At 35.4% G+C, this 1153433-nt stretch overlaps 1 protein-coding gene and 1 non-coding gene across 2 annotated transcripts; one reads left to right on the top strand and one right to left on the bottom strand.

The window, feature by feature from the left end:
• Positions 1-5300: 5300 nt before the first annotated feature.
• Positions 5301-5434, bottom strand: LOC122901425. Its single transcript, XR_006383482.1, has one exon. It is a non-coding gene; the product is annotated as a U4 spliceosomal RNA (small nuclear RNA).
• Positions 5435-200792: 195358 nt separating this feature from the next.
• On the top strand, positions 200793-1056333 carry NEGR1 (neuronal growth regulator 1). Its single transcript, XM_044238470.1, has 7 exons — positions 200793-201123; positions 554892-555124; positions 701378-701503; positions 770446-770577; positions 862724-862844; positions 878906-879057; positions 1054192-1056333. The coding sequence occupies exons 1-7, from the start codon at positions 200948-200950 to the stop codon at positions 1054314-1054316; spliced, it is 1065 nt and encodes a 354-aa protein (XP_044094405.1). The 5' UTR covers positions 200793-200947; the 3' UTR covers positions 1054317-1056333.
• The last annotated feature ends 97100 nt before the right edge of the window (positions 1056334-1153433 follow it).

Here is a 1153433-nt window from a genome sequence, read left to right as displayed (position 1 = left end):
CAAACCACACTGATCACAACTTTGTGTGGAGAAAATCCTCTGTAAAATTACTTTTTTGCATATGTTTAAATATTATTCACAATGGAAAATCTTTTCTATAGAAAAGCTTTAAAATAATATGGCTGACTGTCACCATGTGAATTTTTTTTTTCTTAACTTAGCCCTTTATAATCACATATACTCTTTATCCTTTTCCATTTCAGTTCTGTCTTGGTAAAAATGAACAAAATACAAAATTCAGTATAATTTTACCATTCGCATTAGCAAGAGAACAATGGCAAGTGGTTTTGAATTGCTCTTCCATCTGGCATTTCAGTTACTGTTTAGATTAATAGGTACAATAGGAGTTGAAATTTCTGGGCCAGAGTTTAATGGTGCTCAGCATTGCTCCTTTCTGAAAGGACCCATCCACCTGTGGACAAAGCCTTCTGTCTGTTACCATGGCCCTGAATAAAGTGACTGATGAGCATGTGAGTCTGTTTCAAGTTGCAAAAAGGAAGAACTTACATTCCAGTTAACTACACAGTCTCTTCCTGATACGAATTATGCCAGCTAAGATAATCAATAACTTATCAGGCTGCTGAGAGCCCATTAGCATGTGGTTAATATGCTAGTGTTCACGGCAGTATTCTTCAGTGTGGGAAGTGGCCCTTTGGTATAACACACTTCAATAGTTTAAGCTCAATAATAATAACTCTTGTTTAACAAGATATTAGATTGACTCTTATAAATTAGAAGATTGTTTTCATGATCTATGTAATCTACTCTATTAATAAAAATAGAACTGAAGGCTCTTGGCACAATTCATTTCTCACTTCCACTTACAAGTCGGCTCTAAATATAAGGAATCAGGCTTGCCCAATTAATCACAGCACCGAACAACTTGTCTACCTGAAAAGAATGTAAAACCACTGCTATTAGAAAGTTTAATTTAAACCCTAGGACTAAATTAAAGAGCTTTTCAAATACAGAGATTATTGTCCAGGAACAGCAAAACACAATTATGGGCTTTTTCTTTTCATTTCATTTTAGGAAATTATTTCTAGGAAAAAAAACATAAAAAATTGCTAAATCATTTTGAGGGGGTCGAATCTCATTGCTGTTAACATTTTAGCATGAACAAGAAAATGGCATGAAGAAATGAAATCAGTCCAATAGGAAGTATTTAAGATTCAAAGATTTTCATTTGCATCCTCCAAGTGACAAAGACGGGGTTTTGCATATGGTGTCTGTGTACTAACTGAATTTTCCAGCATCTACTTCATAAATGCAATTCTGATTGTGCAGCCTTAACAAAGAACAGCTAAGTGAATGAGCAGGATGTGGTATTTCATGTACTGTTCCCACTTTGGGATTGTCATATTGCATCTGTGGGATTAAATCTTTTAAGGAGTTGTCAAATTTAATTGGTGAATTTGCACAGTTCTGGTTTACTGGATACATCACACCACCAAGATCTTTTTCTTTTATCACTTTATGTTAACTCCATGATTTAAATATTGCCATCTGTGAACAAAGCCTACAGAATTAAGAAAACAGCTTTAGTAAATTAAAAATCTTAACTGATGCATAATTTGAAGACTTTTAACATTGTTTATTTCATACTTCGCGTATTTATTTTTTTTTTCATGGCAGGTATCTATTTTGTACACGTTCAGCATAGCGGGATGCCTCATAAACATTCCAGTGGGTTTAAAGACTATAAAAAAGAAGAGCAAAATCTATAACATCAGCAACAGACACAATCCTTTTAAGAATAAGGACAAATATTTCAAATGAAATCCAACTTTTTCCCTACATGTAAGCTCTGCATTGTCTGGGATCTAACACTCCATCTCTCATCCCACCTACTAAATATGTTTTCACTACCTTATACAACCAGGTTCTTCTGTTTTTCATATTTGTTAGCTTCTCTTTGGGTCTTGACTTAAATGCAACTTCCACAAAAGGTGCAGGGAATCTTCCCAAACATCCTAAGTTGGCCTCCTCCAGTCATTCTCAATTTTTCCACCTAAAAGTGTTTGTCTTTCAATTATCAAAAATTATAAACCTGCCCTTAATTTTTTTCTTTGTTTACTGACAGAATGTGCATTTCATAAGGACAAAGACAATTATTTTGTTTTATTCTATTTTTTTGTTTGTTTCTGTAAGTGTAATCTCAGCCTCTAGTAGAGTGCTGGCAAGTAGTAGTAGAGACAGCAGTGATAGGAGGAGAAGGAGGAACGTGGGGGCTAATAAAATTATTTAATAATAAAAATAAAACTTTTAATACCTAATGTGGTTGAGCCCCGTATGCCTGGCACTGTGTAAGGAGATTTGCATTTCCTCACTTCATTTTTAAAACAATCTTTAGAGATAGATGCTTCTATTATCTAAACTTAGCAGATGGAGACATGAAGCCCAGAGAAGGTAAATATCTTATTTAGTGTCATGAAATTAATTAATATGGTACCAGCATTCAAACCCTAGCCTTACCACTCCAGAGCCCACATAAAGGAACTTGTTAAATAACTGTGTGGGGACACCTATGTGGCCCAGTTGTTTAAACATCTGCCTTTGGCTCAGGTCATGATCCCAAGGTCCTGGGATTGTGTCCTACATTGGGCTCCTTGCTCAGCAGAGAGCCTGCTTCTCCCTCTGCCTGCAGCTCCCCTTGCTTGTATTCTCTCATGGAGTGCTTTTGGGAATCAGGATTGATAAACATAGAGCAACAATAGCTATTTCCCCAAGCCATGTAACAGGTGGAACATTTCAGAGCAGACACAAAGAATGCAAGGTGACAATAGCTAATATAGAATAAGTGGTTCTATGTGTCAGTTTTGAACTAAGCACCTCACTCTGCATGTTTCTCCCTTCACACTTGTACAGTCCTAGGGGGAAAACACAGAATCACAAGGCCAGCAAGCCTGGAACCTCGAATTCAGATGCGGGCATTCTGATTCCAGAACTATACCTTAAGATATCACTCTCCAGAGTTCCTGGATCATCTCCTGGAGGCCATGGGAATAGGGGGAATTGTGAGAAACTGCAATTTATAAGTCATCATTAACTTGTTATCTCAATGGAACGTTTCAAAAACTTGAAATTTGAGAAGTGGGAAAATAAAATCCAGAGAAGTTGAGTAACTTACTGAAGTTTCTCTAGCCAATAAATGTTGAAACTAGGATTTGATTCTAGACCTGAGTGTTTACAAAACCCAGGGTCATTTTTTAAAAAGCCACAATATTTTGTGGAGTTTATTGTCTACTGTGCTCTCAAGAGAAAGGAGAAGCAGCTGTAACTCACCATAGTGTTCCAATTTCCCAGTAGAATCATATGAATGCTAATTCTGGTATAACTCTGAATAGCTGAACCAGCTTGATTTACTCCTTTGAGAATGATTATTTTCTTTAGATATATGGTATAGCCAAATGTAGAAAATGATACAAAATGATGATGTTATGGTAGTATCATCCTCAAGAATGAGCTTTCCTCCAGGATTTGTAAATTGTATCTTAATGTTAAAAAAAAAAAAAAAATATATATATATATATATACATATATATATATATATATGTATATATATATATATATATATATATTCTCACTTTGAATATGGTGATTCCAAGAAATATATAGACTAGGTCATCATTTTAACAATGAAATATTTATATACTGATAATAAATGAAGAACCATTTGAAACATGACTTTGGAAAGACAGGAATATATAAATACTGATCTGTTAAAATGGAAAATCAACTAAAATATGTCCTATAACTGAAGTCTATAATATTATGAAATGGATATATGGTATCTCAAATAAATAAGGAGTAATAGTTTATTTATTGATTACGTTTATTGATTACTCATATGCTGTTGTGACATGAGCTGATTAAATAGATCTTCAGCTATTTATGTTTGAGAACATTTAATAATTCAAAAAAGGAAGGCCATGTGCTGAACATATGAAAACTGTCTAAGAATGGTTTTTGAAGACTTTTCTTATCATATTATACATCAGCATAACACCAGTAATACAATCTAATGGAGGAAACACTCAAGTAGAATGCCTGTGAACCTCTGGAGTTATCAAGGTACTCAGCAGCTGGCTCAGCTTCCTGGGATATAGAGAAGATGCACAATACTGAATTTTCTCCTTCAGGAGAGAGAGAGAGAAAGAGAGAGAGAGAGATGGGGCTTACATCCAACATTCCAGTGACCTGTCCAAGGAAAAAGGGGCAGATGGCTCTTAGCCTTAAGCATGGCTCTGTGTGATTTGAAGAAAATGCATAATCCTGAGAATTATCTCTCAGAAGGGAGGAATAGATGTAGAACATGCTTATTCTTTAAAAAAAATTTTTTTTGAGAGTCTTCTAGAATCTCTAGTTAGGCTAATTGGTAGAAGTCTTTCCCTGCCAAAGCCAGACACTAGAGAGGAGGTTCCTTCTTCAGATGCACAGACACCAACACATAGCTACAAGAAACATGAAGAATCAGTGAATTATAACCCTTCCAAGGGCGGGGGGGGAGGGAATCAAGGGTTATCAACCCTAAAGAAATGGAGACCTATAAACTACCTGACAAAGAATTCAAAATAATTATATTAATGAAGCTTAATGAACTACAAGAAAGCACAGTCAGAAGACAAGACAAAAATCAGGAAAATCATACATGCACAAAATGAGAAAAGAACGAAATGAGTTAGAAATTATTAAAAAAGTACCAAACAGAATTAAAGAGCTAAAGAGTATAACAACTAAACTGAAGCATCAATAGAGAGCTTTATTAGCAGACTTGATCAAGCAGAAGAAAGAATATGTGAATGTAAAGACAGGTCTTTTTATGTTATCTAGTCAGAGGATCAGAAAGAAAAAAGAGCAAAAGAGAATGCCTAAATTAGAGAAATAGAGGGCAGAAATATTACACAACCAGAGCTGGCATATTGAAAACTCTATTACTAAAGAACAATTCTTTTCATGAAATATTGGGAAGTAAAGACATGTGACCAAGTAGGAAATAAGATCCATATGTCAGAAGAAAATATTTCAAGGAAATCAGACTCAAAAATACAATATGGGAAATGTTCCAGATTCAGAACTTTTTCTAAACCCATAACACATCTCAATTATTATAAGTTTCTTAGGCATGAGGTGGATGCATCTATTATAATTCATTTTATAAACCTATATGTAGAAATTATACAGTATTTATTATCCCATTGCTTTATCTATCTCAAAAAATTTTTAAGTGAACTAGCAATTTCTAAATTAAAAAATAGCTTAAAATTTTGTTACAATTAGATCCTGATAGGTTAGATTGTATCTAAATAGTAGAGCCTACAAAAAAAATAACTAAAAATATTTTTGGTTTGATGTAGGGAAGGGAAACTTTAATTAGCAATAATCGCGCCTCAGATAAACCTCATTGGCTACGATACTGCCACTGCGCAAAGCTTAGGGAAGGGAAACTTTAAATGACAAATATTTTAAAATATTATCTAACAGACATGTAGTTACAGGTAGTTATAAACTACCTTGGACTTACCTGTGAAATAAATAGTGCAAATTAAACTAGTATTAACTTTTTTTTTTCCCCCAATTTATTTATTTTCAGAAAAACAGTATTCATTATTTTTTCACCACACCCAGTGCTCCATGCAAGCCGTGCCCTCTATAATACCCACCACCTGGTACCCCAACCTCCCACCCCCCCGCCACTTCAAACCCCTCAGACTGTTTTTCAGAGTCCATAGTCTCTCATGGTTCATCTCCCCTTCCAATTTACCCAAATTCCCTACTCCTCTCTAACGCCCCTTGTCCTCCATGCTATTGGTTATGCTCCACAAATGAGTGAAACCATATGATAATTGACTTTCTCTGCTTGACTTATTTCACTCAGCTTAATCTCTTCCAGTCCTGTCCACGTTGCTACAAAAGTTGGCTATTCATCCTTTCTGATGGAGGCATAATACTCCATAGTGTATATGGACCATATATCTTCCTTATCCATTTGTCCATTGAAGGGCATCTTGGTTCTTTCCACAGTTTGGCAACCATCGCCATTGCTGCTATAAACACTGGGGTACAGATGGCCCTTCTTTTCACGACATCTGTATCTTTGGGGTAAATACCCAGGAGTGCAATTGCAGGGTCATAGGGAAGCTCTATTTTTAATTTCTTGAGGAATCTCCACACTGTTCTCCAAAGGCTGCACCAACTTGAAATATAGAGACAGTCTACAGAAAGAAAGACTTCAAAGGTAACTCGATGTCAATAAAAACGTATCTATCAATAATCACTCTCAATGTGAATGGCCTAAATGCACCCATAAAACGGCACAGGGTTGCAGATTGGATAAAACGACAAGACCCATCCATATGCTGTCTACAAGAGACCCATTTTGAACCTAAAGATACACGCAGACTGAAAGTGAAGGGGTGGAGAAGCATCTTTCATGCCAATGGGACTCAAAAGAAGGCTGGGGTAGCGATTCTCATATCAGATAAATTAGACTTCAAACTAAAGACTGTAGTCAGAGATACAGAAGGACACTACATAATACTTAAAGGGACTATCCACCAAGATGATCTAACAATTGTAAATATCTATGCTCCCAATATGGGAGCAGCCAATTACTTAAGAAAACTGTTAATCAAGATAAAGAGTCATATTGATATGAATACACTAATCGTAGGTGATCTTAACACGCCTCTTTCAGAATTAGACAGATCATCGAAGCAGAAAATCAATAAAGAAACAAGAGCATTGAATGACACATTGGACCAGATGGACCTCATAGATATATACAGAACATTCCACCCTAAAACAGCAGAATACTCATTCTTCTCAAGTGCACACGGAACCTTCTCCAGAATAGACCACATACTGGGTCACAAATCAGGACTCAGCCGATACCAAAAGACTGAGATTATTCCCTGCATATTCTCAGATCACAATGCTTTGAAACTGGAGCTCAATCACAAGGAAAAGTTCCGAAGGAACTCAAACACCTGGAAGCTAAAGACCACCTTGCTTAAGAATGCTTGGATCAACCAGGAGATCAAAGAAGAACTGAAACAATTCATGGAAACCAATGAGAATGAAGACACTTCGGTCCAAAACCTATGGGATACAGCAAAGGCGGTCCTAAGGGGAAAATATATAGCCATCCAAGCCTTGCTCAAAAAAATTGAAAAATCCAGAACACACCAGCTGTCTCTACACCTTAAAGAACTGGAGGATCAACAACAAATCAAACCAACTCCACACATAAGAAGGGAAATCATCAAGATTAGAGCTGAGATCAATGAGGGAGAAACCAGAGATACAGTAGAACGTATCAATGAAACTAGAAGCTGGTTTTTTGAAAGAATCAATAAGATCGATAAGCCACTGGCTACACTAATCCAAAAGAAAAGAGAGAAATCCCAAATTCATAAAATTATGAATGAAAAGGGAGAGATCACAACTAACACCAAGGAAGTAGAAACAATCATCAGAAGTTATTACGAACAGTTATATGCCAATAAGCTTAGCAACCTAGATGAAATGGATGCATTCCTGGAAAAATATAAACTACCAAAATTGAACCAGGAAGAAATCGACAACCTGAATAGACCGATATCTAATAACGAGATTGAAGCAGTGATCAAAAATCTCCCAAAAAACAAGAGCCCAGGACCTGATGGATTCCCTGGGGAATTCTACCAAACCTTCCAAGAAGAAATAACACCTATTCTCCTGAAGCTGTTTCAAAAAATTGAAGCAGAAGGAAAACTTCCAGACTCTTTCTATGAAGCCAGCATTACCCTGATCCCCAAACCAGGCAAGGACCATACCAAAAAGGAGAATTTCAGACCAATATCACTGATGAATATGGATGCTAAGATTCTCAACAAGATCCTAGCCAACAGGATCCAACAACACATTAAAAAGATTATCCACCATGATCAGGTGGGATTCATCCCTGGGCTACAAGGATGGTTCAACATTCGTAAATCAATCAATGTGATACAACAAATTAATATGAGAAGAGAGAAGAACCACATGGTCCTCTCAATTGATGCAGAAAAAGCATTTGACAAAATCCAACATCCGTTCCTGATTAAAACGCTTCAAAGTATAGGGATAGAGGGAACATTCCTGAACCTCATCAAATCTATCTATGAAAGACCCACAGCAAATATCATCCTCAATGGGGAAAAAGCTTGCAGCCTTCCCATTGAGATCAGGAACAAGACAAGGATGCCCACTTTCACCACTCTTATTCAACATAGTATTAGAAGTCCTAGCAACAGCAATCAGACAACAGAGAGAAATAAAAGGTATCCAAATTGGTAATGAAGAAGTCAAACTCTCTCTCTTCGCAGATGACATGATTCTTTATATGGAAAACCCAAAAGACTCCACCCCCAAACTACTAGAACTCATAGAGCAATTCAGCAGCGTGGCAGGATACAAAGTCAATGTGCAGAAATCAGTGGCTTTCTTATACACTAACAATGAAAATACAGAAAGGGAAATTAGAGAATCGATTCCATTTACTATAGCACCAAGAACCATAAGATACCTGGGAATAAACCTAACTAAAGAGGTAAAGGATCTATACTTGAGGAACTATAGAACACTCATGAAAGAAATTGAAGAAGACACAAAAAGATGGAAGACCATTCCATGCTCTTGGATCGGAAGAATAAACATTGTTAAAATGTCTATACTGCCTAGAGCAATCTATACTTTTAATGCCATTCCGATCAAAATTCCACCGGCATTCTTCAAAGAGCTGGAGCAAATAGTATTAACTTTTTAAATGAATCCATCCTTTAGAAAGTCATAGATTTCTTCTACATGGCATTTTAGAATTAGTAATAACAAAAGTTACTCATAATCTGATTTTTAAAAAAGATTTTATTTATTTGACAGGCAGAGATCACAAGTAGGCAGAGAGGCAGGCAGAGAGAGAGAGAGGTGGAAGCAGGCTCCCTTTTGAGCAGAAAGCCCGATGAGGGGCTCAATCTCAGGACCCTGAGATCATGACCTGAACCGAAGGCAGAGGCTTTAACCCACTGAGCCACCCACGTGCCCCCATAATCTGATTTATAATATTAATTTTTTACCTTATTTGACCCTAAATCTGCTTGGTTGTTCAGGCTGGGGTTTTTTGTTTGTTTGTTTTGTTGTTGTTGTTGTTTTTTAAGAATCTTTCTTTTATTTGGATGAAATAATCTGAAAATTATGAAAGAACACTTAGCTGAAATTTGGAAGGTTTAATTTAGAAAAAAAAATTCTTTTCAAACACTAGGTTATTCACAAAGTTTTTTCAAATTCTTTTGAGCCAGAAGCAGTATAATTTTTTAAATGATCGATTTTGTTTTAATTTCTAGTCTTTATTTAAATTCTAGTCAGTTCATAAAAATGGTAAAATTTGTTTGAGGTATAGAATTTAATGACTCATCACTTACATATAAAACCCAGTGCTCATCAGAACAGGTGACCACCTTAATACCTTTCCCCCATCTAGCCCATTCCCCACTCACCTCTCTCTATCAATCCTCAATTTGTTCTCTGTAGTTAAGAGTATCTTATGGTTTGCTTTCCTCTTTCTCTTTTTTCCCCTTCCCCTATGTTCATCTGTTTTGTTTCTTAAATTACACATAGGAGTGGAATCAAATGGTATTTGTCTTTCTCTGACTTATTTCATTTAGCATGATATACTCCAGCTCCATCCATTGTCACAAATGGCAAGATTTCATTCTTTTTGATAGCTGAGTAAGATTTCATTGTGTGTGTACCACATCTTTATCCATTCATCAGTCAATGGACATTTGGGCTCTTTCCATATCAGTTGGTAATGCCAGAAGCAGTATAATTTGCCGTTAATCCTTAGTTCTGAAGTCAAACATTGCTTCAGATTAAGCAAAATCAAGAGGGAGGAGAAGTTAAAAAAAAAAAATCATCTTTTAGGTGTAACCCTAAACTATCCATACAGGAAAGATATTTAAATTGTGCTCTGATCTGATGTTAGATCCTACCTAAGCCCATTTCAATATGAAACAAAGAATAAAAATTCTAGTTCTAACTATTTACCAGTTACATAATTTTAGGCAATTTATATCTTGTCACTGCACTTCAGTTTCATCATCCATTGAATGAGACTATATTATTTCCCAGATATAACTGACACAGTCAACCCTCAATCAATGGCAGTGATTTTTAAAAGTATTAGTTTATATTTTCTTCCTTTGAATGCCCATAATATGTATGTTCCCCACAAGTGTAGGTACAATCTGTCAACATATAGCACTACTAAAATACCATTGACTGTATTCCCTATGTTGTGCCTTTTATTCCTATGACTTACTCATTCCATTACAGGTGGCTCGTATCTCCCACTTCCTTTTACGCTTTTGCTTAATACTGCTCCTCACATATGCACCTCCTTCCCTCCATAAGCCATCAGTTTGTTCTTGGTATTGATAGGTCTGATTCTGCTATGTGTTTGTTTATTCATGATTAGGGTTGGTAGAGAGAAAGTATTCTCAAACATTAACATCCATCCAGGTCACCAGGAAAGCTTGTTAAAAAAACAGATTCCTGAGTTGCACCCTTATATTTTCTGATCAGTAGGTCTGTGGTGAGGTCTGAAAATGTGTGTTTCTTATAATACCCTAAATGATATTGGTAGTGCTAGTCTGAGGACTGTAGTTTGAGTATACTAGTTATATTATAAGAAATTGAATTGATGTTGGAGTCAAATAGACTAGTATTAAAATCCTTGCTAGAGTACATGGTAGTATCTTTAAATTTCCCAAGTTAATCCAATTCCTTTAGACTGCCATTCCTCTCCTACAGGTAAAGAAAGTGGCCATTCAGCATTAAATCTACTTTCTTTTTTTCCCCCAGAAACTCTGTAAATTAGAGTCTTCTCCGGTCCTAAGATTGGATGGCACAGGATACCCCCACACTGTTCCCACCAGCTGTACCTTTCCAAGGCCCTGTTGTTCCACTCGTGTCCTCCTGATTCCTGATAGCTAAGGAGAGGTTTTGCTTATAATCCCAGTCAGCCCAAATCCCTGTTCTGCTCAAACCACCCTCCAGTTCTAGGATGGGATTTTCTCTTATTCTTTTTTCTTTTCAACTTCGGTTCCCCACTCAAAGGCTCTATTACCCCTGGAACTGTGCTAGGGACTGTGCTTTGGTGAATAAAACGCCTTTTTGTACAGTATACAATCCAGTGAATTCAAGAGAAAGGTTAAAGCTTAAGTAGAAAAGAGTCAGTATTATCTATAAAATGATATTTGACATAAGAACAGCCTTTGACATACCAAAATGCAGTCAAGGACAGACACTTAGAAGGAAACCACATTTCTTTAGAAAGTAGGAGGAAGAAGCTTGCGGGCCTAACGACACTGTGCTACTAGCTGCTGTATTTGTAAGTCACTCAGACAGACTTAAAAATCACTTGGAATGGCCCGGAAAAATTAACTTTTATCATGGCCCAAATTACCTGTAACTCTTTTGAGACAGTCTAAAATGGACTTAAGGCTGTTTAGAGTATAGGCATCACAATTCTGCTTCTTTTCCAGCATGAGGATGGGGTTCAGCTCAGTCAGAGGCCCTGGAATCCACCATTCCACCCTGTACGTACAACGGTAGAACAAAAATGTGTCCTCATATTGTAGGTATTTTTATCTTTATGTTTTGCAAAAGTTCTCAACCAACGTATGAGAAGATGAATGGCTAAGTTTATTTTGGTTTATATTTTAAAGTCCTCTATACTGGAACACATTTACATATGAATAATAATATAATAAATGTTACTGTTTCTGGTTTTCCTTACTACCATCCCCTGTAAGAGAGACCAGCATAATTACAGCTGTTCCCTCAAAAGGTTTGGAGGTGGTAATACGCAGTGACGTGAGGCACACATATCAACAAAGGGAAAGGCCCCCATCTTCAAAGACCTGGCAGGAGACATATTAATGAATTATTTGTTTCTAGGTCCCAGTGCCTTAAGGCATGTTCAGGATCCAGACCTAAAAGCAATGTGCTTTTGAAAAACTAAGAGTGACAGGACAAAATCTAGACGACTTATCACTGCCGAAAACAAGTACACACCATCTCTTTCATTGCACCGACACACATTCTGCACTATTCATCAACCTTATTCTTTTCTTCTCTAGCCTAACCTTTTGGTGACAGTAAACATGACTTGACAGAGGGTCCAACATAGAAATTTATGATCTTTAACCTTTTTCTGATTTGTGACAGGTTTGGGACACATCTGGACTAATCCATCAGGGAGAAAAAAATATCTTTGGAATTATAATATGACAGTGAGCTTCGGGAGCAAACAGTCATGTGTTTATGTATAGTCCTTTCCAGCTGAAATCTAAATGAATAGAAAAAATAATAATTCTCTACCTAAATAAGCTTATTTATTTAGAGTGAAAGGAATCTTTCCCATCAAATGACGGGCAGTAATAGTTCAGCATGCATATTTAAAATGCTTATGTAGCAACAACATATCCTGGAAAGTAGATTATATATTAATTCTCATGGCTTTAATATTAAATACAGATGTGTGTGAGTAAAGGAAACAAAGACTTTGTAGACATCTGTGAAATTTAGGCATTTACAGAGTTGGAACTAGTGATATAAATATATGTTGATATAAATATATCTGTATGTGAAAATGTCCTTGTAAATGTAGAGCATTTTAACTATTTATTCTTATAAAAAATGTGAAAAATGTGCCCGATAAAAACACACCACTAAATACTGATGGCACTCTTTAACTGTGAAATCAAAAGGAAGAAATATAGTTAATTGCAAACATTTAAAGTTCTCCTATGCTCTGGGGCAAAAAACAGGTGTTTTGTAATCATTTTTCTTTTTTATCAGGCAAATTTGTATAACAACAATAATATTCTGAGCTAGAAAAAAAATCATGGAAATTTAGTCCCACAATCTCTCAGTGAAAATAGGGAAAATAAGGCATTTCATCTCTATTAAACACTATGCTTGTTTCAATGCGTTTACTCATGTTGCATATAACTTTACACACGAACTACCAGACCACAATTTCTCACATAATTAGGCTAAAGCTTTTATCCTTCATCCTCTCCATTTTGCCTCGCTTTCTCAAATGGCTAAAGAAATAGCACTTTTTGGTATCTTTCATCCCAGGATAATTAAAATCCCTCCATTTCCTTTATTAGTATGAACTTCCTACACACATGATCACAATAATAGTTTTGGTAATACTTGGGTTGGTGAATGGAGATCATACTCAAGCCACTTAGCAATTTGTCACTCAGAATATACCAAGTAGGTATATTCCTAATGTGTAGAATCCTTGAAAGAGAAGTCCTGCCTGTCTAAAGCAAATTTTAGCCACAATAGTTTCCTATGGCCAAAATGTATAAATATTCTTTGTATTGGCTATAGTAGAACTGATGGGGTTACTTTTTTTTTTTTAAGATTTTATTTATTTATTTGACAGACAGAGATCACAAGTAGGCAGAGAAGCAGGCAGAGAGATAGGAGGAAGCAGGCTCCCTGCTGAGCAGAGAGCCTGATGAGGGGCTCAATCCCAGAACCCTGGGATCATGACCTGAGCCGAAGGCAGAGGCTTTAACCCATTGAGCCACCCAGGCCCCCAGATGGGGTTACTTTTTAATGATACTGATGAAATGACCAAATTATTTTTCCAAAGATAGAAATAAAGATGACAGTTATCCAAGTTCCTGTTATGCTCATGGGATGCTACCCATCCACCTACAGGTTTAGTTCACTATGTTCATCAGCTGGTTTCCTTAGATGAGTTTAAAATTTTTTGTGTGTTTTTCTATATACTTTTTTAAGGATTTTATTTATTTGAGAGAGAGAGAAAGCATGAGCGGTGGGAAGGAGCAGAGGAAGAGGGAGAAGCAGATTCCCCACTGAAAAGGGAGACCAATGCAGGGCTTGATCCCAGGACCCTGAGATCATGACCTGAGTCAAAGGCAGAAGCTTATCTGACTGAGCCACCTAGATGCCCCATAAAGATATTTTTAATAATAAATATTTTGGACTTCAGGTTGCACTTTACAGTTTCAATTAAGGCTTTGTTTTGATTCTGGCATTCACTTAACATTAAATACTTGTAAAATAGTGTTTGAGTACATGCAGAGATTTCTAAGTTAAAGCAGGATTGATAAAAACCTCTTTTAATCCATTTTTATTCAGAATTGATATAATATGCATTTGTAAAATAATGTACTTGCTACATTTTTTAAGTCAGTCAGATGAGCATCCAACTCCTAATTTCCATTCAGGTCATGATCTCAGGGCTCTGAGATCGAACCCTGGGTAGGGCCCCATGCTCAGCACAGAGTCTGCTTGAGATTCTCTGTCTTCCTCTGCCCCTCTTCCTGCTTATGAGAACACTCTTTCTCTCTAAAATAAATAAATAAAATATTTTTAAAAATTTTTATAAAGTCAAAGTGACTTCCAAATTAACTACTTTCTCCTAGCTGTTGACTTCTAAGATCCAGTGAGGAATATTTTTATTTAGATAAAGGTTCAAAATAAGTTTCCGAGCACAGAAAGAATTTATTTGTAAAAATATATTCATGAAATAGTCTTAAATGTGTGTAGGCTCTGTGAATTAGAAAGACCCAACTGGGGTGATATTGGGCACATTTCCAGGATCAGCAAGAGATGGACAAATGATAGCACCTTGCCTATAATTTATCAACTGTTTACAGGAAATGTAGCTGATGCTTAGCTGATATTCTCATGATGGTTCATGGTTTATAAAGTAAAGCCAAGAGGTTGGCTGGGGTTGTGTGTGGTAAAACCACAATTTGGTGATAATACCAGCTTCAGGTTAGGGAAATTCTACAATCTCCAGATGTGTCAACCCACCTGTAGACTTGAAAATATCTTCGTAAACTACATGTGGGACTGGACCGTTCCTGTTGGATCCATTTTTCTAAACCTACTTTAGAATTGCACATAGTGTTGACACCTATCAGTCAAATGAAGATAAGATTTTGTACCTCCACAATGTCCTCTACAATTGCATTAGTTACCTTCAGCCACTCCAAATGAACATACTTCCCAAGCAAAGTTAGTATCTTTATCAAACAAATGTATATTCAAGATCATTCTTTAAACCTGAGTTTCCACAACAATCCACTTCTCAGTATATAGCTGAAGGAAATGAAATAAGTATCCCTGAGAGGTATCTGCACCCCCACGTTCATTTCTGCATTCTTTCCAATAACCATGCTGTGGAAATGACCTAATTGCTTATTGACAGATTAATGTATAAAGAAAATACATACACACATAAAATGAAATACTATTCATTAATTTAAAAAAAGGAAGGAAAGGAAATATTCTGCTATTTGCAACAAAATGATGGACCTTGAGGGCATACATACTAAGTGAAATAACTCAGACATTAGAAAGACATAAACTGTATGGTACATATAAGACATATGGTTATGTCTTATAACTCTTATATGTCTTATAAACTGTATGGTTTATGTCTTATAACTCAGACAGAGAAAGACATAAACTGTATGGTTCCACTTCTATGTGGACTCTAAGCAAATAAACTTAAAGAAACAGATCAAATTGGTTGTTGAGGCGGATGGTGGTGAGGGGTGGGGAAATTGGGTGAAGATGGTCTAGAGGTACAAACTTCTAATTATAAGATAAATAAGTTCCAGATGATTTGGAATACTCTGAAAATGTAAACAAATTTAACAGTAAGTATTTGGTTAGAATTAGTGGTGGATTTAGGTGTAGTTTTCTAGGAATTTCATGGTATTACACAGTGATGCAGGAATTATCATATCCTGCATTTCTAAAGAAGTTGTATGGAAGAAACAAGGCCCAAATGGGGGGAAATACAGCATTATTATTATTAGTGTTTGCAAAGCACTCCCAAACCTGGGGTATAGTATTCTTTAGTCTCAGGTAATTATTCTATGTAATATTTGTTGAATGCTTACTAGGCTTCAAGCACGATAGTAGTGCACAAAACACCGAGGTTCTCTTCATGGAAATCATGTTGTAATAGTAGGTACAACCAACAATAAATTAATAAAGGAATAAAGGAATATAATAATAAAGGAGTATAATAAATTTAAAAAGATAAATAAATATAAATAATAAATAAATATAAATAAAATATAAACAAAATAATATAAATAAAAATAAAAATATATAAATAAAATAATAAATAAATAAATAAAAATAATAAATTTTTTAAAAGGAGTATAATAAATAATAAAGGAATGCAAGTTGGGTTGCATTCTATGAAGGAGCAGAAGCCGTTATAGGACAAAACAATGTAGCAGAGGTTACCTGTTTCAGAAAGGGAAATCAAGGAAGAATGCTTAAAGAAGAAGCATTTCAGCTGATACCTAAAGATGAGAAGGTGATATAGCCACAGAAAGGATCTTTTCAGGCAAGTAAATGGCATAAATATGGATGTCCAAGGGGAGAAATTTGCTGGGCATAATTAGAGAATTAGAAATTATCAGTGTAGCTAGAGTAAAGTGATCAAGAGAAAGAACTGAATGAGAAATAAATTAGATGGAGGGAATTAGATATGAAGGAACCCTTAGGATTCTCATCACAATTATATTTTGTATATAAGTGTAAAAGAAAGCTATGGAAGAATTTCAAGCAGGTGTATAACATAGTATGATTTATGGTCTGTTTTTCACAGAAAGGCCTTGCATAGATTTTATAACATTTATTTCAAGGTACCTAATATTTGACAACTAGTCTAAGTTACTTTTTAAAAATATTAATTTTGATTAATTACATAAAGAATTGTGTCTAATTTGTTTCCAGGATTTTGCTCTCTTACTTACTGTGATAGTTGGTATAGTAATTAGAATTTTCTATATTTAGAGTCATTTTATTTGCAAGTGTGGTTTTTTGTTTCTCTCTTTCTAATCCTTAAAACATCCAATTGCTTTCTTTTAATGGGATAAGTAATAAAAGTAGTAGCATGATTTTAAACTTTATGTATTATATAGTTCCTCAATAAGTGTGATGTTATTTGAGGCTAAAAATTACATTAAATGTAATTAATATAGTATCCAGCAAGTCTTTATTGTAATCAAGCCCAAATATTTTCTACTCCCATTATAGTTATTTCATTGCCATATGGGTTTTGTTTTTTTTTTGGAGATTTTATTTATTTATTTGAGAGAGAGAATGAGAGAGAGAAGCAGACTCCCTGCTGAGCAGAGAGCTGTTCCAGGGACATATCCAGGGAGCCTGGGATCATGACCTGAAGCAAAAGCAGATGCTTAACCAACTAAGACACTCTGGTGCCTGCTCCATGGGTTATTTAGGACATATTTCAAATTAAAAATTCCCAAACATAAAATAATTTTCTAGGTATATTTTCTATTCATATGTAAAAACAGCAACATGTCAGAAAACACTCTATAATTTAAATCTTTTGGGATTTTTTGAGATTATATTTCAATATATTTTTTTTCTATTTGTGACTTCAGTTCAGTAGTCTAGAGAAGGAGAGTGATGCAACAGATACAGCAAACTGGAAAACTGGACGTCTGTGATTTTCTAGCAAGACAGGTAAGACTACAGATTGGAATCTTTTCATAATGTCCAACAAATGCCTCACAGCTTCAGGGAAATGTCAGAATGTTCGTACATACTGATTGTTACTTACCGTGTATAGAAGATTTGGGGGAAAAGAGAATAACTGGGGGGGAAATATTGGCCAGTTTGCAAGCAGAAATAAAAGGGAACCTATGCAGTACTGATGTTTTCATCTACCTCCTCGTCTCTCTTCTTTCCACTCTCACCAGTTGTGTGTCTTTGTTTCATCTGCTAATGAACCTCACTCCCATGCTGCAGAAGAATGAGTTGGAGTGGGGGCTAGAGTGGAAGTTCAGAAACCAATTGAAAGAGGATTACAATTATAAAGATTGGAGAAAATGACCACCTAGAATAAGTGGAAAGAAAGGAGGAAAGGAATTAATTGATTTGATACATATTAAGGGACGATATTCTGTAGTGTAAGGTCCATCATTGTATTAAATATGAGTAAAGAAGATGGAAGCCAGAAATCAAAAGTAGTACTGTCAAATTCACATGAACAACTGGATTACTGGCTGGGCCATGTCCTGAGGGGGGAAAGGAGAACATAAGAAGAGGCATGGAATTGAGAAAGAAAAGTGAGAGTTCAATTTTGGTTTACATATGTTCTAAATTCCCTTAAAATCCAAACCCAGGTTGGATTTTATCATGTTAACACAAAGGAAGAGAAACCAGAGGCTGTCATTTCTGATCATTCTCAGGGACTGTGTCCATTAGTGAATAGGTTTCAATCGATATCTTAGACTCTCTTCTGTCAGTTATAAATCCTCCTACTCAGTGGGGAGTGAGAAATGATAGAATTATCTTAAGTGGGTAAGCAGAGAGGTAGGCAGAACTATCTCCTCTGCTACGAAATCAAGGTGGTTTAAGTTAGATTGGATTTCAGGGATAGGAGAGGAATAGGGGAAGATGAAGAGTCAAGTTTAACTCTGAATCCCGTATTTGGATTAGATATGCTGAACTACAGAGCAGACACAAACAGCACAGTGATGGGGAAAAAGTACAAAACTGGTTTTAAAACAGATCCCAAGAGCTACCATATGAAACTGTCAATGGGCTGAAACTCTGATCTATTCCCTAGATGTAACTTTCAGTTCAGCATATAAATAACAACCAGGATCTAGTATATTTTATGGGGTGGGCAGAGGGAAAGCACCTGCAAAAAATTAAAATTAGGTAGAAAAGGTGGGTAACAGGAGTGTGTGTATCATAATATTAGGAGTGGGACAGTTAGGTAGACAGGGCCAGTGTCCCCAACAAGAAAATATGAAGTCAGAACAGCTAAGACAAAACATCACTAACATCCTGTTTTGCAGCTTAGACAGGACCAAAATAGCATTCTGTTTTTCAGGCTTTGCAGAAATGAGTTCTGCAAAATGTCCTTAAAGTAAGACAATTAACGACAAAGCATTTGTCACTATCCTGAGCAAGGGGCAGTTAAGACATGCAGGCCCCCAGGTTTCAGGCAAAAGAGACCACCAGCATATAAACATTAACCTAAGACATATGCATGATCAAAGCCCTGATTGGCATGACTCAGCACATCCTGGTTGCTTATGATAGTTCTGCAAAATGGCTCATAAAACCCCAAACTTAGAAACTCCAAGGCAACCCTCTTGGGTCTCCTCCCTCTCCAGGAGCTTTGTACTATCACTCAATAAACTTTGCTGCCCACCACTCTTCTTCTGGTCTTCATTCATTCTTCCAAGTTACCTGACCAAGAACCGTGTGCACTAAAGGAATAGAAACCGTATAACAATAATGACAGGGAAACAGAGGATTTAAAGGAGAGATGAACAATATTTAAACATAAACAACATAACAAGAAGAAATCAACAATTACATTCTTTTGATATTCTGGGTAGATGAACACTATGAGGTATTCTTGCTTTTATAGAACAGAAGTGATTTTAGTAAAAAGAGCTTTCGTGGAGCGCCAACAGTTAACAGTCAGATTTTAATGGCCTAATGATTTTTTTGATTTGAAAAATAATGTAAAGATGAATGGATTTAGTACATGCTAGTTCTCTTTCCTTTGTCCTTTCTCTCCTAGGAAGAAATGATGTTCAGAGTTGATGGGAAGTGAACTTCCCATTCTCTTTCACTCCAGACCCTCTAGGAACCCAGTAACTCAAGTTATGGATATGAAAACAAAAGATTGAAAGGTAAGGAATACCTGGCTAAATTTTTCTCAAAACTTGAGTGAGTTTTAATAAAATGATCATTTAAAAATCTCAAAACAGTTTGAATTTTATTTAAAGTACTATATTTTAATCACAAAATCTTATTCCTTCCCTTGAAATCATTTTTAAAAAAAATATTTTGATTCACATTGGAAATTGCATGAGTTACATTTATTTATATATCTGTTTATTGCTTTCCCACACAAACACAAAAATAGCCCAGCTGTGATTACATATTACTAACTGTTTATAAGTTGCAAATCTGCTCCCTAAAAATTCTTGACACTACTCCAGGGAGGCATGTATGCACTCTGAATTTTTTAATAAAAGATACTTTGTATCATGCATATGTAATCTGTACTAGGGTTAGTTGAGGACATAAAATTTAAAGTCAGCACAATTGTTCAGTAAGTCTCTAAGGGTTTTATAGAAGATAATAGCTCAAACCACCTTGTGACATTCCATTAACAATTTTCTTTGGGATAAATTTTTTAAGCCATCATGCTTTCTTATAGGCACTTAACATCTATCTGAAAATCATACATATCCCTTTTTGCTTCATCTGACCATGTATAATTTAATTTTAAGATGCAGCTTTTATCATAAAAGTTTTTCAGGAAGTAATTATAAGTTTGAACTACCTCAAATCAGCACTTTTTGTCAATTTACTGGCATTTTTAAATGTTTTCATGATATCATGTTTTCCTAAACTACCTAAGTAGATTTAACCCAACATATAGACTGTCCTTTTCTTTTTATATCTGAGTAGCAATCATCCTATGCCAATGAATTCCTTTCTTAATAAGAAAGGAATCCACTTTTTCATCTTTTAACTTTACCAACACTCAGGGCACTTTATAACCTTCATTGTTGACAGAGCCTTTTAGCTACCAGAGGAGAAAAGTGGAGATATACACTCTCTCCAGGGTAATGAGCCTGGAATACAGAATATATTTTTGATATATAGGAAGACTTTTTTATTTTTTTATTTTTTAAAATACTTTATTTATTTGACAGAGAGAAACACATTGAGAGAAGGAACACAAGCAGGGGGAGTGGAAGATGGAGAAGCAGGCCCCCTGCTGAGCAGGGAGCCCAATGTGGGGCTTGATTCTAGGACCCTGGGATCATGACCCAAGCCAAAGGAAGGCAGACAATTAATGACTGAGCCATCCAGGCACCCCTTTGATTTATTTTAGAATATAAGATGTTATATTTACATGATGACCCCAAACATTTTATGCTTTGTTCCTTCACTTACTTATCTTTTTTTTTGCTATATACATTTTATGACCATTTGCTGAAAATTTTGAACCCCTTAGACATATTGATTACTTACTCTTTCTTAGCAACTTTTAATCCTTCATATGCCAACAGAAACTCCTAAACTTCTGGTATTTTTACTGAAGGTTTTGTTAATTCCAACAAAGTAAACAGATGATATGACCCTTTTTTGTAAGTTTTCTTGACTTTTCTTATAAGATATGGGTTTATCTTAAGCCATTAACAATCAAATGTCCTTTTAACATTTCCTTATCATTTTGACCACCTTGAAAACTAGATACATTGACAAATCTTATTTGAAACTTTGGTCTTGATTTATCACTTGCTACTTTCTCCTGCTTTGTCTTCTAACCTTCTGGCCACTCTGTTTCAGTTTTCTGTTCTGTTTCCTCAACAGTTTTTTTTTTTTTTTTAAGATTTTATTTATTTATTTGACAGAGAGATCACAAGTAGGCAGAGAGGCAGGCAGAGAGAGAGAGAGAGGGGGAAGCAGGCTTCCCGCTGAGCAGAGAGCCCGACACGGGATTCGATCCCAGGACCCTGAGATCATGACCCGAGCCGAAGGCAGCGGTCCAACCCACTGAGCCACCCAGGCGCCCTCCTCAACAGTTTTTAAATAGAGACACTGCTTAATATATATATATATTTTCATCTAGTCTTCATTTCTCTTTACATTCTATGGATAATTGCATCTACATCAATGATTTGATTGGTAATTATTTCTTAATTATACCTCTAGCCTCTCCTTATCCTTTTTATTCCACATTCTCATTAAAGTACAGGTACATTTGTTTTAATCTTACCTGCATACACCTGTTAATATTTCCGTTTTCCCTGTCTCTGTACTTTATAACACTGTAGCAAAAATATTAAAAGTATATTCAGGAGCTTTGGGGACATGAAAAGACTTTCTTTTATAAGAAAAAAAAATGTAACTTTAATAGTCTTCCCCCTTCAAATCTCAGTTGTTGGTCTTGCTTCTGATTTTACTAAGAAAATACAAGCAGGTTTTAAAAATTACCATCTCTCACCATTAAGTTTATCAAAACCATCTGTATTCACATGTCCCTACCATCTTACATGCTCAGTGCACAAATTGTCCATGTTTCTATTTAAGATCAACCCTCCCACTGCTCTTTGGATCACATCTACTATCGCCAACTCAGAAACCCTATTTCTGTTGTTTATTGTCTCATTTCTATCAGTCTGCAGACATGCGTACATGGTAAAAGGATAAAAGCAACTCCCTGGGTAGTATACTACTTTATAGCTACATTCCAACCTCTGTACTTCCCTTTGGAACAGTAACCCCCAGGAGCCTCTACACTCTATCCTGACCAGCTGAATACCTGGCCCCTACCTCCTCCCTTTGATCGCTCCACTGCAGCTTTCAGGCCCAGCGCTGCCCTCGCCAGTTCGGCGGGAATCACATTGTCCAAGATGCCAGTGAATCTATCCTGTTGAACCAACACTTTGTACAATTCTCTTTCCTTATTTTACTCAAACCCTCAGCAATTTTCAATGACCAACTGTTACAGGATTTCTACTCCTTTAGTTCCCATGGCTCTTGGTCATGCCACTTTGAAGAATGAAGCCGTAGACCAGGCAAAGTGGTGGGCAGCAAGGCAAAGTTTATTGAGCCACAGTACAAAGTTCCTGGAGAGGGAGGGGACCTGAGAGGGGTGCTTTTTTGGCATTCAAATCTAGAAGGTTTTATGAGCTCTTTTATGAAACTATCTTAAGCAACCAGGTTGTAGGGCTGAGTCATGCCAGTTAGGGCTTTAATCGTGCGTGTGTCTACCTATAGGGTGATGTTTCTGTGCTGATGGTCTTTTTTGGCTGACATCTGGGGGTTTATGTCTTAACTGCCCCTAGCTCACAAGAGTGACAAATGCTTGGTCGTTAATTGTTTTACTTTAGGACATCTTGCAGAAGTCATTTCTGCAAAGGCTACAAATCAGAATGCTATTGGGGTCTTGTCTAAGCTGCAAAACAAGATGTTAGTGCTGTTTGTCTTAGCTGTTCCGACTTCATATTTTCTGTTGGGGATCCTGGCCTTGACTAACTCTTAAAACAATCCTTCCTTCTGTATTCCTTTCCCTCTTTGTCAAGACAACATACAATGAGCAATCTTTGTTTTTTTTTTAAACTTTATTGCCTTATTCATCATTTCCTGACTTTTAAATAAAAGAGATTTCCTGAGTTCTTTGTTCTTTCTTTCTATGCTTCCTTTCTAGATGGTCTCATCTTATCTCATGGCTTTAATATTCATTTTCAATAATAATAATAATGTGCATTGTTATACCTCATATAAATCATTGACAAATTTAATCCTCAGATCAAGACTAATTTCACTTTGAAGGTGATGAAACGGAGCACAAACTGAAAAGTACAGTAACTTGGTCAAATGTATAAAGCTAGCAACTACACAGTAGTTGAAGGATTCAAATTCTGGCAGCTTGGCTTCAAGCTCATAACTTTAGCGATTAGACTGTACGGACAGTATGTTTCCAGGCCTGACTTCTTTGCTGAGTTCCAGAGAGTTATTTCCCAATTTCTTACCCAACATCTGCATTTGAAAGCCTCACACACACATCTAAAAAGCGAACATATCTGACACTGATCTTTGAGCTTTCTCCTAAGCCCACTTAATTTATCCTTCCCATCTGCATGGTTAGAGCCTCTGTTGCCCTGAACTCCTCTGCCCTTCTGTTTCCAGGAACATTAGCCTGGACCACAATTGCATCCTATTCCCAAAACAGGTTCTTCTCACTGGCTCTTCCTCTTTCAGAAATGTTCTTTCCTGAGACTATACATGACTTGCAATCTCCCTTTACTTAGGTTTGTGCTCAAATGCTACCTCCTCCAAGATAACACTCCCTTTGAGTAAAATGGCCTCCTCACTTCCTCACTCCTTATTTTGCCTCAGTCTCACCATCTGTAATTACATATTTGATTTTGGTTTCTAGATACATTTAATCTCTCCACTAAAATGAAAGCCCCATCAGGAAAGACCTCATCAAGCCATTCCCTTGCTCTTCCAAAGCATTTATTGGCCTTTTTCTAAACTCATTTTATACTCTTGAGCCCATTTTTTTCTGCTTTCAGTCTCTTTCATTATCAGATTTACCTAACAAAAATGATGGAATGGTATTTTTGCTATGAAGATGTCCGTGATTCCTCCAGTCAAAAGTTTATCCTTGTACTTTTATACAAATCCTCTTCTTGAACTTCTGTCATGCATTTCATATCATATTCTGCCTAGTGGTATGGTAAATATGCCACTATTTTTCTTCCTCGTGGAATTATGTTTAATTTCCATTCCAGTCAATAAAGAGTTATCGATACACTCACAGTTCCTTTGTCTGGCAACAATATCTTACCATTTTTCTATTTTCTGAAGGCCTGACATAGTAACTTACATGTATAGTAACTTACAGCTTCCCAATAAATGTTTGTGAAATTGGTGAATCCTTTCATTCCTGAAAAATGCATTCATTTTTTAAAACTGAATCATGTAACATAGTTACTATAAAATTTCATTATTTGAAAAAAAAAGCTCTCATTAATATGGTAAAGCAAATAATAATGCTCTCTCCTCTACTTATGTATTTTGGGATGTTTTGCTTGTTTTGTATTGTTTTTCATGTACTGGGTTCTCCTACAGAAGGAAATGGCTGTAGTTCTCACTGACTTTCCACCATCTATATTCCTGGTATATTGCCTATGGTAAATTGAAATCCAAATGATATGTACTCCCCTCTGAGGTTGTATTTGTTAAGTGACCCACACTGAGTAGGTCAGATTCACAATCACTATTAAAAACCCAGTGAAGCTCGGGAAGCAGCATTTCCTCTGCCTTCTGTAGCTGCTTTCCTAATCTTCCTTCCCTTAGCAATGACAGGCAGGCTACTGGGAGGCCTCCCACATCCCTTGGACTTGAACTTCTTATACTGACACTAGCCTCACAGATTAGTTTGGCATAAATAACAGCTGCTTTAGCCTCTTGTGGATATAATTTTTGACAAACTATCTGATGTCTTATCTAAGAAACAGGACTAGAAACAACATCGGAGAGAGATTTCATTTTATTTGTTGAACTAGTAGAATCCAAGGTTTGTGTGTAATCCAAAAATATCTGTCTCTAAATGTCAGGTGTTTGTTTACTCACAGAAACTAATAATTTATCTTTCTAGATTAATTATATATTCTGAAATCTCAAAAAAGGGAATTACTGTAGTTTTTATTTACTATAGTTTATTTACTATACTTTTATAGTATAGTTTTTTACTATTACTATAGTTTATTACTATAGTTTATACTATAGTTTACTATAATTACTATAGTTCATTAAATCTAGATATGTAACTGCTATTGTGTGTTTGACACCATAAAACAGCTACAAATTCAAAAAAACACAATTATTGATTATATGTTTTTCATCTAGTAATGCAAATCATATCCCTGTCACTGTTGAGTTTGTTGAAAAAAGAAATGAAAAAAATTGTAAAATGTCCCAAGTTCTTTGGTTATTAAAAAAACAAGGGTCTTTAGGGTTTTTCTGGTTCTCTAAAATCTTTTATCTCATTAAAAAGAAGTTCCCTATATTCCGTAAGCTCAGCCTTGGAATGAATTATTCTTTTTGGTGGTTGTGTCACACTGTTGGCCATAGTGAAAGTATGAGTAATAAATCCTGTGTGTGTGTTTGTGCATGTGAATGTGTCTGTCCTTTTTTAAGACATAAAGTACAGTCTAGAAAGGTTTCCATAAATTAAGCTAATGTGATTGACTTCTTCTAACCTAAATTCAATACTCTATCCTTAATTTTGGTCCATCATTCTAGGCAACCAAAATTATGTTGAAATTTAGTCATGTCACCTAATGAAATGGACACCCCCTTTTGTTTTGTGTTATCTAAAAACTTAATACAGAACAAGGATAACTTCCACCCAGGACTTTCACAAAATGCTAAATGTAAGGTTTTACAGGCAAGATAAACACAACACCAGGCGAGGCAGGCACAAGGCAAGATTTATTAAAGGCACTCTCCAAAGTTGCAGGGCTCAGGAGAAGGGGAGCCAGGAAAGTCGCGCCGGGAGGAGGTGGGCACCCTCCGGTGAGGTTCCAGGACTCTGGAAAGGAGAGTTAGGGAAGTCACGCTTGGAGGGGGTGGGAGTGGGTCTTTTATCTGGGTTAAGAGAGGGAATAGGTTCACAGCCATATAAGGTACAGTATTCGGGGATTGGAGGGTTGGGGGAGTCCTGATGTTCTGGTTTCTTGCATAGGTATCAGGTTACTTGTGGAGACGTGACCTGGGCATACATCCTTATGGCGGGACAGTCAAGGGTTAGGAAAGGGTTGGGGAGCTGGGAGATGGCGGCCCGGTGGTCATTTCTATTGTTTCTCCTGCATTCCTGGAGCCACTGACCCAATACTAAAGTGGCAGGATACAAGACACAAAGCTTTGAGGAACCACTCTGCACAAATATCAATATATACTTGCTAGATAACTATAAAGGAAACCTCCAGATTTCCTCCCCTTGTCCGTGATCCCTTGCCACCTATTCTTAATCATGAATTATAGGAACACAGTTAAAGCAGAAGTTAGATCATGGCAGTCCTTGTTCAAAGTCTTTTTCTCATGCCTACTAAAATGTTTATGCTTTATCACTTGGTTATCTAATTGGAAGAAATCATGGTTTGGTTGGTACTGCTTGCTACTGACCCACTTAGACTCCCAGTGAATTCTTTTTGTTTCTCTACTTTTAACTAAGGAGTGTAACAAATTTTCCATTTGTTCATTTAGAAAAAATTGGAAAAAAAAATCTAAAAGGTATGAAGAAGTAAAATGTACTTCTAATCTAATAAAATCAAGCTAGATATATATCTTCCAGTGCTTTCATATAATATATAATATAAGAAGTACAAAAGGGATAAGGCTAGAGCAATAATACCTTGTGTAGCTGATTGAATAACTTTCCCCAAAATTCATGTTCACCTGAAACTCCGAATGTGACCTTATTTAGAAATAGGATCTTTGCAGATGTAATTAGAGATCTAGAGATAAAATCATTCTGACTATAGAGTGGGCCCCTAAATCCAATGACTGGTGTCCTTATAAGGAATGGACACAGCGAAACAGAGACGTCTGTATTAATACCAGACAACAATTTGAGTTATGTTGGCACAAACCAACGGATGCCTGGGACCACTAAAAGCTGAAAGAGGCCAGAAAAGATCCTTTTCCACAGTCTTCAAAGGAAGAATGTCCTGTTGAAACCTTGATTTCAGACTTCCGACCTACAAACTGTAAGAAGATAAATTTCTGTTGTTTTAAGGAGCCATAGCATCTCTAGGTAATATGTAATATGTCATAGCATACCTAGGAAACTAATATGCTGTATAAATATTTTCTTAAAAAAAATTTTTAAAGATTTAATTAATTCAAAAAGACCAGTGTCTTTTGTCTGTTCTTATAATTTCCACTTAAGTTTCACTGATTTGAAAAATAAAAGGTAGGGAAGGGATGAAGTCTGGAAAAATCAAATGCAAAGAAAACACCAATTTAGATTAGCTTGGTCACACTGAACTACATAAATTGCCCCAGTGAAGAGGATGGGGGCGAATTAAATATGTAACATAGATGAGTTACCTGTGAGATGTTCCATGAAAACATTTTACATGTTGAGATATTGTTGAGGAAAGTCTACTGTCTCTCCCCTTTTGAAGGCCCATGGTATATTAGTAAGTGCTGGGGTAAGTAAACCTGTTTAAATTTGTGTATTGCAACAAGAACCAATATCTAAAAACCTTTCTTTTTCTTCCCACAGAAAACTATCCATGTCCTCGAGAGATAATATTCTGAGAAATTCACTTTAGAAAACACAGCTTTGTCTATTTGAAATCATCTGACTAAATTTAAAATGTGCGCTGATCCATTTTACACTAAAATCAATGAAAATGCATGTGTCATTCATTCTTTCGGATTCTAGTTCTTCCTTGGGTTTATATGTAATTCATAGGGACACTGTTTGATAATACATGAGCATGTAAAACCTCTCACACATGTATTTTCATATTTCACCTTTATGGAGCCAGGAGTGACCCCTGTAAAGGGAATATAGAAAATGTGAACCTAAAAAGGGAAACTTTCAACTAGTTGCCAGTGTGTGGCTGACAAAATCTAGGCTTTAGCATTTGAACCTGTAGAGGTGGATTTTCCTCCTACAGTCCACATACAGTGTCCCCAGCCTTCTCAATATTAAGACACCTGAAAGGTTTAGCAATACTTTTCAGACATCTGAGCCTCTGCCCAAATAACTATGCAGATCTTAAAAGAAGCTCTCCTTCAAAACAAAATTAATCAGAAGATTATATAACTAATGTGTTCTCATGGACAACCGTGCAGAAACTACAAAAGGAAGGAAAAACTGGGCTTCTAGGCCTACCTGTATTTATACATAAGAAGGTAACATAATGTGGTAGCAATAGCAATGAATTTTGTCAGGAAATCTGGGTTTGGATTTTAGTCCTGACAAATACAAGCTGAAAAAACTTGGACAACTTAACCTTGCAGTTCCTAAATTTCCTAATAAACAGGAGTGGTTTGGCAAACAAATCCGTGAGACCAAGATCATGTTCAGGATCAATTTAAGAATGGCATTTAAAAAGAAGCTATTAACTGTAAAACACCATATAAATTGGGCTGTTTACTATGTATTTCTTTTGTAAATTGAAGTGGAAAATATTAAGGTTAATTTTAAGAGATGACATATCTAACACCAAGAAAATAGGCCTTCTCATCCTTTTTTCTTTCTTTCTTTCTTTCTTTCTTTCTTTCTTTCTTTCTTTCTTTCTTTCTTTTTTTTAAACCATATCACTAACTGGATTCTGGTAAGTAAAATCACATGAACTCAGTCAAAAATAAAATGCGTGGGAGTCTTTTGCTTCTTACCAAATGAATGATCATTTTAAAAAGCTGTTCATGACTCCTGTTTGTAAATTGGAGTGAGAGAAAGACAGAGAGGGAAAAAGAGAGGCCATTCAAAACCATTGAAGTATAAAAGATATATGTTTCTACTAAGCCTGCCAACACCCAAATGTGGTATAATAATCAAAATGAGGAATGTAGGTAAAATAATAGTGCAGAAAGTTTTTAAATGATGTGAGGATAATTGCCTAGTACGTAAATATTATTTTCAGTCAACAGGGGGTTTATTAAACATATTTCTGCTGTAACTATATTATGGCTATTAAACAGGTTTTCCTAGTGGGAAAGGAATTTATATCTAAAAGCAAAGTGGGCGTCTAAAAATACAGAAAGACTGGAAATAGGGAAAGCATCTGATCTAATTAAAACACAGTTAAAATTGTATATTTCTGGAGCTCTTCAAGAATGTTAATTTCTTTTTGTTTAGTGTTTTCTATTTATTGAAGCCATGTAAAATAATTCCATGACCCATCTTTAAGTCTTCATTAAATAAAGAAGGCACCTTGGTTTGTTTCTTGCCTTCAATGAATTTATAATCTAGATACATGTGAAAAGGAATTTCAATAAAAAGTAAACTCATTTGAATTGTCTGGCACAGAGTTAAACATTAGAAGTGAGAAAATAAAAGAGAAAAAGAGTTCTGGTAACAATCTTAGAGATGTTTCTAGAATACTTTTGCTTCCAAACATTCTTACTTACCTTATGCTTCTAAAAATGCACTAGTCACCAGATATGAGGTTCAGAAAATAGGTTCATTCAAGGCAAAAATAAATAAATAAATAAATAAAGGGCCTAACTGTGCTGTTAACTTGTATGACATCCCACAAGTCTCTAGACTTTCAATATCACCACCTTTAGGATGACAAATGTGTTTCATCTTGAATTCTAGCTCTGATTCCTTGTAGGAACATACCTAAAACACTGTGTTGAAGAATCCAAGACCTTCCCTAGAATAAATGCAAAAGCACGCTGCTCTTATAAATGCCTACCATGAACGAATAGAGAAGAGAGAAGAGATACAACACAAATCTCACATTAAAAAAAAAAGCCATCTAAGGTGCATGTGGCCTAGAAATTCTATGGATCCATAATGAATATTAAGGAACTTCAAAAGTAGTCAGAAATCACTAGGACAGGTATACCACAGGAAGGTTTCTTATAGATAATGGGAATCAAGCTGAAAGTGAGAATGAGTCAAGTTCAAAAAGGCAAAAAGGGCTAAGAACATCAAGAAAGCTTAAGGAGTCCTGAATGGAAATTTACATTCAAGGTTCATTGTAGATTGTTAAGTTTCCAGGCTCTGGCAACAGACTGCCTCATTTCAAACACTAGTTCTACTAGTTCTGTGGTCTCGAATTTGCCCATGCCTCAGTTTACTCCTCAGGAAGAAAAGTGAGAAAATAGTTGTACCTATCCTAGAATAAATGGATTAAAGAAGAGGATTAAATGAGATAATAATCACATCATTGAAGTTATCTACCATTTTTCAGGTTGCAGTTAAGTTTTATGTAGAAAATCAGTAAAAATGGGTAGATAAAGCTAGGTACACAGTCAGATTATGAGCCATTTTTAATATCTGGCTAAAGAATTGGTATTTTACCTCTGTTTTTTCAGTGTTTGATATATTCTGTATTGCTGAACAGTGGATATTGTAGCTTTCCTGCAGAAACTTCTTGTTATAAAGATTTTTGTAATGGTGACATTCCAGATCAATACATTTTCTTCACTTACACAGATATAGTTATTTCAAGAAAAAATCATGAAGGGAAGATAATACCATTGAACAAATTTAATTAAAATAGCCATGTTCAAAACTAAATCCCCCTCATTCCACTATATGGATCAATTAGACCTTTATTTGTAAGAGAGTTGAACATGTGAGTTCACAGTACAGGTAGTAGAGCCAGATACAGAGTGGGATCCAACCCCCGTTAAATTATGCTTTTCAACTGTTCGCAGTTACCCAAGTTCTCAAATCTCAATTTCAAACTTCTCTTTCTATGACCATAATCTATCATTCAAGATACCTTATCCAATCATTCCACACATTTGTTTGTTTTTGCATTCTTCTCCCCTGCCATTCATTCATTCCTTTAACTTTACCTGACATACTAGCCTGGTTCTTTTTCCCTTTACAGAGTACACGTCATGTACTTTTTATTTTTTATTTTTTTGGTTTTTTGTTTTGTTTTGTTTTGTCTTTTAAGATTTTATTTATTTATCAGAGAGAGAGAGGGGAGAGAGCGAGCACAGGCAGACAGAATGGCAGGCAGAGGCAGAGGGAGAAGCAGGCTCCCTGTCGAGCAAGGAGCCGGATGCGGAACTTGATCCCAGGACGCTGAGATCATGACCTGAGCCGAAGGCAGCTGCTTAACCAACTGAGCCACCCAGGTGTCCCACGTCATGTACTTTTTATTCTTTTATCCTTCTATTATAACTTTCTGTCCAAGTCTTAGGCTAAAACCAATCCAACTGAACACATTTTCTTTTCCAACATTAGTGCCAAGGATCACTTTATGCTTCAGATTTCAGCTGGGTCCTTTACATGGCCTATCTCCTTTATCAGTCCTCAAATTGTACTTTCCAAATTCTTTTCAAATTCCTACATCATCAGTTCATTCTGCCTTACTTTTTTTTTTCCCCAATTTATTTATTTTCAGAAAAACAGCATTCATTATTTTTTCACCACACCCAGTGCTCCATGCAAGCTGTGCCCTCTATAATACCCACCACCTGGTACCCCAACCTCCCACCCCCCCACCACTTCAAACCCCTCAGACTGTTTTTCAGAGTCCATAGTCTCTCATGGTTCACCTCCCCTTCCAATTTACCCAAATTCCCTACTCCTCTCTAACGCCCCTTGTCCTCCATGCTATTGGTTATGCTCCACAAATAAGTGAAACCATATGATAATTGACTCTCTCTGCTTGACTGATTTCACTCTTTTAGCAATTTGTCACACATTTCACTCACCAAATAAAAAGAGGAGACATGACATGGAAAATGACAGCACTTCCATTCATAGAATTTTCCTACCTTTGTCTCCCCTTGACATTTCCATGTATATTCTAAGGCCGCTACCTTTACCTATTATAGCTACTCTTCCTTCAGAACTAATGTTAGATACCACCTCCTTGGGGTGTACTAAGCTTGAAATTATTGTCCCAATTTTGGACTTCCATAAAATCCTGTTAAAGAACTTGTTAATCTTTTGTGTGTTTACTTATGACCCACTCCCTTTCACTACTCTATATTGAATGTTAGGGGAAGGAATTGTATTTGTTTTAAATCTTTCCTTCCTTAGGCTTAGCATAATACCTGCCACATACTAGATACTCAAGACACATTCATTGAATGAGTAAATGAATAAATTTTGTTTTGCAAGGATTCTTTATTCTCCCATATCTGAGGCAAGCTAACTGCTGTGATGACTATTATTTATAAGTAATGTTCTGTTTCTTCTCTTCCTTCAGAGTATTCTCTACTCTAAATCCTTGATATTAAGAGTGTGGTCTTCATATTCATGTTGACGTTATCTGGGAGCTTGTTATAATGCCAGAAAGCCAGCTTTGACGCTATACTTACCAACAGTGCATTGTAATACGGATGATTCATACACACATTAAGTATTGAAAAATATTGCTCTAAAGTAGATTTGATGATTAAAGTCACTTGGGAACACCCATCAAACAGGAAGCTTATGAGAGAATTAAGGAAAAAACCAAAGCAGTTGCTGAGAGGCCATTATTCTCTAATATCAGGTACTATTCCTTAATTCGCTTTGTCAACAAATATTTCTCAAAACCAATCATGTCCTAAAAACATTTCTAGGGACTGTGATAAGAACTAGAAATCAGAGAATGGAATTAAACAGTCTGGGAACTCATAATACAGTAGGCTGTTCCCTTTTTGTTGAAAACCTCTCTGGCTATTTAGGACTATTGAAAAGGAGTCACCGTTTAATTAACTAGATAAAGGGATCCTTTTTTAACTTGAATATTAATGGTTGAAAGTGGTAGGGGTGGGGAGGAGAGAAAAGGAATTTCTTCATAATAGCAGGTGTGATGATTAATTTTATTTATCAATTTGACTGGGCCACAGGAATCTTTTTTTTTTTTTAAGATTTTATTTATTTATTTGAGACAGGAGATAGAGAGCATGAGAGAGAGCATGAGTGGGAAGAAGGACAGAAGGGGAGGGAGAAGCAGCTCCCCACTGAGTTGGGAGCCCAGATGCAGGGCTCAATCCCAGAACCCCAAGATCATGACCTGAGCTGAAGGCAGATGCTTAAGTGATTGAGCCACACAGGTGCCCCCACAGGGTTCTTAATATTTGCTTAAAAAGTATTCTGGGTATATCTGTGAGGCTGTTTCAGAATGAGATTAACATTTGCATCAGTAAAATGAATAAAATGGATTATTCTCCCAAATGTGGGTGGGCTTTATCCAATATACTAAAAGCCTGAGTAGAACAATAACAACAACAAAAATAGGCTGAGTAAGGGGTATTTTGCTCTTTGCTCAACAGCCTTTGAGGCAGGACACTGGTTTTCGCTTGCCTCTGGACTCAGACTAGGATGAGAGCTCTATAGCATCTGCTCTCCTGAATCATCAGTTTGCCAACCACAGAGAGTGGCACACCTCAGCCTTTATAACTACCACATGAGCCAAGTCCATATGTATTATATATATGTATATACATATATATATATACATATATATCATCAATTCTGTTTTTTCTGGGGAACCCAGACCGATACACCAGGTAAACATGATAGGTTGTTTTCACAGAGAATATTGGATGTAAGATAGTCAAAATAGATCTGTTAAATCTTGTGATAACTATTTGGATGAAATTAAAATATGAAGACTGTTGCTTTTGACTTCTTTCATGTCCCATACATCAACACAATACAGCAATTTATTTTGAGCTGGACAAAGAAGACTACAATCAGAGAAACAGTCTTGATCACATTTGTATAGACAGTTTCAATCTGTATTGTAGTAACTAACTTTATGTGACTATTCAGATTTATATTTAAATGAGAAAAAATTAATCAATTTAAAAATGCAATTCCTCAAACACACTAGCCACATTTTAAAGGTTCAAAAGCCATATGTGGCTAGTAGCTGTCATATCAAACAGCAGTGGTATAGAACATTTCCTACACTGTGGGAAATTCTGTTTCATAGTATTGGCTTAAGTCATCAGTGGGAGCATAGGCACCAATAGCTTTCTTTGAAAATGCAGTTTTGTTTAAAACCTGAATAATAAATAATGAATAAGTCCCCCTAAATTTGTCTTGGTATGTCTATGTCAGGAAAGTGAAATATGTAAATACTTTAAATCAAACTGGGTTTTTTTGTTTCTCAGTTGCTTCTTACTCACATATTGACATCCTTTTTTCCCAACAACGTATTAAATTGATGGAAGGGGTAAATAATAGAATTATATATATGATATTCAATTATATTATTTAAAGTACATGATACATTCCAATTATCAATAATTTTTGATAGTTTCTCAAAAAATGTTTAAATAGGATGAGTTTTTGCTCTTTAATAATGATAGTTCTTGTATTTTAATGAATGAAAACTTAGTGTCAGTTCTGTCTCACTGCCTTTCTTGCTCCAGCAATGCAAATATTAGAAAGTATCGCTTTCAAGCTTTAAGGCTTATAAAGTTAATTATCAAGTTCAATGGAAAAACAAAGGACAAGTGGTATACTAAATTTTAATTTGGGGAGGGAGGTTTCAATGTCCTTTCTTAACTATAGCATAAATTCTGCCTTAAATTTTGGAAGACATGAACAAAAGTCCCATTTGGACTTTTTTTTTTTTTTTTTGCCTACGGCAATATTTTTTTTTAAAGATTTTTTGTTTATTTGACAAACAGAGATCACAGTAAGCAGAGAGCCAGGCAGAGAGAGAGAGAGAGAGAGAGAGCAGCAGGCTCCCTGCTGAGCAGAGAGCCCGATGCGGGGCTCCATCCCAGGACCCTGAGATCATGACCTGAGCTGAAGGCAGAGGCTTTAACCCACTGAGCCACCCAGGTGCCCCTGCCTACAGCAATATTTTAAACAAATTCTGATACTTCATTTAGAATACTACCTATTGCCAAGGAGGAAACTTTCATTTATTTTTATTTATTGTTTTAGGAAAGTGTTTACTAATTGAACCATTGTTTGTTTATTTGTGGACAAAATGATTATTAATCATTGGAACTTTATTTTTAAAAATGCAAAGTCATTTGAATAGAACTCCGTTTCTTCTCTTTTGAATAATAATAAATATCAACAATTTCTAATTCCTTATATTTCTGATGTAGAATGACATATAATTGTTAATAATTTCTTAGCAGTTTCTATCCCAAATGCTATTTTTCCATTGCAACTGATCGAATTTCTCCTTATAAATTTTAGACCACAAGTCTTCCACTTATCTATTATGCAAAGCACAGTTGTAATTCTTAAAGCCATTCATTATAGATTTATTATTACTGGCCTCTATTTGTCTAGACACTTAAATACCCATGCCTTCTCTGCTGCTTTTCTCAAGAACTCATTAAATTTCTTTTATTTGTTTGGCACATTGATCTCAATTCTGGTCCTTACTTCCAGGTTCTGCCCTTTTATTACCCAATCTAGCTGGAACAGAAGGAAGACTGACAACTTTCATTTAACTGTCAGGTCCTTCTGGGGTCCACTAGCTGCAGTAAAATGACTCTACATTGTATTTAACGAACCATGAAGATAGTAAGACCCATAAAAAAAAGTTTTCATGCCCTTAGAGCAAGAGGCTAGTCTCATCTTCTATTAAAGCTGTTTAACAGCCCACAACAACTGCCAGACATGGGGGAAAAGGTGAAATGGCGATGTAACTGAGCTACTCACCTCCCATAATGAAGCATCTGTTCAAAAAAATATAGAGTGCTCTCTCCTTCTTAGAAACTCACAAGGCAAAGGTGAACCAAGTAGTAAAATAAAGACTCAATTAAACAATACACATTATAATTGGAATGAGAGAAGAAAGGGAGGTTAGAAAGAAATAGGGAAATGACGGGAGGTGTTTCAGCAATTTAAATATTGTTCATTAGTGAGAATGAAAAGAAGTACACAGCCTACCTACTGTTACAGCAATTAGGTTCCACACAATTTGGCAAGAATAATATTAAGCAGTAGATAAATTTTTTGTTTGTTTTGCATACACAATAAAATTCTGTATTATTTCCACATAATGTTGGAGTTTGACCTCTCTCCCAGGAATTCTATTCTCCTCCCTATGTCTGGACATGTTGGTGATCAGTTTAAAGGAAAGAAAACAATAATTAGTAAGAAAGCAGTTAAGATGGTTTTGCTTTATAAACACAGATACATTCATTTTCCCAGGAAGACTTCTAACATCTCAGTTTGCCTCAAATTTTTTATGGCTTTGTTCACTTTGTCTTAAAGTTTAAGTAGAGTTCATTGATTTTTCTTAAAAAAGAAAAAGAAAAGAAAAACATACATTCGGTTTATATCTACATGTTTTAATTGATAAAACGTTAACTGATAACCAGCAACCCTACTGTATCCACAGATTACAAACATTGCCACAACGACCTCCCTCAGTATTGAAATGTCACTACTTGTAGCTTTAATTCTTTAGATTATGAAAGTAGGTTTCAAGAAGTCACCTGTGAAATCCTGTGACATTCAGGAGATCTAACTCATTAGGTTAAGCTATATCATACAAGGGCATTTTGCGAAATAAATTCCAGAAAATTACGGAAATATTAAGTAGGAAAGAGAGGCAGGCTGCAGAGCGATGAAAACAGGGCCACCACTGGTTTAGGCAACTGAAAACGTGGACGGGTATCTGCTCATGATTGATCTCTGATTGAGACAGAGGATGAGACATAGCACAGTCGGCACAACCTAGAACTGTATGTGGTGACCTCAGGAGAAGGCATTGGTTTAGCACCTGAAGTGCTTCATGACAGGCTAACCCTGAGGTTAGGGGCTGTGAGCTTCAGATCTTACCAACAATAGGGAACTGCTGAAGTAAGAATTGTCTTCCTTCAAGGAGTAGTAGGACAAAAAATGGGAGAACAAATTTGGTAAATGAGAAGGTAGCAAAGGTTGATTTGTTTGTTTGTTTTAGTCTATGTCTCAATTTTGCCTGGGCTTGCTCTGTGGATATGAGTTCATTTCCTGTGGAGTTTTCACTGGGAAGATTTATATTCAGGATAGTTTTAAAGCACATTGACATCCTTCAGAAGGACTGTATGCAGAGTAGGCAGACCTTATAAATACTAACGTAACTTGTTATTAGGTTGGGTAAATGCATTTTAATCAAACCAATCAAAGTTCTTATTTTTTCTCTATAAAAGCATCTATAAAGTGCCTGCCTTTAGCTTGCCAAAACAAATGAAAAACATCTCTTTTATTTTGCTTAGAAGGAAACATCAGTGCTTATGGCTGCATACATCTCTCTATATGTATTATAACTCTGCACTAAAAGAACTTTCTATGGAGGGTGAGAATTGACTATCATTTAAAAAGAAAACTGAAAGACATTTTGCAGGTTTGTATGGCATACGCCTGACCTTTTAAATATGTATCCAGAAGTTTTGTGTGATATGGGGTTTAGGACAGAAGTTCATCCTGCCAGAAAAGTTAAACTTTACTGGTACCTTAATGAAAGCAGATTTGACCCAAAATTCATATGTCCATCTAAAAATGCAGTGCACTTAAAATATCCCTTTGCTCTGGCTTTTTTTTTTTTTTTTTTGCTCTGGCTTTGAGTAATAGAAAATGTTTGTTTTATTGGTTTCTAGCTATATAAATACCGTCAATGTTATTTGCCCTTTAAAATTCTTAACAAAAAAACCATTCATCTCATTTATATTGAAACACTGTACAATTGGCTTAGTATGTAATCATCTGCTAGTACCACAATAAATAGTTGCTATATATTCATTAGAAGTTATTATTAATCACCAGTTTCTTATAATGACTATCCTTATGTCTTTCTAACAGCTTCACTCCGTCAATTAAGTTATTGTGGACTGAGTTAAGAATTTCATTAAGTGCCTGTATTTCAGAAGGAACACTTTTGTGAAGAAAATGCAGACATATGCATGTAGGCAATATATAATTGCCTTATTATTTCATTGCCATAATTCTATTTTAGAGTTGGCTTTAGATATCCATCTTTAAAATTAACCACATTAGAGAAAACTTGAGATTTATTCCCTTTTAAAGTGCATCAAAATATCATATAAAGTAGAAAAGGTTTATAAGAACACTAATTCAGCTTTAATTTGAGTCTCAGTCTTTATTCCTGCTGTTGTATGCAAACAGCCAATTAACAGGGAAGGTTGTAAATGCCAATCAATGCATTTTTACCCAGTGAATTAATAGAGCCAATGGAGATGAGATTTTAAAAGAAAAAAACAAAGCCTTGTGTATATTAATGGGGTAAATTTAAACAAGAACAGATAATTTCATTCCACTGATTTAGGCCATACCTTTTGGTTAATATGGACATGCCACTTCCCAAATCATTTTATACATGTACTAAGAACCAACTCTATGTTAAACACCCTGATAGGTATTTTATGAAAGGATAGAAAAAGATAGATCTAGACTGCTCCTCAATACACATGCATCCTTGCCACGGATACAAACCTTATTTAAAAAATCATATCCAAATAACATTCAAGAGAGTTGCAATTTATGAATTTAGAAATAGGGGTGCCTGCCTGGCTCAGCTGGAAGAGCATGGATTCTTGATCTCAGAGTTGTGAGTTTGAGCCCCACATTGGGCACAGAGATTAAGCTAAATAAATAAGAGATTAAACAGAGATTAAAGTTAAATAAATAAAACTTTAAAAAAGAAGGAAGAAAAGGAAAGGAAAGGAAAAAGGAAAAGAAATCTAAGATTATAAGAATTGAATAAAGTAAAGATCAGTAGGGGGGAGTCTCTAGGAATTATCATTGTGTGGGGTAGACGGCCATTGATTAATTAAAAGCATGTGGATGAATGGAAAGAAAAGGCCTGGCCAAAACCAAAGATTCAGAAGTGGGAATCCTTCTGACACACAGTGCTATGAGGAACAGTAAGGTGACTGGTCAAATCTATAAGCAGTTAAGAAGTTGTAGGCTTGTACTAGGCAGTTGTAAAAAGCATGACACAAATGAGATGAAGAAACCTCATCGTACAGAGAGAGTGGATGAGACAAAGAGAGAGAGAGTTGAGGCCAAGTTCTCTATTTCTTAACAGTCTAATTTTAAAAATATATTAAAATTTTAAAAATTAGAATGAGACATACTAGTAAGAAAATACCTAAGTTCTCTTTTAATTCTAACAATATATTATTTGAGATATTTTCCTACCTTTGCAATAAGTTCCAAATATCACTGTTTGTGTTTTTTCCCCCAACAACCTGTATAGTTTTCTTTTTAACTTGATTCTTGATGCTCTTTTTGTATATATTCACATTTTCTTCATCATATAATCTAATCATTCTCATTCCTTAAAATTCTTATTCTATTCTTCTTTACAAATCTCGTTTTTTTTTTTTTTTAATGATTCTCTAATTCTGCATCTTCATGCACTCTCCACTCTAAATGTCTATTCAGTGAGTGTTCCAATCAGATAAAATGCTTCCATTTGGATAGGCTATCATTGTCTGGTATTCATCAGACACAAAATGAAAATTATTATATTACTCTAACCCAATCAACAGCCTTATATCTATATTTTGGTCAAATGCTTTGACATTTTATTTCTTTTGGATTTTATTTTATTTTATTGAATAGTATGTTTTTAATCATTGTACCCCCAATGAATTTATTATGTCCATCCTGGTCTAGGACTGCTCAACACTAGTTCTATACACATAATCATGCATACTCCCAACATCATACACAAAAATGGAGACATGACACTTTACTAAAATGCACTTAACAAGTTTTGTACCAAAAAAGAATATGAAAACAAAATGAAAAAGAATTACTTTTTAAAGATAATTTTCTATGTCAAAGAAAAATATTTTTTATTTCAAATTGCAGTGAACAACTTTGAAGAAGTCAGAACACATAATTGAAAATGCCATATTTGTATAGACTGCCTATTAGAAATAATCATAAACCTTCAACAAAATTGAGCAAAACTAATTTTCTACACTTTGGAAAGTATTTTGATACCCTTTCAAATTATGGTATCAACACATCTGACATACTTGCAGTTTGCTAAATAATAGATCAATCATAATCAATATTACAGAATATTTCAAAATATTGAAACACAACATCATGATCGAAGACTAAACACTTACTGTGCTTCCAGAAAATCAGTTTTCCGGTTTTTACTGCCCTGTTCTGAGGATATTCCTCCATACTTAAGCAATGTGCTGTCAAAGAAAGTGAGGTGTGATAATCACCCAGTTTGGCTTAAGTCCCTTCATTACCTCCTGCTGATAGCACTGGCAAATAACAACTTAAAAATGTTAATCATTGGATTTTAGTCTTATCTTACATAAAAGTCACTGATTCTCATTTTGTGTTCACAATTCCCAATGTTTTCAAATAAAAATTAAGGCCTCCCCCTAAAGAAAATTATAATTTATTAATAACTTTTGTAAAAGCGAGAGGTTTTTTGTTTTTTTTTTTTTGTTTTTTTTTGTCAGAGAGAGTGAGCACAGGCAGACAGAGTGGCAGGCAGAGGCACAGGGAGAGGGAGAAGCAGGCTTCCTGCTGAGCAAGGAGCCGATGTGGGACTTGATCCTAGGATGCTGGGATCATAACCTGAGCAGAAGGCAGCCTCTTAACCAACTGAGCCACCCAGGTGTCCCTTTTTTTTTAATTAATCTTACTTTTTTTTTTTTTAATCTTACATTTTAAAGGAAAACAAAGCAAAACACATTTTTATAACTTTTCTCCCCCGTTTTGTGTGTGTGTTCATGTGTGTGCTTTGTCAATATGGGTAACTAAATGGCACATTTATAGAAAAGATTTTATTGTTTGTGACTATAAACACTTTAGAGATTATTAAGAATGTTCAATCTACTCTGAAAGTGAAGGTGAACATTTATCTTGAATTTGTTGTAAATCAAGCACTATAGGAACTCAATATGGTAAAAATACTTGAAAGTTCTCAAACTCAAGACAAGTGTGACATATTATCCATTTTTCTTACAGGATAAAAAGTGTAGTATAAAGATTCCTTTGTTTTTTCCAAGAGAAAAAGTAGAAGGTGAACACTGAGAGGTAATACTAATATGAAAGATTAGCTCAAGAGCCCAGAAAAGATTGACTAATAAGGAATTGAACTGAGGTATCACCACCAAACAGTTATTCAAAGTTACATGGTCCCATTTTCATGGTCATTCAGACTTCCCTCACATTTTCATACATATGGAAAACATGTACCTAACGTGAGTTCCCATTTTCATTTTCTATTACCTTGGATATGTTTTCTCTTAGGAAAGTTAATTATACCTAATTTACAAAATAATATATGTTACTTAGCCTTTAAAGCTTAATCTGTTTGGGCAAGTATATACTAATTTACATTGTAAAACACTCTATGAGCTAAATGATTTCTTATTATATAAACCAACAAAGCAATAATGAGTGAGTTTTAGCCCTAAAGAAATCTGCAGACCTCTTTGCCAGATGTGCACAGTGAACAAATCATATTATATTTCATCAAAGGACTGGGAAATCCTTAGCAATGAATAGAACCTCAGCAGTTTATATCACTCATTAGGAAACAATGGCCAATGCCCCCAGCTGGAAGAGTAGCCAGTTGAACAATATGACAGTACAATGGAAGAATAAAGCATCTTCCAAACAAAACAAACCATGCATGTCATTTTAGTTAGAAGCATAGCTCCCCAGTCAATAAAACAGGGCTCTGAGCATTAAACTGGGATTTGGAATTAAACTAGGTTTTTCATTATAAAATAATTAAAAATTAGAATTAAAAATATGAAGTAGAACCTCAGGGATATAAGGAAGCAATTACAAAATGTAGAATTTCTATTAATAAAATTTTATTTCAACATTTCACACATTTATAAACAGGTAGGGTATTGTGAAATTATTTAGATCTCCTAAAGGAGACCCTAAAAGAGTCCTCATTATTTATTTTCAAATATAATGACAGAGTAATGCTCTACCAATGAATAAAGTTAGATTAATATTTAGATAGTTTTTTTACATATACTCACTCCAATATTGCCCTTGGTGAACATGCTTCTTTCACACATAATTAACTGCTACAAAGTACAAGATGAGCAAAATGCAAAGAAATCCTTTGTCAAAATACATTGATTTATTAATCTGTAGACATCTCCTATGCTTAGCCCTGTACAAGCATTACTCTGAACAGCATCAGACACTACTTTGTGTTCTACTTTTTTTTTCATTTTTCAATTATAGACTTCTTGCACTGTGTCCTTGTAGATATTTCACATTTTTGAAATTATACATCATCCCAAAAATATACCAATAGTTACTAATAGTCCAGGGAGTTATCTTTAAATCTTTCTTGCTCTCAGTCTTGAGATATGAATCTATAACTTAAGTTTTTCTATTTTATGTCCTTTGTAGCTCTTTCAGGTGCACCTTGTCCTGTTCATCCCCAAAGCCCACTGTTCCTCATTCAGGCTTACCATCATGTGTCAGAGAGGTCCTTATCTGCCCTTTCTTTGTCTCAGTTTCAGTTTCAGTTTCAGTCAACTACTCAAATCCATCCCTTGCTTGGCTGCTAGAGGGGCTGCCTCTTCCATAACATCTAAAATTTCATAGTTTACAAATCACAATTTTATTATTATTATTTTAAAATTTTATTTATTTATTTGAGGTAGAGAGAGAGAGTGCACCTGAACTAGAGGTAGAGGACATGAGAATCTAAAGCAGACTTCTCACTGAGCACAGAGCACGATGTGGGGCTCAGTCACGGCCCAAGCAGAAGCAGAACTGGCCGCTTAACTGAGCCAGGAGGCGCCCCTAATCAAAATTTTACTGTTAAGATCCCAAGAAAGTGGAAAACATGGTGCTGATTAAGTGACTATACAATATATTCTAATCACCTGGAATATTGTTTTATATTTACTGAGATACTTTAACTTATTTAGACATGTATTTTCATCATCGTTCTCTCCTTACATATATGCAAAAGCAATTGGTTACAGAATTCCTAAATCATCTTCACATTTACAGTCCAGCTCTTCTGAGTCACATTTCAGCTTACTGTTTCTGAACTGATGTTTTTCCATTCAGTATTCTTGCCTGCACTATCAAGAAACTTGGCAGAGCAGCATTTAAATCTTAAAAATCTTAATTGAATTTTTTATGTATTAAAAAATCATTAATCTGTATCTGTTCTAAAATGTGTGAGGAGGTACACAGTTTTTCAAAATTCTTTTAGGGCCTAACTAAGCAAATGTAAAAAAAAAAAAAAAAAAACCAAACAAAACAAAACAAACAAAAAAAAAACCAAAACCACCAACCAAACCAAAAAAAAAAAAAAAAAAAGTCTTCTTGCTACCCTAAACTCAGATAGTGACCGAGGAAATGAAATTTTCTTAGTGAGATAGTTCTTGCCAATTCCTTTCCTGGACTACATTTTCCATTTCACTCTCACTTGTCCAAGCCAGTGTAGGACTCCTGTTCTAGGTGAACATAAATCTCCCATTTCTATAAGATAGTTTGAAACACATAGTTGCTTTTCATCAAAACAAGACTAGTTCCAAGAGCTAATATACAATCATTTATAATTTAACCCTTATGTAAGTTTGAGACTAGTTTTGTGTAACACAAACCTACAAAAATAGGATCACCTTGTTTTATAAAATTTCACATCTCTATTTTGAGAAGAGAAATACCATGTGCCAATCAACTCTTAATAGAAATTATGCTATAAATTAATATGTAAGTTACTTTGGTTAAAATGATGTATTTTAAATATTTTTATATTTCCTGTATTCTAAAAGTTAAGAATAGTAGCCTATCCAAGCAAATATTAAAGTCCTAAATGCATGACATTCAATTTTCTTCCTTTTCTCCCCCCTCCTTTGTTAATTTCATTGGAAAATTAAAGCAGTTACTAGCAAATCTATTAATCTGTATCTGTTCACATTAATCGTATTTTATGTGTGAAATAAACAGTGAGAATGTCTGGTAAATTAATGAATTATTAAATTTAATTTCCAAGTTGAACAAAAACAGTATTCACACCTATAATGATGAAATTAACATACAACACTATGTTGCCAAATTTTTACAAAGACTATTCATTTTTACTATGTTGATTTTGATATGTAATAGCATAAGTCTAATTACTTTAAAAGCAAAGTTCTTCTTAACAGCTGAGGCAGTAAAGTTAGTAAAAATGTTTACAAATAACATCAGTTGTGAATTCTTAAGGCAGGAAAGATTTTTTTTTTAAAGGACAGAGAATTTAAGAATAGTATCATAATCAATCATTAAGTTTAAGCCTCACAAAGATGCTGAAATTCATTACTGAATAAAATTTGAAATTGTTTTTCATTACAAATGCCTTGCTAATTATTTTGTCTTATCTCTGGAAGGGAATTAGAATCATGTAAGCAATTTGAGCAGCATTTAAATTTATCTGACATACAACATAAGTTAAATGGAAGAGAATCTGAAATCATAAAGGAGAATATAAATGGTCATGATAAAGTTAGTATTGGAAATAATGATCTACTGGGTCACCTGGGTGGCTCAGTGGGTTAAGCCTCTGCCTTCAGTTTGGATCATGGTCTCAGGGTCCTGGGATCTAGCCCTGCATAAGGCTCTCTGCTCAGCGGAGAACCTGCTTCCCCCTCTGCCTCGGCCTGCCTCTCTGCCTACTTATGATCTCTCTCTGTCAAATAAATAAAAATAAAAATTAAAAAATTTGAAAAATCTTTCTAAAAAAGGAAATAATAATCTACAAACTACAATCTAGCAAGAAAAATCCTACATTGAGTATAAAATTATAATAATATTATATTTAATATATAATAATATATAAATTTTAGCAAATAAAGATAGAAATATAAATTCAAGTAAAGATATTTGAATATAAGGTAAATTTGGAAGGTTAATGTTTGAATTTAGTTGTTGGTATAAGTTGTAAAAATAGTTTTTTGCAACTTTTTTTTTTTTTTTTTAAGATTTTATTTTATTTATTTGAGAGAGAGAGACAGTGAGAGAGAGCATGAGCAAGGAGAAGGTCAGAGGGAGAAGCAGACTCCCCATGGAGCTGGGAGCCTGATGTGGGACTCGATCCCGGGACTCCAGGATCACGCCCTGAGCCGGAGGCAGTCGTTTAACCAACTGCGCCACCCAGGCGTCCCGCAACTTTTTTGTTTTTTTTTTTAACTCTGTTTAGGAGTCTGTTTTTACTCTGTTCAGGAAAATTATTACTTCAGTTTCCCATGTATTCAACTTTTATTATTCAGTGGTGTAATATTAATGATTTTAATTCACAAATCATTATATAATAAGGGATAGAAATTCAAAAAATGATGACTCCCGAGTATAAGTTCCTAACATACAAGACAATTGTTTTAAAAATATAGATTAGAGGGGCGCCTGGGTGGCTCAGTGGATTAAGCCTCTGCCTTAGGCTCGGGTCATGATCTCAGGGTCCTGGGATCGAGTCCCGCCTCGGGGTCTCTGCTCGGCGGGGAGCCTGCTTCCTCCTCTCTCTCTGCCTGCCTCTCTGCCTACTTGTGATCTCTGTCTGTCAAATAAATAAATAAAATCTTTAAAAAAAAAAATATATATATATATAAATTAGAAGGTAGGGGATATGAGGATAGAACAAAAAGCTAGGCTAGTCAAATCAATAACAAACAAAGATAAGAGGAAAGTTAAAATGCTGAATGCAGAAGAAAAATAGTAAAAATAGAAATAAAGTCCACTACTTTTGAAAAAGCATAGGCTCTACAATGTAATAGAGGTGTAACCACTCTGAGCTTGAATCAATAAAATGAGGATAATAAAGAAGTTGTTTTGAGATTCAAACTAGATATTCCACAAAAGTATTAAGCATAGAGCATAGTATCCAGCAAATAGACTCTTGGAAATGATGATGTTATTTTTACAGAGTTTAACTGCAGGAAAGTAGTAAGAAGTCAAGTCAGATTTTATTACCTATTCCATTATTTTAAAATTCTTAAAATATTCAAATAAAAATTGTTCTTATTACTGATGACACTGCCAACAACTCAGATGTTTTATAGGAAACTTGTACAGGCATAACAGTCTTTGGTGTTCTGTCATAAGACTGGTTTAATACACAGAGAAGAATGGATTGGTTTAATACACAGAATTAAACAGTTAGTAACTCATAATATTAAACCAGATAGCTGCTATGGCTTTACCATCTCAGTAATCATAAAAACCTGGAGAAATAGAAATAGAAATCAGAAAATCAAAAGTTTGTCTTGAAATATTTCTGTAGGATGCTATTAGTGTTCCAATTTTGGCTCTGTGGCCAATCTGGCTTTTTTCTGATTTCCATTCTGACTTTAAGGGTATTAATGGTCAAACTATGAGAAATAAATATTCACACATATTCCTTATAATTTAGAGTTTATATAAAATATAGTAGTTTGCAGTTCCTGCTCCACAACTTCACCTACAATAACTCAAAAGCCTAGATATGCTCATTATTTTTGCCACCATCAGGACACAATTCATTAGAAAATTCTATTTTCTCTCCCACATCTTCTCTATCAAATTTTACTTTTAAAAGACATAAAAAGGAGCCCAGATGAATTATATTAATGACTTAAACTGTTATGTTGTATTAAGACCTGAGAGTTGAACTGAAGTTTCTCCATTTCCTGTTACTTGAAGGAAAATAAACAAACAACCCCCCCCACATATCAATCATTCCTTATTGCTTCCATTTAAAAAGAAAAAAAAAAAAGAGAAAGAAAAAAGGAAGTAATCACCCTATATTTAAAATAGTCTAAATTATAAGTTATTTGACAGATGACAACAGGTTAAAACTTAAGGATGATATGTCAGCCTTCTTCAACATTGTGCTTTGCCATTTGTAAGAGATAGGCATGAAATGACTATGCCCTTTCTTAACAGAAAAGATGAACTTCATCCTGAAAAACCAGAACTGGAATTTTGACACAGTTTTATGTAAATTCCATATTTTAATATGTGTTTCTCTTGGTCATTTGCCATATTCTACCTTGTATTATAACTTTCCTAGTTATCTATCTCCTGTTATTATATAATTAAATAATTTAAATTCTTTTCATCTTTGTTTACTCCTAGAATATACCAAAGTATCTTCTTCACAGCCAATGCTTGGAAAATTTGTTAAATGAAACAAATTGTATGTTTATACTCGTGCAGACTAACAATTTATACACAAAGTTGCATGTTCCTTGAAGGCAAGGAAGGCAAGGAAGGCAAGGCATATTTTATTTTATTTTTTAAAGTTTTTATTTAAATTCCCGTTACTTAACATACAGTGTAATATTAGGCTTAGGTGTACAATATAATGATTCAACACTTCCATACAACACCCTATGCTCATCAAAGCATAATCCTTAATCCCCTTCACCTATTAAACCATCCACCACCCCTCTGGTAACCATTAGGTTTTTCCCTATAGTTAAGAATCTATTTTTTGGGTTGTCACTCTCTCTCTTTTTTCCCCTGTTTGTTTTGTTTGTTAAATTTCACATATGAGTGAAATCATATAGCATTTGTCTTTCCCTGGCTGATTTATTTTACTTAGCATAATACTATCAAAGTGGTGGTCTGAGTGATTCGGTCCAAATGAATCCAAGTCAATAAGCATCCAACTCAGTTTTGGCTCAGGTCATGATCTCAGGGTTGTGAGATCAAGCCCCAGGTTGGGCTCCATGCTGGAGCCTACTTAACATTCTCTCTCCCACCTCAATCTCTAAAAAAAGTTAAAAAAGAATACTGTCATGAGGCTCCTGGATGGGAGTCAGTTAAACATCTGACTCTTGATTTTGGATTAGGTCATGATCTCAGGGTCATGGCACTGAGTCCCTTATTGGGCTCCTTGCCCAGCTGGGAGTCTGTTGGAGATTCTCTCTCCCCCTGTCCCTCTGCCGCTCATTCCCACATCTTTCTCTCTCAAAAATAAATAAATCTTTTTACAAAGTGCTGTTTTGCTCCATCCATATCATTGCAAATGGTAAAATTTCATTTTTTATGACTAATTAGTATTCCATTGCATATATATACACACCACTTCCTCATCCATTCATTGGTTGATGGACACTTGTGGGCTGTTTTCATAATTTGGCAGTTGTAGTAATACTTCTATTAACATCAGGGTGCATGTATCCTTTTGAATTAGTATTTTTGTATTCTTTGGGTAAATACCTAGTTGCAATTGCTGGAAGATAGGGTAGTCCTATTCTTAACCTTTTGAAGAACCTCTATACTGTTTTCCAGAGTGGCTGCACCAGTTTGCATTCCTGCCAATGGTGCAAGAGTGTTCCCCTCTCTCCACATCCTCACTGACACCTGTTGCTTCTTGTGTTGATGATTTTAGCCATTCTGACAGTATGAAGTGATATCTCATTGTGGTTTTAATTTGTATTTCCCTGTTGAGCAGTGGTAGTGAGCATCTTTTCACATGGCTATTGGCCATCTGTATTTCTCCTTTGGAAAAAAATGTCTCTTCATGTCTTTGGCCCATTTTTTAATGCATTATTTGTCTTGGAGTGTTAATTTTTTTAAGTACTTTATTTATTTTGATACTTAACCCTTTATCAGATATGTCATTTGCAAATATCTTCTTCCATTCTGTAGGTTGCCTGTTAGTTTTGATGATCATTTCCTTTGGTGTGTAGAAGCATTTTATTTTGATGAAGTCCCAATAGTTTGTTTTTGCTTTTCTTTCACTTGCCTCAGGAGGCATATCTAGAAAGAAGTTTCACTCTTTTCAATGTAGCTGTCCATTTGTTGAAGAGACACTTTTTCCCATTGAATATTCTTTCTTATTTTGTCAAAGATTAGGAGACCATATAGCTGTGGGTTCACTTCTGGGTTTTCTATTCTGTTTCATATATCGGTGTGTCTATCTTTGTGTCACTATCATACTATTTTGATCACTACAGATTTGTAATATAACATGAAGTCTGGATTTGTGATGCCTCCAGCATTGCTTTTGCTATTCAGTCTTTTGTGGTACTACACAAATTTTAGGATTGTTTGTTCAACTCTGTGAAAAGTGCTGTTGGTATATTGATAGGGATTGCTAGAACAGGAACAACAAAGGAAGCATAAAGGTAGAACAAAGGTAATAATAAAGATTAGACCAAAAGTAAATAATATAGAAACAAAACAACAACAACAAAAAAACCAAAATAACAAGCAAACAGGAAACAAATGCAATAGAACAGATCCATGAAACCAGGAGCTGGTTCTTTGAAAAATAATCATAAAAAGAACTCGCTAGCCAGACTTATCAAAAAGAAAAGAGAAAGAACCCAAATAAATAAAATAATAAATTAGAGAGGAGAAATCATAATCAATACCACAGAAATATAATTATAAAAGAATATTATGAAAAACTATATGCCAACAAATTGGACAACTTGAAACAAATGGATAGATTCATAGAAATGTGAACTACCAAAACTGAAACAGAAAGAAATAGGACACTTGAATAGATCAAAAGCCAGCAAAGAAATTGAATCATTAATCAAAAATCTCCAAATTCCAGGCCCAGACAGGTTCACAGGCAAATTCTATCAAATATTTTAAAAAAGAGTTAATACCTGTTCTTTTCAAAACTATTCCAACAATAAAAATGGAAGGAAAACTTCCAAATTCATTCTATGAAGCCAGCATTACCCTGATACAAAAACCTGATACAGATAAAGAGATAAAGATATTCTACAGATAAAGAGAACTACAGACCAATATTCCTATTGAATGTGAATGTAAAAATTCTCAATAAAATACTAGCAAACCAAATCCAACAATACATTAAAAAAATCATTCACCATGATCAAGTGAGGTTTATTACTGGGTTGCAAGTGTGGTTCAATATTTGTAAATCAATCAGTGTGATATACCATATGAACAAAAGAAAGAATAAGAAGCATATTATCATTTCAATAGATGCAGAGAAAGCATTTGACAAAGTACAACACTCATTCATGGTAAAAATCCTCAACAAAGTACAGTTAGAGGGACCACACCTCAAGGTAATAGAGGCCATTTATAAAAAATCCACAGTTAATATCCTCAGTTGGAAAAACTGAGAGCTTTTTCTTCACAGTCAGGAACAGGAAAAGGATGTCCATTCTTAACAATGTTATCTAACATGGCACTGGAAATCCTAGCCACAGCAGTCAGACAACAAGAAGAAATAAAAAGCATCCAAATTGGCAAGGAGGACGTAAAATTTTCACTATTTGCAGAAGACACAAATTTATAGAAGAAGACATTAATTTATAAGGAAGCAGCAGAAAGAGAAATTAAGGAATCAATCCCATTTACAATTGTACCAAAAGTCATAAATACCTAGGAATAAACCAAACCAAACAGGTGAAAGACCTGTACTCTGAAAACTACAAAACAGTAATGAAAGAAATTAAAGATGACACAAAGAAATGGAAAGACATTCCATGCTCATGGATTGGAAAAACAAAAATTATTAAAATGTATATACTACCTAAAACAATCTACACATTTAAGGATCTACATATTTTATATCTGTATCCTGGTTTTTCACAGAATATTTGTGACACAGACATGGACAATTAATATTTTTTCTATTGTATTTTTAAAAAATTTTTATTTTTTTTTAATTTCTTTTCAGTGTTCCAGAATTCAACAATGAATATTTTCTTACACAATAAATATTTTGACGGGGATACAAAACTATTTTTTTCAAGTAGTCATGAAAGTTAAAGCTTAATAAGTAAATCAGATAAAATTTGAAGAAAGTTTTAAATGTCAGTTAAAGACTATAGGTTTAGGGGCGCCTAGGTGGCTCAATGAGTTAAAGCCTCTGTCTTCGGCTCAGGTCGTGATCCCAGTGTCCTGGGATTAAGCCCTGCATCAGGCTCTCTGCTCGGCAGGGAGCCTGCTTCCCTCTCCTTCTTGGCCTGCCTCTCTGCCTACCTGTGATCTCTGTCTGTCAAATAAATAAATAATTTTTTTTTAAAAATGTTAAAGTTTGAAGTGGCGGGGGGGTGGGAGGTTGGGGTACCAGGTGGTGGGTATTATAGAGGGCACGGCTTGCATGGAGCACTGGGTGTGGTGAAAAAATAATGAATAATGTTTTTCTGAAAATAAATAAATTGGAAAAAAAATTTTAAAAAAGACTATAGGTTTAAAACTATAGTTACTGATTAATATTCTAGTTAAGCCACTTAACAGATATACCAGGATAACAAGCACTTTGCCTCTGTGAGCCTTATTTTCCTTTCCTTATTTTCTTTCCTCATAAAATGAGGAAGAAATAACATATCTGTGCACCTGCTTAAGTTATATAGTACCAGAAGTTATTTCTCATAAAATACTATGCCCAAGTCTTCGGCAGATTCATTCTATCAAGCCAACTATTTTGGGGTCACTGGGCATGGGTAACACTACTGAATACTCTTGGCATTACTATCTTTACTGATTTTCTTCCAAAGTCTAAATCAGTCATGATATATATGAGCTAAAATAGTAACACATAGCACACAAGGTATTATCCAAATCCATGAAGGTTGGTATTGCTAGAAGTGCTTCAGGTGTTCTTATTAAGTACTAAGTGCCACTCAACCATGAGGAAAGGGATTGCAAATAGCCAATCTTTTCCAAGTAGATGTCTGAATTCCTATAGGATAATCTGATATTGAGGAATCATTAGCCTCTGCCTTTGGCTAATTAGATACTCAGGTCAACTTTCTTGAAAAGAAATCTATATTGTCAATCACATACATGGTCTCTACCATGGCCATTTGCTTGATAAACTCATTAGGCAAGAAATAGGACTTTGGAAAAAGCGCCTTTTTTTTTTTAATTGAATTATAATTTACATACAGCACTATATTAGTTTCAGGTGTAACTATGATTCAACAATTCTATATGTTACTCAGTGCTTATTACATTAAGTGTACTTATATTCCCCATGTCTCCCAGCCACCTTCCTGTCAGCAACCACAGTTTGTTCTCTGTATTTAAGAGGCAGGTTTTGTTTGTTTGCTTCTTTTTTTTCCCTTTATTTGTTTGTTTTCTTTCTCAAATTCCACATATAAGTGAAATCATAGGGTATTTGTCTTTTCCTATCTAACTTCACTTAGTATTATATCCTCTAGATCCTTCCATGTTGTTCCAAATGGCAAGATCTCATTGTTTTTTATACCTGAGTATTATCCAGTGGGTTAGTAATATATAGATCTCTCTCTCTCTCTCTCTCTCTCTCTATATATATATATATATATATTAAATCTCCATATCATATATTCTTAATTCATTTATTTATCAATAGACACTTGGGTTGCTTCCATACCTTGGCTGTTGTAAATAATGCTACAATAACATAGAAATATACATATATTTTCTAATTAGAGTTTTCATTTTTTTGAGTCAATACCCAGTAATGAAATTAACTGAATCATATGGTAATTATATTTTTAATTTTTAATTTTATCAGAACTTCCCTACTGTTTTCAACAGTGGCTGGCTGTACCAATTCGTATTCCCAGCAACAGTGCATGGGGATTCCATTTTCTCCACATCCTTGCCAACACTTGTAATTTTTCTTGTCTTTTTCTATTTGATGATGAATGATGCTGAGCATCCTTCCATGTGTCTATTGACCATCATATGGCTTCTTTAGAAAAATGTCTATTCAGGTCCTCTGCCCACTCTTAATTGGATTATTTTTCTGGTGTTGAGTTGTATAAGTTCTTCATATATTTTGGATATTAACCTCATATCAGATATATCAAATATCTTCTCTTATTTAGTAGGTTGCCTTGTCATTTTGTTGATGGTTTCCTTCACTGTGCAAAAGCTTTTCATTTTGGTGTGGTCCCAAAAGTTTAATTTTGCTTCGTTTTCCTTGCCTGAGGAGACATACCTAGAAAAATATTTCTATGGCCATGTCAAAGAAACTTCTGCCCACATTTTCTTTTAGGAGTTTTATGGTTTCAGGTCTTACAGTTATATCTTTAATCCACATTGAGTTTATTTTGTGTATAATGTGAAAAAGTCATCCAGTTTCATTCTTTCACATGAAGCTGTCCAGCTTTCCCAGCACCATTTGTTGAAGAGATTGTCTTTTCCATATATATATATATATATATATATATATATATATATATATATCTTTGCCTCCTTTGACATAGATTAAATGACCATATAAGTGTGTTTTTCCCCCCCTGGGATCTCTACTTTGTTTCATTGATCTATGGGAAAACACAGTCATCCACAGGATGGATCATCTTGTCTTCCAGATTATTGATAGCTTACACTAAACAAGATTATTTTTTCTAGTGCAAAGTTAGATGGACATACATGCCTCCACACTATGCCCATTCTAAATTGTCCATCTGTATTCCTATTCTCCAGGTCTCCTTGGAGAACTTTCCCATCTTATTTTTTTTTTCCATGTCTGTCAGGGACTTAGTCAATTTATTAACCACTTCTTGTAAACTGTTGTAGATGCATATTTTGGGTCCTCTGCCCTTCTGTAGGAAGTTAAACATCAGAAACATTTCCTTTTACCATTGTTTTCAAGAGCTGTCACTGAATGCAGTTATAAGCAGTGGCCATCTACTTCTAGCCAGTACCAGTATATATTGGAGATCTAATAGGAAATCAGACTCAAACTTTTTCTTAGCCCTTTAACTAATCCTGGGAAACTCCCCATGAGGTCATATCTGTAGTTCAGGGAAAGGCAGTGAAGCAGTAGGAGCAGATACCATGGGAGTCTGAACCATCTGTTTATACAGTTTATTTGTGCCTTCCTGGATCTATGTGTCCAAGTCTAATATATAGCATTTTCATTTTATAATAAAATTCTACTATGCACATCCAATTTTATGGTTCAGTAGATCAGATCACAGAATTCATGATTTGCAATACAAGTTGCATAGTTGTGGTATCCCATGAACAGGTGTTCGCTCTACAAACTCTCAGTAACAAGACAGAACTACATACTAAAATAAAGAACAGTTATTGCTAAATAAATGATGGTTTTATTCTGAAACTTTAGAGGTCTATGCTGTTGTCTTTACATGACAACTTTCTACAAGATCCACAATATGTTGCATCTATAATACTTCCAATACTATTGAGTCTACTAGTTCATAAAGCCATGTGGATGAGAAGTTTGAAACATAGTCTAGAATTCAACCAGGGTTTTTACTTGCTCAGAGACCAAGTCAGTCCTGAGTGTTGTGGATAAACAAGTAAATGAATAACAGCAGCATTCCAAAATGTGGTATATGTTATCTTCAAAATTATCTTCAAAATATCTTTCTTTGTGTCTGGGGTGCAAGGTGCAGCAACATATTTCTCACTTGAAAATAGACGGTCCTACTTATCCCCACATAACTAGACATGTTGAAAGCTTGCCTATGGGGCTGGCTCCTCATGCATGTAGAGTTCTTGCTACTTTCTTTTCACTAGGTCCTATTCATATGTTATCAATGCAATGGATTGACATGATATTCTGAGATATTACGGAACTCAACGTCTCTTTAGTCTACATTATAAAGAGAGAAGGGTCTCCGCTAGGGCAAGACTATTTTCTCTATTTTTTATTTATGACTATCTACTACAATAGTGATGAGACATAAAAGCATTTACTTTTCTGGGCCAGTAACTGGGTAATGTACTCTATGAGCCATGTTTATTTGCTCCTAAAGTTTCTACATGTGGAACTGCTGCTATCATTGCCATCACAATTTGATTGCATTTGAAAGCATCTATGGTTGATCTCTATGACATATTGGGCTTATTCATGAACCAGACAGGGAGAGAAATGAGAATGAGATAAGGATCACTACATCTACATTTTAATTCTTTAATTTTGGTACTTATCTGATTTTCACCAGGGATATAGTATTGCAATTTTAGAAGGTGGTAAGGGTGGCAGAGTTATTTCAGAAACTTTTTCTAGACCCTTTATCACACTAGGTAGGTCATTCATCTGCTCTTCTGCCAGTTACTAACAATCTACATGCTTGGACTGGATATACAACTGAAGAACTGGTCTGTAGTTCCACTAAGCACACCATTAAACTTAATTCCATCTGTCTCCAGACACTATGAGTCCTCAAGCTATACCGTGGAACACACAGTGGTTTTCTAATTCTCTAGAGATTAACATCAATTTTGAGTCACTATTTTATATCCTGGAAATTCTGTGTACTACCCTTTGCCCAGTGGGAAATTACACTCTTATGTGACCATAAGTCCCTTTCAGGAAGAACGGAGAGAAGAATCACAGGATTTACTTGAGGCCAAGACAGACAGGAATGTGTTCTGATGTAACTGAATTATATATATAAAGACATGTGTATCTTTTTATTCACATATATTTGATATATGTCATTTAATTACTTTCAGATGTACAACATAATGATGTGATCTTTGTGTATGTTGTGGAATGATTACCACAATAAGACCAGTTATCATCTATCACCATACAAAGTCATAATTTTTTTCATAAGAACTTTCAAACTCAGCAAATTTTCAAATATGCATTACCATATTATTGACTATAGTCACCATGCTGTACATGACATTCCCATGACTTATTTCTTGTGTAACTGGAAGATTGTACCTCTTGATCCCTTTCACCTATGTTGCCTACCTCCCACCCTCTCTCTCTCTGTCAATCACCAATCTCTTCTCTGTATATCTTCTCTGAGTTTTGTTTTGTTTGTTTATTAGCTTGTTTTACTACGATTCATATATAAGTGAAGCCAAATAGTATTTGTCTTTTTTTCCCCTTAGTGTCTGACTTTATTTTAGTTCTTATATTTTTTATTGTGTTATGTTAGTAACCATACAGGACATCATTACTTTTTGATGTAGTGTTCATGATTCATTATTTCCAAATAACACCCAGTACTCCTCTTTATCTGACTTATCTCACCTAGCATAATATCCTCAAGGTCCATCAATATTGTTTCAGGTGGTAAGATTTCATCCTTTATTAATGGCTGACTTGTATTTCATTGTATATATATATATACCACATCATTATTCACACACCCAGTGATGAACACTTAAGTTGTTTTCATATCTTGGCTATTATAATTAATGCTTCAGTGAACATAAAAGTACATATATCTCTTTGAATTAGTATTTGTATTTTTTTCAAATAAGTATTCATACGTGGAATACTAGATCAAACGATAGCTCCTTTAAAATTTTTTTTTTAAACTTCATAGTGTTTTTCATAGTGAGTACACCAATTCAAATCCCCAACAAGAGTGAATGAGAGTTTCCTTTTTCTCTGGCTCCTTACCAACATTTTCTATCTGTTGCCTTTTTGATAATGTCCTCTTGATAGGTATGAGATGATATCTTCTTGTGGTTTTGAATTTAATTTCCCTGATGATTAGTAATAATGCACATCTTTTAATGTGCCTTTTGACAATGAGTATATCTTCTTAGAAAAAAAAATCTCATTTTTTTTCATTTTTTTCAATTTATTTATTTTCAGAAAAACATTATTCATTATTTTTTCACCACACCCAGTGCTCCATGCAAGCCGTGCCCTCTATAATACCCACCACCTGGTACCCCAACCTCCCACGCCCCCGCCACTTCAAACCCCTCAGATTGTTTTTCAGAGTCCATAGTCTCTCATGGTTCACCTCCCCTTCCAATTTACCCAAATTCCCTACTCCTCTCTAACGCCCCTTGTCCTCCATGCTATTTGTTATGCTCCACAAATAAGTGAAACCATATGATAATTGACTCTCTCTGCTTGACTTATTTCACTCAGCATAATCTGCTCATTTTTTAATTGAATTATTTGGTCTTTGGTTATTAAGTTGTATGAATTCCTTATGTATTTCAGGTATTATCCCCTCACTGGATATATGATTTGCAAGTATCTTCCCCTAATCAGTAGGTAGCCTTTTCTTTTTGTTGATGGTTTCCTTCATTTTGCAAAGCTCTTTAGTTTGATGCAATCCCATTTGTTTACTCTTGCTTTTGTTGCCCTTGAACTTGGAGTCTGGTCTAAAAAACTATCACTCAGACTAACATCAAGGATTTTACCCCCAATGTTTTCTTCTAGAAGTTGGATGATTTCATGTCTTACATTCAAGTCTTCAATCCATGTTGTTAATTTTGTGTATGTTGTAAGGTGGTGGTCTAATTTCATCTTTTGCATGCATCCAATTTCCCTGGCACTATTTATTGAAGAGATTTTCCTTTCCCTATTGTATATTCTTTGCTCTTAATTTACCATATAGAATGGGTTTATTTCTCCTATATTGTTCCTTTGATCTGTTATTTGTTTTTAGCCAATACCATACTGTTTTCATTACTATTGTTTTGTTAAACAGTTTGAAATCAGAAAATGTGATATTTCCAGCTTTGTTCTTTCTCAAGAATGTTTTGGCCATTCAGGATCTTTGGGATTGTTTGTTCTATTTCTGTAAAAGTGCTATTTGAATTTTGATAGGGATTACACTGACTCTGTAGATTGTTTTGAGTAGCTTGGGCATTTTAATAATATTAATTCTTCCTACTGAGTACAGAATATTTTCCCATTTATTTGTGTCTTTTTCAATTACTTTCATCCATGTCTTCTAGTTTTCAGTGTAGAGATCTTTCACCTCTGGTTAAATTTATTCCTATGTATGTTATTCTTTTTGATATAATTGTAAATAGTATTGATTTCTTAATTTCTTTTTTTTTTAACATTTTATTTATTTATTTGACAGGCAGAGATTACAAGTAGGCTGAGAGGCAGGCAGAGAGAGAGAAGGAGGAAGCAGGCTCCCCTCTGAGCAGAGAGCCCAATGTGGGGCTCGATCCCAGTACCCTGGGATCATGACCTGAGCTGAAGGCAGAGGCTTTAACCCACTGAGCCACCCAGGTGCCCCGATTTCTTAATTTCTTATTTTGATAGTTTGTTGCTGATATATAAAAACATAATAGATCTTGGTATATTTATCTGGGATTCTAAAACTTTACTGAATTTCTTTATTAATTCTAACGGGTGTTTTGTTTTTGTTTCTTTTGTTGTTGTTTTTGGTGGGATCTTCAGAATTTTCTGTATATAAAATCGTGTTGTTGAGGTGCCTGGGTGGCTCAGTGAATTAAAGCCTGGGCCTTCGGCTCAGGTCATGATCCCAGGGTCCTGGGATCCAGCCCCACGTCAGGGTCTCTGCTCAGAGAGGAGCCTGCTTCCTCATTTCTCTCTCTGCCTGCCTCTCTGCCTGCTTGTGATCTCTGTCTGTCAAATAAATAAATAAAAATATTTTTTAAAAGTCGTTCTGTTGGCAAATAATGAGAATTTTATTTTTTCTTTAAAATAAGGATGTCTTTTATTTCTTTTTTCCTGCTTATTTGCTCTGTCTAGGACTTCCAATAGTATATTGAACAAAAGTGACAAGAATGGGCATCCTTATCTTGTTCCTGGTCTTAAAAGAAAAGTTTTCAGCTTTTCACCTTTGAGAATGTTAATTGTGAGCTTGTCATATATAGCCTTTATTATGTTGAGGTACATCCAGCCCTACCCACTTTTTGAGTTTTTATTATAAATAGAGTTATGAAACACTATTTTAGCATCTATTATGATGATGATTTTTATGTTTCCTCTTGTTAATATACTGTATTATGTGATTGATTTGCCAATATTGAATCATACTTGCATCCTTGGATTAAGTTCCCCTTGAACATAGTGTACTCTTCTTTTAGCATAATGTTGAATTCGGTTTGCTAATATTTTGTTGAGGATTTCTGCATCTATGTTCATCATAGATACTGGCCTGAATTTTTTCTTTTAATATATGTGTGTTAGTTATCAGGGGAATGCTAGACTAAGAAGAGTTTGGAAGCATTTACTCCCCTTCAATTTTTGGAACTCTTAGAGAAGGACTGGTATTAAATTTTCTTTGAATGTTTGGTAGAATTCACAAGAGAAGCTCTGGCCCTGAAAGCTACAGGAAGTTTTGGAGTTTTTTAAATTATTGATTCAGTCTCCTTACTAGTAATTCTATTCAAATTTTCTATTTGAAAATTTCTATTTAAAAATTTCTATTTGATGCAATCTTGGAAAACTGTATGTTACTAGGAATTTATCCATTTCTTCTAGATTGTTCACTTTATGAGCATTCAATTATACACAGTAGTCACTTAGCATTCATTCCATTTCTTTGATATTAGTTATAACTTCTCTTCCATTTCTGGATTTATTTATTTATCTCTTTTTTTCTTAGTCTGTCTAAAAATTTGTCAATTTTATTTATCTGTTCAAAGAACCAGCTCTAATCTCCTTGATCTTTTCTGTTGTATATGCAATCTCTATATAATTTATTTCCACTTTAATCTTTGTTTTCTTCTTTCTATGTAATTTGGCTTCCTTTCTTATTTTTCTAATTCTTTAGGTGTAAAATTAGATTTTTTTTTTGAGATTTTCTTGTTTCTTGATGTAAGCCTGAACCACTATAAACTTTACAACAACTTCTGCTGTGTCCCAAAGATTTTGGAACATTGTGTTTCAATTTTCACTTGTCTCAGGTATTTTTTTATTTCCTTCCAAAATCCTATACCTCTTATTTCTCATTTTATTTTTGAATTATTGCATTAGCTAGTACTTCCACTTCCCTGCTGTAGAGCTGTGGTGGGAGGAGAGATCCTTGCCTTATTCTGGTTCTAAGTAGGAAGCTTCAACTTTCTCACCATGAAGTTGGAGTTAGCTATTAGTTTTTGCAGATAATCTTTATCAGGGTTAGGAAAAACCCTCTATTCCTAGTTTATTGAAAGCTTTTATCCTGAGAGGGTGTGGGTTTTATCAATTTTTTTTCTACATTGACTAGTATGATCATGTGATTCTTTTTCTTTAGTCTGTTCATGTGCTTGCATGCATTAATTGATTTTTGAATGCGTTCAACATTCAGACTCACTTGGGATAAACTCACTTGGCCTTGGTGTGTGATTTTTTTTTATACATCGTTGATTAGACTTGCTAATAACTTGTTTTGAATTTTTATAACTATGTTCATAAGAATTATTGGTCTATAGTTTTATTTTCTTTTAATGTCTTTGTTTTGAATATTAGGGTAATTTTTGACTTTGCAGATGAGTTAAGGAATATTCCTTCTACTTATATCTTCTGCAAGAGCTTCTAGAGAATTGCTGTTATTTCTTCTTTAAATGCTTGATAGAATTCACCAGTGAAACCTTGTGCTAACTATTTGAGAAAGTTATTACTTACTGATTCAATTTCATTAATAGATATAGGCCTATTTAGATTGTCTACTTCTTGTGTAAGTTCTGGTAGATTATATCTTTCAAGGAATTAGTCCATTTCATCTAGCTTATCAAATTAGGGACATAGAGTTGTTCATAGTATTTCTTTATTATCCTTTTAGTGTAAATGGTATCTGAAGTGATCTAGTTTCTGACATTAGTCATTTGTGTCCTTTCTCTTTTTCCCTAAGTTAGTCTGGTTAGAGGTTTATTGCTTTTACTGATCTTTTAGAGGTTTATTGATTTTACTGATCTTTTCAGAGACTCAGCTTTTGGTTTTATTGATTTTCTCTATTGATTTTCTATTTTCAACTTCATTAATTTTTGTTCTATTCTTTAATATTTCTTTTTGGCTCCTTACTTTAGACTTAGTTTGCTCTTATTTTTCTAGTTTCCTAAGTAGAAACTTTGATGACTGATTTTAGATCTTAGTTTTCTTATATTTTAATTCAATGATACAAATTTCTTTCTAATCATTGCTTTCACAATGTGAATTCCACAAATTTTAGAAGTTGTGTTTTCATTTTAGTTTAGTTCAAAATTTTTTAAATTTCCCTTAATACTTCTCCTTTGACCCATGTGTCATTCAGAAGTGTGTTGTTTAATCTCCAAGTATTTTTTTTTTGGAACTTTCCAGTTATCTTTCTGTTATTGATATCTCATTTAATACCAATGTGGGCTGAGAGCAGACATTATGTAAGTTCTAGACCTTTAATTTTTTAAGATGTGTTTTACAGACCAGTACATGATCTATCTTGGTGAATGTTTCACATTAGCTTGGGAAGAATATGTATTCTACTGGTTTTGTATAAAGTAGTCTATGGATATCTATTATAGCCAGTTGAATGATAGTGACATTGAAATCAACTGTGTCCTTACTGATTTCCTGCCAGTTACTTGCCTAATTCTGATAGAAGTGTGTTACAGTATCCAAATATAATACAAGGTTTATCTATTTCTTCTTGCAATTTTATCAGCTTACGTGTCATGTACTTTGATCCTCTCTTTTTAGGGTCATATACATTAAGGATCATGTCTTCTTGGTGTACTGACACCTTATTCATTATGTAATACCCCTCATTATCCTGATAACTTTCCTTCTCGTGAAGTTTTCTCTGTTTAAAATTAATATAGCTGCCTCTGTTTTCTTTTGGTTAGTGTTAGCAAGGGATATTCCCTTCCATCCATTTACCTTTTTTTTTAATCTTTATTATAAGCAACCTATAGTTTTATCTTGTTTTTTGGTCCAATCTGACAATCTCTATCATTTACTTTGTGTATTTAGACCACTAACAAACTGATTCTTGATATCATTGCATTACATCTATCATATTTATTAGTTTTATGTATTGCCCTTATTCTTAGTTCTTACTATGCATTCCACTCCTTTTCTGCCTTTTATGATTTTATATGGGAATTTTATATTATTCCATTTCTCTCTATACATGTGAGCTATGTTTCTTTTCTAGTTTTTTTTTATTGGTTGTACAAGAGTTTGCAATATACATTTCCTTCTGTAAATATATGTCTACAGCTAATCCAAGTCCACTTTGATATAATGCTATACTAGTTCATAGGTAGTGTGAGTGCCTTACAATAACAAAATAGTTCTAATTCCCTTTTCCTGTCTCTGTATCATTTTTTTTAATTTTATTCCAATTTATTTATTTTCAGAAAAACAGTATTCATTATTTTTTCACCACACCCAGTGCTCCATGCAAGCCATGCCCTCTATAATACCCACCACCTGCTACCCCAATCTCCCACCCCCCCGCCACTTCAAACCCCTCAGATTGTTTTTCAGAGTCCATAGTCTCTAATGGTTCACCTCCCCTTCCAATTTACCCAAAAGCACATACCCTCCCCAATGTCCATAACCCTACCACCCTTCTCCCAACCCCCCTCCCCCCAGCAACCCACAGTTTGTTTCGTGAGATTAAGAGTCACTTATGGTTTGTCTCCCTCCCTATCCCGTCTTGTTTCATGGATTCAAATCAAAACCACAATGAGATATCACCTCACACCAGTCAGAATGGCTAAAATCAACAAGTCAGGAAATGACAGATGCTGGCGAGGATGCAGAGAAAGGGGAACCCTCCTACACTGTTGGTGGGAATGCAAGCTGATGCAACCACTCTGGAAAACAGCATGGAGGTTCCTCAAAATGTTGAAAATAGAACTGCCCTATGACCCAGCAATTGCACTACTGGGTATTTACCCTAAAGATACAAACGTAGTGATCCAAAGGGGCACGTGCACCCGAATGTTTATAGCAGCAATGTCCACAATAGCCAAACTATGGAAAGATCCTGTCTCTGTATCATTATTGTCATTAATTTCACTTATATATAAGCATACATAATGTTAATATATTGTTACTATTATTTTGAATAAATGGTTGCCTGTCAGATCAATTAAAAATATGAAAAATAAAAGCTTTTTATTCTACCTTCAGTTAAAATGATGCATTTCCATTCTTATGTAGATCCAAATTTCTGAACTTTCTTTCTTTTAGAGGAACGTCTCTTAACATTTCTGGCAAGGGCATTTTACTGGCAACAAATTCCTTCAGTTTTTGTTTGTGTGAAAAAAGTTATTTTTATTTCATTTTAAAGAGAACAGAATTCTAGGTTGGTGAGAACTTTTTTTCTCTTAACATTAAATACTTCACTCCACTCTCTTCTTGCTTGCATTGTATATAATCAAGGTTTTCTAGAGAAACATAACCAATAGGATATATATCTATACATATTACATAAGAGTCTTTTATATACTTATACAAAGAACTTATATGGAATTGGCTCACACAATAATGGTGACTGAAAGTCCCATGATCTGCCAACTGCAAGCTGAAAATCCAGGAAAGCTGGTGGTATATTTCACTTCAAGTCCAGATGCCTGAGAACGAGGGGAAATGATTTAGATTCTAGTCTGCTTTGAAGGCCTGAGAACCAGGAGTGCTGAGGGCAAGACAAGATCAATGTTCCAATGGTAGGGCTATTCCCTATCACCACTGCTATTCAACTTAGTACTAGAAATCCTAGCCTCAGTCATCAGACAGCAAAAAGAAATAAAAGGAGTCCAAATCATCAAAGAAGAAGTCAAACTCTCACTCTTTGCAGATGATATGATACTTTATGTGGAAAACCCAAAATGTTCCACTCCAAAACTGCTAGAATTCATACAGAAATTCAGAGAATGTCAGGATATAAAATAAATGCACAGAAATCAGTTACACTTCTATATACTAACAATGAGACAGAAGAAAGATAAATTAAGGAATTGATCCCATTTATAATTGCATCCAAAACCATAAGATGTTAGGAATAAACCTAATCAAAGAGGCAAAGAATCTGTACTCAGAAAACTATAAAATACTCATAAAAGAAATTGAGGAAGACACAAAGAATCCTTGCTCATGGATTGGAAGAACAAATATTGTGAAAATGTCTATGCCACCTAGAGCAATCTACCCATTTTATTCAAACCCTATGAAAATATCATCAACTTTTTTCAAAGAAATAATCCTAAATTTATATGGAACCAGAAAATACCCAAAATAACTAGAGGAATGTTTAAAAAGAAAACCAAAGTTGGTGGCATCACAACTCCAGACCTCAAGCTCTTTTACAAAGCTGTAATCATCAAGACTGTATGGTACTGGCACAAAAACAGACACATAGATCATTGGAACAAAATAAAGAGCCCAGAAATTGACCCTCAACCCTATGGTCAACTAATCTTTGACAACAGAAAAGAATATCCAATGGAAAAAAGACAGTCTCTTCAATAAATGGTGCTGGAAAAATTGGACAGGCACAAGCAGAAGAATGAAACTGGACCACTTCCTTATACCACATACAAAAACAGACTCAGAATAGATGAAAGACCTCAATATGAGACAGGAATCCATCAAAACTTTTGAGGAGAACACAGGCAGCAACCTTTTTCACCTCAGGCATAGCAACTTCTTCCTAGAAACATCGCCAAAGACAAGGAAAGGAAGGGCAAAAATGAACTTTTTGGACTTCATCAAGATCAAAAGCTTTTTCACATCAAAGGGACAGAGGACATGAACAGACATTTCTGCAAAGAAGACATCCAGATGGCCAAACAGCCCCATAAAAAAGTGCTCCACATCACTCAACATCAGGGAAATACAAATCAAAACCTCAATGAGATACCACCTCACACCAGTCAGAATGGCTAAAATTAACAAATCAGGAAACAATAGGTGTTGGCAAGGATGTGGAGAAAGGGGAACCCTCTTATACTGTTGGTGGAAATGCAAGCTGGTGCAGTCACTCTGGAAAACAGCATGGAGGTTCCTCAAAAAGTTGAAAATAGAGCTACCCTATGACCTAGCAGTTGCACTACTGGGTATTTACCCTAAAGATACAAATGTAGAGATCTGAAGGGGCATGTGCACCCAAATGTTTATAGAGGCAATGTCCTCAATAGTCAAACTATGGAAAGAGCCAAGATGTCCATCAACAGAAGAATGTATAAAGAAGATGTGATACACACACACACACACACACCTCACACACACACAGGAATACTATGCAGCCATCAAAAAGAATTCTTCCATTTGCAATGACGTGGATGGAACTAGAGGGTATCATGATAAGCAAAATAAGTCAATCAGAGAAAGACAATTATCATATTATCTCTCATGTAAGGAATTTGAGAGGCAGTGGGGGGGGTCATGTCTTTTATGTTTATTTGTCTTTTATTATGTCATGGGGAGAAAGGAGAGAAAAACGAAACAAGATGGAACTGGGGAGGGATACAAACCATAAGAGATTCTTAATCTCAGGAAACAAACTGAGGGTTGCTGGGCAGGGTGGGGAGAGAGGGATACAGTGACTGGGTAATGGATATTGGGGAGAGTATGTGCTATGGTGAATGCAGTGAACTGTGTAAGACTGATTCACAAATCCTGTACCCTGAAACAAATAATACATAATATGTTAATAAAACAACAAAATTAAAAAAAAATGTTCCAGTATAAGCAAGCTAGTGTGAAGGACCAAATTCTCAAATTCTTCCTCCAATTTGTTTTTGCTGTTGTTCTTGTTATTAAGGCCTTCAATTGGTTGGATGATGCCAGTCCACACTGAAGAGAGCAAACAGAATCTACCCTAAAATCCATGGCATCACATGACCAAGTCAAATTGACATATAACATTAATCATGAGTAATGGATTCTGTGAAGATAGAAATAATTCTTATCCTTGCTCCTTTATATGTAAGTCTTATCTTTCTTCTGACTTTTTTCAGGGTTTTTTCATCTTTGAATTTTTTGCAGTTTGAAAATCATTATGTCTAATTATAACTTTTTTGCCTTTCTGTTTGGTGTTCTTTGAGCATTCTGTGTCTTTAGTATGGTGTGAGACATTAATTTGGAAGAATTCTCATTTATCATTGTCTCAGGTGTTTCTTTTTTTAAAAAATATTTTATTTACTTTTTTGACAGAGACACAGCAAGAGAGGGAACAGAAGCATGGGGAGTTGGAGAGGGAGAAGTCAGCTTCCCACTGATCAGGGAGCCCAATGTTGGGCTCAATCCCTGGACCCTGGAATAACAACCTGAGTCGAAGGCAGACACTTAATGACTGAGCCACCCAGGCACCCTCAAATGTTTCTTCTGTTCCTTACTCTCTCTCTCCTCCTTTTGAAACCCGTTATATGTATGTGACACCTTTTGTTGTTGTCCCATGGTTCTTGAATATTCTCTCTCTCTCTCCTTGATTTTCACTATAGGGGATATATATCTGTGGAGATATCCTCAAGTTCAGACTTCTTCTGTAGCTATGTCCATTATACCAAGAATCTTATTAGAAGTATTCCTCATTTTTATGACAGTTTTCTTTAATATCCATGTTTTCTTTTCTTTTTTTTTCTTTTTTCCCCACTTATTCTTTTATTCTCCTTTTCTCTGTTAACAATGTCTGTCTGTTCTTGCATGCTGTCTAATTTATTTATTAGTGTGCTTAGTATCTTAATCCCAGTTGTTGTATATTTCTGCTCTGATAATTCTATAATCCCTTCCATATCTGAGTCTGGCTCTGATGCTTGCTCTGTCTCTTCAAACTGTGCTTTTGTCTTTTATTATGTCTTATATTATTTTCATGACAGGTGGACATGATGTTATGGTAAACAAAACTGCTGTAATTAGATCTTTAGTAATATAGTGGTGAGGTATTGGGGAAGCAAAAACATTCTATAGTCCTATGGGTAGGCCTATCTTTTAGTGGTCCTGTGCCTCTGGACTGTGAACGTCATATTTACTTCACAGTAACCACATCCTTAGATGGAAAAGGATGAATAGAATGGTCTAAAATTGGGTAATCCTCTTCACCTTGTTCTATTAGGCTCTGATAAAATTCCAGGAGGTTTGGCTTTTATTAAATAGTTTATCTTGTGGGTAAAGACTGTAAAAAACAAACACAATGTTCTGGCATATTTCAAATAGTTCCATTTCCCTTCCCTCTGCTGGAAGCACGAGGGGACTTTTCTTTGATATTCTTGTGAGAAACTGGTTGAGTTCTTCCATGTAAAAGCCACAAAAGTGGGGGCCGTAATAACTGAGCCCCCATAGAATTTTTTTTAAAGATTTTATTTATTTATTTGAGAGAGAGACAGTGAGAGAGAGCATGAGCGAGGAGAAGGTCAGAGAGTGAAGCAGACTCCCCATGGAGCTGGGAGCCTGATGCGGGACTCGATCCCGAGACTCCGGGATAATGACCTGAGCCGAAGGTAGTCGTCCAACCAACTGAGCCACCCAGGCGTCCCCCGCATAGAATTTTTATCTCTTGAACTTTTTGCACTAAGCATCTAGAAATTCAGCAATCACAGTTAAAATTTTCTTATCTCAGATCTTGACTCTTAATCTCACGAAACAAACTGTGGGTTGCTGGGGGGAGGGGGGTTGGGAGAAGGGTTATGGACATTGGGGAGGGTATGTGCTTTTGGGTAAATTGGAAGGGGAGGTGAACCATGAGAGACTATGGACTCTGAAAAACAATCTGAGGGGTTTGAAGTGGCGGGGGGGTGGGAGATTGGGGTACCAGGTGGTGGGTATTATAGAGGGCACAGCTTGCATGGAACACTGGGTGTGGTGAAAAAATAATGAATACTGTTTTTCTGAAAATAAATAAATTAGGAAAAAAAAATAAAAAAATAAAAATTAAAAAAAAAAAAAAGATCTGAAAACCCTATTGAGATTTATGCTTGTGGATTTATGCTCCAATGAGGTTTTTTTTTTTTTTTTTTGGTCTTTTATGTTCAGTTAGCCAAAATAGAGTACATCATTATTTTTTAATATAGGCTTCAATGATTCCCTAGTTATGTATAGCACCCTATGCCCATTACAACACATGCCCTCCTTAAGATCCATCACCCAGTTATCCCATCTCTCCATCCCACTCCCTATTGTAATCTTCAGTTTGGTTCCTGGAGTTCAGTCTTTCATGGTTTTTCTCCCTCTCTGATATCTTTTCATTCATATTTCCTTACCTTCCCCTGTGGTCCTCTTTGCTTTTCCTTATGTTCCACACATGAATAAAACTATACAATAATTGTCTTTCTCTGCTTGACTTATTTCACTTAGCATATATCCCCTCCAGTTCCATGTTGATGCAAATGGAAGGTATTCATCCTTTCTGATAGCTGAATAATATTCCACTGTAAATATGAACCACATGTTCTTTAACTATTTACCTGCTGAAGAACATCTTGTCTCCTTCCACAGTTTGGCTATTGTGAACATTACTGCTATGAACATTGGGGTGCATGTACCCCTTCTTTTCACTACATCTGTATCTTTGGGATAAATACCTAGTAGTCCAATTGCTGAGTCATAGGGTAGCTCTATTTTTAATGTCTTGAGGACCCTCCATACTATTTTCCAGAGTGACTGTACCAGCTAGCATTCCCACCAACAGTGTAAGAGGGTTCCCTTTTCTTCACATCCTTGCCAACATTTGTTGTTTCCTTCTTGTTAATTTTTGCCATTCTAACTGGTGTAAGGTAGTATCTCATTATGGTTTTGATTTCTATTTTCCTGATAGCTAGTGATATTGAGTATTTATTTTTTCATGTTTCTGTTAGTCTTTTTTTTAGAGAAGCATCTGTTTATGTCTTCTGCCCATTTATTGACTGGATTTTTTGTTTTGGGGGTGTTGAGTTTGATAAGTTCTTTATAGATCTTGAATACAAGCCCTTTATCTGAAATGTCATTTACAGCTATCTTCTCCCATTCCATGGGTTGCCTCTTTGTTTTGTTGACTGTTTCCTTTTCTGTGCAGAAGTTTTTCATCTTGATGAAGTCCCAAAAGTTCATTTTTGCTTTTGTTTCCCTTGTCTTTAGAGACATGTCTTGAAAGAAGTTGCTATGGCCAATGTCAAAGAGGTTACTGCCTATCTTCTCCTCAAGGATTTTGATGGATTCCTGTCTCACATCGAGGTCTTTCATCCATTTTGAGTTTATCCTTTGTGTATGGTGTAAGAGAATGGTCCAGTTTCATTCTTCTGCATTAGCTGTCCAGTTTTCCCAGCACCACTTATTGAAGAGACAGTCTTTTTTTTATTGGATGTTCTTTCCTGCTTTGTCAAAGATTAGTTGGCCATAGAGTTGAGGGTATATTTCTGGGGTCTCTGTTCTGTTCCGTTGGTCTGTGTTCCTGTTTTTGTGCCAGTACTATGCTGTCCTGATGATCCAGTGAGTTTTGATTTTCTGTATTTGTCTATTGCTCTCTCCAATTTTGAGGGCATTGGTTTGCACTGGGACCTCACTTGTCTGAAGGTTCTATGAAGAGCCCTTGATTTCTTAGTTTGTTCATCTTTCTACTTATTAGGATGGAGTGGTGATACCCAGACTTTACATGCCAAACCAGAGCCATCCAGTTTTCTCTTACTTATTATACCAGTAAAAGCATATTCTGAAACTGGCAGCTGGTGGAGCAGCTCCTAATTTAGTAGTGTCTGCATTGTGGCAGAAGTTGTATATTTCTGTAACTAGTAGCTGTGACAGTTCTAGGTAGTCTCTTGAGCTACAGCTTCTTAATTGTGGTAATGGTAGCAGCCTTTGGATGGCTAGCACACTTATTAAAAATATTCCCAGGAAGCTCAGTCTGGAGTTTGATTTTTAGCCCTCCCAAAATTGAGTGGGCGATAGATAGACTTATCTATATATGCCTAAATAATAATCTTAAATTTGAGTAGATTCTGCTGAGTATAGGTAAGAACACTAAATAATAAAACAAATGTTTCTCCATCACTCCATATTTATTTGTTTAAGGGTAAAATGTGACACAATGATTGTGCTGGCCACATGTACTGAAACTATGTTAGATTGCATTAATATTTGCAAGCCCTATTTGAAGTGGTAATCAGATCTTTGTGATACTTTAGGAGAACATTAATAAATGGAAGCACATCCATATAATAAATATCAGGTTGAATTTAAGACATGATGTTTTAGGAAAAGTTGAAAAACTGCAAATACTTAGTATAAGAATTTGAGCATTGTAATAAAATATTTGAAGAGATAATATATAGAAAAATATACCTTAAATTTAGAGCTGACAGACAAAAAAGAATGAAGAATTCAGTAGGTTTTTGAGTCAGTCAAGGATAGGTGCAATTTTTTATTCTTTATTTTCTCTAATCATAGTGCTCCACATAGTACTTCAATATAATAGAACTGCAATATCCTAACTGAATTAATGAGATGGTATATTTGTGATTTAATATACAAATTAGATCTTTCAATAATTTTAGCAGCAGTTTGAGACAAATCATTATTTTCAGAGAAGTTGTTCCTGTCACTGTATATTTTCTTTTTCTTTTTCTTAAAAGATGTTATTTATTTGTTTGTCTGTTTGTTTGTTTTATCTATTTATTTAGAGAGCACAGAAGTGGGGAGAGGGGGAGAGGAAGACTGAATCCCAAGCAGACTCTGCAGTGAGAACAAAGATGGATGCAAGGTTAGATCTTCAGAACCTGAGATCATTACCTGAGCTGAAGTCAAGAACCAGAGGCTTAACTGACTGAGCCACCCAGCCACCCCACGTATTTCAAGCAGAAAAGTAATAATCACTTATTGGATATATTTTAGAGTAGATGTCTACATTTGATAAGATACATATCAAATGATGTACAAGAACCTAGAGACTAGACAACCAACTGTGACTCTGTACCTAACTACTACGGGGGATTTGAGGAATGACTTTTGGGGAAATCTTGTAGGCAAACTCTACATACCTCATAGCTTTGTTACCTGTTCACAACTCAGGCTATGAGCATCTATGATTATCCATCATCATCAGTTTAAACTTTCTACTGAAGCTAATGACCTATCCTCTCACACAACATCATATCAACCCTCAAAATTTGTCATTAAATTCTCTCCATTCCCTTGACTAATACAGAACAGGGCTTTTCTATGAAATCAACAGTGTTTTTAATGCATACCACCACTTGCTCAGTTTCCCAAATGAGAATTTTGGGAGTTCCTTGAGTCTTTCATGTCCATTACTTACACTTATTCACTAGTACTATATATTTCTCCCTTCTAAAAATTTCTGGATACCATTCACATCTCTCTAAACCTCTAAAAACATCATTAGTTCAATGCACCATCATTTCCCACCTGAATTTAATGCAATGGGATTTGAAATGATCTCTCTATAACTAGTCTTGCCTTCAAAAAAGAAAAAAAATTATATGAAGTGTCATTCTGATCATGTCACTCCTCTCCTTCAGAAATGACTCATTATATATGTAAAACTGCCAATTTTACAAGATCATATTTTATTTCATTGCTTCTTCATGTGAGAAAGTTTTAAATGCAAATACTTCTTTTAAATGCAAATACTTTTTATACAACTGCATTAAGATATAGCTAATATGCAATAAACTATACATATTTAATGTGTACAATTTGAAAAGTATGACATATGTATACATCTGCAATAAATACTTGAATAGATTCATCACCCTCGAAATTTTTATGCTTCTTTAAAATCTTACTCTCCAGTAAGTACATTTCTAGCCCTCACCCTCTTCCCATCAAGGCATAGTAACTACTGATCTCTTTTATGTCATTCTCAATTAGTTTGAATTTCCTCAAATTTTACATAAATAGCATCATACAGTTGTACTCCTTTGGTTGTGCTAATTTTTTTAAGATTTTATTTATTTATTTGACAGAAAGAGAGAGATCACAAGTAGGCAGAAAGGCAGGCAGAGGGGGAAGGAGAATCAGGCCCTCTACTGAGCAGAGAGCCCAATGCGGGGCTTGATTCCAGGACCCTGGGATCTTGACCTGAGCTGAAGGCAGAGGTTTAACCCACTGAGACATCCAGGCACCCTAGTTGTGCTAATTTTATACAAAAATATTTTGAGATACATTCATGCTGTTATGTATATCCATAGTTCATTTTTTATTGCTGAGTGACAGTCCATTGCATGAATTTACCATTTTTTGTCCATTTCCTATTCCTGAACATCTGAAATATTATCAGTTTTAGCCACTAGAAATAAAGTTGCTGTGAATATTAATATACAAGTCTGGTATGGGCATATGTTTTCATTTCTCTTGGGTAGATTATTAGGATTGAAATGACTGAATCATATGGTAGTAATATATTTAAATTTAAAGAATCTGCTCTATTTTTTTCTAAAGTGGTAGTATCATTTTCATTGTCACCAGCAATTCATGAGAGTTATAATTCCTCTATATTCTCACCAACGTTTAATGTCATTCATTTAAAATGTCTTGAAATCATGCACTTTTAGTTCTCCCAATTTACTGTTATTTTATAAAGCTGTTTTGCCTAACCAAATTTCTTTAACTTTCCCTATAAATTCTAGAATTTATTTCAACATTTTGTATTTTTCCAAGTGTAAGTTTTCAATTCTTTAATTAAATTTATTCCTAAGTATTTTACTAGTTTTGGTACTATAATAAATGAACTTGATTTCTTAATTTCATCTTTGCATTATTCATTTCTTTTATACAATGCAACTGATTGTTGTTAATCAACCTTATATAATCATGTATATAGACTTTCCTCCTTCTGTACATAAATTGGTATACTTAATGGTATACCATGTTCCAGTGGGCTCTGTGCATTTTTTCATTCTGTAGTTTCTCTGCTCCTTAGGTTGCATAATCTCTAGCTACAAGTTGACTAATTTTATCATCCAACTTAAATCTATAGCTGAGCCCCTCTAGTGAGATTTTTATTTACTGTTCATGTATTTTACAACTCCAGAATTTCCATTTGAATGTTTCAGATTATTTCTCTTTATTGATATTCTCTATTTGATTAAACAATGTCATCATACCTTTAACCATGGTTTTTAAAGGTATAACCATTATACCTTTAACCATGGTTTTCTTTAGTTCTTTGAATATATTTATAATGGCTCCGTTTTAAAAAGATTTATCTATTTGAGAGAGGGAGCTCATGTGTGCATGCATGAATGGGGGGAGGGAGAGATAGAGGGAGAGAATCTTCAAGCAGACTCCCCACTGAGCACAGAGCCCAAAAATGGGCTCAATCTCACAACCCATAAGATCATGACCTGAGTCAAAACCAAGAGTCAGATAGTTAACCAAATGAACCACCAGGTGCCCCTATAATGGCTCTTTTAGAATATGTTCTGTTAAGTCTAATAACTGGCCCTTTTCACAGGCAGTTTGTTTAATTTTATTTTGTTTTGTTTTGTTGTCTTGTGTATGGATCACACATCCTTGTATCTAAAAAGTCATTGCCAAATCTAAGATTTTCTCCTCTGTTGTCTTCTAGGAGTTGTATGGATTTTTTTTTTTTTAAGATTTTATTTATTTACCTGACAGAGAGAGAGATCACAAGAAGCAGAGAGGCAGGCAGAAAGAGATGGGGAAGCAGGCTCCCCGCTGAGCAGAGAGCCCAATGCGGGGCTTGATCCCAGGACCCTGAGATCATGAATGGAGCCGAAGCAGAGCTCTAACCCACTGAGCCACCCAGGCGCCCCTAGGTTTGCTTTTTTACACTTAAGTCTATAATTCATTTTGTATTAATTTCTTGTGAAGGATTGAAGGTCTTTGTTTAGATTTCTTTTTTCCTTTTTTCCTTTTGGCATGTGGATGTCTAGTTGTCCAGCACTACTTGTTGGAAACTCTATCCTTTCTGCATTGAATTATTGATGCTCCTTTGTCAAAATTTAGTGACCTTTATTTGTGTGGGTCTATTTCTAGGCTCTCTATCTTGTTCCATTGATCCATTTTTCTATTCCTTTGTCACTATCATACTGTCTTGATTACTGTAACTTTATAAGTCTTGAAGTTTGGTCATGTCAACACCTCAACCTTGTTCATCTCTGTTATTGTATTAAGTACTCTGGATCTTTTGCCTCTCATATAAACTTTAGAATCAGTTTGACTATATCCACAAAATAACTTGCTGAAGTTTTTATTTGGGTTGCATTAAATCTATAGACCAAGATGGGAAGAATTGAGATCTTAACAATATTGAATCTTTCTATCCATGAACAAGGAATATCTCTTCATTTATTTAGTCCTTCTTAGGACTTTTATTAGAATTTCACATTTTTCCTCATATAAATCTTATGAATATTATGTTAGATATATACCTAAGTATTTTATTTTTTAAACTAATAGAAGTGGTTTTAAATCATTGTTTATTATGATTTTCATCAATTGTGATTATTCTGCTGGTGATAAGGTCCATGAAGCTCTTCATGCCACCATTACAAAGTGTAATATCATTTGACTTTTGAGGGCTGAATTAACTTTGTATTCCTGGAATAAATGTATTTCTGACCATGATGTCATATACTTTTTTCCCATAATTTGGGTTTATTTCACAAAACATATCTTTAGAATTTTTATATTCTATGTTCATGTGCAATATTGATCTGTGGTTTTATTTTCTTGTAATGTCTTTGTAAGATTATTTATTAGGGTCATGCTGACTACTTTAACTAAGCATCCCCTTTTTTCAAATTCCTGCCAGAATCAGTATAAAATTGATATTATTTCTTCCCTAAATTAACAATTAAAGTAATTTAGGACTGAATTTTTCTTTGCAGAACTGTTTTTAACTCTAGTTTCAGTCTCTCTGATAGATATACAAATATTTAGGTTATCTATTTCTTTTTGAGTAAACTTCGGTGGTTGTGTCTTTCACTAAGTTTGTTCATTTTATCTAGGCTGACAAATTTATATGAATAAAGTTCTTCATAATATTACCTTGTATCCATTTTATATCTATAGTGTATATAACCATCTTACTGCTTCTATTCAAGATATTGGTTTCTTTTTTCCACTCCCTTTCATTTTCTCTTTTCAGTTTGCCAAGAGGTTTATCAACTTCATTGATATTTTCAACAAACTAGTTTTTGGATTCATATTTATTTGCTTTTTCCATTATGTTTAATTTAATTCAATCTGAATTACTTTATTACTCTTTGCTTTTACTTACCTTATATTTTCTTTACATTTCTTGGTTTTCTTGTTTTTTTAGGTGATGTTGACAAATTAATTTTTTCCCCCAAAACAGTTATTTCCTCTGTGTACTGCTTAGGTGTATCAAACATTTATATGTATTTTTTTTCATTTTCATTATGTTTAAAATATTTTCTGATTTCCCTTTTTTTTTTCCTGTGACTATAGGTTATTTATCATTGTATTATTTAGTTTCTAAACATTTGGAGAATTTGCAGAGATATTTCCATTATTGATTTCTAATGTTTTTCTCTAAAACACTGATTTGGGGTTCTTTTACACATTTCACAAATCTACTTAAGATTCTGAGTATATAAAATGTACTTATAATAACTGCTTTGGGGTGCCGGGGTGGCTCAGTAGGTTAAAGCCTCTGCCTCCAACTCAGGTCATGATCCCAGCGTTCTGGGATCAAGCCCCGCATCAGGCTCCCTGCTGAGCAGAGAGCCTGCTTCCTCCTCTCTCTGTCTCTGCCTGCCTCTCTGCCTACTTGTGATCTCTGTCTGTCAAATAAATAAATAAAATCTTATTAAAAAAAGATAACTGTTTTAATGCCCTTGTACTAATTGTGACATTTGTATTAGTTCTGAGTAATTTAAATTGATTGACTTCCTCTATATTATGGTTAATATTTTCCTGCTTCTTTGAATGTTTGGTAATTTTTTTACTGGATAGCATACATACATTTCAAATTGGATTGAATATTTTTATAAGTATTTTTGAAATTTGTTTGGAAACATGGTTTTAAGACTTTTTAAGCAGTTTCATTTTTCTGGGGCTTGCTTTTAGGACTTAGGAATGGGAGTGGTGTTTAATCTAGACCTAATTATTCTTTACCACTAAGGCAGGACCCATTTATATGCTCTACCCCGTACCTTATCAGTCATGAAATTTTCTTTCTGTCTGGCAGTATTCCCAACTCTGTGTTAGGACCAGGTAATACTACCAATTAATCCTGTTATATGCTTCTTTTCCAGGACTCACATGTCATCAGTACTCAGTGGACTAACAGAGAGGCATCTTCTTCCTATCTCCCAAGTTCTCTTTCTTTGTAGCTGTTTTCTTTTCTGCTACTCTTCAAACTCTAGCTACCTTTATCTCCACAGACTCTCAGCTTCATCTTTTTGACTCAAGTTTGGACTCTGCATGTGTTCTTTTCTATTCCATACTCTGGAAACTATCTCATAGCAATAATCACTGTTTATGTAATTTGTTTCTCATCACCCAGTGGTCACTGTCACTCATTGCCTTATGTCCAGTTTCTTAAAAAACATTGTCTCATATGCTTTTTGTATTTTTGTTTCAAGCAGCAAGATAGATCTAGTCCCATTTTGTCTGGAAGCAGAAAATGCAAACAGTTTAATTGAAACTTTATAGAGGGTGATTAATTTTATACTGACTATTTTAGTAGTGAACTCATTGAGCCAGTTTAACTGCTGATCAATTTCTTATTAAGTACTATCAAGAAATTTCTATTTTTTATTATACCAAAATATATTTAATTGGGATTTATTTTTCTCTATGTAATCATAATTAGGATTTGATGTATCAACTCTTGTCATCGCTATCCAAAATTAGTTGTAACATCATCTGTCACTGTGAGTTTTAGTTTATGGCCATTATTTATATCAAGTCAAATTTTTGTATGTTAAATCATACAAATGTTGGAAATATTTAATACCTTAATCTCTTTATTCATTAACATGTTTGGTTAGGTTCACTAATAACCATCGAGAGATTTACATTTGTCATTTGTGATTTCATTAACATGCATCATGATCTAGGTCAATGATTAATCATATATGTCTACTGTTTTAAAACTTACCCATTAGGAAAGTGTCAAAATTCTGTATGTGAGAGAAAAAAGATAAAAAGAGACTGAAAGACAGAAAGGAAAATGAAGAGGGAAAGGGATGAGAGAAAGGAAGAGAGTGATAGTGAAAGAAAAATTGTATTTGCAACTGAGTATTGACTGCTAAACTCTAAATTGTAGATAGGAGTCATAACTTTGGCCTCAAAGAGGCTGCTACAACACATCTAGCTTTGGATTAAAATCCTATCATGCTCTCCATTGATCTCAACATGATCTAAAAAGCTCTGATATAGCTTTAAAAGATCTGCATTTTATGGTTCTCCCCCCCCCCTTCAGATTCTACTCTGATTCTGCCTTCCACACCAGAGAATTCATTTGAGTTTCCCAGAATATGATTTTCCACATATTGGGGTCTTTCTTATTATATTTCTTTACTTAGAACATCTATCCTAGCTCCCTTTTTGTTGCTATTTTCGGTTTATTTCACAGATCTCAACTTAAAGCAATTTTTTCTGGGAAATCATTTCTTACTGTTGTCTACTCACAAGTCTGCTTCAAGTGTCTCCATTACATGTCATCATAGTACCTTTCATTTCTTTGTAATATTAGGCATCACATTATGTTGTGCATTGCCTGGTTATTTGTTGGCTTCCCTCTCTTGATTCTGGAATTTAAAAGGGTATGGACCCCTCATCTTCATCACTGAAAATCACTACCTAACCCAACAACTGGCCTCAAACAGATCTTTAAAATATTTAAATAACATTGTTCCTCATTCTCATATTCTAAGACATCATGATTCCAAGAATAAACTAAAATCTCAATAGTTGCATTGTTACTATCACATTTCCTTATCACTCGATTTCTCTCCTAATTAAATTAAGTAAAATAATGTAAAGGTTTGCCCTCAGCAAATCTATTTTTCAAAAAAGACACCTAGCATGTTAAAGGGAAGAACTGGTTCTTGTTTTAATTAGTATGTCTTCTCCAGATAGCAAAGTGATCTATTAGAATACAAAGTATAGATTTTAATGAAATAGTCATTTTCAAATGATCTACCACTTTGGCACATATTTATTGGGTAAATCAGTGTTTCACAAAACTGCATGTATCTTATACTGTGCCATTTCTCCCCCCAGCCCCTTCAACCATAAAGGTTTTTAACACTAATGAGTATCAATGACATCAATATATGGGTCACAAAAAAGATGGTATTTTAAGCTCTAAATCTAGAGAAGGAAAAACCAGTGTGATTAGAAGGAAAGAAAACTAACTTCCCAACATCTCTTAAGCCTTGAGATCCTGCTGTTTCTGAATAGACCTTACTTTCATACAATCATAATTCTGTTGCCATTATTAATGAAATAATTAACAAGCAAAAGAAATTTTATGTGCAAGCTTTGAGAATCAAAAAGTATGGTTTGTGTTCGGGTGAACACACTTGAGTTTGTGTACAAGTGAACACACACTTGCCTGAACTGAATTACAGTATTCCGATATATATTTAACCCACTTCACCAGCACTTCAAAGACCTCATAGTCTCTCTGTCACTCACTGTTGAAAATATACCTTGAAAGAATCTGTGACTCAAAATTTTTAGAGCTAAAATATTGAGGGTGTATTTGTTTTAAACTTGTAGGTATGTTTTTTCCCCACTTTTTAAATTATATTTATGAACAAAGCCTTAATAAGTGAAAAGTTTTAATAAGAAAGTCCAGGCACCATCCAACATATAAATATTCTTCTTTTGGTGGGGGAGGTGTGCCCTTTTCCTGGTACCTCTGAAACCACTTCTCAGAAATAACTATGTTTTTCCAGTATACATAAAACTGGCTTTTCTGAAATGAGCACCATGAACAGTGACTTCTAAATATCGAACTTTATGCGTATTACCTGTTTTAGCCAAAATGGCTGAGTTTTGACATCTGGAAAATAAAGGCAGTATCGCTTGATCTTGGATACTTACAAACTATTTTTGTTATGATATTTCTGGCAACCCACACTGAATGCATATTCATGGTTTTAAAAATGTTTCTTATTTATATAGATTCCTTCCTCATTTGCAGGTGTGATTATAGATTCATGAATGCAGCTAATCACTTCTAATATGTACAGCAATCCAGCCACTGCATTAAAATTTTCCTTGAATTTTTGATGAAGCTATGGACTTGAAGGAAGCTCACTGAATTGGATAATCTAGAATAGTCTTCAGGAATAGTGAAAGTGGTACATAAGAGTTGGTTCATTGGAGTTTACTACTGATTACCATTGAGGACTCAAGAACTCTCCCTTATACTCCCAACTGCACACACACACGTGTGTGTACACGCACACACACGCACACACTAAGCTCTCAGGTATCCTTCATCTTCCTTCTAAAAAAAAAAAAAAAAGACATATAGTCCTGGTTCCTCAGTCAAACTGATATCCCCTTCATCTGAGGAAAAATAGAACTTTTTATCTCCCTTGGGTTAACTAAGGTTCTAATTCTGTTTGCATAAAGTGCAATCAAAGCTATTGCAGGATATATGGAATACCATGACCTAAATTTATGTTTCAGCAATTTATTTCTTAATTTTATCAAGAAAAAAACGGAAATTTACTTTTCTTCTCTATGATGATCAATGTGCAATTAAACTTGATTTGGTAAAAGTCTATATCTCAAAAAAAAAAAAAAAAAGGCAGAGCAAAGAGGTAATTTTTCCTCTCTATCCAGAGTGCATTTTAGAATTTTTGAAACATTTGGAACTTTTAAAATAAAATGTAACCCAACAAGATAGGAATTTGTGCTCTGGTGTGAAAAGAAAATGAGAGAATTTTCTATGACTGTGCGACTTTCTGACACTACAATGGACCAAGGGTTTTAGAGATGTTGCTTCTCTTGTTAGGTGCTGGGCAGAACCTGCATGGCACTGCTGCCAAAAGAGTCACAGACACCCCAGATTCCAAGCTCATTAAAAGTAGCCCAAGGCAAGAGATGTCAATCTTCATAATTAAAAGGCTCTAATGATTGCTTCCCCAAGTGCAATTTTCAGTCATCTCACCTGCTTTCCTAGGTAACTCAACTTGTGTTCCTGGCTCCGTTTCTGACAAGTTCCTTAATCAAACTGCACTTGTCCAAGGTTTTTCCCTACATCTATGTCTCTTGGATTCCAGCATTATCTCAGTTCTTCTCTGTACTCCTGTCTGATTTCAGTCTTACCACATCCTGTATTGTGTCAGACATGACACTCCAATACAAAATTCCAGACAGATTTTGATGCATGACTCTGTATAATTTTTATTTCTGTAGAGTCACATGGATATTGTTGATTTTTGTCATTTAGATTATTGATTTTCTCATTTTTCCCTCATACTCCTGATGCATAGGAAAGACTAAATATTCTTATTATTGTTGATGTTGTTATTGTTATTGTTATTATTTAGAGATGAGGAAACTAGGGCCAAAAACATTACTAATTGCCTTAGAGACACACATCTAGAAGTGATGAAGCCAAGAATTGACTCAAGAAATCAAATATTAAGTCACTTTAGACTCAATATATTTTTGTTGAACTGATTTCAACTGAGCTATTCAGAGAATGTCAATAAGAAATGGAGAAATGAATGGTACTCAGAAAGGACAATAAGCAGGAAGTCAGCATCCTCAAACTTTGTTAGCAAGCAATAGCCAAGCTATAATTACACATCAGAATCATTATTTCTGGGTTGGAGTTCTGGGAATATTGAAGCTAGTTCCTGTTAGCTGTTAAAATCATTTTGTACAATGGCATAGAGATTCTCAACATTTAATACCAGACCAATTAACAGGACTCCTTTGATGCAGCAGCAGTCTCTAATTCACCTTTATATCACTCAGAGTACTTAGCTCTAAACCTTGTCCATGAGTAATCTGGAATGACCGCAAACTCGAGTAAGTGACCAAAAGCTGGTGGTGTTAGGCTACTTAGTACATCTCTGAAGTATACCACAAGCTGCTTTTTTTTTTTTTTTCTCTTTTATTTTACAATATAGTAATTTCAGACTTTGGAAATTGAGAGCATCTTGTAACGCTTATTACTTTGATGCCCAAATGACAGAATGGAGGTGAAGGTACTTGGCCCCACATGTGACCTCTAAAGGCAGATTCATATAACAGGTAAGAGTATGGACTTGAAAGACGGATGGCCCAGGTTCAAATAACAACTTCACATTTACTGGCCATTAATGACGTTGGGAAAATGGTTTGACCTTTGTGTCTCCCAGATTCCACAATTGTAAAGTGTGAGTACCAAAAGTATCTATCTCATGAGGTAGTTCTGAGGATGAAATGTGTATATATTGTGAAGCAATAAATGTCTGGAACAAAGGAAGAGCTCAGCAAATGTTATATGTTATCACAAATAGGCACAAAATAAATGTGAATTTGCTTACTTCCTTTTGTCTTAGTATGCAAAGACAAGATGTAGAAAACCTCTATAAATAGACATAAAAATAGAAAAATTCCCCAAGGAGAAAGTAGCTTGTTTCTCTTATGATCATTCACAATTCTTATTGCTTGTACTATGGACTGAGCCTGATATAAGCCCATAGAAAAGCAAAAATCTCATCTCTTGAGAGAATCAATGAAGGCTTATTTACTTTTCTTAGTAATATGAGCAATGAAGCCAACATTGGTTTAAATGTCTTTCTTTGGTTCATTGTTGCTAACCTCTGCAGGAACCCCCACAAAAAAAATGGTACTATGCACAATAAAACATTTCACAACATTTTATGGCTTTCAGTGTAGGAAAAAAATAACTACTTAATAAGAAGCCATATCTTTATGAGAAAAAGAAAGTGAAGATCATTATATTAAGTGATACCCTTAAAAATAAGTTATTAAGAAAAAAAGATATTCAGGACATCCACACCAGTGACCATGGTAGTCACTTTGGTGTGTGGGTCTGCCTCATCATCTATAAAACACTCCTGAAATTGGCAAAAGTAGAAACCCCCTGAGCTCACCTCCCTTTTAAATACATGAAGGCTACAGCTACACACAGAGCAAAATTAAGAATGACCTGAAGAATAGCAGAACAGCTCTTCTACAACTAAAGACATAAAGAAAAAGCCACATTAAGAAGCCTAGAAAGGGAAGAGATATAGTCGGATTGGAAGTCAAACCCCTGGCATAGCACGCCACAAATAAGAGGGACATCACACAGCAAAGGTCTTCCCTGAGGAGCAAGGGGATCAAATCACCCACTGGGGACCTGCACAGGGAAGAAAAACCTCCATGAGATCTGGCTTTGCAAATTGACAGGTATTGGGTGCCTGTGCGGCACCCAATAGGTGCCGAGGATCTGACTCCTTATTTTGGTTCAGGTCATGATCTCTTAATCATGGGATTGGCACATGTTAGGCTCCTCACTTGGAAGGGAGTCTGCCTCTTCCTATGCCCCTCTCCCTGAACACAAGTACTCTCTCTCTCTCTCTCTCTCTCTCTCTCTCTGATAAATAAATAAATCTTAAAAAAAAAAGAGGAAATTAAAAAAATTGATGGGTCTTAACTCTAGGATAGCCAGAATGCTACAGGAAAGTGAAACTCTGCTCTTAAAGGGTTCACACATAATCTCACTCACTCCAAGACACAGCACAGAGGTAACAGTGTGAAAAGTGCATAGGCCATACATGAAATAGATTTATTGATTAATTTTAGAACATGTGCCAGAGGGGCAGGAATCTGTATGAACATTCTCTAGGAATGGAAATGCAGGTGGGTGCCATTGTTCTTATTGTTTTTAGCCTACTTGGCCCCACACTGGCAGAAGCCTGTTCTGACATTCTTCATCTACTTTGCTTACACTGCTCACCCTGTTCAGCATTCCTAGTGGACCTATCCAAGCCATAACAGCCACCTCAGCAGTCATCCTTGCAAAGAAAGAGGCTTCTTCTCTTCTATGCCTTATAAGAATCCTTGGCTGGCACCAGCACCTCTCCAAAGTGACTTCTGCTGTTGAGGAGGGGAGGGAGGCCTGTCCCTCCCACCTGCATGCCTACAACAGTTGTAGCCACGCTGTACAGTCAGTCTCATCAAGGCCTAGCCCACCCACCAGCACAACACACTGTTCAGGAGGGCACACTGAACCCATACAGGGGATATTCCTGAAGTACCTAGGTGTGGTGACCAGGTGTGGTGTGTTTCTAGACCCCACAGGATGCCTTCGACCAGAAGATTTAGCTGATCTATCTGATACAGAAAAACAAACACAGAATCAGGCAGAATGAAGAAACAGAAGAATATGTTCCAAATAAAAGAACAGAACAAATCCTCAGAAAAAGAACTAAAACAAAATGGAGACAAGCAATCTATCTAGTATAAAGCTCAAAGAAATTGTTATAAAAATGTTCACTGAACTTGGGAGAAAAGTAAATGAATTCAGTGAAGACTTGGGCAACAAAGAGATAGAAAAAGAACCAAACAGAGCTGAGGAATACAATAATGGAAATAAAAAAACAGACACTAGAGAGAATCACCACCAGATTAAAGGATGCAGAAGAATTAATCAGTGATCAGGAAGACAGGGTATTCGGAATCATCCAAACTGAAAAACAAAGAAAAAAAATTTTTTAATGAGGATAGATTAAGGAGCCTCCATGACAACATTAATTATACTACCGGCATTTTAGGGGTCAAGAAGAAGAGATGAAGATGCTGAAAATTATGCACACTCTCTCTCTCAAAATAAATAAAATCTTTTTTCTTTAAAGGCAAGAACATAAAAGCAGCTAAGGATAAACAAGGAAACACTCATAAGCATATTAGCTGATTTTTCAGCAGAAACTTTGCAGATCAGAAGGCCATAACTTTGATGTATTTGAAGTGTTGAGAAGTAAAAAAAATAAAGAAAGAAAACAAACAAAAAATTATCAAGAATACCCTACCTAGTAACATTATCATTCATAGTTGAAAATGGAAGTAAAGATAAGGAATTTACCAAACAAACAGAAGTTAAAGGAGTTCACCACCAGTAAAGGGATGTTACAAGAAATGTTAAAGGGATTTCCTGAAGGGAAAAAAAAAAAAAGGCTATAATAGGAAGTAAGAAAATTATGAAAGAAAAAATTTCACTGGTAAAAATGAACATATAATAAAGATAGTAGATCAATCGTTTATAATGCTAGTAAGAAGGTTCAAAGAAAAAGTAAGAACAACTATACCTACAATAATTAGTTAAGGGATGCACAAAACAAAAAGATGTGCACAGTGAAACCAAATTCATAAGGCATGGGGAGAGGGATAAAATGTGGTGTTTTTAGAATGCGTTTGAACTTGTCAATCATCAACCAAAAATAGACTGCAATATACATAAGGTATTATATGTGAACCTCATGGCAACCACAAACCAAAATCCTATAACAGATACATGAAAAATAAAGAAAAAAGAATGCAAGCATAACACAGAAGAAAGTCATCAAATCACAAGGAAAGAGAGCAAGAAACGGAACAAAAAAGGAACAAAAACAACCATAAAACAAGAAACAAAATGGCGATAAGTATATATTTAGAAATAATTACTTTAAATGTAAATAAACTAGATGTTCTAATCAAAACACATAGGGGTGAATAAATGGGACAAGAAAAAAGACCTATCTCTATGCTTTCTACCAAAGACTCACTTCAGACCTAAGAACATATACAGACTGAAAATCAAAGAATGGAAAAGATATTCCAAGCAAATAGAAATTTTTAAACATTGGGGTAGAAATATAGGATAAAATCGACTGTTTAAATTTTTTTAAATTTTTTTTTTTTTTTTTAGATTTTATGTATTTATTTGAGAGAGAGAGAAAGTGAGAAAACATGAGAGTGGGGAGGGTCAGACGGAGAAGCAGCCTCCTTGCTGAACAAGGAGCCCAATGCAGAACCAGATTCTGGGACTCCAGGATCATGACCTCAGCTGAAGACAGTGGCTTAACCAACTGAGCCACCCAGCTATCCCAAAACAAACTTTAAAACAAAAACTGTAACAAGAACAAAGGTGCATTATTTAATGATAAATGGACCAATCCAACAAAAGCACTTAACAATTTAAATATCTATATACTCAATATAAGAGTACATAAATATATAAAGAAAAGACTAATAGTCATAAAAAGAAAAACTGACAACAATGCACAGTAGGTAACTATCACCCCATGTGCATCAATAGATAGATCATCCAGAGAGAAAATCAATAAAAAAACAGTGTTTTTGAAGAACACATTTAGACCAGATGGACTTAACAGATATTTACAGAATGTTCCATCTTTAAACAGCAGAATGCACATTCCTTTCAAGTGTACACATAACATTCTCCAAGATAGACTGCCTGTTAGGCTAAAGAAAAAAAAAAAAGAGAGAGAGAAAAAAAAATAAATTTAGGAAGATTAAAATTATATCAAGCATCTTTTCCAAACAGAATTATATGAAACTAGAAATCATTTACAAGAAAAGAACTAGGAGAAAAGTTATGTGGAAGCTAAACAGCATGCTACTAACCAACCAATTAGTCAACAAAGAAATCAAAAAGGAAATTAAAAAATACCTTAAGAAAAATGAAAATGGAAACACAACATTCCAAAATCTTTGGGATGCATGAAAAGCAATATGTTATTATATAAGAGAGACTTTATAGGGATACAGGCCCACCTCAAGAAACAAAAATCTCACTAGAGCGTATCATGCTTAGCGAAATAAGTCAAGCGGAGAAAGACAACTATCATATGATCTCCCTGATATGAGGAAGTGGTGATGCAACATGGGGGCTTAAGTGGGTAGGAGAAGAATCCATGAAACAAGATGGGATAGGGAGGGAGACAAACCATAAGTGACTCTTAATGTCACGAAACAAACTGTGGGTTGCTGGGGGGAGGGGGGTTGGGAGAAGGGGGGTAGGGTTATGGACATTGGGGAGGGTATGTGCTTTTGGGTAAATTGGAAGGGGACGTGAACCATAAGAGACTATGGACTCTGAAAAACAATCTGAGGGGTTTGAAGTGGCGGGGGGGGGGTGGGAGGTTGGGGGTACCAGGTGGTGGGTATTATAGAGGGCACAGCTTGCATGGAGCACTGGGTGTGGTGAAAAAATAATGAATACTGTTATTCTGAAAATAAATAAATTGGAAAAAAAAAAGAAACAAAAATCTCAAATAAATATTCTAGCTTTACACATAAAGGACTAGAAAAGAAAAACAAATCCCAAATTTAGTAAAAGGATGGAAATAATAAAGATCAGAATGGAATTGCACAAAATAGAGACAAAGAGATAGAAAAGATCAATGAATCCAAGAGTGAGTTCTTTGTTCTGCGTTTTTTTTAAAAGGCTTATTTATTAATTTATTTATTTTAGAGAGAGAGTGTGTGTGAGTGGGAGAAGGGTAGAGGCAGAGAGAGTCCTCAAGCAGAGTCCCCGCTGAGCAGAGAGCCTGATGCAGGCTTTGATCCCAGGACCCTGAAATCTTGACCTCTGCCAATTTCAAGAGTTAAACACTTAACGAACTAAGCCACCCAGTTGTGCCTAAGAGTTACTTCTTTAAGAACATAAAGTTGATAAATCTTTAGCTAGACTCATCAAGACAAAGAGAGAGAACTCAAATAAGTAAAATCAGAAATTAAAGAGGAAACGTTACAAGTGACACCATAGAAACAAAAAAAAATTGTAAGAGACTACTACAAAAAATTATGCACTAACAAGTTGAACAACCTAAAAGAAATACATAAATTCCTAGGAATATATAATTTTCTAAGACTGAGTCATAAAAATAGAACCTGAATAGACAAATCACTAGTAATGAAATTGAATCAGTAATCAAAAATTTCCAGCAGACAAAAGTTCAGGAACCTGAAGGGTCCTGAAGGTTTCACAGATGAATATATGTGTGTGTGTGTGTGTGTGTGTGTGTGTGTATACTTAAAGAAGAGTAAATATCTATCCTCCTCAAACTCTTCCAAAAAATTGAAGAGAAAGAATACTTCCAAATTCATTTTATGAGGCCAGCATTATACTAATACCAAAACCAGACAAAGACACTATGACAAATTAAAATTACATGCCATAGATGAAAAGGTCCTCAACAAAATACTAGCAAATCAAATTTTAAAATACCATAAAGTAATCATTTGCCCCAATCACACCCCAGAAATGCAAGGATAGATGGTTCAATATCCATAAATCAATTGATGTGATGTGCCACATTAACATAATAATAGATTTAAATCATGTAAATTATCTCATTAGATGCAAAAACAACATTTGACAAAATTCATCAGCCATTCACGATAAAAACTAAACAAAGTGGCTATAGACAAAGCATACCTCAACATGATAAAGATCAAGTATGACAAGTCCAGAGCTAATATCATACTCAATAGTAAAAAGCTGAAAGTTTTTCCTCTAACATCATCAAGAAGAAAAGAAGGCCCATTCTCTCCACTTTTATTCAAGAGAGTACTGGAAATTCTAGCAACAGAAATCAGACTGACAAAAAATAAAAGGTATTCAAATTAGTAATAAAAAAGTAAAATTGCCATTATTTGTAGAAGACAAGGTACTGTATATAGAAAACCCTAAATCCACCAAAAAAAAATTAGATCTAATAAATAAATTCAGTAAAATTTCAAGACATTAAATTAATATACAGAATCCATTGCATTTCTGTTCACTAGTAACTGAGAAATCAAGAAAACAACGATTTAGTTATAATAAAACTACAAGACATTGATGAAAGAAATTCAAGACCAGGAGCACCTGGGTGGCTCAGTGGGTTAAAGCCTCTGCCTTTGGCTCGGGTCATGAGCTCAGGGTCCTGGGATAGAGCCTGCTTCTCCTCTCTCTGCCTGCATCTTTGCCTACTTGTGATCTCTGTCAAATAAATACAATCTTTAAAAAAGAAAAAAAGAAAGAAATTCAAGACCACACAAGTGAATGAGTTAGAAGATTTAACATTGCTAAAATGTCCATGCTACCTAAAGTAATCTACAGATTTGATGCAATCTCTACCAAAATGTCAATAACATTTTTCATAGAAATAGAACAAAACAAAACAAAACCCTAAAATGTGTTGGGAACCACAAAAGACCACGATGGGCCAAAACAGTCTTGAGAAAGAGGAGCAAAGCTGGAGGTGTCACATTCCCATATTTCAAACTATACTACAAAGATACAATAATCAAAACAGTAGGGTACTGGCACAAAAATAGACACATAGAAAAGTAGTACAAAATAGAAAGCCAAAAATAAACCGGCACTTATAGGGTCAATTAATCTATGACAAAGGAGGCAAGAATATACAGTAGAGAAAAATTAGGCTTGGCAATAAATGGTGCTGAGAAAACTGAATAGCTCTATGCAGAGGAATGAAACTAAACTACTTTCTTATATACAAAAAACAACTCAAAATGGATAGAAGATTGCAGTGTAATACCTGAAACCATAAACTCCAAAAAGAAAACATAGGCTGTAAACTATTAGACAATGGTCACAGCAATATATTTGTTTTTTTAACTAGCAAAGGCAACAGAAGCAAATATAAACAATTGAGACTACACCAAACTAAAAATCTTTTGCATAGCAAAAAAACAAAACAAAACAAAAAACCAGCAACGAAATGAAAAGGTGACCTACTCAATGGGAAAAGATATTCACAATCATATTTTGATAAGTAGTTTATATCCAAAATATATAAAGAATTCATACAACTCAACACCAAAATCAAGCAATCCAATTAAAAATGTGCAAAGGATGTGAAAAGACACTTTTCCAAAGACATGCAGATGGCCAAGACATACATGAAAAATGCTGAAAATCCTTAACCATCAGGAAATGCAAATCAAAACAATGAGAGATCTCACACGTATCAGATAGCTATTATCAAAAAGACAAGAAATGCTGTGCTCATGAAGATGTGGTAACAACCGTATAGACCTAGAGAGTATTATGCAAAGTAAAATGTCAGACAATGCAAGAAAGGTACTGTATGATTTCACTTACATGTGGAATCTGAAAAACAAATGAACAAACAAAACCAAACATAAAGAGGGGCACCTGGGTGGCTCAGCGAGTTAAAGCCTCTGCCCTCGGCTCGGGTCATGATCTCAGGGTCCTGGGATTGAGCCCCGCATCGGGCTTTCTGCTCGGTGGGGAGCCTGCTTCCTCCTCTCTCTGCCTGCCTCTCTGCCTGCTTGTGATCTCTCTCTCTGTGTCAAATAAATAAATAAAATCTTTGAAAAAGAAAAAAAAAAAAACATAAAGAGCCCATAAATACAGAGAACAAACTAGTATTTGCCACAAGGATTAGAGGATGGGTGTAACAGGTAAAGGGAATTCAGATGTACAAAATTCCAGTTATAAAATAAGTAACTCATGGGGATGTAAAGTACAGCATAAGGAATATTATTGTGTAACTCTGTAAGGTATCAGATGGTAACTACACTTATCTTGGTGAGCATTTTGTAATGTATATAAATGTTGAACCATTATGTTTTATGCTTGAAATTAATATATGTATATATGTGTGTGTGTGATATGTGGTATATATCAACAATAATTCAATTTAAAAATAATAAAGGTAATAAATACTAAAAAATATATATGTAGACTACATAAAATTCCCATTTCTTGCCCCAGTTTACAAAAGCTAATTGTTTAAATAAAGTAATGTTAAGCTTTAAAATGTTTATGGAGAATTTTCTGTTCTACTCTTAAAATGTTGTGAGTCTGTCAAAACAGAAGGTGTTTCTTCCAGCAAACTGATAAATGTCAGATTCTAGAGAATATCAACAAAATTTAAAAACCAACAAATACATAAAAATAAAAATGTAAACAAACAATAAAGTGCGTGAGGACATACCAGAAATTCAAACCTTCCTTTGCAAATGCACTTTATAATATAGGAATTATAAATATATGCCTGAATTTGAAGACCTTTGATTTGATTCTTTTAAAAAAATGTGGGAGTAGGGAATTTGGGTAAATTGGAAGGGGAGGTGAACCATGAGAGACTATGGACTCTGAAAAACAGTCTGAGGGGTTTGAAGTGGCGGGGGGGTGGGAGGTGGGGGTACCAGGTGGTGGGTATTATAGAGGGCACGGCTTGCATGGAGCACTGGGTGTGGTGAAAAAATAATGAATAATGTTTTTCTGAAAATAAATAAATTGGAAAAAAAATGTGGAAACTTTTCTAAGTCCCTCCCTTCCTATGTTACGCAAAATGATGGCCCTTCAAACACAAACACATCCTAAATACTGGCATCTGTGAATATGTTCCATTACATGACAACAGGGACTTTGCAGATGTGATTCATTTAAGGATTTTGAGATGAGGAGGTTTCCCTGGATAATCTGGGTGAGCCCAATATAATCACAAGAGCACTTACAAGAGGGAAGCAGGAAAATCAGGTTTAGACAAGGTGCTATGACAGTGAAAGCAGAGGTCAGAGTGTGTGGTTGCTGAAAGGAAGCCATGAACAAGGTAATGTGGGCCAGCTTCTAGAAGCTGAAAAGGCAAAGAAATGGACCACCCCCTAGAATCTCCAGAATGAACACAGCTTCACGGAAAATGTGATTGCAGCCCAGAGAGACTTTTCCTCCAGAACTGTAAGTGAATAAACGTGCATTTTTAAGCCACCCACTTCGTGGTAGTTTGTTACAGGATTTGTAGGAAACTACTATATTCTCCAGTGGCATGATTCCTATTCATCATGGTATAAAGGGACAAGATATGCAGATCTGGAATTCTAAAAAGCAATACAAAGCAGAAAGTGATAGAGGTAAACTAAATATTTGGGGTTTTATTTCAAATTTCAGGGAAGAAACAGAATATGTTTATGGTCATCAACAAAAAAGCACACCTGTATAGGATTAACAAAAAAGTTTAAAGGTGAATATCAATGTAATATGGGCATAAAAGCTGAATCTTTGCTGAACAAGGAGTCTGTAGAGAACTTAGCTTTATCATTATAAAATCAGTTCCAAAATTTAAGAAAAGCCTCAACTTATGAGGCTAAAGAATAGTTAATAATTATGATGCTAACATTTTCACAAAGAAGCAATCCTGATACTTGAATATATCCTTCTTATACTGACAGCTATATAAAATAGTTGGATGTCATTTCATGTCTGTTTTACTTCTACTCCTTATTATAATTAAGCATGTTAATAACACTCTTCATTACAGTACTACTTTTCTAAATTTTCAGCATAAACAGCAACTGGAAACTGCCTATATTTCAAATATAAAAATTTCCAAAATCTATAACAATTTTTCAGGAAGAGTACCTTGAAGTCAACTAGGATGGTTTGTTGAACAACATCTCTCTTTGAAAAAAAAAAAGGAGTTTTTAACTTGTAGTGTAACTGAAACACACACATGCTTTTGGCAACAAACTGATCCAGAGTCAGATGAGATCAATGAGGGTGCTTGGCAAATTAAACTAGATCATCAATATGAGTCATTGCATAATATTTTAACTGATAGATCTGCCCAGTTCATGGTTTGTTGACTTGCAGAATGTATGCTAGATGAAGCCTCTTATAAAACTGATGGTGTGGGCAATGAAGTCACACGTGATGGATATAAATAGAAAAAAAAGATGTCGCCCCCTGCACCAGAGGAAAGTGTAAATAAGTAAATCAATCAGCACTGCCTATTTAAGGCTGATCAGATGCTGGTTATAACTTGAGGTTTGATATCTGATCTAAAAGTCTTTGGATTAATACCTATTACATTTTCTACTATTATTAGAGGCAGCTGGATTAAGGTGGAAAGAATATGTTACTACCATTGTCATCATCCCCTTTCCAGAGATCTCAGCTAAGAACTCAATGCTTTGACTAGTCTTTTTGCTGAACTTTAATCTGAGACACATTTTTCAGGCTTCATGTACTGTAAGAGTCTAACGGTGAGAGACAATAACCTATTCATTTCCTCTATCTTGGATGAAAACAAAATATTTTTTTCTAACTCCCTGAAGACTCTTTTGATAGTATCTGTGATACAGATGCATGTCAAACAGGATTGATTCCAGGCTCCCAATTCCTGGAAATAAGTTTAGTTTTTATGCAGTCTCCTGACAGGAAGTCTCCTTAAACTATTGCTTAGAATTCATTTTTGAATTTTCAACCATTACTTATAGCAGTAGTTGCTACCTATGGTAAAAAACTTAGCATTGTTAACACCTTCACCCATTCACATATTGTTGCATAAACAAAATGCCTAATAAAACTATATAACCCTACTGGACATTGAAAACCTTAAGTCATGTACCCAAGACACAGAAAATACCAAATGAGTTTTGTAACTCTAAAACTTCTTCCTTTCTAGCTTTGCCATTTTCACTAATGAACTGTGTTCATCCTATTAGAGTTGTGCCTACCTACATTGACAAAGCAGTAAATTAGTAAATGTAACTATTTAGTACTTCAGGCATCATTGTGGATCAGAAATCTAGACTGTTAAATGTGAAACATGGAATTTTTTTATGAATTGACCTGAGCATTCTAACTTTCTTTGCCCCAAATTTTTATACAGTTTATATAGTTTATCCATAACACAATTAGATTTTTTGATGATTATTTATATACAATAGATTTTAAATCTCAAAGTGGTATAAATATCTAACATGCATTTAGAAAGCCCAAAGCAAATAGCTTCTGTGATTTAGCTGCAGTGGTCTTGATATTCAATAACCTGAAGTGTCACGAGTAGGACTATGAATATAGTCAGTAACTTACTTGCATGGCATTTACCATGTATTTACTTCTTTCACTATACTCATACAAAAAATTCGTAGTAAAATACATCCTTTTTCACAGATATATAAATTATGTAATTTTACACATAAGCACAAGAGACAAAAATATAAGGATTCAAGTTCAAGATTCTCTGAATTCATTACATTGTTGAGGTAAACACGTTGATGTAGCTCATTAAAAGGAATGTAGAGTGGATCATTAAAATCTTTCCAAAATTTATCCATTTATAGACAGATCCATCTGTACTGACAGTCATTCAGCTACATGTTTTCCATCAACATGTGTAAATGTAGCAAGATTTAAATTGTTTCTCTACAATGAAAACGCAATTTTGTTCTAGTTTCCTGATTGTATATTATATTCTTTCTGAAAATTTGTGTTTGGTCCTTTGAGTAGTAATTGGCATTCATCTTTCATATGTTGTTTTATCATGTGCTTTTTTCTTGGTGCTAAATTTGACTATAAAAAATATAAGATTTTTAAAGAAATATTTTTCTGAAGTTCAGCAATACTATCGCTGTATCTTTGGTTTCTTTTTGTCAAATTTAAGTAAAATTAAATATAACATCTCTGTTTTTGCCTTTGTAATATCTGTATTAATAACTTAAACAACTTTAGTCTTATGGAAAAAACATAAGATTTTTAGCATTTGGGGGATAGAAAATGTGGAGACATATTAATTTGTGTTTAATATGTATGTCTTATAACTTGACCTATCAGTTACTTTTGTTACTTAAAGTTAGCAGAAGAGACTTTCTGAAATTACTTGGAAGTAAAATGAGGCTGTCACAGTTAATATTGCCATCTAAAGAAGAATATAGTGACATAAACATAGAAGGTGCCATCACAAGCTACAAAATGAAATGGAATAGCATCTTCATCTTTAATGGTTGTTATGATTTGCCCACGAGATCATTTTCTCCTTGCACAGATGGCATACCTCAGCAGTATGAACCCTCCAGCTTTTGCAAATAGATTAAGATCAGTGAACTGAAAAAAAAAATGTATATTTGCCTGAATATAGGAAACTATAAGCCCCAATAGTAACCCATTATTTAAAAAGCAGAATTTAATTATCAAAAAATACATATTAGAGATAATATATTTTTAAAAGAAAATATTTTTTTTTCCATATTTTAATGCTTATATGTACTGAGAAATGAAGAGATAGAAGACATTTTGAAGTAGTTAGATAAAGCATAAACAAAATGGGAGTAAGAATACAAATTATGATGGGAAACTACAAAATTGATAAAGATTATCAGTCAATCTTGGGAAAACTTATGTAGCAAAATTTGAGTTAGAGCTTAACCTGCTTTTTAGAAAGGGTATTGACTAATCAAAGCAATCATGTCCTTCTCTTCCATAAACTATATTATAGTTACATAGTTGTATCAGGCTATATAGTAGTTCCCCTAACAGACCATAAGCAAATCCGTGAGTGTAATTCCTTTTTCCATTATTTCAGCATTCAGACTATTGCTTTTCAGAGCAAGAAACATCAGAAATGTTTATTTGTTGAATGGATATATGAATGAGTAATGATAGGTAGGAATATACTCAGCCACTATTGATTCTCTAAATCATGATATCTCATAAATCTCTGGTTTAAAACTATCTTCTGATTTTATTGTCAAAATATACACAATGGTACCTGCATGACTAAAAACACTAATTCTCTTTAACCAGCTATATTACATAATGACTAGGTTCTAGAATCAAGGAAAATCTGAATTTGAATTCACTAACAGAATGTTGTAGAAATCAAGTAAGATATTTAGGGCCTCTGATTTTAATTTTTTGTGTTGATAGAATAAAAAATGAATATAATAAAAATAACTTAAAAGGACATTGTAAGATTTAAATGAGAATTATTCATCCAAATGTATATTTCAGTGCCTAACATATCTTAGACATACAATGAATAGTAGTAGTCATTGTTTTCATTTGATTTATTGTCTTGTTTCAGTAATTTTCCAAACTATTTCAAAAACAAAAATTTTAAATCTCTAAAATATGTGAAGACATTTTAGAAAACAATATGATGCAATTCCTATGTTAGACAAATTATTCAAACTAAATATATATTGACTTCATACCATGTAACAAGGACAATGGAGAATGTCAGTAAGAACACAACTAAAATTTCAGAAGTGATTGTTCCAAAATATCCATAGTTCTACACTTCCCCTATGAAAGTCTTCAAAGAATGCAAAATAAAAGAGCCTAAACAAAATAACACTTTATCTTTACTGAGACTAGAAAATAGTCCCTGAATATTTACTAAATACAATACAACCAGAATCAAATAGCCTTAGAAAAGTTCATATGATAGCTAGAAAGAATACAAGTAAATCTCACACACATGACTTGGGTAAAATTGTAGTCTTTTATTGAATGCTCTTAATTAAAAAATGTTAAAATTCACTACAAACATATGAATTTATAGGCAAAGAAATATTGATAGTGAAAAGTTACTCAATATGCAAGATGTTTATACTAATCAATTTAATATGCCTTCCTATGAATTTGACAGATTCAGAGACTAGCTAAAATAAGTGACATTATAAAAGATTTGGACAACAATTCATTTTCCATTGAACACTATCTAGAACTGATCAAGTGCTGAAAATCTGGGTAATTTACAACAGCACTAAGTTTGTGCTCTATTCTTTGACCATACTGGATGAGATGTAGAAACTTACAACAAAAAAATAGAGAAAAACAATCTGACCCTAAGTAATCATTTTAAAAATTATTTAGACTTGAAGGGTAAATTGGAGTGGAAGATGGCAACAGAGTAGTGGGGCCTTAGGCTTGCCTCATCCCACAAATACAGCTAGATAACTATCAAATCATCCCAAATATCCCAAAAATTGATCTGAAGACTGGCAGAACAAACTCCACAACTAAAGGCAGAGAAGAGGCCACATCAAAGAAGGTAAAGTGTGGAGACATGGCTTGGGAGAGAAATGGGTCATCACTGCTGCAGTGGGGAGGGAGCCATGGTAATGGAGAAAGGTGAAAGACAAACTGATACACAGAGGAGTGCACAGGGGAAATGAATCCACATAGCAGTTGGCTTGGAAAGCAAGAGGGCTTGAATTGGGTGAGTTCTTGCAAACAGAGGGGCTTCGAGCCCAGAGTTTTAAAGGTCAGCATGCTTGGCTCTAGGAGACATTTTAGGACATTGGTGCTATTCTCAGAGAAAAAGTAAGACCAAAGGCTTATGTACATATAGCATGGAAACAGTGATCTGATCTAAAGAGCATCTGGAGCACACAATGGGGAGGTTAACTGCTCATCTCAGACCTGTCCCAGAGACACTCCTCTGAGAATACATGAATGGACAGGCACTGTTTCCCGTGTCTACCCCTCAGCATAAACACTGAGCTACTGGTGGGAACCAACACAGTGCCAACACTCCATGCTAACTTACTTACACAAAGCCCTGCACCCTACACCCTGGAAGAACTGTCTTACCCAGTCCAGTTTGCCTTAGTTCCAATGTGCCCCTTCCCAGAAGACCAGCCCAAACACCTGCCAACACCATGTCTCTGACCTGGGATTTTTTTTTTTTTCAAGATTTTATTTATTTAATTGCCAGAGAGAGAGAGAGAGAGAGAACAAGCAGGGGGAGCAGCAGGAGAGCAGGCAGAGTTGGAAGCAGGCTCCCCGCTGAGCAAGGAGCCCAATGCAAGACTTGATCCCATAACCCTAAGATCACAACCTGAGCCAAAGGCAGATGCTTAACCAACTGAGTCACCCAGGCGTTCCCTGACCTGAGAATTTTGTGAGGTCTTTGTTCCAGTGGTGGCAGCAACAGGTCTCATTTCACAAGTAGATTAGAGCATACTTAATTAAAATATACCATATTCAAGCCAAGGTTCACATATTGCCCACAACAGGAAAAGAGCACCTGTGTCATCAACTGGCCTAAAGGAGAAAGCAGACATGACACAACAGCAGAAAGCATACAGTACATATTGGAGCTACTCCCAAAAGCATGAGGCCCTGCGGAATAAGGGACACTACACTTTAGCTCACCATAGGACCTCTTCTTTATAAAACCATTTCCCTCAAGAACACACTTTCTTAACACACACTTTCTTAACACACACACGCGTGCACACGCACACACACACACACACACACACGGTACAGAGACTTGGGCAAAATGAGAAGACAAAGGAATTTGTCCAAAATGAAAGCATAGGAGAATGCTGTGGCCAGAGATCTAAATGAAACAGATATAAGTATATATCTGATGGAGAAATTAAAGCAATGATTATAAGGACACTACTGGACTTGAGAAAAGAGTGGAAAACATCAATGAGACCGTAAACACAGAGATAAGGAACAACAACAGAGATAAAGGACTCAGTAAACAAAATGAGAAACATGTCTGATGGAATGAACAGAAGGCTGGAAGATGCAGAAGAATGAATAAATGACCTAGAAGACAGAGTGATATAATCAACCTGAAGAAAAGAGAGAAAAAACAATTATGAAAAACAAGAATAGACTTGGGGAAATCAGTAAGGCCATAAAATACAATAATATTTATATTATACAATATATAATATTTAAATTATAGATATGTATAATATATATTATAAAATAATATTATATAATATTTATATTATAGAAGTCACAGACGAAGAGATCAAAAAGGCGTGGCAGAGAATTTATTTGAAGAAATAATAGCTAAAAACTTTTCTAATGTGGAAAACAAACAAATATCCAGATCTAGGAGACAGAGAGAACCAACAACAACAAAAAAAACAATAACAGATCCACACCAAGATATATTATAATTAAAGTGGCTAAGTATATTGATATTGATATTTCTTCTCCCTCTCCTTCTGCCCCTCTCCTCACTCATGCTCTCTTTCTCTCTCTCTGCTCTCTCAAATAAATAAATAAAATATTAAAAAAGAACAAGACCCATCAATATGTTGCCTATAAGATACTCATTTTAGTCCTAAAGAGATTTGCAGACTGAAATTGAGGGAATGGAGAAACATTTATCAGGCAAATGCATATCAAGAGAAAACAGAAGTAGCATTACTCATATTTGACAAAATGGACTTTGAAACAAGGACTGCTCCAAGAGACAAAGTAGGGCACTATATAAAAATAAAAAGGAAAATCCAATAAAAAGATATAATCATTGTAAATATGTATGCACCCAACATGGGAGACACCAAATACATAAAACAGTTAATAACAAACATAAAAGAACTAATCCATAGTGATACAATAATAGAAGGAGAATTTAACACCCCACATATATCATGGACAGATCACCCAAATAGAAAATCAACAAGGAAACAATAGTTCTGAATGACTCGCTGGACCAGATGGATTTAAAAGGTATATTAAGAACATACCATCATAAAATATCATAATACACATTTTCTCAAGGATACATAAAACATTTGCCAGAAATGATCACATAGTTGTTCACAAAACAAGCCTCAACAAATTAAAAATGATTCAAGTCATACCATGCATCTTTTCTGACCACAACGCTATGAAACTAGAAGTCAACCACAAGAAAAACTCTGGAAAGTCCATATATATACATATGAAGGTTCAATAACATGCCATAAACAATGAATGGGGCAACCAGGAAATAAGAGAGGAGATTAAAAAAAAGTACATGGAAACAACGGAAAATGAAAGCACAATGATTCAAAACCTTTGGGATGCAGCAACAGTGGTTCCAAGAGGGAAGTTTACAGCAATATAGGCCTATCTAATGAAGCAAGTAAAATCTCAGATAAACAACTTAACCTTGCACCTGACAGAGCTAGAAAAAGAACCAACAAAACTTAAAAACAAAGAAAGGAAGGAAATAACAGAGTAGAAATAAATGATATAGATACCAAAACAAACCAAAAACCCCTCAAAGTAATAGAAGAGAACAATGAAACTAGGAGTGGGATTTTGAAGAAAAAAAAATCAATAAAATTGATAAACCTCTAACCAGACTCATCAAGAAAAAAAGAGAAAGGACCCAAATAAATAAAATCACAAATGAGAGAGGAGAAATAACAACAAAACCAGAAATATAAACAATTATAAGAGAATATTATGAAAAACTATATGCCAACAATTGGACAACATGGAAGAAATGGATAAATTCTTACAAATATGTAACCTACCAAAACTGAAATAGGAAGAAACAGAAAATTTGAAGGGACTAATAACCAGCAAAGAAATGGAGTCAGTAATTAAAAAAACTCCCAACAAAAAATAGTCCAGGACCAGCTGGCTCCACAAGTGAATTTTACCAAACATTTGAAGAAGAGTTCATACCTATTCTTCTCAAACTCTTCCAAGAACAAGGAAGAAGAATTTCCAAATTCATTTTACAAGGTCAGGATTACCCTGATACCAATACCAGATAAAGACACCACATACACACACACACACACACACACACACAATTATGAGGGAATATCCTTGATGAATATAGATGCAAAAATTCTCAACAAAACACTAGCAAACTGAATCAACAGTACATTAAAAAACATCATTCACCATGATCAAATGGGATCTATTCCTGGATTGCAAGGCCGGGGGCTGGGGGTGTTCAGTATTTGCAAATCAATCAACATGATGCATCACATCCATAAGAGAAAGGATAAGAGCCATGTGATCATCAATAGATGCAGAAAAAGCATGTGACAAAGTACAACATGTACCCATGATAGAAAACCTCAACATAGTATATTTAGAAGGAATATACCACAACATGATGAAGACCATTTATGAAAACCCCACAGTTAACATCATATTCAAAGGTGAAAAACTGAGACCCTTTCCCCTAAGGTAAGGAACAAGACAAGGATGTCCTCTCTCACCATTTTTATTCAACAATGTACTGGAAGTCCTAGCCACAGCAATAAGACAACAAAAACAAAAGGCATCCAAACCAGCAAGGGAGAAGTAAAACTTTCACTATTTGCAGATGACATGATGCTCTATAAAGGAAACCAGAAAGATTCAACCAAAAAGCCTGCTAGAACTGATAAACAAATTCAGTAAAGTTGCAGGATACAAAATCAATCTACATAAATCTGTCACAATTCTGTATATCAATAATGAAGTTCAGAAAGAGAAATTAAGAAAACAGTCCTGCATGTAGCACTGGGTGTGGTGCATAAACAATGAATTTTGGAACACTGAAAAAAAATAAAATTTAAAAAAAAAGAAAACAATCTTATTTACAATCACACCAAAAATAGTAAGATACTTGGGAATAAACCTGTTCAAAGAGGTAAAAGACATGTACTCTGAAAACTATGAAACACTGATGAAAGAAAGTGAAAATGACACAAATAAATGGAAAGACATTCCATGCTTATGGATTGGAAAAATAAAAATGGTTAAAATGTCTATACTACCCAGTGCAGCCAACATATTTATTGCAATCTCTATCAAAATACCACCAGCATTTTTCACAGAGCTAGAACAAACAATCTTAAAATTTGTATGGAACCACAAAAGACGCTGAATAGCCAAAACAATCTTGAAAAAGCAAAGCAAAGCTGGAGACATCACAGTTCTGGACTTTTATATTACAAAGCTGCAGTGATCAAAACAGTATAGTATTGGCACAAAAATAGACACATAGATAAATAGAACTGAATAGAAAACCCAGAAATGAACCCACAACTGTATGATCAACTAATCTTCAGCAAAGCAGGAAAGAATATCCAGTGAGAAAAGTCTCTTCAACAAATGGGGCTGGAAAAACTGGACAGCAACATGCCAAATAATGAAGCTCAACGACTTTCTTACAGCATGCACAAATATAAATTTAAAATGGATGAAAGACCTAAATATGACACAGGAAATCATCAAAATCCTGGAGGAGAACAGAGACAGCAATGTTTCTGACATCAGCAATAGCAACTTCTTACTAGATATATTTCCTGAGACAAGAGAAACAAAAGCAAAAATAAACTATTGGGACTACATCAAAATAAAAAGCTTCTGAACAGTGAAAAAAAAAAAAAAGATCAAAAAAACTAAAAGGCAACCTATGGAATTTGCAAATGACATATCTCTAAAATGTTAGTTCCCAAATTCTGTAAAGAACTTGTAAAACTCAACACCAAAAAACCCTCCAAATAATCCAATTAAAAATTGGCAGAGGACGTGAACAGACATTTCCCCAAAGAAGAAATACAGATGAAACATACACATGAAAAGATGCTCATCATCACTTATCATCAAGGAAATGCAAATCAAAAGCACAATGAGCTATCATCTCACACCTGTCACAATGGCTAAAATCAAAAGCACAAGAAACAAAGAGGTGTTGGCGAGGATGGGGGAAAAAGGAACTCTTTTGCACTGTTGGTAGGAATGCAAACTGGTGCAGCCACTCTGGAAAACAGTATGGAGGTTCCTCGAAAAATTAAAAAAAAAACAACTAACCTATGATATAGCTGTTACACAGTTAGGTATTTGCCCAAAGAATATAAAAACACTAATTCAGGGACATCTGGTTGGCTCTGTCGTTCAGTGTCTGGCCTTCGGCTCAGGTCATGATCCCAGGGTGTTGGGATCAAGCCCCGCATCTGGTTCCCTGCTCAGCCAGAAGCCTGCTTCTCCCTCTCCCAGTCCCCCTGCTTGTGTTCCCTCTCTCACTGTTTCTCTCTGTCAAATAAATAAATAAAATCTTTTAAAAATATTCTTTAAAAAAAAAAAGCCCACTAATTCAAAGGTATACATGCACCATGATGTTTATAACAGCATTATTTACAATAGATAAAATATAGAAGCAGCCCAACTGTCCATCAATTGACGAACGAATAAAGAAGAAGTGTACAGACAATGGAATATTCGTCATCCATAAAAAATAATGAAGTTCTGCCATTTGCAGTGACATGGATGGAGCTAGAGTATAATGTTAAGTGAATTAAGTCAGTTAGAGAAAGACAAATACCATATATTTTCACTCATATGTGGAATTTAAGAAACAAAACAAGCAAGCATAGGGGAAAAAGAGAGACCAATCAAGAACCAGACTCTAACCTATAGAGAACAAACTGATTGTTATCAAAGGGTAGAAAGGTGGAGAGATGGGTTAAATAAGTGATGGGGATTAAGAAGCATGTTTGTACTGAGCACCAGGTAATTAAAATAAAAGCTTTTAAAAATTAGAGATGGGGAGGAGAAGGGAGTTGAGGGAAATTGGAAGGGGAGGTGAACCACGGGAGACTATGGACTCTGAAACAAACAATCTGAGGGTTTTGAAGGGGCAGGGGTGGGAGGTTGAGGGAACCAGGTGGTGGGTATTATAGAGGGCACGAATTGCATGGAGCACTGGGTGTGCTGCAAAAATAATGAATACTGTTATGCTGAAAAAAAATTTAAAAATTTAAAAAATATATTAAAAATAATTTAAATAATTTTTGGAAAATTTATAAAAATAAAATTGAAGATTACTTTTTAATGTGTGGCAATGAGAATGTTTAACATTAAACTGATGAAATCCAAATAATTTTATTTTGTAAAAATAAAAACATTATATTTGTACTTAGATTGTTTTCAAAATAAAAATAAGGACCTTCAGAAAAGTAACCTAGAAAAAGATAACCAATCATAACCACATAAAATTGAAATGCACTAATAATTATAAATCATAAATTGATTAAATAAAAAGTAAAACAAAAATTGCATAAATAGGACTGAGTGCAGGCTCTTTGGCAAGAGCAATAATACAAACAAAATTTCAGTGAAGATTTTTAGAGAAAAATTTAAAATATGCAATGTGCATAATGTGCACCATTGGGAATGGGAAATAACCACAGATGTACAAGAAATAAAAAGATAGACAATAATTAAAAAGACAAGCAATAAAAAGTGTTTGGTAAGAATGGAAAGAAACGAGGAGTCCCTGGGTGGCAAAGGTTAAGCACTGAACTCTTCATTTCAGTTCAGGTCTGATCTCAGGGTTGTGAGATCCAACCCAGTGTCGGGTTCTGCACTGGGGGTGAAGCCTGTTTAAGATTTTCTCTTTCCTTCTCCCTCCACACTGTGCATACACTCTCTCTTTGTCGAAAGAAAGGAAAGGAAAGGAAAGGAAAGGAAAGGAAAGGAAAGGAAAGGAAAGGAAAGGAAAGGAAGGAAGGAAGGAAGGGAGAAAGAAAGAGGAAGAAAAAAGAAAGAAAGAAAACAAACAAAACGAAACTAGAACCCTAATACATTATTGGTAAGTATACATGCTGCAGACACTTGGCAACAAGTTGGGAATTTTTTTTATACTATATAATTATGCATAAATTGGCTACACGATCCAGTGTATTTGTTTTCCTATTACTGGTATAACAAATTACTAAATTAGTAGCTTAAAACAACATGAATTTACTAACCTCCAGTTCTAGCGGCTCTAAGTCCCAAACAGTATCCCATGGTGTCACCATCCCTTCATTCCTTCCGGAGGTTCTACAAAGAATCCATTTTCCTGCCTTTTCCAACCTTAAAAACCAGCATTCTTTGGCTCATGATCCTTTCTTCCCCCTTCAAAACTATCAGTGTAGCATTTTGAAAATTTCTCTCTTTCTTCCTCTGACCTCTGCTTCAATCACCACATTTCCTTTCAGACTCTAACAATGCTGCATCCTACATGCCTCTGATAAGGACCCCTGTGTTTACATTGAGTCCACCTGAAAAAGCCAGGATAATCTCCCTTATTAGAGTGGTTAATCACATCTATTTAATATGTTTTATTTTGAAAGGTAACATAATAACAATTGCCATTGATTGAACATGGACATCTTTGGGGGGCCAATTTCTCTGTCTACCATATCCAGAAATTTTACCCCTAGTATCTACTCAAGACAAATGAAAGCCTTTGTCCATAAAATTCTGTATATGAGTGTTCATAGAGCACTGTTCATTCATAATAGCCAAATACTGGAAACCATCCAATGTCTATCAACTGGTAAATGGATAAAAGGAGCAAGATATTGACAGGTATTAAAACACAGATAAACTTCAAAAACCTCATGATAAGAGAAAAAGCTGGACTCAATAGACCACATACTGTTTTTCATTTATATAAAGTTCCAGAAAAGTCAAAACTAAAGGCAGAAAGTAAATTAGTGGTTGCTTGGAGCTGGGGTAGGAACAGGGAATCACTGCACATATCCTACAATTGGCCTGTAGTGATGCTTGCATAATTCCATAGATTTACTAAAAATTCTACATTGTATACCAAAAACAAGTGGATTTTATATCATGTGAATTATGCCTCAATAAAGCTGATTTAATTTTTAATCCATTCTATTGAAAAGACTAGTAAATTGATGGAGCAATAGGACAGTATGTAATAATTTATTATACTCCTAGCATTTTTACAAACCTAGCAAAGTACAAAAAAATTTTCAATTATTTCAAAATATTTTTGAAAATAATACTGAAGGAAAACATATCTCTTTTTTTTTTTTTTTTGAAAACATATCTCTTGAAATGTGTGATTACTTTCTGGAAAAGGCACAAAAGATTTTTCAGTAGGAAAATCTTGTTGATTTAATATTTAAATTTCCTGAGTGGCTAATGACATTAAAAATAAAATTAAGCAAATTACAATCACAGGGTTCATTACAACCTGTTTCTCATATTTTGCTGTACACAGGCCTTTATAAGTATCTAGTTGCTCTGTGCAACCAGGGTGAGATTTGGGTTTTACTATGCAAGTTGACTTAGATAAGAAATGAATTCAGCTCGCAGTTACAAGTAGAGTGTGGAAGGGCCTGGGGTCCCAGAGAGGGCATGGTTCTGAACTAAGTGATGAAGTGGCTGCTTTCTAATCTAGCAAACCAAATTACCCAAGAATAGCAGAACCATTTGGTGATATGCATCTGGGAGGCATTCACAGAGCTGAAGCTTTGTGATGTTCCTTAGCTCTGGCAGTGGTTCTGTAAGGGGCAGAAACCCCTTTGTCACTTATCCAGTTACAGATGACTCTTTTCTGCCACTGAGTTTTGAGTTATTTTTTGGAGAAAAATAATATTTAATTTACATGACAGAGAGTTGCTATTTTTAATGTATAAAGAACTTTTAGAAATCAATAAGCAGAAGACAAATGTCCTAGTTAAAAAGAGCGATTTACTTAAGAACATAGATTTATAATAATTAGATGTATGAGAAGATGCTCAATCACACACAAATAAAAAAATCAAATTAAAACAATAATGTGCTATTTTTCATGTTTTAAATTGGCAATCTTGAAAAGAGAAACACTAACCACTAAAAGCAAAACTGAATGTAGTAAGCAGTATGTTATACTGTGAGTAAATAGTAAGTAAATACTAACTTCTAAAGAATATTGGTAATATTTTATAAAATTTTAAGTAATATTCATTTGATCCAGAAATTTCTTTTTAGGAATTTACATATTAGGAAATACTTCACTCTCTGATTCCTGGAGCCTTGAACACTGCATATCACTTGGTAGATATTCAATAAATACTTGTTCACACTATTTGTGGAAAGATATTTTAAAAAGTCTTGTTAAAATAGTATTGAAAAATGTAAAATGTTGGAAATAACAAAATTTAAATCAACATGGGATCAGTTAAATTATAAAATAGTGAAATGCTCTGCAATCATCAAAGCCCATCAGGTAGGTCTATGTGTGTATGAACACTTGTTAAGAACCAGTTGGTATAATAAAATCAAATTGCTGTCAAATTCAAAAGTCACAAAGTAAATTATTGGTACTTTTTAAAATTATTTTTTAAAATATTTATTTATTTATTTGAGAGAGGCACATGAGTGCAAGTGAGGGGCAGAAGGAGAGGGAGAAAAAGTCCCAAGCTGACTCTGCGCCGAACTCAGAGCCCAACATGTGGCTCGATCTCATGACCCATGAAATCACAAACCGTGAGATCATAACCCGTGAGATCACAACCTGAGCCAAGACTGAGTTGGATGCTTAAGTGAGTACACCACCCAGGTGTCCCAGGTATATTTTAAATTTATAATTCACATATGGCAGTAAATACCTACACACATTCAAATGTGCTCATATGCACACCAAACCCTCTTCCCAAAAGAAAAAATAAACACATATGAATAAAATGTAACTAATTGTGATAAATGTATTTGCAAAATACATGACAGATAAAGGATTTTATGTCTAATAAAGTGCTATCTAGAAGCAATAAAATGTGCAATTCCTACCAAGATGACAATGTATATAGATGTATCTGAATTGTTCTTCCTCCTAGCTGCCTTTTCTCCTTCTTTCCAGAGTGAGACCCTCACCTGAATAGGCACACTGGCAGAAACCTGAGAGGGTAATTAATTAAACAGGTCCACTATTACCGAGGAAGATAAAGACATCAATAGCTATGCTCTTCTTTTTTAATCCTGGTGGGATCAAAGTTCCTGAATCAGAGAGGTGGGCTTATCTAGCTTTGGGACCAGGGACAAAATTTTAAACAGGGACCACTATTATTCCATGAAGGATTTTCCTGCAAAGAGAAAACAGTCAACTATATTCCTCTCTTTTGAGTACATGGTTTAGCCTGAGAATCATTAGAGAGTTTTCAGCCCCTACTCATCCTTTCATTGGTCATTCTTGTGCAGTGTGATTCTTGTATAATCATAAATGATGTCCCTGGACATAAATTTACTGAAATGCTCAGGAGAAAACAAAGTACTGTCAATAATAGTGAGAAGGCCTTCCCTGGCTTGTTTTCTTGTCAGGCTCACATCTGATTCTAGAAAGGCCTGTCTCTGATGATATACTTGTGAACACCTAGAGAGGGATCAATGATGATCCCTGATTCATCACCTGTCACAAAAATAGAAATTACTGTGCTACCACCAATTACTAACAGCCTAGCTTGCTAGGTGAGGCCACAAAAATTCATGAACAAATAACAAGAAATAACAACATAGGACATCAAAGAACCAAAGAAAGAAAAGACAAGATACATACCTAGAACAAGTGAATAAAACTGGGACTCTTAAGTAAAAAACAGTAAGAGATCTCTACATTTTAAAATCAAGAATAAAATGTGTATAATGCCTTTTAAAATAACTTTATAATTTAAAACTCAGTCAAAAAACTAAAAAAAAGTAGGTGATCAATTTGAGAGTTATTGGACTAGAATGTCAAGAGTAATGCCAAAACATGTGGCGAAATAAAGAACAAAAATAGAGCTAGTAAAAGCAAAGATAAAAAACTTGAATAGCTTCAGAACATATCCAAATGTAGACATTTCAGAATGAGTAAAAGTATAGAAGTGACAAATAAGCAAGTAATAAAAGATTATTTGTGTTTATGATAAGAAAAAAAGACTGATTCTTTAGACAGAAAGGGCTCATTGAAATTCAAGCAAGATTAATTTGTTAAAAAGATGTAGACTCATGCTTTTGAAAATGTTGAATAACAAATATAAGGAGAGAATCTTAGAAGTTTCCCTACAGAAAGAACAAACTTCTTATCAGGGAATGATGATCAGACTTTTCATATCTGGTACAGAAAACAAGATGATGATCAAATAACATCTACAGTCTACTGAGAGAAAATGATCTGCCTTTCAAGAATTCCATAGCTAGACAAGATACCATTCCCCCATCAAAAAGAAAGAAAGATAGCACTATGCAAATTGCACAGAGACTGTCAGAGCATAGTTGATACATTCTTTTAACTCAGTAAAATTGAGTAAGAACATGGATCTCAAAAATGGGAAAGATAAAAATAAACACAAATATCTATACCCGTATACACATGTGCATCAGACTATATGGGTGCGTGTGTGTGTGTGTGCATGCACGCACATGTGTGCCTGTGTATGTGAATGAATGTGACATATATTTAACAATTTTTGACTCTCCCTTTTAAGTATCTTATCACCTTGGGATGGGCACAGTCACCTTGGTGACAGTAAGGAGCAAAGAAAGAATTTAAGTAGCAAGCAGCCATGTGATTAATAAAGCAAGCCAAATTACAAAGTCTCCTACTCCAATTTCCAGAATCTCCTCTAAAAAGTCCACCAGCAGTTGTTCATTTAGACTGACTTGAATCATATTATGTGAAATGCTATAGTTCTACAATTACCGAGAAACTCTTGAGCTCTCAGGATTAAAATAATTTCTCTTGTTTATAACCCAAAAGCACTTTCTTATAACTTCATTGTCTGAAGCACTCCTACATTTCTTACAGGAATTTTCCTTACATGGAGCTAGTTAGACCAATTTACCACACTTAGAGCCTGTTGTACCTTTTTGTGTGCAACTTTTCTTAACAAGACATCATTATCATGAGGAAAAACTTGCAACCAAATCCACTGGTAGTGGGACCTGTACTTGGAGTTCCTGTTCCATTTGGCTGAATGCTGTGTTCTTGACCCACCTACTTTTATAGGTGAAAGATTAAAAAAAATCAATGTGACATCCTCCCCACTTACTGCTTTTCCTAATGTTTCCTTATTTCCAATAAATACATCTAATACTTTTTCCTCCTTAAAAAAATAAGGAATCCTTCTGATGCCTATTTGCTTATAAAAATGTTATAAAACTATTCAGGAATGAAATATGTAGACAACACTACCTGGCTGAAACTAAAAGTTTTAAATTATCTCAGGAGATGAAAAATTTGTAAAGGATAGAAAAGTCAACAGAGACAATACGGTTTACATAATTTCCTTTCAGCACAAATGAAGACAATATTTTTCAGCCTTCCTTGCAGTAAGGTGGGACCATGTGACTAATTCAGGATGATAAAATGTGAGAGTAAGTGAGGCATATAAACACATTCTTTGAAGCTTCAGCTTTATCTTCCTGTACCACAACCATTAAGGGGGAGCATGTATTGAGATGGTCAGGTCGAAAGATGGAAACAGCTTAAGGAGCTTCCCTTCAGAGCTGCTAAAGCTCCTACAAACTTTGCATAAATAAGAAATAAACTTTAATGTGCAAAGCAACTGAGATTTGGAGATTTTCCCCCACCCCTACATATCATAACTTAGCCCATTCTAAATAATACAGGAAGCAAAAAACAGAGGTGGGGAAGTAAAGCTTTTATCTGGAAATTGTCATTTGCTTTGATTAATAGAATAAGGAAAAGAAGATATATTAAATTATGTTGGTTAGGAATAGAAAGATAAGCATCACCATATTGAAAAGCATACTAGAACATAATTAGCAAGGCAAAAAAGGGAAATAACACAAGTATAATAAAGCCAGCAAAATAATAAAAAGAATAAGAAAACAAAAGCAAAGTAAAATAAATAGCCAACATAAAATGCAAGTAATAAAAACAATTATATCATTTATAACACTAAATGTGTACATGCTGAATTTCTTATTAGAAAGGATAATTGTTAGAATGGGTAAAACAAAATCTACACATATGTTGTTTACCAAAAAATAAATTTTAAATAAAGTGATAAAAACAAGTTAGAAATAAGAGATAGGCAAAAGATTCCTAGACAACTGTGAACAACAGAAATTAATCTTGAGAAAGCAGGGGAAAGACTAAAAAGAGGACAAAACAAACCAGGAGGAGCTAAATGATGAATTTTAAAACTGAAATTTATAAATGAGGAAAGAAAACACAATAGAAAAATTTAACAAAACTAAATGGGTTTTTTTCCCCCCTACTTTGGCAAGAGTAATAAAATAGATAAAACTTCAGAAGCTCAATACACACAAATTTTATCAGGGGATATCTTTTTATTAATTAACTATTCCTGGGCACTAGATGTAGATGTTAACTACATAGATGGGCAATTGTGGCATTTCTGTGCATCTCTCAGGACCTTCATAATTAAAACTATTGGCAACAATCTAAATATTCATCAGTAGAGGGCTGGGTAAAGCAGTGATAAAATAGCCAACAAAGGAACACTTGACATAAAACAATATATGATAATATACATAAACAGTTATAGCCATGGAAAGGCACACAATTTTAAAAATAAATTGATAGGCTACAAATATCATGGACAATATGATCATGTAATAATTTCTATGTACATAAAGGAAAATAACTGAAAGGATTTAGATGATAGGATTCTTAGTGCTTTCTTTGTTACCTTCTTGTTAATTCTTTTTTAGGATTTGAATTACTATTCTGTATTAATATTGCTTTTATAATAAGGAAATGCACTTTTCACTTTGAAAAATAAAAGAAAAATCATGAGTTCTGGGCATTTTTAACAAATGAGTTTAGACAGAGGTCACAAATATTTCAAAATTATATACTGATTGCTTTTGTATATAATTCAGTCTTAGGGACCATTGTAAAAGAAAGGGCTAAGTTTAGATTTAAAATCAGTGGATGAGACAATAAGCATTATTTTTTGCTTCATATAAGTTTAGCTCATTAATTGTAAAAAATGCAAAAGGAAGGCAGATACTTGGTTCTTTGTAGAATAACAATTAATAGCTTCCTAACAATTGAGCTTGACCTACCAAAAAATTATTTAACTTTGGACTCATTCAAAACTTTCTAAACGTCTCCCATATTTCTTACCATATTTCTGTGATAAGGTTTAGCATTTTTCATATTTCATATTAATATGTATGTGTATTTTGCTAAAATAGAATTCATATTAATGCATACATTAAACCAATTTGCAATTTCAAGAAGACACATTTAAACACAAGGAGGTTGTCAAGATAATCTGATGAGTTTAAATATATTGAAACAGTTGGCTGATAGACAAAGCTAATTAGAATTTACTTATCTCCTGTATGTGGAAACTACATTTCTAAAGTCATTGCTGAGTAAGAGGACAGTTTTTGCTTTTCTGATGTTAAGATAGCTCTGATTCAGAGTACTCTCTACTTTCTATTTGAACAAGTATTCTTAAATGTTTCATATCTCCCAATTAATCTTTAATTTAAACTATTTTGACCTATTCTTAGTAAGTTTGGCAACAAAAAAATTTTCTCTAGAGAAGACAGTAAAAATCACGAGGTAAAAATCTATCATTTGGATCTTAATCTAATCAATCTAAATATATTGAGGGCCTAAAAACACGTGACTTTATTGCAACTACTAAAAATACAAAAGGGAATAGAATAGAGTAACTTTCCTTCAATACAGTAACTTTCCTTCAAGCATCCTGATAGAAACCTGAAGAGAATAATGTGAGATTCACAATTATAAGAAAAAAATATAATAATTTTTGTAGAAATATTTTTCTAATATAAAACTCCAAAGAAGAGAAGTTATTTATTAAGTATATATTTAAGTGCTTACTATGACTTAAATACTAAGATACATGTATCTACCAAACAAAGTATATAATGCCTCTGGTATTAAAGGAAACAAGTTAATTCAACAAAGTGTGGCTTCAGATTCAATAACTGGGTTCTATTAGACATGGTGTCCTGTCATTCTTAGTGGTGATATATAGCTCTTCTAAGTACAGAACATATCAGTGGAGGATTTGTATCTCATAAATGATTTATTTTATTTTATAAACCAAGAAATAGTATCTGCATTAATACATTTTATATAATTCATCAACAAATGTTTTAAAATAAAGTATGAAAATTCCACATTTTTTTGGTTTACAAAAGGCCTTATTTCAATTCTGTATCACATGAGTATTTGTGGAGAAGCATATGGAAAATAAGTATAATGTAGTGTTCACCTGTAGAAGGCAGAAATGCTCTCTGCCCAGCCCCTCAAAGATGTCTAGACCTGTAAATGCATTGCATTTTATGGCAAAGGGGAATTAAGCTGATCTTAAAACAGAGATATTGTCCTTGGTTATTTGATTGAACCAATTTGAGATTGCTATTTAGAAATGGAAAGGGGAAGCACAAAGGATGTATGAGAAAAATGGGTGATGATGGGAAGAAAAGAAAGAAGGAAGGAAACTAGAAAGAAAGGAGGAAGGAATGAAGGGAGGAAGAGTGGAAGGGAGGTGGTTCACCTTCCACTCCTGATTTATTGGGAATTCATTTTCAGTTCAAGCACAGCAACTAAGGTATGGCCATAGTAATTATATATTTAGGAATTATATATTTTCCCCTCCACAGACCCATTTGCAAGAATAATGGCCACAGCAACAGGAAGGCCAAAAGTGTATATAGTAAGAGATCTTAAATGTAGAATGAAAAGAAAATGCGAATTTAAAAATCATTATACAAAATATGAGTATTCCCTTCTTTATTTGAATTAGGCCAGTGACTGGGACTTAGAAATTTGTTTTTAATCAAAATTTTGTCCCAGTGTTATTTATAGCAGTATACTTTAAGCTGTGTAAGATAAAATATTTACATGGTAGATCATTTTCTGTTTCTCATTATTTGCCTAACCTCAGATTATTCTGCATTCCAAAACTTATTTTTTTATTCTTTTTCTAAGTCCATATTTGGAGCTATATTCTCACTCATTGAATTTATACCATTTATAGTATGTGCTTATTTGTCTCAGTTAACAATCCATTTTATGAATATCGGAAGTACAAGAGTAAGTTGAAAAAAATCAGGATGCTGACTCTGTTGGCTTACATTTTACAAAATTTGAATTTTCCCATTGAGCAAAATTTTCTGAACTTTAAGCCCACTGATGTTTAGTGTATCTAACACATTGCAGCAGCTAAGTGAATTTATTTGCAAAACATTTCTAAGGTCATTAAAAAAAAAAAAGCTGTCTCGTCATAAAAAATATTTTTTAGACTTACAAAATATAAATTTATAAGAAAAGAAAGCTTTGCAAAACAATACTACCACTAATACAAAAATATTTTGTACAGTGTATTGTATTCAAATATATTGCTAGGTATCATGCTTATGTATGTATATAAACAATTTCTCATTCAAACACATGAAATATGGAATTAGGGAATGATGACTTTGAAATTTTGATTATGTGGAAGCTTCTAAGCAAGTCTTTATTACATTTAATATAAACTTATTTGATCATTTCATATAGTGACCAAAAATAACTGAATTCACAGTGATTTATTCTCCAAAATAATTTAGAATAAGATTATAATAATTAAGTGACATTTAATTCAAACATCTTCTAAGCAGATTTTTGCTGCTTCACATTAACTGGTTCATTTGGATTATCTCACATTGTTTCCACCCATGATACCATGGTATCATGCATAGTGGGAGTAGTCTTGGGTTATGAATTTTAATAAGTTCTTATAGCTGTTCACTGAAAACCAAGTAGCCGATGAACAAAACATTAGAGTGGCTTATGAATCAAATATTAAGCTGGATTTTTGAATTATTATTTTCTAAATTTTTGTCAACTTCTAGTATTAAAGTTAGTCATTTCTATTCAAAACTAGTTCAGCCTAAATATATTTTAAATTAAAAGTCTTTTTGAAGACCTTGATAATTAATCTTTCATTCCATGACCTTTCTTCTGTTAAATCTCTTTCCATATAATGCAAAATCTAAATGCTCAGTGCATTGCTATTCCAATTAGATAGATGTTTCACAATTTTCCTCTTTTCACAATATCATCTATCTCTCAAATTTAAAAAACACTTTATAGATACATTTTTTAAAAGATTTTATTTATTTATTTGACAGAGAAAGATCGCAAGTAGGCAGAGAGGCAGGCAGAGAGAGAGAGAGGAGGAGGAAGCAGGCTCCCTGCTGAGCAGAGAGCCCGATGCGGGACTCGATCCCAGGACCCTGAGATCATGACCTGAGCCAAAGGCAGCGGCTTAACCCACTGAGCCACCCAGGTGCCCTATAGATACATTTTTGATGGGAATGCTACTGATTGCTCTATCATTGTGTATACACATACAAGCAATATGGTAATAATAAAATACACATATAAGTATGAAGGTAAATAACAATATATATAACAATATATATAATCAATATAATGTTCTATTATATAGATTAATATAATTAATATATTATATATTTATTATATATATTAATATATAATTATATATTATATATGTATAATTAGTCTATTATATAGATTAATATAATCTATATGATGTTCTATTATATAGATTAAGGACAAAATATATCCAAATCTTCATCCCAATCAACCGTCACTTTCTATATAATTGCTTGTCTTGAATATTTTGTCATGAATAAATATATATCAAAACACTTATCTTTGCCTGGAGATTCTCCCCAAATGGAGAACTCCCTCCCACAAGCTTGTCTGGATTCTCTTGATGTTTCTTTTTATCTGTGTTTCATAGAGCCAAAACAATCAGTCTATACCCCAATCCCATACCTTACCAGAGATGGAAGACAAAGCAAGTCCAGAGAAGACTCACTGGTGAGAAAGAAAAATAATTGAAAGAAGCAGAAAAACAACCAACATATACTTTTCTCAATATGTAAAGTAGAGCAAAGTTCATCTGTTAACAAAATGCCATTTTTGGCATACAGTTGAGAGAAAAAGAAGATGAAGAAAAAGAATAATGGTTAAGGTTTATCCATGGGAAAAGTAAGGCAAAAGAGAGAAAGAACAGTCTGAAATTACTCTGGAGAGCCAAAACCATGCCATGTAAGAACTTTGGCAGCCTTGTGGGACCATTTAAAAGTGAGGCTATACCCAAGAAGAGCTAACCAGGAACAGTGGCTCCCCCCAATGATGAGCCACTTACTATTGCAAAATAGGATTAAAGATAAGCATACTGACTTCTTTTTAGAGAAAGTAGAAGTGGGAAGTCTAATAGACAATTTATATCAACTTAGAATCAATCATGTTCTGCATCTGATTTTTCCTTCCAGAATTAAATACATTTTTATTCACCTTTAAAACCAAAGTTGAAACAAAGAAAGCTCTTTGCTTATTTATATATTAGTTTTATGAGAAAACAATAAGTAGAAGCAAATATTAATTTTCATTAATAATTTCTCACAAAATATAAGCAATAAATGATAAATTTTAAAATAATTTTGCTTTTCCTCCAGAGTTGAACAAATGTATTTAAAGAGTTAAATATCAGAGTTTGTGGAGAAGATGGTGGAGTAGGAGAATCCAGGGCTCGCTTCATCCCACAGATACACCTAGATAACATCCACATCAGTCTAAATAACCCAGAAAATGACCCAAACTCTGGCAGAACAAACTCTCCACAAGTAAATGTAGAAAAGAGACCACATCAAAGAGATTCAGCAATGTGGATGGGAGCCAACTGACCTGCAGGACTATTAGCAGGAGGGAGGGACGCTGCAGGAATGGAGGGAGAAGAGGAACAGACCCACACCAGTCACCCCAGGCATGCGGGACCCAAAAGGGGAAGATGAATCACACAACATGTGGCTTTGAAAACCAGAAAGGGTTAACTTTGCAAATTTCTACAATCAAAATACCTAGAAAATTAAAAATGTGTGGATTTGACTCTAAGAGAGCAGAGGGTAATAGGAAACTGAGTCCTTCCCCTTGAGAGACAGCATAACAAACAGCCTCATTGATATAGCACAGAAGCAGCAGTTTTATTTTTTTTAAGATTTTATTTATTCATTTGAAAAACAGAGTGAAAGAGCACAAGCAATGGGAGCAGCAGAGGGAGATGGAGAAGCAGGCTCTCCACTGAGCAGGGAACCCAACACAGGGCTCAATCCGAGGACCCTGGGATCAAGACCCCAGTTGAAGGCAGACACTTAGCCATTTTAGCCACCAGGTGCCCCAGAAGCAGCAGTTTGGAAAACGTCTGGGGTTTTTCAGGGATACGCCTTCCAATACACCCTCAGCAGGTGCTCAAACAAAGCAGTCCCACAAACTTACAGTGTGCAAGCAGCTCCAGCAGGGGGCAGACCTTTCCAAAGTGACTCTTCCTCAGGGACAGGGGAAGAAATCTCCAGTCTTACTGGCCCTAACAATAGGCAGATCTTAGATCTGATTTCAGGTCTCACCTACCAATGACAACACAGTTCAGTGCTACTGCATTTCTGGCAAATGCCTGGTCTGAATTAATTCAAGCCAAAGGCAGCCTCAGATTCTTCAATAAAAGCACCAGGACCAAATCCTACCCACAACAGGCAAAGAGAGCCATTGCAGATGACTAAAGCAAAAGTGGATGAGCCACAACAGTAGGGCACACACAACAAACATAAGATATACCCCTGAAGCACCAGATTCTGGTGAATAGGGGATATTACACTGCAAGGCATGGCATGACCTCTTCTTCATAAGGCTACTACTTTTAAGAGCAGGAGATGTAGTTTACTTTCCTAACACATAGAAATAGACATAGAGCTAGACAAAACGAGAAGACAAAGGAGTATATCCCAAATGAAGGAACAGAACAAAATCAAGGCAAGAGAGCTAAATGAAGCAGAAATGATATGCTTGATTTAAAGTAATCTCATAAAGGTACTCACTGAACTTGAGAAAAGGCTGGATCCTCAACATAGGATCACTGAGATCCTCAACAAAGAGTTAGAAAACATAAAAAAGAACCAATCAGAGATGAAGAACTCATTAACTGAAAATAAAAACACACCAAATGGAATAAATAATAAACAAGAGGAAATAAAAGAATGGATCAGTGACCTAGGGGACATAGTAATGGAGAGCAAGTTAATTGCCCTAATGAACAGGAGAGAAAAATAATAACAAAAGATGGAAATAGAGTTTGGGAATTCAGTGATACAATCAAGTTTATTAATATTTACTCTACAGGATTCACAGAAGGAAAAGAGAGAAAGGGGCAGAAAATTTATTTGAAGAAATAAATAGCTGAAAATTTCCTGAATCTGGGGAAGGAAACAGAAATCCAGAAAGAGGAAATCAAAATATGCACAGAGGGGTGCCTGGTTGGCTCAGTGGGTTAAAGCCTTTGCCTTCGGCTCAGGTCCTGATCTCAGGGTCCTGGGATCAAGCCCCACATCATACTCTCTGTTTGGCAGGGAGCCTGCTTCCTCCTCTCTCTCTGCCTTTCTCTCTACCTACTTGTGATCTCTGTTTGTCAAATAAATAAATAAAATCTTTGAAAAAAATACTGTGCACAGAGGCAAATGAAACTGAAAAACAATAGTCCAAAGTCTTTGGAATGCAACAAAAGCTATCCTAAAAGGGAAGTTTTTAGTAACACAGGCCTACCTCAAGAAACAAGAAAAATTTCAAATAAACAACATAAATTTATACCTAAAGGAGCTAGGAAAAAAAAAAGTAGAGAGAGAAAGAATGAAGATTAGAGAAGAAACAAAATAGAGACAAAAAACAAAACAGAACAGATCAGTGAAACTAGGAGGTGGTTCTTTTTTTTTTTTTAATATTTATTTATTTATTTGACAAAGATCACAGTAGGCAGAGAGAGATGAGGAAGCAGGCTCCCCACAGGGCAGAGAGCCCGATGCAAGGATCGATCCCAGGACCCTGGGATCATGACCTGAGCTAAAGGCAGAGGCTTAAACCCACTGAGCCACCCAGGCACCTCTAGGAGATGGTTCTTTAGAGATCAACAAAAGCAATACACCTCTAACTAAAATCAAAGAAAGAGAGAGGACTCAAGTAAACAAAATCAGAAATGAAAGAAGAGAAATTATCACCACCACCACAGAAACATTTAGGATTATAAGAGATTATTATGAAAAGAAAATGACAACAGTCAGACAACCTAGAAGAAATGGACAAATTCTTAGAAACATAGAACCTCCCGAAAAGAATTAGAAAGAAACAGAAAAATTGAACAGACTTACTAACAGCAATGAAATGGAATCTGTCATAAAAAAAACTCTCAACAAACAAAGGTACAGTACAAAATGGCTTCACAGGTAAATTCTAACAAAGACTTAAAGAGTTGGTACCTATTCTCAAATTATTCCAAAAGACAGAAGAGGAATGACAGCTTCCAAACTCATTCTGAGAGGCCAGCATTACCCTGATATCAAAACCACATAAAGACACTAAAAAGGGAGAGAGAGAGAGAGAGAGAGAGAGAGACAACTCCAGGCCAATATCTCTGATAAACATAGATGCAAAAATCCTCAAGAAAACACTAGCAAACTCAATCAACAGTATATTAAAAAAGTAATTCACCATGATCGAGTAGAATTTATTACCAAATCAATCAACATGATACCTCAACAAAAGTAAAGATAAAAACCATATGATCATTTTAACAGATGCAGAAAAAAACTTTTGACAAAGTACAACATACATTCATGATAAAAACCCTAAACAAATTGGAACATACATCAGCATCATAAAGGACATATATGAAAAACCCACCACTAACACCATACTCAAAGGTGAAAAACTGAGCCTTTCCCCTAAGGTTAAAATGAGATCAAGGATGTCCTCTATCATTGCATTTATTTGTCACAGTCCTGGAAGTCCTGGCCAGAGCAATCAGACAACAAAAAGAAATAAAAGGCATCCAAATTGGTGAGGAAGAATTAAAATTTTCACTATTTGCAGATGACACAATACTGCATACGGAAAACCCAAAAGATCACTAAAAAACTACTAGAACTGAAATATGAGTTCAGTAAGATTGCAAGATACAAAATCAAGATACAGAATACATTGCATTTTTATACACTAATAATGAAGTTGCAAAAAATGAAATTTTAAAAAATCCATTTACAATTACACAAAAATGATAAAATACCAAGGAATAAACTTAATTAAGGAGGTAAAAGGTCTGTATTATGAAAACTACAAAACACTAAGGAAAGAAATTGAAGATGACACAAAGAAATGGAAAGAAATTCCATGCTTCTGTATTGGAAGACATGTTTGTTTAAATGTCCACACTACTCAAAGCAGGTATCTTTAAATCTAAAATGAGTCTCTTATAGGCAGCTTATAAATGGGTCTTGTGTTTGTTTTGTTTTGTTTATCCATTCTGATAACCTATGTTGTTTGACTGAAGCATTTAGTTCATTTACATTTGGAGTAATTATTGATACATATGAATTTAGTGTCATTTAATTACTTGCTAATAGTTACTTCCAGGGTTTTCTTAGTCTTTGTCGTTTTTGGTCTTTCATTCCCACTCAAAGAGTCCCCTTTAATATTTCTTGCAGGGTTCACTTAGTGGTCATGAATTCCTTTAGCTTTTGTTTATCTGGAAAGGTTTTTATTTTGCCTTCTATTCTGAATGACAGCCTAGCTGGATAGAGTATTCTTGGCTGCAGATTTTTCCCATTCAGCACGTTGAATATGACAATCCCTTGGCCTGCAAGTCTCTGTGGAGAGATCTGCTGCTAAGATATTTTTTGTCTTCCTTGTAAGATGGGTATATCCTCTGTCTTGATGCTGTTAGGACTTTTTCTTTAGTTCTATATTTTGCAAATTTAAGTATGATGTGTTTTGGTGTTGTTCTGCTTTTCTTGATTTTAATGGAAGTTCTCTGTGCCTCCTAGATTTGAATGTCTGTTTCCTTTCCCAGATTAGGGAAGTTTTCAGCTATAATTTACTCAAATAAAACTTCTACTCCTTTTCCCTCTCTTCTTCTTCTGGGACTCCTATGCTACAAATATTATTACAATGTATGGAGTAGCTCAGCTCCCTTAGTCTACATTTATGATCCAATATCATTCTTTTCCTCTTCTTTTCAGCTTCATTATCTTCCATAATTTTGTCTTCTGTAACACTTATACATTCCTTTGCTTCTACCATCCTTGCAGTCATTATATCAGTCAGTTTTGCATCTGGTTATAGCTTTTTTTTTTTTTTTTTTTCTGACTAGTTTTTTGGTCTTTCCTCCCTGCAGTAAGGGACTTCCTGGTGGCTTCTATGTTTTTCTTAGGCACAGCTAGTTTCCTTATGCTTGTGGTTTTAAATTCTGGATCAAGCATATTATGTATATCTATTTCTATTAGATCTCTAGCCACCCTTGTTCTCTCTTTTGGTATGAATTCCTTCATCGTGGCATTTTTTCTAGGCCTCTGTCATCTTCTGTGCGTTAGAAAAGCCTGTTATTTTTCTTTCTTCTGAGGTCAAATACTGTCCAGGGCCTAATGCTTCAAGAAGTGTCTCTATGGGAGTCTGGGGGGCTCAGTCTTTAAGTGTCTGTCTTCAGTTCAGGTCATGATCCCAGGGTCCTGGGATTAAGCTCTGCATCAAGCTCCCTGCTCCATGGAAAGCTGGCTTCTCCCTCTCCCATTCCTTCAGCTTGTGTTCCCCTCTCTCGCTGTGTTTCTGTCAAATAAATAAAATCTTTTTTTTTTTTTTTTTAAGTGTCTCTGGTATATTCTGTGTGCACTCTGATGCTGTGTTTTGGTTGCTCTTCCCTCATGTCAGTCCTCTGCAGTTTCTTCTTGCCTGTAGTGGGGAGTGTTTGAATCTTGGCCAGAGTGTGGTGAGTTTTAACTAGGTGTGCTCTGGTTTGCTCATTAAAAGAGACTTGGTGTTATTTCCACTACAGCTGAAGTTTTGTAGAATTCTATGGCTAGTCGATATACAGGTAAGCGGCTTGTGCTGGTCTTCTGGGGTAGAGGCCTATTGCTCTGGTTCTCAGGTATACTTGCCTGAGAAAAGCAGCACCTGCAGAGTGCAGGGAGAGCAGGACCAGGGCTTGGTGTAAGCAGTTTAGACCACCATTGTTGGCACTGTGCTGCTTACTGAAATTAGTTTATGCTGACGGGTGCAGGACAAAAATAACGTCACCCTCTCCTTTGTCCCAGAGAGGGAGTTTGAGCCTGCCACTGTCCAGGAAACCCTCCCAGAAGAGTGAACAACCAGCATGTGCCCCACATATCCCTCAGATCCCTGAATTTACCCTGTGTCCAGAACATCTGTCCTCCTGGCAGCACAGCACAACTGTGTTCTACCCAGGCAAGCTGGGCGAGTTTTAAAACTCCAAACTTTAGGGATCCGGCATGGCACAGAACCACACTATTTCCTCTGGGAGAGGGTATTGGCGTGCCATAATGGATGCAAATTTGTCTCAGAAGTGCAGGGGAATGGATTTTGGAGTAAAGTACAGCAAAGAGCTGGTGTTCAGGTGGCTAACCTGAGCAGGTGTCTCTGCACTCAGGTTGAGTGGGGGAGGATAATGGTGCTTGCCAGGTATTTTGTCCCCAGAAAGGCAATGCTACTTCTCTCATATGCTCTTCAAGAAGGGGGAAGCATCTCCCCCAGTTTGCTCCAGGGGATTCTCAGATTACACCATCTGCTCTCAGCCTATCTACCCTCCTTCTCTACAGGAGCACTTGTCACCCTCAGGGCTCCACACTGACTAGGCCATGAACCTCCAAAATGCCTATCTTTGAGCTGATTTATAAAAACTCACAAAAATTAGCCCCTCTTGTTTTCACAGTCAATGTCTTTGGGGAAGTGTTTTCCTTATGTGATCCCTTATATGCTTCTCTCTTTCTCTCTCTCTCTCACTGTTACTGCTTCTGGGACCAGAGCTTCCTTCCCGCTGTAACACCCATGATATTTTCTCCTGGAACTTTCACTATTTGAAGATGACATGATATTCTGTGTAGAAAATCTAAAAGACTCCACCAAAAAAAATTGCTAGAAATGATACACAAATTCAGTAGTCATAGGATACATGATCCCACTTACAATTGCATCAAAAACCATAAGATGTCTAGGAATAAACCTAATCAAAGAGGTAAAAGGTCATGGATTAGAAAAACAAGTATTGTTAAAATGTCAACACTATCCAAAGCAGTCAACACATTTAATGAAATCTCTACCAAAATACCACCATCATTTTTCACAAAGCTAGAATGAACAATTCTAAAATTTGTATGGAATAACAAAAGACCTCAAACAGCCAAAGCAATTTTGAAAAAGAAAAGCAAAGCTGGAGGCATCACAATTCTAGGCTTCACATTATATTACAAAGCTGTAGTGATAAAGACAGTATGGTACTGGCACAAAAACAGGCAAAAAGATCAATGGAACAGAACAGAGAACCCAGAAATGGACCCACAACTATATGATCAAATGATCTTCAACAAAGCAGGAAAGGTTAGCCAATGGAAACAAGACAGTGTCTTCAATAAATGGTAATGGGAAAACTGGACAAAAACATGCAACAGAATGAAACTGGACTACTTTCTTACACCGTACACAAAAGTAAACTCAAAACGAATGAAAGACCTAAATGTGAAACAGGAAACCATCAAAATCCTTGAAGAGAACACAGGCAACAACCTCTTTGATATCAGCTATATCAACCTCTTACTAGATACATCTCCTGAAGCAAGGGAAACAAAAACAAAAATGAACTATTGGGACTTCATCAAGACAAAAATCTTCTGCACAGTGAAGGAAACACCACCAACAAAACTAAAAGATAACCCATAGAATGGAAGACGATATTTGCAAATGACACATCTGACAAAGGATTAGTCTCTAAAATCTATGAAGAGCTTATCAAAGTCAATACCCAAATTAAAAAAAACAATAATAATAATCCAGTTAAGAAATGGTCAGGGCATTTTTCCAAAGGCATACAGATGGTTAACAGACCATAGAAAGATGCTCAACATCACTGATCATCAGGGAAATATAAATCAAAACTATAATGAGATATCACCTCACACCTGTCAGAATGGCTACAATGAGCAACACAGAAAACAACAGGTATTGACAAGGATGTGGAGTAAAGGGAACTCTCTTATACTATTTGTGGGAATGCAAACTGATGCAGCCACTCTGGAAAACAGTATGGGGGTTCCTCAAAAAGTTAAAAATAGAAATATTTTTATTTCTATAGAAATAATTGCCTTTTGCAATGATGTAGATGGAGCTGTAGATGTAGAAATATTTTTATTTCTATAGAAATAATTGCCTTTTGCAATGATGTAGATGGAGCTACAATGTATTATGTTGAGTGAAATGGGTCAGAGAAAGACAAGTACCATGTATATTTACTCATAGGTATAATTCAAAAAAACAAATGAGCAAAGGGAATATGTATATAATATATATATTATACATATAATCTATCTATCTATCTAGATACATAGATACAAACCAAGAAACAGACTCTTACCTATAGAGAACTCTCTGATGGTTACCAAAGGCGATGGAGTGGAGAGTCGGTTTAAATAGGTGATGGGATTCCTTAATCCCCAATGCACATATGATGAGTTCCAGGTGATATATGGAATTACTGAATCACTATATTTATTGCATACCTAAAACTAATCTAACACTATAAAAAATAAAGGTATTCTTATACCAAAAAAAAAATCACCCCACACAATAAAGGATTATTTTTCTCAAAAAATTATTCCATCTCCTGAAAATAAAAGGACAGTTTCCAGCCTGTCAGAGCTCTGGAAGAGCAGACAATAAAGCTTTCAGTGGGTCCAGGGCATGTGCACACTGATTGGATCACAGAAGTATGGAAGTTATTTTCCTATCCATTCTAAGCACATCCTTGGAAAGGAGAAAGACATACATTTTCCCTTTTCCTCACCCATAGTGGAATGGATGTCAAAAGGTCACATTCTCCAGCATGTTTAGCATCCAATTATACCATCCAATAACTGTCATTATTTCTTCTTATAATTTGGATGTAATAATACCTTGCTTTACTAACTACCATTTATCGACTGAGAAAAGAGGCAGAACTGAAATAAAACAGAAGCATTCATTTGGGGTCTTAGAATTGCAATTTGAAAGCACAAATGCAGGTAGCAACCCAAACTGTATCCCACTAGGTAACAAAAGTTAAAGGCTTTTAAAGACAAAAAGAACTGCTTATATACACTGTTTACAAATAATTGTGATTGGTGTTGGTGACAGAAAACTAATCTTCATTAAACACATTCGGCTGCTAAGGCCATCACTGAGCAAAAGTGCAATACTATAGCAAGTTGCAGGTGTTCCTGCAGAGCTCCTGGAATATTCACTGTTTGGTCCTGCTCGAAAGTTCATGGTCCACCCAGTGAGAATGTGTAAGAATTCTTAGTGACCTCCCAGCTCCATTTTAAAATCCTTTGACATAAGTAACCCAATTTCATTTCACCCTTTACACATTTCAAAAGATTAGAAGTATTATTTGCCATATGTTTATATATTTTTTAAAGATTTTATTTATTTATTTGACAGAGACACAGCAAGAGAGGGAACACAAGCAGAGGGAGTGGGAGAGGGATAAGCAGGCTTCCCACTGAGCAGGGAGCCCAGTGTGGGACTCGATCCCAGGACCCTGGGATGATGACATGAGTCGAAGGCAGCTGTTTAACAACTGAGCCACCCAGGCACCCATGTTTATATTTTTAATATAAAAAAAGTCTTAGAACATTTTGGTCATTAAAATTATATCATAGCATCAAGTCATAGGCAATACAGTTTCTTCCTAATGGTCCCTTCATGGTGAATTTTATTAACATTAATATATTAACATTGGGCAGCCCCAAAATGGGCATTGTACTCACTCATTTCATGCCACTTCAGGTTCTTGAACTTGCCTTGCTTCTGAAATCTGTCTGCATAAGTTCTAGCGACAATTCCTTGTTCTCTTGAGATGATATGTTCAAAGAAACAATAGTTTATGCAACCTCTGGGAAGGCTCCCCACAACTGAGTGATCAGCTTTATTGCAAAGTTGTGGGCAGCTTAGAAACACAGTCTTCTTTATTCATTCTCCCCCATTTCGCTGTCTCCTTCTTCTTCTCCCCTAATTCTTTGTTTCTGGGAGTGTTTTTGCAAATAGGCTGTCACCAAACTAGGGACTCCAAGTTAGAAGAGGTTCCCAGAAGAGGTTCCTCCCAGAAGAGGTTCCTAGATCCTCAGAGCAAAATCAGAAGAGAGAGATCCCAAGCTAAAAGGTGTTGAGGGGGTCCAGAGATTAAAAAAAAAAAAAAAAAAAAATGCCAAAGAATAGGTAAGAATAGGTACTTGAAGGTGAAGTTAGGCAAGGAAAGGACTATCACATACAGAAGCATGGGCCTTGTTGTGAAAAGGGCAGTTGCAGTCTTTGGAAAAACAAAAGTAATAATTACCTTTGAAACTTTGGAAACCCATCAAAATAATTACGTGAAAAAAAATTTGCATTTTTAGTAATGCTCCATTTTGGTTTTATTCCTACTCATTCTGTCATTAGAATGGCTATTAGAACTACAACAGATTTCTGGCCAAATTTATATAAGTTTGTTTGTTTACAAATTGGTTCTCTTACCCGGAGGCCCAGGAGAGACCAAAAAGGCAGACCACTCCAGTTGGATAGGCAGCCGGTTTTACAAGTAGGAAACTCATAGCTGAGGCTTGTTTTGGGAGACTGCAAAAGCAGTAGATCTCTGCCCCTGCATGCCACAGTCTTAAGTTTTGTAGACAGGCTTTAACTGGGTCAAATCGCATATGTATTCAGTCCAGATAGTGTCAACATCGTCTCTCAAGCCTACATCTTCGAAAACAGCTCCCACTGTGGAAACATTGGCAGAACATACATTCCAAGGGCAAGGTATAGGGAGGAGCCTCCAGCTATCTAGATCCAGCTGGCAGGTCAACCAGAGGTCATGGCTTCTCAATGACCTCCAACATCCTACCCCTTGTTAAGGGCTCTTAGAATCTCATATGCCTTCTTTTCCACAATGTGCCCTGAACTGTCAGCAAGGGATTTCATTAGCAAGAAGGTGGCTCATCTGTTGGCTATCTGGCTGAATCAGAGGTAGATACCATGGCAACAATGTAGGCACATGCAAGAGAAAACATAGATTAAGATAATGATTACCAAAATAAGTAACAAATTTTCTGTTAAGAATCTCATGATCTGAACCACTGATTTATTAAGTCCCCTTGGCTGGGTGAGTTCACTCTGGTGTTCATCTGTTCTCATGTGATTTAATAAAGATAATACATTAGCAGCCTGATTAAGTAGAAACACATAACATTCTGTTTGGATACTGATACAGGTGCCTCCTTACAACACTGTAATACCCAAGGCCATCTTCTTTTGGAGGACAACTTTTCTCCCAGAAATATTTTCATGTTTGGTAAAGACAGGCTTGGTTGGCTATCATTTAAGCCTTCTTGGATGAATGTAATAAGGCTTTCTATGTGTACTACAACATCCTCCAGGTCAATGGCAGGAGCAAAGAAGGTGGCCAAATGATCATACCAGGGGAAACTGGACATTACCAACTGGGCTTGAGGAGAGGAAGGTTAACAGCTTTACGAACTTGACTTCATGTATATACCATACATGTTAGGTACTGGAAGGCATGAGGAGATTGGCTGGGGTCATGGTATGCTGGAACAAGGACTGTGGTGACCAGGCAGGTGACAGGGTCCTTCTAGTCTTAAAGCCAGGTCAGAGACTAGCCCCCCCTACCCCCGACAGTTCAGCTCTAAAGGGCTGCCATAACCCCAACTTGCTGAGGCACATAAACCACATAGCAGGAAGTAGGCATAGAAAAATAGATTTGCCCTTAAGGTAGTTGATCTGACACAATGTAGTGTAACAATGCAAAATGAGGAAACTGTTACTCACCGGTAGATTGTCCTGATGATTGTTCCATTGAATACCTATGCAATGATCGAGGTGACTCCCACGTGATTGTAGTGTGCTTGAATCATATAAAACTGCAGTAAACAAAGGCGATTCAGCATTAGCTGCAACCTTCCCGATCCCACTCTTTATGTCTCTTTCGTTCTTATTCCCACCCACCAAACTGAGGTTTCTCCATTCAGTCAAGGCTGGACCTTTGATAAGTGCTGCCCAAATAGGGGCTTGGAGTCTTTACATCTGAACTGTGGTGAATACGGCTGGTCTCTGACCTAGCCCTAAGACTGCAAGGACCCTGTCACCTTGCTGTCTGGTCATCACACAGGGCCCCTATTTTCTCCCCTTTTTTACTAGTGTGTTTCATTTTATTTTATTATGTTCAATTAGCCAACATATAGTACATCATCAGTTTCTGATGTAGGTGTTCAACAATTCATTAGTTGTATGTAATACCCAGTGCTCACCAACACATGTGCCCTCCTTAACACCCATCAACTGGTTGCCCCAACCCCTACTGCAGCCCCCCTTCTGTAACCCTTTGGTTCCAGAGTCCAGAGTCTATCATGATTTGTCTTTCTCTCTGATTTCTACACATTTAGTTTTCCCACCCTTCCCCAGTGGTCTTCTGTGCTATTGTTCATGTTCCACATATGAGTGAAACCATATGATAATTGTCTCTCTCGTCTAGACTTTGAAAATGACGTAGTAGACTCTAGTTCCCTCTCCGGGTTTGCTTACTCTAAAGGCAAAATTTAACCATAGAGTTTTGCAGAGTTTGACCTTAAGCAATATCAACGCCCAATATATTCTCTGGAATTGAAGATATAAAAAATATCTTAGGTTCTTATGAGTGAGAACATCCAGCTTGCAATGTCAAAGGGAACTTTCTGACTCATAACTGTTTCCCCTCTACAAGCATCCATGGCACTGTCCCATCTATGGGACATAAAACTTCTAAGGGTTAGCATGTGTTAGAGTATATTTGGCTCCAATGTCAACCTGATCTTTCACCTTATGTTTATCTCTGGGTGACCAGTAATTAATGAGCTCAACACTGGCCTCTGACCACCTCCACTGGCCCTCACCTGGAGGAGTTTTTGGTCTGGATCCCATACCCAGGGTATGGGAGTCACCTGTCCTATATAAGACCATCCCTGAGGCCTCTGCTGAAATACGTGGGGTTATCAGGGATGGTAAGGGCAGGTGGAGCGCTTCTTAACTGTTGTTTTGGTGTTAAGGTTTCAACAGGCCAACCTACTGTGTTGGGTTGTCAATCTATCTGTTCAGGTGTGGTCTTGGCAGCAATGAGATCAAACCACATTTGCTTCCTGGTTACTTTGACCAGACTCCTTGCATTCAATTGTGATAGCCTTTTGAGCACCCTCTCCATCTTGAGTCTTTCAAACACCCCATAACTAAACCTAGGATTTGTCCTTTTCCCCCAGATCATTAATAGATTGCCCAATATCATAAATATCTTGTTCCATGAGCGGACACAACATGAATGCTAATGTCCCATTCGATGCTGGTGGTAGACTGGAGTATTTTGACTTTCATTTCTGCAGTAAAGGTAGCATGATCAGAGTCTTCAAAGACAGGAGTATAGATGATCTGTTTCATTACCAACTTCCTACGGATTTGTTGTACTTCCTCTATAGACTTCCAGAGTCACACATGGGAGAATTCTCCCTCACTGGGCCAACACTACCTTCAGGCTAAAATAATCTGATCTATAAGGGAGTATTTTGAACCCTCAGAAGGCCATGCAAGTGTGGCTAGAGGGCAAAGTATTGCTCATTTTCTCTGCCTCCTGCCCCATCAGAGAAATGCCATTCTCCTTCCTAGCCTCACTAACTATACCTGGATATTTTCCCCGGTCTTTTCTGGGATTGGCAGCTTTATCAGCAAGATCACTGGGATTATATTCTCCCATCAAAACATTTCCAGAATTGGGGACTGCCTAGCTGCCTGGAGTTGTCACTTGCGTTTTATTTCCTTTGTATTAGGAGTCAGATGGCACAGGGCATTTTGTCTGCTGCACTATCAATCACCACAATATCCTCCATTCACTTTCCTCACTTTCCCAGGGATGCCACCTCTGAAGTTCCAATTAGTCTTTGTCACAGCACTTGAACATTGGTCCACAGCAGCCTGCATCTTCCTAGTTGTGCAAAATGGCACACTATTACTTATTTTCCTGTTCTCTGACCTTGTCTGCCAGCTCCAAAGCTAGAAGAGTATGAACAACCACTCATCCTTTTCTAACCTCATCCCTTCTGCCAACTTTCTAACTTGAGCTTCAGCCTCCAGTTGGGCATTAGTAGCCAGTTATACTGCCCGCAATAGAGGCCAGCCTATACCTGCAGCCACCTATTTCTCTTCTCTGCCACTGAACTATCTGCAGTTCCTCCAACAAGTACATCACACTAGCTGGCATTTGGAGGTGTCCCCATATTCACACTACTGTCCACAAGCACCTAACTTATAGGTCACCCTCCCCACAGAGGGGTTGATGGCCAACTCAGGATTTCCCCCCTTGGATGGATGCCTCTTTCCCAAGACCCATTTCTTCAGTATTCTGGAAAGCTCACCAACTGTTGGTTTACAAATTGGCTTCCTTACACAGAGCGTAAGGAGAGACCAAAAAGAGAGACAGACCACTCCCGATTGGTAGGTGGCAGCTTAAATACATGAGGCTTGTCTTAGGCAGTCAGGATGACTAGATCTCTGCACCTGCCTGCCAGAATATATAGGTTTATATAAATGTCTTAATTGGGTTCAGTGGCATATTCAGCCCAGATAATCTGAACACCTTACTCACTCAAGACTGTGTCCTTGAAAAGGCTCCTACTGTGGGAACTGTGGAAAACTATATATTCCAAGGATGGGGAGAAGGTGAGGAGTCTCCAATTGTCCAGGTCCAGCACATGGATAAACGTCTGGTCACATCCTCTCAATGACCTCCCCCAGCATAATTTAATGCTTATTATAAGAAGTGTGGTCTATGAGTAGCCACATTGGCTTTATCTGGGATCTTGTTAGAAATGCATCATCTCAGGCTCTTCTTCAAACCTGCTGAGTTGGCTTTGCACCTTATTAAGATTCACAGGTGATTCACATGCACTGAAGTTTGAAAAGCATTGCTTTAGACAAAGGTTAACTTTGAGCACTTGCAAAAAGGAAAATCAATTTGTTAAATGGTACCATGGTAAATAAAGCCTGGTTCTTGTTTCCAAGGAACAAAATGCTGGTTGAGTGAGGAGAGAAAAGAAGAAACTAACAAAAACTGAGCACTAACACTAAGTCAGACACTTTACCTGAAGATTCACTAATGTTATCACTTTAATATTACCACATTTAATGTTATCACATTTAATAGTACCACAGAAACCCAGTGGAGCAGTATTATAACCCAACTTCCCTGATGAGTTTACCGAAGTTAGATAACTTATCAGAGATCACATACTCAATAAATCTTGGTCTAAATATTTCTGCATCCAAAAGTTATGTACTCTCATCTATACCCAAAGTTCAATGCACATGAAAGAATTATAAATAATTCATGAGAAAGCTGAGGATACTAAATAAATACATTTGGCACAGATTTTAAATTATAAAACTAATAGGAAGTATTATCATTGTGGGCTGGTTTACTAAATACAGTGATTCATGGAAGGTTGAATTAGAAATGTTGTAAGATTTGAATAATGGACAAATAAAAGTATAAACTTTTACCCTTTATGAATATCGGCTACATATTTAGCGCTGTGCTAAGTAAGCTTTTACATTCATTATCTGATTCTTAAGCCGGCCTCATTAGGTGCAAAATATTTGCCAATTTAGAGATTTAAAAAAAAAACACAGAGACCCAATGAGTTTAAGAAATTAACGGAGTTTACAGAGCAAATAAGAGACAGAATTGTGAATTCAGAACATCTAAAGCTATGATATTCCCAAATACCACTGGGAGTTGAAATAATTATTTGTTATCAGGTGGCAGAAGTCTCTGTTTGTAGATTTATTTCAGACTATAACTGTTTTAACAATCAAAACCGATATTAACGATCTTATTGATATTACATTAAGGTATTTGCTTAATAAGTCCATTTTCTGACAAATTTCAATTTCTTCCCTACTCATTCTTTCATTAAATTCTAACTAATGCTTATATTTTCTTGACTTCAAACAATCCAGTTCCTCCTGAAACAGAAAAAAAGAAGTAAAAACATTTGAAGTTAAAAAGTAAAACCTTCAAAAATCATATGTAACTTATCCTCCAAGTATAAAACTATAGTATCACGTATTTAATAACACAGGAAAAATAAAAATATCTAAAGTCTCCTTAGAGGTAGATCAACATTACTCTAAAGTTACATTATTTTCCATTGTGTTAGAGGGTATCACACTTGTCTTCAGTAGAGAATCATTTTCTTGCTGTTTAATAATACCAAGCAGCTAGTAATCCAATAAAAAACAAATCAGCAGGGCTATTTGATGTCATGTATAACTCCAAGAGAGATCATTTCAATGAGTCTACAACCTACATCTCTAAGTAATAAGAATGTTTCATTGTATTATTCAGTACCTTGCAGAGGCCCATTAAATGGTTACTGAAAGGAATTTAATTGGGAGTAAAGCCAAAAAGTCTATTGGTAAATGTGAATAAGAAATGTTGTATTAATTTCTATATACTTTATCTTTGCACTTTCTATTCTCCTTGGTTTTCATAGCAACAAATGTGAAATTATTGATGCATGATACCTGTGAGAAGCAATGCAAATAATTCCAAAAGGATAAATGAAAGGAGTGGTAATAATACTATATATAATCATTTTATTAAACCTTAACATATAGCTCTTATACTCTTATATTCATAGATATGGAATATTAAGTTCTTATGTTCATTCACATAATACACTTAATATATTATCTAGTCCAACTTCCCATTTGTACATTCATTTATCTATATTTTTATTTTCTAATTGATCTATATATTAACTCATATATGCATTCACTTAAACTCCTTAATGTTTACTTGCTTTAATGGAAATTAGGAAAAATAATACTTGCTTCATGGGCTTTTCATAAATATTCAATGAAATAATCAATGCTAAATGTGAAACATCTTACCTGATAAATGGTATATACTAATATTACTATTATTAAATTAAATGTATTTTTATTGAGAATCTGATATGAACAAGGATATATGATGAAAAAAAAGAATAAACATTCTCTCCAGTTACATATTGGTAAAGAAATTAAGAAATATACCCATATAATATTAATAAAGGAATGTGAAGATAGGTTCCAGAAGAAAAAGTTTTATGAGAGGCCAGAGATTTCCAAAGACCAAAGTCTTTCCTTCTATAAAGGGAAGCACTTTAAATTTTTGTTTTTTAAGATTTTATTTATTTACCCGACAGACAGAGATTACAAGTAGGCAGAGAGGTAGGCAGAGAGAGGAGGAAGCAGGCTCCCTGCTGAGCAGAGAGCCCAATGTGGGGCTCGATCCCAGGACTCAGATCATGACCTGAGCCAAAGGCAGAGGCGTTAACCCACTGAGCCACCCAGGTGCCCCAAAGAAGCACTTTAAAAATTTCTTTTGTCAGTTTTTTCACTGATTCGTTAGGCAACCCATTCCATTTTAGAAGAAAATTTAATTATTAGAAATCGTATTCCATTATTCCATATGGAAGCTGACTTTAGTATCTTTCAAAATATTTTCCATTTTATTTCCAACCCTTATCAGGTAAATTTCAAGCAAATGCAAATCAAATGTGAAAACTGCTAAATAATTTTCCTCAGTTTTTTTTTTCTTTTTACATAGAAGCTAGTAAATGGTAAGTGAATTATTCTATATATAATACTGTTAGTTTTATTTATGCTGACTTCTAAATAAAATGGCTTAGCCAAAAGGATAAATAACTGACTGACCTAGCCACATGTTCCCAATATATTATTAAACTACACTGTATTTCCTTTGGGAAAAAATTACACTGCTATTTCCTTTACATTTCTTATATCAATAGATGTCTGAATTTCACTTGAGCTACCAAAGAGGGTTGAAAGAATAAAATTTGACAAAGCTGGATTCAACTAATGAGAGGTAAGGGAGTTCAGAGAAGCTTGAGTTTTGCCATGAACTCTAGTTTTCATTATAGTGTTTTGGGAAACAGGATATATAAAGGAGAGGGATTAAATGGCAAGGGAAAGGGTGAACATAATTAGATTTTATGTTTGAAGAGGTATACTGGAAAATATGCTGTCAAAATCTGACACATACCTTCAGTTTTTCTGTTACAAACAATATTGTTTCTCCAAATAAGACTATTTTTTCAAGTATTTATTCACTTGGTGTTTTCCAATTTAAGCTAAATTATTGAGCTTCTTGTTGACATTATTTGTTACTGGAAATGAGAGAAATGAATGTGATATTTGCCTTAGAATGCTCATTCTCATATTCTGCTCTTGTGATGTCACATCTTACCTGTCTACATTCGGTGTTGCTTATTACTGTAGGCAACAAGAGATGTGCACATGTCAAACTGCCTCTAGCTAGCAAATATATTTCAGGGAGACATAATGTTTTAAATAGGAAACACAGGAACATATCTACAAGCCAATCTGTTGACAAGTAATAAAGTATTCATACTATACCTCCAGCACAAGTAGTTGAAAGGAAGCTCTTACTGGTAACATTCCTCTGCATGTATTAAAAAACTAATAATCGGGGGGGAAAAAACAGTATTTACTCCCACAAAAACAAGCTTTACAAAGATTTAGGTTAAATGAAAATGAATTGTTGAAACTATTAAATAAGAATTTCTATCTCCTTTTTTTTTAGGTCATTTAATGAATGCTTTAATACAAATATAACATAGAGTTAATGTTATTTCTATTATAGGATTATACTGGTATTGGGGAAAAATGATTCACAATCTTAGAGAATTTATTTCCTGTATTTCCTTAATCATGGGTTATGCCTCTGAAACTTCAACCCAAAAGGAAAATTCGAAATAAAAGGAAAATAACAACTATCAAAGAAACTTTTCACAATGACAGCTGTTTTTAAATTTTATTTAAAGATTTTATTTATTTATTTGAGAGAGAGAGAGAGAGCACATAAGCTGGGGAAGCAAAGGGAAAGAGAGAAGCAGACTCCTCACTGAGCAGGGAGCCTGTTGTGGGGCTCAATTCCAGGACCTCAGGATCACAACCTGAGCCCAAGGTAAACACTTAACTGACTGAGCCACTCAGGTACCCCAACAATGACATCTGACTTAAACAAATAATAATAACTTGATTACATGCAAAATTTAACTTCATTTAAAAAATTTAATAACAAATTATATTACAGAAATATATGCATTTAAGTTTAAAAATGTTAATGTAATATTTAACATTTAATATTTTCTGAGTAAAAAAGCATTTAAAATGTTATGCCATAGATTTCTATTTCTGGTCAACATGGAATGACAATGACCAGATTTACTCTACTCACTGAAACAAACCACTATCAGATAAAATACAGGAAATATTTATTAAGACCCCAAATACCAGAAAATGAAGGCTAGTGATCCTTAAGAGATGGTACAGGAATATTGTGAGCACTGTATGATTCCATAGTACTGGAGAGAAAACGTCACAATGCATGGGGCATTCAGTAGAGTATACAAGAGAGTCTGGGGAGTAATTAGCCTTAGACTGAGAGCTACTCTGGACCTTTGTAATAAATCTTAGAAGCAAAATTTAAAGGAGAGACTATGGACTCTGAAAAACAATCTGAGGGGTTTGAAGTGGCGGGGGGGTGGGAGGTTGGGGTACCAGGTGGTGGGTATTATAGAGGGCACGGATTGCATGGAGCACTGGGTGTGGTGAAAAAATAATGAATACTGTTTTTCTGAAAATAAATAAATTGGAAAAAAAAAACAATTTTCAAGTTATTTAACTAAGTCCTAGAAAAAAACTCAAAAGTATTTATAGAAATACAAAAATATCCAACTCTCAGGAGGAACATTCATAATTACCAAGCATACAAAAAGTAGGAAAAAGCCAACCCAGAACTAACACATGTGCTAGAGTTAGCAAACATTATAAGAATTATAACAGTTATATTCCATTTGTTTAAAACCTAAAAGAGAATCATAGATGCTTTTAAAAGATATACTAAAGTATACAGAATTAAGATCACAACAGAAATAATGAAATAGATGAATAGGAAAAATAAAACAAGAAAATCAATGAAATCTTAAACTGTGTCCTTGAGAATACAATTAAATTAGTACACCATGAGCCAAACTGACCATGATAAAAGGAAGACTTCACTTGACATTCTACAGATATTAAAATGATAAGAATGTATTATGAAAAACTGTATGTTAATAAGCCTGACAATTTAGATGAAATGACAAAAGACAAGAGCTTATTCAGTGGAAATATCCTGAATATTTCTACATCTATAAAAGAAATGCAATTTGTAGTCAAAAACCTCCTAACAACAAAAACAAGTCAAACCAAAATGGGTTCTTTGGTGAATTTTGCCAAACATTTAAGGAAAAAAAAAAAAAATTCCACATAAACTCTTGCCAAAAATGGAAAGGAAATAATACTTTCCAACTATTTTTATGAAGCTGGTATTATCCTGATACCAAAAGCAGTCATACATTACACAAAAACTATACAGAAACTTCAACTTGATAAAAAAGATCTATGAAAACCACAAAGGTAACATCTTACTTAATGACAAATGAATAAATGTGTTCCATCTAAAGTCAGTAACAAGACAATAATGTTCATTCTTACCACTTCTATTCAATGTTATACTGGAACTCCAACCCAATGCAATAAGGAAAGAAAAAAAAAAGAGTCCATGCAACCATCTAAGAATGAAAGAATTGAAATTCTTTATTTGCAGACAATATGATCATCTCTATAGAATATCTGTGAACTACTACAACCAAGTGAGTTTAACAGGATCCCAAGGTAGAAGACCAATACCAAAAATTACTGATATTTTATACTAACATCATTAAGAAAATAAACCAGAAAATAAAATTTAAAAACAAAACCATTTAAAATAACACGAGAAATTTGAAATACCTACAGAGAAACCTGACAAAAAATGTGATAGATCTCTACAGAAAAACTACAAGGTATTGCTAAGAAAACTTAAATATGACTTAATGAATGGAGAGATATACCTTGGTTGTAGGTTACAAGACTCAAATATCACTAAGATGAAATTTATTTCCAACTTAATCTATGAAATTAATACAATCCCAAACTAAAGTCTAGTAGGCTTTCTTTTTTAGAAATTAAAGACTATTTCTGAAATCATATGAAAATACAAAGAACAAATTTAGAAAAGCAAACAAAAACTACTTATTTCAAGGTTCTTTATAAAGAGTCTTCAATCAGGCAACATGATGCCCCCAGCTTTGCTTTTCTTTTTCAACATTTCCTTGGTGATTCGGGGTCTTTTCTGGTTCCATACAAATTTTGGGATTTTTTGTTCCAGCACTTTGAAAAATGCTGATGGTATTTTGATCCGGATGGTGTTGAAAGTATAGATTGCTCTGGACAGCATAGACATTTTAACAATGTTTATTCTTCTGATCCACGAGCATGGAATGTTTTTCCATCTTTTTTGTGTCTTCTTCAATTTCTTTCATGAGTGTTCTGAAGTTCCTCAAGTGTAGATCCTTTATCTCTTTGGTTAGGTTTATTCCAAGGTAGCTTATGGTTTTGGGTGCTATTGTAAATGGAATCAAATCTCTAATTCCCTTTCTACAGTTTCATTGTTAGTGTATAAAAAAGCAAACTGATTTCTGTGCATTGATTTTGTGTCCTGCCATATTAGTGAATTGCTGTATGAGTTCTAGTATTTTTGGGGTGGAGTCTTTTGGGTTTTCCATATAAAGTATCATGCCATCTGTGAAGAGAGAGAGTTTGACTTCTTCTTTGCCAATTTAAATACATTTTATTTCTTTTTGTTGTCTGATTGCTGTTGTTAACACACCTAGTACTTTGTTGAACAATAATGGCAAGAGTGGGCATCTTTATTGTATTCCTAATCTCAGTGGGAAGACTCTTAGCTTTTCCCCATTAAGAAAACCCTCACTGTGGGTTTTTCATAGATGGATTTTATGAAAGTGAGGAATTTTCCTTCTATCCCTGTACTCTGAAGAGTTTTCATCAGGAAATGATGCTGTATTTTGTCATCATTAGCCATTAGGGAAATTCAAATCAAAACCATGAGAGACTATGGACTCTAAAAAACAGTCTGAGGGGTTTGAAGTGGCGGGGGGTGGGAGGTTGGGGTACCAGGTGGTGGATATTATAGAGGGCACGGCTTGCATGGAGCACTGGGTGTGGTGAAAAAATAATGAATACTGTTTTTCTGAAAATAAATAAATTGAAAAAAAAACAACCATATGGAGATACCACCAGTTAGAATGGCAAAAATTAACAAGGCAAGAAACAATAAATGTTGGAGAGGTTGTAGAGAAAGGAGAACCCTCTTACACTGTTGGTGGGAATGCAAGTTGGTGCAGCCACTTGGGAAAACAGTGTGGAGATTCCTCAAAAAATTAAAAATAGAACTACCCTATGACCTGACAATTGCACTATTGGGTATTTACCCCAAAGATAAAGATGTAATGAAAAGAAAGGCCATATGTACCCCAATGTTCATAGCAGCAATGTCCACAATTGCCAAACTGTGAAAAGAGCTGAGATGCCCTTCAAGAGATGAATGGATAAAGAAGACATGGTCCATATATACAATGGAATATTACTCAGCCATCAGAAAGGATGAATACCCAACTTTAGCATCAATGTGGATGGGACTGGAGGAAATTATGCTGAATGAAATAAGTCAAGCAGAGAAAGTCAATTATCATATGATTTCACTTACTTGTGGAACACAAGGAATAACATGGAAGACATTAGGAGAAGGAAAGGAAAAGTGAAAGGGGGGAAATTGGAGGGAGAGATGAACCATGAGAGACTATGGACTCTAAGAAACAAACTGAGGGTTTTAGAGGGGAAGGGAGTGGGGGATGGGTGAGCCTGGTTGTGGGTATTAAGGAGGGCACATATTGCATGGTGCACTGGATGTTATATGTAAACAATGAATATTGGAACACTACATCAAAAACCAATGATGTACTGTATGGTGACTAACATAACACAATAAAAAAAGATTCTGTAATCAAATTGTGTGATGTTGTCATTAATAATATCAAAATTATATCAAGATAATTGTATAGTTCAGGCATAGGTCTAACATATAGAAAGCTGATTTTTGACAAAGGTACTTAGGCAAGTCAATGAAGATAGTCTTTTCAACAAATGGAATTGGACAACTGAATGTGCAAAATAAACTTAAGTTACATACATTATACCATACACATGATTGTGGCCATTACTGCTATGAACATTGGGGTACATATGGCCCTTCTTTTCACTACATCTCTATCTTTGGGGTAAATACCCAACAGTGCAATTGTCAGGTCATAAATGAATCATAGCACTTATTTAAGATGGAAAACTAAGAAGATTATGAAGTAAATATTTGAGAAATTGGTGACATTGAGTTAGCTAAGAATTTTAGAATATGGCAAAAAGTGTAATTTGTAAAAGGAAAATATATTTGGATTCATTTAATTAAAAACTTCTGCTCTTCTAAAGGAAGTATTAGGAGAATGAGGAGAGAAGACACAGACTGGGCAAAAATATTTTCAAATAAAATATTGATAAATGACTTTAATATAGAATATATATAGAATCCTTGAAACTCAGTGATCCAGAAAGAAACAATCCAATTTTTTAAATAGGAAAAAAGTTGAACAGACACTTCTAAAGAAACCTACAGATAAATTACATAAATGAGAGATAGATAGATAAGTGAAATATAGATAGCAAACAGACTCAAAGATGAGCAACATAACCAGTTATTTGTTAAGTGAAAATTATAACCATAATGAGACAACACTACATACTTACAAGAATTGCTAAAATATAAACAAACAAATAAGTTTGAGCTTACACATGTTGACAAGGGCATAGAACTAAAATTCTCTGGGAGATGACATCTGCAAGTGACATAACTGATAAAGGGCTAGTACCCCAAATATTTAAAGACCTTATGAAACCCAATACTCCCCCCAAAATAATGCAATTTAAAAATAGAAGACATGAACAGACATTTCTCCCAAAAAGACCTACAGATGATCAATAGACATGAAAATATGCTCACCATCACTTACCATCATGGAAATCCAAATCAAAACTACAATGAGATGTCATCTTACATCTGTCAAAATGGCAAAAAACAGGTGTTGGTGAGGATGTGGAGAAAAAGGAGTGCCTCTGCACTCTTTGAGAATGTAAACTGCGGCAGCCATTCTCAAGTGCAGTATAGAGTTTCCTCATAAAGTTAAACATAGAACTACCTTATGATCCAGCAATTGCAGTACGAGGTATTTACCAAAAGAATACAAAAACATGAATTCAAAGGGATGCATGCATCTTTATGCTTATAGCAGTGTTATCTACAATAGCCAAGATAAGGAAGAAGCCCAAGTGTCCATTGATTGATGCACGGATAAAAAAGATGTCACAGGGGCACCTGGGTGGCTCAGTGGGTAAAAGCCTCTGCTTTCGGCTCAGGTCATGATCCCAGGGTCCTGGGATCGAGCCCGGCATTGGGCTCTCTGCTCAGCAGGGAGCCTGCTTTCCTTCCTCTCTCTCTGCCTGCCTCTCTGCCTACCTGTGATCTCTGTCTGTTCAAATAAATTTAAAAAAATAAAATAAAAAAATAAAAATGATCACACACACACACACACACGAATATTATTCAGCCATAAAAGGAATGAGTTGGGGGAAATTGGAGGGGGAGACGAACCATGAGAGACTGTGGACTCTGAAAAACAATCTGAGGGTTTTGAAGGGGCGGGGGGTGGGAGGTTGGGTGAGCCTGGTGGTGGGTATTGTGGAGGGCACATGTTGCATGGAACACTGGGTGTGGTGCATAAACAATGAATTCTGGTACACTGAAAATAAATTTTAAAAATTAAAAATTAATAAAGGAATGAAATCTTGCCATTTCCAATGACATGGATGGAGCTAGAGAATATAATGTGAAGCAAAATAAGTCTGAAAAATACGAATGCCATAAGATTTCACTTATGTGGAATTTAAGAAACAGAACAAGCAAAGGGAGAAAATGAGAGAGAGAGAGAGAGAGAAAGTAAGAAATAGATTCTTGGGGCATCTGTCTGTCTCAGTGGGTTAAAGCCTCTGCCCTCAGCTCAGGTCATGATCTCAGGGTTGTGGGATTGAGCCCCACATTGGGCTCTCCGCTCAGCGGTGAGCCTGCTTCTCCCTCTCTCTCTCTGCCTGCCTCTCTGCCTACTTGTGATCCCTGTCTGTCAAATAAATAAATAAAATCTTAAAAAAAAATAGATTCTTAACTATACGGAACAAACTGATGGTTACAAACAGGGAAGGAATGAGCGATTATTTAAATACGTGACGGGGCTTAAGGAATACCCTCGTGATGAGCACTGGGTGTTGTATGGAGTGTTGAATCACTATAGTGTGCCCCTGAAATCCTGAAACTAATATAATACTGTATACTAACTAACTAGAATGAAAACAAAAACTTAAAGTAAAAAAAAATTAAAAATAAAACATATAGAAGAAAGGAAGAGAAAAGAAGAAATGAAATTCTTATACACTGATGTTGAGAATATAAAATCCACTTTGGAAAATGGTTGCAAGTTCTTAATGTATCCAAAAAATATATAACTAACATATCATCTAGCCATTCTTTTCTTAGTGATTACCCTAGATAAATAAGAGCATCTGTTTGTACAAAAGACTTGTGCATGACTGATCAGAACAGTTTATTTAATATTAGCCAAAAGTCTGGTAGCAACCCTGCCAATAAGTGAATGGATAAACAAATTGTGATATACTCGTATAATGTAGTGTTACTCAGCAATAAAAAGTAATAAAAACTATCAGTACATGCTACAACATGGATTGATCCCAATATGTTTATGTGAAGTAAAAGAAGACTGACATAAAGAGTATAATTTTACTCATAAGAAGTTCTGGAAAACTGTAAGTAATCTGGATTGTCTGAAAGCAGATGAATGTTTCCCTGTAAAGGGGAGGAGTAGGGGAGAGATGACTCTTTAATAGAAAGAAATCTGGTAATGATAGATATGTTCATTTTCTTACTTGTGGGTATGGTTTCACTGTTATATAACTACATCAAAACTTATCAAATTGAATAATTTTAAATAAGTGAAGCTTATTATATGACACTTTTCAATAAAGTTGATAAAATATATAACTACAAATTACTTTCACTAAATAACTTACTGTGTACTTCAACATGATGTTGACATCATCATTATAAACTATTGTATCCTATTCCAGATTCATAAGTTCTTTGTACATATATATTTGTGTAGGACAAAGAAGCATGTCATTTTATGCTTCCTCATCAACAAGTTCTAGGACTTTGGAAGTATATATCTTTTTAAAGTTACTGACTCAATTAAAGTGGGCATAGCTGTCAGTTACTCTGCTAGGATATCCCTTCTATAGATGACGACCTAAATTAGACATTACATGTTCTAGTTTAACTTGAGGAAAGTACAGAAAAGTGAGTGTTAAGTTGTATATTTGCATGTATTTATACTTTAATGGAACTAGTGTTGAAAGGTGCTTACTTGTATGTGAGAGAGATTTATAAGTTGCCAACTACATCTCCTTATTTTACACTTCCTGAAAAAAATGTACTTTTAACTCTTAAAATAAGGAAATGATATTAATTTTGTATATGGGAGCTTTGCCTAAGCTTCAACTATAAAATGACATTGAAATGTAATAAAGTATCATTAGTTGGATTCCCTTGAAGCAGTCCCTGAGACAAATATTTAAGGCAATCCTAGAAAGTAACAGTAGGGTAATGCAGAAAGACAAGATAAGAAAATCAATATAGGGTCTTAGCAAGATATCATTTTCAGCAAGTAGGACTCAGTCCCACTGGGAATGTCTGGGACACTATGGCTATAGATACAGCTATAGATGATAGGAATAGATAGAGATAGATAGAGATATAAATGGCCAGGAAGATGGTGTGTCTATTTGTCAGTTCTCCTTCATCACTTTTTAAGAGTTGCTCCTGGGTATGTTCTGCCTCCTATACTTCCACATATTCCATGTGAGGGACTCAGTATATTCCTCAGGTCAGAGAAGGCCCTCAGAAAGTGTAGTACACATGGGGTGACTCAGTTGGTTAAGCCACCAACTCTTGATTTCAACTCAGGTCATGAGCTAAGGTTTCTGGCATTGAGCCTGCATGGCAGGGTTCTGTATTGAATGAGAGTCTGCTTGAGGATTCTGTCTCCCTCTCCCTCTGCCCCTCCCCCTTCCCCTCCCTCTCTTTCTAAAATAAATAAATAAATAAATAGTTTTTAAAAGTACAGTACCCACTTAAGCTGAGTGCTAAAATGATATGGGTGACAGTTTCTCCTTCTGAAGGAAGTAAAAATCACATTCTATATTCCTCAAGAATTCGTTAAGTATTACTCATACAAATGGAGATTCAGAAACAAGAATAAAGATAGGAGCAGTATTTAATAGAAGCAATGTTTCTATAAGTGTGTACTAGGTTAATTAACAATAAGTTAAAACAAACAAACACAAGTCTCAGTCCAAAGTACCAGGACTTTGGAACTATAAATTAAACATAAAATGAGGGGCGCCTGGGTGGCTCAGTGGGTTAAGCCTCTGCCTTCGGCTCAGGTCATGATCCCGGGGTCCTGGGATCAAGCCCCGCATCGGGCTCTCTGCTCAGCAGGGAGACTGCTTTCCTTCCTCTCTCTCTGCCTGCCTCTCTGCCTACTTGTGATCGCTCTCTGTCAAATAAATTAAAAAAAAAATCTTAAAAAAAAAGATAAAATGAGTAGAGGCAACCACAGTTATCCAGCTAGACTCTTGTGAGCTCTGGTATAAAATTCTATGCATTCGTAGAGATAGTACTATCAAACTTATGGAATGGAGGAAGAAGTAATTGAAAGAATCTTATTAGCTGAAATTTTACAAAGTACAATGGAGTAGTGATGCAGAAGTCACCTCATAAAAGGGATTTTATTTTAAAGCTACATGGGAAGAATGGCACCCAAGAAAGTGTCATAACAGGAAAATTTGAATCAGTAAACTTTGCCCTTCTGGATACAGCAGTAGTTCTGGAGCACTGATCAATTATCAGTTTTAGTGACCTACTCAGATTGTTTTTCTTTGAGCAGAGAACATTTAATAGCCCTACTTAGGGACTTGGCAACAGTAAATCCCTTTTCCTCCTTTCCTCTTTTCTGCTTTTGTGGCTACTCTTTCCTTCCATCATCTCTTTCTCTCTCTGCTCCATATTTAAATTCCCCAAGTGATATGATCTAATTGTATCAGTTGGTCACTCTCTAGAGACAACACTATTAAGCAACCTTCTTCTTCCAAGCCAGTTTAGGAATGGTTATCTTTGCGAGGGTGCAGGCTCCCAGTCTAGTAATTGTATCCCAGTAACCCTGTCAGGTGTCAAAAAACCTGACCACCTGTGAAAAGGACTCGGTTCCTGGTTGCTTTCTTTTAGAAGGGAAATTGAGTGTGCTGCTTCGATGTTCTTAAAATCTGCCAGAAAAGGGAGAACAAACGGTTACATTTCCACTAACCTTCTTTCCATGAGTAAATATGTTTCCTGGAATGGAGTAATGGATTTATGTAGTGAAACCATCAGCTAACATTTATTATATTCGTTTCTTAAGAAAGACAGCAGTATGAAACAGACATGGTAGCTTTGATAGTGACATGGCGAATCAGTTGAGAAAGTGACATTTGAACCGGAGACCATCCCAAGCAGAGAAACTTTTAGTAGAAGTATTGGAGAACCAATGCATATATTCTCATAATGGCAGCTGGTGCCTTTTGACCTTTCTAGTATGTTCACAATTGTGCTTAAGGCAAGCCCTAACAGCCAGCAATATAAATTCCTATTTATTTATTCAAAATTCAGGACATCATTTTTGTTCTTTAAAAATTAAAATAATAAGGCAATGCTACCAAAAAATACCCCCTCATGTATTTTAATAATAACGTTTTTTAAGTAAGCAGTTTCTAAAGCAGTTTCAGATTTAGTTGTGATTTATATATGACAAACAAAAAAGTTTTATTGACATCATCATTATCAGTAGTGTAGCTAAATTAATATATTGAAAAATGACCATGTGTCAACTCATCACAATAAATACATTTTAAACATCTTGAATTGGCATAGCACTTACAATTAAGTTACACAATACAGCTTCAAATAGAAACCATGGCAAAAACTTTTTTTTTAAGTTGTGGCTTCAGCTACAAGGTGACTCTAATTTAAGGGAATCTTTAATTATTAATATTTCTGAGAAATGTATTAACTCCCTTCCCTTTGTCCTCAATAACAACAGCTCCTACAGGCAATGTATTTTCTAATACTCTTATTACTTCATCTGTTAACAGTTTGTTAAAAAAAAAAAAAAAAAAACTGACAATGCCAAAGCTAGTAATGGAGTTGGCTGGTGATTCATAATGCTGTTCATCTTATTGACATAGAGCATAGATGTCTTAATAATTGGCTGTAGATGAGTGCAAAAGAGTGAAGAGATTTTACAGAAGATAATTCTTGCATATCATGGCTAAAAGCTGAAGGGAAATACAAATATTTCAAATAAAATATATACATTGAATATCTTAACTCCTGGCCTTGTGCCAGGGTCTGTAGGTAACACAGGGAAGAATAAAACACAGCTCCTGATCGCTATGAGTAATTACTATGACATGCTAAGTAAATTCCAATGACAGTTCAAGATAACAAAAGAAAATTTGACATATTGGCCCATGACTAATATAACCTATGTAGATGATAAATGCATTGAGTGCTCTGTTACATGATGATTGCATGTTAGGAAAGTTACATGGAGAACCACATGCTTAAGTTTAGTTTAAATTGAGCTACAGATTACATTTTAATGTTTTAGTTTTAAAAAGACATTGAATTAGAGGTAATTTTATACTTCTCAGAACACAAGTGAAAATATTTATATCTCAGAGTGCTACTCTCTATGCTCTCATTATGATCAAGCAAATCAGTTCATAAGAATTAAGCTCCCAGGGGCACCTGGGTGGCTCAGTGGGTTAAAGCCTCTGCCTTCAGCTCAGGTCATGATCCCAGGGTCCTGGGATCGAGCCCCACATCAGGCTGTCTGCTCAGCAGGGAGCCTGCTTCTCCCTCTCTATCTGCCTGCCTCTCTGCCTACTTGTGATCTCTCCCTCTGTGTCAAATGAATAAACAAATAATTAAAAAAAAAAAAAGAAAAGAAAAGAATTAAGCTCCCAAACCCTCGAAGAAATAGTCTGTGACCAACCACCTGACTGTTATGTACAAAAGCAACGTGATGGAAGGAGACATGCAAAGAGGACTAGGATAAGCCTGAAGTCTTGACAAAGAGTGGGGACCTTGCTGCGTACTTGTTCACTTGGATGGTGCTCCATGGCTATATGCCCTTTCTATAACATTAACTTGTAGGAAACAAACTACTGGAAAAAAAAGGATGCTACAACCATCAAGCCACAGTCCACACATGGCCATTAACAGGCTCTCTGTCCAGCTGCATCTGTCATGAGGAAGATCCATCACATCAGGGTTTTTTTTTTTTTTTTTATCATTTGCTTCCCTTTGTTTTTTCTCAAGGATGCCTAATAGACCTCTTTCTGCATTTTTTTAAGTGCCACCTGTGCAGTGTTCAAATGTGTCTGTTGTGAATGGAGAAGGAGAAGAATGGATAGGTAAGTGGTAGAAATGGTTTTCCCCTAATTCCTTTGGTTGTTCTCCATCAGGGTCATTTGCAAATGTGGGGGCAGTTTTAGTTAGCTCTGGCTTGCAGTGACCTGGGGACATACATGCTAAATGTCCTACAATATATGTCAGAGCTGTGCAGAATGAAGAGTTTTCCCATCAAATGTGCTAATAGGGACCCCACTGAAAACCACTGTATACTTAGAAGGGTTTTGGAGAAGGAAACCATTACCTCAAATTTAGTAGATATTTTGGGAAATAGATTTGTTTAATATTTATCATATATATGACCTTAAGCTAGGCTATTATTTATGCCTTAGATGTCCTTATAAACATAATGTATTTTTTTTTTAAAAATTAGAGTAAATTCTATTGGAAATTACTGCATCTTCTCATTGCTATCCCAGCCCCATTAAATTATCATAGCGGAAATTATTCAGCAAAAATATTTGCAAAGATTTTTATTGCATCTAATCAAGAAATAAAACTCCAAGGAAATGGCTATATAAGTATTATTTACAATCATTAAATCATGATCAAAGATACTCATTTATATAATTTTAAAGCGTGCAAACTGTATGTGTTTATATGTTTCTTGCTAAGGAGAGAGATTGATAGACATATAATCATGGAAATTTATCTAATGTGACATGCAAATCACTCTGAACACTTCAAAAAGAGAGAACAAATTTTTGTGACAACAGCGAAATGATCCTATATCTGCTTTGTATACAGAATGTTTATATTTGTTTTTTTGCATTATCCAGCTGAGGCAGTTTTAATATGAGGTTAAAAATGTAGTTCAGGAAACAGAGTGCCTGGGTTTAAATTACAGCTCTGCTACTTACTAGTGCAGTGACCTCAAGCAACTTATTTAGCCCCTCTGTACCTTTGTTTCCTCCATCTTTAAATTATTCTAATTTAAAGTCCCCTATAAATGTTAGAGATTGCAATATTTAGCACTAGGTTTAAAAGATGTATTTTTTAAAAATATTTTATTTATTTATTTGACAGACAGAGATCACAAGTAGGCAGAGAAAGAGAGAGAGAGGGAAGCAGGCTCCCTGCCAAGCAGAGAGCCTGATGCAGGACTCGATCCCAGGACACTGAGATCATGACTTGAGCAGAATGCAGAGGCTTAATCTACTGAGCCACCCAGGAGCCCCCAAAAATGTACTTTTACTTGTGATTGTTTTTAATTTTTTTTAAAAAAGTGACTATGACCATGTGGTTTAAACCAGTTTTTGGGGGGCACCTGGGTGGCTCAGTGGGTTAAAGCCTCTGCCTTCGGCTCAGGTCATGATCCCAGGGTCCTGGGATCTAGCCCCACATTGGGCTCTCTGCTCAGCGGGGAGCCTGCTTCCTCCTCTCTCTCTCTGCCTGCTTGTAATCTCTGTCTGTCAAATAAATAAATAAAATCTTTAAAAAATAAAAATAAATAAAAAAATAAACCAGTTTTTCCATCTTAATCTTACTGCAGCTCAAAACAAAAAAACCCCATAGAGGAAAACCCATTAAATACACCATATTATTAATAAAATAATGCACACTGGAAGGGATATTTGATAGCATTTTGCAGATTTTTCATAGCCCACCTCAGAGAATCACTTTTTAGTTTTATTTTCGCTATCATGGAAATCACAAAACACTTATGATAGTCTGTCTCGGGATTTATTCCCAGTGATGTTGCCCTGGCAATGGTGATGTATTGTGTTCTTTAGGTGTTAGATCAGTATTTCTTCTTTGTTGACCAGGAAGTCAGAAAACACATAGCAATTAAAAAGATGTACAGTCTAATATATTCTAATTAGAGATGATTACCCATACCTACCAATGGGTATTCACAAATTGCCTACTAACCCTTTCAGAAATAGGACTGATTTTGTATTGTTGCCATTGATTTTGAGAGCTGTACAAAAAGAAAATGAAGATTATGCTAGATACAGAAGTGATTTCTTTTGTTTTTGCTCTGCTTTTTTTGTTTTTCTTTTTCTGAACAATCACTTGGCTGTTTTCCTTTTAAAATTTTAATACTCTTTATTTTAAGATTTTATTTTATTTATTTGAGAGAGAGAGAACACGTAAGATAAAGAGCACAAGGGGTGCCTGGGTGGCTCAGTGGGTGGAAGCCTCTGCCTTTGGCTCAGGTCATGATCTCAGGGTCCTGGGATTGAGCCCCGCATCAGATTCTCTGCTCAGCGGGGAACCTGCTTCCCTTCCTCTCTCTCTCTCTCTGCCTGCCTCTCTGCCTACTTGTGATCTGTCAAATAAATAATATCTTAAAAAAAAAAAAAAAGATAAAGAGCACAAGCATAGGGAGGGATGGAGGGAGAGAGAGAGAAGCAGACTCCAACCAAACAGGAAGCTCAATGAAGGACTCCATCCCAGGACCTTGGGACCATGACCTGAGCCAAAGTCAGACGCTTAAATGACTGAGCGATCCAGGCACTCCATAAAATTTTAACACTCTTTAAAATGGGGATCTGAAACAGTTTTCTCTTCTTTGGACAATAATTTTAGCTCGTGGAAGATAGAAGAAGCAATGGAGGAAAGATTTATTAACTAAATCATGACTATCAGGATAGAATTGGCAAATAATGGAAAAAATAAATAAAATCACACTTTTGGGAAAAGCAACCTTCTATTTCTTTTCAAAAATAGGAAAATCATAGGAATGGGTCTTCTCAGGATTGTTATTAACCAGATTTATTGTACTTTCTCAACTAGGAAGTTAGAACACAGCAGAAAGATAATGAGGGTAATTGCAATAGGAGGTAGGCAGGAGTTGGGGTATAGCAATTAAGATGTTTTCTTTAATTTTTTAATGTTTTTTAAAGATTTTATTTAGAGAGAAAATATTCAAGTAGGGGGAAGGGCAGAAGGAGAGGGAAAGAGAGAATCTCAAGCAGACTCATGGGGTTGGATCTCCACATGGGGTTGGATCTCACCATCTATGAGATCATGACCTGAGACAAAAATTCAGAGTCAGATGCTCCACCGTTTGAGTCACCCAGGTTTCCCAAGATATTTTCTTAATAATTTTAACTTGATGTGACCAAATGGGAACTCTCATCCATCCTTTAGACTATATTCCTATATTTTGACTATATTCCTCTCCCAAATGTTATGAGTTCCCATCATGTTTCTCAAGTGAGAAACTGAAGCTTGAGAATTCTTCCTTTTTCCTACTCCTCACATCTAGTCATCTGAAAATATTTATTTTATAATATGTAATATACATATATGTATATACATATATGTACACATATATGTATATATGTATATATATACAATATACATATATACAATATTAGGGAAACCCAAAATAATCACTCATAGAAAGAGAAATGCCTCTGACAAGGAAAGGTAGCCTTTGCTTTATTTCCATTGGGGTGCTGTGAGTATAGAACAGTATGAAAGTTCTTGGGAAAAACTGGCATGTGTCCTCAGGAATTTGTAGCATTCATGATCACAGAAAATGATACCTGCTTCTCACCCAGAGAAATCAGAAGGCAGGATATTTCAAGCTGTAATAACCATTTGGCAGAAAAAGAACAGTTTGTTTTCACATGAATCTAGAAAGGCAGCTTGACTTGGGTCATTTAAAAACACATTATCTTTCCTTTCAAGCCTCCTACCCACCTTTATCCCCTGCCTAATACCTAGAGAAGCCAGAAGCAACTTACTCACAGGAAGAGGAGGATAGAAAGACCCAGGTGAAACAAGACCATGCTTCCTGTTTTCTAGTGCCCTATAACAAATTATCACAAACTTAATAGCTTAAGGGAAAATATAGTGTTGTGGGTCAAAAGTCTGATATGGAATAGCTTTATTATCTGGTTAAGGTATCACAAGGGGCAATAAGGATATCGGCAGAATTGAGTTTTCTGGGGGTTCTGGGGGAAAATAGTCAACTCATTTTTGATACAAGAGTTCATTCCTTTGTGGTTGTAAGTCTGAGGCCCCAGTTTCCTTGCTAGCTATTAACTGGGGGTTGCTTCTAACTCCTAGAGGCTACTCTGAAGTCTTTTTCATATGCTCTCTTTTATCTTCAAGCACTGATGGCACCTTGAGTGCCGACCCACCCCATGCCTCAAACCTCTGATTTCTCTTCTGTAACCCGCCAAAGAAAACTCTCTGTTTTGAAAAGGTTACTGATTAAGTCAGACCCACACAGATAATCTCCCTATATTAAAGTCTCCTGAGTTGGGACTTAAATTAGATCTGAAAAATCCCTTCATAGCAGGATCTAGATTAATGTTTTAGTGAACATTCAGGAACTGGGTACCTTGAGGGGTCCTCTTGGAATTCTGCTTATCTCACTGCTTTTGACTATAGGCCCGCAGATTACCTCAAACAGCCTAACTTCTCCAGGAAAAGAGGACTCAACTGAGTATAAGAATGAAGTTTTTAAATATCTCATGTTGTCAATACCTGAAAATCAGGCAGTGTTATTACTTGAAACCCAAGCTATTAATAGTAGGCAAGGAAGGCTCTCCCACAGAGCACAGGGCAGTGGTTATACATTCAATGGCTTTCCACCTTGAAAAATGTAGCTCCTGACACTCCACCTTATTCTCCTTCCAAGTCTCCTTCTCATTCTCATTTAAAAATAAACTGGGCGCCTGGGTGGCTCGGTGGGTTAAGCCGCTGCCTTCAGCTCAGGTCATGATCTCAGGGTCCGAGGATCGAGTCCCGCATCAGGCTCTCTGCTCAGCGGGGAGCTTGCTTCCTCCTCTCTCTCTCTGCCTGCCTCTCTGCCTACTTGTGATCTCTCTCTGCCAAATAAATAAATAAAATCTTTAGAAAATAAATAAATAAATAAATAAACTCAGACTTCCACACAGTTTTGAGAAGACCCAAGCTTTTTCACTCCGCACATGATTCCTCCACATGAATGTCTGTGACTAGAACATCATTAATCCTCATCCTCACCCCCAAAGTGTCATTCATGTGTAATCACTTACTTTATTGCTAGGTCTCAAGCTCCAAAAGTGCAGGGACCGTATTGGTCTTGACTTGTCTGATGTTTGGCGTCTTGTATAGAACTTAATACATAGTAGGTATCCATAACTATGTATTGAATAATCAGTGTTAATTAGAATTAGAAAACATAGATGTCAATCAAAATAGTGGGGAGAGAATGTAATGTTTAAAGAAAATATAAAATCACAACTCTTGAGCTCTGGGCCAAATGTCAACAGGCTTACTCTGTCTGAACAAAGAATGTCTTTTATAAATCTGAATGTGATTGTTTGAAACTGAATTTGAATGATCTCTCTAAGCTGTATCACTTCATATTAATTTTATACTGCCTCTTCACACATTTATGTGCACTTCCTCACAATGCAAAACTTTTGAAAGTATAATACTACTCATACAGTGAGAAGAAAAGGAGGCCCAGGTAAGAATTAAGAAGAATGACTACATTTTAAGGTCAGGCAGAGAGGAAAGTTTTGTTTGTTTGTTTGTTTGTTTGTTTTAAAATGCACATGCCTGGGTTTTACCCATAACCTCCTGAATTCTAGTGTACACTTTCTTAAGAATCACAGAACTAAACTTACAGCACTTTAATATCTTATGCACTTAAGATGCAATGCCTTTTTCCTGTAATGACTTGAGTACACATATTATTTCTCCTTCTACGCTACTAAAATTTTTGACAGCACGGATTAAGACAATTTTTAAAATCTTTTGCATTTCCTTATATATAGTTGATGTTCAGTGAGAGTCTCCTGAATAAAATACAAAAATGAGTGTTTGTACTCATGAAGGTATAACTATAAAAACTTCAAGGTGCAGACAGCTTCATTCTAAAGATTAGCAAACAGATTTAGAACTATGAGTACAAGACCTTATTTATATGCTCATTTTGAGAGTACATTGCTTCCTTGATTACTGTTCAAAGATACTTATACTTCTCATAGATTTATGAAGACACTTACATCTTTATACCATGCACAGATTTCTCTCATCATTATTTTTTATATACCTACCAGTTGAGTTTTTGTCATAAAAATGTTGTCCCAGGAAGTGTCATACAGTAACTATGGGATACTTTTCTTTCTAACACATCAATAAATCAATGCCAGATACTCTGAAAGGGAAAGATCATAGTGTTGTTGTTGTTTTTTTTTTCCCTTTCCAATTCTGTTTGTGATTAACCAACTGAAATGCAATTTATGAAGACTAAAAAGGTCTTTGTCTTGGTGGCTGAATTCTTAACAATTTGGGGAAAAAATTAAAACCCACAGGAAGAAACCAATTGGAAAATACTGGATTCATGGTCCTTGTCCTTTCACGTTCCCCTGCAGTGTCAGTGTATTTTTATACCACATAGAACATAAGCTCAGAATTTATTATCTCTTCTTGTTGCCATTGATTCTGAAAGAAATCACGTGCAGCACCCAGACATGCTCAGCCTCTGTTTCCCAATATTGAAAAGTTGTATACAGAATTCAATTCGGCCTAATCTCCATCATATCACCCTTATCATATGATCTCCAGGTCATTTCCCTCTCTTTGAAGGGGAAAAGCAGTTGTGAGAAGTAACAAGACATCACAATTTCCAGTGGCTCTCACAAAAGTCTCCATTTTTTCCTTTCAGTTCTGCTTAAACTTCTCTTCTCCATCAAGATCATTCAAGATTTGGGTTATTTTGCTCTCAAGAAATGGCCAATCTTCAGCCCTCCATAAATTGCCTTCCACTTGCCTTTAATCCTATTTTTCTAAGCAGCCAAATGCAATACAAAGATTCAATAATTTATACTGACATTTTTAAGGTGCCGATGAATAAATATTCATTTTATAGAGAAGTCTTTACAATATTTTAGTGATGTCTGCATATCTCCCATCTTGCCTCTTTCAAGATAATAGATTGCAACACACTAAGCAAGATTGTATTATTTTCCTCATACAGAAAAATAAACATTTGCCTTGCCTTCCTTTAACAATAACTTACCCAAAAATAAACAAATAAAAACTGACCTTTGAAAAAAAAATTTTAATCCTCTATCTTTATATCAGGTATTCTTAAGAGGATCTTCAATATAGCTTCTTTCTGTGGTTGTTTTTTGTGGGGGTGACAGAAAATAATGATGTGTAAGCTAATTACTAATCTTACATGGAGCAAATACTTTATCTAACAGCTCTAAACCGAATAAGGTTAAGCCAGTGGAAGTTATTCCATAAATCTGAGTAGTCCAACAAGTATCATGTCAAATTTTAGACAGGTACATGTGACTTTCATTTGCTTGGTTCACTCCTGTGTACTAGAAGACAGCTCAAGGACATAACCAAGATTAACTATAAATTTTCCTTCAAGGATCAATTTTATATTTGAACCAGGAGGGAAGTCATAAACCTATTCAGGTAAGTGCACAAGTCCAGCCCAAATTCAGTAAAATGGTTTGCTTGAAACATGTGAGCTCTTGTGGCTAATAAAGATTACTTGTTACACATATAAAATAAAGAGAACAGTAACCTTAATTTCAGTGACAACAGAAATAGAGGACACTCTCATTATGTTTTGTTTTCCAAAATTTTCTTTATTTTGATATTTACATTTGCTGGCTTGCAGTGGAATATTCTTTCTAAATTAGGAACTGACAACTTAATTATTTGTGATTGATATGCTTTCTTTGCAGGAGTCACTGCTGAAATATAAACACCTATCTTTATTCTTATTTATCATATTTATTCTTATTTATCATATTTATTCTTATTTATCATATTCAATATAACACAAATACAGAATGGAGATATTTTAGTTTCACTGAATTTAGGAATGCTTTTTGTAAAAAATCCTAGCAAGGACAAATTCTATTTAGCAAGTATTAAATTACCCTGTTCTGCATTGTGATGTTAGTCCCCATATGGTATATAGTTCACCTAAAATTTTTATGCAGATGTAGATATGCCAAATATTATTTTAATGAGAAACCATTTAAAGCATATTCACAGCCAGGCCTCTATTGAATACTCAGTGTAAACAGCAGAGGAAAACTGCCCTGTTCTACATCTGGGCTAAATCTCAGTATTATCTGTGAAATATCTGTGCAGTTTTAAATACTTCTCATAAAATGTCATCATTTCTAAGCAATTATGACTTTCCCCCATTAGTAATAGAGCCTAATAGAGCTTAAAACATTCCTGATTTTGGAATCAGACTGACCTGGTTTAAATCTTGACCTTGTGATTTACTAAGTATGCAGAGTTGCCAATATTGTTTAATCTCTGTGAATTTCAAATTCTTCCTCTAGAATCCCAGTATTTACTCAATTAATACAAACCTTGCAGAGTTTATCAGGATCCTTGAAGGAAAGTACTGGTGAGTGTGAAATGTCTAAAGCCATGCCCTGTGCAATGTACATAGTCAATAAAGTTGTCATGACTATATAAAGTTTTATACCAAACTCTTCTTGATTATTTAGCTATCCAGTGTCTATACTTTCTCTCTGAAGTCATATCTATTTCCAAAAAAAGAAGGAAAAAAATCAAGGGTAGGTAGTTAATGTTAGGGTCCTACATGACTGCAGAACAAATTAGATGCACAAGACTAGAGAAAAGAAAACATAAAGGGGTTTCTTCATAATTCCATCTCAGGAGCAGATAGCTGGTAAAGTTACATCAGTTAGAATTCTTAGTTGCAAATAACAAAACCTTAATTCAGTCCACTTAAAGCTAAAAAGAAAGAATTTGTAAGCTCCTTAAATTGCAGGTCAGAAGGATAGAGTCCGTTAAAGGAACCTTTGAGCTATGTTCTCAGGATTTGTCTATGTGTCACTCTGCCCTGTGTTCTCTATGTTAAGTACTTTCTCAAAAGATCTTCCTCTGGGGACAAACACATATTTGAGAGTTAAAGGTTTACTAGTTTTTACAACCATAAGAAAAGGTCTCTAAAATCTGGTTTTATTTTTTTTCCAATTTATTTATTTTCAGATAAACAGTATTCATTATTTTTTCACCACACCCAGTGCTCCATGCAAGCCGTGCCTTCTATAATACCCACCACCTGGTACCCCAACCTCCCACCCCTCCACCACTTCACTCCCCTCAGATTGTTTTTCAGAGTCCATAGTCTCTCATGGTTCACCACCCCTTCCAATTTACCCAAAAGCACATACCCTCCCCAATGTCCATATCCCTACCCCCCTTCTCCCAACCCCCCTCCCCCCAGCAACCCACAGTTTGTTTCGTGAGATTAAGAGTCACTTATGGTTTGTTTCCCTCCCTATCCCATCTTGTTTCATGGATTCTTCTCCTACCCACTTAAGCCCCCATGTTGCATCACTACTTCCTCATATCAGGGAGATCATATGATAGTTGTCTTTCTCCGCTTGACTTATTTCACTAAGCATGATACGCTCTAGTTCCATCCATGTTGTCGCAAATGGCAAGATTTCATTTCTTTTGATGGCTGCATAGTATTCCATTGTGTATATATACCACATCTTCTTGATCCATTCATCTGTTGATGGACATCTAGGTTCTTTCCATAGTTTGGCTATTGTGGACATTGCTGCTATAAACATTCGGGTGCACGTGCCCCTTTGGATCACTACATTTGTATCTTTAGGGTAAATACCCAGTAGTGCAATTGCTGGGTCATAGGGCAGTTCTATTTTCAACATTTTGAGGAACATCCATGCTGTTTTCCAGAGTGGCTGCACCAGCTTGCATTCCCACCAACAGTGTAGGAGGGTTCCCCTTTCTCCGCATCCTCGCCAGCATCTGTCATTTCCTGACTTGTTGATTTTAGCCATTCTGACTGGTGTGAGGTGATATCTCATTGTGGTTTTGATTTGTATTTCCCTGATGCCGAGTGATATGGAGCACTTTTTCATGTGTCTGTTGGCCATCTGGATGTCTTCTTTGCAGAAATGTCTGTTCATGTCCTCTGCCCATTTCTTGATTGGATTATTTGTTCTTTGGGTGTTGAGTTTGTTAAGTTCTTTATAGATTTTGGACACTAGTCCTTTATCTGATATGTCGTTTGCAAATATCTTCTCCCATTCTGTCAGTTGTTTTTTGATTTTGTTAACTGTTTCCTTTGCTGTGCAAAAGCTTTTGATCTTGATGAAATCCCAACAGTTCATTTTTGCCTTTGCTTCCCTTGCTTTTGGCGATGTTCCTAGGAAGATGTTGCTGCGGCTGAGGTCGAAGAGGTTGCTGCCTGTGTTCTCCTCAAGGATTTTGATGGATTCCTTTCTCACATTGAGGTCCTTAATCCATTTTGAAATTTATATGGAACCAGAAAAGACCTCGAATAGTCAAAGGGATATTGAAAAACAAAGCCAAAGTCGGTGGCATCACAATTCCGGACTTCAAGCTTTATTACAAAGCTGTCATCATCAAGACAGCATGGTACTGGTACAAAAACAGACACATAGACCAATGGAACAGAATAGAGAGCCCAGAAATAGACCCTCAACTCTATGGTCAACTAATCTTTGACAAAGCAGGAAAGAATGTCCAATGGAATAAAGACAGCCTCTTCAATAAATGGTGTTGGAAAAATTGGACAGCTACGTGCAGAAAAATGAAACTGGACCATTTCCTTACACCACACACAAAAATAAACTTAAAATCTGGTTTTAGTTTGATAAATTCCCAGTTGTGTATTTTTACTTTTGTTGTCTTTGCTTTCCTGTCAATTCCAAAAAATCATTGCTAAGACTGATGTCAAGGAGCATACCCCCCCCCCGTGTTTTCTTCTAGGAGCTTTATGGTTTCAGGTCTTATGTTCAAGTCTTCAGTCCATTTTGAGTTGATTTTTGTGTGTGGTTTAAGATAGGTGTCCAGTATTGTTCTTTGGCATGTGTCTCTCCAGTTTTGCCAATATCATTTACTGATGAGACTATCCTTTCTCCCATTATATAATCCTAGTTCCTTTGTCATAATTTAATTGACCATATATGTATGGGTTTATTTTTGGGCTGTCTATTATGCTCCACTGATGCATATGTAAGTTCTTATGCCAATAACATACTGTTTTGATTACCACAGTTTTGTAATGTAGTTGGACATCAACAAATGTAATGCCTATAGCTTTGTTCTTTCTCAGGATTGCTTTGGCAATTTCTGGTTCCATAAAAATTTTAGAATTGTTCTATTTCTGTAACAAATACCATTACAATTTGAATAGGGATTGCATTGAATCTGTAGATAACTTTTGGTAGTATGGCCATTTTAACAATATTAATTCTTCCAACCCATGAGCACTGAATATCCCTCCATTTATTTGTATCTTTTAAAATTTCTTTCATAAAAATCTTAACAGTTTTCAGAGAATAGATCTTTTATCTGCTTGGTTAAATTTATTCCTAGGTATTTTATTGGATAATTTTCTTAATTCCTTTGATAGCTTGTTATTAATTTTAGAAATGAAAATAATTTTGTATATTGATTTCATATCCTGTAATTGCTGAATTTATTTATTAGTCATAGTTTTTTTGGTGGCAACTTTAGGGTTTTCTATATATAATATCATGTCATCTATGAGTAGAGACAGTTTTATGCCTTCTTTTATGATTTGGATGTCTTTTGTTTTCCCTGCCTAATTATACTAGCTAGATCCTCTAGTACTGTGTTGAATGACAGCTGCAAGAGTGAGCACATCCTCTCATTCCTGTAGTTAGAGGAAAAGTTTTAAAATGATGATATTATCTCTGGGCTTGCCATATATGGCCTTTACTGTGTTGAGATTTGTTCCCTACGTGACGAGATTGCTGAGAACATTTACCTTTTAAGTTTTAATTGATTCTATTATTGATCCTTTTAATTGCTGAATTTGATTTGTTGATATTTTGTTGAGGATTTTTGCCTCTATGTTCATTAGGAATATTGGCCTATAATTTTCTTTTCTTGTAATATCCTTGTCTGGTTTTCATATTGGAGGTAATGTTGGCCTCATAAAATGAGGTCCTTCCTGTTTCTCAAACTTAGAAGAGTTTGACAGGATTGATATGAATTATTCTTTAAGTGTTTGGAAGAATTAACCGGTGAAGCCATCTGGTCCTGGAATTTTGTTGGAAGATTTTGATCATATTTTCTATTTCCTCATAATTCTGTCTTGGTAGGTTGTATGTTTCTAGGAATTTCTCTGTTTTTTTCAGGCTATCTAGTTTGTTGGTATATAATTATTCATAGCAGTCTTTTACAATACATTGTATTTCTGTGATGTCAGTTATAATGTCTCCTTTTTCATTTCCGATTTTGATCCCATTTTTTTCCTTTGTGAGTATTACTAAATGTTAATTTTGTTTATATTTTCAAAAAGCAATTCTTAATTGATATTTTTTTGTCCTTTTCTATCACCTTTTTAGTCTCTATTTCATTTATTTCCACTCTGATCTTTGTTATTTCCTTCCTTCTACTAAAATTGACTTAGTTTGCTCTTCTTTTTCTAGTTCTTTCAGGTTCAAGTTAGATTATTTGAGAACTCTTTGCTTTTCTTTTAAAGATTTTACTTATTTGACAGACAGAGATCACAAGTTGGCAAGAGAGGCAGGCAGAGAGAGGAGGAAGCAGGCTCCCCACTGAGCAGAGAGCCCAATGACTTGGGGCTGGATCCCAGGACCCTGGGATCATGACCTGAGCCAAAGGCAGATGCTTTAACCCACTGAGCCACCCAGGTGCCCCAAGAACTTTTTTTTTTTTTTTTCCTTAATGTAGGCTTTTATTGCTATGAACTTCCCTCTAAGTACTGCTTTTTTCCCATCTTATAAGATTTGATATGTTGCATTTCTATTTTCATTTTTCTCAAGATTTTTAAAAAATTTCTCTTTTGATTTCTTCTTTGGTCCAGTAATTGATCAGTTGTATGTTGTGTCATCTCCACTTACTTGTGAATTTTCCAATTTTCTTCTTGTAATTGATGTCTAATTTCACACCATTGTGATAGAAAAAAGATGCTTTATAAGATTTTAATATTCTTACATTTGTTAAGACTTTTTTTGTGCCTAACATATGTTTTATACTTCAGAGTGTTCCATAGGCTCTTAAGAAGAATGTATATTGTTGCTCTTGGATGGATAATCTGTAAACACCTGTTATGTCCATTGGGTCAAAATGCAATTAATCCAGTATTTCCTTACTCATTTTCTTTCTGGATGATATATCCATTGTTAAAAGTGGGGTATTGAATTTCTTAACAATTATTTACTACTATCTACTTCTCCATTCAGGTCTGTTAATATTTGCCCTAAGCTATTTTAACTTTTTTTTTTTTTTTTTCCTTTTTGCTCCTCTGATTGGATGAATGCCACTGCCCTGTCTCTGATTTCCCTGATCCTTCTTCTACTTCATGTAGGGTGCCTGAAGCCCTCTATTGAATTTCAATTCAGTTATTGTATTCTTCAGCTCTGTGATTTCTGTTTGCTATTTTCTTATATTTTCTATCTGTTTGTTGAAATTCTCAAATTGTTTTCCTAACCTTGGTGAGCATTTTTAAAACAATTATTTTGAACTCATCAGGTAAATCAGTTATCTCCATTTTACTTAGGTCTTAGTTATTTCCAGTTCATGTTCTTACTTACGTGTCCAACAGGAAAAAACAAAGATCAGTTCATCTTTATCCTTCTTCTAAGGAATGGCATTCTCTGTTCTCTTTACTTTCTTCTTTCAACATTTTATAAGACATAATTTTTTAGGTGATTCTTAAATCTCTTCCAGGTATAAAAACCAATTTTAAAGTAGTATTTTCTTATGTTTAAGTTGAAATATTAAGATTTTTATTTTCTGAAATCTCTAGGTTTATATAAGACCAAATTTACTTCTATTATTCTCACTCTTTCTAAGTTAATTTCATTAGAATTCTTTAGGACTTCTCAGTGTACTGTGTTCGAAAGGTGATGTTTTTGTTCGCTTATTTTTTCAAACCATAAGCATTTTTATTAACAAAAGATAAATGTTCTTATTTCAGATTCTAGTCATATTCATTGCATAATTTGGAGCAGGGAGTTGGACAATGAGATGTATTTAGAAATGAATGTATTTACTACAATAGTATCAATTACTCTATTTCTAAAATTCATCATCACTTTCTTTTTAGTTCATTACTGGTAATGAACTAATTAACTACTCATTAGTTAATACTCTAATTTTACATTATTACTGTCACCATTACTAATGCTATTAACAATAAGAAGTATATAATATACTTAATTTGTGTCAGTTATGTACTAAATAAGTTCTGCCAAAACTATTTGTCATTCTTCAGTTAAAACGATGCTAAGAAATTTAAATAACTTATAGTGCAAAGTAGAGCTAAGTGAAGGCATAAACCATAACCATTATATTTTTCTGAATTTTTACTGTAAATTATATAAATCCTCACTTCAATCTTTTCCTGAATATATTTAGGTACATATATTTCTTTAGAACTAAAAAAAAAATAAGAAATAAAATCTTTGTTTAGCAAAGTTATAAACTATATTTCTTATTAATATGAATCTATAGGTTGTTGGGGTCTGTTATCAAAGGAAAGAGACTGAGACAAAGTGAAAGTTTTGCAAAGCTTTATTCTATGCCAAGAATTAGAAGTCAGACTGAATGGCCAGGGACGCCTCTGAAAAGAGCGACCCCCTCTCAATCTCACAGGCTGGTTTTATAGGGCATAAGTGCCTACCCAAGGTACGTGGCTTCTATTGTTAAGGCGTTTACTCCCGGAATTGATTCCCGGAATCAATACCCGGAACCGATTTATTTAATCCCGGAATGAAGTCCGTGGATGTAAACAACAATATGGCTACCTAGGCAATATGGAGTCACTCTGGCTAAGCAGGCCCTAATAGTTAAACAGGTTTTAACATTAAATTGGCCCTAAAATGGGTCAGAAAAATTAATCACTTGAATAAATTAAGAGCATTCTCCCCCACAAAATTAGTTTTGCTCCAACAATAGGTGTACCATTAAAAAGCATGACTTGTTGCTTTTTAAACTGAAAAATACTTGATTTTTGGTAACTTAGTATCTAGATTTTAAGGCTTACAAAATCATTACATAAGAAAACAAAAGCCTATCAGCTTAAAAAATATCTAGCTTTTGTTAGGGCTTTATTTTTCAAAAACAAAATTTTAGTGTTCTTTAACAGTAATATTTGTATCCATAAACAAGCACTCTAATGGGAATGGATGAATCAGAAATGAACAGATCAAGTCAAACCAGGGTCAGCAAACTTTGCAAGTCATTATCATAAATGCCTGTCAGCAAGCATACATAAAAGCGTAGATGTCATTGCTTAGTTCTTAATAGAGAGACATCTACACCACAGTCTCCTTTTCACTATAGCTGACACCTTTGACTTTACATTGCAAAGGCAGATATGTGCTAACCACAGCAGAGGGAAAGGCAAGATGGAACCAAAGTAGAATTACACAAGGTGCAAATATTATTAAAGCACTATTGTTTATTGAGCCCCCATCTGCCAGGAAAGCTCAAGTGATTATACACAATATATCTTCCTGGACATTTTACCTCTCTTTTCCCTTGTCTAGCCCAAATTCTCATTACTTCAGTAAACTGACTCTATGTTTACATACAGAAAATGATCCAGCTGCTGTTTAAGGTAACATACTCCACTTTTACAAAATGAGGCAAAATGATTTCCATACCATTAACATGCACACACATACACACACACCCACTAGGAGAAAAATGGCTAGGGCTACAAGCGTATTTTGTTATCTACAATAGGTTTTGGTATTTTTTATAATTTCTTTAAAATCTAAGTTTATACATGGGTGGTGAGTTGTCTGAATTTATATGTAAGATATCTGATATGCATACATACTGTATAGAAGTTAGATAGCTGTTTCCCATTGAAAGGGTCATCTCTCCTACCACGAGAGCTTCCCCCCCCCAAATGAGACTTAAATTGTGTTATGACTGACTTCTTGATCTAGAGTAGACTGCTCAGATTTTCTTTCCCAGTAATTTGGAATTAGAATTCAGAGAAATTAAGTGAGTGCCTAGACATTGTGTTCCAAAATGTAAGATATGCTTAGGTACTTTATATAGCCATATTTCACAAAGTGAACACAGAAACAGAGAAGGCTATTCCACAATATCACAGAAGCAGAGATTTTTTTTTTTTTAAGTGGATTTCTGATTTCTGAGTACTTTTCACATACTAACTGAATCCTTCTGGTTGAGGTCTGGTTTCATTCCTGTGCTTGAGTTCTGAGATATCCCAATATGTAATTAGCAAATTCATTACGTCTTTAAGCTGCCTCAGAGTTTTTCATTTATGCACAGTCATAACATGTGCATGATTCGATTTTAAAAGGGTAGGTGTAAGAGGCCATAGTTTTGAGTCCACAAGTCATCTTAAAAACACTACAAGGATAATTCTCTGGCTTTGGGATGTTATTGCATTATTCCCAGTCCACTAAGCAATGCCTGGCAGACATCCTCCTTAGCCTTGAAGAATGTCACAGATATCTGATACTCCTCTGTAGAGGTCATAAATTAAGGCTTTGCTATGAAAATAAATACAAGCTCTTAAAATAAGATATTAAAAATAAACAAATTTACTTGGGTAAAAAACAAATACTTTGGGAATTTGAATCACATCTGCATTTTACAATATGTATTTTGCTACTATCTGGGCATCAAACAATCAGTTCCACTTGATTTCTCATCCCTGAGACAGATGTTTCAGAATTAGAGTAAAATCCACTGAATCCAAGGCATAGAAGTCAGCATGTCAAAGAGAATGTTTCTGAGATAGATGTCTAGTTTCAAATCCCAAAACCTTCATTAACTATATGCATAATCTTGGGCTAGTTGATTTATCACTCTGAGTCATATTTTTCATCTCTGAAAAACAGGGTAAATGAGTCAATATGAGAAATAAGTCATGATAGCACTTATCATGTACCTTGAATGGGGTCTGATACATAGGAAGGGCATAAAGCATGTTAACTCCTTTCCCCTGCACTTAAATTTGATAACCCTTAGATTTAACTTAGGATTTGATGTTAATGCACAATCAAGTTATTAAGACAAGGGAGTGGTAACATTGGTTCCTAAATGTTAATGTCCCCCAGTCTACTGTTCTTAGGCCCTAGAGTTCTTGCAGAGATTTTAACACCAATGAAGAAACATTTTATTCATTCTACAATAAATTTTTGATATGTATCTGTCTAGAACGTTCTCTATAACAACAATAAATGCTAATTATTGCTAACTAGAGTAGTAACCAGTTAAGCATTATATGATTTGTCACATTTAGTATTCGCAACAAGACTCTGAGTTCGCTTATTGCGAGGGTTATTTTAAAACTATGAAATATTAAGTTTACAGAAGTTAAATTTCTTGTCCAAGGTCACCAGTCAGAGTGTCAGAGTTGAGACTCAAAACCAAATTTGCGTGCAAAGTCAATATTATAACCAGTCTCCTTTATATCTAGCCCATTGAAGTAATGGTACCCAGCTTGTCAGAATTTGATAGGAACCCAGGAGAGTAATAGATAAAAGTAGGTAATATTATCAACCAGCATTTGGGAAAAAAAAATAAGGTTTATATGCCCACATTTTAAAAAATGATTTTATTTATTTATTTGACAGAGATCACAAGTAGGCAGAAAGGCAGGCAGAGAGAGAGGAGGAAGCAGGCTCCCCTCTGAACAGAGACCTTGATGTGGGGCTTGATCCCAGGACTCTGGGATCATGACCTTAGCCGAAGGCAGAAGCTTTAACTCACTGAGCTAGCTACCCAGGTGCCCCATATATACCCACTTTTTTAAACCATTTAATCATAATGCACTGTGACATACTTTCCAATTTCAAAACTGTACCAGTAGTCATTTCATTTTATTTTGCTTATTTCATTTTTTAAAGCTTGTGAATTTGTTACTGAGCAACTCCTTTTATGTTGTGTTTTTCCCTCCTTCTGTCCCTCCTGCCTCTCTCTTTCTCTCTCTCTCTTCTTCCTTCCTCCCTTCTTCCCCTCCTCTCTTTTTCCCTCCCCTCCCCTCCCCTTTCCTTTCCTTTCCTTTCTTCCATAATTCCAATCTATTTGAGCAAAGAAAATAGTAAAGGAGGACTAGCATTAACTTTCACAGCTTTGCAACTCTTTTTTTTTGTATCATCACAAAAAATAGAGAAACAATTTGAATATTATGATTAAAAATTATTCAGATATTTGAATATGGAATGTTTATGGAATTAAATCATTTATCTAGCAAATATTTATTGAATGTCTACTTTATAGACATCAAAGCAGATACAGACATCAAAACATATAGTTCTGAGATCTGGAAATACAGTAATAAACAAGATAAAGTTCTTGCCCTGATGATGAAATAGACAATAAACAAACAAATCTATAGTCATGTTAGGGAATGACTAGTGTTACTGAAAAATAAATCATGCCACTTCTCTATAGCGACTGGGTCCAAGGGAGGATCAGACCAGCTCCATACCTGTTTAGTCCTCTTAAATTCTAAGTACTTTTAATCCACATGGCTTACTCCGTCAAAATTACCACAATGTCCCTTGAGGGACCCCTGATGTCTTCCTCTGTCTTCTCAGCTATTTTGGGAACCTAACTGAAAGTGAATTCAATCCCTCCCAAAGGCTGCTAGGTTATATACATATCAAGAGATACATGTCAGGAGACCATTTTTAGTATTCTGGATCATTTAATAAGAGCTAACAAATTTCATGAAGATTACATGGAAGTTGGGAAGCAGGAATTCCCAGAGCATACAGACTACATTATAGATAAAGAGATACTCATTTCTGACCATGCACAAAAGGAAGAAAGCTCTAAGGATTGCCTTTATGTGCAGTGATATGGCAACTCAGAGGATGCATAAGTGGGATTTATGGCTTGGAACAAAAAAAAACCCTGTTAACAAAAGACAAATCATAAATGTCAAGGCACCTGGAAAAATTTCTAATTAAAATCACAATCTCCTATATTGAGTACAATAGTCTATATTGTCACTGTTTCTAAGGAAAAAAAAAAAAATCCAACACAATCTTATAGAAGTGATTGTGTCTCCCACGAAAATAGGTATTTCTCCCTGACATTACCTAAGCCAATTCATTAGATGAGTATGTTAGAAAGACATTTTATCCATATTATTGCCCAGAGCACTTTCTCATAAGGGCTTTGCATGAATACCCCATTTAAAGTTATTTTAAAGTTATTCATGGTCTTTTCCCTTATCTTAGTGTATTTTTAAAGGCTTTAATTATTTGAAAATATAGTCCATATCTGGTGATCTGTTTATTGTCTGTCTTAAAATGTAAGCTCAATAAAAATGAAGACTTTATTTTATTCCCCACTATACCCCAGCATCTAGAACACTGGCTAGCACCATTAAGAATTAAATGATTCTTTGTTAAATGATTAAAATATAGCAAAGGCTGAGAATTTTGAAGCCGTTCTACAAAACATAGAGTCCAACTGATTAAACATTTAATTTGAATGTAAATGTAGACCAAAATATAACAAATACACTGCCACAGTACATTGTATTTTTATAGTAACTCCTACAATTTCCTTAGTAGGAACTGGTAAACAATGACAACTTAATTGGTCTCCATCTGTTTTCTCCTTTTCCTTTTTCTTCTTCCTCTTCTTCTTCTTCTGGTTTTCCTTATTCTTCTTCCTAGTTATATATTATGCATTGAAATGTCTCTTTCCTTATGTTTCAATCAAATTCCTTTTTTTTTTTTTTTGATTTTCAATCTTGCATTTTATACCTGGTCCATTTTTTTAGGGCATATGAATATCCCCTAATGGCTTTTTCCTACTCATGTATCTGTCACACCAAAAATATGGAAAAGGTGATTTTCTCCTGATGTGTGTTTTCTTAGTACTTTATGCTATGTATAGGCCATATATGTATGTATGCATATATATATATACACACATATGTGTGTATATGTGTGTGTATACACATATATAGATACATATATATATATATGTGTGTGTATGAATTTACCCAAAGCTCCTTTCAACAACATTTCCATAGCAAGATGGTTTAGGGATTAAAAGTTTAGCTTTTAAGTCAGATTGCTGCATACTAGCTGATAATTCTTTACCTCTCTATTTCTCATTTTCCTCCTCACTAAAATGAGAATGAGATTCCTCACCTCATAGAGTTGTTCTGAGAGTAAAATCAGTTAATAGAAACAAAAAGTCTTATAACACTGCTAGACAAGTAGTGAAGTATTACTACTCGGAGACAATTCTCCAGAGATCTCAGGTTTCTACATGTCTTGTGAGCAAAGGCACTGGCAGTTGTCTTCCAGTCTATTTTTCAAGGATGTTCACAGAGTGATGAGAAAGGAAGTGGGGGCATCTGGGTGATTCAGTTGGTTAAGCATCTGACTTCCGCTCAGGTCATGATCTCAGACCCTGAGATAAATCCCAGCTTCTTGCTCCATGCTCAGCAGGAAGTCAGCTTCTCTCTCTCTCTCTCTCTCTCTCCCCTCCTCTGCCCCTACCCCCTACTCATGCTCTCTTTCTCTCTCAAATAATAAAAATTTTAAAAGAAGAAACATAGTGTCTCTCTCATGGTAATGAGAAAGATATATTTACTGTCCATAAAATAAAGATAACATCTTTTTCTGGAGCAAAGTTTTAGCAGGTGTGCTGGAAGCTCAGTATAAAGATTGGGTTGCCTTTAGTTTGGGACCCCTCAGCTCTGATGTAAACATTCCGTGTCTACACTCATAACCTGGCCCTCTTGTTTTCTTAAACGAATTGGAGCTTGCAAAATAGGTTCAGGAAAACATTGGTACTCTGGCTACTACTAACAATGTGAGCAGGAAGTCTTTTTGTCTCTAACCCAAGAGTCTCATGTCTTCTCCTAACATTCATGAAATCATGGCAATAGATCTTGTAAACTACCAAGTAAAATTAAATGTCAGACACTTCAGAGTTTTTATAGTCAGCAATATTATTATGTGGTCTTGTTCTGTTCCCCCCCCCCAGGTTGTATATAAGTTTCCAACTTTAAGCAAGAAATGTGGTTCTGAGATAATTGCAACCTGGATAGTCCCTCCCCACCCCACCCCCCATTAATTATAAACCTTCCACTTTCATTTTTTTTTTAAATCTTTTCACCTTTCTTACCACTTACTGTAAAATATAGCCCTGGTTAGAGAACCTGGCATTATAAACTATTCCTGGAAACAAATTGTTACATGCTAATTATCTGTTGTTTCACCATTTCCTATAAGCTACGTATCAATTACCACACTTACAGTCAATTTTCTAATACAGTAAGTTGAAACACTTTCAATTTATTAAGATTGTGCAGCCTTGAGATTTTTTTTTTCTTTGCTGGGTTTCCTCACTTCACTATAAACTCTGTTGCTTATTTTCTACTTTACAATCTCTCTTGCTCATACCACATGGTTCTTAATTCAAAATGCTTTGCCTTCAGGTGTTTTAAATTTTTAGAAAAGTAAAATATAGCCAAGGGCTGCAGGTTTCTATTTACCATCTGAGCAATGGTGCGTGAACAAAGTCAGTAATATTTTTATTCCAAGATGTCTTGATGTAACTTTTGTTTTCTTCATTTGCTTTTATTCAGTCCTTGATTTCCAGTGAAAAAGTTTCAAAACATTCTAAAAATGGTTTAAATCTAAGTCATTTAGTCATTTGTTTATCAGTATTTTATGCTTCACATAGGCATTTATTTATAAGTCTATCTCCTCTGGTGTTTCCTGTGCAATAAACCATAATAGAGATTACCATATCCTATGGTTTCAGCAGCATTTTATTAAGGTGTGTAATAAAGATAACTCAGCATGTTTAAAGTTTGTGAGCTGTTACTAAAACAAGTGTTTTATAATCACCAGTTAATTTTTGAGTTATTTATTAATATTATGTTAATGATACAATTAATATAAATTATTATAGTTGTTATTACTGTATTTATTATTTTGTTGGATTTGAATTTCAAAAACAAATTAAGAATCTGAATCACTTCATTTGCAAAGATAGGGTTGCACCAATATTATTTAGGATCAATCTGAAAATAAAAGTCAGACTTCAAAAATTTATTTATCCACTAACATCACCACTTCCCATGACTTACACAAACAGAAAGAGCACACACCTACACATACACACAGACTTGGTCCATAGTGACCATAATTCACAAGGGAATAACTAAAAAGAAAGATGGGGGGGAGATGAAAGATGACTCAGGATGTATAAAATATATGATATTTAATTCTGTTTCTTGGAGAAAATTATAGTACCCTGCATATTATTACATAAGCTTGAGTAATCTGGTGGGCCTCATAAGTATTCAACCAACTGAATGAGTTCTTGGGGGTAACTTAGAGGTGCTTATTGACCTCTAAACTGTTCCATTTGGAAATATATTGATCAAGGTGTTGAACTGTCCTTTGAGTGTATTTGGATAAATAATAAAACGGCCTGGATTCTAGATTCTCCATCCCAGGCTTACAAACCTACAACCATGGTAAGGATCCTGTTTGCCCCTCATTCAATTTTGGAGTCTTTTTACCATTCCTCTTTATTTTCTGAATCCATTGTTTTCACAGAAGACGAGTACCATACTCTTCTTCTTGGAACATGTTTTCAGCCACATAAACTTAACATATTGAGCTAACATTTCTCTCTATAACGATCTCAGAGTTTACATAGTGATTACAAACACACGCATGCACCCCCATTAAATATATGTAAATGCGGTTGTGTGTGTGTATATGTGTATGTGTGATCTTGTGATTTATAAGAAGAAATACATATTTGATCTTTGTTCCTGTTTCTCCTCAAACTGTTGGAAATTTCCTAAGTGATAAGAGGTGTATAAGTGTGTCTTGATATTTATAAGGCCCTTTCAACCACACCTGAGTGAGTGAGGTAACTTTTGGAATGTACCTAAGGATGGGGCTGGTTGCCAGAGGAAACAACAACCTGTTTAGAGGACTGCAATTTCATTGCCACCCTCCTGACCTTCAGGGAGGGGAGAGGCTCAGGCTGAATCAATCACCACTAATGGCCAATGAGTAAATCAATCTTGCTTATGTAATGAAGCCTTCATAAACTCCCAACGGGAATTAGTTCAGGGAGTTTCTGGGTTAGTGAATTCATGGAGATTTAGGGAGAGTGGTGCACTCAGAGAGCCTGGAAGCTTGACACACCTTTCCACATACCTTCCCTATGCATCTCTTCCACCTCTGTCCCTGAGTTATATCCTTTTATAATAAACCATTAATCTAGTAAGTAAAATGTTCCTCTGAGTTCTGTGAGCTGCTCTAGTAAATTAATCCAAGCCAAGGAGGGGGTGGTAGGAACCTCCAATCTATGGCAAGTCTTCCAGAAGCACAAGTGATAACTTATACTTGAGATTGGCATTTAAAGTTGGGTGGGAGTTTTGAAGAACTGAGCCCTTTATCTGTAGGACAAGTTGATAGTGTTCCACATGGACAGTGTCAGAATTGAGTTGAATTATAGGACACCCAACCATTATCGGATTACTTGGTAGTGTGGGGGAAAAAAACCCACACATATAGGAGTACAGTACTAACAGATAACTTTCACTTATGATTTTCACATAAAACAATCCAACGTCACAAACATTGATTTTGCATAGTTTTGAATAAGAGATGAATTTATTTGAGTTTTGGTTGTAGAAATTCAATTCTAACACAGTGAGAATTTTCCCCTTTACTTTCTCTTTATCCTGTCAGTTCTCTACCAGATGGAGAAAATAGTATCACTGGTTTTTCATGAAACTAAGCATTTTTAATTTAAATTGTCTACTTTATTATTCATAACAATCCTACAAATTTTATTATGAAAACTTTACCAATGAGGGAATTGAGTGTCAGTGAGTTACTGTAATTGACCAAAATTTTTGAGGCAGAAATAGAATTCTATGCTGTGCCTGTCTAACTTTAGAAATCATGATATGTCAATAATGAAAAATTGGGAGATATGATTATTACAATATATTTTTATGCAATGTTTCCCTAGGAGAATTTCAGTTTTCATTCTGTCTCCTTAAACTAACAAACAAAAGAAAAAGTGAGGTCATGCCCCAGAGGTTGAGAATAGCTAAGGGACAGAAGGGTATGATTCCAAAGAGTCTGGATATTTTTCTTTTAAATTATCTTTTTAATGTTGGTATTCCTGGCTATTATCATATTTCATTTCATATTTGGATAAGTTCTGGCTCTAGATACAGACAGCTTGGGTTCCTGCCATGGTTCCTCACATATTAGCTGTGTGACCTGGGACTAGTAACTTTAAAACTCTCTAACCTCAATTGTCCCATGTTTGTAAAATGATACTAGGAGTTGTCTGTTTTCACGGACTTTTGCTGAGAAATAAATGAGATGATGTATGTGAATAGCTGGCATATTGTTTTTCTCAAAGTAAATCCCAATAAATATTACCTGTTGATATTTTGCTACATATTAAAATTATTATTTTATCAGTCATTCATTATTAATATTAAGGCATGTGCAAGGACATTAATGACTGCCTTGAACATTCTGTGGTGGGCATACACTTAGCTTTAAATAGGACTCCTGGTAAACCCCTCTAACAAGTTTAGTCCTTTCAAAAGAGGAGGGGGGTTGATTTCTGATTCAGACTTCTAGAATTCTCTCTTGTGGTTCTTGAATCTAGCCTTATGCTTCTACTGTGAAAAATTGTGTATGATTCTTAGTATCATAATTTCTCATAAATTGGTAATTGTTTCAATATTAAACAACATATTTTACAGGTGGTCCATGCAATTTCATAGTACATGTGTTAGAGATACATTTTTTAGATTATTTTTGTTTTGTTTTTGTTAATTTAAGGAAGTATTTCTATCCCACTTGTATACTAATTATTCTAAGTGCAAAATTAAATGTAAAGGCAGGAGGCAAAAGAAGCAGTCTGTATTCATACCACTCAGAGGTAACTATTAATATTCAGTTTATTTTCTTCTAGGCTTATTGCTTTACATTTTATACAATTAAGTATTATAATAAGTATAAATTATGTCCATGCTGCTTTCTTTTTAAAATTATCTACCATTTACTATATGCAATGTTCTAAATGCTTACATATACATAAAACCCACACTGAGTTCTTAAACAATCATTTTAACAATTTTTATTATGAGAACATAGAGAAAAGTGCATAAAGCACATATGCACAATTTAAACGAAAATTATAAATTCAATATCCATTTAGGTACTACCTAGGAGAAGCAGCAGAACATTGCCCATCCATCAGAAACTCCTCTCTAACTTTCCATCATCAAGTCTTTCTTACTTTCCTCTCCCAGAGATACCCATCATCTTGAGGTTTTGTGCCACTTTGTTGATGTTTCCTTATTTTTATTTCCTGAAGGATATTAATAAGGATAGTGCCACAAATGCAGAATGATCTGAAGTATTTCCTTGTAAGCTGACAAGTTAGCATGCCATATCTCTGAGGGGAGCCTGCTTCCCCCTCTCTCCCTCTGCCTGCCTCTCTGCCTACCTGTGATCTCTGTTAAATAAATGAATAAAATATTTTTTAAAAATACTGTTGTAATTCAGTTATAGTACTTTCAATTTTATTCCTTTTCTTCCCTCACTGGAGTTGAAACTTGAGTAAATTGTTAAATAGAATTTATAATAAATAATATTCTTAAATGTTTGAATTCAGTGGAAATGATGTCAATATTTGGCAATTAAGTGAGATATTTACCATAGAATTTTTGTAATCATTGTTAGGTTATGTAAACTATCTTCTATTTGCTAGCTTGATAAGCCTTTTAAAATCATTAATGGATTCTGGATTTTATAATGCATTTTCTACCTCTATAGAAATAATTACAAATTAATATGTGGTTTCATATTTTTAATTAGTTAATACAGTGAATTACTTGAGTGATTATGTAATGTTTAAAGACGACTGCATTTCTATTATAAACAAAATGTGATCATGAAAAAAAAATATGATCATGAGATATTCTTTTCTACTGGAGGCTTCAGTTTCCAATAATTTAAATAACATTTTTGTATGTATATTCATGAGTGTGATTGGCCTTTTTGTTCTTTAAGCACTTTGGATTTTGTATAAAAATTATACTGGGTTAATTATATGAATTGGACAGTATTATATCTTTGCAATTATCTGGAAAAACTTGTATAAAATTAGAAATATCTACTCCTTTAATTATTTGTAGAAAAACCAAAGAAGAAATTGACTTTAAAATTTTGTGTTTTAGTATTGCTTTAATTTTAAAAATATCAGTACAGTTAAAGTGTGTGTTACATTAGTTTCAAGTATACAATATAGTAATCCAACAATTCTATAAATTACTCAGTGCTCATCTTAATAAGTGTAATCTTAATGCCTTTTACCTGTTTCACCTCCCCTACCACCTCCCATCTAGTAACCATCAGTTTTCTATAGTAAAAGTCTGTTTATTGGTTTGCTTACTTTTTCTTTACTTATTTGTTTCTTTTATTTTTTTAAAGATTTTATTTATTTATTTGACAGACACAGATCACAAGTAGGCAGAGAGAGAGAGGGAAGCAGGCTCCCCAGTGAGCAGAGAGCCCGATGCGGGGCTCGATCCCAGGACCCTGAGACCATGACCTGAGCCGAAGGCAGAGGCTTAACCCAACTGAACCACCCAGGCACCCTTCTTTTCTTAAGTTCCACATTTGAGTGAAATCATATGGTATTTATCTTTTTATCTTTCTTTGATTTCAGTTAGCATTATACCTTCTAGATCCACCCATGCTGTTGGAAATGGCAAGATTTCATTCTTTTTTTGTGGCTGAATAATAGTCTATATATATGTATATATATGCCAAAACTTTCTTTATCCATTTATCATTTGATGGACACTTGGGCTACTTCCAAATTAAGCTGTAGGAAATAATGCTACAATAACACAGGGGTGTATACATCTTTTTGAATTAGCGTTTTCATATTCTTTGGGTAAATACCTAGTAGTGCAATTGCTGGGTCATCAGGTAGTTCCATTTTTAATTTTTTGAGGAACTTCCATACTGTTTTTCACAGTGGCTGCACCAATTTGCTTTCCCATCAACAGGGCAAGAGGGCTCCCCTCTCTCCATACCCTTGCCAGCACTCGTTTCTTGTGTTCTTGATTCTAGTCATTCTAACATGTGTCAGGTGATATTTTATTGTAGCTTTGGTTTGCATTTCCCTGATGACGAGTGATGTTGGGCATCCTTCTGTGTGTCTGTTGGGCATTTGTAAGGGTTCTTTAGAGAAATGTCTGTTTAAAAGATATGCTGGGTTGCTGGGGGGAGGGGGGTTGGGAGAAGGGGGGTAGGGTTATGGACATTGGGGAGGGTATGTGCTTTTGGGTAAATTGGAAGGGGAGATGAACCATGAGAGACTATGGACTCTGAAAAACAATCTGAGGGGTTTGAAGTGGCGGGGGGGTGGGAGGTTGGGGGTACCAGGTGGTGGGTATTGTGGAGGGCACGGCTTGCATGGAGCACTGGGTGTGGTGAAAAAATAATGAATACTGTTTTTCTGAAAATAAATAAATTGGAAAAAAAAAAGATATGCTTTTCCCATTTTTAATTGGATTATTTGTGGGTTTTTACGTGTTGAGTTGTATAAATTTGGAAAGTAGCCCTTTATCAGATATGCCATTTACAAATATCTTTTCCGATTTTATAACTTATCTTTTAGTTTTGTTGATTATTTCCTTTGCTGTGCAGAGCTTTTTATTTTTATACAGTCCCCAAAGCTATTTTTGCTTTTGTTTCCTTTGCCTTAGAAGACATAGAAAAATTTTGCTATGGCCCATGTCAAGGAAATAACTGTCTATGCTCTCTAACAGATTTTTATGGTTCCAAGTCTTACATTTAGGTCTTTATTATATTTTGATTTTATTTTGTGTATGGTGTAAAAGAGTGTTCCAGTTTCATTCTTTTTAACATATATCCAGTTTTTGCAACACCATTTGTTGAAGAGACTATCATTTCATATTCTTGTCCCTTTTGCTATAGACTAATTGACCATGTAATCATGGGTTTATTTCTTGGCTGTCTATTCTGTTCCATTGATCTATGAGTCTGTTTTTGTGCCAATACCAAACTGTTTTGATTACTACAGCTTTGTAGTATACCTGGAAATCTGGGATTTTGATACATCCTGTTTTGTTCTTCACTTTCAAGATTGCTGTGGCTATTGGTGGTGTTTTGTGGTTCCATACTAATTTTAGGGTTATTTATTTTAGTTCTGTGAAAAACACAGTTGGCAATTTTATAGGGATTACAATAAATCTGTAGATTACTTTGGATAGTATAGACATTTTAACAATATTTGTTCTTACAATCCATGAGCATGGGATGTCTTTCCATTTGTTTTGTGTCATCTTCAATTTCTTTCATCAATGTTTTATAGTTTTAGAGTATAAGTCTTTCATCTTCTTGGTTAAGTTTATTGCTTGATATTTTATTATTTTTGGCACAATTTTAATGGACTGTTTTCTTAATTTCTCTTTCTGATACTTCATTATCAGTGTGTAGAAAAGCAATGGATTTCTTTATATTGATTTTGTATTTGGCAATCTTAATAAACTCATTTACCAGGTCTGGTAGGTTTTTTTGTTTGTTTGTTTGTCATTTTTTTGGGTGTGTGTGTGTAGTCTTTCAGGTTTTCTATACATAGTATTACATCCTCTGCAAATAGTGAAAGCTTTATTCCTCTCTTACCAATTTGGATGCCTTTAATTTCTTTCTGTTTTCTGATATCCGTGGTCAGGACTTCCAGTACTCCAGTACTATGATAAACAAAAGTAGTGAGAGATAACAGCCTTGTCTTCTCCTAACCTTATGGGAAAGGCTCTCAATTTTTCACCATTGAGTAAGTTAGCTGTGGGTTTTTCATATGTGGCCTTTATGATGCTGATTTATGTTCCATCTAGACCTACTTTGTTGAGGTTTTTTATCATGAATGGATGTTGTACTTTGTTGAAATCTCTTTTTGCATCTATTGAAGTGATCTTGTGATTTTTATCCTTATTCTTGCTGTTGTGTTGTGTCACATATTAAACCACCTTTTCAACACAGGAGTAGAATCTGCTTGATCATGATGAATGATTCTTTAATGTACTCTTGCATTTGGTTGGCTAATATTTATTGAGAAGTTTTGCATCTTTGTTTATCAGGGATATTGACCTGTAGTCCTCTCTCTCTCTCTTTAATGTATTTATCTAGTTTTGGTACCAGAGTAATTAATGATGGCCTCATAGAATGAACTTGGAAGATTTCCTTCCTTGTTTTTTTTTTTTTGAATAGTTTGAGAAGAATACATATTAACTTTTTGTTAAAGGCTTGGTAGAATTACTTCTGAAGTGATTGGGTCCTGGACTTTTGTTTGTTGGGAGTTTTTTGACTACTGATTCAATTTCATTGCTGGTATTTGGTCTGTTCAAATTTTCTATTTCTTCCTGCTTCTGTTTTGGGGAGGTTATCTGTTTCTAAGAATTTAATTATTTCTTCCAGGTTGTCCAATTTGTTGGCATATACTTTTCATAACACTCTCTTCGAATACTATGTATTTCTGTGGTGTCAACTGTTATTTCTCCTCTTTAATTTCTGATTTTTTCAGAAAATCCTATCTAACTCTCTCTCCCATTCTCTCTCTCTCTCTCTCTTTTAATGAGTCTGGCTAGAGGTCTATCAATTTTGTTGATCTTTTCAAAGAACCAACTCCCAGTTTTATTGATCTGTTCTGGGATTTTTTATTGTGTTTGGTTTTGGTTTTAGTTTTGTTTTTATTTCATTTCTTTCTGCTCAAATATTTATTATTTCCTTCTTTCTACTACTTTTGGGTGTATTTATTCTTCTTCTTCTATTTTCTTTAAGTGTAAGCTTAGGTTGTTTATTTGAGATTTATCCTTCTTCTTGAGGTAAGCCTGTACTTCTATAAACTTCTCGCTTAGAATACTTTTCATTGTATCCCAAAGATTTTGGGTCATTTTTTAAAACTTTTTTTTCAATTTTATTTTATTTTTCCGGTGTTCCAAGATTCATTGTTTATGCACCACACCCAGTGCTCCATGGAATATGTGCCCTCCTTAATACCCACTACCAGGCTTACCCAACCCCCCAACCCCCGTCCCCTCAAAAACCCCTCAGTTTCTTTCTCAGGTCGTTGTTTTTAATTTTATTTGTCTGTATATCTTTTTTTTATTTCCTCCTCAGTATTTTGTGTGACCCATTCATTGTTTAGTGGCATGTAATTTAACCTCCAAGTATTTGTTTTTTTTCTTTTTTTCCTTTTCCAGATTTTCTCTTGTGGTTCATTTCTAGTTTTGTGGCATTTTGTTTGCAAAAGATGCATGGTATGGCTGAAAAAATTTTTTTAAGATTTTATTTATTTATTTGACAGACAGAGATCACAAGTAGGCAGAGAGGCAGGCAGAGAGAGAGGGGGAAGCAGACAACCTGCCGAGCAGAGAGCCTGATGCGGGGCTCAATCCCAAGACCCTGAGATCATGACCTGAGTCGAAGACAGAGGCCTAACCCACTGAGACACCCAGGCGCCCCTGGCTGCAAATTTTTGAATTTATTGTGACTTGTTTTGTGGCGAGCTATTCTGGACATCTGGATAGGTGATCTGTTCTGGAGAATCTTCCATATTCATTTGAAAATAATGTATATTCTGCTGTTTTATGATGGAATGTTCTGAATATATCTGTTAGATCCATCTGATTCCATGTGTTATTCTAAGTCACTGCTTCCCTGTTGATTTTGTTTGGATGAGCTATCCATTGCTGTAAGTTAGGTGTTAAAGTCCCCTACTATTATTGTGTTAGTACTGATTACTGCCTATAAGTTTATTATTAGCTGCTTTATGTGTTTGGGTTTTGCCATATTGTGTGCATAAATATTTACAATTATTGTATCTTCTGGTTGGATTGTTCATTTATGTTTATAGAGTGTCCTTCTTTATCTTTTTTTTTTTTTTTTCTATTTTCAACATTTTGAGGAACCTCCATGCTGTTTTCCAGAGTGGTTGCACCAGCTTGCATTCCCACCAACAGTGTAGGAGCGTTCCCCTTTCTCCGCATCCTCGCCAGCATCTGTCATTTCCTGACTTGTTGATTTTAGCCATTCTTTTTTTTTTTTATCATTTTTTTCTTTTTAATTATTTTTTTTCCAATTTATTTATTTTCAGAAAAACAGTATTCATTATTTTTTCACCACACCCAGTGCTCCATGCAAGCCGTGCCCTCTATAATACCCACCACCTGGTACCCCAACCTCCCACTCCCCCGCCACTTCAAACCCCTCAGACTGTTTTTCAGAGTCCATAGTCTCTCATGGTTCACCTCCCCTTCCAATTCACCCAAATTCCCTACTCCTCTCTAACGCCCCTTATCCTCCATGCTATTTGTTATGCTCCACAAATAAGTGAAACCATATGATAATTGACTTTCTCTGCTTGACTTATTTCACTCAGCATAATCTCTTCCAGTCCCGTCCATGTTGCTACAAAAGTTGGGTATTCATCCTTTCTGATGGAGGCATAATACTCCATAGTGTATATGGACCACATCTTCCTTATCCATTCATCTGTTGAAGGGCATCTTGGTTCTTTCCATAGTTTGGCGACTGTGGCCATTGCTGCTATAAACATTGGGGTACAGATGGCCCTTCTTTTCACGACATCTGTATCTTTTGTCCTTCTTTATCTTGTTACACTCTTCACTTTAAGACTATTTTGTTTATATAAATATTGCTGACCTAGCTTTTCACCTACATTTGCATAATAAACGCTTTCCCACACACACACTTTTAATCTGCATGTATTTTTAGGTCTGAAATGAGTCTCTTCTAGGTAAGATATAGATGGGTCTTGGTTTTTATCCATTCTGTTTGGTTGAGGCATTTAGTCCATTTACATTCAAAGAATTAATGATGATTACATAGTTATTACCATGCTGTTGCTTATTTTATGGTTGTTTTTGTAGTTCTCCTGTGTTCCTTTCTTCTCTTTCTCTCTTCACTCACAGTGATATACCTTGATTCTTTTCTCTTTATGTTTTGCATATCTATTACTTGTTTTTGATTTTTGGCTACCATTAGGTTTATATAACATCTTATGCATATCATAGCCTTTATTAAGTTGATGGTTTCTTAATTTGAACCTAGACTAAAGCACTAAATTTTTACTCTTCCACCCCTATGTTTTATGTATATGGTGTCATACTTCACACCCTTTTATTTTATGAATTCTTGGCTGATTTTTACAGATATATTAATTTTATTATATATTATAAAATACATTTTATATGTTTTTGTGCTTCCTATCTTTCTTACTCCTACTCATGGTCTCTCCTTTCCACTTATAGGACTGGCTTAGTGGTCATGTATTCCTTTATCTTTTCTTTGTCTGGGAAACCATCTCTCCTTCTACTCTGAGTGACAGTTTTGCTGGATAGAGTATTCTTAGTTGTAAAATTATTTTTCTTTCAGCACTTTGAATATATCATGTCACTCTTTTCAGTCCTGCAAAGTTTCTGCTAAAAAAACAAGATGATAGACTTATGGTGTTTCCCTAGTATATAACTTTTTTCTCTTTCTGCTTTTAAACTTCTCTCTTTACTATTACTTTACCATTTTAATTACTATGTGTCTTGGTGTGGACCTCCTTGGATTGATTTTATTGGTGACTCTTTGTACCTCCTGGATCTGGATTTGTTTCCTTCTCCAGAGTTTCCTCAGGAAATTTTCAGCTATTTATTTCTTCAAGCAAATTTTCTGCCCCCTCTTCTCTCTCTTCTTTTGGCATACCTATAATGCAAATGTTATTATACTTGATGATGTTGCTGAGTTCCCATACTCTATTTTCATTTTTATTATTTTTTTCTGTCCTCTTCATCTTGTTGGTTTTCCAATACTCTGTCCTCCTGATTGCTGATCCATTTTCTGCTTCCTCTATTCTATTTATTCCAACTAATGTATTTTATTTTGTGGGGGGGTTTTTTGGTTTGTTTCCAGTTTTCATTTAAATTCCAGTTAGTTAACATACAATGTAATATTAACTTCAGGTACAGAATTTAGTGATTTATCACTTACATACAACACCCAGTGCTTGTTACAACCAGTGCCCTTCTTAATACCCACCATCTATTTAATTCATTCCCTGCCTTTCTCCCTTCCAGCAACCCTCAGTTTGTTCTCTATAGTTAAGAGTCTGTTTTATGGTTTGCCCTCTTTTTCCCCCCTATGTTCATTTGTTTTGTTTCTTAAATTCTACACAGGAGTGAAATCATATGGTATTTGTATTTTTCTGACTTATTTCACTTAGTGTAACTTCATCCACATTGTTGCCAATGGCAAGTTTTCATTATTTTTATGACTAATATTTCATTGTTTTTTTTTTTAATTTCAGAAATTGAGTTCATCTCTGATTCTTTTTTGTTTTCTATCTCTTTGTTGAGGGTCTCACTGAGGTATTCCACTTGTTTCTCAAGCCAACTAATATCTTATGATTGTAATTTAAATTCTCTATCAGGCATGTTACTTATAACTCATATGTGTTTCATTTATCTCTCTTGCTATGATTTTGTTCTGTTCCTTCATTTGGGACATATTCCTCTGTCTCCTCATTTTGACTCTATGTCTGTCTCTATTTGTCAGTAAAGTCAGCTAGGTCTCCTACTCTTGAAGGTAGTGGCCATATGAAGAAGAGGACCTATAGTGCCCTGAAATGCCTTTGTTCATCAGAACCTGATGCTTCATGGATGTCTCCTATATGTGTTTCATGAGCCTTACTGTTGTAGCTGAGCCAATTTGCCTTAAGTCCAGTCATCTGCAATGGTTCTCTCTGCCTATTGTGGCAAGGTTTAGGCCCTGTGGGGTTAGTCTGTCTGCCTTGGGCTTAAATCAGAGGTGGAGTTTGCCAGGAATACAGTAATATCAAACTGCAGGGTGCTTTCCCTGTGTTTTCTTCTGAAAATCTTGGGTTGGTGGATGGGGCCTGAACACAGACTGAATCTCTGCCTCCAGGCCATCACTGGGGCTACAGTTGGACTAGGGTGTGGGTTTTTTCCCCTTTCACCAGGATAAGAGTCACTTTGGAGTGGTACTAGCTTCTGTCAAGGCTACTTGCACACTTCTAGGCATTTGCCACTGTTTTGGATTGTCTCCAATGAAGGGTGTATTGAAAGGGGCAGGTCTGCAAAATGCAGGGGTGGGGCACTTGATACCAGCAACTTCTGTGAGGATCTGCTGTGGGAGGGGACCTACAGCCACCTAGGAAACCTCCAGTTGAACCTGGCTGGGTTCTAGGAGTTGGATCTGTACAAACCAACAGGGGTGGGGTGTGCTTTTATCAAACAGGGTGGAGAGTGTTAGCGTGGCACTGGTAGCCATAGGTGTGTTTATTTCTAGGCTGGAGGATGCAGGAGGGAAGTTGTGCCCACCAGCCCTTTTGTTCTTGAAGTCTCCCAAAGATGCTTGCCCCTCCAGCTCATGGTCTGACGTTAGTAAGAAAATCTTCCCATAAGCCACAGGCATTTTTCAAACTGTAGCTTCTATGATGCATCTCTGCAGGGTTTTCACTGTTCTGTCTCTTTAAGGGCAGGACTTAGCTGCCTGTGACCCTCTCCCAGAGTCAAGCCTACTGATTTTTAAATTTCCAGGAGTTAAGCCCACTGATGATAAGAATTATGAATCCAGACCTCTCTGGCTTTCAAAGCCAAATGTTATAGGGATTTGTTTTCCCCATGCAAGTCCCTTGTGCCTGGGGTACCTGGTGTTGGGTCTGCTCCTCTCCTCTCTCTCCACCCACAACATCCCTCCCTTCCTCCCTCAGACAGTTCTGTGGTTCCCCTTAACTCCTGACCTTTTTTCTGCCCTTTGTACCCTCTTTGATATGGCCTCATCTTTATATTTAGCTGTGGAGAGTCTGTTCAGCCAGTCTTCAGGTCGTTTTCTGGGTTGTTTACATTGATTTGGGTATTATCTACCTGTAACCATGAGATGAGGTGAGCTCAGAATCCTCCTACTCCACCATCTTCCCTGAAACATTCTTCATTTTTAAATTATTTTTAGGATAACTCAGGTTGTCTGTTTATTTTTTTGTCCATTTGCTATTTTTTATTTTATTTTATTTTATTTTAAATATATTTGACAGACAGAGATCACAAGCGGCAGAGAGAGAGAGAGGAGGAAGCAGGTTCCCCGCAGAGCAGAGAGCCTGATGTGGGGCTCGATCCCAGGACCCCGGGATCATGACCTGAGCCGAAGGCAGAGGCTTTAACCCACTGAGCCACCCAGGGGCCCCCATTTGCTATTTTTAAAATTTTCTTATTTGTTTTGTTCTCTGTGGGATAATTTAGTGGTGAAGAAGGCAGTGTATAATTCTACATTTCCTCATTTGATTTCTTGCTCTGACATTTATTACCTATGTCATAGGTCAGTTATTTAATTTTCTATGACTCAATTGCTCAATATCTAAAATATACTCCCTTACATTGCTGATAGGAATGTACACTAGTATAAACACTTTTGAACACTCTCCTATAGCTCTTCTAACATTAATGTGTGTGTATATGTATATATACATATACACATAAACACAATACACGTATGAGAAGGACATGTAGAAACGTAGAAGAATATAACAAGATTTATTTATGATAGCCTGAAAGCATTCCAAATGTCTCTATCCCTAGAATGGGTAAGAAAACATGGAATATTCATAAATACAATTCTACACAGCAATGGAAAAAACCACACTACTAATACACATGGAATAGGTACATCTTAACCACAGTGAAAGAGAGAAATTAGATAAAAAATAATATAAATCATAGCTTTATTTATATTACTTCAAAACAAGCCAAACTAATTTATGATGATAGATGTCAGAATAATGATTACTCTTCAAAGGGGATACTAACTGGGAAGGGCACAAGGAAATGTTCTAAAGTGATGAAAGTATTCTAAATCTTGATCTGGGTGGCAGTTAAATAGGTTTTGACATATGTAAACATTTATTTAGTTGTACACATTAGATTTGTGTACTTGATAAATGTAAAATATACCTAAAAATTAGGTAGGTAACTAGAGAAAGCCTGGGTAAATGAGAATTTTGAAAATGAAATATTTTAATCAAAAAGATTACAATAGGGGCGCCTGGGTGGCTCAGTGGGTTAAGCCTCTGCCTTCGGCTCAGGTCATGATCCCAGGGTCCTGGGATCGAGCCCCGCATCGGGCTCTCTGCTCAGCAGGGAGCCTGCTTCCTCCTCTCTCTCTGCCCGCCTCTCTGCCTACTTGTGATCTCTGTCAAATAAATAAATAAAATATTTAAAAAAAAAAAAAAGATTACAATAGAGGTACCTGGGTGGCTCAGTTGGTAGGCATCCAATTTCAGTTCAGGTCATGATCTCAAAGTCAGCCACATGTCAAACCTGCTTAAGATTCTCTCTCAGGTGCCTGGGTGGTTCAGTTGGTTAAGTGACTGCCTTTGGCTCAGATCATGATCCCAGAACCCTGGAATCAAGTCCCACATTGGGCTCCCAGCTCTGTGGGGAGTCTACTTCTCCCTTTGACCTCTCCAGCTCTGTGGGGAGTCTACTTCTCCCTTTGACCTCTCCCTCTCATGCTCTTTCTCTCTCCCTCTCTCTCTCTCAAATGAATAAATAAAATCTTCTAAGAAATTAAAAAAATAATAAATAAAAAAGATTCTCTCCCTCTCCCTCCCTCTTCATCTGCCCTTCCCCTCTTGCACTGGCTCTCTTAAAAAACAAACAAACAAACAAACAAAAAACTCTTTTCTCTGCTGTTTAATATGTAACTACTAAGTAAAATTATATAAAATTAAAAATTTAGTTCATCAGTTGCTGTAGCCACATTTTAAGTGTTCAGTAACCATATGTGGCTAATGGATAGCAATTCTGGCAACAAAGATTTTAAAACATTTTTATCATTGAAGAGAGTCATTTATAGCCAACATTTTCCTTCAGACTTTGCAGTCCTAGATATGATGGAAAGGACAAAATAAATACATGAATATTTATGTATTTATGTACATATAAAAGAAAGAAACCAGACACAAACCTTATGTCTGTCACAAAAATGAACTAAAAATGGATCACAGACTAAATATAAACTGGAGAACTAAAAAAATCCAGAATATAACAAAGAAAATCTAGGAGAGTATGGGTTTGGTGAAAGGTTTTCAGAAACAACCACAAGCATAACTCATGAAAGAAAAAAATTAAAGTTAAATTCTACTAAATTAACATTTCTGTTCTGCAAAATATGCCATAAAATGAATGAAAATGCATGCTACAAACAGGGTGAAACTGTTAACAAACCACACATATGATAAAAGAGTTGTATTCAAATATAAAAAAAAAATACTTAACATTCAACAGTAAAAAAAGCAAACAACCCAGTTCATATGGATAAAATGATCTGAACAAATACTCTACGAAAAAAAAGGATAAATAGTTAACAAATAAGCATATGAAAACATGCTTAACATCATTTGTAATCAGGGAATTGGAAATTTAAACAACAGTGAGATACCACTTCACACCTATTAGAATGGCTGGAATCCAAAGAACTTAACAATACCATATGCTGGCAAGGATGTACAGCCACAGGAACTTAATTCATTACTGATGGAAATGCAAAATGGTACACCAGCTTAGGAGATGTTTGGCAGTTCAGCAGTTGTGCTTCTGGGTATTTATCTAAAAGAACTGAAAAACTGAGTCCACATAAAAAACTGCACATAAGGGCGCCTGGGTGGCTCAGTGGGTTAAAGCCTCTGTCTTCGGCTCAGGTCATGATCCCAGGGTCCAGGGATCGAGCCCCACATCGGGCTCTCTGCTTGGCAGGGAGCCTGCTTTCCCCTCTTTCTCTGCCTGCCTCTCTGCACTTGTGATCTTTGTCTGTCAAATAAATAAATAAAATCTTAAAAAAAAAAAAAAACAACTGCACATAAAAGTTTATAACACTTTATTTAAAATCACTTAGAAGCAACAATGATGTCCTTCACAGGTGAATGAATAAACTGTGATATGTCCATATAATGACATATTATTCGGTGATAAAAATAAATTAGTTATTAAGCCATAATAAGACATGTATGATCCTTCAAATCATATTGCTATGTGAAAGAAGCAATCTGAAAAGGCTACATACTATATGTTTCCAATTAAATATTATTCTGAAAATAGGAACACTATAGACAGTAGACAGATCAGTGGTTGTTAAGCATTTGGAAGTTGATAGAATACATGAACAAAGGGGAGTTTTTAGGGCAGTAAAACTTTTTAAATGATGCTATAATAGGTGGGTACACAATACCATGCATTGGTCAAAATCTGTAACACTTTTTAGCACAGAAAATCAAAGTTATGGATGAAAAATTTTAAAACATCTCCTTTAAGATATAGATAGCTTCCAGGATGGAAAGCAGATGGTGGCAAAAGAATTTGCTATTTGAAATGTATGAAACAATATCACTGAAGGGGGTGGGAAGAAAAGGTGCTGACTTTTTAAGTAACTTTGAAAATTAGTGGAATTACAAGACTGAAGTCAAGAGAACTACATATAAGCTCTGTGTTCTAGTTAATAAAGTAGTTTCCCATGGAGGAATAGGCTAACAATTCTGATACTACAATACATGAAAATGGAAATTGAACAATTAAGTAACTAGATGGCAGGAAGTGAGAGTGAAGTTTCTCACTCTTTGGAGTGGGAATTTCCAGAAAACTAAGAGGAAAAGTTAGAATGACTCATATTCTAATGAAGTAGACTTGAAGATATAATACAAAGTTATGTTTTGCTTAATATAGATAGATACAAATACATATAGAAATAATTTATGCATGTGTGGATATACACAGGTTAACATAAACATGTTTGTCTTTGCTATACTGGGTGACATGGGCTAGAAGCAATGAACTACCCTGGTGGAAGTGAGCATACCTGGTAACATACTGGTTTCTCATATCATTCTCCAATTACACACACACACACACACACACACACACACGGAGTTTTCATAGAGAATCCCTGCCTCCAGAACAGATGCAAGAAATACACAAGATGAACCTGTTTGTCTAAAGCATCTAGTAGTGCTAAGACAATAAAGACTTTCTCAGAAAATACAAAAACAAGAACCTCCATTGATATGGGTATGTCAAAGGATCTGATGAAAGAGCTCCAATTACCAAGCTCCAACAATTTGAGCAATAAAATAAAGTAATATTTGAGACAAAGCAAATCTCTGATGCAGAATTATAAATATTTTATATAGATACCATGGGAATATAAGTCCTCATTTTTTACATATGGGCTGTACAAAGTAAAAGAGAGAGAGAAAGAGAGAGAGACTATAGTGGAGAAACTATAGTGGAGAATCCTGACAAATACCTTTTTCCAGGTGATCAAGGTCACAATCAACAGTGCTAAATCATTTTAATAGTATGTGCCCTTGACAAGGTTTGATTGAAATGGCACTTTGCCTCTGAAGTCCTTTAAAAAAAAAAAACTTATAACCTTAGTCTATTCATAAAAAAGGCATTGGACAAATTCAAATAGAGGAGCATTGTACAAGATACCTGGATCAGTACTTCTTAAGACTGGGCAGGTCTTCAAAAACAAAGGAAATCTGAGAGACTTTCACAGCCATGTGAAGAACCTTAGGATATGTGACAACTAAAAGGGAGGTAAGATAATATCTTAGATGGGATCCTGAAACAAAAAAGAACATTAGGTAAAATCTAAGGAAATCTGAACAAAGTATGGACTTTAACAATAATGGATCAATAATTGTTCATTAATTATCATTAATTGTAACAAATATACTAATGTAAGGTGTTAATATAATGGAAATTGTATTATCTTCTCAATTTTCTGTATATCTAGAACTGTTCTAACAATAAAGCCTATATGGAAGTGATACATACACTCTAAGAATGTATGTAATACACTCTAAGAATTCATTTTTAAAAAGCGAAACGTTAATTTTATAAATCTATGTATGTGCATATCTATCTATCTATCTATATATGTATATGTGTGCAATCTCCAAAATATGAATCACCAATGAATTTATAAATAAATTTCAGAAAAATCAGTAATCAGAGAAATATTAAGTAAAATACAAGACAATTTATTATCAAATCAGAAAAAAATAGACAACACAATTCTTTGCTAATAAAAAATTAAACTGAGATAACTTCTTTGGAGAACAATTTTCCAATATATTCAAAACTTATCCTTTTGGCTTGTGTCACTGGATCTAGATAGTTTAAATTTAGTCATGCATTTTAAGGATCCATATTAATTTATTTCTTTTTAAAAGACTTGATTTATTTATTTGACAGAGAGAGAGCACAAGCAGGGGAGCAGCAGAGGGAGAAGGAAGAGCAGACTCCCTGCCGAGTAAGAACCGAATGTGGGACTCCATCCCATGATCCTGGAATCATGACCTGAGCTGAAGGCAGATGCTTAACTGACTGAGCCAGCTGAGTGCTGCATGTTAATTTATTTCTATGTAAAGATTTAGCATTGACTTTGCTCATTGGTTTTTTAAAACGGCCAAAAATAAAATGACCTAAACGTTCCAATAATAGATATATTAAATAAATTATAGTTACAGAGTTACACATAGCTAAACAATGGAATATCATTCTGAAATTAAGCCAAAATTTAGAAATATATGAATGACTTGAAAAGCTGGATAAATTAAAATATTTTTAAATATTAAGAAAATATAAAACATTCAGTTTTATAAAGTCAAGTAAACATATTTGGCTGCTAGCCTCTAAGATGGGTCTCAGAGTGATCTTGTTTCTTGGTATTTAAGAAGGAGCCTCCCATGTTGAATCACAGATAAGATTGCAGAATTATGATGCATAACTTCCAAAGCTGGATCATAAAGGCTTTTTGTGCTGTCTCTTGGATTGCTTGCTCAGAAAAAACCTCAGGGAAAAGTACATAATACTGATATCCAGATGATGATGATAGATGAAAATATATATAATTTCTCTTTCTAAAAATAATGGATCCATATATACAAAGGTTCCTTTAATTTCTGAATGAGTTAATGGTATACATATTGTGTTCTGAGATAGAACTTTGCTCCACATTGGAAAGGATGTGACCATTGCACTAACCTCCCATAAAGAGATCTACTAGACTCTCTAGATCAGCCTAGGTCAAAACTGGGACAGCTACCAAAGGTACACTGAAGAGAAACTGGAGTGGGAAACCGGTTCATCAGGAGTCATTCTCACGGGCAGTGATTATTTATAGCCAACTTTTCTTTAAATGTCTGGGGCTCCAATTCTGGAAGTGAAAATATGTCCATCTTTTTTTTATTTTTTAAAGTTTTTATTTATTTATTAAGAGAGAAGTTTTGTAAGAGAGTGAGCACACACGCAAAGAGGGAGGGAGTGGGAGAAGCCGACTCCCTTGCTGAGCAGGGAACCCAATGTGGGACTCATTCCCAGGACCCTGGAATCATGACCTGAGCGGAAGGCAGATGCTTAACCAACTGAGCCACTCAGGTGCCCCCCCAAATATGTCTATCTCACAAGTGGAAAAATCTGAGCCAAATGGAAGGATATGTTCTTTTTCCATGGCTGAATAATGCTCCATTATGTATATGTACCACATCATTTTTATCCATTCGTTCATTGATGGGCATTTGGATTGTTTCCATATCTTGCCTATTATGAATAATGTTGTGATAAACATGGGAATGTATCTTGTCAAAATTCTGTTTTTATTTCCTTTGGGTATATACACAGCAATGGAATTGCTAGATTGTATGGTAGGTTATTTTTAATTTTTTAGGAACTTCCATATTGTTTTCCATAGTGGCTCCAATTACATCACTACCAACAATATATAAGAGATCCCTTTTACACCACATCTTCCCCAGCACCTGTTGTTGCTTGGCTTGATGATAGATAGTCTAACATGAATGAGGTGATATATTATTATGGTTTTGATTTGTATTTCCCTGATAATTAGTGACATTGAGTATTTTTCATGTGTCTGTTGGCCATTTTGATGTTTTCTTTGGAGAGATGTCTTCTGTCCCTGTTTTAATTCAGTTGTTTGGGGTTTTTATTGTTGGTATTGTTGTTAATTGAGTTGACTGAGATCTTTGTGTATTTTGAATATTAACCCCTTATCCAAACATTGGAGAAAATTTGAGTTTTCTCCAATTCTGTACACTGTCTGTGACAGAATAATTAAAAAAAAATCTTATCTGAATGATTGGTTAATGGCAAGCAAAAAGGAATGTTGGAAATTAGTTATTTAGGTAATAGAGAGTCATCATTTTATGGTGAACAGAGATGAAGCATTTTCAATTACTTTTTACTGATACCTAGCAAATAATAAACACAATTTTGTTTAGTATTTATTCTTTAAAAAAATAAAGCTTAATATAGGCTCACTAAAATAATTTTTAATAATATTTAGCTTTAGAATATTAAATTTGAGATATGGTAAAGTTCTTTGATGAAAAACTCAATAATGACAAATTTGTGATACTTAAAGTATGAAAAAGGGAAACAGGTTTCAGAATTATGTTGAAACAAAAAATTTTGTTGAATAAATAGCTTTATAACTTAATGTTTTATCTTATAGCTATGATTAACAAATATTTTTAAACAAATATAAGTTACTTGTGTTTTTATTACGCAGTTTGTTTGCCAAAGTAGAAAATAGATAACATACAAGTATATCAAATAATAATCTATAAAAATAGTTAGCTAAAAAAAACTTACAACATTTGGCATGTAAGTTCTCAATGAATGTCTGTAGGGGGTTTTGTACTGTTTTTTCATACATTATATCTATTTTGTCTTAAATCCTCTTGTCTTGGCACCTGCTTTTCTTGTTAAACTTGATAGTGACAATGGTGTTCAGGTCACAAGATAATTTGGAGAAATCACTAGTCATCTAGAACAAAAATGTTTTTGAAACAAATACATTTTTGAGGTGGAGTTATGATAAATATAAATAGCAATTATCTGAGAAATAATTATAGTAAATACTAATTCATCATCACTTCCAAGCTGCTGCCTCCATTCTGCAGTGAAAATCGTGTGGAACATTAGGAAATCAGTCATAATGAAATAAAGTTGGTTTCAGTCTCCAAAAGCCATGTGATCCTGCACCACAAAATAACACACTCATTATATACAAATAATCCAGATAAATGAGTCATTTGGGAATGCCAAAATTGGATTCTGTATGGTGATATGGGCAACAGAAAAAGCATTTGGAAAAATGAGCTAATCAGACTACGAGAAATCTTGTTGTCTGGCCACAATCCTTCTCTTATTTCTCAGAGAATCACGACTAAATATTATTAAGAATTCCTAATAGCCTCTGGATCTGCTTTTTGGAATATGGATAATTGGATTATCCATGAATTATCACAAATAAATCTTACCTTATAAATTCAATTAAAACTGACAGATAAGTATAAGTGTAGCCCCTAGATTATAATTATAGAAATAGAGCATAATTTTATTTGTCCTAAGACCTGATCATTTATATGCCTCATTAAGAGATTGTGAAGTTTGGGAAGATATCCTTTAAGTTTCAGACGTTTCTCAATTAAAAAACTATTTTCATGAGTTTTGTAAAATATTCTTTAAACCAATACCAGTCTCTTAAATATCTTGCATTATTAATAAAGTGTGTTTATGTACTTGTGTTTGCATGCACAGGCCAGGAAAGGATGTGTACCATGATAAAAGTAAAGCATTTATCCTCCTGCCAAAATTATAGTCTAGAGATATTTTAATTCTTTTAATCCTATAAATCCAACTTTGATTCTTTGTTCATTATTATTAACATACCCATGTTTATTGTTATATGGATGTATAACATATCCATGTTTATATCTCCATTTCATAGTCCAAATAAATGTTACCCTTAAACTCCAAGGAAAAAGTGAGGTTGAATGTTTCTTATATTGGAGGATGTATTTTTAAACTATGATATTTAAATAATAATAATAATAATAATAAAACAGAAATCAATTATGTGGACAGCTCACATCCAGTCAGCATATCAAAAAGAATTGAGGGATGGAGAGTAAATACTGAGTGCCTGAGGAGAAGGACTGAGATGACCTGTGATCAGGTAGCATTAATCCACACTATTTAATCACTAAACATACATAGCCTGTCCAATTATTCTGAAAATAACCTTAAAGATTACATATTATTCCAACTCTGCTGGTTGGCAAGAGTTGGAATAGAGTCCAACAAAAAAGATTTGTCTCTTATCCTTTACCACTAGGTAGCTAAAACTTGGTAAGAACTGAAGTTTCCTATCCTCTATTTCAGTTCATTCCAGTTATAATACATCATTTAACTTAAAAATACTGATTAAAATTAGCTACACTCATAAAAATTTTGACTTTTTCTTCATTTATAGCCACAAAGTCTTTCCACTGTATATAGCCATCTTTGTATTTATTTATATTGCAATCAAGATTTTCTAATTGACTTAGACAATCAATAATAGTGACAGAATTGCAAAAGTAAAGATTGATAGAGACATAGTCATTTCAGTGGTATCACATAAACACAGCCTGGGTGTTCTGAAATATTTACTGGGTCAGAGAAGTTCTGTAATTAAGAAAGTTCATTAAACACTACATTTTTCTTCCTTATAGTTTTATGCTTCCCTTGTAAACATTACTGACATTATATCCTACAGTGGTAATGAACAAGTCAATTCAAGCAACATTATGAGACAGAAGACATGAAAACCTAGGTTGAGCTAACCAGAAAAAATAAATTTATAATGAAAAAAATAATGCAGTTATGTGTTAGGAAAGATGGATTATATGTATTTTATCCCATTCTTTTAAGTACATTAAAAACGTGAAATAGGCAAAACAAGCACAAGATGACTGCAAAAGGTAGGGAAAAGAAGACCAACTGGCTAGTAACCTAAGGATCTGAAGAACAACATGGCTCTGCATTCCCCAGGTTTTCCTTTTCCCTCATGAATTATGCCAGACAGAGAAGATGGCAACTCAGAAATACCAATAGGCATAGACAAAAAGCAAAACAAAACAAAACAAAAAAAACGAAACAACACCCTGCCAGAAAAAGCCTGCTTTCTCTAGCCAAAGTACCAGAAAAGGGCCAGCCTAGCAAGAAGAAAGCTTTTAGATGATAATTGCTCTAGTCTTGCCAAATATCACTGAAAACACTGCATCCCCACACCACCTTTGCCAGCAAAGGTCCATGAAGAGCATAGCCTAGCCTCCCACGCTGCAACAAAACTTACTTATCAAATTTCCTTTCTTATAAGGGTAGGTAGAGATAAAGGTGTTGGGAGTTGAGAGAGGGGGTGATACTAAAAAAGTTTAGTGGACTGATGGCAACTACACTTGTGGTGAACACAGCATAAGGTATAGAGCTGTGGAATCTGCATACATAAATAAAAGGATTTTGATAAAAATAAAGTGGAAAGAACCACTCTTATAAGCTATAATGAAGACTTTTACAGCTATAATGATCAAGAATGGTTAAGGGATAAACACACAGATGAATGGAAGAGAATAAAGAATCCAGAAAATAGCCCCACACAACTGACTTTTAAGAAACGTGCAAAAAGAATTCAGTGCTTTTCAAAAATTATTGGTGTGATTTAATTGGAATAATTCAATTGGAATAACTGAATATTCATAAGCAAAATTTAAAAAAAAGTCTTGGTCTAAACATTATACCTTGTATAAAATTGGACTCTAAGTGAATCAAAAATTTAGATGGAAAACTATGAAACTTCTAGAAGAAAACATAGAAGGAAACCTTCAGGACCTAGTGCTTGGTGAATGTTCTTAGATATAATATCAAAAACAGGATCCGCCTGGGTGGCTCAGTGGGTTGGGCTGCTGCCTTCAGCTCAGGTCATGATCTCAGGGTCCTGGGATCGAGTCCCGCATCGGGCTCTCTGCTCAGCAGGGGGCCTGCTTCCTCCTCTCTCTCTCTGCCTGCCTCTCTGCCTACTTGTAATCTCTCTCTGTCAAATAAATAAATAAAATCTTAAAAAAAAAAAACCAGGATCCATAAAATAATTTTTTAAAAAATGGACAAATGAAAATGAAACTTCATTAAAACTAAAAATTTTGCTTTGTGCAAAACTATAAGAGGATGAAATGAAAAGCAAAGTCTAAATGAAAATATTTTCAAAACACATATCTGTAAAAGGACTCATACCTAGAATATATTTAAGAAAAACATTCAGACCTATTAAGAAAAATAAATGATTTGTTAGAAAATGGGCAATGAGGGGCGACTGGGTGGCTCAGTCAGTTAAGCATCTGACTTCAGCTCAGGTCATGACCTCTGGATTTGGGGATTGAGCTGGTCAGTCTCCCCAGTCAGCAGAGGTTGTGCTTCCCCACATCCCCCCATCCCTTCCATTAACTCTCCCCCTACTGGTGCATTCTCTCTCTGAAATAAAGAAATAAATCTTAAAAAAAAAAAAAAAAGAAAAGAAAAGAAAGAAAAGAAAATGGGCAAATGACATGAAGAGGTATTTCACTGGAGATTCAAGGGTGAATTAGGACATGACAATATATCCAGCATTATTTGTTATTAGGGAAATGTAAATTAAAACCACAATGAATGAAATACAAAATGAAAACCACAGTGAATGAGATATTTGTATTTGATATCACTACAAATTAGGAAAGCTAAAATTAAAACTAATGACAGTAAGAAAATGCTGTGAGGAAGTGAAGAAACCAGATCTGTCATACAGTGACGGCTACTGGAATATAAAATGGTATCACCACTCTGCGTTAGGTTGCTAACTAGTTTCTTTGCAAAAAACTAAGCAGACATTTACATGACCCCACAATCATATTTCTGGGTCTTTATTCCAGAGAAATGAAAATAAGTGTGCCTAAAAATCTGGACATGATTTTTAATAGTAGCTTTACTTGTAATAGCCCCAATCTGGGAACAACTAAAATATCTTCAGATAAGTGAATGATTACACAAAGTGTGGTACATCCATTATGCAGATGACTCTGCAATAAAAGGAAGAAACTACTGATACAAGAAACAACTTGGATGGATCTCAGAGGCATTTTGCTGTCTGAATAAAAGTCAGCTTCAAAAGGATACATTCCCTATGATTCTTGTATATAACAATCTCAAAATGATAAAATAATAGCAACGGAGAATGAATTAGTGGTGATTCAAATCCTAGAGGTGACTGAGAGACTGGTGTTGATAAGGTAACAGGCCACCTGAAAAATGTGATCTTAGTAAACCTACTGGGCCAGAGAGTCCTATATATGTAAACACAGTCTTTCTGGACAATGATTGACATTCTGCTTCATTCATAGGATTCCACTGGCACTAACAGAAGTGGGTCTATTAAGTTCAAGGTAGGGATGCTTCAACATTCTCATCTGCTCCAATTAAAATTTTTTTTTCTGCTATTATAGTTTTGGTATGCAGTGAAGTTTTTAAAGGTCTATGATTAAAACAAACATAGACAATATCATCAACCATAAAATAAAAACTATCTCCTATATCATTCATTTAATATGATTTAAGAGAAAAACAAGCCTTTTTAATGCTATGTTTTTGATTTAAGCAACAAGAGAATTTTTAACACTGACTAGAAATTTTGTCAGAATAGGATATGGGTCAATCAAAATTTGGTATATTAATAACTCTCTTACTTTAAACTGAGATGAGGAAGGCGTACGCATCAGCATTGCAATGAATTGGAAGTAAACTGTTGTGGTTAATTTTATGTGTAAACTTGACAAGACTACAGTATCCAAATATTTGGTCAATTACTAGTCTTGATGTTGCTGTGAAGGAATTCTTTAGATGAGATTAAGATTAAAATCAATGGATTTGGAATAAAGCAGATTACCTTCCATAATGTGGGTGGGCCTCATCCAATCAACTGAAGGCCTTAAGATAAAACTGACTTAGGTCTCTGGGGGAAGAGTTCTTTCTGCCTCTAGATTATCTTTTCTTTTTATTTTTTATTTTAAGATTTTATTTATTTATTTGTCAGAGAGAGGGAGAGAGAACACACAAGCAGGGAGAGTGGCAGGCAGAGGGAGAAGCAGACTCCTCACTGAGCAAGGAGCCCCATGGAGGACTTCATGTCAAAACCCGGGATTATGACCTCAGTCAAAGGGAGGTGCTCAACCGACTGAGCCACCCACGCATCCCTAGACTCTCTTTAGATACAAGCAGCAACATCAGATCTTCTCTAGGTCTAGAGCCTGCCTCCTTAACTCCAGACCTTGGATTTGCCAGTTTCATGATTGTATGAGCTAATTCCTTAAAATAAATCTGTGTGTGTGTGTGTGTGTGTGTGTGTGTAGGTGTGTGCTTCCCACAAACTTGCAGGCCAGCTTTATTCAAGCTGGGGGAAGTTTTCAGCACTAATGTGCAAGAATGTTCATATCATCATCGCCTTTATGAGATAGAAATGTAAAATATAAATGTCTGTCAACAATATAATGGATTATAATGGATAAATATATAATATAAATGTATATTTAAACTATGGAATGCTGCATAGATTCAAAAAAACTGAAGTGACAATAGCTGTACAATGGCATAGCAAAATTTTAAAATATATTCAGCAAAAGAATCCAGACACAAAAAAATCTATACTGTTTAAAAATTACATATTGTATAATTGATACGACTTTGTAAGAGTACATAGAAAAGCAAGCCATTGTTCAGAAGAGATGTAAAACTTAGTGGTAAAACATTTAAAAAAAAGAACATGATAACCATGAAATAATTTTATTGGTTGCTTTTATTGTTTTTATGTCTTTTATACAAAACTAAGTAGTGAAAATATTTTAAAAAACGAGGAAATGAAAACCATAAAAATTATAGTGTCAATTTTATGGGAGAAAATAGGGGTTAGGATTAAAAGTTGCTTCCAGGATGCTGCTAGGGGTGCTAGCAATTTTCCATATTTTAATCTGGGTGGAATTAAATGGAGGTTAACTTTAAATAATACTGCACTAAGATTCACCTTTATACTTAGGTACTTTTCTGAAAATGTGTTGTTAACCATGTGCAGTTTATTAGAAAAAAAAAAAAGATACCAGGTACATGGGTAGCTTTAATAAATTTGCAAAGGTATTTCATACAGTCCTTTAAAGTTATTCCACTTCAAACCTGGCTGTTTTTTTCTAATGTAAGGAAAAACAATCACTTCGCTTCACTATGAATATCATAGTTTACTAAAGAGCAATAAAAATCCCGATAGTTGCTAGAAGTGGTCATGGAATACAATGGCACGAGCTCTTTTCTTTCTGCTTAGGACCATGTTTTAAAGCCATGATTTTATACCTATGTAATGAAAACTACATTAGTAGTAAAAATTCATCCTAATTAAAAAATGACTAATTCTAGTCAAGATGGTTTATAAATCTTTAAAATGAGGACCCTCCCCTTCTATATATATATATATATATATATATATATATATATACAAAATATCTACCAATTAAGAAAAAAGTGATATAGGGATAAAATGAGTCATTTAAGATATGAAAGTATATAAGATAACAGACCTTGCACCCTTTACAGCAATTAACTCAAAAAGGATCATAGACTTAAATGTAGAACACAAAGCTTGAAAATTCCTAGAGGACAATTTAGAAGAAAATCTAGATGACTTTGGGTGTGGTGATGCCTTTTTTGATACAACACAAAACACAATCATTGAGAGAAATAATTGACAAGCTAGACTTCATTAAAATTAAAAACTTCTGCTCAGTGAAAGACAATATCAAGAGAACTGGAAAACAAGCCACAGAATGAGAGAAAATATTTGCAAAGGACATATCTGATAGAAGACTGTTATCCAAAATATGAAAAGAACTCTTAAAACTCAATGATAAGCAAACAGTCAACTTGATTAAAAAATGAGCCAAAGATCTTAATATACACCTCATTTAAAGATGTACAAATGGCAAATAAGCACATGAAAAGGTGCCTCACATCACAGGTAACCAGGGAATGTAATGAAAATGACATACCACTCCACACTTCTTAGAACACTGGAAATAATAAATGCTAGTAAGACTGTGGAACAAGAGGAACCCCCATACATTGGTGATGGGAATGTAAAAATGGTATAGTTCCTTTGGAAAACAGTTTGGTGATTTCTTTAAAAAGGTAAACAATACTCATTATATGATCCAACAATTCCATTCCTTGGTATTTACCTGAATGAGCTGAAAATTTATGTCCACAAAAAACCCTGCATATGGGTTTATAATAGTTTTATTTATAACTGCCAAAACTTGTAATCAATGTATCCTTAATTAGGTGAATGGCTAAATAAACATTTAGACAATGGGGTATTAGCACTAAAAATAAATGAGCTATTAATTTATAGAAAGATAAAGAGGAAATGAAAATGTTTTATCACTAAGTGTGAAAGAGCCAGTTTGGAAAGATAATATACTGTATGGTTGCAACTATATGACATTCTGGAAAAAGCAAAACTATGGAGACAAAAAGATTAGGAATGGCCAAAAGAGAGATGAAGAGGCGAGAGCACAGATTTTTGGAGTAGGGACAATACTCCGTATGATATCATAGTGATGGCTACATGTTGTTATACATCTGTCCAAACCCATAGAATGTACAACATCAAGAGTGAATCCTTACGCTCTGTCAATGTAGGTTCAACCTTGGTTAAAAAAAAGTAAAAGTGCCTTTGTGGCGAATGATGCTGATAATGGAGTGTACGTGTGTGGGGCAGAATGTATAAGGCAAATCTCTGTGTCTCTCTCAGTTTTGTTGTAAAACTAAAACTGCCCTTGCCAAATAAAATCTTTATCATAAATATATATATATATATATATATATATATATTTTATTTGCAGAGACGGAACGTAATAGGAAATAAAAAAATAGCATAATAAAATAGTAGTTTGAATGTGTATGATTTTACATTCCTGATAGTCCAAAATATTAAAATTGACATTTAGATAGATGCACTTGAGGTCCCTAAAGTTCTTTTGGAAGTGGATGAGGAAAAATCTTAAATAAATAATGATAGAAGTATTTCTTAGTTTTTTTTCCAAAACCCATACAAATATATGATGATAAATAGCAAAGCTGTACTCATTACCTTACAAGTGCATAACAATCTCAATACTTTGAAAATAATTTCCACCTACATTTATCATAAGACTTCACTTTCTGGTTTAAGTCCTTAGGTGAACTTTCTAGGGTCATTCCATAGGAATGGTTTGAAGAGCTTTGAAGTAGCATAGGTATTCTTGCACCCCTACTCAACCCCGCTTTTTTTTTTTTTTTATCTCATCCCCATTTAATAGATAAAGTGATAAAAATGAGTAAGTGAATAAATTAATATATATTTTTTACATGGAGTCGACAATGAAATGACTTTGCTTTTCCTTTCCTTTATTCAATAGCCATTTCCTGACTGCATACTCTGTAGCTGTCACTATTTAAAGAATACAAAGATTTAAGTTAGTTCTTAGTACAATTGATATTTGATAAGTAGAGGCCTGGGGTGGTGCTAAACATTTTCCAGTGCACAGGGCAATCCCCATAACAAATTACCTGTCCCAAAGTGTCAAAAGTGTCTAGCTTGAGAAACTTTTCAGTAAAGGGATATTTCCCTGCCCCCAACAAAATTCTTAGCTTTGTAATTCTCACAGTGCCCTGCAAATCATTACTCTAGATAGGTGAGTGTAAGTTGGCAAGGTGTTCCAAACTTAAACCAGCTTAATTTAAATACAGAATCAATTATGGCCCATGCTAGAGAGCTATTATTCATATGTCCTGTTTATAAGGGCTACCTGACCAACTCTCAGGAATTACAAAGTGCTCTCATTAGCAGTTTCCATTAGGTCCTGGGACCTATCTTGCCTAAAATTTTTTATGCCTAGACAGTAATATGAAAGATGTATCTGGGTCTACTCACTCATCATCGGAAAACAAATGTGAGGGCACCTGGGTAGCTCAGTGGGTTAAGCCTCTGCCTTTGGCTCAGGTCATGATCTCAGGGTCCTGGGATGAAGTCCCACATCCGGCTATCTGCCTGACAGGGAGCCTGCTTCCTCCTCTCTCTCTGCCTGCCTCTTTGCCTACTTGTGATCTCTCTCCATCAAATAAGTAAATAAAAAATCTTAAAAAAAAAGAAAAGAAAACAAATGTGAATTCATATTCTAATTTTTTCCTAATATGGATCTCATTTACACTGTAAAAACAAAGCTTATTAAACTATGAAAGCTTAAGAAACTTCCTTATAACTTTACCTTTCCAACACCTCTGAGGTCTCAGGGTATGAAAAACAGGGATGTAAACCAATCTAGATAATGACATAATCAGTTATCACACACATCACTCTCCATCTTTCTCCTCCCAAAGGAATTCAAATTAGTTGCATATTTCTTAGAATATTAGAAGTTGAGCTTTGAAAATAAAATAAATGTACATGATTCAAAAGGAAGTAGTAACTCATTCCAATGTCAGGTCTTATATACTCTGACCAAGAGAGTATCCTACATCCTACTATAACCACTCCAACCCTCCCCATCTAAGAAGTTCAGACAATGCTGTTACCTATTCTTGATACTTTAAAAATATTCTTCTAAGGAACCACATGCTATCTGAGCTGGGAGATTTCTTTCTTGCATTTAGTTATTTGTTTTTGTTCTGGTTTCCCTTAGAAGAAGCCAAGACCGCCAGAATTTAGGTCTCTGCTTGGAAGAAATGTAGGACCACAAAAGCAAATATTGGAAACCTTGTAAAAGCCTCTCAGAAAAATGCCTTTAGAAAGAATGAAAAGAAAGTCATGGCGCTTTTAAAATCAAATTCTTCCCTAGTCAGAAGGACAGCAAAAGTACACATAGTAATAGGGGCTGCCTGATGTACATGAAAATAATCTTTGCAATAGCCTATGCAACTATAAACTAAGTTCAGTTATTGCTTCCTTTGGATTGGTTTTGTGACACTTAAGTGGTTTGTGATCAGTGAATGTAAGTTGAGATAAAAACTAGAAATGAAGAAAATAAACTCTTTGCCTTTAAACATAAGTGGTTCCAGTTTCCTTTTACAAGCCTGAAGGGTTGTTGTACATATTAAAACTGCTGCACAGCTCCATCCCTGGTCACAGAAATTCTCCCTCCCCCGCCCCCCCCCCAAGATGTCAGATCTCTGGGAAACAGCAGTTACAAAAGGATGCTTTTCATAGCTTGTACTAGAAAACGCTGGCATCCCATCTCCGCATAAAATAGCACTAAACTGAGTCACAATGCCGGAAGCTGTGCCTTCTGCTTCTCTTCAATGGGATCTAGATCATTTCTAGAGAAACTATTAAATAATACTGTATAGTTTTGCCCATGCATGTGACATGCTGATTCTTCTAATCTCCCGTTTGCCCTACATAATTTTAAGCTTTATCCATCAGCGTACCTCGCGCGAGAGAAAAACCGCAGTTAACAAGATGACAGTGTTATCTAGGTATTTGGCATCAATATTAGCAAGAGTCTGTCATTTGACAATTATTTCCCTAGCATACCAGACGGTAAAGAAAATGTTTTCATTCATCCGTAAATGACTAACATTTTATTGATGTCTCAAAATGCGGTTGAATACTATTGCACTCTCAATCTCTGAGCCGGGTTTGAGAGTTAAGCTTGCATACTAATAAATCAGTAACTTCTGCCGCAAGCGCCTCGGTTAATTGCCTAGCACGGGAGTGTCAGTTCAGCGGGGAGGTGATGCTAGTTAGGGGCTCTTGGAGCAGTCAGTCTGGGTGGTCACAGGTGATGGGAACACTTCCCTTTCCCCATTTTCCCCATATATCCTCATGCACTGCGATAAAAATCACCCTGAGCACCGATACCGCGAAGCAAAACGACTCCCTGCCTGCCTCGTAAAGAGCTCAGTCTGGGGAGGCAGCCGGATGCTGACCCCTGCAGAGATTATTGCTTCTGTGCGCTTTGCCAAAGGATCCTGCTAGCATTATGGAAAACGAGTTAGAGATGTGCGGTTTTGCTTTATTTATTTCCTCCAAGGGAAGGAGGACTGGAGTCAAGGCGAAGAAAATCGTCAAAGACTGCTTAAGGGGGGTGAGGGGGTGGTGGTGGTAGTGAGCATATTTTTTAATTACTTGTTTCTCTCCACTTCCTCGCTCTGCTTCCCAAACTCCTCACTGAACAAGATTGATTGGCGTAACTGCTATAGACTCCAGCCTCGGTTCTCGCATTGATCTGCAAATGGCCCGGAATAGCTAAAGGGTCTTCAATCTGGAAACGAGTTTAAGAAGGGAAGGAGTAGGAAAGGGTAGGGGGGGCGGCCCCTCGCCCAGTCAGCACCCGGCTCAGCCTGAGGCCAGGACAGCGGCTCCCAGCGGCGGGGCGAGCGCGGAAGAGGCTGCGGCTTGGGAAGCAGGGGGAGCCTCTCTGCGCCGCCGAGGAGGAAATCTGTCCAGCCTGGTTTGGAGGCTGCTGAAACAATATAACCCTAGGACTCGTGAAACCCGAAAACTCAGTCCTGCCCAGGTTCGGGTGCGCGGATCATTATGCCTGATACGCTCAAACGGGTTAACCTGCCTCTTGCATAACAGGACTGCCTGGCTCTACACAATTAAAACACTTGATTGCAGTCTCTTTCCGACTGCGTCCAGCCACGACCCGCCCCGTCCCTCCCACCGCGCCTGCGTGCGGCGCGCGCACCAGCCCGGGCACGCGCATACTACACACTCACACACACACAGACACACACGTCCACACACACCCTCTTCTCGACCATCCCTCACACACATACGCACTATTTAGTGTCAGCACGCACAGGGTTGGGGGGCGGGTAGTGGGCGCCCTCCCGTCGGTACTGACTGAACCAATAAATCCACCAGCTTCTTCCCCGCAAGGCCTCGCATGCACCGTGCCCTCAAAAAGCAGCACCCCCGCCACCGTCCCTACCTATTTCCGAAAAGAGGTAAAGAGTGAACTAGTTGGCCGATTGTAGCCAACTTGTCGGCTGTAGCGCGGCCGCCCCGGAGAAATTGGAAAAAATTAAATAAGCAACAAAATCTCACAGTCCCTGGCGTCATGATGGCGCCGACTACAACTTGGAGGACTTTAAAGTTACGGTGTCTCAAGAGGTAAAACGCTCCGGAGAGGGAAAGCAAAGCGCCCCTCGGCTCTCCACCTCAGCACCGACACAGAGACTTTTCTAGCGAAACATCCCTCTCGTGCATACGACAAGAAGGGAAGCATTTTGTCTAAGACGCATCTCTTTTTCCCTCACTTTGCATAATTGTGATATACCTCCTCCTCTGGATTTTTCCCCCCGTTTTCTTTCTTTTCTTTCTTTCTTTCTTTTTTTTTCCCCCCTCCATTTCCCGCCCCCCCTCCCTGCTGCATCCCCAATCCCTGGGCGGGGTTGCTAAGGAAACGGCCGCTTGGCAACGCGCGCGAGCCCGGGGGCCAGCGGCCGCCGCTGCGCCCCGCGCTGCTTCTGCTGCTGCTGCTGCGATTGCAGCCGCCCGCCGCCGCCGCTCGCCCTGCCTCCGCCGCCGCCGCCGCGCCTCCTCCCTCACTCGCCGGCGCGCTCGCCTCCTCGCTAGATGGTGTGCGAGCCGCCCGAGAATTAGACTCACTCCGGACTCGGCCAAACGCAACCGAGAGGAGGTGTAGCGTGGTGCCAGGGGGTGGGAGGGGAGGGAGGGAGGGAAAGCGAAGAGAAGGAGGAGGGGAGGCAAAAGAAAAAAAAAAAAAAAAGAGAAAGAGAGAGAGAGAGAGAAACAACAGCCAACAACTAGAAGGGAAAGAAAAAAAGAAAGAAAGAAAAGAAACCCACCCACCCACCCCCCAAAAAAACACACACAAAAAAGAAAAAAGAAAAAAGGGGAAAAAAAGGAAAAAAAAAAAAAAAGGAAAAAAAAAATCCTGTGGCGCGCCGCCTGGTTCCCGGGAAGACTCGCCAGCACCAGGGGGTGGGGGAGTGCGAGCTGAAAGCTGCTGGAGAGTGAGCAGCCCTAGCAGGGATGGACATGATGCTGTTGGTGCAGGGTGCTTGTTGCTCGAACCAGTGGCTGGCGGCGGTGCTCCTCAGCCTGTGCTGCCTGCTACCCTCCTGCCTCCCGGCTGGACAGAGTGTGGACTTCCCCTGGGCGGCCGTGGACAACATGATGGTCAGAAAAGGGGACACGGCGGTGCTTAGGTAGGAGGAACGGCGTGCTTTTCGTACTTGTCTCAGTCTTTCTTTCTGTCTCTCTTTCCGCCCTTCTTGCTTTTTTTTTTTTTTTTTTTTAACACTGAGTAATAATGCTGATGGTGATCACCATAAACACACACACACACACACACACACACACACACACACACACACACCTCTCAAGAAATCCAGGTGCTGGATCTGCCTGGAGCCTGGCCCCTTTACACTGGGGCAGGTAGCAGGCTGGACGCGTGATGCTAAAGCACTTTGCCGGATCGCCAAGTAGTCCGGGGATGAGTGAGGAGTGAGGTTTAGGAGGGGCAGGTGCCACTTTGAAACTCAATTCACAAGGTCTGTGTTTTACTGTCATGGGGTACTCTTGGAGAGTCTGACAAGTTTATCAGGTCTATTTTACTCTAGCCTAAGCGACTTTTGCAAACTGCTGGCTCCCTGCTCCCATTTATTTTCCCTTTCACTTGGACACTTAGGCTCAAATTCTCTGTCTTCAGCTTTCTTTCCTTCCACTGATTGTTTCCTCGCTTCTTTTTTTCCCCCTCATCATTTTCTTTTCCTGTTTTCCCAGTTCCTTCTTACTCTCCTTTTCCTCTGTTGCCTGTTTTCATCCTTTTTCTGTTTTCTATGTAATCTTTCCTGCCTTTTTTATTATTTTCTCCTCCTGTTTATCTTCACCACTCTGATTTCTGATCCTGTTTAGCCCCCCCTTTCCTCCACGCATCACCTCTCCCCATTCCTTCTTTCTCTTACTCGTTCATGTCCCTATTCTGTGATCTTGTCTTCCCTTTTTTGAGTCACATTTCCCATCCCTCTCCCCATTCCTTTCCCATCACCGTCACACACACATGCATGTTCCCTCTGAACCTTTCCAGTTACCATTTTCTCACACTCACAAATCTCTTTCCCTTCAACACACTCACTCCCATACTCTCTTTCACATCCTCACACACACACTGGCACTTCCATGCTCTAACAACCACTTTCATATTCACGTTCTCTTTCACTGTCTAAAAGGCACACACTCCTTCACTGTTCCACACACTGTCACTCACACATGTGTACACATGCCCCCCCATCTCTCTGTGTCTCTTGATCCCTTCTTCCTCCTCTCCTTCCTCCCTCCTTCATGTTCACTTTTACTTCTTTTTCTTACTCTCCCTTCCTCTCTTCTTTTCCCTAAGCTTGAGCACTGAAATGTTTTGTCATTAGTGAACATCCACAGCCTGATTTTACCCCGAGCAACACTGTAGAGTGAGCTTCTTTTTTTTTCTCTTGTGAAAATATGAATTGATGATCAGCAGTGCTTCGATCTAAACAAGGCTAAACACTCTTATTCCTTCATTTCCCATCTCCCTACCTTCTCCCCCTGACACCCCCAGCTGACGTATACTTCAAATCTCCCTGAAAGATCTCCTTTCTCTCCACTGGGTGGTAGTTGGCTTGTAAGTGTGGATGCACAAAATCAGTATACACGGCATGTCTAAGGTGACAGAGTGTGGGATAGGTTTCTGTTTGAATTGTGCAACATATCTTAAATTTAATGATCTGGGATCTGGGTGTGGTATATGTTTTACACCTTCTGAAACACGCTTAGGACTCCGAATTCACTTGGCATACTATTATAATTTTTGATATACACTAATGACTAATATGCTTTCATAATATGTTATCTATGATGCTGTAAATACAGAATGCCACTGAATGTATACAAAAGTAACATATAATCTGTTTTAACTTAGTAAATGTCTTTTCATTGCTGGTGAAAGCTATGAACTCTATGTCACATAAAGGATATAAATAAAACCCCCATTTATGTTCTTTATATTAAGTTTGTTTTGGAAGTTTGAACAACAGTGGTGAGCATGAAGCACTACCTTGAGAGGCTGCAAACACAGATCATGGGAGCTGCAATCTATGTGTGTGTGGCAGCATATTACTTATTTGTAATGAGTGTGAACATTTTCAACCTAAAGGGTTTGTTACACTACTTGTCTTGGATGATATATCTTGGCATTTTGTTTCTAATGAATCTAATACCTGCTATAGCTAATTAAAATATCTGAAACTGCATTCTGCTTCTAGGAGACCTAGGTTTAGTTCTCTCATTGGTTAGACTGCTGAAGCTTCTCTAGCTAGTTGGGGCAGTATCCTTCCAGTGTTGTTGCTTTGGTGCAGCCCTTGTTTACTTGTGTGCACTGTAACACATTCTTTGAGATGCTCTATCCTGACTTTTGTAATATCTTAATGAGGGAGATTTTGACTCTTAAACTTTTTAAAAAGAATAAAATCTCTATCTCTTTTAAGTGATGTTTCTACCAATTACAGTGTTTATTTTTTAAATAACCACAATAGTTTCTTGTCATATGAAACAGAAGTCTGATCTACATTACTTTTTACCCAAAGTAATTCGCTTATAGTAATTCTGTAATTCTGTAGGGAGTATCCCACTTTTTACCTTTTTACATTGTCCGTAGGTTTTTTAAACTATTTTAATATATGTGTTTATAAGAAATTCTCTGTTAAAAATTGTTCAATTCTATCATTTATTTTTCTTGACTCTTCCTGCTGCATCTGGTATTTGCTCTGTTCGCACCAATGCAGACAGAGCTTCAGGACTGTCAATTGAGTATGTAAGTCAGGTGTCACATTTTTCATCAAAAGTAACATCACAGTTATATTTTATGTTTTTACATTGGAGATTTAGAATCATATTTGATGTTGCTCTCTAATTCATTAGGAAACAAAACAAAACAAAATTTGCCTTCAAACATACACCCCCTCCCATCAAAGTACAAAAATCTAGTGCTCAAGAGAACACTTTACTGAAATTACATGATATCATTTATTAAACTTTACCCAATATGCTCTGTTTTTAATGTAACACATTCCTCAAAGTGTCTCTAAGAAAGAACAAATAGTGGCATAACAGTTATCAAATAACTTTAAGAGCTAAAGGTCTGAAAGTGCAAACATGTCAGTCAGTGACTCTTGCTTGTGGTTGCATTAATGAAATAGAAGTGTAAAGGTCAAATGATACATTTCTATCTCCTAAATGCCAGAATGTCTGTTTTAGAGGAAAAAAAAATCAGGGAAAACAAAACTTTCCTTAAGTGGCATTATAATACAACAGGGAAATCATTCTGTGATCTACTAACTATAACTATCATTTTACAAATCATCTTCTCTGTTTAGCTTAAATAGTGGACTTACAAGGAAACTTCTTTTAATAACTACAGCATTCTTATCATTTTAATTTTGCTTTTAAAGTTAGTGAAGCAATATATTAGGTGTCAAAATTTCCCTTACTCCTAATAATGTTATTCACTGATAAATCTCTGAAGGATTCACTTGAGCTATTTGGACCTTCCTGATAGAGTTTCAATGATGCATCTGTTCAATACAGAACCTTTGGTACTGCCTTTACTTAAACTTTGGATTTCAGTACATGCATGTATGTCTTCGAATACATTGTAATTTGCTACAGACACAAATTAATGTTTTCATTAACTTATTAAATATTGACTTCAATTGCTCTATGTTTAATTCATATTAGTAGTTTATATGTAACAAAATTTGTTAATCTGTCTATGGAGAAATTAACTTTTTCTCCAATCTTCAAATTGCATGTTGTAGTACATGGAAGATAATGTTTTTCGTGATGTGACATAGCAAAGACCAGAAGATGCTAGAACCACATTGGTCACATTTTAGGACCCTCTGTTTCTAGACCTGGAGAATCAGGGGAAACATAACAGGGCTCTGGATCAATATGTAAATTTTAGATGATTTTTAAAATATAGTTTTGCAGTCACTTTAATGTGAGACAGTTTTTTATTCTTATCATATGAACAAACACAGTTATGTTAACATGTCCAAAATGTTTAATATTCTTTGGAAACAATACAAGGAACATCCTCATTTATATCCTCTTAGTGAATGAACATTTTTTAAACACATGTCATTTTTAAGCCAATTCTTTCAGTCTATTTCTACCTCAGCTCTTACGTATGATTTTTGTACATTTTAAGCCGCCTTCCTGATATGAATTCAAAAAATCCTTTTCTCTACTTGTCATGCTTTAATCAAAGAAAGGAAGAGATTCTTTTCTTAAATGTGATATCTTCTTTTACCTTAGCAAAGTTAAACACAACTCTGTCATTTTAACATAGTAGGTTTGAATGGAAGTTATATATGAAATCCCAATATAATATTGTAATAAAAGGGATGATTTTTGCTTACAACAGAGAATGTAGAGCACATTTCCATAGAAGATATTTTTATTGGAAGCCACAAAACTTTCTCAAGTAGATTTATAAGTGGATATGATGAGTATTTATCACTTTTCAGAACTATTTGTCCAAAACATTGGCATTTTGATTAGACTACCTTAATTAGTTTTGTTTTGAAATGCTTTCTATTGGTTATAAGAAAGTAAAGGATTTATTTATGAGACTGCAGAATTACCTATAGCAGTAGAAATCAATTGTGCTGTTCTTTTAGGTATCATCATATTGTCTCACATTGTTGAGTCATTCTTGCACATTGATGCAATACATATTTCAAATACATTATTTAACTATATAAGCATTTTCAATTTAGAACATTAAGGCATTATTTAAAGACCTAAATGTTTATTCAGTAGTGTTGGACAAATATATTTAAAATTCTGAATTTTTTTCCCTTCTTCAAAAAAGAAAGGGCAATAGATTATCCTAGTGTGTCATTTTGGAAAAAATGTGTTCTAGAATACTGAATAAAATGCTACACCATTACCTGTAGTGATTTGCAATGCTGTTCAATTAGCATGACATATTTCTTGGTATATCTGTTATGTTAAAGGACAGTGTAGTTATTTTAAAGTTTTCTAGATAGATTTATTTTGCCCAGCCTTTTTTGTTTAGAAGAGTTGATAAACCTATGTGATTGTGTAAATCTTTGAACACATTCTTGTTAATGAAGTACTTATTTTCAGTAGATTGGCTTTGCAATTGAACAGCTCCATGGAATAAGTTAATTCTGTAATACCTGACTTCTGAAGAACTTAGGGAAAGGTTCACACCTTGTTTGTGACAGTTCTGGACCTGATTGAACAGTCCAACTTTCATTCTGTACCCTGTGCTAGTGGAGATAGAGGGCAGAGCTAATCCCTGAGCCTGCATTTCCCAGGCAGCCATCGTCATCTGTCTTCTTGTTGTGCAGTTGCCCAATGGAGGGTAATTTTGGAAGAAGGGAAGATATATGAAGAGTCTGACTCCACAGTGTTTCTCCCCTTCTTCATGGCTTTGGGCAGTGTCCAGCAGTGTCTTCCATCTCCCATTTGGACCTTCATTCTCCATCATCTACCAGATAACTGGCTCTTGGGCTTCTGTTTACGCTCTCATCTCTTTGTTCTTCTCTCCTAGGAATAGTAGTGGCTTCCTGCTGTTTGAACTCGTGGGTTGTCTTACCATTATCTATACAGCTTCTCGGTTCTACACACTTTGCAATCAATTTCTTTCATTACATTCCCTGTTTTAAATGTCCAGAATGTTTTAAGTTTTGCTGGTGGAAACTTGATTGATATATAGTGAAAGGTAATAATTTCAGTGATTTTAATTATATTTGATTAAATGGCTGCTTTGCCCATGGCACCATAAATGTTGCTTACCGGCACTGGGTATAATAGCTGTTGAGGGAGACATCATAGAAGTTAAACCATAATGACATTGGGGCATATTACAAAGAAAAAAGATGGATTTATTTTCCCACACCCAGATTATAATGAGAATAATAAACCAAATGTGTAAATATTTAATTAAATATATGCTGATTAATATTTGAGGAAATAATGCTGTTGAGGGTGGGAAAATAAAGACATTGATTAATAAATATTGGCAAGACTCAGTAATTCCATATCTTTTTTTTTTAACTGAGTGAAAGTAAAGGAGGGCTAAACTGTTTGTGGATATGGGATCAAAATGCTGAGATAATTTCTACCGAGTTGCCTATTGAAATCAATAGGAATTAAAGGCCTTTCTTTTATGTATCTTAATACCTGAGGAACTAATAAAAATTTTCAGTTTCTTATGAAGTATATGGTCATAACAATGCCCATGATTCTGGTGTTTGACCACCGTAGGAATTAGTCTTTCAAGCCATTTGAATCTTCTGATTAGAAATCAAATCACTTGTATATCATATTCAACATGACATAAATTAAGACATTGTAGACATCATGAAATGTACAAAGAAGAGCTGAGGGAAGATTCATTAATAAGGTTTTTGTTTTGTTTTGTTTTGTTTTTTGTTTTTTTTTTCTCCTTGTTAACTGAGTATTAGATCATTTGGCATCCTTCCTTTAACTTCTTCAAAATACTTTCTAAAGGCACTATGTAGGTATAGTCTACTTTTGGTGTATTTCTCCCTGCTTTTGAAAGAAAGATGGTAATTTAAAAACCATCATTAATGAAGTGAGCCTCTCTCAAGGATGTTCAAGAGAGGATTTCTGAATTGGGAGGGAAGTTGGACTTAATGATCTCTGCCATGCCATCCTTTTCAAAGGTTTGCTGATTCATTATAGATTGTCATAGATGCTTTCCATGTATAAGAGAAAATAAAATTTATTGCTCTTTCTTTCCTAGATGCATCGTATTAGCTGCCTTTTTGCTTTTGTAAAGGGATTTTAAAATTGGGTCACATGCTCTTTTGTCAGGTATTTTATGTGTTTCAGATGTACCAGTGGAAACAAGAACTTCCCATCTCCTAGAGAGTAAAATTTAGGATTTTCGTACATGGTCATACTCATTATCAAATTGGATTTTAATTAGTCCCCTTATCTAAAAATGTAATATCATTTGAAAGATAGTGAAGAAATTTAATAATACAAAAAAGTTCTTTGGTGTTTTGTTAAAGTGTACTTTCTGTTTTCTGCTATGTTCATTTTAATTGACAAACCAGCTGGGTGTGTAAGCACTATAACTCTTTCTAGGGCCTTAACACCAAACCTTACATATATCAGGCTAGCATCTACTATTTTTTAAATTAATGACTCTGTAGAAGGATAAGTGAGGGGATAAATTTGTTTGTGCTTTAGTTTATTAATTATTTCACATTTTAATAATTGTAGTATATTTAATACTTTGTTGGATCTGCATATTTATAGTGACTAAGTATATTATATAAGTATAATCACTATATAAGTATAAGTATATAAGTATATAGTAATTAAATATATTGAATCCCTATATATCACAAGTCTCTGTCTTAAGTGATTGCTGCAGAAATCCCAGGGGGTTAAGACAGATACATTGGAATCATTCAGTGTAAGACACAGCCTACTGGTGGGTCTTGAAGAAATGTACTGGATACTAAAGGTATTTTTTTTTTTAATTAAATGTACTAAGTAGAGTAGAAGGTGAGTACTGTTTGAGAAAACTTCTATGTGTGTGTGCACGTGTGCACGCATACACATGCTGTGCCAAGATTTTAGAGGTTTTGCTTACTGAGGGTTTCAGCAGGGTAAGTTTGAAATGCGGTGGTATGGTTGTAAGATTTTAAGTTGTAGTTATAATTTTAAGAAGATCAAAGATTTTAAGTTATATAGTAAGGCTTTTGCCATTTGCAGTTCTAATCAAATAAGAGGAACAGTTCAAAATAGTAATAGGTCTATTGTGACCTCTAACATTTTTTGTTTCTACCTGAACTCATGAGCCTCTTCTTCCTTTTTCCTAAAATTTCAATTAAATCAAATCAATAAAGATACAGAGGTAGAGAGAAATGGCTATTTGCTATGGACAAATAATTCTCATTTGAAGAGTAACTATATGCCCCAAACCTTAGCAGAACTTTTGTAACATTCCAACCATCTCCCAGAGGCAGGTCAACAGTACTTTATAAACCACAGGGTATTGATACTAGCGCATAGAATTTTAATGTGGTCATATGGCTTTGATTTATAATGTTGAAGAGGTTATCTATTAGCATAGTGGTTTCTAAGCCATATCAAGTTCTGAATCCTGACAGAGGACCTTTGATGCTCTTAAGCAACCAGTTGGCATGGGAATCAGTCTTTTAATCACTTTCTCTAGGAAAAGGGGAATATAGGAAAGGAGGAATTTAGCGGTGTTGCCAGCATTAAGTGTTGTTCTTTTGAACAGTAGCCAGTGCATTATACTTTCCAGATAGCTGGTAATTTGTTCAATTTAAGGAAGATGTTTATAACCCTTTTTGGTCCAGAACTAAATTGTTCTTTAGTGAATTTCATAAGTTGTTTGGACACAGGTCCAGTGCCCAAACTGATACAAGATAGGGTTTCTTTAAAGCTATAGCTATTGCCATAAAGTAGTGAAACGTTTTGGGTGATTTAAAAGGGCCATGGGGGGAGGGGGGACGGGAGAGGGTGGTGGGGATATAGACATTGGGGAGGGTATAATGAGTGCTATAATGAGTGCTGTGAAATGTGTAAACCTGGCGATTCACAGACCTGTACCCCTGGGGATAAAAATACATTATATGTTTATTAAAAAAAATAAATAAGTTTATTTAAAAAAAAAGAAACTAAACATGCAAAAAAAAAGTAAAAATAAAAGGGCCATGGAAAAATGTGTTCAGTTGTCTTCAGAAACCCCTTTCCCCTCATGCAACTGAATTAAATTTAGAGATATTAAAAGGATTTAAGAGACATTGCGAACAGAATTGCTGTAATCAGAAAGCAAGTGTATTGTTTGTATATTCTCTGCAATAACATTATATACTATTGTATCGAGATATTAAATGAATAAATCAAAGTAATCATAATGTTTTCTTAATCTTACAGATAACATATTTCTTATAGGAGAACCTCTTTAGATATGTTTGGTTTATAAGCAACCTGTTTTTGATTAATATCTTGTAATTGGTCAGTGGGATTGATGGCATCTCTACTGCCTAACATTGCTTGACACAATTTTTAGTGCTCAAAATCTGAATGTTGTATGAAGGAATTGAAGGTGAGAAAGAAGAAGAGGCAAGGGGAGGAAAAGAGGAATGAAGGGGGAAAAGTGTGTTATGTGAGTGACTTCTGATCAAACTATCTAAAATTTCACATGACTGGGATGACAAAACTAAGCCCATAATTTGTACAATAAAACTGAATAATACAATAAAACAATGAAAATGAATTAATAATAAAATAATATTTGTATTTAAAAGAATATAATAAACTAATTCCCATGAAAATGAATAAATTTCATTTCATGTATTTCATTAAATAATTGGAATAATCCCAAACCTACACCTTTCCCATGATGAAGTAATATATATTATACAAACTGAAGCTCTAAAATTATATTTTGCATTCAAATATATGTCTTCCTTCCAAGTTACTAGTTCATTTATGTTTACTTTAAAAGATAGCTAGTAACTTTGGACTTTGGCCTACAGTGGGATCAGGGGCTAATTTTTTGGAGTATTTTCACAATAGGAAATTATATATAAATCTTTGAATAATTGCTCCCCTGTCTTATTGAGCATATGTCACTGATCGATTTTTTTTCTCATACATCATTAATGTGAAATAATAGATATAAAAAGTTATTTTTGCTTATGTACAACGTTTATCTTCTTTTGTAATTGTTTAGTTGCATTGAAACCTGTCATGCTTTGACATGTTGAGAATGGGAGTGATGAGAATTTGAATTCCTGCTTCTCTAATTACTAACTAGCTACATGACCTTGAACAAATACCTTATTCTTGATTAGTATGTTCCTAACAGAACTACATGGATTACATGAGATAGTACATGTAAAATGTTACCACAGTATACTTACCACATACTAAGTACTACATTTATATTAGCAAATCATTTTATGTTGTTTTTCTTTTCTTAATCTTAATCTGAAATTTATGGCAGTGTTTACTTACTGATATGATTTTTAAATCACCGCTTCAATTATTTGTGAAGCAATCGTGCAGTATCTGTTGAATGTATATTTTTGCTGTGAATTTGTTAAAATAACATTTGTTAAATCGAACACCAGGATATCAGGTAGTGATCTGTGGTTGAACAAGAAAAACAAAACAAAAAAACAAGGAGAAACGGAAATAGAGGAGTTTGTTACTCACAGGTCCTGGAGGAGACACATGGCACACTCCAAGGGCAACATGGGAAGTCCAGGCAAAGAGATCAGCCACACCTGGAGTACATGCCTTAATGAGGTCAATGGGTAGAGTGTTTGGGGGTTCCTTGGTTCAGAGTCTTTTGGTCAATTCTAACCAAAAAGAGCAGAGTTTTATCTTAGGCTCCCAGAAGGAGAAGATACACAAGGGGAGACAGGAAGAGAATGTTGCTCACAAGGACTGCTGGGTCAGTCATATCAGGAACTTGGATTTGCTTATGACTCTTCTGGAGATGCGCGAGTGAAGGAGCTATAGTGTCAGTCAGTTCAAGATTCCTGAGTGCCACTCAGCCTCTTGGAATGGATGTGTAGGCAGGGATAGCCTGGAGTGGTTTAGCTAAACTCTTGACATTTTGTATTTTAGAGATTCTATTTAATGGACATACTTGTATTTTTGTTGTTGAGCCTCATAAGCAAATGCAACTCAAATCTGAAACATACCAATAGAGGCTTTCCAATTATCTGGGTGCAGACCCAGAGCACTCGATAGCAGGAAACCACAAATTTTATACTCAACAGGCTGATGGTGATTTGACTCACTTAACGGAAGGAAGAAATCACTGTAATTGGGTGGTCAGATGTGACGTTGAGAACAGAGGAAGAAATGAAAAGAGACAGAAAGAAGAAATGAAAGGTTAGAAAGTACATGTGATGAGAATGGAATAGTTAGAGGGTGAAGATTAACATTTGTGAAAGTTTAGGAGAAAAGAAGTGATAACTGGTGACAACATTGGAAGTCAATAGGAGAGCGAGAATTTAAAAAAAAAAAGTCAACTGTGTATTCTGGTTGGGGTAGCAAATAATTATTCAGGATTAGATATGCTCTTATTATTTTTTAGGCCATCTGTATGTATCTGAAGGCATCACAGTTCAGAAGCAATCTGTATGGGCAAGAACTTTCCATATATATCACCATTTTATCCATACACAATAAACTCAGGAGAAGCTCAGAAAATATGAATGCTTACTTTAATTTTGCATATTTGCCAAATGCACAGCAGAATGATTTAGGTTTGTAATCATGACGAAGCCATCATCATCATGATTCAGATTCAACTAACAGTTACTGAGTGTCTATATGACGTACTTTCTCAACAACATGCAGTAAGTTACTGCTTTCCCAGTTTCATCGCCAAGTAAATTCAGGCTTAGAAAAATGAGTTAACCTGCCACAGGTAAAATGGGTAGCAGCTGAGCCAGAATTGAAATCTAGGTCCTTTTATCCCAAGCCCCATGGCATTTCTTCTGTCTTATGTCTCTCTCTAAGAAAAAGATCAAAATGGTTGGTAAATTTATTGCTTATTCAGTTACTAAAAATTTGTTGAGCACCAGCCACATTTTACCTACTGTTAAGTCAGTAATGATTTAAAAAAAATCAAAGTGTGTTATATGTTTGAGGAAAAATGTGAGTTTATTTTAAATGAGATTAAATACATAGCATATATTACATAGTCAAGCATTTATTAGATTGGAAAAGAGTGAATTCTTAGAACTATAAATATTATGAAATAAAATCTCTCATCCAATAATGATTTCATCCCTAATTATTAGAAGCTACTGATAATACAAGAGAAAAAAATGAACAGCTTTTGACTATCATTTAAAGCTAGGCATTATCCATTGCCTATTGTATTGAATCCTCATAACAGCCTATAATTTTTCTACTTTGTAAGTGAAGAAACAAATTCACAGGTGAATAACTTTATTTTGTATTTGTTTAATTTTTTTGTATTTATTTAGTTTTTAACTTTAATACAGGTAGTAAATTGCATAACCAGGACTTGATCCTGGCGTGTGTGTCTCCAAGACCCATGTTCATCATTTTTTAGAAGTTGTAATATTTCTTGGAGCATTTTGACAAAAAGAAGCAGCAGTAGTTCCTTGCTGTATTATTCCAACTTTCCAATTAAATCATTGCAATACTCATTCTGGCATAACTCCAAACATCTGTACCAGGTTGATTTCAAACCCTCCCTTGAAAAGGATTAGGCAGCCTGAGATTTGTTGAGCACCATTATTTCCCAAAGTAGATGGGAAGATCAAAGAGATTTGAGGACCTCTAAAAGATGTTTTTATTCTAATTTCATGGAACACGTCAATCATGTTACTGAATCATATGGTTAATTGTAGTCAGTGGATAAAACGAAACATATTGGAACTACATAGTTTGCCTTTTTTTGCTAACCAATAGAAGGAGTATATGTAGTTTATAGTCTAATTGAATGAAAACTTGTTTTTAATCTGATGGTGTGTAATTGAAGCATCTTCTTTACTGTGCTTTAGTGTCCACCTTCTGCAGATTTTAAAATGTGTACCCAAGAGGAGAGTTTCACATTGACTTGTTTTTTGTCTATCCAAAGATTTCCCAAAATAAAGTTCTGTTTTTGTATTATATAATTCAAGAACATTTTCAACCTCTCTAGACCCGTTCTAACTCTTCCTTCTCTGAATTCTGAATTTCTGCACATTTCCATTTTATAGTGTTTATTCCATCAGCTTTACATTATGGTAGACTGTTAAATGTTTGAGTCTGCAAAGAAATATAACAGCTACTGTCTTATTTAACATCATTTACTTATATTATTGCAAATCCTTCACAGAACTTTGCATATTGCTATTTGCATGGAATATATTTAATAAATATACTTTCATTGACTCTTCATCTTTCTTTCTTCTATCAGGAATTTGTTTTGTATTTTTTCCTACTAATCATATAGTTTTTTCCATAGGGAACATGTTCTTTCAGATAGTCATTCACATGTTTTAGAGCATGTATTTTTGGGATCCCCATCAGACACTAGACACTTCCCATGAGTTTGAGCTACCGTCATAAGAGATAAGATCCCCTCCATTGAATTTACATTATAGTTCTACCTATATCCTTTAACAGTGTTGTGTAGTATAAAGAACTTGGGTTTAATTTTGACTTCACCAGCTATTAAGTCTGAGACTAATAGTTTCTGAGACTCAGTTCTCTCATCTGTAAAATGGAAATATTGATCGCTTCCCCTGTACTTACTGTAAATCCTAGTAAGAAGCCAATGAATGTGTGCAAAGCAGAATTCTGTACATAGTTGGTGCAATGTCTTTTCTTTCTCTCTTCCTCATGCTTCCTTTAATATAGCTGTAACTTATGGCCAAGACTATCTAGTTGAAGGAATTGTTATGTGTTATGTTGTGTCTCCCTATTCTATTTGTTCCCCAATAATTCTGAAGCTCACTTAATTTAAAATTCATGGCATCTTTCTGGTACTTTGAAAAGTAGGTTTAACTGGAACATACGATAGCTATCTCATTCATCTTGTTTCTATTTCTTGGACTCATTTTTTTCTTCTGGGATATTTTCCCTCCTTTGTACTGTGCTCTCTTTTGAATAGTTTTGTATGTGGATTTCTTCCTAAATTTGTGGTCAGTTTTTGACATATTTTGAATGTCCACAAAGGTTATATTTTCTTCTTTACAAGTTATTCTGTTAGCATAAAAGCCTACTTGTCATTATGTGTTGCTTTTTTTTCCCCTAAAATCCGACACTTTTCTCGATTAACTTTCATTATGGCTTTTGTTGTTTGGAATGGTAATATATAAAGACTACTTCATAATTATCACCTGGTCCTCTGATTAACAATTTGGAATTCCTCAGCAGATGATTCTTCATTTAAATAACATTTCTGGGGATGCCTGGGTGGCTCGGCGGTTTAAAGCCTCTGCCTTCGGCTCAGGTCATGATCCCAGGGTCCTGGGATCGAGCCCCACATCAGGCTCTCCGCTCTGTAGGGAGCCTGCTTTCTCCTCTCTTTGCCTGCCTTTCTGCCTACTTGTGATCTCTTATCTCTCAAATAAATAAATAAAATCTTTAAAAAAATAAAAAAATAAATAACATTTCTGTACTTTTGTCACTTCATTTCCTGAATTATTCTGAGTCTCCTATCCCTAATGAAAGGGATGACACTTTTCTCTGTATCTCAACAACGGATAAGCTGATTCTCTGACTTTTCCTGGAGTATTCTAAAAATTTCCTTTATATGTGATATACATAATTGGTTTCTGGCAGGTAATGTACAGACTTTTCTTTATCACTTACTTTCAAGTAGCATACAATTGATTAATGTTTATATAGGGAAGTCACTAAAAGGCAAATTCTTGTTAATTTCCTTCAATTACATTAAAAACTCTATTTACCTTTTTCCCCCCCAGTATGGGGATATTGTGCTTTTTCACATTCATCCTAAACTTTTCAATATCCTCATCGTTTTCCTACTTCTACTTACTCTTCAAGTGTATTTAGGTTAGGCCCTTTAAAAAAGTGTCATATTTCTTTGAATCATTAAATAAAATTGAATTAGGAAACTGCTTAAGATTAGGTCTGTATAAAATGGGTTAATGATAGCATTCAACCTATATGTTGTAAGAATTAAAGTTTGAAAATTCCATAGCACCATGTGTGGTACAAAATAAACAGTAAATAAATGCTATTAGGATTTTTATAATTATCATTACAATAGACCTTTATTAATAATTTTGGGGTTTAGCTGACAGCAGACAAAATTAAGATTCTCTGGTAATGTGCTTACTTCTATATGATCCAGCATGCTATAGGAACTTAGGACATGAATTATCCTTTATTTCAGATAGGGCTTTTTGCTATTGTCTCCTCTTTTGTGGGACTTTCTTTTCCTTATCAATTGATTTTACAGAATGGCTTTTCAGTAATTTCCAAGTTCGAATCATTTTCTAAAATTAGCTTTATGCTAATTTTTTCATGGAACCTTTATTAATGGCTCAGAATTGAAATATTAAAAGAAAAATTTTAAACACATGGGTATATTTATATACATCCCCAGATTTGTGTATCCAAATTTATACATATATATGTATCTGCACATTTATTTCCTTTTTGACTTTGTAAGCCTAGTTACCTTGCATTAATGTTGGATTCAACAAAATAAGTTTAGTGAAAATAAGCAGTTCTTTCCTTGAATTTTAGTTATTTATGTACATGTTTTATGAAATACCTCAACTCCACTATATTCTGTGGGGTTTTTTTTTAATGTAATACTACCTAAAAATAAGATTTCGTGTTTTTTTTTTTCTTTTTTGGATTTGATTAAGTAAAATCACTTGAATTCTAGAATGAAGGGCGCTATCGTGCTTTTCCTTCCTTTTTTTTTTTTTTTTTTCTTTTTTTCTTTTTTGAGTAGAGGCTCATAAAATGGGAAATCACAAGTGGGGAGGAAGAATTGTGTTCCAGGCTAATGGAACCAAATACACATAAGCGTGGGAGAATTGTAAAGCATAGTTGTCATGGTAATGATGATAATGCCTATGATTTCTATAGCCTGGTTTGAAAATAATCTAAAATTCATAAAACTAGGAAGGAAACTCATTGGAGGTTTTCCAAATATCTTAGAAGTTCCCAATGGGTATAGTTAATATTACGTGCCTTGGAGATTTAAGAAACAGATCCTTAGTTTGGTTTTAAAGGTAAAGAACTTTTGTTTTCTGATGCTGCAGTATATGTCACCAGACATTCAGTGGGACATTCAATAAATAGTTTATTTGATTGTTTTACATTTCTTTGAACTACTCTTAACCACTGACTTGTTATTCCTGGTAAATTAGAGACATACTCTAGGATAAAAATTAATTTATAAAAGTTAAATTAGATTGTGACATTTGTATCTTAGTTATATTCTTTAGAAAAATTTGATAGAGGAGGTTTGATATATTTTCAGATTAAATGGGAATATTGATTCTGATCACCTTTAGTACCAAAAAAAGAATTAAAATTAAAGGCTAACAAAATTTATCTTCTCATTGGAAGAGTCAACTTATTATATATTTGAAATTATTTTATTTTGGTATAAACAAATAGGTTGGTAGTCAAACAGGGAAATAGCTATTGTCAGTCAAATTAATTAAAACAAAAAGATTGTCGAAGAGTTTAGATTTAATTTTGCTTGCAGAAAAAATTTGACATATAAATTTACATAAATTATAATGGTGTAGTTATATAAATTTTGATTAAGAAAAAATGTTATATTGTATACAGCTGTTGAACTATTTTATGATGAAATGACAATTTATGTGGTATGATATTTTATATAATGAATTATAAATTTATTGCATTAATGTAAATACATTTAAAACAAATATATAAAATAAGTTCTTGCTAATGGGCCTCCATTTATAGAAAAATTAGACTTTGGTACATTATTTCAAATTTTTCCTTATGTACAATAAGAGTTTTCTAAGAAGAAATAAAATATCAGCATTTTAAATGGTGATTCCTTCACTTGCAAAGAAGTCGATACATTAGTAAACATTTTACTGGTTCAGACACTATATTTACTGTCATTAAGAATAATTGCTCTATTTAAGTATTATAAAAATATTACAATTTATTTTTTTTTAATTTTTTAATTTAAAAATTTTAAATATTGCCCTAAATCTATTCTCCATATATTATTTTTACTTTGAATGCTAAACAATAAAAGATACTGTGGGATGATGGATATCAGAAAATGAAAATGATATAATTGCCAAAACTATATTTAATTATTTAGTATTAATTTTTCTATACTTAAAATCCTTTAATGTAGACTCTCTGGCTATTTATATATAGACTGTAATTCCAATAAAGTAGAAATCAAATATGATTATAAATATATCTTATTAATTTTGAATTAAAATTTAAACATATTTATTTCATACTTGAAAATAATCGTTGTATTGTTTATGTTACCTTACTTAAATAGCACAACATCCTTATGGGGGAAACAGGAACAGTGTTAAAGTTCCAGTTTTAAATAGGAATAAACGCAGGTCTAAGTATTTAAAGACTTCTTGGTTTATGAATAGTTATGACGTCTTTTCAAATTGATGCTCAGTCCGAGTTCTTGCTCAATACATTTTTCTTCATATTACTGATTACATGAATTACTCAATGTTATAGATTTTATCTTTTTTCTCAGGGGCTTTGGGCTTCCATATTGAGTATACCTATCATAACTAGGGATACCTCTAACTTCCACTATTTTGTGCTCTATTTCCATCACACGTTACCCTCTCCTACAAAATAAGTATGTGTCAAGTAAATAATGGAAGCATCGAAGAGGAAATAAAATAACATGAAAAAAAAAAGAAAATAAAGAGTATGGAGTCAAAATTAATGTTTTCCCATTGTTACATTATACATTACATCTCTTTTATCATTGCCATGTTTTTTCTTTTTGCTTTAATACCTTCTTCCCTTCACTCTGTACCCCAAGAAAAAAAAGTACCCGGAAGTGTTGACTATCTCTTAATGCCAGTTCTTTAGCTAATTACTCAATGGAGAAAATATGTTACCTTCTCACTTAATTTGGGGTATAGAGCTCAGAAGGAGAAAATTCTTTGCAGAAAGAAGTACTTACATAGCAGTGGTTCGTTCAAAAGAGAGAGAGGACAGATTTTTCAAGTAAAGAGAATTTTAAACGCTATAGGGTCTGTTTTTTGTCTGTCTTGTTTTTACTAGGTATATTCATCCCAAATTTTTTAAAAAATGTATTATTTAAGGTTGTTTTTATTAAGCATATATTTAACTTTAAAAACAGTTGTTTTTATTAAGCATGTATTTAACTTTAAAAACATTTTCTTTCCCTTTTAATTAAAAAACAAAACCAAACTACTTAAATGTAGAAGACATGGAACATTCCTTTTGGAGAAATAAAGCATCCAATTGGCATAGATAATTTCCAGTTGTAAGATAATAGAGAACTTTGATCAGTTTTGATCAGAATTTTCCCAAATGGTGTCATGGGAACTACTAATCTATACCTTGTTAATACAAAAGAAGTTCTTTTAGTTGACCTATATATGATCAACACTCTTTATTTCCTCTAAAAATTTCCAACTGGTGTCCACAGCATGCAATAAACTTCTCTTTAATGTGCTCTTGAACATTTCTTTCTGTCAGTTGAATTCTGAGATAACAGAATTGGTTAAAATATGTGTGATGAAAGAGTTTTGTTTCTACAAAAACGATGTTGAATGCTTTGAAAATACTCGATAAAAGCTATCGTTAAAAATAATTATGTTTAACTAGATGTAGCTGGAGTAACTGTAAAATATTTGTAGGAAAATAATTAAAATGTACTTGCATTCTACATTGAGAATGTTTCACAAGTATCTTTAAATGCTTATTCCACTTTGAAGAACCAGAAACCGAAAGTCCAATAATTCTAATTGGAGTATTCTGTGGTACAAGAGAGATAGTATGATATTTTAGTGAGTAGTCATTTTTGTTAACAAAATAAGTTTACTCAGTCTCTTAAGACTGGTATCTGAATATACATTTTTAAATGAAAATAAAATATATAGGGTATGAGTATCATAAATTAACTGATCAATGTGATCACATTGATCAGTTAATTTTTTGATTAAATGGTCAATATGATCATCTTATTTTATGTTTCTAAATATTTTGCTATGAAGAATAATTTTCGAAGCCAGTGTCCCTAATAATGTGTCCCTAGCTATCAAATGAAGCACATACCTTTACTCCATATTCTTGGAGAGGGATTAAAATGACATTTTAAAATTGGTATTTATGAAGGATAAAGTAAACCATATGCCTCTTGCTCTTTGAGGGGAGGTAAAAATCATGATATGCTTATTGATAGAACTAATATTTCTTGAGTACTCAGTATATGATGGTAATATTCTAGGTTCCTGAGATTCGTTAAGACAAAAAAAAAAAAATCCCCTTTCCTCAAGGATTTTATAATCTGGCAGGTAAACTAATTGTGATAGGAGAACAGCTAGAGAAGAAAATAGCATTCCTAATAAAGAGGAAAGTAATGGATACTTAGTATTCTTCTCCCTGGATACTCAACTTGACTGTCTCTTCAGGCTTCACAAAAAGTAAATGTTCTTGAGCTTTCACTTCAGGAGAACTTTTAGTGGTACCGGGCTTTATGCGAGGTTATAGCCTCATCTCCCAAATCTTAACCATTTTGTCTTTTATAGGCCCCATTATTTTCACATAGAGTGTTACACTTGATTTTCCCAACTTTCTGGTAAGTTAGGGAAGGAGTATTCTAAGATCTCTGTTTTGATTTAGATCTCAGTATACAAAACATCTCTTCTGGAGCCTGCCCTGCCACTCAATCTGGGGTAGACCTCTAGTCAAACATGACTGGCTCTGGATACTACATGCCTATTTCCCTTAACTGATACTCTCTTTCGTATGTTGTGTTAATTGTCTTTCTCCTACTGCTTTCATGAAAGAGTGGGGGGAACCTTATATGCTTTCTGCCAAGCTTTATTTCCAGGGCCAAAGTAGTGCCTTACCCCAGCTGGTGCTCAGTAAGGTTTTATTGACAATAAAAACTAAGTTTTAGAAACAAGATTTTTTTTTCTTTTTCCAATTTATTTATTTTCAGAAAAACAGTATTCATTATTTTTTTCACCACACCCAGTGCTCCATGCAAGCCGTGCCTTCTATAATACCCACCACCTGGTACCCCAACCTCCCACCCCACCCCTGCCACTTCAAACCCCTCAGATTGTTTTTCAGAGTCCATAGTCTCTCATGGTTCACCTCCCCTTCCAATTTACCCAAAAGCACATACCCTCCCCAATGTCCATAACCCCCCCCCCCTTCTCCCAACCCCCCTCCCCCCAGCAACCCACAGTTTGTTTCGTCAGACTAAGAGTCACTTATGGTTTGTCTCCCTCCCTATCCCGTCTTGTTTCATGGATTCTTCTCCTACCCACTTAAGCCCCCATGTTGCATCACCACTTCCTTATATCAGGGAGATCATATGATAGTTGTCTTTCTCTGCTTGACTTATTTCGCTAAGCATGATACGCTCTAGTTCCATCCATGTTGTTGCAAATGGCAAGATTTCGTTTCTTTTGATGGCTGCATAGTATTCCATTGTGTATATATACCACATCTTCTTGATCCATTCATCTGTTGATGGACATCTAGGTTCTTTCCATAGTTGGGCTATTGTGGACATTGCTGCTGTAAACATTCGGGTGCACGTGCCCCTTTGGATCACTACGTTTGTATCTTTAGGGTAAATACCCAGTAGTGCAATTGCTGGGTCATACGGCAGTTCTATTTTCAACAAGATTTTTATTAACTGAAAGCTTCTCACTATTTAACATGACAATGTTAACTATTCATTTTACCAAATATGTAGTTTTACCAAAATTATTTTATATTGAATTTTTTTTTCTGAGAAGTATCTTTTCACATCATTGTTCTTTATAGAATAATTTGGGAAACATACATATACATAAGATTAATTGCTCATGCAATTTTATTTTTTATTTTTATTTTTTTTTAAGAATTTTATTTATTTAAGTGACAGGGAGAGAGACAGTGAGAGAGGGAACACAAGCAGGGTGAGTCGGAGAGCGGGAGGCAGGCTTCCTGTCGAGCAGGGATCCCAATACAAGGCTTGATACAAGGACCCCAGGACCATGACCTTAGCCGAAGGCAGACTTTTAATAACTGAGCCACCCTGGCACACCTCAGTTTTATTTTTTCAAAATAAATCACTTTCAAAAAATGATCAAATTGAGAATATTTTTAACATATCATGCAGGTGCTAAAATGACAATACTCATCTCCAAGTTGGTTATGAACTTAAATGTCAACAAATACAAATTTTTATAAAATAGTAGTGAAAAAGTTTTATATTTCTATAGCTATCAATTTAGGCTCATATTAATTTTTAGAATTTCTTGTTTACTTTTGACATTACTCTAAAACATGATATTTCTTCCTTGAGTAAAAATACTCAAATGGTATTTTCATAACATGCTTATTTATGACGCTTTTAAAGTAAAATCTCGCTATGAAACAAGAAAAAGTCATAATCTTATATCTGAAATCTTTCAGAAGGAGTGTATTGAGGTGGCCAAACATTTCTTATTGAAACTTGTGCTAAAAATTTATTTTTAAGTCCACAAGTATTATTTTAATTATATTTTGCTTCTAGACTTTTTGAAAATATTTTAACTTATTGGAAAGAAATGTGTTTACCCAATCTGCATGTAAATTTCAGCTTTTAAGAATGTTGACTGCCTTACTGTGTGATGAAATACTGAATCACGTGTGGGTTTGTATAATTCCAATTAGAATTTATCTAAAATATTTTCCAGTTTGAGCAACTATTTATTTCATCCACAGTGGATTTCACTGGGACAAGTTAGTTTGAAGAGTATTTGACAGGGTAACCGAGGATCATAGCAGTGTATAGAGTCATGTTTAGAATCACACTGCTTTGTTTTGAATCACAACTTTGCTACTAATTGTGGCTTTGGACAAATTGCTTACTCTTTGTGCTTATTCCCTGATTAGTAAAGTTGGGATAATAATAATGCATATTTTATAGGGTTGTTATGAGGATTTATTTGTATTTGTATTTAATTACATAAAAGTTGTGAATTACTTAAAACTGTGCCTGGCTCACAATACACAGTAAATATTGTGAATTATTACATGCTCTTTGTTAATTATGGTTCATGGGATTTGATGGGTGAGAAGAAAGTTTGTGTTCAGGTATATTCTTCTCACCAGTTAGACTTATCAGTGGGTAATCAAATCTTGTTTTTATCTATCTATCTATTTATTTATTTATCTTGTTTTTTAAATATTTTATTTATTTATTTGATAGACAGAGATCACAAGTAGGCAGAGAGGCAGGCAGAGAGAGGGGAAGGGAAGTAGGCTCCCTGCTGAGCAGAGAGCTCAATGTGGGGCTTGATCCCAGGACTCTCAGACCATGACCTGAGCGGAAGGCAGAGGCTTAACCCACTGAGCCACCCAGGCACCCCCAAATCTTGGTTTTAAATGAAACCAAGTGATGATGGATGCCTCTATAATGTATAAACACCCTTTGGGGAAAGTATGGCTTTTCTAAGCCCTCAGGTTTCAAAGTCAGAGCAATGTTGATTCTTTTACTTCCTAGCTGTTTTGTGTTCAGGCAGTTTACTTAACCTTTCAAAGCCATGGTTTTGTTACCTATACAAAGGGGATGAATCCGTGCTTCATAGAGTTACTATGAGGAGCAAAAGAGGAAATTTACATAAACACTTAGTGTATGTCAGGATATAGTAAGTGATTGATAGATTTGTGTTATTGCTATTATTATTATTTTTTTAAATTTATTGTATAGCTAATTATTTCAGAAAGTCACTTTAAATGAAAAAATCTACAAACACAAAAATCATCTAGTAAAAAGTAGAATTACTACTGAGAACTGTGAATAAGAACAATGTAATAAGTGAGTGATAACAAAAGATAAACTGCTTGCATTGCAGTTTTGCCCAAGACAAAACTACATATAAGAATAGTTCTATTTATACCTCATTATTGTCAGTGAACATTTATTAGGCTTGCCTATGTTTGTGCTCTTATAAGGATCCTTTAATAGACAAGTTCCTCACACTTTAGGATTTATTCTTTCTACATATGAACTTTGTTCCTAAGTACCAGGTTTAATATGTTGGAAAACTGTACTGTGTTACGGTAGAATAAAATAAAAATTGCGCTTCTTGTTATGGATGAGATAAAACTCTCTCTCTAGTTTTGAGATATAGCCTTTATTTTATTATTATTAAAGATTTTATTTATTTGAGACAGAGAGGGAGAGAGTGAGAGCAGGGGCAAGGGCAGAGGGAGAAGCAGACTTCCTGCTGAGTAGGGAGCCCTATAAGGGGCTCAAGCCCAGGACCTCGAGATCATGATGTGAGCCAAAGGCAGATGCTTAGCTGACTGAGTCACCCACATGTCCTGAGATACAGCCTTTAAATATAAAATCCACTACTATAATGTAGGTGACATCTTTATGAGCCATAATTCATGTCTTCACATGCTACAAGGAATCAGGATTTGATTATGCACAGGAAAAAGGGGATTGGTGGAACAAATAATAAATATAGGTCAACATATTAAAGAAGAAGAGGAGAGAAAACAGTGATATGGAGAGGACCATTAGCTGCTGTGTAGACTCATACCCTCTTTATCCTCATCTGTTAACCATTTCCTGTTAACCAGGATGCTTGCTGCCTCCCTTTATTTTGTCAGCATTTGCACAGTTGCCTTAATTAAGTTTACTATATTGAAATGAATTGAATTGCTATCCATGGGTCCTTGTTTTTTTTTTTTTAAGATTTTATTTATTTATTTGACAGAGAGAGAGTTCATAAATAGGCTCAAAGCTAGGCAGAGAGAGAGGGGGAAGCAGGCTCCCTGCTGAGCAGAGAGCCCAATGTGGGGCTCGATCCCAGGACCCTAAGATCCCTACCTGAGCTGAAGGCAGAGGTTTAACCCTCTGAGCTACCAGGCGCCTCCATGCGTCCTTGTTTTTAATGTAATTTTCTAATGCGGATCTCATATACATGGTAAACGCTGACATAGTCTCACTGCAAACTTTGGCTTGATTAGGCTAGTCACCTAGCTATTTATTTGGTTTTGTCATAGTTCAGATCAAATGACATTTGAATTTTAAAAAAAATTAAAATATATAAAGATAAAAAGCTTACAAGTCAGCAGAAAAATATTATCACCCCTTATATTGTTAAACACTTTTTAGGTAACTCCCATAGCTTATTTTTCCTTATGATCCTCAGAAAGACTCAAGGGGAGAATTATAAAAGAGATAAAATAACCAAGGTCACATAGCTATTTAGAAAACAACCTAAATGAGATATCCTGTCTGCTAATCTATTGTTCTCATAAAATGAAAAAAGTGACAGGTGAATTTTAGTACACAAAAATATGTTAGTGCTTTTAGAATGTATTATATTAGATTATTTTGCATTTGCAGGCTATTTCCTCAGTCCTCAGTACTCATTATCCTTTATAAATTTTTTAAGGTTGAGTTGCAAAATAAGAATCTACATTCTATATATTTGCATCATGTTCATTACAAACTTACATATAATAATTCCATCATAATACCTTGTGCGATTCATGGTAATAGCTAATTTTATTTCATAAATGCCCATAGCATATCTATGTATAATTAATCTTTCTTTTGGGGCCATACTCATTCTTGATAATTTTAATAAAGCCAGAGGACCTTGGGATGGGGGTGACCAGGTACTCGAACACACACACACTCACACAGACACACACACACACACACACACACACGGCCATGATGTAACTCTGAAAGCCCATTTTAGTGTTTCTCAATCTTGATGCTATTGATACTGGAGGCTACTTGGTTAATTCTCTGTTGTGGGGAATGTCCTGTGCATTGAGGATTTATAGCAGTATCCTTAGCCTCTATCCATTTGGTATCAGTAGCACCCAAACCCCTGAATTATGACATCCAAAAAGGTCTCTGTGTATTGTCAAATGTTCCCTGCTGGCAAAATCACCTCTGGTTGAGAACCACTGAGTTATAGCCCAATGACCTTTGATTCATTAACCCATGGTTAAGAAAATCTGCATGAATGGAGATTTGGGAATGGCTGGGAATATTAGGAGATACCTGTTTGTTGTCTATTGTCATCCTTACCTCAGGATCCTGCACACTTTTCAACCTCATCTTTACTATAAAACAGTGACAAAAACTTTTTCTGAATTAGAACATTTTAAACATAGTCACTCTGAAAAGAAGAGTTCAGTGATTTATCTGGGGAAATGATTCCTAAATGATTGACGTTTAGATTTTCTTTCTTTATTCTTTACAAATATAGGGTATCTAGTCTTCACCAGCTTTGGTTCCAAAGAATGAATGATCAGGCACCTTCTGCAGCCTCAGGCACCTTCTGCGGCCTCAGATTACAGTTAACATCTCTAGACTAAGGACATAAAATAGGGCACAAAACCAGATGTGCATCCACAAACCAGTGAGTAAGAAAGAGATACTTCAGTAGATATTTTGTGGAGGTGAATATTAGGTTGCTTTCCTCTTTTTTACTTTTAATTTGTTCCTGATAGAAAAAATGCTACTAAAAAAGAAAAATGTATGTGAATATAAATGTCTCAAAATATATGAAGGAGGGACACAGAATATAAGATACACAGATTAATATAGCAGCACATATATACTTGTATCAATATTTCTATGAAACAGTGATGATAGTAACAGCTCCCCTTTATTAAGTGCTCACTATTTGCCGGAATGTGTAAATCAATCTACACATATATTTATATTTTTTCATTCACTACTTACTCAACTTTGTAAAGCAAAATGTTGCTATGAGCAATTATCTGTTTGACAGAAAATATACATAAAGGAATTAAACCACAGAATTAATTTGGGTTTAAATCAGGGTTTGATCTACTCTAGAGCATCCTCAGTTAACTACTCCAAATCTTGGATTTTTGTATGCCCATTCCATTTTTGTCTATTTATCCTTTAATATAGATTCAAATTTTAGAGTTAACCTCTATTATTTCTCTAATCAGGTAAATAAAATTTGATTAAAAACAGCAAATAAAACTAAAAAATTTACTTATGCCCAGTATATATATATTCTAGTTTTTACATAAAATCTAGCTCATTAATTTTCTTCTCTTTCTGTGAACTGCGGTAATGAAATAGATGTTAGGAAACAAATTATCTTTGATATGTGTAGAGTAATGCAGTTACATAGTTAGAGTAATTATAATTCGTAATTCAATTTTAATTTCAAATATTTATTTTCTACATCCTCGTCAATTTAAGCCAGATAAAGTAGATAAACAAACAAAAGCACATTCTTCTTCTTTTCTGTTCTGAGTGGGGTAAAGGAAAATGATCTGGCCAGCTGGTGCAGAGTTAAAATTTACAGTAAATGGCAGTGAAAACAGACTTGTTTGGAATCTCCAGCTGGATGTGCATTGTGTCAACACTTTTGTGATATTTCTTGATGATATCATGTTAATATGAAGAGCACTTAGCAGACACTAATTGTCATCTGGTGAACACTCTTCAGATGAAAAGGTGAAAATCTATTCAGTATGTGCAATGCATGCACAATTCAATTGTTAACCTAAACTGCAAGCTACAAAGACTTAATGTTTTGGCGATAGTTTAGGTGTGAACAAAACAGGTATTGTGCATTGTTCTGTAAAATATATGTTTCCCAGTGATTGGATTCCAATTTCTATTATTTTTATTAATGAGTGGGCCAAACAGTTTAACTCTGTATATTGCAATTCATGTTATTGTGCAATTATCATATGAAACTCAACGTAGAAACTTCTAGATTGCTTTTCTGTATTATTTTCTGCTATCATTTAATTTGGAGAAAAATAAATATTAACTACATTTCCATGAAAGTGTAATGTTTTAAAATTAGTATGTATTTTTGACACATCATAGTAGGCATTCTTAAATAAGGAAAATTATGTACCATACTTGAGACAGAGTACATTAATGCTTAAAGTAAGTTAAGATGATGTCCTTTTTGGGTTATTTTTGCTGATTTTTAAGATGGTGTATTTTTTTATTATACTCTTGATATAATTTCATTTATTTATTCGTTTAATATCTATTTGGTACCTAATATCTACTAGCCATTTAACTATTATTTCATGTTTCTGTAAATAAAATAATTGGTTTTCACAAATTTGATCTGAATTATCTATCACTCATGCTATCTATTATTCAGATTGTTTGGAAGTATAATCAGTTACTTCAACAGCAAATGAAATTTTATTATTAATGGTGTTTGTGTTGGATTAGTACAGAGGAGAGTATTCTACTTACCTCTCCTTTCAACTCAAATATGGACTTGATCACAGATTTATTTTTCATAAGGCTTCAACTTCATTTTAGTGCATGCTAATTGTGAGAAAACCAAGTTGACAAACTGACAGAATGAAAGATTGAGCATTTGAGAATAATAGAAAACCTGTGAATAATGAGAAAAAAAACCCAAACCTCTCTCTCTCTCTCTCTCTCTCTATATATATATATATATATATATATATAAAGATTTTATGTATCTTTTTTTATATTTTTATGTAAAGATTTGACAGGCAGGGGCCACAAGTAGGCAGAGAGGCAGGCAGAGAGAGAGAGAGGGGGAAGCAGGCTCTTCATGGAGCAGAGAGCCCCATGGGGGATTGATCCCAGGATGCTGGGATCATGACCCGAGCCGAAAGCAGAGACTTCAACCCACTGAGCCTCCCGGATGCCCCCACAAAAATATATTAAAATCTAGTTAGAAATATATTCATTTAACTACATCTATAGAGTTTGGTATGTAAATCTTCCAAGAGGCTATCTGAAGAAGTGGGAATGACAGTTAAATTTTTGGAAAATTGCCTCTAAGGAAAATGAAAGATACAACTTTTTTTTTTTTTTTAAGAACAAATATAGTTTAATGGAAAGAAGAAGACAAAGCACTTTACATAATATGTCTCAACATTTTCCTGGCTTTGAAACACATTTAACCCTATGTTGAATAAAATGCTTTTTTCTTGATATATATACCTGAAGTGGGATCCAAGGTATCATTTTTGAAAACACAAAAGCTTTTAGAACTTTAATCTGATGATTTGAAAGACAGCAGTGTTCCTCTTACATTCATTTCATCCAAGCTGCAAGCATTCTTTGAGTGCCTCCTAAATACATACAATTTTACTAGGTATTGAAGGAAATTTATAAAAGTGTTGTTCATTAGGGAACATTTGATTGCAGCTGTAAGAAATGCACCTATGGGGACGCCTGGGTGGCTCAGTTGGTTAAGCGGCTGCCTTCGGCTCAGGTCATGATCCCAGCGTTCTGGGATCAAGTCCCACATCGGGCTCCTTGCTCGGCAGGGAGCCTGCTTCTCCCTCTGCCTCTGCCTGCCTCTCTGTCTGCCTGTGCTCTCTCGCTCTCTCTCCCTCTATCCCTGACAAATAAATAAATAAATAAAATCTTTAAAAAAAAAAAAAAAAGAAAGAAATGCACCTATGAGGGACGCCTGAGTGGCTCAGTGGTTTAAGCGTCTGCCTTCACTCAGGTCATGATCCCAGGGTCCTGGGATCGAGCCCCACATTGGGGGCTCTCTGCTCAGCAGGGGGCCTGCTTCCCTCCCCACCCCCCGCTTCTCCACCTACTTGTGATCTCTGTCAAATAAATAAATAAAATCTTAAAAAAAATAAAGAAATGCCCACATGAAGGAGTTATCAATGTATTAGTTATTAAAAGAAATATAAAGACAACACATGATACTTAAATCCAGGGAAGAGAGAGTACATGTGATATAGAAACAGAAATGAGGTAGGATTTTAGAGTATGTATAAAATTTGGGTTAGGAGAAAATATGGGTTAGTCTTCCTTCTGGTACAGAATGTCATCCAGCTCTGCCATAGGAAATTCATTTCTTTGGTCTTGGGAAAATCACTTGCAACAATTTAAGGTTTTAGTTGTTCATGTGTAAAATGATGGAGTTTTAAAAATTCTGTCATTCAAGTCTTTCGTGTTGAATTCATCTTTCCTTTCAGCTTCAGCTAGTGTCTCATTGCTGATTACTTTTTTTTTTCAACAACTTATCCATGTCAAGTCCCAATTTACTTAAGTTTCCATTTCAATATCATGGATTTGGTATGTATTTATTATGCCTGATATTGAGTCTGTTGTTAGTATACTGATATCCAAATAATATTGCTGTTGATTTCAGTTAAAGCATAATATTGTATTACTATTTCCCACATCTATTCAATTAGAAATGACTGAAATCTGTTATAAGGACATCATTTTCATTTGGGTTAGTGACAGTGTTCTGATATTTATCACTTCCTGTGTGAACACTTAATACATCCTGTATAGCACTTACTCTTAGCTTATTTTCTGTCTTCATACTCTTCTCTGTGGTTGAATGGAAAAAGATCTGTCCTTGGGTTTGTCCCAAGATACGGCAGAAAGCATAATGTATTGAAGTGATGATGAGTGTTGATTTATTATTTAATCCCTCTTCAGGCTTATTGTCACTCTATAGAAGTATTCTGATTTTGTGACTTGATCTCAAATTCATTATATGACTTCCCTGCCTAAACTTCTGGGCATGTAGCCTAATGAGATGGAAGGATTTCCTAGAGAGTCCCCAAAGCATCCTAACATGAACTTTCAATTCTTCAAGTATTTTCAAATGAGAGAATGAAAATGAACTATTAGAGATTCTTTGTTGACAAGAGGGAAGAGATGATGGATGAGAAGGTGGAGAATTATAACCCAAAGTCTTGAACAGAAACTACTACACAACAAATTCAGTATAAATTTTGAAGCTACATTATCAGGTAATTTAAAAAACCTCCATATCTTTGGGTCAATAAGAATCAGTGCTTCCAACTGTATGAAACATTCCCAGTATTTATACTTATTAAACTATTGTTTTGAAAAATATTGTTTAATTAAAATCACAAACAAGCACAACAGTAACAGACCAAGCTGCAAATGTATAGCCCTCTTGACTGGGCATAACCAATTTATTATTTCTAAGCAATTTAATTATATTCTAGGAGGGGAGGTGAACAGGAGATATGCTAAATGGGTTATGGGTATGAAGGAGGACACATGTTGAACACTGGGTATTATATGTAAGTGATGAGTTACTAAATTCTATTCCTGGAACCACTATTATACTATATGTTAACTGACTAGTATATAAATAAAAATTTGAAAAAAAAGTAAAAAAAAAAATTGTATTCTAAACTTAGAGAGTTTTCACTTTGCCCTAAATGTGATTATTTATAAAAAAGGTCTGAAATAGATGGTGTGAGGTCACATCATATACTATTAGATCCATAAACCTATATACTATATGTCATATGAAATGCTGTATCTGTAGACCCTCAAATGAACACTCATCCTGATTAATTTGGAATACCCAGAGAAACTGTGATATTAAAACCATTCTTGGGCGCCTGGGTGGCTCAGTGGGTTAAAGCCTCTGCCTTCGGCTTAGGTCATGATCTCAGGGTCCTGGGATCGAGGCCCGCATCGGGCTCTCTGCTCAGCAGGGAGCCTGCTTCCTCCTCTCTCTCTGCCTGCCTCTCTGCCTACTTGTGATCTCTGTCTGTCAAATAAATAAATAAATAAATAAAATCTTAAAAAAAAAAAAAAAACATTCTCTCTGTCTCTGTCTCATGCACACATAGAGACACTCATCCTGTATCCTCTCTAAAATTTTTTTTAAATGTAAATTAATATGTAAACTGTAGAGTCCATTCCATATAGGAATTATAAAGTAAAAGAACTTAGTTATGGAAGAGGAGATATCAACAAATTTGTTACAGACATGGACTAGAATTGCTAATTGAGATTTGAGATTGTTAAACCCAAGTCATGATGCTAGGATTTGGTACATTAATGTTGAAAATGGTTTTTGAGCCCTGAGAGGAACTTGACATAAGACCACAGTGGTAATAGAATTCTTGAATAAATTAGTTGCGTTCCTTAGACAAATACTTAAGAGGTTAGATTGTATACATTTTTATGTAAAAATTCACATAGATACTCTTAGAAGATTCAAATTAAATAATGATTAATGAGAAATGGTTAATGAGAAAAATGTGCTTTTATACTTATTAATACTATGTTATCTATGAAATACAAAATACTGTGCTGAGATTTTTCTAAATAAAACTTGTATCTAATCATATTCTTGAGAAATAATTTACTCAGTTCAACTGGATTGTATCTTTTAATACAAAGGAAAACAGTTTTGAAGAAATATTTTAAGAAAATTGTTTAATTGTAAGAATATAATTAAATCTCTCAAAATAGTGTGTATTCTTGTTCGTCCTTTTTCTTTGTCCTTTATTTTTGTGTCTTTGAACATATATCTTTTTATGAAGTAAGTATTTTAATTATATCTATTAATTATCTATTGTCTAAATTATCTATTAATAGATTTATGGCTAATATTTATGACAAATATAATTCATAGAATAAGATCTACATAATGCATAAAACTTGTTTTGTTTAAAATAATCCCTTGCTTCAAAGAAATCAATATTAAACTTAAAAAGAAAAGTAACAGTGGTCAGCAAAACACAATATGCCTTTTTAAAGACATAGTATAATCTATCAAGATATAATATGGTCTTACTCTTCTCTTTCTTATACATATTCACAAGAGAATTTCTACTAAGTAGGAGTCAATTTTAATGTCCCATTATTCTTTCCACACATTTTCTATTTTGCCAAAGGATCTCACATAAGTATAAGAAATCCTCTGGTGAATTCAGCTGGGTTTCCCTACAAGAAAAAAATTCATGAGTTCATAAATCTTTCAGACCCTTCAATTTATCTGGAGATTTATGGATAGCATGCTGGGTAGCAGTACATGGAGCAGATCATCTTGAAAAATAATGCTATCTCCATAATGGGGAGGTTGCGATTTCCCAGTGGGAGTGAGCTGTTTAGACTGTATAGATATGGCCCTATTGCAGATAGCTCTTGGCAGAGAGAATAATATTCTACTTGGTTTCCATTTTGCTTTGAATATATTTTGGTGGCTGGGACTTTAATTAACTATGTCAAAAAGAATACATGTAATCAATATAAAAGTTCTGATAAAAATGGACAAAAGAAAAGAATTTCAGTTAAATATATTATTCTCTTATTAAGGCTCTCTAATGTATGAAGGTACTAAGGATTCCAAGATTATTAGAGAATATTTTAATGCTATGTATGTTATATCTTTAGACACAACGCTGAACAAGAAAGTAGTCTTCATTTACTCGTTTTCCATATTTCTTTTAGATTTGATTATTATTTGAAGGTAGAGGTTTGTATTTCATTGTCCCTAATTAAACAAAATAGCAGATACATTTCCAAACAGTTATTTTTTCTAACAAATAATCATTTCTCTTTTGTCTGAATGTCATAATATGCATGTATATGTAAAGACTAAAAATAATTTTCTTCTAATTAGAGAGAAAAGCCATTAGTTATAGTTCAAAGTTAGTGTATTAGTCAAGCTTCTCCAGAGAAATAGAATCTATGTATATAGTCTCTCTCTCTCTCTCTCTCTCTCTCTCTCTCTCTATATATATATATATATATATATATCCTGTGTGTATATATGTATGTATGTATGTATGTATCTGTTGAGAGAGACAGATTAATTTATTTTGAAGAATAGTCTTAAGGGACTATGAGGGTTGGCAAGTCAGAAATTTGCAGGCAGACTGGAGACTTAGGTAGGGTTTGTATGTGACAGTCTTGAGAATTCTTTCTTTGAGAAATGTCAGTCAATCTGTTGATGCCTTCAACAGATTGAATGAGGTCCATCCAAGTTATGGAAGATAATCTGCTTTCCTCAAAGTCTACTTTTTAAAATATTAATCATACCCAAAAAATGCCTTCACAGGAGAATCCAGACTGCTGTTTGATCAAACAGCTGGGCACCATACCTAGCCAAACTGACATATAAAATTAACCAATATGGGTAGTAAAACGCAAGTTTTTATCATCTCTAACATATTTTTAAAGATTTTATTATTTATTTATTTATTTATTTACTTATTTATTTATGAGAGAAAGAGAGAGAGTACAAGGGGGGGGCAGAGGGAGAGGGAGAAGCAGACTCCCTGCTGAGTGGGGACCCTGATACAGGGCTCCATCCCAAGACCCCGAGATTATGACCTGAGCTAAAGGCAGATACTTAACCAACTGAGCCACCCAGGTACCCCTCAATTTTAATGTTAATATAGATTTCCCAAATGGCATGAAAAGGGTCAAGAAAAGGTAACTTTTTTTTTAACTGAAGTATAGTTATCATACAGTGTTATACTAGTTTCAGGAATACAACATAGTGAATCAACAATTCTATATATAATGCAGTGTTCACCTGCAGTGTTCATCTGCCTCGGTACATTATCACAATATTATTGACTATATTCCCTATAGTATACTTTTCATTCTCATGACTCAAATATTTTATAATTGGAAGTTTGTTCCTCTTAATCTCCTTCACGGATTTCATCCATCCTTCTTCCCTTTGGTAACTACCAGTTTGTTCACTGTGTTTATGAGTCTATTTCTGTTTGTTTATTCATTTTGTTTTTAGGATTTCACCTATAAGCGCAATGATAAGATACTTGTCTTTTTCTGTCTCACTTATTTCATTCAGCATAATACCCTTTGGGTCCATCCATGTTGTCACAAATGGTAAGATTTTCTTCTTTTTTAGGGCTGAGTAAAATTCCATTGCAAATATACCACATCTTTCTCTTTTTATCTGTTGATGAATATTTAGGTTGCTTCCATATTTTGGCTATTGTAAATTATGCTGCAATAAACATAGGGGTGCATATTTTTTCAAATTAGTTTTCTTTCTTCTTCTTTAAGTTTTCATTTTCTTTGGGAAAAAACCCACCAACGGAATTACTGGATTCTATGGTATGTTTATTTTTAATTTTTTGAGGACCCTCTATACTGTTTTCCATAGTGGCTGCACAATTTACATTCCTACTAACAGTGCACAAGGTATGTCTTTTTTCCATATCCTGACCAACACTTGTTAATTAACTTTTTGGTACTAGCCATTCTGACAAGTGTGAGGTGATATCTCATTGTGGTTTTGATTTGCAGTCCCTGATGATGAGTGATATCGAGCATCTTTTCATGTGTCTTGTGGTCATCTGTATTTCTTCTTTGGAAAAATATCTATTCAGGTCCTTGGCCCATTTTTTAATTGTATTACTTATTTTTGTTTCTTGTTTGTTTTTGTTTATTTGTTTTGTTGCTGAGTTATGTAAGTTCCTTTTATATTTTGGATATTAACCCCTTATTGGATATGTCATTTGCAAATATCTTTGCCCATTCAGTAGGATGCCTTTTTGTTTTATTGATATAAAAGCTTTTCAGTTTGATGTAGTCCCAATAGTTTATATTTGCTTTTGTTTTCCTTTTCTGAGGAGACATAGCCAGAGAAATGTTGTTAATGGAATGAAAGGGGTAGATGAAGATAACTTTTATAGATTTAAATAAAATTAATAGATATTATTAGCAGATACAGTGTAGGATCTTGTGAGGATCTTGATTCCTAAAAAAATAGCTATATACATATATTACACAGAACTTGAAATTTGAATATGAATTGAGTCTTATCAGGTTTTTTTATTTATATTTGTCATCATTATTTAGTATTTCATCTACAGAAAGTCTTTACATTTTACATATTCCTGAAAACTAATAGGTTTATGAATATGACTAAACACCAGCAATATTCTTCTCAGAAGTTTTGATTTATTAGTGTTTCAATAAAATATATTATTTGATCAGTATAGGAAAGTATGACTTCTTTTAAAGAAGTCAATTAAAATAATAATTTATCTGTTCTATAATTAATATGGTACTGCATATTATTCAAAATGTCTAAAAGTAACTTACCTATAAAAGTAACAATAACAATAACAATTAATCATTTACCTGTTATATACAGTTAACAATGTCCAAAGTAACTAATAATCCATAAAAGTAATATGTTAACACAAAACCCACGTATGATCTAGATATTATATATAATAAATATATATTAAATAGAAACTGATTTGTGGCTCTTTTTGCCCTAATGTGTTAATCTTTTAAGACAAAAGATAGTTTTAATCTTTTAGGAAGAAAAATAAATATTACTTTATGTAAGTTTATTTCCCATGTTCATGCATTTATGCCTTGAATAAATAGTCAAGAGTAACATCACAGCATGTGAAGGGAATTTTATATATATATTATACATATAAGATAGTTAAAATAAAATATGTAGCATGTAGTATGTAATATGTAGTATTATTTATGCAACATAAAAGCATATAATGTATATTATATATTTGATATGGCTTTTTATTTTTCTATATATGTTTAAAATATGAAGCTAGTTCTTCTATTAACAGAGTCACTATCTGATCAATGAATCTTTCATTATGAGTTTCAATAATAGACCAGTGACTCATTCATTTATTCAACAGATTTTTCTTTTCTTTTCTTTTTTTTGGTCTAGTGAACTTTTAACAGTAATTTCTCAGGAATATTTTTAGGAAAGCCCATTAAATGTTTTATAAGTAATATACGGATACTTAAAAATTGCTAAAGGTCACTAACATTTCTTAGTGCTATATAAATATTCTCATGTGCTTTCCTTGGGAGGATGAAAATTTCTGAGACACTTATTAGGAACTTTTGTTTATACCTTTTTAAATAATACAGATTCAGGAACAACAGAAGCTTTCCAGTAACAGCAAGCTCTTTGACTATTATATAAAATACTTGGTTCTATCCATGAAGCACTTATGTGTTAGATCAGTATTTTATAAAAACATTCAATGGGCATTATTAATATTATCATTAATTATAATTCTTTTTTTCTTTTCACAAGAAAGTTTGTGTATTTTGTCATCTATTTATCACATTTTAAATTGTATAATTTATTTGTGTGAACATTTACCTAATGGCAGTCTCAGCCATTAGACTTTTGTTGAGCAAGCTCCATGTGTTTTGTTATCAATACACACTCAGCACCTAGCAAAGGGCCTAACACATAAGGAAGCTTACAATTATTCTTATTTCAATTAAATTTATAAATGAGTTATTCATGTTTTGTAGATTTATAGAGCAAAGACAAGAGGAGTAAATTAATTTAATGACATAAGAGATTGGATTCCTGTATGTTTGGCTGCAAAGTTTAAAATTTTCTCCACCATGTCCTTTCTTACTGTCTTTTTTTCAGTGTTTAGCCAAAGATTTTATTGAACAATGAATACATGGGGTGAAAAATTTTACAGTTCTTTATAACACATGATTCTGAGGATATGCCTGTAAAAGACTTATACTTGTTATATAGAAGAGCAAGAAAAAAGTTATTTTTGTATAGACTGTACATGATAATGCTTTCAGCAGGTGTCTACATTTGCTTAAGACCTCTGATATCTGCTTCCTATTTTTCTTGCTACTGCTTCTCTTCCCTGGCCCTCTAACAAGTCTTTTCTCAGCACAGCAGCAAATTGAACAATTTTTCTTAAATGCTTAAGTTAGAAAATATCAGTCTTCTGCTCAGAGTCTTCTAATTATTTCTCATGTCATCAGAAGTAAAATCCAAAGACCATCAAGCTGCTGACAAAGCCCTGTATAATATGACTTCCCATAGTTTCTTTTATTTTAGCTCCTACTGCTCTTTGTCTTATTTTTGCTATCCCAGTCAATCATGCCCCTGCCTCAGGACCTTTGCACATGTTACTCAATTTTTGAAACATTCTTCCCTAGTCATCCGCATGGCTTGTTTCTTTACGTTCTTTTGGTTTCTAATCAAGGCCCATCTTAAGCTTTTTTACTGGTGCTTACATTCACTTGATTATACTATATTTTTGTATTTATTTATTTACTGTTGGATATAGGATATAAATTGAGGAGGGAAGGAATTGTGTTTGATTTCTTTGCTGCTGTATTTCGGGCACTTAGGCATCTGATACAACATATGCAGTAGACATCTGTTGAAGAAATGAGAGAGGATTTAGTAGGTGTGTTTTCTTTTCATTCCTCCAGATACTTCAAACTGTATTCCTCATAGTAAATTAGAATATCAGAATTAAAGCATTTGGGGCATTTAGCTTGATTACCTACAAAAATATAAACACTCACTGAAACTCAGTTTAATGTGTTACTTTTACACCTAATAAGTTGTTATGTATTGGAAACGCCTAAATTTCTATCTCCAATCAGTCTCTTACTATTTGACAATGAGCAAGGTACCTAAACTTGCTAACTCTCTTTTCTCAAAAATAAAATAAATCTAAAAATATTCTCATGCCCTATCTTTTATCCAGTTGGTCAACTAAGAATATTTATTATGATACTACTACATGGCCAGGCACTAAAATGCTACTTTACAGATTTGTCTTTTAGAAAAATATGCAAGGTACTTGTTCTAGAGTCAGATTTCAGTAATCGAAAGTTATTTGTATTTGTAAAGAGTCAAAGACAATGTAGACTGTAAGACTGTAATTTAATGTTCAAGTCTACCTGTTATTTCATGCGGGTTTTGTGACATCTGCTGCATCTTTCTCTCACCTGCTGCATCTTTCTCTCACCTGAGGCAGAGAGGGTATCAAGTAGTAACTAAGATCAAGAGCTCTGAAGTGGGCCTACTGAGTTTGTAACTGGCTCCTGTACCTACTGGATGAGAAATCTGGGGTAAGTATTTTGTTTTGCTTTGTTTTTAAGTTTTGTGTTTTCTTTTTTCTTTTCTTTTCTTTCTTTTTCTTTTCTTTTTTCTTTTTTTTTTTTTTTTGTAGTGGGCACAAGGACATTAACACCTATATCATTTCATGCCATGAGGATTAAATGAATCAATATAAATAAAGTACTTAGATGAGTGCCCAGCTGGAAAAAGCATTCTTTGTTAGCTGTTATCTGCCCTATGTTTTATTGCATTTCATTTCTGCTTTTACATAATGCATCAAGTCTTTTGAAAGTAGATAGTTTGTAAATGTAAGACAAAAGGTAAAAATTGAGATAGTTCACTTTAGTGATATTTGTTGAACTTCACATCAAATGCTTTATACTTTTAATCTAAGTTTTGTCAATATGTATAATGAAAATATTTCCCTATTTCCTATTATTTCTAATGTATCTTTATTGCATGGACACTCACACTACTGTTGTTTTGTGTTAAACCAAAGTGGCAGTGAATATGGAAAGTGTCCTTTTAATTTCATATTGTCACTCAGCACACATTCATTGATCATCTGTTGATAAATCCTGTGCTAGTATTTGGATTATAAAATAAATAATACAAAATAAAGAATATTAATAAATAATGACATTCTAAGTCTTTTGGAAACCTATCCTTGTATGCTAAAGGTAACAACAAATGGATCTGAAAAGTTCTAAAGTGTAAAATGATTCATGTATTGCTCAAGGCAGTCAGGTAATGTTTCATAGAGAAGGCAACGCTTGAGCCGATTGTTAAGGAAGAGTTCTTTAGGCAAGCTAAAGGGAAAAGAATTCTAAGGTAGGGGTGCAAAGTATAGATATAAAACAATAGCATGATTTGGGGTGAATTAAAGTTGCTGTGTTCGTGTTAGGTCATTATGTGTGGAGGAAGCATGGCAAGAGGTGAGGCATGAGAACTAGACAAGGACATGATCATAAAGATTTTTAAGACTGGTGTCAGCTTGAGTATTATTTTGTTGGTTGTAAATTGTTTCAAGCATCAGAATGATCTAGTTTGTATTATATTTTAGAAAAGCAATTGATGGAAAGAAAGAGCATAAGACTGGAAGAAGTATTAATTTAGATCATTGCAAACAGACAATGGACAGATAAAATCAGTTTGATTTTATGGAATGGGATAAAACACTTTCTCTGATAAGATAATTATAGTGTATCTCATTGTAAAAATGGAATATAAATATTTCGGGCGCCTGGGTGGCTCAGTGGGTTAAGCCGCTGCCTTCGGCTCAAGTCATGATCTCAGGGTCCTGGAATCGAGTCCCGCATCGGGCTCTCTGCTCAGCAGGGAGCCTGCTTCCCTCTCTCTCTCTGCCTGCCTCTCCATCTACTTGTGATTTCTCTCTGTCAAATAAATACATAAAAAATCTTTAAATATTTCAAGGGAACAAGTACCTTATGACACATACTGGTAAGAATATTAGTAAGGTAGTAAATAATATTTTGATTTCTTGTTTTAAAACTCATGTTTAATTTGTATTATGTATTAATTTATCCCCATTTAGGATTTAATGTTTTATAACATTGAATTTTACGTAAATAATTTTTGACAGTTAGGTTGAGAGTGTTAGGTTACAAACTTAATTATATATATTAGAAGTCTAGAATTAGAGTTGTTTTAGATTAATGTAATATTTACTTAGCAGTTTATTTGCTTATTTATTGATTTATTTATTTAGGGGTGGGGAAGGGTAGAGAGAGAATCCCAAGCAGACAGCAGCACAGGGCCAATAGTGGGGCTCGATCTCACAACCCTGAGATCATGACCTGAACTGAAATCAAGAGTTGGATGCTTGACTGACTGAGCTAGCCAGGTGCCCCTTTTTTGTTTTTATTAAAATGAAATGTGAATGTCATATTTCATTACTGTATATGCAGAAATTTTTTATGCCTGGTTAAAGTGTTTTTCTCATCTAAATTTATTTCTCCTATATTTAAAATTAATATTTGACTCTTGTAAATGAATAGGAAACTCCATTTTATTTTCTCATAAATAATAACATTCTTCTGTATTACTTTGAAATGCTATGATTAAATAGTTGACGGCTATGTGACTGTTTACAAAATCTGTCTGAATTATTAAAATACAAATTGATGCCTTATTACACCAAAATGTGCTTCAGTTTTTTAAGAATTATTAATGATGCCATAACTGTACCCATCGACTCAGAAGCTAAGTAGAACTTGTAATGTGGAAGAATTTCCTTCCCTGGAGCTTACCAGGGGGCTCAGATATTCCAATAGATATAGCATTATAAGCCTTTTAGGTCCTATACATTTCTTTAATACATTCTAATTTATTTACTGAATAAATTATTTAAAATCTCTTTAATTACTTCTCAAGAAATTTAAAAAAATGAAAAAACTCTTTATTGGGCCAAATGACCCAGCATGGAAATTCTGACAATAAACAGTTGATCCTTTTATTGATGGATTTCATATTTGTGAATTTGGTGTAATTTATTTCTAAACCCCAAATCAATGCTTGGGGCCCTTCATGGTCATCTGTGAACATGCATAGAGCAGCAAAGAATTTGAGTTTACCACTGCATACATTCCCATGTGAGGTCAAACAAGGTGATGCTCTTCTTATTTCTGTCCTCACACTAGAAACAAGTGTCCTTTTTGCAGTCTATTTAGGGCCACATTTTCCACCCTTTTTTGCCTTCTGTTTATAATTTCACTGTTTAAAATGGCTCCCAACCATAACCCTGAAGTACTATCTAGTGTTCCTGAGTACAAAAGGCTGCGATGTAGCTTATGGAGAGACACACGTGTTAGGTAAGTTTCATTCAGGCATCAATTGTAGTGCTGTTGGCTGTGAGTTCAATGAGTTAATGAAGCCTTAACTCTTGTTAAGGCTCTGAGTGTCAATGTCTTAAAATGTTAAAGGATCTTTAAACAGAAACACACACAAAACAAGGTTCTGCATTGATTAGGTGATGAAAATATTGTGACTAGCATCTCCCAGGAATCTAAGGTTGTATTTCCCCTAAGAGCAGTTGTTCAGTATTTGCTGATTCAGTGGTTGCAGCAACTTAATAGAATATAACTACTGCGAATAATACGAATTGGCTGTATTTACAATTCCCAGCTGGTAACTTTGGCGTTGTGATGGACGATGCCTAGACAGGCAGTGTTTTGCTTTCATGCTTAAGTGTATGTGTGTATTAAGCAAAACTGAAAATGGTTATGATTTCATATTTTGGGCCAGAAAACTTTTGAATCATGTGTCATGCTACGTAAAGTAGATAGAACAGGTTTACAAAATCTACCGGATCTAAAATTTCTCAATCTCTTGGATAGTGGAAATAAGGTAGGTTATGTCAGAAAGAGAATGATCTAAAAGATGTGTATCTTAAAATTAGTAACCAATAAAACTAAGGCATTTGTAGCAGCCTAGATGCAGTAATCCTCTCTTGCATCCTGGATATATATTCTGAATATGAATAAATAAGGAATTCATATATATGGAAAGAAAAGTTCTCTACCACTTACTACCAGAACAAAACAAAACAAAAAAAAGAATGTTGAATAAAGTAAATTATTAATGGCACATAGAATTAACTTGGGATCATGGACTAAATATGTGTACTGGAAAATCAGATTAAGTTGCTATACTTAGATAAATCTGAAAGGATAAATCTAGCTTTCTCTATAAATCTCCTATTAACCTAAAACAGAGAGAATTTAATTTCCAATTCAAATTTCAATTAAAAACCTTGATCAAGAATATACTAACAGCATAATGGTATTTTTCTAGATTTCTATCATACAGAAATTAATATACTTATTTTTAGAAATAATTCGAATTGGCATAAAACAGCACTATAAGTAGTGTAATATTTGAGATTCATAATGCATATAATTAGATAATGAGAGATAATAATTATAGTATATATTATCCAGTAAATTTACACATATAGCAGATCTCATTTTCCTGTATCATCTAATTATAGTCAAACTGTAGTTTTTGTGTATTATTTATAAGGAAAATAACTTTTTAAAAATCTACTTAAGAAATGTATCTAGTATCAAAACTGCCTGGATAGTGACACAGAAATGTAACTATGATAAGACTCTGCTTCAAAGTCCAATGGTAAAAACAGACACATACACCATTCCTGAAATTCTGGATTATTTACTGTTTCATTCTCATAACCACCATGATATAGATACTATTTTCTCCCACTAAATTAAAGCTTATTCGTATGCTTATCTAAAAGACATCCTTCTAAAGAATTAAAGTGACGTTTTAAGTTTAGTGTTTGTAAGGATATGTTCAGTGATTTTTAACTGAGGCTAGAAGTGCAAATTTATGGTGTACAAATAATTTGACTTGATTTATATGGCCTATCTTGATTAATACAACTAAAGTATTCTATTTAATTGTAAATATAGTCAGAGTCATGCTTAAATAGATATAGAACTTGTTATTGAAAATTATTTAAGATAACTTAATTATTCATTTTAATATATACTTCATTTATATCTTACTACATTTATCTGTTGTAATGGCAAGATTAATGTGAGTATAGTTATCACTACTTTTAGTAATCATATTACATAATGGTTTCCAAATACATTATTAATATAAGGCTATGTTAATATAAATTAGTTATATTAAAAGCTATTTTTTGTCTTTCTAGAAATATATTATCTTGATTTATAGAAGGATAGCATCATACCCTGGGAATTTAATATCAATATGCTATAGGAATATTTACATAAAAATTTCATTTGCCTCCAGGCAGAGTTAGTGCCCCCTTCCTGTGTAGCTATAATGTTGTAGTCATGTAGGGCAGATGCAGGAATGAGACAAGAATTTGAATCTCAGCTTTATCATTTACTAATTTAGTAACCTTGGGTAATACAATTAACCTATGTGTGCTTTGATTTTTTTTTCATCTGATAAATGGGAATAAGGTATTTCATAGCTTTTTGGTGGGGCTTAAATAGTACATTTATAATCTATTAAGACAGTCTGACATATAAATACCTGAGAAGTGTTAGCAATTATTATTATGATGATTATATTTTATATACAGTATCAAAAGCAAATTACTAGTTTATGGTAATAGAAACTAGTAAACCCAACAGAGGTTCAGTAAAAAGCTGGTGAATGAATGAATGAAAGCTCTTTCTTGTCATATGGACCTAAAATCAGTCAAAAGATTTACTAAGTAACCATGTGTCCTTGAACACTAAGTCTAGAAACAGGACAGATCTGATCTCTGCCATCATGGTATTTAATATCTAATTGTGAAAATAAAATGAAATATATACATGCATATGCACGTATATAATATATATTTAAGATCTATTACATTTGTGGTATATGACTATTAATCAGTGCCTTGTACTTTAATTTTTTCCCATTAGAGAGCACAGTTTAGCACCTCAACTCATTTTAGTGCAACCAGAAATTTGTAGAAACTTGTTGTTTTTAAAGGAATAATAGTAGATAAATAATAGATAACAGGTAAATAATAGAGAATTATTTTAAGTTGTAATTCACTTTAAACAATAAACGCATGGCCTAACAAGAAAATTAATTTAGCATCAAGTATATTTGATGATGATGATACCATAAGTTACCATTATTTTGTCATTTGATATTAATGTTTCATATTAAAAACCACATCATTACCCCTCCCATCTTCCTTTAATTTGGGGATGGAAATAAAAATAATAATATAAAAATAACCCTAACTATAAGAGTTCACCACAGATATAAATATTTTTCTTTACTTAATAACCAATGCACATGTTAAATGCTTAGTATATGGCAAGTATTGTTCTAAGGATTCTGTACCGTATCATCTTATTAAACTCTCACAATGTCTCTCTCAGGTAGGTATTATTATTAAACAAATTAACAGATAGTAAAACTGAGAAAAAAAAATGAGGGAAAGTAATGTGTCCTCATTCACAGTCCAGAGACAGAATTAGGATACAAATCTAATACTAAAATTTCATTCTTAACACCCTTATGCTTTACTGTCTCTATTACTAACTTGCTTTATTTTGAATGATCTAGAAATAGAGAAATAGGAAGAACCACTAAATTTGTATTTAACTCCTCTTTGTTATCTTTTTTCTTTATTTTATATAAAGGTCTACAAAATTTGGAAAGGTAAAACATGATATTACATGTTTGTTTGTTTTTTTTTCCCAATTTATTTATTTTCAGAAAAACATTATTCATTATTTTTTCACCACACCCAGTGCTCCATGCAAGCCGTGCCCTCTATAATACCCACCACCTGGTACCCCAACCTCCCACCCCCCCGCCACATGTTTTTAACTGTAAATTGTGGTAAAAACCTATTTCACAGAGCGCTTAGTAATATGTATTACATAGGTTTATTTTGTTGATTTAGGGTTCATACCCATACTTACTACTTATTTGTTGATTCTGTAGGACAAGTATTAATTTATATAAAACCTGAAGCCACATTAGATTTGTGCTGTCATTTTTGTTTTCCTTCATTTATTATAAAAGTAATTTTTAATTTGGATGGTTTCTGGGTAAAATGGCAGCTCAAGAAATTCAAGGATTTAGAGTATCTGCAACATATAGATCATTCTCTTTTCTATAACTGTGCAGATATTGCCTACTGATTCTAACCAAGGCACAGCTTCACAATCTTAACATGTCTAGGCACCCTCTAGCCCTTAGCCACTTAGTGTTTAAGAAGAAAAGTATTTGTGGTCTCTCTTTCATGTATTTTATAGAACGTGAATACGTGGTCCACATTCTTAAAGTTCAAAACAGACAAATGTGTGTGTATATATGTATGTGTGTGTGTGTATATATATAGTGTATATATATTATATATATATAATATATATATGGTGTGTGTGTGTGTATGTATATATATATATATATATATAGGTTCTCACATAAAATTGATTAATTCATGTTGAATTAGTCTACTTATATCTTCAGTAGAAAGGGAAAATCAGGTATCTGGAGACCTGGGTTGTGGCCATTTCTGAATATTTGTTATCTGGAGTCAAGTTGATTCACATAATCTCTTAGACTCAGGTTTTTTCTATTATTAAAACACACAAAAGAAGTCATCATTTCTCAAGTTATACTTACGATAATTGTATAACAACAGATATCTAATTTCCAAATCAAGATACCACGCTATAGAAATTTTCTTATATTAAAAAAGCAAATGCTTTAATGAAATTATCATGGTTCAGTTTCCATTTCAGTTTTTTAGTTGCAGGATTTATATGGATTATGGAGGGAAAATGTCAGCCTTTCCTCTTTAGATTTATTTTTTTAATTTTACCGAATACAACAACAAAAATTTTTTGAATACAGCAGTCAATTCCAATTCAAATCCCTTTTTGGTATTCCTTCTAGCACAAAATAAGTGAAGTCTATAGGGCAAATTTGAGATAAATTCTATTTCTAATTTTTAATATTTTCTCCTTTCATTTATTTTTGTTATTGTATTTGAGGAGTTTTGTAATTTTTATTGAATGAAAAATATATAGCGTCAATTCAGATTGCCTTTACAGATTTTAATTTTAGAATAATACTTGGCTACCCAAAACAATAGAAATTCATGTGAACAACAAATTAAGTAGTCTAAAAAGAAAATAATTGACAAATCACCGTTGAAATACTTAAAAGTTATCTCTAAAATTTTTTTCTAAATTCAAAGAAAACAAACAAAAGTACTAACAAAATGAATACAACAGTTAATTTTTTACAGGATAAATTTTAGGAAAGAATTTTGACTGAAAAATTATTTAATCGTTAATTATTGAAAATTAGACCTATTTTCCTGAGCACAGAGTGTTGACTGTTCGTTTGTGGTTTGATATACTTAGGGATGAAAGATCATTCTCATGGAAAAGCAACAAAGACTGGGAACATATTCTTCTCTTATCAGAAATAAATTTCCATACCAAATAGTGATTGGTTGACATTGCCATATTTTAATCTTTTATCTTTTTTCTTAGTTGAGAAATAAGGTAATTATTCTCGAAAAAGTTGTTTTTTAGACCTGAAGGCTCATGTGAAGTAATATTTCTCTCAACAGTGTGGAAGAGTTCATTACGTGGGAAGTGAGCCTCATAACATTGTTAGGAGGAAGAATGCAACATAGACCTTTCAGGAAATGAATTTTACTGCACAGTGTCTTTGTTTGTTTTTTTGTTTGTGCATAACTCAATCTGGTCACTAGCCTCCACTCACTAGGTCTCCAGCACCACAGGTTTATCTCAGTCATTTTCAGCACTTAAAACCCTCTCAGGGCTCCTGGGTGGCTCAGTGGGTTAAAGCCTCTGCCTTCGGCTCAGGTCATGATCCCAGGGTTCTAGGATCGAGCCCCCTCTCTGCTCAGCGGCGAGCTTGCTTCCCCTTCTCTCTCTTTCTGCCTTCCTCTCTGCCTACCTGTGATCTCTGTCTGTCAAATAAATAAAAATAAAGTCTTTAAAACCCTCTCTTATTCACTCTGTTTTGTGTAAGTTTTGAGACGACAAGTATCTTGCTGGACTGTACCAGCATGAGGCTCTTTATGAAGAGACTGAGGAGAGAACACTAAAGCCATAAATGATTATTCCAGATGAAATGCAATAGGATTATATAACTGAAAGAATGAAGACTGCAGAATATAAGGGTCTGTATCATAAGTCACGTTGCTGGAAGGTGACATCAGTGCCTTAGGAGGACTGACATTCCCAAGTACTGCTCAATTTTCACTATGGTCCCTGAAACTTCATGTCCTTGTAGAGACTTTTTTTTTTTTTTCTTAATTCTATCAGCCTGACACATAGCAGGTAATAAACATTTACTGAACCAATTTGATATGGGTATTTAGCATGATTTATAGAGTATACTGTAAAATTAAGGGGTTTTTAAAATTTGGCATGTGTTTAAATAGTCAATATCCAATTATATTTTAATTATTTGTTTTCATGCATCTCCTACTGGAATCTGAGGTTCTTAAGGGCAGGGACCATATCTTAGCATTGTGAATATTTGCTACAATGCTAAAGAAATAACTGTTGATTGATGGAGGAGGAAAGAGGGAGATGTAAGGGATTCCTTATAGTATCCTTACTGAATGGGTTGCTTAACAAAGGTAGGGATTTGACATTTGTCAGAGCAACTGGTGGAAACTAATCAAATACATATTATCAGACACTTTTTAAAAATAGATTTTATTTATTTTAGAAAGACAGAGAGACAGCACGTGGTTGCACAAGCAGGGAGAGTAGGAGAGGAAGAAGCAGTCTCCTCACCCATCAGGGAGCCTGATGCAGAGCTAGATCCCAGGACCCTGGGATTATGAATGGAGCAGAAGACAAAGATTTAACTGACTGAGCCATCCAAATGCCTCAGAATATCAGACATTTAAATCATAATTAAACACTGGAGTTGAACATCTGACTCTTGGTTTCAGCTCAGGTCATGATCTCATGGGTTACATTTGGGCTCATAGCTCACTGGGAATCTGCTTGAGATTCTCTCTCTCTCTCTCTCTCCCCTCCACCACTCATACACATGTACACACACACACTGTCTCTCTCAAAAATAAATCTTCAGAAAACCTTAACTATAGGTAGTAAGACAAGAAATGAAATATGGTGGGAGAGGGAGAAGGAAGTAAAAACAATTATTGAGCATCTATTGCATGACAGGCGCTGAACAGGAGCTTTAGTAAATTATCTCATGTGATGCTTACAACTCTACATAAGTTATCATTGCATGTATGTGTTATTTGTATGTAACCTGCCTCTGTGACTACTGTTTATCAAAACCAAAATGAGAACACAGGATTTTAAGCTTTCCAAATTTAACTATACCACCCAGCCTCCCTAATAAAATACTCTGGAAAGAAAGGGTCTAACTTAGAATACAAGACATTTCACTTTCACACTTTTAGTGTTTGGAACTGAAAAATAATGCCTCTCATTTTATAATATCCTGGAACATATACACATCACATTAATTTAGTCTGATTGATATTTATTGATATTGATTTTAAATATTAGCTTCTGTGGTTATTTATTTATTTATTTTGGTACAAAATGGCGGTTTATTAAAGCACAGGAGGTTACCTGTGGGCTGAAAGAGTTGCTGCATCAAGGTCTTGAGAAGTGGTGATTCTATGCTTCGGAGTTGGGGGAAGTAAGGAAAAGGAAGGTTTTAAAAGAAATTCCATATGCTAAAGAGGACCAGACTATGAGATACCTGAGGCTTTGCCATTGTCAAGTTAAGGTTGTATTCCCCTCTAGCAAGGTATTAACATTGATAGTTGGGAGATTTCTGGAAGAATGTCACAGGCATCCCACCCAGGAGATTCTGTGGTTTTGGAATCCTTATTCAATCCTGGCTAATCTGTAAACAAACCTGTCCATGTAACAGAAAGTTCATTATTTAGAGAAAGTATGAATCCCACAGTAAAGTATAAAATCACACTTACTTTAAATAATCTGTAATTCAGGATTTTATCATGGTTTTTTATATGCAGGTCTCATTTGTGAAAAATGAAGGCGTATGTTGTAACTTTCTTTACAATTGTACCCAAAATCATAAGATACCTCGGAATAAACCTAACCAAAGAGGCAAAGAATCTATACTCAGAAAATTATAAAGTACTCATCAAAGAAATTGAGGAAGACACAAAGAAATGTAACTTTCTTTAAACATTCATGTTTGTTCCTTATATTCTAACATACTTTCGTTATGGTGTAACATAGGACTCTCATGGATCTATATGTTACATGAGTATTCCCAATTTTAACCTTATAATTTGTGAAAACATATCAAGAAAGATGATATATTAAATAAGAAAATATGAATAATAAAGGTTAGAATTTTGAATTTTTTTTCTGTTTTGAATTTCTCCTTAAATTCCAATTAGTGCTGAGTGAAATAAGTCAAGCAGAGAGAGTCAATTATCATATGGTTTCACTTATTTGTGGAGCATAACAAATAGCATGGAGGACATGGGGAGATAGAGAGGAGAAGGGAGTTGGGGGAAATTGGAAGGGGAGGTGAATCATGAGAGACTATGGACTCTGAAAAACAATCTGAGGGTTTTGAAGGGGAGGGGGGGTGGGAGGTTGGGGTACCAGGTGGTGGGCATTATAGAGGGCACAGATTGCATGGAGCACTGGGTGTGGTACAAAAAACAATGAATACTGTTATGCTGAAAATAAATTTAAAAATGATTTAAAAAAATAAAATAAAATATTAAAAAAGTACATTTATGATGAGCATTAAGAAATGTATAGAAGTGCTGAATCATCATATTGTATGTTAACTATACTGAAATTAAAAATTTCAAAATTAGGAAAAAAATTCCAATTAGTGAATATGTAGCATTATATTAGTTTTAGGAGTAGAATTTAGTGATTCATCACTTACACAACCAGTGCGCAGTACAACCCATGTACTCCTTAAATACCCGTCACCCATTTAACCCATCCTGTCCACCCACCCACCTCCAGCAACCCTCAGTTTGTTCTCCATAGTTAGGAGTATTTTATAGTTTGCCCCCCTCTTTTTTTCGCTTTTCCCTCTGCTCATCTGTTTTGTTTCCTAAAAAAACTTTGGATATTCTGGTTAATGTCAGGAATGTAGTTTTTATTAGAAGAATCAATATAGTATAGAAAATATTTTTTAACTATCCTGAACAAACAGAAACTGGAATTATAACAAAATATTTTAACCCAGGGTTAGAATTCTCAGCTGTATAGTACACAGTGTCACTTGAATCTTAATAGCTCTTTCTTCATAACAGAAATCTCTGTAGAATATTTTGTATATCTAACCTAAAATTGTACTCTGAAATATTAGAAAAATGAAACCTTATCATATCAGATACCTTGCAAACTGAAAGTGACTTACACCAATCAAGGATCTCAGTATAAGAGAATCAAAAGATAAATTTGTTAATACCGTACATTCCTCTCCTTTGTCTTTTATAGCATAAAAAGCACCTCTTCAGAAACAAATAACCCATAATCAATAATTAATATTGAAATGATAAAATCATAATTTACATGTGTAATAAAACATACAAGGGACAACCAGTTATTATTTCCAATGATAGACTAGATCCAGTATAGGTATTTCAAAATTTAATTTTATTTGAGGTCTTCAATTTTGGTTTGTTTTTTTTTTTTTAAAGATTTTATTTATTTATTTGAGAGAGAGAGACAGTGAGAGAGAATGAGCGAGGAGAAGGTCAGAGAGCGAAGCAGACTCCCCATGGAGCTGGGAGCCTGATGTGGGACTCGATCCCGGGACTCCAGGATCACGCCCTGAGCCGAAGGCAGTCGTCCAACCAACTGAGCCACCCAGGCGTCCCCAATTTTGGGTTTTTAATCTCCCTGACCTTACTCTAAAAGATTGGCCTTGGGCGCCAGAGTGGCTCCCCTGATTGAGAGTAGGATTCTTGGTTTTGGCTGAGGTCATCTCATGGGTCTTGAGATTTAGTCTCCTGTCGGGCTCCACACTCAGCAGGAAGTCTGCTTGAAGATTCTCTCCCTCTGCCCCTCACCCCACTCATGCTCTCTCTCCTCTTTCTAAAATATAAATCTAAGAATAAATAAATAAATGTAAAATTGGCTTTCATAAGTATCTTTTGCTTAGATTATTCTCAGTTCTTAACTGTTTCAAATGTTGAGTCTCAGTGCATAGCTTAATCATGTTACTTCATGTGCAGAACCTAATGTGGTGTCCTATATCAGTGAAATTACTTAATGGACTCCTCAGAACTCACTTTAATCACCTCCATTATTCTTTGTTAAGTCTGTTCTAGCCTCAATAAGTAATTCTCTTTACTGTTCAAAACACTGTACTATTCCTGCCTCTAGGTCTCACTTACTTTTTGCTCCTTCCTAAAAATAATACTGCTATATTACATATGCTTGGCATTTCACATTTCCCAAAATGCTTTTACAAATATGATTTTATTTCATATATCCTTGCTACCTTCCATTTCATCCTTCACACACCGACCTTCGCAGCCAATGTTCCAGCCACAGTTTGTTGATATACTCCTAGTACACCTTATGCTTTCCTATTTCTGCACCTTAGCTTACAATGTACTGAAATGTACACTGCTACCTTTTAACTTCTATCCTCTCACCATGCCCTCCATATTCAATACTTTCTTCTAGGCCAGAAGGGACATCCTGTGGCCAAGTTTTCCTGATCAGGGCGGCTGTTCCAGATTGCTCCCCCTCCTCAAGACTACCTTAGCTTTTATACTTTGCTTTTAATAGGACTGTACCTTGATGCAAATGTATAAATGTGTCAACATCTGTTTGTAGATTTTCAATTCCCTGATGATAGAGCGATATTACATTTCTTCATATTTTAGTATATCTGCATTCTTCTGTATATAGTCAGATTATAAATACTTGTTAAAATTTGGTGTTGAGCCTTGGTCTTTGGCTCAGGTCATGATTCCAGGGTCCTAGGATCCACCCACATCAGGCTGCCTGCTCAGAAGAGAGTCTGCTTCTCGCTCTCCCTCTGCCTGCTGCTCCCCCTGCTTGTGCTCTCTCTGTCAAAAATAAATAAACGCTTAAAAAAAATTGGTGAAAGCAAAAGTATGATAGATATCTTTACCTGTAACTATCTGGACTAGTTCTTCAACTAGCTGCAGAGCCACCTGGCTGTTTTTTAAGACTACTCTGTGTACCTTTTAATTCATTTTCATCTTCCTCCTCTTAGAGGTCTCATATCCTTCTGTTGTTTTCTTTAGAAGGGTGAAGCGGCTCTGAGGAGGGTAGATATCTTCGTACTGGTGTGGTAACAGGATGAAATTCATAGGAATATAAAGATAGGTAATGACCTAGATTGTTTCAGTCATCTCTTTTCTCCTTTCTTCTTCCCTGCCTACCTCTACAGAATGGAGTGTTTTTCTTTATCGTTCCAGATATACCAAAAAAACCCTTGATAAAAGTAAACAAACAAACAAACAAAGGAATAGGGCCTTATGACGCAATTGAAACTATTTTCTATTATTTTAAGGGAAAAAAGGATTACTTAAAAATCTATCACAGCACATGGTTTAAGAGACATTGATGAATAGGACCCATTCCGAGTATATTTTGGTTATAAGAGATGAAAAGATGGAAGGTGACTAGCTAAGAGTCATATTTTGGAAAGTATCTGAGATTCAAGGACTAGGAAGGCCATTATTGCTTTGTTTATATGAATTCAGCATAAATCTAGGTTTTTTTTTTAATGAAGATCACCATAATTTGATTTATGTATGACTTGTGAAATGTATATGAAACCTACTTATCTGATTTCAGCCAACCAGTTTCTAACAGTAAAGCCTATAAAAATAACTTCATAGGTGCCACTTGTACAAATCAGCAATACATTTTTTAAAGTTAGGTATTAGATGAAAATAATTTTGAAATCAATTATCATTGTCATTACACCAGAGAGAATTTTGTGAGGGAGATAAGTAACTCCATTGTTAAAGAGCACACTTTAACTTTTGGTGTGAACTTTGCACCACTTGCTTTGTTAGAATTAGTTTGGCAAATGATTCATGTGATATTTCCAACAGAGAAATCTGCTAAGTATTCTACCCAATGGTTGCTTAAACAGTTAAATCCTCTGCAATCAGAGAACTCCCACTGAACTAGTGATTATCTGTACGATATATTCTAATGTACTGAGCAACTGTGTAAAGATCATGTGGATTGATTGTTCATTTTACTAACTTCTTAAAGGGATTGAGTGAAAAAATTACACAGTGTACTGTTCATTGTACAGAATCTGCTTTTTGATAAAAGCAGAAAATCTTTAAAGAATGTGGAATTTAGAAATGTAATTTTCATTACATGTTGGAACAGATTTTTCTTATTTGGGAAAACATTTTTGAAATCAGAGGGTGAATCTAATTCTCTAAACAAATTTTAATTCACAGGCATTTTAGAATACATTAGAAACTGTGATCATTAGCTCTCTTTAAAAATGAACTTAAAAAAACAATAAAAAGATATACTTAATAACATAAATATAACACCAAAGTATTTAACAAATTGTTTAAGTATATCTTCCAGATTCTAAGTTCCTTTTCCCAGACTTGAGCACTGCTTTTGCAATACAGATTAAAAACTCTCAATTGATAAATGTTATCTTTGTTAAAATGTAAATCATCTGTTTTGAAAAAATATGAAATGTATTATATAATTCTGGCCTATTTAAAAAATAAATAATAGAGTTAATTCTTGATAACTAAAATATCATTTATAATTAAAATATTGTTTTATATATAGGCATATCTGTGTTTGTGTTTATATAAATATCTGACTGGAAGCTAAAAGTATCAAAAAGCGCTAATAGTATAGATAACATAATAGATTCCAGTATCAACTTGCTTAACGATTACAGTAACATGGGATAATAGTACTTACGTCAATACTTTATAGAATTTTCTACAAGTCGAGTTGGAAAAATAATTTTTGGAATCTAATGGTTTTCAGCGTTTGTAGTGGTTTTCAAAAATATAAACAGTTTAATGACCTACACCTATGGAAATGTAAGCCCGAACATTGTTTATTAAATTAGGGATTAAATGTTACTGAACGTCTGCATTATACTTGAGAAGAAGAAGACATGCAGAGGATGGTAGATGAAATCTGAACACTATATAGGCCGTTCTTAAGATTTTTTTTTTCTATTTTTAATTCTGGTAGTGGGGACGTATTAACAATAGGGTGATAGCAGTATACTTAGCAAAGTGATTTTTTTTGGTGATAATTCCCTCACTCTGCTTTCCATCACCCTATTTATGACCTCTATTAAAACGCCATAGATGAGATTTTTCTCAAAGAAATATAGCTGAAGGAAGTCATGAAAGCTTTACCCTTCAAAACTTTCTGATCATTCCTTGGTCTGTATGTAATCTCAAGCCTTCCTTTCTGATGAGTAAGACATCTCTAGGCCACTTAGTGTATTTTACATCATAATGATAGCTACTGATGAAGGTCAGTGGGCACTTTCCTAATAATAATAGTTTCCTTTATTTAAAGCTCTTTGTATGTGCCAGGCATTCTTCTAAGAGTATTACATTTGATGCCCAGGACCTTATCAAGTCAGGTACTGCTGTTAATTGCTGCTGTTACAGTAAGAAAAGTGAGACACAGAGAGGTTAAGTAACTTGCCCAAGAACATACAATAGTGGGAAGCCAGTATTCTAACTCGGGCAGTTTGGCTCTTTTGTAGAATTTTATTTGCGTGTGCTCTGGATAACACTGGATAATATTAGAGGTCCACATCCTATGAAATTCAAGGTATTTCTCTGGTACTTTGTGAATTCACAGTAATGCTCCTTTTGCTTTTTTTTCTTCTTTTTTTAATGCTCACTTATGCTTATTTACAAATATGCAATTACTTATCCCTACCACATCAAGCAGTGTTTCTTACTTGATTTCCACAAGGGAAAAATCCCTACTCATAACAAAGCATTTGTTATGGGAAAGGAGGGTCTAAATTTAGCTCTGCAAAGCTAAACACTTTGAATGTAACATAAGCATTCACATTCTCAGAATTTTCTTAGCTCCTTCATTCCAACACAATGCCTAGCTCTTGTTGCACTACGGAGATTCCCCTATAGAGATTGCCCTACAAATTGCCCAGCAGATTCCCCTATAGACTAGAGATTCCCCTACAGTTTCCCCTGTAGATTTCCCTTCCAATTTTGTAACATCTTCTGGCTTTCTCAGTCCTTACCCCTGGGGAACAAAATGATTTTTGTCTCATGCAAAGCACTCTCTTTCAGCCTTTCCTTCAGGACCTTACTTTGAGATTGTGCCTTTTACCTCAATCCATCTAACTTTAGGGGATTAGGAAGGATAGCACTAAACACCCTTAATTAAGGATGCTGGAAATAGCAGTCAGGATGATAGACTTTTGAACAACTTTCACTATCACTTATTAGGTACCCAAGAGGCCCTGTGTTTTATAACATGGCTTCTCATTCTCCTGAATTTCCCATGAGGTAGGCATTATCACTGTTACTTTAGAGATGAAGAGATGAATGTCCAAGAAAATTAATTGTCTTGCCCAAGGTTTCAAAACCACTAAGTACAATAGTTACACATCCCAGCTCAGATTCTAAAGGCTAGAGTCTTCCCAATGTGTCTTCTCATTTAGGTCCTGAATATTCTTAAGTACCTTATTTAACCCAAGTTTTTTTGTGATTAAATGTTTTGCATGCATATATGTTCCAGTTTACTCTAAAAGAGCTCAATGGGTTAGCTGTTCTATAAAAATGAAAATGGTTTTGCCTACACTAACAGTGATTGAGCCCTCATAGCTCTTAGTACCATTTTTAAAGTTACTGAATAGAAGTGGGACAGAAAAGATGCTTTGTTTTCTTTCTATAGAGTTCAGAAATATAAAAGTAAATATACACGAAAAAAATAATTTAGTTTGCGAATTACTTAATTTTCTGAACTTCAAAAGACATTATGAATGGAAATACCATCGTTTTATAAAAAAATAAGTAACATGAAGAGTATATTGTGAACATACTGGTAAATATTTATTTTTAATGATGTAAGTGATATATGTAAGTGATACAGTTGTAATGATTAAAGGTCAAATCAATCTCCTAGTGCAACTAAAGAATTCTGAATGTATGAATTTATGTATGGAGTCAAATGTAAAATCTCCTTAGGTAATTAGGAACTGAAGGTTGTAGCATTTGCCATTTGAGAAGATAATTATTCTCTAGATATTCAGTAAAGTCTGTGCCCTGTGACACTGATGATTCAGAAGCAGGTCAATGCCCACTATGAAGTATTGGCTTTGGAGACAAAAAGGGTATGTGTGTCATTTATAAAATACAACTTTTTAATACTTATGTTTCTGATTGATCTTTCATTTTATAGGTATTTACATCTGATATTTTTATTTTTTAAAAGATCAATAATAGTAAAAGAACATTTTGTAATGTATCTACAACTTTTTAAAAACAAAGTTCCTTATAAAAATTCACATAGTTTGTAATTATATTTAGTGATATAAAACATAAATACCCATTTTCACAAAAGCTTGGATCCTGGCTGAACCACTAGGTACTTTGAAGATTTGTTATTCTTCCACTCAAACAATATTGATGGCTATTTAGATTACAATATATTTAATACATAAATTAGTTGGGTTTTTTTCTGAACCTTACCTTCTTTCGTCTTTTATTCTATAATATACTTTCTTCTTGCTAAGTCAGTTCCTCAAAATGGCATTTACATCTTAATGTAACTACAAATCCTCAAGGCTTACTTTCAAAATCAATACATCATCAAAAACATCAATAGTTTTAATAAAAAATTTGAGTAATCTGGATCCAATTTTATATTAGTTATTGTGAAGAGTAATTGCCCTGTCCAAGACTTGATTCTTTTTGTCTAATAACTAACTACATGAGGTTACTTGAAGTATAATCGGTCCTGAAAAAGAAATAAAATTACTAACCAAGATAGACTAGCTTAAAACTTATCCATAAACTCTTAGTTAAAAAAAAAAAAATTACTAGATGCTGTTAATGACACTGAATAAATGTGTAATATGTAAATTTATAATGACAAATATTTAGGTATAATCTGTTTCTTAATTATATATTTTCCTTACATTTTAGAAATGGTCTTAGTTCTTAATTATATATTTTCTTTATGTTGTAACCCTCTCTGCTAACTATTTCTGTTCAAAAAATTATTTGCACAGCACAGGGTATGACTACTAGGGAAATTTTAGTGAAGAATTTCTTTAATAAAGTTAGTATTTCATAAGAGGTAATTTTAAATCTATTAAAATCAGTTTTTATTACCAACAAGATACTTTTCAAATATAGCACTCCTGCAAAATAATACCTAAGCAAAATAGATTACATTTTAGGTGTAACAATTCTAAACTAATTTTATTTAAAAATAAATCTTTTGAATTTATGTCCTTTAATCCCAGTCTGATGAGAAACTAAGAGAGTGTGATATGGGTAATAATTTATGGTCACTTGACTTGGATCAAGTTCTGGATTCAGATAAAGTTCTGTCATTTACTTATGAGGCTATATTTAATAAGTTACTTTTCTGGTTCTCAGATAATCTATAAATAATAATAGATAGTAATAGGTCTATAAGGTTGTTGTGAGAATTTTATGAGGAAGTATATACGGGATACCTGGTTATTATAATAAAACTGAATCAGTAATTCTAACATTTGAAAATTTTCAAGCTAACTTAAGGTTATTTTAAAAAAAGCCCAGATATTTTCATTTTACATAATTTTAATGAATGCTTTCTAAAATATATTACCTATTTGTTTTTTAGTAAGCAGAATATATTAAAATATTGAAAATTTTTCTTGACAGAATTATTACCAAGAATATGATTCTTATGTTTTTGCTCTTAAGCAATAACAGAATAGAAATATTTTCAAAAGATTTTATTTATTTATTGGAGAGATTGAGAGAGACAGAGATAGCGAGAGAGAGCAGGAGCAGGGAAGAGAGGAAGAAGCAGGCTCCCCATGGAGCGGGGAGCAGGTTGCAGGGCTGGAACCCAGGACCTTGGGATCATGACCTTAGCTAAAGGCAGATGCTTAACAGACTGAGCCACCCAGCTGCCCCAAAATAGGAAAAAATCTTAAAAAGAAAAATAATGTCATTATCATTTAAATTATAAGCAATAGTTTTCTTGACTATATAATACAGTTTCTGATATGAAGGTCTCAGCATGGGCATCCATGTATTTGTTTAAAAGCATGGGTATTCATGTATTCAGTGCACATCTGTTAGATTTCTGCTGTCTAATGGAGAAACTAGGGCAATAAGATTCAGCTTTATAATCAGGTCCCCTTTTAATGTTCAGATGTCTTCATTCACTCCCTGTTTCAAGACTATTGGGAAGATCCCAAATAAATTGGAATGCATAGTTTTAAAAACCACTGAAAAAATCATAGCCTAAATATAAATCATGGTTTTAAATTAATAATGATAAAAACCATTCATGCCTTTGCATAATGCTGTTTACTTAGCTAATCTTTGATACATTATCTTAAACCTGAAAACAAACCATCTTTGAACCAAAACTAATGAAAATAAATTACCATGTATATTTCAAACGTGCTCCAGAATTTTTGTTTCTCTATCTCTCTCTCTCTCTTTCCAGTATTAGAGGTAGCATCATTTAGCAGTTAATAGCATGAACTCTGTAAAAAGAAACATGTTTTAACTCAGCTTACAATACACTACCTATATAACTGGTGGACAAGTTGCAAAGTTACTTAATTGTGTAAGCCTGTATTTATTCATACAGTGAATAAGAAGAATAGTGTGACTTAACCTCATAGGGAAGTTGTGAGAATTACATAGAATTTTACATGTAAAGAGCACAAAATTCAGTGTTTTTGCATTTCTGCATCCCCTGCATGAAATTTTTCTTACAGATACTCAAGGCATTTTGTCAGAGAGAATATTCTTTTTTTTTTCTTCACCCCATTTTAAATAGCATCCTCCACTTTCCCACTTCCTGTCAGTAGATCTCAAATAACCTGGCCACACATTAGAAGAAAAGATCAATGAATTTGACAGCTTTCCTAACCAATTTTTTTTAGGGTCATTCATATTGACATAGTTCTCAAGATAAATGTTATTAAAAAGGAAGCCCCTTTTCAAAACGTAGAAAATGTTGAATGCACAAATCAGTGAAAGCGTGAGTTCTTGGGGGACAGTAACTTCGGTAGTCAGTCTGGTACACTCAAAACATGCCACAGTCTTCTACTCTTAGTCAAAAATGTTTTTAATTAAACCAATTGTTATACAGCTGTAATGTTGTCATTTATCAGCATAATGAATTTAAACTGAAGGCCACTCTTGCTGTGAGAGTGAACTGATTAACTGGAGGGTCTGCATTGGTAATAATTAGTCAGAAAAATGCAGTGGTGCAAATCAATATCTTGGTGCTGAGACTCTCCTTGGGGAATTGAAACCATAACAAAGCTGTCAAGCTGCAGAGAGATGGGGATGTTGCTGATTTGTGTTGCTAATTTATTCTCTGATACTTTTAACTTGTATACTGGATACATCAAGAAGGGGAAAAAAGATATTTCATTTAATAAATTGTATTGAAGTCTTAAGTGGTAAACTGGTTACATTTTTGAAGGGTAGGAGGAAATAATCAGAATTATTGTAATGCTACTTTGGGGAAGGTGTCAATGTTTAGCATATATGTACCACTTGCTACTTAGTGTTATACTTTATACGCAGGTAATTTTGTTTTCAAATTTTTGCATTTTTAAGGAGAGATGATATTACAAAGTAGGAAGGACATTTATTTGGCTAATGGAATTATAGTCATTCTTATGGCCACTTACACAGCATGTTTCAGGAATGCATCATAGAGAAGAGAACTACCTGTCACTCATCATAGATTTCATAGTTTGAGAACTCATTATGGAAGAGTCCATTTCTGGTAGGATTTTCAAAAGTCTCTTTCTTGTATTACACTCTTAAGTTTTTCAGCAACCCAGTCACAGAATTTTGTGCAAGATATAATTTTTGGACATCAGTTTATCTCTAATATTTTAAGGAGGTTGTAATTCTGCTTCAGAATCTGAATGCCACTCTCAAGGGTATTATGGTATAAGAAAACATGTACTTGGGTAACTTCAATTCATATATATGATGATTTCTGTGTTAGAGGTAAGCCAAGGTGAGAAAGGATGTTCTCATGTGTGGAGAAGACAAGGGTTCACTGAATGAAGAGTGCCATCTCCTGTCCTGAACTTTGGGCTTAGGTGATTTGAGAATTTAGATGGTCATTAGAATTGGAGTCCCTCCTTGTAATGACAGGGACAGTGGGACATTCATGTGATTTGTGGAAATTTGTGTAACTTGGAAGTAACTCCAGGTTACTTTGTAATTATGTTTTATTAGGAAATAACTGTTTCTTTGAAAATAAACATTCATGATATATGAAAACATATTTTAGATTTTCACTAAAAAAGTATGCCATTATATGAGCAATTTGTAAACTTCTGGACTGATCACATTGGTGTCTTAATATTTTGTATTCAATATTCTCCTTCTCCCTGCAATAAAATAGAGCTGGATGTTTTCTTGTAGAAAGGGGACTTAATAGTTGGTACTAACTAAAGATGTGATTATAAGTAGTATTTCTTTTATGAATTACATGCATGAATCTTCATAATACTTAATAATGAAACTTTTTATTAAGGATTTTTATAAACTAATTTATCACCATTTCAGATCTATGTGTATTTTTTGTTATTGGAAACAAAAATAACAAAATTACCAAAGCATATGGAAGGACTGAGTCAGTTTTGAAAACATTTAAAAAATCTCAGCAGGACAAAAATACATCTGGCTTCATAAATACTGAACTTATTTGTCATCATGCACCCTTGTTAATCAAACCTCGTTTTCCACAATATGCTTACCCTGTTTTCTGCTGTGCAATTACTAGAATATAATATAAACATTTACCTGAAATTTATAGCTTTAGGATTTTTATATGCCATTGACTTCAGCAGTGTGATGAGGAAGATGAAAGACTTCTCTCCATGAGAAATATTCTTGTTTCCGTGCCTTATACCTCAAATGCTCTCCTACCCTTCCTTCTTCTAACTACTTCATTCCTCCCAGATTGCCTACCTCAGTTGTCTTGTCTTACATGGTCTTCTCTGTTGTTCCATTTCGGTACTTGGTCCCTACAATACACCTGATCCATAGATGGTCTCTCTTTTAAAGACTTCTCCTTTCTTATGAAAACTTTATACGTTTTATTCACATTAAACTATAAGTTCAGAAAGTAGGGGTGTCACCTTCATGAGGTGGGGATCCTGGTGATCAGTGCTGAAATGATGGCAAGACTACTGAGTGACGATCAGTAGATAACTTTATTTCTTAAAAATCACTTCTTTTATACTTTACACAAGATCCGGTTACAAACAGGATATACATTTATGTGCAGGACATGAGCCACATGCAGGTTATGGGCTACATGCAGGACGTGGGCTACGTGTGAGATGTGAGCTACATGCAGGATGTGGGCTATGTGCAGGCAATCATGTGAGGCCAGTGAACAACGATTATCCCTTAGTTAAATGATAGAGCGAGTTAAGGATTCTCCACACATATCATATCCATCTAAAGGAGGACAAGGAAGCACTCCAGGGATCTTCCCATGTTTATTCCAGGCGTTGGCCCAGAAAGACTCTTGCCCTCCATCTCCTGGAGTTTTCTCACAGGATCCAACACAACCCAGTCACATTGGCGAGGATCCGGATTGTGTTCTAACATAGGGGTATTGGATATTTCTTTTTATCTAGCTGATAACCAGTTCCTGGTTCTCCAACTCATATTCATTAACTTTTGTTTTGTGAATGGGAGGATTTTAAAATTCTTATCTGATCTTTTCTATTTCCATATTTATTAACTTCTGTATAATTTCCATATGGACACTGAGTGTTTTGATTGTCACCTCCATAAATTTTCCACTTGCTTAGACAGAAAGCTATATAACAATTAAATGCTCAGAAGAGCTAGATAAGGGTGAATATTGATCTGGACTATAAGAATCTCTTCAAAAATTGAACATTTGTATCCTTAGAAATTAATCTTGGCTTCCTTTGTTGTTGAGTTTTTGATAAATTTGGTGTCCAGCTGCCTGCCACCAAGCTTGGCTTCCTGAGATAATTTCCAGCCAAATGTTTTAATTTGGTCCTGTCCATCTCAGGCACCTAACCTACCAGCCATCTGCCACCCTGGATATAAGAATTACTAAGAAAAAAATTATTTCAAAGCAAAACATAATAGAAAGACAAATAAAGCTTTTTCAGTTTCATTTGAGAAAAAAAAAGATCATTTAGTAAAGGTAAAAAATATCTTCAGAATAAAAGGCTCTATGACTCTGCCATGAAAGTCAAATATAAAGTTACTATTTGTGTTATACAATTTTTTCAGAAAATTGTTTATTCTAGAAATTAGCTTGGAGTTTTCATTATAATCAAATTTAATTAAATCTAATTTGAAATAAAATTATTGTCATTAAAAAAAGTACTTAGAACACCAAAGAGATTCCATTTATGTAGGTTAAATCTATCAATACTTAACATATTAAAATTGAGAAATTTAAAATACTTACTCATTTACTAATAAAAAGCAAACCTATTATATGTTTATACAAATAACATGTCCTTATAAAATTAAAACATCTTAAAATGAGATAAAATTAATATATCTTAAAATGAAATAAAATCATCTTAAAATGAGATAAAATTACTTTCTTTATATGTTTATTTAATGTCTGCCTTAATAGAAATCAGCTAGATTCTCTTTCTGATTGTGCATTCAATTTGTGACAATATGATTTTTGATTGCATATAGGAAGAAAATCTTGCCTTTTCAGTATTGATTTAAAAGAGGATGAATACATTAATAGCCTTTTGGGGAAATTGTGATGTTTTTCTTTTATACTACACCAAAACTTGACAAGTGGTATTTTCAAGATGATTAATTGCAAAATAGAATCTCAAACCTTATTAAACTTTGTGTATTCTGTTAATACAAAAGCCATCAATATATCCTGCACTTTGAATATATCTTTGTCAGATAGAAAATACTGGTTTACTGAGTTGGGCATGTATCTTACACTTACATTAAATAATATTAGAAAAACAATCTGATTTGTTAATATCACCACTGATATCATCCAAAAAATAATATGAGAATTGGAAAGCTCTCAAGCTCATGATGGTGGATTCAAGATGGCAGAAATGTTAATTTTTGCTGGCTTGCAAATTTTCAACCAAAACTGTCACAACAGTGTTTTATTTCCAAGTACACTGACATAACATTGATTTTGACCATTAGTTATTCCTTCAAGTAAAAATGGTATTCATGAGAAATGTAATTCAGCTTACATCTCAATCACCCAAGTGCTTTCTTCAAGACAACTGCCATAATTTGAAATCCAACAGAAACCCTTTATGCGTACATTCTACTTCTTCACTTAAAATATGAAAAAAATGTGTCTTCTCAAGATTTTATTATTCTTTTCTCAAAATTAGTGGCACACACTCTGTCACTGAGTTGACTATTGTTAGTTTTAGGTATTTTACCTACCATTGCTTTTGCAACATCATTGCAAATGTTAATGTAGGGAAAAGGCAAGTAACTTCTTATAATTATTATGAAAATAGTTTCTACCTATGGAATAAATGAGACTCATGGACTTTGAGTTCTGTGGACCACAATTTGAGAACTGCTAAACTTTCCTGTTATTGTAAATTTAGGAATGTCTTCCAGAGTCTAGTACCTCAATCACCTAATCTTTAATGCATAAAAGGGAATAATGGACATAAAATATAAAATGCAACTCAGTAAGTATTAAATTTCTTGGGTTTAATTAACACAAGGAAATGTCCTGTAATAATAATTATTGTTATTATAATTATAGCTATCATTTACTGAGTACTTACATGTGTGTCTGACACATAGATGGGATACCTTGATTTCTTGCAATAATCTGTCCTTTAATGGATAAGAAAACTTCAGGTAGAGAGATTAAGAAATTTGCCTTTAGGGATGCCTGGGTGGCTCAGTTGGTTGGACGACTGCCTTTGGCTCAGGTCATGATCCCAGAGTCCTGGGATCGAGTCCCACATCGGGCTCCCAGCTCCATGGGGAGTCTGCTTCACTCTCTCTGACCTTCTCCTCGCTCATGCTCTCTCTCACTGTCTCTCTCTCAAATAAATAAATAAATAAAATCTTTAAAAAAAAAAAAAAGAAATTTGCCTTTAATTTCAGAGTCCATACTCTCAGTATTTACTTAATAAAATATAGAAAAAAGAAAAGGATAAATAAGTAATTCTTAATCTTTCTTGGTATTCAAGAAGTATATGTGCACAAACTTGCCTGAAAATAATAGTGCCCAATTACTCTAAAATAAGTACATTTATTTTTCATTTGATTTTTATAACTTCATAAGATAAATGCAAGAGTAAAATTTTCACAAATTTTTAGAAATGACTGTATTACTCATTACGTTATGGGGGGAGAGAAAACAAGCAACTTACACTGTTTTTTGTTTTGTTTTATTAATGTATATTTTAAACAGATGAAGCACCCATTGTTTTTAAAATTCTGGCAGAATACTTTATCAAAATAAGACACAATTTAACGGCTTAATTTTGTATCTTGTAATCATACTTATCAAATTGTTTTCTAATGGTATTGAATATAAGATAGCTAGCACTTTGTGGAATATATGAGCAATTAAAATATTCTTACTAAAAAAACCTTTAAATCATTGCATAATTGTTGAAAGAAAATAATGATGCATTTCTGTTTGAAAGGAGGTTGCCTCAAGAGACTGATACAGACTGTAATGAAAAAAATGTTTTTTCATTTCTGAAGTAAGCCATGTTTCAGAAGCAATGCTCTTTAATTATAATCTACTTTTTTAAATATGCCTATCATTTAAAAAATACCCGTTCTTATCTTTCCAAAGAAGCTTTATTAGAAATTCTATTCTAGTTATTCAAGTCCTTCTACATAAAAATTATATGGGAAGAAAAAATATCTGCAGATTTCTGTGGAAAGCTGAAAACATGTAATTCTAGTTCATCATTTGAATGAATAAATGTAAAATAAAACAAAATCCCATTTCTATTCAGAGAGTTAATAACAAAACCTTATCACAATGTAACAGAAATATGTTGACATAAAACTAAAGCTATACTTTCTTTGATTTATCTGTACTGTGACACTTAAAATTATATAAAGTAATATTTGAAATTTATATCGGTGTTTCATAGTTTGCCAACTTCTTTATATAATCCATTCCACTCTATTAAGCTAGATAGTGCATTCTTTAATGTGGAATATATGCCCAGGTGAGAGTTAGGATCTCTATTTTACAGTTGAAGAACAGAGGTATCAACATTTTCCCAGATCACACAGACCCTTTCTTATAATCAAATGGAATTCTCTGGAGCTACTTATGGTTTTCTTTCTTCTGATTATTATTGGATTTCTACATTTCACATAACAGTATAATAAATAAAATTATTGAAAAGTATTTTTAAAGAGGACATTTCAGTTTTATCTCTTAAGTACATTAAATCAATAAAATAAATATTTTTATCTAAAATATGTAAATTTTTGGTAAAAAGTACTTAGCTATATTTTCTAATAAATGATATTTTCTTTGAGTCCAAGGGATTTTAATTGATAATCATTCACTAAGTATTTTTCAAGAAATGACCATAGCCAGAAACTGAGCATGATGGCATTATCAAATTCATTTTATATTTCAACATTTTCCCAATGACCAACTTTCCTGAACAAGGCATAAGAATAGTATTTTATTGGACTTAGATTTCACATGTTTGTAACATCTATAAAATACTTATAAAATATTTCTAAAAATTCTATAAATAAGAAATCAAGTTAGTACCAATGAATTTTTTTTTCTTTTGTAAACTTGTCAAGATGGAGCAAAACTTTTTTTTTTAAGATTTATTTACTTATTTATTGAGAGAGAGAAAGTGATAGAGCATGAATAGGGGCTCATTCTATGCTGGGCTCCATCCAGGAATCGTGACCAGAGCCAATGGTGTAGAAGCTTAATCAACTGAACCGCTCAGGTGCCCCCAGAGTTCATAATAGGCATAGTTAATCAGTGATTTGGTTTTTTGAAATTGTGTTTACTATATCTGATTTTTTTTCCACAAAAAGTCTTCTAAATCTTAATTCACCAGCTTCCCTTCTTCCATTTCTTCTGTCCAAAAAATGACTCCAATTTTTATTTTACAAAAGATCAAAGCTTTGTGAGAGCACACACAATGCCTCTGTCTTTTTAGTCTATGCTCCATCTCCATCCTGGCCCCTATCTTTTATTTTTTGGTATTATATTCTATAAGTGTGTACATTATTCCCTATTATTTTCTTATCTAATATTTGATTTATGAGACCATTTGTTTTCCTTACATACGTTACTATATAAACTTGTTTAATAAATCCATATATTGCCTTTTAGTTTAGTTTTGCCTTTCTCTTTTCTCAGACTTATATCATCCTTTCCATTCTTTTACAGTCTTTTTATTAATTTTTTTTATTTTTTATAAACATATATTTTTATCCTCAGGGGTACAGGTCTGTGAATTGCCAGGTTTACACACTTCACAGCACTCACCAAAGCACATACCCTCCCCAATGTCCATAACCCCACCCCCCTTCTCCCAACCCCCCTCCCCCCAGCAACCCTCAGTTTGTTTTGTGAGATTAAGAGTCACTTATGGTTTGTCTCCCTCCCTATCCCATCTTGTTTCATTTATTCTTCTACACACGTAAGCTCCCATGTTGAATCACCACTTACTCATATCAGGGCGATCATATGAGAGTTGTCTTTCTCCGCTTGACTTATTTCGCTAAGCATGATACGCTCTAGTTCCATCCATGTTGTCGCAAATGGCAAGATTTCGTTTCTTTTGATGGCTGCATAGTATTCCATTGTGTATATATACCACATCTTCTTGATCCATTCATCTGTTGATGGACATCTAGGTTCTTTCCATAGTTTGGCTATTGTGGACATTGCTGCTATAAACATTCGGGTGCACGTGCCCCTTCGGATCACTACGTTTGTATCTTTAGGATAAATACCCAGTAGTGCTATTGCTGGGTCATAGGGCAGTTCTATTTTCAACATTTTGAGGAACCTCCATGCTGTTTTCCAGAGTGGAAAAGAGTGTTTTCCAGCTTGCATTCCCACCAGCAGTGTAGGAGGGTTCCCTTTCTCCGCATCCTCGCCAGCATCTGTCATTTCCTGACTTGTTGATTTTAGCCATTCTGACTGGTGTGAGGTGATATCTCATTGTGCTTTTGATTTGTATTTCCCTGATGCTGAGTGATATGGAGCACTTTTTCATGTGTCTGTTGGCCATCTGGATGTCTTCTTTGCATAAATGTCTGTTCATGTCCTCTTCCCATTTCTTGATTGGATTATTTGTTCTTTGGGTGTTGAGTTTGCTAAGTTCTTTATAGATTTTGGACACTAGTCCTTTATCTGATATGTCGTTTGCAACTATCTTCTCCCATTCTGTCAGTTGTCTTTTGATTTTGTTAACTGTTTCCTTTGCTGTGCAAAAGCTTTTGATCTTGATGAAATCCCAATAGTTCATTTTTGCCCTTGCTTCCCTTGCCTTTGGCGATGTTCCTAGGAAGATGTTGCTGCGGCTGAGGTCGAAGAGGTTGCTGCCTGTGTTCTCCTCAAGGATTTTGATGGATTCCTTTCTCACATTGAGGTCCTTCATCCATTTTGAGTCTATTTTTTTGTGTGGTGTAAGGAAATGGTCCAATTTCATTTTTCTGCACATGGCTGTCCAGTTTTCCCAACACCATTTATTAAAGAGGCTGTCTTTTTTCCATTGGACATTCTTTCCTGCTTTGTGAAAGATTAGTTGACCATAGAGTTGAGGGTCTATTTCTGGGCTCTCTATTCTGTTCCATTGATCTATGGTCTGTTTTTGTGCCAGTACCATGCTGTCTTGATGATGACAGCTTTATAATAGAACTTGAAGTCTGAAATTGTGATGCCACCAACTTTGGCTTTCTTTTCAATATCCCTTTGGCTATTTGAGGTCTTTTCTGGTTCCATATAAATTTTAGGATTATTTGTTCCATTTCTTTGAAAAAGATGGATGGTACTTTGATAGAAATTGCATTAAATGTGTAGATTGCCTTAGGTAGCAAAGACATTTTCACAACAATATTTATTCTTCCAATCCAAGAGCATGGAACATTTTTCCATTTCTTTGTGTCTTCCTCAGTGTCTTTCATGAGTACTTTATAGTTTTCTGAGTATAGATTCTTAGCCTCTTTGGTTAGGTTTCTTCCTAGGTATCTTATGGTTTGGGGTGCAATTGTAAATGGGATTGACTCCTTAATTTCTCTTTCTTCTGTCTTGTTGTTGGTGTAGAGAAATGCAACTGATTTCTGTGTATTGATTTTATATCCTGACACTTTACTGAATTCCTGTACAAGTTCTAGCAGTTTTGGAGTGGAGTTTTTTGGGTTTTCCACATAGAGTATCATATCATCTGCGAAGAGTGATAATTTGACTTCTTCTTTGCCGATTTGGATGCCTTTAATTTCCTTTTGTTGTCTGATTGCTGAGGCTAGGACTTCTAGTACTATGTTGAATAGCAGTGGTGATAATGGACATCCCTGCCATGTTCCTGACCTTAGTGGAAAAGCTTTCAGTTTTTCTCCATTGAGAATGATATTTACGGTGGGTTTTTCATAGATGGCTTTGATGATATTGAGGTATGTGCCCTCTATCCCTACACTTTGAAGAGTTTTGATCAGGAAGGGATGCTGTACTTTGTCAAATGCTTTTTCAGCATCTATTGAGAGTATCATATGGTTCTTGTTCTTTCTTTTATTGATGTGTTGTATCACATTGACTGATTTGCGGATGTTGAACCAACCTTGCAGCCCTGGAATAAATCCCACTTGGTCATGGTGAATAATCCTTTTAATGTACTGTTGAATCCTATTGGCTAGTATTTTGGTGAGAATTTTCATATCTGTGTTCATCAAGGATATTGGTCTATAGCTTTCTTTTTTGATAGGATCCTTGTCTGGTTTTGGGATCAAGGTGATGCTGGCCTCATAAAATGAGTTTGGAAGTTTTCCTTCTATTTCTATTTTTTGGAGCAGTTTCAGGAGAATAGGAATTAGTTCTTCTTTAAATGTTTGGTAGAATTCCCCCTGGGAAGCCATCTGGCCCTGGGCTTTTGTTTGTTTGGAGATTTTTTTAAAAGATTTTATTTTTTATTATTTATTTGACAGACAGAGATCACAGTAGACAGAGAGGCAAGCAGAGAGAGGAGAAGGGAAGCAGGCCCCTTGCTGAGCAGAGAGCCCGATGCGGGACTCGATCCCAGGACCCCGAGATCATGACCTGAGCCGAAGGCAGCGGCCCAACCCACTGGGAGATTTTTAATGACTGTTTCAATCTCCTTACTGGTTATGGGTCTGTTCAGGCTTTCTATTTCTTCCTGGTTCAGTTGTGGTAGTTTATATGTGTCTAGGAATGCATCCATTTCTTCCAGATTGTCAAATTTGTTGGCGTAGAGTTTCTCATGGTATGTTCTTATAATAGTTTGTATTTCTTTGGTGTTAGTTGTGATCTCTCCTCTTTCATTCATGATTTTATTTATTTGGGTCCTTTCTCTTTTCTTTTTGATAAGTCTGTCCAGGGGTTTATCAATTTTATTAATTCTTTCAAAGAACAAGTTCCTAGTTTCGTTGATTTGTTCTATTGTTTTTTTGGTTTCTATTTCATTGATTTCTGCTCTGATCTTTATGATTTCTCTTCTCCTGCTGGGCTTAGGGTTTCTTTCTTGTTCTTTCTCCAGCTCCTTGTGTACCTGAGACCTTTCTTTTTTCTTGAGAAAGGCTTGTAGTACCACTATATATTTTTTCTCAGGACTGTACCACTATATATTTTTTCTCAGGACTGCCTTTGTTGTGTCCCACAGATTTTGAACCATTGTATTTTCATTATCATTTGTTTCCATGATTTTTTTTCAATTCTTCTTTAATTTCCCGGTTGACCCATTCATTCTTTAGACGGATGCTCTTTAGTCTCCATGTATTTGCATTCTTTCCAAACTTCCTCTTGTGGTTGAGTTCTAGCTTCAGAGCATTGTGGTCTGAAAATATGCAGGGAATGATCCCAATCTTTTGATACCAGTTGAGTCCTAATTTAGGACCGAGGATGTGATCTATTCTGGAGAATGTTCCATGTGCACTAGAGAAGAATGTGTATTCTGTTGCTTTGGGATGAAATGTTCTGAATATATCTGTGATGTCCATCTGGTCCAGTGTGTCATTTAAGGCCTTTATTTCCTTGTTGATCTTTTGCTTGAATGATCTGTCCATTTCAGTGAGGGGAGTGTTAAAGTCCACTACTATTATTTTATTATTGTTGATGTGTTTCTTTGATTTTGTTATTAATTGGTTTATATAGTTGGCTGTTCCCACGTTGGGGGCATAGATATTTAAAATTGTTAGATCTTCTTGTTGGATAGACCCTTTGAGTATGATATAGTGTCCTTCCTCATCTCTTATTATAGTCTTTGGCTTAAAATCTAATTGATCTGATATAAGGATTGCCACTCCTGCTTTCTTCTGATGTCCATTAGCATGGTAAATTCTTTTCCACCCCCTCACTTTAAATCTGGAGGTGTCTTCGGGCTTAACATGAGTTTCTTGTAGGCAACATATAGATGGGTTTTGTTTTTTTATCCATTCTGATACCCTGTGTCTTTTGATTGGGGTATTTAGCCCATTAACGTTCAGGGTAACTATTGAGAGATAGGAATTTAGTGCCATTGTATTGCCTGTAAGGTGACTGTTACTGTATATTGTCTCTGTTCCTTTCTGATCTACCACTTGTAGGCTCTCTCTTTGCTTAGAGGACCCCTTTCAATATTTCCTGTAGAGCTGGTTTGGTGTTTGCAAATTCTTTCAGTTTCTGTTTGTCCTGGAAGCTTTTAATCTCTCCTTCTATTTTCAATGATAGCCTAGCTGGATATAGTATTCTTGGCTGCATGTTTTTCTTTTTTAATGCTCTGAAAATATCATGCCAGCTCTTTCTGGCCTGCCAGGTCTCTGTGGATAAGTCAGCTGCCAATCTAATATTTTTACCATTGTATGTTACAGACTTCTTTTCCCAGGCTGCTTTCAGGATTTTCTCTTTGTCAATAAGGCTTGTAAATTTTACTGTTAGGTGACAGTGTGTGGGCCTATTCTTATTGATTTTGAGAGGCGTTCTCTGAACCTCCTGAATTTTTTTTTTTAAAGATTTTTTTTTTAATTTATTAATTTGACAGAGAGAAATCACAAGTAGACAGAGAGGCAGGCAGAGAGAGAGAGAGGGAAGCAGGCTCCCTGCCGAGCAGAGAGCCCGATGCGGGACTCGATCCCAGGACCCTGAGATCATGACCTGAGCCAAAGGCAGCGGCTTAACCCACTGAGCCACCCAGGCACCCCTGAACCTCCTGAATTTTGATGCTTGTTCCCTTTGCCATATTGGGGAAATTCTCCCCAATAATTCTCTCCAGTAGACCTTCTGCTCCCCTCTCTCTTTCTTCTTCTTCTGGAATCCCAATTATTCTAATGTTGTTTCGTCTTATGGTGTCACTTATCTCTCAAATTCTCCCCTCATGGTCCAGTAGCTGTTTGTCCCTCTTTAGCTCAGCTTCTTTATTCTCTGTCATTTGGTCTTCTATATCGCTAATTCTTTCTTCTGCCTCATTTATCCTAGCAGTGAGAGCCTCCATTTTTGATTGCACCTCATTAATAGCTTTTTTGATTTCAACTTGGTTAGATTTTAGTTCTTTTATTTCTTCCGAAAGGGCTTTTATATCTCCGGAGAGGGTTTCTCTAATATCTTCCATGCCTTTTTCAAGCCTGGCTAGAACCTTGAGAATTGTCATTCTGAAATCTAGATCTGACATATTACCAATGTCTGTATTGATTAGGTCCCTAGCCTTCGGTACTGCCTCTTGTTCTTTTTTTTTTTTTTTTTTGGGGGGGGTGAATTTTTCCGCCTTGTCCTTTTGTCCAGCTAAGAATGTATGAATGAGCAAGTAAGATACTAAAAGGGTGGCAAGAACCCCAGGAAAATATGCTTTAACCAAATCAGAATAGATCCCAAATCGTGAGGGGGAGAAAGGGGATAAAAAGAGGTTCAAAAAGAAAGAAAGAAAAAGAAAAAAAAAAAAAAGAAAAGAATTAAAAAAAGGAAACGAATAAAGAAAAGTATAAAATAGAATATATATATATTAGATAAACTAGTTAAAAAACGTTAAAAATGAAAAGGGTAAAAGTTAAAAAAAATTTTAGCAGAAGAAGAGAAATAAAATGAAAAAGAAAAAAAATAAATTAACTGCAAGACTAAAAAATCACAGGGAGAAAGCCATGAGTTCTGTGCTTTGCTTTCTCTTCCTCTGGAATTCTGCTGCTCTCCTTGGTATTGAAACTGCACTCCTTGGTAGGTGAACTTGGTCTTGGCTGGATTTCTTGTTGATCTTCTGGTGGAGGGGCCTGGTGTAGTGATTCACAAGTGTCTTTGCCCCAGGCGGAATTGCACCGCCCTTACCAGGGGCCGGGCTGAGTATTCCGCTCGGGTTTGCTTTCAGGAGCTTTTGTTCCCTGAGCGCTTTCCGTAGAGTTCCGGAGGACGGGAATACAAATGGCGGCCTCCTGGTCTCCGGCCCGGAGGAGCCGAGAGCCTGGGGCCCCACTCCTCAGTGCGCCCCCAGAGAACAGCGCCCATTAACTTCCGTCTGCCTGACCTCCGGCTGCGCTCCGAGCTCACCGAGCCTGTTGCCAGTTCAAGGTAACACCAAGCTGTGAGCTTAATGTGGGCTCTGTCTCTGTAGCCGGCTTTCCCGATCCAATACCCGCAAGCTCTGCGACACTCAGACACCCCCGATCCTTCTGTGACCCTGCGGAACCTGAGGCCACGCTGACCCCACCTGGGCTTCGCCCCAGTTTAGCCTCTGGAGCGATGTCCCTCAGCGGAACAGACTTTTAAAAGTCCTGATTTTGTGCTCTGTTGCTCCGCCGCTTGCGGAGAGCCGGCCCCTCCCCCCGGGGTCTATCTTCCCGTCGCTTTGGATTCACTTCTCTGCCAGTCCTACCTTTCAGAAAGTGGTTGTTTTTCTGTTTCTAGAACTGCTGTTCTTCTTCTCTTCGATGTGCTGATGGATTTGCAGGTTTTTGCAATCTTTAGATAAGCTATGTAGCTGATCTCCTGCTAGCTGAAGTAGTCTCAGCCTGCTACTTCTCCACCATCTTGACTCCTCCTCCCAGTCTTTTATATCAGATATAATTTTGCATCCATTGCCTTTGCCTTTTGTTTTATTTTGTTTATTTTTGCCTTTGATTCTTCATCTTTTGGTCCTAACAATATGTGCCTTTAATTCCTCATGGACCTGACACTTCCTAGGAATAACTAATTCCTCTTACCCTAATATATTCCTCTAACACCTACACTGTTGAAAACTCTCTTTTTAAAATATATCTCCATATGTCTTTTGTTAGTCTTTATGATTCATTTTTCTTGGTTCTTCTATTTCTTATCCCACTCCGATCTTCTAGTGTTTGTTGTCTGTTTTTTGGTTTTGGTGGTGGTTATTTTGTTCCCTTCCTGTTATAAGACTGTATACATCCCCAGATCCCATCCTTAGCTTTCTTTTGGCCTCTCAGCAATTTTAGCCACTGTGAAGTTCAGTTTTATATAGAAGTTTCAGCAAATCTCTGTCTCTAGCCATAATCTTTGGGATACAAATGCTCAATTCTAAGAGAATGGTATCCTATTATCGTAAATGCAAATATCCAAATCACCCATCACTGTATCCTTGCTCAATCCCAAATTACTTTCTCCTGAATGTTATCTTCCCATTCTGCCTCATAGAGGGAGTATAGGAGGTATTTAAAGAAATGGATAAAGTCATATGAGGCATCATATGTAAAAGGTGATGTTTGGGGCTTTAATCATTCTTATAGTACACTCAGGTAAGATGCCCACAGATGAATTTAACATTTGCTATTATTCAAAAAGAGGGCTTGACTTCTTTATGAAAGTATTTAATTGCTTACTAATGACTTGAAGATTTATTTTAAAACCAATATAAAACATTTCTTGAATTGATATAAGAAAAAAGAATACAAGTACAAATTTTGTATAACTCCTAGTACTGTTCCTATGACATAACATTTAAGCATTTTTCTAATGAATTTTATAGACACATTCATTCAGAAATATAGGCAGTTATATACTTTTTGAATTCATCAGCTTTTCAAATTCTGGCTAGTATAAAAATCGATTTGTGTTATTTTTGTTAATTGTTGAAATATTTTACTTATATATTATGACATATTTATATTTGTGTATTTATAGCATATTTTGATATATGTATTTTGCATAGTTTTTAGAATAATTTTTTGAAATTTTTTGAATTCAAGTTTTTGAATAATGAACATAAATATAGTGTTTGTGTAAATATAATATGCATTTCATTTTAAACTTGTGTGAAGCTTACCTTTCATTATAACTTATTTACACATTTTTACACTTACTTCAATGCAAAACTCCTTACGTACTTTGAAGTTGGTGAAAAGGCTAATGTGATATATCCTTTATATCCTTTATATCTTTAAGCAACAGAAAAGGAGATAAACTCAGAAGCAATTTTTTTAAGTTTTTTGCACTGACAACAAAGTAAAGATCAGTCACTTTAAAACACTAGCTTTAGCATTATGGCCCCATGGATGAAAATGAAAATGAGGTTTGATGAAATGAAATGTAACATAACTTTTTTCCCTCTTTTGATTGTTGTCTTGGCTATGAAGACCCAGACTCTTTGGTTTCTAACTCATTAGTCTTCGTGCTGAAAAAAAAAAAAAATCAATTTGTAGAGTGAGAATAAAGTAAAATGCCAAGGTTAGTTCATCATGAGATGTGGCCATTAAATAAGGTCAGAACTGTAAATGTAGAAAGATAGCAAGTTATGTAAATAGCAGCATCAAATTATGAGGCACTTTAACACCCCATACAAAATTAGTATCACTGGGTACTTGCATGCAGTGAACTTGAGGACACTGGTATTTCTTGAATATTCAGTGTTGCTGTTGGTTCAGTTATTTTCATAAATGTTGAAGTTATTTTTGTTTTCTTCTTATAGTATGCTACATTTCTCAGAAAGAGGTTTGTGCCAAGACTCTAGTATAATCATCTGGTAATAATATGTATTTGATGCTTTTAAAAATAGCATTTTCCATACATATCACAAATTTCCTGACCTTCCTCTTTCATAGAATTAATCATGCCATCTGTGCTCACATTGTATTTAATCATACTTCTAGTATAACATTTATCACATCACACTATATTAGAGTTAGATGTATATCTCTGTCTTTTTCACCAAACCATCGGCCCATGAGAGTACAGAAATCTCATTCATCTCTGTATCCCCAACATCTGGCATCATGTCTGACACATTCTAGACATTCACTAGGATAGTATCTGCATTGTTTTGATAAGCTTCAAGTAAATGAATGGAAGTACTTTTTTAATTTAATAAAAATCACTGGTAATATATCACTTATGAGTATGAAACTTAAATTGTTAAAAAAAAGTAACAAAGGATTGTGAAGGTAAATATATATATATATATATATATATATATATATATTAGAAGACTAATGAGATTCAAATTCTAATTCCTGTTCAATAGAAATAGAAATAGGCTGGAGCATGCAGTTTTAGCATCTGCTTGGTCCAGCATCATCTTCAAAGCAGTCTCTAAGTAGATGAAGGCCAGAGAATCAGTCTCTTATCTTCTGGTTTTTAGAGTCTTGCTGTGGGTGTGTCAGCCCTATCTAGTTTTCCCATATCTGGAAATTCAAGTAGATTGTGACTGTGGAGTAAGGAGACCTATTAGGTCTGATACCAGGGAGACCTGATACCCAGGTGGTTTGGGTAAGAATGGAGAAGTAATAGAAAGTTAAAGGAATGAGCAAAGGGTAAAAAGAGAGGCAAACCAAGAAACAAAAAAAAAATTTTTTTTAATATTTTATTTATTTATTTGACAGAGAGAGATCACAAGTAGGCAGAGAGGCAGGCAGAAGGGGTGGGTGGAAGCAGGCTCTCTGCTGAGCAGAGAATCCCATGTGGGGCTCCATCCCAGGACCCTGAGATCATGACCTGAGCTGAAGGCAGAGGCTTAACACACTGAGCCATGCAGGTGCCCCCAGACCTCTTAATTATAGAGAATAGACTAATGGTTACCAGAGGGGAGGTGGGTGAGGGGATGGATAATATAAGTGATGGGGATTAAGGAGGACACTTGCTGTGATGACACAGGGTGTGGTATGGAAGTGTGGAATCACTATATTGTACATCTGAAACTAATATTACACTGTTAACTAACTAGAATTTAAATTAAAACTTAAAAAGAAAGTCACAGAACCTGGGCACTGCAATTTGAGTGTCAGTATTTTAACTCAAAATCAGTTTCAAATTATATATTAACAATATAATTTGGTGATTATTATTATTTTTATGTTTTTGCTAAAGAAAATTGTGTTTGTGTTTACTCCCCAGTTACTATGCTGTGACAGAAAGTCTTACATAGGCAATATAATAGGGGTTTCATATTCCAGGCACTTAGTTTTGTCTATCATTAATAGAGTTTCATATTTGTTTTTTGTTTTATACTATACTCCACAGGGGCATATAACTTTAGTTTTAAGCATTGTTACATGACCTTACAGATCTGATGACTTGATGTAAATTTGCCACAAAAAATTGTAGAAGGGAAACTGGAAGTATTTTTTAGTGTTTCTCACAAATCAGAATTGAGGGCTGTACCCTATTAACATCTTTAATTACATATCAGTATATTTTCATTTTGAAATTAAATCTAAGAGTCAATTATTCTATATATTGACTTTTAGTGGAAATGAGAATCTATGTATATATGTATAAATCATATAGTTCACTGACATTGCCTGGTTATTTTTATACAACTTTTTTTTTTTTTTTTTTTGTCCTTGTAACTCAGACTGGAACAATACTGGAAAGAAGTCAGCATGTAATTAGTTTGGATATATGAAAAACAGATTGCATTGTTTCACATGCTGTGAACTATGAGTGATCCACAATGCTGTAAAAGATAGCAAGCATCAACAGTTTTTCCCCCTTAAATCTCAACATTGTTGACTTTTCACACATCACTGCTTAAAGAACTGAAAACACAGTGGTTCTACTGATATGATGACTATTGACTAGAATGGCTGCACTGGTTAGCATTTATTGGCTTACGGCTTACTTCTTCAAAGAGTCTTTTATTCTTAAAATCAATTTTGATCTTATTTGGAGCTTGTGTGCTAGAGAGGGAAAAAAGAGGAAAATGGTGAGGAAAGAGGAAATGATGAATTATTTTTTCTCATTAAATGTGGAGTTTAGAAGAATCTGAAGATCATCACAAGATCCTATTGGATGGTCTTTTTGATTATAGTTAAGGATAGTTACATAGTCATTTACATAATTCCAGCTATCACAAAGTTATCACTGTGTGCTTTTTTTTTTTTTTTAAGATTTTATTTCTTTATTTGACAGAGAGAGAGAGAGCACAAGCAGGAGAGGGAGAAGCAGGCTCCCCGCGAAGCAGGGGGAGCCTGCTATGGGACTCGATCCCAGGACTCCAGGATCATGACCTGAGCCAAAGGCAGTGGCCCAACCAACTGAGCCACCCAGGTGCCCCATGTGTAACTTTGTTTTACGCAGTTTTGCTCTTCTAGCATTTTCAGTTTTTATCCTGACATTTCACTCTATGGATCTTTGGTAGAATCAAGCCAGAGTCATGTTAAGTTTGGATGATTTGGTGATTATGACCTTCTAATTTTCATTTCCCATACATTTCTATTAAAATTAGGTGTCTATTAAAGTGACTTTAATTGACCTTTAAGTATCAAAAAATGGCTAGTAAATACATACATATACCCTACATTTCATTTATAATAAGACACTTGTTCACCCTTCCCACATATTAACATCTTTGAAATCATGACACATCTTAAAATCCATGGAATCTTACACTTGTGGTCAGTCAGGTAGCAGTAATGGCATTGCTGTGCTTTCATGTGCATGTACTCTTCCAAGCTATTCATATTTTTCTCATTTCACATGACTTATATGCATTGTGAAAGGTACAAGCATAAAGTTTACTTGCCATTTAAAATGTCTTCAACTATTGCCCTAATATATGACGTTAAAGTGAAATTATGAGTGTTATGTTCCTAAAAGTCATGAAAAAAAAGAGCAAAAGATATACATTTGGTATTTGTGGGACAAATGTTCACTTTTGGAGGAATTGATATACTTTTCTTCCCAAAGCTATTACCAAGTACTTCATATATCTAACAAAAGAAGATATAATTAATTGAAGATGTGTTGTTCATTGCTGAAATATGTGTAATATAATTCTCTGTTGTTTCCACACAGTGTAAATGAAGGCAAATAGACATTGGCAGATCCTTTGAACTAAATGGAAGAAATTTCAAAGTATGTGGAACTGGTACTAATCACTCATATATCAGTTATAACTATTGTTATGTCATTTTATAGTAATATATAGATTAAATTCTTATCACTGCTAGTTCATAAAGGAAACATGTGTTTTAAATTAAATACAACTTAGAAATGATGGATATATAAAATTCACTATCTGAATTAATTCTTTATTGAAAAGTTAGGTTGAAAGGTCATTATAACTCAGTAGAGTATCCACTCAATCTTGCACTGGTGTCAAAATCCCAAGCTGTGTTTAACATCCACATATTTAGGGTGATTTTTAATTTTGTACTTTATATTAAATTCCTCTTTAAGTATAAGGAAGTGGTGTCATTCATCACCTTTGTTTCATTTTCTGACCAGCAATTTATCCAAATTTATCAAATTATTTTCTAAACTGGCATGATCTATTTAAAACTTTTAGTTATTCTTTAGTCAAAGAAAATAGAAAGTAGAAAAAGAGAACAGAAAAACGTGATAAATCAGAAAATATAGTATTTATTAAGAAAATCAACTTGAGGGGTCCCTGGGTGGCTCAGTCCTTAAGCGTCTGCCTGTGGTTTGGGTCATGATCCCAACATCCTGGGATCAAGCCCCATATTGAGCTGCCTGCTCAGCAGGAAGAACTGCTTCTCCCTCTCCCACTCCCCCTGCTTGTGTTCCCTCTCTCACTGTGTCTCTCTCTGTCAAATAAAGAAATAAAATCTTTAAAAAAAAAAAAAAAAGAAAAGAAAATTGAGCATTCACTTTTATATAGGAGTAGGTTTGGTTACAGTGATAGAAAACACTAAATAGCAGTTGTGAAAAAAGACAGAAACTGATTTTTGTCACACTTTTTTTTTTTTTTCCCCCAGAAGTAGGTAGTCCAGGGCTTCCTGACTATCACAGAACCAGGTTCCTTCTGCCTCCTTGGTAGGGTTTATGTTTTCCCTAGCTGCAATCACATCATGGCTTAAGGTCCCGCCAGTTCCAGTACTGACTAGAACACCTTGTTCTAGTCAACAGGAAAGAGGATGGGAAAGGAAGTCACAGGCTCTCCAAACTTCCCGCACTGTCTTTTCCTTTCCTGCACCTCCTACCCTAAAGTCAAAATTTAGTCATATGTATGTCCCTAGCTATGAAGGAGGCTGAGAAAGGTGGTCCTTATTTTGGGCAGCCATCTAAAAAGTGGGGACACTTGTGATGAGCTCTGGGTGTTGTATGTAAGTGATGAACCACTGATTTCTACTCCTGAAACCAGTAATGCACTGTATGGTCACTAGAATTTAAATAAAAATTTGAAAAAACAACAAAAAAAACATTCCTCAGGGTGGGACAAAAAATGGAGATACTTTTTCAGCCTAAGGAGAGAACTGGCTGGGGAAATGCCAGCAGCCTCAGCCTCATCCTCCCACCAATCCTGGGACATCTTTTGGCCCCCAGGAGAGCAGTGACATATTACACTTTGAAAGAGAAGACTTTTTTTTTTTATTTTGCTTAAAATGTTGGAGATAAATATAATATTAATTTACCACCAGGGTGCGGTTATTTTTTACGTGTCTTTATGCCCATGTCATGTAATCAATATTTGCTAATCATGAATTTTGTGCTTCGTACTTAAGGTGCCACATTTTTAAACAGAATTACTGTTCAAATGGAATTTGTTGCCCTCATGGAGGTGTGCACTGCACTGGTCCTGGCACTTTAAAACAAAAAAGGCAAATCTAAATATTAAATCGACTCTTAACTGGTTTCATCAAAATCTGATTTCCCTATGAGTAACCTAAACTGACTCGATTACCTATAGCTATGGAAAAGTCTTACTTTGTTTTCAAATCATATTTTAAGATATGATATATCTTTAAGATATATGATATATTTAACATAGAGGTGTCTTGTTCCACTTTTGAGCAGTATATTTTAATGTACTCCTTTGCCGTGGTTTTTTATTCTGACATCTATAGGTTGGGAATCCAAATGCTTTTCCTTGTTTGACTACTATGTAGTAGATAGTTTTTCCTATAGATGAAAGTAGAGAAAGTTTCAGCATTTAGAAGTTCACATTGCGAGGTTGAACTGTGCACTGACCTTGTGCTAATGAGTGGGATGGCAGGTGTATAACTATGTGTTGTTAGCATATGAATAATAAAAAGCTCATTTTTAAGAATTTAATCTTCAATCTACAGTAATCTACTTCTTTTGCCAAAGAGATAGCTGAGTTAAGTGATTGATCAAAACAATTACTATTGCAGAGTTCAATATGTAAAATACACTGTTTCACAACCAAGATAGTGAAAGTTGTACATCTATTGATTAAGGTTTTATTTCAACCACGCCACGTTGCAAAATAAGACTGAATAAATTAAGGTATTATATGCGATTTTGGGGTATTGTTTCTTAAATACTGAACAATAAGATTTTCTAATCTTTGGTTAGTATTTTTATCAATATAATGATTAAATTAGTTTGAACACTCCCTTTATCTTGACATCATATCATTTCTGATAGAAGGAACAATAAAACATTAACTGTTGGTGGAACATAAAAGACCCATATGATATAGCTCTTTGTACTTTCTCCAATCTCTTGTGACCCAGGTAACATTACTCAAATTTTCAGATAATTTTAACTACATGGTCTAAGTAAGGTCTGATAGTGTTCTACTGCAATAGAAATTTGATGCTAGCTGCATTGTCTGATTGTCCCAAATTAAATGTTAAGTTGTCTCAAGTCTACTTGCCAATGTTATATGGAACACAGGAAAATGAGAAAAAGGTTATTAAAATTTTAATTTTAATCTCAATTATTAAAATGACTTCTTGTGGGACTGTGTCTTATTATCTCAATTTGCCAGAAACTCTTTTATTAAAGTTACATGTATGTCATTTTCTCTCCTTCAGTGATTATTTTTGGAAGTACAGAATTGCATCTTCCCTGTAATTTTCATATAAGTGCATATTTTCATCAGTAATTCAGCATGTATTAAGATGAAAATAAATGCTAACATAAACTCAAAGTTAAAACAAATATAACATCATTAAGAATTTCCTTTGGTACTCTTAACCCCTCCCCAAAATGCTTCCTTCATTGGCACAAGACAGTTTTTTAGATGGTATCCTTTGGAGGAAGGCAAAGGCAGGGAGTGGGTGAAAGTGAGGGAGAGAGAAGACACTAACAAATTTACTGAAAGCTAATGCTGGAAATACCTTTGGGTTATGCCTATGCAACTGCTCTCAGTTTTCCTCAAACTTAATTTACCACTATCACAACAACAAGAAAAATTGCAGCTTGGTGTTGCTCTTTAAGACTTAGTATATAATGCCTTATAATTCACTGCTCACATAAGGTATGCAATATTTTATGTATGCAGTTATGAAGGGTATGGTCGTTCCTAATTCTATTTGTATTTCTAGGAATTTCACATAGGTTATGTTCCCTGGATATTATGATACAGAGTAATAAAGCTGTGTAGGTGTTAGATCACATTCCCTACTCTCCCCACCAAAAAATAAAAATAAAAAAAATTCTGTAACTTTATCTTGTAGGGCTTTTCAGAAATTTATAATCAAATATTTTGTCTTTCACTCAATGTTTCCGTAAAAAATACATCACTTTTATCTCTGATTTAAGTCTTTGAGTTTCTCTTTGCCACATTGCTAGTTTTCAAGCTAATATACTACATAATCTAACAAGAAAAATAATCTGAGTTATATAGTTATTAGAAGAATAATTTTAATTAAAATTTACATAGATTTTTTAAAAATTTACATAGATTTTTAAAAATTTATTTATTTACTAAGAGTGCACAAGGTGGTGGGGGGAGTTGAGGGGCAGAGGGGAGGGAGAGAGAGAATCTTAAGTAGTCCCAATGCTCAGTGTGGAGCTTGACACTGGGCCTGATCTTAGAGCCTAGAGATCATAACCTGAGCCAAAATCAAGAGTCAGATGCTTAACCAACTGAGTCGCCCAGGCACCCCAACATAGATTAAAAAAAAAAAAAAGTTATGCATGGTATCTAAAAGTGTGGAAGCACTTTAGGTCTATTACTCCCTAGGAAACTAATTTATCTGAACTTTGTAGTGGAAATTAGGAATGGGCTGCTAGAGCCACCAGTGGTAAAATTTGAAATTATAAGGAAATACTGAAAACAACACTAAGAACAGCGACTTTTAACTCTCAGAGGGATAGACTTCGTTTTCTTAAGTACTTTGGTGGTGGTGGTTTAACAATTTAATAATGAGCCTCTTTCCATTAGGCCACTAGCCTATTACAGTGATTAAGCTTGGATACTGAACACAGTGCTGTGTGTCTTTGATAAATCCCTGAGCCTCATTGTCATGATGGGAGAATGATACATGACACCATGATGTCATCAGATATGTGCATGAGAGAGAAGTTCCTTTAATGTGCAAGATACAATATACTGCACTGGTGCTCAACTACCTGTGTTGGATGCATGTCGATCAGTCCATACAGCAGATGATAAAGCAAACATTCTCCCCATTTGGGACTCATTTGCATGGCTTCCAGTCCATGGGAAGAAGGTAAAAACGTCGGAAAAAAAACCCCATGAAAATCCAATTAGGAACCCTGAGAAGCTCGTTTTGCCATTCACATGGCACATGGTCAGGAACCAAAATCTTCAGAACAAAAGAGAAATAAGATAAACTTAAAAACCCCTGTGTGAAAGGTAACTTGAGCTTCCCCAAATCCTAACCAGTTCTTCATGTCTATCAGACGCTCTCATGATACCAGTAATCTCCCAGGTGCTGAAGTAAACAGTCTTTACCATGAGGTTGGGGAGTTCACCTTCCTCTTTAGTATTTCCCTGGAAAGCTGAATGTGTAATCTCACTCTAGCTCTGAGTCAGGCAATTGATTTTCATATTTTTGACAGAACCAGCTAGGGAATCTTGGCAACTTCCCTGAACGTGTTTGCTCTGCACTTTGACTCTAACAGGGATTACTCCCTGATACGTTCCCTACTTTTTAGACCCAAAGTTAGATGGTCAATAAAGTATTTATTTAGAATAGCCTGTTCCCACTAAGAATAGAAACTTGTCACTTCTTTTATCCTCTTTTTTATTACTTTGTACAAAGATACTAGCTCTCGGTCCTTTGCCATCTGATATGTGTACATGGTGAGGGCTAGCCTTCGTGGCTCTGTAACAATAATCTTTGTCAAGTAAAGAAATAGGCCCCTATTTTCATATGTACAAAGAAATTTTAAGAGAGATCAACATTTGAACACACATTAATGCTTTTTATTGTGTTCAAATACTTCCTTTTGCAATTTCAAGTAATGATTTGAATTTCCTGCTGATTTTAGTGCATTTGCCATTTCTGCATTCTTTTCAGATTTTCATAATATTAAAATATTTATCTTAGGTGTGATATTCTTTATATTGTATAAGGATTCTTTTCAGATTTTCATAATATTAAAATATTTATCTTAGGTGTGATATTCTTTATATTGTATAAGGATGATGTTCATTGAAGCAAAAATGAAATAATACCTTAGACCAATACAATTAATAATTTTGATATTATAATTAGATTGTGTATTCTCCAAGTATGCCTTCATATTATGATGGTAAACCCTTAGAGTTGATGGATAGGACGGAGTTCCAAAGAATGAAAATGGTATACGGTAGCTATGTTTTCAGGGTTCTAATTTGACCGGTGATTCCAATCTATATGTGATTGAAAATAAACTAACAATGTATACATGCAATTTTCTAAAGTGTAAAGAATACCATATAATCTAAGAATAAATAAATATATTACATGAAAAAATAATATCCCCGATACTGAGTTAGAAGAAGAATTAAATGACATTTTTGGCCTTAAAATTTAGTTTCATCTTTTTTTTTTTCTTTTCCTAGTGAGCTCTTTGTCCAATGTGGGGCTTGAACTCATGATCCCTAGATCAAGAACTGCATACCGTACCAACTGAGCTAGCCAGCCTTCCCTAGTATTACCCTTTAAGGATCCTGTATGTACAGTTCTTTTTTATTTTTTCAATTTATTTATTTTCAGAAAAACAGTATTCATTATTTTTTCACCACACCCAGTGCTCCATGCAAGCCGTGCCCTCTATAATACCCACCACCTGGTACCCCAACCTCCCACCCCCCCCCGCCACTTCAAACCCCTCAGATTGTTTTTCAGAGTCCATAGTCTCTTATGGTTCACCTCCCCTTCCAATTTACCCAAAAGCACATACCCTCCCCAATGTTGTACAGTTCTTTGATGCCAAAAATCTCAGCAATATGGGTGCTTAGAAGGAGTGACAGAAAAATGTAGTTCCTAAATTTTCTGTTTTGAGTCTCAAAGATATCAACATTAAAGAGATATTATTGATTATGTGCCCATTTTTCAGACACTTTATGTTGCTTTATATATGTATTGATTATCAACATTTTTATGTACTGAATTTGCTTGATTATTCCTTATGAAATTATTGCAAAGATATACAAGGAAAAACTTGTTTTGCTTTTCAGTTATGAAGCATCCTAATACCGGTATTACCTTGGTGAAAGAGACAAAATAAAAGTAATACACACTCGATTACCTGAAAAAATTAATGTTTCCATTGTCTTACAATTCTTGCTTCTTTTATGTGAGGCACAGAAAGTTTAAGTATATTCTTAATCCTCAGAATTAGTGTTTCTTTCATATTTCTCATAGAGTTCCTTCCTTGTAATGTCCTAAAGACATAGACTGGAAATGAATGTTCTTTTCCTTAAAAAAATGTCAAATATTGTTGATGTACTAAATAAGAATAATAAATAAGAGAGTTGTAACCAGGCCACCCATAATGTTTTAATAGAGAAAAAAAAGCCTATAAAAAGCAGGATATTGAACTGAGGGGAAACTATCCTACCATCCAATGCTAGAGTCTCTGGGCACTTATAAAAAATCTGGATAAAATAAACCCTATAATCCATAAACTATAATCTGGTAAATCAAAAGCACCATCCAAAAAACCCACCACTCTAATTTGGCACTACCCAATTTGATGTAATAGTGGTAATTTGTGGAATGTTTAAAGCTTAATTAGTTTTTTAGTTACATAAGTGAAATATTATTCTTTTTACTGAATCATTGCTAAGAATATGTCTCATAAAGACATGTACATATGCCCTCCTAGACTATAATTTACATTTTTAATATTTGTAATTTGCAATTAACACTATCACTTGCCTTTTATGTAGAAAAACATACTGAAGCAGTGCTCTTAAAATTTTAAGAAAAAAAATCCATATTTTGTAATGTTCTTCCTAGAGTATATTATACTGTGATGTATTTTACTCTCTGCCAAAACTGCTCTCTTTTACAGCAGAAGATAAATTGTTCTTTATCTCTGAGCAGTGCCTTTTTGCCATAGCCAGTGGGATTCAATACCACTGATTCTTTTTACAATCTTGGTTTAGAAAATTAAAGAAACTCAAGTAGCACTGCTGCAATCCATTCATGGCTAATACATCTTGTCTCGCATGACTGAGGACAAGTGCCCTCCAGATTAAATTTTGCTGCTCAGCACCCTGCATTTTCATAAAATATAGTCCTTACATAGCTCCATGAATATCCCAAGCATGTGGTTTAATTTAAACCAACATGCTTGAGTCACCCATTTAAATAAAATGTTTGTAATGTTCCCAAACTATTTTATAAATGCAGCTTCTTAAAATAAGCAAACACTGTAATTTCAAACGAGATAAAACAATATCTATACTCAATCTATACTCAATGGTAAGCAGAAAGATCTTCAGGAAGGGTGACCTGAGTTATCTTAGGGACTAGACATTTGTTTCTGAATATTGATTTTTGAAAGAGGAGAATGGCACTGACTGCTGGGCTACCAGTCCCTTTACGCCCTGGACCAGCCGACTTGGTTCCCTGTCTACATGGCAAAACAGCAGAGCTACTATTGAGATGAATGGCCTAGCAAACAGTTACTTTCCTGCAATGCTTTCTGTAGGCTGCATGCTGTCCCATTTTCAATCACAGTTTACATGTGGTATTTAATACATATTTTGATAAAATTTATTCATAGGAATGATAATTTGTGTGAGTTTGGTAAGGATAAATAAGAGAAAAAAGGGATTGGACAATGTATAAAAATGGTTCTCACTAGAGAGTTACTTATTGTGATAAATACATATAACATATGGATGGTTTTATTATAAAGAAACATATTCTGAAATCTAAGGAAGCATTTTAGACATGCATATGCTTATTAGAAAAACCAATTGAGGTAAGTATCTGATGCTACAAGTTTCTCGTGTGTGTGTGTGTGTGTGTGTGTTGGTTGCAACCTGTTCCATCAGATAATGCCTCAAAATGATAAAAAAATTTCTTTAGGAATTATTCATGAAACTTTTGACAACATGGGAACAATGACAGGATCAAAATGAACCAAAACCCATAAGTTCACACTCTGATATGTGTGCACAATAATATTCTATAAATCAGTTGGAGAGACAGTGTGATCTTTATTAGGAGAATACTAGTAGAGTCTTATGCATCTAGGACCTAGTATGTGTCCTGGGACCTTTAGGGAAATCACATCAAATGATCTATATGCATAAGAGTTCTTAGTACCAAGTCATCAAATAAACCTTTAAATAAAACATTCACTAACATGGAGAAGAAAATATAACCATGGAGAAAAAATACAAAATTAATTGAGCCTTTTACACATGTTGAGAGTTCAAAGCCATGAAAAGGACAAAAATATACGTAGCAGAATCTATATAACATAAAAAGTAAATAACAAATAAAGAATAATGGGTTGGAGTGCTTTAATTATTGTCTAGCATATGTGTTGCCATATATCAAAATTTTAAATGATTTTTTATGAAAATTTAAAACAAGTAATATTCTACATCATGGGAGTGGCAGGTAATTTATTTCCAAAGAACAATTAAGTGACTAGCTATTTTCATCATGCATCATTATTGGTTAGCTCTCTATTTACATTAACAGATATATACTTTCTTTTCTCTATAAAAAGTTTAACCAAAATGTTAATTTTACAGACATAATATTTGATTATGTTATATTAACATAATAGAAAACAAAATCAAATTGAAATGAATGTTTAGTAAAACCATTTTTTGTTGGCAAGAATTAAAAATATGTGATTATCTATCTGCATTATGGATAACAAAACTATTTTTTTCAATTTTAATGGAGTAATATTTGAATGAATATTCAGATATCTAAAGTCATGTTTGTATTTCAGTTGCTAGCTAAAGGTAATTCATTAGTAATTATCAGCAAGTATTTTCACAGATTTAGCATTTATCAAGTTATTTCATGTAAATTATATCATAGGCTCTCACAGAAATCTGCATACAGTTATTACATTAACTATGTTCTGTATAAACACATACACATACATCCCTATACATGTACCAAGCTGAAGCTTTGGGGACAGGTGTTATATACACTTTCCCAAGAAAGTGTAGTTTGTATAGTTGCAACAAATATCTGTTTATTTGGACTCCACTCATCCATTTATACTTAACATAGCTACATTTGACCAGTGGACTTAAAATTTCCCGTTCATATGTAATTTATATTGGCCAATGTGCCAGTGTTTTTATTCTATTAATAACATATTTAAACATTTCCTTTTCTAAAAAGATTTTATTTATTTATTTGGCAGAGAGAGAAACAGTGAGAAAGGAAACACAATCAAAGGGGAATGTGAGAGGGAGAAGCAGGCTTCCTGCTGAGTAGGGAGCCAGAATGTAGGGGCTCAGTCCCTGGACCCCAGGATCATGACCTGAGCTGAAGACAGACACCTAATGCTGAGTCACATAGGCACCTCTAAACATTTCTTTTTAATTTATGAAGGCAAAAATTCTAAGGCAATGACTTCTTAATGCTATGAATTAAAGGAGCAAATGAGGATTGGGAGATGAAGAAAAAGACATGAAAAGGCACAATCTGCACATTTCACCATCTGATTGATAGTAAAGACACAGATAAGGTCTTTAAATCAGAGGGACATGCCTTTGATTCTTTTTTGATTTCTTAAAAACATATACTTTTTAGCAAGTGATTTGCGGAATCATGACCTGGAATTTGAGATCATGACCTGAACCGAAGGCAGAGGCCCAACCCACTGAGCGACCCAAATGTCCAAATGTATGGTTTTAGTAATCCAGGGGCGCCTGGGTGGCTCAGTAGGTTAAAGCCTCTGCCCTTGACTTGGGTTGTGATCCCAGGGTCCTGGGATCGAGCCCTGCATCAGGCTCTCTGCTTGGCAGGGAGCCTGCTTCCCTTCCTCTCTCTCTCTGTGTGCCTCTTTGCCTGCTTGTGATCTCTGTTTATCAAATAAGCAAATAAAATCTTAAAAAAAAATCCAATCATTAAACAAACACCATTTATCCAAAGCCTGCTTTGGGTGTCCATAAGACTAGTTGCTCAGAACAGAAAGATGAGTAAATGAAAATTTAAAAAAAAATGATTTTAGCATTTAGCATTTAAGCTAAAATTTTAGAGCTCATTGTCAAGAGTGGAAAACATAAATGCAGTGAGGGAAGTATAAGACAATACTATCTGGGAACCCAGAATAGAAGTATAGACCACAGAATGGGGACATCAAAAAGATTTTAAAGATCAGAGTCCTGAGTTGCGTTTTAAAAAATAAAGTGGAATTTTCTAGATCTGAGGGGAAGAGTGTGAGGTTAGTGTGAATAAACTGAAAGAGGTGAGAAATAGTGTGAAATTTCAAGCACATCTGTGGTATTTCATAGTAAATGGAGTGTAAGAGGAAAGGGAAGAATTGCTGCATTGTACTGCCTTTGGGAGAGAACATTCCAAAAATGAGCACATAGTTAAAAACACAATTATCTACTTAAGGGGAAGATATGGTAATCAATTTTATAATGTTATAAAAGTACAATTTATCATTTTGAGTAGAGAAACTTTTCCTGGAGCTAAAAAATGAGGTAGTGGGCATTGAGCTGGCTGTTGGCAAACTATTAAAAGGGAACTGTCCAATGTGTTACATTTATAAAATATCACATTTTCTTGTCAGGCTATGAGGAAAAGACTCAGTGCCTAATGAACAAGTTATTTGTGGACCTAAGAGCAGATACTGAAGAAAGAGTAGTGTTAAGAATTAATTCCTTTCTTGTTTTGTTTTTACTTGCTATCCGGAGCTGGCACTAAGCCATTCAAAATTGAAGTGCCAATTTTGACTTCATGGCCTGACTCTTGTTTAAATAACAAGATTTTAAATAAAATCACTTAATTCTTATTAGGATAGTAGAAATGTAGAGCTCAGAAAATTGTTTATCTCCAAATTTAATATCACTATGAAGCAGAAGGGTGATAGCTAAAATTAATATGCCAACAGTCGTTTCCTGAGATTTTTGTGTAACATGTACAAATAATGTAAATTTGCAAACATTTTCTAGGATGAGTAATAATAATTGTATGGGACTCTTTTCTTGTTTAAGCAGAAGGCTATAAACAGTATCTCAGATATTCAATAGAAATCAATTCCATTGACTTTAAATAAAAGTCACTGAAGAAACTCATTTTTAGAAATACAGGCAGTAAAAGGAAGGATATGATTAATTTTAGTCCAATTAATGAACTGTTGCCAAGAATTAAACAATGCCAATTCCATAAGGGAAGTGCCATGCGGCTAAAGCATTAAATATAAAGAATGTGAAGATTTAAAAGGATATGTGGCATTGGTGGTCATATTGAAAGAGAAATTTATGTGCATAGTTATTGAGAAAAATCCCAACTTTCTTGATCTCTATAAGTTCATAATTTACTGATAAAACTGAACCTTTTGAAAGGTTCATCTTTGTAAAATAGTTTGACTTTGAAACTTAATTATGCCATTTTCAAGCACAGATATAGCTAGAGAATGGCGTAGGGCAGCTAGTGTGAGTCCCTTCATATTCACGTCATGAGAGTGAAGAGATCAGCATTTAACTTCAATTTAACATTCCTTTGGCTTAAGGAACCAAAACTATTCTAAGGCTTTGAATGATTTGAATATGCTTGATCATATTAAACTCTTCCTTATGCATTGATTAAATTTACTAGGCTAGAGTGGTCTGAAGAAACATTGCATGAAGCATATATGGAAGTTAGGAAGTACAGCATAGTAATTAAAATCTTTTATTATAGCCAGGCATGCCTGAATTTGAATAGTGACTCTATGGCCACCCAACTCAGTTACCTATTCTTCAAAATTAGATGAAAATAGTACCCAGCTTCACAGTGTGTTGGTGAAGTTTATAATGCCTGGAAATCTGTTAGCACTCTGCCTGGCCTTCCTGTGGCTTAGTAAATGTTACTTGGCATTGTTACTATTCCTTTAAAATATACTAGCTTTCAATTGTGTGTCCTATGGAAAGTTTAAAAAAATTACTTTGTTTGCAAACTTTGTTTGCAAAGTTTTTTTTGTTTTGTTTTGTCCTGGACATTCAACAGGGAAGAATAGAAAGTAGAAGCATCTCAGAATCTTACAGCCTGAACCCAGGGAAACAGCAAAACATAGACAAGCTTGTATTATCAATTGTAAGCTTCTGTGTGTGGCATTCTGGAAGGTCCTGAGGCCAGGTCTTTGACTTATATATTATTTTAACAATTTCTATTTTTTTAAAGAAAAAAACCTAATACAAATTAAGTAAGTGTCTCTTTGTGACAAAGACTGATAGAGCTTGTTGATAAACTTTTAAAGATTAAGAAATTTTACCACTAAAGACTGAACTCTATAGAGGGATTGAAATCTCAACTTGTCAATTGCTATGGATTGGGATAAACCCCAAATAAAGAAACCCTCACCCAGCTAAAATAAGAAGCACTGAGAACCAGAATATCATCTCTCTGGTGAAAGGAGAAAATATATTTTCAGTGCATTGAGATAGGCTACCTAAAAGTATCCATGTCAAAAGCATCCCAAGTCCAAAGTATTAGGCCATAATAGTGGTTGTCTTTGAAGCAACAAAAGAAAAGAAAATTGACCCAGATTTTTCCCCCCTATTGAAGAGGAGAGTTGGCAAACACTTGACTTTCAAAAGAAAGAGGGAAAAAAAAAAAAAAAAAAAAAAAAAAAAAACAAAACCCGAAACAATATGGGTATCACATCCCTCTAGTGGCAAGTCAAGATCCCACAAAGCACACCAAGGAGTATACTATAGAAGACTGATTCTGGTCTTTAGCAGAACATCTATCATTTTCAAAGTTCTTCTTTATGTTTCATCTCATTGACTTCTCAAAGGATCCTGTGGGGTTTTATCATTTCTATTTTAGATTTGAGGAAGCAAACTCTTAAATCAGAATAGGATGCCCTTCTAAGAGTAATACATTATGATTTGGGAAGCCTCAGATTAGGACCGGATTTTAATACTAATTAGCTTTTGTGTTTCTTGAGGTTATATAAATGAAATGAAATAGTCTCAGTAACATCGTAATGCCCATTACAATGTTAAATTACCTCAATTTGTCCAGTTTTACATTTAGTAAGTGGCTAAAGTGAGACTGTAGCATTGGCCTGGCCCACATTTTTTTCCCCCTGTTGCTGCCGCTGTCGACTGGCTTAGGATATATACCCTACCTTAGTCAGGAATTAATGCAGTATGCAAGGTACAAACTCCAGTAAAAGGATATAAACTCCAATAAAAGCCATTTAAATTGAGTAAGAAAGAGAATAGAATCAGTGGAAAACAGACAATGGATATTCAAGAATTACCTGTTTTTCTTGAGAAACAATAAATACATTTCTACCGGTAGAGGAAAACTTGTAGAACTTGATTAGACTTAAAATTTTTTTAAGATTTTATTTATTTATTTGACAGAGATCGCAAGTAGACAGAGAGGCAGGCAGAGAGAGAGAGAGAAGCAGGCTCCCTGCTGAGCAAAAAACCCGATACGCGACTCGATCCCAGGACCCTGAGATCATGACCCGAGCCAAAGGCAGTGGCTTAACCCACTGAGCCACCTGGGAGCCCCTATACTTAAATTTTTGAAACTCATGTAGAAAGTTGGCATAATGGCATGTTAAATTTCAGCTTGCCTGAAAAAAATCAACAGGCAGCAGAATGAGCTAAACTTTTTTAGATGATGTGTTTCAAATTAGATGTGGAAAGAGCAACTTCTACCAGAGAGGTGTTCCCCCCCCCACCCCCGCACTGGGTGGAGATAGATCTACTAATCTTTTTACTAAGACCAGTCTTGGTTGACCAGTTATAAAATAAGTAATAACCACTTATGTTCTTGAAGGTAGCAACTAGCATTTAGTAAATTTTTAACTGTAAAATCTCATTATATATGATCTGTAGTTCACATTAAATCAGATCTAAAGAGTGAAAACTTGTCATGCCAAAATAGAGCATTTGTTTTTCCCCTATTAGATTGAATATAGTGTTTATGTAGCCTTCAAGTTGATCAGTGATATAAGGTTTTATGAATCATCTTGCATGATTGGTTGCTTTGGATGCAGGAGGACTTATCATAAATACAGCTCTTCAGCACTTCTACATTTATTGTGTGGGCGAATATATGACGAAACATCCAAAGAGTAATTTAGGAATTATTCCCACCAGATACTGCTTTTCATCTCAGGTTTTGACCTAATAAAACAGCAGGTTGGATTTTATTTTATTTTATTATTTTTTTCATCTGGTCTCCTGTCCTCACCATGTTGGTGACCTCAAGTAGGAGATACAGTGTTAATGGTAGAAAGCCCTATTTAATGCATGGAAACATTTCAATGAATTCCATTTCCATTTGTTCAGTTTTCTCCTACTTATCGCTCAGCCATTCTACAGCTCTCCCGGGAGAAGGCAGCTCTTATTGTTTCTCACTTCTCAGGCCCTGCGCAAGTAATTGCTAAGTTTATGAAGTCAGTCACGAGAGGTATATTCATATTTGATTGATTGCTTTGGAGAGTTCAGCTCTTGGGTTCTATCATGTTTTGTTGAACTATTATGCAGTCTTTCCTGTACTCATAGTTCTTTAAGGCAAAGGGAAATATAACTGCAAAACTGCGTAATGGAATTGCTCCTGCTCTGAACGCTATTTATGGTCTTATGGTCTTTTCCTTTAATAATTGGGTAGATATTAAGATTTATGTAATTGGTGACAAACGAATAACAATATTGGTAATAATTAAAAGAGAGATGGGAAGAGTGAGAGAGAAGAGAAACGAGGGAAGAAAAATCTGCATTAAAGGCTTGCCATGTGGGCACCTGGGTGGCTCGGTGGGTTAAGCCACTGCCTTCAGCTCAGGTCATGATCTCAGGGTCCTGGGATCGAGTCCCGCATCGGGCTCTCTGCTCAGTAGGGAGCCTGCTTCCTTCTCTCTCTGCCTGCCTCTCTTTCTACTTGTGATCTCTCTCTGTCAAATAAATAAATTAAATATTAAAAAAAAAAAAAAGGCTTGCCATGTGCCAGGCACCAAGCCAATTGCTTTGTACTCATTTTCACTAATCCTTACAACACTAAGTGTTGTTATCCTCACTTTAAAAATAAGATAGTCAGTGTTCAGAGAGGTTAAACAACTTGCCAAAGACAATTAAATGAGTAATAATAGCTTTTGTTGAGAACATCCCGAATGCTATAACGGAGCTGAGCCCTTTTTCATGTGTTATTTCATTTTAATTCTCAGAATAACCCTTGAGATAGGCATTGTTTGTATCCACCTGTGCAGGTGAAGAACCTCCATGTAGAGAAGTTAAATAATTGCCTGAATTGACAGGTAGAATTGCTTAGCAGTGATTCAGAGCTCAATAAGTAGTACTCAGGCCAGATGGTCCATAAAGATCAACCAAACATTTTAGGATACTTGCTGGAATTTGCTTGATAAAATTTTAAAATATTATGTTCTAAATATTATGAGTTAATTTTGTGTAACCGCATGTGGATTTAACTATGCCTAAATCACACGAAGGAAAAAAATGAAACTCTTGGGTAGGGGAGCCAGTGCTACTGATCGGGGCTTGTTATCTCATTTTTATTCTGTCCTCTCCTTCTGTCATCCTTAGTGCATTGCATGAGGCTTACCACCTCCCTCTTCAGTTACTTGGCATGAACCACTGTTATTTTTTCCATTTGTGATTTCCTTTCCCCAGATGTAATTTGTCATATTCTCTCTTCCAGTTCATAGAATTTATATTTTCTTGAGTTCTTCTTCTCCCATGCTCTTCTCTCAGCTCTTCCTGCACATTATTTCCATTTCGCCTTCTTTCTGTCTAGTTCTCATATTTCGTATTTCCTTTGTTCCATGTCTTTCTCCCGCCTTCTTGCAAATATCTTCTGTGTCCTGTGGTCTAAACACCCTCTCAGCTGCCAGTGGGTGTTGCCATTGTGGCTTCTGAGCCAAATGAGCGCAGAGATGAATCCTTATACTGAACTGACTCCCTTAGTTTCTTTCATTTCTGCTTACGACATGTGAAACTCTGACTTTCCTTCAGCGTTTCGTCCAACCTCAGCACAAAACCTGCCCTAATACAGAGCCCGTTTTTTTGTTTTGTTTTTTGTTTTGTTTTGTTTTTTGGTTTATTTGATTGGTTGGTTGGGTGGGTGGTTTTTCTAACCAGCTCTGCAGAGAGAAGGACCATTTATCTGTTCAGACAACTAAGAACAAAGTTTAAAGAAAGCAGATCAATTGAAATTTGCCTTTGGAAATTTCCTATCTGTGACTTTTCATTATAGCTCAACAGAAAGTTAAAGTTATTGAATGTCCCTTTAAACATGTCATGTAATTTCACACAGCTTTATCTGTATTCCTGTTGAGCCTTCTATTTGGAATGCCCTCTTCCAGCCTTCTTCCCCATCACTGTTTTCCATTTAAGAAAATATTCATACTTGAAGGCCAGTTTCAAATGTCAGCTCATTTGTGAAATCTTTTATAGCTTCTCTTTTGGCAGAAGAAGTAGCATCTCGTCAAGTTCTTGTGCATTTTTTGGACCTCTGAATTATAGGATTTATTAAATTTTACTCACTGCAGTATGGATAGCTACCACTGATACTAAATTTTGAACTCTATAACCAAAGGCAGTTCTTACTCACTGACATATTCTCAACTCTGGCATTTGACAGACCCCAGTCGAAGTTCAAGAGGTGTTTCAATTATTTGTTTCTAGTATGTCAGTGTAGGTACTCTGAGAGGCAGTCATCAACCCGGGATTGGATGCATAATGCCGACTGCGGTAACACTTGAGAAGGATAAAGAGGCTGAAGTAGAAGTGGATAGGGAGAGTTTGCAGACTCTGACCCAGGCCTGACCCTTGTGGAAGGGGACAGGGAAGGAAGAAGGCCTGAGAAAGAAGAGCCTCAGAATGCAACATAGTTCTGAGACCACCTTGGCTTTGCTAATGTGAAGTCCCCAAGCCACAGTCAGAAGAGACCCTCAACAGTGAGAAATGCCCTAGCTCTAGTACCCTCATGCTTGCTCATTGAGGGGAAGAAGCTCAGGAAAGTTTGGCCTTGACATAAATACCGTGGTGGGTGTTAAGGTGGCACAGCTGGAACTGTGAGGCAGCTCTGCTCCCTTGAAGCAGGACCTGTTAAAGGAAGGTTTGATCAGGGCCTGCTCTTTCCCCCTCCATGCCACGCTTTGATAAGAGTGTTTTCACTTAGTCTCCTTGAGAAAATGTATCAGTGGAAGGGACACTTACCTTGAAAAGCTTATGCCAGGAATACTAAATTAGGCAGGAGGCCTAGATTTTGATCTTGCTTTTAGTACTTAGTCGTGTGACTTTGGCATGTCACTGTATATCCTTGTATGCCTGACTTTTCTTCTGTATATTATATGAAAATGTTCTGTCTGTATTTTAAAGGAAATATGGTGCTACAAACAGGACTATTCTTTTAGGCCACAAAGCAATCCCCCTGTTTGTCCTCCTTTTAAAATTAACCATGTATGGAGCACACGAACACATAATAGGCACCATTCTGAGCATTTGACAAGCATTTTACTTCTGACTATCCTGTGTTGGTTATCGCCATACACAAAAAAATGCTCATGTAGAAAATAACTATGGAATCTCAGCAGCACTCAAAAATAAGTATATGTTTAAGCTACATATCTCCAGAATAGTTTTTAATTTGTGACTGAGGAGTCCGTTGTTCTATCTGAACCATTGTTCTGGTTTCATTTTGGCTCATTCATAGATCTATGGCTGTCTGGGGGATGCTTCTGATTTGTGTCTTTCATCTCACTTCTGGGACCATGGGCTTGCCTGGGCAAGATCTTTGCTTGGTTATGTCAGAAGTACAAGTGGGTAAATAAAAACGCTGAAGGCATTTTTTTTTTTTTTTTAATGGCTAGGCTCAGAACTACCACACTGCAACCTCATTTGATTGGTCAGAGCAAAACCAAAGCAGTCAAGACCCAGGAAAGGAAGCTGTGTCCACAATGATAGTGTTCTTCAAAGTTACAGGAGAGGGTGTGTGACTATAGGGAGGGGCTAATTATGGAGACCAATAATCCAGTATGACACCTATGCTGAGGCAAGTAATTTTCTCATTCCCATTACATAGATGAGGAAACCAATGAATGAGTTGCCAAAAAGATCAGTTACCAAAAAATAGTTCAAAACCTTCTCCACCTTTTAGGAAGCTTACATCTCGTTGAAGATATGACAAAAGTATAACTTTAACATAAATATAACAAGCAAGTACTGTGTGGTTTAAGGAAAAATAGAACTTTCAATAATTGCTAGTGTAACATAGAAAAACAGTCAACATTGTGAAATGTAGAACTTGAAGCAGACCATGAAACATGGCTGGAATTTGAATAATCAGAGAAAGAAAGATGGCATTGAGGTAGAAGATAATGGGATACAAGCAAGCATTATGTCCATGTGTTTGTGGGGCCATGAGTAGACTGGAGCCAATGAAATGTTCAAGAAAGGAGATATAGGATATTTGGCTTAGAAACCAAGATCTGTGATTAAATTTGCCTCTTGGGAAGACATGATTGTTGTGGACTGTGCCTAATGCTGAGAAACCAGTTTGATGATTATTATATTGAGTAAGTATAATATCATAAAGCCCAAATTCAGATGGTAAGAGAAGTGAAAGAGCTGTTGTGGGACCCATTTGGAGTGAAGAGTAAATAGGCTTGCTAACTTATCCCATACTAGGGAAGGTGCCTGGGAATTGTTAAATTTAACCGCAAGATTTTGAGCCTGAGCATTATGAAACTGTGCCCTTAAACAGGAATATTAGGAAGTGGGGCTGGCTGGTTGGGGGAAAGATGCTGATTTTGGTTTTGCATATGTTGAGTTTTAGATAATAATGGAGTAATACAAAAACACAATTTTCCAGCAGAGAATTAGGAATTAGGAGCTGGCATTTGTTAAGGGAGAAGAATGGAGACTTAGACATCATTTACCATAAGGGAAGAGTTATAACTGAATTATTACACTGGAGGGTTCATAGGTAGGAAAGAGCTCTGGGGATCAGGAACTAAGCCTAGAGGAGCATCTACATTGGGGAGAATGAGACAGATGAAAATGATGACCTTAAAAGGAGCATAAGTGTGCTCATCAGAGCACCAGAAGCAGGATGGTAAAGAGAACAGGAACTAAAATCCCATAATTTTTTAAAATGTGTAATTCCTTCAAGTTATACTGCTCAGGTATCTACAAAAAATTGACTGTGTTTGACTTTTTGAAGATGTGGTTCACCTAAGGGGCTGCTGTTTCCAATAGATTCCAGATGTTTGATTTGAAGGGGAAAAAAACGAGTGGCTGGAGAGGATATAAAGGAAAATAAAAGAGACCTTTCAAGAGTGCAATAAAGGCAGCACAGTGGGTATCAGCAAGGAGAGTAGGGTCAGCAGTTGGTCCCAAGAGAAGAAAAAGGCATGAGTGGTTAAGGAGTCTTAGAAGGAGTATTTGAGCTTTGCCCTTCTTTTACACCTCCAAAATACTACTTCAGTAGGAAGACAAACACTCATATATGTTAACAGTATCCAGATTTGTTCATTATTAGCCTCTGCAAAAGAAAAGCTACCTTGAAACAATATATATCATCACGGCGATAACAATGAATTTTTAATTTTAAGTTACATTTTTTATCATATGTTAGTTATCCTCTCAAAAACTTCATATATACTGCTGATAGTAGTAGATCTTTTAATGTAAATACTCTAAGAATGGAATAAGTCAAGATTATTTAACCTATATCTAAAATAACCAGAAAAAAAAATGTGTGTAAAGATCCTGCAATCCCTATTAGTTTGCCTTTCTGTAATCCTTTACATAATTAAATCAATAAATATTGTCAAGTTCTGGGGTAGGTGCTGGAAATAAAACTGTGTATGAACCGTCACTTCTCCATAATTAATGTGCAAAATATATATGTGTACAAACACAGATTCAAATAGATACACAAATGATATAATACTTTGTTTAATTAATGCTGCCCACAAATTAAGTCACTGAATTATTGGCAGACTGTTTCATTGGATACACACACTTAATAGAATATTTTTGAAGTAGATCAGTACTTACAGAAGATGTGCCCTTTAAATCCTCTTCATGTACATTTTTTAAAAACTTTCATTCTTGATATATTTTAAATCTGAGGTAATTAACAGTTATTTCAAATAAGAAATGCTCTACACTTAAATCATGCATCATTAGTGTGTAGACTATTTTTTTTAAATTTTTGAACTAATGCACTTGAAATAATAATAATAATATACAGTATACAATGCTGGAAACGTTCATAAAATTCTATATCTGATTCATTTTGACAACATAATTTGGTCTATTTCATCAGGTAGCTGAGTAAATCCTATGCAGTATCAACGTAGAATGTACCCAGCAGGATAATAAAGAATGTAATGAACATATCTGATAACCAGGTAATTTTTAGAGCTAGGGATTCTCTTAATACAGGAGAAAAAGAAGTATTACAATGTTGCTAGATACAATCTAAGCAAGAAGAAGAAGAAGCTTAAGAGGCCTCAAGCTTCTGTGAGTCATTTGTGTCCTGATTTAGCCTCTTGTTCTTGCAAGCTGTCAAGTAGAATCGGTAGAGGGCAAGGGAAGTGCGGTGACAAGGTGCCACTGAGAGGAGAACTAATTGGGATGCTGCAAGCCAGCGGCTGCGTGAGGTTCAGGGAGCTGGACCAGCTAATGGAATACTCTGTCTTTAGGGACTGACCATAAAAGTCACAAAATACAATTGGCCATTGATCACACATCCACATCTGTGATTTTAAAGTAAAATTAACTGTGGAAGATAAAAGATAGAGAAGAGAGTAGTCATTATTTCAATTAAACCTGGCAAATTGTTCTCTTGAGTCTAAACCCTTCTCTCTAAAAGATGAACAAAAACAAAATAGGAAAAAGAAAATATTTGTGCAATATCCTGACGGCCAGTATTGTTGGATTAAGTACATTTTTTCCCATATCATTAAAAAGTATATCCTTTTAAAGACTTCTGAGAACTAGGTTAATACTGTCCTCCAATTTTTTTTAAGGTCCTGAGGTTCTCGAAGGGCAAGACTTTTCCAGAGCATCCAGTTAGGACAGTTAAGACAGGAAAAGTAGCAAGCCATGTTTCAAGTCAGGTTCATTGCCTGCCCTTCCCCACAGGGGGGATCTTGCTGGCTTTCCTACTACTGTATGCACTATGGGTGTTCCACAGTGATTGTAAAAATAATCAACAAATGGAGTGACTTTTTCAGAAGATTTAGACAAAAACAAAAAAAGAATGAGTTCTTTAATTACATTTAAATAGCATTTTGTTTTGTTTTTTATTTTTTATGTTATTATTATTATTATTTTATTCAAGAAGGTCATAATATTAATGCTTCAGGAAGGGGAAAAATAACCAATATGAGTAATCTTTTGAAGAAATTATTTTCATATACTGTTGTATAGAGACTATATTTACATGTATTAATTTCTATAAAAAGAAAATAATTCAAAACATGGAATTATATATGTACAGTGATATTCAATTTAGTATTATAATAATACAATATTGGAAATAAATAAAATAAGTGTCAATAATAGGAAAATGGCTAAACTGTGATATACAATAAACCACTAAAAATGAGCTTCAGACGTGCCCCTCTGGACGTACGACATGGTTCTTAGTGATTGAAAACATCCACACATTGCAGATAAAGTCTCAGAAAGTTGAAACAGTTTGTTAAAGCTGAGTGACTCTTGCCTTCTACATCTGTGCTTTCTTTTCAGTATCCCACATTCCCTGTCTTGCATCATGGTAATGCAATAAAACAGATGTTTAAAGCTGTGGGGGAAAAAAAAACCACAAAAACTTATTTTCTATATTTTTTTAACTTTTACATAAAATAACTTCTTGGACTTTTGATCCAATAACATTCATTTGCAAAATTACAATATTATTTGGAAAGAGTGATGTGGTTTAAAATACATGCACTTAGTAGGATCCAATTGATCTTTGTTCTAATCCAAATCCAGACACTTGACTGGCTTGAGGAATTGCAGTGAACTTCTCAGGTCTCAGTTTACTCAGCCACAACATGGGATTTTTAAAATGCCCAGAATAGCAAAACCATGGAGAAATTAAAAAGATCAATGGTTGCCAGGGATAAAGAATGTGGAGGGATGAATAGTCAGAGCACAGATGATCTTTAGAACAGAGAAACTCCTTTTGTGAAATACTGTAATGATGGATACATGTGATTATAATTTGTGAAAACCAATAGAACGTACAACACCAAGAGTGAATCATAAAGCAAGCTATAGAGGTGATAATGATGGGTTAATACAGGCTATCGATTTTAACAAATATACCGTGTTAGTGCAGGATTTTCATAGTGGGGGAGGTTGTGTGAATAGTGGGGAGATATGTAGGAAATCTTTATATCTGCAGCTCAGTGTTGCTGGGAGTTTATAACTGCTGAAGAAAATAAATTCAATGTAAAGAAATCAGGACTGTATATTACACAGCTTTATACCAGTAAATATAAAGCTTAAATAAAATTGATAATTTTCTTAAAAAACAAAACAAAACAAAACAAAAACCAGTGCTCCTGTGTAAGCAGACAGTTGTGAATTGACTGAGAGAATGAGGAAGTGCTTTGATAATTATAGAACACTCCAAAAGTTATAATTTTATTAGCATTGACAATACCCATAGTATTGTCATCTATCTTTTATTATTTAATAAAACAAGAATAACTGTCACAAAAGATATAATGAGATATGTAGCCAAGATTTGAAATGGAGATGAAACCATTACCTACAATTTAGGTAGCTTAAAAAAGGAGGGAAAAGAAAAAAAAAAAACAAAAGATGAATTAATTACTGTAGAAATTTTTTAATTAAATTTTTAGAATCATATTTTAAGGAATGTATTTATTATAGTTCTGTGGAAGCTGGTAATACTACATGAAATCACAGTGAAGTGAATTAGTCCCCACAACATACAGATTTGTTACTTTACATGGCAAAAAAAGGAGTTAAAATGTCAGACAGAATTAAGATTGCCAAACAGTTGCTTTTGCTATGGGGAGATTATCCTGGATTATCCATGCAGACCCACTGTAATCACAAGAGTCCTTCAAAGTGGAGGAGGGAGGTGGAGGAGAAACAGAAATGTGGCAACACAGAGGGAGTCAACTCCAAATTGCCTGCCTTGAAGGTGGAGAAGGAGGCTAAGAGTTAAGGAATGTGAGCAGCCTCTAGAAACAGGAAAATACAAAGAAGCAGGTGCCCCCTTAGAGCCTCTAGAGGAATGCAGCCCTACTGACACCTTGGTTTTAGGCCAGTGAGATCCACTTCAGACTTAGGACCAACTAAACTGTAATAAGTTTGTATTGTCTTAAGCCATTTGGTTTGTGATAAATTGTTACAACTGCAAAAGGAAACTAATACTATGCTTAGCATAACAAGGGAAGATTGTGACATTTTTTAATTCAATTTTTTATAATTTTTTATTTTTTTAATTTTTATCATGACAAACTAATTTTGAAGCTTTGAGTGCACAGAAGAGACCGGTTTGTGCAGACTGTATCTGTTGCTGGGTTTTTATTTATGGAGAAGGAACCATATCCTCATTATGATTAATATAGCATTTATGTTTGGATATGAACCATTATAGTTATATATGGTTGGATAGGAAGTTGTTTAAAGTATCTTTCAAAGTTTCATGTTCATATGCTGGAGATATATTGTTTCCTTGGAAAAATAGTTTGTTGTGGTGAATGGAAGTAGATGCAATGCTGGTTATAATGACAAAACTATTTAAATGCTTGATAGAAAAAGAACTAGTAAAGATTTTCATAAACCTTCATAATAAGGATGTAGAAGGAATACTACTTATAATTATTTTGTTGAAAAATATCATATTGGTTTAATGATAGAAGCAAAGGTCTAAATCATTAACATTCTATAATTCTGGTGACTTTATTCTGCTACCCACTGCTGATGACCATTTCAGAATAACAAAATAGCTTTGTTTCAGTCCACTAGTTTTTCCCTTCAGTTTTCTGTTAAGGCACATTTAATGGCCTACAAATATGGTTTCCAGACATCTTTCTAGAAGTCATTTGATATCTCAAAATTTCAAATATGGGGAGCTCTGGATTCACAAGGATGTCAGTGTTTTAGTGCCCTGATAAAAAATGTTCAGTTGTTGAAAATATAGCTTGATACTTTAATATGGAATTCTCATAACTGTAAAAATATATTCCTGTAAAACTTCCACAAAAACATTAGTATTCCTGTAACAGTTCTTGGGAATTTATTGATTTTCCTTTTAGTTGGGAGTACTGAAGTTAATTATAAATAAAAGTTTGGCTACATTCAGGTGTTGGTGTTTTCATAAGTAACTTATTTTATCCTTTCTATAAGTGGGGTATCACTAGTATTTGTCAAGAGTAAATTACAACAATATTCCATACTATTTCTACTCATCTATTCCATACTATTTCTACTCATCAACAGCCTGTGAACTTGACCTTACTCAGTTTCTTTGAAAGAATCCCCAGTAGATTCCAGAAAGGGCAAGAGAATACCTTGTAGGGGTGTCTGGGTGGTTCAGTGGGTTAAGCCTGTGCCTTTGACTCAGGTTGTGGTCCCAGGGTCCTGGGATCGAACCCCGCATGGGGCTCTCTGCTAAGCGGGGAGCCTGCTTCCTCCTCTCTCTCTCTTTCTCTCTCTTTGCCTGTCTCTCTGCCTACTTATGATCTCTGTCTGTCAAATAAATAAATAAAATCTTAAAAAAAAAAAAAGGGGGTGCCTGGGTGGCTCAGTGGGTTAAGCCGCTGCCTTCGGCTCGGGTCATGATCTCAGGGTCCTGAGATCGAGGCCCGCATAGGGCTCTCTGTTCAGGAGGGAGCCTGCTTCCTCCTCTCTCTCTGCCTGCCTCTCTGCCTGCTTGTGATCTCTCTCTGTCAAATAAATAAATAAAATCTTTAAAAAAAAAAAAAAAGGATACCTTGTGTTTTCTTACATACCACTGTAGATTTTTGATGCTCAGTATATGCACTCCAATTTAGAGAAATGCAGCATTCTAATATGTTTATGCTAAGATTCTTATAACTGAAATAATAGTTGTAGCAACTGTTTGACTCTGTTTCTTGAGTGTGCCCTTTTTCTTTTCATTTTTGATTCATTCACATCAAATTAGCCTGGAGAAAAATTACCTCATGTTTCTGGCATGGGGAGGGGAAAAGTAACCATTTTGAAATACACCCAGATCTATTTTACCAGAGTCTAACTTGTTGGGTTGTTTTTTGTTTTGTTTTGTTTTGTTTTGTTGGTTTTTTTTTTTAATTTTTTTTTTATTAACATATAACGTATTATTAGCTCCAGGGTACAGGTCTGTGAATCGCCAAGTTTACTAACTTGTTGGGTTTTACCAGAGCCCAACTGACCTGGGGAAATGGCACTCCCCAGCTGCAGTCCTCTGTAGTCTTCCTGTCTCTAAGGGTAGGTATTGAGGTGAGGAGGATTGAGAAGCATTTGTTAATGACATAGCTAGGGGCACAGGCTCACCAAAAGACTGACCTAGTTGTTAGGTCCGTTATTAAATAAAACGAGACTGAGACAAAGCGAAAGTTATTTAAAGCTTTATTTTATGTAAGTATTAGAAGTTAGACTGATCGGCCAGGGGAACGAGACTGAGACAAGGTGAAAGTTATGCAAAGCTCTATTCTATGCTAAGCATTAGAAGTCAGACTGACCAGCCAGGGCCGTCTCCGAAGAGAGAGACCACCCCCAGCTTACAGGCTCAAGAATTGACTGACTGACCGTCCAGGGCCGCTTCCGAAGAGAGCAACCCCTCCCAATCTTATAGGCTACATTTTATTGGGTGAAACTGCAACCCATATCTTGGTATCTCAACCCACCGGGTTTGTGTGTCTCTTGTTGATTGGCTAGTTCCATCTGGTCCAGTGACGTGTTATTCAAGATTACCCCATACTAGCAACCGTTACAAACAGTACCTTCTGGGAAGGCTTAGTCAGTTAACATATTCAGTGTGAATGATAAGATCGTCATCCTTCCCAAGATGGAGTCATTTAGGTTTGGGCAAGACCTTCTCACTATTACAAACAGTACTTTGTACTGATTAGATGTCTCCATCTGGCCTGACTCGTCCTTGTATTCTGGGCTCTGTTATCAGGAACTAGCCGACTACATTTTACTGGTTTCCCAGACTTGCTTCTAAGTAAGTTTCTCTGAGGGGGAGAGTCAATTTAAGTTTACTGCACAAACAACAAAATGGCAATTTACCCAACATGGAGTCGCTCTGGCTAAATAGGTCCTTACACTAACCATTGGAATGTAAAATACTTCCTTTCTCACCATACCTCACTACCACATCAATAGAGCTCCTGTATAATAACAGATGAATAGAACTGAAAGAAGTTCATATCTCAGATTTCATTCAATAAGAAGTCCCTATGGAAGCCCAAGACAACAGGTAACACATAAACAAGGACACCAGAGGAAATATCCTCCCATACCAATGGCTATGACAAAGAGTTAAGTATGGAAATTACCAAACTTGGGTATTTTAAGTGTGAAATTGTAAAGAAATGATTTTTTTTCCATTGCTTATTGAAAATAAACAGAGGGCTTACAAGGACTCACCATTAAAAAGATTAAGTATGTTTCTGGCTTAGCAACCCCCTAAAAATTTGAAATTTACATTATCTGCTCATTCCACATTCCACTTGGAATATTTACCATGAGCTAGACATTGACATTACTGTAGAGATCACTACAGCCTAATTCCCCTTCTCATGGAGGTTACATTCTAGCTGGGGAGACAGACAATAAATAAATGGGTAAAACTTATAGTGTGTTAGATAGAAATAAGTTGTATAAATTAAATTAGGTAAAAATGAAGAGTGAGTTTGCAATTTCAAAGATGGACAAGGAATATTCTGAAAAGGTGATTTCTAAAGACAGGACTGGAATACAGATTTATGTCAATATAAAAGTAACAAAGAGTCCATAGTCTCTCATGGACTCTGAAAAACAATCTGAGGGGTTTGAAGTGGTGGGGGGTGGGAGGTTGGGATACCAGGTGGTGGGTATTATAGAGGGCATGGCTTGCATGGAGCACTGGGTGTGGTGAAAAAATAATGAATACTGTTTTTCTGAAAATAAATAAATTGGAAAAAAAAAAGTAACAAAGATGCTGATGAAACCTTCCATCCTTAATTCAAAACAATAACATTGCGTGCCAAGGAAGTGTGAGACCCTGAGTGCTTAAGGAGCACGGAACTGCCTATGACAGGAGAAAGATTTCTAAACCCTGGAGAGCTTATAACCTCCCTGGGAACATACTTAAAATTTTGCAACAGAGATTTTTTTTTAAGAGGTACAAAAAATTTTGTAAAAGTCTAAGTAAAATATTTTATATAAAGTATGAGGACATGCAGATTTGAATTTTCTTTTTTTTAAAATTTATTTATTTTCAGAAAAACAGTATTCATTATTTTTTCACCACACCCAGTGTTCCATGCAAGCCGTGCCCTCTATAATACCCACCACCTGGTACCCCAACCTCCCACCCCCCCCCCGCCACTTCAAACCCCTCAGATTGTTTTTCAGAGTCCATAGTCTCTCATGGTTCACCTCCCCTTCCAATTTACCCAAATTCCCTACTCCTCTCTAACGCCCCTTGTCCTCCATGCTATTTGTTATGCTCTACAAATAAGTGAAACCATATGATAATTGACTCTCTCTGCTTGACTTATTTCACTCAGCATAATCTCTTCCAGTCCCGTCCATGTTGCTACTAAAGATTTGAATTTTCTGATTAACTATTAACTCCTAAAGCCAGTATTAATAGTCCCACACTTACTATTTTTCAATGTGGTGGTCTCAAGAGATACCTTTTACTTCTCTTCTGAACATTTATGGTAAGTCTCCCACTTGTCTTTCTACTCACCTCTAATTTGTCAGTGAACTTTTACCTGACATTTGTTAAAGTTCACTAAATTTGGGAAAGATTCTCAAGGATTAGGACATGTCAGACATAATTCAGTGTTAAAAACAGTGGGTCAGAAGGAAAGCCTCATTAGTATAGATCCATTTAAGGAGAGTATGACTTAAACTATGGATTGCATAAAAACCCTTGCAGGAAAAAAAATACTATTTGCATAATGATAACCATTGGAGAGTTTATACTTCATTTACCTGTTGAATTGTGTAAAAGGTCAGAAGCAAAAATAGTATTAAAAACCATAAAGAAGAATTCAAGTAGCTTAGTTTGAAGGAAGTTAATTGATTGATTCAAAAGTGGGAATGACAGTGTGTTCCTTAAAATTTCATAGAAGGATATTAAGTGAAACTCTTTTTTGGTTTGTTTAAATTTCATTTTTAGAGAAGCTCAGTTAAACTGTCAGTGGCAAACAAAGGTTTTGTTGAAAAGATGCAAGAAACCTCAAATTGGAGGGTAGTTTTACAGTGACAAGAAGAAGCACTAGAAAAACTATATAAATTAAGAATATTACTTTTGCTTTAGATTATTTAATCATTTTAATTTGTACAAATTCTCATAAATTGCATACCACTATATATGGTGGATGTAACAGTTATTCTATTTGGTTTACTAAAAAAAAATTGTCTACTTAGAAAACACAGTAATACTGTGTGAAATTATTCAATTCTCTGTTGCTTTTTTACTCACAGTTCAGTGATTTTTAAGTTATATTTCCTGAATATTTTGTGTTTTTCTTTAACTTGTCTCTACTATAAATAGCTGAGTAATTTTTTAAAAAAATTTCTCTTTATTCTGTGAGATTTTTGTCACCCTTTCTATCTTAAAGAGTGAAACTTAAGAAAATCAAGACAAAGAAAAGACTAAAGCAGCCTATGTGACACAAGTAGTATGGGAGAACATCGTGGTTTGGACAGAGCTCCTTTCTTACTTTTGAAAAAATCTGGCTTTGAGGAACTGCTTCCCACCTCAAGCTAGCAATATTGTCAGTGTGATAGCAGCCATGATTTTATAAAATCTCATCTCTGTACCCCCCAGGGATTGGTTAAGGCATTAGATTCTGACTCAGGGTGGGTCAGTCATAGCACTTGATCATTTCTGGCCATAAAGATTAATTCAGGGGACAATTCTTTGAACCAGAATATTCAGTTGTTATCTGGGATTTTATCTTTTTAACCTGATGTTTGAAGTTTAAGTCCTTTTCCTTTTAGTAATAAAATTTAAGATGTTAATCCAAGGCTTCCCTAGAGTTTTCTTCATTTAATTTGAAGTGAAATCTCTATTTTGAGATTTCTTGTTAAGAGAACAAGGAACATAGTGAATTGAAGAGAAAACAGAGAAAAAAGTGCCTGCTATCTAATTTAGTCAAGCCTACCTGTACCATTGCCCTTCCTAATTATATAAACCCTTTAGTCTAAGGTAGTTCAAGTTGAATTCTTGACTCCGGAATCAAAACAGTTCTTAATAAGAGAGTTAACCAAACAAAAATGCCATGCACCAACTTATACCTAATCAAAAGCCAGCAGGATAGTTAGAAGGGGAGGTAAATATTTAGAAATTATCCACGGTCAACCTTTCCTTCTTGCTATCCATCTCACAACTAGTGCACCTAAAATTTGAGAATAGTGGAGAGGATACTTCTCAAATCAAGAAAGATGTTTTATTGGAAAACCATAGTGCCATTGCCAGTTTTACAACTGTTTACACCAAGGATGGAAATTATGCCTTGCTGCAAAATCTAGTGTAGGCTTTCAAGAAGTCAGACTTGGTCAAACAGAGGGGCGCCTGGGTGGCTCAGTGGGTTAAGCCGCTGCCTTCGGCTCAGGTCATGATCTCAGGGTCCTGGGATCGAGTCCCGCATCGGGCTCTCTGCTCGGCGGGGAGCCTGCTTCCTCCTCTCTCTCTGCCTGCCTCTCTGCCTGCTTGTGATCTCGCTCTGTCAAATAAATAAATAAAATCTTTAAAAAAAAAAAAAAAAAAAAGAAAGGAATAGAAGGAGAGTTAACTAGAGAAGAATGTAGTAAAGAAAGAAAGAAAGCCGAGAAAGAAAAGCTCCATGTCATGATTCAGGTATAGATAGAATGCACCTAAAGGAAGCTGGTAATGCTTTGTCCTCCCCAGAATTCCCTGGGTGTGCTATTGCATGCATGACCTGGGGAACTTGGAGGGGTAGCTACATTAGAATCACTGATTCAGAAGGACTCAAGGCAATCTGTGTATATCCTCCCTTCCTCCCATGTCTTTTTGAACTCATATTTTATTAATATTAACATATTTATTTAATATGTTTTTTTGACCCACTGTTTCCGTATCAAAGCAATATATCTTCTGTATATCGAAATACATTTCACCACAAGAGTATTTCCTGAACATGAGTGACCTTTCTAATTATACAACTTCTTTTTTTTAAATTAAATTTTATTTTTTAATATTACAAGATTCATTGTTTATGCACCACACCCAGTGCTCCATGTAATATGTGCCCTCCTTAATACCCACCACCAGGCTCACCCAATTCTCTAACCCACCTCAGTCTCTCATGGTTCATTTGCCCCTCCAATTTCTCCCAATTCACTTTTCCTTTCCTTTTCCTAATGTCCTCCATGTTATTTCTTATGCTGCACAAATAATTGAAACCATATGATAATTGATTTTCTCTACTTGACTTATTTCACTCAGCGTAATCTCATCCAGATCCGCCCATGTTGATAGAAAAGCTGAGTATTCATCCTTTCTGATGGAGGCGAAATTACAACTTCTAATGCAATGATCTGTAAATCAGTTGGAGACAACCATTGTTGATGTTTCATACTTCTGTTTCCAGCATTTTTAGCTGTTAATGGTAGTTTTCCAGTGAATCTTGTTCTGATGAAACATAATTGTTTAATATAATACCAACAATAAAAAACCTACTATCATAAACTATGTCAAGGCTCATACCGTCTGCACCAGTTATCCTATGGGCAAGGGAATGGTCATATTAGTTAACTTTAAAAAGGTCCAAGAGTCACATTTTAAAGGGTGTTTGTAAGAACAGAGAGAAAAACATCTCATTTACTTTTGGTTGGGAAGTTATTTACAGTGATATTTAGCATAAATATATAACATTAAAAAAAAACTTTTTCCTGTCAGAATATTGAGTGTTATAGACATTAGTCTAAACTCTACATGAATTTAAAAATCCCAATCTGATGTACTTTGTTTGGTTTTCTCTACCTTGATTTCTTTCTATACTGGTTAAAATATAGATAGATAGATAGATAGATAGATAGATATAGATATATAGATATATATATGTATGTATATAGATATAGATGTATATATTTTATATAGATGTATATCTATATACATACATATATATATATATATATATATGAAAACAAGGGAGAAATAAGAAAACAACAGTGACCCATAAATGTAAATATTTGAGACCCTTCTGGTGTACAAGATTATAAGCGTTAGGTAGTTTATAGAAAAATCGTAAATTCTAAAGGCAAAGACAATATTTAAATAGCCCAAATTTCATCAGACTTTCAGGTGGATCTTAAGGTATTTGTATGAGTAAAATGATAGATATTTGGAACCCCTCCCCCCAAAAAAATTAGATATAATTTGAAGTGGAGACACAAAGTAGCAACTAGAGTATTGGGGAAATATCAGAGCTGTTGTCAGATGCTAATGACACAGCACTTGATTCATCTCAAGGATGAAGCCCACAGGTGGAGACAAGTAGGGATGATAAACAGGTAACAATACCTGCCCGTAGACCATGCAAGGATATCCCTTGTCTCCATTACCCAAAAAAGTTTTCAAATCAACTGGTTACATTCTGAATGTAAGCTTCATTCTTTTGGAAATGCATTAGGTCCTCTAAATGGTCATTTAGGATCTCAGAGCAGCAGTTAACGCAAGGTAAGCTTTAGTTTGAAGGACATTACAGGCTCCAAGCAAAGCTCAGGGGACGCTAACTTCAGGGGCTGCACACCTGCTATACCTGATGAAAACCACTTTCACATCCACCCTTGTGGCGTCTGATTTTAAATCACATTCTTTTTACTTAAGATTTTAAAAAAATGCTTGTCTGGACATGTATGTATGTAGAATTATTTTATACTACTTGTCTTCTGGGAGTATTTACTCCTGTGGTATCTCTGAATGTCAGGCATAAACCCGTGTTACAAGAAGATGTTGACTCTTTACAGTGCTGCATTTATTTTGTTTTTGTAATTGTTTCTTTTTCATTTCGTGGTAGAAATTATGACCCAGGTTGCAATAATCAAATAACACACTATAGTTTTACTTTCTTAGGTTAAGAATTAAAAAATAAGAAAAAAAAGGAAAAGCACATAAATGCGCATATTTGACCCAAGGAGTGTTGTGTGTCATTTGCCTTGACATCGTTTAAGAGAAGAACAAAATTCATGTTTAGAAGTTTCGACTTAGCTATTATAAAGTAGCATCTTCTGATAATTCAGTAAACCCGGTAAAGAGGACTACCTCCTCTCCAAGCCTAGTTAGCAACTAAACTGTTCTAAAATAACATTCTCAGTTTGGATTATGTTTTCTGCAGAATTCTAGCTTGCATATTTTCAGTAGCTAATCCTTTCTAATCATATTTGTGGGCTTATGGTGTAGGGCATGGTAGAAAGAAAGAAGGCAAAAGAAAAATAAGCATAAAATAGCAACAAGAATTCTTTTAAAGTGGGGTGCCTGGGTGGCTCAGTGGGTCAAGCCTCTGCCTTTGGCTCAGGTCGATCCCAGGGTCCTGGGATTGAGCCCCACATCGGGCTCTCTGCTCTGCGGAGAGACTGCTTCCTCCTCTCTCTCTGCCTGCCTCTCTGCCTACTTGTGATCTGTCAAATAAATAAATAAAATCTTAAAACAAAAAAGAATTCTTTTAAAGTATACAATTACTAACCAACAGCTTCACTGCTAATGCTTAAAGTCATGTCAGATTTTGTCATAATACAGATTACTGTGGAGGCTAGATTAGGGTCTCGGACTCATTGCTTTCCAAAAAATGATTTTAAGCAGGTCAAATATACTGTGTTTTCTTGTGTGTAAAGCAAGAACAAAATAATATCTGTTACAAGGATTAAGTGACAATTTAATGATTACTCGATATGTGTAAGCATCCTCATATGCTTATTGTAAAAGAAACATAATCTGGAAAACTAAATAGCATGCTTAAATTCACGATGGCACCAGTACAGAATAGTGATGAATAAGTGCATTACACATTTCTGTTGTATCTCACAATATTTTTCTGATCCTTTTTCCAAGAAAAAACTGGCTTTTATAAAATTTTATTATGTGGCTTTATTTCATGAATGCAAAATAAATGAGAGATAATATAAACCTATATTTTTTGCACACCAACAATCTATAACATTCCTGGAAAGTTGTCTAAACTGTGGCATTCCTGTTTTATCAGAAAACTACATCTCTCTCAAAAAATATGAATTTTCGTAGGTGATCTTTTAATTCGATATGTATGTGTACATTATTACAATTCCTTTTTAATGTTCCCTTCAAAAGAGCAGGGACCTTTCTGTTTTAAACTGCTGTATTCCTAGGGCTCAGGCATTGCTTATTAAGTTATAGATGTAGGTTTATAAGTATTTAGTATTGTGCTCGCTTCGGCAGCACATATACTATAAGTATTTAGTATTGAATGAAGCCTCACTTACATGCTTCTAGCTTTAGCGTCTATATGAGGCCACACAGTGAGATCATGACGACGGTTAGCACCCGAATCATTTGTTTTCAAGCCTCCATTGGTCTAATTGGTTCACCTTGTTTCCTGGTAATTTCTGGCATGTCCTAGAGCTTGTTTCCTATGTTTCTAAGAAGAAAATTTCTTGTGTTCTTCTACTCTAGCTTCTCATTTTCTTGATGAGAACACACAAACTGCTGTGTTTGCTGCCCATGTCACATAAGATGTTGTTGCTGGACACAGCAGTTTTCATTGATGACTGTCACTCTATACTTGGGACATTGAAGCAGTGCCTTTCCTTTACCTCTCTACATCTTCTTGTGTACTCAATTCGTATCTCATTTAATTTAATCAATTATCTAAAGCTGGTTATAGTTACTACATTTTCCATAATTTCTAACAGCACAACTAAACCCAAGTTGTAACTTTTAACACTGGTTGAATGAATTTTAATGGATCATGCAGGGTAAGTACAAAAGAGAGAGACATAATGCCTGTCCCACATCTAGGGGTTGGGTGACAAAACAGCTATAGCATTGATATTGTGGACTAGATACTCTTTTAACAGTTGGTTATCCTATGCATTGCAGGACATTCAGCAGCAGCCCTAGCTTAATGACTTCCAAGTCATGGGAATCAAAAATGTCTTCAGATACTGCCAAATGCCTACTGGGGGCAAAACCCCCAGTGGAGATCCACTAATTTGGGGATAAGGACCAGTTTACTTCTAACCTTTGAAATACTCTGAGCCATCACATAGTTAAGACTCCAGACCCAGACTTCCACAAAGGATGTTGGAGAGGTTCAGCCTGTCTGAGGGCCATCTTCTGGTATCTTCTTTGCTGCTCCAGGAATGGCCTCCTTCCAAAGCATGTATCTTTGTGCTATCCACGTCCATCTCTTTTCAAAATCTGTCCCAGATTATGGTGAAGAAACTCTCAGAGCTACAGATCCCCTCTGGTGGTAATTCTTTCTATCCAAGTTCTGGAGTTCCTGAAAGAAGTGTTCAGAGTAACAGCTTATAACTCAATAAACATGTAATGAATGTATCCACAGTAATTGAACACTACTAAACAGCAGTTCTCTATTTCTTTCACAGAATTCAGTCTGCCATGAAACATGGATAGATTCTTGCCATGGGACTACTTAAATAATAGTTTCACCTTGGCGTTTTTGTTTTAGTTTTTTCTAAGAACCAGAAGACCGACAACAACAACAAAACTCCTTCAAAGGGAGAACCTGCTTGCACATTTTTAAATGGCATTCTTCTATCTTCATGTAGTTGTAAATTCTAGCCTCAAAAGGAATGCTTTATTATATAATGGCATTTTTTTTTTAACATTGTGAGGAAAACTCCATTTATATAAAAGGCTTTCTAATGGCCTTTCTGGGGGGGGGGGAAACACAATAAAAACAAAAATAAAATCTCCTTTGATAGTATTTTCAGTGACATGATAGTCTCAAGATAGAATCTATGTATATATTTTGGGAATTTGGGTTTGTTTTAAAGTTCCAAGTTTGGATTTTAATCCTTGGACTATTTAATTTTTTTCTGCTCCTTTTCTGGCATGTCTTCTATTAAAATACACATTTTTTTATTTAAAAATATTTTCATACAGAGTCCTATAAACAACAAAACTCCCTGAATGTAATATCCTTTTTAACGTTGTAATTCTTATAATTGCATATTGGATTTGCAAGGGGAAGGAGAACTAATGAAACTATTGAAATATTTTTAGACTTTTTAAAGTTTAATTTGCCTTCCCACCTGGGCACTTTAGGGAATTTAAAAGTATTTTGATATAATATTCCAGTGAGAAAAGTCATCACCAAACGGTCTGTTCTTTTTAGTGCTAATATTGTTCACGCATCAACACCTGCTTCTTCTGAGATGGTAGCAGCTGTTTGAGTTGGAAAAAGGAATGAAACCTTGATAGTTTCACACTCGGTACAACTGCATAATGAGCTAAGCCAGCTTCTGAAAATCCATCTTATCTTTTGGAGGAAAGTGAGACATTGATCACAGAACCTTTGATTATTCATTCAGAAATGAATAGTTATAAAAAATGTGAAGTTTTCCAAAATATATGTTAAATGAACAAATTGTATAAAATCTACTTAGTTTAACCATGGTTACACTTTATCTTAGTGTCAAAGAAGCAGGAAATGCTTTTGGAAGTTACAATACACCTTAATTTTAGGTTGGTTTATAATATGTATAGTTTGTGAGTTTATTTGTTCTTATTCAAAAGCTATGTTAATTCAAAAACATAAAATGTAAAGTCTAAAATACTATTCCATCCATAAAATTTGCGCATTTGCCCATCTGTGTCTTTCTGTCAGTATCTCATTTAGATATGAGTAATCATGTCCCCTCCAGATATTTTTAAGCTTTTATTTAAATTCCAGTTAGTCAACACACAGGGTAATATTAATTTCAGGTGTGCAATACAGTGACTCAACACTTGCCCCACCCCCAATATTTTAAAGTTTTTTGGAAAACAACCACAGCATCTTGTATCAAAATATATTCAAATAAATTATGCAGCATCAGATACAATAAAATTGAAATACATATTGCCTAAGCAAAACTCTGCATTCTTCCATGTTCTTTAAATTCATTGAGACCAAATATTTGATTTGTGGGGAATAGGTATGTGACACTGCTTGCAGTGTTTAATGTTTGGAGCTAGCCAGCAATTGCCCTTCTTACTGGAGTCCTGTAATACTTTATACTTGGAGTTGTCCTTGAAGACCATGGGGAGGTTTTGTGTTGTGCAGAACTCAGTGACCCATTTACTTTACGAACGTGAACCCAATATTGCACCTGTGCTCTGCAGTGCCTCTTTTACCTCTGAGTGATATTTAAGGTGCTGTGTTTAATCAACCAAGACCTATATGGTTTGGCCTATCGTCTTCTTAGAGATAAGAGTTTCTTATGAAGGATAGAGGTTATAGAAAAGTAAGAAGGCTGTCAGAAATACCCTACCTCATCTTCCATTCTCTGATCCTCTGCCAGAAATAAAAGTTTACATATGAGAATATAACTCGAGTAGATTTTTAGACCAAAGTATCAAAATCGAGATGGCAGTGGATACCTACAAGCACGGGAGAAAATGCTCACGTTGAAAGTTTAGTAGACATTTAGGATCTATTATACTAATTTCACATTATCTAGGCAAAGTACTCGCCACCTGCAGCCTCAGCAGATGTGTTACCCAGCCTCATAAGAACCTTACACCTGTGTTTGATTTCATTTCAGGTTCAGTTTAACATGTTGAATTAGATCCTCTTAGGTCTCATGTTTATCGACTCGATTCTTAGACTAAATTCATGCCACAGAGTATTTGTGATTTTAAAACACCTAGAAATACCTCATTTCAATGCTGGTCATCATATTTTAAAACTCATCTAAAGTAATGACCTTGGGAATCTTGATCAACTAATGTATACTGTAGATCGTAAGTTTTTATTATTCATTTTCATGATAGCTCCGTCTATTGCATGAACGGTCTTCTGATCTGGAATGTGGTGAGCTAGAAAAAGGACTTCATTTTTATTTCTGTAAAAAACAGCTTCCTTTCAATTCTCTCCAATTTAAAATCGTTTCCAAAATTTTGGAAGTAAACGCATCACACAGGGGCAAAGAGGGAAATGGGGAACAGAAGGTGCAGGAATCATTGAGTGTTACTATACGTCAGCGGGTGGGGCGAGCTGGACCACAGTGCTACATAAAGTAGAAAGATAAAACTCTCCTCCAGCACTAGCCCCTTCAACCACATCACTAGCAAAGAGAGTCCTGCTGCCTGAACCTGTCCATAGGGCAGCTGGGCAAGATCTATATCAGCATTTGGGAGCTGGGCTAAAGGGAAAAGTTTCTGCAGAATATCCTGTTCCTATGCTACATCATTTAAGAGACTTTTACATCCTGCCAATATCACAGAATATTATAATCATAGAATACTTCCTCAGGATGTCATTTGACCCTGAGCCAACACTTCAAAAACTTTTAAGTGCCCATCTTTCACAGATGACAGCATGCACACTCTCTCAGGTGGCAAAGACTGCCTGTCCCTAACGCAGAGCTTTTCGAATGTGCTACTGGAGAAATATTCCAGAATTCCTAACCCTTTCCAGGCTAATCCCCACACGTTTTTTCCCTCTTTAGGCCTCTGCTCTGGCTTTGAAGAGCCCTTGCTCTTTCTTCAAGTGCTTCCGTGGGTCCTACGGTGAAAATGTGGGAGATATGCTCAAGCAAATAATGACAGATGTTTACTCTGACAGCAGCTACTTTCTGTCCTTTTAAGCGGGGAATCATGTGTGTGGCTTTGTTCCGCAGTTAGCACTGTATGTGGCAGTGATAACTTTGTCAGGTTGGCTTCTGTTCTTGGCTTGAACAAGGAGTGGAAAAGTCTTCAAAGGGAATCATAGAGCATGCCTGTCAGTGTTGATGAATGACAGTCCTTGCAATTAATAACACAGGGTGCTGCCTTGGATTCATAGCAAGCAGCGGCTGTGATTATGGCCCCACTAAGTCCCTTTTGTCAGTTTCATCATGGTAGCCCAGCTGCCAGGCTCACATCAGCTCGAATGTTTAACCTAGCTTTGCTCAGATTTAACAAATATCTTCTTCATATAAAGAATACTGTTTTTATATCCATGCACTAGCTGTCAGTGTAAAGGGCATGATGGTTAAACATACACACATACCTGGGTATATGCAGTAGGCTTGAAAGTCACAACATGCAGAGTTTCATAAACGTAAGTGATCAGAATGCTGAAGTTCTGGATGGGATTAATATTAGCATTAAATATCTTTACTATAATGCTTACTTTTGATGTCTGAATGAAAATATTTATATTTATATTTTGGAAGTGTGAGGCTTTTCTATTAATCTCCTCTTCAATGTAAACAAAAAGAAAAGAAAACATGAGCTCTGCATTATTTGGAGTTCAGCAAGTAATCTCAAATTGTAGGACATTTTACATCAGACAAAGGTGTAGATAATTTATTTGTTATCATCAAGTTTTTTTAAAAAGCAGACAACAATGCAGAACAAAATTTTTATGTTCAAAATAAAAAAGGAAACATTTGTCATTGCGTTTATTGGTTTGTGTGAAACTTTATCCTCTTCCATGTGTTCCAGTCTGTTAATGCTACTAACTGTCTTGTATTGTATAGAATTTATGAGATGAAAACAAGACCATCTCAGAAACACTATAGTGTCATAGTGTCTTGGTTGGAAAAAAAAAAAAGAAAAGAAAAAAAAGGAAAAGAGGCTATATAATAAAGCAATGACAAAAAGCAGCAATAAAAATACAACTTTTGCTTTTATTTCAAGGTCCATGTGTACAGAATTTGCCAAAGACACAGTATAATTCTATCCAGAAAAGTCAGTCTTTCACTGTTGAGAAGGGGAAACAGTTTGCATAATAGCAAAATATATTTAAAAGTTAAACAGTTTAATTACAAGAAATGAGATAATAATTTTTTTCTTCTGCTCCCCAAAATATGCCTTTTTTTCAAGAACTATTGTTGAATAATTCTTTTGAAACCTTGGAAAAAGAGACTAGATAGTCTTATTGACTCAAACCCCAAAACAGTGCTGTTAAAGAGTGATTTTTATATTAATTGGAGATTTATAATAGGATCTGTAGTATTGTTTATAATATAACATAGAAAGCATAAAAACAATGATTTAACAGGTGGAGACAGAATGCATAGTGTCTAGGAAAGTTTCTAAAACCTTTCACTCCCATATTGATACATACATCTTAGATAGCACCTTTCTCCCAGAAGATTTATGTTAACTTCTTGTAGGTGTAGCAGATCTTTGCCAAAATAATTTTCCTGTATGTGAAATTCCTTTATAAACAGGACCATCTTTATGCTTAGATCTGGTAGGCATTCTGCAAAGCCTTTTTGTTTGTTTCTTTTGCTTTATTATCTTTTACTTTTATTTGTTCAATCTGGCTTCACTTGATGTGGTTTGGGGAGGATGTTTATTTATTTATTTATCTAAAGATTTTATTTATTTATTTGTGTGTGTGTGTGTGTGTGTGTGTGAGAGAGAGAGAGAGAGAGAGATAGAGAGAGATCACATGTAGGCAGAGAGGTAGGCAAAGAGAAGGGGGGAAGCAGGCTCCCTGCTGAGCAGAGAGCCTGATGTGGGCCTGGATCCCAGGATCCCCTCTCTGAGACCATCACCCTCTCTCTGAAACCATGACCTGAGCCGAAGGTAGAGGCTTACCCCACTGAGCCACCCAGGTGTCCCCGGGGAGGATGTTTAAATGACTAGCACTAAGAAAATATTTAGCACTTAAAGTTGTAAGATGCATGGACTCAAGGACTGTATATGTTTCAGTGACAACTAGAGCTACAGGCTTGGCACAAAGCAAGTATCTGGAGTATATTTTTAAATAAGTGTTAGTTCCTGTGTCCCCATTAAAATCTATGGGGTGGGGTTCTGAGAATGTTTTAGTTTAGTGTCCAGGGGTTATCAAAATGACCGGCAATCACTAGAAGACCTTAAATGTGAAATGCAGAAGTATCCAAAGTATGTTTTATCAACTTCCAAATTTTGCTTCAGGCCTCCTTTTTTCCTGGATAAATCAAATGTGACACTTCATCTAGACCTGCTTCCTCATTTTTTCCTCTATCTTCGTTGTCAATTTAATGTTTGGTGTTTCATGTTAATAGCTACATTCTATTGAACATTTTCTATGCATCAGGTGCCAATGTTACATTACCTTCATTATCTCATATAGTGTCTGTGAAGTATTTGTCATTATCCCCATTTTACAGGTAACAAAACTGAAGCTTATAGTATTTGTCCAACATTCCATTTTGCTTGTAAAGAGCTCAAAAGCTTAAAATGGTGAATCTACAAATACTGGAATTATTTCTGGTCTAAAATATATATTTAAAATATTTTATATTAAAGGGCAATTAAAACAAACATTGTATTTTCAGTGAATAATCTCAATAGGTGGAAATGCCAAAATCTCTTATGAATCACAATGTAATTAATATGTAATTTTTGAAGAATGTGAATTGTGATAAAATGACCAGCTATAAAAAGATACCATCCTTGCTAACATGTTAATTATTTCAAAATGGAGATCTAATTTTTCTTAGGATAATTGACAAGGCCACTAGGTTATGTGATTTGGGCTGCTCATGACATTTCTTCCTTTATATTGAGATTTGGAAATATCATGAAGGATGGGCTTCTTCCACTGAAGTTGATAGTTAATTTTTCAGTGTCCTTTAACTGCTAACATTTGCAGCGAGCATTTTTATTACTAAAGAGATGCTCTTGGAACCACTAGTGGGATAAGAGTCATAGTGGTTTTAGCAATAACGAAAAGGTTAGAACAATTAGAAAGTACTCACAGCATAATTGAGATGTATGAATTTCTGCTACATTATGAAACGGTTTTAAAGCATTGGAGAAAAAGTAAAATTAATCAGATAATCTAATTTTAAATCATAAAGTTTATTTTAAGAATTTTTATTTTCTACCATATATGTATTTCCCTCCCCTCAGGGGCAAAGTTGCAGAATTATTCTCTAATATTTATCATTCTTTATATTAGATTTTATATTTATTATTACATTCAAACAATAGAGTTATTTATAGCCATTCCTCTAATAATAGTCTCATCGTTCATCTATCTGGTTGAAATATGGCATGCTGACATTCATTCTGAAGGATAATTTATTAATGTATTAATGTACCCAATGACCTGTGGACATCTAATAACTGCCAAAACAGCAGGGCTCAGATTTGCCCTGTGATTCATGTGTAAAAAATACCAAAGTTATGTATGATGTTAGGGTTGTTAGGATATGACTCTGAGATGTCATCATGAAGTTCTATATATACATTCATATTCTGAATGAGGTAACATTTTCCATGAAGTTCACAGTATCTAACATTCTGTTAATGTTTGAACTAGCTCAAAACTATTTCAAATTTGGTGAATTTTTTGAGTTGAGCATTTCTGGAATCTTTCCTAGTAGGAGGATGTCTATTATGTTTCTGCTGTAAAAATTTAAATAGTCCCATTGTGACCATAGGGAAACAAGAGCTTTCTGAATTACTTTGATTACAGAAATAAACTTCGTAAAAGACTCTGGAAAGACTGGCTTTACGACAATGGGACAGTCCTGAACCAGAGGTCAGAAAAAAATTACTTGAGTACTGATTTGAGTGTCAGTGAATTAGGTTGAAATAATTCCTGGATCCTCAGGGACTTCACCTCATCCCTTAAAATGTTTACTCCTGTGTCTTAAACTTGTCTCTTTTTATTGCCATACTCATTGGCAGGTTTACATGCTCACCTCTTGCCAGAAATTAAAAACAACTAAATTCATGCATGAGTCTTCTCCTGGTCCAGATCTACCCCAGCCATTATGAAACCTTTGTCTACACATCTAGAAAGCCTTTTTTAGATTATACATTGGCATTGGCATTGGGTCTTTGTTGACAGCTTCATTATTTTTTTTCTCCATAGCCTCACTTTTCCCATCTTTCTAGTTTCCTCAGGTTGATACTCCTATGTTTTCTCATTTCTTAAGCTGGATATTAACTTTTTTATCTTTGCCTTTCTTCTTTTCTGATATATTTTTAAAAGCTCTGAATGTCCCTATAAATACTGCTTCCACTGAATTCTTCAACATTTGATATGTATTATATTTGTTATTCAGTTCTAAGAACTTGAAAAAACTCATTATGATTTATTCTTAGATTGTACATTGTTTATATGTTTTGAAAAGTCCAAATGTATTATTTTAATAATCTTTTGTTACATCTTTTGAAAAAATTAATGGGATAATTGTCCCAGAATGTAATTTTTTGGCCATTTCTTTACATCATTTCCATGCTTAAGTTCTAGTATGAAGACATTTTTGTCATTGCTTTATAAAAGCTTGAGAAGGATGAGTAGTATCCATACATTTCACCTATCTCTATTAAACCTGTGATTGGTTTGGAAATATCATGAAGGTTGGGCTTCTTCCACTGAAGTTGATAGTTAATTTTTAACTTTTTTTAAAAAATGAGTTAATAAGTTAATTTTTAATTTTTTTAATTTAAAAATATTTTAAAATATTCTGTATCAGTACTGTTTTCATCTGATTGTTTGCCAACATGATCTATCAATATTGATAGAAACATGCTGACATCTCCTACTTTGGTAATTACTATACAAATTGTCTTCTGGTTCTATCCATTTCTGTGCATAAAGGTTTGGCTATTTTATTAGGTATTTACATTTTGGGGATTATTATATATTCTGAATGAATTGACCCTTTTATCATATAACGACATTCCTATGATGTACCAACACAAGATTTTTATGATTTGCCTGATTTTTATCTTATTAAAGAAATCAATAAACTGAGGATTGCTGGAGGGGAGGTGGGTGGGACAATGGGACAACTGGTTGATAGACATTGGGGAGGATATGTGTTGTATGAACACTGGTTATTATGTAAGACAGATGAATCACAGACCTGTACCCCTGAAACAAATAATACATTATATGCTTATAAATAAATAAATAAAAACTACAGTTAAAAATATCAACTCTGGGGGCGCCTGGGTGGCTCAGTGGGTTAAGCCTCTGCCTTTGCCCTAGGTCATGATCCCAGGGTTCTGGGATCAAGCCCCACATTGGGCTCTCTGCTTGGCAGGGAGCCTGCTTCCTCCTCTCTCTGCCGGCCTCTCTGCCTACTTGTGATCTCTGTCTGTCAAATAAATAAATAAAATCTTAAAAAAAAAAAAGATTCACTAAAGAATAAATGGTGAGAGAGCCATTGTACTAATCTTCGATCATTATTCTTCACTTCTGTGTGTGTGTGTGTGCTTTTATTTGAACAAATTATCTGAATTTATATTTTATGAAGAACATTTTGTTTAATTGGCTAGTTTTTGTTGTTTTCGTTTTCATTTTTTAAATTCTTTTTTTTTTTTAAATAACACTTGCTGAGAGTCAGAGGAGTTATTGATGGACCAAGAAATAAACCAAGTGAAAAAGGACAAATGAGTCATGACAGAGGTGATTATGTAAGCTTTGTACTGTTCGGTTTTTGTTGTTCAGCTTATAGAATGGCATTGCAAAAATTATATGAATAAAAATTGCCATTTGGGCTTTATACAATTTTTATAATCTCAATTTTATAGTGTAGACAGTAATGTGAATGTCCCTATTTTAAAGAACTAAAAATCATCATCAATATTAACATTCTGTGGTTTTCTAGCCAATTGTGGCTGTAGAATTCCAGGCTTTTCCACAAATTCTAATCAACCGTGTTATAGAACCATTTACTTTACAAAGTAGCTGCTAACCAGACAGCACCAAAAATATCTCTATTCAAAAATGTAAGATTTGAGGGCGCCTGGGTGGCTCAGTGGGTTAAGCCGCTGCCTTCGGCTCAGGTCATGATCTCAGGGTCCTGGGATCGAGTCCCGCATCGGGGGTCTCTGCTCAGCAGGGAGCCTGCTTCCCTCTCTCTCTCTCTCTGCCTGCCTCTCCGTCTACTTGTGATCTCTCTCTGTCAAATAAATAAATAAAATCTTTAAAAAATATGTAAGATTTGAAATAGACACAGTAAAATTTCATATATTGTCTTTGACACTTGCTAAGGTGCCCAGTAAACTTACTTAGTTTTGTTTGAAATCTGTCGAATAATTACTGGATATATGATCCTTCTCAAATTTATTTTAGTTCATTTTTGCAGTAGTTCTATTCATTCATTGTAGAAGCAAATTTCCTATCACAGTTTCTTAAGCATCACACCCTTGAGAGGAGCTCTCAGTCAGATATCCTTCTTTAGTATACGTTCTTTTTGAATGAAGCAATGAATGGCTTTTCTTCTCAAGTCAATGTGTGTCACTTACAAATGACTAGTACTTTTGTAGCTTGAAAGGCTTGTGCTTCATGACGTGTCAGGATTGCTGGTAATTCAAATTAATATTGAAGAATAATAAACGAATGGTAGAGGAAATTTGCAAAATCTTCTCTGAGACATAGGTTTGGGACTTTAAGGTCCATAAAAATGAATTCCTACTATGTAAATGAAGAGAGAGTTCAGAGTAGTAATATATGAAGACAACAACACAAAGATATGTGTGACAGGCTTTTTTGAATGTAAGTGTAACACTCAAGTTATAAACTGCTCTTGCAGATATTATATAAGGATATTAGTAATTGGTAGATCTAAAGCTTTCTAAAACTTTAGTTCTAATTGGTAGACTGGGTGGCTCAGTTGGTTGAGCAGCTGCCTTCGGCTCAGGTCATGATCCCAGCGTTCTGGGATCGAGTCCCACATCGGGCTCCTTGCTTGGCGGGGAGCCTGCTTCTCCCTCTGCCTCTGCCTGCCACTCTGTCTGCCTGTGCTTGCTCTCGCTTCTCTATGACAAATAAATAAATAAATAAATAAATCTTTAAAACCTTACCGACTTTGTAGGTAAGGTTAATTGTTTTGTGTCTCAATTTTTCTGAGCAAGAGTATATGTTTAAATATATTATTTCTGAACATTTATTTAAATTTATTATGTAAATAACATATGGCATAGGATGTTAGACGATTTTAAGAACTTTCTGTATTTGCCTTAGAAAATTTCACAAATCCTTCAGGAAATATATCAATGAAGATTATTTTTGAAGAATCCATATGTGTCTGAATGTACACTTTTAAAATGAGATTTTTATTTCCTAAATGTGGCTTGTGCCTTATGCATACAAGCATAAACATGCACACGCACACACACATATGCCTACATACACATACCCATTGTGCTGTTTCTAATGGTAAGAGAGATTAACTAAGTCAGCCATAACCAAAATGCATTAATTAGTAGTATTGGTCAATGAAGAGAGAGTAAATCCCTGTGGACTTGAAAGAAATTGCACATGATCATATAGTAGGAAATTCCATTTTTCTCAGAATTCCACCATAGATTTACTTACAAATGTAGTCTCTGAATTATGCGAATGCACACAAATGACATGTCCTTTGTGTACTTATGGCACCTACCCACCAGTGTTAAGATGGAAAATTGAAACAGCTTTACAGATACAGCATTGCTATTGACACAGTAAAAAAATTTGCTTTGCCATGAATTAAAATACAGTTTTGTGTAGACATTTCATCCGGCTCCCTCCCACCACAACCAATAGAAAAAAGAAATGCCAGGAATTACATAGCATCTAACATACATACCTATAAGTATTTTGAACAGTAATACCCTTAAACTATCAAAGAAAGATATGAAAGTAATTCAATTCTGGAATGATAATACATGTCATAGCAGATAAAGTTCTTCATAGTTGAGTAGAAAATAAAATTAGGCATAAAAAGTGGGTGGAATTAGTAAAAGGAAGCCCTAACTGGAGTGACAATCATCAAGGAAAAAATTCTTTAAAAGAAGAAGTAAATGGTATTTTAGCAGTGTTGTTTTATGAAAATTCTGAGTAAGGGAAAAAAGGAGAATAATGAAGATGGAGAATAAAGACTGAAAAATCACACAGAGAAAAAAACAAAATGCCCACTTACCTATGGAGAGGCAAGAATTAAATTTTTATCACCCTAGCCCATGAAATTTAACACCAACATACCCCACTTCATAAAGCAGGCAAAAAAAGAACACAAAACAAACCAAAACCCCCACATATATTATAGAAAAGCATAGCACATGCATGCCTACTCCCCTGTCAACTTAAAGTTTGCACATGGCTGCTTCAGTGCCCCAAACAAAACTCTCTGCTTCACACCACCTTGCAAACTATATTTTCTACTATCATGTCTAGTGTTCACAGCTAAGAAAAATGCTGTTCAACAACTCGATTCACTTGAAATCAACTCCCAAGATTCATGCACCTGGAATAAAAATAAAACTACATAGGCATACCTTAATGAAGGCAGAAGAACACACACTATCGACATTTTAAGTAGTTGGCTCTGAGAATGCATCTTTGAGCATGTGTTTCTAGTTACTATTCAGAATACTTGAGATGTGTTAGTATTATCTTATCCTGGATATTTAAAGAAGTTCTTAGCATAAGTTATTTCTCAGGAAGTTTTTTTTTTCTTTTTCACTTTTTCTAAAGACCAAGTAGGCATTTTTAAATCACTCTTTATAAAACCATAGATTCATTGTTGTGAATTCCAATGTCTTCCGTACAGTTTTTTGTTAAAACTGACAACTGCATGACTCTGACATGCTTTTATCAAGAGTTCTTTTTGTAGCAAAGTCTATGCAGTTTATAGGAGGACAATGCAAGCCCTGGGGTTGAGCTGCATTTCTAGATTTGAATGAAGGACCAAGATCAAATCTTCTCTAAAAATTTTCTAAGGGAAGGGAAATTTAAAGAAATCAGAAAAAAAAAATGGGATTGGTTCAGGGATTGTGGGGGAGCAGTCAGAGAAGCATGAAGAGATTTAAAACACACACACACACACACACACACACACACACACATTTCTTCCCTCTAAATTGTGGAAATCAACAGGCCTCTTTTCAACAGTATTCTTTTCTGTATAATTTGGGTGTTCTCATGAGAAGGGTGGAGAAGTCATTTGGGGAAAGGTATTTGAATCTATATAGTTTGGTTATAAACAGAATACTATTAAGGAGTATCAACTGTAGTAAAACTCAAGTATTTTTGCTTTGCTTCTTTCACTATGAAATATGTGGATATCTGATTACAAAGGCTTGTGCCCCATGCATGTGTAAATCTGTGTTCTGAGTTTCTAATTCATATCCCAGAGCAATTAACAGTTTTTGTGCACATATGTGGTTCATTACAGATACATATTGACAGTGCTTCTTACAGTTTTGTGATTATTTCCTCTTTACATAGTAAGAAATATTTCAAGTACAAGTAATATTGGAAAATATGAGATAATATCAAATGATTATGTCTTTTCCCTCACCACTATGGCCATACATATATCCCATAGTCCTGCACATGCCAACAATATATATTTAAGAAAAATGAATTAATAAATGAATGAGATATAGTACTACAAGTCATATAAGGCTTGCATAATTTGAAATGAACAGAAAGGTCATGTATGTTTAGAACATTCAACTCAGAACTAGCTATGTAATTGTTTTCCAGAATCCTTTTCATTTAGGAAGTGATTTTTCCTTCTTTAAAAAAAAAAAATCCTACTGCTGAACACCTGAAGAATACAATACTTCTCCATCAAAATAAGAAGTTATGCAAAAGGGGAAAGGGCAGTGAAAAAGTCCCAAGTCATTCTGACAAGTTCTTCCCTTTTTGAAAAGCACTAAATTGATGAGTTATATACCTTTAAAACCATTTCCTTTGTTGTCAGTACATTTTCTTGGATTTAAACCAGAGTGCCCTCAATTTACAATATAATGAGATACTAAAACATTGTCAATATTGAATAAAATGTGTACCTGGAACACGATTTTTCTATTGCTTTTCATAATTATTTAGAATATACCTACTATTGGTAGTAAAATGTCTGCATTAAAGGACATTCTTTTATGAGTCAGACAAATGAGTATTTACCCACAAGATGCAAATCCTATTAAAAAAAGCTAATAAGAAAAATAAACTAATATAATTTTTGCAAGTTATACAAATTTTAAAATCCGAAACTATTTTCATTTCATTCAGAATAGTCAGGGAATGTATGGTCTTGTAATGTTTAGCCACATTGACTCCTTATTTCCCACCATGTTTTCTTTCCAGCAGGAAGGTATATTGGTTTATGTATCTATAGCTTTCCTAATTCTCCCTCAGGGGCAACATGACTGCCTTGATTGTTGAACTTACTCATTTTGTGTAGCTGAAACTTTAAAACCAATGAAAAACAAGGCCCTATTCCCCACCACCCCAGACCTAACAATCACCCTTCCACTTCTTTGACATTGACTGTTTTAGATATTTCATGTAAGTGGAATCATATAGTATTTGTTCTTCTGTGACTGATGTGTTTCACTTAGTGTGATGTCCTCCATGTTTGTCCATGTTGTCACATATGGCAGGAGTTCCCTTTTTTAAAAATTTGAATAATATTCCATTGTTTATATATAGTACAATTTCTTTATCCATGTATCCATCAAGGGACACTTCTGTTGTTTCCATATTTTGGCTATTATTGTGAATAATGATGTAATGAACATGAGAGTGCAGATATTACTTTGAGATCTTGATTTCATTTTGAAGGGGATGTATACCTAGAAGTGGGATTGCTGGATCCTATGATACTTCTATTTTTATTTTGGAGGGACTTCCATGCTGTTTTTCATTAACAGCTTCACCATTTAACATTCCCACCAACAGTATACATCCACGAATCCTTGTTACTTGTATTTTTTGAAGAATTTTGGCTATTTATCTGCATTCTTTGAAGACATGTCTCTAGTCTATTGCTATTTTGTAATAGGGGTTTTTGTTTGTTATTTTTGTCAATTGAGTTGCAGAAGTTACTTATATATTTTGGATATTAACGTCTTATCAAATAGAGAGTTTGCCAATATTTTCTCCTATTCTATAGGTTGCCTTTTCATTTTGTTGATTGTCTCCTTTGCAATCCAGAAGCTTTCTAATTTGATGTAGTCCCACTTGTTTATTTTTGCTGTTATTTCCTGTGTTTTTAGTATTGTAGCCAAGAAAGCACTGCCAAGACCAAAGTTAAGAAGCATCTTTCCTGTTTTTTCCTACGACTTTTACAGTTTTAGATTTTACATTTAAGTCTTTAATCCATTTTAAGTCAGTTTCTGTGTATGGTGCAAGATGAAGGTCCGATTTCATTGTTTTGCTTGTGGATATTCAGTTTTCCCAACACCATTTGTCGAGGAGACTATCATTTAACTTTCATGTATTCTTGGCTCCCTTGTTGAAGATCAGCTAACTGTGTATGCATGGGTTTATTTCTGGACTCTCTTCTGTTCCATTGGTCTTATATGTCTGACTATATTGCCAGTACTATATTGTTTTGATTACTTTAACTCTGTAATATATTTTGAAGTCAGAAAGTGTGATACCCCAGCTTCACTCTGCTTTCTTAAGATCGTTGTGGCTATTTTGGGCCTTTTGTGGTTATATATGGATTTGAGGATTATTTTTTCTATTTCTGTGAAAAATGCCATTGAGATTTTGATGGGAATAACATTGAACCTATAGATTGCTTTGGGTAATATGACATTTTAACAATATTAACTCTTCTAGTACATGAATATAGATGTCTTTCCATATGTTCATATCTTTAATTCCTTTTTTTAAAGATTTTATTTATTTATTTGACAGAGATCATAAGTAGGCAGAGAGGCAGCTGGGAGAGTGGGGGGAAGCAGACTCCCTGCCAAGCAGAGAGCCTGATGCGGGGCTTAATCCCAGAATCCCGAGACCATGACCTGAGCCAAAGGCAGAGGCCTAACCCATTGAGCCACCTGGGTGCCCCTCCTTAATTTCTTTCATCAGTGCTTTATAGTTTTCATTTTATAGGTCTTTTAACTCCTTGATTAAGTTTATACCTAAATACTTTATTGTTTCTGATACTATTGTTAATGGGACTGTGTACTTAATTTTCTTTGGGGGCATTTTGTTGTATATAGTTTGTTGTATATTAGTTTGTTATAGAAATGCAGCTGATTTTTGTATGTTGATTTTATATTCTGAAACTTTACTGAATTCATTTGTTAGGTAACTTTTTTGTGTATATGGAGTATTTAGGGTTTTCTACGTACATGGTTATTTCATCTGCAAAGGTAATTTTACTTTCTCCTTTCCAATTTATATGTCTTTTATTTTTATTTTTAATTCGTTTGTTTGCCTAATTATTCTGGCTGGGAATTTCTTTATTATGATGAATAGCAGTGTAGAAAGTGAGAATCTCTGCCTTGTTCTTGATCTTAGAGGAAAAGCCTTTCCGTTTTTTCACTGTTGAGTGTGATGTTAGCTGTGGGATTTTCATGTGTGGCCTTTATCATATTGAGGTACATTACTTTTATACATAGTTTGTTGGAAGTTTTTATTGTGGAAGCTTGTTGAATTTTTATTTTGTCAAATGCTAATTCTGTCAAACATGGGATGAACATGTTATTTCTATTCTTTATTCTGTTAATATGGCCTGTCATATTCACTAATGTATGTTAAGCCATCCTTGCCTTCCAGGAATAAATTCCACTGGATTATGGTGTGTGATCTTTTTAATATTCTGTTAAATTTGGTTTGTTAGTATTTGTTGAAGACTTTCACATCTATGTTAATCAGGGTTTTGGGCCTTTAGTTTTCTCTCTTGTGCCTTCATCTGGCTTTGGTATGAGGGTGATGCTGACCTCAGAAGATGAGTTAGGAGGTGTTCTCTCTTTTTCAATTTTTTTAGAAGAGTCTGAGGATTAGTGTTAATTCTTCTTAATTGTTTGAAACTACTTGATCATTGGCTTCCTTGTTGAGAGGTAGGAATGATTATTTTTTTTAAACAGGTAGAAGGAAGCTCTTATTTCAATATTCTAATCAGTACATCATTGCCCTCATTTTAGCAAAGGTTTTTTCGCTAAAATCTGTACATTTATTCATCAATTTTTTAAAAAAAATTTTTATTTGGTTTCAAAGAAAAATAATACACACACATACATGTGTGTATGTGTACTTATATAAAATAAAAATATATTTACATATAGATATAGGTATTCGATCTAGTTATTTCAGTGATCATCACTGGATTGATATAGTCAAATGAAGTTAACTCTTTTATGACCTGATTTTTATACATCACCAAACTACCTTTATCATAAACAGTAAACTACGTAACAACATATATTCTCGTTTTATTATTGTCTGGCAGAGCTGATAAAAAGTTTTGCAAAGTGTATTTAACAAATGCTGACAAAATGTCTTCTGTGTATCAGACACATGATAAGATTTCTATATACATCTACTGAACTAATGAATGAATAAACACACTTTTAAAATTAGGTTTTTATAGACAGTTGGATGTGAGATGAAAAAAACTCATCACATTAACAATTTGAAAAACCTAAAATTAATGACAATAGACATTGATTATAGTTGTTTCTTTTGCATTTTTACTTTCATTTCAAAATTATCAAATGCTGTGTTATTTTCTATATCAGTGTTTATTATTACTGAATTTAAGTGTGGGGAAGTTTAGTTAGGTAACAATCTCAGTGTTTCTAAAAATGTTTCCAAAAATAAAAACAATTTTGTAAAAGTTCACAGCAACAGTGATCCATAATTAACTTCATATTTTTCTGATATTTCATTTCAAGATATAAAGTTTATCACTTGCCACTTGATGATTAATAGCTCCAGAAGTAGAACTCTATACTTTGACATTTTTGGACATAAATTCCTTTATATTGTATGTAGTATGATCAAGTATTTATTTACTTGGCTAAATATAAATCTTGCATAATGATAATTAATCCTCACTACAACCCTAAGAGGGTTGTGTTTTAATCCCTATTGTCCACAAGAGAAATGGAAGCACATAAGAGGTTAATAAATTGCCTCATAGTACACAGCAGTAAGCTTTGAGGCTGGATTATGAATCCATGTAGTGTGGCTCTGGAGTCTGTGATCTTAGTAAATTGGAATACTGACTCCCTGAAAAGCCTTTTGTAAATAAATGGTCATGATCCTGGGTAAGTGATGATTCTTATCATTTTACTTCCTAGTCAATTTGTAGTCCTTTTGCCATTGCCTAATTGATAATGAAGAAATATTTGTTTTCAAATAATGAGTGGTATTTTAATGCTTCATCACTCATGTTCTTGATTGTATTTGTTTGTACTTTTCACTGTCTCATTCACCAAGTGCTCTTCGTGTGTTAGTTTCTGTGCTCTGCATTACTGAGAACCAGAAGTGTGCTTGAGTATGATTACTTGAAGAGAGAGGAAGGGCTAAGGTACATACAGAGAATTAGTTACTCATATATTATTAAAAGTTAAACAAAATTAAAATAAAACAGTCTCATTCCATACGGTGCAGAAATAGCAACATTTATGGAATTTGTCTGATGTAGTAACCTTCATGTTGATTCTTTATCAACCATTAAATACATATTTATGGAGAATCTACTCTCCAATCGTTGTTCCAGGTGTGGATATGAAACAAGACAACAAAGGATAGACATATTCCCTAGCCTTCATTGAGTCTGACCCTACCAGCCACTCTTATGATTTGTCACCCATTTATTTTCTGTTCACCAGTGATCCCTCTGACATCCCTCAGCTACTTCTCTGCTTGTATTCAGCCACACACAGTGGCCACACAAGTGCGTGTGCACGCGTGTGTGCATGTACACACACGCACACACACACACACACGGCTTCAGTGATCATGAACCTCTCCATATATCTGGGAAAAATATAAACTATTCAGATGATGTAATTCAGTTGAATGTGCTAGTGAGAAATATTCTAATGGTAGATCTTGGATCCTTTCCTAAGTACCTTGTGTTTTAACTAAGAAATATTGTTTCATGTAAACATAAGTGGACCAGGAACAAAAAAGTCTTGTTTAAGCCTGATTTAGTATTTGGGTTGCCAATGCATTAGGATTGAATGAGATTGTTTATGTAAGGTTCAATGGAAGAAAATAGATATTCAACAAATTGGTTATTTTATTTATATCAAAATATGTCCATGTATTTTTAAACTATAAAGTGATATGTATTCTCTCTGTGTACCTCTCTTATATGCCTATCTATATATCTCTCTATCTATCATCTATCTGTCTATTTATCAGATTATGGTTGGTTAACAATTGGCTTATTTTGCCATCTAACTGATGTGTCTCTGGTATTGGAAAAAACTGACTTTTATAATGATTCATCAATATTATAGCAGGTTGTAGACCAAATGTTTTGGTAGCATGAACTTCTTTCTGTCCTTAAATTATATTCAATAGATGCAAATTGGGTTGCTTATGTTGAAGATCACTCTTACATTTTTCATATTCATATATCTGTATTTACTTGTTTCTCTGCTAAACATTCAGAATTATCTTTTCCTTGGTAAAAAATAAAAGAAAAAGAAAAGAAAAAAAATCACACTCTGACAGAGTAGAACCTCCCTAAAGAAAAATTAAATTATATACTCTGAGCACCGATTACCTCCTTGGTCAAGAAGGCATGGAGTTGTGCAGTCTAGTGAAGTAGAATGAATGATGAACTATGGGTTCCCTTCCCTTTCCGCTCTTTAGTTCTTTGATCCAGACTTACTGTGTTAAAGAGATAGTTACACTGTTGGTTTATTTATGATGATTGTGTGGGTACAGTGTTCATGGAGTAACTTCATTCCCTTTCTTTATTAGCTTCTGACATTTTTATTATCATGCTTTTCCTTTTTGCTAAATTGTTAATTATTATCTTGATAACACTGGGTAAAACTTCTATTAACTGTCATTGTTTGACTAGCAGTTATGGAGATTTACTTTTGCTAAACCCCTACAGTACTAGGCAGCCATAAACCAAGGGACACAGTACACTAAAGAAAAGCCCTTCTCCTTTTGTGGCCCTCAGCCCGAGAGAATGTGTATATTTCCAGGTTTATAAGGAAGCTATTAATTGAGGGCCTGCAGATTTTGTCAAAAGGGTATAGTTACCATCGTTTAAACAGAGAGTTCCACTAATCAAATCCTTGAGAAATCTGTTGCTTTGTCATCCTTTGACTAATAGTATCATTGATTTACTAAAATAAAAATAGTTTAATAAACTTTAACCAGAGTATAATAAAAGATCCCAATGATTTGGTGATGATTTCATTGATTGCAGAATACTTTAACAAGAGAATAACTTATTGAAATTTTAGTAACCAATTTCCAGATAAGTTCAAGCTAATATATACCGTAAAGTTGAATGAATGATGCTATTTGTTGAATGCAATTTTTAAAATATCCTTTAACCCAATTCTCTGATATAAATTCATGTCATGCCAATACTAGAGATGCTAAATAAAATGTAACATTTATATTTAATAATTCCTTGGAAATAACATGTACAGAAATTTACTTATTTCACAATGTTTTCTCACATCACTGAAGGATTGGCCCATGTGTTTTCAGTTGCTGCTTTGGTATTCATGGCCCATGTTTCTCTAATACTGAATCCATTATAACAGAACGTTATAATGCGGTGAGAAAAGTATAAAGAATTAAATTTTATAAATAAAGCTAGGAACCTTTAACTCCATCTAATTTTCTTTTCTCCTAAACGAGTTATTTCTTAAGCAGCCCAAGGTTGTTGGAATGTGTCTGTGCCTTCTAAGTTTTTATATTTTATATAATAAGGACTGTTTAGTATACTTTAAAAAAATATGTAACTTGTACCAAACAGTACCTATACATTGACATTTGCTTTACTTCCTTAACGTACCATTTTGGTGACTTATTCATATTTAAAATAATGCTCTAGTTTATTCATGTTCCCTACTCTATAGTATTTTATGAATATATTTTACACATCCTTTGTTGTTTTAAAGAAATCATTTAGGTTATTTTTGTTGTTGTGCCTTCGTTCTAATGAATTTTTAATCCTCTTTCTCTTTCCCACAGAGCTGTTTTTAAGTTGTACATGTTTCTGGTTTTATAATAAAGTAGTTATTCTTAGATTTTTAACGAGTACTTTCAACTTAATACACAAAGTTGGTGAATAGCTTTATATTCCATCAAGATATTCCAGGGATATCGGAGTGTTTGAATACCAATTAGCCCTTTGTGAAATCCTTCTTACTATTCTACATTGTTTTAATTCTACTTTGTTTAAACTCACCATGGAAATTATTGCTGTAGTGTTTTTATAAATAGATAATGCATATGTAGATCTGCCAAAAATTTATCAATTTCTTTGATTATCATTAGTTTTAACATCCTACTACTTCCTCCTGGATTCTGTTTATTCCTTCCCTTTTCCATCCTTTATGGTACATTCAACAACAATGCATGAAAAGCACCCTATTTTATCAGGAAATATTTTCATTTTCCCCTTACTGTTGAATGGTGATAGTTCAGTGAGGTCTAGAATTCAAGAGTCACAGATACTTTCCTTAGATACCTTGCAGATGTTGTTACAGTACATTGTTTATTAATGTTATGGATTAAAAGCCACCTGTTAATCAATTTGTTATTCCTCTATATAAATATTCTGACTTTTCCCCCCTCTAAATCTTTAGTGTTCTGTTTTTAGACTAGATATCCTCTTAATCTACTTAATCATTGTAAACATCACTCCTGCCAGATTGTTTTATTGTTTAAAGCTGAGGTGCCACTTCTTTTATTTGCTATGCCTGTTGTCTCTTCCTCATGCTAATTCATAGCTTCATCTGATTTATGATTTTACCTCATTAAGTTGCATCTTGACTAGGTGTTTTTTTGTTTTGTTTTGTTTGTTTTTGGTTTGTTTCTGTTTGATTTTTTGTTCCTTTGTATGGACCTTGACCCATGGGATTTAGAAATACATTTCAGAGAAGTTTACAATGTAGTTTTCTTCATAGAACTTAAGTAGAAAAAAAAAAAAAAACCTTCATAAACTCTTCCCTGTATAGATGGGAAGAGCTTTCCTTGTTGCTTTTCTTCATAAATGGAATAGTTCTCTAATCCTGCCTCTTAAGTAGATATCTCCACTCAAGTTTAACATCCAGTACCTACTGAAGTCTGCATCTGCCATCTGCATATGGCAATTTCAGCTGCAGTGGTCATTCTTAAATTCTGTATCCTGGTCTAGTACTCTCTCAGCCTCTGCAGGTTAAGCATAATTGCTTAAGTATGGCTCTAAATTCTTTTTCTGGCACCAGGTAATTCTTTTTTTTTATGTATAATGTTTGAAACTTCCAAAATGTGATTATTCCTAAATTGTTTTATAAAATGTGTAATTCAGCATTTCTGTATTTTTGTTACACGAAAGGGTTCCCTATCAGCTAAGGCTGCTTTGATGTCAGATGCACTGCATTGCATTCTTGAATTTTATGATCACGTCCATGTCACTGACTAAAGTTCTTGTTACTATAGTAGGGGACACGGTGCATGTGCCATCCTGAGCCTTAAAGATTATCATGTCACACTTTATGTGTGCATCAGTGTTATGTGTTTGTGTCTGTGTGTGTGTATGTTTAGGATGGTGAATTTTGAGTATTCTTTTTTCCAATAGATATTTAAACAAATCTTATTTTATTTTTTTTAAGATTTTATTTATTTATTTGACAGACAGAGATCACAAGTAGGCAGGGAGGCAGACAGAGAGAGAGAGGGAAGCAGGCTCCCCGCTAAGCAGAGAACCCGATGCGGGGTTCGATCCCAGGACCCTGGGACTATGACCTGAGCCGAAGGCAGAGGCTTTAAGCCACTGAGCCACCCATGTGCCCCTAAACAAATCTTAATTTAGTTTTAAAGATTTTATTAATCTATTTGAGAGAGGGAGAGCACAAGTAGGGGGGGGCAGCAGAGGGAGAGAGAGAAGCAGGCTCCCTGCTGAACAGGGAGCCTAGTGTGAGGCTCAGTCCCAGGACCCTGGGATGGGATCATGACCTGAGCTGAAGGCAGACATAACCAACTGAGCCACCCAGGTGCCCCTAAACAAATTTTAAGTTTAGATCATATATTAAATCATTTATCAATATAAATACTTTATGAATAGATATAAGCTATTCGAAAAGTTTCCCAAATAATTTTAATGAAATAATGATTTGGAAAATAAAGATACAGGTAGAATCATAGTTCTATTTTCACCTTTAATATTATGCTTTATTTTATATTAGGAAAAATCTGAATTGCTTTGTGAAATACAGTAAAATGTTTTAGAGGCTAGCTAAATGCTTCAGCTTTGCTTTTAACTATGAATCAAACCTGGCAGTCATTTCTTTTTTTATTTGTTTTGTTTTGAAGATTTTGTTTTATTGAGGCATATTGATATACAATAAACTGCTCATTTTGAAAATGAAAAATTTTGTATATTTCTGTGAATATATACAAATAACCATCACTGCAATTAAGATAGTAAACATAACTTCATCCCCCCAATTTTCCTTATGCTCCCTGTTAATCTTTCCCTCTCATCTTTCCGTGTTATACCCACCTAGTCTCCAGCCAAACACTGATCTGCTTATAGAATAGTTTGCACTTTGTAGGATATTATATAAATGATATCCTACAGTACGTGTTTTAATCTGTTTATGGATATCCAGATTGTTTCTTTGTTTGTGAGTAAATGCTTGTCATTTGTATCTTTCAAAGAATTTGTTTATCAAATTTTCTGAATTTGTTGGAATAAAATGTTACTTAATACTCTCTTCCTATATGTTGAATATGTGGAATCATAGGGATGTTACCACTTTCATTTTTTTTAAGATTCTATTTATTTATTTGACAGAGAGAGAGACAGTGAGAAAGGGACCACAGCAGAGGAGTGGGAGAGGGAGAAGCAGGTTCCCCGTGTAGCAGGGAGCCCAGTGCGGGGCTTAATCCCAGGACTCTGGGATCATGACCTGAGGTAAAGGCAGACACTTAATGACTGAGCCACCCAGGCGCCCCACCACTTTCATTCTTGATAATGATAGATTATTTCTTCTCTCTCTCTCTCATCTTCTTTTTTTTTTTTTTTTTTTTTTTTTTTTTGATCAGTGTGACTAGAAGTTTCTCAAATTCTTTCTTTTTTTACATAACCATCTTTTGGCTTATCTGTTTTTTTTTGTTTGTTTTCTAGCTCACTAATTTCTACTATGATCTGTATTATTTCCTTTCTTCTGATTACTTTGGGTCTGATTTTCTCCTTTATTTTTTCATGGTTTTCAGTAATACTTCTGTATAACCAGTGAAGAGCAATAAGTGATGAATTAAAAAACACTTAAAGACAGTTTATAGATTTTATGGTAATTATCATTTAGTACATATAGTGCCATAATACACCTTAATTTATTCTTTAAAATATTTATTTATTTATTTATTTATTTATCTGAGGGAGAGAGACTGTGAGTGGGGAAGGGGGGGCAGAGGGAGAGGGAGAGAGAAACTCAAGCAGATTCCATCCTGAGCATGGAGCCAGTTGGGGTCAATCTCATGACTCTGAGATCATGACTTGAGCCATGACCAAAAGTTGGACATCTAACCAAATGTGCCACCCAGGTGCCCCCGTCTTAATTTTTTTAGGATGGCATTTGAGTGAACTTCTTATAACAAAGGAATCAGTTTTCCAAGATATATGGTCTTTTTATTAAGGCAAAACATCACAGCATTTTTTCTGCATTTTGTGGAAACATAGAAGTATTGCTTAAAAAATTAGGGTCCCTGGGTGGCTCAGTCAGTTAGGCGTCTGCTCAGGTCATAATCTCAGGGTCAAGCCCCATATCTGGCTCCCTGCTCATCAGGGTGCTTCCTTCTCCCTCTCCTTCTGCCCTTACTCCTTGCTTGTTGTCTCAAGTTCTGTCTTTGTGTCAAATAAACAAATAAAATATTTTTAAGAAAATTTAAAAATGATTGTAATATTGATATGAAATTTTTTCATAGCTGGTTTTACTCAAGTGTGTTGCATATACTGTGGCTAAAGATAATGTTCTTTTAAAATATTAATGACAGAAGTCAAAGCAGAAGTCATTCCTTGTTCTGTTATTTATGTGCTAATGATAGCCTGTAAGAATATTTTCAGCTTTTGCCTAAAATGTTAATACCATGTTTCTTTGCCTTTTAAAAAATTAACTTATTTGAAATCTGTTTAGTTACAAGTATAAATGAAATTTTAATAATAATGTCACTTTTTAAAGGAGTGGAATACAATTGAATACCAAAGCATAAATAATATATTTGGTACCACTTTGAGTAAATAGATCTGAGTGGAAGAGAAGCTTCACTGCTTGATACAAACTAATGTGATTTTTTTTTTTTGAGGAACTTTTGTACTGTTCTCTACTTAGTGCCTGCACCAATTTACATTTCTACCAACAGTCAGCAAGCATTCCCCTTTCACCAATCCTCACTTACACTTGTTATCTTTTGTATTTTTAATTGATAGCCATTCTAACAGATAATGAGGTGATGTTGTGATTTTTTAAATTTGCATTTCCCTGATGATTAGTGATGTCAAGCACCTTTTCATGTACCTGTTGGTCACTTGTGTATTTTCTGGGTATATACTTAAAGGAAATGAAAACAAAATCTCAAAAAGATATCTGATTCCCCATGTTCGTTGTAGTTTTATTCACAATTGCCAAGATATGGAAATAGCCTCGGTCCATCAACAAATGAATGGGTAGAGAAGATGTGAGATATAAGAATAGTGATAGAAATAGAGATAGAAATATGTGGGAATTTTTATATATCTATGAAAAAGAAGGAAATCCTTTCATGCCAGCACATGGATAGACCCAGAGGGCATTATTACTAACTGAAATAAACTGGACAGAGAGACAAATACTGTATGATCTCACTTAGGCATGAATCTAAAAACATTGAACTCATAGAAACAGAGACTAAAATGGAGGTTACCAGAGGCTTAGAGGTGGGAGAAATGGGGAGAAGTTGATCATGGGTTACAAAATTCCAGTTATAATATAAATAAGTTCTGGGTATCTAATAAACAGCGTGGTGATTATAGTTAGTTATAAAGACATGGTAATTATGTAGTATGATAGAGATAGAGGTATTGGCTAATGCTGTGGTGGTAGTCATTTTATACTACATGTATATCAAGTCAACACATTGTACACCTTAAACTTACACAGTGTTATATGTCAATTATAATTCAATGTCAACAAATTGGAAAAAATATTATACAGTGGAAAAAGTCTACACTATTTTTTTCCCTTTCGCTTTCATGTATAAAAAAGAATTTTTTTAGGAAAAACATTTCCTATTGCATTATTATGTTTCTATTAAATGTATACAATTCAGTGTCAAAAAAGTACATTTTTCATAAATGAAAAAATCTCTTTTAAAAAAGATTTTATTTATTTATTTGACAGACAGAGACCACAAGTAGGCAGAGAGGCAGGCAAAGAGAGAGGGGAGGAAGCAGGCTCCCTGCCAAGCAGACAGCCTGATGCGGTACTCAATATCAGGACCCCAAGATCATGACCTGACCCGAACGAAGGCAGAGGCTTAAAGCACTGAGCCACCCAGGTGCCCCATATGAAAGAAACTTTTTATTTATCAATACATTTCCAAATATTTTGTTTCCAAGCAGTAATTTAAGCCCTATAGGTCTGTATTTAAAGTTAATTAAATTTATGGTGTATTTTTCCTTTCATATCCACGAAAGTACCAAGGCAGACCATTTAAAGGCATGGATTGATTAACAATTCTGGTTATAATACTTTATTCACAAATGAATATAGTCATGACAAAATAATTGTTGAATTTTCAAAGAATAGTACTTAGGCATTGTTAAGGCCGAAAAGTCTGTAATTTTTCAAGATTAAAAAAAATTAGAAAAATAAAATCTAAGAGAGAAATTAGCCAGGTAAGTCTCTTTTCTTCTAATAAATAACATCTCAAAAAAAAAAAACCTTGCAGAGAATACTTCATGACTCTTTATTGATGGAAGAGGGAGAAGAAATTGGTCACTCTTCTCCACTCTTCACTAGATTTTTTTGTTTTTGTTTTTGTTTTTTTGTTTTTTTTGCTTCACTAAATAGATCTTTATAATTCTCTGGCCCTTGTACTATGCACTTTAGATTCTGGTTTCAATTTTAAAATCATCTTTCAATTTTATATACACTCTAAATTGCTTTTATAGGTGACACTTGCCTTTTGAAACTATATATATATACACATATATATAGTTGCATATATATATACATCTCTAATAATTGTCTTTTGAACATATATATATAATATGTTCTTGATTATTGTAAAAGTAGTTGTGAGTAGATGATTCCTCTTATGCTCTCTTATTGAAGTTACAAGTTGCCCTGTATTAATAGTAAAGTGCATGAGTAGTGGTTTCATACTAAATAAAGTAGTGACATTTCAAAATCTTACTACAATACCTTCACATTTAAATTTCCTTTTTAAACAATGATTTTTCTCTGAATGGTTTGCAGTCTTAGTTGCAACAACAATAAAGTTAGTTGCAACAATCCATAAAGATTCTTCTCTTAGCATTTTTACCATAAGGTGTTTTTTTTGTTTTTTTGTTTTTTGTTTTTCCCAAGGCCCAGGTTCCTGTCTTATTATAATATACCCTTTTCTCTTCCCTTTTTTTCTGACCTCAGGCTTGCTGTCGTCTGAACAAGGCCACTTTATGACACTTCAGGAAAAATGACCAATGAAATCAAATTTAACCTTCTATAAAGAGAGTAAATAAATATGAATCTCTAGTAATAACCCGATCAAAGTCCTGAGGAGACTTCATGAGTTCACCTTGCATTTGTATCCGATTCATATTCATGGACACTAAGAGTAAAATAACTCTTAGTTTCCTTCATCTAATATACAGTGGGCTCACTTAGTTTCCTTCATCTAATATACAGTGGGATCACTAATGCAGGCATTAGCAATGTAAAACATATGTGATATATTCCTAGATTTATCACCTAAGTGCATTAATATTATAAGGTTGTTTTTAAAAAAATCAATTTATTAGATATGGTTTGTGGTTGTTGATGTTTTATTTAAACCATTTTGCCTGGGAAAGGGACCCCTAAAAATTCCCATGATATCTCTTCCTGACTATAAAAATTAAGTTGTGCTAGTTCTGCAATTAATTTTAGTCTTCATATTATACCAAAATATAGAAGTACTTTATTTGGGGATAAAATATTCATGCAAATACTATAGCCTGGGCCATCATTGTTTAGAAAGCCCAACTCCATTCAGTTGGAATTTATTTTCTTTGTCTTAATTTTTATACTTTCATCTTATATTCTGCCTTCATGTATCTATGAATGTCTTGCTCCCCGATTATACTTAAGAGCCCAAGACTCTTTTTTAATTAATTTCTATAACATCAGAGTGCCAGGTTTAACATAATCAGTATATAATGCATATTATCAGATATACTGAAGTGTAGGTGTATGTGGTAGATGATTTTTAGATATTAAAGTATATGAAATTAACCTTATTAAAAGACCTTGATCAAGACCACAAGAAAAGTTGTTAATAAGTTAGTCAGGAGACTCCAGAAATAGAATTTATAATGTAAAAGTGTTTGCCAGTTATATGGATATAAACATGACGTAACAAATGGAGTAACAGAAATTTTTTTAATAAAAACTAAGTCTCTATAGACGGATGTTTCTTTAATGAGCCATTTCCAGATCTACTTCTTTGTCTTTCCTTCCTTTATTCTATTTGCCAGCTGGCAAATATTAAGAACATTCTTTGTTAGGAACTATGTTATGCTCTAGAGATGGACTCAGAGTCCATCTTATGGAGCTGTTGGGGGTATAAGGCAGGAATGTAGAGGTATTTAGCCATCACAGAGATCAGCGTGGCTGGAATAAACAAGACGTGGAGATGTGGTCTCTGAGGTAATGTGGATAGGGGAGCACGGGATATCTGTCCACCATTGTAAGGAAGCGACTTTGACTCAAAGTGATATAGAAAGTATTGGAGAGTTTGAGCAGAGGACTTACAATGGCTTGGCTACTTTTTCATAGGATAATTCTGGTGGCTGGATTGAGAAAAGGTTCTAAGGTGAAACTATAAAAGCAAGGTACCAATTTCAGATTATTTCTGTAGTCCAGGTAACAAGTAATGGTGAATTAGTCCAGAATAGTAAGCATTCACTGTAGTGGAAAGGGGGGTTTATTCTGAATATATTTTGAAGGGAAAGGCAAGCAGTGTTTTCTGATTAATCGAGTATGGAAAATGAGAGTAAAGAAGGAATGGAGTATGATCCAAGCTATTTCTTCTGAGGAACTTTAAGTGCAATAGAAATGTCATGAACTGAGAAAGTAGTCAATACTGTTTACTTCCATTCCTTTTCATTAATTCCCTTAGATTTTGCAATTCAATTTTACTCCAAACACTAAAAATAAATCAGACCTCCATACATCTTCCTGCTTGCCTACCCTGCAGCATTTTATTACTCTGGTCTCTTAGGAAACTCCTTTTTACTCCTAAATTCCACTGCATTTCTTTCTCACTCCCTACTTGTGATCCCACTTTCACTGATTTTAGTAAATAAAAAGTTATTAACACAGCTTTGTACCTATTACCAAGTAAGGATATTGTAACTTAAATACTAAAAATATGCATTTTTATCTCATTTTCCACTAGGATGCATCTTGTCATTTATATGATTAAATATATAAAGGTAAACATATTTGGATCAAGCTACTAAATTGTATATTGACCAAACAATATAAATTTGCTTTTGAAAATTCTTAGCCAGACACCTGGTTGGTTCAGTAGGTTAAATGTCTGCCTTCATTTCAGGTCATCATCTTGGGGTTCTGGGATTGAGCCCCACATCAGGATCCTTGCTCAGTGGGGGGTCTGCTTCTCCCTCTCCCTCTGCCTGCCATTCCCTATGCTTGTGCTCTCTCTCTTTCTCTCTCTCTCAAATAAATAATGAAATCTTTTTAAAAAATCTTAGCCTTATTCAAGAAATTTAAGAATTAACATTAAAAACAATTGAACATACTAAAATGCAAACAAATTACTAGAAAATGTTTATCACCTTTAGTAAAATAATTTTATTTAAACATGTATAGAATTTCCAAAACTATTTATATTTAGCATAAATGGTCACTTTTATATGACTGCCATATATGTTTTTATTTCTGAAAACTCACTTCATACAACTTATGAATATTGTCTATTATTGTTTTAATTTCAAATTACTACTGTTATATCTATTTTGAGGTACCTCCGTTTGTTATACTTTACACCCAGGGGGCAGCAATTCATTTTTTTCAGATGTACAGATTTCATGATTTATTGCTAGACTTTAGTACTCTCTGTCTTAATTGCTTGAATGTTCCACACCTGTTGTCTTTGAATGTGTCACTCCTAAAAAATTTAACACCATTCAAAACCTTAATGTAATGTTTTGTCATGATCCATGTGATTGTACTGTACAAGACAATCTTAGCTTCTTATATTGTTACATTCTTTGAGCTTTGAACAACCTCTATTCGGTAACAAATGAAAAAAAAGGTTTTTTTTCATGCTTTAATTAGTGTGGTCATCAGAGGAAGATAAGATTTTTACCCAGATAATTTTAAAGTCAGATTAAATCTTTAAGGTTATGCTAAATGAGGGTAAGTCCACTATTTTTGAAGGTCATTATTTCTATTATTTGATTGATAGAAATATATGTTCTCATAACTATTTGCTATATTATATTATAGGAATATAATACCCTTCTAGTGAGAATTTATTAGACATTTGATTTTGTTTTGCTTTTGTCTTTTAACTAGTTTGAGATAACAATATCTAGTTCCACTTTTTATTAGACTTCTGAAACGATGATATAGGATTGTCAATACATAGTTGTATATATATATCCTTTCAATTTTAGATACAGAAATATTCTGAACCAGTTATTCCCTGATTGTGGTGAACTGTGTGTCTTCCAGAGGCTATTATATCGAAAACTTGGGTGTGCTAAAGAAGTCAGTTGCTACTTGTTGATCTCTTTATTTTGCACATGGAATGCATGCATGTAAGGTGGCAGGCTTTGCTGAGAATTGCTTAACAAATTAGACCGTTATGCCACCTTCAGAAACTTTTAATTTTTAAGTATACAAAAGCTATTTATTTAAAGATAATACTGATAACTTGCTAATATTATATAATAAATTATAATTTTTACATTTTTAAGTGCCATTATTCGTACATTATGACTGTCAGTAGTGACAAGGTGGTGTTTTTAGCCAATTTGCCATAGTGTTTCTGTGTATCTTGTGGCACTCTTATCCTTGACCCTTTTTCCAAGGATATTTCTGAAGCAAACATACTTGGAGGAAAAAATAATACCTCCCTGTGAAGCAAATGGTGGATTTGAGTCCAGTATAATCAAGATAAGATTTCCCTCTGAGGCTAACGTTGGGCAGACTTGCTTGAAACCATCTTAATACATTGGGGGTTTCCTAAATTCAGGGATCCTCACTGGGACATAAGCCCACTTTTCAGATCTACATGGCTGTTCAGCTTTGCCTCCTTGGTTCATGGGGTGGAAGAGAACTAATAAGTACAGCCTACAAGAGTTGAGCGTCTACTGCCAGCTTTCATGAAAGTGTGGTAGGCTGACAGCTAACATATTAGCTTTCAAGTAGGATAAAAATCTCTGAACCTTGGCCATTATTGACACTCCCATCATTTTGCAGAAGAAATAACAGGCTCGGGGAGGGAAGCAAAAAACAGAACAAAACAAAATAAAACAAAAAAACAAACAAACCAAAAAAAAAAAAAAAAAACCCCTAGCTCAAGGCTCTAGAAGCCATTAGTGACAGGTAGAACTTGAATTCTAGGCTTAGGCTTGTGTTATAATATGATGCCGCATCTAAGGAGAGGGCTTTCAGCCCACAATGTTAAATTTATGTTCTTCAGGGAAGTAACCGAAGCTAAACGCAGGCAAGAGTCTTTCTGGCAGCTCTTTTTGGTGAGCTTAATCATACACAAAAAAATAATATGCATTCATTAAGATTCAGTTAAAGCTAACATAGAAGAGACATTTAAAAATATTATAATTATTGTTTCAGATTTTTATAGCTCCAGTTTTAAAACTGTAATTTGATTTTTGCAAAGATGTTCCTGGAATTTGCAAAGATCTGAGAATAATATGGAGATAGTAATAAAAGACACTCATTTGTACTACTGCCTTTCTCTCACGAAATGCTTTTCCAATCCATCCATCCATCTCTCCCTCTCTGTCCCTCTCTAACACACACACACACACACACACACACACACACAACTGCATTTTCTGATGACTTTCAAGAGGGAATTACATCACATAGTAGTAGACTATCTCTATCTACTAGTCCTAGTAGTATTTGTTAGAATTTAGTATTCTTACAATCATAAACTAGAATTAATTCACTGTTGGGAAAGCTGCCTTTGAAGACACCAATATGTAATAAAAATTCTTGATTGAAGGTCTGGACAATGAACTCTATTCTTACCTGTGTCACTGTGTCACCGGTCTCCCCTGTCTCACTATGTCACTGTGTAGCTGTATGACCATTGGCTTATGACTTAACTTTATTGCTTTTTAATTTGCTGTGCTGTAAAAACAATGTTGATTACTTTCAATAATTTTAAATGGCATATTTCTAATAGTGAAGGGGTTTTTAAGAAATATTTATTTATTTTAGAGAGAGAGCCAGAGAGGGCAAGCAGGGGGAGGGGAACAGGGAGAAGGAGAGAGAGTCTCCACTGAGTAAGAATCCTGACATGAGGCTCAGTCTCAGTATCTTGACCCTAAGATCATGACCTGAGCCAAAACCAAGAGTCTGATGCTTAATGGACTGAGCCACCCAGGTGCCCGATCAGTGAAAGTTGTTTGATTCTGTGAAAGAAATATAAAAACTTTCAATTGTAACAAATGTCTTACTAACCCATTATATTACTTCATATATCCTTTGAATACATTAAGCATTAGCTGCTATATTTGGTCTATTTAATATACTATATACTTTACACATATTCATAATAGTAATACTATTTTCTTGCTGTTTTCATAAAATATATTGAAATTGCCATTGCATCTTAGTACTGGAATTTCATAATCTTATATATACATAAAATTCAACATATAGTTTATGGAGTAAATTTAAATATTTTATTTGGCTACATTTTATGTTGTCCTTTATACCTTAACACTTCCCTTGTCATGATGTGGTAATAATAGTGCCATGAAAATTGTGTTTTTCTTACTATTCTTGCTATTTTAGAGACAGAATAAAATTTAAAATGAAAATGGTTTCACTTAAAAAGTGAAGTTAGGGGCGCCTGGGTGGCTCAGTGGGTTAAAGCCTCTGCCTTCGGCTTGGGTCATGATCTCAGGGTGCTGGGATCGAGCCCCGCATCGGGCTCTCTGCTCAGCAGGGAGCCTGCTTTCCTTCCTCTCTCTCTGCCTGCCTCTCTGCCTACTTGTGATCTATCTCTCTTTGTCCAATAAATGAGTAAAATCTTTAAAAAAAAATTTTAAAAAAAAGTGAAGTTAGGGAGCTGGGTGGCTCAGTCGTTAAGCACCTGTCTTTAGTCTCAGACCATGATACCAGGGTCCTGAGATCCAGACCCGCATTGGTCTCCCTGCTTGGTGGGAAGCCTGCTTCTCCCTCTCCCGCTCCCCTTACTTGTGTTCCCTCTTTCACTGTGTCTCTCTGTCAAATAAATAAATAAAGTCCTTAAAAAAAAATGAAGATAACTGACATAAGTATGCCCCTGCTTATTTGTCCTTGTGGCCCTTTATTTGGGACATTCAGTTGTTCATTGTAAGGATGAAGGCTTATTACATTTCTTGCACATTATTTTCCTTTGTTTTTCTTAGATATAATATGAAATTTGAATGACGTGATCATAGGAGTCCAGTTAGCAATATTATTTTTATACAGATGTCACTCCTTTTAACCTAACAGTTGTTTACTGAAGTTACTCTTCAGTGACATGTAAGAACTAAGTTCTGACTTTAATATAAGCCTTTAAGATTTTATCATTATTAATAAATATTTTGGTTAAAGGAAAATTAGCATTCATTCTAAGTGTTTTTTAAAGATTTTATTTATTTATTTGATAGAGATCACAAGTAGGCAGAGAGGCAGGCAGGGAGAGAGAAGAGAAAGCAGACTCCCTACTGAGCAAGAAGCCCAATGTGGGGCTCGATCCCAGGACCCCGGGATCATGACCTGAGCTGAAGACAGAGGCTTTAAACTACTGAGCCACCCAGGCACCCCTCATTCTAAAGTTTAACTTATATCTTATCTAATAAGAAAACTATAGTGTCTTAGCCATTTATTTTGTATTATATAATATTATATTTTCAAGACAGATTATTTGTACCAGTATTTTTATTAGTGAAAGCACTAGTTTAAGATTAATTCCACATCAAATCTCATACACTTTACTAGTAATTTTTGTGAAATCTGATATAATTCTACAAATGAAAAGTATTCAGTGCCAAGAATGAGCTGGCACCTATCATTTCTTTTCTTTTCTCTTCTTTTTTTTAAGATCTTCTTTCTTTATTTGACAGAGAAAGAAATCACAAGTAGTCAGAGAGACAGGCAGAGAGAGAGCGGGAAGCAGGACCCCTGCTGAGCAGAGAGCCTGGTGAGGGGCTCCATCCCAGGAGCCTGAGACCATGACCTGACCTGAAAGCAGAGCCTTAACCCACTGAGCCACCCAGACACCCCGCACTTATCATTTCTATCATTAGCATATTTAAGGCAATTACTAATATAATATAGTTGGGACAGTAGAATTAGCTTTCTGTCATTTTGTATATCCATATAGGCAACCAGATTTCTTTCAATTAAATTAATCCCAAATCTGTGAGCCATTTGGTCTTCACTTTCCACTTGGTGTGGCTATGTATTGCTGGGTTTCCAGTTAACTTTATCTGCCATATTGCTGAAGATTTTTGTTGTTGTTTTTTTTGTATTGCTTTGATTGTTTGGTTTTTATAAGCCGATTTAAATTTGTAAGCCAATCTTAAAGTCTAGGTTTTGCTCTGAGCTACTGTTCTTTTCAGTTCTCTTTAATTGTACTGCAGGGGTTTCCCTGGAATTCTGCAGGAGCAAGTAGGGAAGGAAGGATGCCCATTATGGCAAGAGGGGGTAACGTAGAGAACTTACACTGAACCTGAAGTTAGTGTAGGGAGTAAAACGTACATTTACTTAATGTACATTCATTTAGTGGTGAGAAGGGTCCTGGAGATTATGGGAGAACTAAAATCACCTTGGTGATGGCTTGTAAAAACTCTTTTTTTTTTTTTCTTACTTTCTTGCTGTTAATCATCAACAAATCTCAAGGCAAAAAGATTTGGAAGCCAGCCGCTTCTGCGGTTGTAAGGGAGAAATTATGTTTTCATTCCCTTTCCAGTTCCTCAAACATTACATCTCAGATTATGTAAACTCTATAAATGATAAGTGTCTAGTTTCAAAAAAGATGATTTATACATAACTTTAAAAGAACATCTCTTTCTTAAAGTGGCTGAAGCAGCACCAGTACTAACAGAGGCTGAGTCATCCCCCTGGGCCAATGTTTGCTTTTTACTTCTGTAATTGTACATGTGCAGATAATACCAAATAAACCTATCTTTTCCTTCTGTCTTTACAGGTGTTAAGTGCTCACAACCTCAAATCCAGTTAGTATAATAAAGAATTTCAAAATTCCATCTTTTAAATCAATTACATAAGATGGTATCTCTTTTTAGATGATGATTTTTTCATATTTAAGAATAATTATTGGGCTGAGAATTTTACAAAAGGGTCATGGTTTCTTTTCCTATTTCATGCCCCTTTGTAGAACTTCTACTCCTTGAAAGCTGTGACAAGCTCTTTATACTTAACAACCTTTTTACATAAACTTTAGAAACTTAATGTATCATTCAGTGTTGAATTTTTCATCCATGCCAAAACATTTGACTTTTTTGCTCAGAAATGACCACCTATAGTTTATTATTGTTATGATCCCAGAGCATTTTTAAAGCAATTTATATAATGTGGTATTAAGCAAAAAGTATTTCTGGACCTGCTCACATGCTTCTAGGGGAATTTTGCCTTTCTACTTATTATATACACCTACGTGAATTATGCTAACATAACCTCAGGATGACATAATATAAATTTAAACATTGTAGCAATGATTTTATTCATAATTTTTTTTTTGCTTACATGACCCAAATCAACTTACAAAATAAAACATTCTTTTACTATAGCTGAAGATGCATGGAAAGGAATAATCAAGGATAGAAGCAATTACAAAAGAAGAATTTAGGGTCTATGATTCCAGTTAAGGAAATGGTTATCAATTTCAAGAACTTTGCATGGAGATTGAACAGTGCTCCCAAATAAATTTCTTTTTTTTTTTAAAGATTTTATTTATTTATTTGACAGACAGAGATCACAAGTAGGCAGAGAGGCAGGCAGAGAGAGAGGGAAGCAGGCTCCCTGCTGAGCAGAGAGCCTGATGTGGGGCTTGATCCCAGGTCCCCGAGATCATGACCTGAGCTGAAGGCAGAGGCTTTAACCCACGGAGCCACCTAGGCGCCCCCCAAATAAATTTCTGACATGAAACTTATTTCACACCATGTACAACAAATAACAAATCTTAAGAAGAGTATTCCAAGAGATGTTATGTGTTCTCAAAGTTCATATTGTGTTCTTTATCTATTCAGAACATGTCTAGAACCCACAGGTTGTCATTATGGAATACAGAATTGTTTTATTTTGTATTTTGAAAATAATGTGTTTCAGTATAATCACAGGTTAACACTGTTACTGCCATATCTTTCTGCTTTGTGTTAAGGTGGTTGTGGGATTGCAGAGAACTACTCCCATTGTTTAAGGGCAGGTGACATTTGCTACTGTAAATATGTTCTATATTTACTACAGTATTTTAAATTATAATATTCTTTAAAAGTTGCTTCGGTGGGAATGGACCAATCTATCCAGCTTAGTTTTACTCCATTTCATGTCATTCTAATATTTTCTGTAATTAAAGAGTTCATTGTGTAAGTACTGCTGTTAAATCATATATTTGATACATTTATTCAACATACAAAATGATATATGATGATATAGATGCATATGTATGTATACATACACACACACACACATATATAGTCTTCATAAATATGCCCAAGGTCACAAGTTTGTATATGTTTTTGTATGTGAAACACCGTAAAGTTACTAAATGAATTGGGGACAAAATTCACGGGTTTTCTGCCAAGTATGAAACTGCACATTTGTGCATGTTCTTGCAAAGGCCATTTCTTTACAAATAGGGTCCTAGGGGATTATTAACACTAGATGAAGCTTCCTGTTTATTCATCCGCTCTGGGATTTCCCATTTGCCAACACTACAAATGCATTGTAGTATAAATGAGAACAGCTTGTTGAGAGCCGTGGTTTAATGTTTTCTGGAAATAGATGAAGACAACATGTTCTGAGATATTTGTAGCAAAATCCAGTTAGGAGTTTATGGAGTACAGGGAGGCTTTTCATGTTTTTTTTTTTTTTTTTTTGAACAAGCATAGGAAATAGGTTCTTTTAGTGGTATCATTGATAATTACAAATTCTTCATAAAGACAGTAATTATGCATACTTCAGAGTAAACCTCCTTTTAGGAAAACAATTGATATCCAGTTTGGTATCCAAGTAAACAATATTTACATAAAAATACAGGAACATTATTTGCATATGAACCTTGAAATTCCTCTGCATTGCCTCACCAAAAGGAGCTAAAGTAGTAATTTGTTTAATGATTATAGGTAATTGGTAAACTCTCCTTATTCCTAGTTATCTATCTTGATGGATTTTGAAAAGTATCTAGATAATAATCATTTTCCTCCAAAAAAAGGAAGGGGGATAAAATAAAGTCCACCCTACTTTGCCCGCTACATATTTTGCTTTATCTACCTTTATATTTTTGTTTATTTCACAGTCCTAATCTAGACTTCTGCTTTTTGAGAGGTATTTACTAACACCTTAAGAAAGTTGAGTTTAAAAGAGTTTTTAAGTCTCCATCTTCTGGGGCGCCTGGCTGGCTCAGTGGGTTAAGGCCTGTGCCTTCGGCCTGGGTCATGATCTCGGGGTCCTAGGATTGAGCCCAGTGTCAGGCTCCCTGGTCGGTGGAGCCCTCTCTCTCTGCCTGCTTCTGTGCCTACTTGTGATCTCTGTCTGTCAAATAAGTAAATTAAAAAAAAAAAAAAATCTTTAAAAGTCTCCATCTTCTCATACATAAAGATACTCTAGATGGTTGGATATGATATATTTATTATAGTTTTAGTACTTAGCTGAAGTAGAAGATTAAATGTGCTATGGGATACTTATGCTTACAGTATTGCCTTTTTTAATAATTTGGGCTTAGATCTCTATGAAATTTTTTTTTCAGCAAGTTTAAAGAATAGAGGAAGTTTAGGTATTTGATAGGTGAGCCAAAGATTGACCTTTGCTTTTTGATGTGCTGGGAATAAAAATTTTCCTCTGTCCTTCTAAGGTTCTTCTAGCTGGTCTAAGAATTAAATTGACATGATACAGATTGCCAGGATAAAAATCAAATTTAGTTTCATACTGAGGGAAACGTCACACACAGGAAGGAATCAAAGACAGAAAGGTAAAGTGAGGTAGATATGCCATCCAGAGCAGAGGAATGGGATAGGGGCTTCAAAGAGGTGGAGGGCAATTCACAAGGCAATTAGAAGAGCAGATGTTTGGTAATTAAATATTTGCCCTGCCACACAGATGGGGTCATTGAGATAAAATTTGTCCCTGGTAAAAACTTTCATTCTGGATAATACCTCCAATTTAGATTCTTCTAGATAGTAAAGAGAAGGGCAGAAATTTCTTTGAGACCCAAAGGTCTTGATTGTCTTTAGCTCAAAATAGTCCACATGTCATAGTGGTACATTTTGGAGATATGTATCCTTAACCCTTTCAGGTATGTGTGGATGTAGGTGTAAGCAAGTGTGTGCAAATGCCAGTGTAAGAAGTGTATCACAGTATAATAATAAAATTTTCATATGTCAGCACAAGCCCAAGTAGATACAGTCATAAATGAAACGAAGAGTTGATTTAATATAAATTATAGCAACATGTAAATGTGAGGGATGAATAATAATTTTCCTCCTAATCTTCTATGCTCTTGCCTGAGACCCCCTATAATAAAAAGACAGGTTAACAGGAGAAAAATGGAAGTTGAATAATATGTATATCTTCCATATACATGGAGAGAGACCCTAGAGCACAGAGTAACTTCTTAACCTTAAACAACATCTCTAGCTAAAGATAAAAAAAAAAAAAAAAAAAGACGTTGGGACATGGAAAGGGGCTGTTATGGGAGGTTACTAGAAAGAGCACAGTCAACAAGGGGCAGGTTGTTAAGAAGATTTAGGTCGTGGCCTTCTTGAGAAGAGATTTAGAGTGGGAGACACATTTACAAATGAAGATTTCCCTTATAAATTTAAGGCTTGTTTTTTTGTTTTGTTTTTGTTTTTGTTTTTTACAAAAGGATAACTTCTACTCAGTTTTCAGAGCTTTTCTTATGTCTGCTGTTTCTTAAAAATAATAACCTAAAATAATCCTTGTGCTAAAGAGGCATATTTTGGGGTGGTATATCCTGTTCTCCTTCATAATGAAAGTTGTTTATATGAAAGTACATAATAGAAGTATAAGAAAATGACTATAATGTGAAAGAAAAATTACCTCACCTCTTTGTATGCCCCAGAATTTAAAGTTTAAACACAATCTTGTTATACATAAATGTGCAAAAAATTTGTTCTATCCTTCTGCAGTGAATTATGTTTCATCAAGTATAGTTACCTTTATTACTGATCATTTTTATAGCAAAGTTTTATATGACAATATTGTGTATTAAAATGAACAGTAAAAATATTTTAAATCATACACCTTCAAAATGATACAGAGTTCTTTGCAAATTGCAAGGGTAAGGAAAAATTGAATGTATTTTGAGAGACCTTAATTTCATATTTAAAAAAAATAGGGTTTGTTAAACAGGCATCTTGAGAAGTATTAAATTATGCATGGATATTTAAAAAATTAATAGGATATTTATATTGGGTGGTTAATTTCATCCTTAATTGCTGAGTTTATTTACAGGATAGATGGTATTATTCCACTTTGCTATCTTTTCTGTTATACTCCTGAATTACTTACACATTTTTCCTGAAGGAGTCTATGTCATTAGCAAATGATTCTTTCTTTTCATAGAATATATTTTGCAGACTGACCTCTTCCTTTTTGCAGTGCATTCAAAATGCTTTTTGGATATAAAGAAAACATGTTTAACTCTCCTTTTTAAGTATTCTTTTTTACTATAATATATTCATGCACAATATTTTTTCTTCCTTATTTTGAAGTTTAGCATCTTTTAAATTGTGTGAAATAGATAGGAGATAGGAAAGTGTAGAGATGTGAAGTGTACAGCTCAGCAACTTTTTTCATTTATGTAAATCTGTGTATATATCATCCAGATCGAAATATAAAATATTCCCCTCACCTCAGAAAGTTCTTTCTCTCTTGCCACTTTGCCCACTCGTGCAGAGGTAATCACCCTTCTTACTTCTGTAGATATCAGTTCGGTTTGCCTGTTCCTGAATACAATATAAATGAAATCAAACAGATTTATGATGTCTTTTTTTGTTCAGCATAACATCTGTGGGATTCATTCATGTTGTTGTGTGTATAGGTAGTTTATCCCTTTTAAATGATTGTTCTATGTTCCAGTATAGGAATACATAATAGACTAGTAATCCATTTTCCTGAGAATGGGCATCTGAATTGTTTCTGGGTTTTGACCCTATTGGATAAAACTGCTATATCAACATTCTTGTACATGTCTTTTGATGGGTATATAAATCCATTTCATTCATATACCTGAAATAGAGTTGTGGAGTCATAGAGTAAGTTTATGTTTACCTTCAGTAGATACTACCTAATAGTTTCCAGGATTATATCCCCATCAGCAAACGTATGAGAATTTCAGTTGTTTCAACATCCTTCTTAACACTTTCTATTTTCAGTCTTTTAAAATTCAGACTTTCTAGTGGATGTAGTAGTATCTTATGGTTTTAATTTGCATTTCCCCTGATAAATAATGATGCTGATCACCTTTTCATAGGCTTATTGACCATTTGGATGGCCTGTTCTGTGCAGTACTTGTTCAAAAATTCTGACTATTCTTTAAATATTTGTCTTTGTCTTATTTGAATTGTATGAGTTTTTAATATAGTCTGGATAAAACCTGATGGATAGATAGAGATACTCTTTGATAGACAGATGGATAATGAAAATACTGTGTCAGTTCTACCACCTGTCTCTGCCTCTCCTTCTGATATTTTTAATAAACAAAAATTCTTAATTTCAGTGAAGTCTAAATATGTTCTTATTCCTTAATAGTTATTGTCTTTTGTGCCATGTTTAAGAAATACTTGCCTACTCCTAGCTCATAAAGGTATTCTATGTTTAATCTAGAAGTTTGATTATTTTGACATATTTATGAGCCATCTATAATAAATTTTTGGGTATGGTATAAGGAAAGAGTCAAGTTTGTGGGATTTTTCGCGTAGATAGATAGATGTAGATATACACACAGACACACACACACACACACACACACATATATACACACACACAGTAGTCACAGTAGTTCTGGTCTCATATGCTGAAAAAGCCATATTTTCTTCCACAACATTGCACTGGCACCTCAAAGAGAGTACTGGGGAGCCTGGGTGGCTCAGTGGGTTAAGCCTCTACCTTCCGCTCAGGTCATGATCCCAGGGTGCTAGGATCAAGCCCTGCATCAGGCTCTCTGCTCATCGGGGAGCCTGCTTCCTCCTCTCTCTGCCTGCTTCTCTGCCTCCTTGTGATCTCTCTCTCTGTCCTATAAATAAATAAAATCTTAAAAAAAAAAGAGAGAGTACTTAGTATTTTACCATTAAACATGTCAGCTGTGATTATTTTTTGCTCTTTATTTTTTTAATAGTTTCCCCCACATTTTATTGAGATGTGGTATTTAACATTGTATTAATTTAAGTGTATAACATAATGATTATATATATATATATATATATATATATATATAAATATATAAATGATTACCACAAAACGTTTAGTTAAAATCCATCACCTCACATAGTGGTGAGAACTAAGATCTATTCTATTAGGGCACCTGGGTGGCTCAGTGGGTTAAGCCTCTGCCTTCGGCCCAGGTCATGATCCCAGGGTCTTGGGATCGAGCCCCGCGTCGGGCTCTCTGCTCAGCGGGGAGCCTGCTTCCCTTCCTCTCTCTCTACCTGCCTCTCTGCCTACTTGTGATTTCTGTCTGTCAAATAAATAAATAAAATCTTTAAAAAAAAAGAAAAAGATCTATTCTATTAGCAGCTTCCAAATATACTATACAGTCTCAATATTTTCAAAGTCTTATATTTCCCTAAAGGTCACCAACCTAGTTTCTGTGTTTGTCACCAGTACTACTTTGGAAGTAACTTAACTAGGAGATAACCTAAAGTCCCATTTTATTAAACTTATTTATAACCCAAAAGGTTCTCATCTTGTCAGGTTATAGTTCAAGATTTCATATTCATTTGAATTATTCCTCTCAATTAATCATTTATACACAATTTATCTTAAATAATAAATTGTACTCTATAAGACCTGGTCAAGTGAAGCTATTCTCCTTTTGTATATCCAGCCATGTTTGTAGGTGAACAATGGAGACATGTGTCTACAGATCCAGTATGAAAAGCCCTCTTTGAAGATATTCCAGGGTTTCTCAACTTTGGCTCTATTGACATTTTGGGTGGATACCCCAAAAGTCAATTTTAGAGGAGAGGCTGTACTGTGTATTGTAAGATATTCACTAGTGTCCAAGTCTTCTACTCATTACATGCCAAGACCAATACTCTGCCTGTTTTGACCACCAGGAATATCTCTAAACATTGCTAAATATTACCTATGGGGGAACCGAGAGGATCAAATCATCCCCTGTTGAGAACCACTTTTATTCACAACAATATAAATATTAGCTTTTGACCTATTTATTGCAACATGATAACCTGAGCAGTTTTTGTATCACACAAACATGATTTTCTTATACTTTGGGGTGCTTTTTTGTCATCCCCCTTTTAATTTAATACTAAGGCATTCAAGTCTTACAATATTTCCATATATTTTAATTTGGGGGGAAATGGAAGATATTCATAAATTTCAATTTAAATACCATTTCTATCAGCCTTGTTATTTTCACCTATTTAACACATTTTGATCAATCTTTTCTTACCAAAACAAGAAATGGTGATTTTTATATTTATGATTTTCATTTCAAAGTAACTAGGACTTACTGAGAGCCTTAAATTTACTTGATATTTACCTATTTTCTGTTTGTTTCTTATTCATTGTACTGTGAAGGTATAATATACAATGTCACTCTCATTTAAGTTGACATTTATACTCATAACTTCATTCTCCATGTGTTAAACCCTAATCATCCTTCAAGATCGAATCATTCCTCCTTCTAATAAAGACTTTCACAAACTAGTTTTAGAATTAAGGAAATTTCCCTTATTTTACTACTAGAGCACTTAGTTGAAACACTTCAAATTGCCTTTACTACACTGCTTTATAATTTATTGCTTACTGTTAGGTGCTGTAACATATTATATTCTACAATGAAATAAATTATAATTAATTTATTACCCATTTAATAATCTGTTAATTCATATAGTAATTTTACTCACCAATTATATACTCTCAAATTGCAGATGTCTATCTTAATGCCTAACACAATAGTCCTGTCAGAAATTTCAGGGTCCTATACGAGATATTAAACCTGATAGGCAAGACAATCAGACAAAAGTAAAACAACACTTGATTTTTTTAAATTATTTTTTATTTATTTTTTTGAGAGAGAGAAAGAGAGAGAGAGAGAGAGAGAGCATGAGCAGGGGAGAGACAGAGGGAGAGGGAGAGAGAGAATTTAAGCAGGCTCCACACCCAGTATGGGACCAATGTAGGCTTGATCTCAGGATCCTGAGATCATGACCTAAGTTGAAATCTAGAGTCAGATGCTTAAATGACTGAGCCACCCAGGTACCCCGCCCTTGTTTTGTTGTTGTTGTTGTTCTTTGTTTGGTTGGTTTGTTTTGTTTTTTACCTTAAGACTGTTTAAAAATCCAAATAGATTAGCTGTAATAAAAATCCATTAGATTCTAGGATATAAACTCTGAACTAAAGCCATGATCCAGGAAAACTCAAGATCCTTTTTGTATCTTACATTGGCTCGAATTTTACAAAGCTTGCTAAGAAATAAAGTATTTAATTACCAAAACTACATTTATTTGAAATTTGTTTGGAAATAGCTCCCAACATAGAAATAGAAATATAGAAATATATGTGTATTAAATATAACAGAATATATACATTTTCTATATGCACATATATTTTATATATTCTATATAACTTATAATATGTAATAATTCATAGATTAGAATATGTAATTTATATAAATTTATATAACATAAATTTTGATTCTAACAAATATGTATATTTCTGCAAGGTTCAGCAAAGATAATGGAAGACCTTATAGTAATTTTAAAAAGAAAAGGTTTTGATTTAGGAAATTGGGTAAACTTTCTAGAAGAGCTAGAGCATCAGACTCTAGTCAATAGACTTCTAGAGTGATGTTGTTAGAATTGCTACTTTACCAGAGTTAGAAAGTAGGGAAAGCAGAAATACAGTTATCCTGACCATTTACTCCAGGAACACAGCACCCTTGCCACTGCCAGATTGACAGTCACCTGCCACAAAATACCTGCTTAGTCCTCATTATCAAAATGAAGACAGTATGGTCCACCACCTCTCTTAACACTTCCTAATTCTAATTGGCAGAACCTAAGTCATTGCTGGAGTCTTAGCTGTAAGGGTTACATGAGAAATGTTTTTAATTCTATACCGTCTGCAGTTCAAAATGGTGTAAAAAGGAGATTGGAAGACTGAGGAAACCAGTCCAGATCCAGGATAGTTTGGAAGTGGCAGAGTCAGAAATCACACGCAGATCATGTGATTTCAGGGCCAGTAAGATTTTGCTATATTTTCCTTAATCAGGTCCATACACTATTAAGCATAAGTCACTGAGCTTCGTGTTGTAGGGACACAAGTCTCAGGGCACCCCCAGGAGTGAGTCCGTGCTCTCAAAAGCTGGTAAAATAGAAGCCAGTTTGTTGCCTGAAGAGAATTCTCCCCAGTGCCCCATGGCTTCCGTCTCTCCCTTCTCCAGCCAACTGATGCAGGTGACTTTCTAGAGTAACCAGCTGCAGTGTTTAGATAGTTCTGTGTAGTCACAGGATTTTTTTTTTCCATACTTTATGTCCCTTCTCTTAGATAACATTTGGCTGCAGTTTCTAGAGCAGGTGGCACTTGAGAATCAAAAATACCTTGAAGCAAGTGAACATCCCTCTGCTTACAGTCTGGCCTATATAAGGAATGTTAAACTAGCAGGTGTCCACCCCCGGAAGCATTCTGTCCACAAACCAAAAAAGAGATACTTATTTTCCATTGGGAATATATTTCAGGCTTTGGGGGATTGGGGGATGGAAGAAAGTTCCTGAAATATTAACACTGTTAGGGATATAGCATGTGTAAGTGGATAGGCTGTCCCCAATTCCACTGTCTTGCTGTAGAAATGGTATCTGCCTAGACACCATGGGATTTTCCTTTTTTTTTTTCCCCTCCCAAACCCAGAGAACATGGTTCAAAATCTCTTTGTAGATGTTTTCTTTGTGCCTAGAGTGCTGGCAAGTTAAAGCACAGAGATCAATGTCAGTGCTGCTCAATTCTGATTTATGTTAAAGCTATTTTCTCAAGCAGGTAACTCACTGCTGTTCAGTGTGCTGTTAATATAAATAATAAAGTAACAAAAATAACCACTGAGCCTTTTTTAAGGGCTCATGGAGGACACAAAGAAACCATGCAGAACATCTGCAGGTCTAATATAAGGAACCAATTAATTAGACACATCTTTAAAAACCAACATAAAATGTTCCAGGAATGTGCATTTTAGCATGTGAAAACAATAGGATTTCATTGTTCCACTCTATTTTGATATTTATTAGTAAAGATCGCCAAGTAGAGATGAAGCTAAGAGGATAAAGGGAAGAAATGGATTCAACTCAGCACGGTTTGCCATGCTGTGACAAGTTTGTTGAGTCAAAGCCGACGGAAAACTGTGTAAGCTTTTACTTGAGCTTTCAGAGTAGCAACAAGAAGCTCGGATAAAACGCATTCTCAGGGGCAAATGACAGTAAGCTTTGGGTGAACGATTTCAATGTGTGTCACTCAATTAAAACGTTTCAATTAATGTTCTTGTTTCCAAGATCAGTGAAAAAGTTTCATTAAAAATTTCTAAGGATGTGGATTTTGGAGGATATTTTAGTGTTAGCACATGGTTTCAAAAGAAATCAGTAGAAATAAATAATATAAGAATCTTCACAGACTAACCATTTGAAGATTTAAATGTTAATCTCTATTCGTGTAATTAAAATGTATTTTTAAGTGTTAAGCTGCTATTTGAGAGTCAGTATAGTCTCCTTAAAGCAAATTAATTAAAGTACACTGTCTATTGTTAACAGACATCACTAATAGATAAATGTTTGTGTGTCTGTGTACACACATGTGTGGAAAGAGGGTGGAATTCATGTTGGGATATTTTATTCTTATGAGGTGGGAATTAAAATAACTGTAATTAAAACCACTTCTATTGTCATTCAATAGATATGTATTGATTACTTTCTATATGTTCAACGATGTGCTAATGATTATCTAGTTAAATCATTAAGGCTGAATATGACTTTAATGAAATCCAAATTGCTAAATCTGTGGTTGCAAATTGGATGTTATTATTCACAATTCAAAGAGATCTATGCTTTGCAAAGCAATTCTCTTAAAATGCTGTCTCTAATGCATTTGCTGCTTTACAGATCATAGTTACTTTTCAAAGGGATTTGATGGATAGATAGATACATTTTAACTTAAAGTCTATGGCTTTACTTTTTTCTAAGTATCTTTTAATGTGCAAAAGTTAAAAAATCAAAAAGGACAGAATGGTCTTATATAAAAAGTAAAAATCTTACCCCAACACCCTCCTCTACTGCACTCCCTAGAGTGAGGCTTTTATTTCCTGTATCTGTTTTGAAAATGGAAATTTCTGTTACCCTTCTACTCCTGAACTTCCAGACAGAGATCCACATTATAATTCTATCCAGGATTGTTTCCTTACTGACCTAGTCTATTTCTTATGTTTTAAATAGAGTGATTGACTTTCACTTAATTTTAAATTTAAGTATACATGGAGACATCTAAAGTTTAAATGTAACTCAGATGTTCTTAAGTCCTGTCATTGGTTGAATTCACGTTGTTCTATTGATTTCATGGGTCTACCTGTGTGTTATGAGAATGCCTTTGTCCCCTTCCTACCCTCAGGATGGCATGGCAGAGGAGGCATGAGATAAAACCTGTGCCTCGGTACTCACACTCCTAATCTGAAGTTTCCTGCCCTTTAGTAGGTTGCCCAGACTCGATTTCAGGTTAGTGTATATATTGTTATGTGGGGTACTTCCTGATTATGGCAGGAGCGTTTCCATCTTCCACACACTCAGTAAATGCATGGGGCCCTCCCAGCTAAGTCAAAGACACCACACTCCCTACTTCTTACATATGCACTTTCCAGGGATTACTCCCATTTGAGATCCATGTGGTTAGCCTTCGTTTGTGAGGCTACAATCTGCTCATATCTGCTGTGTCCAAACATTTGCTGGTACCAGGTTTTCTGGAACAAGTAATATCCCCTAAGTCACTGATGCTCATGTCCCATTGGCCTTAACAAGATTGGAGACTGAAATGTTGAAGAAGACTTTCCATACAATTGGAGAAAGGGAAGAGAGATATAATATGAATGAACGTAAAGCTTGCTATTAGATATCACTATGAAACCTAGTATCGGCCACATTTTCCTGGGTCTATTCAGGATTTTTCTCTGTCTCATCTTTGACCTATAATTTATGATGGGAATTACCATTCTTTTCAGAGAAATGCTCCTCTCAATCCAGAGCATGATTGACATGCTCAGTGGAAAAGTCATATAAAAACATAAAAGGCCCAAATCAATACATTGTTCACGGCTTCTCAAAGACCTGTTGCCTTTCACTGACATATCCCCTGTTTACTAATAAACTTGCAGGTGCAGTGAACTAAGAATGTTACTGTCTCATGTGATCAGTTTGCTCAAAAATTTTAAAAACAAAGAAGCTGGGTCTTCTAGAAAGCTTTCTCACATTTGAAATACTACAAGGGGGTGAAAATCTTTGTCCCAAGAAGAATCTGTTTTTGCTTATGTATTCATTTCAAGTAGTGATTTTAACACTTAGCATCTTAATTAGGGTTATGGATAGAATCAGACCCAATAGGGGATATATTGATCTGTATCTATCTCTGTACATCTATAGATTTCATATATATATGAAATATATATTATGATATGGATTTCATATATATATGAAGTATATGTTATGAATGGACTATATATATATATTTTTTTTTCTGTTGCTAATTGGAGGTGAAATGGTAGGAGGCTGCAATTAGGGAACATGAAGGCTGTGGAGGAAGGGTGAAACATGATGAAATCTGGGGTGAACTTCATCCTGGGCTCGCCTTTTTGTGTGTTCAGTTTGGTTTGGGGCATGGGTCTCTGAGGGAGAAGGACTTACTGTCTTGGGAGGCATGGAACCCTGCTCTGCCATAAAGGACTCTTTATTGCCCCTATGCTGTAATTAACTGATGAGGACTAGACCATATGGAAAATAAATATTTTTTTTTCTTGTTGAAAAAAAATGAAAGAGAGAGAGAAAATGAAAGAGATTTATTTTAAGGAATTGGCTCACATGATTGTGAAAGCTTGGCAAAGGTAGGCCCAGGGAAGAGTTGGCAGTTTGAGTCCAAAAGCAGTTTGGTGGCAGAATTCCTTCTTGGTTTTTATAGTCTTAAGGCCTTCAAGTTATTGGATGAAGCCTACCCACATTATGGAGGGTAATGTTTTACTGAAAGTCAGCTGATTTAAATGTTAGTCTCATTGAAAAAATACCTTCACAGAAAGTTCTAGAATGATGTTTAACCAAATATCTGGATACTGTGCCCAGCCAAATTGACACATAAAATATTCAATAAATTGATCAGTTTTGAAATCTTCAAATATAAAATTACTACTTAAATTGTTTTGTGATTTGTGAATGATAACAGCATTACACAAATGTTTTTACCTGGAAAAATAGAGGCTATGGCCCAATGCGCTATATTGTAAGTATAAGCATAACGTAACAGTGGCAGTGCCTTGATTGTTAGAGCAGTCTGTGTGGTGCTGTGGTACACAAGAGTTAAATTTAGTCTTTTGGTATTGTGCTAGGTTTTACTGAGAAACTGACAGCCTGATGACATTTGTGGAAAATCAAAGCCACCTAACTTTGAGAGGACAAATTCTATAGGAAATCCAGGATTAACGAGAGGAAGAGCACAGTCTGAATCTGCTTAAGAAAGAGTATTCACAATACCTTACCAATGTAGGTATTCAACTTTACTCCTCCTTTACCATACTTTCCCCATGCTCTTACCTACTTTTCTGTTTACCTTCGAATTTCCTTTTCTTTGATGTTGCTTCTCATACTTATACTCCTACTTTTCTTTTCTTTTTTTTTTTTAAAGATTTTATTTACTTTTCTGACAGAGAGAGAGAGACACAGTGAAAGAGGGAACAGAGCAAAGGGATTGGGAGAGAAAGAAGCAGGCTTCCTGCAGAGCAGGGAGCCCAATGTGGGACTTGGTCGCAGGACTTTGGGATCATGACCTGAGCCGAAGGCAGATGCTTAATCACTGAACCACCCAGGTGCCCCTCTTACTTTCTAAACACACACACACACACACACACACACACACACATTTGTGCGTGCACACACACATACACACATTTCCTGTAACAGCCTATTCCCACTCACAACTCTGATCATCCAGGATAGCAGCTATAAATCCTACTCCATCAACTCAGATGTGTCATAATTAAACTTTATTTATTTATTTAACTTTATTTTAGTTTCTGATTTTAGAAATCATTTGTTTGGGTTACCTATAAATACAGTTGGGTTTTTTGTTTTGTTTTGTTTTTGGCCTTTGGCTACTCCCTCATTGAGTAACGGTTTCAGAGTCTTATGTCACACCATGATTTAGGCCATTGGTTCGAACAGTTTGCTAGTAATACTTAGTCCATAATCCTGGTCCTCATGAAACCCTTGGGTCTAGTGTCTCTGTGCGTCTCTCTGTGCCAGGTTGGCACTTTTGACTGTATGCCTTCTTGGATTCCATCTTCCTAGATGCATCATGGGGCAAGGCTGAATATGTAATACTGACTTCCTAGGTTGCTGAGGAATAATGCATTAATAAATACATTAAAATCCAAAATTCTAAGTGAAGTAGGTCAGAGATTCATTCTGAGTTATTGCCTGAGATGGCTTTTTTGAGAAAATATTGGTAGGTAGCCATGGAGGTGATGCCAAAAGAAGGAACTTGAAGAAAAGGGAAAATAAAGCAAAGCAACACTAGGAAAAGTAGGGGAACAGGAGTTTTGGAGAAAACTCAAATTCTGCACCAAGAACCTATCTATGAGGGAACTTGAAAGTATTTATAAGCTATGCCTTTGCCAAGGATGGTAGTCAATGAGGAAGGTGGGAAAAGGATGATGGTTTTTATTGGCGACATCATGTAAGTCTTTAAAAAAGAAACAGGAGTATAGATATGTTACCCATACTGATTAGAAGTATTCCCAAAAGCTGAGATCTAAGACCTTTACATCTTCTTCAATAAACCACCCCAAGCCTAGTTGGAGGGCTTTTTCTGGTGAAGAATGGAGGAAGCAGGGGAATGGAGAATGAAAGGCAGAGGTCCCAGCAGTGTAATTAGCAACATATTGATAATAAGGTATATGTATATGTGTATGTGTGCATGTGTGTGTACACACAGATGGGGCATGCTGCCATTTTCTTATTCCTGAGAAGATGAAGTAGATCCATTCTCTTTAGTAACCTACAAGCTCCTCTCTCTTTATCTTCTCTCCCCACCTTTCTCTAGTCTAGGAAAATTATTACTTTTTATCTCTATGTTTTTCATTACTCAACATGTCACTTCATCTGTGTATGTCACTTCATGTATGTGGGCCATTCCTACTGAATTATTAACTAGGCAGGTCTCAAAATTGTTATTAATCGTCTCTGTCCAGATATATATTTGACCTTATAAAATCAATGTTTTCTGCATAGTGTCCTTTTTGCAGCTACTCTTTGCTTATTTTTTTAAAGATTTTATTCATTTATTTGACAGAGAGATCACAAGTAGGCAGGGAGGCAGGCAGAGAGAGAGGGGAAAGCAGGTTCCCCGCCGAGCAGAGAGCCCAATGCGGGGCTCGACCCCAGGACCCCGAGACCACGAACCGAGCTGGAGGCAGAAGCCCAACCCACTGAGCCACCCAGGCACCCTACTCTTTGCTTATTTTAATAGCAGGATTAAGTATTGCTCAAAAGAAGGACCAAATTGTACAGTTGAGGTGGTTGAAACTTTGTTATTCCATATTTATGTCTAGATGTGTTCTCATTAAACTTTCTTTTGTATTTGCACTATTTTTCTCATTCTGTCTGCTACCACCCTAGTTCAAGTTTTAAATTATTTAATACAATAGTGTCTTTAAAAAATAGATTATAATAGATTACAAATTTTTTCTAGCACTATTGAGATATTATTGACATATAACATATATATAAAGTCTAAAGTGTAAAACGTGATGATTTGATACACATATGTTCTGCTAAATGATTACCACGATGAAGTTAGTTAACATCTCCATTCCTTCATGTAATTACTTTTTGTGGGTGTCTGACAATAACATTTAAGATCCCTTGACAACTGTCAAAGATATAATATGGTGCTGTTAATTACAGTCACCATGATGTATATTAGATCCCCAGAATTTATTAACCTTGTAGCTGGAAATGTGGAGGAAGTTATTTTTTGGTCAGGAAAAATTGTCTTCCTTAATGTTAGTGACCAAGATGCATATATTCCTTTGAATCAAAGGGCATAAATGTAGCCATTTGCTTCAATACAGGGTGAAGAAACCAATAATTATTAATGTATCATAATATTAACCAAGCCATACAAATAATATGTTAATGCAGATCCAGTTGACAATTAGAAAACTTGGTGGGACTTTAGAAGAAAAAAAAAAAAACTAGGCTATTAGAAACAGTGAATATGTTCTATTAGTTTCAGAAAAGTGAATATTTTATGGAAAAAAGTGAATCGTGGAAAAGGTAATGAAGATATAAGCTATAATAAAGACATACTGAAGATAGGAACTCTGATTATCACTTTGAATTTTTGAGTAACTATTAGAAAAAAATAAGTTAGGGCACCTGGGTGGCCCAGTAGGTTGAGCTTCTGCCTTTGGCTCAGGTCATGATCCCAGGGTCCTGGGATCAAGCCACATGTCTGCAGCTCCCCCTGCTTATGCTCCCTTTCTCTCTCTCTCTATCAAATAAATAAATAAAATATTTTTAAAAATAAGTCAAAGAAGTAGATAAGAAGAAAAATAATGACTCAAAGCCATCAATATTCTAACCATAGATAAAAATTGAAAAAAATGTGAAGAATTATCGATTTCAATAATGCTCAAGTTGGAGAGTGAAAATGGAGAAATGAAATAGGTTGTCTTGTATTGTGAATGGATCATGGGATATGGAATAAAACAAATGAATTTAAAATTTCACTCTGCTACTTAGCCACTCTGTGGCCTCGTATTGACATTTCTGAATTCCACTTTTTCTGGATGTAAAATAATTCCTCTTCACAGAATTACCCTGGATTACTATGAAGACTTGATCATCACCGAAATGAAAACAGGCTAGCACGTGGTAGATGGTCAGGAAGAATTGATGTACCTTCTTGTTACTTAGGCCTTGTAGGAAACACAGGGATGTATGTATGTGCAAATTCCTGCCACAAACATTTCAGGGAACTGTACAATAATCCCTAACATTCTTAGCAATTCTTCTTTGCAAGACTCCCAGAAGCTCTTTTGCAAAATCTGTAATTCTTTTGATCTTATGAGTAAGGGGGTTTTGTGGAACAAAAGGTTTCTGCGACTGCAAACTATGAGAACTTCCATAATCTGAATTACAAAAGAAAATGAAGTTTTTTTTTAATATTTATCATTACTTGTTTGTCATGAATGTTCTTTATCTGTCAGTCACCATTAAAATCTAATGTCTTTGTGCACCTATGTTGGATCTTACTTGTCTTTTCATACCATTCTATTTCTAACACTGCCTAGTACTTATTAAAATTTGAGACAAATTGACTTAATAAGAGTACTTTATGCGTGTTGGTATAATTATATTAATGAATCATTTTTCTCATGATATTAACTTCATGTTCTGCTAAGCTTTGAGAAGAGAGTGAAGAAACAAAACCACATAGTTAATTTCTGTAAAACCTAGAATGAGAAGCCAAAATAAATTTAATAATTATAATTATAATAGCTAATATAATAGCTCCAGCTACATGCCAGACACTGTGCTACCTGCTTTTCATGGGTTACCTTACTTAATCCTCACAATTTAGTGAGGTAGGCATGCATTGTACAGAGAAATCTAAAGCTTAGAGAATTGAATAACCAGCCCAAGTTCATAAAACTCACAGTCAGTATACAGTGGAGCTTAAGAATCCTCCATGCATGGTGCTCCATTCAATTACCAAATTTGTGTAACTACTATAGCTAATGGTAGTTACACAAATTATCCTACTTGATAATTATAACTAATCCAAAAATCTACATAATATATGCAACAGGATAGAATACCTAATTTATACATTGTATTTCTATCTACTTTCATACTTCCAAAGATAATACCTATATTTTAAAAATTTTTTTGAATTTTTTTAAAAAATATTTATTTATTTGATAGACAGAGATTACAAGTAGGCAGAGAGGCAGGCAGAGAGAGAAAGAGAGAGAAAGGGAACAGGCTCCCTGCTGAGCAGAGAGCCTGATTCGGGCTTAATCCCAGGACCCTGGGATCACGACCTGAGCCAAAGGCAGAGGCTTTAACCCACTGAGCCACCTGGGTGCCCCAATACCTATATTTTTACTTAGTATATCTTGATTAGGAAAATAGCTTTCTATCCATGAATAACAAATTATTGGAATTAACATACGTACTGAAAAACCACAGATCTAGTATGTGCAATATAAAGTAAAAACGGGGAGGAAGGATGTGAAAACCAGGTATGCAGGGTTCTTCACATTTTCTTAGTTCTAAGTATGTTCATTCACAGGTTAAACAATACCCTCAAGTTTCTGAATTAATAAAAATATTGTTTGAAGTGATTAAAATTTGATTATATAGCTTTTGAATGGAGAGGGGAAAACGTTGTTTTACTGGTTTACAGTATTTTTTAATTGTGCATAAACTGAATTTAAAAAAAAGAAATTAACATCAAAAAGTGGGTAATGCTAGAAAATAAATTTCTCCCATAGAGAAACAGTTAATTACTATGGCTATGGTAATAAATAAAAAGATAAACAAATCTGAGAAAGATTTTTTTCTTACTTTTTCATCTTTTTATATTTTGTATGTACTTTTTTTATTTGTACTTTAGACCTATCAATTTATCAAGTATATTTAATTTAGTAAGTATGAACACATCTGTAATTAAAATAATTATTCCCAACTGTCAAAAAGCAGATATGTAGAATTTTTCTCACCACAGGAAACTAGATTCTTATGTGTTGTATATAATTTTTATACACATGGGTCTTAAAAGTCCTGGTGGAAATTGCATGTGTAAAATACTTCCTTTTTATCCTGACAGCAAACTGAAAATTAATCTCCTGGTGTTTTAGAGTTGAATTATCTCACATGTTCCCCCAACCAGGGAATGGACAAGTTCTAGAAGTATTCATTTTAAACCTTTGATTCCTATCAGCATAAATAATGGAAATTGTATATTGTGGATTCTAAAGCAGTAATACCAATATTTTCATTCTGTTATCTATAAGCTTGATAGGAAAAGAAAGCGTATTCTGATTATAATTTAAGAATTTCTTTTTCTTTTTAAAGATTTTTATTTATTTATTTGACAGAGAGAGACACAGTGAGAGAGGGAACACAAGCAGGGAGAGTGGGAGAAGTAGGCTTCCCATAGAGCAGGGAGCCCCCAAGGCAGGTCTCTATCCCAGGACCCTGGGATCATGATCTGAGCCGAAAGCACAGGCTTAATGACTGAGCCACACAGGCACACCAGTTTAAGATTTTCTAATAATATAAGTAGACTTTTACATACAGGCATAAACCAGTCCAAATTTTTCCCATTGTCCTAATTGTCACATTTTCTTGTTTTAAAAGCATGAGAATAAATATGTGTTTTGTCCTTGCACATTTTGGGTATGTTGTTTAAGCTAGTTAGAACCTGACATTTGAAGTTAGTGAGTTTTAAATTTCTCCTAATGGGTCCTAATCTTAGGAAGGAATTAAAGACAATTCTTAAGTTGCTGAGTTCATACTAAGAACAATGAAATTTCTGAAGCAAATAGAGAGATGAAGAAGTAATAACACACATTTATAATTTTGGAAGATAGAAAGAATATACAAGAAAATCAGTGGCTATATTTGTCCCAGAAAGACTCCATAGAATCAATCAAAGGTTGTTATGTTTCTGTAGCCACTTTTCAAGGAAATTTTTTATTAACAATACTTATTTCTGTAAGTGTTAAAAGAAAAAGAATAAAGTGTAAATCCATTGTTCTTATCACATGTTGAAAATTAGATGAAATATTTTTATTTATGGCTCTTTCTTCTTTTCCTCTGAACCTCAGTCTTCCTTGGAATAAAATGTAAGATTCAGATAAACAGAATTTTTTCCTTTTTTCCTTGGAATTGTGTTTTAATATTTTACACAATTTTAAATATTTAATATCATTGTTACTTTTCTGTAGACTTGTTATTCCAGGTTGGCTGCTATTACAATATTAAGGAATTTGTCGAATTGGGTTATTAAATTATTTTGTACTTTCTTTAATTGAAAATATGCTTATGTGAAAATAAGGTTAAAGTAATAGAATGACACCTGTTTTCCAGACATGATAACCACATACGATAATGTTGCTTGCTTACCTGGGAAGTTATTGATTCATGGCAATCAGGAGAAAGAAGACTTTATTTAACAAGGATCTGTTAAGTTTAGTTGTGACTTAAGAGGGAGGAAAAAAATGATCTAAAAAAAGGCTAGATATAGCTACTTAACTATGACATGCCCTGGATTAAAATTAATACCCAACACACTGGACCAGAAGGAAGCACAAAAAAGGGCAGTTCACTAAGGATTAAGAGGCTTGTGGTTCATGGTATCTGCCAGTATCTGCCTCTGTGGGGCTTTGGACAGCTCTCAGATTTCCCTTTTTTTTTTTTTTTTTAAGACTTTATTTATTTATTTGACAGAGATAGAGAGATCACAAGTAGACAGAGAGGCAGGCAAGGGGGGTGGGGGGGGTGGGAATCAGGCTCCAAGCTATGCAGAGACCCTGATGTGGGTCCATCCCAGGATCCTGAGATCATGACCTGAGTCGAAGGCAGAAGCTTAACCCACTGAGCCACCCAGGCGCCCCAGCTGTCAGAATTCTGAAGCAGTTTGTAATATCTTTTTTTTCTAAAGTCGAATCTAGTTCTAATCTCCTATAATTATGCTTTCCTTTGCATATTGCTCTTCATATATTCTTGAATTGCATAAAGCATTTCTCTAAATTATCATCTATTTCTTATAAACAAGTCTTATATCATTGCAATGATATGATGCACTCCTTTCGCTAAAATTTTATGTGTGGAAATGAATCATATTGAGTTGTTTTGATATATCCTGACTTTAGTTTTATAAATTGTAAATAGTGTATTATTTATCTACATTCAGAATGATAACATGTTGCACATATGTCATATTTGCCAGTGTAATAGAAGACATCTGAATGTATTTAGTCAACTATGAGACAAAATATGAAAAATTACAACTAGAAGGAAGGTCTGACTGAGGATGGCTCTGATGAATTTAGGAGAAAACATTAGCAGTTCACAGTATGGAGAGAGGTAAATAAAAAATGAACACAATGATTAATCATAAAAATAAAACCTCTCTGAATTTTTTTGCAACAAATGTCTGATCTTAAGGGTGTGATAGTGCATACAAGGAAATGAAAAGTGATTTTTAAAATATTTTTATTGTTTTATTTTTATTATTTTTAAAGATTTTTATTTGTTTATTTGACAGAGAGAGATACAGAGAGAGATATAGAAAGGGAATACAACCGGGGGAGTCAGAGAGGGAGAAGCGGCTTCCCACTGAGCAGGGAGTGCCTTAAAGGGGCTGGATCCCAGGACCCTGGGATCATGAACTAAGATGAAGGCAGACACTTAACGACTGAGCCAGCCAGGCACTGCTAAAATATTATTTTTAATTATAGATTCAGTTTCTTTCTTTCTTTCTTTCTTTTTTTGTTACTTATTCATTAAGGTGGCCTGACAGTTTTTTGGCTGTAAATTTCATTTTTTTGTCCCTCAGAATCTTGGTCTTTACTGAAAATTATTCTCCCTTTTCTAGAAATATCTGTTGCACTCAAAAAATTATTAGACTTATAATATTAGACATATTTAGCAGACTGAACCACAGGTTTCAAAAAAGAGACAAAATAAAATAAAAGCTCAGCCTAATATATTTTGCTAGCTTTGAAGAAAAATGGTGTATGTAGAATGAAACAGACTTATTAGATGAACCAATATATATATGTGTGTGTGATTGAAGATTCTGTTGCTATAATTATGTATTTAAATAGACAAAACAAAATAGCTTTAGAGAAAAAAAGTCTTAGAGATGCTATGAATAAGTAAATATTTTTAAGTCCAAAGCACAATGGATATGAAATCTTTTTTGCCTAAAAAAATGTTGAATTTAACTTTTCTTTAAATGAGACTTGAAACCCAGCCAAAGGAAACATATCAAACTTTGGTTTAAGTAGGTAAATGTGTTTAACATATTTTAAAATTTAATGTAAAAAGTTTTTTGTAAAAAATTACATTTATGCATATCCAATACTTTTCCAAGCTCATTTTTTTCATATTGTTCAGTATTTTTTTGTTTTGTTTTGTTTTTTCCCCCTAAAGCAAGGCCTTGTTCTTTGACAGTTAGATGTGCTGAAATATATGTAAGACTTATACATTTTTGGAATAAATCATTCTATTTATAAGTATGGTTTCACAAATCTCTAGTGTGGTAATTTCATGTAATGAAATTTATAATATTCTTAATGTAAGTTAATTCCCTTCCTATGTTATCATTGCAAAGCAGTTCTGCAATCAGTTGATTCATTGTAACCTACTTTTAAGATGTGTGATTATTTCCCACCTTAATGATATTCCATTCAAATCATTGTATATAGACTTAATAAGAAGAGAAATTTTCTTATCTGAAAAAACGGTTTCTTGAAGAAGCTGTATAAATCAGCTTGAACCTTTTATAATTTGAATTTTCTTGGGTTGTTACAAAGCAGCTGAATATCTCTTACCATGACAAGAAACAAAAAAATTTCATATATCTAAACCTGTATTTATAGCTATACTTTAATGACACAGGATTTTGATAGAGAGGGAACACCAAAAATACTGAGTCCTAATAGATACTTCACTCACAATTGTGTCTAAAGATTTATCCAATATTTAGAACCATCAAGTAGTAAATTAATCTCTACTACCACTGCTCTCGGTCATTCAATCCTTCTTTGTCCAAAAGTTTGATGAGTTTCTTATTCTAAATGCATTTCTGTCTTCCTTAGTCATATTTTTATTTTAGTTTTCCATTCGAGGCAATGGGAAGAAATTTATAACCTGTCATTTTAGAGGCTAAATCCAATCATCCTAGAAATCAAAACCTTATTATTCAAGTCCATTTTTTTTTCCTTTCCTAGTCTATGTATTTCATAGTTGGGATTGAGAACTAATATCTGAAATGTAATATGAGTAACTTAAACTAACATAGTTAGCAATATCTATTGAACTTTTCCTACATAATGAGGCATGCCTATGAGCAAAGAACTTTGGAGAAGTGGACAGTGAAATTTTCACATTGCATATGCCTGGGTCACTGCTTTCTCAAATTGAGTTGGAGTGCTCCAATGCATCTCAGTTTTTTAGCCTACAGAATAGGGTAACAGGGAAAGTTAACTGTGAATTTTCAAATCTTCCACTGAGCTCAAACTCCTGTTCTTTTTGTCTAGTAAGTTTCTGATGTTGTTTATAAGGAATCAGTCTTTCTAACTAGGCTCTGGTTACCATTCTTAAATGTTCTTTGACTTTATCATTATTGCTTTTTTACACTTTAAAATCAGCATATCAGCTAGTACTTATCTTTATATTTTCTTCAACCAAATGCAGTAACTTTAGAAGAGTTGTAACCTAATAATTTTTCTCCTCTTCAAGAAAATTAAGTTTAGATCTTATTTTTTCAAGGACAAATTTTTATTTATTGTATCTAGGTTCTCATTGTCATCTGGCATCTTTAACATATCTTCCATTTTGTCTTCCATTCAACATTTACAAAAATCTTCAGTCTCAGCAAACTTAACACTACCCTTTCTTTTCAGTTATGAAAGAAATTTGCTCTACTTAATTTGCTCTACTAAATGTGAACTCCTCCCTTCCTTAGCTATGAAATATCCATCTACCTCTATCCTTCTTCCTTTTTTTTTTTCCTATCCATAACTTCATTCATACCCTAATCCTTTTCTATTATTATCACCTGTGTAATTATCTCTCTCTCTCCATGGCTAGAAATAATCTTCAAGTTTTCCACATTCTAAGGGACCCTGATGATCCTTAAAGTTATTTTTATTTTTCTGTTGATTTTTCCTTCACTTCAAACATCCTCAATAATCTGTCTTCTGACAAATGCTGTTGTTTTTTTTTAATCACTCACTTCTTATAATGAGACTCCTGTCTTTTTTTGAAATTATTCTCTCAAGTATCAGTGGTGACTTCAAAATCAAATCTGGTGAGACTTAGGATGCCTTGACTATGGTGTTTATCTCCCTTGAGTGCATAACATATTTTGATGGGTAAATATCTTTGAGACAAAGTAACCACTACACCTAATTTTCCAGTAGCCTATATTAAGTCCAGTGTAACTACAGATATATAATTTGCATGTATCTTTATCAGTATACAAATAAATTAATTAAATACTGATTCAGGGAGAAATCAATTATGTGCCAGTTAAAAAAATACATTTGCTTTAACTGGAAATAAAAATGTGAAATTATAAAATAATCTCTATCTTCCTAGGGAAGAATCCCTATCTCCTCTAGGGAAGCTGTATAATTTTAAAAATATAAGCAGCTATAATCTTGATTCTTCTCATCAATAAACTGCTGAAGATGTGTATATTTATTAGGTTAACACATTTTTTTAAGATTTTATTTATTTATTTGACAGAGCAATCACAAGTAGGCAGAGAGGCCGGCAGAGAGAGAGGGGGAAGCAGGCTCCCCACTGAGCAGAGAGCCCGATTCAGGGCTTGATCCCAGGACACTGAGATCATGACCTGAGCTAAGGCAGAGGCTTAACCCACTGAGCCACCCAGACGCCCCAGGTTAACACATTTTAATGAAATTTGTCAAATACTTAGGTTAGGTCCAACTAAACATATTCATACTCATTTAATATTTCCTGGAAAATATTGAGGGGTAGATACTTGGATAGGGAAAATCTGAAAATAAAACAAAACAAAACAAAACACATAATCTCCAACCTAAAGTATTTACTGTTTCCTTCAACATGACAGGAAGTTCAGGAATATTGTGAAGATAATGGACAATGGTAGAGATGAATATAAGGTCCAGGCTTATTAACAGTTCTAGAAGGCATAACCAAAACTGTTCTCTGAATAAATGATGACTAATGTGAATTTTAATGGGTAAGACCTTAGCCATAGAGAAGTATAAGATAAAAGGGTAAAGTAAGTCAGGACATTCTAGGAAGCTCAAGAAAGTCAATAAGGCTGGGACGCCTGGGTGGCTCAGTTGGTTAAGCAGCTGCCTTCGGCTCAGGTCATGGTCCCAGGGTCCTGGGATTGAGTCCCACATCGGGCTCCTTGCTCAGCAGGGAGCCTGCTTCCCCCTTTGCCTCTGCCTGCCATTCTGTCTGCCTGTGCTTGCTCTCTCTCCCTCTCTCTCTCTGATAAATAAATAAAATCTTTAAAAAAAAAAAAAGTCAATAAGGCTAAACATACAGTGTTGGCAAGAGTGGAGGGAGGGGACTAGAGATAGGAAGGGCCACATCCTAAAAATTCATGTTGCCCATCCAGGCTTCATCCTTAAGCAAAGTAGACTACTTGAAAAGTTTAAGGATAGGAATGACAAAAATCAAATACAGTTCTGGCCATAGTATGAAGAATAGACTAAAGATGGGAAAGATTAAATTTGTTGTCTGAATGTTATGAAAAAAAGTAAAAGAGAGGGAGAGAGACAATTTTAATGTTCCATATTGTTATACATTTACAATAAAAAGTCTTATAGCAAACCTTTATTTACAATATTTCTTGTGTGAATGGAAGACCATCTTATCTCCATTTCCTTTTTAAAAATAAGACTGAGTGGTGCCAAGGCACAACAAAAGCCACTGGTCCATAGGCTGCTCTCTGATAAGCTCAGGACTTTTTACTTTTTTCTGCTTGTTATACTTACAAAGTATAGTTATGTTTGTTTACAAACGACAGTTTATTGTTTTTGTAATTAGGAAATTTAATTTAATGGTGGGCTAAGCAATGAGATACAAGGGAAAAAGAAAAAAATGTTTAAATAAAACTCAATGGAATGATATAAGAAAGAAGTTCCAAGTTCTTAAAAGATTATATCAAATTAGCTGTGGGTATGATAATTTTAGAAGAGATTGGAGGAGAAGAATGTATTAATTTCCTACTGTTGCTCTAACATACTACTAAAAGAAGAGTAGCTTTAAATAAAATCTGGAGGTCAGAAGACCATAATCAGTCTCATTGGGATAAAATCAAGTTGTCAACAGGGCCATGTTTCTTCAGGAGGCTCAAAGGTATCTACTGCTCACCTTTCTCAGCTTCTAAAAGTCACACTAATCCTTGGTTTTTTGCCCTCTTCCATCTTCAAAGCCAATAATGGCATCATTTGGACTTCTGCTTCCATGATCACATCTCTTTCACTAATTTTGACCTTCCTACTTCCCTCTTACAGAGACCAATCAGATAAACCAAGATTATCTCCCAATCTCAAGATCTTTAATTTAACCACATCTACAGAACTGCCTTTCCAGTTCAAGGTAACATTCTCAGGTTCTGGAAATTAGGACATGAACATCTTCTAGGAAGCCATTATTTGGTCTACCATGGGAATAAAACCAAAATGTCTAGGTATCCTATACTCAAAATTGCATGTTCCTCTGGAAGAAATCAAATCCAAATAAACCAAAAAGAGAAGAATATGGATGTATTTCATGGAAAGAAAGGAGAGAAGGAATGAAAGAAGGAAGGAAGGAAGGAAGGAAGGAAGGAAGGAAAGTAGGAAGGAATGAGTGAATGAAGGAACTGGGGGAGGGAGAGAGAGACAGAGGGAAGACCCAAGTGCCAACTCTGAGAGCACAGTCACAAGTTTTGAAGTCCTTAGTCCTTTATTAAAACATATATATGTTGTAGCTTAAATCAAATGCATTACCTTTTTAAAAAGGACTCCTGATTTAAGTTCTTTTTTTTAATTAACTTACAATTTCATCCTTATAACACCAATCCCAATTGACTTATAATCATCTGCTAGATATAGAGAGGATGCACTATCTTAAAAATAGTCCCCTAAGAGTTTCCTATTCATTATCTCTCCTCTCCACACCCCACCTCCCTGCCCAGGCTGAGTCAGACAAAGGTTCTCAAGGGTGGCAGGGAAAGTGGGAGGAAAAAGAAGAATATAAACCAAAAAAATAGAAACTGACACTCTTTAATGTTCCACTGCAGAAATTCCAGCTTGAAGCAGGTCTTAGTCAAGGGAGTTGGTAACTTAACATTAAATGAAGTCCAAACTCTTGGTTAATATAATAGATATACCATTCTTAGTAAGTTGAGAGAGTGACCCATGACTGTCTATTATCCATGACTGAGCAGAAAAGTCAGGAATCAAACTAGCTAGTTCGTCCACAAACAGAGGAAGATTTTCCACATTAATAAAGCATAAAGGATTTAGTGGGAAACAGAACATATTCTATATTTTGCCTACATAGTGAATTGTTTTTTAATGAAGTCATTAAATAATGCTCTATCAGCATGCCATATTAAGAAAGAAGGATTGGACCCAAGAAGAAGTGAAGGCTGTATGTTTTAAAATTTTCTTCATTCCCTCTTTACTCAATTAGACTCAGTGGAGCATAATATGAAGTGAGAAACAAGCTTGTAGAGTCTTAATACTTTAATGGCCAAGTGTCTGTGGTCAATGGAACTGTTTACAGAACTTTATTTCACTTTGTAACAAATATAGAAGATATGGTATAACTTGCATATCTAAAGAAATAGAAAGGTAAAACATAAATTAAAAAAAAAAAACAGTTGACAAACAATGGTGAACATTCCACAAGAACAAGAAAGGATTATAGTGATTGTTTATGTCACATACCTTTCCCCCCAGCTGTTCACTTTGTTTTGATTGAAAGCAATTGCCATTCAGCAAACAGCAGAATTTTCTCTTAAAATTTATTTCATATAGTAGGTCTACTGGTGAAATGGCTTGCCTCTTAAATTTTTGCATTTTATTGAGATGTGGATTCATTGACTTTCTATAATGTTCCCTTAGCAGTAAAATGAGCAATAATTAAGTAAAATTGCTATATAAGTAAATATAAGTATATCCATAATATTGAAGTATATACATAAAAGTATAGGTATGTGCATATATATGTTTTATGTATATATGTATACATACATATATATGTATTATTAGTACATAATGTTTTATTTCTTTGTTACATAACAAGATGTGACACTTCGGTTTGCTTTAGTAAGGGTTCAGTGAACAGAAATCTTACTTTAAAAGCTTTTCAGTTACAACCTCATTAGCAGAAAGTTATATAGCTACCATGTTTACAGACTTAGGCTGTTTTTAGTATCTTCCAAATGTGAGTAGTTCATTGACCTTAAATGCTATTTTCTCCCATTTTATAGGTGCAAGGTCACAGTTATAGCATAGGGTATTGCCTATAGCTGAGTTTCTTGTAAAATAGCAAGACTGTAATTCTTATGCAAATTGGCATTTTTTCAATTTAACATTTTAGTTTTGAAGGTCACACTCATAAAGACCATGGAGACTTTTACCATAAGGCTTCTGAATTTTTTAGAGCATAATTGAATTGTCTGGATGAGAAGAGGGGAGAGATTGAAATACCAGCTATGTCATCTAACTCATCATATTACTTACACAACATTTTTTTCATAATGCTAATAAAACTTTTTACAAGTATGCTTCTTTCCTGAATTGATTATAACATTCTTTGTAAAGCACACTTCATTGAGAATTATTGAGTAACCTAAATGTGACTCTAGTTTTCTCTAGGGTAACCTATTCTTCCTGACTGTTGTCAGGATCAAATATTCTTATTAGACTTGCAGAGTTAGAACAGAAGTTTAGGTGTGAGCTTTAGGAATAGATAAGAGATGGAGGAAGGGTGGACAGATGGACAGATAGTCATTGAAACATATGTGAAGACCTAACTTATATTTAAGATAGCAATCTCATGTTGTTAAACCTCAATTAATTTAAAAAAAAAACAGAATGAAAACCAACTATGAAAATGTTAGCTATTTCTAATTTGACATATAACATTTATTTTAATGAATTTCAACATTAGGAATGCCTTCAACCTCTTTACTTACTGTGGCCTTGGTCAGCATTGCTAGTTCTTCGTGCTGTTTGAAGTGAGCATTTTGGTGGTTTTAGAAAAATCTGAAACAAAGCTTTGAGTTGTATAGTTCATCATTCTGGGTTATGTATATCTCTTTCTCTTTGAAACTTTTTAAAATATTCTATATTTTAATTTTATCAGTTCTTAAAAATGAAAACTGTCCTGGAATTCTGGTGAATTCAGTCTGCTTGAGTTTATTTTATTTTGTTCAAACCTTTACCCTGAAGAACAAGTAAGGATTTATTGATTTGGATTTTTAAAGTGCCAAGCTTAGTTTGATGCAATTATTACATTCAAAATTTACCATTTAGCAATTATTTTTAAAGTGTTTCTTTGCTTTTTTCATGTTGAGTATTTTATCATAAATATTGAGAGAACTATTGCAGCTGGATACCTCTTTTCCTGATGGAGAATTCTCTAGCATCTTTGTTTATGCACAAGAAGCTTTCCTTTTGATGGATCTTAGGTTTTTATTTTGTTTATTTGTTTATTGTTTTTGTTGAAACTCAACTATAGAGATGCCTTCTACTGATTTTTGTTCTTTAAGATGCTTTATAGGAGAGGAGAGAAAGGTAGAGTCAAGTGCTTAAGTTGTGCATAAGTATTGTGATGGAATAAATTTCCTCCAACCCTTATTTCGTTATTGAAGCCTTATGTCCCCAGTGTGATGGTATTTGGAAATAGAGCCTTTGGGAGGCAGTTAGCATTCAATTAAGTCATGAGAATGGGGCTCTAGTTCAGTGATATTGGCATACAGGGGAAATGGCATACCATTAAAGGCACAAAGAGCAGGTGGTTATTTGTAAGCCAGGAAGAGAGCTCTCACCAGAAACCACATTTTTGGTACCTTGACCATGGACTTCTGGTACTTTCTGGTACCTTGATCATGGACTTCCAGCCTCTGGAACTATGAGAAACGTAAATTCTGTTGTTTGAGTTGTCCATTCTGTAGTATTTTGTTGTAGCAGCCTGAGCAGACTTATAAAAGGATATAATATGACTATAACTGCAAAAACTTGGTGTATAAGTCTTAGCTTATTCTGTCCTCAGTAAATGAAATTCCATAGCCTTTGAAAAACAAAACAAATAATTCTAAATAATAAACAGATAATCTAGAACTCTTTATATGTATATATGATGGAAACCAGGCCATACTATTTCCACTGCTGAAGCATATTAATAAATTGCCCTTGATAGTAATATGATTACAATAAGGCAAGTATAACTATGTACTGAAGTCATTAGGTTCTAGAAGGGCTCCCAAACTTTGAGCTCTGTAATACACTGGATGAATATGTGGTTAACAAGATCTTGACTACTTTTTGTGAGCAGAAATATAATGAGTTAACGGTTTTGGGTGAGTGTAGTAATAAAAAAGGAAGAAGTATTGAAATCAGATAAGATCAATTTTAAATAAAAGTAAGGGTGCCCATGTATGTGGTTTATTCTTCAGGGACTAGTATAGAAAGTTTATATAGTTTATATTTCTAAAACTTTCCTTGTGGATGTTTAAAATTAAGTATTGATTTGGTTCCTAGTTACATGTTTGGGCCCTCGGTGATAACTACAGTTCCACTTTTGTCTCTTTATTCCTTAGAAATAGAAAATCAATCAGACAGAACATTAAACTGTATTTTAAAGAGTTATTGTAACTCTCAGAATAAAATCATTTTGAGTATCACAGTATTTAAATATCATGTTGTCAATGCCAAGATCATTATTATTGCTTTATATTTAAATGGTCAAGTGGTAGAATATAAAAGAACATTTGACACTTTAGATCCAATTCTATAGAGTATTATGCCTATGGAAAGATATCTGAACTTTTATTTATTTAAAGCTATATTAAAAAAAGTTATTTTGTTAATTATTTACAAAAGACAAAAATAAATTTGCATGTATCTTTTAAAAAAAGAATATCTAAGGATGCCTGGCTAGCTCAGTCGGAAGAGCATGAGACCCATGATCTTGGAGTTGTGAGTTCAAGCCCCATGTTGGGTGTAGCAACCACTTAAAAAAAAAAAAAAAAGAGAGAGAGAGAGATAATATCCAAGTGTTATTTTATCATCTGTACAACCGTTTAGATGCTAACCACACCAGCAAGAATTAAATTGGTGAGATATCAAAGTTAAAACATGAATGAAGGGCGAAATCACACCGAAAAATAAACAAAGTATTAGCCCTGTGAGAAAAATTTGTATGAAGTTTACTTAACAGTCTAGTGTGAGTGGCAAGTCATTTAATGTCTATCACTAAGAAAGAAAACTCGCAAGTGTAAAGAGTTTTATTCATTTTATAATATTTTTATATCATCCAGCTAGGAAGTCAACAGGCTTAAGGCTACCATCTGCTTACAAATATGTTAACTTATTTTCTTGAAACACTTTCTCTCTTTTCCATTTTCCATTTAAGAAGGAAAAAAAAAATCACAGTCTCCAAAATTTGCAATTTATAAGTAGTGAACAGAACATAGTTTTTTTTTAGTACCTCACCCATATTTGAGAAATAAAATACACTAAACTATATAATCAGTGTATGCTGAGTTAGGAGAAATAATTATTATATGAAATTAAATCATCGTCACTTTTATGCATAACCAAGGAATTTTAAAATCTGTCAGAGTGGGAAATATCAGGGAGCAGAAATAGTCCTAAATTCCTGAAAATGACCTTGTGAAACTTTAAAACATAAAATTGAAAATAAAATTAAAGACATCATGTAATAATTGTGAATTTTCTAGTTCAGAATAAATTCTAATAAAAATAATATATTTTTAAAATACAGGTAACATTACTGAGATGAAGAAGAATTTAAAAGACTTGAATCTTAAGATTAAATTACAAATCCTACATTATTGCTAATTTGAAGTGAAGTCCTTTAATAAGTTTGATCAAAGTCAGGAGTTTTCACCATATTTAGTTTTATTTTTGATTTTTGTTGTGTACTTCTAAGGGAAAGGACCACTTCACCCACAGAAGCTGAATTTTAAAACAAATGTAAAATTTGGAGAAAATTATATATCCCTAATAAAAGGTTACATGTTAGGTTGGCAGAGAATTTAAAAAAAAAAAAAAAAAAAAGGTACAGAAGAAGCATTATCCTGTGACTTGGTGTAATGAGCCACCATCAGAATAAAGCTTCTGATACAACTCTGTGTACTTGTAATTTATCTGTTATTATTAGATATTCTTGTAGACTTCCCAAAAGCTACTAGAAAAATTTTCTGATGAAGCAATGCTGAGAAAATTAGATTTAGTTTAGTAAAGGAAAACATTGATTCTTAGATAGTCCAAAGAGGAAAATGAAAAAGGATTATTCAAGGTTTTAGTGTTTGGACCAGGAGAATTCAAGGTAGGTCTTGCAAAGTAAATAATTGTTTGGGATTGAGCAGAATTATAAGGTTAATGTCTTTAGATCTATAGGCACAGGAAGAAAAGTCTTGAAGTAATTCTTAATGAACAATCTGTTTTATCTCTTAGAAATCACTATAGAGACAGAATCTATGATTTTTTAAAATGGCCCCAGTATTTAGCAGAGGGAAAGAAAAGTAGGACTGTCCTCTGTATTGATGAACAGAGGACGGAAGAGTATGACTGATTCTAATAGTGTTTTCCACAGGCACGGGGGATTATATTGTTTCAGTTCTCTTTTTTATTTTTGGTCATTCTTCAGCCTAAAATGGACAATAAGCCATTGTGGTCCCAGGACATGATCAATCCAGGTCTTCACAGTTGTTTGATGTGTCATGGTCATAGACAGAATTTTTGAAGATAAATATTCCATATTTTTGTTCTTCTTGTTAAAAGACTAATTATTTCTACTATTTTACAAGGTCATTACTCTGCAGCTGCGTTTTAACTCTGGAAGTCACATTTGACTCTACAACACAGACAAATACTAAGACAAGGAATATAATCCAGGCTTTTAAGACAAGACTAAGAATGAATCAACTCAGGAGGTCAATATTCAGTGTAAAGTAGCTCGTTCAGTTTCATGATCCTTTCAGACAAGGCATTCTCTAGTTCTAGTGAAATTATCTGAAACTCCTGTTGTTCTCTGAACCAGAACGTATAAGAGTCTTCCCACTTTCCAGGCCTTTTGTAAAGCATGAGATGGGAAAACTTTAGGGGTAGAAAGAGTACACAATTCTCTTCAGTGGTTAAAATTTTTGAACTCAGTCCAGGCCCAGTTGACCTCCTTTTCCTTTTAAACTGTTTAAGACCTCTTTGAAAAAGGGAAGTCAATGGGTTAAACTGGACTCTAGAAGCATCAGAGGTCTGTGGCATAGAAGAAAATAATGACAGGGCAGAAGAAGCTTTGTGTTCTTTGACAATCTGCATTGTTAAATAATCTGATAGTCTAACAGTTAGCAATTGTATTATACTTTGTGTGTGTGTCAGATAGAGAACTGTTTCTCATTTTCACTCAGTTAATCCTGACAGGAACTTGAGGGAGGTATTGTTATAATCCTCACCTTGCTGAGACAAAGTGGGTTAAATAACTTCCAACTATCCATTAGCTAAAGGGTAGTGGTTGGTGGTGGTAATGGTAGATTTTAAACCCAGCCTTATGAGTCTTTACTTTTAACCATTATAAAATATGACCTCTGAGGTAATAGATGTGTTTTTTACAATGTATATGCATATCAAACCATCACAGTGTATATTTTAAATATATTAAAATTTTATTTGCCAAGTATATCTCAATAAAGCTGAAAAACAAAACAATACCACTTCTTCAAAGTCAGTAAAACTTTGAAAGAAAATAAAAATTAAAACAAACAACACAGGCCTAGGCTTCATAGAATTTTATTTTGTTGAAAATTTAAAATGAAAAGTCTTAAAATATTTGCCTAGGGCAGTAGTTCCCCCTTATCAGTGGTTTTGTCTTCTGCTGGTTTTGGTTCCTGAGGGCAACCACTTTGATCTGGAAGCAGATGATCCTCCTGATGTAGCATCAGAAGGTCAGTAATAATCTAACACTACTGCATTATCACCATGCTTACATCATTCACCACCTTTCATCTCCTCATGGAGGCCTTTTATCATCTCACATCATCACAAGAAGAAGGGTGAGTATGATACCATGAGATATGGAGAGAGAGACGATGTTCATATAACTTTTGTTACAGTAATTTGTTATAATTATTAGTCTTTTCCTGTGGTAACTTGTACTAAACTTCATCATAGGTATGTATATTTTGGAAAGACATAGTTTATAAAGGGTTCGGTCCTATTTGCAGTTTCAGGCATCTGCTGGGGTCTTGGAATATATCCCCCATGGATAATGCATAAGTACTGAATTCTGGGCTTTTTGAAGATACACCTTTTACCTATGAATGTATTTTCCTAAATGAATTGAGACTGTAAAAATGTCAGAAAATGTAATTAATAGGTTATTTAGTGATTATGAGTTTTTGAACTATATTAAAACTGTATTTTAATGTGGAATGTTATATTAGGTTATATTTGTTCGACTCCTTTTAACGTGAAAATAAAATGAAGTTGGTCAAAATTTGACAGCTAACTTTTAAATGAGTCAAACCAAGTTTCACTGAATTGTCCAATTAATCCAACAAATTATTCATAGAGCTAGATTCTATATTAAGGGTTTTTTTTTAATAAAGTAAAATAATTTGAAATAATATTTTGCTTTATTATCTTATCTGCTCAGTTTCTGTTTACTCAAGGTCTGGGGTCTCCATAAACCAAGGACTGGAATAAATGAAGCATTTGCTTTTTTTTAAAGAACATTTAAAATGAAACGAAGTTCAGGTTCACCTTGAAACATCAAACATCATTTCTAATTATTTGGTGTTTTTTCAAGCTTAATTGGAAAATTGATCATATAAGACTAGTATTTGAAGTGTAAAGAAATATGATCCACAGAGAGAAGAAAGTACTACAAACCAGGTTTGAGGCCTTGTGAAAGTCTTAGCAAGATGCTTAGTCATACGTCATACTTTAGATCACAGCTTAGAGAAAAAGAAATTTCTAATCCATTATTTTGGTTATTAAATGTGGGAGCAGTGGAAGCAGAGATAAGAGGTGGAAGGGAGAATTAGAAATAGACATAGCACCGGCCAACTTGGAAAGAAAGGAGAGCAGTTCTGTTTTAATTACAAACAAACCCTAATAAGCATTCATAACCAGAGACTGTCTTGAGTTAAGACTTGCTATCAAAATGGCAGCAGTTTTGGAGTTTGTGGACTCCAAAATTTTCAAATAAGAAAAAATTGAAATAATAATTACATAAGGTAACTAATAGTTTCTTTTAAAATTCTAAAACAACAACAATAAAACAAACAAGCAAAAAAAAAAAAAATTAGTATAAAGTCAATGGGAAGGATGTGCTCTGATTTTGAGAAATGTAACCAGTATAATGAACCTGGCACTGAAAAAAGAATAGGACTTGATCTAAACAAGGATTTTTATTGCAAAGGGTAAGTAAGGGTTAGGGGATTTATTCCCTAATATAAAACATTCCAGGGAAATTTGCCATACTAATCAGTTAGCAAAAGTGTTCCTAAATCTTTGATTGGTTCTTACAATTAAAGATTTACACTCTTCTTTTTTTTTAATATTTTTTATTTATTTATTTGACAGAGAGAAAGATCACAAGTAGGCAGAGAGGCAGGCAGAGAGAGGGGAAGCAGGCTCCCTGATGAGCAGAGAGCCTCATGCGGGGCTGGATCCCAGGACCCTGAGATCATGACCTGAGCCGAAGGCAGAGGCTTAACCCACTGAGCCACCCAGGCGACCCAAAGATTTACACTCTTGCGAGAAGTGTAATTTTGCCTGAAAAAACACCAAACAGGAAATTATTGATAAAGAAAGGAATATATGACTGTATTCTCTTAGTGGATAATAGGTTTTCTTTTAGATTTCCAAAGTAATGTTTGTGCCTGAGTGCAGAATAAACATATGAATTATTATTGAATTATTCGATGTAGTATTTTAATCCAAAATCACCATTAATCTATGTATGTATTCTGAAATGTGAATTTTAATGGAGATTTATGTAGATAATATAAAAAGGCAAGCTTGAAAAATTAGATGTTATGCATTTCTTCTTCATGTCAGATAATACAATTTCATTATTTTTAAATCGTACTTTTTAGCTTTCAGGCATTGCCATAGGTAGAATAATTTTTTAAAGTATATTCTGATAGTTGAGAGAATACTGGAATTTGCCTTATTAAAAGGATAACTCACCAGATGAAAGGACATGATGCTCATAAATGACTTTTTGGAGTTGTGATACACAAGCTATTTACCTTTGTAAATTATGATATTTTTAAGGTATATAAATCTAATGTTTTGTTTATTTCATCAATTTACTCACATCACTTTTATTCCACTCTGTATGTTTATAAATGTTTATATTCCCTGCTAATCTTTATATCATTTCTAACATTAGCTTTCTTTAAACATTGATACCTTTCAAAGTTAAAATTGATGAGATTAGTAATTTCCATGGAGACATTAATATGGAATAATTGGGCTCTATGGTTTGTGTGGTTTCTTAAGTCTTCAATGTTTAGGCATACTCAGAGGAAGAAAATAATAATAACTAAATCCTTTTAAGAAGAAGCACATTATGGTGTTTAATAATGTGAAAGTACTGAAAGCATTATTTGAATACAGTGAATTTGAATGATTACGGAGCCATTTCACGGAAAGGGATCTGTGGTGAAAGTCGGCGGGGGTGGGGGGGATGGAGGAGGGAAACCTGGGTGACAGGTACAGAATTCTTTATTAGGAAGACTAGTTCCTAGTGTTAGCTTCTCAGTGCTGTAGCTTGAACTCAATTAGTAAATATGTCTGTGGGTTATATGTATATGAAGGCTGAGGGAGAACTTCCTTTGTTTTTGCAAGGACAAGAAGAAAAAGAACTGAGAGAAGGAAGGGTTGGTAGCAGTCCAAGGAACAGAGGCTAAAATAATCAAATAACTAAGTACCTGGAATTAGTGCTAAGCACTTAACCAAAACCACACAATTAAATACTCACAGGGTAGATATTTTGGAAGAAAGGTGAGGATACAGGTAGGAGGAAGCATTGAGTTTGTTTAGGCAGGAGTTTCCTTTCTTACACTGAGTGCTGAGTTATCTGTGTCAGACTAGCTTCCAAGATTGAGTGTCAATACTAAACACATACACTTGTGTTTAAAAAAAAAAATGGGTTATTAAAATTAGTTTCAGAAGCATTTTTTTTTAATGAGGAAAATGGGATTAGAAAACAGCCAGTGAATTTCAGAGTTTCAGTAGCAAACTTTTTTTTTTTTTTTTCCTGGAAGAATTTCAGAAATAAAGTATTCTGTAGCTATAAATGTAAAGCTAGGCAACTTAATTATCATTGAGAAAAGTCAGCCTTTGATTCGATTTGGCTTTTGCCCAAGGGTAATGGCCTTTCTTTCTTTCTCACCAGAGCAACAGCATTATACCAGTCCCTCTTTTCTTAAAATTCATATCACCGATAAACAAACAACAAACCGTTCAGACAGAGTAATTGTGATGCTGGCCTAATAAATATTGTCTGGGGCTTTTAGTTGTTGTAGATGAGGGTCACAACATGCTTTCATAATGAAAATTGAGCTTCATAATTAATCAGTCCAGTTACTGCCAATTCACATTATGAAAACTTACAGCCTATGTGAAACATCTGTACTCATTAATGTTTCATTGAGATAGAAGGAGCAGGAACCTCTTTTCTGACTCAGCTCAGGGCCTTTGCACAAGTTATTCCTTCTGTCTGGAGTACCCTTTCCCACTCTTTCTCTGGCTAATGACTATTAGTCCCTGAAACCCCTAGACTTCTCCACAATCCTCACAAAATATAAATTAGTGCCCTCTCATTATTTTCTCTTAAAACTCTGATACTTCCCTTCATAACCCTTTCCATACTTTATAATTATGGACTTGTGAGCTTATTTTTCAGTTTCAGTCAGTTTCCTCTATTGTTAAGCACCAGAAGAGTATCAGACTGACACTATTTTAAATTATATAACGCCACATGTGATCTTTTAGTGAGAAAGGACACTATTAATTATTAAATAGGAAGGAAAATGGGAGGAAAGAAGTACAAATTTGTATTCTTGGATGCCTTATTGTTACTGATTTTAAGAAACAAAATTCTACAAAACTTGTTATATTGTTCAATTCCTTAAAAAAGATGAATTAATTGCTTCTGTGACTTGCTTTCTATTTTGAAGATAGATACTTATCTTCCTAGAAATGCTAGAATTTATGCTGGTTGAACAACAACATGCTAATTATCTAACCTTTTCTATTGTAAAGAGCTCATTAAGAAATCAGAACATTAAGTTGAGAATATTTAGTGACAAGATTGATAAAGTTGATCTAACCAGGCTGTGGTTTTAGCAAAATACTGATTTATAAGTAATGGTTTAAATGAGCCTGGCTATTTTACAAGCATCTTTCTAGGTAGCAAAGTATATTGCCAATATAATGCAGTGTTAGAATGTTTTCATGTCTCATGAGGTTTTGATATTTAAATACAGTTTGTATTTGGAGTAATAAGCCCCTAACATTACAAATACATAGTGGCTACAAAATAATCTTCCCTTTACACCTTTGTAAACACTTGCAAATATTTTCTTTGCAAAACTTAGAGTCAGAAGCCAAAGACAAAGTTTACTAAGAAGATACATAATGTGAAATGGTTACACTCATATCCCTAAAATGTTTTACTTTTTGCTTTAACATTTGAGTCTCTCATTTTAAGGAACTTTTGTAGTATGTATAAGGCTTTCAAAATACCCAGAGTAAAATTAAAGACTCACCAGTAATGATAAGAATTTGAGGAAATTGTACATTGTAAGGCAACAAAAAGGAAGAGCTCATCTCTAATGTGTTCATTATGGATTGGAAGTGAGAAAAAGGGTAATTGCATTTCACTTGTCGATTATGTCCACTGTAATACATAAAACCTTGCTAGATAAACGAAAATTTATGGCAATACAGTTTTTAAGGCGGATTTCTTTCAGGGAAAAAAAAAACCTCAATATATACTAAATAGTCATATTTTTGGTTTAGCTAAAACTCTAGCTCCCAGTGTGTTGTTAATAAGAAGTGGAACACTTGAAGTCAGAAAGTCTTTTCACTGGTTGGTAGAGATAGGATGTGAACTCGACTGAAATTTGCTGGTAGTCTTTGCCAAGCATCCTCACAGAGTCTACTTTGTGCTTCCCTATGTGCAGGATGCCTGTGTGCCAGAAAGAGTATTTCAGGCTAGTCTTTACATTTCCTGACTTTTTTCTGACACTTCCTGACACACTACCTGTACCTTAGTTGTGCTGAGTGAGCTGTTGGTATTGCCCAGAATGTAGAGCCCTCACCCCTCTGTCACTAACATAAAACTGATACAAAATTCACTTTCATCTTCATTGGTGTTATGGACTGAATGTTTGTGCCCTCCCAAATTCATTTGTTGAAATCCTAATTGCCAGTGCAACTGTATTTGCTTATGGGGCTTATGAGGAGGTAATTAAGGTTAAATGAGGTTATAATGGTGGGGCCCTGACTGGACAGGATTAGTGTTCTTACAAAAAGAGACAGCAGAGCATACAGAAAGATGACAGCCACCTATAGGTCAGGAGAAGAGACCTCAGAATGATACCTTCCTTGCTAGTACAGTGAGTGATCTTGGACTTCCCAGCCTCTGGAACTGTGAGAAAATAAATTACTACTATTTTGATCACCCAGTTTATGATATTTTGTTATGGAAGCCCCAGTTGACTAATCAGTCTGGTTATTCTATAGGACTAAGACAAACCTCTGTAAGGATTCTGGGGTCCTCCCTACTTTCAATTAGCAATAATTGCGCCTCGGATAAACCTCATTGGCTACGATACTGCCACTCCTCCCTACTTTCAACCCAATTAAAATTGGTTCCTCCCAACTATGTACTCTCATGAGACTTGCATGCATGCAACTGTAATTAAGAAATTGCAGTGTCTATTATTGTATTTATTTATTACTTCTTGCCTTTCTTTTGAGGTTCTGTCCTTAAAAAATCAAGCTAGAGTCTTACCTAAACGTATGATAGAAGGAAGGAAGGGATAGAGGGTAAGGGCAGGTGGAGGATAAAAAGAAAGGAGAGAAGAAAGGGAAGGAAGAAAGGACAGATGGAGGGGGAAAAAAGGAAGGCAGCATTGGTAAACAGGAAATCTATAATGTCATTGTCATCATAGATATAGATATATGATAACCATGGCAATGGATGCCTTAGTAGATCTGAGAAAATAAAAATTTTTAACATGTAAGTATGCAGTCATCTGGGTGGCTCAATCAGTTAAGTGTCCAATTCTTGGTTTCAGCTCAGGTTGTGATCTCAATGTGGTTATGGACATTGGGGAGGGTATGTGCTTTGGTGAGTGCTGTGAAGTGTGTAAACCTGGCGATTCACAGACCTGTACCCCTGGGGATAAAAATATATATTTATAAAAAATAAAAAAATTATATAAAAAAAAATCAATGTGGTGGTATCAAGTCCCAGGTTGGGCTGGGAGCTCAGCAGTCTGCTAAGGACTCTCTCGCCCTCCTGCCAGCCCCCCCCCCCACAATCCCTGTGCCCGATCCCTCTCTCTCAAATCAATAAATGAATCTTTAAAATAAAATAACATGTAAGTCTCACAGTCTCTTATAGGGGCAGGCTGTAGTTTTGTGCTTATTCCTAGTGAAACTTCTCTGGGTTTCTAGAAAGATGCAAAAGACTTATTGAAATCGTCTTTTACAATTTTCAGGGAGAATGCTGTCCAGTAAATGTTAAATATTCTAATATATCAGAAACAGGTAATGGCACATGTTTTTCCCAAAAAAAACCTCCATAGTTGAGAATTACATCTTTATGAACACTGAGAGCTATTAAAATAATCTCCAGGAGAATCCCTAAAATTTCAGCTTGATGACATCTTGGAGATTAGCTCAATCCCTTATTTTTCAGATGTGAAAATTAGGGCTAGCTGTTAGATGACTTACCCAGAGCCCCACAGATCTCTGGTTTACCCCAGGACAAGGAAAGCAGGCAGCTGTTCTGATTCCCTGTGAGTGGGCCTATTGCCCGCTGAGAATGTGCTCGTTTTAATTTCCATGAATCTAAAGTTGTCATTAGGCAAGCCTAGCAAATGTGTTCAGTGAGCAAACTTGCTTCCTGTTAAAAAAATTATCCAAATTATCAGGTAGATGATCCTGGAGTTATTTTAATTAAAGGCAATGGAGAAAAAAATTAGGCACTTAGATAGGTTCCTTGGACTCATAAAATTAAAGAGCCTCTTCTGTCAATATGTAGGTTAGAGGTAATTCCTGTAAATGTGAATGTAAATTAACTGTGTAAATTCCCATGCATATTAATTACAAAATAAAACCTCACTACATTATCTTTTATTTCCATGGTTGGGCTCCTGTTTTTTTTCTAAGGAAAAGAAAGGAAAGAAGAAAGGGAGGAGGAAATTCTATGAACTGAAGTTGGAATATTTTAACTTTCCTTTTTTTTTTTTTAATCTCTTCTGGCTCCAGACACCCAAATATATAATTACTCTTTGATGAACTTTTTGCCTTAGCTTATTCCATTAATATAATGATCATATACCTAAAGGACTCCCAAGTGGCAACATCTTGGATGAAGTGATGAGATCTTAGGGACTCCTGCTCCTACATATATTTAAAGAAAGAAATAAACAATTATCCTATTAATATGAAAATTCAAGTTAGTTATTTGGAGCAGTCATGAATGATTTTATGTTTTTATCCAAAGTTTTGATAGAGGTTAAAATCTAATGGTAAGCTGTTGGTCATCTGGCAAATCCCTAACTTCCAACTCTAATTTCCAATTTGGCCACTTACATGATTAAAAGGCTCATAAAATATAATAGTAATCATTTTTCTATTTAAGAAATTAGGAGAATGTCCAACCATAAATCCCTAAAGTTAGGTATGATTCAAGGTTTCTTATCTCAACTAAATATGAAATTAATCAGTACACTAATTAGTTACATATATTTAGTAGTCCATAATTTAATTTTCTGTCTTCAGGACAAGAAATTATTTAAAGTGCCCCAAGTGGACATTGACTATAACAAATGAGATGGAATTCAAGAAAAAAAAAAAAAAAAGACTATCAGGGAAAAAAGGGGCTTAGATAAAAGTTATTGATATTATCATTAATGGGGAAATGTGTAAGCACTAAGAATATGTAATTTGAGCTAGGAGTCAAACAGTATTTCACAAGGAAGAAAACTTTTATTCTATTAATTTAAAAATTACTTTTTTTCTGTAGGATTTGTACCTTCATATACATTATTTATGTGTTATTTTATATGAATTAGTCCTTTGAAATCAGCCTAAAAATGATTCATTTTGTAGTGATAGGTAAATTTTTGGTCTAATTATTTAAAGCTAAAAATTATTATGTGCTTTTTATGTGTATTAGGCATTTAACTCATTTAATCTGCAAACCATTAAAAGGTATTCACTATTGCTATCCCCATTTTGGTGGGGCCCAAAAAGATTTACTAAGTTGCTCAAACTGAAATGATTATAAGTGGTAGATGGTGGCTCCGATCTGACTCCAGAGTTGGTCCTTTTCAACTCCATGCCCTTGCTATGCAAAGTAAAGTCCATGGAACAGCAGCAAAGGCATGTTCTAGAAGAAACTGCATGGTTCTTCTAAAGAAAAGGCATGCAAAGTCTTGTTTAGAAGAAACTGCATCTAGAAATGCAAATTCTAGACTTCCCTCTAGGCCTAACAATTCAATATCTGTATTTTATTTTTTATTTATTTATTTTAAAAAGATTTTATTTATTTATTTATTTAGAGCATGCAAGTGGGGGAAGGGGCAGAGAGAGAGGGAGAAAGAAACCCAAGTAGATTCTGCACTGAGCCCTGAGCTCAATTCTGGGCTAGATCTCAGGACTCTGAGGTCACAACAAGCCGAAGCTTAGAGTGGATCACTTAACCCACTGAGCCACCCAGGTACGATTCAACATTTGTATTTTAAAATATCCTGGGTGACTGATTAAAGTTTGATAAGCAAAGCTTTGTTAAGTACTGCCTATTAGTAAAATACTTGTATTAGAACTATGCTGTGTATTGTTTTTTTTTTTAATTTTTTTTTTTAAGATTTTATTTATTTATCAGAGAGAGAGGGGGAGAGAGCGAGCACAGGCAGACAGAATGGCAAGCAGAGGCAGAGGGAGAAGCAGGCTCCCCGCTGAGCAAGGAGCCCGATGCGGGACTCAATCCCAGGACGCTGGGATCATGACCTGAGCTGAAGCCAGCTGCTTAACCAACTGAGCCACCCAGGGGTCCCTGTTGTGTATTGTTTTATACTTTTTTAAAGATTTTATTTATTTGACAGTGAGAGCAAGCAAGAGAGAGCACAAACTGAGGAGGGGCCGAGGGAGAGGGAGAAGCAGACTCCCCACTGAGCAGGGAGCCCAATGCAGGACTTTATCCTAAGATCCTGGGATCATGTCCTGAGCTGAAGGTAGACAACCCACTGAGCCACCCAGGTGTCCATACTGTTTTATATTCTTAACTGGTAATTACATGTTTCTGTTTTTTTTTAAGGAATGTAAAAGCTCCTAGGGGTCAGCACCTTTAAAACTGTATATAATTTCAAAACCGAGATTTCAGTTGTTGGCACAAGGATTATTTTACCATTGAATATTTAATGTTTTTTTTTTTTTTTAATGGGAAGAATAATGGTTACACATTTGAGCTGTCAAAGGGAGAGCTGGAATCGCCTGGTTCACGTCTTGCTTGCTGATTGACCACAAATTCCCTAAGCTTTATTTTCTAATCTTTAACAACTGTGATGAATCAGGCCAAATATATCTGAAATATACTATCTAAGCAGCTGCCTTCTTCATTATTCATAATGCTAGCCCACTGTGATAATCTAAGCCAATTCTTTAAATTTAGTATTTACTAGAATCCCCTGGAGATCATGTTGACCACTCTCTCTGCTTTATTCCCCAAGTTTCTGATTTTAGTTAAGTGTGGGATAAGATTTGAGAATTTGCATTTCTTTTTTTTTTTAATTATTTATTTGAGGGGGAACAGGAAGGCAGGGGAAGAGGGAGAGAATCTCAAGCATCTTGCTGAGCGCAGAGCCCAACACCTGGCTCTAACTAACCTGAGCCAAAACAAAGAGTGGGGTACTTAACTGACTAAGCCACCTAGAAGCTCCTCCTGCTGCACTTTTTTAAAGGTTAATTTATTTATTTTAGAGAGAGAGAAAGTGAGAATTTGCATTTACAACACATTTACAGGTGATGCTCTTACTATTGGCTAAGGACTACACTAACAAGTCATTTTTCTTTTCTCTGATTTCACCTATGTTGATTACAACAGTATTTCACAAGTTAAATTAGTTAACCATTAAGGAAGGCTCTAGGCTATCCTAATCTCATTCTACACAACTAGTCCTGGGTCTAGGAACTAGTTAGTGAAGTGATTTTTCTGAACTGAGTAGACTTAGAATCTACCTTGTGAAAACTTCTTAGGAACTTGAGGATTATCTACTATTTTGAACATATATATTTACTGTTTCTCTTCAATCAGCCTTTTTTTTTTTTTTTTTTTTTTTTTTTGCCATAGAAGCATCTCTTCCATATTAAGCAAAAATGTTCTTATAGGGTGTACTTGTTTCTGAAAATACAGTTCTGATAGATAAATGCCACTCTATTGACTCTATTATTAAAATTTTAAATATAACCCCTACATTGCACATACGACTTTTGTTAAACTGAAGTTAAGACAAAATATTTTAGGTATTTGTGGAGTCATAGAATTTTTAGACCCTTCCAATTTGTTCTAACCATTTTATTTTTTTTATTCTTTAAAAGACTTATTTATTTATTTATTTATTTATTTTAGAGAGAGTGGGAGTGAGAGCACGAGTGGGAGGGCCAGAGGTGGAGAGAGAGAGAATCTTCAAGTAGACTCCCCACTGAATCCAGAGCCGTACATGGGCCTTGATCCCATGACACATTAAATCATGACCTGAGCCAAAACCGAGAAATAGGACACTTAATGGACTGTACCACCCAGGTGCCCCCTGACCATTTTAAAAACGAATACAGTCTAGGGACTCTTACTTAAAGCCACACAGCTCATCATAGCACTAGAGTATAATAATATGGTTATGACCCAAATTTGCTATATCCTAACCTGTGTTTTAATCATACTATAATTTACTATACTGAATAACAGCTTTTTTGTGTTGCTATAAAACACTTTTTAACTATCTTTACTTTAAAATTATTTAATATACATTGAAATAAAACTTACAATGTTATTATTAATTAAATGATTAAGGTTAGAAAAAATGAAAATATAGTAAATAAAAATGCATTCACAATAAATATAACATCATATTACAGCAAAAATGGCTCACATAATTTTAGATAGGACTGTCAGCAAATTCAAGAGTCAAGAAATTATCAGATTGATCTGAAAAGCCCTAATTATAAAGGAAACCAAGCAGTCTGATATTACAGTAGTAGCTACTCAGTTTAAAAAAAAATAAAAAGTAGCACAATTAGTGACAGCAGTAAGTTCGATATGTTATGTGAGTTCCTGTGGTAACCAAAAATATCTGTTTTCATGCTGTGAATAAAGTTAGGTGATTAGTATTTTAGACAATAAGGGTGGTCTAGGAAAGAATCACACTCTCATTTCTTTTTTCCTTTGCTTTCTCTCTCTTTTTTAATTTTGTAAAGTACCTTAAGGATTCCCAATAGAAATCTCTGGAAAACCAAAAGATGGCAAAAAAACACATTTTGTGAACAATCAAACAAAATGCCATTTATGTCCTTATGAATCTGGGAGAGGCTAGTGTAGTACAGCCTGTCTTGTGCTCATTTAAAGAAATTCTATTATCAGCCTCTGAAGAAAGCACATTAATTGATAATGTTGGTAATAATTACTCATGTTTCCGTGGTAGAACTTGTAACTGGTAGGGCAATTTTTTTTTTTTAAAGATTTTATTTATTTTTTGACAGAGAGAAATCACAAGTAGACCGAGAGGCAGACAGAGAGAGAGAGAGGGAAGCAGGCTCCCTGCTGAGCAGAGAGCCCGATGCGGGACTCGATCTCAGGACCCTGAGATCATGACCTGAGCCGAAGGCAGCGGCTTTACCCACTGAGCCACCCAGGCGCCCGGGCAAATGTTTTTATTTCAATATCAAAGTGACAGTCAATGTTGTGTGAGTGAGAACTGCACACTGTTTTTGTAGGTGACTTAGGAGAAGTGATTGCTGTTGCTTTTCCAAGTGTTCGGTGTTGGAGATGAAGACCCCTGCCCTGAATTCTTATTTGTAAGAATATAGTTTGTTGGCAAATATAAAATTTGAAGGAAAACAATTAATATTTGTAATGTCTTTTAGTTTATGATTATATTATCTGTAAATTATTCAGTAGCATTACATGGAAAGAGAGCAAAAGGTAGAAATGCTGAGGGAAGTGATTGGTTAAAAGAACAAAGAAATGGGGGTATATATCTGGTCTGACAATAGCACTCAGGGTAATAAAAGGAAATTTTTTAAACTTTTTAAAAACTGAAACTACAAAGTAGGCAATTTTTGATAATTGGTTAAGATAAGTGTTTCTAGCCATACCAAGACCAAAATTAATACTTGGCAAATTGTTTAAAAGATTTTCAAGGCTGAAACTGCAAATGATGCGACCTTTTTCTACAAAATCAAACCTTCCTTGAAATTGTTATAATAAGTGCTATATCTATTTATATATGTGTGAACCTGTGTATATGTATCTGTGCATATAATCATAATTGTGCATTGCTGTTATTTCATTTAATGAAATGCCTTATCTTTATTAAAGCAATGTTGCTAATACAAAATAATTTAATATAACCTCTTGGGTTTTTTTTTGCCCCTTGAGGCAATCTGGAAGTGCCTAAAACCAACTCTGTGTATGAAAATCTGAAATTCTGCTCAGTCCACAAGTGTCTCATAGTTTTGTATTGTCTGTGAATCTGACCATTCCACGAAAGGTGATCCAAAGTATTTATTTTGCTTCCACTAAATTTAATACCCTCTTTTATAATTGTTCTCCCTCATTTTAAATGTGGCTGCATTTTCACTTTATGATCGTATTGATATGTAATTTTTAACAGATATTTCAGTTTAAACATGATCAGTTTTTTCTTTTTCTGTTCATATGTTGAATATGCGTTTCTTCAAGATATGCAAAATTAACTGACCATTAATTTAGAAAGCATTGTTAAATCTTAGTATTCCTTCAAAAGTATCATTAGGCCCATATTACACTTTTTTTTTAAATATTCTATTCCTTTAGCAACACATTATTCTTAAGCAAATATGTTCCAGGTTGTTATATAGGCTCTGGAATATAGTTATGAATAAAGTAGACCATAATCTTAACCCTCGTAGAACTCAGTTTTTAGTACAAGAATATAGACAAAAAAATGAAATATAAGTAAAACAGTATTTTGGCTAATGATAATGACAATTAAAAGTGACACAGGAAAAATCACGAAGGTTTATAAGGAAGGTTTAAAATTTTGGATAGAATTTCCAAAGAAAGCCTCAATAATAATATAAAATTTAAGTAAAACCCTGAGGAGAGAGCCACGTTGGTGTGTAGGAGAGGTGTGAATAGCTTGTGAAGAAGTCTAGGACATGTGATGGGCTCATTGGCTTAACACATCAGGAGTTATCGTTTTTACAGCTCAAGGCCAAAAATGAATGGGTGAATTTCTCAAAGGAATGTAAAAATAATGCTGAAATGTCTACATACTGTATGATTCCAATAATTTATATTCTGGAAAAGGCAAAACTATGGAGATAGTAGAAAGTTAAGTGTTTGCTAGGGATTGGGGGAAGAAGAGATGAATATACAGAACACAGAGGATTTTCAGGGCAGTAAAATTATTCTATATGATACTGAAATGGTAGATAAGTGTTGTTATATAGCACAACATCAAGAATGAACTCCAATGTAAACTATGGACTTTGGCTGATAATTTTGTGTCAACATAGGTTCTTCAGTCATAGTGGAGGTATAGAATGAGGGAGGCTATGTATTTGTGGGGACAGAGGGTATGTGGGAACTTTGTACTTTCCACTCAGTTTTGCTGTGAGCCTAAAATTGTTCTAAAAAGTAAAGTGTATTTGTTAAAAAAGCAAATCATAGAAAGAATCCCTTCTCCCAAAACATAATGCTAGTGAGAAGGGAGGGCACATTTGCTGAGAGACAGTTAACAAATGCCTACTATTTCTAAAATAAAATCAGATAATTTTTTATCCAGTCTGATTCTAATAGTTTCTTTCATATATCTAATTTTAAATTTATTATTATTTTTAAAGGTTTTATTTATTCATTTGCCAGAGAGAGAGAGAGTACAAGCATGGGGAGCAGAAGGCAGAGTGAGAGGGAGAAGCAGTCTCTGTGTTCGGCAGGGAGTTGCAGGACTTGATCCCAGGACCCTGGGATCATGACCTAAGCTGAAGGCAGCTGCTTAAAGAGCTGAGCCACCCAGTCGTCCTTAAAACTTATTTTTAAAAGACAATCATAGACTCTCTCATTTTCTAATGTATTCTTCCTTCATTATAAACACATACTAAGTATTTTAAGTGTAAGAAAGATCACTGGGAGAGTTAGCATAATTTGTGTCTATACTACAGAAGTATTGATTCAAAATTTTAAAATCATGGGCTATTCATACTTTAATTGATTTTAATTCATTTGTTAAAGAAATTCGGAGCATACTTTGCATTTTTAATAAATTGATCATTATAATGAAGGAATGGCCCCTTATAGTAATATAAGACATGTAGTACATAATTCCATATTCCAATATTGAGGTATATATTTAAGTCTTTAGATTATAACTTGATTTTAGATGTCTGTTCTTTTGGCTTTGAGTGAAGGAAATTAAGATTGAAATGGATAGAAAATTGGTTAAGAAAATATTTAAGTATTATTTTATATAGCAGTGTAGCAAGAAGATACTGCATAAGATTAGAAACTTCCTTGGTAAGACCCATTTATTTATTTATTTATTTATTTTAAGATTTTACTTATTTATTTGAGAGAGCATGAGTGGGATGTGGAGATGCAGAGAGAGAGAAAGAAGCAAATCCCCGCTGAACAGGAAGCCCATCTTGGGGCTCAATCCCAGGACCTGGAAATCATGACCTGAGCTGAAGGCAGATGCTTAACCAACTGAGCCACGTAGGGGCCCCAAGATCCAATCCTTTTTGTTTTGTTTGTTGTTGTTGTCATTTCTAAGCATAGAATTTTGTCATGTACAGTATCAGTGTTCATTCTTTTCATGAATAACCCAGGGAGAAGTATTGCTGAGAAACAAAATACCTGCTTATGTGCTGTGGTAGAAACACCAGCATAAGAGATTGATAGTTTCTTTTTTTGACACTTTTTTTTTCCCTTTTGTGTGTCCTTACATAATGCAATGTTTTCTGTCTCCAAGATGGAATTGTGGTTAAAGGAAATAATGAATATCTTTATATGGAATGTGGATTCTTACGTGGACACAGGAATAATAAGTAACTTCTTTTATATAAGTTAATATATTCATAAAAATGACATTTGAATTATAATAACATTATTATCCCTTTTCATTTTGATGTCATTCTTTATTGTCATTTTCTTAAGAAACATCAAATAGTTACTGAAAAGTATGCATGATAATAACTGTCAATTTCCATGGGGAAGACTATTAAAGAGATCTTTCCATTCCTCTTTCCCGAGTCCCCTGTCTCAATTCCTATTCTAGTCCTTGCTGGTTAAAGAACTCTTCACCTGGGAGAATCTAAAAGGCATGTGGATTCTCATTACTTAACTTTTAGCTGAAAAATGGGCACACATATTTTATTTCCATGATCACAGGATGAAGAACCTGGATATAGTATTAGGCAAAATTGTGAAATGGGGGAACGCCTGGGTGGCTCAGTCAGTTGAGCAGCTGCCTTCGGCTGGGTCATGATCCCGGCGTCCTGGGATTGAGTCTCGCACTGGGCTCCTTGCTCAGCAGGGAGCCTGCTTCTCCCTCTGCCTCTGCTGCCACTCTGCTTGCCTGTGCTCGCTCACTCTCTCCCTCTCTCTCTGACAAATAAATAAATAAAATCTTTAAAAATATATTTTAAAAAATTGTGAAATGAGCCAAGCTGGTATTTAATCCTGTTTTTGCCATTTATACTGGTATCCCCTTTGCTAAAATCTCCAAATTCTAATCTTCTGTGACTATCTGGTAAAATAGACTGAACAGGGCGCCGGGGTGGCTCAGTGGGTTAAAGCCTCTGCCTTCGGCTCAGGTCACGATTCCCAGGGTCCTGGGATCGAGCCTCGCATCGGGCTCTCTGTTCTGCAAGGAGCCTGCTTCCCCCTCTCTCTGCCTGCCTCTCTGCCTACTTGTGATCTCTCTCTGTCAAATAAATAAATAAAATCTTTAAAAAAAAAACAGACTAAACAGGTTGATACTCTCATTCACATGGAGGTTTTAGAGACATATAATATGGTGTCTTAAAAAGTGCTTATTACTGAAAAGGTGTCAGGGAGAAGATATGATTAGCACATGGTTCTGTACTGCAACTAGTAAATGGCAGGAGAATACAATCAAGAAAGCAGCTTCTAAGGGTATCTAGGTGTCTCAGTTAGTTAAACGTCCAACTCTTGATTTTGGCTCATGATCTCAGGGTCGTGAGATCGAGTCCTGTGTCTGACTCCACACTGGACATGGACCCTGCTTGGGATTCTCTCTCTTTCCCTCTCCTCTGTGCCCCATCACCCCCTACCCCCTTATTGCATGCCTTGGGTGCTCTGTCTCTAAAAAAGAAAAAAAAAAAAAAAAAAAAAAAGAACAAAAGAGGAAAAAATGAAAAGAAAACTGCCTCTACGTCCGAATCTGTCTAAGGATGTTAGCTAGCGCAACACATGGGAACTCCTTGGCCTCAGTTTTCTTACCAGTAGTGTACTCAATTATTTATTCAATTATTTACTTAATTTCAACTCCCACGTGTCTGGCACTGTGCTTGTTTCTTGGGATATATGGTGCAAAAAGGAAGACATTATTTACTTTTTATTTTTTTCAAATTTTTATTTAAATTCTAGTAGGTTAATATATAGTGTAATATTGGTGTCAGGAGTAGAATTTAGTGACAAATCACTTACATACAACACCCAGTGCTCAACACAAATGTCCTCCTTATACTCATCACCCATTTAGCCATCTCCCACCCACAACGCCTCCATCAACCTTCAGTTTATTCTCTATAATGAAGAGTCTCTTATGGTTTCCTTCCCTTTTTTTTTTCTCCTTCACCTATGTTCATCTCTTTTATTTCTTAAATTTCATATGAATGAAATCATATGGTATCTGTCTTTCTCTGACTTCTTTCAGTTAGTGTAATGCACTCTCGCTCTATCCACATCATTGCATATGGCAAGATTTCATTTTTTGATTGCTGAGTAATATTACGTTGTGTGTGTGTGTGTGTGTGTTTGTGTGTGTGTGTGTGTGTGTGTGTGTCTGTATATATAGATATATATACCATGTGTTCTCCATTCATCAGAACATTTGGATCTTTCCATAATTTGGCTATTGTTGATAATGTTGCTATAAACATTGGGGTGCATGTGACCCTCCAAGTCAGTATTTTTGTGTCCTTTGTGTAATACTTAGTAATGCGATTGCTGGATTGTAGGGGAGTTCTATTTTAATTTTTTGAGAACCTTCATACTGTTTTCCAGAGTGGCTGCTCCAGTTTACATTCCCTCAAATAGCATAAGAGGGTTCCAACAAGAAGAGCTCACAGCCAGGTTGCTAATTAAAATAAATATAATAGGCCTGAACCAGAATTTAAAACAACACTCATAAGGATACTAGCTGGACTTGACAAAAGTATATGAAGAAACCAGAGAGACCCTAGCTGCAGAGATAAAAGACCTAAAAACTAGTCAGACCAAAATAAAAATTAAAAAATGCTCTGAGATGAAAAACTGACTGAATGTAATGACCACAAGGATGGCAGAAACAGAAATAAATGATATAGAAGATAAAATTATGGAAAATAATTATGCTAAAAAGAAGAGGGGAAGAAAAATACTGGGTCATGAATGTAGACTTAGGGACTCAGTGACTCCATAAAGTATAATAACATTAAGTACCGTATGAGTCCCAGAAGAAGGGAGGGAGGAAAAGGGTAGAGGGCATATTTGAATAAATCATAGCTGAAAACGTCCCTAATCTGGGGAAAGAAATAGATGGCCAAATCTGGGAGGCACAGAGAACTCCCATCAAGATCAAAAGAAGCCAACCAACACTAAGCTATGTCGTAAAATTTGTAAAATATAAGGAAAGAATCCTGTAAGCAAGGGAAAAGAAATCCCTGATCTACAAAGGAAGACAAATCAAGTTAGCAGCAGATCTCTCCACAGAAATCTGTAGGCCAAAGAGAGTGGCATGATATATTCAAAAATGCTGATTGGGAAGAATCCGCTGCCAAGAATACTCTATCCATCAGGACTGTTATTCAGAATAGGAGAGTTTCTCAAACAAGCAAAAGCTAAAGGAGTTTGTGATTACTAAACCATCCCTGAAAGAAATATTAAAGGAGACTGTTTGAGTGGGAAGGAAACCAAAAGCAACAAAGACTAGAAGGGAACAGAGAACATCCCCAGAAACAAGGAATTTATCAATAATACAATGGCACTAAATTCGTATCTATTAATAACCACTCTGAATGCAAATGGACTAGATGTTCCAATCAAAAGACATAGGGTATCTGAATGCAAATGGACTAGATGTTCCAATCAAAAGACATAGGGTATCTGAATGCAAATGGACTAGATGTTCCAATCAAAAGACATAGGGTATCAGAATGGATTTAAAAAAAAGAAAGACCCATATATACACTGCCCACAAGAGGCTCTTTTTAGACCTAGAGACACCTCCAGATAGAAAGTGAGGGGATGGTGAACCATCTGTCATGCTAATGGACTTCAAAAGAAAGCCAGAGTAGCCATATTTATACCAGACAAACTAGATTTTAAAACAAAGACTATAACAAAAGTTGAATAAAGGCACTGTATCTTATTTATTCTTATGATGCTCATAGTAGAGTAGGGAGAGACAGAGATTAATCAGGCAATTACAGAGATATGTAGGTTTAAAACTTGTTTATGTGCAATGAAGAGAAATTATAAGGATCTGTGAGTGTACGTTTTGTGCTGTTTGAGAGTGTAATTTCTGGGGTGTCTTCAGATTTAAAAATTTTATGGGATAATAATTACAGAATTCTGAACTGGGATTTGGGGAGAGATGGGAGAGGTTTTAAATGGCAGGTAGAGGTAGGGAGACTTCATTGTGCTCCTATTATTTCATTCTAAAGGCAACCTTATTTTTGCCTTTGGGTAAGGCAAGGTTTAAGGAAGGCATGTTGTCTCAGTTATTCTGTTAGTTGTTATTTGGTTTCTCCATAATGTACTGAATTTAAGACTTATAAATATACTGCCCTTTCTTTAAGACTTCTAGGAGAGACTCTGGGTCTCTTCTAAATTGAACCCCAATTTTTTTTTTATTTCTTTTCAGTGTTCCAGAATTCATTGTTTATGAACCACACCCTGTGCTCCATGGAATACATTCCTTCCATAATACCCACCACCAGGCTTACCCAATCCCTCCCCTCCAAAACCCTCAGTTTGTTTCTCAGAGTCCACAGTCTCTCATGGTTAGTCCCCGCCTCCCTCCAATTTCCCCCAACTCACTTTTCCTCTCCATCTCCCAGTGCCTTCTGTGTTATTCCTTATGCTCTATAAGAAAGTGAAACCATACGATAATTGACTCTCTCTGCTTGACTTATTTCACTCAGCATAATCTCTTCCAGTCCTGTCCATGTTGATAGAAAAGTTGGGTATTCATCCTTTCTATGGAGGCATAATACTCCATTGCAGAAACTGACCATATCTTCTTTATCCATTCATCTGTTGAAGGGCATCTTGGTTCTTCCCACAGTTTGGCAACTGAGGCCATTGGTGCTATGAACATTGGGGTACAGATGGGCCTTCTTTTCACTACATCTGTATCTTTGGGTAAATACCCAGTAGTGAAATTGCAGGGTCATATTGCAATAAAAATTGCTCTCTTTTCTTTCTTAACTTAACTTAGTGAAACTGAAAGTACCTGAATAGCTAGCACCTATCCATGTTGAATCTTTTCATTGATATTATGTTATAGCCTCATGAAACTATAAATTGTTTCTTCGAACTTGTATTTTCATGTCACTGTCCTTTTTGTTTTAACTAGTCTCTTATTCTGTAATACTACTTTTCTTGGTCAGAGATTCATTCATTCATTCATTCCAGGCACAGTGCTAAGTACTAGAGCCAATATTATCTACTAAAATTTGCAGGAAACCTTTTCTAATTTCTATAGGGAAATTTTTTATAAAGATTTTATTTACTTATTCCAGAGATAGGGAGAGAGAGAGCACCAACAGAGGGATAGGTGGAGGCAGAGGGAGAAGCAAACTCTCCACTGAGCAGAGAGCCCAATGTAGGGCTTGATCTCAGGACCCCTGGATCATGACATGAGCCAAAAGCAGATGCTTAACCAACTTGGCCACCCAGACACACCTCTACAGGGAAATTTGATAATAAATAGAACGTATTGAATGTTTTCTATGTACAAGCATCTGTGCTAAGGATTCTTCATTCTTTCATTTCATTGAAACCTTCAACAACTCTGTGTGATACTTCCTCTTATTATTCTTATTTCATGAATAGAAAAATTCCTGCCCATCACTTCTAGATAGCCAAACCAGAATGCAACTCTAGGTTTATAATTCTAGAGTCTCAACTGTTAACTGTCCCACTCTCCTTATAGCACTTAATTCATTATCTCAGCATAGTGTTTGGTGTTTATTAATTCATTACACAATTTTAAAAAATTTAGATATCTAGGGGATATATTTTATGAATGTATAAACTAGTGAATTTTGTATGTTGTTTAAAAACCTAAACAAATATTTAATTGGTGCAAAAAGTTTTAAAAACGTATTTCTAAGATTAGTCTTTATCTCAATAAGAAACTACCCAGGCTTTTGTACGTAAATGGTTAATACATTTGAAATACTAAAAGTTTGTAAAGATACAAGGTTACTTTCAATGTGTCATATTAAATATTTTATTTAAGTTTCAAAACATGTGAAGGATATTAAAGGGGTATGTTTATAACATAAAATCTCAGTTGCAAAGACCAATAATAGTAGCAACATATGACTATTACAGAGTTTAAAAATTATCAGAAAATGGGGCACCTGGGTGGCTCAGTGGGTTGAAGCCTCTGCCTTCGGCTCAGGTCATGTTCCGCAGGTCCTGGGATCCAGCCCCACATTGTGCTCTCTCCTCAGCAGGGAGCCTATTTCCTTCTTTCTCTGCCCGACTCTCTGCCTACTTGTGATGTCTGTCTGTCAAATAAATAAATACAATCTTTAAAAAAATTGTCAGAAAAAAAGAATGTCTCTTAATAGGAGGCTGCTAACTAAAGGAGTTGGAGGGTTATTAACTCAAATTTTTCTGTCTGGTGAAAGAAGTTCTTCCAACAACTAGAAAAATAGACAAATACCAATCTTGGATCTTATCTAAGAGGTGAAATGGAATTCAAAAACCTAGGTTTTTTTTTTTTTTTTTTTTTCAGAGATATCCAATTTTTTAATAGTTAAAAGTTTTAGATAAGTGGGTGGATACAGATAGAAATATAGGTAAATATAGATATAGTTAAAGTAAATTAAATAATTTCATTTTGAAACTACTAAATAGCACATTTAGTGCATGAATATATATACTTTAATATTCAAAAGCAGAGTTTTAGATTTTCTTTGATATTGATGGAAGACTGTGGATGTGTATTTAGGTCTTCATTTTAGTCCTTAATTGCTCTGAATTCAAAGATAAATTGATTGGCCCAAATTCTGATAATTTTTGAAATATTTCACACCTAGCTCATTTCACCTTTTTTTGTGTTGACTGAATACTGAATGTCTTTATTCTGATTAAATATCTTTATTGTAATGACTGATATTAATTTAATTATCAATTTCCTAAGAAAAAGTATGGATTTTTCTGTAGCTAATTATTTATTTGCTCATGTACTAGGTTTGTTAAGTAGGACTTACTTATTCTTATATTTGATTCTGCTTTTTATTTTAAAATTTGGGGAAAAATGATTATCAGCATATTTTCCTATAGGCTTTTAATAATTGGGACAATGACTTAATTGGGTATATTTCTTTTTCCCACTGATGTATTAATTAGGTGAGATTTACTGTAAACTGGAATTGATGTAATGTTGTAGAGCTGCTTATAAAAGTAAAAAAAAAAAAAAGTAAAATCTGATTATCAGGCAACTATATGTCACTCAAAATCATTTTAGGAATTATATTCTTAAATAAACTAATGAGTATTAGGAATGCTGAAATTACTGTCTCATTTGAACTTGAATTTATGTCATTTTAGTTATGAATATATATTGCCTATAACACTCTTAATTTGAATTCGTATATATTCAATATGTGTGTGTGTGTATTTACCTTGTACTAAGTAACCTTTGACATATATCTATTAACTATACTAATGTTTGTGATCTAAATAATTAGTTTCATGAACTTATTCTAATTTTAAAGGACCATAACTTTATTTATAATTTGAACTAGTACTATTCAGAACTAAGAACTGTATCTTAAAAGGGAAATAAAGTTAACATTAATATATAAGTTTATGGGTGCATGTGCTAAGAAAAATAATACATATATAGAAATATTTATATTCTTTTTATTTTAATTTATGGTCATAGTAGGTGAACTTTCATACTTAAATAAGTACATATTCTTTCTACTGACATAGGTGCATAGAATCTGTAGTCTTCAAGTTTATGGTGTGGGTGTGCATGCTTGAATTTTAATGAGATTTTTTAGCTCAGAGGTAAAAGATTGAAAAGTAACAGTGTGCTCAGATTACTTTCAATCATTTTTGTGGCCTTACAGTGATGTGAACGCACTGAGATGTTGTAATACTATATCTGCCTTTTTTGATTTTGATGTTTGAATACCAATTAACTGTATTTGACATTTCTGTTGCATATGATTTTTGCTGTGACTGGGGTAAGTCTTTGGGATTGGGTAAGTCTTTGGTAATTAGGGAGAAATAAAATAGTACCCATAGTTGGTCATGTGTGAAAAGGCAGGCTGTCTAATGGACGGGGATGTCAGAATTCTTCTCTTTTCAATGAAGTCATTTTTAGTTCCAGGCTAATAAATAGGGAATAAGCATTTTTTTAAAGCAGAGTAATCATTAGTTGTTGTTCATTTACATTGTTTTCGGATGATTTGTAATTATTTACTACACTGTAATAAAGAAAAAGACTTAAATCAATAGCTGATTTATCCCAACTTCTAGGAACTGTTACTCTACTAATTTCACTTACAATTCTTTGTGCTTGACTTGAAAACAAACAAACAAACAAAAACAAAAAACAAACAAACAAAAAAAACCCCACAGTTCTAAAAAATCATCATTCAGTAAGGGAAACAAAGATTTCAGTATTTCCAAAAAACTTTTAGTAGAGTTATGTGGGGGAAAGGAGAATTTAAGTGGCTTAACTTGCATTAGATTTGGCTGCAAGTGATAAAACTCCCAAAAAAAAAAAAAAAAAAAGTGGCTCCTTCTATCTTGTTCTATAATCTTCAGCACATGACTAATACTTCATTGTTCAATGTGGCTGCTCTATCTGCAGACATCACATTCATGTTCCACTAACAGAAAGGAGAAAAGAGGGGGACCTAGGTGGCTCAGTTGGTTAAGCATCTGCCTTTGGTTCAGGTCATGATCCCAGAGTTCTGGGATTGAGCCCAGCATCTGGCTTCCTCCTCAGCAGAAAGACCGTCTCTCCCACTCTCTCTGCTGCTCCCCACTGCTTGTGCTCTCCTGCTCGCTTGCTCTCTCTCTCTGTCAAATAAATTTAATTTAATTTAATTTAAAAAGTAGAAAAGAGTATGAATGAGAAAAACACATAGTTTATTCACAGTTTCTATAACTTGAATACCAGTTTTGTTTACCACCTATTGCCCAGATTTTGTTATATGATTATATTAAATTGTGAGGGATTCGGGGAAATATGGATGATATTTCAAAGTTTTTACAAAAAAGCTAACTATAGAAAATGGAGAATTATTCCTGGGGGTGGGGGAACCAGCAGTTTCTTCCACAGGGTATTATCACTGGTGTCAAATTAAAAACTAAACTAAACTAAACTAAACAATTTAAGACTTAGGTAGAAAAGAGACTTTATTCACAAGATTTTGCAAGAAAGGTGAAGGATACCTTTGCATTAAGGGGATGGAAACTTTTGAAATATTTTTTAACCATGCAATTTGCAAGCATCTCAAAAGTCAGTGAACTAAAAGGCTCTTCTTTAATAGGGAGGAGTCAACAAAACTAGAAGGATCCAGGTATGAGGAAGTGCGGTGAGCAAGAATGTTGTGATAGGACAGTGGATGAGAGGATGTTTTACTCTTAGGTCAGCCTATTCTTCGGAGTTATATGCTGGCTCTGGCTGAGGGTGGGTCTAAGTCCAACAACACCCTATGGGAAAGTTTAGCTCACAAGCATTTTGTTCTAACTGAGCAGTGGGGACAAAATAGTTCAGGTAATAATTTATGAGGGAAAAAAAATGAGAACTTAAAGAGTCTATGTCTGGCCCTGCCATAGGTAAAGAAGGGGAGCATCCGTGTGCTTCATCTCAGTCATGTAGGTAAGATGTTTCTTTGCAGTACGTCTTTCTCTGAAACACAAATGGTTGAGGGGATTTCCTTAAACTCTGTTTACCAAGATCGGAGGCCTTGGGTGAAAGTCAACACTGTTACTGAAATGGGTCTAATGTCTAAATTTTCTCAGACTAGGATGGATCTTCATGGTGACGATGTATAGCTCAGCGTGGAGGCTAGTTAAACTTATCCTCCTGAAGCCATTGGTTCTGTTATTTCTTCTGGGACACACTGGAATGGTTGTCGCCTGTTGTTACTCATGAAAGTGAGAGACTGATCTTCAGACAGTCTCAACTATATCCTCAAAGGCAGAACGTGGACATGAGTAGGAACAGTTTTCTCTGTCTTTGACTCACTCTTTTGAGTATGAACATTCAGTTTATACTTTAACAACTTCAGTAAAATTTAAAGATGGTCTCTGACTATGAAGGCAAGTGGGGGTTAAGGCTAGGTATGCTTGAATGAGCTTATTTTGAAACTAAATTATCCAGTGACACATTGATTGCTCTGTGTATTCCTTTTTTTGCTTCTTCCAAATATAGTAAGGCTCTCAAAATGAACAGACCATTTCTCAAATTTAAACTTTTGCTACCGTAGTGGCAATTGCAGTTGTTAGGAAAGAATTTGGGCCATCGTGTCCATCTGCCATTCCCAAATGAAAGGTAACTACGTCTTCCCTCTTGTTGATATGATAAATTATGGGTGAAGAGTTAGCTGCCATTCTTGAAAATGATTTTTTATTTATCATGCCTTGGCTAAGTAAAACATATCGACAGATTATTTAAAAGGCCCAGATATGTTTTTAACCAACTGAAAAGTGAAAGAAAAAATAGGGTAAATAGATTTGAAATTGCTGACATGGTTTAGCGTGGGTCAAATGCTTGCTCCTTACCTCCTTGGAGCATTATTCAGGGATATGGGTGGACAGGGACGAAATAAGAGATCCATTTTCAAAAAGCTTTAATAGGCAAAATGTACATAATCAAAAAATGCATATGAATAGCTGTTGGCCACTAACTAACTTATTCTATTTCCATAATCAGAAGACACAGTCCTGCCTTCTTTCTACCAGGCTCCAGTACTCTTGTAGTTCCCTTGCATTCTCACATATTGTGGTACTGTAAGCTCATCTTATACATTTTTTTTTCATCTTAAACATTTTTTTGACCCAGATTGTAGAATAAACCTTTTTTTTTTCAAATGACTGGTTCATTGTAATAGGATGTTAAATTTGGATAGATAAAAACCAGATACTAGGGGTGGGTCTAATTTTATGATTTATTTAATCTTTGATCAGTTTAAGTACTCATGAATGAATGAGTCTTAACACTATTTTGTTTTTCTTACACAAATTATTTTCCTCTTAAATTATTAAAACTATTTAAACAAAAGAGTAGTCATAATATGACAGACAGAACACACAATTAACCAAATGTTAATGTTTGTCTTATTTGCTTTATATTCTATAGAGTGAAATATGTCTGAGAGTGACTATCAGGAAGTTGATATGGTATATATATATTAGAATGTTATGAGTGTGTTTTATATTTAAATATAGAGAAATGGCATAATGAGGCATGTATATTTTGTTGACTTGCTTTTTTTAGTCAACATGCTATTTTTGATATTTTCCCATATTAATATGAAGATGTACTTTGATTACTGTATCGTATTACACTGAATGAATAAACAGCTGGTTAATTATCTATTCTTCTACTAAGAGACCATTAGCATTGTATCTTTATTTTTTTATTAACAGTACTGGAAGAAAACATTCTACCACATGGCCCCTGTGCTCCTGTAAAAGATTGTTTCAGATATTTGCAAGTGGAATTGTTGCCTTGAGAGATACATACATGTACAGTGTTACTAAATATTAATGAATTTCTTCTCCAGATTGGTTGTACAAACTTACACTCTTACCAGGATAAGTGTTTCCATTACCTCAGGTCCTTATTATTTGGAATTACAAGATAATATCTGTAGAGGATAACTTTTTAATTTATATTTTCTTGATTACCAGTAAAATTCTGTAGTCTTTCAGGAGTCTGGTTGAGCTTCTTCCTCATACTTATATTGTTGGACAGTTATAGGACTAGTCATATTTTCTTTTTCATCACAAGTCAATTTTGGTAATTTATTTCTTCTAGAATATTGACTAATTCATCTAAATTTTCATGATTATTTGTGTGAATTAGTTCTAGTGGTTATTTATGAATTTAAATATGGCCATTGCTTTATGTATTTATATTCAACCTTATTTGACCTTCTCTATTTTCTTATTTCCCTAGCTTTATTGAAATATAACTGACATATGATATTGTGCAAAATGATTTAATACACATATATATTGCAAAATGGTTACCAGAATAGTTAGTTAACATATCCATCACTTCAGATAATTACCTTTTTTAAAAGATTTTATTTTTAAGTATTCTCTATGCACAATGTGGGGCTCAAACTCACAATCCTGAGATTGAGGGTCACACACTCCACTCACTGAGACAGCCAGACACCCCTGATAATTACTTCTTTTTATAATGAGAGATTTAAGATTTACTCCTGTAGTAACTTTCAAGTATATAATATAGTATTGTTAGCATAGTGTAGTTACTAATATACATTGGTATAGTATATATAGTCACCATGCTGGATATTGAATTCTCAGAATCTGCTGATCTTGTAATTGGTAGTTTATACCCTTGGACCAAAACCTCATTTTCTCTACCTTTAGTCCTTGGCAACTACCATTCTGCTGTTTCTGGATTTGGCTATTTAGGTTCCACATATAACTGAAGTCATACAATATTGTCTTTTTCTATCTGATTTATTTTGCCTAGCATGATGCTCTCAAGGTCTATCTATATTGTTGTAAATGGCAGAATTTCCCTCTTGTTTTTTTGAATTTTGAATTTTTATTTGAATTTCTCTGATCATTAATGTTAATGTGCTTTCATGTGTCTGTTGGCCATTTGAATGTCTTCTTCAGAAAAATATCTATTCAATTCCTTAGTCTATTTTTAATCAGATAGTTATTATTATTATTATTACTATTACTATTATTTGGTATTGAGTTGTAGGACTTCTTTCTTTTTTAGATATTAACCCTTTATATCTAATAATTAGATATATGATTTGTTAATATTTTCTCCTATTCCGTAGGTTGTCATGTCATTATGTTGATCATTTCTTTTGATGTGCAGAAGCTTTTTCTCTAATGGGGTCCCACTTGTTAATTTTTGCTTTTGTTGCTTGTGCTTTTGGATTCATATCCAAAAATTTCGTTGTCAAGACAATTGTCAAGGAGCATCTCCCCTATGTTTTCTTCCAGGGGTTTTATGGTTTCAAGTTGGCCTTTTCTATTTTCCTGATCAAGTTATATAAAAGTTAATCAATATTATTAGTCTTTATAAACAAAGAGCTTGAACTTTGTTTTATTTACATTGTTTGATTCAATTTTGTAACCATTCAAATTCAAATAGTAATCAATTTTTGATTACCATTCAAAGATGGAGATCCTGGAGTTCAGAGAACTTTAGATTTGCCACATACACACACAGAAACAACACCCCCCCTATACACAACACATATACACAACAGCCTCACAGACAAAAATTAGGAAAAATGTTAAGTCCTAACTCAAACCAAGTACTCTGACTTTAAGCTTAGTTCTTTAGCCTGTTTACCAGTAATCAGGAACTGACTGCCTTGTTCATAGTGTTTTCAGGAAAATAACTTAATGTGTAGCAGAGAAATCTGTGTAGAACATATCCAGGCACATATCCATTTTCCAGTGTGTTGACAAATGGACTTCCTAAGGATCAACCAAAAAATATTTTTCCATAGCAGCAGGCATAACTTCAGCTTCTGTTGAAAGGACCTGGCTAGTCATCTGTAGCATTCATTCATCCAGATGGTCAGCACCATAACAATTTGGATGAAAATTAGTATATGCAGATGAGCTGTAGATGCTTCACAGCTTGACACTGCTGAAATGATCTTTAAAAAAAAAAATGTGCCTGAAAGCTCAGTTTTTCTTATTTTGAAACCGAGAAAGAAGCTGCCTTTTACATATTAATTGTTTTAACTCCAGTATATAATTTCAATAATCACATTGTGTAATGTTTAAAGGACAACTATTTTAAACTTTTTTTATAAGTCAGAATTCATAGAGTAAAAGTAGTCTAACTCAATCAAAATGTGTTATCTATTTTCTGTAAAACTATAGGGATCCGGGCTTTGAAACATAACGGACAGAAAATAATCTTCCTTGAAGAATTCATCAAATCTGAATTTGCTACCCTTATTTGCTACCCAGATAATTTTTTAGCTTGAATTACAATCAATTACATCAAAAAGCCAGTGCTCTTTCAATGCTGTAAGGGTAAGAGCATAGAAGTTCCTTTTTACTGTCAAGACCCAGTGGGAAGACTAATAAAAAATGCCTTTTAAAACCTGGACTAGCAGTAGATGGAGATATTCTTTCCCCATTTTATATATGTGATACATTTGCACATAAAAAAGGTGGTAAAGAATAATATTAATAATAGAATAGTTAAGCTGCACAAATTTATCTGGAGCACATGAAAATCTAACAATTATTTTATAGAACTTCTAATATGGAAAACTGTATCTTGACTTACAATCAACTGGCCAACAAATTTGGTATAGGGGCATAGTCATAGCTATTCATAAATTTATCAGATCCATTTAATCTGTTATTTTTATCAATTTTGGTATTAATACCATATTTCATCAAATCTAAGGTGTTCTTTTAATATTTGTTACATTTATCTGGTCTAAAATATTGTTTAAGGCTTGTGATTTCTTACTGATTGTCTATCTGGATGACCTATCCATTAATGTAAATGAGGTATTAAAGTTCTTACTATTGTTGTATTGTTGTCTATTTATCTCTTTAGTTCTATCAAATTTTGCTTTATATATTTATATTGTGTGTTTTTTTAAACTTTTTAAAAAAATATTTTATTTATTTATTTGACAGAGAAATAGAAAGAGAGAGCACAAGTAGACAGAGTGGCAGACAGAGGGAGAGAGAGAAGCAGTCTCTCCGTCGAGCAGGGAGTCCAATGCGGGGCTCGATCTCAGGACCCTGTGATCATGATCTGAGCTGAAGGCAGATGCTTTGTGCAACTGAGCCACCCAAGCGCCCCTATATTTGTTTTATATATTTATATGCTTTATATATATTATGCTTCTATGTTGGGAGTTTAAATATTAACAAATGTTGTATTCTCTTGTTGGATTAATCTTTTTATCATTATGTAATGGTCTTCTTTGTTATTATTGTTTTTGTTTTAAAAACATTATTGTGGGTGCCTGCATGGCTTAGTCGTTAAGTGTCTGCCTTTGGCTCAGGTTGTGATTTCAGGGTCCTGGGATGGAGTCCCACATCAGGCTCACTGCTCAGCAGAGAGTCTGCTTCTTCCTTTCCCACTCCCCTTGCTTATATTCCTTTTCTTGTTGTCTCTCTCTCTCTCTGTCAAATAAATAAATAAAATCTTTAAAAAAGCAAAACAAAACATTTTTTTCTGATGTAAGTATAGCTACCCCAGCTTTCTTTTTGCTTTTAACTGAGTTTCTTATAGGTAGCATATAGGTGGGACTTTCTTTTTTTTTAATCCATTCACCCTCTCTGTGTCTTTTGATTGGAAAATTCAGTTCATTTACATTTAAAGTAATTACTGATAAGTATATTCCTATTGCCATTTAATCGTTTTCTAGATGTTTTGTCTTTTCTCTGTCCTTTCTCTCTCTCTTCCTTTTTGCTTTGAGACTTTAATAGTGTGCTTAAATTTCTTTCTCATTATCTTTTGTGTATCTACTATAGCTTTTTGCTTGGTAGTTATCATGAGGCTTAGTTACAACAACTTACAACGGTCTACTATAAGTTGATAATTTAAATTTGAATATATTTTAAAGCCCTACATATTTCACTCTCCCACACCACACATGTTTTGGATGTCACACCCTACATCTTTTCAACTTATGTATCCCTTAACTAATTATTATAGTTAAAGTTACTTTTATTACTCTTGCATTTTAACATTCATCCACATTTATATGTGATTAATCCATTACCTTGACTATAAATTTACCTTTACCATTATATTTATTCTTTCATGTTTTTCTGTTATTAATTACTGCCCATTATTTTCAGCTTAAAGAAGTACCTTTAACGCTTTCTTTAAGGCCAGTTTAGTGGTAATGAACTCCTTTAGCTTTTGCTCGTCTGAAAAACTCTTTATTACTTCTTCAATTCTGAATAATTTTGTGGGGCAGAGTATTCTTTGGTGGAAGTTTTTTGTTTGTTTTGTTTTGTTTCAACACTTTGAATATATCCATGGAGAGAATCCCACCAGGACCCTGCCCCTCCAGCATACACTTTCAGATTATCAAATGAATCTCCTTCAATGTATTCAGGGTACTTTTCAAACAGCTGCTTCTACACTGAATCCTGGGACAAGTGAGTCTGCATGTAGCCCTGTCAGAAATGTTTCTCAGTTCATTATAACTCTTTGGCTACTGTGGACACAAACCCTGATGGTTTTCAAAGCCAGATGTTTTAGAGGCTTGTCTCTGGTGCAGGTCTTAAGAGTTGGTTTGCCTGATGTATGGTACAAACTCATTGTTCCCCAAAAAGGATTTCCAGAGTTGTGAGATCTCTCCTGATTATGAGTTGATGCATCTGCTCTGAGTTTTTGGTGAGACCACATCTTTGCTTCTCTTATCCACCTCAATGTGATCCTTTTCTCCTTTGTTGAGGTGAAGAGGCTATTCATCTAGTTTTCAGATCTTTTTTCAAAGGTGTTTGTTTCATATATAACTGTAGATTTGGCTTATCCAAGGGAAGAGATGAGTTCAGGATCTTCCTATTTCATCACCTCGGACCATCTCTTAACTCTCATTTTAAATTGATATATCAAATTGTTTGAATAACAGTTGGGAGCACCTGGCTGGCTCAGTTGGTAGAGCATGTGACTCTTGAACTCAAGTTCTTAAGATCAAGCCCCATGTTGAGTGGAGAGTTCTTTAAAAAAAAATTATATATATATTTTTTATATATCTGCCTTTGGCTCATATATATATATATATATATGGTATATAGATATATATATATATAATCAATCATAAACCAACCTTGCAACTAAAAACTCTAACATACTAATCTGGTCCATCCCTCATCCATTCTGGCAGGAAGACAGAAAGAATAAAACCCAAATGTATTTATATAATGTAATTTTAAATTGGCATACCACTTGTAATAATTATATTACAAAGTTCTTATAATATTGTTAACTTTTTTAGCTAAAGACTTCTTTTTATCTCATATTAATACTTTAGATGGGTAGATAGATAGACAGACAGACAGACAGGCAATGGGAGAAATAGTCCCAGCATAAAAGCAAATCAAAATTTAGTAGCTATGGTTAATGTACAACCCAAGTAATTTTCAAGAATAGTTTTTCTCTAATTCCTTAGAATTAAAAGAGGGTCCATTAAAATACAGTCCATCAAAGAAAACTGCCTTGTTCAAAGTCAGACATTCTTCTGCAGAAGTCTGCCTCCAGTGATTCGTTATCACAGAGCATGTAATGTCCTGGTGCCTTTGACCCAAATGGGAATAACTATGAGGGCCTACAGTATTATCAGAGTTCTCCATTAGGTTGGCTGTGATCTTTGTTTAGGTCGTATCACTGCTCAAATTCTCACTATGGTCAATCTCTCCTCCCACTCATAGGCATTTAATACCAGGAGCATTTCCTAATAAATGTCCTGTTTTCAAATCTCCATTTAGAAGTCTGCTCCCTGGGGAGCCTAGCTTGGACAGCAAGCTGGTCTGAAATTTACAAATGAAGTACATAAAGGTTTTTCTTCTTCCAGAGGTACAAAACACAAAGTGGACATGTTTTGTGATTATTGTCTACATATAGAGGTAGAACCCAAGTTATTTAATAATACTTGGACGGGGCTGTCCTGACAGGTTGTGCACTTAGCAACACAGAGGAGACTGTTTCCATAAACTAGTGAACAGGAAGTGCTAAAAAATGGGTTCAGATTGATGCATTTGAGAATGAGATGGATAAAGGACTCAGGTTAAAAACACCAAGTTCAGCTGCTCAGTGTTTGTTTTATCCAGAAAGTTCAAATTCAGTACTTTTATAGGTTAGATCAACCTCATTGTTTTTCCTCAGGTTGTATTCTGAAGCAAAGATTATATGCAAAGGAATGTAGTTTTATCTCTAGATTTTTATTTGTGAAATTGTTCTCCCAAAGATTGATGGGGATCTGTGTGCAAATAAACTTTACTTATAAATTGCATTTTCTGTCATTTTTAAAGACTATTTTATTAGCAAAAATATTTTAACAGCTGTATCCTGGCAAGATAAGTCATTTCCTGTCTAATCTTCTGTGTTTCAGCAACTATACTAGGTATTAGAAATTCATTGACAATTATGACAAGTTCTGTTCCTCAAAGTGTTCAAAAATATGGAGTGGAGTTTATTTATTCTACCTACCATGCAATACATTAAAGGTATATTTGAGAGATATGTGAGAACACAATTCAGTGTGATTTATAAAGATATAATATACCCAGACTGGCATGTTGGGGTTTCTTATAAATAAGGGGATTATATTAGAACTGGACTTAGAGGAAAAATAGGAATGTCCTGGGTATGGAGGGAAAAAAAACTCTATCAATGCTGAATAACCAAGGTTAGTAAAAGCAGAATATATTCATATGAAGGGGTTTGTTCTAAAGGTTCTTGGAAGGAACTGACAAGAATGTAAGGAGTTTGGACCTTATTCTAAAATCCCCAGGGGCCAGCACAAGTTTTGTAAGCAAGAGAGCATGATATTTAAATTTGTTTCAGAAAGCTTGTGGCACAGAGGAAGATGGCAATAGTGAAACTAGAGAGTGAAGACATTAATGTCAAGGAGACCTTTTAAAACACTGGATGTAGAGGGACGGTTCCGGTTTCTAACTAGGGAAGCAATCGTGGCAATCTGAAAAGACCTTTCTGAAGGGTATCTCAGGGGCATATTTAAATGAAATAAGAGAATAATATGACAGTGCAAAAGTGGGATGAGAAGGAAAGGAGAATTGGGAGTGGCATTAAGGTCTTGAGTTGGTGGAAAAGACTTTAAAAGCGTCCTCATGGGCAGCCTGTGCATATAGACAGACTCTAATGGGAATGCTGAGAATTGGGCCAAAAGAACAGCTCTTGTTGAAAGATCTTAATTTTTCAATACACTCCCTCCTATTCTATAAAATTGGCTGCATTTTTGTTTAACATTTTTAGTAGATAGCAAATAACAAAGCGAAGGATCAAAGTTTTGTTGGATGGGTTTGTGTGATATATATTGTCCTTGACGTCTTGGTAGGGTCTGGGATTACTAATACCAGTGTTTACATCTATGGCATTGTTTTGGTTATAATATTATACGGCTATAGGACTTGATCTAAAATACCTCATATTTTAGTATTTTTATTTAACTATTTACATGATGATTTTAGAAGGCACATGTTTTTATTACTTCTTACAGCTCTCTTTTTTTTAAATCATATCCAAATGTTTTCTACATGAAGCAATAAAATTGAAACAGAGGAAATTGCAATATTAAACATAAAAACTTGCTTGACCAAGTCATCACTGATATTTAATATTCACACAACATCAAATGAGAATCTTATGATTCTTTGGGGAAAATAGAGAAAAAGTTCAAGAAACATAGCCATTAGGAGAGAAATTTCAGTTTTGCAAGTGCAAGGGAAAAAACACCAAACTATGAGTTTAGAAAAAGTTATTAGAGACCTCTAGAAAGCTTGAAGCCAATTTAATTAATACAACCAATCTACTTTCCTTTGTATGCTATAAAAAAATCTGTAATCTGAAGACCAGCTTTCTAAAGTTTATGGAATTTTGCAATATACATTTTTAAACCTAAATGAATTTTTGCTGTCTATGAAATTAATCTTAATATTACCCCTCTCATATAAAGTCCGCTGTTAATTATCCTGGGTTATAGATTATGAAATAAATAAATCTTCACCTCACTAATAAGAGTCATTTGTGGCCATATGAAAAATTAATACAACCTATTTTAAAAGAACCAAAATATAAAGACAAATATTTGAAGTTATCTTCTGGGTTTTGGGATCCTATAAAAAATTACATTATCAAAATTGCCAGGTAACAGATCATGCAGTTCTGGAAAGACTAGATCATTAATGTGCCACAGGTATTCTTGCATATATGATTGGTTCAAAAGTTCTTTGTAGAACAGTTTCAGTGTTAACACAATAGGACTCAATTACAGATACAAAATGAATTCATTTTAATAGGATACTATTCTTCTAGCCCCATAGAATGTTATTTCAGTAAGAAATATTTGGAAGGAGTACTGAATAGAAAAAGAAAAAGAAAAAAAGAAGACAGAAAGATAGGCTTGTGTGTTGAGGGCAGGAGGGGGATAAAGAGACAGAAGGATATTCTTTTGGCAGGTAACAGAAGACTTATGACATGTATACACAGTATGATATAGGTTATCTTAATCAAGATTCCTTCTTATCACAGACCTAAAGAATTTTAGACACTTAAATGGTTACAAGAAAATTATTTTAGGTAATTATGTAATTACTGACTAAAATCTGAAGGTTTCTTTATTAAGCAAGATATTAATCAGAAAGCATAATGATTTCTCTAAGAAAAATAAGTATTTTTCCAGTAATTAATTGACCAACATATTACTGGTTTAATAGATCTTTAATTTTTCTTCCTATTAAGTAGATACAATATTGGAGGTGAATATATGTTTTATTAAATTTAAATAATTAATTTTTATACACCAATAATGCTTACATTTAATAAATTCCTCAAATATAATTTCAAACTGGTGTTTGGAGATGAGTCATTTAATAAGATTATTGTATAATTGCTAACAATAACTATTAATAGTTACTAATTCAGTTAAATTATTTTTAGTCTACTTACACTTTATTCTATTAAAATAGCTTCTGATGATAAAAAGTTGTATTTACTTCAAGAAGCTGTGTTGCCTTATGCAGACTTTTGAAAGCCCTAGGGTAGACATGTACACGGTAAAATTCATAAACTATCCATTCTTCTATTCTCTTATGCATCCATTTGTCCATCCACATAATGTGAAGTATAAAACAATAATTAGTGAACCTCTAATTGTACTTTGTGAAGTGACAAAAAAGAGATCATCCTCTCTTGTAGTACCGGTTTTCCTGTGTAATGTGGTGCTAAAGAAAAACTTAGCAATAAGGATTTCACAGTGTAATGCTAAGATAAAAAGTAACAATACTTTGGTGCATTCTAGTTGAAAAGTGCCCATCAAATACTTTATAATAAATAAAATCTTCAATAACAATAGGTGTCATACCCAGTTTAACTAAATTTGAAAATAGACAACAGCTTTTTATTCCCATGTCTTAAGTAGAACAAATCTGTTAAATGCTTTAATTCAAATAATATATTTTAAGGAGAATTTTTTTTCAGAATGTCATGTCTATTCAAAACCACAAACCTGATATTATTATGCATCACTGATTATGTTTCTTGTTAGAGTGGACAACAAAATTGACAAGCTAGAGCATAGATTAGGAAAATCAGTCAGTGTAAAACTATAGTTCAAGCAGGATTTAGAGCTTGCAAATTGTCTGTAAATTATAGCACCTTATCTTCAAAGTTTTACAAATTGAATAAGTTGTACTTCCGAAAATTGTAGCAGACATCTAGTCAATTTTTTTGTAGTAAGAAATGGTGATGGTGTTAAAATACACATTTTATTTTCTGTTCAGTGCTTGAAGTCTGAAAGATGAATCTCATCTTTACATAAAATCAAAATGCATTTCACACCGTGAACTTTTTACAAACCAGTTTGAGCAGAACACTCATTAAGAGTAATGGAAATTGAACATATACAGACACTGTTATACCACAACAAAATTTCAATCTCTAATGTACAGGATATTACCAAACATGAAAGATTCATGAGTTGAGTTGGGATCTTAAAATTAAAAGGTATATAATTTGGTTTACAAATCAAATCTATCTCTCCCATGTTTGCAGAACTTGCTGTTTTGTCACCAAATGTTGCTACAACTAGAAAAGTAGTTCTTTACTGTCTTAACCAGGTGCATTATAGCTCGTACAAGTAGTGTAAAGCACGTGTGTTCATACTGGGAATTTAAGGCAAAAACTTGGATGGATGCTGGGAGAAACTGAAATGTATCCTTTTTTGCTCTGGAAATGTTTCACTAGCATTCTAATTAGTTGTTGAAATTATTTCTCAAACCTTCTCTCTCTCATACCTAGCTGTTCCTAAGTTGCCAGATTTATGTTTGAGTTGGTCAATATCTTAGCTAGGACTGCCATAACCAAATGCTCTAGACTACATGGCTTAAATGACAGAAAGTTATTTTCTCGCAGTTCTGGAGGCTAGAAGCTGAAGATTGAGGCAGTAGAGTTGGTTTCCCCTGAGGCCTCTCTTTGGCTTGCAATTGGCCTCCTTCTCACTGTGTCCTCATATGGCCTTTCTCCTACACACGTGGCTCTTCTGAGGTCACTAATCCTATTGAATTAGAGCCCCAACCTTATAACCTCATTCAACCTTAGTTACTTTCTTAAAGGCACTGTGTGGAAATACAAGTCACATGGAGGGATAGGACTTCAATAAAAAAACTATTTAGTTTGTATTTTTTTTTTTTGGAGAGAAAGAGAAAGAAAGAGAGCAGGGGAAGAGGGAGAAGGAGAGAAAATTCCCAGAAAACTCCCTGTTGAGAGAGAGCCTGATGTGGGGCTGGATCTCAGGACCCTGAGATCACGACGTGAACGGAAACCAAGAGGCAGACACTTCACCCACTGAGCCACCCTGGCGCCCCTCGACCTGTGAATTTTGAAGAGAAATAATTCAGTGCATAACAGTCAATCATTATATATTCTTTCTCTTGTTACCCTAAAAGTTAAGATTTGGTTTTAGTTGTAGCCTCAATGGGTATTAGACTAATTGTGTGTATTTAGATGGTATTTTACACAATTACTTTCTGGTGGGAAATATTTACACTGAGATGAATATTAATAAGAAGCATTGTAATTTAGTGTCTAAGCCCTTTGAGCTAGGCCAGGCTGCCTGGATGTGTATCCCACTTATTGGCAGAGAGACCTTGGGGAAAGTTACTTACCCTCTTATGCCTGTGTTTTTATGTGTAAAATTGGCCTAAATGCTTTATTTATTTTTAATTTTTTTTAAATATTTTATCCATCTATTTGAGAGCGATAGCACGAGAAGGCAGAGCGGGAGGGAGAGGAAGAGGGAGAAGCAGGCTCCCTGCTGAGCAAGAAGCCTGACACAGGGCTCTATCCCAAGACCCCAGGCAGCTGCTTAACCAACAGAGCCACGCAGATGCCTGGCCAAAATGCTCTAATTTTTAAATTAAAAAAAAAAAAATTTTTCTTTAAGACTTTATTTGAGAGAGAGAGCACAAGCAGGGGGACCAGGAGGCAGAGGCAGAGGGAGAACCAGACTCCCCACTGGGCAGAGAGCCCAATACGGGGCTCAAATCCCAGGACACTGAGACCACATCCCAAGCCGAAGGTAGAGGCCCAACCCACTGAGCCACCCAGGCGCCCCTGAAATGATTTAAATGCAATTCAGAATATATTAGAAGAACTCCTGGTAAATAATAAATACCTTACAAGTATTAGCAATTTTTATTATTGAAGATACTCTCTATATTCTATATATCTGACTATTTAGAGGAATATTCTGTTCTTTTTTAAGAGAAGGAAAACTCTAAAAATGTTTTAAATAGCAAGTTGGTGGAGTATGTGGACTTGTGTCAGTCCGCCTTGGTTTGTATTGTGGCTCTATCCCTCCTTAGCTTGAAGTCCTCTGAGAAGTTGCTTGACCTCCTTAAGCTTAACTTTGCTTCTGGGTAAATAACAATTACAAATAACACTTCAGGGACACCTGGGTGGCTCAGTGGATTAAGCCTCTGCCTTCAGCTCATCATGATCCCAGGGTCCTGGAATCAAGCCCCACATGGGCTCCTCGCTCAGCAGGGAGCCTGCTTCTCCCTCTGTGTGCTGCTCCCCCTGCTTATGCTCTCTCCCTGACAAATAAACAAAATCTTGGGGAAAAAAAAATAGCACTTCATGAGGGTATTGTGACCATTATGTGCAGCAAGGTAGGCAAAGTACTTAGAGTATTGCTTGCCACAAAATAAGAATTCTTACTTAGGATTTTTCAGTTATATAAATATAATAGCAAACATCCTTTAATTTCATTGTTTACTAAATGTCTGCTTCATACTTACGTTTTTAATTCAGCCAAACCTGAGCAATAGCCAAAATCTCCCCCAACTGCCGCTGCTGCAGTTTACTTTTCCTTCCACTTCTAGGGGCAGGTTTTTTTGTTTGTTTGTTTATCCTTCATTTATTTATTTATTTATTTATTTAAAGATTTTATTTATTTATTTGACAGACAGAGATCACAAGTAGGCAGAAAGGCAGGCAGAGAGAGAGGAGGAAGCAGGCTCCCTGCAGAGCAGAGAGGCTGATTCGGGGCTTGATCCCAGGATCCTGACCTGAGCCGAAGGCAGAGGGTTTAACCCCCTAAGCCACCCAGGCGCCCCTCTAGGGGCAGTTTTGAGTAGGCACGTGGAGAAGGTGCTCAGCTGACCAAGCAGTCTCTGCAGAGTGATTTTGTTTCTTTGTTTGAAGTTTGGTACATACTGCGCAGTGCCAGTGTTTCATGCCTAAATCTGTGGGAAGGACCTACGTAGCTACTATATTCTGATCAAACAATATCACCCCATTTAGGGCCATTCTCTAAATAGTGGGTGCAGTAAAGGAAAGCTCTCCAAGAAAATAAGATTTTAAGGAGGAACTGGGTGATTTAATGGCAGGCCGATAGGCTTATTAGATTTCTTAAAATCATGCCCATTTCTTCAAGCCAGAAGTTGTACATCTTGCCATTTATCCTTAGAAAGTAATAGAACAAGTGTACAAAATGTGAATATGAAGATATCCTATAAAAATTGAAAAAGTAATTTATAGATTTGTATGATTATATTTGTGTGCTTGTTTGCACTGTGTACGTATATAAAAATATACAGATGAATATTGATCTATACCTATATAAACCAAATTAACAGTGGTTATCTTGGGATGCTTGGAATTTGTGTTCCTTAGGATGTTTGATAATTGATATTTAATATACAGTTAGATATGCAGTTTTATCATCATCATAACATAATAAAATAGGACCTGGAGTTGGCAATAATCTAAAATTCAGATGCTGCAAGTAATCGTCATGATCCTAGGCCGAGTGATGTACATTCTCTTTCTTAGCTCCCTCATTTATCAAAAGGAAACAAGAAAACAGACTCCTAACACATAAGGTTTCTGTCTCGTATCTCATAAGCAAGAGGAAAAATATGAAAATTCTTTGCAGTGTTGAAAGAACAATGTAAATGTCAGATATTAGGGTTAGTGGCAATAAAAATAATAGTAACGGTGATTGTCATCCCAGATGATTAAGGGATAAGTGTACACTTTGCTTTTTTTGTAGAGCATATTCTTTGGAAACACAGCTCACATTAAAAGCCCATTCTGTGCAGAAATTTAAACTAAATGCATCATAAATTGACAAGAATGACTGTATTTGGACACCGCTGATGAAAGAATGAGGCCAGCATAATGGAAGCCGCGGTGCTCAGGGCCACTGTGCTCTAGTTTGATCCCAGCTGGCCGAACCACAGGAGCTTTTGCACAGACACTATCAACATATTGCTTGTTCAGTCAGAGTTTATCTTGCTTCAGTTATTGGGGCTCTAACAAAGCTGTAGAGGTAAAGGAGCCTCAGCTCCTCCACGTGCCTGGAGAGAGGATTAGACGGTTTCTTTTCTTTAGGTAACTGTGTCTGGTCTCTGTATTTGGAGGGCTTATTTTTAATAACTGAAGAGAAAAAGGCGAAGTGAAATGTGTTTTTTTTTTTTTCCTGTGAGACTGGAAAGGCAATACGATTTGTGATAAAGGCTGCTTCTTTCTGTAAAATAAATGACACACATTTAATTGCCCTTCACTTCTGTGCATCCAACTTAAAGCCCCATTCTCTTGGCTAGAACAATTTTGAGAAAAATAAATGCAAGAAGGAGGAAATTTCTCCTTGTTCTTCTTCTCCTTCTCCTTCCCCTCCTCCTCCTCCTCCTCCTCCTTCTTCTTCTTCTTAACATTTTAGCTATTTCTTTGTTGCTTCCATATAGGAAAATGTATAAAATGCATCTCATGAATTGTTCTTTAAGCTGAAATTGACTCTGTAATACCATCTCATCACTGGGCATTATTTTACAGGACGGTAGCTGTCAAAAAAACTACATTAAATCTAACACATGGCAGACTTCATCTCAGAGTCTGTGAGTGTAAATCTTAGGAGGAGAATACAGCCAGTGTAATCAGTGCTGAAATGTTGGCTTTGTAGCTGGTTACTGCACTGAAGGCTAACAGTCATGATTCAAATTGTGCATATAATGTGAGTCCCAGGATCCTTATATTATCTACTAGGGAATTTTAGCAGATTAGAGAATATACATGTAAAACACAGTGCTTATTAGTTCATTGGGATAATAAATTACCCAGGAAGAATATTTCGTTTCAAAACTTACAGATTTATCATATAAATGATTTTTACTGATCTAGACTCATGAGTAATTTGGGACTGAACAGAGCTTATTTGTTTCAAAAGAAATGTTGTCTTCTGATCTATTATACATTTCCTAAATAAATGTGTCTTTAAAAAGTCTAACATATAGACGCCTGGGTGGCTCAGTTGGTTAAGCAGCTGCTTTCGGCTCGGGTCATGATCCCAGCGTCCTGAGATCGAGTCCCACATCAGGCTCCTTGCTCGGCAGGGAGCCTGCTTCTCCCTCTGCCTCTGCCTGCCTCTCTGTCTGCCTGTGCTCGCTCTCTCTCTGACAAATAAATAAATAAAATCTTAAAAAAAAAAAAAGTCTAACATATAGAAAGAACTTCCTTCTTTTCCTTTCCTCCCGCTATTTAGCGCCATTGATTAGTGATGTTACATTCAGCTTATTAAATAATGTGTATCTTTTTGACAGAGAAAAAAGGATGGAGTTAGAGATAAATTCTCTCTGACGGTATCTACTCATTTTTAAGTTGGTTAATAAGACTCTGTGGGCAGGTCCTGGTCCTGATTTCCTCTTCTGTGCAAGTCATCTTGGTAAAATATACTTACTTGAGGTTTGACAGGCAGACTACCATGGTCCACTCAGTTGACAAGTCAACTTCTGTCCCAGGTTTTGGAGAAGCAGTTAGTATGTGTTTACTTAAGGTCAGAAAGCTATTTACCATCAAGAGACAGCACTGAGACATGTCTGGTATGAGCCCCCCTTTCTGACTGGGAGAAAAAGACTTCAAGAAGTTACACATGTCTGCTGGGAGTTCATCAGTCTAGTCACTTGGCAAAATATGTGTGTCCCCAAAGTCCTTTGTAACCACTTTATTTCATGCTCTATTTATATTTATTGAACTCATTCTGCCTCTGCACACTATTGTAGAAGCCAGGCATTTAAGATGAATAAGGAGAATATTTTTCCTTTCAGAAGAAGGAGAGGCATAAATACATGAGGTACAAGATATAGTACCTAATAAATATCACTAATATCGGACATGGTAGGTGCTGTCATAGAAATACATAGTAAATATTATGGTATAGGAAGTGTTTAATTATGCCTGGAGGATTCTAGAAGGCTTTAAAGAATGGGTGATATTGGAACTGGGCTTGCCAATTGAATATAGAAGATTGGAAATTCAGAGACATTTTGTTGATGGAAAAAAACAAACTAAAGGCTGAAAGATAAATTTATAATTCTTGGGAATATCCTTATATGTAGACAGTAATTATATTTTGTTTAGAGTTGCATTTCAAGCAGATAAAGTTGGGACCCATTTGGGAAAGATCTTGAATGATGTGCTAAGTAGCTTGGACTTTATTCCTGAAGCAATGAAATGCTAGCTATTTGGAAAGTGTCATTAGGGAAAGGCAAAGATAACATCATGTTGCCGAAAATTACCTCCAATAAAAATGTGGGAAATAGCCTGCAGTTGGGGATTGGGCTAGAAGGAGCCTGCAGGCAGAGTCCATTATAAGAATCATGAAGTAATGTAAGAAAAGAACACAAGAGGATAGACCTTGCTCACAGTTCAGTGGCAAGTGGTGCAGCTCCTGCTTCATATGATATGATTTTATTGACTGAAGAACATGAATTTAAGAATCTCCGTGAGGCAAGAAAATTAATATCAACAATATAAGCAATTCTATGTAAGTTACTTAGATGAAGTTGAAATTTCTGTGCCGACTTTTTATGAAAATTAAGTTTTTAAAATTTATTTTCCGTTCCTTCTTATTCTAGGTAAATGTTGTTAGGTTGGTGAAAGTCTGCTGATTCAATCATGTATTCAATCCATATTGAATAAATCTTTATGGATTGTTTTCATATATTAGAATCCATGCTAACTGCAGGAGGTTGAATTAGGTATGGATTCTGTCTACTGGCATCTCACTGTTGAGTGACCACAAAAAAATGGTGCTATATGTCCGAAAATAGCGTAAGGATTCTATGCTTCACAATTCTACATGTGATATTTTGGGAAAATTCCCATTGGATATCCAAAAAAATCCGTTTAGTTTTAGTAAGTCCATTTAAAAATGTAATTTTGGGACACAATGTCTTGATTTCATTTTGAGGAAATAATTGTACACTGTTGGTAATGAAACAGATGACATTGTGCTAACCCACCAGTACGTGACAAGCTAATCAGGTTATTGTGTTTCTATATTTTGGGTAATTCTGGACCACAGAAATCATTTGTTAATTTGTAGTTTGATCTGTAAACGTATGATTTTCTTTTCCTTTCCCTTCTATATTCATTTTTTTAAAAATTTTATTTGTTTATTTGACAGACAGAGATCACAAGTAGGCAGAGAGGCAGGCAGAGAGAGAGAGAGAGGAGGAAGCAGGCTCTCTGCCGAGCAGAGAACCCAACGCGGGACTTGATCCCAGGACCCCGAGACTATGACCTGAGCTGAAGGCAGAGGCTTTAACCCACTGAGCCATCCAGGCACCCACTTTTTCTTTTTTCTTAATTGACATAATTTTTTCTGCAGGATAAAACTAGAATGCCTACAATAGTTACCCAACAATTTATTAGCTACGTCATTGATTTTAGGCCAGAGTGAGGAAATTCAGAAATGACCATTTATTTCTTATTTTGAGACTGGGTATATTTACCCCAGCAAAACCTTTGCTCAGCAGGAAATACAGTTTGGGCATAAATGAACATTTGAGAATATGCTATGAAAAACATTAAGATAAGTTTCAACGGTTCTGTTTCTGAGAAAAAAAATTTTTTTCTTAAACAACTACTTATCTACAAAATAAATCATTTTCTTTTTAAATCCAGTCTTGTCAAAATGGCCCTACTTAATGGTCGAGAGTGTGGAGTTTCAAGAATAGAATATAATGGATGGCACTAATGTATCCATCTTAAGTTAATTACATGGAAACTTTTGGAACTTGAATAATGTTTATTGTTGATGTCCATCTCCTGCTGAGTGCTGCTCCAATTGAATGTCACAGAATTTTATTTACCCTCAATTTTAAAAGAGTGTTCTGTAATCCCAGAGCTTATTGTATTAACTCCTCCTCTAAACAAGGGCAGAGATGCAAATAAAGAGGTTATTAAAATCGGCTGTAAAGACATAGATCTTTCATTAAAAGTTTCTAGACAAGCAGAAACACATAAGCTTAACTCAAGGAGATTAACATGGTTAGGTTAGAGGCTAATTGTGTTTTGCATCTGAAATGTAATAAAAGTTTGTACCCTTCGGGGGAAAATACAGCTAAGGTTCATCAATTTTTACCATCTTTAATTCTGCAAACCCTGGAAAACTAATTCAGAGCAATAGTACGGCTAGTTAAGATGATAAATCTCTAATTAAACATGGAGCTATCTTCTTAAATGAATAATCTGTATCTTGATCTCAATGTGTCTCAGCATATTTAACTGTCTGTATGTGAGAGAAAAATCAAAGTAGGTCCATAATTTTCAAGGTAGAGTTTGAGTTATTTGGAAATGCTATTGACATGAGTGTAAATTATTAATATCATAATTTCCTAAAAGCAATTTTTGCCACTTCATGAATATGAACTTTATGAAAATTTTATTATAATTTTTCCAGCCAATTATTTTGTCAGAGGACTATAAGATAGATTCTTTAAAGCCTGAGTTTCAGTCTAAGTCATGATGAAATCTGAAATCCTTCAAGGCCTGTTACGGAAGGACACTGATCTCGTGAGTGGAACTAAGATTACAACTCAAATAGGAACATTTTGTTTTCCAAATATGAATTTTGCTGTTTGTTTTATGTTTGTAAAATAGATTTTAGTAGAGTTATGAGTTAAGATTTAACATCCATGATTTATAAATTTATTAGAAGTATTTGATTTTATAATTATTATAACATATTTTTGGAATGAATATTCATGGATAGTTCAATCTGCAGTAGAATAAAGCTGAGAATTGTGCCCATTGTATGAACAAAATCAGCCGAAAGGGAGGAAATTACTGTTTTACTTTATCATGCATGTGTAAACTCACACACATAAAATCATTCAAATTATCTATTACAATCTGTATATTATTACAAAAAAAACGTTGGAAAGGATATCTATGTAATTAAAATTGTATATTGGATAGCTAAAGTCAGCAATGCTAAAACAGTAATTTTGAACTTTAAACAATTATAAGGTAAAATGAGTAAATCTGATCTCATTTGAAAATGTCTGGATTTGATAAGGAACAACTTGACAAGTGAAGGCAGAGAAATTTTACCCCCATGACTCCAAAGAACGAATGTTCCATGAGTCTACAGAAAAAGGAGCTAAAAAAAGGAGGATTTGCACTGTTGGGGTGATTAGATCATTTATTGTGGGCTTGCTTTGTAGACAGAACTTAAGTAACTTTAGATGCACAGTCTTACAACTAGGAAATCATAGGCCCTAATAAAGAAGACTCAAGTTACTAGATGCTAACCTCTGTGCAGCTACTTTGTTGACCCTTTGTCATATTCAATTATTAGAAGTTTGAAGTAAAAGAAAGGCGACAAGAAAATGGAAGTAAAAAAACCCCTCAAACCAACAACAAAATAGTGTGTTGCAGGAGGTCTTGGGACCAATCTGAAAAAACAAGCTTCTAGTTCTATTTCCAATGTGCCTTTTTCATTTTGTGATGTTGTAAAAATAGGGTCTTCATTAGATACCTCTGGTGTTTACAATCCCCACAATAGAAATAAAAAGGAAATGAGATGTTCCATTTTTAATATTACACATACAATCATTTTAGAGTGTGGAGGTTAATTCCCTCCACAAAAGTGCATGAAAGAAATTAAAGGACACAATTGGAACATTTTAATTTTTTTCATGCACTTCAAGGAAAGGAATTAGGCACCAAAACACAAAACAATTATATGTGTAATTTAAAATACATATTGATTTTTTTTCAGAGCAATAGATAGGCAATAGCACTAAAGTGTAAAGCTTATCTTGCATAAAGGAAACATTTGTCTACCCAATAACACAAAACTAAAAGGACAACTGTAGCAGATGCCTCATTCACCAAGATATTGATAATAACATGAATCCTAATCATTGTTACTTAGAAGGAACACATGAGGGGCGCCTGAGTGGCTCAGTGGGTTAAAGTGCCCAGGGTTCTGGGATCGAGCCCCGCATGGGGCTCTCTGCTCAGTGGGGAGCCTGCTTCCTCCTCCTCTCTCTCTGCCTGCCTCTCTGCCTACTTGTGATCTGTCTGTCAAATAAATAAATAAAAATCTTAAAAAAAAAAAAGGAACACATGAAACTAGACATAGACAAAACTACCGTTTGAATTTTCCTCCTAACTCCCTGTTATTTTACAAAATTTTCTGCCATGTTTATTTAGAAACCATTTGAATCCCAAGCAATCTTTGATAAAATTAATAGCCCTAAACCTTTCAACTTGCTGTTAACCAGCTAGCATTGCAGATATCATAGAAACTAATAAGAATATGCTTTGAGTTCTAATATTAGAGATTAGAAAGAAAGTTTTCCTCCTGTACTCTTTGGTAAGTTCCGCTAGTCTGGCACTTCCAAGTGCAAAAAGTTTGTGAGCTCCACTTGTAATGATTCCTTCATTTCTTTTCAAAGTACCAGATTAAAGCTTATATACAAAGATCCAACTTGTATTGGGCATAGTGAAGTTACACATGAAGAGAATGCCCAGATCCTAAACTCTAAAGACAGATGTATTGTGTGAAACTTGAATTTGTGTCCCGGTTGGTTAGTTGTGTTCAGATGCGTACAATCAAGTCAAGAAATGTCAGGAAAAGAAATGCAGGGGAAAATCAAAGTGTGTGTATATGCTATGGATTGAATTGTGACCCACAAATTTCATATGTTAGAACCCCAGACCCTGAACCGCAAATCCCCAATCTGACTATATTTGGAGATAGGACTTCTAAGAAGTAACTGAGGTTGAGTGAGGTAATAGAGGTGGGACTCCAATATGATAGGGATGGCCCTTATGGGATTAGGAAGAGAAACCAGAGCTCTTACTTTCTCTTTGTTATGTGAGGCACAGTTAGAAGGCAGGCATCTGTGATACAAGGCAAGAGCCCTCACTAGGTACTGAACCTAGAGGATATCCTGGTCCATATCCTGGTTCGAGACCCTCTTCTCCTACCTCCTTCATTATGTAACTTTCCTAAACTGTATCTAGAGCTCTTTTTAAACAATTTTAGCTCCTGACTCTTGCCATTTTCCTGAATAATAACTCCAGTTTGCTTCAGCAGGCTTCCAGATACAGAATCCAACAGAGTTTATGGCTTTAGCCCCCTATGAGATATGCTTATCCTGTGTTTTAGCCTAGCTATTTTCTTTAATGTTTCTCCTTTCATTTTTTGTCTATCGTTGCTATACGTCTGGCACTTTGATCTTGGAAGCCAGTCCTCAGAACTCTGAGGAAATAAATTTCTGTTGTTTAAGTCACTCATTCTACTTTTGTGATATTTTGTTATGGCAGACCAAATGACTAATACAGTGTGTGTAGGTGTCAATGAAGGGAGGGTTCTACTCCAGAGTTGTGCAGAACTGGTGACAATACCTCTTGCTCCTTAGGTCCAGCAGGCTTTTAAACATATCTAGGGGCTAGGGAGTGAAGAACAGAAAATCTTTCTTTTGTCTTCTAAGCTAAGTCAGTTATCAAATTGTTCTTTACTTGAAACCATGACCGAAGAAAACTGTGAAACTGTGGTAGATATGAGAATTTGAATATTTTTGTAGAATCCAGCCACTTGGACTGGTACAGAGTCCATATCAATATCAACCTTAGGTGTAGAAACCTGAGTAAATGCCTAAAAAAATTAAGGTGGAATTAATTACACACAATTTGAATTTTGTAGCCAAGAATTTCATAAGGAATTCCGTCTTCCTAAAGTTTAGATGGTGGTAAGTAATTTTAGTAATTTATCCAGCTATTCATCCTTCCACCCAATAAATAATACTGTTATGTACCAGGCCCTTGGGGAACTAGTAGGACAGGTTTATGAACTCTCAGCACTGGGGGTGGTGCAGCTGCGGTTGGGTTAGGGAGCGTGGTGATTTTAAAGAAGAGTAAAACTGTTAGAGAGGAGTAGGGAATTTGGGTAGATTGGAAGGGGAGGTGAACCATGAGAGACTATGGACTCTGAAAAACAGTCTGAGGGGTTTGAAGTGGCGGGGGGGGGGGTGGGAGGTTGGGGGTACCAGGTGGTGGGTATTATAGAGGGCACGGCTTGCATGGAGCACTGGGTGTGGTGAAAAAATAATGAATAATGTTTTTCTGAAAATAAATAAATTGGAAAAAAAATAAATAAAAAATAAAAAAAAATAAAGAAGAGTAAAACTGCTAAGGTAGGAGCGATGTATCAAGGGCTCTGGGAGCACAAAGCAGAGAGGACTGGCTCTGCTTCTGTACAGGGAGCCTTGGCAGTGAATGAAACTGCATGAGTGACAGTGAATGGACATGGAAAGATCCATGTGTGATTTACCTGTGTGGAATCAGAGAAACAGCTCTGAGGCAGAGTAAATAGAAACTGGTGACTAGTCGGACACATTAGTGGGCAAAAGGAGAAAATATGTTTCAGATAGACTTCAAAACAAAAGTTAACTTCTATATTCTATCAGTTCTTACTTAAAACACTGCTATGTGTAATGAAAAGGAACTAATTCAATAAAAATGAATTACCAGCTGAGGTTCTACATTTTAAATGTAATCAAAGGACATAGATCAGTGAAAATAATATTATTAATGGGCAAAAGGGAACATTTGTTTCTTAAAATAGTAACTTAGTTAAAATCCAATAATATTCTTATCACTTCGATGAGCTTCTAAAGTAAATCACTCTAATTCCAGTAAGAACTTCACTTACTAGATAGATTATACTAATTTCAATTTTCACCATAGACTCTGGAAGGGTACCGACAATACTAACTCTGACAGGTTTTGAAGAACTGTTCTCTCTCCCAGCCAAGAATATCCTTTTGATCCACTGTGTGGTCATTAGCAAAGTAACCCTCCTTGAACTACCAGAATTTTTTTTTCAATAAATGAATATATGAATAGTAAATAAATTTCTCACTATATTTTGGACATGTGCAAAATTAAGGTCTCTCTCTTCACTCAGTCTCTCCTCTGAATCAAGAAAGACCCACAAAGAGAAAAAAAGAAAAATCTGATTAACTCCTTAGGAGTAGTAGATTATTAGCTAAAATCAGAACATCAAAGAGTATTATTGATTCATTAAACATAATTACTCTTTTGGAACTGAGAAGGATTCGTATCCTACATAATACATACTCAGATCTCTCAAAGAACTTACTAACTTACTTGTGTGGTAGGATAATAAATAGGAAATAAATGGAAGAGAGAAAAATATGCATTCAGATCATTTTCACAAAAAGAATGTGGCCAAAGTATATTTTCTTTTTCCCAAATACATCTGAATTGGCATTCATTTTTGCACATTGTTGTATTCTTGGTACAAGCTTTTAATTTATTTAAGAATAAGATAGCACCCTCTTTTCAAATAAAATATTCAATAAATGGTGTTCGGTGCTTCTAAATGTTGAAGTCAAGATAATCTGTGTACCAGCATATTCAGCCAAATTTCATTTTTAAACCAATTTTTAGTAATATTAAAAGATACTTTTTTATCTCTAGAGAATCAAAGGAAAGAATACATTTAAGCAACAGAGAATTCTAGAATCGGTGAAGTCAGTCAGCATTGAGAATCACAGTGGGGAAGGTAGAGGTAACAGTAAAAGTAGGTGATTATTTGCTCAGTACAGGGTAAAATATTTCAGTCCATTGCATGAAACTGAAACTAGCTATAAATACCTTGTTCAAAAGTCCCTTTTGTATCACTGAGGACAAAGATAATATAAATTTTATCTTTAATGTTAACTTTTAACCTTGTCAAATATTTTTAGAATATTCATGAACCTGAACAGATATTTACAGTATATAGTGGAGATAAAAATTTGTAGTAAGTACTCAGTATCATTAATGAAAAAGTATGTCCTGAGATTAGCATTACAAAATTGTACTTTTTAAAAAAGTAAAACACAGGGTCCACATATCACCTATTGAATGTGTAATCTTGCTAATTACTATTTTGAAAAAGTCTTTGAAGATGAGAAGTGCCGTATGTATAATATTATTATTTATTATAGCCTCCATAAATCAAATGTATTTGTAAATGAAGTAATGTTTCTTTGATCTTTAAGGATAATTAGGAATTTTTGGTCTTCTATAATTGTAAGTCATGACTTCTCAAAACTTTTTTGGAATTCCAACCTACTAATGCAGAGAGAGTGCTCCTTTTTTAAAAATATGGATATTGGGGAGAAAGTTTTTGTTTTATGTACTGATAAGGATACTAAAAGGTGGTAATTTACTTGTATAGGTAACATATCTGGAAAATCAAATATTAGGGGAAATCTCACATCAAATTAATGATGAGACACTATTTTGCTTATGGTGACTACTTCCTTCACATGGCAAAGATCGGAAAACTGACTTTACAGAATTAAGTCCATCAAATAAATTAAGTAGATTATTATTGGCAAATAGAAAATCATGGTGTTTATAGATATAATAAGACATGTTCAGGACAATCTTGAAAAACAAAACTGATTTTTTATTATTAAATTAGTTGTTTGAACTCATGCATCTTATCTTGTAGAATTGAACCAGGCAAATGTAAATTGAATATTAAACTATTCCAAAGATTCTGGGGTCTAAGACTGAAGATTCAGAAAAGGATTCCAAAAAGAAAAAAGAGAGAGAGCGAGTGCGAACACAAACAGATGGAAAGTGTTGTGATGGAGCTATAGATGTGAACAGACAGAGTCAGATGCACCAGTCATTTCCTCGGTGACAGCCCCTTCCTAAGGGGCTTCCCTGCATACCGAGGGGTTTCTGGCTTAATACAAAAAGACTCTGATGCTTTACTTTGTATTAGGATAGAAAAGGCATTTTCTTTACAATTTTATTTTTGCCACATGCTCTATTTTTTATGAGAAGATATGTCGCTATAATTTCCTCTAGCTAATGTACCTATTATTTTAAAATTATTCCCCAGAGATAATTAACTTCAGCTGCTTTATTTAGACCTTATCATCTTACCTTATGGCTTTATATTCTTCTAATTGCTTGAACAATGCTTTCTGTCAGAAAAAATGGTTTCATTCTGAATATTTGGAGTATTAAATTAAGTTCAACAAACATGGAGTTGAGGTTCTCATATGTGTAAGATATAAAAATTCTTAAGCAAAATTAAAATAGAAAAAGTTCATATTAATTTTAGATATAATTGAAATCTTCTGATATTAAAATTCTGTTATAAATACAAAACATGAAACTAGTGTGTTATTAGATATATTAGGTAAGTCTCAGAGGGCAAAAAGAGATTGAAAATAAATACAGTACCTAAATAATTCAACATTTCTCATTTTTCTCTTAGGTTATATGAGTAATTTAGCTAATTATGGAAAGAAATTGACTGGAGATATGTAACCTTTGAATTTAATGTTAATTACCTTATCATGGTTTCTGGCAATACATTTTAAAAAATAGATCAAGTGACTTGTATCTAGAACCAAGCACAACTTCCATGATATGAAAAATTAAAAGGATGATTTTTTAAAATCTTCATGCTGTATAGATTTTTAATTTAATTGGCAAGAGTTTAATTACTATTTTTTTTCTATATGGAAAAAATTTAAATAGTGTATAAAGTAAATTTTTTGTAATTTCAAGATGACTGTTTGCTTGGTATTATGTGATAGGTCTTACTCAGTTTCCAGGTCACTTTCCTTTATTAACAAGGAAGATGAAAATATCATCCCACATAAAATTATTTGTTCTACAAACACAGGCTCCCAGGGGGTAAAATCAAAACAATTGAAAGAGCGTGTTTATTTGCATTTATTCACTTATGAGACATTTTGTGGGCACCTATCATTCCCAAGGCCTTACTGATTAGTATGTGCCTTGAATGCAAATATGAGTACATACTTCCTGTTCTGAATAATATCACAATCTAATGACATGAAAAAGAAAGCTACTGTAAAACTGATCAGCACAAAGTAGGAGCTAGAATGTGGTGGAAATACGGAAGGTGGCAATGCTGACTTGGCCCAGAAAAGTCAAAGAATGCTCTACCTAAGCGGTGAAGTGTGAGGTTCCTAATTAGTGTGGTTACTGCATCCTGGGAGAATCTGATGAAGCCTGGAGAGGCCCTATCCTGGAAAAACACAGATATAACGTAATTGCAAAATTCTTCATAAAATTTATGTAATGTGTTTGCATCTATTTTATCCATAGACCAAATTAAACTCTTCACAAAATGTCTCCCTATTTTTATGCAAGAGTTAATGGTCCAATTCTATAAATAAGAAAAAAAAAGAGCAAGAAATAGAACTTGTGCAAATTAAAAATAAATTAAACTTTAACTCTGTTCAAAATTAATTTCCTTGAGAAGGCAACTGCTTGAATAAGAATTTCAGTGGTTTTTTTTTTAAATATTGTTATGTACACATCATCTTTGACATAAATCGAGGTTATTTTCTGTTTGGCTGGAAATGTTTCAAAACTTACCAGTGATATTGAAGGAATCAGGGCATCTATAATCAGCTCTATACATTGGGATTTAGCTATTTTCTGTAAGACTAGAATTATCCAAGATTCTTCATTTGAATTCATTTAATTAAGTTGTTTGGGTCAGATTTGACCAGAAATATTTCTCCAATTTTTTAAGTCAACATCAGAATTTTTCAGTCTGTATTCAATTTAAAAGTCATTTCATTTTTTTTTAGATTTTTTTTCCAATTTATTTATTTTCAGAAAAAAAAAAAAAGTCATTTCAGCAGAACCATTAATCAAGAGTTCTGTGTGATTCCAGAGGTCTAAAGATATTTCCTGGAAGGATTGTGCAAGGTTTTGTCATTAATAACTTAATCCTGAAGAAGTGTTTTTTATAGCATTTGGGAATTCATGTAGTTGCCTACCTCTAAACTTTTCTCCCTAGTTAGGAAGTTGAACAAGATAGCTCACAGTTTATCATCCCTATTGAAAATAGTGTCACAGGGGTCTATGTGAAAATGCTTATTCATTTCTGTGTCCAGAAATACCCGCCAAGTAAGTCAAGCCACAAAGAAGCTCTATAAAATTATTCCAAGGATGAGCTTCCTTTCTCTTGAACTTTTTACTCAAAGTTCAATCAAGGGCTTTGGAACATGTGCTCTGGCAGGTTGGCAAACTTCTGTCTAGTAGATGAACTTCACATTTTCTTTTCATCCTCTTGACATATTTTTTAAAAAGGCAGTGATTCAAGACCCTGGCTCTGGTAAAGTTGACAACTTTTAGGACAGTAGACAAAAATTCTCTCAGGATTTTTGGCAGTGTTTTTATTGTCAGTGTATTCCAGCTTAGAAATCAGTGAGTCATGGTCTTGTGGGGAGCTCCTTTCTTCACCAAGGCAGCAAAGCCATGAGTGTTGCCAAGCCTCAAAGGTACTCCGTCTGTGCTATGGGTTATTACCAAGCCTTTTCTTCCAAGCTAAGTTTTCCTTGGCAAAGAAACTTGTAACACTTTTGAGATGTTGGTAGCCCTTATAATTTTCAAAGAGGGGTTGCTAGAAAATAGGCAAACTTCTTCAATGCTATAAAAATGATATATCATAATAGAAATGTCAACTTTTGAGGATACAGTTACTGACAGTATTTTTTTTTTTTTTTGCACCAAACCACAAACGAGCCAGATTCTTTCCAGAGTTGATAGGATCATCATGGTCGGTACAAAAGAAATGTGTGGTTTTTTTTTAAGTTAATGTGTAAAACAAATACATCTACATTGGGAAAAACCTAGGTAAAATACAAATGCATTTCTTTGATATCAAGTTGTCTTCTCATGACAGTAATTTTGATTATGTTGCATACTTTCATGATGGACGAATGTAAGAGACTTCATCAAAATTGTTGGCCTCAGATTTCTTTTTACTGTAATCTTGCTATATATTATACACTAATTATGTTTTCTATGAAATTTAATGATAAATGAGCAAACATTAACCATTCAGAGAAGGGTTGGGCTTAAAATGCATTGGAAACATCACATATAAAGGCAAAAGTGGAAATGCTTATGAGATTTTATAGATAGTGGGTGGTTTAATGAGGTGAAAGCTGAGCTTATTTGAAGAATAGGAGAGAAGAATTTTAGAATATGAGACTTGAGTGTCAGTGAACAAGTTCCAAAGATCCATGAACCAAGAAAAATAATAGAAAAGTAGGTTCCTTCTCTTGCATTTTTTTTATGGTGCCAATTTTAAATACAGGTTTATTTAAGACATTGCATTTTCCACTTAACAATACAGTGCTTATAAAATGCAATGCTTATTTCCTTTCCCTGTGCAAATATTCCATATTCAGGTATCAAGAATGCCCAGTTTTTTTGCTATAGCAGCTTCAACATTACAACTGCCATGGAATTTGCTACAAATTTGGGTCCTTTAAATATTGTGTGTGGAACAATGCTCAACCTATTTATTCTCAGATTGGTTTAGTCAACCTCGTCAATGGTGGGCCCAGAGGAGGCACCACCAGAGGGAGGAGCTCCACCACCAGGGAAGCATCCAGGCATTCCTCCTGGCATACCCCCTGCACTCTGGTACAGCTTGGTGATGATGGGGTTGCAGACTTTCTCCAACTCTTTCTGCTGGTGTTCCAATTCTTCCTTCTCTGCAGTCTGGTTCTTATCAAGCCGGTTGATGATTTCATTGCACTTGTCAAGAATCTTCTGTTTGTCTTCATCATTTATCTTGCCCTGAAGTTTTTCATCTTCAACAGCTGCTTTCTTGTTGAATACGTAAGACTCAAGTGAATTCTTGGAAGACACCTTCTTGCATTCTTTTAACTAGGAAAAACAGTTTTGTGTCAGATGAAGACAAGCTATTGCATCACTTTCAACAAATACAGAGTATCATAGGTTGTCATTATTTAAGGTCAGGTCTGACAACCTGATTTGACTTAAGGATCTGATTCCAAGATGCCTCACTCAGGTGATTGGCAGATGGTGCTGGCTCTTGGAAGGAGACTTCAGCTCTTCTCTGTGTGCATCTCCTCCTATTGCTCCAGGAGTATCCTCATGATGCTAGCTTTCTTCAGAGTAAATCATTCACAAGTGCACAAGATAGATGCCAGAATGTCTTTTATGACTCAGCCTCATGGTCCCATGTAGTCCTTTTCCCAGTAGCCTGTCGGTTAACAAGCAGTTTTATTCAGTGAAGGAGGGGACTGTACAGGGTATGACTATCAGGAGGCAGGTTATTGGAAGCTCTTTTGGGGGCTGACTACTATATCTAATAATACTCAATTGCTGTCATCACACAAGCAGAACCGTTGGGATAGTCAGCCATGGATAAGAAAAAAAAAATTATTCCCATTTCCATGTCCGTTAGAATTGGGAGTAGAGAAAACATTTTAATCCAGTTGATTGGAATGGGTCAACTAATAGACCCAACAACATACTTTCAGTGAAATGTTCATAATCAGAGCAAAATTTATTCCTTTATTTGAAGTTGTATGGGCCATACAATTTTATGACAATTGTTGTTCCCAACTTAAGATTTAAAAACAGTTTAAATGATGATTGTTATATATTTTTATTATAGAAATACCTTTCAATACTCGTGAATGCATTGTGTATATCAACTTATTCATTTATAAAGCATTTAGTTTATTAAAGATTTATTTTCTGATAATTTTAATATAATTATTATGATTTACTTTTATATGCTATATATTAATTTTAAAACACTTAAAATTTTAAAAAATTTTGAATTTTCTCCTTTTTAGAATATAAAGATATTACATTATTTAGAAAAGCAGAATGGACTTTTAACAGAATCAAATATTACAATGTAATTGAAATTTATTTTTATCCTATTTTAGCAGCCATTTTATTCCACAACAATGCAAAAATACTCGTCTATTTGTAAATCAACAAAAAGTCTTTTTACTAGATGTGGTAGCAAAAAATATAAGTACTTTTCTCCATATTAGTCAAGGGCTGATGTATATATTGCCTTAGTCATTCAGATTTTCTGTTACAAAGCACTGTGGAATTTAGTCCAGTTTATGAAATACAATAAAATATAATTCAGCAACAATTCAGTTTTTATTAATGTCCTAGAATATGCTAAGAACTGGAATACATTGGAATACAAAGATGGTTTGAAGATGGTTCCTACCCTCGAAAAGTACATATTTTACTGGGGAAAATTGATATGTCCATATTTTACCTACTTCCTGGTGAAGGTTGTGTGTATTAACCATGTGTGTAATGATGGTGGGAACAGAGAGGAATGAGCTTGAGGCTAAATGCTCTGTAGTGGTGCTCTTCATCCAAATAAAAAGTGTGTGTTGTACAACTGTTGTACAACTGTATAAGGTGAACTGTTTCATTTTAAACCATGGAAAAATTCAGCTTCTGTTCAATAGGCCAAACTATCAACTATGGTCCTGTCAGTGTATCTCTGTACTGTTTCCTCAGTGCAATAAACTTGAATAAACTTCCTCAGATTCTTCCTGAGGCTGGTTCACTTTCATTTCCCTTTCTCAGAATAAATGTAACTTCCTCACAAAAATTTTAATGACCACTCTATCTAAAATGAGTCCCCTATTATTTTCTAGTTTATTATCCTATATATTTCCATAATGAAGTTACACAATGTTTAATTTTCTTGCTCACTTCTGCTTACTTTGCTGGCTCCTTCATTAAAGTGGAAAATCAGTCAATGTGATTTTGAGCAGGTGATACAGGGATGGTACCCGCAGAAACCTACTCTCACATGTTCTTTTTGTTTATTTAAGGTTGTTGGATTGTCTGATTTGGTTTTTCAGATTGTCTCAAGAATATAGTAAGGACAGAAAACTACTAGCCTTTTCTATCCTTAGGCTTTCACTTTGACAGTGTCATAGGATTAACCATTGCAGTTGGGGGAAAAGACTAAAAGGGCATCTTAATATTCATAGTCTTTACTCAGTCCCTAGAGAATTGTTTACCCCCTAATAGAATCAAGACTTGTTCCTGCCTGCCCGCGTTTCATTCCACCCCATTTATCATTTATTTAAGGTTGCCCAATATAAAGTAAGAGTATAATGTAAGTATATATTAAGAAGATATGAAACTTGAAGGAGCTTATCTGTTTAAAGGGATGATGAACTATATGCAGATCTATTCAAAATACAGGGTGGGAAAGGAGGCAAGGAAGTAGAAGGTATAAGTCCTTTATTGTCTTCAATGGTGTGCTCTAAAGCATTTCATGTAATAGAGACTTCAGTTTTCTGATTTGCCAAAAAAAGAGAAAAAAAAGTCTCATGGATGAAATTACCACTAAAGTTGCTTTGACTCTAAAATTCTGTATTGTAATAAGTGTTAGAATAAACTAAAGGCCCTATAGGAATTCAGTGCTGTTCATATCACTTCTGGCAAGGCATTACAAAAAAAAAAAAAAAAAAAAGAGAGAGAGCTTTAAGAAAAGGATTTTGTGCTTGAGAGTTCTCAAGGATGCTTCCGATGGCTAGATTTTGAACACTTAGAAAAAAGTGTAAGATGAGAGATGGGGAAGGGCTTTGCGGGTGGATAGAATAGCCAGACAGCAAAAGCTGGAGTCAGAGGAATAAAAAGTAGTCGGTCCATTTAGGCTGCCTCATACAGGACAGATAAGGCTCAATTCTGGAGTGCCTTGAGTGCCTGGCTAAACAGATTTTATTTTCTTTCTGTGCAAATGAAGAGTGTTTACATGTTTGGTGCAATATTCTTCAACACAGAACAATTCATCTACCTGAGGGGGTAAAGACTTAATGACCACCAATGTATAATAAAAATTTAAAATACTCAGTGTCATTGGATAAATCAGATGCTTATTAGGGTATTAAGAGTAACACTTGTTAATAAATATAAATTTCTCAATTTGAAAAATTTTATTTCTGTATTTTCCGCGTTTTTAATACATAAGAATTGAATGATGGCTTTTAACAGAAATACTCTGAATTTAAGTAAGTACTGGTCAAACTCAGCATTTCAAAAAGAAACTTATGAAAGACTGCAAAGCTCTTTTAACTTTTGAGTTCTAGTAGTTTACTGATAACTTATGAAATTCATACTTACTGGTATCTGAATGATGCATAAAATCAAGCTATCATATTAATTTTTATATTAAAATGTGAATATCAATATATGTTATTTAAAATCATGGATTGAATATGATCTTAGAAAAAATTATATAGCACAATTATTCATTAGACTCAAATGACTTTTCCTCAGATCTTTAACTCTGTTTCTGCTCTAATTTCGATGTACTTACATACTGGGTTACAAGAGATACTCAGAGATAAATATTAAAATTGTTTTCTAGGGCTTTAACTTTGGATATTTTATTAATATTAAATTTCATCCTTCTGTGTATTTGAAATGCTTGCTAAAATGGTCGAGTAGATATTTAAAAGGCTAAGAACAGATTGCTGGTATGGAAAACGAAAGAGAACTGTAAAAAATAATCTTTAAAATGAATTTGGGCAGAGGCCAGGAATATGAGAATGCTCAATTTAAAGTAATCTGAGCTTTTTGATGGTAAGTGTGGGAGGGTGGTTAATCTTTCTTACAAACTGTGTACCATTCTGCCTATTTGAAAATGATAGATATTTGAGGGGGATGGATGTTTACAGGTCACAGACCGCATCCCAGATAGTCTATAATATAGCATTCTGATATTTTTGCCCACAATATTTTTCTTCGTTACTTATTGTAGACCTTCTGACCATTTTATTAGGATTTATTTTTTTATACATTGAGTTTATTTCTAGCAAATGTCCTTATTTTGAATTAATATTTCCTTTCTCCTAATGTCTGGCATATTTGAACTGTTTTTATCCTGGTCAAATAAAGCATGCTACATGTAGAACTCTGTAAAGGTTATACAAAAGTATTTTTCTTTACTATTTGAAAGGTTTGTATCTTTTTTTTTTCTTTTTAATTTTTTTTCTTTAATGGTTAAAACTTTTAAACAAATAAAGATTTCATTTACTGATGACTAAATTGAATCTTTTACCTGCTCTAATCTATTCTAAAATAGATGCCTATTGCTTCAGGTCATTTATCTGACTAAAATCTAGAACCTATAATTTGTTTATCATTTTGAAGGATTGCAGTGACCTAAACTCAATGTGATCCAATACAAGAATCATCTCTTTCTGAAGGCATTTATTATTCCTTACATATCCTTCCATAAGAAAGATATTTTAAAATTATAAATGGATATACTTCAGTTCTTTATTTGTTCTTGGCTTTATTCCTCTTGATGCATCATCAAAATATTGAACTTTTATCAATTCATTCTTCAAGTGTCAATTTCACTTGCCTAGATTTTCAATATTTACTCTCTCTCAAGCTATACCTTCTGTTCAATTATAGGACATTTATATAGGACCAAAGCTAATAGTTATATATATATGGGAATGAACATTGTAGTTGAATGATTTGTTTCAAAGTTAGAAATACAGGTTTCCCACAGGCAGTAAAGAATAAGTGACAGCACTGAAGGAGTGATGATGATTTGTTATAGAGTTTTTGAGAAGGTGTTTTCACTTGGACCCCTCTGCTCCTTTGACCCCAGCTCAAGCATTAAGATCATTTTGGCTGGGTGCTTGGGTGGCTCAGTCAGTTAAGCATTTGACTCTTTTATTTTTTTTTCTAAGATTTTGTTTATTTATTTATTTGACAGACAGAGACCACAAGTAGGCAGAGAGGCAGGCAGAGAGAGAGGGGGAAGCAGGCTCCCCACTGAGCAGAGAACCTGATGTGGGGCTTGATCCCAGGACCTGGGATCATGACCCGAGCCGAAGGCAGAGGCTTTAACCCACTGAGGCAAGATCTCTAGATCATGAGCTCAAATCCTGTGTTGTGTTCCATGCTGTGTGGAGCCTACTTTAAAAAAAAAAAAATATATATATATATATATATATATATATATATATATATATATGTAATGTGTGTGTATGTGTGCATATATATATATATATTTTTTTTCTGTTTGGATCTTGGATTAATAAGTATGTGCCCAGACCTCTCACCATTGAAAAGGTGTTGGGCAAACAGATGGAAATCCTACAGATGCTTTCCAGGGACTGGGTGTCAAGATGCCTCCACTTGTCAGGATAGACAATAAGCTTAAAGCTAACTTAATGTCAGAAACCAATGGCGGTATACCTCTGTGCAGTGTATTGCTGAAAGTAATTAGCTAACAGACAGTGCTATGCTCAGAGATGAATAGGTATATACTTTTAATTATCTTACAAATCTGAATGTGGAAAAAGATACAAGCCCATTGGTGGATATGTTTTTTTGTAAGAATAGAGTTCTCTTTTTTTAACAAGGCACATTTTTTTTATATGACTAAAACACAAACAAACAAACAAAACTCTTCAAAGGCTAGTTACCTAACCAGCTTGTGTTGGCCATCCTGGAATGCATTAAATGACATTTTATCAGTCCAAAAAAAAAATATATATATATATATATATATTTTTCCCCTCATTAATCTTTCTCTTTTAAGACACTGAATCTTTCTGTCTGCTTTCCCTATTAGATCACTGTCTTTTCCACTGATGCTTTTCTTTTCTCTCAAGTGTCTTATTTCAGATTGAACAGGTTTCATTCATTTTCCAAAGGATTTTACAACAGTTGATAAAATCACATTTTCTCACAGCCTGGAAAAATATACCTGGACAACTCATATTATTTTAAGATATTATTTCAACACACTTGTAGATAGGTCTACACAAAATTACATAAATTTCCTTCAAATATCTAATGCTCTTCTCTTCAAGATCTTTCACTTTGGGTATTGAATTTATTCTATTGCTGATAATAGAGAAACATGATATGTGACATATTTGGATGCTCTACAAGTAGACACGAGGATAGACACTGATTTATCAAACTTGTTTCTAGCTTTAAATGGATTATTTGAAGCAATATTAAATACTTTCTCACATACTACTTTCTTTCAGGTACTAAGATGTGTGTACTTTCAAGTGGCCATGATTTTTATACACACACACACACACACACACACACACACACACACATATACAAACCACTAGAGAAACTTTGAAGAACTTTCCTGTGTTACTTATGAAAAAGTAGATTTCTGTCTTAAAACACTTGTGCTATGCTGAACAAGGTCAGAATTATGTTGAGAAGGTAAAAAGAAAGAAAAATTCAAATAGCATGTAACTACAAACATGTAATAGTATGGTTCTTAGCAGTGCCAACACAATTATGCTGACTTTTTGCTATTGATTATACAGTTTATTTTAAAGAATGTGTTCAATTTGACTTATAGTTTCTTTTACTGAGTTAAACTAGTTTTTTTATATTCATTCTGAAGTCATTTAAAAATTATGAATATATTTTAGCATACATTGATGTATCAATATATGATATGTAACCCAGAGTTGGTGACTGTATCAGCAGAGCTCAGTCAGGAAACCAAAAGCAGTGTTTGTTACTTCAAACAGAGTTGATTTGATTAAAGCTATTTATGAAAGTGTTAAAAAGACTGAAAGAGGAAAAAGGAAAGTATGAGATAATCCAGAGATTACTAGTTACATAGTTACAGGGGGAGAAAAAGGTTGAGAAGAAAGCTCAGAAATGAATTGAGGAAGGAGCAGGGGAGGAGTCTTCATGTCCTAAAGGTTAAGTGACATGTGGTCTAAACAGCTGGTACTTGTTTTTAGGGATACGTGGCCTGATACGTTGCCCCCAAAGGAGTCATGTGTAAATAAGTGAGTAGGTGTGCTTTAAAAAGTGAAACTCTGTGGAGTGCAGCACAAAACAGTTTTATCTCTGTCCCTGTCCCTTATGCTTGTTGACACTGCTAGAGAGAGAGCTGGTAAATTGAATGTTACCTGGCATTGATCCTTTGAATATTCTAGATCGTCTAAAGTAATAAAAGTGTCCTGGTCACAGTTAGTCAGAAATCATGTATATGTTAAGAGCTGACGTGTCTGCTACTTCTAGACAAGTGTAATATACAAAATTCCATATTTTATTCCCCCAGCTTTGATGTGTTTTGATCTTTCAGTTTGTTGTGAGAAGGAAGGTGTGAGGGTTGGCAGGTGACTTTGATTTCTCTCTTTCCTTGTCTAGTGCTTACGTGATTTCTGAACTTTTCAGTGTTGATGAGGAAGAAGAGGGCCTGAGGAGAGAAGAAACAAAGAAGTTATTTTTTGATTTGTGCTGCTGTAATCTGATATCCAGTGTTCTTTGAACTTGGCTGATGTTCAAAACTAATACTTTCTCAGATATTTTCCTTAGACATATCTGCACTAGGAATACCCAGCTTCACTTCTTATACAAGATATGACCTCTCTGGCTCAATGCTGTTCACTTCCCTCTCATTCTATAGTTCCTGTAGTTTTACCATGACCTAAGAAGCAGTTTCCTGAGGTGAAATACCTCTAAGTCATCCCAGGCTGGCTTTTTCTCCATCGTGGTCTGTGTGAAATACTCAGCCCCTTTACTCTGAGAACATGGCCTTTTCACCTCTCCCTGCTATTTGAGAAACAAGGCGGACATAATATCTTTCTTTTGTTTCTGTGGCTCGAAGACCCTCCCCATACTATGACTGTTGAAGACCCTTTCACCTGACATGAGGCCGAGATGAACCCCCACAGGCCTGCAAAAATTTCTTTTAAAAAAATGCCCTTTCACGGTCTCTTCAGTATCCATCACGTTATACCTTCAAGGGCTATGATCACAAAACCAGTATCTGACTACACACTTGGAAGCAATAGTGCATAAGTGACTTAGCATCTCACTTTAGAACACTGGGATATCGGGACACCTGGGTGGCTCAGTCAATTAAGCATCTGCCTTCAGGCTCAGGTCATGATCCCAGGGTCCTTAGATCATACCCCGCATTGGTCTCCCTGCTCAGCAGGAAGTATGCTTCTCCCTTTCCCTCAGCCCCTTTCCCCTGCTTGGGTCTCTCTTTCTCTCTCTTACTTGCTCTCTTTCAAGTAAATAAATAAAATCTTGAGAAAAAAAAAATTGGGGGTGCCTTGCTATCCATGTTTTAGTCTGAAGTGTTTGACTATGCAAATAATTCAAAGATACCATACCAATTTAATGGAAGGTGCATCTTCAGAAGATCAGAAAACAAAATCAGAAATAAAACAAAATAAAAACACAGAAGAAAAGAAAGAAACATGGGTTAGAAGTATTGTAAACAAAAACTACAAAATCCTGAGTATTTGTAATCAAGACAGGAAAGGGCAACAGGTATTGATTACCTGGGCATTAAATACATATAGAGGAAATCTGAATCCCTGAACAATATGCTGGGAGAGTCCCTGCAGGGAAAGAAGAAGGACATGAAGGACAAAGACTGAAGGCAATAGGACTGGGATTCCGTCTATTATAAACAAGGGCAAAAAAAGTATTGATAGTTACAACTAATCTGATATACCTATAGTATATTTATAGTTATTTCATGCTTAGTTTGACTTAGTTTTAATGTCGATTAATTAATTACTACTTTGTCTGTAGGGCAATTGATGCTCTCAGGCAAAGGCCCCTTTCGTAACAACTCCGAGTTAGAACCCCAGAGCGGTACTGGCTGCTGGAAACATACTGACCTATGGATGAACCTAAACAGAAACCAGATTACTAGGTCGATGGCCTCACAAGGGATAGGCGGCTTTGACTGGGTCTTCCTTATCCATGGTCTTTACCGGAGAGAGGAATGTTGAAAATTATGAAAATGATGTCCTAGAAGTAGTTGCAAGATGTAATTTTAGTTGGATTTAATATTTAACCAAATTTAAAGTGGCTGTTTTTCACAACCTCAATTGAAGTTTTCTTTGACATTCATCATAATCTGCATGTACTTAGTCACATATTTCATTACAAGAACCTTGTAATAGTCATTAGATCTTCTTTCTTTCTTGCATGCATATGCATACACACACACACACACACACACACACACACTCCCAATTTCTTTCCTTTCAACGAGGTTCAGAGTTGATGGACTTGTTCTCTGATTTTTTGTCAGTGCTCTTACTGCATTTGCCAATTTAACTGCCGAGGGTTCGCCGGCTGACAAGTTCATCATAATCAGCATCTATTCCAATTCCATTTTATACTCAGGGTCTATTGTTGCCAATTCATTCAAGGAGGTGTTTTTATTTAAGTGGTGCTTAAGTGCTGGCTTCTGTGCCCTGTGAATGCAGTCCTCAGAGGGAATGATTCTGTAGAATGGTTCATTCTATGTGATTCTGGTCTACTGTGATGCTCCTGTCTATTGCAGATTCATCTAAGCATTTTCTTCCCTCTAATGTAACAAGTGTTTATCTGGCTTGTATTATTTTCTACCACTTTGTGAGCCACGCTGTGGGATTCAGGGGAAGACTTCGACAAAGCCTTCACCAGCAAAGATTTCCAAATATATTTTTGATTTGGCAATTATAACATGTATTACAGAATCTATAGATAACAAATAGTTAAGTGTAAAAATGTTTGGTTCAAGTAAATTTTTCAGGAAATGGAATTATTGAAGGTTTTATGTATGTCCTAATATCTTACTTCTTTTCAGCTGCATATGTGTCTAGCAATTATGTTTCACAGCTGTGTATGTTGAATACTACATTTTTCCTTTATCTCAGGGTATATAGGAAATACACTTCTGAGTTAAATGCCCACAACCAGCATTTTATGTCATCAGAAACTCTTCTTAAATATATTGCCAGAATTACCAATGATTATCAGCAGAAGTAAAAACTGAATAAGTCTTTAAACCCCTCTGATCATAAAAGAATTCCATATTTCTGTGAATCTGAAGATCTCTCTACATTCTTGACATGCTATTGGTATTGCACTTATTATGAGAAAATAGTCCTTGAGTATTTATTCCTCAATGTCGCATTCATTCCTCTTATCAAGTTGCTGAGAGTTTCTTTATTATGCTTTCTGTCTTTCAGGGATTCTGCATGGTGGAAAATTCAAACTCTTCTTTGTCCTCTTGATCACAATATTGAGCTAGTGTCCAGGAACACAAAGTATTTGTTGGTGTTGTTTTCTCTTCAGCACTTGAATGGTTCTTACTGTTAAAATAGATTCATGTTGGAAAATTAGAAATCTGAAGAGTTGTAATTCTTCATTTTATAGCTTTAACAAGAGCCTACTCCTGAAATATTTCATGTTTTCTCTTGCTTATTTTCTCATTGTTGCTAGCATGATTTCATGTCTGGACATCTGTCATAGCCACTCCATACCCATTCATCCATTCTTTATCTTGCTTATATGGTGTTCTCTTTGAAATGAAGACATGTCTGTGTCACTTTCTTGATGAGAAATCTTGGTGGCTTCTCCGTCCTTACAGGTGGTCCTCAGCGTAGTACTCACATGCCTTCAACATCAGGCAATCACTGTTATCATCTCTGGTTTCCCAACATATCCTGAACGATTACATTGCATAATTTGCTGTTTTCTGAACTTTTCATAATCTATTGTACCTCCATGTCTTGACTCATTCTGTTCTGATTGCCTGGAATGACCATTCCTGGCATTGTTACCTGATAAGTTCTTAATAATTTTTCAAAGTCTAAGTCAGAATCTACTGCTTTCATTCCTTGGGGAAATTTCCCTTTCATGAATGCACAATTTATTTTATTTATATTCATATTACATAATTTATCATAATTTGACTCAAATGATTGTTATATGTGAATGTTCTCCTTGTCTACTACTCAATAGTAGAATCTTTAATGACTTGAATGTCATATCCCTCAAGAATCTGGCAGTGTCAGAAAAAAAAAAAAGAGAGAATCTAGCAGTGTCTTATATTCCATCAGTGCCTTGTATTCAATTGTTACATTGGAATCTTTTCATTTTATTAAAATATATTACTCATGGAGCATCCATAATAACGTCTTTCCTGGTTTTTTTTTTTTTTCTGATGTTGTTTCTTAGAGCACAAAGATTTTTGCATGCTTTACTTCCGTTATCAGAGCTCACTATGAGTGATTATTTAAAAAGAACACAAGTTTTTTGAAGACAGTGATAATTTCATCAAAACTTTTACCAGAGTTTTTTGAGCAGAAACCACTTGCAAATAGAATATTATATAAGAGAGACTAAAAAAAAAAATGTCTGAGCTTGTATACTCAGTAGCAAAACACATTACCTCAGCTAAGTGTCCTGATTAACTGGATAGTTCCCTTGACCTTGAAAACTACATTTTTTATAGAAGCATCATGGTTTTCTGGAATATATATGAACCTCACATGGGAACTGACTAACTCCAATCTTAGCTTTAACATATAAATCTGTAATTTATTATTTAAATAAACATAATCATATGATTTATGTAAATAATGTTTTGCAACTTTTTTTTGTCTTTTGCATCATGGACCTTTATCCTCCCCAGCATTTGTAAAACTAGCTCATCCTTATTTACCGCTGCAGGACATTCAAGAGTAGGGATGTAATAGATTTATTTAAAGATTTTTCTAAAGATTAACCACTATAGAATAGTGGTTAGATTCATACTTTAAACCTTTTAAACCTTGTTCCACTACTTGCCAATTATGTAACACCTTTGCTAAGATCTAATACATGTGGACGTAGCATTTAGGAAATAGCTAAGAATTATGAACACTAAAATACGGGCTTAACACAAGAGAAATTTCAGCTCTCTTATAATAAGGGAATACCGCCAGCAGGTGGCAGCAACTTTGAGTGGTAATCATAAACACCAAAAGTGGTGCTTTGCTAATTGCATATGGTTCAGGGAGCAAATAAAAATGAATGACCTGGCAAATATTACATCCTGAAAGTACACTTATTAGTAGAGTTGTGTTACATTGTTACATACTGCCTAGTGTTATATAAAAATGAAATAATATCTGTGCTGCATATGAGGAAAATGCATTCAGGAGTTTGCAGCAGCACAGATTGAATCAGTTTTGTACACAGATATCCATGAAAGAGTTTGTGGCCTGATTCTAAACATAAAATTAATTCCATTGTTTCCTCCCCGTACGTTAATAAAGGAAGTAAGAAATGGCAAAGAGTGATAACAAAGGAAATTGTAGGTTAAGTTCGAAAAGCAGAATGTCTTCCAAAGAACTGCTGCAACATACCTAGTTTAACAAAGAGTAAAAAGAAGTCTGGGTCTGCTGTTTAATTGTCTAGGTTTATATCCTGGCTCTATCCATTATTAATATGCAGCTTGAGTAAATACATGTTTCCCCCTGTATGAGAAGTGGAAATAACAATTATATGGACGCCATTGTGTTGTAAAAATTCAATGAAATCATTATAAAACAAATTGTTAGTACAAAAAAGTATAGTAGGTACTCAATAAAACATAACAATTATCTTTTTCTAATATGTTCCTAAACTGTATTTTGAATTTATTTCTATTAAATATCCATCCTTATGTCCAGTTCAAATTCTGTTGTACTCAAGTCAGTCTCACTCTTTGTTTCCTGGATTTTATGCTTTAAATATAAGAGGTCATTTTTAAAAACGTATGTATTTAAGGCAAATATCCAGATACAAATTCCTTTACAGTAGATGTATGTGTTGAAGTGGCAGGACGGGGTCATAGAGAAGAACACAAAGTCCAAGCAGTACTGTCACCCTTGCACCATCAAATAGATCTGATGTGTATCTGAAAAAGTAGCAATATTTTTGGAAAGTAAAAAATATAAAGGTTACATTGTTCATTTTAAAAAGCTCTTATAATACCATGTTTTCCTCTAGTTGGGTGCTACGCACTTTAAATTAATATATACTTAATCATACCCTACCTTTTAAAAAAAACAAACAAACAAAAAATTAACTGCATTGGCTATTTTGAATTATTTGTCCTATTTACAGTATGCTTAATTTTCATCTTCTTATAATGAGCTTTACAGCTGAGAGAAAGTTTAGAAATATATTTCTTTGCTTTTGAATATCCTAATATAATAGCATAATAGAACACAGTTTTTACATAAGTATAAATATTTAATTTTCCATCTGTGTAATTTAATGTAGCTTTTAATTATAACTCTGTAGACGTGCACATTTTTTTTTGCTACCATAGACTGGGAGGGCATAGAACCATATAAACATTTGTGACATTCAGAAATGTTAAATGCTTATTGGGAATGCTTTACACTTTTCTGTCGAGGTTTTACATTTCAAGACTAAACTCATTTCTACATAAATAAATAATTTATATAGAATATCTAAGTAATCAGTCTAGGAAGACAGATTGCTGTAAACAGTTCTCTTCTCACAGCATTACATCAGGACTCACTAAAATGTATGATAAATCAGAGTGCTGTTTTAGGAGTTGTAAATTGTTGACATGATTTTTGATAGAACCAAGTGGTTATCGTATTGGAGAGAACAACTTTTGAAACATGTACTGAAAGAAAATTGTTCCTTATATGTAAAGTCATTCCTAAATCTGTCCATCTGTGATTTGTGAAACTATTGCCAAACACTGTATGAGCCCTTGGGAAGAACTCTCCTGAGAGACAGCAGAAAAGGGAAACTATCCCAATTTGACCACTCAAGGGCCACCTGACCTTCCATAAATTATTCTAACTTTCCTGTCTCTCTTTCCTCATATATAAAGCAAGGGTTGTAAAAGGATCCTAAGCTCATAAAGATTTTTTTTTTTTGTGGAGATTTAATGAAATAATAAAGTGCCAAGCTGGCTGAGAGACCTTATCAATTCATGTGAGTGATTTTCATTTTTAGAGAAGCCTTTAACCCTTAACATGTTTTCTTTCTGAGTGCCCTTTCCTAACTGTGCCACTGGCTTCCCTGTCCCCACCCATCCATGCTTACTTCTAAGTCTTGGGGCATAGGAATGACTCTAGACATAAATTCTAAAAAAGAATAAATAGATAGAAAACTAAATAAATAAATAAATAAATGGGCTTTTGAGTCTGAACTCCATGATTATTAGCTGTTTTAAGAAAAACATTCAGGCTGCCTGAGCCCCATCTATATCTATAAAGAAGAGGAAATTACACTAAACCCAGTGAGATCGTGGGAGAGATGTTTCTCAATCCTAGCAATGTTGTGAAGATCATTTGTAAACTATCAACTATTCAGTGACATTTTTTTTTACTGTCATCCCACAAGAAGGCTCAGAAAAGGCAAATAAATACCTTTACTGACCCATCAATGGGCCTTCTGAGACAGGAAAGTAAGTAACTGCAGTTGCCTACTAATCTTCCAGTTCATTATGGACAAGAATTATTTCCGACCTGCTCAATTTGACATTTAGCTTAATGTAGTGTCACAAAATAAGGTTTTGTGGAGGAGAAGGAAATAGGATATATTTACCAGAAGAAAGAAACCAAGATATGTAGAGATTGTGATTCTCCCAAAGTGGACCACCGAGTTAATTAACAGCAAACTAGGAAGTCAGTACTCAAATGCACTCCTCCCATTCCTTTCCTGCTCCCCTAAAAGGAGATACAATTTATATTCCACAGTAGGTGATCACACCCGCATACACAATAAAGCCTCTTCTGGTGTTTTCTAAGGGCCAAAGAAACAAAACAATACTATAAGGTAGTAACACACCTGAGTGCTTTTGGCCAGGACCATTATATATTGTAAATGGCCAAGTGTTTTCAAATAAGAGTGTTCTGAAGCTAATTTTATATAAAAATTTTTTTTAAAAGTGTCATTTCATTCCGCATGTGTTCAAGGATACCTCTGCAACACAGCTGCTGTGCTATTTTCATTATAAGAAAGGGTGCAAGAAAATAATATTGCTCAGGTTTGTTCCACCTTCCTGAAACACGTGCAGTAATTGAGATTTGCATTCTTTAGCAAAAAGAGAGCATTTTGTTACTTTTCTTGTTTGAAGTAAAAATACGGAAATTAAGCAATAAATCATGGCAGGCCAATGTTTCTGTATGACTATAGCACACCTTAGGGAGTATTTTAAAGCATGAGTCCAAGTGGCTTTGTCCTCTTCAGGGACATTCCTCTTCAGGAATAATTCCCCAGAAAAGTACTGCCTGGAGTGTTATATTAATATTATGAAATAGAATTTATACGTAAAAAGGAAATCATGTAGATCTGTGCTTTTGCTAGGCGATACACACATGGCAAAACATTAACCAGGTATAAAAATGCAGGAAAAAACATTTGGTTTATAAACCCATTTAGATGGCTAAATTGTTGATGACTCAAAAATTTGGTGCACTTCTTAAAAACAATTAAATAATTAAAATTAGACAATTGGTCATAAGATGATTGCCTATGTTAACATAGTTACAATTTAAGGTGTATGAAAGTGAAATAGTGTGAAAGTTCGTGATTAATGTTTCATACTTTAAGAAATGGCATTATTTATGGAAATACACGGTATCAGAATAAAACTCTAACCTGTAAAAGCTTTCCTTTTGAGAGTGCTTTAAAAAAAACTTTCCATTATTGCAGGGTAATAGCTTGACTATAATGTCTTCTGTTAAAGGAGCAAGTGCCTGTACAAATATTAATCTTACATTATTACTGCTAAATATTCAACTGATTTGAATATTAAAATAGCCCAAAGGCTCTTCAATAAAATATGTGATTACCAGAATAGTACAGTCCCTTTTATCATGCCAGGCATATTCCATACATATATTAACAGATTTCATAGTTGCTTAAGTTAAGTAAATACATTAATTGTAATAGTGGCAAAGCCTGAAGTTTAATTTTGTGCCTTTAGAAATGCTCTTCCCATTATATTTGAACTTACCTAGTACATTGCAATAAAATTTTGATCCGTGAGTAATAGTTTAACTGTTGAAGCTTTGTACTATATTTTTATTTATGGAAATTCTGATAAACTTCTAAGCATATGTTTCTTTAATAGATAATAGCAGTAATAATAATAGCTAACACTCATATAGAAAGTGTTATATGCCAGCTTCTGTTCTAAAGACTTTGAGTTATTAAGTCTTTTAATCCTTGTAAAAAAAACCCATAATTAATCCCATTTTACAAAGGAGTAAATTGAGTTTTCGAGAGTTTAAGGAAACTGCCCAAGGCCACACAGCTAGGAAGTGAAGAAGCCAAGATTCTAGTCAATGTGGTCAGATTTCATGATCTGTTCTCTTATTTGCTAGAATTGATTTAGTGAAAACAAATGCTAAATATGCAAGATGCTTTTTAAAAGAAAATATACAAATAATAACATTTTGTGAAAACATTTTGTATGTGTGAAATGGCCTCTCCATTTTGAGTGTGAATAAACTAAAGGAGACTAATGAACTCATAACTCAGTTATGTTCATAACTCAGTTATGAACTTGAGTCCTGGTGTCCTATTTTAAAACATCCATCTTACAGTCTAGAAATGATTCGTCAGTGTTGTAGGGAGTACAGAAAAGCTGAAGAATTTACCTCAAGTTCTTATCCATCAGCTTTCTCTCTGCCATTGAAAGATCAGAGACACTATAAACTAGCCAAAGTTCTCAGCATCCCATTCCAGGCCTTCTCCTGTGCACCAAGTTCTCCTTGGTTCCTGCTCCCTCTGTTCCCAGGCTTCTGGTCTTCTCCATTTGCATCTCAGCTATTTAGAATTCTTACGATTGCTTGCCCCAAAGTAGCCCATACCCACATAACTTAGTTGTTAGGGGTTTTAGAGTTATCAAATCCAACTATTTTAAAAAATTCTTGAATCAGTTTTAAAAACGTAAATAAGAAACGAGTCATCTGCCTGCTGGATGCTTCTTGTTAATGTAGATGAACAGTGTTTTGAAGTTAGACAAAACTGAGTTTATTTTCCAGCTCCCATACTTTCTAGCTCTGTGAGTTTCGGAAAGTTACGTCATCTATCTGAGTCTGTTTTCTTATCTGTCAAATTGGAGAAAAAAATATCTACCTCACTGGGCTATGATGATTGATTTTTTTTTGATGTACATAATGTGTTTCCTACATGGTAGATACTCCATAAACGATTATCTCCCCCCCACCCGCCCCACGCTTCTTGTTGAGTGTTTCTAGTGGTGAAGAGCATGTGACTTCATGAGATATTTCATTCCACAGAATATCCTTGTATTATGTTCAGCCCTCCTTCCTTCACACCGTTTCTGTCCTTTCTTGCTTCACTTCTGGATCCTGACCCATGGAACATGATGTAATTCCCAGGGCTTTTCTGCACCTCCCTGTTCTTACCCAAAAAGGGAAGGATTTCACGTAAGACGTTTTTTAGCCTCTCCCTATCTATAAAATTCAGCAATACTTTGTTATACCCTCAGATTTAAGTCTTCCCTTTTTGCTACTCGGTTAACTGTGAAGCTAGTGACAATGTGAATTATTTTCCCTCTCCCTAACTTGTCATTTTGGTGGATTAATTTTAAGGAGGTAATTCTGATGATAATGTTTCAGGTAGGAAATGCATTCTGTATTCAAGCAAAATCTTAAGCTGAAAGTCAATATCTAATACAATTACAATTAGAATATCGCCTAAATAAAGTAGAGCTAACTAATAGAGGAGCCCTGTCTGCTTGGCTTCCTTGCCTCCTTAGACTCAGATTTATTCCACTGCTGCCTCTTCCTTATCACCCATGGCTCTTGGCTTCACTGAGACTTTGTACATTTCATGAAATACAATTTTAAAGCCACTCCTTTAAGCCAAGAGGTGGTTCTCATGGTGGTCCAGTCACTCTGCCAGCTAATGTAAGCTACCTGTGCTGTTGGGGCTTCAGACGCAGGAAAAGTCTAACTTCCAAGCAGCCTCGTGCTGCTGTATTTATCTCTCTCGCCTGCTTTTCAAAGGACTGGTTACCCCAGGAGTTCATAGAAAAGCCTTTTAGGATAGTCCATGTCTAGTTGTTCCATTTAAATAACAGAGAAAATGCAATATGCAAGAGAAAAAATTAAGACTCAAATATTGAGGCTCAACAGTTCACAACACTCAAGAGTGCCGCATGAAGAGTCTCTCTTTCAGGTGGCTTCTTCCTATGTCTAAGTTCATATAGTTGATAGGATTACTCTACTCTTCCATGAATAAATAGAACCACATATCATATACAATTGTAATTTTAAAGTGATAAAACCCTTTCTTCTAATGAGACTTATATACCAGGAATTGGTGGTGTATGGCATTGTGTCCTAAATATGCCTCCCCATGGACTACTGTTGATATTTCTTAAACCTCAAACAGATGATGGTATCTCAGTACTCTCCCTGGTTGTGACCTTACATGTGAGAATTTTACAATCTAGACTTCAACTTGTCTCAAGTGAACACCAGAGAATGCGGATTTGACATATTTTGCAGCTGGATGAAGACTGACTTTATATTTTTTACTACTGCTTGGAAAGCTGTAAACAACTCTCTACATTTCAGCTCCTTTTTAACATTTCTTAACACTTGGAATTTCTGTAATGTAGAAAAAAATCAGTAACATTTGTTACAGCAGGTTTACATTTTTCAGTACGAATATGATTATATTTTATTCACATACTTTTTATCCATAAACTTACTTCAATTTCCAAATTAGACAGGGCATAAAGACTGAATAGTGTGCTCTATTTGGACTTCCTGACTTACTTATCTGTTAGGTATTATTATTCCTTTAATGAATCACATATAAACGTATCTTCTGCATGTTATTGAAGATCTCTTGAAATATGGTTTCATCCTTTGAATATTTCCATATTATTCAAATACTTCTTCCATTTTGTTGTGTATAGCTTTTGAGGCATAGAGTATAAGACTTGTTTTTGTTTTTAACTTGGCACTTTGTTTTCTATTTAAAAGCCCGTATTTTTCAATGAATATGTTTATATTCTGTAGGAGACAGCATTACTTGTCAATAAACACATTGAAATGACTCTGTTATAGGCACATGGTACTTGATAGACTATTAATGGTCTATCCTGGAAGTGCCACAGACTTCATGATCCAGAGCCACCAGCTCCCACAGCCATTCCAGTTGCTAACTAGCCATGCCCTCAGCTTGCTCTTTCTTGTTCTTGACAGCCTACAAAGCAATACTGAATTTGACTCTGTCCTCTTTCCTTCCTTCTATCTCTAAATAGATGTTTTTGTCATTTTGTTCCCTTTTTCCTTTACACGAGTCAATTTTCTATATTTTCTGTATTTTCAAATTATGGTTTCGGACTCAGAGATTTAATCTTTGCATATTAGTTTAAATAACTGATCGATCCAATGTCTTCTTTAACCAGTTATTTGACTCAATTTTCTTTATCCTTGAACATTATACAGATATTTGTACTATTTAATATTCTTAAATTTTTATTTTTATGACTGCTCAATTCTTTCATACCTTTTATTCCATTCATTTATTAAACATTTTATTGAGCATTAGGTGTTAAGTTAGGAGTATAAGGCATGGGTTTTTGCCTTCAAAGAGCTCATAGTTTGATAAGGGAGGTAAACACTGAAACTCTTGCAATTTTCAAACCATACAATAAAGACATGTGTAGGATACAGTAGGGAATATAAAGCAGAAAGTGATAAAGTTTATCTGGAGAAGGTCAGAGTAGTTGACAAAAGCAGAGATATTTGAGCAGACTCTTGAATGTTGAATAGGCATATTTCTGATTTAAAGAGTAGGAGAAGGGGCACCTAGATGGTGCAGTGGGGTAAGCATCCAGCCCTTGGTCCCAGCTCAGGTTGTGATCTCTGGGTCATGAAATCAAGCCCTGTGTTGGACTCTGTGCTCAGCTCAGAGTCAGCTTGAGATTCTTTCTCCTTCTCCCCCTACCCCCACACTGTGCTCTTTCTCTCTCAAATAAATAAATAAATATTAAAATAATAAATAAAAATAAGAGAGTGGGAGAAGGCATTCTAGGTAAGGGTATCAGTGTTTACAAAGACAGTGAGATGAAATGACTTAATGCTTTGAACCAGGGTTATGCGCTAAGGAAACAGGAATTTGTGGGTGAAGTGTCTAGAGAGGTACCAGGAGATGGAGAGTTTATCCTATAAAGAGAAATCATTGCATTTATTTATTTTCATTCATTTATCAGATCTTCTGATCAACAACATATTTTCATGTGGATTCCATGTATACTTATTGAAAATAGATATTTTTGTGTGAAGGCCTTTAATCAGGAGAGTATAAATAAGATTTGTGCTTTTGAAAAAAGCAAATCCCATGGAGTGTGAAAAACAGATTAGAATAAGGATGACACAGAGTCCATCTGAAATCCATTGAGAAAGCCAAGAGGTGACGAAGGTTTGGATTATTGCTATGCGGCAGTGAAAAGAAGAACGAATTGGAGGACTGCTTAAGCTGTCAGTGAGATAAGATTCAGTGATTGGATGGAGTGAGGAAGCCTCCAAAATAACTGATTGGATAGCTGAGTGGATTTGTAGAGCCTGTTATAAAGAAAGAAATTTCGGGAGGAAGAGGAAGTTGGAGCCAGGGCAGGGAGGGAAATGTTGAATATGTTGGAGGGAGAATATTATGAGTGCAAAGTATTGATGACAAATCCAGGTGGAAAAATCTAGTACAACGCTTCACAAAGTTTAATGTACAAACGGGTCACCAGGGGATCCTCTTCACTTGAAGGTTCTAGTTCAGTAAGTCTGCGGCAGGGCTTGAGATTCTGTAATTCTGACAAGCCCCTGAGAGATAGCCATGCTGTCAACCCATGGACCACACTTTACATAGCGAGGACCTAAGAGGTAGTTGGCTTTAATACTCAACAAAAAATATGAGCTGGAGGTATAAATTTACAAGTTCTCAGCATATTGGTGGCAGCTGAAGCCAGAGTCGTGGTTATTTACACAGATTAAAAAGAATTTTTCTTATAAAACCAAAATGTGAGAGATTAATAAAGTACTAAGCTAGTATTGGAAATTATGGTATTCTTTGCAGATTTAAGATTTTACCTAAAGTGTAGTCTTTATATTAAATTCTCCTTTTTATTCATTTAGCCAATTAACCAGAGAAACTAATATTTACAGTTTATTTAGGAAGAAATGTGTGTGTATTTTACATGGAATCTTATGAGCTAACAGATCAGTAATATGGTGCCAGTGAAAGCCAACTCTTTTTTTAAGTGAGAAAGACCTTTCTTAAACCAATCAGATGAAACTTTTTTAAAACATGATTAAAAAAAAAATTGGCAGGCAAGGGAACCCAACATTCAGACCATTGAATTGAGGAAGGATTTGTAAAGAGAAGAAGAAGCAGGCTGATCCCTGTGGAGCCAAGAACGTTCCAGGGGCAAGTGGAGGAAACGAAGCAACTAAGCAAGAGGAGAAGAAACGAAGTCAGGAATTCATCCAGGTATTGCAGTCAAAAGAAAAGAGTGCTTCAGAAAAGAATTTTCAATATTATAAGCTGCAGTAGATGCAAGTAAGATGGGTTATAGACAATATTCATTGTACTTAGAATATTTATAGTTATACAGTTAGTTGATGGCCATTCCTAAGCAATTTCAGTAGAGGGAGAGGGTCAGAAGAAACCAGATAGCTGTGGCTTGAAGATTAAATTGGGAGGTGAGGAATTACAAGGAATGAAGGGAAATAGGGTTTTGTTTGGTTGGTTAAGGAATTTCATGGTGTGTTGTGTGAAAGAAAGGGGAATTGTTCATAAAGGCTCAATGTTAAGGTTGTATTTTGATTTCAATATTCGATTTTACGGACAGATTTTTTTTTACTCCTTTTTGGTCTAGAAGACTCCAACACTTTGGAAAAAGAAAGAAACTGGAAGTAGAGACAAAGGTTTTAGTTTGTCTGTCATTAATAATCCATTCAGTAGAATTGGAAAATAACTCTTGAAATCAATCATTCTGAAGGCTGTGTTCCCATCTCTTTCCCCACCTTTGAGCTCTTAGTAGTAAATCAGTTGAAATGAGAACCACTTCACAGGTTATGCAGGGATAATATTTTATTTGATCCAATGAACCATCTGCTTTAATTATGTCACTTCTGGAAAGTGGGGCTCTTTTCTCCAGAACTGCGACTTAGTTTTTGGCAGAAAGTACAAAGAAAGACAAAAATTACCCAGCCTCTTCTCAGTGATTTATTTAAATACTGCTAAGTGAAAACCAGAATTCAGTACAGGAACCCAGGTAGATCACAGAAATTAAAATTTTGCTTTATTCTCTCATTTAACCCTGGGCTCAAGGTAACTCAGTTACTTTTTCTGTCTTGGTGCTACTGGCTTGTTTTGGACTGATTGTGAACTCAAGAGTTTGGATGGTTATCTTGTTACTTTGATTCCCCAGTATTAACACAATGCCTGGAAATTTGGAAGAGGTTCTCTAGATACTTACTGGATACATCAGTAAATGATATTACTTAATAAGGGCTTTAAAAATCATAAGAGTAGTAGTTCTAAGCTAGTTAATATTGCCATTTTTGTCAATAAGTGTGTGTGGCCAATTGGCATTATGGAAACACCTAGTCTCCAACGTGTTAAGAATATTATGAGATAATTTTGGTTCAGTATAAAGTTCAGTATCTATATAGGTCTTCTTATTTTTAAAATGTTGTAAATACATAGAATTTGAACAGCTTCTGGCTTCGTGGGTGTTTGTGGGGTCAATGTGAAGGTTATATTATATGAGATGTAAAAACTTAGCAATATGTTTTATGAGTTATATTTTGATGTCTAGTCTGAAAAGTGCTCCTTAAAAGTTTAATAGACTTTCTTGATTTTTGGAGCATAAATCATTTGTGGAAAAGTGAAATTGGATTGTTTCACTATAATCCCCAAGTGGCAAATCATTTCAAGAGCTCTAAGAATAGGTGCGTTTGCCCAATCTGATTGGCTACCCTAAAGGCAGAAGCAATTATGTTATGCTAATGTGCATATTATGCTCAGAAATTTGAATTTACTATTCTAATACATCAATGTATATTGTCTTTTTAAAGAGGTAAGCCTATAGCTGTCAAGTTTTGTGTAAAGAGAGGTTTTAAGGATTAGCAATTGTCAGGTTTAGGGAGCCTGAAGCATTCTTACATTTCATGATAATGATTGAATCTCTTCTTTGACAGTAAATACAGAGCTGAATATAGTGATAACCCTGATTAAATATAACAGAGCTATGGAAACATTCTGGAAGAATTTTTTGCATCTTTATGTAAAATTTGTAATAACTTGAGGAAAATTATTTTGAAATTTCCTCATTAAGAGCTTCACAGAAAAGTGTCTTTTTACATTGTCTAATATAATGGACTAGTGGATGCATACTTTTTCCTAAGGTATGTAGTTTATGGTAAAAAATGTTGTGGTGCTTTTGTGACAATACTTACCAAGAGTTTTAATGTATTTCATTTCATAGCACATCAGCAAGTTTATGTGAAGAAATCCTTTACAATTGAGTAAGCAAACAAACAAAAAAAGATGCTAGATCTCCTGTTTCAACTAATACAGAAACATGAGAACATATTTAATATCTATTACACAATTTTCAATTTTATTTTAGATGCAGAGAAAAAATAAATGATGTGGTGATTAAAACTTTCGGTAGATAGGGTTTGTCTCATATAATTTCTGGTATGTTTTTCAGTAATAAGCCATGTAGCCAGATGGCTGTATATGAGAAATTACCCATGTAAGTCACACATTTTATTCCAAATTTCAGCAAGGGTAATTCCATGAATTAAAGAGAATAATTTTTAAGTTAGAGGTGGGTTATGAATGTTAAGTTTCTTTGGAAATATGATAGTTTATACAATGCTTTTTGAAGTTTTTTCTTAATATAATGAAGGTAAGTGATACGCACCCTAGTTGTAAGCAACCCAGTGTGTTCACTGTCTTTGTCTATACTTATGATTATTCTTCTGTTTAAACAATATATTATATTAAGACAGAAGAGTATGGCATAATTTGATAGGAGACTATAATAAAATATAATGACATTTACTAGTCCCTAATACTCCTAGAATGTTATTTTGTTAGTTCATTAAACAGTTTTCTCTTTCATTTTAATGTTTATTGATCCCCAGTGAATATGAAAGCCTTTACATAGCTCAAGTCTTTAATTTGTTATTTCAGTAATTATTGTTCTTGTGTTATTTGTTAAGGTTTTTTTTTTCATTAAAATGTTTTAAACATGAAATGTAATCTAGCAGGGAAGCATTATATTAACTTTAAAAATTCTTAGCTTTAATTTACAAGATATTTTCTAATCTCATTATGGGGGATTTAGCAGCATAACTCTCATTTACACCAAAACAGGCTGACTGGCCTCTCTATGAGGGGGATTTTCATCTGCATTTTAAAGCACTAAGCCTTTTTAATATACTCCTGATAAATCAGCTTTTAGGATTCATCCAGCAAATAAGTGTGGGGAAAAACTGTAAACACTTAGTTAAGTGACTACAGATACATAAGCAATTAAAATGAGGTAATTTTATTTGTATGAAGGGTTTGAGCTTAATTTGAATCAGACACATTTCAGGGGTTCTGCTCAAGTTCTAACACCACCCAGCAATAACAATGAAAACCCAATAACCTTTGCCTGGGCAAAGACAGAAAAGGAGTTAAGAATTGTGTCACCTTTCTTTTAAAAAACTTCTGCCATAAAAAATGACAATGATGCCACCGAAATGCAAAGAATAAAGGAAACAAAATACTCTTTAATGAAAGGGTTTGGATACAGAAAAATTTTATTTTTCTTCAGGTGCTTTTATTACTTTAGGGCATTTCATTGCCCTAAAATACAGTGATTTATGAAAGTAAAATAACATTTAATGAAAGAAGTAAGATATGCAAAGATTCTAGTTTTACTGTTTTGAGTATCTCCACTATTTTCCACTGTTTTATATTATGAGTCTTTGGGACCTCTGAAAAATGCAGTAAAAATTAAAAGATCTTTGTTTTATCTAAAATATTTTAAAATGTTGACGTTTAAATATTACCTTCTCAAATTTATTCTTAGATACCTTGTTGTGTTTTTTTTTTGTTATATAAGGCATCTTTAAAAAAAAAGATTCTAAATGTTTGCTGCTATTACATAAAAATGCAGTCATTTTCTATTATGTTAATTTTGGATAGAGCAAACTTGCCAAATAATTGCTCAAACAATTGTTGAATTTAAATATGAATTTGTATATTCTTTTGGTACCTCCATGTAGATAATCATATCATCTGTGCATGAGGACAATTTGGATAAGTCTTTAACAAACTTACCTCTTATATCTTTTTTATTTTGGAACTTATTTTTTTTAAAGATTTTATTTATTTATTTGAGAGAGAATGAGAAGAGAGAGAGAGAGAAAGAGAGCATGAGAAGGGGGAGGGTCAGAGGGAGAAGTAGACTCCCTGCTGAGCTGGGAGCCAGACTCAGGACTGGATCCTGGAGTCCCAGGATTATGACCTGAGATGAAGGCAGTCACTTAACCAAGTGAGCCACACAGGTGCCTTCTTATCTCATTTTCTTGTCATATTCTATGGCCATAGTATTTGTTAGATTTCAGAAAGAGATCATGGCAGCAAATTTTGTGTCAAGTTCCAAAAGAATTGCTTTTAGTTTTATATTATTGGCCATATCTATTATAATCTTTAATATATGTACTTTATACTTTTAAGCTTTTTGTATATATACTTTTTCAATTTGCTAAGTTTTTTTTAATAAGTAGATATGAATTTTATTGAATGTTCTTCTGGCATCCATGTGATGATCATGTACTTTTTCTTTAATCTATTAAAAAGTAATTAAATCTTTGAATAAACAAAACACAACATGGTCAAATGACATTTTTCTTTTTTTAAAGATTTAGTTAGCTTTGTACATTTACATTTGTATTTATTAATTAGTTTTGTTTATAATTTTCTATACTCATAGTTCCTTTGTAGTTAACCTAGTTAACTAGTTTGTAATTATCTCAAAAAATGAGTATAGAATCTTTCCCTCACACCTAGTCTTTGAAAGAGTTTAAGATTTTATTATCAGTTCCTTAAATAACTAAAAGAATTGTCCTGTAAAAAGAAAGCATGGTGGTCTTCAGAGCATAATTTTTTATTAATAATTTAACTTCTTTTAGAGGTAGAGGAATATTATCAAAATCCTTCTTTTTTTTTTTTTAAGATTTTATTTATTTATTTATTTGACACAGATTGACAGAGAGAGAGAGCCAGAGCACACAAGCGCGGGGGAGGAGCAGAGGGAAAGGGAGAAGCAGGTTCCCCACTGAACGGGGAGCCTGATGAGGGGCTTGATCTCAGGACCTCGGGATCATGACTTGAGCCGAAGGCAATTGTTTAACCAACTGAGCCACTCAAGCACCAAGTCCTTCTGTTTTTTTAAGTAAGTTCTTCTAGGACTTCTATCACTGTGACTAGGTTCTTAAATGTATTGGCATGAAGTATTTCAAAATATTTTATTGTCTTTTCTGTTCTGTCTCATCTGTAATTATGTCCCCTTTTTCATTTACAATATGTTTTTTTACCTCTTTTTAAATTAACTTTGATTATCATTAATTTTATTAATTTTCTTGAATTAACATTTAATTCTTTGGAACATTATATTCTATCTTATATTTGACTTTCTAACAATTAACTTCTGTTCAGAGTATAGTTCATTATAAAATATGTGGAGGCTTTTGTGTTTAATTTTTATAAATGTTTCAAAGTTTCTTAGAAAGATGTGTTCTTTTAACTGTAAGGAACACAGTTCATTTATGGTCGTTATGTCAGTCTCATTAATTAACTTATTCACATCTTCTGTATACTTTCCTAATTTTTTTCTTTTAGTCTACATGATCTAACAATTAGGAGAGAGTTGTGTTAGCACCTGCCACTATAATGATATACTTGTTATTTTATTCTAGTATCAATTTTTTTTTGCTTAAATATTTTGTAGTTGTCTTAAAAGTCTATCTAAAATTAAGCATTTTATGTCATTCTGCTTAATTTAAACTTATATCAATTTGTAGTGACTCATTATCTCTACTGCTTTTTTCTTCGTTCGTTTGATTTACTATCTTATTTCATGATTTACTTTGTTATTAATGTAACTGTAACAGATTTCTTCTGTCTAGAATTTGCCTGACATATTTTTTTCTGTCCTTTGACTTTGAACTTACATCATGCTTATATTTTAGACATTTTTTCTTGTAAATTACTTAAAGCTGGTCTGTGTTTTCTTTTATCTAGACTAATCATTTTTATTTGGTTTGGTGTATTGATAAGGCCCCAAATTAGCAAGTATTCCTATGATACATTTTTCTGGGAGGAGTACATTTCCTGGCTTAACTACCAGGACTGTTACTTTTGAGAAGTCTAATATTATGGAAGCTAGTTCTCTCAACCTCCCACGTTTTCTGGTCCCCAGGTTATATCTATTGCCTTCAAGAGTGGTTTGAGATATACAAAGCAAGTTAATCAGAATAAGAGAGTTTTCAAGATTTACTTTCCTCAGGTATTCTTGCAATTTTGACCCCTCAGGATTTCCTTTTTCTGAATTTCCATCTAAACCACACATCTAATATCTGACCTAATATTGGGACTATTTTCCTCAAACTCTATTATGCTTTATTGCCAGAAAAAAAAAAAAGAGATTTTTTTAAATAAATAAATAAAGTGTATAGGCTAAGAATCTTAGATTCCAAAGGAAGCTTTCAAAGTGCCTAGCCAACTTTTTTTTTGATTGATTGAGTGTCTCAGTTTTCTCATCTGAAAAACAGGGATTCTAATACCTACCTTGCAGCATTAGTCCTTTTATTATAACTAGAATATGTGAAACTCTGGGCTCATCAATAGCCACATACTCAATAACAGGTAATTAATATTAACATTCATAAAGATTTGTGTTCATAGTTATATATTGTACTCATAAACATTCATAAAGAAGACTGTAATGTGAGGAATGCCTTTAAAAAGGAATTGGAGGTGATGAGACACAAACTGCTAATGACAGGAAGAATGATTTAGATTAAAATGTGTAGCTTCAAGTTTACATTGATGCATGGAACAAAATGAGGAAAACAATATTTAAATGGCAGATTAGGCACGGTACAAGTGGCAACCTCAAAATTAAGACAAAACCATTTAAAAAATGTCTTTAGTGTCTCAAAGCTTCTACTCTGTTGAAATCTATTCATTAATCTGATCAAGATTTCATGCCTGTGTTTGATTGTACTTTCATTTTATTAGTTCTTCCTAACTTTCATTACTCTTAGGGAATTTTCAGGTTTATGCTGATGGAGCCAGGATATCATAGAGTTGCATTATAATGCAATATTGTCTTATGTTTTCTTTCTTCTGTCACTGCTTTCTACTGTAGAATAAGAAAAGGCTCTTTAGACCTAAGATTGTTTTATAGTAGTGCATGTGCTTGTTCAAATATGCTTGTATGCTGTGTCCATATGATTGGGGCTATATAAACATGGGAAAGAGGAAAAGGATTCTAAATAGATTCTTTTACCATCCTATTTTAAGGCACCCAAACCCAACCTTTTTATCTTTTCAGTTAGATGAAAGTGTATAAGCATGAAACATCAAGAGTTATGAGCACAGCACTGCCGTTCACTTTATTGCTTGAGCTAAAAACCCTAGAATAATCATTGACTTCCTTTTTTCCTCACATCATGTCCAATCCATGAAGACATATTCTCATTTCTAACATCAGAAAAATATTGAACCATATTTCATGATTTCCGGTGCTACCATTTATCACAAGGCTACCATCCTCTCTTGCATTTATTTCCTGATTTGTCTTGCTGCTTCTACTCTTGCTCTTCTATTGCGTATTTCCATTCTGATGGATGTCTCTGAAAGCTGTGTCAGATCATGTTATTCTTCACTAAGATTTTTCCAGTGTCTTCCTGTCATATGTAAATGAACGCACAAAATCCTTAGAGCAACCTTTGACTATTCCCTTGAAAAAGTGGACCATGCTCCGCTTTGCTTCATTCCAGCTGGACTGGCCTTTTGGTGGTTCCTAAAATGTTCTCTCCTAGATATGCACAGCCCCCGCAACCCCCCAATCCCCACCACTGGCTTGTGTTAATTTTGTTTCATAGCACGTATCATTACCTGACATTATATTTTATGTCTGTTTGTTTATTGTGGATGTTCCTTGCCCTAGCTGCATATCAGAATTATCTGAGAAGTTATAAAAAATACAAATTATATGAATACATCAGAATTACTGAAGAAGTCATATATATAGATATATATCTATATATCTATATCTATCTATCTATCTTTTGGTGGAGTAGGGAGGAGAAATATCCCTAAGCATTGGTAACTTTTAAAAACTCTATAGCTAGAGTTGAAAACCACTGTATATTTGTTTCATTTTGGGTTAGCTTTCTCCTCCCAGACTATAAATTCAGTAAAGGCAAGGACATGTTCTATTTTGTTCACTGTTCTATCCCTAGCTCTCAGACTAGTGCCTGTGACATTATAAACTTCCAATAAAAATTTGTTCATAGTGTAAAAGATAATTAGTACTTTCCACCTAGAATATACAAACAAGTATGCACCATTGGCTTTATATAATTCAGTAAACTCTATTTTACTCAAAAATAGAGTGAAATGATCAAAATGATCATTTTGATCATTTCTATCAAAAATGATAAAGTGATCATTAATATTTTTTAGGTTATTTGTTAGTAACTCCAGTGTTCATGACCAAAATGATCTCAAAGAATATCGCAGTAAAAACAGATAGAACTCAAAAGGATTTTGAGTACTATCAAGTAAAAACGAAAGTAAACAACTTCTCATTTTTCATCAGTTTGTTCACTCATTTAAGAAATACTTATTCAGTGTACTCAATGAACTGTACAATATTCTAGGCTCTCAGAAATCAAGAATGAAATAAATACTTCTGCCCTTGTGGAGCTTACATTCTCATCCCAGTGGTAAATGCATAGATAATTGTAGCTTTAGAAATAATAAAACCCAAGTTCTTTTAAGTAATTCTTCATTATTCAGTGTGTTACCTTGAGAAAATCCACTTAACCTCTTTGGGACTAGTCATAAAATTATTTTAAAAAATCCTTCTTTAATTCAATGTAATTGGAACTGTTATTTTTATGCTGCTGTTTAAAACAACTTTCTAAAGTAATTTCAGAAGATTTTTTTTCTTTCTTAAACTATGACTAATTAAAAGAAGACCAATTTTCTCCAAATGAAAATAATTGGATTGTAACAGATTCATGAGACCCACTACATCTGTCTTAAGAAATCTCATAGTCTGCAGAATAAAGCTGGCTGGAGCCATAGCTCTGAGATATCGCAGATGGTGAAAGTGTGGGTATCATTTAAAAGTTCATTCTAGTTTTGCACAAAATGATCATTCATTTATTTTTTTTAATCCATCTATTCAATAGATGTCCCTTGGTGCTAAAGATTATTAGGAGTTTTGCCAAGTCGTAGGTTATAATACATGCTCTCTGCTTTTAAGAAGCTCATTTGATTATACTCATTTTGTAAAGAAACATTTACAAATATCACAACAAAGTTAACATAAAACAAGTGTTGCTCATTGGAAGGAAGCACATAGAATTGAACTTAGACCCTGCCCTTAGTAACTTCACAAAATCTCTCCTTCTTGTGATATTCTATAGTTCTGTTTCTTTTATGTCAACTGACATAGTTTGCTTTTATTCTAGTTATTTATCTACTCTTGCTACCTATCCCTGTAACTCCCTTTGGCTTATACATGTGTATATTATGTGTCTATTAAACTTGATATATATATTATATATCATATATATGTATGTATTCACCTTGCTTGGGTACCACATTCACTTGATATATATATTTTATCAAATTAAAATTAAGAGTAAATTAAGATGTCTGTAAGAGTTATAGTCATATAAATCTACAACAAAATCCAATAAATCCAAATGCATATGAGACTCAAAGTTTTCCAGAAAACCTAAGTAAATTCAAATAAATAACTGTGCTCAGGTACAAAACAAATGAACCAGATGGAATCCCAGAATCTTTAGAAAGATCAAAATGTTATGCAGCCTTGTCGTGACTACATATTAAGAACAATTTGGTAAAACATGTGCCTTGCCTCTGAGATAAAGGCAGAGTGTTGGCTCTTAGAATGAACCCAAGCACCTGAGCCCTTGGTACAAATTGCTCTACATCCTTTTGCAGGCTTACTGATTAGTATTTTCCCTGTGCATGAGAACAACATTTAAGAAGAAAGGATTTTTAGTTCTATCCTATTACTCTTATCATAGAAGTATTTGGGGGTCAGGGGGAATTCCAGGAACTTCAAAAGTTCTCCAAATTATTGCCTATTCTTTCTTGGATTGTTTCCTGGTCTTTTTTATTTTGGGAGGCAGATGAGTGTAGGAGACAGAGTGTGATCTCCAGAAGCATACAGGCCTGAATTTCAAAGTAGGTTCTGTCACTCACAATTGCACCACCTTAAAATTAACTCAAATCCTGTTTCTCTGTAAAACAGGAACATAATTTATACCTCACAGGTCTTTTGAACGATTACCTTCGAAATTCCTTGTAAAGGATGGTAGAAAGCAAATGTTACTTTCTTCTTAACACATTATATCAGTCACTTTCAGTTTAATTCTCTGTTATTTAGGTCAGTCTGGGTTATTACTGGTCAGTCTGGGTTATTTTAAGATTGAGACTAAGATTCAAACTGATCAGTGATACAAGAAACTTATTTAATAAATAAGGGCATTGAAACACAAAAATGTAAGATGTCATGATCTCAGAATGAAAGAGTTTCTTAAATTGAGAAAATTTAACTTTATATAAAAGTCATGGCACTATTCTTGTTCTTCTCATTTCTCTTTGGACCAAACAAAATGTCATCCTGAATTTGTATTCATGTTTAGAACATACTAGATAACTTTGGAGGCTTATTTTTACTGTGATATTCTTTGAGATCATTTTGGTCATGGACACTGGAGTTACTAGCAAATTACCTAAAAAATATTAATGATCACTTTATCCATGGTAAAAATCTAAAGGAGGAACTTGTAAATGACATGTGGTTTAACTATTTTTTTCTGCATAACAACTTTAGTAATGTGAATGGATACTCAAGCTCATAGGACACTAAAATGTACATTTTCTGTGACTGCAAAATTTTAATTCATCATTGTGCTTGTTGTAGAAAAAGATAAAATATCACACTAAATACTTTAAATTTAAAACAAAAATATTAGGCAAAATTGACTAATTTTAATTATGCTCAAAAAATCATCACAACAGTGATAAGCCCTTTTGAATTCAGGGAGGTTGCACTTTTTTCCTGAAGTATTGACTTTTGACTTTTTAAAAAGAAAATTGTTTTCTGATTTAACTCATATTAGTGTGCCTCTGTAAAATATGTTACCAGGATGTTAATAATAATTGGAATAAAGGGTTAGCTGTAACATTATATGGAACATTGTCCTATTTATTTGAATTTTTAAAAATAGATCCTTGGAAAAATACCCTGTGATATAATTTTAATAACAACCAAATGCTTGAACTTTTTGTGTATTGCTTGGTCAAAGAATACCTTCACTTGTCTTTTTTCAGAGAACTCCTTACTGTCACATTACTGGTCACACTAAAGATCTGTGGACAATTGTTAGGAAGAAAACTGCTTTTGTCATAGTAAATATTTCTGTCTTGCTGGGTGTGTCAGTTAAATGAAAAGCTACCTTTAAAAACCCAGTATCCACACTGGTTTGATAAAAATATAAGATGTTAATATTGCATTTATAAACTGGAAATTATTACTTGAACACATTATTTAACTAAATCCTGGTATATAAATATGGCACTCTTAATACATCTAATGAAAATTCACTGTTTTAAAGGTTCCATGAATCTTTAAATAACGTTTACGTATTATGCCGTGTACAGGGATGTACATGATTAATACAACTTAGAAAAGCCTTAAGTAACCTGAATGTTAAAACAACACTGGTAGTAGGGGCGCCTGGGTGGCTCAGTGGGTTAAAGCCTCTGCCTTCGGCTCAGGTCATGATCCTGGGGTCCTGGGATCGAGCCCCGCATCAGGCTCTCTGCTCAGGCAGGGAGGCTGCTTCCTCCTCTCTCTATCTGCCTGCCTCTCTGCCTACTTGTGATCTTTGTCTGTCAAATAAACAAATAAAATCTTTAAAAAAAAAAACAAAACGCTGGTAGTAATAATAACAATAATGTAACTGGGAAATGTTACACCAAGTGCCACAGAAAGCATTTTTCAAGTGAATTTAAAAACAGAAATTCTTTGTAAGTGGTATTGCATAATGCCTAAGTATATAGTTTGTGGAACTCAGTCCTAGTTTTAATCCTCGTTATGCCACTTAATACTTGTGGGACTTCAAGCCAACTCCTCTTACAGACCTTGGGTTCTTCTTATCAGAATAGATATAATAATCCCTACATCGTAAGATTATTAACCAAGATAATGTTTGTTTGTACTACAACATTCTTGGCAAAGAGTAAGCAGCCAATAAATAATAGTACTGTGATAATAATGTTAATACATGTCACTTTAAAATTTAATAAGTTATATGGTTACATAAATTTCAGAAACGCTGAATACAAAAAAGATGAGCGCTTTTTTTTTCCTTTGGTGGTCCTCAGAGCTTTTAGGATGCTAATGTACATTGTGAATCTTTAAAATTTCTACAGTTCCCAAATTTAATTAACTATGGAGCCACTTTTTCCCCCCACAGCACATCTCTTGGGACTAGTGTTCTTCCCACACACTTTCTTAAATTATTTCTTAGGTAAACACCTACCTATTAATCATAATCCATGTAAAATTAATATACTTAGTTTTCAACTGCTTGAAGTTTTAAAAATTTTAAATACTAAATGTCAAATGTCAGAATAGTGAATGTTTTAAAAACTTTTCTCATGAGCACGGCAGTCTGATACTGAGATTTTTAAGAATAAAGTTTCCAACTGCACCAAAATTAGAATTTCCATTCTAGAAGTACCCATAATCACCAGAGCATAATACTCAATTCATGCCTTTTATTGTTAATAACTTATTAATAAAGGAAATCTATTTATTTATGATTATTTTATGTTAGCAAAAGTATTACCTTATAGTGCTTGAGATCATTAACTGTCACAATTCTATTTAGATTTTAACAGTTTCTATTTTTGTAGAAAATAGTTATTAAAAACTAAGAAGTATTAAGATGGCTTTTATTTTGCCATCCAAAAAAAAAAAAAAACCCACAAAAATCATAGATTACTTAGATAGTTATGTAGTTGAGTATAAAACCAGGCTGTTGAAAAAGGTCACTAGTTATATATAAACTTGAAAATTAAGCCTTGGAATCTTGAATACAATGTTCAACTTGTGTTATATTTATTCTAATTGGTCTGCCTACGTGCAATTTGGAAAATATACTTTCACATTGCATCAAAGGGATACACTTTAATAAAAAGCTGACTTCCCTTTGCTTTCAGGGGAGCTCTTTGATGCAGCACAAGACTCTCTATGGCCTTGTACACGTCCCACTCTCAGTCCCCATATCAAAACTCCCACTGTGCACCTCCTCACTTTGGAATTTCTCACCATTTTAAATTTTACAGCTCCCTGCACTCTTTTTGTTATTTGTCTGCTTCTTCTCTGTCTTTGTGTATATTGTTCTTATTGGCAGCTTACTACAATGCAGCATCAAAGATTCCACTTAGACACCACTAGTTCTAGAAGCTTTCTCTAGGTCCAGACTCAAAAACTGGATTTAATGCCATTCAACTGTGTTCCTATTTCACAATTTTACTTCTATTATTTGTCTATTATTTCTTTCTATTATTTGTCATACTGTATTTTAATAAGTTGGTGAGTGCCTAAGAACGTTTTTTGAGGGCAGATATTGGAGTGTATGTATTAATTCCTGTCGTCTCATTGATTATCTTGCTCATTGTGGTTATTTGTGATCAACCTCACTAAGTATTAAGAAAGATTTCCATTAGTTGGATTAACCTTAAGAGTATGTGAACCTTCAAGTTTTCCATCTAGTATCAGAGAGTGTCTGATCTACTAAGTCAGTATTCCTATGTGAATGCTATTATATAACTTTGAAAGATTGTCCTTTTAAACCCTAAACTTGCCTTTCCCAAAGATATCAGCTCACCCACTGATTTTCTGAATTATTCTAATACCAACTGCATATTATTCAGGCACTTGGTGGTAATGAACTTCTCAGACATGCTGAGTCCAGTAATATCCTTTGGATTCTTATGTTCTCTCTCAGCCCCCTTTCCGGGTGGAGTCTCAGAGTGTTCATCAGCCCCCATGGTGCCTAAATTGATCTTCAATGACATGACCAAAATCATGCAGAGGGTACTATATTAGATAATGAAAATCAAAAATCAAAAAAAAAAACACGAAAACTTGAAAGAAATATTAATCTTAAATATGTATTTAATTTTTCTCCTGTTTTATTCTTTAGCTTAAATCAATCACTTTTTTGGCATTGGCGATCCATTTTCCACTGTCAGTTGCCCTGAAGTGCTATCTTTGGGCCTCTTTTAAATAAGAAGTCTCAGGACAAAGGTATTAGTAAAGGCCAAGATACATATTGTTGTGGGTTGCCATGTATATCTGTTTTCCATGACTGTGGTCATGATTAGTTCCTATGCTTAAAGAAACCCCTCCACTCCCATCTACCTAGTCCTCTCTCCGTCTTTTATCAGCAAATAAATGTCCATGACCTTCTATGCCTCTGCCAACATGATCCCTGAAGGTTGTGGCCAAAGTCAGGTTTCCTCTGACTGCCACACAATTCTGGTTACAGGAAATAAATCCTTGCTTTCCACTGTTCTGGTTTGGGTCGGCCAGTGGGGAAAGGAGGGGGGGGAAATAGAATATAAATATCCAGGGAAGAATATTACAGTGTTTTAGTTGAGCCTGGCAGGTATCTAGCGTTGTACACTGCACATAAGACAAACTTTTCATTTTTATCCATTTCCATCACATTTTCTTTGGTGAATAGAAGGAGGAAAAAGAAAGAGTATGACTTTGTACTAATTAGTAAAACAATGATAAAAATGGACATTTCGAAATTGGACATTTTGTGGGCACCGTGTATCCCTTCCTTGTCTTCTGTTTGTGTGTAGCACTGTTTCTCTTTGGACTCTGTCCCCTGCTTGTCTGTAGCTGCATCTGACCTCTCTCACAGTCTCAGGACGTGGCAACCCCAGGTGTCAGCAGCTCTTCACAGCCTATGACGCCGTGCTTTCACTTGATTTCTGCCCATTAAAAAAGGGGGAAAAAAATCCCAAAACAACAAACAACACCTGTTTTAGCTCCTCTCGCTTCCTTTTCTCCAATAGCAAATTAAACTGACAAGCTGGCTGGACGTTGGCAGAGGGGACTTAGTTTTTAGTCACATTATTTCTGTCTCTCTGTTGCTCATGTATGCTTTTTAACAGTCAGTCCCTCCATGGATGTTTTTTGACAGCTGGAATTATTTTTATTGTGTGTTCCAAATTCTGATTTTAATAGCTAGGGTTTGTTTTTTTTTTTTCTTTTCGTTTTCCAGTTTAAGGAGCCTAGAATCACTGTCTGACCCCTAAGTTGCCAAGATCTATCCCAGATTTCATTTTCTTTGAGAACATGGATGTCCATGATATGCCAGTGTTTCCAGGTTTTGAGGCCAAAGATGTGAATAACACATGAATTCTGTATTGACTGGTTCAGTGTGGAATGGCCAGTTAGAAACAAAAGGGCCAGTAAAAACAAAAGCGACTATGTCAAGATATAGGGAGAAAAATGTGGAAGTCTTAATGTGTCATCATCCCTTAGGTTACACAAAAATAGTCACAGAACGTCTCCTGCCCTGAGCATAAGGATCCTACTTGTATGTTTATAGATGAGAGAGGGTCTTTGAGGACTACTTCATCCAGAGAACATTTTTTCTTGAGATTGTGCTTTTTATAAATAAACAAAAAATCCTGCACTTAAAGTAGAATGGTTTAAAAAAGAAGGAAGAAAAACATAAGTTGAGGAAACCATGCTAATTTTGGATTTAAATGAAATCAAACTTAGAATATTATATAAGGATCCATATGTTAACCTTCCAGAGATTGGGAGAACTTAGAAGAGAGCTGTCCCTAAGATATAGAGGGAAATAGAATGGTTTGGGGAAACTCCAGGCCTGTAGTTGACAATAAAGGAACCTCCCTATATTTGAGCTCTGATTATTCCTGTTATGAAAGATAAAGAGAAGGATTTAGGAAAGATTTGTTGGTCATCTGCTACAAAACAATATCATTGCTTAAAATATTTTGGTAAAAATCTCATTTAATCCATATGACAATTCTGTGAGGTTGATAGTATTAACACTACTCCTTTTGTCCTCCCTCCCTCCCTCCTCTCTTTCTCCTTCCTTCCTTCCTTTTTTCAGATGATAAATGGTTCAGATAGATTTAGTGATTCTTAGCGGTGATACAGGCTAGGACCATATTTCAATGCAGATATGTTTGACTTCACTTTTCACTGAAGTAATTTTTGAAACATCTGTGGTATAACCCAGGAGTGTGTGATTAACAGAGACTATAGGAAATTCTAATGAAGATGGTATAAAGGAGAAATATATGCTTTGACTCATCTTTTGTGTTATCATCACCTATAGTTCTGGGCAAGGTTTATTAAACACTGTCTTAATCATGACTGTACGAAGTATTGTACATACAACATTATACAACCCAGGGCTCGACTTCCAGTGAATTTATTATCAAGAATGGTTATGGAAATTCCAAATTATAATATTTAACATGTACATTTACTCATGTCAAGGCCTATAGTAAGTACTTTACATAGACTATCTCTTAATTCTTAAAATCAGAGGTCAGGTCAACTTGAGTTAGGTACCATTTCTATTCTCATTTGCAGATGAGAAATTTGAACTTAGTACAATAAAACAACTTGCCCGGTATCTTAGATTATGTGCAGAAAACTATAAATGTAGTTTATAAAATGTAATGATGCATACTAACTAGTAGAGCACAAACAGAAAAAGTGCATGCATTTTACTAGAGTGAAAAAAAAAGTTTCTTTATGACAGTGATGAGAGAGGCTCCATAGGAGTAGACTGGGGCTCATGAAAGGAAATTTCTAACTTTTATTTGATTAATCTATTTATTAACTCTGTGGACTTGGGTACATCATGTCTACTAAACCTGATTTGCCCCTCTATAAAAATGTAGAAAATAATTATTGACACCAGTAAGAAGCACCAGTGAATCCTATATACACACATTATATATTACTTTTTCCTCATCTTAACAAAAGTGATATTTGTGTTCCTTAAGTAAAATTCCAAAGGAAAATAAACAAATATATGTTCAAGAAACAAGTAATACTGAGACCCACGGAAATACTTTTTTTAAATCCAAGATTTCATTCTATTTCTTCTGGTTCTTTATAGTCCAGAATGAGTCCTTGTGCCCAAGATAGTTCACTTGGCATATTTTCTTGAGAAATGAAGAAAATACAAGTCAAGCCCTTGACAAAGTATTAGCGTACTTCCGAAGAAAGAGCTAAAATTATATAGAAAGGGGAAAAAATATGAGAGACCAAAAAATGGTAGAAAATGGCCTTCATCCTCAGAGAATGTTCTGTAGAATTAAATTAGTCTTTCTTTAAGCTTCCAATTTAAAACATGTAGTTTTTGATCAAAAGAAAATGATAGTAAATGTTGTTGTTGTTTTCTTTAACAGTACAAATCGCTTTTATATAGGAAGCTGCAGTTTTGCCTCTCTATTCTTTTTGTATTGGCTGCTGTCCTTGATTTTTTTGGATGAATTTTTCAGCTGATGGCCACAGCACAATCGGGACCTTAGTATAGCAGGAGCAGGAAAAAAAGTCCTACCAGGCAGAGGATGACCTTCTCCAGGACCACCCTGGTTTCCTCTTCTGCCAACCAATCCACTGAACTCATGGTGAGCTTGAACCAGGTCAGGCTAGATCAGAAAGGTGAAACTTTATTTTTCTTCTTCCTTTTTTTTTTTTTTTTAAATCCTCTGAACTTAAGAGAAACAAAATATTTTAAAAGGGCTTAATGCTCGAATTTACCAGGAGGCTAATTTCAAAAGACCTCCAAAGTGGGAGAAATATATGAGAAGTTATGAAAGAAATGGTCATTTGTCAGTGAGCCTGAAGACATTTATGATTGCAAGTAAATTTCTATCAGCATATTTGCTTCTGGGGGTAAACCCAGCATTCAATGACACCCTCTCCTTTTTTTTTTTTTTTAATTGCCCCAATGTTAATGTTTATACTCCTTTCTCATGAAAGGAAGAAGTTATTTATTTTTACATAGAGATTTTTGACCTTTGTGAGGAAAAGAAATAGGCGTCTAGCAGTAAAGAAATATGTGGAGAAATGTACACTTATTAAAACATACAAAAACAAACACAAATTTGCATCGTTAAGTTTGACCTTAATCTCTCACTTTACACTCTCCTATAAAAGTGCTTGACAATGTACTTATGTCCGCTGCACTCTGTAAGGGAGGTAAGGATGTTGCAGAGGCTGCTTGACATTGGGTCAAAGGGACTTGTTAAAGGCACTCTAACCTTGCCTTTGCAAGCCACCTTATTATTTTTCTTTCATAGTTTTTACTGCTGTAAATCAGGACAAATTTAGAAATGGAGATTCACCTCCACATTTGGGTTACTAGTATTGTTATTTTTAGTGGGACATTTGGAAACACTTTTCTTCTGATTTAACTGTCGTGTTTTCCCTCATCACATTATGCGCTTAGGTACTCAGCTAATTACTGAGGGCTGAGTGTCAAAGGTACCTGGATGGAGCCCTTACTTGCCTTCCTAACACCCTCAGCAAAATTAGGCTGTGTACTGGCCAGGAGACGCTGGGAGGGAGGACAGCTGGTTCGGTGATATTGATACACACAGAGGAAAATAATTATTCTGATAGAACATATATTACATTTTGTGATGAAGAATTATGATTATAGGCATTTAAAATGCATGGAATGTTTCTGCTCTACCTACGTAGTCCGGAAGGCTTTTTTACACAAGGCTTATTTACCCTCAGAACTCTGAATTTACCATGTCGTTTTAACACATTCTTGGGGCTGACAGAGCTGGAGATACTTTCATAGGCTAATGTAAGTGGACACACAGAAGTGCCAAAGTGCATTAGGAAAATGGAAATCTATTCTGCTTCACGGTTGAATTTACCCTTCTCCAGAGACTGAATTTATTTGCATATTTTATTTCAGATATATGTGAGTTACACTGAAGAAGGTCTGGAATTAAATAAATGCCGTGATTAAATGACAGACGTAGCAATGGCAAACCTGGTAGCTTCTCATAAATTTTTCTTTTTACAGGAATTTAAGCAATGTTACTTTTTTGGTTAAAAAAGGTACTTTAAAAATGAGTGAAATTTTATTGGAAAGGTTGGCCACTGAAAGGTATATTTGATTATTACTATTTGTATTACTAGAAAGATAAATTGAATCAAAATGTAGGTGATTACATTGTTGATTTCCCTAAGTGGTTCTTTCCTGAATCTGTGCATGGTTGTCTGCTGCTGAATATTTTGAAATATTAAAGTCATTGGGAACATGTTATAGAAGATCATCTTAGTATTTAAATCGAAGAAATATAGAAACTGAATTTATTAAAAAACATATTTATTTTAACCATGTATTTATTATAATTCAAGTAAAACTCTTTAAAGCAATTCCTTTTCCAAGTTTTTTAAATAATATTTTATAACTTTCAAATAAATAGCAAATATGATATGTTTAATTATATAATATGAATACTTAATTTTTTAAAAAAATAACAGTTTTGATATTTTACCATATTCTTAAATAAGTAGAATTTATAGAGATAATATATAGATGAACTTGGTTTTTCTAATATCAAATGAGTATTTCATCAATTAAGATTTATATTTATGGCTTAGAGTTATACACATATATCTTAGTGATTGACTTCTTGATTTTGTGTATACACATTATATATGTATATGTACACCTATATAATGTATATACATATAATGAATTGGGGAAAGGGAAAAGAAAAGAGAAGAATAAAATTGTGTCTTAAAGTGCTTAGCTGTTCGTTATAGGAAGTTCATTCACCCCTATTGCTATGGATTAAGCGTTTGTATCCCCTAAGCATTCATATGTTGAAATCCTACTCCCTAACTCAATGGCATTAGGAAATGGGACCTTTGGGAGATCATTAGACCAGGAAGGGGAAGCCCTTATGGTGGGATTAGTGCCCTTATGAGATGAGACAGGCATATGAGAACACAGCAAGGTGGCTGTCTGCCAACTGGAAGGAAAACTCTCACCAGAAGCTGACCATATTGGCACCCTTATCTCAGACTTCTTAGCCTCCAGAATAGTGAGAAATAAATTTCTGTTGTTTAAGCCACCCTGTCCATGGCATATAATTATAGCAACCGAAGTAAGACATCTCTTTTTTCCTGAACTTCTTTACTGCTCAACTAACAAAGCATGCTGGTCACACACACACACACACACACACACACACACGAAGAAAGTGTATTTTTTTTTTTTTTACCCCTTAGTCCCTGAATCAATTTTCTGTTCATCTATACCTCCCTTACTACATAAAGTATGGTTCATATGAATGAACTATAAATTTGTAGTGCTAGGTTCACTATACAGCACTATGACAAAAAATAAATAAATTATATTCTTTATAAGGATTCTGAATTGAAATATAACATTTTAGTTTTGTTCATTCTGATCTTTCAGGTTTTGCTTGTACTGAATTGGTTTTGGAAAAGAGAATGCAGTGTATATCCCTTTGATTTGATGTTTTCATGCAAGACTTTATATCGTATTTTGTACCATGCTTATTTACAGAAGCTCAATGTGATAAGGAAAGTCTTTCAGTATAACCAAGTTCAATTAATATGGTCCAAAACAAAATTTAATCCTATCTTCCAGTAACTTCATGACTTCTTTCATAGCCATTTTCAAGTTCCCCATTTTTCTACCAGCTTAAAAGTATCCAAATAGTACCTGTTTATTTTTCTAATGTCTTTATTTTTGCAATGCCGTTCTTCTCCTCCTTCTTGTATTTTCCTTTTCCACCAATATTTCCTCTTTGCTTATTTAACTTTCTAATTAAATTCTGTCAAGATCCTTTTAGAGTGGCATCACATGTTTGCTGACAGGCTCCATTTGTTGTGCTGCTTCAGCTGGAGTTTAGGTACAAAAATGTTGATATTTACAAAGCTTCCTGTAAAAGTCAATATTGTACCAGACAGAGCAGAACAAGAGTTGAGTTGTAAAGCCCAACCTGTAGACCAAATATTTCAGGTCAGGTTTAAAGGCATTAGAGCTAAATGGTATCTCAAGCATTTGAATAAGTACTTTAGGTTATGCCTGAATCAGAAAAATTTCTATGGAAGCAAAAATCTGAACATAGAATTTAATTTCTTTCTAGCTTTTCTTTAAATCTCTGCTTTTTAGGTTGTGATTTACTAACCTTGAAAGTGTCCATGTGAACGTTGCCTGTTTTTAAGTGATACTTTCAAGCCACTTTACAGGTTAATAACAGGTGTCACCTCTTAAAATGTTTTTATTCACATGAATTTAAATTGTACCCCATTAGTGGTGATTATTTTTAGTAAGCTTAGAAACATGGAGCCTTTTCCATTTGACGTGTCCTTTACATTGATTTAAGGATACCATAAGAGATCAGTGGTCAAATCTTTGGTGTAATTTGTAAAGAATAATTAATGAATTGCTGAATTGCATTTTTGAAAGTTAGTATTGATTTACTTTTAAGAGTAGACAATCCATATGACATTATTGATTAGCAGTATGAATACTAAATTTTTTATATTATTTCCTCATGTTATATGGTTTCATTATCCTAACACTCTTCTCCCTAATTCTTTAAACTCTCATTGGACATTTAGTCTATAGGCTATAAAAGGAAATTCTACCAATTATGCACTGCCTTTTATTGTTCTCTAATGATAGTATCTATCACTACACTGGACCATGGGCTCCTTGAGGCTGAAGATTCTATCACATCGCTAATACACAACAGGTGTTGAGCAGCTCCTGTTAATTAGTTGGCATTAGAGTCATCATTTTATTTTCCCAGGCAGCACTGCTTGAGTTGTGCTTTACTCATTCTCTATAGTTGGGAGGGCTATTGGGAATTCAATGGGAGAAACTAAAGGAAAAAGTGTAATTGGAAAAAGGCAATAGTTATCACATTGCCATACTTTAACAATTATATTCTGTATTTTTCTGATTTTATAACAGATTTCCTACATCTGTATATAAAATTTTATTAAAATAAGTAATAAAAGATAAAAGTGACTTCATTACCAAACTTCCAACTTGTCCCCCTGCACCCTTTATTGTATGAGAGCATGATTTAAAGAAGGAAAGGAATGAACTTAAGTCCAGGACCAAATTAATTTTGTTCCAAAGCAGTTAAAGAATTTTCACATATGGTCTAAGAACTGCTTATATTAAACTTAGAGAAGTAGTGTCAAAAAGAAGAAAAAAAAAATACCATCAGAAGACTAAAATGTAATATCCCAATTTCAAAAAGAAAATAAAAGAAAGGAAAATGCTACACTTAGCCAGGGCTAGGTTTTAAGGCTGATGCTTTCATAACACAAGGGTCATTAGCAGTCCATAAACAAAAAGAAAGGTATGTATTTTCAGTGATCAGAAGTGACTGCATGGGGCAGGATAGAGCGCCTGGATGGCTCAGTGGGTTAAGCTTCTGCCTTCGGCTCAGGCCATGATCTTGGGGTCCTGAGATGGAACCCCACATCAGGCTCTCTGCTCAGTAGGGAGCCTACTCCCCCTCCTCCCCACCCTCTGCCTGCCTCACTGCCTACCTGTGATCTCTGTCTGTCAAATAAATAAATAAAACCTTTAAAAAAAGAAGTGACTGCATGGGAAGCCAATGCAACTCTGGGGTGGGGAGACAGAGCCCCGCCAGAGGCTCTGCCCTTAGCAGGGAGTCTGCTTGAGACACCTTCTCCCTCTGCCCCGCCCCCAGGTGCTCTGGCTCTCCCTCTCTAAAACAAATAAATAAATCTTTAAAAAAAAAAAAAAAAAAAAAAAGCAAATACCTGGGAACCTTGGGAATGGGAAACAGTATTTCTCAGACATTTTCAGAAGACAGAAGCAACAAACCTGAATGAAAATAGATGCTTGTAAATAGATGAGGAGCTTTCGTTCTGAAACCAGGACCCATCTGTTACAGTCCTTGCTCATTCTGGTATATGTAACTTTCTTCAAATCTTTTAGTGTTATGTCATCTTTCCAGGCAGAAGGAAAAAAATAAATAAATAAATGGAGAGAAAAAAAAAAAACAGTAATGCTTCAATTACCTTGAAAAACAATCTCAAGACTCTTTGAGGGAATTAATAGTGGACATTATTAAACATGAAAGGGTTGAGTGAAAGGGGCAGGTTATGATATCCTATTCAAAATTGAACTCTTTTAAAATAGAAGATATTTTTCCCTTCATTGAATCCTGGAGTGGGCATTCTTATATTCCCTTGCAGTCCTATAATTTTGTGATGTCAAAATAATTGGAACTCAGAAAGCACATTTTAGAAATTAATATCTGTCAGTGAGGCAAACTGAAAAGTAGTGTAAGCCTGGCATTTGTGTATTTCATAGATGATGAAACCTAAGCCAATTCATTCAATCATGTCATACATTTAAGAAAACTATATTAGTCATTTAATATGTGCCAAACATTGTACTGATACATGTCTCAGAGCTTATGATTTAATGGAAGAGAAAGTTATGTACCTGAGTTATTATCATTCCAAGTGTGTGTTTTATATACTTTATTTAAATATTATCTAAATATATATATACACATTTGAGATTATATGTCTGTATATATTTGTACATTATTTTATGTACATTTATATTATAAAATATAAAATTTTATATGTATTTAAATATATATATATTCAAGTCTATGGGAGTATAGTAAATGAAAATATTGTGGAGGCTGTGATCTTCATTTAGGCATCATTGTGATATGAGTAAGACTCTTTATAGATAGAGGAGTAGGGAGCAGGAAGGACATTGTAGGGAGAAGAAAAGACACCAATCTTAAATGTGCATAAAATATCTTTTATTTGGCCTTAATGTACGTATGTGAGATAAACAATGGCATTATAATGTTGGAATGGTTGATTAGCCTTCTATTGTGGAAGGCATTGAATTCTATTCCATTAATTTTAGATTTTATTTTGTGAACAATAGGAAGCTATGTGAATTTTCTAAACAGTAGAAAGTCATAGTTAAGACTATGAGCTAAAAAGATAGCTATGGCAATAATGGAAAGTAGTAGGATTAAAGTGTTTAGAAATTTATTTCAGTAATCCAGGTTAGAGATGATAGGAGCCTATACTAGGGTAATATCAATAAGAATGGGGAACTGAGAACTCAATCATTGAAGATCTCATGAATTTTCATAAGGATCTCTTCCCTTTAAAAACTGACCTTTGTTAATTATAAGAATTCATAGTTTCGCAGAAAACCACGTAATTGCTCAGATGGTTCTAGCTTATTTCACTCCTTATGTGCTATAATGACACATTATAAATGAGGGCTTTACTTAAATGATAAAGTCAGAAGAAATTGCGAAGGAATGATTCCAGAATGTTCTTTGAAACTGTCTTTTTATGAACTGGTCTATAATATAGGTATGTGATAAAATTATTTTCGTTGAAACAGCCTCTTCCCTAGAAAATGGGGAATGAGATAAAGTTAATGAATAAAAATACACGTTAATTATTTAATTGAATGATATAAATCATGAAAAACACTTTATATGCATTATTTTGTCTAATCTTAAATCTTTGACATATAAATAAACTCCTAGTTTATCCATCAGTCTTTTAGCCTTACCATTCACAATTATGACTTTTGGGAATTTCTTCTTAGTAAGGAAAAATTAAGAATTCACTTCAAAATCATTAGTTTTTATAGTCAAAGATAAATCTATTAATGTGAAGAAATATTAATGCAAAATCTTTAAAAAAGTTAATTATACTTGGTGTTATTACAGGTAGGAGGTAGAGTGTCAAACCTCATAAAATAGCAGGGAAGTTTAGATATTTGATGGGTGACCTGAAGATTGACATTTGCTTTTTGATGTGTTGGGAGAATGAATTTCCTCAACCCTTCTAAGATTCTTCCAACTGGTCTAAGAAAAACAGGAGTAAATCAAATTGAGTTTCATGCTGAGGGGAACCTCACACACAGGAAATAATCAAAGTTAGAAAGGTAAAGTGAGGTAGACATGCCATCCAGAGCTAAAGAATGGGGCAGGGGCCTGGAGCTCCAGAGAAGAGGGCAATTCACGGGGCAATAAGAAGGGCAGATGTTTGGTAATTAGATGTTTGCCCTGCCACACAGAGAGGTCTTGAGATAAAATTTAGCCTTTGTGATGTCTCTCATTTTGGGGAACAACCCAATTTAGATTCTTCTAAGTATTTAAGAGAGGGGCAAAAGTTTCTCTTGAGACCCCAGGGTCTTGATTGCCTTCAACTCAAAATAGTCCACATTGCAAAGTAGCACATTTTGGGGAGATTTGTTCTGAAACCCTTCGATAGCTCAATAAAAATAATTTTTTTGACTTTTTATATTTCTCTTTGACTGCAGGTAGGTAAATAGACATATTTAATTAATATGTTGTTTTAAAAAATCCACTGAATAAATTTAAAGATCTAATTGGCTTTATTCAGGGATTCATTAATTAGACACCATCCCATCTAGAAAGTAGAAAAGAGCTCCAAGGAGTTGTACAAAATGGAAGGTACTTATATGAAGGAGGTGGGGCAAAGAAGTTATTAACAAAAGGGAAGGATATTTTTTAGTCAAGGTCACTTTCCCTTAGGAGACAGGGCAGAGTCTTAATGCAGATTATTTGTAAATGCTGATCAGGAAATTCTAGACTGATTGGTTTAAAATTTTAGTGGAAAAGACTAAAACTGCAATTAGGTAAGGTATTAAATCTCAGTGGGACTTAATATAAGTGACTCCATTTTGAACCTATTTCTTTTTAACAATATAAAGAGATATAAAGTATATATTTTTCTGTAAGATTGAGCAAGTTGGCTTGATCTTTCTCTGCTTCCATACTTTTATAATAACTTATATATCATATATAATTTATTATAATAACATATATCATAATATAATTATGATATAATATAATTATTTAATATAATATAACATATAATATATCATATATTATAACATATAACATATATGTTATTACTTATGTACTTTTATGTAACTTATATAAATGCAGTCATTGTTACAGTGTTTTTATTCTACACTCAAAGATACAAAGTACCTACATAGGACTATATAGAAAATAGTTCTTTCTCCATGACGTTTTTAACGTGGTATGTATTGCTATTGTTATTATTTCCCATCAAATGGTTATCCTAATTCTTCTTACAGTTGCAAAATTAAAAGGTGTACACAAATAGGTATCCCCAATCCAGAAGGAAATTCATTTTCTACAAAATAATGCCAAATCATCAAACATCTTTAACAAAGGTAGCTATAGGAAAAGCAAAGAAGATTTTTTAGAATTTAATGAATGCCATTAAAAACAAAAGTTCAATTATTTTGATTTGGAAAATTGTTCTTAAATATCATGTTTGAGTTATAATCAGTGGCTGAAGAAGTGATCAAAGAAAGAAAACGTTGATTGTCTGTGACATTAAAAGAAAAAAAAAAAGAGCTAGTTTTCTTGGTGTAATTATGCCCACAAAGATAGCATTGGTTGTATTTTTTCAGCATTTCCTTGAAAATGTTTAAGGCCTGACTGATAAGTAAGACAGAAGAGAGAAATAAAGATGCTTTTATAGTCTGTAGTGATACACTCTAAATAGAAAAGTACAATGAATATGATAATGGGAAAATATTAAAAATATTTTTTAGATATTTAGATATTTAGAGTTTCATTGTTCTTCAGCTTTGTTTCTATTTAGCCTATGAGTATTTCTCTGATATGTTTTCATATATCCTGATTTTTTCCCCCCAAGTTGTGTGACAGTGGCTTCCTAGGCATGTGTCAAATAGGATTGTTATACTTGGTGTTTTGTCTCCATGTAACCTTCATTGGCTGTTCCTGAGGGGCATCATACAAAGCGCTTAAGCCATCAATTTCGTCACTAATAAAGTTGAATTGGACAACACAAAGGAGGTTATTCAATTCTGATATCTATCTTGTCCTTTTTTTAAAAAAAATTTTCTTTTAAAGATTTCACTTACTTATTTGAGAGCTAGAGAGGGCATGAGTGGGCGGGGCGGGGTGGGGAATGGAGGAGTAGCAGACTTTCCAGTGAGCAGGGAGCCTGAGCAGACTGGATCTCAGTACCTTGGGATCATGACCTGAGGGAAAGGCAGCCGTTAGCCAACTGAGCCACCCAGGTGTCCCTATGCTTACCCTGTCCAACCAAGGATTGATGTCTGCTCCTAAATCTTCTGATCCAGTTGTGACTCAGCTATTACCATTGAAGGTTTTCTCTGCAGGTAAAGGCATGCCTGGGATTTGTTGCTTATACACTGAGCCCATGAATTACGTTTGACTTTAGGTAGTCTTGTTTTAGAAAATGATGGCTATTTTTGGAAAATTCCTCAAGCAGGAAAGCTGTTTCTTCTTGTAATTTGTGGGATTTAGAGACTCTCCAGTGACTATATTCTTCTGCCGTAACTCCTGATGCCTGACGGGAAGGGCTAGTTTAAGTGAGAGATGCTGATGCTACTCTCGAATTCAAAGTTAGGGTGAAAGAAATGAGTCATGATACCTTATATCTCTGGGGGACTTTGGCATTGCCCTAACAGGAAATTCACAGAGCAATATCATTATTCTAGATAGTGAGCATTTGAAATACTCACACAGGCTAAGTTTGCATGATGAGGGACTTTACTGAATGTCATCTTTCTTTTTCCTTTAAGTGCTCTAGGAGGAAGCCATCTGGGAAACAAAGTGGTCCCAAAATTTTATAATAATAATCTTTAACTGCTCAACTTCTTGGCCTGAGCAAGTAAGAGAATAGTGGAGTTTTAATGGTGAGAGAATAGTGGAGTAAGACATGTAGACATGTGTTTTTTGTTGTTGTTTGTTTGTTTGTTTGTTTTGTAATTGGTTTATCTATCACATATAACGTCTCTGGCATTTATCCTCATGATTCTGAAAGAAATGGATAACTGTCTTATATATTTGCTCTTTCTACATTAACAAACTGAAGACTCATTTTTGGAGGTGATTGACAATACTCTAAATGGCCAGCCTTGTTCATTCATTTGTTCTTACATTACTTTAACAACAGCTATAAGGAATGTAAAGGCAAGCTTCCTATTACTTGCAGATTTTTTTCACATTATAGGTGGTAGGAAGAATGGAGAAATTATAATGGGTAGTCCTAGGAGCCAGATCGGTTGTGCCCAGATAGAAAAAAAGGACTTCTAAGAAATGGTTGGATTTGGAAAATGTTCTAAGTCCCTATGGGTAACTTCTCAGATAGTAACTGTGGTTTAGATCATGGCATTGGAGTTAGAGACTTTAAGACCCAAATCTGCTACTTGATAACTGCATGACATGGAGGAAATTCTTTATTCCCTCTTATCTCAGTTATTTATCAGTATTAATGCCTGTTTTATGTATAGCTATGAAGAATAAATTAGATAATGTATTTAACAAATTTTGTGACACATAGAATGCATTTAATGTATGGCTGCTGTTATTATTATTATTATTATTATTTCTTAAGTGCTCCTGAACTTCCATTTTCTTATAAATAGAGTTATTACCCACACTTATCTTAATAATATAATCCATTTTTGGGCAAAATTTGACTTTTCAGAGATTTGAGCATCACAGCCTACATTAATTTTGCAAGTAAATTCTGTCAGATAAGTAGATGAGGCATCATTTTCCCAAGTGTAGTCAAGCGTAGTGTGAGACACAGAAAGGGTAAGATGACTTATCTGCACTGCCAATCAGTGGTCAGCTCCAGCCAGAAGTTGGCCCTCTTAAGTGTCTTCTCTACCCAATACATCACATTCACTGGCTTAGAAAGCATTACTGCCTACAAACTTCCCTTAAACATTCTAAGAAAGTCATTAATGGGGATGCCTGGGTGGCTCAGTCTGTTAAGCATCTGCCTTCCACTCAGGTCATGATCTCAGGGTCCTGGGATTGAGCCCATATCGGTCTTCTTGCTCAGTGGGAAGCCTGCTTCTCCCTCTGCCTGCTGCTTCCCCTGCTTGTGCACTCTCTCTCTCTGCCAAATAAATAACTAAAATCTCTTTAAAAAAAAAAAAAGCAACTTGTTAAGGGAATATATAACATTCTAATAATTTAGAACTCAACTTAAGTTTATGACCAGGACATGGGGACTATAAATCCTCAGTTGAGGAAAATACGAACTGCCGAAGTTAACCACACCAAATTTGGCTATGAGGTAACCTGCTGAGCAATTTTCTTCATTGAATTAACCATCCACTATATTAAAAACTGCCTCAAAAAATCTCTAGCTGAGGAGGCTGGCCCTCCTTAATTTTCTTCCAAATCTGCAATCAGTTTGTTTTGTTCATTTGATTTTAACTTATGATAATGTGAAGAGAAACTCCATCTACTGCTTCCTGAGTCATCCTTATTTTATATGGAAGATATCCCTCCTGGTTAATTCTTTTAAAGTAATTTCAAATTCACTTTGGTTATAGCTATTAAACAAACAAACAAACAAAAACAAGTGTTCTAGCTAGAACTCAAATTTCATTCAAAGCTGCTTTTTAACTGATCTGTCATGGAGTAGATTTAAGTCTAACAATTCTTGTGAACCTCCCAATATGGTAGCCACTAGCCACATGTGGTTATGAAACATTTAAAAAGTGTGACTATTCTGAAATGAAGTATTCCATAAATTCACACCAAATTTTGAACCCTTAGTATAAAAAAGTATACTATCTCAGTCGTGACTTTATTTTGATTTCATATTAAAATGATAATATTTTCATATATTAAACTAAATACAATATATTATTAAAATTAATTTTACCTGTTTCTTTTTACTGTTTTTTTTTATGTGGGTACTAAAAAATTAAAAATTACATGTACAGCTCACATTATATTTCTTTTGTTTGTTTGTTTGAAGATTTTATTTATTTGACAGAGATCACAAGTAGGCAGAGAGGCAGGCAGAGAGAGAGGAAGGGAAGCAGGCTCCCTGCCGAGCAGAGAGCCCCATGTGGGGCTCGATCCCAGGACCCCGGGATCATGACCTAAGCCGAAGGCAGAGGCTTTAACCCACTTAGCCACCCAGGCACCCCATCACATTATATTTCTATTGGACAGTAGTATTCTAAACCTATAGTTATGGATACCTTAAAGAAACCATGCATTAGTGATTATTTCAAATATTTAAGAAGTTTTTAGTGATGCAAGATTTAGATTCTTGCAGTAATTTGTATTTACGTTCTAGATGTCCATATTTATTTTCATTTATATATATTTCTGAAATATTACCACTGATTTAATTTCAGTAATAAATATATATGTGCGTGTGTATATATATATATATACCCATGTATACATTCTAGATTCTTGTTCTCAAATTATTTATAATCTAGTAGATTAAAGAGAGAGGTGAATATCAGTGAGCGTGTAAAGAGATGCATTTTGACAGGAATAAATGTAAGATCTTATAAGAGTCCAGAGAGTAGGGACGTCTTCCCAGAGGAGCCGAAGCCGAGTTGTAAAAGCTCCATGGACCAATTAATGTTTATCAAATGAAGAAGAGGGAAGAGCATTCTAGGAGCAGTATCAGCCAAGGCATGAAACGTGACCTATTTAGGAATTAAACGTGTTGTCTATGGCTTAAACAAAGGGTGTGTTTGTTATTGGTGGGAGGAAGTCGGGGTCTAAAGGGAGGTGAGTAGCAGCAAGAGCTGAGATTGCGGTGGTTGATGCTAGCATATGTGATTCTCAGAACAAGAGATCTGTTATATAATATTAGGGAGTATTAAGGAGGGGCAATTTTCAGCTTGTGAGCAACCTGACAGATAACCAGAAAGGTAAATCTCAGGGGGAGAAGAGCAGAGGGGAGGGAGTCAATTAGGAGGTTATTGCAGTGGTCGGGCAAGAATTTGTGATCACCTCAGCTATGGAATTTGTCTTCTATAAGAAATAGGGCAGGGAATAAATAAAATATAGACATCTAGGATTTCACCCAGGTTTCTGTCTTAGATTACAGGATATCGCTTTCAAAGATAGGAAATACAAGGAAAGGAGCAGGTTTGGTATAGGGAAACATGGTTCAATCTTTGAACATATGGAACTTGAGGTATCTGTGAACATCTAGTCTTTAATTATATATATGGTCCTGGAGATACAAATTGGGAGAGTCATTATTTAAGAAAGAGTTCCATTAATGTGTTTGTGGGTTGAGCTCTCTCGCAAACGGAATGCAGAGTGACAAGAACAGAGGTCCAGGGACTAGTTAAGTCTTTTGATGAAAATGAGGAGATATTAGAGATGTATCCGGAGAGAAATTATACCATGCATTTTTCAAAAAGACCAATATAATCTATGACTTTGGTAGGGCAGGACTGTTCTAAACACAGATGTTTTCTAATTTCACTAAATTATCATCATTTTACCAGTGATAAATAATGGGAACCCATACTACTATTCAAAATTATATAAATCAAGTATAAAAAATACATTTCTTGGCAGGCATTTTAAAGCTGTGATCTACAATTTGCTCAATATACCATAACTGATATTAACATCAGATGTTGAGATGCCTCATAAGCTGACTACAAAGAAAGGATGGGATCATGGGAAAGGTATCAAAGTATATAACCTTCAGTTATAATAACTATCACTTACCAAAAATCAAAATGAAAATGGTATATACCATAGAAAAAAACAAGCTTTTGTTTACCAATATTAACTAATAATGCTATTGAAGAAACTAGAATTCTTAGATGTTTCAACAAACCCAAAGCATTCTGGGGAGAATCAGGTAGCTGTGACAGGTGGAATTCAACTTCTCTATGTAAGATCAACAACTTTTACAAGTCTGACTCACTCTTTGTAGATAAAACTAGTGAAACTATCATACTGCAACCATTGGGTTCTGTGAGGAAGATAATATTGCACATATGGAAGACAATTTTCTGTTGAACTTCAATAGTTAATAAAAGTGCTTTGTGCACAGAGAAAAAGAAAACTTTTATAGTAAAATGGCATAATGACTCCATATCAAATGATGCATCCTTGCTGTATGTGGACCGAGTTAGATTATTGCATTTTAAGACATATATTAGAGATCGAAAAGGTTCAGAGAAAATAGCCAGGATAGTTTGAAGTACATTAGGATTTACATATGATGAGTGATTGGAAAACAACAATTGCAATGGTATATAAATGAGAAAATCTAGACAAGGAGTTTTGGTTGAGAGAGTCACAAATGTGAAAGCTATGATAGAAAATGACTCCAATGCCTCCTTTATTCTGCTTTATATTTTATAAAAGGAAAAAATGGAGGCATTTAGTTGTTAAAGTTGTGAGAAATATACTGACCTATACAATTTAATAGAAATAATTAGTAGTGATTTCAGCAATGTACTTACTAGTACAGTTTGTGGTGAACTACAGGCTTTATCTTCCCCAAATTTACAGAACAAGTATGCTGGCAGGATTTTTTTTTAGTGTACTTGGATCATTTTTAAAGATGGATTAAAATCATTAATAACATTTGCAGTTATGTAAGCTCATGCCATAAAATGCCATTACTCATTTGTTCTACTTAGGCAACACAAAATGCAGTTGCTGGATTGATCAGATCTGCAGCTGGATCACTTACTGGCTCATTAATTTTTATCATATATTGAGTATTCTGACCTGGTACATCAGCTTTTGAAATAGCCACTTGTCTTCTTTCCCTGGGCAAATAGCTACAGGATGCACTTTAAAAATGTTGATCTAATTTATTTTGTTCTCATTGAACATCTGTGGGAGGGAAGCTAGTAAACATGTGTGTGGACTTACGTGTACTTTGGGACTCATATCACCTCTGTGTACATTCCTGCAGGATAGGCTTAGGCAAATTTGTTTGGATGGGAAAACAGGTCTTGAGCACTTTGTATCTTTTCATTCCACTCTCCCTTCTCTCTCAGCACTCTCCCCCCCAAGCATTTAGTTTTTGCTCTTCCTACCAGTTGTTACTCCCAGAGAAACTAAGTAATTTGGATGTTTGAGATGGAAAAAAAACACAAAACAAAACAAAAATTAAAAAACAACTTTGTAAAAATATTCTTTCCTTTGGGTGCCAGGCTGGTTCCTACGACCCTGAGGGTTGTGAGTTCAAGCCCCACAATGGATATAGAGATCACTTTTTTTCTTTTAAGTTTTGTTGTTGTTGTTGTTGTTGTTGTTTAATTTACTTGAGAGAGAGATAGAGCACAAGTAGGCAGAATGGCAGGTAGAGGGAGAGGGAGAAGCAGGTGCTCCCCTGAGCAGGGATCCCAATGAGGGGCTCAATCCCAGGACTCCGGGATCATGACCTGAGCCAAAGGCGGATGTGTAACCGACTGAGCCACCTACGCGTCCCATGATCACTTTCAAAAGAATAAAAAATTAACTAATATTTGTGTGTGTGTGTGTGTATTTTTTCTTTTCCCTTCTTAAATCTTGTGTATCTCCCCAAATCTTCCCTAGCACACAGAAAGCCTTTCCCCACCCAGCATGATAAAGCCTGAAGCCTTGACATTATGAATCCTCATCCCACATATTCATTCCCTCCTCCATGAGAGTCAGAGGTCAATGGATGACAGTTCTGGGTTTTAGGGACTTTAACTCCCTCACACACTATTTTCTGCAGTTACAGCAGGCACACATGCGATCCCTTCCCAGCCCCAGTATTCTTTTTCTGTCTCCCAGATGAATTCACAATAGACTATTAGTTCTTTGAGAAAATGTGTTATAAGACTCTGAATTAGTTAAATTAGGACCTCCAAAGAGGGCAATGCTTAATGCAAAGATGACCGGTGTGATTTTTGGTATCATTGATAATTTGGCAGTGAGACATGGATAGGTGGATTTTCCTTGCATTCCAAATCATATATGTTTAGTTACACTATCATTGCCATTTTCCTTTTTATAAAACAACATAAAACTGTAGCGGATTTTTGTCTGTGATTTCTCAGACACGTGATTCTGTAAGATAGACTTTCTTTGTATGAGTCCTGTTGCAAAATTTATACAAATATTCAACTCTGTACTCTGCTCCCCTTCTCAATTTATCCTCTTCACTTTTCATACCTCCTTCCATTGTATGTTTTCCTTATCTGAGAAACTTATGATTCTCTATCCCTCTTTATTTTTTCTCTTATTCTTCATATCATCCCCATGACACTTTTTTTTTCTTTCCTGCCGTATTCTATGTCTCTGGCCTCTATTTTTTTCTTATGTTTTCATGTTTTGTAGGGAGGACTCATCTCTAGGGAATTAAGTGACCAAAAAACAACGGATGTATGACATGGCTGCCATGACGGTCAGCGGCATCATGGACCTCACCAAGGCATGGATAGGGCAATGTCATTAGAGTCAAAGCCTCTTTCTCTGCTTACTCATCTGGAGCCCTGAAGTGGTCTCAGGGAACAAAGACCAGTATCTTTCTTTATTACAGACTTAGAGCAGGAAAGAATTTCCAGATGACTTTGAAAACAGCCCCCAAAGCATCCTTTATGAAGGGTTGCTCTTTCAAATTCCATATGGCAAAACTGATTATTTTATACCCATCCACATCCTTTTAGTGAGTTAATTGTATAGGAGGAGCTAAGAAGAGACTCAGAAAATAAATGACTTTGATAAAGCAGATTTTATAAAAATCCATAAGTTTCTTTAATTCATCATAATATTCCAGAGATTTTTTCCCCCTAGTCCATGAATAGATGTAATTTTCTCTTTTGTGCCACAAATGGGGGTGTTTATTTTCCTGCTGCTCAATGGTAGCTGAAATGCTGTGGGGAAGTGCTTCTGTGGTATCTTCTTCAATGTGCTCTATCCCAGCATAGTCAAATAAATTAGATCATTGAATAAAACTAGGTACATTCATGTTCCAGCAATAGTGAGTGAGAGGGTCAATGACTTGCATTCTGTTTCTGCCCCTTTCTTTCACTGCTCAGCAGTGTACTATTTGGTCGACATTATTTAGTCTTATTTCTGTACTCTCTCCCCCTTTGCCTACCCTTTCCATAGATCACTACTATGTGAGTGGTTTGTATTTCTCCCTGGTAGCTCTTGCTTCCCACTCTCTCTCCTGCCTGTCTCTTTATCTCTTTTTTGCGTGCCAGACATGAAGCTGACACCAGGACTTGATTGAAACCCTCGAGTAGCTCTTTCACCACTGGCTATTCCTACATCTTGTTTCTTTTATCTGGATTCAGTAAGTGAGAGTTATAGAACATACAGGATTAAGTAGGTCTGGGAAAGAATTGGACGTTAACTCTTTAGGAATTCCAGTGTGGCTGATGAGGCCATCCTGTTGAAAAAAACAGGTAGTTACTTCATAAGCAGCTTGATTCCAAAGACGGCAAAGAAATGTCCCTTCGTAGAAATCTCCTGCTCACAAAACACTCAAAATTCTGCTTTTAAAGTGTTGAACCTTTGAGTTAAATGTTTCTACCTTAAAATATCAAGGTAGACATTGAAGCTTTTGACTTTTATAGATTGTTGCAATGACCTCTAGTCTCTGCAATTCCCTTGTGCAAAATTATCATTTACTTTTTGCTCTCAAGAACTTTGTACTGGGGCAAGGTCAAAGGACAGAAGGACTGTGAGTAATCTCTAAGAGGGGAATTACTAGAAGGCAGCACTTTAAAAGTGAGAATGGGCTCTGAAAATCTGATACAGTCTGATAAAGCTACCTATGGTAGGTCAAGATGTCAAAGGAGGGTTTGTCCTATTATTGGTGACCCAGGGAGACCAGACTCTAATAAAATACTTTGAAACATCCATCTTTCTCTCAGATCACCTTTATTCCATTGGTCCACATCATGAAACCTCTCTGCGTGTGTCTGGAATTTGAAATCCGTTCATGGTTTATGTTTTTGGAGGAGAGCATAAAAAGGAATGGGGCAGTATGTGAACAGGACTGAGGTGGAAAGCCAGAAAGTTGCAGGAGTGGAAGAGAAGAAGCATAGGATGAAGGCTAGTTCATAGGACTAGGCCAGATACAGCAGGACATCTAAGGGTTACTGAGTTGTAAGGTCTCAAAAAGTAGGAAGGGAAACTTTTAAACATTCACTTAGCCAAGACAAATGTTTCTTTTAAAGTTTCATAATGCACTATGTGTAGTACATATCTGGTAGATTAATGACCAGCAGTAGAGAAGGCCTAGAGCCCCATTTTAAGCCAGTGATAAATATTTGGGATTTAGAGGTTTAAATGTTTTTAGAAGGTAAGATATATTTTATGAAATGATTATACTAATCACTCTACTATGTATAGAAATCTAACACACTGAAACAAAATTTAATTAGCTGTGTCTTCCCAGATGAGATTAGGGAACAAATAAATATCGATATAAATATATATGAGCATTTTCAGTTTTATGTTCTAAAGATTTTGCTTTCCTTTCCCTTTTACAGTATTTGCTTATGTATTTTCTCAGCTAACGCATTTCAAGTGCTCTCTTTTCCAATTTCCTTCTCATGAGCAAAGTTATCCTCATTTCAAACATGAGAAACCCTGATGGTTGGAGAAAATTATTTCATCAAGTATAATGCACTTCCAAGTATGGTGAAGCAATGTGAGTTGTCTACCAATTAGAGAATGAATAAACAAGTCTGTCAAATACCCTAATTTTCTAGATAGTCTGGGGAGCCACTGATGTAAAATAAATGGAATTCTTAATGGATACAAAGAGATAAAGTAATTTTGCTTATTTTCTATGCATTACTCCATGGTTACCATTTCTAGAAACCGTAAAACTGTGTGTATATATATGTAATTTAATATATTTATCTATACATTTTCAAAGTTATTACATGAAAACTCTAGGACATGAATATACTCTTTCCATTTCCTCCAGAAACTATGTAATGTATGGCATACAGTGCCATGGACTCCAGTTTTAGGCTTCCCACATTGAAATCTCAGTTCTGAGATTTATCTGTAATATAACCTTGGGCAAGTAACTTAACCTCTCTCTGCTCTCCAGTTTGCTCATATATGACACCCCTATGAAGATTAAATGAGCTATTACACATAAAGTGTTTACCACAGTGCTTTGAATGTTTTTATTATATAGATCTGCAGGGAAATGTTTTCATGACTTGAAAGGTACACTGAAGGGAGAAGGTTCAAGGAAAATTCACCCCATCTTCATTTTTTTTTCAGTAATCCAAACACTTTAATATAAGCAATACTTTGAAAATTATTATGATTTATACTTCTTTTTATTTATGATCATGAGTTTTCCGGTGAGGAAGAGATGATTCTTCTTACAGAAGAGGAATCTGAAGCTCACAGAAATTAGTGTTGTGTGATGCAGAGGTTAGGAACCCAGATGCTGGAGAGAGACTGCCTTGTTCTGACATTATGCTGCTGCTTACAAGCTGGGTGGTCCCAGGTGATGAACTTCTCTGAGACGGAAGTTCTTCATCTGTGAAATGGGGATAATAATAGTATTTGTCATGTATGGTTGTCGTATGCATTAATTCAGTTATAATATATGTAAAAGGCCTAGAGAATGTTTAGTTCATAATACGTACACTATAAGAGTTAGTTATTATTTTTATGTCATTATTGTTATTAGTAAAAGCCTGCTTAATTTATGTAACTAGAGAACAGTAAAGACAGACCTATAATCCTGGCCTTATGAATGAAAATATTTATGTTGCCATTAGAATATTAGGAATTTCTCCAAAAAATAATAATAAAGCATTTCCTGAGCTCTTACTATTTGCCAGGAATTCTTTCAATTATTTTTCATCACAATTATATGAAGTAAGACTTTGTTGTTTTTTTCTTTGTTTTTTTTTTAAGTAAGACTTATGTCCTCTCTATACGTGATCCAACTAAGATGATCAGAGGTCAGATTATTTGCCCAAGGTCTCCAGAATTCCTACAAAAGTGGTTCAACTCCAGAGTCTGTATAACATGTGCAAATTTAATTTTATTATTTTTCTCTGTGATTTCCAAATTTTCCATAATTTAATGTTACAGGTAGAAAAAAAATGGATGTTAAAATTATTTCAACAGAATGACTCTTCTGTTAAGCAGTAGAACCCAGAGGGAATTGTACACAATCAGTGACGACCAAGTTGTAGAATCAGAGCAAGCTAAGATCATGTGCTTGTGGATAGAGGGGAGGCAGGAAAGAGGAAAGGAGGAGAAAGGGAAAAAAGAACTGAGGGTAGCAGGAAGATAACTGAAATGGCAGACTTCAACTTTTCAAACTTCACCTTCTCAAAGCTTTTACTCAAGGCTAGATTTACCTCATAGAATGTAATGGCACAAAATGTTTCAAAAGAGACACATTTTATCATAGTTGGATTAATGGAAGCATTGACACTCCTTTGACATTGTGATTCTATGACTCATAGAAGAATTTCATAGATGTTTTAAATCACAATTCTTTAAAGAAGAGCTGATTATTTTCAGTTAAAAATATGTTGAGTACATTTTAAAGTTACAGATAGAAGAAACAACCAATGATAATAAAAGCAGTGTTGACTCCAGTGTGCCTTGTCTGTAGGCATTCTTATTGTTGGAACCCATTAACTCCATATTTGTGAACACAGACTGATCACTTGCACATATCTGTATCCCTTTGTCTGACCTCTATTGTGAGACTCAGTCATTTGTTCTTTATAGTTTTTTTTTTTTTTCCTGAAGCTATAGTTGTCCACAAAGCTGTCTGAACTTCTGAAAGCTTAGCAAGAGCAGTTGGAGAGGAGTGAAGTGTGTTTAATTTGATTCCATTTGCTGAAGGTAAAACTGACTCAAGTCAAGACCCTGTGGAGGGTGCAGGCATTTTTGGAAAGTGGTGAATGATGTTCTGCTCTGCAAATCTAGGCAGCACCCTCTTCCATTACATGCTCCAAAGGATTAACTTATTTCAGTTAAAAAAAAAATCCTATTTTATTTGTCTTTGCCATTAAATTAAAAAAAATACTTAGTCTGATTTTTTCTCTTGGGAAAAGAATCCTGTTTTCCATTATTTCATTTTTCAGATATCATTGTTTAGAAATATTTATATCTTCATCAATGCCTATCAGTAAAATTGCTATCTTTAACTTATTCATTAAGTTTTTTCATGATTAATAGTTTTAAGAAATTGAAGGTTACCTCTGAAGCAGTATTTTTTCTTAGCTTTTGCAGATATTGCCTATAAGAGACAAAATAATTTAAATTACAAAATGATCTTAATGATTAGCAAATGATTATGATGCATGCTATTTTCTCTATGACTAAGCAATTTTTTAAAAGATTTTATTTATTTATTTGACAAATACAGATTACAAGTAGGCAGAGAGAGAGAGGAGGAAGCAGGCTCCCCGCTGAGCAGAGAGCCTGATGTGGGGCTCCATCCCAGGACTCTGGAATCGTGACCCGTGTCAGAGACAGAGGCTTTAACCCACTGAGCCACCCAGGCACCCCCTCTCTGTGACTAAACTATTAAACATCATTTAAGAGGAAAAGTTTTTCCTCTAAACTTATCAGATCTAGCTACCATGTACAACAACTTTGTTACAAGATTCATCAGAACTACAATGATGCAAAGTCATATGAACAGCAAAGAGAGTTCTGGAGGAGCAATATTCCCAGTGCAACGTGTGTATGTGAAATAGAGGCAGTTTTCTTTCCATCCACGCTGATAGAAGGAGGCTTACCATTTTCTTGATCTTAGACGTTTAGCCTTTCAAGGATTTCTCCCTTAGGAATAGATTTTTGTGAGTTGTACTTCATTTGTACTCGTTGATATCCTCCTTAATTAATCTTTGTGTCATGCACTCTCTAACTGAAATCAGTTTAATTAAATCATTTTGCTTTGTTTGTCCCTCTATTTGAGTACCTGAATCCACTTGGAGTTCTAAATGTATCCAAACATGTAGCCTGCTCCAACTTAATGAGTCCACATTTATTGAACTCCTGCTGTATGCATTGTAGTTAAATAAGTTGTGGATTTGTTTCAAGGAAATGATAGATGCAATTGCTAACTTTATGCAACTCAGAAAGCAGCTAGAAAACAGGGGTCAGATGTAACTTTATGCAACTCAGAAAGGAGCTAGAAAACAAGCATCAGATGTCCCAAAATCAATAAATTGTGACTTTTTGTGTGAAAACAGAGTTGAACTAAAATTAAAGAAGTTGGGGATCTAGTCTGGCTGTATTAAACTGTCAAGATACTGTGTTTTCTGCACTATGCCTAATAACTGGGTAAAGGAATTGTACCTCTTTGAGCAAGAGTCGGTAGGATTAATGAAAGATTTTTGTGTGCATGATATGCTCAAAGTTGTTCAGAAGAAAAAGAGTGTTGTACATTCACTTGAGTTTAATATTGAACTTGGATGTTTCAGGGTTCAAAATAAAGCCATATTTACACCTGGGCCTTAGTTTGAATTTGTAAAACTTGAAGATTCAAGAGAGATTGCATTTTTTAATTAAATTTATTTATTTTCAGCATAACAGTATTCATTATTTTTTCACCCCATCCAGTGCTCCAGAGAGATTGCATTTTTTAAAAGTAGGCTTTCATTCACTTTTTTTTTTTACTTAAACATCTTGAGACTTATTTCTTTTATAAATTGAAAGAACCAGATAGTAATAATGTAACAAATAACTTGTCTATGGGACATTGTTCATTAAATGCAAAAAAATAGAAGTCATTAGGCCTATTGCTACCTCCATAATATATACAATGCTGATATATGATTTATTCTTCCAATGAGAACTCAGTGGTTCTAATCTAGATGTGTATTTAAAATTCTTCTAAAACAGTTCACATTCTAAAAACAGTTCATGAATATATCATGAATATAAACTGCAGAGCAAGTTTTTTTTTTCTCTTTTCTTTTCTTTCCCTCCCACTCCCACCCCACTGATCCATGAAGAATTTAATCTCTCTAACCCTCTCACATCTCAGTAGATGATCTCACTTTCTACTGACTAGAAATTCTGGAGACATCAGACATAAGCCCTGTTGTTGTTATAGTGCTTTATTCTTCAGATCCTGAGATTCAAAACCTTGAATTCATAGTGACATCTCCTTCTCATTCAAGTTATTCTTCCCACTGAGCCTTGCAAAGCCTATTACCTAATAGGTCTTCATAATCCTTCTTTGTTGTTCTCTACTGCTCTGTCATGATAGTTTCATAAATACCTTTTAGCAGTCACCTTTCCGCTGCCTACTCCATTTCCATCAAGTGTGCACCTGTCAAATACTTCGAGTACCAAGCCCTATTCTTTCATGCTCTGGAACTAAACCTTCCACCGTATACATTGGTAAAACTGAACTGATCTTCCTTGGAAGGAGACTTATGCTTTCTTCTGGCAGTGCCCAAGACTTTCTTATATCCTCCACTGTGTAATCTGTCCTCTTTTTAAATTGTGCAATCAGCCCAGTGATTTTTTCCTTCTGCAACAAATTCTCTGTGTTATCTTCTTTGCCCAAACTCTCAAAGAGTGTTACCCATTTCTCATAGTAACTTTCAATATCTGTCTAGAACCATAGTTTTCCATGTAATTTTTCCCCCTACTATTAGATGCTTAGTTCTTTATGGTAAAGAACATTATTGTGTTTTCCCCAATGGCTATTGAGTTCTAATGATAAGTATGACAAAGTCACAGACAAAATATTAGCCCTCTGGTGTGTAAGTGATGAGAGGGATGAAAGTACGGTTGTTAAAGGAGTGCAGAAGAGGGATATAGAATTCGATCTCAGAGTTTGGAAAAACTTCTAAGAAGGGATCACACATAGACTGGAATATAATGAAAATGAATGAAAGAATGAGAAGTGAAGTGAATGAAAAAGAGGATGCCAAATAAAGGAGGATGAGAAGAGTTATTTTCAGCAGAGGGGAAAACAGAAGAACAGGGAAAGATTGAGGTGTGAGACTCCCGTAGAGATTGCTACCAACAGAACTAAGTGTATTGGTAGGAAATGCAAACAAATTAGACTGTTTGAAACTTGAGTTGATAATATGTGATCATAATATTGCATATTTGTGATGTTGGGGTGGAACCTTGGATGATATTATGTGATATGCTAAGGATCTTGGACATAAACATTTTCTGGTTGAAAGGAAGCCACTGAAGGTATGGGATTGGTTATGATAAAGGGATTTTAAAGACAGATGCATGTTTATATCATAGCTTTGCTACATACTGTGTGCCAGTGGGGGTGAAGAGAGTTCCTCACCTGTAAGAGACACAGAATAATACTTGACTCATTATTAGGAGAGTTAAATGAGATAAAGTAGATATAGCATCCTATGGGATGTTACGTAGATAAAATTAAATTTTAGCACAGTAATCTTTTTGAAGGAACCACAATGCAGGGCATAAGCATGTTGACACTGTGTTGCCAACTGATAATGGCTTACATTTGAATTTTTCTTAGTTGTGTTTTTGATTGAATTTTTATTTTTATATTTTTATTTATATGCAAGTAGTGCATATTCATATTTTAAAAGTCAAAAAATAATACAAGGTTTCCCACTGCTGTGTCAGAAGCAACCTCTTATAACTGCTAAAGCTGCTTCTTCCAGCATATCTTTTCATTTTTCTAAATAATATGCTTATTCTATTATTTGGAGATTATAAACCTGAGGCATTTCCAAAGAGTTAGAAATATAGAAGGTGAATTTTAGCTCTCCTACCCACTTCCCACTTATATATATTCTCCCACTTGCTCTGTTTCTCTCTCTTACACAGTTGACTCTTGAACAATATGGGTCTGAACTGTATGGGTCCATGTATAGGTGTATTTTTTTTAAAATACAGTGCATTACTATAAATGTATTTTCTTCATGATTGTATTAGTAACATTTTCTTTTCTCCATCTCAATTTATAAATTTTAGTTTAAAATACAGTTTATATGTAATGCACAAAATATGTATTGATCAACTGTTCATATTAGCAAGGCTTCTGGTCAACAATAAGCTATTAGTAGTTAAGTTTCAGGAGAGTCAAAGTTATATAAGCTTTTCAACTGAGTGGGGGTTTGGTGACCCTAACCCCCACACTGTTCAAGGGTCAACTGTAATTGTGTCACATTTTGAAGTTAAATGGATACTCGTTGACCAAAATAACTGTGAAGATGGTTTACACCTGATCTATATAGTATACTACTTACAACTTTCTAAAAATAATATATTCAGTGGGGTGCCTGTGTGGCTCAGTGGGTTAAAGCCTCTGCCTTCGGCTCAGGTCATGATCCCAGGGTCCTGGGATTGAGCCCCGCATCAGGCTCTCTGCTCAGCAGGGAGCCTGCTTCCTCCTCTCTCTCTGCCTGCCTCTCTGCCTCCTTGTGATTTCTGTCTGTCAAATAAATAAATAAATCTTTTAAAAAAAAAAAAAAACCTGAGAGAGGTTATTTAAAAAAAAAAAGATGCTCATTACCAATAAGTTTAATATTGGCAACCTGTCTGGACTGTGCTATTGGTAACTCATTCCTCAAAACCTCCCCCATCTTATTTGAAAGAACAGCAGTAGCAACTGAGGAAATACTGCTTATGAAGAAATAAATTCTGGTAGATAGTGAAATTAGATGTTGAATTTCAACATCAATTAGTTGATGTACCTTAAAAGGTGTGTATCTTCCTCTCCATTTTTTTAAAGGATGCTATCTTCTTCTTCTCCATTTTTTAAGGATGCTATCTTCTTCTCCATTTTTTCCCCTAGTTCTATTTCTTGAGATCCCCTTTTTTTTTAAACTTCTTTGTCACTATTTTTCTAGTATTTTGCCTTGTATTATTTTTAGAAAGGAAAATATTCTTGTACAATTTTTAATAACAAAATAGTAAAAGTGTACAATCTGATATGTACCCTGTGTTTTATATATAATATATATGATGTGGAAAATGTCATGCATTATATAAATATACAATAAATATATATATCCCAATGTTTACCTTACATTTAGTAGAGGTAACTTTTAAAAAATGAAAGTAGTTTAGATTTAGGTCTTTTGAAAGGAATCTTTAAAGTGGTCAGCTAGAAAATCAGTTTTGGGGTATAGTGTTTGGCCATTTTTGAAACGGTTTATATATCCCTTCAGGCAATGGATGCATCTCAAAAAAAACATCTTTACTATTTTACAATCCTTGAAATCCAGGAACAAACAAGCACTCTTATTTTTTATACTGCAGAATACATAGTATCCTATAATTGATATATAAATTTTCCAGATTTAATTTGCATTTGGAAAAAATATCCAAATAAATAAAATACAGTGTCACAAAACTGTCTGAATTAAATGTTGTTTCACTATTTTTTAAAGATTTTTAAAACTTTAACCTAATCTCTATACCCGATGTGGGACTCAAACTCATAACCCCAAGATCAAGAGTTGCATGCTCTACTGACTGAGCCAGCTGGGTCCTCTTGTCTCACTATTTTTGAATAATTTATGTGAGCCCTGCAATTAAATTCATTGAAGAATATACTGGAAATATATGTGTTTATTTTTTGCTTGCTGACATTTCATTCAAAACATATCTGTTGCTTTTAAAGGGAGTGGTATTGGGGCATCTGAGTGGTACAGTTGGTTAAGTGTACTAGTGTTGGTTTCAGCTCAGGTCTTAATCTCAGGGTCATGAGATCAAACCTTGTGTTGGGGTTCTGCGCTCAGTGCGAGTGAGCTTGGGTTTCTTTCTCCCTCTCCCTCCGTCCCCTCCCCCCCCATGCTCACTGAGTGCTCTCTCTTTCTCTGAAGTAAATAAATAAATCTTTTTAAAGGCCTGGAGATTAAAGTGTTTGAAAAGAAAGATTTCTGTCCCAAAATTCTTAGTCCAAAGACAAATGCAAGTTTTAAAAAGAAATTTGCACAATATATTTTTTGTTTTGCTTACAGTCTCAGAAAGCATTCGTTTTCAAAGTAACTTAAAAAAAAAAAAACCACCTGTATTAAATCCCAACTAGTGAAAGAGAGATAATTGTCTATAGCTGAGCTCACTCAAAAATATCCCACCAGCCCTTATAGCCGCCAGCCAGTTTCCCTCAATCAGATTCACTTATCAGGTGTTAAGAGAGAGTCAATTATCATATGGTTTCACTCATTTGTGGAGCATAACCAATAGCATGGAGGACAAGGGGCGTTAGAGAGGAGTAGGGAATTTGGGTAAATTGGAAGGGGAGGTGAACCATGAGAGACTATGGACTCTGAAAAACAGTCTGAGGGGTTTGAAGTGGTGGTGGTGGGGGTGGGAGGTTGGGGTACCAGGTGGTGGGTATTATAGAGGGCACAGCTTGTATGGAGCACTGGGTATGGTGAAAAAATAATGAATACTGTTTTTCTGAAAATAAATAAATTGGGAAAAAAAAAAGAAAAAGAAAAAAAAGAAAAATAAATAAATAAATAAATAAATAAATAAATGGAATGGAAATCTTTCGGCGGGATTCAGTGTATTCCAAGTATGCATATCCATAGGAAATCTTCCAGTAAATCATAAAATAAAACAGTAGTGCTGAAATTTCAGAATACCGTCAAAGGCACTTGCCTCGTTACTCTTTCGTCTCTTGTTTCATGTGCATATTATATAAGCTGATGGGATCTGCATTGCATCAATGATCTACATTTGGATGGAATCTCATAACTTTGTTTCAAGGTTATGAGGTGGTGGTGTGAGTTTTTGAAGTTAAGAATAAACAAAACAAAACCCATGCAAAAATAAACTTTCCTTTTGGAAGTTTTAGATGAATTCATTCTAGTTTTTGTACTTAAACCTGTACCATATAAATGTAAAGTGTTCAAATTTTATAATGAGTAAATATGACTATGGAGCCCAATACTAGATCACTAATAAGGACTCAATTTGTTAAGAACGTATTTGTTGAAAACCTAATGTATGTTGAGCATTCTGCTTGATGATGACCTCGAAAACAGTCAAAGGCTGTTTGAAAAAATGAAAATAATTAGTTTTCTCTTTGCAAATGTTGGGTGATTAAATTCACTGATATTATCTTCCCCGAATAAGTGAATTTGGCTGCATGGTAAAATAAATCTAATACGTGAAAGTTTTGAACTAGACAGATTTTAGAGATTATCTATTCCAGTCAAAGCCTTTGTTCAATAGAGAAGAAAAATCCATGGAGAACTGAAGGGACCTGGCTTCAATCACTTGGCTAATAGAGATCTACGAGTAGGAAACAGTCTAGTACAGTATGAGGAATTGGAGTTTGGGGTCAGGAATTTTTTTCTTTTGCAAAGAATATATTTTGAGGAAAATTATGGGCTCTTACCTAATATTAGATAATGCTTGTGTTGATTCCATTGTAAAGATCTAGGAGCTCCTGTGAAAGTAGTGTTAGACCTTACTTCAAAAATACTGTTTATTTCCAACTTTTGCATGAGAAATGGACAAAAAGGGATAGTTCATACAAGTGACAGAAATTTAGGTATATTCCATAATACTCTCCTGTATCAGTATCACATTGTTCTTATCCAATTTTCTGCATCTATTTAAGTTGTGATATTTTTAAGATCCTAAGACACAGCCTTGCCATATTAGCACACTTCAGAGACCTGTGAATAATGGGAAAATAAATACAAGAAGACAAATGAAAGAAAATAGCCACTACCCACACCACACCTTCCAAAAAATAAGCTTACATTGTTTTTCTTTCTACTTCTAAAGTTACATTGCCTATATTCTGCCTTGCCACAGGAATACATTTAAAATTCTTTATATGATTCTTTTTTAAAAAAGATTTTATTTATTTAAGAGGGAGAGAATGAGAGAGAGAGAGAGAGCAAGCACACACAAAAGGGGTAAGGTCAGAGGGAGAAGCAGACTCCCCGCCAAGCAGGGAGCCCGATGCAGGACTCGATCCCGGGACTCCGGGATCATGACCTGAGCTGAAGGCAGTCTGTTAACCAACTGAGCCATCCAGGCGCCCATGATTCTTAAGACAAGTTTGAATTCCTCTTTTACATTTGTAATGCTTGTTCAGTAAGTGACTTAACATGTATCCATTAGGAAACAACCCTTTCTGGAATTAAGAATAATGACTAAAGAGTTGATACACCTTCTGCTAATGTTAGATTTTTCCACTAGACTCCTATTAGCATGAAGCCTTTCTTTGAGCACCAAACTGACTGTGAATTACATTAGTGAAGGAATCATTGACACAAAGGGGAAAACATTCATTCTTAGTCTTTCTGGCTAGTTAAAGCTACCAATAATTTTAGTGGAATTTGATTAAAAGATGGAGGAACACTATGATTCACTTATACACCTTTTAATAGATTGCCTGTATTATCCTGTCATATTTATGGAATAAACAAAAGATACCGACCTCTGATATTGAATAAATTAATTCACACGTAAACATTTGCAAAAATAATATATCATCAACAATAAAGGAGACTAAATAATTAAATAACTTTTAAATATTGTTAGTGAGTCAGGACATATGTTTATTACTTTCATTAATTTTACTGATTATTTCATTAGTGCTATATTCAAAGCTAATAAATGGTATGTTTAATTATAACTATAATATAAATTTGTGGAATCCTTCTAGTTTGATAATTAAAATAGTTTAATAATCTATAAAAAGTTCAAAGGAAAAAAACCCAGATTTAATAACATAGTTTAAAAACTACAAAAATTCAAAACATAGAGGCATGATTATTATGTCCTCTTTATTTACCCATTATCCTCTTTTATTTACTTATTTACTCATAATACCTGTTATTAATTAGGGCCTAATCTAATTTAGCTGAAATATTGTTAAGATAGGAAAATCTGAAGCCTCTTTTAACGTCAAAGCAATGAACAATTTTATAGAGAACATCAACATGTCAGAATCAATAGTTATGAATATCCTGAGGAAACGTGGTTAATGTTCATGGGACATATTCTTTAGACTAGATTGCTGAGGCAGTGGCGTGAGTGTCTGCGGTGAGAAGATAAAGAGCTCCAGGTGAGTGGAGATGATGGTTTTGCTAAGTAATCTACTTCCTTGACTGCATTCTGTAAAAAACTAAATTCCCCTGGTAAAATTTCTTTTGCCCAATGAATGAATCAAATAAAAATTACAAGATGAATATGAGAATAGACTCCCAAGGCACTGAAGAAAAGAAGGAAGAAAGAAGGAGATGGAGAGAGGGATGGAGGGGAGGAGGAAGGAAGGAAGGAAAGAAGGAAGGAAAGAAGGAAAGAAGGAAGGAAGGAAGGAAAGAAGGAAGGAAGGAAGGAAGGAAGGAAGGAAGGAAGGAAGGAAGGAAGGAAGGAAAGGGAGACAGAGAAAGAGGGGAAGGAAGAATAGGGGAAAAAAGCAGAGAGAAATCATCCTGTTAACAGTGCAGACTCAGGATGCCATAGACAAGGCATCAACACTGGAGCCAGGAAGTCTCTTCAGGGCATCCTTTTAATCTCTATTCCCCTGTTGTTATGTTCTCTGCATATCCTTCCTAATAAAGGTGAGAATTGTCTCATTCGTATTTATCATAAACTTGGCATCTGCTTTTATCATCTCCTGTGATATATATTTTGCTAAGTAATGGGGAAAAAAAGATAATAATCAATCATTCACTTTTTCCACCAAGTAATTTTCAAGTATTGCTTAAGGATAAATGTTTCAAGTAAGATTTTTTTGTCCTGTCTTTCTGCGTGGTATATTAAATCCTAGTGGTTTCTGGGTTAAAATGAAAATGTATATTAATTTCCAAATGTGGTGGTTTAAAACAGTAGAGATGTATTCTTCCAGAGCCTAGAGCCCAAAAGTTCAAAATCAAGGTCCAGTAAGGTAGGCTTCCTTCCAAGACTCTAGGGGAGATAATGTCCTTTTCCTCCTGCAGAACTTGGTAGCTCCAGCTCTTCCTTAGCCTCTGGAAGCAGCCTCTGCCTTCTTCATCACTTTGCTTCCTCCTCTTCTGTCTGTCATATTTTCCCTATATGTCTCTTATAAGAACACTCATCATTGGATGTAGAGCCCACCTGGACAGTTTAGGATGATCTCTTCATCTCAAAGTCTGTAACTTAATTATATTTGTAAATAACTATTTTTTTTTCTAAATAAGGGGACATTACTAGCTCTAGAAATTAGAATAAGAACACATCTTTTGGGGTCTAGATTTTGTTTAGGTTGTTTAAAAATCTTTCCTTTTGTATGCACTTGAATGAGATGTAATCAGTATAACCATTAGAGGCATTAGAGCAAATGCACTGAAAACATCTATTTCAGAAGGAGATGGACTTAGATTTGAATTACAGTGTCTATCACTTAGTAACTATGTGGCATTAGAGTACCTAATTTCAACAGCAGACAAAAGATATAAAATACAGTATTCCAGGCACCATGACAGTAGTCCAAAGATTTCAAATATGGTACACATACCTTTAGAATACATGATGTTCTAAGGGCTATGTAGGCACCTATAGTTTCAAACAATTTCTTGGTCTTAAATTTTCATTTGTATTATTTCCTAAAAGTGATCTGATGTAGGACAGGTGTGTGTTTGGGCTGGTTCTAGTTTCTAACTCACAGACTTATGGTGAAAATTGACATAAGATAATATAAAATTTCTAGTACCATGCCTAGACACTAAAAATGGTCTGAAAAATACACTCGTGGCAATTTTATAGTACCTAAAATATGTTAGTATTACCATTTTTTTTAATTGACACACAAAATAGCTTAGTATCTATTGAGTGTATGATCCTGGCATGACACACATATTTGTATTCTCCCAAACTTTTGTAATTACAAAATTATCAGTTTTTGTTTATCAGAAATTTAAAATTATAGGAATATCAACAGAATTAATTAGGAAGTGCATAATATAATTATTATATAATAATAATACAGATTTCTATTTCTCACAATGTTGGAGTTGCCAGAGCTCTATTTGTTAGATGTTAAGTATATATTAAATTATTTGTTGTATAAATATTTATGGGACACCTGTTATTCAAGATACTGTTTAAAACTATGAAAGATACAAAATGAGACATAGTCTCTATACTTAAGGAGCTTATAAATGGTAAGATGCATTGGGGAGCCTGGGTGGCCCAGTTGATTAAGCACCTGACTCTTGATCTCAGCTCAGGCAGGTCTTGATCTCAGGGTCGCTGAGTTCAAGCCCTGCGTTGGGCTCCACAGGGGCATGAATCCTACTTAAATTGAAAAAAAAAAAAAACAGTTAGATGGATTAATATAGACAGAGCAAAGTAAAATGTGATCAGTAACAGAAGTACTATATACCTAAATTCACAAAGAAAAATATTTTAATTTCATTTATAAAAATGAAAATATTTAAAAATTACTTAAAGTACTATAGCATTTTTTTTACTTTTAAATGTTATGATTTATTAATTTTTAAGCCTTTTTCTTCTTTGAGCAATATAGCTTCACAGCAAAACTGAGAGGAAGGTACTGAGATTTCCTATATCCTTACTCTATGCCCAAGACATGACAACCACCTACCATTATTAACATCCCCAATGAGAGTGATACATTTTTTACAATGGATGAACCTATGTTGACACATCATTATCTCTCAAAGTCAGTATTTATGTTAGAGTTCACTTTTGGTGTTGAACATTCTGTGGGTTTGGAGAAAGGTATAATAACATGTATCCATCACTATGGTACCATACAGAATATTTTCACTGCCTAAAATCCTCTGTGCTGTGTTTATGTTTTCGTCCCCCATTCCAACCCCAGCTAACCACTAATCTTTAAATTTTCCCTGTAGTTTCACCTCTTCCAGAATGTCACAGAATTGGAATTATATGGTGTATAGCCTTTTCAAGTTGGCTTCTTTCACTTAATAATAGGAATTTAAAGTTCCTCCATGTTTAGGTTTTCTTTCTATGTAATCTAGCAGTTTTGTATTTTTGTGCTTCATATTTAGGTCTATGATCTATTTTGAGTTAATTTTTGTGAAGAGTGGAAGGTCTGTGTTTAGTTGTTGTTGTTGGTGGTGGTGGTATGTGTGTGAGTGTGTGTGTGTGTGGTTGTGCAGTTCTGCCAGCATCATTTGTTGAAGAAATTATCTTTGCTCCATTGCATCACCTATGTTCCTTAGTCAAAAATTAGTTAGCCATTGTATGTGCATCTGTTTTGGCACTCTTCACTTTGTTCTTTTGATCCATTTGTTTATTCTCTCACCAATACCATACTATCCTGTTGCTGAAGTGTTATAGTAAGTTTTAAAGTCAGGTAACACCAGGATTCCAACTGTGTTCTTTTCCTTCAATAACATATTGGCTATTCTGGGTCGTTTGCCTCTACATATAAATTTTAGAATCAATTTGCCTGTAATTTACTAAAATTTTGATTGAAATCACATTGAATCTATAGATCAAATTGGAGAGAATTGAGATCATGAAAATATTGAACCTGTAACATCTCTCCATTGATTTGGTTCTTATTTGACTGCTTTCATTCGCTTTGTGTCTCATTAAGCTCATACGTATTTTGTTAGTTATACACCTAAGCATTTCATTAATGAGTTGTTGATATTAATGTTATATTTTTAATTTCAAAATCCATTTGTTCACTGCTTGTATATTAGAAAGTGATTGATTCCTGAACATTAACCATGTGTCTTGCAACCACATTATTATCACTTATTAGTTTCAGGAGTTCTCTTCTCAATTCTTTTGGATTTTATACTTAGATGGCCATGTCATCTGCAAACAAAAACAGCTTTATTTCTTCTTTCCCAATCTGCATGTATTTTATTTCCTTTTCTTATATTATTGCATTAGTTTTTGTGTAGGACTTCCTGTATAATGTTAAAAACGGTGATGTGAGGGCACAGACTTGCCTGTACCTGATCTTAGTGGGAATCTTCACATTTCTCACCATTAACTATGATGTTAGCTATAGGGCTTTTGTAGTTATTTTTTATCAAGTTAAAGAAATTCCCCTTGATTCCTATTTTACTGAGTTTCTTTTTCATGAATGTGTAGTAGATTTCATCGAACTTTTTTTCTACATCTACTGATATTATCATTGTGATTTTTCATTTTTAGCCATTAATGTGACTGATTACATTAATTGATGTTTGAATGTTGAACTAGCCTTGAACACCTGGTATAAATTTCACTTAGTGATGGTATACTGGTTCTTTTTATCATTGTTGGACTCAATTAGCTAATGCTTGGTTGAGGATTTTTGCATGGGTGTTTGTGAAAGACAGTATTATTTAACTTTTTTTTTTTTGTAATATCTGACTGGTTTTGGTATTAGAGTAATGCTGACTTCATAGAAAGAATCAGAAAGTATTCCTTTGTGCTTCTATCTTCTGAGAGAGATTATAGAGAATTACTATAACTTCTTCCTTAAACATTTGGTAGAACACACTAGTGAATCCATCTGGGCCTTAAGCTTCCTGTTTTGAAACATTATTAATTATTGATTCATTTTATTTAATAGAGATAAGCTTATTCAGATGAACTGTTTCTCTCTGTGTGAGTTTTGACAGTTTATGTTTTTCAAGCAATTAGTCCATTTCATCTAGGTTTCAAATTTGTTGACATGGAATTGTTCTATTACCATTTATTATCCTTTTAATGTTTGTGGAACCTCTAGTAATGGACCCTCTTTCATCCGATATTAGTAATTTGTTTCCTTTCTCTTTTTTTCTTAGTTATCTTGGCTAGAGGCTTATTAATTTTAGTGTACTTTTTAAAGAACCAACTTTTGGTTTTATTGATTTTTCCCTATTGATTTACTGTTTCAAATTTCATTGATTTCTGCTCTAATTATTATTTAACTTTTTTCTGCTTACTTTGTGTTTTTCTCTTCTTTTTCTAGTTTCCTAAGGTAGAAACTTAAGTATTGATTTTAGATCTTTCTTCTTCCCTCATATAGGCATTCAGTGCTAAGTTTTCCTCTGAGCTTTGTTTTCATTGCATCCCACACATTTTGAAAAGTTTTGTTTATACTTTCATTTAGTCTAAAGTATTTTTAAATTTCTCTAGGGATTTCTTTTTTGAGTCATGTTATTTAGAAATGTGTTGTTTAATCTCTCTATATTTTAGAATTTTTCCCATTATCTTTGTTATTGATTTGTAGATCTATACCATTATGGTTTGAGAGCAGACATTGTATGATTTCTATTCTTTTAAATTCATTGAGGTGTGCTTTATGGCTAAATGTAGTCTGTTTTGGTGAATATTCCATGTGAGCTTGTGAAAAATATATATTTTGCTCATGTTGGATTAGTCTATAGATGCCAGTTTTATCCAATTGATTGATGTTCCTGTTGAGTTCAACTATGTCATTACTGATTTTCCACCTGCTATATCTGTCCATTTCTTTGAGCCTGATGCTGGGCTCGATCCCAGGACCCTGAGATCATGACCTGAACCGAAGACAGAGGCTTTAACACACTGAACCACCCAGGCACCCCAGACCTGTCCATTTCTGAAAGAGGGGTGTTGAAGTCCCCATCTACAATAGTGGATTCATTTCTTTATCTGTAGTTCTATCAGTTTTTGTCTTATATTGTTTATTCTTCTGTTAGTGGGCTTCTTTTTCTTTTTCTTTTTTTTTTTTAAGATTTTATTTATTTATTTGACAGAGAGGGATCACAAGCAGGCAGAGAGGCAGGCAGAGGGAAGTCAGAGATGCGCAGCAGAGAGCCAGACGCGAGGCTCAATCCCAGGACCCTGAGACCATGACCTGAGCTGAAGGCAGAGGCTTAACCCACTGAGCCACCCAGGCGCCCCTGGTGGGCTTCTTCGTATAATGCCTCCTCAGGGAATTGACTCCTTATCATTATGTAATGTCCCTCTTTATCCTTGATACTTTCTCTTACTTTGAAGTTTCTTTTGTCTGAAAATTAATACAATTACTCCTGCTTTCTTTCAATTAATGTTAACTTGGTATATTTTCTTTACTTACTATCAATCTTTATGCCTTTATATGTAAAATGGGTTTCTTGGTAGAGAGCATTTTGTTTTAGTTTGTTTTTTGGATTAACTCTAACATCTCTGTGTTTTGTTCAGTGCCTTCATTACTGTTTCCTATTTGTTGCCCTGTTCTTGGTTCCTAGTTTTGGCTTCTGCTCTTTTTCTTTCCTTTGTGGTTTTAATTAAACAATTTATGTTATTATATTTTCTCTCCTTTCTTAGCATCTTAGTTATACTTCTTATTTTACTTTTTAGGCTGCCTTAGAATTTGCCATGCACTTTTTCAGTTAATTTGAGTCTCTCTCTCTCTCTCTCTATATATATATATACACACACACACACACACACACACACACATATAGTATATAACACTATATACCCCTTTTCAGGTAGTGTATCATATAATAAAATAATGCTAACTCCTTCCTCCTACCCTCATTGATGTCATTCACACATATATAAATATATATGTATAACATTATTGATACATCTGCACAACTATGTATATAATTGTTATGATTATTTTGACCAAACTGTTATGTGTTAGAATAATGAGGAATAAGATAAATAAAAGTTTTTGTCTTCCCTTTATTCATTCCTTCTTTTGTGCTCTCTCATTCTTTATGAAAATTCATAGCTGATCCTCACTCACTCTCCCTCTCTGTAAAGAACTTTATATTTTAACAATTATTACAAGATAGGGCTGACAACAAATTACATCAATTTGTTGTCGTGAGAAATCTGTTTCTTCTTCATTTTTGAAGGTCAGTTTCACAATTCTAGGTTGGTGATTTTTTTTTCTCTCAATACTTCAAATATTTCACTCCACTTTCTTCTTAGTTGCATAGTTTTTGAGAAAAAGTCAGCTGTACTCTTATTATTATCACTCTATTTGTAGGCCATTTTTGTTTGATTTGCTTTCCTCCTACAGCTTCAATCAGCACATTTTCTTTATCTTTGATTTTCTACAGTTTGAAAATGATATGCCAAGCCACAGACTTGTTTTGTTTTGTTGTGTTTGCTTTATTTTGTTTTTGTATTGTTTTTCCTTTTGTTTTTGCATTATCCTGTTCGGTGTTCTCTGAACTCCTTGGATCTGTGGTTTGGTGCCTGACATTGATTTGAGGAAATCTCAGTTACTATATTTCAAATATTCCTTTGTTTCTTTCTTTCATCTCCTTTTGGTACACCCATGATTTATGTTATCCCTTTTGTAGCTGTCTTACAGGTACTTGGATATTCTGCTCTGTTTTTATCAGTATCATTCTCTTTGCTTTTCATTTTTAAAGGTTTCTATTACTATATCTTCAAGCTCAGATATTCTTCCCTCAACCATGCCCAATTTACTAATGAGCCCATCAAAATCATTCTTCACAGTATTTATTTATTTATTTTCATCTCTTGCATTTCTATTTAGTTCTTTCTTTGGATTTCCTTCTCTTTGCTTGTGTTGCCTATCTGATCTTGCATGTTATCTACTTTACCCATTATGGCCTTGAGCATATTAATCAGTGTTGTTTTAAATCCCCCCTCTGTAATTCCAATATACCTGCTTTATTTGAGTCTGATGCTTGTTCTGTCTTTTTAAATAATTTTTGTTGGTGGTGGTTTATTTGTTTTGTCTTCTAGTATTTATCATACATTTTTTTCTTGGTAACCAAACATGATGTAATGAGTAAATGGATTATTTTAAATAGGGTTTTGGAAATATGGTGGTAAGGTAAGGGGGAGCGGGAAGTATTCCATAGTCCTTTGATTAGGCTTTAGTTTTTTTACTGACCCTATGTCTCTGAACTGTGAACTTTAGAAATGTTTCTCAGGGTCTCCATCCTATCCTCACTTAGGTGGGATACAATATCTAGAGTGCTCTGGGATTGAGTATTTACTTTCTCCCACATAGAAGGCTAGAGTGGGCTGGAATAGAATATTTCCCTTCTCTTTCTTCAAAGCCTAGGACTGATTAATTGGCATTTCTGTTTCTCCAGATCAGTTAGGCTTTGAAAAAACCCCAGGGAGGTTATGCTCTGGCTAAATAAAATTTCTCTTAAGGGAAGACATTGTTAAGAACAACAAAATACTCTGGTATATTTCACAATGGTTCCTTTTCCTCTCTCCCTGTTAGAATCACAAAGACATTTTCTTCACTATTACCAGAAGAATCTGGTTGAGCACCTGGAGATAAAGCTCACAGAAGTATGAGGGTGTTCTTATGATTGGGTCCTCCTCAACTTTTTTACACTTAGACTGTCCATGCCAAGCCTCTAGCAATTTGCCAGTTGCTGTTTCCATTTTCCCACCTTCATACTGGTTTCCCCAGTGTTTTCAATCCTTGGGTTCCTGCTCTGCTGAGCTATGACTTTTTTGTATTTACCCATATGTCTCTTCAATTTTGAAGGCAGTGGTTTGCCTTTTGTCCTCATTTTCTTTTAGATGCAAGGAAAATTGTTGATTTTTCAGTCTGTTTAGCTTTTTACTACTTGCTGTGAGGTAGTGACAGCTTCCAAGGTCCTTATATGTGGAACTGAAGATGAGAGGTTATATCGTAACATTTTTATATTTTTGAGGGAGGAGATATTGAGTTTACCAATTGATGCATCTACATGCTATTTTAAATAAAAATAAGGATCACAAAAAAAAGTACTTTTGGAAAAAAATTAAACATGATAACTTTTTTGCCAATACTTGGTTTCTTGAAAAGAAGATTTAAAATTAATTTTTTAGAAATAAAATCTTCCTCAACAAAACCATTTTTATTTTGTCATGTACCTGTTTTTTTGTGTGTGTCCAGATATTAAGCAAACAGACTCAGAGAAATCTAATAGAAAGACAGTTTATGAGAAACTGCATAAGGACCATAGGGCAAAAATAGAGTAATAGAAATGATTAAAATGTTAGCTATGTTAGTGTGTTTTCTCATTTTATTATAATTTGAGAGAAAATGATATAATTTAAGTTTTAAAAACTTAGCCTTTCCTATATTTTTTGATCTATTCACTCACCTCTGCAAGTGAATCTTGTAATAACTCTTAAGACTGTGGAAAATACTATTGTTTAATTTTATAATTTAAAATTGTATTTAATGTGTTTCCATTTTCCAACCAAAATGCAGCAAAAAATTAAAGTATACAACATATCCTAAAGGGAATAATCAACTGGGTAAGAAATATTACTGAAAGCCTCCATATTCAATTCTGCCTCATAAATTAACCTTGGGTTCTGTTGTATCCAAAAAAAAAAAAAAAAAAAAAAGAAAGAAAGAAAGAAAGACACTTCATAACATCCAAGCATATACAGGGACTAGCTAAATATGTAATACCTATGGGATGAGACATAAAATTGTAGTTGTTTTACAGATTTTGAAATCTACTCTAGAGAGACAAACACTAATACTGCCAGCCTGTGGAGAGTGACCTTTTTCACACATCAAAAAAACAACTTAAATAAAAGTTAAGACATAAACAGAGAGAAAAAATATGCCCAAAGTTAGGTATGCCCAAATTCTTCCTGAAGAGATATAAAATGGATGTAATATGGCTGAAGTATTTGTGAAGAAAAGCATACAATCAGAAGAGTTTATTTTGTTCTTAGTTTCTACTTTTTATTCACCTCTGTCTCTCTCTCTCTCTCTCTTTCTCTGTGTGTGTGTGTTTCTCTTTCTCTTTCTACACACATGTGAATACATGCATATGGGAGGTGGGGATGGTGAATTATCTGTATCTTCAGGTATTTTACTTTGTAGATATAGGTGTCCTAACTTGGTGTCTATTTATATACCTGCCATTTCTAATTTGAAAAGCTTTATAATACACCAGTAATAAATGCATTCATAACCACATCTTCTCTAATCACTACAGTGCCTGTACTGCTATTTGGCACTCATTAGCTGAAACTGCCATTCACCTATAATTTATGACTAGCATACAATTATGTGCTAGCACTACTCCAAGTGATTACTACACTGCATGTTTTTCAGATAATGGCATGCAACACTCCATGATAAATTGTACTGCAATGGATAGTTCATTTTTATCATTTACTCTATTATTTTCCTTAAAACAATCTCAAGAGAATTATATTGAAATGTGAGTACCTTCTTAAAGTAAGATTATCGGGTCAATGATGTTCTTAAACAAAGAAGGGAGAATTGCATTTAGGAAGGAAGCAGACTTAGTTTTAACATATTCATATGAAAATATTCTTTATTAGAAATATGCAACTTTAAGGACAGAATTTGATCTTTTTCCTTAAAAGTATATGATCATATTTTGATTAAAGACTGACAAATGTATTTAGTAATTCTACAATAAAATTAAATATTTTAATATTAAAGATCATGGAGTGTACCAATGGATAATTGGGAAAAAATTACAAAGTATAAGCTCAGGCACAATGCTTTACAAATTAAAGTAGTTTGAATTTTTGAACACTTTTATCTTATTACGTAGCCAGTATTTTCACGGTAGTCATAAAAGCTAACATTAATTATTTACTCTGTGTCAGGCAAAGTACTGCTTTAAGTATTGCACAGATACAACCTCATGTAATTCACATAGAAACTTGTAAGTTAATTACTACTATCCTAACTTTACAGAGAAGGAAGAGAGACACAGAAACTTTGAGTAGCTTACCCACGAGCACACCTAGTGTGCATGATTGTATTCCTTTTCTAGGACTGGAATAACAAAGGATCACAACCTGGGTTTCTTGGAAAACAAACAAATCCAGAAATGTATTATTCTGTCAGAACTTTGGAGGTTAGAAGTCCGAATTCTAGGTGCTGACAGGGTCACTCTACCTCTGAGGGCTGTAGGCAAGACTCCTTCTTTCCCTCTCTCAGCTTCTAATGGCCCCAGGCACTCCTTGGCTTGTGGCAGCATATTCGAATCTCTACCTCTTCCTTCACATGTCCTTCCTTATGTGTCTTTCTGTGTTCTCTCTTTTCCTTACAAGGACACCAGTTATTGAATATTACCCCCCCACCACCCCACTGCCCAAGTCCAGGAGGATTTCATCTTAAGATCCTTCATTAATTGTATTTGTAGAGACTCTATTTCTAAATAAGGTCATATTCTGAAGTTCTGAGTGGAATTGAATTGTGTGTGTGTGTGTGTGTGTATGTGGTGGGGGTCGGGGGGCTCTATTTACTCCACTTCAGTGGTAAAACTAGAGGGTCTATTAAATACAAACATACCCTAGAGTCTGTCCCCTTAAATGTGTGTGATTGTTCCAGGTTCTGTACTTACAACATTTCATTTAATAACCATTTCAAGTAACTGGGTAATGTTCTCTCTTTTTTACATGTAAGAATGCCCAAGGTCATGTGTCACAGAGCAGCATTTAAATTCAGAGTGAATTTTCTGACACAAAACTGTGCTTTTTCCTGCTTAAACATGTGTTTATGCATCCCTATAATCTTTAGAATAAAAACCAAATTCCTTGATGTGATTTTTGGACTCCATCAGGATCTGGCCTCTGCCTTCTTCAGCTCATGTCTGCCTTTCCCCTCCTAAACACTACTCATCCTGGCCTCCAAGGTTTCTCCAGCCTTGTTCTTTCTGCATATAAAACTTTCTGTCATCCTTTTCTTCTGCCTACTCATCTGGTCTCACTTTGCCACTTCTGTTGGGCAGTCCCTTCTGATAACCTGAGGTAGGGTTGGTGAACCTCCTGTGGGCTTCCACAGTAATCTAGGCGGCACCTACACTACCTACTGTTGTGCTTTGCTGTGATTGCTTATTTAAGTTGTGGAAGTTTGCAAAAGCAAAGCCCACAACTGTGTATTCCCCGCTGCATTTCCAGTATGTCAGTAACTGACACTCAAACGTATGTTGAAAGAATACAGGAGTGTAATGCATGAAAAGGTGAAGGCAGAGTATGCTTATGCATGGGATAAAGCAGGGGCAGATAACTGCCTCATAATTCATGACTCAGTGTCTTCATCTTGTTCCAAAATGGTTTAATCTGATTGCATCGTGCACTGCTCCTCAAGAAAGAAACACATCTGGGCTTCCAGTGAACAGCTGACTATCAAACAATGTGCTCTTTCTTCATGAGTCTAGGACTCCCTAATCATCCTCTAAGAATTCATGGAGACGACTTACATTTCTTTCTCCATTTGCCCCCACTTCAGTGGTAAGTGTTGAAATACAGTGACAAACATGTGGAGGCAAGTAATAGTTTTAATGACAGGAGAGTCGTGACTGAAAAGGCAATTGAGATAGTTGCTTGCCTATCACCCTGCCTGCACTCTGGGGGCTCACAAAACCTAAACTCAACCCCGTGCTTCTTAATGCATTTGCCAAAGTCACGTGGTGACAGAGGCAGGGCAGTGCTGTGTCACAGTATTTCAACTGAAGAACCTCAATGTTAGAATATGATGGTGTATATCTACCACCTGCGTCCTAGATGCAGGATGCAGTCACCCAGCATGGCAGCTCTCATTTAGAATTCATGCAAAGCATCTTACGGGGAAACCAACCACCTTTCCTATGGCACCGTGCACCATTTTGAAACACCATGACATGCACAGCTCAGAAAGCAGTTTTCCATGAGAAAAACATTACCACTCAAACCAGGGCCTCTGGTAAATCTATTTCTTGCCAATAATAATAATAATTGCCATCGTGTAGAGTGTCTGAAGATCTAATGTGCCATTGTGTGTAATGCAACCTAGATGATTCCATTTGGAAAGTACATCACACTTAGAGAGGGACAATCTAGTCTTTCCAAAAACAAACAAAAAAAGCTTTTGGAGCATTCAGTCTTTATTTAGCAGTTTACTTTGAAAACTTTTCCTATGCCAAGTTTGGTAAATCTTTCTTCCTAATCGCATTGTTAAGCACAAGAAGGATTATTCCACATCTAATGAAGACTGGGAATTTATGAACTAAATGTCAATTCCATAAGATTTTTATGTGTTCTGTTCATTGGTATATCCTGTGTCTAAAACTAGTCCATAAAAGTTACACAATGTATATTTAAATAAATACACATATATAGAGAAGAAATGTATTATGGCTTTAACTCATTCACTGACCACCACCAATCAAATATCCCAATATCCTTTTTTAAAAATTCTTCATTATTCATATCAACTTCCGAATCTGGTATTCACCATTTGAACCTAACGTTATATATGTTATTGGGGTGTTGTGTCACACATTAATTGAGGATTGAATCACTTTAGAAGTTTTTGTTCCAGTGAAGGATTGATGGAAAGTCTAAGTGACACTTCCTAGTTTCCTTCTACAAGTGCAACTTGAATATTTTCTTATACAAATTTGGTTTCTAAAAGGAAAGTTGATAAAGTTACAGAGTTGTTAGAGCAGAGAGCTGAAGTGATTGTTGGCAGGCTAAGAGTGAAAGTGGTATCCTTTAAAACATATTTGTTTAAAACGTAGCAATCTGAGGGGTGCTTGGGTGGCTCAGTTGGTTAAGTTTCTGCCTTTAGCTCAGGTCATGGTTCAGGGACTGAGCCCCAAGTCCAGCTTCCTGCTCAGTGGGAAGTCTGCTTCTCCCCCTGCCCTTCACCCTGCTTTCTCTCTCAATCTCTCTCTCAAATAAATAAAATCTTTAAAAAATAAATAAATAAAACATGACAATCTGAGAAATTAGCTTGGCTTCCTTAATGGTGTTCTTGATAGTTACAAAGAAGTGTAGTCTGGCTATTTTTCAAGCCTTCTCAGCTGCCAATCACATACATTACTACAAAATGGTTTCCTACCTCAGCATATGAATCTTTGAGTAAAATACAAAATGAGTATGTGATTCAGAGGCTATCACATACAATCATTAGAGATAACCCTTCACAACCACTCCTCTTCCAGTCACATGATTTTTAAGAAAATAATATAATGTATAGCAAACATTTGCTTTATGTGCTTTATGAAGAAATGTAGCCACCTATGGATTATTTACATTTGAAGTAAAAGACGGAAAGGAAGGAGAAATAATGGCTAGAACTATACTGTGGATGTGTTTATGTACGTATTTTATTTTTTGTCTCTTTTGGAGTTTACCAAGCCAGAGTTTTTAATCATATGGGTGGATATACTCTTCATTTTTTATAGGTATATTTATGATGGCAGATGAACTTGCTTTGAGATAAAACTCTAAATTTAAAAAATATAATAATGTATGATATCCAGTTATTCAACTTATCCATGTCATTAAGACTCCCTAGTAAGATCTGATCATATTTCTTTAAAATTCAAACTTAATGATTTCTCCCACCCCACAAAGTCTGTGGTGATATAAAATTTATATGCACCATTGTCTGGAGAACCGTAGAAGAAAAATTATCTGTGTTTTTGGATGATGGTTGAATTGAATTGCTCTGTTTTCTTTCCTGGTCTGCTTACCATGAGCAGGAACACCCAACACGAACTCTTCTCACCGTCATAATCCATTTATTACAGAGTTGTGGCATTTATTTGAATTTTGCAAGTATAATATCAGTTCTTCATTCATTATTTTTTCATAAGTGCATCCTAGTGTAATAATCCTCTGCTCTCTGCTCTCATGTTTTTGTCAGAACCTATTACATCAGTAAAGAAATCTTTGTTTTTTTCCTTAGCTTCAAAGCTCATTTAGTTTTTCTAAAACTGAAACAAATGCAGCTAATTATTCCTTGACCTGTATTAACAACCCAGCTGGTGGAACCCAAATTTAGCCTACTGAATATAGAATTATAATAAAATTGACTTGCACCCTTCTTCCAAGTTGTAAGCATGTTACATATTATGAAGAATTTTAAAAGCTACTTATTTTTTTGTTCCTTAGATATGATCGACTACTTTTCTATGGTCTCAAACCGTATGTTGCTTTTTAACTCCTTTAATATCTGTTTCTCTGCCACAGAGCAGAAAATCAGAGGGGAGAAGTTACCATCTGCATTGGCTGTCATCACCTGCAGGAATTTTTGACTTGTCTGCTGAAGTGATTGAGGCAGGGTTGATTTGCAGATGCCTTTGTTTCACTGAAAACTCAGTGTGTGAGATCTTGTATGCACTTCAACTCTTCAAAAAGCCACTTAATCCTTTTAAATAAGTTAATAACAAAGAGACGTTTATTATTGCAAAAACTCTTGGAAAACCAAATACAAGGCATATTTCTTAACCAGCTTTTGAGGAATTTTGCAGAGAGTAGGTGTAGAAAAAGGAGAATATAGCTCAAATATATATGGGCAGCCTTAAGTAGCAACGTATTCAGTTTGCTTGAAGGAACACTTGGATTTATTCCCTTTTTTCTCATAGTACATAAATTCTAATACTTAAGACATTTTTTTCATCCATGAACATACTGAAAGAAAATGGTTGCTTTAGACAAAGACATGTGTTAATTATTTAATATTTAAAATCTTAATGTTGGTAAGTTTGCCAGGTTAACCAGCAGTCATTTGAAGAGGCAGCTTTGCTGTAATGAAAGTTACCTACTTTTGAGGAGGTACTAACAATTATGAGGCACGATTTTTAAACTAAAAATGCCTGGACATATATTTTTAAATTTGAGACTGTAAGATTATTTCAGAATCTACTTATACCCGATATTAGTTGCATTCATGAGGGGAATTATTGAACTTTTGATGGCATAGTTATTAGCATTCTACATCAATATTTTGCAATTAATGAATGAAGCAACAAATGCAGTAATGTAAATACTCCTAGATTGACCATTTTTAGCACAGGGCATGCTACAGAAGCCCAGGAAAACATCGATGCTATTATAACCTCTTACTCTCTAACCATGCTAAAGGAATATTACTTTTTTTTAAAATGTGTTATCAGGATCAAATGAACTTGGTGTCTATAGGGGTGAGAAAAATTAACCTCTCAAAATAGTTTCCAGGTGATTTGGATCTGAGTTCAATACTTATTTCCCAAATGTAGCTTTCTAAATGCTAATTTATTGTATTGGATTCTGTTTGGAAGGTTAATATATTCATAATCAAAAATGAATCTTTATATTAAACATGGGAAATGATATATAAAATCCCAAGTTACAAGAGAGAATGGGTATATGGACAATCTACATTTTCTTTAACACCTCTCCATGAACAAAGAAAGCTCATCACACTGATCTTCACCAAACTTCTAGTCAAAGAATGGATCCTAGGTCTAGGGTGTATAATCAGTCAGGAAACTAAAGGGAACTCAGACATCTCTTTAGAAGTTAAGAAGGATTCCTCCAAAGCACATTCCCAAAGGATATTTTCAGATCAGATTGTCTCTCCAAAAAAAAAAAAAAAGAAAGTGTTGGGGTGGTTCTACAATTGAATTAGTTTTGGAAGCCCTGTAATACTTTATTCCCAATGGAATATTTAGAATGCACATTGGCAATGCCACTACATTACACAAATCCAGTAGTATTCACATCATAGATTATGAAGAATTGACCAAGTGGCCATATGCGGAGAGTAACTTTGTATAAAGAGAAGCATTTATAATACATTCTAGCTGCAGGCAGCAGAAAACCTCACTGAAGTTGATTAGATCTTGTAGACATGCAGTGTCTTGCTTAAGATAGGAAATAGGTGATTCTAGGTTTTGTTCAGTGGATCAATGACGCTATACCTATGCTTCAGTTCAGAGTTTCTTAAATTCCTTTGGCCCTAGCTTTTTGTTCACAAGATAGCCACCATTACTTCCAGCATCAAGCCTCAAGTCTTCATATGCACATTTTTAAAGCCCGAAGAAAAGATGACCAGAACATTGGGGAATAACTCTCTGTGTGACCCTTGATTATTTTTATCAAGGATAGAAAGTATTTACCAGAAATTCTCCATTGGGTCTTGTCTGTGTTATTGCCTAGAACTTAGATACAAGCCTACTGCTAAACCAGTTACTTGCCAAGAGAATAGAATTACCATGCTTGCTTTACACCAATTATTGATCACCATCCAGGGCTGCTGGGTAGACAACTAACAATGTCTAACTAACAGTATCCCATATTTCCTCAAATTGAACCCTCTTTCATAAACTCCTAATTACTAAGCACACTTCATAGAATATTTTGTTTTCTTGGGATTATGTGTAAATGCAATAGATAAATATTGTTTCTTATTTTTACAAATATAAAACAGTCTTACAGTGATCTAGCCATCAAGTACTGCTTTACAAACCACCCCAACATAGTGGCGTGAATAGCACCCATTTTATTTTGCCAAAAGATTCTGTGGGTTATGAATTCAGGTAAGACATATGAGGCTGGCTTATGTCACTCAGAAATGTCTAGGTCCTCAACTGGGAAGAATTGAATGGCTTATTGTCATTTGAATGTCTGGAAGCTAAAATTATTTGGAGGCCTCTCATATCTGGTACCTCTATTGGTAGGATCAAGAGGCTGAACTCAGCTATGACTGTTGATCAGATCATCTATATATATGATTTTTACCTGACAACTAGGTTGAAAAAAAAAAAAGCCTGCAAGAAATAATTTGGAAAGTGAGAATTATAAAAGAACAAAGTAGAATCCATATGGCTTTCTTTGATCTAGCCTCAGATTTCCTTTCTCTTCATTCACGACATTCTATCGGTTAGAAGGTAATCACTAAGGCTAGCCAAGATTTAAGATAAAGGAGCATAGACTCTCACAGTTTGATCAAGAAGTGGCAAAGTCTTAATGCAGAAGAGTACGTGGGCTTCAAGCTCTTTTGGCCATCTTTGGGAAATATTGTTTGTCAAAAATATTGAGGTAGAATTGGTAATGGCATTAGGATTGATCATATTTAAAACTTTTCAGGGGTAACCTTTGCACAATTTCAACTTCGAATTCAAGGTGTATTTCACGGAGAGAATAAAGGAATGCTGCCTCTCGTTGTGTTGATGTTTAATGAATCTGCATGTAGGATGGAATCTGATGTAATGTAATCATTCCTGAACAACATGGCTGTATAAATCACCAGAGGGATTTTCATTCTATTTGTGGATTCAGTTCATACTTACTGCATCACAAATTCTGGTGATAAATTTCCACAAGTATTGTTTGTGTAACAAATTTTGAAAAATTTCAAAAAAAGGAAATGATTACTAAATATACTTAATAAGATTATCTTTGGGAGCTTTTCAGAAAAAAAAATTCTATCTCCAGACCCAGTCACAGAAGTTCTAATTATATTCGTTTAAAATGAGTCTTTTTCTCTACATTTTATATACTTATATTTTTCAATATAAGTATCTTTAATATATTATATATACACACTATAAATATATATAAAATATTGCACCAACATATATAAAACATTTCCACTAACAAAAGTGTGGTGGGAATATTAACTAACATAACATTTGAGACGGCAGTTTGGCAAAATTAAAGATGCTTATAGCCTTGACTTAGTAATTCCCATTAAATGAATTTATGCTTTAACTGTGCCTACATTGTTAGTATTCAAAGGCTATTACACATTGGATTAGCAAAACATCTAGAGATAACTAACCAATCTCCACCTAAAAGACATGAAGGTGACAAGTGCTCTGTATTGTCTCTCTAAAATTAGAATGATTGCTGATGAACCCTCAGAGATAGTAGGCTGTTTTCCCTACAGTACACCCCTCAGTCTGATAAATGAACCATCTACGGCTCTTTTTGTAATTAATCCATGGGTAAATCTTCAAGCATTTAAAAGAAGGAGGATATATCTACAGACATGCATTATAGAAAGATAGATATTTTGTAAAGCCAAGCAAGCTAGTAATAGTATATTATGTATAAAACGATCTTACTTATGTTAGCAGAAATTTGTAAATAGATACAGGTATAGAAAAATATTCTTGCTTATATTTCTGGAAAGACATGCAAGAAATAGTTAAGGATAGGAGAAGTGATATGGGCGGGGGGGGGGCGGGGAGGAGTTTGAATAAGGAATAACTCTTCCTGTATGATTTTTTTAAAAAATCATGGGCATTCATTTTTTTAAAAAGATTTTATTTATTTATTGGAGATAGAAAGAGAGCACACAAGCAAGGGAAGTGGCAAGCAGAGGGAGAAAGAGAAGCAGGCTCCCCACTGAGCAGGGAGCCCAATGCAGGAATTTGATCCCAGGACTCTGGGATCATGACATAAGCCCCAAAGCAGCCACTTAACTGACCAAGCCACCCAGGTACCATGGGCATTCATTGTTTTTAAAAACAGAAAGCTATTGTATCTTTGTTCTTGTGTTTAAAATGCTACAGAAATGATTCTGTATCTTTTGATACAGATACAAATGATTCTGTATCATCAAAATTATTTGATATTGACATTGAGATATGGAGATATCTCAACCCATATCCAGGGTTGAGAGCAAATGTCATTTATGTGATTCAGATTTTGGGGGGAAAGGGAGGTGGGGGAGGGTAAAAATAAGGAAAAGATAAAGTATATTTGCAGAAAAATACTTGGGAAATTTAGAAGGAATAGAATAAAAGTCTGAGATTTTTAAACAGTATATTCTGTGAGGAAAATCAATAGACATTTTTTTATTCTTCTAAATTAGCATTTGTAAATGCAATAATGAAATATGCTTTAACATATCATTATCCAGGAGATAGGTGCATCTTGATTTGTAAAGGATTTTTAAGTATATTGAATAGAGCCAACTAGGGCAGATTTTCATTATAAAGTGATATCATTATACCAATGATTGCAGGCTAATTCCCCACTTACACAATCTGACCACTGACCATGCTAGATCAAGAGGGTTTAATTTCCTTTATAAATGTTCATTCCTTGTTCATTTTACTTGAGAGCAACTAAAATGGTAGTTTAATAAGGGAAGAAATCATTTTTAAATGATTTTAAATGATTTAAATGTAAAAGCAAATGCTGTGGATTTTGTCACAATAATTATACATTTCCCTTTACCATCAGCCCCTGACATATCCGTGTAAAACCAAAAAGAAATCATGTTTTCTGATTTGTTTCCAATAACCTTTTAAATGATGCCCACAATTGTATTGACCTTTACTGTTGACAAGAGCACATTGGACTGTTGTCTTCAGGAAATAGGTTGTAGTAATAGATCCTTTCCTTCTGTCTTATCTGACATTTTGGCATTCATCACTTTTTAAGATTGTATTGGATTTTTTTTCATGAAAGCATGACTTTATACTTTTTTTTGAAAACATAACTTTATACTTGCCAACTATAAAGTTTGTCTGCCATTTTTCCCCATTCCAAGAATTTCTTAAGAATAATAAAAACATGGATATTAATAAAAACAGCATATTTAGATATTGCTCCCCAATTTAAGGTTATTTCATTAATTCTTATGAAAACTAATGTCAGATTTATTATTCCAGTTTTACAAGTGAAAAAAAAAATTGGAGCTCAGAGAAGTTACGTCTCTTTCCCAGCTCTTACAACTAATTAGTGGCAAAATGGGATTCCAAACTAGGTCTGTTTAACTCCATGTCTCTGTACTTAACAACATTTTGCTTATAGGGATAATATCTTCGCAATGTTCTTTATAGTTTACCAAGTATTTTTACAGACATTCTCTCATACAGTCATAAGACAGCTCTAAAGCTTGTTGTTAATACTGAGATTTTTGCAGAAGTGTAAAGGAAAGGATTGAGAAATACGTGGAGATGCTCAAGATGACAGAATTAATAAATGATAGGCCTGGAATTTGAACTCTGGCCTCTTGATACCCATGACTCTTCCCATCATGCTTCACATGTCTCCATGATTTTTATATCCAATATATCATCTATTTTAATCCTTAGTACCACCTGTATGGTTGGTGAATTTGTGATCTTGATTTTATAGCTCAGAAAACCTGAGGTTCTGGGAGGATAAATGACTAGAAGTAGTAAGTGGCAGTACCACGGGCAGCATCTCACAACCACAAGCTCCAAAATCACTTCTCACATGCCTCTTACTTAAGCCTTCAACTCTGAGCATTTTACAAAGAGAGCAAAATTAGTGTCATCGATAAAGGTAGAATTTCAGGTTGCAATTCTGCTCCTAAGCCAGAGACAAATAGTGTTTAAAGAAAACATGTATCATAGTTAATTCCAGCATTCTCCTGCAAGACATGGGAAGGGGAAACGCTTGACTTAGAATCATCCATGAATGTTAGGGATGAAAATACTAAATAATGAACACTGACTGGATTTGAGCATAGCTATCTACTCACCCATAACTAAAGTTCAGTTCCAACTATGGACTTAATAAGTATCTTAGTCCACTGGACTGCTATAACAAAAATTTTTCAGAGTGCTGCATGTTGGGAAGTCCAGGATCAAGGCACTGGCAGATTTGGTGTTTGATGAGGGCCTGCTTCGTGGTCCATACCAGGTCTCTTTGCTGTGTCTAGACATGGCAGGAGGGGTGAGTGAGCTCTCCTGGGGACTCTTTCCTGAGAGCATTTATTCTACCTTTTGAAGCACTCATCTAACACCATAACACTGGGGATTAAGTCTCAACGTATGAATTTTAGGGAGATGTAAACCTTCAATCTGTAGCAATACATGAGTGATGCTTCTTAGTGAGCCTAAAGTATGATCAGGGAATTGCTTAGGCAATATGAGACTATGATAAAATCCTCCCTGGTGTGTGTTTGACAGAAGTCTGATATTTGGGCATTACTGTAATTTGTTTATGGAAAAGTTAGGAGTCATCAAATTATACAAGCCATGGAGTTAATAGTATACTAAGTGATGCCTGAGGAAAATAAGCATAATTTTATTTTGTATTTTGGCATTTAAGGAATTTCGCCTCAATGGAGACATTTTTGCATTCCTACAAAACATATAGTTCATTTTAATAAAAGGTAATTTTATAAGAGCTGTTTCCAGACTGAGTTAAATTTACTACTATGACCTAGGCAATAAAATTAACCAAAATTAGATTTCTGCTTATTTCTAAGTCTGGGAAAAGCAGACCTTAATGATGGAACAAATGTTTAGCCCTGCGGATTAACTCGGAGCCTCTTAATGAGCCACTAATGTTCATGGGAATGCTGGACAGAGTTTAGGATGGATACAAGAAATGAAAGCCTAATAACAGTAAAATAATTAATTTGAGAATCTGCTCTGGCCATTAAAAATCCAACTTTAATAGGAAATAAAGGAAACTTATATTTTCATTTTATGCTATGATAATTTTCTCTTCAGTATAAAATCCTTATAAAATTATATGTAGTTGTTTTTTATCAGATTCACATTCATGTGGCAATAAACCTTTCTTTAAAGGATCTACTTTATTAACAATTGCCTTATTGTAACTTTGAACATAGAATGTGAAAAAAAAGTACAAAGAAACTAGTAATATTTTTATAATAGGACAATTAGAGGAATATTTTTTCTTAAAGAACCAAGGCCAAAAGAAGTTTCATAGGGCAAACACAATGTCTTTTACATATGAGCTGGTCAGTAAATGACACTGAATTAATTTGATTGAACAAGAAGTGTGAGATTTTTTTCACATCTATATAAGCATAAAAAATACCCAAGACTATGCTTGAAAAATATTTTAAAGTCCATTTTGTTCATCTAAAAAGATACCATATATTGGGGCACCTGAGTGGCTCAGTGAGTTAAGCCGCTGCCTTCGGCTCAGGTCATGATCTCGGGGTCCTGGGATCGAGTCCCGCATCGGGCTCTCTGCTCAGCGGGGAGCCTGCTTCCCTCTCTCTCTCTCTGCCTGCCTCTCCATCTACTTGTGATTTCTCTCTGTCAAATAAATATGCATGAAAGTTAATTTGAGAGTTGGTGACAAAGGAACATCTGTGTGATTTACATTGTTATCACTTCTATGATGTACAATTTTTAGCACAGCTGGTAGAGAAAATATACAATATAATATAATCTGGACTGAACTTCCCTCTGGATGATTCCCTGTTTGGGGGTTATCTTATATTATTTATCAAAACTGTGGAACACACTGAGAAAAAATGTTTTCATATGTGTAAAGGTTTTCCATTTGCAAAGTGTCAGTCAAAAATAATAAGTATTAGGTGACTTGATGGACTTTTATTATGAAAATAATTAAAATAAAAATTAGTATGAAGAAATAGGTATGAAATTTAGAAACACTGAGGCAACCTGAAAAATTAATATCCCCAGTTAAACTATTAGGAAACATATATGTAAGGAGAGGATGACTAAATTAAAGAGTTGCTTAAGTTTATTTATGCCCCAAATAGATTCCAAAGACATAGAAGACTGTATCTAGCAGGCCCATATATGAATATTGTATTGAAAATACTTTACTGTGCATATTTTTAAAGGAACTTACCTAATACGTTTCTCCAACCAGTAAGGAACATTATCAAAGGAACTATTGTTGGGAAAGGAGATACTTAAAAACTTTAGATTGATTGAAGTTTGTAATTTATTTTGCTGTGTACTGAGGAGAGAAGGGGAAGGAAGAAGGCATTATTTAACTAAGTGGATAGTGGTACCAGTTTGCAAAAATAGTGAAAATTAGGAAGAGATATGGCATATAAAAGAATAATTAGTTCAATTTCAAACAATTCAGTTTGAGTTGTGGGTGCTTGGCTCCAATGTTCTGGAATTCAGGAGACAGATTTTGGCTAGCTTCAGCTTTGAAATCACCATGTTATAAAAGTAGTAATAGAAAGTGAAAGTAAATTAGATCACTTACAGTGGGGGTGGGAATAAATCATTTGTCCTTTGAATGGCCTTCTGCATTGGTATAATGAGTGAGATCTTATGGTATAAACATAAATATTGAGATAATATCATTAAATGATTAATTTAATCTGTCTGGGAGGAGTTAAGGAAGATTTCAGAAAGAGGACAACATGAAGACCAAAGGGTAAGTACTCTTACTGTATACTACATAAATATTCTACTCATCAAAACTATGAAAATAATGAATCAGTATTACATTCAGAGTCATTCTTGGGAGTAGTATGATTCCTTGGACCATGAGAAAGTCTCCCCTTAGTCCTTTCTTAATGTTCCTTATTTCATAGTTTTTAATCTCGATTCTCTTATGGAGAGACAAAAATGTAGTTTTTCCGTTATAAATTAGGCTTCTAAATGTCTGATTAAGGCAAAATTGATATGACTAGATATACATTTTGAAATCTGTTCTTACCTACTTTGGGAGAGGGGTTACAAAATTGGAATATGTGGATGCTAAAGGAAGGTCTCTAAGCGGGGAATGTAGTAGAAATGGAAGTCTAAAGACATTAAATTGTGCTTACATTGTTGTCATGAAAATTCTATAATTCTATTCAGGAAGTGGGGACAAATTGAAAAATTTTAAAAGAGTCCTTCATGACCTACGTTAATTGTACACATTTTAGTGAAAACTCTGTATTCATGTGGGATGATAAGAAAGGAGAACTTCAAAGAGGGAATTTACAATGGGCATTAAAGGATGGATAAGGTTCTACAATGTGGGAAATACAATGAGGACATTTCAGACAAATTTATCATTAATGGCTCAGTGTAATAAAATTATTTGTGAAAGAAAAAAGGAACCAAGGTGCCTATTATACCATGGTTATGTTTGAAGGTTATAGGAGAAATGGCTGGAAAGTAGATAGAGGTCATATTATAAAATATCTTTGATTCCTGGATAATGTCCTTGGACTTAATTCTGTGGTCAATTAAGAGTTATTTGATGGTATTAAGCAGAAAATTGCATAATCAAAGTAGAATTTGAGACCAATTAAGTAAAAGTAAGTGGAATGGTAGTAAGGTGGTAAGGTTATTCTGTAAGTTCTCTGATGGCAGCAAGTTTTGTCTTGTTCACCGAGTACCCCTTGCATTTCATAGAGTGAATTACTATCTTTTTTTTTTTTTACATTTGTTGATTTCCCGGCACTAAGTTTTTATTCATCTGGACATTTGGTCTATGTTAGACAACTTTACAATATCAGGGAGATGGATAGATATGTTAAATGGATTCCAAAACCCAAGTGACACTTTAATATGATTATTATTGAAGAGTCATTATTGAGAAATAGTTTGGTCACATACAAAAATAATGTTTTAGAAAGAACTTCAATGTCAATGCTTTATTCTTCTCAGCTGTAGAAACATAAGCATTTTCTTGCTATACATTCTAACAATTTTATACTTACTGTTCACAAATCACTATATTGATTTGTATTTATCCATAAGAATACCAATTATATATCTATTTGGTTCAATTCATTTTTATATAAAGTGAACGAATTCTCTGCCCACGATTGGTTTGATGTAATTTCAGTGCTTATAAAGCTTGATTTTAGAGCTTCATATTACCCAAGTAGAGCAAATATATGATGATATCATGCTACCCTTGAATTTAATCATAGTATTGTTGGCATTTAGTTTTCTGCTCTATAGACCAAATTTATAAATGATCCAGAGTGAACAAACTGAAGTTCACTGAAATATCCACTATGATATAGGCATGGCTTTCAGTTTGTCATTCCTTTTTTTCTCTCTGTGGAATATTAATTCTGCAAAATTGATCTTGGACATGGTGTTTAGAGACAAATCAGCTTGGGAATACCTATGTATTATCTCTCTTGGAGAGTCTTCATGAAAATTAATATACTAAATCCTCTAAGAATTCTTGCAATAAGAATTCTTTTAAATGTATATGGGACTTTATTTCGAAGATATGTCTCTTAATATGCCAAGGAAATAGTTCCATGGAACCCACTTTGAAAAACACTGATCTTACTTACCTCACAGATAAGGCAACTTTGGGCTGCAGAGACTTAAGTCCAAAGTAACAGTCAGTTAGTAGTTAGCAGAATAAAAACTGGAGTCCAGGTCTTCAGATTCTATTTCCAAGCCCTTTATATACTAGGTTGTGTCACCAAGAATCCCACATGCTCTGCAGTTAGAATTTAGGCCAAGTATATTTACATGACCATTAAAATTCACAGAAAGTAAAATAGGAATATTTCCTGCTGATGTGACTGAAATGACAAAAAATTGAAATTGACAAAATAATTCACATTGTATAGATTTTAAAGTATCAGTGTTAAAAACATTGATTTTCATTTCTCACTTTAATAATAAATTTTTACTCATCAAGGGTCAGGTTACTTAGTTCTCATTATTTTTACCATGTATGGAGAGAGTTCTCCTTCCCCCATTATACCTGCAGTTTTAGCAATAAATGTATTTCAGAGAACAAAGTGAAAGATGAGAATTTAGTTTTGTAAGAGGATACTACACCATTATTTCTTGGATTGATGATGTGTTTTTTAATCCCTTTTAATGAACTTGAATATATTTGTGATTTATGTTATTAATTGTAATTCTAAAGGATGACTTATTCAATTAATAATTTATTTAATCAGTAATTGTTGAGCACTTGCTAGGTTATCAGACACAATGCTAGGCTCTGTGAATATATACTGGCAGCGAAAAAAATCCTTGTACCTAAGGTGTTGGTAATCAAGTGTACATTATTGGAGATATGTTTGGTATTGAAGCTGAGTTCTTTGCTATTTATATTGGTAGGTTAGGAAAAGGAAGAATATTAGTATTCAAGAACTGATCCCCTACCATGTAAAATAATTACTTTCCCTAATGTCATTTGCTTCCCTGTTCAGTCATTAAATGTGTCATTAGGAACATGTAAGATCTGACCATGGTCTACTAAAAAATACTATTTATTTCCTGGACTCAATTACATAATTGTCTGTAACATTCTAGGATGAAAAAGGGTTGCTCAGTGGTCTATGAGTAGACTTGTTTTGTAGTAGTCTGGAGAATATGGTAGAAAGGGCCTGTAATTTGGATTCAGTTGGATCTTGAGTTCAAAACCCAGCTCTAACTATTTCTAGTTTGTAGCTTTGGGCTATTCATTTCCTTATGAGTCATCTGATTTTCCTGTAAAATATAGCAACAAGAGGAATTTTATAAAGTGATTTTACATATTTGATTAGTGTCTAGTATGTCATTAAGGATGAAATGATGGTAATCATTATTTGATCATTTACAATGTATGGTTGACAGCTACGAGACTGCAATAGTTTTTATTAGGATAGATTGTATTATTGAACATTGGATGTTCAACACTGTGTTTATATGTATTCTTGTTTTTAAGATCTTGATTCCTCCAATTTCCTTGTTGGAAGTCAGAAATCATGGATTATTGGAAATAATTATGATTATTCCAACACTTCCCACATCCTTAATTTGATGTTCATTTAATTCTGAAGTACTATCTATGTGAATTATCCTTATAATTGCTTAGGTCAGCACGATTTTTTAAGCAGTCCTCTATTTTATTTAGGTTTATATCCAACTAAATTTAAAATATTGTCATTCAGATTTTTAAAGCCTGAATTTATGAACTGTGGTGTTCAGTCTTTCAAAAAGATAGAGAAAGAAGTTGGATCCATGTCAATCAGTATATAATAAATCAGTTTACGTGAAAGTCCTTTCCCTTTAAGTAATTTCTCTTTCCCTTTGTTTGTCTTTGCTATCTAAATATAGGTGGCTATAAAGTAGCCATTTTTAAATTAGCAAGAAACAGGGACATACATGTTTAAAGATTACAAACAACCCTCCAGGAATGACTCTGTGGCTCAGTCTGTTAGGATCCAACTCTTGACTTCAGTTCCAGTTGTGTTCACAAGGTGGTGAGACTGAGCCCCAGCAGAGAGTCTGCTTGGGATTCTTTTTCCCCCTCTCATGTCCCCCTCTCACACTATCTCTGTCTCCCTTTCAAATAAATAAATAAATAAATAAATGTTAAAAAAAATGTAAATAACCCTCCACACACACTAATTGAAAATGTAATGATGAGAAGAAAATAAACAATCTAAGCAGTTTTATTTTCTAAGGTTCTAAGTGAGTAATAAGGGTGTCAGATGCTGTCCTGAATTCATACATTTAAAATTATCCAAATAAGTTAAATGAAATAGAAATTAGGATCTAGTAATTATATTACTGTGTGGACAAAAATATTGATTAGACTATAAAGAAACTTTAGTAGAAAAATATTAGCTGAAAACAGACTTCGAATACAATTTTTTTTAAAGATTTTATTTATTTATTTGACAGAGAGAGATCAGAAGCAGGCAGAGAGGCAGACAGAGAGAGAGAGAGATTGGGGAGGAAGCAGGCTCCCCACTGAGCAGAGAGCCCGATGCGGGGCTCGATCCCAGGACCCGGAGATCATGACCTGAGCTGAAGGCAGAGGCTTTAACCCACTGAGCCACCCAGGCGCCCACAATTTTTAAAACAATATTGTTGGCCATTAAATGATGCTCGCCAATTCAGCAATGACCAAATAGGGAATTTGTGATTTATAGTTTCAAAGACTACAGGTCAGAGATGTACAAGATGATCCAATTCGTCAGTTTTATTTCTAGTTAAAGCCTGTAGTATATAAGTAGTAAGCTAAGAAGGATACTCAGGGACATTAAATGCAATGAGATTTAAAAAACAGGAAGATTGAGAAAGCTACTATAAAAGGTTTATTTTTACATAGAGGTGCATGGGTGGCTCAGTGGGCTAAGCCTCTGCCTTCAGCTCGGGCCCTGATCTCAGGGTTCTGGGATCGAGTCCCACATCAGGCTCTCTGCTCATTAAAAAAAAAAAAAAAAAAAAGGTTTATTTTTACATAAATCTAGCTCTTATAAAAGAGTATGATTGAGCACTGATGAAACTGTAGTTTCTGTTGAAACTCATTCTCTCCAATAAGCCTCCTAAAACGCTTACTTCCTCACATCATCACCACCCCTCTCAAACTGCTCTCTATAATATCACTGAGAAATTATCTAGTCGATGGCATGTTTTCAGTCCTTGTTTGACTCCTCTGTAGTGTTAGACGACGCTTGGGAACGCCCCTTTTTGTTAACACTTTCCTTGGCTTTCATGTTAAAATATGTTTTTTTTTTTTTCCCTGCTTTCCTCAACATATGCAGGATATGCAGGATATCCCAATTTCTGTCCTTCAGACTCTATTCATAATGTCCGAGAGCATGACCACACTTAATTCTACTATGAATGATTTCTGAGCATGTCTTTTTCCTAATGACTGCATTTTTTAAAAAGAGTTTATTTATTTATTTGAGAGAGAGAATGAGAGAGAGCATGAGAGGGGAGAAGGTCAGAGGGAGACCATGGAGATGGGAGCCCGATGCGGGACTCAATCCCAGAAGCCAGGATCATGACCTGAGCTGAAGGCAGTCGCTTAACCAACTGAGCCACCCAGGTGCCCTAATGACTGCATTTATACTCCCTTGTTGACCACCTTCTGGTGATGCTACCCGTAACTCAAATGCAATATATTAAAAAGAAAGTAATTATTATTTCTGCCCTTAAACCAAGTCCTCTTCCCAGTTTCCCTAGATTTAAGCAGTTCTTGTATTTTTGCAGATATCTATGTTCAAACAATTAAAAATAATGTCACCTATTCACTCTTATTTTATACTAAACCCCTCATCTCTTTAAAGATTAATAATTCCACCTTGACCATGACTCTCTCATCTATATTCTTTTGATTTTCTCTATTGACAAATCAGTCTAGTCTGTCATGAGTTCTGGCTAAGATAATAGCTTCAAACTGTATATTGTTCTTTTAAGAATTCTCATTTCAGCACAAGACTGCACAAGAAGACTTAATCACTCCTTCATTTACCCTCTCTCTCGGTTTTTTCTCTACCTACATTATTATACCACCTATCACAGTATATCTTTATGATCTGTTTACCTATGTTTCCTTACTTATTCTGGAAATTCCTGGAATTTCTGGGACAAATTCAGTATTCCTAGTCAATAGTGCAATACTGAAAACAAATAAGAAGCTCAATAACTTCTTGGTGAAAGTAATAATTGTATGTATGGATGGACAAATGAATAAAGGAAGCATTTAAAGTACTGCCATTTTCTGATTCTCTTATCTTGGGAAAATTATTAATAGCTCTGGAGCTTGCATTTTTTCAGTATATCCAAGAGGTAGTAATATGTATTTCAGAAAGTCATTATGAAAATTATATAACATAGTATGTGTGAAATCACTTATGCAGTTCATATGATATATGCTTAAAAAAAAAAAGATCTTTTCAATCTTTTTCAAGAATAGCCCTTATCTACACTTAAACATCTTTATTGCCTATAGAAATTGTTCCAAAATCTGTAGGTTGGTATTTAGAGTCATCTGTCATTTACCTCTAGGTGAATTTTGGAAACTTATTCCCCACTTGTCTCTTATAGTCTTACTCAGTCAAACAGATTGCACGCCACCCTATAACCTCCCTCCCTGTTTTGTACTCTACCTGTGCTTCTGTTGTTCTCTTCTGTTGAGGACTGTTTTGTTGACAGCTCTTATCTGTTTCCTTTCTAACTCTGTAAATGATCCTTTTCTATAAAAAAACATCTTGCATCCCGATCTTCTAGGTAGTTTCCCTAATTATTTTAACGCAGTGAGAGCAATCTGTATCTTCTTGACGTTCTATAAACCACTGAATCTGTTGAGGTACTTCTATCCCGTCTATCATGGTGTAAATATTTTGCATATTCTCCATTCTTTATTGTAAAGTCATTGAAAGTAAGGAAATACTCTTTTTATCTGTCTTTTAATTTTCTCATATACTTGCACAGACAGAATTTGTAAGAAAAATTTTTGAGGGAGTTGAAATGGGAATTGACTCAGGCTCTGCCTCAAAATAAAAATCTTGAAGTTATTTCCCAATATATTGAAGTTTCCCAATATATTGAAGTTATTTCCCAATAAGAGTAGACAAATAGAGGAAAGAAGGTGTATCTGAGACTCAACTTTTTTTTCTGTATTTAAATACAAAGTGGAGTTTAATTAGTAGGACTATTGGTGATTTGCTTACTCTGTTGCCTGTGCATTAATAACTCATTTCACAAGAGTCACTGAGCATTTGTTAGGTAGCGGTGACTGTCAATCATTACTGAAGATGAAAGACAAATGTTTCCCATTGTTTGTAAGAAAATTTCGGGGTTGGCAAAATCAAAAGTATACTTTTTCAAAAATGGTTTCCTTTAATTATTGTTTCGGTATATGTTTCAAAGGAAAATTAGTACATTCATTTACTTTGGATTTAATAAGATGCCATTTTAAAATATTTTAGGTCTCCATAAAGTACTATATTTATTTTATAAATCATCTTTTTTTTTTCTTTTGTACTAGTACATGAAAAGTAAAGTATAGGTGCTGATTTGAAATCCTGGAAACATGCATATGATAAGCTGATGCTTTATAGAAAGCAAAGAGGAAAATACAATGGCTTCTTTCAAAGGCTCATAATTAGAGACCAATTAGAGAGAGAGAAAAAGATGTGTGTGTATATACAGCCTGACATATATGAAGTCCCTTTGATTCAGAAGACAGTCTTAGATTAAGGAGCTCAGGAGACAAGCAAGCTGGGGAACAATAACCCCGTGCGCTCAGTATTGATTGCAAAGACAATTGTGAAATACTGGTAACAGAATAAAAGCTGAGGGAAGTGTGGCTGTATTTCAAACATGATTTTTACAAGGCAGTTTGTGCTTAACTAACTTGCTGGGTTGCTTGAAAATAAGGCAGTGTGAAAGATAAGAAAAGTGGACACAGTATGCTCCGATTTTCATAAAAGATTTTGACAGCTTCTCATAAGAGATTAATGGCTAAGGTAGCCATAGAATCATAGAATAAAAGGTAAGGAGTTCCTTACATAAGAAACCAGTTCAAGAGTTAAACAGAGTCTTTGAAGATGAAAATATTTGAAATACAAAGAATTTCAAGTGTAGTAACCCTTAAAATGTTAAGGGGCACTTATTTAAGGGGCACTTATATAATTCTTATAAAGAATTCTAAATTAATTATAATTCTAATTTTAAAAAGCACTCAATATCCATTCTCTTCTTTCTCTAATTTATTATTGCCATATATTTATTAGGTATAAATATGTTCCCCAAATACATATTATGTTAACTACAAATTATACTAAAAGCAATTACTAGTATGTTCAGCAAGAAAATACAGATAAATTTAAGGGCGGTGAATGCCATGTTTTTTTGGCTAAGAAACGGAAGACTTACTGTCCCAAACTAAGAAGTCTGAACTAAATGATACAAACAGTAATAATATTTAACCAAGAATATGTCTGTAGATTATCAAATGAAAATTTAAAAACCTGTTTTGTATTTGTAAGAATAATAATTAAAAATATCATATCATTCTGCTCAAATAAAAACCAAATGAATAAGGCTTTCTCATGTTTAGACAAAATATTTGTTTTTATTAAGTGCATTTTCTTTATGACTACTTCTCACCCACCTTTTATTTAACCTGGCCCCTGAGTTTTTCTCACCTGCTCCAGAAATTTAGGAAAGAAAATATTACCATATGAGTGACTTCAATTTCTTTTGCTGAGACAAATAACATTTCCTCTTTCAGTACATGGAAGCTAGAATTTTTGTATTATCCTTATTTTTATAGCATAAGGCAGAAACAATAAACACTGTCAACAGTGGACATGCCCATTTGTTCCAAACGATATATTCTATTTTGAACCATAGAGGAAATCCAGAGTTTTCTGTGTGTGTTTTGATTTAAGATAACCAAGAACAAAGGAATTAACGTACAACAGGGGTAAGGTGAAAAGGTGAGTGTTAGTGCTACCTCTTGTACTACGCCCTGACCTTATTCCTTGACCTATTCCCACCCTGTTCTTGTTTCTGGCAGTTTGATTTCTCCTCTTTTATGCACCATTCGCACCATATTTTATTTAGGGTTCTCATAGTATTCAAAACACACACACACTCACACACATTTTTGTTGCTGTTGTTTAAAACACTATGTGATGGATACTGTACTCATTTTCTGGACCTCACAATGAATAAGTCAACCAGGGTCCTTTATAGTTTAGCAGAGTCGATAAATGGTTTAAACAAACAGTTTTACAGTGTGGGTTAATAAAGCAAGATTGTTAATGTGCTGAGGGCAATGCAAGCTCTAAGAGAGTTCCATTAAACATGTGTAAGGGCTGGAATAGAGATGTCGGGAGGAACTTCCCAAAGAAATAACATCTAAGGTTTGGTGTTAGGTCTTGTCACCTGGGACACTTCAGTTAATCGTCATCAAATAGCTTTTTCAAGTAGGTATTACTATCCTGATTTTAAAAAATCAAATGAGAAGGTTTAAAAAAAATTGAATAGTGCCCAAATTTCTAAGGCTAGTAAGTGTCAGGAAGAATTGTGATTCAACCCCATGTGGTTCTAAATTTGGGGTACAATTATCCTTGAAGAAACCACATAGCATTTCCCCAGATTCCAGGTCACCTGTTTTTAAAGAGTGGTATAGTGGTGGTTTTCTTCTTTGCTTTCTAAGTTTACTTTTTAGAGTGACTTGAGGAAGTAATGGCAAAATCACAAAATTCTGACCTTGAGAAATGATTTATTCATGGAGATAAGAAGATATGCAGCAATTCAGTAAGGAAAGGTCCAGCCAGAAATTCATGGCTGAAATTTCAGCTTTGCATAAGTCACAGTGGAATTTTACATCCCTTGGAGGCACTTGCTTTTCTGAGCCAGCCAGGCAGTGAGATATGACGGGTCCAGCTGTCCACTAGATGCTACTGCTGGATGGATTCTCAAGCAAGAAATACATTGATATTTGGGGGGGTTCTGGTACTTTCTTTAGTAAAGAGTTCAGATGAAATGAATATAAATTATATGTTGGTTACATATTCAAATTTTGTCATCATTTACTATTCTCATAAATATTCATTTTCATTTCTGATTTATTTTAGCCCCAAATGTCTTCTCTCTCTCTTTCTCTCTCTCTCATACACACGCGCGCGCACACACACACACACACACACACACACACTTCTTGAAGCACACATATATTTCTTAAAGCAGCAAAAGATTAAGAATAACAAAACAGGTGATCATAGAGAAAAAATAAGTATATTTAGATTTCTCAAAAGGAAAAGAAATCCAAGAGATTACCAACACAAAAAAAATCAAGCTTATGGGATTTACCAAAATTAAGACATTTTTATTAGTATTAAGAGACAGGATACTTTTAGTTTACTGATACATGCATGGGCAATTATAATACAGCCTGTCTTACCCAAGTTTTATTTTTAACATATTTCTAGCAATTTTAAACATAGAATTAACACAGAAGGAAACGACTTTTTAAATCAACTATACTTGAAATGTAAATGTTCTTTATAAAGAATGTCTATGGGACACTACAGTTGATCTGTAAACTAATATTCCAATAATTCTCACACAAATTCTGTTTCCCCTAACCCATTGTAGATAGAAGCTGGAGGTTAAAAAAAAGAAAAAGTAGAGGCAAATAAGCCGACAGCGTTTTTTGTTTTTTGTTTTTTAAGGAGTTAAATAGCTTAACAGTTAAAAAAAAAGAAAAAAAAAAAGGTATAAAATGTAACATTCACAGGTACCAGAAGTTTTGAACTGTAGTAAAAATATCCCTAAGGTTTATGATGATTTTCTTTTTTTCAAATGAAAAATGAAAAATTTTATTAAAAAATTTTATGCAAGGGGGGATTTTATGCCTACACAAGAGTAGAAGCAAACACCCATTACCCAGCTTCAATGACTATCAAGATTTTACTGCATTTGCTTTATCTATTTTTTTCCTTTTACTTATTTTCTTAGCTGAAGCAGATTTGATTTAAAGCAAATCACAGACATTGTATCATTTTGTTCCTCTTTATTTCAACATACATCTGTTTAAAAAAGTGGACATATCATGTCATTATCACATCTAAAAAAATAAATGATAATTACTTGGTGTTGTCTTTTATCTAGTTCATAACCACATTTTTCTAGTTGGGTCACCAATGTCTTATTTAGTTGGTTTATTGAATCAGGATCCAAACAAGGTCTATAAAAGGGATTTGGGTGTCATGTTACAAAAATTAAGTCTCAATTCCCAGTTTGCTTCCAACATATCTACAGAAAAATCTAATAGTTATATACTGAGAGCATTAGGAATTTATAAAAGAATTAAATTACTAACTCCAGTTAGTTAGTAACTAACTCCAGTGGAGTTAGAAATTTGAGTAATATGACTATAACAGGACTCTTTCCATTCTTATAGTGTTATTTAAGAAAACAATTTCTCAGAATTGATTTTAGACCCTGTTTCATGTAAGCAAATAGTATGCCTACTTAAGCAAGAAAGTTTATTCATATATCTAAATAAAACCAAGTTATTAAGACATCCATTATTAACTATGCAAAGTAAAAAAGAAAAGTTTAAAAGTATGTATCAAAATGTGATAAATAATTTTATTAGTTATACACTGTTAACAATTATGAAAATAAATTCGTCCAGAATATTTTTTGCACTTAGAGTCTCACAGTCCCAAGAGCTTTTATAGCCATATTTTATATGTTTAGTTTTATTGTAGAGAAGATAAGGTATCAATAAAATAAAAAAAATTTTAATTGGTTTAGGATGAGAGTACATGGCAGAAGTAGTATGGAAATATGAGTTTGAGAATAAAAAGAAACAATATAGCATTTCTTTTTTTTTTTTTAAGATTTTATTTATTTATTTGACAGACAGAGATCACAAGTAGACAGAGAGGCAGGCAGAGAGAGAGGAGGAAGCAGGCTCCCTGCTGAGCAGAGAGCCCGATGCGGGGCTCGATCCCAGGACCCTAGGATCATGACCTGAGCCGAAGGCAGTGGCTTTAACCCACTGAGCCACCCAAGCGCCCCTAGCATTTCTTTTAAATTAGAACTGTTTCATTTTTTTAATGCATGATATTATTATCAGACCACTGTGTTATTTAGATTTCCTTGGATACATTTAAAAATGAGAAATAATGAGTTTATTATAAAATAGCCATATTTATAATAACCAGAAATTATAATTTTTTGCAAAAAGATAAGATTATGTTAAACATTTTAGGTGGCAATTTAAAAAAGCAAAAAATGTTTACATAGGATAGAAAATCATTTTTTGTGCCATAAAAGCAAAAGGAAAACAGTTGGTAACCTTTTTTACATCTCGCTGAGTTTGGGAACATCATTGTGCTCATATAATCTCCAAATAGAGATTCATATAGCCATGTTCTAGAGTTATGAGGAAAGTTAACTCATAAAGCAGTGTAATAATTATAAAATATTTACAGTTATATTTTGTTTTATAACTTTATAAATCTATCTCCCATACACGGTCTTTGGATCTTATACCAAAACTGGAGTTCTTAGTACAAGTGGTACAGTTTCTGTTTTGCAAATAAATAAGCCTTTAACAGAAGTTCAATTACTTGCCCAAAAACAATAGCTAGTAAACCAGGGGCTGGTTTCTAAACATTAGTGTTCAGTCTCAAAGTAATTAAAAAATATATATATATAAAACGCCAAAGCTCTCTTTTTCTATACGTTCTGCTTATAAAATGGAGAAGTAAAAAGGAAAAAAAAAAAAAAGGTCTTTCTGGAAGTTCAAAGATGGTAAAATAGGAGAAGTACTTTAAGGTTTGATTCCTTTATCTGTAAAATTATTTCTGCTTTGACTACGTAGTAAATAATGTTTGGCTGTATCAAGTCCGGCCCTATAAATGCCAGTTTTTCCCTTCTCCCTCTTACGCCTCATATCACAGGGGTTTTTTTTTTGTTGGTGGTGATGTTAGTAGTAGTTTGTTTTGTTTTTAGACAAAGCTACCTATAGGAAGGTAGTTTATAAAGCTTTCTCTTAATTACACTTATCACATAACTCTCTCCATCCTGAACACCTTAAACAAACTAATATGATCATCATAGCAATCTCGTCAGATCAATAATTTTACTAACCCCCTTTTACAGGTGAGAAAATTGAAGTATATTAATTTGTTTGATGTTCCACAGCTAGTACACAAGAAAACTGGTATTTGGGAACTCCAATATAAACTATAATAAATCACTACACTATGCTTCCTTTCAAAGATTTGTCCATGTGATCAAGCAAAGATTTAAATTTCAACTACTTTTTAACATCTTTTGAGGAAATATAATCAGTTTAAATTTGTTTGCAGGAAGCAGATGGAAAAAAAAGTAACTACTTCATTTTTCCCCTCTGGGGCACATTTCCTAATTTATATTTTAAGGCATAGCTCATACTGAAATATGGTTTAGTCAATTTCCTCAAGAGAGGACAGATAAATATGGATTAATGGCTACTTTAGTTAATGATTGCAAGGCTGGCTTTAATTAATTGTGCTATATAGCCATTCTTTATTCATAAAATAAAATTTGTGCTCAGAATACTTTTATTAGGAAAAAAATGCAAGAAGAAAAATCCAAGAGTGACCAGCAAAATGTTTGAAGACCAACACAAGCAGAGAGAAAGAGAGAAAAAAGAATAACTTTTATAAGTTTTTTGTTTGCTAAATTTGTGTATTCACTGATGTTGTAAAGAAGAGTATACTTAATTAGTTTGACAAAGAGGTAAATTTACAACTTTACTGTATATCCATTTGGTACTTCTTATTTTATCATCTATATTTATCTGCAAATAGAATACTTTCTAAATGACTTAAACAGAAAGGTCGTTGATGGGAGGGAGTAGAATTGCTGATACTGTTTTTAGTATAGAATTCCATTTTGTTTTTCCTCTTGTTTTGAGAATGAGGTGTCTCTACCTGGCTCCATCCCAAAGAGGATGTAATAGAGAGGTTTGCCAAGACCTTAGAGCTTTATCTCGGTCACTTCTCCAGGCCTGATTGCTTTCTCCCTCTCTGATACTGCTATTTTAAACATCTCCTGCATGCATTTTGAATGTAGTATTCATTCCTTTTTATAGCTCCGGAGGTGAAAGTCCAACTTCTCCAGGAAGCAGCTGCTGGGTAGACAGTACTGCAGACAAATTCTCCCCACAGCGGTTCAGAGCACCTGCCAGTTAGCAGAAAATTTGAAGTCCTTCCAGATCCAAATAGCTCACATTCAAGTCCATGTGGGAGAAAGCACGCTGGTTTAGCTGAACTCAAAAACTAAAAAAGTAGAAAAGACAAAGAAATTTACAATTTGAGTCATGATTAAACCAAATTTGAGCAAAGCTAGTCCTAAACGAACTTTTTGGATATGTAGCCCATCTTCCTGTTTATATTCTCTGCGTCATTCATCAAGCCTGCCTTCGTGGGTGCCTGGGTGGCTCAGTCGTTAAGCATCTGCCTTTGGCTCCGGTCCTGATCCCGAGACCCTGGGATGGAGTCCCACATTAGGCTCCCTGCTCAGTGGGGAGTCTGCTTCTCCCTCTACCATTCCCCCTGCTCTCTCTCGCTCTCTCTTTCTCTCTGACACACACACACACAAATATATATATATAAATATATATATATTTATATATAATATATATAATATTATTATATTATATTATATTATATTATATTATATTATATTATTATTATATATTATTATATATATATAATATTATATATATATATATATTTTTTTAAATCCTGTATTCATGTATTCACCATTCTTCATGCAGGGATAGTTAAGACTTATCTACCTCTCAAAATGCTTTTGTTATTTTTAGATGAGATCATATAATAATACATTGTCTATTCCTCTTAACCCATAGTCATCATTCAGCAAGTGGGATTTATTATTATTATCAAAAGATGATAATTAGACCTCAGTAAGGACTTCCCTATATTCTTTAGTTATAATGTATAAGCTCTTTTTCACTCTATCCATACTTATTTTATGTGTTGAGTGATTTACAAATAATGTCCTGAAGAACTTTAAATTTAAACATTTCTTAGCATTGACCCCTGAAAACACAGACATATATGCTTACATGGAAGCCTGACTTAAATGAGTCAACGGAAAGAATAAGATAAAGTGGTATTATAGAAAAGCATGGTTTAATTATAAGTTAAAATAATTGATGTTAATGTTTAGAATTTACTGATTAATCCAAAACCAAATGTTAAAGATTTTGTAGGCATTGAAAATGTTGGATTATAAAAGTGTCTTTATGTGTTTTAAATTATTTAATCTAAGTAATCTAAATAGTGCATTAAAATAACACTAAAAAGTATGACTTTACCCTCTTGCTTGATCATACTAAAGTTCTCATCTTTTAGGAGTTAGGTTTGGTTTTATATAAAACTCAAAAAGTATTATTTTCAGGTTTTCCCCCTCTGATTTACATTATTAAAATACATAAATGGTTTGAAAATTTGGTTTTATAATTAGAGAGTAGCTGATAAATTCCAATGTCTTATCCAAGATATTTTTAATATAGCTGTACTATTAAAAAGAAGTGCTAGAATGAAATACAAAGGAAAGAGATTTATTTCTCTTGCAAAATAAGAAATCAATGTTATTTGGTATTTTGTTTTTGTTTTTCACTACTATAGGTAAAATATGCCCAACATGACATTATTTCCATTCTAAAAATAAATGTACATGTGATATTAATATAGGTAGATAATATTAACTAGGTAATAATTGCCTGGAGATTTAATGCAATTACTTCATAATAAAATTATTTCCATGCATTACAAATTTCAATAAGCAAGTCATCTGTAAGTTACTTACCCTCTCTATACCTCACTTTCTCCTTTGCAAAATCGGCATTATGACAGTACCTGACAGTAGCTATTTTAAAAGTTTTTTGTGAGGAAATGTACACAATGGGCTTACAACAGTATATGGCAGAAGTAATATTAATAAGTTATTTTAGCTAACATGCAACACTACCAAGCCATTACCTGCAGAAGTGTGTTTTCACTTACATATCTCTTAAAAATATTTAAAAGTATAATTCTTATCATCTATAGGGATGAGTACTTCATTACATAACTAAAACTCATTGGACAAATTGCTGATTTTGTGGATTTCCCTTGACAAAATCTCACATTCCCTGCACATGCCAAAATAGAAAGATAATAAGATTTGTTTCTGCCCCAGAGCAGTTTCTACTATAGTAGTAGTAAAGGAGCTCTGGAATTCGTAAATCAAACTACTGTTATATGTAATATTATTATCGAGCAAACATTATATAATATAATTTACATGTTATACACATATATGTGTACCTATATGTCTATTCATATCCATATCTGTGATATCGTGCTTAGAAAATAACCACCATCAAAGACATTAAGAAGGGAGTGCCTTACACACAAAGGCAAGTAGGAGAGGGGATTGCTCTGATCTATTTAATCTCTGCTTTACTTCCTTTACTTGATTTTGGCCTGGAAGCCAGGATATCAAAACTCTTTGTATGAGGAATTAGCATGGTGATTGTATGGGGTTGTGAATTTTTTGTTTTTCTCTTTTCTCTTTATGCTTTTGAAAGCCTTCCTGTCAAATTTAGAACTTTGTGATACAATGAAAAGACAGCTGTGAAGGTAGCTGGCCAGCTTCTTCACAGGAATATCATTTTCACATGGTTTAGCTTTGAATCCAAGGGAAATAGCACTTTTCTCTTTTATTAATTAGTACCTTTAAAAGGAGCTTTCATTAATCAACGTGTCTTATGAAAAGCTGGTCTCTTTCCATAGAGCTGAATAAATCCTGCTGTGTGGAGTACTGGTAATGGTACTAAGGCTTATGTTTTTGGAATGTGTTACAGAGAATTAGAGATATGAAAGAAAAAAAAATCAATCCTCAGCAGCCATAGGCTTTTTTTCTTAATAGAGCTTTTAAAAATATTAAATAGCCCCAAATATGCTAATTTCCATCACATTTTCTGATATCCACCTTTCAGATTTAATCATCACAGGAAGTATTATTACAGAGTCTGTTAGAATTGTTCCAACATCATTTTGATCAACTTGAGGTTCACCAAATGGGACTTTATACCACCCAGATCAGGACCTGCCTAATAGTGTGGAGTAGTGTCATTTATAAAGGAACTCCTCGAAAGAGTTGAAAAACATCAATGCTGTTCTTATTAGAAAAGCACTAACTATCTTAAGCCCGGGTTTATATAATTAACAACCCTGAAACAAAATTAAGTATTCAGGTTATTTTTTGTACATTTTTCAGCAACCAGATGTTTGGAACTATGATTATAAAACATCCAGATGATTGACTCAAAATTTAAGTATTTGTCATGATATTTGGCATGGTGTTAACACAGCTTCTGGGGAAAAATGTATTTTTGGAACTGTTTCACTCATCTCCCAATGAAGTAGGTAGTCTAGCAGATTTTTTAAGTGGAAAAGAGAAAAAAAAAACTTTCAGGAAAAGCCATGCTATGTTCAATTAAAGGATATATTCATTATTAAACATTTTTATTCAGATTATTTCATTATCTGTACCTCAGAGGGATCCTAAGATCACTAACTGTTAAAATTTTCCATTTTGGAGTCCAGAGAGGAAAAAGATCCAAGTCTGTGACCCAAGAATTATTGCTTCATCCTGCCCCATTAATGATCTGTCTTTACCTCACCAACCTCTCCCTCACTCATTAATTCTTCCATCCTGTAGTGGGACAGTCCCTCACCCTGGCTGCTGTATGACTCTAGGAATGTGTAACATAGTCTGTCAGCATGGTTGAATGCAAACCAACTGGCTTCATTCAAGATATAAATCTTCAGTGCCTTTGTTTCTCCATTATTAAAATGAAGATAATGGTATCTGGCTTTTATACGGTTATGTGAAGATTAAATAGGATAATGATTGTAAGTGCCTAACAAAGTGTCTAGCACATACAAAGCAGAATTTTCAATGAGTTCAAGTGGTTCCTGAAATACAGAGTCAAATGTAGTTCTTTCTTATTTCAATAGTTCTGAGCCCAGCTCCCGTCTGCCCCTTACCTACCACTTTGCTCTCTTCACAGAACATGGTTCCCCGCCCACTATCTCAGATTGCTTAGTGCATCTTCTGTATCATAGATCAGTCACTGTTTGTAGGACATATATATGCATTTAATTATATGTTATCATACATTAATGTGGGCATGACTTTGCTTTCCCAACTAGGTTGTACTTTGGAAATTCTGATTTACTTTACCATATTGTTTCTTCTTTTAAAACTATCTTAATTTTTGCCTTCATTCATCCATTCAGCAAATATTTATATTTATTTTCAATTATTTGTGGGCCCTTGGAATGCACAGAAATAACCAAACAAAGGTCCTGAATGTTACTTCTAGCAAGGAGAGGCAGAAAATAACCCAGCAACTAAACAGATCATGCATTTCATAGGAGTGTAGCAGTGTTATTATTTTTGCTATTTAATATATTAGAAACTTCAGTGAAGACCTAAGGAAGATAGTGATTAAGTTATGCAGCTCTCTGGAGAAAGAGAGGTCCAGGCAGAAGAAAGAGGAAATGCAAACTTCCTAGGGCAAGAGCATGTGCCCGTTTGTTGGAAACAAAACTAGAGGACCGTAGTCTAGAACAGAATCAACTGGAAAAGAGTAGCAGCTGGTAGGGTCAGAAAGGCATCAAAGGAAGATTGCATAAGATCTTTGACCACTCTCAGGATTAAATTTTTTCTTATGAGTGAAATAAGAAATGAAGTAGGAAGCCATGTTGATGTTCTGACTTAAACTCTAAAAAGTTTATTCTATTTATTGTAGAGAGAATAAACTACACTACAGATGTCAAGGGCAGAAACCCGAAACTCTGAGGCAATTGCAATAATCCAATTATAATAATAATTTAATTATTATATTTTCACTTCCTATTCTGCATGATGGCCATTCATGAATATACTTTATCATCCTTTCTAAATTATGAATTTTGTATGTGCCAGGATTCCACCATATTTATATTTTTAGACATTAGAATTCTTAAACCCAGAAAAATGTTTTTTGGTGCCTGAAGAGTGCAAAACTAAATTATTACCACTTCTCATACTTCTTTTACGCCTCCCTACCACCTGCACTACTTTGCCATACCCTGAATATCTTCCTTCCTTCCAGAATTCCTTCTTACTACATTATATACATGTCAGAGAGTATCTCTTTCTATTGTAAAGAAAAAAAACCCCCACAAAACTAGGGTAGATATGAAGAACAAAGAGGAGGTAGAAGATGTAGTTTTCCAAAGAGGCTGCACCAACTTGCATTCCCACCAACAGTGTAAGAGGGTTCCCCTTTCTCCACATCCTCTCCAACACATGTTGTTTCCTGTTTAGTTAACTTTGGCCATTCTAACTGGTGTAAGGTGATATCTCAATGTGGTTTTAATTTGAATCTCCCTGAGGGCTAATGATGATGAACATTTTTTCATGTGTCTGATAGCCATTTGTATGTCTTGATTGGAGAAATGTCTGTTCATATCTTCTGCCCATTTTTTGATGTGTTTGCCTGTTTCATGTGTGTTGAGTTTGAGGAGTTCATTATAGATCCTGGATATCAACCTTTTGTCTGTACTGTCATTTGCAAATATCTTCTCCCATTCCGGTGGGAATGCAAGTTGGTACAGCCTCTTTGGAGAACAGTGTGGAGATTCCTCAAGAAATTAAAAATAGAGCTTCCCTATGACCCTGCAATTGCACTCCTGAGTATTTACCCCAAAGATAGAGATGTCGTGAAAAGAAGGGCCATCTGTATCCCAATGTTTATAGCAGCAATGGCCACGGTCGCCAAACTATGGAAAGAACCAATGCCCTTCAACGGATGAATGGATAAGGAAGATGTGGTCCATATACACTATGGAGTATTATGCCTCCATCAGAAAGGATGAATACCCAACTTTTGTAGCAACATGGACAGGACTGGAAGAGATTATGCTGAGTGAAATAAGTCAAGCAGAGAGAGTCAATTATCATATGGTTTCACTTATTTGTGGAGCATAACAAATAGCATGGAGGACAAGGGGCGTTAGAGAGGAGTAGGGAATTTGGGTAAATTGGAAGGGGAGGTGAACCATGAGAGACTATGGACTCTGAAAAACAATCTGAGGGGTTTGAAGTGGCGGGGGCGTGGGAGGTTGGGGTACCAGGTGGTGGGTATTATAGAGGGCACGGCTTGCATGGAGCACTGGGTGTGGTGAAAAAATAATGAATACTGTTTTTCTGAAAATAAATAAATTGGGGGAAAAAAAGAAATAACAAAAAAAAAAAAAGAAGATGTAGTTTTTACAATTAAGGAAACTTATGTGCGTATTTGACCTATTTCATATATTTGATATAGTCATGTCATAGTTCACCTTAAAACTCTATGTCTCTATATAAGCATCTTGTGATTTCATAAAATAGAAGCCATTCCTAGATCTTGCTGTTCCCAATTTGTAAAACTCCATTATGGTCATTTGAGTTATTTAAATTGTAACTCTATAGTGTCATTTGAGAATACTGCTATAGAAATCCGAGGAAGTCATACAAAATTTTTTTGTTTTTGTTTTTGTTTTTTAGTTGAGTCTCATTCAAGGGTCTTCTAAATGTATGTCTTGAAAAGCTTTGGATCAGGACCAATAACAATTGTGAAATATAGTTATCCAACCAAGGAGACATAAAAAAGCTCCCTTTTCATTTTTCACAGGGAAGAAGTTAAATTCTGCTCTTCCCTGATGATCCCTAATATACCAGAACAGGAATAGTGCTCACACTAAGACCAGGAGTTATAACCCAGATTTGGTCTATGAAAGCTCCAGTATCTAAAGGCTAGTTAATCTCTGTGCTCTTCCTGATACCTCCCCAAATAAAGATAAAGCTGTTCCTGCCTCAAGGGAAAGGAAAATACCCAGCAGAGTGCTCTAAATCAAACTTTCATGGTAGAACATGCATTAATAATTAATTTTCTGCTTCCTTTAGAATTGGACAGGTTAAACAGTTGGTCACATTTAGTAAATAAGAAATTACTTGCAGTAATTTCTGCAACATTCTGATCATCTTTCCATTTCTGAAACCTATTTTAGAAGTCTTTGATCTACATTACAGAGGCAAGGACACTGAATATAGAAATATAAGACTTGATTATGAATTCCACTTAGTCACCCACTAATAGTGTGGCTTGGGCAAGTCATTTAACCTAAACATTCCATTTATTTTCTAGTGATGAATTGGGCATAACAATCCATACCCCAGAGGGTTGTAAATGAGCATCAGATAGGATAATGTGTGAAGGCCATGAATGCAGAGGTCACACAGAAACACTTGATGAACCCATGTATTACATACAAGCATTGTAATGACCACAGTCCTAGTAATGATAATTCAGTGTTCTATCCTATAGGAGTAGACACGTGATCTTGTGAAATGGGAAATATGTCCCCTCTATCTTCTTTCTGCATATCATTAGGAATGACAATATACCATAATTGTTTAATTATGTCATTAAAGTGGGGTTTATTTTCTTCATTAATTACATAAGGAAAAGCTTTTCAATTAACAATGACCTTTATGACTTTACTAGTTTGGATTCTGTAGATGGCAAAGCTGACTGCAAATTAGATTCTGCAGTGTACCTTATTCCTTATTTTTTCACCCACTGATTAGTTTTATACAGTTGGCAGCAGCCTACCCTGTTGCATTCAGCTTGCAATTTTGTAGCAATCTCAAACACTGTGTTCAATCCCCCAAGGTGTTCTGTAGAAATGCTGTCAAACTATTTCGATGTATGTGTATTTTCATTCTGTAGCTGTGCTTTGTACTCATTTAAGAAAACCAGTCTTTAATTTGTATCAGAACATTTCCAAGATGAAACATAGAATTCCAGGCTTCAGCAAAATCACTGACATATGACCACAGCAGCCTTCTGTTGTAAATCATGATGTCTGACTTCTATTAGGTACAAAGCTATATTTTTGAATCTTGTTATAAAATACAACTTTGAATAAATGGCTTCAGAATTGACCTTAAAGTCTACTAATTGTCATCACCCTTTCTATGATCATCTGGCTTTAGTTTACCTTCCCAGTTTCATCTCTCACCCTCCCACCCTGTACTCAATGCTTGTTTGTCTTTGAAGTGTGTGGCTTTCTCTCTCACACTTTTCTCTGGTGTTACCCACACATGGCACCTCTGTCTAAATGTCATGTCTCCCACTCCTTGCCTCTTTATTCAAGGCATTTTCTATTCCATAAAGCCTATTCTATACCCCTAATACCCCTTCTGAGTCAGTTAGTTCTTTTTTATAACTTGTGCCTGATTGAATCAAATAATTCTTTGTCTATCATTGATTGGTTGCCTGATTGTCTTCCTTACTAGACTTAAAGTTTTGGAGAGCGAGGGCAATACCATTTTTAAATCCATAAATAGTAGAAGCCTCATAAATGTTTGTTGGATAAATGAATGCTTCCTGGAAAGACTGTTGGTCGGCTTATTGAGAAGAAAGCAAGTATTTGCTACTAATGTCTTGTCTCCTTCACTTACAACAGCAATCTTATCAGTAAAATGCAGTTTATAGTTTCAGTGTACAGGCTTACCACTCTTTAAATGCATAATAAACATGATATGGTACTATTCTATGCTTTCTATTTAGTATCTAGTATATTATATTAGAATTGGATTTGGTTAAAACAGTCTAACTCGTGGACCTTTTCTACTTCTTATAATTTCAAAGAAAAAATGTTTTAATGATGAAATTATTATTTTAAGGAATTTAACTTTATTTAAATTTAATTGTCATCCAATCAGAGTGAAAAAGGATTTTGACTGGCTCCAAGTTAAAACACACACACACACACACACACACACACACACACACACATTTAAAACAAAACAAAAACTGTATGCAGGTATTGCTTCACATTTGCATTGGGAATGGAAGATGTACCAGTGTGCTCAAATGTTCATATTTTCTGCATTTATGTCTGATGTTTGTATTTGATACAGTGCTATAATTCAACATATGGAAATGCACTCAGAACAAAGCTAATGTTGTCTTTCATTTTCATTTTGATTAATAGTGTTCTGTCTCTGGTAATTTGTAGGTGTTATTTGGAAGATGGAGCTTCAAAGGGTGCCTGGCTGAACCGGTCAAGTATTATTTTTGCGGGAGGCGATAAGTGGTCCGTGGATCCTCGAGTTTCAATTTCAACATTGAATAAAAGGGACTACAGCCTCCAGATACAGAATGTAGATGTGACAGACGATGGCCCATACACGTGTTCTGTTCAGACTCAACATACACCGAGGACAATGCAGGTGCATCTAACTGTGCAAGGTATGCATTTCTGTAATTGCTATATTGCGAAGGACTGTATTTAACAAGGTTCAGTATTTAGGCATCAGAGTGACTCAGAAGTAACTGACAATGTTGAAAGATACATAGTCATTGTCTTCAGGGATTTATGTTCCTAGATTCCATTAAGTGTGATGGCTATTATAAACATATAAGTCCCCACTTACCAAGATCAAAAATTATCCATTAACACCACATTATGATTTTCTTGTGTATTCTTCACTTAGTATCTTCCTGTGAGTCGCCCATTCAATACATCTTTGAGAATCCATGATTGATACATTAAAATTAATGTTTGATAACCCATGATGGATGCATGAAAATATTAGAACTTTTTGAAATATCTGTAGTATAACTCTTTAAAAGTAATCCTCCAGACTTCCAGCACTCTGTCTCAATCCAAATTCTGCTTACTTTGATTGAAGTCACAATGGAAAGAAACAGCCTTCTAGAATTACTTTATTTAAATATAGAGTAATTGGAAAAGTATGGTACACAATGGGTTATACTTTGATTTACTTTCAGTAGATCATAAATCATTCTAGCTAACTTACAATCTCCAAATACACACAAAATCATCAAGTTACTTTATTTTTCATGTATACTAAAATATGAGTGTATATATACCCAATATAAATACTTTTCAAGAAGACTGCAATTACAATGCTAGTCGAATAGAAAATGCATATTCTTGCCCTTTTATTATTTCCTTGTGCTTTATAGGTTAATGGTGTGTTGTTTCCATAAAAATATTGTGCTGTGGATCGTAAGATGACACTGCAGCATTTCTAAGTAAAATTAATGACAAATTATGTGATAATGTGGTACCAGTGAGTGCATGTTTTATTCCTAAGAAGAAAGCTGAGGGAGCAAGTTAGTTGTATTATCTTTGAGTTTACCCTTCAAAAATTGAACTCGAAGTATTAATTTAGGTACATGGCTTACATCTGGGATTTCATTAACTTACACCTTTATTTCGTTATATAAAGGTAAGCCCGAAGTCAAATACAGCTTCAGTTAGTAGTAAATATTTTAACTTCATGATAAAATTTAAATGTATTAATTAAGTAATCAACTTTAAGGAGAAAAGTGCAAGGTAAACAATAAGTCTGGAAATTTCCCCAATGGTTTTTCTTATTACAGATCATTGCACACTGTGGTGATGTTCTTTATTTAAAGTCATATGAGGATATAATAAAGTTTTCACCGAAGCCTGTCTTCATTCAGAGATTCTAGGGGTCAGGAGTTAGTCCACCTTCAGAAACTGGCATGGGATTACAAGTCAAAAACACATTTCTTCTGTTATGCAAGCCTAATCTTGTTTTCTTGTTTAGTTCTGCGCCCTTTGACTTGAGTTTCTAGCTCAAAGACTACAAAAAGATTTTTATTGCACCAGAAAAAAAGTATACTTGAATAATAATTATATTTGAGTCACTGGAGATATAGACGTTTTGCTTCTTATAGGTTTAAATGATGTCTTTCTGGACACTAAACATACCCCTCTTTTCTTTTTCCCATTCTGTCTTGTTCCATAGTAGGCTTATATTTTTAAACCAGACTATGGATATATGAGCCCTGCCTAGGCACATGTTAGCTTTTTATAGGATGTCTTTATAACTTTATGCTATGTAGAAGGTTTAACACTATACAGATTTTTTAAACTGTTACATGACTTACTATGGCATTCCTTTTTGTTAGCCTTTTGGTGATGGTGAACTTTTGAACTCCATTTTATGAAGTATGTTGTAGGAACACATTTATTGTATGTTTTATTAGTATAATATGTTCTTCTTCTAGAAAAAAAAATATTTGTGTTACTGTTTTGAAAGTCTGGGTTTGTGTTTGGGTCAAATTAAAAGCTAATAATTTTACAGTATTTATGAACATAATTACTCATTAGAAGTTGATTGACATGTGGGCAGTTTTCCAATTACATTAATAAAGTTCAGGGAATAAATTAATAGGCTTGTCAGTCAATTCAAGAACTAAATAAATGTCACAAAAAGTCAACCCCACTTGAGCTACATTTCCTCTTGATGAATGAAAATAAGCTGATGTGCACATCTCTTCAGTCTTTGTATTTCCTAGGTTGTCTGATACTCCGGTATATCTCAATAGTTTTGAAGTGTATGTTCTTTGCCTAACAATTTGTCAAGTCTTTATTCATCAAGATAAAGAAACTTAGCAACTGAGAGAAGACTGTATTAATCACTGATGTCAAACACACACATTGGTAGTAAAAACAAAGCTCATCTTTAATTGTTGCAACTATGTGCTCAAAGGAGATTTAAAAAAAAAATCATTTGAGAAAGGGGATAATAGAAGGGATATCTTGCCAACACAGACATTGTGCATGGGAGATTTGTCTGTACTCTTGATTTCTTAGAGTTATTAATACCAGTGAAGGGGACTATGGGGGAGAAAAAATATTGGAGTAGGAGTTGGAAAACCTGGATTCCAGTCCTGAATTTTCTCTCTTGAATGGATAATTACCAAGAAAACTCTAGTTTTCTCAACTAAAAGAGGAGGACTCAGGCCAGAAGATCTTACATGTCATTGAAAACCAAAAAGATGACCAAAACAAAACAGAAAAAACCCAACCAACCAACCAAACAAACAAACAAAAAACCAAAAACACACAAATGAATAAACAACCAGGGATGATTTGCAAGGGAAAAATGTTATTTAGTTTAAAAAATGAAAAAAGTATTCCATAACATATGTGTAACACTTGCAACAAACACAGTGCAGGCTAAGTTTTACGTAGCTGTACCTTTGAGTATATATGCTGCAAGTATGTTCTATTTATCTCCATGTTTTGCTTCACCAACTTAGCTGAACAGTGTATGTACTTATAAAATGTGAAGAATGTTGTGAATTGGAGTTTTACTTCAAGAGTTTAGAAAGAAACTCAATAAGAAAATTATGTTTTCATTTCCTGTATATAGTATACCTAAATATCCAGTGTTTTACATCATGTGGTACAGCATTTACTAAGAGTAGCATTTCTTGTTCACGAGTATAAGAATGTACATGACTGGAGGAGTTGCTATGAAGCCACAGGTCCCTATTACAATCCTGTAATGACAAGGATCATATAATGTAAATGCTGCACATTTGAGTATATGATAGAGATGGCTTCTACTTTGAGTCCACATCTGAAGTCTATAGGTTGTGTATGGTACAAAGTAGACACATTCATAGATACTGTACATTAAACACATATACAGACAATAGCCCCTGACAATACCTTGATTATAGCCTTGTGAGACTATGGACAGAAGATCCAATAAGATGTACCTGGAAAGAAACTGGGATAATAAATGTATGTTGTTTTAAGCCTTCCACACTCGTGTGTGCACACTCTCACACACTTCATATATGTGTGAAATGTTTATCCCTCAACTTGTGCCCTTTCAGGGAGATATATAGTAGGTTTTCTCTAGACAGAATAGAACATTTGACTTAGCACATAGCTCTATGTCCAAAATAACTCCTCAAGGGTATTTAACTTCCACAGGGTGTTCTGTTTTCCTCAGGATATCTTGCTTACCTGGGATGTCTGTGATAGGTGAGGTGGCACACTTCCCTTTCCAGGGATGGGTTTGCTCTTCTAACTTCTGGGAATGTTTTTAGCAGACAGCAGCACTAAGTGATCAGAACTTTCCAGAATCACATCCACTGTAGAGAGCCACTTTATTCAAAGTCAGACTTTTCCTAAAGCAACCAATATCTGATGAGTGATTAAAAGGCCCCTCCCTTTCAGCCCAAAGTAAGATGACTCAGATGAGCCATTTTGGCTCCAGAACAGTGGAAGCTGTTGAGCAGCTCTACAGCTGAGCTTGCTTTGTTCAATCCTATTTCATTCCTCTTCCTTCTCCGGGGGTTTATCATAGAGGTATTTCCTAATAACTATCCCACACTGTAAACGACTCATTTTAGTGCCTGCTTCCCAAAGATCCCAGACAATGACAGTGTCAGCCCCTTGTCTCTGGCTTAGTCATTGTTTGGAGAAAGCCTTTATAGAATGGAAAGACAACACATTCAAACACCATTTATTATTAACATTCTGTTTTACATTGGGAAGGATTTAAAGAGGCTTATAAAGAAGTAGTTAGTACCCCAAGATAAATAGAGGAAGTTGGAGGGAAAAGATAAGGTAAGCAGAGCAAGATGCAGTCAGTGGTGAGGTTAGAACATAAAAGGTATGTCATGATTTCTAAGTAATTTTAGAGCTCAGTAAAAATTTGGTTCTAAGGAGCACCTGGGTGGCTCGGTCATTAAATGTCTACCTTCAGCTCAGTTCATGATCCCAGGTTCCTGGGTTGGAGACCCACGTAGGGCTCCCTGCCTGGCAAGAAGCCTGCTTCTCCCTCTCCTACTCCCCCTGCTTGTGTTCCCTCTCTCGCTGTGCCTGTCTCTCTGTCAAATAAATAAAATCTTTTAAAAAAATTAGTTCTAATATATGTAGCAGCCAATACATAGAGAGAAACAGGATTAGGTATTCATTCCATGATCCACACAGTTAATTAACACTTACATGTCTTAGTCTCCTGACCCTGTTACTCAGAGTGGAGCAACATTTCCACTGTGAATCAGCCCAGAGAACCACTGTGAGGTGTGAGGAACATCTCCACAGTAACTGTACAGTACTCACATCACTCGTTCAGAGAATTGTTCCTTATAACACCTCTCAATATAACCTGAAGTGCAGGGAAGTCAAGAAAAAATTAAAAATCTGAAAGTAAATTCGGTGAGATGCCAGTTCAATAACAGAACGCTCGCTTTTTGATTACTACCTTAATCTGTAAGTAAATTTTAGGACCTAGCCTTTCTGAGCCAAACCTCCACAAATATTATTTCTCTCAGTGAGTCTTTGAATAGGAATTCAGGTACAGATATTTTTAAATTAGACTTGCCAATGAGTATCTGGAGAGCAATTATTCCATGTGGCCACAAGAATAGAGCTGTATTCTTTAAAGACCAGTGCATCTTAATATAATGTTAGCATTCTTTTTATGAATATTAAAGCCTCAACAAGGTACATAGGGGAAGAGAAAGACACCACACTTCTGCTCCAAGTTGACCTGATGGGCAATAACATGGCATCATAAATCATAGACCTGCCTTCCTTGAAAGACCTGAAGGGAAAAAAAGCTACAATGGTCAAAAAAGCAAGTCAAAATACCACATATATTAGAAAATTCAAGTTGGTGTTCCGCAACAGTAAACATTTCAAATTTTTCAAAAAGCTACAAAATGAAACCAAAGAAAAATTAGCAGCACTAGGAAAAGTTTTATAGAGCACACACATGTCAATAGTCATTGTTTGAATGCAGTGATGGCTCAGAACAAGGCTCTCAGACTGGCTCCCACTCTGTTTTATTTAAGCTCTTGTTGGGGAGATTAAGATTACACATAGGAACTCCACTTTGGACATGCTGTCAAATACAAAGAAGTCACAAAGACCCAAAATATAAACCCTAAATATTTTTAGCATAGAAAAAAAGAATAAACCACCTGAATTAAAAATGGTCCTTGATGGTGATGTTTCATTATCCCATCTGAAGTACCTTTAGCTTTTGGGAATGTAACTCTATAGTATACTTCTAAGATAAAATATTTATAAAATATAATCTTTTTAAATTAAAAAATTAAATATAATTAGCATACAACATTATGTTATTTTCAGGTGCACAATATATAATGAGTCAGTATTTGAATATACTGTGAAATGATCACCACAATAAGTCTAGTAAACATCCATCACCACAGTTACACATTTTTTATGATGATGTGAACTTTTAAAATCTATTCTCTTAGCAACTTTCAAATATGCAATGCAATATTATTAACTGTAGTCATCATGCTATACTTTATATCCCCATGACTTAATTTGTTCTGTTGCTAGACATTAGTACCTCTTAACCCCCTTCACCCATCTTGCCAGTCCCGCCATCTTCTTGATGTTGGCAACCACCGATTATCATCTCTACATCCATGAGCTCACTTTTTGTTTTTTAAGGAAAAAATTAAGGCTATTTCCCAGAAGTGACCTTAGTTTTTGTACATGAGCCATTTCTTTATTGTATTAACTGTACAACAGAGACACATTTCTAAGTTCACTTATGTGATAATAAATATATATTATCTGCTTATAAGAAAACACTCATCATTTACTCTCTAAAATGAAGTTATAGTTAATATCAAATAGGGGTGGCTGGAGGGCTCAGGTGGTTAAGCATCTGTGTTTGGCTCTGGTCATGATCCCAAGGTCCTGGGGTCCAATCTCACAATGGGCTCCTTCACTCAGAAGGGAGCCTGCTTCTCTCTCTGCCTGCCGCTCTCCCTGCTTGTGCTCTCTCTCTTTTGCTATCTCCCTCTGTCAAATAAATTAGTAAGATTGCTAAAAAAAATCAATACCAAATAGTTAAGGTACAAGTTACATGGATAGGGTGTACATACTCATTCTTATTCCCTCTATAGGGAAGTCCTCCTTATTCTATCATCAATTGTTCTTTGCTTACCCCAGTTCTCATTGTGGTGAGAGCCAACAGGAGCCAAAATATACGAGATCACACAAACTAATGGATATCTGACTACCGATCACTGGGTCAAAACCCACTAAGGTGAATAAATGATGTAAATAAAGTTCTTCTAGTCCTTATAGGTTCTCCCCACATTGTGGTAGTTGTAATGATGGAACCATACCTAGAAACAACCCATTTTTCTATTTCTATTGGTTGTAAATGTCCATACTTACAACTTATGAAAAACGAATTTATAAGCATTTTGGATCATATGCATTATTAAGTAATAGGACGGTCATTATATCCCCCAGGTGCTTTATGCAATGGAAAATATTTAATCTCTTGAATAGATGAGGTTGTATTATTGATGTTCAGAAAGATAATGATTTGGAATCTAAATAGTTAGAACAATTATGCCTAATTTGTGAAACTTTGGAAAAATAAGCCCTTTGGGTGTCATTTGTGATGTAGAATTTCAGTAAAACCACCGAGTTCCCTCAGGTGGACCTTCACAGACAAACTCCGGGCACTCATCTGGACTTATCTAGAATAGACTTTTTGGGGCAGTGCATAGTAATTTTTTAAAATAAGACATTTTTCTGTTGGATATTTTCAATTTTCTTTTCAGAAATCCCTGTCCAACTTGAATCACTGTAGCTCCATTGGCAGTGTGTATCAGGCCAACTTCTGGGAAGCCATTTCCTTACTTTTACCTGTGAGTGTATTGACATTGATTAGGGTACTGGTTTAACAACCAGGATCCATTAAAAATAAGATTAATTGAACTGATTTTTAGTTAAATCCTCATTTGACTATTGGCACTTCTTCCAGAATAGATTTTTCTTCTTTCCTAAATATTCTTCTATTTTCTTTTATAGTCTTTAGAAAGGTTATTTCCTTATTTTTTCTGCAATTGAAGTAAGGGAAGTGGTAGAAAGAGAAGGTACAATTCAATGAATAATATTTGTCTTTGAAAAAGATTTTCTCAGTGCATGTAGCAATCATATTTTCCTAGCCAAAAATTAGTACATGAAATTTTATGTACCATCATTATAGGATCTTATTTTAGAACAGTATCTTAGATTAAAACAGTGCAAAAATCCATAATGTACTGCTTACTATACACAGAAGGGAGTGAATAAGTTGAGTGTTTTCTAATAAACTTTTAATATGCTGTCATTTGTGAATGCGAGAGAAGTGAGAGAGAGCAAAAACTAATATTGAGAGATACTGCACACTGTTGGCCTCCATCTGAGTCATCCCTTTTTCTGAAGATCCTGTAGAAGGAGCGTTCATGGAAACTGCTGAGCTTCATAATTGGAGCAAGGGAAACAGTATTGGAATTTAAATAAGCATCTTTGCTATCTAGTGAATTGTGACAGCAAAGAGGGTTCTTCTTTAATACTTCTGATTTACTCATGAATTGGATAATTTTTTTGAGATGGCAGGTTAGGGGCAATGAAACCTAAGGGTTGTATGGTTTGTGGTCCACATTGTTGAAAAGTAATCCTGCCATGCTTTGTCCTTGTTTTTAAGTTTTGAATCATGTTGGCAGGTATTAGATAAAAGGATATTTAAAAATGGAATGTATTAAGAAGTAGAACCATATTTATCATCATTCAGAGACTGAGTAGAGCAGTACTTGCCTTTTTTTTTTGTAACACACAGTTCAAAATGCAATCTGACAATATTTTAGAGTAACAAACCCTTTAAGCGAGATCTGCTGCCCTTTAAAAATCCCTTCAACGATTAATGGATATTTATTCTAGTTCTTGAAACACATGGTTTTATAAGTCTCTTAAAACTCACACTGATGATATTTTTATGTTCTCAGTCAAAATTCTGAGTTGTTTTGTGTGTTGCATTTCAGAATAGTTGTATCTGTTGCCTATCTTGGAGTATCTTTATTTTTTTTCTAAAAAACACACAAAAAATAACTATGTAAGTAATACATGCCAAATCCCAATGCAATGTACACTATCAGTATGAAAATCTCTCTATAAATAAAAGATTACCAAGCTTTAGCTGGTCTGCTTATTCTGAGGAACCCTGCAAATAAAATAAAAGCCTGATGAAATAATTTGTCTTCTTGGAAGTCATTGCAATACAATTTGATCTATGAAATAATTTTACTGTTACTTCCCCAAATTAGGTGGACAGTTAAGAAATTACTAACCAGATATTAGGATTTTGCTGTTTTCATTAACTAAATTCTAAATAGCATACCCCTTTATAATCCTTATATGTGTAAAATTTAGTGGAGGAGAAAACTTGTATCTGCCAATGATATTATTTATCTTATGATTTATAGCAGAAAAATGGGAATTAATTATGGGTAGTGCCAAGAAGAAAATGGGCACAATGAAGGCTGGTGGCAAAGTTCAGTTTGCAGAATCATAGAGTGACTCTCTGTCCTTGTGTCCCCCTGCCGTACAGCTCTTCAATTCCATGCCTTCGGGATCCTCTGGTTAGTGATCTAGCGGAAGCAGTAGGGACTTGGGAAAGGTTGCAGCTACAGTAATCCCTCTGAACTTTCTCACCCACAAATGTTTTGCATCCAGACCCTTGGTTCTTAAACATTTTGTGGTCATGAGCCCACTTGAAAATCTGATGATACCTGTACACTTGTTAGAAGAATATACCTACTGTAGGGGCGCCTGGGTGGCTCAGCGGGTTAAGCCTCTGCCTTCGGCTCAGGGTCCTGGGATCGAGCCCCTCATCGGGCTCTCTGCTCGTGGGGGAGTCTGCTTCCCCCTCTCTCTCTGCCTGACTCCCTCTGCCTCCTTGTCATCTTTCCCTGTCAAATAAATAAATAAAATCTTTTTAAAAAAGAAGAAGAAAATACATAGTTATTATTTTAAAACTTCTTCATGTGAGCAGGATTCTCATGAACCCCCTCAATCTATGTGTGGACTCCCAACAAGAACCGCAGTGAAGTGCTTGTAGGTGAGGGCTGAGTTTTAATCCTTTTTTTTTTTTTTTTTTTGGACTCCCAAACATCCAGGAAACTGCCTGACAAATGTTAGGGACTCAATAGAGATTTATTGGTTGTACATATGTGCATGCTTCTTCTTGCTCCCTGGCTTCATGCCAGTCACTTTGCTTAAGCTGTGACTTAATGTATTGATGCTATCTTTAGGGCATAACATCGGGAATGCTGACATAACGGGAAAATTTTTAAATTAAAAGGATTAGTTAGGCATTCATGACTTAGGTTGCTTATTTCCATTCCAGGTCATAGCATCTTTATCCTCTGCTAATCCCCATGTTTTTACAAGTGCAGAATAGTGATTGCATTTTGTAGTGAAAAAATAATAAATGCGATACCAGCATTTTATATATATATAAAATACATATATATATGTATATATATATATATATATATATATATATAGCAATGTTATTTTGAGAAAAAAAATATATGGGACAGAGTTAGCTACAAAGATTAAAGCCAAGGGCTCCTATTGCTACACCAGGTAAGGGGTTAACATTTAAAAAGGGCCTAGAATAACACAATTAGAATTTCCTTTCAGGTATTTCATTCATTATTTTAGGTTTGATTTGAGCAAGTTGGTGGATGCATGTGTTTTAAAATGGCAGATTGAAGAGTTGATGATGGACAGGTTTCAGAGCTATTTATTAGTACAGAATTAAGCAAGACATATACATTGTTTTCCCTCTGCTTATTACTGTTTCATTTAAAGTAGCCTATTTTAAAAGGACATCTAGGATTAATTCAGTTTAATTAAAAAAAATTTGTGTGGTCCCACTTTAATTCAATACCTACTCTCTGCAAATAACTTTGCTAAAAGTTGCATATGTGTTCTTCCTTATGCTAAGCAGGATGGTCCCCAGAGATGACCATGTCCTAATTTCTGGAATGCATAAATATGCTAGATTACATGAAAAAGGGGAATTAAGATCGCAAATCACCTAACCTTAAAATGGGGATAGCATCTTGGATTATCCAGGTGGGTCCATTAAAGCTACGAGGTCCCTTAATAATGGAGGGAAAAGATAGAAGAGAGTCAGAGTAGTGGAAATAGGTCAGAGCAATGTGATAGAAGAAGGACTGGACCTGCCTTTACTAGCTTCAAAGATAGAGTATCATGAATTGAGGGATATGGGTAGCGTCTAGAAGCAGAAAAAGGTAGGGAAATGGATTCTCCACTAGAGACTCCAGAAGAGAAGGCTGGAGTGGCACTATCTTGATTTTTGCTGAGAAAGATTTGTAACATCTAACATACAGGACTGTAAGATAATTGTTTTTAAAGATTTTATTTATTTGACAGAGAGGAAATCACAAGTAGGCAGAGAGGCAAGCAGAGAGAGAGAGAGAGAGAGAGGGAGGAGGAAGCAGGCTCCCTGCTCAGCAGAGAGCCCGATTCAGGACTCGATCCCAGGACCCTGAGATCATGACTTGAGCTGAAGGCAGAGGCTTAACCCACTGAGACACCCAGGCAGCCCAAGATAATTTTTTTTTTTTAATTTATTTGACGGATAGTAAGAGATCACAAGTAGGCAGAGAGGCAGGCAGAGGGGGGCGGCGGGGAGTAGGCTCCTGGCTGAGCAGAGAGCTCGATGTGGGGCTCAATCCCAGGACCCTGGGATCATAACCTGAGCCAAAGGCAGAGGCTTAACCCCCTGAGCCATTCAGGCGCCCCCCAAGATAATTTTTTTAAAGATAAGTTTGTTTTAAGGGGTGCCTGGATGGCTCAGTCAGTTAAGCGTCTGCCTTTGGCTCTTGTCATGATCTCAGGATCCTGGGATTGAGCCTCTTGTCAGGCTCCCTGCTCAGCAGAGAGTCTGCTTCTCCCTCTCCCTCTGCTGCTCCTCTTGCTCATGTTCTCTCTCTCTCTCTCTCTGTCAAATAAACAAAATCAATCAAAAAAAGATATTCTTGTTTTAAGCTACTAAGTTTATAGTAACTTACGTCAGCAAATAGAAAACTAGTATGCACACACACACACACACGCTCAAAAATAAAGATACCGGGGCGCCTGGGTGGCTCAGCGGGTTAAAGCCTCTGCCTTCGGCCCAGATCATGATCCCAGGGTCCTGGGATCGAGCCCCGCATCAGGCTCTCTGCTCAGTGCAGAGCCTGCTTCTCTCTCTCTCTCTCTGCCTGCCTCTCTGCCTACTTGTGTTCTCTGTCAAATAAATAAATAAAATCTTTAAGAAAATAAATAAATAAATAAATAAATAAATAAAGATACCTTCTTATACACCTAGAAGAGGGTTTCTCAGCCGTTGTGCTACTGACATTTTGGACCATATAGTATGTGTGTATGTGTGTGTAGGAGTGGAAATGCCTGTATATTGTAGTATGTTTAGGATTAGCCTTGGCTGCTATTGTGTATCCCTAAACCTAATGCCCAGTGTGATGGTATTTAGAGGTGGGACCTTTGGGAGGAGCTTAGGTCATGACGGTGAAAACCTCATGAAAGGGATTAGTGCTGTTCTGGAAAAGAATCCACAGAGACTGCTCATCCTTTTAACCGTGTGAGGTTGTGAAAATAAAAGTTTGGCCATCTAGGGATGCCTGGGTGGCTCAGTTGGTTAAGCAGCTGCCTTCCGCTCAGGTCATGATCCCAGCGTCCTGAAATCGAGTCCCACATCAGGCTTCTTGCTTGGCAGGGAGCCTGCTTCTCCCTGTGCCTCTGCCTGCCATTCTGTCTGCCTATGCTCGCTCGCTCTCCCTCTCTCTCTGATAAATAAATAAAATCTTAAAAAAAAAAAAAAAAGTTTGGCCATCTAGGAAATGGGTCTTCATCAGAGACTGGGTCTGCTGATGTCATAATCTTGGACTTCTCAGCCCCAGAACCATGAGAAGTCAATGTCTGCTGTTTATAAACCACTGAGTTTATGGTATTTTGTGATAGTAGCCTGAGTAGAGTTAAAACATTGGCCTCAACACCGTAGACACCAGTAGTATTTCCTGATTTTGACACCCCAAAATATCTCAGGACATTGCTGAATGACTGCTGGGGTAAAAATTACCCCAGAATGAGATACTACTAAACTAGGGAAAAAGATAGAGACATGCTTCAATTCTCCAATGCATGGCAGTGTTTGATAAGCTCCACAAAAGTGTAAGTCTTGGGGCACCTGGGTGGCTCAGTGAGTTAAAGCCTCTGCCTTCGGCTCAGGTCATGGTTCCAGGGTCCTGGGATTGAGCCCCGCATCGGGCTCTCTGCTCAGCGGGGAGCCTGCTTCCCTTCCTCTCTCTGCCTGCCTCTCTGCCTACTTGTGATCTCTCTCTGTCAAATAAATAAATAAAATCTTTAAAAAAAAAAAAAGTGTAAGTCTTACTCATCTTGCTGTCCTACCCTTAGTGAATGGAATAGGGGCTGACAAGCAAGTGGCTGTAAAACTAACTCTGAATTCACAATAGAATGAATGAGTGATGTTCCTTAGAAGTACAAGCTAGCCAGTGACCAGAAAAATGTCCTCTAGATTTTTTTTTCCTCATTCAGTAGTGTTTTAGGCTATTTCTCCCTTTGAAACTAGTTAAGTGTTCTCCTAAGTAGTTTAGTGTGGCATATGAATTAGATTGGGCTCAGGTGACAGCCAGCTCTGATATTTATAAAGTATATGAACTTCATTGTTTCCATCTTTTTCAGACTCATTCCCATTCTCTGAGAAATAAAAAATAATACCCAACTCTCTGGATTGGTGTGAAAATTTTTTAAAAACACAGTTAGGCATATGAGAAAATCCTTATCTGATTCAGTATAGATATTTAACAGATTTTTACCATCTTCCTATTCCAGTGTGCTAATAATGTATAGGGCTTCCTCTTTCCTTTTTTGAATTAGGACATAATTGGGATTGTTCTCGTTATTGATTCCCAGTGACTTTTATTTAAGAATATAGATAATAGAGTTAGTTGTAAATATTAATAAAATTAATTAATTTTCCTTCCAGTGGACAAATTTCATATGAAAAGATATAATCAATATATACCAATGTTAAGGTTTTGAACTACAATAATTAGAAAGAATTCTACATTTGTTTGAAAGCGAATTACAACCTAAAATTCAGGAAAAAAAAATCTGGTGGCAGTCATTTTACCCTTATTGATTTCAGAGCCATTCTCTGTACCTCTTTTGCTGTGATTTGTATAATGCAGTTGGCTGACCCCTGCGGGTGTGTTTCCAGTCTGTTATGTTCTCTGGTTTCTGACGGGATTCAACCAATAGGAGACACTGGCAAAGATCTCAGGGTCTGGGGATCGAGCCTCATCGGGCTCTCTGCTCAGCAGGGAGCCTGCTTCCCTCTCTATCTCTCTCTGCCTGCCTCTCTGCCTACTTGTGATCTCTGTCTGTCAAATAAATAAATAAAATCTTTAAAATAAAAAAAAAGATCAGGAAGGGAGAAGTCAGGTTCTACCCCCTCTTTCATTGCCGCAGGCTGTGTGTCCTGCGAGCCTTTTGCCTCCAGGGCTCCAGCTTCCACTGGACGACCCACCTTCCCGTTGGCACATCTCATGCAAGGCGGTCCCATGCTGTGGATCTTACTCCTGACGAACAGTCCTAACCTCTGGTCCTGATAGTGATCCTTGCTTGTAGGAATTATTAGCGGCTCCTCCTTTCACAAATCTGAGTTTCTTTGCTCTTACATGCTTTGATTTCTTAGCTCTTTATCACTTGTGTAAACAACTCCCTGTTTAAACCTCTTTTATTTGAATTACTTAAATTGTCTTCTTTTATCCTGCCTGGATCTTGACAATTTTTTTTTTCCCTAAAATGTCAAGTGTTGTCTACTTGTTAATACTCTCAAGAGGTATATTTTATATTCTATCATCTATATAGATAACTATTTTATATAATGACGATTACCTCTTTATATTTTGGAAAAATTATATCTCGTTCCTCAGTATAAAAAACAAATTTAAAAACAAATTTTAAAATTAATTACACATACATTGGGATCTCAGATTTACTAAACTAATTATCAGAAAGTAAGATAAATTAAGGAGAAAAGATAAAAGTATGCATAATTATTAAATGCTGGCATTTATGTGAGCCTTGGGCTCCTCTTTTATTAGCTTTTTGGGTGCAATTATCATTAACATTTCAGTTGCATCTTTAATGAATATTAGAGCTACAAATACACAATGGCATGAGTGGAAACGGCAATGTTTCATTATTCACGCAGATTGTAACTTTAAGAAAAATAACCTAAAGAGAGACTAGAGAGCTGTAGTTGTATATTTGCTCTGGGAGCTATGAGCTGTGCAGCAATATTCTGGGTCTTGATTTTTACTGCTGCATCTGTGCCTTTTGGGGAAACCAGTGAAAGTTTGGACTCTTCTGTAGTAAACCAGTTACCTGACTTTGGACACTACTTCTAATGCAACCTCGGCACATTCTTCAAACATCTGCCCCATGCTAAGCATTGTTCTAGTGTTAGGAAAGCAAATACCCACAAATAAGAATTAGTTTTTCCCTCCGAGGCATTTACAAGTCAGTGGGACAATACTGCCATGAGGCAAGTGAGTGCACCGAAGTTAGATAAGGGCTTGGTCAGACGTATACCCAAGGTCCACATCAAGAAGGTGGTCCTCTTTCTATGGAGGTCATATCTAACTTTAGGCGTGAAGTAGGTTGATAGGTAGAGAGGCTTGAGGTTCGATTACAAAGCAGTAAGTGATGGTCAGTCTAGGAAACTGCTTGGAATGTCCTCTTTGTGTGCGTAATAAATCATTCAGAACTGAATGAGAAGCTCCTTCAAGACCCAGCAAGTGCTGAGGAAGCAGTTAGAAGTATGACACCACGTTGTCTTGTTCCATAAAGTGAAATGAGTGTTGGGGGATGGGCTGTTTGGGAACAGGACCTGCTCTTCAGATTGGGGGAAATGGCTCCATTAGAGCATTGCCATGAGACATCCTGTAGAAGTGGTGCTGACAAAGAAATGCTCAAATGTGCAGCTGCTGGGAGATCAAGATGCAGTTGGAGGTTGTTTGAGCATGTGAGAAGCAATGGGACTCTTGGGGAGCAGCTGTAGGAGGCTGTAATTGCTGGGCTCCACTGCTGACTGGAGCCATTCATTGCTGAGAGGAGCAGCTGCTGAGAGTTTAAGCAGGGGGCCCTGGGGAGCCACGGCTGGGAGCTTCCCCAGATTAAGAAGCTGCCACGGGAAGCAGCATCCTTGAGTGTCATCCTGTGGAAACTTTAGAGTTATCCATCCAGTTCCACCATCACGGCAGTAGGCAATGGTCTGAAACCCAGTCTTAGGTATATAAAGAAATGATAATTGAATGATTCCCAAGATTGACAAAATAGGTTTGAGATGTTTAAATAACAAATTTCCTCAAACTCTGACACACAAACTCCTTGGCTGACATGCTATGACATTTTTACCCTGAAGAGTTAGCTGTTACACTGACAAAAACAAAGTGATGTGACTTTAAATCAAGGGATTCTTTAACCATAAGACCCAGGAGAATATATCTAACATTTGGTACTTTTTAATATTTTTTCCCTTGGGAAGAGTAACTGTCATTTTTATCCTGTTCTTAAAGTTCCTGACACTAAAGTAGGTTAAGAGTTTTGCATTAAGAAGCCAGAAAAGAAGGTCAGCCATGGAGAACTCGCTTACATCTGCCACCAGCTTATCCACAAAAAGCACTGTTGTTTGATGAATTTATGTAATAATCATGTTAACACTATCTAGCATTACTGTGAGATTGTCCTTCTCATATTTTGTGTGGGATAATAATCCTTGATGCATTAGTGACTCAATGTACATCTTTGTGGGCCAGGAGAGACTCAGTTAAATGGGTTAAATAAAAGCAGAATAACAGACTTTTCATTTTTATTTGAGTAAGACAAAATTATGGTGTAAGGACTTGAGGAAGAAAATCCAGTTGGAAAACTATTGTGATAGTCCACAGTTAAAGAGGCCCCTAGAACTAGTATGAATGCTGTGGAAATGGAAGGGATGATATGGAGGTAGAGACGTTTAACATGTGAATGTGAGCATTTTAATTTTAAAACGTAATAGATCTAGTAATATTTTTGTTTTGTTTAAAACGTATAATGTTGCTGATTTCTGTCAAAATCCTTTCATCTAGAAAAATTCCATGTGGATTAAGCCACGTGAGAGTCAGTTACCCTGACTTAATAGATACTTCATTGCTATGGGTTTTAATCAATAAACTTGACCTTCAGTCTTGGCCCATTATACAATCTGTACTGGGCAAACAACAAAAGGAAATGAGGTGAGTCAGGTTTTGAGTATATTAGTGAATTGGGGTTTGAAAGATCAAGAATGGAATGTCAGAATAACAACGCAAAGGAGAAAACTCTTTTTTTTTTTTTTTTTAAGATTTGCCATACATTTTTGGTTGTTTTTTGTTGTTGTTTTGTTTGTGGGGTTATTTTTTTGTTTTGTTTTGTTTTGTTTTGTTTTTAGGTGCAACATAGCATACTCTGTTTTAGGATTTTCTTTTTTTCTTTTTGGAGAGGAAAACTAAGTGTATTTTTCAAAGTAAATTTACCCCTGAAGCTCCTGACCTCCTAAAGACTCTTGGAAATAGTTACTTTAAATCTCATCTGGACAAATAAAAATTGCTCTCAAGTTATTTATTTAGCTAATGAAGATGCCTTGCAGAGAATTTGAACAATTATTTGAAGGCAGAAAACATTCCATGTGGCTCTTCTATCTCTTGTGGAGAATTGTCAGCTTTGCATACCTTGGAGTGTTTTTAGTTTTTTGGTTTTTTTTTTTCCCCATCTCCAAAGGAGACACTGCCCCACTTTCTGAGACTTGGCATGTGGTTGGGATTACTGTGAGGCTTTTGAGCTTGCAGTTCACACAGCCCACTTGTCTTTGACAGTATGATATGTTCCTCTTTTAACTTCACAGAACACAGCAGTGAGATCTCCCTTAAAGGCAACCTAGCTCAATCTGTGCCTTCTGAAGTGCAGTTTGTTATCCACTTTGGTTGCTGCCAAAGTGTGATATGACTTACTTTTTTTGCATTTGCATATAGTGAAAAAAAATTTGGTGTGGCCTTATCAAGATCAAGGGGGGGAATGTATGAAATCCCTGGACACTTTGAATTCACAGGAACTTCTTGGAACATACTAGGGCTTAAGATACGGTTTTAATCAAATAGGAAGAGCTATATATTTCAGAAGCAAAACTGTCCCCTGCCTTGTTCCTTTAAGATAAGGGTAGGGAGTTCATTGCCTTCTGAAAGGATAGAGGTTATTTTTGTACTTGTTATTAAAACATTATGTTACTATTCAAAGATAACTAAATATACCCAGTTGATTTAATATGCTGCATAATTTTTGAGTTCTCTCCTTGCCCCACTGCAGTATGTACTGTTTCATGTCGTCACCAGAGTGATACTTAGGAGTGGCCATAGACAACAAGTCCCTTGCAATGCACTCTACCAAGTGTGGCCTCGGTCCTCTCTGAGTATTACATGCAACTAAGAACACTCACACAGCTAGAGACATAGAGGGCATACACATGCACATGAAACACCAAGAAGAAAGTGTCACACCAGCTCCCACCTTTCTCTGTTTCCTGGATTCCTATCTTCAATGTAATAATAACAAATTTTCCATCATGTACAGCCCCAGGGAACCCCATTGTTTGAATCTAGCATGAACACTTTGCTTGTGGCTGGATAAAACACTAGACTTATCATTTGGAATAGTGTCTCTGATGACAATGATACTTCGTATTTGGGATTGAAAAATCTCTGTTTTGATATTTTGGGCTGATGATCTTACATGTCATTATTTATATCTATTTTTTAAAAAAGTATATATTTTTAAGGATCTCCACACCACCTGGGACTTTACCACCAAATTAGCTATTGCTTACAATCCTGCTCTCTATAAAGAAGAATATAAGGCTCTTGGTTTCTAATAAGATTCATTACGTTTTTCACTATTTACTTTGATTTTTTTATTATAGAATTAATAAAGATTTGTGTGAACATCAAATAGTATATAGTAGGCTTTTAAGTAAATGATTAGAGTTCAGAGCTCTCTCTCTCTTTAAGAAGTATGGCCAGAATGGCAAGCAAACACTTCTGCCTGCTTCCCACAATGAAACAATCCCTTCTGTCTTCCTATTCTTTTCTTTGCTCACCCTTACCCTGTGGGCACCCCCTTAAAGAACTCTGATGTTTCACATCACTGTGGTCTTTGTTCTTTCTGGAACCTTCTCTCAATTAGATTTAATCTCACCTTCTCTAGGTTCTCCTTGGCCCTCTTCACTGTTTTTTCATAGCCCATTACTGGTTAATGAAACTTGTTTTCTTGTTTCTAGCTAAAATGTAAACTACATGAGGACAGGAAATATGTTTCATTTATACTTAATAACCAACTATTTTTATAATGTGTATCTGCTACTAGGATCATGCTTTGTAAAGAAAACAACTTCTCCAGAATTATGATGCTATTACAGGACTTAGACAGTGGAAAGGGCTAAAGTGTTAGAAAAAGACTGACATGAGCATGCATCTTAGCTCTCAGGCTTAGTAACTGTGAATTTAGGTTTAAGATGCTTAATCCCTTTGGGGCTTTGTGAATAATGAAATCTATGTTATAGAATTAATTTAAGAATTAGAAGATGAAATATGTTAAGTACTGGACAGAGTCAGTACTCAATAAATGATGCTATTACTCTTTGTAGTGAAAGTCTTCTAAAAGATCTTAATGTGCATTTATAGTCAGTTGAAAGGATCAGTGATTCATTTAAACTCCTCATTTTGTCCTCTTCTGTGTGGCTCTGACTTCTTATTTAATAGAGGTATCAAAAAGAATCTTTATAAATATTAGCTGCCTGTTTCTCCAACTTCCTATTTTTTTCTAGATCTGGTCTTGACTTTTCTTTATTTCTTCTTCTTTTTCTTTTGGAGGGTATGATGACCACTCCACATAGAAAAGTACGTATACCAAGACATTTTTCAACTTTTCAATGACAAAAAAGCTTTTTGTCAAAACTAAATGTGTTAAAATGCCACCCAGCCACTTTTTTTTAGAATTAATGAGCTTCTTTAAAAAAAAAAAGAAAAAGAAAAGAAAAGATTTTACTTATTTATTAGAGAGACTGAGAGCATGAGCTGGGGGAAGGGGCAGATGGAGAGGGAGAAGCAGGTTCCAGGCTGAGTGCAGAGCCTAAAGAAACTTGATGAGGCCTGATGAGGTTTGATCCCGGAGCTTTATCCCAAAGCTACATGATCATGATCTGAGCCGAACACAGACCCTTAACAGACTGAGATGCCCCAGAATTAATGATACTCTCGCCAACTTTTCTATTTTAGACTAATCATCTCCCAGCCTGACAAATAAAACTACTTAAAACATATATACATTTCATCATGTGGCCTCTAATTTGCATAATGGCAGACTAATTATAGACCATATTGCTGGGAAAACCTTTGGGGTCAACTAAAGAAAGAGAAAATACTTAACATCAGTCAAAAGACTTTTACAAAAGCCTCAAAATAAGAACACAAGACAACAACAAAAAAATCCATCAGCTAAAATAGATAGTAATAGGCATTGATTTCATAGTAAAATAATGGTAGCATGAGTCTGTATGGAACTACTCAAAAGGGAAGCAAAACTGCTTCCTTACTTTTTATGATATTATGACATAAATAAGAAAGAAAAAGAGAGAGAGAGAGAGTGAGAGGGACAGACAGACTACCGTAGTCCCCTCCATCGGAAGACTCTGCGAAAGTTATTCTCAAGGAAGAACCATATCTCTCCATATAACCAAATATGGTAGTGCAATAGTGCTTAGATGCCTGTGTAAAATTATGGGAAGAATAAAGAAGCATACCTATATTTCTTAGGAAAGACGGAGGAGGCTTACATTTAATGGTAAATGGGAGTGACAGCACCAAACTTAAAATCGTGCGAAAGGTGGGATGATCAGATAGATGAGTGGCAATAATTTAGAGCATCTGGTTTTCATTGCTTGGACTTGTACCATATCATTGGCAGATGTTCCACACTCTGAAGAGGTTAATAGAGGAGATGGGGGGCACAAAACTATGCATACTATTTTACAAGCACATGTTTACTTAATACATAAAGATCATACACCTCTATAGATTCATTTTTTCATGAACTTCGAAAAGTTATGATTAATGGGGATAAACTACGTGCCTGTTTTTATTCACTTGGTTTAGTTTCTTCTTTTGTTGTAAGATTTCCTCACAAATCTTATTTTTACATTCCCATGTCTACTAAAAGGTAGTCTACAGACACTTTGTTGGCATAATTTGGAAACATGGTCTTTCCAGTGAATTTGTTCATTCACAGCAGCAATGTTGTGCCTCATTTACCTTTTCTGTGAAATACAGGTGGAAGAAAATATGAGTGGAAGAAACAAAAAGGATATGGTTGAGCATGCATTCATGTAATTGTAACTGACATTTTGATTGTTGAAGTCATGGATGAAGTCTGTCTATACTGAAACTGGCCTCAGGCGCCAACATTCATGACTGCCCTGTCAGCATCCTCTTATAGGATATAGATAGTAGTGTGGGTTTGTTCAGAAAGGGTTAATTCTCACTTAGGTTTGCTGTCTATGAGCCATGTCTTAGATTGACCATAAACTCTGATCTCAAGGGCCAGAAATATCTCACAGTCTTCTCATATTGTTGAAATTAGAATGCCTGTTTTAAACTTATCATTTGTTATGTTAATGGGAGAGAAGGCTTCTATTGTGATGAACTCTTCACAGAGAAGTTTATACCAACTGAGAGATTAGAGACATGTCCAGAAATATATTGTTTGTCTTGCATATACCAAGGGGTATATTTAGTTATCAGTGTTTCTTTTTTCTTTTCTTCAGAAGAAACATTTTGTGTCAGAGTTTGTAACCATGTGTTAATGACTGTAAAATAATGAAATTCAGGAATGGCAGCTCTATTTTTTTTTTCTTTTGTGTGTGTGTGCCATCCATTCCTTTGTTATAAGAGATTAGAAAGTGCTGAACGACTAGAAAGAAAATAATTGAAAATGAAATCAGAGTAAAATGAATAGAAAAAAATTCTAATCAGCTGATGAAAGCATATCATTTGCCATTGGGTCTTCTTTCAATTTTAACGTATTGTCTTATTCTTCAAAATCTAATCTCAAAGATTGAGAAATCCAAAAATAAGTAAAACAGGACTATCACATAAAAACTAGGATTTCCAAGTGATATCATGCAGGCTTCCTTTTTTGTTTGTTTCTTTGTCTGTTCTAAAGACTAGAAAATGTAATGTAGAAACAGTTTCCTTCTATTTTTCATAAATATATGTGTCTAGAAATATTTGAATTTGGGTCAATCATATACCTTTAAACCTATTCAAGCTGATAAGGATTTCCTGTACAGAATTGCACTAAAACATATGTATCAGACAATTATAATTAGTGCTAAAGATATCTCAGAAAAAAGGATAAAACTTTTTCAAAGAGTAAAATTGGGAATTATTACAAAGTATATTAAAATATTCAATCTAATAGTAAATTTATATGTATATATACATACAGATATATAAACATACACACATACATGTAATTGCATGCATACATATCCATATATGAAGTCACAGTCCATTACTAATAAGTACATCAGAGAGAGTATGATAGAAGTACGGTAGAATACATAATTTTCTAAAGTATATTTTTTGGAGCAATAGTTCCAAAGAGTGGTCTGCAGTAAAAGGTCTCAAATAAGCTTAAAAGTTATGATTACTGGGACATCTGGGAGCCTCCATTGGTTAAGCATCTGCATTAGGCTCAGGTTATGATCTCGGAGTCCTGGGATCAAGTCCTGCATTGGGCACCCTGCTCAGCAAAGATTTTGCTTCTCTCTCTGCCTGTTGCTCCCCCTGCTTGTGCTTTTTTCTCTCTCTCACTCTCTCTCTCTCCTCTCTGGTAAATAAATAAATAAAATATATATATTTTTTAAACTGTGATTACTATGCTCCTTTCTAAAACATGCACACAGTAAATGTGTACAGGATTCTCTAAGAGCAATTTTTCATCATAACATCTCTGGTAGTCAGAATAATGGCCTAATCCCAGCAGTATGTAAATATATTACCTTACTGGTAAGGAGTAATTAGACTTGAATATGAAGTTAAGGTTGCTTATTACTGAATTTAAAATAGAGAGATTATCCTAGATTATCTGGGTAGCTCACTGTAATCGCAAATGTCCATATAAGTGAAAGAGAAGGATATAAAAAGCAAATCATAATGATGTCATACGAAGACTAACCTGGCTTTGAAGATGAAGGAGGAAGGAGCCATCAATCACTGAATGTGAACAACCTTTAGAATTTGGGGGAAGAAAAAAGGAAAAGCATCACTTCTTGAACATTCAGAAAGGAATGCAGACCTGCCTATACCTTGACTTTAGCCCCATAGGGATGCTGTTGGATTTCTAACTAGCACTGTACAATAATGAGTTTTTTGTTGCTTTAAGCCAGGAAGTTTATGGTAAATTGTTACAGCAGCCATAAACAATTGATACATGACTACCATACTATATGCCACACACTGTGCTAAGTGATTATTATATTACGTGTAATCAACTTCAAAGGCAAAAAATGTAAATATTATAATTATCCCTATTTTATGAACAAGGAAATTGGGGGATGGAAACCCATGTAGCTTTGGCAAATTATACAAAATAACACAAATAAGAAATATCAGAGCCAGGACTCAAATTAAAGACCAACTACAGAATTGGTGCTTTATATTTTTTATTGTTAGATTCAACTTTTCCAAAATTAACACTAAACTTTTTCATTTCTCCCCAGTATGCTTTTTTATTTTGGGAAACACCACTATAAGTGGAAAGAGACTGTATTTAAGAGACAAAGATCCTAATTCCAAATTTAATATTAAGTATCCATATAACTGGCTAAGTAATCTTGTACTTCTTGCCTCAATTTCTTCCAATATTGATGGCCCCAAAACACTTCCTGTTCTCATGGGACTTATTGTAGTCTCTTCCTTGGCTTTATTTACACCTACAATTAAAAGTATTTTGCAACCATCAACTTATTTGCATTATTTACAATAATTCCCTGATGATCAATGAATAGGTGCATTACTCCCACATTATAAATACAGAAAGTTAAAGTGCAGGGAAATTGAATTTTTTGCTGCAAATCAAAAAGATAGTAAGTAACAGAGCCAGGTCTTTACTGGTTTTCATCTGTCTCCTAACCAAAGCTCTATCCACTGTAATCCACTTAGTCATATTTTAGTAAACATTGCAATACAAAATTCTTACCAAATGCTTTACTTTCTATAACAATGTAAGAACTGATAAAACTAATACACTGCCAGCCAATATGTACTTTCATCAAATCCATTGAAGAAATGTCACTAACAACATGCTGTCTTAGCTTTCCTTTGTAAAATGTTTAATATATTTACATATGGAGAATTCCAATAAAAGAAAACCAATAGAATAATATTACTCTTACTAGAGTGGTGCCAATAGTCAGGATTTTTTTTAAAGCTCTCCAGGATATTCTTACTAAAAGCCAAGTGTCTAGAATAGCCTTAGACATGGTCACTTAACCTACTCTAGAAGCTTAGGATTTTGCCAAATAACATGAATGTAACTTTGAATGTAATTTTACTTATTAATCGACAAGAATGTAGGCAGAGTTGTAAAACAGAAACAGAATGGATTTTTAAGTGAAATCACCTAGATTTCAATTTCCACTCTACCATAATTAGCATCGTTTCCTTTTGCGAAAAAATTCAAGTTATATAATCAATCAGGGTCAGTTTAATCATCTGTAAAATGAGGATAATCAGGACTGTCTTTGAGGGTTCTTTGCATCTAATAGGTATGTAAGTATTTCATTTCATTACTCACACACCTCTGAAATCGGTTTGGACTAAGAACCTTTGCAAAGTATTCCAGTATTTAAATGTTCACACTTCAATTGTAGTTGTTTGTTTGAATATTTATCCACTGGATTCTCAGTGTCTCGAAGGTTGAGATGATGTCTTATTTAAGATTTATCATCAGCATCTAGCATGTGGTCTGTCCTCCAAGAGACATTAATTAAATATTTGTTGAATGAATGAGAGTCTTCACTGAATATTAATTGGCTGACTTAAAATGTCCGACTCTGTGGAGTAATTTTAAAAATCAGTGAAGAGAAAAAACAGCTTAAAACAAAAAATAAAATGCATTTTCTTCTTCCATCTGTCAATTTTAATTTTTTCTTCTTCTTTCTGTAAGCATCCAATCATCTGGTAGTCTCATTTGAATCTGTAACATATTTAAGTAAATCTCTATACTATTTATAGAGTCTATGCATAACTACAATTGATGACTTTGATTAAACATGTTTAACATTTCTGATGTAAAATTTGCTATCTTTTTGTGGTTAATAAATCTTCCAAATACCTCCTCAATATTAATATATTGATTCAGTACTCATAATGTTTGTGAAGTCTAATTTATTTTCCCTATCTGGCCAAGAGAGACTTACATTTAGAACTAACAAGATAAATCTTATACAGATTTGTGTAAAGTGGAACAAAATAAATATTCAAAAGACTTCTAAAATCACATAAAAACCCCTTTCCAGTTAAAACTGACAATTCATTACTCTTTTAAATTGTGGGTACTTGAGTGGGATGTCAGTTTTGGTTATAAAATTAACTCACTCTTGCCAGCCACTGTTATCATTTTGTTCTACCTCAGAACAAAAAGAGCAAGATAGAAGGAATTTCTTTTGAATTTAGAAGTGGTTTGGTGAGATTAACCAAACAATAACAAAGCAATCATGTTCAACAAACACAAGGAACATTAAAAGGCTATGTTTTATCCCGGGGTATATCTTTGAAGAAACATAAAATTGAACTTTCAGAGTCATGCCCAGTAGAGAAACAACTCTTTCATTTTCAGTCCTATTTTGCCTGATTTTGGGGGCTACTTTATGAGAGAAAAACCACAAGCCATTTCAAATGGACTCCTGCCGATATGCCCCGCTATGTGGCAGCATGAAGCAATCCCTTCTTCAAAGTGTATAGTCTGTGAATTGACCATTACATCTTTCATCTTTAGGATTATGCCCACAGAGCATTGTACCAAAGACTTAATTGTTTTGAATGCCTTATAAGCAATCCAAAGGGAATTCTGCAAGTATCTCAGCAGCAAGAGTCCTTAAAATTTAACTAAAACTATTGGGAATTCCATGTTCTAAAACCTGAGTGCTTTCAAATGATTTGCCCTATATCAACAGTGTTAACCTTTACCCTGTTTTAAAACTACACGTGTATTTAAGAAATAAGGAACCATAGGTCAGCTCATTTTCTTAGACTTGAGAAAAGAAGGAAATAGAAACAGTCTAAAAATTCTTTAGTGTTTACTTTGATAACAATAAATAACACAGATTAACTTGGAATAGAGAGATATACTGATTTAGATGCTGCTCTAAGTGATTAATAACTATGACAACTGATTACATAGATTTAAAATAATAGATTTTATACATGGAAGGGTGTTAGGTAGAACTAAGTTTAAAACGTTTCTTTTCTTTTCTTTTTTTTTTAAGATTTTATTTATTTATTTGACAGAGAGAGAGAGAGATCACAAGTAGGCAGAGAGGCAGGCAGAGAGGGGGGAAGCAGGCTCCTCGCCAAGCAGAGAGCCTGATGTGGGGCTTGATCCCAGGACCCTGAGATCATGATTTGAGCTGAAGGCAGAGGCTTAACCCACTGAGCTACCCAGGTGCCCCACATTTCTTTTCTAATTGGAGGACCTCTCAGAGCTTCCTTTCTTCAACCTTCTGAGGTTAGTTGTCTATCTTCTGAGGAGGTTATATAGTATTGAAGCATCTGACTGGGTCCATGCATGAAGTATTCAAATCATGTTTGCTTCTTTCTCTTTCTGCTCTTCTGTTTGGAGTTCTTTCCACTATAGCACATTCGCTAGAATTGGTTCAGTGTTTGGATTAAAGTTGTAATAATTCTGACTTATAACTGTGGCTAAACTTGTAGAAATGTTTGCATTAAATTAGGAGGAAAGTTGTGCTGGAGAAGATTTAGAGGTATGTTGTAGAGAAGAGACCCAGTGATGATCTCATCTGGACTTAACTGGTGTCTTTTTCACATTCTTCCCTCAATGCTTTTTAAATCTCTTTCAAATAAAATATTTGATGTTTTTAACAATGGCTAAGTCAGTGTTTTGGCAGGTAATATTACCACATTAAATTGGAGTCAGTTAGTGCTCTGTAGTTTCTTGATAACTGCTTTGGAGATATACTAATGAAAACAGAGACCAGACCAGAAATTTCTTTTAAATCTTTATGAAAATGCTCTCTTTTTATGTGCTTTATCTGTATTAAATTTGAAATAATATATTCTCCTATAAATATTGATCATCACTTTTGGTTTAAACTTTTTCAATTACAGTACTGATAGAGAATGAAATGATGGACAGTGACAGAGCCAAGAGAAAATCATTTTCCATCGTGTTTTTCCCTAGAGACAACTGGAGTTACCTTATGGGCTGGTAATTAAAGTAAGAATAAGATTAATTAAAATAAGAAAATCCTAGAGTTAAAAGTAAAGGAAGAATCTTCCTGATTTCCAGCCGACATCCTAAAGACTGTCTTTACTAATTGCTTCTTGGGGCTACCTAACACTTAAGTATAGCTGAGGGATAGGGGCTAGCTCTAGGAACACCTTTTGAAATCCAGGTTATCAGGATACAGAGTACACACTTCACCTTATACTGTGTTTAGTTGTTTAGTTTGGTTGGTTGGATGGTTTTGGCAGAGAGAAAGCATTAATGGGTCATATATTTCTGATGAGCCTTCAAAATGTCATTTTATTAAATTGTAAATATATTTACTGCACTTGTCCAATTTTCCTGTGAGGATAATGTGTTAAACCTCTTATTATAGATGGATTCATTTCTTCAGAAAACAATTATTATTGGATCCTATTTTAAACATATTCTCTTTTTATTAGCTAACTCTTCCTCAGTCATAGAGACTATCCCACACTACAGTTAAATTCAGAAAGCAGGTTTTACTTCATGTGTTCCATTAAGAGCATAAAATAGTAATTAGTGGCCACTGGGCCTCATGTTGTTTAACTTAATAAACAATCTTCATAATTTTGATTTTTATTGATTATATTTACATTGTCCTGAGAATTTGATTCTGGACAAAAGGAAAATCCCAAATGCATAGTGAACTTTCTTAATAAGAATAATATATAAATGTGGGACACCTGGGTGGCTTGGTTGGTTGAGCAGCTGCCTTCGGCTCAGGTCATGATACCAGCGTCCTGGGATCAAGTCCCACATCGGGCTCCTTGCTCAGCTGGGAGCCTGCTTCTCCCTCTGCCTCTGCCAGCCACTCTGTCTGCCTGTGCTCGCTCACTCTCCCTCTCTCTCTCTGACAAATAAATAAAATCTTTAAAAAAAAAAAAAAGAATAATATATAAATGTAAAGAAAGACACTTATCTAAAAATACAAGAATAGATGGGAATTTTACATTTTAATTCAAAATATTTATATATTCAAAATATTATATATAAATATAACATATACTTACATTGTTCAAAATATTTAATTCAACAAAAATATGAATTTAAAGTAAACAAAGGGTATCTAAACACATAGTTGTAATTAGAAAATGTTAACCTTTTTTTGTTGTTTATATGCAAAGAAGCATTAAAAAGTCAGTTGAAGTGACCTGGGTGGCTCAGTCAGTTAAGCGTCTGTCTTCGACTCAGGTCATGATCCTAGGTCCTGGGATCGAGCCCCACATCAAGCTCCCTGCTCGGTGGTGACCTTGCTTCTCTCTCTCACTCTGTCCTCCAGCTTGTTCTCTCTCTCTTACTTTCTTTCATATAAATAAATAAAATCTTAGAAAAATAAAACTCAGTTGAAAATTGAAACTTTAAGTAATTTTTCAAATATCTCAACCAGAATATTGGATCAAATATCTGTATTCTTAAGGTAGAGTTACATAATGAGAAAAAACAATTAGATTACACAAAAATATCCTGATTAAAAAAGAAAAAAAAACTCATAATATTTCAGGAGCATTCTAATTATACAAATATTTAAGGTGGCTGCTGGAGCATTCATTCAAAAGCTGTGCTGGGGATTGATTGGATTATTGAGCCTATATTGGAAACTCTGTATGCAGTAAGCTTCCATGTTGGATAGGATATGCAGTAGAATCCACACTGCTGATTATGGGAATCACACAACCTTGTTCTATACAAATGTGGATATTGGTAGTAAAAAAATTGCCAGATGCCAGTGTTGTCTGGATTTTGAGTTCTTTCTGGACACCAGATTGAATGAGTGATGCCAAATGAGTAGAAATTCTAATAAATGGGACCATTCTTCAGTGAGTTTGTTTGCAGAAACATGAAATTGTATATAATTATATATAATTATATACAATTTATATATATGTGTGTGTGTGTGTGTATATATATATATATGTATATATATATATATATATATGATTGGCTTATACAAACTCGAGTTTAAATTTGTTCCCAGCCACCTTCATGGAGACAGACATTATTCTCTTAGGAAGAGACTATGAGTCTGGTCAAGTCCTATGTTGGAAGAAACATAGAGATAAATCTTGACTGTCAGTGTTCAAAACTTTAAGGAACATTGCTACTACATTAAATGTATAGTACTTTATTCGATGTTGTGTTTACCATGACAATTGTAGAATGAAAATAAAGCCAACTTGATTATTATTTGGTGATCATACCACAGATACCAAATACTTGTGTCTAGTTATGTACAATTAGCACATGTAAGTTATTAACCATGCTATTTTATAATTTATAATATAATTCCTTTATTAATAATACAAATTAATTTTACTAAGTAGTATCTATTTGAAATAATGTTATTTTTTAATGATTTTATTTGTTTATCTGAGAGACAGAGAGAATGCGTGAGCAGGAAGAGGATCAGAGGGAGAGGGAGAGAGAGAATCTCAAGTAGACTTTGTGCCAAGCCTGGAGCCTGATGCAGGTCTAGATCCCATGACCCTGAGATCATAACCTGAGACAAAATTAAAAGTCAGTGCTCAACAGCTGAGCTATCTAGGTGCCCGAAGTAATGTTATTAATAAACATGCCCGAGCTCCCTTTTTGTTTTCTTGGTATAATGCTGATAGATGTAGTTGCTCCCCTTAGCAATGGTATCACAATTGCTTTTGTTCCCTGAGGCTCTGCTTTATACTGGATTTCATTTGCACTAGATAAAAGACTAGGGGATTTTAATATAATACATAAGAGAGTGATGAAGTCATCACTATAAGCTCTTGTACCATGTAAATAGAAAAGCGAAGTTATAAATCAATTGTTATTAAATGAATTAATAAGACTGATATAAACTATAAGACCAGAAATTTGTTTCTGTGCACTAACATTAAAGTCAATAAATAAAAATGTGTATACCACGTATCTGACTGATTAATTGAGAGGAAAATTATTATTTGTATAAATATGGCTATAAATATATATATGTGTAATATCTCAAAGAAAGAGAGAAAATGTATAATGGAAATGTATTTGAACACATGCCAAAATTTATAGACGATCAGCCTTGTCACATGATTAAATGCATCACCTTAGTCATGGGACTTCCAGGACATCTCTGGATGAAAGATTGAGGTCATAATGGGGCTCTTTGATGGATTTAAAACTAACAATATCTGACACATTAAATATCTTAGTTGAAATGCTATCATCATATAAAAATCTTTTGTCAAGTTTGGTTAATATTTTATAAAGTGAAGTGCATAGAAATAGCATGGAAAATAAAATTTCTGCTTTAGTTTTGCTGGAATGCAGAAGAATTTAAAGTTAAATAAAATTTGTTATTTTAGCAAATATGCTAAAGGTATGAGCAGACATTAAAAAGTGGTTATATATCATCCCAATGGTATCAAAAGTCAGCAAGGCTTGTATTGGTGTAGAGAAGTGAATGTGGGCTTGGAGTAAAAGTAATATGAAGACAAATTAGCTTTATGATCTTTCAAACATGATTTCTAGAGGCTCACATATTTTAGACCAAGTTTCTTCACCTTTACTTGATCTAAACATCCCTATTCTTTTTTTTTTTTTAAGATTTTATTTATTTATTTGACAGAGAGAGATTACAAGTAGGCAGAGAGGCAAGGCAGGCAGAGAGAGAGAGAGAGAGAGAGGGAAGCAGGCTCCCTGCTGAGTAGAGAGCCCGATGTGGGACTCAATCCCAGGACCCTGAGATCATGACCTGAGCCGAAGGCAGCAGCTTAACCCACTGAGCCACCCAGGTGCCCCTAAACATCCCTATTCTTAACAGAACTAAATTTCATAGATAGATTAAAATCTAAAAATGAGAAATTGATAAAGGAGAATTAACCATAGCATTTTAATAATGCATTTAATAATGTATGTTCTAGCCTCAAATAGTTTATCCTGGTCCAATAATATAGCTAATAAGTAATTATCACAAGCACCCATGAAAATATAATCTATAAGTGAATATGAATAATATATATTAGAAAGTACATTTTAGAATTAGCAATAACATCTTGTTTCCCATATTGTACTTATTATAACATATAAATTTATTTATTAAAATAATTTAGAGGGGCACCTGGGTGGCTTATTCAGTTAAGTCCAACTCTTGATTTTGACTCAGGTCATGATCTCAGTGTTGTGAGATGGAGACCCATGCTCACTTGGGAGTCTGCTTCAGATTCTCTCTCCCTCTGCCTCCCCCCCAACTTGCACTCTCTCCCTTTCAAATAAATAAGTAAATCTTTAAAAAAATAATTTATATCGCTAAGCATGATACCTTCTAGTTCCACCCACGTTGTCGCAAATGGCAAGATTTCATTTCTTTTGATGGCTGCATATGAGGAAGTGGAGATGCAACATGGGGAGTTAAGGGGGTACGAGAAGAATGAATGAAACAAGATGGGATTGGGAGGAAGACAAACCATAAGAGATTCTTAATATCACAAAACAAACTGAGGGTTGCTGGGGGGAGGGGGTGTGGGAGAGGGGGGTGGGGTTATGGACATTGGGGAGGGTATGTGCTATGGTGCGTGCTGTGAAGTGTGTAAACCTGGCGATTCACAGACCTGTACCCCTGGGGATAAAAATACATTATATGTTTATAAAAAATAAAAAAAAAATAAAATTAAATATATATATATAAATTGTATGTACTCTAGTAGAGCAGTTAGCAATGAATGTTTTAAAGATTATCACAGTTTGGTACTGACCTTACAAATACTGGGTTAGAGTATGAAAAGGTAAAATTTATAAAGTTCTGAAGTGATGGATTTATCTTTGAGATAAAATAACAGATTATAAGATGTTTAGTTCAAACTTGAGTTGAAAAATGGCACTGAATTTCTGGACAGAAAAAAAATAAACAGTATCTGACCAAGCAAATCATCACATACAGCACAGCTGCTATGAATACAGTACTTATAATAGGTTTTAGTTCCTCACAAGAATAAATGATTCTGAATATCTTGTGGGTTAAAATGAACTACAATGTATTTAATAGTAACTTTTATGGGAAAATTCTTCAAGAACTATTAATTTCTAGCTTTTCTGAAGGGGCAATAAAAACACATAAATTGGCAAATGTCCTTGTAGTAAATAAGCCTTAATGAATGGATTTCTTTGGGTTCTTCAGGATTTGTTAAGTTTAAAAGCACACGAATCACATATTGCATCTAGTATATAAGTCCTGGGACAATGGGTCCTGGGGCTATGATATTCCAATCTTGTCTTTATTATTGGGTCCTTAAACATATGTACCTCTATCTCTATGTCTGCCTCTTTCAGTTTCTAAGAAAAATGAGTGAAAACAGTGTTTCTTCCTTAATTTGCCTGGGCATGCAATCAACAATACAAATATCTATGATATTTTGAAGAAAAATAAACATTATGATGATTATCTTTTCTTCCCCATTTTGTGATGTTATGGTTAAAAATCAAACATAAGACATTTATATATCATATTCTGGTAAAGGTTCTTTGAAAAGATGCTCATCTAGTATTACAATGTCCTGCCTTAGTTAGGGGGCAATCTGACCCCAGGGTCCCATCTTGATGGTTGTTTCATCTTCTGTAAGCTAATTTCCTACATTATAAATCAATGAACTTGGTTGTTCCTTCAGTAATAGTGTTTTTATTACTTACATCATACAGTATATAGTGTAGGAGCTACGGATTCAACAGTATTTAAGATAACCTACGGGAGGCTCCTTTTTGGCTCAGTTGGTTAAGCCTCTGTCTTCCTCTCAGGTCATGATCCCAGGATCTTGGCATGGAGTCCCTCATCAGGTTTCCCGCTCAGTGGAGAGCCTACTTCTCCCTCTTCCTCTGCCGCTCCTCTGCTTGTGTTCTCTCCCTCTCTCCCTCTCTCTCGTTCTATCGCAAATAAATAAATAAGTGAAAAATCTTAAGATAACCTGTGAAAGCTTCTCTCGTGGAGTTTACATTCTATTGAAGGGAAATACATAATAAATAAGAAATGTATCCAGTAATAATACTAATACAGATAATGTCAGAGGTAGTTAATAAATGATACTTATTTGCAGTAGCGATAGCAGCAGCAGCAGCAGCAGCAGTGGTAGTACTAGTAATGAAATACTAGTAATAGTAATGATAGGCTTGTAGGGAAATAAATATCAAGGCCATTCTTTATTTTTGCATCATTTTGTTTCCACTTACTATGTCTCAAATTCAAAACTCATTTTCACATTTCAACCATGTAGTGATAAAATGCTTTGGACAATTCCATATGGCTGTTTCACTGATACCTCAACAAATACAGATCACATAGCTAAGATCAAAGACATCATCAGATGATTTTAGTTTAGAAAAAAGGAAACTTTATGGTCTGTTGGACCTCTGTTCAAAGCATTTGCTTATACATTATATGAAGATTAAATAAGAAATATTTTTAAACTCTTTAACACTTAGCTATGATGATGATAATGGTGATGGTGATTATATGATTCCTTTCACCATTCTCTATTTTATACGTACACATAACAAACCTGCTTAACAGATCTCATTTCTCTGTTTCAGTCTCTTCCCTTCAATGTATCTTTCCCAGTACACATTAATATTAACTAAGCAAAACACCTACATTTTGTCTGGAATCATTCTGTACATACTGAGAGATGAGTTAAGCAAATAAATGTGCTTTCCATCTCTATCTTCTGTAATTGTGGTTACAGCTCAAATCTTATGTTTCCTCTTAAAAGTTATTAAAACATGCAAACATTCTTTTCCCACATTAATTGGAGCCCTGCCCTCATTTTCCAGTACATAGTTGGCTACCCTGCAAGTTAAATAACTCTAATTATTAAGATTCAAAACATTACATGTATCAGTGAAGGCAATTAAGATGATTTGAATATTATTAAATGAAAATGAACTATTTCCGTTTCAAAAAACTAAATAAATATGCTTAGGGATTTTTACATTGTTCAATTGCCTCAAAAATAATTGGATGATTCAATATAATAAAGTGAATGTAATAAATAATTTTAATTCATAACAATAAGTAATGTGCTTATTTGCATGACTAGGATAAAGAATGCATTGTGTAAATACCAAACAGAGACTAATAGGGGAAAGCACAGGTTATTATACTTCTAAACTTATAGTTCATGCGGTATGACACTTTACTGTGATGAAATTTGGCCTAACTCCACTGCACCATCCTTTATAAGAGTTCCTAACACCCTCCCATTTGCCATGTGATGAAATCCCCAAATATCAGATCAAAGAAACTACACAGGGCTTTCCTTGAGCAGGATTTCACACTCAATGGCATAACATAGTATGTTTGGTGGGATAGAGAGAATGGAAAACTACTTAAGCAGTCAGTGTATCAGCAAGGATTTTATTGGTTATGTACAACTCAGACATTTTCCTTCATTAGCCGTATTTTCTCTAGGGCCCATTAAAGGCTCAAGTATTCCTAATGGCTATCTTGACATAAGGAGAACTCCAGGACCAGAGGAGAATTTGCCCCAGTGAAAATGGATCCTCAGCCAACTGTACTGACAGTTTGAATTGGTAAGGAAAACAGTAGTTCATGTTTGATAAAATCTGGATGAGACTAAAAGGCAAATATGGAAAATTTCAGACAAACCTGCTTTGAAAAGAAATGAAATGGTTTCTGATCTAATTGGAGTAGTTCCTAACTATGAATAATATGACCCTGGATTAAAGACCTTTTAACACTAATCAAAAAAGTTTTTACAATGAAATTAGATCACATTTAATTGTAATATTAAATATTGGTTTTAGTTTGATAATTGGGGCTACCTGTAAAACTGAAATGCATTTGTGTAACTTAACTGTTTCAAGGAGTTGGGGTTCCTAATATATTTGTGCTCTGAACAGTTTCTTTCTTTCCATTGTAAAAATATCCCAGCTCAAGGACTTTTTCAAGGCTTAAATCCCTATCTTTTTTTCCCAACCATCTCGCTGGGTCTGGTATCCAAGAATCATCTGTCTAGTACTTTTGATCCTATCAGCAGGTCAGCTCCCATAGATGGCTCTGCTTGCACTGTCTTCCTATTCACTCTTGGATTATCCTCCATTTCTGAAATTCAGAGTTCAGTACTGACCCAATATGGAACCTCCCCCTTTCTCCAGGACTCATTATAAGGTCTACATTCTAAACTTTTACATATTTATGTAAGCAGTTCATAAACCAATGACAAATAACTTAGTGAGACTGCTTAGCATGTATCCATGCAGGATACAAGGGCTTGATATCTCAGTATTCTGAAAGAGATTTCAAAAATGGACTTCTTCTCAGTGGAATTTTAACTTTCCACACATTTTTTCCATGGAGGTCCTAGGCATATAAAAGATTGTTTTTTTTTTTTTTTTTCACTGAAGCAAAAGTTCTGGGCATCAATTATTTCAAGATATGTTTTAAAATTCCAAAGTTTTTAAACATTAAAGGAAACAAACAAATTATGTAGCAGTTTTCTTATTTGAAAAAACTGTTGATTTTGATGTCTGTAAACATTTTATATGATAAATCTTTCTTAGATATAGAGGATAAAAATTTATTAAGGAGAACAAATAAATGGGACGCTTGGATGGCTCTGTAGGTTAAGCATCTGCCTTCTGCTCAGGTCATGATCTCAGGGTCCTGGGATAGAGTCCTACATCAGGTTCCCTGTTCAGTAGGGAATCTGCTTCTCCCCCACCCTCTGCCTCCTACCCCACTGCTCACATGCTCTGTCTCTGTCTCCCTTTCTTGCAAATAAATAAATAAAATCTTTTAAAAATAAAATAAATATTTTTTACAAGGAGAAAAAAAATTAAAAGACACACACTTATCATAGAACATATTAGCCTCCCTAGTGACTAATACTACAAACACTAACCAGATTGATTTCAAAATGCCATTGAGTGCCTTTAGTCAAATTGGGAAAGAAAAATTATTTACTATTTACAGACTCCCAGTCATTCCTAGTTAATGAGTCTTTCTACATTAGTAAAAATGACACAGTAGTAACTGTTACATTGAAAACTTATAAACTTATCAGTTCCTTCAAAAAAATATTATCTCTAGATTGGAATTTGACTTTGTAAAAAGTCAAAACTGTTATCTTAAAATTTCTAAATTGAAAATGCTTTTCTTCCTCTGAATTCATGAATATGCTAGGTCTCATTCTTTTGATCAAAATTATTAGGTGAATATGCTGTTGAACAAATAATTCTAGATTAGTATTCCTCAATTTTTTAATAGGGACCCAATACCACAGAGATTGACCAAATTTGAGATGAAAAGAATGTAAAAACTCTGAAGTTTTTACACATCTTTTATGACTTTACTGTAAAATTTCTTTGATTTTTATACCATTAGCAAGTTATTAGAGTAGGAAGTAAATCTACTCTATATTTTAAAACATGAGTTAATACTTTTAAGACTGTAGGGCTCATACACTTTTTTCTTCCTTGTGTGTAAATATCAAATGTAAACTTTTTGTTTAAAGGTTTTATTTTTAAATAATATCTACACCCAACATGGGGCTTGAACTTACAACCCTGGGATCAAGAGTTGCATGCTCTACTGACTCAGCCAACCAGGTGCTCCTCAAATACAAATTTATATGCTTTATTTGTGACCAGCCATGAAGAACACCCCTCAAACTAAGGTTATAAATATAGAAATGATTTTAGATATTTAGACTATTATTTCAGATTTCTCCTTTTGCAGGTGAAAAAGGTTACAACAAAGCAGTTGCAGGATTTATCAAGGGACAAGTAACTAGCTTCATAGCTGGGATCTGAGAGCTATGCTTTTGATTTTAAATCCAGTGTAGAACTTCACCTTTTTGTCCTGCTTATCTGATTTTTGTGTTATACTCAGCTATTCATATTGGGGTGTGGGGGGAAATCTGATGTTTTTTGCAGTTATACATGTTTTTGAAATGGAAAACAGGGGAATAATGCTTTATAGAATATAGATGGTAGTGTCTATACTTTAAATCTGAACAAAGAAAAATGCTCAGCAATTATTTTATCAACTGAGAAATTAAAAAGGGAGTCATTCCAGGATGGATCAGTGCAGATTATACGTGTAATGTGGCTTCAGAACAGAGGGCTTAAGGACACAGTATTTGCAGTCAGTCCAACCAACTTTGAATCCTGGTTTCTAGATTGTTATCTTTGACTACAATCCCTCCATGCCTCAATTTTCTTATTTCTAAAATGGAGATAATCTAAACTGAGAATATAGAAATAAACCTTTTATGGTCAATTTATTTTTCACAAGGATGGCAAGACAGTTCAATAGGAAAACAATAAACTTTTTAACAAATTCTGCTGGAAAAAGTGGATATCCACATGCAAAAGAATGAAGTGGACCCCTACCTCAGGTTACATCCAGAAAAAAAAAAAAAAAACTCAAAATGGATAAAAAACTTGAAGGTCAGAGCTACAACTATAAAACTCTTAACAAGAAAATACAGGAGTAAATCTTCAGGACCTTAGCTTAAGCAATGGTTTCTTGTTTATGGCACCAAAAATACAAGCATCAAAAGGAAAACAAAAATAGATAAATTGTACTTAACCAAAATGTATAATGTCTGTGCTTCAAAGGATCTCATCAAGAAATTGAAACAACTATAAAGTAGGAGAAATTTGCAAATCATGCCTCAGATAAAGCACTAGTATCTAAAACATGTAAAGGATTCTTACAACTAAACAATGAAATGACAATGCGATTAGAAAATATTCAAAAATTTTTGAATAGGTATCTTCCTGAAGAAAATATACAACTGGACAGTAAGCACACACACACACAAAAATGTTTAGCATCATTCAATAGGGAAATGCAAATCAAAACCATAATAAGATGCCAATTAACACACACTGAGATGGCCATAACAAAAATGATAAATGAAAACAAACATTGGCAAGGATGTGGAGATATTAGAGCCCTCATATATTACTGATGAGAATGTACAAAGGTGTAGCTGTTGTGAAAAACATGGTTATTCCTCAAAAACTAAAGAGTTTACTATATGACTTAGCATTTCTATTCCTAGGTATATATGTAGTAGAACCAAAAGTAAATGTCCACATAAAAACTTAAACATGAATGTTCTAACACCCTTATTGAGAACAGCCAAGAAATGGAACAACCCAAAAGTTCATTAATTGATGAAGAGATAAGCAAATGTGATATATGTGAGAATGGACTAGGATTTGGACAATAAAAGGAATGATGTGCTGATATGCTACAATATGGTTGAATTTTCAAATGTTATATTAAGTGAAAGAAGGAGGCAGACACAAACTCCCACATAACTGTGGCTCTGTGTGATACTGTGTATATGAAATGTTTAGAATAGGAAAATTTGTAAGGCTGGAAAATAAATTAGTGATTGCCAGGAGCCAGAGGGAGAAGAGAATGAAGAGTGAATGCTAATGGGTATGGACATTTCTTTTTGGGGTGATGAAAATACGCTAATGTTTGCATAATCTTGTAAATGTACTAAAAACCACTTAATTGTGCAAAGAAAAGGGTGACCTTTGTCAAATTTAGATTATATATTATTCTCAATAAAAATGAAAAATAATCATCTACTTTAAACGGTCGTTGGTCTTTGTGATAAATAAAATAAATAAAATAATATAGTAAAAGAGAAGCACCGTACCTAGTAAGTAGTAAGTCCTCATTACGTTATATAATAACGGTGATGATACTCACAAAATATTGGACCAGTTAAGACATATAAGAAGGATACACACTAGGACCTAACCTAAAACCTAATATATCTATTTCCTTGGTCACTCTGGTACAAGGTTCCAAAATGTCCTTATGAGGGCAAAATGGTAGCTAACACAAGAATCATGCCATGAGTATAACTAGAGACTATTTATAGATGTTTCTTATATATATATTACTAGTATGTGTATGATCTCTTTCCTAGAGTTCATTCTCACATTTATCCTTCCTTCTTTTCCTTTTTTTCCTTTCCTTTCCTTTCCTTTTCTTCTCTTCTCTTTTCTCCTTCCTTCCTTCAATAAAACTCATTGAAAGACTTTAGGTTTTATTAAGGAAAGATATTTGTCTTTAAGAAGTTAGCTAATTTTAATAATCAAGATCCTCTAGTCTGATTGAATGCCAAACAGTATCCCAGTTACTTAACTTCTTTGGTTTTATTTTCCCTACTTATAAACTGTAAACTGGGGAAAATAATTCATATATCTCAGTGTTGTTGTTGTAGTTGTTGTTGTTTTAAAGATTTTATTTATTTATTTGACAGAGATCACAAGTAGGCAGAGAAGCAGGCAGAGAGAGAGGGGGAAGCAGGCTCCCCACTGAGCAGAGAGCCCGATGCGGGGCTCTATCCCAGGACCCTGAGATCATGACCTGAGCGGAAGGCAGAGGCTTTAACCCACTGAGCCACCCAGGCACTCCCTCACTGTTGTTTTAAGGGAAGTGATATCATGTATTTAAAGCATTTATATATAGAGATATATATATATATTATATATATAATATATATATATTATTATAGTACTTGTTGCACGGTAACTGCTAAATAAATGGAAATATTGCCATTATTAATTGTTATTATTTCTAGCAGGGTGTTTCTAAGGGTCCCTATGCCTGCTTGAATTTACCTACTTTTATTCTTGAACTATTAAGGATATTTTGTTTTGGAATTAATTGTAGAACTCAATAGAATACCAAAAGACCTTGTGTTCTGTACTTCTCCTATTCTAAATCCATTTCCTTTTCTATTCAGAGATAACTCAGAATTTAAGATGATATATTACATTGGCTAACCTCTATTCTGGGAGAGTAACAAAACAAAGAATAAATTATAGGACTGCTGGCTATTCAGTCATTCTAAAGACATGGAAATCTGTGGCCTTTCAAAAGTAAGCTCCCCTGGCTTTCTCTCTTACTAGCGATGACAGCAAGATTACAACAACAAAGAACATGTGAACCGTGGTCAGGGTATGGCATGTGAAGGCGATTAGACTGTAGGAATTCACATAGAGAAAGTTTCTTTCCACCTGAATTTCCAAGAGAATACATATTTCTTATCCTTAGGAGACAAAGAAAAGGTGGAGAGCACAATACGGGGGAGCAAGAACTACAGCAGTTAAATAGAAAAAATTAAAAAATAAAATAAATAAAATAAATCCTAGTACAGGGATGGGACTGGATATTTGCTTCTGACCTCGTGAGTGGGATAAAAAGTAAGGACAGAAAGAAAGTAAACAGAAGACCTAAATTTAAAAAAAAAAAAAAAAGCTGTTAAGGGGCACCTAAGTGGCTCAGTTAATTGGCCAACTCTTGGTTTTGCCTCTGGTGGTGATCTCAGGTCCTGAAATTCAGCCGGGCCTCTGGCTCCATGCTTAATGTGCTCAGAGCAGAGTCTGCTTACATTTCTCTCTCCCTCTCCCTGCCCCTGGCTTTCTCTCTTCCTAGCCATGGCTAGTAAGTTGGGCTCCATGCTCAACGGGGAGTGTGCTTATCCTACTCCCTGTGCTCCTCTTCCTGCTTACTTTCTTTGTCTCTCAAATAAATAAATCTGAAATAGATACATAGATAGATAGAGACATAGAGAGATAAAATCAGAAAACCATTAAGCTTCCAGATAAATACATCAATATTTTGTGTTCCAAATGGAATCTTGCTCTTTACATTGGTCAGAATAAAAGAAGTGACAAGAGTAAGTTCTGCCTGTATCCTCATTTGTTAGTATCTCCCTCTTCCCTAATTCAGAAAACTAGTGAATATACTGAATATAAAAGTACAAACAACAAATATATCTCCAGTAGTGTTTTTGTTTAAAGGTTTTATTTATTTGACAGAGATCACAAGTAGGCAGAGAGGCAGGCGGGGGGGGGGCGGGTGGAGGGGAAGCAGGCTCCCCGCAGAGCAGAGAGCCCAATGTGGGGCTTGATCCCAGGACCCTGAGATCATGACCTGAGCTGAAGGCAGAGGCTTAACCCACTGAGCCACCCAGGTGCCCCTCTCCAGTAATGTTATATCTGATTTATCTTCACTGAAAATACCGCTCCCTGTTTAAGGGAAACTGGAAAGTGGCTGAGATGATATAGAAGGTATAGTGTGGCTCACGCAACCTATCATACCACTTCAGAAGCTGACTGATGTCAAAAGTGAAGATGAAGATGAGTCTTGTACCCAAAATAAATAACTTACCAGATGAAGTGTGAAGAACTAGGGAGTCATTTATCTCTTCCACCCCGAAGTCCACCTTCCTTCGTTTTTTCCCCCCATAACCCTTGACTAAGCATATAGTCTGCACAGTCCATTGTAATATAATTGCTGGCTTCAGAGACAGATAATATAATATACACACTAAGTGTTCCCAGAGAATCCCCAGGTTAATACTATGGAAGAAAAATACAGTGCAAACTTTAGGTTTTATTGGTCTCAGATTATCAATGCTAAAGTAACCACTAATATTTTCATATACTATCTTTATTAGGACATAACTAATAATCATAATTCTCAAAAGAATACGTTAAGCAGGTTTTGACTTCAAGAAACTTCCCTGGACTTGTCCAAGCCCTTTTGTTAATGTTTTCAACACCTTTTGTTCCTTTGTGTATAATTAGCAACTCCTTTGAAAGCCTGCAAACATTAGAGTTCAGGGTTGTCATAAGGACTGTTAATTGTTGATAGTCTTTTCTCAGAAGCACATAAGTGAAAAAGCTGTCTTTTGATATAGAAACTTCATCATGAGATTTAGTTAGCATTTTAAGTCTTTTCAACTAAATCCATCTTATTAAAAGCATATTTATATCTTACTCATTTTACAGTATAAAGATATTTCTTTGAAGAACGTATTTTGTAAATTTTTATGCTGAATGTAAAGACCCATATAAATTGTTAAGAAAAATATCCAGGTAAATACAGAACAGATTAAATTTAAAGAGAAACATATTTTACTAGATATTTGGGTAAGTCATAATAATGCTAATATGTGTAATCAAGGAAAGATTCCCTACAATATTAAGTACTTCCCTATTCTCAAGTGTTTCTATGCATATTAAAAATCATGTTCAGTGTGATTAATTAATGTCTGGTGAACCATTTTCTAGGAAGTTTGGAGACTTTACTGCGTATTTCAGCTTCAGTATGTAAACTTCATGTTTTCTATTCATCCAAATCCTCTTACTTATAGTTGCTTTGCTAATTTTATGCTTTACTACAAAAGTTTTAAAAAGCGCTAATGTGAAGAATTTTCTTTATAATAAAAAATCTTTAAAAATCTAAACAAGTAAAAATATTGCAAGAAGCATTGCTGTGTGAGTCAGGTCTTCTGGGAGAATTGCAAGCTGGCATTCGGCCCACTTATGCAAGGCTTCTTAATTTGTTCTACTATAAAATATTGTGAATCTTCTCCCTAGCCATAAGTACCTCACTGGTTTGAAATGCAGAAATTGTAATTAGACTTGAAGCTGAAAAAGGAATGTACCGTGGAGAGTCCTGGCTCTTATTAGCTTTAGAGCTAGGGACAAACAGATGCCACAGACTATTTGAGGGCCGTTTCTTGGATGATGCTAATTGTTTATTGTGCTCATTATTCTGTGACAATCTTAGAATCACCCAGGTGGGGAGATGTTAGACTAAAATTACCAGTATCTGTGCTAAGACAAACTCATCCTTCCACAGTTTAACTCCACTTGGCCGGAGGCCAAGGGATTCAAAAGGCATTGTGAGTTTTATGAACGAGATTAAGAAAGCATTTGACACTGGTCTTAGTTTATAAAAATGGAACCCTCAGTAGACTGTTTTGGATTCTTTCTCATTCCTAGCTCAAATATATAGAGAAAAATGTTTACAGGAAGAAATAAGATCAAGGACAAGCCCAGCTATTTTCCATGTGAATTTAAACCAACCATCAGGCACCTGCTTTGATCCATTGGAAGTGATTACCTATTGACAGGTGTGACGGCTTATTCTGAACAATCACTACATTTTTTTTTTTTCAATGCAACTTTTCTTTGGTGAACTTGTTTCATGAAAGTGGCAAGTGAGTGTGTTTTCTAGTTCTCAGTTTCCCACATGCCAAGTGCAGGTTTTTGCATGCGCATGCCGTAGATACAGAATAAGAAGTTCGGTCCTTTTATCCGGGAGAGGGAGCATGAAATTTTGATTTTAATCTGAATGAATTTTTAGACACCTTTCAGTTTTCAAATTCTGTGACTTTAATCATTTGTTGATTTGGTTTTGTTGGTTCACTTATCAAATCATCAAACTATCAAATAGAAAAGAAGTGTTATATAAATGTATCGATCAAATGCACTAATATTTGAAAGCTTCACATATACAGAGTTCAGTTAGAGTTTAGACTGTGGGTCTCTATGTGTGGGTGTGGTCCAGTTACAATAAAAAACATATGACTTGCAGAACAATTGGCAATTCTTTGAACAATTTTCATACCCTCTTCTCCCAAGAGATGAGGTAAGATGCCAGTCTTACAAGAATGCCAGCAGAATGAAAAGCAAGATATAAGGTGCTCAAAAGCCAAGGTGGAGGAAAGAGTAGTCAGGTAAAGACAGTGTTAGAGAAGATGTAGAATAAGGAAGGGATAAATAGAATTCCTTCCAGTAGACTTTAGGAAGCCCTATGGAGAAATTGAGACATTTGATTTTCATTGATTTGAGTAAAGTATCAAGATAGGCTAGCATTATAGTTAAGGATACAAAAGAATTATAATATCCCAGAGTAAAGAAAATAATTTTATTTTATTTTTAAAATATTTTTATTTATTTATTTGACAGAGAGAGATCACAAGTAGGCAGAGGCAGGCAGAGAGAGAGCGGGGGAAGCAGGCTCCCTGCCAAGCTGAGAGACCTATGTGGGCCTCAATCCTAGGACCCTGAGATCATGGCCTGAGCCAAAGGCAGAGGCTTAACCCACTGAGCCACCCAGGCATTCCAAGAAAATCATTTTAATTTTTCTTTTTAAGATTTTTATTTATTTATTTGAGAGAGAGAGACAGAGAATGAGAATGAGTGGAGAATGGTCAGTGGGAGAAGCAGACTCCCCGCAGAGCAGGGAGCCGGATGCGGGACGCTATCCGGACACTCCAGGATTATGACCTGAGCCGAAGGCAGTTGCCCAACCAACCAACTGAGCTACCCAGGTGCCCCAAGAAAATAATTTTTTTTTTTAATTTTTATTTTTTTTAAATATTTTTATTTATTTATTTGATAGAGAGAGATCACAAGTAGGCAGAGAAGCAGGCAGAGAGAGAGGGGGAAGCAGGCTCCCCGCTGATCAGAGAACCCAATGTGGGGCTCGATTCCAGGACCCTGAGACCATGACCTGAGCTGAGGCAGAGGCTTAAACCACTGAGCCACCCAGGCACCCCCTCCAAGAAAATAATTTTAAATAGCTGTTGTTAACTCTGCTTTTTCCTTTTCAAAACCTGTATCTAATTAAATATTTGGTGTTTCTAACAATGATAGCAAACAGTTTATGTTATGTGTGGTTATCAAGTTGAGTTAATTTTAACTTTAGGAAAAATATCTACTTTGTTTCACTGAAAAGTATGTTTCAGTGCAATAATCTGTGATCATCTCTATGCAAGACAAACTATATCTCTTCTGGGGAGCTTATCAGATAGATTTCTGTTTGAATTATTTGTGATACAATTTTAGTTGAACAAGAAGATTATCCCTTTGAGTTTTCTATTTAGTTAACAAACTTCCAAAATTAGCCAACATGACAGCATATCAAACAACAGTAGAAATTTAATGTATATGATGACTGTATAGTAAATCAAGTATTTTAATCTAGACAAGTTATAGAAATTATGTTTTATTATTTCATGTAATGTATGACATTGTAAAATCAGGGTGGCAGTCTTATATTCTAAAAGAAATATAGTTGAAGACATATACTTTTGTAATGAATAATCCTATAGTAGCAGTATTGATGAGGTGAGTTAATGTATGTGATTTACATTTGCTGAAGTAATGTTTTATACGTAGAAGAAACTGAGGCTCAGAGATACTGATATTCCAAGGCCAAGCAGTAATAACAAAGCAGAAGTTACACTTTGAGTTCACATATATTGAATTGAGTTAAACAGAAGTAAATATTGTAGTATTTAACACATGATTACAAAGTATCATTTAAGTATTTACCATTATGGTAGATATTTTACACAGATTTTCTCCAATATTTATGATTAGCAAAATGGAAAATATGACTCTCAAATGAAATAACAGAACCTCAGAAGGCAAAGAAAATTACCCATAATCACATAGCTAATAATTGTTGTTAGAAAAAAATATTCCTATAACCTCCTCCAGATCTGGATTGAGAACCACTGAAATTGAATCCTTGGGAGGAGCTCAGTATGTGTGTTTTGTTTTGGTTTGGTTTTTAATGTCTTGAAGACTATTTTTTTTCTTTTTTTTTTTAGTATATGGAGCTGATAACCTGTTATCACGAGTACTAGGAGGTGAAAAAACAGGGCTACTAAAGATAGGTCCCTTTGAAGCCTTATTAAATTTCAGTGTCTCTTTAATTTTTAAGGAACTAAAAATTTTACACATTGTGTTTGCAAGAAAGTCAGCCATGAAAGATTCAGTGTTCTTATGGGAAACATTCTCTTCTCTAAATGAAAAAATAAATTCTCTGTTAACTCTCTTGAAAGGTCTTCTAATTGAGGAAGTCCATTCTTCCCTCAAAGCACGTGGGCAGTTTCCATTAATAATAAAGCCCTCAGGAGAAAAATAATTCCCTAAGATGCTATAAAATGCCCAAATAGAATGAAATCTCCTGCCAACGTTTATACTGACTCTGAGTTTTGATATAAGCAACTAACTGTGCCTTCCATAAGACTTAGGAAAATTTTATCAGCAGTTATACAACTAACTGAATTAAATGGGAAGGAGCAAATGTGAAAGTCAACAGATTTAAATTGCACCCTCTAACTACAAAGCAACATTTGCATCTGTTTATTTAGATGACAGTCCATCTTGGTGCCATGCTTTAGGATCCAAGAGTCTAGGAAAGTGAGATAACAGTCCTCTTGAATTCCACAGGAAGGCTACATGTTTGGAAGAGAATATTCCCAGGCTGTGTTAATAGGAAAACATCTGTCAGTTACAGATTAATTTTCTTCACAGATTTCCTACCTTTGGAAACATCTGCAGCTGAAATGCATTTCTCTAAAATGTAGATTACGGAGGTCAACTAGTTTATCAGCCATTCTAAGAACTGGCTGCTTTCTACAGTACACAGATATAGCTGAAATAGCAAGATTAAGTGCATACCCTTCAAACCACAAGCAAAAAGCAGCTGGGTGAAAGGGAAAGACTTTCAGAAAGAACATATTAGTACTAAAATAATTCAGTTGGAGACTCCCTGTAGTCTGCCACATTTTAATAAAGGAAAGTCACGTGATACTCATTATATTCAAGAAACATTTATACCAATCTTTTCCATATACATTTTTATAATAAAAACGTATCCCTGAAAACTTAGTAGTTGATGATCAAATGAAAATAGAGCACACATATGCACTTTGCAGTATCTTTGTTTAAAATGGTTTATTTGTAGCATCATACTTAAATAGTTTGTGTATTTTAAAATACACATGTATATTAGCAAGTTGGGAAAATGCAAATGTAGAAATCTGTGCAAGGAGCTAATTGAGGTGAACCTTGCCAAACAATTAACAGTTATGATTTATTTTAGACTAGGATTTAAGACTCTAGGGAACTTACATGCAAACGCCAGAGGCTTGGTGATGTCACCAGCATTGTAAGGAAGAAACTAGCAATAGTATCCTTATTAAAAGCTGAATTTGCTGTGAAGCAGATAGTTTCCTCTTATCATCTCCTCCCCGCCTCGCTTTTTTTTCCTGATTCCATTCTTCATCAGACCCCTATTGTCCCAAATAAAAGCCTCTCATAAAACATCTGCATATTTGGGGATCCTGTTATTTACGTAATCTTTAGAAGAGCAATTTCCTTCAAACTTGAAACATGCTGCGTTGTAGGAAGGAATGTAATTGAACAGAATTCTCTTGAGAATCCTTTATAGGTAAAAAGTGTGAGTGAGATACCAAGACCAGGTGGGCCCATAAAATAAATTTCTTATACATAAGAATACCATCCATCTTTTGCCATTCTGAGTATTTACCATTTTTATTATAATTACTAGATATGTTGCCTGTTATGCTCACGGAGTTCCAAGAAGTTTAATTTCAGGCTGAAAATCTAATCTAAATATTCAACAATATTAATAATTAAATAAATATTAATCCTCCTCCACTATTAATTCTTTATTGTGGCAAGATGTGAGGTCTTAAGGGAAATACTAGCAGCTCTAAGCATAGAGCCTTTGTCCAAAGGTCTTAACCTTTTTTGAGGTGATGCATTTATGGGTAGGGAGAAGGAAAATAATTATGCATACAGTCAGAATTGAAGGCAGTAGGTTATCTTGGTAGGAAGTTGGAAAATAATATTTTACCAGAGGGTAAAAGAATACTTTGAAAAGCTTCATTGAGACTATCTGTATCAAAATGCTTAGAGCTCATTTCAAAGGAATTTTTTAAAAAGTTTACAAAAAGAATATTCATCTGGAACCAAAGGTTGTCTTAAATGTGTACAGAGAACAATAAAAGAAAAAACCAACAACAAATCTTTATTTAGCCAACACTAGCTTATACATATTCTTAAAGGATTCATTTGGGTAAGTAACTGGAAACATCATCATTTTTGTCTCTAGAAATATACTTTTAAATGGATTAAAGTGATCCTTTTATTAACCCTAGGAAGGTAGTGTAAAAAGCATTCAAAATACAGCCATTCTTCTTTGAAATATAAATAATAAGAACAGTTTATTAGGAAGGGTATCAATAAAAAGTTGAAAGATTATAAGATACTTTCTATATTAAATTGTTATTTTTTATTATTATGAAAATAATAATAAAGATTTCTACCTTAATACCTGGGGGAGTTTTGAAATATACAACTTCCATCTCTCCATTATAACATCCTAAGATTTAAAGTTAAAATTATATATTTCTAAAAATATTACTGTAGGGGCTCCTGGGTTGCTCTGTCAGTTAAGCATCTGCCTTTGGCTCAAGTCATGATCCCAGGGTGCTGGGACCAAGCCCCTCGTGGGTGGGCTCCTTGCTCAGCAGGAGCTTGCTCAGAGCTCTCCTCCCCACTCATGCTCTCTCCTGCTATCACTGTCTCTGTCTCTCTCTCTCTTTCAAATAAATACATAAAATATTTAAAAAATATATTACTATAAATTATTTTTATATTATTAACTATCTTGAGACTCTTGAAATATTTCAAGACAAGTCATGCTAAAGTTGCCATGTTTGGCTGCTATGAAAATATACATATTCTTAAAGAACTCACATAAATGCTTCAATTTCTGAAGCAAGCATTGGAGATAACATTTTACTGAGGTTTACATTAGTCTGTTTAAAGTTCCTAAATTGGGCCCTCAAAAAAAGATTTTTAGTTCTTTTGCACTTTGTCTTTAAATAAAAGATTTCACTTAAAAAAAAATCTGAAATTTTACTCAATACTTTGTCTAAAGATAGGGGGAAAAATTCTATAGCCCCCAAGAAATGTTGTGAATGCCATGTTAAAAACTTGGCATTTCTAAGATTTTTGTGAAATGCTTTAGTAAAGAGCAAGAAAGTTATCTTAAGATATTTTTCGTAGAGAACAAAGAAATACTTTTTAACTTGTGATAAACTGGAACATTTTGCATGTTTAGAGATCTTTTTAAATAAAACACCCAGACATAACTTATTCTATCTACTTCAGCAAATAAAGAATGACTATATATCAATTATAAACTCTTGAACAAAGGGGTTTGTTGAGTAATTATCATGGTGCACTTAATTATCTTCCTGCCTATAATGTCAGCATAAGGAAGGGTCAACAGAAAAGTTAACATATCCATAAATGTCTCCTGTGGTTGATTGGCTTCCCTAATAATAGCTGGGTTTGAGCCAGCTTGCTTATAGGTCTTGTCTGCTTGAAGGCATGCTTAATCTTTAAAAACAATTCTCTTGTCTTAGATACTGAACTTCTTAAAGGCTACCAAGCTTGTTCCCTTTACTATTCTTTTTATATTACTGAGTGAAGGTCTTGGGAACATCTCTTAGCCTCACTTTGTTCCTCAGCCTCAATTCCAGGACAACTAGAAAAAAGATACGGCTTACTACTCATCATCCTTTACAGGCTTTTATAATTGGCATGATGGCCAGTAGTTAAGATATGCCTATGTTATACTTGTTGCTGGGGTTTTTGTTGTTGTTGTTGTTGTTTTAATTTGGTCAAAGTGGAAGATCCCCAGCTGGGAAAGATAATGAAAGCATGTTATCCAGAAATGGATAATTTTTCTAAACAACTTCATAAGGAAACCAAATTTAAACTTACATGTTCTAAACTTTTTTAAGTTGAAGAATACATTGACTGCTGAAATTGGCCAAAACTTATTTGGGATTATTTATTGATTTAAAATCAGTCATGGTATTTCTCTACTCTCCACCCCCCAAAAATTAATCATAAGAGTAGACATTTGTCTAGTGTTTGAAATTATTTGAATTATTTGAATTATTTGAGGTCATTTCAAATTTGAGTTAGAAAGACCCAAAACAGTAAATTACTACCCTGACAGCCCTACATGAAGGTTAAATGAAGTTCAGGCCATGACAGGCCATGGTGTATTTTGTTGTAATCCTTAAATTACAATGTAAACCATGTAAGACCATCTCCACCAAGGACTAAGGAGTCAGTCTTTCATGCTGAGGCAGCTTAACAGAATGTTTACATTGGATAGGCACTATCTACAGTGGGAAATAATCCCTAAATAATTCTTTATTATATTCTTATAAAAATAATGTGTAGGGGCACCAGGGTGCTCGGTTGGTTAAACATCTGCCTTTAGCTCAGGTCATGATCCCCATCCTGAGATCAAGCCCAACGCTGGGCTCCCTGCTCAGTGGGAAGTCTGCTTCTCCTTCTACCCCTCCCCACTGCTGATGTTTTCTCTCTGTCTCTCTCTCCAAAAAAAAAAAAAAAAATGGATAAAACCTTCTGGAAAAATTAGGTGTATTATTATAAAAAGTATAAATCTTAAACTAAAACCATTTTTTGTCTAGTCTGCTTTGTTGGTCATTAACAGTGAATTGTGCCCTCCATCATATGTTGAAATACTAACCCCTCAGTTCCTCAGAATGTAACTAGGGTTAGAGTCTTTAAACGGGTAATTAAGGCTAAATGAAGCCATGACTGAGGACCCTAATCCCCTGTGACTTGTGTCCTTAGAAAAGGAGATAATTAGGGCAATGCATCAACACAGAGGAAGGACCATATGAAGACAGAGATAGGAAAGGCTATCTGCAAGCAAAGAGAGACCTCAGAAGAAATCAAACCTGCAGACATCGTGATCTCCAAATTCTACCCCAGAACTGTGAGAAAGTTAATTTCCATTGTTTAAGCCACACAGTTAGTGGTAATTGGTTATGGAAGCTCTATCACATTAACACAGTTACTATTGGTTATTGTAGTTACTGCTTTTTCTTTGAAGGCCAAACATGGCAGCTATTTCTGGTTCCCTGCCAGATTTTTCTCCAGGGAGAGCTGCTTCTCTTACTCTCAGAATGTTTTTGTCTCTTTCTATCATGCTACCATTTTAAAAACTTTTTGATTCTTTTATCACTTGCTACCTCCATCTTCTACCCCTTTACCTCCAGTCGTACTGGAGTTTTATATGATGTTTCCATTCTCACTATTACTCCTATAGCTTATCATCTCTTCTATGGACTATTGCAGGATTCTTCCTTTAGGATATACTTTCTCTAAGTTGCATCTCATTCTAACCGGGCCTCCAAAATGCAGATAGCATGGGTTTCTAAAGCAGAGGTCTGATTTACCTCATTCAGTCACTCATCCTTACTATTTTAGACTTTGCTTAGTTTAAAAGCAATGAAATAAGTCAAGTGGAGAAAGACAACTATCATATGATCTCCCTGATATGAGGAAGTGGTGATGCAACATGGGGGCTTAAGTGGGTAGGAGAAGAATAAATGAAACAAGATGGGATTGGGAGGGAGACAAACCATAAGTGACTCTTAATCTCACAAAACAAACTGAGGGTTGCTGGGGGGAGGGGGCTTGGGAGAAGGGGGGTGGGGCTATGGACATTGGGGGGTGTGTATGCTTTGGTGAGTGCTGTGGGGTGTGTGGACCTGGCGATTCACGGACCTGTACCCCTGGGGATAAAAATATATGTTTATAAAAAATAAAAAAATTTAAAATAAAAAAAATAATAAAGCAATGCTTTATCCCCCTACTGATTACAGGATAAGCCCCAATGCTCTAATATGTAATCATGACCTATAACAATTTATTTTTTCCATTCCCCTGCATATTACTTATGCTGAGACAATTCAAATCTATGAGCTTTCCCTTGCAACTAGAATGCACTTTTCATTTCTATTGTCTTCCAAGGTTATTTTCAGGCACATAGGATCCTCAGATCGCTAGCTGTGAATGAATGGTTATCTCTAGCAAGTACGGTAAATAAAGCTATACAGCAATGCCCTTTAAGGTCTAATGTCTAATTCAAGTCCTTCCTTCTACGATCTTAACTACTGTGGCCTATGCCCTCCATCTAAAGAAATATCTTTCATCTTTATCATTCACTTAATGGTGGAGAATGAACTGATTTATGTCTCTCATATTATTAGCTTAAAATAATAGAATCATGACAGTATAGAACCATACTGGATTTGCACAAAGAAAAACTCCTACATTATATAAAATAGCTATTTTTCTAGGGTTGTTAAATTTAAGGAACGCTTAAGGATGCTCCCCAAAAGAAGTTAGAGCTTCTTGTTATCTTCATTAGCCAAAAACAGAGAACCATGATAGTACTAACCAGAGAAGAAGCAGAGTATGGAAGCCAAGTAGAGGTTTGTCTAAGTAAAAAAAAAAAAAAAAAAAAAAAAAAATTTAACACTGCAACTAATTTTACTTGGTAAGTAACACTTCTAGGTTGGGACAGGTTCATGAAAGTAATAAAGAATGGTCAAATTTCATTGAGTCTTTCTATCTTTTTTGTTGTGCCTTAGAATAAGAAATTTAAGGACAATTTTTGTAGAAGGTTATTTTCTAAAGAATGGTCCTAGTTAGCCCAGGTGTTTATTTGGGTCCTTTATTAAACTATTGTTTTTTCTTCTAGGGGCACCTGGGTGGCTCAGTCAGTGAAGTGGCCAACTCTTGGTTTAGGCTCAGGTCTTGATTTCAATGTCCTGGGATTGAACCCCTCATCTCTCCACCCTCAGTGGGGAGACTACTTGAGGATTCTCTCTTCCCCTCCCTCTGCCCCTTCTCTCTTTCTCTCTCTCTCTCAAATAAATAAATAAATAAATCTATAAAATAATCTTGGTTCTTACTGCTTTTAGTAGTTAAACTATATGATCCGAAATGCAGATGTTGCCAAGTCTCTAGGATCTAAAACCAGGACTGCAACATGAAACTGTTCAAAAGGTTCACTGCACAGGGATGCCTGGCTAAAAGAGCAAGCCCAGGGCTTAAATCCAGCCCACATCTGCTCAGAAAGCTGGAATCCCTAGCACTGTTCCTTTTCTATTTCATATAAAGACTTTATCCTGATCTGCGGCAACCTTGTTGAAATCATTTGACATTATCAACTGCCAACGTCATTACTGACAGCATGAATTAGTTAAATTCCAAAGACTCAGAATAACCAGAAATCTGCTTTTACAGAGAGAAGCAGGATTATTCTGTAACCAACTTATGAGTTTTAGTTTAAGAAGATTTTTTTTTTATTAATCAGAGACTTGCTTTCAGCACAATTAAAGCAAATAAATGCAGCAGAGAGGGGATGACAAATTGCGCCTAGGATTTACTTTTCTTAAAACACATTATAAGATGATATCTATTAGATTGTCATTTTTAAGGCATACAAATTTATTCATATTTGTCTCTGTGATTTAATAGAAGCATATTTTATATAGAAAAAAATTGCTGTGGAAACCTTAGTTTCCTGGGCAGTCAATATGCAGAATATATTTTTTTTAAAGATTTTATTTATTTATTTGACAGAGAGAAATCACAAGTAGATGGAGAGTCAGGCAGAGAGAGAGAGAGGGAAGCAGGCTCCCCGCTGAGCAGAGAGCCCGATGTGGGACTCGATCCCAGGACCCTGAGATCATGACCTGAACTGAAGGGAGCGGCTTAACCCACTGAGCCACCCAGGCGCCCCTGCAGAATATTTTTTTGTGAATTTATAATACCGAATGAAAACCCAAGTTTTCTCGTCTTGAACATCTTTTAATTGAAGACACCTGGACCTCTTAGGGGCCAACACACATAAGCAGCAGGCCTGGCAGCTTTAGCCCATTTCAGTGAAAGCAAATTCACATCCTTTCAGTATTTTTCAGAGCAGCCTAATTATAATATTAGGTTGATATACTTAAAAGGGAGAAAGTAATAATGGAGAAGACACATCATAATGTTGACAAATCAGACAATGTGGGCTTCTAAGTATGAGAAGGGCCACCAGGGACGTGGTTAAAGATGGAGTCTCACAAACCTAGGTAGAGAGGAAGAAAAAAATGACAAGTTGGTGCATAAAGATAATAAACACCATAACTATTTTACACTCAAATATAATGATCAGTTTTTATTTTATTTCCTACCTTGCTCATCATTCCAGAATACAGTGTTCAATTCTATTTTCACCCATTAAATAATGTACTTTCATAGATGCTTTGAGATCCTTAGATGAAAGGTACTAAGTGCAAATTAGTGTCATCTAAAAGCTGTCTTAATGGCTTCATAAGCAAGAGTGGAATGGCTTCCAATTTAGTTCTAAATAGGTGTAAATCATTTCATGTGAAGAACCAAGTGAATTAATTGCAGAAGAATAGTTCAGCATGCACCAAATCTATTAGGATACTTGAACACAGCTGCAACTCAGAGGATAAACTAGATTAGAATACTGTTTGCAGAAAATAGCAAATCGAAGCCCTCTTTGAGGCAATTAACAAAATCAGAGCATCCTTTGAAGCAAATAAGCATGAAAAATGCCTTTCTTACTCTGATTTTTCCAATTGCCTAATTTTGCTACTGTCTTGAGTGTCTTAGATTATGTTCAAAGCCCAACACAACAGAGTTTCTGTCATACAGATGAGATTTTGTTTTGATGTGAACTAAACAACCACAACTAAATGCACATTTCAACCATAGCAATGATGAATATGAACTATTACAGTAACACCCACTACAGCTTGACTCACTGGTACCATTACCCATCCTATTCTCCTTACATTTTTTTTTTCCATTGATTGGGCTGGGGGTGTGAGAAGATTGAGGGAAAACTAGAAAACCTTACTAATAAAACAATAACCTAAGATATTTGCATATGTAGATTATTTGGAATATAGAGTATCTTCATATACACTATTTTATTTTATTTTTTAAAAGATTTTCTTTATTTATTTGACAGAGATCACAAGTAGGCAGAAAGGTAGGCGGTGGGGGGGGGTAGCAGGCTCCCCACTGAGCATAGCTCCATGTTGGGCTCAATCCCAGAACCCTGGAATCATGACCCAAGCTGAAGGCAGAGGCCTTAACTCACTGAGCCACCCAGGCGCCCCTATATACACTATTTTAATTTTATATAGCTACCTTATGATTTAATAGGATAGATAACATTTTTCCTGTATTTTAAAGAGAAGAGAACAATAATCCATATACATTAATTAAGTGGTACAGTGTCAAATAGAGTTGTACCTCCTTAGGGACTTAGCCTGGTGTTTTTGGTTTTTTTTAGGTTTTTTTGTTTTTTTTTTCTTTTGGATGTTGTTTTGTTCTTTTTTTCCAAGACCTTTTTAGTAACCCATGCTACAATAACTTTTTTTTTTCTTAAAACTTTTGTAGTTATTTATTTGTTTCTTGCTAACAGATATTTCACCTTCTCCACACTGAGGGGAAAAAACCTTAGAGATAATGTTTTGCCATGGGCTTTATATATTTTATGTATTTCATTATTTCTGTATTAAAATATATATTTTGTTTCAAATCAGAAACTCAAGGTACTTTACAAATATAAATATTATTCTGTAGGAGGAGGTAAATAATTCTTGCATTAAACCAGTCATACAAAAACCTTAAAACATCATATTTGTCCTTTCTCTTCTACATCTAGGAATGCATAAGAATTGAAAGATATAGGAAGAAATAATATGTCATTTTGTCTTTGAGTTTGAAACACTGGTGAAGCCTAAGGGCAACCCAGCTTCCACTAACCTCCATAAATATTTCTAGGGGGAAAAATAAAGAAGAAATGAAGTAGAAAAAGACAGACAAAATGTCCACATGGGAAAAAATAAGAATAAATATTTATAATAACATTAGTTTATTTATCAAAAATCTTATATGCCATAAATTGTTGCCTATTCTGAGCCATGTGGGCCAGGAGTGTGCAACTGAAATTTGAACTAGATACAGCCTGTCAGAATGGGCTAAATAAATTAGAGTGCAGTATTATAATTTTCAGTGGCTGAAAAATCATCTTATATTTTGCACATGGTAGATGGAGGAACTTTGTTCATCATAGTCATTAAGAGATCCAGAAAGATAGAGCAGCATATAATCCCTGTATATAATATAAGAGGGAAAAGAGAATGCTTTAGATGATCTCAAACCATATTATTATTATTTCTGCTCATAACACTTACTTTTGCTCATTATACTTACTGGGATCCTGGTAACTGGCTTGTCATAGAAATATTTGGTAGACAGTGCTAATATCTGTAACACAATAATACTAGTTTAGTTGTTAAAATAATCCTTAGAATCATATCTTGGAGAATACTAGAGCCTATGAAGACAAGTAGTTAATTCAGCAGAATGTATCAAAACCATCTCATACAATCACAGTGTACCCACTTATGTGTACCTAGAGGAAAATGTCTTCATTTTCTGTATGTTACACCTCTTCAAAGCAAGTTTTAGATAATATTTAGTTATATAATTATAAAATTAGTTCAGAAACTCTTTAACAGTTACTGTTATTGTATATTACAGGTTTATTTTTATCAGTCTTCTGACATCTCTGATGATCACCATCATTTATTTTTATGTCTACTATATTATTTAGTGGGCCAGAGTACTAACTTTATAGACAGGACAACCTAAAAACACTAATGCTAGTGTTTCTGAAAGCATTTGCTTCTATGCAAACAATATTAAGAGAGTCTGCTGTGACTAATGCTTCCCACGATTCCTCTCAGAAAGGATAAATTGATATTTTTCTTATTCTCAAGTATAAATAGGTCATTTGAGCTCAAGCTAATAGAAAACTCAATTCATGAATTAAACCTAATTGAAACAGAACCCAGGTAGGTAGTATAGAAAATAAATTTCTTCTAAAACAAATACAGGAAAAAAATCTGAGTCTGAATAAAAGCTATTTTGTTGGCAGTAAATCAGGTAATGTGATTAAAGCCTTCATTACTGGTTTTATGGTTTCAAAGTCTGCTAGGTTCTTATTAGTCTAGTACAAATTAATTTAACTTGTCATGCATTGGTATGCCAATATAAAGCATGTTGTTTTATGACTTATAATGAATGTACAAGGTATGAAATGTGTGTGCAACTTGCAAGACTGCTTAATATGCATTCTGGGCTTGGAATGAACATAAAGCAACCACAACAATGAAGACACATGAAAAGGTATGTGGTCCTGTCAGTCACTCTTATTTTTACTTTTCTCATGATACTTAAAATGCTGACATTAGAGATGCCTTAACAAGCAAAATTATCACAACATTGTAGTCCACGCAAAAAGTCTACCAGAAATACTGTTCTATCAGTTTTGAGTCTGAAGAAATATTGGAATTTTAGAGATCTAAGATTTAGAAAAGACCTTCCAAATGACTAGGTCACTCACTTCTGAGCCACTCCTAGGGCTATGTCTTTCATGTATCAGCACAGTATGCCACCTACGTTCATAAACCTACATAAGCAATACTTTACAAGATATACTTTGCACTCCTGAGTCCCTGAAACATTGATGATAAAATAGTAGAATACTTGATATTCTTGGCACGCAATACAGTAAATGCTCTAAGAAGAGAACTTCTGTACAGCTCTTCTACTTAATGCAATCCTGCAATAGAATTTAACTTCTATTAGTCTTGCTTCTCACAGCTCTCTTATCCCCAGGTGTTCATATGAAAGCTGAGATTCTTACAAACAAAGTATTCTAGCCTTCAGGGTGAATTTTCAAAATCCTGCTTAGGCAAGGCACATACAAAACCTGTTAGTTTATTGCATTTTGTGTACATGTTGCCTCTGCAGTGTTTGGAACATTCACCCCTTCAGGTTAACACATTCATTAAAAAACATCTCATGAGTGTGATATGAACTCAAATTTGAGCACACAGATTTGAATGAATAAAAAGGCACTTACAGAGCCAGATAATAGTCACATTCATAGGTCTGTGATTTTTCAACCTAGCTCTAGGCCAACATAATTTCACACAGTGTAACAGAATGAATAGTAAACTTATTACCTAATCTTTAAGACAGCACATCAAATTGTGGAATTAAAAATATGAGACAGCTATACTTACTTGTTCCCTTCCCCCCCACAAAGCTTTAATCATAAGATTAATAAAGTATAAATGTAATTTAGGCCAGATGTGTGTGTGTATGTGTGTGTGTGTGTGTGTGTGTTTAATCTTCAACCAATTTCGGAATTTTAAGTTGTTTTTCTTTGACCACTGGTGATTTTTTAAACTAATATCTGCTTTTTCACCAAAGTCCAAGGAAGAACCTGTTAAACGTTTAACTATTAATTATATAACACCCAATTATAGTTATGCATAAACTATTTTAATTCCTTATATTTAAATTGATCTTTTAAAATTAAAACTTTTTATAGCAGGTTTTTGTCAATATTAATACCTATGTCTGAAAATGCTCAAATGTTGTGTTTTGCAGGGCTAATGCATTCAGAATGATTAGTTAATGACAAATACTTCAAAAAACCATCCATATAGTTTGGGGAATTCATTAATATATATGAAGACTACTATTACCTATCAGAGATTATTGGAAAAATGATATTTTTACATTATTAAGTGAAAAGGAGGTAAAATAAAATCAAATTTGTTCTTTAGAGCTGTTATATTCTTTTGACCTGACTACATAGTCCATAGTTTATTATGTCTTAATCTTTATCTATACAAATATTGGCTGGGCAAGTTTCCAACATCTACTCTGTTTAACTACCTTTTCCATGTTATCCTGTTACCTGAAAATAACAAGCCTCATATAGATAGCACTGTCAATGTTATCTAGCAATCAGTATCCATTACATTAAATAAATGTGAGACTAATTGCATTTCCCTTATGGACTATCCGTCTGTCTTCCAGAATTTTGGTAATCACTTTTGTCTGCTATATTTTCCAGTAAGATTTATTTTATACCATCCAACTCTATTCTTTTTTCTTCTCTATTTCATAATTACTCATTTCTTTTTTTTAAATAATAGTATAGATTTAATTTAGGACTCACTATAAGTTTCTCTCTCTCTCTCTCTCTCTCTCTATATATATATATATATATATATAAAATCAAGGGTTTGATGACTTACGTCAGTTGTCTTAAATAACAAGTTAACCTAATTTCATCTAGAATTGTTTTCCTTCATCTGTTCACTTATTCAGCAAATATTAACTATTTTAAGCCAAATATTAACTATAGATGAATATCAATCTATAAACAGGACATGGAAGTAAAACCTACTGAAGGATTCAGATTAAGCAAATAAGAGTTTTGTTGGGGCTCCTGGTGGCTCAGTGGGTTTAAAGCCTCTGCCTTCAGCTCAGGTCATGATCCCAGGGTCCTGGGATTGATCGGGCTCTCTGTGTAGCCCGGAGCCTGCTTCTACCTCTGTCTCTCTCTGCCTGTCTTTCCTCCTACTTGTGATCTCTCTCTGTCAAATAAATGAATAAAATCTTAAAAAAAAAAAAAAGTTTTGTTATGGTTTAGAGAAAGTGCACCATGCTGACAGGACTCAGGAGGGGTCCTTGCCAAGATTTTGGAGATAAGGGGAGTATTCCCTTATCTTTAGATATTCATGTCTATGCTAAAATACAAAAGCTAGGGAGGAGTGAACCTGACATAAGGGCTACCTTCCTGTGTGTGTGTGTGTGTGTGTGTGTGTGTGTGTGTGTGAGAGAGAGAGAGAGAAGAGTGAAGAGTGTGCATGAGTGTGTGCTAAGTGTTATTAGGGTAGGAAGTAAGGGAAGTAGAAATGCAAAGTGAAGCAAAAGTGGGAAGAAAGAGTAGAAGTGTGTTTCAGAAAAAGGATATAGCTTTCAATGAACTAGGAGAAGTTTGATATGGTTAAGATAATACTGGAATTTGCCTAGATTATTGTTTGGCATCTAAAGTGGATTGCCCATGAAGCTAACGAAAGTTAATTTCCTAGAGCCCCTTTTTTTTTTTTGTATTGGAATCTTCCAAAGCCCTGGGAGGGACTGTAGCAATGTGCTTAATCAAATTTGTAAAACTTCACTTGTGAAGATTAGGAATTTTACTTCACTTGATGAAGTGTACTGTGTACTGTGTACTATGCTTTCTCCTATGTCAGGAAACATTGGAGAGGCCACCTAAAAGGAACTTGAGTAGATCAAGGTATAGTGGAGTATTTTTTTTTTTTTAAAGATTTTATTTGTTTATCTGACAGACAGAGATCACAAGTAGACAGAGAGGCAGGCAGAGAGAGAGAGAGAGAGGGAAGCAGGCTCCCCGCTGAGCAGAGAGCCCGACGTGGGACTCGATCCCAGGACCCTGAGATCATGACCTGAGCCGAAGGCAGCGGCTTAACCCACTGAGCCACCCAGGCGCCCCTATAGTGGAGTATTTTGATGGAATTTGCAATTACTTCTATGTTGCATAGTTATTTTTTAGTTTTTCCCATGAGACTATCAGCCAGGATTGTTTCTACCCGGTAATGAGAAGTGGATTAAAAAATACATTGGAAAAACATTTAAATTTCTGGTTGATTAGATATGAAACAATGACATTAACACAGATAATTTTTTTAAAAACACTAAATGTGATACCACTGGAAAAAAGACATTGATTACAAATTGTTTAATGGTATTCTCAGTTAAAAGAACAAAGACTTGATACCAAACAGATAGTATCTGAGATAAAATTGATAGAGCTTTTCCAAATGTGATAACAATTCTATTGTATTTTCATTATAAAGCTATTAATGAATTTGTATGCTGAAATGTATTTTCATAAACTAATAAAGTGAAACCTGAACAGTGTTGCTAAGGGAAAATTGGAAATAATCTTTCTCTTTTCTCTAAGAAGATGTAACAAAGTAATTGTCCTATAAGAGGCAAAAATATCTTATCCTTTTATAGTAAAAAAAGCATTATAGAGGTGAATCAGACATTAACTAATATAAATATTATATTTTTTTCTGAATTTTAGATGTTTCTAATATTTGTCAGGTTTTAAAAATTTGTAATTTTTGTCCTTTCTTATCAGAGATGAGGTAGTGCTGAAATTGTATCAAGTCCCTCAAAATCCTGGATCTTCCCCTGCCTGGCAAACAATTGTGCTCAAAAAATGGTAGCTCTTTCTTTTTGAAGACCAGGTTAATTCACTAAATCCATTAATTCTTTCTTCAGTGTCTCAGGCTCAATATTCTCTCTTTACTGAATTTTTATGGTAATTTTGGCACTTACCTCTAGCAATTTCTCATTGTAGGACTATTGTGATTTGCATGCACTTTGCACTTGGTAATTATTTATTGACAATGGCAAACTCATAAACACAAATCTGGATTCTCCAAATTTAGGAAAATTTCAGATTGAACTTCACCATTACTACTTTTCAAAGGAAATCTAGCCACTGGAATTATTTCAGGTTCTCTTCTCCTCTCTGCCCCATAATTCTGGTTATTTCATCCTTATTAATCTTTCTCAGTGCTGATATTGTTGTATCTTTGTCCTTGATCTTGAGTTTCAAGTAAAAATCATCATTTTACAAGAAATCTGATAAAAACGATATCATCATTTCATTGTCGATATAGACCTCTGACAATTGAATCATTTAATTTGATCATATAATAATATTTCATTAACTATGTCTACTGTTTGGTTCAAACCCTCATGTTCCTCGTCATTTTCCAATAGACCACCTCTAACTGATTTAGAATTTTGCTATTTGAAGTTGACATTCATTTGGATTTTTGAAGTTATATCTTCTAAGTAAAGGACAGAGCTTTTGTTTTTGTTTTCATTTTAGTTTTTAAAGAGATTTGAGCTTCCCAAAACAGTGCTTCTTTAGATCAATCTGTGTGTGTTCCTTTCTTTACTTGTATGTAAAATAACTAATTGACACTAAAATGTGGAAATCCCTTATGAAAAAATGACAAATGTTTCTGTGTTGGTATCACTTGATATACATATTTGAAGGGATCGGAATGGGAGAAGAGATTTGCAAATGACATATCAGATAAAAGTTTAGTATCCAAAATATACAAAGAACTTCTAAAACTCAACACTCAAAAAGCAGAGAATCCATTTAAAAAATGGACAGAAGACATGGACAGACATTTTCCAAAAGAAGACACATGGATGGCCAACAGGCACGTGAAAAGATGCTCAAACATCACTCATCACCAGCGAAATACAGATCATGTATTTTCAAATTTGGGAGGGGACTTAAAGGTCCATGTCCCATAAAACAATTTTCTTCTGGTTTTAGTGTGGCAATTTCTCGCTCGCTGCCAGTCTGTCCTTGTGGAGACAAAGTGACAGTATCTGTTTCATAGTATGGCATTTCTGGTCCTGAGAGTCTTAATTAACAGATTAATCCTCTGAACACCAAAGGAGAAAAATACTGCTTCTTCTATTTCATCAACTTTCAAATATTTTAAAATCACTATTAACTACCTCTTTAGTATTTCTTTATCTAATTTAAACAATCTCAATTCCTTCATTTTTCTTTTTATCACATAATAATCAAACAACTTAGGTTCATTCTCTCCATTACAGTAGAGTTAAATCCCCCTTTAGGATAGGGATGATTGACCTAGCTTTTCATAATTTCCAAAGCACAATTACACTGATACTTATCATTTATATGTTCTTTATGCCTTACAAATAACTTGCATTTACATTGTTTTGTTTTTTTTTTTTCAATTTATTTATTTTCAGAAAAACATTATTCATTATTTTTTCACCACACCCAGTGCTCCATGCAAGCCGTGCCCTCTATAATACCCACTACCTGGTACCCCAACCTCCCACCCCCCCGCCACTTTGAAGTACATTGTCTTTTTTATAAGTAACAATAAAAGGAAATAGGTATATTCCCATTTCTCAGAATGGGAAGTCTCAGTGGAGACTGCTGGAGGGCACTGTGTCAATAAATTAAGGATATAAAAAATGTCATCTGCCACTTTTTCACAGTCTCAGAAATTAAAACTGCATTTCAGGAAGGTTAAATGATTTACCAAATTCATGATTCTGAGTGTAGAACTTTGACTTACCTTCTGACATTTCATCCAGAGCATCCCATTATACTATCTCCTCTTACCGTGTTTACTTATATAATATATAATAACTATTAAAATGTACTAGATTTTCTCTCATAAACATGATCTGTTAACCATAAAATCAGCCATAAGTTAAACATAAAAGTAACTCTATGCTCTCAGAATGAATCTATAAACTACCAGTAACAATGTTGAGAGTTACTAAACAGTGCAGAATATTTAAAGAGTCAAAATATTGAAGGAAAATTTTGATGAAACAATTTAATATCTCAGTCACTTTAATTAAAATGTGCAAAACTTGGTAGGGTCAGATATTTGTGTCATTATTTAAAGTACAGCTTACATTATTAACAATAGCTATGGCCTTTTATCATTTTTTGAATATTAAAATATTAAAAGAATTAAATGGTTGGGAAAGTGTCTGCTCTTCATTATTATTTGATTAGCCTATTCTTACTGACATTATAATGGATGAATATGATATGTTGTGGAACATCATGTCAAAAACAATTCCAACATTGCCTCTGAAGCCAAAATTCCATTTTCTAATAATACTTAATGGTTTAGTTAGGAGATGTTTTACTATTCTTCCAGTGTTTTTTTTTTTTTTTTACATTATTCTAATAGAGATTTTTTAATTATTCAAGTAGTTTTTTTTTTTTTTTAACCCAAGAGAGAATACCAATGGCATTTAACTTCCCTTTTTTTTCCTCCACATTTTCTATTCCTTTAAGTAGAGAACTTAAGTAAGGCTGTTTGCAGCCTTTTCTGTGTATGCTTATGTGATAGAAAATAAAGATATTTCAACCTGTGTTAGGAAAATTGTGGAATATTTTAAATGTTGGCATTTTAAAAATAGCACTTTCAATACAGAAGAACAATAGGATATAATAGTATTATTCATAAGACACATTTAAGATGTGTATGTCTTTGTTCAGTACAAGAAAAACAACCTACTCAAGATATTGAAAACCCAAAGGGATTTTTATACATGGGATTAGTTGCTTCTATACTTGTTGGAGATGCTCTGTACAGAGGCTCTAGGCACGGCTAGAAAAATTTTCAGATCTCTTCTTCCAGGCAGCAAAAACTGACATAAGGAAGAGAGAGAATCCAGAAGCCACCACTGGGAAGTTCTGATGGTTTTGTCCACCTACTGCTTTCCATTTTTTTATCTACCATGTTATTACTTGCTAGGGTAATGCAAACATCCAAATCAGATCTGACCTTGAACTTCTCTTCATTAAAAAAACTACTAGAAATTGTCCTCTCCAGAAAGTGACCCATTGAACTGTCTTCAGTATATTGCTTTTCTTCATATGAAATAGTCTATAGAGTCCTCCTGTCTCAATGTATCCCTAAATCAGGAGCCCTACAGGATACTGTTTTTTGTTTCTCGCATGATATTCAACCTGGTATATAAAGCCATGTGCACCTAAAGCACTGTATAAATAATAAATAATAATATTTATGTCCTTCAGGGGAAGACTGGAAAGTTTTCTACTTTAATTGAGTTCTTCTGTTTGTGCTTTTGATGTTTTATTTATTGTGTGCTTTGTTGGGGGGATTTTTTTCTGTTTATTGTGTGGTTCCTGTTCTATTTCAGCACTGGAAATAGCTCCTGTCTTGTGTTGCCCTTTTCTTTGAAATTTTGTTTAATTTCTGTCAGATGAAGGTGCTTTGGAAGCTGGAGGGCACTGTGTCAATAAATTAAGGATATAAAAAATGTCATCTGCCACTTTTTCACCGACTCTACAACATTTATCAATGTATCAGGAAAAATTACTTTAGTCACAATTTCCTCAAAAAGAAATTTATTTTCTCGTTTTTCTCTGATGACCTTCTAATTTTTAGGTGTAATCAAATTGTAGTGAAAGCCAGTAAATTATACACATGTTACGATAAAGTTTAAACTCTAGCCACTAGAGCATTGAGGCCAAGGCACAACAGCCCGAGAGACAAAGTGGGGAATGGGACAAAACCTCCCTTTCAGCATGAATCTCTGACCAAGAACTACATGCCTGTATCCTCCGATGGGGATAAGCTTCACAGTTTCAACTGCAAATTGCTAAGCATGAGCAAAGCCAAGAGGTGATATCATAAAACCCGTGGACCAGGTGGCCTTTTGCTACTGTAGCTTCCTGGCAAACACGTGGTCAATCCATAACTGAGGGAGAAACCAGGGAGGGAATGTAATTTAATGTCAGAGGAACAAACATTGTGCCAGAGAGATGTGAGGAAATCTCTGAGCTCTACTGTGTAACTGAGGGCATTTTACTTTCTGTTTTACAGACTTTCAGTTTTCTCATCGACAAAAACATGGGAAAAAAATCATCTTAAAATGCTGTAGGAGGATTGAATAAGATGACATATGTAAAGTGATTAGCACATAGTAAATGTTAAGAAATGGTATTTTAATATCCTATTAATAATGGACAGTCTTCCTGTTCATGAGCTATAATCATCACTTTGGGTGGGTGCCAGACTAGTCAAAGTTATACTCCCTGAGGGAACTCTGGAAGACTTGTACTTTCTATTTCTGATTGAGGAGCATCCATCTGCTTTGGGATCTTAATAACCATGTGTAGTAACTCTAATTAAAAAAAAAAAAAAGTGATAACTGTGTTCTCTTCATTGAATCACCTTCCTATTCAAATACATTATTGAAGATATATTATGTGCTCAACATTGTGCAAGCTGTTGAGTCTCTAAAGATGAATAAAGGTGTGCTTCTCTTTTGAGAAGCATGCAGATAGGTGAATAGGTTAATTTCAGTGCAGTATAACCTAAAATAAAAGGCAAAGTATACAAAACCGAGTGTAGAGCCACCAACTTTTAGTAGAAGTACAGAGCAGAGGAAACTACAGGCAATGCCAAGATTTACCTCAGGAAGCACATTGAATTTTTTTTTTTTTTCTTTTTAATCTCTAGGCCAGGACAGTTTTGGGTATGAACATCCAGGAAGAGAGTGAGGGAAGGAGAAGTTACCTCCTGCTATTTTGTTAAACAGCGAATAATGGGATATTAGGAATGAGAATACAATAGGATTTAAGCATAACTTTGTAATACAGTTAGGAGTGTGTTATAAAGTCAGCACATCAAGATTTCTCTCTTTTGTTCTTTTCTAGCTGTATTCTTAATCTCTTTCTGTTCAAGGTTTTTTGTTTTGTTTTTATTTAGTAAATTTGACAGGGGCGTTGTGAGGATTCAAGGAAGTGATTTTTTTTTAATGATTAGTAGATGATTTGCATATAAGTATTCAAAAAACCTTATTGTTATTCATATTGAAAAAATAATCCAGTATTATGAACTATACATAATTCAGGGGGAAAAACATACAAAAGTAAAAAAAAGTATCCAAAATGTTAAGATATATTCTGTTTTCTACCTTAAATAACTAAATTATTTTTTTGAATTGCCACTTCAGTGTGTATTAAAACCTACATAATGTCCTAGAAGAGGTAGTATGATTTTCAAATGATATCCTGGCAGAGCATACATTATCTGAACACATGGTTTCCCTTTTTGTGGAGTGAAATCTGGTTCATTCAGTTCAACTCTGTGAAATGGTTAAAAAGAAGGAAAAAAAAAAAAGAAACAGTGATAATTACTCACTAACTTGAATTAATGTGACTGCATTACGCCTTAATAACTGCAGTTTACTCATGTCTCCCCTGTAATAATCCAAAATTAATTTCATTTTATGCTTGCAAATAATCAGTTCATTTATGAAGGTTAGCCATCTTTCTTAGCAAAGTTGTTCCTTTCTCATTACTTGCTGGATTGTGCTAATGAAAGCAAGCCTGCAGATGCAGACGGATCTATTTCTCCTGCTCTTGGCATGGGAGCAAGAGTGTGGGTCTGCCGACAACTGGATTTGGGACCTGGAAATTTGATTCCAGTCCCAGCCATTTGCAATATATGTAAGCACTTTAGTGTCTCCTAGCATCTCCAGTGGAGCAGACCAAAACTGTCCCTGGGGACGTACATAAGCACTCCAGACTCTCCCAAGGAGCTACACAGTCCACCTCCTTAGATTATAGTAATAGTGTATAGGGCTTTGTGTATGCCAGACACTCTTCCAAGTGTTTTATACTTAATACTTACGGTGACTCTAGGAAGTACATGCTATTATTATCCTCATTTTATAGGTGGAGAAACTGAGTCACAAAGAGATTAAGGAACTTGCCCAAGATCATGCAGGTATTAGATGTTAAAACTGTTATTCAAAGCCAGTCTGCTGGCTCCAGACTCTGTCATCCAAAACTCTAAACTGTACAGCTTCTCAATACACAGGGCCCACAAAGCATTCTACAGTTTACAGCCGATCTCGTTTCCCTATTTTAGATGAAAATCAACCGTAGTTAAATAAAGTAACTTCTTACCTTTTAGTAGCTTGCAAACTAGTAATTATCCTCTCTGTGGCCTCTTTTTCACTTTTGGTTTCACTGGATGCCCAGTTATACTATTTTAATTTGGTTATGCAGACCCACTATTTTATAAAAATAATCTCCAATTTTTTTCTTTCCCATATGTTCTCCATTTCCAAGCACAGAAATGCCTTATAACTTGGGAGATTACTTATCCTTTCTGGGGCTCAGTTTCTCCATCTGTACATCAAAGACAGAGGTATAACTTAAATACCTAAAGACTCTTAACTGTAAATGTTATCCTTCTGTAGTTTCATGAGAGTATATTTGAAGTCTCATACTGCTTTGCTTTTGATATTTATCCATCCCAGCAAATTAAGTTCTTTGTTTTGTATGTACCAAATTTTAAGTAAGTCTCTCATTGTTTTTTGTAATGATCTAAATTCTACTATAGTGACCTTTTTTAAACTATTTTAATTAAACACTGAAGTTAAAGAGTTACTCTAATACAGCCACATAGGAAATTTAAATCATAATGCTCCAAAACATTAAAAGTTCCAAAATGGACCTGAAAATGCCTGGACAATATCAGGTGGCATACAAGATCTCCTGGGTAAGCTGCTGAATAAAGAAATTATAATAAATAGAATGGCTGCACTGTGCAATGATCCCTCCCACTTCTTAAGGGACTTCTGAAGTCAAGTTCTCACAAGTAAGTGCTGGAAGGAAAGAAAGAAAGAAAGAAAGAGTATATTGCCCTTCACAGGCTTCCTCTTCTTAGATAGTTCATGAGTGAGTAGAATTTCTATCATTCTACCTCAGCCACGCTTAGAAACATATACCACAGGGCTATGAGCTTCATGGTGCACCCTTAAGGATAACAGGGTCATGGATGACCTGGATTGGAAAAATTTGGAAGGGAATGTTCAGGCATATTGCAAGAATTTGCAGAGCAGTAGGGATCTGGAAACAGACTTTTGGCACCTCTTCCTCCTTTATTAATCATTGTAAGTATGGCAGATGGTCCTTATGTTATTATCCAAGAGATGTGGGAGCAGTGGTATGGAGAGAGCCATCCTCTTCTGTCCTCATTCAAGAAAGCGAGATATTACATTGGTATTTAGATGGATAAATCAAAACCTTTTATTAAACAATTAATTTATTGAATGCCGTTTATGTTCCAGATACTATTGTAAGGTGGTGGCTGTAGAGCAGGGAATCAAACTCTTACCTTCATGGAGTTTATATCTAAATTGTGGCAAGAAGCAGATGATCGATAAAATAAGTAAAACATGTAATACATTATTTATATTCACTGTCAGCAAATTAGGGCCTGTGAACCAAATCTGCTTTACCTCTTATTTTTGTAAATAAAGTTTTATTAGCACACAGGCATGCTGGGCACCTCAACAGCTCAGTTAGCTCCCTCTCTCTGTTTCTCTCTAGAATGAATAAATAAGTGAATCTTTAAAAAAAAAAAAAAAAGGCAGATGTGCTTCTCCATCTACCTATTGTCTGTGGCTGCTTTTGTGCTACATTGTTGAGAAGTTGCAACAAAGACTATCTGTCCTGCATCTGTCCTTTCACAGAAAATATCTCTGACATCTGGATTAGGCACTAGTAAGTAGTATGAATAGAAATAAATGCAGGAAGGGGGAGAAGAACAAGGTGTTCTTTTAGACAGTGACCAGAGGACAAGTCACCAAGAAGGTCACGTTTCTGTAAAGCTCTAAGGAGGTGAAAGAGCAAGTCGTAGAGCTTTTAAGGAAAGAGCATGCTGGGCAGAGAGAACAACAAGTTCACAGGCTCTGAGACAGTAAAGAGCTTGGAATATTCTATAAACAGCAAAGAGGCCAGCTTTGCTGGGGCAGAGTAAGGGAGAGGCAGGTAGGAGATCAAGTAATGGGGCAGAAGGTGTCAAGTAGTCATGTAGGGCCTTGGAGGCAATTGTATTCAGAGTGAGTTGCAAACCTTTGGAGAGTTTTGACCAAGTGACTATTTGGCTTACATTTTAACAAGATTTTCTCACATCTCACTGAGCTGAGAGCACACTAATGGGGAACAAGGCTAGAGCAGTGAGAACTTTTAGTGAATATAGTAAGGAAGCATGCATGAGAAGATGGTGGCTTGGAAAATAGAAGTGGAGGTGATTTTAAAAATCTCAGTGATAATGATCGAGACCTGATTTCCAATTAAATGCTACTTTTATTTAATTTAGGGCAATAAAATTATATCATTTTGAAGTAGAAGAAAATATTTTCTTACTTTCATGCAGATGTATTTGTATTGTATAACTTTTGCTGTATAGACAAATGCAGGGTTAGTCATGTTTACTAATTAGGATTTAAAGGTGTTTTTGTTTGTTCATTTGTTTTCCATAAAAAAGCTGTTATTTGAAAGTCCCATAGTGAACAGGCAGACAGTGTGAAAAGGGGGTGAAATATCAGCTAAGTTTCTTTACATTCTCTTCCTTTTACTTTTCTTCAATTATCACTGAGAAATTCAGCAATTTAAAATAGGACTCTCCATCACTAAGATGAATTAGCAAGGTTCCACTGTAATAATTTCCCATTAAAATCCATGAAGTTCAGGTTTTACATGATGAGTTCAGAGATGGCTACACAAATGCATTGCTCTGCAGGCAGTCTGTTTAACCTAATGTAAAAGCTATCATGGCTTTTAAAACTTACCTGCAAGAATAGCCGGAAACCACAGTTTGAGTGATAGAGTCCTGAGTTTTAGAAAGAAATATTTAAAAAGAAGAAGGAAAATAGGAAGAGTGCATTCCAGTGTGAGCTTTGGATAGTTTTGTGAGAAAGACATCTCAATAGTAGTTTTCTAGGCTGTTGTGCATATATATATATATATATATATATATACACACACACACACACTCAGCAATAAAAAAACAATGGATATTATATATATATAATGTGATATTGCTCAATAATAAAAAACAATGACACGGATGGAGCTAGAGAGTATTATGCTAAGCAAAATAAGACAGAGAAAGACAAATACCATATGATTTCATTCATATGTGGAATTTAAGAAACAAAATAAATGAGCAAAAGGGAAAAAGAGAGAGGCTAACCAAGAAACAGATTCCTACTCTACAGAATATCTGATGGTTACCAGAGTGGTGGTGGGAGTGGGGCATGGGTGAAGAAAGTGATGGGGATTAAGGAGAGCACTTGTGATGAGCACCAGGTGCTGTATGGAAGTGTTGAATCACTGTGTTGTACATCTAAACTAATATTACACTATATGTTAAATAACTGGAATTTAAATAAAAACTTAAAAAAATAAAACAACAGAGGGAAGGAAGAAAGGAAACAAAAACAAAAACACACTTCTGTCATTAATTCTCTCTTCTTTGTTATATTTTTCTTTTCCACCATTTTACTTCATTAGATTTATTTGTTCTTTTCTAATTTCTTATATCAGTGATTAGCTCATTAAATTTTAGGCTTTTCTTTTTGAGATGACCATTGAAGTATATAAATTCCCCTCCAAGTACAGCTTTACCTGCAGAAAAAATTAACATTTGGTTAAAAAAAAAATGTTAACCAAATTAACATTTGGTTAAAAAAAATCATCCTATTAATTAAATTCCTTACACATCACAGGGCAGCACAGCCCTGTGAATATTTGAGATAAAAGGAAAATGTGTATTTTGTTGAAACCAAGCTAGACAGAATGAATTTATCATAGCCAAAGGATACATAATAGCACCATACATTTCTAAAGACCTTTATAAATTATAAAACATTTTCATATACATTCTCTTATAAAACCAAGGAAGTTTGTGGGTCAGAATCTTTTTCAGGAGAGAAAACCTACTCAGGGAAATTAAGTGACAAAAAAATTTGGAACCAGACTTTTGGAACCAGACCAACCCTGTTCTTTCTCTTTTCTTTCTTTTTTTTTTTTTTTTTTTCTTTCTTTATTTATTTCTTTTTTTTTTCTTAAGATTTGACAGAGAGAGAGAGAGACACAGGGAAAGGCAGAGAGAGGGAGAAGCAGTCTCCCCACTGAGCTAGGCATGATGTCAGGATTCTGGGATCATGACCTGAGCTGAAGACAGACACTTAACTGACTGAGCCAGAGAGAGAGAGAGAGAGACACAGGGAAAGGCAGAGAGAGGGAGAAGCAGTCTCCCCACTGAGCTAGGCATGATGTCAGGATTCTGGGATCATGACCTGAGCTGAAGACAGACACTTAACTGACTGAGCCACCCACACACCCCACCCCTGTTGTTTTGAGCTCTAACATAGGATATTTTCAATATTCATGTTCTGTTTGACATCAATGAATTCTTTATTATGTTCAAATGTGACATGGACCTTTTTATCATCACCTAGATGTTAGAGGGAAAGAATAACTAGCCACTTTCTTTTATATTATAATTTCCTGTTTACAAGTCATTCCTGTACTATCTCATTTGCTCTTTCTGTTTTCCCAATAAGAAAACTGAGTCTGGGATACTTGCTTGAGGTCAATACAGGAATGATAATGGAAATCTGGCTCTTCTGACTCCAGAGCCCCTGTTCCTTATATTAACCAGTATAACACAAGACCATGCTCAATTTATATGCAGATATAATTACATATATTATATGTATAATTGTATACATATAACTATAATATATTTATAATTAATAAAATACATATTTATATGTTTATAATTATATATATATATCCTGCCTTTAAAAAAAACTCGTGCTTTGGGAACCATATGCCTGCAGATCCTGTTGACACCAAAAATAATAAAAATAAAATATTCCACATTGCATTAAAGGTTTCCCTTAGACTGTGAACTTCTCATAGGGGAGCTGACATTTGAGCTACGACTTGAAGATTTGTAGAGTATTTTTATAAAACAATTAGCATACTGATAGACAATAAATTTTAACATGGACAAAAGAATAAATGGATGGATAGATGGAAGATGTTTTTAACAAGTGTGAAATTCTTTTTATCTCAGTATTGAAGAAACTTTGCTTGAAAGGTGTGAAGCCTTTGAAGCCTTTCTTTACATTGCCTGTCTAAGCCAAGTAATGTTCTGTACACATCCTTTGTGCTTCCATAACATGACTTATGTTAGACTGTTAGTTCCTTTGAACAGGAGTGACATTTTGCTAATTACTCTATCTGGCACACCCTAGAGGACACATATTTGTTAAATGAGTGAATAAATAGATGAAACAATTGAAACAATTGGATAAATGGATAAATGGTACCACAGTTCTATTGGGAATCATGTACTTCCTCATACAACTTCTTTCAAAAAATTTTCCCTGATATCACCTCCCCAAGCAGAGTTTTGCCCTTGTGACCCTGCAATGCATTGTTGGATGGCTCTTATGAATCTGTGTCTATTCTATAGAAGGGTAGATAGATAATATAGTGAGTGATAGGGCACTTAACTGAGTAGACAACTGTCTTTTCCTTAGACCAAGCACTCCTTGAAAATAAGCAATATTTCCCACTCCTAATTTGACTTCAGTATTTTGACCATGGATACTTTGTAAGTATATGCCTTTTGAATGCCCCATCCTTACTCTCAGCCAGAGGGCTTGGAGGGATGCAACTAAGGAGAATATAACATGTCAGAGCAAATTCAGCATGCCAAGACACAAAATTGTAGTAAGACATGTTTGGGTGTTGGTGGGATAGCTGGAGACTAGAACGCAATGATATTTGCCTACTAGAATCATGGTCCGTAGTCCTTATGGTCCATATCTTCGGGTGTGAATTTTCCAACATGAAGTACTCAGAAGGTATTTCTGTAAATTCAGCCATTTTTAATAGAATTAGTTTCAACTTGTCACCTTAATTATCTATTGAAATAATGATTTTATGATAGTATAAATATTACCTATGTCTTCTGAAATGTTTTGAGTACCTTAAAGAAAAGGGTAGAGAAAATTAAGACAGCATTATTAAATTTAAGACTCTGTAAATAATGTATAGTTCAAAATTGTGGTTATGATGCCATAAGAATAATTAAGCATAATCAAAATAATAAGCTTATTATTATTAATACAGTCTGGGTCTCAATATTAAACTTCTTTTCAGTTAATTTTTAGCAGCTTCCAAGTTCCAATGTACATATCTTATAAAGGACTTTCTATTTTTCTTCTAGAGGTTAAATGCCTATGGCAGCTTCCTCCAGAGTTGGGTTGGCTATTTCCACTTCATAAATCAACTGTTTTTCTCCTAGGACTGAGGGAGCCTCCAGATCCATTTATTCCATTTTGAGAGAAAAAAAATATTATTAAGGGTCTTCCAAATAACCTCACTAGTGGAAAAAAAAATGAAGTTTCTTGTAGGTCCATCAGGGAAAACCAGAGATTATACAAACATTATTTGTCAGCAAATACATATCGATCGAATAAAAGTTGTTTTGCCTTCTAATTGCCACATTTCCTTATGAGGAACTTGGCAGGTCAGGGATTTGAGTTTATTGAAAGAAAATGAAACGGGTTGCAGTTTGACCTGACAGACTGCATATGGGGAAATACACAACTGAGTTACATTTTTCTAAAGGGACTTTGGGCAATGAAAGTGATTTAGAGAACCTCTACGTCCCTAAACTTGATATTCACTGGAGAGTATTTAACAATACAAAGTGAGGAAGAGCTTAAACTCAAACATCAAAACTCATAGGTCAAGAAAAGGGCAAAGTCAAAGACATAGTCCAACTGAGGTTGTGCTGTTATAATCTCACAATTCTTGCATCTTGATTCCAAGGGACAGAGGCTTTTACAACTCTTGTTTTAATTCTCATTATAATTCTCATTACCTCCTGACTGACCAGTTGATTTATGGTATTGAGATTAATCTATTTTTATTCAATATTTTCTAAATATCAAGTGCTGCTTTAGATGTTGGGGTATAGAAATATATTTTTATTCATTTACTAATATTAATACAATTTTATTCATTCACTCATTTATTCAACATGCATTTACTGAGAACCTACTGTAATCTAGGCACTCTTCTAGCTTCTGGGAATATAGAGATTAATATAACTTGGGCCTGAACTATGAGAGTTTATAGAGCAAATATTTCTAGAGCCCACCGGGGAAGTAATTTCTAGGCAGTGTTCTAAGTGTAGAAATAAAGGTGTTTGAAAGGTACCAAATAAATTTTGAAGAAAGAACGTAATGAAAGTTTCAAAGAGGTTGTAGGGCTTAAGATGGGTTTTAATGGGTGAATAGGAGTTTTCCATGTTGACAAGGAATAGGGCAAAGGAGAATGAACAAAATATGTAAAGGCAAAGAGATATAATATTGATTCAGTTTTCAGAGGAAGCATTCACAGTAATAATTAGATCCTCAAGAGACCAGAACACTGCGTCAGCAACATCAGCTGGGAATCACTCTGCCCTTGACAATGAGGGCTGAAAACCACGAGTCTCATCTCAAGCTTAGTAACTCATTTTGCGTATTCATGACTGCTCCATTTTGCTGTGAACTAAACACATTCATATTAAAACAGACATACAGCAATGCTAACAATAAAAACGGGTACTACTTTATAAATGCAATTTTCCCTCGATGACATCACAGACTTTTGGTGCTTTTTACACAGATATTTAGGTTTGTGATAACAGAAAACTCCTTTCTTTCTTCCCCTGTCACCTTTCTTCCTCTCCTTCTTGGTCCTTTTTTGGATCTAGCTTTTACAAACAGATAGGTTGTAAATTCATAGGCACAGATGAGTGAACCAAGGAGAATCAAGATATCAGGATAATCAAGATGGTCCAGTACACCCTAAATCTTCTCTGATAGGAATTCCTCATTCCAGCCTCTTTTAAACTATTTTTAATAAATTAAATCCCTAGTGTGCAGGGTAGCTCATTCTCAAGACAAAGGCACAATTTGGTGGAATTGTACTCCACTCTAATGACACAGTTGTCTCTATGAAAAATCTCACAACAACATGTATCTTTTAATGGACTTCTAAACATAGCTTGGAATTCTTATAATTCTCACTCAGCAAAGTCACATTAAATTCCTTTATGTCATTACTTCATATGAAGTAATAAACAAGAACACAGTTGTATCTAAGATTCTGTTAGGCTGTAGATTTTAAAATGGCAAAATATTATCTTTTAATTGTAGAAAACTTATTAAGACCTGTGAAAATACACCAGAATTCTAAAGATTGATAAACATATACATATTTTCTATACTTTTACTCAAAAAATATATATTGAGAGCATATTCTTTGCCAGAATCTGAGAATACACAAGTAGAAATCATTCTTGCTCTGAAAGTTCATAATTTATCATTGATTAGGATCGGCACATATTTCTAAGGATAAGCACAGATTTTTGCCATGAGTCATGATAATTGGAGATTTCCTTAAATTTTCTTAAGTTCAAATTTACATTGGAAATGCAGGAGTATTCCCTATATTGCAATCTCTGTCACCTCTAGTCATACTCTTATTCATTCCATTTTGATTAAGTGCACCACCCATCCCTTAGTAACACTAATCTTTTTCCCCTCTTTTTTCCCCAGTTACTTACCAAAGTCTTTTTGATTATACCTTTGGAATAACTTCCACACCAACTCTTTTTTTTTTTTTTTTTTTTTTTTTTTAGTGCCTAAACCCATTTTTTTTTCTTTTTTTTTTCCAATTTATTTATTTTCAGAAAAACAGTATTCATTATTTTTTTCACCACACCCAGTGCTCCATGCAAGCTGTGCCCTCTATAATACCCACCACCTGGTACCCCAACCTCCCACCCCCCCGCCACTTCAAATCCCTCAGATTGTTTTTCAGAGTCCATAGTCTCTCATGGTTCATCTCCCCTTCCAATTTACCCAAAAGCACATACCCTCCCCAATGTCTATAACCCTACCCCCCTTCTCCCAACCCCCCTCCCCCCAGCAACCCACAGTTTGTTTCGTGAGATTAAGAGTCACTTATGGTTTGTCTCCCTCCCTATGTCCAAAATAGCCAAACTATGGAAAGAACCTAGATGTCCATCAACAGATGAATGGATCAAGAAGATGTGGTATATATACACAATGGAATACTATGCAGCCATCAAAAGAAACGAAATCTTGCCATTTGCAACAACATGGATGGAACTAGAGCGTATCATGCTTAGCGAAATAAGTCAAGCGGAGAAAGACAACTATCATATGATCTCCCTGATATGAGGAAGTGGTGATGCAACATGGGGGCTTAAGTGGGTAGGAGAAGAATCCATGAAACAAGATGGGATAGGGAGGGAGACAAACCACACCAACTCTTTTAAGGCCATTTCTGTATCTTACTATTGATTTGCTTCTTGTCAATACTAATTGGAAACTTCTCTTTACTCATCTTCAGTCTTGTTCTTCCCCTAATCAAATCTGCAAATTGAAGAGACATAATACTCCTGAAAATAACTATATAAACCACACTCTGTTTAAACAAAATCCATATTGGCTTACTGTCCATAAAAGTCACAAAATCAATCACAAAATCAAAAGGTCAGGGAGGGAACAAAATGAGTGAAGTGGGTAGAATTAAGGCAATAGGAATTAGTAGAGACTATGGCATGAATAGGCTCCAAATAAGGACTTAGTTCTAGTTGATTGTTTTTGTATTGGCATACAGAGTTATTTTTTGAAGATTTTTGGAAGAAGAAATTATGTATATTTTCATTTTTAAGACACTTTGTGGACCAAACAAAATATTCTATATCTCTATCTGTAGTTCTCATACACCCTTCTTATTGGATATGGAAGACAAGCTGATAGCTTGTTAACTCTGGTCTGTAGAGTTAGATTAGTTTTTGTTGCCCAGATTGTAAAGCTTTACAGAGCTAGCCCTAGTGTCTCTGTCCAGTGTCATCTCTTATTATCTCAATGTCAATATTTTACCCATTTTATGGGTACTATACCTGGTATTTACTCCCTGGAACAACTTAAAACAATAGGGATTATTATGCCCATTTAAAAGAGGAGAAAGTTGTGTTACAGAGAGGTTGAAATGTTTAACATTAGGTACATAGTAATTGGTAGTTTTTGATTCAAATAAAACACTGTCTGATTCCAAAGTCTATGCCCTTCATATTGTTTCCTAGATACATAAATAGTAAGGATATGTGTCCTCCCAAGAAACCTGTGAAAAAGGAACTATTTCATCCTCATTTTACAAGTGAGGGAAGTGAATTACATGACTTGTCTAAATTCACGAAACTGCTCCTAGGACTAGCCAGAATGTGAATCTGCGCAGTTTAAAATCTAGAATCTCCTTTCCTAGTAAACTTTATGTACAATGAATTATCAGAAAAACGAATAAACATATAAGGAAGCTTATTTTTAAAGCCAACTCAAATGCCACTTTTCCTATAAAGATTTCCTTGTTCTTCGTTACCAGAAGTAATCTCTTCTTCTCCACTGAGCTACCATATTACCTCAACTGTATTTCTCTCATCTACTTTGTGTTAAAAATGTGCATTCAGATCTTAACCTCTTTCACAAAACATGACCGACATATTAAAATCCTGCACAGCCCCTTTGTCCTAGTTGGAGACTGATAAAATTGATTGAAGTTAGAAATATGTGAATTAGGGAGTTTTATCCATTTCTTGATGCAAGAAGTGTGCTATATCTAAATATAGTAAAAACAATAATTAAAAACAAAGTACTATTTAAAATAAAATTCATCTGTATTTCTCAGAAAACCTCCTGCTGGCAATGCTTAAAAATCTTGGTTTGGTATAAGTCATCAAAACCATTTATTAAATTACTCAGAAAATAAGATGTATTTGTGAATTATTAGGGGGAAAGAAACTCATTTAGTAAGGAAATAAATAGGGCTTATGTGTGGGCAGTAATGTCGACATGCAAACCAATTCCCCTGGTAACACAGTGCATAAAAACATTTTGTTCAAACCAGGGTGTCATGCTGTGTTGTGTAGTTTCCTGCCAAAATGTTCCTTTGCTGTCATGTAGATAGCCAAAACTATCTGTTAGGAAAATTCCTTTTTCTACTCAAACAGGCCAACTCAGCACTTTCAAAGGTCTAAAGGAAACAGACACTCATCTTGAAGTCACCAGTGATGGTCAGGATAAGGACAGAGCCTGTCATATAGTCCGAGACTACCCTCTCCTAAACTCTGAATCAGAAGTTACTTGAACATATCCTTGCACTCAGGGAAATCTCAGCCTTGAGTGCTCTAGGATTGGCTTATTTTTTAAGTGCACTTTAGTAAGGAAATTTCCTAAGAGCAGGGTTGGGATCTTTATAGAGAACTGTGGTACCCAGAGATAGTAAACTAGATTACATTCTCTAGAAGTCCTGTAGTTTAATTAGAGCATCTGAATGCATGACATGATGCCAAATTTTTCCCACTTCACTGCTCTCTTTGACATATTAACTTGAAAAAAATCACTATAAAATCAAAAGCATGAGCATCTAGAAATAATCCCCCATCATTCTGCTTCATAATAAATGAGATAAATAAATAACATATAGATCCTAATTATATACAGATTCACTTAGCAGGAATTCTGATATGTATGGCAGAGAATATTCTTAAATAGGGCTGTGCAGTAGTTTATTTTTTACTACAATTAAGAAATTCTCCGTAACAGTTCAAATAATCAATGTCAACATACCAGAAGAGACATAACGAGGCCTCATTCCCCACTATAGTAACATGTTCTTAAACTTGGTGTTACTGATTTGGGATTTGAAGCCAACTTGGGTCAGTGTCCATAGTGAGGGATCAGTGGATTTGTCTGGCAATACTAGTGAATGAGAGTGGCAAATATGGGAAGAAGAAGGAAGAGGCATTCATTTTTGAGAGTAGGGCACAGACTAAGAAGAAAATTTTGAATGAGATGTTTGAGTGTGTCGGGTGTTGGAGAAAAAAGCAGACAGACTGCTAGAGAGTAATACATATAGAATTGTTCCTCAGGGTTATGGGATGTAATGACATCCAAAGATGAGTGAGGGAGATAGGAAGGTAGAAAGTGGCCATTGGCTAATTTTACTCTCTGCTCACTTTTCCTGTCCCAGAAAACATAACTCCAGAAAACATGTCAGCAGACTCTTTTTAGCAGCTTCAAAAACTGAATGATCACCAATAAGGTTTAAACAATTAAGAATGGTTTTGAAATGCCATGTTGCTGTAAAGCAAGTGTGATTTTTTTTTCTTTTTCTTTCTCCCCCCACCCCCCATTTTTGGCTTAACCATAAGTAAAACTGATGTTGATTCATTAATACAATTCTCTCCTTTAGAGAACATTAAAGTGTTGTAAGGATCAGGAGGCCCTGATTTGCACTCTGTGGTGTGATTCAAACTCAAGTTTTTATGAGGAAAGTCCTACTTCATAAAATTCTTCCCTTCTACTCCTTTCCCCGTTGAGGCGTTATGTCTTCGTTAAGGGATGGTTACATCCATAGTTCTCATTAGTTTGATTAATGGTATACCTCTAATAGAGGCCGCCACCTGACATTTGGGGAAAAAAATACATGGCAGGTAATTTTTAAAAATACAGAACCTGTCCCCTTAACCTAGTTTCATTCCCTTTGGTAAGGGTGGCAATTGGATGTGACACTCATCAATGAGAGCAGTCTGACATCCTCTCTTCCCTCCCTCCCCAGTTCAATTAAAAGAATGATAGCCTGGCTTTTCTGGAGAAACTGAAGCAAATGTAGGGAGAGAGCTATTAAATATCCCCAGTGCAGTAAGTGCTGGGGATCACGTCCACAAATTTCAGACTTTACATTTCCTGTCAATTAGACACGTTAAGGTTTCACTAGAATATTGAATTAATGGAGTGATTCTGTTCGTAATAGATAATGCATCTCATGTGCCTTGCTTGTCTTTTCAATTAGAAAAACAGTGAGGTGTAAAAATAGGCCAATTTCAAATTTTCCAAACGCTGAACTAAAATTTGTATTTAAAAGTCTTTGCTTTCGAGTTGGCTGTGGGTCTCACTAATAAGACAACTTTCTTCTCTTTCAGCCTTTAGACTTATTACAATTGTTTCTCTAGTCCTGATGGTTATTGACCGCCTTTACTAATAATAAGATGTGACTTTAGCTTCAGAATTTATTTTGTTCTGAGAGAAAGCTTTTGAACGCTAGGACAGATTGAAGCTGCAGACTTGGCCTTTGATAAACCCTTGCCTCGTAGGCTTGTCTTGGTCCATATGCAACTCCTAAAATCACACTGCATCCATTTCAGCGCACAGTACTCAATAACCCCAGTTTCTGTTCTCTTATGGCTTAATGAGAAAAGGGCTTATTATAGACTTCTTTAAACACATTACAAGGGTTTTTTTGTTGGTTTTGGTTTTTTTTTCCATTTAATGCTAAAATTCCATATCTAAGTCTATTTCCCTCCAAAGATTAGAGAGCCCATGTTTCTGAGCAATAGTGCAAGCCCTTCCCCACACCCATGTGACAAAGAGGATGTTGCTTCAGCCTGGAAACTGATGACAGCAGCTGTCCTTGGGCATGGATGTCCTCTTTAATCAAAGTGAGTTCCCTAATGGGTCCTATAATGACATTCATTTGCCATTTGGATGTACCTGATGTGACACTTGAGGCAATGCCATGATTACTTTCCCTTAAAAATGTGAAATAATTTCGCAAATCAAAAAGGCAGAAATATTGCCTAAAGAAGTTCAGTTTTAAAAAAACAATATTATCATGGATTTGAGAAAGTGCTGTAATCTTCCATCTCACAACTGATAATAGAGTCATATCCTATTTAACTTGGTAACAAAATTCTGTATTTGAGAATAACAGGTCTATTGGTTATAAAAAAATTAGCCTATAGACTCCATAACAGAATGTCCCCAGTTAAGATGTAGGATAACAGCAGTTATTTAATGATAACATTGTTAGGCACATCTTAGAAGTCCAGTGTTTTACTCTTGAATTTTAAAAGTGTTCAATAATAGAGGAAATAATATTTAGAACATTTAGAATTAGACTAATATTTTCAAGGTTTCTTTTTAAATGAAATCTCTACTACTACTGTGACTAAAATGCATGCAGTGAATTCTCCTATGAAAGTGGAAAGACGTGTTTAATAGTGTACATGGACACATCTCTCCAGTATGTGTATTAGTGTAGTTTTTCTTAGCTATAATGAGAAACATTTTCAAAAACTTTAGAAAACTTAAATAATTTCTTATTTTGTCAAGATCACAGATCAGGAGGTCTTCAAGATCTTTAAAACATACAAAATTTATCTTCAGTATCCTGGAAAGGCATTGAAAGGTAGATGCTGTCCATGAAGAGTTTATATCTTGTCCAAGCATGATGAATCTAAAAATTAAACTCAGTTGATAGTGCATTTTCCCTTCAAAAGAATCACTAGGGAAGACCCTTTCATAACCTTCTCTTTTACTCTGTTTTGCTGCCTAACAAGGCATAACAGCCAGACTTCCAGCTCCCAAAGTATGACAGAGCCAAACCATCAAGCAGCATAAAAAGGAAATAAAAGGACAGAATATTGTGATCAATGGCAACTTCCCATGTGATTTTTGGAACTAACAAATGCCTATTACCAGTCGTCTAATAGGCAGCGACACTGAGTTGCAAAGCAAAGTGAGCCCTTTTGATTTAGTCCTGAGTTGGATGTTGATTACTGTTAAATTGGCTGTGTGTGATCTCCAAAGCTATTACATTCAGAGCCTCAGCTTCCTCATCCGAAAATGGGGATAAGAGTACCAGCTTTGAAGGGTTTTGTGCTATGGTGAGTGCTGTGAATTGTGTAAGACTAATGATTCACAGACCTGTACCCCTGAAACAAAGAATACATTATATATTAATTTTTAAAAAGTCATTAAGGTGTGACAGACCAAGTAAAGACGCTGAGCCAAGTGATCTGTGGGATATATATATAACACCATCATGCTGTTTAAGGAGACTAAAAGCAAGAAACAGACTTCTACAGTCTTCTATGAGAAGTGCTGCATTTTGGAGGATATGAGATATAGGTGTTGTTATTCCTATTCTATAGACTAGGGACCTGAGGATTTGAGGATTACCTAACCTGCTAGCACTGTGGCCCCAGAATGGATACTCCTAACCTATCATACTGAGTCACATGGTAGTGCATTGCTCTAGGGGAAAAACTATGTACAAACAGTCTGTAAGAGAGAGTAAATGAAGTGCTTATTGCTGTGGGACAGAGATAAGTGCTTCTCTATCTCAAGTCTTTCAAATTTAGGTTTTGACACCATGGTGTACTACGAACTAGTAAATGGAACCTGATTTTTGGTCATACTCTTTAAAGAGTTAATTCTTGAATCCTGGAATGATAGAAAGTGTTCATACCTCTTTTCCCAAAGGGAGTCCCATTTCTTCAGAAAATGAAGGTTTTAATTTAAATTCACATTTGAAGTTTACATTTTTATGCAGAAACTGAAGAAACGTTTATAGTGTATATATTCTTCTTTGCTACGGTTTCCCATGTTAACTCCTTGTTCTTTCTATTGAGTGTGTACCTGATGGCCATGTATGTTGTATTAGGGAAGGTTCTTCAGAGAAACAGAACTAATAGGCTATCTATCTATCTATCTAAAGATATCTGACAAGAAGTAGGCTTATGTGATTATAGAGGCTGACAAATCCCAATTCTGAAGGGTAGGCCAGCAGGCTGGAGACCCAGGGAAAAGTTTATGTTGTAGTTCACATCTGAAGGGCATCAGATGGCAGAAGTCCCTTCTGCTAAGGGAGGTCAGTCTTTTGTTCTTTTTGGGACTTCAACTGGTTGGATGGTGACCACCCACATTATGGAGAACAAACTTCTTTATGTCCACCAATTTAAATATTAATCTCACCCCCAAAATATCCTTCTAGACATATCTAGAACAATTTTGGCCAAATATCTGGCCACCATGGCTCAGCCAACTTGACACCTGAAATGAACCATCACAGGGATTTTGTTGCCGCACAAACCTCTCTGTAGCATTCCAGGTGTCCCATTGTGATCATTGAGTTACTGGAATTTTTCAGGTAGTGATTACTGCAGGTATCATAACCTTTATGAAGTTGAGTGAGTTCTATTTACTCTAAGTGAGCTTTACTTTACTTCTTAAAGTAAAAATTAAAATAGGTATACCAGATCACTTATTTTTCAATATAGCAGTGAAGAAAAAGAATAGTTAAAGCTTTAGTTTTCATATGGAAATAACACAGAAACAGTTTAATGTCACTGAAAAGGGACTCAGTCTCTTGAATGGACCCCAGTAACATTTCTTACTAGAAATCTTCCCACTATTCTTTTAAATTCAGGAGATCAAATGAAGAATTGCTTTGGAACATATATAAAATAGTGATTTTAACTTAATCTCATGACATGGTGATTCTAAACATTTTAGAGCAATTATGGTTGCAAAACTCTAAACATGTTTGCAGCAGTTGAGCTATATTTTACTCACCATGGATAATCTTACAGATGTTGATGTACAATGTTTCCTAATTCACTTACATCAGGTATGATAGAGAAACTCAAACTGAGCCCACTTCTATAGTCTTCCATAAAACAATCTCTTCCAGGAATTATATTTACAGAAAAAGAGAAATCTGCTCTGGAGATAATGCATATAATCACATTTGCTAAAAATGGAAAAGGCTTATTACATTCCTGTTTAGTATCTATTTTACATCATCACCTGCAGCCATGTTCTGTTGCCATTATTCTGTACTAGTAGAAGGAATCTCCACTAAGAACCTCAAAATAGAGGACTTACTTTGTAAAGCTGTAATTATATAACTCAAGATTCAACATCTTCAAAGGACAACAATGGGAAGGCTCTAAGACTATTACAAAAGCAGCTCTTTGAAGAACCTTTTGTGGAACATATTTTCTCTGAAAACAAAATTGAATCTTTACAGAAACAAGGATGAAGTTTCTCTTGTGAAGAGGCGATTAAATATCTTGTTTAAAATCAAATTCTCTGGAATATTTGCAAATAATACACCTAATTCTGCTAACAAAGAGACACCATATTTTCTAAGCTGTATCTTTTTGTCAATCTTGAGTTTGTTTTCCATGATTATGATTTTTATTACTTCTTTAAAAAAGTTTGTTTCCTTTGAAATTTAGTAGAGAATTGCCAACAAATTTGATGTCTTTTCATCCAACTGTATTTTTTTACAATCTTTTTCTCCAAAGATTTTTTTGTGAGATCCTTAATTCCTTCTATTGGATAGATGTCTGATAGTAAAAAAGGTTCTGTTAAGCACAAAGTATCCCTAACATTTCAACTTTTCTATGGCAGTCAGTGAGCCACTAACTTTTTTAGGCAATGATTACTATGACACTTTCATATTCATTTCTATTTTTAAAATAGTTTGCATTTTCCCAAAGCCCATTACAGAATATCAAATCAACTTTATATTAACTATTAGAAATACCTCTTTATTGAAACCAATTTTTAATTTTACTTCAACTTTTATTGGATCTGTTTTTTTAATCAAATACTGGCCTTTGCAATTGAAGATTAAATCTCATCAGATTAATTTCAGGCTATTTTTTTAGGCTTTTCATATTATTATATGATGTTTCACTGCCTTATATTCTCCCATATCTGAGAATTTAATTAATGTCATTAACAACCAACTGCAGAACATTTATGAAGATGTTTAACACAGTAGAGTTCAAGTCTACTTTGAATGAAACAAAACACTTGTTACTCACTGCCAAAGACTTATAATATGCCTTTATATTTCCAATTTGGGTCATCAGTAAGCCAGATACAACCTTTTATTATGACCTAAATAGTTCCCAAAGGGATTCTTGGTATCTTAAAACATCAACAACTGTACCTTCATCAAAATTAAGGGTTTTGGGTTTTTTTTTTTATTGTTGTTGTTGTTGTTTGTTTGTTTTTGTTTGTTTTTGTTTTTGTTTTGTTTTGCTTTGCAAGAATAATGATCTTCCCCTAATGGTTTTATATAAATATGTATAAATTCATTTTTCTATATAAGAGGTTCATTTATAATGTTATTACTCATTCCCAAAAAGGCACATAGCTCCCAAAGTATACTTACATGATTCAGTGTTAAAAATGATTTATGATGCATTTTACCACATGTAAAACATTACAATTTTTTTTTTTTGGTGTCTAACCTCTGGATTATTTGTATTATCCAAGTTAGTTTTCTTGTAAAGTGGGTATGCTTTCTGAAAAGTATATACTTATGATTAAATTTTTAACCAGATTTACTAGATAAATTTTTCAAAATACATATTTTAAATGTATACTATTTTGGATTAAAAAAAAAGGAAAGAGGGAGGAGCCTTTTGGGTTTTCCATATAAAGTATCATATCATCTGCAAAAAGAGAATTTGACTTCTTCTTTGCCAATTTGAATAGCTTTTATTTCCTTCTGTTGCTAGGACTTTTAGTACTATGTTGAACAACAGTGGCAAAGAGTGGACATCCTTGTTGTGTTCCTGATCTCAAAGGGAAGGCTGTCAGCTTTTCCCCATTGAGGATGATATTCGCTGTGGGCTTTTCATAAATAGATTTTATGAAGTTGAGGAATGTTCCCACTATCCCTATACTTTGAATCATTTTAATCAGGGACAGATGCTGTATCTTGTCAAATGCTTTTTCTGCATCAATTGAAGAGACCATGTGGTTCTTCTCTTTTCTCTTATTGATTTGTTCTATCACACTGATTGATTTGCAAACATTGAACCACCCTTGCATCCTATGAATAAATCCCACCTGGTCATGGTGGATAATCTTTTTAATGTACTGTTGGATCATATTAGCTAGGATCTCATTGAGAATCTTGGCATCCATATTCATCAGGGATATCGGTTTGAAATTCTCCTTTTTGGTGGGGTCTTTGCCTGGTTTGGGGATCAGGGTAATGCTGGCTTCATAAAAAGATTCTGGAAGTTTTCCTTATGTTTCTATTTTTTGAAACATATTTAGGAGAATAGATATTATTTCTTCTTTGAATGTTTGATAGAACTCTCCAGGGAATCCGTCAGGTCCTGGGCTCTTGTTTTTTGGGAGGTTTTTGATCACTGCTTCAATCTTGTTACTAGATATTGGTCTATTCAGGTTGTCAGTTTCTTCCTGATTCAGTTTTGGAAGTTTATAGGTTTCCAGGAATGTATCCTTTTCATCTAGGTTGCTTCTTACTGGCATATAACTGTTGATAATAATTTCTGATGATTATTTCTATGTTTTTTTTTTAAAGATTTTATTTATTTATTTGACAGAGAGAGATCACAAGTAGCCAGAGAGGCAGGCAGAGAGAGAGAGAGGAGGAAGCAGGCTCCCTGCAGAGCAGAGAGCCCGATGCGGGACTCGATCCCAGGACCCTGAGATCATGACCTGAGCCGAAGGCAGCGGCTTAACCCACTGAGCCACCCAGGCGCCCTATTTCTATGTTTTTGGTGTTAGTCATGATCTCTCCCTTTTCATTCATAATTTTATTAATTTGGACCTTCTCTCTCTTCTTTTGGATTAATTTTCCCAATGATTTATTGATCCTATTGATTCTTTCAAAAAACAAGCTTTGGGTTTCGTTGATGTGTTCTACTGTATCCCTAGTTTCAATCTCATTGATCTGTGCTCTAACCTTGATTATTTCCCCTTCTTATATATGGGGTTTGCTTAATTTGTTGTTGATTCTCTAGTTCTTTAAGGTGTAAAGAGAGCTGGTGTATTCTGGATTTTTCAATTTTTTTTGTATCTTAACTACTAACTACTACCCAAACTACTAGAACTCATATAACAATTCAGTAATGCGCTAAGATACAAAATAAATGTACAGAAATCATTTGCTTCCTTACACTCTAACAATGAAAAAATAGGGTAATTAGAGAATCAATTCCATTTACTATAACACCAAGAACCATAAGACACCTGGGAATAAGCCTAACCAAAGAGGTCAAGGATCTATACTCGAAGAACTACAGAGCATTCATGAAAGAAATAAAAGAAGACAGAAAAAGATGGAACACCATTCCATGCTCATGGAATGGAAGAATAAACATTGTCAAAATGTCTATACTTCCTAGAGCCATCTATATTTTCAATGCCATCCTGATCAAAATTCCACTGGCATTTTTCAGAGAGCTGGAACAAACAATCCTAAAATTTGTATGGAATCAGAGGAGACCCCAAATTGCTAGGGAAATGTTGAAAAATAAAACCAAAACTGGGAGTATCTCATTGCCTGATTTTAAGCTTTACTACAAAGCTATGATCACCAAAACAACATGGTACTGGCACAAAAACAGACACATAGACCAGTGGAACAGAGAAGAGAGCCCAGATATGGACCTGCAACACTATGGTCAACTAATTTTTGATAAATCAGGAAAAAAATATACAGTAGAAAAAAGACACAGTGGGAAAAAAGTGGTGCTGGAAAAATTGGACAGCTATGTGTAGAAGAATGAAACTTGACTATTCTCTTACATCATGCACAAAGATAAACTATAAATGGATAAAAGACCTCAGTGAGAGGCAGGAATCTATCAAAGTCCTCGAGGAGAACATGGGCAGTAACCTCTTTGACATTAGCCACAGCAACTTCTTCAGAGATATGTCTCCAAAGGCAAATGAAAAAAGCCAAAATGAACTTTTGGGACTTCATCAACATCAAAAGCTTCTGCACAGCAAAAGAAACAGTCAACAAAACAAAGAGGCAACCCACGGAATGGGCGAAGATATTCACAAATGACACTACAGACAAAGGGCTGATATCCAAGATCTACAAAGAACTCCTCAAACTCAACACACACAAAACTGATAATCACATCAAAAAATGGGCAAAAGACATGAACAGACACTTCTCCAAAGAAGATATACAAATGGCTAACAGACACATGAAAAAATTAGCCATTAGGGAGATTCAAATCAAAACCACATTGAGATATCACCTTACACCAGTTAGAATGGCCAAAATTAACAAGACACTAAACAGCAAGTATTGGAGAGGGTGTGGAGAAAGGGGAACTCTCTTACACTGTTGGTGGGAATGCAAGTTGGTGCAGGCACTTTGGAAAACAGTGTGGAGATTCCTTAAGAAATTAAAAATAGAGTTACCTTATGACCCCACAATTGCACTACTAAGTATTTACCCCAAAGATACAGATGTAGTGAAAAGAAGGGTCACCTGTACCCCAATATCCATAGCAGCAATGGCCACAGTCACCAAACTGTGGAAAGAACCAAGATGCCATTCAACAGTTGAATAGATAAAGAAGATATGGTCCATATGTACAGTGGAGTATTATGCCTCCATCAGAAAGGATAAATACCCAACTTTTGTATCAACATGGACTGTACTGGAAGAGATTTTATGCTGAGTGAAATAAGTCAAGCAAAGAGTGTCAATTATCATACAGTTCCACTTGTGGAGCATAAGGAATAATACAGAGGACATTGGGAGATGGAGAAGAGAAGTGAGTTGGGGAAAATCCGGAGGGGGAGAAAAACCATGAGAGACTTTGGACTCTGAGAAACAAACAGGGTTTTGGAGAGGGGGTTGAGCCTGTTGGTGGGTATTATGGAGGGCATGTATTGCATGGAGCACTGGGTGTGGTGCTAAAAATGAATTTTGGAACACTGAAAAAAATTAAATTTAATATAAAATTAAAAAAAATAATGAGACCATAGAAACCAGAAAATTAAGGTCATTTTTTTAATAAGTGTACTTCAAAAAATGTGAACAAGTGCAATAATGTCCAAGGATTATAGAACTTTTAGAAAAATAAATCTGATCAATCTTATTTAATGGTCTTTTCTGACATTATTATATTTAGAATAACAAGGAGAATCCAAACTCATTTTTATATTTTAAATGTGCTTTCTATTGATTTATCCAGAAAAGAATTGAGGAAACTGGATAATATATTTAGTATTTCTCTAATTAAATGAGTGCCCAATTGTGAGTGATTAACAATAACTCAATATCTATTTCACAGACCTTGCTTGACTGTTTTAAATGAATGTTAATTAAAGCTGTCCCAATGGCAGAAGGTGGGGGGGATTGCAGTTGTATATTCAGGAATATTAAAAGAACATTTCATGTAGGAAACATAAGGTTATCTACCCTTTATTTAATATAGGGTAAGTAGAGTGCTGTGTTTAATCAGGGATCCATTATTAAAAGATATAGAGACTGTGGAGAGTTTAAACTAGAAGACAACAAAAATGAGTGAATGTTCTGGGAAAGATAAAGATATGATGTATTTCAAGAAGCTGAAGAGAAATATAATGTCAGTGTTCAAGTATTTTTACAATAAAAGCATATGTTCTGGAATTAGAGAAACTTGTATGTGAATAATAGGTCCTACCCTTACTGTCTAGGTGACTTTGAATCTCTCCTGTGTATAAAACTGGAATAGTAGCTACTTTACTAGACTACTGTTAGGAATAAGGATGATATAAGTAAGGTGCCTAGAATAGTGTCAGATATATGTAAAATTTCCTCCGTTATTGATAGTCGGTGTTATTTCAACTGTTGGTATCAGAGACTCCTCATAAGCAATTGCAAAACTGTGTTACAGAGGCCCTGTGGAATTGGTAATCATAGAGTGGCTTGTTACTAGGTCAGTAGTACGATTGGTGAAGGTTGGAAAACTAGAGGAAGAGTCTGCTTGACCATAAAGGACCCTGGATCAGTCAGTCTTTACAGAACATACTAATACATGGATAAATTTGGCAGAATTCAAGTTTTGCTGAATACAATGAGGTACAACATCAGTTTCTGGTTTTTATCCTTCCTTACCCTCTCCTTCCTCTCCCGCTTCTTTCCTTTCTTCTTTCCTTTCTTTCTTAGAAATGTTTCTAAATATAGCTGTATACCTCTGCAGGGGATTTAATCATCAGGTGTGATTTTGCCGTATGCCTTGCCTCAGAAGTATGGTGAAGGGTAGTAATGTATGGCAGAGAAGGAATCAGGCATTGGTTAGATTTTGTTTCTTCTTGGTTTAAAAAGAGCAAGTAAGGGGGTGGGGTATCTGGGTGGCTCAGTTGGTTAAGCAGCTGCCTTGACTCAGGTCATGATCCCAGGGTCCTAGGCTGGAGCCCTGCATCATCGGGCTCACTACTTAGTGGGGAGCCTGCTTCTTTCTCCCCTCTACTGCTCCCCCTGCTTGTATTTTCTGTCTCTCTCTCAAATACATAAATAATAAATCTTTTTTAAAGAAAGCAGTTAAGGGGTACTATGAATTAAAATATTGTATCTTAATGTATGTTAAAATGTCAACCAAAATATAGGTATAGTATTATTTAGTGTAAGGTTTTTCAAATAGGAATTTTCTTTTTTTTTTTTTTTAAATGGATTGCTGTAATCTCACTGTTTTCTTAGGTAGTCTTCTTATACACCAGAAGAAATAATATTTTTTTATTTTGCATTATTTCCCCAACTGTGCCTGTGCCAAGAGTATTGGCTTAAAGTAATTTTTGTTAATGTTGTATTTCACTACTCTTGAGGAAGATTAATTTCTCTGAGTCCCTTGTGTTGTCTGTGTAGATACATATAACTTTCATATAATTGTATAGAGTTAATCCTTTCCTATGACTTCATAAAGCATTTTATAAGAAAACAGAAAATAAAACTGTGTAAACAACAGAAATAAAATAACTCATGGTATAGGATGAAGGAAATTAATCTTCATTACATGTCTAGGATTTCCTTCAAAATAGCACATGTAGATTTAATATGCACAGATTTTGTCTATATGGGTTTATTCAAAGGTCAATAGTATATGGTATAGTGACATGAAGAGGTGGGGTCAGTGTGAGAAAATGAGTGAGCCTAGTCAGCTACCCAGCACTCCTCCCTCTAGTGTCTGCTAAATTATCCAAGAGCTCAGTCTTTTATGATTCTATACCTCACTGAAATTAATTAATTAATTAATTAAATGTAAAACATACACCAAACACAAATATACACATACAGGCTCACTATATACCAGGCACAGAGATAGATAGGTAGACAGACAGACAGACGATTAATAGAATCTCTCATTTAAACCTCTCAATAACTCAATAACTCCATCTTAGAGATAAGAAAGCTGAAGAAAAGGGCACAAGGCCACATAGTTACAAGTCGACAGTCATGATGGAAAACAAAGTAGCCTGCTAAAGTCAGTTGTTTAACCATTATGCCTCTCTTGGCTTCAACACTGAATTGGAAGTTTCAGAAACCGGAGGATTCAAGAGAATTACAGACGCCATCCCTGTGCATATTGGTTGCCCTGTACTTCTTTCTTTTCTTTCTTTTTTTTTTTTTTTTAAGATTTTATTCATTTATTTGATAGGCAGAGATCACAAGTAGACAGAGAGGCAGGCGGTGGCGGGGGGGGGGGGGTAGTAGTTTCCCTGCTGAGCAGAGAGCCTGGTGATTCAGGGCTCTATCCCAGGAGCCTGGGATCATGACCTGAACCGAAGGCAGAGGCTTTAACCCACTGAGCCACCCAGGTGCCCCTGCCCTATACTTCTTGAAGTGGTTAGGCTGGGTGACTGGAAGAGGGGATAACCAGAGCTGTTTCCTTAATCAATCACCCTCTTTTGTTAGAGCCATGGAATTTCACACATAAAAGGGGTGAGGTAAGAGTGAAAAAAAAAAAAAAAGACTAACAAGGAAGCACAGGTTGTTAGTTAATAATAACAACAAATGCTATTTATCAAACACATCCATGCAGGTACTATGGCAACTTTTTTTTTTTTTTTTAATGTTGTAGATTGCAAAAATGGCCATAGGTCTCTACTATTCCCCTCTCTTCTTGCCCCTTGGCAACGTGACTTTTTATTGTTCTTCCCATTAAGAGATAGAATCTTTTTTCCGAATCCTTGAAGCTTGGCAGCCCTTGTGACTTGTTTTGATGAATAGAATATGGCAGAGGCAACATTATGAAAGTTCTGACTTTTGGTTCAGGAAGACAAAGGGCATTTATTTGTTCTCTGTCTTGAACCTCTGCCTACCACAAAAAAATGTTGATGGAAACGCAGAGCTCTGTTACCCTCATTGCCCTAGCTGGCATTTAGCCAACTACCAGCCAGAAACCAGGAGAAATTCTTGCTGAAACCAGCCAAACCTGGCCCAAAACAGTTTCCCGGCTATTCCACAAACTTATGAGCAAAAAGAAATAAGCTGCTAAGTTTGCATGTTTTCTTAAGCATCAGGAGATAAGTGTTACATATATATTGTCTTCTAAAATTTTTAAACAACACAATTTCCTAGATATTTTTAACATCTCAGAGATAACAAAGCTCTATGATGGTAACATAGTAATGGAGGGGGCCAGTATTTACTCTTAAGTTTGTATGACATATGCCTAGGTCTTATCTTGCTCAGAAGGGAACAAGTTAAGTAACTGCCAGTTAATGAAGATCTAGAAACAAAATTTTCTTCACTTCTAATCCAAATCTCTAAACCATGAATCAAGACAAGTTTTATGAAGCCATTTCCAGTATCCATGGAGGAGACTTCACAGTCCAACACAAGCCAGTTTATGTGTTAAACATTATAAGAGAAAGGCCAAAATCCAAGACGAAGCAAAATTCATTCGTTTATTCAGTAAACATTTATTAAGTGCCTGCCATATACTAGACCCTGTGCTTGGTGGTATTATGCAATTAATATAAGAAGACTCTATGATTTCAGGAACAACTCTAAGCTGAATAAGGAGAACAAGGCAAGTTATTCATAAAGATGCGGAGCAATTGGAAAGGTCCTCGTTTAAATGCTATCCTTATAACTGCAGTGAGAGTGCTATAGATCTAAAGGGAAATGCACATAAAGTTCTAAAACAATTTGTCAAAATAATTAAGCATATTAAGAATGGGGCTTGGAACCCAATTTCTTCAATTAACTCTGCAGAGAACACAGGATAAATTTGGTGCAACCACTTTATCACACGAGGTCTGGTGCGGCCCTAAGCCCAAGTCAGACACTAAAAGATCGACCTAGCTTTCTATATTGTGGGAGACAGAATAGGGAATCACATCAAGTACCGACATGCTAGAGCCACCCACTCAAAATGACATTTGCCATTTGTTTTGTATGCAGCTTTGCTTTCTTCTCCATTGCCTCCAGCTCATAAAAACACTGGTTTCTTCCAGAAAGATTCTCTCTGTGGAGAATTCTAGGCTTGACCAACCATGGAGAAATAAATTTTCTTTTCTCTCACAGTGTATAATTTTCTCTTTCTAACTCCTGAGAAGGAACCATTGAGAGGAGTTAATGGTATTTGCCTTTAGAAAACAATAGGGTCTGACTCAGAATTTTACAAGATCTATTTTATTTTCCCATTACAAAGAAAAGTTCCAATACCTTTTCACTGACAGGTGCAGGGAATACTTTCCTCGGGTTACTAAAAGTAGTTCCACTGTATTTTACTTAAATTGATATTACTGTGAATAAATACATAGTAAACAATAAAAATTCTGTTTTCTGATGCTCTCAAAGATAGTAACCTACATTGAGGAAAATTTATAATTTCTCCTTATTGGTTGAAATAATTAAAATATATTCCCTCTGTATCCCATCTCTGGATCTGTTTTTCATGATGCTTTTATCTCCATGTGTGACCTGAGAGCCCAAGGAAAAGCTGGTTCTTTCCACTTTGACTTTATAGATATATAGAGGCTCACTTATTTAATACCACTGTATGTTTTAAACATACTGTTTATAGTTCAGACCACTCAGTCAAAGCCAACCACTTAAGGATAGAAGGAAATGCAGTTCCAGATACGATGGACTTCTTTGACTGAAATTTTCCATGTAGTAATTGCAATGCACTTAACCCCTGAGTTTTAGAAGAAGCCATCCCATTTTGCCTAACTGGGCGTTGGCTTTGTAATTTATTAAAGCTGTTCTTTTCTCTGCATCGCTTGCGTGGTGTGCAGTGTTAAAGAGTTAGACCTAATCCCCACTGACTTGTTAACCCCCTTATCCTCAGTCCAGTTCAACAAATCTTTATTGAAAATCTACCAAGTATTGTTATTTGATGTTTTATTATGGTTTATAGGTGACCTGAATGAAACTTCACAAGGAGAATGTGATGTCTATTTGCAGTTCCAGATTGTATAGACATCAGAGCTGACCCTCACTCTGTGGGCCTTTAATTTGGTTTGACACACGAGGTCACATCAGCTAGTGCCTTAGAGGACTTCTTTCTGTAAAGTTCATCATTTACCCACATACTCCTGAGCAAGAAAAATCCAGAGACAACTTTCCTTTCAGCTTTGTATCTCTGATGAAGAGCTTTCAGATATATGGCACAAGTGTATGTCACTTTGATCGCCTGGTTGTCAGTTCCTAGTGCTATGTTGACTCTGTCCCTGGTATCACCATTCTTCCAGACTATCTTTTACTCTTCCGTCCCATTCAAACCTAGTATTCAGGCTGTCACTGTATCCTGTCATTTCCTCCTCTGAACTGTCTTCCACAGCCTGCCCTCCCCTCCTTTCCCATTACCACCGCACTAATCTAAACGTGTCATTACTGCAGTTGATTTTCTCACTCTAGTCTCTACTATCTCTAATCCGTCTTGGATATTTATACCAGTCCAGCATTTCTAAAGCCCTAATTTCTCTCTGTTATTCCCTGTTTGATAACCTGGAATTGTTCCCTTTTACCATTTTTTTTAAACACATTCTCATGGGCACATCTCAGTCCCTTCATATGAGGGCTCTGACTTGTAGCATGCCCCACTTAGAAATACCATGCTTATCCCTGCCACATCATTTTTCTCATGTTTTTTCCTAATCCCAGATTCCGTTGGCCTCCTTTCTCTTATAATGTCCTCAGAGACCAATCCAAGTTTGACTTCGCCCAACGTCTCCCCTAACCACTTCAGCTCATCCTCATGTCCTCTGTTTCTGTAGGTAATACTAGCTAATACTGTACTGCAGTACCTCTCACAATGTGCTGTGATTGTCTGTTCACAGGATTATGTCTCACACTCAATTATGAGCCCTCTGATGACAGAACACAAACTCTCGTGTTCTACCTTGTAACCCTGTGTGCTCAGAAGTGTTTGACTCATAGTGGATTCTCAGTGAAAATTTCTCAAAGTGTTTAATGTATCCTTTCTCGAAGTGTTTAATTCCAAACAAGAATAGAAGTTTAGCAAGATGCCAGGTATCTAAAGATGAGGAATGTATTAACTAACATCCATGGGCCCAGATAAAGGAGTTTGCATGGACTCAAGCAATCTTTTATCTGTAACTATTTTTTTTCCTCTTTAAAGCTTTTTAGAGGTGGAAACCCCATCATATGAGCCTGTTGACCCTTTGATAGTATCAAGCACAGTGCTAATAACTGAGAACCTGGTGATTTGAAAGTTTAGGTTTCTAGAACACACAATTTCCAGTGTCTATCACAGCAACAAGGCTGAACTAAACCATTTTAAGTGACAGAATACTGATTTTCTGTTTACAGGAAAAAAATACATCACTGTGTGTTTATATACACACCTATCAAATATATATATACACATGCATATATATATGCCTATTTTATATGTATACATACCTCATACATATATGTGTATATATGGAAATTTTTTCTACTTTAACAGGTTGAAGTGTCTTCAGAACTCCTAGATCCAGATAATGTTAAGAGTACACAAACTGTCCCTGCAACTATCGTGTAATCTTAAAGGCAGACAATTTGGTTTATAAAATTATGTTTTCCCATAGCATGGAGTAATCTGCACATAGTAAATACTAAGCAAATATTTGCTGAGTGAGCAACTGAATTAAAAGAACTAAGAGCTAAACTTAGTGACCCAAGAGGGATATATCAATATAGAATAGAGAACGATCCTAAGGGAATGGTGTTGCAGACCTTCCCATATAAACATTTCCCATCTCCCTTTGTGTTTTCTCTCCCATTGGTTTACATACTGTCCATGGCTGTTTTAGTGTTATAATAAGCAGAATAAAATAGTTGCAACAGGCACTATCTGGCCCTCAAAGCCAAAAAATATTCACTATCAGCCCCTTTACAGAAGTCGTTTTTCCACTCTTGATCTTATAGCAATGTCTGACACCCAGCAGATATTCAGTAAATGCTGTTCGAATAAGTGAAATAATAAATACAGGAGTCATAAATAAAACTCAGAGAACACCCCACTATACCTTCACAGGTCCTTTGTGTATTTTGTATCTTGAAATATTTGCAGACCCTGAAATAGATGTTCAGTCATTTTCCCTGATCTATAGGAGGCCCACAGTCCTGTGAAAGAGAATTGGAGTTTAAGTTAAAGTTAGGGTTGATTTTGGGGCACCTGGGCAGCTCAGTGGGTTAAGCCTCTGCCTTCAGCTCAGGTCATGGTCTCAGGGTCCTGGGATCAAGCCCCTCATCTGCAGAGAGTCTGCTTCCCCCTCTCTCTCTGCCTGTCTCTCTGCCTACTAGTGCTCCCTCTCTCTGTCAAATAAATAAATAAAAATATTTTTTAAAAATAGTGTTAATTTATATAAACCTTTTTTTATTGGCTGATATCTTGAAGAAAGCTTAGGCTAGAGGGAAAGTTACATAAGGTTCCTGAAAGAAAATCACTATTGAGTAAAGAGATCTGGTCGTGTTGGGTAGGCTGCATGGGGACCTACTTGGGGAGACTGATTACTCTGGGCAATGAAAGGCAGTGTCATTTCCCTAACCCTACCAATTTTGGAAGGATTGTGCTACAATATCAAGAAAAGAACAAGACGGGGCTCCTGGGTGGCTCAGTGGGTTGTCTCTGCCTTCGGCTCCAGTCATGATCCCAGCGTCCTGGGATTGAGCCCCACATCTGACTCTCTGCTCGGCAGAGAGCCTGCTTCCCCCCTCATTCTGCCTGCCTCTCTCTCTGCCTACTTGTGATCTCTGTCAGGTAAATAAATTAAAAAATAAAATAAAATAAAAAAGAAAGAAAAGAAAAGAAAGAAAGAAAAACAGACAGACATGTTAAAGGGAACAGAGGTTTTCTCCCTGTGGCTGAAGAGGGAGGAAATATTTGTGTCTTAGTCCATTCAGGCTCATATAACTGACATAGGCTAGGTGGCTTATAAACAGCAGAAATTTTTTTCTCACAGTTCCAGAAGCCGGACACCTCAGATCAGAGTGTCAGCATGGTTAGATTCTGGTGAGAACTCTATTTCTGGTGTGTAGACAACTATCTTTCTTATATCCTCACATGGCAAACAGCAAAGAGAGAGAGGAACCAAGCTCTCTCTTGTTTCTTCTTAGAAGGGCACCAATCCTGTTCATGAGGGCTATATTTTCATAAACTAATTATCTCCAAATGGCCCAGCTCCCTAAAATCATCCTGTTGGAGATTATGATTTGAAGAGGTGCATTTTGGGAGACACAAACATTTGGTCCCTAACACTTTGGTGATTGCTATTTTGGTGGAAATGAGCTCCTAATGAAGGGTCAAATCACAGAGGTCAAGAGATCACAAGGTGTTTGGAATCTTAGAATCCAGAGCTGTGTATTGCAGAGCTGCAGGCAGTGGCTGTGGTTATATATCAGAATCCCCTGCCAGAAATAATTGGAGTGTGGTATCTCTGAAAAAGACTAGCTGTCTGCCTCATCAAGTTGATAGGAGCTTATTGCATTGAGATTTGGAGTATTGCTTGAAATGTAACAGAGTCTTACTTGCTGGTTGGTGATGCCAGAGATATGCTGGATTCAATATCTGTTCAACCTCAAAAGAAATAATTTCTGTTTAATTTTTCATAGAAAAGGAACTAACAGGAACTTATACCATGACAAAAAAAGGGGGGGATTTAATTATAATTTATTTAAGTTTGATTTTACATAATAGCTAAATCCAGACAAACTCCTATATCCTCCAAACTCAGGAATCATTACAAAAAAAAAAAAAAAAAAGTACACTGAAAGCTTGTTTCCAACTTAATTTGAATTCAGACTTCAGGTGATAGCAATAGACTGTGAGATGAGAAAAGAGGGCTAACCCATATGTATGTTAGACAATTTCCAAATGTGATCATTTCCCTCCTCCCTTTCAGAGGATGGAACCTTCCCTGAAACCGATACACGGGCCCTGGACTCACCTCACTGCTTCAGTAGTCTTCATTGTGCATTGATTGGGAGGCGAACATAAGCCAAACTTTTTTTCCTTGAAGGAGCACAGCTCACATTCAGGCAATAAATAATGACACAGAATCAGAACAAACAGCATCTCCTATGGAGACCGGGACAGTGGGTGGACTTTGCTAGAAAGTTAGAAACTCGAGAGTTTGGTCTCTGATGGCAATAGGCATAGGTTACTGGGAAACAGGAAGCAATGTGGACTTGCATCCCACAGACGTGACCAACATATGCATTAGAAAACTGAAAAGACAGAGTGGACTTGTGGGGAGCTGTGTGGATTGTACAGGTGAATAGCTAAAAAAAAAAATAATAAATAAGATAAAGAAAGGAGTGAAAACCTATCTTTTGTAGTGAGAGAAAAAGAAAAGGTCAAAAGTCCATGTAACAACAACACGGTGTGTTTCTGAATTGTGCCCTTGAGGACCCAAAATACAACTGCGCTTTTTTTCTTTATTATGTCCCTTTTCTTTGTTTTCCAACCCTATGCTGCTTTCCCTATGAAGGGGTAAAAAACAGAATTCAGAGCTACAGAAATATTTTAATCATTTATTGAACACTAATAAAAAGCAGAGAAGTACATGCACACAAACATGTAATCTTGCTTTGAAATTCAGTGTAGTTGGAGAGTAAGAGAGGGAAATAATTTAATACAGAGTAATAACAACCGATTAGCTAGTCCATGCCAGTTGCCCCAAAATATTTAGTCCATATCTTTATTAGAGTACTTATTACACAGTATATTAATGGTATAATTCCATGATTTGAGTACTCCTCTGGCTTTAAAAGCAATTGCTGCTGTTTATGTGATTCTGAGATTTCAGATGTGTTAGAAAGGAATTAAATTCTAACAGAAACTGTTAGAAATGGAGTATTTATTTACTGAACTTTTGACCTGACTCTACATTTGGCTCCACATTTTTTTTCTCTTTTTTACATATTTAGAGTTGACGTGGAATTTTGTTTTTTTTATCTGGGTCAGTTAAGGCGAAAATCTTGAAGACATTATACTGGCTTTTGGCTTTGTTTGTTTGGATTTGTTTTAATGCATACTGATATCTTGGTATAGTTCTATAACAATTCTGATCCAAGGAGGAAGCTTTTTTTTTGGAAAAACAAAAAAGTGCAAATTCTGTATTGCTCTTTTTTGTCTTCAGATAGTTAACTTTGGAAGCAAGCATTTTAGAGAAGTGTTCTGTGTTATCACTTGCTTTTTAATTTCTGTCTTTTCTGGATGACAAATTGAGAACAGTATACACACACACACAGACGCACACACATATGTATGTATACACACACACATATATATATTGTATATGTATGTATGTATATGTACGTACATGTATATGACAAAAGGGTTCAGAAGTACTGATGCTAGTTATCCCTTTCTGCTGGCATTTACCGTGAAAACACAGAGGCACAAACCGATGGGGAAAATCTATGGCATCCAAAATTGAAGATTGATTATCTATAGTCTTTCAACCTCTTGACTGATTGAACAGGACCGCATTAAAAAATAATTGTTGGGGAAAGACGTAGACCCTTCAGTTTACTTGAAAAATGGAAAGATAGTCACTCTTACGAGAATTTTCAGCAGCCTATCAAACTTTACCCATCAAAGTTAAAGTTGAGATGGTTTCTATCGCTCAGTAGTAAAAAGCTTTATGTATTTCTCAAGGAAAAGAAAAAAAAAAAAAAAACCTTTCCTTTTCTTCTCCATTCTGCTTCCTGAATAAATAAAACAGGAAACAAACAAAAAAAAAAAAATAAGGACTTTTTAAAAAAACTTTTCTATACAATTATTGGATATCCACTGAGTAGTCATACCAAGCTGGATGTCACCATTAGTCTCATGTTTTTGGAAACCACTGTCAAAAGAGGAAAGCCAAGAGTGGAAACTGCTGTGAGCAAAAGTGTAAGCTTAAAAGCAGTAGCTTGCTAAAAGCCCTATTAGTAAAAGTTAGTTGTTTTCACCTTTCTTCACTAAAGGAATGTTTACTGTCATTATTAATAAAATGTTACTTATAGACAAATCTCCATTTAGTTTAATGGATGTTCCTTTTACCTTTGTCATTATCCCTCGGCCTCGCTGATGCATTAAAAAATATTCCATGAAGAGAATCATTTTATTTTAATATTGTCAAAATATAGTTATGTAGGTAACTAGCTAACCCTGTCCTTATCAATAAGCAGAAAAATCTAACAACTTGAAAAGAATTTTCCTTTTTGGTCTATGTTCTTTTAATACAGATGCACAACAGAGGACTCTTAAGAGGTTGAAACCGAGACATTATACATCACTCTTCACAGAGAAAAGGCAGCAGGGCTGGGGCTGGTGGAGGTTGGGGGTGGATGGTGAACAGGAGGTGTTGTCTTTTTTCTTTATTTCCACAGGCTCACCTAAGATCTTAAGGGAGTGAATATCTACTTATCCCCCTTGTTAGAAAGTATAGGTCATGTCGATTACAAATTATTCAGGTACAGGAAGGAAGGCCCATTTAAGCCAGGAGCTATAGCTGATTTGTAAACAACAAAGCAAAACAAACAAACAAAAAACCAGAAGCAAAAAGAATCTCAAATGCATAAAACGGATGTTTTCATCAAAAAAGAGAGAGAGTAGATTTAGTGAGTTGAATGACTAGTAGGTAGAGTAATGGTTACTGTGGTAGGAAAGGTAAACTTTATGCTGATAATCGAAAATAGTGTTATGGGAGTGCTGATGGAGCAGAGACATACAGATAGACGAAAAAATGAAGGGAGACACACAGAAAGAGAGAATATGCTTAATAGTGTATTTTTTTTAGTGTATGTATGAAAAGAAAGGAAAAGATAGCTGAGAATCCAGAAGCAAAGAGCCAACCATTTTAGACAGGAATATCAGACTGAAAGCAGGGAACTGCAAAGGAAGCCAGAGGGCATCCATGAGACCTTGCACGGGGGAAGCAAACCACTTGACACAAACACACCTTCTCCCACCTATCACTTCGGTACTTGATGAAAATGGAGAACGTCAAGATCTGGACAACGTTTCAATCTACAAAAATGCTATCAGTCAGAAGAAAAAAAAAAGGTGAAATAAAGTAAGAAAAAAGTTTGGAAGAGTGTCTCAAGTTTCTTATTAAACAGGAGTAAAAGAGATCTTTCAAGATACTAGCGTTAAGTACTCTGATATGTTTAGCTCCTACTTCATAATATTTTCACATTTTATCCTTTCTTCTGATGTGTATTGACTGTTTATTATGAGTTTGGCAGGCTGGTAACCATTTTACATGCATTATCATATTTTATCCTCTTCATAGCCCTAAGGGATGACTATTAGAATTACCCTCAATTTATAAATGAAGAACCTGAGATTTAGAGGGAGTGTGTAACTTGCCCATAGATAGTAAGTGGGAATTAGGATCCATGATCTGGTCTTCTTTATTTTAAAGTCTATCTCTCAACTTTGAGTCTGTATTGCCTTTTTATAATCTAACAAAGATTAGTAGTATAACAAAACCTGTCAGATACTTGGAGCACGATCCAGTGGTTCATTTGTGAATCAGAATCATATTTCTAGGCCTTATGCCAGATTTTCCAAATTAAAAAGTATGTAAATGGTGTAAAAGCATGTGTTTGTGTAGTTTTTTTTGTTTTTTTTTTTTATGATTTTATTTATTTATTTTAGAGAGAGATAAAGAGCAGGTGTGAGCTGAGGGGAGGAACACAGCGGGAGGAACAGGCAGATTTTGTACTGAGCATGGAGCCTGATGCAGGGCTTGATCCCAGGATCATGAGATCATGACCTGGATTGAAATCAAGAATGAGATGCTTAACTGACTGAGCCACCCAGGTGCCCTGCATGTGTCATTTTTCTAAAAGTTATTCTGGTGGCTTATAAAATACCAAGAGAAAACTAGGTTGCTATAAATCTGACTGTTTTCTGAGGGATATTTAAACCATGTCTAAGTTCTATGCAGTTTAATATGAAAAGAAGCTCAGCCTTAGTAATCATCTAAGAAATGAAAGTTAAAACAATGGGATGGTGCTTTATACTCAACAGAATAAATAAAATAAAAAAGTAATAATACCAAGTGTTAGTGAAGATGTGGAGCCTCTAGAACTTTTGGTGAGAGTATGAAATAGTACAACCAAAAAACAAGCAAACAAACAAATAAAATCCCCCAAAATCAAAAACAACATAAAAACGACAGAAAAGAAATAGTACCACCATTTTGGAGAACCGCTTGGCAGTTTCTTATAAAGTGAAGCATATCTACCCTGTAATGCAGAAATTCCACATCTACCCACAGACCCAAGAGAAATGACAATCCATGTGCAAATTACTTGTACTGAATGTCCAATTTAACTGAACTCATAAAAGTCAAAAACTGAAAATAACCCAAATACCCATAAACAGGAAAATAAACAAAGTGTTGGCATATTCATGTGCTAGAATACTGCTCAGAAATGATAGAGAACAAACAAAGGACACATGCATCATGGGCAAATCTGATAGACATAGTGTGCAAAAGAAGCCAGATAATCCTACATATAAGCTCAAGAATAGGCCAAACTAATGTATGGTAATGGAAGTCAGAAAAATCTTCTTTTGTATGTGAAGGGGACTAGGGACAGATTGGAAAAGGGCATGATCAAATATTCTGGGCTGATGGAAATATTCTGTATCTTGTTTTGGATGATGGAGCACACAGATATAAAAATTCATTGTTTTGAACATTTAATATCTGTGTATATAAATTATTGCTTACTTCAATTAGAAAATGCATATGTACTTTCTAGTGCCACCTCCTTCCGCCATTGACAGAAGAGAAAACTGAGGCTCAAGGAGGATAGCTAAGATTGTATGGCTCTGAAGTTAGGGAACTTACATCAGAATCCGGTTCTTTTTATTTCCAGCTTTGTGCTTTTTTTTCCCAATACCTCTTATATAATGATAAATCTCTCCTACATATCTATATAATTACCAAAAACATGCACCAAACAGACAGAAACATTTTTTTTCAATAATAAAAGTGTTGAGATGAGAAAATTGCAAGGGGTTAAGCATCAAAATTAACTAGTTTGGGTGCTTTTCTGGACAGATGCCCATCACCACCAACTCTGAAACTACCTTTGTGCAGATGACGCGAGCCTCCATGTCCAAGAGAACTGGTTGTTTTTTCTTGAGTGCCACAACCTATTCCTCCAGAAACAACCAGGGAAGATGACTTGGTGCCTTTCTCAGGATGACATTTTATGTTAAAGGAGTCCCCCCTCCACTGGTTAATGTACTGAATAGAGTCCATTCCATTTCATCAAACCACTTCTGTAGACATTCACAAAAGATCAGCTTCTGTGCACTTCAGTCAGACGTGTGGTTAGGAAAGTGCCATAAAACCTGTGTGATCACCACCTGCATGTAAAAAATGCCAGCAATAACTTACCAAAATATTTCCAGTGAAAATATGACTTTGACCCATATGGCAAAATAGGCTGCGTTGGCCATAAATCTGCAGGCAGTAAATAGGCAGGTGGTAAATCTGCTATCATTGCTACTGTTTTTTCAACACTTTATCTGTACAGGCTTTTCCTAAGGAAATAAAAATTCTGGAAATATGGAAGAAGAAACAAAACACTGAGTAGAAACTACAGTGGGAGGCTGTGACTTTCTTGAAATTTAGGAAACCTGTCCTAAGATATAGGCTCAGGTCTGAGACTGGAAAGTAGGAAAAAAAAAAAAAAAAGTGTTCAAAGAATGGAAGATAAAATATACCAAAAGCCTCAAGTTCATTTCCTGTAAGTCTGGCAACAAGGATGACCCTGGAAATGCAAAGTCTGTTGTCTTCTTTACAGAGAAAAGTAAACATTCCTTAAACATTTAATGTTTATTTATCTCCCAACCTCTATCCCATATCAAAATTCCTTCTACCCAGAATGAGGAAAGGGTGAACAAGGTTACCATGGAGATGGTGAAATAAACTACAGTCAATTCAGGAATAATTTTTGATCATCTTGTTTAAGTTTCAGGACAAGATTGTACCCTATTAAGTGGGGATTTGGTTTTCATCAGAAGAAAATGGATTTTTTCACTGTTCATCATCCGATAAAAAGGAGTTTAATCCTGGGGCAAGAAGTGATGAAGAAATCTGGACTCTAGAGGGAAACACCTCCATTACTCTTTAAACCTGGGATCTTAGAGTCTGTACCTGAAAGACACATTCCAGTGGTCAGGGGGGCATTCATGTCTATATAGATTTAGATTAAGATCTATTTATTCCACCCCCTTGATTCTTGGACTTCTGTATTCTTCTAGTCAGGGACACAGCACCATATAAAGGTTTTGATTCAGTGTATATTCTGAGTCCTGGAGAATGGTACCCCCTCTTTGCAGAATCGTACTGCAACTTGGCATTTAAGCCATGCCTTCAGCAGACTATTGTGACACATCATAAGGCACCAGTCTGGGTGAAGTATGTGACACAATCAATGGATCACCCCGTTATGGGTACATTCATGCACCTCCTTTATTGTAAAAGGAGAACTCTGGTCAGTGGGATTCCATGCCAGTGGTTCAAGTACGTTGTGAGTCTTTGAATACTGGGGCAGGAAAAGAAAGGCCATATGAGTGATAGATGCCTATTCCTATGAAAAAAAAAACACTTGTCTTTCCAGGATGCAAGGGAAATTATGTAGTCAACTTGCCATTAAGTGGTTAGTCTCCTTAAGAAATGATGCCATATCTGGCTTTGGTTTCTGCTCTGGGCAGCTGGACCCTTAGTAGCAACAGTAGCTAGATCAACCTTGGTACGTAGGAGCTGATGCTGTTGGACCCATGTGTTGTATTTGCTATCATGGCTACTGTGTTTATGTATCCATTGTGCCAGCACAAATGTGGCCAATGATCAGAGCCATTTTATCTTCTTGGCCAGATCATTTTATCTACTTTTTTTTTTTAAAGTACTTCTTCCATTATGGATTTCCTCCAGTGATTATCAACATGTAATACAAAAATCTTGCCACTTTGTCCCCACTCCCAAGCCATCCACTTGCTCCTCCCACATTACTTCCTGCCTGTAATATTCCAAACTTTGACTTGCAGGCCATTTGCATAGGCTACCTCTTAAATGTTATCCTCTTTCCACAGGAAGTAGATGGTCAGTTTCACTGCCTGAAGCTCCCACTCATTGAGAGAATTTCCCTCACCACTATTTTTTAAGGGTATCCTGAGTACCCTAAGTCTATAGTGCAGTCACTATGTTTTTTTGACTCATATACAAAGGGAATCCTTCTGTAAACCGAACTGGGACTATTTCCCCACTATCAACTGGTCATACCCCATCCCCATGTGGACTATATGTGGACCAAAAGATAGGGGTACTGTTATAATAGTAGCATGCTTGGAGCCATGAAGTTCTGAACTGTTGGCTCAAGTATCTTGCTGTGCCTTCCTAGGATGTTCATGTCCCATACTGAATGTACCACTTCCATCTTATGATGGTTGCAGAGAGGGGTGCAGCAGTAGTCCTTAGGATTTGGTAGATCTGAAAGGACAAAACTCATAATCATGTAATTTCTGACAGTCATCATGTGATGTCTCATGATTCGGTGCTCTGTCTCTATCAGGACCCAGTAGTGCATCAAGAGATGTTCTTCAAAGAACATATTGTTCTTCTACTGCAGATGGCACGGCATTCCCTCAGAATTATAGGGTCCCATGTTGTGATTCTCCCACTGGGGGATGCCACAATTTCTGTGTGGTATCTTTTTCCAAGACCATAGATTCTTCCAGATTTATGGCCCAAGTGGTGGGACTTTTGCACCTCAGCCTGGATCTGCTGCAAGGCCCTTTTCTTCACTGGGTTTTACTTAAATGTGCATTATCCTTGCGTGTTGATGAGTACATTTTTAGGTATGAAATGAATATGTTCTGTTTTAAAACCTGAAATGACCCATTAGGACATTGTGTTTGTTTGTGTTCGAAAGTGCAAGATGAAATAATTTGTCCTTTACTTAGTATCCTTCAAATTGGTTTGGACACGACAAGGCCTTTCATCTTGTTAGGTTTTTTCTCACTGGAATGCATGTGTTCTATGAAGGCCTCCAGAATGCCAGCTACCTCTTGCTCATCTGGCATGCTCAATATAATGCCATTGATGTAATGGTAAATGTGAAGTACTATGTGTTGTCCAGATGGTTCAGATCTCTTCAGACTATATTATGACAGAGGGCAGAAGAGTTAACATAGCCCTGGGGCAAAAGCATAAATTAATATTGTTGTTCAATCCATGTGAATGTGAACTGTTTCTAATTGTCTTTTCTGACTGAGATGGAAAAGAATACATGTTCCAGAAAAATGGCTTCATACCAAGTTCCTGAGGCCATATTAATCTGCTCTAGCAAATATACCACATCTGGCATGGCAGCTGCAAAGGGACTATTACTGGGCTATGCTTGTAGTTATATTCCAGGATTTATCTTGTTTCTCTAGTTTTCAGACTAGTGAATTAAATGATGATGTTATGAAAACAAATGCTCCTGCATCCTTTAGATCCATAAAGATGGCCCTTTTATCTTGAAACCCTTCTCCCACTCTTAGGATTCAACAGTATTTTTTATTCCCTATTTTCTGGGTATGCAGGGATCAGGTTTAAGGGCTTTTACTTGCTCTTACCCAGTATCATAGGTATTACCCAATGACCAAAGATCCAAGAGCAATTTTCCACCAACTTCTGAGTATCATTCTTGATTACACATTTAAAGACAAGAGAAATGATCACTGATGAATATGCCATAGGTAGATATTGATCACAACTCCATTTATTCATTTATCATTATGTCCCCTATGTCTTCACTCTAACAAGGAGACCATAGTGATGGTTTCTGGATATCACTGTCAGCTCAGACCCTGTATCCAACAGTTGTCAACATATCTGGCTATTTTTCTTACCCAGGTAATTGCTCATAGTCCCTTTGAGGAAGGACTGGAGGAATCATGACTATATATACTTGTCATACAATTGTGAGGTTCTTACCCCTGAACACCCTACCACACCTTCAGCGAATGAGTTCTCCCTCTGGAAACTGGCTGAGGTCTGGAAACCACGGAAGGATCATGAATTTTCATCCATATGGCTACCTTCATCATCCTGGGAATCTAAACTTGAGATCTTTTGATAGAGTAGTATTCCTGTTTGGGACAGCTTCTTTATTTTTCTTTTATTACCATCTTTATATTCATCTTTGGGTCATGCTTCCTTGAATGTCAGTCTGCTGCTGCATTCAATACAAAACAAAACAACAACAAAAACCCTTGGATTCTGGTAGTTCTAGTTGGTTAAGCACTGACCTGACACTCAGCTTCAATTGTTTGGGAACCTTATCATCCATACTGATGTTAGTGGGAAAGGATCTGTAATAGCCTCTACTCCTTCCAGCCCTATTCAAAGGGCTACCATTGAATTTTTACTGAAGCTGGGGTCATTCTTTAAGTACATTTCTCAAGACCTTACTAAATAGTATGTCCTCTAGCCTTCATGAGGGACATAATCATCTAATGGGTCTTTTAGCTATGCATTGAATATCCATTCCAGCATTTCCTCAAATCTTCTAAACCTTTCCTCCAGAGATTTCCATGGCAATTCTGGCATTTCAACTTTGCTCAGTGTGTTTCATCACTTTTTCCATGATTCTAGGAGTCATCCTAGGAGGGAGTTAACATCATTTTCTGGGGTGGGTCTTGGCTAGTTAAATCCAGTACCTTGGGAGGACACATTCAAGTCAATAAATCCATCCCTGTCCAATTTTATTTTCCAGTCCCCTTAAATAAACATCCTTAAAATCTAGTTCTATATACACTCACCCAACCCCAGTTAATAGCTGTTGGTGCTAACTAGTTCTGGCAGTGCCCTTAGAGTACAGACTACTTCATCCCACCTGTGTTATGCTGTGACTGTCATATTTTAGGTCTAGTACCAGTAGGGGTGGTTGGGCAGGTTTTAAGCTGGGTATATATTGCTTTGGATGGGAGAGGACTTTGCACTATCTTCCAGTAGGGCTGACATCAGGTACAAGCTCTCAATAGGGTAGGCAGTATTACATTCTCCCAAATTCAGAGAGTCTAGGGAGTCATAATTTATAGTGTCATGTACCCAGTTGTCTCCATCCTGACCTTGGCCTTAGTTGGTATTTAAACTTCTTTCATGTTTATATCATCTATAAAATCCAAAATTGGGCCCTCTGCTTTCTCCAGCCTCTCACTAGAGCAAATACTAACAACTTTGTAAACAATCAGGGAGGCCCACTGGATTCTATATCTAGCTTTTAACTTCCTGTTACTCAATCTCAACTGTTTTGTTTTTCTGTAGAGCAGTATTTTACATTAGAAATATAATATAAGCCATATTGTACTTTCAAATATTTCTAGTAGTCACATTTTAAAAAGTAAAACTAAACAAAACAACATGAAATTAGAATTATCCCATGTCAGCAAAATGTCTGGGTCTTTGTATTCCTACCTTGCTCAGTCATTGAATGTTGGCTATTCGAAAGAGGCACATCTTCGCAGCTAATGCCAACAGTGAAGAAGCTGACAGGTAGAGGCAGTCTGCCTACCACACTTCTTGGCAACTGCAACTTCTTGAAGAGGAGTTGGGGCAGCACACTCCATGTCTACACAGAGGCCACTGGTAACCTTTAGATATGGAATATCTGCTAGAGTGATGGAAGCAAAAACCTAACTGGAGTGGGTTAAGGAGAGAATGAAGCTGTAGAAAACTTGGCAAGTTGGTTTGCCATGAAGGTAAACAAAGGGATACAGTAGAGATGGAGGGGATCAAGATGACTTTTTGTCATTTTTAAAAAAAATAAATAACAAAAGCAACTCTCTGAAAAATAAGAAATGATACTGTTGGTAAACAAGGGATAATTTAAAGAGGGAAACTTCTGTGAAGCTGCAATGCACGTAATATAGGCACTACTTGAAGAGCTGGCCTTTGATAGAGTCAGAAGTATTTTTTCAGGGGATGATTTCTTCTTCTGATAGAGTCAAGAATAACAGATGGCAGAGAGTATGGATACAAATGCAGATCAATTGATAGATGTGGGGGTGAGAAAAGGAGAGATTTCCCACTTAAGTATTGAAACAAGTATTCTGCTAAGGGAATGAAATGGAGGAGGGGGATAAAAAGGGAGGGGAATCATATACAAGATTTAAGGAAAGAAAAGGTATAAAACTGTTGAATATAGCAAGCATACTAAAGAAGCTATTTGGATTACAAATATTAAGGTCTCATTTGAGTTTTGTGGTCATGAATTTGAATTCACAAAGCCTTCAGCAGAATTTTTTGCTGTTGCATTTGTTGTTAAAAACCACCAGAATAGGGACGCCTGGGTGGCTCAGTTGGTTAAGCAGCTGCCTTCGGCTCAGGTCATGATCCCAGAGTCCTGGGATCGAGTCCCACATCAGGCTCCTTGCTCAGCAGGGAGCCTGCTTCTCCCCTCTGCCTCTGCCTGCCTCTTTGTCTGCCTGTGCTCGCTCACTCTCTCTCCCTCTGTCTCTGGCAAATAAATAAATAAAATCTTTAAAAAAAAAAAAAAAAAAACCACCAGAATATCAGTGGAAGTTTTTCTTGACATAGAGGCTTAGGGATGTCCCCTTTAGGAAAAAGCAAATTTGAGAAATTTATAACTTAATAATTAAGGGTTAACAAATTGGACAAGTCTGGGACAATATTCCTGTTACAGTAAACTCATTAAAAGGCTTTTATGTGTTTCAATACTGTATTTTTTATATGGTTTTAATATGCTCTCAGTTCTATCCATGGTAGTGATTAGATTACCTGACTGGAAAATTGTGAAATTAACTATAAGGTGAGTGGCTCAAACATATACTAGAGATTGTGGAGGGAAAACTCATACTGTTAATTCTGGTCTTGCGTAAAACAAAAACTATGATTTAAAAAATATCACTACAGTATCATTGGACATGATTTTTGAAAGTTTAAAATGAATGGGAAAGCTGCCATTGGGTCCTAGAACACAAAGGAAAGCTCCACTTCAGTATGGGAATTCTCTTCATACACCAAAACTGCTCCTCTGTCTGCCATTGCCAGTCAAGTCAGAGTTTTAGTAATTATAAATAGTATAGATTGCTAGTTTGAATAAACGAAAATGGATTATTTCCTCTAATGTAAAACAGTTCATGGCTCATAATCAACTTTATTTGGATCAATTATCTCAGTCCACTGATGGTAAAACCCTTCAGAAAATCTTTTCATACACAATTACCATTTGTCTGAGATGGTTTTAGTTTCCCTCTGTACACAGCCATACTTTTCCTCTTCATTTTTTATATTATTTTTTCCTTCACTTTCTCAACATAATTTTTCTTAAACTACAAATGTTTCAGGATCATAAGAGAATAAAAGACTTTGAAAAGTCGTATGTTACATTTCTGTATCTGTAATGCAAGCCACACTGGAGTGCCTTTAAAGTGCTGAGCATACACATAGTCGTGCGCACACACACACACACACACATACACACACCTTCTCAGTACCAAGTTAGACATATCAGCTTCCTATTGGCAGAAAATTATATGCCATAGATAACAAGGATGCTACCATATATACTGGGAGCATAGTTAATAAATTCTTATTTATTTTTATTTACTATTGCCATGAGTACCTTTGGTGAAGATAATTTTTAGATTTGTGATGTTAAGTAGTATTTTTCGATCATATAGATACATTACATTCCTAAGACTTGGAAGGCTTCTTCATTTATCACCACAACCCAGTACTCAGGACAGAGCCTATGAAATAGATGATGCACGAGAAATGGTTTGTGAATGAATGAATGAATGAATGATTATAGCCACTTAGGTTACTGTTACCATGTGGGTGGCGCATAAATCACTCTTTGAAAAGTGAGCTAAATGAGATAGCTAGCTGAATTTCCACAGCAGTAAATATCTAGAGATGAGACTAAGGGGGTCTATTTTATTGGTTTTACTTAACTATTGTATCTGTTTACTTATCTGGCTGTGTAATGATGATAGGAGAAGTGTGAGGATACAGGTTAATCAAAACTTCCAAAAAGCACAGCTTTCCACCAGGGCCCACACGCTTTTGCAACACCAATAAATTGGAAACAAACAATGAATGGATGCATGGCCATTTTTCTTTCCTTTATAGCCATCACTTATCTTGTCACTCCCCCTGCTGTTGCTGCTTTTGCACACATGGAGATGTATGTTTAATAAGCAATAGGTGGAGATCTTTAAAGGAATGCTCTTCAATCACAATGCTGTTAAGGATCTAATCATGTAAATGGCATAAACCACATACACACTCTTATTAGGTTTTGCTAGCCAGTGATGAATTGCCATATATAGAAAACAAGCTACAGATAGACGGGCATTGTTGTTGTCATTTTTATTTGCGTTGAGCTAATTTGGTGTGCATTGATTTAAAAGCTGTAGATAATTTACTCGTCGGGGAAGAAATCACACATCTTTTTAGGGTGACTACCACTCTGAAAGATCTCTCGTTTCTCCCTATTGTTCTCCTTTGCTGAAATAACAATACATAACAAGAAGTTGGAGGAAGTAATTATGCAAAAGATCCTATTCATTTTCACTTTCACAGTTTTAGAAGTTAAGAAAAAGAGTTACCTTGGATTGATTCAGAGATGAAGCCCATTGTTTTGTGTGTATGAAAATTGTGCAGCTAGAGCAGAAAGCAAAAGGAAGACTTGATGCACGTGTGGAGTAGACAGGCAGACCTGAACCACCTGTGGGACTGGCAGGCTCTCTGACCTCTCTTCTCAAGCTGTCTCCTGACCTGTAAATAGGGACATATTTAGCTATTGCAAGGGTAGTGGGAAGTAAATAATATAATACATTTAAATCACCTAATTGGCCCCATATCAGAGGCACTAGAAAATGCCCATTCTCGTCTCCGCTCGACGTAGAGGAGGACAGAGCAGTCTTCAAAACAAAACTTGGAAAATCGGTAGCAGATAATGAAGAATTTAAAGTGAGTCCTGAATTTCATAAAGTTTGAGAAATTTTAATACACATACCGCTCCTTTCACTGGATTCAAATCCTCATTTTAAATTATTTCATGTAGTTGTCCCTCTTCTGAGTTCTAACTTTTTGCTGTTTGGTGGTGGTGTTCGTGGGTGCAAAGTTGTATCATGCAGTTAGCAATTTTATACTTTACTAACCAAGATCTTTTCTTACAGTCATCTACCTTAGAGATATTCTGTTTGATATAAATAAATAGGTTTTAATTTTTTTAAGAATAATATATAAGAATTGAAGATAAAAAAATTTGGGTAGAGCATAATGAATTCTGATATATGGCCATCTCTTTATATTTTTTTATTTATGAAAATAGAAAAAAAAAAAGAGCCTCCTCAAAAAGCTCAGGGCTTCCTGGGGCGCCTGGGTGGCTCAGTTGGTTAAGTGGCTGTCTTCTCAGTTCATGATCCCGGAGTCCTGGGATTGAGCCCCACATTGGGCTCCCTGCTCAGCAAGGAGCCTGCTTCTCTCTCTCCCTCTACCCTCATCTCATGCTTGTTTTCTCTCTCTCTTTCTCTCTCTCTCTCTCTCTAGTGCTCTATCTCTCAAATAAGTAAGTAAATAAAATCTTTTAAAAAAAATATCTGGAATTCCTGATAGTGCCCACTACTTTCCTCTAAATTGCAGATGAGCTTCTGTAGTGTGAAAGTTAATCATGTGGGGAGTCAGAATAAGCCTTTTAAGAGAAGCCACTTACCTGATTATCCCCTCTCAATGTCAGGATTTTATTTCCAATACTCAGTTGGGTCTCTTTGGTTGCAAGGTTGATTTTAAATTTTTTTTAATTGTTTGCAATAACATGGATGGACCTAGAGGCTAGAGAGTATAATGCTAAGCAAAATAGGTCAGAGAAAGACAAATACCATATGAGTTCACTCATATATGGAGTTTGAGAGACAAAACAAATGAGCAAAGGGGGAAAAAAGAGAAAGAAAGGCAACCCAAGAAGACTCTTAATTATAGAGAACAACCTGATGGTTACCAGAGAGGAATTGGGGGGGCAGAGAGGTAAAATAGGTGATGGGGATTAAGGAATGCACCTGTTCTGATGAGCATCAGGTGTGGTATGGACATGTTGAATCACTATCTTGTACTCCTGAAAGTAATATCACACCGTATGTTACCTAACTGGAATTTGAATAAAAACTTAATTTTCTTTGAAATGGTAAGCTACCTTAGACTTTGTAAATGTAAAGAAGGAGCATAAACTGTGACTAAGTCTATATCACAGAATAAGAATCACGTAAGCCATTATTCATAGTTAAAACTGAAAAATTTCTGTTCTGTTCCTTTTCACAAGGAATTAATTAAATCTAGATTTGTGATGTAGTATCATTGTCCTTATTTCTATTTTTATCCATTATTATTTCTCTTTATATCCACTACTCGTCAGTCCTTTATCAGGATATTTTGTTGTTATTTGTTTCCTTGATTTGTATTTTCTTACCTGTACAGAAAGTGTTCAATCTTTCTGTCCATAAGTGTTGCATTTTAAATTAAGGTTCTTATTAGCCATATTTCGGTGCCAGATTGTGAAAAACTCAAAGTTACCAGCTTCCCAGTAACTCTTCAAAACGCCCCATAGAATATTTTGAAATTAGATGAATTTATCAGTGCAATACTTAAATTTGTGTGGTATATTAGCATTGTGAGGTGGTGATTAAGAACAATGATTTTAGTGCTGAAAGACATCTTAGCTCTGCTCTGCCATGTACTATCTCATAACTTTGGCAGATTACTTAACTACTCATTTTTTATAAGTCTGCTATTTAGGAATAATAAAAATATCCTTTATAGACCTTTGTGAGGGTTACATGAGATAATGCATAGCAATTGGTATTCTGGAAAAATAATGTCCTCTTTAAATATGAACTGTTATTTATATTTATATTTATATTATTATTATATTATTATATATTATATGATTACATTGTATTATAATATATTTATATTATAACGATTTTCTGAGCCAGTTTATGGCTCTGACATGGGGAATCTATAGCCGAGGTGAGAAAAAATACCTGCCAGATATTTTTTTTCCTTTCTTTTCTTCTTCTTTTTTTTTTTTTTTTTTTTTTGGTGGGAGGAGGTGGTAGGATTTCCAAGAGGATTTTGAGTTGCAATTATTTCTTACATTGCATAGATCTACACACTCATTTGATACTTCTTATATTACAGTATTAAAAATCTTTATTACCTTAGGGCTTTACTCTGACCATTTTAAGCCCCAAATCATAGGGATTTCAACTTCAGTATGAAAGAGAGAACTTTAAGATATTTTAATTCAAATGGTGCTTAGCTTCAGGAGTCAGATTTGTGCATGTTTTATAATGTATTCTCTTAAAAAAAAGTCTCAATATAATTTTAACCAGGTTTTCTTGGCCGGATTGAAAAACAAAAAACAAAAAAACTGATTAAAAGGACTAGGCCAGGGAACTAATACTGTCCAAATGCAAAGCCATTGTTTATTATGACGTGATTTTTCATGGCATATCTTATGATAAGTTATCATCCATCCCAAAATTGAGACTCTTGAATTAGATCTTTCTTAATTTTAGAAATAATAAGTTTGGATGGGTAACAGTTACTTTGCATACAAGTTTCCTGCAAAAAAAAAAAAAAACAAACAAATAAGTAAATATATTTTTATAGCAAGTTGAGATTATATTCAATCATTTTAACTTGGATAACGAGAGTTTGAGAGGTTTGCAAAAGCAAATTTTCTATAGTTATTACTTTTTCATTAACCACTTAATTTCTGCTTGCCTTGCTAATGCTTTTTACGGAGTATATGAATAAAAAATTATCATTTAAATAAACCAGGTACACACAGATTTCAATTCTCCCCCTATTATACATTACAACAGGCAAATAGTTAAACATTTTACAAAAAAGAGACATGAGAAATTGTAAATATTGTTTGCAAACTGCAGTGAGCTTGCAGTGGAATCTCTAGCTGAACAACATTCCAGTTATCTCTAAAATTGTGCTAGTATGTTATCATTGAAAAAGTGATATTCAAAGAGAGTGTCAAGCCATCTCTATGATTCCCCATGTGGACCTAACTTGGATGATATCTACATATGAATATGTACTTTATTTACACTGTACTGTGAAGCTAGCCACTGGACCATGGCCAGAAGATCTCTTAGAACTGCCTTACATATATTCTTTCTTTTTTTCCAATTTATTTATTTTCAGAAAAACATTATTCATTATTTTTTCACCACACCCAGTGCTCCATGCAAGTCGTGCCATATATTCTTACTAATTAATTCACCTTTTACCATTCACAGTGTTGGGGAGATTGACTATAAGGCATGTGATTGTTGTTTATTATCAAGTTTGTAACACATGAATAAACAAACACAGTATATAATAACTGTCATATTCTTAGTAATTATTTCCAAATATTACATAGCAATGTTCATATGAATTATCAGAAATGGTAGGGCTGTAATTTTTGATTCCATATATTCCTCTCCCTAATAGCCTCAAACACTAGTCTTTCATTGAAGACTGATGCTTGATTTATTGCTTTATTTTAATTTTATTTTCTATTTAACAAAATAGAAAATATTTTAATAAAAATTTAACATTTTATATTTGCTCTATGGGTACTAGTAATACAAAGATGGCAGCAATTATTCTCTATCAGAGAAGAAAATCTAAAGGCATTTCAGTTAATTTAGTAAATGTTTATTGGGCAGCTACTATGTGACAGAATTTGTTCTATTTACTGAGGATTCAACAGAGACCAAGAAAGATAAAAATCTCTGCCACCATGGAACTTTTCTTTAGCAGTAAGGGAAAACAAACAAAATCATAAGTAATTTGTATAGTATGTTAGAAGATACAAGTTCTACAGAGGAATTTTATCAGGGAAAGTGAAAAGGTAAAATATGTAAATTGAATGCATAGGGAAAAACAAATTCAGGAATGTGACATTTGACCAAAGACTTAAAGAGGAATAAGAGAAAATAAGGCATATGTTTAAAGAAAGAGTCCAGATACATGGAACCACAAGTGAGAGTCCCTGAGACAGGAGAACACCAGAAAACAAGGAGCTAGAGGGACTGGAGCAGAATGGAATGAGTAATATGATATCAGAAAAATAATGGGATACAGACAGGAAGGTGAGTAGCAGCCACTGCAAGCACTTTACTTTCTTTGCTGACTCTGATGGTCTTTGAGGACTGCTCTAATGAAATACCAGAGATTAGATGACTTAAACAACAGACATTTCTCTTCTCAAGGTTCTGGAGGCTGGAAGTCTAACGTGAGGACATCATCAGCGTTGTTTTCTAGTGAGGCCCCTCTTCCTGTCTCACAGATGGCCACCTTATTGCTGAGTTCTGAGATGGCCTTTCCTCTGTAGGTGCGCCGAGAAACACAGAACACTGGCATCACACCTTGCAAGGACAGGAGTCCTGTAGGTCCAACCCTTATAACCTCATTTAACCCTACCTCCTTAAAGTCCTTATCTCCAAATATAGTCACATTGATGTTAGGGTTTTGACATATGAATTTTGTGGAAACATATTTCAGCCCATAACATTCTGTCTTCTGTCCTTCCCCCAAATCTGTGTCATTCTCTTATGCAAAATATATTCACCCTATCCCAAAAGCCCAAAAGTCTTAATCCATTTCAGCAGGAGATCTAAGTCCAAAGTCTCATCTAATTATCATCTAAATCAGCTATTTAGATGGTGAGACTCCAGGTATGGTTCATCCTGAGGCAAAGTTTTTCACCAGTTTTTGACCAATTTTTCACATTTCACAAATGAAGTATGAAACCAGTCATAATTGTTTCTCAAAAACAGTGGTGAGATGAGCAAAGGAATTCCCTTCTAAAAGGAAGACACTGGAAAGAAAAAACAGGTCTCAAGCAAGTCCAAAATTTAACAAAGCAAGTTCCAATAGATCTTAGAGTTTGAGGATATTCTCTGGCTGTATGCTCTCTCCTCTGTGCCCACTGGGGTGGCAGTGCCACCCCCACAGCCCTAGGTTTCTGTCCTGTTCTATAGGCTTTTTGAGATAGTCCCACACCCATGGCATTTTCAAGGGCTGCCTAGCCCACTCAAACCCAGGAGTTGCCTCACCCTCTGAAACTGGAAGAAATAGCCTTGCCCCCTGGGCCTGTATGTTCTGGATTTCTGCTAGTAAGAGCAGTCATGATGATCTCTGGAGCCTTCAGGTTCCCTTTTTTTGAAGGATAAAGCATATTCATAGCCGAATGACTCTACTGCCTCATCCTGGCTTCTGCCGAAAAGGCAACTAATTAAACTCACGAGTAATCTATTTACGGAGTGACTATCTAGTCACATCCTTGGTGTGCTCTCCAGAAGATGCTTTCATTTTTTACAATATAGATGGGCTGATAATTTTTCCAAATCTTTAGGTTCTGGTTCCTTCATACTTAACAGTTTCTCCCATAGTTCACCCCTTCCCTCTCTTTTGACTATGAGTAGTAAAGACAACCTCACTGCACCTTCAGCACTTTGCTTAGAAATCTCTTCTGCTAAATATCCAATTTCATAGCTTATAAGTTCTCCCTTCCACAAAAGAATAGATCACCACTCAACCATGCTCTTTGCCACTTTATAATATGAATCACTTTACCTCTAGTTTCTAATAACCTGTTTTTTATTTCCACCTGAGACCTCACCAGAAACACTCTTAGTGTTCATATTTCTACTAGCATTCTGTGTATGATATATACATATATATTCTCTAAGATGATAGGAGCTTTCTATATAGCCCTTCTCTTTCTGCTTTCTCACCAGAATTACCTTTAGCATTCATATTTTGACCAAAAACACAATGCAGTCCACAACAGACGGAAAACTATTAGAATGTTGTGAGCAGAATAGCAACGGAATCTAATGTATTTTATTAGGATTACCGTGGCTTCTATGTTGAGAATTGATTGCAGGGGACAAGAATGGCAGTGGGAAAAACAGTTAAGCTCTAAAGACAGAGTAAAAAAGAATTGCTTATATTGGATATGAAGTATGAGAAAAAGCAAGAATTTAAGGGTGATTTCAAAGATTTTGGTTTGAGAAAATTGGAAGTACCAGTTATCATTAACTGAAATAAGGAAGACTGAGAGCAAAGAACATTTGAGTAGCAATCATGAGTTCTTATTAGGCACAATAAGGTTGAGATAGATATTAGACACCGCTATGGAGATGCTGAACAGGAATTTGCATATGTGTACCTGAAAGTCAGTGGAAAGATATGGGAGAGAGCTATGCCTATAATTCAAGGAAGAGTTGTCTGCTTTTGGCTTTATATTTAAAATCATGGAATGTGTGAAATCACTACAGGAGTAATGTAGAAAATGAAGATGTCCAAGGAGCCATCCCTGAGATGCTTTAACATCAGGAGGTTGGTGAGATAGGGAAGGACCAGCAGAGCTGAGTGGAGGAACAGGCCAGTGAGCAAGAGAGTGCACATGCACTCTCCCTCTCTCTCTTAAAAAAAAAAAAAAAAAAAAAAAAAAAAGTGGAATATGACGATGTGAGTAATGTGTTATGGGGATAAAGAAAAGGGACGGGGAGAGGAGTGAACTAGGATTTTTGAGCACCTACAAACTATCAGAGATTCTGCCAATGATTGAGAACACAGATCAATACAAGATCTTTTTCCCTATGTTGAAGAGGCACACCATGTAATAAAGCAGGCCAATGAAGATACAGGTTTAATAATGTAGATAGGTAAATGTCTTAATATAGTAGATGCAGCAGTTTACACAAACTATACATTCCTGTCAGGAGTGCAATCTTGGGCAAACTCACAAAAACAGGATTGAAAAGGATTATCAGGGCGGAGTACCAATAATTTTCCCTTGCTCTGTGAGCTACTAGGTTTTCTCTGTGCAATATGCTTCTTTTCTCAGTTTGCTTAATAAATTTCTATTGTTTTCCTTTTTGCCTGTATAGACTTGGAGATAAAAATTTGGCTTAAGTTAGGATTAGCTCAGTTGAACGCTAGATTCCCAGTTAATAACTAATCTGCTTGAGCAAATTAATCAAATTGCCTCAGTCTCCCCATCAGCAAAATGGAAATAATATCTCACATAAATACTGTGAAGGTAAAGTTCTTTAATATGTAGAAGTCTTTGGAAAAGTGCCTGACACATAGGGAATTTATAATCAATATTAGTTATTATATGGCCTGTTGTTCTAGTACATGCCATTTTCTTTTATATTTTCTACTCAGTGTCTTTCTTAGCTTTCTTCCTTATCTTTCTTTTGTATAATCTTTTTTTTGTTACTCTTTAGTAGGAGTTGATTTTTTTGTGGTGACTCTTTGCACCTTTTATTTCATATTCAAGATGATTCCTCATCATGAACTTTCTCTTTAAGGCTAACTCTCTGTATTTTTAGTTTTTCTGTTGCTGTCTGTCTTTGTCCTTCTCTGCTTCACTAAGTCTGATTCTACCTGCTAAATGGGGTAGAGTTGGTGACAAGGCCAATCATCACTTCAGGGGAAACTGTGAAGTTTGCTTTATATGAAGAGAAAACACCTGATATGGGAGGTTGCGAATGTTTGGGGTTTTGTGTCCTTTAACATTGGCCATTGATGGGGCACTTGGGTGGCTCAGTCAGTTAAGCGTCTGCCTTCCGCTGAGGTCATGAACTCCAGGTGCTGGAATCAAGTTCCGCCTTGGGCTCCTTGCTCAGTGGCCAATATGCTTCTCTCCCTCTCCCTGTGTGTATGCCCTCTTTCACTCTCACTCTATCTCAAATAAATAAATAAAATCTTAAAAAAAAAATTGGCCATTGACTGGCTAATGTTAAGACACATAAACTTTTTTTTTTTTTTAAGTGACAGGGAGTGACACCTAATGAAAAAAAAGCATAGATATTTTACACTTGAGCACGTTCTATAACTGAAAACTATAGCAATTCAGCTTAAGCAAAATAAGCCCTGTCTAGTTTTTCCTCAAGATATTCTGTAAAGATGATCAGCACAAATAGAAAATTTATGACAAAGATTATGGTGCAGGCTACCGGATTATAGAAGAGGATCCAGTACTCAGAAAGTGTTTTTAAAAGGAAACAAAGGCAACTAGACATATTAAGAGAAATGTATACATTATTCAGAATCATTTTTAAAATTCCCCTGAAAAATAACTACATGACTGCTAAAACTATTCAATGCAAGAGTATGTAATTCTAGTTCTATAAAACTTTTACTGAATTTGTCACTTATGTCATGTAATATTCTAGTTTTGTATACGTGTCATCTCATCTATTCTTGTCAAAAAAACAAAACAAAAAAATCAGTATTGTGTAGGTTCTATAATTATCCCAATTATACAAGAAAATACCAAGGATCATAAAATTTAAATTATTTGTTCAATGTCCAATGAATTGTAAGTGACAGTTTGAAGGCAGCCTCTTTCCAAGATCCTTGGCCTTAAACTACGAACAGGACATTTGTATTTGAACCTTATGACAACTCACTGGCTTACATCTTACATACCAGGAGCATGTTTTAGTGTGCCAAACACTAGGTGAGACCTAGTATTGCCACTTACTATCTGCTTATTTTGAGATTTTAATAATTAATATTTATTCTCGGATTTTAATAAATCAAAATTAAAAAGTCCTAGTTCACAACATGACTGTAAGAGATAAATGAGGTAATGAATATTTAAGTATTTGAGGAGCATTTTCTTCTGTTCTTTAGTATCCCTACCTGTCTTTCTGCAAACAGTTCTGGTTGATCTAAAGTCCTTCCATCTCCCCTTTAGTGATACAAATCCTTTCTTCTGTCATCTAACAAATATTTATAATGAGCTCCAATGATATAAGTGCCTTCTGTAAAAAATTACTAATTCATGGTCCCTACCCTTCAGCCCCTAATAATCTATATCAGGCCCCTATATAAAAACTGTGACCTTTAAAAAAAATCTTCCCTAGTACTCCAGGCAAAATACTCCTCAACTCTTTTATAATTTAATAGGTATCCTATTATTTGGTACTGAGCAATTTTTTACTCCCTTTGTGATATCACTTTGTACTCACATGGCCCCTGGCTCACTAGGAGATTGTAGGGGAATGTGGTATCTGTCTTGATTAAGAGAGAATGGTGCCAGGGCATCTGGGTGGCTCAGTGAGTAGAGCATCTAACTCTTGGTTTTGGCTCAGGTCTTGATCTCAGAGTCCTGAGATCTAACCCTAAGGCAGGCTCCACACTCAGTAAAGAGTCCTCATAAGACTCTCTCCCTCTCCCTCTGCCCCTTCCCCAACAGGGTACACACATGTGTGAGTGTGCTTTCTCTCTCAAATAAATAAGTCTAAATTTTTTTTAAGATTTTTATTTATTTATTTGACAGATGGAGATCACAAGCAGGCAGAGAGGCAGGCAGAGAGAGAGGAAGGGAAGCAGGCTCCCCGCTGAGCAGAGAGCCTGATGCAGAGCTCGATCCCAGGACCCTGGGATCATGTCCTGAGCCAGAGGCAGAGGCCTTAACCCACTGAGCCACCCAGGCGCCCCTCAAATAAATGTCTAAAAACAAAACAAAACAAAACAGAGAAAGAGAGAGAGAGAACAGTTCCCTTATAACTGACAGATATTTACCAACTTTCTGATCGATAAAATTAACATACCTTGGAATTCATTTTGAAAAATTCTTTCAACGTACCATTATTCACTGTATTAAAACAAGCAAGTTGGCCACTGGCTTCTAATCACACTTCATTTTCTAGATTATTTAAACGTGATGAAAAAAACACAAAATCAACATTGTTTGGAGGTGAATTAAAAAAAGAGCACTGATTTTATTAGTCATTACCTCTGAAATTAAGGGGGTAAAACAGATTGAAGATAAAACCGTACTTAGGAAGAATGTTTTCTCCCAAGTGTCTTGCATGCTTCCCAAGGAGATGTGTAAATAACAGTCCTCACTAAGAACTGGCTGAAATGTGCTCGAGGCTCTATGTCACCACCTGAGATGAGGGATGGGGGGAGGGAGTGGCGTGGGGAACACAGAGAAAAGGCATCCATACACTTGGAAAGAAAGGTATATAGGTTTATGTGGTGGCCAGAGGTGGGAGATTGGATGGAAATTCAGGCTAGCTGAATGTTTGGCAATTAAAACTTAGAATTGTATTAATATGCAGTCAAGAGAACAAAGTTTGCATCAGTATTCCTACAAAAGCTAGGTTTTCATGACCAAAAGTTGGTTTATCTGAGACCTCTGTGTGCACACAGAAATGCACCATTTTTCTAGAACTAAATGAGACTTTAAAATGATCCCCAAAAGCTTTTCTGGGTCTAAATTATAATCGTTCTTTCTTTCACAATATACCAAACACTGCTCCCTTCCTAGTTTCCAAATAGTTTGGGGAAAGTATATCATTTTGTGGTCGCATTTGATGTTTGATGACAAATACCATAGTCCTTAATTAGAAATGAAGCCAACAAAAAATTAATGTTTTCCATTGGATGTTGCTATTTTCATATATATGAAAAAGTGTTATATTAATTAATAAATATAAGTATATATACATTAAATATATACTGCTATTTTATACCATTTTATATTTAAAACTCTATGATCATGTACTTGCATAATAGCTGCATGTCATGTCACATTCAGAATGTATTGAGAGAAACAAGAATAATGTAAAAATGAAGAGGTAACAGGAAATGAATAGATTGTATGCAAAAGCAGTAAGCAAGTAATTATAAGAGAAAGAAAACAGGAAATAGAAAGGAAGAAGGTAACGAAGAAGATAGGAAGGAAGATTAGGTTGAACATTCCCATGAAGATGGAAAAAGGGAAAAAACCATTAGAGAGAAGCCTAGTTATAAGGCTGGAAAATTATGAATGCTTTGGTTCACTTTATAGTGATTCTATTTTCATTTAGTAATAAGTTATTATTTGTGATTTTGTCAAAATTTTATTAAAACAATTTTTATTAATAATGCCAGCTAACACCTATGTAGCATTCACCTACAAGGCTGTCCCTTCATTGAAGCATCACATCTCATTTACAGATTCACCACAACCTTATGAAGCTTTTAATCAAGATTTTGCTTAAAAATTTATTATGCTTTTTGAATTTTGAAAAACACAGTTAACTTAAAACAATATCAGCATCAGTATACCAACACACAAATTTAACTACTCAATAATATAGATTCACTTGACTTAAAAAAAGGAAATAATATGTACATACAGCTAACCATTTGATCCTTCTTTTTCCCTCCCATGATTCCTGTCTACTCTTAGTGTATATCTTACCTCTACATGTTTATACAGATATGTAACCATCGTAATTTAAAGAATATTTTATATATTCTAAGTATTTTTATTAATGGTGTCACATTTTCAGACTGTATCATTCTTTCCCAACTGTTGTGTTTTTTTTCTCCATTGAACATTTGTTAATTCTGAAATCTTAAAAGATCAATAAACATAATCTTATATTATAATCTTTTTATTTCATATTATTTTGTATTTTTTAAAGATTTATTTGTTTATTTGAGAGAAAGAGTGAACACACAAGCAGGAGGGCCAGAGGGAGAGGAAGAGAGAATCTCAAGCTGACCTTGCACTGAGCATGGAGCCTGATGTGGGGCTTGACCTCACAAGCCTGAGATCACTACCTGAGCCAAAACCAAGAGTTGGATGCTTAACTGGATGTGCCACCCAGACTTCCCTTATTTTGTTTTAGTATTTTTACTTTTAGAACAGTTTTAGGACCACAGCAAAATTGAAGGGGAGTTACAGAGATTTTTCGTGTACTCCCTCCCCCCACATGTACACAGCCTCCTATTATCAACATCCCCCACCAGAGTGGTGCATTGTTTACAACCAATGAACCTACCATTGACACATCATAATCACAAAAGTCCATAGTTCACATTAAAGTTTACTCTTAGTATTGTATAGTCTGTATTTGGAAAAATGTGTAATAATATGTGTCCCTCATTATAATATCATACAGAGTATTTTCACTACCCTAAAAATCTTTTGGGCTCTGCCTGTTCAATCCTGTTCTCATCCTCTTAACCCCTACCTGGTAAGCACTTATCGTTTTACCATCTCCATATTTTTGCCTTACCCAGAATGTCATGTAGGTGGAATCATACTGTATATAGCCTTTTCAGATTTGCTTCTTCCACTTATAAATATTCATTTGAGATTACATCATGTTTTTTCATAGCTTGATAGTTCAGTTCTTTTTAGCAGTGAATAATATTCCATCATCTGGAAGTACACTATTCATCCACTCACCTAGTAAAAAATATCTTTGTTGCTTCCACGTTTGGGCAATTATGAATAAAGTCAGTATAAATGGGTACAGAATTTGTAGGGACATATGTTTCCAACTCCTTTGAGTAAATACCAAAGAGTATGATTGCTGTATCATATGCTAAGAGTATATATATTTAGATTTTTTTAAATATACCAAAAAAAGAAACAAACTCAAAAATCAAACTGCCTTTCAAAATGGTTGTACCGTTTTGCATTCCTACCAGCAATGTGTGCGAGCTCCAATTTTTCCATATCCACTCCAGCATTTGGTATTGTCAGCATTCCAGCTTTTGGCCAGTTTAATAGGTGTGTAATGATATTTCATTATTGTTTTAATTTTTATTCCCCTGATGACATATAATGTGGAGCAGCTTTTCATGTGCTATTTGCCATCTATAAATCTTCTTTGGTGAGAAGGTCTATTAAGGCCTTTGGCCCATTACCTAATAGGCTTGTTTGTTTTCTAACTGTTGAATTTTCAGAATTCTTTGTATATTTTGGGTAACAGTTCTTGATCAGATGTGTCTTTTGCAAATATTTTTCCCAGTCTGTGGTTTGTGCTCTAATTCTTTTGACATTGTCTTTTGCACAGCAGAAGTTTTTAATTTTAATGAGGTTCTGCTCATCAATTATCTCTTTCATGGATTGTGCCTTTGGTGTTTTACCTAAAAAGTCATCACTGTACCCAAAGGCATCTGGGATTTTCTCCTATGTCATATTCTAGGATTTTTAAAATTTACATGTTACATATAGGTCTAGGATCCATTTTGAGTTCATTCTTGTGCAGGGTGTAAGGCTTATGTCTATATTCTTTTTATTTATTTACTTCTTTAATGTGTGGATGTCCAGTTGTTCAGTGAAAAGAATGCTCCATTCTGTTGTCTTTGCTTCTTTGTGAAAGATCAGTTGACTGTATTTATGTGCGTCTATTTCTGAACCTTCTATTCTGTTTCATTAATCTATTTGCCTGTTCTTTGGCCACCAATTTTTGCACTCAAGGTTTCATTTTTTAGAGTCGTCAATACTAATACACATAGACCAAGTGAAAGTATTTACCTGTAGTCCAGGATAGTGTTGTATCACCTAATAGTTTTTAAACCCATGGACTTTAAGGGTTTATCCAGATATTTGCTTTTTACCCACTATATTATCTTTAATAGATTTCCTTGCGCATATGTGAGATTTTCTCTAGCACTTGCATAACCTAACAGTTTATAAATCCATGGACTTTTAGGATTTATCCAGATTTTTGCTTTTTTTCAAACTGTATTATCTTTGATAGATTTCCCTGTGCATATGTAAGATTTTCTCTAGCACAGAGGTTCTCAACCATGTAAACCTAGTGAAATCATCTGGAAATCTTTTGAATACTATATATAAATGGCAATTCAGTTTGTCTGGAGTAGGACTTTGGAATATATCAAGAACATCCCAGGGTGGCTGGGTGGCTTAGTCAGTTAAGTATCTGCCTTCAGCTCAGGTTTTGATCCCAGAGTCCTGGGATCAAGCCCCACATCAGGTTCCTACTAAGGGGGAAACCTGCTTCTCCCTCTCCCTCTGCTCCTGCCCTCCCCCCTACTCATGCACTCTCACTCTTTTTCTCTCTCTCTCTCTCTCAAATAAATAAATAAATAAAGTAATTTTTTAAAAAAAGAACATCCCACGTTTTCTTAATGTGTCTCCAGTCTTAAGAACAACTACTCTTGTCTAGGACAGTGCTTCTTAAACTTTAATATGCATGAAAGTTACCTAAAGAACTCATTAAATTGCAGCTTTTGATTTAGCAGAGCTGAGCACACCTGAGAATCTGCATTTATAACAAGCTTCCAGGTGACGGAGAACCACACTTTCAAGCAACAAAGCTCTAGGATATGTAAAATACTTAGAAATGGAATTGTAGAGATATGTGTGCATCTTCAGTTTTATTAGCTGTTTTCAAATTGTTTGCAGATTTTTACTGTTTTCGTCATTGTGTGCTATATAAATATCCTTATCACCTTGGTAGTATATAATTTTTAAAACTTTACCAATATTATGTATTTGAAATTATGCTCTTTTAATTAACACTTTCATAACTATTAATGAAATTCTGCTAGCCAAAATGGTCATTAATTTACCTCTTTTATGATTAAAATTCTTCTATAAATTTCCTATTTATATCCTTTATCCATTTTTTAAAGATTTTTTAAAAAGACATTTATTTGAAAGAATGAGAGAGAGAGAGAGAGAGAGAGTACACACAGGAGCAGGGGCAGAGGAAGAGGGAATGGGAGAAGCAGATTCCCCTGCTGAGTAGGGAGCACAACAGGGGGGCTCCATTCTAGGATCCCAGAATTATGACCTGAGCTGAAGGCAGAAGCTTAACCGACTGAGCCACCTAGGTGCCTCTCCATTATTTTAAGATTTACTTATTTATTTATTTTTTAGAGAGCAATAGAGAGCACAAATGAGAGTGGGGAGAGGGGCAGAGGAAGGAGAGAGTTTGGTAGTAAAAGTTCCTCTCTTTATTTTTCTTACTCAAGGCTGTTTGGTTACTCTTTGTCCCTTACCCTTCAATATTAATACTGAATTCATCTTGTAGAATTTTGTGAATAAAAATGGAAATTTTAGATCAATTTTATCAAATGTATAGATTTATTGTGGGATGAATTAACATGTGTTTTGTAGTCCAGATAAAGTCTCATGAATTTCATCAACTTCAGAACTACACTACTTATTTTGAATATTCTACAAAGACAATTATGTAAGATTAGTGACTCTTTTGGACTTTTCTTTCCGATACTAATACTTGTAACTTTTTTCCTAATCTTATGAAACTTGTTAAGAACTCCAGTACAATGTAAAATAGAAGCAGTGAAAGTGGGATTCCTTACCTTGTTTAAGTTTTAAGAAAATATGTCTAACACTCCATAATGAAAGACAATAATCATTGTGAATCTTTGCAGATCTTTTTAGTGACAGTATGAACAAAACTTTCTATTTCTAGATTGTAACTGTTTTGTTATAGTGTTTCTTTTTATATAATGTTTTCTCTGTATCTATTGACAAGATCATAATATATACTTCTTCAATCTGTTTCTGTGAAGTATTAAATTAGAATATTATTGAACAAAATCCCCAGTCCAGGAGTAATGCACCATTTCCATACACACTCACACACACACATATGTATATGTATTATACATATGCATTTATAACATATATATGCACATATTATACATATATATGTATAGAAAATGAATTTCACTTGATGGATTCAATACTGTAATTATATTTTTTCTGTGTTCATGAGTAAAAATACTTTTCTTGTATACTTCTTGTCCATGTTTAATATCACATTATGTCAGTTTCATAAAATTAATTAGTGATATTTTGGGGCTTCTGATTGGTTCAGTTGATTGAATTTCTGACTCTTGATTTTGGCTCAGGTCATGACCTCAGTGTCATAAGACAGAGAGCCACATTGGGCTCTGCACTCATCTGAGAGTCTGCTTAGGATTCTTTCCCTCTTCCTCTTCCCCTCCCCCTGCTCTCATGCATGTTCTCTTTCTCTCTTCAAAAAATAAACAAATCCCTGGGGTGCCTGGGTGGCTCAGTGGGTTAAGCCTCTGCCTTCGGCTCAGGTCATGATCTCAGGGTCCTGGGATCGAGCCCCGCATCGGGCTCTCTGCTCAGCAGGGAGCCTGCCTTTCCCCGCCATCTCTCTACCTGCCTCTCTGCCTACTTGTGATTTCTATGTGTTAAATAAATAAATAAATAAATCTTAAAATGAATAAATAAATCCTTAAAAAATATAATAAAATAGAATGAAATGAATCAGTGATGTTTTTATTTTCAGGACTAAGTTATATAATAGCAATTATTTCCTTATATTTTCTTTCTTTTATTGTCCTTTGTTATAAAAATAAAGTTACAAAACATAGAGGTTAGTTCCTTAAATATTGGAAGATTTCTTTTAAAAAACTGGGAATATTATTTATTTCTTGCTAAAGAATATCCAAGTCAGGGGCGCCTGGGTAGCTCAGTGGGTTAAAGCCTTTGACTTCAGTTCAGGTCGTGATCCCAGGGTTCTGGGATCAAGCCCCGCTTGGGTCAGGCTCTCTGCTCGGTGGAGAACCTGCTTCCCTTCCTCTCTCTCTGCCTGCTTCTCTGCCTACTTGTGATCTCTGTCAAATAAATAATAAAATCTTTTAAAAAAAAAAAAAAAAGAACATCCAAGTCAGTTGTTCATTATAGGTGCTCTTCATTCTCTAGAAACCAGTTCTCTGTCTTATATTTTCATCATCTTCAATATATGATTTTCAATTCCCAAGGCCCTGTGCAGAGCTATGTAGGGGAAAATAATATGGAGGATCATAAATAGGAAGTTGTTGTGGACCAAGTATGGAAGTATCACATATTACTTCTGCTCACATTCTATTATTTAACACTTAGCCATGAATAACAGCAAGGGATACTGGGAAACAAGCTAGCCATATGCCAAGAAGAGGAAACTGATTTGGTAACCAATTAGCAGACTTATTACACCCACAAAGGAACATATTATATTTCCCTGCTACAAAAGTTTTTTTTTTTTTTCTCTCTCCTATAAATTTTGTTTAATTCCCCTTTCTACAAAGTATCATGCAGGGGCAAACATACAACTCAGTCATTTAAGGTACCATTTGAGTGTTATAACTCTCAGCTAATAGAAACAGTTTGATTCTAAAATCTTAGCACAGTGCTGCTGCTGACTTCCAACCAAAAAGCACAATGTTATATACATAATAAGTCCTCTCATCAGCTGGTGACTCTGCTGTCATTTGGTACATGTTTTCTTCAGTAAAGTAACTGACTGGCAAAAACCAACCATAGTCACTGCTGTTTTTGCAATATGTTTGAAAGGCAGGTGGTCATCCCATCTCTGGAGATTAAAAGCAATTCAAAGATAAATGTTGAAAGAAAAGAGAAACCAGGGCAGAAAGTGTGTGGGTTTAGGTGTTTGTTGAAACAGGATGAGAAGGGCTCTTATGTTACTCATCAACTGAGAAACATATTTCCATCTGTTTACACTAACACACTGGTCCGGATGCATACACTGTGACTGCTGTAATGCACACAAACTCAAAAATGTGCTTAGGTTTAAACAGCTGATGTAATATTCATATTATTTTGGCAAAAGAATATATAAAATTGGCCAATGGAGTTTTCAGATAGCAAAGAATAGTATCTTTTTTCCCCACAAAGATATTAATCAAATGCTCTTTCCATGACAAGAATCCAACAACAACTTACTCAGGCCTATTACTTTTTAAGCACTGAAAGTGAGCAGTAAATAATAATTTATCCAAGCCTTTTAATGTGTCCAGGGTGTTTTATTTGGACTTGTTTCCTCATCTGGATACAGTACAGCAAAGAGTCAAAGAACACAACTGTTGAAAAATCCCAGGAGTATATTTGACCCAAGCACCCACTCAACGTAGTGATCCTTTCTTTGAGTCTATTGCTCTTCCACATTTTCTGAGACTCTTATGATGACAGGGAGATTAATTTTTTTTAATGTTACACTTAACTTTATTTAAATTAGATTGCCTACATATATAAACGATAACCTATGTAATCATCTCCAGAAATGCCACAGTTGCTGTTAATTCTGAACCTAGTTTTTCAAGTTTTTTTTAATTTTATTTTTTAATTTTTTTTATTTTTTATAAACATATAATGTATTTTTATCCCCAGGGGTACAGGTCTGTGAATCGCCAGGTTTACACACTTCACAGCACTCAACATAGCACATACCCTCCCCAATGTCCATAACCCCACCCCCCTTTTCCCAACCCCCCTCCCCCCAGCAACCCTCAGTTTGTTTTGTGAGATTAAGAGTCACATATGGTTTGTCTCCCTCCCAATCCCATCTTGTTTCATTTATTCTTCTCCTACCCCCTTAACTCCCCCATGTTGCATCACCACTTCCTCATATCAGGGAGATCATATGATAGTTGTCTTTCTCCGATTGACTTATTTCGCTAAGCATGATACCCTCTAGTTCCATCCACATTGTCGCAAATGGCAAGATTTCATTTCTTTTGATGGCTGTATAGTATTCCATTGAATATATATACCACATCTTCTTTATTCATTCATCTGTTGATGGACATCTAGGTTCTTTCCATAGTTTGGCTATTGTAGACATTGCTGTTATAAACATTTGGGTGCACATGCCCCTTCAGATCACTACGTTTGTATCTTTAGGGTAAATACTCAGTAGTGCAATTTCAACTTTTTGAGGAACCTCCATGCTGCTTTCCAGAGTGGTTGCACCACCTTGCATTCCCACCAACAGGGTAGGAGGGTTTCCCTTTGGAGATTACATTCTTATAAAATATGCCTTTTAATTGTGAGGACACTTCTTGTTTCATATATATTTCATTATAATGGACTGAAATATACCATTATTCAGTTTACTGGAACAAATTAGAATAAATTCACAGATCAATCAGATAAATCAAGAAAATTGTCTTTCCTTCCATTTCTTATCTTTGTATAAACATTCTTAGCTCCTTAAGTTGTGTCTTTACATAGCACTGTGTCAGAGTACTTTACTTTTCTGACTGACCTATAATTGTGAAATAACGTGTCAGTGTTTCACTCTTAAATTGTAAAGACTGTAACAGAACATATGACCCTTGATACAGTTTCATCAATAAATATGCATCCAGGAGTTTTATCCAAATTGTTTAAAATTGAGGAAAGGAAGGTGTCAAACACAGATTCCTATGCCACTCCTCTAATATTCCCCTCATCATATTCACATGAATTTACCCATCAATACTGGTTATAATGTCTTAACCCAATAGGATTCTTCCTGACTGTGTGAGCTCCTTATCTACACTTCTCCATTTTGTTGCTTAAGCTATCATTAACAACTACCAAATGATTCCTAAAATATATATATATGTATACACACTCAATATGTTAATAGAATTATGAACAGTTAGTTAACCTACCCATAAGGTAACTTTGGTTATTTTGACATAGCTAAGCTTGTTCTTCATTTCTCTCAACCTTCAAGAGAAAAATTTAGATACACTTTTTACCCTTCCAGTATAGTAGTATCTGTGAGGAAAAAAATAGTTATGAGAGGTATAGGCAAAAATATAGAATGAAAGAACAAATGTTTATTGAGTAGATTGAGTTTTCCAGTTTTCAGAAAGAAGACAGGATTTGGCTTATTTTTGGAGGATTAGCCAAGTGATAAAACTGGAGTGTTCAAAACAAGAAAGTTCGGGAGGTAAGAGAGGTAATTCAGAACACTCATGCCCAAGGGAATATACTTTTCTGTCTTAACTGCTTTTTTATTTAAACTCTTAAAAATATGATAGGATTATCCAAGAAGTCTAAATAAAAATGCATGATACTTTTCAACTGGGATATGAAAATATGTGACACAACTGATACCTTTGAGAAGCTAAAATAAACACATTTTTTTTCTTAATACTCCAGGGAGTAGTTTACTCAGAATGTTCTTTAGATTCAAAAAGGAGACGTGTTAAAATATTTCTGTTCCTCAGAATGTAGTAATTAATATGAGGGAGAATAGCTTTTTAATGAATATGTGCCAGACTAACTCTCCAAATAAGAAACATTTAGAAGGGATGAAAACATTCTTATTCATCACTTTCTGAGCACTTAAAATGTCCAAGTATGAGCCTATACAGTACTCAGGGATCAATATAAAATAGTTCCTGCATTCATATTACTTTTCCATAAATATGTGAGAAAGAGAAGAAATTTGTTCATGGTTAGAAAGCAAATAAAGGGTGTAATTTCAGTTGTAACCAGCCAAGTAGTTCAATCAACCATTGCAACCATGATGAAGGTCCACAAAATGGCCCATGATGTTTCCCTGCTCTGTGCCTTCATACATGGGTCATTCAACTTAGAATGCACTTCTCCAAATAGGTACAGCATATATTCTAAAAATTGTCTTTGTATCTTCATCAGCCCCCTCCATCTCCATCTGGGTTGGTTGAGTTCTGTTTGTATTTACATAATTCTTTATGTACATGCCTTTCCTATAACTTTATATAATTATATTTTTAATTTACCTCTGTTTCTTTCCATTATATATATATATATATACATATATATACACTATACATATATATACGTATATATGTATAGTAGCTTTTATATATATATATATACATATATATACACTATACATATATATACGTATATATATACGTATATATATGTATAGTGTATATATATGTATATATATATATTTATATATATATATACATATATATACACTATACATATATATACGTATATATATACGTATATATATGTATAGTGTATATATATGTATATATATATATATATAAAAGCTACTGAAAAGCAGCAATTCTGTTTTATTAAATTTTAAATCACTAGCACCTATCATTGTCTCTGGTGAATAGCAAATGATAAATAAATACCTTCTAACCAAATGAATAATACATAAATCTGTATAGAGATATCTTTTAAGGTTAGTCTTCCTATAATTACATCTGCTCCTTTATTATCATATTCTGGCATTAACAAAGGGATACAGTGAGGTTACAGGATACATACATAAACACACATATCCAGTATAATATATGCCAACTATAGAACAAAATACATACATGTATGTATCCATGCATATATACATAAAATTTATCTATGTGCATATGTGTACATAAGATATATAATTCATTAATTATATAGGTTTTATGTTATATTCAAAAACGGTTAATGAAAGAAAGTCACCAAATTTCAGTATTTTTATATGGATCCTCTCTATCACATTACCATGACTTTACAAAGAATTACCTATGGATGCTTTCCTTACAAATGCTCATTAGACTAACACTTAGATACAAGACAATTTGTAATATTTAATACACTTGATAGAAATCAGTGAATTAAAGAGACACACCTTTTATTCAATGCCAAGAAAATTATGACTATCTGAAATTTCCAAAGTTTTTGTGATTCATATTTAAATGTAAGTCCCAGAAGCTAGCCCCAGTATAAAACAATTTCTGGCAAGAGAATGACTTTTTTTCCAATGAATAATTTAAAATGCAACTTTTTCCATGTGAACTGTCTTATATCTTGGCAGTAGGCATAGTATTTCAATAATTTATACAATTTTGAATATAATATAGTTAATGTCATAAAAGCAATTTCTTTGATATTGAATTATAAGAGAATACACTTAGGCCACTGTGACTAATGATCCAGGGGCCAGCAACATGGCAAATTACCTTTTAACCCAATTTTAGAAAGAATCTGTGCATGTAACCCTAGGACTGTGCTGAGATCTCCTGGCATATAGTTGCATAATAACACTTGGTCGCTACATTTTAAAAACATAAATAAAGCCTTATCATAGGGAGAAGTAGTTAAAGAAATATGATAATTTTTTAAAAGGTAGATGAAAATTATTTTGGTGGGAACAGAATATTAATGAGAATCATGATTTTATTTTTTACATTTCTAAATAAAACCTATTCTCAGAATATTTCCCAAGGCAAGACTATAGTCACCCTGCAGATCTAATCATGGTTATTTCATGGCAAGTGAGCGACTGCACATTCTTATGATAATGTACAGCTTTTATGAGAAACCAAGGAATGTAATGTGAAAATAGATTCCTTGGGCCCTCCAAGGCAAATGAATAGGCTCAGGGCTTGCCAGGATGTAAGGCAGAAATGGCAAGATTATAACTTCATGACTGAATCCAGACCACACAGGACTTGTGGTGTATGGTCAGGATTTTGAGAGTATGTAGCTCCATGGGAATGTTTACTATCATAGACTATGTAGATTTCTATATCATGACAATTTTCCAGCATGTGATGACCAAGTTGATGCCAGAAGAAGTTTTCAGATACTATAATGAGTGTATATGGTCCCAAAAAAAGAAGAAAATTCATGTTTAAAGATCTGGCAAGGCTGGACTTCCATTTTCTAAATGGAAATTATCAGTTATCACTGCTGTCTTCAGTTTGGTCCTCCTATCATGCCCTATCATTTCCAGTGTAAAGGTGCACATTTTCTCTTGACCTACATTACTCACTCTTATTTCAGTATCTTAGTTTTTAGTAAAAGTAATCAGGGGTTTGATTCTCATAGGAAGTTTCCTCATCCACCTTTGGAGACTGAATTTTGTTCCACTGTCTGTTTTGATGCAACACCACACTGTCTTTGTTGGAGGTTTATAAGAATAAATCTTGAAGTCAGATAGTGTAGTCTTCCAATTCTCATCGTTTTGTTTTGTTTTATTTTTTCAAACCATGCCTGTACTTAGTTATTTTAAACAACTACATTTATATATTTTATTCATGATACTGTGATTTGGAGTCTTACTGGAAGGACTGGAAGAGTTAAGAGCCTATAAGAGTATCCCAGGGTGTTTTCTAGGTGCCCTTTTTGTTTCTGTTGTTTCAAAACTTCTTCATGTGTGGCTCATGTGTTTTCTCCACCATGATGACTCCCAGGTAGTCAGTCCAATTTTACAGTAATTCAGACCTCCAAGAGTGAGTGTTCCTAGACAACAGAGCAAAAGACAAATGGTACTTTATGATCCAGTCTTGGAAATCACACAGGAATGATTACTTCTACTCACACTCTATTATTTGAGGTGGCCAGAAACCTACTCAAATTATAATGAAAGCACTACTAAGACCTCACTCATGATAGAAGAAATGGTGAAGAATTGGGGGCCATGTTATAAAACTGCCATATAAGCCAACTAACAAAATAGCAGGTGAGTGGATGGAAGAAGAAATTGGGGAATGGATGTATAGAACTCTACCCAATGATAGACCCCACTCCTGTCAACAACAAAATGTCTTTAAATTCTCAGCACATTACACATAGCAAATGTCCAACAAATATTAACCTTTGCTCTAGGTATCCTCTTGTTAGACATGTTTCCAATAAGAAAGGGAAGAGAACCAGTGTCCATTTTTGAATCCTTCTCCAGCCACCTCCTAGCTCAGTTTCTAGGAGATGTATGACTTAGAGAATGGGGCACTGTTTTCTTTCACTACAGTTCCTTGGTGAACTTGTTGGACCACATGGAAATCTCTGGGATCTGTGCAAAAATTCATGCATAAAAAGGCTTAAATAAAATATATGAAGCTATTAATAGTGATTCTCTCAAAATTGTGAGATAATATTGTACTGAGTCACGTGAAAACATTGGCCACCAAGCCATTTGTTCGTACCACCAAAGGACAATTTTAGATGTTTCAACCTCATAGGTGTTTTGGGTTTTTTCTCCCCTGTAAATGTAGAATTTTTCTACATTCTTTCCAATAGGTGTGTATAACCTTCATAATTAGAAAAAAATTATATTCAAAGAGCAAAGACTCCAGAGTACTTCAGAGAATGCATTATTTTTCTGATTGCACTGAAATGATGCATCTCCTCTGCAAGTACCAAAAACAACATAGCAGCCTTTACATATAAAAATATGCTCAAACGTATTTATAAAACCTCAACCTAACAAGGAAAACTCATATTGAACTGGAGCAGGCTTACCTCATGAAATCAGGAGCCAGGTGTTACATTATAGCTCTATGAGTCCAAGGGTAGACATTGGACTTTTTGTGTTTCAAAAACACTAAAGCAAGCTTGTAGCTACAGGAAATATTTGCTAAGAAGGCAGCTGGGTTCTAGTATGGCACAGCTGGGCTGTTTCCTCTCGTTTATGTGGAGAATAATTCAGTGCCAAGGATGCGACAAGAAAAGTTCACCCAGGACATTCCAGAGGGCATTTGCTGGCACGTTTTCAAACAGACCAGTGGAGCTGGCCACCAGGCTTATGGGAATAGTGATGATACTGAAAGAAATTACCTACTTTCCTTAAGAAAATTCCTGGAAGGGGTATCATTAGCTAGCTGGGTTAGAATTTTTTACAGTTCTTAAGGTATACTGCCAAATTGTTTCCTGGAAAAAGCTCATTATGAATTCTTGATAAAATGTTACCATCACTGCAGCTTTAAAGGTATGGAATTAGTACCTTAAGAATTCTGCCTCTCTAGGTATGGACACCTACATTTGTGTCTTTAAGGAATTTCAGTCGTGATGTTCTTCTTGTGTATTTTGTAACTATTCTCTACTAGAGAGAAGGGTGAATTAAACAAGCATTGTAGATTCCCTGTGATATACGACTCTGCTGTAAGTGTGCTCTAGCTTTCCTGCTGCTGCTGCCTGAGGGGGTAGCTGCTATTATGGTCCTGATTTTCAGCAGTATTTTATATCTTTGAACCATCCAAGTAAGTGAAGCTGAACTAGCCTGAGGTACAGCAGGGATTTGAACCCTGGTGTATAAACACTCATGTGTAGAGGCCAGCTATTGATCCTTTAGCCAAAACGAAGCAAAAATAAAAATCTTTACAGTCCAAAATATTGAAACTCTTGTATAACAATGTTATCTTTTTTTTTCCCCCTTCAAAATGTTTACAAAGCAGGTGGGAAAGTTGCCATCAACCAAAAATTTAAAAATCATTAAATAAATGTAAAGCTACCCAAACTCAGCCTTTCTAAATATATAAATAACCTTTATTCTTTTATCACATTTAACCCTCATGTATGCAAAGCCATCTTAATATAACGTATATCCATGTAAGAAATATATATTCCTTTTGCCATGGAAAACCTATTTAGCAAATACTTATGCTTTTCTTCAGTGAGAAAATCTATCTTAAAATTTAGGGATTACCTGCCTCTTTCTTTCATCCCCCTGATGCGTAGCCCATGTATAGGTAATCAACGTTAGATGGAGAGAAGGGGAAGAGGGGGAAGCTATTTCCATGTTGATTTTTTTCAGTAACTCCATGTCCTGTGAGGTTTGTTCCCCGAAGAGGTTTATTTTCTTCTCTCCATTGCTGATTGTCTTGTTCACTGCTCTGCAGAACCAATTCTGGGTTTTCCCAAGAGAAAATCACAACTGGGAAAAAGTTGCCCATAACATCTTTCTACCTTCAGTACGCGGCCCTCCCTGCACCCACCATGCTGCTCTCAGGAAGTGTGAAATATATGCGAACTATTAAGGCATCATCTCTTCTAGGGGGAGTTACACTTTAATATTAAGCCCTTGAATCTTGCCATTTGCGACGACATGGATGGAACTAGAGGGTGTCATGCTTAGCAAAGTAAGTCAAGCGGAGAAAGACAACTATCATATGATCTCCCTGATATAAGAAAGTGGTGATGCAACATGGGGAGCTTGGGGGGTAGGAAAAGAATAAATGAAACAAGATGGGATTGGGAGGGAGACAAACCATAAGTGACTCTTAATCTCACAAAACAAACAGAGGGTTGCTGGGGGGAGGGGGAGTTGAGAGAAGGAGGGTGGGGTTATGGACATTGGGGAGGGTATGTGCTATGGTGAGTGCTGTGAAGTGTATAAACCTGGCGATTCACAGACCTGTACCCCTGGGGATAAAAATATATTATATGTTTATAAAAAATAAAAAAAAATATTAAGCCCTTGAAGGCAGATAATGGCTCTGAGGATATGAAGGAAGGCCTCTATAATTAAAATAGAGACTTCAAATAAATAGGAGAGAATAGTTTATGCAGAGGTCTTTCTGTCATCCTATAAAGCTATAAAACCTTACAGCTACATGCTACACTTTTGGTCAAGATCTCCTGAATCAGCCCTTCCACCACTGCAAGATTATAAAACACTCATCTGATAGATTATCCTGATAATAAGCTGGATGCAGTTAATGATTAGCTGGGTGCAGTTACAAACTACTGTTTTTAACCATCAACGTCCACGCAAATTCCATCTGTTTCATAAAGCCGTTTCTAATATCAGCATCCCCTCTAATCCAACTTCATAGGCAGAGTTAGATTTACTACTCTATGCTCCCAAAACAACTTATATTGCAAAATTCACTTTGTAGGATTCATGATGCCATATTATAATTAATAGTGTTAGGTCTTTCACTCTTTAGACATAAACTTTAAGAATTGTCTTGCTAATCTAGTCGGTGCTCAATAAATGTTTGGTGGATGGATGGATGGATGGATGGATGGATGGCTTAAAATAGGTTACCACCTGTTTTACCATTTTGTATAGCTGACCTCCTAAAGGCCAAGGTCAATTGAGTAAAACTTGAACATAGATTTTCTGGAAAAGGAAAAACACTAAGTTAAGCAACATGATTTAAAGTTTGAACCAAAGTCTGAAAGATACATTTTTTTTTTTCCCTCAAACACGTTCTTTGCCCCCCAAAGTAGTCCTGGCATATTCCATCAGTAGGTATTCACAAATCTGGCAAGTTTGCATTTACAAGTCACACTTGGGCTATTTTTTCCTCCTATCACTATCTGATGGGATGAAGGGAGAAGCCATAGAAATCTCTGAAATGTCATAAACTATAAAAAGTCAGTTATAGTCTATGAGCTGGAGAAAACAATGTTGCTAGTTAGATGCAAGCCAGGAAACCATCAGGCACCCACAAGCAAACCAATTTAGGGGGAAAAAAAAATCATGAAACAATTTCTTCTCTCAGTTTGAGAACAGCACCTTTTCCAGGAGGTTTGTTATGTAACGTAGATCTGCTTTCACTTTCTGGGGGCTGGCCAAGACTGAAAAGAGAAGTGCCAGCCTAGGGAAAAGAAGACTGTTCTTTTGATGCTGCCAGCCATTACCAGATATGGGAGTGCAAAAAAAGCCAATTCTCCAAAGATTTATAGTTATGTCTAGCTTGTTGACTCAAGCAGTTTGGAAAATCTTCAGAGATATAGTTGATTTGAACTAACCTAGACTCCAAGTCTGTGGAGAGGGAAAAAGAAGCAGAAGTAATATGTACATACTCTTAGAGTCAAATCCTTTTGGCCCCAAATTTACATATCTTTTTAAGTTAAAAAAAAAAAAAAGCTCTAACCAACACATACAGTACTGTGTAAGATATGACAGTCTATTCTATTGAATATACATGTATATGATTATTGTCCAATTATTTCTCTGGGTTTACATGGCAAAAACTATGGTAGGCAGTGAAATAGGAAAATACTGTGGTTTTTTTTTTTTTAAAGATTTTATTTATTTATTTGACAGAGACAGATCACAAGTAGGCAGAGAGGCAGGCAGAGAGAGAGAGGAGGAAGCAGGCTCCCTGCTGAGCAGAGAGCCCGATGTGGGACTCGATCCCAGGACCCTGAGATCATGACCTGAGCCGAAGGCAGCGGCTTAACACTGAGCCAATACTGTGCTTTTAAACGAGTTAAAAAGAATATTGAGTCCCCCAAATTGGAAAATCCTTGAAAAAAGTTACAGAGGACCCTTGACACTATAATTTCATTTTCACTATACTCTCAGAACTTATATTATATCATCCTTGCAGGGGTATGAAATTCCATAGGAAATCCTCATTACAAAGTCAAGGAAATATTAACTCAGCTGTGAAAAAACAACAACAATAAAACAACTATTTTTGGAATATCTTCCACATGTCAGGCCCTTTTCTAGGTGTTAGTGATAGGCTGTTGAGTAAACTAGGTTCCTACCCAAGGTCTTTACTTATGTTCCATGATGAGAAGAGGCACTAAACAAAGAAGCAAATATCATGACACTGGCAGATTTAAAAGACGTTATACCAAAGAAACTACAAAAGGAGGATTGAGGTGGTACAGAGGGTTATAGGTGCAAGCTATTATCTCAAAGAGACAGATACCCAGAAAAATCTCTTTTGCTTTCAGATGATCAAAGCCATCAGTGACACAGGCTTTAAGATGAAATTTTAATCCCTTAACATTCATGCAGAAATCTGTATTTCAGAGTTTCTTCTTTGTCGTAAGTTTTGGGGGGGGAGGAAGTCACTGTAGAGATAGGTGAGTCCAGCAGGACACCAAAGAGATGGGATAGCATATATTTTTTATTCCATGTTTGGACTAGTGAACACATTTAGAGAACACATGTGCTGACTGGGTGCAGAAGTCAATTAGATACGTGAAAACCTTTAAATGATTTTAGTAGTAGCTTCAGAGAATGATGAAAGGATGGAAAGAGTGCAGTTGCCTATGAAACACTGCTTTGATTTTAACACCTTTACTAAGGAAGCAAGTGGTTTTTGCAATGCCCAGAATAACATAGTTATGATAAATAATGAAACTACTGTTTCTTTCAATAATCTGTGATTGTTTGGGACCAGATTAAAGACACACTTCATCCACGATTAGCCCTGGCAATCTAAAGAAGTCTACCACATGATTTGTATGTGCTGTGGTCTTTCATGGACTCTGACAACTTAAGAACTTGATGGGACATTTAATTGATTCCAGTGAGCCAATGCAACTTTCCAGATCTAAATTGTCAGTGTCTTGCACTTCTAGTTAAGATAATCATCAAATATATCCTCTAAGGGTTTTTCAGTGTTATGTATGACCTGGCCTCATGTGTCATGGAACATAATATAGGTGTGAACTCTATTGTATTTATTATTTCTGGAAATTATCTGCACAGACATTTACTATAATAAAACACTGTGCTCGCATAATTCCCATGTTGTAGAGATTAGTCACCCTTATGCTGACTTCTCAAATTTTTGTTGGTTATGTTCCAGACTACAGTTGGATTCTTAGAAGAAATTTAAGTCAAGTCCATGAAGGCTGTTCATTAAACAAACAAGCAAAAAACTTATTTTATTTATGTAGGTAAGAAATATGTACACATTAAAAACAAAACAAAAAACAAATGAAGCCTCTCACAAACGCAGTTGTACATCATAAGGCAAATGGTGGGGAATAATTCCAATTGGTTGGTTGGGTAAAATCATTAGTATTTCTCTCATTGACTCATTTCAGTTATTGTGGAAGTTAAGAAAGAAAACAGATGAACATACAGGAGGGAGAGAAAGAGAGAGAGGGAAACAAATTATGAGAGACTCTTAACTATGGAGAACAAACTGAGAGTTGATGGAGGGAGATGGGTTGGGAATGGGATACATGGATGATGCACATTAAGGAGGGCACTGGTTATGATAAGAACAGGGTGTTATTTGTAAATTTTGAACCAGTGAATTCTATTCTACTCCAGAAACCAATATCGAACTGTATGTCAATGAACTAGAACTTAAATTAAAGAGAGAGAGAGAGAGAAAAGAAATCATTAGTATTTGGTTTGGATATATATTCTACGATTTTTCTTACTGATATTGCTCCATACCCTGACCAAGGAAACTGTGATAGATGGCTGAAATGAGAGAAGGCAGTTGTGGCAAGTCAGACTGCACACTTTTTAGTGAAAGCAAAACTAACAGGACGCCTGTGTGGCTCAGTTGGTTAAGCAGCTGCCTTCGGCTCGAGTCATGATCCCAGCGTCCTGGAATCGAGTCCCACATCGGGCTCCTTGCTCGGCAGGGAGCCTGCTTCTCCTTCTGCCTCTGCCTGCCATTCTGTCTGCCTGTGCTTGCTCTCTCGCCCTCTCTCTCTGATAAATAAATAAAATCTTAAAAAAAAAAAAAAAAAAACTAACAGGAAATTTAAATGACCTTTAGTGAATTGAAATCTAGAGCTACATCTAAATATGCATCACCCCCTCACCGTGGCCTCCCCTGAACAGGCGTTGAGGACAGGGTCCTAGGTAGTAGTTGAATTTGAGACCTGCAAAAAATTAAAGGCAAAGCAGATTATTAATTGGTTGACCCAAGAGTGATTCTTTTAAATGTATATGGGAATTCAAAAAGCATTCAACCCCAACGCAACCCCTAAATCCTCTTTCAACCTCTGTTGTTTAGAAAGTTTCCAGTGGTCTTCAATCTCTCTAACTGGTCATACAGAACAATTAATTATGAGTGCAGTTGTAAAGTCACGTACATTCCCAATTAGGCGAGAGGTAGTCTGTGTTTTGTACTGAAATCTAGAACTTCCACCCTTCATTGTTGTTGTTGGCTTCTTTTTTTTTTTTTAAGATTTAATTATTAATTTGGGAGAGAGAGAGAGAGAACATGGCTGGGGAGGAGTGGGGGCAAAGTGGGAGAGTATTAAGCAGACTTTGAGCTAAGCATGAAGCCTGACATGGGGCTCGATCTCACAACCCTGAAATTAGAACTTGAGCCAAAGAGTCTGACACTTAACCAACTGCACCATCCAAGTGCCGGAACCTCATTGTTTTTACTTATGGTGTCATGATGATGATGACAATGATGATAATGTTTTAATAATTACTTCCTACAAATTAAACAGTTTTACATTTTGATGAATAATTTATTCCTTTATTAATCTGCTCTAGGTCATAAATACTTGAATGTGTACACGACAATTCAAAATGTTACTAAAATCTGTACTTATTTAGTGATTTAAAAATTGTGCAATTGAACACATTTGTTCCTTTCAAACTAATTTTAAGCTCAATTTCTAAATGAAAAGAGTTTCAGGAAGTTTAGTATAAGGTGTATGGAAAAGGAACATACACCTAGGATAGTAAGATATTTTAGCTCTCCTCATTGCAGCTTTTCTGTGCAGGTGCATAGAGCATTGGAAATACCATAAGACACTCTGCTTTGTCATGCACAGAGTTCAGTAGAGACCTCTGACTTGTGTGCATGCATGATTTATACACTAACCATATCATAGGAAGAGCTACCAGAACTAGATGGGTTTAAGATCCCTGAGACATCACCATTCCCTGCTTATGTCACCCAGAGTAGAAGCATCTTTTTTCTCTTCTATTTTCTCCTAGTCTGATGCTCCCTCAGATCATACCAGGTCCTTTCCCAGTACCATAACCTTATTCTGGATGCAGAGCTAACAATACCTCTATTTCTGTTGCCCTACATTGAGGTTATTCATAGTTTTTCTCTATTATAAATAGCACCACACTGAATAACTTTGCACATAAACTATCCTACGTGGTTCACTTTAAAAGAAACTTAGATAAAACTAATGTTTGCTGTTTCAAACCCACAAGGTATACCTATTAGACATGTGTTACTCATGTAAAATGGAAAAGGAAAACATGGAAAATATTTGTCTTCTCTCAGTTACTTACTGTTTGCCTCCCTCTTTTAATTTTAAGCTCCTTGAGGGCAAGGATTATGCCTTGGAAATTTTGCATTTCCTGTGAGTCCAGAATTATTCCTTCCATAATACTCAGTAAAAGTTTGCAGTCTTGAACTGAATATGAAATGGCTTTGAATAGTCATCAAACCAACACCTGTTTTTGCCTCCATAAGCTACAATGCTTGTGAAGGATTTTCCTGGTTCTTTTTACACACAGCATCTGCTGCCAACAGGTGATGCATTCTGGGAAGAAGAGCCTTGCCAGAGGGATTTTCCTTTACTAACGTCCTCTTTCCAGATGTTTCTTCCCTGTAGTATATCCTGAATTATGAGGCCCTGGGAGGCAATTGCCATCACTGAGATGACATGTCACACCTGGAATTCGACACTCTTCCCCCACCACACATTTTCCCAAAGTCAAATGTCAAATCTAAGTTTATTGCTAAGGGACTTGGTTGTTTCTCTGCGAAGCCAAATAGTGTGCTTAATATTAGTTTACCACTCGTGTTTACCACTTTAAATGTAAGTAGACATGTAAAGATGAAAAAAAACTATTTTAAGATCAGAATGAATTGGCAAAATAATATAGAAGGTAGAATTCATGGTCTTATGGCACTCCATCATTTTTCTTAAAAATATATACCACTATCAAAAGTTGAATTAGTTATATGTTTGGAATATGTAAATTAGACTGATCTTTGTGTACTGTCTTCTGTATGAAGAAGGAAAGTATTAAATAACTTTTTATAAATAGTGGCCATTAGTATGTATGTAATTATGTGTGTGTATGTACATATGTACACATGTATATCATAATTCACTATTTCAAACATGTACCTACATCCACATATCCAGGTAATAGTCTTGTTTGATGTAAGTTGATTGTTATTAACTTTCCTATTCATCAATGAGTCATACACACTTTACTGTCCTCATAGGATATCGTAATGTCTTTATTTCTGTTCTGTTTCAGTTAAGCTAAAAAGAGTCTTCTACTTGTAATGGTCATTATTTTATTTTATTTCATTTTACTTTATTTATTTATTTAGCCTGGGAACAGCTCACTGAAGAGTTTAATAATAATATGTTTTAAATGCCAGTTAGAGAACGTCATTTAGAAACAGAATGGTATATTACTTAGAAATATGCATTTTTTTCCCAGTCCTAACCACAGTTGCATATAATTGAAAACTTTGTATTTACAATCAAATAAATCTAGGGTTTTTTTGTTGCAAAATTTTGGTTTCTCCAAAAAATCAAAGATGATATTCAAAGTATAGATGATTTAATTTATCCTTCTAACTGTAATTACCTTTTTAAAAATAACTGTGAATGTGTATCTCTCGCATATGGGAAGCCCAAGAATGGAATAATTTTTAAAAATCTGGTAAAAGGCACATTTCTTTAAGTATTATCATGATATCTAATTGCATTTATTAGTTTCAGTCTGAAACTTCAACATACAATCATTTGTATAGAGTAAACTTATGGCACGGGCCAGTCTTACATACCAACAAACTGATGAAGTGATGAAAACATGGGAAAAAGACAGTAGTGAAATTAAATTAAAAGACCATATATGCATTTTAAGGCATCTAATAATAACAGCTAATACTGATGCTAAGTTCTTTAAAACATCCTGGCTGGCTTATTTAAACCTCACAACAGCTGTATGGGGTTGCGGTTGCAGTTTTTTCCAGCTTTCAGTTGGAGACAGTGAGCCTGAGATGTAATATGTACCTTACTCTGGATATCACAGCTAGTGGAGAACCCAGGATTTCAAAAATGATTTGAGGATGAAGCGAGACCATTTGATATTTGAGGGAATATGGACATTTCAATTGGAGTTCATTTAGAGATATTCCTATCCAGCATTCCCAAAGTGCATTCCATGGTCACTAGTTTTATCAAATGCTCTTGAATAAAAGCATCCCTATTCTAGTACATCAGGAAGGAAAAAAGCAAACAAACAAAAAAACACCACATAAACTTTTCCCCTTCACTCTAGGAGATTTATAGTAAGCATAACAAAGTTTCTAAGAAATCCCAGAGTGAAGAGATTTGTGTTCACCAGTGGTTTCCAGCCATCACTGACAAGAAAACTCTTTAATGAGGACACCTTTCAAACCCTTAGAAAATGAATCCCTTCAAATAGGAATAGTTAGAAAGTTCAGCCCTATTATCTGGCAGTTAGAAAACTGAGGTCACAAATGCCATTGTAACCCTGAAATCGTATCTCCTAATCCTACACGTTTGACCTCACTCAGCAATTAAAACCGCATGTAGGCAAAACTGTCTATTTTACATTTCTTCCAGATTTCCATTTTCATTACATCTTCTCCACAAGGAAACCATCATTATAGTGAAGATATATAGATGGAACAGACAGAGGCTACATTCTAGTTGACTTAACACAAAGCATGCACAATAAAATTTTAATCTAAGTAAATAATTCAGATTTTTTGTTATTAAACATTCCATTTATTTTGAAGCATTTAAATCTAAAAACTAGAGAAAAATAAAGCCAACAGAAAACTCTAGAAGAGTCCTGAGGATCTCAAGAATCTCCTTTGAGAGGTGACCATGGGCCAAAAGTGCGGTTCACCACCACAGCCTTATTGTATAATATCATGGAGTTGATCATATGTAGTTCAACAGAATTTTTTATGTATTTTTCTTACCACTACATGTTTTGTCATTTCAGTTCCTCCGAAGATATATGATATCTCAAATGATATGACCATCAATGAAGGAACCAATGTCACCCTGACTTGCTTGGCCACTGGAAAACCAGAGCCTTCCATTTCTTGGCGGCACATCTCCCCATCAGGTAAAGCAGAAATATATCAGTGTTGCTTGTGCTGCTGCAGTATTCTCTTGTAACCTCACTTGTTCAGAACCTAAGAGTCTACTTATATTTTTTACATCTTTTTCATGAGGTAAGCAGGGTGCATATTTTTATATTTAGTCTTTATACCTGAAGGCACAGTAGTTCACAGAAGTTAAATAAATGAACAGTTTCTGTCAGAGCCCAGAATAGAATCTATGTCTCTTGATTCTTAGTCAAGGTTATTTTCATTTTAGTATACTGGATAATCACAAATCAATAGACAAAAAGCTCAAATGGAAATATCACAAGAGAAATATCTTCATTTAAATGTGTAAGGCTTTTATTCAATCGTCATTCACATGTTAATAGGCCAGCATGAACTGCTAAGGTAATCAAGAGAGAATGAAATTATATAAATTACGAGGTTGCTAGGTCTAATTTCAAAATGCAGTTCAGAATCAGGGATTTGGCAGTTAGAATTAAATTTTAACTGATGAGGGACCTAAGAACCCAAGACTTTAAGTAACTTGTACAAGATCACATAGCTAGGTGAAATGAAGGGATATAACATTTTTAAGGGTTTCCGGTTACTTTAGCTACAGTGCACTTGTTCCTAAAGAGATTACAACAACTTTAGGAAGTTGGGGATAATCATCATCAAAACAAGATTTTTCACAGCCAGTCTTCACAGAATCACCAATTTGTGTCAAGTTTAAATATTTGAACTATCAAGCTTTGAGTTGTACCCTGGAAGTAACGTGGTACTTTTAACAAGGAAGATCCCACCATGTTTCCGGTGAGTGAAATTTGATTTTATAAGTTTTATAGTTCTGGTGGAAATAGCTCTAACAAGGCTAGTGTGATGAAATTGCTTTTAAAGAAATCAGAAAGGCACCCTTTATAGAGGTGTCAGAAGAATACAATTGCCACATCCTTTTTATCTGCTAATGCTTACTTTAATATCACTTATCCTTAAGTGTCTTTCAGTTTCCTCATTTATGCCGGAGGTCTAATGAAACTTACATCACATGCTAAGTATTACTATTAATGTGAGGAAAAAATCAATATAACAGCAGTATACACATATAATATGCATTATGGCCCCTATAATATTACTGAACCATGAGTGTGCTCTTGACTGCCAACACTCCTCTCCTTAAAGCAGCTACAGAATCATAAAACCAGTATATGAGCACTGAATGAGGGGCAGGACTCTCCGTGGGGTCTAAGTGAGACAAGGACTAGCAGTTAGGATGCATCTGCTTTTATCTCAAGGTCCTTATCCCTCAGTTCAGCCAATCCCTCCGCAAATCTCATCGCCTCAGTTACCCTCACCTCCTTGTCTCCTTTCCAAAAATTGAATACTAAAAATCCCTAGCTATTGTGAAGCTCAAAGAAGATAAGAAGCATAAATGTGCTTTAAAAAGTATAAGGTGATATGCAAATGGATGGCTGATTCTTAATCATCTTTCCAGGGATTTAAATCTGATATGGCAATATAATTTTTGTAAGAATGAAGCACATAATCTTCATCTTCATATAATTTAAGATTAATATTTTGGACTGAGCTCTCCTGCTTTGCAGTTCTTGTTATTATGCATATTCTTCTTTTTTAAGTGCTTGGATACATTTTGGTTTAATTAAATAGCATGAATGTTGGTTAGTGAAGTTATTAGAATAATGATAATGGATAACATCATGAAGCTGAAAGAAGACAGATTGGGTTTATAAGTTAAACTGTGCATGGATTTATTTTTCTGATCCTGCCATACAGAGCAAATGAGTAAAATTAGCATAAATATTAACTGTTATCCAATGAATAGCTAGACATGGCTGATATATTTATAAATGCTTCCAATAATTTCAAATTATCATTTGTTAATGATCTGTATTCAAATGCATAGCACCATGGAGTTTCTGCTTTAAGTAACATGTCTGATAATTCTATTAAATTTCTTCGACTTACATGTTTATATTTGAAAGCCAAATTATAAACGTCATTGATCTGTCTATATTTTACCCCCAAAATCGACATTTTGCATACTCTCATCTTTTGCTATATTACAAAAGAAAATGTGTCTCAAAAGCATATTCACCATATGAACAAACAGTGGAGAGTGTTAAAAACAGAACCAGATAGACTCCCTGTCAATACTAGAAATAATGGCTAGTTTTTGTACATGTGTGACTTGTTTAGATTGTTTTTTAACCTGTACTTTTATGAATTCTTACTGGCTCATTTATGGTCTATATCAGTTTTAAAACTCACTAAAAAAATGCCTGGCCACCAGATGATAGCCCCACAGAGCTTCTCCCTAATCCACAAAAGAAAAAAAAAAAAAAAAAAAAAAAAGTTGTGAGTTCAAGCATAGCACCCATATGGCTGAACCACCTGAAGGTGTCATTCTACTTGCTAGTTCAAACAGTTCAGGGTACTTTGGGCAAAACATCTTCCTGGAGAAGTTTCTGGATCTGCGAGCTTCCTTACAGTTTATGTATGCTGATAAACTCTTTCTGTATTTTCTATTCTGTATTTAGGAATTAAATTCAAATTCATCCAAAAATTGTCAGAGAAATAAAACCAACTCTTCCCTACATCCTTTACTCAGTTTTATCCATTGTTTTTCCCCATTGGCTTCAACATTTGCTGTGTGTAGAGTATATAAATGTGGAAATTTATATATTTTTTTCATTGAATCATTTGAGAACAATCTGCATATATTGTGCCCTTTTCTTCCTAGTCTTGTCAGTGTGCATTTCCAAAAAATAAGGAATAAGGACATTTTTTTATATATAACCACAGTGCTGTTTTCAGTTTGTTTACATTTAAGGTATCATACTTTTGTCCCATTACTATTTGTATTCAAATTTTATCAATTGATGAAATAGTGTCCTTTATAGTGTTTTGTTTTGTTTTTTTTTCCCTCTCATACAAAGTCCAAGTATCATATAGGGTTGTCACATCACTTTTCTCCTTTACTTCTTTATTCTGGGGTCAAATTCCCTAGTCTTTCTTTGTCATTTCCAAACACATATTTTTCAACAATGCATGTGCCACCTCACTTTTGTAATAGAATAATTCTCATTTTGGGCTTGACTCACGTTTCCTCATGATTAGGTTTTAGTTATGTCCATCTGGGTCTAGATAAGTAAAGTTGTAGACTTCTCAGGGAGTGATATCCAGAGGCAGAGGATATCCATCTGTCCCTTATTTGAGATGTTAATCTTGATTACCTAATCAAGGTGTCTGATTTCTGCATTGTATAGTTCCTTTTGTTTTTTCCTTCCCTGTGCTGCCAATAAGCAATAGGGAGAGATTTTACAAAACATTAAATGCAAATGTCTGTTACTTGTTAACCTTCTTCCCTAAGATTTTGCATTATCAGTGATTCTTTTGTGAACTAATCTTTACTGTGATGATTTACAAAGTGAGGATTTTTCTAGCTTGAGCAATCCTACTTTTCACCAGTTAGCATTGGCATTCTGCTGTAAGTAAGAACCTCACTTCCCCCTCTTTCTTTTTTCTTTCCTTCCTCCCTCCCTCCCTTTCTTTCTTCCTTCCTCCCTCCCTCCCCCTTTCTTTGTTTCTTTGTTTCTTTCTTTCTTTCTTTCTTTCTCTCCTTCCTCTCTTTCTTCTTCGTTCCTTACTTCTTTCCTCCCTCGCTCCCTTCCTCCCTTTTTCTATTTATAATGGCAAAAGCTCACAGATTCCCATCTTTTAAAAACGGTTTATAATTCATTACTGTCTTTAATTATTTTGATGGTTGAATTGTTCTTTATTTGGTGAGTGGAAGTTACTTCATTCTGATTCCTGTGTCCTTGTGATATGATCCCATCATTTTTTGTTGTTGTTTCTTGGTTTTGGGGGGTTTTTTTGGTTTGGGTTTTTTGTTTTTGTTTTTTTGTTTTTAGCACTTTCTTACCTTCTGGCATGACAAAATATATTAGCTTTGTCTTGTATTTTAGCTGCCCTATCTCTGGAATCAACATTTTACATTAGTTCAGTGATTGGATACTGCTTACTTGGGGTTGTGACAGTTATACATTGGTTTAAAATATGTAACTCTGTTGATCTACTTTATAGTAAAATTATCAGAAACTCAGACATCTAGACTACTTTCTATGAGATTCCATTAACTAAAAGAAATTAAATAACTTTAGTGCAAAGGATTAATCCTATTTTGTTTGGTTTTATCTAACAGCAATCCTGGAATAGGGTCTGGGACCTGACGTGCATACAGAGGGGAGGGTGATTATAGAATTAGTAGTAAAATCATATTTATTTCAAGCAAAACGTAAGGAGGCAATTGTTCTGTCGTGAGAGATTTAGATAGATTCACACATCTTTATTTATAGGAGATACTACCGCTTTACCTAATCTATGGCTAATTTCTTATATACTTAGAAAATTTTCAAGGTTTTCTCAAAATTCATATTATAAGGTATATGATTCCCTTCATTCCTGCTGGTAATTTCTTAGACATTAGATGGTGCCAGTATAGTTCAGTGATTAAGATCATGAACTTTATATCAGTCATAATTGGATGTGAGAGCCAGATCTTCATCTTACAAACTATAAGACCTTAGACAAAATTGTTAACTTGTTTAAATTTTAAATATAAAATAGTGATGCTAATTATCACCATTTCACAGAATTGCTATATGAGTATTAAATGGGATAGTATAGAGCTTTGAACAGAGTCCATGGCTTAAAATAAATAACCTATAATAGTAGCTATTAATTTGCTAGTGAAATCTAAAATTAAAATTAATTTAATTAACTAATTAATCAAAATTAAAATTTTGATCAAATGGAATCTCCAACCCTATTTCTAAAATTGAAGGGCTTACTAATAACTTTTAAATGCAGTTCACATAGCTGCTCTCAAATGAGGGTATCATAATGCTAAACCCCACTTAAAACTTCTAGGGAACATCAACAAATTTATACAGGGCATCTGAGTTTGAATATCTTTATATTCAAAATAAAGTTCTAAACCATAAATCATTGCATTAATAGATCTAGACCAGTCAAGAAAAAAAAATAGGAAAAGTTAAAAGATAAATTTTAAAATAGATTACCAGGGCACCTGGGTGGTTCAGTCATTAAGCGTCTACATTCAGCTTCAGGTCAGGATCCCAGGGTCCTGGGATGGAGCCTCAAGTCACATCAGGCTCCCTGCTGGGCAGAAAGCCTACTTCTCCCTCTCACACTCCCCTGCTTGTGTCCCCCCCCCCACTGTCTATCTCTCTGTCAAATAAATAAAATATAATCTCTAAAAAAAAAAAAAAGTTACCAAAAAAATACAGAAAAGATAGTAATAGATTACAGGTAGAGAACAAATATGGGGCATTTTGAAAGCCTCCATCCAATTTACTTACTATTCATTGCTGCTCATCTTAATTGTTTTCTAGTTCATTTTTACACCTTGATATCTGGAATCTCCAGACATGTTATCGCTCTACCCTGCTGGTGTTTATTAGTTGACAAAGATATTCTTTTGGATATGGAGCTGAAGTATCATAAATACTAAGTTGTAGGTCTTAAACTCTTTTTTTTTTTAAGAGTTTATTTATTTATTTGACAGAGAGAGATCATAAGTAGGTAGAGAGGCAGGCAGAGGCGGGGCAGGGGAAGCAGGCTCCCCGCCAAGCAGAGAGCCTGAAGTGGGGCTCGATCCCAGGACCCTGAGATCATGATCTGAGCCAAAGGCAAAGGCTTAACCCACTGAGCCACCCAGGTGCCCCTTAAACTCTTCTTTTCTCTTATTTCCCTATGCTTAGTTCTGTTTGATGGAATATTATTGCCCTTAATTATCCATAGGAGTTAAAGCTCTTGCCTAACTCAAAATAAAGACTGTTCAGTTATGTCCCTTTGTCCTGTAATGTTCTGGTTTCCATTCATCCCTTCCCATTTGTCAGTTCCTTATTCCATTAAACATCTCCTCTCTCCCTGCATCTTTAACCTCTTCCCTTTATAGACTCCATCCTGTCCACAAACTCAAGTTATTCTTTTCTGACATCAATCCCTAGACACTTTTGTTTATATCAACAGTTATTGAGCCCTTTTAAAGAAGACCATAGACAAGTGGTCAGAGATAAGGAATAAAACCAAAAAACACGATTGCAAAGATACGAAAACAGGAGAAGTTTTCCTGGAATGGTGAGTGATAAATAATATCAATCGGGTCAAATAAGATAAGATCCAAGCAGTTACTTTTAGGTCAGGTAGTTTGGAGATCATTGTGGCATTTCAGTGACACAATGGGTCAGAAACCCAGTTGCGGATAATTAAAGAGCAAATAAGAAGTGAAGAGTTTTGACAAGGAGAAAAAATTATGCATCCAGTTAGTCAAAGTGGAAATTTGTTTTCTCTACTTTTATACATGTTATTTCATCTAATAGGATTTTTTTTTCTCCCTTGATACAAGTGACAAACTCGTACTCATCCTTCAGATTTTTATAAAATTGGTCCTGAGCAATGCAGGAAAACTTGGGCACTTTTTCTTCTTCTTCTTTTTTAAAAGATTTTATTTATTTATTTGACAGAGAGAGAAACAGCTCAGTCCCAGACCCTGAGATCATGACCTGAGCCAGAGCCAAAGGCAGAGACTTATCGACTGAGCACCCAGGGGTCCCTGGGTGCTTCTTCTTCTGTAGGTGCCTAGTACCTGTGCCATCACTTTGTGTGGAACTAATTCTCTAAATTGTAGTCCTTGGTCGTTTGTCTGTGGCTTCAGGGAACAGGGAATTCCTTTTGCCTAGAAACTATTCATCTTTGTAACCCTCGGCTTAGCATAGGGCCTAATACAAAGTAAGGACTCCCCAAATATTGCAGAGTTAATAGATGCTGCCATCTGTCTTTGCCTCCCACATAGCCTCCTAGCACTAGAAATTAAAATTTAACAGGTTATGACACAAGGAAGTATTTCCTTTCTCATATCCCCCAACTATTTCCTTTCTCATATCCCCCAACTCCTACCCTTTAATATAAAGACACACATACCCCTAAATATGAATCAGCCCTTTATTTTCCTTCTAGTTTCAAAATGGCTGCACCTTTGTGATATTACAATTCACCGTAAGAGATATATATTTGGTCTTTGTCCCACTTCTTGCATGAGCTCCTAAAACCCTTGGAAATTTCCATGATGAAACCCCTAAAGGTACATTTTGTAATGTTAATGAGGTAACTTTGGAAACACACAAAAGGATGGGACAGGGATCACCAGGAGAACCAACCATAGAAAAGAGCTGGAATTTTCAGTCTCACCCACCTAGACCTCCAGAGCAGGGAAAGGGGCTGGAGGTTGATTCATCCACCAATGGCCAGTGATTCAATCAGTTGTGGGTCTGTAATGAAGCCTCCATAAAGACCCAAAGGACAGTGTTCTGAGAGCTTCTGTGTTGGCAAACTAGTTGAGATTCAGAGAGAGTGGCATACTCTGAAAGAGCATGGAAGCTCCTCATCCTTTGCTCCTACATTGCCCTCTCCATCTCTTCCATCTGGCTGTTCCTGAGTTGTAGTTTTTTTTAAATAAATTGGTAATCTAGTAAGGAAATATTTCTCTGAGTTCTCTGAGCTGTTCTAGCAAATTAATTGAACCCAAGGAGGGGATTGTTGGAACCTCTAATCTATAGCCAGTGGATCACAAGCTTAGGTGACAACCTAGACTTGCGACTGGCATCTGAAGTAGGGGTGGAGGGCAGTCTTGTAGGACTGACCTTTTAACCTGTGCAATCTGATGTTATCTCTGTGTAGTGTCAGAACTGAGTTAAATTGTAAGACACCCAGCTGGTGTTGGATAATTGCTTATTGATATGGGAAACTCCCCTACCACATTAGAACTGGGTTCTGAAGCTTAACCACATTAACATATAAAAAGCAGCTAGCGTGGTTCCACTAATATTTATCCATTACTGTCTGTACACAAACTAGAAGCTACTTGCACATACATGTCTCATTTAAGCCTCAAAACTAAACTCTGAAGTGGATATTGTTATCCTATTGTATAAATTTGCATGACATTCAGAGTATTTACATAAATTTCCCCAAAAATATGATTTTTTTTTGCTTTTTATTTTGAAAATTTTGAAAATTTTATAAGCTCATAAGAAGTTACAAAGTTAGTAGAGAGAGCTTTCGTGTTTCCTTCACCCAATTTCTCTAATTGGTTACATTATATGTAACTATAGTCTGACACCAGAACAAACGAACATTAGTGCAATACATGTATATGGTTCTATATCATATTTTTTAAATTTTATTGATTTATTTTTGAGAAAGAAAGCATGAGTAGGGGAGGGGAAGGAAGAGTGGGAGAAACAGACTCCCCACTGAGCAGGGAGCCTGATGTGGGACCCAATCCAAGGACCTCGGGATCGTGACCTGAGCCAAAGTCATGCGCTTAAGTGACTAAACCATCCAGGCCCTTAGTTCTATATCATTTTATCATATGAGTTGATTCATGGAGCCACCACCACAATCAAGGTACAGAACTCTTCTCTTGGCACAAAAGTTTATCTTATGCTATCCCTTGGAACTCATTTCCACTTCTCCATCCACTATCCCTAACCCCTGATAATCTATTTCTAATCTCTTCCTCTTCACTATAATTTTATCATTAAAAGAATATATATATATGGCACCTAAGTGGCTCAGTGGGTTAAGCCTCTGCTTTCAGTTCAGGTCATGAGCCCAGGGTCTTAGGATTGAGCTCCACATTGGGCTCTCTGCTCAGCAGGGTGCCTGCTTCCCCCTCCCCCTCTGCCCACTTGTCTATCTATTTGTGATCTCTCTCTCTGTGTCAAATAAATAAATAAAATCTTAAAAAAAAAACCATAAAATAAAAAAGAAAGAAAGAAAGAATGTATGTAAATGGAATTATCCAGTGAGTGAACTTTTAGAATTATCCTTTTTATTCAACATAATGCTCTTGAGATTTATTCAAGTTTTAGCACATATCAATACTTTATTCCTTTTTATTGCTGAGTAGTACCTAGTGATATGAATGTACCATAATTTGTTTAACCATAAACATATTTAATATATTTTCATTGTCTCTATTTTTTGGCTGTAAAAAAAAAACTATTATGAACAATCCCATTTCTTTTTTTCTTTCTGTCCTTTTACTTTCAATCTACATGTTGTATTATATTTTAAGTGAGTTTTTTATAGACAACTTATAGATAAGACGCTTCTAAAAAATCTACTCTGACAATCTCTGTATTTTCCTTGGTATATTTAGACCATTTACATTTAATTTAATGATTGATTTGTTAGGGCTTATGACTGGTATCTTATTTTTATTGTTATTTTCTGTTTGTTCCTTCTAGATTTTGATTCTGTTTTCTTTTTACCACCTTTCTACGGGTTACTTGAGTATTTTTTCTAAATTTCTGCTTTGTTTTATCTATAGTGTTTTTCAGTGTGTTTCTTTACAAAGACTTAATAATATTACATAATAAAAGCATAACTTATCATATTCTATGGGCATCCACGGTTTACTAGTTCCACTGAAGTATAGAAACCCTCCCTCCATTTATTCTCATGGTTTTTTTAATATAACAATCTTGAGTTTTTTTCTGCATACATGCGAACTACCTCAGATAGTGGTATAGTTTTTGTTTCAACTGTCAAACATGTACTGGAAAACTCAAGAAGGGAAGTTTTTTGTATTTATGTATTCTTTTACTATTACTCATCTATTTAGAAAACTTTGTTTAGCCATTTTCTTATGGTAGACCCACTGGAGACAAATTGTTTTACACTACTCTTCATCTGAGAATTCTTGATTTTACCTTTTTTTCTTGAGGATATTTCTGCTTGGGTTGGAATACTGAGTTTAACAAAACATGCATTTATTTAACATTCAAGTAGACTTAAGATGGTCTTCAGGCAATATTTGGAAATCTTGTGGATTAACGTATAGAACTTTAAAACTAAAAAGCAGTGTCTTCCATGCTTTCCATAAGTATTACTATGGATCTAGCCCAGCTATAAAATAAATAGCATAAACTGTCTATTAAGAATATAACAGATAGGGACGCCTGGGTGGCTCAGTTGGTTAAGCGGCTGCCTTCGGCTCAGGTCATGATCCCAGCATCCTGGGATTGAGTCCCACATCGGGCTCCTTGCTTGGCAGGGAGCCTGCTTCTCCCTCTGCCTCTGCCTGCCACTCTGTCTGCCTATGCTTGCTCTCACTTCTCTCTATGACAAATGAATAAATAAAATCTTAAAAAAAAAAAAGAATATAACAGATATTGTCAAACTAAGAGATTTTAAGGATCTTGAGATTGTCAAATGAGAACCATTTCAGGATAAACAAAGTCGGTATTCATTAGGTCATGGGTTAGTAACCTAAGGCCTGTGGGCCAACTGGCTTCCTGTTTATTTCTGTAAATGAAGTTTTAATTGTTGTTGTTGTTGTTGTTGGAACACAGTCATGCTCACAACTTTATATATAGCCTATGAATGCTTTCTCACACTGCAATATAGAGTTGAGTAATTGTAGCAGGATCCATTTGACCCACAAAGTCTAAACTATTTAATGTCTGTTCCTTTAAGAAAATGTTTGCTGACCCCTGCCTTAGATATTTTAAAAGAGGTTTAGATTTTAAATTTTATTTCCTAGCTGTAAGACATACAGGCTTAGCACATTAAAACTTCTACAACCTTTAAAGAGAATCAAATTCAATCTTAAGACAGAATTATTAATTACTATTATCAAAAAAAAGAAAACTGTAAAAAATGGAAATTATAAACTAAAACACATGTATACCATTCTATCATTTAAAATAATTCTGAAAAATAATTTAAGTCAATACAAGTACAAACTAAAAAGTATTACTTTCTACTAGTGTTCTTAATTCTGTTGTTATTTCCCTTTTGTGAAAGTTAAGTCTCTTTGAAACACTTGAGTACTGGGCCAACATCAAGGGTGATATGATGAAGAGGCTGTGTATGTGATCCTTTTAAGCTGGTAGCCTATCACCTAAACATTGTAATTCTTTAGGAGTCTTTTTTCAGGTTTGCAATCCTGACACTGCACTTTACTCTTTAATGTTAAGAAGAAACATTTAGTAAAACCAGCAATTTATGCTGATGACATTTCAACAATACCAGATCTTCAGATTATAAGCTATGGTTCTAGTTCCATTGTAGAGTTACACTCTATGTGGAGCTTTTGTGAATTTCCATAATGGCTTTACATAATGGATAATTATATAATGAATGAATCTACATAATGATGGCAAGTTAAACTTTTACCATAAGATTGCACACCAATAATTTATATATGCAGTTAAAAGTGTCTCTTTGTTCTGAGAGTTTTCTTTATAATTTTAACTTTCATTTGTCTGTTTCCAGAGTCCTCTCTACTTCTCTTAGTGGTAGGCTGTGAGGAACTGTTTGTATTCAGAATCATTAATGCCTGCTATTTGCATTCAGAAAGCAAGAACATTTTCATTATTTTAAGATATATATAAAGTTAAACAATGAGTCTGATGATATGATGAATCAATATAAAAAATAATCCACTATTCTTGGAGAAAAGTGCTTACCCCTATAAAACAGAAAACAGGAACCTAGCAAGCTTTTAAAAGCATTTTATAAAATATCTTTGTTTTCTTATGAAACTTGATTTTTCTGAAGGAGATGGGCATTAGGAAAAATATATATATAAAAATATATATATATAATATATATATTTATATATATTATATTTTTATTATACAACACACACACACACACACACTAGATTATATCTCCCTTTGGTGGACTGAATTTGGGAATGATGGTATATTTATATATATATATATATTTATATATATATTTATTTATTTACATTTTTAAAAAATTTATTTTATTTTTTTTGAAATTTAAGTATAATTAACACACAGTTATATTAGTTTCAGATGAACAATATAGTGATTCAAAAATTCTATACATTACTCAGTATTCATCATGATAAGTGTACTTTTAATCTCCTTTACCTATTTCATCCCTCTCCTGACCCCACCCGCTTCCCCTCTGATAACCATCTGTATATTATCTGTAGTTAAGAGGTGGCTTTTTGGTTTGTCTCTTTATTTTTCTTTGTTTATTTCTTAAATTCCTAATGGGAATGAAATGATAATAGTATTTGTCTTTGATTTACTTGTTTCACTCAGCATTTTGCCCTCTACATCCATCCATGTTGTTCCAAATGACAAGATTGCATTCTGTGAAGCTGATTATAGTTTAATTCTATTTACAGTCTAGGAATTAGATTTTTCTAGAGAATTTTTCACAATGATTTCAGTATCACAATACATGTATTAGGGAAATGTATTACATAACTGTTTATATTTAAATAAGTTAGGGGGGTGTTTATAATCTTCTTTATAATCTTAGAAAAAGTAACTTTTAATTTGGCTGTTAATTTCATGCTAATTCATGTTGAGGTGAGACTCCATGGGTAAAAATTTAATTCATAATATTGAAGTAGATCCTAAAAGGATCCTGAAAGGTCACAAGTAGATCCTGTTCATGTATAAAATGAGCCCAGCTAACACTTAATTATTTATTGAGCACTGGGTAGCCCAGGGAATGTACTAATATATGTTAGATTGACATGTACTAACTAGTTTACATGTACCACATTAATGAGGAAAAGAATATGATGTTCATTTGAATCCAAGTCATACTAGTCATCTGTACCCTGTCAGTGAAGATACAATTTGGTTTTATTTCCCATAAATGTAAGATCATGTCCATCAAAACTATATTTGTACACAAACAAGCCCTACTGGAACTTAAGTGTTATTTCTGATGTATTACTGAAATATATGTAAGAAAAAGAAAATATGTTAATAATGATTTTTTTTTTAAATCAAGACCCCAAGTATCCTTGACAGTTATAGACATGATCATATGGTTGGCTTGAAATAAATTATTATAGGAGTTATGATTTCCAGTGTAAAAGAACACTATATACATTTTTCTTCACTCAAAATTAGTATATTGCTATTGAAATTTGATTATACCCCACCTTGTTCTAAAATTATATTTTTCTTGATTAACTTAACCATAATTAAGAATAATCATCACTAGTGGAAAATTAAAATGATTTTAGTTTGGATTACAAATCAATAAAACTATGATAAATACTTTTTAATTTTCACTTTTTGTGTCTATTTCTTTATGGTCCATCATTCAGGCAAATATGTCTACATAGTAGACATAAATTCTTTATGTGATTAATACATTTATATTTGCTGATTAATGTCTTAAAATTAATATGACTAATAATTAATTTCATTATAACCTTTGTGCATAGCTCATTCCCTCATTCCCCAAAGAAGTTATAGAAAAACTAAAAACATTTTTATAATGATCAAATTCCTATTAAGCAAGGCAGTAAAAAAAGACGTGGTTAGTACTTGGTTTCAAATTCCTATTCTTAAGCACTCTGTGCCTCATTTTCTTCTCTGCAAAATGGAGGCAATAGTAGTAATAGTAATAGTATCACACGGCTGTGATCTAAAGGAGATGTTATAGATAAAGGGTTTAAAAGAATACTCAGGCAAAATTGAGAACTCCCAATTCTCACTACTATTATTAAAATTTCTTTTATAGTTTATATTCAGATAAAAGTTGCTTAAGGACAGGCAATAAAAGATGGCAATGATAAACACCAATAAATACAGTGTTCTTATGTGATAAAAATCTGATAAATGCAGCGTAATGATTGCATTTCTAAACTTGTGAGATGTTATTTTGTATTTAGGTGTTTCTATATCAGAGACCCACAGGGATTGGTTTAATGAGCAACTACCACAATGACTTCTAGAAACAAAAGTTTGAATTACTTATTTAAATTTTGAAAAATAGTGGGTGGGCCATGAGAGGAGAGGACAGGAAACACTATGTATTGGAGGAGAAATACACTTGTTTTCTTTGCTATAGGAATAAAAAAATCTATAAAAATAAAGATCAAAAGAAAATTCTTTCAGACATTCATAAATTCCTAAGAAGTTGCGCTCACAATGAAAGAACTAGTCTGTTTGAGACTTCTGTATGATTACTAACATAAACAAAGCCAAGGTAGAAGATATAAAGAATACTGCGACCAGAAGACCAGAACTAATAGTGCCCTATTTTTCTGATGACAATGATGATAATGATGATTTATAAATTCGTAAATTCCCTAACCCTAGTTTACTGTGCAACCCAAATTAAGACTATTAAAATTTCCATAAATTTTATGGAATATTTTCTATCAAAAGACATTACTTTCACTCTCTATGAAAATGTTACAAAAGTAATTTCGTCCTAAGGAAAGAGGTTCAACATTCAAGAAATGTCTCCTAGTATAATACATAATGAAAATGTCTTATGAAATGTTGAGAGACTAATTTTGCCATCCTGACAAAAGGAGCAAAATGTAACACTAATTGTATGTAAACTTTTTGTGTAAACTTCGCCTGAGAGACTAAAAAACTAGAATTATTGTGTATTTTTGTTGAACTAAGGCTATGTTTCATTGTAATCTTCAGAAATTTACAAATTATATTCTTGTATAAATTTATACATTAATAATAAACCAGACTAAAGTCCCAAAAACTTGTCTTTAAAATCTACAGGATTTAAAAAAGTAATAAAATATACAGGATTATGGAATTCATTAAAATGACTTTTTTATTTAGTTTTTTTTTTACCTTTGTTGTTAGCCAGTTTTTTAAAAATGTTTCCTTTTGCATTAGGTTTGAATTTAATCCAGTACCAGCTGTATTGTTTCTGGACAGTGCTGAAGCTCTGAAGATGTATTATACCCATGCATCATCATAGCATTGTCATTCTGAGGATATATTAGTGTAATACATCTTCAGAGCCCTCAAATGAGAAGCTGTCTGGAAGGAATGGGGCGAGGAGCAAATTCAATTCAATTACAGGACAAAAGAACCAGCTGAAGAGAAGGAGAGAACTCTCAAAGCAAGATTCTCAGTGGAGTTGATTACGACCAGGTATTTCATGGAAGTATATTCTATTTTTCCTTCTGTGACATGACAAGGAATAATTATGGATTTCAAACACACATCTGTAAAGATAATATGGCTTCTCAACCCTGTGTTTGGCTCAGTAGAGGCGCGATGGCTTTTTGTGAGCATTTAATTGATTTTTGAGAAAGTTTTATAAGCATTTGTGTTCATTTAATATATAAACCTAAAGTATACAATCAACTTAGAGATTGGTTTATTAAAATGCAATAATTATAAAAGAATGTTTGCCTTTCAAATAAAGTCTTAGTTGGCACTTATAAAATTTTCAGACGTAAGAGAGACAGCAGCTGACTGAAAAGTGATCAATGGGCAAGAAATGAGAAAACCAACGACTTCTTAGCCAGCTCTTGAATATTTCCACTAGGTTGGGCCATCTGGAGTGATCAATAAGTCTTATTGCTAGGGTAAATTTTCCTTGGATAGCTCTCATATGTTAAAAAGGAGAGAGATTCTTAATTTTGTCATAGTACAAATACATTCAGTATTCCAAGTGTTCAGTCTGACTTAGGAGTTTTGCAAAAACAGTAAAAATACAAAAAAAAATCCTTAGCTGATTCTCGAATGGTTATACTATCAATATTTATTTTACATTCATTTTCTTTAAAAAATTATCTGTTGAATACTTACATGTCAGACAATTGACTAAACATTGAATACACAGATGTAAGAGGGAAAAATACAGCTACTACCTTTAAAAAGTTTACAATCTTGATGAAGACACAGGTGAAGAGGGAAATAATCCCACCTTAACTAAAGACCATGTATAAGGTCAAAACAACTGTGAATACCACATGGAGGTATCTTTGAGAAGTTATCTTTTGAACTAAGCCTTAAAGGTGAAGGAAGGGAGACTGCTGTGTGAGGCAGTGCTGTGCATTCTGTGTAGAGGGAACAGCATTTGCGAATCATTGGAGGCAGGAGAGAAGGTGGAGTGTTCTCAGCTAGAGCAGAGGGCCTGGAAGAAGCAGGGAAAAGGGAAAGAAAATAGCTTCAGATGAGGTTGCAGAAGGTTACGGGGTAGCAGCGGCAGGGGAGGTGGTCATGTTAACCCAGGATTGTAGGCCACGTGGAGAAAATAGGTTTTTGTTGGTTATTGTTTGTTTGTTTGTTTTCTAAGTGCAAGGGAAGCCATGAAAGCATGCTAGTGACATGATTTTATTTCAATGTGCAAAAGATGTTTTTGGTACTGGGTAGAGTATGAGTTGCAGGGAGCCTGACCACTGTGGTAGTCGCCGTGAGGGATGATGGTGACTTTAACAAGGGTGCTGGTGGTGGATGGAGAGATGTGACCAAATCCCAGGTTATGCAGGTAAAACCAAAAGACAGAGAGAGGAGATGGGGAAGTCCTTTTAGTTTTCTGGCTTCATCAGCTTGGAGAATGTGCATGTTTTCTACTGAAATGAGGTAAACCAGGCAAGAAACAGATTTTTGAGATCAAGATTGTTTTTTGGCCACGCTAAGTTATAAAGCATAGTAGACACCCAAATGGAAATGTCAGTGATTTATTGGCTACATGAGGCACGCTGTCATAGAAGAGGCCAGGACAAGAAATGAGACTTGGGGTCATGAATGTGAGTCTTTCCTTAGGAGACAAAGTAGACAAACAGAGAAGGTCCATGATCAATATCTGAGGATTTGGGAGACAAGAGACAGAAGAAAAAGCAGGAGATTTTAGTATGACAGATGAAGACTGAGGAGAATAAATGGTAAATTTTAAAATAATTTAAGTTAAAAGTAAATTGATCGCACAGAGAGGAGATCATTTCAATAATTAGAAAAAAAGCTTAATGAACTGAAACGTAGTTAAGAGGTAGAGTAAGTTACATATAGAAAAGTGTCCACTGAGGGGCGCCTGGGTGGCTCAGTGCGTTAAAGCCTCTGCCTTCAGCTCGGGTCATGATCCCAGAGTCCTGGGATCAAGCCCTGCGTCGGGCTCTCTGCTCAGCAGGGAGCCTGCTTCTGTTCCTCCCTCTCTCTGCCTACTTCTCTGCCTACTTGTGATCTCTATCTGTCAAATAAATAAATAGAAAAAATCTTAAAAAAAAAAAAAAAGAAAAAGAAATGTGTCCACTGTGTTTGGCAAAGAGAGATCAATTTTGATCTTGATAAAACCCATTTTGCCACACTGTGGAAGCTGGAGGCAGACTGGATGGGTTAAGTAGGGAATGCAGGTGGGGGTGGTGATCAAGCGGAAAATGTTTGTCTCTTTCAAGAAATTTTGTGGTGATAGAAGAGGTCTGAGATGTTTGGACTGTATGTAGGGTTCAAGAGAGGAATGCTTTTTTTAAGAGAAAGAACTAATATAACAAATCCAATCTACCTATCATCTGGCTTCAACAATGATCAGTACATGATGAATTTTGTTCACCCACGCTGCCTTTCCCAGCTTACAGGAGGATTTTTTTTTTCTATTTCACAAAAATGTTCATGTTAAAAGACCATAGTAGTACCGTACAATAGTAATTGCGGGACATTTAAACCCCAGTGGATCATAAAACAAAACAGAAATAGTAGCAATTGTAAAAAATAATATTCCCTTCTCTTTTATGTTTTATTCTTAAACCCACGATGTAGAGGCTTCTGTTTGACCCATAGAGAGTGCATGAGGAGCTGAAAAAACTCTCAAGAGTGTATTGTGCCCTGCTCACAAGCTCCCTGTCCTCAGCTCTGTCGTTGCCACCTTCCTGTCACTTAGAGGGACACAAAGTTTCTCAGTTCCAGCTCTTTCAGGAAAGCTGCTATTCTCCTCTTCTTTGATAACATGCTCTGTCTCTTAGTTCTGTTCCATTGCTTTGCCCTGAAATTGTGTGTGCTTTATGCCCAATTCATCACCCTAGGTGTCTGCTGCCCTGCCTGGCACCAACCTGGAAATGTCACCTGGCAGTTTATTGCTCAAAGGAATCACAATCCTTTCCCTTTCCTTGTGGTCTCTAACAGGAGGTACAGTCTTCGAAAAAGTCAGCCTCTCTCTTCCCAGGTGTTCTCCTGCTCTGCAGCCATCACATATTGCCAACTGTTCCTATCGCCGTTCTAAAATGTTACAGAGCATCTGTTGGATCCACAGAGTTAAATCAGGAAGAAGGAAGAGAGTGAATTGGTGGAGCTTCTAGATAGTTAGGAAAAAAAAAAATGCTTCTATCTACACACCTGTTGAATCTGATTTGTACAGTAATAGGTATCCTAACTCACTCTGATTAAAAAAACACTTAAGCCTATTTGAGCCTATGAGCCAAAAATGAAACTTTATATGATATACTTCATGAGTTTGTTAGACTCCGAAATTTGTGTTGGAGCTCTCAAATGTTACTTCTGATACACTGAGTCCATGTCGTCTAAGACTGTGACCTAAAAGGGTTCAGGTGGATTAAAATTCTGATTTAGGTAGTTTGGTAATGGAATTGGAACTCAACCTTTACTTGGCTTCAGTATGCAAATTTATCCTCTCTAGGATTTCTTCCTACAGATGGTGGGGTAATCAGATGTAAGGGGGTTGAATAGAATATGATTTCTCCAAACCCCACTAAAGCAAAGAAGGACACATGTTGAGCTTGTTAAGGCCCTGACATAATCATCTTTAATCATGATGTCTAGACTAAACATCAAACATGTCTAGATTAAGATATGCAATTCAGATTGTTGTTCAGCATCCGTTTTCTTATACACCACCGTCCAGTTTCATTATTTTGAAATTATTCTTTTATTTATATCTCCAAAACATTCATAAATCTGAAATCTACTCATGAAAGGGGATATGGACCTGCTAAACATACAGTAGCAGTCCATCCTCAGAACACAAAGACGAGTGTGTATATAATGACTAGAAAATCAGAGGAGGAATCTTGTTAACAGTCCATATTCTATGATTGCTAATAGAGATGTGGATACTTCACTCTGTAAGTACTCAGACACGGGCAAAAGCTTCCTGAGACTTAGCAAACACACTAACCATGACCCACTTTTGAGGATTCATGCGGGTACGGACAATACCATCTTTTATCTCTGCTAGCGTGTAAGAGCCACAAGAGTCAAATCCACTCTCTATCCTGATCATCATGCTTGCAATGATAGGTACCTAAAAATATTTTTGAATGGATAGTAAAACCTAAAATGTATTTTTGGTGACTTTGCGAAATGATTTGATGTCTTCTCCTATTAAAACTGGAGATGCTAATGACATCAACAGTACCTTTTTGTGAGCATTTATTATTTGCCAGGCAGTTTATATTTATATTCTTAATTAAACTTCAAAAAAGTCCCTATATTGTAGGTGGCTTTTGTTTTTTGCATATTTGAGCTAAGGAAACTGGAACTCAGCATTTAGTAATTTTACCAAGTACTATAGCTAGTATGTTTTAGGTCAGAATTCATACTCAATTTTGATTGACACCAAAGCCCAAGCTATTAGCCATCACTAAAAGTAGGATCTAGGGTGTAAAGTTGGGCTATGTACAGTGCCAATAGTGGAATGAGAATTTCTGGTTCATATGTTTACTACCATAGAATGATGTTTATCTCAAAATGACCAAGGTTTTCTGGAACACTACAACAAAGAAAGGTATCATAAAAGAGAATTGATACTCAATTTATTAGGTAATTAACTCCCTATTACTGAGATAATAATAAAAACCACACAATTTCTAATCAGAAATGCTGCTTTAATGAGCTCTGGAACTTATAAAAGTAAGAGGGTACACTAATTATTATTACCATTATATTTTTTAAATTATTTGTATTAACATATAATGTATTATTTGCTTCAGGGGTACAGGTCTGTGAATCATCAGGCTTACACACTTCACAGCACTCACCACATCACATACCCTCCCCAATGTCCATACCCAGCCACCCTCTCCATGTAGACCAGTGGATTAAGGTTCTCCAGAGAAACAGAATCAATAGTAAGAGATATATAATCAACTATCTGCTTTTACATAGCACTGTATTTTATTCTAAATATATGTCATTTTCTTATTTTGCATTAACATATTTTTTATAAAACAAATGTGAGACCAAATGGCAAAATTTTGTTTAATATGTGTGTATATATACATTTAATTTTTATTTCATTTATTTAAGTTTTTATTTTTTAGTTAACATATGGTATTATATTAGTTTCAGATATACAATATAGTGATTCAACAACTCCATACAACACCCCATGCTCATCATGACAAGTGCACTCCTTAATCCCCATCACCTATCCCCGCCCCCTCCCCTCTGATAACCACCAGTTTTTTCTGTTTCTTGATTTCTCTCTCTCTCTTTTTTACCCTTTGCTCATTTGTTTTGTTTCTTAAATTCCTCATATGAGTAAAATCATATGGTATTTGTCTTTCTTCTACTGACCTACTGAGCTTAGCATAATAGTCTCTAGCTCCATCCATGTTGCTGCAAATGTCAAAATTTCATTCTTTTTATGGATGAATAATATTCCATTGTATGTATATACCTCCTCTTCCTTATCCATTCATCAACCAAAGGACACTTGGGCTACTTACCTATCTTGGTAATTGTAAATAATGCTGCTATAAACAACTAGGGTACATGTATCCCTTTGAATAAGAGTTTTTGTGTTCTTTGGGTAAATACCTTACTGTGCTATTGCTATACTGTAGAGTAGTTCTATTTTTAACTTTTTGAGGAGCCTCCATGCTGTTTTCCACAAGTGACTGCACAGTTTGCATTCCTACCAACAATGCACAAAGGTTCCTTTATCTCGACATTCTCGCCAGTACCTGTCGTTTCTTGTGTTGTTGATTTTAGTCATTCTCACAGGTGTGAGGTGATATCTCATTGTGGTTTTGAATAACATTTCCCTGATAAGTGAGGATGAACATCTTCTCATATGTTTGTTGGCTATATATAGATTTTAAATGAAATAATGGTGAGCCAAATGGCAAAATTTTATTTCATGTATATTCACATAAAACACAATTTTGCCATTTGGTCTCATTATCATTTCATTAAAAAATGTTTTAATGCAAAAAAAAAAAAGAAGAGCACACATTCAGAACAAAAGGCAGTCCTCACTAAAAATGGATAGTTGGTAATCTTACATTAGATTCCCCTCTTTATCAGTTTGTCTATCTTTCTAGTCAGTAAAACCAAAGCTGTATATTTCCTGTACATCAGGGTCCAACAAACAACAACCTATGGGACAGATTCTTTCTGCTGCCTGATCTTGTAAGTAAAGTTTTATTGGAACACAGCCACACCCATTTATGAATTGTCTACATCTTTCATGTTCAACAGCAGAGTGAGAAGCTGCAACAAAGAACCTTTGGTCTGCAAATCTGAAAACATCTACCATGCAGCCCTTTATGGACAAAGTTTACTGACCCTTGCTGTAGATTATAAAAAGATTCTATCTCAAGTATTTCCTTTGCAGTATTACACTGTATGGACTCCTGTTATATCTTTAGAAGGCCAAAAACACTTGATTTCATTTCATGGTTAGTACTTCCTAGACATTATATAATTCCAATAGAGGACTATTTCTATATTTTTTTCTTCATCTAATTATTCAAATATATTCTTTTTTTTTGCCAAGTTTCAGTCAACCAGTGAACCAGATGACCACTAAATTTTTCTCAAAATTCTCAGAGTTTAAAATTTCACATTGTCATGTTGTTATAGAAGTTATTCACACAATTTCCTCCGTATCTATGCCAAGAAATTTTTATTACAGAACTTGGAAGGGATATATCCTTGTCTGCATTGTTCTACTGACAGAGAAAATGTGTCTCTAGACTTCTCTCCAGGAAGAATGCTGTTCTGAGCCAATTTATGTGGCCACTTTTGAGTGAGGCAAGATTTTTTTCTTGGAAGAAGGAGCTGATAGCTGACATATTTGCCCAGGAGGCCTGTGGGCCTTCACTGAGTGACATCCACAGAAGCAGCTCTAGGCTGAATATCTCCTGCCTAGTAAGATAAAAGTTGCTGTTTGATCAACATCCAATGGGTAGAGAAAGCACAAGAAACAAACAGTAGGGGAAAAAAAGTTGTCAAGTAAAATCAATACGGCCTCTGTCTGGGATTTGGGAAGTCAAACAAACAATGGGAAAATGTGTGATTTAATAGTATTGATCTTCAGAGACATCTTCAGCAGAGCCTCTTATGCCCTTAACAGGGATTTGTTGTGTTAAATGTTGATCATTCACTGTTCCAGGAGTCAAATACATTTCTTGATGTGTTCAAATTATACTGCAATCTAAACTATAATATGTACCATCTCTGCACTTTAGAGGTGAAACAAGTAAACTGCACAAATAAAATTGAAATGGCAGATTAAAATAACAGATCATGGGATGCTCATTACTGAAATTATCTAAGAGTTCATCTCTTTTTGAAGAGGCGATGAAACCTGAAATCACTGAATTTTTCAATCACATTGGATATTAGTTTGTGTCGGAAGATTCAAGCTACAGAGAAAACAACAACAACAAATGAGAGCTTAACACCCAATGTTTTACTACATTCTCATTTGATACATCAGTTTTTCTAGACCAAGGTCACATGGCTAATGAAGAGAAAAAGTCACAGATGTAAGCTTTCCCACCTTATTAAAGGATCTTAGGCAAGGACCTTAACTTCTTCACAACGTAATTTTGTCACCCGTAAAATGAAGATTTAAGAGAATCCCTAAGATATTTTTTGTTCCAAAGTTCTTTAATTCAGTGAGTCTAGTCGAACTAAGTTCCATAGATGGGGCATACAACATTCCATCGCATTATATTGTCCTAAAATATAGATACATGAAATTTGTATGCATGAGCACACGTATACACAGTCATAATCTGACTATTAAAAACAAAACAAAACAAGACAAAACCTTTGAGATACAATCGAACAAAAGCTTCTTAACAAAATATAAAAGACAAAAATGAAACTATAGACATGCTTTCTGGGGAAACAAATAGCAGCTCAGTAAAAAAAAAAATAATAAACAAAATCTGAGCTAACTGGCACACAGTGCAAGACAAATTAAACGATGACATCTATCAAGCTTGTCTAAAAAAGGGAGCAAAACACATCATCCGGAGAGATTGATTTTTTGTGAACTTTGAGAAGAATTTCTGCACATGTCTGTAGTGTTATAAATGTAGGACCCTAAACTCAACAGGACTCTAATGACTGTTTTTAAATTAATCTTTGGTTAATATTAAAAATTAGAAATTATTTGAGAAGGGAAAAGTGAAATGGTCCAAGTATGTTGCTTCACGGTGTTCTGATTTAACAAAGATACAACATTGAAATGCTAGAGGACAAAATGATCAACACAACCAATTGTCACTTCTAAATTTTGCACAAGAACTGTTCTTCAGAAACTTTAAAAGTGAGGCTGTAACCATCTGACCAGATTCTATGAAATGGAGCTGAAGTTGAGGAAGAAAGTTTCTTCCCAAGAAGAGAGACAGCTACAGTAGGATGAAGAGGTTGAACTAGTCCAAGGACAAGAAATATGAATGCAAACCTGAGGCCCAGGTAGCAGTCAAAGATAGGGTGTCAGAGATAAGAGCTTTAAAGTATGAATAGCAATCCACTTGTTAGTGTTTATATCATGCTAGATACTGGGCTAAGTGCATTAGGCATGTTCTGTTATATATTCTTGTAATAATGCAAAGACCTGCTATTATTATCATTTGTTATTTAACTCACAAAGAAACCAGGTTTAGATAAGTTAAATGAAAATACTAAGTTAAAAGATACCATTGCTGTATAGTTAGCCTATATAAATTTACAGTGAAATAGCATCACATTCAGTGTTTGTTCAAGATGAAATTAGCCAAATGGTGATTCAGTGAATATGTGATCTCTCCGTAATAGTGATAAGAGAGAAAACTTTCCTTAACTCTCTTCCTCTATATTGCATCAGATTCCATTCTGGATGCCATTATTTTGAATAAGTGTTTTGTTACTTTGGGATCCTATAAGTATATTTTGGTAGTACATAGTGAAAGCATCTATCTTATTTTAAGTTAACAAACTCTAGCTAGTTTCCTGAAAAACAATAGTATCATGATCTTGTTATAATATTTACGGTGAGCTCTTTCTCTGGTTTTCTTCTATTCTTCCTGTGCAATCTTTTGAGTCTATTTTCGTCAGATAATTTTCTTTGATCAGTCTCAATGTTTTGTTTAGTTTTGTTTTTTTCTCCTCTGGTGTGAATCATAAGAAGCATCTTATCATCCTTTATAGAACTCAGTCCCTGCATGTATTAGAACTTCAGGGATGCTATTTGATTTTCATACCAAAATGAAATATTATTTATTTCATTTCATTTGTTTTAAATTATGCCATCACGTAAGAACTAAATGGTCCCTAGGTAATTTTTTTTGAAAGTGATAATAAATTTTTAAAAGCAAAAATGCATTTCATTGGTATTAATCAAGTAAAAACTAATAAGCCCCCTGAAATAAATAAATATAAGAAAACAAAAGTATAGTCTTTGAACTTTTCATCTTTTTTTTCAGGATACAGATATCACAAGTCATTGATAAGATCTCAACATACCATCATATTTCTTTCTTTATCTGGAGACTAGCATTGGTTTGAAACATAACAACAACTAGTCTACTTTCTTTTTTTTTTTTTAATTTTTTATTTCTTTTCAGTGTAACAGTATTCATTGTTTTTGCACCACACCCAGTGCTCCATGCAATCCATGCCCTCTCTAATACCCACCACCTGGTTCCCCCAACCTCCCACACCCCCGCCCCTTCAGAACCCTCATATTGTTTTTCAGAGTCCATAGTCTCTCATGGTTCACCTCCCCTTCCAATTTCCCTCAACTCCCTTCTCCTCTCCATCTCCCCTTGTCCTCCATGTTATTTGTTATACTCCACAAATAAGTGAAACCATATGATAATTGGCTCTCTCTGCTTGACTTATTTCACTCAACATAATCTCTTCCAGTCCCATCCATGTTGCTACAAAAGTTGGGTATTCGTCCTTTCTGATGGAGGCATAATACTCCATAGTGTATATAGACCACATCTTCCTTATCCATTCGTCCGTTGAAGGGCATCTTGGTTCTTTCCACAGTTTGGTGACCGTGGCCATTGCTGCTATAAACATTGGGGTACTTTCAATTAAAAGAACAATGAAGATATATATCCTCAATGAGTAAATGCAAGACTGCTTACATTTGTCATTAGGAATGAGCTTCACATTTATCCATAGGAGAACTATGTTATAAACTGCCAAAATCAATTATCAAGAAATTTATAAAACTGACATTGGAAAGAAGGACTATCCTTAAACAGCTAATTATACACTGTCACTCATCCTATAAAGTGAATAAGGAAATTGGAAAGAGCACTGGACTGGGAGTCGAAAGAAGAGTTTTCTCTCAAAGCTCTGCTACTGTGATTTGTGTCATTAAATAAAATGTTTAACATTTTTGGAATTCAGTTTTTTCATAATGAATCTTAATTTTTTTCAGAATAAGGCTAGTTGCATTTGTCCAAATTGATTATTTTAATAATCAAGATGAATCAATCAAGATGTAATAATTAGCATGAAAGCATTTGAAAATCAGAAGTCTTGAATGAACATAAGATATTAGCAGACTTATTGGGTCCTATAAAATTAGATTTGAAGGGTTGTGAATGCTAAGAAATAATTGCAGTTTTCCCTATTCGCTCTTGTTTTTTTTTCTTCCTAAAAACTTGATAATCTAGATTTCACTAATAAAACTTCAGTGTAAAATTCCAGGGTGAGGGTGCCTGGGTGGCTTAGTCATTAAGCACCTGCCTTTGGCTCAGGTCATGAAAGCCTGCTTCTCCCTCTCCCACTCCCCCTGCATGTGTTCACTCTCTCACTGTGTCTCTCTTTGTCAAATAAATAAAATCTTTAAAAATAAATAAATAAATAAGAATATCCAGGGTGAAGGTTGAGGTATGGATAGGATAGAATTAAAGATAATACTATAAAAATGAGAAATCAACCCATCCCACCTCTTCTGTTGAATGGTTCTATTATTACATAAAGATGATGAAAGAAATTTTTCCTGGGCTGCTATTTTCACTCAGAAGCGACATTAAGTGCTTTCAACATTTATTTTTATATGTTTTAATATTGATTCTATGTGCTGTGCTGAGCTGGATTTAATGGAAGGAGGTTGGCTGACTGATCTGCCTATCTAAGATATCTCATCCCTTCTTGTAAATATCAATAGAGGAAATACCTCATCTTGTTTTTTTCTTTCTTAATGAGATTTATATGCTTTACTTCAGAACAGCTCTCTTCAAGTGTGTCTATTTGCCACTAAGTCAACTGCTCCTTTATATGATAAAAAGCTGATGTATTTTACTACTCACTAGAGGAAATAGTCTTAAGGAAGATAGCCTCCCTCCTACACTCAATTTAATTGTCATTTGAAAGTCAGTAATGCAAAGGAATCATTTACGCTAGCTATATCCTTTATTTTCGGAAGAGGGTTGGAAGCTTCAGTGACCCTTAGAATCAGATAAGCTTTTTACATAATTGAGACAACCAATATTCCATTTTTAATGGCTAATACTCAGGCTGACTGAAAGGCATTTTAGAGAGGGAATCTGCCATCCAATTAAAAGGAGGATGGAATTGCAGAAAGCATCCATGTATTTCATTTTGGAAAATTTAGAAATATGTAATACATACTTACATGTATATAGATATGTGTAGATAGATAGATAGATAGATAGATTTTTTCAGATAAGGAGATACTGCATGAGCATTGTGATCAAAGTGGTAGAACAGAGAACATACATTAAGGAAAATTGATTTATCTGTAAATTTGAAAGTTAACTTCCAGGAAAAGTTAACAGAAAACAAACAAAAACAAAACACTTTCTTAAATGCTAGTCACTTAAGAATTTAAATAATAAGCAGATTAAGGTAGTGGCATTAAAAATGATTAAATTTAAGGTATTTAATAGCTTTCAGGTATAATCAGATGATCTAGACAAAAGGTTATTTTAAATTTACTTAAACCGACCATCTAGGTTTGCTATCCTCTGTTAGAAATCCCAGTACTTTCACAAAGTAACCTTTTATTCTTTACTCGTGTAGTCTTGATTCCAATTACTTTATGTGTTCATTAAGTAAATATGTACACAAAACCTGTCACAAAGTATTGTAATTACAGGCTAAGCCAGGACAGGGAGCAGATCATGTGCAGCAGTTTGCATGCTGTGTTTCTTTTCCCCTTGGTTCAAACCCCAACCTCTATGAGCTAAGGTAACATTATTTTTAGTGTACTGTTTTCTTCTTCTTCTTTTTTTTTTTTTTTTTTTTTTTCCTCATAGGCAGGCAACATTTTCCCTTAATTATTACAAGTTCGGAATCCTGGAAGCTAGCCTTCTTGTTCATTTTTTTTTTGCTCCTGTAGTCCACTCTATTCTTTTCTCATCTTTCCATCCCCAGATTCTTTATTAATTCTCTGTTCCATCTTCTTCCTTTTCTCTTAAATCATTCACTCCCTGAAATCAAGGACCACATCTTCCTAATAATCTGGGTTCGAATGTATCACAATATCTCTTGCAAATATACTCTGTCAGCAATATCTCCTTTCACATGACAGGTGTTGGGCTCACAGATGACTAAGTGAATTAGAAAACCAAAAGATATTGAAAGTAGTTTCCTTTCTCAAGGTACTCTTGTTTTTAATAAAATACATTGGTCCTATAAAATATTTTTCTAGCATTCAAGATAAATCCGGTTCTAACTGGTTAGGAAATAGTTTAGACATTTTCCTGCACATTGTTGGCACATGCTTTCTTTTTAAAAACCTAATGAAATATTCTTGAACTATTTAAAGTTTAATTAAAATGTGCTTCAATTCCATTTTGCTTTTTTTTTATCATTCAATTTTTAGAACCCAATGCACAACATCAAGATACTATTGTATTTCAGTTCATAGCACATGGTCATTGGTCCACATAGCCCCTTTTATTTTACTTTGATTTTTCATCTTTTATCCTCCATCCCCTTTCTGCTTACACCACCCAATCTAATGTGTTTACTATAGATTCATGAGTGTGAATGTATTCTTTGAATGCATGTAGAATTATTTGGGGGTTTTGAATTTATATAAGTGCCCATGCTTAAAATTTTCCATTCCCCAACATCCCTGCTAAAACTTAGTGTTATGCAACTTTGTGATTTTGGCTAATATCGTAGGTATAAAATGTATAACCATTTAATTTGGTAACCATCTGGTAACCAGTGAATTTGAGCATCTATTCATACATAGTATTAACTCTTCAACTGGTTGAAGATTTTCCTTTAACACATTTGACTATTGACTACTTCTTTGTTTTTAATTTCAGTCTTTTTCATTGATGATTTAATAATAGTCTTTGTCATCAATATTAATCTCTTGGTCTTAGACATTTTTAATAATTTCTCCCAGTCTGTCTGTTAATTTGCTTAAACTATCTTTTGTTGAAAATCTCTTGTTTGTCTTAGACATTTTAAATAATCCTTCCACTCTGTCAGTTTATCTCAGTTTTGCTCAAATTTTCTTTTGTTGAACAAAAGTCCTTAATTTTGATGTAGCTAAACCATTAAATTCTTACCTTATATTTCTGTTTGTTTGTTTGTTTTTTACTTTTAAATCACAAAAATGCTCGACTATACTTTTTTATTAGCTTCATATTTTTATATATCATATTTAGGTATTTAGTCCATCAAGATCTTTGTATATAGCATAAGGTGAGGGATCAGACAATAATTTTCTCCATATGGTGAACCAGATTCTCCAATATCATGTAACAATTTATTCTCTCTTTATTGATCGGTGGGGTGCTACCTTATTCTAAGTGAATGACTCTCTTCCATTAGTATAATTATCTCTTCTTGTACTTCTGCCACACTTTTTATTAAAATGGCTTTATAGCAAACCTTAATTGTGGCAACGCAACTACCTTCTGCTTTTTTTTTTTTAATCAACTTGACTTAGCTCCTTTTGGATTTTTATTCTTCAATGTAAAATGTATGTAAAAGTTTTGAAAAGTTCTTTGACAAAAACAGCATCAAAAGCCCACAGGAATTTATGGATTTATGAATTAAATAGGGAGCATGTTCTCAACATTAAGTCATCTATCTAAGAACATGCTATATTTCTTCTTTTATAACAATCTTAATTTATCATCACTAATGAAATGATAAAAAATTTCACTCTAATGATTATAGACATGCATATGCTGATAATGTGATAATCAGAACCTGTGATAAATGCCTTGTATGATTCCTTACATTTTATCAGTGAAATTTTAAAGGAAATCATCCCCTAATAGTAAGAATAAGAAATAGGCACTGGAAATTAAGAGAAAAATTGAAGGAACCAGGAAAAATTTATCTTAAGTGGATTTGAAGTTTTGGATTTTATTCTATTTTACTTTGTGGATGAGAACTGTTTTCAAATATCAAAAGATATTATAGGATAAGACTTGTAACTGTTTATGTGTGATCTTGGAGGGCAAATAAGGGACATTTATGTTTTGGAAATTACAGGAAGAAAGCGTCATTTTTATTTTTATGTAAAAAAGAACATTTTCTATTACAGCTATAAAATACAATAAGCTTTCATTGAGGTAGTGAGATTAGAAGTGTTCATCTCATTTATTTGGAATCTATGAGATTCCGAATTGCTAGAATGGCAATTCATGCATGGGTTAAGGTTGGACTAAAAGTCCTTAAAATGCCTAGTCACTTTATAAATATAGTTCTTCATTCCTTTTTTTAAAAAAAAGATTTTATTTATTTATTTGAGAGGAGAGAGAGAGAGAGAGAGCACAATTGTGGTGGGAGGAACAATGGGACAAATGGACTCCCCACTGAGCAGGGACCCTGATGCAGGGATGCAGGACTAGATCCCAGGACTCTGAAATCATGACCTGAGCTGAAGGCAAATGCTTAACTTACTGAGCCACCAGGCATCACTCTACATTCTAATAATAAAGTATTTCCTTTCAGAAGTAATAATTTTGCACTACCTCTGTTGGCCATGTAATTTCTATTATTGTGATCAAATAAATCATTAAAAATTAACTTGTATCATCTATCCCCATCAATTCCTCAGTTAAATGTTTTAACACCAAAGAGAAGAAAGGACAGACAGAATAAAGGAAATCTCTTTAACTCAATCTTTACTTGTCTTTTGAAAAAAGTCATTACATGCTCCCATTTCTTTACTAACACTTCATCATGGACAGGCATTTGTCATCTTACCAGTTGGACTTAAGAACATTATGTTGGAGATATGTGAATTGGAAATTGTGAAAAACTGTCAGTGATTTAGAACAGGGTGGATGTCAGTCCACTTGGGCTGCTATAACAAAAATAACATTGACTGGGTTGCTTAAACACCAAGCATTTATTTCTCACAGTTTTGGAGGACAGGAAATTCATGACCAATGTACCAGCAGATTCTGTATCTAGTGAGAACCAGTGGTTCCAAAATGGTTACCTTTTTGCGATGCCCTCACATGGAAGAAAGAAAGTGAAAGAACTCTCCTGGGTCTCTTTTTCAAAATATATTTAAGTAATTTATCTTTTGAGCCTTATAAATTTCAAACAAAATTAAGGGAAAGGTACAAAGATTTCTTATATACCCCTCACACCAACATGTGCATAACCAAGCCTGTTAATAATATCATTCACCAAAGTGGTATATTTGTTACCAAGGATGAACTGACATTGACATATCACTCAAACTCCATAGTTTATCTTGGAGTTCACTTTTGGTTTTTACATTCTCTGGGTTTAGACAAATGTATAATGATAAACAACCATTATTATAATATTACATAGAGTATTTACCATGCTCTAAAGTTTCCCTGCTCTCTGCTAATTCATTCCTCCACCCTCCCTTTACTCCTGGCAAAATCACTGATCTTTATATTGTTTCCTTAGTTTTGCCTTTTCCAGCATTACTATAGTTACAATCATATAGTAGATAGCCCTTTCAGACCAGCTTCTTTCCCTTAGTAATATGTTCTCAAGTTTCCTCCATGTCTTTTCATGCCTCGAATAGCTCATTTCTTTTTAGAACTGAATAATAGTCTCTTGTTTGGATGTACCACGGTTTATTTATCCATTCGCCCACTGAAGAACATCTTTGTTGCCTCCAAGTTTTGGCAATTATGAATAAAGTTGCTATAAACATCCATGTGCAGGTTTTTGTGTAGACATAAATTTTCAGCTCCTTTGGGTAATTACCAAGGGGCACAATTGCTAGATCATATGGTAAGAGTATTTTTAGTTTTGTAAGAAGCTGCCAAACTGTCTTGCAAAGTGGTTGTACCATTTTGAATTTTTACCAGCAATATATGAGTGTGCTCCATATCCTGGGTACCCTTTGGTGTTGTCAGTATTCCAGATTTTGGCCATTCTAGTAGGTGTGTAGTGATATTTCATTGTTGTTTTAATTTGCATTTCCTTGATGAGGTACCAAAGATGATGGGACATTTTTTCCTATGCTTATTTGCCATCTGTATACCCTATTTGGTAAGTTTTCTGTTCAGGTGTTTGGCCCATTCTTTTTTAATTGGATCTCTTTTTTTTTTCTTTTTTTTTTTTTTTTTTTTTTTACACTGGTCAGTTTTAAGAGTTCTTTGTGTGTTTTGGATAATAGTCCTTTATTAGATGGATCCTTTACAAGTATTTTCTCCCAGTTCATGTTATCTTCTCATTCTCTTCGTTTTGTCTTTCACACAGCAGAAGTTTTTAATTTTAATGAAGTCCATCTTAGCAATTATTTGTTTAATGGATCATGTTTTTGGTATTATATGGGGTCTCTTTTATAAGGGCACTAAGTCCATTTATGAAAGCTCCACTCTCATGACCAATTCACCTTCCAAAGGCCCCAGTTCCAAATGCTATTACAATGGGAATGGGATTTCAAAATTTGAATGTGTGGATTGTACAAATATTCAGTCCATGGCAGTCAAGGAACTATATAGAACTCTCTTACCAAATCCAGCCCACTGACTCTTTTTGTAAATAAAATGCCATTGGAACATAGGCATACCTATCATTTACATATTGTTTATGGCTGCCTTCATGCTATAGCAGCATAGTTCAGTGGTTGCAACAGAAACAGTATGTCCATTGAAAATATAAATACTATGTGGCTCTTTATGGAAAGTATTTTCTGACCCCTGTTTTTAAAAATGGAGATGAAAGATGAGCAGGTGTGGTACTCATTAAAGCTGCATGTCATGGATATGGATATATGAAGTTAATGTTGACTTACATATTTTAAACTTACATAGACTATTATCATCATTGCTACAATTTATGGAGCACTTACTACATACTGCATTTGCCAAGTACTTTATTCTCTTATCTCATTCAATTATCATAAACATTCTATGATTATCCCTCCTTTACAGAGGAAAAGTTAAGGCTTAAGAATAATAAGAACTTAGAGCTTTATATTTATTAAATACATGATTATGTTCGTTGTACATAGTCTGAGGCTTAAAATAGTAAAAATAAGGTCCGAATGTCCTCTGCCTAAGCTTAGTTGACAACTCTGCCTCCTCAGATAGAGAGATACATCAGCATCACTTTTTTAGATAATGAATGCTACAGTCATCTAAGACACCAGTGAAAATGGACAGCAGAATTAACTAGAGAGGAGGGCTAAATAATTACTAGACAGATCATATCTCCAGTTTTCAACAGAAAAGATAGAATTATTTTATATGTAATTTCCTGTGTAGAGATGATGCTTGAATAAAGAGGATCTAAGAGGAGACTCTGGTGCTTCAATTATCTAAGGGAGGACAATTCAATTCATGAGACCTAAGTGTCAATTAGCCAAATGAGAAACTCAAGTATGATACTCAGCTTCAGGGCAGAAAGACACTCAGCTAGACAACCAAGCTCCTCAACTGCAGGCGGATCTTCTGACACACCCACACAGAGACCCTGGGAAGGATCTGACCCATTGAAAAGGATGTGGCAGGTTATTAGGGCCCCTGAGTAGGGCAGCTGAGAGAGCAATGTCATTTAAAGAGAGTCAATAAATAATGTTCCATTTGAACATGCATGAGATTATTTTTAATAATACCACACTGAAATACATTTTCATATTCAACATATCAAGCATTAATTAAAATTAATATTCTTTGTTAACAAAGAGGCTGATCTGGTTATGAAAACTTAAGTTGAAATTGTTCTCATGCTGAAGAAATCAATGACCCTGTATTTTGAAACCAACCAAACCAAACGTTCACTGACAAAACCAGGTAACTGCAATTACCAGGATTACATGTACTATTGGAACCTCTGTCGAAGTTATTTTGTATGTATAGTCAACTATGTCTTACTCTCCTGGAGAAAGGTAATTCTGCATTACGTGTTTTATCTTCCATAGTTCCTAATTTAAGAAGCAATGAATATAGTAGGCACTCAACAAATATTTATAAGGAGGGTGGATGGATATATGGAGAGACGAATGAGTTTGCCCAAATAAATGAACCTGTGAGAACTATACCCTAGATTATTTACTTTTGAAATAGAAAGCTAGAATGACATGATGAAGCAACTACCACAGGACTTAGACACTGACTGATGCATAGTGGTGAAAGATGGTGAACACAAATGTGGTGCTAATGGGCATTGCTATGATTTTTGCCCTGCTCATAGATGCACAGAGCATCATATCATTGGAGAGATATTTCCTGAGCCCTCGTTTTTATGCAACTTTATGCCATGTTCTGCAACTGCGGTTGTTGGACCTCCAGCCCAAAAGGGATTCACATGGAGAATTAACAGACCAACCAGGAATCCGGGTGTCTCCTCGTTAGAGCAGTAACGAATGTGCTGAAATGAGGTATAAAATGAAATCAAATGGTTGAGTACCTAACTGGGACACAGCAAATGGAAGAAATCACTACTTCAGATTCTCTGTGTGCGTAATTTAGTTCCCATTTTCTGAAGGGAAATCGGGCACTTGGGGTGACCTCTGAGGGTGTCTCTTTTAGGACACCGAGTCATACTAAAGTGGAGCAGTGGCCTTACCAAATAATGCCTGAAAATCAATTTTCACTTAACAACTCTGAAATGTCCAATGGCCTAACTTGATGATAGAATTATTAATTAAAATATCCCATCACTTTATTATGAAGGTGATGCAAGGATCATAATAAAATATGCCTGCCTCCTGGTTCCAGAGGGAACCTAAGATGTGGTTCCCTGAGATTTGCAGGGGCTAATGTGAAGTGATGTATCTTATAAATTTCCACTAAATCTAAGTCTCAGTCACTAAAGCATTTATTTTATTTTCCTGTGTACAGCAGGCAACCCCCTCCACTATTGCTCCCGGATGCATCTCTGAGACATTAATAAGCTCATTTGATTTCCTTTATTCCCAACCTTTTCCCTAGGATGTGGGTTTTTCCTGAGGGACATTAGGTTTCATAATTTTTAGTGGACTAGATATTTAATTCCATTGCTTTTATGTATTCCTCTCTTAAATCATAATTACATTATCCTTGTATCTAAAATCCAAATATGGTAACAAAGCTAAAGAATAATACAAAAATTACATAGCAATAATAGAGTAATTCATTTACAGTTTATTGAAAACTATTTATAATTCATGCTCTATTAGAGACCTAAATGGTGAAGAATGGTTGAAAGATAAATGACACATATTAACTGCCTTCAAAAGTTTACAGTGCTTTTGGAAGAGAAAGATATGAACAGCTGTATTATAGAAATTAATGATTTAAATTTCTTAAGAGAAATAATGAAAAAAAGTTCTAGGTAGGTCCCAAATGATACAGACCATACCGAAATGGGACAAGTTTAATTCTGATATCATGAAGTACTTGAACTTGGTAATAATTGCTCTATAGTAGAGATCATGGGAGAAGAGGGAGCCTCTGGAGTGCTAATATGCAAGGTTTGTTTGGGGAATAGTATGAGGATACTTAGGACAAATGGAGGGATCTCAGATTTTATTCTTCACTTGGCAAAAATTGAAAGCCATTAAGTATTTTTGAAAAATGAAATAATATAAGTGGAATCATCCTTTACAGAGATATAGTCTATAGGCATATGGAATCAGGAAGAGGAAAATCTACAGACACCCACAAAGGCAGTGATTTTTATCCTTTTATTTCACTACTCTACACTTGTCACCTAGAACTTAATATGTGTTCGGTAAAATTTTTATTGACTGAATCAATTTCCTGATTTTGTGAAGGTCACAAAAGAAAAGTAAGCTTTTATTTGAAATACTTTTAGGTTTCACTGGAACAAAGGTGTAATTGCACATAAGTAGAATATGAGGGAAATATCCAGCTTTTTGAAAGGAATAAGAATGATTTAGGAGGGCTGTCCTTAATAGTAAATGAAGAGATAATAACTTGGGTTTTTTTTCTCTCTTTTTTTTAGAGGCAATAATTTGAATTAAATAAGGAAAATAAGGAATTCATATCACGCAATACTATTAGTTGTCAATAGTTTTAAAAAATCCTAGGGTTCATAAAAGGTTTTGCATGGAGCACAAGTGAAGTCAGGTTTTTAGAGGTCTACTTCCAAGGAAAACAGATGGGATAATAATAATAATCCAAAAAGGGAAGAGGTTGATAAAAAGTCTCTCTGCTGCTATTTAGATAGATGGGACAGTCATCTGATAGAAGTAAAAAGCATTGTCTCTGGGCAGACATGTCACCTAAGTAGACTGTAACCTCTGACGTCTGTAGTAGACTGTAACATCTGTAACATCTGATATGTGGGAACTACACCAGAGAGTCAGAGAGATGCCCAAAATGGGTTGGGAATGAGGAGGGTGTATTACCTGTGGAGGAAGCTATTAAATCCAACTTTTATTTTCCTCGTAAACAGGACTGTAAAAAAGTTAGCTAGCTTTTTTTTTTTTTTTAACTTTCTTTTTCCTGAAAGGATAAAGAATGAAAAGGTATAAAATAACTTTGACTGTCGAATTTCTTTGTCATGTTTATACCGAAGAATTCTGAAAACTAACGTCAAGATAAATGGCCAATTTACATAGTGAGAGGGTTCTCCTATCCACTTCATTACTTTCTTCTTCTTCTTCTTCTTCTTCTTCTTCTTCTTCTTCTTCTTCTTCTTCTGTGATGGTATCAATAACATTTCTATACCTTTATCTCCATTTTTGAGGCATATAAAGAACTAAGGGCTAGGCCTTCAGATGGCATTAGTGTTCTTGTACAAGAAGAAAGGTTATTTTCTTACCTCCATCCCAGAGGTGTTTCAATATAAAATATGTAGAAAAATCAAAAACTGAATTTGTAATTCTAGAACTGTTGAAAAACTAGCTGAGTAAAAGGTCACCCTTTAACAGACATTTTGGGATATAATATGGTTGAGCCTGTTTCATATCCTTTCTCATAAGTTGAAAAATCAAAAAGATTTATTTTAAAATTCAGGTTACATCTCTTCTTTTGCTTGGAGTTTATTATAGCTGAAAGACTTCTTCACATTTTCTTTTTTTTACCCCTTAAAACATGCATGAATGGTTTCTGATTTCTTCTCATCCAGATATTAGAGAACAATTTTAGGAAGCACCCAACTTTAGTGCATTGAATTCTCAAGTGTTCTTTCCAGTCTCCTCTTACAGAGCCCATCCAAAATGTGCCTTCGTGTTGTTAAATACCACTTGACATTTTTAGTTTGGTTGGAATAGAATTGCAGAATTTTGATTTTCTTAATTGTGAAAGAGGCAGATAGTTATCCACATTTTTTCTCTTTCAGCATGTCTAAAAATGCATTTGATTCTTTGGCAAATACTTAGTTTTCCTATTATTCCAGAAACTCAAAGACATTAACCTGAAGGACTGATTGCAGCAGACATTCCCGGTTGTCATATAATCTGTAGAAACGTTGGCCTAGGAAGGACTTTTTGATTCTGTCCAAACTATGTCCTAGAGGCAGTCATCAGATGACTTTACCACTTGAACAACTCTAAGAGGCTCATACAGGGAACATACCTTTTCGAGAAACTGTGCCGATTACAAAGTAATTTACGAATTGCTGATTATTGCCAGGCATTATGATTTAAGCAGCAATGCTATTGCTTAACCTTAGAGAAAAAAAGTACATTTTGATGATAATTTAATGGTGAACTGCATAATAGTTATTTTAAACCAAATGTACTGCTTACATTTTTTAATCTCTGAATGTATGCATACAAAAAAACAGTTTTTTAAAGATACATATATGTGTTTATATGATTTGACAAGGTCTTTAAGTGTCAAAACCCAGACTCTATTTTGAAGATAAAATTTATCACAATATTTTCAACAGATATGTAAGAAGTGAAATGGATCTAATAGTATAATACATGATTGAGCCAAGAGAAAAAGGCCAATAAAAACTTTTAAAATATAATTTCAAATGTTAAAAGGTAGTATTTTCTTTTAAAAATGAAACAGATATTTTATCTAATTAGCTAATCTGGCTTCGGTGAGTGTCCCTGATAATTTTGAGCATTTTACACTGAAAATTATGAAAATAATGAAACAATAAAAATCTAGGGACACTGTGAAACACATTGTCAGGAATTTGATGGGCGTTCTCTTTCCCTGAATGTTAATTTATCATTTCAAAAGAATGTAAAAACTCTAAACCCTGAGGCAGAGGTATAAAGTAGATGACTTTCCCAGTCCTTCCTGGCTCTTTGATTCATATGTAACAATATAAAAATAATTTTTTTTCTCAAATGCCCTTGAGCACATAATATTATTCTAGGATGAATCATCTTTGGTTGTTGCCTTCTGGTACCTATCATCACAAAAATAGCACAGGTGATGGCATATCAGAAATACCATGCAAAATATATTTTATTTATCACACATATTTAATTACATATGTATATAATTAATTATATACTTTAACATTTTATAAATTTAATTATATGTATATACATTATATATAAAAATGTATATACAAATATTCATTCTAGAAGTTCTTATCATGGTGATTAACATCTTCTGCTTCAACATCTGTAATTGTACTATGCTCATGTTTTTGTACGATCATGTAATCACTACATCTCATTTACTATTTCAAGAGGTAATGTCTTGCTTTACGTTCAGTCATCCAATTCAACAGCCTATTCATTAAATATCATGTTTTTTGTTCACCCTGTCATTTTTGAAGTACTTTGATAATTATAGTGATATTTTGGGCTCTCAACAGTTTACAGTTAGTGGTGGGTTAAAATTTATATATGGGTAAAAATAACTAGAAATAAGAAAGAGACCCAAAGATTAGAGTACTGGTAAAATTTTACTCAGAGCTCTTCGAAGACTCTATAAAGGAGGTTCTATTTGAAGAGTAGCTTGAAAGATGAATACTAAATCTGGCAGCATTATAATGGATGAATCAGAGATTCAGGAAATGGGAAAACACATGCTGAGCTGGAGGTGCTGATGGGGCATGCATGTGAAAATGTCAATGTAATTGGTAGCTGAAAATCAAGAAATAGGTTACATCTAGTGAAGAAAATTTGGAAGTTAGCAAGACATAACTCAAAGAGTTAAAGAGATCCCCATGTAGAAAGGATGTGGATTGTACTCAAAGATGCGGAGGGTAGCGGTTTAGGGAAATGACCATAGTTAAGTAGCAAACAGAGGCAATAACTAGTTAAGTGACTGAAGACGAACAGGTTTCCATGACAAGAAGAAGAATTTAAGTTTATCAAAGGCAAAAATGGCAAGACTATGCATGGGCTCACTGCATTTAAGAGTAGAGGTCATAGGTGAGCTTAGTGAAAGCTGCTTCAGTGGTACCCTAGCAGTAAGAGTCAAATGACAGAGGTTTAAAGACAGATTGCATTTGGGAGGAATGAGGGAGGCCAGGCTTTAATGAGTTGTGGCAGGAAGGGAAGGAGAAAGATGGGATGGTAGTTTAGGTTGGGAGCATGATTCATGGGACACTTATTTTTACACTGGGGAAATCAAGCTAAAAGGGAGGAGCCAGTGCAGAGGAGAGCTTGATATAGAAGAAAGAAAGGGAATAATTAATGGAGATAATTTGCTTGTAATAATCAAAATAATGGCAATAATTATTTATTAAGCTAGTACTATGTGCTAGGTAATATTCAAAGCACTCTATGTAAAATAAGCCAATTTATTCTTCCAAAACTCTATGAGGTAGATACTATGATTATCCCTATCCCTATTTTACAGATAAGGGCACTGAAGCTTGGTTTAGCATAACTTGCCCGACTTAGATGACTTGCCCAAGGTGGCCCAGCTAGGAAAGGATAAAGATATGACCTGAAGTGAGGGCATCTGCTTTCAGAGCCCCAACTGTCTAAAGAAACCAGTCTATATCTCCTATTTCTTCAGCTCTTATTTCTCAGTCCTGTTCTCTTTTTGTGATATAACACAATTTTTAATCTGAGAGGAACGTCAAATACTTCTCTATTCTATGCTCTCTCCCATCGTCAGGGTCCTTGGTAATGTTTGGAATGCATCAGACCCATTCTTCCCATACTGCAGGAAGTGAATCAGTGCCTCTCAATAATAGGAGAAAAGCTAGGATCTTTAATGAAAAGCTCAGACAAGTATGAAAAGTAATGTGATTATCTGGATATTAATTGTGAAAGATTACTTATCAATTTCGGAAGTTTCAACATAGTGGGGAGGAATACATAATACATTGCCTATGGTTGGGGGGTGGGTAGAGAGCTTATGAGACCTCCACTTTCTTGTGTGTAGGAAACCGTCATTGACCCTTTTGGAATCAATACTATACATACAATTAGAGAACACATCTAATTCCGTGCCATTTTATTTTGGTATGTTAGTATATTACTATCCTATTCTGCTATTTTAGTAAACAGAGCTCTGAATAATTTGTCAGTATTTACTCTAAGTTTTTCTACATCTCTCATTCTCAGTCTCCTTGTCTTAACTTCTCCAGTCTCCAACTAACTTCTATTATTTTTGCTTTATTGAAAAGTTCTTAGAGCCTTGGGCTCTTCAGCCAAAAGTGTGATAGGAAGTTGAAATATAAATAATGCATCAGATCTACTTTACTAACTTCCACTCAATCTGGGCAAGTGACATTTACAGCTTTAACAAACTGGAGGCATGGTGGTGAATAAGAGTATTTGGAGCAGGGTAAGCTTCGGTTCAAAAGTAGACTAAAATTTCTAAGAAAGTGCTTCTTTTCATTTGGCTAATATATATAATTCTAGTTCCCTGGAGGGCTGGGACCACTTGGGTGCTAAATGCACATCTGCAAACTGTTCCCACAAACACAGTCTGAATGCCACCCACCCTCAGACCCTCACAGATTTTTATCATTTTTCCGCAAAGATAATGTTTTTCTTCCAAAGAGCAGCATATGTATCAGATGTTTGAGTATTAAAATGTAGATACACTTGCCTTTTCAGCTTCCGTCTAATCTCTGAAGCTAATCAGCACACTGTGCAGCTTTCTTAAAGTGTTTTCTTTGGGACAGTCATTCCAATAGATGATCTGTAGAACAAAATAAACAAAACCTGTCCTTTGACCATATTGACTGGAGAAAAGCTGAGCACACCTGTGTCAGTGATTCACAGTGCACATTAGAATAGTAAAGGCTTTAAAAAGTCCAGAAATATGGAAGTATGTTTCTTCCCTTTAATCCAATATTTCCTGAACTTATTTGAAAATAGGAAAACTTTTTCTCCATAATCCTACCAGGAGAACTTCCTATAAAATGGATTTTTATTGATGGCAGATGTTTTGTGGTCTCCTATCAATCCCCCCAAAAAAGCTATTATGTAATACTGCAGTCTCTGATTTGCCCTGTGCTTTCTGGTACAATAGAAATAAAGAGAAAATTCACAATTCTTGAGTGTTTATGTATTGGTCATATAAGTTCATATTTTTAATACTACAAAATTCACAAATCTTCAAAAAGTGTCAGAAAAGTAGACTTAATTTCATCTAAAGGCACCATGTCCTCAGAGAGCTTTGCAGCTAACTAGCAGGAGACACTGTTTTACCAATGCCAATGCAAATAGCTTTAAAAAGAACTATGAAATGCAATCTTATGCAATTGATACCCATATTTTTTACTTTTTGGTGAAAGAATGTCCCACTAAATTTTCCTCCCACGTCTCTCTAAAATTACCAAGTATTAGGCTAAAGACAAAACATCTGCAGTATAGCAGAAGAACAAGCATATTAATTAAGCAAACACTTTTTTCATGCTTTATATTTTGAGTGTATAACATGGAAGCTAGAAAAAAAAAGACACTCCATAATATATGTTGAATGTGTCAATAATAAAGGTAGTAATTGATGAGTATAAAATTGAACACTTTGACTGAGCCCAGGTCTTTGTTATAAAATCAAGATTATCTTCAATTTATTTATACTGATGAAATGTAAATATTTTATCATTCATAGCTGATAAGCACCAATATCATAAAACTGGAGGCTTTAATTTACATTAATTAATATCTTCACAATTAAAGTATAAATAAAAGCCTATTGAGTGATCATGCTTCTTGATTCTTCCCTTTAGCCATTCGTGAATGGGGGCAGAGATCAAGTTTTCATAGAAGTCCTACTTCAAAACTTTAAACCACCTTCAAATTAGATTTCAACAATTTTATACCAGTTTTATGTAATGGTTATGTGCTAGGAAAGCACTGGTCTTCAGAAGATCCTGTATATGAAAATATTATGTCAATCTTGTATCTTTTCTACAAAGGAATATAACTGTAACCATCATTTTAGGCAAGCCCAGCTTTGCCTGATTCACTGGTTGTAATTTTAAATTAAATTTGTAGGAAGAAAAAGGGAACTCATGTCTCTACAGTCCTTACTGACAAAATTATCCTTTCCCATTTGCATTTTTGTTTTTACCAAAAGAATTACTTCTAATTAGCAATACTTCCATTAACAGTAACATATGTATATGTGTATGTGTGTGTGTGTGTGTGTGTGTAATATATATACATATATACACACATGGGAGGAAAAAATATATATGTGTATATATAAAATCTACATTGTACATTATCTCTGCTTTAAAAAAAAATGAACTCACGTGTTTTTTGACAAATATGATTTGAGATATCAGAGTGAGTGTTCCTTACCCTCAGTGCTCATCAAGGGAGTTGAATCCCACCATTGTGTGATCATGAAATGCTGGCCATTTGATAGTACTGCCATCCTGAACAGAGGGAGTTCCTTGAAGGCAATGTTCAGAGTTGAGTTCTATGCATCTTGTTCTACAAATATGTCAGATGTTGGTTAAAAAAATGAGAAGAGGGGACCCTGAGTGGTTGTTAAGTATCTGCCTTTGGCTCAGGTCATGATCCCAGGGTGCTGGGATCGAGTCCCCTATCGGGCTCCTTGGTCGGCAGGAAGCCTGCTTCTCCCTCTCCAACTTCCCCTACTTGTGTGTCTTCTCTTGTTGTGTCTCTGTCAAATAAATAAATAAAATCTTTTTTAAAAAATGAGAAAGTCTGTAGAATACATACTACATAAAATTCATCATATAGAATTTACTCTTCTGACTTACATCGTCTTGTTTATAAAAATTATCTCCTTCATTAAAATCACAAATCCATGTAAGAACAAAATCTCAGTACTTTCTTCTCTTGATTTCGGAGCCTCAATGCTTACTAGAAAAAAATTGAATAAAAAGCCTAATAACGAATAAATGAAACCACTTCTTACTTGCTATTGACCTCTTTCTATTCCATGGTCATTTCTTTATAAAAAGCACACATAGAGAGACACAGAGACATGCTGACACACAGACATTTTGAGAAAGAGAGAGAGAGAGGAGATCAGAGTTTCTGTATACCAGCAACATATGTGCTTATGGAAATCTGTTAGTTGGGATGGATAAAGAAGACTCAGAGTTAAATGCCAAACAATTTGGCTACTAACGCTAAATTAAAACAGATGTTTGTGAATATTGGAAAGAATTTTTTAATTACATTTTGTGACTTTTCATAAATAATTATGGATGTTAATTATCTATTTGATAGTATTTTGGAAAATGTGGCAGTGAATTTAAAATGCTTTTCAAAAATGTGTTTTCAGAGTTTGGGAACTCATAAATTTTTTGGATAAGATTTATATATGTGCAAGGAATTTATACAATAATGTGCATCATATATGACTTGAAAACTGTCTTTCACAAAACTTAGTCAAGCAAAAAGACTTGTAAATTTTACTAAAATAATTGTGGGGTTTTGAGCGGGGAGAGTTTTTTGTTGTGGTTGTTGTGTTTTGTTTGTTTTTTGTTGTGTCATGGTCATCTCACTGTAAGTTGCAGGTTTGACACGTAGACCCATTTCTAGACTTTCTGAATTTTATCTCTTTTTCCACATCATTTCCTCTTTCTTCACTACTGCTGTTATCAGTTCACTCCTTGATCAGAGTGAAAAATGAAGCACTTCAGTTGCTCCCTCTGATTGTCTGTCCCCTTACTGGACCAAGTAATACTTATTTACACTATAAATAATACTTATTTATGTACAGAAACCTGTATTCACATGAGTTGTTTTTCTAATCAATTACTCTGGGCTGTTTGTATCTCCTTATTGTAAAAAAACAAAAACAAAAACAAAAAAAAAATCACATTTTTTTTTACCTTTGACATTAGGGTTCATATCTGTCACCAGATTCATCTTCTTGATCCCCATTCCAGTTATCAGATTTAATGAAATCACTCTATTTGATTTTTATCCAATTTCATTTCAAAGTTAGCTTTGGATTCTCTTTCATAAGTATCATCTCCCAATCAAAGAAAAAAGTAATTAATTCTTTTCTTATCAAAACTCTTCAACCATATCTCTTAATGAGTTCTATAAAGTTAGTAATATACATTTCTCAGAATTATTCTGTAAAATACAACCTTGATTAATTCAGTAAGTATTTATTAAGAGCTTATCACTTGCCAGAACTTGGGATAGAGTAGTGAACAAAAACAGTCAGAAGCTTCTTTCTTTGTTGAGTTTCCATTTCAGTAAGGAAAATGGACAATAAATCATAAATAATGAATCATGTAGTATATTACATTAAATCATGCAGTGATCAAATTAAATGGGCATAAAGTAAAGCTTAGTAAAGTGGATTGGGAACACTGGAGCAGGAAGATGTTGCAATTTAAATATGGTGGTCAGGGTAGCCTCGTGAAAAAGATATTTGAGCAAAGATATGAAGGCAAGGAGAAGAAAGGAAGTGGTGAAGAACTGAAGGAAACTTGCATTAATGAACATGAACTTGGTATAGCTTTATGCCGTTCACTAGGATATATTTTATATCATTTAATCTTCAAAACTAAGAAGCAGTTATTATTGTTTTCATTTTTACAAAGGAGTAAAATGAAGTTTAGAGATGTTAAGTAAGTTGCCTAAAATCACACAGCCAGTCAAGTCTACTCTCAAATCAAGTGAAGAAAAAAGCAATATTAATTCTGGTGAAATTTTTTTTTTGCAAGAGTATCAATAAAATATCCGTTAAGAACGTGTAAGAAAAGATAGAAAATCAGAACTGTGCTCCTGTGTTAAGTCAGTGGCCTCCATTATCCATGTTTCATTCTAGTCCTAAAGGACAGTAAATAAGAAACATAAACCTCACCTGTAGTTTTCTCAAATGAGAAATGTTGTGGTCAGTCCTGTTTCTTGTGTCCTCATCTTTTTAACTCATTCTTCCCGGTCCCCAGTCTGTTGTTTTATCCCTCTATGTCTCCAGTTATTTGTTTCCTCCTTCCAGAATCTAGTTGTGTATTTGTTGAATTGAATTGAAATGAGCCAACATTCTACCTTCCACTGGCTCTTTGGAGCCTTGCCCACTGAAGCAACCCACTTCAGTCAGTGCCCTCCTTTCCGACTAGAAAGTGCTAGTCATAGTCTTCCTTCTTGGGTTAGGAACTTTTTGAATCCTCTTTGAGATTCATCCCAGCCTATAAGCTGAATTGACTGCAAGGTTTTTATATACCTTTCCTTATGGCTAATGGGTAAGAGTCGTGACTTCCCCACTTTGCTACTCTGTGTCAAGCTTTGTTGCCTCTTTCTAATATCTAATCCTGGCTGTGAATTTGCTTCCCAACTTTTTATAGTAACGAGGCCTGATATGCACCAGCCACTCTCAGCCATTCTCATTGTTATTTAGCATAAACCTAACATACTGCTCAAGCAGACTTAGGACTACTCCTCACCACATGTAGAGTAAGAACAGTCTTGCTCTGAACCTTTTTTCCCTTGCCACTAACTGGAAATGACCTCCATGAATGCAAAATATTTTTTTCAGACTGTGTAAGTCTTACTTTTCTCTCAAAGACTTCACTGCATGCTCCACTCAATGAATTACTATTGCATGAGAGGCAATATACCAAACATACCCCACAACATACCAAAAATAGCTGTTCTTTCTTATTATATTAGTGCTTTTTTAAATGCTGGTATATCTTCTCAATCAGACTGTAGTGTCTTGGAGAGCTAGATGAGTGTTATCTACTTCTCTTTAATTTTTTCTTCATTGCCTAAGAATATATTAGTACCCTAGCAAATTCTTAACGCCCATAGTGTGACTATTACCAAAGTCCTTTATCAAAGTATTAGCCATTCCAGTTACCATTATCATGGATCTTGTGGTATATCCTGAATTTATTTTAGTGATATTTAATCAAAATGGTTATTATATATTTACCTCTCCATGTGACATATTAAACTTATTTACACTTAGTAGTTACCTCATGGATGCTTAGGTGGTTCAGTTGGTAAAGGTCTGACTCTTGGTTTTGACTCAGGTCACCACCTCAGGATCCTAGGATTGAGCCTAGGTTTAGGTTCCCTGCTCAGCACAAAGTCAGCTTGAAGATTCTTTTCCTCGGACCCTCCTCTCACTCTCTCTTTAGCTCTCACACTCTCTCTCCAATAAATAAATATTTTTTTAAGAAGAGAAATGACTTTAAAATTTTTAACAGCAAAACAAAATAAGTTACAAGAAATAGAAGAACATTTAGATAAAAATTGAAAAGAAGTAGATAGAAATATAGAGAAACAAATGACAGTTTCACCACAGTGCTAAAGAAAATAAAATCTAGCTTCAGATAACAAATGGTGCCTACTTGGAGCTATGGATAATTAATAAGGAACAGAAATAAATAAGATGGCAGAAAGCCTAACACCTTGCTGATGTTTTAACCCTCAGTCCTATACTGACCACAGTAAAGGTGTCATAATACTTGAGCCTAAGAGGACTCTGGCTGTACACAACTTAGGTGACATAGATTAAGATGTGTCACAGAAGCATGCCTGAGGCATTAAGAAGTAGATATTTGTTCCATTTGTATACCCAGCAATTTTTCTTTCTCCTCTGGTAGTAGAAGTCAGTATTTGTTGGGAGGAACCGTTCTAGGTGGTTCTAGTATGCTGGCTTCACTGGGTCTCCTGCAGAATGAGCATAGAAGGAAAGCTTCAACACTCCTATTACGTAATTCCCTTTGCTACACTGACTGCTCTAGAGATGGACATGTGACCACACCAAGGTTTCTCAGAGCTTTGGGGGACAAGTTGATTGTGTACTAGAAAAAAAGGACCTGTAGCCTTCAGAGGGTAAGGGCATTAAGGACAATATAAACCTGGGAGTAGGGGAGCTACCTTTACTATCACCACAAAGAGTAAAACCACCTAATAGAAAACATTACCAAGAAAGGTAGATCTTGTGAATTCAGATGACAAATGTCTGAGTTCCCACTGCTGCCCTTAACTTTGGACTCTTCAATTACCTAAGACAATAAATTTCCTTTTCTGTTTAGTTTAAACTGAATTTCTGTCACTTTGAAAGAAAAGAATAATGACTAGTGCAATTGTCAGAAGCACCCTTAGAGCCAAACATCTTTGTGTTTGTGGGATGAGAAGAGAAAATCAGAAAAACCATAACTTCTCTTTCTCCTACTCTAAAACTGAATGGGGATAAAAATCCATACTTTATGATTACTTGCAAAAAGTATAAAAGAAACTCTCAGAGTCTTTATTTCACAGAAAACAAAACAAACAAACAAACAAAAAAACACCAACAAGAAAGGTCCGAGCTAATACCTGACAGTAACACCTGTACTTCAATAGGATCATGTAAGTACTCTAAAAGTTTTCTAAACACTAACTCCAATAACTCACATCAGCAGCAATTTGCCATTCAACATTCTTTGCAAGAATTAGTACCAAGCAAGTATCTTTGATCAGTTCTCAGTCCACTTGCTGAAGAAAGCATATTTATTCATTTTTTTTCAACCAGAGACACAAGAGCAAATGTTCCTTATATAGAAGTAGATGGATGCCGACAGATAAAGTCAATTCTTTCACTGAGGAGCTACAATGGCACTGGGATATTCTCTTACCCAAACTTCAGACTTCAAAATAAATACAAGAAACTATGCTAAACCCAATACAGATTAAGAAGTATAGCAAAGACAACTATCATATGATCTCCCTGATATGAGGAAGTGGTGATGCAACATGGGGGCTTAAGTGAGTAGGAGAAGAATCCATGAAACAAGATGGGATAGGGAGGGAGACAAACCATAAGTGACTCTTAATCTCACGAAACAAACTGTGGGTTGCTGGGGGGAGGGGGGTTGGGAGAAGGGGGGAGGGTTATGGACATTGGGGAGGGTATGTGCTTTTGGGTAAATTGGAAGGGGAGGTGAACCATGAGAGACTATGGACTCTGAAAAACAATCTGAGGGGTTTGAAGTGGCAGCGGGGTGGGAGGTTGGGGTACCAGGTGGTGGATATTATAGAGGGCACAGCTTGCATGGAGCACTGGGTGTGGTGAAAAAATAATGAATACTGGTTTTCTGAAAATAAATAAATTGGAAAAAAAATGAAGAAAAAAAAAAAGTACAGCAAAGGAAAACAAAAAGGGAGAAAAGGATGGCAAACGTAGATCCCTCGGAGTATTCCCAAACCAGGTAAAAGCAAGAGCAACAAAGCCCTGCCTACAGAGATTTCTTGATAGTGGACTTTACCACTATCTTTTTGGACTTTACCAAATTCTCTAGAGATTCTGAGGAACCAAATGTTGTGTTTTGAGCAGACCATTTGTTTTCATTTGAAATGCAGTTACTTAAAATAGAAAATGATTAATCTTGAAAGTCAGCATATTCTCTTCACATGTGAATTTCCATGCTCAAAATCAAGGATTAAGGTAGAAAACAAAAAGGGTCATAGAATTAACTGGTGATAATGTATTTAACCCATTTTTTCAACCTTCATTAGTAGGGATGAAATCTAAATTCTAAGGCTATACTCAAAGAAGTATCAAGGTGAGAGGTCTATACCCATAAAACTTCCCTTTCCATAAAATAGAAATGTCTGGAATGAGTGGTAGGGAGAGGGTCATGGAGAGAAAATACCATGTACATAAAGAACCCAATATAGATCCTTTTTTATCTAAAAGACAAAGTATAAAAGTTTGATGCATATTAAATTTCAGCTATTATTACTATTGAGATCCTTCTGTGGGCTAGATCTTTTGAAAACACCCTGACTTCCATTTCCGGTCAAGAAGTCATTAGACACCAGATAGCCTCTCTCCAAGACGTACCCAAAAAAATGGCAAAATAAGTGAAACAACAGTTTGGAAGATGCGGAGCATTGGACAGTGAAGAATGATGATTTCTCAGAGACAAAAAATAAAAGAGGAAAGCCCTGCAGTTGTCCCAGCTTACTGCTTTGAGATGTTTACTTGGCTGTGGTATAAGAAAGTGAAACCCAAGCAGAGTGTGACTTGTGCACAGAGGTGAGGAGATGAAGTCGAGTCCAAGGAAAGAAAGGTGGTGAGATTCAACAGGACAGAGTACCTTAAAGCAGGAACCTGAAAAAGGAAGCAGGGAGGTGGGGCGGGGGGAAGAAGGAGGACAGGGAGGGAGAGAAGGAGGGAAGTAAAATGATAGAGAGAGAGAGTAGAAACACGAGCTCAGCAGGCTTTGAGTACAGGCTGGGGAAAGAATCATCCAAAAGAAGTAAAGGTAACAGAGCATGGAATAGTGGGAAGAGTTCATCCTAGACTGAACACTGTGCTGGTCCCACCTAAAAAATCTTTAAAGACTAGAAAAAAGCCAAAATGTTTTCATGTAACTTAAATGTATCCAAGAACAAGCCTCAAAAATATTTATAGAAATACAAAAATATCCACTAATTGATTAAGTAAAATTGACACCGTATGTTCCTCAGTGAAAAAATCACTAGGCATGCAAATAAGCAGAAAACTGTAACCCAAAATGAGGAGATAAATCAGTTAATCAAAACTCATCTGACACTATAGTGAAAAGAAGGGCCATCTGTACCCCAATGTTTATAGCAGCAATGGCCACGGTCACCAAACTGTGGAAAGAACCAAGATGCCCTTCAACTGACGAATGGATAAGGAAGATGTGGTCCATATACACTATGGAGTATTATGCCTCCATCAGAAAGGACGAATACCCAACTTTTGTAGCAACATGGATGGGACTGGAAGAGATTATGCTGAGTGAAATAAGTCAAGCAGAGAGAGTCAATTACCATATGGTTTCACTTATTTGTGGAGCATAACAAATAGCATGGAGACAAGGGGAGATGGAGAGGAGAAGAGAGTTGAGGGAAATTGGAAGGAGAGGTGAATCATGAGAGACTATGGACTCTAAAAAACAACCTGATGGTTTTGAAGGGTGGGGGTGGGAGGTTGGGGGAACCAGGTCGTGGGTATTGGAGAAGGCACGGATTGTATGGAGCACTGGGTGTGGTGCAAAAATAATTAATACTGTTATGCTGAAAAAATAAAAAATAAAAAATAATTTAAAAATTTAAAAAAAAATCTCATCTGACACAAATGTTAGAATTACCAAAATAAGACATTAAAACAGTTTTATATAAAAAAAAATTAAAAAAAAACAGTTTTATATCTATGTTTCATATGTGTAAAAAGTTAACACATCGAAAGTGATCTATCTACCCATATTTCTTAAAGGAACCTAAGAACAAAAACAAAAACAAAAACAAAAACAAAACAAAACAAAAAAAAGAACTTCTAAAGACTAACGCTACAATGTATCATGCAGAAAAAGAAAAAACAAACAGTGGGTACAATTAAAAGTAGATTAGAGTTTATAAGAAAGTATGTATAAAATTAATATATAGCCATAGAAACTCTCCAAAATGAAACAGGGAAAATAGAATTCTTAAAATGAAGATAAGACCAATAAACTGTGGGAAAACTTTGAACAGCCTAATCTTTATGTAACTAGATTTCCCCAAAGGAGAGGAGAGAGGGATAATTTTTAAGAGATTGAGAACCTTAGGGAAATTTTTCCAAATTTGGTGAAAACTATAGACTTAGAAGTTTATTTTCCCCTGACATCAAAGAAATGGTGTTTTGTCCCACACCACTTCTCCAGTTCTGACTGGACGCTCAACAAATCAGTGCAATTCTGACACTGTTGACTTGAAGTTAGGGTCGGCTGCTAAAGGGTCAGCCTCACAAAACTCCCTCTCTTCCCAACCCCTGCCTCCCACTCCACTGCAGATACCAATTGCAAATCTGAGGACACCCGTACATCTGAATGACTGGCTATAATTGGGGGTTCTAATGCACGTGGATTCAACAATTTGCTAGAACAACTTGCAAAATTTAGAGAGGAACTATACTTATGTTGACTGGTTTGTTATAGAGGATACAAATGAACATCCTGATAAAGAGATCCATTGGGCCCAATCCAGAAGGATCCTGAGCATAGGAGCCTGTGTTCCCATGGAGTTGGGGGTACACCATCCTTTCAGCATATGAATGCATCTATTACCCTGGAAGCTCTCTGAACCCGATCATTTGGGGGTTTTCATGGAATTCTCATTATGTTGCTGTAATTGATTAAATCATTGGCCATTAGTGATTAATTCAATTTCCAGCCCCAGTCCCCAGGGGAGATATTTTGAGGGGATGGAATGAAAAGTTCTAGACTTCTAATCAATTTTTGGACTTTCTGACGACCAGCTCCCATCCTAAAGAAGTCTAGGGGCCCACCAAGAGTCAGTTCATTAGAAATATGCTCCTGTCACCTATTTCACTCAGGAAGTTTCAGAGTTTTAGGAGCTCTATTCTAGGAACTGAGGACAAAGATCTTTCTTTGATTGCACACCCAGAAACCAAAGTTCAATGAAATCCAAACCTGAGATATGAAAATAAATAACTATACCAAGGCACATCATAAACAAATTGCTAAAAACCAGCAAAAAAAATCTTAATAGCAGCTAGAGGGGAAAAAAAGATATAGTATAAGTAGAGGAACAAAGACAAGGACAGCAGATTTTTTTTTTGTCAGAAACTATGCAAGCAAGAGTATGATTTTATTTATATAAAATATTGGGAAATATAGACTAATGTACAATGACCAGAGAAGTAGTGGTTGCCTGGATATGGGAGTCCAGGGGAGTGGGGAGCTGGAGGGATGGATTACAAAGGTTCAAGAGGCAATTTTTTAGGGCAATGGATATGTTCATTATCTTGATTGTAGTGATGGTTTAGAGGGTATTCATATGTTAAAACATATACAATTCTATTTAAATGTGTCCAATATATTATGACAGTTATAACTGAATAAAGCTGTTAAATTTTTTTTTAAATTGCATTAAATGACCAATTTTTTTCTCCTAATTGATACAATACCATGCAAAACACATAGCTCCTGTGTTTTATAGTTAAATAAATCAGGCATTGTTAAAAATATTTGCCCAAAACTAGTTTAAAAAAAAATTTTATCTAACTTTAATGGCCATCTATTCCTATTATTCTTTGTTGTCATACAGACAAGATAAGTGAATTCTAAAAGATCTTTCTCACTGTAGGAAACAAATAATGTATTATCATTGAAACATTATACAAATGAAAAGTTAGATCCCAATGACAGTAATCGTATTTTATTTCTTAAATCCCTTACTGCAGCTTAACTTTATCCAGTAAATAATTAATAAAATAAGTGTTTTATAAATAAATTAATGAGTGGAAAATTAATTGTGTATAATACTTATGAAAATAAGGTAATATATTGTATGTCTGAAGATAGGAAAAAGAAAAGATGGTTTATGTGCAAAAGAAGGGTATGAGAACAAATGTAAAGTGTGTAAATGTCAGTCAAGCTTCTGTAAATAGTCTTATTTTAAAAAGATATGTTTGCAGATAATTGAAACCATCACCACCTCGGTTTCTGCTTTTGTTACTTCCTAACTAGTCTTCCGTCTTCTACTTAATACTCCTCAATTCATTTTCCAGACAGAAGCCAGAGAGATTATTTTAAGCCTCAATCAGCTAATATCATCACTTTGTTGATTAAAAACCCTCCAAAGCCACCTCACTATACTCAGAATAAAATAAAAACTCCTTACCTGTAGGAAAGCCGTATGTGAAGTGACTTCTATTCTCCATTCTCATCTCATACCTCTCTTCCCCTTAATGGCATTCTTTCTATCGCTCATACCTGCCCCCTGCCTTGGAGCTGTTGTACTAACCATTCCTGTTGCCTGTATCGTTCTCTCCTGAATCTTTACATAGATGGCTCCTCTATGTCATTAAAGTCTCAGCTTAAATGGCCTTTCAGGTCCATCAGATCCCATTCATCCAGTGACTAGGTAGTCACTATCATATCCCTTTACTTCCATGGTTTTCAACTGGCAACAACATGGCCCCCCAAGGGACCTTTGGATATGAGTGGGAAAGCACTGGAGATAGGGTGTCTAGTGGCTAGAGGCCAGGGAGGCTCGAAACATCTTCCAGTGTACAGGACAGCACCCTTCCAAAGAGGGAATCACATGGACCCAAATAGCAGCAGTGCTAAATTTCAGAAATCTTGCTCTATTTTAATTCCATGCTCATCATGTATATATTATCTAGTATTCTCTTCTGTACTCACTTTTTTATTTCATTTGTTACACCTTGATAGACTGAAAGTCCAAAAGAAACAGGAATGTTAGGTGTCTTGTTCATCTTTATATTCCCAGCTCTTAGAGTAATGGCTGGCAGAGAATGTTTTGTCAATAAGTATTTACTGAATGACTGATGCCACTGAACGCTTCCTTTGAAAGCATTCTGTATGACTTGTGGAGTATTTCTGCAATGACCTCCATCATCAGCTGAAGACATGTTTTCCTCAGAGTATGTTTTGAGACTCTAAGGGCAATCAACTTTCTGTAAGTTTTAAAAAAGAAAAGTGACATGAATACCAGAAATCTTCAGGGAAGGAAAGTTGCCAAGCACACATGATTTTTTAGTAAAATTCTTTTCATAGCTTGTGAAATAAATCTACTTTCCTAAATCTCTGGCAGGGTCAATGATTTGTGTTTAAATGTGCAAACTTGTTGCATCTGTGATTTCTCCTCTGTTCTGCTATAAATAAATTAACACTTTTATCTAATCTGACTTGCTTCCACCTGTTATATTTGGAAGGCTATTGCAGTACCAGCGGCTGTTTTCTCTGAAGAAATGACTATTGACCTCACTGTTCTAAGTAAAGGTAATAGTTTTAACTGTTGATTTCCTGCAGGGAATGAGTTCACTGGAAGCAAGGATTGTGAATAATGGTGCTCTCATTTTGGCAGAGATGACAAAACTGGATGTTCGGGCATCGTGAAAACATCTATCTAGTAGCTTTTTGAAACAAACCTGATTCTACTTTTTTTTCCTACTTTATTTGTTTAAGAGATTTTATTTATTTACTTAAGAGGGAAACAGAGAGCATGAGCAGGGTAGAGGGGCAGAGGAGAGGGAGAAACAGGCTCCTTGATGAGCAGCGAGTCCAACACGGGGCTTGATCTGAGGACCCTGAGATCATTAACTGAGCCACCCAGGCACCCCTCTACATATTTTGCCCAATATCTCCTTTTCTTTCTAGTAGCTGCTTTGGCATGACAAATAAGCCAAAGACAAAAATGATGGATGTTGAAATGAGCTCAGGTAATTGGTTTAGGCTTACAGAGTGGTAGAATGAGGACTTGACTTTAGGCCCCTTAAAGAAATAGGTACTGGTAGGTTTATATGTTTTGTTTCTTAGTTAAGTGTTTGCAATTTAAAGAAGAGTTTCCAAGGGGAAAAAAGTCTTCAACTAAAAGAATAATTGATAATGATGGGAACTCTAGGGATGAGGAAAGCCAGCAGTGGCTTTGTTATGTTTGATATGTTTGATAGTTGGCAAAGTTTTTGATGCCCGTTAGCCCATCACCTATGCACATGCATGGGTCATTATATGCTACTCTCTGATTTAGCTATGTTGACACAGAAATTTATGGCTTCAGAAGAGTTTTATTTTCCTCTTTTTGTGTAGAGGTAGCATTGATAGAGTTAATAGATTGAGTTAATAGATAAAAGAGTTAATAGATACAGTTAATAGATCACTTACACTGAACCTATATATTCCAATCACCAACTAATATATCCTTCCATATACTGTCCCAATGCTGTACAATAGAAAAACTTGCATTGTTATTTAAAAAAAAACAACATTGAATTGCTATTGGATGCCTATCATCTCTGCATTCACTTTTTCTTCTATACAATTATCATTTTCTTCTTATTTTCTCTTAGAGTCCTATAGTAATATCTAATAATCAAAAGGAAAATGATTATGTCCCATTGTATATCTTTATCACAATGACCTTTTCAGCTTGGCTTTCTTCTTAGTCCACAAGCATGATATGAGATATGTCATCATATTGAGCACGTGTTCCCTTATGGGTTCATGTTATTATATTTTGTAAAACTAGAATTTTTTGAATTCTAAGTCCTCTAAAGTTTCTGCCTTTCTCACTTTGGTCTTGACATTTCAAAAATAGCGGAATCTATCTAGTCTTTCCAGAAATGTTGGAAATATAAGGGAATGCAATGTTTATAGAAGGTTCCTTCATCACTAGTACCCTGAGGTCCCCTGAAGATGATGATAATAATTGTTTTGCTTCTACTTTTCGATATCAATTCCAGATCCAGAAAGAAGAGAACAGAAAGTATTGGGGTTGGCAGAGAAATGCAGTGATGGTCAAACTGGAAAGGCCAGGCAATGCATTACTTTGTGTATTTATTCTTCCTTCATTCTATCATTCTTTCATCCAGTTACCTCTCATGCTTTAACTTAAAGAATGTAATGAATATTTTTATGTATTAGTAAATGAGAACATTTGAATTCCAAAATTTTCTAAGTTGATGGCTGCAGGGAGAGTAGGGAGTTAAGAACAGACCCTTCTAATTAAATCTTATACGTCATGTTGGTTCACATTCAAAAATGGCTGGTCCAAACAATACTTTTCCTGAAGGCAAAGTTTGGACATGTTTGGGGCAAAACTGTGAAGGATTCTAGAACTCTTTCTTTTGACAGTGGCACAATTTTTTTACCTCAAACTCTTTTCTGTGCTAACTTGTAACACAAATTCTTACTTTATCCCTTTTCCCAATACCAACCCAAATATGAGGTAAGCAGTAATTTTTTTGCTCATAACAGAAAATCTTATGGATTTTTTTTTTTATGAAGTCCTGTAAGAGAGATCAAGGGATTGGAACAAATAGGCATACTCTTAAACATACAGAAAGGGATACCTAGCTTACTGGGAAGAGAATGGAGTATAAGAATAGATTAGAGAGAAGCATATAAAAGGCACAGAAAAAGAATAATGAAAGGATTACTGCTTTGATTTTTTTTTTTTACATGCCACAAGTGTTTTAAAAAATGACAGGCCCTTACATACATCCTGTGATACTTTATGTGCTATTTGAGGATACATAAGTGAAACAAATATTTAGAATTTATAAAAATCGGAATGAAAAGTCAACCAATAATAAGAGGCAATCCATCAAATCTCAAGCATTTTAAATATAATTAATGTCCCCAAATAGACAAGATCTGCCTTTACTGCTTTGTATGCCACCTGTATTCTCTCGCTAGGGTTACCATACTACAGTACTTCAGACTATGTGGTTTAACCAACAGAAATGTATATCACAAGATCAGGGTGTTGACAAAGGTGGTTCTTGCCGCAGCGTCTGAGGGAGGGTCTATTTCCAACCCCCTTCCTTGCCCAGTGGATGGCTGTCTTCTCCTGGTGCCTTCACAGCATCTTCCTTCTGAGTATGCCAGTGTCCAATTCATTTTTTAATACACCAGTCATATTGATTCAAGGCCCATCATTTTAACTTAATCACTGCTTTACAGACCCTATCCACAAATAGGGTCACGTTCTGAAACACTGCAAGTGAGGATGTCGACATATGTATGATTTTTGGGGGTTACACAATTCAGCCAATAATATTCAATGATGTTTGCTAAAAACATTTGTTGAAGATTTTTTTTTTCTGGAACACAGTACTATTTTATATTAAGCACAGCTTTAAAAAATAGTGGTAGGTTAAGTCTTTGGCTTTGATGAAAAATTAAAAAATACATATACACTCAGGAGAGTTATGGCCCCTAATTAAGATTAGCTCTGCAGACCTATATAGGCACTGGGCTGTTTCACATGACAGAAAAGAAAGAGTGTCTGTAACTGGAGTTTACTCAACAAAAGTAACCCTAGGAACAAAATAATTCCTGTTTTGCAAGTGCAAAAATAAGGAACAAATCTGTCGAGGGACATATAGATAAAGCCATACAGTGGGTTGTAGGCACAGTGGAAGTGTAAGCAGTATTTCCTCATACCCGACTGAATCTTCTATAACTGTAGCTATTGTCACTTAGAGAAGATAGTTTTATGAGACTATAGCCTATGTTGACGAGTTCATTCAGGTAAGTTACAATACTTTCAAATGGAACATAATAGAGGTTTCACATGGTGCAGGCCAGTAACATATGGCTCTGTTCATAGATCTGTAAATAATACATAGCAAGAAATGGATTCAACCTGGTCAGAACAGAGCCTAGTTGCAAACAACCATATAAATAGTAACAGCCAGTTGCTTTGCAAGCACTCTCTTTTGTAATTTACCCCTCTTGAAGAAAATATGTGTGTTAGGGGTAGGGCTGGGAAGGAGGTAGAGGGGTAGTTCTTCCCAGTATAAAGTACAGTATGTAATCTCACTTTCCTTTCCTTTCTTTTTTTTTTTTTTCCTGTTTAAATTTTGAAAGGAACAAATAATGACTAAACTTGCCATTACAAAAGGAATCACTTGTTTTCCAGGGAAAATGCATCTCAAACCACCAAATAGAGAGAGGCCAGAAAAATAGTCACATAATCCAAACTGTGTAATGACAGAAAGGATCTTTTAGTACAATGCTGAGTGAATCAGATCCCTACCGGTCAGGGAAAGACGTACGTGTTGTGTCTTTTTCTTTAAACTATTAACTGCTTTTCTGGCTCTATAGCCTTTGGTTAACAAAATCAAATTATGTTGTGAGATCTGACAACATAATTCTTATCCCTTAAATACAAACACTCTACACACTGAAAATGCATCATAGTTTTAATTTTATTTTTATTAATAATTTTTATCAATAAAAATATTCATTTGGGGTACCTGGGTGGCTCAGTTGGTTAAGCATCTGCCTTTAGCTCAGGTCATGATCCCCGGATACTAGGATCCAGCCCTACGTTAGGTTCCCTGTTCAGTGGAGAGCCTGCTTCTCCCTCTCCCTCTGTTGCTCCCCCAGCTTGTGCTCTCCCTCTTACTCTCTTCTCTCTCAAATAAATAAAATAAAATATTTTAAAAATATATATTCATGGGGCGCCTGGGTGGCTCAGTGGGTTAAAGCCTCTGCCTTGGGCTCGGGTCATAATCCCAGGTCCTGGGATCGAGCCCTGCATCAGATTCTCTGCTCAGCAGGGAGCCTGCTTCCTCCCTCCCTCTCTGCCTGCCTCTCTGCCTATTTGTGATCTCTGCCTGTCAAATAAATAAATAAAATCTTTTAATATATATATATTCATTTTAATTTTATTGGGATTTTGCACAGGGCTTTTTACATATTCTTTTTTTTTTTAAATTTTAACTTGTTTGTTTATTTAGAGAGGAAGAGAGAGAGATGGGGTGAGGGGCAGGGGGAGAAGGAAAGAGAGAATCTTAAGCAGGCTCCACACCCAGGGCAGAGCCTGATGCAGGGCTAATAGGTCTCACAACCCTGAGATCTTGACCTGAGTGGAAATCAAGAGTCTGACGCTTAACCAACTGAGCCACCCAGTGTCCCACTTTTATACATATTCTTACATTCAGTGCTCATAATAGCCCCTGAAGTCAATATTGTTTTCTTTGTGTATATGACAAAATTGACCCTGAGAAAAGTTAAAAATTGACCCATATCACTGACACCTAATGCATCTACTCTGAAGCCCACAGCCTTAATTACCTCCTTCTCTATTATTGTTATAAAGTATCTTTTTTCTCTTTTCTTTTTCTGACAAGACCATCCATAAGAATATATTTTGCAATAACTGTGGATATATATCTACTTCTTCAAGATGCTAAATGACTTAGAAGCATCACCATGTTTAGTCACTTAAATGTTATTTGATGATCTTGAGATGACGTCCCAATTATTATAGACTTCCTATTAGACACCATGCTTCTTTGTTTTCTGTATGCTGAGTGAATAGTTCTGTTTGTACCCAAGGTAAGATCCAAAGGCTCCATGGTAATATCCAATAGGAAATTGTCTAATCTATTTGATTCTAACACAGTTCTGTTCCATTATATGTAATATAGCTATTTTCCAAATAGCTTTGGCTATTCTTATTTATGATGTCCTGATCTGTCCACATATTACTTAATAATCTTCAAAACACCATTAAGCATAGAGACATCAAAAGTATATTTTCCTTTATCTTGACTTTAAATTTCCTATCAGCCTAGAAAAAAGAGAAACAGTTTATAAGATCATGGATCAGAGTATCAAAGCAAATTAGGATGTCAGAAACAGAGCTTTTCCTGGTACTAAGATGCACAGAGAATTTCTCCCATGGATCCTCAGAAAGGCGATACATTGATTATAACAGCAGGAACTCAGTTACTTTTCTGATAAAAATGTAATAGGAAGTTTCATATGGCCTTTCTTATACTGTCTCTCAATGAAGACTGGAGTGATAACACCAAAGCAAGGTTTGGTAAAGGAAATTCAATAGCAACCAAAATAAAGTAGTCCAAGTGTATAGCTTTTTAATATACCAGCTTACTCTGAAAAGAAAAATTTTAAATAGCTAAAGAAATGAATGAATTTCCTTCAGGTAATCTTTTATGAATACTATTTCTGTATGTGAACTTGTAATAATAATTAAACACCAAAGAAGTCAAAGTTCTATTCTCTGGCCAGAGCTTGGAGTAGAGAGGGTATTATTCACAGAAAGCCCTAGGTCATGAAGCTAATATAATAAGATGCTAAAATGGAACCTTCAGCTGAAATCCTAAGGCAACAGATAGCAAAATGAGGTGTAATTCACATCACCTCTATGGAACTTCTAAAATGTGATTAACCAAGAACCAAATTAGAATAATCCTAAAATTCTTGCCTTCCCTGTAGGACTGAAAGCACTGGAAAACAGGGATTTTGATGTGCCTTCTTAAGAGAGAGCTGTGCTACATGCTCCACATTCTTACTAATATTTGGTATTGCGAATATTGTAAATTTGTCCATTTTAGTGGCTGTGTGGTAGTATATCAATAGGCTTTTGTCTTTAAATTTACAAAAATAATCACTTCTTGTAGTATAAAATTCTATGGGTTTTGACAAATGAGTCCTCCTGTATCCACACCCGCAGTCAAGATACAGAATAGTTTTATCTCTCTAAGAAATTCCTTCACTCTGCCCTTCTGTAGTCCACATCCCCCAATCCTGGCAAAACCTGATCTATTCTTTACCTCTACAGTTTTGCTGTTTCCAGAATGTCTTATATATGAAACCATACATGTCACCTTTTAGTCTAGCGTCTTTCATCTAGCAAAATGTAGTTGAGATCCATCTGAGCTATGTATATATGAATAATTTTATTGTCAAATAGTATTGCATTGTATGGAGTTACCAAAGTTTGTTTACTAATTAATTTGTTTACTAATTATTTACTGGTTAAAGTGATATTTGGCTTGTTTCTACTTTTTAATAATTGTCAATAAAACTAATATAAACAGGGGCACCTAGGAGATTCAGCTAGTTGAATGTCAGACTCTTGGTTTTGGCTCAAGTCATGATCTCATGGGTTCTGAGACAAAGCCCCGTCTCCAGCGCTGTTGCTTGTCCAAGTCTGCTGGAGATTCTCTATCTCCCCACTCATGCATGCTCTCTTTCTCTCTCAAGTAAATTTTTAAAAACTTAAAATAATAATATCAACATCTGTATACAGGCTTTTGTGTGCATTTTTTTAGGTGTGAGATTTCTAAGTAACATGGTCAATACACTGGTAAGCTATTTTCCAGAAGGACTGCATCATTTCACATTTCCCACCAACAATGTAGGAGAGCTGTAGATACGGTGTTTCCTGCCAGCACTAATCCATTTTTGTTTGCTTGTTTTAGCCATTCTAATATTTATGCAACAGAATCTAATTTTTATTTTTTTCCTGATATTCTTAATGACTAACCTATTCATTATCTTTTGACATGCCTTTTTACTATCTAAGTATTTTTATTTAATAAAGTATTTTTAAATGTTTTGCCCATTTCCTTATTAGGTGGTACATTTTTACTGAATTTTGAGAGTTCCTATGTATTTTGGATACAAGTCCTCTGTCTAATATGTAATTTACAAGGTTTTCACCCATTACATGGCTTGCCATTAATTAATGGTGCTTTTTGTACAGCAAACATTATTTACTTTTGATGAAATCCAGTTTATCAATATCTTCTTGTATGGCCTGTGCTCCCGGTGTCATATCTGAGAACTCTTAAGGCAAGTCAAGGTCGTAAAGATTCTCTCTTTTGTTTTCTTCTAGAATATTTACAGTTTTGTGATTCACATTTAGGTCAGTGGTGATAGCTGCGTTACTTTATGTATAAGATATGAGATAGGGGTCAGAGTGGACAGTATTGCCTTGATCCTCATCTTGGATGAGACACTGTTTACCCTTACGTCATTCTATATGAGGTCAGATGTAGGGTTTTCATAAAACAGATTGAGAAAGTACCATACAATTCTCAGTTTCCTGAAACTTTTATTACCTTGAATGGCTATTGAATTTTTTGTCCATTTTAGTGGCTGTGTGGTAGATATGATTTATCTAGAGATATTTGTATACTTTTGTTGTTCTTCTTAATGTAGTGAATTACATTGTTTAATTTTTTTTAGTTGTCTAACCAGCCTTTCAAACCTGGGATAAACCACACTTGGTCATGGTGTATTATCATTTTAAATATTATTGGATTTGTTTACTAAATATTTGTCACAATATTTTTGTGTCAATGTTTATAAGGTTTTGTGTGTGGGGGGGTGGCATCTTTAGTTGGATATTAAGGATAATGCTAGCCTGATAAAATGAATTGGGGAATTTCCCTCTCCTTCATTTTCAGGAAAACTTTGTATGCATGGTATTATTCTTTTCTTAAAATCTTAATAAACATGATCTTGAAGTTTTCTTTGTTGGTAATTTTTTAAATTACAAATTCAATTTCTTTTCATTAAATGTGTATTGATATTGAGATTTTACCTTTTCTTTCAAATCATTTAGAAGATTCATGTCTTTTAAGGAATTTGCCCATGTCATCTAAATTCTTGAGTTAAATGGTAGGTGTTTTCTTTTTTTTTTTTTCCTTAATATTTCCTTAGTAGCCATTCAGTTGTTCTTATAAATGTAGTAATGTCCTCTTTTTCATCTCTGCTATTGGTGAGTTGTGTGGTCCTTTTATTCTTTATCAGTCTGGTTGTTTTATCCTTTTCAGTGATCTTTCGAGAGATTAGCTTTTGGTTTCATTGATTCCCTCCATTGATTGTCCATTTTTTTTTTAAGATTTTATTTATTTATTTGACAGAGAGAGAGATCACAAGCAGGCAGGGAGGCAGGCAGAGAGAGGAGGAAGCAGGCTCTCCACAGAGCAGAGAGCCCGATGCAGGGCTGGATCCAAGGATGCTGGGATCATGACCTGAGCCGAAGGCAGAGGCTTTAACCCACTGAGCCACCCAGGCACCCCTGTTTGTCCATTTTTAACTTGGCTAAGTTTCACTATTATTTTCAGAACTCTATTCATTTTAGGTTTTGTCATTTTCCTAGCTTCTTAAGGTTGAAGTTTACAGAACCAATTTTAGACTTTCATTCTGAGGTTGTACTGTTCTCAACTGGGTTATATTTTCAGATTAGTCTGAAAAATAGTCACTTCTCTTTCCACATATGTAGTATATCATGTTGGATTTATACTAAATACTCTTGCTATGCTTTTAAGTTTAATCTTTTTTTCTTCAGTGTCTAATCTGCTGTTATTTTTAGCCAATTGATATTTCATCTGAGGTAGTTTGTGTTTCTGTCAGGAGTTTTCACTGGATTATTTTTTTTCCTGTTTTCCATTTCTTTCCTTATTATATTCACACTTTACCTTAAATACTTGAACATAGTTAGAGTGGGGGCTATTTTAACATCTTTGTCTGATGGTTCTATCAATTCTGTCACTTCTAGATCTCTTTCTATTGACTGATTTTTCTCCTAGTTATTGTTCACAGTTTCCTACTTATTTGGATATGTAGTAATTTTTTAAACTGGCTATTAAACATTGCGTTGTTAGCTTGTTGGTTGTCTAGGGTAAAAATGTCCTTCCTTTTTCTTATGTTAAGCTGTATAATTTAGAGATAATTTTGGTCCATTGAACCCTGTTTTTAAGCTTTAAAGAGCAAGTCTAAAAGAGTCTTTGCTCCAGCTTTTTTTTTAAAGTCCCACTACTAAGACATAAGCCCTCTGGAGCCTTCAGTGAATAATTACAGAGGCCTGCCCATTCTGGTCAGAGATCAAATATCTCCTCAACTTGTTCAAGCTCTAGGAATTGTTCAGCTTATGAATTCTCCAGTCATTCTTTCCCAAACAGTTTGGGATTTGTCCCTATGCATGTACAGCCTCATCTGCAGTAAAGACAAGGAAGCACGTGTAGATTTCTATAGTTTTTGTTTGTTTGTTTGTTTGTTTGATAAGTTGGTTGGTTGGTTTTCTGTCACCGTGTTTTCCTTCTCTCTAGAAGTCTGTACTACTAACCCTCAGGCCCTGTGGCCTGCCAGAATTCCAGCTTTTCTTTGCTCAAGTCTTTGCTCCCTGGGCACAGGGAGGTGAAAATTGCCTCTAGATAGAAAGTTATGGAGATCAGTTGTAGGGGTCACCTTGTTCGCTTCAGGGATCACAGTCTTGTTCAGCCTGTTGTCCAGTGTCTGTAATGAGTTGTTTTATATATTCTATCCATTTCTCTAGTGGCTTATGGCGAGGAGGGAGGTTTAATCTTTATTCTTTAATGTAACTGGGAGCAGAATTCTAGAGTTCTTTTAAAATATAGTATTTCAAAATATTCAAATTTGTGGGGCGCCTGGGTGGCTCAGTGGGTTAAAGCCTCTGCTTTTGGCTCAGTTTATGATCTCAGAGTCCTGGGATCGAGCTCCGCATAGGGCTCTCTGCTCAAGCAGGGAGCCTGCTTCCTCCTCTCTCTCTCTGACTGCCTCTCTGCCTACTTGTGATCTCTGTCTGTCAAATAAATAAATAAAATCTTTAAAAAAATATATTCAAATTTGTTATAGTCTTTTACTTATAGCATTGTAATTATTCTTGAAGTTAAAGGGCAGACATGTTCCTTCAAAGGCGTGCAAGTCCTTCCACTGCATGAATGCTCTGGCCTGAATACATTTTTCAAATTTTTTCTTAAAGTTATACAAGCACAATTATGACAGCATAGTATCTATATTTACTCCAAATATAATTATCACTTTACTGAAATTGCCTGCTTATATTTTTGTTTCCATTGTAAATTATAAGCTCTTTGAAGTGAAAACAGTTTTGTTCACTGGTCAGTGATCGTGGCACAAATAATGTCATTTGAATGGAAAGAAAGGAGCCAGGCAGGCAGGAAGGAAATGATTCTGAGCTGACTTTAGAACTTCCCTTCATTACTGTCTGGTGGACTATTATACATACGTAAAAAAACAAATCAAAATGCTGAGCTATTTATTTGCTGGTTGTTTTTGTTTGCTTCTGAAACCCCTGTTGCAATCATTTCAGTAGGTGGCTTCCATGATTTTATCTGCCATACACCCTCCTCTAATTGCTTCTTCAAACTGCACTACTTCTGCGCTCTAATAACACTTCCCCGAATCACATTACCTGTTAGGTTTGCAGTACGTCTTCCTGAAAAGCATTAGCTTCCAAAAGAATGTTTTAATTAAATTTATTTTTCTGAACTTCACTTATATTTTTTCAGAGGTATTAATGAACTCAGCAACTGCATCAACTTGACCACACATTTTCTTATCCTGCTGTCTTTGAAAATTCTAGGCAGATCACAATTTGTATGTGCAAAATAACTGCAAGTTTACTGAACAAATGTGGTTGGCGTGATAATGGCCCCAGAGATATCCATGTCCTAATCCCTGGAAACTGTGACTATGTTACCTTACATGGTAAAGAGACTTTGGAGATGCGATTGAAGTTAAGAACTAAAGATGAGAAGATTATTTTGGATTAGGCAGATGGACTCAATTGAAGCACAGGAGTCCTTAAAAGTAGAAGAGAAGACAGAAGAGCCCTTCAGAGAGATGCACCTGGAGAAGAAGCCCTGAGGATTCAAAGTGAGAGAGGACTTAACCCACCATTTGCTGGCTTGGAAGATGAAGGAAGGGGCTATGAAGCAGAAAATGAGGGGACCTCTAGAAGCTAAGAGTGGCCTTCCACCAAGGAAATGAGGTTTTCGGTACCACTGTAGCAAGAAACAATTCTCCCACCATCCCAAATGAGTAAATGAGCCTCCAGAAAGGAATCCTGCACTGCTGACAGTACAAGGAGGCCCTGAATTAATTCTATATCATTGCTGTAACAAATCACTACAAAGTTAGTGGCTTAAAACACTTCTATTTTACACTTCTGTAGTTCAGAAATCTGATACTGGTCTCACCAGATTAAAAGGAAAGTATTGACAGGCTGTGTTCTTTTTTTAGTTCTGGAGGAGAATCAATTTTTTTGCTGTCAGCTGAGGGCCATTCCCAGTTTCTAGAGGACACAGCTTTCCTTGGCTCGTGTTCCACTTCCTTCGTTTTCAAAGTCAGTAGTGGTGACTCCTCATGTCACATCTCACTGACCCACTCTTCCACATACTACACTTAAAGACTCATATGATTAGACTAAGCCTTTTATCATAGTCTCTTTAACACAATGTACTTCCCACATTTGCAAAGTCCCTTTTTCCATGAAAGCTAATGGAATCACAGACTCCAAAAATTAGGACACAAATATCCTTGGAAGACCCTTTATTCTAGTTACCATGGACCTATTCTGGACTTCTGGCCTACACAACTGTAAAATAATAAATTTGGATGGTTTTAATCCAGTAAATTTGTGGTCATTTGTTATGGCAGCTATGGGAAACTGATAATTCAGAGATTAAATCAATATCCATATAATGCTTTATAGTCCTGATAGCAAGAATTACACATATATGGCCTAATTTAGTTTTTGCAGTAAATAAGCATTTTTATTATTATCATTTACAAGTGAGAAAACTAATCAGCATTTCAGTGGCGTACAGATCAGGCCTGTAGGTTTTGGAATTCTGACTTTCATATCCAACACTGGGTCCATTAACAGGATATTTAACTTCTTTAACCATATAGAATCTTATTCTATATGATAGAACCTACCTGATGCATTTACCTAAGGTTAGCTGAGGAATTCATAATGAAAAGCATTTATCATAGTGCCTAGGTGGCTCAGTCACTTAAGTGTTTGACTCAATTTCAGCTCAGGTCATGTTGTCAGCATTGTGCTAGATTAAGCCCCAAGTTAGGCCCCACAGTCAGAAGGGAGTCTGCTTCAGATTCTCTCTACCTCTGCTCCTCCCCCCTACTCTCTAAAATAAATAAATAAATCTTTAAAAAAAGAGAAAAAAGCATTTATCATGGTACATTACCCATAATAAGGAATCAATAAAAGATAAATACTGTTTTTATTTATGGTGTCATGGATAACAATTGTTTGAATAAGAAAATTAATTTCTAATGAAATGTCATATTTTCTGGACTTTCTATCATGTTGTTTTTCTTTAATGATATAGTCAATAAATGTGCATAGAGACCATATTAAATATAGAATAAGATGTAACCTTTTAAGTCACAGGATTTTTTTTAAAGATTTCATCTATTCAGAGAGAGAGCACAAGCAAGGGGAACAGCAAGCAGAGGTAGAAGAGGGAAGCTCCCCACGGAGCAGGGAGCCCATTGCAGGGCTGGATCCCAGGACCTCGGGATTACAACCTGAGCTGAAGGCAGACACTTAACAAACTGAGCCACCCAAGCACCTCACACAGGATTTTTTTTTTTTTTTTTTTAAGATTCATTAATTTGAGAGAGAGCATGGACACACAAGCCAGGAGTGGGATAGAGGGAGAGGGAAAGAATCTCAAGCAGTCTCTCCGCTGAGAAAAGAGCCTGACTCCAGGCTCTGTCTCAGGACCCTAAGATCATGACCTGAACCGAAATCAAGTTGGATGCTCAACCGACTGAGCCACCTCCCAGGACCCTCTCTATCAAAAATTCACAGTGTAACAGAAAGTTGAGCATTTTAAAAGCGGTTTGTGGTTAAATAAGTAATAGCAAACATGTTTATGCCATGCACAGGCTTTTTTGGTGTATTTTTGGAAGTAACATGGAGCTACTAGATTGAGTAGTGACTAAATCAGGAAAAGTTCCTCTGAGGACATACTGCTTAATCAGAGACCCTGGAAGAAGAAAGAAGTTATCAGGGTGAACTGAAGAATCAAGAATCCATGCAGCAGAAAGAAGAACTAAATAAGGAGAAGAGAGAAAACAGATTATAAAAGACCTATCATAGCCTGTGATCTCTATCAGAAACTCAAAGCTAAAAGCTATCCTTCAGTGCTGTTTTAGACAATTAATTACACACACACACACACACACACATCTTCCAGGAACAAATATTCAATAGATGTGAAATAGGAATGTTCAAATGTTCATGTAACATTTTAATATTGAAAACAAATTAGAACCTAGTAAATCTGTTTTTACAAAGTTTCACAGTTTTTTTACATTTTCACACATGATTGGCTTCATTTTACCTGACCAACTAGGTTATTTAGTCATGGTATATCAGTTTTACCCATACTTTAATTTTCATTTAATATCCCTTTACTTTATAATTCAAGTTACACTCTAAAAATTCTTGGATGTGAGTAAGGATTTTGTCCTCCCTATATTTCAATAGCTTTTATAGACATGTTTAAACCTAACTAATCTTCATTATAAGGGTGAAAATAAGATAAAAAGAAGGAAACAATAGAAAATCAATATTATATTAGTGTATGGAGTCAGATAAGGGCATTAGGTTGAGCTAAGAAAATAGTTATAAAATCAGATTTTAAGAATATGGATTTGAGGGCAATTGCTATTTTTGTAAACTCACCTCTGTGTGACTGAATTAATATATCAGCCAACTATCATCTTAGAAGTATAACTCTTCACTATCTACAATTTAGGAGCAGCCAGGTAAAAATGGAGAAATGATGTAGTCATATATATTCTAAACACTCCAGGTTTCAATTAACAAAATCATAGCTACTTGAGGACAAACAGTATAGTGACTGATATTGGCTCAGACAAGGGAGCACAAAGGAAAAATATTTTTTTTGTTAATTGACATAGATTTTGGATTTGGAGCACCATAACTATATTCTATTTTGCTTTGTTCAGATAAAATTGAGTCTTCTTACTAGTTTTCCAACTTCTATAGCCATACAATTGTTTTGGCAAGAGAGTAGAATAAAAACAAAAATAAAGTTGACTTTTGAAAACAGACTTTTAAGGGAATCATTGTATCATTTTCCAGTTCTCTTTGGTATATACTGAAATGTGATTTTTCAGGGCTTGTATAAGGAGGGAGAAGAGCCTCCCCCTCCCACCGCAGAAATTCACATAAACTCATTCTTCCTCCATCCCATCTCTGATAATCAGGATCCCTCCTGCTTGAGTCTCTGCTTTCAAATAAATAAAAATCTATTATTTCAGAAAGGATTCTCTTTTTTTCCAAATTTCATTCATTTGCAAGTATTTTTTTCATTTTGGATTATGCCCTTATATTTTTACTCTAGTGTGATTTTTAGTCAAATAAGAATATTTTCCCTAGAATATTAAAAAATAAAGATAACTTAGTTTTCACCACTACTTAACCCTAAGTTTCAGAACCATATTTTTTTCTTAAAATTTATTGGATAGATTATATATAATACATACAGTGTGCCTCCCTTAAAAATTTAATAATTTTGGAAACTGAAATGCAGCAATGGTTTAATGTGCCTCTAAACTTATCAAGCCATCTGGCTTGAAACCTTGAGAATGAGTATGAAATTTTCCCAAAAGAAAAGCAACGTTTAGTTAGGTTAAGTGTCAGCTTGCTAGCTTACACTGTATAAAAGTCAATATGTACCAAGCCATATTAGTGAGTTTCATCTACACTGCTAGAAGGTTGTTGAACTCAATTACAGAAATGTGCAGAACTCTATTTGATGTGTGACGAGGTTAGGAGACCACAATCAATTAAAAAGAACACATGTATATCCTGTTCTGGGGAAACAGTTGTTATAGTATCCCTTGTTCAGTTTCTGCTTTTTTCTCTGACTTTTCCTCTGAACATAGGAGAACAAAGGGCTTAATAATTCCCCAGTTGCATTTGGGATTGTTTTTGTCAGCAGTATCTAATAGGAAGACAGGAGATTGTTATTTTATATGAATGAAGCCTCAGGCGGCTACAATTAAACATGCTGTACTTTTTTTTCTTGTAGCAAAACCATTTGAAAATGGACAATATTTGGACATTTATGGAATTACAAGGGACCAGGCCGGAGAATATGAATGCAGTGCAGAAAACGATGTGTCATTCCCAGATGTGAAAAAAGTAAAAGTTGTCGTAAACTGTAAGTCTTGTCAACTTTTGTCCACGTAACTTTAGTGAAAAGATGAATATCTGACATACTCTGTCTGAATTTATGTTGCTATTTTTTCAGAGGTGCTCTAATTGATAAAAACCACCTATCGATAGTGATAGTGTGTACATATTAGAATATCAATCAAATTGTTTTATGTAACATTTGTTGTCCCAAGTAATCCCACAGTAGTTCAGTCTGATATGCAGATGGAAATGTATCCATGGGGCGCCTGGGTGGCTCAGTGGGTTAAAGTCTCTGCCTTCGGCTCAGGTCATGATCCCAGGGTCCTGGGATCAAGCCCCGCATCAGGATCTCTGCTACGCAGGGAGCCTGCTTCCTCCCCCTCTCTCTCTGCCTGCCTCTCTGCCTGCTTGTGATCTCTGTTTGTCAAATAAATAAATAAAATATTAAAAAAAAAAAAAAAGTATCCAAAAGCAGCCTAGTCCCTGGCATCTAAACTATGGTATCTCTATCTCTAGAGGATGGTAGATTCATGGCATTTTCTTTGTTCTCATGAGTTTCACCTGGATTATATGCTGATTGAATTTAAGTGTGAAACTCCCTATCGAACCTGATGGAAATTAAATATGCTGGTCTGTACTCAAGGGGAAGAGCTATTGTGATATTTCCATTACTTGGGTTATTTAATTCTATTTAGTTTGAAAAATATTGAGAAAATGCATCAAGAATATTCCCACGAGCATCATTATCAGGGCGATACCTGCAGATCTACGAATGCCCTTATTTTACACCCTCTCTGCATGCATCTCAAACACTGGTACCAGATATTTTTCACTAACATCCTATTTTATATCTTATGATCCCAATAGCAATGATTGAAATAATCTGTATTTTTCAAAAATACCCCCTTATTTCTCTCTCAAACATTTTCACATTGTTTAACTTACTCAAATAAGATACTCTTAGGATAACAGTATTTTACTAAAGGTGTTTATAAGCTATAGCTTCCAATATTTTTTTTCATTCCGTTTATATACCTTTCTGCATATAGCCATTGCTAATAATGCACATATCATTAGAAGGAATCATTCCAAATATATTCCAAAACGCTTAAACTAAGTAGGTGTTTTTTTTTTTTTATATTAATGTGAGTCTCTTAATTTCATGGACCAAAAAATAACTATGAAAACACACCTGGCAGTGGAGTGTCTGCCACGGGAAATCATTGCCATCAACTAACACTTGTGAGTGACTAATCTGTGTATTTGGGGTTGAACTATCTCTTTGAGACGGAACAAATGTGCATAATACCAGATCAAGAGGTGGTTTGTGGAGCAGAGTTTCTCATATTCTGTAGACAAACTTTAGCTGATCCACCAAAGAAGCTCACAAAAAATGAAAATCAACTCTACTAAACCAGAATCTATGGGATATAAGACCTGGAAATCTACATCTATAATAAGTTTCTACTGATTCTCAGGACTCCTATTGCAGGAGCTACTACTGCTCATCCTTCTGGAACTTGCTGAAATAAGAAATAATAAGCAAGTAAAAATTCCTGATTATTTTATCACTAACTGTATTTACCTGACATAAGTCTACTGATTTTATTGTTGAAGGGTTGGAAAAAGATGTAAAGAAGTAATATTTTTAGAAGTGAACACTAAGAAATGAAAAGGTAGAGTCCAACTGTCATAAAATCAAGGTACACCCCCCACCAGTAATGCAGCCCCTTCAGCCCTCAGCCCCAATATATCTCTAAAACGATGTCTCCAATGGGGATTGAATAAAAAACCCAGCTGTTGTATGAGTTCTCGTGGTCCTGTGCTCCATGTATATAACCCACACTTGCCTTTGTATTCACTTTCTCTTTCATCCTTTTTTTCCCCCTCTGTCTTTAATTCCTTGTCATTTATCATTTAATTAGATCCTCTTTTTTTCCTGGAAAAATGGGAACCTTGGACAGACAGGTCAACTAAGGAGACAGACATGTGGAGAAAATTGAAGTAAAAGGAAAATAGACCAACCAAATGAGTCAACATCTAAAGGATCTGGGTGTAGAAGAGAATCTACATATAAAGCTGGACAAAAACTGGGGAAACAAAATGTCAGGAATTGTGAAAGATCGGTCACAGTTTCGTGGATGCTGGCAGAAAACAGAGACAAAGGGCAGTTTGCAGTTTGTTACTCATGATAACAGTAGCCAGAGTATTGTCTTTTTTTTGTTTTGTTTTTGTTTTTTTTTTGTTTTTTTATTTTACATCAGGTCCCCGAGCTCTAGTTACTCCAGGGAGTACGAGGAGGGCTAGGTGACACCGATTCACACAGTGGGTGTGTGTAATAGCTGAAGCTTCCTGAGCTTAGAAAAGTTGGTTTTGTTTTGTTTTGTTTCATTTTTATAACGGCAGCAAGCAAACCGCCCCTCTGCTGCTGAGGGAGAACTTATCTTTATTATACTGGACTGTAAACAAACCTGCTGTTTGCTGCACGGGGAGAACTACTTCTGTCTTTCAAGACTGTTCACTACACAAACATTCTCAAAAAGATAGTCAGGAACCAAAGCAAGTGTTTGGTGTCTCTGCTTCCAAGATGTGTGGAAAGAGGAGAAACTTTTGGTGAATTATCTTTCAGTACAGGACAAGAGCAAGAAGGTTTGAAGAAGAGCGTAGATATTCCATCAGCCGAAAGGGATGCCTCAGTGGCTTTTGTAGGGTGCCAAACACCTAAGAAGAGATAGGAAAGAAGACTTTGCTAGTCAACTTCAATTTAGGAAGGAAAAGAGGGAATGTTAAAAAAAAAAAAAAAAAGGTGCTTTTAAAATTATAACTACTGGGACGCCTGGGTGGCTTAGTAGGTGGAGTGTAGGACTTTTGATTTCCACTTGGGTCATAATCTCAGGGTGAGCTTCAAGCCCAGCAGGGAGTCTGCTTGGGATTCTCTCTCTTCCTTTCCTTCTGCCCTTCCCTCTCTACTCTCTCTTTCTTTCTCTTTCTCTCTCTAAAATAAATAAATAAATGTATTAAAAAAATAAATTAGAAACACGGACTGTCTTTTTTTAAGAATTTATTTCAGTTAGACAAAGTACAGTCATAAAAGGAAACAGTGGTGCCAACATAATATTAATACAGCTCACATCTTTTTAAAAAGTGAACCCAACAGGACTTTTCAATTATTTTAAACAATCAGTTTTATCTTCTGCTCCTTCTAAATGATACATTTGATAGTATTTGATAGTGCTTTCCCTAAATGTGCCACAAACAACACCAATTGACTAATTAGATTTATACAAGAGGAATCAATATTTTACATAACTGATGAGTTCTGTTCAAACTTATGGTCAAGACCTAAATTTTGCCTTAGTTTGGAATGATTATGTCACACAGATAACAGTGATTTCTAGCCGTGTAGGTGTGTAAGTGTATGCCTATATTGTGTTCCTGGTTATGAAGAGGTTTGGAAAGTGTTAATTTTGTGAATTTGTCCCTTTAAAAGTCAAAAATTGAGCACTATGTATGGATTTTACTGAGCTGATTTCCCAAAGGAAATTAGCCAAAGCCTACTGAATAAACTTTAGTTTGTCAAATCCCAAAATTGAGCACAGTGGTCTCTGTTACCAGCACGGAACCGCACATCTCCTGATAACCTGATGATTCCCTGAAGATAGAATCGTGCCAAGTCGAAGGCAGAGCTTCTTTTCACTGTTATTAATCAATATGATGTGCATATAGAATTGCAGTAGCTTTGTGAGTTATAATTTGAAGAGAAACTTTGTCCCTTTTCCCAAATGGGGTTCAGGATGAAATGTAATAAATTTTCATAAGCTCTGGTAGATGCCGTTATGCAGTAAGTTAATTTGAGAAAGAGATTTAGGTTCCCTTTGAGTTAGAAATGTTTAATATTTTACTATTTATCTAAAATGTCTGCCATATATATATACACACACACACACACATATATATATAAACTACATGCATACAATAAATTACATATTTGCCATATACTTTGTATCTATAGTACTTTCATGTGGATTTCTATCCAATTTAATTAAACAGCAATTTAGTGGAATAATTAATATAATTGACTTATTTTATATCGATGGGGTGAGTTGGTTAATTGAACAAATCAACAAATTTTGAATTATTTACAGAAAGTCTTACTTATTATAGGATAGTAATGCAAAGCTTGTTTCTGAGTAGGGAGATATTGTAGGTGATTAGTCTCCTTGTCCTTATGTGTATTTTCTTTTATTCTTTTATATATACTTATAAATTTATATTTGTAATATATATACATATAATATATATAAACATATTTGTATGTATTTTTACATAAACATATATATACACATCTACATACATATGTTGTATGTATAAAATTTTCTCTTTTTTTTTTCTTTCTTTTTTTGAGATTTTATTTATTTATTTGAGAGACAGTGAGTGAGCCAGAGAGAGAGAGCACAAGCAGAGGGAGAGGGAGAAGTAGGCTCCCTACTGAGCAGAAAGCCCGCTGTGGGCCTCCATCCCAGGATCCTGGAATCATAACCTGGGCCAAAGGCAACTGCTTAACTAACTGAGCCACTTAGGCGCCCTATAAAATTTTCTGGTCAAAATGAAAAACAAAGGAAAATAATAAAAAGGAGTTGTGACCTTTATCATAACCAGATCTTGAGAGATTAAAACACATAAACACACAAAACAAGAAAGAACAAATTTTAAACTGGTTGATTAGCTAAGCCAGAGGGAGCTAGTGGATTATAGTTAAACAGATTCTTTGTTTTATTTATTTTTTTTAAAGATTTTTTTTAATTTATCTGACAGAGATCACAAGTAGGCAGAGAGGCAGGCAGGGAAAGGGGGAGGGAAGCAGGCTCCCTGCTGAACAGAGACCATTCCCCCACATGCAGGGCTTGATCCCAGGACCCTAAGATCATGACTGGAGCTGAAGGCAGAGACTTAACCCACTGAGCCATCCAGGGGCCCTGAGATTCTTTGTTTTAATTGCATCTGTATTCCACTCCTAGAAGCAGCCTAAAAGATTTTAGTCCCATAATTTTAATCGTTAACTGAAAATGGAAGAATAAATGAGTTCCAAAAAGCTAATAGATTCAACTAAATTGGAAAAGACAGAAACCTGTGAAAATCTGGTTTAGAAAGCAGACACCAGAGTCTAGAAAATCACCAATGTTGATTTATTAGAAGCCAAAGCTCGAAGCTGGAAAATTTAGAAAGTATCAAAGACTAATAAAGTAAGGAAATCTCTGTAGGGAAGCAGGATCCCAGATATTAGAAATCAGGAAAGCCTATAAGACCTTGCCCTTCCAAACGAATGCGTCCGTCGAAGGGTTGGGTTGTCTGATCTTGGGACAACCTGTTCATTCTACGTACTATTTATGTTATTCTTTCAGTTAGTAGTAACCGTTTGGGCAATAGTAGGCCTTATGGTCAGATATTACTTACTTGAACACCTGTTGTATAATTTACTTGGTTTTCAGGCCTTGGGAAACCATTTTACCCCTGAGTCTCAATTTTCAATTATGTAATTTAGGGCAATAATGCATAATTATCAAGGCTAGGTAAGGATTAAATGAAATGATATACATATATGGTGTCTGGCTCACTGTAGGCAATTGAAAAAATCTCTCTCTCTTTGGATATATTTACTCTAGAATGTAAGCTCTATGCAGTAAGGGATTTTCCTTTCTTTTTATAATGATATGTTCTGATCACATAGAATAGCAACTGGTCCATAGGAGGCAACCCCCCCAAAAAAAATAGTCATTATTGAGTAAATTACTAAAAATATTGGTGTTCTCCTAGTGAACCATTCTACTAGAAAGAAGAAAAAAATATTGTTTGTTATATCATTACATTTTTTTCTCCCAAAACAATAAGTAAATAATATGTTGAGTAATTTACTTCCAATATAATTTTTTAACCAAATTATTCAGGTAGATTTATTTATTTTTTTAAAAGATTTTATTTATTTACTTGACAGAGAGAGATCACAAGTAGACAGAGAGGCAGGCAGAGAGAGAGAGAGAGAGAGAGAAGCAGGCTCCCTGCTGAGCAGAAAGCCTGATGCGGGACTCGATCCCAGGACCCTGAGATCATGACCTGAGCCGAAGGCAGTGGCTTAACCCACTGAGCCACCCACGCACCCCTCAGGTAGATTTAATAAAGATAACCTGACATTTATATAGTGCTTTCACCACAGAGAGGAAACACTAATTTCATTTTTTTACAGATAAGAAATTTGAGGATCAAAGAGATTAAAATATTTAATAATTCCCCTTATTTTCAAGAACAAAGCAGACATGAACAAAAGAAAGTTAATTAATAACAACAACAACAAAAAAATAAAGTCAACCAAATTAAGGTAAAAAGATGTCCAGACATGATTTCAATTTTCACTCAGGACAGTCAGATTTTATATTGATTATTTTATTTGGTATCAGAAATGTTTTGTACACACAATTTCTAGTAAAATAGAATTGAATATTCTTATGGTCAAACAGTAAAGATATTTTTGAGTGTATTGTGAACTAAGTTTTGATCCAATAAATCATAGGCACATATTTGTGCATTATTTTGCATCTTATACATATTCATTTATGCAAATGTGCACTTTATCTTCCACTATAACTAGCTCCAAACATGTGGGAAAGAATGTACCAATTAGTGTAACTTAGTACAATTGTATCAAAGCTTTAAATGAGAGGCCTCTGGGGAGAGGGAGGAAAGGGAAGCTTTCTAGGGAAATGACCAACTTTTTAGTCTATTCATAACTTTTCTTCAAAACCTTGGAAGTTAGGCAGACATCTCAGACTTAAGACTATAAGAAATTTCAGATGACAGACAAATACATATCACCTCGTATAAAGAGAAAATCCCACCATTCAGAGTTGGAATGGGTAAGATACTAATGTAGAACTAGAACAAAAATAAATATTATTTGAATTCATAATTACTACATTAGCTCTTATTTTTGGTTCCACTTTATGCCTCTACCTTTACTTTACATTTACCTCATCTTTCACATTTGCTTATGATTTAGGCTACTGTCCTGTGCTTTATGTTTTATTATAAGCTAGTTAACATTTATCTGAAATGAGGCAGAGTATTAAAAATGTGTATTGTTGTCTGTTAAATAAAGTATTAGTTCATATGCCATCTAGAGTAATAATGAAGCACTTCAGTAAATCTGCATTTATATATGTATTTATTGACCTGTTTGCTTATTGCTTACCATGATACTATCCAGGCTTTCGTGCCTGGGATATTGGTCTTGAAAGAAAGGAGAAAGGGCGCCTGGGTGGCTCAGTGGGTTAAGCCGCTGCCTTCAGCTCAGGTCATGATCTCAGGGTCCTGGAATCGAGGCCCGCATCAGGCTCTCTGCTCAGCAGGGGGCCTGCTTCCCTTCCTCTCTCTTTGCCTGCCTTTCTGCCTACTTGTGATCTCTCTCTCTGTCAAATAAATAAATAAAATATTTTTTAAAAAAAAAAGAAAGAAAGGAGAAATATAAGAGAGACACATGATTACTATGGTGTGGTAAGTGTTTTGATAAACCATCATTAAGTACTACAGAAGGCTATCAAAGGCACAAACACAGCCTTGGGGTAACATGGAAGGCTTCTAAGAGGCCTGATCCTGATGAAATCTGAAGGTGAAATTGAATTTGACGGATCTTTTTATTATTATTATTATTTTTTTTTTTAATCAAGGAAAGGGGAGTCTCGACAGAAACAGCAACCTTTGCTTAGTCCCATAGGAGTCAGGGCAAGGCACTGCTTGGTCTGTTGGCTGCAGTGAGCTGGATGAGACCAGAAAAGGGAATATGAAGGAGGGTGGGTACCTAAGAGGGAAGAAGGCAGGGCCCCATTAGAAAAGAGTTAATGAATCTTCACAGGCAGACACAGATCCAGCTTCATAATCAAAGAATAGCTATGAGATGATGGAGTTATTCAGAGATTCATTTAAATATCAAGAAGTGTATTTAAATATTTTTATTTCCTACATCTATGGAGTATACTTGGGTGATTTCTGTTTTGTCACGGCAAGGGCAAAACTAAGGCTTAAAATGATAACTCTAGCTAACAGAGATATGAGGAACTAAGAAATTTGAAGGAAAAATCCCTATAGGTATTGAATATTGAATATGAGAAACTTATGGATAATCACCCAGAAAATGTATTTTTATTTTATTTTTTTCAGAAAACATATTTTTAAATAAAACATTTCTCCTCAATAGAACAACACAAAAAGCTAAGAATTAAACCTGTTCTTTTCACCTTGGGATTCCCATGGCATAAAAAGTTCAGATTTAATTCTATGGTTATGTAATTCCTCAGTTGAAGTAAAACTATGTTATTAAACATGCAGTTAAGGAATACATGAATTCTTCTATTGAAGGAGGCATAATTGGTCCTTTGTTTTAAATCTTAGACATACACTTCAATTAATGACTAGTGTGCCAAGACTATTTTTACTTAATGAGGCTATTTTTACTTAACGAGTGTACTCCCAATTTAAATTAAATATATTCGCCCATACTTTTATCTTAGTATTGAGAGTTTTAGTATTAAGGATCTATGAGTGATCTTTTACCCTTTTTTTTTCCTCATGGAAAATCAAAATGTATCTGCAGTAAGCAACTGTGCATATTTCTATTATTCCTTTTTTTTTTTCTCAAAGTGAAAGATGGAACAGTGTCCTTGCTTTAATACATGAACAAAACTTTCTGCTACATGAGAAAGTGTTTGTTTTGTTTACAGTTATTTCTGAGCTGTCATTTATCAGTTCAAAAAATATACTTATATTTATGATTATATTTTATATATATATACGTATATATATATACTACCTAATATATATTAGGTAAAGAGAGTTTGATTATCAACCAGGAGTAAGAAACCAATTTCTAACAAGATGGAAGTGCTTTAGGTTGAAAATGATCCCATGCTAAAGTGATGAAAAGTGGTGACAATCAGCAAAAGGGACAAATATATATATATATGTACACATTTATGTGTGTGCTTCTCTGACATGCCCATCTAGATTCATGCTCTAGGAAGACCCCAAAGGGCCAAACTCTGAAAAGTACAGGCTGGTTTCTTCTGAATATATTCTTCAAACTCATTGTGAAAGTTCAAAACTTGCATAAACCTACAGTGTGTAGACCTGTGTGTGTGTGTGTGTGTGTGTGTGTGTGTTTTAAAGATTTTATTTACTTGACAGAAAGAGAGATCACAAGTAGGTAGAGCAGCAGGCAGAGAGAGAGAGTGGGGAGCAGGCTGCTCGCTGAGCAAAGAGCCCGATGTGGGACTCGATCCCAGGACCCTGAGATCATGACCTGGGCCGAAGGCAGAGGCTAAACCCACTGAGCCACCCAGGAGCCCCTAGACCTGTGTTTATTTAAAACTAACATTATCAGCATATTTCCTCATCTAATTCAGTTCTTTTTAGCCAAACACTGAGAGTCATTTATAGAATGGGAACAACAGAGAATTAAGGTTTTGGGGTCTTTTCTCTATTATCAAGATTAAATTTTGCAGGAATTGTCAAGTATCTTTAAGTCTGCTATTAACATATTTGTATGTTTTATGCATATGTGTGTGTGGTGTGTGAAGGGAGTGAAAGGGGAGTGATTATTGGTACAGTATAAATAGTATAAACAAAGGGAATATAGGGGTGCCTCAGTGGCTCAGTTTGTTAAGCTCGACTCTTACTTTGGCTCAGGTCATGATTTCAGGGTCTTCAGGCTGTGCGTTTAGTAGAGAGTCTGCTTGAGATTCTCTCTCCCTCACCATGCTCATGTGTACTCTCCGTCTCTCTAATAAAATAAATAAATTTTCAAAAGAAAAAAAAAAGCAGTATGTAGTAGAGCCGTGGGAGATAAATTTGGAAGAAAAGGAACCCATTTGTGGGGAAACTTGCTTTGCGTACTGGAGAATGTTCTGCCACAAGGCCCCACTCATTCCTTTCTTCTTTTTCATACTCATTTTCTTTTGCTTTCTCACCATCATTCACACGTTACTACTCTTTCTCATTATCTTTATTTCTATTCTTTGGTTTCCTCACCTCTCTTTCCCATTATTTCCACCCATATATGTAATCATAATAAACCAGTTTTTGAAAGAACTTCTCATGTATATAATGGGAATCAGCAATGAATCTTATACAGTCATCTGGGAATCATCTTAAATAGACAGATCCACTCCCCATACTCAGTTTTTCAGTTTATATTATATTTACCTACAAACAAGTGTGTAAAATTTTTTTATTTACATTTATATTTGGAGATTACGAGGTAATGAGTGTGACACAGAAAGGCAGAAGATCTAAATTCTATTTTTTAACTCGGTTACTTAACTAATCATAGAAGTTTGGACAGAGAATTTAAACTTCCACCTGTTGATACCCCTATTTGTAAAATAAGGGAGTGATATCTCTATAACATCCCCTAATTCCAAGATTCTGATGTGTTTCTCTAATCCAAGTATCTAAATTTTAGGGACTGCATGGATTCAATTCCCAGCACACAGGGAACAAAGGCTAAAAGCAATGTTTGGCTTCAGTGTAAAACATTCTAGATAATCTCATTATTTTACTTTGTGAATTCTTTGAGAAGTTATGAAGGATAATTTTGTTCTCTCATGCATGCACTGTTGTCAAATTCAGAAAAACTTGTTTTTCTTCTATTCTAAAATTTTAATTTTGTGGAAAGTATAAGTACAACAATGGAGAAATAAACTTCAGAGAATTTCAAACTAAGGATTCTTATTACACAACGGAGTGTGATAGAGGCTAGCAAAAATAGGATTTGGAATTAAAAGTGATTTCTAATCCCCACTCAGTCACTTTGGAGTATTGGAAAATTCTTTGGGGCAGTTCCCTTACATAAAAACGAGATAATTATACCTACCTTAAAGATTTGTTCTGAGGATGGTTATATATAAAACAATAAAGTGGATAGCACAAGACAACTTTCTATACTGTAAATATTTGTATATAGCACTGGTCACATTACCCTATATGTCTACATATCTACTTTAGTCTGTGGCTTCTGTGGCCTGTTAGCTCTTTGAGGAGGGGCACGCCTCTTACTCACCTTTGTGATTCGGGTAGTATCACACAGTGGTTAGAAGGACAGGGTCTGGAGCTGGTCACCTTGACTTTGAACCCTAGCTCTGCTGCTTTTTAACTGCTATGTGAGCTTGGTCAAATTATTAAGCTTTGTGTGTGTCTGTATCTTCAACTATTAAGTGGAGGGGGGTGCACCTGGGCGGCTCTGTCTGCCTTGGGCTCAGGTCATGATCCCAGGGCCCTGGGATCAAGCCCCACGTCAGGCTCCCTGCTTGGTGGGGAGCCTGCTTTTCCCTCTCCCTCTGCCACTCCCCGTTTGTGCGCTCTCATTTTGCTCTCTCTTTCTCTTTCTCTATCAAATAAATACATAAATTCATTTTTTAAAAAAGTGGAGGAGTATAAGTATTACCCCAGTTAATACATGAAAATATTTAGTGTACATCATTACTCCCAATACTAGGCACAATGCCTGGTAATAAATATCTGTTTGAGTGAATGAATGAATAGACACATGGAATTCTGTAGCTGATAATGACTGTGAAATCACCGTGATTCCCTTACCCTATGGATGTGTGCATATGGGTTCAGGCAGCTTTGGAAATTAGATCATACAGTTTATAGAGTACTCAGAATGGAATCCTGAAATCCTGATTCTAGGTCTGAGACTATTTCATTATACCCTCCTGACTCCATGTAAATCAAAATGGAATTTAATTATTTTTAGTAAACTGTGTAAACTCCAGAGACTTTCAAAAGATAGTATAATCTGAAGGTAGGGAGACAGGTTCACTGTGTGCAATGAGGGAAAGATTTGGATAACCAGAATAGGCACAGGTGTTAGCTGTCAGAATGGCTGACACTGAAATCAAGTGAAGAACCAAGAAAATTGGGATTCTCGGTGAATAGATAAATAATAAATAATCTTGAGGAATGATGCTGCACTCAAAATAAGTTTGTTCACATATTGTCTGAAATGAGAGCTTTTGTTTAATAGTGAATGTAATGAAGTCTGTGTTATGCAGCCTTCCTGCTTGCTGCTACACAGTAAGGTTAACGGCAGTGCAAAAAAACCAAGCAAATAGAAACAAAACAAAAAAAAGAAGGGGTGGTAGAAGAAGCCTACCACCATGCTGGGGACATGAAATAGTTATGGTTTTCATAGGTAAAATGAATGATGATAAAGCCTTATTTAGCACACTTGGTCGTTCCACGTTTCAAATTTACTGCCCTGCTCTTTTAGCCATGAGATCATAGTTCATTCAATTTAGCAAAAAGTTAAAAGTGGTTCGGTGGCAATTAATATCCTATGCCTAGTTCCTGGTTGTTTCAGTGGTAAAGAATTTGGATAAAATTTCTAAGTTTTTATATATCATAATGAAACATATGAACTTAATACATATTAATTCTTTTCTGCAATAAATCATACTTTTTCCCCCAGTCTAAACAAATTAGCATTCTGTAGCCTAGAACAGATACTGAGAATGTTTCTGCATTTAGTGCATTAGTTAATTAATGCATTTAGAGTTAGTGTACATTTCTATAATAGGGCAGAGGGGGTATATCTGTAATTAAGTGAAGTTCACAAATGCTCCACTTGTTAACATTGTTTCACACTTGGTAGTATATTGGTTTTGCAAACCCTTCTTTTGTTCTCTGTGGATGTCAAAAGCCTGCTGAAGCTCAAGGCAGTTCACGTGCAGATTGCAATCTTTGCTGAAGCCTTTCATGAGCTGTTCTGTACAGCCCAACAGGAAACAGATGAATCTGATGATGTATGAGTTTTTTTGGAGACAAGTTATATAACTCCAAAAGTCCAATGTCCTGATAAAATTTCTAGATTGCCCATGTGATAGAAATTTCAAGCTATTTATCAAAATCTGTTTTTATATCCTTCCTCATCTGCTGCTTGGACTAAGTGTCTAGCCTGTATTGGTTCTGTGACTGCGTTCCAGCGAACGAAATATGAGCAGATGTGACCTGGGCGCCTTACAGCCTTGGTTTATAACAACTTCCCATGCATACTTCATGCTGTTCCACTTTCTGGCTACCAGGGATGGTAACCCTTGGTGTGACCTTGAAAGTTTCCTCTTGAAGAGGACAAAGCTACCCTTATCTTGAGTCCCAGATTGATTGTATGCAGAAGGCTACCCTACCCCCTTAGCTCATTTCACTTTTACTCTTTCACTGATCTGGAAACATTATGGACTATTAGATGAGTGAGAATTAAACTTTTTTTGTTGACTTACTACAAGTTTTAGTCTGTTTGTTATTATACTTTAGCCTTTCCTATTACAACCACATCTATAGGCTCAAATCCTCTGTAAAGAGTAGGAAGTTTTGAATCATATCTTTCTTAAAAAAAAAAAAAAATATATATATATATATATATATCCCAGAAGCAATGATTAAAAGCTCCCTGAGAAGAATAAGGAGATAATGGATCTCTCTTTCTTCCAAGGTGAAGCATAGCCAACTGAATTTATATTTGCAAATTTTGTCAGTCCTGGTGAGAAAAAATAATCTATGAATATCATGCCTTTGAGGCTTCATACCACTTTGCTCAAAAAAATACAGTTCGATTCAAAATAGCATAAGGCCATCAGCTTCTGACATGAACTTGCCTGAAAAATATGACTCGAAGACAAAGAAAAAGGAACAATTGCTGCAAAATCTCCAAAACCTAAAACAGACCCAAAGCCAATATTCAGAAGGAATTTGAACAAATAAAAAGCTCAGAGAGTTGGGAAAAAACAAGCAAGCAAGCAAACAAACAAAACAAAACCACAATGATGTACCTAGCTTAGTTTCAAAGAAGAAACAGCCCTGCCTGCCTGAAAGAAAACAGGATTTTCTCTCCCTTAGTTTCTGCTTCTTGGCTCAGAAACTTCCAGAATCTACAAAGGCAAAACCAGACAATCTCCCCTCTGTATATTGACAACTTTTGAAGGCAGTCGGATTATTAGTCCCTTGCTTTCATCCTACCCTCCTTTAGCCACAGAGCTATTGATTTTCAAGGAGTAAGTTTTTACAATTTAAAACTCTTTATATAGGAAGGAAAAAAAAGAAAAAAAGAAATAGGAAGAGTATGACCATGACCATGCTGAGGATAGCTTTTCATTGGCTCTAAGTACTATAGTATCAGGGACTAGAGGTAGAGGAAGAACTAAAGTAAATCTTGCAAATTATATTTGGTTCATTCTGCTAGACCCAGGAAAGAGGAGGACAGTTGTGACCATAAACATGCTCTGCACTTTGGCCTAGGAAATGCACCAGTTAGAAATCAGGAAGACAGGGGCGCCTGGGTGTCTTAGTTGGTTAAGCGACTGCCTTCGACTCAGGTCATGATCCTGGAGTCCTGGGATCGAGTCCCACATCAGACCCCCTGCTCAGCAGGGAGTCTGCTTCTCCCGCTGATCTCTCTCCTTTCATGCTCACTCTCTCTCTCTCTCTCTCAAATAAATAAATAAAATCATTAAAAAAAAGTTAAAAAAAAAAAAAAGAAATCAGGAAGACAATGAATGGAGTATTTAAAATATGTACCTGTCTGCTAAGAAGCATCAGTTCAAATCAAAGCAGAACTTTGCACATTAAGAAATCGACAGTTGGGGGAGGGATGGGGAGTTAAGCAGATTCTCAAATATGCAAGAAAAAAAGCATATTTAAAAATAAAACTTGAGGATGAATATATTATTTAAATGATGGGCTACAGCAAAAAGGAGAAAATGTTAGAAAATGTTTTTAACATATTTAATATGAAACAAGAAGACATTTCCTCCACAAAAACGGAATCACAAAATTATAGAGAAGAGGCTGAGATAGAGGGACAAGAGGAAAAACAATAAGGTGCATTATAAAGATGACCAAGTATGATGCAAGGAAAGCTGGTGACATGTTATTTCCTCCCATCAACCCCTCCTAGTATTAAACACCTAAAATTTCTAGATGTTATATAGACTGTGAAAAATATGTCCTTTATAACATGGCTAAGCTTGTAGCAATATAAGAAACACATATTAGAAGTCTGAAAGTACCCAAAACTGCTATTCTGTGGGGCAAGTTGCCCTGACCAGCCTTCTCTGAAGGTGTGGAATCTGGTTTTCATTTGCTAATCCTAGGCGTCTGGCTACAAAAGCTAGGATCCCATTTGTTATAGGAGCTCACATTAGTGACATCCCCGGCCATAAAGGTGGGGCAATGAAAGGTGACCCACTCAGCAATGAATCAGGACACAAACAAAAAGAATTCATCCTGCTATTCCTATCCCCGTCTTCACACAGGGCAATGAGACAAAGAAAGACAGTTATAAGAAAGAAAATTATTTCTGAGAATTCCTATAAGGTTCTCTCATGTACATTTGGGGCTGGATTCATACTCCCTGTAGAGTATAAGAAATGCTAAGTAAAAAATCTAGTGTAGGGGCGCCTTGGGGGCTCAGTGGGTTAAAGCCTCTGCCTTCAGCTCAGGTCATGATCTCAGGGTCCTGGGATGGAGCCCCGCATTGAGCTCCCTGCTCACTGGGAAGCCTGCTTCCCTTCCTCTCTCTCTGCCTGCCTCTCTACCTACTTGTGATGTCTGTCAAATAAATAAATAAAATCTTTAGGGAAAAAAAAGAAAAGAAAAAAGAAAATTTAGTGTAATGTAGATCTAGGGTGACTGCCCCTTAGATGCCTAACAGAAGAAAAGGTATTATTCTCTGTAGAAAACAGTTTAAATATAGGCCTCAAAAATTTTTACAAGTGGTATTCAAGAAATATTACATCTTAATCAAAATTCCAATGCACAGAAGAGAAAGCAAGTCACTAACAGAAAAACAGCAAACTGTATTGTAAGATAATACAAATATTGGAAATATCCCAAATAGGATACTAACAATATACTTAATATACTTAAAGAAATGAAAAGAGAATTAAAATGTTATGAAAAGGGGCACCTGGGTGGCTCAGTGTGTTAAAGCCTCTGCCTTCGGCTCAGGTCATGATCTCAGGGTCCCGGGATCGAGCCCTGCATTTGGCTTTTTGCTCAGCAGGGCACCTGCTTCCTCCTCTCTCTCTCTATCTACCTACTTGTGATCTCTGTCAAATAAATAAAATCTTAAAATAAAATAAAATGTTATGAAAGAATATGGAGCGATTCAAATTGTTCAAACATGTTTTATGAAATATCTTAGCAAACCAGAAATATATTTAGCTGACAAGGGCTCTTATGATAAATTACAGCAAGTATCATATACATGGATGAAATGTAAATACATTTCCTTTAAAATCAGCTAAGACAAGGATGACCATTTTTCTTACTTTTCCTAGCCAGGTTAGAACAATAAGACCAAGAAAAAATTAGCAGTGAAAGTATTTGACAAGAAGAATTAAAAATGACATTATTCCAAGATGATGTCATCACCTATATGCCAGATCCAAAAGGATATATAGATAAATTAATAGAATAAATAGGAGTTTATAATGATTAATAAATATAAAATCAATATTCCAAATCAAATTATATTACTGTAATTCAGGAAAAAGAGCAAATCCAATTGGAAAAACAATAATACTTAGACTATCGATAAAATATAAATGTATTGAGGATAAATCTAACAGAATATACATATAAATTACTTAAATGCATTAAAGAGGAACTACTTAAATGGAGAGGCATAACATACTCAGAATGTTTTAAAGATGCCATTACCCTCTAAACAAAACACAGATTCACTAGAATTTGAATAAAAATCAAATTTTTCATGAAACTTCGTAAATTAACTGTAAAATTTACATTGATAAATTATAGAGAAAAAAACAATTCAGGTGGAAGATACACACCATCAGATATCACAATATAACTATATAATTATACATATATGTTATATATAAAACTATATATGTGATACTGTATATAGTTATATATATCTGATATTATGAAACAGTGCAACAATAGACAAATACACAACTAAAGCAACACAGAGAGCCCTCTAACAGATCCATAAGTATATAGAACTCTGATATATGAAAGAGAAGATATTGCAGATCAGTAGGGAGAAAAATGAACCTTTAAATAAATGGTTTGGGAGCAATTAGTTTTCATGAATAAAAAACAAAAGGAAATGAAATTATCTCACAACATAAACAAAATCAATTTCAGATAAATTGAGGATGTAATTATGAAAGGCAAATCATTAAAAACCTCTAAAAAATGTAGAAGACCATCTAGCTGACCCTTGGTAGGGAAATTTTCATTAAACTAAACAGGAAAATGAAAACTATAAAGACAATGACATATTTCATATCATAGTAAAATTAACAATTTTTTTGAAAGAGAGCAAAGTGAAAAGCCATAAACTGAAAGAGATATTGAAATACATAAAGCTAACAAGTATTAAATATGTAGAAAATATGAAGAACGTTTACTTAAAAAAATCAAGATTTCCTATAATGTATGAAAAGATACATGACAGGCACTTCACAGAAGCAGAAAGTCTAGTGGATCATAAACATATAATAAGATGTCCAATGTCATTTTTGTTATGATGTAAATACAAATTAAAACTGTAATCAAGTATCATTTCACATGAACAGATTAACCACAATGTACATTTTAACAAATATTTTTGTGAGAATCTAGTGTAAAAAAGAACTCCCACATGTTGTTGAGGAAAATGTAAATTGGAACAATGACTCAGGAAAACAGTTTTATATTACCTATGAAAGTTGGTCATGTACATACTCTATAACCTGGCAGTTTCTGTGTGAGATACATTCCCAGCATATGTATCCTTGTAAACCCAAGGCTATGTACACGAATGTTTGTAGAGGCATTCTTTCTAGTAGCCACAAAACTAAAAACAAGCCAAATGCTCATCAACACTAAACTGTTCATCAACACTTAATAGACTTGTTTATAGAAATGTAAATAAATATATCACATGAATATATCAATCAATCAGTCTAGATGAATCCCAAAAATAGAGTACTAAAGAAAAAACAGAAAAAGGTATAGAACTTTAGATTGTTGATATAAAGTTCAGAAGTAAGCTAAATAAAATAATATGTTGTTTAGGGGTGATTGTTTACTTAGATGAATATACCCTCCACAGGTTAGTGTAGCTTACGATTGATAGGTTAGCATTAGCAGCACAAGAGAGTCAAAATTCTGGCAATTGTCTTTGAAACCAGCTAAGTATAGATGTAATAATTCCACAAAATGCTATGAATAATATTTCATAAATTCCTTCAAAAAAGTTTGGAATTCAAATCTATGTAATATAAATATAGGACTTAAATGAAAAAGGTCTGGTGTGAATATTGTGATCATATTCTGTAAACACAGAAACTGAGAGAAATGTTGAGGGAAGTGGAGAAATGGAAGGCAGAGTGGTTAGGGAGGCAAGAGGATTCAAAGAGAGGCAAGAAGCATGTTAAATGTCATTTGTCATTTGTCAGAGAGAGTGACATATTATTACTTAATCTAAGAAACATAAGTAATATTTTTGAAGACTAAAAGTAAACCCCAATGAAACATAACTACAGAAAACATGAGTGAAAATCTCTTCCACATAGTAAAATGGAAAGGGATATTATTGAAGTGTAAAAATTTAAACACACACAAGAGAGCAAATGAAAACATCAGTTACAATAATTAATATGATTAGTTATTCTATCAAAAAGAAAATAATATAAGGTCATATTTGAAAATATGAATGTTAAAGACGCCTGGGTGATACAGTCAGTTAAGCGTCCAACTCTTGATTTTGGGTCAGGTCATGATCCAGGGTCATGAGATGAAGCCCCAAGTTGGACTATATGCTCAGCAGGGAGTCTGCTTGAGATTCTCTTTCTCCCTCTCCATCTGCCCCTTCACCACCAACTCACATGCTTTCTCTCTCTCTCAAATAAATAAATCTTTTAAAAACTACTGTTTATCATATACTAATACAATAAACAATGGTATAGTACTTATATAAGGCAAATCTAAAGCAAAATAACAAAAATATCAAAGAATGGATGAAGATTTCTTAAAGCAATTCAAAGGAAATTAAAAGAGAAATAAAATAGTTTTAAAATACTAATTGAGGTAGTACATAGTCTAAGAAGTTCTCTTCATGAGTTTGGAACTGAGAAAAATATTCAGGAGCTTGATAAATGGAAAGCTTACTCCTTTTATCTACAGTATGGAGAAGAATCAATGAATCCTTTGGGGAGGAAGACTCTAAACAAAGAAATAGAACATGACTAAATCCACCATCCAATTCAACATTCTATTAGCTCATTCTTCCTCCCATGGGCATGGTGAGGCCGGCCAGAAGAATTACTATAACAAAAGACCCACCGCATGAAATGATGAGGCCAAGGAAATGTAAGTTCCTTCTTAGCAATCCATATTAGTAAAGAACCTGTATCAGTCAAATAATATAGAATATACACACATATATATACATGTATACAGAAATACATATGTGTATATGTGTATAAAATATGTGTGTATACATATATATAGATATGTGTATATATATATACATATATCATCTTGGAAAAAAAGAGATATTTAAAAATTTACAAATGCTTGGAGAAACTTTTATTTAAAAGTTGCCAGATCATGTAGAAATGAGTAAGAAAGTAAAGAATTTTAATGATAATATTAGCAATGTTGAATTAATATACATATTGGATTGTACACCCTGAAAAAATAAGCTTTGTTTCAGGACAGCCACAGAACTTTTACAAATAGTAGTTTTCTACCAGGCCACAAAAATTCTCAATAAATCTCCAAAAGCAGAAATTGTATAGGTCATATTTTCTGATCCAACTTCAATAACAAATGTTTAAATCTTCAAACCATAATTACAGGATTCTAAACTTCTGAAAAAAAATCTTAAATCTTAAACAAGTACATTAAATAGCAAAACAGGCCAGATGCAAGAAAAAACTATATGCAAAAGCAACTTTATAAGGTTAATAGCTTTTAATTACAAAAAAAGGGAAAGAATGCCAGAAAATTAAGCAAGTTATCAGCATGAGAAGTTAAAATTAAAACCTGAGGGAGATTTTTCCCTGTTAGAAGTAAGTGGGTTAGCTAGCCAAGAGCAACCCTCTAGACTAAAACAACTAGAATGCTGAATAAAATTTTGAAAGTGTATTTTAAAATGCATCATCATAATTGAATGAAAGCAAAACTAAATGCTGAGCCCTAAAATTAATTGAAATGAGGACCACTAGAAGATAAAAAAAGATAAAGAAAATAAATTTGCAAAAGCTTCAGTTACTGAGTTTCAGAAATGTTAAGTCAAGATAAGCAAAAGTGAAGCTCGAATAGGAGTAATAATTGAGCAATTTTGAATTAAAATCTCACAGAACTTCCAGATATGAAAATTAGAATAAATACAATTAAAAACACCACAACCAGATAAATGGGCTATATATACCTAAAGAGAGAATTGGCATAAAGGTCTGGAGAAATTATATAAAGGAGAAATTTTACAATTCAGAGTTACTGAGTGATAGAATTTAAGAAAAAGATATGAAGAGTATAATGTAAATGTCTAAAAGATATAAAAGATAATTCATAAGGATATATTACAGAAAATGAGAAAGTAGGTAATAGGCAATATTTCAAAAATGGCTTAGAATTTTTCAGAATTATTGAAAAATGTTGAAAAACCATAAGAGCATTTTAATAGGTTTAAGGGAAAAATCAATAAAATTCAACATGTATTTATCATACAATCTCAGTAAACTATGAAGAGAAGGGGACTTGGTTAACCTGATGAGAGGCAAGTACAGAATTTTTTATATCAAACATCTTAATATTACAAAATTATATTCTTTCCTTCTCAGATTAGGAAAAGCTTGACTGTCAAAACCCATACTCAACATTTCAGCAGAGGTTCTTATTTATTGCAAAATACAAAGAAATGAAAGATACACAAACTCACCAAATTCCTTTTATTTATGGATGATAACATGTTCTATATTGTAAAGCCAAAAGAATCTACATGAAAATTATTCAGATAAGAGAGTTTATCAATTATAGGAATACTCTATCAACATCAGAAACTAATTATTTGGGGGGCACCTGGTGGCTCAGTTGGGGAAGCGTCTTCCTTCGGCTCAGGTTGTGACCCTAAGGTCCTGGGATCGAGTCCCACATTGGGCTCCCTGCTCAGCTGGAAGCCTGCTTCTCCGAACTCTCCTTCTGCTGCTCCCTGCTTGTTCTCTCTCTCTCTCTCTGCCAAATAAATAAACAAAATCTTTAAAAAAAAAGAAACTAATTATTTTTTTTAAATCACTTATAATTACAAATGTATATGTAAAATTATATCTTAGGGAAAGATGCGTACAGCTTTCATGGAGAAAAATTACCAAGCTTATTGAAAGGCACCTATGAGACTTTAAAATGAATAGACAGGCAGGGTGTATTTTTGGATCTGAAAACTCCACATTGTAAATCTAGTGAACGTATTAACGTATTGTCCCCAAATAGATCTATAAGTTAAATACAATTCCAGTTGAGATTCCAACAGATATTTGTCAAACTTGATAAGCTGATTTTAAAAATTGACATGGAGGAACAAAAAGCCAAGAAGATTCAAGACAGTCCTAAAGAAAAGAAATTAAACCTATACCATTAATACAATTTAGACAGTTTGGTGTTGATGAAAGGAAAGAAAAAATAGAGCATTAACAAGAGTAGAGAGGCCAGAAAGGATCTAATGGGTAAAAATTGCAGTGGACAGATCTATCTGATTTCTAAGCTTCTCCATGAAGCTTCCACAGTAATTTTTACAAAACACAAATCTCATATTGTCACTGTCCTGCTTAAAATTTTTCTGTGGCTTACCATTCCTTTCAGATCGTGGCTGTCCCTTGACATGGCATACTAGCTTCTTCTTGATCTGACCTCTGCCTGCTTGCTCAGTATTCTTCCAAAACCCCATTCCTTATTCTTTTTAATGTGGTGTCTCTCCCATTCAGAGGTACTCACAATTTCCTAAATTAACCATGCCTGAACACACCCTCTTGAAAGCTTTCTTTTCTGCCATCCTACTGCTGCAGCAGTTTCTACTCTGCCCTCACTATGATGCCTGGCACTCAATAACTAATTGTTGAATAAAATGTTCAACAGATAAGACAAAAATGGCACATTTCTGGCAGCCTGTTCACAGTGGAAGGACATTTCCGCACGTGAGTGTTATGTGAACAGAATTCTTTGATCTGGGCATTACAGGAGACTTGCTCTGGGTGGACCTGCAAAGCAGTTTGTAAGAGAACATCATTAAATTGACGGTCAGTCACTCAGAATGCATTCAGACTTAAGCACTGAAGATAAATTTTGAATGAACACGTCATTAGTTCCTCCATTATACCAATTTTGTTATAGAACAAATCACATTCTTACCATGCCATGTAACTGACTGATGAAATAGATGCTAAGCTTCAACAGAATATAGGAGGAAGGAAAAACTCTTAATATGAATATTCATTTTACCATATATCATAGTTGTTCAGCATTCAAAATACATATAAGAAAAGTATATTGTTTAAGTTACTTTTATCCCCTTTTGATTACTTTCAACTAAATGTAAACAGCTAATTCACTATCTTTCTTCATAGAATAAATATAATAATGTGTACATTTTTCATCACTTGTTTACATAAACTGTTTTAGAGGCGTGTGCGTTATTTTCCTTTTATTACAATACTTTTCAAATCTATTGGTGAGCATCTGCATGTGCTCTGTGGGGGAAAAATGTAACAGAATCTGAAGCTAAGTCCATATCAGGACACAAATTTTGAGGCCAATTTTCAAATGGACTTAAAATAGATAAGTTATAATCCAATTTCCTGTAACCAGTAAATCTTATTAGCATTTTTCCATTACATTTTATAAGGCAAATGCTAATTTATGCCTGATCATCTTGATTTTTCCTTCACAACTTGCGTCTCGGATTAAAAAGATTTTAAAGTCATAGGAAGCTGGACTGCAAGTTGGATATACACTGCCCCAGCCCCACTAACTTTCTCATTTGTAAATTACATTTAAGGACATTACTAAGCACCAGAATCAGTGTGGTCATGCTGAGACAGTGAAGAATGAGACACACGCTCCGTGAAACAGGCTTTTATTTTAATTTATGTTAAATTGTCAAATCCTAAATTAATGAATAGCAAATGTGAGCTTCCAAATGGGCTCATGTGGAAATATTTCTATTTGTGGTTATTTTTAAAAATTATATTAAGGATTTGCTTTTTGTGTCTGTAAAATAAATACCACTTCGCACCAGAACCCCATGTTCACTCAATGAGAGCACGGCAGACATCAAATAAAAGCAGCCATGCAACTAAAATTAAAGTTCAATACCATTAATTTAATTATAGTACATAATCATTTGACAGTGCTACGGATTGGATTTAAAGGATGATATTGTAATTGATTGTTAATCGTTAAAAAGCATGCAGTAAAGATAATGCTGCCTGGGTGGTAGTGAGTTACGATTTTATCCAATCCAGGGACCAGATTGTGGGAACAAATGGCTCCTATCACCATCAATGAATCGTAGAGGGTGGAAATTGAAACAGAGGTCTGCCATGGAAACATGCAGGGCAGAATGATGACCACCATTATGGAGGGTTAACAGTGTACCAGCCTGTAGCTATATGCTTACTACTTTATCTCATTTAATCTTTCCAACAATTCAAGGGGGTAAATACCATTATCTCCATTTTGCAGATGAAAGAAACAAATTTATGAGAGTTTTAAGTAACCCAAATATGGTCATACACTGTATTGGGCAATATGAAACCTTTCTGATTGGAAAGTCCAAGCTTTGAACTGCTACTTATACTCTCCAGTGAAAATCTGCAAAATGAGCTACCTGTAATCTTAGACATCTCTTATTTACATTCTAACAGATGTTTGCAGGAATGCCCTCATTCCCTCACAATTCTTTCATGTCTCTCTTCTCCCTTTTTTTCCTTCATGATTTACAAGGAGAAAATATTGAATAAAATTATCTTACTTTTTAATGTTTTATCAGACAGCTATTTCTTATAAGAAAAGAACAGTAAGATACTGTGATGCACCTGTTAGGTTACACTGAAAAGACATAGTGGTTAGCAGGCCAGTGGAGACCACTGGCTAGTAGATTTGTACCAAGCAAGGCACCCAAGAATTGAAGAAACTACTGATAGAGAATAAATATTCTACTTCATAGAAGTTCACTCAGAGTTCGTTGTTATTATTTTCCCTCGTCTATACAATCATTTCATTGTGTGGCCACTGTATGTGCATTTGTTTTATTTCATTGGAGCTTGGGGCATAGAGAAAATATGACAGAGGGCCAATAGATTTTTTGTTTTTCTTACTAGCTGCTAATAGTCTTTAGTTGAGAGATAAAACTTAGACGACCTTGACCTCCTTTATTTTCATCATTAAGCACAAAACTTTTCAGGCATGGTAGAAGAAAATCATTCATAATAGTAACTTCCTGGATAATGATGGCCCCCAATTTACAATGTGTTCCCTAAGAATGTCATTAGTGGCTTAGAACACTTTTTTTTTTCCCCAAATAAGATACATTTCCAAATTTAGACCTTAGAAAATACTTTCATATGCATTATCTCATTTTAACTCCCTCACAAGCATTCTAGGTCCCAAGTAAAATTTTTCCTATTTTACATGTAGAATACCAGATTTCTATCAAAGTTTAGTAACATACCCAAAGTCAAACTACTGTTTATTATCAGTATTATATTTTTTACAAGAACCTGTACTCCTGTATTCTTTGTACTATAGAATATGTGCATATGAAGCAAGTAAACCAACAAATCCAGTGAGAGTAATTAGATAAAGTGGAGTTTGGAAAGTATGGTCAACTGAGTACTCTCAGGAACTTGTGATCTTCAAATTAAGTATGCAAAGAAGAGCTGGATAGAATAAAGAACAATGGAAAGACTCTGGCCACGGTAATTATGAGACCATAATTAAAGAGATACTCTAATGGAAGCTGAGACTGAGTGAAGGATAACAGATAGAAGACTAAGATGGAGTTGCCTTTGTGATGAAATTGGCAAGATAGCAGGCTTATAGACAATATCCTAGAAATCAATGCTTGTGAACAACACCCTAAAATCTTTTTTCCTTATAAAATAATTTTTATTATGTTTACCTTTTCCTTATTTAAATTGTTGTCTCTCAAACTCTGTCATTTGTATTCCTTTCTATCAACTTTCCCCTTCTTTCAAAGTATTAGTGTAACTGTAAGCCAGGTTTTGCTATATTCCTCCATTTTTTTTTTCTTTCAAAAATGACCTTTCCTAACAAGGGGACAATTTGAAGGTTGCCCTTTACTGTATTTCCTTATAGTTCTTCCTCAGTGTCTTCAGGTGTGTATATCTCTCTACTATTGCCAGGCGCAAGCATATAAACTACAGTACAGGATAGTCTTTTTTTCTCTGGAACTACCCAAAAATGCTGTGGAGTTGTCCTTACCTTGCTCTTTCAATTGACCAACTGACCTCAATTAAGCCAATAAACGTAACAATGAAGAATATATAAATTTATTTTACTGCAAAGTTAAAGAAACAAAATGAAAAGAGTAAGAACTGATATTAGCATACTAAAATTTCAGTTTATTATGATTCTCCTTCCAACAGGATGGAATACTTTGAACTGCAAGTTGACTTGCGCTCAGGATGAAACACAAGAGAAAAATTGAAAAATACCAAAGAATTATTTAAAGAGTTCTATCAAAGAGTTCCTGAGGCAAATATTTGTGAGGGGGAAATTTGTGAGTTAACATTCTGCAGCCCTTTTTATTCCAGGCACCTGCTGATTCAAGGTGCAGGGCAGGAGACTGAGAACCTGGGTTTTTCTTGAGCAGAGGGATAATGTAGTGGACCAGAAAAAAAAAAAAAAAAACAGAAAAATTTTTGTAGATCTCACAAAGCTGAGGAGGCAAAAAATGGATATAAGGGCTCAAGATCCAGGTGATAAAATATAGGTAAAGAATCAAGCCTGACACATAGCCACTCTCCCTCAGCATATACACCAGTTCTTAAGATACACAGAACAGGAATTTAGGAAACTAAATGAAAATCCTCAAAAACAAAACAAACAAATAAATAGAAAACACAGTTGTCTTTCTACCAATCTTTCTACACTGAAGAGAAAAGATTTGGTATTCAGACTTCAAAGGATAAGGACCCTGGTAAGCACCCAGGCTTTCATTTGGAACTCAAAGAAGGCTATGGCCTTGCGTGGGGCCAATGAGAGATTTTGTAGGCTTTAAAAATTCTCAACCCAAACCTAAGAGAGATCAGTTACATTTGATTTGAAGTGGCGGGGGGGTGGGAGTTTGGGGTACCAGGTGGTGAGTATTATAGAGGGCACGGCTTGCATGGAGCACTGGGTGTAGTGAAAAAATAATGAATAAGGTTTTTCTGAAAATAAATAAATAAATAAATAAAAATAAACAAAAAAAAAATCAGCTCTTCACTCTATTTTTCTAGAGAAAAGGTTAACATTTTCTTGAGAAAGCATGATCTAGAGCCTCTATAACTTTTAATGCACAATGTAGGGCATTCAACTTAAAAAACAGTGTAACACACACACACACACGCACGCACACACACACACACAGCATACCAGAGATAGAAACAAATAGCAAAACCCAAGAGACTAAAAATTGATACTGGATATAGACCCACATATAACCCAGAAACTGGACTAAAAGACAATGACTAAAAGCTAACTATAATGAATAATTTCAAGGAAGTAGATGAAATGATGGAGAATCTCATCAGCTTATCAGAATCATTAAAAAATAAATCAAGTGGAAAAAAAAATCAAGTGGAAATTCTAAAACAGGATGGTAGTGAAAAGAATCTTAAAAGCAGCCGGGGGGGGGGGAGACAAAAGCAAAAAAACAAAACAAAGACAATATCTTCATAGAGCATCCACGAGACTAACAGCTAAGTTTTCTACAAAATATAATGAAAACTAAAGGATCATGGATGGGATCATGAGCTTTGAATGCTGAAAGGAAATAGCTCCAAACTAGAATAGTATACTCCACAAAATATTATTAAAAAGTAAAGGCAAATGAGAAGACTTTCAGATAAACTAAAGCTGAGATAATTTGTCACTGGCAAATAAGCAACAAAAGAAAACCTTGGGGTACCTGGGTGGTTCAGTGGGTTAAGCCTATGCCTTCAGCTCAGGTCATGATCTCAGGTCCTGGGATCGAGCCCTGCATGGGGCTCTCTGCTCAGCAGGGAGCCTGCTTCCCCCTTCTCTCTCTGCCTGCCTCTCTGCCTACTTGTGATCTCTATCTCTCAAATAAATAAAATTAAAAAAAAAAAAAAAGAAAACCTAAAAAAATATTCTTCAGATAGAAGAAAAATGGCTACAAAAATTGCTAATACAAAAATCTAGGAAGGAATGGAGAGCAACAAAAAGGGTAAATATGCAGTACATTTAAATGAATATTGACTTCACAAGACATTAATAAGATCTTAAAATGCTAAAATCATATTTGGAATTAAAATATATGGTGGGAACAAAACAAAATATAGGAGGGGAATAATAAAGCTATGGTGTTTTAAGGTTTTAGAATTATAGGTAAAATGGTAAAAGTAATATTTAAATTAGACTGCAGTAACTCAAGGCTGCATGTTTTAAAATCTAGAAAAAACACTGAAAAGTTAGAAAAATATTGTAAGCTAAAACAAGAGAAAAAATAAAATAATAAAATATTTAATTATTCTAAGGGAAGTAAGAAAGAATATAAACTGGAACATAAAATAATAGATTAAAACAATGTAAAATGGCAGATATATACCCAAATATATTATTAATTACATTAAAAGTAAATGGAATATATACCCTGCATAAAAGGCTAAGGTTGTTCAAAAGTACCTGACTAGCTCAGTTGGAAGGGTATATGACTCTTAATCTCAGGGTCATGAGTTCAAGCCCCATGTAGGGTATAAAGATTACTTAAGTAAATAAAAAAAAAAAAAACTTTAAAAAAAATAAAAAAGAAAAGAGTAATTTTCAGATATACTTTAAATATGGCATTGGATACAAAAAGAGATATACTGTGCTGTGAAATATGAACCAAAAGAAAGTTAAATATAGCTTTATTGATATCAGATAAATTAGATTTTAAGATAAGAGGCTGTATTAGAGATAAAGAGGAACATATTACAATGATAAAAAGATTTACTACTAGGAACATAACAAAAAATTATAAATTTGCATGCATTCAATAACACAATCAAAATCTATAAAGAAAAGTTTGATGTGATTAAGCAGAGATATAGGCAAATCAACAAATTACATGATTTTAACAAACATCTTTCAATAGATAGCTGATAGAACAGGCAAATCCAAAAGTAACAATACAGTAGGTGAGAAAACCACAGATAACATATGTGACCTAAAATGAGTCTCAGACAAAACGGGCTGCTGACTGGAGTATTTCTTCCATTCCTGGCCTGGCTTTTTGTCCTCATGTTCTCAGCTATCATCACAGGGATGTTTCTCTGGAAGACCTTCCCCCTTCCTTGAAAAACTACCACCTTTTCTATACAAAGCATTCTCATTTTTGGTCCTTTGTTAAGTTTCTAAGAAAGACGAGGTGTCATCCAGATGACTGATGTTTTCAGACTCTAGATAAAGAGTGGATCCTAGGCCCCAAGTGAAAGTGATGCAAGAGACCCTTGTATCTCGTCCTTCAGTTTCAGTTACCCATGGTCACAGGCAGTCTGGGAGAAGATGATCCTCCTTCTGACACATCATCAGAAGGTCGATAGTAGCCTGAATCTACATCACAAGGCCTGTGTCACTTGACTCACTTACTTCATCTCATCACATAGCCATTGTATAGCATGTCCTGTTATCACAGTAGGATATTTTAAGAGACCATACTCACATGACTTTTATTACAGTATATTGTTATAATTGCTCTATTTTACTGCTGTTATTGTTGCCTACTTTATTATAGGTATGTTTTATAGGAAAAAACACAGTCTGTATAGGGCTTAGCACTACCTGCAGTTTCAGGCATTCATTATCAATTTTGGAGCGTATCCCCTGTGGATAGAGGTAACTACAGGATAGGTCCTCTCAGTTAAGTTCTCCCTTCCCATTAGTGAGAACTGTGAAACTGCCCTTTTCAGGACTAATGACATCTTTAATGATCTTTATCCCTCAAAGACAAATACTTTATCAATTGAAAACAAAGTAGTTATCCAAGAATGAGCCCCAACTCTTAACTTTTAGCCATCCTGTATTCGCATCATTGTGCTAAGAAGCACCAGGCTCTTTCCTCTTCTGTCAGGCCAGCAATCACAAAAAATGGCATTCTAGTTCTCAGTAGCTCAATCTGCTACCCTGGGAATGGCACAGGCTTTAATTACCAAGGTCTTTTTCTAATAAAAGGAGAGTAAAAAGAGTTTCAGTTCCCTCTGGTCAAATAAGGATGCATTCTTCTCCCATGAGAAAGAGGAGCAAGGGCAATGGGCAATTTACCAGCTGAATGAACCTCTCTGTGATACTCTGAGAGCTGTTCAAACATGTCCAGATGACACCCAAAAAGATTTTCTTATCAAGAAGAACTCTTTGGCTAAATCTAACTAAAATAATGATTTTAACAATGGATAAAAGGAGGAAAGAGCTAAAAAGAAAAAATCAGTACTTTAGCAAAAGAAGGGGAGGGTAAATTGATGGATTAGGTATAATCCATTGGTACTTTTCATGTAGGTTGGTATCTATAATGATAATAATAGTATCTAAAATTTATATAGTGCCCAAGCTATGTGAAGCATTCTTCTAAGCACTCAATAATTACTAATCCTTTACAATCTACTGCAACACTTGTTTTGTAGGTATGAAAACTAATAGCAGGAGAGGTTAAATAGTTTGCTCAGAGTCACAAAGCTAGTGAGTAGAAGGAGGAATCTGAACCCAGAAAGTCTGGTTTAGGAGTCTGTACCCTTAATCATTTTGCTATAATAAATTCAAAGGTAAAGGATGAGTTTTAGTAGAACCTTCATTAAACAGTGCATTATTGACACACCTTATTCTGGCTTCCTCTTTGCTCTCAAGAAAATTATAAATAAAAGAAAGTTTTGTTTAAGCCTTTCTCAGTAATTCTTCTGTACTAGATTTCTTCCCATTTAGACCACTCTCTCTACCACACTCCAAAGCATTCATCCTGAGTGCATCCAGACCACCGTGTCACAGTTATCGTCACTGTAATACTGATTTTTCTATCCGGCACCATATTTCTAGAATTATTATTCACGTTTTCAGTTGTGTGTATTTCACTGATTTTATTGCATAGTTACACAGAAGAGCTTAATTCATCACCATGTCTCAGAAACCAGTTTTTACTGTCACTGTGGTAGTTTGCATTGAATTACTCAAAACATTCTAAATTGACTTTTCAAAGGACTTACAACAGTCACATGTGAAAACTAAACCTTTGTAATTCTAGCCTTAAACCTACCAAGGAAGAAATTAGATTCTGGCATATGGTCAAATTCTATTTACTCAATACACGGTTCTCACCTTTTCTGTTAGGGTCACTTAATATTGGTAATGTGTGCTGCCTTCTCTGAACATGCCTCCTCTGATTTCTTTTGCCTTATGTACTTCAATTTATAACCAGACATAATAATACTTTCCAATAGAAAGGATACTATAATCATATTAGAAATGTTAATACCCAACCAAATATTTGTTAATGCCCGCAGACAGATGCCTTCAGAGTACTGGATATTAGTTTGCTAAATATGAGGTCATGAGACATTTTTCTATGGGCTCTTGTAGCTGGGAAATAATGGAATGGCTTCAGTAGCAAAATAAATCTTGGATTGGAACGTGGTTTACAATGCAACTTAAGAAAAAAAAATTGTTCAGAATCACACCTTAAAGAATGATGAAATGCAGAACTTATTCAGCCCTGTCTGCAGAACTTTTTCTGGTATGTTAAACCTTTGAAGTAATAACAAGAACTATACTTTGGCATAAATTTACAGAACAAAAGGAGAAGGAGCTTTTACTACTGAGTAGGTATATTGCTAGATGGAGGATTTGTAGTAAATCCCAACATAATTGCAATTCGGGCTTGAAATATTTCACATGGATGCTGTGCTTATGCCTGTGAAAGGCTTGAATGGCATTTCCAAAGATAAACACTGCTTATTCCATGCCCCAATCAAAATAAAAGGTCTGCAGTAACAGATCCAGAGTGGATGTTAGTATGTTTCATTTCTAACACTGATTGAGTGCCTAAGCTTTGGTTTCTAAAAGAACTGACTGTTCTTTTTCCAGGGTGGGGCTTTTTTTTTTTTTTCCCCCACACTTTGCAATCAAAGGTAGACAAATAAAACCCCCTTAAGGCTTTCTTGGTGTGTGGCTCCCATAAAGGAATTATTTATGGTTTGAGACCCATGCTTTTAATGCAAATGAGTATTGTCAAGAGCAGTCTGGAAAAATCCTAAGGAATTATTTTAACTATTTTCAGAACAGGAAAATGGCATAAAAGATAAGGCCATTGTTTGGAGGTAGATTGTAAATAATGTACTTGAGTGACTGAGAGGTTTAGATAATCAGGTTCTCTGAAGCATTTAGTTGTATTTGTGCATTCACATTGAGAAGCAGTGTTAGTGTTTAATATGAGTGCAGACTAAGATGGAATGAGACGGATGGCTGATAAACTGTTAACTGTGAAGGCAGGGTCTGTCTGTGGTTTATCCCAGACTATACCCCAAGTGCCCAGCCATAATCTGTAAAATAAACTTATTTAATAAGTTAAGGAGTAGCTGAACCTTGTATTAGAATGTGGGCTCTATCTTGTAGGTGCCAAGTTACCCCACAGAGGTTCAAATTAAATACAATAAAATAAAGTACATACCTTAGAGGAGCATAACTACGGTGTTAAAAGGGCTGGAACACAGATTCTATAAGGTACAGTTGCAATAATTGGTAATATTTTGCCCAGAAAAACAAAGATTAGGGAACTATAATTAGTCTCCAAATAAATAAGGTTTTACTCTGTGAGAAGGAGAATAAGCATCTATGTAGTTCTGAAGGAAAGAATTAGAACCTATGGATGACAGTTTAATAAGAACAGTGGAGGGGAAAATATTTTTAAATTAGTGTTGTCTAACATTGGAACAAACCGCTTACTGTGAGTGGGTGCTACATTGCAACAAATGTTCTAGCAGAGTTGAATGTGCATTCTTGATAGGCAAGGTCATGGTGTATCCCTTGCTCTGTACGTACCTATCCCGTGGGTAAGATTCAATACTTTGTTATAGAATAAACACAGCACAGGCTCAGTTGAAATCTCTCAAGGATATCATAGTCCTGCTCCTTTCCCCCCTGTTTAACCTTTGCATCTGTTTTGTTTGCAGAAGCCCCTACAAATTTGAAGTCAATAGAAAGTACATTGAACTTGAGAACTGAACTAAAGTAATATGTATTTTTGTCCCCAGACAGCCAAGATGGATTAAAATTGTGTGTAAAGGCAACTATTGTTTTAGAAAAATTAGTTTTATTATTACAGAATATTGTGCTTTTTACTTCCTAAGTATCCCTCATTTGTCACATGAAAGTTAGCTTCTTTTAAAGTGTTTCATATATTTTCATGAATGATTTAACTTTGCAAATAGCTTTCGTAAATATTTGATATGCTGTTATTAAATTTTCTTTTGCTGACCTAACCTTTTGACAGTTATTTTACTTTGGCCTGATCTTGTTGGATTTAAGTCATTTCCACATTTGGATAGTCATTCCAAAGAAAGATTTGATAGAAAATGTATGTTTATACCTTCTTATTAAAGGTTATCTATCCTAGAAACTTACATTTTTCTAGATAAAGTAAGTCCAAATGGCAGGCTACTATTCTGTCACAATAATAGGATCAACTTAAACAGATCAAGGGGAAAGAGCGTCAGAAACACAAAGAGATATTTTGTACAATATACCCTAACCTTGCCAGGGAGATATGATCTTTTTTCTTTCTCTGTAAGAGGCCAAATAACACAAGGCAAGGTTTTGATTGATAGTGAGAAAAAGAGACTGTTGAGTTTTCACAAGGTTTCATTTTAAATTATGTTCCAAAGCAAGGTAATTGATTTAATATTATTTATTTTAGTAAAAATAACAGACTTGACACATATCTACCTCCCTTCTTTTCTAAAGTCCCACTGAAATTACAAAAAAAAAATTATATACATCTCAGAAAGAACTTGAGAAAATCATAGTAGTCTTGGTGAGAATGGGGAGGCAGTGGCAAACTAGAAATTATGAGGAAATCTTAGAAGATAAAATATTAGGCAGACTGAGAATGAAGTAGAAAAGAATCAGCTAGCAAATACAAGGATAGGAGCCATTTTTCCAAGTTCAGAACCATCATGTGCCAATTTCAGGAGTGACTCTTCCCGCAATCATCAAGGTAATTAGGAAAGAACTATTTCTAGAAAAGGGAAGGGAGACTTCATTTTTTCATCCTACTGGCTTTCATTCAGCATGTGGTTGAAACCCAACTATTGTATTTTAAGAAGAAAATTTTTTGCTTCCAGTGAACTTATGATGTGGATGTGAGGAATTTAAGAAGGATGAGGAGCAGTTTTCTGAAAATGCTCGGTGTTAACAGAAGACATAGGGAACACAAGGGGAAAATGGGGTCACCTCTACTTAAGTGGGAAATGCACTAGAGTTCTTCATTGCTGAAGTAAAAGGGACTCTTATTTTGACAATTAAGGGTCTCAGCATAAGTAACATGCATCCTAAAAAGAAAGTGGCCAGTCAATATATAGTCAGTATCCATACTTTCATAGACCCCACAGTTATCTCAAGAAAGGTAGTTCCCTTTCAACACAGAAGTCTGATAGTGACATAGATGACTTAAGCACCTTCAGAGAAAAACCTGTGAAAACCGGGTCTTAGTAATATGCATATATGAATAGGAAAGCAATACTTTGGGTCCTAGAATCCCATACAAGCCAAACTATCAGTATATGTGAAGGCAAAATAGAAATATTTTCAAATAGGCAAAGACACAAAGTTTAGCTCAATTTCTCAATGAGGTACTCCAGTAAAATTATAAAAAACTACCACAAAGAAGATGGTACGAGATAAATCAAAGAGTGAGAACTGGGTGAACTGGCAGAAGCAAAGAATATTCAGAAGTATTTAACGAATCCTAGTAGAGTCTGACATTTTGGAATTTCTTCTAGGAGTAAGGATTTAATGACAGCAAGACAAAATTTCCAGGGCACCTCAGTCGCTTAGTCATTAAGTGTCTGCCTTCAGTTCAGGTCATGATCCTGAGGTCCTGAGATCAAGCCTCGCATCGGGCTCCCTGCTCAGCCAGAAGCCTGCTTCTTCCTCTCCCACTCCCCCTGCTTGTGTTCCTGCTCTTACTGTCTCTCTGTCAAACAAGTAAATAAAATATTTAAAAACAAACAAACAAACAAAAAAAAACCACACTATTTGCTTTTGTAATTAAGAATATTTATCTATTCCTAAAATTGCATGGATTGGTTTTTTTTTTTAAAGATTTTATTCATTTATTTGACAGAGAGAGAGAGAGAGATCACAAGTAGGCAGAGAGCTAGGCAGAGAGAAAAAGAGGGGAAGCAGGCTCCCTGCAGGCAGAAAGCCCGATGTGGGGCTCGATCCCAGGATCCTGAGATCATGACCCGAGCCCAAGGCAGAGGTTTAACCCACTGAGCCACCCAGGCGCCCCCATGGATTGGTTTTGTTGAGTTGAAATTACTAGACTCAGCATAAAGGCAAAGAAGACAACTATAGATAATAAAATAATCAGCATTTTATAAACATTGATAATATCATATGATAACATGGTAAGAATTAAGGTGTAGGAAAATGAGAAGACGAAATAAGGATTAATTTCTAATCTATTCATCTTTCATGCTCAGGACTGAATATGTATGATTTAAATATGATCAGCAGGGGCGCCTGGGTGGCTCAGTGGGTTAAAGCTTCTGCCTTCAGCTCAGGTCATGATCCCAGGGTCCTGGGATCGAGCCCCACGTCGGGCTCTCTGCTCTGCAGGGAACCTGCTTCCTCCCTCTCTCTCTCTGCCTGCCTCTCTGCCTACTTGTGATTTCTCTCTGTCAAATAAATAAGATCTTTAAAAATAAATAAATAAATAAATATGATCAGCAAAAATAGTGTACTATTTTAAGTTATAAGAGTAGCCACTACAAAAACTGGAAAATCAAAATCACTGAAAGTAATTAATTCCAAAAAGAAAGTGGATGATACTAGATAGCAATACTTTGATTATTTTTTAAAGATTTTATTTATTGGGACACCTGGGTGGCTCAGTTGGTTGAACGACTGCTTTTGGCTCAGGTCATGATCCCGGAGTCTCAGGATCCCCGAGTCTCCGGCACCCAGCTCCATGGGAAGTCTGCTTCTCCCTCTGACCTTCTCCTTGCTAATGCTCTCTCTCATTGCCTCTATCTCAAATAAATAAATAAAACCTTAAAAAAAAAAAAAAAGATTTTATTTATTTATTTGACAGAAAGAGATCACAAGTAGGCAGAGGCAGGCAGAGAGAGAGGAAGCAGGCTCCCTGCTGAGCAGAGAGTCTGATTTAGGGTTCAATCCTAGGAGTCTGAGATCATGACCTTAGCCGAAGGCAGAGGCTTAACCCACTAAGCCACCCAGGCACCCCAATAATTTGATATTTTTTTAGGTATTTCTGTATAGATGAAAATTTTGTCATGTGCAGATACTACATTAATAAAATGGAACCAGTTTTAATTCTTTTTATTAAGTAGCTGTGGAATATTGAGGAATTTCAGATGAAGATAATCTTTATAGAAATGTTTTAAAATGTGTTTTCCATTTCTACTTTCTGATATAATCGTTATATATCCTTAATGCACATTTTCTGAGATTTTAAAGATAATCATATTTGTAATATAATGTACCCTATGCAAAGTTCTGACGTACGTAATAGCTATGTGATAGATCCATTATTAGCAATCTCATGTTTCGGATGAAAAAACAGACTCAAAAACTTAAATGTCTTGTTACTGAGAAGTATAATCAAGTTCAGTCTGTCAATCTGGGACATGGTAGTAGCTCAATATCTCTAGTGCTACTTTCCAATGAAAGGAGTGAAGTGTACTTAATAGCTGATTTTCAATCCCATGATTCACACAGACTCATCTCTAGTTTCCCTTAGATACTACTGGATTTGTGAATGATAAGAGCAGAAACACCTATACTTTATTGATAGTTTAGAATGATACTGCACTGTGTTACTTAAATTTGATTATTTAATTATTTCCCAATCACTATGAGATGGGTACTGATAGTGGTCCCGTTGATTGATAAGGAAAATGGAGGCTTAAAGTGGTTGAATAACTTATTTGGGGTCTTTTTTTTTTTTTTAAGATTTTATTTATTTGACAGAGAGAAAGAGAGAGAGCACATGTAGGCAGAGAGAGAGAGAAGGAAACAGGCTCCCCGCCGAGCAGAGAGCCTGATGTGGGGTTCGATCCCAGGACCCTGAGACCAGACCCGGGCAGAAGGCAGAGGCCTTAACCCACTGAGCCACCCAGGCATCCCCTTATTTGGGGTCTTAAACAGAGTCAGTGGCCTAACTTATATTCAAACTAAAAATTCTTTCAGACTCCAGAATCTGTACACGTAAACACTAAATTATATTGCTTCCCATAAGAAGTTCACTGACCATTTAGTACATAGCAGGCAGGGTGTTAACAACTCTACATATGTTACCTCGTTTAATCTTCACAACAACTCTAAGACATAGGTATTACCATCATCCTTATTCTACAAAGAAAGAATAAATAATTTTCACAATGTGACAGTTGTTTAGTGGCAGAGTTTATTTTAAATCCAGGCCTTTGATTCCTGAGCCTAAAATCTTAATCTCCATGCTAAATTTCTTCTAAGCAATTGGCCAAAAGCCACAGAGCTTGTAAGAAGCAGAAGAGAGGAATATTTTTTAACTCTATTAATATAGGCAGGATGGTAGAGTGAAAAGACCTAGAGCTTAACATCAGGTAGATTTATGTTCTGATTTTCATTTTTTTCACATACTCACATTTTTTCACATTTACTTCTTTTGTCTGAGTTTAATTCTCTTCTGAAATGGGCATAATAATAATTAATGGCGGACTGTCATGAGGATAGAGACTATTTATGTGATGTATGTGACATTTAGTAGATGGCCCATAAATGGTAGCAATTTCTATTATGTTTTCACTTATCCAATCTTTGGATAAACATCTCTACTAGAATTCATTTAATGATTTACATAATGGAAAAAAGTTTGCATTACCCATAGAATATATATCACTTAGATGATACAAATTTAAAGCATAATTAATTAGTCCATAGTTTAGTAATCCATCTCCTATAGCATGCCTTGTTAAAAAAACACACACACATCAGGAAGTCTAAGATGTTTATAATTAATATTATTTTCTATATATGTGGAATTTTATAGCTATGGTTTTGGGTTTGTTTTTCACAATCAGGGCCTCAGCTAGCCTGTATGGCAACTCTGAGTGAACTAGAAAAAAGTGCCTTCTCGGGGCAGGTGCAGCCCTGAGGATATAATGTTCAGTAAGCAGAAGAACTCTCTGATATAGTGTCGTCTTTCCTGACGGAGGAAATCCAGGACCCACAGTTTGGTTGTTGAAGAACAGAATGGACTTTAAGCTCTCTTGTTCTCTTGTATGGATGCCTTTGTGCAACTCTCAAACTACCCAACTGATTGTGGTTGCCCTGCTCAAATAACACTGAGACACTTCCTCCTCTCATACCCCTTGCCCCCCACTGTAGGAGAGCTGGCTCTACAGCAGAGAGGGGTGCAGTGACATTTACTGAAGGAGGAACTTAAGTGGATAAAATAAGGTTGAATTCCCAGCCCCAATAAGAGTGACCTCTTGGGCTTAGAGCCCCCTTTCAAAATTTCAGGGGCAGGGCTGGATACAGAGTGGGAGTGGGCAAAGGCCTGATATGGGGTTACTTGAGGCCATAGCCACTCTGTTCACTGGTAAAGGCCCAGTTTTGAGGTTGTTTGTTCTAATTTATTTTAAGTTAGGTAAGATTGAGGGGTGTGGAACCATGGTCCCCTCAGTCTCCATGGGGAGGGAAGAAGGAGGAGCTCTTTTTTAACGTTGACTTTTTTTTTTTTTTTTTTTCCTACTCTGTTTTCTGTTTTCCTTCTGCTCCATTTGGTTTCCCTGGGGGTTTTAGTCATCGCCCCATTTGGTCCCCTGGAATGTCTTTCTTTTTCTATTCATTCTAACTGTAAATAAAGAAAATATTATTTTTAAAAAGAGAGAATTGAATATCTTCTTTGGCTGTTTATAAACTGAACTCAGAGAAGTTAAGTACTTAAATCGGGTCCAACTGATGAAGTTTTAGACTGTAAGTGAGGTTCGGTGGGGTGAAATCCAGAGCCAATGACCCAGAAAGAATTCTTGAGACATCTTTGGTGCAAAATGGTGGTTTATTAAAGCATGAGGACAGGACCCATGAGCAGAAAGAGCTGCTGTCCCGGGTTATGAGGGATGGCTGATTATCCACTCTGGGGAGGTAAAGAAAAGGAAGGTTTGAAAGAACTTTCAGGTATTAAAGAAGACACACAGGATACCAGAGGCTTTGCTATTTGTCTAGTTGAGGTTGTTTTTTCTTTTAGTAAGATATTAACAGTAAGATAGTGGAGAGCTTCCTGGAGGAATGTCACACTCCTGCTATCACACATCCTTATCAATGAGCTTTAGGTTTAGAAGAAATTTGACTTTATTTATATTTCCCTCTGCCTCAGTCTCCCTCAATTTTACGGAGGGGAGGATGACGGTAGGGTTTCAGGGACTGATTTATGGGTCTCTGGAAGTTAGGCTATTGATAGGAAAGCTTCTTCCTTGTAAATCACTAGGACATTTGTAAACTGAGGGAGACTCAGGTCTTGCAGGATTGTGATCTCTACAAGTTAACTCTTTGTTTTTCCTTTAGGGCATCCAGGAGTGCCTGAGGAATGTTAGATATATCCCAAGGTGGGGGTGGGGGAGTGGTTTGTGGGGGGTCAGTATCTGCCTTGCCCTCAGCTTGCCTTTTGTTTCCTCATCAGGATGACTCATCAGTGAGTAAGAAAGTTGAAGGCCAGTAAAGATCCTCCAAATTCAAACGCAGTGAGCTTTCCATGAAGTCACGTGCCCCCTTCACCACATTGGACCAAGTCTCTTACATCAAATAAAAGATCTATTGCCCCACACAGTCGTGAGACAAAAATAAACATCTAAACTTTTAAATCTCTCCTTACTAAATGAGACTTCTTACATCACATTTTGGTTCTGTTGAGCAGCTAGGTTGAGTAATAATTTTGTGGCCTATAATGTTTCACACAGTCAAGTATAAAACTAATCAAAATAGAATACATCCAGAAGCCTATAGTTCTGTAAAAATTTTAGCTTTCAGAGTTCTTTTAAAATTGCTCAGAAAAATGTGCATTTTTGTAGGTACTCTGGTTAATTTTATATCTTCTAATTGCTTATTATTATTTTATTATTTAATTAGTAAATATATCTAATACATCTATATCTAACTAGAGTCCTCATCTTAAAAGTGTTCTCCCCGGAGGAAAAAAGATTACATATCTGAGACAAAGGAAAAATAGCCACCATTTGCCATAATAAACAATTCAGTGGCTCTTTAACACATGGTCCATATTAAGCAGCCGAGAAGTCTGGCACATTTACAGAGGCATTTGGCACAGTTTTGAAAATGCAGGTTTCTGAATTCTTTGGAGAAAAAAAAAAGAAAAGAAAAGAAAAAAGAAATGTAGTTTATTCCTATCCACACAAAATGGTAATTTTGCCAAATTAATGAATAAATCATAAAGCAAGTAGGCATCACAAAGTTCATTTAATTAAGAATTTAATTATATACTCATTTTTCTCTTAAAAAAAAAAAAACCAAAACTGAATGTATGTCCATCTCTGTGAGTCAAGCACTATGCTGAGTACTGTGGGTCAATTCCTGCCCCCAAGGAGCTCACTCTCTAGTATAAAGTAAAACACATATAAAGAACTTCCAAAACAGTCAGAGAGTATGCATATGCTATTATGTATGCAGAGAGTAAGAAGCAATTATGCTTTGGATGGGGCTGTGCAGGGACCATGGAAGGAAGTGACATTTGAATTGTGACTGAAAAGATTAGACATTTGGTGGAATAAGAAAGAATGTCTAGCCACGGGACTTTGGACAAGTCCCTGAACCTGTTCCAGTTACTGTTACTACACAGGACTCCAAGAATATATGGTTTTCCACCATCCTGTTGTAGTTGTTTATTTAGTTCTAAATCTATCTATAGAGTTTGAAGACAACATTTCTTTGCTCTATTTGTGAAAGCACTTCTTAAGCATTCCAGTTAGTTTGTTGTAATAAACTTCCTCCTCATTATCTATGACCAAAGGAAGCAAACCCCCAGGGTCATCAAACTGTCAAAGCTGGCATATGTAAAGTTCATGCCCAGTCTCCCCAGCCTGTTTTTTGTAAGCTTGTTTTCCTACTTGTTGGCATCTGCTCCCTTTTCCTGCCAGACCCTAATGCTGCCTTTCTTTTTTATTTTTGCCATTATTAAAATCCTCTTTCCTGAAAGATCTTCTTGTTTCTAAATTAGTTTCTTTGCGTTGGACATTTCTCATGAGAGCAAAATCGACTGTTTCCGAATATCGTAGCAAAACCAGGCATCTTCTGTGACTTGTGATTTCGTTTTATAATAAAGTAAATCAATGTATATATTAATATTATTTATTAGTGCCATGTTTAGAGCTGATAGGACTATTTAATGCACCAAAGAGCAGATGGTTGGCAGAGAATTTTATTTTATTCTTGATCTCCAGACTTTTTCCAACACTTATTACGGTTTTTGTAAAGGTCGAGATAGAATCCCTTTGAACCATTGTTAGAGCCCATTCCCGGAGATGGTTCCTGTGAAGAAACATGAGGTTTTGTTTGCCTTTTAAAGAATTCACTAGTTCTTTATACTATTGTGATTCACTGTCTGAGTGTAAGGCTATTTCAAGATACTCTTTGTGGACTGCTGTTTCAGATCTCCTTTATCAAACTATAGTGGCCCATGGGGTTCCTTGCTCAATACTCTTGCATCTTTCTGTATTCTGTGTGACAAATCCTAGCTATTATTTTTGAAGTGAACAGTATTATTAGATATCTATGTAGCAATATTATGACCTTGAGGCCAATTTGGGGACACCCATTCCATGTGTTAATAAATGAATTAGAGACATGTTGCAGTTGTTTGGAAAATCCAGGTCAAAATCTTCCCCAAGAACCTAATCAGATATGTCTAGATAATTAAGACTCAGAAGGTTTTCCTTAAATCATCAATAGATTTGAACCACAAAATTTTCTCCTTTATGAGGAGAACTCCCCTTATGTCAGGGCTATAGAAGCTAATTAAAAAAAAAAGAACCAACCCCCCCCCCCCAAAAAAAAAACCCTTTCATAACTTCAGTGATAGAAAAAGACTAAGAGAGCATTGGTCCAACCTCTCATTTTACTGATAGACCCAGGCTCAGAGAAGTTAAGAGACACTTTCCTATGCCAGAAGTGGTGAAGGGGTGAGGACCACTGCTTTGCCTTCTAATAGGAAACCCTGTGGCTACACCAGGACAATGATTCCATTTTTATGTTAATGTACTAGATGTTTGAAACGGGCCTAATTGGAAGGGTGGGGCATGTCCGGCCAGAGTGAGAACTCAGTTGTGGTTCTTAAATACTCCGGAGTTGGGCAAGTTTCATTTACTTCCTTTACTTTTAAACTGGGGGAAATCCCTGGGATTGTATGTAGTGTTAATGGAGATACTGTGTATGGTTCTCCAAGCTTAGCATTCAGGTAGGGGAGCACTTCAAAAACATAATAATGTTAATATTGAAAGGTGCCCCAATAATGGGTCCATGATTGAAGGAGGGAGGCTGATACAAAGCGAAGGTCAAGCAAAGCTTTATTCTGCGCCAAGCATCAAGAATCAAACCAAACGTTCCGGGCTGCACCTCTTACAGAGAGGGCAACCTCTCTCTGCTTCACAGACTAGCTTTTAAGAGCAAAGGCCATGTGGTTGGGCCTGGGCACACACAGGTGGCCAATGAAATTGTAACACACAGAGAAAGCTGCAAAGTCATGCTAGGTCACACACAGGTGGCCAATTGAATTACAATTTACCCTAGTAGATATTTGAACTAGCCTGTCACCTTGGTCAGAATTGGTGCCCAAAAGGTGGGACCCACACTCCTTGGTAGCTAGGGAGATAGCATGCACCCCCACTGATTGGATACCTCCACCTGGCCTGACCCACCCTTGTATTTGGGCTTTGTTACCTGGGACTGATTTCCAGGACTTGTTTTTAAGTAAGTCCGCTGGGGGGAAGGGGAGTAGGGACAGTTTAAGTTTTACGGCATAAACAACAAAATGACTGTTTAATCCAAGATGGAATCCCTCTGAATACATAGGCCCTTACAATATGTGTAATAATAGAGGTACTCGATGTTACTAAACCGAGTTCGGTAGAGTAGCTGCTCAGGAGACCATGGGGAAAGAATTAAATCACAATGCTTTGAAAGGGACCATTATGGTAGTTTTTACTTTCTCTTTGTGGCACCTCTCACAACTTCACTTAAGCAGTCATTTGGTTAATAATTTCCTCAGTGCCTTCTACATGAACAAAAGGACAAGGATTTCTCCATCTTGTTTTCCATTCTACTCTTCAAATAACTAGCATGGTACCTGGCAAACAGACAATACCTATGGGTATTATTATCGTGTTTTCCAAACTCTGAAATGGCAGAGGAAGAGTGCATGGAAGAAGTCCACACTCTGGCTCACAGCTGCAAAGCCACTCCCAAGCAGGTAGTGGAAGGAATTTGAGAGTTTTTGTGAGACTTTCCCAAGCCCCCCAAAAAGCGAGAATTGGTATAATGTATATGTGCCCGTTTACATTAGGGCTGCCAGACCTGCTTTGTCCTACAGCTGCTCTGCTTGGGACGTCAGCAAAAGGTATAGTCTATGTTTGTGTACATTTGCTAGGAGACTCCCATTCCTGCAGAATCATTCACTTGAGAAAGAATGGGAGTCCACATTTTCCCTAAATGTTGGGACAAATATATTTGTTTAATTGTTTTTATGCAATTTTCAATTAAGAAATCTATTATTTTAAAGTTTAGCATAAGGCTTAGGCTATAGATGGTGCCATTTCCATATGCATCCCTATTTAGTACATTTAGTCTGATCACCACTGAACTTTAAATATGTCCATGCACAGGACCCTAAAAAGAACCTTCCCTGTGTACACTGTAATTTCCTTTGCTTAAGATATTTCTTCAGCTTATTGTAAGCTCCTTAATCGTTCAGAACATCACTGTAATTTCTTTTAAATCTCCCACTTCAGCAATTAGTTCTGGACTCTGCCAAAATGAAGACACTTAATAAATGCTTCGTGAATAAATGAATATAAGTACACACAGTACATTCTTCTCTGAATGGAATTAAAAAGTGTATAGTTTTGATTCCATAGGAGGAGTTTCAGTTGGACACAGCCAAAACAGAACTGAAAATTCAACTGACAAATATGCAAATTCAAGTGAACACAATGAGCTGTGTTGGGCCATTTTCCTAGAACTACAGCACTGAACCTCATGATATAAAATGTGTTCATTTCTCCATCACCATGTATCTAAGAATTTTTTTTGACAGTGGGAAAACACTTAGTATTCTATGATTGAACTCATGTGTTGCAAAATCCCCTCCCAAACTTATGTATTCATTGAAAACCAGCACCCCATAGTGTCAAAACTTTATTTATGCTCGGAATGTATCTACTTGTGTTAAAAGTATCACTCGTCATCTCTGTCAGAATGTGTTTAGAAATTATCTATCACTTGACCTATTTGGTATTAACCTACAATAAATCTTGCATATCCTATCTCCTAGCTGGCACTGCCTTTCCACACTCCACTGAAAATGTTCAGGGTACAGAACAGGCACTTTCAAAAACATGATACTAGACAAAGGAATGGAGTTGATTATGACTGAAGTCGCAACCATTATTGTGATTTATTTTATTTTTTAGTAGACCTTATTTTTTTTAAAAGCTTTATTTTTTAGAAAAGTTTTAGGTTTACAGCATAGTTGAAAGGAAGGCAGAAGAGATCTCTTATACACCCCCTGCCCCAACGCATGCATATCATCCCCCATTATCAACATCACTCACCAGAATAGCAAATTTGTTACCAAGGATGAACCTTACATTAGTTAAGGTCATTACATTAATTAAGATTAATACATCATAATCACCCAAACTACAGGTTCTCTTAGAATTCACTCTTGGTGTTATGCATTCTATTGATTTGGACAAAAGTATAAGGACATATATCCATATTATAATATTATCCAAAGTAATTTCACTGTTCTAAAAATCCTTTGTGCTCTCTCTCTTCTTGCCTACTCCCACCTCACCCCACCCCAGAAACCACTGATCTTTTTATTTGTTTCTAAACTTTTGTTTATACAAAATGACCTATAGTTGGAATCCTAAAGTATGGAGCCCTTTCAGACTGGCTTCTTGTACTTAGTGATACGTATGTAAGTTTCCTCCATGTCTTTTCCTGACCTGATAGCTCCTTTATTTTTAGTACTGAATAATATTTAATATTCCATCATCCAGATATATGTAGTTTGTCTACTCACCTACATAAAAAGCTTCTTGGTTGCTTCCAAATATTGGCAGTTGTGAATGCTATAAACATCCACGTGCAGGTTTTTTATGTGGAGTTAAGTTTTGAACTCCTTTAGGTAAATAACAAGGAACATGATTGCTGGAACTCACGGTAAAAGTATGTTTTGTTTTGAAAGAAACCACCAAAGTGCCTTCCAGAGGGGCATGTGATTACATGTTCCCGCCAGTGCATGTACAAGAATTATGGTTGTTCTCCATCATTAACAGCACTTTATGTTGTCCATGCTATTTGCGTTCTGGATTTTGGCCATTCTAATAAGAGTACAGTGATCAGTGATATCCCCTTGTTTTAATTTGCATGTCCCTGATGATACATAATGTGGAACATCTTTTCATGTGCTTATTTAATCTCTATGGTCTTTTTTTTGGCAATTTATGCGTTTCTTTTTATTTTATTTTATTTTATTTTATTTTCTTTCTTTTCAGTGTTCCAGCATTCATTGTTTGTGCACCACACCCAGTGCTCCATGCAGTACACGCCCTCCATAATACTCACCACCAGGCACACCCAACCCCTCACCCGCCTCCCCTCCACAACCCTCAGTTACTTGAAGTGGGTTTCTTATTATAGAAAGAGTTGTGTTTTGTAATCTACTGTGACTGTCTCTTTCAATTGCTGCATTTAGCCCTTATTTTAAAAAGTTGGCACTTCATAGGTAGTATGAGTACGATATATAATAACAAACCTAATTGCTTCTTCTTGACCCTTGTATCATTGCTGTCATTCATTTCATTTATGTACATGCATACATAAGCATCTATATGTACAATACACATGAGCTTAAATAATGTAATACATTGTTGATATTAATTTAAACTAATTATCTGTTAGATCAATTAAGAATAAGAAAATTAAAACTTTTTATCTTACTTTCACTTATTTCTTCTTTGGTAATCTTCTTTTCTCTATGTAGATCCAAGTTCAGAAAACTGTATTATTTTATTTACATGTATTTATTCTATAGCCCCTATTTATTTATTTATTTATTAAGATTATTTGAGACTCAATGAGAGAGGGAACACAAGCAGGGGGAGTGGAAGAGGGAGAAGCAGGCTTTTCCCACTAAGCAGGGAGCCTGATGTGGCGCTTGATCCCAGAACCCTGGGATCATGACTTGAGCTGAAGGCAGACACTTAATGACTAAGCCACCCAGGTGCCTCTAAAGAACTTATTTTAATATTTATTACAAGGCAGGTCTAATGGGAACAGATTCCTTCAATTTTTGTTTATCTGAGAAAGTCTCTATTTCTCCTTCTGTTTTGAAGGATAATTTTGTAAAGTACAGAATCCTAGGTATTGGATTGTTTTTGTTTTTCTTTTTGTTTTTCCTTTCTTAACACTTTAGTTATTTTATTTTGTTCTCTCCTTATTTGCATGCTTTTCTTAGGAGAAGTCAGACATAATCTTTGTCTTTGTTTCTCTGTGAGTAGGATTTTTCCCCCCTCTGGTTTAATGCAGGATTTTTTTTTCTTTATGTTTAATTTTCTGTAATTTGAAAATGATATGACCAAATATAGTTTTTTATTGGTTTGGGTTCCTTTCTTTCTTTCTTTTCTTCTTCTTCTTCTTCTTCTTCTTCTTCTTTTTGTATTTATCATGTTTATTATTTTTCAAACTTCCTAGATCTGTGATTTGTGACATTAATTTGGGGAATTCTCAGTTATTATTGTTTCCAAAAATATCTTCATCCCTATCTTTCTTTCTTTTCCTTCTGATATTCCCATTGTGCATATATTACACCTTTTGTAGTTGTTCCACATCTTTGGACAGTCTTTTGTATTTTTTTTTTCTGTCTTTGTTCTCTTTGTTTTCCAGAATTCTGTTGATATCTTCTACCTCAAAAATTCTTTCCTCTACTCTGTGTTTCTTAAGATTTCTATTTCTCTGCTTACATTGCCATCTCTTCTTCCATGCTGTCTACTTTATCTGCTAGAGCTCTTGGCATATTAAGCATAGTTGTTTTTTTGTTTGTTTGTTTAAGATTTTATTTATTTATTTGACAGAGAGAGATCACAAGCAGGCAGAGAGGCAGGCAGAGAGAGAGGAGGGAGCAGGCTCCCTGCCGAGCAGAGAGCCCGATGCGGGCCTCGATCCCAGGACCCTGAGATCATGACCTGAGCCGAAGGCAGCGGCTTAACCCACTGAGCCACCCAGGCGCCCAAGCATAGTTGTTTTAACCCAATCAGATAATTCCATTCTCCTTGCAGTGTCTGGTTCTGACACTTGATCTGTGTTTTCAAATTATGTTGTTGCCTTTTGGTATGGTTTTGTTTTATTTTATTTGTTTTGCTAGCATCCATGACTGAAAAAAGAACTGCTATAAGTGTGCCTGGGTGGCTCAGTCAGCTAAGCATCTGCCTTTGGCTCAGGTCATGATCCCAGTGTCCTGGGATCAAGCCCCAAGTAGGGCCCCCCGGCTCAGTAGGGAGTCTGCTCCTCCCTCTATCTTTTTCCACTGCTTGTGCACTCTCTCTTTCTCTCAAAAATAAATAAGTAAATAAAACCTTAAAAAAAAAATAAAGGAGCTGCTGTAAAGAGGCAGTAATATGGTGGTGAGGTGAGTGAGGGCAGAGGGGAAGTGTTCTACGTCTTATGATTAGGTCTCAGTTTTTAGTGAGTCTATACTGCAGGACTATGAACTTTACAAGTTTTTTAATCCCCCTTTTGTGGGCACAGAATGGCTAGAGTGACTAGAATTCAGCCCTTCCCTTCCCCCCAGGTAAATTGGGCTCTGATAATACCCCAGCAGGTTAGGCTTTGTTTAACTAGTTTCCCCTGAGGGCAGGCCTTATTGAGAATGAGTGCTCTGATGTATTTCAGAATAGTTGCTTTTTTCCTTCCTTCTACTGGAAGCTCAAAGAGGTTTTTCTCAAATATTTACCATGGGAATCTGGGTGAGCTCCTGGAGGTGAGACTCATGATATTGTGGGTGCCCCCCACCCCATGGGTATGTTTCCCTCTCCCTCTGAAATTTTTAACCCTCAGAGCTGTCCCCTCTAGAACTCCAGCAATTCATCAATCACAGTTTAGGTTTTCCTGCCTGCATCCTCTTGGTCCTCTGTGTGGTTTCTGCTCATGGGTCTGTGCTCCTGTGGGTTGGGATTGCATGTACTCAATTGTCCATCTCACCAGTCTTGGGCAAAGCAGTTTTCCTTGTGTTCTCCCCCATTTTAGGACCCCAAGTGAGTCATTTCTCAGTCTGTTCATTTTTTCAGTCACTTTCAGGAGTGAATGGTGACTTCCAGCCTCCGTACATGCAGAACAGGAAACCAGAAGTCCTAGACTTTTGTTTTTAGGGCCAGCATTGGGTTTAAAGAAAACCTGTGCAGAAATTATTGAGAGTGCCCCTCTATCTCCTCTACTTCTCCTACGCTGGGGTTTTCTTTTGATATAATACATATTATGGGCTTGGGCAAATGCGTAATGTCATGTTTCTACCATTACAGTGTAATAGAGAATAGTCTCATGGCCCTAAAGACGTCCTGTACTCCACCTGTGTATCTCTTCCTCTGAACCCTTGGCAACTCCTGATTTTTTTTTTTTTTCTGTTTTCATAGTTTTGCCTTTTCGATAATCTCTTATAATTGAAATCACACCATATGTATTCTTTTCAGACTGACTTCTTTCACTTAGCAATATGTGTGTAATATCCCTCATGTCTTTTCATGTCTTGATAGCTCACCTCTCTCAAGTGCTAAATCATACACAGACGTATTTTTATAATGATTGTTTTTCACTAACAAAGGGAGTTATCTGAGATGTCATGTAGTAGGAAGAAAAGGACTTTGGAGCTTTCTAGCCGTGGGTTTTAAAAGTGGCTCAGCCATGTTTTAGTATGAGCTTGGGCAGTTTACTAAAGATCTCAGAATGCAGCTTGGTCATCTCTTAAATGAAAGCATTATTTACCTTGACATGGCCTTGATAAGAAAGTAACATGTACCCTTCGAACAATACTTGGTAAAGCTGGCAACAACAGAGGGATGGTTATGGTGGCCATAGAAATGGTAGCAACCAGCATACAAGAATGTTGTCTTTCCAGGCAACTTTGATAAATGTCAACTTTGATAAATATCACTTTCCTAAATACAGATAGACTAGTACAATAATGATTAGCAATCAGACACGATGTATAGTCAGTTGACCAAAAATACAATAAATGGAAAATAACAGGGCTTCATTCTAATACAAAGAAATGGGCAGCAAAATAAAGGGAGAATAAGATGGGAAAAGAATTTCTATTTAATACACTTAGTTGGAGAGGAATTTCTGAAATGAAAAATTGTTTCTTTTTTTAAGTTGTCAATGTAATTTTCAGTTTCAAGAAAGAAAAGTTGATGCACATGAATATTGGGCTTCTGGAATACTTTAAACTTACTTCATATTTACAAAGTACATGTATATAATACAGTTTTATAAACACCTTGAAGAATGTCTTAATTAAATCAAAGACTGTGGATTAAAGGAGAATCAAAAGTTACAGTTTCAGATTATATATACTATCACCATTGTCCCGCCTTATTCTTTCAGCCTTTAATTAGATTGTAATAAATTATAAGCCTGAAAACAGAAAAACTGAAGAAAGCAAATTATTCTTAACATTAATATTGATTATACTTGGTATTTGAAGTATCTAAGACAGAGTTTTGAATTCCAACACCTGGCATCAATGAATTTGTTGGGGGGGGGGCAGTTGTCAATGAATTTCTACACTGAATTTCTACATCTGCCAAGGTGATTTAAAACACTGAGATTAGAGAGAAGGAGCTTATTTACCAAAGATAAGACCATAAGATAGAACCCATGATGATTCAGAACAGGAGCTGGCAAACGTTCTGTAAATTGTCAAATAATAAGTATTTTAGGCTTCATGGGCCCTATGGTCTCTATTGTAAATACTCGAAATGATATTGTAATGTGTAAGTAGCCACATGCAAATACAGATGGATATGGCATATTTCAATAAAACTTTATTCATAAATATCACTGGATGTCTGGTTTTGACCATAGTTTGCTAAATTCTGGGTTAGAAAGTGAGAAAAGGAGTGGACTTTACCTGAAATCATTTTATTCAGAATATAGACTGAAATGACAATCAAACTATCTTTTTTTTTTAACAAAAAACTGACAGATTATGTAAAGAATGATACAGTTCATATTATGACACAATCCCAATAATGAATGATTATATGTTTGAGAAGAAATAGTTTTTTGAAGAAGTATTTCTTGAGGATTTGGTAGAAATAATACACTATTATTGTTGAAAGAATGCTGTGGAAGAAATGAGGTTTTGAAATTGGGGTTGGACATACCTTGATTTTTTACTATTAATTATTGTTTATGGGTTATATGACCTTGGCTATGTTACCTAACTTTTTTGCACATTAGTTTCCCTATTTGTAAAATATGAATAAATCCTACATCATAAAATTATTATATATAAGAAAAAAAGCTTGTTTAAAGCACTTAGCATAATTCCTGAAGTATACTGCATATATTCAAGGAATTTCCAGGTAATTATTTACTGGTTGGGGAATGAACTTCAACAAAGAAAGATGAAAAAAGTAAAAATAAGTACATTATATGAAATCATGAGGGCTATATGAGATAATGTGTAAAAACAATATAGTGCTTGGGACCTAGTAAGTAAGTGTCCAGTTAATATTAGCTGCTGCTGTTGTTGTTACTGTAAAATATGGTAATGTACAACCTACATAAGTGAGTTCAAGATGTGCAGGATTAGAAAGTGATAAATGCTGTAACAGAGATATAGAAGTTAAATCTGATTTGGGTAATAAGAACAAGATTCATTTGAGCTGTGGGGGTAGAATGAATTGTATTTCAATCAGAAGAGCTGAAAGATATTAAAGATAAAACAAAGGATATGAGCAAGGAAGAAAAGCAGGGATTTGATAAGCATGTGCGGTGAGCAATATGATACTGTTTATAGAATCTACACATTTCTTATTCAGACCTCAAAGCAACCCCACGTGCTGGACATTATTGTACATAATTTGTTGAAAAGCAATCTGGGTTCAAATGATTTAATGACTTTCCTAAGGTCACACAATGCTCATCCTAGAATTGAACTTGTATCATTTCTCCCTGTAGCCAGTCAGAGCTATTACCACTCTGCTGTACAGACTCTCTGAAAGCAAGTAGGGCTTCCTGCCAGCTTCCTCCCATTTATGTAGTCAGTTCTTATTCTTGATGCAGTAAACATTTTTATATTTCACATTTCATTCATTAATCATAAATATTTATATCCTTAAATTTCATTTCCTTCTTCATTCAAAAAATACCTTTTGGATACCTGTCATGTGCCAGGCACATTCTAGGGGCAGGCATACATCAGTAAAGAAAACAGATAAAGGACTTGTTACTTAGTTACGGGGTTTTGTTTGTTGGTTTGTTTTTACTTTTTTAGAAATTATTTCTAAGATTGAGGGAAGAATTTATTATCGAAACACTGTTAATATTTCCCTCAGAGAAAAACACAAATTCATTTGTTACCTGATTATCATTCTATTCTCCTAAATAAAGGTATTAAAAAACTGATGTCTCCATGTCCTTAGAAAGCAAAATGAGATCTCCATATGGTTGATATTAGCTATTTTTATATTTCCTTTTTAACACTAAAAATCCCAACTCTTTTAAAAAACATAGTAATGATATATTTATTTTAATCAACATTTAGAAAAAACAATTGAAAGAATAAAGCTTTATTGGTAAAAGGTTTTCTTTCTGGAAAAAGTATTTGAGGCCTTGGGGCACCTGGGTGGCTCAGTCTGTTAAACATCTGCCTTGCCTTTGGCTCAGATCATGATCCAGGGCCCTGAGATCAGGCCCCACATTGAGCCCCATGTGGACTCCACATTCAGTTTGCTTCTTCCTCTCCCTCTTCCCCTCTCCAACCCTTGTGCACTCTCTCTCTTTCTCTGTCTCAAATAAATAAATAAAATCTTAAAAAAAAATACTGAAGGCCAGAAAGAAAATAAGTATTCTCATAAATAAGCAGTAGGGAGAAAGCCTGCATGATCTTTTCTCAATAGTTACAACAAAAATACAGGCTTCATTTATGATAAGACATATCATAAGATAGGATAAGACTTATCATATGATAAGACGTATAAGACACGAGTTTACATTTCAAAATTTGTTATTTCTGCATTTATTCTCCCCAGGTTCACAATGCTCTTTAAAATGTGAAACTTGTGCAAACTAGTTTTAAGGCCTAGAGATAAAGATTCAGCTTCCACGGAACAGCTGGATCTAATTAGAAACCAAAGTTCTGATTCTACTTGATCTGATTTCCCCATCTGTATGGAGTCATTACACCATAAATAGTGCAAGCTAAAACTTCCAGTTCAAACCAGAAAGGAACTGGCAATCACAGCTCCCGATATGCAGGGGTCACTGAAAATTCTGTTTAACATCACAGCATTTCCGTATGGGCTGACTTAATCATTTAGAACTTTTCCACCAATAAATGAGTAGGAGAGAAAGAAGTTTCTTTTTCTGCCATACGTCTGTTCATTTATTTTAATTTGGAGGTACTTAAAAATCTGAAGTGTCAGACTTAGTATTAAAATATTCTCGGTCATCCCCATTGATTGCTGTATACTTTCATAGGCATTCATTTTTGTTTCCGGTTTCGTATATAGGAGCAAAATAGTCCCTGGGTCGTCCCTCTTGTTTCTCATTTATTAAGTATTTAATGGACTTACAGAATAAACGAATAATAAGAATATAAACGAAAACGTCTTTTCCCAAACACATCACTTTAGAAATGTGGAGGTTGATGATCCAAAAATGTGCCTGACTTCTCTTTACACACGGGGGACTAAGAGTGAAGCCACAGATTTCCGAGTTCCCAACTAGCATTCATCTCAGTATTCAAACTGACTAGACTAGGAAACCCTTCCAGGGAAAAAACATAACATGTCTCCACATTTATAGTCTGGCTTCTTCTTCTTGTGTAATACATGTTCATCATGGGTTTTACAAATGAGAGTATAAAGAGACTCCGAAAACACATCCAAAAACAATCACCATCAACATTTCGAATTTTGTATTTCCATACATTTTGTGCATATAGTTTTGTGCCCTTCCCAGTTTAACATATTTTTTCCTGTTCCTAAGTAACTAATCAGTCTTCATGAACATGCTTTTTAATAGCCAAATGGTATCTTACATAGGTGTGCCACAATTTAAAACCAAGTTTTATTGTTTGGTAGGTTGTTTCTCATTTGATTATATAATAATAGTATGATGATAATCCCTGCACATTGCTCTTCTGTACATCTTTGTTTATGTCCTTAGGATGAATTCTTTGAACTGGAATTCTTGGGTTATAAGACAAGCATTTTAAGCTTTCTGATAGGTGTTGCCAGATTAGCCTTCTGAAAAGGCTGTTCCAATTTACAATTATACTCTCAGAATGTAAAAGTTTTATTTTTCTGTGCACACAACTAACAGTGTATATTATCATTTCCTAATAATTGAAGGTTCGGCAGGTAAAATACAGCATCCAATTTTAATTCGCATCGATTAAAAGTGAAATTGGACATTTTTCACATGCCTCTTAGACATTTCTACATATATAAAAATAACTACAGAGACTAATAAAATTAAGAAACCATGGACAAGGAAAGGAATGATCAGTTTCAGCTAAGAGGATCAGAAAAAGCATTTAGTTTGAGACTAGAAAGCATCATTAGAAAATCCTTTGAGGTGTGGAACTAAATGGAAAAAAATAAATTGAGAAAGTGAAAGGAGAGTGTGGTGTCATCAAGGAAAGGCAGTGGTGAAACAATATGACAGAGGTATATACTGAACAAACCATAGAAAGACAAGTAGGAGTTTTGGGTGGGGAGTCCTGGGAGTAATTGACAGGAAGGGTTGTGGCCAGAGCTCCATTAAAGGCTCATGGAAAGAGAAACATTCTAGCAATTTCTGTGATTGGCATGGCTCTTCAGAGTTGGAAGGGACCTCTGGAGATGTTCTAGCTCAGCTGTACAGCTTCCACATGAAGAAACTGAATGGTTACGTGTTTTTTCTGGGGTCTCATCTTGTTTAAAAGAGCTAGAAATAGCACTCAGGCCTCCTAATTCCCAGTTTAATGCTCTCTGCACAATTTCTCAGGATAAACCATCTTTGAGCAAACAGAGTTGTAACGTTATGTTTGTCCCTTAAATGAATCACTTAACTTCTCAGAAACTCAGTTTCCTCATCTTTAAAGTGAGAAGGCAGGATCCATTTAGCATGAACATTATTTGCTCTTATCAAAATTATTGGTTTCACCTGCCTGACCCTCAAGTTCTTTGTTTTCTAGGCCATGTTAATTGTACTCTTTTCTCTTTGGTTCCTTGCATATACATTTTTAGATAGCTGAACTCCTTTCTTCTTCCCTGTGGTCAGGTAATTCAGAAACTCTTCTGGTTTTTGTTTTAAATTGAATTTTCTGAACAAAATTGTTTCTTGGCCAAGATGATTTATAAGGTATTTTAGCCCCCAAAGCATTATTTTAAGAAAGTTATAAACAACTGTGAATGGGGACAGTGCCAGTTGACTACATATTTTTCTGGCTCAAGAAAAACTAGTAGGATATATTAAATATTATTTTTCATTGGAATTGAAAGAGTTCTCCACTGTTTTTCACCACATATATATATATATATATATATATATATATTCCTTCTTTCTTTCATGCATATGCTTTTATGGATAACAGTTGAAGCAGCTGTGACACAACAATTTGATTTTCATGGAAATTTATCAGTGACATGGCCACATGCATAGATTACTAAGTGTAGATACTGTCACAAGCCAGGTTGTTTGATGTTTGTAGGTATGACATGACTGCCATAGATCAGTGTACGGTTTTAATAAGGCTGAGGTCATACATTCAATTCTTGTTCTTTGGTTCTCTTTCACCCCTGGCTGCAAGTAGTAATATTAGTCGTAAAGATGAATAAAGGAGAAAGTGTAGAAGACTCAATATAAATCTATCTCTACCACAGGGAAACTAACAAATGAATAAAAGCTCACACATGGGTCATTGAATGGTTATTGGAGCTTGTCAGGGGAAGGAGGAAGGAAAAAGGAAAACAGCTCATAAGTAGTTCATCTGTTAACACAGAAGCAAAGTACTTATGTGTGACCTCAAATGTTTATTGTGAACAAATGACTATTTCTTCACCAATTATGATATAAATAAGATTGTGAGATAGCTGTACAGCTCTCCTTCCTTACCAGGGAGGTGAGGAAGCCTTGAAAATTCTGTGCATTTAGTGGAATTTTGGCTGGAATTTTTGAAAGTTGTTTGTAAGTCTAGGTTAATGGACACTTAGGTTAGAGAAGAATCCCCGCCAGTAGCGTTTAGAAACCCTACAAAATGAATTGAGATCCCAGCTGGCTCCCACAGACAGAAAATGGTGGCCAAAGAAACTGTCCTATGGCTTAGAATTGGGACTGCATAAAGCATTTGAATGACTGGTGATGGACCAAAAGTCCTGAGCACATTTGGTATAATACAGAAAATTCAGTTGGTTTTACTTTGATTGGATAAGAAACTTATTCCTCTGTATATATTTTTTTATTTTATTCTATTTTATTTTATTAAGATTTATTTATTTTACAGAGAGAGAGAGATAGTGAGAGAGGGAACACGAACAGGGGGAGTGGGAGAGGGAGAAGCAGGCCTTCTACGGAGCAGGGTACCTGATGTGGGGCCTGATCCCAGGACACTGGGATCATGACCTGAGCCAAAGGCAAATGCTTAATGACTGAGCCATCCAGACGCCCCATATCTTTAATTTTTTAAATTTTTTCGAAGATTTTATTTATTTGAGAGAGAGACAGAGACAGAGAGCAAGCACTAGTGGTGAGGGGATGGGCAGAGGGGGAAGCAGACTCCCCTGTGAGCAGGGAGCCTGATGTGGGACTCAATCCCAGGAGCCTGGGATCATGACCTGAGCCAAAGGCAGATGCTTAACTGACTGAGACGCCCAAGTGCCCCATTGCATATCTTTTTAAGTAAAGCTAATTTAACATGGCTAATACCAACATATTCTAGACATTAAGATTATTTTGCTTAAAGTGAAATACCATGTCCATAACTAACTGGTTTCTTCACATATTCTCTCCTAGTCTGTATCTGTGATAAAAATGAGTGGAAATATTAATATATGGAAGGGCAGTATTTTAATGTCGAAACATCAATTCTATAGTATATACGTTGTTCTGTTTTGGTCTCACTCACAACCTTTCAATGTCTCTGTTGGAAGTTCCTGAAGACTTTTCTCAGTAATGCAGCAGCACAGTAGTTCAGCTTTTCTCTGAGATTCAGGTATTACCTCTGGTCAAGGACAAACAGACTCAGTTAAGCTTCACTTTGAAATAATATATGTATTTTTAAACATAAAGAGAGAAGCCATTTTTCAAATGCGTAGTACCCATTAATTATACTATCATCCCATGAACAGATTGCCTTGCTCTCTGGTACACGTTCTAACTTCGCAGAGCCAGGATGAAACAATGTGTTGGGTCTGACCTAAAATCAATCTTTCTCTTAATCATCATCGTTCTGTAGTTCTCAGGGGGAAAAAATCAGTTAATTTCTTGATATTTCTGGCAGATTTTCCTAAGTAATGACGGTTAAGGTCAATTATATTATAGTTAAGTTTCTAGTATATGATCCTCTTCCAGAAGAGATACTAAGCCAGTTCATGGCCACCTACAAGTTTAGATCTACTATCCCTTAGGAGATCACAGAGAAGAAAATCAAATGCTGCTGAAAAGATTAATTTTCAACAACATTTGTGTGTATGTATATATACATACACACACACATATTGGTATATATATATAATTACATATGTGTATGTTAACACAAATACACACAGGTACACATACACTGTTGGAAATAGCAAGGAATCCATCCTCTGCAAAGACCAAAATATTCTGATGGTAAACTTTCACATTTGGGGGCAAAGTGCCAATACTATTTCCATGTCTGTCAGGTAGTGGGAGCAGTAGAGGAGCGGGATAATATTCTGAGAAGTAATTTTTCTTTCCTAAGAATGTTACAATCCAAAAATACCTGCCTAGAGTTCATGACCTATGCGGGGCAAGGCAGCCAACCAGTGATTAAATATGGAACTTCCCAATCATTACTCAACCTCTCACCAGCCCAATATGTGTCCACTGATTAACCCTGATTGAAATTTAATACCCATGTTTCCTATTCTACCTAAGCTGTCAAAGAACTGCAGACAACGTGGAGATAAATGTTAGTCTCTTATTTCCAGTATATCCTTCAAATGTCCAGAAACTTCAGGCTTAGTCATTTCCTCTGAAAGAAATTAAATTTTACTGCGGGCTTCAAAAATGGTTCTACTGAATATTTAAAAAGCATAAAAAGTCCTAAGGTAATGATTTATTTCACTCATTTATTACTTCATTATAAAAATAATTATTGAGAGACTGCTATTGTTTGCTATGGTGGGAATGAGAAAAACTACCTAAGTTAGGAATATGTTGTATTCCTAAAACTGTGTCATGTAAACAAAACTTAATATATGATAAATAGCACTATTACTGAGTGCTCATATTTTTTCTGCATACATGGATTAAACTGTTTGAGGGTACACTGCTGTCCTGAATATTTAGTATATTGAGTGTTATCCTCAAAATATATCACAAAGATTTATTTACATAATGTTCAACAAATATGCATTCAGTACATACTATGTGCAAAGCACTCTAAAAGTGCTTGCATTTTTCAAAAGTCAGAAAAATGTGCGGTTGCTCTAAAAATAACTCCCAACTGGAACATAATCTAAGTTTTCTGCTAGAATTGAAAAAAAGCCAAACTGAAAAGGCATGATGCAAACCTGACTTATTACATGGGTTGGTTCCTAATTTGGGTTTGAGGGATGAGGTACATAAGAGAATGTCTTAGTATAGCTTGTCAAGGTAGCAAAATTGCGTAAGATGTAGAGTTGTATAAATGTATAAATGGTATCAGAGCAGCCGGTGAGAAAAACCAGTAGGAAAATGACTAAAGAGGGAAGTCCTTTGAGGGGGACAGAATAGTTCTTTGTAGCAGACTTCAGAAACCTTCATTAACAATATAGGAACAGGCACTAGTCTGTGGGAGTTACCAGAATAAGCTCCCGGGATAAAGATAACTGTGGTCACACAGGAAGATGTAGAAGGTCCTGTTCATGTTAACAATAAGCTTGTTACCTTTCATAAATGTTGTACCAGGCTTGAGGGTGAGCACTTTACTACCTCTCCTGCTTAATCCTCCCCAACAGACACCATTTCCATTAAAAGATGTAGAAATCAAGGCATGTGTTTTAAGTCCCTTCCCAAGATCTCATACCTATTGTATTAATTTAACAGCTATGTATCAAGTTCTTGTCACATGGCAGACACTGTCTTGGAGTCTTGGGATACATGAGTAAATAAAACAGAACCTGACTTCAGGGAGCTTTCACTTCAGCAAAAGGAGACAGGTGATAAACAACAGGCATTAAAAACAAAATAACCAAAAAAAAAAAAAAAAAAAAAAAAAAAATAACCAAATGTAAAGTATATCTTAGAATGCAAGGGCATAATGGGGAAAAAAAAAAAAGCATTAGAGAAGGTAAAGAGAGATTGGGTGGGGACTGGGAATTGTAATTTTAATAAAGTTCTAAGTGTAGTCCTCTTTGAGGAGGTGACATTTAAGCTAGGACTTGAAGGAAGTGAGGAAATTGGCGAGGCTGCTATCTCTGGAGCATTCCAGCCCCAGGAAAGAGCTCCTGCTGAGGCCTAAACGCAAGAACAATGCAGCCAGGGAGGAATGAAATCAGAGAAAGCTTACAAAAGGCCGTCAGAATCTGAAGGGTCTCAGTGGCAGGCCATAAGGGCCAGTGTCAATGTCACAGTTTTGGTTTTTGCTCCTAGTGGAAAGTGGAGCTCCCTTGGGCTGCGAGGATCTCTGTCATTTTTCTGCCCTAAACTGGGCAAGAAAGAATTCTCCATTATTTTGTGTTCGCTTCCCTGTCATAGTTTGAGAGTTTTCCACAGCAAACATAACATATTTTCTGTCAGTAATAAAAACTGCTATCCATTGTTTATTGCTCATTTAAACTTGATTCAGTTTTTGGAAAATCCATGAGGAAAGCTAATTAATGATTTCTATTGACTGTTTACAATTCCAAATCATATCAAATACCAGTCCTGAAGGCATTCTATTTACCACTAAATGAGTCTGGATTGTTTCTGAGGTCCTATTGGATTTAGGAAAATTATAATATTCCTGAGCCAGAATTTGAAGAAGCTTGGAGTTTACAAATTGTGGCAACCACCCACATGCATAAGCATTATGTTTGGATCCTGACTGGAGTAACAGCAGTTTTGAGAATAAGAATAGCCTCCTCTCTCTTTCTAAAATACTGACTCTGTCTTTTATCTATCCTGCTTCCTAAGTGTGGCTCATCGAAACTTAGAGAGGCAGCATAATAGGCTGATATATTCCTTTCGGGTTAAGTTTAGCCCGGTACAGTTGAAAAGTCAATAAAATAGGTATCCAGCGCCACCTTTGCTGCTTGACTTTGCAGTGTATCCCCTGTTTTAACCACCAGATCCCAATGGTCCATCTGTTTTCTAGCCTGGGGTATTCCTACAGTTACTATATCATCAATATCACTGTCATCACTCAGAAGTCATGTTGCCTGACACATAAAGTCTCTTCTGCCTAAAGGGTAGCATTAATGTACTGTGGCAATGATATTCAATACACTTGTTGACAAGCCTAATCTCATGGGAAGAATGGAGGAGACTCCAGGTCAAGTCAAGGCGAGGGCAAGGGCAAATATTTGTCAGTGTGTGCTTTCATATGCCCTTAGATCACACTAAAGAACAGGCTGCCTACTTCATCAAGCTGGCCTGTTTGCCTGAAACAGAGCAGCAATGGTCTTTATTTGAATAGACTGGCCACACCAAAGTCATGGTTTTACTCTTTTATCTGGCCTCTTTTACTTCCTTTCTTTCTTTCTAACTTGTCTTATTTACTCCTGAGTATATTTAGTCCTGCTTAAAAGTCCCAGTGGGGAAAAAAAAATAATAATAAAATAAAATAAATAAAACAAAATAAGTCCCAGTGATACTTATAAGCCCAGTCCTAGACAGAACAGTGGCGATCTATCTGCCTGGGGCTTTTGTAGCTACAGACTCCCAGAAAAAGACATACTGAAAGAGAAGAAGGGGGAAACACAGTTAACTTTTATAGGACAGATATTTTATAAATTGCCTACTGTAAGCTATAGTAAACATTTATAGATTTCCCACTGCATACTAAATAATGAAGCAAAACAATTTACTTTATTAGTTCTAGTGAATAAATGAATGAACAAATTAAACAACAAAAAATCCATGCTGCCCTAATTGATGTGTGAACTCGTTACTATTTTAAAAAAATACTGCATTTATACACAGCTGATCTCTTTCCTTCTTATTCTTTCTTTCTCCCTTGGGTTTTTTTTTTTTTTTCCTCCCTCCCTCTCTTTCTTCCTTTCTCTCCTCTCTCTCTCTCTTTCTTCACATTCACCAAATTACACTTTACCCTTCTTCTCGGTCTTTAAAAAAAAAAATCAGCTTTATAATTTATCTTTATTCCATGCTTTAAAGAGTTCATCATTGGTTCGAATGCTTATGTCCAACCCTGTTGCCACTCATTATTAGCAGCACGTGCACCAAGAACAGTTGGGTTTGCCAGTAGCAAGAGGCACAGCCCTGCCAGCCTACCCCGGTTAAGTGTCTGAGTGGAAGTGCTTTGCTCCCCTGACCTGCAGGCATGTTGGTTATTCTGATCCTGTCTCTCACTTGTATAGAGGCTAGAAACTCTGCCAAATTATGTGATGATGACAAATGGGAACTTGGACAAAGCTATCAGGTAAATGCATTAACTCACCGTACTTCCTAAGGCCCCAAGCATATGGATCATTCTAAGGAAGAGCTTAGGGAACATAAATTAGTGAACCTCGCAGAGAAGTCCAAATGAGTGAAGCTGGTGCTTCCTATTCCAGCGAAATGTCATTCTTGTCACTTTTCAAGTAACCCCAGAATATCTGAACTATTCTTATCCCTACATTTCTACTCAGGCAGAGGCCCTGCACTGCTGAAACAGAAGCTTTTCAGCATGGAAGTACATTGCCAGGTCTATGCTGAGTAGCATAGATCACACTTGCCTGATGATACATGACTGGTTCTGCTTACTGATGTCATTCCCACTCTGCTCATGGTACTTCCATTCCAAGTTCAAACGTGAGAAGGGATTCCACCCCCACCCCCAACCACTCATTCATCCTGTGACAGTCCTGAGATTTAAGAAGTGAAATGAAGGTGCTTCTCCCAAAAGTTCTGTCTTCACATTGGCCTTATTTGGTTGAAATCCTAGGACAGGAAGACTAATTTAAAACAAGGCACGGAAGACCCATCATGCTTTCACATGCACTTTTGTTGTTAGTATGGGGAGGGGGGTTGTAAGCAAAATGTGTTTCTACACTAATGGCCCGGCTTTATAAGAACTTCATTCTTTTTTAAGGTAGTTCATAAAGCTGTAGCTTCTCAACCTTTCATGGGTATTCAGCAACTGTCTCATTTTTCATGAGATACATATGTATATCAACGGTAACACACTGTCAGTGAACAGTGGTTTTCAATCAAATAGGCTGTCAGTAAAGCTGATTCACTAACAAGAAAGCTGTCAAGCTGTGACAGCTGCTGTCTTTGCTACCCAAACAATCTGTTCTGTGCTAATGGTGACTTGTGCACTCTCATTTATTATACAGTCGTAATGAGCAGTGTCCTCAGAAACACAGTCTGAATTAGTGGATTTACATACTTTGTTGTGTGGGTTCTGCAAAATCAACACCAGAAGAATTAGCAGCTGGTTTTCCACAAAGACTTTGGAGGAGTTTTTTGTTTCAGAAGTTTTGGTTAATTGTCCTGATGGTGAGGAGTCATCCACTATGCATCCCATAAGTACCTACTGAGTTTTTACTGTGTCTGGCACTCTTAAGTGTTAGAAATGTACAAAGAAATAAGAATAATGTCTGTTATCACCCATTCTTTTCAGTCTATTGATAAGGCAGATATCGGGTCACTCCAAGTTAGAGTAGTTAGACGTTGTGTTCTAGTCAGAGGTTCTCAATTTTTAGTAAATAGTAAATGGCTTCTTAATTTTTCAATCTAAGGTTGAATATGTAAGCTGTTATATATTCAGCTCTTGAAATAATTTTCTCTAGTTAATACTGAATTATTAATGAAGAACTTGATTTTTCAAGTGATTGTCTTCTTGGGAGTGATTTGGATTGGTGGGAATATATAATTCTGAAGATTTAGATTTACCAACTGCTTATTATCTTCTATCACTTTTGTTAAGACCTTACTAGCATTAATAGGAGCCAAGATATTTCATCATGTTGTTTGCCTGGCTTGAATCACTAGGGGAGACTAGAGAAGAATATGAAGGGGAATAATTCACTTTGACACTCTGAGACATTTTCTCCTCTGCATTATACCTTTCGAAGCCAAGAGCATCACTGCAGTTTCAAGGGGGCTCAGTGTTCCAGGCAGATTAGTGGTCTGACTCCATGAGTGTCTACAGAGCCAAATTTTGCATACCTCACAGCTTTCTCTACAGCCAAGGTTTCTGCTTTCATTGTGATAGCGGTGTGGCCACAAATCATCCAAGAGAGAATCCCAAGTTGAATGCATTTAACATATAATCTCTTCCTGCACCAGGTAACCCGTACTGTATAAACTGTCGACTGCACAGCAGTTAGTTCACATTACAAATATGACTTGCTCTTAGAGGGTGATAATAGAAGCTACATAGTAGGTCCATAATTGTGGTAAGGAAAATATGACTTGTGAGGGCAGATAATACATAAAGCTGGAATTGACCATTCCAGAAAAGAAGCCAAGCAGTTCTGCCTTGATCCATGAATGTCTGTTTGCAAAAAGACTTAGCAATCGTCCTCAGGACTGCGATGAGGAAGTGTGTGCTAAGACAAGTGACCTGATTACTTTCCTTGGATAGTGTTAATTTGTTTCATGTTCTCCCATCCCCTTCCTCCATCCCTCTGCCAATATATCATGAAGACACTAGGGATGAAATGCACATCTCCATTCATGCTGCCTCTGGTACTCAGGTGCATTAGTGACATGTGCTTATTGGGCTCACACCATATTAGTTGGCAGGTCACAAATGCCTAAAGCCCAAACACAAGTGAGTAATGGTTGGTGACTCTGATTCTTCCCCTTCACCAGCAGTGCAGTATTTGCTCTGAGTAAGGTTTTATTTTTTTTAAATTTTTAAGGTTTTAAAATAATAGTGTCCAAGGACTATGCCTCACCTTTCAACTTCCTACACACACACACACACACACACACACACACACATATTCTTCTATCATACCATAGATCATGTTATACACTAACCCACATACTATGTGAAATGGGGTCTGCGAAAATATTGGCAAAATGTTTTCAGCAAGAGCAGCAAGAAAAGAAATAGGAGTACAAACCTTTGTGGTGAAAAGGGGCTTTGTTGAGCCCGTCCTTTGTAGCTGCATGTTGAAGAATTGTGAAGCTGCTCAGAAATTGCAACTCTTTCTTTCTGCTGATGAAAATTGTAAAGCATAAACTCACCTAGCTGACAAAGCCTGTGATTGGGCATGGAGAACTGCCCTATGCCCCGTTCTGCTCCCTCCCCCCACTGCACATACATTCATCTTTAAATACGCATTAGCATTCCACGCAAAGACAGTCTGTTTTTCTGTTTACTCACACAGTACCCTGAGCACAGGCACGTGTTCAAAGGAAATGAACCTGTGTTCTCTTTGACACACTGCTACCTGGACACAAGAGGCTTCAGCTTTCATGTGTGGGTGTGAATTTGGATATAGCTTATTTTAACTCCTAGTATATTTTACTCCTTCTACCTGTAACAGGTGAAATGAGGATGAGTACAGCTCTTAAAAGCTAGAAGTCATTTTTCCCTCAGTATTTAGGCACCATGGTATTATCCAGTGAAAGATTCTGAGTATGGGGAGCAGAGGGATTCATAAAGGTTCCAGAAAATACTAATAGCTAGCATTATGGCCACATGCAGAAACATCATGGGAAATGCCCCCTTAATTAATAATGGCTCCTTCTGAGAACATGAACGTTAAGTGCAAAGGTTTAGCATCCGTCAGATGGTAGCCATTAAGGCTGTGATCTCAGACACCTTACCTCTCTGTCTGAGGTATGAAATGGAAGTCATGATAGTAGTTATAGACTTGTGAAAGTTAAATGAGTTGGCACATGACAAGTGCTTAGAATAGTTCCTGTATGGAATAAGTGCTCAATCTATGCTAGTTCTGGTCATGTACCTTGTCTTTCATTGAGGTAGGATATAATTGACTAATTTTTAATTTTCTGTACTCATATGTGCTGGCTCGTCTGGTTAATTGTGAGAAAATGAAGAATGACTCTGTTCTTATCACTGTGTAGCTTACATCCCACTCAGAGAATCAAACATCAAACAGAAATTCTTATTTTGGAGTTCCTTTCTGGAGCTAGACACTTGCTAAATGCTTTATTTTCATAATCTAATTTTCACAGCAGCTCTACAGTGAAGGTGTTATTCCCATTTAACCAGTGAGTAAACAGGATTATGGGGGTTAGGGAACTTGCTGAAAGACTCATAAAGAATTTAAATCCATTCCAAACCTGCACTGTGCTGCCATGCTAACAGGTCCCAAGTGATCCTCAAGAAGAGAACACACGGGAGGGAGGGATGACGTGTTTCTGGAAGGATTTAACTGGGCTTCAAAGAAGAAGTGGTATCTTAATTGAGATGAAAAGAATATTCTCTCATGATGAAATTAATTGAGCACAGATAGCCATGTCCAAACTGCTTGTAGAATGATCTATGTTTATCTATATAATGAAAATGTCTGTGTCTGACAGATCTGGATTTGAATCTAATTTGTCAGCTAAGGGAACTTAGGAAGGTTACTTAACCTCTCTAACTGCAGCTTTTTCATCTCTAAGATAAAAATAAAAAAGGACCAGACAATGTGGTTCTTAAGTAAGATAAAGCATTTGAGGAACTTTGTTGTTTCTGACACACAGTTTAACCTTAGCGTAGATTAATTATCATTGTTAGTATTTGTCTGGGGTCTGTATGAGTAAGGAAAGATTGGATTTATGAGGCTTGGAGACAGTGACTTCTGTAAGTCTCTAACAATCTTATTATGCAGACGATTCTTCCCCCGCCCCTTCCCCTTCATCCCCTTCCTCTTCCTTCTCTTCTTCCTTTTCTCCTTCTCTTATTCTCTTTCTCCTAGAGAAAGACATACATATTAAATATTGATTAGCTATATTGACACCAATGGGGCTACTTCCTTATTCTACCTTTATTATGATTATAATTACATAGCATACGTAAAGTTTCATATAGATGGTTTATGTAATTTCTATGAACATTTAGATTTTTCTTCTATTGTTACTAGCATGCTATCTATAGAAATCAGAATGCATAAAACCAAATTACATACCTAAGGACTATCCACACCCTGAAGTCCATCTCACTTAAACTAAGCACTCCTTTAATTTTATATTGAGATATTTTACTTTTGGATGATCAAGTATGGTTCAACATGTATTAAACAATAGTATGGGAAAAGCCTAACTCTGATGTGAGCGGAATTTGTGCTATTAAACCTGAAAATGCCCTAAAATTCTGTGACCTATAAGTTAGTTAATGAATATTTATTTCTAAAAAAAACTTGGAGCTTGATACTATGTAGTAATGTGCTGGCGTACTTGTTGGTTTAGACATGCTTAAGAAGGGGAGGGCATATCAAAGGAGTTCACATTAACGGTATGAGTTGAGATTCATAAGTTCACATTAATGGTATGAGTTGAGATTCATACACTCTATTACTAGCACCCATGACTTTGGAAAATGTTGTAATTTTTTTTTCACCCTCTGTCATAAAAAGGCTCACCTAGAACAAATCTCTGTTATTCTCCTTATATCATGAGATAAATGTCTCCTTATTGACCCTACTCCTGTTCCCCCATGTAAATGCTTGTAAGGGCCTGTATTCATCCACATCTTTTCTTGACCTCAAAGAACTGGGCTACTGGATAAACTGGACCTTAAGTATATGATAAAAGATCACTAAATAGCTCTAAGCATATAAATACTACCCAGCTTATCGCTGAATGGAACATATATTTTATGTTTATTGCCACGGTCTCCATAATAACCATTTAAGAAAATAACAATTTTTATATATATATATATTTTTTTAAAGATTTTTTATTTTATTTATTTGAGAGAGAGAGACAGTGAGAGAGAGCACGAGCGAGGAGAAGGTCAGAGAGCAAAGCAGACTCCCCATGGAGCTGGGAGCCTGATGTGGGACTCGATCCTGGGACTCCAGGATCACGCCCTGAGCTGAAGGCAGTTGTCCAACCAACTGCACCACCCAGGCGTTCCTGGAAGTGTCAATTTTTATATATTTTTTAAATGACAATATGGTAGCAACTCAAAATAGTATGGGCATTCTATAAAATCAGATACAAATATATTGTCAATGTCTGGAAAGTATTTTTTGATGCTGTCTCTTAGAAAACATTAAAGTCTGGTAGAATCTTATGGAATCTTCTCTCACAATAGAGAAGCTTGCCTTTTGATGACAATGATTCAGTGCTATTTCCTGTCAATCCATCATTCCAGGATAAGCCTAGCCTTAACAGTAATTCTAATCTCCCGTAGTTTCACTCCTCACATGGAAGTCTATTTACCTTTGCCTTTCTAGAAAAATATTTCCACCATTTTGGTAATAAAATTAAAAACTAAAAGATATAAAAAGGAAGTGGTTTAGAAAGTCTAGAAAGGCAAGAAATATACACTGAACTTCCAGATTATAAATTTCCCTGAAACCAATTAGAAATAGAAATTATTTTCTTTATGTCTCTTGAATTTTTTATTTTTTCTATAACTTAGTTTCTCTTTTGACAAAACAAAAAATAATCATTCTCAGAATTTACTGTAATACATTTTAAACAAGGTATTTAGTTGTTTCCAGGTCTACCATAACACTACTACTCTAAGAATTTCTTTTTTTTTAAAGATTTTATTTATTTATTTGACAGACAGAGATCACAAGTAGGCAGAGAGGCAGGCAGAGAGAGAGGAAGGGAAGCAGGCTCCCCGCTGAGCAGAGAGCCCGATGCGGGGCTTGATTCCAGGACCCTGAGACCATGACCTGAGCCGAAGACAGAGGCTCAACCCACTGAGCCACCCAGGTACCCCTACTCTAAGAATTTCTATTCAGAAAATATTTAAAGGGTATGGGTAATTTACCTATATTTGTATAATACAAATCATTATATGTACATGAGAAAGATTAGGATACTTTTAAGATACCAGTTACTTTATCTTTATTTTATTTTATTTTCTTGAGAGAGACAGAGAGAACAAAAGCAGGGGCAAGGGCCTAGGGAGAGGGATAAGCAGACACCACACTGAGCTGGGAGCCTGATATGGGGCTCAATCCCAGGACCCTGATGTCAAGTCAGATGCTTAACTGACTGAGCCAACCAGGCACCACATCAGTTACTTCTGTCTTTGATTTAGTTTGTCTTCAAGTGTTTGTTTGCTTTTTCTTTTTATAAAACATCCTCCACTTTTATACAGTTTTATTTTTCTCAGGGCAAGAACATGAAATACTTGTTGGTAATCAACATACTATTTGAGCAGCACAACTTGGACAATATGAAGGATTCTTAAAGTGCATTGTAACAAAGTAGGAGACACCAGTTTTTTAAAATCTCTTTTTCTATTCCGCAGTTTCATGCCTTCCCATGACATTAAGTTGCACCTTTGCACAGGTGACCCAAACATTAATACCCAGGCCAGCCTTCTCTGGGCCCTAGACCTTTCTACCCATCTCTTCATCTGATATTGATGCTTAGGTTTCAAGAGCTTCCCAAACTTAAACTTAGGATTTAGGATTCCTATCCTTCTATCATCAACCCATTTGCAACATTTTCTGCTGTCATGATCATCTACCCACCTGTGCTAGCCAAAGACCCAGGAGTAATTTTTAACATCCCCATCTTCTGCTCGCCTCATATCCAGTCTAAAACTAAAACCATCCATTTTGGTTCTCCAATAATTTTCTTAAATCCTTTCTCATTTTGCATCCCTACAATTAGAAATCTACTTCTGTACCTTGACCTTGATTACTATACTATGTTTCTCACAGTTCTCTCCCATCCTCTCTGTCTCTCCTCCAATATTAGATTAACCCTACAGCCAAATGATAATTTGTTTTATTTGCTTTGAAGGGAGAGGTGCTTGTTTTGTTCTGAGCTAGTAATAACTGAGCATATCTCCCCTTTGTGAAACCCTGACTGAGAGCAGTTGAAACCAGATACCCTTTTCTCTTGTGTATCACTGTCTTTAGGCTTTTAGTATGCCCCGTTCCCCCTTAAGATTATTTGGACTGGTTTGATTAGTCTGGATTCCTTTGCCTACCCCCCCGCCCCCACCATTTCCATTCATCTGCTGCTCCTGCATTATGATTCAAACAAGTATTTTGTATCCTTCCATTTTTCCTTAACTTCCTGATCAAAAGTGATCCCTTAATTCTGCCCAGGACTTTTGTGAAAACTGCCCTTTTAAAAGCCAGCCATGTTATTGAATTATTTCTCTACCTCCATCCAAGAAGATAGAATATTCTCTTTATAATAAGGGTTTTGGTTCCTTTTTATATATCAATAAAATCTAAGACTCTTCTTTGAATAAAATCATAATTTAGAACTCAGCAATCAAAAGCCATTTGCTAAGCCTGTGTAATTAAAAAGTCCAGGCTCAACTTGAGACAAGAGTAGGAAATGACTCTTAAGGACCTGTGGACAAGACTTGTGTTTCCAAGGTTAGCCCCTTCATAGTCATGAACAATATGGTAGCAACTCAAAATAGTATGGGCATTCTATAAAATCAGATACAAATATATTGTCAATGTCTGGAAAGTATTTTTTGATGCTGTCTCTTAGAAAACATTAAAGTCTGGTAGAATCTTATGGAATCTTCTCTCACAATAGAGAAGCTTGCCTTTTGATGACAATGATTCAGTGCTATTTCCTGTCAATCCATCATTCCAGGATAAGCCTAGCCTTAACAGTAATTCTAATCTCCCGTAGTTTCACATACTTCAGTCCTTGACTACTCTTTCAGTCCTGCCATAAATTCAAAACATGAAAGAGAAACAAAATTTGTGGCAGCTGAACTAGCACTTTCTACCTATTTGGGAATTCAGGTTTTATGCAGTTAAAAGGATGTGGCCTTTCACCTTGTATACCTGGCTGAAAATCACATTAGAAGTATGGAAGATCCTACCTCATCTAAGTAACCAGGTTACTTGTGCCAATAGAGCTCAGAGTTAAGCCTACACACTGTAGCCAGCTTGTCTGGTGCTTTCCAAGGCCCCCTAGTGCTGTCTGTGTTAGCCATAGTTGCCCTGGTGTATTGCTCTAGCATTTGAGTAAGCTACCCAGAGGGCCCACCTGTCCTTTGCTTTAATTCAGTCATGCTCCGCCTGCTTACTCAGGTCATTCCTGTAAAAAATGACTCCATTCTGCTTATCTGTACTGCAAAATCATTCTGTCAGGACAGATACAGGACAAAGACCCACAAGTAGTATGAACATCCCATATGCCCCACACCTAAAACCCAAGTCTGCATTTTTGGTCAGAGCAGTTTAAAGACAGCCACACATCTATTAAAAATTATCCACAGATTACCTATAATTCCAAATCCAAAATAGCCTGGCACCTCCAAAAACTTCTTTTTCTCAATGCTTATTTTGTTCTTTAAATCCATCTCCTTGTCAATTTCTTAAGGTTTCTGGCCCAGTGCACTAGCTTATAACACTCCAAGAAGTGAACTTATCTTCCAGTTATAGACACAACTGGAAAATCATAGTCCTCTCCACATGGGCTGTCTTCTTTTGGAAAGTTCGTCCATGGAGTTACTAAGTGGAATATTTATGTCCTGCTAAGAGACCTACCCCAGGGTAAAGAGAAAGAAGCATCCATCTGTAATAATCATTGCTCTTCCACACATGCAGATTTCAGTTGTTCTTTCTTCTTCTTCTTCTTCTTCTTCTTTTAAGATTTTATTTATTCATTTGTCAGAGAGAGAGAGAGTGCACAAGCAGGGGAAGCAGCACGCAGAGGGAGAAGCAGGCTTCCTTCTCAACAGGGAGACCGACAGGACCTGAGCTGAAGGCAGATGCTTAAATGACTGAGCCACCCAGGTGTCCCTGTTCTTTCTTCTTTGAGTAGTAGTGAGCATGTGGGTAGAAAAAAACAAATATATTAAATAAAAATCCTTCCTTTGGGAATGAACATTTCTTCCCAATTCGCAATTGAGCTAATCCCTTCCCTTAGGACCTTCCATTCCTTTTGAAACCTCCATACTTCAGTCCTTGACTACTAACCTGAGCTGAGCCAATTTTCACAATTTTAGACTCAAATTCCTCCAGTCCTTACCTGCAGTATAATCACACAAGTTTCGATTGCACTGCGGACAAATTGCCAACAATACAAGTAATGAGTCTTTGAGATCACTCAGTAAAGGTTAGAAGTGTAAACATTAGGTCATTGACTGCCAGGGGACTTTAATATATATTTATTAAAGAGATGACCATGAATTTCTGTGGCATCCACCAATGACAGGGAACTTCAGGTATCAAAAAGTTACTTCGGCCCTCCATTTTTAGGTGTTTGTGTGTTTTTCTATTTGAGGAGTCTTTAATGTCAACATCTTTTTAAGACTGAAAAAATAAGATGAGAAAGAAACAAAAAAAGACAGATTTCTTTACATAAATTTAAGTCATTAATTTTTAGCAAAAAAAAGATGCAAATTTTTTTTACCAAATAGGAGATTGGTAGTGAGGATAGACATAGCACAGATCATAGGTGTACCATCACTGGAGACAGAACTGAACTAATCTTGAATGAGCATTTGATACACTTTGCAACTGTGTCTCACACTCTACTTTTCTTCCTAGTTCATTTGTGGGATGTTGGTGGCAGCCCCTGGCAACGGCAGCACTTGGAGTCCGTCTGGTTTAGTTCATTTTGTTTCCCCCATGAGCATCACTGTGTAGGTGACCTGGAGTGCTCCCGGTGTTAATATTTCATTTCTAGACCAGGAGCATGTTGAATGAAATGCATGAATGACAAAAATGTGGGTAAAAAACAGGAAGCATTTTTATTGACTTTAGTGGGGCCATATTACCACAAACAATGTACAATTTGGCACAAGCTCAATTTCAAAATAATTTAAGATTTTAGAATGAAATCTTGCTAGGAATACTTTAATAGAGGTATGTGGTTGTGTTTATTTCCTAGCAAAATATCTTATTACTTAATGAAATTAAATAAATATTCAGAGAATCTTGCTGTGAAATTTTTAATGGGTCGATAGGAAGTTTCACCTATCAATTCATTATGTTCCCCTCTTAGACACAGCCTACTAAATGAAAAATAATCTTGAAAAAGCTTTCCCATAAATCAATAGACTATACAGTAGGCAAACTATAATTCACTCATCTATTCTCTCAGATTACAAAGATTTATTATGTGTAAGGCATAGTTCTAGCTGCTAAGGCCATAACATAGTATCTGACATGCAATAAATACTCAATAAATATTTGCTATTTATTAAAAAAAAGGTAACTAAGGAATAAATTCTACCTTTGAGACTACAACATACTAAAGGAGATAATAGCATTACTTTTTAAATAAGGATAGACTATATTACTACATCGTTGTATGTATATATTTCTATATATAATTGTATATTATAATCTGCATAAAAGAATACAATGACTTTATTATTAATAATACTTATAGAAATGCAATGATGTAAATTAATATATGTAAATAAGTATCATACAAATTTATAGATGATTATTTTCATAACAGTAATTCAAAGAGTGAACTAGCAATTCCAGTACATAGTAAACAATGGAGTGGTATATGAGATTATTATCTCTATTTCCTAAGTGGTCAACTGATAATAAATTAATGGTTTTTAATTAAAAAATCTATGCAAATATATATACTTACATACCTATATATAAAAATGAACATATAATACATGTATGCCTATGTAATTTTATATATATATATATATATATATATATATATATATATACATACATACCACATTTATCAGTGGATAAATGATACTGGAGGGTTTCAGGAAGATGAATGTCAGCTACATACATTGCTCTGCAGAACATTCACTTTGAATCAGGGTGCCAGTATCATTTGTGTGATAACACTCACATTTTCAAATTTTCAAATATTTATTATATGCCAGACCTTCCTTGTATTCTTTCTTTATACACAACCTCTTCATTGAATTGCCATAAGTCTTAGAGGTAGACTGTGTCATCCCTGTATTACAGAGGAAGGAGTTGAAGTTTTAAACTGTTATATTTGCCCAGCATCCTACAACTAGTAACTGGTCCTAAACTAAGATCCTAAATGAATTCTTTTTTTTTTTTTTAATTTTTTATTTTTTATAAATATATAATATATTTTTATCCCCAGGGGTTACAGGTCTGTGAATCGCCAGGTTTACACACTTAACAGCACTCACCATAGCACATACCCTCCCCAATGTCCATAACCCCACTCCCTTTCTTCCAACACCCCCCCCAGCAACCCTCAGTTTGTTTTGTGAGATTAAGAGTCACTTATGGTTTGTCTCCCTCCCTATCCCATCTTGTTTCATTTATTCTTCTCCTACCCACGTAAGCCCCCATGTTGCATCTCCACTTCCTCATATCAGGGAGATCATATGATAGTTGTCTTTCTCTGCTTGACTTATTTCGCTAAGCATGATACCCTCTAGTTCCAACCACGTCCTCGCAAATGACAAGATTTCATTTCTTTTGATGGCTGCATAGTATTCCATTGTGTATATATACCACATCTTCTTTATTCATTCATCTGTTGATGGACATCTAGGTTCTTTCCATAGTTTGGCTATTGTAGACATTGCTGCTATAAACATTCGGGTGCACGTGCCCCTTCGGATCACTGCGTTTGTATCTTTAGGGTAAATACCCAGTAGTGCAATTGCTGGGTCGTAGGGTAGTTCTATTTTCAACATTTTGAAGAACCTCCAAGCTGTTTTCCAGAATGGTTGCACCAGCTTGCATTCCCACCAACAGTGTAGGAGGGTTCCCCTTTCTCCGCATCCTCGCCAGCATCTGTCGTTTCCTGACTTGTTGATTTTAGCCATTCTGACTAGTGTGAGGTGATATCTCATTGTGGTTTTGATTTGTATTTCCCTGATGCCGAGTGATATGGAGCACTTTTTCATATGTCTGTTGGCCATACAGACCAATATCCTTGATGAACACAGATGCGAAAATTCTCACCAAAATACTAACCAATGGGACAACAGTACATTGAAAGGATCATTCACTAAATGAATTCTTAATACAAAGCTCTTAACTGCTACACTATATAAAGGAATTTTTCAGATAAAAACCTCCTCACTAATTCTTGTCTCATCTTTGTCTTTCCTACTCTCCTTTGTTCTTTGAAAGTAAATATTACGTGGATTAGGAATAAGACTATCTGGAGTCCAAAAATATAGACTTCAATTGATAAAGTTATAATTTCATTCACATTCAAGTTTTGTTATTTTTATTTCCCTCTACGTGAATGTGAATCTTTACAAGAAAACCTTATTATCATCCTAATTATCAATTAACATGTATTGATTGCCCACTTGATACAGAGCCCTCTACTAAATTTCAAGGATGGAAAATGAATCTGGAGCTGATGTGGTGTTTTTTTTTTTTTTGTTTGCTTTGTTTTGTTTTTTTAATATGAACAATTGGCAAAGAATTAACATCTAAGGCTTGTGGAAATTCATTTTGCTAAATGGGAAGAAAAATTCTTGTTCATTGAACACAGCCATTCTTGATGTTTACAAAATGTGAGAATTACTATTTTTTAAATGCATACCTTTACATTTAGGATATGTATGAGCTAAGATCTCAGAAAAACCACTTAGCTTTACCTACCCTAAAGAAACCTTCTAATCATCTGTCATTGGGCTCCCTGATGAAATGCCTTAATAGGCCTAAAATCTTTTAAGTAATTAAGAAAAAATAATAATACTTACTTTAACATTTTAAAATGAGCTTGTCTAGCAATGAAATAAGCTAGGAAAACTAAAAATAAAATTGGATGAAAATTGGCAAAAAGCAAAAAAGTGGGCACTGTTCTTTGTCATTTACAATTAATTCTACACAAATATTTGTTTAATCAGACAATGTGGTTAATCATCGAGGTGAAAATGAAAGTTACCAACACTAAATGCTGGTATAAAAGTTAATAAATTCAGTTCATAATCATTATGCACATGCTAGTTATAATAATTTACTGTCCATACCAAATCTTTATAAGCATTGTAATTAAATATAAAATGCACATTAGAATTATAATGAGTAATTAGGGCAACATAACTAATATGCATGAAAGTCCCAAAGCTCATTAAAATGTTAAAAGACAAAACCTGCTCTACCTAGTGTTTTTGCATATTTTCCATAGCTAAATGAATGCTAGTAGAGTCTGTGCATTGTTTTACCATTTTTGGTTTTTATGAATTATGCATTTAAAATGCCCTGGAAACATTTGGTTCAGTTACCAAATACAGACTTATTTCCATTTTGGAAGAAACAGAGATAATGCACACACGCACCCCCAAACACACACACAGATGCACACACCACAAAACCACACTGAAATAGTTTTATTTGATGTTATTATGAAGCCACCTCATAGGATTACTTGAGTAAGAAAATCATAAAAACCTTGATGGGCCATTATTTCATGGGGCACACGGTGGAACTCACTGACTGGAAAGATCTTGAAGATAATAGACTCAATGGGAAGCATTATCTTGACCAATCTTTATACTTTTTACATAATCATACTCACCTCCAACTGTGAATTTCCATTTTAAAAAATGGTAAACTCAAATTCAGGCACAAATACTAAACTGAGCATTTAACCAAAAATGACAAAGCAGCAGCACATATTACTACTTCTAACATTGTTCTGAAAACTGTCTGCCCTGTGTGTTTTATAAACAAACATATAAACAGTGTCTAGTATGTCCAATATACAGAGGTTAATTTTCTACCATATACAATAGTCCTCCTTTATCTGCAGTTTAATTTTCAGGGTTTCAGTTACACATGGTCAGCCATGGTCTGGAAGTACATGATCTTCCTTCTGACATATGATCAGAAGGTCTTAATACCCTCACACTAGATCACATTACCCACATCGTTCACCTCACTTCATCTCATCACATAGGCACTTGATCACTCACATCATTACAGGAAGAATAATGGTGAGTACAGGATGATAAGGTATTTTGAGAGAGAGAGACTTATTCATGTAACTTTTATTACAGTATATTGTTATAATTGTTTTATTTTATTGTTAGGTATTATCATTAATCATTTATAAATTTTATTATAGGTATATATTTATGGGAAAAGCATAGTCTATGTGGGGTTCTATACATTCCAAGGTCTCAGGCTTCCATTGGAGGTTGTGAAATGTGAATAAGGAGGGACTGTACTCAGATCTTGCAACTTCATTACAAAGTAAGTAAGTTGTTTGGACTTATTTTCAGATTCAAGTAATAAGGAAGATTTCTAGTTAAAATAAATACTCCTTGGGACGCCTGGGTGGCTCAGTTGGTTGGACGACTGCCTTCGGCTCGGGTCATGATCCCGGAGTCCCGGGATCGAGTCCCGCATCGGGCTCCCAGCTCCACGGGGAGTCTGCTTCTCTCTCTGACCTTCTCCTCCCTCATGTTCTCTCTCACTATCTCTCTCTCAAATAAATAAATAAAATCTTAAAAAATAAATAAATAAATAAATAAATACTCCTTTCATTAGCAAGCATATCCATTTATTTGATCAAAATAGAACCCATTACATCAAGAATGTACTGCTTTTTCAGAGAAATTATTAGCTTTAGATTAAATTTTGGGTCAAATATGCCCAGAAATTCTGCTTGCTCCATATCCCTTTCCACTAAAAATTAATTAATTAAAAAATTCTTTAACAAATGTACATTATTAGGAAATGCCATTGATACCAACGTTTGGCCATATAGTATGAATGTCTTTAAGTTATGTGTTACATGAACCTAATAAACTTATTAACACTAAAGGTAACTAGTTAGAATTTAACTATATTAAGTTGAAGAATCCTGGAGTATAAATTTTAGTAAGATCATAGAATCACAGTATTTTATAGAGCTCATTCATTCATCCCATTCATTTATTCAGTGAACATTTTTGAAGTGTCTGCCGTTTTCCTCCTACCTGGGCTAGGTCTTAGAGAAACGCAAAAGTTTTTGACACATTATTAGTCAGTTCCTAAGGTTCTCTAAGCTTAGAGTTCTCTTAGAGAACTCTTAGGGTTCTTTAAGCCCTGAGGTTCTCTAAGAACCATTTTAATATATCCTTGACCAACAGCACTGAGTAAATTCATGAGTAAGAGGAGAGACAATAACTCAGAATAAATATTGAATCAGTAGATGGAATATGAACATGGAAAAATATCTCCCAGTTCTCAAATGCATCTAATTTATGGAAGCTGAATAAGTGGGGAGTATTCCTAGGATGGGTTCCTTATACAACCTTTCTGGGTGCTCTAATAACCCCTTCCTGACATGTTACCTTTCCACAGTACTTGGTTTGCATAGTACTTGCTCTCCTTTTGGTTTCCATGGCAGTTCTGTTCTCTGCAGCAGATCTTCGGTCAGAATCCCTCACATTAAATCACTCTGAAATCCACAATTCATTTCAGATACTCTTTCCTTAGCAGAAAATGAAACATACTTTCCTTTTCAAGGCAGACCCATGGAGCTCTCTTTGGCTTTGGTATGGAAGAGACTTTGAGCCTGAATGGCTTTGGAAAATTCTACCTACAAGTAATGGTCTGGATAATTTCTTGACAAAAGTATCTCCCATCACCCTCCAAATGTATGTAGGATATTTCCTAGCCCATTGATGACACAGTTGACTAGATGACTGCTTTGACTAACGGGCATTAAAGATATGACAGAGAGTAAGACACATAAGTGAGAAATCGATATTGATACCTTTCACTAAGTTGTAGTGGTTATTTCCTACACGGTATTATTGTGGTAATGACTAAGTAAAACAGGGAATAAGCCTAAAGTTTGTCTGTGATAGCTTTTTGAACTAAAGTATATTGGAGGATGTGATGGAAATACTGCTTGAATTTTTTCTACAACTCAATGCCCAGCTATATTTTATTTTAGTGCTGAATTATATAGTGTTACCTGTGATACGGTGTAATATATACAAATGAAACACTAAAATTAACCACTTAATTTCAGATGATTTATTATAAATCATATCTAAATACTCTAAAGAATACATTAAATTTAATTGCTTATATAATGTAGCACATATTTGTATATACTATAGTAGTATATAAAATTATTTATTATATATTAAGATATATATATATATACACATAGATATATATTGATCTAATTCAGTATGAAGGGATGAAAAAAACCCAAGGTATTATTATACAGCAAAACATACCAAAAACACTAAGGTGATATTTTTGCAGGCATTATATTATTCATTTTACAGGCATACAATATTAGAGATTTTAAACATACAAATAATAATGCTATAGAAATTTTCTACTCAGCAAAGAGAAATGACACTATGACATCTGCCTCAGCTTACAACAAGATATGCCACATTTTTGTACAGAGAATTGAATGATTGTTTTAGTTTTTATTCATTCAACAACAATAATATATCTTGCATTTTTTATTGAGTGCCTACCATGTTCTAGGTGCTAGTCCAGGACACATCATTGAACAAAACAAGACTGTGTCCTCATGAACTGTACTTTTCAGGGAGGGGGAAAAAAGACAATGGCAAATAAAAAAGTAAATATATACTATGTCAGATGGAAATTGTTGGTACAGAGAACAATGAAGCTGGCTAAGAAAGGAGTCGTATGGTAAGGGAATAGTAATATTATTTTATATAGAGGGACAGGGAAGTCCTCTACAGTATGGTGGAGCTGGAGTACAAACTGGAGACAATGTGGATGACAGCAAGAAATGAAGATATCTGAAGGTTGTATATTTTAGATTGAGGAAGTACCAAGTATAGAGAACCTATCTAGGGACATACTTGGTGTATGTTCCATGAGTATCAGGTAGTTCAGTGTGGCCAGAGAAGATTGGGCAAGAAAGACAGTTGAACAGAAATGTGATCAGAGAGAAAGCAGGAGAGTCAGATTGTTTAGGGTTTTGTGGACCCTATGAATTTGAAATGAATTTGACTTGTATTCTGAATGAAAAGGGAATGTGGTTGTATAGTAGCAAGAATGAGGATTTGACTTATTTTAATAGAAACAATATGGCTATGCAATGGAATATTATGCAGCCATCAGAAAGGATGAATTCCCAACTTTTGTATCAACATGGACAGGACTGGAGGAGATTATGCTGAGTGAAATAAGTCAAGCAGAGAAAGTCAATCACCATATGGTTTCACTTACTTGTGGAGCATAAGGAATAACATGGAGGACACTAGGAGATGGAAGAGGAGAAGTGAGTTGGGGGAAATCGGAGGGGGAGATGAAACATGAGAGTCCATGGACTCTGAGAAACAAACTGAGGGTTTTGTGGGGCAGGGGGGTTGCCTTGTGGTAGGTATTAAGGAGGGCACATGTTGCATGGAGCACTGGGGGTGGTGCATATACAATGAATCTTGGAACACTGAAAAAATAAAATTAAATTAAGAAAAATTAAATTTAAAAATAGATCCAGAAAAAAAAAAAAAGAAAGAAAAGAAAAAGAAACACTATTGCTGCTACCTTGAGAATAGCCAGTATAGAGAGCAAGGACAAAAGCAGGGGGACCAGTTAGGAAACGTCCAGTATTTCAAGTGAGAGGCAATGCTGGCTTGTACCAGCATGATAGCTATGAGGTGGTAAAGAGTGATAAGATGCCTTTTAAAGGCAGACTCTACAAGATTACAGTCTCTCAAGACTTAGAAATGTTTTGTAATGACATTGATGAAATGGCAATAGTAACCGTTCATCAAATGCACAGATAAGCTTCACAGGATGAAAGCAATAAATAGTGAGAAATCTAGTGATTTTGACGTAACAGGCAGTAAATAAGATTGAAATTATAAGGAGGGTATCAGCTGCATTTTATGCATATATATATTTCTGAGCAGAAGAGGAAAGAGCCTAAACATTTTCTCTAATAATTTATTTATGTGCTACTCTTGCTGACATGGAATTTCTTATTTGTCTGTCAGACTTTTCCTTTCCTGACACACCCTTCAGTTGTCAAATTACTTTTGCTGTTAGGCAGAGTTTTCTCATACCACATTTTATTTAATCATTTTAGGAAGAATGACATTTTTTTTCTCTTGTTAAACATTCTTGGTTTCAAATACACCTATACTATTGTTTCTGAAAATTACAGTTTTTCTGCCATGCCTCCTCCCACATCTTTTTATTTCTCTAAGATATATTATTTGTAGGTAAATCTCTCTCCTACTTATGTCTTCTTATTCTTTGGCTCTTAGATACTACTTACTGTGTTTGCTCTGATTTAGCTTTCTTTCTTCATAAATAGAAGTATCTAAAACTGTGTTTTTCAGATGGGAAGAAAAATTACCTCTTGATTCTACAATTAGTACCACTTCCTGCTATATTGTTTTTCTCCTTGTTCATAAGTTCAGAGAAAGTTGATGGATAAAGCACATCTGTTTCACAGTCATGACCTCTGTTGCTTTAGTCTTTGAACCATATAGAAATTCTGTAACATTACAAACTCCAGGATGCAGGTCTGAGCACACAGCTGATTGCCACCTCAAAATAAATGGAGAAGTAGAAGTGGTTCAGCTTAATGTTCATTTTCTTACTAGGAAATCTGTGCATATAGGTCTTAAAAAATATCACTTACTGAACACATTTCCTATAGTCTTACTAGACTTCTAACATTTACCTTCATGTGTTTGAGGGCAGTGGGCAAAAAGAAAAGGTAGTTTACACCTGTATTTCTATGTTCAATTTTTTTTCTTAAAATCCAATTTTTCCCCTAGCTACTCAAAGCCTTTCTTTTCTCTTCCTCCAAGACAGTGTGTTTGGAAAGTAATTCTTTGGAATATATTAGCAATATGAATTATTCATTTTTCAAAATTAAATAATTTTCATAACTGAATTTTAATCAACTTTTTAAATGTGCTATTTTAAGATTATTGAAGGCCACAGAAACAAGAAGAAATAATAAACCATTTAGTTAACTAAGAAATCTGATTCAGTGATTATTCGGCATAGGGCAGAAGTCATACCAGCCCAAGGCTCCCTGGTGCCTTTGGGTTTACTAGTAGGTCCTTGGAGGAACCTGGCCCTGAAGTCAGAGGAAAACTTGATCTGGTGAGAATTAGCCTGAGGAAAAATTCCACAAATATTTTCCCATCTATTACCAAGTACATCTTTATTGGTATCATTTTTTGCATTGATTGACTGCAAAAAAAAAAAAATCTTAAATTTATATGTCTAGTTTCTTTGTATTCTGACAGATCAATTCTAATCTTTGAAAATGAACCATGACTTAAAACATAACAATAAACATTATAGAAGCTTAAATAACATATCTTGACTGATTAATATAGCTAAGAGGATTTCCCCATGAGAAAAAGATTCTTAAGAATATTTTCATGTTTTATAAACAATCTAAAGAGAAATCTGAACTCTTCTAATCTTTATTTTGGAGGGATTTCTTAAAAAATAATTTTTATATCAGGAAATTCATAGTCGCTTCAACATGAAAGAATGCATGCAAACATTTAGGGACTCAGAAAGTTTGTTCTGATGCACAACATGTGTTGCAAGATCGTATGCATAGAGAATAGAGATGCCTTTGGAGAGTCCCAACTTCAAAATCCTTGCAAACTTATCCACTGTATCCAAATCAATCACATTCAGCTATAATTTCAGCATGACTGACAACAGAGAAGAGATCAAATCATGAATAAAGTCTAAAGAAAGAAAGTTTGGTGAACAGCTAGGAAAACAGTGAACCATTTAATTCTTATTGATACAGCTGGTGGCCCAATAAATCTCAGACAGACATATTTTACCGTGGATGCATCACTGAAGTGAGCATTGCTGACTCTAAGGGGACAGCTACTTCAAGCTGTAATCTCACTACTGCTGACCCTTGCCAAAAGCATGATATGAATGAATTCTGCCTAAGTACCAGCAAACTCCTCATTATATATATAACCTGTTATCTCCCTACTGTCCTTTTATGTACTTTTTCATGAGTCACAGATAACCCGACTATCAATCCTTCAGTGGCCTCTAACAGATATACACTCATAATCAAGATGATATCACGTCAGGGCGCCTGGGTGGCTCAGTGGGTTAAAGCCTCTGCCTTCAGCTCAGGTCATGATCCCAGGATCCTGGGATGGAGCCCAACATCGGGCTCTCTGCTCAGCAGGGAGCCTGTTTCCTCCTCTCTCTCTGCCTGCCTCTGCCTACTTGTGATATCTCTCTTTGTCAAATAAATAAAATCTTAAAAAAAAAAGATGATATCATGTCATTCACACCACAATGTAAATGACTAATGAAAGCATAAGTATATTTAACCTCCCTTAAAGGGTTAAATATTATCATAGCATTAAACCATGAGTTTAGGAAAAGAATCCTTTATGTTGTAGTTTTAAAGCAATGCATAGATTTTTCTTTAAGTGTTTAGGGGACAATGCAAAGGCCTTCACCAATGCCCCTAAAATCAGACTTAATATGCGGTTATATATCTTAGCTCTGGAATTTTTCACAAAATATTTTGTCTTTTATGCACCCGTGCAAACATAAGGGAATCAGAAATCACAGCTTAGTACACTAAGATGGATATTGAACCTTTAATAAAACCACTGAAGTCAATTTCATGTGAAATTCATGTGAATTTAATGTGAAATTCCACTTTTCATTGTCTTTCATGTGAAAGAAAATGATCTCATCATAAGCTTAACTGAATCAATACATTGATCTTTTATATGCCCTAACACATAAAGAATGTCCACAACTGCATATCTTTCTAGAAAGAACACCTTTGTGTTCTGTACACTTTTGATGTTCTATCACATTATTGAATCCAAGCCTCTCACTTTTTGGTCATTGAGAAATTAGACAAGGTCTCCTACAAATGTCTTTCAGAGAAGATTTTTTTGGTTAACTACAGTTAAAAAGCGGGGTATTCATGGAATTCTGGGAAAGTAAAAATTTATACTGGTACAGCTTTTAATTAAATTAATGACATGCTTGCTATACCAAGACAATGAATTTTTTAAAAATCAGTTCCTTTTCTATCCATACCTTATGATCTCATGTTCTTAAAGGGAGCATAACTGTGATATCCTATACCCTAGTAATAATGTCTGTTTAATAATAGCTAATATTTTTATTGACTGCTAATTCAGTGCAGAGCACTAAGGTAACACTTTCCATGAAGTTTGTTTTTGTTTTTTTGTTTTTAATTCCATTGTAGTTAATATATAGCATTATTGTGTCTGTTGACCATCTGTATGTCTTCTTTGTAAATGTCTCTTCATGCCTTCTGCCCAGCTTTTGCTTAGATTATTTGGGTTTGGATTGTTCAGCTGTATAAATTCTTTATATATTTTGGATACTGATCCTTTATCAGATGTCACTTGCAAATATCTTCTTCCTTTCAGTAGGTGGTCTTTTAGTTTGGTTGGTCATTTCCTTTGCTATTTAGAAGCTTTTTATTTAGATGAAATCCTGAGAGTTTATTTTTGCTTTTGTTTCCCTTGCCTTGGTAGACATATCTAGAAAGATGCTGTTATGGCCAGTATCAGAGAAATTACTGCCTGTGCTCTCTTCCAGGATTTTTATGCTTTCAGATCCCACATTTAGGTTCTTAATCCATTTTCAGTTTATTTTTGTGTATGGTGAAACAAAGTGTTCCAGTTTCATTCTTTTGCATATAGCCATCCAATTTTCCCAACACTTTGAAGAGACTGTCTTTTTCCCAGTACATATTCTTGCCTTTTTTGTTGAAGATTAATTAACCCTATATTGTGGGTTTATTTCTGGGCCCCCATAAAGTGTTTTATGTTGTCCATACAGCAGTCCTATGAAGTAGGCACTATTTATTTTATGGATGAGAAAACTGGGGTTTAGAAGGGTTAAGTAACTCAGATAGTGAATGTTACAACCACTTTTGTTTGGCTGCAAAGAAAAGCCTTTCACTGCACTATTTTGTGACTGTGTAAATGTTTAAGGTCTTGGGGAAGCTGGAGGTACCTTACAAACTATCTTATTTTCATCCCCTGTGAAAACTAAGCAGAGGTAGTCAATGTGAAAGTCCTTTAGGTGATGAGGATTATTTTTCAACTATATTTCACTAATTTGATTTAAAAAAAAAAAAAACTTGACTAGGTAAATTGTTTTTAAAAAATTTCTCTTAGCAATAACATGGAGTTTTCAGCTTTCTTTAAGATCGAATTAGTCCATTAGGCAAGGACATAATTGCTTCATGGAAAGGGTTTACTGACCTTGTGATCCACTTCAGTAAGATCTGTGGCAGCCTTTGAATGACTGTCATTATTCCTTACCCTAAGGTGCAACCTATCTTCAAAGAAGAAATTTTCAACTATCATCATCCTCATTTGTAACAATTGTGTATTGAGCACTTCCTATATGATGTGTTTTCTAGTGGGTACTGGAAAACTTACATTTTTTTCAAAGACAGTTTATCTGACTGAGGCTTCTTTGGGGTAGCTCACAAGTTCTATGACTTAGACCAAGGTCAACATGCTTATTTACCACAGTGTTTTCCTACAGAGCTTCTGTAGGACAGATTTCCTCATGATTTACTTCTCTTTACTATTGCTCACTCTTTATCCCTGTGACTATTTAATATGGCTTTTTTATCATTGTCCATCATTTGAGAGAGAGGGATGGTGTCAAATTTGTTTGCCTTTGGAGCTGTAGAGTTTCATTTGTACTACCTCAATTCAGTAAGCCTATTGAAATAATTCTTGGATTCACTCATCTTTTTGATAATAGAACTTTGTACAAAACCAAAGCTCCCACTGGGAATGACAAGAGAGGAAGAAGGTCTTTGTGGCTATTGTCATGTAACTAAGAAAACTTGAATCTTGATTAGGCTTATTGGGTGCCAAGTGCTGAGGTTCTGTTGCTTGCACCTGCAGAGCCTGGAGTTTTGGATGAAGAACCTTTAATTATCTTCATCCTGAAACGACTGGCTAAACAATGAATGGAAATAATCCCACTGAGTAAATGAGAAGGAAACACTCCTCTTTTATGAGCATCTAATCACACAGGTGTTAAATACCCCCTCTTGACCCTTTCACTGCTGGCTTTTCCCAACATCTGTTCTTTACTGTCCCCCACATCTGTCTAATAACATTTCCCTAACATTTATTTATTTCAGTATGCAATTGCTTCAGCTCACAGCCATATACAATTTGATATAAGGATAGTATTCCTAAATTTCAGCAGTGCACACAAATCAGTCTATCCCAAAGGATGTCATTGTACTTACGAATTTAAGAGGCTCAAGTAATACACATTTTTTGCTACTTTGGTATAATTGGAAGAAGTTACATCCGAGCAAAACAAAAACTATCTTTATGGGGGGGGGGGAAACAGTTCCAGAAACATAAACATATGGAGATGACCATCTTTACACTCCCATTCCCTGTAAAAGCAACTTACACAACTGGATCAGGGCCAAAATTCACAGATCAATGGAATATCATGGTAAAAGAAATAGGTTCTGGGAGCAATCATTCAGATTTTACCACTTGATTGTCTCTTCTAGAAAGGGTTCAATATGATTTCTTAAAACACAGGACATTTTTTTAGTAGAAAATGAGTGTTTTGTACAACTTAGCTTAACATACTTATAATTCCTTATTACAGCTCCAGTTTGAGACTCAATCATAATTGTTGTGAGGTATATATTTCTGGCAAATAAGCAACTACTCCTTATGATAACCATGGCCTTTTCCTAATGTAAAATTCATGAGTGCATTATAGCTCATGAGTACATAGAAACCTGTCAAACCAAGGTTGACCGTTGACTTGATAAGTCATGAATCACTTAACACAGGATGTGGACTAGACCTTAGATATCTGCTAGTCCCACTGTCCAACATACCCAGATTAAATCCCAAGAAATATTAGGCCCACAGGACTTTAATATAAAACCTTCTACTATTCCATGGTCTCATAAGTTTGGAAGAAGCTTTATACTATAAAATATTCATAAGGTATACATGCACATCACAGTTTCTCTGGGATGTGCTCTAGAAAAGAAACCTGCTTGGTATACCCAGACATTTGTGAGATTATATAACTATTTAATTTACACAAAGCAATAGGGTTCAGAATGATATAAACTTGGAGTTTCACTAAAAATGTCCTGTCACTGCCAGTTAACTAAAATGAGTTGACTCAGGTCCAGTGTGACCAATGATCTATTTAATTAAATTTTCTCTCAATTCTTTCCTTTTTTATGGATTGGCCAATGACTTTCTCATCATCCTCAAAATTACTACAGCAGCCTCCTAGCAGTTCTGCCTGTTTCCTCTCCTGCCTCTCTGCAGACCATGAACTACTCAGTAGCCAAAGAGTATTTATAAAAAGTTAATCAAACCATGTCATTCTGCTTAAAATCTCCAAAACTTCATCTCCTTAGAACAAAATTCAAAGGCTCTACTATGGGTTACCACACTCTACAAAAAATTGAGCCCCAGCTGCCTGCCCAATCTTCTTTTCTGGATCTTCCTTTCATCTGCTCAGACCATGACGACCATTTTGCTGCTGCTTAAATCTTTTAAGCATGTTTCCACCTTAAGCATGCTCTCAACTCAAGGCCTTTCACTTTTCTGTTTTCTTTTATTGTAATAATTCACTACAGATGACCACATGATTTCTTTCCTCTCATCATTTAATTTTCTACTCAAATACTGCCTTATCAATAAGAGGCTCCATGACTGCACCACAGAAAATAATACATCTTGGAATTCCTTTTTCTTTTACTGTGCTCAATTCCCATCTCAGTTCATACAACTTTCTTACTGTTTATTTATTTACTTACTTACTCTTGGACATGCATATATATGCATACATACCTACACACCCCTCAAAAATGTTAGTCCTATGAGGCCAGGGATATCATTTTTTTTTTCATTAACATGGTCCCTAATGAAACTATTTAATATAGGAATGAAGAATAGGTAAGTGGATAAACCCACTTCTTGAACAGTCATTTTTTTTTTTAAGATTTTTGTTTATTTATTTGACAGAGAGATCACAAGTAGGCAGAGAGGCAGGCAAAGAGAGAGGGAAGCAGGCTCCCTGGTGAGCAGCGAGGCCCATGTAGGGCTCCATCCTAGGACCCTGGGATCATGACCTGAGCCAAAGGCAGAGGCTTTAACTCACTGAGCTACCCAGGCATCTCTTGAACAGTCATTTTTAAGAGTGGGAGAATAATATGAATAAGGGCTCATTCATGTCCCTGAGAAAAATCAATAGCACATTCAAGTTCAAGTGTATAATTTAATTTATTTTATTTTTTAAAGATTTTATTTATTTATTTGACAGAGAGATAGCAAAAGTAGGCAGAGTGGCAGGCAGAGGGAGAGGAAGAAGCAGCCTCTCCACTGAGCAGGGAGCCTGATGCAAAGCTCCATCTCAGGACCTGGGATCATGACCTGAGCAGAAGGCAGCCACTTAACTGACTGAGCCACCCCAGTGTCCCTCAAATGTGTAATTTTAACCTCAAAATGAAATCTACGTCAAATTCCCCTCTCCACATTGATTGCCTATAGCCCATAGCCCTTTAATTCTCTAACACACAAACTGTTCTTAGGACATTTTTCTTATGTACAATGTTAATTCTTGAGTCATTCTTCATCTATGCATCCATATGACATTTTAGGTATCTTTCCATTTTCTGTGTCCATCAGAGCAGCCTGTGAACCTCTAGACAATAGGATTATGTCCCTTTAACTTGTGTGGTAAAACACCTAATGTTGAGCCATATGCACAAAGAACTGCATAAAAGCCTTTTAATGACAAATTAGATTTTATTTCGGTTCATTACGCATGGGTTTTCAGGCAATGTTCCGGATTTCATGGTTTTGTTTATAATGAGTCATGGACCCCTTGACAAACAAGAGAGTAATTAAACTAACCAGGTTATCAATAGAAGCTTGTGATGGATCTCCTGTTGCATATGGTTATTTCATCTTCAGTAATAGTTGGATATTATAAAAGGTCATGGCCTCTTAGTGTGACAGGGAGAGAAAGAGAGATTAAAACCTGTGAGAACAAGAGTGGAAATACAGTCCTACCTAGGCTTTGCACAAGCAAAAAAGTATCATAGTAATTGACAAATAAGTGGAGTTTGATTTATAGATATCTTTTGTTATTCTATTGCCATTTATGGGGAGATGTGAATTTTGCTTTACAATGATAAGTAAATTTATTAAATGATTTCTTATATTGTATGCAAGAAAGTGTATATATATATGTGTGTATATATATGTATATACACACATAGATATATGTAAATAGATTTACATATTTACATATATACTACATATATGCATATAAAATGAGCATATGTATTATCTCATAACATTTTCTTCAAATATTTTTGGTAACACTTTTTATTGTTTTTTACCAAGTTATTAGCAAGCACTTTAATAAAAATAATATTTCTTTGCAAGTTTCCTTCTAGAACTATAAGTTGAACTTTTACTATTAAGAATAAAAATACCACAGAGAAATAGAGGTGCTATAATTTCAAAGTGAAGTATCACCCTTAACAGAAAATGATGAATTTCCTAGGGTATTTTTAAAAGGAAGGGCAATGTTCTGTTGTAAGGGTGTTTACAGTTTTCATATTCACTGCATATTTAAAAATCATTAAACTCTGTTCTTTTTTATTGCTTTCTAAAGAAACCTAAAATATATCCAGAGTGCACACTAACTCAGGTTATTGTCTAAATGAATTAGTATTTGCATTTTCAAGGTTCCTGTTGTATTCAATGCTTTCTCATAGTGTTATTTCAAATATGTGGTATATTAAAAAGAGTGATAGAGGGGCACCTGGGTGGCTCAGTGGGTTAAAGCCTCTGCCTTCGGCTCAGGTTATGATCTCAGGGTCCTGGGATCGAGCCCCACGTCGGGCTCTCTGCTCAGCAGGGAGCCTGCTTCCTCCTCTCTCTCTGCCTGCCTCTCTGCCTACTTGTGATCTCTGTCAAATAAATAAATAAAATCTTTAAAAAAAAAGAGTGATAGAAAAAGAAAATATTTATGAAAATAGATACATGTATCTAGAAAATAGATATGATAGACAGATACAGTTGCAACACCAAAAGGAACACACCATCCATGGAAGAAATCACTGATAAGCTAGTGTTCATTACAATTAGAAATTTTGACTCTGTGAAACATTATTAAGAGTCTGAAAACAGAATCCACACATTGGGGAAAAGTATTTTTAAAAAGGCACATCTGATAAAGGATGGTTATCCAAAATATACAAAAACAAGAATATAAACAACCTAATTTAAAAAGTGGGCCAAAGACATTAACAGAAGATATACATCACCAAAGATATACAGATAAAAATTAAGTATATGAAAAGATGCTCCATGTCATATGTCAGCAAAGAAATGCAAATCAAAACAATGGGATACCTCTACACACCTAATAGAATGACCAAAATCTGGAACACTGACAGCCCCAAATACTGGCAAGGATGTGGACCAACAAGAGCTCTCCTACATTGCTGACGGGAATGCAAAGTGTTTTCCACTTTGGAAAACAGTTTGGTAGTTTCTTACAAAACTAAACATGCCTTTATGGTGTGATTCAACAATTACACTCCTTTGTATTTACCCAAAGGAATGCAAAAACTTGTGCATGGATATTTACAGCGGCTTCATGTATAATTGCCAATACATGGAAGCAACCAAGATATTTCTTAATAAGTGGATGGATGAATAAATAGTGGTGCTTCCAGATGATGGAATATTATTCCATGCTAAAAAGAATTGGTCTATCAAGCCATGAAAGGACATGGAGAACCGTAAATGCCTAGCACTAAGGGAAAAAGTCAATCTGAAAAGGTTACATGCTCCATGATTACAACTACATAACAGTCTGGAAAATGCAAAACTTTGGAAACAATGAAAAGATCAACAGTTTCCAGGGGGGTGGGAGGGATAGTAGAGATTAAGAGGCAGAGCTGAGAAGATTTTTAGGACAGTGAAAATCATTTGTATGATATTATAATGATAGTTATATGTCATTATGCTTTCCTCTAAACCCATAGGATATACAACACCAAGAGTGAAAACTAATGTAAACTATGGATTTTAGGTGATAAAGATGTGTCAGTGTAGGTTCAGCTAAAACAAATGTACCACTGTGGTGTGGGCTATCAATAACAGAGAGGCCATGCATGTACTGGGGCAAGGAGTATATGGGAGAACTCTCTACCTTCCACTCAGTTTTGTGTGAACAGAAACTACTCTAAAAAATAAAATCTTTCAAAAGAAAACGACCCATGCATGCAACTCTTAATGTTTCTCACTAAAACTCATCAACTTACTATCTTACCCATCTCGGGCAATTGGTATTCTAACTTTCCAGTGAAGCCAGATGAAGTCACCCTGGACTCATCTCTTTATTTCACATCTGCTAGGAAAATCCTTTTGGCTGCAACTTCACAACAAACTCAAAGCCAATTACTTTCACTACCTCTAGTGCCTCCACCCTAACCTGAGCTGGCAACATCCCTTGTCTTGCTAACCGCCACAGCTTCCTCCAAGTGCTCAGCTTCCCTCCTGGCCTCACTATTGTCTTTACTCAACACAGCAGCCAAAATTGCCTTTGAAATAAAAGTCAGATTATATTTCTCTTCTATGGTAATTCACCATTTCACTCAGAGTAAAACCAAGTCCTTAAAATGGCCTTCACAGTCCTATCTGATCTTCCATCCTTTGGCCCCATGCATCAGAGTTCTCCAGAAAAACAGAGCCAATAATCTATGTGGGTGTGTGTATATATATATACACACACACATTTCTATATAGATATATTTCAATATGGATATATACACATATGTCTATAAATCTTTAGATGTCTAGAGAGATAAATACAAACATACATATTTATACATATCTACCTACACACATATATACACACACACAAAGAGATTATATTATGAGGACTAGCTCATGTGGTTATGCAAGCTAAGAAGATCCCCAGGTTGCTGTCTGCAAGTGAAAACCCAGGGAAGTCCATGTATAGCTCAGTCCAAGTCTGAAAGCCAATGAGAACCAGGAGAGCCAACAAGATAAAACTTAGTCTGAGGGCAGAAGACCAATATTTTACTTCAAGCAGTCAGGTGATGTGGGGTATTCTCCCTTTCTCTGCCTTTTGTTCTGTTCAGGCCTTCAGTGGACTGCAGGGTGTGCACCCACATGGGAGGGCCTGAGTCCACTGATCTGAATAGTATTTCCATACAGAACCAGACAAACCCAAAAGTAATGCTTGGCACATACCTAGACACTGCAATGCAGTCAGGCTGACAGAAAATGAACCATCACACTCCATCTCCTAAACATCTCCCTGCTTTCTCTTGCTTCTGCCACAAGGTTATCTTTGGTATTTTTCAAACAAACCAGGCTTGCCTCAGCCTTAGGGCCTTATGACAAGTCTTACTTACTCACTACTTACTTACTTACTACTTACTACATAAAGACTTATTACATAAAGACTTACTACAAGTCTTCATGCAAATCTCACTTTCTCAATGAATCTTCCTCAGATCACCCTACACACAATTGCCATCTCTTCCTTGCTCATATTTCTCTTATCTTGCCCTAATTTTTTTTTATCCTCCCTCTTGTCACCTTCTAATGTTTATTTAAATTGCTTATTTATTTTATGTACGGCTTACAGTCTGTCTCCACATCCCTCCCTCCATCTAGAACATAAGCTTCATCACATTAGGGAGTTGGACTGCTTTGTGCCTTGAGAAATGTGCAGCATATACTGATCACTCAACAACTATTTGATGAGGAAAGGAGTGGCTATGCTACAAGGAGTTTTTTAAGCATCATTTTGTGTGCTTTGATCTCTGAACATGCAAAGATGGACGAGATACTCATCCTGCCTTCAGACAGCTAACAAGCAAGCTTGGCATACCCATAAATAATTACAATACAAGATAGAAAGTATATGGTATGAGAGATATTTAGATAAACTATTCAGAGAAGGGAAAACTATTTTCAACTAGAGCAACAGGAGAGAGTATGGAGACACCTAATCAAGCCTGCATCTGTGGAAATGGAAAAGAATTACATTTCAGGTAGAAGAAACAACCAAAAAAAAAAAAAATCACTGATGTCTTAAAGCACAGGGAAAGACAGAAGAAAACACAGACTAATAAGTCAGTATGGCAGTATTAAACCCAAATTCTGCAGCTAAGTAGCTGTGTGACCTTAGATAAATTATTTAACCTCTCTGAGCTTCAGTGTTCAATTTATGATATTGGGATAATACCATCTAGCTTTGAGTATTGCCATGAAGAAATCATGAACATAAAGCACCCAGCCCAGGGACTGGCTCCCAGTGATCACTCAATAAATGAGAGCTATTATGGGAGGGTAGTTTGACTGGAGTACAGATGAAGTGTTCCCCTCAACAATGCCACTTTTCCAACAGGAAGCAAGGCCAAAATGTATTGCATTTACTCTGCACTCCTTGGGAACATTCATCTATTGTCCAACTTGAAAAATGAAGCTGAAAATGACTAGTCTAGTATTAGAAGCATAAAACACTGAAAATGTGATGCATTGGCCTATCAGGCCTATGATTGCTTTGAATATAGAAGGAATAAAAATATATGTGTGTTATATTTCTGCTGAAGATTAGTTTTACTTACCCACCAGTTTCTTTGTTTGTTTGTTTCTTTTTCAGTTGCTCCTACAATTCAGGAAATTAAATCTGGCACCGTGGCCCCAGGACGCAGTGGATTGATAAGATGCGAAGGTGCAGGTGTGCCGCCTCCGGCCTTTGAATGGTACAAAGGAGAGAAGAAGTAAGGACTTTGTGATTATTACTGTGTTTCAAGCACTTTGAGCTAATGTGTTTGTGTTTCAGATACTTACTTGAAGCCATTTCTTTAACTGGCTTGAATGATTCTCAGCAGCCTCCTTGCAGGCAGGCAAACCGAAGGGGCCCACACGGGAGGGATGAGTAGCTAATAGCATTGAGAAGAAATGTCCACTTTGGTTTTATGTGATCCCAGAAATGCCTGCAAATCCTGCGCTGCTGATACATTTCACTTCTTCCCCTCCTTTGTGAACCAGCGCACCATTGCTCTCGCTGGCTGCCATGTTTACTTGGGAAGGAAACCAGCTTTTAAAGGACCTGGGCACAGCTTTTATGAGTGCACTCCAAAAGCAATCGGAGCTGCTGCCTCTGCCTGGCTTCCTTGAGAAGTCTCAACCCTCTCACCTGCCTTACTCTCCCGCACAGCACTTTAACATTTCATTTTATAGAACACTGTGTTTTAGATATTCTATCACGAAAGGGCCTGTAGAGGAGATAAAGTACATGGTTAAAGGACTAACCAAGGGGATTTTAGGGCTACTGTAACTTTAGCTCTATATGATTGTCCCCTTGAGGAGCCCCAGGGAAAGCCTTGACAAGAGCTGTTGAACAAGAGAAGACAGGACTTGACTACTTTCTCTTTACTTTCAACCAGTAGGCTCATTCAGACCTCTTCAGCTGCTCTTATCAAGCCATCAAAGAGTGGGACCCCTGTGGGTTAACTGGAAGATGGAATGCAGAGGGGAGGATATTATCTATAATACATCTTTTTTTTTTTTTTTCCTTTGCCTCAAAACTAGGGAAGAATGTGTTCAAGAAAATGCTAGGTTGGGCCATACGAAACTGCCATTTTTAGTCAAAAAAGCTAAATATTGGCAATTCCACACTGTTCAACAGATATATCTATGGGGTTTACTTATTTATACCATGGCTCATGACTAATGACCGCTAAATGTCTCGTCTGAAAACTAGAGAAATGTCATAAAAGTTTAGATATTGTCATAGTGGATGATAGTGGATGGGACCTAAGCAGGTACCTTTTTTAACCCTTAAATTGTAATCAATTTAGAAACCTTCTCCCTCTTCAACATCAGCCTTAACAATAAAGGAAGTCCCCATAACTATCTCATTGATCTGAATCACCGACTCTGCTTGTATCTACAACTATTTGCAACTATTTTTATGCAACCTCTTCTGTAATTTGGGGTACTCAATTCTTAATTCTTTTTACTACTTTATGTTTTTACTAATTCTATATCTACCTTTTTGGGGCTTCATAGAAGCCCCACTTTTTATATACTTAGAATTAGATAAACTAGTCTGTGGTCACCCTGGTCCTATGGTACAATATTATATATAAGCCAATAACCTTTCTCAGATTCTGATAATCCAGATTCGGAAGTTCAGTGTGTGGTTCTCTATATGGACAGTATCTAGAAGAGTGGTTTCCAATCCTCTGTAAGTTATGAAACACTTTTTTCAAATACAATCTTATGTAGAAGCCCAGTTAGTAATATCTATGAAAATAGGACTTCTTTGGTAGATGTGGGCTGAACGGAGCTTCAGTTTTATGGTCTCAGAACCTTCCATTGCAAGGGCTCCCCAGATCCCTGGTTCTTCCACAAAGTGCATTTTAAATAATGATAAAATATTTTACATATCTCTCAAAGTCCCTTTTGAATCTATGTGAGGCCTTTCTTACAAGCTAACAAAATTATCACCAGTAGTACGAGAGCTCCTTTGTTAAAGTCCTTTTGGTTTCCAGTATTTTGTGAAATGATGTCCTGAAAATTTTTTTTTCTATTTCCCTCTCTTTCCCTTTCCTAAATTCAGCAACCATTGTCAGAAAAGGCTACAATCATCCTTAGTCGACTTTCTTGGCCTATAGCAAAAGCAGCAAAGGACCCATTGGTGTCCACAGTCATAGTTTCAGTGACTCTTTTCCTACTGGAGAGATGGAAAATAGCTTTTATTATATTTTGAAAGGAGTTTAGAACCACTACTATAAAAGGTGGATTGATTCTTCCCAATCAATGCCCTTTCCCAGCACACACACCTAGAGAATATCTGGGAGCTGTGAAAATCAAATGCACTCGTCAAGGGCCAACATACTTTCATTTCAGAGTGGAGTATACATCTGTCATTTGTTAAGTTTTTATTTGAGGAAATACTCAGATTATCAAATACCACAAGAGTATATAAAGTCCTCTCAAAATTATAGTGAAGCAAATTTAAGAATGTGCAAGAACAGGAAAGAGAAGGGTTCTGGCTGCTAAATGATGATTGTTACACTCACTGAGCTTGTTTACCATGCTACCTTCTGGACCGAGGCCATTCAAATGTTTATCTCATTAAAATGAAAAACTATCTCTGTAAAAAGCATCTGCTGTTTGACAGGCAGTATTCTAAATTGTTAACAGACATTAACCCATTTTATCTAATTTTCACAACAAACTTATTAGTTAGATACTATTATTATGGTCACCTTTTGCTTGGGGGAAAACAAAGCACAGAGTGTTTTTAAGTAACTTGCACAGGTTCATACAGTTAGTGGAGGGCTGGGATTTGAACTCCAGAAGTCTTACAAATCTTCATGCAGAGTCCATGCACCTAGTGTAGGTCATGGCACTTCAGAGACTATCAAAAATAATTTGAAATGTCAATGTTAAATGGCAACGGTAAGGACATTGCAGGTCACTTATGAATTAGCAAAATAAAAGACTGCAGATACAAACACTCACTTACGCTTTCTGAATTTACTTAGTCAAAGACACAGAAATAATGGAATCAAGGTAGACACACAGAGAAGAAACAGATACAGCACGTTTCTGAGCTGTTTTCTTGACCTCAAGGTCACTAACAGAAACATGAAGCTGTCAGAGAGCCTGTCAAAGTGTAGCAGAGTTTTTACAAGATCTGGAGAAGTTTTATTTCCTAGAGATATTTTTCACTTTGAGCGTACAAATATATTAAAAAATAGCTTACTCTCTTCACTTCTGCTTAAGAGAATGTTTATAAAAACTCATCTCTTTTAACTTAAGATCTTCAAAGCTGATCTTCATTCAAATAAGTATGAACAAATAAACATAAATAAATAAAAAAAGAGGCAGTAACTGAGCATCCTTAGTCTCATCTCTGCCTATAGTTCTTCCACATCCTATAAAATCCATATCTGGGTGCTGAGAATAATCTAAAAACCTTAAAAAAAAAACTGAAAAATAAAGCTCAATTGAAAAGAAAACAAAGAAACAGATGCTTACTGAAGACAAATCACTTTCCAGGTTCTTTAAATTCTTTTATCTCTCTTCCTGTTCAGACTTCTGTGAAACACCATTTATTGTCCTCAATTTACAGATGGCAGAACTGAGACACAAGAGTCTTAACCTGTCCAAGAGCTCTCAACTTCAAAGATGCCATCAAGACACATTTTATTGTTAACCTCTCAGTCCACATTCTTTCTCTTGCATACATTGCCATTCTTAGTTATCTACTGCTAAATAACATGTTAGCTTGAAACTTAGCAGCTGAAACCAGTAAGCATTTACTATCACAGTTTCTGTGGGTCAGGATGGGAGCAGCTTAGCTGGGTAGTTATGGTTCAGGGTGCCTCATCAGGTTGCAGTCAAGTGTTATCTGGTGCTGGTCATCGAAAGGCTTGACTAGGACTAAAGGGTCTGCTTCTAAGGTAACTCACTTACATTTCTGGCAAGTTAGTTCTTGGTATAGGCAGAAGGCCTCACTTAATTGTCTCTTCATGGGACTGCTTGATTGCCTTCTTAACTTTTCCCAGAACTACTAATCCAAGAGAGAGCAAGGTAGACACTATTTATGACCTAGTCCCAGAAGTTATGCTCTGTCATTCCTGTAATATCTTACTGCTTATACAGGGTGACCCTATTCAAAGTAGAAGGGGAAAATGGGAACATGAATATCAAGAGTTAAGAATCATCAGATACTATCTTCAAAGATAAGCTTCTACAGCTATCCCCCTCATGGATGGCACGGATGACAATTAAAAAAAGCAAAAAAAAGAAACTTTTTTTTAAAATTAGAAATGTTAGTCATTTTGGCCTTTAGTTTATTACACTGTTTAGATAAGCACCATGAGAATGATTAAAGTTTTATACTTATTATTAAAATATTATCCTTTGGTATAAAATGGTTATTTTTAAATTATTTTCTTTTAACACATAGGCTCTTAGCATACCTGGTAAGGGACAGTGCTCACAGACTTAATTTTGCTCCACTTGCATTTTAGTATTGGGAAAATCAGAATTTGGGGTTTAATTAATAGAAAGTCAAACATTTAAACTTTTTTCTCTTGATAATAGAAAGAAATAGACTCCTTATATCTAGTGAAGGGAACTTTCAGAATAGGAAAAGTACATTAAACAAGTATTATCTTTGATGACATGAAATGAAGTTAATTTAGGGTTTGAGAAGAGTATATTTATTTAGGATTAAGACCAAAACATAAAATAAATTTTAATGGATTAACGTTCAAGTAGGTATTGCAAAAACATGGGTTTTGTATCATTTTGTGAGGATGGCATCATTCTCTTGTAATGGTACCTATTTGGTAGGGAGATCATTGATGTAAAGCAGTGGTCCACAACATTTTTGAAATATATATTTCTGAGTAAAATTTAAAACTTAGGAAAAACTATCAGTGTATGAATACTTGTTTGTAAACTGTACATATGCACTTTTGAACTAATACTTTGCGAGCATTAAATGACCTTTAACTGATAAAATTTAAAAGATGAAATATAATTAAAGAACAAATGAGCATTTTATTATTTTCTTTTCACACTCCCACAGATCACTTGGTACCCAATTTGGAGTACTTGCCCTCCATTTTAGAGACTCTTATAAAGTATCTTACTTTAAAATAAGGAATTTTAAGGGAAATTTTAATGACATGCAGATTTTACCCTATCTGCTGACTTTGTAATTTTATAACACATATAACTCACTGTATACTATCTTACCCATTCCTCACACAATTCTAACCAGATTTTTTAAAATTTAATTTTATTATAGAGTGAGAGAGGGAAAGAGAGAGCACAGGAGTGAATGAGAGATGGAGGGGCTAAAGGAGAGAAAAAGAATCTTAAGGGGCCCCGTGCTCAGTGCAGAGTGCAACATGGGGTTCAATATCATCACCCTGATATCATGACCTGAGATGAAATTAAGAGTCGGATGCTTAACTGACTGAGCCACCCAAGCGCCCCATACAAATATAACTAGATTATACCTGAGGAAAAACAAACAAACAAACAAACAATATCTTATAGAAGTAAAATGACTTGTTGAAGGGAAGTACAGAAAGGGAAGTAAAATCTAATGTCAAGATAACCTCAGTAGGTAATGGATGTACTTCTGGCCGTGGTAGTTATGGTTTCATAGGTGTGTACTTACCCCGGACTCATTGAGTTGTATATATTATACCTTATCAAAGTGAATTTTAAAAACAAAAACAGAACAAACTGCCAATATCCTGAGTCTTGTGTCAAAATATCCCTCTTCTAGATTTTATGCAACTTTGATTATTCAGGAGAGACTAGAAATAAATTAACTCATTCTCACTCTCCCTCTCTTTCTCTCTACCTCTATCCCCTTTTTTCTCTCTCTTTTATCTTCTCATATGCAAGGCCATTTTTAAAAAAGATTTTATTTATTTATTTGACAAAGAGACAATGAGAGCAGGAACACAAGAAGGGGAAGTGGGAGAGGAAGAAGCAGGCTTCCCACTGAGCAGGGAGCCCATGTGGGGCTCAATCCCAGGACCCTGGGATCATGGCTTGCGCAGAAGGCAGATCCTTAACAACTGAACCACCCAGGTGCCTCTGCAAGGCCATTCTTGTAAGACTAAGCAGTTACATATTTTGATTTTGAAGGGTACTAGAAATAACCCATTACCATCCATGTTAAAAATTATTTTCCTTGCTGACCTGAGAATTTATGTGTTCATTCAACAAATATACATTAGGCATTTAACTGTGACATAATTGGTAAAGATTGAAAACAAATTAAGTTGCTTTACTGAAGAAACTTTTGTTTCTAATGTAATTTCACTATCTATCTATAATTTTATTTGATATTTCACTTTTTTTTTTATAACCTAAGTCTTATCCATACAGTTTTATTATCCCTGTGATGACTTTATCATCCCAGGCCAGGGAAGAAGTAAATGATAAACATATGAAATAAGCAAGAGTATTTCAACTACTGGGAAGTGGAAAACACATGTCCATGTAAGATATACATGCAAACTATTATATTTAAAACTCTGGGACATTCAAACAAAATTAAAAGTAGGCTAGTCCTGTTTTCATTTCCTGACTTACAGCTTATAGTTTGTCATAAAAATCACCAAAATGAAATAAGGACCACATAAGAAGACCCTAAGGGAGTCCTAAGTCAAGTCCTTGAAAGTGCACAGCAGGGGTCCATTCAACTCAAATCAGAGCATTAACAAACGCTTCAGGGAAAAGGTAGCTTTTATGCTTGATATCAATGAACAGTATTTCCAAACATTGCAAGGAGTCAAGAAAAATCATAAGCAAGGAAAGAACATGGTCAAGTAATGTAAGCATTGTGTGAGAGGGTTTCTTTTTATGTCTCGAGGTACAGGATGTGAAATCAGGTGTAACAGGAGATAGGGTTAGAAATGCATGTTAGGGCAAGACTTGGAGCATTTTAAATGCCAGGATAATACATTTAGACTTGATTCCATAGGATGTGGGAAGCCACTAAAGGACTTTTCAAGGGTAGTAGAAATATCCATTCCTTGTCTTCATAAAATGTTTCTCAGACCATTTAGGATGGGAAAGATACAAAATATGGTTTAAACTAGAGTATAAGTTGTGCAATTAAAAAGCAAGAGAGGGGGTGCTCCTGAGTGGTATAGTCGGTTAAGCATCCGACTCTTGGTTTCAGCTCAGATCCTGATCTCAGGGTCAGGAGATCCAGCTATGTGTCAGGCTCTGACCACTCAGTGCTCAGTCTACTTCAGATTCTCTCTCCCTCTGCCCCTCCCCCTCGTGCACTCTCTCTCTATCTCTCAAATAAATGAATGAGTCTTTTTTTTTAAAGCAAAACAGGGAAAAGTTAGTATTTATACATTTCAGTGATTGATTAGATACAAAGAAAGGACCACTGAAGATAATTTTTTAAGTTTTCTAGCTCAGTAGTAAGGTGAATGGTGAAGTCATTAACTGAAGCTGGGAACAGAGGAAAAGGGATTTGGGAGAGATTGCACCGAGTTTGGTTTAGAACATACTGAAATCGAGGTGTTGATACTACAGACACAGTCCACCAATAGACAGCTAGGTTTTGGTTGTGTTCTTAAAATTCATAACAGTATTTCCCAAATAAATATCTGATTTTATCACTTTTTACTTAAATCCTTTCAAGCATTCTTGAATGTTCCTCCACGAATGTCCTAACATCACAGTGTGGCATGGGAGGCCTTCATGTTCCTGCCTCTGTTTACCTCTCTGGTTATCTTGCCATCCTACCACCCCACAATAGGGTTGTAACTGTCCTAAAATAGTCAGTTTACAAACTGTGGCATGATCTCTGTCTTTAAGGCCTTTTCATATATTGGCCATTTTGCTTATAAGCCCCTTCCATACACACACAACCATCCTGCTACCTTTGGCTGGCTGCCTTCCACTAGTCCTTTAGTCTCAATTCACGTGTGACCTTCTCTCAGAAAACTACCCAGACCCCTTTTTACTTGGAAGGGCGTCTCTCCAGATGTCCTCCCGTCATTCTTACCTCTATCAGTGCACTTTTTAGATGATGTTCAGCTTGTTTACTGGTCTCACTCCTAATCTGTAACCTCCCTGAGAGTGAGGGTTTTGCCCTGTTCGCCACTGTGTTCCCGGCATCTAACGTGGTGTTTCAAATACACTCTGTTGCAAGAGTGAGTTGTGGCCTTTTAATCCTGAAGAAACAGAGCCATTCTTATTTTCACACATTTTCACATCGAGAAGAGAATATTAGTACAAAATCATCCATCACCTTAGATTGCAGGACGTGGTAGACCCAGTATGTGATTGCAGAAAAGAGGCTGGTTTCTGTTGCTCAGTTCTGACTTTTCGGGATTTCTTTTTTGTGAATGTGATCTCTGCAAAATAGTTGTGTTGGTTTATTGTGGGATGAAATTTGACATTAAAATCATGGGCACATTGATATTAGAAAAGCCGTTCAAGCAGAGGGGAAAAAATCCAGTCATAGGCCAGGTTGTCAGGGATACCAGACTCACTGCAGTCAGGGGAGGATTGACACCTGTACTATAGCCTTTGTTTACTTGATGTAAAGTTAAAGGCAGTGTCTTCCCCGTGTGAACCAAATTGTCACAAGGAAGGCAGCCCAAAGGTCTCTAATCTAAAATTATTAATTTCATTAAAATTGACAAAGTAAACAAGACATACATTTTAAATAGCCTAATAAAGTCTAAAATCATTAAAATGTCCTAATATATTATAATACATTAATTTATTCAAATGTGCAACTAAAGATAGATACCCCTTGGGGCTGAGACATTGATGCATGATATTCTTCGGTCTGTTCCTAGGAATAAATGATATCATATTGTATTCAAGCCTTAAGTACCAAGCAGCACAGTAAACCAATAGGTTGCTATAGCAGCATGTTCACATCAATTTTCATTTCTCTCTGGTATCTAAGACTTCTTATTCCTCCTTCTTTTTACTTTTATTTTTTTTTTCTCTACCCTGTACATCTGTGGAAAACCTAGATGAGGTTGATAATAGACATATAATTGAGACTGAATTTGGCACATCTTGAAATCATGATGCTATGATCTTTTCAGTCACTGTCACAGATCTCTCCTTTAAAAATAATTTCCTGTATTTTCAATATTTAATATTTTGCTGCCATCTGAGAGGAAATGTATCTGTTCTGTCTAAGAAACAGACCCTATCATTGAACAATAATAACACCTATCATATTTCTAGTGCCTACTGCATTTGATGTGTGTGTGGGTGTGTGTGTGGGGAGTATGTGTGTGTAGATATTACATTGTATACGTTTAAAAACCATTCTTATGTCAACACTCTGATATTGGCTTCATTTTTTCCATTTCGCAGATGAAAAAACTAAGCAAGACAAAAATGTAAAAGCAGAATTCATGCAGTCGAGCATACAATAACTACTTATCATACACCTATTAAGTACCCAACATTGTGCTCCATGCTCAGAATACAATGTATAACAAAAATTAGGAAGCTTGCCTTAATGGAGCTACATGCTAATGGGGAATATGGATGGTAATCAAAAGTCATGCAAATATATGAAAATTTGCACCTGAAATTGTGTGCTAAAGAGAAGTTTTTAATTTGCTGGTGATTTGATCAACTCAGAAAGGATACAGTAACTCCATAGCATCACTAGGACTTGAACTTCAGAGACAATTTTGAACTTACTTAAAATTATTGTATTCTCGGGGCACCTGGGTGGCTCAGTGGGTTAAAGCCTCTACGTTTGGCTCAAGTCATGATCCCAGGGTCTTGGGATCAAGCCCTGGGTTTGGCTCTCTGCTCAGCAGGGGCCTGCTTTCCTTCCTCTCTCTCTGCCTGCCTCTCTGCCTACTTGTGATCTCTGTTTGTCAAATAAATAAATAATATCTTTTAAAAAAATTACTGCATTCTTGCCACTCATCTAGGTTGTTTTATTTTGTTTTGTTTTCTGTCATCCTTGACTGTATTGCACATATACACTATGGAGAGAGATTTACTACAACCCAAATATTTATTGACCCTAGGAGAAGAAAAAGCAATAATCAATGCTGAAGGTATTTTTTGTGTGGCAGGTAGTTTGAGGAAGAAAGAGTCTTGGACCATTTCATATCTTTCATCTTGGGAATGTAAGTAGCCTGAAAGGGTGACTCCACTGGGAGCAAAAGATAACTGCTACAAGAGACTGATGGGCACAGCTAAGCCTCACACAGGTAGTTAAGAAACCTCTGGTCTAGGGAATCTGCAAAAAGAGAGCTGAACTAACCTTAATTTTTTTTTTTTTTCCTGTCCCATTGGATTCACCCCATGGGTTGGATCTGGCTTTCCTAGTACAGATACCACATATTACTTGGTGATTTGGCTCCCCTTGTTCTATTCCCTGTCTTGACTCAATTTCCTTAAATCACTCATGATTTCTGCCATGTCTTTCCAAACTCAAACACAATATCCTGGTTTCTACTTAATGATTTGAATACCAGTTGCTACTGGTTTTCAAATGGGACAATACCAAGAGTCAGAAGATCTGGGTTTGAATGTTGGTTCTACCCCTTACCAAATGATAGAAGATAAATTAACTTAATCTTTCTAAACTTCTTTTTTCTTTTCATCTGTAAAATGGGACTAGTAAAGCTTACCTCCTAGGGCTGCTATGAAGATCAGTTGACATACATTTGAAAATGCTAAAATGTTTTCTAAATGTCAGTTTCCCATACTATTCACACCAAAATTTTTTTGTACAACATTGGAATTCTTTCATGTTAGATTACTTCAATAATAAATATGTTGAGAACAGCTAACATTTTCCACATACATAAGGCATTCCTGCTTACATTAAAAGGAGTAGAAATAGGGCCATGATTCAGAGCCAAAATATATGTAAGCTAGTATTCTGTCATTGAGAGAGGCATTGAGATGTGTTGTGCAAGGACCAATATACCATCTCAGTGTCATCGTCACATTTTTGTTTTGTTTTTAAATTTTTTAATTTAATAATTTTCATCTTCACATTTTTAAGTGTAGCCAAGGTCCTTACATAGAACTATGTCTTACTTGTCTCCCCCCCACCCTTTGCTTCTTAACTCAGTACCTTCAGCATGGGAGGTATTTAATCATCATTTGATGACCAAATAAAACTTCATTTCCATTAAGACCATATCACCTGTGACATTTTTACTATCAACCATGACTTTTTCTGAAGCTCTTCTTCTTGAGTTGTATCCTTAATTCATACCACTTCTTAGAAGTCAGAAGGCTGCAATCCATTGTTGGAAGTAATATTCCTTTTCTTTGTACATATAATTCTTATGACTCAAGAACTACCTTCTGTCCCCTACTGTCTTCCATGTCTGCTATATTACCAGCCAAAGATCAATTAATAAGATCATAATAATCTTATCCCGTTATATAACATGATACATTATTGTCATATTTTCTTATAACATCACATATTATTATCATATTTTCTTGTATTCTAGTCTGATAAAAGATCTATTATCACTTGAGAACATCTCCCACTCCTGTTTCAATTTGCTTTAATATTTTAAATGTTGTTGTCTGATACACTTATATATATTTCCTGTATTCACAATGAAGTATTTCAGTGACTATTTGCACCTGAAATTTGTTTTTCTAGAATATTTATTGTTACTCCTGACCTGGAAAGGCAGATAGTAAATGGTAGTCCAAAAATGTGTCATGAGGCTCAATTTATATATAAAATGAATGAGGTCTGGTAGGGCTGATCCATTTAACTTTGCAGTCTTAACAATCAGTGCCGGTGGCTTCGTGGTCAGTTTTGCTGTTGGATATTTCAGTGGACTCTTCTGTCTATCCTAGTTACTACCTGAGAGATGCTATGATTGTAAATTTCATGAACATTTTATGAGTCCGATATATAAATATCCTTAGTTATTATGCTTTCTATGTGGTACTCCTTTCTAACTGACACTTGAAAATATAAGGGCCTCTTCTAATTCAGAACTAGTTATTTGGTCAGGCTGTGTTATATATGAGTTACCTCATCATCTGCTGGCGGGACAGATAGCCTGCAGTTCACAGATTTATGAAGCATTAATAAAAGGCAGAAGGAAGAAGAGTGAGGGCAATGGTCTTGAGTATGTGTCTTTGTCCATCCAGGTTGCTATAACAAAATACCATGGATTAGGTGGCTTATAAACAACAGTTATCTCATACTTCTGGAAGCTAGAAGTCCAAGATCAGGGTGCAAGCATGGTCTGGAGAGGGTCCTCTTCTAGGTCACAGACATCTTACTGCATCTTTATAAGACAGAAGAGGCTATGGGAGGTCTCTGGAACCTCTTATAAGGCACTAATCCCATTCATCATGGTTTCACTTTCATGATTTTTAAACATCTTCCAGAGGTCCCAGCCACTATCGCCATCATCTTTGGGGCTTAAGCTTTCAGCATATGAATTTAGGGAGGACACAAACATTCTGATCCAAGCAGTATGGAACAAACTACCATAGGTGTAGAGGGTTTAGGACAGCAAGATCCACAGGAATGGAAGGATCTCATAGCCATAGGATCCATTAAAAGGTAAATGCAAAAAATAAAAATGCTCAGAAATTTCTAAGCAAGCGCCAAATGCTGCTGATCTACTTCTGAGGAAGGAGTACTGTATTTAACCTTTAATCCAATAGAATTGTTTTCCTCTCTTTGGGGGAAAAGACTATATGAAAATGTCTCTTATTCTGTAATCTGAGTCAATACAAGAACAATTCTCCTAGAACTTGAAAAACTTAAGTATTTAGAGAAAGGAGAGAACTCCAAATAAGGCAGTATTCTGGATTTAGTTCTCTGGTTTTATTGCAAGGTGTACTGTAAACTATTGCTTGGGTTGTCACTTTAAAATTTCACATCACTGATTTAAGGAAGTCTGGTTTCAAATAAGTCTGGGATAGATATGAGAAATACAGTGGGGCAAGGGTCCTTCTGTTAATAGGCATGTTTGAAAGCTAAAAGAATTTTCTTTAACACAGAATAACAATTTAATTTGTCAAATATGATAAAAGTTGATAAAAATTATTCTTTTTACAGAAAATATAACTATATCCAACCATTTTGGAATAAAACTGTTTGATAAAGAAAAATATCAACTAAAGAGCACTTTTTTATTTGTTTTTAGTCAAAGATTGAAATTACATTAAAGACAGACATGATGGGACTTATAAGTGTGGTTCAAATTTCTATATCTGGTAACTACAGGTAGAAGTATTCATCTTAACAAGGTCCCCATTGTGACTGACATAAACTTAGTTGTAAACACCTGTTTGATTGATTCTTCTCTTCAGCTTTGATCTCCTGAGGGGCCTCCAAAGATTTTCAAAGACCTGTGTTACCCAGCCAAGTCCCTAATCACCTAAGCATAGGACTCATCTTTGTAGCAATGGCAATTTTCAGAATTGATTTGATTGGCTGAGAAAACTCCTCACTCCATGTGCTCTCAGGATTCCTGCAGGAAAATCACAGAAATATACCTCCTGAGATATATACCATCTCAGAAGTCTTTCTGCCTCAAGATCAACTTTGGAAGGTCTATTTTAGCCATCTACTGGATAAAAATATGTTCTTAGAGTGTATTTGAGGAGTTGGCATTTCTAAAACTCCAAACTCTAGCAGAAAGGACATTTTGGACTTCTCCAGTAATCTCAGAAAGGTAGCTTCCTCTAGAGGGAAGTACATCCCCCTGGGGAAGGTAACTTTTCCTATTTATAGGCCACCATCACCTACCAGGCTGAGGAGAGCAGCAGGAATTGCTAATGATGTGCCTCTCGGTGAGGATGCACACAGCAGCGCTGGCCAGAGACCAAGAATGGGTCTACACATACAGAGTATGGACATGCTACATGATTTTTCAACATCTGGGGCTTTGCCCTCCGACACACTGAAGGCAGAGAATTAGAAGCCAGCTAGAAAGACAGCCTAAAGGAACATAAGCAAACAATCCCATCAAGTTACTGACTCAACACCCTTGAGATTTTCTCCCCAGGGTCTAGCCAAATGAAGACCCTGACTAATTTCTTCTTAGTTCTTTAGCAGCAAATTGAATCTTAGTTTTGGTAAGTGGGGCACAATGAGGATTTAGTAGTCCAGGGAGTTGCTGAGTCCTCTGGAGAATGTGTCCCTAGCATAGACATGGGCAGATAGATTTGGGCCATAATGCCAAAGCTCTCTGGACAATGAAGCTGTGAATTTTTATACATAGCATATAGTAATTGGTTAAAAATAAAGTTATTAATGTGATGCAGGAAAATATACAATAATCATGATGACATTTTTGGCATAAATGTTGATAGGTTTGCAATATAAGATAGGAGAGTTAAAAACTGCCATATCCTTGATATTTTATGCCCTATTTTCTTGTGTCAGAGTTGCAGATCATTAGGTTTATTGCTCGAGTTAAGGTTTTTCAATGTTTATTTAACTCAGAGTTTTATTAATCTGATTAAAGTTTGAGTTTTGGATAAGTCAAATTCAGCTATTCCATGAAATATAAGTAATTCCCAGGGTAATCAAGCATGGCTGCTTATTTTAATCTGTGTGTAGCTACAGTATATTTTATCTAAATTCAGATGCAAGTCACATAATGCAATGCAAAGGAGTTCAACCTAAACTCTCAGGAGAATGAGAGATGCTCATTTATTAGCATCTTCATGATTAAAGAAATATTTAGTACTAAAACCTGAACATATTAAGGAAAAATACCATGCCATTTGGGCTATGAATTTACATAGCCCATATTGAGATCAGCACATCTTTTCATTGTAAACTTTGGGATTAGTTAGGGAGATGTTATCGTCTGGTTGGCATCCTCATTATTTCAGAATTCATATTTAGAAAGAGAATTTCTTGAGGGGCTTACTGGTCCCTGTGTTGTGGGAATGTCACCCAATACTGTTGATCTATGAACTTTTTGCCTTTTTGTTTTTTTTAAGATTTTATTTGTGAGAGAGAGAGAAAGAGAGCAGGGGAGAGGCAGAGGGAGAGGGAGAAGCAGACTCTTCACTGAACAGGGAGCCCAACATGACCTGGGTCTCAATCCCAGGACCTGGAGATCACAACCAGAGCTGAAGGCAGATGCTTAACCAACTGAGCCACCTAGGCACCCCAAACTTTTTTTTTTTTTTTTTTAGTATTAAGTGCTTTGCGGGACTCAAATATAAAACAAAGTATGTCCATATGGCCCTACCTTTTGAGAAATTTAAACCAGTACAATTTATTTGGGTTGAAAAGACCTGTGTGCCTGGAAACTGCTACAGAGTAGTAGAATGTGCAAGAACGTGACTTTGGTTTTAGAAATCTCACAACAATTTTGAGAGAAACATGCACAGAGAGAAAGGAAAAGAGTCATTTAAGGAGCATTAGAGTAGGAAACATAAGCACAGATCAGAACTGAGTGAGGAGGGAAGGATCCAGCTGGCAGAGATACACGGGGCTGATGACCATTGGATGCAGATCAGGAAAAGAGGAAACCAGAGTGGGCTTGGCAAGCCTTGAGAACAGTGGTGCTCTGCCAGCCTCTTGGAGAGTGAGACCTCTGCTGGTAAGCCTGGAGAAAGATTTTTGGGTAGTCAGGGTGGAATTGGGGAAAATAGAATCTTATACTGAGGCCCAGAAAGGTTAGAAGACTTTCCCAGCCACATCCCTAATATGTGGCCAAGATGAGAGTCAACTTGAAATGCTCTTCTCAATGCTAGACTGCTGCTTTTTTTCTAGGTTTAAAAGCAAGTCATCTGTCTGGTTCGTACATAGCAGCAGCAAAGTGGTGTTGACCCTAGACTCAGAACCATCTTATCACAGTTGTCGGTTAACTTTCATGGGAGTCATCTGATATCATCTGAGATGGCTTAGATGTGTCCTAGCCAACTTTTTTAGAAACCGTCAGTTTGCATTTTTAGTAAAATCATTATATTTCATTTGCTTTACTCTTTCTCGACATTAACAGATGAGATGCCGTTGCTGTGATGTGTTTAGTTTTCTAAAATGCAAATCAATGTATGAATAGGACATGTGGAAATCGAAATTTAGTTTGTCGTAGAGCACAAATCCTCCCTTAGGAACAATCTACAGTTGTCAACCAGCTTCTCCTCCCTGATATCTATTAATGTAAGGAAAATATAATTGCACCATGATCACATTATATGCTAACACGAGTGTGGACAAAACTGTCTGAGTTGCCATGACAACCCCAATAAAGATAAAACTAAAAATGGTATTCACAATGCATATTTACCTAGAGTTTATTTTGTCTTCTAGGCTTTTCAATGGCCAACAAGGAATCATTATTCAAAACTTTAGCACAAGATCCATTCTCACTGTTACCAATGTGACACAGGAGCACTTCGGCAACTATACTTGTGTGGCTGCCAACAAGCTGGGCACAACCAATGCGAGCCTGCCTCTCAACCGTAAGTAATACAGTGTTGCCAAAATGCTCCCGGTGGGGGGGGCCCTTGGTTCAAATCCATCAGCAGAAATAAAACGTGATAATGGTGTATGTTCATTTTAGAACTCAGCCTGATGTGACACATCCCTTACACAGAGGAAACTTGGCCCCTAAATAGTATGGGTGTTTGAGAATTTTTTGAATTCCTCTTGAAGTCCACATATGTTTAGAAAAGTGATTTGGAGCTGAGAAAAGGGGAAAATGACCAAAATGATAGGACCCACTGAAAAATGTCTTCTGACTGAAGATGGTTTGGTGGGCTTCTGTTTGTTTTTGTTTTGTTTTGTTTTGTTTTTAAAAATATATTACAGTGTCCTTAAGCATAGGTTAATTTCAGTTGAATTTACTTTTGGTTGGTTTTGTTTAAACATTCATCTTGGAATAGTGAAAATTTCACATGCCATATATAAAGTGAAAGAGTAAGTAAATGGTCATGGACAGAGTATTTTATCCATACAGGTAATGCTTTTACTCAAAATTGTATTTGAAATACAACTTAAGGTTTTGCTTAAATAAATATTCTAGTATATCTTGGTTCCTAGTCCATTTCTAAGGACTAGAAATGAAAAAGGAAGAACAAACATGAGATTGCTTGAATGGAGAGAAACCTAAGCTGATGTTTTTCTCCTACAATTACTTTTAGTGCTTTTCAAGAGCTGAATAAACAACACATTTTCAGAACCATTAGATATTCCCAATTTTCAAGTGGAGTATTTCTTAAAACATTCAAAGATTAGACAAAATATACTATCTTTTCAGTTCCACAGAATTATCTGAATCATTCTTATCTTTTGTAGTTAATATTTTTATAGTAAGCTGACATATATTTATGTTATCATCCTGTGATAATAAGCTGTCTCTGAAAAATGTGGATATTGTCGAATTCATCATAGACATGATCACTTCCATCTTGCAGAAGTGAGGATGGGATATTTAATACTTCCGCTACTTAAAAATATACTGTAAAAACTATGATTTATGAACTTTGAATTACCACAGTTTAAGTACCTCTTTTATTAGTTAAAATATATTAGTTGTTAGTAGAAAATAATCATTTGAAAAGGATTTGCTTTATATACATATTAAAAACAACATATCACTTATTATTCTAGCTTAATATTACTTAATATTTCTTAATACCCATACTCTGAAAAACACTGCTTGCTATGCAATAGCTATAGTATAATAAACTTGCTTAAGTTCCTTCCATGAGGATGATTTTTCATGTAATTATGAATAATATAAATGATTAAAAATATTACAGAGCAGTGTGAATTCCCATTTAATGTAAATATTGATACTTCTTTGATGTACCATTAATATTTTAAATGATTTAAATATTCAAGAGCCTGAAAGAATAAATGAATTAAACAGGCAAAGTAAAGAAAAATTTAAGACTTAATAACACATTAACTTTTTGGTATTTGAATTTCTAAATCACATTCTGATTTTTGAAACTGAAACATTAATGAATGTGACAAATTAGGAACAAATGTCACTTAAGTGTTTGTGGTGCTCTGGCAACTTTAATGCAACCATTTGGAAATAACTCACTGCTGAAAGGGCTTCTAAGCATGGTGTCTTTAGAATGGACTCTGATCATCTCCCTTTCCCGGTTGGTTCCTAGATGTAACAATACTATGAACTACTAGCACAATTTGATTGATTTGTCAACAAAGACATAATATGCAAATCTTTTCTGTAATTTTGAGTATAGCCCTGGAAATCTGAAGAAGCATCTATACATTCAGAACTCTTGTGTGACCTCATCTGAAGCTCTTACTGCACTATTTCTATTTTGTACAGTAATTATTTTTATATGCTTTTCATCTCTCTCCACCAAATTATGTTTGTTAAGAATATAGGATCAATACCTGATTCATTATGTTATTTCTCATATCACCAAGCATGGTGCTTGCTATCTAATAGGTAATCAATACATCTCTGGGGAGTAAATGAATTTGCTAAGCATTGAATAAATGATTAAATGGCTAAAGAATAAATGAATGAATGAACTGGGTTTTAGATGTAAAACGTGTATTTGTAATCTCTAAATATGCAAGACAATAGCAGGAAGATTACAAGTAACACTTATTGTGAGTTTAAGGTAGACCAGATACCATTCTAATCTCTCTATATGAATTTGTTCATTTAATTCTCATGTGATCCAAAGAGGTAAATTCTATAATTTCCTTCTTACAGATGGAGACTAAGATGAAGAGAGATTAAAAGTTTGGCCAAAGTCAAATGGTTAATAAATTAGAAAGCAAAACCCTGAATCCCTTACTGTCTTTCTCCAGAGCCCAAGGTTTTAACTCTTACATTTCCCTGTCTCTTGCTATGAACATGAAAGCATCAACAGAGTGTAAGATAAATTGCATCATTTGAAACGTACTCTTCCAAAGCTAAACCTGTATATAAACATATTTTTCCTTCTTGTGTTTTTTTTATCAACTTCTCTTTAATAATTTAGGGTGTTATTCTTCAACATATAAAGCTTTTCTAAAACAAATGTTTAGATGTAAACAATATACACCAGATACCAAATTTAAGGATATGAAAGATGAATGGGCTCAATGTTTGACTGAAAACTTAAACAAAAATGAGACTCAGGGACATTTAAACACACATTTTTATGGCATTTAAAAAAATTTATTATTTTTTCAGTCTTCCAAGATTCATTGTTTATGCAGCACACCCAGTGCTCCATGCAATACGTGCCCTCCGTAATACCCACCACCAGGCTTACCCAACCTCCCAATCCCCTTCCCTCCAAAACCCTCAGTTTGTTTCTCAGAGTCCACAGTCTCTCGTGGTTCATCTTCCCCTCCAATTTCCCCCAACTCACTTCTCTCCAACTCTCAATGTTCTCCTTATTATTCCTTATGCTCTACAAATAAGTGAAACCATATTATAGTTGACTCTTATTTCACTTATCTCACTCAGCATAATCTCCTCCAGTCCTGTCCATGTTGATACAAAAGTTGGGTATTCATTATGGAGGCATAATACTCCATTGTATATATGAACCATATCTTCTTTATCTATTCATCCGTTGAAGAGCATTTTTGCTCTTTCCACAGTTTGGTGACTGTCGCCATTGCTGCTATGAACATTGGGGTACAGATGGCCTTCCCTTTCACTACATCTATATCTTTGTGGTAAATACCCAGTAGTGCAATCGCAGGGTCATAGGGTAGCTCTGTTTTTAATTTTTTGAGGAATCTCCACACTGTTTTCCAAAGTGGCTGCACCAACTTGCATTCCCAACAACAGTATAAGAGGGTTCCCCCTTCTCCACATCCTCTCCAACACTTGTTGTTTACTGTCTTGTTAGTTTTGGCCGTTCTAACTGGTGTAAGGTGGTATCTCAATGTGGTTTTGATTTGAATCTCTCTAATGGCTAATGATGATGAACATTTTTTCAGGAGTCTGTTTGTATGTCTTCTTTGGAGAACTGTCTGTTCATGCCTTCTGCCCATTTTTTGACATGATTATCTGTTTTGTGTGTGTTGAGTTTGAGGAGTTGTTTATAGATCTTGGATGTCAGCCCTTTATCTGTAGTGTCATTTGTGAATATCTTCTCCCATTCTGTGGGTTGCCTCTTTGTTTTGACTGTTTACTTTGCTGTGCAGAAGTTTTGATCCTGTGGAAATCCCAAAAGTTCATTTTCACTTTTGTTTCCTTTGCCTTTGGAGACTTTTCTCTTTGGATGGTATAGTTATCCAACATAGGCATTGTGAATCTACAAACTATATTATGGGGAAAGACAGTTTTCTTGAAGTCCACATGATGCTAGCTGGAAATTACACTGTCACTTGAGAAGAGCTTTTACTTCACAATGTCTATGAATGGAAGAGTCTTCAACTTCTAAACTGATCCAAGATGAAGCCAGCTGTATGCTGACCTAGTATTGGACTATGAGCAGCTGTTAAAAATCTGCCTGGGTGGCTCAGTGGGTTGAGCCGCTGCCTTCAGCTCGGGTCATGATCTCGGGGTCCTGGGATCGAGTCCCGCATCGGGCTTTCTGCTCGGCAGGGGCCTGCTTCCCTTCCCCTCTCTCTGCCTGCCTCTCTGCCTACTGTGATCTCTCTCTGTCAAATAAATAAATAAAATCTTAAAAAAAAAATCTATTGCTGAAGATCAGCTCTTCCTATAGTTAAGGGACTATGTAAAGCTAGCTTGTCCATTTTCTTATCCAAGAGAAAAGAAAGAGACTCCAAAAATTCTGTCACTTGTGTACATGGTGATATTTGGAACATGCCATGAATAAGAAAATGTCTATGTTTTCATGGTTTGTATCCCTGATAGTTCACACACTCAAAGACAGGGTTATCAGAAATGTGCATTGCCTAGTATAGTGTTTATACATAGCAAACACTCAAACTGATTGAGAATAGCTTTCCAACAAAGCTTTAGCCACTCAGAATCAGCTCCCTAGCCATAACTACTTAGGATTAATCTTGGACTGAGGCAGTCTACTCCTGGTTTGTAAGAACCTACATTTCCTAGAGCACCAAGAAGACAGAAGGCAAGAAGCAATAATTTAGAGCTTTGCTATAACTACGACCATTAAAAAAAAAAAAAAAAAAAAAAAAAAAAAAAAAAAAAACATTATTGGGTGTGTGTGTGTGTGTGTGTGTGTGTGTGTGTGTTTCACATAAAATGAGTCAAGCAGGCCTGGGTTTGAATCTCATTTTTACTACATATCAGTTATGTGTGACTTTGAGTAAGCAAATGCTGCAAAGCCTTGGTTAATTCATTGATAAGATGAGGGCACTACCAGCTCCCATCTATAGGATAAAAATTAAATGGGATGATGCACGTAAAGCATTTATCATCAGCCTGGAACAAAGTAAACAATAAATGTTATCCATTGTAATTATATTATATCCCCTAAGAGCACTCAGTTCACAAAGCAATATATAGATGGCTAACTTTATTTGTTGACCCAGTGCCCAACACTTTACTAGGATTTAGATAGTAAACTGTCCCTGGCAAGCCAGGGAGAAGGCATGCAAATCTGAAATAATGTCCCAACTCTAGCTTGTAACTTAACCTCATCCTTAGTCAGTGCAGGGACCAGTCTTTGTGGCACTGATTCTAGATTAAATATGATGTTTGCTGCATAGAAGTTCAGACATCTAGGAGATTCAAAAAGTAAAGGCAAAACTAAAACAATTGTTTAATTTTCAGGATTAAATAATTTATTCAATAGCAACAACCTTCATTCATTATATATATATTATATAATATATATATTGCCTACAATGTTCATATATATGTATATATGTGTGTATATATATGCATATACACATGTGTATGTATATACATACATATATATGTATGTGTGTGTGTGTGTGTGTGTGTGTATACACACAGAAAAGAAAAGAATTAAGGATCTGGAAACCGATCCTTAGAGAGTTCCCTCAGATGAATGAGAGGAGAGGAATAAGAAAGACATCTGTAATGCAGTTCAGGAATGGTAGCATACCAGGGCAGAGAAAAGGCTCTGAATCTGGTCTTGAGGGCCATGAAAGGACTGTCATCCAGGTTAGGTAATATCACTTTGAGAATTATAACTAAGATGCAACTCAGAATTAGTTTTCGCCACCATTGTATCATTTTCAAAGACAGACGTTTGCAGAGTTCATTCAAGAACAATCATGACCACAGTGGCACAAATGAGATAATGGTCAACTCAGTGTTAGTGAGTGAGGGAGAACTGCAGAGATGTCCCATGAACAAAGGATATGGTAGGATTGAGTCTGGGTGTAAAATGGTTACAGGGCTGGGAGTGGGAATATTCTAATATGAACCAGCCATTCTAAAGACATGGCAGTGTGAAACAATCCGATACATTTGAAGACATGGTAGTATCTTTATAGGATAAGAGTAAAAAGTGGGAGAAGAGAGTATTGAGGGAGGACTGGACATCATCTCTCAGTGGAATTAGAAATATGTAGAATTTGTACAGGAAGGGCTGCAAATGAGCTCGGACTTTATCCTTCTGGTTTTGGAGAGCCACTGAAGGATTTTCAATAAAGGAAGGACATAAGCAGATTTCCTTTCTGAAAGACATTCTTAGGTAATGTGAGGGCTAAACCCAAGTATTACATTTAAAAGAAAATAATTCCACAAAAAGAGGGGCAGAGGTGAGGGAGTAGAGAGAAATTAAGAGAGTTAATGACCAAATGTGGAGAGAATAAGAAGGGAACTGTAGGAGTCCAGGTAATCCCTAACATTTAATAGGGTAAGAATAATCAAGATAGAACATGAGAAGAGGATTAGCATTTTCAGATTTGGGGAGTAGGGAAAGATTGAAAGAAGAAAGTGACTTTAATTTTAGAGGTTGAAAGAAGAAAAGTGCCTCAACTAGAGGCAATGTTCAGTAGGTAGCTGGATGTAAAGTCCAGAATGGAGATATAATTTGGAAATTATCAGAATAAAGGTGGTCATTTCAGTCATGTATAGCAAAAAGCTGAGGAAGGACCAACATCCAAGTAAAATCAGCATTGAGGAATGAGCAGTTGAGTTTAACCATCCTGTAAGAAGCTCATGGATTCAGTGTGGAGAGATGCCAGAGGAAGATCAGTGTCATGGTAGCCACAGGAGGATACTCCTTCAAGAGGGATGTTCAGCAGTGTCCTGTGCTACAGCAGATCAGAAAAGTCTGAAAACTAACCACTGAAAGGAAGAACACAGGCTGATGATCTGCCTTGGCACTTTAGCGGCTGGTCTGAATTGGGCTTGCTTTATGATTAATAGGTCTGGTGGCCATGTGTATCTCAACACCTCCCTGACCAGCAATGGCAAAGAAGCAGTACATCAGTTTTTGGTGAATCATCCTTCCCATGCTTCTTGTTCTTCTGCAAGCCTCCTTCATTCTCAGTTTGTGAGCCTCTTTTCTTGCATTTTTCTTCAGTTCCAGAGAAACAAGAAGGGACTAATTTAAAATGAGGTCACCTTAAACCCCATTGCCTTCCATAGCCTGTAGGCTTTAGACTATAATAGTAAGAGGATTCTAGTTCTTTTTTTTTTTTTTAAGATTTTATTTTTTTATTTGACAGAGATCACAAGCGGGCAGAGAGGCAGGCAGAGAGAGAGGAGGAAACAGGTTTCCTGCTGAGCAGAGAGCCCAGTGTGGGACTCGATGTGGGGCTCAATCCCAGGACCCTGGGATCATAACCCGAGCCAAAAGCAGAGGCTTTAACCCACTGAACCACCCAGGCGCCCCAAGAGAACTCTAATTCTAAGCAGAGATGTTAGTAACTTCATCAGTAGAATTACTTTAGGTAAGGAATATATAATTTCTCAAGTTAGGTGAAAGCAAAATTTATGTTAGGAAAACTATGGGAAACCTAGTATACAATGAATCCCTCCCCTTGTAGGTTATCTGTCCAGAAATTTCTGAAATATAGCCTGCATTGAAAATGTGTGTGTGTGTGTGTGTGTAAAAGATAGAGAGAGAAAAATATCTGCAGATCAGTAGAGACCAGCCTCAGGGAAGAAGTGCTTTAACAAAATTAATAATAGATGACAGCATGCCAACTATTCATAGCAAAATTCCTTATTAAGTAAAAAAAAAATTGGGGATTCAGAATTTTGGGGGATTTTATATTATTTTTCAGTTGTGTTTCTCATTTCCTGAACATGAGCAACTGAAAGAGATGATTCCTTTAAGTCTTCCCCTTAAAGAGTGTGAACCGAATGATCTCATCCTGCCATCTACGGGTCCAATTCATCAAATTTGCATCATTATTTGATTGTAATTCAGTAACCAATAGAAGTTATTTCTATAGGTAAACTATGTTGTATATGCTTTGTTTCTCACCTTCTCAAAAAAAAAAAAAAAGATGTTCATATAAGACGCAATCTAAAGCGAAATAAGGAAAGAGAACTAGTTAGGAAGGAAAAAATCTTAGCCATATAAACAAAGTGCTTAAAAATCACATAGCTTTGGTTTAATACACCTTTCTCTTGAAACCTAATGTGTGAAAATATTTGGGACAAGTCAAGTTTTAATATTAATAGAGTCCTTGCATACAGACTTACATAGATAACAATAATACTGCTCCATTGTGTGGGTGCCAAATTCCTCTTTCTTGTGTTTCCAAAAGTGGGGAGTCAAATCTATTGCTAGAATATAGGTCCTAAGGTTTTGATAAGGACTTCTTTTCTTGGGTGTGTGTGTGTGTGTGTTTGTGTGTGTGTGTGTATGTTCACACACATGCATTTATTCAAATAATAAAGCATTTGCCTTAGAAATATTACACATACAATATTCAAAGGACTCACCCAAACTTTGTCTTTTCCCTGCCTTAGCAACCCTGTGGAGACAATAATGAAGTTCCAATTTCAAATGTTTTATACAATCAATGCTATTTAAGTTTCTGGAAAATCTCCTTTCATGTTAGAGGATATTTCTTCCCAGTCTGTTTAATTTGATGGACACCTTCTTTTTGAGATAAAAAAAAAAAAGTCAATAGCTGGTATCCAAAAGGAAAATGGAAGAGGCTATTGAAGAAAGTAAGAATGTGGCTGGCATAACAGTTTTTCCTTGTTTAGATCCGACTGAGGCAGGCAAACGTTATTTTTTGACTGATTTGTTGAATATGGAGCCAGCTGTGCCCTTGCAAGTAATATTTCAGCTCTCTGCTTGCTTCAAATGTCCCCACATGCCAGTAAGCAACTGTATGGGCTCTCTGTTACTTTTGTGTATTATAATGAACCCTGATTCCATGTGAAAGGTGGTACCACAAATTTGAATGATTCATATTTTAGATTGAAATTGATCTCCCCTCCTGGAGCTTAAAAGAGATAGGAATTTCATTTTGGTTGAAAGAGGCAGCAATAAATTTAGACTTGGTGATTATTGAAGACAGTGTGCTACGTGAGCCAACTAGCTTTATCCTCACAGCTTTAAGATGTTAATGGAAAGCCTTCCCTGGATGTTCTGGAAATAAATATTTGACAAAAATTAGGTTTGCAGTTGTAGCTGGACTTTGATATCAAAGCTACATCAACACACTGAATGGCACTCGGCTAAACTGAAATACACACATACATAATCGTCACACACATAATGGAAGTATACAAATTTGCTGAAAGGCTGTATGAGGGAAGCAAGAAGATCTTTTCCTCCCTGAGCTTATTCCTAGAAGCCTTGTGTGTTCTCAAGAAGCTAGACACAAAATAGGCATTCGGTGCCTTCCATGAGAGACGGTACCCAATAGGTTGGACCTGTGGAGCTCCAGTTCACCAAGTCCCCACTAGTAAGAGCCAAACACAGATGCTAACAGTGCCTTAGTCAGCCATGTCAAATGGCAGAACTTTAAACCTAGAGTAGTCTCCGCTTTGCCTACTTTGTTTTTCACCAACTTTTTAAAGCAATGGATTCCTTTCTTTCCCCAAATAAAACCTGATGCAAGCCCTTGGTATAGAACAAAGATAAAACTGGAGTTCATTGTTGATTTGGAGGTAAATGTGGAAAAACCTGTCTTTTTCCTCCATATGACACTGCACAGTGACCCAGAGGCCCTTTTTCCTCCATATCACATTGGAATGTGGAAAATCCTGTCTTTTTCCTCCATATCACACTGCACAGTGACCCTGAGGCCCATCAAAAAGCCACAGAGTTGCCTGAGATTCGGTTTGAAAACTTTCGGTCTAGACCAGTTCTTTCACTTTATAGGTGAGGGAGCTCAAAGTTGTATATTGTCAGAGCAGACAACCCTACAATTCCTACTCTTGTTCCAATGCTCTTTCTGCTACACATGCCAACTACCGAATGCTTTGAAAGCAAATGGATCTGAGCCAAAGCCATAGTTCCCTATTTGGGATGTCGCACGTTATTCTCGCAATCCCAATCTTAAACTTCAGTTGTCCCATCTATAAGATAGGGGAAATAACTTAGTTTTATCTGGTTCTGGTGAAGATCAAATGATGCAGGGTATGTAAAATAGCTAATATGGTACCTCATTAAACGTCAGTTTCCTTTTCTTTCTTTCCTGGTATGGATGATCCGAACACTGAAGGATAACCAGTGAAGCTTAGTCTCTGTAACCCCAGTAACTGTATAACTTTATCTCACTGGGTATTCGAGGACAGCTCTGGTTCTTTAATTCATTTACTCATGTACTTATGTATATCGCTACGATACTGTCTCTTTTATTAGAATCATTAATTAAATCAGCCATGCACATAAACATTCACTTGTAATGATGAAAAGAAAAAAAATGTGGTCAGGTTGATAGAGAGGGTTGTACAAGATTAATTACTCTACTGATGTGTTTCTCTCAGGTTAAGAGGCAATTTGACAGCTGCATCCTCAAGCTACTGAAGCTATGCATATATCCCCATGGTTGACAAAGGGTCAGTAAATGCCAAGGGGAGAACGCAGCTTTGGCATTTGCTGTTGTCATTGATCAGCATTGAAATGTAGCAGGTTTTGGGAATTATGTACCAAAAAGATACTGAGAAATCAAAAGGAGTTTCAAAATTAACCGTAAAATTTTATTAGGGATCATAACCTAAGAGACAGGCAATTTAGGTTCTTGCCTTTACTTGGAGAAGTCCTTAAGTAAACCACTTCACTCTCTGGCCTCAGTTTCCTCATCTATAAAATGAAGAGATAAAATATACTCAAATTCTCTTTCAGCTATCATACTTTAAGATTCTAAAAAAAAAAATCTATGTGCGTTTAAAAGAAATGGTATTTATGTATTAGTTGTTATTAAAAATAGTTACACTTACTTCTTAACAAAGTAGAAAGGCTGCCAATATTTTCCCCTTCCGTACATTTTTGTCATTGAACCTGAAATTATTTTTTATTGACATGGAAAGAAGTATTTTAATGTATTTTGCTCTGTGGTGAGTTTCCATAAAGTTTAGCTCAATAGCTCTGCTGGCCTAATCATTTTGTCATCTCTACAAAGAATTTTACTCTCCGGGGAAATTTCCTTTATGTTCACAGTTTCAATTCTGTCGGCCAATAACCTATGAAAAGGCACTAGAATAGATCTTCTTGCTTGCTATTTCACAAAACTCTAACCCTTATAACAAATTAGGCCAAAATGTGACCTTGTATATATGGGAGCGGAGGCTATTAAGATTTTGTAAAAATGAAAACATGCCAACATTTCCAGCTTGAAGAAAAGATATTACCAGTCTCTACCTTCAGCAGTGCCTTTCCCAATCTTTTCCCTGACAAAGCATATTGGAGGTCCTGTGAGCTATTCCCCTCCCAGTGATTTCTAAGTAAGTCTCTTAGAGAATACTTAGCCAGCATGCATTATTTTCCCCGTAGCAGTGACTGGATTTGAAGCATGATCCTATAGTGTGAGCACATGACAAGGTAGCAGTCCAAGCCACTCCCCCCACTTCCACTTTGGTGCCATGATTTCTTTTTCTGAAAAATCTAAGTGTGACCTCTCATATAAGATTCAGAGATAAAAGTGAAGAAAATGATTATTATGAAGTCCTGAGTGCCATTATTATTAAACTCCCCATTTCTCCTCAGGCAACATGAAACATAATTAATAGAGCACATCACCAAAAGAAAAAGTAAAGTGAAATTGAATTTTTTTTCGGTTTTGATGTTCCAAATAAAGGAAAAAAGAGGAAGAATTAATTGTGAAAGCAATGATATTTCAATGGGCCACACTTTATCTAAAGCACTGTAAATTCTGTTTTAGTAGCAATAAAACTGCTGGGGAAGAAATCGAAATGGCATGTCCTCTTGAATGTGTCTATTCAGCATAGACTGGATTTCCTTCTTTATAAATATAATCCAATTGTGATTTCTCTCCAGAGACACAAATTAAATATCTGCCCAGTATATACTTAAGTAAGATTTGAATAAGTCAAGCAGGACTTGCTTGCATGAAAATGTTATTTCACCTATGGCATGGCCAGAGGTTTTTAGTAAGTTGGATTTTTTTCCAAGTTTATCCTTTTTTTTTTTAAACCAGCTTTCTCTTTCAGTGATTTTAAAGTAAAGAAATAATTCGAGTAACCCAGCTCTAAAATGTGGTATTAGATAGTTGCATGCTCTTCAGTTTCCTTTCTTTGATTTTTTAAAATCAATCCAATTAGTGCATATGTGGAACAGCCTAATTAGTGAGGCAGATCATAATTCTTGTCAAAAAAAGAAAAAAACCATTAGAGTCACCACTCAGTCCACTTAAAAGGAGTCACAAGTTTTCTAAAATACTTCCTAAGATAGGATTTAGCAACATGTTTTTCTAAAACTGACAAGATTATAGTTCACGTTTTAAGAATTCGTGGCCGTACCTGTAGGAGAATTCATATATTCTCAAAAGATAATAATTTCTTTGGAGCACTATAGTTTATCTTATAATAATAATACGCTTACCCAAATGTAGATAATATCTATAATCAAACTATTTAACTAGGCAGACACACTTTTAGGAAGACTCACATAAGCTTTGAATGCACAACTCTGCAGTCTTGACTCTGTTGGAAAAAGATAAATGGAAAGTGTTTATTTCTCTCAAGCTGGCATATGGCTGTTGGAGTCCATATTTGACATCCTTGCTTACACCCATTTTGCTTCATACTCCAGAATCACCTGTATATCTTGAACATCCCTCCTGCCGGCAGCACCTGAAAGAATGGGTCTCACATGCCAAAATATTCTTAGACTGCCACACATCATCATCATCATCATCTTCTATTTACTTTTTTCCTTTATTAGCATATTCCCTGATCCTTTCCTCCCATTCTTCTCCCCTTTCCCTCCTTCCCCTCCTCCTCCTCCTTTTTCTCCTATATTTTTAAAAGATAAAAGACATTGTTACATATTAGTTATAGATTCACATGCTTTCTGGATCATGCCCTCCTTTTTTCTTTTTTCTTTTTTTTTTTTTCTTTCTCTTTCTCTCATTTTTCCTCAATTCTGGGACTTAATCATCACCAAAACAGATAAATAGATGCTTTTTTTTTTTTTTCCCAATTTATTTATTTTCAGAAAAACAGTATTCATTATTTTTTCACCACACCCAGTGCTCCATGCAAGCTGTGCCCTCTATAATACCCACCACCTGGTACCCCAACCTCCCACCCCCCCGCCACTTCAAACCCCTCAGACTGTTTTTCAGAGTCCATAGTCTCTCAAATAGATGCTTTTCTAACCAGGAATAGAGATTCGGGACAGAACTGAAGAGCCCTGAGAATAGGCAGCTCAAAAATTGCTTTTGAAAGCTTCATCACCGAAAATGTAATCAAACTTAGCTTACCCAAAATTGATTTAAGTTGCAGCCTAAGGGCCAACCTCTGACCAGGGCAGTGTTCGCACTGGCATCGATTCTGCCCGCAATTGAATTACTCAGCAATTCTGTGCACTCTGAGTTCTAGCCCCGGAGTGCAAATGGCCAATTTGGGAAGCAACCTGGTTGTGCCTGAAATTTGCAGGAAGATTTTCTCATATATTCCTGGGAAAAAGCAGGCTTACCTTTTAAAAATAGTCTCGGTCATGGTTTGGCTGCCCAAAGCATCTTTTGTTTTTGTTTTTTTTTTTTTAATGTTGATTTTTTTTTCCAATTTTTTTATTTTCAGAAAAACATTATTCATTATTTTTTCACCACACCCAGTGCTCCATGCAAGCCGTGCCCTCTATAATACCCACCACCTGGTATCCCAACCTCCCACCCCCCCCCCGCCACTTCAATGTTGATTTTGATGTTAGAAAACTGCTTCTCTCAGAGAATTTCTTCTGACTGGAAGGATGAGTTGAAATCCTAAGATATGTGTACTAAAATTTAGAGAAAATGAAAATTAATGATGAAAAAATAAGTCAGTATAATATTCTACTATTAGATAAAGGGAAAAGCAATATACACATTGTATTTTATAGTTCTAGATGCAGCAGTTAAAAAGAAAAAGCAAGACACTGGGGAAGGTATGTGCTATGGTGAGTGCTGTGAAGTGTGTAAACCTGATAATTCACAGACCTATACCCCTGGGGCTAATAATACATTATATGTTAATAAAAAATAAAAAAATATATTAAAAATAATATAAAATAAAAAAGCAAAACATGTTTACTGTGATATAAGAGAAGAACCTTCTACAGGTATCCATAGAATTGTAGTCTACCCTTCCTTTCCAAAGTATTCCATAAGATTAACATAAAAAATTCTAAGTATTCTTCTAAGACATAGCAGGCTTTTGTTATGCATTATTATTTTTCATATTTACCCCCTTGTACTGTAAATTAATTGTATATCATCTATCCTCCTCACAAAGCTCCTTTTATTTTCACATAAACCTTCTTATCTTTATGTATTTATTTTACATATTTATAATTATAACATAGATTGAATTTTATACCTTGCAAAAACTTCCTCATATTTCTATTCAGTCTTACTTAATAAAAATTTTATGGCTTTGCTGTTATATATTCAGTGGTGCATTGGTAGAAATGTAACTGAAACAAAGACTATGTATCACAAAATTTACAAATAATAATAAAATGTGCTATGCACTTTATAGTAAATTCCATACAGCCAATTTCCTCTGAAAGAATCCTTTCATTGATTTTTGCCAAAATCATGTATCTATAGCCAACTATGGCTGCAGTTCAGTCATGATTTGACAAGCGGAGTTGTATCCCAACTATGAGTATTATTCTGATATGAATGCCTGTTGCTATTTTTATTTATGATAATGAATAAGATGAAAGTAACCTCTTTGCTGAAAGAAATAACATTTTTAAAAAAGATTTTATTTATTTATTTGACACAGAGAGAGATAGATCACAAGTAGGCAGAGAGGCAGGCAGAGAGATGGGGGGAAGCTGCTGAGCAGAGACTCTGACATGGGGCTCCATCCCAGGACCCCAAGATCATGACCTGAGCTGAAGGCAGAGGCGTAACCCGCTGAGCCACTCAGGTGCCCCACAAATAACATTTTTAGATCCTGAGAGACAATTCTATTTTTTGTTCTACTTATATAAGGCCTACATACAATATACTTTTAGGTTTAATTTCCATTGATGTTTTTCATTGTTATTTTCTTAAGTGTAACCATCAACAGCAACAACAACAAAAATCAACCCTTAATTTGGAGCATTTGCCCATTTCCGTGGTGCAAATATCCTCATTATACAAACTTCAAGCTACCAAGTGATGTCTCTGAATGCAGAGTTGGCAAAATATGTACAGTATCACACCATGATATAATATTTGCACAATACAGACATAATGTAAAAAACCTGAAGACCATAGATAATAGTAAAAGTATCATAAAATTAGTTTGAAATAATGAGTTTTGGGTAGTTATGGCATGTTTCTAATAAAATTTATTTAATTGTAAGCTTATATAACTTAATTTTAAACAAAAGCAATGTTTAGCAAAGTGCTCACATTCCTTCAGCTTTAACAGTTGGCTCTCATGACCTGATACAAGCCAGTTTCAACATGCCTCTATTTACCTGAGGGATTATAAAGGAAAACGTGGCTTCCCCAAATACAAACTGCAAGATTCTAATAAAATGTGCTATGCACTTCATAGTAAATTCCATGCAGCCGATTTCCTCTGAAAGAATTTTCATTGATTTTTGTCAAAATCATGTATCTATAGCCAACTATGGCTGCAGTTCGTGTTAAATGGAGTTAATCATATTTGTCCATATGGAGGGTGAATGATCTTATATATTAAACAAGACATATGTTTATATATACTTGGTGCATGGTAGGGATTCATCCATTTGTTGTCTTTACCTCTTACATAACTCCAGTCCCCCCCCATTATACCCCTAATTTCCTTTTTTAAAAAATTATGTTCAGTTAGCCACTGTATGGTACATCGTTAGTTTTTGATGTAGTGTTCAATGATTCATTAGTTGCATATAACACCAGTGCTCATCACAGCATGTGCCCTCCTTAATACCCATCACCCTGTTACCCCATCACCCCACTATCCTCCCCTCTGAAACCCTCAGTTTGTTTCCCAGGGTCCATAGTCTCTCATGGTTTGTCTCCCTCTCTGACTTCTCCCCCTTCAGATTTCCTTCCCTTCCCCTAAGGTCCTCTGTGCTATTGCTTCTGCTCCACATAGGAATGAAACTATAAGATACTTGTCTTTCTCTGCTTGACTTACTTCACTCAGCATAATCCCCTCCAGTTCCATTCATGTCCATGCAGATGGTGGGTATTCATCATTTCTGATGGTGGAATGATATTCATCATTGTGTATATGGGCCATATCTTCTTTATCCGTTCATCTGTTGAAGGGCATCTTGGCTCCTTCCAGCAATTGTGGACATTGCTGCTATGAACACTGGGGTATAGGTGGTCCTTCTTTTCACTACATCTGTATTTTTGAGGTAAATGCCTAGTAGTGCAATCGCTAGGTTGTAGGGTAGCTCTGTTTTTGATAACCAGAGGAAACTCCATACTGTTTTCCAGAGTAGTTGTACCAGCTTTCCCAACATTGCATTCCCAACATTGTAAGAGGGTTCCTGTTTCTCCACACCCTTGCCAACATTTGTTGTTTCCTGATATGTTAATTTTTGTCTAACTTTACTGTGAGATAGGGATAATTTGATAGAATTATCAAATCAGTATAAGACCCCCAGATAAAAAGTTGTGACTATTTTTCTTTCTTTGTGATAAACTCATGCATACCAAAGTGCCCACATCTCCATTTCTTGTTTACATTTGCTGCAGCACAAAAATTTCCCTCTTACAACTGACTGTATTACTATGCCTCATTCCTGCTTTACACTAGTTCTTAAGCAACATTTTAAACCAAAGTTGTAAAGCCTCAGGGTATGCTTATCATGTAATGTTTTAATCCTATGAAGCCAAAGAGAAAAATACATTACCTGGTCATAAAAAATTTTCAATGTGTCATATTAACATCACAACAGATTCCAGATTCAGTACTATCTCTCCTAGAACATGGCCGGAGTCAGGGGAAGAGGAATACTTATTTTGAGATGCTTTGAAGTAGCTGGAATCTGTTTCCTCTTAACCCCCCCCCCAAAATATCTTAAAGTGTTTTGTTTCCTTATTCTTCTACCTGCTTAAAGCAAGAAAATTATAATTGGTAGGTGGCATACTGTGGGTCATGAAATTAACCAGTAATATGTTATAACTTTAAAACTTCAATCTCTGTTTGCGTATTCAATTTATTGACTATCTAAATGCCTAGTCCCATGCTATGTTGGGAATACAAAGGTGAGCTGATAAGACTTTATTCTTAACCTCTTAAAGATTGCTCTTTTTGATGGGAAGGCTGGAAACAGAAGCAGTTACCACAAAAAATGGTAAGTTCTTAGAGATGAGAGACAGAATTACAAATATGAATGAATGAAAGAAATTTCTTATGGCTGGAGCACAGAAAACAATGAAGGGAAAAGCAAACAGATACAAGGAAGGAAAGAAAGCAGGTACCAGCTTGTGAATAGCCTCGTAAGCATCTGCTACCATCTTTTAATGTGTTTACAAATGTCATCAGCCAAAAACATTTTTCATATACCATGATAACTTTGAAAATGTGGCAGAAACACCAGATACTTACTATGGAAATATTATGATACTTTGGTTCTAAAGACTGTTCACCATACATGTGAAACAACCCCAGTTACTAAGTTAAAGACTACTTTAGGCCTGAGCCTTAAGTTCTTTGCCATGTTTGGCAGTCCTCAGACACATATACTTATTAATCACTTCCCCATATATTTCTAGAAAAGCTTATATACTTGTGCCAACTTTCATTTAAATGAGTAGTTACTTCCTTCTCTTGACCTATTATTCTGATCAAGTAGTAAAATAATTCGTACTGAACTATTTAATGAGATGTTTAACTTTTTTCTAATCTAGTCTTCCCCAGGTTTTTTCTAGGACATTGTTAATCTATTCACTAATACATACTAGAATTGTTTGGCCTAATCTTTTTTCCTTCAAATTACATAGTATGTTGCGAGAAGCTCTCTAAAAAAAACTTTGTAACAAAATCTTTCATCTCTGACTACTGTAATAAAGTTAGATACTCTTGCCCCTGAATGAACCCATGAAGAACTTTTCTATATAGACTTACAACACATTATCCCCTGATTAGAAGATCACCTGATTAGTAAGGTCACAATAACAGTTGATAGTAAACATTAAACATTATTTCCATGTCCTGGAAAATAGCCCATAAAGATAGTTTTACCAATTTAGTTACAGCCTATTATATGTGGTGAAATATCCAGCATAGTATCTACTTTCTCCAGTCCCAGACCAAGGAAGCATTAAGCTTTCTAGAAAAATCAACTTTGTTTTTCTATGTGTTTTGTTTTGTTTTGCTTTAGTTTTTAATAACCAATATCTCCAGTCCCATCTTTCAGTTGGTTATGGTAGGAACTGGGTGAGAGAGCTGAGATGGCTTAGCACAAATCCAGCCCCTCCTCCCCCCAAGTCAACATAAATGCGGGTATCCACCTCACTCTCCTAATGGCTGGAGGGTAAAGATGAGAGGAAAGGGAAGTATGAGGACAAAAGTATAGCAGCTTCTGTTATAGCTGGTATGAGATCAGACTTAGTATCTAGGTTCAATTAGAGAATGAGGAAAGGCAAAATGTAATGCAGTGCTCTATCTAGATAAGATAATTATGGCTTCGGGAGTTCAGAAACAAGAAGTATCAAGGTACTGGGAAAAATAACTCTAAGCCAATATTCTGCTGATGGGGATTCAGAATCATTATCTTCAAATACAAAGACAACATTATTATCCTTTGTGATTTACAGTTGTCGAATTCAGTGTGAGATAGGCCTAACTTGTAACAGTTCTGTTGCTGTTGTTATTGTCGTGGTTTATGGAAGAAAGTGCTGCAAAGTGACATGCTTACACGGAGGATAATTTCAGACTGGAAATGGTGCCAATAGATGGGAAGCAGAAGAAAGCTGGACTCTACTGTAGTGATTGGAAATGATTCTTTCAAGTATGCATGTGAATGTGTGCGTGACTCTGTGTGTAAAGCTAAATTAAAAATCACCTAACATTGACGTTAGTTCTTCAGGACTGTCATTATAGGTTTATCCATTCTAAAAGACTGTCAGATATGTAGTCATTTAAGTACTTGTTTCTACTTGTCATTTCATAGGAGTGTGGTTGTCCACCCAACATTGTTGATAGCTTATTGGTGGTGGCCACCATGTTGTAGGCTTCTTCATAGGTGAACCTTTAAAGCTATAAAATTCTAACATTTGTTATTAATCTGACCTTTGAAAATGTCTAAAACAAAGGTCTAGAAACAAAAGCAAATTATTTTATCTATATTCTACTTTACCATTAAAATTCTGTTGAACCAAAGTGCTGAGAGGCCTTCTAACAGAAGGGCTGTATTCCAAAAATAATTTATCAATGCTTATTCATTAATATTCAACTCCTGTGAGACTTGACCACAAAATTTTGAAATGTGTAAATACTTTCTAGGTGAGTTTTCTAAAGCATCTGTGTTAGGATTAGGAACAGTAGCAAGTGACAAAACCCAAAAGAGACTTTAACAAAATATTTTATTTCTCTCTCACATGAAAGTCTGCAATAGATAGTCCAGGACTAGAATGGCATTGTGATATTAAGGACATGGCCTCTTTGTATGATTTTGTTCCACTCTGTACCATCCATTCCCTAGTTACATTATGGCCCCAAGTATCCCATCTAGTGCAGAGCTTAATACTGGTACTTTAGGCTGTAGGAAGAAGAACAGAGAGGTGGAGATCTTACTCCATTCTTTTATAAATACTTCTCCAATCTTTTTTTTCATGTAAAACTGTGTTTTAATTGTTTTAAATTAAAACTTGTGTATATTTAAGGTGCATAATGATGACATGATAACATGATGATTTGATCTTTGTGTATGTGTATATACATATTTTACTATATATATATATATATATAAAATGAAATGATTACTACCGTCAAGGTAATTACCATATCTTATTACCATGTAGTTACCACTTTTTGTGTGTGTGATGAGAGCCCCCTGTATCTACTCTGCTCTCATAGCAAAATTCCAGTATTTAACATATTATTATTATTATTATTATTTAAAGATTTTATTTATTTATTTGACAGAGAGATCACAAGCAGGCAGAGAGGCAGGCCAGGGGGGTGGGGAAGCAGGCTCCCTGCTGAGCAGAGAGCCCGATGCGGGGCTTGATCCCAGGACCCTGAGATCATGACCTGAGCCGAAGGCAGAGGCTTAACCCACTAAGCCACCCAGGTGCCTATATTTAACATATTATTATTAAGGACAGTCATCTTACTGTATGTTAGACCTCTAGACATTCTTCCTACATTCTATCCTTTCTATCCTTTGATCAACAACTCCCCCCTGTATCCCCCACCTCCCTGCCCCTGGTAACCACTGTTCTACTCTTTGCTTCTATATATTTGACTTTTTAAAATTCCACATGTGAGATCATACCTTTTTTTTTTCCCCCCTGTCTGGCTTATTTCACTTAGTGTAATATTCTTTGTTAGTGACAACAGAATTCTCTGCCCAAACTGTACTTTTCTTGTGATAGGAAAAGGATACAATGGATATTGAGGGGCGACTAGTAAGTAGTCTTTACTACAGTCTGTTTATGACTCAAACATCCAAGCATGCCCTCCTTCTTCTATATAAAGCACACCATTCCTATCAAAGGCAGAAGATCATCGTGCTCTATCAGATCTGGGTCTGGTATGCAGGATCTCTAGATGATGCAGTCTTCCTGTGAGCCTGAATGTGACACATCACATTAATTCACATTAGTCAGCTAAACTTGGGATTCAAACAAACATTTTCTGCCACATATAGGCTGAATATACTATGGTAAACTACCATCCAAAACACTGTAATTACACTCCCATTATGAAAAGGAGAAAAAGGGAAACCCACAGCAACCACTTATCCACAGCAATGATCAGCTCCTACCAGTCTGAAGAATCAAGATTCCCTTATATGTTCCTTAGGTAGAACACTAGGCAGCTACTCATTCTGTACTTTGGAAAGAACCCCAAGTCCATTGTCCTCTGTGACCCTTGTCCTTTTCCTCTTGGAAACACTTGGACACTAGACTCCTTGCCTCTATCTGAGGAAAGCAGTGGGGACTGAGCAGCCTGTGTGGCCCACCTTGTACTGAGGAACATTGAGGACACAGAATTCTCCTAAGAGTTAACAACTACATTAGTAGACCAGGTGGGTGGTTTACTTTGACAAAATGATTTTCTTAAAAACTTAGTTGGCTTCCAGTCTAGTTAATTTAGTTTGTTAGGAACCTTAGCAAAATTTTGGGTAGAACAAATTTTGAATACTGGTGACTTCAGTCTTTTACCTACTATCCTCTTTGTTCTCTCTCAGTCAAACACAGCTTGGTAGGCCTGGTAGTAAGGACAATACTCTTACTTTTGTCTGTTCCCTAAAGCTCACAGCCTTTACATGACCACCTTGTTTCATGTTGAGGTTGATGCTGTGTAGCTACTTTTTTCGTGCTTTCATTGAAGACAGAAGCAATTAGCTTTTTCAGTGCTGCAAGATGTAAGTTACTAGACTCTCCATCAGTTTAGATTAGTAAAGGTGTATTCCTTCCCATCTCTGTAGACCAGCTAGAACTAAATTGAATTCATGACTCCAAAAGTGACAAATGCAGGTAACACACATTAACCCCTTGAATCCTCCTATTGTTATTTCTTCCTTGAAAATCATATTTGCAGATTCAGTGTCAGAAGAATTTCATATTAAATATTGAACAAATAGTTATTCTTCTGAAGATGCTAGAATACCAAGTGAGTAGGGACCTGAAATTTATCAAGATGTATCAAGATTACACTCAACCAGAGATAATGAAAGCAATTTGTATATCTTGGGTTCAATGAAAAATTATCTTCACATGCACATCCTTTAATGTGGAATTAGAGTGGGTACTAAAATAACTTGTTATTTTATAAGAGATTTTCAAGTTCCTATGGCTAAAATAGAGCATGCATTTATTGATATCACCAAAATTCAAAGAAATGTGCTGATTCTTAGAGGGGGAGAACAATAAGAAAGAATTCTTCTGACATGGACCTTGCCCTCAAGGAACTAACCACCTATAAACTCTCATCAGCTCCTTCATCCCTTTCCCTGCTCCCCTTACTTTATACATGAAGAAATCATCCCAGAGAGAAGTAATAAAGAGCATTTACTCTGTATTCTTTGCCAAGGCCTTGCATTGTTAGCATCCCCAACAAAACATGTAGTAGTGTGGAATACCATGAAGGAATGTCTCCCAATAGCCTTTAGAGATAGAGAGATAAAAATTGTGGATGCGTCCCCTAAAGCAGCCCTTCTCAAATTATATTATACACCGAAATATACTACTGAGAACCTTGGCAAAATGCAGACTGATTTAGTGATCTGGATCAGAGGCTAAACTTCTGAATTCTTCAAGTAACCAGGGATACTAATGGTATGAGACCAAGGATCACTCTTCATTAATAGCAAGGCTCTAGGGGAAGTCTGGTTGGGTCTGAGAATGGCTTAAAGGTCACCATATACTAGATTCTGGACATCTACCTCAAAGGCGCAGTCTTTCTAGTCCACTGCCTAAGACTTAACAACCGTGAGAGACTGACATTGACTCAAAACTATATGAGACCACAGCATATATTCTGAGTGGACCCTCGAATAATTATTTATTAACATATCATAAGAAATTGATTTGGATTATAATGTTTATATTGGCATGATCAACTCATTCTGTTCCGAAAGTGAAGCAACAGGAAAAGCCACATCATATCAGAAGTCATTTTATTTATTCTTCCTAAGAAATCACTGAGGACAGAAAATACTTGAAGTCTGTAGGATCAGTCCCTGTAGCCAGACCTGCATCAGACACCGAATCACAATCAGCAGATTGCTTCATGATCATGGAATCTGACAAGGGGAGAAAAATAAATCAAACAGTAAATGGCATTAGTGTAAAATCAACATCCCTTCATTCATCTCACCAAAAATGGCAATTTTAGCACTAAGGAAAATATGCCTAAAGTTCAGTGATTCTGGCTCCTTTTTCTCTGAGTAGTACATATATCACATCCATCTCTAAACTACCCCCTCCAATCCTGATTTGCCCCTGACTTTGCTGTGCCTGCAGCTGACCAAATCCTGGATTTCTACTTCTGTCCCCTTAGGAGTAACATATTCTTTGTTTAGATGTGTTAATATATTCAATCAGGTTTCTGTCAAGTTCTCTTTGCCATATAATTTCTTTTGTCTTTAAAAGGTAATTTTGCATATATCTGTTCTGATCTGTTGCTTTCATAATTTAACTCTCAGAGGCAAGCTGATTTCCTTCATTTTCAGTTCTGCAAGTGAGATTGGGGCATAGCCCATCCAAAAGGCAATTCATTCAAAGTCTGGCCAATTATCTCATTGCTTATTTCTTCAACTGATTATTTGATACCCTGTAAAAATAAGAAAAATAGTCTCAAATAAAAATTCTTAAATGAGCTTTTCCCTTTCCTTGAAATAATTGTAGGAAAGTTCCCATTGAAGATCCCATGTATGAATTATCCTACTAATGTTAAATATTATTCAGTATTCCTATTAATTTCTATGAGTAATACAGTCAGAGCCTATATATACTCAACAAATATATCTAAAACCTAATATTATGAAAAGGCTTCAATCTTATAGATATATATACATAAAATTTATAGCCATACTGTCTCCACACACAAATAAACCATGTTCTATGGAAACGTATTCCTTTATTAGCCAATTGTTTGAAAACTGGAATATATTTTCCCTATAGAAACAATATTTCTTCATGCATTCATTCTTCTTTTCATTGCTGAATATGGACTCAGTGCCAGGATCTACATCAGTTGCTGAAATACAATGACAATAAGGCAGACATAACCCCAATCTTCCAGAAATGTATAATCTGTGGTAGATATCAGCATGTTATCAGACAAATATACTATACAAGGGTAAATCATGACTTTCTAAAGAAACTGATATTGAGTCTGAGACTTAAAGAATGAGCGAATGTTAGGCAAGCTAAAAGGAGAAGTTAGAAGATTTCAGATGAAAGAGTATATATGAATTCCCAGGGCAAAAGAGACTGTTTCCCTGACAAGTTCTGGTTAACCCATAATATACTGAAAGAGGAATTATAGATTACTTGAGATAAAGGAAAGAGAAAAGAACTAGTTGCTGAATCTTAGGTCTAAAGGGTATAAGAGTCTTAAAAAGTTCATATTATCTAACCCATAGTATTTTGTGGGGAAAAGTGAGGCCCAGTAACTAGCCTAGCATATTTACCTGAAAGTTAGTGGTAGAGCCCACATCACCTAATTCTACCTACAATCACTGCCTCAAGGATAGAATTAAGTATACATGCCCAATATGTTAGGCATAATTTGTACAATTGTGTTCAGAGTTCTAATTTAAAATACATGAATTCCTAATATTATGCACTAGACTCAGAGACTTTAATTAGCACATTCTTATATGAGAAGACCTAAGTTTATAGGCTTATGTGTATCAGTTAGGAATTAAGTTTCATAGCACTTAAAGATGTCTGATAAACAGTCTTCAACAAATTAGTTGTTTTGTTTTCCTTGTATAACTAAAAGTCTAGAGATAGGTAAACTGGTCCACAATGTTGGCATCACAGTGCTAATGGGAACCAAATAGTCTGTCCTTTCAATTTCCCTTTGCAAGTTCTTTTCTCTTTTGCATAGGAGAGCAGATAGCATTCAAACATTACAACCACATTCCAAGCAAGAAGAAGGGAGGGGCATAGGATGGCTAAATTGGCTATCTTTTGAGGAACTTTCCCAGAAACTTCACCCAGTGACTTCTACCTTTACCACATTGCCTGAAATGTGTCACATAACCACAGACAAAAGGAAGGCTAGAACACATAGGTGTGTTTTAGTTGGGCCCACTGATGCCCCAACATGATCGGCTGTTCACATCTAAATCAGAAATCTGTCCGGGGACTCAGAAGAGGTTGCTTCTTCCAGTTTAGCCATTTCCTTGATCTGTGACTTCGAGGAAGTCACATCATGTCTGTGAAATTCATTTTCCTGACTCATGAAATGGAGTGGGGATTGAACAAATATATTTAGTTTAGTAAATTCCAAGAAACTAGGTTCCTTTGGTTTTTTATATTATAGCTTTATATTTATATATATAATATATAATATATGAATATATAAATATATAATATATGAAAATATAAATATAAATAATTATTTTATATTTATCTTTATATATTTATTTATATATTTTTTATATTTTATATTTATATTTATAAATATATTTATATTTATATTTATATCTCCCAGAGATTGGTCAGGAAGAAAGGAAGAGTAAAAAGGAAGTTCAGGTCCCTAAGTGGGTATTTTGCACTCTTCTCTGTAACTCTTGCACCTTTACTCAGGAGAGATAGTGAGGTATAGGGCAGAAACACAGAGGTGGATAAAAGCAGATCAGTTTGGCAAGCTTGCTGGTTTACACAATACATCTCACAGCTTTGGGATGTCATTGGCTGATGAATAGATAGCCACAGAGCCCTCAGCCAAATCTTTTAACCTTTCAAATTGCTATCAGGAAGATGTGGAGTATGAATATCCCAGAGTCCGAGCTCTTTCTCTTCCTGCAGCAGTTCTCTCTGATCCTGTAATCATGATCAGTTTGGGTCTCACTTTAATACAGACAGTTGTTTGTTTCTAGACAGAACACTCTTTACAGTCCTCTTGGGTAGCATGCAAAGACAAACTCATATTTTATTTCTTATACATCAGTCTAGTTCAGCAGACTTCCTAATTTCAGTCACAAACGATTTCTATTCTTAACACAGCATAATCCATACCCATATTAAACAAACCCATAATATTCCTAAACCCGAAGCAGTGTTACCATGCGACTTCATATGTGAGGGGGGAGGCCTCCAGCAAATGAGAATTCTCCACAAAACTCTTATCTGCTGTAAGAGTTCAGCCTCGGGAGCTTTCCTTCAGCCTTAGGCTCCTCCAGGGGCACTTTCTTTGCCAGTCACCTCAGGAACTGAAAATTGCTTTTAAGATGATATTAGCAAACCAATCTAAATGGCCATTCTTTTTCAAGTGTTCATTGATTACTCCTCTAGAGGTCCCTTTGGGGATGTAACAAACCAAAAGCCTAGGTGCCATGTCTATCCATTTATTAGTGTCTAGCACAATGATATGTGCAGTCAGACATTTATTAAGTAGTGTTGTTTCCATAGCGATGACTCCAACCTCGAGGAGGTTAATACACTTAGACATTTGCAAAAATAAAGTTGAACACAGAGAGATGTATTTAAATGAACATATACTCGTAAGTTTGATATTTAAAGCCTGTAGACCTCAAATGTACATGTCTGGAACCAGTGTTGGAAATCAATGTTTAAGCAAGAGTTTGCAACAGTGGTATAAAATACTTGTCAATTAGCAGCAACAGATGCTTTGCTTTTCTCAATAGCGAGAGAGGAGTTAATGTGCAGGTTACTGGTATTGGATGTATTATCTCCTGTTCAGAATACTGGAAAAAAAAAGTATGGATTATGAGCTTATGCTCACCTCAAACAAAAAAACCGTTTGAAACAGCAGATAATGAAATGGTCTTGGTCCAAACAGAGCCTTGCTTTTCAGTGGTTTACTTGTCCTTTTCCCTAGGAACAATTAGAATTTCCCAGAACATCAACATCCTGCTTTCTGCCTTTGTTTAGACTTGCTGTATGTCGCAAGCCTAATGGGCATTTTCAGTAGTTGTGATTAAGAATAAGGAATGGAGATCAAGGAGGTCACAAATGCTTAGATGGTTTGTTAGCATTTTAAACTCTAATGAACAACTTGCTACAGAGCTAAATAAAGCTTATTTTAAACCCAGAAATCATCAGCATTCTAATATAGGAGACAAGGACTGAGGCCCAGAGTTATTGTTGAGAAATCCAACCTTCAATATATGGTCTAAACATGGCATGAATTTACAGTCCAGAAAATTGTCTGTCACCCCTGCCCTAATCCAGGCTCATACTGGATATTATATGAATATTAGCTGGGTTGTAGGCAAGTCATATTAGTTTGTGCCAGTTTCACACCCTTGACTTTTGACAAATACATGCTCCAAAAAGTATACTTTGAAGATATCAGCTTTATGTATAATCATCTCACATTTCAGATTTTAAAAATCTTTTTTTGTTGTTGTTTTGTTTTGTTGTTGTTGTTGTTGTTTTTGCTATTTGTTTTATATGCTTCAGCCAATTATTTTGCTTGACCTGGATCTTGGCAAAATCAATTTGGTCAATCATACAGAAAACTACTATTTATTTTTAAAAATGGTAAATTCATAATGCTGACTCAGACTGTGATTAACAATAGATATATTTGTGCTTCAGGGAATTATGAGAGTAATATTGTATTGATTAAATAATGTAGTGGCATCTTTCCTAAATATGCTTTGTAAGGCAACTAAACCCATGGTGACTCCTCTGTCTTGACTTTCAGAAAACTTTAGATAAGTCTGTCCCAAAATATATTCATGACTAAGAAGGAAGTAATAATAAAATGCTATTCTTGGCTAAAATGTGTCCCAATTTCTAATATGAATGTTCACATATATATATGAGCTCTTCACTCATTAATGTATTTGTTTGTTTAATTCAAGGCTCAAAATGAAAACTTCTTTCACTTCTTGACCGACCATCAGTTTAATTTGGCCATAAGCTGGCATACCTAGAATCACAGATAGACATCACTAAAACTGGCTTTTTTCATGAATGTAGAGAAAATAAGCAGAAGCCAGACAAGCACAACAAAAACAGCATCACACAATTACAAAAGCTCTGAACTTAGCTATCAGCTACAAACTAAATGCTTTATTAACTCTCTAGCCCTTCAATTTCATTTAAACTTATAAATATTTTAGCTAGTTTTCCTCTGGGGACTATGGTGATTTGTTCTATAAAATTTAATTGTCATGTGTTAAAGAGAAAGGTGACTAGAGTCATACAGTAATATTTCAGAACATTTTCCTTTAAAAAGTAATAATAATTATAATAATAATAATAATATAATAATAATAAAGTAACCAGTATCAACAAGGTTTATAAGTACCATTAAGGAAAAGTTTTACTGTGCAGCATAAAATAATTTGACCACTAGAAGTATGCATTTACAAGTAAGGAAAGTATTTATAATACAAAGATTTCATATTATATCTTTTAGCTGAAAGATACATTTAACTACTGGGTAGTGGTAATATGTCACTTTCCAGTTTATAAGTGTAGGTGATTATATTACTTGTAAAGTCAGACAGATACAGTATATTACTCAAGTTAAGGTACCAGAGCTAGTGGGGGAAAAGATATATTCAAGACCTCCAAAGTTCTGTGAGAGTGTCTGTGGTATTGGGGTACAAATGTAACTGTGTACCGCTTGTCAAAGAAAATACCTTGTATGGAAAAAATCCAAGCCTATAAGAACAAATTAGAAACAGTTTCTTGTTTTAAAAATGACTAAGCTATGGGACACCTGGGTGGCTCAGTGGGTTAAAGCCTCTGCCTTCGGCTCAGGTCATGGTCTCAGGGTCCTGGGATCGAGCCCCACATCGGGCTCTCTGCTTAGCAGGGAGCCTGCTTCCCTCTCTCTTTCTCTGCCCGCCTCTCTAACTACTTGTGATCTCTGTCTGTAAAAAAAAAAAAAAAAAGACTAAGCTATTCTCTCCCTTTAAAACATGGGCTTCCCTTAGAAAACTCCTATGTGTATCAATAGATTATGAGAACCAACAGATAATATTGTCTAAATTACACTAATATTTAAAATGCTTTATCTGGTCCTCAAAATTGTTTTGCATAGGAAGTTTTGTGGGTTTTTTCTGATTTTGTAGGAGACTGAAACACCAAGAAATTAAGTCAGTAAGCCAAAGTCACAGAAATAGTGGGAGTTTTACTCTGTTTTACAAAGTTCAGTAGTACATGTTACAGTATGACCAGAACCACCAGAGAAGAAATAGTGTTTAAGCAAGAATGGAGAAAGTGTGAACCACATGCATGTTTGAACTGTTCCAAGGGTCACCTGAAACATGACTCAAGTCACCAGTTTATAGCACAGCTGGGAAGAGAAATCCTCAATGACCTCACATCTAATGGTGCTTTCCGTCTCCTTTTGTCAAGGAGACACACTGCAGGTTTCTCTCAAAGTAACCCAAATAAAATCCAAGCATCAGATATTTATTATCTCAACTCTGTGCTTAGTGAGGGCAAGAGCCATGTGTAACCACGATAAAACTGGGTTATCTTACAATATATCTTATAAATAAGTAAATTTGACTTCAAAAACCTAAAAACAATAATTTAGATCATTGCTGAAAAATTTTTTAAGGATTCAGAAGAGTCATCAAATTATTCCAACAGCAATAAAGATCAATCTCTTTATTTCTCTCCAAAATGAACTAAACCTTGTGTTAAGTGCTCAAATATAGGTTGTTTTGTTTTGTTTTCTCTTGTTTTGTTGTCTCTCTTCTGAGCTTAAAACTATGCTGGCTTGCATTCTTTCCCCCTTCTTTTCTTACTCTCAACCCCTCCTTCCACCACCAGGTTATTAATGTTATTAATTTTTCTTTCTTAGTGACTTTCTTATGAGAAATGATTAATCTAAAATTTTAAAATGCATACATTGCTTTTAACAACAGATAACAAAGGATTCTTACCCTGAAGAAATATATATATATACATACACTTACATATACACACATATATATACATATACACATATGAGATACATATGATTCTTATAATTTTATTTTCCATACTACATATACAGACACATATATAGATAAGTACACAGATAAATTAGATTCTTACCCTTTTATTTTAGGGTGTTTATTCACATCCCCACTTATATGTTCTTTTATTTACCAGTGGAAGACCAATTCCCAGCACTGGACTCATCACATAGTAACTTCAGTAAGTATTTAACTGACTGATAATGAACAAATTACTTGTTCTCTGAGTTTGCTCCTCTGGAATATCCTGATGACCTGAGTTCCTTGGGGGACTCAGCCCAGCCCTGTTTCTGTTCTCCCAGGTTTTCTCCCTGGGGTCTCTAGACAGTATCTCAGGGGTAAAACTATAGAATCAGTGGTGCAAGGACTAAACATTTAGCAGAAATGATTCCTCACTACAGCTCATCATACTCTAAAGTCTTAGGGCTCTTGGGTGTAGAATGCATATTCCCTGTCAAGGAAGCTTGAAGCAATCTCTAATCTGCTCACTTCATAAACAAGTGAATAAAATGACTTCCCTGAAACAACCAAGGAGATTTGTAATCTAACTGACAATAAGCAACAGTGCCTTCTCTCCTGATACACGTGTTGATTGAATGAGTAGGATGCAAATGCTATCATTTTATGAATATTTGAACTTATACATTGCATATGCTGATACGCTTTATTGTGAGATGAACAATGACAGAAATCAATTACAATATGAAATCCAGAATGAATAACAAAAAACTGTGAATCCTTACATGTCTCCATTATGTGGAAATCAGGCCATAGAAGAGCAATTGCACAGTTTACCTGAATTTTATTCTAAGTATCAAGAAAGCAGAAAAGTAGCTGCATACAAACAAACATTACTAGAAAATGTAAGTAACTGTTCAAAAAAGCACAGACGATTAGACTAAAGTATAGGTAATAGCAAACACTTATCAATTCCTATATCATTTCTGCTTTTTGCTGGAAATATTATTTTTAGAACAATCTTCCCTCAAGTCATTTTTCCAATACTCAGCTTCTACATTCATAGCAGGCTCTATATAGAAAATTCACTTTTGAAACTGCACTGAACTCTGTATTAATAAATTTTATCTCAAGTACATAGTTTTGGAATATGATGGAAATGGGAATGAAAGCAGGAAAATCACAATGAAAGAGCAAAGAATAATGTTGTGTAGGTCTGCATTTCTCTAAATAAAATTGAGACATCTCCTTCTTGTCTCCATTAGTCTCAAATTGTCCTCAAGGAATCAAAAAGCTTCACTGAGACTCCTAATGCTTAATTCTTTGATTCAATACATTACTGTATTCTCTATTTCTGTTAGCGACAATTAAGATTTTAAAAGAGAGTAGACTGAGTACCTTACATTTAAAATTTGAGCTGTGATTAAAAAGAGAGAGAGAGAGAGAGAGAGAGAGGGGAGAGGGCTAAACCACAGATTTAGGATATTAACAGGGCACATCAAAAAACGTTTCCTCATCTTAAGAGGGTCACATTTCTTCATTCCACCTCCCATAGACTCAAGTGGAGGAGACTGGGGACATGGCTTCTTATGATCTCATCAGATGGCCTATCAGTGTGATGATGTAGTATTTACATGGCAATGAAAGGAGTCAAGGAGGGACATAAACATCTTTTGTTCCATCTAACATTAGTCCTGTTGTGCAAGTCTTGGGAAAGGCAATGTGGAGAGTCCTCCTCCAGATAGAACTGGTGACCGACTGCTTATCCCTAGATGAAAGTTATTCTGAAGTGAGTCCTCTCTGTTGGCAAGAAGAAAGCTCAAGTTTGCCTCCTGGTCCCTCCATAATTGCCCTTTACTTTTATCTCTCCAGAGTCCACCCCCTTAACTGTTCCTAACCCACTTCCTCTCCATCCCGCAGGACAATTCTTTGACAACTCCCTCTGGATCAAGGTCCAGTTAACAAAGCCCTAAAATGTAACATTCTTCTTTGTTTCTTCTCAATAAGAGCTGATCCTTCCCTATTCTGGCCTCTACCCACACCCATTTTTATCCTTCTACACAAAAGCTTTATTCACTTATCTTTCTCAGAAGACCTTACTGGCCAATTAAACTTGACTTTAGAGAGTGGGGACTTTAGAGAGAAGAGGGGACACCCTTGCATCCTATGCTATAAGAGAGATACCCTCAATTTTTTTTGGATTTTTGAATTACAACAAAGTAATTGAAACCAAATATTTGTTTCTTAATTCAAGTAAGTAAAATTGTTGTATTCTACTAGAGTATATTTTAGGTTTAACTTCCCAGGACTTTTTCATGGCCAACTCCTTCTATCTTGTTATTATTATAACAGAGGTCTGCAAACTATTGACCCTGGACCAAATCCAGCCATTTACCCATGTTTGCATGACCTATGAACTAAGAGTGGCTTCTACCTTTATAAATGGTCGAAGAAGTCAATAAAATAATATTGCATTGACATATGAAAATCATATGAATTCAAATTTCATTGCCCATAAAGTTGTGTTGGCATATAACCTTGCGCATTTGCTTATGTATTATGTATTTAGCTGCTCACAACCAGAATGGGGAAGTTGGTAAGGAGATCGTTTGGCCTACCTAACCAAAGATATTTACTATCTGGCCCTTTAGAGACAAAGTTTGTTGACTCCTGTTTAAGAGCATGAACGCAGTTAGACCAGAGACTTGGGTTCAAATCCAGCTCTGTTACTTACCAGCATGTTACTTCATCTGGAGGATGTAATACCCATCTGACAGAGAATATTGTCTCTAGGAATAAGTGAAAAGATGCACAAAGACCGCCACAGCAATTGTCTGATAGAGTATAATTTAAATACATGCTTTAAAAAAAATTGGCTAACAATTTTATTACCACTTGATGCCTTCGCTCTGTCTTGGTTTCCTTGCCTACAAAGTATAGAAAATACTATAAATTGTTTTACCTTGTGGATGCATTTTTCTAAAGAGAAAATCAAGATATTAGAAATTCAGATACTTAGAAAAGTTAAGGTATTATTAGTAATCCATTCACTTAAATATCTATATTCATTTCCTAGGGCTGTCATAACAAATTGCCACAAACTGGGTGGCTTAAAACAACAGAAATTTATTCTCTCACAGTTCTGGTGGTCCACAATCATGGTATTGGCATGATTGGTTCCTTCCAGAGTCTCCAAGAATCTGTTCTAGGCCTCACTTCTAAATTCTGGAGGTTGCCAGCAATCCTTGGCGTCCCTTGGCTAGTGGCAGCATTACCCCGATCTCTGCCTCTGTCTTCAATGGCGTTCTTTTCTGTGTGCAGATGTTGTTAATTCATACCATATATTTTTTATGATTTGACTTAGATGTGAACATAGATCAACAGGAAGATTTTATCAAAATGGGCAGAATCTAAAAAATAAATTTGAAAAGCTTTAAAGAATTACAGAAGTCTGTTAAAGAAGATACTCCTACCTAAAATGTTCCTAAGAACGTTATCTTCTCCAGCCTAATCCGCTCCCTCCTTGCCCCCATAGTATTCTGCGTTTTCTTAATATCTTTGACTCCACATGTTTCATCATATTTGTTTCACATTCCTTTCCCCCACAAACTTCTTGCTGTTTCTTTTTTCTGTCTCTTTGTGTACCTGGTGAAGAAAGTCAGGAGTCAGCTGGCATTCTCTGTGTGTTCCTGTCTGCATGCCAATACTTGTTGCTCTGTCCTATTTAGAGGGCCTGAGTTCTTGATGAGGAAATATGCTCTGCACAGAGACCAGTACAATGTTGGCAATCATAGGGAGAGACTTATTTTCCCTGCTAAGCAAATAGCTTATTACCGAAAACCACTAAGAACTGTGATGAAGTCTGTATATAAGAAATGACATGAATCCTAAAAGTCTTAGTCAGGCTTAAACTATTGTGTGTGTGTGTGTGTGTGTGTGTGTGTGTATGCATGCACAAGCACACAAACTCCAGCTGTTTATTTTTTCCTTTTCTTTTCTTTTGAATATGTCATAATTCTTTAGTAACCTCAAGCCAAGGATTAAGTCAAGTAGGATCTCAGTGGGAATCTGATCCAACCCTGTTTCTGGATAGCATTCATAGAAAGGCTCAAAGCAGTAGAAGCATGGCTTCCTCCCAGGAACCATCAGGGAGTGTTTTCTTTATTACTGTTTTATTCTACCTGCTTACCTCTCAATAAATGGGCCATAAGGAGAGGATATCAGGGCTGGTTCTTCACCTGAAAATACCATGCAAAATTTGCATGCTTTCCTGATCATTTCTGGTTGACAGGTACTTTTGGCTTCTCTTTAGAAGTAGTAGAAATAGGTGAATCCCAAACTAGGAATCAGAAGACTTGAGTTTTAGCCACAGGTCTGCAATGAGAGAACACGGAAAGTCACCTGAGTTCTCAGGGCCTGGGAGAAAGTTATCTCTAAATCTTCTGGTGATGAGTCAATGATTATATGACCTGTGAGTTCCAGTTTTATCCTCATGAGACTGATTAATAAGTAGTCTATAGTACCCACATATTATTTGTTGCCTTGGCAATTGTGTGAAAGCTATTGATATCAAGAACTGATAAAACATAGTTACTCATAAAAATTTTTTATTTCTTTAAACTACAAAAGAAAATTATGATTAAACTTCTTACTTTTTTTTTTTTTTTTTTTTTTTTTTAGTTTTTAGTGCTTGGAGTACCTCTTTGTACTTGTGAGCAGGGGTGGAGGGGATAAGAGAAAATGAGTAAAGAAGCACTCAGGTTTGATCATAGAAGATTGAGGTGCTAAAGAAACAAGAATTTTTATTTTTCTCTGTTTTTAGAGGAAAAAAATTAAAATAAGGGAACATGGCAAAGTGAGGGAAATAAATAGCTTTTATTTGCCACATTTATAAGAGTGATAGTAAGTCCTCTAATTCTTAAATTTTGGAAACGAAAGTATGACTGTGTGGTGACTATTATGTAAAGTGATAGACATATTCCCTCGCATGGAGCTGGTTGTCCTAGAGCAGTATTTCTCAGACTGTTATATCCAAGCAAATCACCTGGGAATCTTGTTAAAATGCAGATTCTGATATATGAGGCCGAGAAGGGCTTAAGATTACACATTTCTAAGGAGCTCCGAGGTAATGAAAAACCTTTTGAGTGGCAAGAGTAGAAGTTTTAATAAATATGGAGTGTCTTTGCCCTTCATCTTTTCCCCTACAAACATAAGTGCATATTTACTTTGAAATGATAGATTGGAAGGTTGGTTTTGTTTTTCTTGTTTTGTTTTTCTGATCAGCATGCCCATTCTGTATCAAAGTCATCTATCACCTACAGTCAGGACAAAGGACACCACTAGCGTATCATTTTCAAGTCATCTCATGTCAGCCTGCTGGGACAAGTCCCCCACACTTTCACTCAACACTGTGAGTCTTTCTTTCAGCTACCATTGCCAGGTTTCAAATGCTAAAAATTATTGATTAAAGTTGTCACCCTTCTTTACACGAGACAGGCAGTGTTCCCTGTAAAATTCTATTCCTGTGCTTATTTCAAATTTCCCTCTATTATGAAAATGTCACAAAAAATAAATAAATCTCACTCCTATGTTCCTTCAGGCTCATAGTTTTACTATTTTTGATACTCACTTATTTCCCCGAGTGAGAGTAAAAGGCTTAGCAACCATTTACATGTCTTTCTAGTTCTTTCAGTAAATAATAGAAGATAATTTACTCTCCCTCTGTATGATTGGAGCATATTTTAAATTATCCATTTAAGCTTGGTCTATAATTAAAATTACATGGGCATTTAGGACATTATTCTGCAAAAATGCTCTGTGGGCTTTCTCTGATCTAGCTAGAGTCCAGGTGCAAAGCAACATGAAAACATTGAGGGAAAAATCAACCATATCTTGAGTTCATGAACTGTCCATTTATCTCCCAGCTCCCAGGCAAAAGCCATAGATATGTCTTTCCAGAAGATTAAGCATCTTCCAGAATCAGCAGAAAACCTGAAATCTTCTTAGGCTGCACTTAAGTAGAAGGTAGTCCTATAATCCCTGCCCCAATATGTTCCATCGAACAATAGCTCTCTACAAAACAAACAAAGAAGTATATGCCTGTGGAACATACTATTTTTCATAAATAGTCACTTCCCTCCTATAAAACAATTACACAAATCTATCAATTTCTAAATGATGTGCAAGTCCTCCCTACTGTTGACACCTGTGGCTATGTGACTTTCTCTGGGCCAATGAAATAGCAAAAGTAGAATATACCACATATAGACAAAAAGTCCCAAGAACTATTAATTGTTCTTTATGAGACTTTCCCTCAACCATATGATGGGCCTGAACCAGGGAAGAGATAGGCCTTGGACACGGCCTTAAAACAAGGAAGACACATGGACAAAGAGCAGTATTGCAGTTGACCTACAGTCAGCAAATTACGTGGGCAAGAAACAAATGTTGTTGGAGTCACTGAGGTTTTAAGACTATGGCCAGAGTATAGCCTGAAAAAGATGCTGTTATTCAAGTGATTTAAAGGAGAAGGGAATGAAGTCCCTTGACTAGAGAGGAAAAGGTCAACTAAATATCCAAGTAATTTAATTTTCTACAGCAGTTTTTAAAGGTAAGGGAGAATTCAAAGGCCTTGTGTGCTTGAGTAGATCTATACTGGGGAAGGTATTTAGATTTAAACGGGATTCTAGGGCTACTTACTTGGGAGTGCCTTCTTTGAATGCTGGAATGTAAATGACTATGAGGTATGTTGGAGGAAACATCCAGATTATTCATATTAGCAGGTGTATGATGGGAGTAATGGTAAGCACTGCAATATATTTGCTATCTTTGTCCTAGAACCAGGAAAAATACCAAGGTACATCTGAGGATACATATGCAGCACTTTAAAGATGAAAATAAGATTTTTCTAGAGTCTGAGGAAAATTCATTCTTTCAAATAGATGTCAAAATAACAACAGAAACGTTTACACAGAATAAGTTCTAATGAGAAAGTTTGCTCTTTTTATACTTTCATTACTATTTTTTTTAAATTTTGCTAAATAATCCATATGATTTATTCATGATAATCTGAATCAAACCTTTGGCACCTACATTGCAACTAGAAAGACTTTTAATCACAAGAGAATAAAAAGATCTTTAATAATTCATCATTAGTATATCTTTGTGCTTCCATTTCACTTCAGCCCACAAGCCAGCAGTGGAACAGATTCAGAAAATGACCTCTAAGTAAGGAAGTGTAATTACTCAGAGTCAGAAGTATGGTTAATCATATGTTTTTTTAAACTCTAGCAAAAATGCAATTTAACAGTCTCCTACATCTCAGTGATTCATGAATGCTATATTTATGCATATTCATGAAAGAAAGACCTAAAAAGAATACTTTGTCACTTTTTTTTCTCTTTTTCATAGAGGCAGAACAGATACTAAAATGACACCTAAACCATCTGTTCAACTCTAAGACTCTAGAATTCAACATGATTGGTCACACAGGACTCTTAAGTATCTGTGTTTCCAAGATTCATGGTTGCCCTTAGCTGTTTGAACACCAAAGTGTATGGAGAAACGATGATATTGAAGATATGGGATCTTAAATATTTCCACTTAAAATGATTGCTTTAATAGTTTCTTAAGGGGTGCCTCGGTGGCTCAGTCAGTGAAGCTTCTGTCTCTTGGTTTCTGCTCAGGTCATGATTTCATGGACTGCAGGATGGAGCCTTGTATGGGGCTCCACGATCATGGGGAGTCTGCTTTAAGATTCTCTCCCTGTGCCCCTCCCCCACCAGATAAATAAATAAATCTTTTTCAAAAATAGCTGCTCTATTGTCATTATATAAAGTGTTTAGAATTATCCATTCAAATGTGGTTTGTAGGTAGGCATTTGTAAATTCAGTGGGGCATATAATTTTATCCAGTTCGCTAAGTCTCTTCTATTTAAGAAGTAAAAGATAGAGAAATTAGTGAATGCAGAATACCCTGTTAAATAGTGTGATCATATAGCTTATCATCCAAATCAGGAAACTTCTGAGAGTAAAAGAAGGCCCTATTAAAAATTACATAAGGATCGTCCCAAGCAAATCAGGATGTATAATCACAGTGGTTATGGAGACACTTGGAATGTAAATGCTGAATCAAAAGTAATAGGACTATTGATCTTTGTTATGAGCTTGCTTTGATTATATTCTTGATAAACTTCTTAAACTTGTTTGATCACTTTAGTGGCTAACAGAAAAGTGGGGCTGTTGGAATGGCTTAGTGAGATTGAAAGTTGCCTGTCCTAAGATTTGATCTCATAATCATAGCCAGAATGTGCTAAGGACTTCATGTACAGCATATTATTTAATCCTTCTTGCAACATGATGACATAGCTCTCAATTTTACAGAACATAAAACTGAATGTCTGAGACATTGAATAGCTTGTCAACTCCATATTGCTAATGCAAAGTGGACCCTGATTCATAACCTGTTCTAGCTAGCTAGCAAAAGTTACAGGCTTTCTTAAGGCTCTTGACTTAGATCCAGTTTTCAGAGAGCTAGGAGATTAAAGTCAGGAGAATCTACCCTACTTCACAGAAGAGAATGGATATCAAGCTCATCCCTTTATATAGTATCAAATCTCTCATTTAGTGGCTCTTTGAATCTTGGCTGGTCCTTCATGAGACCCAAAATGTTTACCTACAAGAGACACAAAACATTGGGTTTGATGGGTAAGGGTAATTCTAATCACTCTAACAAAAGTCTAGAGTGAGCTTGTGGAAAGAAGATGAAACTTGCTCTCAAGAATTTGAGACTGAAACCTGGTAGGTGACTTTGGGAAGGTTGTTCTTGGAGTACCAATGTCTTCATTTGGTATTATTTACCTTACAGCATTGAAAGAATGGCAGTAAATTGAATGAGATGAAATATTATGCAATGCCTGGCACAAGATCATATGTCATAAATGCTGATTTTGTTACTTCTCCCCCTTGATGGCACTGAAGGGCTTCTACCTAGATAATAAGAAGAGTAATAAATATGAAAAAGATCTGGGTTCAAGCCCTAGCTCTGCTACTTAACAGATTTATAGCCTGGAGATAATCTCTGAGATTCAATTTCCTCATCTTTAAATAGATACTATAGTATCTCTCAGGGTCATTGTAAGTTATATATGAAAGTTCTTTATAAAAGTGCATATAAGGGATGTCTGGGTGGCACAGTTGGTTAAGCAACTCACACTTGATTTTGGCACAGGTCATGATCCCAGGGTCCTGGGTTGGAGTCCCACATCAGGCTCCCTTCCTCAGCAGGAAGCCTGGTTCTCCCTCTTCCACTCTTCTTGCTTGTATTTCCTCTCTCGCTGTCTCTCTCTGTCAAATAAATAAATAAAATCTTTGATAAATAAATAAATAAAATAAAAGTGCATGTAGACAATCCTTAAATGATAACTTCTAAATATAGTTACCATCATTATCATCACCACCACCACAGGCACCACAACCTCTTCAGGACTAGGGTAGTACCTGTGTAGGTGATAACCATGGACACTGAACTAGATGCAAAGGTGATGCAGCTGGTCTTCACACAATATTTCGAAAAGACACTGGATAGAATATAAAAAGCAAAGAGGGAAATGATTGAAGATTGAAAAGCAGGTTCAAGCTGAAATCTTGGGAGTCTTTTGCAGACTGAGAAATAGGTACAACATTTGGAATCCCTGAAAATTTTATTTGCCACAATGATAATCTGAACTATATTGTGACTTAAGAAATAGTGTGGTGGGGTGCCTGGGTTAGTTAGTTAAATATCTGTCTCTTGGTTTCCACTCAGGTCAAGATCGTAGGGTCTTGAGATCAGGTCCACCTAGAGCTCAGTGAGGAGTCTGTTTGAGCTTCTCTCTCCCTCTCCTTTTGCCCTCCCCCAACTCATGCACATACTCTCTCTCTTTCTCCCAAATAAATAAATAAATAATCTTTTGAAAGAGAGAAAGATTAGTGTGGAAAAGTATGTGTATTTGTTAATATTTTTCTGAGTATTAGGTACCCTAAAAATAGTGGGATCTCTCTGGAGCCAATCACAATTCAACCTGGCCAGTACTTCATATATATGTTTTAGAAATTCAACTGAAAGGGTAAAGTGTTGTTGTTGTTGTTGTGTATTGTTGTTTTGTTCATTTGTTTGTGTCAAAATACTTTGCTTGGAGCTTTTGGGATGATGTGGTACTATGGTAGCCGATACACAACTCTGTGCCTTTATCAAAACCTACAGAAATTTACACATTAAAAAACAAACTTTATTGTATGCAAATTTTTAAAAAATCAAACAGGATGTTAGGGAAACCCACGATGGAATGCAGACTGTGACAAATGAATTTAACTGTGTAACAAATGAATCACATAACCACACTGGAATGAGTGAGAAAGAAAGGAGCTGATTTAAGAAACTTGTAAAATTATCTTTTGATTTGATACTGTAAGGCTAAAGATAAAAATGAACTATATTCCAGTTGGCAAATTCATCTCTCACAAGATTATGGCTAGCAATTCTGAAACTAATATTGCATGTATATTAGGGTTGAGCACTTAAGTAGATATATTATAGATAATCAGGGTCAACTTTCCCATTGTCTAAAAAAGAAATTACAAATAAGCAAACGTAAAATGCTAGAATTAGCCATGTGGTGCTTGATTGAGAATATCATATGACCTCATGTTGATTTTAATGTATATATAGATAGACATAGAAATAAAATTAAATGTGTGTATATATGGGATAATATACATAGACACATTTTATAATACTGCCCCCTGAGAAGCCTAGAATCACAAACACTCCAACAGCAACAAGCACTTCTAAGACCCAGATCTTGGTTTTTAATACCATCCTTCAATAAAAGAAAGCAGTATGCTTGGAGAAATGGCTGATTCTACTGAGCAGGAAAAATATAAGGTAAGTTTAGAACATCTTGTAGTGCCAAGATGTAAGGAAGTAGGAGAAAGAAAAAAAAGGGATGAGGGTCATGCCAAAAGGACATGGGAACTACCCGAAAGAGCTCCGAATGACCAAAACTCGAATAATTTGAGCTACAGAGTAAATACTCATAGCACTGAACTATAATTCAAAAAATAAATAAATATCCATAAGTTCATGCTGATGTAAATATGTTGTTTAATAGATATACAAAGGGGAAAAACTATCCTTCCTTCTAGAATTCCAATTATTAAATGTAGGAATGAGGACAAGAGAGAGCCATCGTCAGAACACCATAGTAATTATTGCTGTAGGCAAAATCTGCTGTATCTTAAAATAAGTGAAACACTCTTTAAAAAACTTCTTTTAAGTAAGACACTTTTATATATAAACAGGATATTTTATATCTTCGAGGTATCTGTCCCAAAATATGTATTAATCACAGTGGTGATCTGAACAGATATACTCTACCCTTTAGAGGTGGAGTTTAATTCCTTTACCCTTCATTATGGATTGGACTTAGTGACTCCTTACGAGTGAACAGAGGATATTCAAAGGAAAAATAATAACTTTATAGCATCGAAGCATGACAAGAACTATTGTAACTAAGCAATTAAGGTTCATATCACCAGTAATAAGACATATTGACATAATATGCTCTTGATATGATAGGAAGAGAAAGGAGCATCAGCTCTGTGGTATTTTTCCCCCAAAATATATATGTTTAATCTAATCATGAGAAAATATCAGAGAGAATCAGCAATTCCAAACCCTCGCATACCAGTATTTAAGTATTTAAGACTCTGTTACCTTCCATTCTCTCCCTGAATTTTTTCAGGGTTTTTTTTGTTGTTGTTGTTGTTGTTGTTTGTTTATTTATTTATTTATTTTTGGGGGTGCCATCCTCGATGTAGTTGTCTTTCAAACGTGCCTTCACAAAGGTATTTGTGTTTTTCCAAAAGCAATGTGGGAGATGAACTATACCTGCCTTAAGGAACTAATGCTTTAGCTATAATCAGTCTTCACAGAATTTAGGTGTCTTCAGTGGGGACAGTCTTCCCTGGATTCTTCAAATCAATCCATAGAATGTTTCCAAAACCATTCTAACTCATAGCTTTCCTAATTGAAGGACTTTTCATGCTTTGCAAAATGTACTTTGCACATTCCTATTCATTTCATGCAAAATAAAAATTACACATCGGCTGAGGTGTTTTTATTTCGCTATTTTCCACATCTGTTGTTCTGTATCCCTTCTTATTAGGAAGATTTGTCACCATATATAGTCATAAGAAGGGACAGGAGAAGTAGATTGTAGATTGTCACTAAGAGGATAGAATAATGAATTGTTGCACATTAATGATTTTTTCTTAGAATTTTGTGTATATCTAAGATCATGTGTGCACCAAGATTCATACATTATCATAGTAAATGCTTCTGAAATTGCTAAGTAAACCATAACATTCAATTTGACCAAATGACTACATCATATTAATTCTTCAGAGAGTTGAGAAATCCTCTCCTATTAACTAATAGAGCTTTGTGGGCCTCTTCAGCAAATACTTCCCACTTGTTGTCTGGTCGTTCTCTTGAGTAGGTAATGAGCAGATTGTCTCAGACATACAAGGCAGGAACATTTTCAGACATATTACATGAAAATATGAATTCTATGTTTCATAAGCTAAAATCCAGCAGGGGAACCCCAAGTTTCAATGCAATATAGAGACTGCTCTCCTGCCTTAAAGTTTGATGAATCTGGGCTTTCATAGTTCATCTAAAAAGTATTTTATTTTCATTTAAAGGGGAAAGGTCTAGTAAGTGACATCTTATAAGTACCCTACATAATATTATTTAATTAGGTATGTCAGGTTTAGAATTCTGTACCATCTTTTATGATCTGGCCATATCAAGTAAGAGATGAGCTATATATTTTCTTGAATTGTGTAACATAGTAAATACCTTTTACCAAGTTTATTAGCTGATATATAAGATATATATTGATTTCTGCTTGATATTGATTTCTGCTTGATACTATCAAGCAGAAATACAACAAAAATCTGGAAGAATGTCTCAAACATATCTTCCTCAAACCTATGTATCACTAATAGTCCAGTGAGGGTAAAGGACATTTAAAGATATTCTCAACTCTTAGGGTCACAGAGAGCAATAAAGAAGCACCAGAAGTGATTTTCATGCATTCAGGGATACAGTGCATAGGGCCTTAGTAGAGAATATTTGTTTTCCTTTAAGGGATCTTTGTTGACTTCACTTTCTTAAGTTACCTATAAAAAGAATAGAATTTGGCAACATATTAAACTTCGAACACCGAGACTGACTATCCCTATGCTCTAGGTGCATACTCAGTAGTTCTCCTATCAAACTCTCACTCCTGGTCACTATACGGATCAACAAGTCCATTGCCTCCTTCCTTGTGAGCAAAGAACAAATACAGGTTATCTTTACCTATATATTCTTTGTAAGAAGCAAACATTCTAAAAATCTTTATTCTTATGTAGCAAGTAATATCATGAACCCAGATTCAGAAAGGAAATTATTTCTCTCTCAGGCAGGAAGGGTAACATAGCATGTGGACATCTCCTACTCACCCTTCTCCCCTGATACATTGCTAATCAACCAGTCGCAGCCTCCAAGCATCCACTACCAATCATCCAAGTTAGCTTGCAAGAAATAATATATTTGCTTAGAAATATGTGAGAGGGGCGACTGTTTAAGCTGGGGTATGATGTGAAATAAATGTCATTTGTAATTTGAGAGGGAAGGGGACACAGAGCTGCCTTATTCAAGGAGGACTTCTCAATCCATTACTCTAAAGGCTGGTTGCTTTTTGGCTCAAGTTGAATTCCAAATGGCTCCTCCTCCCCTATGGGGTGGGGGAATGGATTCTTTTGAAAGAGTACACTTTCAGAAAGGATAGTAAAGCGAAACTGCTGAGAACTTTTGGGGTAACTTCTTGGTGTTGTTCACCAGGGACACTGAAAAATCTTAAGTTTAAGATTCTTGGTTTCCTGGAACTTTGAGGCTCTGAAGTGTCCCCTTTAAGTGCCTGAACTGATCTCATTCCAGCATTCTAGCAGGCTCTACAGGCAGGGCATCTTTGATTCTGGCAACCTACTGGTGAGACCCAGGAACTCAATGCTCAAAATATATTTTCTAAGTAAGAGAAATAATAAATTAGGCTACAGATTTTTCTTCTAGATTATCTAAATACTTTTACCAGGAAAAGGAGGATAATGAGGTCTATGACAAGAGTTCCATCCCAGAATAGAGATTTAACACCATATGTTGTATTTCTTGGAAATTAAGAACAATAATAAGATGGAGGAGGGTGAGAAACTCCAAATAACAGATGATTTTCTGGCTGCAAACTTTTCACCTTTTGAACAATTAAGTGACTCATTCTTCCTTAACACACAAATTTTTTCTTGAAAATTAAGAACCCCTCCCAGGCTAAACAGGTCACTGACTCACGGATAATTAAGCGGCCTCTGATTACTGAAGTACTAAGAGCATAATACAATTGTTTGATTTTATATTAGTATTCTATTCTTTAAAAATATTGTCTCTAATTAGCAACACAATATTGTCTAATTAGCAAAATAATATGATCTACAACTAATACTTGATTGACACCGGCCTCATTTATACTTGATTAATGTCCAGTTTTTCAATAATAGAAAAAAATTAATATTCTAAAAAGGAAGACTTTTTAAAGGCTAAAAAGTTAAGTAAAGTTATTTATATAATGATAAAACATTCTTATTTGCCTACTCTAGCATCTAATATGTCTGAAAGGCATGAAGATGAAAGCTAAACAACAAAATTATTTTTATTAATTCTCAAAAGTATTAATTAAAGCAATGAATCCTCATTTAGGATGCTGACTTGGCTATTGCAATAAAAAGTTCTTTTTTGCAAGCCTAATTTACTATTAAATCTTACTTTTAAAATGTCCTGTGATGAAGATATTCAATACTAACAAAAGGAAATGTGTTAAATAAGAAAAGCAATTTTGTACCAAATTAAATGTAATTATTAGGAGTATGCTAATAGTAAAAGGACACTTGGGCTCTACCTACATACTCAAATTTGAGTTCAGTCAAATAACAAGCAATTTTGAAAACTATCAGTTATCATATTTTTTTGGCAGATTAGCTTGTGTGTACAACCACAGACTTAGATAAAATTTTTAAAAAACTATGCACAAACAGATGTGTTCATTTCTGTTCACTTCCTAGAAAAGGATCAAACCTATTACAGCAATATATTTCAGATGACTTTTGTCTCAGCTATGACTTAAAAGTATCTCCATTGTACCATTTCCTTTCAACCTTTTCATCTGAAAGTTTTATCTTTGAGTCAGATTTCTTCATTTATGACACATTCTGATAGCGTCTGGCCTACTTCTGCAGCTTAAAAAAGTGTTCATTAAAATGAAATACATTAACATATAAGCTACAGACAGGGAAGATGAAATTGCCTTAAATAACTACCAAGGAAGTAGGTGTAAATGAAAACAGTTATAAGTTGAAAATTAATTCAGGCATTAGTACTTTGATACCAGATGTATTTCAGGCTATGCAATTAATTACTCATTTTGAAATGCTTGAAATAACCTCATTATTTAAAGATATAGGAAAATTTAGAAATGAGACTGGTCACTCAAAAAGAGGATAAGTATAAAATATACGATACTATGGCATATGCTCTTAAGAAACATACTCTATGGGAAGAAGTGTAGTTCTAAATGTAATCTTTTTTCTAGAAAGTAAATATACTCAGTAGAATTTTTAATAATAATGGAAAGAAAAGAAAAGCAAGAAATTGCATCATAATATATGCAATTTCTACGAGCTGACTCAATTCTTTTGTGGAAGGATACTGAGCATAAATAAAAACTGTGTTGCAAAAAGATAAGAATGGAAATATTAGTGTGTGTCCCTATATTTAGGTCAAATGCAAAGAAACATCTTTTCCTGACAATGCCAGTTTTCTGTGTTGTCAAGGAATCAGGGGAGTTTCCATTCTCCTGAGATTCTCCTGAGAAAATGCTGCAAAATAAAATGCATTTTTGCCTATTTATATGCAGTGTATTCTAGAAGGAGATGAAGAAAGAATATCTGTGATTAAAGATATACAAATTTTCATACTTTAAGCACTTGTTTTGCTTTTATGCACATGAATGTGAATGAGTTCTTTTCAGGCTCCAAATTCTTTCAGTATGAAAGAAGGTATGTATTTTTTAATGATCTTACACAAGGAATATTTATGGGAATCTGCCTGGGACGACCAATAGGTTTTATATCAGGTGTAAAATCGAATCAATTGGAGGTATTGCCTGGAGCCTAGTACTGAAAAGTTTTGAGACTGCCACACTGCCCAGTGGAAATGAATGTCGAGATCAGTTAACAATGTCTAGCACATGCGAGGAAAGGAAAACTAACATACATGTTCTTTGTCCTGATTTAATTTTTTTGTAACAGCTAGCTAAAGTAGTAAAGTAATTTGTCTAAGATCTTAAACATGAATACGTGCAGAAAAGGACAAGACCTCAGGTCTCTGGCTTTCTAATCCTTCTTTGTGTATTATTCTGGACATACCAGAATGTATTCCTTGTGTACTTATGCTGCAAACAACCATGTGTGTATGTACATATGTGTATGGCTGTCTGAAGATACCTTTATTTTTTTTTAAAGATTTTATTTATTTATTTGACAGAGATCACAAGTAGGCAGAGAGACAGGCAGAGGGAGAGGAGAAGCAGGCTCCCTGCCGAGCAAAGGGCCTGATGTGGGTCTGGATCCCAGGACCCTGAGATTATGACCTGAACTGAAAGCAGAGGCTTAACCCATTGAGCCAACTAGGCACCCCAGAAGATACCTTTAAAACACTCAACCATATGAGTGGCTCATCAAGCAATGTATTTCTCAATTTCTCTTTTTCATTATTTATTTGAAAGTAGGCAAATGTGTTTGAAATTTCCTCAATAAATTAAATCATGATTTTTTTCCTTCACGATTTTAATAGAATCTGTTCTATTCTCAGATACTTTCAATGTTCAAGTTTTTGAAGAAGCCAATTTCACTGTGAAAGAATAACGTTACAAATTATAAAAGAGTAATGCTTGCACTTTTATGTTGAGGTAGGAAAAATCCCATTGACTATCCTGATGGAGTATGCAATATCATTTAATTAAGTACTTATAAACAATATCTATAAAAATTCTTCTTAAGGGGATAAAATGTAGAGTACCACACTATGGTACAGTAAATTCCTTTTATAATGCTGGGCTCTGTGACAACATAATGTCTATGATGTAGGCATTCTACGTTATACTCAAGAGAGATGTATTACTCACTTAAAACAGTAAGCACATAGGTAAGGCAGATTTCATAACTTCCCCTAGGTGATATATTTCAGGATCCTAGAAAAGGAAGAAAATTCCTTAAATTCTTTCCCATATGCTGATTGTTGCACATAATACTACAGGTAGATTTTCCTATACCGTAGAAAAGTATGGTCCAATTTCTCCTACTAAGTGATCTGGGTAAGGAGCAAAAGTGAGGGGCTTATGGTAGTCCAGGCTGTGGTCGAAGGAACTAGAACAGAGGCTGACCCAGGAATACAGAGTATTAGAAAGGAATAAAAATTTGTGAGCCAAGTGCCTCAGCCTAAGATGAGATTGAAGCTGTACCATATCTGTGGTCACCATGTTCCTGCATGAAGGGCTCGATTCAAAAAATTCATGTCCACAGCAGTATATAGAGAAACTGGGTCAGTAACAAAAAGTCAGCTTTGGGATCCTGATAGGAGTAAGTGTGAGTTAGGGCCTGGAAAGGTCTTTTAAAGCAATGGTTTTTCTAGGAAATAGCAACTCCAGGTCCTAGGAGAGGAAAGAACTCTTTTTTTTTTAATTTATTTTTTTTTCATTTATTTATTTTCAGCATAACAGTATCATTATTTTTCACCACACCCAGTGCTCCATGCAATCCGTTCCCTCTATAATACCCACCACCTGGTACCCCGATCTCCCACCCCCCCGCCACTTCAAACCCCTCAGATTGTTTTTCAGAGTCCATAGTCTCTCATGATTCACCTCCCCTTCTAATTTACCCCAACCCCCTTCTCTCTTACTCCCCATGTTTTCCATGCTTTTTGTTATGCTCCACAAATAAGTGAAACCATATGATAATTGATTCTCTCTGCTTGACTTATTTCACTCAGCATAATCTCTTCCAGTCCTGTCCATGTTGCTACAAAAGTTGCATATTCGTCCTTTCTGATGGAGGCATAATACTCCATAGTGTATATGGACTACATCTTCCTTATCCATTCATCCGTTGAAGGGCATCTTGGTTCTTTCCACAGTTTGGTGACCATGGCCATTGCTGCTATAAACATTGGGGTACAGATGGCCCATCTTTTCACTACATCTGTATCTTTGGGGTAAATACCCAGGAGTGCAATGGCAGGGTCATAGGGAAGTCCTATTTTTAATTTCTTGAAGAATCTCCTCACTGTTCTCCAAAGAGGCTGCACCAACTTGCATTCCCACCAACAGTGTAAGAGGGTTCCCCTTTCTCCACATCCTCTCCAACACATGTTGTTTCCTATCTTGCTAATTTTGTCCATTCTAATTGGTGTAAGGTGATATCTCAATGTAGTTTTAATTTGAATCTCCCTGATGGCTAGTGATGAAGAACATTTTTTCATGTGTCTGATAGCCATTTGTATGTCTTGATTGGAGAAGTGTCTGTCCATATCTTCTGCCCATTTTTTGATATGATTGTCTGTTTTCTGTGTGTTGAGTTTGAGGAGTTCATTATAGATCCTGGATATCAACCTTTTGTCTGTACTGTCATTTGCAAATATCTTCTCCCATTCCGTGGGTTGCCTCTTTGTTTTCTTGATTGTTTCCTTTGCTGTGCAGAAGCTTTTGATTTTGATGAAGTCCCAAAAGTTCATCTTTGCTTTTGTTTTCTTTGCCTTTGGAGACATATCTTGAAAGAAGTTGCTGTGGCTGATATCGAAGAGATTACTGCCTATGTTCTCCTCTAGGATTCTGATGGATTCCTGTCTCACATTGAGGTCTTTTATCCATTTTGAGTTTATCTTTGTGTAAGGTGTAAGAGAATGGTTGAGTTTCGTTCTTCTACATATAGCTGCCCAGTTTTCCCAGCACCATTTATTGAAGAGACTGTCTTTTTTCCACTGTATATTTTGCGAGGAAAGAACTCTTAAGGACATACCATAGCAAGGTCCAGACATTTTAATTTTAAAATGTTATGACATTTATAAATAAACATTAGTGAAAAATATCTGTGAAATAGTAGGAAGGTTACATGGCAATGGGAAGGAGAATAAAAATAACGGTAGGTGGAGAAGTTAACATGTGCCAAGCTTGGGAGCTCCAGATAATACACATGGGTAGCCAAAAAAAAAAAAAAAAAAAAAATTCAAAGACTAACTGACTACTCTACCATCTGGCCTTGGAGAGGAAAAGTGATTGTCCCACAATACTGATACATTCATGGATGAACAGACAATATGTAATATGGTTTGATTTACCATTTTACTATATAAATGAGGAAGGAAATATGAATCATTGGAAGTATCCAAATGATTCCTAAAGCAGCTAAGTGTGCTGTCTGGATCCTGGTTTACATATATAACCTGTGTAATAAATTAGACATCCATTCAATAGATTTCAACCAAAATTTACAGAGCACTTGCTGTGTACCTGGCACTGTACTAGAATTTAAGCTCTCAGTGGTGGTCAGAACTGACATGGTCCCTGCCCTCTCTCACTTAGGATATTTGCAATAAAGATTTGAAATGTTATACAGACAGGATAGATACCATTTGATCCTACACCTCCTTCTAATCAGTGCTTCTATAGGCCAGGAATTATTTTCTCTATATGTAGTGCTTAAGAGCAGGGGCTTTGAGTTTTAACATGCCCGGATGCAAATATACACAGTTCTACCACCTACCAGGTAAATGGTCTTGAAAAATCACCTCACCTCTCTGAGTGACTGTTTCTGAATGCAAAATTGGTCTGTTAAGAGAAAGTATTTCAGAGACTTCTAGGAAGGCAACTTAGGTCGGGGTCTTCTTTCCTTCTAGGTGTATAGGAAGAGTTTAGGCAAGATCATGTGGCTTATTTCAACCAGTGAGACTTTTGAGCTATCTTGATACTTGGAGCTAACACATAGGAGAGACAGTGAATGACACTCTATCTCTTTCCCTCCCAAATTGAACTTTTGCTCTTTCCAAATGGTACAATAGCAAGATGATTACCCTGATCTCTGAGGGATATATAGATATGCATGCAGCAAGGCGATGAATAAGTATTTGTGATGCTAATTCCTTGAGATCTTAAGATTGCTTATTACTGCAGCATTGTCTAATTTATTCTGGATTAGACAGTGTTTGAAGTATTCAGATTAGATCAAGCATTTGAGGTGTTTAGCACAATGTCTGTGATATATAGTAAGTACTCAATAAATGCTGGCCTTTCCTCTAGACGCAGAGGGTTTCTTTGCAGAAGTTTATTTTTCCGGTGTCCAAGAGGATGAAATTTTTAGATGTGTGTCTTAGTTTAGGAACTCTTCTGTTCGCAGTACAGGGAAGCTATCAACCTCTCTCCACACAGACTCATATGAAATGACTAGCTTCTTCTTTTATTTAAATCACTGTACGTTGACAATATTTGCTGTACCAAAGGGGCTCATGTTATTCAGCTCGACAAAGTCGCAAATAATATATATTTGAAAACAAGTGGTAGCTGATGTAAGCACCAGATGGCTCAAACATAAAATCAAGAGAGCTGCTTTTAGCTCTACCCCAGGGCTCTTAAAGCCGCCTTCTCAGTGCTCCTTTATATGTTGTAGTTTATTTCTGAAGTGACAATAAAATTGGGAACAGCAGAATGGAAAGGAGCACCACAGCCTCGGCATGTTTTAACAATCTGCTATGCATATGAGATGAAACGTTGCCATCACTAGAATCAACAACATCTTGACACATGATTCAAACGTCAAGAATATCCAAGAATGTAAGATGTCTTTGAAACAGTGACAAGAAGCTAAAGTCAAATCCAAACTGGAACCCAATGCCTGCAAGGATCTTGTCTCCTCTTTTCTGAACGTGGAGAAATTTGGAGAGTATGATTTGGCCTTAGGGGATGAAAGTCCATGAAATCCATATTACCATCCATTGCATTTGAGGACAGCACGGAGTGGACCTCACTTAGTGTGAAGGTGTGGCAAACCGTGCTGAGCCGAAGCAGCAGGAATACTCCTGCTCAGAAAAGCCACCAGTTTTGGAAAGATTCACCATGATTACAGAACCAGAGGACTGTTTTGGTTATGGTTTGCTGCATGATAAGTTGCCCTCAATTTATTAGGTTAAAAAAAAACAAAAACAAACATTTATTATCTCAGTTTCTGTGGGTTAGGATTCCAGGAGAGGTTAGGTAGGTGGTTTTAGCTCAGAGCCTCTCACAAGGCTGCAGTTAAGCTGTGAGAAGAGGCTGCAGTCATCTGAGGTTTGATGAATCCGAACAATCTGCCTTGAAGATCATTCAGAGTGGTTGTTGGCAGGATAGCTCAGGGACTGGCCCTGTGGACTTTTCCATGTCTTTGCCCAAGGTATGGATCAGAGTAGATGAGCAGTGGGTGAGGGACTCAAGACAAAAGCTGCAGGAACTTTTTTCATCTATAGAAAACTGACATTCCATCACCTCTGCCCCATGCATTGGTAAAATACACCAGCTCTGGGACACTGGAACAGGTCCGTGTCCTCGGAGGCCATCCTGAAGGTAGCCTCCCACAGAGGCTGTGGCTGTAGCAGGACTGGCAAAAGAGAGTTCTTCCCTGTACCTCTCTTTTCTTCTGTGGGATCAATTTTCCAAGATGGGCATGCAGTTCTCACTACTGTTTGGGACCCCACTGATATGAGTGAATATCCTACTTATTAATCTTCCATGATTCTTTTTTAAATTTTTTTGTATATGTCTAAGTATCTTTCACCTTATATTCCTTTTTTTTGATGGACCATCCTTGTGCTGATTCTTCTCTGGGAAATCCTAAACCTGCAGAGCTATGAATCCAGTTTTTAGAAGACATCTTCCCAAACAAGAGAGAAACAAGAATAGACTGTGAGTGGCAGAGAGGACTTAGCCCCTTTCCACTCCAGTGGCTACTAAATTGCAAAATACACATCCTCTCATTTCCAATTAATTATCTTCAAACAGATATTTCCCAGTCTATTGTTTCCATCTCTTGACAAATGAACAAGTCAGATGGACAGTAGCAGACAACAAGGGAAGGGATTGTTGCTTTGAACTGGCAGTGAAATAAGATTTAAACAAAGAAACTTAGATGGAAAGAATAGGAGAGCTATTCAAAAAGGATTTTTCCACCTCTTACTTTAGCTATATGAAAACATCAAAACATTCTGAAGAAAGGAAGTTGGCAGACACAGTTGTTGGTCATAATAGAGTATTTGTTTTAAAAATAAAAGCAACTTTAACAGTGATTAGAGTGTCAGATCAAAATTACCAACCTCCCTCTAGTTTTTCACTTCATTCTGGACAATCTAAATCTGTGGCCTGATTGACTAGTAGCTAGAAATGATTTACAGAAGCAGCAACCAATAGGGCATTTCTTTATACAGACCAACCTGATCATAGAAATGCAGGTCTTAATTCACATTACACTGGTTCCTTCAGTCCTGTAGGCTGTCTTTTCTACCCAGTTATACCAAAAGCTACTCCTTACCCAATAGGTTCTCAGAACTATAGGCTTAAGTGGTAAGTGCATAGGCTCTAGGGTCCAGTCACACTGGATTTGAGTTCTGGCTATGCCACTTCCTTTCTTTGTCACGTTGGACAGATGACTCAGTGTCTCAGTTTTCTTCACTTTAATAATGAGATTAATAATGGTGTCTACTTCCCTGAACTGTTTGGAGGATTAAAACGCTTAATGTGTTTAAAATATTTAGAACACCGCCTGACAAATACACATATGCTACTAAAATCACTACCTTAAAAATATATTTGCCTTCTTTGTTATTTGATAGCAATTAATGTTTTATGTTATATGTGATATCAACTTTATTTTAATTACTTTGCCCCACTTGAAAGCAAGTGTCATCATTTATGTTTGTACCCTCAGCACATTGTATGATACTTGGCACATTGTAGGTACTCAGTCAACTTTTGAGATGAATGAATTAACAGATTAAGTAATTTTATTTTTCACTGTGAAATTTTCATTTTACCCTCTATTTAATGAATAAGAATTTTTGGAAATTGTTTTTTGCCATGAGCATTATTTATTTACATGGATTAAAGAAAACTGTTCAATTTACCTTTATACTGACTATAACCAAACACTGGTTAAATAACTTTGTATTAACGCTAGTGACCGAAAAGCTGTTGTGTTATTATTATTTTTTTTTAGTCTTTAAAAGATCACTTTCCTTTTTGGTAGTTTCCTCTTATATCAGACACAATTCCTCTTCACATATATAACCATTTGATCCATAGAATCATAATGTTTTCAAATTGGATTACATCTTGGATATCATATATTCAGATTACTAATTTTATAGGCAGGGAAAAAAGCAAATGATGTCAAAATGGTTGAGCTAATCAGAACCCAAAATATAGAAATATATATGAGAAAGTCGTTGCAGAGAGAGAGCCCTTCCTTACCAACCCTCACGTTTTGTCTCAGTGGGCCACTTCTCTACACACAGCTTAAGATTCTACTCAGAGGTCTGGGTGCTTCCTGTGGAGGCATCAGCCAGAACTGCCTGCTGCGTGCTGCTTATCAAGTTCATAGGAGCTAGAAATACTGGGAGATGTGTCATGAAATGAATTACATTTACCAAAGTGCCACACCCCACATACAATTAAAAGATAAAGGTGGAAAGTTAAGGAATATGGCAAAAGAAAGAGACATAAAAATGAAAAAGAAAAAAGATACAGAATGCAACAAACTATCCAGAAAACAGGGATTTAAAAGTGATGATATGACACTGAAGTCAGCCAAGGGCATTGGTTTTTAAAGGAGTCTAATCACCTCTGAGCTAGAACAGTTCAGGAGAGATTTTCTTTTCCATAAAACCTGTTTGGCAGTTGCCATGGAAACCAGCAAAACTCAAAGCAAAACACCCCAAAATGAGAAGTATATGTAGTATGCTTCTACCTGATAAATATAATGCATTCTTTGTTCCTTCTGTGAACAGGTCAAAGGCAGACAAACGGATCCTGATCTGTGGCTTTTGAGCTCATTCAGGGCTCTCTAAATTCAGCACGGGACCCACACCCCAAATCATTACTCCCCGTTAGACAAGGCTGCATTGGAGCTGAGACGCTGTCTCTTTCCGTACACTGTTATGTCTCTGGCATCTAACATAGCCCTTGGCATATAATAATTAATAATCATCGTTGCATGAACTAACCAGTGAAGTGCTTCGGTTGGAGCCAGCAGTCAGTCACAAAAGCAGATCTGACCTGGAAGTCAGAAGGCTTGAATTCTGATCTGAGTTCTGAACCCAACTAGCATCAAATGACATGCTGTTTCCTTTCTCTTGGCTCTCTGCTCCTCCTTCTGACTGAAGAAACAGCCCTAGAAAGTTTAGATAACTTGCCCCGGGCTGCAGAGTTAACAATCACAGAGCCAGGATAAATTCCCTAGTCTACAATTCTTTCCACCATACCTTGCTGGGTTTGTAAAGTAAATTGAGTCTCAGTGGAATTATTAACTACACTCATTGACACCAAACACAGCTCGTCGGACTGCCTCCCACCCTCTTCCTTAATAATCTTCCATCTGGGCTGTTATTAGAGAGAAGAAAATAATAATTGCAATACTTAATATGTAACATGTATATAATTTAAGTTAAATTAATAATGATTACTAATTTTTAACGTCTATTATATACCAGGCACCATACTAAATTTTTTTTTAAGATTTTATTTATTCATTTGACAGATAGATCACAAGTAGGCAGAGAGGCAAGCAGAGAGAGTAAGGGAAGCAGGCTCCCTGCCGAGCAGGGAGTCCGATGCGGGGCTTGATCCCAGGACCCTGGGATCATGACCTGAGCCGAAGGCAGAGGCTTTAACCCACTGAGCCATCCAGGCGCCCCCATACTAAAATTTTTACAGAAATTATTTAATTTTCACAATTACCTTATGAAGCAAGTTATTATTTTCTCCATTTTACAACTAGGTAAACTGAAGCCTAGCGAAGGTGTTTAATGTAACCAGTGTTACCACAGTGAGACAGAACAGGAAACAATTTAGATAAATGAACCTTAAGCAAATAAGTCCCTTAAAACACACTAGTTCAGCAAATGAGAGGAATGAGCTGCAAATGAGTGAAAAGGAGAGAAAGAAAAGCCTACACATTTGAGGAAGCCTGAGGAGTTACTGAATTTTACCAAGAAAAAAAAAAAATCGATAGATAGATGAGGTCAGTTGGGGACAGTGGTCCCAATGTGCATACTTTTGTGATGTACAGCTGTGGTGAAGCCAAGACATGAAGTAAATGAAGCATGCTAGACAGCTGCTCTGACTTCCTATGATGCCTACAACCTCATGTGGTTCTGATGGCTAAACATTCTACCCAACTTAACCAGCTGGTGTTCTGCCCTGGATTTCCCAGGAGTTTAATCCTGGGTGAAGAGAATAACTTGCTTCACTGAAATATGTGACTTGGAGTGAAAAATCAGTCAAAACTAATACTCTGCTCACATTTTTAAATGCAATTTTTTTTTTTTTTTTGGTCTAGTAAGGCCTTGCTATTAAGAGTATCTTCTAGAAGATTTGAACCAAGGAATGGTGTGCTGAGCTTGAAACCATTTGTTCTCTAAAACCAAACTTGACCAAAATCCTATGTATTTCTTTTATGTATATATAGTAGACTGTGCAGTTAGGACCCATTTATGTCCAACTCATTATGCCTGCCTACATTATCTGTCTTTTCTTTCTTCATTATGATGAATCATTTGTAATTAAATGCAGAAGAAAATATAGAAAAATTATCATATGGTCAGGGTAGCAAGGATCTGGGTCAGACTTTACTATTTCAATCTGCATAATAGTAACTGTTTCAATCCTGCCAAATTAAAAAAAAATCTCAAAAAATTTATATGCAAGCAAAAAAAATTTATATGCAAGCAAAGCTAAAACTTCCATTTGTACTCAATAATAGAACACTTCTCATCTTTTTTTTTTTTAAAGATTTTATTTATTTATTTGAGACCCAGAGTGTGAGAGAGATGACGAGCAGGAGTGAAGGATAGAGGAAGAAGCAGGTTCCTCACAGAGCAGGGAGCCTGATGCCATGGGAGGCTTGATCCCAGGACCCCGGGATCATGACGTGAACTGAAGGCAGATCCCAACCAACTGAGCCACCCAGGCGCCCAGGACTCTTCTCATCTTAAGGACATATTTAAACTGTAACCCTAAGATGTATGGTTGGAGTCTGTGAGTCACTACTATTCACAAATCTTCCTGTTCCAGCAGATATTATGGGGTTGTCACATGTACATGACATGTACATTGTATAAATGTCACACAGGTATTCACACATAAGCAGAGGTACCCACATATATGCAGTTGTACACATACCCTTTCATTCATCCAGGAAGCATTTATTGAGGACATACTGCATGCTAAGCAGTATTCTAAGTATTGAGAATACATTTGCAAAACAGGTAAATCTCCTGTCTTTGTGATGTTTATAGTCTACCTAGAAAGGAAAAATGTTTATCATATCATATATGTTTATATCATATAACATACACATCCACAGATACACATATGTACATATATATACATCCATAGATACATATGTATGTGTATGTATACTCACCGGATGCTGCATACTCTGTTGTGTGCATATATGCATGTTTGCACTTTTTAAAGTTTGTTTAAGACAAAGTAGAAAAATTTTCCAAAGTTGGACATGCTCCAGAATTCACTGGATCAAACTTTGACATCAAGTAAAATTGCTTGTGGGGTCCTTGATCTAAGTCACTTGCTCTCCTTGCCTTAGGTTGTTGTTATGAAGGCCAGACGTCATGACAGGAATGAAATTATGATAACACACACCCTGGCACATTACTAAGAAGATTTGTTTCTCTTAGACTAATGTTGCTGGGTAGAGCATGGCAAAGGTTTCTCTCTTCTATGCTGACACTGGATTGGGAGTGGAAAACTGGGTTTCTAATTCCATCTCTGTAATTTACTGGCTTTACAAACATTAATATATCTATCTGGTCCTCATTTTCCTCATCTCTTAGATGAACTAGTGGGATCAGAATGGCCTCTAAGATGTCTTCAGGCTGCAACATCCTCTGCTTCCTACTAGAATCATTTACCTTCTCTCCTTGCCATTCAGAGAGCACATCATATCATACCCTCTTGACATTTCATATTCTAAAGAACATTGCTCAGTGTAGACTATGCTGTAGCTAAATTTGTTGTTGGCAAGCTCGCACTAATAATGAACCCATATGACATCCCCTTCTGTTGCTGTCTGTCGCCAGTTTGGACAAAGCACATAATTTGAATGTGGAAACTTAAGTTTAGTATGTTAGAGCTCAGAGAGTTTTGCCCTAACTATGTGTCATAGTTCCATGATAGATTCCCCTGCTATAGACTCCAAAGTACCCTATATTTACTCATAGTTCTTACTATAGTGTAACTTATGTAATTATTTCGTTTTTATTTATTGCCAATTTGTTTTACAATATATTTACAGAGAACGGAATTCCTCTTATTCACCACCGTGTCAACACACCATACATAATGTCAAGAAAACAAAATGCATTCAAAGGATATGTTGAAAGGAAATTAATAACCCCCAAAGAAACTGATGTGTCAGTGTGGCAATGATCAAGTAGCCCTTCTCTAGGAGAGCCTTCTGTGGTCACCTCTCAAGAGTGCCTTTGGTATTTTAGCCTAACTGCTCCTTGGCAAGCCTGGTTTTCCACTAGCATTAGTACCCCCAGAAAGCTGTATCACTGCCACGTGCCTTCAAATAGAGCATTGGGAGAAGGGGGGAAGGTTATGGACATTGGGGAGGGTATGTGCTTTTGGGTAAATTGGAAGGGGAGATGAACCATGAGAGACTATGGACTCTGAAAAACAGTCTGAGGGGTTTGAAGTGGCGGGGGGGGTGGGAGGTTGGGGTACCAGGTGGTGGGTATTATAGAGGGCACAGCTTGCATGGAGCACTGGGTGTGGTGAAAAAATAATGAATACTGTTTTTCTGAAAATAAATAAATTGGAAAAAAAAAAAACAAATAGAGCATTGGTGCGACTGTAGTAACACATTCTGCCAGCCTATTCTGTTCCTGCTGTTCCTTGCAGAACTTGTCCTTATCACCTGACTCAAAGAAGCACCTCGTGACTGTAACTTACTTCAGTGCCTGTAATGGATATCACATAACATCCCTCTCTGTAGAAGAGTTTCATGGTAGGCCATGTCATACTAGCCAACAGGTGGGCTCATTAAACGGATATCAGTGGAACCAATACTTTTTTATTACTGATCTTCAGGGATTATTTTTTTATATTCCTCAGTTGTTTACAAATATATTGCCTAAATAAGGCCTATGACTAGCCAGAGGTTAAGAGATTTCTTCCATGATATCAGAAATGTTAGATCTTGATCAGAGAAAGGATACAAAACTTGGTATCTTCCTACTACCTGCCAGTCACTATGCAAGGCATCTCATGTTGGTTATTCTGCTTGAAAAACCCATCTTATCTATAATTGTTTACTTGTAAAGATCTGAACTTAATATATGACAGACATTTGAATCCATTTCTGTATGACTCCAACAATATTAAAGACATATTTCACGTGGCTAGATCTTAGTAACAGTGTCAATTTGAACTCATCAAACTCCCTTTTAGATTTAACAATTCAAACTGATGAGTAATATGCTAATGCAGCAAAATGGGTATCTCAAAGTATCTGGTCATTTGCCAACTCCTTGAACATCTCTGTGCCAAAAAAAATCTGGAGGCAATCAGGAAAAGCCATTCCTCTGTACAATCATACCTGGGGAAGGATTGGAAAGCACTCACAGGTTGCAATTTGGTCTTGGAAGTCATCAAGATTTTGTAGGTTTAAGACAATTAACAGCTTGACTATTAATTACCAGGTGCCTAGGCCCTGCATTTCATTGTATGACATCAATACTGTGGACTTTAATAAATACATCGATGGTTTATACATGTTAATGGTTAATCCTTTTTTGGATCTTTGTTGTGTCCTTAACTATATTCTCTTTACTTTAATTTTCATTCTAATTTATATGAGAGGAAATGAAATATGTGTGCTGAAAGCTGAGACATTTGTTATTCTGTGATTCTGGGATGCATGTTTCAGAAATAACATTGCACTCTCATCAGATCGTTTCTGGAGATTATCTATATAATGATGAAAGTTGCAGAGTCTTTGGCATCAGAGTGCCATATGAAATATTCACTAAAACCCAGTGTTCCACAATGGCCTTCTGAGTCAATGTTATATTTACTGAAAGCTGGCAGTTCATGCCGATGAAGTCTGGGACAGACATTTCAATCCATGGTAATCCATAGCATGGGCCAAAATTCTTCTAAAATTATTCTTTCAAAATCTCATCCAGTAGAAAATATTTTGTAGCAACTGTGACTCTAAGTCTGGAAAGTTATTTTATTAACATTATTAAGCATACAAATGCACTATTTGTTATTAATACCCCCCTTTTTAATAGAGAAAACATTTTCATCACTCAGAACAGATTTCAGGTAGACTGTTATTCACTTGAATATTATTGTTATTCATTTGACAAAGTATAGACTATCTCTAACTTTTGATGGTTCAACTTAATATATTTTTTTTTCCTTTCTGATGATGTGAAACCAGTATGCATTCAATAAAAAAACCTTACTTCGAATTTTAAATTCTGATCTTTTTCCAGGGTAAGATGCTTTCTTGTGATAGTGGGCAGTGGCAGTGAGCCGCAGCTCACAGTCAGCGGTGGGATCACAAGGGTGAACACCAATAAACTTACAACCATTCTGTAACTATGCAGCCATTTTGTCTTCACTTTCAGTACACTATTCAATAAATTACATGAAATATTCAATACTTGATTATAAAATGGGCCTTGTGTTTGAAGAGTTGCTCAGTTGTAGGCTAATGCAGGTGTTCTTTGCATGTTTTGTAGGGTGGGCTAGGCTAAGCTATGATATTTGGTAGGTTAGGGGCATTAAATGTATTTTTTACTTATTTTCAAATTATGGTGGGTTTACCGCAACATATCTCCATCATAAGTCAAGGAAGATCTATATAGCAACATTGATACTGCCTTGCCTTATTTACCAGGATGATAACTCACGTACCTCTTTTTTTTTTTTGAATATAGGGTTTTGTCTTCAAATGAATCCTGGAGATACACAAACATATATAGATACTTACATCAACCCTCTAATTCTTATGCCTCTGTGAGTCCTTTACTCTCTCACGTCTCACTCTACACACTCAAATATCTACAAACACTAACTCCACATAGGATATTCCTTTCACTAGGCACAAAGCTGCTTCTCCAAATAAATGAAGAATAATTTTGTGCATTTGTAAAGTTACGGTGAATTTTTGATCATTGGGTGCAGCTAACGTTAACATGGAGGCTTCTCCTTGTAAACTTTTGGAAATACTGATGCAACTTTTCCATTAATACAAATAGTTTTTCTTAAGAGGAACATATTTTACTTTTAAGGTTGAATTATAGTGGTTGAATTATACTATAGTCTCTTAGAATTACACAATGTGTTGAGAGTGCTGTCATGATTTTAAAGGTCATTTATCATAATTTCAATTAAAAAGAAAGTCAACTTTTCTAGAACCACGTTTATTTATTTGCCAGGCAGTTATTGTGTGAAGTGGTTTATTTCCGCCCTCACTATAACATGGACTGGTAGATATTATAACCATCTCCAGGGTATTATAGGCACAGAGAGGGTGAGTGACTTCTAAGTATCACACCCAGAATTTCGTCCTAGGTAGGCTTCCTTCAGAACCTCTATCATTGACCATTTTGCTAAACTATCTTTTTTTTTAAAAAATATTTTATTTGTTTATTTGACAGAGAGTTAAAGAGAGAGCACAAGTAAGCAGAGTGTCAGGGAGAGGGGGAGAGAGAGAGAGACACAGGCTCTCTGCTGAGAGAGTTGCTCAGTTGTAGGCTAATGCAGGTGTTCTTTGCATGTTTTGTAGGGTGGGCTAGGCTAAGCTATGATATTTGGTAGGTTAGGGGCATTAAACTGAGCTGAGCAGAGAGCCTGATGTGGGGCTCGATCCCAGGACCCTGGAATCATGACCCAAGCTGAAGGCAGCTGCTTAACCAACTGAGCCACCTGGGCGCCTCTTATTAAACCATCTTTTTAAGAACAACCACATAGTGGAAATAAAAATAATCCAGGAAAGTATGTGAGCAAATAATTATAACTTCTTAATTATATACTAGGAAAGTCAAATCCAGAACTTATTTTACAGTCATACACCTAAGGTTGGCAGATGGGGTAAAATCTATGTTTTCTGACTGCCAAGATAGTGCTGTCTATATTAGACAATACCCTATGGTCACTGATGTCAGCTGCAACCCTATGAATCTTTACAGATCATGTATTTCTTCTCTGGAGGCAAAAGTGTGATGCCTAAATTGTCCTCTGTGCACAAAATCTCTATTATTCCAGTGCCTTTACAGCCTGACACACATGTTATGGGCCTCCCCCATAAAGGTAAAAGGAAAGGGTCACCCTTTTTGCCTTCTGTGTCCAATCTAACTCACAGTCTGTCTTCTGTGGCTTCCATAAGCCCCAGCCTCGGCCATTCTACGGTCACATGTTCTTCATTCTACTGTGAAAATGACATTGCTTCCACTCCACAATGATTGGGAGTTCAAGCTTTCAGAGGAAACCATGGCAACCAAAAGGATTAATTTCTGCCGTGTCTCAACACACAATCATGTTATCTCTCGACAGTCCAAAAGATAACTCTCACACGTCACAGAAATGTAATAACATACAGATAAAATAATCTAGAAACCAAATATGAATTTCCAAAATACATAGAAATGAAGGGGTTTGATACTAGACAGTGCTAACAACATATTGGGCATGTGGGGTTGTAAAGCAATAATTAACGAGGTCTATAGAAAGGGTTGTTACAAATGACTTCTTATAATGCACTCTTTTTCCTCAGTATCTGGTTTTAATGGCATTTCTTCCTGTCCTAGCCAAAACCACATTTACTAACAAAGTAAAAATCTTGTTTTACACGACACCTCATTTTTTCACATAACTGTTGAAAATGTCTGTCTTGGTGAACTTCCCTTCACCTCTGTTTTATGTACAATTAAAACCATCTCTTTGCTGAGGCTATTCCCTACAGTAATACAATTGCCCACAATGATATATTCTGCCATTAACCCTGGAGCGCTCACTCTGATTCTCCACATAATGAGACACATAAGAAAGTCTCACTGAGAACTTTTACTGTTGTTCATCAGGAGAGCCCACTTGGCACCTCCTGAGGAAAATTTCACTGCTTACAAGTTGATTACTAATGCGATGGAACAACAGCTCAAGCCTGATCCATATAAAAACAACTGGCAGTCTTAAAGTTAAGCAGGATCTGGTCAAACTACTGTGTTAACAGAGTGGGAGTTTACAAGTTCAAGATTCTTATTTGATTGAATAATCCGGTTATGATAATGTCCTCTGAGCTATTTGGAGAACCGTTTCTCTATGGCATCAAGGCTTATACAGAAGCAAACAACTATATTTAGTATTAGCCTGAAATAATGAGAACAAGATTGGAAAGTCATGTGTTATAAACCGGTTTTGTCCCCCCATGCAAAGCCCTATCTTATAGAAGCCTCCAGGAATTAACATTGAATTTGTCTCTCTTCCGTTTTTGGTGACAGAAGCTGTTTATTTATTAGCTGCCTCTAATAGAAAGATACTATTATTGGGAAAGCTAGTGGTAGTAAACGGTTGTAAGATGCCTCACACAGGAATGCCCTAGTTAAGTAAATAAAGAAATAGTGGTAGTGAGCAGGTTATTTCTTCTGGAAGGTGAGATAATGGAATGCTAAGATATCCTAACACAAAGCCTTTCCCATTTCTACTCCTTATTAGCTGTGTGGTTATGAATAAAATAGTTAACCTCTCTGTACTCCATTATCTCATCTGTAAAGTGGAATTAATAATAGTATGCACCTCACAGAGTTTTGGGGAGAGGGAAGTAAGTTAATACATGTAACCGTGCCTGGCACATAGCAAGAGTTCAATAAATGTCAGCAATTGTAATTGATATGATAATAATAATTATTGTTGTCATAGCAACTCTTTGCAAAGTCATTCCTGAAAGATTAAATCAGTTTTTGAAGAGTATAAGAAAATCTATAGAAGATTTACTGGCTCTAGTCAATTTCAACTGTTACCTAAACTGTATTTTTAGGTAATAAAATATCATAGTTTTATAGAGAAAGAACCAGGCTATATTGAGTTAATGGTGTCACTCTAATTTTTTTTTCCAATTTATTTATTTTCAGAAAAACAGTATTCATTATTTTTTCACCACACCCAGTGCTCCATGCAAGCCGTGCCCTCTATAATACCCACCACCTGGTACCCCAACCTCCCACCCCCCCGCCACTTCAAACCCCTCAGACTGTTTTTCAGAGTCCATAGTCTCTCATGGTTCACCTCCCCTTCCAATTTACCCAAATTCCCTACTCCTCTCTAACGCTCCTTGTCCTCCATGCTATTTGTTATGCTCCACAAATAAGTGAAACCATATGATAATTGACTCTCTCTGCTTGACTTATTTCACTCAGCATAATCTCTTCCAGTCCCGTCCATGTTGCTACAAAAGTTGGGTATTCATCCTTTCTGATGGAGGCATAATACTCCATAGTGTATATGGACCACATCTTCCTTATCCATTCATCCGTTGAAGGGCATCTTGGTTCTTTCCATAGTTTGGCGACTGTGGCCATTGCTGCTATAAACATTGGGGTACAGATAGAGTGGTGTCACTCTAATTTTTTAAAGATATAAAGAAGAAAAGTGCATTTTTAAATACCTCTGTATATGTTAACATTATATGCCTATAATTTTTAATATATATATATAATTTTATAATATTATATGCCTATAATTTGTTAATTATATAATTAATATTATATGCCTATAATTTGTTCCCATTTTGGAATTAAAGTGTGTTCATCCCTCACCAAAACTGTAAGATCTATACATTTCCACCCTCACTTAAACCAGAACTGTCAAAAAATTGGATTCTATAGTTATCTTCTAAGAGCCAGTATGACTCCTAGATAATTACCACAGAGCATGATCTATTAACCTTTTAAATTAGAAAAAAACAACAAAAAAGCAAAAAACAGCATCCATATTCTAGGTGGAATTTTGTTACGAATTTCAACTACTTATGATATTCTACACCTTTGCTTCTACTTAGTAAAGTTAAACCTCCCCAAATCCCAACACTCTACTTAATTTTCACTTCAGCGATTCAGATACTAATTTTTCCCATTCACTTCTATAAGTAATAACAGAAACTACTGCTGCTACTCACTCTCACTTGGTTGTTTATATAAAGGATCTTTAATCCTACCAACAACCCTACAAAGTAAGAGCTATTATCTAAATTCAATAAATGAGGACCCCGGGGGGGGGTTGGAGAGATTCATTAGCATGCTCACCATTGTGCAACTGAATAACGGCAGGTTTGAGATTTAATCCCAGTTTTATTTGCCTCCTTTATAACCTACCAAACTGCCTCACATCAAGAAATCTAGCTGACTCTCGTTATCCTCAACACTCAGCACCAGCTTGTCCCCATCTTGATGCTTCGACCTCACTTCCTCTGCTTCCTCTTCTGCTTCCTGCCCATCTGGCCCTGTATGTGACCTCTTGTTTCTTGTTTTTTATAACAAGAATCTCCAACTCAGTTAACTTTTCTGGTCCTGATTCTTGTTTTACATAAAGTTACTGCACTAGGGTTTCTACTATGTTATGGCCTATGTGGGAAAAATGTCTTATATTGACTCTGAAATTAAATTATATATTGACTATGAAACTAAACTAAATTATAGAGTAGATCCTACATGCAGCATAATTTTTCATGTACTGAATTCCTGTATTCTTTTAAAAACCCTTTCTAGGACACAATGTGGCTTTACATAAGTAATTTAGCTCTACATAGGCAAACACAATGAAGAGTTTGGTTCAATAGGATAGCTATTTGTTTCTAGCATCCTTACATTGAGATGAAGTTGTAGTTGTGTGCCCTGCCATCCCTTTCAATGAACTCTCAAATCAACATTATAAATTCAAAACAATGGAAGCCAAACAGTTGAAGAAATTGGAGTTCAGTGTCCAAATTACTGAACATAGAAAACTCTGTTCACTGTCCTACTGAATTTAGTTTTCCTGTGAAGACACATTCTGATTAAACGTCTACCTCACAAGCCATTTTATGCTTTCATTTCTCTTTTGAATTATAAAATCCTTTGATTTGGGTATACGCTCCTGATGAGATTGCTATATAGAATTAAACTAAGTTTAACATAAATTTTCATTATTTTTGAAGAAGCTTTTTTTTCTTAATTGAAGAGCACAATAGCATAAAAATGTTTGAGGGTTTATGCCACCCTAACAAAAGAATAGTTTTTAAGTGAGAGCAATGTTTCTCTATGATTTTTTATTTCAAATTTTAGTTTTCTATAAATACTGGCACTTTGACATAAGTATTGAATGCTCTAATATTTTAAAGCCCTACATTATTTAATCCAAGGCTTCCTAAGACCAGACATTTCTTATGGTTTTATTAACTTCTATAATCCCAGTACCTAGAATATTGCTTAATACATAGAATTGAAACATTAATGGTATGTGTATATGTATGTATGTGTGTGTGTGTGTGTGTGTATATATATATATAAAATATAAATTTTGTATGTATATATATGTGTGTGTGTGTGTATATATATATATATATATATATATATATATATATCTTGCCTTAGAGAAGGAAAGCAGGAAAATTTCCACATTTTTAAGTAATCTCAAGCAGAGTTGCTGTAGAAAGTTTTCACTTCTAAACAACACCAAATCACACTGCCAGAAGGATGACTGGACTTTTGAATTTTCAATTGTAGCTTGTTAAATGAATAATTATTTGACCACTTGAGAATGGTCTCTCTTCAAAAGTTACATTTCCCCATCCCAAATATTTTGTAGCATAACCCATAATCCTTGTCAACTGTCCTAAACATCTTGCCTAATCCATTACCTTAGAATACTCAGGAAAGGACCCAGGAAATCAGCCCTGCCTACTAAGACACACATAGATTTTAGTTCCCCAAATAATGGACCCCCAAAAATGTTTTTTGGAGTTTCCATTTCATAACTGTTGTTAAACTATGGTTTTATTATTCAAACCACTAGCTGAGCTAGATGTTTAGTGAGTTCACTATTAAGTGAAATTGAGAATTGCCATAGCCTAACCTTGGAAGAATCAGTGAAAGACAGCAAGAGCCCCAATGAGGTTAGCAAATTAAAAATTAAAGAAAAAAAATTTTTTTTGAATCTATAAAACCTCTTGTTCATTTTGAAACACAGATGAGCAAGGTGGGAATACTTGCAAGAGATACGATTTTGTATGAAGGTATCTGCTTTTACCTCCCACAGCCACACTCACTGTGTTTGGGTATAACAATCCAGATTATTGTTAGTTCTTTTTTTTTTTTTAACTATTATAGGATATGTTTATTAACTAGATTAAAAAGCTGTAGGTTACCTGTGTGTAATTAGTATTGAAATAAGTCTCTCATACCACTATGTTATTAGAGTTTCTCAAAATGCCATGTTGTACTGATATTTACAGTCTTCCTCATTAAAAATTGTTCATATACTTCAGGACTGCCAATGATGCTGTTTATCTTTGTATTACTATTGTTTTTATGATCACCACTATTTAATACTTGAAAAGAAATAATCCTATTAAAAATAAGTTAAAATGGAAATCTTAAATAAAAATGCATACATTATTTAAAATACCATAGAGATTATTATTTGTCAGATACTTGCTAGAAAATCATATTGATATACCGGTGCTATAGTTACCCTTCAGTTATGCTTGCACTATAGCCAGCGGTGCCTTGTAGATGTGCAAATATATTTCAGGTAATTCACAATATGTACATGTTTGTGTATATGTGTGGTGTGTATGTGTGTGTTTACTTGTTTTTTACACAGAGACATAAAGGTAGACATAATTAGTCCTTTAAATTTCTATATTCTGTAGGTATACTGGTAAAACAGGAAATTTATCTTCAAAAAGGCATTTTGAAGAAATTTATCTTCAAAAAGACATTTCAAAAATATGAATTTTACCCATGATTTTCATTTTTAATTCATATTAAGAAACAATAACTGGCCGAATGGCTTTCTAGGAACTAGAATCAGCTTTCTTAGAAGTCATTCTATGTGCGGGTTTTAGTATTTTTCTAGAAGAAAGGCTTGAAAACTTGCTGAAGAAATCTAAGGCTGGTCCTTAACCTTCACACAGCATAACTCGATACTCTAGACCAGAATGTGACAAGGACTCCTACTTGTTGGCTCAGAATGAAAGATGGCTTAATATCAAAGACAGTGATGGGTGTTGTGTAAGCCTCAGAGACTGGATTCTGTTCAGTAGTTTCCATCGTCACGGAAGCCTTCAAATAAAAGACCACCTGTGTATATGTTGCATGACTGTTGATTGTCTCATGATGAGTGTTTGTCTTTTATGTATGATTAATACACAAAATGTTTTTCTTTTCTTTCCTTTTCCCTTTTTGTAGAAATTATTGAGCCTACTACCTCTAGTCCTGTCACAAGTCCAGGTCAGTATCCACATACATTCGCAAAGTATGTTTGGGTACTTTCTCCATTAAACAAGACCTCTGCATTGTCATAGAAAAAACCAATTTGAATACGGGCCGCATATTTGTGGTACCATCGTAATGTCTGTTACTTGTCCTCGTCTATCTGTGATTTGTCCTCCCTTTGGATTTTGTGATCTGACCCTGATTGGAGGCCAGTATCTTTGACTTCATTCTTTAGGGCTTATTCACTAAATCTGTGTCACATTGTGTTATAGTTGCAAGGTGGTTAGCTTCCGCAATATCTTCACAAACAGAGCTGTAGAGAGTTTAAAAGATTTTCTGAGTAGCTATTAAAAAACTATATACTTTGGTTTGGTATTTCATTGTTATAAAATTATTGCGAAAAAGGACAGCATTTAGTGCTTCAAAAAGGAAGTGCTGAGGGAAAACCTATACCTCCACTCTTGGAATACGTTAGTGGGAGATTTTGGTCTCTTGAAACTGTCAAATCAAAAGACTTATTTCGGTTGTGTTTTATTTTCAGATTGTTCCTAATTCAACTACAAACACTCAGTCTGAAAAGATAGCCCATTGCTATAAGTGTGTTTTTAAGTGTTGTTTTTAACTGTGAGCATTTCTGGGTGACAAGAAATCAAGATAAAAGCTATTGATATTAGAAACAACCTTTATCTGGTTATATAGGAATTTAGCAGTTCATTTTGAATGTTGGCTGCTGGCTATTTAAAGAAGAAAGTGGAGCTGCTAAAGTTATTTAGCTTTGAAAAGTTCATAGGGATTTCTTGTAACTGCTGAGCTAAAGGATCTGTTGATGCTGCCAACCCATAAAGAGGTATAAGTTGGTTAAATAGTTGTTTCTCCTCTCGTCCCAGAAATGGCTCTAAATTTTAGTCTAAAACAGGATTTGCTGATCTGAAAAACTAAGTGTTTTAGGAATAAAAAAGAAATTCTATCTCAAATTGTAATCAATCAGAAATGCTTAAAATTACTTTAGATGATTATGAATTATCCCCACCCCCTGAATGAAACAAGTTTGAGCAAGTCTATGATTATGTATTTAAAGAATCTCATCTTATAACACTTTCTGGTCAAATTATAGAATACGTTTTCATAACCTCTCAAACCAAAGCATAGTTGAGTAGTTTATTTTAAATTATTTCACAGTTGATGCATACCAAGTTTTAAGCTATATGATTAAGAAAATTCCTCCATTTCATGGAAAGGGTTAATAACCTCCCAAGTTTGAGTGCTGCATCAAAATTATTAGAGCTATTAATCACTTGAATCTGCATTTTCTCTTTACTTTATAAAAAGACTCACTAAATATAATTCCTATGAATACCTCGGGCCTCCATAGAGATATATAATCTCAGGTTCATACAAGATCTTAGCATTATTAATCTTGTTAGTAAACTTCTTTATCTCTGTTTTGCATCAATTTTAAAGAGGATATTAAATAATTTCTATATCACTGTCACCTACTGGATTGAAGTACTTACTTTTCTTAGGCCATGACCTAATTATTAGATAAATTTTTCATAAATTAAAAGGATAGATTCCCTTCCCTATTCAGTCAAATAAAGAGTTGAATGCAAAATATTTTAAGTAGTGTCTGGTAGCATTCAATAATAGTATTGCTGACTTTATATTTTTGGAGAAAGTTTTATTGAAGATAAGCACGAAAAGACTTTTTCAATAGGCTATCTGTATCAAAAGTTTTTTCAGTACAAGAGACTTATTTAAAAAAAAAATCACAAGTCAGAAAGCAAACAAATAAATTGTTCTTACCTCTACCAACATTCATATGTCTTTAAACAATGCAGAGCATAAGGGTTAAGAACATGGACAACTGCCTGGGTTGGAATCCTAGCTCTGCTACCTGTTAGCTGTGTAAACTTAATCAAGTTACTTAACCTCCTTTTGACTCAGAGTCATCATTTGGTAAATGAGATGGGGGTGGAATAATACCAGTAACTACCACTTGGAGTTATTATGAAAACTGAAGATGTAAAAACCAGTAAACTACCTCTAAGAGTCCCCACTACAGGGGAGATATGAAAAAAGTGTAGTTCAAAATGTGGAGAAAAAATATACACATATATAACATATCAGTGTATAAAATATACATGCATACATATATATATAGCATATATATATAGCATATATAAATATAGATATATTGGACTATATATCAACTGGACTGTGTAGTCTCTCAGATACTCTGAGCTCTTATTCTTTCTGCCACTGTCTGTGGAATGCCTAAGGCAATAGTCATTGACCCCAAATCAGTCAAGTCATTACTAGGATTCAATGTTTCAAAACAATAAACACTTGAAAAATTGCTTAAAATTAAATTCCTTAGCACTGTAGTCTTAGGGAAGAAATAATGTAAGGTTTTTTTTTGTTTGTTTGTTTTTTTTAGAAAGGATTATTGTAGAAAAATCAATAAATATATGTTGAATGGAATGGAATTAAGGGTAGAAAAACAAACAGAGCTTTCAATGAAACTCATCCTTCATTAATTGTGAGTTTGTTGAGGGCCTCCAGAGAATGGTTTGGATTTGAAGAGCATGTGGTTATAGCAGGATTTAAAGAGTGGTATAAATGATAAACAAAAGCTTTTAAATGCATGTGCAGTCTGCTGTGCAAGATACAAAAGAGAAGAATTTAGCAATATATAACTCTAAGCAAAAGATCATTAAAGGTAGATGAGAAAATAATTTATCTTATGAATAAAGCCAAACTGTTAAAAGCCCAGTCATTTAAAACAAAGCATTAAAAACATTTCTTTCAATAAAAAAACAGTAAATGAAAATTCTCACAAAAATATTCAGGGGGTAAGAAATAGCAAATTTTCAAACTAGTCCATTTACTTCTTCTACAAAAGTGGAAAAAAAGAATGTAAAATAACTCAAGACAGATTTCATATTTTGTAATATTACTGTCAGAGAGTTAAAGCAGAGATAAAGTGGATATAGTTATGAAAATATTGGACACGTTGAGACTATATTGAAGAAAATGGATTTATATCATTTATGTCCATAAGTTCTAAAGAAATGAAGGTCCTGGAGTCATAACTTATATTTTTTTATATATTCTTGACAAGTCAGATTCTGTTTCAATTGAAGGGAATGAAAATTGAATTATTAACATCATTATTCAAGAAAAGGCCATGAAATATAGTAAGTAACAAGAACAAAAGCAAACTCTTCTTTGATCAGTCTCAGAGTCTCCAGGTTTGAAAGGTAAGGGACATTTTTTCATGGTGAATGAGATATGCAATGAATTTGAAAATTTGAACTACCATTATTGTAATTGCCACAAGAGACCCTATGCTATTCTGAGTAATGGTCATCTGGCTTAAAAATGACTACCATTTGGCCAAAAACAGCACCATCTATGAAAGCAACTGAAACATTTACACATATTCGTTTTTTAAATTACATTTTGTGATCACTTTTAAAGTGTATTGTAATATTAATATTTGACTTTAACTCGTTAAAGGTTGGGAAAAGGTGAAGTCTGAAGTCTGTTACCTTACTCAATATAAACCAATCTACCTCAAACTATCTGTTGGTTTGCTAGTGCAGCCTATTTCTCTGAATACCTTTACACAAATACTCTCTCCTGTGATCTTGAGCACATCAAGGTAAGACTGAAAGTTCCTAGTCTAGAATCAAATTCATGATGAGATGATAATTCTGGTTTTATATTCCTAGGCTATAGCTATCTACATAGGGTTAAAGTGGCCATCAAAAAAAAGTGAAATCCCAGCCCAGCTAGCATTTATTTGGTTTCCTGTAGACTCACAGTAATTTATTAATTTTTCAGGACATTAATCCAGCCAATCTTGTTTAGTCTATAGGCAGAAGATTAAAATTTGGAGTTTGTTAAAGTATTACAGATGCCCCACCCAGCATTTGTCTTTATTTTGTCCCTAGAAGTAATCTTTACCAGACATTGGTTGAAAATTCTTATTTTGTAAATAATTTAATTTTAACTACATGCCATTGTTATTTGTAGTAAAAATAGCTTCATTTTATAAATCTTTAGACAACAGGAAATGTGTTTTGTTTTTTTTTAAAGATTTTTAAAGGGAGTGAGAAAGAGAGAGAGGAGGAGAGAAGGGGAGGGGCAAAGGAAGAGGGAGATGTGGGGCGTGATCTCAGGACCCTGAGATCATGACCTGAGCAGAAGGCAGACGTTTAAATGACTGAGACACCCAGGGACTCCTGGAATTGTGGTCTGAAAATGATTTTTCCATTTCTGAAAACAAACAACGAAGTCAATGTCGACTTTTCAGTTGTACTTGGAAAACCACTACTTTAAAGTGGCTATTGTTAAACACATTGTATCTATTGGTGTTTTAAGAACATACTTAAGTCCATGCAACAAAACTAGTTCCATATTACAGTCAAGTAAAGAGACAAAACAAGTATTTCACTCAGGTGACTTAGCGAGTATATGGCAAAACCAAAATTAAAATGGCCAATACTTGATCATCAAATATATGTGCCTCACTTAAAGGATAGAAATCATTTTTGAAAGAAATATAATGTTTATAAATGAATCAGTTTCTCTTCACCAGAAGATACCACATTATATAAAGAAATCCCGCTTTAAACTGAATAGTTCCTGATTCATGTACTTTGCAAATAATTTTTCATTTCTCGGGTTTCCTGGGTTTCTTACTAAGGAAACTGCATTCATTCAGCTTACCCGAGGAAGCCCCATTTTCTGTTTGAAGGATATTGTTCATCATTTAGCAAACATTTATTGAGTAACAACTGTATCAGACACCAAATACTGAGAGGACAGGTTTATTATTTTAAAGGGGTTTATAATCTATTAAGAAGACAGGCATATGTGTAACTAACCATTATTCAAGATAATATATTCTATAATTTCTGTCTAGAGAAAAAGCAGACAATTCTGCCTAGAGGAAATCTTCATATATATGGACAGGATCATAGATTAAACATAGTTGGCAAGGAATGTGGTACCATCATAAGCAAAGGAAATGCTTAAAAAGTCAAAGGGATAGAAAGTATAGAAAATGAGAAAAATCTGATTTGATTTCTGTATCGCTACTATCTACTACTGTGCTGGTACTTAGCAGGTCCTCTGTCTGCCACATGATTTCAACAAAAATGCCAAACCACTTAACAAAGGATTTGAACCGAAAATTAAACACAAGAGTTAGGAAGTTTCCTGACAACTAATTATACCCCAGCTTTTGGTTTATATTAGGTCGTATCTAACATCCAGCATTTTTAAAACTCATGTAAAAGGGAAATAAAATGAAAAACACAAATTTACTACCAATTGAACTAAAATTCGCTCTCTTGCATCAGTTTATAGATATTAACAGTTCCTAAAAATACTTTTTACACTAGCATTTTTATGGCAATTGAGAAAGGGCATTAAATCAGTTTTTTTTTAAATTGCATTATCAAGTTTTATGCTAAAAAACAAAAATGCCCACTTTTCAAGAGGTTATCTTTTCTCAACAAAGAATGAATGAATGAATGAGTGGCTTAGAAACCCATATATAATCCACAGGATTAGAACATAAGAAGAATCTTATAAGTAAAAGCAGTGTGCTTCTGTAAAACTCATTTATGAATACAGAGGGGTGAAAATAATGAAAAATGAAGAAGTTACATGATAGCAAGAAAAAAAAAATCCACTTGTTTACTAAATAGAAAATCAGAAAATCTCAATGTCTGCATCAAAGAAATATATCTAATTACACATAGATAGTTGGATGAATGGATGGATGGTTGGATGGATGGATGGATAAGTGAATGAATGGGTGAATGGATAGATGTATGAATGGATAACAAACATGTGGTCCATAAAACTGCAGCATCAGAAAAGTAAGGAAACCGGCAGAAGCTGAGAAGGTAAGACAGCTTGCGAAGTTTCTGTCAGTTCCCAAGAACCACTTAATGAGCACCTAAATGTGTCAGACACTGCATTTTCTACTGGAGATCCAAAGTGATTGGCCCACTGCTTGTCTTTTAAGAATCTCACATTCCAGTGGAGGAGAGAGACATGGAAACAGAAGAAAATATTATAAAGTAATATGTACTATAAGACAGATATGTATAATACATTCTGGGATCTCTGACCCTGCCTAAGGGATGTCAGAAAAGGCTTTCTGGAGGTGATTTCTGAATAGTTTAAATATAGAGATAAAGGGGGTCATTCAAGATAGGGAGTTCAGCATGGTCAAAATAAACAAAGACATAAAATAGCACAATGTGTCTGAGATTCCAAATAATCTGTAAAGTGTAAGTTTAACAGAGTTCAGTGGAGCTATGGATGAACAGGACAAGATCATGAAGGATGTTGTGCATATTATTTGGAAGTTGGTTCTATTTAACCCAAGGCATAGGCTGATCATTAGGCTTTCTATGTAATTCTGAGGTTCAAGGTGGAGAATTAATTGGTTTGAGCAACACTGGCACCAGAAAATGTTCTTACATAATATCTGAGAAGAGATGATGAGAGTCTGATATAGGACAGTGGTAGTAGAAAGGAGAGAACAGGATCTGTGCAAAAATTATTTGGAAGGAAAATTTATCATGGCTTGGTCACTGATTAGATTTGAAGGACAAGGAGATGTTTGAAACAACTATAACTCCCACATCCTTCTGCAAATGTTGGGACACCAACCAAGATAGGGGAAATGAACCAAATGTCTTGCCAAATGGTTTGGGAAAGGATTCAGTGTTTTGTTTTACTGTAAGCAAGGGAATAATATTACTGTGTATTGTGCACACAAATTCTGTAAGAGTAGAAAAGTAAGAATGAAGGTGAGGAGGCATCAGATGAGGTCTATGAAATCCTAATCACCAGCCACAAGTTTGTTGCCATCTCTTAAGAAAATAGCTACCTGAAGGGCACCTGGGTGGCTCAGTGGGTTAAGTGTCTCGCTTCAGCTCAGGTCATGATCCCAGGGTCCTGGAATCAAGCCTCTGCTGTTGCCCTGTTTGTACTCTCTCTGTCAAGTAAATAAAATCTTAAAAAAAAAAAAAAAGAAATAAAAGAAAAGGGCTACCTGAGTACAAAAATCTCTCTGCAAGCTTGTGATGGGTTCCAACAAAATAAGTATTAAACTTATGGTATTATATTTCAAAATGTATTTTAAGGTTTGTGGGTTTTTTTTTTCCTAATTCGAAACAATCAGGCTTCCATTATTCTCTGATAGTTAGAGTGTAAGGAGTTTAAGACAGCTCAGAATATATTTCAAATTCTAATTAATATGCCTGAATGTAATGAATTCAGATATTAATTATAATTATCCATAATTAGTTGATTAATTTCCAGATAAAATATAGCAGAAAATCTATGATGCATTTTAGAATATGATGCCCTTTTTACAGAGATGAAGAAAGTGGGGTGCTCTATCCTCTGCTTGTTCAGTCCGTTCTTTCTTAATGAATTTTCAGCTTTGTCTCAAAATATCATTTTAGGCTCTTGGTTTTTGGTTTACTCTGGGCTCAGAGTAAAGCACCACCAAAGATATAGATCAGTGCCTCAAAGTCAAACACCACACATACTAATAACAAGCCTTTAGTATGTTAAATCAAATGATTAATAAAAAGCAGAAGTGCAAAGATTATTAATGATTACCACCTCTCTACATACATAAAATAACAGACTTATGAATGTGAGTTTCTAATAGATATTTACTAGGTACAAACTAGCACATTATATATATATATATACACACACACACACACACACACACACACATGAAATCATGGAATTATGTCACAATCATCAAAGCACTCACTTAATACCTTTATTTATATTTAGAGGTTTGTGTCTGTCACATCTCTAGTTGGCAAAGTCTTTTATAGAAGGAGGCAAGTTTTCTTTCCTTCTCTTTATTTTGAGTCTTCTAAAAAAAAATCTATAGTGTCTTAAAGAGTGACTGAAATATCCAAACTTATTGCATGAATGCATAAATGAATGAATGAATTGACATGAGTTTTTCAGCAGCTTGAAAAATTAGAAGTGAAATGCATATCTTTATATGTTAAAAGAAATAAACGTGCATTTTTCCAAGCCCAACATGGAGATTAAATGCACATAGGAATGGAGTTATCATCATTTATATATTCAAAAAGGGAGAGAATCAAAGTCCGATGGAAAGTAAAATTTCCTCCCCAAATTGTCACAAAATGGGAAACTTTACTACTCCTATTGTCATTCCTGGTTTACCAGTAGGAAGAAAAAAAAATAAAAGGCAGCTCTATTAGCTGAACACTGACTAGATGAATGTGATAGTGTCTTGCATTTAGGAACCAGACAACACTTATTGAATGAGAGAATGGATAGATAGAAGAATGAATGATTTCCTCGTCATATTAGTTTCTTACAGTTGTCACAAATGTAGTGGTTTAAAACAACACGGATTTATTATCTTATAGTTCTGGAGGGCAGAAGTCTAAAATCAATCTCCCCGGTTTACATCAAGGTGTCAGCAGGACTGCATTCTTTTTTGGGAGGCTCTCAGGGAAAGTCTGTTTTCTTGCCTTTTCCAGATTCTAGAGGTTGTCCACATTCTTTATTTACAGTCTTCTGCCAACTTCAGAGCCAGCAGTGGCCATTCAAGTCTTTTTCATATCACATTGCTGACTTTTGCTTCCCTCTTTCACATTTAAGTGCCCTGGAATTACATTGGATCCACCCAAATAATCTAGGATAGTCTCTATTTTATAGTTACTTGGTTAGCAACCATAATTCTATCTGCTACCTTAATTCCTCTTTGCCATGTAATGTAATAAATTTATTGGTTCTAGGAATTAGGATGTGGGTACCATTGGGAGGTCATTATTCTGCCTATCACATCAGATGATGAAATAATTCTTTTCTCTACATCTAATATTTTACCTCAATATCTACTAAACCTCCTTGGATTTTCCAATATTCAGGTCATGAATTTTTTAGAATACTGACTACTTGAGCATTGAATTCTACATTAAATGTTTATAATTGTTAGGTCTGTGGTCAAAGGAACGAGACTGATAGAAAGCGAAGGTCAAGCAAAGCTTTATTTCACGCCAAGCATCGAGAATCAAACCGACCATTCGGGGCCGCCTCTTACAGAGAGGGTGACTCCCAGCCTCACAGACTAACTTTTATAGAGCAAAGGCCATGTGGTTGAGCCTGGCCCCACACAGGTGGCCAGTGAGATTGCAACACACAGAGAAAGCTGCACAGTCATGCTAGGTTCACACACAGGTGGCCAATTGAATTATAATCCACCCCATAGTAGATGTTTGAACTAGCCTACCACTTTAGGGAGAATTGGCACCCAAAAGGCGGGGCCCACACTCCTTGGTAGCTAGGGAGATAGTATGCAAGCTCTACTGATTGGATGTCTCCACCTGACCCGACTCAGATTCATCCCTGCATTTGGGCTGTTATCTCCACCTGACCTGACCCACCCTTGTATTTGGGCTCTGTTATCAGGGACTGGTCGACCACATTTTACTGGTTTCCTGGACTTGCTTTTAAGTAAGTTCCGGGGGAGGGCTGGGCAGGGTCAGTTTAAGTTTTACTGCATAAACAACAAAATGGCTGTTCAACTGAGATGGAGCCGCTCTGGCTAAATAGGGCCCTTACGATAATCACCTATTTAATCTATAAGAAGTAAAAATAACCTTAAATAAGTCCTATTTGTTAGGCCACATTATTACCAACAATATTACAATATTTTTTTTAAAAAATCAGGTGATACTATACGCACACGCATGCATACACACACACACACACACACACACACGCACACGCGCACATGCACACACACACAAGACTAAAATATCTTAATGTAGGAAATAAATCCCAACTGCCCAATGGTCAATTAGAGAAGGAATCCATACAGGAAAGAATCAGAAATGCTAGTAAATCTTGAAACAATTGGAGTTAATGACTTCTGGTGTAATAAGTGATTACTCTTTCAATAATACATGTAGGAAACAGTTCCTTTGTTCTTGGACATATGATTCTATAAAAGTCAACAACCAAATGCTTATCTGTAGTTATTCCAAGTAGAAATGCATATATTTTAAGTTGGCTTTAACTTTGAAATACTGAAAAGACACTTGAAAGGGAAAAAAAGGTGTTTTAATGGAAATTTTGCATTTAGGAGAATAGTGTAAAACTGCTGGGAAAATAAGCCCCTGATGTTTGCTTTTCTTGACCACCTTTGGAGAATACAATTTTCACTTTAGTGCTTCTTGCCTCCTGTAGAACACCTGTATCCTCAGTCATTCCTCTCAGCCCAGAGACCCTCGCTGTACCAGAAATGCTTACAGTTGGAAATGAATGAATTTCAGCCAGTTTTTATCAATGGATCAGTTGTTTAACAAATGCATGCTTGTGTGATAGTCTTAATGACAAATAACCTCAAGTGTACATTTTCCTAGGAGTATTTGTGTTTTAAAAGGAACTGCCTGGGGGCACATGGGTGGCTCAGTGGGTTAAAGCCTCTGCCTTCAGCTCAGGTCATGATCCCAGGGTCCTGGGAAAAAAAAAATCTCTGCTCAGTAGGGAGCCTGCTCCCCCCCACCCCCGCCTGCCTCTCTGCCTTCTTGTGATCTCTGTCAAATAAATAAATAAAATCTTTTAAAAAAGAAAAAAAAGGAACTACCTGTTTAACCCTAAACAATTTATTTCTAACAGTGGAAATTTCACAGTTGACCATGCACTTTGAGAGGACATTATTAGGCAGAGGAGCCTTTCTATTGCCATCTAAATCCATAAATCCAGAGATCCAAATCTTAGTTCCTCTGCTGATCATCCAGTCAGGTCTATTTGCCAACTTTGCATCTTTCTCCCATTGTTTATCTTAAGCAGTCTAAATGGAGACTTCACAAATGCAAACAGACCAGGCTACTTTGTACTTTGTTCAAAAATGGCAATTTTATAACTCCTATTTCAAAGTGAGTTACAGTATTTTCAACAAACACCTCCCTCTCAAAATAGTCTTATATGAATTCTTTGTCTCAACATTTTATAGGTAAGGAATGTGAAGTTCAGAGAAGTCAAACAATTTACCCAAAGGAGACACAACACCCGCAAATATTTTTTTGTGTTCTCCTACATTATGTTGGGGGTTTTATTTCTATTCTCATGCCATTGTCACAGCAGTCTAACAACCCATGCTCTTCTGCTGATTGACTTCTTCATAGTGATCACAGATCTGAGCCATCATAGACTGAGAGGCCTCTGTTTGGGCATTTTTGTTCTAATAGGATGCCAACTAGTCATCTTCTTGAAGTGAACCAACACTCTTTTGCTCACCTAAACACACAAAAATAAAGTGCCTTCTATTAATGTCATTAATGTCACATCTTGTGTCTTAGAGGTTTTGAAAAGAGATGATGTTAGTAGTTTTTAGCCATCCATTTATTGGTTTATGTGCATATGGACTTTCTGCCTCTAATTATGCAGCCAGGCACTTAAGATCTTCCTGCTTCATGAACTGCCCACAGCATTTACTTATTGCTTTTTATAAATTTTATTTTATTTTTTTTCAGTGTTCCAAGATTCATTGTTTATGCACCACACCCAGTACTCCCTGCGGTATATGCCCTCCTTAATACCACCACCAGGCTCAACTAACCCCCCCCATGCCCCTCCCCTCTGAAACCCTCAGTTTCAGAGTCCACAGTCTTTCATAGTTTGTCTCCCCCTCTGATCTCTCCAAACTCACTTCTCCTTTCTTCTAATGTCCTCCATGTTGTTCCTCATGCTCCACAAGTAAGTGAAACCCTATGATAATTGACACTCTCTGCTTGACTTATTTTACTCAGCATAATCTCCTCCAGTCCTGTCCATGTTGATACAAAGGTTGGGGATTCATCCTTTCTGATGGAGGCATGGTATTCCATTGTATATATAGACCATGTCTTCTTTATTCATTTGTCTGTTGAAGGGCATCTTGGCTCTTTGACGATTCTGGCTGTTGCTGCTATGAACATTGGGCTACAGGTGTCCCCTCTTTTCACTACATCTGTATCTTTGGGGGTAAATATCTAGCAGTCCAATTGCAGGGTCATAGGGTAGCTCTATTTTTAATTTCTTAAGGAATCTCCACACTGTTTTCCAAAGTGGCTGTGCCAAGTTGCATTCAGTGTAAGAGGTGTTCCCCTTTCTCCACATCCTCTCCAACACTTGTTGTTTACTGTCTTATTGATTTTGGCCATTCTAACTTATTGCTTTTTATTGTGTAAAAGTAGAGTCAATCAATTCAGCAGGGCATTACAATTGTTAGGCAACCACACAAGTGAACATGTGAGCCTCTGTCCTTACCGTTAGGTTTGATTTTAGAAAAGTTTTGTGGTTGGGAGAGGGTGGTGAGAGACAGGTGCAAGAGAAAGAGATGGATAGAGAGGGAGAGAAAGGGACAGGGGCATATTGTATACTTGTTTTAGAGTTAATAATGGCAACTTGACTGGAACCATATCCTCAATAAGTCTATTCTATCAGAAGTGATTTCTGTTGCCAAGTAGAAATGATGGTACATCTTACCAATCCTCATATTTCATTTATAGCACTTTTGGGGGGAACTTTTTCTGGCTATACCTCCTCCTTTACCATTCTACTCAACTGGAGCTACCAGAGTCCTTTGATTTCAGGATTTCTCTCACTTTCAAAGTGAGATTATACCCAGATATAAGTTAGTAGTCTTACTACAGATCATCTACTTAGTGAGGACAAATCAGACCTGTCCACTCTCCAGGGTAACATTATCTCTCTTGAAATTTCTTAAGTTCATGTAGTTATAACTATATATATAGTTACATATAATATATATAACTATATATAGTTAAATATAATCATATAGAACTATATATATAGTTTTATATAACTACATATAATCATGTAGTTATAACTGATATAGTTCATAACTCATGTCGTTATCCATACATTAATGCAGGCACCCATTCAACATCCTTTATCAAGTATCTATTATGTGCAATACACTGTGCTAAATATATCATAGGGATAATCCTAGAATAGAATAGTGAAGACAGGAATGTGTTCTACTTCTTTTATCACGTCATATGTTAGAAATTCTGCTTATTGGGTTTATCTAGAACTGGTGGTATGTGTACCCATAAGGAGCAAAGCATTTTGATAAACATCTTACACTGTTTTCCCTTTGTGCTATTTAAAGGCTCGCAGGGAATTATTCAGTTTATCTTTTGAACTTGACAGTGCAGAGCAAATTATGAATAGACATTTTGTATTATAATGTATTGACAGATGATTCAGAATATAAACAAATCCCCTTTTCCGTGCCAACAGATCTGTACTTTTCACAGCCAAAAGAATGCAGTCCCTAGGCAGCCCCTCTGTGCCATATTCTCTGCTGAAATCTTCAGTGTCCTTCTCACATACAGAGGGTTTTTGATTTAAGATGGTTCAATTTAACGATTTTTCAGCTTCAGGATGATGTGAAAACAGCCTGCGTTCAATAGAAACTGTACTTTGAATTTTGAATTTTGATCTTTTCCCGGGCTAGCGCTATGCAGTCCCATACTCTTTTGTGGTGCTGGCCAGCAGCAGTGAACCCCAGCTCCCAGTCAGCCACGTGATCATGAAGGTAAACAACTGATACAGTTATTCTGCTTTTCTCCTTTAGTACGATATTCAATAAATTGCATCAGATAGATACTCAATACTTTATTATAAAATAGGCTTCATGTTAGATGATTTTACCCAACTCTAGGCTAATAATAAGCTTTCTGAGCATATTTAAGGTAGGCTAGGCTAAGCTATGATGTTCAATAGATTGAGTGCATTAAATAGATTTTTGACTTACGATATTTTCAACTTGTGTTATTCACTACGTAAACCCATTGTAAGCCAAGAAGGATCTGTTCTGATTTGTGTTGGGATTGTACATCGTTTTCCCTCCCACAGTAATATTCACCAAAGTGTAAGTTGCTCTAACCCTTTGAGCAAAGATTGCTTCTAAAGACTCAATAGTAACATACTGAAATTGTTTGTGCTCCTGACCATTGAAATATGAAAAATTCAATCCTGTTGCCTCATTGTTGAAGAACACTGTGCCATACCATCTATTTGCATTTAATATTTCATTTGTTGGGGACTGAGTGATAATCTAAACAATATAGTACAGTGATTAGGAGGCCACCGTTAATTATCCAAAAAAAGCCTGAAATCAAGTCAATGATTAGTTTAGAGGTTTAGACATGTCTCAACTCATTCAAGAATATTGATGAGTAAGACATGGCCCCTGTCCTCAATGAACTCTCTCATTACCCCAAATAGAGATTCTATAAAATGGAGTGGCTGGAGTAGATAATCTTAAAGTTTGCTTCCAACTCTTAAATTCTATGGCTTTCCTATAAAAAGGATATAAAAGGTCTACGGGTCTAAATCGGCTGTGAAATTGCTTTGGTGTTCCTTATGAGCTTAGTTAAATTGACTGTTTCCCAGTCAGATGGGTACATAGCACTTCGTGAATATCTGCATTGAATCCAGGAATTTAGAATGAGGAAGATTCAACTCAAACATAAATCTCTGCCCCAGGTCAGAAACCCTGGAACCAAGCTCAATGAAAGAAACCAACTCTACCATTTCCTATATTATCAGGCTACTAACTAAAATTCCCAAGAGTGAAAGTCACAACTGACTTGTCCTTCACTTTGACAAGTTCCAAAAAATGGGTCTGGTGAAAATGCAAAAATTTCCAATGGGCTTATCTAACCATAGGTGGATGAACCCTTCAAAGCCTGCTGCATTGGGATGGAGTGACATAAAGCTCTTGGTGGCAAGTTAAAGCAGGTTACCTTGTACCTTCCTAAGCAGATACGAATACGAAACCAGTCACTTTCCCATTTTCTCCATCCACTCTCACTTGTTGCCTTTCCGTGTCCCACACATGCCGGTGACACTAAGAGCACCTATGGAGTAGCTGACTTTACATTTTTCACACAAGTTATCTCTCATAGTAGGTAGTACACAGGAGCCAAAATGAAGGGCTACTTCATGAATTTGGAAATAGATCTGCCTTCCAAAATAAAGAGCTAAGGCTTCAACATTACCTTGAATAAACAAACTAACCAAACAGTGTTCTAGGTTTTTTACTTCCTTATGAATGGTTTACAGATCTTGACATCTCTAATTAAAGAATGTAGGGTATGAATTGGTAGCCCGCCAAGGGAGTCATCAAACTACTTATTGTCCCTTTAAACCCTGACCAAGAGAGATTTCTCTTGGCAGACAAATGCAAATTGGATCTGCCTAGTAGACAGCCAGGAATGCTTGGGATGAACCTGATTCCAGGCTTAATGAGCTAGGGATGATACCCAGGAAGAAAGTCAGTACGTCTCGGTGGACAACATTGGGATGAAAATAAAGATCACAGTCATTACCATTTATTGAGCAATTACTCAGTAGTGAACACTGTATTCAATAATTTTAAATATATTATCTCAGTTAATTTTCATGCTAATTCTCAGAGTGGATATTTTTATTCCAACTTACAGAAGAAACTGAATCCAAGAGAGCTAATGAGTGAATGATTGCAGTCAGGCTCTATCTGACTCCAAATCCTGTGAACTTAAAAATTAAGCCAGTTTCTTAGCTGAGAATCTTACCCATCCTCTTAAAAGCACATAAATTCTATGAGAATTTTGAAATGTTATCTTCTCATTTTTTATGATAATTTTTAAAGAATCACTTTTACCAAATATGTGTATATATATAGGTAGATAGATAGATACATCTTTTTAAAAAAATTTCCTTATGCAGTGAATGAGGAACAATTTTTTGTTTGTTTGTTTGTTTGTTTTGTTTTAAATCTGTGATCCATGCACATAGTCTCAAGTTCACTGGATCATAAAATCTCTTTAAAAGGAATCCAGGCAGATCTCAGTTTGAAAACTCTATCAGAATAAGCTGCCCAAGACCTCCGTTTGAATCTGAGGTGGTATTTTTCCAGCTGTGTGATCTTAAACAGGTTGCTTCACTTTCCTGAGACTCAGTTTCTTCTGCTCATTATGAAGGTAAAAACAGATACCTATTAGGACTTTGAGATATTTTAGAAATATATATATAAACTCCATTGTGTTTAATAAAGGTAGATAGGGTATTGATTTTGGCTCAATATCTGGAGAAAGATGCTGATCAACCGGAGTTTTTATTATATGTTTAGGCACTGGTGTATCTTCCTTAGCTTCGTCCGAATTTATTCAGCAAGAATAAATTTGTCTCCTGATCTTATCAGCTAAAAACATAGGAAAAATAAATTCCTGGTCTCACAAGAGTGAGAGCCAGGACCTAATATTGGCAGATTTGCCAAGATAATAATCACTTTGTATGCTTTTCCTCATAGCTTATTTTTTGGAAGAGGTGAAGGTGGGGGCAGATTTCTGTATTAGTCAGACAGAAAGTAGGTAGGAAAATATTTTAGTATAGTAGCACACTAAATATGCCTTGCCTAGTTAACACAAATGCCTTAACTTTTTGAATTACTGTATGAAGTCTACTTACGAGCTAATAAAACTGATTTCTACAAGATTCATCTGAATCCAGTCTTTCTAAATTGTATGTACATCTGTCACTCTTCTATAGGAGAAATTATTTACTCTGTCAGACTTATTAGTGTATTACATATATTGTGTTCCTTGTCCATGTTTTATATAGAAAAACTATTATATGTTAGTTAGCTTTTGATAATCTGAGTTTCTAGTGCATATTATTCTTAGGGCATTTTCATCAATACAATTTAAAAAATTTTAAATTAAAAAATTTTTTTCTTCCAAGTACTACTTAAATTAGTGATACCATGGACAGTTTTTCTGTGAACAGATACTACACAAATTTTGTGTCACTGGTGTTTAGTCCTTGTATCGACTGCAATCAAACTAAATACCACAACATTTAAAACTTCGGAAAATGCAGCATTAAAGAGTACGATTATTTTTCCTTAAATACAGTGCAGTCATCACAAATTATGTTTTCCCTTTCATCTCTGCTAACTACATTTCTCTCAATACACTTTATACTGTGTACAGGGTGGGAGTGGTGAGAAGTGTTTTTACAATTAATATTCCCAACAGAAAAAAAGTTTTATCTCATAAAAGATTTTATTTAATGTTATTGACAGTTATTTTTAAAATATAACACATGATTCTATAAAACACAAAATATTTCTATTTGGAAAGGAAAATACTGGTTTTTGTTTGAGAATAAACAATAGTGGCACTTTAAGCAAGGGATTATGAAGTTCCTCATGCATCATACTTCATCACTTACTTATATCTAGAATTCCAGTTATTCCCACTTTTAACACATTTCCCATGAATCTACCTGTGTTTGCAGAATATAATTGTACAGTAGATATTATAATATGAACTCTCCATTGGATGTGTTCTTGAGGTTATTGTTTTTGCTTTATTTCATTTTGCTTTTTCTAAATCCTGATGTAGAATTTGGCCAATTTGAGTTTAGTTATAAAATAAGAAAGATAGGCCTTTTTATGTGTTCACACTACAAGGTTATTTACATCAGTTGTATTTAATATTGGTTCTGTGTATCTTTGACTGATCATCTCAGTGCAAATACAAATGCTGATATTTTGTGACCCTAAGAATAGTAATGAAAGAATATATCTCTTTGATTTAGCTTATCTCAACATAACCAGAAAAGAATTCTTATCGGATGATTTATTTTACAATATCCCGGCATTGATCTACATGGAATCAATAAGTAAAAATAATGCTTCAACTCTACAGAACTTCTGTGGAAGTCTCTGGACTCCTGGGAGCTAAACTCTTTCCATTTTGTTTGGTTGAGCCTCTGATAAACAAGTAAATGTAATGTGATATGTAATGGTGAAACAAAGGCTTTTGGAGACAAAAGGAAATTGCTCTACTTGACCACAAAGGCTAATCTTGTGGCATATTTTGAGACAAAATAGTTCTGTTGGCCAAATAGGTTTGATGACTCTGCATACCATATCATTGTCTTGAAGATTCAAGTTATACATTAAACACACTTGAGATTCTGAAAAACCCTGTAATAAAGAAACCTGGCAAACTGTTTAATTCAGGATTTCTTAAATTTAGGTAAGCATGAAACACCACTCCTCCTTTTTTATTAACCAACACTCAGCTTTGCAGAGCGTGTTTTGCTGAACATGCTGTCAGTTGTGGTTAAGGTGCCTGAAAAGCAGTCAAAATGCTCTGTCTTCATTTTGCTCCTTCTCAAGTCACAGTCCAGCAGCTGTTTGTAGCCTGGATCTGCAAAGTCATCAAGCCAATTTCAGAAGTCAGCCATGGACTTGGTGAGCATTTTAACGTTGTTTCAGGCCACAGGAGTTTTACTGACGAAATCATGCCTTCAGAGACATTTCACAGCCTGAGAGAATTATATGTACACTCAATGTTACAACCTTCAGGCCTAAGTGTATCTTTCTTTTCCAAAAGTTTTGGCTTCCAGCCAAATAATCGTAATTATATATTCAAATTTACAATAAACCTGAAGGTTAAATAGAATCACTTTTAATTCATTGTTGACTATTTCAGTGTGTTTTGCCTTCTGAAAGTGTAACAAAGAAGTCAATAGAACTCTGTACACATAGAACAATGCTGATCAATGTTTACCTTCTGAATACATAAATAATTAATGTTTTATTTTAATAAAGGTTTTTTTGTGTGACTTACACTATGATAGACTCTAGTGAAGGCAGATAGATAAATAGTCCTTATATTTCTTCTCATGCCATTTCTTCCTGTTTATATTGTTGTCCACTTTGTTTTTTCACTATCATATTGTACATTTTGGCTTTCTTTGACATGTTACCAGGGAGTGGACATTTTTGGTCAACACAGAATCATCAGGTGGTGGTGGTGGCTGTTATGGTTGTTGTTGTAAAGGGCCCATGGAGATCACTCTTCATTTTATAGATAGATAAACTAAGGTTTGTCAGGCTGAAAGAATTTTCTAGCCATAGGTACAGCTCTTAGAAGCAGTGTCAGGTGATAAAACCTAGAATTAATATTTCTCAATTCAGGGAAAATCTATTTCATAATGTGGAAAACTGATGGTTGAGACTCTCAGCAACCTTCCAGACTGCAGGTTCCTTTACACCTCAAATGACAGTGAAAATCATGCTGAAAATATTTACTTTGTGGTAAAGTTAAAATTTATTTTATTCAATGAATCACCATGAACATGATACGAATGATATAATTTTATTTTTATTTTTTGTTTTTTTTTTAAGATTTTATTTATTTCCTTATTTTAGAGAGAGAGTGTGCACATGTGAGCAGGGGGAGGAGCAGAGGGAGACAGAGGGGGAATGAATCTCAAGCAGAGTCCATGCCAAGCACGGAGCTCCATGCAGTGCTCCACCCCATGACCTTGAGATCATGACCTGAGCCAAAACCAAGAATCAGACGCTTAACCAACTAAGCCACCCAGATGCCCCACAAATGCTATAATTTTAAAGATAATATGCCATCATCCCTTTAAAGATAGAAATCAATTATATATACATACCAAGTGATTGAAAAGTCCCATCTTTGTTGGATCACAATCTCTTATGAGGTTTCAAATAGAAAAGAATGTGTGTGCACATACCATGGTGTCAGTGTATAGAGAAAAGAGATAAATAATAAGCATGGGGGCCAATTACAAATACATGGAAAAGCTGATATTCACTCTTCGGTATCATTTGCCCACTAATGCCAGGCCTACTATGGAGTGAGACAAAATCTGTAACAATTTTAAGTACCACATAGCAGTTACAGTATGCTGTTGTTTTAAATCAGCATATTTAAATATACTATTACTATTATAAACATTAAATGTTGATAGATCTTAGAGAAGCGTCTACTGCAGATAAGGGAGAGCTTTGAGGAGGAGGTGGCAATTCATCTGGTCATTGGAAGTTCAAAAACATTTACCTAATCAAAGAAAATGAGACCACTTTATATAACAGATGTGAAGAAATTGGCCCATTCCAAAAGTAAGACATTACATTGGTCAAAACTGAGTTTTCACTTCAAAAACCTGATTAAAAAAATAAAACTAGTCGAGTTAAGATGAGGATAAAATGGAAAAAGTGATTATTTTCATTTCCTGTCATTAATTTAGATTAATCCTATAAATCAGCAATGTAGCCTTTATTCATTCTCAGTCTGACCTTAGCCTGATAGCTGGAGCTAAAGCTTCCTTAGATCAAGATGTCTTTGACAATGAAATATTTAACACAGTTTTAGCCATATTATATAAAGTGATGAGTTAAACAAAATTTAACCACATTTCATGTTCTTAAAATATGCATGTATACACAAAAGGAGAACCATGAAGAAATTTTACTACTGAGTTTTTTGGTATTATGTTCCATTTTGGAGTTCACAAAAATCCCTCTGTTAAAAATCTGTTAACAAATAAAACTTTTAAGATGCATTTCTAAAATTAACGTTTAATTCATGAAGCAGAGAGATTATTATGCTAAGTAAAGTAAGTCAGAAAAAGACAAATACCATATGATTTCTCTCATACATGGAATTTAAGAAAGAAAACAAATGGACATAGGGGGAATATAAAGAGAGACTACCCAAGAAACAGACTCTTAACTATAGAGAACAAACTGATGGTTACTGGAAGGGGTAGGCGAGGGGTTATGGGTGAAATAGATGATGGAGATTAAGGAGGGCACTTGTGATGAGCACTGGATGTTGTATGTAAGTGATGAATCACTAAATTCTAATCTGCAACTATTATTACACTGTATGTTAACTAACTGGAATTTATATAAAAACTTAGAGGAAAAAATCACATTATTTGGCAGTCCAATAAGACTCAGTGTTGAGAAGTGTAGGTTAAATAGTTAATGGCCCACACATTGATCTGGCACTTATTATGGCTTAAAGATTTTGATCCAAGTGTTTCAATGTAATGTGGCATGCACTTTTTTTTTTCTTGTGACTAAGCTATTTCTCTATCACTGATAGGCTTTACTAAATCAGGGATGACCAAAGGGTCTTATTCTACATGCCTACCCTTATAGGTGGGTGGTGACTCTTGGGAGAAAGGATGAGGAGGATGCCATGGCTGTGTCAGGGCTCAGGAAGAAATGACTCTGTGATAAGAATACTGATATGTCTCTCTATAAACACCATGAGGTGGGGGGAAGATTGTCCTCTTTATTTTCTGTTGCATCCTGACTGCCTATAATAGTGCCCAACACATAACAGTCATGATAGATAGATGAAAGATAGACAGATAGATAGACAGATATATAGATACGTGATAGATAGATAGATAATAGGTAGAGATGAAAGAGAATAGCAGTATACATGGTGCATCTTTGCCTTCTCTGCTTTAGGTGGTTGTATATGCCAAGCTCTGTAAGACACAGTCCCTGGGTATGTGTTGAAATATGACGATCTAGTCCACTTCTAAAAAGAAATTTTTGAATGTAAAATATTCAGATAGGAGGGACGCCTGTGTGGCTCAGTCCCTTAAGTGTCTGCCTTCAGCTCAGTTCATGATCTCAGGGTCCTGGGATGGAAACCTTATAGAGCTCCTTGCTTGACAGGGAGCCTGCTTCTCCCTCTGTCCCTCCCCCTGCTTGTGCTCTCTCTCTGTCTCTCTGACAAATAAATACAATCTTAAAAATTCAAACAGTTATCACAATCCCAAAAATTCTCAACAAGAGGTCTGGTATTTAGAAGACCTTTGTGTGTTTATTTGTTTTATATCCAAAGAAAGTCTATTTTGCTACATGGAAGAGCATAAACTCTTGTCAAAAACTAACATTGCTATTAAAGAAAAAGAAGAACAGAAAAGAAGCCTTAATCCTGAAGTATCCTCAAGGTTTTTGTATTTATCCCTCTGCCCCAGAAGTCAGTAGTCAACAGAGGGTTTCTTACTGATAGGGAATGGATTTGCCTTTGAACTGTCTTTGGATAGAACTGGCCGCATCCGAGAGATGAAAATAATAAAAGCCAAGAGACCTGGCAGGCAGCTGTGTAGTGGGCAAACCCATAACCATCTCCACTGAATATATTCCCTATGGTGGAGAAATGACCTGGAGGTCTCCTATGATTAAGGCAAATAATCTTATGAGTGGTCATGAGTATGCACAGTGATTGGGTTTGGCAGATTGCATAATCAACTGCAAATTAGCTTTTGGAAATGACTGGCTATACCCAATGGGCAGAAGAAATAGAAGCAAGGGGATCTGGCAGACAGCAGGTACCCATAGCAGCTGTATGAGTTCCATTCCCATAATTTACTATTGAGGAGAGCCAAGCCTGGACATTTCATAGCTGTGCTTCTCCTTTCTGGTATTTGGAGGTACTACAGAAGGTTGCTGCACAATCATGTAATTTACCTTCAGAGTAACAGTAAGGCAGTGAGGATGTCCTGCTTATGTTGAAGCATGAGATGCACATCTCTTTTCTTCATTCCCAGCAGAAAAGCACATCTGCTCTACTGATAATTGGACACCAGCCTCATCTGATGAAAGGATATTAATTTTCACTTCATAGATTAATAGACCTTGGAAAGTCAACCAGTCCATCACACTATCTCATTGCAGGAAACTTCCCAACCCAGAAGGAAGTGTTTTAAGAGAAATAAAGGCATATTTTACAGCGTTACGATTTTGAACACAACAAACTTCATCATAACACATACGGAGAATTGCTTAACCATTCCAAAGAAAGACCACTACCTCTCAGTTGTTTTAACAACCTCTCAGTTGTTAAAGTAGTTCATGTTTTTCCATTTGTGTATTTTATCAGACAGGCCCATGCCTAGACTTACAGAAACAATATCCATTGCAATAATTATTAATAAACTCATGTTGAGTTTTTACTACTATACTAGGGACCATGGGGGCTATTAGCTCATAAATTTTAATCAGCGTATGTTTGTTTCTGTAATCCCATACCCAAATGGTATGGGATGACTTATCATCTCATTTAGCATGATCTCCTGACTGAAACACAGAAGACATGTAATTTAATATGCTATCCTGAATAAAATAGGTATTAACAAGTGAAAAAAGAGGTTCTAATGATAAGAAACATTAGTGTTAGGTTTTATTTTACCTGACATACTTTGTTTGGTATATAAATATGTAACATGTGACATATATGTTTGATATACAGATATTCATTTTCCCTTTGTGGCATGTATTTACATCTGTATATCTTGCAATCAGATATTTTGTTCTTCATCCTCTCTATATGGCTTTTTAAAGGAGTAGAGAATATATATTGAAAAAAAATGAGATCTTAAGCCACCACAATTGAGAGAAGCAACAAACCAATTCTACCCTGGGGAATCAGCTACCCTGAAAGTAATTTATTCATCTGCTCTCATAAAAGAGAGGAAAACCCTCCGTCTCAAAAAGGTTTTCAAATTCTCTTCAGAAAAGCACATTTGGAATTTTTTAAAACTATGGAATAAGAGTAAATGTTTCTGTTTAAAAGAGATACGTATTTCAAACAGTTCACAGGGTAACTCCTGATAGTTCTAAATATATTTATAATATACATACACACTTAGTATTATTTCATAAAATTATTTGAACACAGAAAATCATGAAGATATATGTTGTTTGCTAATAAATGCATCTCTTTCCATGAGGAATAGTCGTTTCTCTTTACTTGTAACAGCATCATTTGTCAATTGATCAGCACTTATCAGCCCAGTATGTAAAGTACTGGCTAATACCACTTCAATTAAACATGCATTTCTTATTGGAAATTTCAATATTAATAAGCTCTTCTCCCAGTTCTTTCTAGTATACCGGAATCAGATGGCAATTATGGGAACTGCATACATGACTCTTTACTTATTTAATTCATAAATGCTGATGTTTCAAACAGAAACCAGATGAAGCACATCAAAATCTAGTGGATTATTTTGATAACTTTTCCAGCATTGAGAATGGATGTTAGCAAAGTTGCAGGTGGTTTAGCTGTCTATGGAAGGGTCTAGCAGAATGTGGAGACTGCCTATAAAGTAGGGATTTACACATGTATCCCGTTGATAGGTTATCATAGCACTCTAGCAGGTAAATAATGAATTCTTGCCTTGTTATTGATCTACTGCACATCTCCCTAGCTCAGCCAAGATCTGTAGTGTTATTTGAACAGAAGAAGCAGATAATCAAACATTCTGTTTGTATAGAATTGTCCCAATTTAAGGCCCTTCAGGACCCTCCAGGATGCCTATTTCAGATGTTTTTCTTTCTGAAAAGCATTATCTTGGGATAAAAAAAAAAATGTAGTCTGTCATAATCCCAGCCCAAAGAAATGTGAATTCTGGGCCCCTTACACAAGTTCTCAAAGAAGTAAAAAATAAAAACCAAGAAAGCAACATGGATTATAAAGAAAGGATATCAAACTTCTGACCAATGTGTACTTCATTCTTCTCATCCCCTCTTCTACCACCTACTGTTGTACTCAAACCAAGAATCAGTTCATCATCATTTCTGATTTCAGGACTTCCAAGTTTCCCTAGATATCTTCCCTCAAACTAATTGTGGGTGCCAACAGGAATCCATTTCTGGCCCTCTGATTCCTCTATTCCTTTTGGTTTCTTATGCTGTTTCCATATTCCTTCATTTATGTGTTGCTCATGGACTTTCTTTCTATTTTGGAGTATCTCACATTACTTATCCCTTTCTGTTAAACTGAGCAGGAGCCCCTTAAACTGACCCTTAACATACGGTGAAGAAATAGGAAAAAGTTATCATTAAGAGATAAATGTTATCATTAAGAGATAAACTTCCAGTCATAGGCAGTGAGCATTAGACAGTCTTACTCAGCTGAAATTATAAGATGTGGGAAAGGCAGAGATTGACTCCCAGAGCGTGAAGCCTCTGGGGTAATTTTCTGTCAAAACATGACAAAACAAAACTCACACAATGTAACAATTATCAGATGCCTTCATCAAGGATTCCTCCTGGAAAGCTGGCGTCACATTTTCAATGCCTAGTAAGTGCTCAGTGTATGTTGACAAAACTGTTGAACTATTTCTTTAATGCAACAATTCCTTTGGAAACTGCTTAATATCTTCTTTCCAGGATCACTGTCTTCTCTTTCTTCCCCATTTTCACATTACATACATAGTTTTTTCTCTCCTTCTTTTCCTTTTTCCTGACATCAGAAGTTACCAGATCACTAAATTTATTGGTTATGAAAATTCAAACCTTTGCTAGTAATTGTCATAATGTCTGCTTAATAACCTACCTCCAAAGATGTATGTTAGCAGCAGATTCTGTGATCCTCACTATAAATACTGTAGATATTTAGGAGATGAAGACATCAGGGAGGTAGACAGAACTTAGAAGATGCTTCAAGAGGGAAGTGGTTCTGTGCAATGAGTTTAACCAGCGGTACAGTTTGAGGGAACAGTCCCTGCAAGACTGCCCTCATTTCAGATGTAAGATACATTCATGAGTCCCCAGGACCACTTTTAGTTCAGACCAGCTGGCTATGAATTCAGACACCCCCACAATCATCCTTGGGTTTGATAATTCACAAGACTCAAGAACACACTGAAAGCTATTATACTCGTGCTTTATTACAGACACAGAATACAGAAAATCAGCCAAAGGAAGAGACACACAGGGCAGAGTCAAGAAGAAGTTCAAATGCACAGCTTCTGGCTGTCCCCTCCATGTGGAGTTGTGGATGGTGTGACCTCCTCCTGGCCACAACATGGGGTCATACACACAGAGTATTGCCAACCAGGGAAGCTCCTTTGAGCCTTTGGTATCCAGAGTTTTTATCTGGGATTAATTATGTACTGCCAGTGTGGCTTCCTTTTTATCCTCAGCCCCTCACAAGGTCAGGCTACCATTACTCATCTCTTCCTCCAGAGGTCAGAACTGATGTGGTTGTGGCCTCAAAGCCCCATCATACATGACATTATTAGACACTTGGTGATGACCAAAGCTCTCAGCAAACAGATACTCCTTTCAGATAGAATATTCCAAGAGCCTCAAGATTTCCTCCCAGGTACCAAGGACAAAGTTGAGTCTTCTTACTCTATAGTCAGGAGTTTCTTACTACACAGTCTGGAACTGAGTTTTAGAGGCAAGAGAAAATTAAGATAGGTAGAATGGAGTTAAGTAATGTAAAACAAAAGAATAAATATAAGGAAAGTCTTGGAAGTGTAAGTGGATGAATGAATGACAGGTAATGTTAATGTGAATATCCCAGTCCAGCTAAAGCAGAAGATGCTTTAAGAAACTGAAGAGAAATTAGTTGGACTAGAACTGCCAAGTATGGCTCTGGAGTTGTGCTTTGGATCAATAAAAACTTGGAGTATTTAAGATTCTTGAATTTGAGAGGTGAGTAGAATAATGAAAATTTAATGTAAATAAAGTCCAAAGTACTCTTTTTCATTTCTAGACACTACATTTTAAATAATGCTGACAATTATAAAGTACCAACAGGAAGACAATCAAAATGGGGAGGCCTATAATTTATATGAGACCCAGTTATGGGAACAATGTGTATTTACCCATTTTTTTAAAGATAGGGCTTAAAGAGACAAAACAGCTTTCCTTAAAGGTTGATGGAATTCATATTTCAGATATGCAAAACTACAATTCGAGGGAGAAACATACCAAAAAATCTATAGACTTAGCAATATAAAGAATACTTTTTCTACCAATCAAAATCTATAAATTCAATAAGACATTTTTTGGAGAATTGGGTTTCCATCAATAAGTATCCAGCTAGTAGATAACTATTGATCTACAGTTCCAAATTAATTTGTACAGGTTTTTACATTGGAGGGCAATGCTTCTCCCTATTTTAGAATTCTTTGGGTTTTTTGAAGTACACAGAATGATTTACGGGAGGGAAGACCTGGATCCAAAGACATCTGCTAGGAAATTGCCAGAATATTGGTATAAAGTGATCCAATTTTGGACTAGGGAGGTTGTAATGAACATAGAACAGAAGGATAAAAGAGACATTTCAAAAGAAAAATGAACAGAACTTGGTGAATGGCTAGATGGGGAGGCATAAATCTGAGAAAAATGCCAAGAATACCCATCTTTCAAGCATGAGTGACCAGGCTAACTGTGAAACTGCTAGTAGAAATAGTCATCACAATGGAGAACAATTTTTGAGGAAAGATGGTGAATTCGTTCTTAAACATGGTGAGTTGGAAGTGAAGGGAGCGGCTCAATAAGCCGTAGGCAGGAGACAGTTTGCATTCAGACTCCGGTGGGGAGCCAGTTACTTTCATTTTCTTGGCTTAAAGATTTTTGTTACGGCCTTTATCACAGTGTGTCTTATATTAGAACTTCTTAAGTGTCTGTCTCCTAAACTTGATTCTGAGATTCTTGAGAGTAGGGTCAAAGTTTTATGCTTCCTTTTATGTTTCGTGTCTTGCAAGCTTCCAGTGAATATTTTTTTGTATTTAATTAGTTAGAGATGATAATCTGAGAGGAATCAGGCACCTGGATGGCTCAGTCAGTTAAGCTTCTGCCTTGGGCTCAGGTCACGATCTCAGGGTCCTGGGCTCATGCTCAGCAAGAGAGTTTGCTTCTCCCTCTCCTTCTGCCCCTCCCCCCAGCTCCCGCACACTTACACTCACTCTCTCCCTCAAATAAATAAATAAAATCTTAAAAACAGAATCTGAGAGAAATCAATAAATATGAAAACTCTAAGTGACTACAGAGAAAAAATAGGGGGTACTGACTCCTTGGAAAAGGGAGGGGGTATTTGTTGTACTGGGAACCAGGGAGATGGAGAAAGATCAGGGTCATGCATTGTTCGGGATACTTGAAGGTGAGAGCTTCAAGCTCAAATGCTTGGTTGTGAGATCTTGACAATGAGAATGGAGAAAAGGCCTTTATGGTTTTTTCAATAAAGGTTTAATTGATCATTTTCAAGAGGTACTGACACCATTGTAAATGGTTTAGAACTTCTCATTAGAAGGAGAATTTATCCTGTACCTAAGGGATACTTACGGAAGCAGACAGGCTCTCTCCTTGTGAGTGATAGGCTCTTCGGTGTTGTCTCTGCCTTGTCTCCTGCATCTGAAACTCTTCCTTGCATTTTAGCTTGTATTTTCCTCTTGCCCGATTAAATGAGTCTTCAAAGGACAAGTTTCTTTCTCCTAGAATGCTGATAGAAGGAAAAGCCAATAAGCACATTCTTCTGCTTTGTTTTCTATTTTACACATTTGGTGGCTGTCCTATTTTTTCATTTTGAAAATATGCTATATTCCCTCTGGGAAGGAGAGAATGTTTGCTAGTGTGGTGCCTATAGGTTAGAAATGTGGAGGGCCCAGCCTTTGCTGTAATAGAGTTGAATGACATTCACACTAGGATGAAGGGTGAGAAAAAACACTGTTGTGAGTTCATGTTCTCACTTCAAGAAAAGAGGGTGAGGCTCTAAGTGGTCACTAGAGGTTCTAAAATGTGCCTTTCCCCCCATCACAACACTTACATTATAACCATTATTTCCTTGTAGTCACCCTCCATTATTATCCTAAGCCCAAAAAATTTTGATTCCTTAAGGTTTCCTCAAATCTGTAAGATTTGTATTCCTTGTATTCCTCCTTGTATTCATTATTTATTTAACAAATGCTACTTGAACACTCTCTATGGGCCAGTGATTTTGCTGAGATCTTCTCTAAAATACTTGCTGTGTACATTAGCTATGATGCCTTGGTCTTCACATAACAGAAAATCCCAGGTCAAAGTTGCCTAAACAATAAAGAAAAATTATTCTTTCGCATGATAAGAAAGCAGCTCCAAAGTTAGTTAATTCAGAGACTAAAGGAGTCCATTATTTCCCCCATTTACCAGCTCTGTGTTCTGCTAATAGCTCTTGAAATCACAAGTTGACTGCTGCTGTTCCAGACTTTCCATGCAGACACATCAATGTCCAAAGGAAGTAAAGTAACCTTTTTCCCAGGGTGCCTGGGTGGCTCAGTGGGTTAAGGCTCTGCCTTCGGCTCAGGTCATAGTCTCGGGGTCCTGGTGTCGAGCGCCAGGCTCTGCTCGGTGGGGAGTCTGCTTCCTCCTCTCTTTCTGCCTGCCTCTCTGCCTACTTGTGGTCTCTCTGTGTCAAATAAATAAATAAAATCTTTAAAAAAAATTAAAGTAGCCTTTTTCCCTTCTGTGTCTCTTTTCTTCTGTGAGGAAACATTCCCCAGAATCCTTTAGCAGTAGTCCCTTCACATGTCAGATGTGACTCAATTCTTGCCAAAACGGAGTCACATGCCCCTTCTTCTTGACTCAGTCACAGGTGAGTCAAACAACATTCCCTAGACTGGTTTCACTAAGAATACCTATTATATCTATAACATTATATTTGTATATATCTTGTAATAGAAGAAAAAGATCATTGGAAAGCTGGAGAAACAATGGTCACTGAGGTCCCATTGGGCATTTTCCATGATGTTTTTTGAAGAATATCATTGGCCATGTTCATTGTATCCTGTGATCATAGCATTTTGGAGTAAGAGTAATGCAATTCCATTTTCAGTTAGGTTGGTGACAAATATATATTTGTTCTAAATTTGCATCTCAAAGTTGAAATGAGTATAAGATAGTTGTAGCTACCTTTGGCTTGGATTTCATACGATCTTGGTATAAACAAAAAGAACACAGTCCTGTAAAAGGATAATTTAGAAAATCATACTTCTTTATTCTAAGAATAAGAACTGCATAGGTTTGTAATAGACATCATATTAGCAGTCCTAGGATTATTTTATAATGTAAAGAACAATACATAGCATGCATCTATTCAAACTCTTGAGTCATACATTTAAATTTTAAGGGGTTATATAGATTAGTACATAAGTGATAATGTGATTCAATTTAATTCATGGATTAACATAAGCTTATTACTCTATTTGGGGGTGAAGGGCTATATTTTTCTCTCTACAAGTGCAGTAATTTCAGTTTTATCCCATTTTAGTGCCAAGATATAATGAATTGAAAGCAATGTAGAAAATCCTCCTCCTTTACAAATGTATGGGCTTTTGTTTTTCTCCCCTTCCTATTTTAAAGTAACTCAAATTGGCTTGAATGGAAGCTTCCTGGGTATACTCCAGAGAAACAAGTCCAGTTAGCCAAATTTGGGCTTAGGAGACAGCTCTGTTTAAGCAGAAAAACAGCTTTTCCTGGGAGTTTTGAAATGTGAAAGCTCCACTTTAAATCATGGTTTTAGTACTTACTAGCTATGTGACCTTGATTAGTAACACGACCTTTCTGTGGATTAGTTTTATCTTTTACAGAGTAGAAACGTAGTACTCTATCAATCAGTGTTCTTTATAGGAAATGGCAGAAACCAACTATGAAGAACTTAGATAAAAAATAACTTACAGGGAAGATATCTTAGGAGCTAACCATATCAACAAGAGACAGGAGAACCTGGCTTGAGAATGGATCAAGAACAATGGAATGTTCAAGAGCCAAGAAGTAGAAAACTGGAAACCCAGCATGAAACTGTCTGGTCAGGACCCCACTGCTCCTACCTTAGTCTCTTGCATACATGTGCTGCTGGAGCCAGCACTACCTTGGTTTTATTTTTTTAATATCTTAATTTAATTTTATTTTTTTGTGTGTTTCAAGATTCGTTGTTTATGCACCACACCCTGTGCTCCATGTAATACGTGCCCTCCTTAATATCCACCACCAGACTCACCTATCGCCTCACCTTCCTCCCCTCCACAACCCTCAGTTTCCTTGGTCTCTTTAATGAGTCTCCTCCATCTACCTGGGAAATTTTAAATCTTGGGAAAGAGCTTCCTATTCCCTACATAGCCTAAGACAGGCAAAGGAAATGCTTATCTTCTTCTTTGGTTTATATTATAGAGCTTGTTTATCTTTAATACTTCCATATACAAAGCTACGTACAATGGGGAAGAAGTAATTCTCCAACAGGAAACACATGGGCTGCATTTATGTGCATACAGTTCTCTATGTTTACATGCATACAGATATGTGCATACAAATCTTCACAAGAACTATATGAGGTATTTGAATCTCAAGGAACAGATGCGATAAAGTTAAATAATTACTCTAAAGTCACACCAATAATAATTAAATGGCAGAGCCAGTTTTCAAATCTAAATCACTTGTTTCCATATTTTTATCATGCCACGTCATCTTTATGGGGAAAAAAAAGAACCTCTGTGTTACTGAGTCTTGAATATAGTCTTTCTGATTGCAGACAACACACACTCAAAGATAGGAATCTGGGATGGATTTTCTGAATGGTTTGTATATAAGTCAGGGGAAATCTGTTCATAACAGAAAAAAAGGATACAAGTAGGTCATGGTGCATGGTAGCAAAAGTGGCAAAGATATTTGGTTAATGCAGCCAAAAGTTGAATGTAGAATCTGCTTCTGTAAGTTACTGAATAACAATGGAGATAGAAAATTATGGAGTGGAATGTTAACTTTGGAGAAAATTCGAAAATATTCAGTACCTCAAACCTTAATTTCAGGACCTCAAACTTGAATCAGCGAGAGTTCTGTTGCAAAAACCACGCAAGATTCGTAAGCAAAAAGCCACTTTTTAGAGGGACTAGGCTGAAAAAATTGTTTGAGAGGGATATAACAACAGTTTGTGGGCTGGTCTTCAGGATGGGCTTCCAGAACACTGCATACATTTCCACCAAGGAAACTACTGTGCTACCCAAATCAGGAAGCAGAAGAATTCAGGAAGTCCATTACAAAACTGTGGCCTCTCTAGAAAATTCCTGCTTTAATTAGAATCTTGAGATCAGCAGCGGGTAGAGGAGCCGGCACTGTGAACTCCACAGGAACTCCATTTCTCTAAGTTTTGCATGACCAAAAGAGACCCAACTACCACTATCTTGCCTCCGTGTTAAACTGTTAAAGTTCTTAATTTGAAGTCTTGAGCATATTCATCTGATTTTCAGAATATAAATCAGCTGGAAACCTAACTCTGAAGGAGTCAGAGAATATCATTTTTAGCTTTCCAGCCTCTTCAGTATAAGAAAACACATCAGAAGGATGCTGGAAAAAATGCCAAGTAAGCTAATTTGTTCTACTTAACACGTCATTAACATGTTTTAGAAAATGTGTCTTTCAAATAGAAGCTTGGTTGCTGAAAATTTATTACAGTCTAAAGAAAATTAATGAGAAAATAATGACTTTTTACATTTTAAGGAAAAGCATATTTGCTTACAAAAAGAAACTTCTACTCATTTCTAACTTTTTTTTTTAATTTTGAGGTTTTTTGTTTGGTTTTGTCTTATTTTGCTGTACAGGAGGGTATGGAGTCATCATAGTGAACTACTTACACCATAGGTAAATTTTCAAGTAAAACTTTGTCATTCATAAACCAGTATTATTTACTCCTCAGCTAGCTCATTATTTTCATTTTGAACCATCTGGGCCAGCTTTCATATTAGTCAATGTGGCTAATGTTACAAAAATGGGGGCAAATTGTGTAGAACAGAATGTACAAACTCAAAGGGGTGTGGAAGACCTGTATGATGAGCCGATAGGTGACTCGTGGAATTTAGAATAACAATGTGTAAAAGGCATGAAACTCTGGGACCAAAATAATCAGCAAAGCTACAACTTAAAAGGGTTCAGAGAACAAAGGACACATCAGGAGAGAGCTCTTGAGTAGTTACAGGTATTAGACTAAAATCATCTGCCTGGGAGACAGCAGCGAGGGAAAGAGGGAAGAAAGTAGTCCCCTCAGTAGATAGGACTGAATCTTCAGATGTTATCACAGCATTAGACAAAGCATTAGTATATAGGGCCATTTCATCAAGAATATTCCTGATTCTGCTCTGCTGGGCTCTCACAATGATAACTAGGGATTACTTCCTAAAATTCTACTGTAGCATTATAAAGGAAAGACTGGATTTTTTTTTTAAGATTTTATCCATTTATTTGACAAAGAGAGATACATCACAAGTAGGCAGAGAGGCAGGTAAAGAGAGGGGGGAAGCAGGCTCCCTGCTGAGCAGAGAGCCCAATGTGGGGCCCAATCCCAGGACCCTGAGATCATGACCTGAGCCAAAGGCAGAGGCTTAACCCACTGAGCCACCCAGGCACCCCAAGGCTAGATATTTTTAAGATAGACCTTTTTTTTTCATTTTCAAACAACTTGAAAGGTGAAAAAATCTCTATGTATTCTGTCTCTTCCTCTTAGTTTTTCTGTCCCTATGTGGAGTACAAGAAGACAAGACCTTTCTACCAGCTCTATCACCTTATTTTTTTGGACAATTAAGTAAACCCTGTTCTTCACCTGACCAATGTCTCAAGACTGTTGTACAGAGCACTGTGGGGAAAAGAAATAACAAATGTGTTAGAAACATATGATTTTACATAGTAAAAATAGAAAAAATGACATTGTCAATTGTAATTTAAAGTGTTCGTGATATTATTACTAACGGTATTTACTAACCTGTTACTGTCGCCAGGAAGGAACTGTGCTAACTACATTACATAAATAAGCGTATATTTTTTTATCTCTAGTTCTTACTTGGTTTTCATTCCAGGGAAACAAAAAGGGGAGACCCTTAAATGTCTATGTGGGACTCATATACCATCATAAAAAATAGTCCATTAAAAACCAACTTGCCAACAGTAGAAACTTAATGAACAATAGAATGGTTCCAGAGGCTGAAAGGGCGAGACCCGCTTTTTGCCTCATTAGCTATGTTTGAGTCTGAGTGTCACTTTGTTTGGGAATATGCTAAGGACGGTTGAAGTGTCAGCTAGGTTATTAGAAAGTACCTCCCAGGGCACCTGGGTGGCAGAGTTGGTTAAGTGACTGACTCTTGGTTTTGGCTCAGGTTGTGATTTCCAGGTCCTGGGATTGAACCTGGCAATGGGCTCCATGCTCACTGCAGAATCTGCTTGAGTTTCTCTCTCTCTCTCTCTCTGCCTCTGCACCTCACCCCCATACTCTCTTTTCTCTAAAATAAATCATCCTGGAAAGAAGGAAGAAAGGAAGAAAAGAAAGAAGGAAGGAAGGAAGGAAGGAAGGAAGGCAAGCGGAAAGGCACTTCCCAATCCTTTCTTAGTCTTCTCAAGCCTAAAGAAATAGATTGAATTTTGCCTTCTTTTCTTTTACTATAGAAATTATATGATAACCAATATGGCCAGGAGAATAAGTGGCATGATTTTGCCATTCCTTCTGCTTTGCCTTTTTCCTTTCTCCATCGGCTCCTACATTTGTCTACTAACAAAGCAAGGACTAAAATTATCAAGGTCAGAATCCTGTCCCTCATCTCACTGGAATAACAATCTTGGGGACAGTTATTTAATTAGTATTTTTTTATCTGCTATTAGAAAAAACTCTGTAGAATATTTTCATTAGCCAAAAAAAATAATAGCTGAGATATCACCTCCATATATTAAAGGTTTATTGTGTTCTATTTGATTATATGGAAGTTGGAGATAAGAGTTTTATATAAGGAAAACTTAGATAAAATTGGTGTAGTGTCATGAGAAAAATTCTTAGTGAGTTAGATGAAGTAGTTTCTTATCTTTGTTGCTCACTGTTATCCACTCTCTGGGCCTCAGTTTCCCCATCCCTATACAAAAGGAGTAGGACTGGAAGATTTGATTTGTAAAATCCTATGCAGATTTTCTCAGCTGCAAAATGATAAGAGATTATTAATACTATCGGATAGAGGCTGGTAATATATTTTTAAAAGGAAAACCTACATTGAGAATTCTCCAATAAATTGTTGTCTTAGAACATTTAAGTTGCACATACTTTCTGGTAATATCCAATATATTAAAGGCCATTTGTGAGGTTTCCATATCTTGATTTATTTTAGCCTGGGATTGCTTTCTGAAGGGATAATCTCATTTATGATATTGCCTTTTTAAGATGTAGCAGCAGCATTATACAGAAAGATAAATTTGCACTGCCTGCTAAACGCAAATGATCGTTGTTTTGAGGAAATAATTTCAAGGCTTTATTTTACACAGATGTAGATGCAGATTCTTATATATTTAAGGGCTACAGGCAGTAGCAATAAATAAAATTAGCTGACCCTGGGAATGAAAAATGTAACATGTGATGAAGGAGAATAGTATCGCAATAGTACTAGAGGGTATATACCATCTAGCTGGTATTTTATCCCTGTGCCCAAATGGAGTCACTTTAAGAATGCTTAAATAATCATGAAAATTGGTATACATAAATAAAGCCTATTTCCAAAGCTAAAATAGAATAGAAGGTTGGTATCAACAAACCTAATTCTCAGCCAAGGCTCAAAGTCCATAGTCATATTAAGAAGAATATGGTAATAGTTGATCAGTTTGCCTAAAAAGTCCATATGGTTTTCAAGTTTATATTTCTCAAGAACAAACCAGTTATTTTCCAGAAAGTACAGAAAATGACCTATACATTTTTGCTCTTGAGTCCTGAGGAACAGAAATCTAGCTGAAGGAAATTCTTAGTGAAATTGCCATTTTAAAGTCCTTTCTAGATGCTGCTATTGTAGAGTTACTCTTAAATACGAGGCACTTTCATTTAGTTTATGGGTTTTAAGCCAAAAAAGTCTTACCTGTTTAGACAAGATTGGATGCTTTTAGGGTGGTATGGCCGTAGACCAGTCTTACTGGTTTAAAACCCACTACTGACAGTTGCCTTTGAACAGAGTTGGAGCACACCTGACATCTTGCTATCATGCCACTTCTTAACAGTTCTGTGACTCTCCCTCTGCCTGTGAAGATGGCCCAAATTCTTTGTCATCACAGCACACCAAGCACCTGCTACCAGTGGGTGAGAGTTGGTTTTGAAGATAAAACCTGGGCATGCCACGCTTGAAGGTTTTATACATGCACACACACACACATGCACACACATGCATGCAAATAATTTATTGGAATCCAGTTATCTTGGAGGTTAAGATATAATGCTGGCATCATCATCTTTATGATGGATTATTGCAAAACATCCTAAGTGCTCCTCATGCTATATTCTTGCCCTACTGCAATCTGTTCCCAATTTGTATTTATTTTTTTATTTTTTAAGGATTTTATTTATTTACTTGAGAGAGAGGGAGTAAGAGAGGTTAAGCAGCTGTGTGGGGTACAGAGGGAGAGGGACAAGCAGACTCTGCCCTGAGTGTGAGCCCATGACCTCAAGATCATGACTTGAGCCAAAACCAAGAGTTGGGTGCTTAACTGACTGAGCCAACCAGATGTCTCTATTCCCAACTTTTAGAATGTAAGTCATATCATCTCATTTTTTTCTTCAAAATCTCATAGGTTTCCCTTTCACTTGGAGAGAAAGCCCAAGACCTTATGATAGTCCATATAACCCTGCATGACCTGGCACTTTTCCTTTACTCTGACTTCATTTCTTGATGTTCTTTCTTTCGGCCAATCTGCTTCAATCAGACTGACCTCTGTGCTCCTTCTAGAACTGTCTTTACAGTTGGACCCTGTTTCATGGCCTTTATGCTGGCTGGAATATACTTCCAGATACCCAAATGGCCTCTCATTGACTTCTTCAAGTCTTTGGTCAGATGTCCACTCTTGTTGGGCCCTCCCCTGACCACCTTTTGGTAATTACATTCCACCTTAACATTCCCAATTAACATTAACTGATTCATTTATTTATCTCATTTATATTAAATAACTTTTGTATTTTTTAATTGTCTTTTCCCTTCCTTGATTAGAATGTAAATTTCATCAAGGCAGTGTTTTATTTGTAACTTTATCTCCAGCAACTAGGGCAGATGGTACAAAGTTAGCTGCTAATTATTTGTTGAATTAATGCCTCCATGACTCAGTGAATTAATAACAGTTATGTCCACAGGACTCGGGGAAGTGCAGATGTGAAGTAGGTATTGAGATAATCCTGATAAACACAACTTCTATTTGCCATGTCCAGTCTGGAGACTTATTATGTATGGCTTAAGAATGATAGCTATTAAAAACATTTTTATTTCATAATAAACAAGCTCAAAGTCCTGTAATAGCACAAGTTCCTATGAAAAACTAAAGAAATGAGAATTAAAAATAGAAGGGGAGAACATAAAAATTCCCTACTCATGTTATTTGCTCCTGGAGTTTAAAATAGTGATTGTTTAAAAAATAAATAAATAAATAAATAAATAAAATAAAATAGTGATTGTTTTCTTGACAAATATAAGGAGTTTTTAATCAGGAGAGATTTGATGAATTAGGTAAATGTATTTTTTCACTGTTTCACACCACCAGTTTATTTCGTTTTGTTTAGAAAGATGATCTGTGGCATCTTTTTCATCCCATGTCAAAAAAAATTCTGTATATGCACAATGTTTCTCAGTGACTCAGCCCAAAATTCCTTTTTGCTACTCTTTCCAAAACTAGTTATTAAAGATAAATGTTATTCTGCTTTGGCACAATGAAGATGAACAGCTATTTGTGGTGTGGATTCTGTTTCCATCTCTTGGCTATTTAGTGGATAGAGCTATCAGTATGAAGACTTAACAGCACTTTAAAAATTAAGCAAGTCTGTTGCTCCTGATTCAGTGTTTCATCAATATCAAAACACCTAGTTCTGGGAATGAGATGGTACATTAGTCCCAAAGTTCAATGCCTTGTAATTTGCTACAGAAATTGGGCTTCTGGTCTTTAGGATTAGGCTAGTGTCCAGAAAATAAGGGGGCAGAAAGAATGAGAAAAACAAACCTGGGCTGGTGGAGGGATGGAGAAGAACAAAAGGAAATTTAATACATGCTAAACCAGAGGCATGAATGTAACTTTTACTTCCAAAGTGACTAAAAAGCATTTCTTCATCAAGCAACAATTAAATAAGAGCTCATACTTATAAAAATGTTTCTTAAATAAATACTTTCTTAAAAAGGCACAAAAAAAATGGAAGGGGAGGATCATGACACTCTGTGCCTGATTCTCTATCATCTCTTACTAATAAAATTTAAAGAGAACATACATTGAACATTTTGAAAGAGCATACAATGAATAATTATAATAACTACTATAATCTTTATTCATAGAAATATCTAAAAACTGGGGTGTCTGAGTGGCTCCATCTGTTAAGCGTCTGCCTTTGGCTCAGGTCATGATCCCAGGGTCCTGGGATCAAGCCTCGCATCAGGCTTTCTATTCAGCAGGAAGCCTGCTTCTCCCTTTCCCGCTCCCTGTTCTTATGCTTGCTCTTTCTCTCTCTGTGTGTCAAATAAATAAATCTTTAAAAAAAAAATAACTAGGGGCTCCCGGGTGGCTCAGTGGGTTAAGCCCCTGCCTTGGGCTCGGGTCATGATCTCATGGTCTTGGGATCCAGCCCCGCATCAGGCTTTCTGCTTAGCAGGGAACCTGCTTCCCCCACCCGCTCTCTCTCTGTGTCACATAAAATCTTAAAACAACAACAACAACAAAAAAAAAACCTAAAAATTATTCATATAAAACTGCGCTCCAAGGAATGTCAATGAGCTCAAAAGATTTTTGTTTATTTTAATATTCAATAGACCCAATTAATGTTTACCATTTTTACCTCTTTGGAAAAGGAAACATGAAGGGAAGCAACATGACTCACCTATATAGACTCATTATACATAGACAAACTCAAGAGAAGGGCTACACTTATCCAAATGATGTACATCCCAAGAGTCATTGCTTAAAGAAGGATGATTATAGTAAAAAAGAAAGGATTAGGGTTTGCAAAAGTTTTGTGTATAGAAGCTACATTTATAACATATTCTTTTCTGATTCCTTCAAGTAGGTGAGTACGGATTGAGCACCCACTGGGCCAAGCAGGGCAGGACTTCAGGATAAAGGGAGCTCAGGATTGTATGTGAAGTAGGTATTGGGTTTGTAGGAAGGCCTGGGTTTGGTGTTTCTCTTCTTAATGATGAACTCTATGACCTCAAGCAGGTGCCACATTCATTTCCTTGTGTGGCAAAGTCTTAATAATAGTGCCTACCTCATGGAGTTATAAAATGAAATTTATTACATGATGTAAATATGTACAAATAGTTACAATGATGCATATCTTTTAATAAACATTAGCTAATGTTGTCATATAAAGGAATTACAGTTTAATAGAAGGAGCCCAAGATTTGATGTGAAAAGAGCAAAACAGACTCAGGCTCCAATCTTTATTAGTCATAAGACTTTTAGGTAAGTCATTTAACCTCTTTGAGCCCCTGTTTCATTAATTCTAAACAAGAAACAAGAATTCCTACCTGTTAGGTTTCTTTGAGAGAATTAGAGATTAGGGCTGTAAAATGCTAGTTACAGTTCCAGATATGACCAGGATTCCTAAGTTATTATTTTAAGTATCTTTTCTTGCTCTTCCATAGGGCACAGCTCTAGTTGCTGCTCATTGGTTCTGAGGCAGCATAGTACTGGGGATAAAAGCAAGGACTCTGATGCTAAACTCCTCCCTGTTTTTTGTTTTTTTTTTAAGATTTTATTTATTTATTTGACAGACAAAGATTACAAGTAGGCAGAGGGGCAGGCAGAGAGAGAGTGGGAAGCAGGCTCCCTTCCAAGCAGAGGCTTTAACCCACTGAGCCACCCTGGCATCCCTCCTTCCTGTCTTTTAATAGTGCTACACTGTCATTCATTCATTCAACGAATCTGTATTGCCTACCCACTGTTCCATCCACTTTTCCAAGCTTGGGACACAGCAGTAAATAAATGAAGGATCATTCCTTCAAGGGCAGTGGTCAGAACAAAGCAAGGGAGATGGGAATTTGCAGTTTTAGTCAGTAGTTATTTATTATCCAAAACCTTAAGCAGATAACTTCTCTGTTTAACTCTCAGTTTCTTCATCTGTAAAATGGGGGAAATAATATTGCAAATAACAGGACTGGCTTGATGAGTTATATCCTGTGAAGAACTTAGAAAAATGCCTGGCAGATAGTAAATCGTACATATTGTTGGTTGTTGCTGTTGGTGTTATTAATAGGAGCTAGGGAAATATGGCCACTGTAGTTATATGGGTTGACTGAAATGTAATCTATCAAATTCATTGTTTTCAGGCCATTCTAATTATTCAATTTTTATTCTTTCAAAAAAGCCTGAAAATGTGAACTGAGCCATCCTCAAAAATTTCATAACCAAGGAAAATTTAGATAAACCATGTAAAAGAAGTAAGAATATTCAAAGCATACTAAACAATTTTGCAGTTGTCATTTATTTACATGCCAGCAATCACAAAGCTACTGAGAAACTTTAATAAGCACCAAAACCACTGTAGATAACAAAATCAATGACAATATTAATTGTATATTGGCAGGGAAAAAAGATTCCCTACCAATCAGAGTCTCTAATTTTCCCGTGAATGAGAGAATACAAATAATTTAATGTATATCTACTACCCATAGATAAATATTTTAAACAAGAAATATTTAAGCTGTAACTCAATTGGACTGGGATTGGTGTGAAAATAGTTTCCCAGAAGAAAAGTTTTCTCCCTTAAGCGTATATTTACCTTAATTGCCCATCACAATGTAGGATTGGGTGTCAGAAGGACCTAATAAAAATGAATAAATAACACCTGGATTCTTATTAAATATTTAGCCTGTCTGGAAGAGAAAACAAGCAAGTGAGACATACTTCTATAATGACTTTTTCTACTGATTGATTCTACTGGATAGTGAATTTATCTGGATCGCATCCAACCAGCTAAAATAGGATGCTGGTTTTCTGATTGTTTTTTTCCATCCCATGTCAGGGTAGTGCTGGAGTGCGTAAGTGAGGAAGAGAGATGCAGCAGGTGAAGAGAAGAGCAGGCAAGAATAAGGCGGTAGGAAGATAATCCAGGTCAGCTAAAGAAGCACAATGAAAATCGTTAGAGCAGGTTCAACTGACCAGTGCAGCTAATCAGCCCAAAGATAAATAAGGTTAAGATTTGGAAACTCATAAATCTCAGTCAGCTTCTTCCATATTATTTTTATGTTAGTAAAGTAAAATGATTATTTCTGCTTAGTTCATATGAAAAAGCTTTATTAATAAAGAAACTTTTATACCTAGATTATACATTTTTTTATGGCTTAAGCAGCAGTATGTAGGACTATATTTTAGGACTGTAAAGTTTTAAAGTATCAAACAAAAACTTAAAATAGCTTAATAAAAATAATATATTGGTTTGTGTAACTGGAAAGATGGGCTTCTGATAAATTGATCTTTGGTGGTAATCATTTTGCAGCATATATGTGTATCAAATCAACATGTTGTACACCTTAAACTTATACAATGTTTATGTCAGTTATATTTCAATGAATCTGGGAAAAAGAGATAAGACATAGTCTTCAGGTAAGGTTTGATCTAGCTGCTAGAGAATGTCACTGACACATTATATTTCAACGCTTTGTCTATCTACCCAGCATCCATAATATCAGCTTCATCTTCAGGTGCCTCCACTAACAATCAACAACTTTAAATCTCTCTCTGTAGTAGCAAAATGATTCATAAATTATGGACCTCCCATTCTCATACAATATCATCCAGGGGGCCAAAAAAGGGATTTCTTCTGGTTGCTTCTACATATATTCTAGGACTTGCTTTTAGTCTGTGTCGCAAAGTGCTTCATTAACTATTTACTACATCCAGAGGAATAGGATATGCTGGCATGTTAAATCAAGTGGGGGTGGGGCGCCTGGGTGGCTCAATGGGTTAAGCCGCTGCCTTCGGCTCAGGTCATGATCTCAGGGTCCTGGGATCGAGTCCCGCGTTGGGCTTTCTGCTCAGCAGGGAGCCTGCTTCCCTCTCTCTCTCTCTCTCTGCCAGCTTCTCTGCTTACCTGTGATCTCTCTCTGTCAAATAAATAATAATAAAAAAAAATCAAGTGGGGGAATCAGTATTTTTTTTAATGTTTTATTTATTCATTTATCTTGAGGGAGAGAATACAAGCAAAGCGAGGAGCAGAGGGAGAGAGACAAGCAGACTGCATGCTTGTCTGGATGGTGACAGGATGGCGCCCCACTGAGGACTTGATCCCACAACCTGGAGATCATGACCCGAGCCAAAATCAAGGGTCAGAAGCCCAACTGACTGAGCCACCACTGCAGACACTCTGGCATCAAGCCTTTTCAAAGTGAGAGTACGCAAAGAATGTAGTTTACAAATAAATATCAAGTTACTGCAGGCAGAGGAGAATGAGATAGACACTGGGAAGGCAAAATAAACAAATGAATTAATTAACTAATTAACTTTTCAAAGGCTCAACCTATTAACTACTAAAAATGTTTTATATGAGAGTGGAGTGTATTCATAATCATCTTTGTAACCATAAACTATATTTCTTGAGACTGGAAAAGGGGGTCCATGGGTCATAAAATGCTTTAAAAGCCATTCCAAGGAATTTAAGTTTCTTCTCTTGCTACTGAGACTTTGGAAATGTTTTAATCAGGGGAATAAAATATTCAGCCTTTACCTTCTTCAGGATGGTCAGAATATTTTTTAAAATTCTCCTTCCCGTTATATTAAAAATTATTTTTATTAACATATAATGTATTATTTGCCCCAGGGGTACAGATCTGTGAATCATCAGTCTTACACATTTCCCAGCTCTCAAAATAGCACATATCCTCCCCAATGTCCATAACGCAACCACCCTCACCACACCCCCTACCCCCAGCAACCCTTAGTTTGTTTTGTGAGATTAAAAGTCTCTTAATGGTTTTTCTCCCTCCCGATCTCATCTTGCTTCATTTTTTCCTTCCCTACTCCCCCAAGACCCCTGCCCTGCCTCTCAAATTCCTCATATCAGAGAGATCATATGATAATTGTCTTTCTTTGATTGACTTATTTCGCTCAGCATAATACTCTCTAGTTCCATCCACGTTGTTGCAAATGGCAAGATTTCATTTCTTTTGATGGCTGCATAGTATTCCACTGTGTATACATACCACATCTTCTTTATCCATTCATCTGTTGATGGACATCTAGGTTCTTTCCATAATTTGGCTATTGTGGACATTGCTGCTGTAAACATTTGGGTGCACATGCCCCTTCAGATCCCTACATTTATATCTTTAGGGTAAATACCCAGTAGTGCGAATAGTGGGTCATAGGGTAGCTCTATTTTCAATTTTCAACCTCCATACTCTTTTCCAGAGTGGTTGCACCAGCTTGCATTCCCACCAGCAGTGTAGGAGGGTTCCCCTTTCTCCGCATCCTCGCCAGCATCTGTCATTTCCTGACTTGTTAATTTTAGCCATTCTAACTGGTGCGAGGTGGTATCTCATTGTGGTTTTGATTTGTATTTCCTGGATACTGAGTGATGTTGAACACCTTTTCATGTGTCTATTGGCCATCTGTATGTCTTCTTTGCAGAAATGTCTATTCATGTCCTCTGCTCATTTCTTGATTGGATTATCTATTCTTTGGGTGTATAGTTTGGTAAGTTCTTTATAAATTTTGGTTACTAGCCCTTTATCTGATATGTCATTTGCAAATATCTTCTCTCATTCTTTCGGTTGTCTTTTGGTTTTGTTGACTGTTTCCTTTTCTGTGCAAAAGCTTTTGATCTTGATGAAATCCCAATAGTTCATTTTTGCCCTTGCTTCCCTTGCCTTTGGCAATGTTTCTAGGAAGATGTTGCTGCGGCTGAGGTTGAAGAAGCTGCTGTCTGTATTCTTCTCAAGGATTTTGATGGATTCCTGTCTCACATTGAAGTCTTTCATCCATTTTGAGTCTATTTTTATGTGTGGTATAAGGAAATGGTCTAGTTTCATTCTTCTGCATGTTGCTGTTCAATTTTCCCAACACCATTTGTTGAAGAGACTGTCTTTTTTCCATTGGTCATTCTTTCCTGCTTTGTTGAAGATTAGTTGACCATACAGTTGAGGGTCTTTTTCTGGGCTCTCTATTCTGTCCCATTGATCTATGTTTCTGTTTTTGTGTCAGTACCATACTGTGTTGATGATGACAGCTTTGTAATAGAGCTTGAAGTCTGGAATTGTGATGCCACCAACTTTGGCTTTCTTTTTCAACATTCCTCTGGCTATTCGGGGTCTTTTCTGGTTCCATATAAATTTTAGGATTATTTGTTCCATTTCTTTGAGAAAAAATTGATGGTATTTTGATAGGGATTGCATTAAATGTGTAGATTGCTTAGGTATCATAAACATTTTCACAATATTTGTTCTTCCAATCCATGAGCATGGAATGTTTTTCTATTTCTTTGTGTATTCCTCAATTTCTTTCATGAGTACTTTATAGTTTTCTGAGTACAGATTCTTTTCCTCTTTGGTTAGGTTTATTCCTATGTATCTTATGGCTTGGGAACAATTGTAATTGGGATTGACTCTTTAATTTATCTTGCTTCTGTCTTGCTGTTGTTGTATAGATATGCAACTGATTTCTGTGCATTGATTTTATATCCTGACACTTTACTGAATTCCTGTCTAAGTTCTAGCAGTTTTGGGGTGGAGTCTTTTGGGTTTTCCACATAAAGTATCATATCATCTGGAGTGAGAGTTTGACTCCTTTACCTAGAATGGTCAGAATATTTTTATACAATATACACATGTACATATTCTTGAGTTGGCCACAGTGATTGTGTCTTTTAATAGCAAAATAAATCAGTAGTACGAGGGTCAGTTCTTAGATAAATAAGTAAAGTGGATCAAAGGATTAAGGAATACATTTGTCTTGTGAGCAACCTATAAAAACAAACCTAATTCAACAGAGACAGTCTTTGGTTTATTTGAAAATACTGATAAAATGATACTAGAAAAGTATAAGATCATTGTAAAAAAAAAATTTTTTTATTTCTCATGCCCTTATGGCTCCCTATAGGTTTTGATCTTCAACCTTGTGTATAAGAAAGAAAAAAAAAATCCCAGAGTGAAATATAATTTTCTGGCTATTAGGATATTTCCTTGGTCTCTACAAGACACCTGAGCTTAAAACAAAAAATGAATACTGAAAATAAATCTAATGAAACACCATAATCTACTAAGGGAACAAAATGCCTGAAGCAGATGGGTCACAGAGTTTTGAGCAAGAGCTGCTTCACCTTACTAACCCTGCTCCTCCTCAAAACTACCCCCTGCCCATCTAGCGTCAACTGCAGCTAACTAGGCTAAAGTAACTAGACACTTTCTCCCATAAATTCAGTAGACAGGCATAAGTAAAAGGTGAAAGAGGAAGTCTCTGCAAAGCAGGGAAGGTGGCAGCCAGCCACGCTGCAGGCATAAACAGTGCTGTTAGAAGGCAAGAAGCATGGACTCCAGAGGAAGCAAGAGTCAGGAAACGCTAACTTGCCTTCAGCGCTCTGGCAGCCTCGAGGGAGACAATTAACGCAATGTCACCAAAAGCAAACCTCAGCCTTTGACCAGTCCCTGTGAAAGGCAAAAAATACCTTTTCATACACAGTTGTCAAGAAACCTGCTGAACAAAAGCATCTGCCAAATTTTCAGCCCTAACGATGGGTTTCCAGCGACTGTCAACAAAATTTGCTGCTAAAACACACACAAAAGCAGTCTTTGAAATATCTGGCAGTTACTTCATATTGTTGACATTAAAGAAGGCTGCCTATTTTTTTAAAGACTTTAAAACTGCACAGATTAAGCAATTTATTAAGATAAGACATGTTCACCAATAGCCTTGGCTAGAAGTACAATTGATTCATAGACCAAATTCTCCATGTACATATCAAGCTGATACTCAACAATACTTGCTCATTATTGACAAGTCATGGTGAAGGAAATAAATGTATCATTGCAGGCATGAGCCTGCTTTCAGTATTTTTGTTATACCCAATACCCAGTATACTCCCAAAGCCTCCCTCAGTTTTAGTCATTCCCTAGGAGAATTCACAAAAATCACTGAAATCTTCTAGACCTATGATTACTATTTATTATAGCTAAAGAATACACACTAAAATCAGCCAAGAGAGGAACACAGAACCAAGTCCAGGAAAAAGTCCAAACATGGAATTTCCACTGTCATCTTCTCATGGAGTCAAGACCAAGTTATTTTCCTGGTATCGAAATATAACAACATGTACAAAGTAGTGCCATCTGGGGAAGTTCACTCGAACCTTCGTGTCCGAAGCCTTTACTGGGGCTCTATCATGTATACACAGTTGACTGACCACATAATGGATCTGCTGCCAGGCCTTCAGAAGATAGAACTGATACCATGGGATCCTAAGTCCCTACCCTAAATCACATTGTTGATGGGGCTCAAAGCTTCTATACCACATTATTGCTATCTGGGTGGGCCAAGACACCCAAGCCAGCAATGACCTTCCTATCAAGTATGACATTTTCAAAGGCTTAAAGGTTACTTCCCAGAAGCCAGGAGCAAAAGAAAGACCTCTCTTTGGGCAATCATAAATTCCTTACTGCAGACCTGATCAAATATGAGTGGCCATGTATTTCTTTTCTAATTTCATTATATTTTGATCTGTATTGTCAAAAATAACAATTGAATAGTAGAAAAGAAAGATGTGAATAACAATTGCCTTATAAGACCCCTATAGTTTTCCCTTTTGTTCTTTCTTTCCTGTCATTCAGTTATAAGCTAATCAAGTAACTCCTATTTTCTCTAGATAGATCAGGTTGACATAAGGAAAAATTCACAAGAGGCTACATAAAATATGACAGATATTAAGGGTTTTTAATATTCTTTAAAGAAAAATATACTTAAACAGAATTGGAAAAAAAAAAGAAAAATTGTCTTACTACAACCTCCAGGCAGAACTCTCAAAGGAGAAATCAAGTTTTATAAACACCAAATGGATATTATTATACAGTGATTCTAAATGAAGTCTTATAAATTAATGGCTAAATACTTGAACAAGTGAACATGAATGAAGTAAAGATAATTGAAGATATACTCTCTAGAGAAAAAGAGTGTGGGAATAAAACATAACACTAAATTACTAGAATATAACTTGAATAACTCAGATAATATCAAAATTTTATCAGATAGGAAAGAAAGGTAAAAATGGTTAATTGAACTTTATGATAACACTTTTTATTTTAAATGTTAGGTCAGGATTTATTTCTCTAACTCAACTAAGAATAATAATTTTTTTAACGATGTTTATATTCATCCACAAAGAATATATGTTTGGGGGGATTGTATTTTTTAATTTTACATGTTCTTTTTTTTCCTCCTTAGCTGCCCTCTGTTTCTTTTCTCACACGTTTTCTCTGTTAGTTTGGAAGTTAAATGTTTATATTACATACTTCAATTATTTCAATGTTTTCTCTTACATTTTTAACCTGCAGAGTTAGCTACAGATTTTTCTAGCTTGTTTAAATTTATTCAGTAACCTCTTCCCCAAAAGACAAGAAACTTAGTATGGTTTACTTACTTACTGAATAAACTCCTCTCATCTGCCCACACACAGTCTTGTACTGTTTTGAATGTTTATTTTGCTGTTTAATTACACATAAACACATGCACATATTCACTGAATTCCTTATGTTTTCTTTTTTTTTAAATTTTTTATTTTTTCAGCATAATAGTATTCATTATTTTTGCACCACACCCAGTGCTCCATGCAATCCGTGCCCTCTATAATGCCCGCCACCTGGATCCCCCAATCTCCCACCCCCCGCCCCTTCAAAACCCTCAGATGGTTTTTCAGAGTCCATGGTCTCTCATGGTATGTTTTCTTTCTTTTTCAACAGTTCATTAACTTTACTAAAATACACAACTTGCTGTGTTCACTATTGTTTCTTTTAGAGCACCCTTCCCTGTGGGTTAACTTTTGTTTTTGTTAAAATATTTTTAGTTTATTCCGTGTGAAGCTATTGGTGGCAAGCTTTCTCACCCGAGGTATGCTGGAAAATTCGTTCAGGAACTTTGAATGATAGCTGTGTTAACTCAAAGAGTTGACTTGTCAAAGAATGTTGCTGCGCGTTATAGATCTTAGCCAGCACTGAACTTTATTAATGATTTCCAAGGATCTGGGCAAGCACAAGACTCAGGCAAAACATTCATTTCCTGCAGGAACTCAAAACCATCATATGCAGCTTCCAAAAATGTTTCTTTCCCTATTTTAGGAGGTGTTTTCATTTCAGACAGACAGTATAGTGTTGAGCAATATATGCTAAATTGTTCACAAAAGAAGCCATTAGGGATTTGGAGTTTTGTCATTTTATTCTCTGATAATTACAGAGATAAGAAATGTCTAGATGACTACCCCCTACTCTCCAGCAAGCTGTGCCCTGTACATCGGTAAAGTCCAGGATCATTTATAATAAGCTATCTAGTTACACCATGGATTTCCTACAAAACAAAACAACAACAACAAAAATTTCTAGATAAAAACTGCCTATCTGTAGTACATACCATTATCATACTACAAAGAGGGCTGTTCAAAGTCCTTGACATGTTTATAAGGAAGTTAGCTGAAGGTCACTCACTACTCCTCTTCCCCACCATCAAACCAGGATCCTAATAGAGAATGAGTGTATCACAGGCCTGGTATTGACCCTTTTCCTCCCAACTGTTTTATAAAATGTCTAATTCTGACTTCAGGTTTTTGTTTTTGATTTTGTCTCTTCCCTCAGTACTTTGAAGCTGTCATTCATTATCTCCTGACATCTACTAGTTACTAATGATAAATTTGAGGTCAGTCCAATTGTTGTTCCCTTGTAGGTAATCGATCCTCTATTTCTATTAGCTTTTAAGATACTCTCCTTATTATTGTCCTTCACAGGTTCAATGTAGTATTTTGAGTATGTACTGAATTTCATTTATCTTGACTGGTATTCAGTGAACACTTTCAATCTCAGTACTCGTGTTTACTTAAGTCTGAAAAAGTCTCATCTGGGGTTTTTTGTTTTGTTTTGTTTTTTATCAAATATTTCTTCCATATTATTCCTTGCTTTCTTCTGCAGAAATTCACTTCAGACATTGGTTGGAGCCCTTCAATCTATTTTCCTTAGCTACACACATATTCATCTACACATTTTGAAATCACTTTATCGCTTAGGCCATGAATCTCTTCTACGGTTTACTTTTTCTCTGTTCCACTGTCCCAAAGTAAAGTTTACTACATCTTTAGTCTTTTATTTCAAGTCTTCACTTTTAGAACGTCTAGTGTATTTTTTCCATATTTATATCTTTTATTTCATTTTCAACCTTTTTTCTTTCTTTTTTATAATTTCCCTACTGCTCCTCGTCTTACTCCTCCTCCTCTTCCTCCTTCTTCCAAATGGATGTATAAATGATACCTGGTCTGAATTCTCACATAGAAATAGGAATGTGCTCCCTTTCATGAATCAGAGTGAAACAAATAGTTTTCTTCCATCACCAACTCCCAAACAATCTAAGGAAGGCCTTCCACTGTTCCACTCTTTCTAAACAGAGACCAGTCAGTCAGCTTGGCTCTACTGCCCAAGAAGAAAATGGACCTGCAGATAAATGAAGTCACTTCCAATTTTGAAGTCCCTCAAAAATCTTGGAGGACTAAGAAGGAATCAATATATCTTTATGAAGCACGTATCTCACTAGGCCAATTTAATTTCATTTTTCACAGCACAAACATGCTCCCAGAGGATGAAGAATCAAAATGTTCATATACTGAGATTTCAAGAAAACTATGTTGATGAAAACTTAGCAAACAGTGGGAGAAAGGTAAAGTGGAAGCCAAGTTTGTAAATATTTCTAAATTAGGAAAAAATAATAGCCAGTTAGGTTATTTCGTGGTGCATATATCATTAATCAATACCATTCCATTCTTTCAGCCAATATTTCTTTCTTCTCTCACTCCTTGTGTCACTGCTAGTAAAGATTCCATGATAGAGCTAAAATAAAAAGAGTCAAAGGGAACTTAGAGGTCACCTAATCCCAGTTGTTTGGTTGTATTACAAGCCTCCCATAAATATTAGTTCTAGTGAAAACCAAACTGAAGGGGGATTTCAGTATGGGGGAACAGCATGTAATAAGAAAGGTTATGATGTCAACAAAGAGTAAAGTTTGCCCAGATGCTCTGGAACATAAGGTAGATAAAATAGAACAGTAAGGATAAGGTAAGAAAGAGAGCTGGATGTCAGCTTCTGCAAGATCTGGAATGTCAGAGTGAGAAAGACTAATAGAACACTGTTCTGTTGGGACTGAAAAAATACAGAATACTGGCTTCTCAAACATCACTAACCCATGTTGATAAGACAGGGTTAGTCTTACCTACTTTGTAGGTAACTAAGAAGACTTCCTTAAGAAATTTGGTAGTGCCTCAGAGGGAAAAGACAAGGTTAGATTTTATTAAGTACTTGATGTTTGGTGTAAGTGAGTCTTTCAGTGTGTAACTTGCTTAGGATTGGGTAAGGGTAACAATACAGTAGCTTACTTAGAATTGGCGGACAGAGCAGGGAGAAGATTTGAAGCGAGAGGTTTCCAAAATCTCAGGGTAGGAGTGTCTGGGTGGCTCAGTTTGTTAACTATCTGCCTTCGACTTAGGTCATGAATCCAGAGTCCCAGGTTTGAGCCCTGCATTGGGCTACACCCTCAGCGGGGAACCTGCTTCTCCCTCTGCCCCTTCTCCTGGCTTATATACTCTCTCTCTCTCTCTCAAATAAATAAATAAAATCTTTAAACAAAAAATTTTTTTAAAAGTCTTAGGGTATAAACTGCTGATACTTTTTCTTGAAGAGTGGATGGGTCAGAAAAGCTCTGTAATGAACAATAAATTTCATTTATTTGTTGGTCAATAATCTACTTTGATAATAAAGACAATTGAATGGCAAAGTCACATTAATATAACCAGTAAATAGTGTAGGAATAGATGGTTTCAGTTCTCAGAGCCGTTGGAATTTATTGAATGGAGAAATAACTTGATGAGAATTGTGCTTTCCCAAGATTTTTCTAGAATCTGTCAATGGAATAAAAAGACCTTTGAGAGATAGAAACAGCATTAGTTGGGAGAATTTCTCAATGATAATTAGTAAATGTGCCTGAATATATGCAACAAAATGAGGAGAAAGAAAAAGGAAATCAGAGAAGAAGAAAAAACAGTTGAGTAGGTTGGTAGTGGTAGGATGAGGGAAGGTTAAAGGACAGGATATTAGGAAGGGATAGAAATTCCAGACAGTGCTAAATTTTAAATCTGAATAACTATGGGATCAATAATTCCACTAACAGAAACAGAATCTCCCCATTCATTGCACATTATTTAATACTGCCTACATCAGCATAGTGCTTCTTAATCCTGGCTGCAAATTGGAATATTAAAAACAAACAAACAAACAAACAATGCTTGGGCCCTACTCTAGAACAATTGAACCTGCATAAATGGAATCAGGTCTAGGCATCGGAATTTTTTAAAAGCTCCCAGATGACTTTGGTGCCCTGTGAGTATTGTATAGACCCTGATGGGGAATGGTGACATCTCATGCTTGGTCCTTGACTTTCTGGGACTTAGTTGGAGTTAGCTTGATTTTTAGTTGGAAAAAGACCTCACAGGTAAGATTGAATTCCCTTAATTTCACACAAGTTTGTGATACTGCTGAGCCCTTCAGGACAACCTGAGGGTAATAGGACTAAACAGATTTTACTTTTCAGTTTCAAAATAAATTTATATTTGAACATTTTGTAGTTTTGGTTAACAAATATGTTTCTCCTTCGGCAGTGTCCCCACTGCATCAGTGTAGGAAACAGACCAAGCACTCTGTAAGATATTGCTTGACTGGAGCTCTCAAACACACACACACACACACACACTAACTTTTTAATAATTTTTGGACAATAAAATTAATATATTTAATACCTTCCTTTCTTCCAGATATACCTTCCTTTAGAGAAAGGTTTTATGATCTCTGCTATTTCCTCAATAATTCATCAGTTGTCCCTTCTACTCTGTCCCAAGCTATCTCTCATCATATTAACCAGGTCACAGACAAGGTCTCAGCTGTGTCCACAGTGTTGTAAGTGCTTCTGCTGAAATGTGGTTCCCCCCCACCCCCAGATCATTTCAGCTTATTGCTTTTCATTTGAAGCCCCCTATTTTCCTGTAGGTACTAAATTCAACGAGAGGATTTTCTCTCCTCAGAAAGTTCAACATCTGCTAATGAAAAATGACCAGAAGTAAAGTACTTATTAGAATTTAATTACAGAGCAAATTATGTTTTTTTAATAGTTTACAATGTGATCCTGCTTACTAAAAGAGGTGTACTCTATTTTACAAATCTTCAACTTTATCCCTATGCAACAACCAAATTATCTTAATGGGTGTCCAAGTGACAAATTAGATGAATGCCTTCCCCCTGAGTCATTTTCTGATAAAGACACATCGTTCAGTTGCAAGATGACAAACTATGTGCTCAAAGTGACAAATCATTTAATTAAAATTTACAAGCGGTTAAATACTGTTTGACCCAAATGGGGGCCGTTATCATGAATCAATTTCAGAGGAGGAACAGGCCTTTTAGAAAAATCAATTCCAAATAACTCTAGCACTTTGGCCATATTGTACAACCTCTTTACAGTGTTTTTGAACACCTCTCAGGTTAGTGGCAGTTTTTACCTGGTTCAAAAAGAATTTCAAGCTAGTTGAAAGGAATTTGAATTTTACTTAGTACTTAAACTCTTTTCCGTTTCATGAATATTTAATATCACGTTCAATGTTCAAGCAAAATGCTCTTCTATCTTAAGAGAAAATAGCTAAAATTTTGATGAGTTATGGTTTTTTATTGCATATACAGGCCAATGGAAATTGCAATCATCTTTCATGAAAAGGCTGGGTAGTTTTTATTGTTTGAGAATAAGGGTGGCCATTGCATTTACTTACTAATACAGTAAATGTAAAATTGCTTAAGTAACATGCTTTATTATTTATGCTTCCAACCACATAATGTGAGGGTAGTTTCATAAAAAATATAAATTAGAGAAATTTCACATGCCAGCAGGCTGTAGATCTGTTTTATGGCTCTGACTTAGCAGGTGCCCTTCTATTTTAGTTGTGCCCTGTAATGAAGTACATATTCAAGCAGTATTGAAATGCAGATAAAAATATGATGCATAGAAGGCAAGTCAGTTCCTTTCTCTAGAGATGCTGTACTTTACAAGCTCCATCATTAGTTGTGAATGACTTAGGATACTTTCCATCAATTCAGCTGAGCTCTTTGCTCATCTGCTCCATACCAAGGTTGACAAGGTCTTGGGAAATGTATTTGCTTAATTTTGGTAGTAGGACTTTTAACATTGATGGAGTCATGAGATGTGAAAGACTCATCTATGAATTCATCAGGAGTCAGTGTTAGACATAGAAGATAGCTCCACTGTCTCAGCTACTGTAAGAGATAGAAATGGTCAGAGAAACATCAAAATAATCATTGAAAGCATATATACAATTTCTGGCCCCCAAATCATTCAATTTGATCATAAGGAAAAGGCACTTGATACTGTTGGGTCATTTTCATGTTGTTCGTTAATATTATATTTGTATTTGTAGAAGCTAGTTTGCTTTCTTGTCTGTGGCACAGAAACCTAAGTTTTTCACCTTTAGATATGTAAAGAGGAGAGATAATTAACATGCTGGAAAGCACAGGATTTTCACTAGAAGGTAATAACAATTTATTATTTACAATATGCTCTATTACTCCATTTAAAATCTACCAAGCCAATGGATTTTGATTTATGAGGGCAATTATCAATGGCTACCACCCAATGCTTAGATTTAAATGAGCTATATGAAGTCAAGAGCTTGTTTACAATACCAGATATCAGTTGGACAGATAGCTATAGTTTTGACAAACAATTTTTTTTGAACAGGAGAATATTTTATAAAAGGTCAAAAGTATAAAGTGTTTCCTACTCTATTGAAATTAATGGTTCAACTAATGTTTATAATGCTGTTTACAGTATTCTGAAAAACATATAACCTCTAATTATCTATAGTAGTCATAAATAATTGTCAAAAATGCAAATGAGAAAAATTCTATCAAAATAATTAGTTCACTAGTTAAAATTTCCTCTCATATTAAAACCTCTGACTTTCTAAAATGTGACAGTGAAAAATGAAGGAGTCCTTTAGCATACTGTTACTGAAGCATTATTGAAATTTGACTCTGAAATACAAGCAAAAATGACAGATAACAAGAGCGATGCAGATTATACAATTCTCTGGGCATTCATTTATTACCTTGTTTTCCATTTTTACACCACGACACCTACTTTAGCAACCAGAAGACCTCAGGCACGCTTATCTCACACCTTAAACACCAACACAGTTTCAGAATTCATTCATATAATTCCAGTTCTAAACTTAACTTACTGATTAACCTAATGAAATAATCCAGCCTCAAGCTTCGTGCCACAGAGCATGACTTCTGAGAAGGCACATGCCAATTTTATCTTATTTTCCTTTCATTTATTAATTTTATAAGGTGCATTTTATGAATACATGATTTTAGCATTACTACTTAAATGTTGGCAATGGATAGGGACTAAATCATCTGGCCATGACATGTAAAACAAAAAGTCATTAAAGTTACAAGAAAAAGCTTTCCAGATTTGTTTCAGACTTGGCTCAAGGGCAACCCACAATTTGTTCTGCAGGTTGACCAATCCTATGCAAAAGACCGTATGAGTCTATACCACACCACAGAACTGGGTTTGGACTCCCCACTCTCCCAGCATTATTAAGCTAGAGCCACAGTTGCTAAAGCACGGTCTATGGACTCCTGTGCATTCCACCCATGCTGTCCTTTTCATAAATCAACTCCCACCCCTTCTCCCTTGCTCACTCTGCTCCCTATACACTGGCCTCTTTGCTGTCCTTGTGGCACAACAGACATACTCCAGCTTAGGGCTTTATACTTGCTCTGCTTGTCGCGTTCTTCCCCAGAGAGCACATGATTCTCTTTCCCTTTCCTTTCAAATCTTTCCTGCAATTACTACCCTCTCACTGAGGTCAGCCCTGACCATGCCTGTATACTGACTGTACTTCCCAGACTCTCCATCTCCCTTACCATGCTCCACTTTTTCATAGTACATGCCACATTCTTCTTAAAATTTAACCATGAGTTGTTTACACTTTGTAATCGATCTATTCCCGTGGAATGTAAGCTCCAAGAAGGCAGCTCCGATAGGGCTCCAAGGTGTTTTGTTAAGTTAAATGCTGTCTTTGGGGCCCAAACCAATGATGGCCAGAAAGTAAGTGGTCAAGAAATAGATGTTGAATAAATGAGTTGAAAATGGTAAACTTATACTTCAAGTCCTGAACATTGAAGATATATTAGGACATAGCACTTTAGTAGTACTACTGCTCCAACTACTGCTATTACTTCTTTAAATGAAGGCTCTCAGTTGAGTGCCTACATAAGGTGGACCAGCCACCATTAACTGTTTCACACAAATCGTCGTATTTCTGTTCCTGTTACCTGCATATTATTGTCACCATTTTACACATGAGAAGGCTGAGATTAGGAGAGGTAAAGCAGTCACACAGCCAGAAAATGCAGAAATTAGGAATAGAACATGTCAATCTCCAAAGATTTTGTATTCGTCATTAGACAACACATAAAATGCTCATATTTTATATATATATCATATATATATTATATATTAATGTATCATATATATTTTATATAGGATATATATTACATATTTATATAATATAAATATATAACAAATATTATATATTTAATATAATATAAAATACTATATTTGGTTAAAGTTGGTCATGATAATCAGCTTTTCTTATTATCTTTTATATATACCCTCTTATTCAAGGGCTGATTATTTGTCCCGTGAACTCAGATAAAAATTTGCCAACATTCCCCTTTTTCTACTCCAGTCCGTTCTATATACACTGCTGGTTTAATCTACATAACTTACAGCTATAATCATGCCATTAAGCTGATCAGAGGCCTCCAATGTGTTTCTATTAAGTATACACTTTTTATTATATGACTTCAGTTTATTTATTACTGATGGAGCTTTCTCTCCCCAGTACCCACCCCCACAGGAAAGCTAGCCCTGAGGAAACTAGAAATGAGTCCAAAGATCTACAGAGTTGAACTTAATGCATTCATGAATATACAAGTTTTAAATAACCCTAGTGTCATCATTGTCTTCAAGAAGATTATCACTAATTGTTTCCAAATCAGCATGGGTGCACTGTTGTTGTCAACTGGTGGTGTAGATGGGTGGGGTAGATACAGTGCCCAGATCCACCTCAGTAGTGACCAGAGGACAAGGGACTAGCTCTTACCAGGTTGCATACCTTTCTGCACCTGAAATGATTAAGTAGGTAACTTAGGGATTCTGCTAGTTGCCACTCAAGAACTACAAGCTCCATGAGGGTAGAGACTGTCCTAGTCACTGCGATGCATCTGTTATGGTAGCTGGCACAGAGTAAAATTCAGGAAGTACTTTATTGCTTTGATCGCTATTGTTCACATTGAAACTCTAATTTTTCATTCTTTTTTTTTCCCACTATACATACTATAATTTTAGTAACATTGTGGGGAGCACGGGAATTTGGAAATCTTTAATGAAATAAATGGTGCAAATTCTAAGGAATCCAAATATTTCCCAAATGGTCCTTTCCCTGTGAAGGAAGGATATGAAGTGCCTTTCTCTGTCTTGAATCCCTAATTGTCTTTTGAAGATAACTGACTTGGATTTGCACAAGAGGAAGTGAATAGCCAAGCTTCCTTTTCTCCTGCAGAACTGCCTTTGTTGGTGTTTGAACCATGAGAGACAAAGTTTCCGTTTGTTATTATATTACACTCCATTGGGTAGACTTCCCTCAACACCAAGACCCTGCAGGTCACAGTATGAATTGCTCTGTCTAGTCAACAATATACTAAGATTGAGGCAGCATGTTTTTATTTAATTACGGAAAGCATATTTTCCCAGACGAATTGGCTCACAGGTGCTCTTCATTTTCTGTGCTCTACTGTGGAGAAAGCTCTTTAATTTATATACGTCTAGGTTTTTGTATGGACTTGATTCTGCAACATAGTTGTATCCTTGGGAGGATATGGTGCTTTGTAATGAAAAACTCAATCTTTCATTTTTCATTTCTGACAGATTTAAAAAAAAAATACCGGTTTAGTTAATTTGGTAAAGTTAAATCAAAATGGGGACTGCACTAATGTGGCTAAAGCTATAATTTGATTAGATATTATTCACTGTTTTTTCAACTCTTTCCCTTAACTCTTTCTTTTGGTTCATGCTCTTTATAAATTTTTATTAGTTCATTTTGCTTTCCCTCTTAAATTTACCATTTGCTAGTGATGATAGAAATCATCACACTCTTTCTCAATCCATCAAATTTGCCATATCCCTTAATCGCTGTGAGGCATACTTAAACAAAATCAAAGACATGCATGACCTAGTAATAGTATATGGTAGTTTTATAACCTTGACTTAATGATACAGTATTGGGTCAACTTTGACCTGAAATTCTGTTTGTTTTGTTTTGTTTCCATAGTAAAGAGATTAAATAAGCAAGCTATTGACAGAGGAGGAAAAATGGACCCTAACCCACTTTTATTAAATGCATGGAGCCTTTGCAGATGTCTTGAAACCCAACTAGGGTTTAAAAGCAAAAGCAGCAGCCCAGGAAAGAGATGAGTCTAACTCTTTCTCCTGAAGACATGCCCCACTTCTAAGATGCACTTTCTTCTGAGAGATAGGTCGTTCTCCCTTGAATTCCTGGCTGTACCATTCATCTAGCATAAGCTCCGTGTATTTACTTTAAGTACTCTTTAGGACCTTTTCTCTCTAATTAGATTGCAGATTCCTTGTGGGTTAAGGCGATAGTCTAACACAGAGCTGTGTACATACAGAAGATGTAGTTGCACCAATTTGTTCCAATGTAGAATCGCTTTAAATGAACTACGAATTTTCATTCAATATGCCACAATATGAAGTGTGGGTAAGAACTTCTCTGAGTGAACTTGCTCGCTACATTTCCCAGATTCTTCTGTTAGAGAATCTTTGGAGGGGCGCCTGGATGGCTCAGTCAGTTAAGTGTCTGCCTTCGGCTCTGGTCATGATCTCGGGGTCCTGGGATTGAGCTCCATGTCGGGTTCTCTGCTCAGCGAGGAGCCTGTGCTTCTCCCCCTCTCTCTCTACCCTTCCCCCTGCTTGTGCTCTCTCTCAAATAAATAAAATCTTTAAAAATAAGAAGTTTTAAAAAAGAGGATCTTTGGAAGGATATTTGAATGCTAGGAAGAGTTAGTGTACATTCTCTGAATAATGATATGAACCATGTGACCACTTTAAAACAGGGTTCAGCAAAGTTGATCAGTAAAGGGCCCAATTATATTTTAGGCTTTGCAATCTCAACTCAGCCATTCAACTTTATCACAATTACTCAGCTCTGCTGTTGTAGCAGGAAAGCAACCATAAATGATACATTCTGAATGCCCGTGACTGTGTTCCAATAAAATTTTATTTATAGGTGCTAAAATTTGAAATTATGTGATCTTCATGGGTCACAAAATAGGGTTTATCTTTTGCTTTTTGTAATCACTTAAAAATGTAAAAATTATTCTTCAGTCTTGGGCCGTACAAGACAGTTTATGAATGAGATTTGACCTGTCGTTTACTGACCACCGCTATAAAGGATCCCATCGTTTAACATTGTCTGCCAGTCCCTGAGAAAAACAAAATGGCAGTGTGGTTTTAGCACCTACTGAAAAGTAACTGTGACCCTCTGTACTTCTCAGGATGGGCAGTAATAGTGCATAACAAATAGCCATCAAGCCTGTTTCTTGATCACATTGCATGAGCATTAACAGGGAGCACTGCTTCCTGTGTCCTTCCCACAGGACTCCATCACCTCTATCATCTAGTCAGTGATTGCCACAGGGAGGGAAAAGAAACTTGAAGCACCACGAAATTTTCTTTATGATTTCTGTTCAAGTGTGGCACACTTGATTTCTTTTCCCATTCCGCTGGACGCAATGAGTCCCACAACCACAGCAATATTCAACAAGGTCGGGTAGGGCAGTCCTATGGGGTACCGGGAAGGAGAGGAACAAGACTGCAGTGACTGTCCTTAATGGCTAACACACTGCCCTATTTAAAATGTTAAGCCTCTCTCCCAGCATCCCCAATCTCCTTTTTCACTGCCTGACTTCATTCCATAACTTTGGTCACGTTTTTGTATGTAGTGCGTGCAGTTTACTGAGAGATGGTGTTTATCCATCCCTCTCAGCCCCAGCCAACCTGCACTATAATTTGCAGGAGGACAGGGATTTTTATCTTTTTTGTGCACTGCAAATACCCTAGTGTCTAGGGAAGTGTCAAGTACATAAGAGGCACTCAATGAATATTTGTTGAACGAATGAGTGATCCAATAAAAGAATAAATGAACTACAAAAGTCCTTACAGCATACGTACCCTGAGCTTCATCTCCTTTTCTTGCCATGGCCTCCCCTCTAATCTCCTCGTATGCTTACATATTATCCAATGTGGCTACAACACATATGCCCATATGCACATACACACATACACAGAAACACACACGTTTGTACATCTTCTCAATTTTGTTATCATGAATGAATTATTCCTTTTGAGAATCACAATGCTAAATAAAATTTGGTACCAAAACTTGTTTATCAGTTAGGTGATTGACTATTTTTAAGTAAGCCAAAAATGAAAATAAACGTTCTCCTTATATTCTCTTACAAAAGAGTCAATGGGGTTATTGTTTTCATCATGGCTGGATGTCTTCTCTAACTGCATTTCTAGTGTAATCTCTGGTTTTTAATACAAAATCCTCTGACTACACTCCCAGGGTAAAATCATTTGAAGTGTCTTCTTCTATGATTGGCCTGCACCTCAGGTCACCAGACAGGTAGGGGGCCGTCCTGCTGGGCATGGCCCTGCTTTCTAAGGCCTGCTTTGCACTACAAAAGAGAATTACCTTGAGAGCACCTATTAGTGCTTGATTTTCCTCTTTGCATCTCCATTGCTCTCTCACTGGCACACATCATGAAAGGGCTTGTCTAAAAAAGGTCTGTTGAATTTCCCAAATACCAGCTATTAAATCTTCACTTGATCTTAAAAGAGTTGTCCTATCCTGAAAGAAGGATAAAAGGCATCCCTAACAAACTTAAGCCATTCTTACTTAAGGAACAATTATGGGTTTCAGGATAATCCTACTGAGTGCCTCCCCCTCCACCCCCGCCACCACCAACACCCAGTACAGTAGATTAATCATCAATTTTATTGTAAGTAGATTTTTTTTAAAAGTTTTATATGCAATCATCTACTACTCCAGTAATGCTAACCATTCTATAACACCTTGTTTTAAAAGGATGTAGGTTAATAGGTTAATGTAGCCAGACTCATGTATGACTTGATGCTTAAAATCATAAACCCAGAAATGAAGACAGACCAGGGTTCGAATCCCATTTCCTCATGGGCTAATGGGTCTAATGAAAATTAAATAAGAAAAGTCATACAAAGCCTTTATAACAATGACTGGCACATGGCCTTCAGGAAAAAAAAAAAAATGACATTGGCTCTATTTTCTCAATAGTGCCTTCATTTAAAGTATTTCTGAATACACTCCTTTTTTTAAGTTTCCCTCATACTTTTATGCTTTCTTCATCCCCTGCACTCCAACAATCAGTTTCTTTCAAGCTAAAAACCCATCTTCTCTAATCAGTCCTAAATGTAGATTGCCTCTTCCCAGGACCATCTTCTGGATATTTGGCATTGGACATGTGTCCGAGATTCATTTGTGACATTTATATAAGTCAGATGGGAAGATTAGACATAAGCAAACAGTGTGTCCCTCTATCAACATTTGTTCAGCCTTCTGTGGGAAATACCAAGAGAACTTATTAGAGTAATTTGCAAAATTTTCTGGGCCAGTTTGCTTATTCAAATTAGAAACTGATTATGCATTCAAGCTTTATAAGAGAATAAATTAATTCAAGCTTCTTCAACAAAAATGGAAGTAAGACCTTCAAATTTGGCAATCATGACCAAGTTCAGGATGTTAATTTAGTTTAGCTAATTATGCAAATCTTAAAGACAATCATTTAGAAGTGATCTGTCTTATTTTAAAAAGTATGCATTAGGATAATGTATGATTTGGGAGGGAAAAAAAGCTTTGTGACATGATAGATTGGCAAACATTTTTTATGATATTTTTGTTAATTTAGCCAAAGACTTAGAACAGCTGTCGTTTTTTGAGAACAGCAATAGACAATTATGTTTTTTATATACTAAGGAGTTTTACACGTGATATTATAAATAGGTAATGTTGGATGAACACCCATTCATTGAAAACAAAGCAGCAGGGGTTTGGTGTTTTTTTTTGTTTGTTTTGTTTTGTTTTTTTAAATCATAAAGAAAACAAGCGCTGAGTGGAAAGTTCTTCATCCATGAGAAAGACAAAATAAGTTTGCTTCATGTTCAGATACAAGTCAGACTCAAAAAAATTTATTTGGCAATGATGTGGAGTAAGTTTTTTAAAAAACTATACAATTGGAATTAAGCCAAAAACAAAAACCCCAATATTTGTTTTTATTGTTAGTATTACATTGTCCAGGCGTAGGAAATTGTGAAGTAAGAAAATTAGTTTGTATCTGGCGTTTTTCTACCTCTCTTCCCATTATACCTGCTTTGTATATGTTTCTTGCAACTGTCTAGAGCGCTTTCTGATTTCTTTCTCTAGACAAGTTCAAAATGTTCCCTGCTTTGTCATGCCATCCAAACCTACTCTGGGTCTGTCACCTCAAGAGTCTACCCTAGGCTGAGTGACCATGAGCAATAAAGCTAATACTACTGAGTAGTCCTCTACACCCCATATGCCTTCAGATATTGTCTCATATAATATCTAAAACAATCTTAAACTGTGGGTGCAATTTTTTTAATTTTCACTTTATAATTGTGAGAAACAGGGCAGACAGAGATTAAGGAAATTGCCATCCAGGTTTGAAGGCTGGGGCAAGGAGAGCAAGGTTCTTAGGATGAAAGATTTAGGAAGGTATACACTCTCTGAGCCATGAGCAAAAACCTACTTAAATTTTGTACCCTAGGCTTGGGTGCCTTGCTTACCTCACCTTAGCCCAGGCCCTTTTACCCTTTTACCCATAGACACACATATAGGATTAGGAAGAACTGAAGCCTTCCAACTCTAATACCTGTGCTTGGCCTAGTCAACAAACACTGTCCAACTCAGAAATATTGCTGACATTGATCTGCTGACAAATCATTTTAATATGTTATTTCTTCTAGGAAACATCAACCATGACAAGTGCCATGGACAAGAACACAGTGTTACAAATGACAATAATAATATAAATAATACTATTTGACCTGTTCAGGTTTTTCTTAGAAAGAGTTAGAGGGTGGGGATTGAGCTGATATCCAAAGGATGAAGAAACTACTAATGTAGTAGAGAGAAGGGATATTCTAGGCATGGAAGCTGGTAAGGAAAGACGCATGGTAGGTAATTCATATACAATGCAGAATGTGATACATTCTGTGAAGAAATCGCTATGAGTCCTCCAATGGGATTTGGGCTCGTACTAGTTAGGGGAAGCCCCATAGAAAAGTTGGCACTAATTGGCAGGATTTGGACACACAGACATGGAGTAAAGGGAAGGATTCTAGGCAAAAGAATGTATTAAGAGCAAAGGGACAGAGGAAAGAATGCTTAGCCTGGGGACAAAGAAAAGTTTGCCAGGATGTGGTATGGTAGGTGCAAGCTAGAGTAAATTAGGGCTAGATCATCGGAGGCTTTAAATGCCAGCTTAATTTGATGGGCAGCAGAAAGTCTTTGAAGAAATTGAGTGGGAAAGTGACCTAAGACCTATAAAATTTAATCATGCAGATTTATATTAGGAAAAAAGGAAAATTAAGATATGCAATCACTCTGATTTCAGGTGAGTGAACCATTTGTGAGATTCGCTTACTATCTGTAGGGAGGCTTTGTGTTACCTTTTTTTTTTTTTCTCTCTCTCTTCTTTCTTTTTTCTTTGACTAGGGCCAGAGAAGACATTATGAAAGAAGAATCTCAGAGCTGATCTTTTAAAGTTTTTTGTTTTGTTTTTTGTTTTTTTTTAATTAAGAATGGCTATAATGGGAAGAAAAGTCATCCTCAAGTTAGAATAGTTATCTTTCAAAATATGGACTAAAAGACAGAAGGGGGGAGAACTTAATTTTTACTTAAAGAAAAATGATATTTAAATCAATGTAAAGAGATAAATGAGACCCCAAAAAATGAGCCACCACTCATAAAGAACTTGATGTTTGCATTCTGTAACTTGGTTAAGTTTTGTGTGCCCGGGGAGGGTTTTGAGGAATGAGATGACATGATCAAGGTGGCAGAGGAAAGATAACTTTGTCAGAGACTGTGGGACCAATGGAAACCAGGAGATACTAAGGCATGAGAGTGGTTAAAGAGAAATTTAAACTCATTTAGGAAACAAATGACCATGTTCTGGATCCAGAAGAAGGCCACATGAAAGATGTACAGTAACCCCGTCTCTCTAGTTTTGCTTTAGATGGTTTCAGTCACCCCCCCATCAACCACAGTCCAGAAGTACATAATCTTCCTCCTTACAAACTATCAGAAGCTCAGTAGTAGCCTAACACCACACCACCAAGCCTATGTCATTCACCTCACTTCATCTCATCATGTCGGCATTCTGTCACCTCATATCTTCATAAGAGGAGTGAGTATAGTCAAATAACTTATTTTGAGAGAGAGAGAAAGAGAGACCACACTCACATAACTTTTATTGAAATATATTGTTACCATTGTTCTATTTTGTTATTAGTTAAATTGACAGCAATTTATTTAAGGATAGAGACTGTGTCTATCTTGTTTCCTCTTTCCCTAGGACTTAGCACAGTCTCTGGATCACTCAGGGACTATAAATGTGTAATGAATGACTGAAAAAAATCAAAAGTGGATTTGGGTCCTAAGTAGACCTATTTGTATGGCAGAGGTCACATCAGAAAGAACCAAAAGGAAGTATTAGAAATTGAAGTGTTTTTTGGATCTTAGCTTTATTGTTCATGCACTGAAGTATCTATCGTTGAAAGCCCTTCAGCAGAAGAGTTATGCAATAAGGTGACACATTACAAATATTATTTTGACATCTAGGCAGTAGAGAATAGACTTAGACCAAGAGAATGGGAAGGAGAGAAGAGGGTAAATGTAAGGCCTCATGAAGGAAGAATTCTAGGACCTAGTAACTGAGGGATCAGTTGGGAAGACACTCAGAGGAAAGTAATACTGCTTCTGATAGACACCCATCAGGGAAGAAAGATGGAATGGCCAACCATCCTGGTATGCCTAAGTTTGAGGAGTTTCCAAGGACAGGCAACTTTTGTGCTAAGACCAAGAAAATCCTGGGCAAATTGGGACAAGCTGGTCATCCATTCCATTTCACCCACCTGGACTCAAATTGCTGCCATGCTAAAAAAATAAAGCATTTCAAACACTGGGAAAAATAGGCATAAGAAAAGGGAGAAATCTAGGAAAAGAAGAAAGAAATGAGATTTATCACTTCAAAACTACATGGTAAAATTGTCATGGCGTGTTCATTGGTGCTCCTTGTCGTGGTTTATGTGTCTTATAAAAAATCTGCAGGATTTTCAGAATTCCCTTGGCCTCTCAACTTTCCACAGTTTTGTGAACTGGCAACCTAGGAACTATCCCCCAAAGCTATGAGAAAGATTTGCCATGAGCCAGCTATCGTGGGGAATAAAAAACGATTAAAGTACACTTACCATATTCCCAAACAGTCAAGCCCCTTATAGTCTGGACAGATGCATGCATGCCTCATTACACACCACAGTGTGCTCTCTACCTGTGCTATGAACGAGGAGGGACCCAGCAGTCAAATCCTCCACTCTACTACCGTTCCTGAAACCCAGCAGTCATTGCCTTTTGTGGGTCAGATTTTTCAGAGCCTCTTTGCTTTGAGTAGCTTAATACATGTCTCTCTGTATTGTACTTGAACAAATACATAACTCTACCTTCAAGCCTTTGAGAAATCTTAGAAGTCTCCTTTGACTCTGTTTTGAATTCTAGTTATGTTGCTTTACATGATCAGCTTTTTTATTCCTATTTATTGAGAATTAATTACAGAGTTACATGCTTTTGTTGAAAAAAAAATGCCTGTTATAATTAAGGACACTGTCTCCATATTTTTGAAATCTTAAACCAACTGGCGGCATCACACAATACTTCACCTAGGGGTAAAGCATACACATATTGTAACCTGCAGTTGCATGTCTTTGGGTTTATGAGTCACAGAAAGTGAAAAGGAAAGACAAGAAATTCAGGATTCAACAGTGATAAATTATAAATTAAGAACTTTAATTTGGAAATGTGAAAAGGTAACAGTGCAAACAAAAGCACCAACTTGATAGTCAAAAGATCTTAACTCAAGTCCCACTTTTGCTGAAAGCTAAATGGATGAACTTGAAAAAGCTATTTTTTAAAAGATTTTATTTATCTGAGAGAGAGCATGCGCACGCAAGAGAGAGAGCAGGAGTGGGGCTCGATCCCACGACCCTGGGAATGTGACCTGAACCAAAGGCAGATGTTTCACTTCCAACTGAGCCACCCAAGTGCCCCAGAAAGCCTATTTAATACTATTCTTCCATCTGAGCACCTACATTCACTTATTCAGTCATTTAGTCATCCAACTAATGCCTATTGAGAGAGTGAGTATTGACTGAATGTATATCTTAAATACCAAGCACTCTACTAGCCTCTAAGACAAGGTTTCTCAACCTCGGCACCACTGATATTCTGAATCCTGGCTGTCTCTTGGAATTGTAGGAAATATTGAGAAACTTGTCTTTGCAAAAGGATTGAAATCAGTTCTTGGAATCTACACTGTAGAAAATAATGGATAGCTTCTTCAGAATGCCATTATTGGGTTCAGTAAGTCACTGCCAACTATTATTCAATATTTAAGTCTCTGGCAGACAGTCTTATTGCCTCACTTGCATCTATGCCTTTCCTTAAAGCAGTTGAGGTGGGATCTGACTGGCCAAGCTTCAATAGCATGACTATCCCCAGGGTAGGGCTCCAGGAGGCTCCAGCCAACATCGCTCAAACTCCAAGTTACGAGAGGGAAGTGGTGATATCCTAAGAACTGATGCTGGGCAAGACAAAACATCCAGCGTCCACTACAGTCGTTTATAAGGTCTCTGAGCATTTGTTATCACATCTGAGTCCCCAGTTCACTCTGTGGCATAGGTAGGGCCCATGTGACAAGTATCTTCATTTTGTAGACAAGGCAGGAGAAAGGAGTGGTTTGTCCAAGCTTACCTGGTAAGAGGAAGAGCCAAAACCTGAGACTGGGTCTGATCAAATAGGAAAAAAAAAGGTCAGACCTGGAGTGAATGACAACAGAATCGCATCCTAAGTTCTCAAGAAAAAGGAAAGTGGGAAATCCACTCTAGTAAGAATTTCTTAAGTGCAAAAAATGCGAGGGAAATGCTTAAAGTTAGTGAAAACTATGAGTAATTTAAATCATCATTTAGTGCTGATGGAGAGTTGCTGCTCAAGGAAGTGGAAAATAGACTGACTCTGGGCATTCTTGAGAAATGGAGAAATCGAGGCTATGGAGTAAGATGTAAGTTCAAAAATAAGAAAGCAAGATCATGAATGAAGGCTGAAGAGAAGAAAAAAAGAAAAGTGTGGGGCAGTCGGCTACCCGTTTTTGTGGGTAAATGTGAGACTAACATTTGCAGCATAATTGTGGCTTAGTTTAGAGTAAAGGAAAAGGGCAGAGGTTACTGCTTTTGTGTACCATTCTGATTTCTAACCTTTCGACTACCGAGTGTGGGGCTTTCTCCATTTAGTGCTGTTCCCAGTCAGTGAACAATCTGCTCAGAACCATTCCAGATTTCATGCTGATCCTTATTAGCTTTTCATTTCCCTGGGAGTTTCTCTGTGACATGAACAATACTTTCTGGCTACAAACAGTTCTGCCACATAAAATATCATGAAGGGCAATAGCCCTCGTTTGTACTTCTTTTCCCCGCATCTTATTCAAAGAGCTGCTGGTGTTATTTCAGGATCTTTTGCCAGCAATGGTAAGACTTGTAATTCCACCACATGATAAATGGATCCTGTTCTGGGTTTTCCATCTTTTGGATTATCTTGGCATAAAACTTGATCTAGTCTCTGTTGTCTTCCCATGAAATTAAACGCAAGTTTGTTTAGGTTCTGGACACTGAATGGCATTTTATACCAAATATGCCGTACCAAGTATGATGCCTCGCTCATCACATGGCCAGTGAGGGGAAGATTCCAAATGCTGTAACTAGAGCTTATCTAATATTGCAATCCGGTCCCCACCACCTGGAGACAGGCTGCTAGATGATTAAAGAAGCTCTTGCAGTAAGGCCCCACTTGGTTGCAGCACAGGTAGAGCATAAAGATGACACAGAACTTGTAAAGGATGAGTGGGAAAATATCCTGTTCCCTGAATCCATAAAGCACGTCTCTGAATCCAAGCCTATATCATCTGCCCTTAAATGTGTAATAGCTTCTTCAGTTTCCAATTGCCACTGCATTTCTGTACTTTCAGAAAGCTATTGAGATACTTGGGGTATGAAAGATGCTATATAAAACCAAATTTAATTCTGTACTATTCCGGTAATTTGCCTCATAAATACATCTTGAAGTGGTGAAATACCTTCGGTTATAGAAATAAAACTTATGTATTCATGACCTATGTATTATTTCATCTTCTTGGAAGTCAAAGGACTCTTCCAGTGTTTATGCTACTGAAATAAATCTACTGTAGGTATTTTTATAAAGGTTGTTAGTACAGGTTACATTGTTGAAGCTAGCACTATTATCCCTTGTATTTCCCCAGCAATTATTCTTTATTCACTTTTCTTAGTTTTGTTTTTTTTTTTAAGTGAAAGTGCTCTAATTTTTCCTCATGGGTAACTACTTTTATTTTTCTGAAACTTTATAATTTGATAGATGGTGAGGAGTGTTATTGTGATCTCATGGCTAAGAAAAAGCCATGAGGAGGGGGCAATGTTGGCAGGCTTTCAGTCAAGATAGTCTTCAAAATCACGACTGAAGAGAGAGTATGGACCCTACTTGGCTTTGTGACAGCAACATGGACTTAATGACTACTCAAGTCCATGATTTCCCCCACAAATTTTGTCTTCAGAAAGTTTTATCTCCTACTCTGACCATTACTTACAAACAACCCTTTTATCTTGTCCTTGTGGGAGCCCCGCTGTATCTGGAACATTAAATGAGATGCTTCAACACTTAATTCTAAAAGTCAGACATTATTTTTAAACGTTGTAGCCGTCTAGAGTGCTGCTTTAACAAAAAAGCTTGTTAGAGTATAAAAAAAAAATTAAGACATTTTGTGGCATTTTATATGTAGTGATATCATTGAGGAAAATCTAATGGTATGAGAATTAACCATTCAATAGATACTTAAAAGAATAAAAAAAGAAAAGGAGGTTCATGTTACTTTAAGTGTGACTATGTGTATGTGTATGGGATTTATAAAGTTGCACAATTTATTGGGTATCAGAAACTACTATATAGTAATTTTACTATAGCAAAATTACAGCTATTTGCATTGTGATGTAAAAGACTGCCGCATGGTGTCTTAATGGAATTTATTCATCCAATTCAGCTGATAATTCTGAGTGCTTACTGATGCTGGGATTAGGGTCTGGGTATAAATGTATAGTAAGATACAGACCCTGCCCTAAAGAAAGTCACACACAATCAGATGAAGACTACATGGTCAAAAATAAAATCACATTTGGAACTTTTTTTTTCAGGATTATATACTATAGAATAGGATTATTGGATATTTTTAAGACATAATCAGATTTTAAAATACCCTCTTTCAAAGAGACTTTAAATAACCACTTCTCTAAACTAGTAGCATAGTTTTCACACAGTCTCTTCAAGGACAAAGACATAGGTGTAGGACTGGCCTCAAGGCCAATAGTCGGGTTCTAGAATGAGTAGTGATACCACTTACTGTGAAATCTGTAGCCATTATTGGGTACCTCTTGATTCCATTGGTTCTTTCCTGGGATCATTTTTTTCACTGCATAATTGGCTAAAAAAAAGAAATTCAGACTTTTGTTAGACAAGTTCTAGAACAGTTTTAAAACTTCTGCTATTAAAGGTCCTATCATGAACAGGCAGATCTGACTTATCTGAGGGAGCTCGGAAGTACTGTGGGGCTGGATGGGGAGTTTTTAGTGCTCAACTGGTATAATTAAGAAATGAAAGGTAATTTCCAGTATGGAAAAGAAGAGATAACAATTGGGCTTTTATCTGAATATGCTAGAGGTTAGATCAGATCAAAGATTTAAGAACATTGAAGACCCAGAGAAGGCCACACACTTTCTTTTAAAACATGGTTTTCCAGTGCTATTTTGAGTATTACCATCATTAAAGATTATCTAGAAAATGCAGAAACATAAAAGAAAAAAGTCACCTGTATTTTCAATACCCCAAAAAACTGCTTTTGACACTAAGTTCACTTTAAGTATGATATATCAATAATTACCCTTGAAAAAACATCTCATGTTTTCTTTGGTTCTATGCAGTGTTTCCAATGTAATTGATGCATCACACCCTACCTTAATATGTCACAGATTTTGCTGTTCACTAAATTAATAACAGAAAGATATCTTGCTGGTGAAAAAATACTGTATATAAAAATACTGTATATAAAATTTCAACAAGTTCCTAAATTTTTTGAAAATAAACAGCCAATAGAAAAGTGAATTTATTTATTTTTTTAAAAAATTATATCCCAGTCATGTATTAATCAATAGGAATACCACAAACAAATGGAAGACAATCCAGGCTGAGACAACAGTATTCTGCAATGTGGCTCAGGATTTAGAGTTCTGAGGCATAGCCTGAGTCCTCAGTCCACTTAAGGATGGGATGGTAGAGTCCTGAGCACACCCGTGAATTTCCCTGAACCTCAGTTCTACCATCTATAAAATGGGGGACATAATGAAGCTTGCATAAAAACTTATTGGAGAATTAAGTGACATAAAGTACATGGAATTGTGTTATAAACTTGAATTTGCTACTTAGATGATACTAACACCAAATTTTGAACTTAAAATTAGCTCTTGAATTTAATTCCTAAAATTGAATTACAGTTCTCTTTTTTTTCCCAATTTATTTATTTTTAGAAAAACAGTATTCATTATTTTTTCACCACACCCAGTGCTCCATGCAATCCGTGGCCTCTATAATACCCACCACCTGGTGAATTACAGTTCTCTTTATCTGTCATCAAATAATGGTTCACAGAACATAACTTAAAATTAATACTACCAACAAGGCCCGTCTTCCAAGTTAAAAAATTCAAGGTGATTTTGATGCTCAGATTTGAATATCAGTAAGATGTTCCATTAATCCAAATAGCAGTCTTGAATGCAGTTTTATTTTTTCCATAAAAGTGAGTGTTCAAAATTCATAAAACTTGAAATGTAGATACCACTGACTATAGGTTTAGTCGATGTGAAGGGTGTTAGATAAACTGACGGTAGCAATTTCTAACAATAAAATCTCCATATGGATGATGGAATTTTTGCATTAACTCTCAGACTTCTCCCAATCTTGCTATTGCAATAGTGAATATGAATTCTGCTGTAATCCGGTGAGAGTCTGCAGAGTTGAGGGGGGCCACTGAGCATATGAATTATCTCACATCTACATCTCATGGTAGTGTGGATTATGGCATGCCACTTCAGTGTGAACAGTACATGGACGAGGTGTGAGAGCATTAAGCTCTCAGACTATCACTGTGACAGCCTATGTTAGTCTTTGACAACTCAAATAAATTTGACAAAGACATAGCATCAAGGCATATTATAAGCCTCTTGAAAGGGGAAAAAAATCAAAAGTAATGAGATTTTCATCCTATGCCTTTGTACTGTGCAGTTGTCACTGTAATCGAAGATTCCAGAAAGCTTTTCCTGATGTAACTTACAATGTTTACGACCATACGGTTGGAGCCAATTGTATAAATTACATCTATGTTGGGGATCACCTTAACCTTCTTTGTGTTTTTGTCAGACTGTGTTTGTTGTAACCCTGTCCTGCATCTACTGGGAGACCTTGCCCTACCACCTGCTTTCTGCTTCTGGAATGTTACATCACCTTCTCTAATCTCTCTCAGCCTGTTCTTACCAAGGACTCCTCTTATCTAACAGGGCACAAGGAACAATGGTTTTCTCTCTCTCTCAGCAGGTACTGCAAGCCCTCTCTTTCTTCTAAACTCTGTTAAGCCTTCTTTCTATCCTTCTCTTTCAAAACCAACCAAGGACACCACTCCTAAAATTTCTAAATAACCTTTCAGTGACTGGTAAACAGGGCTTTTCTTGGCTGGGCAGACAAAAGGAAGAAGTTTTTACTGTCCTTCTCTTGGGTCATTCTGTTCTTTCCCATAGGGTTATCGTTCCGCGCTGTGAAAGTATCAAAAATGCAAGTTTATTGATGTTTCCTCCTTCAGTCCCCATAGTAAATAGATGCCTTTGTTCTTTTTTTAAAAAAGTATAACTTATTATAAGAGACATAATTTCTGTGATCAAATTTCATTGATATTTTTTAAGTATTTTGGAAAAAAAACACAGAAAAAAACCAAACAGTTCATTAATTTACTCAACAAACTTATACCGGGTATTTTGGGGGATCTATAGTGGACATTGTGAACCCAAAAATGAGTAAGATGTTGGTCTCTGCCTGAAGTTTAATAATCTCTTAGGGAGAAAAAATTACAAACAGGGAATAAGTATGTTATGTTCCAACACTGGGGAGCACAGATGGTGGAATTAACTGTGGTTAGGAAGGTCAGGAGGGCTTATCAAAGGTAGTAAAGTATGAACAAAGATTTTTTTTTCAATTTATTTATTTTCAGAAAAACAGTATTCATTATTTTTTTCACCACACCCAGTGCTCCATGCAAGCCGTGCCCTCTATAATACCCACCACCTGGTACCCCAATCTCCCACCCCTCCGCCACTTCAAACCCCTCAGATTGTTTTTCAGAGTCCATAGTCTCTCATGGTTCACCACCCATTCCAATTTACCCAAAAGCACATACCCTCCCCAATGTCCATTGAACAAAGATTTAAAAGAGGAGTCAGAGTTTAGCAGGCAGAAGAGGAAAAGGGTTGTACTCTCTGGTCATTCAAGAAACTGCAAGTAAAACCAGGTGATTGGGGGAGAACCAGCAACCATCTTATTCATGGCCTCATATGCTGCTCCAAGGGCTTGAATTTTATCCAAAGACATTGGATTATTTTGACCCAGGAAATGATTTAGGGCAGTGTAGATCTCTCTGGTAGCAAGAAAGAGGGTAGATTACTTGGAAGTGGAACTGACACTGCAAGGGTATCATTTAGGAGAATAATGAAAACATAGCAAGCTCCAAGGAGTCACAGCGAGGGAATGAAGAAGTTTTGCCATAGAAATACTGTCTAAGAAGACACACGTGGTCATAAAGCCAGTAATATGTCCTTTTTTCTGCTTTCAATGATCCTCAAGGCTTTTGTGACTTTGTCCCTATTTAAAATTTTTTTTCCCAATTTATTTATTTTCAGAAAAACAGTATTCATTATTTTTTCACCACACCCAGTGCTCCATGCAAGCTGTGCCCTCTATAATACCCACCACCTGGTACCCCAACCTCCCACCCCCCCGCCACTTCAAACCCCTCAGACTGTTTAAAAGGTTGTATTTTAAATATATGAATTTAAATACTTAATTGCACACTGAAACTGAAGCACTAAGACCAAATTAATTTGATGATTAGAAAGGTAGGGCACATGTTATATAGCCTGATTTTGTAAATTATGCCTTTGAGGCAAAAATTCCTAAATGGAATTTTGGAATATGGACTAAGCTCAAGGATGCCGATTAAATAAAACTTACTATTTGGGGCTTCATAAGACATAGACACACAATGTATTTTACTATGGTCATTGAGTAAAGGAAAAATAATAATGAAGATAATGTTAAAAAGTGACAATGTCTTTACTAAATAATATGACACAAGACATCAACAAAAATAAAAAGATGAAGTATGGTTTTGGAGAACATGTTTGTAATACATATACTCAACTTGTATTTTGAATACATAAAAAATCCTATAAAAAATAAGATTACGCAGAACATACAATAGGGCAATAAGTTAAAAAATGTGTACATACAAATCATTGATAAAAGTCTGAAAAGACATTTAATGTCATTAGTCATCCATCAAGTAAAAATTAAAACCATAATTTGAAAGCTCTCTAGACCCATCAGAATGGCTAAAGTAAAAGACAAAAATGGTTGGCTAGCATCACCCATATTCTTGGGTGAGAGTATAAATTGACATAACCATTGGGAAAACTGTTAGACCTTATCAGCTTGAGCTGAATACATGCCTACCCTATGACCTAACAATTCTACTTCTAGGTATACCTACAGAAATGAGGGCCTCTGTTAACCAGAAAAATTACTCTGTTAACCAAAAGTTATATACAAGAATGTGCACATCTAGAAACAACCTACATGTCCATCAGCAGAACGGATAAACAAGCTGTGGTATTAGACTCTCATACAGCAGTGAGAATGGGAACTATGAACCATAGCTATACACAACATTGTGAAGGAATTTCACAAATGTAATGTTGAATGAAAATAAGCCAAAAATAAAAAGTATATGTTGTTTGGTTCCATTTATTTAAAGTTAAGGCATTGCCACAATTAAAAGTCCACAGAGTGACTACTCTTTTAAGAATTGGGATATTGACTAACAGGTGCCACAGAAGCCTGAGGGGTGCTTCTTGACCAGAATGTCAGTTTCGTGGATGTATCTCTTTTGTGAAAATTCATCAAGCTATACAGTTACAATTTATGCACAGTTCTGTTCTTTTTCAATTAGAAGTTTACATGAAAGAGAAAGACAGAATAAAGGAATGTGAATAACCAGATTCTATTATAAACATACAACAGCCTAATATTGTCATCTTTAATTAAAATTTAAACACGCCAGCTAAATTTGTAGTCACTTAAATTGGTCATAAGGACGTAATCCATGTAAAACATGTCAGTTTTGAATTATTTCCCCTTCTCAATAGTATTGTGTGCAATTCTTAAAAGTCAATCTTGTCAAAAATAATTCATCTTACCTTCTCAAAATAATGAGCACATTGTAAAGGTTTGCCTCCTGATTTTATGAAACAATTTACCATTTGATGACATTTAAGAAAATATAGCCCCCCCCCGAAACAACATGAAACCACCCCAGCTTTGTTTTCTGAGATGGTTGTCTCAGAATAAACTAAACAGAAATCTATTTGGTACACAACTGATTTGAAATGCCTCCTATTTCCTCTTCCTCACGGTTTTCCGTGAAATGATTCCCAATGAGTTCATCTCAAATGAGGCGACTTGGCTTCTAGCAAAGAGAAAAATATCTCCTTATGTGGTCACAGATGCTCTAAAGACCATATAAAGTCCTCCGTGCTGATAACTCTACAGCAGTATGATTCAAGTTTTATATGCTTTGTCTTGACTATTTTGAAAACATTATTAGCGTTTATTTTAGTTCTCTTTTGACAATTCCTTACCAAAGGATAATCTAATAAGCAATGTAAAAATACAATGGCGGATTTAAAATAAAGATACAATATGATCTCTTTGTTTTTCTTTCCTTTCCTTCTCAAATGTTATAGCAGAAAGCTAGGATATTCAGTGACAGAAGTTTCACATCACAGCATCACATTGGATAGAGCATTTACTCAATGCCCTTGGGAATGCCCAGTGGATCACACAACCGTGACTGCAACATTGGGCCTGACCCTCAGACTTCTCTCGTGCAGGTTCCCATCAGGAAGCCAACTGCTTGCTGAAACATCAGAATAAGCATATTGGGGCTTTCTGGTTTTATTTAAATCCATATACATTTCCTGGGTTTTATTCATCCACTATCATAAATCGAATTCCTCTCAGGTGTCTGCAGTTTAGATCGAAGTTTCTTACTTTGAGAACTTTGCTAGAGTCAGAACATTCAAGAGTCAGTGTGTCAGATCACTTACGCTATGTCCAGTCATCATTTCTAATTCAGTTTTTTATAGCCCATCAACCTCCTCCTCTGAAGCTATAAATCCTCAACTAACTTCTAGTGCAACAATATTTAGAGATTTTTATCTCTAGGGCTCCATAGAGAATTCCAAATTTCTCTAATTATATTGTCCCATTATCTATAATCTTTGCTTAAAGACAGTTTTGATAGCCTAAGCTAGTTTAAAAAGTACATTGAGGCTGTCTTAACCTTGAGCTTGTATCTTCTCCTTGATTTACTGCAGTTTCTGAGAAGACAAAGTTTAAGCTTTTCCTCATGTCATTAACCCCAACGAGAGTTTAAATGAGCAGGCTGGTAGCATCAAGCTTTGAATGACCCTAGAAGAGGCTTCTATTATTTCTAATTTGATTCAGAAGCCAGGATTTGTGGGAGTCATTTTGATTTTCTGTGATATTTATGCATTGTCTATGTGCATATTTATGTTTTATTCTGTGGTTCTAATCCAAAAATGGTAACCTCATGAAGACAGAGATTATGCCTGGGCTGCAGTATCTCTGATGCCTAGAATGGTGCCCATGCATAGTAATGGCTCAAAACATAATATTTGAGTTCATGAATATTAGGTTAGGATGTTTGTAGCCTTTTGGGGGGAGGAACTGCGTCTTACATAGTCCTCCGTACAGTGTGTCATTTGAATACATACTGCTTTTTGGTGGAATTACATTACTTTATAAACCAGAGATTGTCAAAACTTTTTTGAGGAGCCAAATCAGACGTTGTTTTGGCTTTGTAGGCTTTATGGTCTTTTTTGCAAGTACTCAATTCTGCTACAAGAATGTAACTCTGCATAGTAGCACACAAACAGGGCAGAAATGAATAAACAAGGAGGTACCTCCTCTGTTATAAGGCCCTTGAAGTAGCTTTTGTATTTTTAAATGAGTTTTATTTTTTTTATTTTATTTTTTCAGTGTTCCAGGATTCATTGTTAATGCACCACACCCAGTGCCCCAAGCAATACCTGCCCTCCTTAATAGGCACCACCAGACTTAACCCATCCCCCCACCTCCCTCCCCTCCAAAACCCTCAGTTTGTTTCTCAGAATCCACAGTCTCTTATGATTTGTCTCCCCCTCCGGTTTCCCCCAACTCACTTCTCCTCTCCATCTCCCAGTGTCCTCCCGTTATTCGTTATTCTCCATAAGTAAGTGAAACCATATGATAATTGACTCTCTCTGCTTGACTTATTTCACTCAGCATAATCTCCTCTAGTCCCGTCCATGTTGATACAAAAGTTGGGTATTCATCCTTTCTGTTGGAGGCATAATACTCCATTGTATATATCGACCACATCTTCTTTATCCATTCGTCTGTTGAAGGGCATCTTGGCTCTTTCCACAGTTTGGTGATTGTGGCCATTGCTGCTATGAACATTGGGCTACATGTGGCTCTTCTTTTCACTGCATCTGAATCTTTGAGGTAAATACCCAGGAGTACAATTGCAGGGTCATAAATTTTAAATACCAAAAATACCATGACACTTGAAAATTATATAAACTTAAAATTTCAGTGTTTAGAAATAAAGTTTAATTGGAACATAGCCATGCCCATTGATTTATATTTTGTCTATAAATGCATTTGTGTTCTAATAGCAGTGTTGACTAGTTGCAACTGTTAAATTAAGCAACAGAACAGTTTAAAAAAGAGAGCCTGGAAATGATAGGGAATTTGTCATTACATTCTCTGATTATAACAATCTCCACATCTTCAACACATGTAAAATGTTTAAAACTTTAATTTTGGGGAGCCAGTTTTCCTATAATTAAAACATAGTAATGATACAAGAGAAAGTATAAGACATTATTTCACACCTGCTGGTGAGAATCTGTAAATATAGAACACAATTCTCAGTTACCAATAATTATTGATTCAAGAATCAAATGCATAAATAATGTCCACAGGTGATATTAAAGAGTCACACAAATCAATATAGCCAAGCTTCTCATCTCTCTATCAACTTTACAATTCTTGGTTAAAAAAAGAAGAAGAAAATTAACTTCTCATTTTTATTCTCCAAGACAGTTGAAGGTGCTAATGAAAAATCTAGTAAATTTGTAGGTCAATTAATGAATTTTACTTAAATCCATTAGGAAAATTAAGATAATACATGTTTCTCACAAATTATTTTAAAAAAACTGTTAGCATTAGATGAAATTTATCCAACTGATAAAAATACAAGTATATGAGCCTTTTCCAATTTGAGTAGGTGTTTCACAAGAACAGGCACTATAGGGACACCAGGGTGGCTCAGTTGGTTAAATGTCTGCCTTCAGCTCAGGTCGTAATCCCAGGGTCCTGGGATGGAGCCCCGCATCAGGCTTCTTGCTCAGTAGGAGCCTGGTTCTCCCTCTGCCTGCTGCTCCTCCTGACAGTGTTCTCTCTCTCTCTCTTGATCTGACAAATAAATAAATAAAATCTTAAAAAAAAAAAAAAAATCAGAGGGGTGCTTGGGTGGCTCAGTGGGTTGAGCCTTTGCCTTCGGCTCAGGTCATGATCCCAGGACCCTGAGATGGAGCTTTGCATCGGGCTCTCTGCTCAGTGGGGAGCCTGCTTTCCCCCCTCTCTCTCTGCCTGCCTCTCTGCCTACTTGTGATCTCTCTCTGTCAAATAAATAAATAAAATCTTTTTAAAAAAATCAGAACAGGCAGTATATAATTTGAAAGAACTAGTAAATGATGATCACAAAGCCACTTATTTATTCATGCACACATTTGGTCAACAAATATGCATTGATAGCTATTCTGCATTAAGTGTTGTGGGGACACAAAGACATATGAGAAACTGTCTCTGCCCCTCAGCAGCACTTTAGTTGGGGGCAATAACATATAACTAATAAAAGTGGGCCTAATTAAATATTTTAATATAAATTTTAAATAAAGGACATTCTATGAAAATGTCTTTTTAAGTGCCAAATAAGTAATACAGGAAATAAAGGCTAGAACTGTTGTGGGGAGAAATGGATTATTGAGATCTAGAGTGTTCAGTGAAGGCTTTTTGTAGAGGAGAAGCTAAAAAAGGAGTTTTGAGAATGAATAAACACCCAGTAAATATTTGAGGCATAAATAAATAAGTAATATTTACATAGCTGAAGAGAAGGACAGAAGTAAGTAAAATTGCCAGTTTTCTGGACCCTGTTCTTAGATTCACCAGGAGGTTCAAGAAGAACTCAGTGGCGCGTCTCATCAATTCTGCCCCGTCTTCTTCCCCTCTCTTACTGCTGGCACGATGTTAGAGTGTACAAATCATGGATTAACCTGAACACAGTAGGGTCCTGAAAGAGGAGAAAAATGAACATAAAATTCTCCCTGAAAACTCCAGCTCTCACATTTCGAAGATGATTGCCCACAGTAACATTGAACTTTTTCTCAGAAAAGGTCAATGTCAGCCGTAACCTTCTACCAAAAGAAGACCCAGTAGAGGGATTCCTAGTGTTGTGTCAGAACTGTCCCACCTTTCAGTCTTAAGCTTTTCCAACCATGACTAATTGACAATACCCTAGCCTATTGCCATTGCAATTTTAAAAGGTTGCTAGCATGATGCCATGTCAAGTTAAAATACCCAATAATGGCAGATTTTTTCTATTGTTTCTTGAAGATAAACACAGATATAATACCCAATCTTTAAAAAGTAATTTTAAACTATTAAAGGTGTTTTGAAATGTTTTATATTTGAATGTTCATGTAACATATGGAACTACTCTTTGCATTTATACAGAGGTAATTTTTTGAGATAAATCATGGAAATGTGTTTCCTAACATGGTAAATGAACATCTATATTTTTATGATTCAGTGTCTCTTATAGAACATAGTCATCAGCATTTTTTTAAATATTGACTACAAATTGCATGTACCTGTTTCAGTTAACCACTTGACATGCTTACCAAGTGCCCATCTTGTGCTTACATGGTAGTATTCAATGATAGATAATATAGGTTCCCATCTTTAAGGGTCTAAAAATATAGTAAAGACAATAACAGATATTCATACAGCTATACTGCAGAGCAGAATGGAATTCCTTAAAAATCCATAATCACTAAAAATAAAACCCAGTTTTATTACTGTTGTCTGCAGGACTGCGAATGCTCTGACCTCGGCTCCTTTCTTCAGCCTCTCTTTGTGCACACTGCTCATCATGGTTCACAAGAACATGGTCACACAGCACATAGGTCATGTGGTTGACCGCATTTCCATACGTGGTCAGGCATTTTGCCTGGGAGAAGACTATTCTGGCCTCACTTGTACAATGACAATTTTGGACACATGTCTCCTACGTTCACTTGTAGGTATCTTGAAACATGTCTTCCAAGAAATACATTCATTGGTAATGAGCCAGAGAGCCTCACCTAAATTTCGGCACACAGTGAGCATCCTATAAACGCTACCTTTTAACTGACTGCTTTATCCCATTTCAAAATATGTGTGACCAATATGTTTCTATGATTCTGATTATATAGAAGCATTAATATTCAAAGCCTTACTAAGCGGCTCACCTGCATCAGCCAAGCTGATTGAGGTTGTAGGATCAATCAAAAACAGACACAACAAGACTTTATTCTTTCAATTCTATAAATAAGACATTTCTAATTCCAATGACAGAAATAAAGACCTAAGGTAGGGCCTCTCAAACTAACATGCATTTGAATCACCCAGGGATCTTGTTAAAATGCACATTCTGATTCAGTATTCTGGGGAAAGGTCTGATATTCTACATTTCTAATAAGCTCCAGCTGATGTTGATGCTATTGGTGCCCAAACCACACTGAAATGGCAAGGGTCTAAAGGATTCAGTAATGTCCTTTTCTGAGTAAAATCCTTACCCATGAGTTGTTAACAACAGGATTTTTAAAAAGGAATAAGAGGTGACCTCAACAAATAAATTATTGGTTTGTTTTTTTTGTTTTGTTTTGTTCTGTTTTTTGTTTTTTGTTTTTGTATATCAGAGACCAGCTATACTTCTGCATGTGTGCTGAAAATGAATAGAAATTATATTTTGGAAACAGATCTGTAATCACAATAAAATTATGTTCATCATATAGCAACTATTTAATGCTCTTTCGCAGGCCCTGGTTGTTGGCAATGAATTCAGAATTACACCTGGACAAGTAAATTGGATTAATGCCCATGAGAATTTACTGATAATTATTTCTCACTTCATAGTAAATCATCAGTTGTTATGTTAATCAACTAATGAAATGCATTGCTTTACCTGTAGAATCAGGGGCAATATGTTTTAGGTGAAGATACTTATTACTCAAAAATACTAAGTACCCACTAAAACATGACATGGTGGTAGGCACTGCACATGAAATAGCAGTGGATGACACGTGACACCTATTCTTGATAGGATTACAAAGCAGGGAACAGATATGGATAATCAGATAAGGATAAAACAATGCAAGAAACATGAATTTCCTTAAGAAATTAATAGTAGTGTTAAGGAAGTCTATAGAGGGAAAATAAGAATCTCTCAGCCAGACTCCTGTTTAAAACGTCTAATGAAAAATGGTAAATTGAGTGTATAGCATCAGTCTTGGGTGCAAGTATTTGGTATATTTTTAAAATTACCAAAGAAAAGGTAATAAATATGGTGAAATTCCATTTGAATCCTAGGAAACCAACATAATAAGTTGTAGTCACACTTTAACTTTTCATCCCCACCTGAACATTTAATTTTCCCACTCACCTTTCTCAGTTTTTGCTTCTGTAAAATAAGTTGATCTTTTCTTTCTTTAAGATTTATTCATCTGTTTTACAAAGGGAAAGAGAGAGAGAGAGAATATCAAGCAGACTTCTCACTGACTGCAGAGCCCCATGTAGGGCTTGATCTCACAACCCTGAGATCATGACCTGAACTAAAACCAAGAGTCAGACACTTAACTGCCTGAACCACCCAGGGGCCCCATGAGTTGATCTTCTAATATAACACAGACCTAGTCAGTATAGATTACAGCCCTGAATAGTATTTTAAAGAAATGATTAATTGGAGAGAATTAACAACAGTGATAGAAAATGGCATCAGGAGTAAAGATTAGAGAACATGGGAGCTAGGGATTTGTTCACTTGGAAAAAATCTATAGGGGGACTTTGATTTTCGTGCAAATTTTAGTCTAAAGATAGTGACCAGCTATCTGCTGGCCATAGTAGGACCAAAAGAAATATTCTCTAGCCAGACACATGAGGGAACACCTGTCCACATGGGTTCCTGGCCCTTAACAGTCTGCTATTCCTGTGAGCCTACCAAAACAGGCCAGGTTTCTGCTGCTCCACCACTGGCCAGGGACACTTGCCAATCTTTCAGATCAGCATTTTCAGGTTCTGGCCATAATAGCATCAAATGGGGCCAGGTGCTCTCTAAGGAGTGCCTGGCCCCATTTCATTTGTGATACTCTGTCTGAGATGTCTACACTCCTTTGACAACCAAAATTGTGAGCTTGGATTGAGACCAGTTCATTACAGAACCCTAGTTCAGGGCCATCTTTTTTCTGGTGCCCCAAGCCACTACAAAATACCACTGTGCCTAGGTACTTTTTTCAACCTAAAAACATAGCAAAAACAATAACAATAACTTTTTTTTTTATTGCCCTGAAAGTAGGCAATAAATTTCTCTTTTCAGTGGGATGAGAAGGCAGTTATATTTGTTTAGTAAATTTATTATGCGGAATAATTTTTCAGTACCTTACACAAATGCTAGGATTCATCACATTTGAAGTAGCATTATAATCTGATAAAAGTGCTTCACAATACAGAAAAACTCTAGGAATTTGGATAGAAGAACAGATATATTTTTCACAGGAAGCAGTTCTAAGTACCTCTGTATAAGATCATTAGTTCGTGGTGCAAAATTTCAGTATAACCTGAGATATCAGAACACCTGTTATTTTGTCATTTGTACACACCAACCTCAGCAATCTTTTAGTAAGGCCTCATAAAGAATATTTATGCAACCCCAAATCTACCTAAATAGTTTACATAGACATAGATTGAACAAATTGTTCTTGTAACTCAATGAGCATTGTAATTTGGTAGGTAGCTGCTTTGAACCATGGATTGGTAGCTGTTGCTAATAGCAATAGATACAGGAACAATGTCCCAGGGCTTGCAGGCTCTGTGAGAAAGTCTCTCCAGATAAAAAATGTTTCTAATAATAAGAATTCTAAGAAGTGTTGCTTTAAAAAGTACATGTTCAATATAGATGTCCTTCTTTCAACTTTCATACCTCTGCCTGACCCGGAGCTCTCCCCTTGCCTGAAATTTACCATGGGCATTAAGGATACTTCAAACAAATTTAGCCCTGTCTTAGACAAACACAAATTCAGGCACTCAATTTCCATGGAGTTATTAATTAATAGTAAATGATGTTAATTAATGATACTTTTTTCTTTCGAAGGTGTCCAAGTTCAATCTGACCACCCATCTCCCAGATTTTCCTAAATAGAGAACATAAAATGCACAGATGACCGTAACTCTTCATAAATGGACAAAGTGGGTAGGAAGTTTGTAATCATTCACGTGAGAAATTTAGCACAGGAGCACTTTAATTTCTTGACTCACTGGTATGTTAGCTTTTTTTTTATGAGCATGGATTTATGTGACCGTTGCTTTATACAAGTAGTATTCATCGATCAGTTTTATCATCAGCTTTATTGAGATATAATTCACCTATCATACAGTTTACCCATGGAAAGTGTAAAATTTCATGGGTTTTAGTATATTCATGGAGTTGTGCAACCATCAACTCAATCAATTTTAGAACATTTTCGTCATCTATAAAAGAAACCCAGTACCCTCTAGCTGTCATCCCCCAAAGCTCCCATCCCTCTCAGCTCTCAGCAAGCACTAATCTTTCCATATCTCTCTATATATATATGCTTATTCTGAAAATTTCATATAAATGGAATCTCAAGGTTTTGTAATTATTTTTGCTGATTAATTGTATGCATGTAAATATATTTCATATTCTGAAAATATTATTTTTTTTTCTGAGCCATGTATTTACAATGTCATGTATTCACAATTTGGTAGTACTACAATTGCAGCTTGGTTAAAGCTTTGTGAATGAACATATAGTTAAGAATATATACAAATGCACTTTGACCAGCCATAGAAATAAGATTATTTTTAACTTACTGGCTCATTATTGATTCAACAGCCTCAATATGACTTTAGTTTCTAATAAAACCAGATTTTATTAAATAACACATTATTTTAGTAAGGTACATTTCTCATCATTTCTCTTTGTTTATGAAGTTGATTTAGAATATAGAGAATTGTCATGTTTATTACCAGTAACAACAAATATTGAAGTCTGTAGAGAAAAACAATCTCTCTGTCTCACATGCACACCGGGTTCCAGGGAAGTTGCCCAGGAAAGTTGTTAGGCAGTGATTGGTGTCCACTTTGAAGATTCCTTAAGAGCAAAAACTAAAACATATGTTCCACTTGGATTATTGTTATGGACTCCTAATTTATCTCTGCTGCCTCCCACACTGCCTCATCTTAATCTACTCTGTACCACAAATGGCCCCAGTGATGTATTCAAAACTGGTCACTTCTCTGCTCAAAAAGATCCAATAGCTTACTGTCCCACTAAGAATAAAATCCAATATCCCCACGGTGGTCTGTATGATATTGTCCCCAGTTCTATAGCCTCATCTCTTATAATCCCTCTCTTACTGCACTATCCCACTGGACTCCAGCCATTCTGATTTTATTGCTGTTTTTCAAGATACAAAGTGTGCTTCTGCCTTGGAACCTTAGTGCTAAATGGTCCCTCTGCTTAATACAATTTTCCCTCAGATATTTTTATGGCTCATGCTGTTACTTTATTCAAATCTCTAGACAAAAGTCTCCAATTTTTTTTTTTTTTTCTGAGAGAGAGACAGACAGGCAGGGGTTGGGGGGCACAGAGAGAGAGGGAGAGAGAAACCCAAGTAGGCTGTGTGCCTAGCATGGAGCCTGACACAGGGCTCAATCCTGAGATCACTACCTGAGCTGAAACCAAGAGTCACATATTAACCTGCTGAGTCACCCAGGTGCCCCAAAAGTTTCCAAATTCTTAACCATAAATAAAAGAACACCCTACTCTTCCATTTTATTTCCATTCTATTTCTATTCCCTTACCCTATTTCTTTATCTTCTTAACATTTATCATCACTTGACGATTAGTTGATGGATTGTTTTTTCTCCATTTCCCTGCCCCAGTGTAAGTTCCTTGATAGCAAGAAATTTGTTTGTTCACTGCTGTTTTCCTAGTTCCTAAGTAACACTAAGTAGCACTTGTATAATAGAAGTATTTAATAAATGTCTGTTGAGTGAATGGGATGGATGAATAATTAGACAAATGAGTGAAAGAAAAGAAATATTGATCCTCTTCCCTTCAGATAAAATACCTCCAAAATGGAAGTGTGGAATTTCTATAGATTGTTTTATTTTTTCCAAGTATAATTCAAAATGATTAACTCTGTTTTTAGGGCTACAAATTAGCCATTAGCCCTAACATTATTTCTGACATTGTATAATATGAGTAGAATCCTGGATGGATTCGGTTAGGTAAAAAGAATGCCTGATTTGACTTTGACCTAAAAAAGACTTTGAAAGACTCAAAAGATAAGGGAGTTCTTCTCTTCAGACAAGCTAACTCTAAACCTTGTTTTAGAGCTGACATTTTTAGTCACTAGGTGAAATATTAGAAGAAATGAACAAGCTTGATCACCAACATTGTGCCACCGGGTCCCACATAGACTTCTTTCATCTCCTCTCTTTCCATCAGTGCTTGTTTTATTGGAAAAGTTGGAAGCTTATAACCATTTTTTACTTAATCCAGAACCGTACTTTCTGTGTATTTTAACATTAAATAAGCTGAATTCATGATTTATGGCTGCATCATATTTTCATATGCATTTTTATTTGCTTTCAAATCAGTATTTGTGGGTTTTGAATACAGCTAAACAATGGCAGGAAATATGTATTTACTGCCTGATCACAAAAAAAATAATTGCTCCTCTTTTTATTCTTATATGGAAAGTCAAAGCTATAAAAAGCTATAAGACACACCATTTTTGAAAATTCCGTAAAATGTGTGAATTATACACTTTGTGTATTACCAAGCTCAAATTTGGATGTTTTATAAGTAACTCTGTGCTGTAAGTACTTTGGCACATCTGGATAATCTAAGTGTTTTGAGTGAAAATACAGTATGACTGCTTTAACTACAAGAAATTTAATTCCATTTCTTAAAATCTAAAACATGAAATTTAATTTTAAACATGAGGAAAAGGCACATTGTGTTTCCCAGTCACCTAGTTGATCCCCAAGACAAAAGAACAGAGAGAGCTATAGAGGAAGATGATCTTAGGGCAAACCCAGGAGAAGGAGCTAAGGCCCAAATGAGACCAAAGAGCCAAAAGCAATGTGGAAACAGATCTTCAAACCCGGAATCAGATGCTGTAATGGCCCGAGTTTGCCAGAGGTGCCAAAAAAGAAAGGAAGTTTAGAGAGGAGTTGCCCAAGCAGTTCAGAAGGACATTATCTTCTTCAGGTATGGCAGTAGGATGCCATGAACAGGAGAACTTGGCATTTATGTAATATTTCCTTGTGCATTTGCTTTACCTGTCCTACCAGGAAATTAACCAGCACTCTGAGAAAGGAGACCAGGCTGGCCAAGAGCCTCGGACATATAGTAGGCACTCAGACACATTGTTGAGTAAGAAGTGTAAACTACCCTTCCCTCTACCCCCAGCGCCCAGGAAATGCTTCATAAATTAAGCAAGGGTAACCAAAGGTATATTTTCACTTTAAAACAAAATACATCTGGTACATAAAATCACTTCACACTGAACGCAAACACAAAGTTTCCGTGTGGAGAATATTTGGGGAAAGTTTTAAGCATTACCAAACAGTGGTTTTTAAAATGGAAGAGCCTCCTCAACCATACCATAGTATGTCATCCCTACCATGATGTTATAATTGCCGCCATTTGTCTGGCTGCAGAATAATGAGGTCCGGATGGGTCGAGGACTGCCTAGAGAGCTCCCAGAGTGAGAACAAAATGGTATGTACTGTACAGTAGACCTAACAGATGGAAAAAAGCCTCCAATGGCTGGCTCTATGGACAGAATACCTCAGAGGCTACCAGCTCCGGGTGATTTGGCCCAGGCTATTAACAAAAAAGAATTTTTTCCTTGACAGTCTTTCATCAATAAGGATTTTATTGTGCAGTCCACTGAGCATTTGAATTAAAAATGAAACACGATGTAGGATTTTCTTAATCTTTTGGATCTTTCTTTGCTTTAATTTTACCTTAAAAATAATAAAAACCGCTGTGGCGGGTAGCAATGTTTATTCTGACTTGTAAAAGAATTCATTTAAATACTGGGTAGTATTTTGTTCCTTCTTTAGAAATAGATTTTTCACTGAATCTAAGTTCATTGAAAATAACATGGCCATGCTTGCCAGTATCAGCTGTCTAGTCAATTTGGTTTATGAAAAAAATTCTAAAATTACCCAAATGTTATGTCTTAATTATAAAACCAAAAATTATGTGTTGATCATGCCAAGGTTCCTTCTTACTTCATACTGGTTTGTTGTGAAAGGGAAGTCTTAAACAAAAAGTCTCTATCACTTATAAGTGATAAGATTTTTAAGTAAGCTTTTCCTTTTTTTCTTATTAGAGAAACTCCTAATGTAGTTTTTTGTTTGTTTGTTTTTACTTGTTTTTAATGGCAGATCTTTAAAAAATTTTTAACCTTTAAAATTTTTTACTTATCTCTGAAGAGCACGATAGTAAAGCCGCCAAAGCGAAGGTCTTTAAACTACGGAGACTGCGTTAAAGCAGGTCTCTAACCCTGGCACCTATCAGTTTTCCCCCCTATATAAGATGGGCAAAATAATATAAACTATTATGTGGAATAAATAAACTTATATACACAAAGTTTTTAGACTAATACTTAAACATAATGAGTCTAGATAATAATCATCTGGTCTTCTTAATATTTTTGTTCCAAGTCCCAAGTTCCCCAAACATACGAATTATTCCTTCTCCTCTAGCTAGGTCATTCACTGGTAGCACATTGACGTGAGGTCCCCAGCACTGAAATGATCAGTGCTTGTGCTCAGTGCCTTAACTTTATGGCAGCTACATCCATATTTAAATAAAGACAAATCTTTTTATTTTTGTGATGTTTCGGTTTGAATGTTGTTACTACGTGGGTGTAATTTAAGATAGGACCTAACACAGACTGCCTTGACAGCAAGTGTGAAAACTTGCAGCCCATAGGCTAAACATGTACCTCTGCTTAAAGTCATCTTGACAGAAGGGCCAGCACCAAGAGCTGTGAATATACAAGAGGGTTATCTGTGATCCCTTGAAATCATTATGCTACAAACTCACATACTGGGGTTGTCCTCCTTCCCACTCATAATTATAATTCTCAGTCTCCTTTTACCTTTCCAGTAAGTGTCTAGGTGATTCTCTAAGCTGTTGGTATGTAGGAGGAGTATGTGTGTGTATGTGTGTATGTATGTGTTGTCGGTCTCTGTGTGTTCTTATGCATGGCTGCATAGTTCCCTTTGAGCATATCTTTCATTATTTGTCTTACCATCTTTGTTGGCCATTCTGTTTGCACAGCTCCTACTGCATCTATAGATAGTGCAGCATTCTCAGTCTTTCCTTTGCTCTCTTTGTGTCATTGTCTCAGTTTAATTACTTAAAGTTATAGAATATTCGAATTCAAATGGAGTATTGACTTATTTTACAGTTAATATAATTCCTTAATATAAAACCAAGATTTATATTTTATTGCTTACTGAAGTTATTGAATAGATCTCATTTGCTCAACATTTAACTATGTGAGGAACTGGAAATAGAGCTTGTTTTCCTTATCCTCGTTTTTAAAAAGTGCATGAACTGTACATTTCTATTAACTTTTTAATATATGTGTATTTATTTCAGAGAGAGAGAGAGAGCATGAGTGGAAGGGGCAGAGGGAGAGATAGAGAATCCCAAGCTGAGGCTCGATCTCACGACCATGAGCTTGTGACCTAAAACCAATAGTTGGACTAAAACAGCAATTTAAATATCTTCTTTTTTTTAAGATTTTATATTTATTTGACAGAGAGAGAGATCACAAGTAGGCAGAGAGGCAGGCAGAGAGAGAGAGGGGGAAGCAGGCTCCTTGCTGAGCAGAGAGCCCGATGTGGGGCTCGATCCCAGGATCCTGAGACCATGACCCAAGCCAAAGGCAAACCCTTAACCCACTGAGCCACCCAGGTGCCCCCAATTTAAATATCTTCTAAACTTTTGATTTATTGCCATTGGCCACTCTTGATAGAAAAAGTAAATGATTTCCTTCCTTGCTCCAAACACAAAGTGAGAAATTACTGGTGAAGGAATATATAAGATTAGACATATATTTACAAAATAATTAAACTACATGAATACAAGCAACTGCAAATCCGCAGTATGAATGCACTTAACCAATTAACCTCAACATCAAAGGATTTCCTCCTTCAGAACAAAGAAAGAATGAAGACAGTCCATTCTGTTGGCCATTGACTCAAGATGCTTGTACCATCTGGCTCATGGGCTTTGTCTTCATACACACAGGGAGAGCACATTGCAGTTCACGGGGCTTCTGTGTCTGCGAGGAAGATTATCTCTGAGTTTCCGCCCAGATAAATACCCAATTATTGCCTGTGCAAACCCTGTGCCTTTGCAGCCTCAAAGCTGGGCATACAGGTACAGACATTTTTAGGTGAACTAACAAAGTAACTGAATAACCAGTTATTCAGGCAATGAACCAAAATGGGCTTAAAGGAGAGAAGGTAGGAAGTGATGCAAACTAAGGACTAGATGAAGAACTTCAACATGGCTGCCTTTTGGACTTTCTGCTCGTCACTGGCATTTCTTTGATACGTGATTTTCAAAGCAGGTGTTATTCTTATTGCAATCACATTGTCACACTCCATTATGAGGAAGCAATTAAGCCCATAATAAGTGAAGAGGTGATGTTTTCTCCTCTTTTTTAATCTCGCACAACTGTTGATTTGTTAGCTTTTGAAAAGAGATAGGAATTTTTCAATTACATCCTGCAAAATACCTTTTTTCATTCTGAGTGTTTGAAAAGCAAATGTATCTTGGATCCAGTGCTTTTGTGTTTACAAATCTGGATATGATTTAGTAAGCTTTAAAGAGATAGCAAACGCATAGTAAGGAAATCAGATTTACATAATTTTCTGCTTGCTTACAGAACACAGCAGTTGAGATTATCTTTTACATTTGGGAAGACTGTTTTAATATGATAAGATGAAATACCACCTACAGAACACTTGATCTTGCTAGTTTGACTTCTTAAAATAAATTATGGGCTGATTTGTCATAGTGACTTTTAACATAAATTGCTATTATAATCTAAAGCAGCAATTCTAAAGGAGACTGCTTTTTCACTTCATCTACATAAAAAGATTTAGGTTATTTCTACATTTATTCTTTCCTCTCTGCAAGTTATTTGCTGTAACTTTACATGGCAGGAACAACAAAAATCCATGCTTTGTTCATTCCATCCATTCTTCTATTCATACACGGTAAATAGCAAATCACAGCTTAAATGGAGAATGGCACAGGTAAAAAAGTATGTTGGCTTTAACTTTTGTATATAAAAAAAATGGTTTTTTTAGGGGAGCATGTGTGTGCTTTGTTCCCCACTGGAAACACAATTAGATTGCAAACTCAGGGAAATAAGATGAGCCCAGGGCTTTACCTTTATCTTCTACACATTTATTCACTCACTTATCCATTCATTTGTTTATTTATTTACATATTCTTGCTGTTTCAATAGCTACTGTAAATAATGAGTGTTATAGTCCAAACATCTTTCAGCTGAAGGAGTGTGAATTGCTAGAAAAAGAGGAGGTTACACTAAGCCAAAGGATTCTAAAGTCAGACCCCCTTCTGCAATCAGGAGCCTCTGGGGAATGTTTGATGTTTTTCGTCCTGATTTTTGCTTTACGTTTTGTGAGCATTATGCTTGACTAAGCTTTCTGTCACTGTCTCTAAATTCTATTTGTCTACATTTGCCACGGTGCCTATTTTCTGTAGCATCTGTATTCATTATTTGACCACAAAGGAGTTAGAAAATAAGCATGGTTATGTGCTTACTAGGATTAGTTATTCATTGATAAGTGTTCAGATTCAGGCATTTTACATTTAAACAGCGGGAGGGGGGAAGTGCTCACAGGGCTTCTGGTCAAGCTTTTTTTCTGTACTGTGGATAGAGATTACATACATGTACATATTATCTCATTCAGGGCTCAGCATGAATTGGAGTAATCTTGGATTTATAAGTAGCTCACAATTATTTCCTTTCAACTGAAAGGAACAATAGTACTGACCCCCTGGAGTCTCTGATTGGAGGCTTTGTTTTTATTGTTTGCAAAGGTGAGGAAAGGTTTGTATAAAACACGGAGAACAGACATAGTTTAGGATTGTAGAATGGCATCTAAACAAAAATTTGAAGTAAAGATAGACACATAGGTTCGAACAAAGATGTATTTGATAAGAGAAATTCTGCCCTGCCAAAGCTTCCCGTGCTGTATGTGCCCCCCACCCCCCACCCCGCTCCAGGAAGAACTCAAAATGCCACAAAACACCTTCTGGGAATTAAGAGCTCTTCTATGTGCTGCTCATTTGGTGCTTAGTCATTTCACCCTGATGTATCTCTTGGTCTTCCATTTCTAATTCGGACCTCTTTAAGCCTACATTTGCTCTCAACAGTTTGTGTGATGTGTCCCAGCGTGAAAGAAAATCACTGATTGCATTCATTTTCTATGGCTATGAAAGAATAGCCACAAATGTAGTGGTTTAGAGCAACACTTCTTAGCTCACGGTTCTAGAGATCTGAAGTGCCGTGTGGCTCAAAGGGATTCTCCATGGATGATCTCACAAGGCTGACATCAAGGTGTCTATAAGCTCTATGGAAGAGCCCAGGTTCAGGTTCATCAAGACTATTGTGAGGATTCAGTACCTTGTGGTTGTAAGGTTGAGGTCCTCATTTTCTTGCTGGCTGTCAGACAGAGGCTGCTCACTGTTTCTAATGGTCACTTGCCTTCCTCAACACATGGGCCCTTCTGTCCTCAGGCTGGCTGCTCCCCCTCAGTGTCTTAATCCCAGATCTACTCTTTTGCCACTAGGGAAGAAAACTGTCTGCTTTCAGAAGGACTCATGAAACTAGGGCAGGCCACCCAGATCATCTGTATGTTTTCAGGTCAACTGACTTTAATTACATCTTGAAAATTCTTTCACAGCAAAGCCTAGGTTAGTGTCTGATCAACTGGGAGATGGGGGAGTACCTGTAACCCCCTGGCAGTTCTGCACAGAGTAGATACTACAGAAATATCTCATAAATGAATCCACCAACACATGAATAAATGGTAAAAGAGACACTTTGAGAAGTCAAATAACTCACCTTGCCAATTACTGATAGATAAAACTGAACTTCCAGGTGATTCGAATTTTATTTCACCCAAGTAAGTTATTTTTGGTCATTTACACTTTATCTAATAACCATGATTGAGTTGATGGATCATCTGAAGGCATTCCATTCTTTGTTTAACAAATGACAACAAATTTAAGAGACATTGTTTTTCTTTAAAGACCCAGTTATCAGCCATGGGCCCACATTGCTTGTGTAAACTGATTTATGCATCACAAAGCATGGTCGCCAACATTATCTCCTTCAGTGCTCAATATAACCCGTAACCCTGTTCTAGAGATGGAAAAAAACCGAAGCTCACTGTACTTCAGTGTTTTTTTGAAGGTCTTTAATTCTTTGTACTAAAAATTTTCTAAAAGCAATTAACTTTGAAAAAAATATACATGGGGGAGGGAGTCATAATGATGTAATTAAAGAATTAAAAAAAAAAACCCTACTCTGGGCAGTCCTGTACATGCCTTGCCCAAATGTTTGGTAATTATAATGCAATTGTTATTCTACTCTATATTTCACACTGGAAATACAACTCCTCAGGAATTAAAATAGTAAGTTATCTGTGTCAAGTAGAAGAGTCTAGTTTGTCCAGCATTGTCTAACCAGCTGGAAAAGGACATCTCTCTGTTCTTTACCTACCAGGGAAATGATGACAAGGTGGTATCTTCAAACGAACAACATGCAATTAAATACCTTTAATTGGCAGCTAAGAAATAGTGACATTTGATTTTCCTTCCAGGATTTTCTAGTTTCTCCTTATTTAAAAAAAAGCTTTTTCAATCTATTCTTTTCATGATTCAGTGATCTGGAGATCAAACCATGTGTACTGACTCGAGGTTTCATTTCTATAACTTAAACCCAAAAGCAACTCAATGGCGTAAAATTGAATGCATGAGTGAATGAATTGAAAATGAATTAATTGAGTATGCATTCTAAGATACATAGTCAAAAGGTATTGGAATTACTAGACTCATGTAATTTAGTAAACATACCTGGGAATAGAAAAGGACTCCAAATATCCAATATGAAGAGATGTATTTGCAAGGCTCCAGGATGAGTATGCTTATGTTTCTGCTGATATTTTTAATCATAGGGTCTCCCTAGACCACTCTTTTCCCCCAACATTGTTTAAGTTTCAATATCTTTTCCAACACTCACTTTGCTGCTTCTCAGCCACTCCCTTTCACTTACAACATCCTTTTCATAATACGTCCACATCGTATTTCACTTCATTGTCAGCAAACAATATAAAGTAAGGCTTCCCGTGGGTTTTCTGTACCTGCTAAACCCAGATTTAGTCTGCGGTGGTTTTCATAGTTCTATAAATGACTTTGAACTTGACTGAGGACCCTATCCTTAGCACTGAACTGTGAGGTTTCTCAGGAATTGTCACCTTGTTACTTATGAAATAAAAATGGCATTATGGCTGTCTTGAAGAAGAAAAACACTCACACAAAAACCATTATGACAAATTGAGGAATATTGAACTAGTCAATTTGTGCATTTCATTGAACATTCTGAACCATACAAATTTGAATGAAGCTTTCAATACACAAATAAGCCAGTTCTGTAACAATAGACACTGCCATTATATATCAGACATTATGCATAGTGCAACCAGCTGCATCAAAAAGATGGGGGAATTGGGATTTGTTTTCATTGTTAAATTGAAATCCAAGAAAAATTATTGTTGCTCTGTAATAAACAGGAATGCTGCTTAATGAAAAACTCTATTTGTATTATTGGTGAGTTTTCTGTTCTAATTCAGACACGAGGATAAAGCTGCTCTATTACTCTTTATAAGCTGGTAGCTGCCATAATGCTTAAACTCATCAAAGGATCATCTTGTTCATATGTGAAGAATATCAGAAGAACAGTTTAAATAGAATAGACAAGAACTAGTTTAATATAGGAGGAGATTCTCTTAAGATTAGTAGAAACACGCATAGCGCTTACTGCTTCCTTTTTATATCCCTTTATCTTCAGAAAAAAAAGCGTAACAATGAGATATTAACATTTAATATCTTTTTCTCTTTCCAGTGAAGGGAGAAAATAATCATCTGTCTTTTCTAATTTTAAGATTAAAAGAAGTACATCCAAGTGCAGTTATATAGCCCAAACTTTTTTATAAAACATGTTTCTAAGAATACACAAGAAAGGAAGTGACTTCATGGTTGCTTTCCTTAAATCTTGCACATAAATTTACAGGGAATTTTAGAAATTCACATTTGACGATTAAAATGATGATAAATTTCCTTTTTAATTGTGACTATAATTAAGTTTAGTCTGAAATGGAAAATGCATATTAGAACACAGGCATTTAAATGTGGGTCTCTGATTTCACTAGCAATTCCTCTTAGGTATGGATATAATAGGAAAGTAGAAAAATGTTACTGCAATAAATTGACATGTTTGTACTTTCGTGGGGTTTTTTGACACATTTGTTTTTACACTAGGCTTTGCTCTCTAAGAATCTATAATTTCCTGTATTCTTTTTTCACTTTTTAAGTTTTCACGTCTTGACTTCAAGCATAAATATTAAAAACAAACTACATTTTATGCAAAGGGGCCAAATTTGTTAATTTTCAAATTTCATGTGTACTTTTGAGAACCTGACAAATCAGGACAGTTTAGACATATATGCAGAATTTTATAGGTACCTATTGTTTTGATTCTAGGCAACATTCTCATTCTCCTTGATATAAACTAAAATTAACCACTCATAATAGATTCTAATATGAAAATTATCCAAATATTACTAATCTTTTTTATTAAAGATTTTATTTATTTATTATTTATTTATTTGAGAGAGAGAGAGAATGAGCAGGGAGAAGGACAGAGGGAGAAACAAACTCCCTGCTGAGCAGGGAGCCCCAAGCAGGGCCCAAACCCAGGATCCTAGATCATGACCTGAGCCAACAGCAACCACTTAACCAAGTGAGCCACCCAGGTGCCCTTCTAAATACCACTAATATTTAATCAAGAAATATTATGGGCTTTATATGCTTGATGCATTTAAAAAAGTCCATGTGATTACATTATGAGATGCACATAAAACATACATTGACTATAGATCTTGGAAATTACTTCAGACATTTGATATTTAAAAAGATGATGATCACTTCTAGCCTGTATATAGAAAAAACTCATTTTGTATTTTATTGGTTGAAATGACTAAAGTGGTGCGTAACTGTTGGATCATTTACTAAACTATGAAATTATTTTGATACTATATTTTGGGACATTTTAAGGTTCTATTTGTTATATTCAATATCAATAAGCAGTGAAAGGTATAGAAATCTGAAACAAGACACTAAATAAATGAATGTGGGCAATGCAGTGTGCTGGATAGGATACCAAACTCAAAGTCCAGAGAACTGAGTTAATCCTGCCGTAGGTATTCCCTCCCTAGATTTCAGTCCCTTCTGGCTTTAAAAGGGCAGAAGCCTGAAATGCCATTCTCTAACTAGATTTCTGATTTGATTATACATTGACAACAGAGAATAGAACCTCTCAAAGTTTCTTTTAACCCTAGAATTCTAATAATATATGGCTTAGTGAAAATTAACCCTTTTCTTCTAGATAGTTTTGTTTCTACTTGACATTAAAATGTTCCTGAAAACCAATGATTAGATTTTGTTCATCTTCGTATATTCAGCACTAACCATGATGCCTAACCCATAGTAGTGCCCAAAAAGCCAGTTATTCCTAAGTTACTCATTTTCTGACTCACCTAAGATTAATTTTCCAGCTTGAGGGTTAAACATAAATATTTTGGTTTAGGATAGTAGAAAATAATGCCTAAGTAGAGGCATCTCTAATGAACTAAATTTTGTCTAATGAAATAACAACCCTTCTCCTCGTGATATGTGATCGAAGAACTGTGAATATAAAATTATCAGCTGACTGGGGCTCCTGGCGGGCTCAGTTTAGTTTAGCATAGGGCTCTTGGTTTCAGTTTAGGTCATGATCTCTGAGTCACGGGATCCAGCCCCAGGGCTGACTGCACTCAGCAAGGAATCTGCTTGAAGATCCTTTCCCTCTGCCCCTCCCCTAGCTCACGCATGCATGCTAGCTCTCTCTCAAATAAATAACAATGAATCTTTAAAAAAATTATCAGCTGATAGACTGAAAAACTCACTAATGCAGTCCTAGGAAGCCGTATTTCTATTTGGTCAAAAACTCTTCTGAGAAATAATATAAGTGGCTAAATTTATAATATCCATAAAATGAGGCAGAGGTAAGGGATTCTGAAGTAACACTTTAAAACATTCCCACTGCTCTTTTTAAAATACTTTTTCTGGTGTCCAGAAAAATTATGAGCCATATATTCTATTTTGGGAGAAGAAAGTTACTAAACATCCTAAAAATCAATATGAATCCAGATTGTGTAGTGTGTCCAGTGCTAGGATCACTATGCAAGTGTACTGGTCTTTTTTTCTTTTCATCCTTTGTGGGACCATCCTTTGGACTAAAATACCCTAACATCTGACTTTTGCATGCATGTCCCCAAGTTCCTTTCATAGGAGCTGTATTTCCCATTTTCTCATCTTACAAGTTGGATCACCTTAGGCAGAAAATGTAAGGCAGGCTGGAGCTTTGAAAAAAGAGCATTTCAAGGTTGTAGGGAGAGCAGTATTTTATAGTTAAAATCATAATAAAAATATAAGAACCATGGGTGCTTTTAAATATTTAAGAAATACAATAGGAGACAGAACTTTCATTAGGCAATGTTGCTGGTGTAGCAGAAACCAAAATGATAATAGTGTAAAACAGTGGGTAATATTCCTAGGATAAAATCTATGAGGAAAAAATCAGATTTAATTAAGATTTTAAGACCCCCTTTACATTATTAAGGGTATGTGCCTGCTAAAAATGTAATTAATGCAGACCTCATAAAAGTGATGCTATGGAATTATCAAGACCAGGAACCCAGGAAGAGTGGAGGCAAAGAAATAGGATAATTACTTTCAATCGATTTAATTATCCAAAACTAATTTATTGTACACCTACTATGCGCAGAGTACTATACACTGGGGTGGGACATATGAAAGTACCACCCCCCAGACATGGTATTTATAACCTGTTGTTCTCTTCTTCATACAAGAGTGTTATCTTTGTGTGAATCCTCCCAAAATGAGTTGCTCACTTACAGGTGATTATTTTGGAAAGGAATTTCAAGGAACACTGGTAGGAGACTGGAACAAGTTAAACAGAGAAAGAGGGGAAGCCTGTCCAAGAATGTGTTATTGAGCTGGTCCCTGCTATGGGTCACTAAGCTCCATCCCACTGGGAACCCTGTGAGGGGCCATGTGGAATGTAGCTCAGAATTGTTTGCCCTGCGTGCAGCTGGTTGTCATAGCAGCAGCCAAAGTAAAAAGGCAGCGTGAGGATGGAAGGCAAGATACAAAAGGTGTGTGAAACAAATACATTTTGCAAATGTATCTCTTGCGGAGATAAAAAGAGCAGTTATTCATTAAGCCCTTATTATGTGTGGTCATTGTGCTAGTCACTGGGGAAGGGGAAAAGAGAAGTAAAGAAAGATGAAAAAATCAAGGTCCCTGTGCTTTAGGAACTCGCAATTTAGGCAAGGAGGTAAGTGAGAGAACAAGGCAGTGAGCTAGGACTTGGAATAGCAGATGAGCCTCGAGGGAGGGAGCAAGTAATGGTTCAAAAGACCAAGTATGTTATCACAGAAGTAACCTTTGAACTAAGTCCTTAAGGAGAAGTAAAATCATGTGAGACTGAGCCTAGAAATTTGGTAGGGGATTCCGAGTAGAAGAAATATGGACTGCAAGCCAGGGGAGCTAGGTGCAGTTTGGTCAGAGCACTGTGATCTGCTTAGAGGAGTTCTATACTGAGACTGTAGTCTAGCACACAGAACGGTATAGCAAATATAGTTACGTGCTCAGTAAGTATCTGTAAGTACTCAAGCATTACTTGTGTAATGAGTGAATTTTCTTTCTTTCTTTTTTTTTTTTTAAGATTTTATTTATTTATTTATTTGTCAGAGAGAGAAAGAGCACAAGCAGGCAGAGTGGCAGTCAGAGGCAGAGAGAGACACAGGCTCCTCGCTGAGCAAGGAGCCCAATGTGGGACTCGATCCCAGCACCCTGGGATCATGACCTGAGCCAAAGGCAGACACGTAACTGACTGAGCCATCCACGCACCCCTCATTTCAGATTTCAAAACCAGCTTGAATTTCTTCTAAAAGTTGATTGAGTTGCATTTGAGCTGGGCACTGACATATGGGCACTGTTCTAACATGTAGAGATGCAGAAAGCCATCCCAGATGAAGGAAGATCATGAGCAAATGTACAAAGCCGCAAAGAGCCCTTCCCATTTAGTGTGACCAGCGCAGCCCATGGCAGACAGCAGCCAGGGTAGGACTGGAAAGGTAGCTTCGGGAAAGTTTCAGGAAAGGGTCTTGAATTCTATACAAAGTCGTTTGGATTTAATAAGGTTTCTTAAATAGCCGAAATATAATGGTAATGATTAGAGAATCATTGAGAATAACTGAAAATCAATCTGGAGCATAACAAGTGGAACAATTTAAGTAAATCAGAACTTCAGGGCCAGATAATCACTGACCTTTATTGCATTTGAAAAGCTGAGGAAAAAAATTGGAAGGTAAATGTAATATTCCAAAGAATGGAAAAGATAATCAAACCTTATGAAATTCTTGATCCTTAATGCTGAAAGAGCCATGTTGTAGAATAACAAAAGAAGCTGCTTTAAGATTATGTTCCCAACACAAAAGAGGAAAAAAATAAAATTGAAAAAATAAGAGAATCCAATCATTAAAGCTCCAAATTTAACCACTTACATAAAAAGTTAAATAATTTTACACCCACATATCCACACATATAAAATCTTAAAAACTCATTCAAGTTGCAAAAAATGTTTACCGGTTTTGCAATTTCTCCCACTTTTTACCATACTAGCAATGTCACATTGATGATACAGCTGATGGCAGTGACTATTAGTGACCTTAAGAACACAGCTGGGTTTCTATTTTTACTTCTGTAAAACCCTCTTTTCTTCAGCTAAATGATGCCTTAAAGGCCCAAACGAAAATCTATGTAGCCAAGGCGATTTGTATTGTATGTTTGTATATAAATTTCACAGAACAAAGCCAGCTTTGGAAACACATATACATACTCCCACACACATACACATACACGCACTCCAAAATATGTAATGATACTTATATAGAAACCTGTTTTCAAACCAACCAAGAATAAATAACTAGGCTTTGCCCAAGTTCAAAGAAGCATTTAGGGCTATACAAAATTACCTCTCTAGGTAACACACTTCAAACCAGAGCTATTATAGATTCATGTAAATCACTTCTGATCTGCTAAAAATGGAGTAAACAAACAAGCAAAAGATCCACACATTTAGAAGATATTGATGAACAATTCAGGCTCTGAAACTTTTTCCAATGACTATGAAGGACAGAAAAAAGGGCGCAGAGTTTGTTTCTATTTGGGTGATTGCTTACTTACTCTCTTTAGCTCAAATTAGAGGTAATAGTCTTGGAGAGTTTCATCTGGCTATTTGCAAGTAAAAGTATCTACAAATAGGCAGATTTCTGAATATGGGTAATAACAAAAACAAACATATGTTTAAAATTCCTAATGTAGTTGATGCTGAGTAAATAGGATTGTAGACTCTGAACTTTGGCAAAATGGCCATTCAGCAAGCAAAAAAGGATTCAAGGATGGTGGTCTGCCAGAGAGATAGCTTAGGAGTTGCTAGGAATAAGCTGGTAGGAAATGCCATGAGTCAGAAAGAGAAAGGAATCATGTGATTTCTCTAGCCATTCTCCTCATTGTTTATAATATAAAATAAAGATACTTTCTGTGAAAACAGCTGTTTGACATTTTCATGTTTGTGAAGGCTCTTGTCTGTAGAAGATGTTGGAACTTCCTGAAGATAGGCATTCAGTGTTTGATCAAATGAAAAAATAAAGATCTAAAATGTGAGAATAAGTATCTAAATATAGATTTTCTATAACCTTGGGCCTTGATTTTGAAAAAAAGAAAAGTATGCCAATGCACACTTGTTAGACTGGTTTTTTTTCTAAATAAGATATAAAAGAAAGCTGATAGGCAAGAATTCAAAGCCGTTTACTGACTCCTACTTTCTCTCCCTAAATAACAAGTGAAGCTCGCTTTGCTAGAGGCTCATCAATGAAACCTTACCCTGCCAGACCAAGAATAGCATGAAAAGTGCACCATGTTATGTTTACCTCTCTGTAGTCTAGGAAAACAGTCTATAGTACAATAAAGGTGTATTGAGTAAAAAGGAGTCTAAAAATCTAGATTCTTTTGTTAAACATCATTAGCCCTACCACATCATCACTATACCACTCAGGCATTCCCAAACCTAGAGCCTCAGGGAAGAAGATCTTAAAGGGTCTACAGTACAGGAGCATTGATAGCCACCCAAAAAAGCCTACCTCTGGAAATTACTGTGCCACTGGTGTGAGATGGTACAAGAGAAGACAGGGTTTGTCTGTGCTGTGTCCTTAACACAGTGCATCCCACCTTAGGACCAACCTGGACTCCTTGATTGCACAAGAAATAACACAAAAAGCAATAAGGAGGTGATGTCACCTGTGCTGAGACTTGTCTGCTTCTTCCAGACACCACAACCCAAAGTTGTACATTTAGTGGTAAAACATAACCCATTCTAGTACCCTTTCGTCCCCTAATCTCCCCCTAGAATTTAGGCAGAATTAAATGATGCAAAAAATCTGGGTTGATCTGAATCTAGATAATCTAGATATCCACTCCACCTGCTGATGGTGTTAAGGGGTGGGTATCGCTAACGAGAAGATTAAAATATCTTTTGAGCTAACGCCTCCCACAGTATGTAATGAAACAGAGTTGCACTGTCTTTTTAGATAGAATCAATGCTGCATAATTTCTCAGTAAACTAATGTGCAATCTATTTTGAATCCACATTAATCACTCTCTTTTATAAGAAATCTAATTTAGGTTTAAATCATTCACTTCCCAGGTACAGGTTTTCTCAATAAAACATAAGTTGAGGCCAGCTTTTTCTTATGGAAGCAGAGTTAATGTAACTAAAGTAACTCTACCTAAGATTTCAGCAAGAATTTTAAAAATATGACTCAAAGCTAGTTTAGTTAAACTTGAGTAATTTAAGGAAATTGCCTAGGCAAGTAATTGGTATTATACCAAAACTAAATATTTCACAGTTACATTTGCTTTTGCCTAAAAATAAAAACTGGAGCAATACAAGGGAAAACTGCCAAGACTGAAAATAATATGCAGCAGCTGTAAGTAATTGGGAGTGATAATCATAATTAGACAAGATGTAAGATGTGTGTTAAAACCCAGATTGGATCTTCCTGTTGACAACTGGGAGAGTTCCCAAAGGCCTGGACTCCACACCTAGCCCAGGCACTTCTGCTCCCGGCCTGAGAGCCCCAGGAAAAAACAAACTCAACACTAGATGAGCCATGAAACCACACTCTAAATTCCATGTATCATGGGGGTGTGTGGGGAGAATGAGGTCATACTCCCTGGCCTCAAGGATTCTTCAAACCAGAAGAGACTGGACAATTATCGAGCAGCAAATAGCATTAATAAAAGTCCTTCAAAAGAAGCCAAGATAATGAAGAGAATAAATATGTTTGCAAGATAGTCAAGTTTGTAAGGCCAGAGAAACACTATTTAATCAAGTATAGATTAAGAGTGGGGTCAAATATTCTTGTTCCATGGGAAACATCTCAAGCTAAGAAGTAAGCTTTATGGGGGCAGGAGCAATTCCTCTTTTGCTCAGAGAATGACTCAGAGAATGCCTAGCACACAGCACACACTGAATTGGCCAAATAAGTGAGGGAATGAGAAGTGTTTAGATAGTACTCGAGGGAGTGCACATCCTGTGGCAGATGCTGTATTGGGTACTTCAAAGGTAGAGACACAGTTTACCTTTATGATAGCTTCTGAGATACACCAATCCTCATTTGCAGATGAAGATACTGAACTAAGCACAGTTAAGAAATGTGTCCAGGTTAGTCCAGCTAGAAAGACGTGGAACTAGACTTCAAACCAACATCATCATCATCTGGATCCACGGTCCCCAGATTATGCATATTTAAAAACTAGAATACCTTAAGCTTTACTAAGAAAGTGGGTAGGATAACAATCCACTTTTTCTGTTGTCTTAAATTCTTACCTACAAGAGACACCAAAGAATAAAATGGTGAACATGAAAACATCTAACACAATACTCGAAGGCCATGTATTCTCTCTCTCTCTCAACTCTTTCAAATTCTCCACCCTTTTGTTTTCTTCCTCCTTTTTTTTTCTTTGTCCTTTTCTTCTCAATTCAAACCTCTTATCCTTTCTACATTCTTCTCCTTAAGACCAAAGACAATTAAACAGAGAGTAGGAAAGAAACACAGAACAGTTTTCCTCTCACATACTTTGTCTTCAGAGCAAGGAATCGTAGGAAGAGCTGTTGAAATAGGGGATTTTATCGAAGTTGTTTTGAATTAGACAAATGAATATTTAGGAATATCTTCCCACATTTATTTCAACTGAAGTCTGTTGAACACATTTGGATATAAGGTTTGGATGCACACGTTATAAAGATGAATGTTCCATAACTTCAACATGCCTATAGTCCAGTGGAAGAGAAATACATAACTTATTATAAGTTAAAAAGAAACTATTTCTGAAGTTAGATATAAATGGAGGACTAAAAATTCTTTTTTTTTTTAAAGATTTTATTTACTTATTTGAGAGAGAATGAGTGAGAGCATGAGAGAGGAGAAGGTCAGAGGGAGAAGCAGACTCCCCAAGGATCGGGAGCCCGAAGCGGGACTCGATACTAGAAGTCCAGGATCATGACCGGAGCCAAAGGCTGCTGCTCAACCAACTGAGCCACCCAGGCACCCTGGAGGACTAAAAATTCTTAAAGAGATTAGGGGGGCCTCGTGGAGTAAATGGTATTTTAGATATCTAAGGATGAGTAAGGCCTTGGTAGATAAAGAAGAACAAGAAGGAAAGCCATTCCGCCATTGTGCAAATGACAAGGAGTAAAGAAAATGGCCTGTGTGAGTAGAGGTGAGAGTATGTATGAATCTGGATTAGTTGTCTAGAACCAGATAACAGAGGTCCCTGGATGCTGAGCTATAGTGCTTTGGCTTTCGTAGCAGTAGGTAATGGAGACACTTGATGGTCTGTGATTAACACAGGCTTCTCCTCTTGCCTCCACTAGTATGATCTATTTTCTATTGAATAGCCAGGTGATCATTTAAAAATGTCAGCTGGACTCCTCTCCTCAGAATTCTCCTATGGAGATTTTGAATCAAATCCAAATTCTCACCATAGCTCCACTAAACCACTGATCATATGCCCTCGCCCTCCTAATTTTCTTTAGGATGAGTAGCAGTATGATATTCAGATGCAGCGAAGAACATGGCAGAGAATATACAACAGATCTGACCATGCCAGAGGCACCTCTGCCTATCTCCTAAGAAATCCAGGACTATATCTGAGGGGTATACGTTCTTCTAAACTCCCTTTCGTTTGCTGCAAGAGGATGGTGCTACGAAGTTTGATGCCTGCTCTTCTCCCTTATAATTGGCCTTATGATCTGTCTTCTTGCTCAAGTGCTGAAGGGAGGTACACTGACTCTATACAGGTCTTAGAAGGTCATAAGTCTAAAAGCATGGAGAGAAGAAAGACAGTAAAACAGTGATGAAAGACAATATTCTTCTGAAAAAAGAAGTCAAGTTATTGTGTCGCTTTATGTGCTTATTGTCAGATTGGGAAATGGATATGAAACTTATCATCACTCAATAAATATTTATTGAACACTTACCAAGTACCAGACTCGTATTCTATAACAGTGATAAAAGACATATATAAAGAATCTTGGTTTGAAGATACTCTTCGCTGAGTGGGGAAAGACAGGTATGTAAACATGATGTGATGGATATGTAAACACAATATCAAATACGCAAAACTGATATGGCATGTGGGACTTTATAAAAACCTTTCTCTAAGTGTATGATATTTGACCTGAGTCTTCAAGCTAATATCTAATAGTGAGCTATTATTTTCTTGAATTCTTAACATTTTTCTATAATTTCTTAAATAGCTGATTGAGATGCAACATGCCAAACAACTGGACCAATAGTACTGAGACCCCTAACTTTAGTACCTTTAGCCTGATGCTCTCAGTCACCCGGTTAACAAGTCATACACACTACAAATCCATAATAAATATCAGTCAAGGTTATATAATCAGACTAAGGTTATACAATAATAGGATACCCCAAGTAAAAGGACTACTATGCCCTCATTTTATAAAGTGAGATATATATGTACTAACATGTGTATATCATTGCATTTCTTAAAAAATACTTGTATTTGTATCTGCTGTCTGGACTACTTACTGTCATGACTCCTTAGGAAGCCCTCCCATGTTTGTTCATTATCCTTACAATTATATATATCTTAACGTTCCATACATGCCTTTTTATTTATACCTCCAACTATAACAAAACTTTCCTAAGAGAGGAGATTGAGTTTTATTTACCTGAGCCCATGTTCCATCTCCAGCACATGAAAGATGCTCAATATATACTTAAGGAGAATAAATCATGATACATGACTTAGCATTAGTTATCTGACCAAAAATTCCCTTGACTGACTTTACTCTTTGCTTTTTGGCTTCCTAGTTATCAATAGCTATTCTACAGTCCATTTCCTATAATAATTGCAGTCTAATGATGCAGCAACAGGTTCCTATTTTATTTTGGGACTAATGGAGTATTGTATCTACAAACAACTAAGGAGTACAATGGAAAAAAGATATAGTTAAAAAGCATTATTTAATTTTAAATATATTACTGACATATCTTTCTCATGTCTAAGACAATAGGAGGCTGAGTAGAAGATAAAGGTGCACTGGGGGGAGAGGTGGAGTATATGGAATTAAGAAACAAAAGGACCATCCCTATCTTATTAGGTAGTATATATTCCCAGTGGCTGGCACCTAATTCAATTAGTATTTCTAAATGACTGAAAGATGACGTATTGTAGATTCTCTGGCCTATATGCAAGTGACTTGTTTCAGAGGAGATTTCATTTTGTAAAAGAGAAATACTCCTTTTAACTCTGATCATTTCATTTGTTTAATGGAATCATTCATTCAAGAGACATTTCTTGAGCATCTACTTTGCCATTCTCAGTGCATGGAAACACAAAGATAAATAAAACAGGACCTAGGAGGGCTCACAGTCTAGTGGGATAAATAGATATGTATATGAATATTTGCAATGTAGTATGATAGTTCTATAAAAAGAAATATACATGGGTGGTCTAATGACACAATAGGGTTATCTGCTCAGCTTGCTGGAAGAGGGGGAGGGGATTCAGGAGAGATTGCCTCAAAAATGCCCTTTAAAGGATGGATAAGGAGTTTTCATGGTTCTTTCTACTTTACCCACTTACTGTACTATTTAATTTGTCATGATAATAAAAATTTTATCTTTGCTTTGTATGCCTGGCTTTTAAGATCTATTTCTTATTTATGAAATCATTTTATATGCTTTGCTTATTATTAGTCCTTTACTATTAGTCTGGTTTTATTGCATTCAAGATTCTTAAAAAAAACAACAGCAAAATAACTCTTCAGTAGCTGTCATTGAGAAGGTAACAGACCAATTAAATATTTATTTATGTTTTAAAAAACAAAACACCTTTCTAGGTCTTGAACAAGAGAAAATAATTTAAGGAGCTTCATGGTTTTAAATTAGACGTCTTATATAACAGGACTTCAAAAGCTATGGGCTCAACAATAGGCTTCTTTTCTTCACCATCTTCTCATTTTTTAAAAACTCTTTTGTGATGCGAATGGAAGCATTAAATAGTGCATTTTGCTCTGTATTTACTAAAGAGTAGTAGTCTCAGTCGTTGAACTACATTCACCTGGACCCAACAAGTGTACCGTCAAGGAAACTTTCCTCTGCATAGTGAATGCATCTTTCATCCCCTATAATTTCTTAGAGATATAAACAACGCAATTTATTCTTCTTGTAATATGGAAATATAGTCATTGGTGAAAGTTTCATTAACAACTATCTTCTGGTAATTTAAACTCTGTGTGACTAAAACTGCTCCTGAAATTGAGTTATGGATTTGGGGGTGAAGTAGTATATATTTTTTTATTACATGATTCATTTTCTATTAGGAAACATTGCTTGAAATCCAGGTTTTATTAAGGGAGGGTAGTTAAATGTATGTTGGTGGGGGTTTTTATTATTACTGTTATTTTTATGATGGTAAATGAGAATCGGTCTCAACCAAAGCTGAGCATGCCTGTAACATTCAATTTCTGGAGCACGGTGTAATTCACGTCCCAAGAGGCAATTGTCCTCTTGTGAAATGAAGTGGAATCCATTCAGTAGATTCCCAAAATATTCCAAGCTTTGGTGAATCTCTAGGTGAAATCTCTTAGTGAAAATTTAACTTGACACTTGGCCAAGTACTACATAATCTTCTCTATGTATGAAACTGTGATCTTTCCAATTTAAAAGTAATCATATGATTCAACAGCTCCAAATTCTTCAAAATCTCCTTCAGTATAAAAAAATAAATTCTTTTTCCTTACAGTTGGGGTCATGTTTTGTCTGCCTAGAGTTCTAGTTTCAGTTTCCTCAACTCCAAGCCTCGAATTTCATGGTCCGGCAAGACTCATCTGCTAGAATATAGGCCATGCTCTCTTCTTTCTTCATATCTTTGAATAAATTGTTTCTTCTGCCCAAATGACTGTCCCCTTTAGTCAAACTCTCTGTGAAATCATCCCTCCCTTGCCCAGGCAGATTTAGATACAGAATTTTCTGTGTCACCCCAGTTTATACATCTAATACTCCTTGGATTATATTATAATTGCTTCAATATCTTTCTTCACCTAATCCCCCATCTCCCCCCCAAAAAGATTTTGAAAGAGAGAATCTCTTGTTTTTCTAACATTCAGTGCAGTATTTGACCAATAACAAAGATGCACAAATATATATATATGTGTATATGTATGCTGTCCCTCATATGTGACATCTAAAAAAGCTGAACTTGTAACAACAGAGCTAAACGGTGGTTACCAGAATCTGGGGAGGGCAATCGGGGAGATGTTGTTTAAGTGTACAAATTTAGAACTAGTAGGTAAATGGCTGCTGGAGAACTAACGCACAGCACAGTGATTATAGACAACAATACTGTCTGTATTATAACCTCCAAAGTTGCTACAAAACTAGATTCTAATTGTTTCCATCACAGAAGAGAAATGATAATTATGTGATGTGATAGAGTTGTTAGCCGATGCTGTGGTGGTAATCGTGATCGTATTGCAATTCACAAATGTAGCAAATCAACACTGTTGTACTCCTTAAACTTACACAGTGTTATAGGTCAAATATATATCCCAACAAAAATAAATGTTAAAAAATATATGCATGAACTACATATTATCCACTAATCCAAAAATTTACAATGTGTATAAAAGGAATAATAATGTTAGCTGCTGTTTAGTGACCACTTAGCCTGTGTCCAGCCCAGTGCAGTGGGCTGTATGTGCTTCATCTCCAATTCTCACTGCTGCCCGGCCAGGTGGCTTATCTTATTCCCCTCTTGCCCTTGAGAAAACTGAAGCTCGGAGCCGTTACTTGAATAGACCACACATTGTCCTCTAGCAGAACCAGATGTGAAGCTAAGTCTGTCTGACTCCAATGCCAGTGCCCTCCCCAGTACAGCCAGCTGCCTTTTGATTATTGTTAAGATCCTGAAAGACACAAATTAGATTTTGATTTAATCTTTTCCATTTCTTTCCAGCTCCAAGTACAGCCCAGTATGGAATTACCGGGAGCGCTGACGTTCTTTTCTCCTGCTGGTACCTTGTGTTGACACTGTCCTCTTTCACCAGCATATTCTACCTGAAGAATGCCATTCTACAATAAATTTAAAGACCCATAAAAGGCTTTTAAGGATTCTCTGAAAGTGCTGATGGCTGGATCCAATCTGGTACAGTTTGTTAAAAGCAGCGTGGGATATAATCAGCAGTGCTTACATGGGGATGATCGCCTTCTGTAGAATTGCTCATTATGTAAATACTTTAATTCTACTCTTTTTTTGATTAGCTACATTACCTTGTGAAGCAGTACACATTGTCCTTTTTTTAAGACGTGAAAGCTCTGAAATTACTTTTAGAGGATATTAATTGTGATTTCATGTTTGTAATCTACAACTTTTCAAAAGCATTCAGTCATGGTCTGCTAGGTTGCAGGCTGTAGTTTACAAAAACGAATATTGCAGTGAATATGTGATTCTTTAAGGCTGCAATACAAGCATTCATTTCCCTGTTTCAATAGGAGTCAATCCACATTTACAAAGATGCATTTTTTTCTTTTTTGATAAAAAAGCAAATAATATTGCCTTCAGATCATTTCTTCAAAATATAACTAACACATATCTAGATTTTTCTGCTCGCATGATATTCAGGTTTCAGGAATGAGCCTTGTAATATAACTGGCTGTGCAGCTCTGCTTCTCTTCCCTGTAAGTTCAGCATGGGTGTGCCTTCATATAAAATAATAATTTTTCTCTTCATCTCCCGACTAATAACATGTTTTGCCAAATCCTACAATTTGAAAGCAAAATAAACCACAAGATAAAGTCGGACTATATCCTATCTCTCAAGAACGAAGGAGCTGTTAGACTCTAAAAATCTCATCCCTCCTTACCCGTGGGGTGTGAGGATTTTGCCCCATATAAACTCAGTTGTGTAATGAAAATAATGTAATTAATATAGTGCAGGTAAATTTATTACAATATGTATTCTTGTAGTTGTAGTTGAATGTTGGATCCTCTTTGGGAAATAATTCCCTTCTAAATGACAGCACGGTCCATCCGAGAAATTGCCTAACAATACTACATCCTTTCCTTTCACTATTCCAAGCCAAGATTTTTAAGATGGCTTGTCCGAAAGAACGCAAAGTCTGATCACCTAAGATTACATGAGTTGGTGAGCACACCAGATTCGTTTGGCTCTGAGGCAGGTAAGTAGGTATGGTAGATACAGTGCTCCTGCAGACAGGGGCATTTTGCATATTTTCCACCTGAAAACATCACTCACTTGATAGTTGGGAATGAATGTTGTATAAAAGAAAATTTTCCAAAATACATTGTATCAAATATTCTGTGCTGGCATGCAGCAGATCAATCCCTGAAATAACTAATTCTGTAATAAAATCTTCCTCTGGAGCCATGTCAGTTCAAACAAGCAAGGCCAAAAAACAAACCACACCACCAAAATTACCATGCTTTATTTCTTCTTACATGATATTTGTAAGATGTGATCTAATGAAGACAAGATACCAGTGATTCGAATATCTTAAGATTATATTAATTATTAAATTATCATGGATATTTGTTTCTATCATAAAGAATGAAAACTACATTTTTAAATGAAAATAGTGTTATTCTCAAGTATTATGTTAGAAGAGTATTTTGATGGTTTTACTCTTTACTAAAGAACGACCTTAGTCTTGAAAACCATTTTCCAAGTTTGACGAAATTACCAGTTTCACTGCAGAGACCAGATTTCCACAAATAGTTCCCTTCTGCAAGTCATACTAATCACAAAAAAGCTACTAATAAAGTTAGATACAGGATATTTCATGGTGTGTGTATATCCTTAAGATATCTAATATTTTGCCCCGAAAGAAATGGCTTGAAAATCATGAATTTTTTTCAAGTAAAGCTTAGCCCTGAAGTACACCATAAATCTATTTTAATTAGAAAAAAGCAAATCCTAAATGAGGAGACATAAATATACAGTGTTTCCACAAAATGGCAATAATACGGCATAACGCTATTAAATTTACTCACTATAATAATTCATTATGTTATTTTGACTGATGTATTAAAAAAATTTTTAACACACATGACATTTTAATTTTGATTATTATTGATTTGCTTATTTAAAATATTCTTTGTGGAATTGGTGAGTAAACTATATATATATATATATATATATGTATTGTTTTTGTATTGCAGCTTTAAAGTGGCACACTCCATAATAATCTACTTACTAGAAATAGTGGTGCTACCACAAAAGTGTTAACCATCAGTACCATTGTTTGGGAGAAAGAAACAGATCAAGAATGCATATTATACAGTGACCGCTTTCCTAGAGTTAAAGATACCTCCTCTTTGTAAGGTTTGTAGGGTAAATGTGAGGTAAATCAAGGTATAAACTATGGATGAACCAAATAATTAGTTCAAAGTGTTGTCATGATTCCGAATTTGTGGAGTCTGGTGTTTTTCCCATAGAATGTGACAGAAGTACAGTCATAGCCCAGTAGCTATATGTATTTGCCTTTATGTTAGAAGAGAATTTCTTGAGTGACATTTTAAATAGAGGAGGTATTCACTATGTTTTTCTGTATCACAGCAGCATTCCTAGTCCTTAGGCCCCTGAACAGAGTGAAACCATGAGTATTTATGAGTTCAATATTGTTCAAATAAGGCTACAGTATTTGCTTTTTTGTGTGAATGTATGCATATAATGTTCAAGTAGATGATTTTACATTTATAGACATATGAAATGTCTGATTACTCCATTTTATCAGTCCTGACTGTACAAGATTGTTGCAATTTCAGAATAGCAGTTTTATGAAATTGATTTATCTTTTGATCTAAAACAATTTTTTTAGCTATTCATTTCAGCGTTTTATTTCCACAAGTTCCATTTGTGGGACTCCTTTTGTTGCCCCTAGTTTTGTTTTGGGTTTTTTTTTTTTTTTTGGAAAGAAAAATAAAAAGCAGTTGAAGAAAGAGAGTGGAAAGAAAAGAAAAAGACAGAAAAGAGTGGCAGTAAAGAGAGGGGGGGAATGGAGGAAGGAAGGACAAAAGGAAGGAAGGGAGGGAGGAAGAAAGGGAGAGAGGGAAGAACAGAACATTAGGGTAGTTGACTTAATTCATTTGCATTCTTGGTTTAACTGCAAGTGGTGTAATTATGTTTTACAATGATCCCATTCGAAACATAAGTCCTGTGACACCATTAAGTTCCTATTATGCAGCAATTATATAATGAAAAGTACTGCCCAAATTATAGTATTGTGTTTTTTGGGAAACACTAAAAGATTCGAGAAAGAATGTCAAACTTAAAACCACTTTTGGGGGTGTTTAAAACTTAAGTGAAAAATTAATGCTTTGTCATAACATTCAAGCTATATCTAGAAAGTAGACTGGAGAACTAAGAAAATTACCCAGGTAATTCAGGACAAAAAAGAAATTTCATATATATATATATATATATATATATATATATACCCCAATGTGTGAACTCAGAAAATTCTGAGAAATTTATCAAAGCCAATCATCTATATTGATCAAATTTACTGAAAAATTGTTAATTTATCCATTGTGCTTAGCTTTGTGACAGCCAAAAGTTACCTATTTAATCTTTTCAATAAAAATTGTTTTTTGAAATTCAGAAATGATTTAAAAAGAGGTCAGGTTTTTAACTATTTATTGAAGTATGTGGATGTACAGTATTTCAATAGATATGAATATGAATAAATGGTATGCCTTAAGATCCTTTGAATATGTATTTACTTTAAAGACTGGAAAAAGCCCTTCCTGTCTTTTAGTAAAACATCCATATTTCATAATCTGATGTAAAATATGTTGTACTGTTTCCAATAGGTGAATATAAAGTCAGTTTATCAATTAAAATATGTATTTGACTCATTTAAAAGCTTTATTAGTTTGAGAGAAAAAGGAAGAAATAATAATTTAAACATACTTCTGCTATTCCCTTCTTTATTTTCTGCTGCATTCACCATACTAAACTCACATCTTTCAGGTGCTCCAAAACAATACAAGGTGAAAATATTAGATACTACAATTTCAAAGGACTCCATAATGTAGCCTTTTTCTCTCTGTTGCTGATTCCCAGAAGGTTTCACAAGTTGAACTACATCTAGCCTAAAGAAGCAATTTTCTGGAAAGACTTAACTATCCATTATTTAGGACTCTCACCTGCCGAAATGCAACTAAGTTAGCCACAGAGACTGCTGATAAAATCCTGTTGGTTTTTATAGGTCAAGCACCCAAAAACTCAAATACCTCTATGATTCAGGCATATAATATAATTTCATAAGACAGCTGGGTATAAAATGGAGAGGACGTACTCCACCAAAAGGTATTCAGATATGACTTCCTTAAAAACACCCTGCTTCCCAAACAAAACACCATTTGGCTGAGAGCCCTTAGTTTGTGACTGCTATAAAATCCAAGTGAAAGACACCCCAAATGAATGATTTAAGCCCTCTTCTCCAAATCTGTCATCACAATGGTCAACCAAATGAAAAGGAATGGTATGGTAGATTAAAACCACAAACCATGATAAATATCCATGCTTGGTGTAATAAGCTCTTTTGAAATATGGGTTCATTACTATTCTGGGAAAATGATATCTACTAATCTCTTCTCCCAAAATGAAAACACGTTAATAAACATCTGATTTTCCCACTGGTTTATCACTTCTCCCTGTGTAACTTCTGTCCTGCTATCAATTGCATGGGAATAGAAACATCAAGTCTCAGACCCTGAGAGGTAGCACATGAAGCAGAGCTCTTGTGTCTCTGAACATGTTAGGTCAAAACACAGATACTTCAAAATGACATCCAGGTGTTTGGAAAATAATCACTTGCTTTAGCCTGTTAGGCAGACATTTAAGAATGTTAAGAGAAAAATTTCTAAGAATAATTCATTCAAGATAATGGCATTCGATCCAACCACCAGAGAGTTGATGCACTCTTTCTGAACTTCCCAAGAAGCATATGCCTTCACATTCACATGCACTTCTAATAATTCTAAATTCACTGAAAATATTTAAGAATTGACATCTCTCGTGGAAGGAATAAAATTTGGCAAATGAATCACATAAATACTTGCCAGTCTTCCTGGAGAGGAAGAAAGAAAAAAGTTTTTAGTCTTCCCCCTGAATCTCTGCCCACAGTCATCTTAAAGTTAGCACAACTCACTCAATGTCTTCAGTCTAAGCAATGTGCTCCACCTCCTAGATTGGCAGCTAGAATTACTAGTGGCAGCTAGAATTACTCCTGAAAGGTCACAACCATCTCTACCATGCATTTTACAATGGCAAGGCACTCTAGCAGACATTGCTACTTTGACTTTCACAATTCTTTAAAGCATTATTATTGTCATGTGTTGATGATGAAAACAAGATTCAGAAACCTTAAGTCGCTTCCTGACGATTGCACTTCTACTAAATGGCAGATAAAAAGCAAATAGGCAATGTAAAATACTCCCAAGTTGTTTCTATTTCCATTAATTTTCTTAGGAAGAGGAGAAGGAGGTGATCATATTACTAGCTTCACAAACAACTATATGTATAGTTATATTTATAAATAAGTAACTTTGTTTACACATTTTTTTTCTTCATGCCATCCTTTTATTTTCCAATGCTTCCACTGCTTCCAGAGCATATGTGGTTTAAAGGCAAATCACATTTCATACCTCATCTAAAACTTTTGGGATGTAGAACATAGAATATAATTGAATACATAGAATTCAATTGCCTTTGACACAAAGACCTGATTAATATTGGAATATTGGATCCATCACAGCAAATACATATATTTGCCATAATCATATGTGTGTGTGTGTGTGTGTGTGTGTGTGTGTATAGCATTTTGTAAAAGACCTGCCAAGTTTTGGATAATCCATTAAGATTATATCCCAGAATTCTTAGGAAAATGGAGACCAGAAAAATATATTATTTAATTTACAATAGAATACTGATTTTAGTCTTGAATTATGTTGTTTGGGCTAGTTTATGTAAAAATACTAATTATATGTACATCTGTTTGTGCTGGTGCCGTAGGGAACAAAAGGGAGATTATAATTTTAGAAGTTAAACTATGTACAACCTAAGGAATACATTTGTATTTTATTGCCAAAATATAAACATAACGCAAATCTTGTGGACTTCACTTTAGTCAGAAAAAAAAATGAAAAGCATGACTTTCATACACATATAAAATGAACGCATTAATAATTAATAAGGGACCGAGTAAGAGGCTACAACCAGATAAAAGGACATTCCAAAGAATAGACACATTGATAGATCAAGAATATTGAAATTAATATGCTAATGGAGGCAAAGCTGACTTTTTCCAGAGTAAGGAGGAGTAATTCAATTCATCCAATTGAATCTTTAACCAAGAGAATTTATTTACATGTCTACAGACAATAAATATTTTGCCTTAGCATCACTTAGATACAACTTGTAAAACAGTTCAAATGCAATGAAAAATAGACTCCTATGGAATCAGAATCAGGTAATCTGTAAAGGTGCTTTAAACAATGCATTGGCTTTTCACCGCAAAACAAATTTTTCCCTAAAATAATGAGATGTAAAAATCTTTAAAACAGTTGAATTAAATGAAATGCCAATATTTTGAGTTTTGATAATATACTCTCTATTGTAATGACACAGTAAAAAAATTATCTATATAGTTAATATACTACATTCTCTATATTCTTAATTACTCATTTTCTTCCTATACCACACATCTTTACCTAACAGTTTGGGGCATATAGAAGGTGAAGTAAACAATTAAACATAACAAGAACCACCTTGCTTCAAGAACCTACCTTGTTGAAAATGAACATATTTTGGACACTTGTTAAAAGAAAAAATATTTTTGTTGTTTGGAAGGAGGGCATTTAATTCGTGGCATAACAGGAATTTTACATCAACACAATAAGCCAAACACAGTATCAGTTGAGATAACAATATTTTATCAACCAAACACAATGATAATGGTGAAGACATTGCAAGAAGCTATTGCAAGTGTTGAATGGTCTGCTTCCACTTAATGCTAATGAGCCTAGTCCTTGCACAAATTTTGGTTTGGTAGAAACTACAGGAGGTAGCATGGTTCATTAGGCTTTCAAAGCTTTAAAATGTTAAAGGAGGTGGTTTTCCTCCTTCAATTCAAGTGAATTGCTAAAAGCACTGGGATGTTCCTCAGTGGAACTTTGAATTTGCTAGTCTCTTCATTAATTTTGACCTTTTTTTACATTCAAAAAAGTTAACTTTACACTAAACGACAGCAGAGTTCTACCTCCTGCAGTTTTGAATTGTGCTTAAACAAGTACTCCAAGCATGTGGAATTTCCTAAGAAAATTTAGGCACCATATTTTTTTTAAAAAGATTTATAAAATAGTCTTTGGAAACTATAATATGCTATTAATGAAGAACAAGTGTTCCTTGATTGTTCTAAAACTCCTAATAGAACCCGCAGGACCCTTACATAGTTTTCCAAGTACATTCATAAATCTGGAGTATGGTTCCCCCTGAAACTTGACATCTCTCTACCACCCATTTGACAAGCGACCTGGCAGAAATCTGGTCAATAGCTCATATAGGTCATACTCCTTAAGAAATTGTTGCCAGAGATTTGAACTGCTTCAGCTGATGTCTTTCAAAACAATACACACACTCACATACACAAACACAAAATCACATTGCTATCAGTGATCTGGAAAATACGCCGGCAAGCCAGCCATGTGGTGTCCTGGAAAATTCAAAAAGAAGAAGAAATGACAACAGTGAAGCCTACAGTTTCTGTTTAAGTTTTATTTGCTAAGATTTTGAAATAAGTAACATCTTGTGTTTAATTAATCAGACGATGGCACCTGCTTTAAATGCTGACATAGAGAAAAGCAGATTTTTAAAAAATTGGAATCAAATTTATTTCTGGAAATACATCTTTCCTGTTGATAGATAGATAACTAGTTTATGCTTTGGGAAGTTTTACTATCTAATAGCTTTAAATGTTGACAAAGAGAAAGACTTTTTTTTTCTTTTTTGGGAAAACATTTTTTTCCTAGAAATGTGTATTTCCAGTTTATAGATAGACAAACTAATATGTGTGTTCAGAAGTTCCTTTTCTCTCATAACTCAATTCTAACAATATATTAGAAAGATTCTATGGCATAACATATGGCAAATGTTGGAGAGGAAAAACTTCCTCTATCAAGGTTCTTCTAACTGAACTAAAAATTAAATTGATATGAGACAGGTAAACAGGAGAAAATAAAATTTAATTTCATATATACAGGGAATCTACATAGATGTGAAATTCTCAAGACAATCAGGCAAAATGAAGTATTTATGTCATCCTGGACTAAGGAGAAAGGGTGGGGGTCCAGGACTTCAAAGGAAAAGAAAGCAATTAACAGGAAGAATGAAAAGACGTACATGGTTCAGTAAACAAATGTTTGGTGGCCTTTCAGAAGCAATGGGACATCAAGAAGATTTTAATCAAACAGGGCTTGCTAGGATCCTCCCTGCCTGCTACACCTAGTTCTTATTAATAATTCTCTGCCTGGATCAAGTCCTCCATCTAAATTAGAGGGAAGGTCAAGTTTCTTCCAGAGTCTTTTGGGCCTTGATCAGTTTGCCATAATTTGCACATCTTGGGGTGGTCTGCCCTTGGCCCCTACACAAATATATATCTTTGACCAAGTAATGCAAGAATTTATATAGTGATCTTCATTTTTATGTCTACATTCTCAGGATACTATCATTTCAAGAAGAATCTGATTTTGGGTATTTCACAAACCAAATTTTGTTTAGACTAACAAGACAGTTACCTTTGTCAAATAACTTGAAATGTTCGTGTGACATCCATCCATCCATCCGTCAGGAAAGTGTGATTAGGCAACCTTTAAAGAGCCATATAAAAGGAATTGTCTAGTAGAGTTGATCTGGATGCTTAGAAGACTATCACTAAACTAGAGAAAAAGACATCTATTTCTCTAATCATTTCTCTAAGAAGCTAACCTGGTCTTAAATCTGGGAAAAGAAGAGGAAGAGGGGAAGAGAGGGAGGGAGAGGCAGTGTGAGAGAGAGAGATTAACAATGTACATGTGTTTTCCCCAGGAAAAATAGTAGGAAAATGTTGCTAAAGCCTTCCTTGGTGTGTGTATGTATGTGTGTGTATTTCCCGATACCTGGATCTACGATGAAATAGATCTACCATGAAATCCGTGCAATGTGACTTCAGTTTCCCCATTTACAATTAGTCAATACAGTGATGTCAATAAAAGTTGCTATTCTATTTTTTCCAAGTCGTCATTCCTTTTGTTTCGTTAAAAGTTTAATTTTTGTTCATCTAAAAATAGATTCTGAATGTAGTATATCATACCCCCTTTCTAAAAAAAAAAAAAAAAAGACAGTATTGCATTTCACTACATAACATAATGAAAGAGATAATACTTCCATTGCTATGTGACTCTAATAGTCAACAATGAATTCTCTGAGGCAGTTGCTGAAATTGCTTAGAAAGAAAGTAAAATCTGAATTCGAATAGGTCATCACTTTTTAAATATGCCCAATAAAATAAAAAGTCAGGCCATCTGTGATTGCCAGGTATAAGCTTTTTGTGATGTTTGCACACACACACACACACACACACCCAAATCCTTGAGAATTTAACTCTTTTGACTTCATGCTACAAGAAACATTGCAAAATGTTTTTCAAAAGCAAATAAAAATTTATTTTAAGCTGTCTCAGTTTTCACAAATCTATGATATTAGTATATTCCTATGTCATACTCTATCAGTCTTGGTTGCAAACAACAGAAACAGACTGGCTAATTAGAAAAGGAATTCATTGGAAGAATTGTGGGTAGCTCTCAGAATGATGGAAAACCTGGAAAACAGAATAACACCAAGACAGGAAACATAACTGAAAATACAGCCAACAGACAGCCAAACACAACTCTACAGTTGTGCCACAGGTAAGGATACCACCTCTATGGACATCTGTCACCTCTACTGGATCTCAGCTGTACTACAGTTACCTGGGTAATATCTAACTTCCCATATCTGCTTCACTTGCCCAAGATCCAAAGTCCTGAGCAGTTGGTCAAACCTAAGCTTATATGCTTAAGAACTAAGTTGTGAGAGTCAGGAAAATCTGCCCTGCTGAGTTTTAGAAACAGGAAATGGAGCCCTTTTTTCCACTAAGATCCCTTCACAGGAAACATTTCCAGAGAGGTAGAGTATTCAGATACTATTTAACCAACATATGATAATTGTCCATGACACACGTCTGTAAGTAGGTGCGTTTGTAAAAAATTATAGGTGGAAAGCCATTATACATTTATTGCCATGCTAGTTTAGTAAATGGTTCCTATTTTAACTACAATCTCGGAAAACAATTCAATTACGCCTGCATATTTGGTACAGGATCTTCTACATCAAAACACTTCAGATGCTCATTAAAATGAATCTAGTGAGGGGCACTTGGGTGGCTCATTTATTAGAGTGTCTCACTCTGGATTTCAGCCCAGGTTATGATCTTAGAGTAGTGAGATGAGCCACTGAGTAGGGCTCCAGGCAAAGCATGGAGTCTCATTCCTCTCCCTCCCCCAGGCCCTCCCCTGACTCACACACGCAAGCTCTCTATCTAAAAATAGATAAATAAATAAAATCTTTTTAAAAAATGAATACAACAAACACTTCATCAGAATTTTACATTTTATTTGATGTAGTCTTGAAATGTACAGTGGAGTTGATATAAATTCTTTTTTTTTTATAATTTTTTTTTAAAGATTTTCTTTATTTATTTGAGAGAGAGAGACAGTGAGAGAGAGCATGAGCGAGGAGAAGGTCAGAGAGCGAAGCAGACTCCCCATGGAGCTGGGAGCCTGATGTGGGACTCGATCCCGGGACTCCAGGATCACGCCCTGAGCCGGAGGCAGTCGTCCAACCAACTGCGCCACCCAGGCGTCCCGATATAAATTTTAAAGTTAGTATTTCATAAGGAGTGGAAATTCAATTAGGGAAGATAGATTTTAGATAGATTAGGTAGATACAGGATAGGTAGAGAGATAAAGGAAGAGAGAGAAAGACAGACATTACATCTTTTTTCCTTCAAGACGGACATTTCCTAGTAAGGGGAAAAGGTGCAAGCAATTTCTATCCCTAAAGTTTCCTTTTTAAAAACAATACTCGAAAGAGACAAAAAGTCTCACTCAGTCAAATATTTGTCTGATGTTATTTACAACAGAATTAGCATATTAATTTGAGCCTATACATTTCTTTCTTTGCAGGTAGTTTGGCTTCCATGACAATTATTTGTTTAAAGTATAGAGAAGCATGAAAGATTTTATATACATGTTTAAAATTTTAGTTTTTTTTTGTTTTGTTTTTTAAAGATTTTATTTATTTTATTTGACAGAGAGAGATCACAAGCAGGCAGAGAGGCAGGCAGAGAGAGAGAGGAGGAAGCAGGCTCCCTGCTGAGCAGAGAGCCTGATGCGGGACTCGATCCCAGGACCCCGAGATCATGACCTGAGCCGAAGGCAGCGGCTTAACCCACTGAGCCACCCAGGCGCCCCTAAAATTTTAGTTTTAATAGGCATTTTTCTTATACTCTAATTCAATGCCTCAAACAGGATCATGTGTGTGAGCAAGCTATAAATGAGCCCAATTAAAAATTAATATCAAAACTAATCATCCTTGGGAAAGCAGCTTTACAGAACAGTCCTGTATTCCAAATTAGATCAACTATCTCTCTTTTAAACTGAAATTATAGTAATGTTAGTTTGAGCACTGATAAGCTCTGATGACAAGGAAATTTTCAAGAAGTCTGTGAACTAAATTCCAGATTTCTGTCCCAGTGGAAAAAAATTACCTATATTCTATTGTCTATAAAGGTATTAAATTAATAATTTGAATAATGCTATAATGAGAAAAAGACCCTTAAAATTTGATAATCTGAGGGGAAAAACCCCAAAACTTAAAAACATAATAATTAGTTAAAAGGCACATTCATTTTGTAGCATCTTTATTTCATAATATGTGGAATAGTGCATGTCTATATTCCAAGAAATAGGTGCCATTATTTCCCTAAAATACCAGGCTTTAGATCTTAAAAAAAGTGAATGAGCCCTTGTATGTGTTTATAGTCCTTAACATCCAATAAATCTCTTGTTTCCATTGCCCTGCATCATTTAGACTGACTTAAAATAATATTCAGCCAACACATTTATTGAGTGCCTACTTTTACCAAAACACTGTGTCGTTACAGAAAGATGAGAGACTCCCAATGCAAGTAACGGACAGACACAGAAATAAGTGATTAAACACAAATTTTGCAAATGTTGAAACACAAAAGAACAACACAAATACTGCAAATGCATTTATGAAGCATTCGGGAGCACAAAATGTACAGCAGTTAACTGGAGGAGGGAGGCAGGAAACACTTCACAGAAGAGGTGACACTGAAGCTTTATCTTGCAATGTGACAGTCTCGTGCTAATTATAAATAGCAATAAATATTTGATAAATAGGAGCTTGTGTCCTCATTTGGAGCCATGTACATTAAAATACTGAAATTTACTGTAATTTACAGCCAAAACTTTATCACTGGTATCCATCAAATGCAAAGATGATACAGCGTCCAACTATTTCTTTCCCTGCCAAATCGACTCCAATCAGGTTTCTGTCTCCACACTTCGGTAAAACTGAGTCATTAATGATCTCCACATTGCAAAATCCAAATATAATTTCTCAGTCCTCATTTTACTTTACTTGGTTAATGGGTAACTCACTTCGCCCTGAAACATTGGCTTTGAAATTTGAAATTGGCTTCACCTTGCAACTTGGCTTCCGTGACACCATGTTTGCTTCATTTTTCTCCTTTCTGGCTGCTCCTTTTCAGATTCTTTCAATGATTCCTCCTTTTCTTCTAAATACCTAAATGCAAGAGAAGAGTCCTCAAACTGCTTCTTTTTCCCCTGCTACACTTAATCCCTAATTCAATGTCTGGTGCTAAGCAGTATCTCTATGCTGCTCCATTACCTACATCACCGGCCCAAGAGTCTACATTGAACTCAAGACTTAAATACCCAAGCACACACTCAGCAGCTCCACTTGAAATATCCAGAGAACACCCCACACTTAAATATGTTAAGTCTGGTCTCTTCACATTTCCCTCTAAATTAGCCCCTCCTGCATCTCAGGAAATAGTAGCTCCATTCTTTCAGGTGTTCAGGGTCAAAAGCTGGGAGTCATCTTTGCTTCTTCTCTTTCTCTCAGACTCCAGATCCAGTCCATCATTAAATCTTGTCAACTTGAGCTGCAAAATACACCTAGACTGTGATGACTTCTCATCACTTTCATTGCCCTGGTCTGAGCCACATCAGCTCCAGTCTAGATTTGTATAATAACCTTCTGAATGGTCGCCCTGATGGTCATCCTGATTCTAATCAAGCCTTCATTCCATTTTCAACATTGGAACCCTAGTAATTCTGTCAGATTTGCTAAAAAAGAAAAGAAAACAAAAACAAACAAAACTTCTCATATTCCTCCATGTCACTCTGAGTGGAACCAAAACTTTTGCTATGAATCACAAAGTTTAATGTCATCCCATAGCTCATTGTTCCCTATAACTCTCGCCTTGTATTCATTTGACTTCAGTCTCACCTGCTTCCTTCTGGTTCTTCACACATGCCAGGCGTGTTCCCACTTGGAATTTACACTCGCTCTGCCTTTTGCTTAGAATGAACTTCTCTATGTATCAGCATGGGTCAGATCAGACCTTCCTTTAGGTCTTTCCTCAAATTTTACCTTTTCAGTGAAATTTGACTCTTCACTAGAAATTGTGTCTGTCTAAAACTGCAACTTCCATCCTAATTATTTGTACCCTTTTACTTTGTTTTATTTTTCTCTCTAGCACTCACTCCTAACAGTATGTAATATATCCACTTACCTTTTTAATTTTCTGTCTTTCCTCTCAAAGTATGCTCTATGAGGGCAGAAACTTTTGTATGTTTTGATCACTACTGTTTCTCTGTTATTTAGAAGCAGATACCTCATAGATGGTCAATAAATATGTTAAGTAAATAATATATAACATAAGGATTCAGGATTATAAAAATTGGTACCAGTACTGAGTATTTACCCACCTGTGTTCTAAGGAAATTATTTAAAAAGTGTGAGTATGTATATTTCTTGCCATATCAGAGACCTTTGAATGGGAGGAGAAGGGAAGCAATACATCAAGAGATGTATCCCTGTCCCAAAGTCTCCCCTGATTTCTTCCCAGGCCAGAATTCCAGCTGTAAAGAAAGGTGGTGGCAATTCTGAAGCTAAACCTTAATAAATACTAGAATTCTTGCAATTTCTCTTCTATTTTCCCTAAAAACTTAACCCAGTTTTAACCTTGGTCAAAGTCTCATTTTATTTGTCCTGATATTTCTAACTGGAATTATTCTACTGATGAATTTGCTAATATACAAACAATGGATCTTATGTGTGAATTTTGCAACCAAATGTTCCACTTCTTTCCTGAAATTTTACAAAATGTTTCCATTAGCATGTGAAAAAATTAACTCTCTTTGGCTTCCCATGCCAATAACAGCAATGTTATTGAAAATAGAATAAACGTTTAGTTGAGATGGTAACATAATCTTAACTTTTATAATTTCAAACACAATCTCAATTGAAATCAGCAATAAACTACACTGGATTTCTTCATCTTAAAAAATACTATTTTCAGGGGCTACTGGGTGTGGCTCAGTTAGTTGAGTGCCTGATTCTTGGCTTTGCCTCAGGTTTTGATCTCATGGGTCACTCTGCTGGACACGGACTCTGTTGGAGTCTCCCTCTGTCCCTGCCACCATTGATGCACTATTTCTCTTTCTCTCCCTTTCCCTCTCTCTAAAAAAAAGCAAATAAATCTTTTTAAAAAATTCTATTTTCAGTGGGACTTGTAAAAGCTGTCTATTTTTACTAGTATATATTTTAGGTACCCTAACTTTCATATAACAGATAAATGCTGAAATTTCAGTGGCTTATCTCAATTATTTTTCATTTATGCCTTAACCAAATAGCAGCATGGTTGAGTGGGGTGGTGGGGAGAATAATTCTTGTAGGGATTCAAGACCCTGGCTGATGAAGCCTCCGCCATCTCTAAACATGACTTCTACTGTCAACTCAGTCATTGTGTATCCAGCAACAAGGCAAAGGAAGAGAAAGAGTTGAGGAACCGGCAAGTAGTTATAGGCTAGGCTTAGACATGGCATACAGTATATTTACACTCTATCAGCCAGCACTCAGACTTCTGGCTTTAACCTAAGTCAAGAAAGGCTGGGAAATGTGTCAAGGAGAATGGGGAGATGGATTTTGCTAAATTTAGCTAGTCTCTGCTTCAGTCTTCTCTTTTAGCCATTAAATGTTTTCCTTTTGCTCCCACATACAGAGCTCATTCTTCCACTCCCCAGAAGTTTTGTGCAGCCATTGCATCCAGCAAGCAGTCCAATATCTTCGGGTGATGCAAAACCTATTAAGTCCAAATTTAGCTTTTATAAATTCATAACCCTGTGAATATAAAACAGCATATTTCCATTCCCTACTTCCAACCCATACATATACCCAATTACAAAGGTAGTGAAAAATAAGAACCACAATAAAATCTTCCATTCGATGGGGGATGAGGGTGGGGGGAAGCAACTGTAGCAAGAATTATGAAATCCTACAGAGCAGATATTTTGAAGAACCCCTACACATAAGGAGGGGGATATGTCTTGATTAGACTCTGAGTTTAATTTCTTTGAACATCTCCCTTATCCTGTTTTCTCCCTGACCTGTTCTTCCACCCTATGGAAACTTCTTTCTTGATCACTATCACCATACTTGAAGTTGGCATGAGAGATCAGGATTTCCTTGGGGCTGTAGAAACCTTGGAAGTCTGATTCCCATTCAGTAGGAAGGCCATACCCTTAATCTGATCTTTGACACAGACTACTGGATCTTCCAAAGCTACTTCAATTTTACTTCTTATTTTTAGATGAGTAGTGGCAGCCACCACTTTTTTCACCCCTTTTAAATCCCAAATCTCTGGACTAATTCTTCATTGTCTTTGATTTACTGAGCTAGGCCTCAGATTTCTTCCACTCACTGTCTGTGGGCTAGTGAACCAAACCTCAGTCAGATGGCCCCACCCAACTTGGAGAAAAGCTTAGAAATGAAACCTACCTGAGGACTCAAGGCCAGTCTGGTTAGCAGGTAGCCAGTATCAAACTTTGAAGTTGGAAGGGTTGTTATGATTTGGAGAATGGAGTTTCATTTAGTTTTGTTTTCAAGTTTCATGACAGAGATGGTGACGATGACAAAAGAGCCTCAGAACTTCTGTGAAATATACAATATTTATGGGAATTCTATTTTCTGAGAATTCTTGCTCTTTATTAATAGCAAGATTTCTAAAAGTGAGAAATAACAAATAGTGTAATTTTAAAGAACTAAAAATTCACTCTTCCCTGCACTATGAGCATATTTCTCATCCATCTTCCCCACTACAATCTTAACTCATAAAAGGGAATTTGCACTATTATAGACCCACACCAATCTTGGTAAGTGTTCCAAAATCAAGGCAATAGAAGAGGATATAAATACATTTTTATGGATTTTTAAGAAATTAACCACTAATTTGTAACATCACTGAGATCAACTATGTGTCCTTACTGAGTTGTTTAAGCATTAAAAAAACATGTTTCCTATGACAACAGAGTTTTTCTTTGGTGAAAACTCAGAATCATTGAGTTAAATTATCTTTTTAATTTACATATCAAATATTAGTGCATAAATTTTTTAAATGCAGAAATGCCAGTTTGTTCTTTTTTTTTTTCCAATTTATTTATTTTCAGAAAAACAGTATTCATTATTTTTTCACCACACCCAGTGCTCCATGCAAGCTGTGCCCTCTATAATACCCACCACCTGGTACCCCAACCTCCCACCCCACCCCCCGCCACTTCAAACCCCTCAGATTGTTTTTCAGAGTCCATAGTCTCTCATGGTTCATCTCCCCTTCCAATTTACCCAAAAGCACATACCCTCCCCAATGTCCATAACCCTACCCCCCTTCTCCCAACCCCCCTGCCCCCAGCAACCCACAGTTTGTTTCGTGAGATTAAGAGTCAGTTATGGTTTGTCTCCCTCCCTATCCCATCTTTGCCAATGCCAGTTTGTTCTTAGGATGAAGACAGAGGCTACAGGATATTGGTATCCATCGTATCAAGTTCCAAGATAGATTTTCCCATCTACATACCACGGATTACAGCTCCTAGTAGTATTTTAGCTGAAAGGATGATTCAGGACAAGGATAAAAAATGTGACCTTACGGGGAGGTCTCCACATCAGACCTTTCCTGATGGCTAAAGATCGAACCAAGAGCAAGAACTAAAATCTCACATACAAGTCTATCTCTAGAATTCCTTGAAAGAGGTTTCCCAGAACAAATAAACAAGTAGTAAGATTTGTCCATACATTTTTAAAGGAATAACTTAGATAATTACCTTGTTTTAATCTGTCATTATTATTTTAACCTCTTCATTTAGTTTTAATATCTAATGAGTGACCTAAGACAACTGCTTCATTGTAAACCACCTTAGTGTTATTAATCACCGTGTTATGGACTGACGGTTTGTGTCCCTCTTCCTCCAAATTCATATGTTGAAATACTAATACCCAATGTGTGGTATTAAAAAGTGAGCCAGGGCACCTGGGTGGCTCAGTGGGTTAATCCTCTGCCTTCAGCCCAGGTCATGATCTCAGGGTCCTGGGATCGAGCCCCACATCGGGCTCTCTGCTCAGCGGGGAGACTGCTTCCCCCTTCTCACTCTTCCTGCCTTTTGGCCTACTTGTGATCTCTTTCTGTCAAATAAATAAATAAAATCTTTAAAAAATAAAAAATAAATAAAAAGTGAGGCCTTTGGGAGATAATTAGGTTATGAGAGTGGAACCCTCATGAATGAGATCAATACCCTAAAAGAGACTCCACAGAGCTTTCTCTCAGTTCTTTCAACATGTGAGCACATAGCAAGAGGACTGCAGTGTATGAACCAGGAAGCAGCTCTGCCCAGACACCAAATCTGTCAGCACCTCGATGGTAGACTTCAGAGCTCCAGAAACATGAGAAATAAGGGGTCTCTGTTTAAGCCACCAGTTTAAGGTAATTTGCCTAAATGGACAAAGACATAGCCACAAGAGTCAGGCTTTTGTCTGCCAACATTTTCTCAGTTTTCTTTTGGAATGCAAGAAAAACCACTTTGGTGTTGATGTGAAGATGGAACTTCTCACACTTCTACCTCCAAGGAAAGCATACATTTTCTCTCAGTTACTCAGCCATTCATATTTTCTTTTGATTTTCTCTGAATTACAAAAGACTCAGTAATCGTTATCATATATATTTATGCTTACTAGAACCACTTCCACAAATTTCCATCACCACACCACAGATTGGATAAAATCTTAAATTGTCAACTGAGATGGTTAACATTAATTTGTTGCGCTAAAATGTGAAAAGAAAAAGAAAAAAGTGAAGTTTTACTTCCCTTTGACTAACATGGACTTAGGAACTGAAGTTAGAAATTTTTGGTTTTTCTTCGAGTCATTAAAGCTTGGATTCTATCATCCATTTAATTTTATCCTCATTATACATTTTATTTTCACTAGTTACCACAGACTAAATGATTCTAAATATACAGTTCTGTCAGCTCAGGACATTTGCAATAAGCATTTTTTCTTCACCTTGATTATGGCATAGAAAACCTTTAGAGAATTACACAAAGCCTATACTACTTACTCCATTTTTAATCCATCCCTCCAAATTAATGGTTTCTATTAATTACACAACAAAGATTGAAAAGGGGAGAAGTGGAGGGTGCAGTGTTTTTCATCTAAAGGTGCACTGCTGTAAGAGATGTTAAACAGTTGAGCCAGATTTTAATGAATTCTGAGATAGGTTTTAATTAGGGTTGACATATGAACTGAATAGTTCTACAGTACCCTATACATGAAGGGTTCTTTTTAAAACTAAAACCTAGAATTATTATATGTAATTAGTGTTATAAATGAGAAGATATGAATGGCACATTTTTGGTGCCAAGAGAATACTAATTCAGACGTCACTCCCAACAGGCTTCTATCCCACACTGTCTGTTAACCACACCATGTGTCGCAAGAGTCACCATGTAGACATCCAGTCAATAAACAAAAGGTACCAGAACAATCTATCTGCTGTTATTCTACTGGTAATTTAAGTTCCAATTAATTTAATTTCCAGATATATATGGTTTTTATATTTTGTGTACTTCCTAAACATATTCTTCATGTGACTACTGACAGATCGAACTTGATCTGACAGGTGGTAAATGGCCTCAGTAAGCACACAGTTCAGGTAAACTCAATTGACAACAATGCTGTAAATGAGCCAATGTTGCCATCTTTTATGAGAGCACATGACTTGTTAATTAGCCAAAAAATAAATGACTCGCTTTAAAGAAGAAACTTATCTGGCCTATTGGACAAGAAGCTGGAGTTCCTGTAACTCCTTTAATTCAATACCAAAGAGACAGAATGAGGTTACTTTAAAATATTGCTCTACCTCACACTTTTAAATGAACTCAGACAAAAACTCAAAGTTATTTCCAAGGTTGCCTGATAATTCTTTGTCAGAAAAAAATGAAAGCAATCTGGTTCTTGAAGAAAAACCCAATTTTAATCCATAAACCAAATTAACAACTTGAAAAATTACATCAAAAGTGTACTGTCGAGGGGCACCTGGGTGGCTCAGTGGGTTAAAGCCTCCGTCTTCAGATCAGGTCATGGTCCCAGGGTCCTAGGATCGAGCCCCGCCTCGGGCTCTCTGCTCGGCAGGGAACCTGCTTCCTCCTCTCTCTCTTGCCTGCCTCTCTGCCTATTGTGATCTCTGTCTGTCAAATAAATAAATAAAATCTGTAAAAAAAGTGTACTGTCAAAGGACTAAATGATTAGCAGACACCATGATGGAGCCAACAATGTGACCTGCAAGAGTCTCTGGTCTCTTACAGGACAGGTAAATACATTCCCAGACACATCACCGTCTACATCAGCATTATGATATGTATTATTATAAAACATACAAATTAACCAGCCCTATTAGAAAAGAAAGATATGGTCCAATTGAAATGAATTGTCTAAACTGGGCTATGGTTAGGACTCCTCTGCCTCAGGGGTCAGTACACTTTTTCTCTCAAGATGAAAACAGCAAATACTCTAGGCAAATGTTTGTTTCTGCCATGGCAGCATGAGAGCAGCCATACACCATATATAAATGATCTGATGTGACTGTGTTCCAAAAAAAACTTTATTTATGGACAAAAGTTATTTTGTTTAACTTTCACATGCCATGAAATATTATTCTTCTCTTGATTTTTTCCAACCATCAAAAAATGAAAAAGTCACTCTTAGTCTCTAGGCTACTCAAAAACAGGTGGTGGCTGGGATTTGCTCCACGGGTCATAGTTTTCCCAGGACAGGCCCAGTTTGTATCTATTGACCTGGCATAATTATCAATAACTTCCTCTTTCAAACTCAAAGTGTTCTGTTATAGACAATAAATTATATACTCCCTCCATCTATGGTGAAAGTATATTAAAACAAAGAAACCAACAAAGCATGTGACATACCCAGGTTTACATTGGAAGTACCTTATAAAAAGTATTTTCCTTATAAATGTCAATAAATTATCATTATCAAATGTGTTGTTACCTGACTTAACACCGTGTCCATTTGAAAGCATAATTGAATAAGTGAAAGAAAGTACTCAGCCACTAAAGAAAGTACCCACAGGATAAGAAAACTTCATACAGCATATAATAATTAGGTTTGTCAGAGATGAGCTGAATGGGTATTCAGAAGAACAAGGAGAAACAAGACATAAATTGAGCAAACCCCCTATTTTTATGTTGATAGAATATTATTCATGAAATGCCGTGTTCTGACATAGGTCAAGCAGTCCTGTGTATTATCTGAAAACATTGCTGAAGATAAGGTGATGCTTGACATAGTAAGCTAAGGAAAACAAGTCTGGCCTGAAATTGTTTTATTATTATTATTGAAGTATAGTTGAAATACAGTGTTTTATTAGTTTCAGGGATACAACAAATTGATCCAATAATTCTATACATTACTCATTGCTCACCATAATAAGTGTAATCACCATACAACATTATATAATATGATAGACAATATTGCATATGCTGTATATTTCATCTCCATGACTTATTTTATAACTGGAAGTTTGTACTTCTTAATCCCCTTTATCTTTTTTGCCTATCCCCTACCTGCTCCCCTTTGGCAACCATCAATTTGTTCTCTGTATTTAAGAGTATCTTTGTTTTTTTTGTTTGTTTTTTCATTTGGCCTTTTTTTTTCTAGATTCAACCTATAAGTGAAAGTATATGGTATTTGTCTTTCTTTGTCTGACTTATTTCACTTAGCATCATACCCACTAGGTCCATCCAGGTTGTCACAAATACACCTGAAATTGTTTTTCATGAGTTCAATGAGCTAAAAACTGGAGTACTAGACACATAGGAGATAAATAACAGAAAGCAAGTCTTTCTGGAAGTCTCACACATCAAGAGTATTTTCATCCCAAGACTGCATAATTAATTCAACTCTGATTTTACAATATCAACCTAATTTACAAGATACTTCTTCCAGTCCCAGTATTCTGCAATCACATTTGCTGGTTAGACCCAAGACACTATTGAGTTTTCCAGAGGAACGTTTCATTTCTCACTAAAAATGACCAATAATGACACCACAAACTCAAGGCTGACAGCCACAATTTCATCAGGAGGTTGCACAATTCAAGGAACATATTTTCTTCTTCCAGCTCATAGGTTAAGACATGCGATGGCAGATAAAAGCAACATTTTGTACCCCATGAAGACAGGAAATAATAGCCATGTTTAAGGAAAAGCATACTATGTGGTCTTGTAATCCGTGGTTAAAAACTCATGGCCAACCCCACACGGTATCATGATAACTCCACAACATGCCCTTTCTCTCTGGTCTTTAAACCAGTAAACTCTGTGAAGTGGTCTGCTAAATAATAAGGAAAAAGAATTTCTGCCATAATTTCTTTCCCATGTTCTTTCACTTATTTTTCTCTTCATCTAAGCATCAGGCTCTATTGCACCCTATCATACAGGGAACAGCATCTGAGAAGTCCAGCTTAATTCAAGGTCATCATGGACCAAGAGGGCTAAAAACCAGAGCTCCGTGTATAAATGGCATTCTATTAGTTCTATGACTTCATTCTTTCCTGACTATAAATTTACCCTATGTTTTAAGGAAACCAGGTTTAACAGCAATGGAATTAATCATAACATGCCTTCATAGAGGTATATTATGAAGAAAAGACGTTTAAAAACATAAACTGGGGGATGGGGGGGCGTGCCTGGGTGGCTCAGTCAGTTAAACTTCTGCCTTTGGTTCAGGTAGTGATTCTGAGGTCCCGGGATTGAGCCCTACTTGTGTTCCCTACTCAGTGCAGTGTCGGCTTTTCCCTCTCCCTCTGCCTGACACTCCCTCTGCTTGTACTCTCTCTCTCTCTCTCTGTCAAATAAATAAATAAAATATATATCTTTTTAATTAAAAACAAAAACATAAACTGAGGGGCACCTGGGTGGCTCAGTCAGTAAAGTGTCTGCCTTTGCTTCAGGCCATGATCCTTGGGTCCTGGGATAGAGCCCCACTCTAGGCTCAGCAGGGAGCCGGCTTCTCCCTGTCCCTCTGCCTCCGCTTCCACTCATGCTCTCTCTTGCTGTCTCTCTCAAGTAAATAGATAAAATCTTTAAAAAATTAAAATAAAAACATAAACTGATAAATCAATGAAAGAGAATCAATCCCCATGATAGATGAGGAAATAAGATTTACAGACCAATCAAAAGACACGGAAAGGATGAGTGGGACACAAAGATAGCACCTGGGCAACTCGTTCTATAGCTGGGAGTTATCCACACTAAAGCTACCATTTTCTCCACTTCAAATCTTCCAGTACATTCTGCTGAAGTGCCCAGATATTGGTGTCTAATCCCTACCAGCAGATGTCTCCTTTCACGGACTTCCTGATGTGATGAATAGGCAGGGGACACGTACTTGGAAAACCGTTCACACTGGAAGCTGGTCTCAGGGAATCTTACTTTCTATTTTGATGCAGTTTTAAGTGTTAAAAATGTTTATTCCTGGCATCAGAAGGAATGGACGGATGGCACTACTCAAAGTCAATTGATATAAGCAAACATGTTTTTAAATGAAAGTTAAATTTAGCATAAAAGTCAAAGTTTAATACAATGAACTTTTCAAAGTCTGTCACACACACACACTTGGTTATTAAAATTTTAGAACGTCTTCTGTCTTTTTGCTGACTTTCTTGAGTATTTTTACATTAGATTTCCAACTAACAAAACCATTATTTTTTCTTAAGGTTTAACTTGAAGTTGGCTTAAAATAAGACTATAAGAAAATCTACTTCTATTTTATGGACTTTCTTAATTGTAAGACAAATTTATGAATTTTTTTTCCTTGAGCATGAATTTGAATATCATATAATCTAGATTAAAGCATCTATAATAAGGTCAACTTCTATAGAGTAATAGTTCATATTTTGAGTTGTTTATCAAATGTTGGCTATTTACTACACATTTCACACTTAATTCTCATATATTCTTCTAGTAACCCAATGACATAAAGATTATTATTTTGCTCATTTGGCAAATAGGGAATCCAAGGCATAGACTGAAAAAATAACCTATCCATGAGTGATGGGTAGAACTCGGTTTAAAACAAGATAACCAGATTTCAGAGTCAAAGCTTTCAACCATCACTACCTTTCTGCACTTTATTTTTAAAATGACCTGTTTGTAAATCTTAAAAATCTAGGACATTACAGTGACTAATATGATTCACTAAAATATATGAGAGCATGAATCGTATGAGTCAAATCTGTGTATGAACAGTTACCTACATGAAACTCATCAATTTACTCTATTTGAAAAACAGACATCAATTAATTTCATTTTAGTATTGAATTATTGCATCTTCCTCTTATTGAGAGCTGTCAGACAAATTGCAACTATCTGCACTTCTACCATGCCAACCCTCTTGAGGAATGCATTCATTACTTTCACACTCTATTGAGGTCATTGGATTTTGGGAGAATCATTTCTTCTTCTCTATTTTTTGAAACTATTACTGATATCAGGAAACTATTGGCTGAAATTTTATAAAAATGACAGGGTTACTACTTCAGCAATGTTCTCATGTGTGACTTTTCAGGTCAACTCTACAGAGGATACAAACAAGGAAATTTCACTTACAAGATTTCAGGGTTGCAGCGAGAATATGGTTCAGTAGGTCGCTGAGTTTCTACTCTAGTATCAATAACTTGAAATGGGGGAATGTATATTTTAAGCTTTATTAAGGGATCAAATCTAAAATCATTCTAAATTTAAAACCAGAGTAACAATGTACAACCTCTGAACCTCATTAATCTTGTCTCATCATGACCTTTTGTAAAAGTATGATTTTAAGGCAAGATATTGTATTAAAATATCCTCCAAATAGTTAATTCCTTTTTGTAGTCTCATTTTAATGTTATTTAAAAACTGAAGAAGACAGCTTTTTCCCTAGAGCCTCCAGAAAGGAAAGCAGTCCTGCCAATACCTTGATGTCAGCTCAGCATGACCCATTTTGGACTTCTGACCTCTAGAACTATAAGGAAATAAATTTGTATTATTATACTTGTGGTAATTTGATATGGCCTTAATACAATTTCATTCTCTTTCTATTGTCCTCGCCTTTATACATCTATATATAAAGAGAAAGAGAAGAGGAGAGAGAGAATGGGAATAAGAGAAGTGACAAATTTTCATAGTTGGGCAGATGTTAATACTTATCCTTACTAAGTATATTTTAGGTTTCTAATAGCAACTGCTTTCATTTTTGTCTGTTAAATAATATGCGGTCTTAAAGAGGACTTAAAAAATTAAAGTTCAGCAGACTTTAAAAATTCAAGTTAATAAATGCTTCTTTTGGATTAATTAACTATACAAATAGAGAGCAGAGAGCAAATCAGTTTGGGCCTCCTGTAGGATGCTATTAGAGAAAAAAATGTTGCTGTCATTTTCACTAGAACGAGATATAATTTTGTTTCTGTCTGCTCACTCAGTCTGTAATACATAAGAACTCAGACACCATTGTGTTTGAGTAATGACTTAATGCAATACCTAAAAACACATAATGGAAAATTCTGATAAATTAAACCAATATCTATTGAAATTAAAATTCAGGAAAAATGCTCCCATGTGATAATTACAAAATAAGCTGCTGCTAGCAGTAAACTTTACCTGTTATATCATGAGGGCAATTAATGGTCCTGTTGAAATAATTTTATAGCTATAAAATGTAATTGCATTTTGTTAACCCAATATGAACCTTTTTCTCAAATGAAAAAAATAAGTTCAGAATGCTAGTTTCCTTATTTTGTTTCTAGCCAAAGAACTAGCTGGTTAATAATTATGTGTTGCCTGATTACTTTCTTTATTCCAGTACTAAATTTTAATTTATATCAGTTACCAATGGTCACAATCAGATAAATGAAAGCCAAAGCACCTTTTTTTTTTTTTTTTTTTTTTAAGACCAAGCATTTGAAAAGGAGTTGGGTGGATAATAGTAAGTCCCTACAATTTTTAGTCTCCTTTTCTTCTAGTAACTTTTCCAACCATTCTATACTTAGAGCAGTTTCCTGTAAAATAATTAAATTTTACTGTAATAAAAGGCTTTCTTTTCTAGACATGGAAATCTTTTGACAAGTATTCATTCTATTACGGGAGTGTTAACTTTTTGAGATTATTAACCTTTAAAAATGCCTTAAGCATTGAAACAATGGGATGCCGCTCAGTGCCTATTAGAATAGCCAAAATCCAAAATATTGACAACATCAAATGCTAGCAAGAATGCAGAGCAATAGGAACTCTCATTCATTGCTGCTGGGAATGCAAAATGGCATATCCATTTCAGAATACAATTTGGCAGTTTCATACAAAATCGAACATACCTTTAACATATGATCCAGCAATTCTGTTCCTTGGTATTTTTAAAGAAATTGAAAAGTTATATCCACCCATGGATAATTTGCACCTGGAGATTTATTCATTGTTGCCAAAGCTTGGAAGCAACCAAAGTGCCCTTCAGTAGGTGAATAGATAAACAGTGGTACATTCAGACAATAGAATAGTATTCAGCACTAAAAAGAAATAAGCTATCCAGCCATGAAAAGACATGGAAGAATCTTTAATGCATATTGCTAAATGAAAGAAGCCAATGTGAAAAGACTACATACTGGATGATTCCAACTATATGACATTACGGAAAGGGCAAAACTATAGAGACAGTAAAAGGATCAGTGGCTGCCAAGGGTTAGCATAGAGATAAGGATGAAGAGGCAGAACACAAAGGATCTTTCTTTAAGGCAGTGAAAGTATTCTATATGATACTATGATGGAGGATACGTGTCATTATCCATTTGTTCAAATCCATAGAATGTACACCAAGAGTGAACCTTAATGTAAACTATGGACATAAGGCAATAATAATGTGTCAAGGTAGGTTGCTCAATTGTAATAAATATACCATAGTGGGACAGGATATTGATAAAGAAAGAGATTGTGGGGAGGGTGATCAGGAGGAGATGGGGTTTATAGGAACTTTCTGTATATTCTGCTCAAATTTGCTGTGAAGCTAAAACTGGTCTAAAAAAGAAAGGTCTGGATTTAAAGAAAAATGCCTTAAACAGCACTGTGGCTGTCCAGGTCAAAAATGGCAACAGCAGGTGGTGGCTCAGTCAGTTAAGCATCTACATTCCATTCAGGTCATGGTCCCGGGTTCCTGGGTTTGAGCCCTGCTTCAAGAGGGGAGCCTGCTTCTCCCTCTCCCTCTGCTGCCCCCCTGCTTGTACTCTTTCTCTCTCTCTTTCTGTGTATGTGATATATATATATATACATATATATGTGTATATATATATGTGTATGTGTGTGTGTGTGTGTGTGTGTGTGTATATATATATTTAAATGGCAAAGGCAGGCCTGGTTTTCTGAGGTGCTTGCCTGGTCCCAGCCACAGCTGAGGAGATCTATGTTGGTTGGGACCCTTGGGGTGGGTGGCTCATGAGGTGCAGGTGGGAGGTTCTCTCCTACTTGGTCAAACTCCCCCTGGTGGGAGTGAGCATGCTGAACACCTTCCTAAAGTTTCGCTCAGAGCATGAGAGACCCAAGTTCATTGCCTACTCCTATCCCCACATCAGGCCCAAGCCCTTTCCCTGGGGAGATGGTAACCATACACCACTCCGGAACCCTTGTGTGAATAGGCTTCTGACCGCCTTTGAACATGGCTAAAGACAACCTGAACTATGACCAAGACACCACAGACCACAGGTCTGGTTTGGGCCATTACTTTGCACATGGGCCAAAAAAATATGGCATTTTGAGTGTCCTTTATTTGTATCAAATGATGACTATCCCTTTGTGGCAGGAAATAGCTTAAATAAACCATATACATATAAAAATATATGGCTATATATATATATATGGCACAAAATGGCACAAATAAACCATATATGTATCAAAATATATGGCACTTTATATATATTTTTTTTCTTAAATGCCTTACAAAGTTAAACTAATTTAATTATTTTCATAATGGGTGCAAATCACTGACATTGTCCCCTATTAAACGCCCTTGCTACTTGGAGGATCCTATGCAAATTTTGAGGATCATGGAGATCACTTACTTAATATATTAAACATTCTTACAGTACAAAATTAGTAGATGTATTCTAATTTAGAGAACGGTAATTTTGTCATTAGTTAGCTAATATTGTTAATACCATAGTGTTCCACTAAGACATTTTTTTCTGCTTGAGGATAGTATCTTCAATGATTGGTCCTTTTATAACAAAGTTGGTTACATTCCCTCAAGACAACTTGTATGGAAGCCAAAACAACACAATGTATTACTATGAGGATTAATTTCCTAACAGCATTCTGAATGTAGGACACCAATGATTAGTTTGATTCATTTTCAGTCTGTTACAATGTTCTTTGAAGAAATATTTATCCAGTGCATTCCCACATCATTCAAACACTATATTGTTAATTGTTTTGCTTCAAAGCCAAATAATTTGATAGGATATCAAATAACTATAAACAAGGGCAAATTAGAAAAAACAAAATCAATTCTCAAACTGTCAAAGTAACTGTCATTAAGCTACTATTAAAAAGTATGCAACTTAATTGCACAACACACATGCCCACGCACACGCAATAGATTAAAGGAAAACTAGTATTTATTATAGTGTTTAAACTTAAAAAAAAAAAAGGCAAGAAAAAGAAATAAAAAATATGGCTACCTAGATTTCCAGTGAGTCACTGAGGAAGTGAGTGAGGTACATTGCTAAGGGCATTAACACTTTTGTGGTCATTACCCACCATAATGATAATTTCTGAAACAGTATCCTAGCAGCAGACAAGAAATGTTCACAAATGAGCCTAATTTATTCCTTGACTGGATCTAACAATGCAATGATGCTACTAATGGCGCCAGATATAAAAACTTTTCTACATGCAAGTAGAAAATGAAAGTAAATACTGTATTTAATCTAGAAGTAAAACACAAACTCCTTGTTCACATCAAAGAGATTTGGGCACTGGGTTGCCTAGAGAGAAAAAATAAACTAAAACCATTTTTACAAATTCTTTTTTTTTTTTTTTTTTTGGCCATAGCTTAGCTCAGTTACCATTCAATCTCAAAACAACTCCCTTAACAATAGCACAAGATAATTGAGTTTTAAATATATGTAAAACATTGGGAAGTGGTATATCACCATATGTGGCATTTATAAATTGTGCAGAATGACTTCATTATTAGCACACAGCTTTCTCCATGGTCATTATAAATCATTTCATTGATAGAGGTAATAATAATGGCTTATGATATTATCCCCTTGTCCATTGTCATAGCTCTCTTATAGGGTTCAGCAGGTGGAGGGAAAAAAATCTAACAGATTTATATCTTTTCTTTTGTTGTATGTTCATTGCAATCTGCACTCAAAAAGTTTTATAGGGACACCTGGGTGGTTCAGACGGTTAAGCATCTGTTCTTCGTTCAGGTCATGATCCACGGTCCTGGGATTGAGTCCCATATCCCCATACTGGTCTCCTTGCTCAGCGAGGACACTGCTTCTCCCTCTGCCCGCCGCTTCCCAGCTTGTGCTCACTCTCTCTCTCTCTTGCTTTCTCTCTCTCTTTCTCTGACAAATAAAATCTTTTAAAAAAAGTTTTATAAAAGCAAGAAAACATAAGAGTCCCCCCAAAAGATGTTATTAAGTGATCAATACACATTTGCAAAAAAAGATTGATCAGGATTATTTGAGCCAGTTCAGCTACTCACTTAAAAAATTTGGAGCTCTATATGTTGTGTTCAGGGGAGAAAGGAAGGTAAAAGCCAAACTTTCTCCTCTTGCTGAGCACGTAGCATGTGTGGGACTTACCTCCCCCAATCCTCACAACAAGCCTTCGAGAGACACTACTCACATCACACAGGTTAGAAAGTTGAGCCTCTGCTGTGAATCAGAGAGACAGGATTGAACCAGATTGCTCCAGATTCCACTTTGCCCTTTCCATCTCCATCCCTAAAATGACCCACCTTAATTAAATTGGGAAGAAGCAGTGAATTGAAAAGTTAGTAACTAGCATTTTTATGCAGAATTAGCATTCAGGAAGCTGGGCTACCAGTAGTCCAGTGCAGGGCATTCTGGAAACTTTCATGGTGGATTCTGGCTCCAGAATCTAATGGTAGAGTGGAGCTCAGTGCTTCTCCAGCTGTGGTGAATGATCAGGTCCGTGATCAAAGGAGCGAGACTGATACAAAGTGAAGGTCAAGCAAAGCTTTATTTTGTGCCAGCACCGAGAATCAAACTGACCGGCCGGGGCCGTCTCTTACAGAGAAAGCGAACCCCCCCAGCTTCACAGACTAGCTTTTATAGAGCAAAGGCCATGTGGTTGAACCTGGCCAATGAGATTGTCTCCACCTGGCCTGACTTGTCCTTGCATTCTAGGTTCTGTTCTCTCCACCTGACCTGACCCGTCTTTGTATTTGGGCTCTGTTATCAGGGACTTGTTGACCATATTTTACTGGTTTCCCAGACTTACTTTTAAGTAAGCTCCTTGGCCGGGGCCGGGTTGGGGGGGGGGTGGGGCGCTGGTGCAGGGTCAGTTTAAGTTTTACTGCACAAACAACAAAATGTCTGTTTAACCGAGATGGAGTCGCTCTGGCTAAGTAGGCCCCTACAGTGAAGAATCTTTTTTGTTGCGTTTTAATTTCCAATTGGTTGTATACCACTACTTTGTGAAATCTGATTAACAACAAATGATGAAAATGAAATAAAAGTATGAAGCAACATATACAGAAAATAAGCTCAAGTACTTTATGAATTGATTTCACAAATCAGCCCACTGATCCCACGCCAAGAAATAGCAGCAACGTTCAAGTGCTGTAGAAGTTTTTAAATGTCCTCTTTCAACTTCAGTCCTCCTTGGGGAGACCACACAGCCCGTGGTGCTGAACTCAGTGGACCCTCTATCATTTGTTTCTCCTCTGTCTGGAAGCACACTCCGCCAGTGCCCAAATTTCAGGGCTTCCGAAGTTCTGGGGCATTATGCTTGTAAACTTAGGGAAATTTACCAATTTATCCCAAACGTTGCTGATGGAAAGTAGATGGAGAAATTCTGCCTTTTTTTTAGTCGCTTCACAGTAGCACGGCCGGGGTATGTTGCAATGACCCACATACTCAGGTCTGTGTGGATCCTCCCTGCAAAAAGTCCATGCGCGTTTTCTGAGGAAACATTTCCTGTACTGATTTGAATAGTGGACAATCTACTCTTTATGTTTTTACTCTTAAATGAAACCACTAGGGGCGCCTGGGTGGCTCAGTGGGTTAAGCCTCTGTCTTCAGTTCAGGTCCTGATCTCAGGGTCCTGGGATGGAGCCCCGCGTCGGGCTCTCTGCTCGGTGGGGAGCCTGCTCCCCACCCACCACCCCCAGCCTGCCTCTTTGACTACTTGTGATCTCTGTCAAATAAATAAATAAATAAATAAATATTTTAAAATAAATAAAACGATTGAATGACATTTTGACGTAAAATTAACCTTTAAAAATCAAGATTTTTCAATGTGTCCTATATTCTTGTTACTTTGAAGTTGGCATCTGCCCTCATTATGCCTTTAACAGTTTTCACATCTATCATCAACAAAGCACTTTAACATATTTGGGCGAAAATACCAATAGTAAATGCTGTGTGGGAAGGTAATATATGCTTCCTGTCAGTGCACACACGTAGACCCCATTCTGGCCATATGCTAGCGAAGTCCATTCTCACAAGCAGTTTCCTATTAGCACTTAAAAAAAATAATGAACTAGGTGATATGAATAAATCCTGCATCAAATATAACACTATATACATTATTTTAAGACCCATGGTCTTCTTTTATGAACCTGACTGCTAATTGACATAAAATTTAGATGTACATAAAATTATCTTCATAATCATAGTTTAATTTTTATTAAAAACTTAGGAGGACAAAAATAAAATAGCAGTCAACTTCTGTGTGACTTTTTCTTCCTTGAGTGAACATTGATAGAGCTGATGATTATGCTTCTTTCAGAGTAATATGCTTTCTCTTTGGTTGTATTTCTAGATAAGTAGAGGACTATATCAACAAATGGGAGTAGAATTTAAATTTCAGAACTTAAATAAAATTTCAGTTGCTTAGTTTATTACACATTTCATCATTCCAGATAATCAGATTTTCATCCCTTAAAATCCCAATATCAAACACCAATGGATTTTATTTTTTTAAAGATTTTGTTTATTTATTTGACACAGAGGGAAAGTAAGAGAGAGAGAAGGAGAGCGTAAGCAGGGGGAGTGGCAGGCAGAGGGAGAAGCAGGCTCCCTGCTGTGGGACTCGAACCCAGGAGCCTACCACACCACCAAGGTGCCCCACCCATGGATTTTAAAAGAAGACAGGGGAAGAGAAAGAATGTGAAATAAAGTTGCAATTTTACTTTGCAATATGATACATGACCAAAATGTAATAACAGAAATTAGAAATAAAACTGAACTTGGCAACATGAAACAAGAATATAGGACTCTAAGAGTGCCTAGTGTCAGTTAAGCATCTGACTCTTGATCTCAGCTCAGGTCTTCACCTCGGGGTTGTGGGTTCAAACCCCACAATGGGATCCATGCCAGGCCTGCAGCCTACTTAAAAAAAAAAAAAATGTAGGACTCTCGCTGCTGCTGCTGCTGCTGCTGCTGCTGATGATGATGATGATTCTGCTGATTCTTCTTCTTCTTCTCCTTCTTCTTTAATGTATATGTTACTAAAGAATAATAACTACTGAAAACTCTAGAAATGAGTGTTGGTGTCAATCACATTTTGATATTTAATTGTATGATGTTGGGGTGCCTCGCTGGTTCAGTCAGAAGGGCATGCAAATCTTGATCTCAGGGTCATGAGCGCGAGCCCCATGTTGGGTGCAGAGATGACTGAAATAAATAAACTTTTAAGTAAATAAATGAAGTATGATGTTATTTTTCATTAATTCCCTCTTAAGAAACAAATCCATATTGAAGACATTAAACAAAGTGATAAATTGTAACTATATAGAAAGTAAAACCACTCATCTTACCAGAATTTCTACTGGCATCCAGAGGAGAGTGATCTTAAATTAGAAAGCTTTTTTTTTTTTTTTTAAACACAAAACAAAAACTGCTTGGTATCTTAGCTAATGAGATAATAACAACTATTACAGTAGTATTTCATAGTTTGTAAAAGAAGCAACATTTGCACATTTGTTGCCATTACCAGAATGACTTTTTAATGGATATTGCAATAGCTTCTATCAGATAATCAGACTGAGATTCAGTCTATTCTGCCAAATACAAAATTCAACATGTTTCTATCTTACAAAAATGTTTATTTCACTTCTTTAAATTGCTGAAAGAGAAAAGCATTTGTTTATTCAATGATATGTTTATGTAACAAATATCTTTGTCATATGGCTGTGATCTACCCAACCTCTTTTCCTTAAGTTAAACATTAAAAAACAGTGTAGATTTAACTCATGACAAGCTTGTATTTCTTCACAGGTGAGCATATTAAAGAAAAACATAAAACTGCCATGAGAAAGTTTAAAAATAACAAACTGGTAAATTTTAAGAGCAGATAGAGGGTTGGGCTGTTGGGAAGAAAAATATTTACAGAGGCACTAGATGGCTTAATAGCAGGTGATGTGAGAAGGATCTGGAGAGTCTAGTAAACCACACTGAAATGAGGTAATGATAAAACGAAGTGGCAAAAGGAGAACAAAATCTAGACTGAGTTAATGGAAGTGACAGTCCTACGCTTGGCACCAGAACATGACTGGTTTCAGCTCAATGAACCATATTTTAAGAAGGTGATGGGTGAATTAGCAGTACCTCCAAAGGAAGAAGCCCAGAAGTCTGGGTATCTGTCACATTTAGAATGATTAAAACAGAAATCACAACTGGCAGTTGACAAACAGAATCTGACCATACAAATGTATTTTATTTGGTTTGCTTGGTGCTGAACAACACAGTACTTTGAAGTTGAGAATGTATGCTAATGTTTAAAAGTCAAGAGATTTCTCATACAAACCACATTTCTACTTTTTCTTGGAAATTAAAGGATCTGGCAGCATTAAGTCCCACGTTTTCACCTTGGTGACAATCTACTAAAGATGGGAGCTGCTGCCTACCCTCTTCAGATACAGTATGAATTCTTCATCATAGCCTGGCCAGCTTCACACATTCCTGCTAGAACCTGGCCTCAATAGGTATTTGAGTTTGTGATATGACAGATCTCTGGGTGAAGCTCTGGTTACACGTGCTCTAAAAGACAGGAGGAGCTAGGGCTGTGCTTTTCAATTATTTGCAGATTGTCGCAGAGATGAGAAAATGAACTCACTCTGAGTTTTCACAGAAAGCATAAGTAGGACCTAAATGTGGAGTATATAGGAAGACAGGTTTTGAGACCAGAAGAAAAAATTGTATCCTTTGAGATAAACTAAGAATAGAGCTGTTTTTTTTTTTTTCCAAAAGTAGTGTGCACACTTACATTGGAGATATTCAGGCAAATGCTGAGTGGCCAATAGAATTGTCCCCTGTATCCCGATAATTAATGATTCTACATATTTTTTAAAAAACCCATTGCATTATATCTACGTAAATGAAAGTAGTACAGCTTTAGTTATAGCATAGCTGCTCAACTGAAACATTCTTTCTGCCTTGCCCTCAAAGTCCTCTCCAACTTTCATGTGCCATGTAGACAAGGGGAAATAAGACTTTTATAGGACAAAGGTAGTTTTGTTCAGGATTTCTCATTTTTAATCTTAAATCTGCACACATGGGTGTATTTTCTGCTAGTCTCTCTATTTTTGATCACAAGCTATGGTAAAATGCTTATGGGCAAGGGAATTTGAACCTTGTCCCATCACTTAGACAGTGGATTCAGCCTGAAAGTGATGGCATTTTCCACACAAACAGTGAATTCATAGCTATTAGAGAGAATCGTGCTAGTTTGGGTCAGACCACGGTCAAATAAAATCAATCAAGATTCTTCTTTTAAGAGACATATAGAAAAGTTCTGAGCACCACTGGCAAAGCAAGTGCCTTTAAAAATCCAAAATGAAATTCAGTCAAGAGTCTAGGTCTCAATATCAGTTTATAGCTTACCAGTTTATATGGGAGACAGAAGATCGAGTTGAATATAACACAAGGAAATGATCACTCTACCAGGCAACTGACCCAATTTATCTGACAAAGCAGTGGAAGGCATGACAAGAGAGATGGGGTGTGGAAAGAGGGACTATTGGAGAATAAATGAAAATTAAGACACACCAAAATGAAACAGAACCTCTAAATCTTGCCTGGATCATGACTCAAATAAAACAAAACAACTCAAAAAAAAAAAAAAAAAAAAAAAAAACAACTCAAGATATTTATGAGGCAAATGGGGAATTTGAAACACAGATTAGGTATAAGATAATATAATAAATACAGTAATAATTGAGTGAAACTTTGCTGGGGAGCGGGACATTCACATATTCTCGAAGATTCATTACACATATTACCTATAATTATAATGGTAAAAATTAAAATGGAGAAATCTGGGTGACCCAATCTTAACCAAATAAGAAAAAGTAATAGCACCAATAATGAAACAAATTCATATAATGTATCTTTTTCTAATTGAAGTATAGTTAACACACCCATGGCTGTATTACTTTCAGATGTATAACACAGTGATTCAAGAATACTATACATAACGTTATGCTCACTCCAAGTGCCAACATGTATCTTATGAGGTGTTGCATCCATGTAATATTCATGCTGAAAAAATAAGGTGTTAACTGAAATCATGAGGCAACACATTTTATTTATTGAAGTGTAGTTCACATACACTATTATACCAGTTTCAGGTGTATGACTTAGTGATTCAACATTTATATACATTACAAAGTGATCACCATGATGAATCTAGCTACCTTCTGTTACTACACAGATATAACAATATTATTGACTATATTCTCTATGCTGTACATGGCATCTCCTGTCTTATTTGTTTATAACCGGAAGTTTGTACATTTTGATCTCCTTCCCTTATTTCTCCCATCTTCCCCTCTCTCCCCACCCTGTCAACTGCCAGATTGTTCTTTGTATCTATGAGTCATTTCAGTTTTGTTTAGGTTGTTTGTTTTTGTTTTTAGATCTTACATGTAAGTGAAATCATATGTTATTTATCTTTCTCTGTCTGACTCGTTTCACTTATGTCCATCCATGTTGTTGCAAATGGCAAGATTCAAGACTTCATTATATTTTATGACCGAGTAATATTTCATAATATATCTTGGCTATTGTAAATAATGCTGCAATGAACATAGGGGTGCACATGAACTGGTGTTTTCATTTTCTTTGGATAAATACCCAGAAGTGGAGTTACTGGATTCTATGGTATTTCTATTTTTAATTTTTTGAAAAACCTCCATACTGTTTTCCACCATGGCTGCACCAAATTCCATCCCCACCAACAGTGCAGAAGAGTTCCCATTTCTGTCCTGGACTATCTGAAAACTTCAACATCATGAAAAACCCAAACCAAAACAAACCAAAGCTGACCAACCAACAAACAAAAACCTTGGAAAATGTTCTAGGTTAAATGAGACTAAGTGCAAAGTATGATCCTTGATTGGCAACTTGGCTCCTAGAGTGAGAATGAAATAAACAGCTTTCAAAGATAGTCTTCAGACAATTGAAATATACTAAATATGGATTGTATATTAGCCAATGTTGTTATATTAATGTTAAATTTGCTGTCTGTAGTCACTGTATTGAGGTTATAAAGGAAACATCTGGTTCTGAGGAGATACAGTTGATGTATTCAGGGACAAAGTATTATGATGTCTGTAACTAACCCCTAAATGCTTTTCAAAAGATAAAATGTGTCTGAGAGAGAGAGAGAGAGAGAGAACACTTTTGATCAAGAGAGAAAAAGAGAAAGCAAATATGGCCAATTGTAACAAATTGCTGAATCTAAATAAAGGTGTTCTTGGTACTATTTCTGCACCTTTTGAGAAGATTTGATATTTTTCAACATCTAAACATTGAGAAAATTATTTTTATTTACATAAAGTTAGAAAATTGAATAGCAATTATGTTAAAAATAAAAGCCCTTATCAATTATTTTAAAGATTTATTTATTTGAGAGAGAGAGAGCAAACACAAGTGGGAGGGATGAGGTCGGGGGAGGGAAAGAATCTCAAGCAGACTCCACACTGAGCACAGACCCTGACTCGGGCGGGGCTTGATCTCAGGACCCTGAGATCATGACCTGAGTTGAAACCAAGAGTTGAACATTCAACCAACTGTGCCACCCAGATGCCCCTATAAGTCCATTTAAGAAGCATACTAACTGAACTGTTTATAGGTAGAATGACAAAATGTCTCTTGAGATTTTCTTTAAAATATTTCAGCTTAAAAACAAAAGTGGGGGTAAATAAAACAAAATTGATAAAATCGTTGAAGCTGGATGATGAGCAGAAGGGGTGATTATTCTATTTAAAAGATTTCTGAATGGCTCTTCAAAATAATACTTCACCCTTTTTCATTTTAAACTATAGCTTTTAAAGAAGTTTTGGACACAATTTTTGATATATAAATAAAAATTTAGAGTCAATTATTAACAAGTACATAAAGTAACATATTTTCTGGTATTATTTAGACTTTTTTTTTTTTTAAAGATAACGTCCAGACAACTTCTGGTTATCTTCCAGGTTCACAGGAAGAATGAAGAAGATCCTGCAAATCTTTAAGCTTAAAGGCATGCATTTTGATAATGCATAAGCCACACTCTGTAATTGTGAATGATACCTTATTCTCAATAGAAAATATTCTAGATCTACAGTAACATTCTGTTAATGTTAGATTGTTAAAATAAAGATTTTATTAGAAGGCAAACTTTATCATGCTCCCTATGTTTATGGTTCTCTAAATATACCCTTTCTAAAGTCAAATTGGGCATGTCCAATTTTGTTGCATTATCATGGCAAGTTATAAAGTAGTTCTTCCTTCTGAAAAAAACTAGTGTTCATAATATAACAAAGCTCTTCATATTAGCCAGGTACAGAATGAAAACATCTGTTTCAAATTCCATAAAAATATAATACACTGGGGTACCTAGGTGGCACAGTGGGTTAAGCAACCAACTCTTGGTTTCAGCTGAGGTCATGATCTCAGGGTTCTGGGGTGGAGCCCCAGCCAGGCTTGAGCTCAGTGAGTATCTACTTGAGATTCTCTCTCTCCCTCCCCCTCTGCACCTTCCCCACTCTTGCTCACTCACTCTTTCTCTAAAATAAATAAATCTTTAAAAAAACTATACAATATAATGGGAAAGATTTTGTCAGTCCCTCAGAAATACTTATTATATTTAAATTGTTCAGAAACTGAATATAGCTTTCTTCTAATCACGTCCTGAATTATAAAATGTATAAAGAATTTTGAAAGAATTATATCTATGTACAGGTCTTGATTTCAACTTTATAGGAAATATAGCTCTTACAAGACAAGATTTCCTGTCAACTCTCCACACCCTGTACCATCTTCAGTTGATATCTTCATCTTTTCCTTCCTGTTCTGACATGTAGTTAGAACAATGACCTACATGGAAAAGACATCCTTGTGTTCTTTGTACACCCAGCTGAGATACAAGAGACATTTTAAAATATCTATCTATAAAAAGAAAAAAAATCAATAAGAAAAGCAAAGGCATCTAATGAGAAAGACATAAAATGTCAGAACACATAAATCAAGTCTTTGCAGGGGTGCCTGGGTGGCTCAGTGGGTTAAGCCTCTGCCTTCAGCTCAGGTTATGATCTCAGGGTCCTGGGATCGAGCCCCACATCGGTCTCTCTGCTCAGCAGGAAGCCTGCTTCCCCCCTCTCACTCTGCCTGCCTCTCTGCCTATTTGTGATCTCTCTCTGTCAAATAAATAAATAAAATCTTAAAAAAAAATCAAGTCTTTGCAGAGTATGTTTCTATGCTTCCAACATTTCCAGGTAATTTTTTTAAATTTAATTATCTGTAAGTTTTGTTCATACACTGATGATTATTCAGATATTTCCTAAGAAACATTCTAGAGTATTTACTTTTTTGGAAAAGATCATGACTAAATACCTGTATTTAAGTATATGTATTATATCTATTTAAAAACAAATGTTGTAATTTGTATAATCACTTCTTGTAACAGCTCTGCCAAAATTTCCATCTATTATTCAATAAAAATCAAGATCTTGTTAATCTCAAATTATTAATAGGCTAATTCTAAAGTGTCTTTCTGTATTACCTATCATCAATGAATAATCTTATAAATGAAGTACCTTAAATAACCATTTAGATAAAGTATTTTGTAGAATATTCTTAGTCATTAAATGTAAAAACCAGTGTACTTTGGATTTTGACATAAGCAAGGCTACACTGAATTAAAAAAAAAAAAAGTCTAGTTCTAAGCCATCTGCTTCACAATTCACAAATACATTTCCTTTGTTAATTCTAATTGGATGGGGGTGGGGAGGGACTTCTTATATCCAAGAAGATGTATCAAAACAAGAATAATTCAAAGAAAAAAAACAAGAATAATTCTATTTTCACATTTTTTAAGACTGGCATGAATAACTATTGTATATACTATTCAAATACTTGTTTCATGTTTTAATCCAGTTAAAATACTATAGACTTGAATTTTTTGAATAATGTTTAGCATCTGTCTGCATCCTCTTTGCTTTATATATTAAGCAATCCAAGTTTACACTTGTAGCAAAGTAAATTGTGTAGAGGGAATAAATGCGTTGAGTAAAGTTTCAAATATCTCCAAACAAATGATGACTTTAGCCTTACAGGAGGGAGACATTGGACTTCATGGAAGGGACTGAAATTCTCCTCTTGAACAGTTTTCATGCACGTGAACAAAAATCTCTGCTGTCAGTTTTCTTTTCCTTTTTGCTTTCCCACACCTAGCTCTCTATAAATCAAGGTTGTAGAAAGAAGTTTATTTTCCAGCTTTGAATATCTTAGAGGAATTAGAATTGTAGTATGAACCACTGTGTATTTTCATGTCTTCCAAAATAGTTGACTTATGGTAGCTGCATCAAGCCTTTTCAAAATTAAAAAAGTAATAATAATAATTAACTAAAAAAAAATTAAAGCCCAAATTCTCTCAGAGTGTCCAGAAAAGACAAAATTTGACAGGTGTTCAAGAATCAGAAAACAAAGTATCTACGACAATCCTTATTACTTAGAACATCCACATTTAATCCACCCATTCCATAAATATGTTATTGAAATTCACTCTAAGCTAAACAGTTCACTAAGAGCAAAAGAATGCACTGGTGCACAGCACAGCTGTGGTCTAGGTCTGTGGCAAGTGTGAAGTCTAGGAAGAGAGTTCACCTTGAACAAATATGTACAAGTGAGAAACACAATGACAGGTGAAGTTTGCTAGGAAAGTGTACACATGGGAGGATTCATGTAAGCTGTACTAGAGCTGGCAGTTACCTGAAGAAGTGAGACTTCGAGGAAAAGGCAAGAAGATAAAGTAGAACTTGGCTGGGGAAAGGAGAAAAGACTGTAAATAAAATCTGGAGATCATAATTAATATGAGAGACTATGTCAGAAAGCAAAGCTAAAGTTAAAATGATCTTTTGTCATTTAAAAAGCAAACAAATCAAATTTTTTCTATTAGACGTTGTACATAAAAGTCTATTAAATCACATTTTCAATGGAACATGACTACTAGGAAGATCAAGTTCAGCCAAGTGCCCTAACTCAGTTAAAAGAAGGATAATGCAGTGGACCAATGATTATGTGGTATTGATATGTTTTTTTTCAACTAAATCTTTATTTTACTAATATTTTGAATAATGCCGGGATAGTTACAATTATGACAATTTCCAGGATACTTAATTTTGAACTTTGCTTTACTTAAATAGGTTAAGCTTAGTTACCAGGCTTTCCAGTGTTCTTTAATCTGGAAGTTAATCAAATAAAACCATTCTAAATGAAAATACTAGTATATCCTTTGAGTGGCAAAGACTAAAGTACACACATAAACATTAAAGAAAATAAAATGTGTATTTATTTTGATCTTTTTGATTGAATATATATTGAAATTAGAGAACTAAATTTTTATTTATGTTGAATTCAACTCATTTAAGATTGTATATTTACATAACAGTTCCTTCCACAATGAAAGCTAGTATTTTAAAAACATATTTTAAACTCTTTCAACATCAAATTTTTATTTATGGCAATTATTTTATTTTTAACATTAAGAGAATTTTATTCAAGTAATATAGATATTTTTTGAAGTAAGAAAATCACAAACATAGTTAAACAAATTGCTACCAAGTATATATACCCATAGAATCACAAGTCAGGTCAAGAAATAGAACATTACCAGAACCACAGAAACATCACACAAACCACTCCCCTTCAATCATCCTGACTTCTATAACATAGATTACTCATGCCAGTTTTTGAACAGCATATATACTGAAGCATACAGTATGATAATTGATAATAATAAAAATATTACATATTAAAGTTTGTAGTATGTGGCTAAACCCATTCCTAAAGGAAAATCTGTAGCCTTAAAATGTATTTTTAAAAAGAGCTAAAAATCAATGATCTAAGTCTTTAGCTTGAAAAACTGAAAATTAAGAACAAATTAAGCACAAAGAAAATAGAAAAATAAACAAAAATTTAAAAATAAAAATAACAGAAATCAGAACAAAAAATTAATATATAATATAAAAAATAAATAAAGCCAAATTTTGTAGAAAAAGTACTTTGTAGAAAAGTCTAATAAAATTGAATAAACCTTGATGAGAATGATGAAAAGAAAGAGCAGTCATAACTAACCAACATTAGGAACAAAACCAAATAAGGACATCACTGCAAATCCTAAAGTCATTAAAGACATATAGTTTGGAAAGCCAGAGATTGAAAATGAAGTTCATGACATTTTTGCTGTTATAAGTCTTTGAGAATATGAAGAAAGCTTTGGACAACCTTTCCAGATGAATATACATATAGATTATACACAAAGAATTTAACACCAAAGCCTCTTCATTGACTCATTAGTTTAGAAGACCTATGGCAGAAGATCTCATTTATCATGTGAAGAAATGAAGCTTTAAGATCCATGCCTGCTCTAAGATAATTCTCACATTCTAAGTAAATGGATAAATAGCATCTAAATGCTCTTCTATATTGTTAAAAGGTCATTAATATGGTAGGAATTATATGATTATCTTATCATATTAGCCCTCAGCCCATTTAAATTTAATCCAGAATGTTCTCAAAGAATAAATGGATTTTTTTAACTAAGAACCATTTATATTAATATCCTGGGGATCTATATAATAATAATACTGCCCAAGATTAAGTAAACCTTGATTTCTTTGGAAATTCCATGTGCAAGAGTAAGATAGAATTAATGTGGTTAGTATATACAAACATGTTCCCTTGAACTTTAAAGAAACACTTTAAAAAATAGTTTGAAGTTATTACATCCATTTTAAAAAAACCTAAAATACAAAGAATAAAAGTCAGGTACAATCTTCTAAATTTCAGATCATCTGAAAGAAAGGCATAATATATTTCTACTGTGAAAACTACCACAAAACAAAAGTCAAGGTGTATTCATAGGTAAAATAGTTAGGAAGAAAAAAGTAGGAACCAACCTGGTGATTGCCTTATTTGTGAAGAGGCTGAAACGAAAATGTGTTTCCTCCTTGAGTATTCCAAGAAAATGGAGGCATACTTTTAAAGAACATGTGTGAGATTTTTGTTTACAATTACAAGATGCTATAAAAGCTTGTTCCAAAGACAAGAAATTTCATTGTAACATATATGATCTTTTTGATCCTTTTGCTGATCTCAGTGTGTGAAGAGTAGAACCCAAAATACACATAGCATTTGCTTTCATACATTTGAAGTGTCTGACCTTTACACCACATGAGTTTACAATTTAATTGTATGATGGTACTAGCAAGACTACAAAATAAAATTACTCAATGGTAAAACACACATGCAATATAATGTTGCACACTGTGAAATATAGCCAATATTACACAGTATGACTCCTCGAGCATTTGAGAAACTATTCAACAGAATTATAGCTTTTGAGAGCAGAAATTTTTTTTTGAGCAAAATAAGGTCAAAATTTCATTAAGGGGCATGAAACACAGCCTGACATTATTAGTCAGTATAGAATATAAATCCTTTAGTGACAGCTCTTAGCAGTTAAAGCAAGTATTTGCATAGCATTTCACTTAAAACAGATTAAAATAATAATAGAAAGAATTATTTGAGTTTTGCCAAATGATTTCAAACAAATAAGGTATTTTGGTGAAAAAGGTCTTAAATTTGAACTTTGATAAAGATTTCGAAGTACTTTGGAAATGAAGAGCATACTAGAGAGTGAAGGGAATGCATATTTATTTTAGTTTTTAATGTAATACTTTTTAATGTGAGAAAACAAAATTTTCCGGTACCTGGGACTGAATTAAACATCTTTCATGCTTCTTATCTATTCCTGCATAACAAACTATTTCAAAACCTAGGGGCTTAAAACAACATGCGTGCATTATTTTTCATGTTTCTGAAGTTGACCAAGTTCTTTTTCTGCCCCATATAATGTCCACTAGGGTATGAGTCTGTAATTATCTATATAGGCTGAGCTGGAAGGTCCAAGAGGCCTCTCTTGCGTACTTGGCCTTGGAGTTGACTGCTTCCTGAAGACATGTTACCTCCATTGTTGCTAGTTCCATATAAGGTTGCACCCTCTGAGGCCCTTCCATCTGACCCCCCTCCATCTGGAAAGGGAGGACCAACTTACAGGATGCTCCTGAATTCCCAGAGAAACAGTTCTGAGAGGATAAGCCTCAGTGTGGAAGTGCATGTCAAGTTTCTGCTTGCATCACTTTTGTTAATATCTCATTGACCAAAACTGCGATATGCAGGAGCCCAGCATTATTGTGTGAAGGCAGTATTAAAGACATAACTCTGGGGGCAGGGGAGCAAATTCATTGCTCTGTCTCAGTATAATACTACCACACATGAGATATCTTCTTATGTGTGCATGAAATCTATGAGATCAAATTTCTTATCACTCTGTGATAAGAAAAAATTTCTGCTATCTACTTACATCTCAAGCAAAAACAATTTACATAAAAAATAAATACTGCAGGTGAAGAGTACTGCATTTTTAAAGAAACAATTGTCACTTTTTAACAAAGATTTTATTTATTTTTGTGAAGGAGTCTGTGCATGCATGCATGCATGAGCAGGGGGGAGGGGCACGGGAAGTAGGCTCCTCCCCTCCCACCTCCCTAACAACCCCCCACCCCCCCCACCTCCCCGCCAAACAGGAGCCAGACACAAGACTCATCCCAGCTCCCTGGTATCATGACCTGAGCCTAAGGCAGACACCACACTAACTGAGTCATCTAGGTGTCCCCCAGTTATCACTTTTTAATAAATTCAGAAGAGTATGCCTAAATTCACCTGGTTAAGTGGATTTTCGAAAATAACAAAACCAACTGTATGTGTGCATTATGTAGAATCATTTTTCCAGACACTTAGAATTCTGTCTTTTCTTTTTGAAGAAATAGTTCTGAAAAAAAGAAAGATCCAAATTCACAAAGACAAAGTTTGAAAAACCTCATTCACTCAGAAAGACTTCTTACTGTTGACTATGAGAACTGTATATAATAATATGCATATAAAAATAAAAAGTAAAATAAGCACAGTGACTGATGTGAAAACTAACAAACATTCGCATCAACCATAAATTTGTTTAAATGAATTGATAAACTTAAAGGAACATTAAGTATAATGAGTATAATGACAAAAAGTAAGTGAAGGAAGTATTCAAGGTAAGTTGCTGAGCACCTTACTTAAGTTTATAGCATTAAACTTAAATTTGTAAACCTTCTAGAAGAAAACAGCAGAAAACATTTGTGTCTTTGACATAGGCAAAGATTTCTTAGATATGACAACAAAAATGTGAATCATCAAAAGAACAAATTAATCAATTGGGCTTTATCCAAATTAAAATCTGAAATTTTGAAAGACTGCTAAGAATGAAAAGAAAAACTGCAGACTGGAGAAAATATTTATAGATCAGATATTTCATAAAGGACAGCATCTAGAATTTATAATAATCTCTCAAAACTCCTTAATAAGGAAAAAAGTTCTCAAAATATGGGCAAAAGATTAGAACAGGCACTTCATCAAAGGGAATGCAGCCATGCCTGGTTTTATTGTGCTTCACTTTATTGCATTTTGCAGGAATTTTGTTATTATATATTGAAGGTAGTGGCAACAATGTATCAACCAACTCCACTTTTCCAGTAACATTTGGTTCACTTTGTGTCTCTGTGTTGCAATTTGGAAATTCTTGCCACATTTCAAACATTTTCATTATTATTATATTTGTTATGGTGATCTGTGATCAGTAATTACAACTGTTGAAATGAAAGCATGTTGTTAATAATAAAGTTTTTTATTTTATATTTTTGGGTTTTTTTTTTAGAGCAATAAAGTATTTTTTATTATTTTATGTTATGTTATTTTGTTTTGAAGTGGAGCAATAAAGTACTTTTAAATTAAGGGATGTATGTATATTTTGGGTTTTGTTTTTTTTTTTTAGCTATTGTGCTAATTCCACTCTTAATAGATGACAGTATAGTGTAACCCTAACTTGTGCATGCACTCGGAAACCAAAGCGTTTATTAATTTATTGCTTTATTGTGATATTCACTTTATTATGATGGTTTGGAACTGTACCTGCAATATCTCTGAGGTATGCCTGTATATAAATGAGAAATACAAGGGAATACCACAATGAGATGTTGTACCATTATGTATATTTTATAGTATAAAAATTTAAAAGGACTGATCATGTCAATTCTTGTCATAATTCTAGACCACTTGGGATATTCATCTTTTACTGATTGAATAATCGGTTACTGAAGAAGATATCTTCCATTTTAATTGAGGACTTTTTCTTGTGGGTTTTGCTTTTTATTTTTATTTTTTGCTTTATATTTATTAGGTTATGTTATTATGCACATACACACTTAAATTTTGTTACCATGTAATGCTCTCTTTTTCTTTACTAATTTTTATCTTAAGGTCTACTTTATCTGATATTAATTGTTGCATCAGCTTTTTAAATTTGGCATTTCCCTGTATTTTATTTTATTTTTTTTACTTGAGCATGAATGTATTCCTATATTTGGGATGTACTTGTAGACAGCAGAGCAGAATTTTAAAATATGGATTGAAAATTCTTATCTTTTTATGGAAACATTTAGGCAACTTGCATTTTTTCTAATTAATCTTAATTTAATTTCTAACATTGCATTGTATGCTTTTCATTGGTCCTTTTCTAAACTTTTTTCTCCAGTCTTGCCTTATAGCAAATGGATTTTTTTCTTGTATCATATTGTTTATTCCTATTCTCTAATGGTTAACTTAGAAATTTTTACCAGATGGAATTAACTTATCGAGATTGGAGAATAAATATTTTCCTCCTATTTCAAATAATACCAGGTCCATTGAACACTTTAATTCTTAATAAATTTAACTTACTTTAAAATTAATTTTTATTTGATTTTAAAAAATTAGATGACATTTGAAGTCACTTATTAGAGATGGGATAGATGCTCCCACCCAAAATTTGATTTAAATGTCAAGATGGGTGACACCGCACATAAATTTTTTGTTCATTTAATGAGGTTTTGGGAAGAGAGTAGAGCAAGTCTCCCAAGCGGGTCCCCAAATGTTTTGAGAGTACAGGGTAGGGAAACTGAGTTGGAGTTTTGAACTGGGGTAAATGTTTTTCTGTATTGGCCAGGGTTCATGTGATCTGAATTTCCTGCCAGTTCTCAGAAGGAAACAAATATGCTTACTTATCAGCCTGCCTGATACAGGCGGGAAAGAGGAGAGAGGAGAAAAGAGAAAGCTGTGAGCAGTGAAGCATCAAAAATGGAGTCAGACTCTTTGTTACAATTTATCCCTGTTATTTGACTGATGACTAAAATGTGCCATGTTTCATTTAATTGAATTTGATCTCATTTAAGTTAGACATTAGGGTGCTTTATGAGGCCTATAGCCTGAAACTGGAAAGAATGTTGAAAGTTCTATCAAATTCATTGTAAAAGCCCAGTGCAGTATATTTTGAGAAGAGAATTAAGTGCCTTGGTCACTATCAATAATATCTGAAATTCCAAAGTGGATAAAGAGTGAAGCCTTATCTTAGTGATACTTCTACTATAGCTTTCACATGTGCAGAGATATGTGTAACCTTAATTTATATTTTGGGTATCTGTGAGGCAAGAGATACTCAGATTTCTTTATGCCAATGGGAAAGTCTTGAATAAAGAATTGTTGCTTCCATTACACTGGGTTGGATTCTGGAGTCAGGAAAAATGTATAGATGGGGCTCACTGCAGGCCAAGCTATCCCATGTTAAGATGGCTAGCTAAGGGCACCTGGGTGGCTCAGTTTGTTAAGCATCTGACTCTCGATCCCAACTCAGGTCTTCTTCTCAGGGTCATGAGTTCAAGCCCTGCATTGGCTCCATGCTGGGTGTGGAGACAACTTTAAAAAATAAAAATTTAAAAAAAAAAAAAAAAAAGATGGCTGACTAAAGTTCAAACGGTTTTGCTGATTCTTTTATTCTATACTCATTCTGGACCATGCAGTGAAAAGATAAGAAGTAATAACTCTCTAGAGGGCTCCACCTTGTGTAATTGTTGATCTGACAACTTTGTATGAACTCCCTTGGATGCTCATTCAAATGATACCATGGGGTTTCTCAGGAAGCTAAAGAGTGCAGAAGATGGGTGACCTCCGGCATCACTGTGGCATGTGGCAAAGGAATAAGTACAAGACAATACCCCTCGTCACTGGCCTCCCACAGGTAAGATCAACCAGAGGATTCAGATTTGGTTCCATCTTATAGCAACGAGACTTTAATAACCATGCTGAACCCGTGGGTTACCGCTTCCATCATTTAAGGCAAAATGGGCATCTGGGTATGGAGGGTCATAGGCTCAGGTCCTATAAATCCTCTGTTTTCAGGAAACCTCAGTGTATAGCTAGCAATTACCACTTTAATGGATATAGAATAGGGTCAAGGAGGGCAACTTCTTACACTGGAAGAAGCCCTTGGGCAACCCATTGCCGCCATGGGTAGACCAAGGACTCCAGGAAAATGGAGAGAAGGTTGCCACATCTCCTAGAGAGATGTCTGTAGGGTCCACCAATGAATGTGCCTGTTGTATTGCAATTTGGACAGATTCTAGAACCCTTTGCTGTAGAAGTTACCATTTATAGTGGACTGTGGGTAACAGTGAATCAGCATAAATGGGTGTGAATGAGATTTGTAAACTAGGAATATATTGTCTCCAGAACCTAAAGAAAAGACTTGGGCTTGTTCTGGCTTTCCTAGTTAGAAATTTCCCTTCTCTACTTCCTTTCTATGCAGTTCACTCAGGACACCCTGTGCTTGCAGCTGTTCAGGTCCCCTGTATGCTTGGGCCCCCTGTGAGACAATGTGCTGCTCCTGGGGCCTGTGGCCTCACTCTGAGGAACAACAGTCTGGGACTACAGCCATGGACGAGTTACAGCAGCTCCTCTGCCTGAGGCCTGGCTGATGTCATCAGTCATCAAGAGAACACCAAGAACAAAGGGATCCCTAATTTCCTCAAGAATGTCCCATCAGGGGGTAGACTAGAACCCAATTCAGGGTCTTTGAGAACTGCCAGGCAAACTGTGCACAGATGTACCTGCTCTTCCAATTCCTGCAGAAGGACCTGCCAAGGCCAGCGACGATGCCACTGGGCTCCTGATTAACTCCAAGTTCATCACCTGGTCTTCAGTGTGCTATAACAATGTCCCTTGGAATTTCAAGAAGTTCCTGGTGGGACTAGACAGTGTGTCTGTGTGCAATTGGAGTTGCCACTTTCCAACCAGTGACATGGAACTGAATATTGAAGCACTGCTTTGCCAGGGTCCCAATGTGCTTAGGGCTGCCCTCCTAACCTTGCTGCTTGGCAGTCTCATCACTGCTCTGGGGAGTGGGGGTGACAGATGTTCACCCAAGACTGTTTCCTCCAAGTCTGCATGGACAAATGTTTGATGTCCAAGAAAGTCCTCTGACATGGCCCCTGGTCTGTCCATCCCAGCCCCCAGTATACTCCACAACCCCCAGGAAGACAACTAGATAAAGTTCCTAGTGTCGGGGAAACCAACCAACCAATCACCATGGATACTGCGATAGTCAACAGCTGTTTCTTGACAGTGTGAGGGATGGAGCAGTCTTCAGGAATTTAACTGAAGTGGTAGAGCCTAGTACTACCTTTGGGACAATGTCCTGTTTCCTTTCATGAACCCACTGGTGAGTATTTGTATGTCCTGAATGAGTGTATGAAATGAATCTTCGTGGAGAAGGATGTCATCAGAGTGATGGCATACCCCGTGCTTCTGGGGAAACTCTGGTGCTATTAAGATCATGCCTACAAAGATTTTGCATGATCACAGGGATGCTGAAGTGGCTTGTGGGTAGCCAGGAAAGCATGTATTACCATGTGTCTTAGAAGATTAAGACAAACACACCTGAAAGGCTATTGAAACAGACACTGAACATATTAGCCAAACCTATGACTACAAACTATTTACCACTTGCTGGTTGGATGGAGTCAGTAATTTGAATAATATTGGGTATGGGGAGGCTGCTGGACTGGTGTAACTATGCTATTAACATTATGTAATCCAGTATGAGGTACCATTCATTCTTTCTACGTTTAAAAGCAGGCCAAATTGAGCTGTTAATTAGAGAAGGAGTGAAGATAATCACCCCTTTTCTAATAGGTCTTATATAATGGGTTTCAATCTAGAAGACCCCATTTTAATTTATGTTGGGCCATATGAACTACTTTATCTGGGGGGAAGATCCATAGGGTCTCATTTTATCAAGCCAATTTTAAGTGTCAAAGACTTAATTTAATTCTAATTTATTGCTCATTGAGTCAGAGCAGCCATGACCACTATGGGATATTTTAGAAGATTGGACATTATGATGGCAGGAAGTTTAAGCAAAACAATGGTTCCTATGGCTGAGGTAAGGCATACCTATTTATCCTCTATTTTATGTTCAGGAAGTCTCCTGACAATATAGAGGTGCTTTGTTTAAATTTAGGGGGATCTCCAGGAATAAGTATAATTGAAGTTCCATAATGATTAAGGCCATGAAGTTTTGCTAACTGGGAATTTCAGCAGATGTTAAAGTTAATTCAGAAACTATATTGTAGGAACAAAATGTCAAGCAGCACCCTTCTGTCTTTTTGTTGTAGAAATCTTTTTAGTGAATTTAGGGTTTTCAATTAGATAAAATTTGGGACCTCTGTTTCCATATATTTGTTTCTCCTCCTATATTCAGGTTTTTTGTGGGGAGGTTTAGGAGTCCTTTTTGATTGGATGGACATATTTTGACAGGGGAGGATGTCCTCTCTGCTCTGAAACATATTTATGTTTCTGTTTCCAGAAAGCCTCAGACCAGTATTTGTTAGGTTAGGGCCTTCCCCAGTATTAAGTCCACAGGGTTGGCATGGGTGTGTGATGAGGGTCAGGATCTTTGTTGTGACATGAGCATGACTAACACCAGCAACAATGGTGTTTGTAGGGTCCTAGTGAGCCGTTTGTTTTTAGTAGTATGACCTCATCATGACACACTGTAACTTCTCTTTCTCCAACCATCACCCAATGGGTCCACATATTGTATCAGTCTTTTCTCCTAACACTCCTTAGAACAGGACCAATGCCTGATCAATACACATTCAGTGGTCACAGGGAAGCATCTGTTCCCTGATCCTTGTGTTTGTCATGGCTTAAACTGGAGTTAAGATGCATACTTCAGTCTGAGACACACAAGTCCAGGCTGACATGTACTACCCAGGCCATTTTAGGGAAGGCTTCTATTCCCTAGTCTTGTCCCTTAATACCAATTATCAAAAATTTCCAAATTATGTTGGTGTTAAGAACTTGAAGTTCATACCTGCTGAAAACACAGATGCTATACTGGGGTGGGGGTTTCTGTAAGTCTAGATCTTACATTATTTGAATTTCTTGCTGATGCCAAAGGAGAAAGCATCTGGACTTCCATCTCAGTTTACATACATGTGGGACTTGAAAGCTGTCTACGGATGAACATCAAACTTGGAGTCAGACTCTCTACTACAGATGCTGTAACCATCTACTTACCTCTCCTTTAGTATAAATTTTTTCTTTAGCTTTTTTCTCTCCAGATTTGAGGTTTTGTTTTTGTTTTTGTTTCTCTTGTTTGGGATTCATAGAGCCTCTCAGATGTGTACATGTAATAGTTCATCAGCTCAGAAACATTTTAGTCATTAGCTCTCCAAACTTATTGCTACCTCATTTTCTCTCTCATTCTGAAACTCAAATTTGTCATGTATTAGACCCTTCGTGTCTTCTAACCTCTCTTTAATGTTTTTCACTGTGTTACTCATGCCCTGCCCACACCATTTTATAACTAGTCATCTATTTTTCACTAATCTCTACTTTCCCCAAGCACACTGATCAAGTTTTAAAAATTTTAACAAATACAATTTCCATTTGTAAATGTTTTAATTACTACTTTTCATCCAATTCTTCATATTTTAAAATTTCACTATTAATCTTTGCATTTCAATTCTTTTCATTTATTCAAAGTTTGACAAGTTTTACTCACCAAGTAAGATATATTGTTTTTATTTTTATTCAAATAAAAATAATTTCCAATTTCTATTTTTATTCCTTCATTGGCCCATTGCTTATTTAGATGTGTGTTGTTCAATTTCAAATACTTGAGAATTTTCCAGAAATCTTTTTATTATTTATTTTAAAATTTTTTAATTTTTTAAATAATTTTTATTAACATATAATGTATTATTTGCCCCAGGGATACAGGTCTGTGAATCGTCAGGCTTACACACTTCACAGCACTCACCATATCACATACCCCCCTAGTGTCCATAACCCAACCACCCTCTCCATACACCTCCTCCCCCCAGCAACCCTCAGTTTGTTTTGTGAGATTAAGAGTCTCTTATGGTTTGTCTCTCTCCTGATCCTGTCTTGCTTCATTTTTTTCCTTCCCTACTCCCCAAACCCCCCACTCTGCCTCTCAAATTCCTTATATCAGGGAGATCATGTGATAATTGTCTTACTCTGATTGACTTATTTCACTAAGCATAATACCCTCTAGTTCCATCCACATCATTGCAAATGGCAAGATTTCATTTCTTTTGATGGCTGCATAGTATTCCATTATATATATATATATATATATATATATATATATATATACCACAACTTCTTTATCCATTCATGTGTTGATGGACATCTAGGTTCTGTCCATAGTTTGGCTATTGTGGACTTTGCTCCTATAAACATTCAGGTGCACATGCCCCTTTGGACCCCTACATTTGTATCTTTAGGGTAAATACCCAGTAGTGTGATTTCTGGGTCATAGGTAGGTCTATTTTCAACTTTTTGAGGAACCTCCATGCTGTTTTCCAGAGTGGTTGCACCAGCTTGCCTTCCCACCAACAGTGTAGGAGGGCTCCCCTTTCTCTGCAACCTTGCCAGCATCTGTCTTTTCCTGACTTATTAATTTTAGCCATTCTGACTAGTGTGAGGTGGTATCTCATTGTGGTTTTGATTTGTATTTCCCTGATGCCGAGTGACATTAAACACTTTTTCATATGTCTTTTGGCCATATGGATGTTTTTGCAGAAATGTCTGTTCTTGTCCTCTGCCCATTTCTTGACTGGATTATTTGTTCTTTGGGTGTTGAGTTTAGTAAGTTCTTTGTAGATTTTGGATACTAGCCTTTTATTTGATATGTCATTTGTGAATGGAAAAATATACATACATATCCTTAGAAATTATAAGATAAATGAAATATATATATACAAATTTATATATAAGCATATATATACCATATATGCAGATACCATTAAAAATTCAGTTGCATCCATGAAACAGGAACTGGGACTAGATAAGAAGAGTACTGAGAGGCACCTTGGTGTTGTAGTCAATTAACTGTCTGACTCTTGGTTTCAGCTCAGGTCGGGATCTAAGGGTCATTATACTGAGTGTAGTACTGGGGCACTGGGCTCTGACATGGGTATGGAGCATGCTTAAGATTCTCTCTGTCCCTCTCCCCTCCCCTCCTCTTGAAAATGAATACACAATAATAGAAAAAAAGATAAATTCTGGAAGATAAAGTTTTTAAAATCTAGCAAGTAGAACAATAAAGAAAATAAGTCCATAAATTTCCTAAAACAGAAATACTAATGGTTTGCAAACTGAGAAGAGTGACTATTGCCTGGGGTTCTGATACAATAACCACTTAATCAACAAGTCACCTTTTCAAACTGAGCAGAATTTACACAATACAGAGTTTGGAAAAAGCACTAATAAATGGTCAATACAACCAGTTTTTTGTTCTAATAATCTGATTATAGATCAGATATGTTATATATGTAATTCCTCATATATATATGGTGTTTATGTATGTATATGAGTTTATATATAGAATATAATCAGTTTATGTATTACATAATTTTATAAATTATATCTGTAAGTATATATATAAATTACACATATACATATAAAATTTTGCAAAATTCAAAAAAAAAAAAAGAAATTGTACATAAAATTCCTGATTTGTGGTTTCTCCTGAGCCATCAGAAAACATTGCCATATAAAGATCCTCATATCTGGTAATAATCAACTAGAATTAAATAAAGGTTTCGGGGGCAACAGGCACAGTTAAGCATTGGACCCTTGGTTTTGGCTCCGGTCTTGATCTCATGCTCATGGGATCAAGCCATACTTTGGGATCCACACTCAGCCAAAAGCGGCAGCCTCTCAGTCTCCAGCCCATAGGAGCCAAGAGCTCAGGACCCCACTCCTCAGTGCCCCCTCAGAGAAAAGCGGTCAATCATTCCTGCCTCCTTGATCTCTGGCCACACTTCAAATTTACCCAGCCTGTGACCAAGCGTTTCTATCTCTGGCACACGGCCCGATTTGGAGTCTCCAAGCCCAGCAGATTCCTGCCACGCTGCCTCTCCCAGAGGAGGAAAGTGAGTCTCTCCAGATATGCCACTTATGGGGTCCCTGCTTGAAGAGCAATGGTCTGACAGTGCCACTGTCACAGAAGTACGGCTTAAGGTAACCCTGATCTGAAAGCTCACTCTTTGGCTCTGTCTCTGTAGTCCGCTTCCCCACATCAATACCTGGCAGTTCTGCCACACTCAGACACCCCGATCTTTCTGTGACCCCATGGGGGACCTGAGACTACACTATCCCCACGAGGGCCCCACCTCCTGATTAGCCTCTGGAGCAAGGTCCCTCAGCGGAGCCGACTTCTAAAAGTTCCAATTTTGTGCTCGGCTGCTCATTAAAGGAACCCAGCCCCTCCCACTGCGGTCTATCTTCCTGCAGCTTTGGATTTTTTTCTCTGCACATCCTACCTTTCAGAAAGTGGTCAATTTTCTGTTCCTAGAATGGCTGCTCTTCTCTTCTATCTCCTGTTGAGTTTGTAGGTGTTTGGAATGGTTTGATTCCTATCTAGCTGAACTCCTGGGATCTGAAGTCATTTCAGTCTGCTACTCCTCCGCCATCTTGCCTCTCCATTTATTTTAAATTTATCTTGATTATAGTCATAAAACATACTTTGAATGACTTGAATATTTTAAAAATTTATTAACATTTGTTTTGTGCTCCAGAATGTGGTGTAACTTAGTAAATGTTTTTTGTACAGTTGAAAAGAGTCTACAGTCTGCTCATGTTGAATATAATAGTCTAAAGATAAAAATTAGGTCAGATTAGTTGATAGCTTTGTTCAAATCTTCTCTGTCCTTACTGATTTTCTGTCAACTTGCTTTATCAATTATTGAGAGAGGGGTATTGATATCCCCAACTATTGCTGTGGACTTCCTTATTTCTTCATTCAGTCCTATCAATTTCTGCTTCATGTATTTTGAAGTTCTGTTATATGCATAAGCATTTAGGACTGAAATTTTATACTGAAAAGGTAAAATAAGACCATTAAAGGGAAATAAGTCTTGTTCATAAATGAGGACATTCAGTATTACACAGATGTTAATTTCCTGCGTATTGACCCAAAGAGTCAATACTATACCCATCAGAATTGTAACATATTTATTTTATGGGATTTAGCAGTTCTTTGTATATGAAGGACAAATAACCAAGAATAGTCCAGATTCTTCTAAGTACAGATAAAAGGGATGTTTATCTTTCCATATGTTAAAACTTATTACTTATTATGTATTTATTATAATTAAAACTTTGTAGTACTGTTCAGGAATAGAAAATTACCAATAGGACAAAATAAAGAACCAAGAAATCAAGTCATAAGTATATAGACTTGAGTATGACAGAGTTGTCCCTGAATATCAGTGGGAAAAAATGGTTTTGAATTCATTTAATAGTGCTGTGGCAAATCTGCATCACTGAAAAAAAATTAGGTTGCTTTCTTACCCTATAAAATAAGAAAAATCAATTTCATATAATTAAAGTCCTAAATATTAAAAGTAAAAATAAAATTTTGGAAAAACAAGATAAAAAAATCCTTTGACTTTTGGGTGGAGATGGACATGCTCAATTTGAAAGACAAGGAATTGACAAATTTAACTATAGTAAAATAAAAACTTCTACTTAAGAAAGTTACTATAAACAGAATGGAAATTAAAACCATAAATAGGAGCTGCTAATTGAAAACATATAACTGACAAAAAAATTGTATATAGTATACATCATTTTTAAATCATTGAAGAAAAGAAAAAGATGAGCATAAAGGGAAAGGACTTGAGGCACAAAGCGGAAGGAACCTGAAAAATCAATAAGCATAAAACATACTCAACCTTATTAATAATTAGGGAAATAGAAAGTAAATCTCCAGTGAATTAACATTTTATAATGGAAAACTGACAAAAGTTATAAAGTACAACCACTTTGGAAAATAATTTAGCAGAATTTTATAAAGGTGAATTTCCAAGGCTATGATAACAATTTCACTTTGTTTTCTATCCTACACAAACTTATGTACATATGCCCCAGACAACTGTTCAAGACTATAATAGCAACATTGCAGTAGTATAAAATTATAAACAAACAAAATTTCAATTGAGGTAAAATAAATAAACATTAGTATAGTTATATGCTAGAAGATTATGCAGCAATGAATATAATAAGTAAAAAATAATAAATTGTTGCTACATGGGAAAAAACAGATAAATTTTTGACACATAAGGTTGGGCAGAAAAAAAGTCAATTGTAAACAAATTCACAAAGTATGACTAAGTTATAATATAAAAGATATGCATAAGTGAAAACTGTATATCGTATAGGGATACAAGTATATACTATAGGGATACAAGTATATAGTAAAACTAAAGAAAGGAAGGATACTATGAATGTAAATTCAGGAGAGTGGTGGAGGAAAAAGAGTAGGATTTGAGAGAATATATAGGCAAAAAATGAAATATTATTTGTCAAAAAATGGCAATATTGTTTTCTGAAAACTATTTGATGGGTACATTACATATTATCTCCTATACATGTATTATAATATTACTTTATAGACTTAAAATTTAATTTGAGTAATTAAAAACTCAAAAGTTCTTTTTTTAAGATTTAGCTATTTATTTGAGAGAGAGAGAGAAAGAGCAAGGGACAGGCAGAGGGAGAGGGAAACTCAAGCAGACCCCGCTGAGCATAGAGCAAGTAGGGCTTGACCTCAACACCGTGAGATCAGACCTGCCAAAAACCAAGAGTCAGACACTTAACTGACTATGCCACCCAGGCATCCCAGACTCAGCATTCTTAAAATTAGGGGTACCTGGCTGACTCAGTTAGTAGAATATGTGATTCTTGATCTCACGGTTGTGAATTTGAGCCCCATGTTCGGTGGAGAGATTACTTGAAAATAAAAAATTATTATTAAACCTCAGAGTTCTTGAAATGAAAACAATTGTTATAAAGTGGCTTTTGACCCGAGGCTTTAAAAAAGAACATAAGAATAGAAAAAAGAAAAGAGTAAACAACCAACAATTTATTTTGTGAGACCATGGGGTACTGACCCACTACCGGGTCCAGTAATTATGGACAGCACTGTGGTTTCAATCACTAGAAGCTATTATTATGTCATATATTTCTGTGTTTGGACAAAACTGTTTCAATTAGCAGTCATTATTTGAACAAATTGTGCTGTTATTTTATAAGAATTTCCTGGGACATATCTATATATCAGATATTTTCCTTTGTATTTGTACATCAGAACTCCAAATAGTTGTTATTGCAGTATATACCATATTTTGTGTGTATATGTGAGTGTGGACTGTATATTCTCAAGTAAGTTAGGCTAATAAGTTTTATTCATAGGCAATTATTTTTATTTTTGATAAAAGAAAACAGAAGCAAAATGGACTGTTTTACAATGATGTGTGAAATTGTATAATATGATTTTTACAAGAAATGGTTTCCTATTTATTGGTGTCACTAAAAACAAGAAGGAAGGGTCTCTGAAAGTTACTAAAGATGAACTATAACTAGACAGACCATCCCTGAGGTGAGTGAATAATGTTGGCATAGAAAAGTGAAAATTCATAATTTGTTATGAATATACGAACCAAAATATTGAAGGCATTAGAGAACCAATTGCAATTTTAAGAAAATGAATGCATGACCTACGCACTATGGAAAAAATCAACTTAATTAGGGTTTGTTACAATAGTTCCTCTTTTTGAACGAAGTCCAGCTCTAATTAAAATCTTCTCATTCGATCTGATGGAGTTGTAGATGAGACTGGTTGAAACTGCCTATTGTTCTTATTCATTTTAATGTACTGTATTTCAACAGTAAGGAGATACACAAAAGAAACGCATTTCACTATCTCTTCAAAGGGGTGTGTTATGACTCTAAATTTAATTAAATCAGATTGGTTGCACATCATTTCTATTCCTAAAAATCTCAAGCAATTTCTGAGATTTCCTCCCCCTCCTGTCCCATTCTTACCCTCATCCATCACACCCAAATTCAAAATTACAAAAGTTATGTTGAACTCCATTATTCCTTTTAGTAAACAACAGAATATTTTTAATAAAATAGTCTTGCTTTCCTTTCAGCTTTCCAGCAAATATAAATAGGATCCATCCATCAATCACTTAATATCCATGTTAACAGACCAGATAATTCGCTAGTTTAAAAAAAGTCCATTTGCAATTATGAATTGCAGTGATGAATAATCCTTCATTTCTCTATAGCCTCTGTGTTAAAAAAATGCACATGTTATACTTTGTACATTTCTCTGAGTTGCTTCCTATGAATATAGTTGGACAAAATAGATCTAGAAATAATACATTGTACATATATTTCTGTGACTAATGTTTATCCAGCTGCTTCAGAGGCTATTTAAATATTATCTTTCAGCTATAGGACAACACCAGCTCAGGGATCCAATGCGCATCTCTATGCACATGTTGGCTGAAAAATGCAACAACATCAGTATATTTTCTGTTGTTTTTAAGCAGCTAAATTATGGAGCAACTTGTTATGCAAGACTACACAACAAATTCTGATTTGGATACTTGTGCAGAGTGGAAGCTGGGGCATGTGGAGGAGAATTTTAGTTAAAATGTAAAGTGCCTCGAAGAAATAGTTTGTGGAGGTGTGATGGCTTTGAGGTTATAGGGAGTACTCAGAGACTAGTATGAAAACTTTGCATTGGAAGCCATGGTATAGGGGATCCCTGTATATAGGTGGTAGAAAATTTAGCGATGTTGTTGCCTATGCTAATGTAACATAAAGTAAAAAAAAAGTGTTTAATTTGCCTGATCATCTAGCAAAAAAATATTTAAAGATAGAAAGTTGAAAGTGCTATCACGTTTCATTAAGTTTCTTGTAGTAAAATGTGAGACAAAAGAGATAAGAATTGTTTAAAAAAAATCCAAGACTTAATAGTTTCAAGCTTTTACAGTGTCTTCAGATGGCAAACTACTAAAATTTTAAAAAAGGCTTATGAAAAAGATCAAATTCTGGGCATCCTCAGAAAAGAAAATTTAAAGAATAAGTAGAGAGTATTACTGTTTTGGCAATTATGAAAAAAGCAGCTTTAAACATCTGTGTATATGTTCCTGTGTGAACATAAATTTCCAACTCCTCTGGATAAATAATTTATCCTTGCCAGCATTTGGTTTTACAAGTCTTTCATATTTTGGCCCTTCTAATAAGTATGTAGTGGCATCTTGTTTTAATTTGCATTTCCCCAATGACATAGGAGACGGAGTATTTTTTCAGATGCTTGTTTGACACTTGTGTTTCTTCTTGATGAGGTGTATCGTCAGGTCCTTTGCTTATCTATTTTTTTTAAGATTTTATTTATTTATTTGACAGAGATAGAGACCATGAGAGAGGGAATACAAGCAGAGGGAATGGGAGAGGGAGAAGTAGGCTTCCTGCTGAGCTCGTTGCCAGGCTGGATCCCAGAACTCTGGGACCATGACTGGAACTGAGCTGAAGGCAGCCTTTTAATGACTAAGCTACCCAGGTGCCTCCCTTTGCTTATTTTTAATCAGATTATAAATCTCCTTATTGCTGAGTTTTAAGAGCTCTTTGTATATTTTGGAGAAGGGCTCTCTATCAGGTATGTTTTCACAAATATTTTCTCTCAGTCTATGGTTCGTCTTCTCACTCTCTGAACAGTGTCTTCTGCAAAGCAGAATTCCAGACTATCACTTGTTTCTTTCATGGATCATGAATTTGATGTTGTGCTAAGAAGTCATCACCAATCCCAAGATTATCTAGATTTTCTTTTATACTATCTTTTGGAGTTTTATAGTTTTATATACCACATTCATATCTTTGACCAACTTTGAGTTAATTTTTGTGGAAGGTGTCTAAATTCATTTTTTGTATGTGCTGTTGCACCATTTGTTGAAAAGAATATATTTTCTCCAATGTGTTGTCTTGTTTCCTTGTCAAAAGTCAGTTGACTGTATTTATGTAGGTCAGTTTCTTGGCTCTTCGTTCCATTGATTCCTTGTCTGTTCTTTCACAGATACCATAGTGACTTAATTACTATAGTTTTGTAGTAAATCTTTGTAATAGTGTGATTTTTTTTTTGAAATTGTGTGTGTGTGTGTGAGAGAGAGAGAGAGAGAGAGAGAGATTTATAACAAGAACCATATATTTTGTCCTCATCCCCATTCCTGGCCCACAGCTTCCCCAGTCCCTAGAGGGACTGAGCTCTTAAACTGTGGGATATGATCCTTATTCCAGGTATATAGTGTTAGAATTGAATTGAAATGTAGGACATCCAGTTCATGTCTATAAAGAATTGGGGAAAAAGAAAAAAAAAGGAAAAAAAAAAAAAGAATTGGAGAATTAGTTGGTGTATGAGACCACCAAATATTGGTATCAGAAGTGTTGATGAGTCACAAAGAGGGAGAAACAGAGTTTTTCCATATAGTCTTAGAGCTCGGTAGTATCAGTTCCCCAATTTTGTTCTTCCCTTTCTTTTTTTTTTTTTTTTAAGATTTTTTTATTTTATTTATTTGAGAGAGAGAGACAGTGAGAGAGAGCATGAGCGAGGAGAAGGTCAGAGGGAGAAGCAGACTCCCCATGGAGCTGGGAGCCTGATGTGGGACTCGATCCCGGGACTCCAGGATCACGCCCTGAGCCAGAGGCAGTCGTTTAACCAACTGCGCCACCCAGGCGTCCCTATTGTTCTTCCCTTTCAATACTGGCTATTTTATGTCTTTTGCCTTGCCATATAAAGTTTAAAATCAATTTATAAATATCTACAAAGTCATCTGCTATAATTTTGATTGAGTTTGTGTTGCTCTTCCAGATCAAGTCAGAAAGAAGTGATACCCTGGTAACACTGAGTCTACTTATCTATGAACATGGAACATTTCATTTATTTAAGTTCTTTGATTTCATTTATCATGTCTTACAGTTTTCTGTATTTAGACTTTGTACAGATTTTGTAGACTTCTACATATTTAATTTTTGGAGGTGCTAATATAAATGGTATTTGGTATTGTATTTTTAATTTCAAATTCCATTTGTTTTTTCCTGGTGTATTGGAAAGTAATTGACTTCTGTATATTATCTCTGTATCCTTCAATCTTGCTATAATTGCTTACTAATTTTAGGAGAACTCTGAATCCAAAATTTAATAAACACAAAGAGATATACACCCAGACATACTAGAGGCAAACTGTCAAAAAACAAAGACAAAGAAAATAGTTTAAAGCAAAAAGAGGGGTGGCTATGTGGCTCAGTGGGTTAAGCCTCTGCCTTCGGCTCAGGTCATGATCTCAGGGTCCTGGGATGCAGACTTGCATTAGGCTCTCTGCTCAGTGGGGATCCTGCTTCCCCCTCTCTACCTACTTGTGATCTCTCTCTCACTCTCCGTGCCAAATAAATAAAAAAATCTTAACAAAAAAAAGAGCAAAAAGAGAAAACACATACACGGGGGGAACAGCAACATAAATTAGAAGCTCAGAAATGATGGAGACTGGAGGACCGTGGTAAAATTTAAAGTACTGGGGGAAAAAGTTACCAAGAATTCCAGATCTGGAAAAACTGTTAACAAATGAAATTAAAACCATGACCATTCCCTTATAAACAAAACTGAGAGAATTTGATATTGGCAAATCTGATGTAAACCATAGCAAAGCAGAACAAAACAAAACTTAAATAACAAAAGTCCTTCAGGCTGAAAGGAAATTTCAACAGATAATAACTTAAAAAGAGGGAGTCAAAATCTTAAGTATGTGAGTACATATAAAATAAAGGAAGAAGAAGAAGAGAGTCAGACACACACACACACACACACACGGGGGAGGGGTATGGAGTAGAGCTAGGAGAAACAGACAAAGATTGAATTTCTCTTTGATTCTCTTAGTTTCTCAAAGAAACAATTTTTTTCTATTTTTTCCCCTAGATTTTTAATCCTTTTCACAATGACATGAAAACTAAAAATGTTTGATTCATTTGACAGCAGCACCTTTTGGAGACTGTCCAATTCCACCTCCCAGACTCCTAAACTGCTCTGATTTTTGCTATTTCTTTTGATTCTTTAAGCTGCCCAGTATCCATCCAAGATATTCCTTTTCTACTTATGTTAGTCCAAAAATTTGTGTTGTTGCAGTAGAAGGCAGTTAGATAATATTTCATTTTCAAGAAATAACAGTAGCTATTTTTTCATCATATTTTTTCATCATATAATGACTCATTAAGTCATTATATTTATTAAATAACCACTGTGCTAGTTCCTCAGATTACATTAGTTAAAAGGATAGATATGTTTTTGCCCTCATAGAGCTAACAATTATCTAGATGATCAGAAATTAAACCAAAAAATCATTCTTCTTTTCAATTAAAACTACAATAAACTCTAGAAAAGAAAAATATTATGAGAATAAAAATAGGGTATGTAATTTTATATTCAAATTGAGTTGCAATACAGAATCTTCCAGAGGTACAGATTATGGGATGCATAACTAGCTTGTCTTCTAATTGGTTGTATCTGTAAATCATTTTCAAATCCCAGAGACACTCCATGAAGAACCACAGCACATTTTTTTCTTCATCTATTGTCTACTCATCAAATAAAAAACCTGTTTAGACAAAGCTGATCTCTTTCCAATCCCTAGAGATAGGCTGGGAGCATATTTATATTATGGAAACACTTGATGTTATTGATCTGTGGGTAGTAGCCTAGTTGGACTCTCTCTTCATAAAAGTTTTCTCCTTCTATATCTTACTAATTGTCAGGGAAAAAAATGACATGACTACAGATCTTTAACATGCCATCCATTTAAAAACAAACTGCATGCCTGCAAGCCACAAAAGAAGGTCAAATGAATAGCCTGAGTGTCATATTGCCAACATTCTCTACTACTTGAATATTTAGGCCATTATTTTTAATTGCATCTCTAGATACAAAGAGGGTCAGCATGCCATATTTTCAAAGCGATGCTTAAAACTTAAAAGGAAGTACTGTGTGAACCATGAACAATTTAACAAGCCCAAACTTCAAGCATCATATAGTTTTATATAAAGCATGTGGTATTTTGGTTGCAAATAATGTAACATTTGCAAACTAGCAAAATATGACTGATTTTTACATCAATGTGATGCTTTCAGTAGGTGCAGTAGGGATGGACTCTATCCTAAATTGTTCTAGAAATGTTTCTTATCATATATGATATAAAATACAACAAAGAAAAAAACTATATTTATTCGGAGAGAAAATACATTTTGTAAATGTAAAAGCTTTATAGCTGCCAAAAATCCAACTATCTAGTGTACAAAAATCTGTGTCTTTCACACAGAAAAATATTATAGCTGTATTGGTTTAAAATATTAGCCTTTAAAAACATCAAGCAACTGTGCAAATAGATTACAGGTAGGATATTTTAATCATGACCATGAGTGAATTTGTTGTAAATACAAAGCCAGTTCTTGTCAAATTTGATGTAAATATCAAAGCTTCTATTTAACATTATAGTGAAGACTGGGTTATATAAAGAGGTAAGAATAATATTTATTTTTGTTTATATATTATGTGTAATATATACTTTATAATATAAATATATCTATTATAATTCATTTTTATTATTATCAGAATAATAATTTACAGAAGAGCCAAGACAACCTTTATTTCAGATGTGTTACCTATAGATATAAAAAACCCAAGAGGGGTGCCTGGGTGGCTCAGTAGGTTGAGCATCTAGTTCTTGATTTCTGGTCACACATTAACCAAGAGAAATTAGAAAAGGATATAAATGGGTAATTTACCAAAGGTATACCTCAAATGGCCAATAAGCCTATTAAAAGACAATTTATCTCAGTGATAAGAAAATGCCAATTAAAAATACAATAAAATACCTCTCACATCTCTTTTGTTGGTAAAAACTAAGAACTCTGACAACACTGAATGCTATCAAAGATATGGATAAAAGCCAACACTTACATACCACTAGTAAGAATGCACATCTATACAATTCTTCATCTGGAAGAAAAATTCCCTGACAAACTTTCACTTGTGAACACAAGTGGACACACATTAAAAAAAAAAAATAGTGAATTCTCAGCAGAACTATTTATAATAGCAAGAACTCATTTTCCATTAAAAGGAGATGGATAGGCGTACCTGGATGGCTCAGTCACTTAAGCTTCTGTCTTCAACTCAAGTCCTGATCTCAGTGTCCTGGGATCAAGCCCCACATGGGGCTCCCTGCTTGATGTGGAGTCTGCTTCTCCCTCTGCCAGTCGCTCTCCCTGCTTATGCTCTCTGTCCCTCAAATAAATAAATAAAATCTTAAAAAAAAAAAAGAGGAGATAGATAAGTTTATCGTGTTAAATTTATATAATGCTATGCAATAATGAAAATGGATGAACCGAAGTTAAATAGATTAGTGTGGATGAATTTCATGAACATAATGTGAGGTGGATAAAGCTACAGAAGAATACTTGAAGAATGATGCCATTCATATGTAAATGAATCTATATAAAACAACAGTGTATGTACTATGTATTTAAGAAGATATACATGGGTTAAAAAATGTAAATACAGGGGTGCCTGAGTGGCTCAGCCAGTTAAGCACCTGCCTTCTGCTCAGGTCATGATCTCGGGGTCTTGAACTTGAGCCCTGCATTGGGCTCCCTGCTCAACTTCTCCCTCTGCCTCTGTCTCTGCCCCTGCTAGTGCTCTCTCTTTCTCTCTCTCTCTCTCTCAAAAATAAATAAAATATTTTAAAAAGATACATTTGTGTGTATTCTTTGTGCTACAGTCAAGGAGCACTGAATCAGGAATTGCCACCACAGTTCTTGACTCCAGAATCAAGAAGCCCCAGCTACAACTGGCTCCCTCAGATGGGTACCCTGACCCCTACCTCTTTCCCTACATAAATCAAGGCTTCACATAGATGTTTTAGTTGGTGTATCCTAAATCACATATAGGTACCATGGCTGAAAGGAAAACTACAAAATACAGTTTTATTTTCTTCTTTAGAAGGAAGGCTAATAGGAACACTTAGGAACAAAGGGTATTTATTCAAAATGTTTAATCAGACTACAATGACAGATTCCATTAAAGTGACAGGGAAATTTCAACTTTGCACCTGTATCCTCCTACACTATATATTTTGTTGTTTGTTTTTCATTTTTTCTCCACGAGCATATATATATATATATTAATCATGTCACAGAAACTGCAGGTTGCCTTTCAATATGTAGCTGAGCATCTTCTTCATTAACAGAAAAAGAACACAGCCAATAAAATATATGCAGAACTTCCGTGTGCAAATTCCAAGAAGCCTCCTTAAAGGCAAAAATAGGGGACTCTTCTTGGCTTTTTCTTCCCATTTCCAGAAGTATAAAAACAATACCTGACTTGATCAGCTACTTTAAATCACAATCAATGTGCTCAAGATGTTAAAACAGCAAGACAGAAAGAACTTAGATCTCTGTTGTAAGTGGAAACAAAGCTTTTGTTATGTAAACACATGTATGTGAGAGAAAAATTAATGTCTGTCTTATTTAAGCCACTTTTGGGGGCAGGGTGGATGGTGGGAGGTTGGGTCTTCTTTACTACAAGCCTAATCATATCCTAACTGATATGGAAAGTAGTATCATCATTTTTTGTTCCTAGGGAGAGAGAGAGAGAGAGGGCAGGGATGGGGAAAGTGGGGGGACACAGGGAAAGGGAGAGAGAAAATCTTAAACAGGCTAACAGGCTCCACACTCCATTTGTGGTGCATGTAAGATCATGACCTGAGCCAAAATCAAGACTCGGTCATTTAACCAACCAGGAGTCACACAGGCGCCCCTGTAGTATCATTATTTTTAAATCTACTTAAAAATTAACCTTAAGGAAAACAAAATGGACAAGTATCTGAAGCCTTGGGATTAAAAGTCCTACCCTTTTATAAATCCATATAGCAAAATGCCAGGAGAATTTGCCTAATCTTCTGGATAACCTGATAAGAAGACAGGCTTCACATCTTTTCCAACAGGGAGTGACGTTAATCTTCTTCTAGCCTATCAAGTTTTTCAATACTATTATAAATTCTACTCCAAAACTGAACCCATAATTTAAAAGATCCTATCAAATTTTAACTATGGTGCACAGGTCATTTTTCACTCTTAATTTTACTTCTCTCTTAATACAGCTGTAAATCAATTTTTATAATTATCTTTAGTTATTGTTATATTTAATTAACTAAATTATCAGTACTTAAATAGTTAACTAAAAATTATTGCAAACCTTGCCTGTACTAGGCACTGGGTTAGATGCCACAGATAAAATGATGAATAAAATATTTTAAAAAGATAAAGCTGAGTCCACCAGATGAGCTCATAGTTTAATAGGGGGTAGCGGGGCACAGAAACCTTTAACATTCATTTTAATAAGTTCTACAAAACATGATTATTAATAACACTAAAGTACTAATTGGAGGATCACAACCTAGTAACAGCTGATTAACCTTTAGTACTCTCCCTCTGACATCTAGTTCTTTTAAAAAAATTTCTTAGAGTTATGCCTGTCTACTTCTCACTATATTGTACCTATATAGTCTGGTAATGATCCCTGTTATCATTTTTTATCAATAATTTATAGTTCATATTTTTAAAATATCAAACTTATGCATTCTATTTCTACCTTTGAGGTGGAGTAACTTACCCCTAAATTTTAAAACTGAAAACTTGTCTCAAATACTGAGGTAAACTAACATAAAAGTGTACATTGAATAAGTATCAAACATCACCCATGTTCTACTCATTGGCTACATTTAAAGCTTGTTCTCTAGAGTAACTAAAACTCATTGCCTTCTCTTTATAATTGTCTTGGAAATAGTGAACTCACATTTCAGAAGAATGTTTTCTGAGCCAGTAATCTTCAGTTTGTGAATGAAAATAGGATACAATGCAGAATCAAATCTTCCTGAAAGACAGATATTTTACATGTATTGTTTCTTCTTTACTTATAAGGATTATCACTTAATCTCTATACAAAATAACTCTGCATCTGAAAATTAATGGTCTGACTAGTAGATTATAGTATTTTGAAGGGGGAGATGTCAAAGTCTTTAGGCTTGGAATCAATATCAAGCCTAACTTATTTTTTTAATGTCATATACAATTAATAATCCCATAACAACTAGGAAAGTTAGCAGGCTATTACGAGCATTACCACAGTATCGAAGAGGTTGAGGTTCTTCAGTTAAGACTTAGTGTGTAAGCACAGTCATGCCTGACTATAAGCACAGCTATCTATCTCTTATTCAATAAGCCAGTAAGATGCATTATATTTTTAAAGGCCAGATGCTTGGGGGCAAAACAAATGGCTAGCATGAAAGGGCTAAGCCAGCAGATAAAATCACATAATGAAAAAAGTTTAGGGAAAGAAGTGGAACGTGAATTGTGTGGCTATCAATAAAAGCATAATATTGACCTACTACTTCCTTGGGAGGCAGTGGGGAGATTTCAGGAGGAGTGGTAGGCTGCGACAGCCGGGATCCCATGAGACACAAAGCAGCAGCATGCTAAATGCCTCAAGAGTTGATGAAATACACCCTCTGGTAACCTAGCAAGTAATGAATTACAATCATCTGACAGAGGCTAAAAATAAGGAATCAACCCAATTTCCCCGTCTTTCCCATTGAACCTAATGCTGGCGGCATTCTGCAAGAAAGAAAGAACTACATTGCTTAGAATAACTTTCAGTTATTCTCAGAAAAATTCTATTATGATAGGTCTTACATATTTGTGTGACTTTAAATATCATTAAAACAGCCACCAGAAATGTTAAGAGTTTAAACACCAAGCAGTATTATCCAACAATGTTGAAAGAAAAATGTAAGATACTGTTGGTAATTCTTTTTCTGCTAAGTTCACTTGGAACATTTCAGATGGAACATTTCTTTTTTCTTTTTCTTTTCTTTTTTTAAAGAAAGAGAGAGGGTGGGGGAGGGGCAGAGAGAGAAGGAGACAGAGATTCTTTAGTGGGCTTGATGCTCAGCTTGGAGCCCAATGTGGGGCTCAATCTCACGACTCTGGGGTGAAATCAAGAGTCTGATGCTTCACCCACTGAGCCACCTGGGTGCCCCAAATGGGGAATTTCTATCACTAGTGGACAGAATTTACGAAAATAACATGATGAACGTTCATTACGTAAACAACTTATGTAGTTGGGTTTACTTACAACATGCATTCATTTATCATACATTCACTGAGTTCCTGTGTCAGAATCTATGCTATGCTCTGTGGAGAAACAAAGTTATGATACATGAGCCCTATGCTAAAGGAGCTTGCCATATAATACAATAGATTATATGACTAACAAGACCCCAGTGTAGAATATGATAAATGCCTTTAGACAAGTAGAATAAAAGTGTCATGGTGGTCCCAATGAAGAGGAAAGGAAGAGTAATATTTATTCATTCACTCAGCAAATATTTTAAGGACTCTTCTAGGCATTGGGGTTAGATTGGTAAACAAGATAGACAGAGACCAAGCCTTTCTGTGCTTTTACAAATGTTAACACACTTTGTCTTCATGAGAACTCAGTAAGGCAAGTATTATTCCAAGAGGGTGACTGTTTTACTGTTTGGAGCATAAATAATGGCCTCCCAGTAGTGTTGAAAGCACACAGCTTAGAATAGCAGAAAATTCAGTCTCCCTACTTCTGTCCTCCTAGAACATAGCTCGAAGAACTAACATATATCAAAGGACCAGTCCTATTTGTTTTCACTTTTTGGCTGGGAATAGAATTTAAAAGCTCCCAAATGAGGAGGGTGTTCTCTAGGGTTGATAACAGATGTTCTTGCACAGGACTCTTCCACAACATTACATCCTCAAGATGACTGATGCAACCAGGAATGGGTTAAACAATGGTTTCTACTAAAAACCAGAACCAAACAAAAAGCAGTAAAACAACCTCCTGGATAGATCCTGAATATCCAAATACTTCATCCTAGCCTTCAGTAAGCAATGCTTATATTGCTCTACAATGAAAATATTTCCATTCTGAATGGTAACACTGTGCTACTGGAATTATCAAAATGTATTCAATTATGTGCACTAAACTTGATTTTTTTAAGGCAGAAAAGACTATTAGATTTTAGGAATATTTCCAGCAAGGAAAATTCAATCAAAATTTGTTTTCCGGCTAGCCCAGAGAAGTAAGTTAATTAGAATATCTAATTCCATGATCATTCTGGGTAAACCCAGTAGCACTTTATAAATTCAAAAGTGTTAATATTGATAATAATATTATACTTTTTCTAATCTTTCAGGTCCCTTCAGATTTAGAATGATGTCTTCCTTACAACCTCTCTTTAGGGACACAAATATTAATGATTAATATTTGGTATTATCTCCGGTATTATCTCTGATTACTACAGTAACTCTAGAATGTAATTCACATTTTAAAGATGAAAAAAAACTAAGGATCCATAAATAACAATACCTGAAACCATAATTCTAATAAAGGTAATAAAAAAGCATTTTGTATACTAATAGTTCTCCACTATCTCAGAACCATCTGTGGACTTCCCCCAAACACAGAACTACCTGGCACCATGCTAAGAACTGAAAATCTGCTTCTGTAAGGGAGTCTCCACTGTTATTTATTTATTTTTTAATTTCTACTAGTAAATCTGGTCTAACTTAATAGAGTCAAACCTGTCAAATGGCAAGTTAAAAGTAGGATGTTCCAGTATCTGAATAAAACGGGAGCTAAAAAATAATGGGAAGAATTAAAGTGAAAGGAACATTGGTTTTACTGAGTCTAAAAGAAATAAGGCAAGGAGAGAAGTAGTGGTTCTGGTCTGCATAATCGGGCTTTAGATTGTGACCAACACAACTTATCTGATACCAGTCCTTCCAGGGCGAATGTGGTAAGATTGCTTGTCTCTTCTAACGACGAGCGAGTGGACCAGAAGGAAATACATCATCATAACTCCAACTTCTAATTTCTTTCCTTGATAAATTAAGGGCCACGGCCCAGGTCAGTCCCTCAGGAGCACTCATGGTACCACTCCCGGGGCCCATGGCCTGGCTAGACAGACAGTGGATTGATTGTTACAGGCAGGCACATGTGTACCCTAGTAATTCTTCCTGAATCCTACCAGTTAGACTTGGCAAAGAAGAAGAAATTTACTCGGACTTCTCCTAAGTCATTCATTCTTTCGTTTACTCATTTATTGAGCACACACAATGCCCGCTGTTGTGGAAAGAGTGTTTAATATTGAAAATACAGTGATGAATAAGTCTTGCACCCTGCAAAGACTAAATGGCAGAAGAACCTGTCCTACATAGGCCTGGCCCCTACTTTTTTTTTTTTTTTAAGTTTAATTTATTTATTTGAGAGAGAGAGAGAAGGCGTGCACGTGTGCGCACATGCGGACGTGTGCGTCGGGGCAGAGTGAGAGGGAGAAGCCGACTCCCTGCTGAGCAGGGAGCCTGAGATGGTGGGGCTCAATCCCAGGACCCCAAGATCATGACCCGAGTCGAAAGCAGACCTTTACCCGCTGAGCCATCCAGGTGCCCTCAGGCATTTTTTAAAAGATTTTATTTTTTTATTGATAGAGATGCAGCGAGAGAAGGAATACAAGCAGGAGGAGTGGGAGAGGGAGAAGCAGGCTCCCCCATGCAGGGCTCGATCTCTGGGATCATGACCTTGTGGAAGGCAGAAGCTTAACAACTGAGCCACCCAGGTGCCCCCCACCCCCAGGCACTTTTTAAAGTACACATGTGTCATAGTTCTTCATTCAAAGGTGTTTAAAACATATTTATCTAAGTCTTATAACACGTTGGGTACTTTTTATCATTTAATTCTTGAACAAACCTGTAAGGTAAATAATAATATTCCTTATGTTACAGAGGAAGGAAATGAGATTTAGAGAGGATAAGTACATTGCTGAAGGTCACACAGACAGTGAGTGATAGAAAAGAGACTTGAGCCTAGGTCCATATGGCTTCAAAACTCATGCTTCTAACCACTAAACTTATTCTGACTCCTTTGAGGCTAAGTTTATTAATATCTAAGACCTGGAGAGAGCCCTACAGAGAAGCTTTTCATCTTCATGAAGTAGGAATAATATTATTTTGTCAGTAAATGAGCATAAGGAAGGTAGGGAGAGAGGGAGGATGCGAGGGAGGGAGGGCGGGAAAAAATGAATGTAAAGAAGTTGATGTTAGGAGTTCATTACAAAGACCACTGAAAGTACAGACTTCCACATACCTCCATCCATATGAAATTTCAGCCTTACTCAGTGGCAAATATGTTAAGAAATTATCAACACATTCTCACTACTGATCTGCAAAATCTGATTCTGAGAAGGGATTTGCTATCTTCTCCAACTCCTGTTCAGGCCCCCTCCAGTCATCAGCTATGCCATCTCCAGTAGGGTCTTGGGACCCCTTAATATTGGTTTGTTTGCTGGTTGGTTTGGTTGGTTAATTTGGCTTCTAAATGTGATGTGTTAAATTTAGTTTTTTCTCTCAGTTAAGTAAGACTGACGTGGTCTCCAGTGGTCCAGGAAGGACATGGTTAAAGTGAACTCCACAATAGCTCCTGTTGATTTCTATAAAATAGGCTACAGAAGTGAACGTATTTCACTAGACCTGTCTCTGTTTGTCAGTTAGGTTGTTTGCTTGGATTTAGTCAGATAAGAGTTCTTAGCGAAGGCTCCAGGAAGGAGAGCAGTAGGAATAGTGTAAAGAGTAGTGAGAGGAAAGGAAGATAAGAGTATTCCCATTTAGTGCTATGCACCCTGCAAAGCAAAGCAAAAGATAATCAAACTTAAGAACTTAAAAAGCTGCCTTTAGATTTGTTGTCAGTGGTGAGAATTAAACTAATTTTCTTTTGTCAAAAGTGAAAATATGTTTATGCCAAAAAAAATTTCAGCATGAAAAGAGATAAAAGGAAGTTGTATCCTTGCATGATTATGAGAGAAAACATGTTTTCACTCAACTCTTTGCATAGCACAGAATTAAAATGGGGGGTTGCTTGCTTAGAGTTTTGAACATAGTGCCTAGAACATTGTGAGTGCTCAATAAATATTTGTAGAATGAATGAATGAATTAAAAGAAATATCAAGAAAGCAAACTAAGTGTTGTGCCTTAAAACATCATAAGAAATTATAGCAGAGAATTTCTAAGAATTCATTTATTGTGCCTTCAAATAAAGAAAAAAAATGTGACCTTTGAAAAAGGAAACATCTATCTGAAACATGAAATCTTTGCAAATAGTGTATTTAGCTCAGTTTTTTAATGAAACTAATTTATTATGTGAGTGGTTGAGAGGATGAGATGCCTCCCCATATAAATGAGAAAATGTCTTTACCTAATTTCATTTATCTTAGAAGGTCTTTTCCTTTACCTTCTAGTCACTTTTTTTTTTTTTTTTTTTTTTTGCCAAACATCACAGAGAAAGCCATTGAACCTTAATCAACTATTTAAAGAGTAGCTATTCTCTTCTATTCTGGCTCTATAATTACCAATTATATTATTTTTTCCTCAAGAAGAAACACTTCTGGACTTATTTTGATTGATTTTTATCAGGCAGCTCTCTTGCATCTTTAAGCAGCATCTTTTATAAAAGAGTTTCAGTTTTGCTACTAATACATTTACATTTTTACTTATGAATGAATTCAAATGCCTCATTCCTGTTGGAAAACAAAGTCATAATAAAAAATTGGGAAAATATTAATTAATTCTGCTTTTATACAGTTTGAAAACCAGATTAGTTAAACACCATTTGCAAGAAAAGTGAATATTATTCAGGGGCTACTAGAGCCAAGCTAGTTTAACTTAGTTTTCCACATTATAAACCACACATATTTGCATGTTCTTCTTCAGTAAATCCTGTTTTCCTCCTTACCATGTGCATGATAAAACAAGAAAAATACGGCATTGATTGATTGCCTTAATTCTGAGGAAAAATGAAAAATCTATCCTTTGGAGGGAGGCAGAATGTGATTCTTCAGGGCTATACCCAGTTGTGGCATTTTTGTGGAGAAACTAGAGTTCCTGAAGTCCAACCCAGAAAAGGAGCAATGGGGTGGGGTAGGGGGTGTAGAGTAAACATAGCATGAAGCAAGACTTTCAAGTAACCCCCTGAAGAATGGTGTAGCCAAGGCAGAGTTTGGAGAGGGAGACAGGAGAGGTACTGGATACTTGTCTTCAACTAGAAATATATTTGAATCAAAGAATAATCTTGGAGAGACAGAATAGCCAATAGTGGCATGGCCCTTCCTAAATAGTGCTGCATAGTTGGAGTACCAATGACCATGTCAAGGTAGTTCCTGCCTATGGGCATCAAGTAAAGAGCCTTTACTTGGTGACCACTCGGGTTCCCCAACTATTAGGAAACTTCTTAGGCCTGATATTTTAGAAATGGTTGAATTGCAGATCTAAAGCAGGAGTTTCTCCACCATGAGGATCCAGGATAAAATCTCATGGGAAATGTTTTTCCAAACTGCATATACCTACCCAATGCCTTGTCTGTGGGCAGGTATGTGCAGACTGTGAAGCAGCTCTCTTGGACATAGTTGTGAATGAACAAGGGAAGACAGTGGGGTAACTTCCTGAGAGGCCCTGATTTTGCTCCATCTCTATTAATAATTACATTTTTATGTACATCTCTGTGCATAATTACATTTGCTTCTTAGGATTGGGCTTTCCCTTGGGTCCATGTCCCTGTGAGCAGCTCCTAAGATATCTTCTCTAGGGTACAGTACATTCGGCCACATGGCTACCTCACATGTGATACTCTTGGTGTTCTAAGGGGCTTTCCCCAGCTAGAGGACCATAGGTGGACAGGTTCACAGGCTCACATCTTCTTTTTATCTTTCTAAATGAACACCTGACCTCACAGTGGTGACCTCACCTTTATTTACTATTTCTTCTTTCCAATGTGATATGTCTCCAAGATAGCAACAATCTCCCCAAACTCCACAAAATACCCATTCCTAGATCTCCCCCTTTTCTCCCTGTGATTTTTGCCATGGGTTCTCTGCATCCTCTTCATTCCACTGCCTCTAATTGTTCCTTAAATATGGTATTTTCCAGGCTTCTAGTCTTAAACATTCTCAATATTAATCCTTCCTCTGCCACCTCTCTTAAGTGTTTCCTAATCCAAGTTACTCAACTGCCTGGTGTTTTTCCCAAACACTTTACCAGACAAATCAAACAACATACTCCAATCTATGAAAGCTTTCCCCAAACCAAACTCATTCTTTTTCTTATTTGTCTTCATTCTGGTCCTTTTACCTGCATCCTTCACTAACTTGTCATATATCATCGTCTGCTGAAATATTCAGAGAAGCACTGTTAGATCCTCTGTCTCAGTCATTCCTTGTGTTTAATGCCACAGTGTCCTATTAATACTACCCACCTACATTTCCCTCTCCCTTCGCCATTAAGTCTCTGTCATAAATTAGAATCTTCTCTCTGATGACGCCATTGAGCTCCTCCACCCTCTGCCTCCCAGTCTCTGGGAGACATTTGTCCCTCTAGATGACATTTGTCCCTCTAGTTGGGAATTTTTATCCCTTTTCCAGTCCAGGTCTATTTCATGAGGTTTTATGGAAGAGCTGATAACCCTATCAACCTCACTACCTAGCCCTCTCCTTCCCAGGGAGTATATGGTCCTGTAGGGGGCAGTGTTGTGAGAAGAGTTTCAAGTATAGCTTCGTGCTCTATCAAAATGATTGCCGCTCCTTTGCCACATTTAGCCCTGCTGTTGAGCTTACCCCTCAGCTTAAACTTATGAATTATTTCTGCCACGGATCCTGGTGACTCTCCTGCATTCATACTCCTGGAGAGTCTGCTCCTCCCCTCGTCTATGAGCCATCCCTTATCCCTCCCACCCCCTCACTGGGTCTATCAGCTGTATCTGTAATGAACTCTAATTGTGGATGAGTTTATGGGCTTTCTTATGGGACTCCCGAGACCCAGAAAAATCAGGGAATGTGGCTGGACATCTGTTTGTGTCCCTTAGCACGCTATCACAGTTACGGAGACAGCCTGCCCAGAGCAGTTGGAGGACTTCCAGCAGGGTGTTTCCTAATTCCACTTGCTGGCACACTGGGGAGATACCTCCAGTCCAGCCCAGACACACACTGTTACACACAATTTCCCTAAAGCTCCAGGATCACAAAAAGGAAGTTAATTGAGAAATCTGATTTCACAGGTCATATTTTACTCATCTTTAGTGTGTGGTCCCAGCCTGCTTCTACATGTCAGAGATCTTCTTCCCGCCCTGCCTAACACACCACGATTCTGCAGTAGCTCCAAGCATATTAAGTCTCATTAAAATTCAGGCCCCAGACTAAAAAAAGCCCCAGAGAGAAACATGAATTCCTTCTCCAATTGTTCTGAGGAATGCCTTTCCTAACTAAGGAACACCTGAAATACCCACCCTCTTGAGGGGATAAAGGGTCCATGTACACTAATCCAAAGGACAACAATATTAGACTCCAGAACAACACGAGAAAAGCCTAACATCTGTCCAAGACATTAACATACGTACAACGGAAACACAGTTTCCTTTCCAAAAGCGCCCAGTGGCTATTGGATAAAGTCCAAACTCCTGAGCAAGGCAAAAAAGACCTTCCTCAACAGTCAATAACCAGATGTTCTAGTCTCAAATTCTGCCTCCCCACCTGACCTGCTCCAAGTTTCATTTATCCTACAGTTGGTCGTGGTAAACCACCTGCCATTCCCTGAGTATGCCATGCCTCCTGACTTGCTGTCTCTGTCTGTTCAACCTTCCATACTTGAGAAGGCCTGCCACGTTGTCCTTATGATGGGAGAATATATGTCATTTCTTCTCCCAACTTTTTTTTAAATGTTTTATTTATTATTTATTTGTCAGAGAGAGAGAGACAGAGAGACAGAGAGCTCACAAGCAGGCAGAGTGGCAAGAGAGAGAAGCAGGCTCCCTGCCAAGCAAGGATCCTGATGCAAGACTCGATCCCAGGACCTGAGCCGAAGGCAGTGGCTTAACTGACTGAGCCACCCAGGCATCCCTCACAACTTCTCCCAGCAAAGTTTTCTTTGTTTTCTGGGCTTCACAACCTCTTTAGGGAGTTTCAAGTAGTCTTTATTAAATTATGTTTTAATTTTTTGGATGCACTCTTAGATTCTTTATGGAGCTAATATCAATAAATGCTTTACGAATAAATGATTGAATCTTCCTGGGGTTTGCCCCACAAGATACCAATATTCCCTTTGATGTTGACTCTTGGGCTCAGAAAGTTACCAATTATTCTGCCCTGATGGTTTGAGGCTTGATGAAGAGCCCAAAAAAAGTGTGCTTATCCCTGCCCACAGCAGACATCACAAATCAATTAGAACCTTCTTTTCCCTGAACCAAATATTTCAGGCCGTATTCTCTGTCTCACTGAGAGAGTGAATGGAGCTACAGGATTCTGATTAGGGATCAACACTGTGGCAGTAGGGAAAGGAAACAGGATCAGACAGAGGTAGAAATAGCATGTGTTACAGGCCTAATAAAGCCTCAAGGCTCCTGCAAGCTCTGGAGCATAGACCAACCGATCAGAGGTGTTTCATTTTCAGCCAAAATGGCTGGACCTTCATATCCTTACCACAATTAACCATGCCTTGGCCAGGGCATGACCTTTGTTGGAGTGATTCTCTGCAGCTGAGGCAGACTCTGCAGCAGCTAGATGCTGGAAGCTGTCCGTTGATTGCTCTCCCAGCAGCTGGGTCCCGAAGTTCTTTCCTTGAAGAGTGATCTGAATGGTGCATCTCATGTCTACCACACCCAGCGGTGACATTGGGTTTCTTCGTATGGTACTCTAAATAGATCAGTTGGTGAGAGCTGGCAGGTAAGATGACATTAGTAAGGCTGTCCCCATCCTCAAAATTTTAGACCCCAATCTCTGAGGTATTTTCCTGTTTGAACTTTCAAAAATGTATCCATTTTCCAGAGTTTCTGAACTAGGGACAAAATAACTGCATTTAAAATTCAAAAGTGCTGTTAACATTGAAACAACTACTATGCCAATAAAACAGCACTTTCAGCAGTTTTAAATTTTTTAATTAAGTCTTTTCCATCAGGCAGGAACTGAGACAGCTCTTTCTTCCCTCTCTATCCAGGAGATCTGGGGAGAAATTAACCCTCATTTTCTAATGTGAGTTCTACTGCCTGCCTGTTGGCTCCCTACCTTTCCCCTCCTCACCTGATCTTGCTTTCTCTCAGGCCTTATGGCCTCTTTCCCTCGCCCTCTCTCCCTCTGATTTCTTCCCTTTCTTTTCTTCTCTCTCCCTCTGAAGTTTTAGTCAAAATTAATCAAACTTGACCATTGTGGACCTGAGGTCCTGGTTATCTTTGTCATAGAAAATATTCTGCAAAAATAGTCTCAGATTAAATTTTTATGAGGGAAATTTGGAGGAAGTGAAAACCTGATTTTGTCTTTCATTTTATTTGGATTTTAGGCTAGATAGAAAATACATTCCACGCTCTGAAATACCACAAGTACGTCAAATAGCTGTAGGTACCAGGGGATATGTTATAACCTGTCCTTGACAAACGATAACCAGTTCCATTCTGGTCAGTGATGAGTTTCCATTAATGGGCTTCCTTATCCCTCTAAAGGGTGTTAGGGAGTTTGGTGAGTGCATTTATCTGGACAAGTGCAGATGTGTGTAACCTAATAGTGCTTTGCTGTAGTTGTCACAGTGAACTCCCAGTTTAAATGTCAGTATCTACTGAAATGGAGTTGAAAATACTTGTAGTGCTGAATCACACTTTAAAAATTCCTGGGTTTGTGGTTGCATTTAACTATGATTCATCAGTTACTGGGACATTTCTTCTGGCTCCATGATAGATGGGAGTGGGGGAATGGGCGGGTGGGACAGAGTCCAGCCTTCTGTTTATTCTTATCTGTATGAAGTACTACATTTTGAAAGTGTTTAGTTTTATTACATGATATTGCCTTTAAGAATTTTCTTATAGCATCAAGTAGTAATATTTTGGCATGAATAAAGTATGTGTGCCCAGATAAATGATTAAATATGCACATTTTCCCTGAGTACCTGACCTTCTAAGAGGTCAAGTCCCACAGAAAGCATTTGGGTTTTGCTTATCAGAGATGAAAGATAAAATGAAAAAGGAAGAAAAATGAAAAGGGAATAAATACTTTAAAAATTTTTTTTTAATTGGGAATAAATACTTTTACATAACAAATAACTTGGGGTACAAGGGCGGGAATAAAAGGGTCTAGGATCTGGCAGAGAGAGAAGAAGAGTACAATGGGCAGATGAAGTTTGAACAGCTATCATTAAAGGTGGAACTTTGGCAAAAGGGAGGGGTCTATAAAGGATTTTTCAGGATATTTGTCATTATTTATAGATTTATAGATTATCCACCTTGGGGTAGTAAAGAATATTTCAGGCAAGGCCATTAAATCTCAGTAGCTTAAAGTGGGGGTCAGCAGACCATTTTTGTCCCAGGAGCCAAATCCAACCTGCTACTTTTTTTTAAACAGCCGGTAAGTTAAGAATGGTTTTTATATATTTAAATCATTGAGGGAAAAAAATGAAAATAAAAATAATATCCTGTGCATGTGAAAATTTTATGAATTTCAAATTTTGGTGTCCATGAATAGTTTCATTAGAACACAGCCACACTCGTTTATGAATTGTCTATGGTTGCTTTTACACTATAGCCAACCAGATCACATGGCCCACAACACCTCAAATATTTATAATCTGGCCCTTTTTTTTTTTTTAAAGATTTTATTTATTTATTTGACAGAGAGAAATCACAAGTAGATGGAGAGACAGGCAGAGAGAGAGAGAGGGAAGCAGGCTCCCTGCTGAGCAGAGAGCCCGATATGGGACTCGATCCCAGGACCCTGAGATCATGACCCGAGCCGAAGGCAGCGGCTTAACCCACTGAGCCACCCAGGCGCCCATAATCTGGCCCTTTAAAGACAAAGTTTGCCAACCACTACCTTAAAACAACATCTGAAATTCTCAATATAACCCTACCATAGAAAAATGATTCACTATTTATTACTATGGTCACTCATTATTATTTAAAACACATATATAGTGTGTTATGAAAAATGCAGAATAACATAGTTCAGGGAATTCCTGAAAAGTCGCCTATATTCTAGTTTTTCATTAATGAATCTCAAGGATGAATATTTATTAGAAATTTGGAAACATTAGCCAACAGCAAAAATAAGACACTTTTGATTGTAGGATGCATTTCAATTTCAGTGATGTTAAAATGTGAAAAAAAATGTGGGTCTTAGAATCAAGGAAATGCAGTATTAAATAAAGACACTATATTAAAAGATAATCTCTCTCACTATCCTTCAAGGTCTAAAATATTTAGTGAGCTTATGGTTTAAAATTTTCTAGGAAGTAGAGCTAATAATTGCCCAGAATGTTAATTAGTCAACGTTTCTTTTTTCTTCAACTTCCTCTAGTTTTATCCTGATAGATTTTTCCGTTTTGTTTTTTGTTGTGTTTTTTTTTTCAGGTTTCATTTGTCTCTTCCGCTTTAAGTAAATTGTAACCAAATTTTCTAATTTTCATAGTGTTCAATGTTATTGTTTTGAACTGTTTCATAAGTACATACTATCTTCATCAGAAAAATAAATTGACCAGATTTTTAATGTCAATATTTTATTGCAGAATGTAAAGATAGTCTGTAGAATGTAAATAATTTCTAAGAATACACTTTTTTCATTTTAATTTTTCCTCCAAACAGCAGATGGTATAAAATAAAGCATCCAAAATACTTTTTTTGTCTGCTTACTTTTATAAATACAATGGTAACATTAGAGCTAAAAGAAGGGTAAGGGATAACAGGAATAGTGCTTAGTTTACCTGATAACTATGAAATATATGTTGGCCTATATGTCCTCAATAGTAATACTCTCAGAGAAGACATTCTTTTCAAGTATTTTCTGAGGGTTGGGTGGTAGTGAGCTTTGGGATCCCTCCAGGTTGTAATAGTATTTCAAAAGCTTATCATTCATTCCTTCAGAGTTTTTGCTCGTCCCATTTTACTTTTTACTATAATCTCAACCTTACAAATTAGGGAAACATAAACTTACAAAGCAGAAACAAAGTACAAATACATGTAACTAAGTAGTATTTAAGACCTTCATGTCTCTAATACTTCACTTTCCATTAGGGAACCAAAATCCAAAAATGGTTTTGCTGACACAAGATTGTTGATTTTAGTAATTGCCAGTCCCAGAATTTTAATCCCCGTCCTATCCTTCGCTCTCCTTTGTAGTTATAAGACAAGTCACTTACGCTCAGTTGTCCCTCCCTTAAGAAGGGAGAGAACTACATCTGAGGAGTTCTGTGAGATTTCCTGGTTAATATCTACAAAGTGCTTCGGCAGTTAGAGGGATTGTCAAATTGACAATTACTCTTAGGGAGAGCAGCACAGTTAAGGGGTCTAACTGGAAGATTGGCAGCCTGCAAAATTTTAAGTTGGTCGCAAGAGTTATTATTAGAGAATGGCTGCTTTCTGAAAATGTATATTTAAATATTAACAACATTTGAGGAGCAAATACTCCCAGAGATAAACATATGCTTTGAATCCATAATTACTTATGTATCTTCCCTCTGCCTCCTCCATGTCCGTGTTTTTAAAATTCTGTAGGTGAAGGACTGAGGTTCAGTCTCAAGGTCATTGAAGCGAGCTGTGATTTTATTAGTATGCTCATTGAATGTGCTATAGAAATGTAATTTAAGACATTAATATGTACACACTAAATAAAACCCACACAGGCTGTGGGAAAGTTATTTATGATGCTGGAATTTCACCAGTTATGGAAATAAATAATATAATGTGTGTATCTCTGGAAACAGTGTAAACTCAGCTTACTCAACAGAAGCAGTTAAAGAAATCCAAACAATTCTGTAGTTCTACGAGGAGGGTAATTTCACTGAGGACAGCTTTCCATAATTTTACTCTTGTAGATAGCAAATAATTTTCCTTATTCTTTATTTTATTACTATTTTGAATTGCACTTCTTGTTGGAGTTTCACCTTTTACTAATAATTCTTCAAGAAATGTATTTCCACTGTTTCTCATATGGCAGTTACTGCTGGCAGTACCTAGTTGAAACCAACAGAATTACAACTCTCTTCAATATCCCTATATGACATGGGTAATATTTCAGTTTAATCCAGGGGCATGAATTGAGCCAGGAACAACCATTTCAATTTCTACTGCAGTTTGTTTAGGCTTACCTTGGACTAGCTAACATACCCTCTCTCGGTGAACCATATTAAATTGCTCACAGAGACCTGCTCAGGAAGCAAAAGGCATGGCTTTACTATTCTCATGACATGCTTTTGCCTAATAATCATGAAAGCTATAAAAAGAAATCTACCATAAATGCCCCCCAAAATCTCCTTACTGCTGCCCAATAACCAAGTTCCAGTAAGAGAGTTAAACAGCTATTAAGATTACTTCACTTCTATATAACATGGCATCATTAGTTAAAAACCAGTAGATCTTATCTGTAATAATAGACCAGTCCTATTTCCCTGTATCCTTATTCATAACAATATGACCATGCTACATACTTACCAAGTAAAGACTGAATGTGCAATGACTCAACCATATTCTCCATAGTTCTGGAATTAAGGTCATGAGTTTACAAATGACTGGCAGGTTAAAAAAATTGTTTATAGCCATGGAAGAAAATAAGTTGAGTGCCCAATGCAAAGGTCTTAAATAAAAGGGGGACATGTACTTTACAAATCCAGTTTATTTTCCCTTAAACTATCTGAATGCACCTATTTGAAAACTCACCATTGGTAAGGATATTGTCAATGAACTAAAACAATAAATTCTGCTGTGACTGACACGCAGTAGGAACACAGTAAATGTCGGTCAAGTGAATTAATGAAAGCATATGGTTACGACCCTTTCCTTTCAGCTGGAGATAAATATGCACCACCACATACAAAAATGATTAAAGAATTTTATAAATTGTCCTGATTCTCAAGAAATTAAGGTTTCAAAGTGCTTTATGGTTAACAATCAGAATAGTTATTATATCTATTGCTCAATAAACCTTGCTTGTCCTTGGCAGTGTGATGAGTAGAAAAAGCATAAGTGAACCCAAGGCTGGAATTCTAGTCCTGGCTTTTCCACTAATTAGCTTTAGGTAAAGGACAAAAATTCTTCAAAAATCTGTGTACTGAATGTCCCTGTGCATAACAAGGAACTATGAATTATTTGATATTATAACCTCTTCTAATTTCTGTGGATCATTGTTGACAGCATGATCTGCTAACTTGCATAATATAGAAAAATGTATTTTGATTATTTCTTGTTAATTCTTTCATATCAGCTAATACCTATTAATACTTGATCACCATTGACCAGATTTGGAACCATGAACCAATTGCTGACTTATTGAGTAGACATCATGTAACAAAGTACCAGCCTGTTAGCTACTCCTTTTAATTCTTAAAACACCTATTCCTGTGTCTTGCTATATTTTCATCATTTGTGTGCATGACATGCCACAGTTTGGTCATGGGTACAGTATGTGGAAAAATAAAATTTGCTTTCTTTTTGTCCCTGACAACATAGCAGTGGAACAAACAGGAGGAAATCCTTGGTTATCACTCAGTAATGCTGTACAACATTGAGAGTTTTATATATTTGTTATACTGAAATGCGTGCTGGTTTCAAGGAAGTCAAACTCTTCTGAAATTATTGAGGTCGGCCCATCTTCACTGTTCTGAATTTCCTATTCCGTGGCACAGATCAGTGTGTGGAAGCTTCATGATTCCCTGAAGGGTTTTTAGTACGTTGGCAGTGCCACTTCTTTATACTTAAAGCCTCTTGGGGAAAAACTACTAGATGTATCATCTGCTTAGTTCTGCTCTCTTCTCTTCTTCAACTACTGCTCTCTGCTCCCAATTCTGCGTTAGCAGGAATATCTCTTAAACAGATGTCTTCTTCATTTTCTGTATAATAATAGCCAAAGACACTCCTTGGGTCTGTTGCGCTTAACAGACTGACAGGTCTTTAAGCCTATATTAAATTTGTCCTAAAACCTTTTCTTGTGAGTCTATATAATCAGTTTTCAAGGCACTTCCCTAATTTTTATAAATGCAAACAAATAAACAACAACAATAAAAACAAAAACAAATCCCCACATTACCTACGTAACATGAAAATTAAGTATGGTTTTGGATTTACAATGCTTTCATTGGGTTTTAATTTGGCAGGAGGATGCATAATAGTATAAAAGCAGATTTAGCTTTCTAATTATTTTATAGAGATTAGTATTTAAATAAATTCATATTTCCCATTAGTTATCAACTGAAGTTCTGTGACCTGGAAATTTAATTCAAATCAACAAGTTTTATTGAGCTCTTGTTAAATGCAAAGTATTGCCATAGGCAGTCATGAAGAATTGACTAAAACTTTGTCTTCTTGATGCTTTTAGTGTGGTAAGAACGATATACTGAGTTTGCTCGCAAGTTGACTAGACTCAAGTAAGAGCCAGAAAAGGAGTAGAAATATTAAATTCAAAGGCATGACAGAACATCTAGTTAAGAGCTTCTAGAAAGCTGGCTTTTGAGGTGGGCTTTGAGAAATGGAGAGGATTTTAACAAATGAAGATGAATCATCATTTAAAATCATCTAAAAGGAAGAAATACACCAAACAAATGCACTCAGACTGAAATATGTGAGGCACGTTTGGGGAACAAGTTGCTAATCTGGTTGGACTATGTATCAGGTTTGTCTAGGCAAGTAATGACAACTGAAACCAAAGCTGCATTGGGCCAGATTATCTTTTCCAATGTTCTAAACGTTACTGTGTGATGTGGTATCATTTTGTTATATATTGACCCAGACTTATACATAAGAATTTCATCAAATCCATAGAAACAAGGGCCAGTGTTAGATATAATTTTTATAATTTCCTGGATAATACTCCTTCTTATGTAGTTAATTCTATAAAAATAAATGTATTGATCATTAAGAATAGAAATTTTGCACAATTCATAATAGGAAACTCATCAGAAATGAGGAATGAGGTTTCAGGACCTTAAAGTCTTATTAAACAAAGCTAAAAATAACATAGCAGATTCTAGATTAAATTAACCATGAAGGATTGAATCTGCAGATTCTCTCCGCATCATCACATAATCATCCTAGCACGATCATAAAGAAAAAAATGTATAAAATCAAATGAGAAAGTGAATAAGAGAGAAGACAACAACCAGTAAGAAATGCCAACAGTGTTTCAGAAGATGAGAAGCAGCTGTATGGCTACTCACTGAATGTGATTTGAGTTTGTTATGGTTTCTTCAGTGACTGGTAGGGGAAAGAAATAAAGGAGGGGGAAGAGGAAATCAAAAAGAAGCAAACTGATTCATGCCACTAGCATCATAAGGCTTATGAATTAGGGATGTTAGGTATCTCTACAGCTGGGAAAGTAAGGATTAAGGCAAATAGAAGGACCCCAGATTGCTTCCCTTAGGCCCAGAGCCAGATGAGTGTCTCTCCCCAGCAGAATAGTTACTGAGTTCATTCATTCTTTCTATCTATCTATCATCTATCTATCTATCTATCTATCTATCTATCTATCTATTAAGGGCTGAATTGTATCCCCTCAAATTCCATGTATTTAATCCAGTATGACTTGTATCTTTATAAGAGAAGGAAATTAAGACATAGACACACAGAGAGAAAAGGACCATCTGAGGACATAGCAAGACAGAGGCCATCTGCAGGCCAAGAAGAGAAGCCTCAGAAGAAATAAAACGTGCAACACCGGGACGCCTGGGTGGCTCAGTTGGTTGGACGGCTGCCTTCGGCTCAGGTCATGATTCCGGAGTGCCGGGATCGAATCCCGCATCGGGCTCCCGGCTCCATGGGGAGTCTGCTTCACTCTCTGACCTTCTCCTCGCTCATTCTCTCTCTCAAATAAATAAATAAAATCTTTAAAAAAAAAAAAAACGTGCAACACCTTGACTTTGGACTTCCGGCCTCCAGAACTGTGAGAAAATTAATTTCTGCTGTTAAGCCACTCAGTCTGTGGTGTTTGGTATGGCAGTTCTAGAAAAATAATACCTTATCTATCTATATAACTAGTTCATGATAATTCCTAAGAAGGAATATAAAACAAGGCAATTAAGAATAACTGCTTTGCCACAGAAGTGGGTATGAGAGAAGGATCTTTTTATTTAGTATGATCAAGGAATAACCTCTCCTAGGAAATACCATTTAAGATAAGATCTGAAAGGTGAGCAGAAGCCAGTCATGCAAATATTTGAAGAAGCATTTTTCAGGCAAAAGGAAGTTAAAACACAAAGTTCCTTGGGTATAAAGGAGCAGGGCTGGTTGGGGACTAAACAGCTTGGCTAGAGTACAGTAACCAAGAAGGGTGGTAGAATGAGGTAGGTTTGGGGATGTAAGCAAGGATTACAATATAATCTCATGCTTATGATACATTTTTCACTTTTGCCTAAAGTATAGTAGGTCTACATCATGGTCTGTAAACTATGAAAAATATGAAATTTTATTTCCTTTTCTAAGTCTGCTTAATTTCATCTCCCAGTCCTCATCCTACCAGACTGACTGGAATTTCACCTCATTTGTTATTGCTCCTACCCTCACACCCACTCAACGTGTTATGTAAATGTTCTAGCGGCTAGGGCAACACTGATGCCTCAGGAAGTCTCCTTTAGGAAGTGGCCATTAGTCAGCAGGAATTAATGCTGAAATACACGTTATCGCAGTCCTCAAGGTTTCTTGGGATTTGAAGGCTCAGGGGCTTTCTTGCCCAGCCTAAAGTGTGTGAACCTTTAATGAAGCTTGCAGATCTTGGGCCTTAGGTCTAGGCTCCAGCAGTGGCCACAATTTCATCCCTTCTGAGGCTATGCCCCTACTGACATCACAGTCACGAGCACTGAGCAAGACCCTGCTACCAACAGGACCCACAAAATCTATCCTTTCACCATACTGATGTAGGAAAATAGCTCTTCTCCTTGCCCACATCCTTTTTCTTCCAAACTTTCTTGGAGCATTCCTTTTTCTCTCCTTCCTTACATCATCTTTTCAAGAGTGTAAGCTTTCACAAAGGAGAAAAGAGCTAGTACCTTCCAGCAACTTCTAATCTGCATCCTGCAAATGCCCCTGAAGATTGATATACAAAGAGCCTGGCTATCCAGCAATATTTATAGTAGCCAAGACATGGAAGCTACCAAGTGTCTATCAATGAATGAGAATAAAGTAGTTGTGATATCTATCTATCTATCTATCTATCATATATATATATATATGATAGATAGATAGATAGATATATCAATGGAATATTATTCAATGGAATATTGAATGGAATATTATTCAGCCATAATGGAATATTATTGCAATGGAATGGAATATTTTTCCATTGGAATGATGCAATGGAATATTACTCAGCCATAAAATATGAGGGAAATGCACCATTTATGGTAACATAGATGGACCTTGAGGGTGTTATGCTAAGTGAAGTAAGCCAGAGAAAAAGACAAATACTGTATAATCTCACTTATAGTGGAATCTAAAAAACAAAACAGAAAAAACCCCAAACTTATAGAAAAAAAGATCAGATTTGTGGTTACCAGAGATGGAGGGGAGGATGGGGCAATTGGAAAAAGGTGGTCAAAAGGTACAAGCTTTCAGTTATAAGATAAATAAGTACTAAAGAGGCAATGTATATTATGACTGTGGAGGCCGAGAAAATTAAGGCCATCCGACTTCAAATTTAGCTGATGTGGGAAACAGAGGCAGAAGAAAATCATTAAAATTCCTCACCTACTGACAAGCCCTTGAAACAGACAGAGTGGCTCTCCCCTGGGGACTCAACTGCCCTCACCCGAGGTTTTGCTAAGGACAATCCTAGCCTGACCGACCCCCCTACCCCAACAGGTCCAACCAGGATCCTGTAAGTCTACTTTAATAATTCCTTTATCTCTAAACATCCAAGATAGTGTCGAGAATCATTCCCAACTATATGGCCCACTGATATACATCTAAAGGGTCTCACGAGAATATTTTTATTATTGGTAATAAATAACCTTTCTCCCAACAATAGCTAGCCCCCAAGGTCCTGGAGACCTTGCTTCCAAAAATCTTTGGAGACTTACATCATCCATAATCCCCTTTGTCCTCACCCACCGTGGAGTCTACCCCTACTCTGCCTTTAAAAACTCTAAGAGTAATCTAAAGATACAAACGTAGTGATCCAAAGGGGCACGTGCACCCGAATGTTTATAGCAGCAATGTCCACAATAGCCAAACTATGGAAAGAACCTAGATGTCCATCAACAGATGAATGGATCAAGAAGATGTGGTATATATACACAATGGAATACTACGCAGCCATCAAAAGAAACGAAATCTTGCCATTTGCGACAACATGGATGGAACTAGAGCGTATCATGCTTAGCGAAATAAGTCAAGCGGAGAAAGACAACTATCATATGATCTCCCTGATATGAGGGAGTGGTAATGCAACATGGGGGCTTAAGTGGGTAGGAGAAGAATCCATGAAACAAGATGGGATAGGGAGGGAGACAAACCATAAGTGACTCTTAATCTCACGAAACAAACTGTGGGTTGCTGGGGGGAGGGGGGTTGAGAGAAGGGGGGTAGGGTTATGGACATTGGGGAGGGTATGTGCTTTTGGGTAACTTGGAAGGGGAGATGAACCATGAGAGACTATGGACTCTGAAAAACAATCTGAGGGGTTTGAAGTGGCGGGGGTGGGGTGGGAGGTTGGGGTACCAGGTGGTGGGTATTATAGAGGGCACAGCTTGCATGGAGCACTGGGTGTGGTGAAAAAATAATGAATACTGTTTTTCTGAAAATAAATAAATTGGAAAAAAAAAAAAACAAAACTCTAACAGTAATCTGGTTCGGGGTCCAAGTCCCTATGCCACCGTGCCGGGTATACTTGGGCCCAAGCTTAAACTTGTCAAAAAAACCCTTGTGTGATTGCATTGGTGTTTGGCTCTTTGGTGGTCTCTCAGACGGGAAAACTCGGGCATAACAATGACAGCTACAGTTAACCACTGGGATATGGTACCTAGAGAAGGTGTGCAGAGAGTAAACCCTAAGAGTTCTCATGGCAAGGAGAAAATAACTTGTTTCTTTTTTATTCCCCCATTTCTTTTTATCATCTCTATATCAGATGATGAATGTTAACTAAACTTATTGTGGTAATCAGTTCACACTATATGTAAGTCAAACCTTTATGCTATATGCCTGAAATTCAGACAGTGATATATGTCAATGATATCTCAGTAAAGTTGGGAAAACAATAGAAGAGTGGAAAATAACAAAAACAACAAAAAAAAGTCTGGCTATCCATTTGAAATGAGGGAAGAAGCTGTTGAAGAACAAACCCAAATCACAAATTAACATCTCAACTATTTTGTCTCACTAGCTTGAGTGAACTTTTGTTCCTTGCAAACAATAACAAACAATAACATTTAACTAATAAAAGCATCAGGCATTCTCCTTAGAGCTTATAGTGTTTATAAAATCTACTACTTTCGCTTAGAATCACTAATGCCCTTTTTCTCACCATTCCCTCAACTCTGACATATGCTGACTTTCTGGGTAACAGATCCTTTGGCCTGTTTAGAAGTTTTAGTACAGTTCTCTGCGGATGTAGTTACCCATCTTGTCTCTTGGGAACTGGTGGCTATTGATGCTGGCTAAATCAAACCCTCCTAACTTTTCTTCCTACAGAATTTGGACTTTGGCTAAGTATCTTTTCAAAAAATAGGAACCCATGAGCCATACAAAATCAAGAACTTCAACCACTGAAGAGTTAACAAGATAAAACACGGTAAGAGAAGAGCTATTCTAATTTGGAAAAGTCTCCCCAATGAAATAGGTTGCATTCTTCTCTCGGTAATCTGAAATCGGTCTTCGTGCAGAGTTTACAGAAGTCATACTCTCCAGACAGTCCTTGAAGTGGGGAAAGCTTTTATTTTAAGGCTAAAAAAGATGGATTTTCTAAATTGTCATAGGTTGCGGTTTAGCAATTGCATTCTGCAGGGTCCCTATGCAGCTTTTTCTTCTAATTATGCTGCTGACAGCTTCCCCATTGGATTAAAATCCACACTCAGAGTTCTCTTATCTATAACCTTTCATCCTCGTGACTCCCTGCTCCACAGAAGCTTCTCCTAATGCCTTGTTCTAAGTCTGGGGACTTCTTAGACAGGTACTTGCTCAATAGAATAAAAAGGCGATTGTAGTCTTTCTCTGATCTTTAACGTCTAATTTCTACATACATATTAAACACAGAAAAATGAAAAAGTAATCTATTTTATAATACAAATGTTATCAGGTCCTTCATTCAGCTTTTAGAAAGTGATAAACCTTTGATGATTCGATGTAGGGCAACTTACTTTAAAAAGAAAAAGTAGGCTTTGCTCTATAGCAATGCCTTGTTCGAATGGTGTAAAACAAGGCCAGAGTAGCCCATAGTAGATTAAGTACTCACATAACTGAGGCTTACTTCTTAATAAGTAAGATTTTTAACCTTTTTGTTTGGTTTGGTTTGGTTCAAAATCTTTTAGAAGGTATAGGCCTCCTTAATCAGAAGATGTTAAAAACAATTCAGTGTTCTTTTATTCAGGATAATCATTCACAACATCCAGACCCTGCGGGGAATACAGTCTTGTTCATTTTGGCTCTCCATCTTCCTTCAAATCCAGGCTTGCTTATCAGGATATGTTTTGTATTGTTTCCATTCTCCTCATCCCGCTACTTGAGCTACAATATTCCAAGTTTTGATGAGAGTAGGGAGACCAGATACACAAGTCTATTAAGAATTCTCCAGGGGCGCCTGGGTGGCCCAGTGGGTTAAAGCCTCTGCCTTCAGCTCAGGTCATGATCTCAGGATTCTGGGATTGAGCCCCGCATCAGGCTCTCTGCTTGTCAGGGAGGCTGCTTCCCCCTCTCTCTCTGCCTGCCTTTTTGCCTACTTGTGATCTCTCTCTCTGTCAAATAAATAAATAAACTCTTAAAAAAAAAAAAAAAGAAGTACTCTCCAACAAACGTAACCAAGGATCAAGAATAAAGTTTCTTGACTTTTCAGGAGTTATTTAAGAGTTGGTCTTCCTTTAATCAGGCATGGCCATTGTTCTGAAGAGTGACATTCATCAAAGTCAGTTATGGTAGGCTTTTCTAGTACCTAATATGATTAAATAAATAGAATGTGTGCTTTTAAAGTAAATTGAGATCCCTGGATATAGGATGACAAGTTGGAATCTGGAAGGTTCCCCTTGGGGGAAAGAGATGAGACACCTTAAGAAAATCCTCATTTCCTACATTTATCTAAAGAATAAATTATTTTCTCTCAGGAAAAAAAAAATGGAGAGAAAGAAAGAGATTCCAAGGAGATATGTTGTGTAGGAAGAGAGAAGCATTAGAGAGAATACAGGCCCGAGGCAGAGGCTGATATTACTTCCCTAATCTCTCCCAGACTTGAGGGACCTTTAAAAGATTTGGATAAGGAAGAGACAGAGGGGAAAGAGAACTACAAGACCTCGGGGTCCCAGGGAAGGGAAAGAAATGGATCTGTTAACTCCCCAACTAAGTACTAACCATGCATCAGGTAACGTGCCACAGGTAGCAGTCATGGGACTATTACCGCCTGTGCCATTCTTTGCCTTCCTCCCATTCTCTCTATCTCGGGGGAGATGTGTCAGCAGGCTGCTGTATTTCTCAGCTTAGCTCCCATGTCTGGTGGCTTCTGGATGAGTTCAGCTGATGGGAGGCAGGGGATGGAGGCTGGAGGGATAGACATTTCTCCTTCTGTTTCTGAGAGCACCGCTGTCAAGTGTGTCCTCCATGGAGACATACTGGCTGTAGTCCAGCTTGCTATAAGCAACATAATCCCTGTGTTCCCTGTTCCCTCGGCATAGCAGTAGAACTTGTTTCCAGCTGCTACAAATCACCAAGTTGCTTAACCATTCCCTGTTTGTCTTTTTAGCTATTCCATTACATTTGTACCACATTCTCTGTATTCCGTTTCCTATATAATACACTCAGAGTGTTTATTTATGTAGCACACGGCAGTTTTGCTTTTCCAGTTAAACCTTAATAGTACAAAAGGCATTTTACATCTCACTTAATCTTTACAAGTTCCCTGCAAGGTTGTAATCATTGCTTCTATTTTACAGATGAGAAAAAGCACGAGTCAGCAAATTTAAGGTCTTTGCTCAAAGTCACAGCACTAGGAAGTGGTAGAGCCATGATTCAAATCAGGTTCCAAAGTCACCCTTAAATTGCTTTGCTTTCCAACAGAAATGGCAACAATGGGGGTGTGGGGTGGGGGAGATGTTAGTTCCCAAAGCAGCCATTTAACCTGTAGCAGAACTGTGGGAGACCAGAGCAGCGTCACTATCTGGAGTTCCGCCCACGTTGAGCACCATCTAAAAAGGCAGATGTCCTCGCTCCAGAGCAAAGTGCCCAAAGAAACAATGCTGTCTCCACCCTACACCACAGAAGAATCCTGTTCTGTTTCAGACAGCAGAATGAGAACTGGTGGACAAGCATCCTACATGTCTGAACTTAATTCTTCTGACAACCTGCTTTCCACTTTTGCCATGTAAAAGATGTTCTCTACCTTAGTCATCCCGTCTCTGGCTTGTAGACGTATTTCTGATGGGATGTTACATTATTGTAATGGTAATCATTAATCCCAGGTATACACTCTTTCTATTGTTTATGTTACCTGGAAAATGTTACATCAAAGATAGTCCCGTTTAGTTACTGAACTCTGAAAGCTGATTTTTTAATAAAATGATAAATTAAAAGGAAAAGGGAGTTGAAAGATCCTTGCTGAGGTATCTTGGTAATACCCCCTTCTACTACTGGAGATAGTCTAAGAACTTTGTATTCCCATACGGCACGTGTAAGAGGAGGTTTGTTCATTACGAAGCCACTGCTCATAACAATTCAGACTGATGGGTTTTCATTCTGTTATTCATAATGGCCTTTGTAAATGTCAGTAAACTTGGTCTAATAAATGTGCCATGTAGATGGTTACCATAATCTTAATTATAAGGATATATGTATATGTACACCCCACACCAAAATTCTTCATGAGTATACAGACCAGAAGGGACACTCATTCTTTAAAAACAAATAAAACACAAGCACATATCCTTGGTCCAGTTTTCTACCCAATGCAGCAGGAAAGAACAAGTGAAAAATACAAGAAACACCATTTTACAGATTTCAAATTCCTCTGGAAATTGTGTGTGTGTGTGTGTGTGTGTGTGTGTTTCCCCACACTTTCCTCATTTCTCTGAGGAAAACAAAAAAAGCCTCTGTTGCTCTGTCAGTCCCTTCTTTTATGTGCTACAGAACACCTGGTGGCCAATTGCTAGGTGGAGGATAATTAGCCCCTCAATTATCACCAGTTTATTTTCACCTGTTCCACTAGCATTTCCCTAGAACTTGAAGCTTGTCTAATTAGTCTTTTCTGACCCATTCCCCACCATCAGACTCAAGAAATAGCCCTTCTACTAAGTAATTAACCCATGGTAGGCCAATCCTTCAGCTTTTGTTTCAACTCCTGTTGGAATCATTAGAATCAAATGAACAAAGAAACATCATGGGACAGGGTAATAAGAAACTTAAAAGTTCTGTCTTCTTTCTCCCTTTCCAGCTTCCAAATCCAAATTATAGAAATCTTAAGAACAGTGACATTTAGTCAGACACATATGTGCTTGCTGTTGAATGTCTTGAAAGAGCAAAATAGCACTGCCAGAATTATCAAGTTCAGTTCTCTGAAATGCCATAGGGAATATGGTGTTTATTTTATACCTAAAAGGTGAAAGAGATCAAAAAGAATCCAAATTTTAAAATTCAGGCCAAAATCTCAACTTGTAAGACCTTTTCAGGATGCTGTAATTCAGTCTAACAATTTCCCCTATGCATTGTTTTGATCACCTATGAATACTTTTTTCCAAACTATTTACACACATGCACAGAAATTCTTACTTTGTTTTATCATGCAAGTCAATAGCAAAGTCCAGCAAAGATTTCTATAAGGGACATCTCATGTTTACCCATTCATTCAACAAGTATTATTGAGTGCCTACTTCATAGCAGTAAGTCTCAGGGACACAAAAATAATGGGAAGGTCTTTACATTCTTGATCTTGAAAATCTAATGTGACTTTAAATATCATCTACTTTTAAAAAATGAGTCTATTGAAACCATACACATACATTTAAAAATTGACAGGCAACATTCCTATTCATTCTGCCATTTTCTATTTCTTCTTCTCAATGGTATCTCAAGGTCCTTTGAGGAACTACTTCTCTTCTACCACAGACTGGCTTAGGGCTGCATACATGATGAAAAGTGAACCAATGAGAGCCATACTCTTGTCCCACTGTCAGAGGTCTCTTTTGCTCACTGAAAATCAATAGATGTGAGTTGATGCTGCCATCTTATAACCATTTGAGAATCAAGCTAAAGCAAAAATAAAGAACAAAGCTATAAAATAAAGGAACCCCTGGTAACATCATTCAAACCCTGAACCCTGTTTAAGCAATTTCCCAAGCTAGGCCTTACCCTGTTTTTGTTGTTGTTGTTGTTGTTGTTGTTGTTATATGAGCCAGTAAGCATTCTCTCTACCTAAACTACTGAGCTTTGGACTTAGGCCAGTTGTATCCAAAAGTATTCTAATTGATACAGATGTCTCCCTAATATCATAAATAACAGCTTAAGGTTTAAGGTAGTTGTATTTTCTTTGAAACAATTAAAGGACCTACATCTTGTCTATTTTTGAACTTCTATCATCCAGATAAGAATATATTTTGGAGGGCTCCCGATGAGTCAGTTGGTTGGATGACTGCCTTTGGCTTGGGTCATGATCCTGGAGTCCTGGGATCGAGTCCCACAGTGGGCTCCCCTTCCACGGGGAGTCTGCTTCTGCCTCTGACCTTCTCCCCTCTCATGCTCACTCTCTCTCTCTCTCAAATAAGTAAATAAAATCTTAAGAAAAAATAATATATTTTTCTGTCCATAATTCTGTTTTATACTTACTTTCCACCTGTAAACATTCTGGTTGCTTTCTGGACTGTAAATTTGCTTGTCGGAAACATGTCATCCTATAAAACATGCTGCCAAGAAGTTGCACCCTTTATTCTTAATACCACAACACACAACCTGTGGTTTTTAACACAGAGGCTATGATCCTGTCAAGTCACATAATTTTAGATTTACCTTTCTGTCTTCCATTCATTCCACAGATACTCACTGGATACAACCTGTGCAATGGTTTTGGTAACCCAAAGAAAAATACAAAGGGTTAACGTTTTTCAAGGATCTTCCAGGCTCTGTAGGGGAGCATGAAGTGATGCACAGGGATGACAGTACTGTGTGACAAGTGCTCTGTAGATTTCAGTCTCTCAGGTGCTAAAACCAACAAGGCACCATTGTTTCCATCACTTCTCACGTCCAACATACCAGCAAGTCCTACTGGCACTGCCCCCCAAATCTCTCCCAGATCTGACAATTTATCATAGTGTTGTTCATAAAACCCTAGTCCAAGCCACCATTTCTCTCACCTGTACTACTGCAACAGGCTCCAAACTAGTCTCCCTGCCTCAATGCTTATAACCCCACAATTCTCCTATCTCTTCTCCATACACAGCCAAAATGATCTTCTCAAAGCACAAATCAGATCAGTCCACTCTGCTGCTTAAAACCCTCCAGTGTCTTTTCATTGCTTAAAAAAAAAGGCAGTGGCTTTTCTTCTTCTTTAAAAAGACTTCTTCTTTTTAAAAAAAATATGTATTTATTTATCTGAGAGAAAGAGAGAGCACGTGAGCTGGGCAAGTGGCAGAGAGAGAGGAAGAGAAAGAATCCTCAAGCAGACTCTGCACTGAGCACAGAGACTGACACGTGGTTGGATCCCAGGACCCTGAGATCATGACCTGAGCCAAAATCAAGAGTCAGCTACTTAACTGACTAAGCCACCAAGTGTCCTATCCATCTTTTATTTTCTTCACAGCACTCTTCACTATTTAATATCAGATCGTTTATTTATTTGCTTATACAACGATCATTGGCCTTTCTCCACTGTCCACTAAAATGTAACTTCCAAGAAGTCAGAAACTATGTTTTATTGATTGTTTTTCTTCAGTGCCAAAGATGCCTAGTGCACATTGGGCATTCAGTATCAATTTCCTGAGTGAATACAAGACGACAAATAAGATGTATCTAGATTCAACTTGGAAAATAGAGAAACAGGGAAGGAAGTTAAGGACGGTAAAATTTTTAGATAAATGGGGGAATTATTAAATGAATAAAATGTAGACTATATGAGTTAATGGGAAATTTGAAAGGAAGTACAGTAGCTTGAGGAATTAGTTCAAATGTGTTTTCTGTGATATTCTATAAAATGACTACCAGACCACAGAGAAGAGCAATGACAAATAGGAATAATTTAAATTGCAGGACTATTCTAAGTTGCTATCCCTATGGTTGTTGTGAGGTTTGTGCATATTTAACATTGTTATTAGTGAACCAGGGAGAAAATGTGTGTCATAGTCCTAAATTGAATTATATTACAAATATCAGTAAGGACCCAATTCTCAAGTAATACCACTTATCTCAAAAATTTAAACTAAAAATCTAAATCTAAATCTTGAGGATTTAACCTAAACACTTTCAAAAATATAGATATTTGCATAAAATTCAATTGAATCTAATCATTCATTACAAAGGAGAAGGCTGAAAAGCTAAAGGGACCCCTGGTAGATAACTGGGCTGAAAAGAGGATACCACTTGAGAATTCAAAAGAATTTTGTTTTGCTTGTTGTTTATTTGTTTGTTTTAAGTTTTCTGAATAGATGTGACTTTTATTGTGTGTCTACTATGTGCAAGGAACCCTCTATGTATAGTTCGTTTCTCTTTTTTTAAAAAATTATTTATTTATTTATTTATTTATGTATTTATTTAGGCAGACAGAGATCACAAGTAGGCAGAGAGGCAGATAGAGAGAGGAGGAAGCAGGCTCCCCACTGAGCAGAGAGCCCAATGCAGGACTCAATCCCAGGACCCCGGGATCAGGACCTGAGCCGAAGGCAGAAGCTTTAACCCACTGAGACACCCAGGCACCCCTAGTTCATTTCTCTTTGAATTAACCTCTAATGAGTCTGTCATCTCCATTTTCCAAGTAAGAAAATTGATGGAAGTGAAATTCAAAATTTTATATACCTCTTCCCAAAGTCCTTTTTCATCATCAACATTTCCCTGTTGTAAGCTGCATGGGTCTAATCAGAAAATACCGTTCTACTTTGCTTAAGACTTGGCAACACATCCAGGGAAAGCTAGTAGGAAGTAAACAAAAGTGAGAAAACCTTAAAAAGGATTCCTTGATGAAAAATGAAACCAAAAAATATATAAAAATGAACATATTTATTTAGGCCATAACTAAGAAAGCACTAGTATGAAAAAAATTTTTTAAATCTTGACCAAGAAGAAAATATTTATAAACTGAAATTAAATAAAGTTTAACTTATACCAACAGCAAAGAAAAACACTACCTGCCAATAAACTTGTAAAAAATGCCTTCCATAAACTGTGGCATTTAGAAGCAGATGGATGAATAACTGAAGGACGGAAGAAAGAAAGGAAGGAAAGAAAGAAGGAAGGAAGGAGTGAATAAATTAAGATATCTTAGCTATACTGTTGAAAACTATCTTGAGCTGGCAAAACAGGGGCTCCAAGGAAAAACTCAGAGATGAATTTAGGACCATCATTTTTTTTTTTTTCTGTACCAGGAATTCTGTGCTTCTCAAGTAATTCTGTGTTACCTTTCAACAACTTAAATGAGGTTTTAATTGGTTCTCTTCCCTGAACTAGAAGATAGGCTCAGAGTGGGAACCTCTTCACCAGTATTTTATGTGAACTGGGGCATTATGTCTCTAGTATTTTCAACCTTCACATTTTTAATTTTTGTCAGGCAGTACTGTAACAAGATCCCCTAAGTCAATGTGCTACCAGAGGGGGGAAAAAACAAAATAAAGAAAGCATCCATATAAAATAAACAAGTTAGAAAGGCTCATTTTTCATTTGTTAACTAGCCTCCACACGGCTGTTGGCTGTGACAACAAATGATTTAATGAGTCCAATTTAAAATAGTCTTGTCTGTATAAGATAGATGTCTTGGAAAATACTTCTTAAAATCTCACAGCTATAGCAAAGGCTGCTTTGGTATACCCCAAGAAAAATCTGCACTGCAGTCCCACATTTTTCTCTAAATTTCTTGATAGGCCGGATACCAAGCTAGTAACAGCGAGAAGCGGCATTATTCCTATTGTACCTGTGAATGTCTCCTAATAGTAACTGTTAACAAGATATTTCAGAAATACCGGCTTAAAAAACCATAAAAATTTATCAGCTGTGTGGGAAAGTGATTAGTGAACAAGAGCCTTTCTGAACTATGTGTTTGTCTTCTCTTCAGTCACTTAAACAGCTCATTAGAGTGATGCTTTGTCAGAAAGGGACGGGGATAGGGAACGTGATGTGTATGCCGCAGGATGACGGGGGAAGGGGGCTTTGCTGCGTGGTGGGCACTCTCTAGGTGGCTGCATCTGATTTCAGAAGCCATGCCCATGTATTAGGTTGAAGAGATGAAACCTTCCCAAATCCATTCCCCAAATTCGCAAATACACATCTTCCTCATGTACGTTTCCTAGATTTTAAGAGCAGAGCAGGTAAGAAGTGTTCTATCTGAATTCACACGATGCTTCCCTTCATGTAAAGAGCAATTGCATCTTTTTGATCATCCTCTGACAACAGATAAAACACATTATATAGCTTCTGAGAGGGTCAGGTAGATCCAATTTTGTTGAATGACCTGCCTCGGCTCCAAACTAAGTACCTTGTTTTGTTCTTGGAACATGAATAAGCCTAAATTTGATTAGTCTGAATGTGTATCTTTACTTTTTTGAATGTCTAGATGAGGTGATTATCCAGAATTAACCTTCAGAAATGAGATTGCCTGAAGTCACCTCCGTGATAATATTCCAATTTGCTAAAAATGTTTTAAGATTTCAGGAACAAGAGGCTTGAGCACCAGTGCTGAAGGATGTATACACTAAATAAAAGGCTGGAAGCCCAGAGAGCAGATGTGCTTCAAAGGCAGACTCGGGATAAAATTATTCAAGAAGTCAAAGAAATGAGAAAAAGCAATGTCAAAATATTTTCACATTAAAAAAGTAATTAACATATACTGCATAAATTAAAGAAATGTAGACAAACAGACCTAGCCATAATACAAATACCTTTCCAAGCCAAGTTTTAGTTTCGATAAATATAGTTTATGCAAGTAGGAAAATTTATACCACTTTTCAAAGCCACGCATGTGTCTTCTCTGACTTCTGTAGCAATCTCAAGGAAACCAGCAGAGGAGGGAGTGGGTGGAACAAATGCTACCAAGAAGATGGAGTCCATTCCCAACGGTCTCGTCTGTACGGGCATTCACCTCACCACACTGAGCTTTTGTTGTGGTCCAAGTCTCAGGCCAGCCCTAGAGCAAGCTATTCTTTGTATGGAGCTAGTAGAAAACAAATTTTAAAATGTCAAACACTGCCTGCTATTTTCACACTCCACACTTGTCTCTTCAGTCTTGGATGATTTAAAAAAAAAAAAAAAAAGGAATTGAATTTACTGAAAAAAAAAATAAATAAACGTTTTTGTTGGGCTAGCTATAACACTCTCCTCCATCTAATGATATATATACGTGATGAACAATCCCTGAAACTTTTTTGGTCATGTTTGAAATGGAAATACAATCAGGGGTTTAACCTTGAATTATTTGCTTTTGTTTATTGTAATACAAATATGTCATTAATAACTGTTATTTTCTACATTTTAGTCTGACATCTTTGGTAGCTCCAAATGATATTATTTTGATCCTTACTTTGTTTCTTTAGCACGCAACCTCTCTTTTAATCTCATTCTGCTGTTCTGTCTTCTTCTCTTTGATTTTTCATTTTATTTAATTATATTCTTGTTATTTTGTAGCATAAATCTCTTGTGAGGAATTGCTTTCTGTTCCTTGGGTTTTTGTTTCTTCAAAGTTGGGTTTAGTCTTTTGCATTGTAAATTATCTTTAAAAACAAGTTGTTGGTTTTTTTTTTTTTTTTTTCGGTTGCTTAGATAGCTGTGCTAAGCCATTTTTCCCCCATTTGTTCATCCTTGAGCCGTTTTATCCCAATTCTCTAATTTTATTTCTGTTCATTTCTGTAT

This window comes from Neovison vison, chromosome 2, assembly GCF_020171115.1.
Source record: "Neovison vison isolate M4711 chromosome 2, ASM_NN_V1, whole genome shotgun sequence".
Lineage (NCBI taxonomy): Eukaryota > Metazoa > Chordata > Mammalia > Carnivora > Mustelidae > Neogale > Neogale vison.
Note: the sequence above shows the minus strand (reverse complement) of the source record. Positions and strands in the feature narration are given on the sequence as shown.

Bases quoted from the DNA above. Each gene is read 5' to 3' on its own strand.
- NEGR1 (XM_044238470.1), top strand. From the start codon at position 200,948: ATGGACATGATGCTGTTGGTGCAGGGTGCTTGTTGCTCGAACCAGTGG. The intron at 770,578-862,723 runs GTAAGTCTTGTC...TTTCTTTTTCAG, and splicing joins AGTAAAAGTTGTCGTAAACT to TTGCTCCTACAATTCAGGAA. The intron at 862,845-878,905 runs GTAAGGACTTTG...TTTGTCTTCTAG, and splicing joins TGGTACAAAGGAGAGAAGAA to GCTTTTCAATGGCCAACAAG.